General features: G+C 46.2%; 1 protein-coding gene across 1 annotated transcript; it reads left to right on the top strand.

Annotated features, from left to right (window-relative positions):
- Nucleotides 1–205,523: 205,523 nt before the first annotated feature.
- Nucleotides 205,524–1,149,756, top strand: RASGRF1 (Ras protein specific guanine nucleotide releasing factor 1). Its single transcript, XM_069222980.1, has 27 exons — nt 205,524–206,800; nt 321,044–321,150; nt 357,988–358,135; nt 451,896–451,988; nt 532,339–532,592; nt 610,711–610,790; nt 646,926–647,119; nt 650,418–650,527; nt 682,417–682,535; nt 683,175–683,335; nt 721,548–721,611; nt 728,581–728,717; nt 742,627–742,709; nt 783,671–783,919; nt 789,171–789,541; nt 884,478–884,603; nt 886,643–886,810; nt 887,086–887,192; nt 887,768–887,880; nt 944,208–944,268; nt 978,351–978,454; nt 980,334–980,418; nt 1,027,527–1,027,724; nt 1,042,798–1,042,877; nt 1,044,017–1,044,134; nt 1,101,217–1,101,285; nt 1,144,243–1,149,756. Exons 1-27 carry the CDS (start codon nt 206,525–206,527, stop codon nt 1,144,333–1,144,335), a joined length of 3,768 nt encoding a protein of 1,255 aa, XP_069079081.1. The 5' UTR covers nt 205,524–206,524; the 3' UTR covers nt 1,144,336–1,149,756.
- The last annotated feature ends 3,677 nt before the right edge of the window (nt 1,149,757–1,153,433 follow it).

Here is a 1,153,433-nt window from a genome sequence, read left to right as displayed (position 1 = left end):
ATACATTACACATTGGACATGTAAAATGGCAGCCACCTGTCTGCATGCATGGGACAGGTGATAGTAAGATCATCCCGCTGGCGTAACACGTCATGGCGGTTCACGGTCACTCCCGGCGTGCAACTCACGATTGGTTAACACTGTTGCCTATGGGAGGCAGGAGCCAAAGGTGATCACCACCGGCGGTGACGGTGATGTCCACAGCGGCCGTGATCGCCTTTTTATGTGCTCATGCTCACTTGACTCCTGAACCTCGTGCACTGAAGACCTCTACTGCGTGTGCTGCTGTGTTCTGACTTTGGTTGCCAAGCTGCCACGTCCTGCAGGACATAGGGTCCCAGGCTTCACCCAGGAAGAGTTGGAGTGGCTTGTGGATGCGGACCTGCCCCTATACGGACAGTTGTATGGGGCACCAGAGCAGCAGGTGAGCCCAATGTCATTGTCCTGTATGTGGGTTGGGCACATGAGCACATGGGGATGGGGACCTTGGTAGGTGGCAGTGTGTCTGGAGCATGGACATGGGTGAGGGGCCTAAGGCTACGGTGGGTGACGACGTGTGGGTGGTGTGGAAGTGTGATGTGTGCTGTCCACTGCTGTCCCATGGATGCCACTCTACATGACTGTGTCCTTCTGTCTGTGTAACCCATGCATGCCAGGTTTCCCCCATAGTGTTCCCTAGTTGTAGGATGTGCAGGGGTGGGCATAGCATAGGGTGGCATGGCACCAAATGCTGATGTTCTACCCTGTGTCACTGTTGTGCTGGCATTGGCCGATTGCACCCTGTCTCTCTCTCTCTCTCTCCGTCCCTCCCTGTACTCCTGGCATGTCAGCATCATCTAGCGAAGGAGAAAGGGCACCGTCAAGTGGGGAAGCTGCAGCCCACAGGACCCAGGAGGTTGACACCAGCGGACCGGAGGGGACCAGTGGGATGGAGGGCGAGGGGAGTGCCAAGGGGGAGACCAGATCGACTGCTACATCTTCTGATTCCTCCTCTGATGGACGCTCCCTGGCGGTGGGAGACCCATCTGGGACCATCCCAGCACCATCCTTGTCCACCACCCCCTTACCAGCACCGCCCTCCCTGTAGCTCCCCACCCAGTTGCCCGTGCCCGTTCACCCAAGAGGGTGGGCATCTCCTTCGCTGCAGGCACCTCTGCCCCTGCCCCAGTCAGCCCTGCTGCTCTCAGTGAGGAGGCTATTGACCTCTTGAGGTCCATCTCTCTGGGGCAGACAACTATCATGAATGCCATCCAGGGACTGGCATCTCAGATGCAACAGTGCAATGCGTTTCTGGAAGGCATTCACGGTGCCTTGTCTGGCCTACAGAGATCGTTTCAGGCTCTGGCTTCCTCCTTGACGGCAGCCAGTATCCCTTTTACTTCTGTCCCCTCTCCAGCTACCTGTACCCATGCCCACATCCCTCTCCCATCACGCATCCAAGGCACACCTACTGACCCACGTGCATTGACATCAATAGACACAGTGTGCAAGGACAGACATAAGCACCACAAACGCCACCACCGCCATGCCCACACACAACATGCAGACCCTGCACCGACTCCCCCACCACCTCCCCCCTCAGCCAGTACACCACTCACACCTGCAGTCAACACCACATCAGTCACTGATCCCACCACATGTGCCCTCACTGCCACCGTCAGCACATTATCTGACCCCCATTCATGCACCCCATATACCACTGGCACAGAAACCACAACTGTCAACACCCCCACATGCAGCACATCCACCCTACCTGCAGACACCACCCCAATATACACTCACACATCCCCCTAGCCATCTCTCTGCATCTCCTCCCCACCTCCTCCCAGTACATCTAAACACCTGCACTCACCCACACAACAGTCCCCCAGCACACACATTTCATCCATCCACACACTTGCACCCAAGGCACCTACACGTACACACCTCACAACCATATCCACTCCCTCCACTATAAAATGTCCTTACTTGGACCTCCCTTGTGTCCTCAGAAAACTTTTCCTCAGAGAGTTTTTCCTGTTCCCCACCACTGAACCAGTCCGTGTTCCCCCCAAGCGCCCTGCTACCCTTCCAAAGCCCCTGCCTTCTGCCTCCTAGTCCACCACTGCCCCTGGCCATGCCCCTCCACCACCTGCCACTTCTGCCCGTCATGTCCACTGCTCCTCCTGCCAGACCTAAGCCCATGCCCGCTCCCTCCACTTCCAAGGCCTAGCCCACTCCCTCCACTCCCAAGGCCAAGCCTACTCCGTCCACTTCCAAGGTCAAGCCCAATCCATCCAGTTCCAAGGCAAAGCCCAAACCCCCCGGCTAAACCCCTCCTCCAAGGGCAAGCCCAAGGACACCCCCCTCCAAGCCCAAGCCATCCCCCATCACTCCTAAGGTGCCTGCATACCCCATTGATGCCCCTGTCCTGTGAGGCCTGCCCTTTGCAGTCAGGAGTCAAGTTGGGGCATCACCTTCTGCCCAGTGTGCTCGGGACACTGTGAAACATTGGACTGGCCCTTGGGCCTGTGTATTCATAGTTTCATTTACAATTTTAACTTTTCTAATATATTTGCACCCCAACACCGCTGGTGTCGATGATACCTACCTTGTCCTGGCTTTCCTTCCACATATATGTGTGTGGTGGTTGTGTGCATTAGCATGTATGCATGTGTGTATGTGTGTGTTGGTTCAGGTATTTGTTTGCGAGTGTGTGTGGGCACGGCGTCCTGTGTGTGTGTGTTGTGTGTGTGTACTAACGTCGTTCCCTCCCGAGTGTGCTAGGCTGGTGTACTTACGGTTGGTATCTTGGTCGCTGTCGCTGGTCCGGGTGTTGCATGGACACTTAGAGTATTGGGAGGAGTTGTAATTCGTGTGCCATGGTGCCTGCGGACTTACCTGTGTTCCTGAAGGCAGGTGTTCCCTTTTATATTGTTTGTTTCCACCATACTTTTGGTGGCGGTGGGTCCACCCCAGAAATCCTGTGTGCAACCTCGTAATGTGGTCGTGGGATACTGCCTTACCGCTGGCCTGAAGATGGCTGCAGCCTACCGCGCTGTACATTCGCTGTGGTAGTATGAACGGTAACTTGGTTGTATTCTGCAGATGCCTTCCCTGTACTTGTGATAAGGCGGTCTTCACCGCCGGGCCCACAGCGGTGCGTCCACCAACTCCGACGTGGCGGTCCACTCACCGCCATACTCCTAATGAGGGCCAGAGTGTCCATCATGATGCGTAAGAGGAGAGTGGAGAAGTATCTCCCACTGGTTACTACAGAGGGTATTGAGCCTTACCTGCTATTTCCACTGGAACCTTATTAAAGGTTCTATCTCATCAGATTTAGGTTGGGTATAGCTTGCTTCCTAGTAGCCTACACGAGTAACGTGTATCGGAGTCTGTTCTCAACCCCGTCCCTGCAACTCCGATTCCCCTCAGTCTCTGCTGCATTTTATCTTCTTCTGTAAAAGCTTTTAAAACTGATGCTACGATGTTTGAATATCAGGTGATGTAGACCTGCTTTATATTATCTTCAGCTTTTACAGTCTGAACATATATGTATGAGCATCTATAAGTTTATTTCTGCTGCTGTAAAACTTAGAGGCTTGGTTGGAAAGTAATTGCTGCTTGATTATGTTAATATATGAACTGTTTGATTAATTTTAATTGGTTTTATGTTTTTTAATAATTACATTTTGTAAGTATTTTATGGTTTTCAACTGAATAAAGAATTGATTGATTGATTGACATTTAAAATCATTTTATTTACTTACAATTGCTGCCAGATAGTGGAATAGTCCAGCTAATTGTACAAATTTTTTGCAACCCAAATAGTGGATAATAATATTATTTTTTTCAGTAATAAGAAAAATGACAGAAAACCAGGAAAGTGGAGCCCCAACCGATGTCAAATAGAACGAGCTGTCCCTGTGTTTCAGGCACCAGGGGTCGCAAAGGCAGTGCCAGAGGTTTCAAAGGGCAAGCCAGGGGTCGCGGCTGCAACATCCATGGGAATGTGTAGAACAAATGAATGGGTAGTGGCGTACAGGGCTTTCATTTCTCTGTGTCGTGGGATTTGGGACACTTGGTAAAAGGCAGAGCTAGCATAGGCTGCAGTGTGTAAGGCTCCTGAGGTTATTGAATACACTGCTGCAAAAAGAAGTAAGGTGTGTGTCACTTTGTAACCAGCATTGTAGCAACACGTTAATTTGCCTGCTGAGCAACCCACATCAATCAATCAATCTAACATTTATAGAACATGGCAAATTACCCGTGAGGGTCTTGAGGTACTGGACCTGTATGCTGCTGCATGGAGGAATGATCATTCGAACATCCAGGTTTTTAGTTCTCTTCTGAATCGCTGGAGTGACGGTGCAGTCCTGAGGTGCAGGGGGAGGTTGTTTCAAGCCTTCTTCGATGGATCCATGAGGTGTCTGTGATGGAGAGCGAATCTGATCGGAGGTGTCTGGTCGGTTGGTGGAAGGTCAGGCATTTGTTGATGCATGATTATCCTTCATTGTGTAGCGTCTTGTAGGTGTTGGTCAGCATCTTGATGGGGTGTGATGTGGGTCCTTCTGGGGAGGTCGAGTTTGTGTTTTGCTGCTGAGTTCTGTACTGTCTGGAGTCTCTTCAGGAGGTGTGCTGTGATTCCTACATACAGCATGTTTCTGTAGTACAGGTTGCTGGTGATGAGGGCCTGCATGACGATCCTTCTGGTGTCTGCTGGAACCCAACTGAACATCTTACAGAGCATGGGAAGGGTGTGGAAGTAGGCGGATGAGACTGTGTCGACTTGTTTCTTCATGGATGGCTTGCTATCCAGGATGATGTTGAGGTTGCGGGCTTGGCCTGGTGGGGTGGGGAGTGCGCCGAGCTCTGCAGGCCACCATGTGTCAGTCAATGACGAGCTGTTGTTCCCAAAGATTCAGACTTTTGTTTTTCAGTGTGGAGTTTGAGACAGTTGTCCTTCATCCAGCCCGCTATGTTCATCAGGCATCTGTGGAAGTTAGCTTTAGTGGTGGAGGGATCTTCAGACAGTGAGAGGATGAGCTGTGTATTGTCAGCATAGGATATGATATTGAGTCAGTGTGACCTAACAGTGACAGCTAGTGGTGTCACATAGGTGTTGAAGAGAGTCAGGCTGAGGGACGATCATTGGGGGACTCCACAGATGATCTTCTTGGGTTCTGAGGTGAATGATGGTAGACTGATACTTTGGGTTCTGCCGATGAGGTACGAGGAGATCCATTTGAGGGTGTTTCCTTGAATCCCGATGTGGTGGAGTCTGTTGATCATAGTGTGGTGGGAGACAATGTCAAACTCGATGGACAGGTCCAGGAGGATGAGGGCTGCTATCTCCCCATGGTCCAGGAGTGCTCTTTTGTAATCTGTGGCTGCAATGAGGGCTGTAACAGTGCTGTGGTTAGCTCCAAATCCAGATTCGGAGGGATCCAGGAGGTTGTGGTCTTCTAGGTGTTGGGTGAGTTGCTGGTTGATCACTTTCCTTAGTACATTTGTTGGACAGGGGAGCAGAGAGATGGGCCAGTAGTTCTTCAATCCAGCAGGGTCGGAGGATGTTTTTTCAGGAGGGGCCTCACCTGAGCGTGTTTCCAGACCTCCAGAAAGGAGGCCACAGTGATGGAGGTATTCAGGATCGTCCTGAGCTCGTCGACGATTGTCTTGCTTCCGAGGATGAAGACCTTGAGGCAAGGGTCCAGGGGCTCTCCAGAGTGTGCGGAATTCACGATGGAGATAGTGTCTTGCGTGGTGAGGAGTTCCCAGTGGGTGAGAAGATGTTTAGGGTTTGTGTTCCTGCATGGGATCTGGTTTATGCTGTATGTGGCAGAGGGTTGGTTTTCAAAGTTTTCGTAGATAGACGAGATCTTGTCGTGGAAGTCCACGAGGCTGTCGCACAGATCCTGGGAGGGAGTGATGCCATTCCTAATGGCTTGGTGGAACTCCTTCACAATGGCGTAGAGTTATTCGCTGTGGTTTCTGCTGGCTTTATTGTGGTCTGCTAGTGGGCACTTCTTGTTTTCTTTCAGGAGGCGGTGGTACTGGTTGAGGGCAGTCCTGAAGGCAGTGCAAGCTTCTCTTTTTTTTGCTGGTGCACCACTTCCTTTCAAGTTGTTGGCAGTTATGAAGACACAGAAGGTGGGAAGTGCACTAATTTAGAAACCGTCATCAGGACTCGAAATCGATGACTACTGAAGGGAGGCAAGCATAAAAAATTGAAAGTGGCCCATGAAGGTGGCACAAGCTGGTGCTGGTGCAGCACACGGTTGCTCAGGCGCATATTAAAGACATTTTTGCTGCCTGAGTTTGCTGTCACTGGCCCACGTAAGTTCACAGAGCATGACCTTAAACGGCTGCCATTTTCGAAAAAAACAAGGCATTACAGATGGAATACTTCAAAAATAAAATCACATATGAGGAATATGGATTAAGGAAATTAGCAATTATAGTCCAGGTATTTTTAAATACCTTTGCCATTCTACGGAATAAACCCTTCTGAATTCTTAAAACTGTTGCAACTCTTTGAAATTTCTGTTTTGTTTGTGGGGCATAGTGAAAGCAATGAATAGGATATAGCAGGCCAATATTTACACTTCCTCTGTTCAGGTGAGTAGTTGTTTGTGGGGCATAGAGAAAATAATTAACAGAATATAGCAGGCTAATATTTACACTGGTGTTCAGACGAGTTCTGTTCTCTAGAGGTTCATAGAGTTCACTTCTTTATGTGTGTGAGTTGGTAACTCAATACTGAAACTTATTTGTTACTTTTTCTCTGCCTCATTTTTATTAATGCTTCACATGACAGGTAACCTGTTATATGAGTACCATTGGTGGTGAAGAGCAGACATTGAACTAGTCAAGTAGGCTAGTGAAGAGTGGACACCGGACAATTCCATTACTCAACTAACATGAGTCATTAAAATTTTAACATCAGTCCTGCACAAGTCTTTTAGCCATCTGGAGTGGAACCTTCCTTGAATTGGGGAGAAAGGAAAGAGAATTTCCTAAATGATATAGCAACCATCGATATGCAAGGCACTATGGGGGTCATTTTGACCTTGGCGGACGGCGGAGGCCGTCTGCCAAGGTACCGCCGCTGAATGACCGCACCGCGGTCAAAAGACCGCGGCGGCCATTCAGACATTTCCTCTGGGCCGGCGGGCGCTCTCCAAAAGAGCGCCCGCCGGCCCAGAGGAAATGCCCCTGCAACGAGGACGCCGGCTCAGAATTGAGCCGGCGTAGTTGCAGGGGTGCGACGGGTGCAGTTGCACCCGTCGCGTATTTCAGTGTCTGCTTAGCAGACACTGAAATACTTTGCGGGGCCCTCTTACGGGGGCCCCTGCAGTGCCCATGCCATGAGCATGGGCACTGCAGGGGCCCCCAGGGGCCCCGCGGCACCCCCTACCGCCATCCTGTTCCTGGCGGGAGACCCGCCAGGAACAGGATGGCGGTAGGGGGTGTCAGAATCCGCGCTCCGCAGCCATGGAGGATTCTGAAGGGCAGTGGTAAACCGGTGGGAGACCGCCGGTTTACCCTTTCTGACCGCGGCTGAACCGCCGCGGTCAGAATGCCCTCGGGAGCACCGCCAGCCTGTTGTCGGTGCTCCCGTGGTCGGTGGCCCTGGCGGCCACCGGCCGCCAGGGTCAGAATGACCCCCTATGTCACTGCAGCAGAAAAATAGGATTTAGTTGAACTTCTTGGGTCCACAAAGGCTTAAGAATTTTAATCAAATGACTAAACTAATGGTTGTGGGAGATGGAAATGTTTTAATGCAGCAATCTCAGATTTAGATTATTTTTCCTTTAGGTCTTTATTGTCATTGCTGATACACATTTTTTCGATGTAAACAGAATAGGCATGAATCCACTGATGAATCTGTGACAAAATTGAGGACTGAAAATAAACTGTAAATTTGGGGCCAGATTTATAGACATACATAGTGCAGTGCCACTTTTCCTGCGCCCCTGAGCGCCCGCCTAACGCCACCATGGTAGCACCGTATTAAAAATTCAGCGCACCATGGCAGTAGTTAAGGTGTAAAAAATGATGACGCTAATCCTGCAAAGCACCCAGAGACCCATTGTAATCAATAGGAAAAAGGTCATTTTTTTTAGTAGAAGGTGGGGCACTGAAGATAATGCTCTGATAAAGAAATTACTCGAACTTTTCACTGACACAAATGGAAAAATGTGTGGATTTGAGCACAGGATTATTTTAAAAGATGATGCTTGTCCATACCTGCACAAAATTTGAAATATTTCTAATTTACTAAAAGATTAGGGGGCATATTTATACTCCGTTTGCGCCGAATTTGCATCATTTTTTTCGACGCAAATTCGACGCAAAACTAACTCCATATTTATACTTTGCCGTTAGACGCATCTAGCGCCAAAGTGCATGGAGTTAGCGTCATTTTTTTGCGTGAACACCTTCCTTGCGTTAATGATATGCAAGGTAGACGCTCCCGTCTTAAAAAATGACTGCGATGCATACGCGTCGTATTTATACTCCCGGGCAAAAATGACGCCCGGGAGTGGGCGGGACTAAAAAACCCGCATTTGCGCCGGATTTTAGCGCCTGGGTCAGGGCAGGCATTAAGGGACCTGTGGGATCAGAATGAGCCCAGAGGTGCCCTCCCCTGCCCCCAGGGACACCCCCTGCCACCCTTGCCCACCCCAGGAGGACACCCAAGGATGGAGGGACCCACCCCAGGGACATTAAGGTAAGTCCAGGTAAGTATTTTTTTTTTTTTTTTTTGTGGCATAGGGGGGCCTGATTTGTGCCCCCCTACATGCCACTATGCCCAATGACCATGCACAGGGGACAGAAGTCCCCTGGGCATGGCCATTGGGCAAGGGGGCATGACTCCTGTCTTTGCTAAGACAGGAGTCATTTCAATGGGGGATGGGCGTCGTAAAAAAATGGCGCAAATCGAGTTGTGGCGATTTTTTTGCCTCAGCCTGACTTGCACCATTTCTGGACGCCCATACGCCATTTTCCCCCTACGCCGGCGCTGTCTGGTGTACGTCGTTTTTTTTAACGCACACCAGACAGCGCCGGCAGCTAACGCCGGCTAACGTCATTCAATAAATACGGCGCCCGCAGAATGGCGTTAGCCGGCGCTAATTTTTTTTACGCAAAACTGCGTTGGCGCAGTTTTGTGTCAAAAAGTATAAATATGGGCCTAGGCAACAAAACAGTCAGATATGTTGGTTGCCGTGGATGTAATACAGTACGTCGAGGCATCTGATTGGCTTTCTCCTCTTGTGGTGGCAAGAGGCAGCAATAACAAGGCAAGATTGTGTGTGGATTTGCACCATCTCAATATTAATATCGCTATTGACAGGTTTCCTCTATCACAATTAATGAGCTGCTGGCCTTAATCAGAGGTGCTTAGTGGTTCTCTACAGCGAATTTTTCTTCAGTTTACCACCATATCTCTCTTAAACCAGATTCTGGAAATGTACTGCGTTGATAACTCCAGTAGATTGTATCCAGTTTAAACATACGCCTTTAGGCCTTGCTTCTGCTGCGGCTGTATTTCAAAGATTGATGTTTAATTTGTTTCACAAAAGGAAAAGTATGAGGTTTTTTGAAGATGACATGTTAATTTTTAGTAAAGACAGGTTAGAGCATGATATGAGACTGAGGAGGCATTACAAATTTTGGGATAGAATGGTTTGACTACAAATTTTCCAGATGCATGTTTGCATATACTAGCGTAACATATTTGGGACATGTGTTTGTGGAATGTTTTTGGGACATTGATGTGACTGATGTGGTTAATAAGTATGGAATCATACACAATCATTCTAAGCTTAAATACACTTTGCTACAGCACCAACCAAAAAGAATAGCATTAGATCCTTCCTGGATGTTGCTGAATTTTGAGGAACATATATTTCATATTTTGTAGAGAAGACATTTCACGTCAGGCAATTACTCAAAGTTAAGAATTGGTTTCAGTGGTCTGGTGACTGCAAGTAGGATATCCACACCATGAAAAATGAGTTTGCTTGTGTTACAGCCTTTAAGGGTTTTGATCTGGATACAGACAGTATTATTACTACTGATGCTAGCAACAAAGGTTTGGTGCAGTTTTAATGCTGATGGATGACTGTGGTAAAGAAAGAGTGATTACAAATGCATCTAGATCTTGAATTCAAACAAGGAGAAGCACTCCATCATTGAACATGAAACACTAGCATGCAGTTGGGACTTAAAACATTTCAGGGTGTTTGTTTGAAGAAAACCATTTTACAATACATTGTGTTCACAAACTACTGGTAAAAGGTTTGACTATACTCGGTATGTCATTCCTTCTTCAACAACACTTCTTCAAGAGTGGCTATACTATCTATATAAATATGGGATTACAGCTATAAAATTGTGTACCTACATGGTAAAGAAAATGTTATTACCGGTTTTCTATTCATAACACCAAAACAAATAGAAGAATGTGAAGATAAAATGTAGAACACAATTCATATTGCATATGTGCATGACTGTGGGTTGTCGGCTATTAGTAAGGCGGTATGGGGAAATGAAAAAGATGAGCTTTTGCAACAAGTTTTTAACTGTCTGAATAAGGATTGACTTAAGAAAGCACTATTGTCGTCTCCATCAAACACCTTTCAGAGGTTATAACAGAAGTATCTATGGAAAATGGAATGATCTTGAAACGAGGTGGGACTATTCATCCAGGGGCATGGAGTAAATCAATTATAAGTTTAAGATATGAAGGCTATTTTAGTATCCAGTATGAACTAGTAGTTAAAAAGGTTTTGTTGACCAAAAATAAATTTGAAAATTGAACAGAATGTGAGAGAATGTACACATTGTTTTATGGTTGATAAGTCATTAAGAACATTTAGACATCTACTATGTGATGTTGTTGCACCTAAATGTCCTTGAGAATCTGTGGCAGTAAACATGATGATCTCAATTGAAGTTGGAAATGTTTGAAATTATGTAATTGCTGTTATTAATATATTTTCGCATTGGCCTATTGTAAAAATGGCAGGAAAGACTGACATTGATTCTGTATTAAAGTTTTTAGATCAGGATTTTATCACTGAAGGCTTACCTGCTACTTTGTTAAGTTATAATGGAGTGTAGTGTTCACCAAACAAAGCTAAATTATATGAGTGTAGACATTGAACATAAAATCACTTATTCATACAACCCAAGTGATAATGGTGTGATTGAGGGATTTGTTTGTGTGATTAAAGGTGCTGTATAGTTGGTGAATTAAGGCAGCATTGATTGGGAGGTTCAATAAGCTAAAACAGTGTAGTCCTAGACAGTCACAAACAATGAAGTAGCTGGTCTTGTTCCCTTTCGCTTTTATAAGCAATAGGAATTCAATAATCAAGTACTATCCCGGGTGGTTGTTCAAAGCACTGGTCTGTTGAGGGTTTCCATGGAAAAAAAAGATAGCACACGATATAAGTAAATCAGCACATGATTCGAAATACAACAACCAACTAATGGATATACAAGTTAGGCAATGGGTTTGAGTAAATAATATTGGAAAGGATGCCAAAGGGGAAAATCAATTTTATGATCCAATGAATGCTGTGAAAGTATTTCAGAATGCTGTTCAGATGAGTGATGTGAAGGCTAATAGCATAAATCGGATAGCTAAAGGCATGTTGGAGGGTGGAAAAGGGAGGGTATTTTTGTCAGATTTACTAGTGTATTGAAGGATGGATCAGGTTTAGATATGATGGATTGTAATTTAAACTCTGCTAAAACTGACAGAAGCTTGAGAGATCCTGGTAGTGATTGTGCTATAGAACTTGTATCAGGAATTGCAACTGGATAAGAAGTCCTTTCAAACCAGAATGATTGCTGTATCGGTTGGGCAAAATCCAGAGAGTGTAACTGATGAGGAGGGAGTTAATGAGACCAGTTGATGTTCACGTGGCTCACCACTCTTGTAATACAGAGGTGAGAAAGTGGAACAGGAAACTTTACATTTACATTTAAGTTAGACTATCTACATGCATTGTTAATTCTCTTCTGTGTTTATATATATTATTGCATATTATGTTTTGTGTTGAAAGGGGTATATGTTGTGCAGCTTTGGGTAATGGAATTTGTAGATTAAATGTTTGGGTACTGATATGTGAAGATTACATTCCTTTGTGTTGGGGGATGCGGAACAGATAGTGCAAGGCAGAGTTGATGTAGCCTGCAGTGTGTAAAGCTCTTTAGTTTATTGAATAAACTGCTACTCAAATAAGTAAGGCCTATGTAACTTTGTACACAACAGAGGTTCAATATTACCAGCCTTATTAGGGTCAGGGTCGCAGCAGCCACCTTGGAGCAAAGCAAGCAAAGTGAAAACTAATGTGACCACAGCAAAAGAATCAGAGACCTATTTCTGAATTATCTTTCCTAAAATCCTCTCTTCTTTTCATTTCCTCTCCTAAACGTGTTCGGGCCTAAATCGCCCCTGTCACCCTTGAGTAGTTAAGTTATTCGATGACCCACTTAAACATATTACATAGGGTTACCAGACTGTTAACGGTATTACTCGAATCATCCATGTTACCATTTCCCTAACCCATCTTTGTAAGCACTCTAATGCCTCTGGGCCATGCTTGCTCTATATAAAACTTAATAAGTAAATAAGTGGCAGCGAGCCAGGATCGCACTGATAGACAAAAATAGAGCATAGCGGAGTGAGCATCATTTTGAACAGAGAGTAGAGCTCTGTGTAAACAAATGTAGGCTGGTTAAAGAAGAGGGTGTGTGGGATGTATCAGTGAATAATGCCTGGATTAGGTACCTGTGATTTTCTCTGACCCAAACCCTTCCTTTCACCGTCACAGTGCTCAGCAAGAGTTGGGGACCCACCACTGGAGACTGGCAGCTTCTAAAACACAGAAAACATAGCGAATAGGTATTTGTTTTCTAACTCTACAAGTTTACTATCTTTTCATTTATTTATGCTCCATCCCCCAAGGGATAGGTATAAGATTTGACATCGAAGTAGCAGTTGGCAACTAAAAGACCAAGGGCCAGATGTAGGAAGATTCCAATTTGCGACTTGCAAATTGCGAGTCAGAGCAAATTAGAATGTAGTATGGTGTCCCTGACACCATCTGCGACTCGCAAGAGGGTCGCAAAGGCCCACCTCATTAATATTCATGAGGTGGGTCGCAATTTGCGAACCCTTGCGAGTGGCGGCATTCACAGGGATGGTGGCCTGCTGCGGACAGCAGACCACCATGTCTGTGAATGCTTTTTAATAAAGCAGTTTTTTTTTTGTAATGCAGCCCGTTTTCCTTAAAGGAAAACAAGATGCATTTAAAAAACGAAAAATGAAATGTTTTTGTTTCATTTTTTCAGCGCAAGCAGTGGTCCAAAGGACCACTGCCTGCTCTGAAAAAATGTTTGCAGTTCCATTCACAAAGGGGAAGGGGTCCCATGAGAACCCCTTCCCTTTTGCGAATGGGTTACCACCCATTTCAAATGGGTGCAAACTGCGATTGGTTTGCGACCGCGTTCGCGGTCACAAAGCAATCTGGCATTGCACTGCGACTACCCTTCCTAATTGCGACTCGTAAACCCGTTTTGCTATTCGGTAACCAGGTTACCAAATCGCAAAATGGGTTTTGTGCATTGCATAGTGCAGTTTGCACGTCGCAAACAGCAAAAATCGCTGTTTGCGACGTGCGAACTATTTCCTACATCTGGCCCTTAGTTACCGAATCGCAAAACGGGTTTTGTGCATTGCAAAGTGCAGTTTGCACGTCGCAAACAGTGAAAATCGCTGTTTGCAGCATGCAAACTGTTTCCTACATCTGGCCCCAAATTCTTGAAAATCCCGCTGGATGGTTAGGAGAGAAGCAGGACTGAGGCTAAGAACTCAGAGTCATTAAATCTGAGCATTGGGATGCGGCCAGCTACTAAAACGCACACACAATAAAGTTGATAAAAGTTCACTTTATTAATGACGCAAGCTAAAACTTATGGGCAAACATTCTTTGACCTCCATTATTGACATTATTGGGACTCTAATAATCAAACTAACACACTCAAACATCTACATCCCCCTACTCCCTAATCAAATCACCTTACCACCATACAGTTATGTAAAGTTTTGTTAAGTGATTTTTATAATGCGTTCTGTCGCCATTGATCTCTTGGTGCATAACTGAATTAGCGGCAAACGTACTATGGCCTCATTATCTGCAGCTAAAAGGCACGAGCTTGGCAAAAGAGCCAAGTTTTAAGTTGGGAAATGCCTCGATGCCTGCTTGGTGGACTCAAAATGTAGACACACCGGAAGTGAATTCCAAAGTCTTGCGCCAAGACACTGAAAGGTCACCTTCCTACTTTTCCTTTCTTGATCCTTTGAACAAATTAAAGTTACTAGTGTGGGGATCACAATGTCGTCACAGACGTTTATTTTTAAAAGCCATTACTGATGAAACCAGCGGAATTATGTAAAGGACTATATTAAGGCTATATAAATCGAAAGCAAGCACAGTTTTTGAAATAAAGGACTACCATGGGTGCTTCACCGGAGCCCAATAATCAGAAGAGCCTCGGTGTTTAGTGTAATCTAGAGTTAATGTAGAAGTTAGGAAGTTCCAGGTAAGTAGAATTTACGTAATCCAAGCATGATCCTATCAAGGCCCTTTACTGTAGTATGTTTACAATCTGTACATAGAAGTGCATTATTTTAAGGTGGTAGGACCAAGATGCAGCAACAAAATTAATTTGGGCAATCAAAGATAGTTGAGAGTCAAATTTAATACCTAGACTCCTAACAGTTTCAGAGAAACAGGCCTAGTGCCCAATTCAGCTGAGCAGTAAGGGGCATATTTATAATGCCCTAACGCCACCTTGTGCCACATTAGCATTATTATTTTTGACGTTAATGTGGCCCAACGAGGCCACAATCCCCATGCCATATTTACAGTGTGGTGCAATGCATGCATTGCGAAACCCTTTAACCCTTTGCGCTACATTATGCCTGCGCCAGGCATAATGTATGGAAAGGGGGCATTCCCCCGTTAGGGAAGCTGGAAAAATGGCATAACAACACCTGCTTAACAGCAGGCTTTAAAAGGGGGCTTCCATTCTTTAGAATGGGGCCCTATGTACTCTGCAGGAGTAGCGCCAACATTTTGGTGATACTCCTGCAGAGTACGTCAAAAGGTTGTGAGAAATGACGCTCTTACCCCCTACCCTGCGCCATGATGCGCCACATTTTGAATACAGCACACACATGGTGGGGGTACGGGGTGCTAAAGGGTGCAGGGAAAGTGGCGCTGCACTGGGTGCAGCGCCACTTTCCAAAAATCTGCCCCTCAGTGTGCAACCAGAGGTCATTGTTGTAATTGACAATAAGAACCTCTGTTTTTTCCTACTTTAGTTTAAATTTGTTAGTTTCCAGCTCGAAATGGATTGCAAAGTTAATTGGAACACCCAATGTGATTCAAAAGTATTAATTAGACACACTAACAATTTATGCCATCTGCATACATGCAGGCTTTAATTCCTGTCTTTGTCAGGATATTGACGTGAGGAACCATATAAATGTTTAAGAGATGCGTGGAGAGGGGAGATCCCTGTGGAACACTGCAAGTAACAGGTAATTGCACACCAAAAAAAGAATCTAATTTGACAGCTTGAGTCTGGTTGGAAAGGAATGAATAAAGCCAGTTCATGGCAGAGCCTCTTTTTTTTAAAGATGTGTATTGGAGAGAAATAACAAGTTAAAAATATACATACAGTACAGTATCCCTTCCAGTACAGTACTTGATCATGAAGTGTAGCAGTAACAAATAACAAAGGACGTAATAAGGCATCTTAAATGACCATATGAACATGGTATTTCTGGGATAATGATACATAAATGAAATGATAAAATTGGGCGTTGTTTGAGTCCATGCCTCAGGCCGCCAAACAAGAAAGTGCAGCATCAAGCAAGGCTGCTTCTTACATCTTAGAGGAAAAACAAAGGCAAGTTAAAGTAATCGGTGCAAACACATTCTTTTTATGTAATAAAAGCGCAAGTGGTCAATGCGATCACGGTAGATGTATGTATGTGTAGCCAGACACTGAAATGAATTCATAGTGCTACGAGGTCCCAGCCTACGACTTCTTACAAGAACAGCTTGGGTACTTTCCCTCTCAAACTGTTTATAGGAGTCTGTCAAAGCGTGCATTCTAAACCATCTTTCCTAGACGCAGATTGCCATTGGGGTGAAAAATGTATTGGGGATCCGAAGCACCTGATGCACATTCATTTTTTAAAATGTTTTATTAAGTGTTCAGCCATGAATCAATAACAGTACCAAGTGTGAATAAAAGCATGGTAATGTGACTCGAGAAGTCACATCAGGATATCAACTGAATACGGCAGTACGGTACATTGCATGTATCAGTGTAGGCAAACACATTAACAATGAACTGCCACTTGTGAATCCATGGAGTCTGTTTGGGGTAATATGAAAGCATGATGTGTAGCGTGGATTGCTGGGGGCCACTTGGCGGGGGTGATTTAGGGATGGAGGGCTGGTTCGGTAGCGCAAGGAAGGATGCCCCCATGTGAACACTGGTATAGGTTGCTTGGGGGAGTGTGGGTCGGGTTCTGTGTCGATCCTGGTGTTGTGTGTGCAGTAGCCAGTGGGACTTATGCAATTTTTGTTACGTGTCAGCACCACACGTGACAAGTGGACCACCAGCATCCGCCTGAGTCAATATAATAAGAGGAGCAGTGTGACTCAGGGCGGGTGTGCGTCGTTTTGTGCTTCTACATGAAGTAGATGGGTGTCCCAACACTACCCACCTGTACATGAGTCACCCCGCATATGGAGTACACTGAAGGTGTTGGTTTCCGCTCATGTCCATATTAACAGCGTGGCCAGCCAGGGATGAAGGTCGGGGGAAGGGTGCTTTCCATGCCAGCGCTATCTGCCTTCGAAATAGGACAAAGGCAAGGTCGATAAACTTGTGAAGATGTCTGTTGCATTCCACCCAGGTGCTTAGTCCCAGCAAGCAGGATTCAGGTGTGGGTTCAAGAGAGGGCTCCACGAGTTCAGCCACAGTTGCAGTGACTGCTTGCCAGACCAGGCATAGCGTTGGCCAATCCCAAACCACGTGATCAAATCAAGCATTCAGTAGTTTACACCGGAGGGCACTCTGGGGTCAGAGTCAGGTACATGCACTTGATTCGTTTAGCAGAAAGATAGGCGTGATGCACATAATTAAATTGTGTAAATTTAAAAAAAACATAGGATTACGAGATACGTCTTTCACCAAATGGAGTGCCCGGGTCCAAGATTTATCTGTCAGTGGTTGAAGTAATACATTGTCCCACCTGGTGCACATCCACCTGTCTGTAATTTACATGGTTTGGGGCAGTTATCCATTGTCTGTAAATAATATACTTTAACGGACAGCTTTAGTCTGTAATTTTAAATAATTTAAACGGTGCCTTCTAATAGCCAAACACTGCTGTATGCTTCCTGTAGTTACGGCTGCTGGCGTGGTACACAAGCCATAGTGTGTAAGGTAACCCAGGACAGCCTACAATATGTGCATAAAAGTTCTACATGAAAGAAAACCAAACTTTATTCTCTGGGAAAGGATTTGAATCCTATCTCTCCACCACCCTGTCCTCACTTGCAGTAGCAGTCTTAACTCCTTGTCTGCCAAGTTCCAGTCTCTTCCACTCCACTCCCCTGTAACACAATATTCCGGGCGGTCTTCTGTGTTGGGTGGCTGTAGTCTCTCTGCCGAGTCTGATGGCCCCTGGACCTCCAGCAGACCTGCACATACAGGAGCCAAGTCCAGTTAAGCCGAGGGCATTGACATCTCTGTTTACCCATTTTGGGTTCAGATGTTTAATTAGGGAATACTGTAACTCGTTTTTATGTATGTTATTTTGTACTATCCACTACTAGTCCATCTGTCTGTGGCCTCACATATTTTATCAATTCTGCAAAGGGGACATGATTATAGTGGTGAGTCTCTTATTTCTGCTGCCTTTTGTACTGTTCTCATAATCCTTATTTAAGTTTTAAGGGGAATGTTTATTGAAAAATCATACAATATACAAAAAGTATAAACGCATTTGATAATATGAATGAATTAGTATAACAAAAGTTCAATTTCCTGAGAAAACACGCATTAAAAAGAAAAACACTTTAAATATATTAATACTTTCAAAACGAAATATGTATGCATATTATAAAAATACTATGAGAGATAGTTAAATATAAGTAGGTACAATAAGGTAGGGAGAAAAACACAATTCATGGTGGTTTAGAGACCTCCTCATTTCTAGGAAAATGATTACACGAAGAATAAGCCAAAGAGTTTAAATAATTTGTAATATGTAACCATAGCATGTCTGTTTTAATGGCAAGGGATACAGGGGAGACATATGCTCTATCCAGCCTATGATTATAACACACACCATACCACCAAGCTTGAAAGGATAATTGAGGCGAATCCTTCCAATGTTTCATAATTTGTTGAAAGGCAACAGCCAACAATAAATCCAAAATTAAAACAGAATGTTTTGGAAAATTAGACCAGTCAGCTGCCAGGCTATCTAGAAGTATGTTGGCAAAGCTCATGGGAATTTGAGTTTTAAAAATATTATGAATTTGACTCCATACTTTAACCCAAAATTAAAAAGTATCTGAACACTCAAAAAGCAGGTGGTTAAGTCCGGAGACAGGCATATTACAGGACTAACAGGAGGTTAGAATTAATTTTATGTAAAAAAGAAGGCGTAATTAACAACCTATTGTATATAAAAAATAAAGTTTGAATTTCATTAGCTGCTCTAGAGGATTTCCGCATTTTAATCCACACTCTATTCCACAAAGAAGGTGAAAGCGAAATATCCAGATCCTTCTCTCCTTCTCCCACTGCATTTCTATTGCCTTAGGTCTATCTTCAGGAAGAGCTGTGATAGTTTGATAAAGACAAGATGCTAATGCAGATTTTAATAACAAATTCTTAAGTGGCAAAGGACGGACTGAAGGTGTTTGCTGGAGTGGAAAAGATTGATATAAAGTATTTATAACTTGTATTAGAGCAGCATATTTTTTATGATAAGAGGGTGGAAACGAAAAAAGAGATTGTGCCTGTTCAAAAGAAAGAGAGGAATAATTTTAAAATAATTGATGTACCCATCTTAACCCCTTCAAATGCCACGATTTCCAATAGATGGTTCTATTATTCAACTTAATGAGCTTATTGTACCAAATTGACGAATTTAGAAATTGCACCTTATCACTGTTATATGAAGCAAAAACAGGCTGCAAAAATTCGACAAGAGTTGTTCAAAATCGGAAGGGAGATAGAGGTTGGTTTATTTGACAGAGTCAATATCTCCAGAAATGTAAAGGGAACAACGAAAGACTTTTCAACGTCAACCTATAAGGGTAAAAAAATAGAATCATCATCCTTCAATAGACAAGAAGCTTGCTTAAGAGAAAATGCCATATGATAAGAGTAGAGATTCGGAAAATTAACGCCTCCACTGCATTTAAGTCTCATTAACTTTTGAAGGGACATTCTGAGTTTCTTATTATTCCACAAGAATTTAATTAAAATAGAATTCAGCTTCTTAAAATAAAAACTTGGAATATTAATTCGAATATTTGATAAATAAAAGAGGATTACAAGGAGTAACATGAGAGAATCCAATCTGCCCCACCAGGATAAAAATAAAGGGTTCCATGTAGAAATAAGAGAATCAAGAACAGAAAATAATTGTAAAGAGTTACAAGCAATTGTATCTTTAAAAGAGGGTTTAAATCACAGACATAGATATTTAATGTTATCATTATTCCAATGAAAATTTGAGGGTTTAAAATCCTCAGGAAAAGATAATTTATTTAGGGGAAGTATTTCACACTTGTCTCCGTTTAACTTATACCCTGAAATAGAAGCAAAATTCTGTACTTCGGATAAAAAAGAAAGAATTGAAGATTTCGGATTTGATATAAAAAGTAAGATGTCGTCTGCATAAGCCAAAAAATTTAGCTGTCTTTCCCCATATTGGAAACCATGCAAATTTGGATTAGCTCTAAGTTTCAATAAAAAAGGTTCCAAGGCAAGAACAAACAAAAGCGGTGACAACAGACAACCATGGCGAACTCCTCTATGAAGGAAGAACGAGGGAGAAATAAGACCATTAAAAAAAATAGCTAATGTAGGAGAAGAGAACAATAACAAAATTAAGCTTATGAATTTAGCTCCAAAGCCAAACCAGGAAAGTGTTGAAAAAATAAAAGACCAATTAACCCGATCAAATGCTTTTTCAGCATCTAGAGCTATTGCAGAAAGAGAATCTTTGTACGCCACAGACTTACTTAAAATATTAAAAAATAGACATGTATTGTCCGATAATAAGTGTCCTTTAATAAAAACAGACTGCTCTTTACCAATTAACTTAGGTAGAATCAATTCCAAAAGCATAGCAATAATTTTAGCAAAACGTTTATAATCCAAATTTACTAGAGATATAGGTCTATAATTCTTACAAAACTTAGGATCTTTATTATCCTTTGGTTAAAGAACTATTAAGGCTTCATGAAGAGACCCTCCAGAGGATTTTGCTTCAACAAAATGGGTAAAAAGCTTAAACAATCTTGGAACCAATAATTTAGAAAAACATAAATAGAATTAAATAGTAAAGCCATCAGGGCCTGGGGCTTTACCTTTTTTAATAAGTTTTAGTGCACTAAGAATGTCATTAGGGGAAATATCCTGGTCAAGTATAGAAAAATCAGAAGAATGAAGTACAGGTGCATTAATGGTAGACAAGTATTGATCAATAAGATCCTGAGTGGGGACAGAATCAGGAGTATATAATTGTGTGAAGAAATGAACAAATTCATCCAAAATTTCTTCGTTCTTATGTAATAAAAGATTGGAGGAGTTATAAATAGATTCTGTTTTTGTTCTATCTTTTCTGATTTTAAGATAATTTGCCAATAGTTTCCCTGATTTATTTTGGCCCCCATAATACTTAGCACTAGACTTAAGAAGATAAGAATTAGCAATATCTTTCGAATTTTTATTGAAGGCAAATTTAGCTTGAAGTAAGTCATTAAGACAACTTGTAGATTTGGAAGAGTAGTAAAGTTTTTTTAATTGTTTGATGCGATTCATTAAACTAAGTAATTTTTTATTAGCCATTTTCTTTTTGTTGGCAACATAAGATATAATAAAATCCCTAGAGGACGCTTTGAATGTATCCCAGATAATTTGAACCGATATCTGAGGGGTATCATTTTCTACAAGGAACTGTGTGACAAACTTCTCAAAAAGCTGAGTAAAATTACCATCGAGGAGTAATGAATTAGTAAATCTCCATCTATTACTTGGCTGATTTTGTGCGATAAGATCAAGGTCCATGCTCACAGAAGCATGATCCGAGATTAATATGGAACCAATCTCTGAACCCAAAACATGTTGTACAAGAGGTTGTGAGACAAACAGATAATCAATCCTCGATTGGGAAGAATGTACTGGGGGAAAAAAGGAAAACTCCTGTAATGTGGGATTGCACAATCTCCAAACATCCGTTAATGCTCTTTGTTGAATCATGGAGGTAAACTGTTAAAATATGGTGGATGGAACAAATCTAGAATTGGATTTGCGGTCAAGAAAGGGATCCATAACCATGTTACAATCACCTCCAAAAATCAATTATTCATCTGAAAGAGTCATCAACTTAGCTAATATTTCATTCCAAAATGATTTATCAGGTTGGGTTGGCGCATAAACATTAAGGGGGTCATTACGACCTCGGCGGTCTTTGAAACAGACCGCCGAGGCCGCGGGAGACAGAATACCGCCATTGCCGGCGGTATTCCTGTCTCCCTATTATGACATTTCCGCTGGGCCAGCGGACGGTAACAGTGTTACCGTCCGCTGGCCCAGCGGAAATGTCACATCAACATTGCAGCCGGCTCGTAATTGAGCCAGCGGCAATGCTGATGTGCAGCGGGTGCAGTAGCACCCGTCGCGCATTTCACTGCCCGAAATTCGGGCAGTGAAATGCGCGACAGGGCTATGCCAGGGGGCCCCTGCACTGCCCATGACAAGTGCATGGGCAGTGCAGGGGCCCCCAGGGGCACCCCAAGTCCCCTTACCGCCAGCCTTTCAATGACGGTGTTTACCGCCACGGACAGGCTGGCGGTCGGGGACTCATAATCCCCAGGGCAGCGGTGCTTGCACCGCTGCCCTGGGGATTATGACCGCCAGGCGGAAACCTGGTGGGAAATTGGAGGGGCCGGCGGTATGGCCGTGGCTTTTCCGCCACGGTCATAATTGCTGGCGGAACACCGCCAGCCTGTGGGCGGTGTTACCGCCAACTTACCGCCGGCCGCCAGGGTCGTAATGACCCCCTAAATGTAGTTAGAGGTATTTTATTAATATTCATTGAAACTATAACCCATCTACCCTGCTCATCAAAATCTTTAGAAAAATCAGTAATTGTCAAAGCCTTATAACACAGTATAGTAACCCCATTTCTTTTCCCCATATCTAAAGATGCAAAAACATGTCCTACCCATCATCTTTTAAGTTTAGCTACTTCAACACCTGTTAAGTGAGTCTCTTGCAACAGAGCAATATCAACTTTCAATTTTAAAATATGTTTTAAAACTCTTTGACACTTTATTGGGGATCCCAAACCTTTAACATTCCAGAAAAGAAATCTAATTGTCATATAATATATATAAAATGTAATATAACCATGAAAATAGTGCATATAAACCACTTATTAATATGAAGAAATTGAACCAAAAGAAAACATTTGGTGTACAAAAAAAGAAAAATAGAACTATGAGCATGAGAAAATAGAAAGAAGAAACGAAAAGGAGGAAATAATAGAAGAGCAGAAGAGATAAAGTGAAAGAAAATAAACCGGACAAAATCAAAAAGAAAACATTAAAATTACAGAAAAAACACATAACGAGTAATAAAGACATACCTATAAGACAAAAACAACGTGACAGTGGTAAAACCACAGAGGGAAGACAACGCAACCTTCACTCCATGACCGTAGATGCGAAGGGAAGAGGGACCCGGCCACACAGGTTGTTACCACATAATAAAAACTGGTACGTAAATGCATGAGGTTCTAAAAAGAGAGGAACACAGGAAACAGTGAAAATCTTGGACAATTGAACACATTTAATATTACAGAAACCAGAAAATGGGCAGAGACATTAAATAAAAGCATAATAGAAAAACAAAAAACAATACAATATTCAAGACCCTGATATTTTGGAAGTGTCCCTTGTTTCACCTCTTCAAGACTCAATAAATCGCTGAAGTGATACTGGATCTTCATATGTTGTGGTCTTATAATTGTAGGTCACCTTTAACAAACATGGATGAAAGAGACTATACCGAGCATTAAGTGACTTCAATGCCAGACACATATCCAGAAATTTAATTTGTTTGTCCGCTGTTGACTTAGCATAATCTTGAGCATAAAAAAAGATTAGAACCTGACCACGTGATCCGACCTTTAGCTTTTGCTGCTCTGAGAACTTTTAACAAGTCTACATACTCCAAAAAATAAAGTATCATTCCTCTTGGCTTCTTTGACATCGAAGCCAAATGTGAGGGATGACCAAGTCTGTGCGCTCTTTGTATATTCAAAGCAGGAGAAGTAGTCAGGTCCAGAATCTTGGGCAGAAATGCTTGAAAAAAAAAAAAAAGAATCCAAGCTTGCAATTCCTTTAGGCAGACCATAGATATGTAGATTATTCCTACGGTTCTGGTTTTCTACATCTTCTGCATGCTTTTTCAACATAGTAACTTCAGATTGCAAAGATTGAATAACTGCCACTGAATCCTCAAGCACTTCCACTCTATGTTCCACACCAGGGACTCTGTTCTCTCCAAGAGACCATTTGTCATCCAATATTTGTAATTGTTTGTTTGTATCTTCCATATAGGGTTCAAGTGCTCTTATTTCCTCAAGGAGTAACTCCATAGATCTGGTATCAACAACTTTAAGAGGAGATGGAGGTTCCTTTTTAGCTCTCTTACTCGTGGACGTCGAAACCGTTACTGGAAGCACGGACGATACTTTATGAATTACAGTAGGGGAAGAAACAGACGCCAAGAGTGTAGCATCAAGAGCAACAGCCCTGGCATTCTCCATATTTGCTAAAGGAGCAAATGAGTTTGAAAAATAAATATTTTCAGAACTTTTATTGCTCTGTACTTTGTTGCTGGTCAATTGAAGGTTCCTAGATCTGCCCATAAGCAAAGATTAATAATTAGGCCCAATTTATAGTAAAACATATATTTTATGGAGTGAGGTTCATCACAGAAAATAAATTAGTCGAAAATTCTCCTTAAGCTGGACCAAATCTTCCAAAAAAGTAAAATAATTCAAATAAAGAACACAGATACACACCTTTAAACAAAAAAGTGCAAAAAGAAACTCTTAGAGCGCGATGAATAGAGCAAAAAACTAAATTATGAGGTGAAAAGTAAAAAACAAAATTGCGGTTGCAGTAAATTCCTCAGACGATGTAAGTCATTGAAAAAAGGCTTAAAAATACCTTTTACTTCATTTCAAGGGGAATAATGCTGCCTAGGCATATTCCCCTACCTTTTCCTCTCTTCAGTAGTGTGAAAAGCCTGCAGAATATAAGTGCCGGCTCCCCGTGCCTCTGTTGAGGTCACGGAGCTCCGGTGAAGGCGACCATCTTCTATGGCGCCAAGCCACGCCCCCCGTTCTCATAATCCTGATCTGGTGAAAAGAAAAGAAAACAAAACAAACAGTAACCATGCCCGAAAAGTAATTCATGTGATCACACTCAAAGAGAAAGAGCCACTGCTTTCATGCATCAAATTAAAATTGCTATGTAAAATCCATAATGAGTAACAGAGAGTATAATTAATTTCCAGATTACATGGCTAATTTAAAAAACAATTATCAATACAATTAAATAAGCAACACACTAGTATAAACCATGATAACTATGTAGGACCTGCATTGTCATAGGTTCTGCACAAGGCTAAGTCTCAGACTCCAAGGCGAAAGAGTAGCTACAACAAAATACTTGCATTAAGGGCAGGCTGGTGGCGTATAGTTATAGTAGACTGACAGGGCTAATCCTGGGTAAAGTCACTCATGTTACTCAAGGTTTTCCCTTACCAGCAGACTAAAACTCTATTTCTGGGCACAACTATTCTAATTAATAGATCCCACTTAATGTCAAAATTTGAAGCATAAATCAAGTAATGTTCACACAAAGTAATACAAAGTAAAACCTCAGTGATATGTAGTTCAACAGAGTACAATGTTGCCACAAACTGAATTATCTCTTGACTCACCCATGGCATTAACACTTATGGGGCTATTTTACATAAAATTTAAATGCCTGTTTTTATTTCTAATCACTCATACGATATATGAGAAATTGGGTTTTTGGTTGAGATGAATGTGAGCCCTCGTCAAGCAACAGCCACAATCCTTGTCAGGGTTAACCACTAAAAGTCAGCCAATTAACCTGTGCTTAACCCTCCAGTAGCTTGACACAAAAGCAATCAGGCTTAACTTTAAGGCAACATCTAAAGTATTTATGCAGTAATAAAGTGAAAACGCAAAACATCCCACACTGTTTAAAAAAAAAATAGAGAGAATACTCAATAGATTATTTGATGACAAAACGATAAAAATCCGATCAGTTGAACTGGAGATATGCAATTTTAAAGATGTAATATAAGTATAGCACCTAAAAGCACAAAGCGCCATTTGCGGTTATCTTGTCGTGCGAGACCAGGTGAAAGTCACAAGTTCAGGCTGATCACAATGAGGTGTGGGCCAGATACAGGGACTAGGTTAGTCCCGTTGAAAAAGTTACCTTCTAAAGTCCAGGGCACAGAGTTCCATTCCGGTGGAGGAGTCTGTAAGGAACAGGGAAAGAATTGCAGATGGTCATTGCTGTAGCACAAAGAGCAGGCCAGGCGTCGCAGACGGTCATCGCTTTAGAGTGAAGGTCCTGTAGCGCATCATGGATGGTCTTTGCTGGAGAATCGCATTGGCGGTCACTGAAGGCTGTCGATGCTGTAGTGTGAAGTGACGATCTTGCTTTGCCGGTCATCGCTGGCAGTTGCTGTAGCATGAAGATAGTGGTTCACCAGAACTTTGTGTTGGCAGTTAGTGCAGGCAGCATGATCTTGGCACAAGCAGGCCTGTTCATAGTCTTGAAGAGCCCCAAACTTCAGGATTTCTCCTTTTCTTCAAAGGGGAACTCAACTGTTGCCCCACCAACGGTCCAGGACCTGGGTGGCACACCTTTTTGGGGATCAGGAACTCCAGCAGAGGCCAACAGGGCCCAGGCAGGCCCAACTGCAGCAGGTCATCTGGGCAGTTGCAGAGTGGCTTCTGGAGCTTACTGTGTCCCGTCAGTTAGCTAACCTTTGAAAACACTTCAGCATAGAATGAAGGCTGCAGGTGAAGTCTTCCTTCTCAGCAAGCATGCAGGCCTCAAGCAGCAGGGAATCCTTCTTCCGTACCATCCACAGGTCCAGGGGTGTACTGAAGAGTGGGTCTGAGGGTCATCTTTTTATGCCTGGTGCTCACTTTGATGTTGGGAAGCTTCTGGAGTTTTCCCCTAACAGAGGTGTCTGCAATTGAGTGCCCTCCTGTCCTGGTCCCAGTCTGTCTGGGGGCTAGTGTAAAGTATGTTGTGTGTGAGCTGAGCCAGTGCCTTTGTAGTGCAAGTGTTGTAGGTGACAGCTCCGCCCCCCCATCCTGCTAAGGATGGCCCATCCTGCCAATGCCCAGACCCTCTATTGTGACAATATCTGGGAGGAATACACCAGGGTCAACTACACCTAATCATGCGACCTAGGAATGGACTGCAGGCACCTTACTGTTAGGATAAGAAAATGCCAACTTTCTAAAAAAGGCATTTTCAGAAGCGTGACCTAGGCCCTTATTACGGCTTCAACGGTCTTTTTGTAAGACCGCCAAAGCCGCTGCAGCCAGCAGACCGCCAGTTAGGAGTCATTGGAGGACGTCTGCCCATTTATGGGCGGAAGTCCGACTCCGAAGAGGCGGTTGCATCGCCAGCAGCGCCACGGCAGCAAGACTCCGCCTGCCGTATTACAAGCCGTAATACAGCTTGGCAGAGTTTTACTGGTGTGGTGGTGCTGGTGGGGGCAAAACTGCCAGGACGCATCCCCTCCCGGATGACCTGCTTGATGGAGAAGGTAAGTGATCATCCGAAAGGGGGGGGAGTGTTGGGTGCATGTGTGTGGTGTGTGCGTGTATGTGTGAGAATGTGGGTGCATGTGTGCAAGATAACAAGTGAGTGGGGGTGCGTGTGTGCAAGTGTGTGCATGCGGAGGGGGGAGTGTGTGAATGTATGCATGCGTGGAGCGGGTGGAGCTGTGAATGATTGTGCATGGAGGTGTGGGGACATGTGTGAATGTGTGCCGGCGACAGGAATGGGGATTCCTGTCGCCAGGTGCGTTACCGCCAGGGTTTTCATGGCGGGGCGACTGCCACGGAAAGCCTGGCGGTCTGCAGCCTTGTAATCCAGCCGTCAGGCTGAGGCCTGCGGCCTGGCTGGAGGTGCTCACCGCCGGGCCAGGTGGTGTTATGGAGGTTTGGCTTCTGCCCAACCCTACAACTTGTAATGTGGCGGTCTTTACCGCAGGATCCGCAGCGGTAAGACCGCCACAGCGAGGCTGGCGATCAATCAGGATTGATTTTAAATGCATTTCTATTACTGAAGATTTATGTGTTCTAAGAATTGACAATTTTTGCTTATATTCATTCGTATGTGAGGTATTTACAAGATTGAATCTGTGGTTAACACCCCATATTGGGTTGATACTCAGAGTTATTGAAGACTTACATGCTTATGAATTGATATTGTTAATTGATTTTTATTTACATTCATTCAAATGTGTGTTACTAATAAGAGTGAATCTGGGATAAGCACCTTTTTACTTCCACCTTCCTTGCAGTAATACTCATGTTTATTGCCCATTGGTTAATTATCTCCTCAAGGTTTGATATGACTGTGTGGGTGCCAGTCACAATGTGGGAAGAATTTATTCCTTGGCCCAGATAACTATTTGGTTGATGCCAAGTGACTATATCAGGTTGGTCTATTTGTTGGACTGGTGTTTGTTAGTTGTTTTGTTTTGAGGTTAGTGATTTAACATTAGCGAGTCATCTATAAATCTATGACGCTTCTAAATGTAGATTACTGGTTATCCAGCAGGTTTTTAAAAGTGCTAGTGCTTTGACATTTGTTGTTTTATAAAGTCTTTTTGTTCAGTTTTTTAAAAATCTTTCACATTTCATTTTAGGTTTAGATTTCTACATTTCTGTAGGCAGAAGAAAGGGCGAGTTTATCCCTGACTTGTTGGCCATTTTTTGAGCCATACTAGTAGGTTTATTGTGGTTTTTTAAGGTGTTCTGGTCTCCATTCCTCTACTTTTTCTTAGTTGGTTGGCATTTTCTTAGTTGGTTGGCACTCTTCCCATTCCTACTGAGTTCACGTGGGGTGTTTGTGATGGTCTAATCTAAATGTAATTATTTTTTTGTTGCTAGGATTCATTTCCAGCTGTAAATGCATTTTCTACAGAAAGGCCATAATGTGAGTATTTTGCCTTGGTTCCTATTTAAATCATTCATATTTATTTAGTTTACAGAAATTGTTGTGCTCCAAAATTATTTTGTCCTGATGATGACCTGGTGAACAACAAAGGTCACAACGTCAACGGCTGTATAAACGAATGGACACATGCGCGGATTGGTAATGCTTTTTGGCTTCTTGTAGCCATTTTTGTATTACCTTTTTGTCCCATCATTTTTTGATGTGTGTTACACTGTGTATCGTTTTGTAAAGTATGTTAGTTTAATATGTGGAGCCAATATCTAATGTGTACAGTTTTTTGATTAATTAATCTTCTTTTTCTATAATTGTGTGGTGTGGCACCTTTCTTTATTTCTTTACTCCTGAAACTAATGTTGTTAGTAATAGCAGAACCACTTGTAGCATTTAATATACAGGCCCTGGGTACATGCAGTAACACTTTACATGGGACTTTTAAGTAAATTTAATGTGCCAATGGGGTGAAAGTAAATTTTACCTTGTTTAGGTAAGAGGACACAAGCACTGTAGTACTTATTAGCACTAGTTAAGTGCACAGAGTCCTAAAACGTTTGAGATCACCCTGCAGACAGGGTCAGGTCCAACACCATGCTTAATCCCAGCTTATCGACTTGACCAAACTCTGCGACCCTGACCAAGAGCTGGGCAAGCCACCAACGTAATAGGGAAAGCAGAGCCAAGGGTCTCGCTTGGCTACAAGAGCCATAAAATGTTTGCCATGTATTTTTTGCAACAAACCATGCAAAAATGTAAAAGTTTCTTGAATTTTATTTTTAAGTATTCATTTAAACCTCAGAGTATATCACTGTATAGCAAATCATTTATTAACTGATAGTTTTTAAACAAGTTAGAACCCTTCATGCCCCGTCCCAAAGTCAATGTTATCTGCGAACAAAGAGGCAACTCTGTTGTCATGTGCACCCTTGTGGCCTAGATTCTTATTATGAAAGTGGCAATATTATACTCTATAAAAACAAACACAAGAGAGATATTTGCCTAGGATCACACAATCAGGTCAAGCGGGGAAGTCAGGATTGAGCCCAGGTTTTCTGGTTTTACATTGTGCAGTTCAATCACCAGATAGGAGTCTCTTTCTCTCTCCTGTTTTACATCTAAGGTTACTGCTTTGTCTTTAACACTGGGGGCATTAGCTTAGTGCGTGGGTGGCATGGCAACAAGAAAGCCTGGCTCATTTTGGGCTCAAGGCCACTAGAGGACCTCAAGCTGAGCGAGAGCCAGGCATTTGGCTTGAGACTTGCTCGAGCCTTCAGTGGCTCATCCACCTTTGGTCTGAGCGATTACATTTCTTCACTGTGGCCCCTTCTCCGTGGTCATCATATTTGAGAGAATCTTAAAACAGATCCATTCAGGATGCACACTGTATAAAAACGTTCTTGTATATTGTTTAATAGTTCAAGATGTTGCTCCAGCTATAATGTTTTTAATACTTTATTTAGTGTCCTAAAAATAAGCAAGCACAATCACATGATATACCAGAATGTCAAAATACAGTTCGGTTTTATCACCACACTATTGTCAGTGTTCTACACATTGTGAGTCGAAAGATTGCAAATCATCAGAACAGTACTTGTAATCAAGTTAATGCTCTGGTGGCAAACTCAACCAAGGCACCTCACCAGTTTTGGACTTGAGCTATAAACTTTTTCCCTTCTAGTTAGAACGTGTTTAAGCAATTTTTCATGTATTGTCTCCATGGGCCCCAAAAAATCTCTTGGTCTTGACATTATGGGCAGCATAGCAGCAAAACTATCTGGAGACTCATTACAGAGTGCAACAACTTTGAGGCGGAGTTCAAGCTTAGGTAGCAGTCCTCTCATCCATGCGGTGTCTATTCAATATTTAACTAACAGTAAAAACAGTGCTACCAGCTTTCTGTACACCTTTTGCATCTGTTCAACATACCCCCTCAGAGCCATTATAGGAGGGATAGCTATAGGTTCCTCGAAAATCACCTTAAGCACCTGACCCCGGAACGGAGGGACACCCAATATATGTGTGAAATGAAAGTTGTGAAAGCAGACCTTCAGATTCAGGTTATTTTGAAATATTCTATAAATCTGCTATTGGGAGCAAAGAACGTCTTAAGTTTTTCGGCTCTGATAAAAAAAAGTAACCCTTTAAAAAGAAAAACTAACATTAGTAGTGTCACTGTCTAACTCGAAGTCCACATTCAGCAACAGTCCTCTGCTTTTGACACTATTATTAATGGTGCAGAGGTAGAACTGTGAAGTGCCCCTGTCAAATTTTGCTTAGTGTATAGGTTTTATAGTTTTTATATTCTAATTAAGTCCAGCTACAAGTACATTATTGATCAATACTAATATGTACCATGCAAATCTACAGACATAAGCCTATTTTGACTTTTACTTGTGTTAAATGTCTATTTCATAATTGCATGACTCAGATTGTCTGTAAAATGAACCTTTATTCCTGAATTTCTGTCCTGAATTTTGACCATTTGCCCTGAATTTTTTATACTCTCTGTCCAGAATTTGCTTTCTTGCCAGTTGGTCACTCTACCCACTGCGTTTTTTGGCAGAGTTGTGTTGAGGAATGTGTAGAGGGTGGTAATCGCGTGGCGCCTGCCACTGTGAGTCTGAAGCACATACAACGCTTCAGTTGTAGGAAGCTCCCCATCACCAGCGTTCCACATGATGTGCAGCACATGTTGTTTGGTGTGAAATGCATAAAACTGTCAGATGCGTATCCTGTATGTGTCCATGATGTCCTGACACGACATGATGGATCCCATGTGGTAGAGTTCCCTCATTTGCTCTACTCCTACTTTCTGCCAGGGGGCTGCATTGTACCGCTGAATCATGTCATAAAGACGTGGCAGGTTTCAGATCACTACTGCCAGTGAGTATGGGACGTGAGGCCCTTTGCTGTGTACAAATCTGTGCCAACAGCTGTGGGCCACAGTCATCTGATGCATTTCCTGAGGAGGATGGATATTGAGATCAGATAGCCACATGTAAATGTTCAGGTTGCCTAATGTCGCTCGGATAGATGCCACTTCAGGGCAGGTAGGTGTGCGTAGCCAAGCCATCAGCCACTGTAGCTGTGCTGCTCATGATAGAACTCAAAGTTGGGCACACCAAGACCACCCTCAGTCAACAGCTGCTGCAGAGTGGCAAGTGCAACTCGTTGGCACCCCTCACTCTATATCAATTCAATCAATAAGCCGCGCAGGTCTCAGAAAGAGCTTCTAGAGAGCACTATTGAGAGCACAGAAAAAATGTAAAGTAGCTGAGGAAGTACCAGAATCTTGGAGATCGCCACTTGACCTAACGGGCATAGGGGTAGAATCCTCAGAAAGGCAAGGACAGAGGCATAGAGCCTACGGCCTTATTTAAATTGCCCTCTTTAATGTCTTTCACCGAATGATAAATCTAGACTCCCAGATACTTCAAAGTATCATATCACCACTTAAGGCAAGTCCTCAGGGGTTCTGTCCTATGGATGGCAGGGCACACTGCCAGAGGGAGCAAACAGGATTTAGGCCAGTTCACGTGCAACCACAAGATGTCTCTGAAGTCATCCAGCAAGCACATGAGGCCTGGGAGGGCGGCCCCTGCATCACACAGGTAAGCCAGGTCCTCATCTGCATACAGCTAAACAACGTGATGTACTTCCAGCTCTGGGATACCCCAGTCCTGTGCCCACTGGGGAACAAGATAGGCCAGCGGTTTCATGTCAAGGGCATAGAGGAGCACAGAGCTTTGGCCTCCCTGTCTGGTTGCTCTCTGTGTATCAAAGCTGTCAAATATCAGCTGGCCAGTCTTGACCCACACCAACGGCCTATTGTACAGGGTTATAATCCATCCCAGAAAACCAGAGCCGAACCCTATGGATTCGAGGGTGAGGAAGAGTAAATCCCAGCTCAGGGTGTCAAACTCCTTTTCAATATCTAATCACACAGCCACCTGATCAAAGGCATCGGTGAGAGAGCAATATATTAGACACAGCAATCAGCGGATGTTGGCCAAAGTATTACTACCCGGTATGAATCCTGATCGGTCAGTGTGTACCAGAGTGTTAATTATAGGGAGAAGGAGGTTCACTAGAACTCTGCCCAAGATCTTACAGTCGAGGTTCAATATTAAAAGAGGGCAATAGGAGCAAACACCCAATGGATCTCTGCCCACCTCAGTAAGGACAACAATCAGGGATTGTCGGAATGAGACCGGGAGACGTCCCAGAGTTCTGGCCTCAGTAAACATTTCCAACAGGTGTTGAGTGGTTTAAGTGTGAAAGGTGGTGTAGTACCCCATCGGCAGCCCGTCCGTCCCAGGGGTCTTATTACGGGCAATTTGTGAAATGGCTGCCTGTATTTCTTCCCATTGCAGGAGTTTGTCCAACTTAGCCCACTGTAGCGGGTTCAATCTGGCCACTCGTAAATCATGGTAAAAGTGGTGCACGCTATGCTGCTCTGGGTCTGTTTCAGCGTATAAGTCCTAATAATACTCAGGAAAGGCAGCATCAATGACCGGCTGTGAAGTAATCATCATGCCATTGTCCAGATGGAGCGCTCCGAGCAGGGTACGTTGCTGATCTTCCTTCACGAGCCATGTCAACAACTTCCCTGACCAATCCCCTTCGCGTGCAGCTGGGCCACGCATTGTTTATAGTCATGTTTACTCAATATTTTTTCAGCCTCAGCCCGCAACATAAGTAGATGCTGGAATTGCTTGCCCGACGCGGTGAGAGTAACCACTCCTACCTCCAGAGGTCGCAGTTCCTGCTTGATGGCTGCTAGTTCTCCCAGCAAGCAATGGCGTATCCCCGAAGAGGATGCCAAGCAGTGACCATGGTTGGCAACTTTGTGCGCATCCCACTCTGAGGCCCGGGATGAGGCAGAGCCCTTGTTGAGTTCAAAGTGATCGTGTGATACACTGCACTAGCTCCTCATGAAACGGAGGGTCAGAAAGAGCCTCTGTTTGCAGCTGTCAACTGGGAATGGAAGGGCGTTGTCTGCCCCATCGCAGGGTGACCAGTAGTGGGCAATGGTCCAAGAGGCTGCACGCCAGGTACTCTGACCGAGTTAGCAAAGGAACCCCCCTATACAGAAGAAAAGGTTGATCCTGGTGTGCATATCGTGAACCGGAGGGTAGAAGGAATAGTAGAAGGAATATTACCAGCATGTCGGGTGATCAAGTCGTCATGTAAGCGTCAGTGTGCAGTCCAGGAGCAAAATTGTTGTGTGGTGCGAACACATGTGGCGGGGTTCGAGGGAGGGGAGGACTGGTCTAGGCCAACCTCAGGTACAGTTAACATCACCGACCAAAGTCCCAGGTGCAGAAGGTTCTGAGCACCAGGGTCAACGTATCCAGGAATCCAGACAGATTGGTATTGAGAGCGTATACCGCTACTAGCATGAGGGGAGCCCCATTAGGTTAGCAGTCCAAGATCACAAAGTGCCCCTCTGTGTCTACCCTATGAGCGTTTAATACAAATGGGACCCCCGGAACAATCCAGATGAGCACCCTTCAAGCATTCATTGACATGGATGGGCCATACACCTGTCACCTCTACTTCACATGGACCTTTGGCAGCTCCACTGATGTGAGATGAGTTTCTTGAAGCATGGCGATATAAGCATGCTGGCATTTGAGGTATGGGTGAATATGGTATCTTTTTGTGGGAGTGGTCATGCCGGGCACATTCCATGTTAGGATGTGGTATTGCAAGGTGTGTGTGTAATGTGTGGACCCATCATTTGAGTAATAGAATACATGGTAATGGATGTGGTGCCCCTCCGTGGCCTATACTGGTAGCAGCCTCCTATAAAAGGGGCCATGCAAAACTAAAGAGGTAGTTCCCCGAAAACTCCCCTTGAGGGCAGCAAACCCATTAGCAGATTCCAATAACTCAACTGTGTGTGCCTGAAAAGCAGCAAATCATAATAGCTGCAACTCCCCCATCTCCCCCCCAGACAGTGGGCTCATGTGTCCCTGTCCAATAGTCCTCAACTGTGTAGCAAAAACTAAATAACGAAGAACAATCAAGTAAGTCTTCAATGGAGCATGTGTGGGACATGGTTCAGCGACTGGAGCTGGCTTACATCTACCGGGTCCATCATACAGGGCCCAGCATCCGACCCAATAACGTCATCAGGAGACCCCTTGACCCAGGAAAACCAGAAAGCACTAACTACACTAAAAGGTGGTGAGGCCCAAGTGTAAAATGTGGATCAAATGAGGTCATCTGTCAATCTTGGTGTGTTTTTAGGGTAAGAACTGCTGCACATTGAGGAAGTCCCGGGAGAACCAGTGTCCTAGCCAGAGTCCAGGACCAGCTCGGGATGCAGGGCTGTGAATGGGGTTTGTGCTGTGCAGGATGGTCATCTCAACCACCTGGGCCTCCTCTGCGGTCACCTGGTCCTGGGAGGGCAGCACCCACACCATCCGGCGCCTCCTGCTTTTTTATCTTGGAGTCAGCCACCAAACCTCCAACTGGTCATTCTTGAGTGTGCCTGCGAGGCCCTTCACATGAAACCAAGTCCAGACATCCTCAGGAGTTGAGATTTGGGATGATTCACCATCATTACTTTAGACTTCGCAGGAAACAGCAGTACATAGCAAAGTTGCAGCTCCCACAGATGTTGTTTCGCCTTCCTGTAGGTGCCCCAACATCATTGGACCTCAGTTGTGAAATCCAAGTATGCTGAAATTTCCAGGGACCCTTTGTGTAGAGAAGCTGCAATATGAGGTCTCAGTCATGGTAATTAAGGAAATGAGTGGCCGGGGTGGTGCTCCAGGTGAAGGTGGGTGAACAGGGATGTGGTGTGCTCATTCTATTGAGAACAGCTGGGTGACCCTGTTCTCCAGCACAGTAGCCATCAGCCAATCCTCAAGGAAGAGCTCAGCACTGGGATGTTCAGCCTGGTAAATGCAGAAATCAAGGGCCAGATGTAGTAAACTCCGATTTTGCGACTCGCAATTTCCGATTCGCAAAATCGGATGCAGAACGGTGTTTCAGACACCGTCAGCGAATCTCAATGGGGTCGCAAAGACCCACCTCATTAATATTAATGAGGTGGGTCGCATTTTGCGACCCCATTGAGATTTCCTGCACTCACAGGGATGGTGGCCTGCTGGAGACAGCAGACCTCCATGTCTGTGACTGCTTTTGAAATAAAGTAGTTTTTTTTTTTTTGTATTGCAGCCCGTTTTCCTTAAAGGAAAACGAGTTGCAATACAAAAAAATAACGAAACCATTTGGACCACTGCCTGCTCTGAAAAAACATTACTGGCGACATTCACAAAGGGGAAGGGGTCCCCTGGGGACCCCTTCCCTTTTACAAATGGGTTACCACTAGTGTGACACAAGTGGTAACGGTGAATTGCTTTGCGACTGCGTTCGGGTCACAAAGCAATTCTGCATCGCGGTGCGAGTCGCAAATAGGAAGGGAACACCCCTTCCTATTTGCGAGTCGCATTCCCATTTTGCGAGTCGGTACCGACTCATGGGAATGTGCATAGCGATGCGCGTTTTGCATGGCGCAAACTGCGATTTTCGCAGTTTGGGCCATGCAAAACGCTTCCTACATCTGGCCCCAAATGTTGTTGCACCATCAGTGCGCCTCTGCATCTTCTGCACTGCAATGCAAGGAGGCCACTTCTTCCTTCATGGTGTGCAACAGGGCCCGAAGATCTCTCACAGTAGGGCCCATGCAGGACAGAGCAGATTCCATTTCATCCATTCAGTCCACCAACTTTCTCGAATATTTCCAAGTGTTTGTCAAGGGTAGATTCTAGATGTTGCAGGGCAGAGGCTAGGGGCGGTGCTGTGGTGCCAAGACCAGGGATCCAAATTTTATCAGTCTTGGTTTTCCCCAAAATGGTGCAGTGGAGGTTTAAAGCGGTCAGCAGATCACGTCAATTGCTTGCAGGCTAGGGCCCCATTGACTCCTGAGCCCTCCAGGTATGTGCAGTGAGCACCAGGAAGATAGTGCTGCTGTTCTGGCCCCCCAGGGGAGCCCCAACGAGAAGGTAGTTGCCCACATGCCAAGTTCAGCCTGGCCGGCCGGATGTTTGAGTCTCCGGGCCCCCACCAGGGCAGGCACCCCAGCGCAAACACCCCAAGGGTAGTCACTGCCATTGGCAGGTGGAGAGGGAATTCCTGGTAAGGGGAACCCACATCATAATAGGTCTGCAATGCAGTACATAGGGGCCCAATGTCCAGGATGGTGGGGGCACTCAGTCCGTCAGATGATCTGGTCCCTGATGCCTTCCCAAGACCAGGAAGGGGCCTCAGCATATGGCTCACCAACTGAGGGTTAAAAAGAATGTGGTACCTTGGTCACCAGAGTGTGCATGCTGTCAGCTCTGAAAGGTCGTGCAAGTGATCAGGCTACAGCAGTCCACTGCAGTAGAAAGCAGGCAGATGGCTAACAGTCCTCAGATGAGTGCAAGTTGGTGGGCCACAGGAGCCCCTTCGGAGGGGTAAGGCATGTGCCTACAAAAGTGAAGACACTGTGCAATCCATGGATGGTATCTCAGCTTGCTGGCGCTCAGGGGCAGGACATGAGCTACACCACACACTAGGCTGCTGGACCCCAAGTCCTTGTTGTGGAGTGGTGCTGGCACTGATACGTTGCATGCAGGGTGTAGACAACTTTCACGCTGAGGACATCCGGTACTTCTCAGTAGGGGTCACCTCCACCATGAAAGCCAGTGGTAGGCAGGTGCTGTGCAGTTGGGCATTCGGGGCCACAGATAGTTCAGGAGTACTCATGGGGGGCATGCACCAACATACACTCTCCTAAGTACTTGTGGGGCATTAGGAAGCTGCAGCACAGCAGAGGCTTAGAAGAAGTTCTCAGTGCAGGTGGTCGCAGCCACACTTCTCGTCTGTGGCCTTGTTCTTTGCCACACACTGTGGAAAAGGCAGTCAGACAGCGCAGCTGTGTGTGCAGTGCAAGTGCGCCTCAGTGAGTGTGATGCAGCATTCCCTCTTGGCACCAATAGGGAAGGTTCACGGCCACCCTGCAAGTGACCCAGGGTCTCAGGAGCCTATGCGGGTGCCTGTCCAGGTGGGAGGCGCCTGTCCGTGGTCACTGATAGCGATCATGCAGTAGAGCTCAAGTAGGGGGGGAGGTGGTTCAGTTGATGCATGCGGTGGAGCTAGGATAAGGCAAGCCATTGCCTTATGTCGATGACATGAATGCAGTACACTCACCAGCCCCCCGAGTCCAGGGTCTAACTCCACACCTGGGCATAGGCAGTTTAGGAACACCGCAGGTCCCCTTCCCAAACACTCGCCTTTTAAATGTTGCCAGGCGGACTGCAGACCTCAGCAGCCCTGCAACTCAGTGGTAAAAGCGCAGAATATCCTTCTGCCAGTAGGCACGTGGGCGGGTAGAATGCTGCAGATTAAACAGGATGCAGGGAGGGTTCTGTACAGAGCTCGTTAGGAGAGATTCTGATGAGGTCGCCATCTTGTCAACGCCACCCTCTGATGTCTATTCATAACGTCTATAGCCAATGTTAAGACAGTTAACTAATGAAGATTGAGGATGGTGGCTTAAACCCCTCCAGATGGCCCATTCCCATAACATATCATTAGTACATGACTCTGTTTATTGGTTTGGGAAATATTGGCAGCAGTTTATTAACGTTGATTTGCAGCATGTTTACCATGCTTTTATGAGGGCCATAAATCATTCCGTCATCTCAGATGTACATGCAAATGGAGTCATGAACGGGCATAAATCACTTTATCGTCCATGAGGTTGAAAGCCCATGGGTTTACGGTTACATTGTCGAGCTTTGTCATAAAATACTTTGCTTCTTAACAACCCCCCCATAAATTTGTTATATGTGCATGTCACCTGTCCATCAATCAATTTGCCATAGATCGCTCTTGCATTTAGTCCTTTGTGTATCTTGCCCCTTGGCGGTGGCGTTATTTCTTTTCCATGTAGGAGGGTACTCATTGCCTTTTAGGCTTAACTCGCTACCTTGTTTAGTCCTTGTATCCAGCTCTCCGGCGGACCCGGGCTGCGAGTGCCGTGTTTCGTGTACCTCCCCCGACTGCCTTACCCTGCCGTGAGGCATCCCAAGGTAAGTAGCCCTACCACCCGCTGTGTTGGGTGTGGCCTTCGTCGTTCTTTCTCTCTCCTTTTCCGCCACGCCGCCTTTGGGTTACCGCCCAATATGCGGCTCCCCCGTCACAAATCCTCTATTCGCAGCCAGCTAGCTGCAATGCTGCCAATAAGTTTTTCCAAAACACTTTTGTTCCTAGGGAAGACAGGTGTATCCCTTATTCTGCAAAGTATTCTGGTCTCTGCAAGTTGATTAGCCTGTGTCTGATGCTTTCACAGCCATTTTGTACGCAAATTATTTTGCTGACACGTTTAGCTTTTTCCTTGATTTGTCTAACGCCCCTGCCGAAACTGCCCCTCTCCACTTCCGTCTGGGGATGATTTCTGACCAGATCAGCATTGTGTTGTGCAGCCGCCTTGCAACCATCATGAGGTTCCCCCTAATGCTTTCTAGTAGGCCTCTCCTCCTTAGCTGGGCTAGGTCGTTGCCCCCCAGATGTATTATTACCACATTGGGCCCCTTGTGCTGCGTGGCTATGAGCTCTCCTACTCTGTCATGGGGGTGCTCCCATTTCATGCCCGGCAAACCGAACCATTCCACTCTTGTCTGCTTCGGGTGTTGCTCCTTCGAAGGACCTCTTGAAACCCACCAATCTCAGGCTCTTTGCACAAAAGGGTGTCAGATCACCCATGCCATTCTGTGTTCTGCACCTGTATGTTGAAGGAGACAGTGAGGTTCTTGCTTGGTGGATTGCTATTACTGCTTGTTTGTCTATTGCCTTCGTATGTAGCCTTTGAAGGCATTTGAGCTCCACCTACCAATTGCCTTTATGCCTGCTGCTGACATGCCGTGTTGAGCTGCTGATGTTGCGGCCCCTATCCGGAATGAATGTGTTTCAAATTCGCACACCGCAAGCCCTGCCCTGGTCAGCACCCCTTTCAGCACTGCTTTGAATTGGAATGTGCTCAAGCATTCCCCATCCTCATGTTTAAAGAGTGCCCGTGCCCTTCTGGCCTCAGTCCTAAGAACTTCTGCACACTGCATACTTGGCATACTTCGCCGTCTTCCAGGCATCTCAGTTCCACATTTGCTCCTTTCCTGAATTGGTCGGTTTTAGACCTCCTTAGTAGTATCTGCATGCACCTTTGGCCTATCTGCACATCTTGTCTTTGTATGCAAGTGTTGGTGTTCTCTGCTTTGGAAGGGGCAACTAGCTCACTTAACCTAAATGCCCCAGAAAATGCCAGCGTGAAATCTGCTTTGAAGAGGGTGCTTTCAAAATTGTTCCTGCAGAGGTTGTTTAGTACCCCCACCAGCTGTTTTAATGTGCTGAATTCGATTGGGCGCCGTCGGTCCTTATTGGGCCCTTCCAGCCTGCACCACCCCTTCATTGCTGCCCCTATGTAGTGGGAGTTGGTGGGATCTTTGCCTGTTATTATCTTGCTTAAATGTGCCACTGCAGTCAAATGTGCTTATGCCCATGACTGATTTTTTCAGAGTGAATGCCCAATGTATAAATTTTTTCACTGCTATTTGCTCTTCGTCGTGGCATGCGTAATCCTTCAGACCTATGACCTCCTGTACTGTTGTCGCTTGTGCTGCATACTTTTTTGCTGTCTTTGAGCGAAGGCGTGGGCTACTAGTATTGACAAGTCCCCTGCACCAGCCCCCACAGGCTGGGGTGGGAAAGGTGTAATCTCCCGTTCTGCTCCTGGGGCTAGGCTCCAGAATCTCCCCATCTGGAATCGAGAGAGTGCATCTGCTTTAGTATTGCGAGTGCCTTGCACGCGCCTTGCTCTAATGTGAAGGGTGCCAACCAGTTGCATTTTTACCATGTATCTCAATAACTGTAACTCTAGTGTGCACTGTGACGCCCCTTTATTGAGCGCGTGCATGACTGCTTGGTTATCCGACCACAGTGTGAGCTTCATGTCTATCAGCTGTTCTTGCCAGATAGTTAATGCCACTACAATGGGAAATAATTCCAAGAGCGTGATGTTCCTTGTGAGCCCCAAAGCTGCCCACGTTTGTGCCCATTTTTTGGTGCACCATTTGTCTTTTAATATGGCCCGAAGCCTAGGCTGCCTGCTACGTCGGTGTATAGTTCAATCTGTCTCGCAGACACCCAGCCCTCTCACCATATTAACATGCCATTAAATTCCACCAAGAACTTCAGCCAGGTCATCAGATCCTGTTTCACCACCCCCCCGTTTAACCAGATGTGGTGGTGTTTTTTCTCTAGCCCCCTGGTCAGGTGTGAAATTAACCTGGCGAAAACCTTTCCTGCTGGAATGACCCTCACTGCAAAATTCAGCTTTCCAATCAACTCTTGTAGCTCACCTAGTGTTGCCTTCTGTTTGCCCAGTAACCCTTTGATGTCCTTTACCAGATCCTGCACTTTGTCTTGGGGGATGCAGGATGTGCCTGCTACTGAGTCCAACTCTATTCCCAGGAAAACCAACTTGGTGGTGGGGCCTGTGGTTTTGACCTTGGCCAGCGGAACTCCTGGCTTAGCTGTTAGGGATTGGAAAGCCTCCAGTGAGTCCTGCCATTCTGGTCCGCTAGGCTGCCCTACAAATAGAAAGTCATCTAAGTAATGTAGCTTCCCCCCACTTGGGTGTTGTTTGTGCAGGGCCCATTCAATGAGTGTGCTGAATTTTTCGAAGTATGGACAAGATATGGAGCACCCCATAGGCAGTGCCTTGTCGAAGTATGTTTCTCCCTCAAACTTGAAACCCAGGAGGTGGTAACACTCCGGGTGTGCAGGGAGTAGCCTGAAAGCTGACTCTGTGTCTGCTTTTGCCATTAAGGCGCCACGCCCCTTTGAGAGCAATATGTTAACTGCATCCTCAACTGAAGTGTACCCCACTGCGCAGTCGTCTGGGTCAATGCCATCGTTCAATGATTTTCCCTCGGGGTAGGACAGGTGGTGAATCAGCCTAAATTTTCCTTTCATTTACGTTCTTTTTTTAGGGACCACCCCCAAAGGAGAGAGGATCAAGCCAGGTGGCAGGAGGCCTGGTAATGGTCTTTCCACCCTCCCCAGCTCCAACTCCTTGTTAATTTGTTCTTTTACCATTGAGGGGTGTTCGCCTGCTGAGCGCAAGTTCCTTGGCTCTGTTTTATGGCTTCTACACTTTGAGGGGATTCTTAAACCTTGTTCAAAACCTTCACATATTAGGGCTGCATTTGTTGTCGTATTCGGTGGCTAGCTGTCTCAATGTGCCTGTGTTTATGGGGGGATCTGGCCAACTCTACCATTTTCCCCAGCCAGGCTACCATGTTGCCCTAACTATTTCTTTTTTTCTTTTTCCCTCTTGTGGCTGCTTCCTCTCCCTTTTTTTTTGGTTTGGGAAATATAGTAGCTGCGTTGCTGCCCGGCCGCCCTAATGAAGAAGAGTGGTTCCAGTCCGGGCAGCCTTTTTTAAGCCCCACTCGTGCCCCTGGGGCATGTTAAGGCAATTCAAACAATGCAGTGGCCCCCATTGGGCCAAAGTAAAGTTTACCTCCCCCCCTCCTTCTGCTTCCGCCCGTCTTGAGGCATCAGAAAGGGGGAGGGTGGGTCGCCATGAGGACAGACCACTTCCGGTCCCCCCTCCTTTGTTCTCGTGCCTCGCTTCAGCATGATTTTACTCGAGGGCCTCAGTGGGGTTTCCGCTCCCGCCCCACGAGCACCCTTTGGTTCTGGGCCTTCGCCCTAACTCAGATGTGTGCAAAGCCACAAAGCTTTTCTTCCACGAACTTCATCAACATTTTTTCAAACTTCACAAGCGCCGCAAGTATCACAAAGATTGCAAAATTGTAATTACAAGAAAAGAAGGAACTCTTCAAATATACGTTTTTGCAAAATATAAATCTGAAAAAATACTTTTCATGGGAGAATGTGCCACTCAAAAGTTCTGACAGGAACTATTGCCCCCAAAATACGTTGAGATTTTATGATTTTTACAAATATTTGAATGTTTAGAAAGTGCAAAGTTGTAAAATTAACAAAAATGTGAATAAACTGAATTTTCAGCCCCCTTCACTTAGATCAGGGTGACAAGAATCTAAATCCTGTTTACAATTCAACAAAATCCAATTATTCTACTGAATGTAAACTTGAAAGTAGCACAAGATGTAAGCATATTTCTCACAATTGCAGGAGTGTCTCATATCCTTTAAATGTGCGTTCCTCATTCCCCTAATGTGTTTCACTCATCTTCTCTAGATTGCCCCATCCTGTTTTCTAATGCGCCTTTCGGTTTCCCCTACTGTACATCTAGTTTTCCCCTAGAGTGTCAGTTATCTGTCCTCAGGCTCCTTTTATCTCTCTCCACTGTGCCTCTAGCCTGTACACGCTGTTTGGCTCCTCTTCCCCATACTATATAATATATTAACATTGTTTCTCGGATTGCAGTAGTGTAGCCAGTGTGTGATGGGCCGTAGTACGAGGAAGTTAATATACCCCTTGACCACTGTTTCAATGATACAATTTAGCAATAATCAGGGTTCAGTGGGCTTCTCAGGCCTCTGGGTCCCAGTGCCCCTGCACCTGCTGCACCAATGTAAGCCACACACCTGTCAGATTGTAATACTGAATATCGACATGAAGAGTATCAAAATACAAGAATATCGAGGACAGAACAGTGAGGGAAAAAAATATCAAAAGGTAAGTGCATACAGGGAAGTATAGATATAGTATTCCTAACTCCACATCTACCTACCTTGAAGATATATGTATTGCATAAGTACAGGTATCTGGAGTGAAGTATAGAAACTCAAGACTTATCTGTTGACATTTTTTTCAAAATGTTCTCCTCAATATTTAGTATTATCGATATTCTGACTTTGAGGTTTAGTATGCATACAGTTTCTCACATAACTTCCAGACGTGTCTCTCAAATTTTGTCAACGTTGTTCCTTTCTTGTCCCAGCGTGGTTCCCAATGTTTGTTTTATTCTCCCCACCCACTATGCCTCCCACCTTCTGTTTTATCTCATCTGCTCATTGTGTTTATCTTATGTTCCCTCATCATGTTTCATGTCACCTCTTTTTGTTAATTATATTTCCTCTCACCTTACCCCAACATGTACATCTTTACCCAAGTGTATCTCTCATCTCAACAATGTGTATCCTCGGCACTTCTATCTGACTGACACAGGGGTATAATTAGACCCGAACTTGGAGGGTGGAAGGCATAACAGGTCAACTGTTGACCAAAGGTGTGTTTTCTAACTTTGCAACATATGCCTGTTTGAGGCAACAAAGATTTATAGGTCTTAGACTATTGAGCTTAGTGGGTTAGCACACCTGAATTCAGGATGTGTGATTGTCAATTTCCAAGTTTCAATCCTAATGCATCTCCTATTCTTCCTGAGATTGAATAAGTGAGTATCAATCATTTGGCCTTGAAATTTCTCTTTTAGGAATGTACACTATTCTAAATCAAAATGAAATAGTTTTGGCACTTTGAGCAGGTCTCATATGAGACGACGGAGCTACATCCAGACAGGAAGCCCCCAGGCCAAAAGAACTAGTAGAAAAGGTTGCTTCCTTGAAATAACTTTGCAATGAATCATGTTCTACCAAGAAAGGATACAAGCATACATTCTAGCTCCAAAAGACATGGTGGAATGTGTGGCTGATGGTTAATGTCCTGCAAAGAGGTCACCCCAAAAGAAATAGAAATAGGACCTCATAAAACATATGTCATAATAACAACAATCATGCTTTTGACTGTTCTGAATTGGAGGTAAGGTACTGAAACAGCAAGATAAGGCAGGTGAATATGCCACAATTATACTGTAGTCTAAGGGGCAGTCTCTGCCTATAACAGGCTAGTCTCTCGTAACTGATGCTCTTCAAAATGTATAGAAAGCCAGTGAGCCAGAACTTTCCACTAATTTTAGTGACTACTGGTAAAAGAAAGAGAAACCTATAGTTAGCTTCTTCCCTAGTATCCATAACTGACTTCTTTAATAGATGTTTGACGATCTTTCTTCCATCCACTAGGGACAGGGACAGTGCCATATATAAACAGGTGTTAAGGATGAAGGTAAAAGCATGTGTTTCAACAGCAGAGACCTGTGCTGTTGAGCCCTATATCTACACTTGCATCCAGGACTACCAGAAGTGACTCCAAGGGTTAGTTTGCTAGCCTCCTTTTCAGAGCCACAGGGACATAACAGGCTCCCATCATCTTGACCCACACCTGAACCAAGGCTGATGGGGTCCTGAATCCCCCAAGAGGTGTCCTATCAGTCCTGGACCCTTGGTTGTGGTGCTAAAGGAGCACAGATGGCCATTTTCCAAAACTGAATACTTAGACAAAATTTGGCGAAAGCATGCTGTGAGACGCAGGAGGAGACTGGGACCAACCTGCTCGACTATCCATCCAAGGTGCATTGCTGGTTGAATTGACTTTGCGGCTTATCCAGCTATGTTCTTCTCCACAGCAGCAAAACTGTTTCAGTAGTCCTTCGTCAAAGGGGTATCGGTATCCAGTTTATTTTAGCATACTAGGGCTGCGCTGTGCACTTTAACCTAGATATATTTTATTCAGCTTTTTTTTTATTATTGTTACAATAGCCATTTTTACGGTCTTGTTTTATTTATTTCTATCTAACTGTTTTTGCCTAAGCCAGCACTATGTTCTCAAGCAAGACATTCTTGCTCACTCTGTGCTTCTTTCAAGGCTGTAGTAAGATAGGTTGCCGGTGAACGTGGTACAAGTTTTATCTATGACATTCATAGAAAAACACACATCCTTACGTAGGAACATTTTTTCAGAACATCAGCTGTTTTATTATAAAAACACTTCCCTGTCCCTTACACGTTAGAGGGAGATTCCAGCCAGAGAACCACAACTGTATGCTGATTGCTGAACGCTTCGCTACAGCTGCTTATGCAGACATCAGGCCTTTGCTCAGGTATGGGGGATGATGTCTTCCCAGGGGAACCTGAAGGGCAGAATTAGAGCTTAACACGCTGGGCTCTATTATAACCTAGGTAGGAATTAGTCTATTGACTCTAGTGACAATATGGTAGCGTTATTTCTATGCTTTACTCTCCTTGTCACAATATTAATCATGTCATGCTGTATCGTCCTGGTTATTGCAGCACATGCTTTGCTCCCTTAGATGCAGTCGCTTCATTAAAATCTTATTGAAACATATACTGCCTCTGTTTGTCATTGTGTATGTGAGACCAATGTAACCGAGAGAAAAGGATGAGACCTGAGTGATCACGGGTTCCCTGAAAAATAAATTATGTCATGCGCTCGGCTGCCCAGTCATCCCTGCCCTTGGGTAGAGATGAGGCACTGCTAGTTAGCCAGAGCAAAACCCGGATTGGGGTGACAGATGTCACCTGTAGTGTGTCAAACTCAGTCTCCCACACCGCAGGTGATTCTGCTGCTCAAAATCCAGTAGTCTCATTTGAATAATGAGAGCCTACACAGCAACCCCACTCCATCCCTTACAGTGAACCACCCCTATAACCACCCTCAATTGTGTACCCCTGCATGCCCTACCCACTGCAAGCACACCCCTCCCGGCTCTGCATGCACACAACAGTAATGCTTGGGCAGCATGTGGCACTACCAATCCCACAATCCACCACCATACACTAACCAAAGGTGGGAGGACAATGCCAAACCCATAGGGAAAGCCAGAATGCTGAATATGTGACAGACAATGACTGTAACAAATCTCTTACATGTCCACAGGTGCCCCAGCCAATGTCAGTGGCGAGCATGTGCCACAGCAACCCAGACCTCCACCAGAAGATGACAGCAACTCTGGATGTCCCGATCTAGATGATCTCCCTGGCCCATATGGGACCACTGATCAGTCGGATTCTACATCCCACACCCCGTCTACTACAGCCCCCCATCCGACTCCACCACCACAGCAGCCACCCAATGTCCCCAAACATCTGTCCCCAGGACCCGTCGATCAATTGTGTGCCCACCTGTACAGGGACCCAAGATGACACCACACAGGCAAGGCGATGAAGGTCCTGGTGCTAGTGGGAGTGGGCACACCGTTCAGGGTACGGAGACACAGGGTGACAGGGCCAGTGTCAGGTTACCTGGGCACCAGGGAGAAGCCTTACACAGGGAATCGACTGCCCAGGAGGCACTCACACATGTCCTGGGGGCCTACCAACAATCTCAGGACAGGATGGGCCAGGTGATTACTATCTTGCAGGAGAACCAGCAGCTGCAGAAGGTACACCACTAGGAGGTCATGCAGCAGTTGCAGGGTTGAAATGCCAACATGGCCTCCATTGAAGTGGTGCTGGGTGACATGGCCAGCATAATGCATGAGTATACAACACACCAGTGGGCCCCTTCCACTAGTCAGTGTACTCACCAGCCAACAACATCTGCTGCAGCTAGTGTACAGGAGGACCTGCCACATCACTCACAGGCCACTAGCACCCCTCCCCCTGCAGGAGGTGAACCAGCCCACAAATGTTTCCTGCGACCCAGACAGACACCAGAGAATGTTGCCAAGACCAAAAGCACCACCAGGAAATGAGCCCTCCGGATAATCTCCCTTGTGTGCCACTGAGACACCTTGTTCACTTTGGACTGTCATTGCTCCTTTTCCTATGTTCCCATGGATACTGGACCTGTGCTACAAACCAACTGGCCCACTACACTGAAGATTCTGTCCACCATCACCCCACTCTATTGCACTATCCCTTCCTTTTTGTCACTTCAATAAACACCCTTTAACACAACTGAAGTTTTCTGCTTTATCATACAACAATATGCAATGTCTTGACCTGCATTATCCTGTGCAAATGTCCTGTACTGTGTGAATCCATCCAACAAATGTGTGTAAGCAGTCTATAGTCATCACATCAGTACACAGTTGTGACCACACCAACATTTGCAAAAAGGGAACGCATAAGTGTCCGTGAATTGAGAAGTAAAGGTAGTAGAGCAACATAAGCCCCTGTAATTTAACAGCCTACATTCAGTTAGTCCCTTCTGCTCAGTAATTTGCACAGCAATTGCCTCAAAACACTATAAGTGAGGAGATACAACTCAATCAGGCCCTCACACAAGATGCCACAGTAGTAGTCATGCCATGTTGTCTGCATGCCAATCCCTCCTCTGGACCACCTAGTCTGGGCCACACTGTCAGGGACATTGAAGTCACAGAGCAGTTGTGGAAGCACAGTATAAGTCACATGACATTCCTAGTAACATATGCTAAGTACTGCATAGGATGAGGACACAGTTTGCAATGGGGATGTATCTGAGAAAGCTAAACTACTGACACATTGCTTAGGTAGAATAAGACTGTTCACTATCACCATAACACTGGCATGACCGACCACAGATGGAACAGTGTCAGCTCACATAATGCACACATTTGTGCTCAGCACAGCACAGCAGCCACACAGCACTTAACTGTAATGGAGTTATGAACAAAAGTACAATCTTACCTGAGTGTCAGTGGAAGTACTGGTGTATCAGATGTGTCCTGTTGTCCACATCCTCCTCCTCATCACTGTCGTCAGTGTCCTCTGCTGCCACAGGTGCATCGTCTCTCCCCTCCTCCAGCAGGAAGGGCACATGGTGTCTGAGGGCCAAATTGTGCAACATGCAAGAAGCCACCACTATCTGGCAGACCTTTTTAGGGGCATAGAGTGGGGGTCCACCAGTTACATTGAGGCACTGGAACCTGGCTTTCAGTAGCCCAAATGTACGTTCAATAACCCTCCTGGTACGCCAATGTGCTTCATTGTACTGATTTTCTGCCCCTGTCCTCGATTCCTCACCATTGTCAACAACCAGGACAGGTTTGGGAAGCCACAGTCACCTGGAAGTAGTGAGGGACACACATTACTCATGTACAATGGCACAGAGTACAACTTCAGGTGGCATACATTGGGTGAAGCCTCAAGCTCACCTATGAGACACACTCTCTGTCTCTGTAGTCATGCCATTACCTGTGGGACGCTGCTTTTCCTCAACACATAGGCATCATGCACAGTTTCAGGAAACTTGGCAGAGACGTGGGAGATATATTGATCAGCAAGGCACACCATCTGGACATTTATAGAGGGGTAACTCTTCCTATTCCTCTAGACCTGCTCATTTGTCTTGGGAGGGACCAAGGCAATATGGGTACCGTCAATGGCCCCAATCACATGTGGTATGTGTCCCATGGCATAGAATGCAGCCTTCACAGTGGGCAAATCTTCATTCTGGAGGAATGAGATGTAGCTGCTCATGTGTTTTAGCAAAGCAGTTAAAACTCTTTCAAGCACATTCAAAAACATTGGCTGTGACACACCTGCAGCCAAGCCCACAGTCACCTGGAAGGAACCACTTGCCAGGAAGTGGGGCACTGACGGTACCTGTACAGCAGGGGGTATTGCTTATTGCTGTAGTGCTACGGATAGCAGGATTCAGATCTGGCTCCAATTGTTGACAGAGCTCAGTAATTGTGGCCCTGTCCAGACGATAGGTCATGATGATGTGCCGCTCCTCCAGTGAAGCCAAGTCCACTAGGGGTCTATACATGGGTGCTTGCCTCCTCCTCTGCAGTGGTAGGTAAACCAAACATGAAATGTGTGTGACTTCTGGAAGGACGGATACACAATATCACAGTACACAGAGCAGTCACATCCGATGACACCAACAAAATTGTAAAGTGCACTGGTGTCCTCTACATGCAAACAAACCTCATTAAATATACCAATACTTTTCATAGGCCATTGTGTCTCACAGATGTAATCGGAGTTGTGTGTCATGATTAGTATCATTCCATTATAAATGTCCTGTCAACTACTCTTCTGCCAGCAGTGCACTGGTATGAGATCTAATTTGAGTGCCAGAGTCTGCAAGCATGCCAAAGTATGTAGTAGACTGGAATTGTCTTGGTGTGTACCATCGGTACCTATGACACACATTAAACTGTCCACCATAAGTACCAGCTTTATGCAGAGACAGGTGGAAGTGACCTCACTCGGCCGGCATTTGGCGTCATGGCGGAAGGCAGTCTGCACTGCCGTGCAACTCCTCATTGGGTAACTTGGAGGCTTATGGAGCACAGAACCCAATGATGCTCATTGCCAGCGGTGACGGTGTTCACCACTGCGGATGTGACCGCCATTTTCTCTGTTCCACTTCACTTGATTCCTGACTCTCAACAGATTAACACCTCCACTGCGTGTGCTGCTGTGTCCTGTGTCTGGAACCTGTGAGGGCCCATGCTACAGGGGATAGGGCCCCAGCCTTCACATCGGAGGAGTTGGAGAAGCTTGTGGATGGGGTCCTACCATTGTATGGGCTGTTGTTTGGGCCTCCAGAACATCAGGTGAGTTCTTTATTGGTACGTTAGATGCAACATGGCTGTATAAAGATGTATGTGTGTGCTGGCAGTGTGTCCTATGTGGAGCGTATTTTTGCTGCATGCAATGTGTATGCAAAGATACAGGTCATGTGTGTGCTTAATGTGGGATGCATGCAGTATGTAAGCCATTTCTGTAACAGAATGGAGTGTTGAGTTCATGGTGTCCTTTCGTCTGGGTTCCCAATGCAGGTCAGCGCCCATCAGAAGAAAGCGTTGTGGCATGCCATCACCAAGGACATGCGGATCCTGGGGGTCTGTAGCCAGCGGGGCACCCACTGCAGGAAACGGTCGGTGGACCTGAAACACTGGGCCCGGAAGACTGCAGAGGCCCAGCTGGGGATTGGCTCCCAATGAGGGAGGGGTGCCCATCGGACCCTGACACCCCTAATGGCCCGCATACTGGCGGTGGCCATTCCGGAGTTAGATGGGCGCTTGACAGCAGCACAGCAGCCACAAGGGGGTGAGTACACACTATGTGGAATTCTTTTTTTATGCCTGCCGTGTTGTATGGGTGTCAGGTTCTAGTCAGTGGATGCCCCAATATGCTGGTTTAGCTAATCTTGTGGAGTTCTGCTTAGCAATGTAGGGTGGTATGCATATTTTGTATTGGCAATTAGCTGGCATACCATGGCAGACATGGCATAGTGAGTCCCAATTGGTATGCAGATGGTAGTCTTTGGGTTCATTGCTGATGTTGTTACCAGGCAATGGTTTGGCATTGTGGTTCATACTGCACAGTGTTAGTCCCAGTGAGTGACTGTGATGTGTATGCCATATGTGCTGTTGTTGCTGTCATTGACCCTGTGCTCCATTTCTTTCTCCCCCACCCTCTCTCCTTTTCTCATCCTGTCCTTGTGTGCATTAGCATCATCTAGAGAAGGAGCAGAGGCACCGGCGAGTGGGGGAGCGGCAGCCCACAGGACCCAAGAGGCAGAGTCCACTGATGACGAGGGGAACAGTGGGTTGGAGGGCGAGGGGATCACCATGGGGGAGACAAGAGCTACGACATCTGACTCTGATTCCTCCTCCAATGGAAGCTCCCTGGTGGTTGCGGACCCCTCTGGGACCACCCCAGCTACATCATTTTCCGGCACCCCCGTACCAGCGCTGCCCTCCCAGTAGCCCCCGCCCAGTTGCCCGTACCCGCTCACCCAGGAAGGTGGGCTTCTCCTGCACCCCACGCACCTCAGACCCTGCCCCATTCAGCCCTGCTGCCCTCATTGAGGAGGCTATTCACGTCCTGAGATCCATCTCTGTGGGGCAGTCAACCATAGTGAAAGCCATCCAGGGGCTGGCATACCAGATGCAGCAATGCAATGCCTTCCTGGAGGGCATTCACTGTGGCTTGGATGGCCTACAGAGATCATTTCAGGCTCTCACCTCCTCTTTGACGGAAGCCAGTGTCCCTGGTTCTTCCATCCCCCCTCCATCTACCTGTTCCCAGTCCCAAGCCCTCTCCCTCTCCCCTCCCATCCCACGCACACAATCAGACCAGCATGCACCCAAGACAAGAGATGGGACTTGCACAGACAAGCACAAGCACCACACTTCACACCACAAACATACACACAGCCAACACACAAAAGCACATGCAAAAACAGCCACTGTCTCCAGTGTCTCCCCCTCCGCCTCCTCCCTCACAGTCACATCAACACTCACACCTGCAAGCACTGCATTTTCAGTCCCAGATCCTACCACCTGTACACCCTTGCCCACAGTCACCACAACAGCAGACACGCAGACTAGCACCCCATTCACCACTTGCGCATTCACCACCACCATCACAACCACATGCAGCACACCCACCTCACTTGCAGACACCACCACTACATTTATACACACGTCCTGTTTGTCCTCCCCACCCTGTCTGCCCACCTCCTCCAAAGACACATAAACGCTCCCACTCAGACACTCAACAGCCATCTACCTCACACACGCACACTGTATATGCATCTACAACCCAGTCCAGCACACCTACTCCTCCCACAATCACTCCCTCTACCTCCACTCCCAAAACTCCTACAACAACCTGCAACATTGGACATAAAAAACTTTCCCTTGCTTGCCTTGACCTCTTCCCTCCTCCTCTCCCCCGTCCTGCCCGAAAAAGGAAGGCCCCTCTCCCCCAGACCAGTACCTCCAGCTCCCAGTCTGCTTGTGTCCCTCCCCCTACAGCTAAACCTGCCATTAAGGGGCACAAGACTGGCACTCCGGCCCTCCGCTCTAAGTCAATACCTTCGCCCCATAAACAACAGAGCACTGACCCGTCCCCTCCCAAACCCAAGTCTAAGGACCCCCCTTCCCCTGAGGTGCCTGCCTACCATCAGCATGATGCCCCTGCCCAGTGGAGTGACTTGGGCCGTCAGGAGTCAAGTAGGGCCTTGGGCGTTGCCCTGTGGGTTTTCCCATACATTGAACTGGTCAATGCCCCTTCCTGCATATAGTTCATTTATTTTATTGTGGTCGCTATTCCCACCGGAATACAGTGGTTGGACCAAAGGTATGTGTCCTGGCTTTCTTTACTCCTGGCATATGTTGTTGTTGAATTTCTCTGCAGATAGTTCTCTGTGTATGGTATGTGTGTATGGTGTGTGTTGTGCGTGTAGGTGTGTCACTCTCCCCTTCCTCCCTTGTGTGCTCGGCGGCTGTACTCACCGTCATCGTTGCTGCTCCTGGACTGCCATTGATTGGTACAGCACGGGCAGGACTTCCAGTACAGGTTCCATGGTGACCACGGACTCCTCTGTGTCCCTTGAGGTGACTGTCTCCCTTATATGATTTGTTTCCGTCAGGTTTTTCGTGGAGGTGGCTCAGCTCCGGAAATCCTGGCGGTCTGCTATGCCATAATATGGTGGGCAGAGTGTGGTGTTCCACCTGCCTGAAGATGGCAACCACTGTGGTCAGTGGACGGACTGCACTGGCATTTCGGGTGGCACTTTGGCTGTCTATGGGACGGATCACCGCCATGGTCATCATTTGGCAGTCTTCACCGCCAGACTGGCGACGGACCTACCGCCATCACTGGCAATGAGGGCCTAAGTGCCTAGTTTAGATTTTGACGGACGGGTTACTCCATCACAATGGTGACGGATATCCCATCCGCCAATATCTAAATCAGAACCTAAGTCTGAAAGTGGAAATCTTCACTGCAGCTTTGACCCAAGGCCATTCGACAATGACACTCCCTCCTCAAACATTTCCTGCAGCCTAGCCCCACTGAACTTTACCTTCTCAGACATTTTTCTTCAGAAATGTTTTTATGTCTTCTAATCTCCTTTGAGTTCAGCCTTAACTTTTGACTCTGATCCCGTCTCACATGACTAGATGTCCACACTTGGTGCATTGATCTTTTAGGCCCTATTTTGAAACTTAATCTTTAAAAAATCATAACTACATTTCTACTACTTGGATTGTTTTTGTTTTGATGTCAAATAATGTATTACAATTAATTCTATTTTTCTGAATTGGTTTGGGATTTTTCTTTTGTTGTGTTTTCACTGTATTACTGTTTGAGTGCAGCATAACTAATTTCCACACTGCCTCTAAGTTAAGCCCTTTGTGCCAAGCTACACAGCATTAAGTACAGGATACTTTAGTGACGTATTGTGGTTCACCCTGCAAGGAATTATGGCTGTTGCTTGCCCAGGGCTCACACCCTGGTCAACCAATTTTCTCACCATTTCTCCTAAGTTTCCCATCACGCAATGAAGCATAACATTTGAAATTGGTGTTTATCTCACCAATTACTACATGTTTTTCATTTATTTCTTAGCATTTTATTCTGATAGATTTCCTCATGATTCTTCTGGTAAAATCTGCTAGTAAAGAGTGAAAATTGCAGAGTTGAATTCGGTAATTGATGCATAACTCAGAAATCCGTTCTGTGTGCAAAAATCCATTTATGCAAAGATTGGAATTTAAAAATATCTTTCAATCAGGATCTAAGTAGTCTGTATGTTTATAGAAAACATGTATACGTTATGTCAACAGAGATTTGCCTGGCTCTGTATTGCTGCTGTTATGGCTTCACTGTGCTGTAGGGTTCAAGCATGTTGTATTGTGGTGTAGATGTATATATCTAGTGCTTCCTACTCCTAATGAAGCGCATTTGCAGAGAGTTAGCATGTTACTGTGTGGAGTGCCGTGGATGCAACAGTGCATGCTTGTAATGCTGCCTGTTTGGGGATTTTTTTTTATGCCATGTGTCAAGACCATAATTATGTTTTCCTGCTACACCTCTGAGCAAATTTGAAGATAAAATGAGTGTGAGATATTTTTCTTAAGTATTCAATTGTGATTACTGAACAAAAGTGAATGAGTGCCGTCTTGTCTATGTTTGTAATACTTATGTGTGTGGATATGGCTATAAATGCTGAAACTGTCATAAACAAGAGTGTAGCTGTGCTTACACATGGTTCTGGGAGAGAAGCGTGAGGATTGCCAGGTCTGTACATGCCAATACTTGCTATCTATGGAGTGGTCTGTGTATATGCAATTGACATAAAATACAGGACTAAAAGTGCACAGAGATGACAGGAGCTACCCTTGGGAGGTACAAACTGAGGCATTCAGCCAGTTGTGAGGTCAAAAAGAGTGCATCCAGTCAACACCACAACAGCCTTTGTGGCAAGAAAAAGTCATGTTTATTTATTTTTAGAGAGTTTTATGAAGCACAAACAAGACCCAAGGGTATCAGAGAGCTGTGCAGAGAAAACCACCCAATCCCCTTACAACACAGATAATGATCAGAAAAGTCATTTTTCAATGTGCTGGCACAGTCGCTTATAAACACATTTTTTCATCAGCTTAGCGAGGAACGGAAGATCGGGCGAAAGTTATTCAGATCGATCGCTTCGGTGCCAGATTTTTTCAGTATAGATGTTACTTGCCCTGTTTTTAGGTAGTCTGGGATAGTGCCTCGTGTTATGGAATAGTTCACTATCATTGTCCAGAGAGGGGAGAGACAAGGGCTTAGATCCTTCATAATGTTTTTGGCTTCACAGTACAACAGGGCCTGCACCACCCACAATACACTTTACTTAAGGCAACAATTACCTGGGTCGGGAAACCAGACTGAACTGGGGGAATGGGGCTTGAGAAAGAATCTCTGCTAACACCTGATGACAGAACAAATTGTGTTTTTCTTTCAATTTCTGTTTAGATAGAGCCGGAAGCTATGAATGGGTTCAAATAATTAAGAAAATATAACAGAGCAATGTATGTGCACACTCTGCGCTTTGTGCCTTTCCTGGGTTAGGAAAGGGCTATACAAATGACAACACAACATCACTGCATTTCTCTCTTGTATTCCAACGGTCTCCTGCATTCTGTTTCTCCTTTTAAAGTTAAACTGTGGTGAAGTACCCCAGCTATGTATTTGTAGATGTGTTTGGGATGTGATAATTGGGCCTTTCATCAATGTTGATTTATCTCCAGTCACTTTAAGTAGTCCACTAAAGCCCTGATTACTGAAGAGGTTCAAACTCTGCACCAGATATTTCCAGTACCCTGTAATAACTACCCACCAGTACCACTCAATTATGTATTAAACCCCACAGAAAGGGGAATTAATGTGTGGACCTGTATTTACAAGATGGTGTTCTGCATGGTATCATCATTTCCCTACGGGGTATACCGCACAGGTTTGCTACCTGCTCTGTAGAGGTGGTAAAAGTGTGCCAGAGTCTGTTGCATAGCAGGGATGGAGGGGTAAAAAGGGTAAAGGAATAAGTAGACATTTTATCTGGCAGATGGGAACCTGTAATGCAACCCAGTACCTTTTTGTGAGCTATGGGCATGGTCCTAACATGCCTTTTCCCACAGTGATTTTACCTGCTGGATTTTGCGGCTCATAAAACAATGTTAATTTTTCTCGCACCCAGTAAATCCAGGTGGAGGAACATTGGACCTCCTACAGCTGTGCAGACCAGGAATCCATAAAGGAATTCTTCTCTGCAATGTTCCCTTTCACGGCCCATGATTTTGTGGGCACCTTTCATGTGAGCTGATTAGGCAGAGAGAGACCGCGACACCATGAGACACAAGAAGAAAAACAAACAAAGCCTCCTCTACTTAGAAATAGTTTTTGGATGACCTCAGTGGTTGTTGTGTGTGGGATTTATTAGGAAGAAAGCTGGCATTTGTTTAAATACCAGTTCTGGCACTTTTTGTTTAAAACAACTGTTCCAGAGCACATTATGAAGACCTCCACATGCGTCTTGCTGAAATGGAAGAGAGGGGGACTTAGAGGGTCATTCCGACTTCGGCAGTCCTTTTACAGAACCGCCAAAGCCGCTGCAGGCAAAAGATCGCCAGTACTGGAGGTCTTTTGCCCGCCATATTTGGAGTGTTCCACTGGGCCAGAGGAACACTCACTACAACATTGACGTCAGCTCGTAATTGAGCCGGCTGCAATGTTGTGGTGCGTCGGGGCGTAATTCGGGCAGTGAAATGCGCGATGGGGCTGTACATTGGGGCCACTGCACTGCTCATGCCAAGTGCATGGGCAGTGCAGGGGCCCCCAGAGGCCCCCTGACACCCACATTCCGCCAGCCTTTCCATGGGGGTATTAACTGCCATGGAAAGGCTGGCAGATGGGGACTCGCAGTCCCCAGCAGATTACAACCGCCGGGACTGCCAGGCTGCAGGCTGGCTGCAACCTGTCATGGCGGCAGTTAAACTGTGGTGGCTCTGCCATGGTCAGAATGGGGCAGTCGGACTGCCCTTTCTGCGGCGGTCCGAACGCCACCACGGCCCTGGCGGTCTGAAGACCTACGAGGTCGGAATGACCCCCTTAGTCTCCAAAGCACATGTATCGACAGCAAAAGAAGAAACAAGCCTCTTGCTAAGGTGCCCAGCGTTTCTCAGCAAATCTAAATGCTGGGTGGGAGCCATTATTTGGCTTTAATTGATGGAGCCATTTGAGGCTTCATGGTGACAAATAATTATTCTTTTTGAGAGGTAATGTAAGAGTGTTTTCAGCTGATTTCTGGCGCATATCCTTTTAATGGAAACCTAAAAACATTTTGCACTAGGTACAGTCTGGTTGTGTATTACAAAATATATTTTTTTAAAACACTTCTTTTACATTGAACAACAGGGGCAGATTTAATAACATCTTCCAAATGGTTTGTGCCACAAAAGCGACCTAAACCAATGTAAAATCTTTATTTGGAATTTACTTTCTACCGTAAAGCTTGTTTTGCACCGGAAAGTTGACTGGAAGTAAAGCTAAGCAGACACCTTTGCTCTAAGGTGTGTGATTGGTCGTAGGCAACCTGATTGTGCTAGTGCTATTTAGAGAGCAGACAGCGTCATATCTTAGTAGATATGGTGCTGTTCTTCTTTCCTTCTCTCTCTCAATCTAAACAGCACAGCAACTCTGGCTGCTGTGCTGCATTTCGTGGGTTATAAGTAAATCTACCTCCAAATCTCTTTGCATGTTTTGCGGCAACCTATCATATATTTTGTGTAATGCAATTTTAATATACTGACTTGAATACTCATAGTGCTTTTAGTCACGAGCATATGTACCAGCCATGCAATGTAAAAGAAATTGCACTAAGACAAAGGTGTAATAAAACACCCATTCAGTGTTCTTCAAAAATTACAAAAGGATTAATTGTGTCCTGCTTTGCAAGTTGAGTATCGCCATGAGGAGGATCTGGTAAACTTACAAGGAGACACACCTAGGCCGATGAACCTTTCGACCACGTTCGGAGACTTCCCAAAACGAGATATCTTTTGGCATCACAATCAATGTATCAATAACTCAATCAATATTCGCAATGCCTAATCAACAAGTTAGTCAATAACATTCAATGAAGATCAATAAAGCGAACACACCATGACCTTTCAGTCATGAATAACCACACCAAATTAGTTAAGAGTTAGAATTTTTATTTCCCTATTAGTTACAATCTAAAAGTCATTTCCGTTAATCTCATTAGCAATCAAACTCATTAGTATTCCTGCAACCCTTGTAGTTAGACACAATTTATCAAATGTATAGAGAATATACGTTCAGCATTAACACATCATTAATAAGAAGCAGCTTAGTAAAGTCACAGTAGTGCAAAATTCAACAAAGCAAGAACCCAGTCATTTGTCTATTTGCATCAAATATTTGTGAACACCTTAATTAACCTCGAATTAGCATTAGCATGTTGGGCTTCATGCAAAACAATTTAGCAAACACAAATTTGGAAAACATCTAACTATGGCCTCTATCAAAAGAGCAGGTGGTACCTAGAAAGAAAAGGCAAACAGACAATTACAATTATCATCAGATAGTTACCCCTCCAACGAATCAGCAAACAGCATCAGTATTCGTCCTCAGGACATCAGTCGATTCACCATCAGCAAGAATAGGACAGGGCAAGGTCTCAGTATGGCATAGCTAAGAATAAGGCTCTTCCCTCATAAGGAGGAGAAGTAATTATCAGGTAAGGAATGGGCTGAGGATGGTTAAAGTATCAGAAGAATAAACAGCAAAGTCTCAAAAGAATAATGGCGAAGTATGGCTAAAAATGGTTTGGTGGAATAGTAAGGAATGATGAAGAATGGCGAGGAATGACTGATTTCTCCTCGGGTTATGCGGTTATATCAAAACTGTCGAACTAGCCCTTAATTCCCTATTGGATCAATTTTGGTGCATCATTATCTCTGTCCAATAATTCTCCACGCACCTTACTAGAATTTTCCACAAAACACAGTTCTCATGTAGTTGATTGGCTCCTGTAATTGACATCTTCATCAGGTGGAATGTCAGGTAAGCAAAGTTACACTTTACGCTTCAGTCAGTAGTCCCATTGTTTTCTCCTAGTCCAGGCAGCCTTGCACTTGTTACGAATTACACTGTTGCATTCAGCAAGAATGTCTCCTTGAGCAAGTCGGGTCCAATGAGAAAGAATTTACTACGGGTACACACACATCTCTAGCTTCTGGAAAAGTACAGCTTTGTGTCCTTCAGGAATGCAGCACATTGCACGTTAGAAAAACACAGTTTAATATGAGACCAGACAGCTAGGCCCAGACCCTCGCTGACTAAGGCCTAGTGATTAATTTAGCAAAACCCCAATACATGACTTTAATCATAATATGCTAATACAAATCCATACATTAGTACATCATTAATTCATCATTAATAAGTTTCATTAGTCATCGTATACATTGGTGGCCACTCCCCGTGGGCACATTTCAGACGTGTGCATTATTTTCTACGTTAACACATTTTCTATGCAGCTTCATTACAAAATATATAGGAAGCTTTTCATGTTAATATTAATTTTAAAGGTCACACTCCAACACTTCCAGTGGTTGAAATGCATTGGCATGTCATAACAGTTTCAGGAGCATGAATATGGAATGTTTTGTACACAGTGACAAAAAAATAAAATAATATACAGGTCTTACATTTCTTCAAAGGCTCTTGCTCTCACTGTGAGACTTCAGGAACTGTACCCCAAAGTATTTATCTTTCAGTTTGCTTGGCCTTAACCATTAAGTCCTGGACACTGTCATAAAATTAGATTTGGTATCCAAAAATCATTAAGTTATTTATATATATATATATATAAAAACACCCGACTTATCGAGGCTCAGTCATGGCGGTCTTGATATGGGATCAGGAATCCCATTAATATGCTTCCACTATTTTCTCACCCAGTAGGACAGAAAAATCAAGACTCAAAACAGACAGTTACAAAATATATTGAAGAAAACAAAATGATCTTCCTCCCAATGCGTTTCAGCCGTATCCTTGTTCACGGAATGAACATTGATCTGAGGCTCATGTATTCAAATGTAATTAAAAATGATGAGTGCTTTGTCTTATTTATAAGAACGCACTGAAGTATATATATGTGTATGTGTGTGTGGGGGGTGTTTTGCCTCATAAAATGTATTTTTATGTTATATAAATTGATGGTGTGGTGTCACTGTCATTATAAAAGAATTTCAAATAATTAATCAAAATAATACAAACAAACACATTGAATAACCTGTGTGTGTTTTGCCATTCAATAAGTGAGTGATATATGGGCAGTGGGTGTCCCTGGTTTTGTATTCATGTAATTGACCCTTAGCTGGATACTGTAATTAAATTGGGTCTTAGCTGGATAAAACCCCATAGTGTGTGCATCTATCCTTATTTATCTGTCACTAAAGGGCTGCATTGTTGTCGATCTGTCCAGTTCTCTGTCTGTCTTTATCTGTATTTATCTCCGCTTGGCTGTATCCCAGTATTCATTTCAACAGAAAGTGACATTACTGAATTACCCAAGATCCACCTCTAAAGGAAATTATATCACTGGCTTTCCGCCAAAACCATCTTAAAAATAAGAAGCCAGGCAAGTAGACCTCTTTTCCCAGAAGCCATCTCAACAGGAAGCCATCTCCTGATTTCACAGCATCCATTTCTACAGGAAGTGACATGACGGCATTTCCCAGCATCACATAATCGGGTTCCATGTCTTTTCAGTCCTGTTTCCCTAGTTTAGTCAACTCTTCAGAGTGTCATACTGCCTAACTGTCCAAAGCTAAGGGTGGACACAGATGAGCATGTCACCTGTTTGAATCTGTTTAATTTGGAGGAATCATTGAGCCAGTATCCCTTCTTTTGCTCCATTCATACATCAAACACATCCATATGCCACTCACTAGAACACACACCCCTGCCACAACAGAAAAAACTCAAAGACAACATACTCAAGAGAGGAGGGAGACTTGCATAAAGGACATCCTGGCCCTGCACTCTTAGCAATTTGATCACACTTAAATATTTTGAGATCCTCTTCTGCCACTTTCCTCTCTCAGCATTTAAAACAGCCTCTTTCATATGATCTACAGAACATCCAAACCCATCAAACCCTTTCTAGAAGAAATCTCAGACCATGTCACCACTGCCTCCATACAACACACCCATCCCAAACTGCTTGGAGACTTTAACCTCCACAGCATCTCTGACACTAAATGCATGAGATGTACCATCTACACACTTGTAAATACACAAAAAATAAAACTGCTCATCAGTAACCCAACCCACTCCAAAGGCAACACTCTGGCGTTCATACTACCAGCATCTCCTAACATCCACGGTCAGACTCCTACAGATCTGGAGTGGATCAGTCAAGTCATCATCCCCTTAATCTTTTCATAAACTATACCTTAGCACCAAAGACAAGTAGAAAGAGGGGAAATAACCTTCATCTCCATCAAAGGCATTGTTCTAGAAAAATGCAAGAGGAACAAAACAACATGCCAGAACACTTTGAGCTCACCAGAGATGTCAATATTTTTACACACACCTACAACACCTCAATGAAAACTCATGGAGAACATTTATCTCCACTAAAAACCTGATTCACTAAGCCAAAAGTTAAGCTCAACCCCCTGACTTAATACAAATAAACATACCATGTGAAAACAGGAAATAAAGGAGCAGATCAAAACCCCTGGATGACCATCATCACATGATCCTCAAGTTCACTGTCATTGTATAGGCTCTTCCTACAAGACCAAAACAGAAAAGCAAATCCCTCTTTAAGACTGTCAAGCACTGCACCAGTCCTTTCTCAGAAGCCACATTCCTTGCTTCAGTCAACAAATGCAATGCCACCAATCTCTTCTTCACAAAGAAAATCGACAAAATCAGATCCAACATCATTACCTCTCCCACAGCTCCATCTATTCTTGCCATCGGCATAGCCCTAAAAAGCCCTCCTTCAATCCAGTCTTCCATGTGAACCTCTCCAATATCCTGAACTCTCCTGAGACACCTACCACCAATAAAGACTGCACACTCCCTTCTGCAATCAGCAATTTGCTCCAAGGAGAGGCCCTCGTACCCCTTCTACATATTTCAATACCTCCCCAGGCCAAGGAACATTACCAGATGTCATTAAGACATGTCTGATCTTTCCGCTGCTAAGGAAACCATCCCTGGACTGTCCCAGCTTCACCAACATCAGCTTTATTACCCACCTTCCATTGAGGTTTTCCCTGCTTCAACAGCACATTGGCAAGAATAATCTTTTACAGGATTATCAATCAGACTTCAGACCATGCTACAGCACTGAGACAGTCACTCTTCAAGTACTGAATGACACACTCCTTCTCAATGAAATGAACAACCCCTGTATCCTGGTAGTGCTTCACCTGTCTGCAGCCTTCAACACAGTTGACCATCCAGGGATGATCAAAACCATGAAAACACCCATGGGATTTTCAGGCACTATCTTGAGATGGTTCACATCCTACCTCACCAGTCACCAGTCACCATGCACAAGGGTTCCACAAGCTCAAGGACACTGACTGTCTCCTGCAGAATACCCCAGGGTTCCATCTTCTCTCCCTTCATCTTTAAAATCTACATAAAACCCCTTGGATCCATTCTTGCAGATAGCAGCATCAAGATCGATCAATACTCAACTCTACCTAAAATATAATTATCCAATGGCATACTGAGAATCAAATACTCTTCAAACCCATTCTATATTGGATATCAAGTAAGTTTGTGAAGTTAAACCACACAAACACTGAATTCCCCCAGTTTGCCAGCAGCACCAAAAAGCCCCGATTCAAACAAAGTATCTGGAGGAAAATGAGAATGCACCTCTGACCCTTCAAAACCAAGGGTTTTTCTACACAATTTATGTCTAATAATTAATAAAAACTTCAGAGTCAGCATCGTATGATTATGGTTAGGTCACACTGGCAAATAAAAACCAACCACTTCATTATTAAAGTTTCTTAACACTAACCAATTTCTTAGGATAAAATAAATCTTCCATTTGCTTCTTCAGCAGCTGCGCTCCAGAGATGTACAACATAATATAAAGCATTTCAATAGCTCTTAGAAATGTTATTCTGCATGCCTTCTGCAGAACTAATAGCCGAAATCCTTCAAAATGATACATTAGGTATGAGATGAAATTTTAATTCCCAACACACACTTTCTGAAACAATCGCCCCTTTGCGTCATAGCACTCAGTGCACCATGGAATCTGTGGGGAGAGATGACTTGCTGGGTGTTAAAAATGGGGTCTTTGGTTGGCAGTCAGGTTACCCCCTGTCCAAGCAAGGACCCTCACTCTAGTCAGGGTCAAAGAGAATCACCCTCAGCTAACCCCTGCTTACCCCCTTGGTAGCTTGGCACGAGCAGTAGGCTTAACTTCAGAGTGCTAGGTGTAAAGTATTTGTACCAGCACACACAGTAACTTAATGAAAACACTACAAAAGGACACAACACAGGTTTAGAAAAATAGAAAATATTTATCTAAACAAAACAAGATCAAAACGACAAAAATCCACAATACACAAGTCAAGTTATCAATTAAAAAGCAAAAAGAGTCTTCATGTAATTTTAAACACACACTAACACTGTTAACGTGAAAATGTACCTTGGGTGCATCAAAAATAACCCAGCACGGGCGAGTGTGTGTCAAAAAGGGCTTGCGATGCGTCGATTTCACTCACGAGCGAGACCTTGCATCGTTTCTCTTTTCGTTGGGTAGGGCGCATTGGTTCTTCTCTCCACAGGAGAGGGATGCATCGATCTGGTCAGTATTCTCAGGTCCGGGCAGGCCTTGCGTTGTTTTTACACGCCCAACAGTACTTGCGTCGGAAATCAAGCCGCACGATGATCCGAAAACCAGGCATCGTGGGATGCGATCTCACCAGCCTTTGTCAGCGATGCTGCGCGTCATTTCCCCAGCTCTGTGTGTCGATCTTCTGGTCGCGTTGCAGGCGAGCGTCGATTTTCAGCCGCTAAGCCAGCAACGCGTCGATTTTACAGCTGCATATCGGAGGTGCGTCGATCTTTTCCCCGCACAGCGTTCTGTGCGTGGATTTCTTCCTCTTAGGCTGCCAGCTTCTCCTTTCCCAGGGGGTCACTGACTGGAAGGGGATTGAGTGGAGCAAGATCAGCTGAACACCAGAAATTGCATCCATTTTAAATAAGTGGTGCCTCACACGAAATTGTGGCATAACTATACTACATTATTAATCACACCCTTAATTAAAATATTCAAGTGTAACATCATCAATTAATCTGCCACAACTATATGCAGCATTAAAATTATTTCCCACCAATAATTTATTACCCAAAATTGCACACCAGAAAAAACTTCTACAACCTATGTCTCTATTACCTTCACTCTATTTCTGTCGGTCTGTGTGTTTATCTGCCTGTATCTATCTGTTGCCAAGTCTATCTTCTTCTATATCTATCTCTGCCTATGACTCTTGCTATCTCTATCCATTTGATCCTACCTGTATTTGACACATCTATCTGTCTCTTTCTGCATCTATCTAACTAGCTCTCTCTTTATGTAGCATCTCTCCATATATTTGTCTCATTCTCACTCTATCTCTTTCTGTGTCTGTCTCTACCTAACTCTCTCTGTTTCTGCCAATCTCAGTCACTTGTTATCTTTACCTAGCTGCCTCTATATGGCTCAGTTTTGCCTCTATCTGTCTTTGTCTCTGTAAGTCTGTTTCTGTTGTTATCTGTTGTATCTGTCTTTATGTATCTAGCTACCTCTGTCTATATATGCATCTTTCTCTCACTATCACTCTCTCTCTTTCTCTGTCAGTTTCTATCTGTCTCTAGTTCTGTCTTTCACAATCTAGCTACCTCTGTCTCTACTCATCTGTCTCTATTTCTATATTTATATGTCTCTATTTCTATCTATATGTCTCTTTCTATATCTATCACCCTCTATCACTCTCTATGTCTGTCCGTCTCAACCTGCCTGTCTCTATCTGGCCCTATCTGTTGCTCTATCTACTGTATCTGTCTTTATCTATACATCTGTCTCTATATGACAATAACAATCCCCCTCTGCTTCTCTTTTTGTCAGTCTGTCTCGCATATCTATCTTTACTTTTTATGCTACTTTAAATTTTGAAGGTCTAGTTTTCTTGTAGATGTTTGTGTGTGTCCACTAGGTATCCGTCAGTTTCTATCTGTTTGACTTTAACGATCTGCCTGTGCCTCTCTATTTGTCGGTCTGTCTCACCTGTGTGTCTGTCTGACTCATATATCTGTCTGTCTTTATCTAGCTAAAACAGTTTTGCTTTTTACACTATGTAAATTTGTATGTAGAAGTGTGTGTTGTACCAAATATTAACAACACATTTTAAAAATAAAAATAAATTTTTGTACTATGAAACAATAAAAACAACTTAAAAAATGAAAACCTCCTCAGATTATATTTTCTTTGCCACTTTGACATTTTAAAAAACTACAAAATTTGACAAAAATATACAAATTCGAATTTTTCAATTAGTATAATTATTTTACTGCATTTGCAAAACATTATACTAATAATACTAAACAGTAGTGGCGTAGCCTGGGTTTTATAGGCCCTGGTGCAAGAAATGAAACTAGGCCCCCAGCCAGTATTAAAATACGGCTATAAATGAGTTTTAAATGAGGTGAAGTGCACCAATTACACCCCTGGACCCTGGTATCACTGCACCTGCTACACTATTGTCATTTACTAGCCTCCAAGTTCCTCATTCTACTCGTCTTTCCTTCTTGACTCCCTATTTTGACTCTGCTCTCCTCTCATTCTCTTCATCCATGTAATGCCCTTCTCTATTCCCTTTCTCAGTCTCTCTCTCTTTCCTTTCCCCAACCTCTCCTTATTTCTTTCCCTTCCTTCCCCCTTACACATTTTGCCTATCCTTATCTCCTTTCTCTTTCTGGCTGAACCTTATTTCCTTCTCTCGTTCTGTCACCTTTTCCTGACCTCACCCCCGTTCTTTCACCCTCTCCTTTTCTTTCATCCCTTTCCTTGCTCTTCTTTATTGTTCCCTTATCCTCCACTCCCTCCGTAGCCCTCCCCCTGAATTGTAAATACAGCCAAGCCCCTGGCATGCACTGTGTCTTAAAAAAAAAGAAATCCGGTGGCCTCTGAAAGAACATCAGCTGTTGTGTAAACTACAGCTCCATCGTAGTTCTACAGGGTTGCTTTCCCACCCACAGGTGACATGAGGTAACTTGGTTCACTGCACCGATGCTGAATGCGAAATACAGATTACACTGGTAACATAGGAAAACTTGGTTCACTGCAACAGTGCTGAATGCAAAATACTGGTTATTGTAGTCCTGCAGAACTCCACCCAATATATTGTAGAAGTGTAATCATTGCTTTTGGGTTACTAATAATCCCTAAACCAGGATCTGGTGCACCGTGGTATTGGATGCAGTGTGATGTAGCATCTTCTTGGCGCTGGCAGCAGTGAAGACCATCTCCATCTGTATCTTGTGTGTTAATCTGGCAAAGGACCTCTCCTGACAAGTGGTCAAGAGGCAGTCCTCTTATTGGAGATTGGAATTTCTGGCATAAGGTTAGGAGTGCCTGACTTAGACTGTGTTAATCAATGGGAGATATCAATTCAGACTACACTATTTTGGCTATATGCCTGTGTTTAAACTTACTTGACCTAGTCATTGTGATAACTAGACATTTGGTAAAGACTGATGTTGCATCAGATGTTATATCTGTGTCATTGTCTGAATTACTTGACACTTTCAAATTTCTTGAAATGATAAGTTCAGACAACATGTGCATCAATGGGAGACATGACAATAATTCTGCATAAATTGGGGGCTCCCATTACCTAACATTATGAAAATGGCGACTCCCATTACCTAAGATGGAGTTGGGCCTACTTAACATGACCCCGGACAGACCTCGGGCTTTACGTCAGTGCAGGGCATACTAGGGTCCCTCCCACCTTTAGGCCCTGGTGCATTACAATGGCTGCACCAATTGTAGCTTAGCCCCTGTTAAACCGACTTTAAAGGACACAAATACTGGCTTTGACAATCCTTGTTGCTTCTTGTCTCCTAGAATGTTGTCATCCTTTCCTGGCTTTCCAGAACGCTGAATTCAGAGCATGCTGCTTCAGGCAGTACATTTCCTTTTTTCCAACCTTCCCTCCTTCTGCCAACTACCCTTTTCAATTCAGCACGTGGTGCTTTCAGCTAGTAATCCAGTTTGCAGTGGTTTGAGGATCCCATTTCGACACCCTGTCCACAATGGCTTTATTTAGCTGCTTCTTTACTGTACAACGTATTTAGTATTTCAGCCACTAATGCCTTCATTTTCATATTCTTCACTCTTCTTTGTTTACGTCTTCTACACTTCGGCTCCTTTTATACCTGCCTGTGCCTCATTTATGTCTGCTGCATGCCATTGTTTTTTGTTTTTTTAAATTCAGATTCTATTTTGGCTGGATTGTTTTCTGTTTATTGTGATGCTTTTTTCATAGGATGTCCTGTGTAAGACTGTGCTGTCATGTATGTTGTACGATTATATGTACAGAAGTTAGTTGCTTGTTTTTTTATGAAAAACATTTTGTCACTTCCTGCATCTTATCTGTTTTATTTTTTGGCAATGTACTTATATGTCAATGAGTATAAATGGACATTTGAATACAAACTGTGACGAACTGCAACACCATTGAAAGTGACACTATAGCTGTGTTCACTTTGAAAAATATTTGTTTTCCTCCCTCTGCCAATCAGTGTCAATCTTTCAAAATCTGTGAATGAACATTGTTCTGAGGCTGATGTATTCAAATGTAATTGAAAATGATGAGTGCTTTGTCTTATTTATAAGAACGCACTGAAGCTATTTTACCTGTTTGAAGGCTGTCGCTGGAAGGCATTATTTACTTTTGGTTGCATGCTTACTTCTCAGCGGGAAAGCTTTTTCTAGCTCAAATGTGTTCTTTAGGGTAATTTTAATTGTTTTTTTTTTCGAAAATCTAGTTTATTCAAATGTTTGTTCTTGGAAAGTTTATTTTGGTATTTATTTTAAAGTTGCTTATTGATGCTTTTAAAGTTTCATTACTTGTGCAATGCCATACTATTTTATGCATCCTCTATTTCACAAAGATATTTCTTTACTTTCCTGTTTTAAGTTAATTTCAGCATTACATGGTATGTTTTTGGTAAAATAATATTTTCTCTGGCCTCACTCAGGAGATCACAGGCTAATGTACTGTGCTGAGGGGCCCCCCCTCGAGCTCAACCCCCCCCACCCACCCGCAGCACTGTATGCCACTGCACAAAGAGCACTGGCAGTCGCAGCTCGCATCGCTAAAAAGGGGCGGGCGGGCGCGGCGTGAAGGGGGGAGGACGGGAGGGGGGAAGGTGGGTACAAGTAATTTTTTTTTTTTAAACGTAACTGATACGCCGACCTGCACCGTGCCGCTCTTTTTTCCATTGTCGCTGCAGGCAGAGGCTCCCAGTCTGCCCTGCGGCCAATCCTGACGCTGCTCAGAGCATCATCAGGATTGACTTGGAGTGCCCAGCCACGGTGCTCCCAGGCAGACTGGGAGCCTGTGCAGGCTCTCTCCAGCCCGGCAACAGTGCTGCTGTGCTGGAGAGAGCCTACTGCGCATGTGTGCTTGGTCGGCCCAAGACAGCCAACCAAACGCACATGCACTCTGAGGGGGAATGATGTGCACTCCCCCTCACTGCCAGTCGCCTCCATGGCCCTGCTCCTTTCAGAATGAAAGGATAATAAACATAGTTTATTATCCTCTCGTTCTGAAAGGTTTACAACTTCTGCTGCTGGCGGGGGGGCAACGCTCCTCCACCCTAACGGAGGAGCCACCCCTGGCTCTGCCTCAGATCACAGAGGCTCCTCTGAAGCTTTGCTGTGTGAGCACATGTTCAGGGCACCCGCACAGCAAAATGTTATGTTTCATAAAAGCAAACTCCCTGAGAGGGAAAAACAAAAAATAGATATCCCTGACATACCAGAATTTTCAGTGTGTAGGGATTATATTTTGTTTTCCTGTTCAGGAACACCGGGCTTCAAACAGCATGGACGTCATTTAGAGGTCACCAGGGGTCACAACTGCAACCACTGGCTTGATCGATGGTGACCCCTGGCACTGACTTTGTGACATTTGGCCTCAGAGGTGGCAAAATCAGTGCCAGGAACACAATCGCAGCTCGTTCTTATGGACGTTGGTTGGGGCTCCACTCTGTTTTTCTCATCTTTTTATTGCATTAAATAGTGAATAATATTTCCTGATTAACTATTAGTGTTATAAAAAATTGAGTACAGTTAGCTGGATAATGGCCTTCCCTGGCAGCTCAGGTAAGTGAAAAAAAGTTTTTTAATGTATACTGTGTGTGTGCTTGTGGGTGAGTGTGTTTACATGAGAGTGTGAGGTGAAAGTGTGAATGTAGGTGTATGTGTAAACGTGTGTGTGTGTGTGTGTGAGTGAAATTGAAAGTCAAAGGGTGTGTGATGTCACTTCCGCTACCCCTGGCATTTTGATTAATTGAAATGTAAGCCAAACAGTACAAATATGTTGGAAAATCTACCCTTCATAGAGTAGATGGTCAAAGACGATGGTCTGAACAATCCAGGAGAAATGGGGGTTTAGCAAATAGGGGCATTTGCCATGTTTGCAGTAGAGTATCCTGATCACCAAACTCTAACTGAGGCCCCAAGTTCATTCAGTTATGATTTCCACAATTTGTAATGCTGAAACAACTATTATCGCAAATGTATCATAAGGATAGCGAGCATTCCTTTCAATAAATTATTAAGACTGGTAAAATAAATACTCAGGGCCTGATTTAGAGTTTGGGGAAGGGGTTACTCAGATATCCTGTCCATCATATGACAAGTTCTTTAGGCTATAATGGAATGTAATATAGCGGACGGGATATCTGTCATGTTTGTGGCGGACTAACCCCCTCTGCCAAACTCGAAATCAGGCCCTTAATTACAACAAACACATATTTAGGATTTCCAAACTTTATGGTGTTTTTTCATTGTGAGCACATTATGGGGGTCATTCTAAGTTTGGCGGGCGGCGGTTGCCGCCCGCGCAAAACGGGAACCGCCAATTGGCCACTCCGCGGTCAGTAGACCGCTGGGGCCATTCAGACTTTCCCGCTGGGCCGGCGGGCGCCTGCCAAGGGAGCGCCCGCCGGCCCAGCAGGAAAGGGCCTGCAACACTGAAGCCGGCTCCGAATGGAGCCGGCGGTGTGCAGGTGTGCGACGGGTGCAGTAGCACCCGTTGTGCTTTTCACTGTCTGCTGTGCAGACAGTGAAAAGCTTAATGGGGCCCTGTTAGGGGGCCCCTGCACTGCCCATGCCATGCCCGTGCCATGGTGAAAACCGCCAGAAACAGGCCGGCGGGAAGGGGGTCGGAATCCCCATGGCGGCGCTGCTTGCAGCGCCGCCATGGAGGATTGGGCCAACTGGGGTTAATCCGGCGGGAAACCGCCGGACCCGGTTTTCTGACCGCGGCTTTACCGCCGCGGTCAGAATGGCCCAGGAAGCACCGCCAGCCTGTTGGCGGTGCTTTCCGTGGTCCGCGGCCCAGGCGGTTTTTACCGCCAGGGTCGGAATGAGGCCCTATGTATCATAGATTAACTGTTCTGTACTTTACCTGCCGACTGTACTTTACTTGCCCTGGGGCTGCTGCTGTGGACCCTAACGCAGTTGGGGGCGCCTTATTTCCTAGCATTTTTCTGGTCCTAGGGGAGGGAGCAAGCACTTTAAACCACATTCTTCTTACTTGAAGTGCGGGATGTGCCCGGGCTGCGCCAAGGCGAAGACTGACCCAAGACGGGACTTGTCTGCGCCTGTCTGAGTGGAGGCTGTGTTGGACCATCCCCTTTCCATTCTTCCAGTAGGATGGGTATGAGAAAGATTTCCGGCACTGCTAGCGCTACACATAAAAGGCTAACTATTGAAGGTTTCTTAGAATGTGCAGCAAGTGTAATAGCAAAGGCAATTGAGCTTACACTCCACTCTACTGTCTCCAGTTGTGACCTTGCCTCGGGGCGCTTCGGTTGATGATGCTAGATCCTCTGTGTTTGCGGAGCCAGCGGCCAAACAGAAAAAAAAGAAGTGTGGGGTGTTGACAAACGTGTAAATGCTTCCACTCTATCACTCACTCAACTCGCCCTGCTCAACTTTGATGTTACTGACCTCACTATGCAAATGTGCACCACATTTGGCTCTATTCTTTAGGAAATGCTACAAACTCATTCTAAAAATATCCAGAGCAGGGAGGATCAGCTGAATAAAGCATTGTGTCATATTCTCCCTCTATAGGCCCCCAGTCAGCACACCTACTGTTAACTCTGCACAACATTTGCCAAGTATGGCTATGGCAGTCTCTCACTTGGTTACACAGACTGTGAGTACTGAGTCTGGTACGGCGCAAAACGGTCCAGGATTTGCTCATAAAGAGACCTTTCTGAGCCAGATGGCCTCTCGCGAGTGACCTTTGGCTGACCAGGACGTAACCCCTTTCTTACATGGTTTCATGGTTGAAGGAAATTGCCACTGGATAGAAATAATTTCTTGACTTTCAGCCTGCATCCGGCTGGTTGGCTCAATGTTTTGATAATTGCAAGTGTCTTTAAAATAAGTTTAACTCCTAGTGAAAAGGCCCCTCCGCTTACAAACATAGCAGCCCATTGTTGGGAGAAACACTTGGATTTTAATGTTGTTGACTTTGACAAGATTATGATGGTCAGAAGAGTCAATTGGATTGGTCCTTCAATTAAATGTTTCAAAGGCAACTGTGTTGCAGTGTATTTTAAGACGCCGCTTTTTTTTGTAGTAATTTGTTGCTTCAGGCCCAGAACCAATTGCCTGGGACTAGTTTAATTAAGGTTTTACCATTAGGGTTCTTATACCGAGTGCCACTGAGTAAGGTTACTGGGCTGTCTGCTGCTCTTTATGTTCCATTGGTCTGAGTGTCTGGAACTCCATTACACAACAGATTCTATACTCTGAAGAGCCTGGAGCAAGTGGACTGACAGGCATCCATTGCTTTCCATGCACCTGCCAGCTCGCTGCTTAATATTGATTTCAAATCTGGAGCCCATATGGATTTTTTGAAGGTAGCTATCTGATACATTGCTAGCATTAATTCAAAAATTAATCTGACTAATTTAATCTAATTTGTTGTTAGGTTTGATATTCTATCATTACAAGAAACTTGGTTCACTGCTCATTTGTGTGTCAGCGGTTATTCTTGTTTTTCCAATCCTGCGGCCTCTCAGTCTGGAAAATTTAAAGGAGGGTCTATCATCCTAGTTTATGCTTTCTCTTTGCACTGAAATCACCCCGATTGATGTAAACCATAGGTGGATCCAAGAGTTCTCTGCAGCATGGAGTAGCCTTGTATTTTGTATTGATAATATTTATGATGACGATTTGTGTTGCCAGGGTAACTGCAATGTTATTGATTTAGTATTATTTAACACTATTGGTATGAAAGAAAAGTCCTCCCAGATTGTATTCAACTCAGTTCTTTTGGTAATTTTCCTGCCAAATTGCATGATAACTCCTCCTTTAGAAATTGTAATGCGTGGTCTGATAAAGGTAATGTTCACACTCAATACCATGCTCAGGATGATTTGCACTTCAAGTACATCACTGAATGAGATACTGATGCTTTGGAAGCTGGTGTCCCTAATTTCAATCCAATTCCAACCTCTTGTGGGCGTGGACGTGGCTCTATTATCAACTATATATGCATCTCTAGAAGCTTGGTTAGATTTACTAATGGAGGGTAGGCAACTGATAAAAATTATGGCAAGCATAATCCTTTATCAGTTACTTTTGAGTTACTGGTACCAGTTACGATTGTTGCTTCTTCTCTAGGAGCAATTCTCACTTAGCAGTAAAAAACAACGGTCTTCGACTAGTGTGGAAAATCTCTGATCTTAATGTATTTTTAGGGAGTTTTGTAAAAGACCATCTTGATCATTTCTATGCCTGTGACTCTTCAGAGAATACCCTTGAAGACAGTGTCAAGAGGTTTACAGAGAGGAATCATTTGATTAAGAACTCCCTTTATAGACCATTGTCTGGCTCTGCCGTTAATACCTCTAAATGGTTTGCTTCTTCTTGCTCTTTTACTGATAGGCAATTTGCGCCACGTTATCTAAAAAGTCTAGGTTAAGATAGAAACTGTCCAATGCTGAGCTTTTTGATAATTCTGCCCTTAAACATAGGAATTCAGAAATCCAAATCAACCCATTGGAGCAATTTAATGGTTGCATGTACCTTTAAAGACTCAACAACTTCTTGGCGGATAGTGAACCATGTGAAGAACAGGGGTAGATCTCTAGCTTTGCTGGGGATACATATTCCAGCTGAAAGCTGGGCATACCATTCCCGGTGGTTTACTATTATGAATATAGGGAGCTGAGGATACCAAGGAAATTAGTCTTTCAAGGAATACTTTTAGTCTAACATTTGATTGCCAGGAGGTGGCCCATGCCTTATCATTAAGTCCTACTGGTAAAGTTCCGGGTCCATGTTCCAAACAATCTTTACTAGACCAATATATATCTTTGGACCCCATTACATGCAAATGTGCTTAATACAGGATACAATGTTGGTGTCCCGAAATCCTGGGCTTTCCTCCATTACTCTCTTTAAGAAAGGTAACAGGTCTGACACAGTGCTGATACAGATGCCTTTCATTAATCAATACTATGGTGAAAGTGGCGGGCAGGGTATTGTATTGCAATTCTAGACTAAAATAACATTTTATGTGAATCACAATAAGGCTTCAGGGAGACCTAAGTATTATGGAACAATGCTGTGCCTGCATTCTATCAATAGCAAGTATCCAATTACAAAAGACTGCCTTTTGTACCCATCCATCATGGCTCTGTTAAGTGCATTCAACCAAGTAAATTGGTTGAAGTTATGTCAACATTTAGCCCATATATGACTCGATCCACCAATAGTAGATTTTTATGCTCTGCTACATTCTAATTTAACTGCCAAAGCTAGATTTGGTAAAAATGGAAAACTTTAGAATGCCATTGAACTTCAGTGGGGTGTGAGTCAAGGTTGCCCCCTTATTATGTATAATTTTAATCATTAACATGAATTCACTTTTAATAAGCCAAGGGCAGGATGTGCCACAGATAGCTTCCAAGTTAATTCTGGCTCGCCTATTTGCGGAGGACGCTGTTAATACTAGCTTGCACCCCAACAGCCTCAAACTTTTAATTAATATTTTTGTTACTTTTATAGAAAGATTTGGATTAGAGACTAACCTTACTAAATCATACATTATGGGGGTCATTCTAACCCTGGCGGTAAAAACCGCCAGGGTGAATGACCACGGTAGCACCGCCAACAGGCTGGCGGTGCACCGCTGGGCATTCTGACCGCGGCGGTGCAGCCGCAGCCAGAAACGGAAAGTCGGCGGTGTCCCGCCGACTTTCCGCTGCCCTTGAGAATCCTCCATGGCGGCGGAGCACGCTCCGCCGCCATGGGGATTCTGACACCCCCTACCGCCATCCTGTTCCTGGCGGGTCTCCCGCCAGGAACAGGATGGCGGTAGGGGGTGCTGCGGGGCCCCCGTAAGAGGGCCCCAAAAGGAATTTCAGTGTCTGCCTAGCAGACACTGAAATTCGCGACGGGTGCTACTGCACCCGTCGCACTCCAGCAACTCCGCCGGCTCCATTCGGAGCCGGCTTCATCGTTGCTGGGTCTTTCCCGCTGTGCTGGCGGGCGGCCTTTTGGCGGTTGCCCGCCAGCACAGAGGAAAGCCAGAATGGCCGCCGCGGTCTTGTGACCGCGGTGCGGTCATTTGGCGGTAACCCCATGGCGGGCGGCGACCGCCGCCCGCCGCGGTTAGAATCACCGCCTATGTCTTGTGGCCAGAAAAGTTCTAGGATGAGTCCCATTTCTATAACAAATAAAGTGCTCAAAAGGGAACTTTTCCATTCATTGGTGGTTGAGTGGGAACCTCTCCTTTCATTGGTGGTTGAGTGGGATCCTTTCCTTTACTGGCTGGTTAAGTGGGAATCTTCCCTTTCCTGGCTGGTGGAGTGGGATCCTTCCCTTTCCTGGCTGGTGGAGTGGGATCCACTGTCCCAGTGGACTGTTTGGCTGAGGTGCTGGGCTGGGTCATTGTGATCATGCTCTTACGGGCAGGCCGGGGGGTGGGGGAGGGAAGAGGTCAAGTTGGGCAAAGAAAAGCTTCTTAGGGACGGTGGGGCGGGATGAGGGAGAAGGGATGGGAGTGGAGGTTGAGGGAGTGGTTGTTGGAAGAATGCGTCTGCTGGACTTGGGTGTAGGTCCATGGGCAGTGTGCTGATGTGAGGTAGATGGCTGTTGGGTGTCTGAGTGCATGCATTTGTGACCCTTAGGAGGGGGGCAAACAGGGTGGGAGAGGACACAGGGAATCCGTGGATGGATGTTGTGGAGGTGTCTGCTAGCGAGGTGTGTGTGCTGCTTGGTGTGGTGATGGTGGTGGTGGCTGTTGAAGCAGTGCATGCAGGTATAAGTGCGGATGTGACTGTGAGGGAGGAGGAGGTGGGTGAGGAGGAGGAGACAGTAGAGGCAGTGGATGTTGTTGTGTGTGCAACTGTCTGTTTTTTGTGTGAGTGCCTGTGGCCTGAATTGTGCTGCCCGTGTTTGTCTGTGCCACTCTTGTGTGATATTTGTGTGCATGCTTGTCTGTATGTGTGCATGGGATGGGTTGGGGTTGAAGAGACTGTGACTGGGAAGTGGTAGTTGGAGGGGGGATGGTAGAAACAGGGACAATGGCTGCCATCAGAGAGGAGGTCAGAGCCTGAAATGATCTCTGTTGGGCCGCCAATCCACCATGGATGCCCTTCAGGAATGCATTACATTGCTGCATCGGTGATGCCAGACCCTGGATGGCATTCACAATGGTTGACTGCCCTACAGAGATGGATCTCAGGAGGTCAATAGCCTCCACAATCAGGGCAGCAGGACTCACTGGGGCAGGGCCTGAGGTGCCTGGGGCAAAGGAAATGCCCACCCTCCTAGGTGAGCGGACATGGGCAACTCAGTGAGGGGCTACTGGGAGGGTGGTGCTGGTACAGGGGTTGCGGCTGTACCTGGAGCTGGGGTGGTCCCAGAGGTGTCCACCACTACCAGGGACATCATGCTGCAATGTCTGACCTGGCATTAAGGGGCACCCACTAACTCGCACCCACCACCCAGATCCTATGGCACCTATCAATTATTGTTGTAACACCCACTGTACTCACCCCCTCGTAGCTGCTGTGATGCCTTCAAGCACCCATCCAGCTCTGGGTAGGCCACTGCCAGTATGCAGGCCATTAAGGGGGTCAGGTTCCGACGGGCACCCCTTCCTCGTTGGGAGGACATCCCCATCTGGGCCTCCATGGTCTTCCGTGCCGAGCATCTCAGGGGTCCTCCCACCTTTTCCTACAGCCGGTACTCCACCTGCTGTAGACCCCCAGGGTCCGCACGTCCTTGGCATGCCATGCTACAATCCCTTCTTGTGGTGGGCACTGACCTGCAGAGGTAATACAGACAGGATGACTTCATTACTCATAGAATCAAGCCTTTCACATATATGGCCCACAAATACCATTTCCATCTCCACTGGCACACACATCGCCCGGCGCCCACCATGCACACTATCACCAGATATAACACCCCCCAAATGACACGATGCTTGCACACACATCTCCATGCAACCTTGCCACATGCAACGTTCCCAAGGTGTACTCACCTGTTGGTCTTGAGGCCCGTACAGCCGTCCATACTGGGGTAGGACCCCATCCGCCAAGCACTCCAACTCCTCCAAAGTGAAGGCAAGGGCCCTTTCCCCGGTAGCACAGCCATGGTAGGTTCCAGACACAGGTCACAGCAGCACACGCAGTGTAGGTGTTGTCCTGTGGAAATTCAGGAATCGAGTAAAGTTTTAGATAGAAAATGGCGGTCACGCCCATGGCGGTGTACACCGTCACCGCCACCGCTGATCCCCATTGGCCACAGTAATGAGCCAATGAGGAATTGCACGGCGGTGCAAGACCACCTTCCGCCACGACGCCCAACATCAGTGGAGCTACCTCACTTCCAACTGTCCCCAAATACAGGACAGGCGGTCGGCATTTCATGATGGTGGACAACATTCAGATAATCCATAACTGAGTCATTGCTGGAAGTTGCACATACATTGCCATTTCCATTGTCCCATCACATTAATGCTCTATGTACACTGAGGTGGTGGTTCCATTGTTCAAATTGTGACAGCCTACTCACTCTTGTGTCCCTTAGATACCTACCACTGCAGATGAATAGGAGGCGGAGACAAGCCCCCATGTATAGACCACTTGTGGACTTGGTTACACTGGAGGACAGGCACATAATACTCACCTATAGACTGGACAGGGCCACATCCACTGAGCTGTGTGCCCAATGGAATGGGGTTACCTGATCTGATATCAGCTGTCCGTCATCCCACTGGGATACCCCTCTTGTGGAGGTTCTATCAGTGCTCCATTTTCTGGCAACTGTTTCTTTGCAAGTGACTGTGGGCTTGGCAGTAAGAATGTCACAGCCAATGTTCTCAATCGTGCTGGCAAGGGTTTTGTCTGCCTTGGTCAAACACATGTGAAGCTACATTGCTTTCCCCAGGTGGAAGATTTGGCCACTGTGAAGGCTGGATTCTATGCAATGGGAAATATACACAATATTATTGGGGCAATTGACGGTACACATATTGTGTTTGCCCCCCCCCCCTCGCCAGAATGAACAGGTGTTCAGGAATTGGAAGAGTTTCCACTCACTCAATGTGCAAATGTTGTATCTGGCGGACCAGTACATCTCCCACATCATTGCCAAGTATCCTGAGTCGGTACATGACGCCTTTGTTTTGAGGAATAGCAGCATCCCAAATGTGATGGCACAACTACAGAGGCACAGGGTGTGGCTAATAGGTGAGCCTGAGTCCCCACCCAATGAATGTCAGTGTATGCCTTCTGGCGTTAACCCCATCCCATTGTGTAAGGCTAATGTTTGTCCCTCAATACTTGCAGGTGACTCTGGCTACCCAAACCCATTGTGGCTTTTGACCCCTGTGAGGAATGCCAGGACAGGGGCTAAGAAAAATTATAATAATGCACATGGGCGAACCAGGAGAATTATTGAAAGGACCTTCGGCCTCCTGAAGGCCAGGTTCAGATGCCTTTATCTGACAGGTGGATATCTGTGCTACTCACCCGAGAAGGTCTGCCAGATAGTAGTGGCATGCTGCATGTTGCACAACCTGGCCCTCTGATGACATGTGCCTTATCTGCAGGAGGAGGAAATGCCCCTTTGGCAGCAGTGGACCCTGAGGACAGTGAGGATGAGGAGGCAGAGGATGAGGATGTGGACAACAGAACATCAGTTATACCTCAATACTTCCAATGACAAACAGGTGAGACAGTGTAACTGACCATTCCTCTGACTATTGATTTTATCTGTGTGGCTATAGCAGGATGGCATTCACTACCTTTGCATCTCAACTTACTGTCACCTACGACTCCTCATTTTTCAGATGCTGGTGATATAGCAAGAGTGTACATATGTGATGACTACAGACAGCTACAGGTCATAACTGTATGCTATCACAGTGTTCAGATCATTTGTACATGATGTGACTGTTTCCATAATTGCACATTTTTATCACATAAAACACATGACATCAGTCAAGTTGGTTCAAGGGTGTTTATTGTAGTGCAAATAATTGATGGATAAGTGCAATGGAATGGGGTTATGGTAGAGGAAAGTCCAGGGTATTGCTCCAGTCTGTTTGTAGCACAGGTCCAGTGTCCAAAGGGCCATAGGAAGGGAAGCAAAGGCAGTTTAAAGTGGACAAGGTGACAGGGTGGGACACAAGGGGGACATTCAGGAGGGTCTCATTTCCTGGCAGTGGTCTTGGTCTTGGCAAGTGTCTCTGGCTTCTGTCTGGGTCGCAGGGAATGTTTTCAGGGTGGTTTACCTTCTGCGGGGGGTGCTGGTGGCCTGTGGGTGGCCTGTGGGTCCTGTGGCAGGGCCTCCTGCCCACTAGCTGCAATGGAAGTGGAGGGCTGGTCAGTTGACTGGCTAGTGGAAGGGCCCCGCTGGTGTTCTGTCCATTCCCTCATGATATTGGCCATATCTGCCAGCACCACTGTAATGGAGATCATGGTGGTGTTGAGGGCCTGCAAATCCTCCCTGATATCCAGGCTGTTCCTCCTGCAGCCGCTTGTTCTCCTGCATGTTAGTTAGGATCTGGCCCATCTTGTCCTGGGATTGTTGGTAACCCCCCAGGACATTGGTGAGTGCCTCCTGGAGAGTTGATTCCTTGGGCCTGTCCTCCCCGGTGCACAGTGGTCCTCCCAGTGTTCCAGTTCTCCTGTGCCTCCGTCCCCTGAACGATGTGCCCACTGCCACTGACCCCAGGTCCCTGATTGTCTTGGGTGTGAGGTATGGACTGGTGTTCCTGTACAGGTGGGCACCCTGCTGATTGATGTGTCCTGGGGACAGAGGTGTGGGGATGTTGGGTGGGTGCTGTGGTCTTGGATACTGATTGGGGAGGCTCTGTGGTGGACTGTGAGTGGGCTGGTGTGGCCGACCGACCAGTGGTCACTGATGGGCCATGTAGTTGATCCGGATCCTGAAGTCCAGACTTACTGTCATCACTGGGGGCATCTTCTGTTGGGGGACTGGATAGTCGTGGCACCTCCTGGCAGCTGACATTGGTTGGGGCACCTTTGGGGATGTAAATGTTGTATTATGCTTCATGTCTGTGACAAATTGTACATCCCTAGCTTCCCCTCCATCATTGCTGTTGCCCTGCCACCTTTGTTTGTGTATGGTGATGTAGTGTGGGATTGTTAGTTCACCATGCTGTGCATGCTTTGATGATGGGTGTCCATGCAGGGCTGGGAGGGCTGTCCGTGCATTGGTATAGTATGCATGACTTGGCATTGGGGTTAGTCAGATGTGTAGGTGCAGTGTGTGGGATGGAATGGAGTGATGGGAGTAAGGGTGAGGGGGTGAGATGGCATGAAGTTGTAGGGGGTGATAAGTAGTAAATATAGTGTCCAGTCCTCCTGCAACTCCAGTGAGTCCCTTAGGATGCAGGATTGCCAAGACTTGCTCATCCCATGCTGTGAGCTGTGGGGGAGTAGGTTGGGGTCCAATACCAGTCCTCTTTATGGCGAGCTGGTGCCTTGCTGCCACATAACGTACCTTCCCCCATAGGTCGTTCCACCTCTTCCTGATGTCGTCCCTTGTTCGTGGATGCTGTCTCACGGTGCCCCAAACAGCTGAGGCTCTACCCTGACAATTTCCTCTACCATGACCCTCAACTCCTCATCAGTGAAACGGGGGTGCCTTAGGGGGGACATGGATGTTTTGTGGTGTGTGTTGTGCAGAGGGTGTTGAGTAATGTGGTGGGGTGTGGGGTACGTGTCGGATGTATGAGTGGTTGTGGTGTGTGTGTGTAGTTATCTCTGTGATGTCAATGGCTAGCTCTTGCAGTCTTTTGGTGTTGGCAAAGGGTTGTGGGTAATGTGGGTGGGTGTTTTATAGTACTGTGGGTGGGTGTGTGTGGCGTGTGTATCAGTGTCAGGTGTGTGATTTTCGTTTTGGCCAATGTAGTGTTGTTTTGTATTTGGGTGGCGATTCTTAGCGCGCCGGTGTGGACCAGCAATTGTTTAGCACTACTGAATGTCTGCCGTGGTGATTTGTGGGTCATAATGTGGGGGGTGTTGGATTGTTGGCGTAACGGTATGAGTGTTCGTACTGACACTTTAACACTGAGCTTTGGGCTGGCGGATTTGTGTATGTGGCAGTATTCTGTCGGTTTGGTGTATCATAATATGGAGAACAGATATTCGCCACCACGGCGGTATGTTGGAGGCTGTCACTGTGGCAGTAAGTGGGATTTACCACCAGTGTCATGATGAAGGCCTTAATCTTGCCTCCAACTCTTGGCTCCAATCATCCAATTCCTTCAAATACACTCCTATAAATCCCGGTGTGATCCTATTGCAACATACTAAAAGTATGGTTTCGCAATTAGAGAAGAATAGATTCTGCAGATGCCTACCCTCTCTCTACCTTTAAGCTGCCCCCCACTACCTTAGTCATGAGGAGCTAGGATTCATCTGTATTGATGAGATGGTAAAACTTGGTCCTCCTTTATTATGGGCATCCATGTGGAACAATCAAAACATTTCTCTGAATGAAAGGGTATTGTATGAAGAGCAAAAAATGTCTAAAGCTAACTTGGTTGCAGTATTTAAAATCTGCATTTGATGAGTTGGGCAAGATGTCTTTATTCACCAACCTCCCTCCCGCTCTATGAGAAAATCTGACAGGCTATGCGTTAAGAATAGTTTTCTGGAGCATAGGTGCTTGGGGAGAGAGTTCTCTGAATTAGCAAAACCTATGTTAAAGCAATATGTTATTATTCAGACTTGTAGTGGAACAAAACCTTAACGCCAGACTACTTTTAATTCTTGAGAAAGATTACTTTTGGTTAGATTCAGAACTAGCACAATTTGTCATCTCATGTGCATTCAAGTAGGCTAATTTAACACAGAGGCCCATATTTATACTTTTTAGCGCAGCATTTGCGTCGTTTTTCGATGCAAAATCAGCACAAACTTACAAAATACAATTGTATTTTGTAAGTTTGCACTGCTTTTGCATCAAAAAATGACGCAAATGCAGCGCTAAAAAAAGTATAAGTATGGGCCAGAGTCTATAAGTTTCTGTCCCTGCAGTGAGGAATCTGTTTGCTGCGTGTACTGTTTTTTTAATAAATGTCATTGGCACTTTTTAAAAAGGTTTTTAATTCCGGTAATTAAGAGATGTAGAGTAGCATTTTACTTTTTACAATCACTGACTGATTTGGATATTCGGCTGGCTGTTGGGATAGTTCTAAAAGCAGTGGTGCTTTATTTGTGTTATGATTATGTATTTTTTAATCAACTAAAGTTATTCATCCAATCACTATTCATTATCTATTATTTGTCTTCTCAGTATTTTTGTAATTTATAGTGCATTGAAGCTTTCTACTGTAGATGTCCATGAAGTTTAGAGTTTCAGTGGAAATTCAAGAGCCTTTCAACACCTCGTCAGGGATAGTAAGTGCCATCTAAGTGCAATTACAAAAGACGGTCAGATTACACAAGTGATATGGTGGCATACAAACAGAAGTACAAACCCTTTTAAGATATCATAACATAGCATTCATTTCTTTTTACTAATAAGGCACACATTTTGCTACTCATGTGAGAGGTCAGTGCTCTTTGTTGAAAGAAGTGTATTGTTGTCAATCAATTAAACAGGTATCAAATGTAAAGAATACTTTGGCCCACTTTCTGTTGTCATGGAATCTTGAAATTGTCATAAAAAGTTAGGTATGTATCCTATATTATACATTAGAGGGTTATTAGATTTTTTTAAAGGGCTTTGTTGTTTGTTTGATGGTAACCAATATTTTAAATGCATTTGGTTGGTCAGTGACTTATATTTCTGCTGGCTGAAAGAGGACATTATGAAGTCAGGCGTTTTGCCTTAAACTAATATGCGCTCTGTTGAATGGGCTTGAAGAGGTTTGCTTGGCATAAATAAGGTGATGTAATGCAAGTGGTCTGCGACTTTGAAGCACAGACAACTTCAGCATGTATCTGTTTTCCGATGAGTCAGATCAATGGGCTACCAGAAAGTTTTTTGTATTTTATTTTGTTTAACTGAAGACTTTTGCTGAAAGGCAAGTGTGGATATTTTACTTTCTGCTGTTAATGCTTTTGCCATACTTTTTGCCACCAGATCTCTGTTTGTGTTTTGGTGTATAAACAATTGTGTGATTCTTTAATGTGCTCATTAAGCACGTCAAAATAGAACATATGTGTATGTACATGTATAGTGTCACTCTTAATTTTTATTTGTAGAGGCATGTAGGCAGACTATTATCTTTATCGTATTATTCTTTTCTTCTTGAGAGTTTTCCTTTTATTTACTCATTAATGAGGTACTAGAATACAAAATGTGTGTTTCCTGGTTCTGATGAGTTGATGTTTAACATTTAATGAACATACAAGTATTGCATACTCATGCGATTGTTTGACAAACTGGAATTTAAAATGCAAGTTGCAATATATACCTATTTAATTTCTGAAACACCCTCGTTCTCTCGACATGTTTGCAGTGATGTTGATGTTCTATATTGTTACAAGTTTAACAACATCATTTTTTGTGTTTTTTACTTTGTTATCATGTGACACAACAAACTGAAAAATAACTGCATTCCAGAAAGGCAATTAAAAGCAAACATTACAGTGCTGTTTTTAAATATCCAAAGAAACACGTTTGCTTCTTTAACTCTGATAATAATAACATTATTTGTTCCATAGACCACTTCATAACGCTCTTCTGCTGTGTGCAAGAAGGATACGTGGCAGGTGTTTCTCCTACTCAGCTTTATGATACTCAGTTTAACAATGCCAGAGGATGAAACTGTAAGGATGAAACTTTCCAAAGTTTCTAACTTGTGCCACTGCAGATGATCTCTAATTACAGTAGCAAGCACTTAACTGATAGAGTTATCCCACAGCACCCTGTTTACCTATGTCTGTGACAGTGTGTTTCTCGGATCTACACTGATTTGCTTTATGCAGCACTAATAACCTCTTCTATGAGTCTGACGAGCTTTCCATCCTGAGCACATGCAATGCAATGTATTTTTTACATGTTGGTATTAAGCATATCACACGTTCAGTGCAATCGTTGCTTTGGTAATTGCCAGGAAAGTTGTAAATGTCTCCTTCTTAAACCTGACTACTAGTATTGGTTGCATAGGTGCTCTTACTACTCAAACTTCTGATAACTATGGATCCAGTTCTCGAGTAAATTCATAATTCTGCTTGCTCTGGTTAATTGCTGCATGTGAGGTAAGTTTTTGACATTTTTCTAATTCAGAAAGATTTTCAGAAGTACTAGTGGGTAGTTCGACAGTCACAGTTTCCCAAAAGTTCTGGAATGCATTTAATAATTCCAGATTTCCTTGCGCAAAGGCATTGATTTGTGTAAATATACTGGTGTACATATGTGCATGTGTAAATACTTTGCAATAATGCAATTTTATTTAAAAAATAATTCTGCTCACATAACTATTATTCCACTGCATCAGTTCTAGTGGTGTTCCTTGCCCATCCATCCACTGGATACACCTTTGTCCCCACCATTTCCAAGAATAAATCTCATTATTTGGCCATATCAGACACAGCATAGTGCCTGGCATAAGTCTTGGAGTGCCAACAAAACTTCCAAGTATGCAGGTGTTTACCTACAGGAAACCCCATTCCACACCCTGTGTGCAGATTTGCCCACACATGTTACTTTCAATAATACCATTAGTGAGAGAGTTGGTTTGTTCCTCCCCCATGTAGGCTCATGTATTTGGGGTATTTTTGTGAGTTTTATAGAATTCACCAGGATTCTAAGAGTACTCCTGGCCATGCCAGACGCAAGGCATTTCCCTCATGGGTTGCACACAGTGCTTCACGGTCCTGTCTGACCAACAGCATCAGTCTGTCCAGCCTCAAAGGTTAATTTGGTTGCTTCCTCATATTGCCACTATGCCCGAGTGTCATGATACTGCTGCCAACTACTTCCCATCACCAATGGGCACTTCACAAAAAGGAATCATGACATAGGCTGGCCCCAGTGCTGGACGAGGAGCTAGTGCCTCACAGTGTTCAGCGAACAGACATCAATAGTGCTTTAAAGTGATCACATTCAGCACATTCCGTTATAAGCACCATCAGAATAAGTGCAGAACATGAGCTGAATAGAGAACAATCAAAAGACAACTAGAGGACAACTAACTGAAACTTATGAAAACCATCCCTCTAGTAACGTTCACAAATGTCTCTGATTAGACAGTTCACTGGTTCTGCATCACGCATAAGGGGCAATATCCAATCAGAGCCTAGGCACAAATACATTTTGCAACCTGGCTCAGTTTTCTCAGGTTTGGTTGAAGTCATCTCCTTCTTTCGCATTAATCCAATAGTCAATTACAGTTTTCTGTCACTTTGCAACAAGATGAATTCTTCCCAGGGTAAACAATGGACTCATCTTCTTATCATGTGAAAGTCCATTCTGAAAGAAACAATTTACTTCACGTTCAGTACACAGGCCTAAATGTTCCAGAACCAAGGTCATTTAGAAACAGTCTTGTAAGATTAAACAATGGAACTCTTTACTATTCATAAGAACAACCTAATGTAAAAATTCATGTTAGAGAAAAAGAATGATTCAAATACAAAGGGCCTGATTCTAACTTTGGAGGACGGTGTTAAACCGTCCCAAAAGTGGCGGATATACCACCTACCGTATTACGAGTTCCATAGGATATAATGGACTCGTAATACGGTAGATGGTATATCCGCCACTTTTGGGACGGTTTAACACCGTCCTCCAAAGTTAGAATCAGGCCCAAAGTCTGCAGGCCTAGTTATGCTAACACAAGAAATATAATGCTTTTAATATCGTTATAAATAAAACACAAATTAAAGGCAAACTTATAAATTCAGCATCAATAATATATCATCAGAAGAATAAAAGAATTTCACTATGAATTGCAATCTTTGTTAAATCATTACATTAGGTATGACAGTGAAGTGCATTGATTTTTATGCGCATGTAACTTTATACTTACAAATCACACATTAAACATTATAAAATCAAATTTGTTTGACTACAAGCAGTTACTCTAATGTTTAAAATATACTTCAACATTATTTAAACCTTGTTGGCACATTGTCAGGCCTGGTAGGCACAATGGTGTACGTCACAAAGAAAAATATGGGCATTTTTAAATATGTGTCAGTGCAGCTTTTCTCTACATTAAGCTTTTAACATGAAACCTTCTGCTGGCATCTGGATCACTAAAATGCATTACTAAAATTTACGCTCCAACAGTCCCTCCTCCGGCGGCAATCTATGTTGTCACAAAAAAGGCACTCATTTCAAGGAGACAACTCAAAGCCTTGCAGTTTGATAATGTTTTGGTCTTCTGTAATTCTCAAATCTCTTCACATTTTTGTAATAAACGCTCCTCATCTTCTCCATTTCAATCTCTTCCCTCCTCTGTTTGCTTTTAGCTCTTTTCACTTTCCATATTTTGTATAGTTTGTAAAATCCAAGTGCAACTATGGCACACAAAGCCACACTCAACACAGGTTTCAAGTTCATTTCTACTACTGCCTTTCCCAGGTTTCCAGACCACTTTTCAATGGTTGAAAAACATTACCTATTGCTTCACATGCACTTGTGGCTTTCAGGTCATTTTTCAAATGTGTGATGCTAGAGATAAACTTCCTTATCGCCTTACTGTTATCAGGTATGTACATGCAGTAATGTTGAGCATGCAAAACTATACAGACTCTGCGTTCCTTCGCCAATAATGGGGGTCATTCTGACCTCGGCGGTAAAAGTAATTTTGACCACCACGGTCATTCTGACCACCAACTGTGAAACCGCCAAAAATCCGACATCCAAGGAAGGCCGCCTCATCAGCGGGCCGCGGAAAACTGGAGATGACCAAACCTCCACCGTCACGCCAACACAAACACGCCCATGCCATTCTGACCCACGAATCCACGCGGCGGTCTTTCAACCGCGGTATTCCATTGGCGGTACACACCGCCGTGCTCAAAATACACACACAGCTCCAAAACACAGCCACATTGGACATTTTGAAATACGCACACCTGAGACACATACAAACAACACACCCACACATCCAATCAACTATAAAACACACACCCACATCACCCACAAACCCCCACTAGTTGGAAATCGGAGCGAAGGCGAGAGCGAGAGAGATAGAGATAGAGAGAGCGAGCACAGCAATAGAAAACCCCAACACACACAGGAACCCAACTTCATCACCCACACCACATCTACGCACACATCACCACATATCACCACGCACATCACCACAAACACCACCCCACACCTCATCCACACCACCCCATGGCACCCCAAAGACACCCAAAGTTTTCGGACCAAGAACTCCGGGTCATGGTGGAGGAAATCATGAGGGTTGAGCCCCAGCTCTTCGGCACACAGGTGCAGCACACCACCATAGCAAGGAAGGCTGAGCTATGGCAAAGGATCGTAGACAGGGTCAACGCTGTGGGACAGCATCCCAGAAATCGGGAAGATATCAGAAAGCGATGGAACGACCTACGGGGGAAGGTGCACTCGATGATCTCCAGGCACAACATCGCTGTGCAGAAGACTGGCGGCGGACCCCCACCCACTCCACCCCAATTCACAGCATGGGAGCAAGAGGTGGTAAACATCCTGCATCCTGATGGCCTCGCTAGAGTACACGGAGGAATGGACTCTGGTAAGTCGAATCTCAACTACTTCACCCCCCCCAACAACAAGCATGCGAACCCCCCCCCCTCACCCGCAATCTCAACCCCCCGGCACACAACCTCCCTGCCAATGTTTCACCAGCACAACCCACCCTAAACAACACCAACCCCTGAATTCCAACACAAACCATAGACAGCCACCACCAAAGCATGACCATTGCACATACCCATACACCCCCCCCAACCCTCACAACACCTCCCACAAGGGAATGCCAGCACTGGGGGACAAGGGCACTCAAAATGCACGCCATGGCACACACAGAAACAATAACCATACTCCTTTACCCCTGCAGGGCCCGAACGCCAACACACCGCCACGGAGGGTCCAGATTTGTCCATCCCACCCCCAGAACAGGCCCCCAGCGAGGACAGCAGCTCTGTCAACCTAGAACCTGACGACCAGCCCGGACCATCGGGGACCTCTGGACAGTCGGTTCCCCACACACAAACACAGGCCACAGCAGACCCAAACCCCTCTGGGAACACCAGCACAGCTCCCACCCAGCGGGCCCATGCCTCTGTCTCGCGGACGCGTCAATCAGCGGTGTGTCCGCCACTACAGGGCACCCAGGCTGACCCAACACCCCAACAACAACAGGGACCTGGGGGCAGTGGTAGTGGGCACACCGTCCAGGGGACAGAGGCCCGGGGAAACAGGGCAACTGGGAGGGCTGCTGTGCGACAGGGGGGGGAGGACAGGCCCAGGGAACCGACTCTCCAAGAGGCCCTCACCACCATCAAGGGAGCATATCATCACTCCCAGGAGACGATGGCGACGGTACTGGCCAGGTTCACCGAGATCCAGGCACAGCAGGAGGAACGGTACATGGGGTTCAGCAATGAACTCCGGAACATCGCTACCGCTATGGGGACCATAGTCCAGGCCCTCAACCGGATAGAAACCACATTGCGGGACCATGTGGCACCGCAAAGGGCCCCTGTCACTAGCCAGGAACAGCCTACCACCTCCACCGGCGCTAGTGGTCAGGAGGCCCCCACAGAACGACGGGCAACCAGAACCCCACCTCCTGCTGAAGAACAACCACCACGCAAGAGGAACCTGAGATCTCAAAGGAAGACAGAGTAGGATGCCAAGCCCCCCGCCAGCCTAATATCCCCCCGGATGTCATTCCACTGTCCCACAGTGTCACCCTGTCCAACCTTGAACTGCCCCTGCTCCATCCTTCCACAGGCATATGGACAATGCACCTGTGCTACTGAGAAGTGGACTCTGCCATGGACATAACTCCACCCTCACCCATCACCGTTTTAATATCATGTACCAATATATAGCACTAAAAATAAATCACTCATTGCACAGAAATCATTCTGGAGTCAGCCTGTATTATTTACAAATGTATAACACATTACTTATCAATAATGTTCTGTTATTTATGTGTGGACAACATACCGATGTCAATAAGCATTAGTCCATGGGCTAACCAAGCAGAAGTCACGCAGTGGGTCATGCAGCACTGAAAAGGGAAGGGAAAATCAAACTTCAGTTTAAAAGAACTGGGGGGAAATACACAAAGTAAAGATGCAGGGGGCTTTCAGTAAATGTTAAATGGCGTGGGTGATTCCTACCTGTGTGCTACTGAAAATACTGTTGGATAACTCTGTCCCTGTTGTCTGGGTCGTCCTCTTCGTCTTCCTCCTCTTCACTCTCCGCAGGCTCTACAGCTGCTTCAACACCACCATCTGGACCATCCTCCTGCAGGAAGGGCACCTGACGTCGCAATGCCAGATTGTGAAGCATACAGCAGGCCACGATGATCAGGCACACCTTCTTTGGTGAGTACATCAGGGATCCCCCTGTCATATGCAGGCACCTAAACCTGGCCTTCAGGAGGCCAAAGGTTCTTTCAATGATCCTCCTAGTTCGCCCATGGGCCTCATTGTACCGTTCCTCTGCCCTGGTCTGGGGATTCCTCACTGGGGTCAATAGCCAAGGCAGGTTGGGGTAACCAGAGTCACCAAGTAGCCACACACGTTGTCTCTGTAGCTGTTCCATCACATAAGGGATGCTGCTATTTCGCATCACATACGCGTCATGCACTGACCCAGGGAACATGGCATTCACATGGGAGATGTACTGGTCAGCCAAACAGACCACCTGGACGTTCATCGAATGGTAACTTTTCCTGTTTCTGTACACCTGCTCATCGTCTTTTGGGGGTACTAAAGCCACATGGGTCCCATCAATGGCACCAATTATGTTGACCCAGGCCCTCGTCAGCAGCAGACTTGACTACGGCAACGCACTCTACACAGGCATCCCAACCAAAGACATCAAACGCCTCCAACGTATCCAAAATGCCTCCGCCCGACTGATCCTCAACATACCCCGCCGAAGTCACATCTCCCCTCACCTAAAGGAACTCCACTGGCTCCCGGTAGACAAGAGGATCACCTTCAAACTCCTGACCCACGCTCACAAGGCACTTCACAACACTGGACCCTCCTACCTCAACACCAGACTCAACTTCTACACTCCAACACGTCAACTCCGATCCGCCAACCTCGCCCTCGCCATCGTACCCCGAATCCAGCGCAAGACATCCGGCGGCAGATCCTTCTCCTTCCTCGCCGCCAAGACCTGGAACTCTCTCCCCACATCTCTTCGCCAGACCCAGGACCTCCTCGCATTCAGAAGGCTCCTCAAGACCTGGCTCTTCGACCGCTAAACCAGCAGCGCTCCTCCCCCCCCACCCCCCCTCAGCGCCTCGAAACCCTGACGGGTACATAGCGCGCTTAATAAATATTATGATTGATTGATTGATTGGGGATATGTCCAAGGGCATAAAAATCACCCTTCACAGTGGCCAAATCAACCTCCTCAGGGAATACAATGTAGCGCCGCATGTGTTTCGTCAGGGCAGACAACACTCTAGACAAGATTTTTGAAAACATAGGCTGAGACATTCCAGATGACATGGTCACTGTTGTCAGGAATGAGCCACTTGCCAAAAAATGGAGGACTGACAGAACCTGCACTAGAGGGGGAATTCCTGTGGGTTGGCGGATGGGGGACATCAGGGCTGGCTCCAGCTGGGCACACAGTTCATGTATAGTGGCTCGGTCAAGTCGGTATCGTAGTATGATGTGGCGTTCTTCCATTGTCGACAGGTCCACCAGCGGTCGGTACACGCAAGGATTCATCCTTCTCCTCGCAAGTCCCAGCGGACGGTGCCTAGGAAGGACAACATGGCGCACAGAGTCAAGCAAATCACAGGTACGTTCACCACTGCATGCATAGCACACGATTATCTATGTATTGAAAGGCGTGTATGTGTGGCAATGCACGGCCTAGGCCTGTGTGACGCAGTACAAATTATGCCATGTGGGCCCTTGAAATGGCGGCTGCCTGACCTGTGAAGTGGGACAATGGGATGTGAGGTCAATGCGCTGGCGTGGCACACCGTGGCGGTAGGCGGTCGAAGACCGCTATACGAAGCCGCATTGGCTAACATTGAGGCCTATGGGTTTCAGGAGCCAATGACGAGGTGCGCCGGCGGTCGCGGTACGCACCGCCGTGGTACGCACCGCCGCGGGCGTGACCGCCATTTTCTATCTGCTTAATCACTCGAGACCTGATCATCCACAGGAGAGGACCTATACTGCAAGTGCTGCTGTGACCTCGGTCTGGAAGTGACAATGGCTGCTGCGACTGGGGAAAGGGCCCCTGCCTTCACGTCTGAGGAGTTGGAGAAACTTGTGGATGGGGTCCTCCCCCAGTATGCGTTACTCTACGGTCCTCCAGACCAACAGGTAAGTACACTGGGTGCACATTGAATGGGCTATGCCTGTGTGGAGTGGGGTGGATGCTAAGTTGGTGGGGTGGGGGGCGAATGAGGAGTGCAAGGCACGACAGATGAGAGCATGTGCCATATGGCAAGGTTGGGGAGGGGGGGCCAATCGCATCTAACATGCAGAAAAATGATGATTTTTCCTTCCCACCCTGTACATGTCAAATAGGTCAGCGCCCATCAGAAAGTGGACATTTGGCGTGCCATCGCCAAGGAAGTCCGGGCCCTGGGGGTCCACGTCAGACGGGGCACCCACTGCCGCAAGAGGTGGGAGGACATCCGCCGCGGGACCAGGAAGACCGCCGAGTCACTGCTGGGGATGGCCTCCCAACCTAGAAGGGGTGCCAGTCGTACCCTGACCCCCCTGATGTCCCGGATCCTGGCGGTGGCCTACCCTGATTTGGATGGGCGCTTGAGGACATCACAGCAGACACAAGGGGGTGAGTATCAGCACATTCTGCTATCTCTCTGCGCAGTGGAGGCGTCTGGGTGGGGGAGGAGGGTTGGGGGTGACATTAGGCCAGGGCGCTTTCTGTAGTGTAGTCCTCTCCTTTAGGCATGGCCCTGTGCTCCCGGCCCCCACCTCTGTAGGGTGACAAGTACAGCTATCGATGGTCCAGTATCACACATGTGCGCCTTTGTCGTCTCTAGACCTGTTGTCCTAGTCCGAAGTACTGAGTAGTGTACCCCGAATGCGCGGCTTAGAGCATGAGGCTCCTGTGTCTGTCCTCTCCGCCAACGGTGTTGACATTGCATGCACTCAACCTGGTCTTCGTTTTTCTCCCCCCACCCTTCTTCTTCGTCTTCTTGTGCATCTGTGCATTAGCATCATCAGGCGGAGGAGAATTGGCATCGGAGCACGAGGGAGCTGCAAGTCAAAAGGCCCCGGTGGGACCAGGAACAGACACCGAGGGCACCAGTGATCCGGAGGGCGAGGGGAGCACCACAACGGGGACCGGTGGTGACACCAGCGACAGCGACACGTCCTCGGATGGGAGCTCCCTAGCGGTGGCGGCAACATCCGGACCCCCCGCCTCTACAGGTACAGCCGCCACCCAGCGCACCAGCCCCGCCCTCCCAGCAGCCCCTCAGCCTACGCTCCGTGCCCGCTCGCCCAGGAAGGCGGGCGTCTCCTTCGCCCCAGGCACCTCAGCCCCTGCCCCTGTTACCCCTGCTGCCCTCAGTGAGGAGGTCATTGACCTCCTCAGGACCATCATTGTTGGGCAGACTACCCTTTTGAATGCCATCCAGGGGGTAGAAAGGGAGGTGCATCGGAGCAATGCCTACCTGGAGGGCATTCATTCGGGTCAGGCTGCCCATCAACGATCGTTCAATGCTCTGGCCTCAGCACTGACGGCAGCCATTGTCCCTGTTTCCAGCCTCCCTCTTCTGACTGCCTCCAGCCTGTCTCTGTCTCCTGTTCCTCAGCCTATCCCATCCACACCATCAGACCAGCCTGCACACACCTCAACACCCAAGGGCAGCTCATCCAGGCACAAGCACCACAGAACCCACAAGCATTCACGCAAGCAACACCCAGATGCAGACATTCCAACAGTCACTACCACCTCTGTGTCCCCCTCCTACTCGTCTCCCTCCTCCCTCCCTGTGACGTCTACACTCACACCTGCATGCACACCACCATCAGCCAGTGCTTCCATCACCAGCACACCCTCCAGTCCAGTCCGCACACGTGCAGTCACCACCCCCACTACCATTTACACGTCCCCTGTGTCCTCTCCCACTGTGTCTGTCACCCCCTCTTCCAAGACACACAAACGCAGGCAGACACCCACCCAACAGCCATCCACCTCACGACAGCCTCCAGTACAAGCACCTGCACCCAAAGACAGCACACCTGACTCTCCTACAACCACATCCTCTTCCTCCACTTCCATCACCACTTCTCCTACCTTTTACCTTGGTCCTAAGAAAGTTTTCCTTGCTAATCTTGACCTCTTTCCCTCCACTGACCCACCCCCTCCATCTGCAAAGAGTCCCAAGAGCACCTCAGCCACCACCAGCCCAGCTTCGAGTGTCACTGTGGTGCATGGGTTCTGGATCCCACCCTTTGCCAGCAGTGACACTTCAATCAGCAGCAAGGGGACAGCCAGCCCCCCACCAGGCAAGAAGACCAGGAAGCTAAAGGGCCGCCGTGAGAGGACTGACACGGCTGCCCCCAAGGAGCAAAGTTCGCCCACTTCACCAGCCACAACATCTAGGGGAGGCAAGGGCCCGAGAGCTCCATCTAAGGAGCGAAAGGGCAGCAGGGCGGAAAAGTCAGCCAGCAGGAGCGTGGAGCAGGAGGGGCCCACAAGCCCCATCCCGGGTGTTAGGAAGAACACCAAAGGGCCCAGGACTCCGTCACCGAAGGGTCCAGCAACAGCACGGTCGGATGGCGACTGAGCAGGGAGTCCAGGCCAGGTCTGGCTCCCTTGACCTATTGGACGAGCACCGCTGAACAGGGCCCCGCCGTGCAGAAGAGCACCGCTGAACAGGGCCCCGCCGTGGAGGAGAGCACCGCTGAACAGGGCCCCGCCGCGCAGAAGAGCACCGCTGAACAGGGCCCCGCCGTGCAGAAGAGCACTGCTGAACAGGGCCCCGCTGTGGAGAAGAGCACTGCTGAACAGGGCCCCGCCGTGCAGAAGAGCACCGCTGAACAGGGCCCCGCCGTGGAGAAGAGCACCGCTGAAAAGGGCCCCGCCGTGCAGAAGAGCACCGCTGAACAGGGCCCCGCCGTGCAGAAGAGCACCGCTGAACAGGGCCCCGCCGTCTCAAGCACCGCTCCGCTGGGCCCCGCCGTCTCAAGCACCGCTCCGCTGGGCCCTTCCTGTCAAGCACCGCTCCGCTGGGCCCTTCCTGTCAAGCACCGCTCCGCTGGGCCCCGCCGTCTCAAGCACCGCTCCGCTGGGCCCCGCCGTCTCAAGCACCGCTCCGCTGGGCCCCGCCGTCTCAAGCACCGCTCCGCTGGGCCCTTCATCTCAAGCACCGCTCCGCTGGGCCCTTCCTGTCAAGCACCGCTCCGCTGGGCCCTTCATCTCAAGCACCGCTCCGCTGGGCCCCGCCGTCTCAAGCACCGCTCCGCTGGGCCCCGCCGTCTCAAGCACCGCTCCGCTGGGCCCCGCCGTCTCAAGCACCGCTCCGCTGGGCCCTTCATCTCAAGCACCGCTCCGCTGGGCCCTTCCTGTCAAGCACCGCTCCGCTGGGCCCCGCCGTCTCAAGCACCGCTCCGCTGGGCCCCGCCGTCTCAAGCACCGCTCCGCTGGGCCCTTCCTGTCAAGCACCGCTCCACTGGGCCCTTCATCTCAAGCACCGCTCCGCTGGGCCCCGCCGTCTCAAGCACCGTTCCGCTGGGCCCCGCCGTCTCAAGCACCGCTCCGCTGGGCCCTTCATCTCAAGCACCGCTCCGCTGGGCCCTTCCTGTCAAGCACCGCTCCGCTGGGCCCCGCCGTATCAAGCACCGCTCCGCTGGGCCCCGCCGTCTCAAGCACCGCTCCGCTGGGCCCTTCCTGTCAAGCACCGCTCCGCTGGGCCCCGCCGTCTCAAGCACCGCTCCGCTGGGCCCTTCCTGTCAAGCACCGCTCCGCTGGGCCCCGCCGTCTCAAGCACTGCTCCGCTGGGCCCTGCCGTCTCAAGCACCGCTCTGCTGGACCCTTCCTGTCAAGCACCGCTCCGCTGGGCCCCGCCGCCTCAAGCACCGCTCCGCTGGGCCCCGCCGTCTCAAGCACCGCTCCGCTGGGCCCTTCCTGTCAAGCACCGCTCCGCTGGGCCCTTCATCTCAAGCACCGCTCCGCTGGGCCCCGCCGTCTCAAGCACCGCTCCGCTGGGCCCCGCCGTCTCAAGCACCGCTCCGCTGGGCCCCGCTGTCTCAAGCACCGCTCCGCTGGGCCCCGCCGCCTCAAGCACCGCTCCGCTGGGCCCCGCCGTCTCAAGCACCGCTCCGCTGGGCCCTTCCTGTCAAGCACCGCTCCGCTGGGCCCTTCATCTCAAGCACCGCTCCGCTGGGCCCCGCCGTCTCAAGCACCGTTCCGCTGGGCCCCGCCGTCTCAAGCACCGCTCCGCTGGGCCCTTCCTGTCAAGCACCGCTCCGCTGGCCCCTTCCTGTCAAGCACCGCTCCGCTGGGCCCCGCCGTCTCAAGCACCGCTCCGCTGGGCCCTTCCTGTCAAGCACCGCTCTGCTGGGCCCTTCATCTCAAGCACCGCTCCGCTGGGCCCCGCCGGGCCCCGCCGTCTCAAGCACCGCTCCGCTGGGCCCCGCTGTCTCAAGCACCGCTCCGCTGGGCCCCGCCGTCTCAAGCACCGCTCCGCTGGGCCTTTCATCTCAAGCACCGCTCCGCTGGGCCCTTCCTGTCAAGCACTGCTCCGCTGGGCCCTTCCTGTCAAGCACCGCTCCGCTGGGCCCTTCCTGTCAAGCACCGCTCCTCTGGGCCCTTCCTGTCAAGCACCGCTCCGCTGGGCCCTTCATCTCAAGCACCGCTCCGCTGGGCCCCGCCGTCTCAAGCACCGCTCCGCTGGGCCCTTCCTGTCAAGCACCGCTCCGCTGGGCCCCGCCGTCTCAAGCACCGCTCCGCTGGGCCCTGCCGTCTCAAGCACCGCTCCGCTGGGCCCTTCATCTCAAGCACCGCTCCGCTGGGCCCTTCCAGTCAAGCACCGCTCCGCTGGGCCCCGCCGTCTCAAGCACCGCTCTGCTGGGCCCCGCCGTCTCAAGCACCGCTCCGCTGGGCCCTTCATCTCAAGCACCGCTCCGCTGGGCCCCGCCGTCTCAAGCACCGCTCCGCTGGGCCCTTCCTGTCAAGCACCGCTCCGCTGGGCCCCGCCGTCTCAAGCACCGCTCCGCTGGGCCCCGCCGTCTCAAGCACCGCTCCGCTGGGCCCTTCCTGTCAAGCACCGCTCCGCTGGGCCCTTCCTGTCAAGCACCGCTCCGCTGGGCCCTTCATCTCAAGCACCGCTCCGCTGGGCCCCGCCGTCTCAAGCACCGCTCCGCTGGGCCCTTCCTGTCAAGCACCGCTCCGCTGGGCCCTTCCTGTCAAGCACCACTCCGCTGGGCCCCGCCGTCTCAAGCACCGCTCTGCTGGGCCCCGCCGTCTCAAGCACCGCTCCGCTGGGCCCTTTATCTCAAGCACCGCTCCGCTGGGCCCCGCCGTCTCAAGCACCGCTCCGCTGGGCCCCGCTGTCTCAAGCACCGCTCCGCTGGGCCCCGCCGTCTCAAGCACCGCTCCGCTGGGCCTTTGATCTCAAGCACCGCTCCGCTGGGCCCTTCCTGTCAAGCACCGCTCCGCTGGGCCCTTCCTGTAAAGCACCGCTCCGCTGGGCCCTTCATCTCAAGCACCGCTCCGCTGGGCCCTTCCTGTCAAGCACCGCTCCGCTGGGCCCTTCCTGTCAAGCACCGCTACGCTGGGCCCCGCCGTCTCAAGCACCGCTCCGCTGGGCCCCGCCGTCTCAAGCACCGCTCCGCTGGGCCCTTCATCTCAAGCACCGCTCCGCTGTTATCCACCTGATGGACTGTGGCTTTGCACTCCCCAGGATGGGCGAGTGGGCAAGCCACCCACTGTAGAGACTTGAGAGACTGTGGCTTTGCACTCCCCAGGATGGCCGAGTGGGCAACCCACCCACTGTAGAGACTTGAGAGACTGTGGCTTTGCACTCCCCAGGATGGCACAGTGGGCATGGTGGCCCCTTCGTGGATCTGGCGTCGTGGACTCATGTGGCTGTGGTGCCCCCCCCCCTTCCCTTCCCCCTGAGGTGCCTGTAGTTTTTTCAGCAGATGCCCCTGCAGTGTTCTCTCCAAAGGACTCAGGTCTCCTGTGTGGGCTTTGCCCTTGTGTTGATACACTTTGGCCCACGGACACTTGGAATATCGTTAGATGTGCAGGACTTATTGCCTCGGTTTATCGTATGCACTGGATATTGAATTGGTATTTTTGAATTGTTGTTGCTATTTGACCGTGACTTATCAGTGGTTTTTATTTCCCATAAATTTCGAGTCACAATTTAATTATGTCCTTGCTTTTTTTACGGGGGTTTGGGTGGTTTCACTGTGACTTGTTGCTCTGCATTGGTGTGTACATGGTTTGGGGGGGTGGGTGTATCGCGTATGTGTGTGCACGTAACCTTTCCTCCTCCCCCCTCCCCTGTGTCATAGGTGCAGTACTCACCGTTGTCGTCTGCGCCGGCGTTCGTACTCGTGGTAGATGAGCAGGTAGACGAGAGCAGGTAGGATGTTTTATTCGGGTTCCATGCTGTCCTCCTTCCTCGTGGAGTGCGTAGAGGTGCGCGTTTTCCCGTTCGTAGTCTGTTTCCGTCGTGTTTTTATCGGCGGTGCTCCCGCCCCGGAAAAGGTGGCGGATTGGCCGGTCATAATAGTGGGGGCGGTACATTGTCTGCCGCCTGTCTGTTGGCGGTGACCGCCGCGCTGTTTGTCGGTCCCGCCGTGGCGGTCGGAGTGTTAATGTGGCGGCCTGTGTTGGCGGTTCCCGCCAGGGTCAGAATTCCATTTTTTGGACCGCCGGCCTGTTGGCGGGTTGGCCGCCGCTTTATCACCGACCGCCAGGGTTAGAATCACCCCCAATATGTCTAAGGCAAAACGATTTTGTAAAACCTTTGGGGCCAGATGTAGCAAAAATAAAAATTGCGACTCGCATTTTGCGAGTTGATGCGACTCGCAAAATGTGAGTCGCAAAGTGGAATGCCAGAAAAAAAAAGCAATCCGATTTTGCGACTCGCAGCCGGACTCGCAACGCTGTGTGCGAGTCCGCAGTTTGCGAGGACGCTGTTTGCGAGTGTGCAAAAACGAACTCGCAATTAGCGAGTGGGTGTCGCAAATTGCGAATACCTTCAAAATTGCTTGCAGATGCAGCAGAACACTCCAGAAAGCATACCAGAACACCCTGGAAACACTTCCTGGCACATGATGATGACATCACAGCTAGGAAGTTAACAAATACACCTGGGAGGAGGGCTCAACAGTGAGCAGTGTCTCTGCCACTCACAGTAGCGTGCTGAGGAGTGGTAGGCACAGCACCATGGACGCAGCAGGGACCAGCCAGGCTGGCAGGAGGGGCAGGAGATCATAGATAACAGCCAGGACAGATTCATGTGGCACATGGCGTTAATGTGCCACATGACTGGTTGGCATTTTCCTGCCCATGGACAATTTCAACTTGTATATAGTTTCTTCATGACATTAATAAAACAGTTATTTTTGTTCCACTTAACAAATGGTTAATAGGTGAGTATGGTGGGAGTTGACACGTACCGTCCAGAATATTGCGTTGCAATGTGGTCCCGTCTCAGTCTGCCTTGATTAGCTATACTCCTATCCCCATGATGGCGATGTGGTTGTTCTTGCTCTTCATCATCAGGATCTGGGTCTGCAGGGGTGAGAGGTAGCCCACGTCGGGTGGCTATGTTGTGGAGGATGGCGCATGCGACCACAATTTTGAAAGCGGTAATGGGGGTGTATTGGAGGGCGCCTCCGCTGCGGTGGAGGCATCGGAATCTTGCCTTCAGGAGTCCGAAGGTGCGCTCTATGAGGTTCCTGGTCCTCTTATGCGCACTGTTGTATTGCCTCTCTGAATCATTGCTGGGTGTTAAAAATGGAGTCATGATCCATGGCCTTAGAGCATATGCACTGTCACCTGTTGGGCACAAAAGTACACTGTTAGGAAGTCCAGATAGTTGTGCACAGTGACCTGTGTGTATGTCTGCAAGGTGTATGCAGCTCTACCTAGGAGGTATCCGTCTCCAAACTCCCCACGTTCCAGGCGTTGATGTATCCCACTATGTCTAAAAATGTATGAGTCATGGGTACTGCCTGGAAACTTAGCTACGATGTCCGTGATGACGTAATGGGCATCACAAACAACCTGTATGTTGAGTGAGTGGGTACACTTTCTGTTGCGGAAAATATGTTCCAGATTAGCGGGGGGCATATTTGAATGTGTGTCCCATCTACACATCCAATGACATGGGGGAAGTGGGCAATGCGGTAAAAGTCCAGCTTTGTGCTGTTAATTTCTGCCTCATTCCTTGGTAAGTATATGAACTGAGACCTGTGCGCTACTAAGGCATCTAGGAATGCCCTGAGGAACCTTGACACTGCACTTTGGGATACCCCACCTGCCACGGCAATGACCCCCTGATAGCTCCCTGAGGCCAAGAGGTGCAGTGCGCATAGTACTTGCACATGCGTAGGGATGGCGCAGCCACGCAGAGTCTTGTGTTCTAGCTGTGGTTTTAGTAAATCTATTAATTCTAGAATGGCAGCGCTGCTAAGGCGGTATTTATCATAGATCTCCTCTTCAGTTTGCTGGAAAAGGGTCTGCCTTGTTCTATATATCTTCTCCTGTCTGTGGCCCCTCCTCCTCCTCTGCTGGGCTGCGTAGACTCTCCTCCTCACTGCTTTCAGGTATATGTCCGCCATCTTGAGAGACCCAGATGCCTTCTGGGTCTCCTTTTATACTTTGGTAATGGTTACCACCTGCTCTGAGTTAGTGGTAAATGCGACTTGCAAACTGGGCTTTTTGCGACTAGTCGCAATTTGCGAGTTGCAATTGCATAAGGTTTGCGACTCGCAAATTGCGACTTGCAATTTGCGGGTCGCAAAATGGGGTCGCAACGGATGCGACTCGCAAACGGGTCCCATCGCTTTTTGCGAGTCGGAAATGGGCTTTTTGCATCCCATTTCCGATTTTGCACTGTCGCAAATTGCGAATCGGCCCGTTTGCGAGTCGCAAACGTTTGCTACATCTGGCCCTTGATCTCACAGCCACCATCTCTGTATCCATTAGCAAGATTGCTCCAGCTTAATAAGTAGGTAGCTTATCTACTATTGTTGACAACTTCCTAATCTTTATATCTTTCAAGATTACTCCAACTGATGGCATGATGGCACCAAATATATCACCAAATATATCACCAGTAAATCTCTGCTGCACTAGCTCCTCTCTTAACTCTGGAATTCGGGTTCTCCTTCCAGACTAGATTGTTCACATGATAAACTTTGTGAAAAACTATCCCTAGATAACAGGCACCATACCAGCCTTTCGGCAGCTTGTAATAGGCATTCTTTTAACAAATGAAATAAATCCTTAGTATGGCAGGGTCTTGGCTATTCAGCATAAATGTCCAAACACTTTTAAGCAAAAATACATGTCTACATTCACTAGTCCCTACAAAATGTGTGTCTGTCTTTGACTGAGGTCTTTATATACATAATTTCTCAATGTGTTGCCAAACTAAAGCTAGATATCCTTCCTTGTGAATTGGTACCTGAAGCATTCACAAGGTCTTTTTGCTAGTCTTGTAAAACTACTCCTTTTTCTCTCTGCTTTTATTGCTTTCCTTCTGTCATCTACTTATCCAATGAACTCTTTCTCTGCTGGTGTAAGAATGCAGGTTAAATTATTCTTGTGTGCGTATGCGGTTCTAAATGTCAGATTTGGTTCAAAGAAACCTCCCACAATGTCAATTTATTTTGTTTTAGCAATACTACTCAGGGTCTGATTTATAGATACAAAAGAAAACACTAGGTCAAAGTAGAATATAAATATTGTATATACTCTTGGTTATAGAATAGAGTTAGTAACAGACTGCAAGAAATTCCATGTATTAGTGGCAAGCTGTGATATGTGATTCCTTCCTGTATTGATGAAGAAATCAGTGTGCAAACATAGCAATCATACACTTCTGTAGTCTCAGTGTACTGATATAGTAACCTGTAGTATACATTTGAAGACAAATCTCCCTTTGAGTTATCAAGGTGAAATAATCTCTCATCCTCATACAGGGGATCTTGTTCTGTATACAATTCTCCCAAATTGGTGTAATTGTGCTTTCAACCTTGTCTTTTACAGGCATACTCAATCCAACTATCAACACAATACTCACAATCATGCATACTATTGCTAATCCTACACATACATACTTACATTTACTACATTTTCCTTGATCCGAACTGATGGCTTGTCTAGGGTCAGACCAAGACATCAAATTCAGAATCAAATTCAAAAATTCGAAATAAAAATAGAAAATTTAAAGGCAGTTTCAATTATTTACAGAATTCTTTTTTTCTCTTTTTTTTCTCTTAAAGTGAGCAAAGCAAAAACAAAATCAAAAATCTCTTCTCAAAGTTTTTTGGGACTTATTTACAAAGTTCTTGATCTCCTTGAAAGTGCATCCAGTTTTTTTCTACTTGCACCTGTTCAAAATCACTACTAAAAATTCAAATGTCTCTAGTAATAAACGATCTGGTAATCATTTGATCAGCATTTCCATAATATCTCTGTTCATTAAGCAGCAATGAGATTTCAAAGTTCAGTTCTAGAGCAATTTCAAGTTCCAAAATATTCAGTTGGATCCAAATTGTCAGCATGAAAGGCAACAAATTCCTTTTCCCATTCATTAGCTACGAAGTAAGTCCATTCAGGATCTGAATATTTTCGTATTGGCACTCTTTTTCTTTCTGAACTCCTTGTTGCATGAGCTTCACTGACACCTTGATCAGATTCTTCAGTCATTTCAGCTATAGTTGGAGGCACATTTACTTCTGGGTCTGGACTTTTGCGGGACACTGGTCTCCAATCATAAGTCTCGTTTCAGGCACAACTGAGGTTTCAACATTCATTGAGCTAGCAGGAGGCGACTGACTCTGGCTTGACCCTCCTGCACCTTCGATTGCTTTTGATGCACTTAGATTTTAACCAAGCAGTGCATGTTCTGTGACAGCCATTTGTCCAGCCCGCACAGTTCAGCTAAACTGGACCTCTTCTCTCACCGTATCTGACCCTAGAGGAATAGGCACTGTATCTTCAAGAGGACTTGGAACTTTGCATGTGGGGCTAACAAGAACCCAATTTGGCAGACTAGCACACTTCACAGCAGTTGTAGTCAGCAAGATAACCTTGAAAGGCCCTTTCTAGCATGGCTCTAAGTATGATTTTCTGACATGCTTCTTCACCAGAACCCAATTTCCTTGACTCAAATCGCGGCACTCTTCTTCTGGTGGTTGACAAGTTGCTTCTTCAACCTGGTAAAACAAAGAGGGAACTACATCAGCTAGTCCTTTGCAATAATCCTGCACCACGTCATCCGTAATGCTCACAAGTGCATTTTCAGGCATTGCTGGCAATCTCGTAGATCACCTCATAATGATTTCATGAGGGGACAGTCCTGTCTTTCTGTCAGGTGTGCTGCGCATGCTCATTAGAACAAGAAGAAGGGCATCCAGCCATTTCAATGTTGTTGATGCACACATTATAGCCAGTCAAGATTTTAAAGTTCCATTAATTTGCTCGACTTATCCAGAGGATTCTGGTCTGCAACTGCAGTGCAATATTTGCTTAATTTGGAATGCCGCACACAATAATTTTATAATCTCATTATTGAAATGAGATCCCCGGTCTGATTCCAAAGAATTTGGAAATCCGAATCGAGAAATCATTTCCCTCAAAAGCAGCTTTGCAACTGTAAGGCTATCATTTCTGCGAGTTGGGTAAGCCTCGACCCAATGTGAGAACACACACACCACCACTAAAACATACCTCAATCCAGTGCAAGCAGGCATTTCAATGAAATCAAGTTCCATTCTGTTGACAGGACATCCTGATCTACCTATGTGGCTCATATTAACCACAATGCATTGCCCTACATTCATCTGTAAGCATGGTACACTACTGTGACACAATGCTTCTGCAACCAATCTAATTCTAGGGTTGTAACATGTTTGTCTGAAATTCTGATCATGGCATCTGTCAATGTATGGCTGACCATGGTAATGCCTAGCCATTAAAGATAACAGACTATTTGGCAACACTGCTTTTCCTTCACTGAAAACCCCAAAATAGTCTTCATCTCTTTGAGCACAACCTGCTCTAATCCAACCTCTACTTTCCTCTTCTATCATTTCTTGTTGCAATCTCCTAACTTCTTCCCCAGTATCAATTGCTGCCATAAAGAAACTTTGGTTTGTCTCATTGGTGCTGCTTCCATCTCTCCATTCCTCTTTAAAGAATGTGCCATGTAGTGCACAATAGCGTGCCATTTGGCCAGCATAGGCATTGCCTAATGAGATGTCATCATTTAACTTTTGATGTGCTGCACATTTAATAACTGCAATTTTCACAGGTAACTGTAATTCTTTCAACAATTGGTAAACCCTGTCACTGTTTCAGATAGGGGATCCAGAAAAGGCCATAAAACCTCTCTGGGACCATAACTATTCAAAGTCATGAACGTCACCAAAACCATACTGACTATCAGTGAAAATGGTCACTTTAAGATGTTCAAAAGCACATCATGCTCTAGTAAGATCAACCAATTTGGCTACTTGGGCAGAAAGTGTGGAATCGCATTTTACAGTTCTTAGGTATGCTATGCCTAGTGGCCCCTGTGATACACAATGACAATCTCTGCACAGGCCTATCATTAAGTAAAGAGGCCTACAAATGTAATTTGCTACTGCTAGGAACGCATTATGTTGCAAGGCTTGCTCTCTGAACAGCCACCATGAAATATCATCGTCATTGCATGCTAACTGAAGCAATATCCCTTCTGGAAAGTACCAGTCTGAGTATGTGATGTCAGCCATAATGGAGAAATAATCATACGTCAATCATACGTCAATGTTTGTGGTTTAATACTATAAAAGAACGTGTATTACTTCCTTTAATTAGGCTGTTTGTGTACAGCTAGTACCAAGCATCCTTCATGTACATGTCTTTCTATTCTATCTCTAATAAATTCTTTATGTTTATCTAGAAGAGATGGCTAACGGTTGTTTGCATACTGGATGGGTGCTGAATAATTAGGCTTCTAAAAGCCTAGACCCCTTGAAGCCATGATACTTCTATCACACCTGAGACTGTGTAAACTACATAACCAGTTCTCAGAGTTCCATCAGTATCTCTGAAACAGGAGCCATAAACGAACATGACATGATATAGTCATTTTCATCTAGTGCGGTATCTTGAATATCAGGTCTTGGTTTGGTGCATAGTTCAGTTACATTGAGACAGTCATGCTCCACTTCACCTTCACGATCATTTACATTTTCAATAGTACTGGGTAAAAGCGTTGCAGGATGCAGTGTTTGGCACCTCTTGATGTTTACATTTTGGGATCCCAAGATAGCTTGCTCATAATGGGTCAAATGAGCATGGGTTTGATATTGGGTCTTGGATTGGGTCAAAAGAACTTCAAAAGAATGGGGCACAAAAACGTCCAGGGTGGGCCATTACAATGCTTTGGCACTGGCCAATACTGACACTCGTAGCAGCAACAAATTTTAAGCAGTCGGGCAATGCAGCAGCCACAGGATCAAATGTAGCAGAAAAATATGCCACTGGTCTGTTGTCTCCTCCAAGTAACTGCATCAAAACAGAAAGTGCACAGCTGTTTCTTTCACAACAAATCAAAGAAAGACATTTGTTCTAATCAGGCATTCCAAGAGCTGGATCCTGACACAGGCTTCCTTTCAGCTCAGAGAAGGCTTTCATGCATGTGTCATCAAATGGTACTGGATCAGACACCTTGTTGAGTGTCAGTTTCAATAAAGGCTTGGGCAAAAGGGGAAAAGTCGAAATCCACTGGTGACTGTAGCCAACCATTTCCAAAGACATTCTGACATCTCTCTGTGTCACTGGTGGGTTCATTTGCATAATTACTGGAATTCTCTCTTGGGACACCTTCCTTGCATCTTTCTCTATGTGGTGACATAAGTATTTCACCTCTTTTTAACAGTGCTGCAGTTTTGCCCAATGGGCATTCTCACCTAAATAGTTTAACAGGGCCATTGTACCTCTTCTACAGGCTTCTTGTGTGTTTGATGCAACCTTCAAATCATCGATGTAATGCACCAAAGCAAAATTAAAAGGCATTTGAGCAGACTCTAAATTATTTTTCAAAATCTGATTCAAAATGGATAGTGACTCCGTATACCCTTGAGGTGTATGACACCATGAGAAAACACGGCTTCCAAATTTAAATGAAAATAAGTTCACAAAGCGGAATGGATAAAAATGCCTAGAACAAGTCAATTACAGAAAACCACTCCACGTCATAAGGAGCCTGGAACAAAATAACTGCAGGATTGAGTACCACAGAACAACATGGAATGAAAATCTTGTTAACTTTTCTTAAATCCTGAACTATGCAGTATTTTCCATTGGGCTTCCACAGTCCTAAAATAGGGACCTTGTTCAATGAAATTTCAGAGCACTTTGTTTAATGACATTTTCAATTATGGGAGTTATTACAGCAAATACTTCTGGAGCCATAAGGTGGTATCCTCAGATACACTGCACTTGGCTTCACTCTGATTTCAACTGGCTCAACTCCTCTTATAAGTCCAATATCTTTTCCTGCAAAAACCCAAATTCTTGCCATAACTGTCTCTTGCAACTCCTTGGGCAAATCTTTAACTGTCATCATTGGGAACAACAAAATAAGAGGGTACATTTCTTCAAATTTACTGGGCCTTTTATCATCACTATTTGTCTGGATTGCTATTCCCTTGTGGGTGCAACTAATTGAACAATTTAGCTTACACAATAGATCATGTCCTAACAAGCTCACAGGGCTTAAATCACAAACCACAAATTGGTGCTGGTCCTCAAAGGACCCTATTTTGACTGGGATATGTTCTGTGAATGGGTTAGTTAATTGCTGATTTGCTACACCTATCACCTGAATTATTGTTCCTGACAAGGGCACATTTGGTATTTCTGTGGTTCTGACAGTGGAACGTGTTGCCCTAGTGTCAAACAGGAGTGAGACATTGTGCCCCATAACATTGGCATTTACATAGGGACCATGTTGATCTACCTCTAAGGATACTGCTACCATGCATTCTTCATAATCTGAGCTGACAAACCCAAAGCCAGCAACATAGACCCCTCACACACACAGCCCCTATGTGACTACCTTTCTAACCACTTCCTCCACAAAACCCTGGACATCCACAACAGCTTCATACCACAAACACCCACCCCACACACCCCTCACTCACCCAACCCAACCCCCAATCTTGACCCCCCCACCACACGCTCCACCTGGACCCCCACCACACACGAAGAAACCGAAAAAAACATGAACTCCATCCACTCCGGATCCCCCTCCGACCCCTGCCCACATCGCATCTACAACAAAGCCAGCCCAACCATCGCCCCCATACTCCGCAACATAATCAACTCCTCTTTCGACTCCGCCACCTACCCAGACCCCTGGAAGCACGCGGAAATCACCGCTCTCCTAAAAAAAAAACAAGCCGACCTGGAGATCCTCTCCAACTACCGCCCCATCTCGCTCCTCCCTTTCCCCACCAAGGTTGCCGAGAAACTAGTCAACGCCCGCATATCCCACTTCCTCGAAGCAAACAACACTCTTGACCCCTCACAATCTGGGTTCCGCAAGAACCACAGCACGGAAACCGCCCTCATCGCATGCACTGACGACATCAGGACCAAAGTCAACAAAGGAAAGACCGTCGCACTTATCCTCCTAGACCTCTCTGAAGCCTTTGACACCGTCTGCCACCACACACTCGGCACACGCCTCCACAACATAGGAATTCGCTACAAAGCCTTAGACTGGCTCACCTCCTTCCTCACCGACCGGGCCCAGAGAGTCCGCCTTCCACCCTTCCACTCCAACACTACCAAGATCATCTGCGGAGTCCCCCAAGGGTCCTCCCTCAGCCCCACACTCTTCAACATCTACATGATCCCCCTAGCCAACATCCTCCGAGCACACGGAATCACTATCCTCTCCTACGCAGATGACACCCAACTCATCCTCTCCCTCACCCGCAACCCCACCACCACCAAAACCAACCTACACACTGCTCTCCCCGACACTGGCAACTGGATGACCACTAACCACCTCAAGCTCTACTCCAACAAAACCGAGATCATCATCATCTTCGGCCCCAACAAAACCACATGGGACGACTCCTTGTGGCCCACCGCCCACTACCATAGGCCCCGTACCCACCCCCCCAAACCATGCACGCAACCTCGGCATCATCCTGGACCCCTCCCTCTCCATGACACAGCAAATCAATGCTCTACCCTCCTCCTGCTTCCACACACTACGCACTCTAAAAAAATCCTTCAAATGGATTCCCCCAGAGACCAGGAAGACAGTCACCCACGCACTCATCAGCAGCAGACTAGACAACGGTAACGCCCTCTACGCCGGCACCACACTCAAACGCGAATCCAGAGAATCCAGAAAATCCAGAACACAGCCGCACGCCTCGTCCTTGGCCTCCCCCGCCATAAACGAATCTCACCACACCTCAAATCCCTTCACTGGCTCCCCATAGACAAGAGAATCCCATTCAAGATCCTCATCCACGCACACAAATCCCTCCACAACACTGGCCCAACCTACCTCAACGAAAGAGTGAACTTCCACACTCCCACACGCAACCTCCGATCAGCCGACCGCGCCCTAGCCACAGTCCCCCGCATCCAACGCACCACCACAGGAGGCAGGTCCTTCTCCTACCTCGCCCCCAAAACCTGGAACTCCCTCCCCACCAACCTTCGCAAAGCCAAAGACCTCCTGCTCTTCAGAAAGAACCTCAAGACATGGTTGTTCGAACAGTGACCCTCCCTGCCCCCCCCTTGATTTTCCCCCCTCCCCCAGCGCCTTGAGACCCTCACGGGTGAGTAGCGCGCTCTATACATTTTTTTGATTGATTGATTGATATGTTTCTGAAAACACCTCATCTTTCAAGCAATTATGGGAAATTGTGTTATCAACCGATTTACATTTGCATTTGCTCTCTTATTCATGTTTTGCTGAGGAACCATTACTTGCTGCTCTGTCATAGGAGACCTGTGGAACTTGCATTTGCTGAGGGACTTGAATCTGTTGTGAAATCTGCATTTGTTGTATTCCTGTAGGAGCAGCTCCATGTAGGATTCGGTCTTTGGATTCTCTGAATTTGAACTTGACAACTGTCAACAGTCTGAGCGACACCACTAATATGCACCAAATTATTCACATTTTTATATGAACACTCTCGCGTCCAGTGCCCGAAGCTGCCACACTTATGACATGGCTGCATTTTCTTCAGTGACTGCACATCAATCACATTACCATTCTGATCTATTCGAACACCGCATCCTCTATCTCTAAACGGAGGCACATGGTTAACCTGGTGTTGCACATCTTGCATTCCACTAGAGTTCACCATCATCTGTGGGCTCTGATTTCCTGTCTGAGCAGCTTTCAATTGCATCACCATCAATTTCTCTCTCAACTTTTCTGCTTCAATTCAATTTCATCAATACAGTACCTTGTATTCTGTAGTACTTCATAAATTGCTTTATTCTGCCAACAAATCAAATGCTGCTGAGTCATGTTGCTAATCTCAGGTTTCAATCCTTGCACAAATCTAAACACAAAATGAATCATGTCTTTCGGCTCAATAGTTTTGGAACAACTATGATGTCAGCAATCTCTCATAATAAGCATGAATCAACTACTTTGTTTCCGGTGCTGTCCTGGCAATCTATTGCCAATTAACATCTGTCGGGGAAACTTTGTTTTTCAGAAATTCAATCACTTTGTAATACCGTTCCATCACCTTTTCAGATGGCGCACCTGTAACTAAATCTCTCAGCAGCTCACAAGTTGGCCAATCAACACTCAACCCATAAATCGACTGAAACCACAATGTCAAATGAAGTGTCCAAGCCTTCCCACAGGCATTTTGAAAGTTTCACAAATCTTTCTGTTTGCTTATACCATTCCACTGGTTTTTCTCTCAATCTCAGGTAATCATTATGTCAATATGTCACTTCTACTCCACAGAACATGTACATAACCTCCACATGGAATCTCCATTATTGATAGCATTGTTATACTAAAATTAGTTTGATTAGCTCCAGCCGGAGACAAATTCTGCTTTGCTTTCTTTTGGTCTCTTTTCTTTGCCCTTCTGCCTTCCCATTTGTCAAACTCTCGCCATGTTTGACTGTTTCTAATTCATTCTTTTATGTGCATTCTCATGCCAGGTGATCTCATGTTTGCAATGTCTTTGGTACTGAACTCTAACCTGTAACTCCTTCGTAAGGACTTTTACTTTTTTAAATCCACATCAGATTTTTCAGCAAGTTCTACTAATTTATCATAAGTCAGTCCTGCCCGTTGTGTAACATCTTTGCAAATGAAGTGCAATTCATCTTCATTGTGTGTTCATTTCAGCTCAAGTGTTCCCTCTATTAGCTCATTTAATTCTAATTTAAATCTGGACATATTCCCTGCTCTGTCTCTCTCTGAGGTCTCTTCTGTCCTGACACTACTACTTGTTGAACCCGTTGCTCCTCTTTGACTCAATGTGCTAACCACTCAGTTAATTGCTGTGCCAAAAAACCTTGCAAACTAGCTTTGCTTCTCTGGGTCATACTTTATGGGATACTGCAATGTACACTCATAATCTTATCTGGTGTGGGCATACATGGAAGTGGAGTTCCCTGCGGACATCTCACATCAACTATCAGTCCTGCTCGATTTAACATCTGGATAGGATCAGCAATTCGTGTGGGGTTTAAAATTGGAACATATGAAGCTAGTTTTTCCAGTTTGGAATTGTTTCAATATATTGATCTCTGCATACCAATCGTTGACATCCCTGCAGATACTGGGATTTCATGAACTGTTGAAACATTCATGGACTGGGCATTACTTCCAAGGTTACCTGAAGCATACACTGGAACAACTGGACTTATAGTAACAGGAACTGTGTGCATCAGGTCCTGTCAATTTTTTTCTGATTCTAAGGAATTGCCATTCCAGCCCTTTGACCAGTTATAACTGTTCTGAAAATCTATTGTGATTGACTCTGGGTAATATTTGATGTTATCTGTACTGGGCATACACAGTATAATTTGGTGCAGACTATAATTTTGTACAGGTACTATCATATTAGACACCTTTTGGTTCACATAAGGGTTTGACATTCCCTGATTCATGACTGGACTCGTAATGTGCTATGCTGTACTAACAACTGGAAGTGGAGGATAAATAGCGTCACCTGAGTCACTGAACTCATAGGTGTACTGGAGCTACCTGAACCGGGCTTTGTGTGAATGGAGCTATCTTCACATTTGGGACTACATACTGCACTGCACCCCAAGACAACTAAATGTTCTAGTTTGCCAAAGGACCGGAGCACCGAAGAGCACCAGGGCTGGGTCCCGCACTTCCTGGTTAAAGGGGAACAAGAATTATTTACCGCAGTTGACATGCAGACCAGATAAGGATGGAAAGCATTGTAATACTTCAGCGACTTCAGCGGGGACATTTAAGATGGTTCTAAAATAGAGAAGGTCATTCGCGTATAAAGACACCACATGGAGCCCGTCTCCCAGCGGCGGAGCTCCGCTGCCAGAGGTTTAATTGCCTATGAGAAGAGTAGGGGAGAGAGGGGCAGCCCTGATGGGTTCTTCTTCCTATTGGGATCAGTCCAGAAATGTCTCTGATCAAAGGCTGCGCGTATAACAGCTGTACTACTCGCAAAAACCCATAGCGGCGCAGGACTTGAAATAACAAGGGCCATTCCAGTGAATCAATGGCCTTTTCAAGGTTTAATACCAGGCATCCAGCAGTAGGCCAGGCCTGCATACAGTATTTCATGGCACAGAAGAAGCGCCGGAGGTTCAATGATGTGCTGCATGCTGGTACAAGTCTATAGGAGCCCAGTGCTGTTGGATCTCTGCCAGGTTTTGGAAGGGAGATTAGCAGTGTCTCACGGTGAGAAGCAGGTAAAGTGGCTACAGACAATGCCTCCTCGTACACGCATAATAGACGAGGGGCAATCGTAGGGGTGTAGGCCTTATAAAATTCAGCTGGGAGGCCTCCCGGACCCGGTGTCTTTCCTGTGGTAAGAGCACGTATGCTCTCCTGCAATTCAATCAGCATTAGTGGCTCCTCCAGTTCCTCCCACTGCTGATCTGTAAGGCAGGGCAGGGGGAGTGGGGAGAGAAATGCATCGAAATCCACAGGACCAGCAAACACCGTTGATTGGTACAAAAGGGTATAGTGATGCGTGAGTTCATCGTGTATTTCCCATTGGGTGTGCAGCAAGGGGCCTGCTGCAGAGTGCAGCGCCAGTATTGGGGTAGCAGATCATACCTGACGTAGCAGCCAGGCTAGCAACCGACCTGACCGTTCCACCACAGCATGTGCACGAGCTGAATGTGCAGCATAATAAAGGCAACATAAGCGCTCCAGCAGGCATACTCGCTCACTGTGACTGTCAACTAGGCCACGCTGCCCCATTGGGTCCGGAAGTGAACATTTTTCTTGAGTTAAAAGTGTTCCCTCCACCCGTGCTAAGTCCCCTTCAACTGACCTGCGCATGTTCCACTGCGTACCCAAACAATGGCCCCGCATAGTGCCTATAAATGTGTCCCGCTCCGGGGTTTATGATGTGGCAATCTGGTCATTGCTATTAAAGAATTCAGCGATGGCTCTACTGAGAGACTCCTGAAATGGGTCATCCTCCAGAGCCTTAGATCTTAGGCACCAGAAGTGTATGGCAGGAGCAGAATTGTCTCCTGCCAGCTGTAAGTATTGTGGGTTGTGATCAGGGTGGGTGCGACCCAGGTAGTCCGTGTGGGTATTAGGTTGTCAGTGCAAAGGATTCTGTCTAGTCTCGCATGCAGGTTGGGTGGGGTGGAACAGCACGAGTAGACTTGAACCTGGTCATTTCGGTGGTGCCAAATATCTGTCAAGTGCCAGTGTTGGAGCCAATTACACAGCAAGGTTACAGCGTGTATCGCAGGTTCCGTGGGTAATGGCAGAGAGGAGCGGTCAAGCCCCGGGTCAATGACACTGTTAAAGTCTCCCCACGAGTCACGGGATATCTTTCTAGCGGGACAGCATGCCAAACGGCCTGCATAAGAATGAAGCCTGTTCTGTGTTTGGTGCATAGATAGACCCTAAAATTAGTGTGCGGCCATCTAATCATCCATGTATAAATACATAACGACCTTCAATGTCAATTAACTGCTCCTCGGCTACAAAGGGGGTACCCGGTTTAACCCATATAATAACGCCCCTAGCATAGGAGGATAAGTGTGTTGCAAATAAATGTTCGCACCAGCGCCGCTGCAGTCGAGTGGCCTCTGACAATGTAAGGTGTATTTCCTGCAAAAATCCAATGTGAACGGAATGTCTTTTGAAGTATGAGTAAATGGAGTATCTATGCACTGGTGTGTGCATACCTCTCAAATTCCATGTGAGAATGTTAGTAGGAACCATTGGTAATTAGTGGGGAGGGGCAGTGTAATATCCAGGAATGGGGCGCTTATGTGAGCATCCCATGGTCAGCAGAGGGGTCACAGGGAAAAAGCAAAGGTCGAGGCTCCATCTAGTAACAAACCAATGCGGCAAGACAAGTGTGCTACTTTACGTTGTGTGTGTGTATACCATAAGGGCAGAGGGACAAACGGCTTCCGCCCAAACTTCCAAACTTCACAGTTCAGTTCAACTAGGAATAAGGAAGAAAGTACCTATAGGGGGGTTTATCAAGAGTTGTGTAACTGTGGTGATCCCAGTCATCTCCTACATTTAGGCAAGCAAAACGAGGGAATTTAACATTGCCTTGTTTACAGCCTCACCCATCAGAGATATACACCCTTTTTTTGTAAGCGCAGAGAAAGGGTGGGAGGGAGGGGAAAAGAGAGAGCAGAAGGCGAGGAGGTCAGGCAAGAAGGGGCAGGGTCAAGGACAAAGACCAGGAGAGCATTTTCCCAGAGACCTGGAGAATTACAGGTGATAAACAGTAATGCAGATGTATAAACCTGTTGATCATAACAGTGGTAATGAGACACAGTGTTAGGAAATAAGTGGTGTTGAGGAGAATTGCCATCTCAAACTATTTCATCAGCTATCTGTGGTGTCATGTCCACGGAGGCCACAGACTCAGCCTCTGAATGATCACCGCTCAGGGAATCATCCTCTCTGTCGCCCCATTCAGTACCCTCCTCCAGGTCTGAGGTCTGCGCCGGCTTTCCAATAGCTGTTGTGGTTTGTAGAGGATGTCGTCAATCCTGTGTGATCTGTTCCAGGTCAGGAGCATGAGCCGATTGTCAAGAAGAGGCTCCACGGCATCCTCAGTTCTGCTGAAAGCCAGTCTGTGTCCACTGCGTCCCACCTCGAGCCTCCGATGGCACAGTCTGTCGAGTCTGGCCTGTCGACTCCAGCCACTCCCAAGCAGCATCAGGTGTAGCAAAGAATCTCAATTGTCCCTGTACCACTATGCAGAGCTTTGCAGGAAAAAGGAGAGAATACTTCAAATTAAGGTTCTGCAGCTGACATTTCACAAACAAGAAGGAGCTCCTTTGTTTCTGTACAGCCATGGTAAAATCAGGGAACAGCATGACCTTAGCATTGTCAACTTAGATGTTTGGGAGCGCCCTTGCTTCATGAAGTATGAAGTCTCTATCTGCGTAATGAAGTAACTGTAACAAAAGAGGGTGCTGGCCCATCTCCGGTGGCGGGGGACGCACCAGCACCTGATGAGCCTGCTCCACAGTAAAGAATGGCGTGAGTGCCCTGGCAGGGATCAGGTCCTTCATCTACCTTTCCACATATGACACAGGGTCACTTCCCTCAACCCCCTCCAGTAGACCCACCACTCGGATGTTATTTCTCTTAGAACGCCCTTCAGAGTCGTCTACTCTGTGCTCCAGGGCAGCTACCCGATCAAGTAAAGACTGCACAGAGGTCTTCACTCATTGGATCTTAGGGGCAAGTTTGTGTAAGGTGTGTTCCATGGCGCAAGACTTATCAGCCAGCTTGCGGTGGTCCGCCTGGAACAAAGTGAGTTCAGCCACCGCAGTGTTGATCTTATGCTCCAGAGATGTTCTGGTTTGGTCCAAGGATGCACCAAGACAATCCACCGCCACTAACACTGCATCCAGTTTACGGTCTGTCGACATTGGAGAACCAGAACTCGGGCTGAGGAGCCACTGCCCGTCCTAGAGCACAGTTGCCCCATAGTGCAGGCATCTGGGGACAAGTCACCCAAGCACCTCATCCCAACAGGGTGCTGTTTATTGTTTGGCAGCTGTGACCAGTTGCTCAGCTCTCCAGTGCTGTGCAGTCATATTCACTTAAGCGCCACAATCCGCAGGATAATGCGACTCAGTCCCCCCCCATTAATATTCCATTGTGGGTGAGCAGCGTCCACCTCACCATGTCAATGTAGTAGGGCCAACGGTAGTGGCGGGTGGAGCAACCCGATAGTTACAACCTCAGCCTCCCTTACGTGTCACAACAGCAATAATTAACATGGTCTCCGTCACTGCCTGGGATAATATCACGCCAAATAGTGAGCAGGTACGGGGCCAGCAGTCCACCTCCACATGCCTTTGCTCCCCAAGCCATGTTGCACAAAGGTTCCGTGAGCCATGTTGCACCTAAGTTCAGCGAACAGCCCAAATTAGGCTGATCCAGAACTTACCTCCTCCAACAACTCTACGAAGGGGTGGGGGCAGGGGGCAGCTCCAGCCGTTCAATGCCCCAGCTCAGCTTATGTGGGACCCTCTCCTGCTATCCTTAGCAGCCGGACCATGTTTGGGGGTGGAGGGGAGCCCTACTTACCGACAGCGTTCTCGGCCCTTGTGGCCTCCAATCTGTGGCGCAACTCCAGGCGTGGGGCCCTCCACCCCTCTGGTAAATTCAGGGGTACTCCCTCGAGTCCCCCCACCGCAGGCTGATACACCCGCCAATCACTCTGTCCCACTCCTCCTCTAAGTCTCAGGAGGCAGATATCGCGGCCACTCGCAAGTGGGGCAGCCCGGCCCAACAGGTACAGGGCCACGGGGGGAGATCCCAGGTCCGTGTCTCCTCCGGCGCGCACCCCGCGGCAAGGCTTCCCATCACCTTCACACCAGCAGCTCCACAGGCACGCCAGAGCCAACGGCCACACCCACTTAGACTGCGGCGGCCACTTGCCATATGGGGGCATCGCCTCCGACCTCCCTCTCTGCCACTCCTCCACTCACCTGCCTCGGCAACTTCTTCCTCTTGCTTGCGCTGGCAGGCCACATGCCTCAGCAGTCAGCGTTCTTGGCCCCACAGGCCAGGGTCATCTCCCTCGGCTGCCAGGATTGTGGTGGAAGCAGCGGCCGCACCCTCAGCGACCACGGCCACCACCCACCATGGGGGAGCGCCGCCTCCGACCCCCTCCTCCAGTACTCTTCCACTCATCATCCTAGCAGCCTCCTCCTCTCTCGTGCGCCAGCATGTCCCTTCCCTCAGAGGTACCCGCTCAGTTGTCTCCTTCGGCCATCAGGCTGCACAGCAGCTCCCAAGTGCACAGCTGGAAATTTACCATCCTACAGCACTCGATGCAGCACCTGTAGACAGGTAAGTGAAGGATAAACTGGGCACTGTCGCAGAGCTCCTTCAAAGCCCGCCCGCCATCTTGGCTCCTCAAGCCACGTACCCAAAGCAGCAACAGGATTTCTGGGGAGCCTGTGCTGGTGCCCCAGCAGTGAATGCTGGGACACCACAAGAGGAGCAACGAGCGAGGCGGCACGGACGGAGGCAAAGTAAGTGAGTTTTATTTTGTTTAAATTTTCACCTCGTCTACGTCTTGCCTTTGCCAATGCTTGTTTATTTTCTTCATTAGTCCCAGTTTCTGCACCTGTACATGGAACAGCTCTGGACCTTCCAAATAACATCTATGACAAACAAATACAAAGTGTACAAGTCAACCGTACAGTATGATTGAGAGCCCAGGGGAGGGGAGCGCTGACCCGGGGGGGGGGGGGGGGGTCGGGGCACTGAATTTAGCAATTACTTAAAATTTTTAAAAACCTGCTGCAGAGTTCCTTGTGTGCCCAGCTTTCAGGCAGCAAAAAAAATAACTGTCATAAAGTATTGTAGAGTGTTAATATGCCTACTGCAAAGAACGTGTACAATGCAAACCACACATCTGTTTTTTCTGTGGATAGTTGAGTGGGTTAATGCTTTGTCACAGAGATCTTTTTGTTACCCCAGTTTATAAGATACAACCTTCATGTAGAACAGTGACTGTTAGGAATTGTCATCAAAGAACTGCATGCAAACTGCCTACAATAGGTTAGGATGTTAAGTTTTTCCTCAGTCTTTCATGATCTATTCCTAATGTTGCCGAAAACGTTTTGTTTGGGTAAATATACATTTCTATTAGTAAAGTCAGCCTTTACCAATGTTTTCATACAAATTAAATGTACTTAAGAGAGGGCCTATGGAGAGATAAGGGGCAGTTTTCCCAGTGGTAGTGAGGGAATCCAAGGAGGTCATGGGGGAGGGTGCCAAAAATGATTGTCGCACCGGGCGCCCCTAACGCTGAAACCAGCCCTAATGACCAGACAAGGGCCCTCATTCTGACCCTGGCGGTCGGTGATAAAGCGGCGGCCAAGCCGCCAACAGGCCGGCGGTCTAAAATATGCAATTCTGACCCTGGCGGGAACCGCCAACACAGCCCGCCAACTTAACACTCCGACCGCCACAGCGGTACAAACAAACAGCGCGGCGGTTCCCGCCAACAGCCCGGCGGCAGACAAAGTACCGCCCACCCTATTACGACCCACCAATCTGCCACCTTTTCCGGGGCGGGAGCACCGCCGATAAGAACACGGCGGAAACAGACTACGAACGGGAAAACGCTCACCTCTACGCACTCCACGCGAGATTCCGGCAGTATGGAGCCAGAGTTGCAGGTCATCCCCGCACTCCTATTCCTGCTCATATACCAGGAGCACGCCCGGCGGCGCGGAAGACATCGGTGAGTACGGCACCTACGACACAGGGGAGGGAAAAGATTACCGGCACACACCCACCCACCCACACCCACTACAACACACACATCAATGCATTCCCACAGATCACTGTCACAACCCACAAACCACCCCCCTCCGAAATAATGCAAAGACCAAAAGAAGAGATCATAAACGGGCAGATATATTGAAATATGTACACCAGTAATCCCAATAAATAAATAAACTATGTACAAAATATATACAGCTACTAAATGTAGTCCAACCACTGTCCGTGGATCACAGGGGTCCTGTGCAAAGGGGCAAGGCCCAGTCCCACGACAAGAACTCCACGGAGAGAACACTGCAGGGGCATCAGAAAGAAAATAGGACAGGCACCTCAGGGGGAAGGGAAGGGGGGGCACCTCAGCCACTTGAGTACACGACGCCAGATCCACGAGGGGACTCCATGACCACTGGGCCATCCTGGGGAGAGCAAAGCCACAGTCCAAACAGTCCATACAGTGGGTGGCCTGCCCACTGGGCCATCCTGGGGAGAGCAAAGCCACAGTCCATACAGTCCATACAGTGGGTGGCCTGCCCACTGGGCCATCCTGGGGAGAGCAAAGCCACAGTCCATACAGTCCATAACACACCCCACTGCCACTGGAGGAGGCAAGTTGGCCAGAGGACATCCTGCAGCCCTTCCCGAGATAGATCCTGCCCTGCCACGTCTGCAAAAGGGCCAGCGGTTCTTGCCCTGAAGGGCCCAGTTCAGCGGTTCTTGAGACGGCGGGGCCCAGTTCAGCGGTCCTTGCCTTGAAGGGCCCAGTTCAGCGGTTCTTGCCCTGAAGGGCCCAGTTCAGCGGTTCTTGAGACGGCGGGGCCCAGTTCAGCGGTCCTTGCCTTGAAGGGCCCAGTTCAGCGGTTCTTGAGACGGCGGGGCCCAGTTCAGCGGTTCTTGAGACGGCGGGGCCCAGTTCAGCGCTCCTTGCCTTGAAGGGCCCAGTTCAGCGGTTCTTGAGACGGCGGGGCCCAGCGGAGCGGTGCTTGAGACGGCGGGGCCCAGTTCAGCGGTCCTTGCCTTGAAGGGCCCAGTTCAGCGGTCCTTGCCTTGAAGGGCCCAGTTCAGCGGTTCTTGCCCTGAAGGGCCCAGTTCAGCGGTTCTTGAGACGGCGGGGCCCAGTTCAGCGGTTCTTGCCCTGAAGGGCCCAGTTCAGCAGTTCTTGAGACGGCGGGGCCCAGTTCAGCGGTTCTTGAGACGGCGGCCGGTCTATGGCCAACTGCTAATTGCCTGGTGGTGCCCTCCTGGGCAGCGGGGATGGTGCTCCTTCACTGCCCACCTGGGCTGTGGGTGGTGGGGCCCTCCTGGCCAGCTGGGCTGGGTCCTCCCTGGGCAGCGGCTATGGGGGTGGTGGGCTCTCCCGGGGCAGCTGTGCCGGTTCCTCCCGGGGCAGCGGCTATGGGGGTTGTGGGCTCCTCCTGGGCAGCAGGCCTGCTGCCTGACCTCTCCGACTTGCTGCCCTTGCCCTCCTTAGTCGTGGGCCTGTGGCCCTTTCCTCCCTTTGGAGCTGTGGCTGGTGACTGTCTCTGGGTGGTGTCCGGGGGGGATGTAAAAGGCGGGCTCCTGCGGCGACCCTTCCGCCTTCTGCTCCTCTTCCCAGGGGGTGGGCTGGCTGTCCCCTTGCTGCTGGGCGAAGACCCAGACATGCGGGCTGGCGGGCTCCAATACCCCTGCACCCTTGTCAAGGGGGCTGCAGGGCTGGTGGTGGCTGAGGTGCTCTTCTTACCCCGACGAGAAGGAGGGGGGGGCTCAGGGTCAGGAAAGAAGTTAGTAGTGGCGAGGAAGAGCTTCTTGGGACAATGGAGAGTGGTAGGTACAGTGGGAATGGGAGTGGAGGGAGAGGATGTGGTTGTAGGTGAGTCACGTTTGCTGTCTTTGGGTGCAGGTGCAAGAGGGATAGGCTGTCGTAAGGTGGATGGCTGTTGGGTGGGTGGGTGGCTGCGTTTGTGTGGTGTGGATGAGGGGGTGACAGACACAGTGGGAGAGGACACAGGGGACGTGTAAATGGCAGTGGGGGTGGTGACTGCACGTGTGCGGACTGGAGTGGAGGGTGTGCTGGTGATGGAAACATTGGCTGATGGTGAGGTGAATGGAGGTGTGAGTGTAGACGTCACAGGGAGGGAGGAGGGAGACGAGGAGGTGGGAGTCACAGAGGTGGTAGTGACTGTTGGCATGTCTGCATCGGAATGTTGCGTGTGTGAATGTCTGCGTGATCTGTGGTGCTTATGTTTGGATGAGCTTCTCTTGGGTGTTGAGGTGTGTGCAGGCTGGTCTGATGGTGTGGGTGGGACAGGCAGAGGAACAGGAGACTGGGAGGAGGGAGTTAGTAGAGGCAGGCAGGAGACAGGGACAATGGCTGCCGTCAGTGCTGAGGCCAGAGCCTGGAACGATCGCTGATGGGCAGCCTGACCCGAATGAATGCCCTCCAGGTACGCATTGCTGCGATGAACCTCCCTCTCCACCCCCTGGATGGCATTCAAAAGGGTAGTCTGCCCAACAATGAGCGTTCGGAGGAGGTCAATGACCTCCTCACTGAGGGCAGCGGGGGTAACAGGGGCAGGGCCTGAGGTGCCTGGGGCGAAGTAGATGCCCGGCTTCCTGGCAGAGCGGGCACGGGGCGAACGCTGAGGGGCTGCTGGGAGGGCGGAGATGGTGCGCTGGGTGGCGGCTGTACCTGTAATGGCGGGGGGCACGGATGGTGCCACCCCCGCAAGGGAGCCCCCTTCCGAGGACGTGTCCGTGTCGCTGCAGGGTCCAGTCGTCCCCGTCGTGGAGCTCCCCTCGCCCTCCGTCTCACTGGTCCAGTCTGACTCTGTGGCATGGCCCTCCAGGGCCATGTGAGATGCAGCTCCCTCCTGCCCCGATGCCACTTCTCCTCCGCCTGATGATGCTGATGCACACAAGCACAGAAAGACAAACAAAAAGGGGGGGGGAGAGAGAAATAAAGGGATATTGAGTACATGGATCTCCGGTACAGTTAGCGGACATGACAGACACAGATGCCCCCTGCACTAAGTTGCGCACTTGGGGTACGCTACGCATTCCGTGGAACATGCCCTACACGCCTAGAGTTGACAACTGCACCCATGGATGACACGGCCCAGGGATGGCTGTACTGACAAACTACTGAGGGTGGTGGCTGGGGACACAGGGGCTTACGGGGGTGCCCAGCCTACAGATATCGCCCTGGCCTAGGGGGACCCCCAGCCCTCCTCCCCCACCCAGACACCTCCACTGCGCGACAACAGAGTAGATAATGCTTGTACTCACCCCCTTGTGTCTGCTGTGCTGCCCTCACGCGCCCATCCAATTCAGGGTAGGCCACCGCCAGGATCCGGAACATCAGGGGGCTCAGTTGACGGCAGGCACCCCGCCTACGTTGGGAGGCCATCCCCAGCAGAGACTCGGCGGTCTTCTTGGTCCCGCGGCGGATGTCCTCCCACCTCTTGCGGCAGTGGGTGCCCCGTCGATGGTGGACCCCCAGGGCCCGGACTTCCTTGGCTATGGCACGCCAAATCCCGATCTTCTCATGGGCGCGGACCTATGTGACACGTACAGGGAGGGAGAAATACCACGTTCAAGTTTCTCAGCATTTTCCTTTCCAGTGGCCCAACGCCCCCATCCCCGCCAGGCCCCCCGCCAGGCCCCCCGCCATGCCCAACATGCCCCCCATCCCCGCCAGGCCACCCGCCATGCCCCCCGCCATGCCCAACATGCCCCCCATCCCCGCCAGGCCCCCCGCCATGCCCCCCGCCATGCCCAACATGCCCCCCATCCCCGCCAGGCCCCCCGCCAGGCCCCCCGCCAGGCCCCCCGCCATGCCCAACATGCCCCCCATCCCCGCCAGGCCCCCCGCCATGCCCAACATGCCCCCCATCCCCGCCAGGCCCCCCGCCATGCCCAACATGCCCCCCATCCCCGCCAGGCCCCCCGCCATGCCCCCCGCCATGCCCAACATGCCCCCCATCCCCGCCAGGCCCCCCGCCAGGCCCCCCGCCATGCCCAACATGCCCCCCATCCCCGCCAGGCCCCCCGCCATGCCCCCCGCCATGCCCAACATGCCCCCCATCCCCGCCAGGCCCCCCGCCAGGCCCCCCGCCATGCCCAACATGCCCCCCATCCCCGCCAGGCCCCCCGCCATGCCCCCCGCCATGCCCAACATGCCCCCCATCCCCGCCAGGCCCCCCGCCATGCCCAACATGCCCCCCATCCCCGCCAGGCCCCCCGCCATGCCCCCCGCCATGCCCAACATGCCCCCCATCCCCGCCAGGCCCCCCGCCAGGCCCCCCGCCAGCCCCAACATGCCCCCCATCCCCGCCAGGCCCCCAAGCCAGCCAGTGGCCCCAAATCCATATTGAATTAAACTCACTTGTTGGTCTGGAGGACCGTAGAGTAGCGCATACTGGGGGAGGACCCCATCCACAAGTTTCTCCAACTCCTCTCCAGTGAAGGCAGGGGCCCTTTCCCCAGTCGCAGCAGCCATTGTCCCTTCCAGACCGAGGTCACAGCAACACTTGCAGTATAGGTCCTCTCCTGTGAAAGTTCAAGTCGCAAGTGGATAAGTAGATAGAAAATGGCGGTCACGTCCGCGGCGGTGCGTACCGCGGCGGTGCGTCCCGCCACCGCCGGCGCCCTTCGCCATTGGCTCCTGAAACCCATAGGCTTCAATGTTAACCAATGCGGCTTCGCGCCGCGGTCTTCGCCCGCCGCCCGCCGCGGTGTGCCACGCCAGCGCATTGACCTCACATCCCATTGTCACACTTCACAGGTCAGGCAGCCGCCATTTCCAGGGCCCACATGGCTCAATTTCAACTGCGTCACACAGGCCTAGGCCTTGCATAGCCACTCAGACACGCCATTCACTGCATAGAGAATCGTATACTGTGCTAGCTGTGAGTACGTACCTGTGGGTTGCTTGACTGTGTGCTCCATGTTGTCCTTCCTAGGCACCGTCCGCTGGGTTGGGCGAGGAGACGGATGAATCCTCCCGTGTACCGACCGCTGGTGGACCTGTCGACAATGGAAGAACGCCACATTATCCTGACCTACCGTCTTAACCGTGCCACTATCCATGAACTGTGTGCCCAGCTGGAGCCCGACCTGATGTCCCCCATCCGCCAACCCACAGGGATTCCCCCTCTGGTGCAGGTCATGTCAGTACTACATTTCTTGGCAAGTGGGTCATTTCAGACAACCGTGGGAATTGCTTCCGGGATGTCTCAGCCCATGTTTTCGAAGGTGTTATCCAGAGTGTTGTCTGCCCTGATGAAATCCGTGAGGAACTACATCATTTTCCCTGAGGTGGGCGAATTGGCTACAGTGAAGGGTGATTTCTACGCCCTTGGACATATTCCCAACGTAATTGGTGCCATTGATGGGACCCATGTGGCTTTGGTTCCCCCAAGAGACAGGGAGCAGGTGTACAGGAACAGAAAAAATTACCATTCAATGAACATCCAGGTGGTGTGTTTGGCTGACCAGTACATCTCGCATGTAAATGCCAAATTCCCAGGGTCAGTGCATGACGCCTACATCCTCAGGAATAGCAGCATCCCTTACGTGATGGAACAGCTACAGAGACACCGTGTATGGCTAGTGGGGGACTCTGGGTACCCCAACCTGTCGTGGCTACTGACCCCAGTAAGGAATCCCCGGACCAGGGCAGAGGAACGGTACAATGAGGCCCATGGGCGTACTAGGAGGGTGATCGAACGCACCTTTGGCCTCCTAAAGGCCAGGTTTCGCTGCCTGCATATGACAGGTGGATCCCTAATGTACTCACCTAAGAAGGTGTGTCACATCATCGTGGCCTGCTGCATGCTTCACAACCTGGCTTTGCGCCGCCAGGTGCCTTTCCTGCAGGAGGATGGTCGAGACGGTGGTGTTGTGGCAGCGGTGGAACCTGAGGAGAGTGACGAGGAGGAAGACGACGGGGCTGAAACAGACAACAGGGACAGAATCATTGAACAGTACTTCCAATAGGACACAGGTAACATTTCAAAGATAATTTAGTAAATGTTAACTACTCTCCAGCATCTCTGCTGCCTGTCTATTTGCCCCAGTGTATGATGACTGAGTTTTGGCTTTTCCCTCCCTATTTCAGATCTGGGGTCCCCACTACGAGTCCTGTGCTTCGTTTCCCCATGGACTACAGCTTTGTGGCAGCTGTTTGTTGACTTCACCATGTACAAGGACATATTTGCACTGTCATGTCAATTACAATCTATTGAAATCACAGCCAGACTCCTGATATTTTGGTGCAAAATAGGTGTTTATTTAAGTTTATTTAAGTGCTCAAAACCTGAGTTCTTCGTCTGTGAAGCGGGGTTGTCTTTGGGGTGCCATGGGGTGGTGTGTATGATGTGTGGGGTGGAGTATGTGTATTTAAGTGAGTTGAGTGTGGTGGTGTGTGTTGTTTTGTGTGTGGATAGTGTGTGGGTGATGGTGTTGAGTGGCTGTGGCTGTTATTTTTTGGATGCTGGTGTCTCGCTCTTGCCTTCTTGACGAATTTTTTAGCGTAGGGGTTTGTGGGTGATGTGGGTGTGTGTTTTATATTGTATTGTGTGTGTGGGAGTGGTGTGTGTATGTGTATCAGGTGTGTGGGATTCAAATCGTCCAATGTGGCTGAGTTTTGTTCGTTTGTGTGTATTCTGACCGCGGCGGTGTGTCCCGCCAATGGAATACCGCGTTTGAATGACCGCCGCGTGGATTCGTGGGTCGTAATGGGATGGGCGTATTTCTGTTGGCGTGGCGGTGGAGGTTTGGTCACCTCCACCTTTCCGCCGACCGCTGGTCTGGCGGTCTGTTGTGGCGGTCGGATTTTCGGAGGTTTGCCTTCTGCGGGTCAGAATGACCGTGGCGGGTTTCCGCGACCTCGGCGGGATTATGGAGGATTTCTGACCGGCGGTAGGCGCCTTTTACCGCCGAGGTCAGAATGACCCCCAAGATGTTTTCAAAAAGGTAGTGTTTCCTGGGCTTCCTCACCCCAGCACAATAGTGCAAAAAATATGCATCAGCAAAATGGAAAATAACGAAATTAGTTGCCTGTGCATAATTCTACATGTTGGGACATCACAGCAAGAAGGGCGAACTCTGAAGACATCATCTCCAACCTCGCTCTAAAGGCAGTCTCTGTCCCATGTCACTCAGTTGCCTGAGGTCTTGTACGGCATTGTTGGTCTAGAATGTCCAGACCTTTCTGGTCGGTACAGCTGCCAAATGGTAAGATGTCATTTATGAAATTAAATCCAGTCTTTGCTATATTTAGCCCACAGGATGTTGCTGTCTGAGAATTGCAGTTCAGTTTTGATGCTGTGAGAAGGGGCTACAAAATCCTAACATGCTATTTGTTGTTACCTAAATAGCTGTGGGTGGTGTTTCACTTATTACATGGGACCACTGGGCAAGTGTGATGCCCTGCACCCACAGTGGATGTCAGGATGAGAGCTTATGTGTTGCTTATAGATTGCTCACTCTCTGAGTGACAGCTTGCTCAGTTTCTTCAAATGATCTGGTGCTGTTTTGAGCAAGTTATTTTCAGAAGCATTCCCCTCATGCCCCACCCCACTTATTTCCTCCTTCACCGATCCTGTCTTTTTAAGATTCAGTTTTTAAAACTGGCATAATTCACACTGTAAATGGCATCAGTAAGTCTCAGATCAGTGATCCAACCAGGCACAGGGAGTTAGGGTGAACTGAACTGAGTCTCTGTTTGGGCACTAAAAGACTCTCCAGTACAGGGATGGGGAACATGTGGTCTGTGAACATGAGATCAGTATTTCACACTAGCTGAATTGGTGATGGTGCTTCATTGGTCATTAAGCTGCTCATGTAGCCCAAGTAGGCTCTAAGCCCTGCACGCCCATTCAAGCCATCGTGGACACTGGTCCATTCTGTCAAGGACAGGTCTTCTTGGTGCTGAGTGAAGGGTGATCTTAGTATGTAGGAATAGACTATTGTCTCCAGAAACAAACTCAGATACCAGAATGAAACTGGAAGTCTAGAATTGCTCCAGAAATAATTTCCATTAGGAAGGAAAATATTTAGACCAGAAAAGCCTTCAAACTGTCAAGCCAAAGCAGCAAGACAAAGAGCAAAGAAATAACAAGCAGGAACTGGAGAGGGCAATGATTCTACAAATCCGGCGAGCGAGCAATCAAACAAGATTAATTGCGAAATAACTGGAGCCAAACAGGAAATGGCAATTCCAGGAATTAGTTCAGCTATCTTGGAGTTTGACAAAATAATACAAATGAACATTCAAATTACAACAAACTTAAAGATTTATAAACCTTTCCTAGACTAATGAGAGACCAATATGCCCAAAATGACTAAATAAACTGTATAGTGTGGAAATGGGTACCATGGTTTTAGAAAATCTCCTGCACATTGCATTATTAATGCGGATGCACACAGGAGTGGAACTGCTCCAGAATCTCTATTGCATGAAGAGGAAAAGATGGTGCCGAGGGACACTCTTGCATCCTGAGAATCAGGTGCCTGGTGAAGCCAGAGGTCGCAGGTAGAAAAATGGAAACATTGCAGAGCCTGTGTCCAGTGGCACCTAGTTCCATAAAGGAGAACCCGTAAACTCTGCCTCTTCTTAGGAGCTCCTATTTTATGGGGAAACTTCAAACAGAATTTTTTAACCAAAAAGAAGGACCTGTTCTGCCATCTCCTATGAGTGATCACAAAGATTATACCCTTTCCAGTCAATGAAATGTTAATACTGAGGCTTACCTTTAGAATACCAGGATTCACATATTTCCTGAACCTTATACTCAGGTTGTCCATCAGCAAGTATAGGGGCTGATCTTTTCTTAAATTGAGGACCTCTACGGTGTAAGTAGGGTTTCAGGTGGGAAGCATGAAAGGAAGGATGAACCCTCTAGGAAAGTGGAAGTTTAAGTTGTACGCTGACAGGATTAATGACCATGGACATTTCAAAGGGACCAAAATACCTAGGAGAAAATTGCGCCCATAGATAGAGCAAGCTAAATTGATAAAGGATAGCCAAACCCTCCCTCTGATCTTTTAAGAAGGCGCTGATTGTCTATGCCGATTGACCCATAATCTTTACTTAACTTAGAGGTCTGTACATTTGATTTCGTTTTTCTCTGACCTTTTTTAATCTTTGTAATGAATCTTGAACCACAGGTACTGTGTCATCAGTGTCTAAGGAGTGTGGAAAGGTTTGTGGAGAGAGATAAATTAGCACAAAAATGGAGATAACCCTCTGAAGGTATGAACTGCTGCAGGTAACAGAGTCTTCCAGCTGTCTTGGGCTGCAGAAATATAGCATCTTCTGAATTCATCAAGAGTTCAATTTAACCCCTCTGTCTGACAATTAACCTAAAGGTGATAGCCAGAAGTTAAAACATTCTGTATATCGGGGTTATGGCATAGTGATTTCCAGAATCTGTGTCAAATTGAGGCCCTCAATCAGAAAACATTTTCATTCCTAATCATAGAATCTGAAAATGCCAGAATAGGAAACTTCAGCCATTTGAGATTCTGGTGGCAATTTTGGAAGGGCTGAGAAGTGAGCCATTTTAGTATATTAATCCATCTGTACCAATATAATTTTAAGATGAGGGTAAACCCACCACAATGTCACTAGAGATGATTTCCCAAGGATTGGTGTGAATTTTAAGTGTCCTCAATAGGATGACTTTCCTTTGCTTTTCAGATTGTCACAATGTCATGGTGATCAGATGGCCACCAGAATGTCCTTCTGATCATATCCTCAGTGACTCTTTTACCTTTATATCCAGAGATCAATGAGTCAAGGCATTACTGAATTACAGTCCTTTGTGAATGTTTAAATGAAGACTGGTTTTTAACAAAAATTAGGCCATTTATATTCTTTAACGGAAATCAGGAAAAATGTCTTTTCATGGTATGGTAATTTATTGTTTTGGTTTTGGTCCCAGGAAAATGTATTCTAGAAAAGTGCAGATGATTGAAGAAATGAAAACTTGAGGTGTACTGATCTTTTCCATTGTCTTGCAAAAATGTTGTTCTGGGTCCCATTTCGATATGGAATCTGCGATAACATTTATTGACCCAAGAATATATCTGAGGAGAAAGTCAAGTTGTTGGAAAGAGTATGCAAAGCAGGCTTGTATACTATTATGCAATTTCACCTTTTGGAGAACTTGAAGATTTCTGTGATCAGTATGTACTGTTACCCAAAGTTTTTCTCCAAGTAAAAAATGTCTCCACTCAATAAAAGTTGAGTTTAAAGCTAGTAGTTTTTCCAGAACAAAATAATGTTGTTCTGTAGGAGAACACTTGCCAATAAAAAAGGCAATTGGATGCTGTTCTCCATCTCTACTAATCTGAATCATTAGAGCTACCATAGCTTGCGCAGAAGCATCTGTCTCGAGGGTGAATGACTTCATAACATCAGTTTGTTGTGAAAGAGGGGCTAGAGTGAATTCTTTCTTTAACCTTTCAAGGGCTATTTTGGCAATGTGATTCCATTCAAAGGATTTGCTTTTTCTGAGTAAGTCTGCAATGGGAGAGGCTAATTAGGAGAAATTCAGAATGAATTTCCAATAATAATTTGGCAGCCCTAAAAAACTTTGTGTTTCTTTTACTGAAGAAGGAATAAGCCTCTCTAAAATGGCTTGAACTTCTCAAGAATCAATAGCTATTCCTTCAGAGGAATTAACATATCCTAATTATTCATCTGAATGGAACTGAAGAGGCTTTATTCTTGTTTGGCCGTTAATTTATTCTACCTCAGGCAATGTAGAACTTGCTTACAATGAAGTGTATTGTGATCTCAATGCTTAGAGAATATACGAATGTCATCCAGATAGATGATCAGGGTCTGGAGGATTATCTGAAAAGATAGGGTGTCATTCATAAAACACTAGAAGACAACAGGGGCATTACAAAGCCCAAGTTGCATCACACAGCATTCATAATGCCCAAAAGGTGTTCAAAATCCTGTCTTTCACTCATCACTCGATAGGATCTGGATCAACTGATACGCTTCTTTCAAATTCAATTTTGTAAATATTTTAGCGCCTTGAGCAGCCTCAGAAATAACACAAATGAGATGCAAAGGATAGCCATCCTTAATGGTTACTAGGTACAAACTCCTATAATTGATAAAGGCATGTAGTTCTCAAGAACCTTTTTTTCAGCACAAAAAATACGGATCTGCCATCAGGATTGTCAGGTGGGATTATCAGACTGCTCATTAAGTTTGTGTCAAGATATTCTTTGTGAGCTTGTCAATCCAACCGAGAGAAAGAAAAAATACACCTATAGAGAACTATAGCTTCAGGATGGATTTCAATTGCACAATCAAATGGTTGATGAGGAGGTAATTCCTTGACGGTTGGCTCTTAGAAAACATCAAGGTATTCATGATATGTCTCTGGCATTTCAGAAAATTGCATCACTGAATGGGTGGAATTCCCAGGAAAAACTTTAGAACTTCCAGCATAGAAACATGATCACAAGTGCAATGGAGACCACAATTCTGAGCCCAAGAACAGGGTTTTGGCAAGCCAGTTTATATATGAATTCAGGCTAGCCATTTGATGCCCAAAACATAGGAGAACTAGGAGTGTAGACTAAATCAAAGGTGAATTTCTCATAATGGACAGAGATTTGGAGAGTCAGACCTGAGTTTTTTCAGTGACTAGGCCAGAAGCCACTAAAGTTCTAGCAACAGCTTCTACAGCAAGTGGAATCTCTTTCTTTTGGACTGGAATGTGATGGCTGGAAGCACATTGAATATCCATATAAATATTGGAGACTCTGCAGTCTGCAGGAACCGGAGCTATAGGATGTTGAGACTAAATCATAAGCTCTGCTTGCAGTAGGACAAAACAAAAGGTTTCAAAGGAGGGAGCAGTTGTGTTTGACTAACAGTCACCTCTATTTCCTGCACTAGGGGCAAGTTTTCTTAGTTTTCTGACTCCATGGGTTGACAAGCAGTGCATACAGAACACGAGCTCAGAAGATGACCTTTCTGAACACCATGAATACAGAGTCCTTGTTTACATCATTTGGTCCTTTCTTGTTCAGTCATCGATCTTTAGTAAAAACTCACATTCGCGTGCACGTATTCTAGATCAGAAGTATTTTAATACAGCTTAAATGGAGGCCTTTGATGGGGTTTAGGTTGCGACTGTTTTCAATGGTCTATATATCTTTCGTGTAGGCAACTATCAATTTGTAGGTTAGCAGGTTTAAATCTGGGAGGAAGGCTGGTTTAATGAACCTAGCACATTCATCCTTCAAGTTCTCCTTTAGGTCTTCAGGGAATAACATAAATGGGGCTGAGTTAGGCTAATCAATCTCTCTAGTCAAGCCTTTGAAATTGGAGATGTAAGTATGCAAGTACCAGGGCCCTTGATTGATCTCTAAAATCTCCTCTTGGGCTGGGAATTTCAAATCTTCATGGTCAACCATTTTTTAAACTCTGTAAGGAAGGCCATAAGATTGTCACAAAGTGGACTCGCCTCAGACACTAATAGCATAGCCCAAACCAGGGCATTTCCAGACATACAGTACCCCGCATTCGGAAGACCTCAGCTAGCGGAAGATCCTTCACCTACCTCGCTGCAAAGAGCTGGAACACCTTGCCTCTTCACCTCAGGCACTCACCATTGTTACCACAATTCAGGAAGGACCTCAAGACCTGGCTCTTCGGCTGAATCACAGAGGACCAAACCCCCAGAGTGCCTTGAGACCCTTATGGGTGAGTAGTTGTGCTTTATAAAAGTGAATTGAATTGAATTGACATATTGCTCACAAATAAACCCCACTTTAGAGAGATCACTGGCGTAAATATTTTTTAAGGTGAAATGAACCTGACAAATGCCTAGAAATGGCTTTAGTTTTTTAGGGCTCCAGTCATATTTTAAACGTGCCAGGACAGACAGGGGAGGATCCGAAGAACCTTTTTGTAAGATATCTGGAGAGTGGCTTAAGGAAGAAATTTCCATAGTCAAGCTTTGGCCTTGAAGCATCAAGTTGTTTACTGCTGTTACAATTCCATCCCTGATCCATCTTTTGATTACATAGGAAAACTATCCAATTATCCAGGTTAAGCAGCAAGTTGAAAAGTGAGGAAACAACAAGCAGGAACTAGAGAAAACGAAGCCAATTGGACTCAAAATGGTCTCCCCTTTTATAGTCCCAAAGAGCAAGGGGAATTCCAGGAAGTGGCTCAACCACCCTGGATTGAGATGAAATATAAAAGATGAATATTCAATTAACAGAATTAGAGTTAGAAACATTTCCTAGATTTATGGGAGACTAATATGCTTAAACTTACTAAATAAATAATATAGGCGGTCATTACAACATTGGCGGTAAAAGCCGCCTACCGCCGTGCAGAACACCGCCATCACACACCACAGCGCCCGCGGAAATCAGCCACAGCTATTATGACCCACAGCACGGAATCCGCCAGAATTCAGACACCCACACAAGTCCCCCACACCAAAGGTCAGTGATAAACTGGCAAAAACAAAACCTCCACCGTCACGCCAACCGAAATACGCCCACACTATCATGACACACGAATCCACGCAGCGGTCTTTCAACCGCGGTATTCCATTGGCGGTACACACCGCCGCGCTCAAAATATACACACATTTACAAAACACAGCCACATTGGACAATTCAAAATACACACACCTGATACACATACACACACCACTCCCACACACCCAATAGTATATAAAACAGACACACACATCACCCACAAACCCCTACGACCAGAATCAACGAGAGAAGGCCAGAGAGAGACACCACCATCAACAATACTAGCATCCAAAGGCACACCAGGCCATCACCCACATAACTTCCACGCACCTCACACAACACACCACTACATATCAGCACACTCATCACCACACACACCACCCCACACATCACCCACACCACCCCATGGCACGACAAAGACACCCCAGGTTCTCGGGGGACTAGCTCAGGGTGATGGTGGAGGAAATCGTCCGGGTAGAGCCACAGCTATTCGGATCACAGGTGCAGCACACCTCCATTGCTAGGAAGATGGAGCTATGGCGAAGAATAGTGGACAGGCTCAACGCAGTGGGACAGCACCCAAGAAATAGGGATGACATTAGGAAGAGGTGAAACGACCTACGGGGGAAGGTGCGTTCCGTGGTCTCAAGACACCACCTTGCGGTTCAGCGGACTGGCGGCGGACCCCCACCTCCTCCCCCACAACTAACAACATGGGAGGAGCAGGTTTGGCGATTCTGCATTCTGAGGGCCTCGAAGGAGTAAATGGAGGAATGGACTCTGGTAAGTCAAAAATCTCACTATTTCATCCCGCACCCAACCTGCATGCCATCACCTACCCCCACCCTCACCCTCACCCCCATCACTCCAACTCTTCACAAATGTCCCAATATCACAAACCACACATCCCAACACCAAGCCCTGCATGCAACAACAAAGCATGGACAACCAACACCAAAGCATGCCCACTTCACAAACCCATACACCCCCCTAAACCATCCGCACACAAGGTCCCACACAGGAATTCAAGCACTGGGGTACACGGTCACCCACCCATTGCACACCATAGCACACACAGATGCAATAATCATGTTTTTACACCCCTGCAGGACCCCTACCCAACGTCACCGCACAGGAGGGTCCAGACATGTCCACACCACCAACAGAAGAGGCCCACAGTGATGACAGCAGCTCTGTCCAACTGGATCTAGATGACCAGCCCGGCCCATCGGGGACCCCGGGACAGTCAGTTCCCCTCACACTGGCACAGGCCACTACAGAGCTTCCCCCCTCTGGAAACACCAGCACAGCACCCATCCAGCGGGCCCATACCTCTGTCCCCAGGACACGTCAAGCAGCAGTGTGTCCTGGTGGAACCCACCACCCCAACAACAACAGGGACCTGGGGGCAGTGGCAGAGGGCACACCATTCAGGGGACGGAGGCCCCGGAACACAGGGGAACTGGGAGGGCTGCTCTGCGACAGGGGGAGGACAGGCCAAGGGAACCCATTCTCCACGAGGCCCTCTCCAACATCATGGAAGCCTACCACCACTCCCAGGAGACGATGGCAACGGTACTGGCCAAGTTTCAGGAGACTCAGCGGCTGCAGGAAGAACAGTATCTGGGCTTCAGGGAGGAACTCATAGCCATCAATTCCACCCTGGGCACCATCGTAGGGGTGCTGAAGGAAGTACTCAACACCAGGAGGGACACTGTGGAACAGCAAGGGGCCCCTGACACTAGCCTAGACAATGAACTGCCCACCACCTCCGCTGGCGCTAGTGGGCAGGAGGCACCGCCACAAGACCACCACACCAGCACCCCACCCCCTGCAGAGGGAGAACCACCCCGCAAACGGTCCCTGAGATCCAGGTCAAAGACAGAGAACAATGCCAAGACCCCCCCCCCAAGAAATGAGACCACCCTGAATATCATCTTTCTGTCCCACTTTGTCACCCTGTCCATCCTCAAACTGTCCCAGCTTCAATTCCTATGCCCATTTGGGCAATGCACCTGTGGGACCAATAGACTGGACTCTGCCATGGACATACCTCCACCATTACCCCTCCCCATTTTGCAACCCCCTCCAATATTGAGCACTTAAATAAACACCCTTGAAGCACAACACAATCTGGAGTCAGTCTGTGTTTTCGAATTAGTGCATTATCAATTACTGTGGCAAAAAGCTCTTTCAATTGTAATGTCAACATACCTATGTCACACAGCTCTAGTCCATGAGGAATCAAAGCAGATGTCACACAGTGGGACCCACATCTGTGAAATCGTAAGGGAAAGTGACAACTCAGTGACCATACACAGGGTGAAAACGACAGACAGTAGAGAGGTAGTAGTGTTATTACAGGTAGTAGGCAGGATTGTATTCTTACCTGCGTCTCAATGGAAATATTGCAGGATCACCGAGTCCCTGTTGTCGATGTCCTCTTCTTCTGCTTCCTCGTCTTCACTGTCCACAGGCTCCACAGCTGCAACAACACCGCTATCTGGACAATCCTCCAGCAGAAAAGGCACCTGTCGTCGCAAAGCTAAGTTGTGAAGCATACAGCAGGCCACGATGATCTGGCACACCTTCTTTGGTGAGTAGAATAGGGTTTCAACCTGTCATATGGAGGCATCGGAACCTGGCCTTCAGGAGGCCGAAGGTCCGCTCGATTATCCGCCGTGTTCGCCCATGGGCCTCATTGTAGCGTTCCTCTGCCCTTGTCCTGGGATTCCTCACTGGGGTCAGTAGCCATGACAGGTTGGGGTAACCAGAGTCACCTGCAAATGGCGAGGGACAACTGTTAAACACACACTAACCTGTAGGGATATCCCCAGACAACCATTCCCACTGTCTTGCTTCCAGGTGCTCACCAAATAGCCACACACGGTGCCTCTGGAGTTGACCCATCACATAAGGGATGCTGCTATTCCGCAGGATGTAGGTGTCATTCACTGAGCCAGGGAACTTGGCATTAACATGGGAGATGGACTGGTCTGCCAAACATACCATCTGCACATTCATGGAATGATAACTCTTCCGGTTTCTGTACACCTGTTCACTCCTGCGGGGGGGACCAAAGCCACATGTGTCCCGTCAATGGCACCTATGATGTTGGGGATATGTCCCAGGGCATAGAAATCACCTTTCACTGTAGGCAAATCCTCCACCTGAGGGAAAATGATGTAGCTCCGCATGTGTTTCAGCAGGGCAAACAACACTCTGGACAACACGTTGGAAAACATAGGCTGGGACATCCCTGATGCTATGGCCACTGTTGTTTGAAATGACCCACTTGCAAGGAAATGGAGCTCTGACAGCACCTGCACTTGAGGGGGGTTTCCTGTGGGATGGCGGATAGCTGACATCAGGTCTGGCTCCAGCTGGGTACACAGTTCCTGGATTGTGGCACGGTCAAGCCTGTATGTGATGATCGCATGTCTTTCCTCCATTGTCGATAGGTCCACCAGCGGTCTGTACACCGAAGGATGCCGCCATCTCCTCACGTGTCCCAGCGGACGGTGCCTATGAAGGACAACAGCGAGCACAGAGTCAACCAACTCAGAGGTACGTACCCACAGCTTAACCAGAACACGAATCATAATCCGAAAAGTGCGCTGTATGTGTGTTGAGTCTAGGCCTAGGTATGTGTGATGCAGTTACAAATAAAGCCATGTGGGCCCCTGAAATGGCGGCTGCCTGACCTCTAGAGTGGGACAATGGGATGTGTGGTAACTGCGCTGGCGTTGTACACCGTTGCGGTAGGCGGTCGAAGACCGCGGCGCAATGCTGCATTGGTTAACATTGGACCCGATGGATCCCAGGAGCCAATGACGATGTATGCCGGTGGTGACGGTACGCACTGCCGCAGACGTGACTGCCATTTTCTATCTGTTCAATCACTCGATACCTGATCTTCGACAGGAGAGGACCTACACTACAAGTGCTGCTGTGACCTCGGTCTGGAAGAGACAATGGCTCGAGTGTCTGGGGAAAGGGCCCCTGCCTTCACATCGGAGGAGTTGGAGAAACTCGTGGACGGGGTCCTCCCCAGTACACGCTACTCTACGGTCCTCCAGACAAACAGGTAAGTAGACTGGGAGCATGCTGTATGGGCTATGCCTGTGTGGAGAGGGGTGAATGTAAGAAGGAAGGGTGAGAGTGCGGCGTGCATGAAACGACGGTGAGTGCATGTGCCACATGCCAAGGGTAGGGATGGTGGCCAATGACTGTGACGGTGCAGTTGGTAATAAGTTTCTCTTCCCCCTGTACAATCCATGTAGGTCAGCACCCACCAGAAAAAAGATATTTGGCGTGCCATCGCCAAGGACGTCCGGACCCTGGGGGTCTACCACAGACGGAGCACCCACTGCCGGAAAAGATGGGAGGACATTCACCGCTGGAGCAAGAAGATGGCGGAGGCTCAGCTGGGGATGGCCTCCCAACGTGGGAGGGGTGCCCGTCGCACCATGATCCCCCTGATGTTCAGGATCCTGGCGGTGGCGTACCCGGAGTTGGATGGGCGCTTGAGGGCATCACAGCAGCCACAAGGGGGTGAGTACACTCTCATCCTGCTTATTTAGCGTGGAGTGGAGGTGTCTGGGTGGGGGAGGTGGGCTGTGGGTTTCCCTAGGCCAGGGCGAGTTTAGTAGGCAAGGTCCCTCCGTAAGGCAGGCCATGTGGCACCCCACCCTACCTCTGTATAGTGCCAAGTACACCTAGTCATGCCCCTGTGTCATCCATGTGTGCAGATGTTGTCCATAGCCTAGTAGCCCATGTCCCAGGGATTGAACAGTGGAGCCCAAGAGCGCGGCGTAGTACAGGGAGCTTCTGTGTCTGCAATGCATGCACTGAACATGTCTTTCTTCTGTCATCCCGCCCCCCTTTTTGTGGTCTCCCTGTTCTTGTGTGCATTAGCATCATCAGGCGGAGGAGCAGTGGCACCGGAGCACGAGGGAGCTGCATCCCACATGTCCATGGAAGGCAAGACTACGGACTCGGAGTTCACCAGTGGGACGGAGGGCGAGGGGAGCTCCACCGCGAGGACAGGAGCTGACACCAGCGACACGGACTCGTCCTCTGATGGGAGCTCCCTTGTGGTGGCGGCAACATCTGTGCCCCCCGCATCTACAGGTACAGCTGCCACCCCTCCCCACCAGCACCGCCCTCCCAGCAGCCCCTCAGCCTTTGCCCCGTGCCCGCTCACCCAGGAGGGTGGGCATCACCTTCGCCCCAGGCACCTCAGGCCCTGCCCCAGTCACCCCTGCTGTCCTCAGTGAGGAGGCCATTGACCTCCTCAGGTCCCTCACTGTTGGGCAGTCTACCATTTTGAATACCATCCAGGGTGTAGAAAGGCAGTTACAACAAACAAATGCATTCCTGGAGGGCATTCATTCTGGTCAGGCGGCCCTTCAGCGAGCTTTTCAGACTCTGGCCTCAGCACTGATTGCAGCCATTGTCCCCGTCTCTAGCCTCCCCCCTCCAACTTCCTCCACCCAGACCCAATCCCCTGTACCCCAGCCTATCCCAAGCACACCTTCAGAACAGCATGCACACACGTCAACACACATGGGAAGCTCAGGCAAACATAAGCACCACACATCCCACAGGCACTCATGCAAGCATCACACACATGCAGACACACCAACATCCACTGCCTCCACTGTGTCCCCCTCCTCCTCGTCTCCCTCCTCCCTCCCAGTCTCGTCTCCACTCACACCTGCATGCACTACATCTACAGCCACTACTGCCATCACCAGCACACAAACCACCACACCCCGCTCACGTGCAGTCACCACCCCCACTACCATCCACACGTCCCCTGTGTCCTCTCCCAGTGTATCTGTGACGCCACCTCCCAAGATACAAAAACGCAGGCACACACCCACCCAACAGCCATCCACCTCACGACAGCCTCCAGCGCATGCACCTTAACCCAAAGTCACCAAACGAACACCTCTTACAACCTCAACCTCTTCCTCCACTCCCAAACCCCCTCCAGCTACCCGTCCCAGTGTCTCCAAAAACTTTTCCTGTCCAACCTTGACCTCTTTCCCACACCTCCCCCACCCCGTCCGTCTCCTAGGGCCCGACTCTTCAGGTCCCAAACTAGCACCTCAGCCACAACATCTCCGGGACCAGTGGTGCCTGTAGTCACCGGAATCTGGAGTGCACCGGCCACCAGGACAGCCAGTGTGGCACGGAGCCACAGCACAGACAGTCCCCCACCTGTCAAGCATCAGAAGTTGGCCAGTACCCGGCGGGAGAGGGGGAAGACTCCAGCCACCAAAGCCGCTCCCAGGGGTCCCGTGGGAGTGTGGAGTCAGCTGCAACACCTTCCAAGGTGGGGAAGGGCCACAAGAAACCCGGCAAGCCTGGGAAGAGCAGCACAGCGGAGGAGACCGCCATCATCCCCGCTGCCCAGGAGGCCACCGCCATCATCCCCGCTGCCCAAGAGGCCATCGCCATCCTCCCTGCTGGGACAGAGAGGACCGCAAGCACAAGCCCCATTGAGACAGAGAGGACCGCCAGCACAAGGCCCGCTGGGACAGAGAGGACCGCCAGCAGCTGAGTTGCTGCAAAGGAGCCCGCCACCTCAAGCACCGCTGAATAGGGCACTGCCGCTCCAAGCACCGCTGAACAGGGCACCGCCGCTCCAAGCACCGCTGAACAGGGCACTGCCGCTCCAAGCACCGCTGAACAGGGCACCGCCGCTCCAAGCACCGCTGAACAGGGCACCGCCGCCACAAGCATTGCTGGCCCATGAGCGCCAAGGGCTCTGACGCTACTAAGTCAGTCACGAGCAGGATGAAAGGATGAAGCACTCTGGGCACCAGGCCCCCTCCAGAACCAGTGGAAAGATACATCCACTACCTATGTCCTTAGCAGGATGAAGCACTCTGGGCACCAGGCACCCTCCATAACCAGTGGAGAGATACATCCACTACCTCTGTTCTTAGCAGGATGAAGCACTCTGGGCACCAGGCCCCCTCCAGAACCAGTGGAGAGATACAGCCACTACCTCTGTCCTTAGCAGGATGAAGCACTCTGGGCACAAGGCCCCCTCCAGAACCAGTGGAGACTGTTATCCACTTGAGAGACTGTGGATTTGCACTCCCCAGGATGTAGCAGTGGCCAACTCACCCACTGTAGAGACTTGAGAGACTGTGGCTTTGCACTCCCCAGGATGGAACAGTGGGCAACCCACCCACTGTAGAGACTTGAGAGACTGTGGCTTTGCACTCCCCAGGATGGAACAGTGGGCAACCCACCCACTGTAGAGACTTGAGAGACTGTGGCTTTGCACTCCCCAGGATTGAACAGTGTGCATGTGGCCACCTCGTGGATTTGGCGTCGTGCACTCAACCGGCTGAGGTGCCCCCCCTTTCCCTCCCCCTGAGGTGCCTGTTTTCTTGCTCTCTGATGCCCCTGCAGTGTTCTCTCCATCATGGTCGGGGATCTTGTGTGGGCCTCGCCCATACCGTGTGGGGCCAGTGTTCCAAGGACTTCATTGGAGCACTACCTGGACTACTAAAATTGGTGTATATTTTGTTTATGATGTATATATATATTTTTGTGTACTTGATTTTAATAGATTACAAGGGTTACACTCATTTTCTTTTGTCTTTGCATTCTTCCAGGGGGGTTGGGGGGTGTAACTATAATGTATAAATATGTATTTGTGTGTGTGTTGTAGTGGGTGAGGGTGGGGGTGTTGCGTGTGTGTGTCCCTGTTTTTTCCCTCCCCCCTCCCCTGTGTCGTAGGTGCAGTACTCACCATTGTCTTTGCCGCCGACGTTCGTGCTCCTGGTAGAGGAGCAAGAAGATGAGGGCTGGAAAAATGTGCAGCTCTGGTTCCATGGCGTCCGGATTCCTCGTAGGGTGTGTAGAGGTGAGGTTTTCCCTTCGAAGTCCTGTTTCCGTCGTGTTTTTGTCCGCGGTGAATCCGCCCCGGAAAAGGTGGCGGATTGGTAGTTTGTGATACTGTGGGCAGTACTTTGACTTCCGCCTGTCTGTTGGCGGTGACCGCCAAGCTGTTTGTCTGTACCGCCGTGGCGGTCGGAGTGTTAAAGTGGCTGTCTTTGTTGGTGGTTTCCGTCACAGTCGTAATTTCAATTCTTTTACCGCCGGCCTGTTGGTGGTCTTACCGCCGCTTTAACACCGTCCGCCAGGGTTGTAATGACCCCCATAGTGTTCAAATCAGCGCCTTGGTTTTATGAACTCTCCGGCTTGTGGCATTACCGATACACCAACATACAGGAGAGGAATCACCCCAGAATCCCGAGGAGGAAAAGATGGCACCCAGGGATGCTCCCACATCCTGAGAATCGGAAGCGCCGTGGAGCAGGTGGCCACTGGAAGCAGTGTGGAGCCACTGCAGAGCCAGTGCTCTGCAGTGCATAGTAAGGTAAGGGAAAACCTTTACATTCCCCAGGTCGGCTGGTGGCATGTAGGCAAGGATTCAATTGTCCAGGTCCACTACCATCACACTCCTCAAACACTTTTATTCTCTGCTCAGTGGCAACTTGGTGCTGCCCCACCTTTTTAGGTGTCGCCAAAAGCATGTTGTGGACCATACAGAAAACCTACAGTCATCTCAGAGCCGGTTTACTGCTACCATAGGTTGACTTTGGTGCTGTTTTATGAATCTGCACAAAAACTTACAAAAAAAAGTTCATCCGCCTCAGCTTCTTCCTGGACAGCGTAGGGGTGAACCGTCAAACAAGGGCAAAGAAAAAAAGGGGAAGTCCCAAAACACAATTTCCCCATTCAGTTTTCGTAGGGAATTTTTGACAGCACCACAGCCAAAATGGCTGAACAGAATTACAACAAATTGGCAGAAAGCTGGATCTTTACCCAGAAATGGGCTTTTTGTGATTTGGTGTAAAAGTGTTCAGTAGTTTTTGAAAAATTAAGGGTCAAAATGTATAGCTAGCTGGACGGTTGCATATGTGAGAATCTTGAGAAATTCCGGCGAGCAAGCAATTTCAAATAATGGAGCGATATGATTGGCCAAAGGGCTTTTTTCCCTATTGGCTATTTTTCTCTTAAGGGAGCAAGAGGAACCCATTTGTCCCGCATTGGCTGGCCACAATACATACAGAAATATTCCAGCCACCCCTACAAAACTCGGGACCTTGTTCCAGTGTCCTAAAAATTAAAAAAATAATTAAGGTATAAAGGGGAAAAGTAGGGATACCCTGCCCCCTAGCCTTTATAGGGGAGGTCCATGAGGGATCCTCTTACGGCCAGATGGGAAAAATAATTGTTTTTAGCGTGGGAGTATTTTGGGAGCCAGCGCAACCCCATGCGCTCCTGAGAAAGTCTTGCAGGAATACATGCATGCATGCTGACTCCCAGTAAATTCTTGTGAGAGTCCAGTGGGACCAAGAAAAAATGTTTTAAAAAAAGGATCATGGCAATGGGGTTTGGCCACCCATGGGGGGTTGGGTGCAGGCAATGCCAAAGACAGTGCACAGCTGGGAGTTGGCCAGACGCGGAGGGTTGGGCAGAGAGCCTGGCCGCATGCCAGACCCTATTGCCAACCCCACGTGGTGCACAGCCAAAGGCCATGAGAAGCAGGGGATTGCATAGTTATAAAATCTTACATTATGTTAAAAAGGTAGAAATTCACAGAAAAAGCAAAAGTTAAAATTACTTTGTAGTTAGATATGATAATAATATCTTATTTTACATTTAAAAACCTTTGAAATTAACTGAAAAAACAAAGATTGATGTGACGTCACACTTAGGTGAAAATGTCAGTTAAATGTATTATTTAAAACTCAAAAAACACAAAAATTCACTAGTTAGAATTAAATGAAGAAACTATAACACATGCCCTTACCATGCACTGCTTATGACCTCACATATTACATCACTCATAAAATGTTATATAGCATCATTGATAACATCACTTATGACTTCTGAAAGAACATCATTGATGAAACACTGTGCATGACAAGGGCATCAGTTTATAGTTTATTTAGTTAACTACTCTAAGTGGTGAATGTCAGTGGTTTGGAAGCACTCCAGAACCCCACGGCACTCCAAAACTGCTCATCTCAAATGTCTATTGTTCTAGCAGTTTTTAGCCATCAGATTAGCATACTGCCATATGCACCAAACTAGAAAAGTGACAGTATTTTGCCATTTTCACAAAAGCATCTTTAAGCATGGGATTAGCTAGTACCATCCATATTGAGCTGAAACATGACAAAAGACTTTTACCACTCTGAGCACAGTATTACAGCTTTGGATTTGTAAAATACATTCAAAACCAACCTGAAATGAAAAAATCAGTCCCTGACATATGTGTTTTGCTCTCGTTAGAGCTTGTCGGATAGACATAGCTTTGTCCAGACACGAGAACATCAAGTATAAGTCAATGCAATACCTTTCATGCTTAGACTGCCATATAAATTATGCAAAAAAGGAAGTAGGGAACCATAAGCAGTCCCCACGTTTTAGGTGGACACCAGCACCTTTATAAAGACCAGTTTCAAAGAGAGGGAGCACACTGCCTGCACTCCCGCAACAAGGTATTACTCCAAAGCATTGTGGTAAATGCAGTTGATTCGTAGTCCATTCAAAAAGTAAAAAGAGTCTTTCACCTCCGTAGGTGCAGCAAGTGCTGTATATCCCTGTACACATGTTTCTGGGTTTAGCCCGTCATCAGCAGGGAGCAGCATGGAATAGGGGCTTGCTTGGAATGCCGCCAGATGTCTTCTCAGGTTTAAGTATCACTCATGGCACACAGGTGCCTCCCAAGGCTCGTCAGCCATGACTCAAGGGAGCCATCAAAAGACAGTTTCAAAGAGAGGGAGCACACTGCCTGCACTCCAGCAACAAAGTATAACCCCAAAGCATCATGGTAAATTCAGTCGATTCATAGTCCATTCAAAAAGTAAAAAGAGTCTTTCACCTCCGTAGGTGCAGCAAGTGCTGGATATCCCTGTACATGTGTTTCTGGGTTTAGCCCGTCATCAGCAGGAAGCAGCATGGACTAGGGGCTTGCTTGTAATGCCGCCAAATGTCTTCTCAGGTTTAAGTACCGTTCATGGTGCACAGGTGCCTCCCAAGGCTCATCAGCCGTGGCTCAAGGGAGCCGTCAAAAGACAGTTTCAAAGAGAGGGAGCACACTGCCTGCACTCCAACAACAAAGTATAACCCCAAAGCATCATGGTAAATTCAGTCGATTTGTAGTCCATTCAAAAAGTAAAAAGAGTCTTTCACTTCCATAAGTGCAGCAAGTGCTGTATATCCCTGTACACGTGTTTCTGGGTTTAGCCCGTCATCAGCATGGAGCAGCGTGGACTAGGCGCTTGCATGGAATGCCGCCAAATGTCTTCTCAGGTTGAAGTACCGCTCATGGCGCACAGGTGCCTCCCACGGCTCGTCAGCCGTGGCTCAAGGGAGCCGTCAAAAGACAGTTTCAAAGAGAGTGAGCACACTGCCTGCACTCCAGCAATGAAGTATAACCCCAAAGCATCATGGTAAATGCAGTCGATTCGTAGTCCGTTCAAAAAGTAAAAAGAGTCTTTCACCTCCGTAGGTGCAGCAAGTGCGGGATATCCCTGTACATGTGTTTCTGGGTTTAGCCCGTCATCAGCAGGGAGCAGCATGGACTAGGGGCTTACTTGGAATGGCGCCAAATGTCTTCTCAGGTTTAAGTACCGCTCATGGCGCACAGGTGCCTCCCATGGCTTGTCAGCCGTGGCTCAAGGGAGCCGTCAAAAGCCAGTTTCAAAGAGAGGGAGCACACTGCCTGCACTCCAGCAACAAAGTATAACCCCAAAGCATCATGGTAAATTCAGTCAATTCGTAGTCTGTTCAAAAAGTAAAAAGAGTCTTTCACCTCCATAAGTGCAGCAAGTGCTGTATATCCCTGTACACGTTTTTCTGGGTTTAGCCCGTCATCAGCATGGAGCATCATGGACTAGGGGCTTGCATGGATTGCCGCCAAATGTCTTCTCAAGTTGAAGTACCGCTCATGGAGCACAGGTGCCACCCACGGCTCGTCAGCCGTGGCTCAAAGGAGCCGTCAAAAGACAGTTTCAAACAGAGGGAGCACACTGCCTGCACTCCAGCAACTAAGTATAACTCCAAAGCATCATGGTAAATACAGTTGAATCGTAGTCCGTTCAAAAAAGTAAAATGAGCCTTTCACCTCTGTAGGTGCAGCAAGTGCTGTATATCCCTGAACACGTGTTTCTGGGTTTAGCCCGTCACCAGCAGGGGGCAGCATAGACTAGGGGCTCCCTTGAGCCATGGCTAACGAGCCTTGGGAGGCACCTGTGCACCATGAGTGGTACATAAACCCGAGAAGACAGTTGGCGGCATTTCAAGCAAGCCCCTATACCATGCTGCTCCCTGCTGATGACGGGCTAAACACAGACATGGATATACAGCACTTGCTGCGCATACGGAGGTGAAAGACTTTATTACTTTCTGAATGGACTACGAATTCGACTGCATTGACCATGATGCATTGGGGTTGGACTTTGTTACTGGAGTGTAGGCAGTGTGCTCCCTTTCTTTGCAAACCCTTATATAGACCATTCAACAACACCAATGCCAAACAGAACTGGGACACAGGCCCAAGGTGGCACCCCCATAGAGATACCAGTACTTTGCTTTCACACTGTTTTGCTTGCTTCTTATTCATTGGCTTGTATTTCTCTTGTATTTGCCACTCTCTTGGGGACTCAGCTTCTTTACCATCCTTTTGATTTGCTTCCTTGTATCCTTTCACTGCTCACATTTAGGGAAATACTTTTTTGTCTTTCAGTACTCCAAGAAAGTGCATATGTTTTCTCACACACTCCCTTGTGTGCTGCTTTTCCTCCCTAGATACTTCCCCTTCGCTCCACTTCCTTTCTCCTTCGTGTAATGCTTTTCCATTCTGTGCCCCCCGACTCCACACTGTGTTGCTCTTTTCTCCCCACCCCATCTTTTCTTTTTGTATTTATTTAATCTTTCTTCCATGGCCTAAAGCTCACCAATGCTTCCTCTTCCCATTTCTCTTGGCTCCCCCGACTCACTCCTTGGTTGCTCCCCTCACTCTCATAGTCATTCAAATGTATGTTTTTTTTTTACTTTTTGGAGGGCCTGGCAGCTTCTATTTCCTGCCAGTGCAATCCACTTTATGAAATGCACTTATCGGTAACCACAAGTTTTTTTGTTATTTATTACTCCAAGTCGTGTCCACCATCTTGAATTGGTAATTAAAAAAAATGCCCACCGCATCTTTAAGTGCGCATACACGTACGTCATCCCACATGTACTGAATGGAGCAGCCACATGGTGTTGTGGCACATGTGTGAGCGCTGAGTTTATTACTAATAAATATTCATGTATTCTGAAGTTTGATTCTGCATAGAAAATGAGTTAACAGAGAAAATAATGTACAACTTGGAAAATGTGCCCACTTGAGTGCCCACCAGTAATCACAAAGTGTCCTTATTAAATGTTTATTAATACAAATTAATGTGCTCATGTTTAGATTAAAGTAGAAGTACGTTATATTAATGATTACTTATAATGTATTTGCTTTATTAATTGTAGGCCTTAAGTTAGCATGTCTGGGCCTACTTGCACGGTCTCATATTAAGCTGCACTGTTTAAAATTTACAGTGAGAAGTGTACGCTTGGAAATAATTAATGAATGCATTGTTTTAGCTGAGTTGACCAAACGTAGCAGATGTTATAACATTCTCATGAGAACTGCTTATTAGAAAATCCTGTTCTAGTAAAGGCAACATTGTATAGTTTAATATGTGAGAAAGTGATGTTCCCAGGAGCTGAAAATGGAAGCACTGACCAGCATGTGGACCCATACAAAAGTGTTACCTTTCGAGCCTGACGATGGGAACAGGAAGAGGAGCCAATCATCAACGTGTGAAAGACTGTTTAATGATATCTTATATTCGCATTTCTAATTTTATTGGACTAATGGTAAACGTATGAATCTTTGACCAATGGCAACATGGGAAGTGTTTTAGACAATTTTAACTTATCCTTTACCGCACCGAGAGAGGTGAGCTCATTCCTGTTTTCCTTCTCCACCGATGAGGTGTACTCCCCTTCATTCTTCTACTTAGAGAATTCTATCTTTAACTTTAATTGCTTAAACTTCTAATGCTGAATGCTGATTCCTTAGACATTACTTTCTAATGATTTGGAGAGCTTAGAGTCCCCGATTCTGAACCATTCAATTTCACTGTTCATTCCCTGTCACTGATGTTGATCGAGCTGATGTCCGACTGACGAAGATAATCACAGTTTGCTGATCCATACTGAGGAGAGGTATAACCAATTGTTTATGAAAATTTTGTAGAATTATGTTCTTTGTTTCTAGATACCAATCACTGGTTTGATAGGGCCATAGTTAGATATTTTTCAAATTGTTTTTGACTAAAACTATTTTTGCATGAAGCCCAAACATGCTATTCTAATCAGAAGGTTAGCTAGGAGACCTAGAGATGATGTTTGCTAATTATTAACAACAGTTGATGTTGTTTGCTGTATCTAAATGTATGCTATTTCTATTGTGCATTTGTTCTTGCTACTGATTTGTACCTTAACTCTTGAATACGTATTAATCCATGCATTAGTTAAACTGTGATTCTTTAGAGTGTTTGGTCAACCAGTGTTGTTTTTGTATGCACATCATTTGATTTTGAGATTAAGTTAAGTGATATTAGCATTGTTAATATAGGGAACTAAACATTCTAACTTTCACGTAAAGGTGTGGTTATTCATAGCCAAAGGGTCATGATGCATGAGAATTACTGACTCCAAAGATTATTGACATTGTTGATTGATATTTGTTGATGATTTGTAGTGAAGTTGTCATAAGGGGTTGTAATACATCGAAGCGCAGTCAAAAGGTCCATTGAATCTCTAACACACCCCCTTATATATTGAAGATAAGAAACCAATAAGGTCAGACGTGCTCACAGAAATTGTAGCAGAGTAGGATGGTTTTGACTCCTTAGAAGTTACGGCTCCTTAGAGGTTTCAGCTGATTAGAGGCTACCCTAAAGGTTTAACCCCTCAGAGAACACAATAAAGACTTTGCTGAATTGACAGCAGAGTCCATGGTTAGTCTCCTCAAGAGGTCAAATTAATTCACAGGTTTGGTGAGTGGAAAGTGGCAAAGGTCAAGATTTTCAGATTCAATGATACAAAGTGGAGAGAAAATGTGTCCCTAAGAACTTAGAATGACTTTCCCAAATGCTTGAAGCTTGCCAATGTCTGTTTGAGGATGTTCTTGACGTTCTAAGGACAGTGTGAATGGAATTGGTTTTGCACTTGCACAGCTTAAGCAAATTTCAGGTGAATTGTGATGTTTGTGAGGTTTAGGGAGTTTGCGTACTCCAAATTAAGTTGTTGAAGGAGTTTGCGTACTCCGAAGTGTTAGAGCAGGGAAGTCATCGAACTTCACATGTGTGTGGCGCTTTGTGCTAAAAAATTGTCCACATGGTTGTTGGTATACAAACCCTGAGAGGTCTAAGACTCTGGAGTATTGAATAAGTGCATGAGACACTTGGTGTTTGTTTAAATTTGTTTAGTAGGTCAATCGGGCATGGTTGACAAACTCGAGAGTGCGTGTCAAAGTGAGGACAGACGCACTGATCAGTTGAGAGTAAAAATTGCGGGTCGAGTTTTTTTTGCAAATCAGGGAAACTGAGAAATAAAGAGTAGCTGCTAGAGCGAAAGGCTGTCAGTGAAAAATCTGTAAGGTTTCTGAAGCGACTGTGTTACCCTACCTGTACTAAACAGACAAATTTGGGTTTTGATTTTGTTTAGTGATTGCAATAATTTTGCATTAGTTCTGTGTGAATCTGAATTGAGGAGGGCAAGCCGAAAGGCTTTGTCAGCCACAGTACGTGTGAGTGTGAGGTTATTGGAGCTGTGCTGGGATAGGTTGGTTAGTGAGAAGGGTCACGCTCGGATTGGCAGACAACCGTGATGAGTCATTGGTTGAGAAGATTGGCTAAAAGAATTTTGGGATTGAAAGTCACTTCCTGATTTGATTGAAAGTAGCGTAAAGAGATTACATTTTTCAAAGCTTTAAAGAGTGCCCTAAAGAGAGATACGTATATTCCAACGAGAATAGGGGAGATTACACCGCCAGAAGGAACACCTGCCTATATTTTATTCGAAGAGTAGGGTGCTGTGCCATGTCTTTCACTGAAATAATGGTACAAAGAGTCAGAGAAAGATGGGAGTTTAGCATTTCCTACTTACTGAACATTTAATTTGAGAATTTTAGAGCATTTGAGGAGAGTACTGTATGATTTGAAACCTCCTCTGAGACCAGCACAATTTGAGACATTCGCGATTTGGGAATTGGTAGCCAGACAACAACAGCAGCTAAAATTTGAGAGGAGAATGAGAAAAGCTGAGAAGATACTAGCGGAGGCTAGATGGGATGATAAGCAGAGAATGTGGTGAACAGAGACTTTACATGTAATTAGGTTGTTTCCTCGAATCACACAAGAGAACAGAGAGGAGACTAAGAGGAGTACTAGGAAGAGGGACTCCTACCCAACAGATGAAACAGAGCAGAAATCTACAGAACCTAGAAAGTCTTTGACACATGATGAAGAGTCAGATGATGACAAATGTATCCTGCAGCTATTGAGAAATCATCCCCTGCCATATGCAGAGCATGAGAGAAGCTCTAACACCAGTGTAGATCCTATAGCTCTGATATCAGTTGAATCAACTCAGAGCCAGTTACAGGTTAGTCATAGTGGTCCAGCTGCTTCAGGGATCCAAAGATCTGTGCAGCCGATAGATGTTCCCAGAATCTACCCAGATGTACCTATTATAGATTCTGCAACAAACTTGATAGTGCTGACAGGACAAGTTTACCAGAAGCCAACATTGGTTCAGATAGTGCCAACCCCGAACTTGATGCCCCCGATACAGTCACAGACAGTTCCAAGGTACACCCCTATAACAGGATCACAGACAAGATGTTCGCACTGATTAGTCAGGGCACAGGAATAATGTACCCAGAAGACCCAAATGTCAGACCAAGTCCAGAGGCAGTGTCAGTAACAGTACCATGGGTCCAGTCATACCGTTGTTCGCCCAGGGAAATAATGAGAACAGAGAGCAGAGAACTCTGAACCCGAGTGTAGAAAGGGAGAGATATAACGCAAATGCAAGGAGGATAACTCCCATGAGACCAACATTTGATGGAACAGGTCCAATGATTGATTTAAGTCCTTTCAGTACTCCTCCAAATAATGAGGTGAGATCCCATATAGGTCCTAATCCGAGTATGGTGACACCAGAGTACCCGAACATAACATTACAGCAGGTGCCAGGTGTAAGTCACAACAATGTTACATTACGAGGTTTGACAGCTCAGCAGTTAACTGAATGGCTAGAAAAATTGAGTAGCACACAAGGAGATCCTAGCGGAGGAAGTGCCCTGAAATTGACCAGGCTTAGACTAGAAGCAGAAGACCTAATTGAGGGAACAATGAAGTTTGAAAGAATTGACAGATTCAAAGAAGATGAGTTGCATTACTTGTGCAAGCTAATTACTAACAAAGCAGAAATAGTGCATCAGAAACTAGCAGACCAGCAAAGAGATATGACATAGAGGTTGAGAAAATGAAGCACTTAAGGAGGAGTTACAGATTAGATTTTGATTCAAAGGATTTCGAGAACATGAGAATCCCAAGAATTATAATTAACCTTAGAGAAATAATTCAAACCTTTCAAACATGGGGAGCATTAGACAAATAGGAAGGCAGATGGGTGAAGAAAAGAGACAAGAAGAAAATGGATTCTGCGAATCTTACTACAAATGTGCAGCAGTTTGAGAACCCAGTGAAAATTCTACCAATGAGAGAGATTCCAGGAGGGAATTTTGTACATGTCCCTTGGAGCAGAAGTGACATTCTGTCCTTTACAAATGATTATCCCAGGTTGAGAGAGAAGCCCGTGGAGTGGTACCAACAACCAGACAGGTTTGTGAAACTTGCAAAATGCCTATGGGAGGATTTGAACATCCTGTTAGAAATAGTGGTTCCAGCAGACTTATAGACTTAGTGCAAGGGAAGTGTAGATTGGCTGACAAATTAACCCCTGAGAGATCCAGCAACAGGTGCACCATCCCCAGACGTGATGAAGTATTACTACTAGGTGACTGAATTTTTTTAAACAAGAATTTCACCCAAGAACATTGACTGGCAGAGAATAGACAGGACAGTACAGGAAGCAAAGGAGTCAATACATGCATACTATGAGAGATTGTTGCAGGCGTTCAAACATTACAGTGGTACAGAGACAATTGAAACAAAAGATATGATTCATTTTGTGTTCAGATTTGTTGAAGGACTGAGACATGAAATTAGCCAGATGATTAAGAGTCATTTGATTTGCTGGCAAGCAAAGTCGATTGATGAGGTGTTGCAGTATGCAAAGTACTGTAGTAATGAGACTGAGTTGAAGCAGAGAAAGTTGAAGGAGAAGGCAATGGTGATGCAGATTAAAGTGGCACAAACAGGAATGCAGGGAAGTTTTCCTCATCAGCAGCAAGGAAATATGGAGTTTCAGAATCAGGCAAGAGGTAGAAGTCGGGGAGGAATGGGAAGTGAAAATGTAGTCCAGATTTGAATACTGTGGTGGTTCAGAGAGATGTGCAAGGAATGAAGAGATGGTTGCCATGTTATGCTTGCGGAGGGCTTGAACATTGGAAGCAAGAGTGTCCAATGTTAGGTCAAGAAGGTGTTGTTCAGCAAACAAGCTATATCAATTCTTTTCAGAACATGAGAGGACTGAGAATGAGAGGTCAAAATTCAGATTTTCAAAGCAATGTGAATCAGATGCAAGGTTTTCAGCCCATGCAACAGATGTAAATGTCCTGTTTGCAAATGCCCCACTCACAGCCAATGCAACAGCAGACTCAAATAGTACCTAGACAGCAATTTCAGATACCTCAAGCCCCAATGGAGCAGCAGCAAGTGATGCTTCCTCACCAATTCCCGTTACACAGTGAGAATGGAATAAATGATGATTGGGTGAGCGACAGTTCGGATGAAGAGGAATGTGTATTAGCAGATTTCCTAGAGGTAGATCAAAAAGGTCTGTTTGTTAAGGAAAAGGCAATAGGTTATAAGGTTTCATTTTTGGTCGACACAGGACCTACATGCTCTACAGTAAGAACTGCAGAAGTCCCAAACCTGCCCCTTTCAGGGAAAACAGTCCAGATTGCAGAAGTTGCAAACCAGTTTTTGACAAACCCAATCACAGAACCAGTTCAGGTTAAAATTGGCAATTTTAAAGGATTGCACAAATTTGTGGTATGTGATTCGAGTCCACTATCCTTACTGGGAAGGAACTTGTTGTGTAAAACGAGATGCTCAATTACTTGCTCAAATGGTGGAATTGAAATTCAGACAAACAGCCATGATGAAGATTACCCGGCCCCAGAAACAGATAGTGACACAGTAAATGAAGAATACCCTTTGATTTGTTTCTTTCTAGTTTTCACCATGGTAGATCTTCCTCTTGATTTGCAGGGAATAGTTACGAGGAAAGTGTGGGATTTTGCAGGAAAAGATATTGGTCTGATAAAAGGAGTTGAGCCAGTAAAGATTGCGGTGAAGCCAAATGCAGTTCTTCCACAGATTCCTCAGTGTCACATGTCACAAGCAGTCAATTGAAGGAACTGCACCCATAATTGCAGGGTTTGTAAACCAAGGTGTTCTGAAAGAGGTGTGAGCAGTCCGTGCAATTCACCGATAATGGGATTATGAAAGCCCTGTGGGAAATTTCGAATTGTTCAAGATTTGAGAAAGATAAATGATATTGTGATTGAATGTTGTCCTGTGGTACCAAATCCAGCGGTAATTTTATATCCAATCCTTTGTGACGCTGAACGCTTCACAGTGGTCGACCTGTCACAAGCATTCTTTTCTGTACGTCTTCACTAGGATAGTCAATTTCTTTTCTGTATCAAATTTTGGGATAGAGTCTACTGTTGGTGTAGAATTCCTCAAGGGTTTTCAGAGTCACCATCTATTTTCAACCAAATCTTGAAAAAGAATCTGGAGCCATTGGAAATGCCTTTCCAATCAACAATAGAACAGTACATTGATGATTTGTTTATTGCATCAAAGTTGAGGGAAGCATGCAACTATGATACTATTGCCTTGCTGAATCATTTAGGGAAGAATGGACATAACGTGTCCCCAGCAAAATTACAGTATTGGCAGAAAGAAGTGAAATATTTGGGTCACCTAATTGAGAAAGGAACTAGGAAAATTTCAAGAGAAAGGGTCACCGCCATATTACAGATGAATCCCCCAGCCACACTGAGAGATGTCAGGATGTTTTTGGGAATGGTGAGCTATTGTCATCAGTGGATTACCAACTTTTCAGTCACTTCGAAACCACTGCAGAAGCTGGCTCACAAAAAGGTTACTGATTCCCTAGTGTTAGACCAAGCCTATATGAAGGCATTTTCGGGAATTGAGAGAGTCAGTGCAAAGCCCCGGCTTTGGGAATGCCTGACTACACAAAACCCTTCACGTTGTTTTGTCATGAGCACAATGCATGTTCTTTGCCTGTCCTGACTCAAGTCCATGGTGGGGTACACCGCCTAGTAGCATATTTTTCAGCTACTTTGGACCCAGTCTCAGTGGCTTTACCAGGCTGTCTGTGTTCAGTCACAGTGGTAGGGCTGAACCTCACTCAGAGTGAGAACATTGTGATGTGACACCCTTTAACCATCATGGTCCCTCACTCTATTGAAGCTTTACTTACCCGAACCAAGACATAATATTTGACCAGTGCCAGGTTGACTCGTTATGAAACGGTCATACTGGGGTCCCCAAATGTGTTCATCAAAAGGTGTACGGTGCTTAGCCCAGCAACCTTGCTTCCAAAAGAAAATGTTGAAATTGACAAATTGGATGAAGTTGAACATGACTGTCTAGAAGTAACTGATTTGTGCACAAAACTGAGACCTGATATTAAGGATACCCACATTGTCTTTGTTGATGGTTCCTGTTTAGGAGATAACACTGCAGTATTGAGAGCGAGATATGCTGTGTGCACAATTTCAGGTATACTTGAAGCGTCCTAGCTTCGAGAAGTGTGTTCCACACAAGTAGCAGAGTTGGTAGCCCTTACTAGACCATGCCATGTTACAACTTCAAGTTACTATCTATACAGCCAGCCAGTATGGATTTGGAATTGTGCATGATTTTGGCCATTTGTGGTCACAGAGAGGTTTAATTACCTCTTCTGGTTCGCCAGTTAGAAACGGGGAAAAGATTTATGAGTTGTTACAACCTATTCAATTGCTTGAAAAGATTGCTGTTGTGAAATGCAGTGCACACCTAAAATCACAGGATTTTGTTTTGATTGGGAAATGGCTATGCAGATCAAGTTGCAAGTTTTTGCGCATTGAACTGTATTTTGTTCAAAGATAAATGGGAACTGTTACCTGATGAAGATGGAATGTCCTCAAATTATGCTTTGCATGTTGTAGATACCATAAAATAATTGAAAACATTACAGGACAATGTCCCCAAAGATTAAAAAAGGGAATGGATCAAATTGAAATGTGTTCAGAGGGAGGATGATGTGTGGGTTTCAGAAGAAGGAAGGGTAATCTTGCCAAATAGTTTGTTGACTCAAATGGCTAGATATTATCATGGTAAAGCATGTGTTGGGAGGAATGCAATGATTCAAACCTTTAAACAGTTTTGGATCGATCCAAAGTTTAGACAGGTTGCCAAACCAATTTGCCATAAGTGTGTTACCTGCCAGCAGATGAACATGGGAAAGAGAACAGTGGTCAATATGAGCCACATTGGAAAAGCGGGAGGTCCATTTAGCAGAATGCAAACAGATTTCATTGAAATGCCTGTGTGTGGAGGATTGAGATATGTGTTGGTGATTGTCTGCATCTTTAGCCATTGGATTGAAGCTTACCCTACACAGAGAAATGACAGCCTCACAGAGGCTAACTTACTGCTTAGGGAACTGATACCACGTTTCGGGTTTTCGTTCTCTTTAGAATCAGATAGAGGAAGTCACTTCAACAATGAAGTAATTAAATTGCCATGTTCAGCTTTAAACATTGAGCAGAAGTTGCACTGTAGTTACCACCCTAAAGCCTCAGGACTTGTGGAGCAGATGAATGGTACTTTGAAATCAAGAATGGTGAAAATGTGTACGTCCACGAATCTGAAATGGACTGATGCACTACCGTTAGTTTTGATGACAATGAGAAACACACCCAACAGGAAAACAGGATTGTCGCTGCATGAAATCCTCATGGGCATAGCAATGAAGTTGCCAGTGGTCCCTTCCAATGCTGTTGAGAACATTACAGATGATATGGTGTTGGACTACTGCAAAGGTCAGGATGATGTGGTTCGCTCTTTCTCTAATCAGGTGGAAGACACACACTGCAACCGTCTCAAGACCAAGGCCACAACTTGAGAGCAGGTGATTGGGTTGTGATCAGAAAGCACGTGAGGAAGTCGTGTTTGGAGCCTAGGTGGAAGGGTCCCTACCAAATAGTGTTGATCACTACTACAGCTGTGAAGTACGCTGGGCTTCTGAACTGGAACCATGCCAGCCACACTCGGAAAGTACTGAATCCTTCAGATGAGGAAGAAGGGTTGTTGAGAGTACCAACAATGTCCAGACCAACTCCAGAATTGGAGAGGGGAGAAGGCGAATCAGATACTGAATCTGAGAAGACCACATCCAGTGCAAACACTCCTGTGAGAGACGAAGTGGAAGAGATACAGGAGAGTGACAATGAACTAACCTCAACTGAGGTAGCGGGAGAGCCTAGTCAGAGAAGGGCTCTCCTAGAAGCAGACGGTCTTGAAAGACAAACAGAACAAACAACAGACCCCGAAGGGGAAGGAGTTGAGGAGGACCAAAGTCAAAATGGTCTGACTTTTCCGGAACCGGTTGCAGGTATGTCAAGAGAAATTCTTGCAGAGCAAGGAGAAGCTACAAGTCCAGCACTGAAAAGAGTAGTGGCGAAAGGGAAAGGAGATAAGTGGCCAAAATCGCAAACAAAGGAAAAGAAAGCAATTACAGTGACAAAAATAGAGGAGGAAATTGACACCACAGGAAGGGAAGATCTGAGTAATGGTGAATTAAGTGGACATTGAAAGTTGAAAAGAAAGAGAATTGCAAATATAAGGTAAACAGGTTCTGAATGGGCGTAGACAATGACAAATGAGAATTCTTGTCTTTTTGTTTTGGTTGAGATATCCCAGGTCAATATTTTGGCACGTGAAGAGAATAATGGAACTGAACTGTTGAAAACCTGAAAAAGCAAGAAAAGAAAGAGACATTTCAAAGTAACCGGAAAAGATTTTTAATAACCTGATTTGACAAGCTGCTAAACCATATTTTGACAAAGCTACCTATTTTTGACAAGGGTCCTGGAAGAAAGACTGAAAGCTGTATATAATTGCTGAAGACTGAAGGTTTTGATTTTTGATTTTTTGCTGCATACTTATATATTTTTCACTTCTACTTTCTGATTCTTTACAGATCATGAGTAACCTTAGCCAGCAGGGTAGGAAGAATAGTGTAAGGAAATGCCTCCTTGGCATGGTTGCCCCCTGACTTTTTGCCTTTGCTGATGCTATGTTTACAATTGAAAGTGTGCTGAGGCCTGCTAACCAGGCCCCAGCACCAGTGTTCTTTCCCTAACCTGTACTTTTGTATCCACAATTGGCAGACCCTGGCATCCAGATAAGTCCCTTGTAACTGGTACTTCTAGTACCAAGGGCCCTGATGCCAAGGAAGGTCTCTAAGGGCTGCAGCATGTCTTATGCCACCCTGGAGACCTCTCACTCAGCACAGACACCCTGCTTGCCAGCTTGTGTGTGCTAGTGAGGACAAAACGAGTAAGTCGACATGGCACTCCCCTCAGGGTGCCATGCCAGCCTCTCACTGCCTATGCAGTATAGGTAAGACACCCCTCTAGCAGGCCTTACAGCCCTAAGGCAGGGTGCCCTATACCATAGGTGAGGGTACCAGTGCATGAGCATGGTACCCCTACAGTGTCTAAACAAAACCTTAGACATTGTAAGTGCAGGGTAGCCATAAGAGTATATGGTCTGGGAGTTTGTCAAACACGAACTCCACAGCCCCATAATGGCTACACTGAAAACTGGGAAGTTTGGTATCAAACTTCTCAGCACAATAAATGCACACTGATGCCAGTGTACATTTTATTGTAAAATACACCCCAGAGGGCACCTTAGAGGTGCCCCCTGAAACTTAACCGACTATCTGTGTAGGCTGACTAGTTTTAGCAGCCTGCCACAGACCGAGACATGTTGCTGGCCCCATGGGGAGAGTGCCTTTGTCACTCTGAGGCCAGTAACAAAGCCTGCACTGGGTGGAGATGCTAACACCTCCCCCAGGCAGGAATTGTCACACCTGGCGGTGAGCCTCAAAGGCTCACCTCCTTTGTGCCAACCCAGCAGGACACTCCAGCTAGTGGAGTTGCCCGCCCCCTCTGGCCAGGCCCCACTTTTGGCGGCAAGGCCGGAGAAAATAATGAGAAAAACAAGGAGTAGTCACCGGCCAGTCAGGACAGCCCCTATGGTGTCCTGAGCTGAAGTGACTCTAACTTTTAGAAATCCTCCATCTTGCAGATGGAGGATTCCCCCAATAGGGTTAGGATTGTGACCCCCTCCCCTTGGGAGGAGGCACAAAGAGGGTGTACCCACCCTCAGGGCTAGTAGCCATTGGCTACTAACCCCCCAGACCTAAACACGCCCTTAAATTTAGTATTTAAGGGCTACCCTGAACCCTAGAAAATTAGATTCCTGCAACTACAAGAAGAAGGACTGCCTAGCTGAAAACCCCTGCAGCGGAAGACCAGAAGACGACAACTGCCTTGGCTCCAGAAACTCACCGGCCTGTCTCCTGCCTTCCAAAGATCCTGCTCCAGCGACGCCTTCCAAAGGGACCAGCGACCTCGACATCCTCTGAGGACTGCCCCTGCTTCGAAAAGACAAGAAACTCCCGAGGACAGCGGACCTGCTCCAAGAAAAGCTGCAACTTTGTTTCCAGCAGCTCCAAAGAACCCTGCAAGCTCCCCGCAAGAAGCGTGAGACTTGCAACACTGCACCCGGCGACCCCGACTCGGCTGGTGGCGATCCAACACCTCAGGAGGGACCCCAGGACTACTCTAAGACTGTGAGTACAAAAACCTGTCCCCCCTGAGCCCCCACAGCGCCGCCTGCAGAGGGAATCCCGAGGCTTCCCCTGACCGCGACTCTTTGAACCTAAAGTCCCGACGCCTGGGAGAGACCCTGCACCCGCAGCCCCCAGGACCTGAAGGACCGGACTTTCACTGGAGAAGTGACCCCCAGGAGTCCCTCTCCCTTGCCCAAGCGGAGGTTTCCCCGAGGAACCCCCCCCTTGCCTGCCTGCAGCGCTGAAGAGATCCCGAGATCTCTCATAGACTAACATTGCGAACCCGACGCTGGTTTCTACACTGCACCCGGCCGCCCCCGCGCTGCTGAGGGTGAAATTTCTGTGTGGACTTGTGTCCCCCCCGGTGCCCTACAAAACCCCCCTGGTCTGCCCTCCGAAGACGCGGGTACTTACCTGCAAGCAGACCGGAACCGGGGCACCCCCTTCTCTCCATTCTAGCCTATGTGTTTTGGGCACCACTTTGAACTCTGCACCTGACCGGCCCTGAGCTGCTGGTGTGGTGACTTTGGGGTTGCTCTGAACCCCCAACGGTGGGCTACCTTGGACCAAGAACTAAGCCCTGTAAGTGTCTTACTTACCTGGTTAACCTAACAAATACTTACCTCCCCTAAGAACTGTGAAAATTGCACTGTGTCCACTTTTAAAACAGCTATTTGTGAATAACTTGAAAAGTATACATGCAATTTTGATGATTTGAAGTTCCTAAAGTACTTACCTGCAATACCTTTCGAATGAGATATTACATGTAGAATTTGAACCTGTGGTTCTTAAAATAAACTAAGAAAAGATATTTTTCTATACAAAAACCTATTGGCTGGATTTGTCTCTGAGTGTGTGTACCTCATTTATTGTCTATGTGTATGTACAACAAATGCTTAACACTACTCCTTGGATAAGCCTACTGCTCGACCACACTACCACAAAATAGAGCATTGGTATTATTTCTTTTTGCCACTATCTTACCTCTAAGGGGAACCCTTGGACTCTGTGCATGCTATTCCTTACTTTGAAATAGCACATACAGAGCCAACTTCCTACATTGGTGGATCAGCGGTGGGGTACAAGACTTTGCATTTGCTGGACTACTCAGCCAATACCTGATCACACGACAAATTCCAAAATTGTCATTAGAAATTGATTTTTGCAATTTGAAATTTTTCTAAATTCTTAAAAGTCCTGCTAGGGCCTTGTGTGTTAAGTCCCTGTTTAGCATTGTCTTTTTAGAGTTTAAAAGTTTGTTAAAAGTTTGAATTAGATCCTAGAAACAGTTTTAGATTCTTAAAAAAGTATTCCAACTCTTAGCAGAATAATGTCTGATACAGAGATGCAGGTGGTGGAACTCGACACCACACCTTACCTCCATCTTAAGATGAGGGAGCTAAGGTCTCTCTGTAATATAAAGAAAATAACCATTGGCTCCAGACCTACCAAAATTCAGCTCCAGGAGCTGTTGGCAGAGTTTGAAAAAGCCAACCCCTCTGATGATGACCTCACAGAGGAAGAAATTAGTGACTTGGAGGCCAATGTCCCTCCTCCAGTCCTAAATAGGGAGAACAGGACCCCTCAAGTCCTGTCTCCAACTGTGTTAGTCAGAAATAGTGAGTCCCTCACAGGAGGGTCCCACATTTCTGAAATCACTGAGGATGCTCTCAGTGAAGATGACCTCCTGTTAGCCAGGATGGCCAAAAGATTGGCTTTAGAGAGACAGCTCCTAGCCATAGAAAGGGAAAGACAAGAGATGGGCCTAGGACCCATCAATGGTGGCAGCAATATAAATAGGGTCAGAGATTCTCCTGACATGTTAAAAATCCCCAAAGGGATTGTGACAAAATATGAAGATGGTGATGACATCACCAAGTGGTTCACAGCTTTTGAGAGGGCTTGTGTAACCAGAAAAGTGAACAGATCTCACTGGGGTGCTCTCCTTTGGGAAATGTTCACTGGAAAGTGTAGGGATAGACTCCTCACACTCTCTGGAAAAGATGCAGAATCTTAAGACCTCATGAAGGGTACCCTGATTGAGGGCTTTGGATTCTCCACTGAGGAGTACAGGATTAGGTTCAGGGGGGCTCAAAAATCCTCGAGCCAGACCTGGGTTGACTTTGTTGACTACTCAGTGAAAACACTAGATGGTTGGATTCAAGGCAGTGGTGTAAGTAATTATGATGGGCTGTACAATTTATTTGTGAAAGAACACCTATTGAGTAATTGTTTCAATGATAAACTGCATCAGCATCTGGTAGACCTAGGACCAATTTCTCCCCAAGAATTGGGAAAGAAGGCGGACCATTGGGTCAAGACAAGGGTGTCCAAGACTTCAACAGGGGGTGACCAAAAGAAAGGGGTCACAAAGACTCCCCAGGGGAAGGGTGATGAGACAACCAAAACTAAAAATAGTAAAGAGTCTTCTACAGGCCCCCAAAAACCTGCACAGGAGGGTGGGCCCAGAGCCTCTTCACAAAACAATGGGTACAAGGGTAAAAACTTTGATCCCAAAAAGGCCTGGTGTCATAGCTGTAAACAGCATGGACACCAAACTGGAGACAAGGCCTGTCCCAAGAAAGGTTCCACTCCAAACTCCCATCCAGGTAACACTGGTATGGCTAGTCTCCAAGTGGGATCAACAGTGTGCCCAGAGCAAATCAGGGTCCACACTGAAGCTATTCTAGTTTCTGAGGGTGGGGTGGATTTAGCCACACTAGCTGTCTGGCCGCCTAACATGCAAAAATACAGACAGCAACTCTTAATTAATGGGACTAGAATAGAGGGCCTGAGGGATACAGGTGCCAGTGTCACCATGGTGACAGAGAAACTGGTTTCCCCTGGCCAATACCTGACTGGAAAAACTTACACAGTCACCAACGCTGACAATCAGAGAAAAGTACATCCCATGGCAATGGTTACTTTAGAATGGGGAGGGGTCAATGGCCTGAAACAGGTGGTGGTCTCCTCAAATATCCCAGTGGACTGTCTGCTTGGAAATGACCTGGAGTCCTCAGCATGGGCTGAGGTAGAACTAAAAACCCATGCAGCAATGCTGGGTATCCCTGAACTGGTGTGTGTGAAAACAAGAGCACAATGCAAGGCACAGGGTGAACAAGTAGAGCTGGAGTCTGGAAGAATGGCCCAGCCTACCAAGAGAACAGGAAAGTCAGTTGGGAAACCAACTACAACACAGCAAAAGAAAGGGAACCTCTCTTCTCAGGAAGAAGTTCTGCCCTCTGAGGGAACTGAGCCTTTGGAGCTTGAACCTTATCAGGTTGAGCTCTTAGGCCCAGGGGGACCCTCAAGGGAGGAGCTGTGTAAGGGACAAGAAACCTGTCCCTCTCTTGAAGGCCTTAGGCAGCAAGCTGCTGAAGAGTCCAAAGGCAAGAAAAATGGAACGCATAGGGTCTATTGGGAAGATGGACTCCTGTACACTGAGGCCAGAGACCCCAAACCTGGTGCCACTAGGAGAGTGGTAGTGCCTCAGCTGTTCAGGAAGTTCATCCTAACATTGGCCCATGACATTCCCCTTGCTGGACATTTGGGACAAACCAAGACGTGGGAGAGGTTAGTCAACCACTTCTACTGGCCCAATATGTCCAACATGGTTAAGGAGTTTTGCCTCTCCTGCCCCACCTGTCAAGCCAGTGGTAAGACAGGTGGGCATCCAAAGGCCCCCCTCATTCCACTTCCAGTGGTGGGGGTTCCCTTTGAAAGAGTGGGTGTGGACATAGTTGGTCCACTAGAACCTCCCACAGCCTCAGGAAATATGTATATCCTGGTAGTAGTGGATCATGCTACCAGGTATCCTGAAGCTATTCCCCTTAGGTTGACTACTGCCCCTGCAGTAGCCAAGGCCCTCATTGGTATCTTTACCAGAGTGGGTTTCCCTAAGGAGGTGGTGTCTGACAGAGGTACCAACTTCATGTCAGCATACCTAAAGCACATGTGGAATGAGTGTGGAGTGACTTATAAATTCACTACACCATACCATCCACAAACTAATGGCTTGGTTGAGAGATTCAACAAGACATTAAAAGGCATGATCATGGGGCTCCCAGAAAAACTCAAAAGGAGATGGGATGTCCTCTTGCCATGTCTGCTTTTCGCTTACAGAGAGGTGCCACAGAAGGGAGTAGGATTCTCACCCTTTGAACTTCTGTTTGGTCATCCTGTAAGGGGACCACTTGCCCTTGTTAAAGAAGGCTGGGAGAGACCTCTCCATGAGCCTAAACAGGACATAGTGGACTATGTACTTGGCCTTCGCTCTAGAATGGCAGAGTACATGGAAAAGGCAACCAAAAACCTTGAGGCCAGCCAACAGCTCCAGAAGTTTTGGTATGACCAAAAGGCTGCACTGGTTGAGTTCCAACCAGGGCAGAAAGTCTGGGTTCTGGAGCCTGTGGCTCCCAGGGCACTCCAGGACAAATGGAGTGGCCCTTACCCAGTACTAGAAAGGAAGAGTCAGGTCACCTACCTGGTGGACCTGGGCACAAGCAGGAGCCCCAAGAGGGTGATCCATGTGAACCGGCTTAAGCTCTTCCATGACAGGGCTGATGTGAATCTGTTGATGGTAACAGATGAGGATCAGGAGGCAGAGAGTGAACCTCTCCCTGATCTTCTGTCATCAGACCCAAAAGATGGCACAGTAGATGGAGTGATCTACTCAGACACCCTCTCTGGCCAACAGCAAGCTGATTGTAGGAGAGTCCTACAACAGTTTCCTGAACTCTTCTCCTTAACCCCTGGTCAGACACACCTGTGTACCCATGATGTGGACACAGGAGACAGCATGCCTGTCAAGAACAAAATCTTTAGACAGTCTGACCATGTTAAGGAAAGCATCAAGGTGGAAGTCCACAAGATGCTGGAATTGGGAGTGATTGAGCGCTCTGACAGCCCCTGGGCTAGCCCAGTGGTCTTAGTCCCCAAACCTCACACCAAAGATGGAAAGAAAGAGATGAGGTTTTGTGTGGACTACAGAGGGCTCAATTCTGTCACCAAGACAGATGCTCATCCAATTCCAAGAGCTGATGAGCTCATAGACAAATTAGGTGCTGCCAAATTCCTAAGTACCTTTGACTTGACAGCAGGGTACTGGCAAATAAAAATGGCACCTGGAGCAAAAGAGAAAACAGCATTCTCCACACCTGATGGGCATTATCAGTTTACTGTTATGCCCTTTGGTTTAAAGAATGCCCCTGCCACCTTCCAAAGGTTGGTGAATCAAGTCCTTGCTGGCTTGGAGTCCTTTAGCACAGCTTATCTTGATGATATTGCTGTCTTTAGCTCCACCTGGCAGGATCACCTGGTCCACCTGAGGAAGGTTTTGAAGGCTCTGCAATCTGCAGGCCTCTCTATCAAGGCATCCAAATGCCAGATAGGGCAGGGAACTGTGGTTTACTTGGGACACCTTGTAGGTGGAGGCCAAGTTCAGCCACTCCAACCCAAGATCCAGACTATTCTGGACTGGGTAGCTCCAAAAACCCAGACTCAAGTCAGGGCATTCCTTGGCTTGACTGGGTATTACAGGAGGTTTGTGAAGGGATATGGATCCATTGTGACAGCCCTCACTGAACTCACCTCCAAGAAAATGCCCAAGAAAGTGAACTGGACTGTGGAATGCCAACAGGCCTTTGACACCCTGAAACAAGCAATGTGCTCAGCACCAGTTCTCAAAGCTCCAGATTATTCTAAGCAGTTCATTGTGCAGACTGATGCCTCTGAACATGGGATAGGGGCAGTTTTGTCCCAAACAAATGATGATGGCCTTGACCAGCCTGTTGCTTTCATTAGCAGGAGGTTACTCCCCAGGGAGCAGCGTTGGAGTGCCATTGAGAGGGAGGCCTTTGCTGTGGTTTGGTCCCTGAAGAAGCTGAGACCATACCTCTTTGGGACTCACTTCCTAGTTCAAACTGACCACAGACCTCTCAAATGGCTGATGCAAATGAAAGGTGAAAATCCTAAACTGTTGAGGTGGTCCATCTCCCTACAGGGAATGGACTTTATAGTGGAACACAGACCTGGGACTGCCCATGCCAATGCAGATGGCCTTTCCAGGTTCTTCCACTTAGAAAATGAAGACTCTCTTGGGAAAGGTTAGTCTCATCCTCTTTCGTTTGGGGGGGGGTTGTGTAAGGAAATGCCTCCTTGGCATGGTTGCCCCCTGACTTTTTGCCTTTGCTGATGCTATGTTTACAATTGAAAGTGTGCTGAGGCCTGCTAACCAGGCCCCAGCACCAGTGTTCTTTCCCTAACCTGTACTTTTGTATCCACAATTGGCAGACCCTGGCATCCAGATAAGTCCCTTGTAACTGGTACTTCTAGTACCAAGGGCCCTGATGCCAAGGAAGGTCTCTAAGGGCTGCAGCATGTCTTATGCCACCCTGGAGACCTCTCACTCAGCACAGACACCCTGCTTGCCAGCTTGTGTGTGCTAGTGAGGACAAAACGAGTAAGTCGACATGGCACTCCCCTCAGGGTGCCATGCCAGCCTCTCACTGCCTATGCAGTATAGGTAAGACACCCCTCTAGCAGGCCTTACAGCCCTAAGGCAGGGTGCCCTATACCATAGGTGAGGGTACCAGTGCATGAGCATGGTACCCCTACAGTGTCTAAACAAAACCTTAGACATTGTAAGTGCAGGGTAGCCATAAGAGTATATGGTCTGGGAGTTTGTCAAACACAAACTCCACAGCCCCATAATGGCTACACTGAAAACTGGGAAGTTTGGTATCAAACTTCTCAGCACAATAAATGCACACTGATGCCAGTGTACATTTTATTGTAAAATACACCCCAGAGGGCACCTTAGAGGTGCCCCCTGAAACTTAACCGACTATCTGTGTAGGCTGACTAGTTTTAGCAGCCTGCCACAGACCGAGACATGTTGCTGGCCCCATGGGGAGAGTGCCTTTGTCACTCTGAGGCCAGTAACAAAGCCTGCACTGGGTGGAGATGCTAACACCTCCCCCAGGCAGGAATTGTCACACCTGGCGGTGAGCCTCAAAGGCTCACCTCCTTTGTGCCAACCCAGCAGGACACTCCAGCTAGTGGAGTTGCCCGCCCCCTCCGGCCAGGCCCCACTTTTGGCGGCAAGGCCGGAGAAAATAATGAGAAAAACAAGGAGGAGTCACTGGCCAGTCAGGACAGCCCCTAAGGTGTCCTGAGCTGAAGTGACTCTAACTTTTAGAAATCCTCCATCTTGCAGATGGAGGATTCCCCCAATAGGGTTAGGATTGTGACCCCCTCCCCTTGGGAGGAGGCACAAAGAGGGTGTACCCACCCTCAGGGCTAGTAGCCATTGGCTACTAACCCCCCAGACCTAAACACGCCCTTAAATTTAGTATTTAAGGGCTACCCTGAACCCTAGAAAATTAGATTCCTGCAACTACAAGAAGAAGGACTGCCTAGCTGAAAACCCCTGCAGCGGAAGACCAGAAGACGACAACTGCCTTGGCTCCAGAAACTCACCGGCCTGTCTCCTGCCTTCCAAAGATCCTGCTCCAGCGACGCCTTCCAAAGGGACCAGCGACCTCGACATCCTCTGAGGACTGCCCCTGCTTCGAAAAGACAAGAAACTCCCGAGGACAGCGGACCTGCTCCAAGAAAAGCTGCAACTTTGTTTCCAGCAGCTCCAAAGAACCCTGCAAGCTCCCCGCAAGAAGCGTGAGACTTGCAACACTGCACCCGGCGACCCCGACTCGGCTGGTGGCGATCCAACACCTCAGGAGGGACCCCAGGACTACTCTAAGACTGTGAGTACAAAAACCTGTCCCCCCTGAGCCCCCACAGCGCCGCCTGCAGAGGGAATCCCGAGGCTTCCCCTGACCGCGACTCTTTGAACCTAAAGTCCCGACGCCTGGGAGAGACCCTGCACCCGCAGCCCCCAGGACCTGAAGGACCGGACTTTCACTGGAGAAGTGACCCCCAGGAGTCCCTCTCCCTTGCCCAAGCGGAGGTTTCCCCGAGGAACCCCCCCCTTGCCTGCCTGCAGCGCTGAAGAGATCCCGAGATCTCTCATAGACTAACATTGCGAACCCGACGCTGGTTTCTACACTGCACCCGGCCGCCCCCGCGCTGCTGAGGGTGAAATTTCTGTGTGGACTTGTGTCCCCTCCGGTGCCCTACAAAACCCCCCTGGTCTGCCCTCCGAAGACGCGGGTACTTACCTGCAAGCAGACCGGAACCGGGGCACCCCCTTCTCTCCATTCTAGCCTATGTGTTTTGGGCACCACTTTGAACTCTGCACCTGACCGGCCCTGAGCTGCTGGTGTGGTGACTTTGGGGTTGCTCTGAACCCCCAACGGTGGGCTACCTTGGACCAAGAACTAAGCCCTGTAAGTGTCTTACTTACCTGGTTAACCTAACAAATACTTACCTCCCCTAGGAACTGTGAAAATTGCACTGTGTCCACTTTTAAAACAGCTATTTGTGAATAACTTGAAAAGTATACATGCAATTTTGATGATTTGAAGTTCCTAAAGTACTTACCTGCAATACCTTTCGAATGAGATATTACATGTAGAATTTGAACCTGTGGTTCTTAAAATAAACTAAGAAAAGATATTTTTCTATACAAAAACCTATTGGCTGGATTTGTCTCTGAGTGTGTGTACCTCATTTATTGTCTATGTGTATGTACAACAAATGCTTAACACTACTCCTTGGATAAGCCTACTGCTCGACCACACTACCACAAAATAGAGCATTGGTATTATCTCTTTTTGCCACTATCTTACCTCTAAGGGGAACCCTTGGACTCTGTGCATGCTATTCCTTACTTTGAAATAGCACATACAGAGCCAACTTCCTACAAATAGGTGCTGTAAATATATGGGTATTGGTTTGGCGACTGTATGTATGATATTGTGTTTAGTGCTGATTGTAGGTATGACTGTTCTTGACAAGAATGTGGCCAACCATACCTCATCTTTAAAGACAACTATTCCACTCCCAGAAGAAGATAAGTTTAGGTTAAATGAGAAATATTTGCACATAGATGGCACACATGGAGAACTTTCTTCTAATGTTTTCTATCGCTTATTGAAAGAGTATGTTGACACGATGGATGCGAGAGAGTGTTATGTCTACACGCAGATTACTTCATCTGTAGAAGAAGGAGTTCCTTATCACAGTTTGCCCCTTACTTATGGAATAAGTTGTAGTCTGTTACTAACAAGATTCTATCACCAGGAGTATTTCCAATACTTCTATTCCAATTATGATGTTGTGTTTTTATTTGTCCCCATAATTAGGTACCTGAGTAGAGTAGCTAAGGAAAATGTCATAGAATTAGTGAGAGGTTTCTTTGAACCTACTTTGACATTTGGCACAGCTTACGTGCATAAAAACAATCTGACATGCTTGCTTACACCTATAGAAAAGAGCTTCTTAGATCAGACAGATGATTGGAGAAAAGCATTAAAGGAGAAGTTAGAAAAGGGCTTAGAGAAAAGAACATATAAAAATGATTATGCATTTAGTGACATAAAAACACAAAGGAGATTAGCTTTAGATGCACAACACATAGGAAATCTCTGTGTAAATAGACCATATCTAGAACTGATACGTTGTTTGTGTGAACGAGTGAATGTAGGCATGTGCTTTTGTTTCGGAGTACATAGACATTCATGTTAAATGGACAGGATCCGGCAATTCCAGGAGTTTATTACATATCTGGACCAAATGCGTATTAATGTCTTCCTAGAGGATGGTGTGGCACATGTTATTTGGAGATAGTTTTCCCAAAGATTTACCAGCTTGAAGACTTAAGTAAGATACCTAAAATGACTGAATTACATCATGAGAGACAAAAGCGAGAATCATAATCTGGCATAGTTGGGGACATATTTGGCGCAATCATTCTCTCAGTAGTAATTGTTCAGAATTCTTTGAAAATTCGAAGGTTGTCTACTATTGTGGATAACATGCTGACAAATTTTTCAGGAGCTATGATCCTAATGGATACAGCGATGGCTGCGGTAAGATCTATGACTCATCAGAACCGCCTTGTATTAGACATCCTTTTAGCAAAGGAGGGCGGAGTTTGTAAAATGCTGAATTCGCAGTATTGTTGCTCATATATACCTAATAACAGTAAAGAAATTAGAGGTCTTACTAACAATCAGACTAATGATAGCGCTGATTTGAAAGAGCTGAAGGAACCTGGAGTTTGGGAAAAAGTTGGCAAAGGTTTTGCTTCTCTGGGAAATTGGCTTGGCAACGTAGGGAAAGGGATAATAATGAAAATATTACAAGTAATATTGATTATTGTGATTTGCGTAATTGGAGCATGAGAAATGAGAAAATTGTATAATGCTATTAAAAGGAAGAAGATGAAAAATTATCAGAGGACGAAATAAGTTAAAATGGAAAAATTATTCATGGAAAATTTGAGAAGGTAAAAAAAGAAACAAAAACTCGAAAAAAGGGAATATTTTAGGTAAACAAAAATTTAGTTGATGTAAAATTGTGATGACATATTTAGTCATCAGAGGAGGGATTGTGAGCCCTGAGTTTATTACTAATAAATATTCATGTATTCTGAATTTTGAATCTGCATAGAAAATGAGTTAACATACAAAATATTGTAGGACTTGGAAAATGTTCCCACTGGAGTGGCCGTGAGAAATCACTAAGGCCCTCATTACAACCCTGGCGGTTGGCGGAGAAGCGGCGGTCTTACCGCCAACAGGCTGGCGGTAAACATTTTGGAATTATGACCATGGTGGTTACCGCCATGGTCATCCGCCACTTCTCCGATCCGACCACCAGGGCGGAGACGACCGCTGGGCTGGAGACCTGGGTCTCCAGCCCGGCGGTCGTCACAATACCGCCGGCAGTATCATAACCGGGCTGACCGCCATGGATTTCATGGGGTTAGGAATCGCCATGAAATCCATGGTGGTGAGCACTATCAGTGCCAGGGAATTCCTTCCCTGGCACTGATAGGGGTCTCCGCCACCCCCCACCCCCACCCCGAGTCCGTCCCCTACACCCCCCACCACCCCTGCCACCCCCAAAGGTGGCAGGACCCCCCCCCCCTACCCCCAACATTACATTACACATACACACCCGACACGCACGCAGGCACCACCAACACACATACCCGCACACACACCAACATACATGCCAACAGCCACACACACAGTCATACGCACACACCCACATTCAGACATACACGCACACATCCATACAGACATTCATACAGACAGACACGCACTCATTTCCAAACACACAACACCCCTGCATGCATACACGCACTCACACACCCCCTCTACATACACACACGCACACCCCCATGCACGCACACAACACACAACACTCCCCTACCCCCCTCCCCTAATGGACGATCAACTTACCTGGTCCGTTGATCCTCCAGGAGGGGACGTGATCCATGGGGGCTGCTCCACCGCCACCACACCGTCAACAGAACACCGCCACGCCGAATCACAGGACGTGATTCGGTGGGCGGTGTTCTGTTGACGTGGCGGTGGAGGTGGAGCAACCACCACTTGCCCGCCGCCCACCAGTATGGCTGTTGGCAGCTCTCCGTCCGAAAAAGGATGGAGGGCTGCCAGCAGTCATAATACGCCGAGCGGAAAACCGCCACCACTGGTGGTCTTCAGCACGGCGGTCCCTCAGCGGTCTTGTCAAAAGACCGCTGAGGTCGAAATGACCCCCTAAGTGTCCTCATTAAATATTTATTAATACAAATTGATGTGCTCATGTTTAGATTAATGTACTAGTATGTTATATTAATGATTACTTATTATGTGTTTGCTTTATTAATTGTAGGCCTTAAGTTAGCAAGGTCTGGGCCTACTTGCACGGTCTCATATTAAGCTGCATTGTTTAAAATTTACTGTGAGAAATGTACGCTTGGAAAGAATTAATACATGCATTGTTTTGCTGAGTTGACCAAACGTAGCAGATGTTATAACATTCTCATGAGAACTGCTTGTTAGAAAATCTTGTTCTTTTAAAGGCAACATTGTATAGTTTAATGTGTAAGAAGGCGATGTTCCCAGGAGCTAACAATGGAAGCGCTGACCAGCACGTAGACCAATACAAAATTGTTACTTGACAAGCCTGTTGATGGGAACAGGAAAAGAGGAGCCAGTCATCAATGTATAAACGACTGTTTAGTTATATCTTAGATTAGCATTTCTAATTTTATTGGACTAATGGTAAACATACGAATCTTTGACCAATGGCAACGTGGGAAGTGTTTTAGATGATTTTAACTTAGCCTGACCGCACCAAGAGAGAGGAGCTCATTCACGTTTTCCTTCTCCACCGATGAGTTGCACTCGCTTTGATTCTTCTACTTAGAGAATTCTATCTTTAACTTTAATTGCTTAACCTTCTAATGATGAATGCTGATTCCTTAGACATTACTTTCTAATGGTTCGGAGAACTTAGAGTCCCCAATTCTGAACCATTCCCTTTCACTGTTCATTCCCTGTCACTGATGCTGATCGAGCTGATGTGCGACTGACTAACATAATCACAGTTTGCTGATCCATACTGAGGAGAGGTATAACCAATTGCTAATGAAAATGTTGTAGAATGATGTTCTTTGTTTATAGGTACCAACCGCTGTTTTGATAGAGCCATAGTTAGATGTTTTCCAAATTTGTTTTGACTAAAACTATTTTTGCATGAAGCCCAAACATGCTATTCTAATCATAAGGTTAGCTAGGAGACCCACAGAGAACGTTTCCTAATTATTAACAACAGTTGATGTTGTTTCTTTGCTGATTCTAAATGGATGCTATTTCTATTGCGCAATTGTGCTTGCTATTGATTTGTACTGTAAGTCTCGAATGTGTAGTAATCCATGCATTCGTTAAATTAAGATTCTTTAAAAGGTTTGGTCAACCAGTGTTGAGATTAAGGTACGTGATATTAGCATTGTTAATATGGAGAAATAAACATTCTAACTTTTACATAAAAGTGTGGTTTTTCATGGCCAACGTGGTCATGATGCATGAGAACTACTGACTCCAAAGTTTATTGACATTGTTGATTGATATTTGCTGCTGATTTGTAATGAAGTTGTCATAAGGGGTTGTAATACACCTAAGCGCAGTTAACTGGTCCATCGAACCTCTAACGTGAAATATAACCTGGTGGAGATGTGCTGCATGGAGCAGTCCTTCAAATATCAAAACAAACTATGCACAGTAAAAATGGATTCACCATCATTGGGCACTAGCACCACAAATCCACAAATCCTTCCCCACAACTCACCCGTCTTCCCTGGCAGAACCCCTACACCTAGTGCTGCACCTTAAAGTAATCCCCACTCTGGCCGGGCCTGCCAAAGCCAGCAATAGGAGGAGCCCTGCACTGTGCTCATAGTGTACTGCAACTGGACAGCTTGGGGGCATGAAAGGAGGACTGGGAGTATAGAGAGTATGTTTTGTGCTCTCTTTCCTGCACTGCAAATGTGGTCATATTCACAAAGGTAAATTTACATGAGTAGATTTACTCACTTATAGATCAACCCCTGCACCTGGCATTAGCCATATCTCACACCCATCATACTCTGCCACCCTTCCACATGACATCATTCATAACATGTTAAATTACATCATTGATGACATCACCAATTGCATCACTGATGAGAACGTCTGTGACCTTCCTGTTGACATTGCTGTTAACGTTAAACTGTGAACCGAAAAATATTTTTACAAAATAGGCAAAATGGGCAACCAGGGTTGAATATCTGCAGAGGAATGGGAACAGGCCCCAATCTATGGTCATGGGTGCTATTATAAATAAGGGCATAACCAATGCATGATGGGGGTGCTAGTTACCTTGTATAACTGGCAAATGTCGGTAGTTTTAAGATTTTGTTTTGTAACTTTAACTCCACTTTAATTGTATTTCTTCACTAAATTTCTGTATTTTTAAAACAGAAGTTAAGGTCTTATAGCCAAAGCTAACCATAGCTTCAGTTTATCCTTTAATTTTTTTCAGTTAATTGACAGATAGATAGATAGATAGATAGATAGATAGATAGATAGATAGATAGATAGATAGATAGATAGATAGATAGATTTCACTTACCACAAAATTTGTGATATAATTTACAAAATGTAAAGATTTGACAAAATAAATAGTTTCTAGCTAAAATGGATGAAAATAATACTGCCAAAGAATATGCAGCATAATGTGAATAAATAAGCCTTTTTTGTTAATAACTTTGGCACCATATGACAATCTGCACACGGCTATCCAAAAAAAATTTAAAACCATTTACGTTCAGCATGGCAAGGTTTGTGGAGATCCTAGAGAAGGGAGTTCTGCGAAAGGGGTCCGAAATAAGCTTTTCCCTTGTTATAGCAAAATAGGAATCTTTGTTGTGTGCTCCAGACAAAAACTACAAACAAAATTGCACCTGATATGGCATGGAAGCAGAGGTTTACTTAGAGGAGTCCTTTCATTTTGGTATAGTTCCATCCAATAGCTTTCATTAAATTAGCGTTGCAAATTGTGAAAATGTGTCACATGAGCTTGTGATGGTTAAAAAATAGAGATATCTGGGCCGATGGTTCATGAACTATTCTTAAACCCAGGGCCAGAGACAGTTTGCTGAACCAAATCCGAACAATAAGAAAGCTTTTTCTCCCAATGGCCATTTTGAGTTCCCACACTCGGAAGTGAGTTTGCATACTTAAAGTCTAGTCAAGAAAAATGTTATCTTTTGCAGCTACCATTACAGAAAGGGGAGCACAGTCCCCCCATTCAGAAAATAAGCTGTGGAAAAGCTAATAGGTCTCACCTATACAAGAGCTATTGGCTTTGGCAATGTGTTTTTGCCACTTTGTACACCAGGGTGGCTGCTGTTCAGAATTGCTAAACGTTGGAGGCATGGAGTGTCAGAGTGGAGTGAGGGAGTAGACTGTTGTAGGGTGTATTTGTTGGAGTGTCGTAGAGTAGAGTAAGGGGAGTAGAGTGTCTTAGAGTTGAGTAGAGGGGAGTAGAGTTCAGTGGTTCAGTGGCAGAGAGTGCCATAGAGTGGAGTGGAGTTGGTTGGAGTGGACTGAGGCCATGGGGTGGATTGGATTGGAGTAGAGTGGGGTGGATTGGATTGGGGTAGAGTGGGGTGGAGTGAAATGGGGTGAGGTGGATTGGATTGGGGAAGATTTGAGTTGGGTGAATTGGATTGGATTGAGGTGGGTGCATGGGTTGAACTAGTGTGATAGGGCTGGGCTGGGTGGTTTGAAATGGTGTGATAGAGCTAGGGTAATGTGGATTGGGATGGGGTGGGGTGGCATGAATTGGGGTGTGGTGGATTAGTTTGGACTAGAGTAGGGTGGATTGGATTGGAGTGGGTTAGATTGGATTCACTGGATTGGAGTGATAAGGATTGGAGTCAAATGGGGTGGATAGGATTGGAGTGGGATGGATTGGATTGGAGTTGGGTGGATTGGAGTGGGGTGGGTGGGCTAGATGGATTGGATAAGAGTCAGGTGGACTGAACTGGGATGGGAGGTGGATTGTATTGGGATAGAGTGGGGTGGATTGGAGTAGAGTGTGGTGGAGTGGGGTGGATTGTATTGGGATAGGTTTGGGTGGACTGGAGTAGAGTGTGGTAGACAGGAGTGGAGTGGGGTGGATTGGAGTGGGGTGTAGTGTTTATTATTGTTTTGTAGTAAAAGGGCGGGCCATGGGCTATGTTGGGAATGAGGGGGACAACTCAGCACTCCCCTTCTGTGGGTATGTATGTTTAGCCGGCTGTCTCGGGCCAGCCAAACACACATGCGCACTGGGCTCTCTCTAGCCCAGCAACACAGTTGCCGGGCTGGAAAGAGCAGGCGCAGGCTCCCAGTCGGCCTGGGAGCACCCTGGCTGGGAGCTCCCAGTCAATCTAAACGCTGCTGACAGCAGTGTTCGGATTGGCTGCAGGGCAGGCTGAGAGCCTGTGCCTGCAGTGCAGGAGAGGAGCGATGCAGCGACGAACCAGTTTTTTTTTTTAGTTAATACGCCCAACTCCACGTGCCACCCCGCCCCAACAAAGTCACGTGAGCCGCTCCTGCCTTCCCATAGAAATAGAGGAGACATTACTATTTTGTGAAAATCAGGGCATCTCTGCAGTTAATATTTGGAGAGAATTCTGTATTCCATATCAGAACCATGGCTGTCAAAGCTCGGAGACTGCAGGGCCATCATCTGCTTCTCCAAAGGAAGCAGAAGTTATTTGCACTGCAGAGTGGCTGAACCCGGAAAAACAGCCCAAGGCTTCCATCGTTTGGAAGTTTGTACTCATCATCCTAGGAGAGAAAAAAACAGTAAGGAGGATCACTTGTATACTCTGTGACCAGAAATTAAGCAGAGAGCAGACAGATTTGTGTTTCATTATTTTTCGACCATGACTTCATTTCAAATCAAAGCTTGAAAGGGGTAACAGATTATCACGAAGAACAGAAGATAAAAACACCAACAAGCCAAGACTTAGAAAGATGCTGAAATGTTCCTGATGAGCTGCTGCAGAAATGATGCAAATAGAAGAATTTCAGGATTGAGAAAGAGAGCATGGAAGACTGCTAGAAAATATTCCACCAGCAAGAATAAAGTTAAAAGTTATAATTGGCTGTTCTCCGCCAAAGTAGCACCGAAAATAAGTAAAAATACAGAAATATAGCACTTAAAATAATACCAAAATCTGAACAAAACCAATTAAAATACTTAAAAATATTTAAATAAAAAACATCCAGAAAACAAAATGAAGGAGACAAAGGCCTTGCCCATTATGGCCTGAAAAAGAAATGTGCGGTTGGGCACAGAGTATGGCTGAAAGCCAAGCCCTATTGCCAGCAATCTCTGCGCAAGGCTGAAAGCCACGCACAGACTGACAAGGCTGGCCATGATGGGTTTGGCCCAGAGACCCAGCTCGGAACAGAGAAAGATGTCCACCAATGAGGTTCTCCAAGCCCTGCAGTCCATCCCTCTTGCGCACAGCAAAACTCCATGAGCAGCATATCTGGGCCCCCATGCTATTTCAAAGTGAGTGGAGAATATCATCAAATAAAAAAAGAAACTTACTGAAAAAACATAGTTGCAATTAAGTTATGGCTGTAAGGAGTTAATGAGTGTTAATGAAATCTGAAATTCACTTCAAAGAAGCAGTTACAATACACGTGTAAATTAAAAGCAAAAACACTAAACTTTATCAGTATTTGTCTGTTCCACAAATCATACGCAATGCAAAATGTAACTTGTGCACCAAACGGAGTGTTTTAATCCACAGGTAGCTTTGAAGGTAAGAAATGTGTTCATGTAAATTTGAGTTTTCAAGGGCATGGGTTTGAATAATGCGGGATCACCCATAGTACATTAAGGGCCAGATGTAGGTAGAAAAAAAATTGCGAGTCGGAAATTGCGATTCGATGCGAATCGCAATTTCCGACTCGCAAAATGGGATCCAAGAAAAAAAGTGACATCAATTTGCGACTCGCAAATGAAGTTGCACCGCAGTTTGCGAGTTCGCTTTTTGCAACCTCGCTAAAAGCGAACTCGCAATGTGCGAGTCGGGTGTCGCAAATTGCGACTGGCCCGCAAATTGCATGCAAGTGCAGCATAACAGTTGGAAATACACTTCCTGGCTCTTGCTTATGACATCAGAACCAGGAAGTCATCAAATACACCTGGGAGGAGGGAGGACCACACCCTTTTCAAACTGCTGTGCAACAACCAGGAGAGAGGAGCTGCTGCTACCATGGAGGACACAGGCAGTGCAGGGAGGAAAAGAAAACTCAAGTTTTCTGAGAAAGAACTTGAGGTGCTAACAGAAGAATGCTGCCAGCACCATGACCAACTTTTTGGCAAGGCAGCCCTGAGTGTCCCAGACACTGAGAAGAAGAAGATCTGGCTGCAAATCCAGGACCGGATCAATGCCATTGGGGTGAGCCACCGAAGCCTGGATGAAATTTTAAAAAGGTGGTACGACCTGCGCTCCAGAACAAAGGAGAGGGTGGCAGAGCGGCTCAGGGAAATGAGGGGCACAGGAGGAGGCCCATCCACCGTCCCACCACCCACAGCCATGGAAGAATTGGTGGAGCAGACCCTGGAGGCTGAGGCCGTGTCAGGCATTGGAGCATTGGACACTTCTGCACAAGGGACATCCAAAAGTGAGTACCATGAAATATGCATTCACACCTATAAATGCAGTATCCACACTCTCCCAGTACACAGCAGCAGGCACAACCAGACTAGCTCCATTCCAGACTAGCAACCACCAGAATGGTGCATTATGGGCAATGTAGTACAGTAGTCAGCATATAGGCAAATGTTTATTATGAGGCATCCAACAGATGTGAGAGACTGACAGTGTGTTCCCTATGTCCCACAAGTCTCCCACACGACAAAATGCCACACCATCCAGGGAGGAGACAACAGGCCACAGGCAGTGCAGGAGGCTGCAGCAGCTATTCCAGGGCCCAGCACGACACCACCACAGTCCCCTCCAGAACAAGTGCAGGACATGGAGGAAGAACACACGACCCCTAGCCCCAGCCCCACAGACAGACGTCCAGAGCCAGCAGCACAACCACATCGCAGACGCAGATGCCAGGTTCAGGCGGTGCCCCAGGAGGAGATAGGGGAGGCAGCAATGTCTGTAGTCGAGGCATCCCTCCTTACCGATCAGCGCCTGCAAACAAGACAATTGAGGTTGATATCAGGTGCTTTGCACAGACTTGAAAATAACATGACATGGCCTGGCTGATGTGAACTCGCAGTTCACAAGACTCAATGACAATGTGAGCGAACTCACCCAGTCTATCCGCCAACTAGTGACGGAACTGGTGGCTGATAGACACAGCGCTGGGTGCCGGGAGCGCCACCTAGTCACACGATTTGACCGCATGGTAGCGTCCATTGGGCGTCTTGCCACAAACAATACAGGCCTGTCAAGACGGACCGTGAGTCTGCAGGTCGAACTTGGCCACTTTGCTGGGGATGTGGCACAGGGACTAGGCCACATCAGCCACGCAGTGGACATGTTGGAGGCCAGGCAGGTGGCAAGGGGCACAGGTGAGACTCCTCAAGACAGTGAGGAGGGGTCCACTATCAGCAGTGTGTCTGCAAGTGACTCACGTGTACTGAGGAGTGGAAGTGCACGGCAGGGGTCAGCAGACCCACCTGGGATGAGCCATGCTGGGCGAACTAGGAGGAGGCTGTAGGCCAGAAGACAGCATGACTCATGAGGCACATGAAGTCAATGTGTCCTCATAAAAAGTGGACATGTGCAGCCCCTTACGGACAGATATATTCTTTCAACATTTAGTTCACAAATAAAAAGGTTTTGTTTGTTCCACTACACAACTGGGCTCTGTATGTGTGACATCAGTGAGTGTGGTAACAGTTGCCATGTACCTGCCAAAGTATTGGGTTGCAACGTGGTCCCATCTCTGTCTGCCTCGATTAGCAATGCTTCTTTCCCCAGGCTGTCGATGTGGTAGCTCTTGCTCCTCGTCCTCCGAATCTGTGTCTGCAGGGGTGAGATGTAGCCCACGTCTGGTGGCAATGTTGTGTAGGATTGCGCATGCGCCAACGATCTTAAATGCTGTTACTGGGGCATACTGGGGCGCACCTCCACTTCTGTGGAGGCATCGGAATCTTGCCTTTAACAGTCCAAAGGTCCTCTCAATGACATTTCTGGTCCGCCGATGTGCACTGTCATATCGCCTCTCATTCTCATTGCCAGGTGTTAGGTACGGGGTAAGTATCCATGGTCTTAGCGCATATGCACAGTCACCTGTTTGGCAAAAATAAGCAATGTTAGCAGGGCATAGATGGTTTCTACAGTGACCTGTGTGTATGGCTTCAGGGTGTAGTCAGCAATGCCTAATAGATATCCGTCTCCAAACTCCCCACGTTCTAGGCGTTAGTGTATCCCACTGTGCCTGAATATGTATAAGTCATGTGTACTCCCTGGAAATTTGGCTACAATGTCAGTGATGACATTATGGGCATCACATACCACCTGCAGGAGGGCAGATTTGTATATGTGTCCCGTCCACACACCCTATTACATGAAGGAAGGTGGCAATTCTGTAGAAGTCCAACTTGGTACTGTTAATTTCTCCCTCATTCCTGGGTAGGTATATGTATCTTTACATGTGTGTGAGTATGGCATCTAGGAAACATCTGAAGAATCGTGAGAGTGCACTTTGAGATACCCCACCTGCCACTGCAATCACCCCCTGATAGCTACCTGAGGCCAAGAGGTGCAGTGAGCATAGCACTTGCACATGTGTGGGGATGGCGCTGTCGCGCAAAGTCTGGCGTTGAAGCTGCGGATTGAGTAGTTCAATTTATTCTAATATTGCAGCACTGCTGAGTCTGTATTTGTCATAAATCTCCTCCTCAGTTTGTTGGAAAAATGTCTGCCTGGTTCTGTATATCCTCTCCTGTCTCTGGCTCCTCCTCCTCCTCTGCTGGGTGGCGTGGACTCTCCTCCTCCTTGCTATCACATATAGTTCAGCCATTTTGAGTAACCCAGATGCCTTCTGGGTCTCCTTTTATACTTTGGTTCTGGTTACGACCTGCTATGACTTAGTGGTAATTTGGGTGTGCAAAATGGGCTTTTTGCGACTAGTCGCAATTTGCGAGTGGCTTCTTCATATGGTTTGCGACTCGCATATTGCGACTTCCTATTTGCGGGTCGCAAAATCAGGTCGCAAATTTTGCGAGTCGGTAATGGCTCGCATCGCAATTTGCACTTCGGAAATGGGATTTTTGCATCCCATTTCCGATTTTGCGGTGTCGCAAATTGCGAATCGGGCCATTTGCGACTCGCAAACCTTTGCTACATTTGGCCCCATATCTCATCATTTCAAGTAAAGAGAGTTGCTTCAGTTCAAGGTCAGTCACCGGCTACATCCGGAATGCGATGTTCCCTGTTGGTGATGATGTGATTTGTTTTCACACGCTATGCCCGACCTTATATAACCCGCAATAGCTACAAGACTTAATTGTGCCTTGAGAAATCTCCTTGTGACATGCACTATCTACTTTCTTAACTACCTGTTGATTGTTAGCTTAAGACTTAAGTTTAAATGTAGGCAATAGTGCCTCTGTAGTTGTGGTTAAGTTTCGCTTCGAATTGCAACACACATTTTTTGCTTACCTATCTCCGGCGCCGTTCCACCAATCTGTACAAAAAAATTTTTTTAAATGTATGCCCACTCCGGGTTCTTCCTGCAAGGCTTGTGCAGATTCACCTAACACGGGACAAAAAAAGAACCATGTGTTCTATATTAATTCCTGTGAGATTATTTACTCCTAGATAACAGAACAAAACAGATGAATCGAATGACACCAATGTTTGCATAAAGGTAGAACTTTACTCAAGGAAATGCTATGCTTGGTTTGGTGTAAATCCGTTTAGTTTTCAAACAATTAGCATTTAAAAAGAGTCTTGGGTTGGACATAAAGATGTTATATTGTAGAGGCTTGTGCACTGTTAATTCCTGGAGCGCCAAAAAAAACATTTAAAAAAAATCGTATTCCATTGGCCAAGGGAGCTTTTTTTCCATCGCCCATTTCAGATTCACGGCTCAAGAGTTGGGTTCGCAAAACTGAAACAACATGATTGGCTGGTCACAACATCGAAAAAAAAGCTGTAACTGCCATTACAGGGTGTCCACCTGGTCTCTGGATACAGGGAAAAAAGTTGAAAGGCCGCATAAGGGGTCTGCGTGAGCACACCCTGACCTGCAGGCCCAAAAGCCTAAGAAGAAAATGCTGATTTGTTTTTACAGCGTTTAGGGATCCAGGGCCTGGATTCTAAACCCTGGCCTGGCATAGATCAGGCCATGCAGTCGATCTCCGCTACCAACAAACCTGCTGCTGGTGACCAAAGGGCCATGGGCAGGCTCATCAGCCAGAACCGTGTGTATGCAGCAGAAGTGGGGTAGGAGTAGAGTTGACAACCTAAGATGTTAGGGGCAGGGAACTCTTGGATGTGGTACATGATTAAAAACAAATACTTAACAAATATAAAGGTTACATTGTAGTTATGGTTGGCTTTGATATAACACCTTAAATTCAAACTTTCACCTAAAAATGTACTTAAAGTGCTGTTATAATTATGAGTTAAAATCGAAAAAACGCAGAGATTTGCACGGTTAGGGTCCCAAGCTGTAACGTGCACACCAAATGCAATGCTTGCGACCTTACAATATTTATGACAATAAATTACTCTAAAATTGAATTGTAGTGAAACAACATTACATACTCTAGCCAGTAAAAGAATACCACATTCATAGTCCTTTCTGTCAAAGTTGGAAAGGTAATGCGATATGTGATGTCGTCTGTAAGAAGCTTTTCATGACATCTGTTTCATTGAGGATGAGGTTCTGAGCATTCCATTCGTGTCAGTATGTTCTGAAGTGAATGTGAATGCACCAATCCCCTGACTGGCCCAAAAAAGGCATGTATAAGCTGGGAGGTGAGCTATACTGGCCTCACGTGAGAACTGAAGTCTCGGTGCACGTGCGCGAAAGAATATTGCTCCCACTGCGCAGAGAGCATAGAGTTCGGAGAACGGCAAGACCAATTTTAGAGGCAGCTTCTAATTATGGGGATAGGGAGAGAGCGGTGAGGGGGAGGAGGGGGTGCACACGCTGTGCTCGCCGCTCCTCCCCTCCCCCTCAACCAGGTGAAGAAGCCTTCATGTTCTCTCTCGCTCCTCTTAGTTGTTCCCATGCTGCAAATGTGACGTTTCCTTACATTCCGCGTGTGTGGGCGTCAGCCAGCTAAAAATAAAGGCTGCAGCGCTCACAGTACCTGCCAGCATCACTGCCCCGCTCCACACGGCGAGAGCTCAGCACGGCAGGACAGGCGCACGTCAGCAACACAGCGCCGCTCTCTCCTCAGCAGCACCCTACGCCAGGCTCTGCACAGCAGCACCCCGCGCCACTCTCTCCACAGCAGCACCACCGCACCACTCCATCACAGTAGCACTCCTCACCGCAGCAGCACCGCCGCATCACTCTCATCACAGCAGCAGCTCAGCACCACTCTCCCCACAGCAGCACCCTGCACCACTCTCCCCACAGCAGCACCCTGCACCACTCTCTCCACAGCAGCACCCTGGACTGCGTTCTACACAGCAGCACCTCCGCACCACTCTCCCCACAGCAGCACCCTCCACCGCTCTTTCCACAGGAGCACCACCGCACCACTCCATCACAGCAGCACCCTTCACCGCAGCAGCACAGCTGCATCACTCACACCACAGCAGAACCTTCGCACCACTCTTCCTACAGCAGCACCCTGCTCTGCTCTCTCCGCAGCAGCAACCTGCACCACTCTCTCCATAGCAGCACCTAAGCAGCACTATCTCCACAGCAGCACCTCAGCACCACTCTCTCCACAGCAGCACCCTGCACCAATCTCTCCACAGCAACACCTCAGCACCACTATCTCCATAGCAGCACCTCCTCACCACTATCACCAAAACAGCACCTCCGCACAACTCTCTCCACAGCAGTACCTCTGCACCACTCCACCTCAGTAGCACCCTTCACCGCAGTAGCACCACCGCACCACTCCCACCACAGCAGCACCTCCACACCACTCTCTCCACAGCAGCACCCTGCACCAATCTCTCCACAGCAGCACCTCAGTACCACTCTCTCCACAGCAGCACCTCTGCGCCACTCTCCACACTGCAGAACCTCCGCACCATTCCACCACAGTAGCACCCTTCACTACAGCAGCACCTCCTCACCAGTCCCACCAAAGCAGCACCTCAGCACCACTCTTCCCCCACAGCAGCATCCTGCACCACTCTCTCCACAGCAGCATCTCTACACCACTCCACCAAAGTAACACCCTTCAATGCAGCAGCACCGCCGCACCAATCCCACCAAAGCAGCACCTCCGCACCACTTTCTCCACAGCAGCACCTCCGCACCACTCCACCAAAGTAACACCCTTCACCGCAGCAGCACCGCAGCAGCACCGCAGCAGCACCGGAGCAGTACCGCCGCACCACTCCCACCAAAGCAGCACCTCCGCACCACTTTCTCCACATCAACACCGCCACACCACTCCACAACAGTAACATCCTTCACCGCAGCAGCACCGTCGCACCACTCCTATCACAGTAGCACCTCCACACCACTCTCCCAACAGCAGCACCCTGCATCACTCTCTCGACAGCAGCACCCTGCACCACTCCACCTCAGTAGCACCCTTCACCGAAGTAGCACCACCGCACCACTCCCACCACAGCAGCACCTCCACACCACTCTCCCCACAGCAGCACCCTGCACCAATCTCTCCACAGCAGCACCTCAGTACCACTCTCTCCACAGCAGCACCTCTGCACCACTCTCCACACTGCAGAACCTCCGCACCATTCCACCACAGTAGCACCCTTCACTACAGCAGCACCTCCTCACCAGTCCCACCAAAGCAGCACCTCAGCACCACTCTTCCCCCACAGCAGCATCCTGCACCACTTTCTCCTCAGCAGCACCTCCACGCCACTCCACCACAATAGCCCCCTTCACTGCAGCAGCACCTCCTCACCACTCCCACCACAGCAGCACCTCCACACCACTCTCTCCACAGCAGCACCTCAGCAGCACTCTCTCCACAGCAGCACCTCAGCAGCACTCTCTCCACAGCAGCACCACCGCACCACTCCACCACGGTAACACCCTTCACCGCAACAGCACTGTCGCACCACCCCCATCACAGTAGCACCTCCGCACCACTCTCCCGACAGCAGCACCCTGCATCACTCTCTCAACAGCAGCACCCTGCATCACTCCACCACAGTAGCATCCTTCACTGCAGCAGCACCGCCTCACCACTCCCACCAAAGCAGCACCTCCACACCACTCTCTCCACAGCAGCACCTCTGCACCACTTTCTCCACAACAGCACCTCAGCACCACTCTACCACAGTAACATCCTTCACTGCAGCAGCACCTCCTCACCACTCCCAACACAGCAGCACCTCCACACCACTCTCCACACAGCAACACCCTGCACCACTCTCTCCACAGCAGCATCTCTGCACCACTCCACCAAAGTAACACCCTTCAATGCAGCAGCACCGCCGCACCAATCCCACCAAATCAGCACCTCCGCACCACTTTCTCCACAGCAGCACCTCCGCACCACTCCACCAAAGTAACACCCTTCACCGCAGCAGCACCGCAGCAGCACCGCCGCACCACTCCCATCACAGCAGCATCTCTGCACCACTCCACCAAAGTAACAACCTTCACTGCAGCAGCACCGCCGCACCACTCCCACCAAAGCAGCACCTCCGCACCACTTTCTCCACATCAGCACCGCCACATCACTCCACAACAGTAACATCCTTCACCGCAGCAGCACCATCGCACCACTCCCATCACAGTAGCACCTCCACACCACTCTCCCGACAGCAGCACCCTGCATCACTCTCTCGACAGCAGCACCCTGCACCACTCCACCACACCCAGCACAGCAGCACCTCCGCACCACTCTCCACACAGCAACACCTTGCACCACTCTCTCCATTGCAGCACCTCCGCACCACTATCATCACTCCAGCACCATGCACCAATGTCCCCACAGCAGCACCCTGCACCAATTTCTTCACAGCAGCACATCAATGCCACTACCACTGCAGCAGCACCCTGCACCACTCTCTCCACAACAGCACCTCTGTACCACTCCCACCACAGCAGCACCCTGCACCACTCTCCCCAAAGCAGCACCTCCGAAGCGTTGTTCCCACAGCAGCACCTCCACACCATTCTCCCCACAGCAGCACCTCCTCACCATTCCCACCACAGCAGCACCCTACACCAGAGCACCACCTCTGCTCCACTCCCACCACAGCAGCATCTCTGCACCAATCCCCCTACGGCAGCACTCTGCACCACTGTCTCCACAGAAACTCCTCTGGACCGCTCTCTCCCACAGCTGCACCACTCTCTCCACAGCAGCACCCTGCACCACTCTCCCCAAAGCAGCACCATATGCCACTTTCGCCACAAACAGCACCTGCACCACTCTCTCCACAGTACCATTTCAACACGGCAGTGTCAGCTCAGCAGCACCTCCCACCACAGCAACATCCACAGCACAATCCCTGCACCAATTGAATTCGGCAGCACCTCCGCACCACCCTCACCACAGCAAAATCCCTGCACCATCTTTACACGCTACAATCATTGCATCGCTGTCAGCTTGACGTGTCCTCTGCACCACTCTATCTCCAAGGTAGCATCACTGCACCAATCTCCACGCGGCAGGACCACCGCACCACGGCAACAACACTGCACTACTCTCTACACTCACACTCATTGCACCATTTTCTACCGGCCCATCACTGCATCAATCTCGGTTTAGCAAAGCCTTTGCGCCAGCCACCCCGTGGCAGCATCTCTGCGCCGGTCTCTCCGGGGCCACACCACTGCGCCAAGCTCGGTTTGACAGCACCCGTGCAGCGCTCTCTCCATAAGAGCATCGCTGCACACTCTTTCCACAGCAGCATCACTGCACCATGTATCAAATAGCAGCTTCACTGCGCCGCTCTTTCACGGCAGCATCGCTGCTGCATATCACATGTCGACAACAGTGGCCTCACTGCAGCACTCTTCCCTCCACAGGACCCCTGCGCCACTGTCTCCAGAGCAGGACCGCTGCACCAGCCCCAGCGCTCCCTCCTTGGAGACGTCACTGCACCACTCTTCGGGCAGCATGCTGTCTGCGCACTCTCACCACCACAGCACCATAGATGCAGCAGTGGTATCGTTGTGAGCATGGTGCAGTGGTGCCGCCGTACAGGGAACAGTGCCGCGCGGGCTGTATTTTTAGCTGCCTGACGCAGGCTACCAGCCTCCCGGCCCCTAGGCGGGGGCCCTGCAGCCACCAAAGCCGTGTCTCTTCCTTCCTTCCCCGAGGGCAGTGCTGCTCCTTGTAGACCTGGCCAGGACAGCGAGTGCCAAGTCTGGCAGTCTACAGATCCCTCCGGATTCCACAGAGACGGGCTCCGTGTCTCTGTGGATTCCATAAGGGATTGTTCCAGAAGTCTCTAAGAGAGGGCAGAGTTCCCCTGGTGCCCACTGAACGCACACCACACTGGTACCCTATGTGTGGCTGGGATGGAGAGCATGAGAGAGAGATGGCGAGACAGAAGCAAATATGGCAAGAGAGAAAACGAGAGGGGCAGAGGTAGGGGAAGTGTCAGAGGCAGAGAGGGCCAGAAAGAGTGAGACAGAAAGACAATTTAGAGGGGATGGAAAAGGGGATGGGAAGAATTGGAAAGAAGATGACATACGTGAGTGAATAAGAAACAAAAGAAATAATTAGTCTTTTTAGACTGTAATCCGTGCTGCCCCTCCTGGGGTACTTCCTTTACCCACCTGTTGAGTTTTTACTCTTACGGAGACGTCACAACCACTATTATATAAATCCTGCCGTTTGCCACTGGCGAGTGGGCAGAGTACATTGCCTGGATGAGATTACCAGTCGCCCCTTCTTCTCTGCGGACAGGCAGGGTGGCTCGCGTCTCATCCGCGGCGCTGATATGTTTAAACCAATCACGTGGCCAGAATGGAAGTGGGCGTGATCACAAGTGGAGCAAGCCATGTAGAACTGCACCACAGAGTCTCCGACAGGGACCAGCAACAGGTGTGCTTAAGAGTCACCAGGAGGAGAGGTCTGTATAAGAGACCTCAGCAATAAAAAAAAAACGCCTCAGATTTACCGCGAAGGTAGGTCTGCATGTGAGACACTTGGAAGAGAGGACTTAGTAACACCCTTGAGAGAGGTCTGCAGAAGAGACAGCAGGAAAATAGGACGTCCTATTAGAGATAGCCAAGGAGGTCTGCAGAAGAGACAGCAGGAAAATATGACGTCTTATTAGAGATAGCCTGAATAAAAGTAATCAGGAATAAATTAAACACATAGGCACAACGAAAAGACGAGTTCCAAAGAGGCAGCAGTACGTGTAATCTGCATCCGTAAGAGAGAACTTCATATGAGACAGGATGAAGAGGGATCTGTTAGGGAGAGGTCTCCATGAGACAGACCAGGAAAAGTAGATATTATATAAAGCAAGCAGTAATAGAGAATGCCTGAGACACATGACAAAGAGCCCTTCACAGAGGCCACCAGTAGAAGAGGTCGGTAGAAGAAACACTGGGAAGAGAAGACAGCAGGAAAGATCTGCACGCGAATGAATTAGAAGAAGAGGGTTACGAATAAGAGACATGAGAAATGAAGGTGTGTACTCGAGATACCTGCCAGAGGGGTCTGCCTAGGGCTTACCAGCAAAAGAGATCTGCAGGTCAAGTAGTCCGCGCAGCACGTACTAAAAAGAGGTGCGAAGAACAGACACCAGGCCAAGAGGTCTGGGCACCAGATCCCAAAAAGAGGTCTGCATCACAGACAGCAGCACAAGAAGTCTGCTCAACATACTCCGTAAGGAGGCCTGCATTACAGACAGCAGGACACGACGTCCGAGAACCCATAAGGAGGTCTGCATAACAGACAGCGGGACAAGACGTCTGCGCAACGTACCCCATAAGGAGGTCTGCATTACAGACAGCAGGACACGACGGTTCAGCAACATACCCCATAAAGAGGTCTGCATTACAGTCAGCGGGACAAGAAGGCTGTGCAAAACACTCCGTAAGAAGGTCTGCATAACAGACAGCGGGACAAGACGTCTGTGTAACATACCTCATAAGGAGGTCTGCATAACAGACAGCGGGACACGACGTCCGAGAACCCATAAGGAGGTCTGCATAACAGACAGCGGGACAAGACGTCTGCGCAACGTACCCCATAAGGAGGTCTGCATAACAGACAGCGGGACAAGACGTCTGTGTAACATACCTCATAAGGAGGTCTGCATTACAGACAGCGGGACAAGACGTCGGTGTAACATACCTCATAAGGAGGTCTGCATAACAGGCAGCGGGACAAGAAGACTGTACAAAACACTCCGTAAGAAGGTCTGCATTACACACAGCGGGACAAGACGTCCGAGGTCTACATAACAGACAGCGGGACAAGACGTCTGCGCAACGTACCTCATAGGAAGGTCTGCATTACAGACAGCGGGACAAGACGTCGGTGTAACATACCTCATAAGGAGGTCTACATTACAGACAGCGGGACAAGACGTCCGAGGTCTACATAACAGACAGCGGGACAAGACGTCTGCGCAACATACCTCATAAGAAGGTCTGCATTACACACAGCGGGACAAGACGTCGGTGTAACATTTCTCATAAGGAGGTCTGCATACCTGGCCCCAGGATGAGACGTCTGCTGTTTCCATTACTACGACACGTACCTTTTTGAGTAGTTTGGAGGAGGCAGAGGGAGTTTAAAAAATAGCGCAATGAGGGAGGCGTAGAACTGGCGTTAGCCCAGCCTCAAGGATCCCTCAATTAACTTGTCACACAATGAACCACGTTCCAGCGTTCCTCGGTGTCACTAACGTGCCTGACTAGGCTTGATGGCTCTGAAGAATGAGTTATTGCTTCCTCCGTGCGCAGAAAAAGACACATATTGTGATTTAAAGTCTGAAAAACAGTAGGAAATACACATATTTCAACAGAATGCTCTAAAATCTCACATTGAAACCATATCACCTATGAATATAAGCAAACTATCACTTCTCCACCGAGACCAAAGCTCACTAATCCAGTCCAAAACGTCCCAGTAGAGTCTTCAGACTTCATTGTGCTGGCCCATCGTCTTCTTTCTCTTAGTTTGACAAAGCTGCATAAGCACAACATCCTGGGATGCCTCTGGCTTCTGTATCTTCCCATATGTGTGGCTTTCTTTCTACTCATTGGTAGACCACCCCTAGAAGAGGCATTGCGGATCATTTCAGTCATTTAAACCCTGGATGTAAAGTCTTCCTAATTTCTTTTTCTGAAAGTATTCGTACTGAGACAAAATATGTCTATCACCACCTCTCTCTAATTTATTGATCACCTTTATTATGTGGAATCTAATTTGCTGAATGTATTTTGTCCACAAAATGAGTTTGCCTTTGTATTAGAAGGCTCAAAGGCATTTTATGTGACCAATTGGAAATTACATTTTACAAGTGGTGCATTGCTTCAAATAAATATTATCTCCATTAGGATGTGATGTAACAATCCCCTTCAAAGGCATAATATCACCATATACAGTTAGGCTCCGACACTTGGCATTCTTTTGTTTTCTGAACACTTTAGCGTACCCCAAATTTAGTTTTTCTCTAGACGCTGAGATCAGTAACTGTTTTATATTTACTTTTTATTCAATAATACAATTTGGTTCACCTACTTCTTAGGGTATGTTTTGTTACAAACTCTGTTGTTGATTTATGGTGATTAATTTGGATATTAGTAATGGACTTCTTGTTAAGTCTTTCACTAAATGTTTTGCTTTCTGATGAGTGTCCACCAGGAGTCCTCTTTTTTTAACAAAAAAATCTCTTTCTGCATATCCTCCGTTGATGAATCTGAGAATCTGCCTCATTACTCACATTTGTTTTGCTCTAAATAACAAGGAATGTAGAAGATGCTTCATTTGAGGTTTTTGGATGAAAAGATTTGTTTTGCAGATTCAATTACAATACATTGCCTTATTTTTAAATAAAGTTGTGTGCCACATCTTTCATAACATACAGTGACAGCCATCCAATGTACCCTGATTTCACTCATTGTAGACTTAAATGAAATACACTTGTGTTTGGTACTTAAAATTCAAACATTCTCCATTAGAGTTTTAGCAGTGCATCTGCAAAGCTCCTCCAGTCATCTTTTTTTTCAGTAAAAGACCTGTAACACCTATATTTTCTCAAACAGCTTCCTGGTAATATTGGCAGACGTTGGCGCTGTAGCTGAGCCCATTGTTGCCCCTGCAGGTTGCACGAATCGTCTTCTTTGGGTATGGAAGTAATCATTCTAAAGGATGTAATGTAAGAGCTCCATTAAGAATATACTTTTTTTTTAATGTCACTGTTTAATAAGTATTTTTCGTCTGTTTCCAGATCTTCTCCAGGTGGACGAGAGGTATATAGTGCTTTCACATCTAAGGCACCAAATATCGCTGTATCCTCCTCAATCCTAATCTCATCTAATTTAACCATGTAATCAACTCTATATCTGATATATGTAGTACAGTAAATAATAACCCACATATTAGTTGGCAGCCGGAGTCACCAGTGAATAGCATAAAAAGTACTGGTTTCATGTGATGTGTCCTGTAGCATGTGATGGAGGAATGGGAGTGCTCTGGTCATGCATTCTCTATACATTTCACAAGGGTCTACTACACAACATACAGTGTTGTGTAATTTACAGTGACATTACTTTGTCATGCATGTAAAATGATAGAGGTGTTGTATGTCATTCTTGCCATGCATTCAGAAATGCTTACATATATCAGTTACATTATGCATTGCATTTTTCCAGTATGTTTGAACAGGGTAGAGCATTGTACCTTGCCAACATGTCTCCTCATTATGCTGACATCATGCCTGTTATTCAGTATATACGAATCCTGCAAATCCTGGGAAAATGGATGCACACATTTGAAAAGGTGATATCAGCATTTCTAGTTAAGGGTGTATAGATGGAGTGGTGCACATTCTTACTGTGATACATATGGCCCCTTGTCTTCAGTTATAGCAGCCAGACCTGGCTACAGTTGATTGCACCTGTGACATTCAGAAAATGGGCGAAGGCATAAAAATGCATCTTGTCTATTGCACATGACTGATAGTTAAAATGGGAGCTATGAGTGATTTGATGCAAGTCTCAACAAGGCATCCAGAACATGTGCCACGAAGACTGCAAAGCAAGATGCCAAAGCCTAGCACGTATGCTGTCCTGACTTCAGAGGGATGAAACGCGAGGTGCGTTGATTCAGGCTCATGAAATAACTGGCTGAAGTCAAAATGACGAAAACAGTGAAATATAATACCATAATTACATTTTGATGAAGGTACCAGACAGTGCATATACAAGTTCATTCCTACAAATCAGATGCATTTGGACATGGTTTTGATCTGAGTTACATCATGACAGTAGAAGGATTAAATGTCAGTTATCATTATCAAGGCCTTGAGGAAGTCCCATATGGAAAGAACGCGTCCTCTGGCAATGAACGTGTTCATTCTGGAATAGTAAGAATTTTGTAATAATTAGAAGAATAAAATATATCTTCTTGAAAATTGAAATAAGAAATGAACTTCAATTGTGGCATATTTTACTTTCTGAGTGCAGTATCATTGAATTGATTTGAATATTTGTCAGAAAGTAAGAGAGTGGGTAGCTATAACACGTGGTCCCTTAGTGAATGCACCAATATCTAACATTGGGATACTAATGATACAGAGTGCGGGGCTGAAGAGCATAATCTGCTATTCTAAATCATCTGGTGCGGTAGCCTAGCGTGTGATTGTTCGCAGGGGTCCTGTGGTATAAAAGTGCATCATTGATAGCAACTTCACCAGGAATTAGGATTGCTGTGTCTGATTTCTTCCGAAACCTCAGCCAGGAAGGGTATGAACTGTCTTCTCCCCACATGTAGATGGTCATGTAATGGTCTGCTCTCTAGGCGAGTGATTGTAACCTGTTTTTGTGGTTCATGCTTTGGACCTCTTTACATTGTGGCGTTGTTTTAAATCTCTTTCCTCCTGTTTCACAGTAGTGCTAAGGAATCCATTGCAGTCCCAAAATGTGCGCAGCAGATAAGTGCGTGGTGATATGAGAGCAAACTACTGGTTAAGCTGTTTTATAATGTAATTATGTGTTTACCGCCTGCATTTAGTTGGTGTTCGTATGTTTTGAGGTAGTTGAACTGATGTGGGCCGGGCCACTGGACTCCTAATTTGCATGCTTGATTCAAGAAGCGATAGTGCCAGTACTTTTCACAACCGGTAATTTACACCTCTCATTCTATACATATACATCAGATACCACCTACTGTTTTTATGATTCCAATTCCGAAATATTCTGCCGGTATTCAAATCTCCGAAGTGTCCGGCATTTTTATCACTGTTCTAAGTAAGAGGTCGTATCTGTCAAAACGTGCTCAGGGAAAAATTGCTTTAAGTTCAAAGTGATTTAAAGCTTTGGTTGCATGGATTAATGAAATATGTTTGGAAGTGGCATGGCCGATTATTGTAAGAAAGCGAGAGGAAGGTCAAAAGTACGGGAGAGCCTCTTTATTTAGGGAGAAAACTGTTAGGACAGGTAGGTGGAGAAATTAATGGTTGATGCTGTGACTGGACAACAAAACTACTTTGCAACTGATGTGAACATCACAATGGAGATTTCCCTGGTGAGGAGATTTTACTTTCTCTTTGACAATCAAAGCGAATATCCTTTGACTAAAGCAGAAAATGCTGCAATGCTAACATTATTTTACTGCTGGAATCAAAACTCCAAAAAATGGACATGTGCAACGAGATGAGCCAACTGCCCAAGAAGCAATGCACATGTTTTCATTTAATTAAGTTGCACCTCGACATCAAAGATGTCAGATAGCTTATTCCAGTCTGAAGGATTTATTGTACCCAGACATGCCCCCTTGCCTCAGCCGCAAAAGCAAACTGTGTGGCCTCTATTCTTTCTGCTTATTGAGTCTGAGTGAGTCTAAATTCTACCCCTGCTTAGACACTCACAAACATGAGAGAAAAAGTATCAGTGTTCATTCTTCACATTGCAAATACTGTGCTGAGGAAAAGGCACAGTGAATCTTCTGAGAAATCAGCTACCATGGACCTAATCTTGATAAGCACAGGCAAATCAGTAACCATGGCTCCACTTCAAATGATGATGAAAATATTATGGAAAAACGTGCTGCAGCGAAAAAGACAAAGAACAGTTGATGGATGTATACAATGCTTCTATGAGATATACAATGTAGGGTGTAGTGTTTCAGGTTATTTCTGAGACGTAAAATAGTCCCTCGTGCACTGCAGTGCAAGGACTTCAGGAGAGGTGTAATGAAATGCCTAACAGCCAATAGATTGCTGTGGGCGGGAAACTCCACTCGGTGGAGCTAAAGCCCACTCTGTGCGTTTTAAAGAACTGGTAACAATTGGTCTTGCAGTCAGATGAACTGTCAAGTCAGTCCTAAAAAAAGAGACCACATGTAGGCTCAGGTGACTACCACCCTGTTTTGCTTCTAGATGTAGTTGGAAAATGTGTGGAAAACCTGTTTTGGAAAGTTGTAAAAGTGGCTTTTGAGTGATGCCTAAAAGTATTTCGAAAGGGCAATAGTAGGTCTGGCTATTCAGTTGTGATGCTCGGTTATGAAAGACGGGTAATTTGCATTCGGCATTGTTAGCCTGAAAGAGTGCTTTCGGCGAGGTTGAGACAACAATGTTTTATAACTGATGGAGTTTTAAGGTGTCCAGGGCTTGGTGTGAATACATTTGCCGCATGAGAACGCAGCAGCGAGACTGCTCTCTGAGAAAGAGGACGAAACCACGGATGCGTTTGTTGTCCAATAGAGCGTAGAATAGAATAGCCCGGTCAAGTCAATAGTGGCCTCCGAACATTTCTATAAGGCAATAAGGTTGCTTATTAATGTCCCAGAAAGTACAATCTTGTTCATTTGAAAAGGCCAACGACTGAATTCACGACGTTGAACAGTACACAGTCAGAGCATGTGACTCATTCTGACTAGGGCATTCATTCTGTAAGCACCACAAAATAGGGGAAGCAGGTTTTACAACCAAGAAATGCCCTGACTTCCTTTATCTCAGGCTTTGGCTAATTCAACAGGACGTTTGTTGGTTGTGCCACCATAGTGGCATTAACTACATATGATGCTAAACAGCTGTTATGCGCCTTGTATGACACTGAGTTATCAGGGTTTGGATGCATTTGATAAGTTGAAAAACTTTATTACAAGCAGATACTGTCATTGCATCAGTTTACCCATAACCCGAGATACAATGAGTGAAGACCGGACATCGCGGCAGCCATTGCTGTATTGGATTCTGCTCTGGACCGGTCCAGTAGGTGATATTCAGGGACATGGGAGATAAGTATTAAACTGAAACAGGGCATCAACCGCTCCGTGATTGACTTATTCCAAGGGTACGTGTTCTTCGCTGGCGTTTCACATTCATGGCATACCTCTGTTGGCGTTTTGGAATCAAAAGTTTATGCTTAAAGTTTTGAGACTGGGTTGAGGTGAAAAGCTTCAAAACAAAGATGACTACAAAGATATACAGCATGTATGGACGTCACGTGGATGCCTGGCTGAGAGTTATGGTCCATATTTACTAATGTCCCGGTTACTTACTGCAGTCTTCATTACTCTCAATCCAAGTCTTCCCTGATACAGTTCTTACCTCCAAGATTCTATCTCCGTCCTGCAGAACCTCTTCCATGGCTGACATCGAAAATCCTCCCGATATGACTTCCACTATCAAGCAGGCAATAGAAAATGGGAGGATCTATCGCATAACATCCTGTAGATGTAAAAGCAGATCAAGAGGAACCAATATTCTTACATTTTCAATCTCAACCCCCTATCCTCGGGCAACAGGGTGGGAAAAAAACAGAACTGTATCAGGGGAGACTTGGACTCTGAGTGATGACATCACTGGTAACTAACCAGGACATTACATTCTCGTCCATCTTCCCTGTTACAGTCCTTACCTGCAAGAGAATACCCAAGCAGAATAGTGCTGATTATATAATTTCCAATACGCCAATAACAAATGATTCAAACCCAATACTTTAATAAAGGTGAACAGTTTAAATCTCTGTTTTAGTTCTTAAATCTGATATGGCTTCTTGGACCTGGCCCTTTTTGCAGGGTTCTGTCCAAACATTTTGCTGCCTTCCTCCTATTTTTTTCTAATGTTTTTTGTTGGCTTTAGGACTCTGGGCACTTTACCACTGCTAACCAGTGCTAAAGTGCATATGCTCTCTGTCTAAACTATATCAGAGATTGGTTTCTCCATGATTGGCTAATTTGATTTACTAGTAAAACCCTAGAATAGTGCATCAGGTGGGCCCAGGGCCTGTAAATCAAATGCTACCAGTGGACTAGTGGGCCTGCAGCACTGATGGTGCCACCCACATGAGTAGCCCTGCAAACATCAAAGGCCTGCCACTGTAGTCTCTGTGTGTGCAGTTTTGAACTGCCATTATGACCTGGGAAGTGCACCCACTTGCCAGGCCCAGACCTTCCCTTTTTCTACATGTAAGTCACCCCTAAAGTAGGTGCAGGAGGCAGTGAATTTAAAAGGACATGACCAGGTGCTCTTTATATGTCCTGATAGTGAAATACTGCTAAATTTCTTTTTCACTATTGCAAGGGCTATCTCTTCCATCAAGTAACATGGATATTGCCTTGAAATATCTTTTAAGGGTAATTTCACAATGGGAGCAGATAGAAGTTTGGTGTTTGGGGTCTCTGAACTCACAAGTTAAAAATACAACTTTGGGTGAGGTTGATTTTGAATTGTAAGTTTGAAAATGGCACTTTTAGAAAGTGGATATTTTCTTGCTTACCCATTCTGTGCTTCTGCCTCTCTGTGGAATACACTTCTAGGTCAGGATGACAGTTGCACTGTTTGTGAATTCATTCTGGACAGTCACACAAAGGGAGCTGAAGTGTGCCCTACATTTCCTGAAGGGGCTTCCTGAGCTAGAGTGGTGGAAGAAGCTGACACTTGCGCCTGAATATGGCTGTGCCTCTCCTCACACAAAGCAGTCTCCAACCCCCTGGAGTTGTCTGGGCCCGGGGCAGGGAAAGACAGGGTCTTGTGCACTACAAAGACTTCTCTTTGAAGTTTGCCTACTTCAAAGATAGAAATTAGTATAAGTACTGGACCTCTGACACCCCAAAGTAAGAACATTTCTGGACTGAGGACATTCTGCCACAAAGAAGAGCTGGATGCTGTAGGAGGGACTGCCACGCTGCCTGTTGCTTTGTTGTGCTGGCCTACTTCTTGCTGCTTCTGTCCTAAGAGTAAAAGGACTGGACTGGACTTTTCTTTCTACATCCTGCTTTCCAAGGTTCTCCAAGGGCATGAACTGACATTGCCTCCAGCTAAGAAATCTCAGGGCCATCAAAGACTTCACCTGCCAGCACCTAGGCTCTCCTGCTGAGAGTCCTGACTTGCCAAGTGGTGCAAAATCCAATCCCTGGGCCCTTGGAAGTGAACTCTGGTGCAACTAAGAAGAAACCAAGCACATGGACTCCGGAGCGACATTGGAACCAGTGCCTCTGTCTGACTCCATGCCGCTGACTCCGCCACGAGCTGTGATCCCAACTGAGTGCTGTGACCGCGACCTGCAACTCATACCAGTCTCTGCCACAGCACCTCTGAAGTATCGCCACAGCGTAAGTCATGAGTGCTGTGTCACTGACACCAGTGACACCAGACTCCACCACAGCACCTGTGGTCCGTGATGTGATCGCAACATCACAAAGTCGACGCCTCATATCTTGACCTGTTGGATTCATCAGCACCACCGGGCTGTAAGGAACTTATACCTCACAACCGATGCCGCATTACCTCCCCTGCCTAACAATAATGAACTGATGCCTCATCTCCCCAGTAGCAGTAAGGAACGGAAGCTGCACCGGCTCCAGCAAAACCTCACCTCCCTGACTACACGCAGTGTCTTTGTTTCCTCATCGTGGTCCAAGGTACATTACCTGGGGTTTGTGTGACTTCGTGACCGGCCGCACTCCCTCTTGAGTGGCATCGGAATTTCAAGACACCATGATAGCCCCAGTTGGAGCCATTGTGTTTCTAAGTGTTTTACTAAGATTTTATATTTGAAAATTCTTATATTCACTTGTGTATGCTGGATTTCTTTTTGTTCTGGTCTTGTTTTACTTAGATAAATATTGGCTATTTGTCTAAACTAGTGTGGAGTACTTTTGTGTCACTGTGTTATCGTGTGTATGTGTGTGTACAAATACTTTACACTTTGGCTCTGAGATAAGCCTGACTGCTCGTGCCAAGCTACCAAGGGTTAGCAGGGGTTATCCTAGCTGTGTGACTCCCATACCCTGACTAGAGTGAGGGTCCCTACTTGGACAGGGTGCAAACCACTGATAACAAGAGACCCCATTTCGAACATTGGTGATCAGCAGTGAGGATAAGACTTGTATTTGAACTTTGCATACAATGATTGATGTACACTGCTTCCATATTCCAGACCATTACGTACCAGCATACAGTTTTTCTCTTTCTGTTTTTGCAACTCTTGAGTTTTGGCCACAATCATGTCTCAGTCTGGTGAGCCATTAGCTGTTGCTACAGATTTAGTGTTAAAGCAGAGAGGTTGGAAACCTATATGGTGCTTCATCTCAAAACGTTCTGCAGGAAGTTCAAATGTCTTTTTTAGGCTTCACTAGGAAGGAGGAGCTGCAAAAGGCACAGACGGCCTGGTTGGCAGCAAAGATGGCTGGTGAACACACCGAGGATGTTGACGAGGAGGAGGAACTAAGGCTGCACCTGGGATGGCTGAAGGAACCAGCATCGCTTATGGGGTGGGGGGTCAGCCGGAATGGTGGAAGAGCTCCCTCCTGAGCTTGCAGCAGTGTTTCTGCTCCACATCTGTCTCCAGAGGAGCTGGAGAATGGGCAGACAGCCCAGAAGCTTGAGTTGGAGCTGGCAAAGCTCAGATTAAAGCAGGAGAGAGAAAATGCTTTGGAGGAAATTATACTGGCCTTTCAGGAGGGGAAAGCTCTTTTAGCTCACAAGCAGCAGCAAAAGTATCATGTCCAGTACTGAAGAAAAGGTCCACATACATAGAGACATGATTTCTAAGGTGGGGGTGACATACACCAGTAGGCTCAGGCATTTGAGGTAACTCCAGAGGTGCGTAGGGTGCATCAGGTGGATTGGGGAACTGGCACATTAAGTCATATTCCTAGAGGTGGGAGGGACACTCTAATGGCTCTAGAAGTGAGTGGCAAGGAGAGGTTTATCCCCATGGAGGAAGCCCTGGTTAGGGAGTATGGAGTCACCCCAGACGAGGGTATGTTGAGTTTGAAGAGCAGTCAGGTACTGTCTCAAAAGATGGGGCATGGTGTGGGGTACTTTTTCAAGGCACTGGATGGTTGGGTGAAGGGTAGTATGGTTAACACATGTGAGGGGCTGTAAAATTTGATTGCTGGAAAGTATAGGTGCAGTCACAGTTTTCCAAAGCTATGCCAACACCTGGTGGAGAGTGAGTTCTCTGACCCCATGGAGCCTGCACTGGAGGCAGACCTCTGGGGGAGTGCCAGAGTGTCTGGGATGGCATTGGGGAGTTATCCCGAGGGGGATGGCTCATGTTTTGCCCATCAGAGTGAGGGAGAAGGTTACATTGACTCTGACAGGCCCCAGTGTAGTAGAGGGGGAGAAGGGTCCCACATCCTTTCCAGGAGTAGGAGAAGGGGTGCGAGTCGGCAGAGGCCCAGGGTGCCCAATCTTTAGCCACAGTGCCTGGATTGCTCTCAGCAGAGGCACAGGCATGGGGACCTGGTCTGTACCAGGAGACCATCCACTGATGCGAGTCCCATAGTGTCAGGAAAACTTGAAGAGGTGGCTGACACAAGTGTTCCACCAGTTCTGGTGTCTGGCAGCACCACTCCAGAGAGGAGGGTGCAGAAGTCCAGATGGAGGGTTGAGAGGGGGAGACAGTTGCCAGTGGGAGGACCAGAGGGTCAGGGGTTGCCCACTCTGAGGTCAGAGCACCACAGGAATGATACTCCTGACGCCACTTTTGGCCCGGGACGGCCTGATGCTCTGTCAGATGGATAGGGGTTTGGGAGACCTGTACCAGGTAGACTCTCACACAGTACATGAGGAATGTGTTTCCCTTGAGGGGATTATTGTACTCCCCTGGAAGTCCTGGCTTGCCAAATACATGCTCAGCCTAAGGTTACAGACCATGGTTTGGGGGACCAGGTGCAGGTTAGCATACCTGGAACTGGTGGGACAATTGTGCGGGACGTCTGCCACAGACTCAGTGACACTTCTGGAGTCTGGGGGTGCCACTTCCACAAGGAAGGCACAGAGCCCGGGGAAGGTGGACAGGGGGAGGAAGGACTTGCCCCCTGATTCCTGTCCGGCCTAAAGATACAGACCCTATGCTGGAGGACCAGTCTCAGGATGCCACCCCTGAACTGTTGGGAGGGAGAGCGGAAAAAGGGTGCCAGCCACCTGGGGCTACCACCCCCTACTCTGAGAAACCACAGAAGTTAGAGAGCCCTAGAAGGGCTGAGTCCTGGCTCTCATCACTGACAGGTGTCAGTGGCCACTGTGGATTGCTGTTCTTGTGGACACAGTTTCCCTTGGGTTGGGGATAGGAGTCACACCCCGAGGGTAGAATGGGCCAATCCACTACATTGACCAGCGTGGTACTGTCTGCCTACTGGGATACATCTATGAGCAACGTAAGGTTAGATGTTGCACAGATGGGGTCCGCAGGTAAGGAGAAGGATTTCCGACGGGTTAGCTTAGTGGCCCCTGAGATTATGGACAGAGGAATCCAACTGGGTTCAGAAAGATGTAGAACTGGAATGTGCCCCTGCTGTTCCAGGCCAGGGTCCATGGTCTCGCACCCTAAGCAGGGAAGTCCTTAAAGGTACTGATTGATCTACCTGGCTTTAGGGTGGAAGGGGGTTGTGTTGGACCTGGCCCTTTTTGCAGGGTTATCCCCAAACTTTTTTGCCTTTTTCCTCCTATTTTTTCGGACCTGTTTTTGTTGGTTTTAGGACTCCGGGCACTTTACCACTGCTAACCAGTGCCAGTGGCGGCTGGCGCAGATATCAAGGGAAGGTGTGGGGGGATGCTGGGGATGGATAAAATACTTTTTTTTTAAATTACTGTTCGTTGCTGCCGGCGCTGCCATCACTGCCGTCCTCTCCTGCCACCTCGCTTGTGTACACAGCCGGGCTGGAGAAACCTAAGTGCGCATGTGTGCTTAGATGGCTGTCTTAGGCCGTCCAAACACAAGTGCACTTAGTGCACACAATTCCTCATCCCCCCTCCCACTTCCAAGGGCCTAGCCGCGCCCCTCCCTGTACCTGCTGGCTGAGCCAGCAGCAGAAAAATAAAACAGTATGCAAATATCATTTTATTTTTCTGCTGCTGGCTCTTATACAGTGAGGCGATGCTCCTCCACCATGGTGGAGGAGCCACCCCTAACCAGTGCTAAAGTGCATATGCTTCTGTTTAAAATATATCAGTGATTGGTTTCTCTATAATTGGCTTATTTGATTTACCAGTAAGTAATAGTAAAATACTGCTAATTTCTCTTTTCACTATTGCATGGACCATCTCTCCCATAGGGTAACATAGTGATTGCCTTGAAATATATTTAAAGTGTCATTTCCCATTGGGAGCAGATAGAGATTTGTGTTTGGGGTCTCCGAACTCACAACTTAAAAATACAACTTTTGGTGAGGTTGGCTTTTGAATTGTACGTTTGAAAACTGCACTTTTAGAAAGTGGGTATTTTCTTTCTGAACCATTCTGTGTCTCTGCCTGTCTGTGGAATACACGTCTGGGTCAAGATGAAAATTGGGCTGTTTGTGAATTCACTCTAGACAGTCACACAAAGGGAGCTGAGGTGTGGCCTGCATTTCCTTATGGGTCTTCCTGAGCTAGAGTGGTAGATGGAGCTGACACTTGCATCTGAATAGGGCTGTGTCTGTCCTCACACAGAGCAGTCTCCAACCCCCTAGAAAGTGTCTGGGGCCAAGGCAGGGAAAGGTAGGGTCTGGTGCACTACAAAGACTTCTCTTTGAAGTTTGCCTACTTCAAAGACAAAAATGGGGTTAAGTACTGGACCTCTGACACCACAAAGTTGGAGCACTTCTGGACTGAGGACATCCTGATAGGAAGAAGAGCTGGATGCTGTAGGAGGGACTGCCTATTGCTTTGTTGGGCTGGCCTGTTGCATCTGCCTTGGAGTGAAAGGACTGGACTTTGCTTTCTACATCCTGCTTTCCATGGTTCTCCAAGGGCTTAAGCTGAGGCTGACTCCTGTTAAGAAGTCTCAGGGCCATCAAAGACTTCTCCTGCCAGCGCCTCGTCTCTATTGTTGAGAGTCCTGACTTGCCAAGTGGTGCCAAATCCAATACCTGGGCCCTTGGAAGTGAGCTCTGCTGCAAGTAAGAAGAAACCAAGCACATCTACTCCAGAGTGACCTCAGAACTGGAGCCTCTGTCTGACTCCGCACTGCTGCCTGCACTGGAGCTGTGGTCTACCCTAGTGCAATGACCATGACCTGCAGCACTGGCCCACTGCCACTGCAGCCCCTCCGAGGTTCCGACACAGCGTGAGTCCTGAGTGCCATGCCACCAACATCCGTGACACCGACTGCGACTCTGCTGCAGCACTGTGGCCCCATGGTGTGATCCTGACACAGCAAAGTTGATGCCTCACTTCTTGACCTGCTGAATTATTCGACCCCACCGGGTCATAATGTACCTAAGTCTCGCCACCAATACTGCATCATTTCCCTTGCCTAGCAATAAGGAACAGACGCCTCACCTGCCTGGTAGCAGTAAGGAACCAATGCCTCATGGGCTCCAGCGACGCCTCACCTCTCCAATTCTGCGCAACATCTTTGTTTCCTCATCATTTTACAAGGTTCTGTACCTGGGGTCTGTGAGACTCCATTACCGGCCCCCACTAACTTGTGAGTGGCATTGGGCTGTTAAGAACGACACTGTCAAAATGTTTTGATTGCCCCAGTTGGAGCTACTGTGTTTCTAAGCGCTTTACTAAGATTTAGGGGGTCATTCTGACCCTGGCGGTCTTGGACCGCCAGGGCGCAGAATGACGGAAGCACCGCCAACAGGCTGGCGGTGCTTCAAAGCCCATTCTGACCGTGGCGGTAAAGCCACGGTCGGAAAACCGGGGCCGGCGGTTTCCCACCGTTTTTGCCCCAGTTGGGCGAATCTGCCAGGGCAGCGCTGCAAGCAGCGCTGCCCTGGGGATTCTAACCCCCTTACCGCCAGCCTGTTTCTGGCGGTTTTCACCGCCAGGAAGAGGCTGGCGGTAAGGGGTGTCCTGGGGCCCCTGGGGGCCCCTGCACTGCCCATGCCACTGGCATGGGCAGTGCAGGGGTCCCCTAACAGGGCCCCGGCCAGCTTTTCACTGTCTGCCTAGCAGACAGTGAAAAGCGCGACGGGTGCAACTGCACCCGTCACACGGCCGCAACACCGCCGGTCCATTCGGAGCCGGCTTCTGTGTTGCGGCCTCATTCCCGCTGGGCCGGTGGGCGCTAACTTGGTTAGCACCTGCCGGCCCAGCGGGAATGTTGGAATGCCGGCAGCGGTCTTTTGGCCGCCAAAGTTGGAATGACCGCCTTAATCTTTGAAAACACAAACTCCACAACAGAGGAGAAGCTAGAGACTAGAGGAGCCACTGCTACCATAACTTCACCCCTAAAAGCCTACATGCTGCCTAGTAAGCATGAACACTCAAGTCTGCCAAACCCAATCTGGAACCATCCTGTAGAAAGTCAAAAATCCAAACTGGAACGCAAAGAGGAGCCTGCAAACCTCTGCCTAGGCACCATTTCTCAAAATTCTGCCAATGTTGACTGTACAACATTTATGTAGAAAGCCTACAGGACTGCTGAATAACTTTTGCTACCTCTGAAGAACACCCTTTTGCTAACAAGAGCTCCTGCTCAGCAGTCAAACTCCAGATTCAATCGACTGAGACGTTAAAGGCAACTGAGGGTGACTCAACAGGAATAGTTGGAGAGGAAAAATTCATGGTGGAACCACAGCCATTGCCATCAACACTGGAAATCAAGGTCTCCGAACCAACTTCAGACCCACCAAGAGAACTTGGGCTTGGTCTTCTCAAACCTTTTGTAACACCCAAGGAATCAGATGAATATGAGGGAAACAATAAAGAAGACCCTGCAGCCACTTCACTGAGAACACATCTATCATCCAAGCTTCCCTGGTGGGAACTAAAGAACAAAACCAAGGTAGGAGTCCATTGTCTTTTGCTGCTACTAGTTCTATGCATGGCCGGCCAAACATGGAACAAATCTGATGAAAAACCATGCATGAAAGACAAAGGGATACTGATGTTGAGAACATCCTGCTAAACTGGTCTGCAAGCTCATTCATCTTCACTGGAGGAAATACTACTTTCGGAGATTGGAGATTTGACTCCATCCATGCACAAATCTCCCTGGAAAGGTGATAAAGGGAAAGAACCAACCCAGCAACCCCCTCCCCAGTGGTTGATATGTGCCACCACCACTTGATTGTAGAACTGAATGCATACTGGATGCTGTCCGATCTGAGGAAGAGAAGTTAATAACGCTGTCCTGACTGGAGCCAATTCCCTCCAGTTGGATGCAGAATGAGCCACCTTATGTGTCCACCTGCCCTGCACTGTAGAGGAACCCAGCACAGCTCTCTACCCCATTCTGCTAGCATCTGTTGCTATTACCATCGGAGACACTTACCCAAGGAGGCAGAAAGAACTCCACCTGGGTCGATATTTTGTGGAAGACCATGGACTCTTGTTGGATAAACGGGCAGGTGAGGTTCCTTTGTAGCCAAATCACTCACACAGCTACTGACACACCCACACGGGCACTCATACACCTACTCACAGATGCACTCAAACATTCACTCATACACTCACTCACAGGCCAACTCAGTCATGCACCCACTCACACACCCACTCACAAACCCACTCCCACACTCATTCACAGACACACTCAGAAGCTCATGCACTCACTCACAGATGCACTCAGAGACTCATGTACCCACTCACAAACCTACTCAGAGACTCACGAACCCCCTAACAGGATCCAGTCAGAGGCTCACACACCCACTCACAGACCCACTTACTCATACACTCAAACACACTCAGAGACTCATGCAGTCACTCACAGACCTACTTAGGCACTCATGCACCCACCCCCAGACCCATTCAGACAATCACGTGCCCACTCACAGACCCACTCAGACTCTCACACACCAACTCACAGACCCACTCAGATTCTCACACTCCAACTCACAGACCCACACAGATGCTCATACACCCACTCACAGAGACACTCTGACACCCATTCTAACACCCAGAGACTCCCTCTTACACTTACTTTCACACCAGACACTCTCACACCCACATACACCCTCTCTCACCCACTCTTACACCCACTTTCAAACACACTCTCACATCCAGAGACACCCTCTCACACATATTCTCACATTCAGATTATTTAACAGGTATCTCAAGTTGCTACTCTTGAACTTCAGGTATTGTTTGGGTGAACCATTGTTTTTGATATTTCTGAGCTCAACGGAAAGCAAGTTTCCATCAATCAGGTGATTTGTAGAGTGCACCTTGTCACTTGTGAGGGTATCCAAATGCTGGCCAGGTGAGCACAGCGGCGGCCGCCGCAAATCTCAAGGGGAGGGGCAGGTGGGGAAAGGGGGACACAGGGTTGGGGAAATTAAATAATTATTTTAAAAAACGTACCTTTGCTGCTGCTGCCTCCTCTTCGCTCCTCTTCCCTCAATGCTGTTGGTGTCCCAGGAGTCCCTGGAACACCAGCACAGGCTTCCCATGAAATCCTGCTGATGCTCTCATGCTATACGTAGCATGAGAACAGCATCAGGATTGGTCTGAGGAGCTTGGTCGCCTGCTCAGACAGTGAATGGGAGTCTGTGCAGTTTCTCAAACCCAGCTGTGCAACACAGCCGGGTTGGAGAAACTTAAGTGCTCATGTCAGTTTGTCCGGCCTAAGACAGTTGACCAAACTAACATGTGCACGTAGGTGCACTCCACTCCCTCTTCCCTCTCCTCTCTCCCCTCTTCTCTCTCCCCTCCTCTCGTGGCCCAGCCCTGCCCCTCCCTGCACATGCTGGCTGAGCCAGCAGCTGAAAATAAAACAATAGTAAAATATTGTTTTTTCAGCTGCTGGCTCAGCCAGTGGGCCCATGCTCCTTTGCCATTGTGAAGGAGCCGCCCCTGAGTGAGCAGCTGAAGAACCATGTCTCCAGAGCTCTACAGAACTCCAGAAGAGATGGGAGAGGTCCGGAGATGTAGGGGATGTTCATTCCTTGCCTTCGTTGCCAGGTAGGAGAAAGAGTGTCCTCCGCTCCTGCTTCATTGGATGCAGTGTGGGTGGGCCAGTGAGAGGGAGGCAGAGTGGAGGTGTCTAGTGGGCTGTTGAAAGTTCAGGTGGTGGTGCATGTAGGCGGGTCTGCAATTGTGTAAAGAATTGAATGCATGGGTCAGGAGCTTAAAATGGCATCTTTTCTGAATAGGGAGCCAGTGCAGTTCCCTGAGGTGGAGATTGATGTGGGTTCATCTTGGGATGTCGAGGACAAGTCTGGCTGAAGCGTTCTGTATGGTCTGTAGTCTTTGGATGAGTTGGGCTGTGATTCCGGTGTAGAGAGCGTCACCGTAGTCCAGTCGGCTGGTGATGAGGGCCTGGATTATGGTGCGTATGGAGCTTAGGGGAAGCCATTTGAAGATCTTGAGAAGTATGTGAAGGATGAAGAAGCAGGAGGAGGAGGAGGCAGAGTTGATCTGGGCAGTCATGGTTAATTTTTTGTCCAGGATGATGCCTAGGGTTCTTGCATGGTCAGTCAGGGCTGGTGTGGGTCTGAGCTCAGTGGGCCAAAAGGAGACATCCTACGGGGAGCTTTTGTCACTGAAGATCAGTACCTCCGTCTTGTCCGTTTTGAGCTTTAGGCAGTTGTCGCTCATCCAGCTGGCGGCGTCTGTCATGCAGTTGCAGAAGTTGGTCTTGGTCCATTAGTGTCTGGTTTGATGTGTTTTGTTGCAGAGAAACTGAACTTACAAAAGCTGTTCCCTGGTGAATCCACAAGAATTACTTTTGAGTACAGCATGCTTATGAGACTAACTTAATTTTTGGGAAATGCTACAATAAGAAAATGTTTCGAAACTGGTTATGGAAACCACTATTAATCATTGTTATCATTTGGTGAAAGTCTAATAACGATTCAGTCGGTGCTTAGGTTGAGATTTAGCAGAGTATCCTATTGACATGGCGAATAAAAATAAGTTTTATTTTGAAAATCTTTTAAAATTCCATTTGTAAAAAAATATATTAGTGTGATACATCTTGCTACCTGTGCAGGTGTTACTGAGAGGTGTGTGTGCACGTGCACTTGACATGGTACCAATATTTTATGATACTGGGATAGTGAAATGTAGAGCAAGAGTAACTAGGCTATATGGCGAGAGGCTCTGGCACTCCAATAGTAAATGAGAGCACCCCCCCCCCAATGGACACTGCTCCAGGACCCATACAGGAGGTCTCACTCCCACTGGGGAGAGGATGCTCCAAACAGAGGTGCGCTCAGGGGGAAATATGGGGGGAAATGCATACACCTAATGATAACCTGACTACTGGATAGTATACCTCCAGCCCTCATCTAGTAGGCTAGGAAGAGCCATGGCTCAGTGAATCCCAGTCCTGCAGATGATTTAGCTCTGCTGCCCTTCACTCATGAGGGGTCCAAGCTGCTGCCTTTCTTGGGTAGAAGGAGGGCAAAAGCCACATTTGTATTCTCATTGTGGGCTATTTCTGCAGGTGGATGAAGCCTTCCAATTTTATGTCAATGTCAGAGGCTTTGTATTATGCATTACTTTCTTGCTTTTTATCCCATAAAAGCCATTAAAATATGTATGTACAAAAGGAAAAGGACAGGAACAGATGGATTTAATTTGAAAAAGTTTCCTCGACAATTGTATTTGTAAAGTGTGTTTTGAAATGAGGCTTCCAGCCATCACTTTTTTTTCCCCTCTTGCATCCACTTCATCAACCGTTTCTTTTCATTGTTTTTAGGGTCGAGCCTGCGTAGCATGCACTTTGCCATGCGTATCGCTTGCGAGACGCTGTAGTAGTTAGAAAAGGGCTCGGAGCCCCACCCATGTCACGTCAGTGTCTTTCATTGGTTGGTGGGCTTGCCTTTTAAAATCTGCTTGCTTTCATTAGTGGAAAGCATGCATACGTCATGCCTTTTCCGGTGGTTAGCCCTCCTTGAGCGCAGCGACCAAGTACTGAAAACATACGAGGCTCGCTGTTTTCCGTCTGGTTTGTGGACTACTTTTTCTCTTTTTTCGCAGCGCAATCGCGCTCGTTTTTTTTCCATTTAATGAGGCAAAAAAAGTCCGGTTGGGAGTTTACAACTGCTAATAGCTCTAACTCGGAGAAATGCAAGACCGTTGCATTGCAAATGCTTTTCTTTTGGGTCTGCTTTGGTAACTGCTTGCATGCCTTGTGCTAATGTTTGAACATCTGGCCCTTTTACCGTGTGCCTGTGTGTTTCTTCAGACCAGGTTGCCCAAGTTTAAATGTTTTTGAGAGTTCCGTGCCATTTTGCAACTTTTTGGGAGGGATAAAAACGTTGCGTTAGAATTTTTGATTTTCATACTTACTGTGTGCATCTTACTGTTTTCATTTTTTTACTCCAAATGTTTGACTGCACAGTCTGGCTCGGCCAGCCGAGTTTGCCTGGACATGCCTAGAGATGCCTTTAGTTCGTGATACTCTGTTGTAGCCTGGGATACTATTTAAGTGAAACCCTCCCCGTCGCCCACCTGTCCAGCATCCATCTTGGGACCCATCAGCACAACCAAAAGGAAAATAGATGCTTGCTGTCGAACCAGATGGAGATGTTGGTAGGCCGTGGTGTTGCGTGCGCGTGTTTATCCACTGCACACCAGGAGGCTGAGCGGCCAGTGTGCAGTTAACAGACTCAGATATGAAATGTGCACTAACCTGCCATCCTTGTCAGTCCTGGGGTGAGGCTGAAAGGAGGTCACATTAATATTCACCCACCGGCTGCCATTTACCTAGTGGCGCAGCAAAGGTGGCTTGGATCCTAATGCAAAGAAGGAGACTGGGCCTCTTGGTCACTAGTTTTATACTGAAAACAGCCACTAATTTGGGTGATGTGGGCCACACCAGCCCCCGGGCCCCAGTACCACTGCACCTGCTGCACGATTGATAGCTAATGCCCTGTATTTGCAAACCTGCTAGACCCGTGATGTACACAATACACTCCGGGGTTTAAGCAAACTCATCCTTGGACGGCAGTGCGCTCTCGTGGGTTCACGATCCACTTTCCAAAACAGTGACACAGAGAAATGTGGAATCTGTGAGAAATTGCCTATGGGGAAGAATTTGGAAATAGTCCTGAGAGGTAAATCCGAAGCCCGCGCGCCTGTTGTCACAAGCAACCTGGCAAATGCAGGGGAGGGCTACCTGTAGCACAGGCATGGAGAGGTCTCCAGGAGAGGGGCTGGAGTGCAGCAGGCGAAGCCAAGGCAGAGCTTTACCGGAAAATCTGCATTGAGACACCAAGAGGACATCAGGGGAGATCTGCAGCAAAAGAGATCTTTAAGGGAGATGTGATGTAATAGACACACGCAAAGGCATTTAGCGATATGCAGCAAAAGGCGCAAAGAGAGCATCAGAAGAGATCTCGAGCAAGAGACATCGAGAGAGCTTCAGATGAGCTGGGAAGCGAGATGAGCCAGCTTCTGGGGCGATATGCAACAAGAGATATCCGCAAGGCTTCAGAGGAGATCGTGGCGTGAGACATCAAGACAGCTTCTGAGGCGATCAACATCCAGAGTCACCAAAGGACCTTCATTTGGGCTCCCAGAAAGAGACGCCAAAAAAGCTTAAGAGGAGCAAGGCGAGATTGACTTCAGGCGACAGAAGGATTGCAGCAAGAGACACCACAAGTGAGAGTTTCATTAAGAGACACCACCTGGGCTTCAGGCAGGGGGTGGGGAAACCCGCAGCAAGAGAGGAAAAGACGGAGCTTCGAAAAAGAGCTCGAGAGACGAGGACCTTCTAGAAAGGAGAGACAGGTGACAAAAAGACTACGGGGGCTTAGAGAGAGAAGAGGGCAGGTCGGTACCAAGAGACACCATGGTCGAGCTTGGAGGGCGGGGGAGATCTGCAGCAAGAGTAACGAGGCAGGGTTTAGCTGGATAGGAGGCTGTCCGCAGGAGAGGCGGCGAGCAGGAACCACCCCCGAGGGTCTGCATGCGAGAGTCCCTCCCCCTTCCACCTTCGAGGCGCTGCAGGGAAGAGGAGAGCAGCGCATACTCCCAAAGAGCGTGCAGGTGAGGGCAGTGCCACCACAGACCGTGTGCAGCAGAAGGGCCTGTTCCTTCACAGGGGGTCTGCGGGAGAGCAAAGCAGCCCTCCCCGCTGCTGGTGCTCCTGCAGGTGCTTTGGGGCCCTAGGGAGGGGCGCTCTGCCAGCGACGGCCGCCCAGGCTGCACTCCGCCGCTGCTGTCCCTCGCGGATGGTGCTGATTTCGGTGACATGCTGAGTTCGGTAACCTGCTGGGCTCGGTAGGGAGCAGAGTGCGAAAGGATGCTGATTTCGAGACGCTGCGTGTTTCAAGAAGATGCTGTTTTTCAGAGGATGCTAATTTCGAGAGAATGCTGTTTGCGTGGACGCTGATTTCGGGAGGATACTCGTGGCTGGGCGACGCTGCCAGCGGTGGATGCTGACGCTGGAGGGCGGTGATGACTGGCTGCTGCTGGGCAGGTGCTCTGACTGCCATGTGTGCTGCGGTAGACGCTGATTTGGGCAGGATGCTGATGCTACGAAGGTGGCCGAGTTCACAGGGATGCTAACTTCGGACAGCGCCGAGTTCTGGGAGAGTCTAATTTCCACAAGCCGCTGATCAAGGAGAGTTGCTGATTTCCAGAGGATGCCGGCGCCGCTGCTGACCAGGTTGCAGCTCGGAAGGTGTCGCTGACACGCCATGTGAGCTGCGGCACCGGGGGCTCGCAGGGGGCACCATGCAGAAGGGGATCCGGCTGAATGACGCTCATGTCACCTACCTAGGGCTGCTGGCCAAGAAGGACGGCAGCCGCCGCGGCTTCCTCAGCAAGCGGAGCTCGGACAACACCAAATGGCACTGCAAGTGGTTCTCGCTGCTGCAGAACATGCTCTTCTACTACGAGACGGACTCCAGCGCCCGGCCCTCCGGGCTCTACCTGCTGGAGGGCAGCGTCTGCGAGCGCGGGGCCCCGGGCAAGGGCCCCCAGTGCGGGAAGGAGTCGCTGGAAAAGCAGGTAACTAGGGCGGGGAGGTGGGCTGCTAGTGTGCGCGGGTGCGTATTCTGGGTCGGTGCAAGGGGCGCACTGAGGGGCCAGGACGCATGCTGCCAGGGACGTACCATGGTGGGCAATACCGGGGGCCTCCGGATGAGAGTGAGGCGCATCCGTCTGTATGTGGCATCCACAGGGTCGTAACATGGGCGTCCACTAAGGGCCAACCCTCGGGGGCACGATGAGGCGCCTTAGCTTGGAGGTGCGTACGGAGGAGTCACAGGTTGAGGAGTATACCGAGGAGTGCCACAGGCTAGGGGATGTACAGAGGAGTCGCATGCTGAGGGGCATACTGAGCAGTATCACAGGCTGAGGGATGTACTGAGGAGTCACAGGCTGAGGGGTATACTGAAGAGCCACAGGGTATGAGGTATACTGAGGAGTCACAGACTAAGGGCAATACTGAGTAGTAGTCAGAGGCTGAAGAGTATACTGAGGAGTAACACAGACTGACGGGTATACAGAGGAGTCACAGGCTGAGGGGAATACTGAGAAATCACAATCTGAGGGGTATACTGAGGAGTAACACAGGCTGAGGGGTATACAGAAGAGCCACAGGGTATGAGGTATACTGAGATTTCACAGGTTGAGGAGTATACTGAGGAGTAACACAGGCTGGGGGATGTACTGAGGAGTCACAGGCTGAGGGCGATACTGAGTAGTCAGAGGCTGAAGAGCATACAGAGGAATCACTGGCTGAGGGGAATACTACTAAGGAGTGTCGCAGGCTGAGGGGAATACAGAGCAGTCGCAGGCTGTGGAGGCTACTCAGGAGTCACAGGCTGAGAAGACTACTGAGAATTCACAGGCTGAGGAGTATACTGAGGAGTCACAGGCTGAGGGGTACACTGAGGAGTGACAGGGGGGAGGGGAATACCGAGGGGTCATAGGCTGAGGAGTATACTAAGATGGCACAGGCTGAGTAGGCATAGTGAGAAGCCACAGGCTGGTGGTGCACACCGAGAAGCCACAGGCCCAGTGGGTATAGAGGAGCTACAAGCTGGTGAGCGATGCTGGGAAGCCGAAGCCTCGTGGGGCAGCTGCACACTGAGGACCATATACTCAAGAGCAATACTGAAGGGGCACAGACCCAGGGCCAATACTGAGAAACTACAGGCTAGTGGTGCCGGTGCACACTGAGGAGTCACACACTGTGTGTCCATCGTGAGAAACGACAGTCTAGTGGTGCCGGTGCACACTGAGGAGTCACAGACCAGGTGTCCATCGTGAGAAACTACAGGCTAGTGGTGCCGGTGCACACTGAGGAGTCACAGACCAGGTGTCCATCGTGAGAAACTACAGGCTAGTGGTGCCGGTGCACACTGAGGAGTCACACACTGTGTGTCCATCGTGAGAAACTACAGGCTAGTGGTGCCGGTGCACACTGAGGAGTCACAGACCAGGTGTCCATCGTGAGAAACTACAGGCTAGTGGTGCCGGTGCACACCTAGGAGTCACAGACCAGGTGTCCATCGTGAGAAACTACAGGCTAGTGGTGCCGGTGCACACTGAGGAGTCACAGACCAGGTGTCCATCGTGAGAAACTACAGGCTAGTGGTGCCGGTGCACACTGAGGAGTCTCAGACCAGGTGTCCATCGTGAGAAACTACAGGCTAGTGGTGCCGGTGCACACTGAGGAGTCACAGACCAGGTGTCCATCGTGAGAAACTACAGGCTAGTGGTGCTGGTGCACACTAAGGAGCCACACACTGAGTGTCCATCGTGAGAAACTACAGGCTAGTGGTGCTGATGCACACTGAGGAGTCACACACTGAGTGCCCATCGTGAGAAACTACAGGCTAGTGGTGCTGATGCACACTGAGGAGTCACACACTGAGTGCCCATCGTGAGAAACTACAGGCTAGTGGTGCTGGTGCACACTGAGGAGCCATATACTCAAGAGAAATACTGAGGAGTCACAGACCCAGTGTCCATACTTAAAAAATACTGGCTAGTGGTGCTGGTGCACACTGAGGAGTCACAGACCAGGTGTCCATCGTGAGAAACTACAGGCTAGTGGTGCCGGTGCACACTGAGGAGTCACAGACCAGGTGTCCATCATGAGAGACTACAGGCTAGTGGTGCCGGTGCACACTGAGGAGTCACAGACCAGGTGTCCATCGTGAGAAACTACAGGCTAGTGGTGCTGGTGCACATTGAGGACTCACAGGCTAGTGGTAATTGTAATTTATATTTAAATAGCACTTCCTTTCACCCTGACGAGGCATTGAGGTGCATACAGAGGAGTCACGCGTTGGTGATGGATACTTAGGAGTCGCAGGCTGGTGGTGCATACCGGGGAATCACAGGCTGGTGGTGCATACTGAGGCATCACTGGTTGGTGGTGCACACAGAGGAGTCACAGGCTGGTGGTGGATATTGAGGAGCCACAGGTTGTTGGTGGATACTGCGGAGTGATAGGTTGGTGATGCATAGTGGGGAGTCACAGGCTTGTCGTGTATCTTGATGAGTCACAGGCTGGTGGTGCATGCTGAGGAGTCACAGGTTGGTGGTGCATCCCAGGCAGTCACAGGTTTGGTGGTGCATACTAAGGAAGAACCGGCTAGTAGTGCATACCACAGAGTTGCAGGCTGCTGGTGCATACGGTGGATTCACATAGGTGATGCATACTGAGGAGTCACAGGCTAGTGATGCATACTGAGGTGTCACAGGCTGGTGGTGCATACCGGGGAGTTACAACAGGTTGGTAGTGCATACTGAGGAGTCACAGGTAGGTAGTGTATACTGAGGAGTTAGAGTTTAATGGTGCATACTGAGGTGTTAGAGGCTGTTGGCGCGTACCAAGGAATCACAGGCTGATGGTCCTGGTGCATTCTCAGGAGCCAGATATAGGCTTGTGGTGCATACTGAGAAGTCACAGGTTGGTGTTGCCTACCAGGGAGCCACAGGCTGGTGGTGCATACTGAGGAGTCTCAGGTTTTAGATGCATACCAGGGAGTCACAGGTTGGTGCATATTGAGGAGTCTCAGGTTTGAGATGCATACCAGGGAGTCACAGGTTGGTGGTGCATACTAAGGAGTCACAGGTTGGTGTTGCATACCAGGGAGCCACAGGCTGGTGGTGCATACTGAGGAGTCTCAGGTTTTAGATGCATACCAGGGAGTCACAGGTTTGAGATGCATACCAGGGAGTCACAGGCTGGTGGTGCATACTGAGGAGTCTCAGGTTTTAGATGCATACCAGGGAGTCACAGGTTTGAGATGCATACCAGGGAGTCACAGGTTGGTGTTGCATACCAGGGAGTCACAGGTTGGTGGTGCATACTAAGGAGCCACAGGTTGGTATTGCATACCAGGGAGTCACAGGTTGGTGGTGCATACTGAAGAGTCACAGGTTTAAGATGCATACCAGGGAGTCACATATTGGTGGTGCATACTGAGTCGCAGGCTGGTGGTGCATACAGAGGAGTCACAATAGGCTGGTTGTGCATACTGAGGAGTCACAGGCTGTGATACATACTGAGGTGTCACAGACTGGTGGTGCATACCCGGGAGTCACAATAGGCTGGTGTTAAATACTGAGGGGTCACACGCTGGTAGTGTACACCGAAGATTCACAAACTGATGGTGCATACTGAGGAGCCATGGGCTGAGGGGGCAAAGTGAGGTGCGCCATCATAGGATGGGCTTCGTGAAAGCCATAACAGGGGTGGCTTCTTTAGGCCAAGAAAAACAAAAGTATACGAAGAAGCGCCAGCTTCAATGGATGGAGGTCGTCACGCTTTGTCGATGGCACACTAGCACCGGGTGCCACACTATGGGGAGTATGCTGGAGGGGACGCGCTTCAGAGACTCTTTGAGAGGCAGCAGCACAGGGCACATTGAGGGCCAGCCAGGAAGGGCATACCGAGGGCCACAGCAACACAGTCTATTAAGGGTTCCATGAGAGATGTATTCGGGTCATAGTCTGAAGGAGTGGTTGGTGTACTGAGGGGCAGAGGCCATGGTCAGTGGGATACTGGACGGAGTGAGGGTGCACCAAGGTGCCTCAGAGTTGGAGTGACTTCCGAGTTAGCGCTGCACGGGGGCATGCTGGGGGCTGCGGCATTGCGGCGTCTTGAGGCAGTGCGTACCTTCCGAGGTACAGCAGCCTGAAGGGTGGATGGGTAGGGTCAGTAATATGAGGGCAGAGCTACGCCAAGGAGCTTTACCCCTTTCTTGCGGTTTCGGCCTGAGTGAGGTAAATACGGGAGGGGGGAGGGTGGTTGAAGAAGAATATCGCTCCTACTAGACCTCGGTGTAGGTGAGTGCGGGGCAGCAGCAGCCTAGACGGGCTCATTGAGGGGCAGCAGACTGGGGCGACCCTGGTATTCTGAGGATGGTGGCGAAGGCAGTCCATCCCGGGCGTCATAGCAGGGCCCAGGCGTCCTGAGGAGCCGCAGGCAGTGAGTCGTGGTGCCGCAGCCTGGGGTTCGGCGGGAGACTGCGGCCTAGGAGTATGTCACTGAGAGTGTGTCACACGAGGGGGGCAGTGGCTTAATGCGGGCCGGTGCTATACGGAGGAGGGTGATGTGCACAGGGAGGGTCAGACACCTGTGGGGCAGGGGCCTAATGTGTGTCAGCAGCCAACAGGGTGGACAGCATGAGGTACGAAGCGCAACGACCACAGGGCCACAGGCCTAGTGACGGGCGGCAGAGTCATGGAGAGCGTCAGGCGCAGCGAGACACCCTACCTGGGGGCGAGACAGGCTTTTAGCCTATGACTCTATGAGGGGAGGCCGGAGAAGGGGCCGTAGAAGGGGAAGGACAGGGGAGCATAGAGAGGTCGATTCCGTGTGAAAATAAGGGCAGAATCGTTTCTGTTTGAAAAAAAGGCACAACATGAGACATCTACTGGGGGCGCGTGTGTACCGAGGACAGCGGCCTGGGTACACGGGGACCTGGGGGACAGTGAGGATTTCTTAGGAACGGTGCGTACACACTTGGGGATAGCAGGTCGTGCATGACAGGGGCTGTGGTTGCGGGGCCTCGGGCATTCTAGAGTGCGGTGAGACTCGTCCCTGCGGGACAGACTTGAATCTTGTGAGACGGAGTACGTGGTTGTGAGGGAGTGTGGGGCATCGCCAGTGGCGGGGGTGTATGTGGCACAGTGGCGGTGCCTATTGAAGGCAGCCGACTGTGTATGCTCTGGGAGAGTGGTGCGTGTAGCTAACAAAGTGCATGTATACAGAAGGCAGGGGCCTGTGTGTATGCTGGGGGGTGGAGTATGTGTGGTGATGAGAGAGTGCAGTGTGTGTACTGAAGCGCGGCGGCCTGTGTATATGCTGGGGTGAAGTATGTATGGTGCCGAGAGTGTGCACGCTGAAGGACAGTGGCCACTGTATGTTGGAGGTCGATTGTGTGTGGCGCTGAGACAGTGTGAATACTGCAGTACAGCGGCCTGTGCATTTTCTGTGGGTGGGGCATGGATGATGTGGACACTTCAGGACAGCACTCTGGGTATATGCTGGAGTGTGGTATATGCGGAGAGGAGGGTGAGAGCAGCCCTCGTCTGTGCTGGAGGCACGGTGTGTGTGGTGACAACGAGGTGTGCACGCTGCAGGGCAGCAGCCTGGACACGTGCGGGAGGAGGAGTGTATATGGCGGAGCGGGGTGTGCTTGCAATGGATGATAGTCTTTGTGTGTTTAGTGGAGAGAGGGCGTGAATCTCTCTCCAAACGGATGAGGATGGAAAATATCAGTGTTCTTCCCCCTGGAAGTCACAGCCACGAGCTCCCCGGGTCGCGCGAGCTGAGTGACGTGGTCACTTCCCCCTTCTTTTCATTGGTTCTTTCAAACAGCATTTCAGGCTCTTGGTATCCAATCCCCCAAACGACGCCTTCTCTTCTAAACACACGTCCCCCCTCGCCACCTGGGCTGGGTGAGTCCCTGCAGGTGGAGTGCAATGCGTCGAAGCAGACTGAAGCTGTAGTCTGAGAGTACCTTCCAGAGTTTGACGCAGTTCGTGGGCAGCGGTTGCGCACACGTGAGGAGCAAAGTATTCACAGGCGGAGAAGCTGTGCTGTAGAACAATCATTTTGTTAACCTTGCTGATGGGAGTCCAGATGTTCAAGTGTTGTCTCCCGGTCTAATGCGCCAGCTCTCCCGGCTGTCCAACCACAAGACGCTCAATGCAGTGCTCTTGACCTCATATGTGACATCACAAGCAACATTGCATCACGCGCGGCATCACCAGTAACAATACTGTTGGCCTCACACATGCCCTGTGCGTGGCTATATATAACTGGTGACAGGGGAGTTACATTCTCTGTTCCCTGCACGAAGCATAGATTATATGATTAGTGGTCATGTGTGATATGTGCATTACATAGCACATTTCTACCATTTGTTGGTCCCCGGGCAGTCAGGTTTCACCGGGTTTCAAGTGAAACACTATGGAGTCTTTACCTCGGGTGCCCTGGAGCCTTCATAAGTACTGGACCTATTGGTCCGCAGATGGTCACAGGTACACCCTTCTAGCACTTGACCCCCAGGGGTGAGCAGGTGCTAGGTGAGCAGTCCTAGAATTACTCACGGGTTAAACACTCAGAATTCAGCGATGCATTACGATGCCACTGAATAAATTAAGGTCCAGTACAGTGATTTATATTTGTAAAAAGTTAAGCACTCTATTTTACACATAAAATGCTACTTTTAAAACACCTATTGCACGATGTGAAGGTTAGTTAACACTCTACGCCAACGGGGCCCTAAGCGTCCTTAGAAATGTCTCCGTGTGTCTTTAAATCTCTTTTGGCCCAGACTTTCTAGGGAACACCCCAGCCAGACCCAGTCCCTCTGGTCAGAATAGTTAGTACTGCGGGTACCGTGCCCCAAAGTTCCCTTCCCCCAAAACAACAAATCTCTCTTGACGAACGTCAGAGGAGCTCACATACCCTAGTGTGTCAACGTGCACACAAGAGCAGGCGAGGCACCCACCTGTCCTCAGAATGCCCCCATGCCCACACTGGGCAGACACGCTTACCGCGGGCGACTGTCTCTGGAAGTGGCACTGAGCAAAAGGAACATGAGGGGGGAGCCAGCCACTACCGGGGGGTTGCACAAGGGTCACAGACACTCTTGCTTTGGCTGACGTGCTGCATACCAAACTACCACCCTCAGATGCCCCTCTAGAGCTCTCAGTTCTAGAAGAGTGAACCGAGGTGTCCCCAAGGTTGACCGGGAGCATTTGGGGGTGCAGCGGAGGGGACTAGGGAGAACGGGAGGCTCAGAACTGTTGTTGTAGGCCCTGATCCTTCGGCAGGCCCCACACGCTGGCGTTGGAAATGATTCATGTTTCCCCTGTGCTCAGCTCTCTGTTTTGAAGACAACAAGGCAGTGGCTGTCACCCCAAAACAGGCATTAATCTGTAGGATTTGGCAGTCCAGGAGGCCTCTTCCTCAATAGCAAAGCGCTCCTTATCCAGGCACTCTAGCAGCATGGCAAGCGCACGGTCTTGGTCTCTGGACGGATGACAGGACTCAGAATCCTGCCCCGTGCCTCACTCAGATTCATTCAGGTTCCTTGGTGTGAGACTCCCTCCTTTGTCATGAGACAAATGTGGTCCATTAGGCTTATCCCTGACTGGTAGACCCAGGCGTGGACACCAAAGCTCCTCCTTCTTTTTGCGTATTTCTCACTTATGGACTGTTGTAGAGTTTCACACAGGCTTTCCCACCCATAGACTTTGATCGGCACAATCAGTAGGTGGGTGGGGTGTACCCTGACAGGAGATGGAAAACAAAGTTGCAAAGAAGGGGGAGACCGTCACACCAGTCACTGCACAGGTCTCTCTGCTGTGACACTGCGAGGGAGATGACGAACTGGAAAGCACAAGGGCAGCCTTTGCATTTCCAATAGAGATCACTGCCAGCCCTCCTACAGGGGCTTGGCTCACTTGTTTGACGTTCCAATGCTTTTCTCAATCAACAATGACACTATAAATGCTCACCTCAGTCTCCATTGTGTGGTTCATCCATGCACCGTTGTTCTCTGATGGATTCGTGTTCCAATGCAGGGAAGCGCAACACACACAGTCCAGCTCACGCTAAAACTTGCATGCTATTCAAACATGCTGTCTCCATCCACATCCGCATTAATTGAGCAAATGACCTATTGGAGTGACCCACCAGACGCTTTACCTGGAGAGGCCTTTGTGAAGGTACCCTGTGAAGGTAATCAGCAAAAGAGCCAACCCTCTCTACCAGGGTTGGACTGGCCTTCAAGGCAACCAGGCAGTGCCCGGTGGTCTGGTCTCACAGATCAGTGTGCAGGCCGTTTTTTTCAGCAGTTGTTAGTCAGATTTGTGGGTAGCTGGGCCGGGTTATTCTGTTGATTTCCCTGATATTACGTTTTTTTTGCTTTATGCTTCGCTAATGGGGGCGGCTTTTATTTTGGTGTCCGGGCCTATCTTTTGTCCCAGTCCCACCCTGCTAGCTACTGTCATCAATTGAGACCACCACTGCCAGCCTGCACTTTGTGTGTCCCTCCTGATCTCGGAGCTATGCTCCGGGGTCTTAAACTTTTACATTAGAGGATCACAGTGAACATGTGTGATGGTCGTGTTCATTAAGGTGCACACATCAAACACTTACAGGGAATTAACACAAAGTGGAACTCAGGGAAATGGTGCACACTTTCCAGAGCCACGCAGAGGACAGTTCCATTCCAACACATGTGATGTCATGTGTGAGGTCATGGTTTGTGAATTACAGTGTGGAGAGGAGTATGTTTGCATAGCTATCATTAACTGACAACTATCAGTTGTTTTTAGATTTTGGATCACAACCAGTAAAGCTGTTTCAGTGTACACACAGTCCACATACAAATTATAGTGATATGGGAGTGCCTCCACACTCATCTAGAAGGCACGCAATATATTCACTGGTATTCTGTCTTCACTGGCCAGGCTACACCACTCTCTTCTTTTTGCTCAAACAGACAATCATGACAACTTTCTTCACCAGTGTGTACACAGCAGGGATCCTGCAATCACAGAGAGCTTCTGCTCACCACCATGGGATCTACTTCCTCTTTATGAACAAATTTCCTCTTAGAACGTTCTTTATTTGTCTGCATATCCACATAGAGAAGTTGATGTCGTAAGCCTAGAACATAGCCCTTCAGTATGCATGCCTCCTGCCCACACATGCATTGCCTGCTGAGCCTCAGTACATACACCCCCTTATACATAGCCAGCCATTTCTCAGTGCTCTATGTACACATGTAGATGGCTGCCCCTAAGTAGACAGCTGCTATTTGCTGCTGTAAAGGAGTGAGCTTGGTCTGTTTGAAGGCTAAGTTACTGCAGAGTAGGCCCCTTATGGGAATGTAAGTTATTGAGAATAGGAGTCCTGTGCCTTTAGTGTTCCTGTTGCGGTGGAGTAACGAAACTGGAGCCCCCCGAATAGAACATGGAGTCCCTTACGCCCCTTCAGACTCACTTAAGCCTGATTCTGTGCTGAGGGGGTCCCCTGGAGCTCAGCCCCTGACCCCGCACCGCTGTGGCTGCGGGCCTTTGTTAAACCACTGCTTTTTGTTATTGGTTAATGGTGAAGTGTGGCTTGGTAAAGCAGAACCTGACATCATCTCAGAAGGTTCTTTCAACAATTGATAGGTCGAGGATGGCATTTTATCTCATATATCTGTACACTGATTATTCCAGCCTGTCTTCTTGTAACTTAAGTTTGTGGCTGCTAGTTATTATGCATTATTATGTATTATTTCTGGTTAGCTCTGTGCCATGGAGAAGGATCAGTGTGTAAGAAAGAGGGGGCACACTGATCGGTCCTCAAAGCATGGGTAGATCCTGACTGAACCAGACAAACACTATCTGTGGACTGATGCAATATGAGGACAAGTCTCTATAGTGTGTTTAGGTAGTTTTGAGCGAGTGTATCAAAAAACTAAAAGTGCAGGCATATTTGCCTCAGTCAGCACAGTTTTACGACCTTCCCCAGTATCAAAGCCTGCAAGGAGTTAGAATAGAGAATACACACTTCATTATGGCCAGTAACCTGTCCTGATAACAATGGGTATGAAATGGTGGGTTGATAGGTGGGTGTGTCTGTGTCCACACCCACCCAATAAGTTTGTGGACTTCTCATGACTTCTCATGACAGTAGGTCGAGGCATTATGATGTTATGCTACTTTTATAAAGTGAAACATGAACCATTTTCAACAACTATTTTCACTGCTTGCAGTTCATACGCCTGGAGATGGGCTTCCCTAAAACCGGAGAGTGCTCCTAGGGAGAATCATGGACCTCGTCTATAGTCTGGTTGAGTGGGATCCCTGCTTTAAATCACTAGGGCAGCCGTCCTGCTATAGTCTCAGGTCACCTGCCTCACTTGAAGGCTGCAGAGCAGCAGGGTTTTAACCAGATGAGCCTCATTCATTTGGCCGCTGTTGGAAACTCTTGGCCTGCCAGCTCACAGTGGTGATATATTTAGGGCTCTATTTAGAGCACAGGGACCATGAGAGGAAGGAGACCCCAGGCAATGAATTGCCACAATAAGCCCCCAGGCACAGGGTGAAAACTCCTAGTGTGCCATTATTGCTTTTTTTTACACCTGCTTTGGGGGTTATTTTTTGAAAAACGAAAAAGGGTTGTTAAATAGGTGCAAGTAATATGACAGCATCACAGCCTACTCTTGAGCCTTCGGCGCACCTGAGCAAATTTCAAATACCACTAGCAAGCAAAAAGGGTTCACTAAATCTGGTAGGTGGTCTTCTGCCAGGGAAACATAGGGCATGGTTTTTGCTTACCCAAGAGGCTGGTGGCCTCCAGCCTGATGCAAATGACCCCCTAAGTCCCGTCACTCTCAGCATTAACCTGTGTCTGTACTCATGCCCCTAGTTCCCTAGTTCTAGTGTGCTGACTGATCCTGTGGGAGTATTGTCCCCTTCAGCATAATATGTATTACATGTTTCTATGGTTAGAGGCTGCAATTAGTCTAATGCGCCTTTTTCATCTGCTTCATCCCCTTCTGATGCTAGCTACAGGTTGTGGTTTACTCCATTAGAAGCCTCTGTGTAGCAACTTACTATTACTAAATCAAAGCCTGCAGAAAAGAGGGGAGATGCTGTGCCAATAATTTTGTCTTTGGGAAGGGTATGCATGTCACCTGGTTTTCTGTGCCCTTCTCTCCAACCCTAGTGAGTATGTTCGGTTTACTGGTCCAGTGCTCAAGAGAAAGTCTCTCTTCTCCATTCACAAGTGTTCAAGCGTCTGGTGTTAGTTTATTCCTTGTTGCAGTGTCAGTGTGTTCCAATAACTTTGCTCAGGATTACTACAGGGCAGTGGTTAGTTTGTAAATAAAAATGTGCCGGTGCCCAAAGTTCTCCTCTGAAATGTGCGGATGCTGCAACTAAATGTGCGAGCACAGACTAAAGAGGCAGCATAATCCTAAATCAATTTTGGGCCTCTTTAATCCATTTACAGCCACTCCCTGCCCCATCAGCTCACTCTTGCAGCTTTCTGTTTTTCTCCTTTGGCAACGCTTTTCCATCTTTCTCTTCCTCCACCTTTCCAAATAAGTGTCTTTTGCTCACAGTAAGTATCTGCTGCAGAAAACTAAGTGCCAGCCCTCAAAAATAAGTGCTGTTGCCCACACACTGGAAACCACAGGCTCAAATTAAGCACTGCTACAGGGAAAGTCAGGCCCTACTTACTTCATTCCAAAAACCTATACCTTTATCTGCAGAACTCAGTGGTGCATGCATGGTAAAAGCATCTGCATAGTAAATGCATGTGTGCTACAGGCATCTGTGTGGTAAAGGCATATGTGCTAAAGGCATCTGTGTGGTAAAGGCTGTTTCCTGTTCATTATTGCTTTAGGATTACATTTTTCTGGCACAGTTTTGCAGCCTTCACCATATTATGTAGTCATAGTCACAAAACTCTGAGTTCAAAATAATGTTTTTGTGGGATTATTTGGGCCAATATATGCACACTCTGTTGATAACCCTCGTCAGTTAGGACCATGTTTCCATAGAAAAGCGTTTTTTGACTTACCTATATTTCCTGCACTGTTTGAAAAATCTTCACAAAATGTTCCCACAAAAAGTGCCCTGGTGATTCTTGTTGCATGGAAAGTTTTGGGGTGATCCGTCAAGCAGGGGCCATGAAAAAGGTGGGGGGGGCAAGAAAGTTGTGTTTCCCATGTTAATTCCCATTGGACCTTTGAACACGACTACAGCCCAAACCACTGAACGGAATTACGCCAAATTTGACCGAAAGCTAGCTTTCGGTATGCTGATAGTGCTTTTGGTGTAAATCCTTTCCGTAGTTTACGAGAAGTTAAGGAAAATCCAAATTTGTATATCTGTGGCCGTGAATAAATTACGAATATTCATGAATTTTGGTGAATGCGCACAGAAGCGATGTAATTGGCTGGCCACAACCCGACTAGAAAGTTGCAGCCGCCTTTTTATGTCATGGGAGAGGGTCCCAGGGTGGAGGTACCCTGACCCCATGAGTGTGATATAAGGGTGTATAGTGTCAAATTATGGGTTTAAAATTATTTTTTAACACCATGCATGATAGTCATGAATATTCTCGAATATTCGATGATATACAAAAATATGCAAAAAATGTTTTAAAACATTCACAAACTAATTCATACACTAATTAATTCACTCATACATGCACTCACAGACTCATGCTCCCACTCACACACCCACTCAGACACTCATGCACTCACTTAGACCCACTCATAGACTCACACACCCACTTTCAGATCCACTCAGGCACTCACACACCCCCTCACAGATCCACTGACAGAGATAGGTTCTCTGGCCAACCCCCGCTGCGCATGGCCAAAGGCTTTGCGCAGGGTTGGGTGGTTATAACGACTTGGCTGCAGGCCCTGCAGCTAAAACACCTACGGTTGTGGTTGGATTAACGTATAGTAATTAGAATTACTTTACATTAAAGGAACATATAAATTCACTGAAAAAAACAAAGGTTACAGGGATGTTATAGTTAGGTTCTGAATTTTCTGGTACAAAACCATAGAAATTCAACAGAGTTATTTCAAGTAGCTATAACTCGCGACCTAAGGTCGCCATGCACAGCTAATTACTCCACATTTTCTATAATTGATGACATCTTCTATGGCATCTTTGATATTATCACTGCAACATTTACAATAAAATTATTGATAAGAAAACTGTGCATGGTGAGGGCGCGAGATATAGTAACCTTAGGGTGCAAGTTACAGTTACTTGAAATAACTCTAACTATAACTGCTGAATTTCTGTGGTTTTGTACAAGTATATTCAGGACCTAACTATAATGTCCCTGTAACCTATGTTTTTTCAGTAAATATTATATGTATATGTATGTACTCTTCTTTGCCCATGTTCTTTCCCACTTGTTGATTCTCGCCATCTGCATGTTGCTTCAACCCCCCCACTCCTGCAACCAGCTCATCCATTATTATTATTATATTTTTTTTTATAGCACCTCAAGATCGGTTTTAAAACAGTACTTTCTTGCTACTTTGTTTTTTAAATTTACCGATCGATCTCGGAACAGTAAATAAAAAGACAAAATAATGCCCTTTGTAAATGCGTGTATGTGTGTTGAACACATGAGTGTGCCGACAAAATGATGTGACAGTCACACCATTAGGTCTTTTATTTGCCCTGGTGCACAGCAGCCGCGATGCTGTTCAACATGGCTAAAAACATTAACAAAGTAAGTAGGTCGCAGAGGCGAGACCTACTGGCTTTACTAGTGCTTGTTTAAACATGGTGAAGATGATAAACACTTTGGAAGTTCGTCAAAGGCAAGACAGAAGGAGGATGCTCGTTTCTCTCTAGAATATCTTGAAGAATAGAAGGTAGTACTAACAGGCCTTTAATATCAAAAGCCAGGACAACTTAACACTAACACACACACTCATGCATGAACGCACACACACACACACACACACACACCCACCCTCCCTTCATGCACAGTGATTTAAACATGAGATGGAGTGGCCCGTCTTGGAATGGGCAGGCATCATGACACCGCTTCTCTGGGCCTTGAGACTTGGCAGTCATTTGTTACTCTGCAATAGCAGTGATGAGTACTGTCATTTAGGACTGGAGTCTCAGAGCCTCTGATGCTGCTGCCTTTGCACTGAATAACTAAGATTCTCCTCTTTTACAGGTGATTTTCTAATGGCTGGGAGTTTAGCAGTTAGGGTTTACTGCAGTGGCCGGCAACAGGCTTAGAACTCAGATACTGTATGACACATGTAATTACACCCAATACACTCAGTCCATTCATAGTCATTTCTTTGCAAAAGAAAATGGAACTAATTTACAAAAGTACTTTGCATTAACGAAGCCAGTGCAGCTAACTTGGTTAATGATTCACACCGTGTAAGCTATCCATTTATGACAGCGTAACCTGTTCATATGTAGGCTACAGGCATCCCATAGACTGCTGCCTAATATGTTATATTATGCCTGTCTGTATAGCGCACTAATCACTCGTGAGGGTATCTAGGCACTTACGTCTCCTAATACTGACATACAACTGTGTTTCACTGCATGAATGGCCAATTGCTATTCCTGCCCCGGTACACTAATCAGTTCAATGGCATCCTTGCTCCTGGGCAGAGTAATAACTGCTTGAGAAATTGACAGGTTTATCATATCTCTCATTTATGGAGGAGACAATTTGTCTAGTCGTGGGTTTTTGTTTTAGACCTCATTCTTGAAAGGAATGAAGAACTCACTCTTGCTACTTGGAGTGTACTTCACACTCCTTTGCTGGATGTTCCTGCTACATATTGGGAACACTCAGATAGAAACATGTGATGTGTGAAATACTTGTAAAAGGCTCAGTCACTGTCATTTGGGGAATGCACAGATGTGCTCTTCCCTTGCACCCAGCAAAATCCGGAACAACAGACCCCTGCCATTTGGGGCATGGATAGATCGATTGGAGAGAGAGGTTTCTGACACTTGGCCTCCTGGAGCCAGAGCATGGCCCCACTAAAGATAAAGATCTACATTCCATGTCCTTGGGGCAGATGGGAAGGAAATTTAGGGGCGACATCTGTGATTCAAAGGATAACCCTTTGAACCACCCCTGACTTCAAAGGCACACTTTAGTATAACTAGGGGTGCTATCCTTCAGCAAGGCTTGCATCTACGGCAACGCGGGGGAACTGGTGCAGCTGGATCGCGTGGTGTGCACTGCCAGAGGAATCTGTTGTGCACAGGAGGATAACTGTCGGAAGACAGGGATCCGGGCACCTTTCCTGTACTGTGGCTGTCCCGAGCCAACTGCCTGCTGCTGTGTCGCAACCGAGGTGTGCTCTCCAAGGGCTGTTTGGCTGCCCCTTGTTCTCTGCAGAGGTCTCAGGGACATCAACAACCTCCTGCAAGGGAGTTTCATTATCTGCTGATACCATCCGGAGAGCAGTGCCCTCTTCTGCACCTACATCGTATGCCGGACTCTACCAGGCAGCAGCGGCATGGACAAAGCATTGTGCCTGTAGACTGGAGTTACCTGAAGCAGAGCCCACAGGTCATGCCCGCACTTCAGGTGAGTGGTCCTTCATCGTGGGGACCCATACACGCCGAGACATCTTGTGATGTGAGCGGGATCACCCGTTGCTGGATCCAGCATGGCCCGCTATTGTCGAGTGAGTTGCATTTCTTGCCTGTAATCCTCGGCTGCACATGCATAGTGTGCTGTGCCCCGTTCCTAGGTTTCGACCCTTGGAGGTGGGGATGCTTTATGTGGCACGGCTGCACTTGCGTCGAATTGTGTGACCGGGGAGTCTGGTACAAATAAAGTTATTGCACCCCAGACGTTGTGCCTCAGTCCAGGGAGGTACGGAAACGAAGTTCCTTGTGTGACCGGATGATCTAGACTGACTCAAGTAATTGAGCGCTAGACGTTGTGCCTCATTCCAGATAGGTGCAGGATTTACATTCTTCGTGGGAGTGTCCAGGAGTGTCTGGTGTGGTTCAAGCCATCATGCACCAGACTAGTGCCTTCTCCTGAGGAGGTACCGCATTGGAAATTGTCTTTGGAGTGATCATATGGTCAGGAGAAATTCAGGTTATCAGGCCCCTGACGTTGTGCCTCATTTTTGTGGAGGTACAGCACTGAGCACTTTTCACATGGGATCTTAACCGCCTGGTGCAACACAAGTCTTCATGCATCAGACACAGCACCTCCTTGTAAAAGGCGTGCGGACCTAGTAACTCTTCATGTGCAACCGGAATTGTCAAGGGCAACTCAAGTAAACACACACCAATGGTGCACCTCCATTACAGAGGTGCCGGAATTGATAACTATTTTGTGACGCTGACTGTCTGGAGGGGCTCAGTGCCACAGTGGCTAATGGGTGGCCCCAGTGACTCTCCCTCTGCGTTTTGCAGACCTCTGAGTGAACTTCCTACTGGCAGCCCAACCACCTCACTGCTAATTGTTGCCAGATCAGATGTTGTCTTTCCTTCCTCTGTCCCATTTTGTCCCTGGGATCCTGTGTAGTGTGACTAGGGCGGCAAGCGGTCTAGGGTCCAGGGGGAAGGTTGGCTCAAACTATGATTTGTGGTGGGGCAGGATAACTGAAGCTGGTTGGTGGGTGGACAGCAGTTTGGGACCCAGGGTTCCTGCAAACAAGGTGGCATCCACTAGCCAGATATCAGGGCACTGCATTCGAGTGCCAGGAGTATGTGCATATGATTCTGTGTGTGCACGAGCCAACTGATACCCGTGACACTGCCAAGCGTTGCAGAGTGGATGTGTGGGAGTGAGTGTGGGTGAATGTGAGGGCAGCAGCGTGGTGTTGCTGGTCACCTTCTTCTGCCGGGGAATTCCTGAGTTTGGCATTACAATTTACTAGTGCAGCATAGGTCACAGTGCAATATGGAAGTGTTACAATCTTTATATGCACTTATTGCTGCTAGCGTTGGGAACTGGGGTGCACCCTGAATTTAAGTGTTACATCAAAGTTCTAAACTCTAGGGTTGGCCTTGTGCTGATAATGATTGACACCACATGAAGGTGCAGGGAGGGAAAGTATTGTTTTCTCACTTGTACATACTGTTGCTGTTGTTACACACAGTTGGGCCAAATATTGTGATCTCTATTGCTAAATGTGATTTATGCCCAGATTTCCATGATGCTCATGCCGTGTTGACAATGTGTGTATTGAATACAATTTTTATTTACCTACACGTGTGTGAAGTCTCATTTGTGCCACACAGCGTGGCGGTGAAGGGGAAATGCTGTGATAAGCCTGACTGCTCTGTGCCAAGCTACCCAAGGAGGGTTATACAGCGACTGTAATCACCAACCCCTGACAGGAGTGGCAAGATTCTGAATGACTGGGACCTTACCGCAGCCAAGCAGAATGTGCTGCCTCCAACATTGGTGCCGATTGGTAATGCTCCCTGGTTGTAAATGCAGTGGGGACGTAGATCCAATTGGGCTGCTGAGTGGATGGTCCACATGATCGTCGCTGTGTTGTCTCTGGTGAGGGTTGTCTATTCAGTCAGGTGGCTGTCTTGGTTTGTGATGAGTAGATTAGCAAAGAGTTCAGTGTTTTCGGGTGGTCCTGGACAAAGATGAGCAGGCAGGAAAAATAAAGAAAGTGATACTGCTGGGAAAAAAATGTAACGGGCACCAAGTACAGTTCTAAGAAGCAAATGGAATCATAAAAAATTCACAGGGGCCAAATATGTGTGTGCTGTGTGTTACACTGACAGTGTGTGTTGTGGCTTCTTGCTATCTTATGCATTCCCCCTTCTACCTTAATGTTCCCTGTTGCTCAGCCAATGAGCGAGGTCATTGCATGGTTGGAATGCTGACAGTGTTTGTGCTTGGATGAGTGGACAGTTGGAGTGAGGAGGGCTGAGCGACAGGATGCTGCTCCTGGTGGGGCTTTATCTGTAACCTACAACTAAGCTAATAAACCTATATCTTATAACCTACAAGTATCTATCATTGATTACAATACTGGAGACGATTTAAGGAAGAACCAGTGTGTGAAAGAGTAAAGAAACTGAACCTACAGAAAATCTAAGGAGGAACCAGATTATAGATGAAAATCAACAGAAGAGATATTGAAAATCTAAGAGAAAAATATAAAGCCAAAGAAACTGAAGATTGAAGTGAAGAACCCCCTGGAAACCCTAGCAGTGTGTTTTCTACCAGACAGCCTATACCCAACAGAAGTTAGAGGGCGTGTGACCTATTTAACTTAAAGGCAAGCTGTTTAATCTACTAGGTGCTCAGCAAACAGGAAGTGCAGTGGTCTGCAGATTGAGAAGGTGGTTTGCTCAGCTGTGCACGACACCAGACCTGTTGTACCTGCTTGTATGGACTGGGTATATTGAGGAAATGGTCTGCTGAACTGTGTGTGTACCGAGTTAAAAAATGTATGGCACTGAACATTTGGCAACCTAGTGGAAAGTCAGTTGGAGGAACAACTGATGCCAGCATTTAAACAATATCTGAAAAGTGATCATTCAACCTGTGCAGCAGTCACTTGAAATGTTGTGCTTAAGGGCAAACATTGTGAGTAACAGTTACAGTCTTCCTGTTGACTGGGTTGCTGAGTTTCCCTGCCCTCTATTCTGCAAGAGAGGTCATTGGGTACCTGATCTGTTTCCAGGACGTTTTCTGAGACAAAGACTAGAGTGCCGACCTGGCACATGGGAACAGCTCCTGTGCAGTGGAGAGCATGTGTGCCAATTTTTCATACGAGGATATAGAACTATGTGGGCATGTAATTAAATAAATTGTACATTGGCAATGTATTCAGGTGAGAAGTCGCTTACCACAGTGGAATATTTGACTTTTCTGGGAATAATTTAACTTTAGATATACTGTTGTGCATTTTACTCAATACCATACATTGCTTGAATGTATTTTTCAATGCTGCTATACTGGATTTTAAAGATGCGTTGAGTTGAATTGAGTAATGTTATGTTTATGCTGACTGTGCTTGCCGCTGCTGAAATTAATTTTTAATGCTGTATTGAATTGAGAAATGGTATGCTGTTACTGACATGTTTTAAAGTTGTTCAGTTGTGGCATGTATGTTACTCACAGGAAGTGCGCCCTGATGCTATTTTAACATGAAATTTGGCTTACCATATTTTGCATGTGTATATTGGGCTGAAGTTTTAAAGCCATGCTTGATTTTAGAGACCTATAATTTGAGGTTAGATGGTAAAGCCACGTGCAGAGTGACATTTTAATAATGTGATATTAGTATCTTGGTCCGTATTTGGGATTGTGTTTTTGACCATCCTTCCCTAGGGGTTAATGATGTGGGAGCATTGTGTTAAGCCCAGTGTTGAGGGGGTACGCCCCAGTAATGTGTCAATCCTTCCATGTGGTTAAGGATGTGGGGGCATTGTGTTAAGCCCAATGTTAAGAGGAGTACATCCCAGTGGTATGTATCAATCCTTTCCATGGGGTTCAGGATGCGGGGGCAGTGTGTTAAACCCAATGTTGAGGGGGGTACACCTCAATGATATATGTCTATCCTTCCTATGGGGTTAACGATGTGGGGGCAGTGTGTTAAGCCCAATGTTAAGAGGGATACACCCCAATGATATGTGTAAATCCTTCCTACAGCGGGATGTGGGGGCAGTGTTTTAGGCCCAATTTTAAGTGGGTAAGTGGTTATATCCCAATGCAGTAGAGGGAAGGTGAAACCCTGGTCCTGTTTAAGCATAGGGTGATGGGAGTACTTGGTTGAACCACATTGCGGCAGAGAGTAGGTTAAACCCTGATTCTTTTTAAGTGAATGGTGATGGGAGGACGTGTTTCTACCCCAATGCAGTGGAAGGTAGGTGAGACCCTGGTTCTGTTTAGGTGTATAGTGATGGGGGTACGTGGTTACACCCCAATGCAGTAGAGGTGGAAGAAACTCTAATCCTGTTGAGTGTTGAGTTGTGAAAGGCAACGGGCTGATCCTGTTATAGTGTGTGAGATAGGGAGGGGAACACATAGTTAGTGTTCTCTGTTGGGTTAGCAGGGAAATATTTGTACACTTGTATTGTGAATTTGTGGAATGTATTGGTTAACTGTGTTTTAACATCCTACATCCCATTGGAGTATTAAAGTTAAGCAGAGAGTGTTTGTTAATCTGTTCTGTGTTTTTTCGATGGGGTGGTACTCATAATTTTGAAGGATGGTTGATGGGGGTGTTTAGTCTGTTTTCTGTTCTGTTGAATATTTCATTGTTTTCATAAGGGGGGGGAGATGTGTTGTGGCCTTTTTCTATCTTATACATTCTCCCAATTACCTTAATGTTCGCTGCTGCTCAGCCAGTGAGTGAGGTCATTGCATGAATGGAATGTGGACAGTGTTTGCGCTTGAATGAGTGGACAGTTGGAGTGAGAAGGGCTGAGCGACAGGATGCTGCTCCTGGTGGGGCTTTATCTGTAACCTACAACTAAGCTAATAAACCTACATTTTATATCCTACCAGTATCCATCTTTGATTACAACAGTGTGTCATGTCACAACCTTTAAGTCAGTAGCTCTTTGTCTTCTAGAGCTTGTGATTTCGTTTTTCCTGTTTTTTGAAGGGACTTAGTGAAGGAGTGACATATGAAATGGGACCACTTGACAGCTTTGGAAGTTTTCTTATAGAAGTTATAAGAAATTATAATTATGCAGCCAAACGCTGTAAGGCAGGCAACCTATGAAACACTAGGTAAACACAGGTGAACTGGAATCAGGTAATTTCCCAACCATAAGTCTGAATAACTGATTGGCAGACACCGAGGTACAAGAATGTGAAATTTTGTTTGCCGGCATCTAGCACCATCTAGTGGTATAGACAATGGTAGTTACCATCAATAAACAAACCAGGCTTTCTTCAAGTCTGTAAATGGATTCGCAGTATGAAGAACGCGAATGGGAATCAATCCCCCTGTGCCCTCTTTCCCCTCCGACTCTTCAGACGGCTCTGCTGGCAAAGAGCTGAAAGCGCACACGTGTAGTGCCTGCCAGCATAGAATGTCTGCCAATAGGGGTGGGGGCCTTTAGGAGGTGGGAGCGGGGAGGGTGTGTGAGTGCACCGTACGCCGTACCAGACTCCCCCCTACATGACTGTGACACCCAGTGCTCCGTGTCGACTGGTGGCATCCGCCGTTCTTCACTGCACTACTGTTTACATAACAATATTAGTGATAGCCTTTTCTGCGTGTTGCACCTTGTAGTGAGTGCCGGTGCAGGGTACCGCCAAACACAGGCTCAAATTAAGCTCCGAGGCCAATGCGTAAAACAAGAGTTCCAGAGCCTAGCGTTTTCTTTACGGGGCTTAAGGCTAGGCACCACTGTGTTTGATTCCATCACCAACCCCGCTGGCGCACGACCTGGTCTCATGAGAGCGGGGCACAATGGTGAAAGTGCTGTTAGTGTTTAGTCTGAATTCTTTCTTGTGCTGACTGACTGCTAGTTTATACAACAGATTAAACCATAGGCAGATTTGCAACAAAATTAAACGAAAGGATGCAGCAGACTAACCTGAGCAAAACTTGTAAAGGCTCGACCTGCAGGTTCTTCCTCCAACAAATATTTGAAGAATAAATGTGTGTCTCTGCAAGTTTCTAATGAAAACATTTACAAAGCAGTAGCAATAGTAGACCAAACAATATTTCAGACCTGTTGTTTAAAAAATGCGGTAAATTTGGTTGCGTCATTTTGGAACAATATCATAACCCCTTTTCACAACCCTATTCTGAAACGCTCATCTTCAGCAGGAAACGCCAGGGCTCCTGTTGTTAAATAGGTAATCAGAAAGCTTTGCTGCTTGGCTGAGTCGTAGTGTAAATAATCACATCTTACTCAGTTCATTATGCGGCGACACGGGATTGTACATTGCAAATCATGTGGATAAGTGATACAGCTGTGGTCGCTTTGTTCTGTTTCATCTCAGCTCCATTTATCGCCGACCAGCATAGCCCTTCGCGGTAAGTGTGGTATCGTGGTGACTCTGAATCCGCCTGCCCCTGGACATAGCAGCCTCTCACTAGGCTGATATCTGAGACAGTAGTGCAGGCCTCTGGCATGTGCATACTGCATGTGCTTTGATATATGCCCAGTAGTGCAGGCCTCTGGCATGTGCACACTGCATGATATATGCTCAGTAGGTCAGGCCTCTGGCATGCGCATACTGCATGTGCTCTGATATATGCTCAGTAGTACAGGCCTCTGGCATGTGCATACTGCATGATATATGCTCAGTAGTGCAGGCCTCTGGCATGTGCACACTGCATGATATATGCTCAGTAGGTCAGGCCTCTGGCATGCGCATACTGCATGTGCTCTGATATATGCTCAGTAGTACCGGCCTCTGGCAGCTGCATACTGCATGATATATGCTCAGTAGTGCAGGCCACTGGCATGTGCATACTGCATGATATATGCTCAGTAGTGCAGGCCTCTGGCATGTGTACACTGCATGTGCTCTGATATATGCTCAGTAGTGCATGCCTCTGGAATGTGCATACTGCATATGCTCTGATATATGCTCAGTAGTGCAGGCCTCTGGCATGTGCACAGTGCATGATATATGCTCAGTAGGTCAGGCCTCTGGCATGCGCATACTGCATGTGCTCTGATATATGCTCAGTAGTACAGGCCTCTGGCATGTGCATACTGCATGATATATGCTCAGTAGTGCAGGCCTCTGGCATGTGCACACTGCATGATATATGCTCAGTAGGTCAGGCCTCTGGCATGCGCATACTGCATGTGCTCTGATATATGCTCAGTAGTACCGGCCTCTGGCATGTGCATACTGCATGATATATGCTCAGTAGTGCAGGCCTCTGGCATGTGCACACTGCATGATATATGCTCAGTAGGTCAGGCCTCTGGCATGCGCATACTGCATGTGCTCTGATATATGCTCAGTAGTACCGGCCTCTGGCATGTGCATACTGCATGATATATGCTCAGTAGTACCGGCCTCTGGCATGTGCATACTGCATGATATATGCTCAGTAGTGCAGGCCTCTGGCATGTGCATACTGCATGTGCTCTGATATATGCTCAGTAGTGCATGCCTCTGGAATGTGCATACTGCATATGCTCTGATATATGCTCAGTAGTGCAGGCCTCTGGCATGTGCACACTGCATGATATATGCTCAGTAGTGCAGGCCGCTGCATACTGCATGATATATGCTCAGTAGTGCAGGCCTCTGGCATGTGCACACTGCATGATATATGCTCAGTAGTGCAGGCCTCTGGCATGTGCATACTGCATGTGCTCTGATATATGCTCAGTAGTGGAGGCCTCTGCACACTGCATGATATATGCTCAGTAATGCAGGCCTCTGGCATATACACACTGCATGTGCTCTGATATATGCTCAGTAGTGCAGGCCTCTGGCATGTGCATACTGCATGATATATGCTCAGTACTGCAGGCCACTGACATGTGCATACTGCATGATATATGCTCAGTAGTGCAGGCCACTGGCATGTGCATACTGCATGATATATGCTCAGTAGCGCAGGCCTCTGGCATGTGCATACTGCATGTTCTCTGATATATGCTCAGTAGTTCAGGCCTCTGGCATGTGCATACTGCATGTGCTCTGATATATGCTCAGTAGTTCAGGCCTCTGGCATGTGCATACTGCATGATATATGGTCAGTAGTGCAGGCCTCGGGCTTGTGCACACTGCATGATATATGCTCAGTAGTGCAGGCCGCTGCAACCTGCATGATATATGCCCAGTAGTGAAGGCCTCTGGCATATGCACACTCCATGTGCTCTGATAAATGCTCAGTAGTGCAGGCCTCTGGCATGTGCATACTGCATGATATATGCTCAGTAGTGCAGGCCTCTGGCATGTGCACACTGCATGATATATGCTCAGTAGTGCAGGCCTCTGGCATGTGCACACTGCATGATATATGCTCAGTAGTGCAGGCCGCTGCAACCTGCATGATATATGCTCAGTAGTGAAGGCCTCTGGCATATGCACACTTCATGTGCTCTGATAAATGCTCAGTAGTGCAGGCCTCTGGCATGTGCATACTGCATGATATATGCTCAGCAGTGCAGGCCTCTGGCATGTGCACACTGCATGATACATAATCAGTAGTGCAGGCCTCTGGCATGTGCACACTGCATGATATATGCTCAGTAGTGCAGGCTGCTGCATACTGCATGAGATATGCTCAGTAGTGCAGACCTCTTGCATGTGCACTCTGCATGTGCTGTGATAAATGCTCAGTAATGCAGGCCTCTGGCATGTGCACGCTGCATGAAATATGCTCAGTATTGCAGGCCTCTGGCATGTGCACACTGCATGATATATGCTCAGTAGCGCAGGCCACTGCATACTGCGTGATATATGCTCAGTAGTGCAGGCCTCTGGCATGTGCACATTACATGATATATTCTCAGTAGTGCAGGCCTCTGGCATGTGTATACTGCATGTACTCTGATATATAATCAGTAGTGGAGGCCTCTGCACACTGCATGATATATGTTCAGTAGTGCAGGCCTCTGGCATATGCACACTGCATGTGCTCTGATATATGCTCAGTAGTGCAGGCATGATCGTAAATTCACCAAAATGCCAGGGGTAGCAGAGGTGACATCACATGCCATTTAACATGTACTTTCACTCACAGTTGTATGCTTACACATACACGCACGTACAAATATACACACTCTTCCTCTCACTTAAACACACTCTCAACTGCACGCATGCACACAACATACATTTAAAATAATTTTGTACTTACCTCTGCTGCCAGGGAGGGTCATACTCCAGCAAACTGTAATTCATTTTTCATTACATTAATAGTGAATAATAAAGTATTATTCACTCTTAGTGTAATTAAAAAATTGACAGAAAACAAGGAAAGTGTAGCTGTCATTGTGTCCCTAGCACTGTTTTGGCCCCCTCGGAGGCCAAGGGTAGCAAAGGCAGTGTCAGGGGTCGCAAGAAGGAAGCCAGGAGTCGTAGGTGCTACCCCTAAATGGCGTCCATGAGTGCACGCCTCTTACTTAGAAAAGTAAGCAGAACACTGATATCCACGATAAACGCGCAGTTGTAAAACTCACATACATTCATTCAACTCATAACTCCGACATGTGCACTGCATACAATGCAGATTTCTGTTATTCGCACAGTATACAATCCAAAGGAGTATGCACATTATGCAAATCACACACCATCTGAAACCTCAGGCCTGCACGAACTGCATGCATCAGAGGTCTGAGTAAAGCACATGGCACAGGACTGCTGTATATTCTGCATTAAAAGGTTGGACAACCGACATTATTAATAAAAAAAAATGGACAGTGGTAAGCTTGCAACTAGATATTGGCCTGCAAATTTAGACTTTTTCTATTAAACAGAGGCAAACAGGAGAGTCTGTGTCCGTGGTTTCCTTCCCTCCCTTGCACCGCCCTGTCTCTCCGTCTCTGAAGCACTTCATGTCCCCATTTCCTCTCCTCATGTTCTGATGTTTTCTTGTCCTTATGTTCTGATCTTGATTATCTTATATTCTCCCTATTTCTGATTTGATCACCCTCTTCCCGCACTTCTTCCTTTCTTCTCGGCCAAGTTTTCACCGCTCTCCAGTTTTTGTATCCCGGAGCCCTCCCGCCCCACTTTCCACCGAGCCAGAGAAAGACACTAAAAAAGGTTCCTCCTCTTGCTTCTTTCATCATTTTTCTCACTTCATGTACAATGTTAAACACATTCCACCTCTGCAGCACACTACTTAATTCGGTTTCTCTTTACTTTTAATTTTTCTGTTCCACTTCCAGTCTTCACCCGTGACTAAGGGCCTAGACATGGAGGTCATTTAGGGGTCACCAGAGGTCGCAGCAGTGACCCCAGGCTCGCCCCTTGCGACCTCTTTTTTTATTACACTAATAGTGGATTTATATATATATATATATATATATATATATATATATATATATATATATATATATACACACACATATATAATATTCTTTTTCACTGTTGGTGTAATAAAAATGGAGTTGAGTTCAATTAGCCAGAATATGACATTCCCTCATTTCATGGAAGCTAAGGTAACTAAAAAAATGCTTTTTCAATGTATATTGTGTGCGTGCTTGCAGATGAGAGTGTGTTTATGTGAGCGAGAGTGTGCATAAGTGTGAATGTGTGTGTATGTGTGAGTGAAGTTCAAAGGGCTTGTGATGTAACTTCTGCTACCCCTGGCATTTTGGTGAATTGAAATGCATGGATTTAGACAGGGTATTCTGCCATACTGATGATCAGTTTGATGGATTTGTTTTTAATCTTTTGGACCACCTTGAAAAATATGGACAGAAAAATCTGACAGTAAAAAAGAAAATCCTGGGAGAACACCTTTAGGGCCTTAGCATAGACATTGATTACACCTGTGGTATGCAGAGGTCTTGGCTCTTTAGGAAGTAGCTTGAAGTGTGAAGCCCTGATGCCTGTCCAGTTGACATACCAGCTTTGCCTTGGAAGACAAGACTCATTGAAGCCAGGAAACAGAGCTGTTTTAAGATCTCACCTAAGGCAGCAATGCACTGTCTGTTGCAAGACAGATCTTAAGACCCTGTGAGCTGAAGAGCACCTCCCCCAGTCGCTTACCATTGGTTATCTTTATTTTCACTCTTATTTGCTTGCTTCCTACTTTTCGGCATCTGTGGGCTTTACTTCATTTTCTGGCATTTTCTTCCTCCACTGGAGCATGGACCTATTACTGCTCCCTTTTCTGATGCTACGTTTTTCATTTTGGTTACGAAGTCTGCTACACACCATGGTCAAAATCATTGCCAAACCAATAGGTTTCTTAGGAGACACCTATTGGCTTTGCTAATGCTTGTTTAAAATTATTAACACCCCCGTCCCTGAAGTAGCAGCATTATGATTTCAAATTTACCAAGATAGCTGCTGCACCCCCAGACCCAAGACCTCTGTGAAATCAAATTGTTGTGATCAAATTGAAAATGAATTGATAAAAGACTAAACTTTACATGTGTGTCTAACTGAAGCATTTAACTGGCTCGTAAGTTGTTAAAGTATTTGTTATCCCCAAAAGAGTTCTATATTTTTTTTTTTTTTTTTTTTTTGGACATGCTCAGTTTTCTATGTAACCCATAACTGTACTGGTAAATGGATTAGTAATCTTCTAACATATTTTTTGATGTTTCCTATTATTGATTGTTGTCTATTTTCTTTGGGGTTGTTTGGTAGCTTTTTTTTTCTTTTATGTACTTGGTTTGAATGTTACCCTAATTGTTCTTTTAGTTGTATTGGTGCTTGAGGTATTGTATCCAGGTACGCCCTCTCCGTTCCCCAGCATTTTTTCAGAGTAAGAATTGTCCTTGGCCGTTTTCAATAAAGACAATTGTACACTTTTTGCATGTTTTGTTAACCATCAGAGGTCCTTTTGACAAAGCTCTTGTGGATGTTTATGTAAACAAGTGGTATAACAAAGGTTTGCTGGAAAATGGGAAAACTGGAAAACAAGGCTTCAAAAGAATATGTTTCCAAGCGAACGCAAAGGTTTTTTTTTGCATTGAAGATGCTTTTTTATGCAAATGCAGGGGATGCTAATAATTGCCAGAAGTGGATATTGTGTTTGAGCAGCAAATAATTGTTCTCAAACAAAAGTGAAAAGCAATTTTGATAATACAACAAGTTATCATTTAATAACAAAATTGTGCAAAGCCATACAGGTAGGGTAGTGCTCGTAAATTAATGGTGACTAACAAACCAAAACAACAAAGAACCAAAACTCTCCAAACAGCCACATTGTCAGCAAACTATCAAATATTTACTGAGGCATCTTTTAACCCTGTTCATATTGTTGCCTTACCATAATCTAATAGACACACACACATATATATATATATATATATATATATATATATATATATATATATATATATATATACATATATCAAAACAAAAGGTCATGGTCCAGACACAGTGCACTCCAACTGCCAGTGTCAGTGGTAGGAGGTAGACCAATCCTCCTCAATATGTAAATCCAAAAGAACGAAACCACTGCACTCCGTTTCTCCAGAAATAATTACCAGTATTTTAATCCATGCCAACAAAAGTCAACCAATGCATTTGAACTCTGAAGTGTCTTGTTCACAGTTGGTGAGTCCTTCTTTCATATCCATTAAATACTATTTCACAGTTAGTCCATAATGGGGCAATTTGGGACATGTAGTTCAGTTAAAAACTTCTAACCATATATACAAAAATTGGAGACAAAGAAAGCTATATTACATTAACCACTTGTAGGCAGGGTGAAAAGCATATACGTTGTAGCTGATAGAAAACCTTATCATTCAGAAAACAAATATGCCAAACAAAGGTGCAATGATTTGTAAAGTCAAAGAAGTGAAGACTAAACATGTACAACAAAACATGGCTGGGTCACTTCGTACATATCTCTTACCTAGAAACCTTGTTTTGTATACCAACATCAATTGATCAATGTATTTTGTGTATGACTGTCCATCAAATCAGGAATATACTTTTACAGTAGCACAACTAACCATAACAAAAAATCATGGCTCAGTGCCATCTTTCCTTCGTATTTCCAATATTCCCATTGCACATTTGGTCCCATCATGTACAGTGTGTGGTGATATAACCACCTACTAATTGTTTATGGTACCACATTCAAATATTATTATAGATTAACATGAAGTTCTTCATCGGTGTTCAGTCCATTCGGGACCTTTGTGCGTAATCTAATGATATACCTGGTTTCCAGTCTTTGCAGCAGTAAAGTCCGATCACCACCTCGTTCGTTCACAGGCACACATGCTAATCCATAATATCGGAGAGGATGTGACATTCCACATTGCGATGCCGATAAATGTTTGGCAACAGCATAGCTTCCATCCCTGTGCTCCACTGCATGGATATGTTCCAATATCCGTTTTTTGACTGGACAAAACTGAGATGAGTGTGTATGTTTTTCTTAGTGTGTGCATGCAAAAATTCCAAATGAAATCCAACTGAAACCTCCGACTGGAAGCATATGTACCAAACTATTTGTCAAAAAAACAATTATTAGGGGGGGTGTAACACTTCAAACACATCCCCCCTCTCCCAAAGCTACGCCCTTGGGCACCACAGTGCTCCTGACTGAGCAACAGAGCAGGAAGTCTTAAATCTCAGAACTTCCTTCAGTGCTGAGCAGCACACTAAGAGGCTGCCTTTGCCAGATCTACCTCTAGATGCATGACCTGATGTGAGAGACGAGACACTGGCTTGCATCAGCCATGCCCTCCACTTCTGTTACTATGTAATCAATGCAGCCCTATCAACAAAGACAAACATTTCACAGTGTGAGAAGGAGGCGGGACCTCAGAGGGAGTGGAGCCTCATTCCAAGAAGCACATAAGAGGCACTTTTACCACTACCGAAAGCCCTCTCCTAAAAAAAAAAAAATGAAAATTAAAAAGAGTACTAAGAATGGTGCCGGTGTCTTGGCGTATTTTCACACCCCTTAGTGGAAGTCAGTTGTTCAAAGCCTCCAAAAACGAACTGGTTTTCAGATCGTTTTCCCTGTCACCGTATGATATTGGCTCCTTACTCTGTGAAGGGAGCCCACATAGTGTGTCACACAGTGGCATCGGCACCGTATGAGTTAGCGAGTCTGTTTGTGTACGACAGCGCACTAGATGTAAGTAAACAAGTGTCTAGGTCCCAGGCTGAGAGGGCAGTATCTGTTTTCACCAGGTCGGCTGTGGTCTGGTGGTGAGACACAAGAAAGAACCAGGACAGTTACAGAAATGGGCACAGGCTCCACCAGCTTCCCCTAAGGGATGACATTAATTTCACATTACCTTGTTTCCATTGAGTGACTAATTTGAGAGCATTGTTAAGTAATCCAGTTTAGGGTATGCACAATATAAAAGCTTCACTCCTGTATAACTTAATAGGCAATGATGCTGCTTCATGAATAACAACATGACCTTGTGAATAGTGGCAATATGGTTAGCGCACAGATGTATTCTTGAATGTTTCTAAGTTTATGATTCGAAAGGATAATTTTCAATACATGACACTCAATGCACTGGTATCTCTAATGTTTTAAACTGAAATACAAATGTTGGCAAAATACCCTTTTAATTTAAAGAGTGATGTCATATTTTAGATGACATGGGTTTCATGAGTTGGCAAAACTTTGTGATTGGTTGGCTTGGTCTTTTGCTCTTTAGGCCTGCCTACTGGAATATTTTTTTAAACAAGGCCCTTAAAACACAAACTACTCTCAGGTGCAAAACATATTTACTTGGCAGTTGGTACAGGTGACATTTGCAGCGGGGCAATGAATAAATAATTGTACTCCAAGAATGTGTGCTTACTGGATCACTGTCCCTTTACTGCAGTCTCGGGAGTCGAACACAACAACCATGATATTTCACACGCTTGAGGAGAGCCTCCTCACATGATATTAATGATCCTCAGTCAGTCTTCAACTGAAATATTGGTTATAAAATATTGACCATTGCAAAGCATAATCAACTGTTAGCTCTCCTCAAGGTTAGTTTTATAAATACACGCTCACACCGCTCAAGTTTCACAGACTCAAACGTGTGTAGTTCATCTAGTCAGGTTTCTGCTTTGTATTCACAGCTTGTATCACGTTATGAACATAAAACTACAAGTCCCAGAATACAAAGCAGAAACATTAACTAAATGAGCAGATCACACATCGAATGAGGGAGCTGAACAACTCTACGAATACAACTCCAAGGGATGGTTTCCAGCTTGTACCGCATTATAAAAATAAAACTACAAGTCCCAGAATAAATAAGTGTGCTGCAAAGAACGTGTTCTAAGCAGAACAGAGTGCATATAATGTAAAAATGTCAAAATAACTCTGGCAATTAATTTTCTTTTTGGAGAGAGAACTTACTTTTGTCTAGTGGAAGGTTGGACTCATTATAAGGTAGCACAGTTGGTTAATGTCCTTACTGGGGCAAGAACGTACTTTTGTCTAGAGGAAGCTTGGACTCAGTATAAGATAGCACATAGGGTTAATATGCCTGCTGCAAAGAACATGTGCAAGGCAAATCACAAAGTGCATATAATGTAAAAATTTCAAAATAACTCTGGCAATTTATGTTCTTTCTCGAGAGAACGTACTTTTGTCTAGTAGAAGGTTGGAGTCATCATAAGGTAGCACAGAGGGTTAACACGCCTGCTGTAAAGAACGTGCACTAGGCAAATCACATAGTGCATGTAATTTAAAAATGTCAAAATAACTCTGGAAATTTATGTTCTTTCTGGAGAGAGAACGTATTTTTGTCTAGTGGAGGCTTGGAGTCATCATAAGATAGCACAGAGGGCTAATATGCCTGCTGTAATGAACATATATTAAGCAGATCAGAGTGCATTGAATGTAAAAATGTCAAAATAACTCTAGCGATTAATGTTCTTTCTGGAGAAAGAACATACTTTAGTCTAATGGACGCTTGGACTCATTATACGGTAGCGTAGCGCAGAGGGCTAATGTTCTTTCTGGAGAGAGAACATACTTTTGTCTAGTGGAAGCTTGGACTCATTATAATGTAGCGCAGAGGGTTAATGGGCCTGCTGCAAAGAACATGTGCTAGGCAAATCACAAAGTGCATATAATTTTAAAATGTCAAAATCACTCTGATGATTTATGTTCTTTCTGGAGAGAGAACATACTTTCGTCTAGTGGAAGCTTGGACTCATCATAAAGTAGCACAGAGGGTTAATGTGCCTGCTGCAAAGAATGTGTAGTCGGCAAATCACAAATTGCATTTAATGTAAAAAATGTCAAATTAACTCTGGTGATTTATGTTCTTTCTGGAGAGAGAATGTACCTTTGTCTAGTGGAAGCTTAGAGTCATCATAAGGTAGCACAGAGAGTTAATATGCCTGCTGCAAAGAATATGTACTAAACAGATTAGAGTGCATGTGATGTAAAAATGTCAAAATAACTCTGGGGATTAATGTTCTTTCTGGAGAGAGAACGTACTTTGGTCTAGTGGGCACTTGGAGTCATCATAAGGTAGTGCACAGGGTTAATATGCCTGCTGCAAACAACGTGTGCTAGGCAGATCACAGAGTGCATATAATGTAAAAATGTAAAAAAACTCTGGCAATTGATGTTCTTTATGGAGGGAGAACATACTTTTGTCTAACGGAAGCTTGGACTCATTATAAGGTAGCACGTAGGGTTAATGCTCTTTCCGGAAAGAGAACGTACTTTAGTCTAGTGGAAGCTTGGACTCAATATAAGCTAGCACAGAGGGTTAATGTGCCTGCTGCATAAAACGTGTGCTAGGCAAATCACAAAGTGCACATAATGTAAAAATGTCAAAATAACTCTGGTGATTTATGTTCCTTCGGGACAGAGAACATACATTTGTATATTGAAGCTTGGACTCATCATAAGGTAGCTCAAAGTGTTAATGTGCCTGCTGCAAAGAAAGTGTGCTAGGTAAATCACAAAGTGCATGTACTGTAAAAATTGCAAAATAACTCTGGCAATTTATGTTCTTTCCGGAGACAGAACATACTTTTGTCTAGTGGAAGCTTTGAGTCATCATAAGGTAGCACAGAGGGTTAATGTGCCTGCTGCAACGAATGTGCAGTAGGCAAATCACAAAGTGCATGTAATGTGAAAATGTCAAAATAACGTTGGCGAATTATGTTCTTTCTGGAGAATCCTGGAGTCATCATAAGGTAGCGCACAGGGTTAATATGCCTGCTGCAAAGAACGTGTACTAAGAGTGCCTATAATGTAAAAACGATACCACTGATCAAGTTTACACTCTGAGCGCCGTGAGCCCCATGGCAGCCACGGAGGGCAGACAAGCATTTACCAATGATATCAAGTGATTTTTACAGGCAAGTGGCAGGTGGGCGTGGTTAATAGCCCACAATACTTACAACAGGTCAAAGCGCTTGCACGCTCGACCTAAAAAAGTAGTTCACCCAAGCTGAAGTGTATTGGCAATCGTGCAATTATTCCTGTAACAGGGTCGGTGTCCAAGGCGGTAACCAAACCAACCCAAGATGGGACAAACGTAAAGCATTTGCCAATGACATCAAGTGATTTTTGAAAGGCAAGCTCACAAATGAATTAAAGTGATGGGCGTGAAGTGGACATGGCTATAAGCTCACAATCCTTCCATAAGGTCAAAGTGCTTCCACGCTCAACCTAAAAAGGACAGAAACTACGAGTCTTTCTCTCTCTTTACCTTTCTTTCTCAATCTTTCTTTTTATGAAGAAGGCCAGACACAAATACAGTCAAACTGAAAACTCATGAGAAGCAGTCGCAACCACAGCAAGCCGCACCCACAAAGCGTGCTTTCTTTAGTCATCCAAAATTGACTATACTATCACTTCGTGCTTAATTGAAAGTAGTCTATCTCATTCAGTCTTCTCATGAAAATGAGAATGCCCTTGTTTTTATGCATAACAGAGTTAGTGACGGCATCACAGCTGCCCCAGTTTGTTGGTGTTGTTGTATGAGGTACAGCGTATTTCTAGAAGATAAATGTTGATATTTTGTTCTGTGATTATGTCGTGACAGTAAAGGAGTTTTCTCTTCCTTTGGCATGTGGCGGCTTCAGGCCGCATTATTGTAATTAAGCCCGGCTCAGAGTAAACAGAGTCCAAAGGAGACAAGTTGACTGTGCATAAGTAGATGTCTTGTTGCAGGAGAAGTAGGTGTTTTGATACCTCCAACCACAAGTGTGCAGTGCCTTTCCTTGGGGTGAGGAGGAATGCTGTTGCTTTTAAGTCGCACAGGGATCGCCAGGGTGTCTGCCACCCTTGTGTTTCTTAGCAGCCAGGTCTACAAGCACTGGGCTGTGCCCCTGTGGAGATCACCGCTTTCCTGAAAACCTCAGTAAGAAAATTGTCTTACTTTATGCTCTCAAATTTGGAAGGAAAGTGGTGATTTCGTGGCCTTTGCCCTTTGCAAGAACTCTTTCTTTGATGTGGATTTTCTTAAAGATGAAACACAATGCGCCCTGTTTATTCCAGCTGTAGGGCTTTATGTTTCCAGGGACAGCAATAAACAATTTTTCACAGTATTGTTGGCTGACACTAAAGCTACGTTAGGTCTGGTCAAAACCACTACACAGAATAAATTATTGCCGACAACAACTGACGAGTAATACTCCACATGGCTATCACATGATACACAAGAATATTGAAAATATACTTATCTGTAATCTTTATTACCTCAGTCCAAGTCCTCATTACCACAGTATTTATTCATTGAGGTCCCATTCTCCCAGACAGGTCTTGCTGTCTAAGTTGGATATCACCAGAAATGGTAGTATTATTTTATCTCTAGCATATCCGCACAATTCCTGCATAAAACCCCACCCTCCTCCCTGTAGCTTCCTGCTATATCCAAACTTATAGTCTCGTTGCAGGTGTGATAATCCAATGAGGCAAGAAGGGATCTTGAAAGTGAAGGTGAAGAGGAGGACTTGTACTAAGGTAATAATGATTACTGGTAAGTAAATGTTCATTACCCTAAGAACCTTGTCACCGTCACTTACTCACTGAGGATTTACCCAAGCGTTTTAAACGACATCAAAATGCAAAATATAATGTTTCAAAACATTTTAGTCCAGAAATTACTTCATTGCTGATAGTAGAACAGAAGTACCAAAATGTCCACACTCACTGGAAACCAGATCCAAATCATAATGAGACAAAAATGTGTGTGGGTCAGACCAGGTCGCTGCCCTGCATATGTCTTGCAAGGACACCCCTGATGCAGTGCTTAATTTGTAAATAAAAAAGTGCCGGTGCCCAAAGACCTCTTCAAAAACACGGCTGCTGCAATTAAATGTGTGAACACGGAATACTCCGGCAGTGTAATCCCGAAGCCATCTCGCGGCTCTTCAATCCTTATAAAGCCACTCCCTGCCCCTTCAACTCACTCTTGCAGCTTTCTACTTTCTCTCTTTGTGACGCTTTTTCGTTTTTTCCTTCATCCGCCTTTCCCATGTGTGTCTTTTGCTCGCAGCAAATGCTTGAGGCAGAAGAATAAGCCCCAGCCCTCAAAAATAAGTGCCGGTGCTCAGCACCGGAAACAACAAGCACAAATTAAGCACTGCCCTGATGCTTCTCCCCAGTTTGCTGCCACAGCCCTTGTCGATCTTCCTTTCATTTCACCTGAGACATCCTGAGCCACTGATTGATATGCTTGAGCTATACCCTGCCTCACCACCTACTACCTACCGTAGCTGTAGAAGCATTATTGGCTTTATTTGTTGGTCCATAAGAAACAAAAAAAAGAATTTAAAGCCATGAAATCTTTAGTCATATCCAAATAGTTCAAGGCAGCCTTTTTAACATCTAAAGAGTCAGGAATATTTTGAGTGTCAATGAAAACTTGCAAAACAATTTCTTGAGAAAAGTGAAAAAGAGTGAATTTGGGATCTAATTTTCAGATCAATTCGTATAACTACTGTATCCAGGCAAAAAAACTCAAATAGGAATAAGAAATTAGTAAGGCTCCTAATTCTACCAGTCTGCTTGTCGAAGTTATGACAAGGAAGCAACTTTACTTGTCACCCGCCCAATTTGTGCACGGGCTCATATTGACTCTACTGAAGACCCTTTTGGACTGTAGATAAGTCCCTAACGGAGTGGATTAGCAATGGCTGATTTCCTTGTGCTAACACTCTTAAGGAATCTAGATGATAAGGCATAACTTTAGATATATCTTCCCTTAGGTCCCTGAAATTCCTTAGCCATGCTTGTTGGGCTGCTTAAGTTGAGGGAGACAAACACTTCAAAAAAATATTTGTATATCACATTTTATTGTATCCAAGCCCTTCTCCATACATCGTCATTCAAACTACTTCCAGTGTTTGGTATATGCCTTGAAATGGACTGGTTTGTAGATGCTTGAAATATATTGCTAGCTCTGTAAAACATGCTAAACGCAGCAAACCCAACCCTTTCAACCTCCAAGCTGCAAACCCCAACCACAGAAGTTGCTTCTGTGATAAGGATGGAATTTGTAGAGGAGGAGGATGAAGTGGAAGGGGAAAGTGAACCAATAACAATCTTAGTGTTGGAATCCACTACTTCAGTGGCCAAAAAGGAGCTGTTACAATTACACAAACCTTCTGCTTCTGAATCTTCTGCAAAACCCTTGGCGTAGAGGAACTGGAGGGAAAGCATACAGCAATCCCTTGGACCACGATATTGCCAGGGCATCCACCCCAAGGAAGCTTTGTACCAGATCTCATTACAGAAGCAAGGAAGCATGATATTCAACTGAGATGCAAAAACGGTGTAAGGAAGGTTTACTAAAGTGCTTTATCACCACCTGAAACGCCTTCTGGATGATATGACACATTACCAAACACAGGATGTTCCGGCTCAACCTTTTTACTTAAATATTGCCCTTCCCTGGAATACACATGAATACCAGAAGTATTTGCACCCATGAACATAATGACTGGACTAGGTGGCACAAAGTTGTGCCTTTTTATCCCCCTTGAAGATTAATGTAGCATTTATGATAACTTGGATCCCCACCATATACTGCGCAAAATTATGAAGCGCATACTAGACTGCTGTCAACTTTTTCCAGTTGGAAGACTACAATCGCTTTTCGACTGTTCCCAAGTGTTCTTTACCTCCAGAGCTCCTCCCAGCCCCACAGAATTGGGTCTGTTGCAATTATCAAGGGAAGAGGACTACCAATGGTGCTCCATCTGGCCGAAATGTTGAAATACTGGAGACCAATGATCGAACAAGTGATCGGATTTGGACCTTAGGTAGTGTTGAGCCCATGAAGCAACAGCTGTGGTATATGCCACTAAGCCCTGCACTGTTAACTGGAGATGACATTACCCTGCAATATCTCCTTCTAGACAATCATGGACTTTCATGGACATCACTAGGGGCTGCCATGATATTACAGACTCAAATGGATGCTAAATAAGCCATTTGTGATTCTGTCCTTAACTTTACCAATGAGAAGCCAAAAGTAAGCGAAGGGAAAGACCAAAGGTTCTGGGGTTTGCGAGGTAGTAACATAGGAAACAAGCATTTACAATGCATCGGGTCTCGCGTTTGCTCATGTTAGAGCTGATCGCGTTGTAAACTCCTAACCCGACTTTTCACCTATCGGGCAAAAGTGCATTTATGTACATAACCCGAATAAGTGAAATCAAGAACGTAAAGTGCTGGACTTCTGCCAAGCGAGATCGGGCTCGTAAATTAGGGAAAAAGAAGTCCACGAGCCCGATGGAAAACAGCGAGCCTTGCATGTTTTCTGTACTTGGTCGCTGCGCTGGAGGAGGGCTAGCCACCGGAAAAGGCATGCCATATGCGTGCCTTCGACTAATGAAAGCAAGCGGATTTTATTAGGGAAGCCCACCAACCAATAAAAAACACTGATGTGAAGTTGACAGGGCTCCGAGCCCTTTTATAAATACAAAAGAGTCTCCCTGCGAAACGCATGCGCGAGCGCATGCAACGCAGGCTCGACCCTAAAAAGGGCCATTAGGAATATGGCAGAGCCTCAGTTGTGGGTCAGGAGAGCAAAATACCTCACACTATGGGGGTTATTCTAACTTTGGAGGAGGTGTTAATCCGTCCCAAAAGTGACGGAAAAGTGACAGATTTACCACCAGCCGTATTACGAGTCCATTATATCCTATGGAACTCGTAATACGGCTGGTGGTATATCCGTCACTTTACCGTCACTTTTGGGACGGATTAACACTCCTCCAAAGTTAGAATAACCCCCTATGTGTTTTCTTGGATCAAAGTGATTTTCAACTATGAAGGTCATGCTGCGCCGTAAGCTTTTCATTGTAAATTACAGTCTTCAGCTGTGGCTCCTACTTTGCTATAGCATGAACAGCTGTGCTTAGGATCCCAAGTGCAGTATAATTGGTGCCAGTAACCACCAGTGTTCAAGCTCTAACCTTGGTATTGCTGTACAAGCTTTACACAAAGGGGTGTCCGGTCCTTTTTTTAAAATAGAAATACAATATAAGTGCACTACCAGTTGCCAAATAATACAATATTCAGGATCACAAGACTGTGTAATTGAATTAGGTATATATATCTCAATAATCCGAATTTTTTGGAGTCCATAGGAACGTGTAATGAATGATCTGTGAGTCCAGAGAGCCCCCTCTTGAAATTCAGTGAATGTCACTTGCTTGCCTGGGAACAAGGCATCAGTGTAGGGTTTGGCGTAGCCGGGGTAGCGGGAGGGGCTAATGTGGAGGGACAGAACAGTGTGTTCTTTCCACGTCATCCGGGTTTCTGGTTCTTGATGCTGTTTATCACTGAAGCACATTTTGCGCAGCTGGGCTGTATTTTAGCCTATTTTCGGACTCCTCCGGGATTTCTACAGACTTGAGCAATGCATTTCTGGGTAAGCTCAGCAGTCAGTTTTGTAAAAATCATTTCTGGGGTGTCGCTTTAATCGCCGGCATTGCGACAGTGGAAGTCTCTTTTTGCAGATGCAAACTGTGTTATGTTTGTAGTACGTTATGCCCCATAATAGGGCATCTGAAAAGAAACACATTGAAGAATTTCCACAGATCAGGCAGATGACTTGCAACCAGTCACTGCTAGAGTTCTTATGAAAGTGGAGAAACCATCTGTTTTTGAAAGAGTGGTGAATTGTTTGCGCCTGAGCCTGTGTGTGCATATTTGTGTATGTGCTGTGTGCACGTGAGTGTGTGTATGTGAGACAGAGAGAGAGACAGACAGACAGACAGAGGTGTTTGTGAGAGAGACAGAGAACTTGGTGGTTTATGACCACTGACATACAAAACAGCTGCGCCCATTCATCTATGGTGCCATCTGTGGTCATTGTTTTGAGATATGCTAATTGGTCGTTTAATTATGGTATTGTGAGGCAGTCACCAGCACACCAGAGGTGGATAGAAACCTGAGATTTAATGTAATCAGGTTTGAGCTTTGGTAGCGCCTTAAACGCAATCCGAGTTCTCGACACTGGTGGAATCCTGGACTTAGCAACGAAAATGGGTTATAGTTTAGAAACAAAAAAAAAGGTTCTGACCAGGGTAGCGAAAAACATAAAAACTAAATATCACTGGAAGATCGAGTACGAAAATATGAGTGATTTGGATACACAGTAGCTTACCCAGTAACCAAAAACAGATCATAAATCATCAGAAAAGTCTAATTTAACAGAACATCCCTTTACCGTTTTTCGGAAGCGTCGAAAACGTAAAAGACAAAAGAAGAAAATCCATTAAAAAAAGCATTTCGAGTGCCAGATTTAGAGGAGGTCTGTAGAGGATATTCTGTGCATCAAAGGAAGCTGCCCCGACGCGCATCCTTTATGGAGAGGGGCAGGTGGTGGTGCTGATGAGGGAGGAGTCATTCTCATGTCTATAGCATACATAGAGACTGAGAGGGAAAATTACCTAGGTATGGACCTCTTTGATCACAAAAACGCAGTAGTTGTACGTAGGTTAAGCAAGGAAACATATATTTTGTCCCCTGCTAGTCATTGATACATTGGGATATTGGAAGAGGACACCTCGTCCTCTAACATTAGTTTCATGCTTCATCATCGATGTCCTCTCCACATCTAGGTAGGCAAGTACCACATAGATGGACTCGACCGGTTTTAGGAGTGCAAAGATATTGAAAACTGGGTAAATTCAGGGATCTGGATAAAGTTAAAAATATCAAGATGTACACCTAAGAGGTTTGTCTTTTAATTTTATGGGTACCGTAGGCATGATTAAAATTTGTTCAGTTCCGGATGACTATAGAAATTATTGTTTCATGCATCCATTTTCACTTGCCTACATTCTCAGCTCTGCCATCAGAGACCTCAATTTGGTAATCCTGATGGCAACAGGGATGGCGTCGAACCAGCCGCCCAATTAAGACCTGCCCATCTAACACCATTTACAGAGTATCCGTTCTCCGTGAGACACCAACAGTAGCCGTCGCTGTCTTACATTGGCATCAGCATTGGATTGGGAAGGTGGGCCATTGGGCATCGGGCGATGGGCCAGTGGCTAAGGGTCATTGGCCTGGTTTTTGTTACAAGCTCTATCACCGGCCCACAGAGCCTTACTGTCTCCCCTGCCAGGCCACCGTAGTGTGAGGACAGCATCATGAGCAGGGAAGCTCTGAAAGGGGAGCTTGCAGCAGCATCGCTATGCCAGTATTGTTCCAGCCATTACAGAATCCAACTTGTCCCCGGTGGGATTGGCACAGACGCCCAGAAGCAGTGTCCCACTCCCCTGCCGTGCCGTGAAACTGAGGCGCAGCAGCCTGGCTGGGGGTAAGTGATGTGGCCTTGGGCCACCATCACCTCAGCCACCCTGGAGCAGCAGCAGCTCCGTGCATTACTTCACTCCTCCCCGGCCATGCCCAGAGGCTAACGTTGGCTGAGGAGGGAGAGTGTAAGAGAAGTCGCTTCGCTGAGGGCATGTTGTTGGCACCCCAGCCCTAGTGTCTTTCAGGCCGTGGTGGAGGGGGTTGTATATTTGCACAGGCATCTCTGTGAGGCAACTTTCCCAGAGAGAAAAATTGAGAGGATATAATGTTAGGGTCAGAGCTGCAGAATTTGGATCTATGGAAAAGATTTGAGTCCCAGCGTCAGCTCAACATCCATTGATTCTGGACAAATGACTTAATTGCCCAAGGCCTAAAATAAAAATGAATTTGATCTTCTGTAATGTAACTGGCGCTCATGTAATCACTCTGATGCCCTTGGGCAGAGTTCACGCTGTATAAAACGAAACTAAACAAATAACCTTCTGTTTGCTCATGTTTTAAGAGTCTGCAGAGGCTGGAGCATAATAAGGAAAGAGGATTCTTCATATAATAATACAAATGTCTGTATTCCCTTTTAACATGGCTTGCTGCCTTTTTTTTGGTTTAACTATTAGCCACAGATCATTAAAGCAGTTTTAGACCACATTTTAAACTGCTTTCACCTTATGTTTACTGTTTAAATTACATATTAATCAGTGGAGAAAATACCAACTTTAGGTGACTTTCTTCATTTTTGTACTGACCAGGGCATAAAAACACTGGCAATGCCGGTTAAAAAAACAGGTAACAAACATAGCGAGACCAGAAGTTGTGGTCTTTGGGCCCATTTATTTCACCTCACTCACCTGGCCAAACGGTAGTGCTTCTAGTTTTCACCAATGTTTGTACCTCTCTGAACTTTAAAATACATAATTTATCAAACATTTCTCTAAAAAAAACGAGTCCAATGAGACTAGCCAAATTGCGTTTCATGAATGGGTGTGATCTGGGAATATGGCCCACTTTTTGGGGGGATGCCTGTGCCGAATTCTGATCCCAATCTGACCCTGACTGGCATTTCAGAAAAGCTTGGTCTCTGATGTGCTTCTAGAGAACATCCAGTGCATCAAAGACATTTTGAAAATTAGCACTGAAAAGTCACCCCACCTTGGGGGTTACAGTATCACATCTGCCTGATAATGATGGCGAGAAAGAAGCAGAGTCAAGGGGATGGCGGGGCAGTAGGGGATGGTGAATTATGGGAGAGGGGTGGAGACAAGGGGACATAATCATGGCTCGGGGAGAGGAAGAAGCACAATGGAGAAGCTGGAAGAAAGGCCCCAGTGCTAGTTAACGCCTGACAATAGCTACCTTTAGCAAACTGCTGTGTTGGTGGCATTCAAAGCTAGTTAACAGATTAGGCCTAATTATTCATGGCCAAAGTGTAAATTGTGTAAAACTCTTTTAGGGCCCTAAGGGACCCCTTTGGAATTTTATTGCTCATTACAAATTTCCATAAATAAAATAACATAAAACAGATAATATATACATTGGACGTTGAGACAATTTCCTATTACTGTACACTACCTGTGCCCAGCATCTGCACAGTAAATGCTACTAGTGGGCATCAGCACTGATTGTGCCACCACTCAAGCAGCCCTTCAAACATGTCTCAGCCCTGCCATTGCAGAGCCTGTGCGTGCTGTTTCAAACTGCCATGTCGACCTGGCAAGTTAACACTCTTGCTAGGCCCAAACCAGTCACCACTAAGGTAGGCCCTGGACAGCCCAAGGTCAGGGTTTAGTGTCTTTAAAACATCGCACATGCACTTTTGAGTTCATAGTAGTAAAAAACTCTTAATTTGTTTTTCCCTACTGCAAGGACTATCTCTCCCATAGGATAACATTAGGATTACTTTATTACATTCTGTAGGTATAATTCCCAGTTGGGAAGAGGTGGGGTGTTTGGTGTCTCTGGAAATCACAATTTAAAATCACAACTTATAGTGAAGCCGGATTTTAAATTGCAATTCTGAAAATGCAAGTTTGGAAAGTTGCCATTTTCTTACTTTAACCATTGGTGCCTACTGCCTGTCTCTGAATACACGTCTGGGGTTGGTGACAGCTGGGCTTTGTGCATTCCCTCTAGACAGCCACACAAAGGGAGTTTAGGTGTGACTCATTGGCCATCTACAGCCTGATTGGACATCCTGGGCAGGATGGGACGGAGGGGCTGACACTTACGCTTGAATAAGGTGTATCCTGTCCTCACACAAAGGGCTGCCTAGCCTGTGCACTTCAAAAGCCTCTCTTTGAAGTCTCCCCCACTTCAAAGGACCAACTGGGTATAAGTAATGGACCTCAGATACCACCAACTCAGTAAGCTTCTGGACCTGTGGATATTTTGTCAGGAAGAAGGGCTGCTGTGCTGAAGGGACTGCCACTCTGCTGGACTGCTGCTCTGCTAAACTGGTGCACTGCTGTGCTGACCTGCTGCCTGCTGTCCTCCTTGCCTGGGAGTGAGAAGGACTGGACCTGCATTTCTCCAACCCAGAACCAAAGTGACTCTAAGGGCTTGCTGGCTTACCTCCTGTTTTTTTAAGTCACAGTGACACAAAAGTCTTCAGACTCACCTGCTACAGCAGCTGGACTCTGCCAACTGTGAGTCTTGTTGTGCCAAGTGGTGCCAATCCAGTCCTGGGCCCCTGGAAGTGAGTATAAAGTGCTGTTCCGGTCAAGATTAATGCACTGCTGCCGCGGCATGGATCGGAACCGGTGCCTCACCCCTGTTGCGAGGACTAGAACAGGCGCATTGGCCCCCATTGCATCGATCGGAGTCTGCGAGTTGCCTATCCAGCACAGATCGACCTTGGAGCATCATCTTCGGAACTACCTCATCTTGGTCCTGATGCATTGCCGCTGCTGCAAGGAAAAAATCAACTCATCTTCACTACTTTGAGGCAAGGATTGACGCATCCCCTTCACTGCAGGGTTCAACACCGACACATCGCTTTGACCTGCTCCCCCACATAAACGCAACCAGGATTAAGGTATTGTTCAGCAGGCCCAACAGGGTCCCTGTAGCCAGCCCCCTTTCCATCATGGTCAAACTAAACTTTTGACTTTGTCACAGGCTGGCGATACCAGTTAATCCTGGTTGGTGCTTCTTGTTTCTAAGTGCTATTTCACAGTTTATTCCTTAAAAATTAATATCTCAAGTTCTACTTATTGTTTTTTTGTAATTTTGGTCTTGGTTTATTTGTTAAATTAAGCTCTGTTGTTCTAACCAGGTGTGGTATCTTTTTGCAAGGTGGTTTCACTGTTTAACTGTTTGAAATGTTGCACAAATACTTTACACATTGTGTATTAAGTTAAGCCTGACTGCTCATTGCCAACCTACCAGTGGGTGAGCCGAGGTAAATTTAGGATGTGTTTGCGACTTACCCCGATTAGGATTGTGGTTCCTGCTTTGACAGGATGCATACCTCTGCCAACCAGATACCCAGTTTCTAACAGTGGCAAACAGCCTAAATTACAACCAGGGAAGACCAGAAGCTTACTCCTTAAATCAGAGAAGAACGTGATGTTAATATGTCGCTTCCATGGTCAAAATATGTACTATTGTTTTAAGAAAAGCATAAAAGTTCGGATATCAGAAAATCTGTGTGAATCCATTCTAGATAGAAACACTTTTTTGACCCTTAGAAGAGTCTTCATGTGTGGTATCACATCAACAATCCAAAAAAATTAATTTGTAGTTCATGTTGCATTCTGTGATAAATTGTTAAATTCCCTAATCCACATGAGCTGTATGGGACTATTAGATGAGAGCACAATGGTCATGATCAGGAGTAACAACTCTCTTGCTTCAAATTTCACTATACAGCAGTGAAGAGTACGGGATTGCCTACACTTGCCTTTGATGTTAGTGCTATTGGTGAAGTAATTAGCTTTCTATTATTAGCTGACGTCACTTTCAAGGTACTCAGGTTGCCTGAGAACGTCTGGTCAAATAACTTCCTTCTGTGATGTGTGGCACATCTTGTGACATTGTTGCGTGCTAGAGAGTATGAAATAGTTTAGATTAATATCAATACACTACTCACCTGTCCTACAGTATTAGTTCCAAAGGGTGCACCCATTGTGACATTACCACTGTCATTAACTGCACATATCTGATTGTTCAAGTTAATTATTCATGTAAGACACTGTATACCTTTATCATTAAGACCCTATAGAACAAGCTAGGTAACCTGGTGCAGCGTATTCTAAGGTGCCAGGGTCTTCTAAAGTTCAGATGTTGCCAAGATGGAGATGCTGCCCAGGATATTCTATCTATTCCAGGTCATACCATGGTTGCATCCTGGTGCTCTCATCAAGGGCCTTGATCCTATCTTTAACAAGCTCATGCTGAATCAAAAGCAGCAACAAGCAACATGATTTTAAACAAATTCATGACAAAGGGGTGAATGCCTAGTGGTGACTACTGGTGTGCACAACTACAGTATGTGCGTCTCGAGGGGGCAATGACTCGCCAGACAAACCTGCAGGGATGATCAGCAGATAATTCACCTCAGACTAGTGGGTTTCTAATTGATGTGCTGTGAAGGGCCTCTGGGAAGCCAGAGAGCTGTGACACCATGACAGATGCGGAGGAATGTATGCTTCGGAGGAAGGACGCGAGAGCAGAATACTGCCAGTCCCCAGTGACATTATTATTAGAAGCAGCTGCTTATGGGCAACCTAAGATCAATGTTTGGCGGAGCAGGGATAAAAGGTTAGGACGCCTGTGCTAAGAAACAAGGTATTTTGAAGAGGTTTGCTGGGACTCGGGTGCCAAAATGGAGCAGTTCTTACAGTCTGCAGCAACCATTGAAAAAATCTACATCAGGGCCCTGATTTGAAGTAGGTTGGAAAACAATGAGGTATTTACCACACCCGGCAAATATCGGTACCCCAGAAAATGTATCTACTGGGTGCAGTAACTACCACCTATTACGAGTTTTTCACTTAGAAATTAGGAGATATATTTAATGCACGGATTCCACATTTTGCCTTGTTTGAGAGGCCTGATCTACCCTGATAAATGTGAGCAGGTTTAACCTGCCAAGGACTGTCGCTGGAAAACAGAAAGACAGCACTCTTTTACAAGGACAGCTGACGCTGTTGTCCTTTTAAAATAAATACATCTTCGGGAGCTTCACACTTTAAAAACTCAGGTGGTTTATTTAAAAGATGCGAATTAGTGAATCTCGGGCTTTGCACAGTCGCACAATCCAAATTGAAATACCTATTATTTTATAGCTGGGTAGGAACAACGAATTATCCTTCGCTTCTTGGTAATAGGATAAATGAATTAACCACAGAAAACAAGCAGAGGAGGCGACAGTAGGATATATTATTTCCCCATTCCATTTCGATTGCGGAATTTTTTGGAGATTGTATAAAACCACTAGCGGAAGATCAGTGCTGATTTTACTGCTTTTTAGGTCGAGCATAGCAGCGCGCAAGCGATGCTTTTCGACGTGTTGGTATGTAACTGGGCTTTTAACCACGCCCACCGCACGTCCATCACTATCACTAGCTCATGGGCAAAAGGGGGAGGTGGGCAAAAGTGGCTTTTTTTAACAGCACTGGGGATCCATTAAAGAAAAGGGCAAGCTCCCAACCTTTTGAATTATAAGCCGCAGGGAGGTCCAGGGCCCGGGGGATCTGTGCTTATTTTAAAAAATATATAAACGGGATGGACATGGTTGGGAGCCCACTCCCCGAGCCAGTATGAGCCCCGTGGACACCATTCCCTGGAGCTGAAAACATTTTATTTATTGGAGGGCACCAGTGTGTGCCCCCTCCCCCAATCCCGAGCCATTTATTAGCCCCAGGGAACCCATCCCACCTGGGTCCCCATAGTAAGTAGAGTTCCTGTCTCACCAGGCAGGATCAAACTTTTACCTTCCTGCCTGTCTTCGAGCATGGGCAAGGAAGAGTGATTGCCCCTGTTGTGGGAGCAGAAGCTGAGACTGCTCCAGCAGAAGAGAGCACTTCTGTTAAGGAGCAGAAAGGGAACTGGGAGGTGTTGGGGCTGATCCCCAGCCCCGAAAATTAAAAAACGTTGTGGGTAGCCCTGATGGAACCGGGGCACCCACAGAGATCAACAAATGGCTGGCTCCTATCTGCACCCAGGATGGGTGCTGGCTGGGGAGCCAGCAGGGTTTGCGAAGGTCTTGGGACTCCACTAATGGCCCCACAATTCACATAAACTGTTGGCATCCCAGATGTGACCAGGACATAATTAGAAAAATAAATAATAAATAAGCAGCAGGAGCAGCTCATTCACTGCTCCCCCAGCCAGGAGCACCCCATAATTCCTTTCAAAGGCTCATTTATGAATTTTCCCTGTTTCGTGTTGCCCCAGTCTGGCCAGGGGCACCACCAATGCATTAGAAAAGTTGCGGGGAGGGATTCAGGTAGCATGCAGCCCCCCAGGAACTTATATATATATATATATATATATATATATATATATATATATATATATATATATAAATCAAACAATACAGTCCACATTGTGGCGCGCATTTCATGCTGGTGCAGACATGAGGAATGGACCTTTCCTCTGAACTATATTTAAAGCAAAACTACTGATACCAATTGTAATGCTGCACTCCAGGAGAGTTTTTATACTTTTTAATTGCAGTCATAAATTTCACCAACCATCACCAACGCGTTTCGACCTCCCGCTCTTGTTCACAGTGTATTACACTATATATCTTGAACCATGGAATGCATGACTCCCCCCAGGAGATCTTCCCATAATTCTTAAAGAATTAGTTTTACTTTTTTACATTTAGAAAGGCAACAAAATAATATATGAGAATAAACAAAATCTCTTGAGTGACTGCACACAATGAGTAATAAAAGTCAGAAGATTTTCTTCATTCTTTATATTCTGTATTCTTTTTCTCCATACAAAAAGTGCAGCCAAGGCATTTCTCCCAAAGCGAGATTCATCAGGGCATGATCCTTTTCCAGGAAAAAATCCAAAAACAATACGTATAGTGAGTACTGCACTGTTCCATAAGACACACTTATATAAAGAATGATCGCTGGGGTATGTGTTCACGACGAGTGCCACAATGGTATTAGCCAGCACTGAAAATACAGCATTTTCATAGTAGTTGAGATCTCCTGCTGCTGTATGCTATTGATAAATGATTGTGGTGATTTTTGTTTAACGCCAATAGGTCTGCTTTTTATAGTTTGATGTGATGACCCCTAGTTAAAGCCAATAAGCCAGCATTTCATATTTTGGTATTTTGACTCTTTGACAAAGCCAGTAGACCTGCCTTACTTAAAATGACATCTCTTTATAGTGCTGTTTTATGTTAAGAAAGTGCAGAAATGTACTGAAAAAATAAAGGGTAAAGTGACTTTATAGTAAGGGATATTTATACTATCTTAGATACAAATGTTTTTTTAATGATATTACTACAGACACAAGATGGTATTAATCCCAATAACACAAGATATTTTTATGTTATGTGATGCATTTTGGCTTAGAATAGAGTTGAAAAATATGTTTTATTTCAAACAGGGACATGCTTAGTAAAAGGAGAAAGATGGCCAACGGGGCATACTGCTTATAGTCTGTAGTCAAATGAACTGGTTTTTTTTAAATTCGTGTAGGTGGGTAAGTACGGAAGGAAAAGTATTGTTGTTTTTAAAATGATGCTTTAAAGCGAATGTTGTCAGTGTGAGTGGATTTTTTTTAACAGCTGCTATTCCCAATCTTTAAACAACAATGACCAGGTAATGGTTCGAAATTATTCTGCATTGCTTATACTTCGTGGGCATAGTGCTGATTGAAGAAAGGCGATTTATTACATTGCATATTATGTCTGATTGCTACTTCAATCGCTAGATAAGTGGCAACAATAAATGTACTAATATAAAGGAACACACATTTTCAGGCATCTGTTGGTTGAAATCCTCATTGCACAGGAATTATGTAGTTCGCACGAATTATTGAAATAATAAATCCCACTAAATATGAGTTTTGAGACCACTCCTTTGTGTATATCAGCAGTGGCCAAGTGTATAATGCATATGGTGGAGCAGCTGATGTCGGGCTCGTCAGACAGTGTTTCAGGGCTGCCATGGGTGTTGTCCCATAAAGCTGTTTGGAATCATTCACCTTCCTGAGTACAGGTTTTAATTAAGGCGACGCCTTGAGATGTGAAGTACATATTTGTGGTGGGATGGACAGCCCGCCTTTGGACGTCCCACAGTAGGTTCAGGAAACTGACTTACCTCAGTTGTTTTAAACGGGAATCTACTTGGGGACGAGGGAGCTGATGAGAAAGATGGAACAAGACAGTGATTGTTTGATGGTTGTTGACACAATAGTGTGTCGCATTACTAGAACGGTTTTTTTCTGTGTCGGAGAAGGATGTGAGTGATAACAACGAGACTATCTCTTTGGCTCTGTGTGCAGAGTGTCCAGTGTATGAATTTGTTCGCGATGCGCTGGGAGGAAAATATTTGGCATTTCTTGAGGAAGAATGGTATGCTGAGCTGTCCCACAGGTTGTTTTAGATGTTCAGATCCAGTGCAGATTGTCCTTTAATTTAATAAATAATCATGTGTTGTTGTATGTAGCGCTTTATACCATACTTCTGACTTTTCTAAGGGATATTAATGAGGAAGGTCATGAGAATGGAGCTGGCTGGGTGCATTGTGAGGCGTTAAATAAAAAAAAGATAAAAATAATCAACTTTGAGGGGAGAAGGGTCAGAAATTACATTAGGTGGAGTTTAAGAACTTGGTCGAATTGAAATCTGGATGACTGCAGAAGAAAGCCTGACCATGAGAGAATGCTGCAGTCAGGGAAATTCTCTGAGCAGTGAGACTTTCCAATGTAGGAAGACTGCACTATATCAAGCGAATTCGCCAAGAGAATGAAAAGGTCTGACCTGGGAGAATGCCGGCTCTAAGGAGAATGTGCTAAGTAGAGAGAATGCCCCTCGTCGGGAGAATGCCACAGACCGGAACAATGCCCCTGAAAAGGAGAATGGGTCCTGTATAGACAATGCTGTACACAGAGAGACGCCCAGAAACAAGGAAATGGGCTACACTTGGCAAATGCTTCAACATAACGGAAACATTTAGCACAGGGTGAATGCAGAATCTAAAGAGAATTCCCCACACATGTAGAATACCAGATGTAGGGAAAAAGCACCATATACAAAGAGTAGTACATGAAAGAAGAGTATCAGATATGGGGGGGATTGTGACCTATAGAGACAATTCTGCAAAGACCGCCTTGGTCCTCCATCCTTTCATGTAGCGGGTATCTTCTGTGAGTGACTTGGTTAATTGAAAAAAACCTAAGGATAGTTCTTATAAACTAGTGAATATATGTAGTATGGGGCATTGTAGAAGATACAAGTTGTTGTTGTAGGGTGTGTAAGAGACAGAAAAAGGTTGCCCTAGATGGAGCATGCTCAGTGAGTAAAGTGCAATCTGATGACGTGTGTGATCTGAAGAACAGACTTTGGAATCAGTCAAAGGACGCTGATGTCATATTTCCGAAGTTGACAAACTGATTATCATTAAATTTGGCATTACTAACAGCTGTTGTTTACAGTACTTTGTAAAGAACAAAAAAACACAGTATTTCGTGCTACATCCTAATCATATTTCTTCAGGAAAGCATCTAACAAAGAAAGAATATGCAACTTAGGAAGCAGCTCCCAGGGGACAATGTGCATCAGAGAAAGCAGTCGCATGGAGAAAATGTGCGTCAGAGAAAGTGGTCCCCATGAGGAGAATCCCTCAACAAAGGAAGCAGCCCCCACGGGGAGAATGTTCACCAGAGACAGCAGTTCCCATAGGGAGATTGTCCCAACAGAGGAGGCAGTACCCATGGGGAGGATGTCCAACAAAGAGAGCAACTCCCAGGCAGAAAATGCCAAACAGGAAGCAGTCTCCATGGGCAGAATGCCCAAATGTAGGAAGCTGCCCCCATGTCCAATAGAGACAGAATTTTTAGCACTGACAAAACGTCCGTAGAAAAAGAAAACCAGAATGAATAAGCAGGTGAACAGCCCTAGTCCTTAGGACTTACCTAGGTCTTGTTCTCCGACCTCCCCTGTGGCGTTGAGGCACCCGTCTCGATCCTCTCTTTCTTTTGAGCGCTCTGTCTCTCTGTCTCTCTCTTAGGTTTAATTGTATTGATGTTTTTAGTTACAGCTTTTGCCTTTGCCACGGTCTGCCTTGCATTGGTTCATCTCCCTCTCTATTGTGACCTTTCATTTGCCAGTGTTTGTTACTGCTTTTGCCTTTTGATGTGCCAGTTTGTATCCCCTTTTTTGTGCTACATCCCTCTTTGACCCCTTTCACAGTCTTTTTGCCACTGTTTATTATTTCCTTGTTATTACTTTCTTCTTTCTATCGTTCTGTTGGTCGCTTTTGCCCAGTTTGTCTGTGCCACTGTTTATTTTTCTATTTGTCCATCTCTGTCCGTGCTGCCCTTTGGTGCGAATCTTGCTCTCTTTCCTCTTTTCAATGCCACTCCTTACCTGCTCTGCTGCACTCCTCCTCCTCCTTTCCCACTCTCCTGTTTCCCGCTCTTCTGCTTCTTGCGCCTCCTAGCTCCACTCCTTCATTCCTCTTACTCCCAGCATTGACGTGCAGCACCAACACTCATCCAACACATGCAGCAGCATCCCAAAGGCAAGACCATCTGCACCCATCCATGGCTGGACCGTGCCCAGTGTCAGGACCCCTGGTCCTGGCTACACACCGCTACCCTGTAGCATCACTCCACACCCTCATTACCGCTAGCCGCACACCACGATGCTGCTGTACTGCACCACATGACACAAAAGGATCATTCACTTCCACCTCCTGATGTTCAAGTTGCTCTCCTACACACACATTCATCACTTCAACCAAGACCACACCAACTGCAGCGGCCAACACTCCACCTGCTCATGCACATGCAAAACAGCCTCCCCACTTCTCATTTTCGTGCCTACTTCTCTACACCCACTTACTCAACAAACAGGTCATGGAAATCTGGGACCTGCTGGACAATAGTGCCCCGGACCGCCACTAGCTCAAAGAACCATGGCTGACTCCAGCATTGGCACCAGCCATCACCACAGCCATCCCTGCCAGGTACAAGATCATCAGACAAGACTGGCAACACAGGCCCAGAGGAGGACTCACCATCATCTTCAAGGACACCATCAGCTGTTCCACTTCCACTGATACTAAAAGGAGCACCTCACCTTCAAGCTATGAATTGCAGCCAACTTCACCCTGTGTGGCACCCTGGTCTACAGATATCCAGGACCCCACGTCAACTTTCCTAGCCACATCATGGACTTCATCACTCCACTCTTCATCAACTCCAGCCCCGTCATCCACCTAGAAGACCTGATGCTTCACTTGGAGGAACACACAAACCCCAGCTCAGTCGCCCTCCTCAAACACCTCAGAAGCCTTTGCCTAATCCAGCATGTAGCTGGACCCACACATGTCACCGGACACCTTCTGGGTGCCGTCTTTACCTCCTTCAACAACGTCATGCTGATCACCCATCAGACCATCACCTGGATAGACCATGCTGTCCTCAGTTTTAACAGCAGCAACATCCTGTATGACAGAAGACTAGCCACCGTAGGCCCTGCCCACTACTGCTGGAAGAACATATCAGAGAAAGATTGGGCTCACTCCCTCTCTCAGAACCACCTCACCAACCCACGTATACCCACAACCTAGAGGAAGACATAAAAAAAGTCAAGGACTGGATCACCTCCTCCACCGACACCCTGCAAACAAAGCAAAACATTAAGAACAGGAGCTTAGGCTAGCTGGCTTATGGGAGAACTCAGGATAATCAAGTGGAACTGCAAGCTAATGGAACGCAGATGGAAAATGAGCCAGGACATCTTCAAATCCACCCTCAGGTACTATCGTCAGCTAATCTGTAACCTAGCAAACTGCACCAATGCCAGCACAAACAGCAGCAAATAATTTTTTCCATCATCAAAGATTTCCCCACAGTCTGCAGCCACAGCCAGCAACATCACCCCAACCCAAGAACTATGCAACACACTCTCTAATGTTTTAACAACAAAATAGCAGCCATAGGAGCAACTTCTTCCCTTAAACTGATCTCATCAGCCTTGCAACCAGTCTTCCAAACTCAGACAGAGAACGTCCCTTGACCATATGGAACACCGTCACCACAATCATGAAGTGCATCCACTCCAGGGCCCCATCTGACTCAACCCCTCACCACACCTTCAACACAGGACTCACGCCTATCAGCAAAACCTTCACTCTCATTCTCAATGCCTTCATCAACACAGCCACATTTCTGGAAGCATGCACCTGTCAACGCTCTACTGAAGAAGCTTTCAGCAGACCCAGACAAGATCACAAACTACCAGAGAATCTCCCTTTTACCTTACCCAGCCAATGTCTTGGAATAACCAACAGACGCCTCACCGACCATCTTATCAACCTGTAGCTTCTCTACACTATGCAGTCAGTTTTCAGACCCAACCACAGCATGGAGCCAGCTCTTATGCAAAAACAGACGACATCCACATGATAGACAGAAGAAAAACTGCAACTCTTATCCTACTGGACCTCTCAGCGACATCTGACACAGACTCCCCCCATCCTTATCATACGACTATATGAGATTTACTTTCAGGGACTAGCCTTTCATTGGATCTAATCATTCCTGACCAGAAGGACTCAAACTGTCAACTAAGCACCATACTTGTTAGATGCCCAAGGACTCATCTGTGGAGTACCTCAAGGCTCTTTATTCAGCTCTACTCTCTTCAGCATCTGCATGACTCCACTGGCCAAAGTCATCCATCTCCCAGAACATCAACATCCTATCCTACATCAACACACAACAGATACTATGCTTCTCAGACAAATCCTCCAACATAAGGAACAAATTAATCACCTGCATGTCTGAAGTGGCCACATGGATGACAACAAACTGCCTCAAGCTAAGCACTGGCAACAGAGAAGTGGTTATCTCCAGAAAGGAGGCCTCACTGTGGGACTCCAACTGGTGGATGACAAACTTTAGACCAGCTCCCACCCCAAACCACACCAGAAACCTTGGTATACTTATCATTAACAAGCTGGACATGACTACCCAGGTCAAGACCATCACTGCATCCTGTTTTCACACTCTGAATCTGCTGAGAAAGTAATATAAATGGCTACTGGACAACGCCAGAAACACTGTCACCCAAGCCCTCATCACCAGCAGGATGGACTATGGGAATTCCCTTTATGCAGAAATCACCAAACATCTCTCAAGAAGACTGCAAACCATCCAGAACACAGCAGCCAGACTCGTACCCAGCCTTCCAGGTAGGAAACACCACACCTGAGAGACCTCCACTGGTTCCTGATACACAAATGCATGCAGTTCACGCTAACCACCCAAACATACAAAGCTCCACACAACATAGGTCTAGCCTACGTGAATAGTTGTATAATCTTCCATCAATCATATCATCAGTCTGCTGGATTCCTACTAGCACATGCATTCCTACTTGCCTATGCATTTACAGATGCATTCCTACTAGTATGTGCATTTACAGAGGCAAAACCAGAGGTTGAACCTTTTTGTACATCACTCCTAAAGCATGGAACGGCCTCCTACAACACCTCAGAGCCTCCTCCTCTCTTATTGAATTCTGCAAGATGCTGACGACGTGGCTCTGAGTAACTCTTCAGCCCCGCTCCTAGGGCTAGCCGTGCACCGCACCAGGATACCCTCACAGGTGCGTGCTAGACAAATACTCATAACATGATATAACACAATTAATTATCTACATTCCCTGTCCCCTACGGACTGTATATCAGAAGTTCAAGACCAAGATTTGCACAGGGAGTTCTAGAACAAAACTAGTACTAGTACTAGAAGCATGACCAGCACAAGTGTTTGGCTGAAAAAAGAAGTTCAGAACCATGGATAGCTGAAATTCAGACCCAAACAATACCTTCAGATACATAAACAGTGCTGACTGCTCTATAGCAACAAGAACCTTGGCACCCTACTGAAGCCAAAGAGTGGCAGAGTTGATAATAAAATATTGTGTTATATACAGCACTTACCTCCACAGATATTTCCATTGTAATGCAATTTCAATGACTGGTATTCTCGATACCCAGAGAGATGATACTCATATTATTGACACCAAAAGGAAGAACGTCTTAGTAACTCTTGATGTGACTCATTCCAGTTACACTCAATATGTCCTGCTTAACTTATCTGGTTCTTAACCTGTGACTTTCTTGTGACACGAGAGCTCCACAGAGTTCCAGTGGACTATTTTACGTGTTATTCAGATATTTGTCAAGTCATTTTTGCAATGTATAGATCCAGATTACAAAAACACTCTGAATTCTGTCTGTATGAGTGACCACAAAATATTACGCATAGTCTGGCTGTGGTACTGTCCTCCAATAACTAATTTCTGTGTTTTCTCATAGCCGTTGCAGAACAAGCATTAGTAGAGGCAATAGGTTTAGCATTGGTACGGCTGCTAGCGGTATATGCCCATGATGACAGATGTGGCCGGGCTGTGGTGACAGAATGTCACTGCAGTGCTGGACAACAGTATAGTGTTGCAAACAGCACCATGCCGATGCCCATTTCCTTCTGTTCCACTAGTTCTGCAATATATGGGAGAAAACCTACAGGTGTTCCCTTTTGTTGAAGGGGTGCTTGCACCTTTGGAAGACATTACCCTTGTGTCTTTAAGTGTGGCGGTAATGACACCGATCTCCCAATGCTTAATTTGTACAGGAATGAACGTCTGTGCCCAAAACTCTGCTCAGAAGCCCGCTGCCGGGTCAATTAAATGTTGACCCACCGAATTCCCAGTCTGCGCAGTCGTAAATCAACTTCAAACCCTTCAATTCATTACCATACCCTCCCTGCCCCTCTATCTTACTCTTGCACGTTCCTGCCTTTTCCCTTTGTGACGGTTTTTCCGTCTTTCTCTTCCTTCATCTTTCTGCTTTGTGTGTTTTTCCCTCTTTTTGTCTCGGTCAATGTTTGATGAGGAAAAATAAGTGCCAGTCCCGAAAAATGTGTCGGTGGCCCCACCAGCTCAAATTAAGCACTGCTGTCTCCCCCTCCCCGGAGCTCTAGGAATCTGTAAGAATCCTCCCTGGCCTACTATGACAATTATCTGTTTTTTGTTTCATTCAAGCCATTAGTCACCCTGTCTTTATTAGCTTTGCAGTATTCAATAAGCTTCACTGAATCCTGCAGTATGTAGAAAGCTCTTGAAATATAGCTCCTATGGTTTCAATGATACTTTTCTTGTAGGCACTGTTGTAGTGTTTGCTGTGGCGTGATGTAGGACTACTGTGGCTCTTGAAAGCGGCCGGGTTATTAGGGCCTTCTGGTGGAACTGTTTGTAGCAAGAGAATATATCAATGTGTTATTGCTCAGTGCGAAGTGAGGGGAATAAACGCGTGATTGCTGTTGCCTAGTGGTGAGCAACCCTAGCGAGGCTTAAGCCTGACTCGGGCCCAAATGTCTGGCTCCGGCTTGGCCCTTGCCCACGGTGGACTGGCTCCAAAGTAGAACTAGGACAAGCACCCCGGGCACTACACCAATCTCTCCCTAGTGCAACTTTAAAAACGCACAACCTGTTAAACACAGGACAGCTTAGTGGATATGTGTAATCTGCTTTTCTGCTTGAAATGAAAGCAGAACATGTAGATGAATGTCTCTTTGAACTGGTTTGTAGCTTCGCATGAAGCCGTGTAACCTGAGGCACTTTCTGGGAGATCTCTGGGGCTGCACTGTTTTGACAGTCTGTGTGATTGCTTTAGCTGAGGTGTTGTTTTGTTAAACCAGGGAAAGCCAACATAAACATAAAATGTCCTGTCTTTCCTTTCACTTTCACTTATCATTGTTCTTTTTAGCATTGTTTATTTTCTAGAACGTCTTTATATATACATAGAGTCAAACTGACTTAACATGCATGAAATTTGTATTTCTTGATATAATATAAATTAGTTCATGAAAAAATGAACACTTTTAAATAGGCGGCTGAGCGAGATATCAATCCAGAGGCTGGCTTGCACATGGTATAACCAGGAAATCTAGGCTCATTTCCCATCCTTCTGCCTCGCATTTATAGCGCGATTTACCTGCCAATTTATTACAAAAGCTGGTCTCGAGTTTTGGCTCTTAGTGCCAAGCCAGGCACCTTGCCACTGCCCTGTCTCTTCTCACTCTATGAATCTGTCGCCTTGGCCCGCTCCAGCTCTTCTGTTGTCAGAACTGGAGGGCCTGGATTCTGTGGGTACATTTCCTTTCTTCTTGCTTCGTCTTTATTGCTGCATCCGATGCTTTAAAATGGGATGTCCAACAATCCTGGCACCAGTCTTACCTATGTATAACCATGTGTTAATTGGTTGCTGGTGGCACTCACAGAGGTTTTTATAATCACGGTTTTTGTGTGTATTTAAAACATCTGCGGCATGAAAGCTTCGAGCAAGGGTAGTGTGCAGTGGTAGCAGGTTCAGAATATGTCCCTAGCACTAAAAACCAGACCATAACATCAGTGCTTAATTTGTAAACAAAAAGGTGCTGGTGCCCAAAGCCCTCTTCTTAAACACGCGGATGCGGCAATTTAATGTGTGATAACGAAATACTGAGGCGGCGTAATCCTGAAGCCATCTCGGGCCACTTCAACCCAAATAAAGCCACTCCCTGCCCTTTCAGCTCACTCTTGCAGCTTTCTACTTTCTCCCTTTATGACGCTTTTTCGTTTTCCCCTTCCTCTGTCTTTCCTGTATGTGCCTTTTGCTTGCAGCAAATGCTTGAAGCAGAAGAATAAGCCCCGGCCCTAAAAAATAAGTGCCGGTGTTTAGCACCTGAAACAACAAGCACAAATTAAGCACTGCATAACATACAACATAGTTGAGCTCCTCAGCCCCAACACACAGTAAAAACCGTGTTCCAGAAGGCTGGAACTGGACTCACCAGGACATAGACACAGAAGCAGAAGATCCCACACATCTACCCTTTTGTAAGGAAAGACAGAGATAATGTATATATGCACCTGACTCTATGTGTACGACATTATCCATCTAACAACCATGGTATAAGTAGTCCTACAAATCTCATAAGCAAGGTTTCAATGAGTACAAAACAACACCTACGAACAACCCATCTATAAAAGGCAAACTACTGTAAGCATAGCAAATAGAAGCACCCAGTTTATACACAGAAGGCAGATCCTACGACTGAAAATAATTGCACACGTAAATCAATGATAGCCGCACAGCTTTCTTTCAAGGCACAGTCATATCCACCGAGAAATACTTACTTTCATTCAAACTGACAATTAACAAGAAACAGGGAGTAAACCACACAGTGTGAAAGCTTCTCCCACAATGTACATGAAGCCATCACTTTTTACCACGTAAAAGGGAATCATGTTCGGAACAGGAAAATAGGCATCTCAGCTAATGAGTAGAAATTAAGAAAAGAGTTTGGGAAGGGATTTATGTTGGGAGTAAGATTTATTGTCAGTCCAAGAGATGTGATCATGTAAGTGAAAATAAGAGAGCCCCCTCAGCCCCAAGTTATTGTCACTGAGTCTGATATGGATGATCAAAAAGGTCAAAACGTACAAATTAGTGACAGTGCTCTACATGGCCCAGAGCCAGAAATGGCTTAGTCCTGGCAAAGTAAAAAAAAACAACAAAAAAAACAGGGACATTGAGCCATGGCTCTATGGCGCCTTCTATTTCTGTCTTCCACCAGCTGAAGTAAAAACAAGCATTTGCAATGCAACGGGTCTCGCATTTGCTTGAGTTAGAGATATTAGAGTTGTAAACTCATAACCTGACTTTTCTTGCCACACAAATTGGGGGAAAAACGAGCGTGATCACGCCATGTAAAACCCAGCGCGATCGCGCTGCGTGGAAAATAGAAAGATAAAGTAATGTAGAAACCAGGCTGAAACCATCAAGCCTTGTACGTTTTCAGTAGTTGGCCGGTGCGCTCGAGGAGGGCTAAACACCGGAAAAGGCATGACATATGCATGCCTTTCACTAATAAAAGCAAGCGTATTTTAAAAGGCAAGCCCACAAACCAATAAAAGTGACAGGCGTAACATGGACGTGGTTACAAGCCCAAAGAGAGATTACAACAGGGACGGAGCGCTTGTGCGTCCAACCCTAATAACAGTACCTGCCGCCTGCCACACGCCGGCCTGCAACAGAGTGTCACCAGAAGTCCTTCTTTGTGATACAGGAAACAAGTAGCAGGGTGAATCCTCCTGTTCACCAAGGTCTTACAGGGCCAAGTTACTATTTCATTCCAATTAAATAACCACGTACTTTTAATGTTATCTCGTCAAGCGCATTACATTTATTCGCTTTAATTATCACTATCATCTACAATTCACTTACTTTTTTTCATCTTTCTTTTTAGGTCTCATACTAGAACAGGACCACTTTAACCATCCGAAGTAACTAGTCCAGGTGTACCCCTGGCGGTTCGAAAATACGAATCACGTCATGTCATATCACAGTATTGTTTAATAAAGCAGAACAGTAACACATAAAGTCCCACCTACTCATAATAAAAAATCTCCTAGTATCTAAAAGCCTCCCTTTTAATTTCCACAGAATTTTCTTTGGCCATCTTCCTCGTCTATTCGCTCGAATTTAGTTGTCACTAGGCCCCATTCTAGTGGCCACTCCAGCGCCATTCTAGTGGAACCCCCGGTTACCCAGTCTATGTTGGAGTCTCTCGTGTACCCCGCACTCTGCTGCTCTCCATTTCAACATTCCTCTCTCCCCACTGTCTCTTAGGGGCAGCAGCGTTTTTAATCCATCTTTCTACAATCCACTTCTTAGCTACGGCCATCCCTAGTTCTGTTATTTTGGTTGATATTTTCGTTTTTTGTGCTCGTAGATATCAGTCTCAATAAACATGTTTGGATATTACACTATATTAGAGATTCAATGCAGTCAATAAACGCAACATCTCAATCACCCTTTTCCAGAACTGCGCCTACCCCGGGGCACTCCCAACGCATATGTACATAGGTACCAACTGCCACCTGGGACAGGTGTGCGGTCTCCAAGTTCATTCTGTGTAACACCTGCGGAGAGATAGATGTTCTGTGTATACATTTATAGTGACTTAGCTTTGGTCGCTCAATAGCACTGACTGTTCTACAATTCTCAAGGATTATCTGCCCCGCCCCTTCCAGTTCTTCGCCCATATCCCTGTGCCAGTTCACGGTTCATTCTCTTACATCTTCACAGGGTATGAGAGACAGACACAAGCTGGAGACCATCCTCCACCTCTGACAAGGGATAGTAGTGCCTGGTTACCTCGGCGTATCTCTGGCTCCTGTGGGAAATCAGGCCATGCCTTCCGAATAGCCGCCTCCAGCCGCTGTACATTAAAAAGCTTGTATTGAGAATCATCCACTTTTCGCAGAAGGAAGTGAAGTCCATTAGTCTACCCTCATAATAATCATCCTCGAGATGATGGGGTCTGTCTCGTTCTGCCCCTCTCTTCATGAATCTCAGAAGGTATGGACATTGTAGTGTCCTCTAAATTGCTAGTTGTGGTATGTGCATATATCTATAACCATCTTGTTTCATGGCAGTGCTCCAAACTGCTATAATTGTTGCAAGTGCGTCCGAGCTACTGTGAGGACTATCCTCCGCATCAATGAGGTAGCCAGTAACTTCCTCGGTAGGATCAGTGTTCGTATTCTTTCACAAACCGAGCTGCGTCTCTTTCCCGCTACCCAGGCCACCACATAGTGTAGTTTTTCTGATTGATAAGACTTCCTAAAATTTGGTTACATCATTCCTCCTTCCTCCTATGGTAATCTCAGTGTGTCCAGCGCTAGCCTCACTTTACCATGCCCCCAATATAATAATTGCAGGAGCTCGTCCAGTTTCCTGAAGCACTTCTCCAATTAGCATAGGCACGTGCGCCAGTACATATAACCCCTTGGGGGGCTATCAATTTACTGAGGGCTATCCTTCCCATCAGTGACACCGGGAATTACAGCCATATACTAATGCTAGTCTCAAGTTTTCTAAGCATTGCCTCAACATTGTATTCCTGGATTTCTTATGGATCGTTGCTTAACATGATCCCCAGATACCCAAATGGGGAGGTAAGTATCTGCAACTGTATGACGGACGTGTCCCCATTTTTGGCATCATTAATTAGGTATAGGACAAACTTGTTAAGATTCAATCGGAAGCTAGACGGTCTCCCCAACTCAGTTAAAGTATTTCCTATTTTACACTGTCTCTAGTGGATCCTTTAATATCAGTAAAATATTGTCCGCATACATTGTAATTATAGTGCGTTTAGAGTAAAGTAGTTCCCTGTTCTTTGTTTGTCGCAGTTCAATTAGTTTTGCCGATGTGCCAATGGTTCAATCGTGCAAAGATTAAAGAGGAGAGGAGGCACCCCTGTCTAGTCCTCCTCTGAATATCCCAGTTCCCAGAGATCCTACTGCCCATGAGTACCCACAATGTGCTGTCTTAATATAGAAAGGAGACCCACTTCAATACCCTATTACCTAATCCATAGTTATAGAGGGCCTGATTTAGAGTTTGGTGGACGGGATACTCCATCACAAACCTGACAGGTACACAGTCCACTGTATTACAAGAGCTATAGGATATAATGCACTTATAAAATGATGAAGGGATATCCACCATATTTGTGACGGAGTATCCAATCTGCCAAACTCTAAATCACACCCAGAGTGCCTTGTGCTTGAATACCCAATAAGCTGTGTAAAATGCTTTATGAGTGTCTAGGTTCACAATAGCACAGTTTTTCCCAGTCTGTTTTGCACACTCAGTTATCAAGAAGGTCTTCCATATAATAGTCATTGTAATTTGCCCACCCACAAATCCTGCCTGATCTGAGGGTAGTAGTGACTTCACAACCTTTGCCAGTCTTCTCGCTAAGATCTTCCCCAGTATTTTTGCATCTATATTTATCACAGATAGTGGTCTATAAGACTCAGAATTCAGCTGATCTTTCCCAGCCTTGGGAATAACTATTCTCTGTGCCTTTGGCAGCATGTCTGGGAGCCTCCCTTTCAAGAGCTTCTGCTAATAATGTATCTATAGCACTCTTATTTTCAGCTAGTTGCTTAGTGTACAATGCTTTATAGAATTCCTCAAACCTTCGAGTAATGGATTCCTGATCAGTCACATCTTGTCCCTGTTAGACCTAGCATTCCTGGGGTGGCTTCCCCTGTCTTTTTGTTTCTGCTTCCTTTATTTTAAACTGTGTGCTAGGCTTAGTTTGTGCTGGTTTTTAGTACCCTGGGCACTTTATTATGGCTGACCAGTGCTAAAGTGCAAGTGCTCTCTGTATAAATTGTGATTATGATTGGTTATCCCTGACTGGCATATTTGATTTACTAGTAAGTCCCTAGTGAAGTGCACCAGAGGTGCCAGGTCCTGTAAATCAAATGCTACTAGTGGGCCTGCAGCATTGTTTGTGCCACCCACATGAGTAGTCCTGTAAACATGTTTCAGACCTGCCACTGCAGTGTCTCTGTGTGCAGTCTTGCACTGCCAATTCATCCTGGGATGTGTACCCACTCGCCAGGCCCAAACCTACCCTTTTATGACATGCAAGTCACCCCTAAGGGAGGCAGAGTGCAGGGTGAAGTGTATTTAAAAGGTAGGACATGTACAGGTGTGTTTTACTAGTCCTGATAGTAAAATACTGCAACATTTGTTTTTCACTATTGCAAGGCCTATCTCTCCCATAGGTTAACATGGGGACTGCCTTTAAATATCTTTTAAGTGCAGTTTCCCATTGGGAGCAGATAGAGATGTGGAGTTTGTGGCCTCTGAACTCACAATTTAAAAATACATCTTTTGGTAGAGTTGGTTTTTAGATTGTCTGAAAATGCCACTTTTAGAAAGTGGGCATTTTCTTGCTTAACCATTCTGTGCATCTGCCTGCCTGCGGAATTCACGTCTGGGTCGGACTGACAGTTGGTCTGTTTGTGAATTCCCTCTAGACAGTGACACAAAGGGAGCTGAGGTGTGTCCTGCATATCCCGATGAGTCTCCTGGGCTAGAGTGGGGAAGGAGTAGCTGACACCTGCACCTGAAAAGGCTGTGCGTGTCCTCACACAATGCAGTCTCCAACCCCCTGGAGTGTGTTTTGGGCCAGGCCTGGGCAAGGCAGGATCTTGTGAATAACAGAGACTTTCCTTTTAAGTTTCCCTACTTCAAAGGCAGAAATGAGTTAAGTAGTGGACCCAAAACCCCAGATTTTTGGAATACTTCTGGATCAAGAGGAACCTCTGCCAAGGAGAGGGCTGAAGAGCTAGAGGAGAAGTACTGCCCATTTTCTGTGTGTGCTTTGCTGTGTTGGCCTGCTGTTGCTGCTTCTGCCTCAAAGAGGACAAAGACTGGACTTTGCTGTGTATCCTGCTTGTGAAGTTTCTCCAAGGGCTTGGACTGAGCTTGCTTTAGATAAATATTGGCCATTTTTCTAACCTGGTGTGGAGTCCTTTTGTGGTGTTTTCACTGTGTTACTGTGTGTGTTTGTACAAATACTTTACACATTGTCTCCGACATAAGCCTGACTGCTTGTGCCAAGCTACCAAGGGGGTGAGCTGGGGATATCTGAGCTGTATATCACACTTACCCTGACTAGAGTGAGGGTCCCTACTTGGAAAGGGTATAAACTTGACTGCCAAGTAGAGACCCCATTTCTAACAGTCCCTTGCTGTTGTGTATTGCCAGAATTATTTTATTCTCTTTTTCTCTGTTCACTAGCCAAGCCAGGATCCTACAAATTCCCTTGATCATGCACTTGTTCACCATATAGTCTATAATCATGCTTGCTTAGTCGTTCTCTGGCTTGTTCCAATTTCTTTATATATCACTACGTCCTTCACTGCCCAGCAGCTCTAGTTCTATCTGCCTGTTTTCTAAATAATGTTCTCTAGTTTTTCAATCGTGCCTGTTAACCATTTCCTGACTCCATATGTCAGCCCCATGCATTTTCCTCTTATGGTTAGTTTGAACACTTCCCATACTGTACCTGCTGATGTAATTGGTGCATTTTTAATTTCTTCTCAGTATGGAAGGTCCTGAAGAATTGTCATGTGTAGCTGCCATTGTGGTCTTGGAGTAATTTTGTTTTGCTGTTTAATTCAGTCGAAAATGGTACATAATCCAATAGAGTGCGCTGTAAGTACTCAGTATTTCCAACTTCAACAATATGTTTTGGGTGTACAAACACAAAATTAATATGGGCAAAAGTGCTATAAGGGGGAGAAAATAAAAGGAATAACCTCTTACATCCAGAGAATTTTGTGGTCTACATATGACGTCACTAACTAACGGGGAGAAGGAGGGTTTAATGGGACTGGGTCTATCCTCCTTAGAGCTTCGATAATTGTACAAAAAAGCCCAGTCCGAAGGAACTTCCACAGGGAAACAAAAAAAAAAATTTGTATGAAAAATCCTCACCCATCAGGTTACCCCTTGGTGGCATGCTTCATCATTGGGTTTCCTCCCGTTCTGCTACAGGACGAGGCGTGCTGCGACCGATGGAATACATGGGAGCACTGTTGGTTTCAACAATGTGAATGCTAGAAGGGGATTCGAGTGGTGGGGCCTTAGTGAGTTAAAAATACCGCTCTCTGGTTGATATTACTAATTTAATACGTCTCACAGGGGTGGTATGGTTATTGAAAATAAGGAGTGCACAACTGTAATGGGACCTTTGGTGGCAGCTGTGGTAAGCTTTAGTGGCAGGTATGGCAAATAAAAATGCTTTAAATGTATGTTGTGTGCCTGCTTGCCGGTGAGAGTTTGTATATGTAAGAGAGAGTGTGTGTATTCATATGTATCTGTATATGTTAGCATGTGTGTGTGAATGAAAGTGAGTCAGTGACAGGTAGTGAGTGGTATTGTTTGAGACTGAAGCCCAGACTTCCTATTCGTTGACGTGATGCAACACTGCAGCAATGAGGCTGCGCTGCCTTGCTCAAAGGGAGAGAGAAACAATGCATCATAGCCAGGAAGAAATGGTACATTGTTTCGCTCCCTGTGCAGTGGTGCACTTTTGGCAGCCATGCACGAAAGCACACACCTTTGCGCCATACTGCAAAGGTGTGTGTGCTCTCTGAAGCATAGGTTTTGTACAGGAAGATGTCCTTCCAGTACAAAACCTATGCTTTGAGTTTTGTCCCACTTTGTATGTGTGCTGTACAATGGAGCATGTGTGCAAAGTTGAAAGGAGGAGAAAATTAGGAGAAATGAAAAACAATTCTCCTAATTCTCCTAATCATGCCTGCCTCAAGGAATCGTAAGATTTTGACACAAATTCCTCTCTAGCAATGTAGATAGAGATCTGCCTCAAAACTCATGGGTGGTTCAATGTGAATGTCCATGCACCACCTTTAGAACTACCATTTGATGCAAAATAATGCAAAGCAGTGCATAGCAATATTTTGCCTTACTTTGTAATACTATTGAATGCAAGTCAGGATTTGCGTTGGATAGTAAATCCCACCAAAATACTTTGCACCAGGACTGCGTCCCAAAAATGCTGCAAACCTTGTGCAAACTGTTAGTAAACCTGGGCTACAGTGTTAGTAAATATGAGTGAGTATGAATAAGATTAAGAATGAATGCAAGTGAGTGAGTGGGAAGCAATGAGAATGAGTGTATGGTGGTGTAAAACAGTACAAGTGAAATGTTAGGGCCATGTGACATGCTTTACTGGAAACAATCAGGGTCAAGGTCATATGACACACTTCCTATGATGTCATTAAGGTCAAAGGATATGGGATATCACTCAGCTACCCATGATATTTTGGTGAATCAACGTCCATTGAGGTAAATCTAGCATACAACATGTTTTCTCCCCATTTTGCATGTTAATTGGTTGTCAATGGGTTTCCTGCAACATATCCTTTGGCGTTTTATGGCACTGTTAATAACTTTGATATTCCATGATATTGCCTTCACGCTCATCCTTTCCTACTGAATTGCATGGTTGTGTGCATAATGATTCTCTGCACGTGTTTCTGTTGATTTTGTATTAGTGAGTGCCCTATCCCTCCTAACCGCTGAACTGCCCCCCTTCCATGGGTCCCACTCCAACTCAGCCCTCAAAAACAATACTTACTGTACTTACCCTTCCCATTATATGAAAATATAACAACTAAATTCTTCTTACTAATGTGTTATCTCACTTTGGGTCCTATGATGGGTTGCCCAGGTTTGCCACTACCACAATTCCCATTCAACAGGTCAGGAGCAGTCAGTGCTGCTCCCTAATTGTGTATCATGTCTGTTGTGTGCCATTTGCAAAATGTACATTTCAATTCTATTTTGTTTCTTCACACACGCTTCAGCTATTAAATCTTATTCATGGCATGGATTCAACGTATAAACTGCTACACATAATTTCAGTGAAAACATAATACGTTACATAGACAGCCCAATTTGCTCAACAAATTGCAGTGCTTCCTCCATGTCAAGTTCTCAAAGAAATGCCACTTCCCTCCTGCATCTATTTGCAGCCAAGCAGGTGGGAGTAAAACGTATAGCTTTTTTCTGTGTTGCTATTCTATAATCCACATAAAAAGACATTTGGTTGCTGCTAAACTCTATTACTCCTTGTTTTTTTACCCTAGTATTCAAACATTTTTGGAATCCCACTGTGCCCGGGCCATTATCCTTCTGGTTGGAGCACCTGGTGGGGGCTTCTGCCTAGGAGCTTGGTGTGCCCGGTCTATTTCAATTTCTGCTGTCCTGTTTAGCTATGGTATCAACCGGAGTAGTGTATTTCCTATAAATGTCTTCATCGGTTGTGTTTCCATTCCTTCTGGTATTCCCAGTATGCACTCGTTTTTCCATTGTGATCTGTCTTGCAGATCTGACGTCTTGTACTCTTGGAGCTTCAATTTTGTTTCAATAGTAGTCAATCGCCCTGAGTAGCTGCTAAATGTATCCTCCATTGTACTTGTTGGCGCACAACCCCATTTTAAATGACCATGTCAACAGCATGTAAATGGTGAGAATGGCAACCATGTAGTCCTCAGACGGACTTTGGTGCTTCCTGATTGGACCCGTCTCTAACACATTTAGGGGGTCATTCTGACCCTGGCGGCCGGTGGCCGACAGGGCCACCGACCACGGGAGCACCGCCAACAGGCTGGCGGTGCTCCCACGAGCATTCTGACCGCGGCGGTTCAGCCGCGGTCAGAAGCGGAAAGTCGGCGGTCTCCCGCCGACTTCCCGCTGCTCGGGGGAATCCTCCATGGCGGCGGAGCGCGCTCCGCCGCCATGGGGATTCTGACACCCCCTACCGCCATCCTGTTCCTGCCGGGTCTCCCGCCAGGAACAGGATGGCGGTAGGGGGTGCTGCCGGGCCCCTGGGGGCCCCTGCAGTGCCCATGCCAATGGCATGGGCACTGCAGGGGCCCCCGTAAGAGGGCCCCACTGTGTATTTCAGTGTCTGCAATGCAGACACTGAAATACGCGACGGGTGCAAACTGCACCCGTCGCACCCCTGCAACTACGCCGGCTCAATTCTGAGCCGGCATCCTCGTTGCAGGGGCATTTCCTCTGGGCCGGCGGGCGCTCTTTTGGAGATCGCCCGCCGGCCCAGAGGAAATGTCTGAATGGCCGCCGCAGTCTTTTGACCGCGGTGCGGTCATTTGGCGGCGGTACCTTGGCGGACGGCCTCCACCGTCCGCCAAGGTCATAATCACCCCCTTAAAGTCAATTCAGTATTCTGGGCTAAAACTTTCCCAATCAGGCTGACAGACACAGGATAACATGTAATTGTTTATATCAGAAAGTAATAGGCAAAATACAGATATATGCCATTGAAAAGTCTATTATCAAGACATACAAATCTTCAGTATAAAGAACTTACTAAGGTGCTATATGAAATGCAGCATAGGTTTGCCTTCTAAAGGTGGGGAATAGGGGCTTCCGCAGTACAGTGAAAGTATGTCTTCATACAGGATTTTAGACAATGGTTTTCATACATTTCTACACAAGAGCATAGTTCCCAGTGAGAAATGAGCAAGAAAAATCATTTTTACTAGAGAATACATTTGAGGATTCTTTCATAGCAGAACTCCATTGGATTTACTCTCACAGTTTATTCGGACATGCTAGTCGATACATTGTACAACGATAGCCTGGGACAGATTGGATGTCCTTGGTTTGGTACAGTGTGGGGGAGAAGTCTCTAGGAACTTTCTCCATTTCTTAGTGTAAAAGTTGCAATTCTTTATTTGAAAAAAGATAAAAACTTTAAACATCACGTGCTGTATTATGACTTCATTTCAAGATGGAGGTAGTGTAAACACAGCTTAAGTTAACATAAGCTCAGTTATAATGTATTCAAGGCGAACACAAAAGGTAGACAGCTCTCATATACTCACTCAGTTTTCTACCTTTGTCGCACACTATCTCAATGTATCTATATCATGCCCCATTGGCGGCCGCATAATGGCCACACCAACTTTTTCTTGCCCTCGAGAATCAACTGTTTAAGATATGCAGGTGAGAGGGAAGGACTCATCCCTATCCGCAGGGCCATGTTCTCATGTGTTCATGATTCTGCACCATTTTCGATAACCCTTCTTTGACAGTGTTCTTATTGTGCTTGTGATGCACTGTACTGCCTTTCAAGGTCTTCCCTAGGCAGTGCATGCACTGTCTCTTCAAGACATGCTGTGTTCACTCTGTGAGTGTACAGATCACCATTTCTTTTGATTTGATAATGATCATGTCGTTCAGAAAAGCTTGCTTCCATGTGGTTTCGCTTTGTTACATATTCCTCCTTCTCATGTTTTGCTTCCTTCCTTGGATTAGTGACTTATTACTTGTATCCTTTAACTTTAGCGCATTTCCCTTTGTATATGCGTATTATTTGTTTTGTTGCAAAGTGCCTGTGTTTCGGAAAGTTCAATTTTTTAGGTTGAGCGTAAGTGTATGACCTCTTGTATACTGTTAAGTATACTTATACTGTGGTCTTAAAGCGATTTCATTTGTTTTATTGCAGTGTCCTTTAAAAATCCTTGCTCACTAGTGGTCAGTTCTGCCTCATTATCCCTCCTTTTTCTCTTTCAGAGCAGGGACCAACTACTGTATAGTTCCACATTGTTTCTTTATCTGTTGCTTTGACGTACTACTTTATTTCTTTGTTGATCTGTGACACACTGTGGGTGTTTCAGGCTGATAGCTGCTTGAATTTTATTGCAGCATTAGTCCCTCCCACCTCTTCCCATGTCGCTGACATTGTTTTAAAATAGTATTAATTGTTATTTTGTGCACGTGCCCTGTTGTTACCTTGTGGTGAACATCAGCGAGGTGTCTGCTTCATGGCCCCCGCACTTCATCTTTAATCGAGGGTGCCGCCTTGGGAGGCCATGCAACTTTCTTTTGTTCTGCCCTGCTCGCTCTCCAGGCATTACAAGATAAGAGTGCAAGGCTGATCAGGCGCATTCCTTCTGTGCTGCTTGTTTTTTATTGTTGCTGCTTTACGTACCTTTGCAGCAGCTGTCAGTTTGTAACAGGCAGCTGTAAATGTGTCCTGAATCTTTGTGGGTTTAAAATGCCTGAGTTTCCTCGGGTAAGGAGCTAGTGTGTTTCTGCGTGGTGTAAGGTTTGTGGTAGTGGCTTTTTGGTGATTTGCAAACAAATATCCTTTTTGCTTTTCAGCAAAAGCCCATATCTCCGAAGCTGCTGGGTGTTTTTGAACAGTAGTTTCCATTGCAGTTGTTATGAGGCATTTCATGTTGTATAAATGGCATGTGCCAATGTAATGGCAGGTCAGTGACTGAGAGTAACCTCAGACACAGTTTTACTGTAGTAGGACACGTTCTGCTTATATGTCTAGCAGACAGCGCTTTCTTGTGTAGGCAGAATCTAGGCATCTCATTGGCCGATAGATCTTGACTCCACGCAGAAGTATCTTCATTGTTATTTGACTCCGGCCTCTCTGAAGTTGGTTCCTTTTTTGAAGGCAAATGAAACTAGCTCGGAAAACCACACGAAGAGCAGGCCTCCATTTTAGATTCAGACAGAGTTGGGCGACTCATCATATCAGGTGTTTCCCAAAATTAAAAATATGTCAACCAAGGTAAAAATGCAATGTCAGAGTGCTTACATTTCCTGTGTCCACACATGTTTGGGTCATCCAAAGTAGGTTTTCACTTTGCATTTTGGACTTGACTGGCTGATTATATAATAGGGTACATAGGACTACAAGTCCCAGAATGCAAAAATTGGGCCTAGCAACCGAGAGATTTGCATTCTTCTTTGAATGGAGACATTGCTCCTCTTCTGATTGACAGTGGAATAAGTCAGGGAGAGGAGAAACCTGTACGGGATAAACGCATGCAAAAGGACAAGTGTTCCGGTTACGGAAATCTAAACACGCCTCACAGTTAGAGCAAAACATTATCTTCTGTGCTAAAGCTTTCTTGGAATAGACCATTATTAACTCTGGGGGTGCACGAATTAATTATTGTAGTATTTACAAGATTTCTTGAACAACAAACGTGCTCATTTGAAGGTACGAGATTGCATGATAGTACTTTTGTTTCTAACTCACGCTGTATGGTTCCTTTTTAAACTACCCTGGAGTAATAGATGCAATATTTAAGTTCTCCTCCATTTTGCTTAGAAAATGGATTTGAGCAGCGCCTGTTCGGTCTTTCACCGAGTATCTCACCGTCTGCCGCTGCTCCTTTCATCCATCCGTAATTGCTGTTTCGAATATTCTGACTAAGTGCAACCCCCCGGCTGTGGATATGGAGGTGACCAAGAATGTCCAGGTGAGGACAAGCCCCCTGAAAGGGTCCAGCAGCTGGCTTTGCTGTTTTGACTGCGTATTGGTGAGGTGCAGAGGCACTCTGGTTCAGGAGAAACGGGTTGCAACTCGCCAAATGGCATAAACGTATGAGTTAAAAGGGTTACAAAAAAAGTTGCAACAAAAGTGAAACACCCGCAAAATCAGGTGCAGATTGCTGTGTGTGACTGTCCGGACCTTGTTCACATTGTAGGGTTACATCATTAGTCTTTCTGTATTTATTACTTGTCCTTTTAGTACGCACAAGCGTTTATGATGGGTAGGGAGAAACGTAAATATGCCCTCTGGCAAAAAACTGTTCACATTTTTTTTTTTTCCATTTGTAACCAAGTGATTCACTTAGTTGCACTTCGCTCTGATTTGTAAGGGAGATAAAGGGGAAAAGATGGGTTTGGCGCCGCTCCTGTTCTGAAATGTTGAAGGTGAATTCGCCGGGCACGTGTACGGCAGAGAGCGCCTCCGCTGGCTGCATTTTCTTTTTTTGCACTTTTACAATTACGCTGTTTTCAGACCGATTGTTGAAAGCAAGTGCTGCGAGATGCTTCTCTGGTCCCAGTGTAATTCCTCATTCTAAGTCCTCTAGCCAGTGCTGCAGCTGCTTCTCTGACCCCCGTGGTAATTCCTCATTCTTAGTCTTGTGGACTATGGTGCAGCTGCTTCTCTGGCCCCCATTGTAATTCCTCATTCCTAGTCCTGTGCACAGTGCTGCAGCTGCTTCTCTGGTCTCTATGAAATTCCTCATTCTAAGTCCTCTAGGCAGTGCTGCAGCTGCTTCTCTGGTCTCTGTGTAATTCCTCATTCTAAGTCCTCTAGGCAGTGCTGCAGCTCCTTCTCTTGGTCCCTGTGGAAATTCCTCAGTCTTGTAGACAATGCTGCAGCTGCTTCTCTGGTCCCAGTGGTAATTCCTCATTCTAAGTCCTCTAGACAGCGCTGCAGCTGCTTCTCTGCTCCCAGGGGTAATTCCTCATTCTTAATTCTATAGGCAGTGCTGCTAGCTGGTTCTCTGGCCCCGGTAGTAATTCCTCATTCTAAGTGCTCTAGACAGCACCTCTAGCGGCTACTCTGGTCCCAGTGGTAATTCCTGATTAGACAATGCTGCAGCTGCTTCTCCGGCCCCAGTAGTAATTCCTCATACTAAGTCCTCTAGACAGTGCTGCAACTGCTTCTCTGGTCCCAATACTTAATCCTGTAGGCAGTGTTGCTTCACTGGTCCCTTCGGTAATTCCTCATCCCAAATCGTCTAGGCAGTGCTGCAAGCTGCTTCTCTGGTCCTGGTGGTAACTCCTCATTATAAGTCGTCTAGACAGTGCTGCAGCTGCTTCTCTGGTTTCAGTGGTAAATCCTCGTTCTTACTCCTGTAGGCAGTGCTGCTTGCTGCTTCACTGGTCCCGTCAGTAATTCCTCATTCTAAGTCCTCTAGACACTGCTGCAAGCTGCTTCTCTGGTCCCTTCGATAATTCCTCATTCTAAGTCCTCTAAGAAATGCTGCAGCTGTGTCTCTGTTCCCAGTGGTAATTCCCCATTTTTAGTTCTCTGGACAGTGCTGCAGCTGCGTCTCTGTTCATACATTCACTACAATCCAAACCAAAATACATAGGTAAAACATATTGGGCCAGATGTACGAAAATGTAATTTAGCATTTCTTAAATAGCAACTTCATAGAAATCGCTACTTAAGAAATGTAAAATACTATGTACAAAGATACTGATTTCCCTATACCGATCCCTACAAAGTAGGAATCGGTATTAGGAAATCAGTATTAAGAAATCCCATTGCATTTTAGTCAATTGGCTGGTTTTGCATGTCCTAAATAGCGATTTCTGATTAAGAAATCCCTATTTACGAAATGCAAAACCAGGAATGGCAATGGGGAAAAAGGCCCCATTGGGGCACCCTGAAAATAGGGGTGCACCTGTAGAGCACACATATGCCTAAGGGGCATGTGTGTGCTCTATTGCAATAAAAAAAAAGCATCATGGAGTGCTTTTCTTAAATTGCACCTGTTACCACCTGCTTCAAGTCGGTGGTAATTGCATCTCCAAAATGCCCAAATCGCATTTTGGAAATGCATGGTACATCAGAATTGGAAATGCAAATAGGAAATCCCTATTTGCATTTCCTACTCTGGGAATCGCAAACTGCAATTCCTACAGGGTAGAATCGCAGTTTGTGATTCCTTAAAGGGCTTTGTACATTAGAAAAGCGCAATGTGCATTTCTTAACGGCCTCAAATATCGATTCGAACCCTTAAGAAATGTAAATAGGCTTCGTACATCTGGCCCATAGTCATTCACAAACCCAATAGCTCTAACTCTCACAAATGCGAGACCTATTGCATTGCAAATGCTTGTTTTTTATGTCGTCTTGCTAAAGCTTGTGGGAGATGCAATTTTGTCTATAATGTGATTTCTTTGTTTAGCCGTGTGGACAGACTTTTAGAAAATTGTGTGTTTTTTAAACAAAAAGTGTACTTATTTTGTTTAGTTAAGACTTTGCTGTGAAAGCTTCATGAAATTGCATCGACCGCACTTTCAGGGCGTGCAGTGGACTTTCCGTGCCCAAGACAGGCGGCACTGCTGTGAAGAGCAGTCCCTCAAAGAACATCTTTATTATCCAAGGAAAAGACCGGGGAGGAGTATAGAATGGGCTAAGGTCTAGAGCCGGAAGGAGTAAAGTGGCAGAAGCGGAAACAAACACCTCTCATTACTGAGAGACGCCACTATGGAGTAAAATACAATAAACAAAAACGCATTTTGGAAAGAGAAACTGGCCTGGATTGCTGGGAGTAAAAAACACACACACGGATTTCTCGGCCTCTGCATTGTCCTCCCTCGTAGAGACGCTCTCCTTCCCCTATAGTGGCGCGATGCATATCCAGGCCCAGCCCAAAGCGAGTAGAGTCCACACCCCGAGAGCAGCGGTGCTCCTGATGTGGCTGGGATGCCTTTCGACAAGTCCCTGCAAAAGCAATCTGAGCCAGGACATGTCTAACTAGAGAATCCGGAGAAACGTGCCAGTGAAACTGCACCTGACCGGTAGGAAGCCATGCGGCATGTCCTGCCCGAACTTCTGTCTCTATGAGTGCCCAGAGGAAGGGGGTTCTTTCGTTTTCTGACCTGTTTGCACATTTGTTTTCACAACCCCTTACGTCCAAAATGTTTGATAGTACAGCATCCGTCAACCTCAACCAGGGTTCTCTAACCACGGCCATTTATTTCTTGTAACAGAGTCCTTTTTGCTGTAAACTCCACACCAACGTATACACCTTCCATGTTCCTGTGTGGGAAATTCGTCTCCAGACAGAGCTTTAATACCTCTAAATATATTTTTCCAAAGTTTTCCAAAGTTTCAAAATGTGTTGTGAATTTTGATGATGTATTTCCACTCAAGCCCTCAGAATTATTGTTTTCGACCACTGTTTCAGTGGTAAATCCTCGTTCTTACTCCTGTAGGCAGTGCTGCTTGCTGCTTCACTGGTCCCGTCAGTAATTCCTCATTCTAAGTCCTCTAGACAATGCTGCAAGCTGCTTCTCTGGTCCCTTCAATAATTCCTTATTCTAAGTCCTCTAAGAAATGCTGCAGCTGTGTCTCTGTTCCCAGTACTCTAGTCAGTATCTTCATTGTTCTTTTCCTGAGAAAGTCAGTCTCATTTACATTACTCACAAAATGTTACATTAACGAGAACATCATCTTCTAGCAGTCGGTTCTCATGAGAAAGCTTCAGCTAGGAGCACATAATGCAAAATGGAAAATCACAGTTTAACTCACTAGGACAGCCTTTTTATTAAACATTAAGAAATACAGCTTTTACATGAGGCCTGGAAGTAGGCCAAGACAATTGCCAAGTTAAGGTCTACAATTAATAAAGCTAAAGCTTACTGCATAACCCTTAATATGACATATTACTACATTAGTCAAACATATATTCAACATTTCATATTATTAAATCATTGATTAGTACATTTCGTTAACATTGGTGGCCATTCTTCGTAATCACATTTTCAAATGCACGCATTATTTTTCTACGTTATTTTATTTTCTAGACAAACTTATTATTCAGAATACATAAACACTCATTAATAATTTTAATTAAAACACCTGCACTAGCAGACATGAAATTGAATTTACGTTTATCCTTAATACAAACTTAAGGATTGTTGCATTTCATTTTTCTCTTGTAACTCTTCCATAGTCTCTTTTCATCCAGTAGAGTTTGGTAGGTGAAAGGTGGATTCAAAATAAAACTGCAAATCTTGAGAAGTACACACTTAAAAATCTTAGTGGCCTCATCAGGTATGACGTGCTAGTACAGTACAAGATGTTCTTTAACATTTCTTGTTTTGGCTCTAGTTTTAAACCGGAACATTGACACCTCCCTTTCGTCATCCTGCTTCAAAAATGCAATTTAGTTCCTAAATTGTGCAATTTAATATAGAAAATAACCCCTCTTGGTTGATTGCCTCCCTTCCCCCAAAAATAAAATGTGTTTGTGCTTAAAGACTTTTAATTGATTAGGTGTGACTTACTCTTAGACATTGAGGAAGTGAGTCAACTTTGCTAAAAAAAAATGTTACTGATTGAACCCAGTGGGTAGAAATATTCAGGACTTTGCACTTATATATTCTGAGCTCTAGTCGTAAACCTTTGGGGACATATGCTTCACAGCATTATTATTACATATATTTTTTCTAATAAGTGTCTATTTGTTGAAACTGAACTTTTCAAAAAGTCCATAGCTGTGTGGAAATACTGTGAAGCTTGACCATCCTCTAACCAAGTTTCCAGTTGATGTTTGCTACATCTAGTACCCCTAGACGTGATTTTCTATAAAGTAATATCCATTATTCTATGCTGGCCACTGGTGACACCAATATTAGTTTTATTTATTAGCAATTTTCTGCAGCAGAGACAGGTCCCAGAAGGTGGCAGAATGTTTTATACAATGACTGCAGTTTACACAAAGCAACTGTGGTAAACAACAGTGACTGCACTCACTTAAGTTCACCTTAAGTGCAATAGTACGTTAGGTGCTTTATACCCGAGACAAGCTGCTTAGGGACCTCCTTCAGTTTGTGATGAACAACAGAACTTATGAACAATTAGCACGTGTATAGCACTCATATATTCTTATTTTGGTGCTAGGAAAGGAATGTCGATAAAATAGTATATAAGTCTTTTCCAAACGAAAAAACGCCAGCTTATTCAACAGAAGTAAAATCTTGTTCCTTTATTATGTTTTCCATTCAAAATACAATCAAGCCTGCCAGTGTGTTTCGTTCTGGCCGGAACTTCATTAAGGCTCTATATGTCTGTGCAAATGTAATGGTCATTTCAATTGAAAATGTGTTGTCTGAAATGGCAGTAAACTACCATACTCCTCTCTACGCCACTCCACTCTACTCTGCACCACTCCACACCACTGTGCTCTAATCTGCACCACTCAACTTTACACCACTCCACTGCACTCTGCTCCACTCTACGCCACTGCATGCTATGCCACTTCACGCTATGCCTGTCTACTTTGCCACTCTGCTCTATGCCAATGCACTCTTCACTACTATACTCTACACCACTGCACTCTTCGCCACTGCACTCTATATCACTCCAGTCTAGGCCACACCAATCTATCTACCCTGCACAACTCAACTCTACACCACTGTACTCTACGCCACTCTGCAACTCTGCACTCTATGCCACTGAACTGTATGCTAATACACTCTAAGCCAATGCATTTTATTCTGTGACACTCAACGTTATGCCTCTGCACTCTACGCCAATCCACTGTACACCACTCTAACCTACTCTGCACCATTGCACTCTATGCCACTGCACTCTACACCACTGTACTCTGTCTTTACACTCTATGCCACTCTATGCCCCATTCCACTGTATGCCACTTCACTCTACTCTGAAACAATCTAATCTGTGCCATTGGACTGTACACCACTCTACTCTTAACTACTGCACTCTATACCAATGCACTCAACACAGCTGCACTCTGTCACTGCACTCCACTCTACAACACTGCTCTTCATTCTACTGCTCTCTATGCCATTCTGCTCCACTGCACTCTGATACTCTACTGTGCAACGCTGAAGTTCCCCACTGAACTCCACGCCACTCTAATCTTCACTACTCCACTCTATGCCACTGCACTCTACTGTACTGTACCCTACTCTGTACCACTTTACAGTACTCTGCTCTGCACCACTGCACTCCTCTGTACTCTACGCCACTGAACTCTCTGCCCCTCAACTCTGCGCCACTGATCTATGCATCACTCAACTGTATGCCACTCTACTCTGCACTACTCTAGGCCACCCTTCTGTAGGCCATTCTACTCTACTGCATTCTGTGCCACTCTGTTCTACTCTGCACCACTCTACTCTGCGCCACTGCAATCTGCTATACACCACACTAATCTATGCCACTGCATTCTACACCACTGCACTCAATGCCACTGCACTCTACGCCCCTATACTCTGCAACACTCTATGGCAATGCACTCTCCACCAGTTCACTCTACTCTATGCCACTCCTGTGTTTGCCACTCTACTCAGCTCCTCACTATGCCACTCCAATACACAACACTCTCTGGGACTCCACTACACAACACTCTACTCCACTCTTTGCCATTCCACTCTATGACACTCAATGTGACTCTCCTCTACGCCACTAGCTTTTAGCCATGCTGAACAGCAGCCACGCTGGTGTACAGCATACTTAAAACACATTGGCAAAGTCAATAGCTCTTGCATAGGTGGGACCTTTTGGCTTTGCCAATACTTGTTTGCTCTGTGGCATTAGGTCCACAGCCCCACTCCCCCACCCAAATGTCCCCCCTACCCAAATGTCCTCTCCCTGGTGGGGGCACCCTTGCTTCAATAAGTGAACACCCTCAAGAATCTGCGACTGGTGGCAGCTTGACCTACCCGCTAAGTATTTGTTCCCCCCTCCAGTACCAGCCTCTACAACTGTCTCTAGAATCAAATGCAGAGTTGGTATACAGGTAGCCCAGTTTCTATATTACCTCAGTTTACAAGTTACACACCAAATACATGGAGAATCAAGGTGCGTTCCTGAAGTCACGCATCAGTGGCGCTGGTGGTGCTCTGGTGTTACCAGGGCTTTGAGTGGGCTTGGTGCGGGCGGGTCTGCGCACCGACACTAATTTAAAAGGGGGGTTGAAATGGATCCCTTCCGAACTCTAGATTAATCCTTTTAATTAGAGAGCAGAAAAAAACAGCAGCAGGTCCTGCAAACCAAAGGATTGAACTCTTCCGAGCAATGCACCTTGTGAGAACCGGCAGACCCTGACTTCAGTTGTATTGTCTTTGTTCCATTACACCACACCTGTAAATGATGAGGCATTGGCTTGTGCACAATCAGACAGGTTTTTTGTTGTTTGCAGGTGTGGGAGGCAGGTGAGCTTGTCCCATTCTGGGCCCTCTATTGGTGGGAATGAAAATAATGAATTTGTGAAAAAGAAGGTTGGTCTGGTCATCAGATCAGCAGCTTTTGGAGAAAAGGGAAACTGCTGTAATTGAAGTCAGTGTAGGCTTTTTGTGTGATTTCTTCTGCCATGCTTCGCAGTAGGACTGGTATCGAGTCAAATGTCAATCTGCCTTTTTCCTCAAATGGAGAAAGTGCCATTTATATAGCGCTTAATACCTCTAAAAAGGTGCTGAAATTTTCCTGCTTCTTTGCTGAAATGCTCAGGAACATCTGTTTAATCAAGGGCTTTTCCTTCTGGGCTTGCATGCTTATGCGAACACATACCCAGAAACACTCAGTTAATAGCTACTTCATGCAACAGTGCGATGGTTTTGGTGAAAGGTTCGTACAATAAATATGCCTTCATTAACACACAGAAATTCACATGCACCTTGTAAAGTGTTTAACTAATCACGATAAATAAATATGCTGCTGCTGCTGCTGATTTCAGTTATCCTTTGTTGAGTAAGACTTGAATGAATTTGTGAGCAACATGACTCCAGAGTCACTTTATTTAGGCAGCGCCCATAGTTACATAAGCTGCGCCCCTGATAAGGCACTCTTTTGATGACTGTGGCCACGCCCCTATTGGAGACCCCCCCACTTGTTTTACCCACTTAAACCCTGGGTGTTACTCAGCACTCGGCCAAGGACTCCTGAGGGTGTAAAAATTACTCTTCTCCAGGTTCCTAGGTGCTTACACCCATCCGTCCCTTCCCCTTGCGAGCACGTATTAGCTCAATCGGGCTATTCGGGATCCAGTGGATGGCAATGGTTTGTTGAGTTCAGCCAGCCGCCATTGCTCCGGTTTCCAGACATGGAACGGTTAACGCAGCTCTAGAACACATTCAAAAATGCTTTCTATTTACATTTGCTGTATGAAGCCTTGTGTGTACATACATGCCAACATTTTAGAAGAGGAAAGTGGGATATTAAAAAAAATAATTTGAAGAATATAATCCTCTCATTGACATCTGTTGCAGGAAATTCAATTTCAGGTGGGAGACGGCCAAAATAAAGCCATTTGGGAGTCTCCCACCTGAATCCGGTCTATTGGCATTTATGTACATACAAGGCTAAAAATACCAGTTTTAGGTGATTCTGCTTTTGAAAATACCGGTGGTACTGGGGAAAAAAACAGCTAGGTGTCAAATCTACTCGGCCCAACAAGGACAGCCTTCTGTTCCACTAGAGGCCCGGTTGCTGCTCTCTAGTGGCCTACCTGACACCTAGTGGCACACCAGGAGCCTGCCCCAAACCCCGGTCCCCCTCTTCCGCAGGTCCCTCATTGAGCAGGCATGGAGCCCACCTATCTCTTGGGGGAATGGGGAGCGGGCCTCAGTCAGTGAGGTAGAAGTGCAGTCGCAGCCCAGCTCGGCCAGTTTTAGTGTCACCCTCTGTCCCTGGTCCATCCCAGCCATTTTCAAGGATCAGTCAGACTCCTGCATCGGTGCTGTTGATCACTGTGCTGCTGTAGGGTTACCTGAATAATATATTACAGGTTCAACATGTATTCCCATATGTTGAGCTGTAGGTGGGGTGCTAATTTGACAAGGTATCTGGAAAGGCACTGAGAGATGTCTGCTCAGGTGGCCATTTTGGCTTCTCCTCTTGTTGTATATAACTTTTAAATAGATTATTATGCTGATTATGCTTTGTCCAGTCAGAATATTATTTATGAATTTGTCAAGCACAGGATTCTGTTTCACATGTGTGAAGATAAACCCTTAGTTACTTAGGCCACACCTCCACCAAAGGATTCTTAAATGCCGTTCCTGGTCCACATCTATCTTAGGCCTTCCCCCAACCTTTTTCTTACCCTTAAAGCACTGAGTTATGTGTATGTAAAATTATCGATTATAGTGGTTGAATGATGCTTGTCGTGTTGCAAGAGATAGGATCTGGTGGTGAAATGGAATCTGAATATGGTAAGCGGACAATAGGACATATTTGTACATTTCAAATGCACACATCCACAGTTGCGCTATTAGACACAACATGGTGGATCATTTTACCAAAGCTGTGATGTACAGTGTGAGACAGGATATTATTTCTAGGATCCAGCTCTACTTCTTTTTAGCTCTCATCACATCATGACGTGTATTGGCAATCAGATGAGTACGTCCACTTTGTCCACACTGGCATTATTTAAATCACCCTACTTTACATATGTAAAGGTCACCAAAGGATGTACGTAGCCACACAGAACCGTTTCCTTCAATTATTGAGGTGACAAAATGAGATGGCACCTTGAAGCCCGATACAAGCCTTTCCCATGCAGGCTTCTGAATGCCCACAAAACAAGCCTACAAATGGAAACCACCATTAAAGCTAAGATACCCAGGAGATTAGATGAATGCTTGGGCACCTGAGGCCCAGCGATGATGACACCTCAGAATGCCAGAGAGAATATCACCATTCACAATGCTTTGCACTACCAGGGGTAACCATGAGACAGACTCGTGTTCTCAAGGGGCCCAGAGTAATAGCTGACATCCCAGTGTAAATCCTGGCCTCCTTGGAGAAGATGCAACTCCTCTCAATTGGTGAGTGTCATATTGAAAGACTAAGTTTCAACATGGAGTGTAGCCGAGGAAGCATGTGGCCAGAAGGCACGTGCAAAAGGCATATGCCTCATCTGCACATTTAAAATATTATTAGATTTGCAGAACACACAAAATGTAACAGCCACCAACAGCTGGCAAAATGTCACAAGTAGTCCTCACTTAAATGAACAAAAATCTAAGTAAAATTGATGACCAGATAACTCAGTGTAAGCTCCTCTGGAAAAAAGGTGTTCTCAGCGATGAAGATTAAGGTCTGGAAGTATCTATGAGGGTTTAACGCTGCAGCTTCAGTGAGATGTGAGGCCTGTATTCAGCAGCACCGACAGCATTAATGGCCAGGACCAATCCAGTTCTCCACTTTCACACTGCCTTGGAATAACTCTCTGCGCCTCCAGCATCACTTCCATAAACTCAAAAGCTGAAAGCATTCACAGGGACGATGGCCTCCTGTCCTGTGCAGGCCACCATGCCTGTGATTGTAGCCAAGTGCAGGAGGTTGCAAATTGCGACCTATCCTATGACTATTAATTACTCAGGTCATTCTGTAACTCCCTGTAATTCCCTATTTTGTGAACCAACCTATTAATAAGTAGGTTGGTTCACAAAAGGTAATTCGATTTGCAAAAAGTCTGTGAGCATTTTGCAACTACTTATTTGGGAATCAAATCTTAATATGTCTGGCTCTAAATTCTGTGGACTTTGTGGTATGGCTCCAGTGCAGTTAGTGAACCTACAAAGGCTACATTTTCTTCTGACTCAGCATTTGTCACTTGCATTTTGCAAACAGGATTGCTGTGAACGGATGTGTAAATATTGTCCTACGAAATGGCAAATTTTGACAAGCACTTCTCTTCAAAATGCTTTGCACCCAAATACTTTCCCTGCACTGACATCCATAACATAACTAGTCTTGGGTAGAAATGTGTGCAGGCCGGGCAAAGTAAAGGCTATAGATATAACAATATTGAATCTGGTGTAAACATGCTTAAAAAAACTAGAAAACATGCTTTACATCCCTACTTGTCCTTCTTGAATAACTTATGGTGCAATTTTCAAATGTTCCTAATATCTTAGACAAAGTACTATCTTATTCTGTCTAATATTGTATGTGTTATTCTGTGTAGGAGAGAGATTTTTTTCAAAAGCTCCTAAAGGCAGTCACCATTTCTTGCCCTTAAATTCTGCATATCTAGAGATAATGAAAAATAAACCCGCTACTCAGAGGGTAGCACCTGGAAAGAATTAACTGAGTTCAATTCTAGAATGTTATCTGGCAAGATGTGAATACGTCATATTTATGCATTGTCCTATAAACACTGTATTTTACATAATTTTTCCCGACTATTCCATCACATCTACCAGATTTCCAGGATAAACTTGTTCCTAATGTTTAAGAAAAAAAAGAATCAATTTGGAGCTGAGTGCTTTTCTTATTATGTGTAATAGTGAGTGACCAATCATGTCATGTTCTTTAGAAGTCGGAAGCTTCTTTATGTACCTAACTGCCACTGCCTCATCCGTCAGGCAGTGCATGGCAACCATCTTGTATCTCCTGAAATAGCTTTTCCTTCCTTGTCTTACTTCTTTTCTCTGCCCACATAAGGGTTATATTTAAAAAAAATCCTATGTTTAAACCATTTCCTAAGTAAATAGAAGATGTTCCGAGAAAAGGTCAGCCATTGATTAAAGCATTACAATGTTCTGAAAATATCTTCCCCTATATTTGGGGAAATTTGACACTGCGCAATTGTATAACTTCACTCGACCCAATGATGCAAAGTTTTTCTGGCTATGACCGTGGGCGTCCACACCCCCCTGGATTTAGGTACAGTCTGGTGTGCAGGCTCACAGTGCAGTGTAACAGTACGGCCACCTTAGTGTTACGCTGCCTGCACTAGTACCTGCGGCCACTGCCAAAAACAGTCTGGGACGCCGTGGAACCCCTGAAAGAATTTCTGCGGACGCCCATGGCTGTGACCCACACATCTGAGCTCTTTTACAGCTTCACGGTATTACACCCATCCATCCATGAAAGTGGGTGCTTCCAGCGATTGGAAAAGAGTTGAAGACAAAAAGGTGTGGTGGGGGACGTTGTAAGGACCTGGCTGCCGTTGGGATATTAGATATTAGACAGATGCAAAGAAGCTCTGGGATGGCACTTGTGGTGTGGAGAGGTTTACTCAAAGGAAGGTTCGTGTGGGAGAGTTATAATGGCCCACGACTTGGGACAATGAAAAGGGGGTGATATACAGGATGGATTCTGTTTCCACAAACAGCAGCAGATGCCGATCTGCTGTTTTTAATGACTTTGTAAACTCTGCCATTTGCAAATGGCACACAGATTTTTGAATAGAAATTGTGAAGTTGCCAGTCAATAGGCTTCACAGCTTTACACACCCTTACTCCAAACTTAAAATTGTTTGCAATCTATCCCAGGGCACAGTTCATCACAATGCGTTCTTATTGCAATTACATCACGTTAGTAAAAAATGAATAGAGCTCTACAGGAATTAATTGACATAGTTTTGGCTAACAGTGACTTTTCCTGGAGAAACCACAGAATAGCAAGAAACCTCTGAAATGCTCTTTCAAATACAAGATTTTATCAGATGGATTTTGACATTAGCCCCATGGATACCACTCTGGATTTGATCATTAGCATGTATAGAGACAGGAAGTAGTTCAAGCCATAAGGCAAACACAAGAGTACTGGGGGAACGCCTTTCATGTCCTTGTTTGTATCAGGATTTTTCCCACTTGCCTACTATTTTCTGTCAGATGCCACCCAGAACCTGCTTGTATCTGTGCGATTGAAATGGTGTATAGGGAAGAAAATGCTATTTCTCTCTGTAGACCAAAGCAAATCCCTGCTTACCCAGTCAAAAGATTTTACAGCATCCATACGTGGTGTTTCATCGTCTCATACACTAACAATGCCCTCTCCTAAAATACATGTTTGAGCACAGCTGGCACCCGGCAAGAACACATATCCAGTTTAACATAGTTGTAAAACAGAATATCCCTAACTCCAGTCTTCACACTGCATTTTGTATTATTTATATTGCCATACAAAGAGCTTGCCTGGTTTATTGTCCTACTTAGTGGGAAGGTGTCACAAAGAAAGCCTTCATTCGCCCTGCTTGTATAGTTGGGGTCCAATGCTTGCTTGAAAGAGTTTTACACTTTTTAGCACTTGTAACACACCCTGGTTTTACAGTTGTATAGTTGGGGTCTGTGAGAAATTGAGTTGTTGGATGACAGGGTCTGAGTCCTTCTCAAGCAACAGCCACAATCTTCGTCAGGGTGAACAACCAACAGTCACCAAAATAACGTCTGGTAGCTTTGCATAAAAGCAGTCAGGCTTAACGCAGAGGCAATGTGAAAAGTATTTATGCAGCACACACACAGCAATAATATGAAAACACAATACAAGAAAAATCCCACACCAATTTAGACAAATAGAATAAAATCTAATAAATTATTTCGCAGCAAAACAACAAAAATCAAATCAGTAAAACTGTAGTTATGCAATTTAAAGGTTTTAAGGTATATGCAGTGTCTAAAAGCACAAAGCCCCAACTGTGGTTATCTGGTCATGCCAAAGTCATATGTTCAGGCCGATCGTGATGGCACACAGACCAGATAAATGGACAGGTTAGTCCAACTGGGCACTGTATCTTATGTTCTTGATAAGGAGCATTATGTTTTGCTGCATCAGTTCCAGCGAGGAGCTGCAAGGGCTGCAATGCGAGGTCCTGCGTCAAATTGCATTGTACTGCATCAGTTCCAATAAGGGTTTGTGAGGGCTTCGATGTGAGGACCTGTGCTGAGTTGTGTCGCACTGCGTCAGTTCTGAGGGAAGCCACAGTTAGGCCAGGAGGAATACACTGATGTCAGCCAAGAGTCCAGTACCTGGGGCACACCTTTTGGGTGCCATGCAGAGGACAGCAGCAGGGCACAGGCAGGTCTAGCTAAGTCTGGGCAGCTGGGCAAAAGCAGGACAGGTCTCTGGAGCATGTTGTGTTCCTGTAGTTCAGAGCAGGAGGCCAGTCAGCTAGCCCTTGCCGTCACTCTGGTGGTCTAGGGTCAAGGAGCAGGTCCAGTCTTCCTTCCACAGTCATCAGGGCAGTCCTTCATACAGCAGTGCAGTCCTTCCAGCAACAGGGCAGCAAGGAAGTTCTTCTTCTAAGTCTTCTACAGGTCAAGAATGTATCTAAATAGAGTGTCTGAGGATCACAATTTTATACCTGCTGCCCCCTTTGAAGTGAGAGATGCTTCTGGAGTTTTCCCCTACAGAGGTGTCTGGAATTTTCTGCCTCCCTTTCTTGCTCCCAGCCTGTCTGGGGGCACAATAGGCTAGTGTGAAGTCTGGTGTGTGTGAGCTGGACTAGTCCCTTTGAAATGCAAGTGTGGTAGGTGACAGCTCCCCATGCCCCCCTCCCAATCAAGCCAGGATGGCCCATCCTGTCAATACCCAGACACACTATTGTGATACTGTCTGGAAGGAATACTCAAAGGCCAGCTGCAACTATACCTAGTGATGTGACCCACAAACAGGCTGAGGCACCAAAAGGTTAGGATAAGAAAATGCGAACTTTTTAACAGAGGCCTTTTCAGAACTGTGTCGTACAATTAAGCTTTCCTATTAAAGAGGGGTTTAAATTACAATTCCTCAGACACCAAACACAAAATTCATACCTGCTCCCAAACACATTTTGATCACTTATTAAATGTAATAAGGAAGCCAGGTGTTATCCTATGGGAGAGGTAGGCCTTGCAATAGTGAAAAATGAATTGGAGAGTGTTCCACTACCAGGACGTTTAAAAAGTGAAAGTAAATTTCCAATTTTTTAAATACAAGACACCCTGCCCTAGGGGCTGTTAAGGACATGCCCTAAGGGTGACAAATGTATTAATATGGAAAGTTTAGGCAAAAGGTTTATTTTGTAAATAAGAATTGAAATGATACAGTGCACTCACAAATTCCCAAGTTATCCAAAGTAATTACAATAATCAATGTATGTGTGCTGCCTTGGTGACCAAACCTGTCTGTATCCGTGAAATGTTTGAGTCAAACTAGTAAACCGTAAGGACCCAATGCATTTCTATTTGCACTATTTACTATATACTTTCTATGCGTGATTCGTATGTAAGTACTGCGCAGTCCTGTAAAGGTTGCTGCATCAATCACATGAAATTCCTATTCTAGTTATTCACCTTGCTGTATCCCATTTGTTCTCGTGCCGAACCCAGTGGGTTACATATAGAAAGTTCGGGGATGCAGGGTTTCAATAAAGACTCCTGCTATTGGATGGAACACTTCTTATCATATTGCATTTCGGGACCAGTATTCCTGTAAACAGCAAACTGCCCATGACAAAGGGTGTAACCACCTGAAATGCATTAAGTACAACAACAGACCTGCTATGTTAACTTTGGTCTATGCTTAGCTGTATATCGTTAGCATTTTGAATGTCAAGCAACATTTGTGTGGTCCTTGAATTAAACATGTATGATGAGAATTGGTTTATCATGTCATGAACTGATGAAGCATGATAGCATGTGGATTTTCTGTCCTAATTTTCTGAACCTTGAAGAATTGTAGAGTGTTTGGCCTAGGGGCCATTTTGTGGTGTGTTTTGGTTCTAGTCAACCTTATGGCTTTCTAGTTTGACTCAAAAGGTTTATTTTGTCAGGTTGAAATGGCAGTTGCAAATTGTACACACATGCTGCAATGGCAGAGCAGAGACATGCTTTAAAGTGCTACGTAAGTGGTTGGACCAAGAAGTGCTGCAGGCCCACTAGTAGCATTTAATTTACAGGCCCTAGATACCTGTAGTGCCACTTGATTAGGGACTTGCATATAAATTAAAAATAGGTCAACTGGGTGTAAGCTTATTTTACCATTTTTAAAAGAGAGAACACAAGCACTTTAGCAGTGTTTAGCAGTGGTAAAGCAGAGTCCTAAAAGACAACAGGTGACCCTGTAGAAAATGCCAGGTAAAACAGGGTCCAATGCTTGCTAAAAGTTAGGCGGGGAGGTCTAATGCTTGTTAAATGTGTTTACCTTTTCAAGTTCCTCAACACCAGGCTGGTTATACAGTTGGGGTCCAATCTTTGAGAATCGTTTTTTTTACACTTTCTAGCACTTCAAGCCCCCTCTGGGTTTACAGTTTTACAGTTGTGATCAAATGCTTATTGGAAGTTCTTTTTTTACACTTTCTGACACCTCAGACCCATCCAACGCCTGTTTTGCCTCATGCAGTCAGGGGCCTAGTGTTTTCTCAAGCCTTTAGGATATATGTAGCTTCTATGTCTGTGACTGAATAATGTCATTTTTATTACTATACTAGTTCTTGTATCATCTCAATGCAGTCTGGAGGTGTTCTGAGAAAGCCCAGGTCCTCCAGACCTCATGGGGTGAAATATCTTCTGGCTTGGTTCTAAGTGCATGAAAGTGTAAAGCCTGACATTCTTTATGACACCATCTCACTAACACCTCACATTATTGTTTCTTATACTGGTCTATCCATGAAATGTGAATGCAAATATTACTACTTGCACAGGAAACCCAAAACTAATTATTAGATTATTCTGTCTACACATATGTCTACCGTGTGATTGCCTGCATATGATATTTTAACTAATTAGATACCAGATTCTATTGTAGATATCCTACTGCTCCTTACACACACTGAGTAGCACTTGTGTAGACCTTAAGAGCACAGGTGCAACCCCTGTGTATAATTTCTGTGAATAATTTAATTATTTTTGTTTATATTTTAAGTTTATTCACATATGTGTTTGACTTTGAGCAACCTGCTTTAGCGGTTGCATTTATGGTAAATCTGTTTTTCAGATCAGCACTCCTATGAGCGCTGTATGCCAGGGCCCCAATTCACAAAGGTAAACTTAGAAGTTTGGTCTAAACTTAGACCAAATGTCTCAGTTTATGGTTTGGGGAATTTCTGCAGACCTAAAGACAGTACTCGTAAATACCCTTTGTGAATTTCCAAATTCGTAATCTTAGATGTCTAAGTTTACATCAAACGTCTACGTTTGCCTTCGTGAATCGGGCCCATAGAACCCAAAGCAGCCCTGGAAAATTGTGTCAGATTAGCCCACAAAGGGTGCATAGCAACGCCACCTGACCATTGCAAAAGGGCTTTTGGGTACAAATGGCAAAATAGTGCATTCTACAACACACTTTTAATTATTTATTCACCTGTATTCGTTTTTAAAGCATAGTAAATGATGACCTTACAGTGCTCCAGGTTACAGCAATCTTTATAGGGTCTCTTCAATAATTCTGTCACCATCACCCTTAACAGTGCCTCTCATCTCTCCATAGCCCCTCTCTCACATGTATTTCATTTGTTTTATAGTGTCTTTCTTACCAGCGTAGCGTGTTGGAGAACTTTACATCCCACACACATACAGAGACAATAAATCATATATGTGTAAATCAGTGTATAGAAAATGTTACATAAGGCAGAGGGGACTATAAGGTGTTGGAGGCATGTGTCATTCATACTAGGATGCATTTTTTTAGAGTGCTTGGTCTTGGGAAGCATAAACTCAGGATTTAGAGCATAACACATTGGATAGTGTTGACTTTACTAATAACAATTTATTTCTACCCAAACAAACTATTTGCAGCAAAATTAGGACAATCAAAGGCTGGGAAAAACATAACTTTCTAACCAGTACCGTGCAGTTTGCATGCAGCTCTTTGATGGCAGTTCATAGCTCACTGTGCTAGATTATGATTGAAACTTATGAACTGCACAGTAACAAAAGGATTTCTGTGACAAATGCAGTATCCCACTGAGCACTGCATGTAAAATACTGTTATGTGACCTGCACAGCACACATTCTTTACAGCAGGCATATTAACTGTCATTAGACAAAACTCCAATCTCCCTCCTGCAAGCACATTAATCACCACAATTATCTTGCCACTTTATTGTTGTCTGAAAAATGTTGGATTAACAAGGAACTCTGCAGTACTTTTAAATCTGCTGCACTGATACAAACCTGTCCCTCAGTAGCAAAAGTGGATCCCCACCCTTCCAGCCTCCCAGTGAAACACCAGAAGCCAGATCCGGCCAGTCTGGCCTTGGCCTCTACCAAGTATATGTATGCTCGGTTGAGTGTTTCTTCTATATTCATGCCGACTGCCATAATGAGCTTGGAGGCCAAAGAAGGTGAGGTGCGTGTGGTGTCGCCATTGCGAGGCAGCAATCCAATGCAGGAATTGCTCTTGCGGGCTCTATTTAGATGCACGTTTTCCCGTTTCCTCTGCAGCAGAAGGCCCTGCCCTCTGAGGAAGGCACCTCCCATGATTTGGAGGTTCTTTAACTGATGAATAACAAAGCAGAGGAATTTCCTTTTGCTGCATGTGAGGGCACTTCATTAACCAAGGTGCCCAAGGCTTCTCTTTATGCTGATCCTGACACTGACCAGTCAGGGGACGAAGAGGTCAGAGGCAGATATATTCAGGGGTCTGATATAAAGGACCTTCTTGCTCATATCAGAGGGAATTTTTTTCTCCTGATTGTAGGACACAGGCGGAGGATGAAGATTTCTTCCTGCAATATTGTAAAAGAATACTGAGTATTTTCCCATATGCAAGGCCAGTGGAGAAGACTGGTTTTCCGTGGTTTCTTTTCAAGAGGTATCCTCTTCAAAATGTTCCTGAGGAATTTCCTTTTTCAGTGAAAGTCAACTCGCTGATGGCCGGTCTGGTATCCAATGTCTCCATCATTTCAGATGATGCTTCTCCACCAGACCAAGTGGATGAAAATGTGGAAGGGGTGAATAAATGAGCCTATTTTGTCATGAACTTTCCCATCAGGGCTGGGGCTTATGCAACTTACATCATTCAGTCCCTGTTGCATGACTTTCAGGACTTGGCAGAGGAGCTGAAGGATGGAGGTTATGGTACTTCTAAATTATGAATCATGGAGCAAGAAGTAAGATTCCTCTCTGACCTGACCTTTGATTCTTTGTCAGCTGCTGCGGCAGCCTCGGGGTCCGCCATCTCCATAAGACATAAATGTTCAGATGCTGACCTAGCATTCTGACAATTCTCAAAATGGTCTTCTATCTCACCTTCCATTTTATGGTACCAAGCTCTTCAGTCGTCAACTGGAGGACATGGTGAAAAAGTCAATGGAGAACTTTGAGTTGCTTATGGTACTCAAGCCTCCATCTATTTGGGGGAGGTTTTTCATTCTGGAAAGCTTTTGGGTATTCTTCTATAGCTAGGGGAGCTGGTGAGCCATTTTGGGATAGGGAATGTGGCCATGGCACTCCCTCCCAGAATAAATCCCAGTAGCAACCTCCATTCACTCCTTCAACCACCCCAAAGGCATGACTATCCAAGAGCTGTGGGTGGAAGGTTTCACACTTTTTAATCAACTTGGGGAAAAAGATGCTTCAGAATATTGGATTTTCTAATTGGTCAGAGAGGGATACAGGATCGAATTCGTTCTCATCTCGTTTAAACAATTTCTTCATCCAAATCCCAACTCCTTGTACAGAGGACAAATCAAAAGCCCTGCAGAAAGGAGTCACAGACTTTCTTGCAAAGAAAGCTATTGTGCCAGTTCTAATGGATGAATGTGGCCAGGGATGCCATTCTCTAACGTTTTAGTCCAAAAAACATCTGGAGACTTCTGTCCATTCCTCGATCTGAAACTAGTGAACCTTTATATCCCTCATCAGAGATTCAAGATTTCATGTTTCTGACCTTACTAAATCTTATGGACGTTTATTTGCACGTTCCTATTCAGCCCTCTTCTCAAAGGTTTCTCAGATTTTCTGCATTGGGGCATCATTTTCAATTCTGTGTCCGTCCTTTTGGCTTATCTTTGGCACCCCAGGAAATTACTAAATCTCTTACTCCCCTGGTGTGAAATCTTCATTTCTTGGGTCTGTTGGTCTTTTCCTATTTGGATGAATGGTTAACATGCGACACTTCTTCTTCAAAGGTTCAGCAACCTATTTAGCTGGTGTGTGAATGACTCAGAGGCCGTGGTTTCCAACTGAACCCAGAGAATTCCCACCTGGTCCAGCTTCAGTTCATCAGAGCCCTGTTCGATACACAGCTCAGGAAGGTCTTCCTCCATGGAGCCCGTCAGCAGAAGCTGATGTCCCAGTCCTCACACCTCTTATTCCTTCAGCAAGCTCCAGCGTGGGAGTGGCTTTGGGTTCAAGGGGATATAGTGGCCTCCCTGTTTGTAGTTCCTTGGCCTCAGCTTCAGTTATATCACCTAGTGTTTCATCTCCTGTCTCTGTGGGATCCCAGATCACAGGATTATGACACTCTAGTCTCCAGCAGTTTCTCACAAACTACTGTGGTAGATGGAATTAGTAGTTCTGAATCTGAACAGGGAAATTCTTCTCCCTTCTCCAATTCCTCAGATGATTACGATGGATGTTAACCTTCTCATTTGCAGAGGAACATTGGGAACTCTTTGACTTAAGGTCTGTGGACCATAAAAGAAGCCAGGCAATTATCAAATTGGAAGATGCTCTCAGCAGTTTACAGAGCTCTCCTATTCATTTACCCTCTAATCCAGGACTGTCCAGTGCAAATCACAACGGACAAGGTAGCATGGGCCTTGGGAAGCATCAGATCTAAACAGCTGACCTCTCTGGAGGAGGAGAGTGAGTCATGGGCTGAAGCAAACTTGATGTCTCTGTCAGTGATTTATCTTCTGGGGAGGAAGAATGAGCTTGACGACCTTTTGAGTTGGACTTTTCTCTCCTCGGTTTCCTTGTCTCTCTCTCTCCTCTGACATTCAAAGAGGTCATGAGTCGGTTCAGTATCCTGTGTCTGTATGCGCTCACATCTCCAAAGAACGCTCTTCTGCTCAGCTTTTGCTCTCTCTTCCCTTGCCAGGGATGCTGTGGGTGGTGCAATGAGTTTTCTATGGCCTAAGGGGCTTTTATATGCCTTTCCACCTTTCTCCTTCATTATTAGGGTTCTGGCCAAAATTTGGAGCAAGAGTTGACCTTTTGTTGTTGAGACCCGCCTTTCATTCTGCACCTTGTAGTGCAGCCTCCCTGGTTATTCCCTCTGTTTCTGTCTCCTCTGTGATTTCCGATCCTCCCAGAAAGCTTGTGTCATCACCTGTTACTGCGGGTTTAGCGATGGAAAGGAAGAGATTGGAGTCATTTGGATGTTCTTATGACATTGCCATCTCTATACAAAGTTCCAGAAAGTCCAGCACTCCAAGGGTCTATGGGCATCACTGAAGTAAGTTCTCCAAATGGTGTTAGTCTAGGGGTTTGCTTCCAGTCTCATGTGAGGGTGGTAGCATTTTGGAATTTCTTAGGGATGGTTTTCTCTTGGTTTTGACCTTGAGAAGCCAGTGGGCTGCAATTGAAGCTATTAAAGGTCCTTCAATAATTGAGTTTGATTCCCTGACCCATAGGCTTTTATGTAGTTTTCATTTGAAAAGTCTGGTAGTTCACACTGGAGTTCCTCCTTGGGATCTCCCTCAGGGTTTCTCTTTTCTTCTTGGCGCGCTTTTTGAACCCCTTTCTTCAGTTCCTCTGAAATTCATTACTTTGAAGTTTTTTTTTCTTGTGTCAATCTCCTCATGCTATAGATTGGAGGAAATCGGTGCTCCCCTGCATTATGAGCCATTTCTGAAGATGTTCCCAGATAAGGTAGTCCTCAGGCAAGACCCTTCTTTTTTTCCCAAAGTTTCTTCTTCTTTGCATGTATCTCAAAATCTTGTTCTTCCTTCTTCCTATCCCTCTGCTTCCTCTGAATAGGAGGGTCCCTGGCATTTGTTGGATCTCGTCAGGGCTTTACTATCCATTTAGAAAGAACACCTTTCTTAACGGTGGACTTTCTCTTCATTTCTTTTGGTTTTGGGCAACAGTTTCCACCTTAAGCTGAATGCAAGTGTGGCTGTTCCTGTTGTTATTCAGGGCTGCTCCACTAGAGGGCTTTCATCCTTGTGACCTTCTTATAGAGGGGCTTCTTTGAAAGGACATGTGCAGCTGCCAAATGGTCTAGTCGCCCCACTTTTATTTCACATTGTAAGCAAAATATGGGGGGGAATTAGTGTCAACTTCTTTTGATTCTGCTCTCCACAGTTGAATACTGAGTATAAATATTGTTTTGTTTTAAGTTTTCAGTAAACACTTGGTGCCGCATATTCTTTGCTCTTGTCATCTATTTCCTTCTGTCTTCTTGGCCTTGGTATACTCTCTGCTTAAAATGACTGTGGTGAGGAAGACGGACGAGGTGAGTAATGGCACAGTTACTTACCAGTATCCTTCATTACTCCGAGTCATAGTCTTCCTTGCTACAGTCATGCATCTCCTCCCTACCTCTCCCTATTGGGGCGTGGGTGAAAATTGTTTTTTTCTTTTCGCTCAGCTTGTCATTTACAGGAAGTGTTAAGGGTAAGCCCCACCTGTATAGTAGTGTGACGATTCACTTCCTGTACACTTTAGGGGGGTTGGGCTTACTTTCTTTTTTTCTATAGGTGAAACACTGTGCGTTAGCTACAGAGTAGCTCAATTTGTAAGGACTGTGGCAAGGAAGACTGTGACTCGGAGTCAAGAAGATTACTGGTAAGTAACCAAGTCAATACCTTCAGGTCGAGTTTGCTCAATATAAAAAAACTGCTAAACAACCCGTCATGTTGCGTAGGGCAAGTGAGTGTGCTTAGAATAGGTTGTGAGTTGCCTTCAAGTTGGCATCATTCGTGTAGGTCCGCTGAATAGTGTTTGTGTAGGTCCTGTGTGTAACATTCATGCAAGATCTGTGAGAACACTTGTGTGTACCCATAGAATGTTGTTTGTGAAGACACTGTAAAAAGCACTAGCAATGTGAGAAGGCTTAATTTAGGCCCTGAGAATAATGTTTGTGCAAGCCCTGTGACTACTGCATATGTATACCCTACAAGTAAGGTTGTTGTAAGCACTGTCAATAGTATGTGTGTCCTGTCAGTACTGCTTGCAAAAAGCTTTGTTTGCAAAGTTAGCGCTTGCCTTCTAAACTGCATTTTAGTAGAACATACAGGTAGAAATGCGTATGTAGGCCCTATGAGTAGGTTTCATGTAAGCTCAGTCAATTGTTTATGTGTAGGCTGTCTGAGTGTGATAGTTTAATCCATCCCTGTGATTATAAGGACTGTGAGTAAGGTTAGTGTAGACCATCTCAGCGCACTTTAAGTATCACTCAAGTAGACCCTTTGAATAGCGCTTGTGTAGGTCCAATGAGTAGCACTTGTGTGAGCTATGCGAGTGGCACTCAATAAGGCATAATGGAGTCCGTTCACAAAGTGCATTTTGCAGCATTTGTGATAATACAAGTCTAGTACTACTACACATGCTACAAAATGCTGTTCAAAAGCCTACATCGTGTGCCAATGCCTCTGCCTCTCCTATCTTTTATGGGCGGAGAGCTCTGCCCCAGCTATGGAGATCGCCGCACACGTAGGTGTACGTTTTAGTAGTAAATGTAGGAGGGACAGAGAGAGTGACTGAAAAATTAGAAAGGGCTTTGGAAGGAGTAAGGAGAGGTTAAGAGAGGGCATGCACCCAACCACAAAAGAGCAAAACAATTGCTATTCACAAACTGCACTGCTACAGTTACTACGGCAAAAAAGAACCCAAAACAATAGTAAATTTAACACCACGTGTGACCAACCACTGGTACTGCAACACCTCCCTCCTAGTGGATGGGGGGACTTAAAATAAAGGCCAATAGGGACTAATGTTACATTACGTTAAGTTATTGAACTTAAAAAAAGTTTCATTTAATGTTTAAAATGTGTTTACATTAAAAAAAGTATTTGTTTATTATAAAATATGTTAAACTTTTTAAATGTAAACTTTCATGTAACTTTAATTATTCTCAAAAATATTAAATTAATGTAAAATAATTCTGTGCATAACTTTAAATATTTACAGCATATTAAACAAATATACATTGTATCCTTTAGTGGGGATTTTTTATTTAAATTATTGGAAAAATAATTTTAATTTGAATAAATATATTAATAATAATACATGCTTAGTTAACAATTAGGTCACTGCTGCTCTGACTTTTTAATTTGTTCTGCATTTAAAATAAGATGCTTAAATTAATTAATTTACATTAATATTTACCATTAAAATATATATATTTTTTTAGTTGAATAAACTTCAGAAAGTTTCCATAGATTTTACAATTAGGAGATCTCCGTCCGGGTGGTAGAGACCTCTGCCTTAATGTGAAAAGTTATAAGTAGTAACATTATACTCCTAAATTAAGCTCCACTCATGATTTTAGGGGGTGGGAACACATAAGGCCACACTTTTAAGTAACTTTGTACTTGTAAAAGTTGGATAGCCAAAAGTGGTAAAGTTACTCAAAGTTAATTCATTTGTAAGTTTCCCTTTGTGAATAGCCCTCCGTGTGTAGTGCTGGTATCAGCTATGGGAGTAGCACTCAACTAGCCTCTGTGAGTAGTGCCTATGTGAGCTATACAAGCAGCACTCGTTCATTGCCTGTGAGTAGCGCTTGAGTGGTCTATGTGAGTAGCACATATGTGGCCCTGAGATTAGTGCTTGTGTGGGCTATGTGAATGGCACTCGAGTAAGTCCTGACAGTAGGTGCTTAAGTCAGCATGTGAGCAATACTCCAGTAGGTCCTGTGAGCAGTGCTCGTATGGGCTGTTACTGGCACTTGACTAGCACCTGTGAGAAGTGTTTGTGTCAGCTATGTGTAGCCCTCGAGTAGGCCTTTTGAGTAGCCCTTGTGTGAGCTATGTGTGTAGCCACTGGTGTAGGGCCTATGAGTAGCACTCCTGCAAGGCCTTTGAGTAGCGTTTGTTGTGTAGAGTATGTCTGTAAAATATGTGCAAAACCTGTGAATAGCTTTTGTGTGGACTATGTGAGCACAACTTGTGTAGGGCCTGTGAGTAGCATTTGTGTGGATTATGTGAGTAGCCCTCGTGCAAGGACTGTAAGTAGTTTTTGTGTAGGTTATGCGAGTAGTACTCATGCTGGTCCTGTGAGTACCGCCTACGTGGCCTATGTGAGAAGCACTTGTGCAGGGCCTGTGAGTAGCGTTTGTATAGGTTGAGTAACACCCATGTTGGCCCTGTGAGTACCGCTTATGTGGGCTATGTGAGTAGTCCTCATGCAGGGCCTGTGAGTAGTGTTTGTGTAGGCTATGTGACTAGCACTCATACAGGGCCTGTGTGTGGCCTTTGTGTGGATTATGTGAGTAGCCCTCGTGCAGGACCTGTGGGTAGCGTTTGTGTGGGCTATGTAAGTAGCACTTGTGCTGGCCCTGTGAGTACTCCTTATGTGGACTATGTCAGTAGCACTCGTGGAGGGCCTGTGAGTAGTCTTTGTGTGGGTTATGCGAGCAGCACTCAAGCTGGCTCTGTGATTACGGCTTATGTGGACTATCTCAGTAGCACTTGTGCAGGGCCTTTGAGAAGCGTTTGTGTAGGTTATGTGTGTAGCACTTGTGCAGGGCCTGTGAGTACCGCTTATGTGGAGTATGTGGGAAGCACTTATGCAGGGCCTGTGAGTAGCATTTGTGTAGGTTGAGTAGCACTCGTGCTGGCCCTGTGAGTACTGATTATGTGGGTTATGCGAGTAGCACTCGTGGAGGGCCTGTGTGAGTAGCCTTTGTGTGGGTTTTCCGAGCAGCACTCGTGGAGGGCCTGTGTGAGTAGCCTTTGTGTGGGTTATGTGAGTAGCCCTCGTGCAGGGCCTGTGAGTAGCCTTTGTGTGGGTTATGTGAGTAGCCCTCGCGCAGGGCCTGTGAGTAGCGTTTGTTCTCATATGCACCATCGCCCATTATATTTAGGTCAGTGGAGTTAAAAGCTTCATTGCTAGCTGTTGGTTTCTGGTTCATCGAACCGCAGCAGAAGAATTCCACTCCCCTGCCCTTTATGTCAGGCAGAATCAACATCATTCTCCTGCAGAGACTTCGCGCACCTATCCGCCCGAGGAAAGGACGAGGGAGTGCGGCGGCGGGAGCGCACGTAACGAGAGGGCGGTGGAAGCCGAGCCGGCCCATGCACTAGGCCACGAGCCCGGGGGCACTTCTGTGCCATGCGGTAGAAATAGAAACAGAAAAGCAGCACGGAGTCCCGCCTCCTGCACATGTGAGGTTTTGGGGGACGGGAGGGGGGCTCTACCAGACCTGCTCGCTCAGGAGTGAAGACGGGGGGAGGGGCTCATTCCATGCACCGCCACTCGAAATCTAAGCAAGTATATTAACGTAGCACTATAGCACACATTTAACGTAGCCTTCCAGTCAGGGGCGTAGTGCAGTGAACCGGGGCTCAGAGGCCCGGGGGGCATTAACCTTGATTACTGCTATATTCTATAATTGAGACAGCCCGTGGAGGGTGTGGGGTAGGGGGCGTATTCCTTGCTACGCTTCTACCTGGAGCCCCATTGGCAAGGAGTCACAAAGCGTGTGCTGGATGTTGTCATCCTGCATTGATGCTCACCCTTTTCTTTGCTTGCACTTATCCTCCACCCACGAGCCCTCAGATCTGTATTATCTGTCACAACTCTTATGCAGACTCATCTCACTGAACGAGGGCCTGGCCCACCGTGCTGCCCTGTTGAGTTCTATGCCAGGGCTGACCTCCATCATTAAAAGCGTTTTCCCTCACGTCTCTGAGTTAGCCATTGGCCCTATGTGCTAGCCTCCTCTCTCTTGGATAGCCACCTGCCCTTTGTGATTGCACCCCAACCCCTGACACAGCCCTTGGCCTAGTGTGCCAGCCCTTGGCCTAGTGTGCCAGCCCTCCTCTCCCTGAGTTAGCTTCCCTGCTCCGTGTGACTGCATCCCGCCCCATGAAACATTCCCTGGTCCATTGTACCGCCCCTCCTCTCCCTGGGTTAGCCACCTGCCATGTGTGATTGCAGTCCACCCCTGAGACAACGCTTGGCCCAATGTGCTAACCTTAATCTCCTTGAACTGGACCTTGGCTCACTATGCCATCCCTCATCGCCCAGCAGAGGTGGTGCTTTCATTACATCCTCGTCTCCTAGACTTGCTTGGCTGGTAGATTCCCTCTGGAGGCTTCTGTATACGGCCATGTGGTGGACGTGTCCAGCAAAGGGAGGGAGGGAAGGGAAGTTAGCGGTTGTAAAGATGATGTCCACACTTCATAGTTTAATCCTTTACGGTGCAAAACCTGGTACCTCACCTCGGGAGCGCAAACACCACACGTCTGTCTCTTCTCTCCAGGATAAGAATGCCCCAACGAGATTCTAAACTACATCACAAAGGGTGATACTGGTACGGTGCCCTAAGAGGCACAAAGCATCTCTAACATATTTCTACTACTTTAAACTACCCTACATCAGTGAAAATGGCCTACCTGGGGTATGCTATTTGTTTTGCAAAAGCACACTTTGGCCACCTCTGCACCGTCACTTACCTTTCTTTGCAGGTCAGTGTTTGAAGCTGTTTGAAAGGTCAGGAATTATGAAGCTGGTTTTACCTCTGCTTATTTCCTTGTTCAGTTCAGTCATCCAGAAGGAACTCTACAAACAAGGTTTATAAGTATCATTGGACCTCTATAAGTGGCGCCAAATTATCCATCGTTCTCTTGTTAATTGTGTTCTATAGAACAGGGTGCAAGAGGGATTTGAGAAAGCACACATCAGTAGCCACTTTAAAAGTTAAATGAGCAGTTATTAACGATTTTAGATCCCCTTGAGACTGGTTTGGATGCTGTGGATCCTTAACTTCCAAGCTGTTTAAAGGGTTTGAGTTATTGAAGCCCAAATAAGGTGTTACATCTTCTCTGGGATTTTCCTTTAATTTTGGCCTTTCTTCAGGCATTCCTTATGTGCCTTTGGTTTGTGCTGGCGTTTCACCCATGGTCCTTCCAACAACTTGCCAATGTTGCTGCATTAGTGATCCGTTGGCTGGTTTTAAGTAGTGGTGGGCAAAAAATTTCACTCAACCAGCAGAGTTCACAGTCTTGGCCACTCCGCGTTCACGTTCTGGCAAAAGTCCGCCAGTTGATGCATGGAGTTTTTTCTTGTGCACAGGTCGCCAGCGTTAATTTGGCAAGCGGGAGCAAGAATTGTCATCCCATACTGCAATTTTCATGTGCTAGAACGGAACCCGGCGAGATTTTCTCAATGCAAGCGGTCGCAGCAGTCGCAACTGTTCGCGGTTGTAGGAAAGTGATCTTGTTGGCATGGTTATCAACCACGATTTGCCTGATATTGATGGCAACTTTGACTGAGTGTGTGCTGGAGTCCTACAAACCAGGCCCCAGCACCAGTTTTCTTTCCCCAAATCTGTACCTTTGCTTACACAATTCCCCCACCCCTGGCGCCCAGATAAGTCCCTTGTAAAAGGTACCCAATGGTACCAAGGGCTCTGTGGCCAGGGAAGGTCCCCAACGGCTGTAGCATGTATTATGCCATCCTGGGGAACCCCTCACCAAGCACATGCACACAGCCTGTGTGTGCCAATGGGGAGAAAAAGGCAAAGTCGACCTGGCACCCTACTCAAGGTGCCATGCCCACATCACTGCCTGTGGCATAGGTAAGTCACCCCTTTAGCAGGCCTTACAGCCCTAAGGTAGGATGCACTATACCACAGGTGAGAGCACAGCTGCATGAGCAATATGCCCCTACAGTGTCTAAGTCCATTCTGAGACATTGTAAGTCCAGTGTAGCCATATTGAGTACAAGGTTTGGGAGTTTGTCATTACGAACTCCACAGCTCAATTATGGCTTCACTGAATACTGGGAAGTTTGGCATCAAACTTCTCAGCACAATAAACCCACACTGATGCCAGTGTTGGATTTATTGAACAACACACCCAGAGGGCATCTTAGAGCTGCCCCCTGTATTTGACCCAATCCTTTAGTGCAGGACTGACTGGTCTTTGCCAGTCTGCCACTAAGAGAAGAGTTTCTGGCTGCATGGGGTGAGAGCCTTTGTGCTCTCGGTGGCCAGAAACAAAGCCTGCACTGGGTGGAGGTGCTTCACACCTCCTCCCTGCAGGAACTGTAACATCTGGCGGTGAGCCTTAAAGGCTCAAGCCTCTTGTTACAGTGCCGCAGGGCACTCCAGCTAGTGGAGATGCCCACCCCCGGACAAGGCCCCACTTTTGACTGCAAGTAGGGTGAGAAAATTAGGGAAAGTAGGGAGGAGGGACCACCTCAGCTAGGACCACCTCCTAAGGTGTCCAGAGCTGAGGTGACCCCCTCCTTGCAAAATCCACAATCTTAGTTTGGAGGGCGGAGACCAATAGGGCTAGGCCTGTGTCCCTCCTCCCCAAAGGGAGTGGACACAGGAAGGGTGTAGCCCTCAGGGACAGTAGCCATTGGCTACTGCCCTCCGACCTCTGTAACGCCCAATAAATCCAGGATTTAAGGGCTCCCCTGAACCCAAGTCATCAGATTCCTGGCAACCTCACAAGAAGAAAGAAGAAGGACTGCTGAAACTCCAGCAGAGAAGAAGGAAGGTGAAAACTGACCTGGCCCCATCCCTACCGGCCTGTCTCCTGCTTCAAAAGCCCTGCAAAAGGAGGTGACACATCATGCGGGTCCAGCGACCTCTGCCAAGCTTCCAGAGGTCTGCCTGCACCACAGAGGACCAAGAACTCCAGTGGACAGCTGTCCTGTCCAAAAAGAAACAACACCCAAAGACTCAAGAGCCTCCCCGGATACGCGAATCCTGACCACTCTGCACCTGACGCCCACGGCCCGTGTCCAGGTGCCACAACTGACTAGACAGGATCCCCAGGTGATTCTGAGCAAGTGCCCACCCTGGGTTGAACTCTCCTGCCCCCCATGATGACATCTGCAGTGTGAATCCAGAGGACTCCCCCCTGACCACGACAGCACCGGATGACACTATCAGATGCCAAAAGATACCCTGCACCCGCAGCCCCCTGGCCTTGGGGAACCCACCCTCCAGAGCAGCAATGTTCAGCAGGTAGCCCTCCTACCTTTCCAGCCTGTGGTTTTTCAGAACCGACCCACTGGACCCAGCCTGCAGCATCTAAGCGCCCCCCCGGGTCCCCTCATAGGAAAGCATTGGGAGCCCGGCTCTGTGTTTGCACCCTGCACCCAGCTGCCGCTGAGCGTGTGTGTTTGGTGCTTACCTCCTGCCCCCGGTGCTCCTCTAAATTCCCCAGGTCTGCCCTCCGAGGACGCGCCTACTTACCTGCAAGCAGGCCTGATTCCGTGTGCCCCCAGTCTCCATAGGAGCCCATGTTAAATTTGCCTCATCTTTGACCTCTGCACCCGGCCGGCCCAGTGTTACTGGTGGTGGGTGTTTTGGCTTAACTTGAACCCCAACCTGTGGACTTCCTAATCTCCGGAGACTGGAACTGTAAGTGTTGTACTTACCTGTAAAATGTACTAACGTTTCTTCTTGCACTTTCAACTTTTAAAACTGATTATTGCCATTAATTCAAAAACTGTACAACTTAACAATTCCAATCAACGTGGTATTGATACATATGTGAAATACTTATCTATTTATGTACTTACCAGCAACTTGAATCTTGTGGTTCTAGAAATAAAGTAACAAAATATATTTTTGCTATATAAAAACAATTGGTCTGGACTTAAGTCATTGAGTGTGTGCTTCTTCTATTGTCTGTGTGTGTACAACAGATGATTTGCACTACCCTCTGATAAGCCTAACTGCTCAACCACACTCCCACAAAAGAGAGCCTTAGTATTATCTACTTTAGGCTCTGTTAACCTCAGGGGAACCCCTGGACTCCTTTCACACTATATCTCATTTTGATATAGTATATACAGAGCTAGCTTCCTACAGAGGTGAAAAAGCTGCAGCTCAAGTAGACATTCTACTCAAGCGGCAGCAAAAAAGCGTGCCCTCTGGCATGCCACTTGGTGCACTTCGTGCTGATTCTGAAGGGCAGAACAAGCTCTTGGCACTAAAAACCATCATGAGCAGCATAATGTACTAAATTTCTGCCTGCTCACAGAACTCGCAGAAACTTGTGCAGTTTTTATGTAGCTCCGTGGAATTCCACGGAGTGAAACTCCGCAAGTTCTGCCCACCACTACTTTTAAGGATGCAGATCTCAATTTTCTGAGTGGCTTCTCATTGGTAACAATAGGACAGGTCTTATTGTGTTTCTTGCTGTCACTACATTCCTGTACCCCTCTCTGCCTCTCTCTCTCTTTCTCTTGCTGGCTCTCTGCATTTGGTAGCTCTGTCATCTCCTTTCTTTCTTTCGCTCTCTCTTTCTTTCTATCCCTTCGTTGGCTCCTTCTCTGACTGTGCCCTCTATCTTGCTTTTTTTCCCCGCTCCCAGTCTCTCTCTGCCCCTCACACTCTCCGTCTCTCTTTCTCTCCACACCCATCTCTTTCTGTCTTTATCTCTCTTGCACTCACTTGCTCTGTGTCCCTTATTTTTGATCCCTCCCTGCTCCTCCACTCAGTCGCTGCCTCTCCCTCAGTCCGTCATCTCTCTCTTTCTAATATTTCTCTCACCGACCCTCTCTCACACTCTTTCCTCCTTTCTCTGCATCTGCCATCCCTCTCCTCAGTAGCCCATCTCATCTTCTTTCAATCTCTACCCCTCCCTGTTGGCTCTTTCCCTCAGTACTCTGTCTCCGCTCATTCCTCTCTCTCTGCCCCTCTCTCGTTTTCTGACTCCATCTGCTCTCTCGCACTTCTCTGCTCGCTTTCTGCCTATGCCCCCTTCCCTTTAGATCTCTTTTCCCTCTTTCGCCTAGACAGCCCCCTGCTCTCTTCAAGATCCATTTGTTCCCACTCTGTAACCCTTGCACCCACCTCCCCCCAACAGGCAACAACCTCCTGTCCTACAAACTCTGTTTACATTTCAGTCTCCCGTTGCTAGGTAGCGACAGATTCTATTTTTGAATCTAGTTCAGTGACTGGTTTGGGATTTCTACACATTCTTTGGTTAAATATCAATCGCATGACCCCACACTGGCGAAAGGATGCGCCTTTTCTGCACATTATTGTAAGAGTCCTTGAGTGCAGGGACTGCAGGGCCCGGTGCAACGGCTGAGTGCGGCAACACAGGGCCTGCGGTTAGAAAGCACTAATAAAGGAGAAGTCTATTGGAAACGCTTGCTCTATGATGGAGATGCTTCCCAGTCAGATTTCCTGTTTCCATGGAGACTACAGATCTCATCTAAACTGCAGTAAAGCACGTGTTCCCAGACCCTGTACCTCGGTGAGGCATTAAGGCACCAATGCCTCTGACGCAGAGCCAGGCACCACTCTGAGGATGTCATCTACCTGATCTACAGTGTCACGAAACTGAGACCAGGTCAGGTGACCCAAACTCGACACCCCATTTAATGTAAAGCAACTGAGACATGATCCAGCCTGTGAGAATATTAACATATAATCCCACATAATCAAATTGAGACCTGTCAACAATATTACAAAGGCCAAGGCCGTCAATGACCAGAACCCTACTTATAAAACACAGACCTGCTGCTACAAAAGCATAAGGAACATTAGGCGTGAGATAATGTCACCACCAGCGATCAGCTCTAACAATTGTCACAAAGTCCTTTCCCAATGCAACAATATCGGAAATACATGAAATGCTGCTGGCAAAATTTGTACAATATGAAACAACAGATAGGCCCCTGACCTAATCCAGCACTTTATGAATACAGCACATTATCTAAGCTCACCGACCTTATCTACTAATGTCAACAATCCCAGTTCTTATAAAAATATGTCATAAAGTGCAGACTCAATACAAAAGCGTTAGAAACCTATAACCCGAAAGTGATGTTACCATCCTGAAACCTAATCTAATAGCTACCCAGACAGAAGTTAACAATGCTAGAAATCCAAGAACCAATCTAATTTCACCAACCTGAGAACTGAGCTCATGTCACCAAACCACATCACATAAAGTGACACACCAGAAATCAAATCCAACAGTGCCAAGAAGTCCCAGCATCCAACCCGATTTCTATAACTCGAGGCTTGATCCAACGTTGATCCAACAGTTTCAGTAACCTGAGTGAACGTTATGGATGTCAGGTAACCCCAATTCAATTACGCCTTATACCCTAGTGAAGATCAGAAAAAAGGTCTGAACCTGAGTCACTGTTTATGTCACCAATTCAGTCCTAGCTTGTCAATGTCACAAATCTGAGATCCAACATAGAGATGTCATGAGCCCGAGGCCATTTCAAACATTATCATTAATCGATTACCATCGCCAACAACGTCACAAATTCCCGACCCAACATTGTTCCGAATTTAACACTCAGGGCTTAAATGGTGCTTGGAGTTTCCAGTGGTGACCACTGGCCTTATTTTACGGGACACTTTGTGTTTGTGCGGGATGCGAGTCTCTACCTGCCTCCCAACACAGTCTTTGCAACTTATCGGTATTGAGCCATAGCAGACCATCACAAGAGGCATGCCATGAGCTTGGTGTCAGTCACCAGGCCGTAGATGCCGGAGAGAGTGCCTCAGCATGTGCAGTGCTGGTCAGTCAGTAGCCTAAACTTGGCATCTGAGCCTGGCAGGTCAGTTCCGGTTGATCAGGTCGTGGTAAAAAACTGAATGTACACTACCACATCTAGGATTAGGAGATGTGCACCCTTTCTCTACCTACAGTGCTCCCAGTACTGCTTGTGCTGATCTGCCCCAGCCTCCACTTGCGTGGCTCCCTCCCAGTCAGGACCATGCAAAGCTAGAGGGGTGGAGGCACGCAGCAGCAACAACTGCCCGAAATACACCCATCATGGCGATGAGAGGCATGCGCTGTCTGAGGTGCACCAACAGCAACACAGTTACACTGGTCTCCACATTAAAACCGGCACTTCAGCATCTCTTCCTTTTGAAGACTGCGCTGTGGGTAGTAGCATGAGTTACATTGCTCTAGGTGGCGGCCTGTGAAATAGGTAATGCAAGTGATGACTATCTACCTAAACAATAGCAGGCCAGGCCAATCTGCCCAGAAAGGCCAACAGCAGGTGAGCAGCTGTTTACATGTTGATAAGTACTACTGCAACTTCCAGTTGATATTGGTGTTACTTTCCTTCATAGATGTCAAGGTTTCTGTATGCACTCCGTTACCAGTGTGCCTAAGTGTGAAGTTTTAATGGTCTTATGTGTGTCACGTTGAGTAACTTTGTAACACAAGTAGAAACTTGATGCAGGATCGTCAGTCATGCATTTTGTTTACATTCAGTAGAAAATAATTTCGTGTGTATACTGAAAGTATCAAAACTACAAGTACCAGCCTGCAGTGGTAAAGGAAATGACTGTACAGACTACTCGCTTCTCCTATGACCACCTCACCCTCACCCTAATGGAACTCCACTTGCTCCTGTGCCAGAACGCACCATCTTCAAAATGAGCAAATCCCATTTCTCTCTAACACTTCTCTCTGATTCTTAGACCGCTGGTAATCTGCAGATTCTGTTCAACCTTCTGGTGGTCATTGACCTACTCTCCCCTCATTGTTCTACGCCCTCCTCTCCCTATGCTCTTTGCTTCTCCCTAATCCTGTAACTTCTATGTAGTTAAGCAGTAGTATTTCTGTATTAGCCTGAAGGATTTGGGTATTGCTTTTGCCCATGGTGTGTGATTGCAGGATTTATATAACTTTTGACTTTTTCCACTGCCCCCTTTCCAAGTGTATACTCTAAATCTACTTGGAAGGGACAGGGATGATAAATATAGTTAAGAAAGATGCTACATACGCTTTGATAATAAGCCAATACATTTGTGAAATAATTGTGTTAATTGCCTGTAATAGATATAGCTCTTTTGCTAATTTATAGGGAAATTGTGAGGAAAATCCACTGCCTGCCACCATTTTTTCAAAGACTTCCCAAACAAACACTGGGGGGAGGGTAAGGCATGCCTAATACCACAAAATATCAGAATATTTCCTTAGTTGACATGCAGAACCTCTGGACTTTTAGTTAATTTTTTGTGAAATTTGTGCTTTTAAATTCATCAATGAACTGTCCTGTTCGAAGCACGTATCTGCACTAATTTTTGAGGTTTTTGTTTTCCAACAAAGCTCCAGTAAAACATGGTGCAAAAACATCACCAACGTGATGCCTGACCCGCAATGTAAAGAATCGAAGACCTGATCTAACAATGTAATAAACAAACATGGCAGAGAGGAGCTGGGTCCAACAATGTCTGACATATCAATCTAACAAAGGTATCAGCAACTGGTGATCCGTCCTAATATTGTTATACCTAAATCATAATCTGATGTCATGAACTCAAGTTCAGATCAAATTATGTCAGGGTCCTTATACCCATGTCACAAACTAAATACCTGATTGTTGGACATGGCCTTTCTGAAGGGTTTTCCCTGAAACTTTTTGCTTTAAACTCCTCTTTTTTTGATGATTCACTTTGTGTGGCCTTAGGACATTAGGCACTTTCCCACTGTACTGCAGTGGGAAAGTGTGCGCACGGCTTCCTGCACACACCAGGAAGGGGCGCTTATGTGATTGGTTCAGGTGCTGTACCCAGCGGTGCTCTGTAAAAAGGTTTACCACCTACATGGGGCTTGTACAGCCCTGACTACTAGTGGGATGGTGCAGTGAGTGTGCCACCCACCAGAAAAGCATGTATCCGGCCTCACAATGCAGGCCTGTGTAGGCAGAGTTGCGCTTGTGCTCAGATTGGCACTTCTAACTCAATAGCCAATCCTGAGTGGCCCCTTCGCTACCCCTAAAGCACCCCCTGAAGGATGGAGCAGGTGGAAGACAAGAGGGTGCGCAGGTACACATGGGTATCCCATGTCCCCGTAGTGAAGAACCCCCAAATGGGTTTTCCCTACCTAGGGGATTGTCTCTTCTCATAGGTTTTGCTGATTCTGTATCCTGTGGCCCTAGCACCCTGGGCATTTTTACCCACTGTAAGTCCAGTGTGAAGTGTGCACATCTTTCCTACCTATGTTAGAAAGTGGTGCTTGCCAGTGTGTGCACGCATTTCAAATATGTGCGGAGCCTGCCACTGCAGGCCTGTGTGTGCGTTCTTGTACGTATGGTGTTCTTAAACATGAGTCCAGCCTGCCATAGCCGGTATGGGTTTGCGCTCTTGCACCTATGGTGTTCTTAAACATGAGTCCAGCCTGTCATAGCAGGCCTGGGTGTGCGCGCTTGCACCTATGGTGTTCTGAAACATGCGCCCCGCCTGCCATTGCAGGCTTATGTGTGTGCAAGGGCAAGTATGCCTAGGGAGTGAAGAATACATGTGTATAGTTTCACTATCTATGAGAGTTGCTCTGCCCATAGGTTATCAAGGGGGGAAATTGTCATTACTCCTAGCTGCAAAAAGTTATTGTAGTTAAGCAGCCTGCTAATGTTTGCTATCAGGGGATTCATCCTGGCAAACCCCTTCTTGTGGTAAAGGTGGTTTTGTCAATAACAGCTTAGAAATGCCACTTCTAGAAAGTGGACATTTCTAGCCTCTAAAACAGGTTGTGCACCTTTTAATTCGACCCTAGTTCACACTGGAGGCTGGGGAGCACATCTGTGCATTCTCCAGCGAAAGCTATAATCCTTGGGCATGTAAATGGAACGACAGACCTCTGCCATTTGAGGGCCTGGCTAGATAGATTGGAGGGAGAGTTTTTGACACTTGGCCTCTCAGTACCCGATCATGGCTCCTCTAAAGATGAAGATCTGCATTCCACGGCCACATGGCAGACAAGACTAAACTTTGGGGGAGACATCTGTGGTTCAAAAGGGAACCCTCTGAACCACCCCGACTTCAAAGGCACAATACATAATAACTACTAGTGCCATACTGCAGCAAAGCTGAGATACGCTTGTGGGGACGCAAGACCGAAGACACTGGACTGCATGGTGTACAGAGAAATCTGTTGTGCACAAGAAGGAATTGCTGCCATTGGAAGGGACCGTGCACTCTTCCTGAATCGTGGCTGGCCTGGGCTGATTGCTTGCTGCTGTTTGGCACCCAGAAATGTGCTTTCCATGGGCTTGTTGGCTTGCCCCCTGTTCTCTAGTGGAGGTCTCAAGGATATTAAAAATCTCCCGTGAGGGACCTACACTGTCTCCCTGTGACATCTGGAAAGCGGTGCCCTTCTAGGTTCCCACATCATTTGCAGGATTTCACCGGGTGGAGACGGTATGAGCGTGGAACTAAGTATTGTGCCTAGAGACTGGATTGACTGGTGCGGAACACTGAAAGTACTGTGTGCATTCAAGGAGTGTGGTCCTTCATCGTATGGCCTCAACATGCGTAAGCGTCTTGGTGGTGAGCGGATTCATTGGTTGTGGGACCCCGCGTGTCCCGCGTAGCCGTTCATGCTGCATATCTCTCGTGCGACTCACCAATTGCACGCTCATTGCGTGCGGTGGCTGATTCACAGGTTGCGACCCTCGGAGGTGGGGGCATACCCGTAGCAGTGCTGCATTCTACCTCATGTGGCACAGCTGAACTGGCACTTCTGTGTGTGACCGGAATTGTCTTGTGTGACTCAAGTCATCATGCACAAGACGTTGTGCCTCATTCCAGGGAGGTACAAAACTGGTAACTCTTCATGTGTGATCAGAACTGTCTGGTGCAGCTCAAGTCATTGTGCTCCAGACATTGTGCCTCATTCCAGGGAGGCACAGAATTAGCAGCTCTTTGTGTGTGATCAGAACTGTCTGGTGCGACCCAAGTCATTGCACACCAGGCATTGTGCCTCATTCCAGGGGGGCGCAGAGGAGCGGATTCTTGTACTGGAGTGCCCAGCTTGACTGGGTGCTGTTGTGAACGGCGTGTGTCCAACGGTGACTCCAAAAGGTATGGTGCGGAGACCTTTGAGTGAACTTCCTGAGTGGGGGTGCCAAACCTCCATTTGTCGACTGCTCCCTGATCAGCCTGTTATCTGTTTTCTTTCCCCAGCGACCCTGATTAAGTGTGACTACTGCCCAATCATCCTAGCACCCGGAGAAAGGTTTCTTTCATCTTCAGCCCAAGGGGTGGGGCAGTAGGTGTTGGTTGAAGGGTGGAGGAGGGTTTGGGCCCGCGGGTCTGTGAGTACAGTGACAACTAACCTGCCCAATAGCAGTGCACCATATTAGGATGTTGGGAGTGTGTGTGTGCGAGTGCATGCTAAACAAGCCTGCCTGATATCCATTGCACAGCGTAGCAATGTGGAGTGAGTGTGTAGGAGTGACTGCCTGTGATCAACTGCACCACGCAGTGGTGTTGATGTACACGTTGTTTCCTTGCCAAAAGATTATCACGGTTGACATTGTTTTTTACTTGTGCGGCCTAGGCCCACAAGGCTATTTAAAAGTGCTGTAATTATTGGTGTGTACACATTGCTGCTATTGGGTCCACCTTATAACTTTATGGTATTGTAATAATTGCTAGGGTGGGTCTCGTGCTGACGATGTTCTGCACCGCATGAGGGTCTTGGGAGGGAAAGTGGATTTTTTTCAACTGTACATATTGCTGATGTTGTTTTAACATGGATGGGCCTAGTACTGATAGTGATATTTCTGAATAAGAATTATGCCCAGAAGTACATGATTTGCATTTTGTGTTAGTTAAGGTTTGTGTTGAATACAAAACTTCTTTACATACACAAAGTGTGAATTCTTTATTGTGATGCTCAGTGTGTTTATTGTGTAAGGGTGCTGTGCCAATGCTTCACACATTACCCCTGTGATAAGCATGACTGCTCAGTGCCAAGCTACCCAAGGGAGAGCGCAAGTTATACAGTGAGTGTAATCATCTACCCCTGATAGGGGTTGTAGGTTTTACCTTGCTAAGGCCTTGCCTCAGCCAACCAGAATGTGCCACCTCCAACAGCCCCTAACTCACACTGCTGGTGTCTGTTGTTACTGTACATGGTGGACGGGGGGCATCCCTTTGGTCAAGTTGTTCAGGCTCAACCACCAATGCAACCTCAGGGATTTCTCCAGCTACACAGGAACAACTACATTGTACTCCCTGGGGTATGTGTCCCAGTGGGATAGCGACATTGGAGTACAGATGAAGACATGCCCACGGGACCACATAAAGAGCTGACACCATCTTGTCGTGGCTGACAGTATGTTAAAAAGTAACAAGGCCATTAGTTTCTGCTGCTTCTGAGAAGGAATATACACCATTCCCAGATCTGACAAAATAGAGCTCCTATGAACTGGAGACTCTGAGTTGTCTGAAAGAGGTATTTCATCTTGTTCTGTAGAAAACCATGGTGTTTCAGAGTTCTGCTTCTATGCCCTTGGAGAGAGAAGAGATGCAAATTAGCCAGTCTTCCATGTATGGAAAAAGCAAGCTACCCAGAGCAAGAAGATTACCCACCAAAGGTGCTAAGGTCTTTGTGAATATTCTTGAATGTGAAAAAAGACTAGAGGGAATAATGCAGCAGTGGTAATGTTCTCCTTCAGTGAAAAACCGTAGGAACCTCTGGGAGTCTGCATTAATTGGAATGTAAGGGTATGTGTCCAACAAGCCAGAGAAACCAAGTACATACGAGTAAGAACCAGTGAAATGATGGACTGAATGGTTACCAGCTCGAATTTTTGCTGAGGGATGAAATAATGTACTCTTTTTAGATCCAGAACAGGAAGAAAGAGCCCTGATGGTTTTTGGAGCACATACATGAGCAAGTAGCATCCTCAGTCCCTTTCCTCCTCTGGAACAGGTCTGATTGCTTATTTTAGAAGACGATCCTCTACCCCTTGACTTAATTCATAACTTCGAAGGGGACATTGAGGAACTGGCTTTGAGCAGAAAAAATCTTCGGGGGTTGAGATGAATTTCATTTTGTATCCTTAGAACAAACTCTGTAGAACATAATAATCCTTCACTCCCACGCCTTGTGATTATCATAACATTCAGGAGGTTGAGGTGGTGGGGGAGATAGAGTTCTGGAACTGGAACTTATAAGAAGAGGGGCCACCCTGGCCACAACCCATTCCACTAAAGAGCTGGGTGAAACCTTTTTGAGGGTCCCCAAAGGCACACTGGAAACCACAATTTCTTCCCCTTGAAAGAGGTTGGATGGGACCAAAAGCTTTCTGTGCAGAGCTCTTAACCTACTCTTCCAGCTGAGGTCCAAACCACTTACTATCATTGAACTTAAGGAATGAATGTCTGAGAGTTGTTCCAGCCTTTCATCCAGGGGTGTCTTCAAGCAGGTATTGCAGACCCAGAAGCAGCAGCTCATAGTCCATAAAACAAAATGTCAGACAAAAATCTGACTCCCTCCTCCATCGTGGAAAGTCTTGCAGTTAGGACTATACTGCAAGACTTTCCCTGCTAGAATTTCTCTGCTAATGCCTGACAGTCAAAAAGCAGTGGCTGCACTGTGTATGTGGCGTACACCCCAGTTCTAAGAGCAAAGTTAGACCCTGTGTACACTCTCTTAATAGCGTTATCCACTTTCTTATCCTTAGCATTGGTTGAAGATGGTTCCCCCAGCTGGTGGTCCCGCTATAAAGAAGTCAACCTTGACTAATGCTGGGAATCCTTGAAAACCCTCCACGATTTATCTTCTCACCCAAAATCTGGAGAAAGATGACTTTGCCAAATATGCCCATTCTATGGAGAAAAGGTTCCTCGTGGCTCTGTGAATTGGCAGTAAATAAGGGGCCTTATGCCTGTACTGTGCAACAAAATTCTCTTCTTCAGTGACGATTTGGGCAAAGAGAGATTAGTACATATATATACTTCATTACCTCTGTAAGCTCTGCTTCTTGAACACATCTACCCACTGGTCCATTTCCTCCTCAGATATGTTGGTGTTGGGTCCAGTGCTGAAGCCTTTTTCTGGGAGGGGAAAGATCCTTTCCTGCCTTAAACGCAGCTTCTACTGGATTACTGCATATCAAACTGTTCCTGATCCAGGAGTAGTGCTAGCAAGAGATGCCGGTTGAGGGGACTCATTTTCAGAAAAATCCTCCTCTTTGTGCTTCCTCTTGTATGATTGTTTCCTTTCCATGTCTACAAAAAATTACTGCAGCTAACAAGCATGCTACCAGAAACCAAGAGTGGCAAAACAAAGTAACAAAGCCTAATCTACACAAAGTAGTGCAAGTGTGTTCTATTTCCTGCTTCTCTGGGTGCTTGGGCAACGCTGTATTAGCAGGCCAAGTCTTGCACGGCCGTCGTCATGCTGAAGCACCACTAACAAACCCAATCTCCTTACCCTGAAGAAAACCCAAAGTGCATTTCCAGAGGAAGAGAGCTCAACTGTACGCTCTGCACTTAATCGCCCAGTGGAAGAGAGGCATAAAATATAGATTCAAGCGTGTTTCAGTAGAGCCAGAGGTTGCCTGCAGAATAAGACCACTGGAGCAGGCATGTCTGAATTATTCTAAAGAGAGAAAACTACTTCCTATTGGAAATATAGTAGCAGGTACTTACCATCATAGATGTAGCTCACACCGACAAAAAACAGGAAGTACAATGGTCCCCCCGACCGTTATGGGTATTGACACATAAAGTGTTTGTGTCTGCCATATTGGTAGGGATGATTCATTTTTCACAAACATAGGTTAAAGCTGTGGAGAAAGAGACTATTGCTTACCTGGTTAAGACTGTGATGAGGAGGGCTAACAAGGATGGTAATGTAATTCAAAAACAACCGCCCAAAAGCAAAAAATCAACGTCCCTGACGCTGAGGGTATTTTCTTCCCTAGCCTGGGGGTAATTGTTTTTTTATGTTCATGGTCCCCATGAACGGATTCTTATCAAGAAAAAAACATCCCCGAAAGGGTGCCTTACCTCGGGCAGGCGTTCTGACGCTGTTATACCATTTTCCTTGTGGCAGATGGATGACATCAAAGGGTTTCTTAAAGCTGAGCTGCCTGAAGTTCTGCTACCAGAAAACCTGACTCTAAATGAGGAAGTAGAAGATTTACAATGGATGTCCCATTTCAACAAAAAGCAATGAGGCCCTATGTGTGCTACTAGGTAAGAGCCATATCCACGTGAGCGTGAAGAACAATTTGGCAGTTACTTTAATAGACCACTCTGAGTGGAGAGTTTAATGAAAGCCATTCTAAATTTCCTGCATTCAGTAGAGAGAAATTAAGAGGGGCGATACAAGTTGAAAGATGAACTCTTAAAGTCATTCATTAGAAGGAAGGTCTTGGGGTTGACATGTTAGATTAGCCCAAAATGCAGAATACAAGACCCGGCCATGCGTGAACAGATTCAAGAAAGGGATGCTGTGTTACACTGTAACTATATCTACAGTAATAATGACTTTTTTTATCTGGCGCTTTGTATCACCCTTCTACTGTTTCTAAGTTTGTGAAAAATCAGTGTTGTTATTGCTCAAATTAATGTTACTCAATTTAGCAACCTCAGAAAGATGGAAGGCCTGTGCCTTAGAAGTATTACGTCCATGTACAGGCGACACATGTGTAATACCATGGGCAGTTCTTTGGACGTCATGTGATACCTTGTGTCCACTGCAGGCTGCCCTATCTGGATTATTGTGCCCAGTTATGAAGGCCATATTAAGAGTATCATATTCATTTCTGGAAACAACCTGGGTAGTATTGTATCCACGTCTGGAATATTGAGTCAAGTCTTGAATGCAACATTTGGATTTTGCATCTAGACATAGGGGGTGATTCTGACTATGGCGGACGGCGGAGGCCGTCCGCCATTGTACCGCCGCCAAATGACCGCACCGCGGTCAAAAGACCGCGGCGGCCATTCAGACATTTCCTCTGGGCAGGCGGGCGCTCTCCAAAAGAGCGCCCGCCGGCCCAGAGGAAATGCCCCTGCAACGAGGACGCCGGCTCAGAATTGAGCCGGCGTAGTTGCAGGGGTGCGACGGGTGCAGTTGCACCCGTCGCGTATTTCAGTGTCTGCAAGGCAGACACTGAAATACTTAGCGGGGCCCTCTTACGGAGGCCCCTGCCGTGCCCATGCCATTGGCATGGGCACGGCAGGGGCCCCCAGGGGCCCCGCGGCACCCCCTACCGCCATCCTGTTCATGGCGGGTTTCCCTCCATGAACAGGATGGTGGTAGGGGCTGTCAGAATCCTCATGGCGGCGGAGCGCGCTCCGCCGCCATGAAGAATTCCCCCGAGCAGCGGTAAGTCGGCGGGAGCCCGCCGACTTGCCGCTTCTGACCGCGGCTGAACCGCCGCGGTCAGAATGCTCGTGGGAGCACCGCCAGCCTGTTGGCGGTGCTCCCGTGGTCGGTGGCCCTGGCGGCCACCGGCCGCCAGGGTCAGAATGACCCCCATAGTCTCATAGTCAGGGGTACACTGTAGAAAAGAAGAAAGAATGGAACTTGATAGAGATATCCAGAATATTGAAAGGAATTTACACAGATCAAGAAGCAGCAGTGTTTTTAGCAGAAGTACTTTTTAGTCCTACAAGCCAAGTAAAGTGACTGAAAGGGTAAGAAGGTGACTGGGTAGTAAGAGGTAACAATGTAAGGCTGGAGTGAAGGTGCTTATGAAAGAAAGGCATTGCACTATTAGGATGGAAAGTTGTCTGGGGAGTAACATCAGAACAAACGTTTTCTCTAAAAAGACAGTGAATTAATAAAACAGTCTCCAGTGAAGTGGATAAACAGTGAATGGGCTGGTAAAAGCTGACAAAAGCACTGGGAATAATAGTATTAATTAAGAACGGCACAGCAGGAGACCCTGAAGGGTCTGTGTTTCATGGGTAAATAGTGGATGGACAGGATGGATGGACAGGTGGTTGTCACATTATGCAATCTGGTATATTTCAGAATGCAATACCTTCTCCTATGAGTCTTCTGCAGCTACCAGAAGGTGGCTTGCTAGGATTATCATTTAATTCATTCATGAAGCATGAGCTCTGGTGTGGGATGTTCTCACACCTTGATCTCTGACAGTGGGTTTGACTTATAAAGGTTATTGATGGTGAGTGACTTTTACATTATTAATCCTGATGTTTGATTTTTGTTTTTCAGTATTATTTCACTATTAACTTCAACCATGAGCACCAAAAGATGCTGGAGCTGAGAACGGAGGACGCTCAGGACTGCGATGATTGGGTGTCTGCTATAACACAAGCCAGGTAAGCAGGATTGGTCAAGGGTGGGCAAAGAGAAGGGGGTGCTTCGGCACATAGTCCCTTGGGGGAAGAGGGAGAAACAAGGAAGAGAGTCAATGAGAAAAGAGAGAGAGACAAAGGTGAAGTGAAAGAGATGAAAGCCTGAAGGAAGATGAGTAAAATGAGAGAGGGATGGAGATGAACAAGAATGAGTGATACCGAGAGGAGCTAGGGTTAAGAAAGGAATGGGGAATTATGAGCAAGGCAGAAAGGGAGGAAAAAGAATAAGGTAAGAGAGAGAGACTGTAAGAAACAAGAGAGTGAGTGCAGGTAGATGAGGAGCAAAGTGAATGAGACTTTAAGTTTTTATACAAACAGTGACTAAACCTAAACACCAACTATATGTGGTGAAATGAACACAGGCATACTCCAGGAATGACCATGTACCTATCCCTTCAGGCTATCTGTCTGCCTGCACAGCGCTTCTTGTTCCTGACTCAGAGACCCCTCCTTGGTCAGATGTCTAGGCAGGCTGGGCTCTGGTGTCTCGTAGGTTCAGAAGGACAGGAAAAGGCCTAAATTTCTACCAAGGCTCCACCATTGCGGTTTCATTCCATACTCAATCTTGTGTGCACCCATTTTCTTCTTCAACTTGATTTGTTTTATTTATATATTTATTTATTGAAAGAGTTTTCTATAGCGCTGGCAAGACCTGAGGGTAACAGAGTGCTTTTCAACATTGTCAAGGCATTATCCGTCAATAACAAAACAATAAAATTAAAGTGTCACGTGTCGTACCAGTGTAAAATTCTTGGGAGAAGCAAGATAGATCGAGATAGTAGTTCCAGAGTGAGTTAGATGTTATTTCACGGAAGGCCGAGGTGCTGATTGAGAAGGAATTCTTTTAGTTGTCCTTTGTGGCTCATGAAGGAGAGGTTAGTTCTGATATGTATCGGGAACAAGAGTTCCCGATTTTGGGACATTGCCTGTGAGAGTGAGAATGATATATGTTTATGTTTTTTGGGGGGGCGGGGGAGAAGTGTGTTAGAGCTTCTTAGATTTCTAGTTTGGCCTGCCTTTGTGACTTTGGATGCAAGGTATGCTGGTTTCCCAGTGTGTAGAACTTTGTGATTGAGGCAGGCAGTCTTGAAGCAACAGCGAGCTTCAATTGGTAGCCACTTTAGACCTTTCGCTGAGGGGGAGATGTGGTTGTGTCTCTTTGCTACAGTGACCATCCTTACTGCTGCATTTACAGTGGCTCAAATGGGCTAAGTAAGATTTTGGCATGCCGGTGAGGGTGGCGTCCCCGTAGTTCAATCTGGACAGAACCAGAGCTTGGGTGATCGTTTTTTGTCATTTGGTGGGAGGAAGAGCTTAATTTTGTTAAGGAGTTTTCGGTTGTAGAAGGCGCACTTTGCTGTCTAAGGGGGTCATTCCGACCCTGGCGGCCGACGGTTTGCTGGCGGGAACACCGCCAACAGGCTGGCGGTGTCCCGCCAGCTATTATGACCGTGGCGCAAAAGCTACGGCCATACCGCCGGCCCCTCCACTTAACCGCCAGGTTTCCGCCTGACGGTCATAATTATGAGTCCCCGACCGCCAGCCTGTCCGTGGCGGTAGACACCGCCATGGAAAGGCTGGCGGTAAGGGGACGCACGGGGCCCCTGGGCATGGGCAGTGCAGGGGCCCCCAGGCGTAGCCCCGTCGCGCATTTCACTGCCCGAATTTCGGACAGTGAAATGCGCAACGGTGCTACTGCACCCGCTGCACATCATCTATTACGAGCCGGCGGCAATGTTGATGTGCCATTTCCGCTGGGCCAGCGGACGGTAACGCTGTTACCGTCCGCTGGCCCAGCGGAAATGTCGGAATAGGGAGGCATGAATACCGCAGGCAATGGCGGTATTCTGTCTCCCCCGGCCTCGGCGGTCTGGAGAAAAGACCACCGAGGTCGGAATGACCACCTAAGTGGCCAGAAGTAAAAGGGTTGCCTAAAGTTGATTCGAGGTCTGTTGTTTCCTTTTTGGAGGGAAAGTGTTTCTCCTGGAGGGAATACATATGGGTTTGTGGAGTGATAATGGCCCTCAGCTTGTTTCTGATTATATTAAGAAGTTTTGGGAAATAAATAGTATAAAGAAAAGGCATACATTATTTATACCCCACTGGGAATGGCATTGTTGAGCGCTTCAAAAGAGTGATCATGGGAAGTGTTCATATTGCCACAAGTTGGGAGAAGGAGTTTAATAGATTAATATGGTCATATGGGATTACTCTTGCATTTACTGGTTATAGTCCCTTTAAGGTGTTGAGGGGAAGAGAACCTTCTTCCCAAAGACAATATGGCTTGTTAGATTATAAATGATAAGGAGTGATGACCTGAGGTGGTGAGAGAGAATGTTGAGAAAACGTAAAGTGTTTACAAGGAGTATTATGATCAAAAACATAGAGTGACAGAGGCTAGATTGGAATTGGGAGATTGAGTTTGTGCTAAGAAACTCACGAGGACCATGAAAGAGAAGAGTAAGTATGGTCAGCCACTAAACGTGATCAAGCTATTTCCAAATGCTGCAAAGTTGAGCGGCAATAAGGTGTGGCACTCTAGCAAGCTTGCTAAGTGTAGTAAAATCCTTGTATGGAAGGGGGAGAGTGAAATTTAAAAAGTTTTGGGTATTTCATGGTTATGATGATATTGGAGGAGCAGCTTCGGAGCGTGAGCGTGAGAATGGGATACTTCCTCAAGTTCCGACGGGTGTCGTTGCTCCAGATGGAGTGGTTATGGAAAGTGAAGATGGAATGGGACAGTCTGTTTTGAGAGGTATTGAATGTTGCTGTCCTGGCACTGCACAGCTTATAAATGTCACAAGAAGTGGACGCGTTTTGGTGTCTCTTAGGAGAATGAGGAAGTTTGTTGTTTGTTAAATTATACCTTGACTTTCGAGTTTATTATTTCCTTTTTGTTTTGTTTTTGGTCTTGGTAATGTTGGGGTATAGCTTTTCCTGTTTTGTTTATTATTCTTTGAAGATGTAAATAATTTGTGTTATATAAACGAGGGTGAAGTGTGGTATGTTGCTATAGTGTTGGTCAAGGGGCTGCATGAGGGGCTGTGGTCTGGACTGCAGGGTGGAATGTTGGGGTTTGAAGAGAGGAGTGTTGGTCATTCTTGAGACACCAGAGCTAAGGCAGGTCGCATGTTAGGAGCTGCAGTAAAGTTTATTTGGAAACTCACTGGGAGTCCTCCTACTTCACAATGGGCAGCAGTTCAGATCTTAAACAGGAAACAGTTGGAAACAAGAAGAGAATGTAATCGAACGAGCTCAGGAGTAATACAATCACTTGGCCTAAGTTTGAAAAAAATTCTGATTGTCCTAGTTTAAACTCTTTGAAGAAAGTCAATGGGATGAACTTGCACGATGTACAATGAGTTGGACTAGTTCACTTAAGACAGAATGGTGAACCTCTTCAGTGAGAATCTATGTACCCAGGAACGGAATTATGTTTTATCAATGAAAAAATCATGGATGAAGTATGTGAATGAAGTATGTTGTCACTTCTCAAATCTGTCTCTTAAGCCTTTGAGAGCTAAGGACATTAGGAACACTGAACAATGCATTTTTTCATACAACAAAGTTGTACTCAAACTAAACACAGATTGTTTGTTATATACGATGTAGATGTGGTTTGCCTACGTGAGAGGGAGCTAACCAAGGTCCCAGCAGCCAAGTAAGGCAGAGAGCTCTATCCTTTAGTGGCCACACATTGGCCTATAAATGTTATATATCTGTGGGGCACATAGTCTAAGTGAAATTTTAGCATCCCACATGATTCTACCCATGTGTTAGACCTGTCAGCCATAGGGTGGCCTTCCTCCAGACTTTTTACCTCTCCTCTCCATTTTGCTGAAACTACCTTTGTTGGCCTTAGGACTCTGAGCACTTTACCACTGCTAAACAGTGCTAAGGTGCATGTTCTCACTTAAAACATGGCAATATTGGCTTATTCTCCAATTGCCATACTTAATTTACTTATAAGTCCCGAGTAAAGTGCACTACATGTGCCCTGGGCCTCTAGCACTGACTGTGCCAGCCACTTAAGTAGCCCTTTAAAACATGTCCCAGACCTACCACTACAGAGCCTGTGTGTGCAGTTTACACGGCCATGCCAACCTGACAAAATAAACCTTTTGCCAAGCCCAAACCATCCTCTTAATACATATGTCACCCCTGGGGTAGGCCCTGGATAGGTCAGAGGGCAGGGTGCAATGTATGCAAAGAGTAGGATATGTAGATTTTAGTTTTACCCGTCCTGGTGGTGAAAACCTCTTAAATTCCTTATTTCATTAATGCAAGGACTATCTCTCTCATAGGATAACATTGGACTTGCCTTATTACATCTTATAAGCGTAACTTCCAAATGGGAAGAGATGACCTCTTTGTGTTTAGTGTCTCTGGAATCAGTGGCGGCCGACAGCTTTAGGAGGGGGGGGCGGGCGGGACACACACACACACTCTCATTCTTTCACACACACACAGACACGCACATTCATTAACAACACTCATACCATTCAAACATGCACGCACGCACCAAACATTAATTTTAAAAGATCGCACACACTCATTCTTTCACACACGCACGCACGCATATCCATTAACAACACTCATAACACTCGAACATGCACGTACTCACCAAACATTCAATTTAAAACATCACACATACACACACACACACACTTACCTTCAGCCTCCAGGTCCCAGGAGGGTTGGGACTGCTGTCTTCCCTCATAGGCTGACCTCAGGTGAGACTGCTGACCCCATCCCACTCTGTGACGAAGTGTCACTGATTGACACTCGCCCTGGGTACTTCAGGGCTTAAACCTGAAGCACCCAGGGAGAGTGTCAATTGGTGACGCTTTCCTCGTCACCCAGGGGTGGGCCTTGAGGCACCTTTGCTGAGACGAGGAGGTCACACCCATAGGAGCTGTGACCTCCTCAGGCAAGCAAAGTTCAGCTCAGGCAGCCAGGAGTGTGCGCAAATTGAGCATGTCTGCTCCCGGCTTCCTGAGCTGAACATGGAGAGTGTCTGTCAGGCTGACCTTTGTTCAGCATGACAGACACCCTTCATGAGGGGCCAAAGGTGCGGGCGTGGCCCTTCCACACTAAAGGACGGGCCTCCACTGTCTGGAATCACAATTTAAAATCCTAAATTATGATGAAGTTGCATTTTAAATTGTAATTCTGAAACTGACCCTTTTAGAAAGTTGAATAATGTCACAAGGACAACGCTCTATGCCCACTGTGACCATGGTCAAGATACATTATATGCACAGAGCCCACTATAGGGCTGTTTGTAAAAATAAAATGATCTTCTTAGTATAAATAAAGGGAAACCCACACTAAATGTACTATTTCTGCATTCTAATAGTATGTTCTCATTTGGGTTGTGTAAAACAGACATTGAGACTGGAAAAGATTGCTGTGGCTCTGTTGCGTACTCTCCCACAATACAAATGTGAATAATAGTGTGACTCACACAAAGTGCAGACAGCGCAGTGCTTAAGTGTGAGTATGCACATAAAAATATATACAAAAGACACATTAAATCGTCCTTGGTTCCTCGGTCAAGTTGTACAAACAAGCATGTGGGTACAGTATAGCACAGTGCTGATCACAAATAATCAGAGAACCAATGGAGATGTATGTCGACATTTCGACCCCTTATCAGTTGGAAGGTCTCTTCAGGACAGTCGTTGTACTTATTATTTGCATGTTTCGGGAGACAAAAAACAAACCAACCATCAGCCTTTGTCGCAAAACACTATTGTCTGTGTGCAGTATATTACATCTGTTGCTCTCTAGCTCACCAAAATACAACAGAGATGGGTATGTGCAAAAAAACAATAACACTTATAAATCCACTGCACATCCACTGGAAGGTCTATCTTAGAATGGCCATGCGTCTCATGGAGAATGTATCTCCCATGTATTATGCACTGTCTGTAAGTGCCACGTTAATCCATAGAAACCAATCTGGACTAACGATATCTGAAACAATACGTATCAATGTCAGCCAGTAGAAAAGTGACCAAATGAATCATAACTGCCCCAACAATAGGGCATGCTCTAATCCCCATGCGAGTGAAATACGTGGCGATTTATAAGTTGATTGGGGAATATGCGTGCTTGCAATGCATTAGCTAAAATCCGTATCCACCAACTCTATTGTGGATAATTAGGCAAAAATGCCACCCATAAATAATAAGAGCCCTGTTGCTACCAGCAGCGGAAGTCACATATGGGTTACACAATGTATGCCTCATGGGTCGTAAGCCATGGTCATATCCACACGCTATAGAAGAACACCAAGGGGGTTATTCTAACTTTGGAGGAGGTGTTAATCCGTCCCAAAAGTGACGGAAAAGTGACGGATTTACCACCAGCCGTATTACGAGTCCATTATATCCTATGGAACTCGTAATACGGCTGGTGGTATATCCGTCACTTTACCGTCACTTTTGGGACGGATTAACACTCCTCCAAAGTTAGAATAACCCCCCAAGTCCTTTACCATAGTAGTCTGTCTGTGCCTTCTCGATCTGTTAATTAATTGTTGGCCATGGTGGTGAAAAAACGGCAAGTCTCCTTTTTATTACAAATCAGGCAGGGGCCTTTCAAGTACTGTGCGCCAGCCATCTAACCCATTGTGATTAAGGCGCATGTGTCAATCAATCACCACTGTATAATGTTTGGAGAGTGCACGCCATCCAATAGAGTATTAGATTGCGGGCGACCGAGATGAAAAGCTGCATGTTGCATGCACATATTCAATACATGTTACATCCAGACTACTGCCACCGCATGTATTGCATGCCAATGGCTATTTAACACAAAAATGTGTGCTCGACGGTATTGGGAAGCCAATTCTGTATAATCTCTATTTGGGGGGGGGGGCTCCATATAAATGCGTGCTAGTGTGCGCGTCAATAACTATACTTCACTCACTGCATATCATAAGCTCTAACTTCATAACACGTTCGCAAGTCCATGCAATCTTGCACGTGAAAAGCTAAACATAGAACGATAGTAATTATAGTGCCGGAAAACTATGGTCTTGCAACAACTAAATCGCGTTAGGAGGGTGAATTTACTAATCAAGGTGCGCACTGGCCAGCATCCAACGTCCATGTATTCCAAATAGCTTGTACAGACAGGGAATAGCCGGCAGAAGCTGCTTCATATCTCCTGTGGTGCTTGAAAACACTAGACCGCAAACCACGGCTGCAGTACTGGGTCTGGATTTACCCGGACTATACAGCGTGCTCTGGTGCACCACCTACACGTATTGGATCAAGTGATTCCAGGCGATGCCTATTATAATACTGCATACGTATACGGGTCAAGCTGCCTGTCATGTACCCATCAAATAACACTAACAATATCCTTCCATATAGACGTCCTGTCTATATCCACTTATTCTTACAGTGGTCTGAGTGTATGTAGTTATTCTGTCAGGGGTCTAACGTTATGTAGTATAACCAATACAGTGCTATTCAGTGTTTGATGTGTAAAACATAAATTTCAGATGCTGGGGTTAACTAGGGCCTTAAAAAGGGACCCTGTGCAGACCTGGTAGGTATGTTACACTGTCTCTGGTTCCACATATTAAATATATTCAAACATACCATAGAGCCCACATATGGCTTTTATGTACCCTGATACTTCGTATATTCAGTATGTGTATGCAATATGTGAATGCATGCAAACCTGTATTACACAACTAGACATGCTCTACAACATAAACACATTGCAAGACAATAATGCATCATAACATAAAACTTTCAGCTGCGAATGCAACACTTAGGGGGGTATAAAAAATACCCCAAACTGAGTGTTGCGCCAATGTTGTTTGTCATGTAGGGAGGAATGAGAGGTGTTTCATTCATCCACATCATTCAGCCTCCATGGTAGTGCTCTTAAGCATGTCCATCCATTTGCATTCTCTGCGGTTGAGAATCTCTCCAATACTCCTGCTGCGGGCATCCAGGATCACAACCTCAGCCACTTGCCAGCATAGCTCATTCTCCATGTGCTGGAGTTCCTGGTAATGTTGTACCAAGAGCACTCCTTCCACCTTGCAGAGAATCCTGCTTCTGTGTTGTGCAATTAGCTGTTTAATCATTTGTGTTGTATGTCCAACGTACAGTTTCATACAAGGACATCTAACCACATAAATAACAATAATGGTGTTACAATTGGCGAATGCTTTTATTGTGAATTTTTTGTCATTAATTCTTGAAACGTTGGTGTTCACAGTGAAACCACAAACTACACAGCTACCACATTTATGGTGTCCCAACAGTTTAGGGAGGCCCCATGAAGTTCTAATATCACTCTTTTTTGGTGGATACCTGCGTGCTCTGACAATGTGGTGCCTGATGTTTTTATTGCGTTTTAATGCAAACCAAGGCATTTCCTTGCATGTTTCATTAACCAAAAGCCAGTTATTCTTGGCAATATCTTCAGCTTTTGCCTTTGTTCCGGGAGCTATGGTGGCTTCCCTAGGGCAAAACCAGGCATGTTTCATGGCCCTGGTCACAATTTTATTTTATTGGGGTAGCCTTTATCTAAAAGTTTGACCTTGGGTAGCCCTCTTCCTTGCAGAAGTCTTCCTTGAGTTTACAACTCCTGCGTGTTCGTATAAACTGGCTGTAGGAAAGTAGGATCTTTCTGACATGGTTGCCCACACTTTTTGCCTGGTGTCAGTGTATTTTTACTGTAGTACAATGGGATCCTGCTAACCAGGACCCCATTGTCGGTGTTCTCGCTCCTAAATTTGGTTGGTAAGCACTTCTTACACTCCACAATTGGCATACTGGTATACCCATGTAAGTCCCTCGTATATGGTACTTAGGAAACTAGGGCATTGGGTTCACCAGTGGTCCCCCATGGGTTGCAGCATGTAGAATGCCACCCATGAGAGCCCATGCAAACTGTGTCTACATGCCTGCCATTTCAGCTTGTGTGAAATGGTGCATGCACCTTTCACCCCAGATACAATCTTTACCTTATCTCCTGGTCACTGCACTCTGACCCTGTAAATCACAGCTAAGGTAGGCCCTTCATCCCAAGGGCCGGGGCTTGGTTCTAAGTGTGAGGGTACCCCTGCATGAGCAGAGGTATTCCTACAAACCCCAGACCCCGTTTACTGGGCTTTGTAATTGCGGGGAAGCCATTTTAAAGTAAGTAGCGGACACTGGTCATCACAAGATGTCCAACTACATAATAACTTCACTGAATCTAGTCATGTTTGGTATCAAACATGTTGGAATCATGCATCTACACCGATTCCAGTGTTGCATGATACCAAGTCCTGTGGAGGTTTCCTAGAGGATATCCCCATTTCTGCCTGTACAGCCTTGCAGAGCCTGCATGCAAGCCAGTGCTGCCGCCGACCCCAGACACTGTTTTGCCTTCCTGTTGTTGAGCCTAACTTGGGCAGAGGAAGGCAGAACAAAGGATTTCCTGTGTTACCACCTCTCCTTTAGCAATAGGTGTCTCTGGGCTGGAGTGGGGGTGCTCCTGAGTGTTACCAGACTGCTTTGAAGTGTACATTTGTTCCCCTTCTTCCATAAACCGGTTTACTCTAGTGCAGGAGCCCCCAGCTTCTGCTCTAGCGCCAAACCACACAAAGGACACGGGAGTGACCACCCCTGTCCAGCTCCTCCCCCAGGGAGGTGCCCAGAGCTTTGCCAGGTAGTCACTTGATTCTGCCATCTTGAACTAAGATGAGCAGAGCCCCTGAGGGCATCTGACTGGCAAGTCCACCAGATTAGCATCTTTGACCCCTCCAATAGGTGGGTCACTGCAGAAGCTGTCCATCCCCCTTCATTGGTTACTTAAGGGCTCCCCTGAGGGTGGGACCCTAGATTCATCAGCAAGATTTTCCTCCAAAACACTTCTGCTGCTGAACTTCACTGGCACCCAAAACAAGACTGCATCTGGTAGGAGGGCTCCTGCTGAAATTTTGTCCCCGGGTTTTGCAAGAACTCTGCAACTTACATGGCTGTGCATCCTCCAGACTCACATGGACTCTGCCTGCAGTAAGGACAGCAAGAAGGAATCTCCCTTGGAGTGAAGGAATCACTCCCCTGCATCCGCAGGCAAATCAACATCGACGACCGATTTGTGGATCTTGCTGTCCCACAGACTCTTCAAGGCTCTGCAACACAGGTAATAGTTCTGTGGCTCTTCAGAGGTCTGACCTGTCTTCTTTGCAACTAGGAAGACTGTGGACCCTTGTTGGAGCTGCTTGGACGGAACCCCTGTGCACCTAATCTGTTTGTCGTTCCCAAGGCTTATTGGCTTTTCAGTCTGAAGACATCCGAGCTCCATGAAGCCCCAGTCTCAAGCGTCACGCAGCTCCAAGACTGATGTCCTCCCTGAAACTCCTGCAACGTGGCCATCCATCTTCTTTGTGCTGCTGTGGCCTCCTCGCAACTCCCCGTGCCTGCTGACAGAGGGGTCCCCTGTGGTTTTTGATTCCTGTCTGGCTCTCCCTATTCCTGAGGTCTGGCCCTGACCTACCTGTAAAAGTTGAGTCACTTGGACCTTGCTGGTCGCCACTCCTGCAACTCTTCTTGCATCACGTCTTTTGCATTTGCCAAGGCTTTTTGGTGGTCCTGTTAGCCACTGACCCTCCTGCGGAGCGTTGGACAGCTTATGGATGACCCCTGGGATCCCTCAGCATTGTCTGGACTCCGAAGCAGCATCTTCAAGGCCTCAATCCTACAGTGAACTATCCACAAGAAGATTGCCCTCCTGCACCCCCTGGGCAACTCCAGGTGGCTTGGACTCTGTCCACTCTCTCCACAGGTACACCTCATAATCTGGAATCCACACCTGGGTTCCACTGTCCTGGTTCACGGGTCAGTGTAGCAGCTGGACAGGCGAGGTCCCCATTGACTTTAACGGGAGGTTCCGACATGACTTCACCCCTATGCACCTAGGCTCCCTAGTGTAGGTACTCCATTTCTCTGGATATCCAGGGGTGGGGGTACTCTGGAACCTCCCTTATCCCAGTGGGTTTCCTTGGGGTCCTCTGGGAAGGGTCCTGAAGCACTCAAACTCTAGCCGTGACTTCCCCGTGTTATCCTATGGACACTGACCCAGGGTAACCTCTCTGCACATGGGTGCCTGCTGAAACCTAGTTGTTTACCTTTGGTATTTTAGAGCCACCACAGTTCTGAAGACCCTCGGGTCTTTGTTAGTTGTGACTTTCTCATCCCATTTCTTTAGTTTATGGTATGCCCCTCCACCCCGCTTCGAAGTGGCCCATGTTATTTTATGCATTTACTTGTTTCTAAGTATATTTTTGTGTGTCTATATCTCCAGTTAGAAGATATACCAAAGTTAGTTTATTGCCTGTGTTGTAATAAATAGTACATTACTTGTCTAACACTGGTGTGGTTCTTTCTTTTGTGAACATCACTCACTGATTATTGTGGTATTTGCAATTGCTTAACACCCTCTCGGATAAGCCTTAGCTGCTCTCCACAGCTATCCTATGAGAGCTTTGGTTATTTGGAACTACTAACACTATCACTAAAGGTTGCCTGAACTCAGTACAGGGTGCCTCACCTATAGGTGTACACCATATACTGAGCCAGCCTCTTACAGTAGTGGCAGTGGTGGGATAAAGACGTGCATTGCTTTACCACTTGGTCATAAGTGAGTTTCCATAAGAAACCACTACTGATTTAGATATGTACTGTACTTGTAACAAACAGGTACTTTCTAAACTTTTTGGATTGAGTGTCAGGGGTTTATCATTGCCTTTTCTCCAATCCCTTAAAAGTTCTGAACACTAGGGTAGCTGTAGATACACTTACGCTACACTAGTACCATGTCTTCTGTTGAGGAATCTAGACAGACTCGGGAGTCTGGGTATAGTGCATTTAAGTTTCAGGAACTTAGGACCCCATGTAGAACTAAAAAACTGAGGACAGGTAGTCACCCTACTAGGTCTTATCTCTGAGAAATGCTCATCCAGGTTGACCTCCAGAACCCTGAGAGGCAGGTAGAGCAGGGAGACCTTGATGGGGGGGGAGGGAAGGGGGCCTCTGGAGTTGGAGAAGGAAGTACCTAGTACTTCAGGCTCCCTCTCTGGACATGATTATGATGATTCGGAGGATGTTCTGTGGACAATCCTAGGCCTGAGGAGGGACACAGCAGAAGGCCAACATTTTCTCCCCCTGGGTTGGTGAAAAGGGTTTCAAGGAGTAATGAGTTCACCCACTCCAGCATAGAGGAGGAAGCGTTAGATAAGGGGTACAGCTTGCTCAAACTTGAGAAGGTAAAGCTCAAGTTTTTGAGGCGCAGCTGGCTCTTGAAATTAAAGCCCTGGGGAGGGGGGGGAGGGAGGGAGGGAGGGAGGGAGAGAGAGAGAGAGAGAGAGAGAGAGAGAGAGAGAGAGAGAGAGAGAGAGAGAGAGAGAGAGAGAGAGAGAGAGAGAGAGAGAGAGAGAGAGAGAGAATGAGAATGAGAGAGAGAATGAGAGAGAGAATGAGAATGAGAGAGAGAATGAGAGAATGAGAATGAGAGAATGAGAATGAGAGAGAGAATGAGAGAGAGAGAGAGAATGAGAATGAGAGAGAGAGAGAATGAGAATGAGAGAGAGAATGAGAGAATGAGAATGAGAGAGAGAATGAGAATGAATTTGGGATTATAACCCCATGGTGGCAGCACTAGAGAGGAACATTTTGACTCTAGGAATCTCAGCAGGATAGTCCCATTTTACAAGTCTGGGATGATATCCACAAGTGGGCTACTGTTCTGGAGAGAGCCTCTAAAGTCCAAAAGGTCCACCAGAGGCAGTGGGTAGCTACCCTGTGGCTCTCCTTTGCTGACAAAGGAATAGGCAAACATTTGTCAGTCAGGGAATAGGATGCAGACAACTACCAGGTCTTGAAGGAGGCACTAATTGATGGGTTTGGGCTTATTACTGAGGAATACAGGATTAAGGTCAGAGAAACTCAGATCGAGTCCTCACAAGTCTGGGCTGATTTTGTAGACTGTGCAGTTAAGGCTCTGGATGTCTGGGTGCATGGTAGTAAAGAACATAACTGTGAAGAGCTGTGCAATCTGATTATGAGAGTGCACAACCTTAATAACTATGTGTCTGACAAACTGCACCAATACCTGATGGACTCTGAGCTGACCTCTCCCCAAGAACTGGGAAAGAAGGCAGACATATGGATATGTACCAGGGTGAATAAGAAAACTCATAGTAGGAGTGACCATAAGAAAAAGAATACTTCAAAATCACAAAAGAAGGATGGTGAGAAACCTAAAGATAACAACAAAGATTCTTCTTCAGGCCCACAAATATCTTCCTCTGGGGGTGGGTCAAAATACTCCCTTTCCTCTGGTAAGAAATCTTGGTGCTTTGCTTGCACAGCAAAAGTCCATAGGTCAGTTGACTCCAGTTGCCCTAAGAAAAGCACCAGTACTATTACTTCTCCCCCTAGTGGCCCTAGCAGTAGCACACGTAGTATTACCACAACCAAGGGTGTAGCTGGGATCACCTTTGATACTGCAGGGGACTCTGCCCTAGTCAGAGAAACCACTGAGGAAGTCCTGGTATCAGAGGGTGGTATTCGCCTTGCAGGGGATACCAGTGGATCCCATACGATTTACTGGGACGGTGGTCTGCTATACTCCGAGGCTAGGGACTCCTAGCCTGGTGCTACCAGGAGGTTGGTTATTCCACAGAAGTTTAGGGAGTATCTATTGGCCCTGGCACATGACATACCCCTTGCAGGACATCTTGGGCAAAGCAAGACTTGGGACAGACTTGTTCCACACTTTCACTGGCCACATGTCTGAAGACAATAAGATGTTTTTTGTTACTCCTGTGTCACCTGCCAAGCCAGTGGCAAACCAGGTGGCACTACAAAGGCACCCTTAATCCCACCACCAGTGGTTGGGGTTCCCTTTGAGAAGGTGGCGATTGGCATTGTGGGTCCCCTAGGCCCTCCTACAGCCTATGAGAACAGATTCATTCCGGTGTGGTGGACCATGCCACCAGGTACCCAGAAGCTATTCTCTTTAGGACCACAACAGCTCCTGCAGTAGTAAAATCCCTCTTAGGAATCTTTTCCATAGTGAGTTTCCATAAGGAGGTGGTGTCAGACAGAAGTGTTAACTTCATGTCTGGCCACCCGAAAGCTATGTGGAAAGAGTGTGGTATAACCTATAAATTGACCACACCCTGCCATCCACAGGGAAATGGGTTAGTTGAGAGATTCAACAAAACCCTCAAAAGTATGATTATGGGACTATCTGAAAAGCTCAGGAGGAGATATGAGGTCTGTTAGAAATGGGGTTGTTGGTTGGCAGTCAGGTTACCCCCGTCCAAGCAAGAACCCTCACTCTAGTCAGGGTAAGTCACACACAATCCAAAATTATCCTGTGCCCACCCTCTGGTAGCTTGGCACGAGCAGTCAGGCTTAACTTAGAAGGCAATGTGTAAAGTATTTGTGCAATAAATCATACAATAACACAATATAGCACCACAAAAATACACCACACAGTGTTTAGAAAAATATATAATATTTATCTGGATACTTTCTGGTCAAAACGATCAAAGATGCAATATGAATTCTTGAAGATATCACTAAAAAGTGATATGAAGTGTCTTAAGTCTTTAAAAAGCAAACAAAGGGGGTTATTCTAACTTTGGAGGAGGTGTTAATCCGTCCCAAAAGTGACGGAAAAGTGACGGATTTACCACCAGCCGTATTACGAGTCCATTATATCCTATGGAACTCGTAATACGGCTGGTGGTATATCCGTCACTTTACCGTCACTTTTGGGACGGATTAACACTCCTCCAAAGTTAGAATAACCCCCTAAGTCTCTTTCAAGCACAAAGTACCTGGTTTGGAGTGGAAAATCTCCGCAGAGGGCCGCAGAAGAGAAGATGCGAGGAAAAATGGTGTGTGCGGCGGTTACGCCCCTTCACACACTGACTTGCGTCGTTATTTTTCACGCGGGGAGACGTGCGTCGTTCTACGGGAGGAAAAATGGTGTGTGCGTCAGTTGCGCCCCTTCACACACGGACTTGCGTTGTTATTTTTCACTCTGGGAAGACGTGCTTCTTTTTCCGGCACGCGGACCATCTCCTTCTATGGATCGTGGGATTACCAGATGTCCCAGGGTCTGTGCGTGGATTCTTCGTCTTGTTTTCCGGCTGCGCGTCGATCCGCGAGGCTGTGTGTGGAATTTTGTTTCTCATGGCAGGCGTCGCGGTGATTTCCCCTCTGGAAATCGGGCGGCATTGTCCATGCGTGGCAGTGCATCAAAGTTCCGGTCACCCCGCAGGCGTCGCGTCGAGCAGCGTTGGTGTGCAGCGATTTTCTCACCGCGGAGCAAGCTGTGCATCAAAATGTTCGGCGCACGAAGAGTCCAAATGAAAAAGAGAAGTCTTTTTGGTCCTGAGACTTCAGGGAACAGGAGGCAAGCTGTATCTAAGCCCTTGGAGAGCACTTTTACAGCCAGACAAGAGTTCAGCAAGACAGCAGGCCAACAGCAAGGCAGCAGTCCTTTGTAGAAAGCAGACAGGTGAGTCCTTTGAGCAGCCAGGCAGTTCTTCTTGGCAGGATGTAGTTTTTGGTTCAGGTTTCTTCTCCAGCACGTGTCTGATGAGGTAGGGCAGAGGCCCTGTTTTATACCCAAATGTGCCTTTGAAGTGGGGGAGACTTCAAAGAGTGGCTTATAAGTGCACCAGGTCCCCTTTCAGTTCAATCCTGTCTGCCAGGGTCCCAGTAGGGGGTGTGGCAGTCCTTTGTGTGAGAGCAGGCCCTCCACCCTCCCAGCCCAGGAAGACCCATTCAAAATGCAGATGTATGCAAGTGAGGCTGAGTACCCTGTGTTGGGGGTGTGTCTGAGTGAATGCACAAGGAGCTGTCAACTAAACCTAGCCAGACGTGGATTGTAAGACACAGAAAGATTTAAGTGCAAAGAAATGCTAATTTTCTAAAAGTGGCATTCCTAGACTACTAATATTAAATCCGACTTCACCAGTCAGCAGGATTTTGTATTACCATTCTGGCCATACTAAAGATGTCCTTCCTGCTCCTTTCAGATCAGCAGCTGCCATTTCAACACTGTATGAGGGCAGCCCCAATGTTAGCCTATGAAGGGAGCAGGTCTCACAGTAGTGTAAAAACGAATTTAGGAGTTTTACACTACCAGGACACATAAACTACACAGGTACATGTCCTGCCTTTTACCCACACAGCACCCTGCTCTAGGGGTTACCTAGGGCACACATTAGGGGTGACTTTTATGTAGAAAAAGGGGAGTTTTAGGCTTGGCAAGTACTTTTAAATGCCAAGTCGAAGTGGCAGTGAAACTGCACACACAGGCCTTGCAATGGCAGGCCTGAGACAAGGTTAAGGGGCTACTTAAGTGGGTGGCACAACCAGTGCTGCAGGCCCACTAGTAGCATTTATTCTACAGGCCCTAGGCACATACAGTGCACATTACTAGGGACTTATAGGTAAATTAAATAGTCCAATTGGGTATGATCCAATGTTACCAGGTTTAAAGGGAGAGAGCATATGCCTTTTAGCACTGGTTAGCAGTGGTAAAGTGCGCAGAGTCATAAAAACCAGCAAAAATGAGGTCAGAAAAAGAGAAGGAGGAAGGCAAAAAGTCTGGGGATAACCCTGCAGAAGGGCCATTTCCAACAAGGTCCTACTACTTTGCCTTCTATTTGCCTACAGGGACGTTCCCCAGAAGGATGTGGAATACAGCCCCTTTGAGCTTCTGGTTGGACATCCAGTTAGAGGTCCTCTTTGTCTTGTGAAGGAGGGATGGGAGCAGCCTCTCAAGCCTCTTGAACAAGACATTGTGGATTATGTAATAGGTCTGCGCTCATGTATGGCTGAGTACATGAAGGCCAATAAAAACCTTGACACTAGCCAAGAGCTGCAAAAGTTCTGGCATGACCAAAAGGATGTTCTGATTGTTTACCAGCCATAGCAGAAGGTGTGGGCTTTGGAGCATGTGGCCCCAAGAGCACCCCAAGACTCGTGGAGTGGCCCCCATACAATTGTAGAAAAGAAAGGTGACTTGGGTACTCCAAGAATGCCCATATGGTGCTTAATGTGAACCGCCTAAAGCCTTACTTTGACAGGGCTGACATGAGCTTGTTCATGGCCACTAAGGCCGTTGATTCCTTGAAAAAGGCCATGTGCTCAGCTCCTATTCTAAAAAGCCCTGACTACTCCAAACAATTAATTGTTCAGACAGAGGCTTCTAAGATAGGAATAGGAGCAGTACTATCCCAACTTAATGATGAGGGCCAGGACCAACCAGTAGCTTTTATAAGCAGAAGGCTGACCCCCCAGAGAGAAACGTAGGAACGTTGGTCAGCCATAGAGAGGGAGGCCTTTGCTTTGGTCTGTGCTCTAAAAAAGTTGAGGCCATATCTGTTTGGCACTCACTCCAGTATTCAGATAGACCACAAGCCCCTCTTATGGCTTAATCAAATAAAGAGTACAAATCCAAAACCTTTGAGGTGGTTCATTTCCCAACAGGGGATGGACTTTTCAGTTGAACATTGACATAGAAGTAATCGTGCCAACGCAGATGGACTTTCCAGATATTTCCACTCAGAAAATGAACACTCAAATGAGCAAGGTTAGTCTTATCCTCTTTCATTTGGGCAGGGTTATGTAGGAAAATAGGATCTTTCTGACATGGTTGCCCCTTCATTTTGGCTGGTGTCAGTGTGTTTTTTACTGTAGTACACTGGGATCCTGCTAACCAGGAACGGGGTGTCAATATTCTGTCCCCTAAATTTGGTTGGTAAGTACTTCTTGCACCCACAGTTGACATACTGGTGTACCCATGTAAGTCCCTAGTATATGGTAATTACGTACCTAGGTCATTGGTACACCAGAGGTCCCCCATGGACTGAAGCATGTATTATGCCACCCATGGGAGCCCATGCATACCGTGTCTACAGGCCTGCCATTGCAGTCTGTGTGAAATGGTGCATGCACCTATCACCCCAGAAATAAGGTTTACCTTATATCTCAGTAACTGTACTCTGACCCTGTAAGTCACCCCTAAGATAGGCCTTCTAGCCGAATAGAAGAGTGCATGGTTCTAAATGTGAGGGTACCCTAGTGTGAGCAGAGGTACCCCTACAAACCCCAGACCCAATTTTCTGGGCTTTGTAAGTGCGGGGAAGCCATTTTAAGGTATGTAGTGGACACTAATCATCACAAGATGCCCAACTACATAATGGCTTCACCGAACCTCATCATGTTTGGTATCAAACATGTTGGAATCATGCAACTACACCAATTCCAGTGTTAGTTGCATGATAACATGTACTGTGTGGGTTCCTTAGAGGATCCCCCATATCTGCCTGTATAGCCTTGCAGGGTCTGCGTGCAAGCCAGTTCTGCCGCCTACCCCCAGACATCTTCTGCCCTCCTGCTGCTGAGCCTGAGGCAGGGGAAGTCGAACAAAGGATTTCCTATAGAAAAGAGGTGTTACTACCTCTCCTTTAGAAATAGGTGTCTCTGGGCTAGGGTGCGGGTGTTCCTGAGCGCCACCAGTCTGCTTTTAAGGTCACATTTGGTGCCCTCCTTGCATAAACCGGTTTACTCCAGTGTAGTAGTCCCGGGCTCCCGCTAGGGCACAAAACCACACAAAGGACTGGAGATTGGCCAGCCCCCTGTTCAGCTCCTCCCCTAGGGAAGTGCCCAGATCTCTGCCAGGTGGCCACTTGATGCTGTCAACTTGAAATAAGATGAGGAGAGGCCCATGGGAGCATCTGACTAGACAGTCCACCAGATTAGCATCCCTGACCCCACACCCCCCATAGGTGGGTCACTACAGAAGCTGTCCAACCCCCTTCCTGGGTTACTTAAGGGCTCCCCTGAGGGTGGGACTCTAGATTTGACTGCAAGATTCTTATTCAAGACACTTCTGCTGCTGGACACCAGACTTCATCGGAACCTAAGACAAGACTGCATCTGGTCAGAGGGCTCCTAATGCAACTTTGCCCCCAGTTATTTCAAGGACTCTGCAACTTCCGTGGCTGTGTATCCTCCAGAGTCACCAGGACTCTGCCTGCATTGAGGATAGCAAGAAGGAGTCTCCCGTGGAGTGAAGGAGTCGCTAGCCTGCACCTGCAGGCACCTCAATGTCGACGACCGGTTTATGGATCGTGCTGTCCCACAGACTCTTCAAGGCTCTGCAACACAGGTGGCAGTTCTGTAGCTCTCCAGAGGAATGACTTGTCTTCTTTGCAACTGGGAAGACTGTAGTCCATTGTCTGTCGTTGCCAAGGCTTGTTGGCTCTTCAGTCCAAAGACCTCCTAGCTCCCAGAAACCCTAGCCTCAAGCATCACACACCTCCTAGGCCGACGTCCTTCCTGCAATTCCTGCAATGTGGGCATCCTTCCTCTTTGTACTGCTGAGGCCTCCTCGCGACTCCCTGTGCCTGCTGCCAGAGGGTCCCCTTGGGGTCTTCATTGATTACTGATGGCTCTCCTTTTTGCTGAGGGCTGGCCCTGACTTACCTGTAAAGGTTGAGTCCTTTGGACCTTGCTGGCCCCCACTCATGCAACTCTTTTTTCACCACACCTTTTGCCAAGACTTGTTGGTGTACCTGCTGGCCACTGACCATCCTGCAATTCCACAGTCGGCATGGGACAGCTCATAGACAACTCCTGGGATCCCTCAGCATTGCCTAGACTCCACAGCTGCAACTTCAAAGCCTCTGCCCTATAGTGAAGTATCCACGAGAAGGGGGCATTGCCCTCCAGCAACCCCTGGGCGACTCCGGGTTGCTTGGACTCTTTTCCCTCTCTCTTCAGGTACTCCTCATTCTACGGCCGGGTTTCCACAAACCTGCTCCATGGGTACTGTAGCAGCTGGACAGCTGAGGTCCCCATCGACTTCAATGGGAAGTTCCAGCACAACTTCTATGTTCCTGGGCTCCCTGGTGTAGGTACTCCACTTCTTTGGATATCCATGGGTGGGGGCACTCTTGAACCTCCCTTGTCCCAACAGGTTTCCTCTGGGTCCTCTGGGAAGGGTCCTGAAACATGTAAACTCTAATTGCATCTTCCCCTTGTTATCCTAACGACACTGACCCGGGATATCATCTCTGCACATGGGCACCTGGGGAAACCTAGTTACTTACCTTTGGTATTTTAATACTTCCACAGTCCTGAAGATCCTTGGTTGTCAGTCTTGGTTAGTTGTGACTCTCTCATCACATTTTTTTAGTATATGGTTTGCCCCCCCACCCATTAGGGCCCATGTTATTTTATGCTTTCAGTTACCTGTTTCTAAGTATATTTTTTGCGACTATATCTCTGGTTAGGAGATATATCAAAGTTAGTTGAGTGCCTGTGTTTTAATAAATAAAACATAATTTTCTAACACTGGTGTGGTTCTGTCTTGTGTGAACATCACTGACTGACTATTGTGGTATTTGAAATTGCTTTACACCCTCTCAGATAAGCCTTAGCTGCTCTCCACAGCTACCCTACGAGAGTTTTGATTATTTGAAGCCAGTACCACTATCACTAAGGGTTGCCCTGACTCAGTACAGGGTGCCTCACCTATAGGTGTACACCATATACTGAGCCAGCCTCCTACACTGGCCATAAGGTAAGTTGTCTCTAAGGGTCTGGGAATGGTGACTGTTGTACCCGAGTACTGTATTAGTATCAATTGTTTTTTTGTACAGGGCTGTGTATAAAACACCATTCCTATGTCTGAATAGTAGGTTCAAGTAGCTAGTCTCCACATTGCTGTAATTTGCTGTGAATTTGAGGTTTATGCTCTGTAAGTTGATCCATTCTCTTTAAGTTCATCCTTGTTACCATGCCAAATCAAGAATATGTCTTCTATGTACTGCTTCTATTCCCTGACCTCTGAAAATGGTTGTTGCCTGGGTGATATATCGATCTCCCTTCAGATCTTCCCACCAATTGATTGGCTAAATTCAGTGCAAATCAAGCGCCCATGGCCACACCCTTCTTCTGAAGGAAAACTCATTCCCAAACATAAAGTAGTTTTGTTTAATGGCTATGTTCATGAGTTTAGCTAGCAGGTGTCACTGTTCATCTCTGTTTTAAACAGAGATTCCTGTATCATTTCAATGGCCTAGTTCTGCGGGACGTTAGCATAAAGTGACTCAACAACCAAGGCACCACCAGTATGTCCTCTCCCATAGTAAAGGGAGTACTCTAAACATCATTAATAAATTGCATACTACGTATGATTTAAGTTTAGGGACCTCGTCTTTGATGTGGGTGTATCTACAGAACAGTTCCAGGATGGATCCACACCCCAAGACTATTGAAAGCCCAAGTGGTTTGCCTAGTCTTTTGTGGATCCTGGGTAGGGTGTAGATAACAGGGGTGTGGGGGTTAGTTTTATTGAGATATGCGTTTTCCTTTATATTGAGGATACCCCTGTGATTCTATGGCAGGACAGGAGGCTTCAGATTATGCTTCTCCTTCTTTGCTGTTTAGTGTCAAAACACACACAGCAGCCAATAACATTAGACTTTATAGAAAACTACATTTCCCATTAAACTCTGTTGACATCATGCCCCATGCGCCAATTATTCCATTATGGATTCCTTTACAGGTTATGCGAGTTTTAACTCTCTTATCGCGATGTTATCAGCACCCTATGAGGGTGACAAGAGGCAGGGAGACGACGCACTCAGCGGGAGGACTGTTCAGAGCCTCTTTCTAACTCTTCACCCACGCACATGTCCTTTGCACAGCGGGCACTTCCTTTGTGTGTATCGGCAAAGCAAGCAGTCAAGCCGAGGCTCAGCAAGTTAGAGCCTGCTGCCATATTTCTGATGTCTCCTTTAAGTATAAAAGCCTCATGAGCACCACTAAAAAATGTCTCCCCCACGCCTTATTCCAGGGCAAATTTAGGCTATACAGGTTTTATCCTGAGGGGCTTTTCCTGTAATCCAACAGTTCAACTGTAGTCTGACATAATCTTGCCTCCTTAACACGGCCTCCTCCTCCTCCACTGGGTTGCCACTCATTGATTGCCAGTTATTTGAAAGTGAGCTTTTGGTGCCATATTTACATAGAAACATGGCAGAACGTGACCTACCTTTGGCCCAAGAAGATGATGACCTTCTACTGGCTGGTAACATCATTCACGCGCTGGACGCATTCATCACCCTGTCGGTAAATATAGCGTTCGCAGTTGCACTACAGCCTATAGCCCCCCAATTAAACAGGTACACCCTGTCTGTACCCCCTGATGTCCCAGAACCCACTGTCATGCCACATCCCCAACAGGCTGAGGCGTCTCCACATTCTTCTGACTGGCCTCACACAGTGGCCATAGCCTGCATATCACATTCTTTGGCATCAGACCACGGGTATTCGCCACCCAAAGCGTCCACTTGCATCCCTCCCACAGACTGCCTTCCCCCAGACAACGACACAGAGGCATCCTTCTCCAATAATTCTGACTCAAAAGAGGGCTCCTCCCGAGCCCTAAAACGTTGTGGCAACAGTCAACACAACTTGTCCTCCGCCTCAGGTACCCTAGAGGTCCAAGACTCTACACTGGACTTTGATCCTGACAACATTATTCACTCCCTCTCCTCTGACTGGCCTCCCCTTCCAGCAGTCTTCAGCTGTGCACATGACAGACTTTGCAAGGCCTTTGACAAGGAGGTCTGCAATAGACTCCGCTTAGAGTGGCCATGCCCTGATAAAATACACACGGTTGCGGAGACTCCAGAACATGAAGCTAATCTTGCCACCTTCCTCAGACGACCCTTTAAGTATCAAAGGAAAGGGATTGACAGGTCCTGAAAGGCCTGTCAAGACAAGCTCCTTGACCTTTCTGGCCCCTTACACAAAATCCTTGACATGGCTGTTGTGGCAAAACAACCGGATACCCCTATCGACCCTCACACTTTGGGGGGCTGGGCTCAATGCACTCTATGCCTCCTAGGCAATGCCAACTGCGCGTTATCAGTAGAGCACAGGTGGTCGGTGCTCATGTGCATAGACCATAAACTCACTGAATTGGCCAACGCAGAACCTGGTCCCTTGGCAAATGGGTTGCTATTGCTATTTGGCGATAAATTTGTCAAAGACCTTGGAAAATTTGTCCACACTTTTACAGCCTTGGACAAGGCCCAGAGTTCAATCCAAAAAGTCCTAAACCAATGCCTTTTTACCAAGGCCGGCTGTTACAGAGGGCAACCGTCCTGCCGTTTTTCCTCTGTCAGCCCCCACCCCTCTACCTCAACCGGAGGCCGTGGCTATGCCACCCGTACCAGAGACACCTTCTACCCGGCCAGAGTGCAAGGTGGCTGAACTAGTTTCAACAGAGGCTCCTTCCACGCTCAGTCCAGTTACAATTCTGGATCGAACATTCAAGGTAAGATTGATTCCACTGACTTCTGTGGTTTTGGAGGGCAGGACACACTTGTTCCTAATCAATTGGTCTTTCCTTACGTCAGATCCGTGGGTTCTGGAGACAATAATGGGGTTCAGAATAAAGTTATTTGAGGTTCCCCTCCAAAACTTTCTTCCCCTTCCTCTCCATTTTTCGCAAGCAGATCAGTCCTTTATTCAACAAGAGGTAGACCAACTCCTAGCGAAAGAGGCAATATACCCTTGTCCCCCAGGCCCCGCAGGCTCCTGCAGCAATATCTTCATAGTAACAAAAAAAGGAGGAGGCTCTCATCTGGTGATAAACTTGAAGGACTTCAACGGTTGGATTCTCTACCGTCATTTCAAGATGTAAGGAATGCACCTCCTGAGGGCTATGCTTCGAGAAAGCGACTGGATGGTCCGCCTAGAACTTAAGTATGCTTATCTCTCAATCTCGATTTGGCAACCACACTGGAAATTTCTCCAGTTCCTATGGGAAAAACAGTGGTTCCACTTTAAGGTTCTTCCCTTTGGACTCTTCTCCGCCCAGTAGTGCTTTACAAAAGTCATGTGCCCTGTGATGGAGTGTTACGCTCCAAAGGTTTTTGTCTTATTATTTACTTAGATGACATTCTAATCATGGCCCAAGAATCACAACTCCTCCTGATGCACCTGAATTGGAATATCCAGCTCTTACAGGATCTAGGTTTCCTCCTCAATGAAAAGAAATCAACCCTTTCTCCTTCCCGTTGCATAGAATTTCTAGGATTCCAGATCAGCTCCTCTTCCACCCATCTGTCCCTCCCCTCTCAAAAGTTGAGGGTGGTTCAGAAGGAGATCAAATCCACCCTTCACAAAGACCAATTCTCTTTGAGAACATTGGCCAGGATAGTGGGCCTCCCAGCCTCCTCGATGGCTCTACAGCGCTTGAAAATAGAGTACCTCCCAAGGGGCCTGAGATACTCAGATCTCATCACGCTCAACCCTGAGACTAGAGCCAAACTCCAGTGGTGGTTAGACCACATGTCTGCATGGAATGGCAGAGCCATTTTCAGGTCTCAGCCAGACATTATTCTAGAATCAGATGCCAGTCGGTGGGGCCGGGGTGCGGCGAAATATCCACTGGGGGGGCGATGTTCTCAAGAGGAGTCTCGTTTACACATCAGTTGCTTAGAACTCTTAGACGTTTCTTTCATGATTCAGACTCTAGCTCCCCTCTCCAAGTACTGCGTCCTGCTGAAGATGGACACCATCTTGGCGGTCCGCTATATAAACAAGTTGGGGAGAATGAGATCCCAAGTCCTGATGGAGATTTCAAAAAACGTCTGGCAATATTGCTTTCAACACCACATCTCAATGACAGCGGAATATCTCCCAGGCCAATGCAACATGGTGGTGGATTGGAACTCAAGGTACCTCAGAGATTCCAGCGAGTGGAAGACCCACGACTCAGTCTTCCAAGCTCTTCAGGATCGATGAGGACAATGTCACACAGACCTGTTTACATCACACCTGCCCATCAGTTGACTCGGTTTTTCTCCTGGAGACCTGATCCATTGCCCATTGTCACTGACGCCTTCCTTCAACCCTTGAAAGGCATCTCCAATATGTTTTCCCTCCATTCCTAATGATTCCAAGGGTCGCCAGCAAGCGGAACTGATCTTAGTCACACCTTTGTGGAGGGCTCAGCCTTGGTGTTCCCTATTCTGTTGGCCACGTCTCTGGATTTTACAGTCCAAATCCCCTCCTTTCCAGAACTTCTGATGGACTGGATGGGTCACATTCATCCCTTTCTCCTACAGGGCAACCTTCAACTCATGGCTTGGCACATTTCCAGACATACTGGTTTCTGCCACACCTTTCGGAACAGGCTGTTAACTTCATCTCCACATCCTGGTCCGAATCCACTCATAAATGATACGCCTTAGCTAGGTGAAAATGGATAAGTTTGTGCAACTCGCTGGGTTTTGATCCCCTGGGGGTGTTGTGGAGCCATTTTTGCTATAGTTTTATACACATTATTTTAGCAAACTAGGCCTGCCGCTGTGCACTTTAACCTAGATATATTTTATTCAGCATTGTTTTATTATTTTAACACTGGCCACATTTGCGGTCTTGTTATATTTTCTCTATCTAGCTGTTCTTCGCAGCATTGCGTTCTTCAACAAGACATTTCTCTCACTCTGTGCTTTCTTCAAGGCTGCAGTAAGATAGATTGCCAGCAAAAGTGGTACGCTTTGTCTCCAATGTTCACAGAAACATACACACTCTTCCGTGGGGATCCTTTCTTGGAACATCAGTTGTTTTATCATAAAAACACTACTTTGACACATGTACGTTAGAGGGAGATTCCAGCCAGATCACCATGACTGTATGCTGATTACCGACTGCTTCGCTACAGCTGCTTATGTAGACTACGGGCCTCTTGCTCAGGTATGAGGGATGATGTCTTCCCAGGGGAACTTGAAAGGCAGAATTAGAGCTTAACATGCTGTGCTCTAACATAGCGTAGGTAGGAATTATCTCTACAAACTTTAGTGACAGTATGGTAGCGTTATTCTTGTGTTTTACTCTCCTTGTCACAATTTTAATCTTATTGTGCTTCATTGTCCTAGCTATCGCAATACATGCTTTATTATCTAAGCTGCAGTTCTTCAATGAAACCTTATTGAACTATACTCTGCCTTTGATTGTCCTTGCTTTTGTGAGACTAATGTAACTGAGAGACATGTATAAGATCTGAGTCACCACGATTCCCCTGAGGAGTCATGGATGTCATGCTCCCGGTTGCCCCAATCATCCCTGCTCTTGGGTGGAGATGAGGCACTGCTAGTTAGCCGGAACAAACCTGGATTAGGCCAACAGGTGTCACCTGGTGCGGGATCAGCCTCAGTCCCCTGCAGTACAAGTGATTCTGCCGTCCGAATCGAGTAGTCTCATTAGGATAATGAGAACCTACACATGAGGGACACCCGTTACCTCTGCCATCAATATCTTAGCAGATATGGCCTCCAGTGGTCTTGGCTATTGCTCAGTCAAGGAAACAGCTCTGCTATTTCTGCAGGTCACACTTATCTTGAAAGTAAACTTATTGGGGAACACCCACTAGTAAGTAGGGTCATGAGAGGTATTTGTCTCTCCAATCCCTGTCTCCCTAAATATTTGGATCTGTGGGATGTTAACATTGTCCTAATGTTCCTCCTGTGATGGCCATCTAACTTCTACCTATCTAGGAAGCATCAAACTGACTCTTTTTTTGTGCCTGGTGTCATGTAGGAGGGTGTCAGACGTCAATGCTTTAGACATTGTTGGCCACGTCTTTTTCGTAGAAGGGGTCACCTTTTCCGTATCTAGACGCACAAAAACCTTTTCCAAACAAATCATTTACCCTTGTTTTCCTGAAAACCCAAAGCTTTGCATTGTTCATTGCCTGAAGGAATATGAAGATTGTGCGAGGGAATGGGTCAACTCCTACTTGTCCACCAGAAACCTTTTTAGCCTGTGCCTTCTGCCACCTTTGCACGCTGGTTGAAATGGATTCTTTTAGAGGCAGGCATAGACACTTCCAAGTTCAGCGCACATTCAGTGAGAGGAGCCATGGCTTCCAAATCATTCAGCCTAGGTTCTCACCTCCAGGACATTATGAGAGCAGTAGATTGGTCTGCTGATTCTACATTTAAAACTTTTTACTACAAACCAATTCTGGATGTGGCTTCCTTAATCCTACAAGAGTTTTGAACAAGCATAACCTGAAGCCTCCAGTCCACCAGTAGAATAAAAACTTTTCTAGCTATTGCATCAAGAATTTTTAATTCAATTAAGGACGTGGAGGTGAGGATTATACCACCCTAACATCCATCAGGACTATAATAATATTTTTAATATGCAACGGTAACAGATGCAATTGTATTGTTGACGTTTTTCCCTCCCTGTTATGTTGAGTATGGTTATAATGATCTCTGTTATGGAATTCTGGGTGATGCCTTGTCTCTATCTTATTACAGAATATGATCAAAAGAATGGCTAACAGAAGTTGGATATTCCTTCTCGCTTTCCACTTCCAGACCTGGTTGGTCCTCAAATTAGTTTGTGGTTAAGTTTGTTCTGCTGAGTTGGGCGGTGATTGTTCAACAGTTGGAAGACATATCCAGTTGTGTGAGAGGATTCACAGAACATGCCATCCTGTCAGGCAAAGAAAGAGGAAGAAGATGGAGCCAGGGGATCTATATATAGGCAGCAGAGGGTCTTCACTGGTGCATGGGACATGATGTCAACAGAGCTTATTGGGAAATGTAGTTTTCTATAAAATATAATTTTATTGACTGCTGTGTGTGTTTTGACAATATACAGCAAAGAAGGGAAGCATAATCCTCACCTCCGTGTCTTTAATAGAATTGAAAATTCTTGACGTGATAACTAGAAATTTTTATTGCGTTCTTCATGACCTAATGCATTTATTCGTTGATCTCTTTCAAGGGGTCAAGATAGTGTCTTGGGTGAGTAAGTTGCCTTCTGATATCTTCATTGTAGTCAGATGGATCATCAGGACACATCCAAGGTGTCTAATAGTCTCATTAGTTGGCAGTGGTTTGGATGTAACATGCATTGAATATGTGACACACAGCTTTTCATCGCCGTCGTCCGCAATCTAATACTCTATTGCAAGGGCTGCACTCTCCACACTTTATACAGTGGTGATTGACTGACACGTGCACCTGGATCACAATGAGTTAGATGGCTTGCACACAGTACTTGAAGGGCCCCTATCTGATTTGTAATACACAGGAGACACCCATTTTTTTCACCACCATGACCCACAATTAAATAACTGATTGGGATGGCACACACTATGGTGAAGGACTTGGTGTTCTTCTATAGCGATTGAATAAAACCATGTTTTACCGCCCAGGAAGCATACAAAGTGTAACCCACATGTGACTTCCACTGCTAAAAGCATCAGGGGTCTCATTATATACGCATGGTGTTTTTGCCTATTTCCACAATAGAATTGTTTGGCACGCATTTAACTAATGTATAGCATGCATGTTCCCCAATCACATTAGAAATCGTCGCATATTTCACTCACATGGGGATTAGACCATGCCTCATTGTTGGGGTAGTTATGATTCATTTGGTAATCTATCTACTGGCTGACACTGTTATATATTTGTGACAGAACAGCTGGCTTGTGGGGAGAAATAGACCTTTCCCCTCCACCTCCTGAAAACATGCCTGCTACCTATTTTATTTCCCCCGGGAGGATGACTATGGGCTCTTTGAGCTGAGCCAGGAAGAAGCTCACATACAGATAACTATACAAGAAAATCCTAATAAATTTAGAAAAAACCTCTATCAAGGTGTCGGTCCCTTACTTCAGGAAGACCTATATCCTGACATTATTGTTTCAGATATTGGTAGTCCAGATTGGTTTCTATGGATTAAGTGGATTAGCATGGCACTTAGAGATAGCGCATGGTACATGGGAGATACATTCTCCTTGAGTAGCATGGTCATTCTAAGATAGACCTTCAGGTGGATGTGCAGGATTTTCGCACATACCCGACCCTGGTGTATTTTGTTGAGTTATTGAGCAATATATATATAATATACTACAGACAGACTATAGGGTTTTGCGACACAGGCTGAGGGTTGGTTTGGTTTCTGTCTCCCGAAACATGCAGATAGTAAGCCAGATGACACTGTCCTGAAGAGACCCTCACACTCATAAGGGTTCGAAACGTCAACATACATCTTCATTGGTTCTGTGATTATTTGTGATCCACATTGTGCTATACCATACGTACATGTTTGTTTGTACAACATGACCGACGAAACAAGGGCAATTTATTGTGTCTCTTGTATATATTTTCATGTTTATACACACAATTAGGCACTACATCGAGTGTACTTTGTATGAGTTACACTATTATTCACATTTGTATTGTAGAAGAATACACAACAACAACAGAAACCTTTCCAGTCTCAGTGTCTGTTTTACACAGCCCAAATGAGAACATTCCATTAGGCTGCCAAAATAATGCATTTAGTGTAGGTTTCCCCTGATTAATACTAATAGGATTCCATTTTTTACAACGAGCCCCACGGTGGACTTTTAGAAAGTTGGCATTTTGTGTATTTCTCCTGGACAACCACACACAATGGGAGCTTAGGTGTGACTTAACTGGTCATCTTGGGCAAGATGGGAGGGAGGAGCTGGACAGAGCCTCACTTACACCTGAATAGGATGTGTCCTGTCCACACACAAAGGGCTTAATGATCCTGTATTGTCACTTCAGCTAACTTGGAGCCGGAGCAGGGGAGGAAGCGGATTCCGTGCACTGCAATGCCACTTTCTAGAAGCTTCTCCCACCTTCCAGAACCAGGGCACCAAAGTCTAAATATTGGGCCTCAGACACCAACACTTCAGTAAAATTCTGGCCTTGAGGATACTATGCCAGGAAGAAGGACTTTTTTGCTACTGAAGGCCTGCCACTCTGTTAGACTGTTATTTTGCTGAACTCCTGCTTTGCTGTGGTGACCTGTGCCTGCTGCCCTCTTGCCTGGGAGTGAGAAGGACTGGGCTTGCATCTCTCCATCCCAGGACCCTGAGTGACTTCAAGGGCTAGTTAACGGACCTCTTGATCTGAAGTCTCAGGGACAGAAAAGACTTCCAACCACCCTGGTCTTGTACCTGGACTCTGTTCACTGTGAGTCTGCCCTGCCAAGTGGTGCTATTCCAGTCCTGGATCCTTGGAAGTGGGCCAGGGGTGCTGTGCTCCAGCAAACCAACGCATTAACACTGGTGCATAGAGAAAATCGAGGAATCACCCCTACTGTGTAGGTCAGAACCAGCTCAACCAGAATCGCATTAACACTGAACCTCGCACCTCGAAACCAGTGCATCCCTTTCACAAGTGATATTGTGGTGTTTTTCTTGGTGCAAGGTGCACGCATCCCCATCGACAGCATCCTCAACTACAATGCCACAACTCTGCATCGCAGGCCCCGCCCTCATCGGAACCGACCCATCGCCTCGACTGCTGAACGCATCCTCTACAACAGATTGGAAACTTTCACAGCAGCCTTACCACGTCTCAAACTGATGCATCACTGCTGTTGCATGGAGAAAAGAGACATATCCCCTCTACTGTGTGGTTGGAAACCAACACATCACTCTGCAGCCTGGATTTAAGGTACTTTAGTTCAGTGATCCCAATTGGGTCACTGTAGTTGGCCCACACTGCATCACAGTCAGCCTGAACTTTTGGCTTTGTCCTGGTCCAGTGCAACCAGATATCTCCAGTTGGCACTTCTTTCTACTAAGCGCTATTTTACAGTTTAATCTTTAAAAATTCCTAACTCAAGTTCTGCTTATTGGATTTTTGTTGTTTTGATCTTGTTTCATTTATTAAAATAAGTTCTATTTTTTTAACTTGAGTGGGATCCTTTTTGTGAGTTTTTTCGCTGTTTTACTGTTTGCAGTGTTGCACAAATATTTCACACATTGCCTCTAAGTTAAGCCTGACTGTTCTGTGCCAAGCTACCAGGGTGTTGCTGCTTGACCAGGGCTCCCAGCCCTGTCAACTAACAACCCAAGTTTTAACACCATGCCATAATAAAATACAAAAATGAGAAAAACAAGAATGCCAATCATTCAACCACAATCTCTGTCTTCCACACATTTAGTGTGATCCCGTTCCTCCTCATCCAACCCTAGCTATTCCCCAGCATTCGTGAATGGCACTGTGCCATCGTCATTTGCCCTGTGCCACCAGAAATGCCTGCCTATGCTTGGCTATCCATTCTAGGCCAATTACCTCTTTGAGCTGCTCTAACATGACCTTATCATCCACTGAATGGAATAAATCAGACAGGCCTTCAAGGGGTGTCACTGCAAGCCACCATCTGAGCAGCAGAGTATATTCTGTTCTACTCGAAATGCTGACTGATTCAAGTCTGGCATGACAGGGAGCTGGCACATCTTTGCACCTGCTGATATAGGGCATACTACATCAACCCGAGAATATAAGCAAGTTAGAGAGAAAGTTTTGAGCATCCTCCATGGACAGGTGGGCATTTTTTTCTAAAGGTTTGACTGTATTTACCTTGATATCCACAGGGATTTGCTCAGTAGACAGGTAAGAGTTAATGATTGCCATCTCTGCTATTTATTAATTTTTTGTTCTTGTAGAGCACTGCATGGTGCTCATTATGCCACGTCTGGACATTTAGAGAACAAATTGAAGTGGCAGAAGAAACAAGGTGCACAAAGATTGAGTATGAAATGAGACTGTGATGGTGGGGTCTTGGTAGGAATGTAGGCATCTGACTGCCCTTCTGTACCTACAAGACACAAGAGCTGAGCCTGCTTAGACGGCTGCACAAGCACAATTACAAGCATCGGTGCATCATACAAATTGCTTACTTTCTGTGCACACTCACCTACAAACCTTTCCACTGCCGGGTCAAGCCAAGGCCACAAATATGAAACCTTAGCTCTCAATTTAGATCTTACCACTCCCAAATGACCTTCATGTATCAAATTCAGAATTTTGATCCTCTGTATTCGTCGTGGAATGAGTTCACCCCTCAAAACAAAACCACAACCATCCACAGAAAGATCATTTGTTACCTTCCAAAACTTCTTACACTCCTCACTAAGCACACTCCTTTTCGACCACCCAACACTTACAAAGCCCTTGACCTCAACCAGGACAGGATCATTGTTATATGTAACATTCCTTCTTCTTTCAATATTGCTCTGGCATCCAAACCCACATCATCAACGATTGCCAGGCAACATGCACTATGTAAGGGAATGGCATGCCAAATGTCAATCTTAATAAATTCAAATCATTTTGCAATTCATTATTCTAGTGGAACACTTCCTTCTGTTTTAATAACTGCCTAAACCCATATGTTTTACTCGCACAATCCTTCACAAACAGAGTACAATTCTGAAAGCCCTAAGAATGATCTGACTTCATCCTGGTTGGTGGGAGACGGAGCATCTGTTATCAAGCTCAAGATCTCTTTTTTATTTTTAATGCCAGTCCCACTGATTTAATGACCAAAGTACACTACACATTCCATTGCAGATCTGCACTTCTTCAATTCTGCTGTCAATCTGCTATTTCTCAAAACACATACAGCTTTCTTTAATGAGGTGTCATGCTTATCTCTTGTTTTGCCCATGACTAGCATGTCATCTTGAAAAAAATACCTTATTTTACATCCTTAAAGATCTGAAACATCAGTCTCTGGAATACTGCTGTCACAGATGGTAGCCCAAAAGGCATTCTCACGAACTGGAAACAACCAAAAGGGGTTATAAAAGCAGTACAGTTCCTACTCTTATGGTGTAAAACTATCTAGTGGAATGTCAAGTTCAAGTCTATGGTGCCTATGGCAACATACCACACCCATGAGCCATTCAGCGAAAGTGGCTGTGTACCGTTCAGAAGCCCTTTCTAGATATGTTCTGATTCACTCCCTGAAGTCCCCTGTGATACTGTGTCCTTAACACTTAAAAGGTTTAACCTGGGGACAAAACTCTGCAGTAAACGGCTCAAAGCTATGCAACATGCTCCTATGGTAGGTGAACCCTGACTATAAAAAAAAGTATGGGTTTCAGGAATCCACGCCTTCATTTCTTGAAGTTTAGAACCTAGAGGTACTTAACAAGGTTTACAGTTGGAACAGTGAGTACTGGTTTTAGTACTGTTCATGCAGTGGATTGTTGCATGCATTGAATGAACAAGGAAAATTGTGCAAAGTCAAATCTACAAAGAGTTGTGCACCAATTATGTCATCAGCAGCGCTTGTGCAAACAAAGCCTGTTGCTCTATACACAACGGGCATATTTACAAGGAATGAGGCATCTCTGTGTTGTGGCAGCGATGCGTCAAAAAACACCTGTGCTGCATCGAAAGAGCTTACGATGCCATAGTAAGCCTATATTTAGACGTGCCTGTTGCGTGGGTGATGTCCACATGAATGCGACAGGCATGTAGATAGGTTAGAGTGGTTACGTAGTTTGTTGTTACTTTAACCTGTATGTCTTTGAACGTGTCCTGCAAGCGGTGGGCATGGATTCTACACACAGTTGAGTCACTTTCAACTGGGATCCTGACTGGCCCGTCGCAGTGCACCGTGGGCTTATACTCCGGAGTAAACTTTCACGTCAAACTTACAAAAAGGAGTCTGACACTTATTACATTTAGCGACAAGCGAACCCTGGACTACCACTTTCCTACAAACGCATTTATTCGGCACTTCGAGTTTTTACCTGATCCATTGGCACCACTGGAGTTCTATTGAGGTGTATTTATTTGCCTGCCTCCGTTAATACTGGTGCTGGGAACACAACATCTTCCACTTGGAGAAGATTTGGGTGATCTCCCAATTTCTTTCAAAGCACCACTCAGGCATCATGCTGTCACGGCTTGCGCTGCCTCCCTAAGCCATACATGCCTGTGAGCGCGTGTGCAACAGGATGACCTCATCACCACGTCCAATGTATCAGCCATCTTGTTGTGGGCTGAGTTCTGAGGAACGGCCCCACCAGTAGCCACCCAGAGCAACCAAGTATGAATTTCATTTTGTCCATTTTCAAGCAGACGCTTCGGAAGTTACTCTTCAGTCAGCGACACCTGGGCATTCAGAGTTTCATTTAATTTTGGAGTTTTTCAACATATTGTGGATCATAGGGCAATCTTTGCCATGGATGCGTGGCATTTACAATAAGGTGCACCATAGCCCAGGGTTTCAAGGATGTGTCAGAAATACTGACGCATCCGAGGAAAGGATGCCGCAACGCATCCACCGAAAAAGTGACGCACTGCTGAAGCTGGATTTAAAACGAGCACAACTTCAGCAATGCCTTAAAAACACACAGGTGATGCGTAAATTCTGACTGATACAAGTAGCCTTATGTGTGAGGACCAATGTAACAGAGTATGAAATGGTGGAAAACTCACCTTTTACCCTATTAAATTGGTCCTGGATGTAATACAAACGTGGATGGAGTGTGGCTATGTGTCACATTACAGTGGGCATATTCTACATATGTGCATTTAGTTACCTATGTATGTGTGACATGTTGAGTGACAGTGCAATGTAAGTGAATACAAGCATATATTGTAATGCGAAGTGGCAAATAATGTGTTTACCTACCTTATGTGAATACTTACCTGTTGTGCTTTGGAGTACGCTTGGCTGGACTTGGGAACCCATTCCTATATGGAGATGTGGCAATCATGGCCTGTCCATTCCATTGTGTACACAGAATCACATTACATTGCTGCAGTGGATGTTGATATTTCACGTGCCATTGTCTCAGGATGGTCAAGGGGTCCTACAACGTGAATGTTACATGTGTAGGCCTACTACTGTTTGGGGGATGGGATTTTAAAAGTTCTTCCTGTGTGTAAAGCGACTTCAGCTAGTCAGATTCCTATTAACAAGCCACTTTGTCATGTCCTACGCTTGGGTTAAAGGGGCATAAGAAACTTGACGAAGTTCAAGCTTAGTGCAAAGCATCTCAATGATGCGTCACACATTGGAAAACTTGACTGTGTCAGTCCTAAGTGAGTTTTTACAAAGGAACGCCTACCCTGCATACATTAAATCTGCATGGCGCACCCAGTTCCAGAACAGGTATTTTGTGATGCAGGCCTACAAAAACTACCGCACTGGCCAAATGCGTCATTTTGAAAAAATTGGGTAATAAGGAGCACACAATGCACTGCCGGTGCGTCATAAAAATGACACAGTGGCGGCACCCACTCCTTGTAAATATGCCCCAAAGTATCATGTGTGAAACTTGTACTCTTGTTAAACCCTCGAGTACAAATGCCTTTCTTAATGATAGGCAAAGGTTACCCAGCTACATAAAATGTCCAGTTTCAATTAAATTACACATTCATTATGTGAACATTATGCCATGACCTGCTTGCTCATTATTTGTGCTCTGCCTGGTTTCATTTGTTGTTAGACTTTAGCACAAGCCAGATCACGATATTTATGTTGAATGACCTTTTGTCAACTGCTGAGGTCATTTGTGACAAATCCTAGGGCAGGTTGCGCTTGCCTTGCATACTTTAGCAAGAAGGATTGGTGAAGTGTAATGCAGTTTTTGCCACTTTGGCCATGGCCGCCTAAACTTTCAAAGCAAAGTAGCTTTGGTGCGATAAATTTGATGAGCACCACTTTGCGCCCTGCACTGCAGCTCAGCATTGGACGGGTACTAGCTTCAAGCTCCAGTACATTTGGCCTGAATGTACTACTCTTTCCATTTACATTGAATACCCTAGCCCGTGCAGTGCTACTTTTGTTCAATCTTAGACTTCACAAACTGACATCTGCCACTTTTTGAAGGACGCCCCGCTACTCAAACTCTAAATAATGTTGTCCTTATACCCAAACTCTAAATAATGCCTTTGGTGCCTTAAAACTTTTGACCAGAAAAAGCCAAGATAAGACACGTGGCAAACATATGTCGGAGACCAGCCAAGATAGAGGAACATCTGGGACATTTCCCTGAGGCTTTGTTATACTATTTAATAATCTTGGCCCTGTGAGCTAAAAATCAAATAAAGATGGATTGTGTTGAATTTTAGATCAGATCGGAGATAAAAACCGAATGCATGTGTTTGACTGAGGAAATCTATTTCGGCAGAATATGAAAGCCACCATAACCAATTTGATGACAGTTTTGATACGTTTTTCTACCCGAGGCATAGTCACACTCATAACATTCTGAAACTGAGAAGTACACTGATGGTGATGTCAGTCCTGGAGCGCTAGCAAACCTCAAAGGAGCAGAGAAACGCGAGCAGTGCGTGTGGTGGTTTGTCCTATGTCTGGTGTGGAATGTGTGATGCCATGGAGTCCGTGTGACGTCATGGATTTACTGTGATGTCATGGAGTGAGTGTTCTACATGTGTCAGTTGGACCTCCGGCTGTGCTGCGCCACACCTGGTTGCTGTTGCGTAGAATTTTACTGAAAGACAGCCGTGAGGGTGGGTGGTGAGACCAATGAAAACTGGTCACAAGTAAGACGCTAAATAAAAGAGACAATACGTCGGGAGTAAGGGAAAGAGGGTGAAAGAGTCGGAAGTCCACTGGCAACGAGCTAGTAGAGAAGGCCAAAAAAAAGCAAAGTATAAAGAGAATCTGTGAGAATGAAGCGTCTTTCATAGGGGAGAAGAGGGAGTGTGATGACTGAAAGTGAACGACGAGGCCTTAAGGTAATGGGACTGGAGAGACATTACAATGCGGAAGCTGAGAGGCCAGTAAAATGGAAGGTACCAGAGACCCTGCAGTAGGAGAGTAAGGCCCCAGGGCATAGATAACCCGAACCAGGTCGCGACTCGCTACTGAACCTGTTCCTTTCTTACAGCTACAGGGACCTGGCCACCGAGCACGAGACTCTGAAGCAGAAATACCTGCATCTGCTGCAGATCGTTGAGACAGAGAAGACGGTCGCTAAGCAACTGCGGCAGCAGATCGAGGATGGCGAGATCGAGGTGGAACGTCTGAAATCTGAGGTAACTGCGCGCTGCGAGGAACCGGAAGCTGCAAGTGAAATGAGATGGCGCCAGAGCTCGCGCTCTGCCTATTTCTAGTCATAATTTGTCCATAAAGTGCAATACACCAGTCAACGCGTTCCTTGAGGAGAAAATTGCACACCTGAACGATAAATTACACTGTAGAATGCGTGTTAATGTTGCTTTGCTCGAGCATGTAACAAGTAGGCACACAGGAGCAACCACGTTATTGCAGTCTGTGTGGTAGTTTAAAATGCATCACGAGGGATACATAGGCAAGAGAACTTAGGGGGTCATTCTGACCCTGGCGGTCATGGACCGCCAGGGCCAACGACCACGGGAGCACCGCCAACAGGCTGGCGGTGCTCCCATGGCATTCTGACTGCGGCGGTACAGCCGCGGTCAGATACGGGAAACCGGCGGTGTACCGCCGGTTTCCCGCTGCCCAAGGGAATCCTCCATGGCGGCGCTGCAAGCAGCGCCACCATGGGGATTCCGACCCCCTTACCGCCAGCCTTGTTCTGGCGGTTTTGACCGCCAGAACCTGGTTGGCGGTAACGGGTGTCGTGGGGCCCCTGGGGGCCCCTGCAGTGCCCATGCCAATGGCATGGGCACTGCAGGGGCCCCCTAACAGGGCCCCACCAAGATTTTCAGTGTCTGCCACGCAGACACTGAAAATCGCGACGGGTGCAACTGCATCCGTCGCACCCCTTCCACTCCGCCGGCTCCATTCGGAGCCGGCATCCTCATGGAAGGGGGTTTCCCGCTGGGCTGGCGGGCGGCCTTCTGGCGGTCGCCCGCCAGCCCAGCGGGAAACTCAGAATTACCGCGGCGGTCTTTTGTCCGCGCAGCGGTATTCTGCCGGCGGGACTTTGGCGGGCGGCCTCCGCCGCCCGCCAAAGTCAGTATGACCCCCTTAGTGTGGGACACAGGGCTTGTGAAACCAGGCTTGACATCTATCATGGAGCATAGAGAGGAGATGGTGAACGTGCACATTGCGTGTGACAGAGTAGGTACATGTTTGAGCAAGGGTCAGGAGCTTACCATGGCTTCACATCACGTCCCTTCTCTGTCTGCGCCGGCATTCTGTCCATGGTGTGGTTTGGGATCAGAAGGGTTTACACTTACATCGTGTATTATATATAATACTCTGTATTTCACTCCATAAAGCGCCCGCACTCCAGGATGCAGTTACGAAGTTGTTATTAAAGCTCTCGCGTATCGGCAAACACAGTCTCTGTCGGAGCACACACAGTGAAAACAATGTCGTCACATTTGAAGACATATCAGCGCATTTCTAAAGTAAAAACGTTAACCTTTTAACGTTGTTACTTTGTTGCCCTCAAAACAATCATCACAACACATCAACACTATTTACAACAATGTATAATCATACGGAAATATTTATGAAAAAAGAAACCGGTGAAAGAAAGGTTGATTTCTGTCTGACACAAAGCGTTTTATTGAGTTTTGTTGGATTTTTAGTGGATCTTGCGCCCGCTTGCCCAGCACCGGTCCGTTGGTGGATGTAGTCGGATAAATGCAGGAGCATTTCGACTACGATACATATATATGTGTAAAAAAATGGTTAACGTTTAGTTATAGTTGGGAAAACTGTATTTATTCTTTCTGTACAAATCAAACATAAACTACACAAAAATTAGAAACTCTAAAGTTATATACCTTAAATTTATTATTTATGCTCCACCTTCAAATTACTTTAACTCGCACACCGCTGTGCACACGACTGGCAACTCACTAGCCACACTACATTAACTATAACTCCTGCATTCTCCATGTACTGTTTATACCCTTTCATATTACATCCTTTATAGCATGCTAAATTATAGCATTTCTAACAAGACTCATGATGTGTTATGAAATCAATTAAAAAAAAGACTGAGATTTGTATAGCGGCGAGTTATATTTGCCTACAGTGTGTACGTTATAGTAATTTTAAGGTAGTCTGCAAATTATACATTTAAGATATAATTATTACTTTAGAGAAGGGTGCAGTGGAGTGGTGGAGAGTGGCATAGAGTGTAATAGCGTAGAGTGGCTTTGCATAGAGTGGAATAGCGTGGAGTGGAGCGGTGTACAGTGGAGTAGCATAGAGTGGAAAAGCATACAGTGTAGTGACCTAGAGTGTAGTGGCGTAGAGTGTAGTGGCATACAGTGGAATGGCATACAGTCAGTGCCACTGGAAGTATGCAATTCTGCAGCAATTTTTGCATAATTGATTTGCCACATTTGACACATAATCCATCTTCTGCCGCATAATCTGCAGATTTTAACAAAACAAAATTGTTTCTAGCTCAGATGGTGTAGTAGTTTGGACTCTTGCTTTATGCAAGACTGCTGGTTAAAGGATGACAGTACTTTTGCTTGTAGGGGACTATGCCTATCCTACAACAAGTTGCAACTGTTGTCCCAACCTTACTGGCTCACTAGCAGCACCTCACCAGAAACACAATAGTAAAAGGTGATTTGTGGCAGCCTTTACGCATGGACTCGAGAATAAGACATCTCAGGGAGTGTCGTGGTTAAACAGAGATTACCCCTTTCTCACAGCTATATCATGTCTCATACAAACACAGGCAATGACAAAGATGCAGTAAAGTTTCAATAGTTTTTATTTAACACAACTGCAGTTTGTGATATGTTGCATGGGCTGCAATGATTAGGATAATGAATAATGCAAGAAACAGAATTGTGAAGATGAGAGTCATTATTACAAAGACCCCACCATCTTGCAATGCATAAGAAAGACATACGAGATGTAATATGCCCTAATACCCTAATGTGAGAGGCCTAACCTCCTACCTAAAGGAGAGCTGGGTTTGCTGAACCTAATATGCCAATGCCATGTCCATGAGAGGAGCCCCCAACCCTCGTTACCTTGGAATGAGGTCTCTATCTCAGACTCGGTAGGGACACAAAGACTGGGTCAGCGTCAAGACGAAATGCAGCATCAATATCAGCGATGGTGGCGATGCCCTCTGTTCGGAATCCCTCTGATTAACTGTCTAAAGTGCAATGTATTTATACAGATCTACCAGGACCCCTGACGTAGGTGTGTTCCCAAACAATAGATAACAGACATGCTTGGGACGGCAATTAATATAAACAATCCCTCGAAAGTATAGAGAGGGAAAATCCCTAAGTGTGAACACCTACTGTTTGTTTGTCTTTGTTGCTTGATTTTGACGCCTTAGCGCGGTGGCACTGATAATGCAAAGCATAACAAGTGGCCTAACTATAAACAAGGCAGCCATCTTAGAAGTGTTAAATAATTAAACAGAGCAAGCTAAGTAGGTTAAAAGTCACTAGGTGACGGGGGCATGAGTCTGCAAGCCAGAGGCTAAGCTAACTCTTGTTATCCCATTAAAACAGACTAGGATTCACTACAATGGTTCAAAAGTTACTAAAAATGCAGTAACACATGTTGCTGCTCAGTTAAAGGCCCTTTGTAAAGCAGGACTATTCACTTTTTCTGTTGCTTATTGCTATATTTGTATGTTAAACTGGTACTAATGAGGTGCAACCAATGCCCATACAGTGTTACCAAGTGTAAAAATAATGAAGTAATACCATCACAAAATGTGCTGCATTTTTTTTTTCCTTACTGCATAGTTTAATCAACCCTGCAGCATAATTTGGCCATCTTCTGCTGCATAAATCCAGTGGCTTTGCATACAATAGAGTAACATGGAGTGGAACAGTGCACTGTGAAGTGGCATATAGGCATATAGTAGAGTGGCGTACAGTTAAATACTGTAGTTTGGAGTGGCGTAGTGCAGAGTGGCTTAGAGCGGAGTGGCATAGAGTAGAGAGTAGCATATAGTGGAATACAGACGTGGCTCCTCCGCAATGGCGGAGGAGTGTCGCCCCCAGCCAAGAGCCAGGAGATAAAAAATAAAACAATGGTTGACTATCGTTTTATTTTTCATCAGCTGGCTCAGCCAGCAGTGGAGGGAGGGGCGGGGCTGGGCCATGGGAGGTAGGAGAAGGGATGAGGAGAGAGTGCACTAAGTGCGCCTGTGTATTTGGCCGGCTGTCTCAGGCTGGCCAAACATATATGCACACTTAGGTTTCTCCAGTCCGGCTGTGTATACAGCCAGGCTGGAGAAACTGCACAGACCCCAGGGTTGTGTCTGAACGGCAATCCGAGCCGCTCAGACCAACCCTGGCATTGCTTTAATGCTAGCTCTAGTATGAAAGCAGCACCAGGATTGCTGAGGAGCCTGTGCTGGTCCCAGTGAATGCTGGGACACCAGAAGAGGAGAGACGAGCGAGGCCGCAGGAGACGGCAGGAAAGATACATTTTATTTTTTTATATTTTTTGTCATTGTTTCCTCTGTCATCTTCCCCAGCCCCTCCTTGACATCTGCGGCGTCCGCCACTGGTGGATTAACATAGAGTGTAGTGAGGTAGCGTTGAATGGCATACAGTGAAGTACTGTGTCATAGACTAGAGTGGAGTGTGGTGTCTGCCTTTACAAAACTAAAAGGCAGCCATTTGTAGTTTCTACCACACTTTAGCTGTGTTCTGGGTCTGGGCCTTAGATGTAGGTAAGTAGTAGGTTTTATTGTTGTTCTGCACCAATTCGCATTGTATTAAAGTGGTAATAGGTAGGGAAATGTATTAACATTTTTAAAATAGTTTACAGAGTACTGCGCTAGTATCTTAAAAGTACTACAGTTATTAGCAAAAAAAAAAAAAAACACAAAAATTGAAAAATACACTGAAGTACCCTATATTAGTGAAATTTAGTGTAATATTTAACAAATGTAAGCTTTTTTTTTCTTTTTTAACTAGCACAGTAATTTTTTTGGTATTACTGCTGTACTCTGTAGGCTTTTTTTCAATGAATTAAATATGGGAATAATTGATAATACACTGTAGTACACTATATTTTACATGTTTAATTTTTTCATTTTTTTTTTTTAAGTACAACTGTACTTCCTAGGCAGTTCAGAGGTACTCCATAAATATTTTAAAAAGTTTATAGAAAAATATAATTACTTTTCCCCACCTAGGGAAAAATATAAAACCTACTACTTACCTATGACTAAGGCCCTAACCAAAAACACAACAAAAGTGTGGGTAAAACAACTGTTACTATGGAAAATGAATGGGGAAAACCTTTTTTCTCGGTCCCCACTTGACGGATCATGCAGAAACTTTCTATGTGAAGCTAGTCAAAAAGTAGCACTTTTTTTGGAAAGTTTTGTGGAGATTCCTCAAATTGAACCAAACTTATCATCAAAACAAAAAATGTATCTCTTATGCAAACAGACTCCAAACTATAGCTACACAGTGGCGACCAAAGGTTACAGGGAGGTTATAGTTAGGTTCTGAATTTACACACACAAAACCATAGAAATGCAGCTGTTATAGTTAGAGTTGTTTCAAGTAACTATAGATCATTCCCTAAGGTAACTATAACACCCAGCCCGGCTATGTACAGTTTTCTCATCAATAATTTTATTACAAATGTTGCAGTGATAATATCAGTGGTGCCATAGAATATGTCATAAATGATGTAATATGTGGGGTAATTAGCTGTGCATGGTGAGGGCGTGAGTTATAGCTACCTTGAGGCACAAGATATAGGCCCTCATTATGACATCAGCAGCCTTTTCTCAAGACCACCGATGCCATGGGTGCCAAAAGACCGCAAGTGCTGGTGGTCTTCTGCCCGCCATAATATGGACACTGACGGATTCCCGCCACAATTAGGGTGGAAATCCGGCAGTAGCCATGCTGGGGGGCAAGGCACCTGGGCGGTGCTACCACCTGCACCTTCCCGCAAGAAGGACGCCGCCAGCCGTATTATGGCCATTAATACAGCCTGGCGGTGTCCTGCTGGCGGGGCACTGCTCGCGGTAGCAGCACCCCTTCCCTGCCGGACAAGGTAAGTCTGGCATCCAGCAGGGGAGTGGAGGGTGTTGTGTGTGGTGTTTAAATATGTGTGTGCATGTGTGTGAATGTTCTTGTGAGTGTTGTGGTGTGTGCGTGCCTGTATGCATGTGAGTGAATGCATGTATGAATGTTGCAGTGAGTGTGTGTATGCATGTGAGCCTGTAAGTATGGATGTGTGCCTAAATGTGTGTGAGTATGTGTGAGTGAATGCATGTATGGATGAGTGTGAGTGAATGGGTGTATGGAAGTGGCATTGAATGGGTGTATGCGTAGTGCATGTGGGTGTGTGTGCATATGCAGGGTGGGGGGGTACAGTGCCTGTAAGGGGGGTGCAGTAACTGTAAGGAGGGTGTGGGATGCAGTGACTGTAGGGGGGTTGGTGCGGTCAGGTGCTTGCTGGAAGGGAAGCCGTGTACTGGTGACAGGTAAAGAATTCCCTGTCACCGGTAGCCTTACCACCATGGTTTTCGTGGTCAAAAGACCGCCAGTGTCATAATGAGGGCCATAGTTACTTGAGATAACATTAACAGCTGAATTACTATGGTTTTGTGATTCTGAATTCAGAACCTAACTATAATGTCCCTGTAACCCTAAGCTTTTTCAGTGATTTTCTAAGGTTTTTTTAAATGCTAATTTCTTACTATAATGTCCCTGTGACCTTTGTTTTTTTTCAGTGAATTTCTCTGTTTTTTTTAACACATCACAGGGTTGGCTGCATCCAGACCCATGCCTCTCAAGACCTTCGGCCATGCATGGTTGGAGTTGGCTGCTGGGTCTGGCCCTCCTCCCTACCCTCCTTGTGCTGCCAACAAGGGCATGCATCCAGCCATACGCCGCCATGTACAGCAGGGGTTGGCCTTAGGGTCTTGCCTGTGACCACCCCCCATTCCCCCAGAGCCATCCAATTCCTTGGCCTTTTGTTTGGTGGGGATGTGCAATGCATCTCCTGCATGTGGGAGCAATCCTTTCATCTGTTTTCCTGCCTGTTTGACAACATGCAGAAAAACATATCAAAAGTCTGCTTCCAGCAAGCTGGAGCAGTTTTCATGCTCCCACACACTGGGAACGGACTTACAGTTTGCTCTCACTTGGCAGGAGCTGTCAAAGCTTCTGCCAAATGAAAGCAAACTGCTATCTCCCAAGGGTGGACACGTTGGGAGATAGGGAGCTGACCCTGGGGAGTTGCAGGCCTGAGGGCCATTAACGGCCCCAGGAGGGGGGCTGCGCACCCCCCTTCTTCATTTTGCACAAGGCCAACCCCGGAGAGGTGGCAGTCCCTGGGGTTAAAAATGGCCTGGGAAGGGGGCCGTGTGCACCCACGCTTTTTCCTCATACTGTACCCGGGGAGGTGGCGGTCACCAGGGCAGTTTTCAAATTTCAAAGCTGGAGGGGGGTTCCAAGTGGCCCCTCTCTTATTTACTAGGCTAGGCCCATGGAGGTGGCAGTCCCTGCATGTGTGAGTGGTTGTGTGGATGGTTTTGAGAGCTCAGGGGCCCTGGGACTTTAAAGGCCTACGCAGGAACTGCCCAGCCCCCTCCTGTTATTATAACTTAAAAAGCCTCAGGTAGGTGGTGGCTGAAAGAAAAACAAGCGCTGGAAGCCATACTTCTATTTTTCTAAAATTGAGTCCCTGGATCCACAATCGTTTTGTAAGAACATTTTCTTAAAAAGTGCTTTTTGGCCCTGGCGGAGTCCTTGGGGGACCCCAGCACTATGGATAGGGGGTATTCCTACCCTGCCCTCTTTTCTTTATTTTTACATTTATTTTTGGAACTCAGCTGAGTCCTATTCCAAAAATGGCTGCCAACACTTCCTGCTTGAGGTGTTGGCAGCCAATCATATATCTGCATGGGGCCTGTCGAATTCGCAGAGGATCCACGTCCCTAGATATACGATTTAGATTTTTTTGTTATTACTCGAAAACTACTGAACAGATTTGTATCAAATCACAAAAAGCACACTTTCAGGACTAAAAGCTAACTTTCTGCCAAATTTGATGTAACTGGTCACCAGTAGGTAGTTATAGTTAGGACTTAATTTCCGTAGGAAAAGCGTTTTTTGTTTTGCCAAAAACCTTGCACCGTTTGACGAATCTTCATGAAATCTTCGAAACTAGTGTGGCAGTCACTTTAACTGCTGTCTGGAAAGTTTTGGGGTGATTCATCAAGCAAGGGGGGTCCTATATGTAATATCCCATAGGGATTTTAGACATAACTACAGCCGAACCGCTGAACAGAATTACACCAAATTTGGCAGAAAGCTAGATCTTAATCCAGAAAGATCTCTTTTTGTAATCTGGTGTAAACCTGTTCAGTAGTTTTGGAGTTATTAAAGAAAAAAAATGTATGTATACCTAGAGATGAGTAGCTACCGTGGATACATCCACGTGCTCACAGCAATGCCATGATTGGCTGGCAGCAACCTGAGGGTATCCTGACCTCTTGGGACTGATGGAGGGGTTACTGAGGGACGTCATGGGCAAGAAATTGCCCCAAAATTTATTTTTGGGGTGGGTGCACGAGGAGCCGAGGATCCTCTGCAGTGCTCGGCGTGGCCCCCAGTGTGGATCAGTAACGGATCCACAGATCCACACCCTAATTAAAAAAATACACCCATTCACACACACACACATACACACACACACACACACACACACACACATATTCACAGATCAACGGCTTGGGGTTGACTGCATGCTGGGGGCTGGCTGCATGCAAGGGATTGCTCAAAGGGCCTGGCCACAGGCCAAGCCCTGCAGCCAGCCCCCCTCATGCACAGCCAAAGGTCGTGCGCAGCGTGGGGTTGGGTGCATGTGGGGGTTGAGTGAATGCAGGGGGTTGGCCGCAGCCTTGCAGCCAACTCTTTGCTGCGCACAGCTGAAGGGCTGCAGGGGAGAGAGAGGTGTGCACCCCCTGCATTTCATTGACTGTTTGTCCCAGGGAATTGGGGGTCCCTGGGGCTGCGAGGGGGGGTACATGGCCCCCCACACAATATTGATAGTTGGCCCTGGGAAGGTGGTGGTCCCCGGAGCTGCGGGGGGAGGGGGGTGCGGCCACCCACATTAAATTAAATGTTTGCCCCATGGAGGTGGCAGTCCCTGGGGCTTCAGAAAGCCCCAGGAGGGGGCCCCCATGCATCCCTCCATTATGTTAACATGCCCCGAAACGTGAGCCACCCGGAGTCTTCATTAAAACATGTGCGGGAAACCATGCTTGCTTTTTTTAGAAAAATGTGGCCACTGATTCGCAACCCCATTGTGAATTCACATGAAAATTGTTTTTAAAAATGCTTTTTTGCCCTGGGTGGGGAAGGTCCCTCATGGACCCCAGCACCAGAGCTATGGGGTCAAGGTGTAACTACCCTGGCCCCTTTTCTTATTTTTTACCTTTTTTTTATCTAGATGGCTACCAACACTTCCTTGTTGGAGTGTTGGCAGCCAATCAGATCTCAGCACAAGATCAGGAGGGTTCGTGGAGCCTTCGCGTCTCTATATATACAAATTTGAATTTTCTTTAATATCTAAAACTACTGAAAGGATATACACCAAATATCAACCAGAATGCTTTCTGTACCAAGACCTACCCTTCTCCCAAATTTGGTGTAATTCCGTCCAGTGGTTCAGGCGCTATCCCTGTTCAAAGTCCCTATGGGAATTAATTGGAGAAAACATGCTTTGGGACCTCCCCTTTTTCTTGCCCCCCGCTTGACGGATCACCCCTACACTTTCCAGACAGCAGCTGACGTGAGTGTCAAATTTTTGGGGAGAATTTTGTGAAGATTTGTCAACCGGAGCCAAAGATATAAGCAAGTAGAAAACACTTTTTCTATAGAAACTAGGTCCTACCTATAACAGGTAAAAATTATATATGTTCGATGACGTGTGTAGCTGCAGATACACATGCTGTGCATATATCGCCATCTAGTGTTGGACTCGGCGTGTTACAAGTTGCAGTGAAAGGTAGATGGACAAATTCATGACCGTGGCAAGGCGCAGGATCTGTGTTTTTGTGTTTCTTCTTGGCACATTCAAGAGATTTATTAGCTGGGCCCAAAGAAAGGTCAGGACAAATAGTGCTGAGCCTCATCTGGTCCCCTCTAGGATCAAAGGTACCTTTAAGTGCGTGTGTCTGTGCTTGAGAATCGTCCACAGAACCTGCAGGACTATCATTAGCATACAGCAGCGGCTGCCGCAACTCTCAATGGGAAGAGCAGGCGGGGGAGTAAGGGTGATAAAAAAAATAATAACATGTAAAAAACTGTACCTGTTACAGTCGCCGCTGTCTCCTGCCACCTCGCTCGTCACTCCTCTTCTTCTGGTGTCCCATCATTCACTGGGACAACGGCACAGGCTCCCCACCAATCCTGGTACTGCTTTCATGCTAAATTTAGCATGAAAGCAGCATCAATATTGGTCTGAACATCTTGGACTGCCACTCAGACACAACTCTGGGGTCTGTGCAGTTTCTCCAGCCTGGCTGTTAAACGCAACTGGGCTCGAGAAACCTAAGTGCGCATGTGTGTTTGGCTGGCCAGAGACGGCCAGCCAAACACACAATGCCACTTAGGTGCACACTCTCCTCATCCTCCTCCCGCTCCCCTCTCCGCCCTCCCATGTCCCAGCCCCATCCCTCCTTTCACATGTTGCTGGCTGATCCAGAAGCTGGAAGATAAAACTAAAATTAAATATCGTTTTATCTTTCAGCTCCTGGCTTAGCCAGGGGGGCGACACTCCGCCTTTGCTAGCATATCAGGAGTGTCATGACACGGAGTACATTGAGACCTCAAGGTTGTGCTGTGAGCTCTTGGTCTGACAGTGGTGTTATTATTATTTACTTGGCACTGATTCCAAGAGCAGAGGGGGTTGAAGTGTAAGAACATAAGTCAGAATCCTAGGAACAGGTCGACGTGATAATGCCAAAACAGAAGTGAGGCTCCCCATAGTCAGGGAGACTAACTAGAGGGGCAACGGTCCCTCGAGATACTCTTCAACATTTGATAACATGATTCTGTGAAATTACGATTAGAGATCGTGCTGAGGTGTGGTCACACCAGCATTGTGCAAGTGGTCAGCCATCTCTTTCTCAAGAAAAATAACATCTGACCTTGGGGAGAAGGCACAGAGTAGCTGAAGGGCACGTCTGCACCCTGTTACTTGTTTGTTTCCATTCAGTGGGGGCCTGAGCACATAATCTCCTGTGCTGGTCGAGCTTCCCTGATGTTCTTGTTCGTTTTTGTGGCTCAGGGACAAATAGTCTTTAACATCTCTGCTAGAGGAGCCAAAAGTGGACAGTAGGCATCTCCTGGTGAACACTAATCAGTACAAATGTGGCCTGAGAGCTCTGCCTTCTCATTTAACTGGTCCCATTGTTTTGTCTTTTTTCTTTTAATAACTCCTTTTATTGTTTTTGAAAGACATATAACCATTCATACAGCAGAGCCCTACAACAAATGTTAGTTTTGTATGATAGAGAGTCCCTCCACCCTCCACCTTGACCGCTGCCCCTGGCCTCCAAGCTAGCCATCCCCAGATCATTCTTTAGGCTCCCCCTTCCTTCCTCCCGCTAAGGTAGGGGTTTTGACTTTAGCTGAGTGTATCTCCTTGTAATACATCAAACCATGAAATGCTCTGCAGTCTTCCCACACCTTGTCAAACTTCTTTGGGCACCCCCTGCTTTCAAATATCACCCTTTCCTCTTCCATGCAGACGTTCATGCCCCCCTTTCACGTAGCTAATGTCGGTGTCTGTGTGTGCCCCCACAACCTGGCCACATCTCTCTTAACCACCATGATTTCCTGCATGCAAAAACCCAGAGGTTGACACGGGTTATCCACGTCATTTGTGATCCTGAAATGTATCAATTGGGTTGTGTGTGGGATCCCTGGACTGCCTCCAGCTTCTGTATCACTTCCATCCAATATGCACTAATTTTGGGATACCCCCTTATTGTATGTGGGAGTGTTCCCTCATCAGAGACACATCTCGGGCACCCTGGGATTGGCGCCCTACTTGTCTTACATAGTTTACTACTGTTATGATACATCTAGTGCAGTATTTTCAGCTGTACTAGTCATAGAATTTAATGGCTACCTCCCTCAAGTACATGAATATCGTCTCCCAGTCTACATTGTCCATTTTCCCGATATCTGCCTCCCACCTGACCTGTAGAGGTCCCAGGACATTTTGGGGTATTGTTGGACCTGGCATCCCTGCTGTGGTTTTTCCCCTAACATTTTGCCTTCAACCATCCTGTTTTGCTGATGTTTTTTTTTCTGGCCTTAGGATTCTGCACACGTTACCACTGCTAACCAGGACTAAAGTGCTTTTGCTCTTCTCTTAAAACATGGTAGGCTTGGTGTTGGACTTTTTGCCTTACGCAGGGTCATCCCCAGTCTTTTTGCCTCCTTCCTCCTGGTTTTTCTCACATCTCGCTGTTGGCTCTAGGACTCTGAGCACTTCATCACTGCTGACCAGTGCTAAAGTGCAGGTGCTCTCCCATCTAAAGTTGGTATGATTGGCTTATACCTAATTGGCATATTTAATTTACATATAAGTCCCTTGTACAGTGGTATCTCTATACCCAGGGCCTGTAAATTAAATACTACTAGTGGGCCTGCAGCGCTGCTTGCGCCACCCACTGAAGTAGACTTTTAAACCTATTTCAGGCCTGCTAGCGCAGGGCCTGTGTGCGCAGTTTTCTGCCACAGGGACCTGGCATCTAAACTTACTTGCCAGGCCCAGGACTCCCCTTTTACTACATGTAAGTCACCCCTAAGGGACGCCCTAGCTAGCCTTATGGGCAGGGTGCCATGTTTGTAGAAAGGCAGGACATGTGCCATATTGCATGGCCTGTCCTGGTAGTGACAAACAGCCTAACTTGGTGTCTCACTGCTGTGAGTGCTACCTTCTCATATGATTGCATTAGAAATGCCCTGCCTTATGTGTACGGGGTATTGTCTGATTTATGAGGGGTAGCGTAGGCGTATTTGGTATGGTTGTGATGGTGATAATAAATACTTCTTACTGGTGTGGGTGTATTTTTTATTACTATCACAGAAATGCCACTTCTAGAAAGTGCGCATTTATCTGTACTTATGACTCTGGTGTTTTGCAGCTTGACTCCAATCCACGTCTGGGCAGAGTGACAGTTGGGGCTTTGTGCATACTTTTCAGACAGCCTGTACACAGGGAGGGTGGAGGTGTCACAGAGGTGCATCTGCATACTGAATAGTCTTCCTGGGCTGAGAGAAGGGAGAGGCGGGGCACACCTGCATTTGTAAAGACTGTGCCCTGGCCTCACACAATAGGGTCGTTAACCCCCCACTGATGTTTGGAGCCTGTGCTGAAAGGAGAGAGGGGGCACTCCCCGAACCAGTTGTAACTGGCTGGAACCTCCTCTCCCTACCATTGTAAAACACTGTAAGAACTGACTATAAGTACAGGGGAATTTTCCCCACAATTTGGAGACTCTTGGAATCATCTTGGAACTGGACACCAAAGGCTGAAAGGACTCACCAGGAACCGCCATGGACTGCTGCTGCTGTGCTGACCTGTGACCTGCCTGGTCACTGTGAAGGACTTGCCACTTGCTGCCTTTCCCTTGTGCTGGCCTGTAGCTGGGCCCTCCACCTGAGGACCTTGTCTTAAGATTCTGCTCCCCAGGGGCAGGATGCTGTGGCCCCTGACTCCTGCATCCATTTCTTCACGAGGGGTGCTTCTCCGTGGTTGCGGCTGCCTTAGCGCTGATTGCAGCGCGCTTATGGAGCCTTGGGAGCTCGTAGGCTCCTTGCTGCATTGTGCCCCTTTAAATAAGGTCACCGGCCCGGGAAGCTGGAAGAACACTCGCGCATCGCATCGGGTGCAGGCGAGTGTCTGCTCGGGCCCCAAGAGGGGTCCAATTTTCTTGTGGCTTCACGGCAGGACCAGGGGAAGGCGCGGGGAGTGCCCCTAGTTGTTTTTGCTGGCTTTGGCCCCCCTCGTGAGGGCCGGTTGAGGACCTGGGGGGCCCCCAGTAATCACGGTCCCCAGAGGGGCCTGTCTATAAAAGAGAGGAGGTGCATGTCGCCCTCCTCTGACCCCAGAGTATAAGGGAGGCCCTCGTTTTGCGCATAGGAGCGCCGGGGGCCTCATTGTTCACCTTCTAGGCACTGGAGGTGCCTTCATCCAACCAGGTACTGTTCAAAGGACCAATATAGTTGCAATCCAAAGTTCTTTCTACAGACTTTTGTTTGATTCATATATTATCTACCTGCGTTTGATGTTTTTACATATGTGTATGCAAATGTTCCTTTTATGGACATGCTTGCTAATATGTTTTTCTAACTTGCCATATGTTTTCTAATGTTCCTACTATGGTTATTTTATGATATTCTTATGACAAGTGCTATGATGTAATACGTGTTTTCCTGACTACTGCTTGTGTTGCAGAATACTGAGTAACCTGTGTGTTATGTGTGACTACTGCTAGTTTGCAGAGTAACTAATGTGTAACGTTCTGACAACTGCTAAGGTAGCAGGATAGTACTGATATGTGATGTTTGGTCTGATAATTGCCTTGTGTACAATACAGTATATTTTCATGGTGTTGTGTTTCCTTTGTGGTGGGGATATTGCGTCACGTGTGTTGTGTGTGTTGTGCAAACGCCTTACACATTGCCTCTGGGTTAAGCCTGACTGCTCGTGCCAAGCTACCAATGGGGTGAGCAGGGGTTATCTTGGACGTGTAACTCCCTTGCCCTGACTAGAGTGGGTAAGTTCTGCCTGGCTGAGGTGCATACCCTAGCCAACCAGAAACCCCATTTCTAACACTTGGCTTATACCAAATTGGCATATTTAATTTACCTGTAAGTACCTAGCTGAGTGGCACTACCTGTGCTCAGGGCCTGTAAATTAAGTGCTACTAAGCTACTAGTAGGCCTGCAGCATTTATTGTGCCATCCGCTTAAGTAACCCTTTAAAACATGCCTCAGGTCTGCCATTGCAGCCTGTGTATGCGGTTGTAGCCTGCCATCTAGACCTGTCAAAAGAAACCTTTTACCAAGCCCAAACCTTCCTTTTTAATATATTCAGGTCACCCCTAGGGTAGGCCCTGGACAGCAAAAGACAGCGAGAGCCTGGAGGGAGAGGTATCATATGTACAAATTGCTGTGCGTGTGCCTTGACAAATGTGTGACTACAGGGGAATGCTCTCCTTCCCCTCTGTGAGAAACTGGGTGGCTCTCGAAAATGTGACCACATATGTGCTTTATTGATTTCATGTAGGCGAGCCAAAGTACTCTTATTTTTGCATGACTATCCACAGGAGTAGGTTTATGTAGCTTGTTGTGACCATCATCCAGGGACACATTATCAAATATTTGTCCTGATGAAAGCCCAGGACCTTACAGGCCTTCACATGGGCTGAAACCTGCTGACACTGGATTAAATGATAAATACAGCTACCTACAGTAGATAAGGGTCCAGAATCACAATACACCTAGAGATTCCTATTCTATTGCTATATTTATTCAGACCTACAGATACTAAAAATAGAGGGATACCAGTAAAGTATTTTTTATCTAGACCCCAGTAGGATCTATTCTAAGTGCTTCCATCATTTAGTTGAGCCCACCTTGGCCTTTAGGAGCTAAGGTGGACCCAGCAATGAAGCATGCCTCTGCAAGTTTGTGTAAGGGTCACAAAAAAAGAAATCATATTCTTCTTTATGAAAAAAGGAATCACAGTGTGATGAGTTGTCAGAATTGTGACCATTGAGTAGGTCCAGGGTTACTTTCTTGTGATTTGATACTGCTACATCGATGACCATTTGTGGTGCTTCCCTTCTCCTCGTGGCCCCTTCCACTGTGAACGGGACTATTTGCCCTGGACTGAGAAGGTAACTTTTCAGCAGAACTTCTTAATCTGACCCACACTCCATCGCAGTTGGCCTGAGCTTGTGACTTTCTGCCAGTCTCGCAGAACCAGATAGCCGCGAGAAGCACTTTGGGCTTTTTGGATCTATTTTCACTTAAATCTTTGAAATTGCATATCTTCGGTTCTACTGATTGGACTTTTATAATTTTGGTCTTGATTTATTTTTTGCATTTTGTTCTATGTTAATAAAGTGGTGTGGGATTTTCTTGTGTTGTAATTTCACTTTATTACTGTTTGAAGTGCTGCATAAATACTTTAAAAAGAGCAGATGATGGATGGAATGCGGAACAAATCAAACTTTCACTCCCCAGTCACAGATCTGGGTTTAATCCATCAGGTTTTTTTTGCTCACCATGTCATTCCAGTTTGGACCTAGCTATATGCAAATCTGTGAATCCAAGGTTTGAGGTGTAAAATCCCTTGCATATTTCACTTTATCTCCATTTATTTTCTTTTAAGTGATTTAGGGCCATATGAACGAACACATTTTCCCATTGACATAGAATGGGAAAAACCCTTTGCTACATCTGGCCTTTAGTGCCTCGGAGCAGAGGTGGGTGATGTTCTATGGGCTCCAGTTGATGTGTGTTGTCTCAGACAGGTAAAATAAACATTTCCTTTCTGACTGGACAGGGAAATTGAGCCTTTATAAAAGGCAACAGAAAGTTACATATTAGTCAGTGGGTTTTAAAGAGGGTATCTAGGTCTGGTGATTTTTTTGGACACTTTACCTGTCGGGGAAGGGATAAAGAGCAAACAAGGTCTGAGCAGACTATGGCCCTAATTATAACTTTAGCAGAAATAATTGCTGTGGTGACGGCCTCCAACATACCACCACGGCGGCGACCATCCGTCCGCCAGGTTATGAGCACTGCCTGACTTCCGCCACAATAAGGGCAGAAATCCAGCAGTGTTCATACTGGCGGACGGTGGTGTCCTGGCACTGCTAACACCAGCACCACCCGCTAGTAGAACGCCAGCAGCAGTATTTTTTGCAGAAATACGGCTTGCCGGTGTTCTGCTGGCCAGGCGCTGCTGGCGGTAGCAGGGCCCCTTCCTATTCCCTGCCGGACAACCTCCTCACCAGATAAGGTAAGTCGGGTGTCCAACGGGGGGGGGTGGTCAGTGTTCTGTGTGTGTCTGAGTGTGTGAGTGCGTGTGTGAATGCGTCCTTGTGTGTTGTGTTTTATGTGTGGTTGTATGCGTGTGAGTAAATGCATGTAAGAATGGTGAAGTGAGTGCGTGTCTGCATGTCAGTGTGTCTGTGTGTAAGAATGTGTGTGAGTTTGTCTGGACGAATGCGTATGTGAATGTGTGTATGCCAGTGAATGAGTGAATGCGTGTATACGTGGTGTGTGGGTGTATGTGTGCGTGTATGCGAAGAGGGGGCTGAAGGGTGAGGGGTTGCTGTGACTGTAGTAGAGGTGGGGGAGGGGTGATGTGTTTGTGTGCGTGCATTTGTGGGGGATTGAGGGGTGAATGCTTGTATAGGGGGTGTCTGAATCAAGGGAGAGGGTACGATGGTTTGTTTGGATGGAGGGGTGGGGGGTGTCAGTTGAGTGTTGGGGGTGCCACCTACCGCCATGGTTTTCGTGGCGTTGCTAACGTCACGGAAACCATGGTGGTAGGCTCGCTCATTATGCCGCTGGTGGTACTCTGTGGGCTGCTGGGTCGGAGATTGACATCTCCGGTCCGGCGGCTCATATCGCCATGGCGGTATGCATGGCGAAGTGGCTGGTTGGCTGCAGCCAACCCATCACACTCATAATGTGGCGGTATGTACTACCAGCCTGTTGGCAGTCATACCGCCACATTAACCCTGGCGGTCAGAAGACCGTCAGGGACATAATGAGGGCCTATGTCTTTTACACCAATGCCCCCTTTTATTGAACACAACTGACCTTATTCTTAGTGAGCACTGAGAGGTGTATGAGTAACCCTTGCAACACAGCAAACCGGATTGAATTTAGGGCTTTACTAAAGGTAAGTGGTAGGTGTGAAAAACCCACTTAGGTGCAGGTTAATATAGGATTTTATGTTTAAAAAGGTTTCCAAGGCTTGCTGCTGGTACCTGGATACAACCTGTAAGTCACATGGTTGGGATCTGGCGAGTCCACTAACTGCGTTTGCCTCCTAAATATCTGCAGCTCTACGACTCCACTACTAGGGCAGAATGTGCTAAATACAAAAATGGCTGTTAGTACAATTGCATATCTGACCAGACCGAAAAACATATGTTAATTCTGGACTTTGTGCACAATGGTTTCTGATGGATACAAACTAACTGTGGATTCCTCAGCTTATGAATTCACCCTTACGCCAGCATCCAATGGAAACTCTTCTTCCCAGCTCTCCACGTCGATGTCCTCGCCGGCGTGCTGACGTCAGTTCCCTTTTTTCTGTGCCTTCAACGCTAACGGTTTTCTCCTAGCTCTCGCTTCTGTTGGAGGTTTCATCTTGTTGCTCTTTGTAGTTACAATGTCTCCCCCTAGTAAGTCCGGATTCAAGCCATGCAGAGAGTGCAGGGGTCGCATGTCGGTCACTGACCCTCATGACGATTGTCTTTGGTGCCTTAGCTCTGAGCATGACGTTGAGGAGTGTGCATCGTGCCAGAGCATGAATCCTCAGGCTGTAAAGGAAAGGAAGGCCAAACTCTTTTTGGCCAAGGCAAAGAAGGGTCATAGGAGCCATCGTAGATCCTCTTCCCATGCTTCTTCAAAGAAGCATAAGAAACAGCGCTGTCATGACTCTTGGCGCCGTTCGGCTCGGAGCCGATCAAGATCGAGGTCTCCATCTCGTCGGCGCCGTGCGACGTGGGAGTTGAGTCCGACCGTGACTCCTCAACCCCAGAGTCCTGAGGGTTCTCCGGCGCTGTCCGTTTTTGAGGTTGTGGCACCTCAGGACAGTCCTCGATTTTCACCTGCTGCTCCGGAGTCCGATGTTCAGCAAGCACAGGTGCAACATGGAGACCAGCGGTATCCTGCCTTCCCGGCTCCGGGAGCAGATCCAGCGGCATTTTTTAATGCCATGTTCTCTATGTTCAATGCCATGGCGCCTGCTGTTGCACCGGCTGGTCCCACAGGTCCATTGGCATTTTCGTTGGGCTCCCCTGCTCTGTACAAGGCAGCGCTGTTTATGCCATTCTATCTGGCTGAGGGTACCGGACCGGCACCAATGACATCGCCTCGAGGCCCTGTGGATCCCATGATGTTGCCTTCTAAATCTATGGCGCCGATATCATCACCCCGTCAGCTGGCGCCGATGGTGGAGCCACAAGCATCTTCGGCGCCATTAGGATCTGTGCCGGCACCGGATCCGAGTGATGGATTCGAACGGAGTCAACCTTCCTCTCCTGTTCCACGTTAGGTGTTGAAGCCGGTGTCTTCGACGTCGGCAAATTCCATGTCGACCCCGAGGTTGGAGGCTCGATTGAGGTCACACAGGAAGGCCTTGCGTCTCTTAGAGGAGGAAGAGTATCAAAGGCAGTTGTTGGAGGAAGGAGAGATTGTCTATCCTTTGGAAGAGTATCAGGGCCTGGAGTCGGCCAGTGGGCTGGATACTTCCCCGGAATGGGACTTGTCCTCACCGGGGGAATTTACGGAGGAGGCAGCTTCTTTTCATGCAGTGATCAGGAAGACAGCAGGCTTTTTAGAACTTCCATTGCCTGCTGCGGAAGTTAAGATGAACATTTTAACGGAGGTCCTGCATCCTTCTTTGGCTTTTCAGACCTTTTGCTGCCATTCAACAAGGCTTTCACAGAGCCCATATTAGAACTTTAGAGGAAGCCTGTATCGTCGCCTGCTGTGAATAGAGCTGTGGCAAGGAGATACAGAGTGGTGCCTGGTGATCCGGGTTTTTATCACAACATCCTACCCCGTGAGTTTGGTGGTCCAGGCCTCTTGCTCTACACGGTCTGGTTCGGGCTCCTTCCCTGTGATTCCATCTGACAGGGAATCAAAGCGGATGGAGCAATCGGCAAAGAAGACTTTTTCATCTTGCAGCATGGCTCTCAAAGTTGCAAATGCTACCTGTGTGCTGGGTAGGTATGTCCATGCCCTCATGGACTCTGCAAAGGCCATGGTTCCTGACCTGCCGCAGGATGTACAGAGACCATTTGGGGAACTCTTGTCTGATGCGCAGGCTGCGGCGAAACAAATAATTCAGTCTGGCCTGGACTCTGCGGACTCGGTGGCCAGGGCAAAGGGTACATCTATTGCTACCAGGAGGCACGCTTGGTTGAGGTCCTCTGGGTTTTCTTCAGATGTACAGACCACCTTGTTGGATTTGTCCTTTGATGGGGAAAAACTGTTTGGAGATAAAGCGTACTCAGACCTAGAGCACTTTAAAGATAGCCGAGCCACAGCGCAGTCTTTAGGATTGCAAGCCTCCTCTGCTACCACTTTTAGGTCCTTTCGGAGGTTCAGGGGGTTTGGACGTGGGGCAGTTTATCGAGGGAGACCCCAGTCCTCAGTCCAGCAGCCTACCAGCCTCCCATATCGGTCCTTTAGAGGGCAGGGGAGGGTTAGAACAAGAGGGGCCACCCAGCAGGACCCTACATCATCCTCTTCCTCTGGAGGACAACAGCAAGGGAAGCAGCCCTAGTTTTCTCCCCTTTATTGGCCATGCTTCTCCTGTATGGGGAAGATGGCGTCTTTGTTGCCACGAGTGGGAGTTAGTTACATCAGACTCATGGGTTCTAGATGTTGTGAGAAAAGGATATGCTCTCCCTTTTCAGAAGTTTCCTCCTCCTATCCCTCCCCGTCCCTCGTTTTGTTCAGAAGACCATCTCCTGTTGTTACAGCAGCAGGTTCAGACCCTATTATCAAAAGGTGCGGTGAAGTTGGTTCCAGAGCAGAAAAGGGGTCAGGGTTGTTATTCAAGATACTTCCTGATCCCCAAGAAGGACAGTCGTTTGAGACCGATCCTAGACCTGAGGATTTTGAATTGTTTCCTCAAACAGGAGAAATTCAAAATGCTAACTCTAGCGCAGGTACTTCTGGCATTTAACAAAGAGTATTGGCTGGCGTCTGTTGACTTGCAGGATGTGTACTTTCATATCCCTATACTCAAGTCGCACAGGAAGTATCTCCGGTTTGCTGTGGGGTCGCAACACTACCAGTTTGGGGTCCTTCCGTTTGGTCTTACTTCGGCACCTCGAGTTTTCACAAAAGTGATGGCAGTGGTGGCAGCAAGTCTCAGAAGGAAGGGGATATCGGTATTCCCTTACCTGGACGATTGGTTGATCAAAGCCAAGTCTCTAGAGCTTGTGTTGCGTCTCTTGCAGATGACAACTCAGTTGTTGTTCAGGCTGGGATTTTCGATCAATGTACCCAAATCTCACCTGAAGCCCTCTCAACGCCTCCTGTTCATAGGGGCAGTACTGGACACAACATTGAATCGGGCCTATCCTCCGCCTCAGCGGATCCAGGATATTCAGGTGTTGATTCCAATGTTTCAAAATGGAGCGGTTGTTCCAGTCCTCAAGGTCTTACGCCTACTCGGTCTGTTCGCTTCATGCATTCTGTTGGTCACTCATGAAGGCCTCCGCAGGCAGTGGTTTCAACACAAAGGGGATCTCGAGGAGTTGATAACGATATCCAGAGATGCTGCAGCAGATTTACGATGGTGGGCTGTGAAGGGCAACCTTTCGCAAGGAAGGCCGTTTTCACTGCCACCTCCGGTGGCCACGGTCATGACGGATGCTTTCCCTCTAGGGTGGGGAGCTCATCTGGGGGACTTGGAGATCAAGGGTCGTTGATCTCCAGTGGAACAGACTTTTCATACTTTTTGGAATTGCGGGCGATACGTTTGGCTCTCAAGGCCTTCCTCCCGTCCCTTCGCGGTCAGTCAGTTCAGGTCCTGACGGACAACACTACTGCGATGTGGTGTATAAACAAGCAGGGAAGAGTAGGGTTGTATCTTCTCTGCAGAGAAGCTCTGCATCTCTGGTCCTGGCTTCGGGATCATCGGATTTGCTTGATAGCAAATCATCTGGCCGGGGTGCTCAACGTGCGTGCGGTCTCTCTCAGTTGGCTCCTTTCGGCCGATCACGTGTGGCGTCTACATCCGGATCTGGTCCTGCACATCTTTCAGATGTGGGGTTCTCTGGTGATAGATCTGTTTGCCACCCGGGAGAACGCCCACTGCCCATCATTCTGCAGCCTCCAGTATCCGGTGCAAGGAGCTTTGGGGGACGCGTTTCAGATCTCTTGGGGCAACCAGTTGCTTTACGCGTTTCCCCCCATACCCTTGATTCCTCGGGTTCTGAGGAAGATTTGCCAAGATCGGTCTCAGGTTATTTTAATAGCCCCGGATTGGTCAAGAAGGGTGTGGTACACGGACTTTCTCCAACTATCGTTGTGCCCTCCGCTCCGTCTACCTCTCAAGGCAGACCTCCTCTTGCAGTCGCAGGGGCAGGTTCTACACTCCCACCTCCAGAGCTTGCACCTTCATGCCTGGAGATTGAACGGGGCAACCTGAGTTCCTTTTCTCTCCCACCAGATGTAGTGGATGTTATTTTATCAGCCAGGCGACACTCCACTAAGTCAGTTTATGCCGGCAGGTGGGCAAAATTTGTGGCTTGGTGTGGTAGAAAAGCAAATTGACCCTTTGAAAGCCCACCTTTCTGATATTTTATTATTTGCTTTGGGATTAGCAAAGAAGGGTTGTACAGTGGCTATGGTTAAGGGTTATTTAGCTGCTCTGTCAGCCTTTCTTTGCCTCCCGGATCAGCCCTCATTGTTTAAATCACCTGTTGTAGTTAGGTTTCTTAAGGGTTTACTTAATAAGTTTCCTCCCACTCCTTTTCATGTGCCTCAGTGGGACCTAAATCTTGTTTTAACCTTTTTAATGGGGTCACCTTTTGAGGCCATACACTCTTGCCCGTTAAGCTTTTAGTGCTTAAGACAGTTTTTCTTGTTGCCATAACCTCGGCTAGGCAGGTTAGTGAGCTCCAAGCTTTTTCTGTTAAACCACCCCTTACCTTGTTTTTCCCAGATAAAGTGGTATTGAAAACCAGGACGGCTTTCCTGCCAAAAGTTGTCACTCCTTTTCATATAGGGCAGACTATTACTCTTCCATCTTTCTACCCTCACCCCTCGAAGGAGGAAGAAAGGCTTCATTGTTTGGACCCTAAGAGGACGCTTAGTTTTTACATTGAATGGACAAAAGACTTTCGTCTGGAAGATCGGCTGTTCGTGGGGTACATTGGACAGAGGAAGGGCAGAGCAATCCATAAAAGAACTATCTCCAGGTGGGTTATCCTTTGTATCAAGATCTGCTACTCATTGGCAAAAAAGGTTACCCCTGAGGGTATCAGAGCCCACTCCACCAGTGTTAAGTCTGCTACTTCGGCCCTGGCAAGGGGGGTTCCGGTGGTCGATATTTGCAAGGCAGCAACTTGGGCGTCCCTCCATACCTTTGCAAAGCATTACTGCTTGGACTCTGAGGTTCGGAGGGACGGCCATTTTACATGATCTGTGTTGCAGGATTTCTTGGTGTAATCAGGCAGGCACCCACCTTCGAGTGCGATACTGTTTTGGGACTCTATTCATAAGTTAAGGAATCCACAGGTAGTTTGTATCCATCAGAAGAACAAGTTACTTACCTTCGGTAACACTTTTTCTGGTGGATACAATAGCTACCTGTGGATTCCTCACAGTCCCACCCGCCTCCCCGTTGCCTGTCTGATTGCACTAGGATATGTGGTTGTATAGATGTATGTATATATTGATATTTTTCCTTTATATATAAATGATGGTTTTGATCATGTTGCATCATGAAGGCTTCATGTATATTAGTATTTATTGGAGTTATTGTGGAGTCGGTTATCACCTGTTCACCTCAAAGGCATGTAAAAAATGGGTGAAACTGACGTCAGCACGCCGGCGAGGACCTCTTAATGGCACGGTGGCGTCAGACGGAGTCGCGTGGAGCCGTGCAATTGTGACGTCCTCGTCGACGTGGAGAGCTAGGAAGAAGATATTCTGTCGGATGCTGGTGCAAGGTTGAATTCATAAGGTGAGGAATCCACAGGTAGCTATTGTATCCACCAGAAAAAGTGTTACCGAAGGCAAGTAACTTGTTCTTTATGTCCATGCTAGTTCACAATGCAACAAAAAATGCGCACAAGTAAAGATTGTGGAGTTGTCTACAATGGAGAAGTGTAAAGTGTGTGTGCATGCTAGTGGTGATACTGGGCACCTCCTACAGTATGGAAAATATGTATATGTGCACGAGGATGTATGTTTATAAAAACATTTGTGCACAGGCCATGTTACACAGTTTGTGCCTGTTGGTGCGTACTAGCGAAGAATACATGTTTTGAGTGTCTTGCGAGTGCTGTGTGTGTAGGTACATGAGAGTCCATGTGTGTTTTTGGGGGTATATTTTCTTGTATATGGCAGGTACTTCAAACTAATGTGTGTTTAGGTGTTATGAGCACTTCAAATTTAGAGCCCATGAAAGCCGCTGGATCGAGAGCGCTAGAGATTAAGAATGGATATGTTTCACCCCTGGAGCTCCATCTCTGTAGACCAGTTTGTGAGTGCCTTTCTTCTGTTCAAAGAAAGGAATCCACTCGTTTTTGGAGACAGCACATGAAACAGCGATTTGTACTTGACAAAATAGAAAAAGGTGGAATTCTTAACTTCCACAGTATGTCAAACAGGGTTTACCTAATAATACTCATGATCAGTTGTATGTGATTTCATTGAAAATTGATGTCATGGAATATCAATTCTGAGAAACCATTTCTTATAAACTGTTTAATGGAAATTATCATAATGAATGGTATTTACCATTTTGTAGAAACCAAGTCATAGAATATCTTTTTGTTCAACAATGGCTTTGGCATGCTTACTTTTTAAGATGTAAATGAAGTGGTTGCAGGATTTACACTTAGAAACAGTTGTGTTGAAGACATTTATGTCAGTGCTTTATTTCATGGGACATTATTTCAGATTTGTATCTTTTACATGGTCAACCAATTACTTTGGATATGTCATTGACTCCCTCACCCCTAAACAATCCTGACCTCCCCCTCACAACCCTTAAACACCACCCATCCCTGCCCTCTGAAAACCCCTTACCTTGCCTAAACTACACCCATCCCTGACCCCTTAAAGCCTTTCTGCCTCAACCCTCCACCCACCCTGAACCCTAAACAAACCTCTGAAAGCCCCTAAACAGCACCCATCCATGACCCCTAAAAAACCTAACCACCCATACACTCTACATAACCCTTAAACACCTGCTTGTCTGCATCTAAACTCCACCCATCCCTGAATTCTTAAAACCCCTCTCCAGCATAAACTTCACCCAATCTTGAACTCTAAAAACTCCTCACCACCCCTAACTTCTACCCATGGCTGACCTTTAAAAACCCTCAGCACCCCTACATTCCACCCATTCTAAATCACCTTTCTATACCTGCACTCCACCTATTTCTTACATGAAAAACCCTCAGGATCCCTAAACATTACCCATCCTTTCACCCACAAACATGTCACTAGTCTTATACCCAACACAAGTTTAATGTCATTTTGGATTTTTCCTCAAAATTATTGTTCCTTGAAAATGTTGCCTTTAATTTTCGATTTGCTTGTATTTCCTTAATTTTGTCTTTCCTTCAAATTGTTTTCCCCAAATTTTGTTTCCTCCAACGTGGTTTCACATTGGAGATTTGCATTTTTCCATCAATTCACATACATCACTCAAGATCATCTTAGATCAATGGTTCTCAAACTTTTTAGAACCACAACCCGAATTTAAGAACAACTAACATTCTCGACCTGGCTACTGCTAATGGACATGTGGTGGCGCGATTTTTCAATGTAACTAAATCATTTTGTGGTGTGCATTCTCATTTACAAACAGCACATTCTGATGCATACAACTACCTGTGGATTTCTCACCTAATGAATACTCCCATTGCGCCAGCACTCGACGGAAATCTTCTTCCTAGCTTCTGCACGTCGACGAGGACGTCACAGTTGCCCACGCGACGCCGTCTGACGTCATACAGGCAATAAGAGGTCCTCGCCGACGTGCGGACATCAGTTCCCTTTTTTCCGTGCCATTCGAAACGGTTATCTTCGAGGGAGCTACTGTTGCTGTTCGACAGTTACAGTGTGTTTTTGGATCTATTTTTTCTCTGAGATTACAATGTCGCAGAGAAAGTCAGGATTCAAGCCCTGTCGTGAGTGTGGGGGCAAAATGTCGGTGACGGACCCACATTCTGACTGTTTGTGGTGTCTTAGTTCTGATCATGATGTTGACAAGTGTGATTCTTGTCAGCATATGAATCCGAAGGCCCTGAAAGAGCGCGAGGCCAAGCTTTTTCTGGCGAAGTCGAAAAAGAGGGAAAAGAGACACCATCGAAAATCCTCGTCACCGAAGTCTCATCGGCGTCATCGGGACTCCCGGCGTCGTCGAGAATCGCGGCGCCGGTCGAGTAAAGAGAGGTCTCGGTCGAGGTCACCATCGACTCGGCGTCGGAAGACTTGGGAGGTCAGTCCCACTGTCACTCCCCATCCGTCGACGCCGTTGCCTTCTCCTGCCTCACCGACTTCGCCCGGGTCATCGGGCCAACCACCTTCAGTGTTTGAGGTTCCGCAGACTCAAATGTTTTCTCCGACATTGCAGACGTCGAGGCAGGCGTCGGTGTCGCCTTCGAACCAGGCACCCCAGTACCCGGCTTTCCTGGCCCCTGGAGCTGATAATACTGCATTTTTAAATGCGATGTTCTCCATCTTCCAGCAGATGGCTCCAGGTGGTGGACTGGCTGGGCCTTCGGGCCCTTTGGCTTTCAACATGGGTGCTCCGGCTCCCCTTCGACCGGCACCCTTTATCCCCTTTCTCCTCCTGGGGAACGTGGGCTCGGCGTCGGAATCGGCTCCGGTGGCTCCTGAGGCTTCGACATCTTAAGCCCCGGCTGCTTCGATGTTTCAACCAGTGGCGCCGTCTAGACCTCCTACGACTCCGAAGCAGTCTTCTCTCCATCCGACTCCTGGTTCCTGTAGACCCGGCGTCGGACGGATCCGGAGATCGGCGTCATTCTTCGACATCTGCTGACGCCATGTCGACGGCGAGGATTGAGGAGAGGCTTCACTTGAGGAGGCTCGCTCTCCGCCTCCTTGAAGAACAGGAGTACCAGAGACAGAACCTGGAGGAAGGAGAGATTGAGGACTCTCATGAGGGTCTCCATGGGCTGGACACTGCTAGTGGCCTAGATACTTCCCCCGAGTGGGACTTGTCATCTCCTGGGGAGACTACAGAAGAGGCGGCCACTTTTCATGCTGTTATCGGGAAAGGCAGCTAACTTCTTGGATCTTCCTTTGCCGGTGACTGAAGCCAAGCAGAATTTGTTGACAGAGGTGTTGCACCCGGCCTCTACATCGGCAGAACCACTTTTGCCGTTCAATGAGGCGCTGCTGGAACCTGTTTTGGAAGTCTGGAAGAAGCCGGTGTCTTCTTCAGCTGTCAATAGATCTGTGGCTAGGAGGTATCGGGCTGCACCGGTTGACCCTGGTTTTCTTACCAGACATCCAACACCTGAAAGCTTGGTGGTCCAGGCTTCCTGCTCGGCAAGGTCTGCTCCTGGTTCTTTTCCAACTGTGCCCTCGGATAGAGACTCCAAGAAGATGGACATGGCATCCAAAAAGGTGTTCTCGTCATGTAGCATGGCATTAAAGTCCACCAATGCTACATGTATTTTAGGAAGGTACATTTATGCTCTGATAGACGAAATTGCATCTACGCATACGGAGGTCCCTCAGGGGCTATTGAATCTGGTATCTGACGCTCAAGCAGCTGCAACTCAGGTTATCCAATCTGGGTTGGATACAACTGACTGTGGCTAGGGCAATGGGCACTGCTGTAGCTACGAGGAGGCAGGCTTGGCTTCGTAACCCAGGATTTTCCTTGGATGTACAGTCGACCCTACTGGACCTTCCTTTTGATGGGGACAAGCTCTTTGGTGCCAAGGCGGATTCGGCCTTAGAGAGGTTCAAGGAGAGCAGGGCCACGGCCAAGTCGCTGGGCTTGCAAGCCACTTCTTCTGCCTCCTCCAGATTTTTTAGGAGGTTTCGAGGATTTGGTCGTGGCTCCTCCTCCTCCTCCTTTCGAGGTAAATTCCAGCAGCCTACCTCTGCTCTCTCCTATAGATCTTTTTGAGGGAGGGGTAGGGTCCGTACCAGGGGAGCCTCTCAGCAGCACTCTGCCTCTTCCTCTTCCTCTGGAGGGGTGCAGCAGGGGAAGCAGCCTTAGGCTTCCACCAATTCCCACTCACTCCTCTCCTGTAGGGGGGAGGTTACCGTATTTTCTCCACAAGTGGGAGGTCATCACATCAGACTCCTGGATTACCAGCATTGTGAGAAAAGGCTACACCCTTCCCTTTCGGGAGTTTCCGCCCCCCATCCCGCCCCGCCCATCTTATTGTTCAGAAGAACACCTTCTGTTGTTAGAACAGGAGGTTCAAGTCCTCCTTTCAAAGGGCGCAGTGGAGTTGGTTCCAGTGCAGGAAAGGGGTCAAGGTTGTTACTCGATGTACTTCCTGATTCCCAAGAAGGATGGTCGGTTGAGACCAATGCTGGACCTGAGGATCTTGAATTGGTTCCTCAAACAGGAAAAGTTCAAGATGCTGACCCTAGCTCAGGTGCTTTTGGCGTTGAACAATGGAGATTGGATGGTGTCTGTCGACTTGCAGGATGCTTACTTTCATATCCCGATACTCAAGTCGCACAGGAAGTATCTCCGGTTTGTGGTGGGGTCGCAGCACTATCAGTTTGCGGTCCTCCCGTTTGGTCTTACTTCAGCACCTCGAGTTTTCACGAAGGTGATGTTGGTGGTTGCGGCAGAGCTCAGAAGGAAGGGGATAGCAGTATTCCCTTACCTGGACGACTGGTTGATCAAAGCCAAGTCCCCGGAGCTCGTGTTGCATCATCTGCAGTCGACAACCCAGTTGTTGTTCGACCTGGGCTTTTCGGTGAACGTGCCCAAATCTCACCTAGAGCCCTCTCAGCGCCTCCTGTTCATAGGGGCAGTACTGGATACAACATTGAATCGAGCCTTTCCTCCGCCTCAGCGGATTCAAGACATTCAGGCGTTGGTTCCAATGTTTCAAAGTGGAGCGGTCATTCCAGTCCTCAATGTCCTACGTCTGCTCGGTCTGTTTGCCTCCTGCATACTGTTGGTCACGCATGCTCGCTGGCACATGAGGGCTCTTCAGTGGTGTCTCCGGAGGCAGTGGTCTCAACACAAAGGGGATCTCGAAGGTTCTGTAAAGATCTCCAGAGATGCTGCCACGGATTTGAAGTGGTGGATTGCGGGCGACAATCTTTCCCGAGGAAGGCCGTTCACGCAACCTCCACCAGTGACCACGGTAATAACTGATGCTTCCACTCTAGGGTGGGGAGCTCATCTGGGGGACCTGGAGATCAAAGGGCTTTGGTCTCCAGTGGAACAGATGTTTCATATCAATCTGTTGGAGTTACGGGCTGTACGTCTGGCTCTCAAGGCCTTCCTCCCATCCCTTCGCGGTCAGTCGTTCAGGTCCTGACGGACAATACTACCGCGATGTGGTATATAAACAAACAGGGAGGGGTAGGGTTGTACTTTCTCTGCAGGGAAGCTCTTCGGCTATGGTCCTGGGCAAAGGACCATCGGATTTGCTTGGTAGCAAATCATCTGGCCGGATTCTTGAACCTACGTGCGGATAGTCTCAGTCGCCATTTCTCGGCCGACCACGAGTGGCGTCTTCATCCAGATCAAGTCCTTCTAATCTTCCAGATGTGGGGGTTTCCTCGGATAGATCTGTTTGCCACCTGGGAGAACTCGCACTGCCCGTTATTCTGCAGCCTCCAGTATCCGGTACAAGGAGTGTTGGGGGACGCGTTTCAAATGACCTGGTGCGACCAGTTGCTTTACGCATTTCCCCCCATACCCTTGATTCCTCGAGTATTGAGGAAAATACGCCAATTCCGGTCCCAAGTAATCTTAATTGCTCCGGATTGGCCAAGGAGGGTGTAGTATTCCGACCTTCTCCAACTCTCACTGTGCCCTCCGCTCCGTCTCAGGGCAGACCGCCTCTCGTAGTCGCAGGGGCAGGTTTTACACCCCAACCTCCAGAGCCTGCACCTTCATGCCTGGAGATTGAACGGGGCAACCTGAGTTCCTTTTCTCTCCCGCCTGAGGTAGTGGATGTTATCTTATCGGCCAGGCGACACTCCACTAAATCTATCTACGCTAATAGGTGGTCTAAATTTGTGGTATGGTGTGGAGAGAGGCAGGTTGATCCCTTACGTGCTCATTTGTCGGATGTTTTATCTTTTGCTTTGTCTTTAGCACAGAGGGGTTGTGCAGTGGCTACTGTTAAGGGTTACTTGTCTGCCTTGTCAGCCTTTCTTTGTCTTCCAGACCAGCCTTCTTTATTTAAATCTCCAATAGTACTTAGATTCTTGAAGGGCCTTATGAATAAATTTCCTCCAAATCCTTTCGTTATGCCTCAATGGGATTTGTCCTTGGTTCTAACTTTCCTTATGGGGTCCCCTTTTGAGCCTATGCATTCTTGCCCCATAAGATTGTTAGTTCTTAAAACAGTTTTCCTGATTGCTATTACATCTGCAAGGAGAGTGAGTGAGTTGCAGGCTCTATCGGTAAAACCCCCTTATACATCTTTTTATGGGGATAAGGTGGTATTGAGGACCAGGGATGCTTTCTTTCCGAAGGTTGTTTCACCCTTTCATTTGGCCCAGACAATTACTCTATCCACGTTTTATCCTCCGCCTCATCCGTCAAAGGAAGAAGAGAGACTACACCGCTTGGACCCAAAGAGGGCGTTAAGCTTTTATATAGACAGGACAAAGGATTTCAGGCTGGAGATCAGCTTTTTATCAGATACGTGGGAAAGAGGAGAGGAAAGGCAGTCCACAAGAGAACACTCTCCAGGTGGGTTGTTCTTTGCATTAAAATGTGTTACTCTTTAGCAAAGAAGGATCCCCCTGATGGTATAAGAGCTCATTCCACCAGAGCTAAGTCGGCCTCCTCGGCCTTGGCTAGGGGTGTTCCTGTGGTCGACATCTGCAAGGCCGCAACTTGGTCGTCCCTTCACACTTTTGCGAAGCATTACTGCTTAGACTCTGAGGTCAGAAGGGACGGCCATTTTGCACGGTCAGTGCTGCAGGATTTCTTGGTTTGACCATTCAGGCACCCACCACCGAGTGCGGTACTGCTTTGGGACTCTATTCATTAGGTGAGGAATCCACAGGTAGTTGTATCCATCAGAAGAACGAGTTACTTACCTTCGGTAACGACTTTTCTGGTGGATACAGTAGCTACCTGTGGATTCCTCACGGTCCCACCCGCCTCCCCGTTGCCTGATTGGTCTAACCAAGTAATTCTTGAGTGTGCTCCTCTTGGTTTTGAGGATTGGTATATATTATGTATATATGTTTATATGTATATATATATATATATATATATATATATAGTTCATATAGTTATTTACTTGTTGAAAAAAAAAAAATGGTAGGTTGAAATCTCAGAATGATGTGTTTGTTTGAAATGTCATTAAATATTACTATTGTTCTTTCATCTCAATGGCCTATTATTCTCAGGCACGTAAAAAATGTTGGTACTGACGTCGGCACGTCAGCGAGGACCTCTTATTGCCTGTATGACGTCAGACGGCGTCGCGTGGGCAACTGTGACGTCCTCGTCGACGTGCAGAAGCTAGGAAGAAGATTTCCGTCGACTGCTGGCGCAATGGGAGTATTCATTAGGTGAGGAATCCACAGGTAGCTACCGTATCCACCAGAAAAGTCATTACCAAAGGTAAGTAACTCGTTCTTTGCCATTAAAATGGCCACTGAATTTGCACAGATAAAGTTTGACAGATAAAACTATATAGCATACAAATCATTATGTGTGGAAATACAGTTTCTGAAATCATAATGTCTGGACATCCGGTTTCTGTGAATATTTGTCATTTGACCTTATTAAAATCTGTTTCCAGTATAGTTTAGAATTATAAAAAAGTGCTTCATATTTGCTTTCCTAACTGCTGGATGCATATTGTTCATTTACAGTTATTTATTTGTTGTGTATTGCACAAAATAGCTTCATACATTGTCACATAATTCACTTTAAAAACTCATTTCACTTTGCTGTCAGATAAAGAAAAATAAACATAAGGCTCCATGTAAAAAAAAAAAAAAATCAGCTTGGCATTTGACCTGTCTTTGGATCACCAGCAAATGTGACGAGTTAAGCACATAATTTAAAGGCATCTTTATTTATTGTTCTGAATTTTAAGACACACTAAAATCGGCTCGTGACCCACAGTTCGGTAAATGCTGAGTTACAGTAATACAGCCTCATCTTGAAATCATCATGCAGTGATACAGCCAGATTCCATCTTGGGGTAATACATCTCCATCATTATGTGATCATTAACTAGTAAAGTCCCATTCTAAAGTTATCTTGGTATCATCCTTGAGTAATACAGCCTTTTTATGAAGTAATCACAAGATTATTCTGTAATAATACAGCCTAATCTTGAAATCATCATGAGATCATCCTGCATTAGTATAAGATCATATAATCACGTTTTCCTCTGAAGTAATCAGGAATCCATCCTGCAGTAATCCAGACTAATTCTGAAATCATCATGGGATTATCCTGCAGTTGTAAATGATCAAATGTTTTCTACTGAAGTAATCAGGGGCCCGTCATGGAGTAGTTTCTGTGATGTCTCTGGAGTCATCTCATTTACATTTTTCACCCTAACTACATACTTCAGGATGTCTTGTGATGACTTCCCTAGATAATTACTGGAATAGCCCAGCTGAAGTCAATGAGTGACTTCAGAATGATACCAGTATGATCTTCCTTTTTAACTTGGGAAATTGGTCCTTACACATTTTCTCAGTTTTCTCCCACCATAATTGTTTCACTGCAGCTACAATGAACTTCTTTGCACTTCATTCAGCCTCAGGGAATCTACCATCCAGCAAACGTAATTATCCTTAGTAATGCATGCATGCATACATGCGTTAAGTGCTCAATGATCATCATTGCTTTTACACCCTCAAAGGGTTCACATCTCCCCCCCCAACCTCATTATATAGTAGTCCTTCTGTTAGAGGTACAACTCTTCATAGATGGCACCCCCATATGTACGATATAGTACCTCCGACAATATAGCAGTGTAGTACAAATCAGGGGTGCAGTTGCCTCTACTCTTCTTGTCCCATGGTGAAAATGCATTCTTTATTCTTTTCTGTGAGCAAGAAGTCGAGATGATAAATAACTTTCCAAGTGGAATTTGTTCTGATTTGACTGTAGTTTCAAACTTTCTATGACAGTTATGGATGTTCCCAGTCCAATATAAACATGGGTCACAGCTTTTAAGGCTTTCTACTCCAAAAGTGGGTTTCTGTTCTTGCTCCCTGAAATAATGTTTGTAGTTTAGGGCAGGATACTACAGTTTCAAGGTTTCCAAGTCACCGGCATCCTGATCTGTAGTTTCCTTTACTTTTTCTTCCACTTCCTTTTTATGCACCACGTATTCTCTTCCATGTCCTACTGCTTACACAGTTCAAGTTCTCACAAGCACAATACCTGATTCATCTGACACCTTATTCCCTCAAGGTTTCATGCTTAGTCTCACACATCACTGCAGGAGACTTGTCTTGTAGTGATACCACTTTCAGCCTCTGGCATCGCTAGATCTATTGCTGCTGGTGGTGATTAGATCACAAATGGCTGGTAAAAGAAGATGATGTTTAGTATACTTGGCCTTCGGAGTCATATGTGCCCCTGTACTCCACTCCTCCAACAAAATAAATATGTGTGTGTGTGTGTGTGTGTATTCACAGTAACAAGCATTCCACAAGAAGTCCAGACAGGGGCACACCTATCAATGGTGTAGCAGGTACAGTGGCCCAGAGGCCTGAGGAGTCCACTAAGCCCTGAATATTGCTGTGTTTTTCTACCCAAACTGTAAACAGGGGGGGAATTTTGTCCTTGCTCGCACTAGGGCCCATAGATCATTTGTATGCCATTGAAAGCCAACGACCAGGTAGTTACCTTGATTTTCAGTTAAACAAAATGCACACTTTAAACTGAGGCCGCCGATGACTAGTCCCTAAGGTACTGTTTTCCCTTCTTAGATAGGATGTCCCATATTTTGGATGCAAACAATACCATTTATCTATTATACTTGCAAAGCCCTGGAATCAAATATTCTGTCTGATGCATATAAACACTGTGTACAGCCTGCTTCTTTTCACTGATGAGAGCATACTGCAGTAAGAACCTGAAACAGGACCTGTTGGTTCAGGTGGTGCTGAGGGGGCTGCAAAAGGGAAACATGCAGATTCTCATTAGCATTTCTTCCCTGGTCAAGGCCTTTGTCTTTCCTCCTTTGTAGGAGATCAAAGTGACAGCCAGACATTAATGTGTGAATGTGCCCAATTCAAGCAAAACGCCTCCTGCTGCTGAATATTGATGAGGATTGGATTAGGTTACAGGTTAGCCTTTGACGATTCATGAGGCTGGGGTGTGAGGGAGGGCAGTGAATGGGCTTCAGTCCACCATTTTCTTTTAAGAGTGGGAATACACTGCTAACTGTTCCTCTCCCCTACCCTGGGTTGCAAGGGGTGTCTTGACTGTATAATCCTGTAGCTTTCCAATGCAGAGCACACACTAGTACTTGGAGGGACCCCACTGCTACAAAATAAACCTCCTGCTTCTAACACCTTCTGCTCCCCTAGCCTCATATCAAGGCTTTCAATTTAGCGACCCCAATATCAAGACCCACCTGTTCCCTGCGACCCTCAACACCAAGGATATACTGATCCCCTGAAGGTTTTACTATGAGCACCCCAGAATATTGTGTGGGCCCGATGTCATACAATCCATGCTTCCATGTACACCCTGATTTGAACCCGACCCCCAACTCTGTTAAACCCACTATCAGTGAAGTACTACTGCTAAAACCAATGGGGGCCACAACAATTGACTCTTACACCACTTAATCTTGTTGGTGACAGTCTAGGATAATATCAGAGGGGTTGATAAGGATCATAAATATACATAGACCGGATGATGTGTTATTTTAACATGTTTTAGTTAAAGTCCAAAACAGCCTTTTATTGTTTCTAACAAAATGGTTATGCCTAAAAAGCCATGTTTTATGGACATTAACATTCTTCTTAAATTTGATCAAATGCTTTTATAGCTGGTTAGCTATTTTAATATGTTCATAGAACAAAAAAAACAAAATCTGAGACCGTAAGACACGCACTTATAGATGAGAGCGCCAACAATAGTCCCAGGCTGATCATCAAATCAGTAACAGCCTTTGTGCCTCCTAGAAACACTTTTAATAACAAGAGTGTTAGAAATTGGGTTTCTGGTTGGCAGAGGTATGCAACCTATCCAAGCAGGAACTCCAGTCCTAGTCAGGGTAAGCCAGATACACAATAAAAGGTAGCTTGTGTTCACCCTCTCGTAGCTTGGCACTGAAAAATAGATCTAATTTTAATGAACAGAACAAGACAAAAATGACAAAAATCCAATAAGTAGAAGTCAAGATATTAATTTTCAGAGAATATCTGCAATTGTAGTGCTCAAAAGCTTAAAGCGTGAACCAAGGCTATCTGGTCGCACTAGACCGGGGTAAATCATAAGTTCAGGCTGACCGCTACAGGGACTAACCTTGTTCCCCTGAAACAGTACGTTGTGTGAAGGGTTGTGTTGATGTTGAAGATCTTATGCCAGGAGCAGAGGAAACGATGGAAAGGCATTGTGCCAGTTCTGCTCTGCATAGTCAGGGATGCATCAGCCTCGAGCCTTGCAGTCGTTGATCTACGAGTAGTAGTGTAGCGTTGAACCCGTTCTGATGAAGGCGATGCGTCATCGTTGAGCAACACAGCTGCAATGTGAAGGCGATATGTCAGGACTGAGGGCAGTCCACCGGTTGGTGCTGCGATGTCTCTGTCTTCAGCTGCGATGCATTGGTGTCAAGGAGAGATGCAGTGGTTCCAATCAGCACAGTGACAACAATGTGTGGATTTCTGTAGAAAATAGCTGAGGAACCCACTTCCAAGGGCCTAGGACTGGATTGGCACCACGTGGCAGGGTAGGACAGTTGGCACAGTCCAGAAGCTGTAGCAGAGTGGACTGAAGTCTTTGATGTCCCTGAGACTTCAGAATAGGGGGCACGCCAGCAAGCCCTTGGAATTACTTTGGTTCTGGGGGTCCAGAGATGCAGGTCTTGTCCTTCTCACTTCCAGTCAAAGAGGCAAGAGGCAGCAGGGCAAGCATAGCAAAGCAGGAGTCCATCAAAGTCAAGCAGAGTGACATTCTCTTTAGCAGCACAGCAGTCCTTTTTCCTGGCAGAATGTCCTCGCGTCCAGAACTGTACTGATTTGGTGGTGTTTGAGGCCCAGAACATATACCCAGATGCGCCTCTGAAGTTGCGGAGACTTCAAGGAGGGGCCTTTGAAGTACTCAAAGTCTCTGTCCTTCCTCTTCTGGCTCCAGACACACTACGGGGGTTATGCAGCCCTTTGTGAGGGCTCGGGACCCAACCCATTCAGGTGTGTCATCTCCTCCCTCCCATACCTGGACAGGATGGGCCATCAAATGCAGATGACCATTTAGCCACACCTACTCTGCCTTTATTTGTGGCTATCTTGAAGGAATGCACATGAGCCCAGCTGTCACCCACCCAGACGTGTATTCAGAGACAGGCAGAAGGCACTAGATGACTTAAAGTAAGAAAACACCAACTTTCTAAAAGTGGCATTTTCAGAATTACAATTTAAAATCTGACTTCACCATATGTTGTGGTTTTGAATTATGATTTCAGAGACACCAAACTTGGGGGGACCATCTATTCCCAATTTGAATTTACTCTTACAAAGTATAATATGGCAATCCCAATGCTATCCCATGGGACAGATAGGCCTTGCAGGAATGAAAACCGAATTTAATAGTTTTTCACTACCTTGACATGTAAAACTTAAAAGTACCTGTCCACTTTTTTAAATGCACTGCACCCTACCCTTGGGGCTGTCCAAGGCCTACCTTAGGGGTGACGTATATGTAGTGAAAAGGAAGGTGTGGGCCTGACAAATGGGTTAACTTGCCAGGTGAACATGGCAGTTTAAAACTGCACCCACAGGCTCTGCAGTGGCAGCCCTGAGCCATGTCCAGTAGCATGTAATTTACAGGCCCTGGGCATATGTAGTGCACTTTACTAGGGACTTATAAGTAAATTTAAAATGCCAATCCTGGAGAGCACATGCACTTTAGCAAGAAGGAGAAGAAAGGCAAAACGTTTGGAAATGACCCTGCAGAAAGGGCCAAATCTAACAAAGAAGATAATTCTTAATAGAACCAGTGTTATTAGTAAATACCACCAGGCTACATTTTTATGTTGTCTGTTCTATGTAAGTTGTGAACAACATTGCACCATTGTGATGTAGGTCAGAATTACTGATCAATGAAACAACGAAGGTCTCTTCAGGCAATGAACTAGGAGTGTAGGTCACTCCTGATTTAGAGTGTGACAGATTTAGAGTTTGATGGATGGATTACCCCATAAACAAACATGACGGACATCCTATCCACCATATTAAAAATGTAATATGTTCTACGACAATTGTAATAAGGCAGACAGGATTGTGACTCTTGTGATAGACTAACCATCTGCCTAGCTCTAAATCAGACCCTGGGAATAAGATACCTCTAAGGAAGGTTTGAAGATTGTGCCATCTCTAAAGAATCTATGGTAAAAAAAGATTACTATTAGTACAGTTGGTTATTTCTAATCACGCACTCCAGGTGAAAAAATCATCAGATATTAAAATTATATCTAGAAGTGACTGGGAGAGGGCATGGCCTGGCCAGCTGAGTTGTAGAACACACATGGCCAAGGCTTCAGCCCTGCTGCCAATAATCCTGCAATGATCCCCATTAGGATCAATCATTGCTATAATCCTTAATTATATAAATCCTGAACAAGTACCCTAAACCAAACAAAGCATGAGCCAGATCCAATGTGAGACACCCTGCATCCTGATATTTCTGGATTACACTAGCTTGGTCCAGCATCAGAGAAAAGTGTTTGACAGAGTCAAGTAGAAACTACACGGCTTAAAAATCTCATACATGTTCCTTTACCCTTTAAAGCTTAAAGTCCTGTTCAATACAAACTATTTCTTTATAACACCTGAATAAATCTAAGACTGGGTGGCAGAGAAGACAGATTTGTCTTTGAAGCCTACTTTACAACTCCAGTATGATTTACAGATTACCTTTGTTAGGTCTCAGCCCAGAAGGAGGCGACATAGAAGCTAGAAGAGGAAACAGTTAAGCCCCACCTTTGCTTCTTCTGGTGGTGCAGGGGAAGACGCCAGCATGCAACTCAGATTCCCATGATGGGGACAAAGAGATTTCTCCAACAGTTGTATTGTAGCCACGGGTGCCTCCCCTTGTGGGTCTTTATAGACACAATACCTTTTCTAGCAGGATGTTTGACCAAAAGAGAAAGAAGTGCATGATGTTTAGAAGTCTATGCAATTTGCTGAAACTGATCAGGGCATGGGAAGGTCCAGAGTGGACAACCCATTCTGTGTATCACTGAGTTTTTTTTCCCATCTCATAGGTGCTAATAATCTTCTCCCACTGTACTTCTCTAATTGACTGTTATATTTGGATATGATTGGTGTTTAATGGTGTCTTCTGTGCATTGATTTTCTTTTGTGCATGTGGTTACACCTGGGTGGTACAGATGCTTCTGCGGTACAAACGTAGAGTGAGAGCAGTTGGGGATCATATGTTAATGTTGTTTTTTCATGCTATACGTTTTTCCTACAACATGGCATGGCGAGCCACAATAAAACAATACCACTCTAACCAATGACTACCATGGAGCGCCTAGCTCATGTCGAGGGGTATTGTATCCTCTTATGGAATGGAAATAGGCTCAATGACTTAACCAAGCAGTGAACAGTGCTAAAATTTACCGAAACAGGCATCCTCAATGTCCTCCTACTGCAAGAGACACATCTTCTTGTTATCATATGTGTGTTTTTGGGATGAAACGAGTATTTCTGATGGATACAACTACCTGTGGATTCCTCACCTCATGAATACTCCCATGGCGCCAGCATTCGACGGAAATCTTCTTACTAGTCTCTGCACGTCGACGAGGACGTCACTGTCTCGCACGCGACGCCGTCTGACGTCATACAGGCAATAAGAGGTCCTCGACGACGTGCAGACGTCAGTTCCCTTTTTTCCGTGCATTCGAAACGGTTATCTTCGAGGGAGCAACTGTTACTCTTGCGGTTACAGTGTATATCTTGCTGCGTACTCTTTCTCTGTGGAAATAATGTCGCAGAGAAAGTCTGGATTTAAGTCTTGTCGTGAGTGTGGAGGCAAGATGTCGGTGACGGATCCTCATTCCGATTGCCTTTGGTGTTTGAGCTCCGACCACGACGTCTCGACTTGTGATTCATGTCAGCACATGAATCCGAAGGCCCTTAAAGAACGCGAGGCGAAGCTGTTTATGGCCAAGTCAAAGGAGAAGCATCACAAGAAAAAGTCTTCTCCAAGACATCGGCGTCATCGAGACTCCCGGCGCCGTAGAGAATCTCGGCGTCATTCAAGGGAGGCTCGTTCCAGGTCTCCGGATCGGCGCCGAAGAACATGGGAGGTCAGCCCCACGGTGACGCCGCATCCTTCGACGCCGTTGCCCTCTCCGGCGTCTCCAACTTCGCCTGGACAGGCGTCGGTGATTGAGGTATTGGAGCCTCAAGTGTTTTCTCCGGCGCAGATGCCGAGGCCGGCGTCGGGGTCGCCTCCGAGTCAGGCACCCCAGTATCTGGCTTTTCCCACCCCTGGAGCCGATAGTTCCGCATTCTTGAATGCGATGTATGCCATCTTCCAACAGATGGCTCCAGGGGGTGCTCCGGCTGGGCCTTTGGCCTTTTCTTTGGGTGATCCTGCGCCTCTTCGGCCGGCACCCTTTATGCCCTTTCTCCCGTTTGGGAACGTGGGCTCGGCGCCAGTGTCGGCGCCGGTGGCCGCTCCGGTGGCTTCGGAGGGATTGGCCCCAGGGATTTCCATCCCGTCGACGTCGAGATTTCGGCCTGTGACTCCGGTGGGTCCATCCGTTTCAACTGCTCTTCAGTCGGCGCCGAAGTTACCTGTGGCGCCGGATGCGGCGTCGGTGGCTTCGGAAGATCGGCGCCGATCTCCGACTTCGGCGGAGGTATTGTCGACTCCGCGGATTGAGCAACGACTGCATTCAAGGAGGCGTGCTCTCCGGGTACTAGAAGAGCAGGAGTACCAACGAGCCCTAGAGGAAGGAGAGCTAGAGGACTCGGGTGATGGGCTGCGTGGACTGGAGTCGGCCAGTGGGCTGGACACTTCCCCTGAGTGGGACCTTTCGTCCCTGGGGGAATATACCGAGGAAGCTGCTTCCTTTCATACAGTGGTACGGAAGGCAGCTAGTTTTTTGGACCTGCCTTTGCCGGTGGTGGAGGCGAAACAAAACCTTTTGACAGAGGTGTTGCATCCGGCCTCAGCCGCGGCGGAGCCTCTATTACCTTTTAATGACGCTCTGCTGGATCCGGTTTTAGAGGTGTGGAAGAAGCCGGCATCTTCCCCAGCAGTTCACAGAGCCGTGGCCAGGAGGTATCGGACGGCTCCAACTGATCCTGGTTTCCTATCTAGGCACCCTACGCCGGAGAGCTTGGTTGTGCAGGCCTCCTGTTCGTCCAAGTCAGCGCCTGGTTCTTTTCCGACGGTGCCTGGGGACAGAGATTCAAAAAAGCTGGAGGCGCAGTCGAAGAAGATTTTTTCGTCCTGCAGTCTGGCATTAAAAGCCACCAATGCAACCTGTATCCTGGGGAGGTATATTCATGCTCTGATGGATGACATCTCCTCTTCGTTTACAGAGCTTCCCCAGGGTCTTTTGGATCTTGTCTCTGATGCCCAGGCTGCTGCGACCCAAATTATCCAGACGGGACTGGATACCACCGACTCGGTAGCCAGAGCAATGGGCACAACTGTGGTGGAAAGGAGACAGGCCTGGCTCCGTAACTCGGGCTTTTCGGCAGATGTACAGTCCACATTGTTGGATCTCCCGTTTGATGGGGACAAACTGTTTGGGGCTAAGGCTGATTCGGCCTTGGAACGGTTTAAGGAGAGCAGGGCCACGGCTAAGTCGTTGGGACTCCAAGCTCCTTCTTCCACGGCCTCTTCCAGATTCTTCAGGAGGTTTCGTGGATTTGGGCGTGGCTCTTCCTCCTCTTCCTTTCGGGGAAGATATCAGCAACCTGCCTCTTCCCATCCCTATAGATCTTTTAGGGGGAGGGGTAGGGTCCGTACCAGGGGAGCTTCTCAGCAGCACTCTGCCTCTTCCTCATCCTCTGGCGGGGTGCAGCAGGGGAAGCAGCCTTAGGCTTCCACCATTTCCCACTCACTCCTCTCCTGTAGGGGGAAGATTACAGCATTTTCTCACCAAATGGGAGACTGTTACGTCGGACACTTGGGTTCTCAGTGTTGTGGGAAAAGGCTACACCCTTCCCTTTTGGGAGTTTCCGCCCCTCATCCCGCCCCGCCCTTCGTATTGTTCACAAGAACACCTCCTGTTGCTAGAACAGGAGGTAGAAGTCCTCCTTTTAAAGGGCGCGGTGGAGTTGGTCCCGGAGCAGGAAAGGGGTCAAGGAGTTTACTCAAGGTATTTCCTGATTCCCAAGAAGGATGGTCGTTTGAGACCAATTCTGGACCTGAGGATCTTGAATTGGTTCCTCAAGCAGGAAAAGTTCAAGATGCTGACCCTAGCACAGGTGCTTTTGGCGTTGAACATGGAAGACTGGATGGTGTCTGTCGACTTGCAGGATGCTTACTTTCATATCCCGATACTCAAGTCACACAGGAAGTATCTCCGGTTTGTGGTGGGATCGCAACACTACCAGTTTGCGGTCCTTCCGTTTGGTCTTACTTCAGCACCTCGAGTCTTCACGAAGGTGATGTCGGTGGTTGCGGCAGAGCTCAGAAGGAAGGGGATAGCAGTATTCCCTTACTTGGACGATTGGTTGATCAAAGCCAAGTCCCCGGAGCTTGTGTTGCGTCATCTGCAGTCAACAACCCAGTTGTTGTTCGACCTGGGCTTTTCGGTGAACGAGCCCAAATCTCACCTAGAGCCCTCTCAGCGCCTCCTGTTCATAGGGGCAGTACTGGATACAACATTGGGTCGGGCCTTTCCTCCGCCTCAGCGGATTCAAGATATTCAGGATTTGGTTCCAATGTTTCGAAATGGAGCGGTAGTTCCAGTCCTCAAGGTCCTTCGTCTGCTCGGTCTTTTTGCCTCCTGCATTCTGTTGGTCACGCATGCTCGCTGGCACATGAGGGCTCTTCAGTGGTGCCTCCGAAGGCAGTGGTCTCAACACAGAGGGGATCTAGAGGGTACTGTCAAGATCTCCAGAGATGCTGCTGTGGATTTGAAGTGGTGGATTGCAAGCAACAATCTTTCACAAGGAAAGCCGTTCCAGCAGTTGCCACCAGTGGCCACAGTCATAACGGATGCTTCCACTCTAGGGTGGGGAGCTCATCTGGGGGATCTGGAGATCAAAGGTCTTTGGTCTCCAGAGGAACAGATGTTTCACATCAATCTGTTAGAGTTACGGGCTGTACGTCTGGCTCTCAAGGCCTTCCTCCCTTCCCTTCGTGGTCAGTCGGTACAGGTCCTAACGGACAATACTACCACGATGTGGTACATAAACAAGCAGGGAGGAGTGGGGTCGTACCTTCTCTGCAGAGAAGCTCTTCGACTATGGTCCTGGGCAAAGGACCATCGGATTTGCTTGATAGCAAACCATCTGGCCGGAGTTTTGAACGTGCGTGCGGACAGTCTCAGTCGCCACTTCTCGGCAGACCACGAGTGGCGTCTCCATCCAGATCAAGTCCGTTTAATCTTCCAGAAGTGGGGGTTTCCTCGGGTAGATCTGTTCGCCACTCGAGAGAACGCGCATTGTCCGTTGTTCTGCAGCCTTCAGTATCCGATGCAGGAAGCGTTGGGGGACGCGTTTCAAATGACCTGGTGCGGCCAGTTGCTTTACGCGTTTCCTCCCATACCCTTGATTCCTCGAGTATTGAGGAAGATTCGCCGAGACCGGGCTCTAGTAATCTTAATAGCTCCGGATTGGCCAAGGAGGGTGTGGTACTCCGACCTTCTCCAACTCTCAACGTGCCCGCCGCTCCGTCTCCCTTTCAGGGCAGACCTCCTCTCACAGTCGCAGGGGCAGGTTCTACACCCGAACCTCCAGAGTCTGCACCTACATGCCTGGAGATTGAACGGGGCAACCTGAGTTCCTTCTCTCTCCCCCCTGAGGTAGTGGATGCTATATTAGCGGCCAGGCGACACTCCACTAAATCTATCTACGCTAATAGGTGGTCTAAATTTGTTGCGTGGTGTGGAGAGAGGCAGATTGATCCTTTACATGCTCATCTATCGGACGTTTTGTCTTTTGCTCTATCTCTGGCACAGAAAGGTTGTGCAGTGGCTACCATTAAAGGTTATTTATCGGCCTTGTCAGCCTTCATATGTCTTCCAGACCAACCATCTTTATTTAAATCCCCTATTGTTATCAGATTCTTGAAAGGTCTTCTAAATCAATATCCTCCAAAGCCATTTGTTATGCCGCAATGGGATTTGTCCTTAGTCCTGACTTTCCTTATGGGGTCCCCTTTTGAACCTATGCCTTCTTGCCCCTTGAGGTATTTGGTTTTAAAAACAGTCTTCCTGATAGCTATAACATCAGCAAGGAGAGTGAGTGAGTTGCAGGCCTTATCAGTAAAACCCCCTTATACAACTTTTTATGGGGATAAGGTGGTGTTGAGGACCAAGGCTGCTTTCCTCCCGAAGGTTGTTTCACCCTTCCATTTGGCTCAGGCAATTACTTTGTCCACGTTCTATCCTCCGCCTCATCCTTCCAAAGAGGAAGAAAGACTGCACCGTCTGGACCCAAAGAGAGCGTTGAGCTTCTTTATCGATAGAACAAGGGATTTCAGGCTGGATGATCAGCTGTTTATTGGATACGTGGGCAAGAGGAGAGGAAAGGCAGTCCACAAGAGAACACTATCCAGGTGGGTTGTTCTTTGCATTAAAATATGTTACTCTTTGGCAAAGAAGGATCCTCCTGAGGGCATTAGAGCTCATTCCACCAGAGCTAAGTCGGCCACTTCGGCCTTAGCCAGAGGTGTTCCTGTGGTCGACATCTGCAAGGCCGCAACTTGGTCGTCCCTTCACACTTTTGCAAAACATTACTGTTTAGATTCTGAGGTTAGAAGGGACGGCCATTTTGCACGGTCAGTGCTGCAGGATTTCTTGGTTTGACCATTTAGGCACCCACCGCCGGGCGTGGTACTGCTTTGGGACTCTATTCATGAGGTGAGGAATCCACAGGTAGTTGTATCCATCAGAAGAACGAGTTACTTACCTTCGGTAACGACTTTTCTGGTGGATACATTAGCTACCTGTGGATTCCTCACGGTCCCACCCGCCTCCCCGTTGCCTTTATGGTCTTGCCAAGTAATCCTTGAGTGCGCTCCTCTTGGTCTTTGAGGGTGCAATAGATGTATATATAATATATTTATATATATATATATATGTATATGTGTATATATCTTTATGTATATACTTGGTGTGTGTATATATTTTAAAAGAGAGAGTTTTATATATATATATATATATATATATGTACATAAAAAGATTTACAGTTATTCATACAATGTGGTGTATTTTTACAATATAATGGATGTTGCCTTGCTCTTTCATTGCATTGCCTGGTTGTTCTCATGCACGTAAAAAATGATTGGTACTGACGTCTGCACGTCGTCGAGGACCTCTTATTGCCTGTATGACGTCAGACGGCGTCGCGTGCGAGACAGTGACGTCCTCGTCGACGTGCAGAGACTAGTAAGAAGATTTCCGTCGAATGCTGGCGCAATGGGAGTATTCATGAGGTGAGGAATCCACAGGTAGCTAATGTATCCACCAGAAAAGTCGTTACCGAAGGTAAGTAACTCGTTCATTTGGATTCACCATTCTGTCTTTATCAGTGAGTCTACTAGGGTTTGCTATTTTACTCTGAAAAGCCTTTCCTGTTTTGGTCACCTCAATGGAAGCAATATATACCAGTGACTGACATGTGAGCAATCCACCCTTGGATGTTTGTTAGCATTTATGTTTCACCCGATGTGACTCATTCTCACTGAGGCTCCAGAGGGAGTGGCATTCATTGGAGTTAAATTCAGTGCAGCAATTGACAGAGATATAGACACTTCTCGACCACAATTGTGAGGCCACATAGAAACACTACTTTCTGGCTGACAGATGTTTTTCTGGGAATCTGTGACGTTGTTGGCATGTGAGTGTGACAACACGTATGTCTTTTTCAGCGTTCCATTAGAAGTTGCCCCCATAGGTTTATTTTTTTCTTCTTGCCATTGACTTGTTCTGGGTGCTCGAACAGTGCATTCGCCCCAAGACCTGTCTGTCCATTCACTGACAGAACTGCAGTTAGGTTACATTAGGAGTGGTAAGCATGGGACCTGATGTCTCAGTACATAGTAGTTAGTTGAAGATGACTAATTTGCTTATTTGTGTGAGGCAATAATGGAGTCGTACTTCGGGATGAATGCAGACTCTATCTTCTCAGGTCGCACAATTCAGGGTGCCTTTAAAGCTGTGATGCAGAAGAGCGCAATGGCCTTTGTCTGCAACTGGAAGAGGGATAGGAACTTACAATAACCATCCTGAAAACTAAGCGTTTGGCCTTGTCCCCCGCCACTGACAATGGGGTTCAGCAATATGTACAATTGTGCAACTGTGGAGCAAATGGTGTACAAATTGAGGGGATGCGTAATGAAGTGGGCTAAGATCTGAGGCCCGTGGAGAGTTGATCAAACTGGTAATTAAGTCTGGCCAGGTTTTACTATGTGGCATTGGCTTGGATGTTACTATGTACCAAATGTCTGGTTTGAAATGCACCTCTGTAACATATTTCCCTCTGTTGCGGCAGGTTTGCTCTGTTCTTTTTGCTCATTAAAAGCTCAAAAGATTTTTGTTTGTTAAAAAAAAATATTCTGGTCTTATACGATCTGGAATACTGCGCTCCTTTGGCAACTAGAGTCGATATTTTTTCAGTAACACATGTACGAAACAGGAGACAAAGCTGGCAAGCTCCTGTACTGGCTCAACAATCACAATGTGGCCTCCAGGTTGCTGGCTGAGGTTGGTAACTCATACAGAATTAGATTCCAGTTCACGGGAAATGGCTGCTGCTTTTTCCAAATAGTGCAGAAATCTGTATGCCGCCCTCCTCTTGCCAGAATGGAAAGGTTTGACTCTTTTGATACGGGCGGTGCCAGCTTCGATCCTATGCAACACTGACCACAAGGTGTTCGATCCTATTCCTAGCACAGGTAGAGATTAAAGAGGCATATCTGGTATGCACTCTGGGAATACACTTGACCCCAATTGGCACACACTCACACTATTTTAAGAGGTTGCCCTCCTTTTTGGGCCTACTCCATTTAAATATATTCAACGAGGCATTACAAGAGGGTTCACTGTCAGAAGACTACTATTCTGCTACCTTTTTGGATCTGCTAAAATAGGGACAACCTTGATCATTGTGCTGTTTATCATCCGAGCTACTTCATTATTGTGGAGATCAAAATGATTGCCAAGTTTCTTGCAATCACTTCCTTGATTCACTAGAGCCAAAAGTTTGCAATGCCGTGTCTAAGTACATGACACTATATTAGACACGTATAGGTGGTTCTAACATGTGCAAATGATTTTACTGGTCATAGTGCATTGATTTTGGTGAACTTTGAAAATGCCCTTGACTGCTTAAATTGGAGTTTCTTCTTACAGAATCTCCAAAAGATGAATGCCAGTCCTTGCTTTCTGTCCGGCATCAGAATCCTCTATAATAACCCTTTGGACCAGGACCTGGGTTAAGGATGCCCCATTACATGCATTACCAATAGAAAGGGGAGCCAGGCAGGAATACCCTCTTTCTCCTCTGCTACCGTCCCTTGCCGTAGACGTAGAGCCACTGGAGGTTAGGGTTAGGGGCGACATCTTGGCACAAGGCTTGCAGTAGTTTTCAGACATTGAAGACTGTGGGCTGTGTGGATTAAATGTGCTTCCAAATGCCATTACCTCCCGTCCCTCCCTTGCCTTCCTTTGAACCAATGAGGCTTCCTGTCTCCCTCTAGACCCTCACTTCCCCTTTTAAACCCCCCTCCCCCCCCAGCCCTACCACCTCCTGTTTTTTTTGTCTAGCCCACGCTAGGCTTACCTGTTCTCCTTTCCTCCATGGCGGGCCTGGGGGACATCGTTTCCGCACTCCTCGGGGCGCGGGGCACCTCGAGGTGTGCTCTGGCCGGTCACGTCTTCGACAAGCAGGCGGGGCTGCTTGTGGGACGCGTCCTGGGAGTAGGCTGACGAGGTCAGTCGGCTCTTTGCGGCTGGGGCGTCTATTTCCGGTTCCTCGGCCCGTGGAGCCGCGCGGAGGTGCCGGCTGACGTTTTTTGGACTTCTGTGAACCGGTAGGACGGGCGTCCTGCCCGCATTTTTTACTATTTGGGTTCATTTTGGATTGGTTACAGGATTTTTTATGGGAGGTCCTGTTTCCTATATATTTGGTAGTCGGGGTCAGTGTATTGGTAGTTATAATTGGGTTTGCCATGCCGAAGGTTCCGGCTAAACGTCGCAGGATTGTTTCTTCCTCCTCCTCAGGAGAGGAGGGTGCTGCCACCATGTCGACCCCTGGGGGTCACCAGGTTCCGGGGGGTACTGCGCCACTCATGTCCAGGGAGGAGGTGCAGGAGATGATAGAGGTGGCTGTTTCTAGGGCTCTCCAGGCAGGGATGGCCAGGCCTACTCGGTCTAAAGCATCACATCCTCCTGCTACTACGGAAAGGTCTTCGTCGGATGATGAGGAGGGGGAGGCTCCATCTACTTCTTCTGGGGGAAAATATGTCTCCAGGGAAGAGATGTGGGAGGTGATGGCACATGTACGGGACAATTTAGGTTTTCCAGTGTTTCAGCCTACGAGCTCTGACTCTCACTCATTCCTGCAGTATCAGATGCCTTCTAAGTTTGCCATGCCTTTTTAGGGTCCTGTGAAGGATGTGGTGTTTCGGGAATGGAAGGATGTGGATAAAGCTCAAGTTCCACGATTCCTTCAGAAGCTTTATTTTCTAGAGGGGGAGGATGTTTTGCCTTCCTCTGTTCGCCTGGATTCAATTTTGGCTACCCTGATTGGCAAGACGGCGGTCAATCCGGAGGATTGTGTGCCTACTGATGCCACGGACTGTAAGGTGGATTCGGGGCTCAAGTGGGCTTTTGCGGCTGAGAATCTGGCCCTGCGAGCAGGTATATATTCTGCTTATGCAGCCCAGTCGTTGGTACAAGACTTTGATAAGCTGGCAGTGGCTGTTCAGGAAGGTGCGGAGTGCTCCGAACTCCTGGCTGGTATGGAGCAACAGGCCAGGTTGTTGGCGGATGTATCATCAGATGTGGTCCGTACTTCGGCTCTGGCATCTGGGGCTTTGATTGGGGCCCGTAGGTCCCTCTGGTTGCGGTCCTGGAAGGCCAATTCTGGGGAGAAGTCTGCCCTCCTGAGACTGCCCTTTGAGGGTCGTAGCTTGTTTGGAGATCAATTGCCTTCAATGCTTTCCAAGGCGTTTAAGGAAAGGAAGCATGCCTTACCTTATAAAGGGGGATATGCTTCTGGCAAAGGGTGGAAGAAGCATTCTCGTTCTTCTCCCAAGATGGATGCCAAATCTTTTTCATTCAGGAAACGTCGTTTTCAGCCATGTTTTTCCCCTAAGAAAGCTGCTCCTTCGAACCGGGGTGGGTTCAAGAAGGGGTCCGGACAATCACTGTGGGCCTGGCATAGGGCAGGTTGGGGGAAGGCTGAGACACTTTCTTTCAGCTTCGCAGGAGAGTGTCAGCGATCATTGGGTGCTGGACAGTGTGGCCAATGGTTACGTCATCGATTTCGTTGTGGTGCCTCCAGATTCAGGGGTGCGTCCCACTCCTCTGCCTGCGGTCGGGGCACGGAGAGAGGCATTATTGGACGGAGTCCGGGACTTGCTTTTAAAAGGGGCCATTTCCCGCGTTCCTCTAGAAGAAAGGGGTCAGGGCACCTATTCTGTCTTGTTTCTAGTTCAGAAGGTGTCAGGGGGTTTTCGGCCTGTGCTCAAACTGAAAGGGGTGAATGCTTGGATCAGGACGGTGCATTTCCGCATGCTGTCAATTCAGACTATTTTTCCAATGGTCAGTCAGGGGGACTTTCTGGTGTCGCTTGATCTGCAGGATGCATACCTACATGTGCCTGTGGCAAAGACTCCTCAGCGGTTCCTGAGGTTTGCTGTGGATCAGGATCATTATCAGTTTTGTGTACTGCCTTTCGGCCTAAAGTCTTCTCCCCGGATTTTTACGAAGGTACTGGCCCCCCTGGTGGCTTTGCTGCATTCCGAAGGGGTGTTTATTCATCCGTATCTGGACGGCATCCTGATACATGCACCATCGCAGGTCATGTTGCGGAGGCAGGTGGTCCAGGTGCTGGTAGTCCTGCAAAACCACAGGTTTTTGATCAACTGGGGGAAGTCAGATTTGGTCCCGTCCCAAGATCTGGTTTTTCTAGGGGCTCGGTTTCGGACTCTTCCCGGGTTGGTGATGGTGTCAGAAAAGAGGTTCGGTGTACTTCAGTCAATGGTGAGGGAGGTCGTGTTGCGGCCTGCCCCCGTGCACTTCTGTGGCTACGTCTGCAAGGTCATTTGGCGTCCGTGATATTTCTGATGGATACAACTACCTGTGGATTCCTCACCTAATGAATACTCCCATTGCGCCAGCACTCGACGGAAATCTTCTTCCTAGCTTCTGCACGTCGACGAGGACATCACATTTGCCCACGCGATGCCGTCTGACGTCATAAAGGCAATAAGAGGTCCTCGCCGACGTGCCGACGTCAGTTCCCTTTTTTCCGTGCCATTCGAAACGGTTATCTTTGAGGGAGCTACTGTTGCTGTTCGACAGTTACAGTTTTTTGGCTGTATTTTTTCTCTGAGATTACAATGTCGCAGAGGAAGTCAGGTTTTAAGCCCTGTCGTGAGAGTGGGGGCAAAATGTCGGTAACAGACCCACATTCTGACTGTTTGTGGTGTCTAAGTTCCGATCATGATGTTGGCAGGTGTGATTCATGCCAGCATATGAATCCGAAGGCCCTGAAAGAGCGCGAGGCCAAGCTTTTTATGGCGAAGTCGAAAAAGAAGGAGAAGAGACACCATTGAAAATCCTCGTCACCGAAGTCTCATCGGCGTCTTCGGGACTCCCGGCGTCGTCGAGAATCACGGCGCCGGTCGAGTAAAGAGAGGTCTCAGTCGAGGTCGCCATCGACTCGGCGTCGGAAGACTTGGGAGGTCAGTCCCACAGTCACTCCCCATCCGTTGACGCCGTTGCCTTCTCCAGCCTCACCGACTTCGCCCGGGTCTTCGGGCCAACCGCCTTCAGTGTTTGAGGTTCCACTGCCTCAACTGTTTTCTCCGACGTTACAGACGTCGAGGCCGGCGTCGGTGTCGCCTTCGATCCAGGCACCCCAGTACCTGGCTTTTCCGGCCCCTGGAGCCGATAATACCGCATTTTTAAATGCAATGTTCTCCATCTTTCAGCAGATGGCTCCAGGTGGTGCACCGGCTGGGCCTTCGGGCCCTTTGGATTTTAACATGGGTGCTCCGGCTCCGCTTCGACCAGCACCCTTTATGCCCTTTCTCCCCCTGGGGAACGTGGGCTCGGCGCCGGTGTTGGCTCCGGTGGCTCCAGAGACTTCGGCTCCGAGTGTTTCGGCTCCAGCGGCCTCGGTGTTTCGGCCAGTGACGCCGTCGAGGCCTTCTACGACTCCGAAGCAGTCTTCTCTCCATCCGACTCCTGGTTCGGCGCCGAAGGTACCTGCGGCGCCTGTAGACCCGACGTCGGACGGATCCGGAGATCGGCTTTGTTCTTCGACATCTGCTGACGCCATGTCGACGCCGAGGATTGAGGAGAGGCTGCACTAGAGGAGGCTTGCTGTCCGTCTCCTGGAAGAACAGGAGTACCAGCAGAACCTAGAGGAAGGAGAGATTGAGGACTCTCGTGAGGGTCTCCATGGGCTGGACACGACTAGTGGCCTAGATACTTCCCCTGAGTGGGACTTGTCATCTCCTGGGGAGTATACGGAAGAGGCAGCCACTTTTCATGCTGTTATCAGGAAGGCAGCTAACTTTTTGGATCTGCCTTTGCCGGTGACTGAAGCGAAGCAGAATCTGTTGACAGAGGTGTTACACCCGGCCTCTACATCAGCGGAACCACTTTTGCCGTTCAACGAGGCGCTGCTGGAACCTGTTTTGGAGGTCTGGAAGAAGCTGGTGTCTTCTTCGGCTGTCAATAGGTCTGTGGCTAGGAGGTATCGGGCTGCACCGGCTGACCCTGGCTTTCTTACCAGACACCCAACACCTGAAAGCTTGGTGGTCCAGGCTTCCTGCTCGGCAAGGTCTGCGCCTGGGTCTTTTCCATATGTGCCATCGGATAGAGACTCCAAGAAGATGGACATGGCATCCAAAAAGGTGTTCTCGTCATGTAGCATGGCATTTAAGTCCACCAATGCTATTTTAGGGAGGTACATTTATGCTCTGATGGACGAAATTACATCTACGCATACGGAGATCCCTCAAGGGCTATTGAATCTGGTTTCGGACGCTCAAGCTGCTGCAACTCAGGTTATCCAATCTGGGTTGGATACAACTGACTCTGTGGCTAGAGCAATGGGCACTGCTGTAGTTACGAGGAGGCAGGCTTGGCTTCGTAACTCAGGGTTTTCATCGGATGTACAGTCGACCCTGCTGGACCTCCCTTTTGATGGGGACAAGCTCTTTGGTGCCAAGGCGGATTCGGCCTTAGAGAGGTTTAAGGAGAGCAGGGCCACGGCCAAGTCGCTAGGCTTGCAGGCCACTTCTTCTGCCTCCTCCAGATTTTTTAGGAGGTTTCGAGGATTTGGTCGTGGCTCCTCTTCCTCCTCCTTTCGGGGGAAATTCCAGCAGCCTACCTCTGCTCTCTCCTATACATCTTTGAGAGGGAGGGGTAGGGTCCGTACCAGGGGAGCCTCTCAGCAGCACTCTGCATCTTCCTCCTCCTCTGGAGGGGTGCAGCAGGGGAAGCAGCCTTAGGCTTCCACCAATTCCCACTCACTCTTCTCCTGTAGGGGGGAGGTTACTGTATTTTCTCCACAAGTGGGAGGTCATCACTTCAGACTCCTGGGTTACCAGCATTGTGAGAAAAGGCTACACCCTTCCCTTTTGGGAGTTTCCGCCCCCCATCCCGCCCCGCCCATCTTATTGTTCAGAAGAACACCTCCTGTTGTTAGAACAGGAGGTTCAAGTCCTCTTTTCGAAGGGCACGGTGGAGTTGGTTCCAGAGCAGGAAAGGGGTCAAGGTTGTTACTCGAGGTACTTCCTGATTCCCAAGAAGGATGGTCGGTTGAGACCAATCCTGGACCTGAGGATTTTGAATTGGTTCCTCAAACAGGAAAAGTTCAAGATGCTGACCCTAGCTCAGGTGCTTTTGGCGTTGAACAAGGGAGATTGGATGGTGTCTGTCGACTTGCAGGATGCTTACTTTCATATCCCGATACTCAAGTCGCACAGGAAGTATCTCCGGTTTGTGGTGGGGTCGCAGCACTATCAGTTTGCGGTCCTCCCGTTTGGTCTTACTTCAGCACCTCGAGTCTTCACGAAGGTGATGTCGGTGGTTGCGGCAGAGCTCAGAAGGAAGGGGATAGCAGTATTCCCTTACCTGGACGATTCGTTGATCAAAGCCAAGTCCCCGGAGCTCGTGTTGCATCATCTGCAGTCGACAACCCAGTTGTTGTTCGACCTGGGCTTTTCGGTGAACGTGCCCAAATCTCACCTAGAGCCCTCTCAGCGCCTCCTGTTCATAGGGGCAGTACTGGATACAACATTGAATCGAGCCTTTCCTCCGCCTCAGCGGATTCAAGACATTCAGGCGTTGGTTCCAATGTTTCAAAGTGGAGCGGTCATTCCAGTCCTCAAGGTCCTACGTCTGCTCGGTCTGTTTGCCTCCTGCATACTGTTGGTCACGCATGCTCGCTGGCACATGAGGGCTCTTCAGTGGTGCCTCCAAAGGCAGAGGTCTCAACACAACGGAGATCTCGAAGGTTCTGTAAAGATCTCCAGAGATGCTGCCTCGGATTTGAAGAGGTGGATTGCGGGCAACAATCTTTCCCAGGGAAGGCCGTTCACGCAGCCTCCACCAGTGACCACGGTCATAACGGATGCTTCCACTCTAGGGTGGGGAGCTCATCTGGGGGACCTGGAGATCAAAGGGATTTGGTCTCCAGTGGAACAGATGTTTCATATCAATCTGTTAGAGTTACGGTCTGTACGTCTGGCTCTCAAGGCCTTCCTCCCATCCCTTCGCGGTCAGTCGGTTCAGGTCCTGACGGACAATACTACCGCGATGTTGTATATAAACAAACAGGGAGGGGTGGGGTCGTACCTTCTCTGCAGAGAAGCTCTTCGGCTATGGTCCTGGGCAAAGGACCATCAGATTTGCTTGGTAGCAAATCATCTGGCCGGAGTCTTGAATGTACGTGTGGACAGTCTCAGTCGCTATTTCTCGGCCGACCACGAGTGGCGTCTCCATCCATATCAAGTCCTTCTAATCTTCCAGATGTGGGGGTTTCCTCGGATAGATCTGTTTGCCACCCGGGAGAACTCGCACTGCCCGTTATTCTGCAGCCTCCAGTATCCGGTGCAAGGAGCGTTGGGGGACGCGTTTCAAAGAACCTGGTGCGACCAGTTGCTTTACGCGTTTCCCCCCATACCCTTGATTCCTCGAGTGTTGAGGAAAATACGCCAAGACCGGGCCCGGGTAATCTTAATTGCTCCGGATTGGCCAAGGAGGGTGTGGTATTCCGACCTTCTTCAACTCTCAATGTGCCCTCCGCTCCGTCTCCCTCTCAGGGCAGACCTCCTCTCGCAGTTGCAGGGGCAGGTTTCTGATGGATACAACTACCTGTGGATTCCTCACCTAATGAATACTCCCATGGCGCCAGCATTCGACGGAAATCTTCTTACTAGTCTCTGCACGTCGACGAGGACGTCACTCTAGCCCACGCGACGCCGTCTGACGTCATACAGGCAATAAGAGGTCCTCGACGACGTGCGGACGTCAGTTCCCTTTTTTCCGTGCATTCGAAACGGTTATCTTCGAGGGAGCAACTGTTACTTTTTTGGTTACAGTGTATTTTTGCTGCGTAGTCTTTCGCTGTGGTAATAATGTCGCAGAGAAAGTCTGGATTTAAGCCTTGTCGTGAGTGTGGAGGCAAGATGTCGGTGACGGATCCTCATTCCGATTGCCTTTGGTGTTTGAGCTCCGACCACGACGTCTCGACTTGTGATTCATGCCAGCACATGAATCCAAAGGCCCTCAAGGAACGTGAGGCGAAGCTGTTTATGGCTAAATCGAAGGAGAAGCATCACAAGAAGTCTTCTTCTCCAAGACATCGGCGTAATCGAGACTCCCGGCGCCGTAGAGAATCTCGGCGTCATTCGAAGGAGACTCGTTCCAGGTCTTCGGATCGGCGCCGAAGGACATGGGAGATCAGTCCCACGGTTACGCCGCATCCTTCGACGCCGTTGCCCTCTCCGGCGTCTCCGACTTCACCTGGACAGGCGTCGGTGATTGAGGTATTGGAGCCTCAGGTGTTTTCTCCGGCGCAGACACCGAGGCCGGCGTCGGGGTCGCCTCCGAGACAGGCACCTCAGTATCCGGCTTTTCCCACCCCTGGAGCCGATAGTTCCGCATTCTTGAATGCGATGTATGCCATCTTCCAGCAGATGGCTCCAGGGGGTGCTCCGGCTGGGCCTTTGGCCTTTTCTTTGGGTGATCCTGCGCCTCTTCGGCCGGCACCCTTTATGCCCTTTCTCCCTTTTGGGAACGTGGGCTCGGCGCCAGTGTCGGCGCCGGTGGCCGCTCCGGTGGCTTCAGAAGGATTGGCCCCGGGGATTTCCATCCCGTCGACGTCGAAGTCGGGATTTCGGCCTGTGACTCCGGTGGGTCCATCTGCTTCAGCTGCTCTTTTGTCGGCGCCGAAGTTACCTGTGGCGCCGGACGCGGCGTCGGTGGCTTCTGAAGATCGGCGCCGATCTTCGACTTCGGCGGAGGCATTGTCGACTCCGCGTATTGAACAACGACTTCATTCCAGGAGACGTGCTCTCCGTGTATTAGAAGAGCAGGAGTACCAACGAGCCCTGGAGGAAGGAGAGCTAGAGGACTCGGGTGATGGGCTGCGTGGACTGGAGTCGGCCAGTGGCCTGGACACTTCCCCTGAGTGGGATCTTTCGTCCCTGGGGGAATATACTGAGGAGGCTGCTTCCTTTCATGCAGTGGTACGGAAGGCAGCTAGTTTTTTGGACCTGCCTTTGCCGGTGGTGGAGGCTAAACAAAACCTTTTAACAGAAGTGCTACATCCGGCCTCAGCTGCGGCGGAGCCTCTGTTGCCATTTAATGACGCTCTGCTGGATCCGGTGTTAGAGGTGTGGAAGAGGCCGGTATCTTCCCCAGCAGTTCACAGAGCCGTGGCCAGGAGGTATCGGGCGGCTCCGACTGACCCTGGGTTTCTATCTAGGCACCCTACGCCGGAGAGCTTGGTGGTGCAGGCCTCCTGTTCATCCAAGTCAGCGCCTGGTTCTTTCCTGACGGTGCCTGGGGACAGAGATTCAAAGAAGCTAGAGGCGCAGTCGAAGAAGATTTTTTCGTCCTGCAGTCTGGCGTTAAAAGCCACCAATGCAACCTGTATCCTGGGGAGGTATATTCATGCTCTGATGGATGACATTTCCTCATCGTTTACAGAGCTTCCCCAGGGTCTTTTGGATCTTGTCTCAAATGCCCAGGCTGCTGCGACCCAGATTATCCAGACGGGACTGGATACCACCGACTCGGTAGCCAGAGCAATGGGCACAACTGTGGTGGCAAGGAGACAGGCCTGGCTCCGTAACTCGGGCTTTTCTGCAGATGTACAGTCCACATTGCTGGATCTCCCGTTTGATGGGGACAAACTGTTTGGTGCCAAGGCTGATTCGGCCTTGGAACGTTTTAAGGAAAGCAGGGCCACGGCTAAGTCGTTAGGGCTCCAAGCTCCTTCTTCCACGGCCTCTTCCAGATTTTTCAGGAGGTTTCGTGGATTTGGGCGTGGCTCTTCCTCCTCTTCCTTTCGGGGAAGATATCAGCAACCTGCCTCTTCCCATCCCTATAGATCTTTCAGGGGGAGAGGTAGGGTCCGCACCAGAGGAGCCTCTCAGCAGCACTCTGCCTCTTCCTCATCCTCTGGCGGGGTGCAGCAGGGGAAGCAGCCTTAGGCTTTCACCATTTCCCACTCACTCCTCTCCTGTAGGGGGAAGATTACAGCATTTTCTCACCAAATGGAAGACTGTTACAACGGACACTTGGGTTCTCAGTATTGTGGGAAAAGGCTACAACCTTCCCTTTCGGGAGTTCCCGCCCCTCATCCCGCCCCGCCCTTCTTATTGTTCAGAAGAACACCTCCTGTTGCTAGAACAGGAGGTACAAGCCCTCCTTTCCAAGGGCGCGGTGGAGTTGGTCCCAGAGCAGGAAAGGGGTCGAGGATGTTACTCAAGGTATTTCCTGATTCCCAAGAAGGATGGTCGTTTGAGACCAATTCTGGACCTGAGGATCTTGAATTGGTTCCTCAAGCAGGAAAAATTCAAGATGCTGACCCTAGCACAGGTGCTTTTGGCGTTGAACAAGGAAGACTGGATGGTGTCTGTCGACTTGCAGGATGCTTACTTTCATATCCCGATACTCAAGTCACACAGGAAGTATCTCCGGTTTGTGGTGGGATCGCAACACTATCAGTTTGTGGTCCTTCCGTTTGGTCTTACTTCAGCACCTCGAGTCTTCACGAAGGTGATGTCGGTGGTTGCGGCAGAACTCAGAAGGAAGGGGATAGCAGTATTCCCTTACTTGGACGACTGGTTGATCAAAGCCAAGTCCCCGGAGCTTGTGTCGCATCATCTGCAGTCAACAACCCAGTTGTTGTTCGACCTGGGTTTTTCGGTGAACGAGCCCAAATCTCACCTAGAGCCCTCTCAGCGCCTCCTGTTCATAGGGGCAGTACTGGATACAACATTGGGTCGGGCCTTTCCTCCGCCTCAGCGGATTCAAGATATTCAGGATTTGGTTCCAATGTTTCAAAATGGAGCGGTAGTTCCAGTCCTCAAGGTCCTTCGTCTGCTCGGTCTTTTTGCCTCCTGCATTCTGTTGGTCACGCATGCTCGCTGGCACATGAGGGCTCTTCAGTGGTGCCTCCGAAGGCAGTGGTCTCAACACAAAGGGGATCTAGAGGGTACTGTCAAGATCTCCAGAGATGCTGCTGTGGATTTGAAGTGGTGGATTGCAAGCAACAATCTTTCACAAGGAAAGCCGTTCCAGCAGTCGCCACCAGTGGCCACAGTCATAACGGATGCTTCCACTCTAGGGTGGGGAGCTCATCTGGGGGATCTGGAGATCAAAGGTCTTTGGTCTCCAGAGGAACAGATGTTTCACATCAATCTGTTAGAGTTACGGGCTGTACGTCTGGCTCTCAAGGCCTTCCTCCCTTCCCTTCGTGGTCAGTCGGTACAGGTCCTAACGGACAATACTACCACGATGTGGTACATAAACAAGCAGGGAGGAGTGGGGTCGTACCTTCTCTGCAGAGAAGCTCTTCGACTATGGTCCTGGGCAAAGGACCATCAGATTTGCTTGATAGCAAACCATCTGGCCGGAGTCTTGAACGTGCGTGCGGACAGTCTCAGTCACCATTTCTCGGCAGACCACGAGTGGCGTCTCCATCCAGATCAAGTCTGTTTAATCTTCCAGAGGTGGGGGTTTCCTCGGGTAGATCTGTTTGCCACTCGAGAGAACGCGCATTGTCCGTTGTTCTGCAGCCTCCAGTATCCGATGCAGGGAGCGTTGGGGGACGCGTTTCAAATAACCTGGTGCGGCCAGTTGCTTTACGCGTTTCCTCCCATACCCTTGATTCCTCGAGTATTGAGGAAGATTCGCCAGGACCGGGCTCTAGTCATCCTAATAGCTCCAGATTGGCCAAGGAGGGTATGGTACTCCGACCTTCTCCAACTCTCAATGTGCCCTCCGCTCCGTCTCCCTTTCAGGGCAGACCTCCTCTCGCAGTCGCAGGGGCAGGTTCTACACCCCAACCTCCAGAGTCTGCACCTACATGCCTGGAGATTGAACGGGGCAACCTGAGTTCCTTCTCTCTCCCGCCTGAGGTAGTGGATGTTATATTAGCGGCCAGGCGACACTCCACTAAATCTATCTACGCTAATAGATGGTCTAAATTTGTTGCGTGGTGTGGAGAGAGGCAGATTGATCCTTTGCATTCTCATCTATCGGACGTTTTGTCTTTTGCTCTGTCTCTAGCGCAGAAAGGTTGTGCAGTGGCTACCATAAAGGGTTATTTATCGGCCTTGTCAGCCTTCATATGTCTTCCAGACCAACCATCTTTATTTAAATCCCCTATTGTTATCAGATTCCTGAAAGGTCTTCTAAATAAATATCCTCCAAAGCCATTCGTTATGCCGCAATGGGATTTGCCCTTGGTCCTGACTTTCCTTATGGGGTCCCCTTTTGAACCTATGCATTCTTGCCCCTTAAGGTATTTGGTTTTAAAAACAGTCTTCCTGATAGCTATAACATCAGCAAGGAGAGTGAGTGAGTTGCAGGCCTTATCAGCAAAGCCCCCTTATACAACTTTTTATGGGGATAAGGTGGTGTTGAGGACCAAGGCTGCTTTCCTCCCGAAGGTTTGTTTCACCCTTCCATTTGGCTCAGGCAATTACTTTGTCCACGTTCTATCCTCCGCCTCATCCTTCCAAAGAGGAAGAAAGACTGCACCGTCTGGACCCAAAGAGAGCGTTGAGCTTCTTTATTGATAGAACAAAGGATTTCAGGCTGGAGGATCAGCTGTTTATTGGATACGTGGGCAAGAGGAGAGGAAAGGCAGTCCACAAGAGAACACTATCCAGGTGGGTTGTTCTTTGCATTAAAATCTGTTACTCTTTGGCAAAGAAGGATCCTCCTGAGGGCATTAGAGCTCATTCCACCAGAGCTAAGTCGGCCACTTCGGCCTTGGCCAGAGGTGTTCCTGTGGTCGACATCTGCAAGGCCGCAACTTGGTCGTCCCTTCACACTTTTGCAAAACATTACTGTTTGGATTCTGAGGTTAGAAGGGACGGCCATTTTGCACGGTCAGTGCTGCAGGATTTCTTGGTTTGACCATTTAGGCACCCACCGCCGGGCGTGGTACTGCTTTGGGACTCTATTCATTAGGTGAGGAATCCACAGGTAGTTGTATCCATCAGAAGAACGAGTTACTTACCTTCGGTAACGACTTTTCTGGTGGATACATTAGCTACCTGTGGATTCCTCACGGTCCCACCCGCCTCCCCGTTGCCTTTCTGGTCTTACCAAGTAATCCTTGAGTACGCTCCTCTTGGTCTTTGAGGGTGCAATAGATGTTGTATATAATATATTTATATATATGTATATATCTTTGTGTATATACTTGATGTGTATATATATATTTTTAAAAAAGAGAGAGTTATATATATATATATAAAAGATTTACAGTTATTCATGCAATGTTGTGTATTTTTACAATGTAATGGGATGTTGCCTTGCTCTTTCATTGCATTGCCTGGTTGTTCTCATGCACGTAAAAAATGATTGGTACTGACGTCCGCACGTCGTCGAGGACCTCTTATTGCCTGTATGACGTCAGACGGCGTCGCGTGGGCTAGAGTGACGTCCTCGTCGACGTGCAGAGACTAGTAAGAAGATTTCCGTCGAATGCTGGCGCCATGGGAGTATTCATTAGGTGAGGAATCCACAGGTAGCTAATGTATCCACCAGAAAAGTCGTTACCAAAGGTAAGTAACTCGTTCTTTACACCCCAACCTCCAGAGCCTGCACCTTCATGCCTGGAGATTGAACGGGGCACAAATTCAGGGATTTTGGTCCCCGCTGGAGGCCAATCGGTCGTCGAATTGGTGCAAGTTGAAAGCAGTATTGTTGGCTCTGATTCATTTCCAGGTGTCCCTGAAGGGAGTTGCGGTTCTTATTCGGACAGACAACTTAGTAGCCAAGGCTTATGTCAACCGACAGGGGGGGACCAGGTCGAGGGCTTTGTTCAGTCTGGCCAGGAAGATTGTTTTGTGTGCCCAGGGCTCAGGAATGGGTTCCTTCTCTCCGAGCTACCTACATTCGGGGGGTGATCAATGTTCGGGGGGATCTGCTAAGCAGGATGATTCCTTCCTCACAACTTTTCTCGCTCCGGAGGTCGCTGTTTCTTCATCTTGTTCGTCTCTGGGGTCTTTCGGTGTTGGATGTGTTTGCGTCCCCGGAAAATGCGAAACTCAGTTGCTTCTGCTCCCGGTTTCGGTGTCCTGAGGCTTGGGAGGTGGACGGGATGTCGTGTCCTTGGCCTCGGGGCCTTTTGTACGCCTTCCCGCCGTTTCAGCTGATCCGGTCTTTTCTGTTGAGGGTGAGGCATCTGGGTGCCAGGGTTATCTTGATTGCCCCCCATTGGCCGAGGGCGAATTGGTTTCCATTGCTGCAGCTGATGGCATCCGGTCGGATGTGGCCTCTTCCTCTTTGTCCGTCTCCCCTGGAGTTTCCTTGCCTCTCGATGGGGTCATTGAAGAGATTACACTGGACGGCCTGGAAGTTGAACGCCGGGGTTTGACGGGTCTGGGGGTACCAGTGGCTTTGAGTTCTACTTTTCTGGCTTCCGGGCAACGTTCCACTTTGCTTTCATATGGTAGACAGTGGAATGTTTTTTCTTCTTGGTGCTTCCGGCATAAATTGGATCCTACCTGCTCGTCTATATTGATGCGATGCAGTTTTTACAGGATGGTGCACAATTGGGGTTGTCGGTGGCTTCTCTGCGGGTGCAGTGGGCGGCTATTCAGGCGTTTAGGGGTCCTTGGTGTAATCTAAAGGATGAGGGTCATTTGATGCTTAGATTTTTTCAGGGGCTTCTTAATTTATTACCTCGCCCTGTACGTTCTTTTCCTTCCTGGGATCTGTCTTTAGTTTTGGATGCGTTGACTGCTGCCCCTTTTGAACCGCTGGAGGACTGTGATTTGCGCCATCTTTCTTTGAAAACGTTCTTTTTGGTGGCCATTACTTCGGCCCGCCGTTTAGGGGAATTGGGGGCCTTGGCCTGTTCTTTTCCTTTTTGTAAAGTTTTTCAGCATCGGGTGATTCTTGTTCCGGTTCCTTCTTTTATTCCGAAAGTTAAGCCTTCTTTCCATGCTCGCCAGGAGGTCATCCTTCCATCATTTTGTCTGAATCCCTCCTCAGATGAGGAGGTTCATTTACATCCTTTAGATGTGCGCAGGGAGTTGTTGCAGTATCTGAGTGTGGTGGCTCCTTTCCGTAAAGGTGATTCGCTGTTTGTAAATTTCGGTCCGGCCCGTAAGGGGGAAAAGCCGTTCACGGCTTCGTTGAGTCGGTGGGTGAGGTCTTTGATTCTGTTGGCGTATTCCTTGAAAGGGGTGGCGCCCCCCCCAGGGGATTCAGGGCCATTCTACCAGGGGTATGGCGGCTACAGTGGCTGACCTTCAGGGGACTTCGGTGGTGGAAATTTGCAGGGCCGCCACTTGGGCCTCTCCCTCAACGTTTGTTCGGCATTATAGGCTGGCGGACTTGGGGGGTTTGGAGTCGGTGTTGGGTCACCGGGTCTTATCCTCTATGAGGTAATAGGGGTAGGGTCTTGGTGGCCTGTGTGCATTATAATAAATTTCTTGCAACTCAGTGTCCGTCTCCTGTGTGTTTCTTGCTATGTCTCATTGGTTCAAAGGAAGGCGAGGGAGGGACGGGAGGTAATGCGTCCATTTCTTATGATAATGGCATTACTCCTAGTCCTACTCCCTCGCCTTCCTTTCCGTTCCCTCCCGCCCCCCCAGTACGGACGTCTGAGTTGCTACTTGGGCTTGATTTTTGTACAGCAGGTGGTAGGGGGGGTGAGGGGGGTTTAAAAGGGGAAGGGAGGGTCTAGAGGGAGGCAGGAAGCCTCATTGGTTCAAAGGAAGGCGAGGGAGTAGGACTAGGAGTAATGCCATTATCGTAAGAAATGGACGCATTATGGGCACGGTTCTTTTAATGAAAATGTTTGCACTTCCTACTGTTTTTTACATACTAGTGAATTACAGTTATGGTATTCACGCTCATTTCTAAAAACACAATACAGGATAGCTCCCATAGCTTTTTGTGGAAGGGCAAACTATTGTGGAATGCATTTCATAATTGCACCCAATCAGTGTGCCATTGTGTAGATGGACATGACAGATATGCACATTGTTTACTGAGCAACCCAAATAATTGGTGTAAATGACTGGATGGAGAGGTGATCTTGCCTTCTGCTTCGAGCTTGTATTTTTGTGCGGGCCCTGACCTGTTAGGGTTTTTTTATGGCTTTCCAATACCCATTTCACTTCCACCATTACTAAAGTGGCTCTATACTGCTGGCTTTTGGTTTTACACTGGTTAAGAGTGGTAGCAAACAGGAGCAGGAAACACCACTGTGGAAAGGACAGTGGCTTCCGCATTCAAGTCGTGTGACTGACTTTCGTTCATGGAACCATGTAGTGTTTTCGAAACTGGAAGAGTGTTGGTGAACTATCACATGAAGGGACAGCTGTATCATGTATTTTTGAGATTGCAAATGGCCCAACAGGCTGTTTGCGATCGCAAAAATGCATTTTGGTATGTATGAATCCCAATTTGTGATTCGGTAACTTGTTACCAAATCGCTAATTGGAATTGCGACTGCATACCGATTTGGTATTAGGAAGGGGCGTGTCAAGGCCGTCCCTTCCTAACACCGAATCACAGTTGTATGTAGGAATGTTTTGCTAACGAAATGCGGTTGCAAAACATTCGGATTTTACCACCTACTTCAAGAAGGTGGTAACCGATTCCCAAAAAATTTAAGAGCAGGCAGTGGTCCCATGGACCACTGCCTGGTCTAAAAAAATAAAAAGAACATTTTATATCTTTATTTTTTAAGCGCATCCCGTTTTCCTTCAAGGAAAACGGGCTGCATTAAAGAAAAAAAAGATTGCTTTATCTAAAAGCAGTCACAGACATGGTGGTCTGCTGAGCCTAGCAGGCCACGAGCCCTGTGATTGTAGCCATTCACAATGGGTTGCGAATTGCGACCTACCTCATGAATATTAATGAGGTAGGTCGATTTGCGAGCCATTGGGAATTGCTAAATGAAACTCCTGGTGTTCCATACATTCAAATAGTGATAACCTAATTGCGATTCGCAGATAATCCTAATTAGGTAATCGCTATCCAGGTCATTGATACATCTGGCCCGAAGACTTTTACAATAGTGGGCAAAGAATTTGAAAAAAAAATTGTGACTTTGAAAAAGTGGATTATTAAGTTGAGGTCAATGGTAGCACACCATAAGTAGTAATGGCACTATTCTTGCTAAATCCAGCCAAGGTTTCAGTAATTTAAACCTGAGCTCAACCCCTGGTAGCTATGGCACAGAGCAGGCAGGCTTAACATAAGAAGATGTGTAAAGCATTTAGAAGTACCAAAACAGTTAAAAAAGCCAAAAACACCAACACTGCAATTTACAAAAATAGAAAGTATCTAAAATATTTTTAAAAATGCTTCAAATAGAAATCTAACACAGGGAAAGATTAATTTTTAAAGTTTTAAACAAAAGTAGTGCCGAAAAATGTAAAGCACCAACCTCGGGCAACCGGCTGTGGTAGAGCAGGACAAAGATAAGGATTGAAGATGACCGTAATAGAGCACTGGTCGGATACAAGTACAAGGCTGGTACTGGTCAAAGAGTTGCAGTCAGAGACTTAGAACATTTTAGAGAAGGTAGAGTCCTCAGCAGGGTAAGGCTGCAGGCTGAATCCAAAGACAGGCTTGTCGCCGACAAGTTGACAAAGAATGAGGTCTCGGTTAAAGCCATCAATAGAAGTGGGGAAAGCTCTGAGCAGGAATAGTCAGTACTTCTAGCCCAGGAAGCTACCAGCATTGATAGGATGCTGCTCAATGTCGAGTCCAGTGAAGAGTTCTACCTTAGAGCTCAGGCTTTTTTCTGTAAGTTTGATTTTTTTCAGCAGGGCAAGGCTGCAGGCTGTAGCTGGAGAGGGATAGATGTCGTTTGATGCAAGGCATGGGGTCCACTGAATCAGGTTTGCTTCTGCAGAGAAGAACGTAGCAGGAGCTGCAGCAGGGTGAGGCCTTGGTGGATCAGCTGGCAAGTTAGTCTCAGTCCCACTATGGTATCCAGGCAAAAAGTATTGACAAAGTCTGAGCTTTTAGGGTTAGGCAGGAGGAGGACACTGTGGATTTGTGGACCTCAAACACAGCATTTGGGGTTCAGGATTTTCTACAACAGAAGCCTCCAGCAGTTTCGATGACAGGTCCAGCTGAAACTGGTTAACTGGACTGTTCAAGGAAAGTGGGCTTTTTGCAGTTTTTGCTTCCCTCCGGCTTTACAGGATGTCAGCCAACTGACCCTTTGAGTCCACTTCCCAGGCCTGGGTTTTAAGTGGGAGCAGATCCATTGTTTGAGGTTTCCTCAAAGGCCTCAACAGCAGATGCAGTCTGTTTTCAACAGGTCCAGTAGTGTTCTAAAAAAGGTACTCAGGGGTGCCCTGTTTATGCCTGGCACTACCCTGTGGTGAGGCCACTCCTGGGCCCTCCCAGACTAATACAGAAAAGGTTCTCAGGGGTACCCCTGCCCATTATTGTAGGAGTTCATGTGTGCCCTACTGCAGACAACCCCATAGTGGCTCTGTCCACCTAAATTCAGCATGCAGATCATTTAATCTCCTTTACAGAGGAGGCCAGGGAGATGGACAAAGCCTCCCCTGTTGTCACTTAAAACCAGTTCTGAGTGCAGATCCTTTCACACTGGGACTGGTACCTGGCTAGCTAGGAGTACAATATATGGAACAGGAATAGATGTGAGCTACATCTGCCTGTGACAGGGCAGACCCCTTTGAACATCTGGGCATTGCCCACAAGGTCATCAGGTCAGAGGAACAGGACACTTCCGCAAACCCAAACCCTTTGTCTCAGCTCTGGAAGCCAAGTCACACCTCATCCATGAGTTATTCAGCTCCTGAGTGACAGTTGTATCCTCAGGCAGATGGCATCTAGAGGCTTTAAACAGGTTAAAGCTAACATTTTTAAAGGTACCATTTTGTAAATTATGTAGCGCTAATCCAAAATTGCCAATTAATTAGATTTGTAATAAATAAATAGTTTACAAAGTCAAATAATTAACTTTTTATGTGGTTCCTATGCACAGATAACACTATTAAATGTAATAATATATCACAGTGATTTTACATGGAACAGCTAACCCTGCTAAGTCAAAATAGCCTTTAGGGCATTATCATTGTAAGGACATGTTTAACATTAAACCTTTACATGCTTTACTTTTAAATATCATGCACCCAGCCTTATGGCTGTTTAAGGTCTAATTTGGGTGTGACATGCTAATATTTAAAAGGAGGGGTTTGGCCTGTCAAAAGAAGTTATTTTGACAGGTCGAATTTGCAGTTTCAATCTGCACAGCCAGGGTACTCGTGGCAGGCCTGCAGTGATGTTTTGCATTGTCACTTTGGTGGAACAATATGTGCTGCAGTCCACTAGTGACACTTAACCTACAGGCTCTGCGGACACATTGCAGCATATACAAGGGACGTACAGGTAAGTTAAATCTAGCAATTAGAATAAAGACATATTTTACATATAAAAGGGCCAAACCACATGCACGAGGAGTGGTCAGCAGAGTCCTTCTGCACATAGTAAAAAACAGTAGCAGAAGTTTAAAAAAATGGGTGTGATCCTGCAAAAAGTGACATTTTCCTAAACCCATTCTATAAACAACTGCTGTTGAGACATTCCCTACAAGTATACTGTGCAGACTTAGTGAATGTTCCAAAATGTAGTCCACTGGAAGACAGGATGATATTATGGCAACTAGAAAAAGAGAGGAATCTCTCATATTTATCAATTATTTGTGATAACTGCCCCTGGCCTATTTGTGGAGTTGCAATCTCAGTGGGAACTTGACCTGGGCTATTTCTAATAAGAGAAATGGGTTAGGCAAAGGTGTCCTATTTAGAGATGCCTATGTCAATCAAGCTACACTTGATTTAGTTCAAATACTTCTTTGGAGTTTATTATAAAACAGAATGTCTCTGGGGGATAAGCAGGACTCAGTCCCCTAAATGTCTTTGATGCCACATAATGATTGTTCTGGAGATGTTGAATGTTGTGTCATGCCTTTCCTCTCTGAGATGATAGGATGGCCCTTTGACCTAAAGCTGCAACATGAAGCAATAATAGGACATTAGTTAATCGCAAATTCACTTCCTTCATAAAATTACAGAAGATGGCCTCTCTTCAGTCCAAAAGACTCTTGGGCAACAGACGCTCAGGGTGCTGCTACTGTTATATGTATACAAAAGACTAAAGGATTTGCGGGAGGAAAGCCATACATTTTGGCATTAAAGTCAGATGTCCAGATAGTACCGTGGGTGATGAAAATAGAAAATACAAACCTCTCTAGTTTCAAATTTGATGGAATACGAAAAATATAAATAATACTAATCACAGCCATTTCACTAAGAGATTTGTTAACATACTGCGGGATTGTAGATGTGACTGGGGTTAATTGAAATTCCAGTAAAACTTATAAAATGCATGATACCTGGGAATAATCGAATAGTCAATGATGTTTGAAGAAAGTCCAAGAAAAGGTTTTTGCAAACTATCTAGACCAACCTGCTGCGTTTTAAGATAACTGTTAGACCTGTCAGCTCTTGGAGTGGTTTCCCCTGTCTTTTTGGATTCTGACCTCCTGTTATGATCTTGTGCTGAACTTTGTTTTTGCTGACTTTAGGACTCTGGGCACTTTACCACTGCTGACCAGTTCTAAAGTGCAAGTGCCACCTGTGTAACTTGTGATTATGATTGAATATTCCTGAATGCCATATTTGATTTACTAGTAAGCCCCTAGTAAAGTGCACTCTAGGTGCCCAGGGCCTGCAAATCAAATGCTACTAGTGGGCCTGCAGCACTGATTGTGCTACCCACATGAGTAGCCCTGGAAACATGTTGCAGACATGCCACTGCAATGTCTGTGTGTGCAGTTTTAATCTGTCAGTTCGACCTGGCAAGTGTACCCATTTGCCAGGCCCAAACCTTCTCTTTTACTACATGTACGTCACCCCTAAGGTAGGGCCAAGGCAGCCCCATGGGTAGGGAGCAGTGTATTTAAAAGGTAGGACATGTACTAGTGTGTTCTGCATGACCTGATAGCGAAATACTACCATATTCGGTTTTCACTATAGCAAGCCCTATCTCTCCCATAGGTTAACATGAGGATTGGCTTGGAATAGCTTTTAAGTGTAGTCTCTCATTGGGAGCAGATAGAGATATGGATTTTGGGGTCTTTGAACTCCCCATTTAAAAATGCATCTTTTTGTGAAGTTATTTTTTAGATTGTAAGTTTGAAAATGCCACTTTTAGAAAGTGGGCATTTTCTTGCTTAACCGTTCTGTGCCTCTGCCTGGCTGTGAAATACACGTCTGGGTCAGACTGACAGTTGGGCTGTTTGTGAATTCACTGTAGGCAGTGACACAAAGGGAGCTGAGGTGTGTCCCGCATATCCTGGGGAGTCTTCATGGGTGAGAGTGGTAGGGAGAAGCTGACTTCTGCATTTGAAAGGGCTGTGCCTGCCCTCACACAATACAGTCTCCAGCTCCCTAGAGTGTGTCTGGGGCAGGCAAGGAAGAGGCAGGGTATTGTGCACTACAAAGACTTTCCTTTGATGTTTGCCTACTTCAAAGGCAGAAATGAGTATAAGTATTGAACTGCTGACCCCACAATTTTGAAACACTTCTGGATCAAGAGGAACCTCTGCCAGAGAGAAGAGCTTGATACTTGAGGAGGACCTGCCACTCTGCCTGTTGCTTTGCTCTGCTGGCCTGCTGCTGCTACTTCTGCCATGGGAGTGAAAACACTGGACTTTGTTGTGTACCCTGCTTGTGAAGATTCTCCAATGGTTTGAACTGAGCTTGCCTCCTGTTAAGAAGTATCAGGGACATCAAAGACTTCATCTGCCAGCACTTGGGCTCTCTTGCTTAGACCCCCTGACTTGCCAAATGGTGCCACATCCAGTACCTGGCCCCTGGAAAGAGAAGCGGGCAGCACCTGAGAGAAAATCCACGCACAATAGCCGAGTGGCAGAAACATCGGCACAGCGCCTGCACCGTGGCTGAAAAATCAAGCTGCAGCAGTGAAATCGATGCATCACCAGCTCATTGCTGCAGTGGTTCTGGATTTTCCACACATCCTCCCTGGGCATCAAAAGCTTCAACATCACTGCACAAACCCGAGGCTGCTTGTCCAGAAACCGGCGCATCCCTTCCCTGCGAGGAAAGAATCGACGCATCGCTTACCCAGTAGGAAAAGAATCAACACATGGCCTCACTTGTGAGTAAGGAATCAACGCATCACTTTGTTTTCCAACGCACGCTCACCCGTACGGCTTTATTTTTGATGCATACCAGGTAATTCGTCCTAAAACAACGCATCCATTGATTTCTATGGATTAAGAATCTTTTTACTTAAAAATTTTTTATTATTTTGTGTAGGTTGGATTTTTGCCGTTTTGGTCGTGTTTGATTTATTTAGATAAATATTGGCTATTCTTCTAAACTGGTGTGGAGTCCTTTTGTGGTGTTTTCACTGTGTTACTGTACATGTTTGTGCAAATACTTTGCACACTGCCTCTGAGATAAGCCTGACTGCTTGTGCCAAGCTACCAAGGGGGTGAGCAGGTGTTATCTGAGCTGTGTATCCCCCTTGCCCTGACTAAAGTGAAAGTCCCTACTTGGACAGGGTGTAAACTGACTGCCAACTAGAGACCCCATTTCTAACAATAACAGTGAAGCACTTAAGCCTGGAGAGCCTTCAGTGGCAGTGCAGCATCTATGTGTTACCAATCATGCACCAAGGAGTGGTGTGGCAATGAGAATTGTTTGAATTATTAAAAAATGAAATGAAAAAAGAGGAAATTGAATATAAATGGAGAACAGAATGCAGCAATTGCAAAGTAGAACTGTGGCTCAATGCACGGTCAGTATGTCCAGAACAAATTATTTGCGCAGATTATAACAATGACGTTAAACTTTTTTCACATTTCCTTAAAGTTTCCTTTACTACCAACTGAAGTTTCGTAGAAACAAGCAATCAGGTAAAATATTACTTGGTCGTCTTGTTAATGCAGCTGATTCAACAAGAATGATCGAGCGGGACACTTCAGTAAATGAAAACCCACGAGGTATCTCCTTTGGTTGACTTGGAAAACGTTAATAACGGGGCCACCATAAGTCACGGTACAGCTGGGGCTGATCGACCTTGACATATAACCTCTTTCTAGCAATTGATTGGCAGCTGACATCCAGTCGTTTTCTAACAGATTAAAACAATTAGCCCGGGCGGATCCAGCTTTGCTTACAGTGCTGACTGCTCAGAATGAAATTTGCTTTGATGATTTATATGCATCTGTGTTTGATGACAGCACAAAACAAAATGTATGAAGAGACGTTGGTGAAATTGACTTACATGTTCCAGTGAAACTGTATAGTGTTTTCATGGTTGCTTGAAAGTGTGTGTATTTGGTGCGTTGCAGATGGCAATGTATTTACAGCTAAAACAAATAGTGAGTCAATGTCAGACAGAATCAAGGATTCATCTTTGATGTCCGACCATCTTGTGCACAGGTGGAGTAAACGTGTTAGAAGCAGAGGCACAAGGCTGCTCCTGTAAGTCAGTAAAATAAACCTCTAATTACTGGATACTGGGACAGGGGTCGAGTAAGGTACTTTAGTGAAAGATATGTTTGCACGAAGCTAGAAGAATAAATGAGAAAATTGCACACAGCTGGAGAAAGCAACTCAGTATCCACTTTCAAGCCATCAGCGCAGCTTTGCTAAAGTATAAGTGGCAGTATAATATACTGAAACCGATGGTCTAGGACTCACGACGGGCACGGGTCACAGGGCAGAGGTTAAAGCGGAAGCAGTTGTACCATTAAAAAGCTCTGTCACTAAGAGGGCCTCTACCGGTTGATTTGGCACAATTTAGCCCCAGTTTACACTAGAATGATTCAAATTAAGTGAGCTAATTGAAGTGATCTGTTGGCATGTACAACAATCATTCAGCAGTATACAGGTCAAAAGTAGTGTAGGAAACCAGAGACTGCAAGTTTTATTTGCGAGATCTACTGTAAGCAGGAATTAGGTGTTAAGATTAGTCTATGCTTATCAAGTGAGTAACATAAAGCTTTCCCAACTATCCATATAATTCTCCTGCGTTTAAAGAAAGAAAAGAGGATATATTGTCATCAGGTGGTAATCTAGACAAAGTAGAGATGGATTAAAAGTGTGCTAATACTGAGATACTGGGTGGTGTACAGTAAATAGTGGCCGGACCCTCATCCTCTGCCAGTCATCTAGATGGCATGATAGTGACACAGGTTTCCTAAAAACAGCAGCTACCAGCAGGGGGTTGGTAGGATGTGACATCGCTCCAGGTTGGCAGTTGCATGAGGTCAATATTGAAAACTAGGCATTTGAGCTACTTATGCAGACTGCATTAATGTTAGCAAATCTTTTTTTAGGTTCTGTTTACTGTTATGAAATTCAAAGCAATACAACAAATAAAAAATAAAAAAGTATAATACACTGCCATACCATGACATAGATAGATAGATAGATAGATAGATAGATAGATAGATAGATAGATAGATAGATAGATAGATAGATAGATCCACCATCCCACAATCATCTATGTCAGTGGTTCCCAACCTTTTGACTCTTGAGGACCCCCACTGAATCACTGCTGGAAGCCGGGTACCCCCAAGCAATTTGTATGATTTAAATTTCAAACATGAAAACAGTATTTCACAAAAAATACACAAACAATTACACAACAAACAAATACTCAAATTACTAAAGATATAATTATTTTATATTGAAAAAAATATGCAAAAATCGAAAAATGTTAATGGGAAGGTTGGCACTGCATCTCGGCGGCTAACTTTTCAATGTTTGGTTTTATTTAGGAAAACTTAATCCTCAGGTCAGATTCTACACTTCCCAAGCGATTTTCTTTTTTTCTTTTTTAGATAACCAACATCTGAGAAAGCTTGTTCACATATATATGTGGTGGGGTAAGGAAGTAAAACCATAAAGCCCTCTCATCCCTCCACAGCCTCTCTGTTGCATTAATTAATTTGTTTTATAGCACTTCTCATACCAGTGTAAGGTGTCAGTGCACTCTAGAGGGGACTACAAGGTGTAGAATTCACCTGTCATCTATACTGGTAGGCATTTTCTAAGAGTGCTTGATCTGGAGAAGCACAAACTCAGGATTCAGAACATAGCACAGTGGTTAGCGTTGTCTTTAATAATAATGTATTCCTACACAAGCAAACCTTTTTTAGCAGCATAAGAAAATTGAAAAACTGGAGGAAAAAATATAACTTTCTAATTTGTGCCATGCAGTTTGCATGCAGCTTTTGGATGACAGTTCATAGCTCACTGTGCTAGATTAAGATTTTAACTTATGAACTGCTCAGTAACAAAAGAATCTCTGTGACAAAAGCAGTCGCCCACTGCGCTAGGCACATAAGATACTGTTTTTTGCATAATACACGTTCTGTGCAGCAGGCATATTGACCATCTGCGCTACCTTAGATGAGTCAAAACTGCTACTAGACAAAACTCCCATCTCTCTCCAGCAAGTACATTATTCATCAGAGTTATCTTTACACTTTTATCTTTCCCCAAAAGCTGCTGGATGAACATGGAACTGTGCCTTTCAAACTGCTGCACAAATGAAGTAATACATATAGAAAGCAGTGAGAGGCCCCAGCTGGAGAAGTGCCTTCTTGCCGACTGGCCTGGGGACCCCTTGGGAATGTGTCACAGACCCCTGGGGGTCCACTGACCACATACTGGGAACCACTGGTCTATGTGTCTCCTGTTCTGCCCTCCCCCACTCATCCAGTGGTTCCCAGATAAACAGTTTGATCAACAGACAATACATCAGTGCCAATCTCAGGGATAGCCTCTGTATTCATTCCATTTCTTCATATCTTTGTCCATTTTCTGGGACACACCCTCCCTTTGTACACCACCTTTTCAGCAAGCATGCACCAATCCAAGTCATTTTTCCCAATCTCTCAGTTGTGGCGGTTGCTCTGCCCCCTACGAACGTGCAATGTTGTGCTTTGCCACCATCAGCCCCAGAGTGACCCAAATTAATTCTGGTCAGGTCCGAGGCATCCTAGATACTGAGGAGGCACTACTTGGTATCAGGCTCCATATTCTGTCCACAAACAGTGTTCATTCAATTAAGTAATGCCAACCAATAATGTTGCAGCACTGAGCAATTCCATATAATATTTTTTTTTAATTGCTTATCTGACTACAGTGTCTACTACATTGGTCATTTATGGCTGTGCCCATTTTTACAAAGGTAGTGCCTGAGAAATATTACAGTGTAGGAATTTGAGTTGCACTAAATGGGCCCACAAAAGTTGTGGGGTGCACTCCACTGTATATGGCCCTTAGATGACCCTCCCTCCCCCCGGGCACATTACAAATCTATCCATCTAGTAATCAGGCTCAGTTATTGGAAGGTGCATCCGATAGTGAACTGCTGTGAATTGCTCAGCCCAATAATACTTCTGGATATCTGGGAGGGCAATGCCCCTATCATACCAAGATCTTGTCAGCTTTTGGATGTTTTTTCATGACAGGGCCCCGTTCCAGAGCAGCACACACACACTTTGCTCTTAATTTATTTACTTAACATAAGAGTCTGGGACTGGATAAGGAGTATTGTGCAATGTATAGAGAAAGCGAGGTAATGCCGTTATTTTGAATAGAGCTGCCTTTCCAAGCAATGAGAGGAGCACCGCCCGCCAGTGTTGAACATTATGTCTAAGGTGTGTAAGTGGTGGCTTTAATTTATTGACATAGAACTTGCAGGGGTCAGTGGTAACATATATTCCCAGATATCAGAATCTGTCTCTGACAACCCTAACCTCACAGACCTGGAGCAGGCGCAGGATACATATTAGAGACTTCTTCCAGTTAATGGTATACCCTGAGTAGGTGCTGAATTGGGTATTTACATAATCCTATTGAGCGTTAGTGTTGGGTCAGAGAAATAAAGGACTATGTTGTCTGCACAGAGTGATATCTTCTCCTCCCAGGCCTCTGACCATTGTAGTCCCCGAACTAGAAGGTCCTGTCGGATTCAAGCAGCCAGAGGCTCCAGAGTAAGAGCAAATATTACGTGTGAGGATGGACAGCCTTGACGGGTAGTGTACTAGTGTAAGGACATAGTCGATGTGAGAAAGGCTACCATGTGCACCTGAATGAAAGGTATATTTTTTCGTCGTCTGATTGTGGGAGCACCATACATCCCTAAGAAACAGAGCCAACAGAAATCAGCTAGTGGGTGGCGTGAGGTCCCTGTAAGCCTCGGTGGTAAGCGATCAGTTTCATCATCAAGTGCCAAATTGAAGTTTCCACCCATCAGCAGTATGCCTTCTGGAAGGCGAAGAAGTAGCGTACTAAGCTCTGGGAATGTATTTGTATGTAACCTTGGAGGAACATATACAGATACTATGTTAATTGTTTTACCATCCCACATTCCAGGTATCACCACATAACTGCCCTGGGTGTCTAACAAAATGTGAGGGACAGTAAGAGGTACTGTTTTCCACCTCAGGATGCCCGCCACTCTTGAATCAGTAGTGTACCCAGCATGGGCAATCATTTTGTATCCCCACTGGTTGAAGGCCTGACATGTGTTCCCTTTGAGGTGAGTCCCAGAAGGAGGACTATTTAAGGTGGTTCGGTCCTTCACTACACCCCGCCTTCTACTGAGGTGGAGAACTCGCAAGAATTTTGCAATAAAGTGGCATCTTTTTTTAAATCCAAAATCCTACAAGTTCACTCAAACTTTTCGCACTCTGTTGAGATGCATTGTCCTTCCAATGTCTTGAACGCCACTTCTGACATCCACATTCCACTGCTTATGGATTTTCAGCCATTACTGCCTGATAGGATCACAGAACTTCTAATGGGAATTAAGTCAGGCTCCCCGAATGATCCCTGTCCACCCTATATCCTACAGATGGTTCCTGAATTAGTTGCGCCGGCGCTTGTGCCAGTCTTTCAGGAGGTTCTATCTTTTGGAGTCTTCCCCCCATCTTGGATGGAAGCAACCGTCATCCCTCTGAGAAAGAAACCGGGCCTAGCATCACATGATCTGAACAACCTAAGACCAATATCCCTACTTCCCACGTTGGCTAACATTTTTGAGAAACATATTATCCAAGAGCTATCTACTTTTCTTCATCATGCAGGCAGCTTAGATCGGTCTCCACATGGATTCCGGAAGTCCCATAGTACAGAATCAGCACTTCTGACGACCTCTGACTCTATACACAGGTTGTTGGATGAGGGACAGGGTGCAGTCTTGGTCCTGTTGGATCTTTCTGCTGCATTTGATACCATTTCTCCTCAGATTATGGTATCTCGACTCTATCAAACAGGGATTAGAGATTCTGCCCTTAAGATTTTGGAATCCTTCCTAGGCGATAGACCGATTACAGTGAACTGGGCCGACTTTAAGGCTCCTGCCTTTTGTCTGCCATGTGGGGTCCCTCAGGGCCCAGCTCTCAGCCCTACTCTGTTTAATGTTTATGTTGCCCCTTTGGCCAAACTGATCCATTCGTACGGCTGTATGCCTACTTCTTATGCGGATGACACCCAACTGATCATTCCGGTGTCCAGGAACAACTGGATGGAAGTGGCTGATCAGTTTTGGGACTGTATGCATGAGATCAATCACTGGATGGGTCAGAATTGGCTAAAGCTTAACAGCAACAAAACAGAAATTGTGCTTTTGCGGATCCAGCAATGAGGTGTGGAATATCCGTTGGTGGCCCTCGGAGTGTGGGGAGCTTCCCTCCCCTATCACTGCCACCAAAAATTTGGGAGTCATCTTCGATAATTGTCTATGTTTTAGGCCTCAAGTAAACGCTATGTTCAAAACTAGCTATTGACCTTAAAAACATTGAGGAAAATCCTGCCGTTTCTGCAGCAGGAGGAGAGAGTGACGGCCATTCTGGCTTTGGTTATGTCCAGACTGGATTATTGTAACTCTCTGCTGCTGGACCTGGATAAAATGTCATTGAGTAAGCTCCAATTGATCCAAAATAATGCAGCCCGATTGATTTTAGATCTCCCTCGCTCGGCCTCTGCCAGCAACAGCCTAAAACGACTTCACTGGCTTCCGGGCTCGAAGTGGATCATATTTAAAACTCTATGTTTAACGTTCAAGGCGGTACATGGAGAAGGAGCAGATTACTTAGAGGCTAGACTATGGTGGTACAGCCCTTGTCGGGAATTTAGATCTAAAAATGCTCACTTGATTCATGTCTGTCACACTCGTAGGGCAAGATGGAGAGGCAAAGCTTTCACAGTGGCGGCGGCTAAGCACTGGAATTCACTCCCTTGGGACATTAGGAAGGAGGATAACTTCCTGACTTTCAGGAGGTTGGTGAAAACCTGGCTGTTTCCTCGCTAATTGGTCTGGCTCTGCATCTGGGTCTCTCTTCAGACTCATACCGTACTCTTTTTAGTGCTTCTATGCTAAGGCCGGAATGCCCTTTAGAAATACTTAAATACAAATACAAATATATTGTAGGTCAAACAAACCCTCTACTTGATTTTATCCCTAGTCCGTTTTATTCCAGGAGAGCATTTTAATGGATGTTACCGTCACCAAGGTGGCCATGTATACATGTGAGTTTGAAATGGTGTGCCCAACTGTCTAATTCTAGACAAGAGTTGGTATAGGGGGAGGTCTCCCCCCTGGGATGGAAATCGTGTGTCATCTGCAGTAAGCTATAAAAATACTAGCATGATAAAAGCAGAACCTAACCATCAATTAAAACTCCAATTCGAACCCCCCTCCCTGTCTCCCTGCATGGTGATCCTCTAACTGCCCACCTCCCCAACTTTGCAGAGCGCATGTCACACCATAACATTTTACTAACAGTGGGTGGCTGTAACCAGCTTCAAGTGTTCATCCACCTGTCCCCCCCTCAGAAAAAAGGAGAAGTTTTACCGAAATTGCATCTCATTTTTCAGTCACCGCTCCATCCCCATAACTTTTCCAGTTTACAGTTCGGTGTATGGAGCACTAGTAGCATGTACTGAACAGCTTGCAGAATGTCCACACCTCTGTAAGGAACAGCTCGCTTTGGTCTTCCTTCAGCAGGAACTTGTGTCACACCGAATCAGATTGTCTGTTCTGATGAGGTGTTAAGATGTCATTGAGGAGCATCAGTTTCACTTTGTGGCTCAGTTGTGCCAGCTTCTCGCTGCTTCTGTCCTGATCGCGTCTGTGATTTAAAGCCACCAGCAGTTATCCAGCCTTCTAGCCAATCCCACGTTTTGTCGGGGCTTACAAAATACCAGGTCTTGCCTTCTGCAGCTATTCTCAGCTTTGGCGGGAAAATCATTGAATATTTTATTTCTCTCTCTCTTAAGGCCTTCTTAACTTCCAGGAAGCTGTACCGCAGCCTTTGAACTTGTAGTGTGAATTCTGGGAAAAAGGTGATGTGGCATTCTCATCAGTAAGTGGTGGAGCACTATGAGCCATTTGTAATATGACATCCTGGTCCCAGTAGTTGAAAATACATGATTTTATTGGGCGAGGTGGTGCACCCAGTTTGGGCAGAGTGTGAGGGATCCGATGGGCACACTTCACCCAAAAATAGTTTGAGGGGCCTCTAGGTTGCAACAGTTTGAGTATGAGGACTTCCACAAAGAGATCTACTGCCAAGCCCTCTGATCTCTCAGGGACCCCAATAATACAAATGCTGTTGTGCCAGGAGTGGACCTTGAAATCCTCCACTCGATCCTCCAAAGATCTTGTGACAGCTCATTGCTTACTGACCTGGGTTTTCTGGGCTACATTGTCTGTTTTGAGACGGGTGATTGAGTCCTCCACTTCCATCAACCTGACTCCCATGTTGAGGAGGTCCACTCTGACTAGCATGACCTCTGTAGATACAGAGTCAAATTTGCACTCCAAAGAGGTGCAGACCCTCTGAGTTGCTTTCACATTCTTGTGGAGACTGAGAGGGCCTCCAGAGGCAGCTCTCTCGCAGGGGGACTGCATATTTTCCAGCATCCATTGGTGAGTATTACGGGCCCCTTTACCACCAGTCATTGTCTTTTATTATAGGAGGATGGTGATTAGTTGTAAAACACAGTAAAGTTGAGACCTGGGGGGAAGGTTGTGTTTCTGTCTCAGTAGTCACCACTGCTTGCTAGGGGATAATCAAAATCACCTCCACAGCCTGTTGGTTTTCCTTTCCTGTTCCCCCAGACCTCCACAGGGTCTCAATCCCAGCCGTGGGACAACGCAGCTCACTGAACTTGGATTGTTTGATTACCAACAATGTCCGGTTTCCAGGCTCTAGCACAGAGGGTGGAAGTCTATCTCCAATGCTCCACGATCCTCCAAATCTGTAGGGCCACAGAGGCCAAAGCGGTGAAAAAGCTGCACCACCAACAAATGAGGTCCCCCAGTGAGTCCAGTATGTCCCGCCACCATGCTGCTGTTTTCCCACTGCAGCACGAAGCCCACAGCCTGGAGTTGGAGGCAGCAGGAGGAACGAAGATGGATTGGGGTACTGCAATATATATCCCAGGTAGTCCAGTAAATCTATCGGGGCCCACCACTTCGGGGGTAATTGAGGCACCTTCTCAAAGTGGTTGAGTTCTCAGGCCTCAGTGAGCATGTTAAAACATAATAAACACAATTTGCTGGCAGCATTAATCCCTAGGGCCTTGTCAGCCGGACTCAAGATCACTCTAACCTAAGTCCATAATGCGCTTTGTTAAATTAGGCAGCCACCACCTTTGTTTCCCCATGGTTCCAAAGTCTTTAAGGCAAGGCTCCCTGCAGTGTCCGGTGCCTCCAGGGGACGTCAATGTGTGTCTCTGTTTGCCAGTCGGCATGCAGGATTGCAGCAGGCGTTCTCGGGCAATATTGACAATCATGCGGGACCCAGTTTGATCAACGGGCCATTGCGTTTTTCCCGCAGACCTCCAGTGAGCGCCTTTATCCACAATCTGGTAGCTGTGATTCAAGGGGGGGACTGCAGTGTACCGCTGCTCATAAGCTCATACCTTCAGTTTTTCAGGAACGTCCTCAGTCTCGAACGCAAGGCCACGGCTCCACTCTGATGCACAGGGTGCACTTTGATCTTTGGCTCACAAGTTCTTCGGGGCCATGCAGTCAGTTCTTCCGGTACGCTTTATGCCACCGGATTTTAAATCTTAGGCTAGGGTCAAGTGATAGGACGGATTTATGGGCATTAGGCCAGTGGGCTGTGGGAACCGCTTTAGAAAGCAGCCAGCTTCCTCGGCAGTTGGCCATGCACCCCTCCCCCAATGTTCACCAGTCTTGCCCAACATAAAGGAGTCATTTACCCCGCAGTTTGTGGATTGCTGAGAAGGTGCGAAACCTGGGAACTACAACCTTGGATGAGTCACCACACCATAGGCTGGAGTTGGTAGGGCATGGCCATGAAGGCCATTCTGCCAGTATGGCATTGTCCCAGTTGACTTCCTGCAGCGTGGTTCTGATATGAAAATTTTTGCCTGGGTTGATTTTACTTTCAAGTCTTGCCCTAGGTTGGCCTCGCCGTAGGTCAGCAGTTAAGTTGGCCTGATGGAAATAAGCCAGTATGGGAGGGTTACTGCACTGATTTTTATCAACCGTGCCAAACACGAAGGGACCATTCATGTATTAGTAAACAGACGGGGCCAGACCACTATAAAAGCTTCCTTCAAACGGTTCGTTTTCAGAGTTTTTTTAATGGTGGGGTGGCTCTGTGCTGTAAACATGTAAAGGTGGAAGTGTTTAAAAAACAAAGGGTTATACACCAAAATGGCCTTGACTCCGTGGTAGTCGGGCCTGAATTTGGTCTTTCTGATTGCTGTGATAGAGCTGAATGCAACCTGCTTGGTATGAGTGTTTTCAGGATCAGTCTACTGCATCTTCCAGAGTCACAATATTTTCTGATGGATATAACTACCTGTGGATTCCTCACCTAATGAATACTGCCATTGCGCCAGCATTCGACGGAAATCTTCTTCCTAGCTTCTGCACGTCGACGAGGACGTCACAACTGCCCACGCGACACCGTCTGACGTCATACAGGCAATAAGAGGTCCTCACCGACGTGACGACGTCAGTACCAACATTTTTTACGTGCCTGAGAATAATAGGCCATTGAGATGAAAGAACAAATAGCAAAATTTAATGATATTCCCAATAAATACATTATTCTAATAACTCAATCCTTCCTTTTTTATTTTTTTTATTTTTATTTTTAAACAAATCAATAAATATATGAACAATATATATCAATATGAATATATATACAGAATATATACAAGTCCTCAAAACCAAGAGGAGCACACTCAAGAATTACTTGGCTAGACCAGACAGGCAACGGGGAGGCGGGTGGGACCGTGAGGAATCCACAGGTAGCTAATGTATCCACCAGAAAAGTCGTTACCAAAGGTAAGTAACTCGTTCTTCTGATGGATACAACTACCTGTGGATTCCTCACCTAATGAATAGAGTCCCAAAGCAGTACCGCACTCGGTGGAGGGTGCCTGAATGGTCAAACCAAGAAATCCTGCAGCACTGACCGTGCAAAATGGCCATCCCTTCTGACCTCAGAGTCCAAGCAGTAATGCTTCACAAAAGTGTGAAGGGATGACCAAGTTGCGGCCTTGCAGATGTCAACCACAGGAACACCCCTAGCCAAGGCCAAAGTGGCCGACTTAGCTCTGGTGGAATGAGCTCTTATACCATCAGGGGGTTCTTTCTTTGCTAAAGAGTAACACATTTCAATGCAAAGAACAACCCACCTGGAGAGTGTTCTCTTGTGGACTGCCTTTCCTCTCCTCTGTCCCACGTACCCGATGAAGAGCTGATCCTCCAGCCTGAAATCCTTTGTTCTGTCTATATAAAAGCTTAGCGTCCTCCTTGGATCTAAGCGGAGAAGTCTCTCTTCTTCCTTTGAAGGATGAGGCGGAGGATAAAACATGGAAAGAGTAATCGTCTGGGACATATGAAAGGGTGAAACAACCTTCGGAAGGAAAGCAGCCTTGGTCCTCAACACCACCTTATCCCCATAAAAAGATGTATAAGGGGGTTTTACAGATAGAGCTTGCAACTCACTCACTCTCCTTGCAGAAGTAATTGCAACCAGAAAGACCGTCTTTAGGACCAATAATCTGATGGGGCAAGAGTGCATAGGCTCAAAAGGGGACCCCATAAGGAAAGTTAGAACCAAGTTCAAATCCCACTGAGGCATAACGAAAGGAGTAGGAGGGAATTTATTCGTAAGACCCTTCAAGAACCTAAGTACTATGGGGGTTTTAAACAAAGAAGGCTGGTCTGGAAGACAAAGAAAGGCTGAAAGAGCAGACAAGTATCCCTTAACCGTAGCCACTGCACAACCCCTCTGTGCCAGAGACAATGCAAAAGATAAAATATCTGACAAGTGAGCACGTAAGGGATCAATCTGCCTCTCTCCACACCAAACCACAAATTTAGACCACCTATTAGCATAGATAGATTTAGTGGAGTGTCGCCTGGCCGCTAAGATAACATCCACTACATCAGGCGGGAGAGAGAAAGAACTCAGGTTGCCCCGTTCAATCTCCAGGCATGAAGGTGCAGGCTCTGGAGGTGGGGGTGTAAAACCTGCCCCTGCGACTGCGAGAGGAGGTCTGCCCTGAGAGGGAGACGGAGCGGAGGGCACAGTGAGAGTTGGAGAAGGTCCGTGTACCATACCCTCCTTGGCCAATCCGGAGCTATTAAGATAACTTGGGCCCGGTCCTGGCGTATTTTCCTCAATACTCGAGGAATCAAAGGTATGGGGGGAAATGCGTAAAGCAACTGGTCGCACCAGGTCATCTGAAACGCATCCCCCAACGCTCCTTGTACGGGATACTGGAGGCTGCAGAATAACGTGCAGGTCGAGTTCTCCCGGGTGGCAAACAGATCTATCCGAGGAAACCCCCACATCTGGAAGATTAGACGGACTTGATCTGGATGGAGGCGCCACTCGTGATTGGCCGAGAAATGGCGACTGAGACAGTCCGCACGTACGTTCAAGACTCCGGCCAGATGATTTGCTACCAAGCAAATCTGATGGTCCTTTGCCCAGGACCATAGCCGAAGAGCTTCTCTGCAGAGAAGGTACGACCCTACCCCTCCCTGTTTGTTTATATACCACATCGCGGTAGTATTGTCCGTCAGGACCTGAACCGACTGACCGCGAAGGGATGGGAGGAATGCCTTGAGAGCCAGACGTACAGCCCGTAACTCCAACAGATTGATATGAAACATCTGTTCTACTGGAGACCAAAGACCTTTGATTTCCAGGTCCCCCAGATGAGCTCCCCATCCTAGAGTGGAAGCATCCGTTATTACTGTGGCCACTGGTGGAGCTTGCGAGAACGGCCTTCCTCGGGAAAGATTGACGTCCGCAATCCACCACTTCAAATCCGTCGCAGCATCTCTGGAGATCCTCACCAAGCCTTCGAGATCTCCTTTGTGTTGAGACCACTGCCTTCAGAGGCACCACTGAAGAGCCCTCATGTGCCAGCGAGCATGCGTGACCAACAGTATGCAAGAAGCAAACAGACCGAGCAGACGTAGGACCTTGAGGACCGGAATAACCACTCCAATTCGAGACATTGGAACCAACGCCAGAATGTCCTGAATCCGCTGAGGCGGAGGAAAGGCTCAATTCAATGTTGTATCCAGTACTGCCCCTATGAACAGGAGGCGCTGAGAGGGCTCTTGGTGAGATTTGGGCACGTTCACCAAAAAACCCAGGTCGAACAACAACTGGGTTGTCGACTGCAGGTGATGCAACACGAGCTCCGGAGACTTGGCTTTGATCAACCAGTCGTCCAGATAAGGAAATACTGCTATCCCCTTCCTTCTGAGCTCCGCTGCAACCACCGACATCACCTTCGTGAAGACTCGAGGTGCTGAAGTAACACCAAACGGGAAGACCGCAAACTGATAGTGCTGCGACCCCACCACAAACCGGAGATACTTCCTGTGCGACTTGAGTATCGGAATATGAAAGTAAGCATCCTGCAAGTCGACAGACACCATCCAATCTCCATTGTTCAGCGCCAAAAGCACCTGAGCTAGGGTCAGCATCTTGAACTTTTCCTGTTTGAGGAACCAATTCAAGATCCTTAGGTCCAGGATTGGTCTCAACCGACCATCCTTCTTGGGAATTAGGAAGTATCTTGAGTAACATCCTTGACCCCTTTCCTGCTCTGGGACCAACTCCACCGCGCCCTTTGAAAGGAGGACTTGAACCTCCTGTTCTAACAACAGGAGGTGTTCTTCTGAACAATAAGATGGGCGGGGCGGGATGGGGAGCGGAAACTCCCAAAAGGGAAGGGTGTTGCCTTTTCTCACAATGCTGGTAATCCAGGAGTCTGATATTATGACCTCCCACTTGTGGAGAAAATTCAGTAACCTCCCCCCTACAGGAGTGGAGTGAGAGGGAATTGGTGGAAGCCTAAGGCTGCTTCCCCTGCTGCACCCCTCCAGAGGATGAGGAAGAGGCAGAGTGCTTCTGAGAGGCTCCTCTGGTACTGACCCCACCCCTCCCTCTGAAAGATCTAAAGGAGAGAGCAGAGGTGGGTTGCTGGAATTTCCCTCGAAAGGAGGAGGAGGAGGAACCACGACCAAATCCTCAAAACCTCCTAAAAAATCTGGAGGAAGTAGAAGAAGTGGCTTGCAAGCCCAGCGACTTGGCCATGGCCCTACTCTCTTTGAACCTTTCTAAGGCCGAATCTGCCTTGGCACCAAACAGCTTGTCACCATCAAAAGGAAGGTCCAATAGGGTTGATTGCACATCAGAGGAAAATCCAGAGTTATGAAGCCAGGCCTGCCTCCTCGTAACCACAGCAGTGCCCATTGCTCTAGCAACCGAGTCAGATGTATCCAACCCAGATTGAATAACCTGGGTTGCAGCTGCCTGAGCGTCAGAGACCAGGCTCAATAATTCCTGAGGAACCTCTGTGTGCGTGGATTTAATTTCGTCTATCAGGGCATAAATGTATCTTCCTAAAATGCATGTAGCATTGGTGGACTTCAACGCCATGCTACATGACGAGAACACCTTCTTGGATGACATGTCCATCTTCTTGGAGTCTCTATCCGAAGGTACAGCTGGAAAGGACCCAGGAGCAGATCTTGCTGAGCACGAAGCCTGGACCACCAGGCTTTCAGGTGTTGGGTGCCTGGAAAGAAAACCTGGGTCAGCCGGTGCAACCCGATACCTCCTAGCCACAGATCTATTGACGGCTGAAGAAGACACCGGCTTCTTCCAGACTTCCATAATGGGGTCCAGTAGCGCTTAATTGAAAGGCAAAAGCGTCTCTGCAGATGTAGAGGCAGGGTGCAATACCTCCGTCAAGATGTTCTGCTTGGCCTCAGTCACTGGCAAAGGGAGGTCCAGAAAGTCAGCTGCCTTTCTGAAGACAGAATGAAAAGTGGCCGCCTCCTCTGTGTACTCCCCAGGTGATGACAAGTCCCATTCAGGGGAGGTATCCAGACCACTTGCAGTGTCAAGTCCATGGAGACCCTCACGAGAGTCCTCGATCTCACCTTCCTCCAAGGCTTGCCTCTCGTATTCCTGCTCTTCAAGAAGGCAGAGAGCAAGCCTCCTTGAGTTCAGCCTCTCCTCTATCCTCGGCGTCAACATGGCGTCAGCGGACATCGAAGAATGACGCCGATCCTCGGATCCGTCCAACGCCGGGTCTACAGGCACCATAGTTCTCTTCGGCGCCGAACGCTGAGCCGGACGGTGTGAAGACTGTCCCGGAGTCGGAGGAGGTCTAGTCGGCGTCACTGGCTGAGACATCGAAGCCGCAGGAGCCGAAGCCGTAGGACCGAAGCCTCAGGAGCCGAAGCCACCGGAGCCGATACCGGCGCCGAGCATGAAGATGGAGCATGATCTCAGCTTACTCTTTATGATGAGAAAAACGTCTGATTGGAAACATTACCTGCAACCCTGCCTCGCTTTCAGCATCTCTGACGTCATGCAGCTGTGCTACACAAGTCTGTTGGTGACTAAAGCTAGGGCGAGTGGCTTTAAGATTTGATCAAAGTAGAATTTCAGAGTGATCTTCCTACATTAATTGAACCAGTCTACAAAACAAGCATGTGTCGTTAAGGAGTGAATCCTCTGTGTTGAAGCCTTGAGCACAGGTAGTGCCTGTGTGAACTGCCTTACGTATCTTATGGCCATAGAAGGTGGATATACAGTACTGTTTTGAGTTGCTTTGTGATCAGTGGTTGGTGTGCTAGGGGCAGAGGTCAGTGTGTAAATTGCTGTGTGTGGGAAGGTCATCATGTTCTGTATGACTGTTCATTTGTGACGATCAGCAGGCTCTACAACCAGTGTTTGGTCAGCTATGTGCAGGGGGTCAGTACACTGAGTGAGTGGATGTCAGTATAGCATGGTCAGTATGCTCTGTGTGTGATAGTCAAGGCACGTTCCGTACAATGGCCAATGAGCTCTGGGTGCACTGACCAGTAGACTTTGCTTCAGATGGCCAGTATGCAGTGACCAGTGCTCTCTCTGTGTGGAATGGCCATTGGGCTCAGTGTGTTATGGTTAGTGCACACTTTGCTTGATAGGCACTGTCATACCCCTTTCGTCAGGGGGTGACTTTACAGCACAGGCAGGTGCCTCAGCCACGGTTGGGGTTGTTTCTCCTCTGGTGTCCTTGGGTTTATCCTTCGATGGCTCTGAAAACTAGGCCAAGACCATGCGCTCTTTTCGTGATTGAATGTCAGGGTAATGATGGTGAGCATTCAAACCTTACTCAGGGAGTTAGTGAGGGGGTCTGTGACTTTGAATTCAAACAGTCTTAGTAAAACAAATAACTTTAATATCACAGCAAAACCAAATACCACACAAAGTCATAAAGGGTTCAACTAAAGGATCCTACAACCACATCTGTGATGCTGGAGCCTAGTATAACAATTCTGCCACCATGTACATTGTTGTAGCACAGTTCCTATATTGCCTATGATATCTACAGCATCCTAGTAGAGATAAATGATCGTGGTAAGCATCAGCCTCAGATGCAGGCTCACTATTCGACTCTGTAAGCAACTGTCATCTTTGGTAATCTTCGGTTAGTCAGTTCGGATCTTAATCAAAAGGGTCACAGTGGCAATAATTAATCTTCCTAATGTTCAGCCTTATCTTTCCAAGTGCAACATACGGTATGTCAATGTGTTGCATTTCAGACCTATGTTACTTGTTTACTGGGATGTGCTGTTTGTGGTCATACAGTTAGCATCCTAATCAGCAGGCACAGGATCACGAGCATGGCCATGTTCGGAGTTACCATTGTGACGCTATACATAGGTAGTGACCTATGTATAGTGCACACGTGTAATGGTGTCCCCGCACTCACAAAGTCTGGGGAATTTGCCCTGAACGATGTGGGGGCACCTTGGCTAGTGCCAGGGTGCCCACACACTAAGTAACATTGACAGTCATCCTTTCTCTGTATGGAGTGCATGCTTGGTGCACCCCTGCAGGTCACACAATAGGTTCTGGAGCTGGGAATCACCATGAACAGGCCAAGGCCTAAGCAGACACCTATTTTAGTATGTCAGAAAGCTGTGGCTGCTGCCCCATATGGGGCTGGGCTATGGGGATGTGGTAGACTAAAACAGCTCCAAATAGAAGAAAAAACGTTCCTACTGTGCCTGTCGATTCCTGTTGTATTTCGGATTTGGCATGTCTACTATAGGAGCTTAGACTGCTTTAAAACCTGTTCTATCCTGGAGTTTATGCATAGAAATCACTGAGCATAAATGTATTTAAACTCAATCCAAGAAATGGTTGATTACTCACGTGGGGTGGGGGGAGATATAAACTGGCAGACTCTTGTTAATAATCTTTTAACACAGTGATAACTAGATAATTACTGAAAGGATTCGTCCCAAGTTGCCCCAAGCTCAATCAAAATTGTCAACAAGCGGTATTGGTTTTATAATAAAGAGAATCTTGTAAACTAAGAGATGAGAAGAAGGCCTAGCTGCAAGATATCTCACCCACAAGTTGACTCCCGGATTTGAGAAGTATTTAGATGGGTTATATCCAGAGATGAAACATTTCCTATTTCTAAGGTTTCGATTGGGGGCTTTCCCCACTTCGGCGTATGCAACCCTGTATGGAGGAAATCCAAAGGTGAGTATTTATTGTGACTGCCTGCTAGGTGGCATGGATACAGTGATGCACTTCATGTTTTGTGCAAAATTTACCCAGGAATTTATATGGGGGTTACTCTCATTATATAGGCTTTATGGTACCTGGCTAACAGAGGAAGCCATGGTGCTCTGTTTTAGGGTGGATGATAACTCAATCGTTATTTCAGTGTCTGCCTATTTATGGTAAGTGTTGCCAAAAGTAGATATTGGGTGGTATAACCTATATGGGCATAGGACCATAGGCCAATCATCTTATTTGCCGTATATTAATATTTGATAAGATTTTGATGATATATTAATAGAACGTGGTAGTCTTCAATACTGGATGTAATCTGTGATCGTTTTATGTCCTTATATGACTGTTGTAAAATGTTTTTTAAAAATTTACAGAGTTTGGATTTTATTGAGATTTTAATCTTGGTATACTGTAGTAAACCTTTGTTTTTATATTGTAAGGCTTTATGCTATGACAATAAATAAATGTTTGATGATACCAGTTTCACATGCAGTCAGGTCATTCAAGGCAGGGGTACATCTCCAATTAACATGCCTGGGGAACACCTGCCTTAAAAGACAGTGTGCTCTGAGTGTGACTGTCAAATGTGATCCGTGTTTGATAGCCAGTGAACTCCGTGTGTGATGGCCATCTATCTGTGTGTGGTTATCAGTGGACTTCTGATGGATTCATCAACCTTCGGATTCCTCACTTTTGAATATCCCCAATGTGCCAGCATTCCAATGAAACTTTTCTTGACAGCTGTCCCATGTCGAAGAGGACACCACAATGCCCTTGGCTCTGCATGCGACCTCGTGTGACGTCACTGGAACCGTAAGAAGCCATTGTTGGCATGTCAGTTCCCTTTTTTACACGTCCTTGATGCATAACTTTTTTTCATAGGCTCTCCATTAGTGTTAGGAGTCCTTCAGTGTTTTTTCCAGAATTGCAACATTGGCACAGGAGAAAAAGTTGCCACCTAGGAAATCTGCGGTGAAGTCTTGCAGGGAATATGAGGGTCAGATGTCAATAATTGACCCTCATGAAGATTGTGTTTTGTGTTTGAGTTCAGACCATGACCTTGACCCTGTTCATCATGTCAGAAGATGAACCCCAAAGTGCTAAAGGAAAGGAAGCGAAACTCTTCATGGCCAAGGCAAGACAGGAGAAGACAAGCTGTAGAAAGTCTCATCTTCGTTCAAAGTCGCCATCTCCCCATTCCTTGAAGTCACCTAAGAGGATGCATACAAGAAACTGCATCATAGTTCCCAATGTCGCTCTTTGAGAGATGAGTCTATGAAGCCTCCGATGTCCGTGTTGCCTCATCTGAGGTCGAGTGAAGAACCAGGTGAGGTGACTGGCTCCCTCTACGGTGGATTCTCCAGCATCGTCATTGAGTCCGAGACCACCACTGACTTCACTTGAACATCCTGAGTTGGAGAGAGATACAGTTCCTCTTGTGCCTCTTTAACCTCCTCGTCAGGAGCTGGGGTATCCAGCTTTTCCTGCTTCAGGATCCGATCCTTCAAACTTTTTGAATGCTGTGTACAGCATTTCAGCAGGGCGATTAATTTATCCGGTGTGCCTGCAGGCCCTATGGGTCCGCTTTTATATTCCCTAGGAGGGTTTTTGGCGCAGTGTCAGCAGGCGCCATTCATGCCCTTTATGTAGATGACCCAGGTTTCCTGTGTGTCTACGGTGCAGAAAAAGGCTACACCTTCATCAGTCAAAGTTTTGCAGGTGTCACCGGTACCGTACAGCACGCTTTTATAGGACCATTGTGCTCAAACACTACACCTGCTCACGTACATCAAACCTGTACACATATTACACACCCTCACATATGTTTATGGTACTTGTACAAAATCATTGCACATGTATATCACTCCTACATGCAAATAGTATATCACAAGTGCACATAATCCTTGCTCAAGTACACCAAATTTGCCTACCATCCCTCTCCAACATCGGCTGAATTTGATCCGGCACCGCGTCATTTAACTCCAGTTCCATTAACATCTTCTACACAGGTGCCGAAGTCACTGGCACCATTAGCAGGGTCTCCGACGCCAGTACTGGCTTCACGAACGATGTTATTAACATCGAGACATACATCTCGGTAGGAAGCTCAAAGGCTTTTCGAAGAAGAACAGTATACTTTAGGAGAAGGAGAAATGGAAAAGGAAGAAATATTGTCACTGGATCCAGATTTCGAAGGTTTCGAAGTGGCAAGTGGGTTGGACACTTCCCCAGAATGGGAACTGTTGTCTCCAAAAAGTATTTCCCCACCGTAGGTCACATCATACCATTAAGTGATTCTAGAGAGGATGTGGCATAATGGCCTGAGCTGCTGATTTTGGAACTGAGGAAACCAGATTCGAGTCTCGGCATCGGTGGCTCAACATACTGTGATTCTGAGCAAATCACTTCATCTCCTCGTGCCCATAATTCAGCACCTTGTGACCCTCATGGGTGATTTGCTGTGCTTTATAGATCCTGGATTTATTTATTTAGTAACAAGGAAGGCAGCTGATATATTGGAACTGCCTTTTCCATCAATGACCTCAAGTCTAAACTGCTAACAGAAGTGCTGCATTCTACGTCTTCCACATCAGAGCTTTTATTCATTTTTAATGAAGCATTCACTGAGCCAATTCTAAAAATGTGGCACAAACCCATGAAATCCTCTGCAGTATTCAGACCACTTGTGAGGAGATACAAGCCTGCTCCAGGAGATCCTTTGCTTTTATCCACTCATCCTTCACCTGAGAATTTGGTGGTATTAGCTTCCTGCTCATCCAAGTTAATTCCTGGGTCTTTTCCCATGTCCTCAGCAGATAGGGTAGCATGGCTCTGAAGTCAACAAAAGCGACTTGTTTGTTAGGACAGTACATTCATGCTTTGATGGACTCAGCTAAAGCAGTGATTCCAAAATTACCAGAGGAGAGTGAGATCACTTTTCTGAGATGCTGAACAACAGTCAGGCCTCTGCTCACCAGGTCATTCAGTCTGGCCTTGATACGGCTGACTCATATGCAAGAGAAATGGGGACTTTAGTCGCTACAAGAAGGCACGCATGGCTTAGAGGGCCTGGATTCTCACCGGATGTGCAAAACACCTTGATGAATTTGCCTTTCGATGGGTCAAGACTGTGTGGCGCCAAAGCTGATTCTTTCTTGTAAAGATTCAGGCATAGCAAGGCAACTGCAAGATCTTTTGACCTTCAGTTGTAGTCCAGGGATTACAGGCAGATTCGGAGGTTAGATGAGTTTGGCAGGAACTTCTCCTTTTGAGGAAGGAAGCAATACCAGCAGCAGCAGCACCAGGAGGTCCTATCCCTACTCCAAAAGGGTGCAGTACAGTTGGTTCCAGAGCAGGAACGGGGTCAGGAATACAATACCTTGTACTTCCTAACTCCCAAAAAGGATGGTCATCTGTGTGTGAACCACAGACCTGAGGATTTCAAATTGGTTCCTCAAGCAGGAAAAGTTTAAAATGCAGACCCTAGTACAGGTGCTTCTTGCTCTAAAGAGAAGGAAGACTGGATGGTCTTGATTGATTTGCAGGATGCGTATTTCCAAATCCCCATTCTTCAATCGCACAGGAAGTATTGAGTGGGATCTCAACATTACCAGTTTGCGGTCCTTCAGTTTGGCCTTACTTCTGCACCTTGATTCTTTACGAAGGTGATGGAGGTGGTCCTAGCACATCTCAGAAGATGGGGAGTTCCAGTATTTCCTTACCTGGACGATTGGCTGATCAACACCAAGTCTCCAGAGTTGGTGTTGCAAAACTTGCAGTTGACAGCTCAGTTGTTCTTGAACCTGGGCTTTTCTATCAACAGGCCTAAGTCCCCCCTAGAGCCCTCTCAGCGAACCCTGTTCATCGGAGCTCTACTGGACACTATGGAAAATCAAGCCTACACTCCTCCTCAGAGAATTCTAGACATTCAGGCTATTATTCCGATGTTTCAGAATGGAGCAATGGTTCCAGTCTTAAAGGTCTTGCACCTGCTAAGTCTGTTGGACTCCTCCATTCTGTTGGTCACCCATGCACACTGTGGTGACTCCACAGACATTGTTTTCAACACAAAGGGGATCTCAAAGACTCGGTCAGGATCTCCAGATACACTGCAGTGCGTCTTCGATGGTGAGGTGTGGTCGACAGTCTGTCTCAAGGGGACCCATTTTGTTCTCCTCGAGTCGCCACAGTGATAACAGATGCCTCCACTCTACGGTGGGGAGTTCATCTGGGGGATTTTTGAAATCAAAGGACTTTGGGAAAGATTCTTCCATATTGATCTGTTGTAATTGCGGGCGATACGTCTGGCTCTGAAAGCCTTCCTCCCTTCCATTTGTGATCAGTCGGTTCAGGTCTTACCAGACAACACTACCACTATGTGGTATATAAACAAACAAGGAGAAGTAGGTTTGTATCTTCTCTGCAGAGCGGCTATGCGACTCTGGCCCTGGGCTCAGGATCATCAGAATTGTGTGATGGCAAATTATCTGGCCGGAATTCTCAACATGAGAAAGACGTTTTTCCCACTCGAGATAACATACCTGCCCCTCATTGTGCTTCCTTCAGTATCCAATGCACAGAGCGCTGGGTAGCATGTTTCAATTGGACTGGGGATCCAAGCTGTTTTATGCATTTCTCCCCATACCCTTGATTCCTTGGATTCTGCGGAGGATTTGCCAAGACTGGGCCCTTGTCATATTAATAGTCCCTGATTGGCCACAAAGGGTGTAGTACACAGACCTTCATCTTTCACTGTGCCCTCTACTCCATCTCCCTCATAGGGCAGACCTACTTTCACAGCTGCTGGGGCAGGCTCTACCCCCGCACTTCCAGAGCCTGCAAATACATGCCTGGAGACTGACCGGGGCAACCTGAGTATTTTTTTCTCTTCCCCCAAATGTGATGGATTTTATTTTATTGGCCAGAAGACACTCCACCAAGTCAGTTCATGCCAGCAGATGGGCTAAATTTGTAAAGTGGGGTGGGGAAAATTCTATAGACCCCTTAAGGTCCCATTTGTTGGATATTCTGGGCCAGATGTATGATTCTGGCCCATTGCGATTCGGTAATTTTGATTTTTAAGAAATCGCTATTACCGACTCGCAAAAGGCCATGTATCACATTTGCGAATCGGTAATAGCAATTTCTTAAAAATCGCGAATGCAATTACCGAATCGCAAATTGCGATACTGGCCCCATTCGCAGCTATGGGCCTCTTGACCCATAGCTGCAAATTTTTTGCATTTCCTAAATTGCTATTTCTGAACCAGAAATCGCAATCTGGGAAATGCAAAAGGCCAGGGTGCTGGGGGCCTAAGGCCCCCTCTCCTGCACCCCAAATTGTTTTTTTTTACCATGTAAAGTACACACATGCCAAAAGGGCATGTGTGCTTTACATATTACATTTAAAAATGCAGTTTTACTGCATTTTTAAATTTTGCACCAGGTTACCACCTGGTTGCAGACAATGGTATTTTGCATGTGCAAAATACCATTCTGCGAAAAATCGCAATTTGCGATTTTTTGCAGAATTGCCTTGCGACCTGGATTTTGCGAATCGCAAAATGCGATTCGCAAAATCCAGGTCGCAACGCAAAAAATTGCAATTTTTGCGATTTCTATTTTGTGGTCTGCGAATGCCTTTGATGCATTGCAGACCACGATTTTGCACTCGCAAACGGCCGATTTCGCCGTTTGCAAGTGCAAAATATTTTGATACATCTGGCCCTCTGTGTTTTGCGCTTTCCTTGGCACAGCAAGAGTGTGCAGTTACAACAGTTGACAGCTATTTGTCTGCCCTTTTGGCATTTCTTTAGGGACTTACTAACAAGTATCCTCCCACTCCGGTCATTATGCCTGACAGAGGGATCTTAATTTAGTGCTTACTTATCTTATGTGTTCTCCATTTGAACCTTTGCACAGTATCCATTAATTACTTTTAAGGGAGTTTGTCTGATTGCTTTAATGTCTGCTAGATGAGTTAGTGAGTTGCAGGCTGTAAGTGTTAAACCTCCCTTAATGACCTGTTACCCTGATAAGTTGGTGTTAAGAATCAGGGCTGCTCTCCTGCCAAAGGTGGTTACTCCCTTCTATTTGGATCAGTGTATCGTCTTTCCTACTTGCTCTCCTCTTCTACATCCATCTAAGGAGAATGAAAGGCTTCGTTGATTGGACCCCAAAAGGGCTGTTAGCTTTTATGTAGACAAAACTCATAATATCGGGCTGGATGATTAGCTGTTTGTTGGCTATGTGGGCAAGATGAAAGCAAAAGCAGTGCATTAGAGAACATTGGCATAATGGATCATCCTTTGCATCAAGATCTTCTATGCCATGGCACACAAAGAAACTCCAGAAGGTATTAGAGCTCATTCCACTAGAGCTAAATCTTCTACTTCAACTTTAGCTAGAAGTGCCCCTGTAGTTGACATCTGTAAAGCGGCAACTTGGACCTTCCTTGAACCTTTTGTGAAGCACTATTGTCTAGACACTGAAGTCAGGAGGGATGGTCACTTTGCTCATTCTGTTTTGCAAGATTTTTTTGATACAGGCATACATGCATTTTCCTCCAAGAGTGGGACTGTTAGGTATTCTATTCAAAAGGTGAGGAACCCACAGGTATGTCTATCCTTCAGAAGAGCAAGTTACTTACCTTGGGTAACACTTTTTCTGGTGAATACCGTGTCTACCTTCGGATTCCTCACCGACCAATCCAACTCCCCGTTGCTTGTCTGTATATACCAGAAAGAGTTTTGTATATTAAATTTCACTTTTTATATGTAAATATTTGGTTTAAGGTTATATGAGCTGTGATTAAAATTCTGGGTTAGTTCCACTCGTTCGCCTAAAATACATGTAAAAAATGGGTGGAAATTGGCACCAGTACGCTGATGAGGGCTTCATATGGCTCCAGTGACGTCCTAGATGTGGGAGAGCAGTCAAGAAAAGTTTTCGTGGAATGCTGGAGCATTGGGGGTATTCAGAAGGCAAGGGGTCCGCAGGTAGATACTGTATCCACCAGAAAAGGTTTTACCGAATGTAAGTAGCGTGTTCTTCTGGTTCATTGGTAGGTGCTTTCGGGGGGTGGCCAATGCTTTTTATGTGTGATGGTCAGTGCATTTTGTGTGAAATGGCCAGTGTGTTGTTTGTAATGGTCAGTGCACACTATGTGTGATTGTGTGTTAATTTAAGACTCCAGCTCACACTCTCCCTCTTTTTACAGATTGCTTCTTTACTGAAGGACAATGAACGCATACAGTCCACGCAGACTCTCTCACCCAGTGATGACGACAGCGACATCAAGAAAATCAAAAAGGTACCAGCATGTCTTTGCCAAAACATATTACTGAGGCTCCTAGGAATCATCACAAACACGCCATTACCACCTCATGCACTCACAGTATACTCACTTCTGCTTCACACTCACGAAAGTCCATTGAAAGTGCTTATGCCCAATATATGTGCTAAATGTCATTGAACATGCTTATTATATGAGCATGTATCTTTTCATTATGTGAAACGTTTTCTCTTACGTACAGCATGCTTTTATAGGATGATTGCACTCAAACACTACACCTCTTCACGTACATCAAACCTGTACACATATTACACAACCTCCCATATGTTTAGCACACATGTACAAAATCATTGCACATGTATTTCACTCCCACATGCAAACAGTGTATCACAAATGCACATGATCCTTGCTCAAGTACACCAAATCTGCCTACCATCTTCAGACGTGAACAGATAACTCACAAGCACACAATGCATTGTGTAGAAGTGAACCCTCTCTGCCCACCGACTTCCAAAAGCCATGTGAGATCCAGAGCTGAATACACATTTGCTTGGTTAATCCACTCTATTTCTCTCAATTTCACTCACTTACTATCTCTTTCTTCGTTCTTTTCTCCTGCTTTTTCTTTCTCTCACAACCTATATCTCCATATTGTTCTCTCTTTAGCTCCATTGTCATCTTTTGTTACAGTTCTTGTGGAAAGAGTTTGTCCCATCTTTTGGAAACCAGCGCCCTTTCCAGTCTGGATACATTAGCAGTACATCATCCTAGAAGTGCTACCTTGCTCTCAGATGGGGCTGAGAGAATACACAGAGATCTGTCGAGAGACTAGCATGGTGGATAGATAATTATCCAGGACTTTGGAGAGGCATAGAAAACTGTCAACACCACAGCTGGCATTCCAGAGAATTAACCACGGCATAGAAGTCTGGGCACTGAACTGTCCAGGGTCCTGTAGGATGGAAAAAGTGCTGTGCAAGGCATCCCATTAAACAACCAACTGTGATAGGTAGGACACTTTTAAAGTCTCAGCCACTGATAGTTGTTTAGGGTCACATTTTAGTCCATTGTTTTTCCCTACTTCACCACTCCAGAAGGGGAGAAACCATATGCAAATGAGTCTTGGTCTTGCTTCAATAGGAACCATCCAGTCGGTACAGCCAGGCCACATACCTTCTGAATGAGTTTAGAAGGCATCTATCTATACAATCAACCTGAGACCAGTTTCAGCCTTGACAGGTTTCAGTTTTGTAGGACTTCATCAGTGAGGTGCACTTTTAAACCTACGGCACAGCAATCACGAGATGCAAATCTGGCTGTTCTTGTTTTTTGTTTGTTTTTTATTTTGTTTTTCTAAGCTGTCCAGGGCATGGTAGGCTGGACACACAACTGCCCAATTCCTAGCAGAGTTGTCAAAGGGGCTTAGTGGGCATCGTGCAGCCGAGGACTACCAGTATTAGAAGATTGACAGGAAGCACTAAAAGCTGAAAACGTATTTTCCTTGGTGGAAAAAAACACTTGCGTTAAGGATAACTGTACAAAGCATGGTGGTGCCAATGGTTATAAGATAAGGTCTTCTGAATGCAGTTGGCAATGGTCTGGGTTCAGCTGACCACTTTGATCAGAAATGAGCAAAGACATGAGTAAGAGCTGTTTGGTAATATCACAGATGAGGATTCCAGGAGACAAATCCCCAAAGCAGCAGTGACAAGCAAAAGCTTGGAGGGGTAATTCAACAGACTGAATTGGGGATCCTGCAAAGCACGTGAAGCTAGACATAAGTGTTCAAGTTGCAAGAAGGAACTGTAGATAGATACAGTTTACTTACTGTGATCCCTTACCATAGTGTTACACATATCATCCCCTTTGGAAAGAGCATGTGCCTCTGGAGGAGACTGAATGAACCCAGACAAAGCCAGATTCACCCCAGTTGGACCAAATGGTCCATTTATAGTATCAGATTGAACACCCCGTGGGGCAGACTGTATTTGTTTACAATAGACTGGCTTGTTCAAGAAGGAAGTCTGACCCCTTATCAGGCTCACCCCCATTGTGTTCTCACCATGGAAAGGCATGCAGAACAATCCATTTTCTGGCCATCACCTTTTTTGCTATTTGTGGGATTCTACAAATAACTCACAGGAGGGAAAGAGGCATGGTTGGGCTAAAACAGTGGAATTTTGAAGATGACTGGCTCAATCCACTGTTCTCCAACAACAATTCTTACTAGCCACATTTTGCTTAAGAAAGCATGTGGCTGCCTTTAAAATTCCATTGAAAAAATGAGGAATATTTGCATTGTAATACATATGTTTACAGTACATGGAACTCTGCATTAAATGTCTAGAACCTGTGCCTGATTTCCTTATTACAATCGAGTTGTGACATCACTACTCACCTGTGATAAGAAAATTATATGACTCCTCTACTGTAATCATGCATTGAAAGTGCGTTTTGTCATAACGTCTGCCACCAGAGGCAGCAGGTGGTGTGGAAGGCGCATCACTGAGTAAACTATCCTCTGCCATTGAAACAGTTAAAGGGAGAGGCAGCTTAGCAGATACCTTTCTTTTGAACATTAGCCAAATGAAAATGTGGCCTTAAGGAGACATTTATAGTACAATGCCTGTTTTTTGCAAAGCGGGTTTCTTTTCAGTGAAGTAGGCAGCCCCCTACTTGCTGCCACACATTCTAACTCATACTAGTTTTTTTTTGTAAAGTTACTTAAATAAAAAAAAACTGACTAAAGCAGGTATTCTTAACAAATTGAAAACTACATATTGTCATGTTTGTTTTCACAGCACATGTTTCACGTTTTTTCTGCATATCTCTTTCATTAGAAGAAGCAAGGGACTGAATAGTTGAAGCGTGTTGGGGAAAGGTGATAGTATGGGCACCTATTGTAAGAAATAAAATACTCTCTGCCATATGTTAAAGTATATTGCAAGCCTTCTCAGAGTTTTGTGACCTTAGGCAAGACCTTTATAAAGTCACGGAACTCCAATGATTTGCAAAATCCTTGCTGCGTACAGTAGTTACACTTTATGCCAAGCTGGAAGGGCAGTTTGGCGGAAGTTTCCTCCTCTACACAGGTATGTTTGTTAAGCATCAATTAGCTTTCCCCCAGTATGTAGGCACTGTTAATCTCCGCAAAACGAGATGAAAAACATTTTTAATGAGACGCCCATTTCCAGTCAAGATGTTTGCAATCCAAGGAGGATCTCCGGCAGACACGGCTGCGATAGAAGAATAAGGGAGAGAGCAGCTGGTGTCCTCGAACTGTCTGTATCCTTCTCTGTCTCATTTTGCATAGTGAAAAACAAAAACACATAATTGTCTCGGTTGCCAAAAGACTCATCCAGTGTCCCACAGTCCTAATCAAACGTCCCATTTTCTCTCGACGTGCCTAATAAATAACCTTATGAGAGATTAGTTTTCTTAACCAGATGCTTAATATCACGAATTCTTATTCACATTTTATACGTTATACACAATACTAGAACATTATTCTAGGCATACATGAAAAAGGAAAAGAAAAATACAGAAAAAATGTTTTTTTTTTTTTATCCCAAGCATCCTATATTTGAAAGGAAATGTTCATGACCACCTTACACTTAATGGGCCCGACTGACAAAAAAGAGTGAGGTTTTCATCCTCGCACGGATGAAGATGTGCTAATTTTGGAAATTCAAAGAAGTTCTCCAGAATATGCTTGTAAATTTACAACAGACACGGGATTACAGGTGAATTTGCAGTTGTAGACATTTCTGCATGTGCATTTGTATATAGAGTACAATGTAACATGGGGAAATGCCATCCCATGAGTACAATGGCATTTATTCTACACTGGGAAATATTTTATCCATAACGAATCCACTTCCACTACACCCCTCCAATTTTGTAGCTGCTCTTTTCCAGCCCTGGAAAGCCATTTACACCTGCTCCTCACTGGAGTAAATACATTTCTGATGGATACAACTACCTGTGGATTCCTCACCTAATGAATACTCCCATGGCGCCAGCATTCGACGGAAATCTTCTTCCTAGTCTCTGCACGTCGACGAGGACGTCACTCTAGCCCACGCGACGCCGTCTGACGTCATACAGGCAATAAGAGGTCCTCGACGACGTGCCGACGTCAGTTCCCTTTTTTCCGTGCATTCGAAACGGTTATCTTCGAGGGAGCAACTGTTACTTTCGTGGTTACAGTGTATTTTTTGCTGCGTAGTCCTTCGCTGCAGTAATAATGTCGCAGAGAAAGTCGGGTTTTAAGCCTTGTCGTGAGTGTGGGGGCAAGATGTCAGTTACGGATCCTCACTCCGACTGCCTTTGGTGTTTAAGCTCCGACCACGACGTCTCGACTTGTGATTCATGCCAGCACATGAATCCAAAGGCCCTCAAGGAACGTGAGGCGAAGTTGTTTATGGCGAAGTCGAAGAAAGAAAAACATCATAAGAAGTCTTCTTCGCCAAGGCATCGGCGTCATCGAGACTCCCGGCGCCGTAGAGAATCACGGCGCCATTCAAGCAAGGAGACTCGTTCCAGGTTTTCGGATCGGCGCCGGAGGACTTGGGAGGTCAGTCCCACGGTCACGCCGCATCCATCGACGCCGTTGCCCTCTCACTGGACAGGCGTCGGTGATTGAAGTGGTGCAACCTCTGGTGTTGTCTCCGGCGTCGCAGACGTCGAGGCCGGCGTCGGGGTCGCCTTCGATACAGGCACCCCAGTATCCAGCTTTTCCCACCCCTGGAGCCGATAGTACCGCATTCCTAAATGCGATGTATACCATCTTCCAACAGATGGCTCCAGGGGGTGCTCCGGCTGGCCCTTTGGCCTCTTCATTGGGTGATCCTGCGCCTCTACGGCCGGCACCCTTTATGCCCTTTCTCCCTTTTGGGAACGTGGGCTCGGCGCCGGTGTCGGCGCCGGTGGCCGCTCCGGTGACTTTGGAGGGATTGGTCCCGGAGATTTCCATTCCGTCGTCCGGATTTCGTCCTGTGACTCCGGTGGGTCCATCCGCTCCGAGTGCTCTTTCATCGGCGCCGAAGCTACCTGTGGCGCCGGACGCGGCGTCGGTGGCTTCTGAAGATCGGCGCCGATCTTCGGCTTCGGCGGAGGCTTTGTCGACTCCGCGTATCGAACAGAGGCTTCATTCGAGGAGACGTGCTCTCCGTTTATTAGAGGAGCAGGAGTACCAACGAGTCCTGGAAGAAGGAGAACTAGAGGACTCGGGTGATGGACTGCATGGTCTAGATACAGCCAGTGGGCGGACACTTCCCCTGAGTGGGATCTTTCGTCTCCAGGGGAATACACGGAGGAGGCTGCTTCCTTTCACGCAGTGGTACGGAAGGCAGCTAGTTTTCTGGACCTGCCTTTGCCGGTGGCAGAGACAAAACAGAACCTTCTGACAGAGGTGCTTCATCCGGCCTCAGCTGCGGCAGAGCCTCTATTGCCGTTTAATGACGCTTTGCTGGATCCGGTGCTAGAGGTGTGGAAGAGACCAGTATCTTCCCCAGCGGTTCATAGAGCCGTAGCCAGGAGGTATCGAGCTGCACCAACTGACCCTGGCTTTCTTTCTAGGCACCCTACACCGGAGAGCTTGGTGGTGCAGGCCTCCTGTTCATCCAAATCAGCGCCTGGTTCTTTCCCGACGGTGCCTGGGGACAGAGACTCGAAGAAACTGGATGCGCAGTCCAAGAAAATCTTTTCGTCCTGCAGTCTGGCGTTGAAGGCCACCAACGCAACTTGTATCCTGGGGAGATATATTCATGCTCTTATGGATGACATTTCCTCATCATTTACGGAGCTTCCCCAGGGTCTTTTGGATGTTGTTTCAGATGCCCAGGCTGCCGCGACCCAGATTATTCAGTCTGGGCTGGACACGACCGACTCGGTGGCCAGAGCAATGGGCACGACTGTGGTGGCAAGGAGACAGGCCTGGCTCAGTAACTCGGGGTTTTCTGCAGATGTGCAGTCAACCCTATTGGATCTCCCTTTTGATGGGGACAAGCTGTTTGGCGCCAAGGCAGATTCGGCCTTGGAACGTTTTAAGGAGAGCAGGGCCACAGCCAAATCGCTAGGACTCCAAGCTCCTTCTTCCTCTGCCTCTTCCAGGATTTTCAGGAGGTTTCGGGGATTTGGGCGTGGCTCTTCCTCCTCTTCCTTTCGGGGGAGATTCCAGCAACCTACCTCTTCCCATCCCGATAGATCTTTCAGAGGGAGAGGGAGGACCCGCACCAGAGGAGCCTCTCAGCAGCACTCTGCCTCTTCCTCGTCCTCTGGAGGGGTGCAGCAGGGAAAGCAGCCTTAGGCTTCCACCATTTCCCACTCACTCCTCTCCTGTAGGGGGAAGATTACAGCATTTTCTCCGCAAGTGGAAGACTATTACAACGGACACTTGGGTTCTCAGTATTGTGGGAAAAGGCTACACCCTTCCTTTTCGAGAGTTCCCGCCCCTCATCCCGCCCGCCCATCTTATTGTTCAGAAGAAAACCTTCTGTTGCTAGAACAGGAGGTACAAGTCCTCCTTTCAAAGGGCGCGGTAGAGTTGGTCCCAGAGCAGGAAAGGGGTCGAGGTTGTTACTCAAGGTATTTCCTGATTCCCAAGAAGGATGGTCGGTTGAGACCAATCCTGGACCTGAGGATCTTGAATTGGTTCCTCAAACAGGAAAAGTTCAAGATTCTGACCCTAGCTCAGGTGCTTTTGGCGTTGAACAAGGAAGATTGGATGGTGTCTGTCGACTTGCAGGATGCTTACTTTCATATCCCGATACTCAAGTCACACAGGAAGTATCTCCGGTTTATGGTGGGATCGCAGCACTATCAGTTTGCGGTCCTTCCGTTTGGTCTTACTTCTGCACCTCGAGTCTTCACGAAGGTGATGTCGGTGGTTGTGGCAGAGCTCAGAAGGAAAGGGATAGCAGTATTCCCTTACTTGGACGACTGGTTGATCAAAGCAAAGTCGCCGGAGCTTGTGTCGCATCATCTGCAGTCAACGACTCAGTTGTTGTTCGACCTGGGTTTTTCGGTGAACGAGCCCAAATCTCACCTGGAGCCCTCTCAGCGCCTCCTGTTCATAGGGGCAGTACTGGATACAACATTGAGTCGAGCCTTTCCTCCGCCTCAGCGGATTCAAGATATTCAGGAATTGGTTCCAATGTTTCGAAATGGAGCGGTAGTTCCAGTCCTCAAGGTCCTTCGTTTGCTCGGTCTGTTTGCCTCCTGCATTCTGTTGGTCACGCATGCTCGCTGGCACATGAGGGCTCTTCAGTGGTGCCTCCGAAGGCAGTGGTCTCAACACAAAGGAGATCTAGAAGGTGCTGTCAAGATCTCCAGAGATGCTGCTGTGGACTTGAAGTGGTGGATTGCGAGCAACAATCTTTCACAAGGAAAGCCGTTCGCGCAGTCGCCACCAGTGGCCACGGTCATAACGGATGCTTCCACTCTAGGGTGGGGAGCTCATCTGGGGGATCTGGAGATCAAAGGCCTTTGGTCTCCAGAGGAGCAGATGTTTCATATCAATCTGTTAGAGTTACGGGCTGTACGTCTGGCTCTCAAGGCATTCCTCCCTTCCCTTCGTGGTCAGTCGGTACAGGTCCTGACGGACAATACTACCACGATGTGGTACATAAACAAACAGGGAGGAGTAGGGTCGTACCTTCTCTGCAGAGAAGCTCTTCGACTATGGTCCTGGGCAAAGGACCATCAGATTTGCTTGGTAGCAAATCATCTGTCCGGGGTCTTGAATGTACGTGCGGACGGTCTCAGTCGCCAATTCTCGGCAGACCACGAGTGGCATCTCCATCCAGATCAAGCCCGTTTGATCTTCCAAAGGTGGGGGTTTCCTCGGGTAGATCTGTTTGCCACTCTGGAGAACGCGCATTGTCCGTTATTCTGCAGCCTCCAGTATCCGATGCAGGGAGCGTTGGGGGACGCGTTTCAAATAACCTGGTGCGGCCAGTTGCTTTACGCGTTTCCTCCCATACCCTTGATTCCTCGAGTATTGAGGAAGATTCGCCAAGACCGGGCGCTAGTCATCTTAATAGCTCCGGATTGGCCAAGGAGGGTGTGGTACTCCAACCTTCTCCAACTCTCAATGTGCCCTCCGCTCCGTCTCCCTTTCAGGGCAGACCTCCTCTCGCAGTCGCAGGAGCAGGTTTTACACCCCAACCTCCAGAGTCTGCACCTACATGCCTGGAGATTGAACGGGGCAACCTGAGTTCCTTCTCTCTCCCGCCTGATGTAGTGGATGTTATATTAGCGGCCAGGCGACACTCCACTAAATCTATCTACGCTAATAGGTGGTCTAAATTTGTTGCGTGGTGTGGAGAGAGGCAGATTGATCCCTTACATGCTCATCTATCGGACGTTTTGTCTTTTGCTCTATCTCTAGCGCAGAAAGGTTGTGCAGTGGCTACCATTAAGGGTTATTTGTCGGCCTTGTCAGCCTTCATTTGTCTTCCAGACCAACCATTGTTATTTAAATCCCCTATTGTTATCAGATTCTTGAAAGGTCTTCTAAATAAATATCCTCCAAAACCATTCGTTATGCCGCAATGGGATTTGTCCTTGGTCCTGACTTTTCTTATGGGGTCCCCTTTTGAGCCTATGCATTCTTGCCCCTTAAGGTATTTGGTTATAAAAACAGTTTTCCTGGTAGCTATAACATCTGCAAGGAGAGTGAGTGAGTTGCAAGCCTTATCGGTAAAGCCCCCTTATACAACTTTTTATGGGGATAAGGTGGTGTTGAGGACCAAGGCTGCTTTCCTCCCGAAGGTTGTTTCACCCTTCCATTTGGCTCAGACAATTACTTTGTCCACGTTCTATCCTCCGCCTCATCCTTCTAAAGAGGAAGAAAGACTGCACCGTCTGGACCCAAAGAGGGCGTTGAGCTTCTTTATTGATAGAACAAAGGATTTCAGGCTGGAGGATCAGCTGTTCATCGGGTACGTGGGCAAGAGGAGAGGAAAGGCAGTCCACAAGAGAACACTCTCCAGGTGGGTGGTTCTTTGCATTAAAATCTGTTACTCTTTGGCAAAGAAGGACTCTCCTGAGGGCATTAGAGCTCATTCCACCGGAGCTAAGTCGGCCATTTCGGCCTTGGCCAGGGGTGTTCCTGTGGTTGACATCTGCAAGGCCGCAACTTGGTCGTCCCTTCACACTTTTGCGAAACATTACTGTTTGGACTCTGAGGTCAGAAGGGACGGCCATTTTGCACAGTCAGTGCTGCAGGATTTCTTGGTTTGACCATTTAGGCACCCGCCACCGGGCGTGGTACTGCTTTGGGACTCTATTCATTAGGTGAGGAATCCACAGGTAGTTGTATCCATCAGAAGAACGAGTTACTTACCTTCGGTAACAACTTTTCTGGTGGATACATTAGCTACCTGTGGATTCCTCACGGTCCCACCCACCTCCCCGTTGCCTTTCTGGTCTTACCAAGTAATCCTTGAGTGCGCTCCTCTTGGTCTTCAAGGTTGCAATAGACGTTGTATATATGGATACTTGTGTATATTTATCTGTATATATATATATATATGTATATATCTTTGTGTACATACATGATTTGCATATATTTGTTCGTTATATTAAATTTACAGCTATTCATTGCAATATTGTGTATTTTACAAGGTTATGGGATGTTGCCTTGCTCTTTCATTGCATTGGGTGGTTGTTCTCATGCACGTAAAAAATGTTGGTACTGACGTCGGCACGTCGTCGAGGACCTCTTATTGCCTGTATGACGTCAGACGGCGTCGCGTGGGCTAGAGTGACGTCCTCGTCGACGTGCAGAGACTAGGAAGAAGATTTCCGTCGAATGCTGGCGCCATGGGAGTATTCATTAGGTGAGGAATCCACAGGTAGCTAATGTATCCACCAGAAAAGTCGTTACCGAAGGTAAGTAACTCGTTCATCTGACCATTTACAGGGTGGAAATGGGCCTGAAAAACGTTTAAGAATACCCACAAATTCTTGAGTGTAAGGGTATTCTGAAACTTTCCATGGAAACACCACCCTTCGCCTACTCCCCATTCTTTATATTGGATTTACTAACCCACAATATATTTATTTTGTTCATTAGGAGTATTATAAAGATCTACATTTCTCTTTTTTCTCTCATTGTGCTGACAGATGGGGAAAAATAAAATCACATCAACTAAAGAGGGTTAAAGTCCAGTTGCATGAGTGAGTTACAATGTCTGAGATTCTTTTATAGCAACCCCGTTCTGTGCTGACTTTAGTTAAATATTAATCTGAATAGTTTAGTTTTCAGGAGCTTCCTGAACTTCTCATAGTTTGGTTCAGATCTTAAGTTCAGGCTCGGGGTGTTTAAGAATCTGGGGCCAGATGTAGCAAAAATAAAAATTGCGAGTCGCATTTTGCGAGTTGATGCGACTCGCAAAATGCGAGTCGCAAATTGGAATGCCAGAAAAAAAAGCGATCCGATTTTGCAACTCGCAGCCGGACTCGCAACGCTGTGTGCGAGTCCGCAGTTTGCGAGGTCGCTGTTTGCGAGTGTGCAAAAAACGAACTCACAATTAGCGAGTGGGTGTCGCAAATTGCGAATACCTTCAAAATTGCTTGCAGATGCAGCAGAACACTCCAGAAAGCATACCAGAACACCCTGGAAACACTTCCTGGCACATGATGATGACATCACAGCCAGGAAGTTAACAAATACACCTGGGAGGAGGGCTCAACAGTGAGCAGTGTCTCTGCCACTCACAGTAGGGTGCTGAGGAGTGGTAGGCACAGCACCATGGACGCAGCAGGGACCAGCCAGGCTGGCAGGAGGGGCAGGAGATCATAGATAACAGCCAGGACAGATTCATGTGGCACATGGCGTTAATGTGGCACATGACTGGTTGGCATTTTCCTGCCCATGAACAATTTCAACTTGTATATAGTTTCTTCATGACATTAATAAAACAGTTATTTTTGTTCCACTTAACAAATGGTTAATAGGTGAGTATGGTGGGAGTTGACACGTACCGTCCAAAATATTGCGTTGCAATGTGGTCCCGTCTCAGTCTGCCTTGATTAGCTAGACTCCTATCCCCATGATTGCGATGTGGTTGTTCTTGCTCTTCATCATCAGGATCTGGGTCTGCAGGGGTGAGAGGTAGCCCACGTCGGGTGGCTATGTTGTGGAGAATGGCGCATGCGACCACGATTTTGAAAGCGGTAATGGGGGTGTATTGGAGGGCGCCTCCACTGCGGTGGAGGCATCTGAATCTTGCCTTCAGCAGTCCGAAGGTGCGCTCGATCAGGTTCCTGGTCCTCTTATGCGCACTGTTGTATTGCCTCTCTGATTCAGTTCTGGGTGTTAAAAACGGAGTCATGATCCAAGGCCTGAGAGCATATGCACTGTCACCTGTTGGGCACAAAAGTACACGGTTAGGAAGTCCAGCTTGTCGTGCACAGTGACCTGTGTGTATGTCTGCAAGTGTCTGTGGCTCTACCTAGGAGGTAACCGTCTCCAAATTCCCCACGTTCCAGGCGTTGATGTATCCCACTATGCCTAAAAATGTATGAGTCATGGGTACTGCCAGGAAACTTAGCTACGATGTCCGTGATGACATAATGGGCATCACAAACAACCTGTATGTTGAGTGAGTGGGTACACTTCCTGTTGCGGAAAATGTGTTCCAGATTAGCAGGGGGGCATATTTGAATGTGTGTCCCATCTACACACCCTATGACATGAGGAAAGTGGACAATGCGGTAAAAGTCCAGCTTGGTGCTGTTAATTTCTGCCTCATTCCTTGGTAAGTATATGAAGTGAGACATGTGCGTGACTAAGGCATCTAGGAATGCCCTGAGGAACCTTGACACTGCACTTTGGGATACCCCACCTGCCACGGCAATGACCCCCTGATAGCTCCCTGAGGCCAAGAGGTGCAGTGCGCATAGCACTTGCACATGCGTAGGGATGGCGCAGCCACGCAGAGTCTTGTGTTCTAGCTGTGGTTTCAGTAAATCTATTAATTCTAGAATGGCTGCGCTGCTAAGGCGGTATTTGTCATAGATCTCCTCTTCAGTTAGCTGAAAAAGAGTCTGCCTGGTTCTATATATCTTCTCCTGTCTGTGGCCCCTCCTCCTCCTCTGCTGGGCTGCGTAGACTCTCCCCCTCACTGCTATCAGGTATATCTCCGCCATCTTGAGTAACCCAGATGCCTTCTGGGTCCCCTTTTATACTTTGGTAATGGTTACCACCTGCTCTGAGTTAGTGGTAAATGGGACATGCAAACTGGGCTTTTTGCGACTAGTCGCAATTTGCGAGTTGCAATTGCATAAGGTTTGCGACTCGCAAATTGCGACTTGCAATTTGCGGGTCGCAAAATGGGGTCGCAACGGATGCGACTCGCAAACGGGTCCCATCGCTTTTTGCGAGTCGGAAATGGGCTTTTTGCATCCCATTTCCGATTTTGCACTGTCGCAAATTGCGAATCGGCCCGTTTGCGAGTCGCAAACGTTTGCTACATCTGGCCCCTGGATCCTTGCATGCTCAGTGATTGCCTCCATGTTTCATCCCCTTCACAATAATTGGGTGATTTAATGGGTGGATACTGAATCGAGGCCACTGGTTAGGATATAAAAAGGTGTTATGTTTCTGGAGGTGTACAGGACTTCAGACCCAGCATGCCTTATAGAAGATGCACAATACCTTGAATTTGATTCTGGCTTTTACTTGACTTTGAGAGGCAACAGAGTTCAAGTATGCAGGTTTGCTTTGGTTCTGCTCACACATGTTCAAGCAGAGTCTCACTTCCTGGTTCAGAAGTCTTTGGGGACAACAGAGAAGACAATATTGTGGTAGTCGAGGCCTTCAAAGTTGAGGGATCCAGCCAGCTCGACTCCATGAAAACTGTGAAAGTGTAAGTAAGTGAAAGGATTTTTAGCAGAAGAGAGAGCTGGATGTTCATTTCCTTGGCTACTGCATAGATTTGTGAAGCAAATGAAAGGTTAGCATCAAAGAGAATCCAAGGGTAATACATTTGGTTCAGCATCTGTGATTACCACATTCTCAGCCTTGGTGCTGTTCATGTATAGGAAACTCTTCATCATCCAGTTGGACACGTAGAAAAGGTAGTTGTTTTCCAAGCAGAACTGGATTTGTGTACATTTGGAAGTTCACATGGTACTGAGCGAAGAACTGAAAGAGGGTAAGTAAATAAATATTGAAAATGTTGTTATTATGGATGATCATTGATGAATGCTGCAAGACACTGTGGGCCTCATTATGACCTGGCTGGACGGAAAAGCCCTTTCGCCGAAGTCCCGACGGGTAGGTTACCACCGGTGCAGCAGCCTTCCTGCCGGGCCCATTACGAGTTTCTGCCCACTGGCACAGCATGAGACAGCCTACAGCATTGTCTCCAGCTCATAATAGAGCCGGTGGCAAAGCTGTAGTGCGTAGGGTGCAGTAGCACCGGTCGCAGTGCAGACAGTGACTACTGCAACGGGGCTGGCCAAGGGGGCCACTGCACTGCCCATGACAAGCGCATGGGCAGTGCAGGAGCCTCCCTGTGGCATCCTGCACCCTGTCTGTGCCACTGTTTCATGGTGGTGCTACTGCCATGAATCCTCTGGCGGAGAAGTGAGTCGTAATCCCCAAGGCAGCGCTGCTTGCAGCGCTGCCCTGGCAGATTAGGACCACCAAAACGGCCAGACCGACGCTCAATCATAATCTGGTGGTGCTGGCCGTCCGACTGCAGCGCTACCGTCGCGGTCATAATGTAGAGGCTGGACTACCGCATTGGCGGCAGTCCGACCGCCACTGCGACCCTGGCGATCATTGGACCGCCAGGGTTGTAATCGGGCCCTGTCTGCTTAGATAATTGAGATGATCCTGTTCTAACTAGACCTTTACAGTATTTGTGAATAGATATGCCTGCCCAGTGTTCAAGTCATTCCAGAAGGATTGTGTAATCAGCCATGTTATAAGCAGAAGAAAGGTCAAGGTGCATAAAGGCTGTATTGTGTTCCTTATCCAGGAAGAGGAGAAGCTCTTCCCCCATGTTAACCAAGATGGTTTGGATTCCGCTTGTAGGGGCAAATCTAGGTTGATGATCACAGAGGATGTGGTTATGCTCCACATACTCTGGAAGGTGTCTCATAAATACCCCTTTCTATGATTGTACTGAGTAAAGGGAGGTTGTAAATGGACCAGTAATTGGCTAGGATTTCTAATAGAGACATCTAGCTGCAGATGCCTCACTTTAGAATCTTCCCCAGGCACGAGACTGGATCCGGAAAGTTTTTTCCCCCAGCATGTCTGCGCATCGGAAGAGGGCGTCACGCTACTCCGTCCTGACATTGTCCACCAGATGTGTTGTCAATGGAGTCCATATAACCTCCTCTTCGGCGCACCAACGTCAGTTCCTTCTTTTCTGCTATTGCCACGCAGATCCAGTAGCGGTTTGTCAGGCCATTTTCTTCAATGGAACAGTGTGCTTTTTCCTGTCTATGTCTTCAGGGCTTAAACCCTGTTGGTCCTGTGGACAACAAATGTAGGCCACAGACCCCCACTCAATTTGTATGTGGTGCTTCGGTGAGCACTATGACTCTGTAGAGTGTGGCCCCTGTCATCAACTTCGGCCGTTGTATGAAGCTTCTGGCATCATGGCTGTCGAAGCCATCCCAGACTTCCTGTCGACCACGGTCCCCTTCTCGTGCTAAGGTCTATTTGTGGGCCCGTTTAAGGAGTCGTTCTTGTGGACGTCATTCTCCATCGACGTCACAAGGTAAGTCATGACCCAAGCTGTTGAAGTTGCAGCGGTTGCCGACTTCACTGCACACAGCTTCACACCATTCCTCAATTGAGGAGTCGAGACCCAAGTCTAGCTGGTGTTTCCCTCCCTTTCCCAAGGTTAGTCTATTTGGCTCTTTGGGTGGCTTTGTAATCGCTCTTTTGTGTTTTATGTTACTTCACCATGGGGTAATAATGTGCAAGAGGAAAAAGATTTATGAATGCAAGGTCGCCTTTTGTGAATGCCTTGCACTCATAAAGTCATTTGCGTGTACAATGTGGAAGAAAACTCCTTCAGTTTTCAGTTGTGTTTGAAAATGAATTCATTAAAATAAGAACGTGAATTAAAATGACAGAATAAAAGAATGAGGAAGCTCATCAATATGTGTGGTGGAGTCCAGGTCCTCGAGCCAAGACAGAGTAGACATTTGTACCCCAATTCATAGGCTTCTAAAATTGGTCGCTGTTTGTCAAATTTTATTATAGTATGAGGAGAGGCAGAGGTGAGTTCACTGGAGCAGGATCGTTCGACCTTCATAAAACAAACATCATTACACAGTTTCTACTGAACAAGCTATAGTTGCAAGATCCTCACCTTGGGTGCCATGAGTGCTACTTGGTTCCACTCAGATAGGCACTTCCGGTTTACTGAGTTGCATGGTAGAAAAGTATGTTAGTGAATGGGTATTGTAGTCAAGCAACTACATAGGAAAGTTTGATTCATCTGACAGTAAGTTGGAATGGAATATTGGATTGTACTGTATTGTAATCGTATTTATATATCGCTTACTACCCCTGACGAGGCATCGAAGCGCTTTTCGGTGAGTAGCACGCTACTCTGGAACCCAACAAGAATTAGTGATGGATTAGTATCGGGAAATAATCAGTACAGTTTTAGTATTATTATGAGTTGATTTGAGCTACGGATATGAGAGTTTGTTAGTTAGATTGACTGGAGTAATGGAGGGGTGGAGGAGGGAAGAAATCCAGAAGTGTTAATTGGGAGTATATCCTTAATTTACTCAACCCAAAGGCTTCGGATGAGTAAAAGGGGATGGAGGAGGGAAGAGTATGTGGAAGGGTCAGGGAGAGCATAGTAGCAGGGTGAGATAAATGCAGGAGAATTTAGTAGGATTGTGTGGGAGGTCACAATAGTAGAGTAAGGTTTGGTGAGTTAGATGTGGAAGTGGAGGGAAGAGCTTAGGCAGAGTTATTTAGGAGATGAAAATGGAGGATAGTTTGATAGAGACATGACATATGGTGATGGGTAGATAAGTGTGATAAGATGAGAGCAGGAATTCATAGATATCCAGTATAACAACCCACCCAGGAGCCATCCAATGACCCACGAACATGCCAAGCACAGAAACAACATATACACATACATACATACATATATATATATATATATATATATATATATATATATATATATACACACACACACATGAATACACACACATATGCACATACAATATATACAGGGAGTGCAGAATTATTAGGCAAATTAGTATTTTGACCACATCATCCTCTTTATGCATGTTGTCTTACTCCAAGCTGTATAGGCTCGAAAGCCTACTACCAATTAAGCATATTAGGTGATGTGCATCTCTGTAATGAGAAGGGGTGTGGTCTAATGACATCAACACCCTATATCAGGTGTGCATAATTATTAGGCAACTTCCTTTCCTTTGGCAAAATGGGTCAAAAGAAGGACTTGACAGGCTCAGAAAAGTCAAAAATAGTGAGATATCTTGCAGAGGGATGCAGCACTCTTAAAATTGCAAAGCTTCTGAAGCGTGATCATCGAACAATCAAGCGTTTCATTCAAAATAGTCAACAGGGTCACAAGAAGCGTGTGGAAAAACCAAGGCGCAAAATAACTGCCCATGAACTGAGAAAAGTCAAGCGTGCAGCTGCCACGATGCCACTTGCCACCAGTTTGGACATATTTCAGAGCTGTAACATCACTGGAGTGCCCAAAAGCACAAGGTGTGCAATACTCAGAGACATGGCCAAGGTAAGAAAGGCTGAAAGACGACCACCACTGAACAAGACACACAAGTTGAAATGTCAAGACTGGGCCAAGAAATATCTCAAGACTGATTTTTCTAAGGTTTTATGGACTGATGAAATGAGAGTGAGTCTTGATGGGCCAGATGGATGGGCCCGTGGCTGGATTGGTAAAGGGCAGAGAGCTCCAGTCCGACTCAGACGCCAGCAAGGTGGAGGTGGAGTACTGGTTTGGGCTGGTATCATCAAAGATGAGCTTGTGGGGCCTTTTCGGGTTGAGGATGGAGTCAAGCTCAACTCCCAGTCCTACTGCCAGTTCCTGGAAGACACCTTCTTCAAGCAGTGGTACAGGAAGAAGTCTGCATCCTTCAAGAAAAACATGATTTTCATGCAGGACAATGCTCCATCACACGCGTCCAAGTACTCCACAGCGAGGCTGGCAAGAAAGGGTATAAAAGAAGGAAATCTAATGACATGGCCTCCTTGTTCACCTGATCTGAACCCCATTGAGAACCTGTGGTCCATCATCAAATGTGAGATTTACAAGGAGGGAAAACAGTACACCTCTCTGAACAGTGTCTGGGAGGCTGTGGTTGCTGCTGCACGCAATGTTGATGGTGAACAGATCAAAACACTGACAGAATCCATGGATGGCAGGCTTTTGAGTGTCCTTGCAAAGAAAGGTGGCTATATTGGTCACTGATTTTTTTTTGTTTTGTTTTTGAATGTCAGAAATGTATATTTGTGAATGTTGAGATGTTATATTGGTTTCACTGGTAATAATAAATAATTGAAATGGGTATATATTTTTTTTTGTTGAGTTGCCTAATAATTATGCACAGTAATAGTCACCTGCACACACAGATATCCCCCTAACATAGCTAAAACTAAAAACAAACTAAAAACTACTTCCAAAAATATTCAGCTTTGATATTAATGAGTTTTTTGGGTTCATTGAGAACATGGTTGTTGTTCAATAATAAAATTAATCCTCAAAAATACAACTTGCCTAATAATTCTGCACTCCCTGTAATTAGAACCATGGGTAAAATATACTTAGTCAAACAGGTTTAAAGAGTGTGTGTGTATTTTATTGTTATGACATAGTAGCGATACATATTTTCTAAAGAAACTATACATAACTAGAAATATGCACATATACACATAGGGGGTCATTCCAACCCTGGCGGTCAATGACCGCCGGGTTGGAGGACCGCGGGAGCACCGCCGAGAGGCCGGCGGTGCTCCCAAGGGCATTCCGACCGCGGCGGTAAAGCCGCGGTCGGACCGGCAACACTGGCGGTCTCCCGCCAGTGTACCGCCGCCCTTTGGAATCCTCCAAGGCGGCGCAGCTAGCTGCGCCGCCGAGGGGATTCCGACCCCCCCTACCGCCATCCAGTTCCCGGCGGTCCGCCCGCCGGGAACCGAATGGCGGTAGGGGGGGTCGCGGGGCCCCTGGGGGCCCCTGCAGTGCCCATGCCACTGGCATGGGCACTGCAGGGGCCCCCGTAAGAGGGCCCCTACAAGTATTTCACTGTCTGCTTGGCAGACAGTGAAATACGCGACGGGTGCAACAGCACAGGTCGCACCTTTCCACTCCGCCGGCTCGATTACGAGCCGGCATCCTCGTGGGAAGGGAGTTTTTCCCTGGGCTGGCGGGCGGTCTTTTGGCAACCGCCCGCCAGCCCAGGGAAAAACTTAGAATACCCTCCGCGGTCTTTCGACCGCAGAGCGGTATTTCGGAGGGGGGAAGTCTGGCGGGCGGCCTCCGCCGCCCGCCAGACTTGGAATGACCCCCATAATCTGGAAAAAATATTTATCAACATAGGCATATGCAGTTCATAGTTGTTTGAATATGGTGGTTATGAAGAAAAGAGCCAACTCTTGAGTAGTTTTCTGAAGACAAGAAAGTTATCTGTGGCTCTTATAGTTGGGGGTAATGAATTCCATAGTTTGGCTGCTTGAACGGAGAAGGATGTACCACCAATAATCTTTTTCTTGTATGGTGGTGTTCTAAGGCGGGGTGCCAATCTTGAGCGGAGGTTTCTTTGTTGGATGTATTTGGTTATTTTGTTTCTGATAAAAAGCGGTCCTGTTCCATGTATAGCTTTGTGGGTGATACAAAGCAGCTTGAAAGTGCATCTTCTGGCAACGGGTAACCAGTGTAGTGCTCTCAAGGCAGGGGAGATGTGGGCTTGCCGCTTTACATGTAATAGTAGCCTGGCTGCGGAATTCTGGATACGTTGTAGTTTTTTCATAACAGATAGAGATGATCCATGGTAGAGGCCATTGGCATAATCCAGTTTGGATAGCACAAGCCAGATAGTAGCTTGCACCTTGTGTGGAAATCCGAGGTGGGGGAAGATGCGTCATAAAGTCTTCAAGGTGATGAAGCTTGTTTGTGCTAATTTGTCCTCTTGGGCATTCATAGTTAACTTGGAATCCATGGTGATTCCTAGGTTTTTAACTTCCTTGGATAATTGAGGAGGTGGTCCGAGATCGTCAGGCCAGACGCACAGAGGGTCATAATTTTTCCAGTCACCACATATGAGTATTTCTGTTTTGGAGGTATTTAGTTTGAGATGGCGCCAGGTCATCCACTGATCAACAGCTCTGAGGCAACTGAAGAATTGTGAGTTTTCAATGTTTTTGGGGCATTCTAATTTAAGTAGTATTTGTGTGTCATCTACATAGTTGTAGCATGTGAGATGGAAATCATTGATCAGTTCTGGTAAAGATATCATGTAGATGTTGAAAAGCAAAGGTGAGATGATTGCCCCTTGGGGGACCCCTGCTTTTGTGAGGTAGGGTTCAGACGAGAAGGGGGGGCGAGTGGATGATATTCGATCTTTTTTGAATATAGGAAGTAATCCAGTCGAGAGCAATCCCTTGTATGCCAGCTTTGTGGAGTCTTTGAATTAGGGTGTCATGGTCAACCGTATCAAAGGCAGCCGAGAGGTCCAGGAGAAGTAGTGCAGCAACTCCATTTCGGTCAACTGTGTTTTTAAGATCATCCCAGATTGCTATGAGTGCCGATTCAGTGCTTCTTCCTGGGCGGAATCCAGTTTGGAAGTCTGAAAGTATAGAATTGTCTTCAATGAATTGTGACATCTGGGCAAAAGCTGCTCTTTCTATCAATTTGCCCAGGAATATGCAACGGGCTTTTTGAATATGGCCAGTTGTATGATGAACAATATAGGATAAAACATATATCCATTTCCCACGCACGAGAAGTAATGCACTAGAAATGAGAATATAAGCCCAAAGTTGAACCATTACTTTGTTTTAACAATGTACAACTACCCATATGTGCCTGCTCTACGTTAATTTGCCACTGTCCAAATGGGACCTATGCATAGAGGGAATCTATTTCTGGTACCTTGTGTGGTGGACCAAAGGCCCTTATTAATGCTGTACCTTCATTGGAAGATCTCAGGGCAATTGAAAATGTTTAATCTAAACATACATTCAAATAATATCCTCATTGGCTCATGATCCGCAGGTCATTATTTTAAACATGGCAGTGTGCATATTTTCCCTGCAACCATCATGGATCCAGCTTAGTACCTACTGATTCAAATGACTTTAAAAATTGAACAGCTTTCAGACAAACAGAGGCCCAGCTTGGACTTCAAAATCAATGGTTCACATATAGTGATATTCATTATTTTATTATGTAAAATACTGTTCAAAGCATTTAGAGTATGTCTTCAAAGTTACTGCACCTGACAGCATGCTAACTTAGCAGAGGTTCCAATCAGTACTTTTTGCGTTGAGTGCTCCTTTTTAAGTTATATGGATGATAAAATGTGAAACAATATTTTTGACCCCTCCTGTAACTTTGCCCTCCCAATAACATTCATGACTTTGATACAGGGTTTCAAGCACCCCGATGATAAATCCCAGTGTTATACTGTAGTCAATCATCCATCAAGTAACCCTTGATTTTCATGAAACTTGGCACAATGATCCAAAAAGATCCTCAAGCAAGTTTCACGATCTTCAATTTCAAAACACAACAACCAAAGATGGAACTAATTACCAAACTCCATTCAACAAAACCCAGTACGAGAATGAAAATTTCAAAGTGGTAAAACAAGTTTATAGGCAAAAGAAAAACCCAATAAAGTGACACCAGGAATAAAAAGTGAGGCTTAACATCCATCACTCCCTTTCCTTTAGAATATCAAGCTAGTTGCCTGTCAAATGCAACTGAGATAGTCTTCATTACTTAAACAAAATACATGCATATCACTGTAACACTAAATAGAATACCTGATTCTGCACATCATTTCAAAAGCATATTCAGATCTATACTTGCTCACCTAAAGTCCAATAAAAAATAATAATGTAGTCCAACAGTCACTGGACGTAATTGACATTAGTATCTGCAAAATAGTATTAAGTAATAATGTCAACAACATCTATCTTAAAATAACAAGCTAAAAATTCAGAGCAAAACTATAGCCTAGTAGTGGAGAGACCCAACAATATGGCATATCTCAAGGTGTACAATAGTGGGAAACCAATATATCGACAACTCCATTCAAATTAGTCATATTTCTACTTTTTGGGAGATTGTTATTATAGGAAAGCTGATACCATGGGCATAATTACTAATGCCATTTTTAAATATAGGTGACATAATTATAAGTATAGTTGAAAAAGTCATAAACTTAATGGTACACTATCTAGGATCATTAGTATGCCCCGCCAAGTATATCCATTAAAGAAACAAAGTAACCACAGAAATTGTGCACAGAAATCCGAGAAATAGTAGACTTGTCGCTGGAGAGTACTCCAAATGGGAACGCGGAGTGCTACGAATTAAGGTTGTCTACGTACAGAGCAGCCGCCATCTTGACAATCATATTTATAGGCAAAGAAAGAGGACAACAGTAAGATAAACAAAGGACTATCGACATCAAGACAGGTCGTTGATCCATGAAAAGGGACTTACAACCTCAAATTAAAACGGTTGCCATCTTGAACAGATGATATATCTGTATGCAATGTGCTTCCACAGGGAATATGTAAATATAATCCAGTAAAACCCAACAAGTAACCATTAGGCGCGTGGTGAACAGAAATAAGTTACTTGTGCCAGATCTGTAGCTATTTCATAGCATTCCTGCCATAAACATAACAAACTGTTATATAAATAAATAAATTGTACGGTCATAGGCAAAGGACAAAGCAGTAAAAGAAAGGTGAGAAACTATCACTGTTATTCATATAAGTGATCTCCATCATATTTGTGTATCTAGGAATAAGACATGCCATCAGCCTGAAGATTAGAGTAAATAACGGGTTTCCTACACAAATGTAAATACTCACCAATATAATCCCTGTGGGCAACTGTTGGCACGCTGGCCGCTCCAGGGAAAATGTCCTTCGCTCCAGGTTCTGGTTCACAAACCCCCAGCGCTTGGGTTGTGAGACACCATCACCAATCTCACGCCCCTTAAGTCGACTGGATCTTTGGACTTGGTGAAGAGTGTAGTAGTCTGAATCATTCAGTCACAAATTAACGACATGAAACCATAAACAGTACTAATCACCATAAACAATATAAACACTAAATCAAATGCCATACCGACTAACGTTTCAAAGCTTTATCACAATCCTAAAATCAATGTCACATATATGGTGTGCAAAACTAAGTTATAAACATACATGAAAACCATATGCTGACCAAAGTGTCTGAAAGGATTTAGCCTACTAAAGATCAATACTGTTAAACACTCCAAAAGAATAATATAGATTAGCAACAATACAATATGCACATTTTTGTTAGAATTCAAATCAGATGATGGTGACATCAGTAAATCATCAAAATAAAGTTTATCATACAATTTCAGGTTTCAGAGCTGGGCTATTTCTGACACTAACCAGAATTGAGACTGGCATGTGTAGGTACATGCTAACACATGCGGGCAAAAGCAAAAAAAAGAAAGACAAAAATAATTTGGAAAAACACCTATCTAGGATAACTCACTACAAAAATTTGCTGGTGTAACTAACTGAAAAAGAAGCAAGAAGCCACATTTAGTATTACCTCTCCTCATGAGACAGCATACAGGATGATTTAACAGGAACGGTCACCTTCTTCCAGCGTCAGTTGATAGCAGCATTAAGATTGTGCAGAACACGGTCTGTACACAGGACACAATCAGCAGTTCAGAATTAGTTACTAATTAGTACTGATCCAAATAACAGAATATGTCAATTAAACTATGATAAGGAAACTCATTAGGAGACTCAGAGAATATGTGTAAGAGCAGACTAACTGTCTTTAAGACAAGAATAGACTGAATAGGACAAGATTCTAAGAAGAGCTGGTGTTGGACTGACTTCAAAACGGTTCAGACGGGAACTGACTTCTATTCCAAAGTTTTTCAGTAATTAGAAGTATGCACAATCCATTCGTTGGTTCTCCAGGTGGGCACACTCTGTCAGTTTCAGCACCCAAGCATAGTAGATGGCACCACCAAGTTTGCTACATTCAGAAATAGTCCATTGTTTTTACTGTGACTACATGCAACTCCACCAAATATTACATTTTCTAATAATTTGCAACTTGCTGTTCCTTTCCCATGGCACAAAATAAACTAAACTAATTAATTTACATGAGAACTACAGATTGTTCATCCTGCTGGACAACTAGAACAAATAGTGTTACATTGTTGCATCTAAAACATGGCTTTTGCCTACGATGCAATGGGACATTCAACATTCACGTTAACAGCCTAGGAAAATAATGCAGGCCAGAGGGGGCTGAATAAACATTGAATTTCCATTATTGCTACAATATGAATCTCCTTCAGGCCTAGTCACGTTAAGGAAGCCTAAAGACACATTAATATATTTAAAACATTAATAAACCCTATTTGCGCACGTTATAACTCAAATCATATATGCCAGACAAATTATTTATTGCAATATTATTCATAATACGTTATAACTAATTTAATGTGTAATTTAAATGTGAATTTATTTTTCAGCATATACCCGATTTATTTAATTCAATACAAGTGTGTTTAATTCATATTTGGTTAATACTCATAATACATTTTATTTCTACTATTTGTCCTTAAAAATAATACTTCCAGGTGAATATTAATTAGTAATTCACTCATTTATGAAAGCACAATGTTTTTGTGTTAAACATGGTGTAAAAATACAATTGTTAGACACAAATTGTCCACCACAATTTAAATGTGTACATTTTCATTTCTACGTTATTTTTCTATTAGGCCTTTTAAATGTAGGTTAATTTGCCACCATATGCTAGCTTTTATGCCACTAATTAATTAATACAACTTGATCTCTCTCACAACCATTGAGCTTAAGGTAAACCATGGAGAAGTTATCGATATCACCATATATGAATAAACTAACAGATTCCCACAATGAACAAAAAAAAACGCATATGTAATACCACTAGTTGAAGGAAAAATCCTCCATTGCAGTTAAGTATATTTAATAGGAATAGTCCCCAAATTATTTCTCATGATCATCATTATCAGAGAGTGCTTCCATTCGATGTGTTCAAAAAATTCAAAGTACACTGCCAGTGCGAGACATAATCTCACACATAGTGCTGGCCATATAAATAGAGGGCAGATCTTGCAGCAACCAGCACCACATATTGAAAAGAGTCTACTGTTAACCATCATTTACTTTAGCTGTATTGTCACACCTATGTCCTATAGCTATATTGACACAACCTCGTCTCTACAGTATATTTACCAGATACTAAACACAGATCCCTGTGAGGAAAGTAGAAAAAAGCATAAGAAAAGGTAAAGGAGGAAAGACACCCTGACATGCAAATAAGTTTCAGCCACATGCATAAGTTAGGTTACACGCCTAACATATATGGGGGTTGTCCCAGTTAGAGTACTCCAATATTAGCCTAAAATAGAGTTCGTCCTCATAAGTAATTTGTGATCAAAACAGTTACCCAAATACAATCAAATATAATTACACTAAATCCAAGCTGGGTTCGCAATTTGTAATATACCCAACATTAATATAAACTAATGTATATTAAACTCAATTCCATATGCATCATGTGCACAATCATAGGACGCGTATATACAATATATCAAGTCACAATTGTAAAGCACGTGATATTTATGTACATGTATTCACAAATTATACAAATGTTGCTATCCCACACCATGTTTAAGTTAATCTCCTAAGAAATAATGGAGTTTGTTGTGAATATTCAAACCTATGTCTACAGCTTAGTCTCAGAATTCAGATTGCTTCCTGTCGTCTCAATTTCAATTCACTGTTCCCCCTCTAGCACTGAAATGGACTGTCTCTAAGCCATGTAACTGAAAACTACAATGATCAACTTGATCATGGCATTGTAGCGTATGAGACACACAGGGTGATTTCAAATTCCCATGTTTTACTGTTCTCAAATGTTCCATAATTCCTTCACGAACTGGACGGATAGTACTCCCCACGTAAATTTTGTTACAGTTACATATTAGTACATAAATCACAAATCTGGTAGAGCAGTTGATATTCTTCTGAATCTTGCATGTGGGACTACCATTGTAGCTAAATGCAGTTATTTTGTCTTTTGCTATTCAACATACTCCACATTGTCCACTTTTGTAGAGACCATTTGTCCTAGCTGACCACCATGTCACTTCTTTGGAAGGAATTGGGTTACTAGGGCTGAGAATATTCCTAATGGTACGACCTTTCCGAAAGGTAATGTATGGATGTGTGTTGACAAAGGGTTTGGTCTTATCAACATCTTTGAAATTCAGGTGTCAAAGCATAAACAGGGCTCGAAAAATCTTTTTTATGAGGTTGAGCTATTTTTAGATTCCACTGGACCCTTCTGGTGAGTGGACAAAGAACAGGTGTTCTGTTCAGTCAGAAACTGAATTAGCAATTAAGATGCCTTTAAATCTTATTCTTGTCACATTTGGTCTGTGTTCAGAGACAGAGGTCAAAAGTCAGTTTCTCTACTTGCAATGCAAATACTTTTCCTTGTGACTGCACAGTTCCAGGATTTTGTGAGGTGAACTGCCTGACCTATGTGAAATGAAAGGCTTTTGGTATCAGGTTTACCTAACACACAATATTTATATAACTAAGTCAACTTTACAAACATTTCAAAATATATTTCAATTAACTCTGAAATACAATTTTTCTACTTCTGTGCGATGAAAAAAATATTTTAATAAAATGGAAAAAAACCTCAGAACACTTGGTGATGAGCACATGATAAATGTTTTCTGAAACCCAATTTTCACAGATTATTGTTAATACACTATAGTGTTCTATCAGTAAAGCTGCAAGTTAGTGGGAAAGTTTTTGGACATGTCTTAGAAATTTGTTGTCTGTAAATGACAGTGTGCTACCACATCATGCTTTAGTAATATATTTATTAAAAGTGAGTGTTTAAACATAAACTGAGAACCACTCCTGCCCTGATGGCAAAGCTATTTGTAAACTAAGAGACAAGTCATGCATGGATCATTTGTACCCTATTTGTAGGCTAGATGTATTATACATGAAACAAACGTTTCGGGTATTTAATCAAACAAAAGAGGATTTTTTTTACAGCAGAAATGCTGAACTCACATATTTGAAGGTACACTCGTATGTGAGAATGAAGAAAAAGGCAACTGTAAAATATAATATTTGCCTAGGATCACACAATTTGATACCCGTTTCCCAGTCAAGTACATTACAGTTAGGTTGAGTAGATTATTCAAGCTACTCGACCTGCAGGTCTAATAACATTTTTATGATTTTTCAAGGCCTGATAAATACTTATCGTAGTATCTGAATATTGAAACCAAGCCTTCTGAAGGTGAGCCATAATGCTACATCAAGACACCAACCGCTTTATGGTCCATTCACACGCCATTCACACACAACACACAATCCAACCGATCAGTGCACTCACAACAACTTACTGCTGCCAGAAAAGGGGTCTATCACATTCATACGCCACAGGATGGACTAAGTTTGAGTATATTTTTCCTCCTGTCAAGTAACAGCCTCCTTCTTCCTGAACATTACCAAACGCATGCTTAGTGAACCTTTACTAATGATTCCTATTACAGCCACATGAGACTCAGGAAGACATCTTTCATGCGCTCTTAGCGCAATCACTGTGCTAAATCCAACTCATCTCTCCATCGCCCCTCTCTTACATAAATTTGATTTGTTTTGAAGCACTGGTATCGCCTGCCTTTACTAATAAGCTCAGCTATCCACATAAAATACAGATCTGTTCTTTGGAGCAGGCATATTAAACCTCTGTGCAATTGTATGTCAAAACTACCACAAAATGCCAATCTCTCTCTCTAGCAGGAACATAATCACAAGAGTTATCTTGATCTTTTCATTGCTGCACAAAAGTTGTGCAGATGTTGCAGTGATAATATCAAAGATGCCATTCAAGATATAATATGTGAAGTAATTAGCTGTGCATGGCGAAGGCGCGAGTTATAGTTACCTTAGGGTGCGAGTTATAGTTACTTGGAAGAACTCTAACTATATCTGCTGAATTTCTATGGTTTTGTATGAATAAATTCAGAACCTAACTATAATGTCTCTGTAACCTTTGTTTTTTCAGTGAATTCTGTGGTTTATTTGATGTAAAGTAATTTTAAATACTATATGTTATTCCGACCACCGCTGTGTGCGGCCTTCGACCATGTACAGCAGGGGTTGGTCACAAGGGCTTAAAACCGCCTATCCCTGCACCACGCACAGCCTTTGGCCGAGTGTAGCGCAGGTTGGCCACAGGGCCTGCCCCTCTCAGTGGATCTGTGAGAGGGTGTGTGAGTGTCTGAGTAGGTCTGAAAGTGGGTGTACAAGTCTTTGAGTGGGTCTGAGTAGGTGCATGAGTGTCCGAGTGGGTGTGTGAGTTGGTGCATGAGTCTCCATGTATGCATGTATGAGTGAATGGTTTACTGTATGAATGAGTCTGTGGGTTTTCTTCAAAATGTTTTCATATTTGCGAAAATTCACAAATGTTTGCGAATGCCACGCATGGTGATGAAAATGTATCTTAAACCTATAATTTGTCCCTAAAGCACACCCATATCACACCACTGCGGTCAGGGTACCTTCAGCCTGACCCCTTACGCCACTTTCAATTTAGATTTTCACACTGGGGACCATGTCCTGTGAAATAAAATGGTGGCCACAACTTTCTAGTTAGGTTGCGGTCAGCCAATTGCAGTGCTTCTTTTCGCAAGCGTATTCGTGAAAATGTGCAAATTTTCACAATTTATTTGTGAAGGATTCACTGGCCTAGATATACAAATTTATTTTCCCTTTAATATCGCCAAAACTACTGAACTGATTTACACCAAATAAGTGAAAGCACAATCTGCGTACCGAAAGCTAGCGTTCTGACACATTTGGTGTAATTCTGTCCAGCGGTTTGGGCTATAGTTACGTCTAAAGGTCCTAAAGGAATTAACATGGGAAACACAACTTTTTTCACCCCCCCTTTTCTCGGCCCCCGCTTGACGGATCATCCCAAATCTTTCCATGTGCAACAAGAATTACTGCATATATATATATATATATATATATATATATATATATATATATATATATAGATATACACACACACACTTATATATATATAGAGAGAGCTATCTATTTTTCTCTCTCTCTCTCTCTCTCTCTCTATATATATATATCTATATATATATATATATATATATAAATAAAAAGGTGCCAGGTTAGGGACACCCTGACCCCTTAGCTCTGATGCTGGTGTCGCAGAGGGACCCCCCAAGAGCACAAAAGCATTTTATTTTTAATTTTTGTCCCGGTCTTGGTGGTATTTAGAATTTGAATGGGGGGGTGCGTGGCCCCCTCCCGCAGCCCTGGGGACTGCCACCCCTCCGGGGCATTAAAAGAATACAGAGCGGGGTGGCGCACAGATCCCCACGCAACCCCCAGCCACCTCCCTAGGGCTACAATAAAAGAGTAAAGGAGGTCAGTTTCAGACCCCTGAGTCCTGGGAACCACCAGCTCCTCAGGGCAATGCTTGTTCGAGGGGGGCCACTCACCCCCCCTTTTGGAGCCAATAATGGCCCTGGGGACCGGCACCCTCCTCAGGCCTAGCGCCTACTATGTGCCAGGGTGCCCACCACCAGGACATAGATGCTTGCTTTTGCTTGGTGGGAGTCGCTCCCCTTTCCAGCGATGCCTCCCACAAACATGGGAAGCATCTAAAACCACCCTAAAACTCCACCAGACACAGGAGCAGACCTTACCTGCTCTCCATGGCCACATCAGTGGGATTTTGTGATGTCAGTGCACCTCATGGCGTGCTGGCATCACAGATGGGTTGGGGGGCGTGGGGAGATGTGGAACCTATTTAACATCTCCCCAGGGCTTTAAAAAAAAATCCTCTGGTGTTTTCAAAGCCCTCCTTGGTGACGGCCAGTGGTCGTGATACGCAACAAGGAGGGTGTGTGTGTGACAACCAATGGCCGTCACACCCACTAAACGGATCGATATAGAATGTGTTATGTTTATGGCAGGAATCCTGTGATTTATTTACAGATTTGGCGCAGGTAACTCATTTCTGTTTCACTGCAAGCTTAATGGTTACTTGTTGGCTCTTACTGAATTGTATTTACATATTCCTTGTGGATGCACATACTGATATATCGTGTGTTCAAGATGGTGACCGTTTTCATTTGAGGTAGCCTGTCTTGATGACATTTATTTTACTGTTGTCCTCTTTCTTTACCTAAAAATGTGATTGTCAAGATGGCGGCCGCGTTGTATGCCGGCAACACAAGTTTGTGGCACTCTGCAGTCCTGTTTGAAGTACTCTAGACTTTTCAGCTATACTTATAATTGCATCACCATTAGTTGAAAAGGGCATAAGTAATTATGCACTTGGTACCCGCTGTCCTATAATAACTATCTCCAGAAAAATAGAAATTTGGCTAATTTCAATTGGGTTGTAGATATATTGGTTTCCCCCTATTGTACACCTTGAGGTATTCCATAATTTTCGGTCTGTGAACTACAAGGCTAAAGGTTTGCTTTGATTGTTTTAGCTTATTATTTTAAGATGGAGGGTGTTCATTTATTATTATGTAGTACGATTTTGCAGATACTAATGTCAATTATGTCCAGAGACTGAGGGACTACATTATTACTGTTTATTGAACTTTAGGTAAGCATATATGGATCTGAATACACCTCTGCGGTGATCTTTAGGCTTACGTATTTTATTTAGTGTTACAGTGATATGCATGTATTTTTAGGTAATGAAGAGTCTACCACTCTTGCCTTTGATAGGCGATTAGCTTGATATTCTAGAGGAAGATGAGCAATGGATGTTAAGCCTCACTTTTTGTTCTGGGTGTCACTTTGTTTGGATTTTCTTTTTCTTTTGGTTATATACTTGCTTTACCACTTTATAATGTTCCTTCTCTTACTGGGTGTTGCTAAATGGAATTTATTAATTAATTACAAATGGAGTGGATAGTGGTATAATGGATTGTGTTGCATGGTTTAGAAAGGAGGTGGTGCAAGTGGTGACTTTTGGTGATGGTAGAATTATCATGTACAATTTAGAATTTGTTTTAATACATATATCTTGATAATATAGCCCCGATGAAGTCTGCTTCTATATATTTCCAGGAGAGGAAACACGTGAGGATTGTGGATGCTGTGAACATTTCTTTGGTTATCCTGTTTTGAAATTGACGATTGTGAAACCTGTTTGTGGATATTTGTGGGCCGCTGTGCCATGTTTCATGGAAATGAAGAGTTACTTGATGGAAGAGTTACTAAAGTATCACATTGTGATTTACTACTGGAGTGCTTGAAATCCGATATAATTTTGCAGACCTGAGCCAACTAAAGAAGAAGTGGTGGTGTTCCTTCATTTCAAGCACCCGACATAATTTCGACTGGTTTACTCTTGCTCAGTTAATAGTTGGACCCTTAGGGTGTGTGCGCCGTATTCCCAGCCACCAGTTGTGTTCTTTTAACTTTCATGACCTTTACTAAACTGGTCGAGTGGCAAAACAATGTTTTGGGATTTTTTTGGTCTGAGTCTGTTGCAATGGACTGCAAATAATGTATAACAAATCAGGCCAGCCAAAGAGGGCCGCAGCTCAGGCAACAGTCCTTAATTGAAAGAAATACCACATTGTACTGCAGTCACCTGCAGTGCTTAATTTGCAAAACATAAAGTGCCAGGGACAAAGGTATTTCTCATGGGTCCACTGTCCTTGTTGCAGCCCACATGTCACTTTCAATTTCAGGTTTAAATCCCAGTTTTATCTTTTTTTTAAACATAAATGAAACAGCTTAATGCTCCACTAATGAACTTTGCTTAAAAATTACACACACAGAGCCACCATGTGGTGGATTGTCATTAGTATGTGCCGCTTTGTACATTAAGTGTTGAGCACCTGAAAACACTGGCACAAAGCAAACACAAACAACTCCTGCTTACCACAGAAGGTCACAAAGTATCGACTGTAGCTGCAAACTGTTTGTCCACTTACACCACATAGGTCTAGCAACTGTGGACCACAGATCAAGCAAGAGCCATTGCCTGTGCCCACTGTTTATGTTTCTTGAAATGGTCATATAAACATTCATTTACCTGACCATTTCAGCAAACATAGACAATTTCTAACAAGCCTGGACAATCGTCACAGGTCATGATTCTTAATTACCACAGGTCCAAGAAACATGGACCTGGCTTCTGTCTATGTTTACTGCTCGTGTCCAGCAAGTGTGGACTGCAGCAAGATGGGAAGGTCCATGCCCACTGTCCACTACAGATCTTAAATTATGATTTGTCAAAGTTTAGCATTCCTAATTCATAAATTAAATGAAAGCCTTTACATCGAGGAAGGTTTAAGATTACTTGCCTAGCTACAGAGCTGCGTTATTCTGCCCAAAAGACCTTTGCAGCAAACTGTTGAGAATCATGTTGATGTTTCACTCATAGAGAAATTGAACACTCCAATGGAAGGAATGATGTCAGGAAAATTAGGCAGGTACATTGTGGTGATTACCCACTAATTTGTAGATTAGTGACTATTGACACAGAGCTTGCATGTTGTCTCCCTTGTGTGTTTGTATCTTTACATGTAGTGCCCTTTGCGGGGGCTCTGAGTACAAACCTGCCACAGCATCTGTGGTATTTTCTTTGTGGAGCATTGCCTGCTTGACTTTTAGTGAATGTGCACACATTTGTGTGACTGACCCCTTGGCAGGGAGGGAAAGCTTGTTCGACCATTGGCGAAATAAAATGCAGCTAGCTATAACCGTTAACAGACAGTCATATCCAATCGACAATGGGAAAGGATGCAATTAATAGAAGTTGAGTTGTACGTTTTCAGCACCAACTTGAGTCAAACCTTCTTAACAGCTTAAATACAATGATTAAAGTATTCTGACAGATGTGTGCTACACAAGATTTTTCAAGAGTATATGAGAGTATCTTAAATAGCATTTTAAGCATTCTTAGAATCAGAAACTGTAGCAGCTTGATCATAAATATCTATAGTTCATAAATAAATGGGATGCCTCAGGACTCATCTGGATAGGTCACTTGGGATGTGCAGGTTTGCGCATGGAAGACCTAGCCACACTTTGTCTGGTTGACTGGGGCTTGCTTGCATATTGGGTCCTTTGATCCCTCTATTTTCTGGTTCTATGTACAATTTAATCAGAAACATCTGTGAGTCATTTCTTTGAAGTGTATGTGCACCTTCATTAGCCTTTGAAGAGAGCGTCTCTCTTTTGTTTATCTTGCTGCTTTAGTCATACACTTCCATCAATAGGTTGTGTAGTTATTATTCCAGAACTGTACTGGTTTGCGGTTTTTTCCTTCCTCAGCTCTCTGTCTGTAATACAATCTTTTGCCATTTTAGTTCTTCTTTTTTGTCTGTGTGCAGCAAGAACATCATCCTGGAGTGTGAATTAGCTGTGATCCCGGCTTAGAAGAAGGATTTCTGGAAACATCTCTTTTTGAAAGAGTTTTTTTTTTTACTTCAGGTTCCTCTGCTCCCAGCTTTAGTTCAACAGAACCTACCACAAAAACATTTTCTACATTGTGTTTTTTCCCTCGAGGTCATCCTGGACAATAACATTGTGGTTTAGCTCTGTCTTTTTAATATTCAACATTAAATTGACAGCAATATCAAATGTGCACCTGGCTTAATCTATCTAAATATAATGGAGCTGTAATTACAGTGTAGCTCTCTAAACATAGGGTCCTCAAGTTTCTTTGATGACCTTGTCCTACTGGAAGCATTCAATACAGTTTGCTAGCTTCCCTTACAGGTTAACAGAACACACCTGTAGCTAGCCACTCGCCTGCTACCATACAGTGAAGCAAGCACACATCCTAAGGGCCAGGCACAGCCCGAGGGCATAAATATAGGTGCTTCTACCGCTGTTGGTAGAGGACGCCACAACCAGCCTCCAGTGTCCTGTTTCGTTCCTTGGGCCATGCTGTGAGGCCTAGCTCATGTCCGTACTACTCCCCCTAGACCCCTGATGTAACCCTGGCGATGAGGTGGGCCTCCAGTCACGTGCTGTGGCCACCGTCCATTAACTGTCGCCTGGCCAGTGCCAGGGCTGCAGCTGTGCGAGGCATCGGATAGCGGTGCACCATCAGTTGTGGTGCCTTGCTGCATTGGGAGAGGCCTCCGTGAGATGAGCAGTGCACGAGGTGGGTCCATGTGGTGCCGCCTGGGCTGTGTTTGCATAGAGGTGCAGCCACTTCCTTCTTCTGCGACACTGCATCTAGGTGGGTGTGGAGAGGGAGTGGAAATTGAGCTCCAGATCGGGAGCTGGCGTGCAAGTGGGCCTGGGAATGAAGTGCTCGATGCTACAGGCCATGTGGCGTGCAATCTGCAGCCAGTGGGTGTGGCCTAGTGAGAGCTCGGTGGAACCCTATGAGGCTTGGGTGAAGAGCAGGCCATGTCTGCAACTCCAGCCTGGGCTAGGAGATGCCCCAAGACCAGAGCCCACAGCAGAGCGGGCCAGGGCGGTGAGACCCTTGGAAGAACTGTCAGGAAGGTCCCAAGGAAAGTGGGGTGCCACTGGAATGGTGCATTCGTGGGCAGTGAAGTGCCAGAAAGGGGAGCAAGGGGGCACACATCAAACGCAGGCTGCAGTTAAGCCAGCAGCCATCGCTGAAAGTTGCAGGAGTCAGGATCAGAGAGAAAGTGAGAAGAAGCACCATGTCCACGCCGCCTTGAGACGCCACACACCTTGCACAGCAACAATGTGCCCCCCCACCACTGTTTTGCCGCCATTCAGTCAGCTGGAAGACCCAGCAATGGCTGCACCACGGTGGTGGCAGTGGGTCGGACGACTACAACACTACTTCAGTGCCACCCGAGAGTTGGACGGCACAGTTAAGTGGTCATTGATGTTACTCATGGGGGATGACGAGCTGCATGACCTCTTCGAGAACTTTCCTGACACTGGGGCCAACCATGACTTTGATGGCGCAGTCGTGGCGCTGGCCCTCAATAGGTATTTTGAATCCCAACTGAATCCTGACTACAAGAGGTTTAAACTCCGGCAGGCATGACAGGCTGTAGGGGAATCAGGGGATGATTTTTTTGGGAGGCTGTGCCAGTTGGCGAGCACATGTTCCGACATTGATAAGATGGACAAAATAAGGGTGCAGCTGATTCAAAGGTGCCATTCATCAAACCTCCACAAGCTCATTCTGCAGTTGTCACACTAGATGATATCTTCTTGAAACTCGTCCTCTCCCATGAATGGGTGGACAGTAGAGCAGGAGAAATGGAGTCAGCCCTGGCCCACCACTCCATAAGTCCCCTAACAACGTTGGCTCTGAAGCTCAAGGAGGACCAGGTGGAGGCCATACAATGGCAGCCAACGAGATCGCGAGGGGCAACAGCCACAAAGTCCAGCTACAAGAGTTGCAGAAATTGTGGAGCTGTACACCATCCACTGAGGGGATGCCCCGCGCAAGGGAAGTCATGCCTCAAGTGCAGTCGACACAATCACTTTGCGAAAGTGTGTCGCAGCTCTGGCTCATTGACAGGAGTGGGGACCCGAGGGCGGAGAAGCGTGAATGTGCTGCAACTATCGTTGGAGGGAGAAGAGGATGGCCAGACGCAGATGAACAGTGTGAGCGCCAGCACATGGGAATAGGACAATGACGAAAAAGAAGTGTTCACCATTTCTTTCACGGAGAGAAACAATCATCCGAAAAAGCCCTCTGCCCATGTGGCAGGTAGACATTAGTGGGGCAACAATTATTGCTCTCATTGGTACAGGGGCCTCCGCAAACGTCATCAATGCAGAACAGTTCAGGAATCTAGATCCCCGCCGGCTGTCGCCCCACCAAGGCCAAAATATACACCAATAGGGGCACCAACCCCATCCGGCTGCAAGAAGTCATAGAGGTCAGGGTGGGCCATGTAGACACTAAGACGCGGCCCAGATTCCATGTGACCACAGGCAATACTGCCACGCTGCTGGGCTGCAGTACCTCAGCCTTGTGTTCTTTGCAAAACAGATCCACCAACCACATGTGGCGAGCATTATGGCTGATTTTCCGGAGTTGTTCATGGGGCTGGTGTGCCTGAAGGGCGTCCAAGTCAAACTCCATATTGATTAGACAGTCTGTCTTGTGGCGTTGCATCATAGAAGAGTGCAGTTTCACCTAAGACCTCTGGTAGAGAAAGAACTTGACTCTCTGGAATAGGCTAGAGTAACTGAAAAAAGTAACTAGACCCACTCCTTGGGTAGCGCAATTAGTTATTGCCCTCAAACCGAAACAGCCGGGGCAATAAGACTGTGCGTAGAGATGCGGCTACTTAATCAGGCAATTCGAAGAGAGAGGCACATTACACTGACAATTGACAAAATTGTGGCCGACTTGAATGGGGCCCGGTGGTTTTCCAAAATTTACCTGAACTCATGGTACAATCAGTTAATGGTGGAGGAGTCCTGCCGCTATATAACAACCTTCTCCACTCACGTAGGTCTCCACCAGTTCAAAAGGCTGAGTTTTTGCATCTCCTCCACGGCGAAAGTCTTCCAAGAGGCGATACGTGAAGCCCTGTCCGGACTGGTAGGCATCATCAACATGAGCAAATATATCCTCATATTTTCCAGCATTCTAGAGGACCATGATGCCCGACTGAGAGCTGCCCTAAAAAGGCTGGTGGAGTGAGGACTGACCCTGCACAGGCAGAAATGTGAGTTCTACACCAATTAAGTGGATTTCATTGGGTACAGGTTTTCCCAAGCGGGCTCCAGGTATACCCCCTAAGGGTGGAAGCAATTTGGTCTGCAGCAGTGTCAAGAATCCAGTCAGAGGTACGCAGCTTCCTGGAGTTGGCCAACTAGTGCGGCCGGTTTATCCCTCTCTGACCCTCTCTGAACTCTGACCTGGAAGAATGTCCCTTGGGAATGGGACAGTAAGGCCGTGCAGGCTTTTCAAGAGATCAAGAAGGCCTTGCTCCATGACGCTACCAAGGCCTACTTCAGTCCAACGAGGCCTACCAAACTCATCATTGACACTAGACCAACTAGGGACTGGGCCCAAGGACAGTGCTTTTTCAGAAGACCGAGAGAGGAGACTGGCTAACCATAGCGTACGTAAGAAGGGCGCTCACAGCAGTGGAGTCCCTGTACGCTCAAGTGGAGAGAGAAGCATTGGCTATTCGATGGGCGTGCAAACACTTTTACCTTTACCTCTGTGGCCAAATGTTTCAAGTAATCAAAGGCCCCTGGTACCACTTTTTACAGGTACTGCTAGCAACGGACCCCCAAGAATCAAACACTTGGCTGTCCAGCTCCAACAGTACACCTTTGAGGTATCGTATCGGCTGGGGATGAACAACCTGGCCGATTACCTGTCCTGTCATCCTCTGGCACCAGAGCACAGTGACCTGCGAAGAAGTAGACCCCGAGCTGAGAAGTTCAAATGGCTGATCACTGAAGCGTTGTGCCCAAGGGTTCTCTTGCTCAAGCAAATTGTGGAAGCATCTTGATCAGATGCAGGCCTCGGTAGCGTCAAAGAGGCACTGAAAGGACATCAGTGGAGAACTTCTTGGACTGCAGTCATGGGTTGACGGAAGAAGAGCGAGAAGCTAGTACACAGCTATGGAGGTGTAGGAATAAGTTGAGCAAGAGTGAAAGGGGGCTAATTCTAAGAGGTCACCAGATAGTCATCCCTCGCAGACTGTGGGCCTGTATGGTGGAGCTCGCCCACCAGGGCCACCAGGGTGTCGCCATAATGAACGCCCGCCTGCAGAGCAAAGTCTGGTGTACCAGGAATGGACTAGCTGGTGGATGAACAAGTGTGGAACTGATGATTTTGCCTCCTCACTAGTGGTGAACCGCCGGTGGGCCCAGTGGTCACAGAACCTCCCAGCACCACACCGTGGGCGACGGTGAGCATGGACCTTGGAAGTTATCCAGACCACCGGCTCTTGCTGGTACTCATGGACAGCCACTCCAAGTTTCCTGTAATGGAACTCGTCAGATCCACCTAGTTCGACTGTGTGAAACCAGGCTTGGATAGGGTGTTTGCTTTGTAGGGACTGCCTTATGAGATCAAGACGGACAATTCCGTTTCAAGGACAAGACTTCAAGGACTACCTTCATAGCCTCAACATCCAATGTAGGAGGATCATGCTGTAATGGCCCCAGGCCAACAGCGAAGTAGAGAGGTTTGTGAGGACCCTCAATTAAGCACTTAAGATAGGAGTAGAAAAAGGAGAAGACCTGGAAGACTGCTTGCAACAGGGTGTGCGCCTAGTGACCAGCACATGAAGAGGTCAGGACATGATGTCCTACCAGCAGGGCCGTCATGGAGATGGGGGGGTAGTGGATGTGACAGCTATCCAAAAAAGAAGGAGAAGCAACAACTAAAATGCTAGCCGATATTGCAGGGACGTTGAACCCAGTATCCACATGGGAGACAGAGTCATAATCAAAGATCAACACCAGGATGGATGAATCCTACCCCGTTTGAGAGGGAATTGTGGGAGGTTGTAAGAGTGCGAGGCACCATGTAAACTGCTGTGAAGGGGAATGTGGAGGTGTTAAGAAACGTTTCCTGGTTCAAGAAAGTCTTAGGCCTGGAGGCAGGGGCTGATGAGGAGATGGAGTTAGAGGAGATGGATGTAAAGGTCCCTGCGGACAGTCCGGTAAATAAAAGCGAAGGTGCCCCCACAGAGGAGGTGAGGAGTGACAGTGGAAACACAGCGCTGTCACCTGGGGAAGACAGTGCGCAACCAGCCCAGCGTTCTGTGTAACACCCTTGTGGTCATCCCTACAGACTGAAGGCCAACCGTCAGTCCAGCCAGAGACTGAGAGACTTTGCACGTTGAGCAGCAAGCACTGAGTTATACTGTACTACAGTTCAGTTTCTTTAATTTCTTTTCTTTCTTTCTCTGTTCTATTTTACTTAAAGTTATATGTGATGTAGCGAGCCACCCAGCCGCTACCATACATTTTAGCAAGCATGCATACCAAGAGCTGGGTGCGGCCCAAGGGCATAAATAAATAAAAGTGCTTCTACTGCTCGTGGTAGATAGAGCACGACACGACCAGCCTGCATTGTCCTGTGTCATTCCTTGGGTCGTGCTGTGAGGCCTAGTGCATGTCCGTACTCTACTACTCCACCAAAACCCCTGGGGTAACAACATCTACCAGTGGCAGCCCGTCCTTTAGGGCGGAGGGACCACACACCCCCACCTTTTGCCCCTCATGAAGAGTGTCTGTCAGGCTGAACAAAGGTCAGCCTGACAGACACTCTCCATGTTCAGCTCTGGCAGCCAGGAGCAGACATGCGAGATTTGCACACACTCCTGGCTGCCTCAGCTGAACTTTGCTGGGCTGAGGAGGTCACAGCTCCTTTGGCCGTGACCTCCTCGGCTCAGCAAAGGTGCCTCGAGGCCCTCCCCTGGGTGATGAGGAAAGCGTCACCAATTGACACTCTCCCTGGGCGCTTCAAGTTTAAGCCCTGAAGTGCCCAGGGTGAGTGTCAATCAGTGACACTTCGTCACAGAGTGGGGTGGGGTCAGCAGTCGCACTGACCCCATCCCACTCTGTGACGAGGCTGGGACTGCTGCCTTCCCTCATTGGCTGACCCAACCCTCCTGGGACTTGGAGGATGAAGGTAAGTGTGTGTGTATGTGTGTGATGTTTTAAATTGAATGTTTGGTGCGTGCGTGCATGTTTGAGTGTTATGAGTGTTGTTAATGGATGTGCGTGCGTGTCTGTGTGAAAGAATGAGTGTGTGCGATCTTTTAAAATGAATGTTTGGTGCGTGCGTGCATGTTTGAATGGTATGAGTGTTGTTAATGGATGTGCGTGCGTGTGCGTCTGTGTGTGAAGAAAGAATGAGTTTGTGTGTGTGTGTGTGTGTGTGTGTCCCGCCCGCTCCCCTCCCTCCTAAAGCTGCCGGCAGCCACTGACATCTACATATTTGATGATTGTTTGCTGAGAGTAGGGTTTGTTCAAGACTGAAAGGAAAAACGTGAAAATCGTCTCTCCTATTGATGTTTTTTGTTTGTAAAGGCAGCAATAGGTAATCGAAGAAAACCATTTCATTTTTTTCTTCTGGTCACTTTGTTCTTTCCTTTTTTCTATTTTTTTTTTGTGCTTTTCCCCACACCAAGCTATCAGCACGTTGTCAACAATGGTATAAAATCCCCATCCTCCCTAGTACTGGTAATGTTATCATGATGTATTTTGCCTGCGATTTACATGTGCTCTTTTCTGCTGTCGTCTTCCTCTTTGATCTGATTCTGTTCCCTTATCCCCATGGGAACACGACATAAAGGAGCTTTGTGTACTCGACATCTATTGTCATATCTATGCAAAAAAGCTGCAGCATTTGGTGTGTCTGAGCTAGGTTTGTATGTCTAAAAATGGCGAAGGAGTACCTCGGCCATGTTAGTGGAATGAATGAATGTCTAAGATTTGTTAACATGAGTATGTTTTATCATGGCAAAACAAAACATTTATCGCCATGTTCTCCACACTTCTTTTCTACTGCCATGAACTATTCACTTTTCCTAACGGGTCACCTTTGAATCTCTCCTTGATTTAGTTAGTGTAGTTTCTTTAAAGCCAATTACTTTTTTGATTTTTCCAGAATATGTCCTTGAGCTTTTATCAGCATTCCAGAGAGCCACCCTCCATTTGGAATATCTTCCAATGGCCTCATCACAAGCCATGTAAATCCCGAATCAGTTGCAAACGAGATTATACATTTTACGTAATTTAATGCGCATCCAAAATTGTTCCCCTTCACATTCCTCCAAGATAATTGAAAAGAGGGAAAATCTGCATTATTGTTGTGAAACTTTAAACTCCATCAATCTCATTAGGAAAACTCAGACTCCGGGATGAAAACCGCATCCAGAAAACACACCTCGCAACAGTAGAGATATTTACCATGTGTAGTATTATGGCACCAAATTTTGGGTCACTCATAATGATTTTCTGGGTGTGGATCCAGAGTTTCAAGGATGGAATATCAAGTGTCTATAGTATTGTTAAAAAAATATCAAGAAACACAATACCATAGGTAAGTATGTGTAGATTTTCTATACCTAACTCCACATCTAGGTACCATGAACATATATAAAGACGGTGCAATAAAGATACATACCATAAAGATATATAAAGATGGTGAACCAGTTTATAGGGATTAAACTGGTTCACCGTCCTGCACCAGTTCCTAAGTGAACGTGCACTCTCACCCAGGAGTTGGTGCAGGATGGTGAACCAGTTTAATGCAGAATAAACTGGTTCACCATCTTGCACCAATTCCTGAGTTTTCGTGCCTTTCCCGGACTTCAGTTCTATGACAATACATCATATATAAATAAATATGTGTGTGTGTGTGTGTGTGTGTGTGTATATATTCTTGTTACGGAGGCGTGAAGTTAAGAACAGTAAATGCATACTTACCTACATGCACTTACCTCTTCAGTATTTTGGTTTTCAAATATTTGATTACAATATTGTGGCCACTCGACATTCCATTCTCGATAATCTAAACTACAATCATGTGCTGTTTTTCAGACTACCACTCAGATACATAACCCAAGAAAAAGACATATTTTTCCTTCTTCGACCAGCTGTAATTTTATATTACTCTTTTGAAATTCATGTAAAGCAAAGGTTTTCTCAATTTTAAAATTACTGCTCATTGACTACTTACTCTTCACTTCAAAGTATGGATTGGATCCAGAAAGGCATTTTCACGTGGCAATATTTTGCAAGGACACATAATTAAAACCTTTAATGTATTAAGTTTAGTTAATGTATTTATTCTATTGTAGCAAATTATAAAGTGCAAACTAAGCTTCATGGGACAGTGAAGAGTTGTAAAGCAACAGGATACGTATCCAAAATGTGAGAATATATAGACATCCAGAAACAATCACATCACAGTTAGACCTAAATACAATAAAAGCATACACATATAAAAGGGATTAAGTGCACACCACTGTAAGGATTGAAGCAGGGAAGGGATACAATCTAAGATAGTAAGAAGAATGTGAAGCAGTCACTTTTTAGTTCTTGGAGCCATATGTACTAAAGCATTGTTTTCAACCGCAAAAAATGCTTTTCATATGTACAAAGCATACATTTTGTTTCAGAATGGCAATTTATGTTTAGGGATTAAGTATTTGAAAGGGGTGTGTTTAGGGCATTCATTCGAAATACCGAATTGCAGTGTCATATATGAATATTTTGAGACCGAATTACGGTTGCAAAGCATTAATTTTTTCACCAACACCAAAAGGGTGTTGGTAACCATCGCAAATGAGAAGAGGTCCTCATGGAACCCTTTACCCTTTGTGAATGTTGAAACAAATATTGTTTAAGAGCAGGCAGTTGGCCAAGGGACCACTGCGTACTCTCAAAAAATAAAACTTGAATCTTTCATTTTATATTTTTTTAAATGCAGCCTGTTTTCCTTTAAGGAAACAGCCTACATTTAAAAAAAAGATTGTTTTATTAACATGCATTGGTATAGCTATCAGGTCTTGCTTTTGGGACCTTTTAAGTGTTTAGCCAGAGCTATTGGCTTTGTCAATGACCATGAGGTATGTTGTAGAGCAGCGTGGGTGCTGTGAAGCATGTTGAAAAGTTATAATAAAAAAGTGCTATAGGCATTTTTTTGTTACCTTATATATAACCAATAAGACATTATTGTCTAGGCGAGACGTAAAAAATGAGGCACTGCATTTTTTTCCAATGCAGAGTACAGGTTTCCTGGAAGGTCTGCTCAGGCCCAAGAGAGTCGGTGATGATCATGGGGGCAGGCCTGCCCAGGCTTGCAGCTGGGCTTGCCAAACACGTAAGTGGAGAGGGTGACGTCACATGCACGCTACAAGGACTAAGTGAACATGGCCTTTGGATGAGACTGACAGGCCAAAGCAACGACTTGTCCTGAGATTTTGGTAATGAACACACATCCAAAACTACGCAGTAACGTATTAAAGTGGGGCAGAGAATGAAAGCATAAAAGCTGTTACCTGGAAAAAGTCACGGGTATAATGTGACAATGTAGACAAATTATAGATGGCAAAGAGCAAGACAGAGCGTAGTGAACAGAATAAGAAAGTGCAGGAAGGAGGTAGAAAGAGGGAAGCAATAAAAAAAGAGAATGAAAAAGTAAACGAGGGTAGATGAGAAAAGCTGTGCAGAAACATAGAAGTGAGAGCACGAAAGGAGAGAAAATGCAAGTGGGATTAAAGAGTGTAGAGCTCAAGGGAAGGAGCTGGAAGGGCAGAGAGAAGAGCGATGGGTAGAGAATAGAGGCAGAAGGTCAAGGGTTACATGCAGAAAGACAGGAGGAATAAAGAACAACAGGGCATTGAGAAAGGAGAGTAGGTGTGTGAGGAAAGAAAAGGACAGGTGGGATTATGCATTTCTGCAGTGTTTTTTGCAGAATTTTGGATTTGCTGGACTTGCCACAGAATCAGCTACTGCAGAATTTGCAGTTTTTATCAAAAAATGCTTCTCGTGCAAACAGATCAACTTTTACTAAAAATGCAGCAACATGGGCTGCAGCACAGTGGAAGGCCATTTTCAAAGGTTGACTGGTCACCTTTGAGTAGATTATTGCTGTATTTGAATGTTAACTTCTACTCTCTCACACCTCATCATCAACTACATCGCTAAGCGCTGCATCCCATAACACAGTAACTGCATCTGTGATCAGTGACAAGGAAAGTCTAAGGCCAACACCCTTCTAATCATGCACTCTACATAGCACAGGATGCTACCCTTGCAAAAGATTCAGTGCCTCACATAGGGAAAGTAAGCACTGTATAAATTTAACAACACAGTTGTGATGCCACAACCAGCACAGGTCTCCGCTCTAGTGAGGATTGCTAAGGTCAAAAGGTTCGAAGAGCATCTCAGGCCCCAGGTGCTTGTGATTACAACTCGATGTGGAGAAGGAACTCCAAATACCCTTCACAGCTCTGCAGGAAAATTAAGATGTCAATGTAAGTAACATATAACGTCAGAAATATTTCATCTCAAGTGCCTGCCACCGCATTAGATTCCATGTATAAGCTGTAGTGAAATGGATGTCAGATGAGGAAAGACGTCACCATGCACAGACTGTCCTGGGCTACTGACCCGAGCCAGCTATAACTAGAGCAGTTTGGAGCACCCAGGGATGCAACGTCCCATTGTCAGGCCAGACTGCTGGGGTGCAGCCAAAATAGTATTAAAGCTAATGACAAAAATAAATGAATTACGCAGTGTCAAGTCAATTAGAAAGGGGAAGTGTTGCCCATTTTGTCAACAATAGGATGTTTCTGAGCAGAAAGCTCTTCAGGGGAAAACCCAACAAAGCGGTGAAAGGGAGCTGCCAGTTAAAGTAACTGCTTTGTGAGCAAAAATGCAAGCCTGTGCTCTTCTGCTCACACTTCAGGTCAGGGTGAAGGGGCACTGTTTCTTTTGGTGGCGCTCCCTCACACATTGTTTTTTGGCCTTTTTTATGACAACTCCAAAATAGTCCAGGGCCATCCATGTGATGTAGCCAGTAGCTGCTAAAATATTTTGTGATGAATGATGAGTACTGCTGCCATAGCGCTTTCCAAATTAAGAGATCTTTGTTTGTGGCTCAAGTGAAAACAGAACAAGTGTGATATTCACTGGCACATGCACCCATCCCTTCAGTCTAAACATTAAGGTCATCATTCCAAGTCCTGTGTGAATAGAAGACCGTAAAATCTCTAGAAGAAATGTGCAGGTGGAGATTTACATCCCCAAATGCGCGTACCTTAACAATTTGTTTTCTATTGAAAAACACTTCAAAAAGTATCCGTGGAACACAAATACTTAGGAACACCTAGGGAACGCTGATCAGTCTTTATGTGCAGCGGTCAAGGCCGTGGACAGAGTTGGGGTAAAGCTATGGACGGAGTGCCCGGGCAAAGGCCGCGGTCGCGGCTGCTGTTGTGGGTGTGCTACTGGTGTACACAGTGCCGATGGCCGACCAGAGACGATCCTGGAGTTTCTCCGTGCTACTTATTGCAAGCTTCGGTAGCAGAAGGAGAGAGGCCTGGCTGGCCTACTGGGCAAAGTCTGTGCAAACAGAAATCAATACATGAAACACACAAGCAACGGATCAGAGGTGCAGTTGCAATGATGAACGACAAACGTTAAATGAATGAGTAAGACCACATGAAACAGGAGCAGTCTCCATGGGAGGGAATTTAAACACTAAAAGGTGGGACAACAAAGGAACTATAGAAAAGCAAGATTGTATCAGGGGCACCACAAGGAACCAAGGAGAAACGATGGGCATGCACAAAACCCACACAGAGAGATACATCATGTCTCCCAAGCCAGCACATGTGGGCTGCCTAAGCTCGATGTAAAAAGCAATCATGGAGATGGTGGTTTGCTGACCCAGCAGGTAACCATCCCTGTGATGGCTGCAATTTCTTATGGATTACAAATTTGTGAGCTGCCTCATTAATATTCATGACATAGATCTATTCGTGACTCCATTAGGAATCGCTAGCTTAACTTTGTAAGTTTTCTTACATTAGGATCTGGGGTTTCCTAATTGCGATTCGGTAAAAATCATAATTAGGAAATCGCAATACCTGTTTTTGTGCATATGACCCTTTCTTTGGTCCACACTCAGAGAATGATTGCTGTGTCTGCGCTGCTGATGGGTCTTTAAGATTTAAAGCCTAGCCTAGCTATCAATGTGCTCTAGTAGTATGTTCTCTAGGGTCAGACTGATCTATAACACAGTACTAGACAGGCTGGCCTGATATGTCGGTGTGTGGGCTGTATTTTTGGCTGTTTGTGGGCCTGCTTTATTGTTTGCTAGGAAATGCACTTATACAGCATGTCTTTACAAAATCAGAACTGTCTCTACTTATTTGCAAACATGAGACACTTTCTAGCTATCGCTGGTGCACCGATGAGCCCCACGGGACCTTTGGCGTTTAATCTTGGAGGACTCCCAGCGCCATATAAACATGTTCCTTTCTTGCCTTTCATGACAACGGCTCCAACGCCATCGAAGATGCCAGCGCCGCTGCCGCCGATACCAACTTCGGATAAATCTCATCCGGTGTTGAGTCACTCGGCTCAGGGTGACATCCCAGTACCGGCTCCAGCTTCACTGGTGCTACAAAAGACTTCTTCGACATCGGCACATGCTTTATCGATGCCTAGACTGGAATCTAGACTGAGATCTAGAAGAGAACAATATTATCAGGAGCAACAAGAACTTGAGGAAGGAGAAATTCCTTTACCTTCTCATTTTCAAGAATTGTTGCAGGATAGTCAAGCAGCGGCTAGGCAGGTTATTCAATCTGGCCTAGATACAGCCGAATCCGTTGCCAGAGCCATGGGAACTTCAGTGGCCATTAGGCAGCATGAATGGCTTAGAGGATCAGGGTTTTCCCCGGACATACAATCCACCTTGGTGGACCTCCTGTTTGATGGGTCCAAATTATTTGGTGTGAAAGCTGATTCTGCACTTGAAAGGTTCAAGGACAGGAAAATAACTGCTAAGTCTTTAGGTCTACTATCACTCTCCTCGACCTATAGACTTTTCTGTAGGTTTAGGGGGTTTGGCTGTAGCTCCTCGTTTAGTGGGAGGCAGCAGTTCCAAAGTCAACAACCTGCCAACCCCCTCTACAGGTCTTACAGAGGTCATGGAAGACTTAGAACACGTGGTGCCACTCAGCAGCCTTCCTCCTCCTCATCCTCCTCTTCATCCTCCGTTGAGAACCTGTCAGGGAAGCAGCCCTAGTTATCTCCCCTTTCTGCAGCATGTGTTGCCCTAGGGAGAAGGTTAATTCTTTTTCGATAAGAGTCGGAGTTGATAACGTCAGACTCATGGGTGCTGAGCATTGTAGGAAATTGATATGCCCTTCCTTTTCAGGAGTTTCCCCCTTTCTTCCCTCCCCAACAGTCTCTATGCTCACAAGAGCACCTACTGTTGATTCAACAGGAGGTGCAAAATCTGCTGTTAGAGGGTGCAGTGGAGTTGGTTCCGGAGCAGGAGAAGAGGCAGGGATGTTATTCAAGATATTTCCTGATTCCCAAGAAAGATGGTTGTTTGAGGCCATTCTGGATTTGAGGATTTTGAACTGGGTCCTCAAACAGGAAAAATTCAAAATGCTGACCCTGGCACAGGTGCTTCTTGGGCTGGACAAGGAAGAATGGATGGTTTCTATCGACTTGCAGCATGCATATTTTCACATTCCCATTCTAAAGTCACACAGGAAGTATCTCCGTTTCATGGTGGGGTCGCAGCACTACCAGTTTGTGGTCCTGCCTTTTGGTATTACTTCCGCACCTCAAGTCTTCTCAAAGGTGATGGCAGTGGTTGCAGTGCATCTCAGAAGGAAGGGAATTTCAGTATTCTCTTACCGGGACGATTGGCTGATCACAGTCAAGTCCCCGGAGTTAGTGTTGCACCATGTGCAGACGGCAACCTTGTTGTTGTTCAACCTGGGCTTTTAGTTGAACGTGCCCAAATCTTACCTGGAGCCCTCTCAGCACCTTCTGTTCATAGGGGCAGTATTGGACACAACATTGAATCATGCCTTTCCTCCTCCTCCTCAGAGAATTCGGGAGATACAGGCTATGATTCCAATGTTTCAGAATGGAGCAATGGTTCCGGTCCTAAAGGTCCTACACCTGCTCGTTCTGTTAGCTTCCTGTATTCTGCTGGTTATTCATGCACATTGGAGCATGAGGACTCTCCAGTGGTGCTTCCACAAGCAGTGGTTTCAACACAAAGGAGATTTCAAGGAGTCAATAACAGTCTCTAGAGACACTGCAGTGGATCTTCGATGGTGGAGTGTGGACGGCAACATATCTCCAGGAAGGCCATTTTGTCTTCCACCTTGGTGACCATAGTCATAAAGGATGCTTCCAACCTAGGGTGGGGAGCACACCTGGGGGATCTGGAGATCAAAGGTCTTTGGTCTCCAGTATAACAGATGTTTCACATCAATCTGTTGGAGTTATGGGCAATATGTCTAGCTCTCAAGGCCTTCCTCCCATCTATTCACGGTCAGTCGTACAAGTCTTGGCAGACAACACTACCTCAATGTGGTACATCAACAAACAGGAAGGAGTAGGGTAGTGGCGTATCTGCAGAGAGGCTCTGTGGCTCTCGTCCTGCGCTCAGGACCATCGCATTTGCATAGTAGCAAACCATTTGGCTGGAGTTCTCAACATATGTGCGGACAGTCTCAGCCGGCACTTATCAGCTGACCACGAGTGGCATCTCCATCCGGAGGTGGTTGTTCACGTCTTCCAGCTGTGGGGGACCCTTCAGATAGACCTGTTTGAAACTCGCGAGAACGCACACTGCCTGTTGTTCTGCAGCCTCCAGTATCCGATGCATGGAGCATTGGGGGGCGCGTTTCAGCTATGCTGGAGCAACCGGATGCGTTACGCGTTTCCTCCCATACCCTTGATTCCTCGGGTAATGAGGAAGATTCGCCAAGACCTGGCAGGAGTCATACTAATAGCCCTGGATGTTTAAGAAGGGTGTGGTACACAGACCTTCTTAAACTCTCACTGTGCCCTCTGCTCCGTCTCCCTCTCAGGGCAAACCTCCTCTTGCAGTTCCAGGGGGAGGTTCTACACCCCTACCTCCAGAGCCTGCACCTACATGCCTGGAAATTGAACGGGGCAACCTGAATTATTTTTCTCTCCAGCCTGAAGTGGTGGATGTTATTTTATCGGCCAGGCGACACTCCACCAAGACTGTCTCTGCTGGCAGATGGGCAAAACTTTCTAAATGGTGTGAGGAGAGACACATTGATCCTTTGAAGGCCCATTTGTCTAATTTTTGCATTTTGCTCTTTCCTTAGCGCAGCAAGGTTGTGCAGTTGTGACAGTGAAGGGTTACCTATCTGTGCTGTCGGCTTTCATTTGTTTGCCTGATCAACCCCCTTTGTTTAAGTCCCCTACAGTATTAAGGTTTCTTAAGGGTTTAACTAATAGGTTTCCTCCCACTCCGTTTATAATGCCTCAGTGGGAATTAAATTGGAATTCTATTCAAAAGGTGAGGAATCCACAGGTAGATTTATCCATCAGGAGAAGAAGTTACTTACCTTCGATAATGCATTTTCTGGTGGATACAGTACCCACCTGTGGATTCCTCATGGTCCCGCCCGCCTCCCCGTTATACAAAGAATGATATTAGTTGTATATATATATTGCATATTTGCATTTCTGGAAATTTATATGTATTCAAAATGAATGTGTTTGTGTGTATATATATATATATATATATATATATATATATATATATATATATATAGATATATATATATATATATATATATATATTCTTATTATATTAAGTTCAAACATGTTGTGCTTGTGATGTTGGTATTAACCTGTTCGTCTCAAAGGCACAGTAAAAAATAAAATGTGGGTGAAACTGATGTCAGCATGCTGGCGAGGGCTTATGGCTCCGGTGACGTCAGATGGAGTCGCGTGCCGAGCTGTACTATTGTGGCATCCTCATCGACGTGGAGAGCTAGAATGGAAATATTTCCGTCAAATGCTGGAGCATTGGGAGAATTCAAAAGGTGACGAATCCACAGGTGGCTACTGTATCCACCAGAAAAAGCGTTACCATAGGTAAGTAACTTGTTCATTCTGCATTGTTCTGCTGATGGCCATGTAAATAGCAGAAAAGTGTCACTATTTACACGGGCACTGGCTAAATAATAGCGATTCTGCACTAGCATGCAAAAACTAAGGAAAGATCACAATTTACCTGGCCACTGGCTAAATAGCAGAGGTTTTGTACTATTTGGCCAGCAGTCAATCAAACAAGAAAAATTTCACTCTTTACCCCAGCAGCCACCATGCAAATAGCAAATAAAATTAATTATTTACATGATTCGTGGTTAAATAGTAGAAATGATATATTATTTGACTAGTCAATCAATCAATCAATCAGATATTTGTTAAGCGCACTACTCACCCAGAGGGTCTCAAGGAGCTGGGGGTGGGGTGCTACTGTTTGAAGAGCCAGGTCTTGAGGCGCTTCCTAAAGGTAGGGAGGTCCTGCGTCGTATGTAGGTTGACGGGGAGAGAGTTCCAGGTTTTGGCAACAAGGTGGGAGAAGGATCTGCCGCCGGCTGTGGTACGATGAATGCGGGAGACAGATGCAAGGGCAAGGTTGGCAGAGAGGAGCTGGCGTATCGGGACGTGGCAGTGGAGGTGCTCGTTGAGGTTGGCGGTCCGTCGTCATGGAGAGCTTTGTGGGTGTGGATTAGGAGTTTGAGGACGATCCTTTTGTTGACGGGTAGCCAGTTGAGGTCTCTGAGGTGGGCTGAGATGTGTTCGTGGCGAGGCAGTTTGAGGATGAGACGTGCTGAGGCGTTCTGGATGTGCAGGAGTTTTTTATGTCACTTGGCCGTTGTTCACGCGTAGAGAGCGTTGCTGTAGTCCAGTCTGCTGCTGACGAGGGCGTGGGTGATCGTTCTTCTGGTTACCACGGGAATACTAGTAGCTTGCCATCTCAATATTTACCCGGCAGCTGGCTAAACAGCAGAAATGATGTAATCTATTGCCCCTGCCCTTGCAAAGAAACTTAATTATCCACCTGGTGGCTGAATGAATAGTAGACAAAATGCACAGCATGGCCAGGAGCCATGCAAATATCAGAGGAACTTCACTTTTTAGATAGCTGCTGTCTTAACAGCTTAAATTGTGTTTTATTAGGCCTTATGCAGATTTCAGCAGGTACTTACATTAAGAAGAACTGTAAGCAAGGAGTGAACACAATTGGCATCCATCTCTTTATGACAGTTAGGGTCCTGATGTACTATTATTTCATTCCCAAAGAAAGTGGTTGCAAATTCCGCACACATGTTTTGCGAATGGAATAGTATTTTGCAAACCGACTTATGTTCTGTTTGAGGTGCCAATTTGCAACCTTCTGTGATTGGCTCTAATCACAGGAATGGTGGCCTGCAAGGGACAGCACACAGCCATCTCTATGGCTGCATTCCAAAACAGAAAATATTTTTTTTTTATTCAACGCAGCCCGTGTTCCCTAAAAGAACCAGGGCTGGTTTAAAAAAAAAATGTTTTCAGTTTTGAAAAACGTCTTCCCCACGTCTTCCGACATGATTTCAAAAGGGAAAGTGGTCCTGGGAGGACCTCTTCCCCTTTGCAAATTAGTTACTACCCCAACTCAAGAATCGTTAGCTCTTCAACTTTTTGCAAGAGCAATTGTAGTCACAGACTATCAGTAAATTCCTTTCTGAACTGAAAAGGGGAGGAAGGAAACCCCTTCAATGCCCCCCCATTTGCAATTTAGAATTATTCACAAAAGTTGTTTTAAAAGTTAAAAGAATTTTCCAACTCATAAAAAGGGGGATTATACATAATAATAAGCACTTTTGTGGTCACAAACCTTGTGATTTTGTGACATAAGGCCCTTTGTGCTAAAACTGGCTTAGGTGCAGGCACTAACTTAAAAGTCTAAAAGTGTGAATGTTTCCAAGTTATTTTAACAGACATGGCACAGAATGCCACACCATTATCTCATGGACCAAGACATAGCTACCTTGGTGGCCCTTTATGGAGCTGTTTCGTGCTCTACAGATGCTCCTGCATCTTTGTTTACATGCAGTGGTAACTAATGATAAAGATGACTAGAACCTTTGAAGGACTAGTTAAAGCTGTTTACTCTTCTAAAGCTATGCACTTGTTCTTACACATAAAGCCATGGGAATGCACCATGGTCAGAAATAGGATTAACAAAAGGCTCAATGTTATCAAAACAAGTCTTTCAATCATTAATTCTGGTTCTGTTCAATTAAACAAATCAGACTTAGGGCCTTATTTAGAACTTGGCGGACGGGTTACTCTGTCACAAAGATGATGGATATCCTGTCCGCCAAAAGCTAAATCCCATAGACTATAACCGGATTTAGATTTCGTCAGACGGGGTATTTGGCACCGTTGTGACGGAGTAAACCATCTGCCAAGTTCTAAATCAGGCCCTTAAACACCTAACAACAAGGATTTGTAAAAGCAAAAACTAGAGCTGGGAATGTTGCATCATCCCAGTGACATAGAGCCATCTAATATTTATGGTGACTTTATCGAAATAGAAACAATTGTATAGGACCCCCTTATGAAGAGACCCAACCTGGGTGATCAACCAGTATAAGAAAGGCTTCATTCCAATCTCATGACAGTAGGAAGCAAAACTATGGGCCTGATTTAGAGTTTCGAGGATGGACTTAACTCCATCAGCTTGGTGGAGGACAATACCTCTGCCATCCTCAGGGACCTCTATCTGCCAAGTTCAGAGTTGTCCATTGGCCCTGTGGACAAATCTCTATATTGACAGATCCTGTTGTCATGGCAGCTCCTGTCTATGCATGAAACGTTTGAAGGACATTACCGTCAGACATCATGGCTTGCCAGCAAACTTTAAAAAAATTGATTGTTAAAAAAAATAAATAATAATAATGTTCTCACATGCTGGGTGTTTTCTCCTACGGTGACAGTGTCATTATTTTTCCTGTCCCTTACAGCCAGGTTTTACTCTAAATAGGGTAGATGTCCTTCCTGCTGTGGCCTCTATTCTGTCAGGCATCAGAAGAAGTATTCTTTTGTGAGGCCATAAGCGAAGGAATGGGACTATAATTAATTGAACTGAAATTAATTTTCCCAGTGAATCAGAGAAAGACATATAGGCATCAAAGACACAAAAGAAAAGAAACCCACAAAGATTTTTATTTATTGGCTTTATCACATATATTGATAGACATAAGACATGGGATAAGCAGAGACATGTTTTTTACCTCCATTCATATGACCTACGGATCGATCATTTCACAGTTCCATTTTAATACTAATTTTCCAGACAGGGGATGTGGATCCACTATTGAGGTTTCAGAACTGTTTAGGGGTTATTCTCTTTTAAATATCATTTTCTGGCTGTAGTTCATACACAGCCTTTGAACTAGGTGATGGCTCTCATATCAGTAGCAATAGTGCTGGCTCCAAGCAAAAGTATATAAAGCAAGGGCACACTGAAGCATGACAATGCAGTACCTAGCTTTCATCGGCTTTCCATAGCAGTCATCAGGCACAGAGACAATGACAGCATTGCTTAGAAACTTTGAAACCTTTAACAAGAGAAACCTATGACCTACCCCTTACTCCTACCATCTATCCTAAGTCACCACTCATGAAGACATTGGTCCTCCTCCTAGCCTTTTCCAAGTTCAGCTTTTCTCAGTTGTTTTGGTCCTCCTGATCCTCATCCTAGCCATGGTCTAACTAGTTCTGGTCACCCTGGTACTGGTTTCCTGAATCTTGTGCTCCTGGTTGTAGTCCTTCCTGACCTTGGTCTTCCTGGCCCTGCTCTGGCTCATCCTTCCTTGTAATAGCCCTTCCTGGGCCTCCTAATCCTCACTCCGATCCAGCTGGGTCCTTATACTCCTAGCCCTGTTGTCCTGGTTCTCCTAGGGCTGGCATTACTAGTTTCCCTGGTTTGAGTCATCCTGATTCTCCTTGTCTTGACCCTTGCTGTCCACTTGGTACTGTGTTCACTGATCCAGGTCCTTCTTATCAGGTCCTCTTGGTCTGGGTCTGGTCATTTTGGTCCTGGTCTGCTTCCATTGGTCCTTGTGGCTATGGTTGTCCTGATCCTCGACAGGCTGCTCCTAATACCAAAGTTCCTAGTCCTTCTGCTCCATGTGGAACTTCAGATCCCTGTCATAATGGTTTCTGACCTCTCTGGTCCTCCTGGCCCTCTTCCTGCTAATTCTGTCCCTTCTAGACCACCTCATCCTCCCACTTCTGTTTCCTGGTCTTAATGGTCCTAGTACACCCACTCCTGACCTGAGCAGTTCTCCAGGTCCTTCAGCATGTCATGATACCTTGGCCCTCTTCCTCCTGCTAGTTGTCATCTTGGGCTAACTATCTGCCTTATTCCAGTAATCCTGTTCTTTGCCTCTTAGCTTGCTCATCATGACTCCTGTCATCCTGGCCTTCCTTGTCCTCCTTTTCCTACTCATCTTGGACCTGCTTGTCCTGGTATGCCAGGTCCTGATACTTCTGGGCCTCTGTGCCTTGCGCTTACCTTTCCCTTTGGTTGTGGTCCCACTGGTCCTCATTGCCCTGGTCCTCTTAGTTCTCATCCTGCTGGCTGTGGTTCCATGGTCAACTCTCAATAATGTTTCAGGTCCTGTTCTGCTAGTGTTCCTCACTTTCAATTTTGTTCGCCTAGCAATGATCCCCCTATCCTGGTCCTTATAGTCCATGTTCTTTTCCTGGCTTTGGGCCCACTAAATTTGACTGATTTGTTTATGGTCCTCCTTCTTCGGGTCTTTGTGTGCCCAATCCTCTACGTTGTGGTCCTCCTGGCCATCTTAGTCATTTCAGGCCCCCTTCTCCTCTTTTCCTTTTCCTTTCTGATCCTCTTGACCCTCAGCCAGTTGACCTGTCTTTCTTATCCTTTGCACCCTGCTATTCTGATTCCTAGTACATCACTTCCTGATCCTGCTGTCTCCTCAGTCTTCCTGACCTCTTGTGTACTGGCCCTATTAGACCTTGCCCACTTAGCTATTGCCTGACTGGGTTGGATCTTCCTTGTCCCCCTGGTCTTTTGTTTTGTCATTATGGTCCTTCTGGCACTGCACCCAATGGTCTGGGCCCCTTTAGACTTGGGTCTCTTTGTGTGGGTCTTTCTCAGCTTCATCGCTTTAGTGCTGATCCTCCTGGACATCTAGGCACAGTCCCATCAGTTTTTCTGGTCCTTCTCCTTCCTCACGCTGGTTCTGCTAGCCGCAGGTCCTGGTCTTCTCCCCTTGGTATTCTGAGCCCTCATCCTATGGTCATGGCCCCCTTGGCACTCCTAGGTCAGTTCCTGGTCCTCTTAGTGCTGATCCTTTTAAACCTATCTGCTCTGGTCCTCTTGACTCTGGACATCTTGGTATTCTTAGTACAGACCCCCTCATCTTCCTTGCTTATTCTGGCCCCCTGGTTCTAGTGGCCTGGATTTGGTCTTCCTAGATCTGGTCCTGATCCTTCTATTCCAGGTCTTCCAACTCCGTGCTCTTGTGCTTCTACACAAACACATCATGGTTCTCCTTTATCTGGTCCTCCTGCTCCTTACCATCTTGTTGCTCATTTTCCTGGCTGTCCCATACCTAGCCCTGTGGCCAGGACCTCTAGGCTGTGATCACCCCAGTCCTGATATACCTGGTCCTGATCCTTCTTTTCCTCCTTGCCCTGGTTCTTCTGGTCCTGGTACTCAAGGTCCTGATCCACTTTGCTCTGATCTTCCCGGTCCCCCTAGTCATCTGTTTCCAGGTCCTCTTACAATTTTTCCTTCTGACTCTGGTTGCCTGTGTCTCTTATCTTAGCTACCTGTTACTCTTCGCCAATGGCATGCTATTCTTGTTTTTCAAAGCCCTTGTCCTTTGGGGCATTCTGTGCCCATTACCCTGACCCTCATGGCTCTGTTCCTTATAGTTTGGGTTCTCTTGGGCCTAGTTCTTCTGGAGTTGACTCACCTGCCATCCTGGTCTTAGTCTCCTTGGGCCTGGTTGTCCTGGTCCTTCTTGTCCTGTTGTGCTTGTAATCATAAACTTTGCTTTTTGCCAATCATGGCCATTCTTGGTTCCCCCAATCTTGGCCCATCTGGCCCTGTTACTTTCTGGTCCTCTTGGTCCTGGTCACCTTGCCCTGGTTCTCCTTACCATCAACCTCCTAGCTCTGGTACTGCAAGTCTTTGTCCATCTTGCTTCTGTGTTCTGGCAGTCCTAGTCTTTATCCTCTTGGTTTGGGTTGTCCTGGCTCTCCTGGATCTGTTCCTTGTCTATTTAGTCCGACTGGTACTACATCAATTGATCTGGGTTCTCTTGATCCAGGTTCTCCTTGTCCGGGACATTCTGAGCCTTGTCATTTTGGTCATGGTCCTCGTGGCCACCACTGTCCAGTCCACTTGGTCTTCAAGATTTGTTTAGCCTCCTTACATCTGATCCTCCACGTCCCGGCACTGCTACTTGTAATGATTGGTCTGGCCCACTTGGTAATCCAAACCCTGGTCCCCTAGGTCCTGATCTTCATGACCCTCTTAACCCTGTTTCCAATCCTCCTGGTCATGATCGTTTTAGTTCACCTTGTCCCCTTGCTCTTGTCTTCTGGGTGCCATAGGTACACCCCCCTATCCACCTAGTCTTCCTAGTATCTGAAACTGCTTATCCTAGTCTCCTGGACATACTGGCCATTGCCCTCCAGGTCCTAATCTTTTTAGTCCTCTTCAATCTATTCCCAATCCTCCTGGCCCTCGTCGTACTACTCCTTGCCCGCATGGTTCTGCCATACCTTCCTAGTCTTTACTAGTTCTGACGTTCCTTGACTTCCAGTTCATGCTAGTCTAAGAAATTCCTGGTTCTGTACTTCCTGGTCATGGACTGTCTGGTCGTCCTTCCTATGTACTCCTGCCCCTCGTTCTTTGAATCCTGGGTCATGGATCTTTTCATCCTCCTTGTCCTAATGCACATCCATCAGTTCTCCTGATCCTATTCCCCTGGTTTATCTGCTCTCCTTGTTTTCCTGTTCCTAATCCTTCTGATTCTGTTCTTCCTGGTACACGTAGTCCTGGTCTAAGTTATTGTACTCCTTTGTCTGGCCCGTATGTATAAGGGCTTCTGGTGCTGGTCCCCACAGACCTTGGTTTCCCTAGCCCTCCTAGTCCGCCAGTCCTTTTGCCCCAGCCTAGGCCTACTATTCCTCCTGGTTTGCCTGTCCTACCTTGTTCTTGTCCATCTGACCATGGTCAAAATTATCATGGCCCTCCTAGTAATGGTCCTTCTGGATCTGTTCTTCCTCATCCCTGTGGCACTAATCGTCCTAGTTACAATGTTGCATGTCACCCTGGTTCGTGTAATCCATGTCACTCTGGTGTAGGAGCCCTGTAAGTCTGACCCTCATAGACTTTCTGATCCTAGTCCCACTTGGCTTGGACCTACTGGTCTTTGTTTCTGGAGCTGTGTAATTTTTAACTTTACTCCGACACGTTACAGCAGCAATTCAAATGTGTAACCGACATAATATACTTTGTGTGCCTTAACATTATTAATGTAAAGTGAAGCATCAAAAAGTATTAGAGATGTAAATCCTGACAATATGGCACATTGACAATGATTAACTAAAGATAGCTCAGCTAGGCCTTCATTTTAACACGCAATGTATGTTTCTTCCATGGTCTCCGTGCTCTTCTTTGAAGGTGCAGATTAGTGATTTCTTAGTTAGAGAAAGAAGTATTGTATATTCGAGATAGAGAAGCCTGATAAGAGAAATCTTGGCAAGAACAGGACACTTTAATGAGCAGAAGTCGTCTCCTATTCATTACATATCAGGAACAAATCTGCTCAAGGTTATCTTGTTTGTTCGAGCTGTGTGGGATGGAAAAATCAACAAATGTTGCAGATGCATCTTGTGAAAACGAGAGATAATTGGGTTTTCGGGGAAGCGTTTAGAGATACCGATGCTCCTGGAACTTTCCACTTTAAGTTAGTGTCCACATTGTTAGAATTACTGCAGACCTCTCCACATTCCCTTGCCCTTAGAGTCCATAGCTTTATGCTAACACTGATTACCCTTTTCAGAAAACTTCTACTGGAGTATTCATGATGCTGACATCAACCTTGCTTCATTACCGAATCGTATGAGACTTTTATTCTGTACTTTCTCATTTTAGCTTAGAACCTAAATTAGATGACCTTAGATTTGTTCATGTTTAGAAGTAATCCGAATTCCCTTAAGAAATGTCAATTCCTGTTTCTTAGTATCTTTATCGCGGTGACTGTAATTCTTGTTTGTGTTATGCTGTTAAGACTGAATTTATTTTGGTGTTTCAGCTTGCCCGTCCGGATTCTGTACATTTATTATGTTTTTAAAGATTGTATTTATTGGGTTTTCTTTTACATACTGAGAATAACAATAACAATGTCAATGTGCAGCTATCGTCTACAAAATAATACAGGGTAACTGACAAGAAATAGTGATATTGTTCGTATGTGGAACCAGTTACTAAATTAGTCTCCCCAATAGAATAACAAGAACAGGAGGGGAAAAACAGTGATACTGAAGGATGAGGCATGGTCTTCTGAAGAGCTAGTAAGGACGCAGAGGAAAGCAACTGAGGGCGGCCCCACATCACAGTTGTTTGAGGGCAACCAAGGAAGTGGCAGGTTATGGAGACTGCTCATGTGAGGGAGAATAAAGTGAGTTGAAGGGAGGTGTGAAAACTGTTAGGTCAAGCAGTGGGTATTGGTGATGGGGAGCCAGGGTTGGTGGGGGGGAGGGGTCATTGGGTTACGTGAGCTTGACAAACTCCAACATCAGGGTATCTCATTCCGGATGCACCAAGCCTCCTCACAGCGAAGAGCTGTACCCTCTGTTGGCCCCCATTTCCTAATCACGCCCTCCCATGCCTTCAGTGATGGGGCTAGTGGGTCCTTCCAGTGTAACATAAGTGTCCTTTTAGCTAGTAGAAGACTTAAGCTGGCAAATCATATGCAAACATGTGGCTGCCATTGTTTAAAAAATGCCAAGGGCACATGCCTCCCAGGAATTTGAGTCTGTGAGTGTGGTGACCTCTTGCAGAGTGGCGTATATGTCTCAACAGTAATCGTGGAAGGCGGGGCATGACCGTCACATGTATCACAGATCTGCGGCGTCCGCCTTACATCTAGGGCAGGCTAAGTTTGCTGTAGGGAAATGCGGTTAAGATGCACCCGGTGTGAGATGTGAAACTGTATATTTTTAAATCTCACATTTCAGGAGACTTTGTGAGGAAAGATAAAAGCATGTGTCCATTCTTTAACATGGAATACCCTCTCAACATTGTCTTCCCATTTGGTGCATAGGGGAGTTAGGGAGATCCCAGTGCAAAGGGCTTTATAAAGCCATGTCATAAGAGGTTGCCCCTCACCCATGGTGAGTACAGTTTGGAGTACTGAGTGCAGTAGGGGTCTGCACCCCAGTGTGCCATAATTGGAAACAAATGTGTACTTGACAGCAGACAAGGAATTGCCCTGTGGGAGGCCAGATTCCACCTTTAGTTGTCCAAATGTGAGGGGGTAGCCCTCTGAAAATAAATCCCTGATTGCTGTGATGGAGCAGCTGTGCCAGCTATGCAAGACTGAGGGAGAATAGGTACCAGGAAAATTCAGAAGACCTGCCAAGGGGAGTTCTGGAACATATGGACGGACCTGACATGTGAGGGCACGAGTTCTGGCAATGCATTTGGAAGCAACATTGACTTGAAGTGAATGAAGGGGGTCTGGTGGCTCCCGGAAGAGAAAGAAATTGCTGATGATGGCAAGGATAAGGGGAGGGGAGCAGTGACAGGTTTCCCCCAAGTTCCAACAGCTAACCCACCTGGTCATCCATAGGAGTTGGGTCGCGAGGAAGTACAGCTCAAATTAAGGGGCGCCCAGTCCTCCTTCTCCCGTGGGCAATTGCAATTTCCGCAGGGTCATTTGGCGCCAGCCATTGCCCCAGAAAAGCTCAGTAAGCAAGGAGTTAAGAACCTGAAAGAAGGTGGCGGTGGGATCACACGGGTTTTAGTGAAGTAGTACAGGAGGCGGGGTAAAAGGACCATTCCTGTGATGGCTAGGAGTAATTTGGTCGAGAAAGCCACAAGGGACTTAAGGATGCCAGAACAGGATGCAGGTTGCCATCAAATATATGTTCTGCTGTGTGATAAAGACGGATACCTAAGTATTGCACTGCTGAATTTTGTCAGTCTGAGAGAGGGTGTCAATTTTGATGTCGACAGAGGACACGTTGTCATGTAGTGGGTAGATGGAGGACTTCTCCCAGTTCACCCTGTCTGGAGACTTCAGCGAATTGTTATAGTTTAGATTGAATGGACATGGAGTGTAGTCTAATGTTGTGAATATACAGAAGAATATTGTCAGCATGAAGGGAAGCTGTGTGTGTCATATGTGTGAGGGGGATACCCCAACTTACCCTGTTGAGACGGTGTCCTATGGCAAGTGGTTCCATAGCATCATGAATAAAAGGGGGAAAAGCAGGCACCCCTGGCAAATCCCATGTTCTACTGGAAAGGCCTCAGAAATGAGGCTGCCCACCCTGTCTCAGGAGGTTGGGTTCTGATATAATAATTTACTGTAGGCCAATTATTGGTCCCCTATACCCATATGTGTGAGTACAGAGAAGAAGTAAGTCCAGTCAATAGTGTTGAATGCCTTCTCCATATTCAACACCAGGCAGTCCAAATATGGCCTGCCTGGTGTTGTACCTCGTTCTGTACGTGAAAAAGTCACCGGAGGTTGTGGGAAGTACTGCGCTGAGGGACAAACCTGTTTTGGTCATGGTGGATGAGGTCTGGCAGCATCTGTGTGTAGCGAGCCGGAAGTATCTTTCCCAGGATCTTGTAGTCCATGCCTAAAATAGCTATGGGAGTATAAGAAGCCGCATCGGTCGGGTCACGGTGGGTCTTAGGGATGGTTACTAAAAGAGATTCTCGTAATGAGAGTGGGAAAATGCCCATCCTCAAGGTTCATAATACATTTTTGCGAGGTGTGGCACTAGAGTGTCAACAAAGGCACTATAGTACTCCACGGGGAGGCCCTCAAGGCCAGGTGTCTTACTTCTAGCTAAGGGCCTGATTTAGAACTCGGTGGAAGGGTTACTCCATCACAACTGTGACTGATATCCCGTTTGCCAAAATCTAAATCCCATAGGATAGAATGAGATTTAGATTTCGGCGGACAGGATATCTGTCACCGTTGTGACGGAGTAACCCATCCACTAAGTTCTTAATCAGGCCCTAAATCTTGAATTGCCATACCAGCCCACCTCTGTTGTTGCAATGGGAGCAAAGTGTGTGCAGCGTATGCCTCTACAGAACAGGTGTGGGGACTTGTAGGGGGTTTGGGAAGGTGTAGGACTGCAAATGGACAGGGCCTACTGCAATAGGCGGGAGGCCCAAACAGGGTGTAGCGTCGTGGTAACTGGTGTGGGGGGTGGCCATGTTGTTTAACTCTCTCGGGCATGTTATGCGGCCCCATTAGTATAATGTAAGTGAGGTGGTCTAGCAGTGGTGTGGAAGGGCGGGGCTGCTAAGGGATGGGTGCATGTTTATACAGAAGAATGATACAAGAGAGAATGGAATGAGAAGAAACTGTTAAGAAATGTTTGGCATAAAGTTATCACATCCCCTTTACAAATGAGCAGGAACATCAAATTATTGTCTCTGCTGTTTGTGGTGTCACCGACTGTATGGCCAGAGAGGGTGGAAGAGATGGTTGAGAAGAGTCCGATTCGCCATTTGTGGGGAAAAATGTGGGGAATGCTATCGTCACCGGACAGGGCAGCCTCCATCCCACGGTTCGCAGCAACCTCCGGTGCCTGACGGTGATCTGCTCTAGACCCAGCGGTTGCACCAGCAGTGGCTTTGATTTGGAGAATGAGGGATCGGTGCTTGAGAGGCCATCCAGTCTCTGTATGGATTGCGAGGTTTTGGTGGACCCCACACTCAGCTGAGGGAGGGAAGTTCCGAAGTTGTTGTCAATCTACTCCTAGATCCCACTGGGGTCAGTTTAGAACTGGGTTTTCCCTGCATGGATGACCTTGGGTTTAGCTGAATATAACAGTGAGTATTGGACTCCAACCGATCGGAGGCACTTCTTGGCTTCCAAGAAGGTATTAAGTCATTGCTGGACGGCCAGGTTACAGTCTGGGAAGATCATGATGTGTTTATTTTCTAGCAAGAGAGGATATCCCCCAGTGTGTGATGGTCCCCAGCAGTCATAACTCAGAGTTTCTGCTGAGAAGGAGATATGGACAAGGAAGAATCACAAGGTGGCTCTAAGGAGTGTGTCTGAAGGTAAGTGCCAGAAACTGACAAGTCTCCCCACCCGCCTTAAAGATCAGGTAGTCGTCAATGCGGGTCACCCAGTTAAGATGGAGTTTCTTCATCACAGTTGCGTCAACTCTGTGCTCTGAACCGAGCACCGGGAGCCAAGCCCAGTAGTTCCACAGTGTCAATGTCGAGGAGGTTGGTGTACTTGCAGATCTGTTCATCACCCCACTCCTGAAGAGGTAGGCTCTAGGCAAGAGTCTCAGGGGAGCAGCGTTAAGCGGTATTCACCAGCACCACTATGTTATTTACAGGTGTATCTGTAGCAGGAGAAGCCAGCTATGTAATTCTCCACAGCGGTCACTGAACAAGTGGATCTCGCTCCCAGGAGGGAGGTGGCATGAAAACAAGAAACTTTGGGCCTCAGTGCTGGCAAGGTGAAGATGACAAAAGAGGCAGCAAATCGCCATGAGGGATGCTGAGGGCCTTCTTTGTAGTGAAAAAGGAGGAGGGGGGCTCTCCTTTGGGTATCTAAGGCTGGCACAGTCTACAGTAGCACATTTGAGTCAGTGGTGAAGCACTGAGGTGCCCCCGGAGGAAAGCTGCCATTGGTTTAGGGTTCTCTCACTCCCACCCCAGAAAAATAGATCAGCATGTGTCTTGGTGTGGGGCTGGCGCACGGGCCCTAGGGGAGCCGGTGGGCGAACTTAGGAGAAAGCCCGCCACGTGACTATGCCAGATCAAGAGACAGGGGTAGGAGCTACAGGCAAGGGGTCGCCACCATCAGCAGAGATGGTCCAGGTGTAGCGCCAATTCAGGACATACTGCTCCGCTTCCCCCAAAGTTCTGAAGGTGTCCATCAGGGTCATGGTGTGGCACTCTGCCATGGGAGAGCCAAGGGCAGCTCAGGGAGGCCACTCCAGGGTCTGCTACAGGCATTGGGCCAAACCGCATTATGTCACCATAGCAAGAGCCAGCAGGGTCGAAACAGGGTGGTGGCCCAGGTTGTTGTGGACTGGAGAGACCCTGAACCAGTCAGTCGGACTTCCTGTCTGATAGCGAGCAGTTTCTCTGGGTCTCACCTAACAGGTTGCCATCTTGGCTGCAGGGCTGGAGCTAAGACAGGAGAGTGGAGCGGTTTCTACGGCCTGATCTGGGTGCGGCGGGGATGGAGATCAATGCTGCAGGTGTCCTATGGAGGGGCAATGGTGAATCGGGGTGCAATGCCGAGCCCCTCTGTAGAATCAATGGACGGGTTGAGGCAGATGGCACAGAGCACTTCAAAATGCACCCGCCATCGCTGCAAGCTTGACCATGCCCCTGATTCTATACCTCTATAATTTGATTTTTATATGCACCTTTATTGGACTGATTACTAATTTGTAATAAACCTACTAAACTTTCCATATTGATTCCTGGTCTCCATTCTGTGGCCAAGTGGGCTGCACAATATTTGAATTGTAGATCTGTTGCTTCCTAGTCAGCTACAAGGTCCATCGGTTAGAGACTTCCTTCTGCTTCCATGCACTCTCGTGCATATCTATCCTGGTCATTCTGATCAAGGGTCACCTGGTCCTGCTAGCCTTAATCCTTTACAGTTGTGGTCTTCTCAAACCTGGTCTATTCGCTTCTGGCCTCATGGTCCTACTTGATCTGATCTCTGTGGTTTTGGCCCTTCTGTGACTGATCTTGCTTTCCATTGGCCTCTTGGTACTGGTCCTCTTTTGCCTGTCTACTTCTGGCCCTGGTCATCCTCATCTCTCTGGTCTTGGCTGGTGCAATGAGGCTCTACCAGCCATCAACCTTATTATGATCCAGGGCCTTCTGTTCCTCCTACCCCTTGTCCTTCTTTTCCTTGGGGTCCTTGTTCATTGGGTTCAGAGCCCCCTCCTTTACATTCTCCTGGTCCTCCTGATTCTTCTCCCTCTAGCTCCTGTAACTCTAGTCCTGTTGTGCGTGTCCTGTTCCTCCTCATGTATTTGTTCATGGTCCCCTCTGGCAATGGTAACCCTGGTCCTCATGGATTAGGTCTCCCTAGGCCTTGTTTTTCTTGTCCTGGTCCTTGTGTCTCTGGTTGTATTAGCCCTCCTTGTGGTCCAGTTTCCTGCACTTTTTCTCCTATTGGTCATCATCTGCTTCCTACTGCTTCCTTCCTTAGACCCCTCCACGAAGTCTTTATTCAGGTACATCCTCCAAGCTAGTCCCGCAGTTTTATTTTGCTCTCTAATTTCTTTAACTGAGACAGGACTGTCAAGGACAGAAATGAGGGCTCAACAGAGATATACAATTTCCAACTTAAGACGGTGCTTACCATTCCCAAGATACATTGTACAGGTGACTAAAATGTCAGTGTGGCTGAATGGCCACTCATGACAAAAGGCCAAAAACCATCTATGCCTGAAATCCACCATAATGGGTGCATAGTATGAAAAGTGTGTTTTTAGCAGGCAGCTGAGCGAACTACCCAGGTTCGTTATTTACCCATCTCCTACTTTCAAGCCCCCATCCGCAGAAGTCCAATTACTCTGTCTTACTCAGTTTATTTCCTGCAAGTGTCCCAAAGCACTGTGCCCCCGTGCACTAACTGTCTATTGTATGTATCCCTCACTATGTGGCTCTGATACAACTTAATTTTCTGCGTTCCCTTTTTTGCTGCTGCTTGTCAATTGCCACTGTATTGCCAGGTTTTAAATATTTAGCAAGCACAATCCCCTTGAAAAGAAGCTCAAAGGTAGCACAAGGCCTTCCATAAGAAGCTAAAAAAGAGCCCAGCCCTCACAAATCATTCAACAGAGAATCATGAACATTAAGGAACCAATGTATTTGCATGAGTGAATAAAACATTTATGTGAGGCTTTAAAACCATGCTTATTATCTTCCCAGACAGCCATATTCCCCTAGACTGAAGCAGAAAATACCTCAGTGTCATATCCTGAAGCTGCTAAAACAGAAGTTTGATTCCTACATTTCTTATTTGAATATTAAAATAACATAAATGTTTTTATTCAGAATTGATTTTAGTCTTTTTTTCATATATAAATAAATTAGATTAATGCTTTCACCTACCTTTGTACAAACTATTGAACATTTGCATGAGCACTTACTTTCAAATGCTTCATTCATGTTGCATACCCATTACAAGATGGCCACCACCATACCATTGCCTAGAGTTTCCTTTTTTTTTTTTCTTGGCCAGCTAAATAAAGGCCTTCTTCACACTATTTATCTGGTCAAGTTATACATCTTCTATACTATTTAGCCTGTGGCCGGCTAAACAGCAAAGATTTTGTAGGCTGTTGGATATATAGCAGACACTATGTACAATATGGCCTGCAGTCTTGTAAATAGCCTCTTCCAGAACAATTGTAATGTACAGATTTTACAGTCGGTACAATCGGATCAGTGGTGCAGGGCCACTCATGAGTGAGCAGAGGAAATTTCATACAGAAATTCCACTCAGCCCATATTTGGGACCGTAGTCTACTCTGACCCACTCCGAAAACCCACTACGCACTTCTCAAACTGAAGAATTTCACCACACCATATGTGGCGGGCTGTTCCATGAGAACCACTACTATCAAGTAAAGGCTAGATATTTATCAATATAACTTCCCTTTCAAGCACCTTAGCAAATCAAGTTTCGAGGATCAGGATAAACAAGCTGTACTTTAGTGTAACAGAATCTCAAGTACTGCAGAAAAGGCACACTTCTTGCGCCCTAAAAGATTTATTACAAAGATAAATTGCACTTTTATGCAGGGGCTCCAGGAACCATGAACAATGGAACTCCAAAATCGAGTGAGTTAAGGTAGGACTTAAAGAGAGCAGCGAGCAGCAATAAGGAGTAGGTGTCAAGGAGAGCAGTGACCTGCAGTAAGACGTAGGACTCAAGGAGATCATTGACAAGCTGGAAGGGGGTAGGACTCAAGGAGAGTAGTGACCAGACGAAAGGAATAGGATTTGAGGAAAGCTGTGACAAGCAGAATGAGTAGGACTCAAAGAAACCAATAAGGAGCAATAAGGAGCGAGACTCTAGGAGATTAGTGACCAGCAACAAGGAAGGGGACTTGAGGGCAGCAAAGTAGCAAAGAGTAGGGCTCAATGACACCTGTGACCAGCAGCAATAACAGGAGTCAAAGAAAGCAGTGGCCTAAAAAAAGGAGTATGACTCAAGGAGAGCAGTAATCAGCATAAAGGAATAGAATTTTAGGAAAGTAGTCTCTAGCAATAAGGAGTAGGGCTTAAGGAGAGAAATGACCAGTAGCAAGAAGCAGGACTCGAGGAGACCAGTGATTAGCAGAAAAAAGTAGGATTCATGGAAAGATGTGGCTAGCACGAAGCAGTAGGGCTAAAGGAGAACAGCGCCCAGCAGGAAGGAGTAGGACTCAAGTAGACCAGCAGGAAGGACTGGAACTCGAGTGGAACAGTGACTAGAAGCAAAGAGTAGGACTTAAGACAACCAGTGACCAGCAGCAAGATACAGGACTCGAGAATAATAATGACAAGCTGGAAGGTGTGACACTCAAGGAGAGCAGTGATCCACAGCAAGAAGTAGGACTCAGTGAGATCAGTGGCCAGCAGGATAGAGTAGAAGTCAAGGAGAGCAGAGACCACTGGCAAGGACTAAAACTCTAGGAGAGCAGTGATCAGCAGGAAGGAACAGGACTCTAGGAGAACAGTGGCCAGCAGCAAAGTTTGTGCAAAGTGTGTTACTGATTAATGCTCTTAGCTTTAATGGGCAGCCAAAAGGTGGTTCTGCACAAGAGCAGAGAAGGAGATCCTGCTTCTTTTCAGGGTAAATGAACTAGTAGCATTTGGAAATTCTATTAAAGTAATCAGATAATAAGGAATATCAAGCCTTGCTATATGAAAAGTAAACATTGGAAGCCTAACAGCTCTGTCTGGTGTCTATATTTAGGACAGTGGTGGTGTGACTCCTCATCGGGTCTGCTCCTCTTTCAGGGCAAACAGCATACCTGTCTGAATAGACTCCTGATTAGAAGGAGCTCTCTTACAACCTTTTTCAATCATAGATGAGAATTGCAAAATGGTAGACAGTTTACAAGATTTAAATTGCCAGGAGGTTATCTAATTGCAGTTCTATTCAGGTTGCAGTGGGTAAGATTACAACATTATGAATTGATGTTTTTGAAGTGCAATCAAACTCTAAACCCCCTTGATTAATATGACAGTGTATGGGGGATGCTCAGTTCCTGACGAAGGCCATAGACCATGCATGGGTCATTTAATTGTGTCCAAAACATGTTGACCAACTCAACTTGCTGCATATCATCTATTAGTTCAGCAAATATTCTTTTAAGAATGTTTCTGAGAGTCATCGGGGGCCCCAGAACTCTGATGTGGGAGGCTTTTCTCAACTTGTCCAAGATCCCAATTCCTTTTCTTCTTCAGTCACTAGGGTACCCACAGCTTTGCTGTGAAAGCATTTTAGCTCGAACAGGACAATGCCCAGTAAACCCTCCAGTTTTTTTTTGTACCTCGTTCAGGGCTGACTAAATGTTTCAGTTTCCTCCTCCAAATCTCTGTGTAGAGAATTTATTGATTTAAGAAGCACTTTCTCGCCCTGAAACATGGCCCCATCATCACAAGGCAAGGAAGCAACCTCCTCCCTGCTGCTTTTCAATGATGTTCTTTGTCTGTCCTTCTGCTCAGCAGTTGTCATTGAGCACGAATTTTAAGAATCAGGTTAGCACTTAACAAACCCCCTAGCACTCACACTAATAGGGCCTCTCAGTAAAACAGCAATGCAAACTACAGAAACAGCAAGAGTGTTGCACCACAGTGACAGCTTGAAGGGGGAACCCTGATGCGCAGTGTCAAGCCAGATCTTTGACTTTTTTAGTATTTGGGCTCTTTGCCACCAGGGGGGATAACTTCTCTCTCCAGGCCCATCCACTGCCCTCCCAGGATCTTGGATCGGTTGTATTGCAACATCTCCAATATCTTGCCAGACCTCTGCTCCCCCAAGCAATCTGTTGGTGTTTTTGGAGCCATCTCCCCCTTCACTCTGGGATCCAGCTCTTGCGGAAGAGGTGTCTGTTTCTCTTCAGTTATGCACAAGTGTGCTGAAGCATGTCTCAAAACCTCCTCTGCCTCCATTAGTCTCTGGCACCGTGCCCAAAATGACTGCAACCAACCTTGAGATTGTGCTGGCCTCACAGGACTCCTGTAAACTTGATATGGAACCCCAGCAAAAAGTGGCTATCACTGTGCCATTTTGGCCCTGCTCTTCCATAGCATCATTTGAAAGGTAACAAAGACACAAAATTATTGGGTCCACTGAGAAGCACATTGGTTAAATCACTGGTCCTCTCCGACGACAGTGAGCTTTAAGGAGATGGGGCAGCTGGAGGAGATGAATCTGTTGTAGCCTTCTCAAAGGGTCCTGAAAGATTGCTCCAGTCTACACATGAACACGAATTCACAATCCGACCTGCTGCTAATTTCAGAGTTACAAGTTGCTGTGGTGTCACAGCAATCACCATTCCTCAATGCACAACAGATTTCGATAAACCTCTTGCGTTCACACAGCTCTCTGATGCTGTAGGAGCCATAGGCACAGTTTAAAGCAACCAGATGCAGCATTATTTGGATTGTGTAACCAGACACATTAAAACACATGCTTTGGAAGAAAAGAAGTAAAGACCGCCCACAGTTCATGCTGAGGTTTGGGGACATTATTGTCGGAAACATACCTTATTGGTATTCTCCTGCCAGGCTAAATGAACGTCACAGGTCTGACCTGCAAATCCTTGCATGAGGCATTTAACTTAACATTTATCTCGTATTGCTGAAATGTAAGTTAGCATGACAGGTAGCAAATCTTAGGAGTTTAAGAGAAAAGGTTATTTTAAGATGCAGAATGTGCTCCACTAGGTACTGACATCTTGGTGATCCCTCCACAGTAGTCTCTACAGCAAACATCTCAGAGCAATATTCAGAACCAATAATTTCATGAAACAAAGGTAATGAAAATAAAAACCCTTTTTAAATTAGAGCTCACGCACTGACATACCTCTTAAAATGTGATCACGCTACACGCTTTTTAAGGTAATTTGTTAATTTGTATTCATTTTTGCACAGCATTTAGTGGCATTGACCTGTCGCTTTCAAGTGCCCTAACAGTGGGGCTGGAGCAGAATAGATATGTAGAAGTTCTAGTAGTCATGCTAAAATAAAATGTGTCCTGTGGGGTCCTCGGTTTTTCACGCATATACAACCAGGAGCGTTGTGGCCCCCTTAGATACCTGGTGGACTGGTAAGAAGGTAAGAGGCATTCAGAAACCGTTTGAGGTTAGGTGGGTTAGGATTTGTCTAACACCATGCATCTTAAGCATCAATTTGGGTACTGAAATGTTTACAAGCTCCAGAAAAAGACGCGGGGCTCATTTAGAGGAGGGCAACACAGCATGTGGCAAAAACTGGCGCATGTCCTCTCTAGGGATGCCAACTTCCCATGAGAAAAATTCCGGCCATTTGTTGATGTTTTAAGAGTCTGCAAAGGCCCGAACATGGTGGTAAATAGGAATTTAACAAAATCGTATGTATTAATTTCTACACGAACTTTCTGTTTTTTATTTACTTTATTTGCCAGGGATCCTTAACGCAGCTCTAGAACACATTTTAAAGTGCTTTCTCTTTGTATTTGCTGTTGAAGTATGTATAGGTAAGGGACAAAAATACCGGCTTGAGGTAATTCTGCATATTTTTGTACCAGCCGGGATAATAAAGTACTGGTGGCACCGGCCATGTGGCAAACCTAGCCTCATCCACCCACCTCTCGGTTATCATGTCTCATTTAGAGGTATGAGGGCTATTTTGTTTCTGACGCTAAAGCCTCGGTGGCGTCTTTCCTCAAAAAAACCTTGGTGAAGTTGAGCGAGCCGCTGCAGCATCTCCCCGACTCTCTATTTAGACTGCCTGGCACCACCAGGCTTAGCACTCCCTTGGCTGAAAAAAATGCAATGTGCGTGTCATGCATACTGATTTCCATTTGTGAGAAACAACCTCCTGCTTTGGGGTTTGTCTTTGAAAAATATAAACAATGCAGTTGATTTGTCATGCAGCCTTGACATGTTCTGGGGGCCAACAGCTTTTTTGCTAAAAGTGTACTTAGTATGTCAGCAGAGGCATTTTCGGTGTATATCTCCTGAACCTACAGGATCCTTAAAAGCAGCTTGTGGGTCGCTAGGGCCACCGTAGGAAGGGCGAGCAGACGTTCCGGATTTCCACAGACAGTCCCTGTTTTCAGAGGACTGCCCCAGTGTCACGACGCTTTTGTTCATTTTACATAAATGTCCCGGTTTGGGGGGGAAAGGTCATGCCAACCTGGGAACGCTTTTGTTCATTTTACATAAATGTCCCAGTTTTTGGGGCAAAGGTCATGTCAACCTGCTAATCAGAAGTGAAAGTTATGCTCTCCTTCTACATGCAACTTTTTAGTCTTAAATACTTCTGCTGCCCAGGAGTGGCTCCTCCGCTTGGGCCGAGGACTGTCATCCCCTGGTCCCCCCGCCCTCCCCCACCACCAGCAGCAGCAGGAGCTGCAAACCTTTAAAAATAAAAGGTTAATAAGAGCAAGTTACTTACCTTCGGTAATGCTTTTTCTGGTGGATACACTAGCTACCTGTGGATTCCTCACCTTTTGAATTCTCCCCAATGAGCAGCATTCAACGGAAACTTCTTTCCAGCACTGCACGTCGGCGAGGTCGTCACAATTGCCCGACTCCATGCGGCTCCGTCTGACGTCATCGTGGCAATAAGAGGTCCTCGCCGGTGTGCTGACGTCAGTTTACACCATTTTTGACATGCCTTTGAAGCAAACAGGTGAATATCGACATTCCATAATCATTATGATTGTATCCAAGAAAACTTTTATAGAAAAGGCAAACAAATAATAATAGCAAGCAGTATCAATACATATTCGCAAAAATACAGTCATAAATATACACCAATACATATATATATATATATATATATATATATATATATATATATATATATACATATATATAAAAATACCCTCTCATAATCCAGCAACAAACAAATATACATATATACACCCAAGGAAATCTCGGTATGACCAGACAGACTACGGGGAGGCGGGTGGGACCGTGAGGAATCCACAGGTAGCTAGTGTATCCACCAGAAAAAGCGTTACCGAAGGTAAGTAACTTTCTCTTCTGATGGATACAACTACCTGTGGATTCCTCACCTAATGAATAGAGTCCCAAAGCAGTACTGCCTCGGAGGTGGGAGTCTGACTGATCATACCAAGAAATCCTGCAGCACAGACCGCGCAAAATGGCCATCCCTCCTCACCTACGAGTCCAAGCAATAATGTTTTACAAAGGTGTGCCCAAGTCGCAGCCTTGCAAATGTCTGCCACGGGAACACCTCTAGCTAAGGCTGATGTGGCCGACTTAGCCCTGGTGGAATGGGCTCTTATACCATCAGGAGGAACTTTCTTTGCTAATGAATAACATATCTTAATACAAAGAACGACCCACCTGGATAGTGTTCGTTTGTGGACAGCCTTCCCTCTCCTCTTCCCACATATCCGACAAAGAGTTGGTCGTCCAAGTGTAACTCTCTCGTCCTGTCTATGTAAAAACTCAAGGCCCTCCTTGGGTCCAGTTGATGGAGTCTCTCCTCCTCCTCCTTAGATGGATGTGTAGGAGGATAGACAGAGGAGAGAGTGATAGACTGCCCCAAATGAAAAGGAGTCACTACCTTGGGGAGGAAAGCCGGCCTGGTCCTCAGCACCACTTTGTCTGTATGAAAAGTTGTAAAGGGAGGGTGAACACAAAGAGCTTGAAGCTCACTTACACGCCTAGCAGACGTGATGGCCGTAAGAAAAACAGTCTTTAGGACTAAAAATCTCAAAGGGCAAGAATGTAGCAGCTCAAAAGGAGAGCCCATCAAAAAGGTTAAAACCAAATTTAAATCCCACTGGGGCATAAGAAACGGAGTGGGAGGAAACCTATTGGTAAGCCCCTTCTAAAACCTCAATACTAAAGGGTATTTGAACAAAGAGGGTTGATCAGGAAGGCATAAGAAGGCTGAGGGCCGAAAGATAGCCCTTGACAGTAGCAACAGTGCAGCCTTGCTGTGCCAAGGACAATGCAAACATCAATATATCTGACAAATGGGCACTCAAGGGATTAATTTGTCTCTCTCCACACCAATCAATGAATTTAGCCCATCTGCTCGCATAGACAGATTTGGTGGAGTGTCGCCTGGCCGATAAAATAACGTCCACCACATCTTTGCAAGCCAAACGTATAGCCCGCAATTCCAGCAGATTGATATGAAACACCTGCTCCACTGGAGACCAACAACCTTTGATCTCCAGGTCCCCCAGGTGAGCTCCCCACCCCAGGGTGGAAGCATCCGTTGTCACTGTGGCCACTGGAGGTGGTAGCGAAAAAGGCCTTCCTTGGGAAAGGTTGCCATCCACAGACCACCATCGTAGATCCACTGCAGTGTCCCTGGAGATGTTTATCGACTCAGCGAGATCCCCTCTGTGCTGAAACCACTGCCTGCGGAGGCACCACTGAAGAGCCCTCGTGTGCCAGCGTGCATGAGTGACCAACAGAATGCAAGAAGCGAACAGACCGAGCAGACGAAGGACCTTAAGGACTGGAACAACCGCTCACTCTCGAAACATTGGAATCAACGCCTGAATGTCCTGAATCCGCTGTGGCGGAGGAAAGGCTCGATTCAATGTTGTGTCCAGTACTGCTCCTATGAACAGGAGGTGCTAAGAGGGCTCCAGGTGAGACTTGGGCACGTTTATCAAAAAGCCCAGACTGAACAACAACTGGGTTGTCATCTGCATGTAATGCAGGACGAGCTCAGGAGACTTGGCTTTGATCAACCAATCGTCCAGGTAAGGGAATACTGCTATTCCCTTCCTCCTGAGGTTTGCTGCAACCACCGCCATCACCTTCGTGAAGACTCGAGGTGCGGAAGCAAGACCAAGAGGAAGGACCGCAAACTGGTAGTGTTGCAACCCCACCACAAACCGGAGATACTTCCTGTGTGACTTGAGAATGGGAATATGGAAATAAGCATCCTGCAAGTCGACAGACACCATCCAATCTTCCTTGTTCAATGCCATAAGGGCCTGTGCTAGAGTCAACATTTTGAATTTCTCCTGTTTGAGGAACCAATTCAAAATCCTCAGGTCCAGGATAGGCCTCAAACGTCCATCCTTTTTGGGGATCAGAAAATATCTTGAATAACATCCCTGACCCCTCTCCTGCTTGGAAACCAACTCCACTGCACCTTTTGACAATAGGGATAGAACCTCCTGTTCTAACAACAGGAGATGCTGCTGTTGGGTTGCCCCTCCAGTGCGGACTCTACCCCGCCCCCTAAAAGATCTGTAAGGGAGACTTGAGGGCTGCTGGCCTCTCTGCTGCGATCTTCCAGGAAAGGACGCCCCTCGTCCAAACACCCTAAGACATCTAAATTATCTAAAAGGGGTCAAAACAGCTTGCAGGCCCAAGGATTTCTTTAAAGCGCTCCAACGCAGAGTCAGCTTTAGTGCCAAATAACTTATCGCCATCAAAGGGCAAGTCTAACAGAGTGGCTTGGACATCCGACGAGAACCCAGACATAGGTAACCAAGCATGATGTCTGGTAGCGATGGAGGTTCCCATGGCTCTAGCAACCTAGTCCGTGGTGTCCAGTCCGGAAAGTATGACCTGCGTCACCGCAGCCTGGGCAAGTCTTGGGGCATATCAGGCAACGCCGCTTTAGCTGCATCCATAACAGCATGAATTATCTACCCAGGATACACCTGGCATTTGCTGATTTAAGTGCCATGCTGCAGGACGAGAAAACCTTCTTTGCAGACTGCTCCGTCCTTTTGGACACCTTGTCGGATGGCCCACCAGGGAAGGAGCCAGGAGCAGACCGCGATGAACAAGACACCTGCACCACCAGACTCTCCGGAGACGGGTGTTTCGAAAGGAACTCAGGGTCCCCTGGAGCTGATCTATACCTTCTGGCCACCGACCTGTTCACCGCCAATGAAGAAACAGGCTTTTTCCAAACCTCGATGATGGGATCCATAAGAGCTTCATTAAAAGGCAGCAATGGATCCGCAACAGCAGTGGCAGAATGTAGCACCTCCGTCAGGATATTCGTCTTGACCTGGGCAACAGGAAGCAGGAGTTTTAAGAAATCAGCAGCCTTTCTGATGACAGAATGAAACGAGGCTGCCTCCTCGGTATACTCCCCTGGTGAGGCTAAATCCCATTCCGGGGAAGTATCCAGCTCACTAGCAGTGTCTAACCCCTGAAAGTCACCCAGGGGCTCCACAATCTCCCCTTCCTCAAGGAGCTGTCTCTGGTATTCTCTTTCCTCCAACAATCTGAGGGCCTTCCTTCGGGAGCACAACTTTGCCTCCAGCCCCGGCGTCGACAAAGAGTTGGCCGACGTCGAAGAGCGGTGTCGAGAAGGCGTCACCACACGATCTCCGGACCCATCCGACACCGGAGATTGATCCATCAGCGCTGTGGACAACTGATCTCCACCCATCAACGCCATCTGACTTCGGGACGCCTCCATCTGGATAGACACCGGCGTCGAAGGTCTTTCCACCGACGTCGACGAGCGTCCCCTACCCGACAGAATGGCATGAACGGCGTCGGTCTATAAGGAGCCGGAGCGCCTAAATTAAATGCCAAGGGACCAGTGGGGCCAGCCGGCACACCACCTCCCTGCGCCATGCTATGAAACATGGCAAACATGGCATTAAGGAATGCCGCTAGATCCTTCCCCGGAGTAGGGAAGACAGGATACTCCTGTGGAGTCAGAGCCAGACCCGGATCCTGGACATCCGATATGAGCGAGGACTCTGAGGTTCCACCACCTCAAAGACCGATGGTGCCGGAGAAGTCTGCGGAGTAGAAGGCTGCAGAGTCACCGGCGGGCTGACCTCCCATGACTTATGGCGCTGAGTAGATGGAGACCTCGACCTCGAACGGCTCCCTCTGGAACGACGCCGGGAATCATGATGGCGCCACTTCCTATGACTCTTCGCCGACTTCCCCGACAAAGATCTATGGTGACTCCTCTTCTCCTTTTTAGCTTTAGTGACTGACATCCGACCCCCGCATTCTCTGCAATGCTTGAACCCTGACTTCTTCGGAGCAGACATCCCGAAAAAACACAAAGTATCCCTTTTAACAGCAATCGACACAAGAGCTGGAGAAATAACCGTTATTGAAGGCACGGAAAAAAGGGAACTGACGTCAGCACGCCGGCGAGGACCTCTTATTGCCACGATGACGTCAGACAGAGCCACGTGGAGTCGGGCAATTGTGACGTCCTCGCCGAGGTGCAGAGCTGGAAAGAAGTTTCCATTGAATGCTGCGCATTGGGGAGAATTCATTAGGTGAGGAATCCACAGGTAGTTGTATCCATCAGAAACAGTGTATGCCAAGTTGGAGAGAGTCTGCACAGGCTCCCAGTTTGCGGTGGAGAGGACAGGCCAGATATAAAAGTGAAACTAAAGGCTTTAGTCTGACTTTTATGTCTAGCATGTCCCATTTTTTTCTTTTCAAAATCTGGTCACCCTAACCGTAGGCCTAGTGATTCAGCAGTATGGTCACCGCACCACATATTAACGCCTCAGTCTTAATTTTTTGTTGCAGTGAAACAGTGTGTTACGTCCAATGCAGCAGTGCTTAATTTGTGAATGAGAGTGTGGCAGTGCCTCAACGTTTACTCAATCCCATAGCCTTTCCAATTAAATTTCAGTGCCCGGGAATACCAAGGCTGCGTAGTCTTGAAAGCCACCTCATTCCTCTTTAGCCACTGCTAGACACTTCCATCTCCTTTATCTTACTCTTGCAGGTTACTGATTTCTCCCGTTGTGCAGTGTTTCCGTGTTTCTCTCCCTCCTTCTTTTCCGGTTCTGTGGTTCACCTTTCTTGCTCTCTTAAATGTCTAATTTGGAAAATTAAGTGCTGGTCCTCAAAGGCAATTGACCGTGGCCCCAACCAGCAAAGGCCCACTCATATTAAGGACTGCCAATGCACAGAAACCGAAAGATTTTGGGTGCAGGCCCAAAACGTCAGCATAAGTTTAAGGAAACTGAAAAGCAGAAAAGTCTACAATAGAGCACAAACAGCCTGATTTACAAGGCCCTAGCGCCACTGGAGCGTCACTTTTAGTGACTCTCCTGTGGCACTGTGCACTGCGCCACATTTACAAGGAGGCGCTAAACTACTTTTTGTGGCTTTAACGCCGCCTTGTAAATATGGTCCCCTCCGACTCAGTTTTCAGCGTCAGAGGGGCATGCAATGGGCGTTGCTGTGGACGTTCTACCACAACACCTATTGCTTTTGACTCTGCCACAGATTTACTAGAAGGTGTAAATCTGTGGCAGCGCCAAAAACTAAAGTAAAAGTATAGTAAAATGTGAATTGACAGATAAAGATAAGAAAAACACCAGAGAAAGGAAGAAAGAAAGATCTAAAAAAGTGAAAGGATGTATACTGAGTCAAAGGAAAGAGCAAATAAAAAAGACAAAGAAAGAATGAATGAAGGGGAGAGAACAAAAATAGTGAAAGAATGAACACCTCATGAAGAAAAAATGAGAGGAATGAAACAAGGAAAGAAAAAACTAAGTTTTTGCAAGTTTGAAAGAGGAAGTAGCAAGAGGAAGAGGGAAATAAAAATGGGGCGGAGTAGAATTAAACAGCTGAAAGAATGAGAAAAACTGTTAATGTGTGAATTTTAAGAGCTGGAAAGAAAAAAGTGGGGAGAAAGAAAACATTGAGAGTAAAGGAAAGAACGGAGTGACATAGGTGAAACAGACCCTCCCAAATAAAGATTGCAGGTAAGAATAGATGTAATTGGATCCCCCACATCCTCAAACAGAAGTCAGAGTGTGGAACAGCAGGGGGCGCTGCAGAACAGCAGGAGGTGCATCAGCAGAGTTGTATGTGAACCCCAATACAGCAATATTGGGGCGCTTCAGATCAGGATTGGGGGAATAGACATAGCTGTGTCCCGGCCCAGTGCTGGAATAACTGAAAGGCAGCGGGTGAGGAATGAGAAACGGCGCGCTGTCTAATTCCTGGTATTGAAATAATGGGGCATTGCAGGTTGAGGTGCACTGACACGAATTGTATGTGGGCTGCAGTACTGGAATAGTAACGGGCACACAAGGTCAGAAGTGAAGTATGTTAATGGAGCTATGTGTAGAACCTAGTATTGGCGTGCTAGTGTTGCCGAACGTTAGCCTGAAGGTGCCCTGGTTAAGCTGCGAGTGGGGCCAGCATGGGAGTGGCATTGCTTCTGAACCACAGAAGCTAGGAGTCCTGAAGGGTGTGTGTGAGCCTTAGTACTTAGAAGAAATGTGCACTTAATGTTAGAATTGATGGATTCTGGCAGAGCTGTGGTGGTTCCCATCAACAGTGGCATTGGATGTTAGAATTGAGGTGCACTGGATGAGCTGTGTTTTGCCCTTTTGGTTGGTTCCAGTATTGGCTTGGCAGTGGGACTGAATATTAGAACTGAGTTGCTGTAATGGAACTGTATGTGAGTAGGGTTTCAGTATAGGAAAAGAAGTGACCTTGCTGGGACAGAACTGAGGTGCACTGATGGTGCTGCGCCAGAGGTCTTAGTACTGGAACAGCAGAGTATACTGATTGTAATACTGAGGTGATCTTGCAGACACCGTGTGTGGAGTTCTGTCACGGGCATGGCTGAGGGGGTTGGAGTGTGTGAACTGAGGTGTACTGATGGAGCTGCGCCTGAGGTCCCAGTACTGGAGCAGCAGAGTGTACTGACTCCACGAACTAAGGTGCTCAGGCAGACAGCGTGTGTGGGGTTCCTGGCACTGACACAGCTGAGGGCTTGGAGTGTGTGAACTAAGGTGCACTGACGGAGCTGCGCCTGAGGTCCCAGTACAGGAGCAGCAGAGTGCACTGACTGCAAGAACTGAGGTCAGACAGTGTGTGTGAGGTTCCGGGCACTGGCATGGCTGAGGACTTGGAGTGTGTACACTAAGGTGCACTGATGGAGCTGCGCCCGAGTTCCCAGTACTGGAGCAGCAGAAAGTACTGACTGGAAGAACCAAGGTGCTTTGGCAGACAGCGTATGTGGGGTTCCAGGCACTGGCACAGCTGGTAGCTTGGAATGTGTGAACTGAGGTGCACTGCTGGAGCTGCGTCTGAGTACCCAGTACTGGAGCAGCAGAATGTACTGATTGCAAGAACCGAGTTGCTCTGGCAGACAGCTTGTGTGGGGTTCCAGGCACTGGCACGGATGAGGACTTGGAGTGTGTGACCTGAGGTGTACTGATGGAGCTGCACCCGAGGTCCCAGTACTGGAACTGCAGAGTGTACTGACTGGAAGACCTGAGGTACTCTGACAGACAGCGTGTGTGGGGCTCCTGGTATGGCAGAGGGCTTCGAGTGTGTGAACTGAGGTTTACTGATGGAGCTGCAAGTGGGATCCCAGTATGGAGCAGCAGTGGGCACTGTCTCTAAGAATTGCAGAGTTCTGGTAGAGTTGATAAAGAAAATCCAAGCCAAGGAATGGCGGGAGCCAAGCAGCTGAGAGAGGGTGCAGAGAACCCACAAAGACCAAATGTGACCAGGATAACAGCCTGCTTTATAGCCTTGTTTAAAGTTAAGCTCAGAGCAAGAATGCTCTTTCCTGGACAGGAGCAGGAAACAAAGTAAAAAAGAAGTCCCCTACAGACTACATAAACAGGACAAAGCACAGTTATACAGTTGTTGGTCCCTGCTCCCACACAAAAGAAGGAAAGAAAAAGAGACATGACTGACCACTAGCAAGCAAGGATTTTTAGATGACACTGAAACTAACAAATAAAATACCTGGAAGCTCACAGAAGATGTATACTTAAAAGTATACAAGAGGTCATAAGCTTACACTCAACCTAATAAAAGTATACAAGAGGTCGTATGCTTACGTTCGACCTAAAAATAAAAAGAAAGCTTTTCATTTTTGTTTTGAAATTCATCCCGTTTTCCTTGCGGGCTGCATTTAAAAAAAAAAAAAGATTGCTTTATTTGAATAGCAAATGCTAAAAGAACAAGTGATGGACGGAATGCTGAACAATGTCAAACATTCACCCCCAGTACAGAGATCTGGGCCTAAATCCATTCTTTCTTTGCTACCCATGTCGTTCCAGCTTGGGCCCAGCCATATGCAAATCAGTCCTGACTCTGCACCACATGGGTATAGTCCAGCCCGAACTGCCAAGCCAGGACCTCCCTGGACAGTTATGACCGGTTCACGATACCATGACAGTATTGTGGGCCTGTCTGTATTTTTCAGTTTAGTTTTCAAAGCTAAACCCCTCAAAGAGGGTACACTACCTCCAAATATTCTGTCTAATCATGGATACAAACATATTTAGCTACCAATGCATCATGACTCAGAATTGATTATGGTCAAGCCTGTGTTGATGCGTCTCTTCATGTCTGTTGTCACATGCCCCCATCATGTACTGCACCCTCACCCATTACCACTTCACCAGGCCCTGTTAACTTCCCTTCATGAGCTTCAGTGACGGGTGGCCAGGAGTAGCAATTCCTCTTCTTTTTTCGGTTTTGCCTGCAAGTGTGCTTGAGCGTTGCTTTTGAAATCTATTGTGAATAAAACAAAAACTTAAAAGGGACTAAGAACCAGCCCCTTACTTACCTGAACTTACCATTGGCTTATTCCAACATCGTTTGAATTTCCTTGCTTCTGATTGGCCAGTACGCTGTCTGCTTTCACTTCCTGCTCTCTGCTGCTTGCTGCTTTGCCGTCCTGCTGTAGTGTTGCTGCGGTACCAAGTACTCCTTCTGGTCACTGACATTGGCTAATGGGTCAGTGTCCTCCCACTGACCATATGCTTCCAAAGGTACTTTTTTGTTCCGCATACTTGCCCACTTATTCAGAACTGCGCACGCTCTTGTGTAGACGTGTTTTGTTTTTTCGGTATATGCCTGCCGACCCGTACCAGTGGCATTTCATTATTTTGTTTTATGTACTCTATTCACTTTCTATTTCAATACCGATTGGGTGTGTTGCTGTGTCTACTTTGTGCTTTGTGATTTAAAAAATATATATATTAACACAGCCACACACATGAATGATCCGCACTGATTGATATACATTGGACAGTGAGGGTGGAATGGAATGCACATCCCTTAAGTAGATGTCTGTGTGCGTGCATGCGCACGTTCTTTCATGCCTACATCATTCTGCAAAATGCCTGCCATTTTCAAAATAACCAGAAAAATTAAATTAAGCTTAACACAGGCAGGTAGTAGGCAGGGAGAAATCTACAACTTCCTGGGAGAGTTCGGGAGGCTTGGTTCGTGGAAGCTGTACCTATAAATGTTCTCAGCAAAAGCCATAGGCTTCTGAGAGCCAGCCTTGCAGCAACAAAGAACGATCCTCTCAAATTACAGAACAATAGGTCTGTTGTTCCGCTAAGGTGTTGGGCTGGACGCCACCTCAAGAAACTCTGAAAGGAACTCTTGGTGCTAAGACAGCTTAGCTAGGCGCCCGAAGGGAGGGCTTGAAAAATAGAGATTGATTCCAGTCATACAATTGAATGAACATCTGAGAAGCCATCACAGTGTTCCAATTCTTTTAAATATTCTGTTTGTAGATTGCATTTATTGACACTATTTTGCGTATTTTCATAATTATAGCTATACACATTATCTGCACTGCATTAGGAAGTTGATATTTAATAAGGTTTTGAAATACAAAGTGTGGATTCTTATGTGTGTCCATTCATGGGGAAAGGCCATCGGAGCTCACTAACAAACATGTAATCCTGTAAGTCTTGCAAGACTGATCATTACTCAAAATGCACCATTTTCTTGTAATGTACAGGTGATTTCTGGGTTACAGTACTCCTGCTGTTCTGTCTCTAGTTGTCAAGTTGTCATTGAGCCTGCACTTTGCCAGAGGTTCTAGGTGGCCTAATCCTCAAACTTATTTTTCATACATTGCAAAAATATATCACTCTTTCTCTTCAAGGTCTGTATCAGCAGCCCCTCTTGACTTCTGACCCATTATATGTTCCTGACACTCACCATCCTCAGACCATGTTATCCCTCTTCTCAAGGTGAGTCCAATCTAACCTTCTCTAACACTGAGTCACTTTGTCTTACCTTCAGGTGCAGAGCTTTCTGCGGGGCTGGTTGTGCCGACGAAAATGGAAGACCATCATTCAGGATTACATCCGGTCTCCACATGCAGATAGCATGCGAAAGCGCAACCAAGTGGTGTTCAGCATGCTGGAAGCTGAAGCTGAATATGTGCAACAGCTACACATCCTAGTGAACAACTTCCTGCGTCCACTTAGGATGGCAGCCAGCTCTAAAAAGCCACCCATTACTCATGATGACGTCAGTAGCATCTTCCTCAACAGGTAAGCTGTAGTATTTTGTACATACAATGGGGACTTTTAGGTACTGGTATGAAAAAGCAGGAGAAACAAATATCTGGCTTGCAAATGCATTGGTATCTGAGGGAATCCTATATCTGTTCATGATTTCAGGAGATCCTAGGGGGGCTCAGGATATGACTGGGTATGCAATTTATCAATGATTGGATGCTGTACTGAAGTAATGATGATGTAAATAAATTGTTCATGTATTAAGTCTGATGGTTCTTCATGACGAACCTCACTAAGGACCTGATTTAGATGTTGGCAGATGGATTACTCCAGCACAATAGTGACGGATATCCCATCCATTGAAATCTAAATCCCATTATTTCCTATAAGATTTAGATTTCGCCGGACGAGATATCCGTCACCTTGATGGACTAACCCATCCGCCAATATCTAAATGAGGCCCTAAGGCCCTAATTAAGAGTGGCATGAATCTGGCCACTGTAGGCCCTCACACCTCCCTAGAGTTAACAAAAGCAGGGCTACCTGTGGACAGACTTAAAGGGGACTACAGGTTCCCCTGTGAAATGAGGAATTACTGGGGACTCGGTTATTCTGGGTCCAATTCCCAAACCCTCGGTGAAGCAAAACAGATTGTGGATCTCATAAGTCCAATTGGTTCAGTAACTGGTTTTACAACACCCATCACAATTAGGAGTTCACCCATAATGTGGGGCTAAGTATTAAAGACCTGTGAGCACTTTCATGTTATCTGACTTGACAGAGAGGAACTGATGAACCAAGGGTTTCCTCAGGAAACTGATGGTTTGTGGTTGCACTTGAAGGACTGGTAATCATAGGGAGCTGTCAATGTACCTTTAATCTTCGAAGTTCTTTAGGTGTCTGTCACCTAAAGGACCCCTTGAAATTGTGAAGCCTTAAACAACTGGCGATTTGAAGGAGTCCTCCAACTATCAATGATGTGAGGAAAATCCATAGATACCCAATATCTGAAGGAGTCCTAGTCTTACTCATTAATTGACGAGTGCTCCAGTTGTTTGATCTGACATATTGGTAATTTTAATGAATCCTTGAGGTGACTGCCCTGAATAAGGAGATGCTGATGATCTACCAGAGTCATGAAGGTGCAAGCGATCTGATGTGAGTCGATGAAGTATCAGTGATCTAATGAAATCTTTGATACTTCTGACACCTGTGATGTGAGTGCTTCCTTAAAATGTGTGATCTGACAGAATGCTTGATGTAGCAGAGAAGAAGGAAATTAGTAAAACATGAAGAGGTTTTTATTTTTTTTTATTTTTTTATATGTTTATTGAGAAGTACATGTCAATATACAGACTGTGTTAAATAGAGAAATAATACATCCAATTATGGCCATATATGAAAAATATTATGAAATATTAACTTCTCAGATTTCTAACCACAAAAAACATTATACATATATCAGTAAATGCAATATATGAGATTATTTACAAGGCATCCAACTGTGCATTAACTCTTAGAAGTAGACCTATAACAGAAAATGTGGAAAGAAAGAATTATGCAATATGTATTAAACCATATATTATAGGTTGTTAGAAGACAGTGGAGATAGTAATATCATGCAAATCCACATATATAACATTTCAAATGGAGATATTCCTGCCAATTCAACAGTGTTGAATTGGTGAACAGTAAGTCCTACTTAAAATAACAGTGTTAATGGGCGAGATGTCAATTGTCTTAATAACAGCATGACTCAAAACAATAATAAAAAAGTCTTAATAAAGATAGGAGACAAAGAATGAGAAAACGTTTACGTGTGAATATTAATAGAAAATGTATTAGCTAGAAAGGGTTTCCAAATTTGGATGAAAATCCCAACATTATCTTGCAATCTGTAAATCAGCTTTTCATATGATGCCATGTTATACATTTCAATAAGCCATTCATCATGTGTAGGACGTTGTGGTGTTCTCCAATGTCGTAATATAATTTTTTTTGCTACAGTGAGTGCAATAGCAATCAATCGTCTTGTATGGTTTGTTAGATTTGGGAGATCAGTAACATCATGTAATATAACTAATTTTTCTGTTAAAGGAATGGGCACATGTATAGCTCTGTGTATAGAGGAAGTTATAGAAGACCAGTATTCCGTCAAAACTGGACATTGAAATAAAATGTGTAGGATATCACAGCCCTCATGAGGACACCTCCAACAGGTGGAATGGTGTAGTAAACCTGCTGCCTTGAGTTTTTGTGGTGACCAGTACCAATTATGAAGAATTTTGAAAAGAGTAAATTTCATTCTTGCCTCTCTGATTCCTTTATCCATGTTCATAACAACATCCGTCCAGTCCTCATTGGAATACTCTACATTAAGTAATCCTTGCCATTTGACGTGGAGTTGTGCTAGTAATGGTGATGAATGTAGTTTATGTACAATGAGATTATAAAATCCAGAGACCGCTCCTTTCAATTTCCCCCAAGTTTTTAAGTAGTGTACGACTGGGGAATCCTCAGGTATCCACGGAAATGGTTCTAGTCTACTAAGTAGAGCTTGTTTCAATTGTAAGTATATCCTCTTTTGAGAGCTAGGGAGTTGAAATTCTATCTGAAGCATCGTAAAGGTTTTAAGCTTGCCTTCTAAAGTGAATAAATGATCCAGCATTAGAATACCTGCTCTCTCCCATGTATCCCAGGAAATTGTCTGTTTCCCTATTCTAATATCAGCGTTATGCCATATGGGAGCCTTATTATGTAGCCTTGGATTACTCTTAAGGAGTTTGTGGGAGTGTATCCAAATCTTAAGCATAGACTGAATAATAGGGTTAGAACTTTGTAAAGAAGGTGATTTATGAGCATAAAACATTTGCAAACCTGAAGATACCTGTAAAGATTGCTTTTCAATGAGAACCCATAGTGGGGGGTCATCCTGTATTGGCCAAAGATAAACCAATTGAGATAAATGGAGGGCTGTATAGTAATGTTTAATGCATGGTAAACTAAGGCCACCAGATCGCCTGTGAGCAATCAGTTTGGAGATTTTGAGTCTAGGTCTCAGAGATCCCCAAATAAAGGTTTTAATACCTTTGTCAATGTCTTGCAGTATTGATATTTTAACTGTCAAAGGTAACATACCTAAAACATATGTGAAACGAGGCACTATAATCATTTTCACTGCCTGGACTCTACCCCAAAAGGACAGGTTAAGATGGGACCATTTTTCATATTCTGACTTCGTTTTAGCAATGAGTGGATCTAAGTTATCTTGAATCATACGTTCTAAACCAGTGTTGATATAAATACCTAGATACTTCAGGCGATCCGCTTTCCATTGAAAATTGTAGCCTAAGATAGCTGCTTTTGTTGTGCCCCGGGACAATGGGAGAGCTTCACTCTTATTCCAATTGACTTTGTATCCAGAAATGTTTGAGAAGTGAGAAATAGTAGACATGAGTGCCGAGAGTGAAGTAGGTAGATCTGTAAGTGTGAGTAATATGTCATCCGCGTATAGAAGTAGTTTTGAGATGCCTGCTGGTGTAGGAATGCCTGCTATTTGTGAACACTGTCTTATTGCTGCAGCCAGTGGTTCAAGTGCAAGAAGAAATAAGAGGGGCGATAAAGGGCAACACTGGCGGGTACCTCTTTGCACTAAAAAGGTTTTTGAAAGGAAACCCCCACAATTCACTTGTGCAGATGGTGTCTTGTATAACCATTTAACCTTAGAGATAAAATCATCACCTAATCCCAACCTATGCAATGTACGGAACATATAGCTCCATTCAATGCGGTCAAAGGCCTTCTCTGCATCTAAGGATAATGCTACTCTGTCTTCTCCAGCATCCTTGGAAAACCAAAGTATGTGAGCAAAGTGCGGAGATGGCTACGAGAGTTTCTGCCTGGCATGAATCCTACTTGAGAATTATGTATGAGTTTAGAGATAACTTGTTTGAGTCTTTTGGCAAGAATGGTGGCTAATAGCTTTGAATCTGTATTCAGAAGAGATATCGGACGATAGTTACTGCAGTATAATGGATCTTTCTCAGGTTTGGGAAGGACAGTTATGATAGCTTTATTTGAGAGTGAGGAGAGACTACCAGTTTCCTCTGCTTCTTTATAAACCTCATAAAGGACATCTATTGCTTCTGGTTTTACCCAACTATAAAATTCCCCAGGAAAACCATCTTCTCCCGGTACTTTATTGTATGGGAGACTGGAGATTGCTTGCGCAATTTCATCCTTTGTTATTTCGCCAGTCAGTATGAGCCGGTCCTGTTCATTGAGACAGGGGAGTGTTATTTTATCAAAGAATTCCTGTTCTTTGAGGAGGTCATCATCAAGTTCTGAACTATATAACTTGGTATAATAATCTGCAAACGTATTAGCTATTGCTTGAGTCTCAGTTATTAGTTTACCCTCAGGGTTATATATAGCTGGAATAGCTGTCATAGCTTCTCGCTGTTTTAATCGTGCCGCTAGTAAACGGCCTGCTTTTTCTCCTTGTTCATAATTGCGAGCCTTAAGTCTATATAGCATATATTCTGCTTTGGAAGTATATAGGGGGTCATTTTGACCTTGGCGGACGGCGGAGGCCGTCCGCCAAGGTACCGCCGCTGAATGACCGCACCGCGGTCAAAAGACCGCGGCGGCCATTCAGACATTTCCTCTGGGCCGGCGGGCGCTCTCCAAAAGAGCACCCGCCGGCCCAGAGGAAATGCCCCCGCAATGAGGACGCCGGCTCAGAATTGAGCCGCCGTAGTTGCAGGGGTGCGACGGGTGCAGTTGCACCCGTCGCGTATTTCAGTGTCTGCTTAGCAGACACTGAAATACTTTGCGGGGCCCCCAGGGGCCCCGCGGCACCCCCTACCGCCATCCTGTTCCTGGCGGGAGACCCGCCAGGAACAGGATGGCGGTAGGGGGTGTCAGAATCCCCATGGCTGCGGAGCGCGCTCCGCAGCCATGGAGGATTCACAAGGGCAGTGGTAAACCGGCAGGAGACCGCCGGTTTACCCTTTCTGGCCGCGGCTGAACCGCCGCGGTCAGAATGCCCTCGGGATCACCGCCAGCCTGTTGGCGGTGCTCCCGTGGTCGGTGACCCTGGCGGTCACCGGCCGCCAGGGTCAGAATGACCCCCATAGTGTATTAAGTTCCATCTTAGCTTTTTCCAATCTGCATCTGGAAGCTTCAGTTGGATTACTAAAATGAGTATGTGTCAGTGTTTTGATATCATTTTCCAAAATGGCCTGTTGTTCTATTCTGCGTTTATTTGTTATGGCAGAATCCCTCATATTTGTCCCCTAATAGTGGCTTTTGCGGCTGCCCATAAGATTTGTGGATCTTTCATATAAGTAGTCAAATGTGATTGTAATTGTGACTTTTCTGCCGGTAGTTTGTAGCGCGATATGTTTAATCGCCATGGTTTCCTACAAGGGCGTTTCAGACCCCAATCAAGCTGGAGACTGATAGGAGCGTGATCTGACAGTGCAATTTCTAAAATATCACAATCTAGTACTTGTAGTGTAATAGAATGTGAAATAAGGAAGTAATCTATTCTAGAATGGGAATCATGTACTGTCGAGTGATATGTAAACCCCTTATCTGATGGATGTAGTAAACGCCAGATATCGATCAAACCATGATCTTCTCTGATGTCTCCGAGTATGGCTCTATCTCTACCATGAGTTGTGTCCAAGGGACCTGTTCTGTCTAAGATCACATCTGGCGCAAGATTCCAATCTCCTCCCAAAACTATTCTTGAAATTCCCATTTCTGTTAGAATTCTATTTAGATGAAGAAAAAAGGGGGCTTTAGTCCCAACAGGGGCATAAATGGAACCCACTCCTAATATATTGTTACGAACTCTAAGCTTCGCTAAAACAAATCTACCATCCTCATCTGACCATGACTGAAGTATTTGGCATTGCAGTGTTTTCCGTATTAGAATGGCTACACCACTTTTTCTAGTAGTAGTGTGGGATGTAGCATCTCCTGATATGTGAGAAGGGGGTTTTCAGCTGTAAAGAATCTGGCCTACCCAATCTCGTTTTAATTTTTCTGATTCTATATCTGATAGATGAGTCTCCTGGATGAGAGCAATGTCAGTATGTTTGGAGGCTAAATAGGAAAGCATTTTCTTCCTTTTAATGTAATTAGTAAAGCCATTGACATTGAGAGAGACAATTTGCATAGGACTTGTCATGATAATGACAAAAAATGTTAGAGTATATTTGTACTGTGTGAAACAGAGTCAAAATGCTAAAAAAGGGAAAAGGAAGTAGATAAATTATATGGGAATGTGATAATGAGAACTTACTGGAGGGAAACAAAAAAAAAAAAAAAACTATCTGGAGTATAGTAAACCTGAAACCAATATGTGGAACTATAATCATAAAATATTGTTAACACTAAACTCTAAATGTTGTAAGTACACCGTTCTAAATGCAAGAATGTAAAAGAACACTGCAGATCAAATAATATGTATCTTTCGTTGGTGGGTCTAAGCCTCAATTCGAAACCCAGACTCTGGAGGGGAGGAAAGGAAAACCACTCATGGTAAATAAATTATAAGAAAAACCACTCCATGGAGTTATAAAATCTATCCAGGAGAAAATCTGCAAATACAAACACAGTAGGAAATGTACATGGTTATTGAACAGCAATATATGAGGATAGGAAATAAATCATATCCATCAGAATTAATAACTGTAGTAAAACACTAATAACATTATATTAATACATAGCATGTATAAATATACTCATCTAGCTGGATGAAGTGATAGTGGAAGGTTGAGCATCAGTTACTTTATTAAAAGACGTGGGTGACTTTAGAGGTGATCTCGATTTGTCTCTGGGATGTTCCTGTGTGAGTGACTTTACGCAGTGGACTGCTTTATCTCTGTCAAACTGTTTCTTAAAGACATGTAATCTACCGGTGCAATGGCTTTGTGGATCTTTCTGTAATTGAAGCGGACTATTCATAGATGTTTTGACCAGTGGCGTTGAGGCCCTATGTTGGTCATCCAAACTGTCCAGGAAGCGTACCAGATCCTCAGGCTCTGTGTAATATCTTGAGTTCCCATCCATTGTGATCCACATTGTGGCAGGTTCTAAAAGACCATATTTGATATCCCATTTGCGAAGTCTTGGCCTAAGTTGCAGGAATGCTTTTCTTCTGATGGATACAACTACCTGTGGATTCCTCACCTAATGAATACTCCCATGGCGGCAGCATTCGACGGAAATCTTCTTACTAGTCTCTGCACGTCGACGAGGACGTCACTCTAGCCCACGCGACGCCGTTTGACGTCATACAGGCAATAAGAGGTCCTCGACGACGTGCGGACGTCAGTTCCCTTTTTTCCGTGCATTCGAAACGGTTATCTTCGAGGGAGCAACTGTTACTTTTTTGGTTACAGTGTATTTTTGCTGCGTAGTCTTTCGCTGTGGTAATAATGTCGCAGAGAAAGTCTGAATTTAAGCCTTGTCGTGAGTGTGGAGGCAAGATGTCGGTGACGGATCCTCATTCCGATTGCCTTTGGTGTTTGAGCTCCGACCACGACGTCTCGACTTGTGATTCATGCCAGCACATGAATCCAAAGGCCCTCAAGGAACGTGAGGCGAAGCTGTTTATGGCAAAATCGAAGGAGAAGCATCACAAGAAGTCTTCTTCTTCAAGACATCGGCGTCATCGAGACTCCCGGCGCCGTAGAGAATCTCGGCGTCATTCGAAGGAGACTCGTTCCAGGTCTTCGGATCGGCGCCGAAGGACATGGGAGATCAGTCCCACGGTTACGCCGCATCCTTCGACGCCGTTGCCCTCTCCGGCGTCTCCAACTTCACCTGGACAGGCGTCGGTGATTGAGGTATTGGAGCCTCAGGTGTTTTCTCCGGCGCAGACGTCGAGGCCGGCGTCGGGGTCGCCTCCGAGACAGGCATCTCAGTATCCGGCTTTTCCCACCCCTGGAGCCGATAGTTCCGCATTCTTGAATGCGATGTATGCCATCTTCCAACAGATGGCTCCAGGGGGTGCTCCGGCTGGGCCTTTGGCCTTTTCTTTGGGTGATCCTGCGCCTCTTCGGCCGGCACCCTTTATGCCCTTTCTCCCTTTTGGGAACGTGGGCTCGGCGCCAGTGTCGGCGCCGGTGGCCGCTCCGGTGGCTTCAGAAGGATTGGCCCCGGGGATTTCCATCCCGTCGATGTCGGGATTTCGGCCTGTGACTCCGGTGGGTCCATCTGCTTCAGCTGCTCTTTTGTCGGCGCCGAAGTTACCTGTGGCGCCGGACGCGGCGTCGGTGGCTTCTGAAGATCGGCGCCGATCTTCGACTTCGGCGGAGGCATTGTCGACTCCGCGTATTGAACAACGACTTCATTCCAGGAGACGTGCTCTCCGTGTATTAGAAGAGCAGGAGTACCAACGAGCCCTGGAGGAAGGAGAGCTAGAGGACTCGGGTGATGGGCTGCGTGGACTGGAGTCGGCCAGTGGGCTGGACACTTCCCCTGAGTGGGATCTTTCGTCCCCGGGGGAATATACTGAGGAGGCTGCTTCCTTTCATGCAGTGGTACAGAAGGCAGCTAGTTTTTTGGACCTGCCTTTGCCGGTGGTGGAGGCTAAACAAAACCTTTTAACAGAGGTGATACATCCGGCCTCAGCTGCGGCGGAGCCTCTGTTGCCATTTAATGACGCTCTGCTGGATCCGGTGTTAGAGGTGTGGAAGAGGCCGGCATCTTCCCCAGCAGTTCACAGAGCCGTGGCCAGGAGGTATCGGGCGGCTCCGACTGACCCTGGTTTTCTATCTAGGCACCCTACGCCGGAGAGCTTGGTGGTGCAGGCCTCCTGTTCATCCAAGTCAGCGCCTGGTTCTTTCCCAACGGTGCCTGGGGACAGAGATTCAAAGAAGCTAGAGGCGCAGTCGAAGAAGATTTTTTCGTCCTGCAGTCTGGCGTTAAAAGCCACCAATGCAACCTGTATCCTGGGGAGGTATATTCATGCTCTGATGGATGACATTTCCTCATCGTTTACAGAGCTTCCCCAGGGTCTTTTGGATCTTGTCTCAAATGCCCAGGCTGCTGCGACCCAGATTATCCAGACGGGACTGGATACCACCGACTCGGTAGCCAGAGCAATGGGCACAACTGTGGTGGCAAGGAGACAGGCCTGGCTCCGTAACTCGGGCTTTTCTGCAGATGTACAGTCCACATTGTTGGATCTCCCGTTTGATGGGGACAAACTGTTTGGAGCCAAGGCTGATTCGGCCTTGGAACGTTTTAAGGAAAGCAGGGCCACGGCTAAGTCGTTAGGGCTCCAAGCTCCTTCTTCCACGGCCTCTTCCAGATTTTTCAGGAGGTTTCGTGGATTTGGGCGTGGCTCTTCCTCCTCTTCCTTTCGGGGAAGATATCAGCAACCTGCCTCTTCCCATCCCTATAGATCTTTCAGGGGGAGAGGTAGGGTCCGCACCAGAGGAGCCTCTCAGCAGCACTCTGCCTCTTCCTCATCCTCTGGCGGGGTGCAGCAGGGGAAGCAGCCTTAGGCTTCCACCATTTCCCACTCACTCCTCTCCTGTAGGGGGAAGATTACAGCATTTTCTCACCAAATGGAAGACTGTTACAACGGACACTTGGGTTCTCAGTATTGTGGGAAAAGGCTACACCCTTCCCTTTCGGGAGTTCCCGCCCCTCATCCCGCCCGCCCTTCTTATTGTTCAGAAGAACACCTCCTGTTGCTAGAACAGGAGGTACAAGCCCTCCTTTCCAAGGGCGCGGTGGAGTTGGTCCCAGAGCAGGAAAGGGGTCGAGGATGTTACTCAAGGTATTTCCTGATTCCCAAGAAGGATGGTCGTTTGAGACCAATTCTGGACCTGAGGATCTTGAATTGGTTCCTCAAGCAGGAAAAATTCAAGATGCTGACCCTAGCACAGGTGCTTTTGGCGTTGAACAAGGAAGACTGGATGGTGTCTGTCGACTTGCAGGATGCTTACTTTCATATCCCGATACTCAAGTCACACAGGAAGTATCTCCGGTTTGTGGTGGGATCGCAACACTATCAGTTTGCGGTCCTTCCGTTTGGTCTTACTTCAGCACCTCGAGTCTTCACAAAGGTGATGTCGGTGGTTGCGGCAGAACTCAGAAGGAAGGGGATAGCAGTATTCCCTTACTTGGACGACTGGTTGATCAAAGCCAAGTCCCCGGAGCTTGTGTCTCATCATCTGCAGTCAACAACCCAGTTGTTGTTCGACCTGGGTTTTTCGGTGAACGAGCCCAAATCTCACCTAGAGCCCTCTCAGAGCCTCCTGTTCATAGGGGCAGTACTGGATACAACATTGGGTCGGGCCTTTCCTCCGCCTCAGCGGATTCAAGATATTCAGGATTTGGTTCCAATGTTTCAAAATGGAGCGGTAGTTCCAGTCCTCAAGGTCCTTCGTCTGCTCGGTCTTTTTGCCTCCTGCATTCTGTTGGTCACGCATGCTCGCTGGCACATGAGGGCTCTTCAGTGGTGCCTCCGAAGGCAGTGGTCTCAACACAAAGGGGATCTAGAGGGTACTGTCAAGATCTCCAGAGATGCTGCTGTGGATTTGAAGTGGTGGATTGCAAGCAACAATCTTTCACAAGGAAAGCCGTTCCAGCAGTCGCCACCAGTGGCCACAGTCATAACGGATGCTTCCACTCTAGGGTGGGGAGCTCATCTGGGGGATCTGGAGATCAAAGGTCTTTGGTCTCCAGAGGAACAGATGTTTCACATCAATCTGTTAGAGTTACGGGCTGTACGTCTGGCTCTCAAGGCCTTCCTCCCTTCCCTTCGTGGTCAGTCGGTACAGGTCCTAACGGACAATACTACCACGATGTGGTACATAAACAAGCAGGGAGGGTCGTACCTTCTCTGCAGAGAAGCTCTTCGACTATGGTCCTGGGCAAAGGACCATCAGATTTGCTTGATAGCAAACCATCTGGCCGGAGTCTTGAACGTGCGTGCGGACAGTCTCAGTCGCCATTTCTCGGCAGACCACGAGTGGCGTCTCCATCCAGATCAAGTCCGTTTAATCTTCCAGAGGTGGGGGTTTCCTCGGGTAGATCTGTTTGCCACTCGAGAGAACGCGCATTGTCCGTTGTTCTGCAGCCTCCAGTATCCGATGCAGGGAGCGTTGGGGGACGCGTTTCAAATAACCTGGTGCGGCCAGTTGCTTTACGCGTTTCCTCCCATACCCTTGATTCCTCGAGTATTGAGGAAGATTCGCCAGGACCGGGCTCTAGTCATCCTAATAGCTCCGGATTGGCCAAGGAGGGTATGGTACTCCGATCTTCTCCAACTCTCAATGTGCCCTCCGCTCCGTCTCCCTTTCAGGGCAGACCTCCTCTCGCAGTCGCAGGGGCAGGTTCTACACCCCAACCTCCAGAGTCTGCACCTACATGCCTGGAGATTGAACGGGGCAACCTGAGTTCCTTCTCTCTCCCGCCTGAGGTAGTGGATGTTATATTAGCGGCCAGGCGACACTCCACTAAATCTATCTACGCTAATAGATGGTCTAAATTTGTTGCGTGGTGTGGAGAGAGGCAGATTGATCCTTTGCATTCTCATCTATCGGACGTTTTGTCTTTTGCTCTGTCTCTAGCGCAGAAAGGTTGTGCAGTGGCTACCATTAAGGGTTATGTATCGGCCTTGTCAGCCTTCATATGTCTTCCAGACCAACCATCTTTATTTAAATCCCCTATTGTTATCAGATTCCTGAAAGGTCTTCTAAATAAATATCCTCCAAAGCCATTCGTTATGCCGCAATGGGATTTGTCCTTGGTCCTGACTTTCCTTATGGGGTCCCCTTTTGAACCTATGCATTCTTGCCCCTTAAGGTATTTGGTTTTAAAAACAGTCTTCCTGATAGCTATAACATCAGCAAGGAGAGTGAGTGAGTTGCAGGCCTTATCAGTAAAGCCCCCTTATACAACTTTTTATGGGGATAAGTTGGTGTTGAGGACCAAGGCTGCTTTCCTCCCGAAGGTTGTTTCACCCTTCCATTTGGCTCAGGCAATTACTTTGTCCACGTTCTATCCTCCGCCTCATCCTTCCAAAGAGGAAGAAAGACTGCACCTTCTGATGGATACAACTACCTGTGGATTCCTCACCTCATGAATACTCCCATGGCGCCAGCATTCTACGGAAATCTTCTTACTAGTCTCTGCACGTCGACGAGGACGTCACTGTCTCGCACGCGACGCCGTCTGACATCATACAGGCAATAAGAGGTCCTCGACGACGTGCGGACGTCAGTTCCCTTTTTTCCGTGCATTCGAAACGGTTATCTTCGAGGGAGCAACTGTTACTCTTGCGGTTACAGTGTATATCTTGCTGCGTACTCTTTCTCTGTGGAAATAATGTCGCAGAGAAAGTCTGGATTTAAGCCTTGTCGTGAGTGTGGAGGCAAGATGTCGGTGACGGATCCTCATTCCGATTGCCTTTGGTGTTTGAGCTCCGACCACGACGTCTCGACTTGTGATTCGTGTCAGCACATGAATCCGAAGGCCATTAAAGAACGCGAGGCGAAGCTGTTTATGGCCAAGTCAAAGGAGAAGCATCACAAGAAAAAGTCTTCTCCAAGACATCGGCGTCATCGAGACTCCCGGCGCCGTAGAGAATCTCGGCGTCATTCAAGGGAGGCTCGTTCCAGGTCTCCGGATCGGCGGCGGAGGACATGGGAGGTCAGCCCCACGGTGACGCCGCATCCTTCGACGCCGTTGCTCTCTCCGACGTCTCCAACTTCGCCTGGACAGGCGTCGGTGATTGAGGTATTGGAGCCTCAGGTGTTTTCTCCGGCGCAGACGCCGAGGCCGGCGTCGGGGTCGCCTCCGAGTCAGGCACCCCAGTATCCGGCTTTTCCCACCCCTGGAGCCGATAGTTCCGCATTCTTGAATGCGATGTATGCCATCTTCCAACAGATGGCTCCAGGGGGTGCTCCGGCTGGGCCTTTGGCCTTTTCTTTGGGTGATCCTGCGCCTCTTCGGCCGGCACCCTTTATGCCCTTTCTCCCGTTTGGGAACGTGGGCTCGGCGCCAGTGTCGGCGCCGGTGGCCGCTCCGATGGCTTCGGAGGGATTGGCCCCAGGGATTTCCATCCCGTCGACGTCGAGATTTCGGCCTGTGACTCCGGTGGGTCCATCCGTTTCATCTGCTCTTCAGTCGGCGCCGAAGTTACCTGTGGCGCCGGATGCGGCGTCGGTGGCTTCGGAAGATCGGCGCCGATCTCCGACTTCGGCGGAGGTGTTGTCGACTCCGCGGATTGAGCAACGACTGCATTCAAGGAGGCGTGCTCTCCGGGTACTAGAGGAGCAGGAGTACCAACGAGCCCTAGAGGAAGGAGAGCTAGAGGACTCGGGTGATGGGCTGCGTGGACTGGAGTCGGCCAGTGGGCTGGACACTTCCCCTGAGTGGGACCTTTCGTCCCCGGGGGAATATACCGAGGAAGCTGCTTCCTTTCATACAGTGGTACGGAAGGCAGCTAGTTTTTTGGACCTGCCTTTGCCGGTGGTGGAGGCGAAACAAAACCTTTTGACAGAGGTGTTGCATCCGGCCTCAGCCGCGGCGGAGCCTCTATTACCTTTTAATGACGCTCTGCTGGATCCGGTTTTAGAGGTGTGGAAGAAGCCGGCATCTTCCCCAGCAGTTCACAGAGCCGTGGCCAGGAGGTATCGGACGGCTCCAACTGATCCTGGTTTCCTATCTAGGCACCCTACGCCGGAGAGCTTGGTTGTGCAGGCCTCCTGTTCGTCCAAATCAGCGCCTGGTTCTTTCCCGACGGTGCCTGGGGACAGAGACTCAAAAAAGCTAGAGGCGCAGTCGAAGAAGATTTTTTCGTCCTGCAGTCTGGCGTTAAAAGCCACTAATGCGACCTGTATCCTGGGGAGGTATATTCATGCTCTGATGGATGACATCTCCTCTTCGTTTACAGAGCTTCCCCAGGGTCTTTTGGATCTTGTCTCTGATGCCCAGGCTGCTGCGACCCAAATTATCCAGACGGGACTGGATACCACCGACTCGGTAGCCAGAGCAATGGGCACAACTGTGGTGGAAAGGAGACAGGCCTGGCTACGTAACTCGGGCTTTTCGGCAGATGTACAGTCCACATTGTTGGATCTCCCGTTTGATGGGGACAAACTGTTTGGGGCTAAGGCTGATTCGGCCTTGGAACGTTTTAAGGAGAGCAGGGCCACGGCTAAGTCGTTGGGACTCCAAGCTCCTTCTTCCACGGCCTCTTCCAGATTCTTCAGGAGGTTTCGTGGATTTGGGCGTGGCTCTTCCTCCTCTTCCTTTCGGGGAAGATATCAGCAACCTGCCTCTTCCCACCCCTATAGATCTTTTAGGGGGAGGGGTAGGGTCCGCACCAGGGGAGCCTCTCAGCAGCACTCTGCCTCTTCCTCATCCTCTGGCGGGGTGCAGCAGGGGAAGCAGCCTTAGGCTTCCACCATTTCCCACTCACTCCTCTCCTGTAGGGGGAAGATTACAGCATTTTCTCACCAAATGGGAGACTAGTTACGTCGGACACTTGGGTTCTCAGTGTTGTGGGAAAAGGCTACACCCTTCCCTTTCGGGAGTTTCCGCCCCTCATCCCGCCCCGCCCTTCGTATTGTTCACAAGAACACCTCCTGTTGCTAGAACAGGAGGTGGAAGTCCTCCTTTTAAAGGGCGCGGTGGAGTTGGTCCCGGAGCAGGAAAGGGGTCAAGGAGTTTACTCAAGGTATTTCCTGATTCCCAAGAAGGATGGTCGTTTGAGACCAATTCTGGACCTGAGGATCTTGAATTGGTTCCTCAAGCAGGAAAAGTTCAAGATGCTGACCCTAGCACAGGTGCTTTTGGCGTTGAACATGGAAGACTGGATGGTGTCTGTCGACTTGCAGGATGCTTACTTTCATATCCCGATACTCAAGTCACACAGGAAGTATCTCCGGTTTGTGGTGGGATCGCAACACTACCAGTTTGCGGTCCTTCCGTTTGGTCTTACTTCAGCACCTCGAGTCTTCACGAAGGTGATGTCGGTGGTTGCGGCAGAGCTCAGAAGGAAGGGGATAGCAGTATTCCCTTACTTGGACGATTGGTTGATCAAAGCCAAGTCCCCGGAGCTTGTGTTGCGTCATCTGCAGTCAACAACCCAGTTGTTGTTCGACCTGGGCTTTTCGGTGAACGAGCCCAAATCTCACCTGGAGCCCTCTCAGCGCCTCCTGTTCATAGGGGCAGTACTGGATACGACATTGGGTCGGGCCTTTCCTCCGCCTCAGCGGATTCAAGATATTCAGGATTTGGTTCCAATGTTTCGAAACGGAGCGGTAGTTCCAGTCCTCAAGGTCCTTCGTCTGCTCGGTCTTTTTGCCTCCTGCATTCTGTTGGTCACGCATGCTCGCTGGCACATGAGGGCTCTTCAGTGGTGCCTCCGAAGGCAGTGGTCTCAACACAGAGGGGATCTAGAGGGTACTGTCAAGATCTCCAGAGATGCTGCTGTGGATTTGAAGTGGTGGATTGCAAGCAACAATCTTTCACAAGGAAAACCGTTCCAGCAGTCGCCACCAGTGGCCACAGTCATAACGGATGCTTCCACTCTAGGGTGGGGAGCTCATCTGGGGGATCTGGAGATCAAAGGTCTTTGGTCTCCAGAGGAACAGATTTTTCACATCAATCTGTTAGAGTTACGGGCTGTACGTCTGGCTCTCAAGGCCTTCCTCCCTTCCCTTCGTGGTCAGTCGGTACAGGTCCTAACGGACAATACTACCACGATGTGGTACATAAACAAGCAGGGAGGAGTGGGGTCGTACCTTCTCTGCAGAGAAGCTCTTCGACTATGGTCCTGGGCAAAGGACCATCGGATTTGCTTGATAGCAAACCATCTGGCCGGAGTCTTGAACGTGCGTGCGGACAGTCTCAGTCGCCACTTCTCGGCAGACCACGAGTGGCGTCTCCATCCAGATCAAGTCCGTTTAATCTTCCAGAAGTGGGGGTTTCCTCGGGTAGATCTGTTCGCCACTCGAGAGAACGCGCATTGTCCGTTGTTCTGCAGCCTTCAGTATCCGATGCAGGAAGCATTGGGGGACGCGTTTCAAATGACCTGGTGCGGCCAGTTGCTTTACGCGTTTCCTCCCATACCCTTGATTCCTCGAGTATTGAGGAAGATTCGCCAAGACCGGGCTCTAGTAATCGTAATAGCTCCGGATTGGCCAAGGAGGGTGTGGTACTCCGACCTTCTCCAACTCTCAACGTGCCCGCCGCTCCGTCTCCCTTTCAGGGCAGACCTCCTCTCGCAGTCGCAGGGGCAGGTTCTACACCCCAACCTCCAGAGTCTGCACCTACATGCCTGGAGATTGAACGGGGCAACCTGAGTTCCTTCTCTCTCCCGCCTGAGGTAGTGGATGTTATATTAGCGGCCAGGCGACACTCCACTAAATCTATCTACGCTAATAGGTGGTCTAAATTTGTTGCGTGGTGTGGAGAGAGGCAGATTGATCCTTTACAAGCTCATCTATCGGACGTTTTGTCTTTTGCTCTATCTCTGGCGCAGAAAGGTTGTGCAGTGGCTACCATTAAAGGTTATTTATCGGCCTTGTCAGCCTTCATATGTCTTCCAGACCAACCATCTTTATTTAAATCCCCTATTGTTATCAGATTCTTGAAAGGTCTTCTAAATCAATATCCTCCAAAGCCATTCGTTATGCCGCAATGGGATTTGTCCTTAGTCCTGACTTTCCTTATGGGGTCCCCTTTTGAACCTATGCATTCTTGCCCCTTAAGGTATTTGTTTTTAAAAACAGTCTTCCTGATAGCTATAACATCAGCAAGGAGAGTGAGTGAGTTGCAGGCCTTATCAGTAAAACCCCCTTATACAACTTTTTATGGGGATAAGGTGGTGTTGAGGACCAAGGCTGCTTTCCTCCCGAAGGTTGTTTCACCCTTCCATTTGGCTCAGGCAATTACTTTGTCCACGTTCTATCCTCCGCCTCATCCTTCCAAAGAGGAAGAAAGACTGCACCGTCTGGATCCAAAGAGAGCGTTGAGCTTCTTTATCAATAGAACAAAGGATTTCAGGCTGGAGGATCAGCTGTTTATTGGATACGTGGGCAAGAGGAGAGGAAAGGCAGTCCACAAGAGAACACTATCCAGGTGGGTTGTTCTTTGCATTAAAATATGTTACTCTTTGGCAAAGAAGGATCCTCCTGAGGGCATTAGAGCTCATTCCACCAGAGCTAAGTCGGCCACTTCGGCCTTAGCCAGAGGTGTTCCTGTGGTCGACATCTGCAAGGCCGCAACTTGGTCGTCCCTTCACACTTTTGCAAAACATTACTGTTTAGATTCTGAGGTTAGAAGGGACGGCCATTTTGCACGGTCAGTGCTGCAGGATTTCTTGGTTTGACCATTTAGGCACCCACCGCCGGGCGTGGTACTGCTTTGGGACTCTATTCATGAGGTGAGGAATCCACAGGTAGTTGTATCCATCAAAAGAACGAGTTACTTACCTTCGGTAACGACTTTTCTGGTGGATACATTAGCTACCTGTGGATTCCTCACGGTCCCACCCGCCTCCCCGTTGCCTTTCTGGTCTTACCAAGTAATCCTTGAGTACGCTCCTCTTGGTCTTTGAGGGTGCAATAGATGTTGTATATATTATATTTATATATATGTATATATGTATATATCTTTGTGTATATACTTGATGTGTATATATTTAAAAAATAAAATAAAAAAAAAGAGAGAGTTATATATATATATAAAAGATTTACAGTTATTCATGCAATGTTGTGTATTTTTACAATGTAATGGGATGTTGCCTTGCTCTTTCATCGCATTGCCTGGTTGTTCTCATGCACGTAAAAAATGATTGGTACTGACGTCCGCACGTCGTCGAGGACCTCTTATTGCCTGTATGACGTCAGACGGCGTCGCGTGGGCTAGAGTGACGTCCTCGTCGACGTGCAGAGACTAGTAAGAAGATTTCCGTCGAATGCTGGCGCCATGGGAGTATTCATTAGGTGAGGAATCCACAGGTAGCTAATGTATCCACCAGAAAAGTCGTTACCGAAGGTAAGTAACTCGTTCGTTTGGCATTGGTTTCAGTGGAGAAGTCTGCAGCAATAAATACTTTATGGCCTTCCAAGTCATACGGACCATGTTTACGAGCAGCTGTTAATATTTGGCGGACCTGTTCATGACGTAAGAGGCATGCTATAATCGATCTAGGTCTAGATTCAAGAGTTGAAGTTGAAGTTCTTGATCGAATTCTGTGAGCTCTCTGCAACTCAAGGGGATGCTCAAAAGATATGTTAGTAGCCGCGGTATTAACGTTACTAGCAAGTTCTTCACATCATTATTGGCTTCCATTTTTCTGGAATTCCATAAAAACGAATGTTATTTCTTCGGCCCTGTCTTCCAAATCTATAACTTTTTGTTTTAGGTGCCAGATATCCGGACCCCAATACTCTGCATTATCTAATTTCTCTTCCAAAAAAGTGGTCCTTTGATCTAAAATTTCCACTTTGGTATGAAAAGAGTTTAGATCCATCCGTATTGTCTTCATTTCTGTTGCGAGATCTGAAATTTTTACATCCATAGATCCCAATCTTTGTCCCAAGGCAGAGATATCTTTTAAAATAAGGTCCATAGAAGCAATGTCTTGTGGGACAGTAGTAGACGTGCCTGGAGGTACAGTGTTCCCTACTATTTGTGTAAACAAAGGCTTTCTATTAGATTTTCCACTGGCCATACTGTTATATTTTAATGTTAGAGAAGACAATAAATAAGTACAGCTTATTAATCAAATATGATATCTAATTGACTCACAAAGTAGATAGATATTAACACTGTAAATGGTGACAGACATCTGGGATTTTAAAATTATGGCTATATGTTTTCAAGCAGGTGTCGCTGAGAAACAGTGCATCAGAAATGTTGTGAAGTTTTCGCCTGCCTACCCAAATTCACTTTACCCCCCCTGCTGATAGGAATTCCGGCGTTTATGTAATTTCGTAGTAGAGCCTGAATTGTCAAATTTAGAAAAATATCTCAAAAGTGAACGTTTATATGCTTCTCATACAGCTGCCTTTCGACATCCAAGGAAAGGAATTTCACATATCTCTTCAGAAACTGTCTGTGTTTCCTGATAGAATGAGTAATTTTCACAAACTCTCTCAGCTGTAGGAATGGTGTACAACACTCACTTGCCAAACTGTATTTACGCCACACACCTGTAGACAAGAAATTCCTGCACTTACATAATCACGTAATGGATCCTGAACAGTTAAGTGACGAGAAATACCTCAGTGTTGAGAGTTGTCAAAGGCTTCTCTTAAAGCAGCCTTTTCACTTATCTCACCAGCAGCTGGCTGTGTTTCCTGACAGAATTAGTTTTTGCCACGGACTTCTATCATTTAAAAAAAATAATGACTGAATGCTTTCAGACAGGTGTCCCTGAGAATCAGTGCATCAGAAATAGTTCACATGTTTTGCCTGCCTGTCCAAATTCGCTTTACACCCTCTGCTGATTGGAATTGCAGCATTTACTTAATTGCGTAGCAGACTCTAAACTGTCAAATGAAGAGAAATACCTCAGAAGTGAAAGTCCATATGTTTCCCCTACAGCAGCCTTTCAACTTTTAAGAAAGGGAATTCCACTTATCTGTTAAGAAACTGGCTGTATTTCCTGACAGAATGAGTAACTTTCACAGACTCTCTCAGCTGCAGAAATGGTGTACAACACTCACTTTCCGAACTGCATTTGCTCCACACACTCCTCTGACAAGAAAATCCTGTGCTCACACATTCAGGTAATGGAGTCTGAACAGTTAAGCAAAGAGAAAATACCTCAGAGTTGAGAGTTGTCAGAGGCTTCCCTGTGCTGTGTGGAGAGTTCAACCAAAGGTCAACAGTAATTTAATTCCCCTGGTGCAGCCTCCCAGTTTAAGAAGAAAGCCCCTTATCTCTTCAGCAGCTGACTCTGTGTCCTGACAGAAAGTGTTGTTCTTTGCTCAGCTGAGGGGTCCTGTTCAGGTGATTTGTAGCCAGGCTTCAATTAAGAACTCTGTTTTAACTGGCATTTCTTACTTTGAAAATAACTTCAGAGTTATGTTGCTATTATCACATGTATATTTCCTTTCATTCAGACTCCAAGGAGGCTTGCTGACAGCTGTTTGGGAAATCCCTCTCCCCTGGAGCCTTGGAGCTCTACGTTGAGGCACCATTTCAGACGGCAGCCAGACTCCTATGAAGAGCTTTTTGGATTGCCGAGACATACTTCTGGTTCTGATTTGGTACTCTCCCATTTGACTACTTTAAGTAGGTCACCAGTACTCTGTTGTAGTGCCTGCAAAAGAAGACACACCCTCTCATACCTTGTAACACAAGTAGAGAGTCTGCTATGGTTAGTTGTACTAGGAACTGGAAATCATTTCAAACATGGACAGTCTTCTCACTGCCAACAACAACTGTTGTTATTGGCTGTGACGAGGCCCGCCAGGTTGAAACACATTGCTGAATAATTTATTTTCAAAACTCTTCTTGGAGTGCGAGCTTCTGTGTTATTGATTGTAGGAAAGTACCATCTTGCCTGGCATGTTACCCCCATATTTCACTGTATATATGTCGTTTTAGTCTACGTGTCACTGGGACCCTGCCAGGCAGAGCCCCGGTGCTCATAAGTATGTGCCCTGTATGTGTTCCCTGTGTGATGCCTAACTGTCTCACTCAGGCTCTGCTAACCAGAACCTCAGTGGTTATGCTCTCTCTGCTTTCCAAATTTGTCACTAACAGGCTAGTGACTAAATTTACCAATTCACATTGGCATACTGGTACACCCTTATAATTCCCTAGTATATGGTACTGAGGTACCCAGGGTATTGGGGTTCCAGGAGATCCCTATGGGCTGCAGCATTTCTTTTGCCACCCATAGGGAGCTCTGACAATTCTTACACAGGCCTGCCACTGCAGCCTGCGTGAAATACCGTCCACGTTATTTCACAGCCATTTACCACTGCACTTAAGTAACTTATAAGTCACCTATATGTCTAACTTTCACCTGGTGAAGGTTGGGTGCAAAGTTACTTAGTGTGTGGGCACCCTGGCACTAGCCAAGGTGCCCCCACATCGTTCAGGGCAAATTCCCTGGACTTTGTGAGAGCGGGGACACCATTACACGTGTGCACTATACATAGGTCACTACCTATGTATGGGGTCACAATGGTAACTCCGAACATGGCCATGTAACATGTCTAAGATCATGGAATTGTCCCCCCAATACCATTCTGGTATTGGGGGGACAATTCCATGATCCCCCGGGTCTCTAGCACAGCACCCGGGTACTGCCAAACAGCCTTTCCGGGGTCTCCACTGCAGCTGCTGCTGCTGCCAACCCCTCAGACAGGTTTCTGCCCTCCTGGGGTCCAGGCAGCCCTGGCGCAGGAAGGCAGAACAACGGATTTCCTCTGAGAGAGGGTGTTACACCCTCTCCCTTTGGAAATAGGTGTGAAGGCTGGGGAGGAGTAACCTCCCCCGGCTTCTGGAAATGCTTTGATGGGCACAGATGGTGCCCATCTCTGCATAAGCCAGTCTACACCGGTTTAGGGATCCCCCAGCCCTGCTCTGGCGTGAAACTGGACAACGGAAAGGGGAGTGACCACTCCACTGACCTGCACCTCCCAGGGGAGGTGCCCAGAGCTCCTCCAGTGTGTCCCAGACCTCTACCATCTTGGAAACAGAGGTGTTGGAGGCACACTGGACGTCAGAGGCTCCTTCTGATAGGCTCTTACCTCTCTTGGTAGCCAATCCTCCTAACCTGGTAGCCAAACCTCCTTTTCTGGCTATTTAGGGTCTCTGCTTTGGGGAATTCTTTAGATAACGAATGCAAGAGCCCACTAGAGTTCCTCTGCATCTCCCTCTTCACCTTCTACCAAAGGATCGAGCGCTGACTGCTCAGGACGCCTGCAAAACCGCAACAAAGTAGCAAGACGACTACTAGCAACCTTGTATCGCCTCATCCTGCCCGCTTTCTCAACTGTTTCCAGGTGGTGCATGCTCTGGGGGTAGCCTGCCTTCACCCTGCACCAGAAGCTCTGAAGAAATTTCCCGTGGGTCGACGGAATCTTCCCCCTGCTAACGCAGGCACCAAAAGACTGCAACACTGGTACTCTGGATCCCCTCTCATCCTGACGAGCGTGGTCCCTGGAACTCAGCAACTCTGTCCAAGTGACTCCCACAGTCCAGTGACTCTTCAGTCCAAGTTTGGTGGAGGTAAGTCCTTGCCTCCCCACGCTAGACTGCATTGCTGGGTACCGTGTGATTTGCAGCTGCTCCGGCTCCTGTGCACTCTTCCAGGATTTCCTTCATGCACAGCCAAGCCTGGGTCCCCGACACTCTATCCTGAAGTGCACAACCTTCTGAGTTGTCCTCCGGCATCGTGGGACTCCCTTTTGTGACTTCGCATGGACTCCGGTTCACTTTCCTTCCAAGTGCCTGTTCAGGTACTTCTGCAGCAGCTGCATGCTTCTGTGAGGGCTCCCTGCATTGCTGGGCACCCCCTCTGTCTCCTCCTCCAAGTGGCGACATCCTGGTTTCTCCTGGGCCACAGCAGCACCCAAAAACCTCTACTGCGACCCTTGCAGCTAGCAAGGCTTGTTTGTGGTCTTTCTGTGTGGGCACACCTCTGCAAGCTTCATCATGACGTGGGACATCCGTCTTCCAAAGGAGAAGTCCCTAGCTCTCTTCTTTCTTGCAGAACTCCAAGCTTCTTCCAACTGGTGGCAGCTTCCTTGCATCTTCAGCTGGCATTTCCTGGGCTCCTGCCCCCTCTCGACACTGTCGCGACTATTGGACTTGGTCTCCTTGTCTTACAGGTACTCAGGTCCAGAAATCCACTGTTGTTGCATTGCTGGTGGGTGTTCTTCCTGCAGAATCCCCCTATCACGACTTCTGTGCTCTCTGGGGGTAGTAGGTGTACTTTACTCCTACTTTTCAGGGACTTGGGGTGGGGTATTTTTCTAACCCTCACTGTTTTCTTACAGTCCCAGCGACCCTCTACAAGCTCACATAGGTTTGGGGTCCATTTGTGGTTCGCATTCCACTTTTGGAGTATATGGTTTGTGTTGCCCCTATACCTATGTGCTCCTATTGCAATCTATTGTAATTCTACACTGTTTGCATTACTTTTCTTGCTATTACTTACCTAATTTTGGTTTGTGTACATATATCTTGTGTATATAACTTATCCTCATACTAGGGTACTCACTGAGATACTTTTGGCATATTGTCATAAAAATAAAGTACCTTAATTTTTAGTAACTCTGTGTATTGTGTTTTCTTATGATATTGTGCATATGACACCAGTGGTATAGTAGGAGCTTTACATGTCTCCTAGTTCAGCCTAAGCTGCTTTGCCATACAGCCTTTTTTGTGTGTGATATATATCCCCAAAAAACTCCCTTTGAATTAAAGAAGTGTGGCACTCCCAGCTTTATTGCAAAATCGTATTTATTCAAAATTGCTGAGTGAAACCAACGTGTCTGTGACAAAAATCCCAAAGTGGAACGAATCGCGTTGGTTTCACTCAGCAATTTTGAATAAATAAGATTTAGCAATAAAGCTGGGAGTGCCGCACTTCTTTAATTCAAAGGGAGATTTTATTTTTTATTTTAAGGCGTGTTGGCCATCACGCCCGAGCGAGAACCGTTGGCGTTCAGGCTGCACACTGTCACTGCCGACTTTGTGCTGGATATACATATATATCTCACATGGGAAGTGGCCTTAACCACGACTCCATAACAACGAAGTTGTGGACAAGGAAAGGGGAACAACGCTTTCATTAACTATGACTTCTTTGTTTGGTGCCTTAACCACGCATGTGCTGAACCACGCACAGAAGAAGGGAGTCGGCTGAGGAGGACAACGTGATCAGTCAGGTAAGTAGGGCTGTTTTAGGGGCAGGAGTGGTCAGGGTATTTTTAGTTTTAGGGGCAGGGGTAGGGGGTCGGGGTATTTTTAGTTTTGGGGGTCAGGGTGGTTTAGGGGAGGAGGAGGGGGGTCAAGGTATTTTTAGTTTTAGAGGCGGTTTAGGGGCGGTTTGGGGGGGGAGAAGGGGTTGGGGTATTTTTAGTTTTAGAGGCGGGGTAGGGGATTGAGGTATTTTTAGTTTTAGGGTTTATTTAGTATTTGGGGTTGGGGGTCAGGGTGGTTTAGGGGTGGGGTGGGGGGTTGGGGTGGTTTTAGGGCGGGGTGGGTGTTGGCAGTAATGTTAGGGGTGGGGGTGGGGGTTGGGGTGATTTTAGGTTTTAGGGGCAGGGTTGGGGGTGGGTAATTTTAGGGGCGGGTGGGGGTGGTTTTAGGTTTTAGTGGTGGGGTGGGGGGTCGGTGTAGTTTTAGGGGCGGGTGGGGGGTTTGGGTGGTTTTTGGGGTAGGGGGTTGGGGTAATTTTAGGGGCTGGGTAGGGGGTTGGGGTAGTTTGGGTTTTAGGGACTGGGTGGGGGTTGGGGTTGTTTTAGGGGCGGCGTAGGGGGTTGAGGTGCGTTTAGGTTTTAGGGGCGGGTGGGGTGGGGGTCGCGGTAATTTTAGGGTTGGGGTGGGGGTTGGGGTGGTTTTAGGGGTGGGGGTGGGAGTGGGGGGGTCACGGTAAATTTTAGGGGCAGGGTGGGGGCCAGGGAGGACGCATGCTGGAACCATGCATGCCGTTCACTAATGCTTTTACCACGAATGCCTTTACAACTAAAAATCGTTGTTAAGGCATTTGTGGTAAAGGCATTAGTGGTAACAACGCGGTCATTGTTCAGACCTCGTTGTTCAGGCATGCGTTGTTCCAGCATGCGTTGTTCTGACATACATTCATCTCACATCCTACTGGCGAGAGCCAGTAGGTAGTTATAGTTAGGACCTAGTTGCGATAGGAAAAGCATTTTATTTTGCCTATAACTTTGGTGCCGTTTGATGAATCTTCACAAACTTTTCAAAACTAGTAAGCCAGTTACTTTAGCTGCTGTAAGGAAACTTTCAGGGTGGGCGTGGGCCGAGATAAAAGGGGGGGCAAAATGTGTTTTCCCCATGCATTTTCCCATACGGATTTTAGACATGACTACAACCCGAACTGCTGAACAGAATCACACCAAATGTGGCAGCGAGCTCGATCTTGGTCCAGAAAGCATGCTTTTTTTAATTTGGTGTAAATCTGTTCAGTAGTTTTGGAGTTATTATAGGAAAAAGATTTATGTATAGCTAGAGACACAGATCCACTGCAGTGGATCCATGCGTCAACAGCAATGCCATGATTGAAAAGTTGCAGCTGCCATTTGGGTATCAGGACTCGGTCCCTGGGGAAGTGGGGGGGGGGAATCAATCTTATAAAGTGAAAAAAGGGTTCAGGGTAGATGGACCCTGACCCCATGGGGCTGATGGAGGGGTCTGTGAGAAACACCTTATGGGCATAAAATTGCCCAAAAATTATTTTTTGGGCTGCACAAGGATCCAATGTAGTGCTCAGAGCAGCCCCTGTGTAAATCCACATCGGATACAGACCCAGTTGAAGATCACATATGCCCACTCACTCACCCATCCATACAGCCACTCACACGTCAATTCACAGACCCACAAAACCACTTGCACACCCAGTCAAGTCCCGCACAGCTGTTGCGTAGGCTCTCAGTATCCTGATGAGACTACTGGATTTTTGTGCAGCAAGATTGTTCACAGTGCGGGGGACTAAGTCTAACCCACGGTGAAGGACCCTTGTCACCCCAAATCCGGGTTATGCTCCGGCTAACTAGCAGTGCCTCATCTCTCCCGAAGGGAAGAGACAATTGGGCAGCCGAGCACATGACATCTTAGTACTTCCCAGGGAAGTCGTGGTCACTGAGGTCACAACCAGTTCTCTCATACAACGTGCGGTCTCATATATAAATGATAAAGGCAGTTTGAGTTTTAAAGATTAGTTTAATAAAACAACTGCATTTTAGATAACAAGGCGTGAGCCGCAATAACCAGAACCATACAACACAGTAAGATGGAAATAGTAACGAGGAGAGTGAAACATAAAAATAAGGCTATCATATTGTAACTAAATTATGTTCTCTCTAAGTTATATTTGGAGCACAGCATGTGAAGCTCTAAGACTGCCTTTCTGGTTTCCCCAGGAGGACATCAACCCTCATACCTGAGCAAAGGCCTGTGATCTGGATCAGCATCTGCAACAGGGCAGTCAGCATCTAGTTGTGGGTTCCTGGTCGGAATCTCCCTCTAACGTGTACCGGGACTAGAAAGTGTTTTTATACTATTGATGTGAACTAACACCCGATGTTCCTGCGTAAGGATGTGTACTGTCTACGAACCATAAAGACTAAACTTCTACCACGTCTATCGGCAATATACCAGACTGTATCCTTGACTGAAGCACAGAGTGTGTTAGAATGTATTGTTTGAGAACACAGTGCTGAAGTAAGCTAAACAGTGTGATAGAAGGAAATAAAACAAGACCGTGAAACTGGTTATTGTAAAATAACAGTGCGAGGCTAAATAAAATGCATCTATGGCAAAGTGCACAGAGGCCTAATACATTAAGCTAACGCGCATAAAGCTACAATAAAAATGGCCACACTACACAGCCATTCACACACCCACTCACAGACCTACAAAATCACATCCATACCCACTCACAGGCACACACAGATCCACACAGCCAATCACTCATGCACTCACACACCCACCCACACACTCACACTCATACAGCCACTCACACACCCATTCTGACACTCACATACACACTCACCGTCCCACAAAACCACCCATGCACCCACTCACAGACCCACACAGCCACTCACACACACACACTTATACATTCACACACCCACTTACACTCCCACACATTCACTCATACACCCATACAGTCACTCACACACCCACATACAGACCCACAGCTTGGGGTTGGCTGCATGTGACGGGTTGTCGTGCAGGGCAGCGGTTAGATTAACATACGGTAATTAAATATTACTTTATGTAAAAAAAATACTAGAAATTCACTGAAAAAAACAAAGGTTACAACAACATTATAGTTAGGAAACAGAATTAAAAAATATTAGAATTTCACTAAAAAAAACTAAGGTTACAGGGATGTTAAAGTTAGGTTCCGATTTCACACACATCAAGCCATTGGAATTCAGCAGTTTTAGTAATAGTTAACTCCAGAAACTATAACTCATGCCCTATGGTAACTATTACTCGTGCTCTCACCATGCACTGCTAATTACCCCACATATTACGTCAGCCATTACATTTTCTATGACATCATTGATAATATCACTTCCTTTGCAGGCCCTGGAGACCCCATCCCTTCAGGCCATATAATTTTTTAAGGGAAGGGTGGGAGCACAGCCCCTCTTCCTGAGCCTTTACAGACGCCAGGAAGCTCATCCCCGGGGGCCTATTGTGGGTTCCCACCTGGGGCACCCACAATAAACAACCATTCTGGGTGCAGTGGGAGCTGGCTGTGCCGGCTTTTTTTTCCATACTCCTGTTAGGTGGGGTTTCCATGTCTGCAAGAGTGCAGGCAGGAGAAATAATTCGTACTCTCACCTGGCGGGACCATTTTACAGCTCCCGCTAAGTGGAGTGCACATTTATTTTCCTGCCTGTGCTCTTGTGATCAGGTAAATGGCAGTGGGCTTCCCAGGACACATCTTTAGAGCTGACCCAGAGGATGTGGTGCCTGGGGCCTCTTGAGGCTCAGGACGGGGGCCCCACATCCTCTCCACTTTTAAATAATTTTGGCCCTGGTGCAGGGAGTCCTCAGGCCTTTGAAGGTGAGGGGAAGGGTGCTGTTCGCCCCTCTACCCTTCAATTTTCAATTGGCCCTGGCGAATGGGGTCCCTGAGACCTCGGAGGGAAGGAAGGCCGTGTGCCCTCCTACCCTGTTTTTTAAGCTCAGTCCCTGAGAATAGTGTCCCTGGGGCCTCCTAGAAGCTCAGGTAAAGGTGCCAAGCACCCACCTCCCCTAATTATGCAAATGTGCAACCCCCTGGGTCCTGGCCCACCAGAGTTTTTTTTTAACGCACAAGTCCTAAAATGGCTGCTGCCAAAGCGTTGTTGATGTGATGGCAGCCAATCAGATGTTATCTTGAGATGTGTCAGCTCCGTGGATCTTCCATGCCATGAAATCTCTATATTTTTTTAGCATTCGTTTAGCATTCATTTTTTACAAAAACAGAAATCACAAAAAGCATGCTTTCTGTACCAAGATCTAGCTTTCTGCCAAATTTGGTGTAAATCCGTACAGCTGCATCTAAATTTCCTATGAAAAAATTAATGGTGAAAATGTGTTTTGGGACCAAAGCCTTTTTCTCCGTCCCCACTTTATGGATCACGCCAAAACTTTCTAGGAAGGAGCTGAGGTGGATGAGACTTTTCATTTTTAAGGGTATGATGAATATTTTTCAAACAGCACTAAAGTTATAAGCAAACCAAAAAAATATTTTTCTATGTAAACGTGGTCATAACTATAACTACCCAGTGGCAACCGTCCCTGGGTGAAATACCATCTGCAAAACTACATTGTAGCACCTACAGAGTAATTGCGGTCTAACCTAGCTAGTAAATTAGGAATACAGCAGCTTGATAGGCTTTAATATTAGAAGACTTAAAAAGCATACTGTGCTTTTAAGAGTCCAGGATTTTCGAAATCCTGTGATGTGCTGTACTTGCATTTTGCCTCTCCTACTCAGAGGGATACTGGGACACACTGGGTATGTTCTTCACCTATTTTCTCAGGTGTTTCTCTCCTAATTGTTTTTTTTCACTTATCCACTTTTTACTGTTGCTAACATTTGTTTGTTTTTAGTTTGTTTTAGTTCTTCAACATTTTTTTGGTAATCATGCCTTCACTATTTCTCAAGTGCCCATCCTGTGGGAGGAAAAAGCTGCATCAGACCCTCGCCAGGTGTGTGCAGTCTGCCTTCCAGCCTCCCACTCAAAGAGTAAGAAATATGGTAAATATTGTTATTGAAGGACACTGAAGATATCCATGTATGAGGGAAATTCAAAGACCTGAGAACAAAAGAGAAGAGGAGCGACAAGACTGCCAAGGAAGTTTTGCTTCCACTCCTACTGTGCTATTGTGCTTTTCTCCCTTAAGGAGCACATTGAAGGTCCAGTGAGAGAAAATCAAAAAAGAAAATTGTCAACATCATCATTGTCTTCATTTTCACTCACACTCAACATCAAAGGCTTTCACATCAACGAAGGGAACAGCACTGACTTGCTTGCCATCAAGAACAGTGTCTTTATTGATGTGCAAACACTACCCTCAGCAGGCATCAGGCAAATCTTTGACATGGAAGCATTATCATCCAACATTGACTGCACATTGGCTGTTGATTCACTTGGCGTTGCCACAAATCTTGATAGTGCCTTTCTCTGGGTCAAGTCATTATTCAACATTGCATACATCAGAAATAAGTTTCTGATGCCAAATCAAACCGTTCTCCAGCTCATACACCCAGAAAAGGCTTAAATGTTTCTCATCTCTGGTCACTCTATACTACCACTAAGGCAACTTCACTTTTTAATACCACATGGAGACCATTTAAAAGTGCAATTGTTAACCCCTCTACTTCCTTCCCATCCTCTACCACTGCCTGCAGTGGTGTGAAGAGACATCAATGTCTCTTGTTAGGAAGTGACACGTTATTCCCAGGCTGGCTCCAACAACATTTCCTTCAGGGGATTCTCTTCTCCTCCCAGGGAAATGGGTAGAGATCAGCTTTCACTGAAATACAAGCATAAGAGGTCTTCGTCATGTTTTTCAATTATGTCCTATCATTCAGATGATGGCAATACATCTCCATTGTATACACCCACATCCCTGATGAGTTCCCCATGGAGAGTTTTACGTGTGGACAATGTCATCATGTTCCATGATGTCTCAGTCTGAGGGGCCACAAAACTAAAGATTCTATTAGTAACTATTCAAGTCTCAGTTTCTATTATTATGGAAGCTCTACAACAAAAAGCTTCTCCTAGGCCTTTACTCTCTCTGCTGCCAAACTTGATGGAGATCATTGATGAACGTTTTTTTACACTTGCTATGTTTAGAGGAGCTTCACCATGCTTGATAAAGAAATATAACCACATCAAAAAGTCCCTGCTTTCTTAAAATTAGATCCTAAACCTGTTTCTGTTTGTTGCAGAAGACACTCGTTAACTCCAGAGACATTAGCACCTACGGACATGGAGAGTTGAAGAATTAATGTAGCTAATAAGAAGATGTGTGGAAATAGTGAGTGAAGTGGTGCTTTTAAGCTGAGATAATGGTGCACTATAGGACAGTCTTCAGAAGTTCTGCAATGATTTTCCAAGGGAGCGCAGACTGGATTTCGAAAAGTTGATTAAGGAAGGCTGACTTTTTTCCAACCAACGTATTAGTTCAGTCATTGAATCTGCAGAACTGGTGACTGCTATTGCCATGGTATCTGAATGAGACATTCCTCCCGGTTACGCCTTACATCACTGAAACCATATGTTCACCTAATAATTCTTAATTTATCATTTTCAGGCTCTGCTCTCTTTGGTCAGCACTCTGGGTGATGGGTTTGCCTATTTGGCAAAAAGGCAGACTCAATGGCGACCCCTCACCAGCAGTCTGTCTATTGCCCCTTTCGTGGCTTCAGAAGGGGCATGGCAGCACGCCATCCTCAGACCTGCCATCGTCCTGCGCCAGGCCAACAGCTTAGGCGTGGATCCGGTTGTGGTGCCTTCAGACCCAGAGGGTCTGGCCAGAAGTCATCCACCACCCAGCACCCCACCTCTGCAGCATCCTAGTGTGATTCTAAAAGACCATGTGCATCCAGCTGGAGGGAGGATTACATTTCATCTCCTTCACTGGCAGTCCATAACATTGGACAAATGGGTCTTGCAGATCATACAGTAGGGCTATTCTCTCTCCTTCCAGTCTTTCCTTCCCCAAGTGCCTCCCTCAAAAGAACGGCTGATCACTTAGTTTTGCTCCACAAGGAAGTTGTAGCTCTCTTGGCCAAGGGGGCCATAGAAAGGGTCCTGATATCAGAAGTAGGAAGTGGTTCTTATTCCAGCTACTTTCTGATACCCAAAAAGAATAATGGTCTTCACCCTATTCTGGATTTACGCGATGTCAATCTCTTCCTCCTAAAGAAGAAATTAAAATTGCTTACTCCAGCTCAGGTCATGTTTGCCCTAGACCAAGGAGACTGGATGGTAGCATTAGACTTGCAGGATGCGTATTTCCATATCCCCATCCCACCTGCCCACAGGTGTTACTTGCGTTTCAGGGTGGGCCATGAGCACATTCAGTTTACAGTGCTCCCCTTCAGCCTCACCAGCGCCCCTCAGGTGTTCACCAAAGTGATGGTGGTGGTTGCTGCTCATGTGCGCAGGTTAGGGGTTTCAATCTTCACCTACCTCGACGACTGGCTGTTGAAGCACCTTCGCCCCAGGCTGTTACCCACCTTCAGGCTACGGCGAACCTCCTGCATTCGCTGGGGTTCCCTATAAACGTGCCGAAGTCACACCTGACTCCCTCTCAGATGCTTCCTTTCATCAGAGCTGTGTTAGACACTGTGCAGTTTCGGGCCTATCTTCCCAAACAGCGAGTACAGGATTTTCAGGTCATGATTCCAATGTTTTGTTCTCTATTTTGGATTTTGGTGAGACAGACTTTGAGGCTGCTGGGCCTCATGGCCTCCTGCATCTTGGTAGTAATACATGTCAGATGGCATATGAGGGCTCTGCAGAGGGACCTGAAGTTCCAGTGGGCACAGTATCAGGGAAATCTCTCAGACATAGTTCAGATCTCGGAGGGAACTGCAAACAATCTGCAGTGGTGGTTAATGAACTGTGATTGGGTCAGAGGCAGACTTCTTTCCCTTCCCCTACCATATTTTACAGTAGTGATAAATGTGTATGTGGAGATTAGAGGTCTCTGGTCTCAGGCAGAATCCGGACTCCATATCAACTTACTGGAGCTCCGGGCGATCCGACTAGCATTAAAGGAATTTCTTCCAGTTGTCAAAGAGAAGATAGTGCAGGTGTTCATGGACAACACTAACGCAATGTGGTACTGCAACAAGCAGGGCGGTGTGGGGTTGTGGACCCTTTGTCAAGAGGCCTTGCTCCTCTGGACATGGCTGGAACAGCAGGACATAACCCTGGTGGTTCAACACCTGGCAGGTTCTTTGAACGTCAAGGTAGACAAACTCAGCTGTCAATGCCTAGCGGGTCACAAGTGGTGTCTCCATCCAGAGGTGGCACAGGGACTCTTTCAGCAGTGGGGAAAGCCTTGGTTAGATCTGTTCACCTCCGAAGAGAACACTCAATGTCAGCAGTATTGCGCGTTGGAGTTTCCAAGGCGGCACTCACTTGCTGATGCTTTTCGTCACGAGTGGAGCTCAGGCCTCCTGTATGCATTTCTCCCCATAGTTCTCAAGAATATCAGGAACGACCAGACCCAAGTAATCCTGGTGGCTCCGGACTGGGCACAGAGAGGCTGGTATTCCAAGCTTCTGAAAATGAGCATGGATCCTCCGATCCGGCTGCGCCTTTGGGAAGATCTTCTGTTGCAGCAGCAGGGGAAGGTTCTCCACCTGAACCTGTCAACTCTGTGCCTTCTTGTGTGAAGACTGAGCAGTGGCAGTTTACAGCCTTCAACCTTCCTCCCTAAGTCTGTAAAGTTATTCTGGCAGCCAGACATCCCTCTACCAAGATGGTATACGCCTGCCTTTGGAAATGCTTTGTATATTATTGTACAGAAAGATCTATTGATCCTCTTTCTGCTACGCTCTCTGATACTCTTCTCTTTATCTTGTCCTTTGCCCAGCAAGGCTCTGCATTGGGCACACTCAAGGGATATCTTTCTGCCTTATCAGCTTTTCTTCGCCTGCCCGATCAGCCTTCATTATTCAAATCTCCTATTGTAAATAGATTCCTTAAAGGGCTTGTACATATGTTTCCTCCTACGCCCTTTGTCATGCTTCAGTGGGACTTAATTTGGGTTCTCACCTTTCTCATGTGTGCTCCCTTTGAGCCTTTGGACAGTTGTCCCCTCCAGCTGCTCACCATCAAGACAACCTTCTTAGTGGCAATAACATCTGCCAGGAGGATGAGTGAGATGCAGGCTCTCTCGTCAAAACCTTCGTATCTCACCATGTTTTTGGACATTTTAGTGCTTTGCACTCATGCCTCTTTTCTCCCTAGGATGGTGACGCCATTTCACCTGGGTCACAATATCACCCTGCCCACCTTCTTTGCTCCACCTCATCCCTCTAAGGTAGAGAAGCAGCTCCATCAAATGGACCTAAAAAGAATGTTGTCGTTCTATTGTGACCGCACAAAAGAGTTCCGCATGGATGACCAACTCTTTGTGAGATACTTGGGAGCAACGAAAGGTTGGGCAGTGTAGAAATTAACAATTTTGTGATGGGTCGTTCTCTGCATAAAAATCTGCTAAGCTCTACCCAAAAAGCAGCATCCTGAGAGCTCATTCCACCACGGGCAGAGCTGCTACGACTGAGTTAGCAAAGGGCGTACCAGTCCTGGACATCTGTCAGGCTGCAACGTGGGTGTCTCTGCACACATTTGCCAAACACTACTGCCTGGACGGTCAGGTCCGCAGAGATGGGCACTTTGCCCGATCGGTCCTGCGAGACTTTTTAGTTTGAGGACAATTTGTCTGCACCCCACCACCAGAAGGTTATGGCTTGGGTATCTATTCTAAAGGTAAGGAATCTGCAGCTAAAAGTCTCTATCAGATGAACAAGTTGCTTACCTTCGGTAACGCATTATCTGGTAGAGACTCTATCTAGCTGCAGATCCTTACACCCACCCATACCTCCCCGCTCTGCAGACTCATTTCCTAGAATTAAAGATTGTGCCTTTCAGGCCCTAGTTTTCTTGCACAGGCAAAACTGTCAGTTCTTTCTATGGCTCTGTGCTTCTGGTGTGGAAGTTTGTGGAAAAGCGCTTACATATGTGCACCTGGGTGGTGCCTTTATAGGCGACCGTGACATCACAGACAGCTACATCAACGCTGACGATGCCACGCAGATCCGAATGGTAACACCTGATGCCACGGTCTCAGCAAAAGTTCTGGATTCCAAGCTGATGCCTAGAAATTTTAAATGTAAGGAATCTGCAACTAGATGGAGTCTTTACCAGATAATGCATTACCAAAGGTAAGTAACTCGTTCTTTAACATGTATGGCTATCAATGAGGACCCAACGATGCAGAAGAAATGGTTGCTTATTTACAGTCCTGGCTCTGCATCATAGTGATCTTCGCCACCCTATAGTCTCTGACATTTGGGATATACATAAACATATTATTCTCTCATTTATCTCAGCATACCATCCGAAACGAACTGGCTCATGAAGCAAACTGCCACTGCCAAGCACTGTGGCACTGGAAGCTCTTGGACTCTTAAAGAGGCAGGTGCCTTATAAGTCTTCTAGTGTTAAAGATTATAGGATTACAATTTTCTCATATCATAGCTAGAATATCAACTACCAACATATTGAAAAGGTAAATATGTACATAAGAAAAGGTTTTCTATTTAAATCAAAACTTATATACTAACCTTAAAAATATTTTGGTAGTCCTTTACACCATATTCAGTCTAATTATAAGTCCTGCAGTTTAAACCTTGTGTGTACTAATGCGATGAAACAGTGTACACCGTCATTGCAGATGCCTCATTATGCAAACCCCTCGCCAGGTGCAAATGAGCCCAGGCCTTCATAACCTAAACAGACCTCTTCCTTATTCTTCGCACCCACTGCTCCTTTGTGAAACCTATGTGAATGGCTTTTAAATTCGTAGGATCTCATATTAACCTCCACAGAGGAACGCTTAAGTGCAACATAGATGGGAAATGATGCTCTACCTGTTCTGCATTTAACAAAAAAAATGCCATAAGGAAAAAGGGTGGTTCCTTTGCTAACTCCAGAACCCCAGAAACCATGGCTGAAATGCACAAAAATGAGTCAGCAGCAACAGACAGTTATTCCTTCTAACAATATGCAACAGTACTGGTTGTATCATTCTGGAGGGATGAAAACCATAACACTCCATCTTGCACTATTTCTGCTGAAGTACATCTACTGCCGTCTCCTCCGCATCTACCATGCAACTGTAATAATTTGGGACCTGAATTTATAACTTGAAAGCAAGCAAGTGTAACTTGAAAGAAGTCTATGGGCCTCATTATGACCCTGGCGGGCGGCGGAGGCCGCCCGCCAGGATCCCGCCCTCCATATTACCGCGCCGCGGTCAAAAGACCGCGGCGGGTATTACGAGTTTTCCCCTGGGCTGGCGGGCGGTTCCAGTAAAACCGCCCGCCAGCCCAGGGGAAAACGACCTTCCCACGAGGATGCCGGCTCGTAATCGAGCCGGCGGAGTGGGAAGGTGCGACGGGTGCAGTGGCACCCGTCGCGTATTTCAGTGTCTGCAAGGCAGACACTGAAATACTTTTCGGGGCCCCCAGGGGCCCCGCGACCCCCCCTACCGCCATCCTGTTCATGGCGGCTTTCCCGCCATGAACTGGATGGCGGTAGGGGGGGTCAGAATCCTCATGGCTGCGGAGCGCGCTCCGCAGCCATGGAGGATTCCAAAGAGCAGCGGAAAGTCAGCGGGAGACCGCTGACTTTCCGCTTCTGACCGCGGCTGAACCGCCGCGGTCAGAATGCTCATTGGAGCACCGCCAGCCTGTTGGCGGTGCTCCCGTGGTCGGTGGCCCTGGCGGCCACCGGCCGCCAGGGTCAGAATGACCCTCTATATCTCCTGCTGCTGAAACATACTGAGGATTCCATTTCTTATTGCTAAAATCCCACAAATGTATGGAATTCATATCATCTACTCTACTGGATTCTCCTGTTCCAAAAGACAGCGTGCTTAGGAATTATCTTCTATTTATTTTAAGCAACAGTGCCACAATTCCTTTTTCAATCTGCCAACCGATTTGAACTGAATCCACCCCTGAAATAGATACAAACCCGATGGCCATGTGCAACAGAATGCAACACTTATATAATGAGCTCTAGAACTCTTTAGCGGAAAAAAGTCTGCTTTTAACTAGACAGAGTGAGAGAAAGAGAGAGATAGAGGTGTGTGTGTGTGTGTTTGTGTGTGCACACGCGCATGGGTGTATGTATATCCACCACTCTGCTGCTGACTTCCGAGCCAAAACCCTCCCCCACTAGGGAGCTTGTGTATGCTTCTATCACATAATTTGGAGAGAACCAAAAGTTATCCCACCATTCTATGCTTGCAGATTTTCCAGCCACCAAACTTACTCCTCCTTGGTGACTTCAGACAAAACCACCTTGTGTCCGTACCAAAATACCTTGCATCAATCACTGTAGAGCCCTATGATGCAATGGCTCAGAACACATTGCCTGAATACAAGCAGGTAGGATACAAATCACATGGACTAAACTTTGTAAACTGAAAACCTCTTCTGATATCTGATGTCGAATCTCTGCTTTTATCAGCTTTAACTTGTTTGGGAGTTATAACACAGCCATCTCTATATACACTCAAAATCGACGCAATCTGTATTTTTGGCGGGTACCATACTTGATTTTTCCTTGCTCAATATGAATCCTATCATCTTTAGAAAATCATTCCCCATTATTAACTACTCTACCATCTCCTTTCCAGAGACATTGGAATAATGAATGCCATCAAATTATATAATTAGAACACCTCTCTCTTAGATATGCTGCAAGAAGATTGAGTACCTTCAAAAAACATCACTGGGCCTAAGACAAACAAAAAACAGACTCAGACGAAACAATTGGCCTGTTCACGAGAACTGTACAGAGGTTTGCACAAGGGAACCAGTGAATGTTGATTTTTCACTACACGACACTAAACATAAAACCTTTAAATCAATAAAAGAGGAGGATGTTAGCTAATTCCTGGCTGATAGCAAAAATATTAGCTAATTCCTGGCTGATAGCAAACATATAAAAATAAACCAAAACGCGTAGTCAAACACTAAGGTATTTAGCTATCTTAGAAGCAGCACTCATCTATCTATGTTTTTATCTCTATGTCTTTTTGTTATTAAATATTTTTATAGAAATGTCTTCACATAGAACAAATTAGCTGTGAAAACACTGCAGTGAAAGAAAACAACTCATTTTTAAATAAAATGGGTCGAGCTTTAGTCCGATCTCCATCACGTATAAGTACATCATCAATATTATTAGATGTGGTGCAGCAGACTAAGCACTCCTCAGTAATCACCCCCATATTCATATGTTACAACTAAAGCAAAAATGCAATAAGTGCGTCAGTGGTGCAGTATTGGGCATTACCAACCATGGGGTTCCCACCCATGATCTAAACAGGAGGCCTTGAATATGATGACAAATATATTAGATCTCCGTTGATCAGTTTCTGTTGTATTTTAGTGTTGTTGCATTGTCAGTTCTAGTGGATTCTCTCAACCCTCCCATTCAGTGAGCAGATCTTCATAAGCTTCACTAATCAGCATCTCAAACATTTCTCTCCATTAAAGCAAGTCTTCCACCAACCTCTCATTCATGCTAATAATTTGCATTTGCAGTTCTTCGGCCAGCAGCCATTCTGTAAGATCTCTGCTCTAGCCCTCAAATAGAGCCCCTGAGTCTCTCAACCAACGTATGGCAATAGGCCATTTGGTCAGGAAATTTGAGAGATCCACCATTTATGTATTTCACTTTTCCATGTTTCGATAGGGGATACAGTCCCAGTAAACACAATTCTGGCAATGATTGACTGTGATTCCCGCTGGAGACTGTAAGTGTGTAACCAGCCTTTTCCAGAAGCCAGACATCAGCCAACACCACCCCACCCTTGTCTATAAAATTTACATCTGGCATGGTGTATCTAGGGCCCTCTGAGATACAGCTCGAGTATGCTCCAGTGAGGGTCTTGGAAATAAGGTGGCCCCTTGGTAAGAATTTTTATTTTCTGCCATTGATAGTCACCTGTTTGTTGTAGAGCAGTGCCTTGTGTCATTTAGCTTCCGGAAGTGGTGCCCCAAGGTCATTTTCTCATTTGTGCCTGATTTTATGTGCATCTATTGGGCGGTCCCTATGGGGCTTCTAAGCTTAAGATGCTGAGACTTTGGCATTAAAGATACATTTCCACAATGGTAACATCCTGTCTTGCCATGAAGCCAACAAGGCTCTTGTAACAGTCTACCTGCAAATGGTAAGTGTGCAGTACTTACATTTTATACAACTCATATGTTTTGTTTTAGCCAAACCCACTAATTGACCATTATATAAAACAAATGTCATTGTTATTATATGACATTTCGTAAAGACAAAAACTAATTTATAACAATATTTTATATGCATGCAAATTTAGTAGTGGTATGCAATAAAGCTCAGTTAATACAGTTGTTTTGTTTTGCTTACACTCTCATTTATCCTTACACCTCTATGTATCAGCAACTATACAAATTAATTCACAGCTTCAGACTGTTATACGACCTAGTAGATTTATATGTACGTTCAAATACTTGCAAACATGGACAGGCTTCATCTAGATAAGAGACAAGGTGATGTCAGTGAACCAGCAATTCAATGTACATGCTAAATACCGAAGACAATTCCAAAAAAAGAGGGGGCAAACGAAGGTACCCCAACAGAGAACAGAATAGGGTTAGATGTAATGGAGGTTTCGATATAAGGTTTCCGTACGGGCTGAAAAACTCCTGTGGCCTTGAAGAGACTAATGGAAGCTCTTTTGGTTTACTATTTTATGGAAGTGGGTTCTTCCAGACATGAGTAATATTTGGCAAAAATAGGGGCCTTCTTGATATAATATTTGAAACACTGCCATCCCTACTCAACCCAGGAAGCATAGTAGTATTATACAGGTTCAGCGAAGGTTCTGTAACCCACTAATTCCTCTAACTTGCAGTCCAAATTACAAACAAACTTTTTTTATGATCCCATCAAACAATTGTCACAATAATTATTGTCATTTTATAAGTGCCACTATTATAAATCTTCAGTCAGGTCCTTGTTTTCAGTTCCTGTTAGCAAAAGCCCTCTTTAACCGGCAGCACTTATATGTCTCAGGCATGAGTCATATCAATTTGCAAATATAAAGATAATGAGGACATGACAACACCTCTTATTCGACTAATACAAGTGATGGAAGCAAATTTATCTTACGTTTTGGGGCTACGTAGGTCTCACATCCAAATGAACTAACCAGCCAAAGCATGTAGTTTCTACAAAAAAAGACGGGTGGAGGAGGAAACACATTCCCGGGGGGAGGTGGGCTGAATTACGGAAATGTTATGCGACTATGGCCCTCATTTTGGCAGTGACAGTAAAAACCGCCTACCGCTGCGGTGACAGACGCCAAGATACTGTCACCGTGACTACCATCCATCCACCTTATTATGATCACTGCCGGACTTCCACTACAAGAAGGGCGACAGTCCAGCAGTGATCATGCTGGTGGACAGTGATAAGCTGGCGCTGCTACCACCAGCACCGTCACGCCAGTTGAACGCCTCCATCCGTATCATGACCTGTGATATGGCCTGGCAATGTTCTGCTGGCGGGTGCTTCTGGCGGTAGCAGCGCCCGTTCCCTGCCGGAAGACCTCCTCGACAAAGGTAAGTCGGGCTTCCAACAGGGGAGGGGGAAAGGGGCGGGGGGTGTTGTGTGTTTGTGTGTTTGGTTGTGTGCATGAATGTGTGAGTGTGTGTATGAAGGCGTCTGTGTGTGTTGTGTTGTGTTGTTTGCGTGTGAGTGAATGCGTGTTAGAATGGTGAAGTGAGTGCGTGACTGCATTTCAGTGTGATTGTGTGTAAGAATGTGTGCGAGCATGTCTGGAAATATGCTCGTATGAATGAGTGTATGCCCGTGTGATTGATTGGGTGTATGCATGGTGCGCGTCTGCAGGTGTGTGCGTGTATGGGGGGAGTGTGATGATCGGAGGGGGTGGAGGGAAGTGTGATAATTGGAGGGGTGGTGGGAGTGTGCTGATCAGAGGGGGTGGGGTAGATTGGATGGAGGTGGGTTGGGTGGTGTCAGGTGTGTGATGGGGGGGTGGGGGAGCCACCTACCAGCGTCAGGGAAGGAATTTCATGTCATCGGTAGGGCCTACCACCATGGTTTCCATGGTGTTGCTATCACCACGGAAACCATGGTGGTAGGCAGGCTCATAATGGCGCCGGCAGTACTGTGCCAGCCGCTGGGCTGGAGATTGACATCTACGGTCCGGCAGCTGATACCGCCATGGCGGTATGAGTGGAGAAGTGGCAAGTTGGGTGCAGCCAACCCGCCATTCTTATAATGTGGTGGTATGTACCGCCAGCCTGTTGGCGGTATTACCGCCACATTCCCACTCACCACTGGGATCATAATGACCCCCCATATGTCTTATTTAGAGGGTTGGCAGAGAGATACTTCGTCATAAATGTAACGGCTAGCCCATTCTCCTCATTACAAGTGCCAGAGGGTATAATGCACTTGTAATAAGGCGTATGAGATATCTGTCACATTTGAGATTGAGTGACCCATCCATCAAACTCTAAATCATTTTCTATACACCCTCTGTTGTGTACATATGGTGTATAGAAAATGTGTCTTGTTTCTTTGCTTGTATAGTTAAATGTTTCACTGCCTGTGAGTCTGCCGAGTGCTCATAAGGTGAGGATGAGGGTTTCTGGAAGATCCCCACCTGTTCTGATGATGATTTAAGGCGGTCTGAGACATAAAGAAGTGTTGAATTTTGTTTTTTAATCTGTATCACTTTTATGTAATGAACATAAAAGTGAGAGGGTCATTTATAAGTGGGCAGTAACAGCCATGCACCAAAATTTTGCAGATGCCCATCTGTAACTCCCAACATGCCAGAAACATTTTTTGGAGCATTTGCTGAGGTCAGACCTCCTTTTTGAGGAATCTGTCTTTGGGAGATATAAGAAATACCAAAACGTCTGCTGTGCCACCACACCAAAGCGGGATGACCATCACTGATTATTTCCACCAAAGTGACTACCACCAAGAAAGAGCTGCTTCAGCAGCAAATTAAGCAGGTTGTTCGGCTATACCTAAATATAGTGGGCCATCCATGAATGGTTGGCAGCGGCAGTGCCTCTGCTGCTCCAACATTTAACAGATGGCCGACATGGATTTAAGTGACCCTCTACTTTTCTCTTTGCAGAAAAGGTGTTTTACAGGAGCTGTGTTGCTTGAGTGGTATGGTGTATTATCCGAATATTGTTGTCAGAATATTGTCTGACATAAATATTGTGTTCTAAATATTGTTAATAAACGTATTGTTCAACTAGAGTTAACCTGTGGTGACTATTGGGCCATAAATGCCTACATTGCATAGTCCCGGGCAAGGCTCCAAGTTTACCCAGAAAATCAGTAGTTGCCAAAAAGTGCATTTGTAGCCTCTTTTAATGCTAAATTAGCTAACACTCCAAGGGTTTAACAAATTTAGGCAATAGAATATGCCATCCAGAAGTACCTCACACAGCTATGGGCAAATGCTGCATACTAGGAGTCACTTTTTCCACACAAGGAAGGCAACTGCTTGTGAAGGAAACAGTGCTTGTTGCTCGCATCTTATAATAAGACTGGATAACTGAAGTGGTCCCTACACTTTGGCCCTTTGGCCCTTCTGACACTGATGAGAGAATGGGACCGGGTAGGTATGTAGATGTTGCAACAATTAGTGTGTTTACAAAGGGGAATGACAAACTATATAGGAAGAGCACTGCCAACAATTTGGGACCCCTAGAGCAGGCACCACTCGGGGCAACATATCAAAAAACATTTTGCAGCAAACTCATCCTGTTCCATGACAATAGAAATTAGCTTGCCTAATCCTGTTTTCTAACATATTGTGCTCATGCTGTCCCCTATCCCCCTCCCCTGTTTGTAATTGGGCAGTAAAACAGTATGTTATCAAAACAAAAAGACAATACAGTGCATATGTGGTATGGGCCTGGGGCATATTGAGATTTTAGAACCAAAAACAAAGTGTGCCACCAAAGTAAATTAAAATGAACTGAAGAAAAGCAAATATGGTTGTTGGACTTGGCCCTCTCTGCAGGGTCACACCAAACTTTTTGCCTTCACCCCTCCTATTTTGCTCAATTTATTTTTGTTGGCTTTAGGACTCTGTGCACTTTACCACTGCTAACCAGTGCTAAAGTGTTTGTGTTCTCCTCTCCAAACATGGTAAAATTGGCTTACACTCAATTGGCACTTTTAATTTACTTAAAAGTTCCTAGTAAAGTGGAACCACATGTACCAAGGGTCTGTAAATTAAATGCTACTAGTGGCCTGCAGCACTTATTTTGCCACCCTTTTAGGCAGCCTCTTTAAACATGTCTCAGGTATGCCTTTGCAGCCTGTGAGCAGTCTTAAACTGTCACTTCAACCTGGCAAACTAAACCCCTTTCCAGGCCTAAAGCTCCCTTTTTATTACAAGTCACCCCTAGGGTAGGCTTGAACCAGCCCAAAGGGCAGGGTGCATTGTATTTAAAATGTTTAACATGTAATTGTAACCTTTACATGTCCTGGAAGTTAAAAACTCACAAATTGGTTTTCACAACTGCCAGGCCTACCTCTCCCACAGAATAATATTGTGTTACCTTATTACATTGAATAAATGATAACATTTGATTGGGAACAGGTAGAAATGCCATTTTACCTTTAAATGAATTGCAATTTAAAACCCTCTTTAATGGTAAGGTTGAATTTTAAGTCACAATTCTAAAAATGCCCCTTTGAGAAAGTTGTCATTTTCTTTTCCTAACCATTTGGTGCCTGCAGCCCGTTTCTGGGTCACATGATTAGGTGTACTTGGCAGTTGGCCTTTGTGTATTCCCCCCGACATTCACACATTAGAGGGACTGGGTGTTGGCAGGATGGACCATCCTGACTTGATGAGAGGGGCAGAGCCATCACCACTCTTGCACGTCAAAGACATTGCCTCCACACCCACTGACAAACAACTTCACAATAGCCTTTTGTGACCCCAGTGGAGCTAGGGCAGGGAGGGAGGAAATAATTCTAGAACCAGATGTAGGGGAGGTACATCTGAAAGGTTGTCCTCCACCAAGGCTAGCACCAGGTATGAATGCCTGGACCCTCAGACCAACTCTTCAGATCACTTCTGGACCTGTGGAAGACTCAGAAGAAGGTCTGTTCTGTTGCACTGCAGCTAGGACTGCCCTGCTGCAAAATGGACTGCCCTGCTGCCTGAAGAAGTAACACTGGACCTACTCCTTGAACCTAGAACCACCAAAGTGACGCCAAGGGCTAACTGACTGGCCTCCTGTTCTTAGCTAAAAGGACAGAACAAGCTCCAGAGACCTGCCCTGCATCTGCTCAGCTGCCTAGACTCAAGTGGAGCTGCCTATGCTCAGCTGGCCTCCCCTGGAGTGATCCTGATCTCTAAGAGGTGCCCCCTTATTCCTAGAGTCTTGGCTTGGATCAAAGTATACACCTCCTGGTTCAACTGTGGGTTTCTTGGGAACTAAGGTAGCGAAACGCAACAACGCAGCGCTATGCAGGTCCTCACAACATAGCACTTCGCAGCCCCTGATAGGTGGCCTCATCAGAACCAACGCAGTGGATGCAGGACCTTGTATCGCAGCCCTCGCAGCTCCTCATCAAAACCAACACAGCACGATGCAGCGCAATGCAGGATTTTTCATCGCAGCCCTCGGAGCTCCTCATCAACAATGCCAAAGTGGAATGTAACACTCTGCCTCAAGGACATAAGGTACAATTCTCAGTGGGAAAACCTGGTCCCTGTATCTGGACCGCAATCCATCGTTGTCGGAGAGAACTTGTCAGTTTGTCCCGGCCTGGTGCAACCAGATAACCATATCTCAGGTTCTACTGATTAGATTTGTGTTGTTTTGGTGTCAAATAATTTATTAAATTGGACTCTATTTTTCTAAATTGGTTTGAGATTTCTCTTGTGTTGTGTGTTTATTTTATTGCTGTTTATGTACTGCATAAATACTTTAAACATTGCCGCTAAGGTAAGCGTGACCGCTTTTGTGCCAGGCCACCAGACAGTTAAGCACAGGTTGATTTAGTGACTATTTGTGGTTCACCCTGACAAGGATTGTGGATGTTGCTTGAGAAGGGCTAACTGTCCTCTCAAAAAACAACAAAATTACTCACAATGGTGCATACAGAACATTGCACCATGACAAAAGTGTTGAGACCAAATCCTCCCAGTTAACATACTTGTTTGCTTCCTCATGTCACCTGAGCTGCTCTCCAGCACCATTCTTGCTCCTCCTCCATCATCAGTTGGTGCCAAGCATGCATGCCATTGCACATACCGTGTGGTGCCTGAGTGCGCCTAGCCTGCTATACCCTTGACCACGCCTGACCATGCCAACTGTTGGGCCCAATACCTTCCACTTCAGTGGCTTTCAAATTGCACTCACACATGCTCATGCATACAAACATATATATATATACACACAGTGCCACGCATGCATACAGAGACACCCATTCACACAAAATCAGACTGCTGAAAAGAAAAGTTACCTGGGTCACTCCTTTTCGACAAGAGATGGCATGCTGTTATACAGGGCACACGATTCCAGACTCCTGTAACTCAGGCAAGCAGAATACCCAAGGGTGTGGAATTTAGTCAAATATCTACTTGTCCACAGGACAGGTTGCTTCATAAATCTACTTGTTGTGTAAAGAATTCTACTTGTCCCTTTGGTGCCATGTGTCGAGGTGACAAATTATGGCAGCAGTCTCATTATATAGGAGCTCTAATAGCCTCTCTGACTATGCCAGGGCTAATACTATACTAGGGCTTGAATACTAGCAATGTCTTTATTTTGCCACCTTTTCTCAGATCTACTTACTGGGGCTTGATGTAGCGGTAAGCAAAAGTTCCCGGGTTGGAATGCCCTTTTGAGTCTGTGCAAACCTACTAACTTGAATGTTTTAAGAGTTTTCACCAGCTCTTCTCTAATCTTTTTCCATACTGAGAAAGGTTGGAAATTTACTCCTGAAAAGGGCAGAAGTAAAACTACTTCCGGGATTGAGAAAAAAAGTGGTTGGAGGGAAAGTTAACTTGTAAACACTAAGGGTGTGGCCTGGAATGATGGCCTAGTAGATGTGCCCGAGCCGTGCTCCATTCCTGTTCACAATAACCCTATATGATCCTGCCTGATCTGGTGGGTCTACATAACTCCTGAGCCACCGCAGTAGTGCCAGCGGTGGGGGAAAGGATGAAGAGAGTGCCGATTCCTGCAGAGAAGCCACTGTTAGGGGGAAAACTCCGAACAGGGTCGGCCTCGCCTGACCCCAAAATGGCAGGTCCCGTCCCTTGAATGGCCGTCGCTGAACCCGCGAGCCACGGAGTAAAGGCCATGCTGGTCGGGACCCGGGGAGCAGAATCCCGATTTGTGTTGGCAATTGGTGATAGTGAGTGGCTGTGGGACGAGAGCTGGTGGTCTGGATGCCGTAGTGGAGGCTCTGGCCACCCTTGAAGCCGTCCATGTGGTGCGGAAGACAGTTTCAATGGGGAACCGAGGATCCTCCCCTCCCACGAGGCACGCCGGGAGTGTGTTGTGGCCACCTGGGGCCGGGATAGAGAGGAGATATTTGGTGCCCCCTCCTGACAAAGGGGTTTGGAGAAAATGTCGCACGGGGGACCCTTGCATTGACGGACGGACCTCTGGGTGAGACCGGGGAAACCGCTGTGAGACCCAGAGAAGGAGGATAGCTCGAGGGAGCAGGTGATGGGACATGAGGGAGCTGGTGGGTCCCCTGGGGGCCCCACTACCTCCACCCCACTGGACACTGAGGTGGCGCAGGGGCCTCCCTCTAGGGCTTCCGTGCTGGGGGTGTCAGCTCCGAGTCTGCGGTCTGGGATTGGAACCGCTGCAAGATCTGGCTAGAAGAGATCCCGATAATAAAAACAAGGAGACGGCGAAGTCGATGATTCAGGAGGTGGCGAGCCGGCTCTATGATGACAACACTAATGATCCCAGTGGTGCTGCAACCATAATCTGGGGGCCCCTGGCAGAGATGAGAGGTGCTGGTTGAGTAACTAGTGGAGGGAACATGATGAGACACACAGAAAGACCACTTTGTGCTGCTGAGAGAAAGTGGTCTTGCGCATGAGGTAATGTTGAGAGAAAGGAAGGTGACACGGACATAGCCCAAATACAGAATCCATGATTTGACACCGAATGTTAATCTAAGAAGAGGAGATGGGGAATGATAAACTCCAGAGGGGGGCGCAATCTAACAAAATAGTGCAGTACACTGTCGCAGACCAGGGTGCGGGTGAGCAAGGAGATGGGAGACAGGGCAGTCCCGATAAACAGGGACAGGCACAAGAAACTCACGAAATACTGGAGGCCATATGAGGAACTGGAGTCGCCCTTGAAAATAAAATGGAAACTAGGGCAATGGACATTAATCATCTATGACTGGATCTCCACAAGGTCACGGAGAGAGTCACATCAACTGAGGGAGACATCGTAGAGCTCAGAGAAAAAGTACGGACACTTCAGGACACAGTGTTAACGCTCCAGACTAAGGCGACCCAAATGGAGGTGCGTGTGGAGGACGCAGAGGGCTTCTCCCACAGAAATAACTTACGTCTTCTTGGGTTCCCAGAGAGGGCAGAGGGCCCTTCGGACAAATTGTTTCTAGAGGAATGGATACCAAAAGCATTGAGCCCAATTCAACTGTTGAATATTTTCTCAATTGAGAGGGCAGATATGACTTTAGCTCCTGCCCCCAGGCCAGGAATGCCTCCAAGGGCCATTGTAGCACAAATGTTCAACCATAGGGACAGAGATGCAATTCTCTAACATGTTAGAGTTCACGGCCCTCCCCGCTTTGAGGACAAACAAAGTCACATCTATCCGGACTACACTAAAAAAGTTCAGGACCTCCGTAATGGTTCTCTGGGGGTCAAACGTAGGCTGCGAGACCAGGACATCTGATACAGCCTGGTGTTTCCGGCCAGGTTCAGGGTACAACATGATGCAAAGGTTCTTTGAGACCTCTGGCGAAGCAACGGAATCAATGGGCACAATAAGTTTGAAACAAGCGACCAGGAACGAAATGGAAGACAAAGGAAAGATCAGCAGCACCCGGCTCGCAGGTCGGCACCCTCGCCGAATTTGGACCTCAATCTGGAGTATCGACCCACAGGAAGAACAGTGGTCATGTAAGATATCACTCTGAGAGCTGAACCCGGCCCCCTGGAAACGAGAAACTCCTTTTCGCCACTCACGCTGACAGAGGACATTCAGGAGGAGGAGAGACTGCTGATGGACAGCATGGATAGATAAGGGCAGGACCTGGGAGCGTGTCCGCAGGAGTTAAAGGTTTATAGAAAAGGGGAGCTGAGGAACAGTTCCGCGTTGAGGAGATAACGGTGTACTATACATGAGACTGCCCCTGGTAGCATGATCTGCCAGTCAACCCACCAGTCCAGTTTTTGAGAAAGTATAGCAGGATACTCCGGGCACCTTGCCTGTGAACAGCGATGTTCCTCTGGAGGGGAATCGCGCTGGACTTGGGTTCATGGTCAGACTGTTCATACAGTAGTTAGTAACGTGTATTTAGATTAGACTTAAGAGGAGTGGGTGGGGAAAAGTGGGGAAGGGTTAACAGCCCTCTTGCTTATCATTGAGCTGGGAGGGATAGGCGGCCACTGCCTGAGGGTGGGATGAGAGAAGTTCTATTTGGGGTTTTTAGGAAGGAAAACAGTTTTCTTGGTTGTGATCCTAAGGTTGGAGAGTTTTTTTGGGGGGTTGGGGACAAACGTGCTGAGGAACTTAGGGGGTCATTCTGACCTTGGCGGTCCATGACCGCCATGGCGGAGTGCGGCGGAAGCACCGCCAACAGGCTGGCGGTGCTTCCTGGGCGATTCCGACCGCGGCGGTAAAGCCGCGGTCGGAAAAGGGGAGCCGGCGGTTTCTCGCCGGTTTCCCGCTGGCCCAGGGAACCCGCCATGGCGGTGCTGCTTGCAGCACCGCCATGGGGATTCCGACCCCCTTCCCGCCAGCCTGTTTCTGGCGGTGTCCACCGCCAGAACCAGGATGGCGGGAACGGGTGCCGTGGGGCCCCTGGGGGCCCCTGCACTGCCCATGCCACTGGCATGGGCAGTGCAGGGGCCCCCTAACTGGGCCCCACAAAGATTTTCACTGTCTGCTTAGCAGACAGTGAAAATCGCAACGGGTGCCACTGCACCCGTCGCACCCCTTCAACTCCGCCGGCTCCATTCCGAGCCGGCTTCATTGTTGAAGGGGCTGTCCCGCTGGGCCGGCCGGCGGTCTTCTGGCGGTCGCCTGCCGGCCCAGCGGGAAAGCCGGAATGGCCGCTGCGGTCTTTTGACCGCGGTGCGGTCTTTCGGCGGGAACCGCTTGGCGGGCGGCGACCGCCGTCCGCCGCTGTCAGAATGACCGCCTTAATCTGTGTTTGCCGTCTAAAGAGTGACTATACCACTGACACTGACACATAAAAGGGAAAGGGAACGATTATAAAATCATTACGTGGAATGTACATGGACTAAATAATTATGCTAAACGTAATCAGATTTATGCCTATTTGAGGTCTCAATTGCATTTGTTCAGGAAGGCCATCTGTGGGGGAACTGTATAAAGTATGTAAGGAGACAATGGAGGGGGCAACTATATGCTACCTCTTACTCGGGTTTTGCACCGGGTGCTTTAATCTGGGTTGCCCCTACTGTCCCCTTTAAGCCCATCAGAACATGCATTGATGAGGAGGGTTGTTATGTAATGATAGAAGGAACACTTGATCCCCATCCTATCAGTCTAGTGAATGTTTATGCTCTGAATGTAGATGATGGGGATTTCCTGTGGGCAATGCTGGGCAAAATCCACCCCTCCCCTGACACAGAGATTATCATGGCTGGAGACTTTAATTGTGTTTTACATGCTGAGCTGGATAGAACTCCACCCCGCCGAGTGACCAAGCCTAAGTCAGTAGCAGCCCTGAGACTGGAGCAGGATAGTTTAGGCCTGATAGACATCTGGAGGAGTTGAAACCCTACAGCTCAAACTTATTCCTGCTATTCCACGGCAACAGAAAATTATAGTCATTGGACTATGTATTCGCACAGGCGTTAGAGGCACAAAACATTACTGAACCGCAATACCTGGTATGTTATTTATCTGACTACTCCCAATTACTTATTACCTACTTGCAGTCTAGCCCGCACCCCCAGATTCCATTGTGGTGATTGAATGCTCAATTGCTTACAGACCCAGTATTGAGAGATCAACTTGCGCAAAGCTTACTAAGTTACTTTCAACACAACTGGGGGTCCACAAATAGGCGGGCCACAGAATAGGACACTATGAAGGTGGAAGTGAGAGGGGCTTGTATCTCGGCGACAAAGGGTATCAGGCATGCGCTGGAAAAAGACCTATCCACACGAGAAAAAGAGTTAGTAATACTTGAGCGGTCTCTCACTGCAGGGAATATAGAAGTGGCACAATGGAATGCCCAGCGACAAAAAGTGTGGGAGGTGTGGGACAGACTGGATGAGTATATTAGATCGGTCAACTGTAGGCAGTGGTACTTACACAGTGAGAAATCGGGGCACCTTTTAGAGCGTCTTATAAAAGTAGAGAACCAACACCCACCCCCAATTTTAGAGATACACAATGCAAACGAAACCCTGGTGCCCACACAACAAGCAATCAACGATACCTTTGCAACACATCTCAAAGGGGTCTACACGGAGGACCAGGGAGCGGTGGATGAGCAGGAGATACTTACATACTTGAGGGATATTACTCTCCTGTGTCTGACCCCAGAAAGCCATAAGACCTTGGCAGCCAGATAAGCAAAACGGAGCTTCTGGAGGCAATATGGACTTTGAAACCGGCTAAATCCCATGGGGCTGATGGCCCTATGGTGGAATTTTACTGCCAATTCTCTGATATACTGGTAGACAAATTACTTGAGGTTTATGTTGAGGCCCTTGATGGGGGTGACCTGCCATGGTCCATGAAAGAGGCTCTTATAGTGATGATCCCAAAGCCTGACGAAGACCCGACTGAACCAGGCTCATATTGGCCCATATCCCCACTGAATGTGGACCTCAAGGTACTCAGCTGTGTGTTGGCGGCACGATTGCTTCCCTTTCTCCCACCCTCTGTAATATCCGCCGGCTGGCCCATGTGATCCATTCGCTGACTGAGGAGGTTGGTGACTATGCATTGGCCTTCCTTGTTATACAGCAGGCATTTGATACGGTCCGATGGGACTATGGGCCTGATTCTAACTTTGGAGGACGGTGTTAAACCGTCCCAAAAGTGGCGGATATACCACCTACCGTATTACGAGTTCCATAGGATATAATGGACTCGTAATACGGTAGGTGGTATATCCGCCACTTTTGGGACGGTTTAACACCGTCCTCCAAAGTTAGAATCAGGCCCTATATCTGGCAGGCACTTGATAGGGTGGGACTGGGCCCACAATATAGTAAATTAACAAAACTGCTCTACACAACTCCGCAGGCCAGGGTACGCATGGGCCCTGCAGTGTAGGCCGCTATAGAACTCCAACATGGTACCCAACAGGGCTGTCCCTTGTTGCCTCTGATTTTTGCTTTGGCTATGGAGCCCTTGGCATGTCGGATGAGACAAGAGCTTCAGGGATGTGGGATACGAGGAAGTGCGATGGAGCACAACATCTCTCTTTATGCGGATGATGCATTACTTTATCTGCAGAGATCAGCTGAATCGGTCCCGTTAGTGTTGACAGAATTGGCAATGTTTGCGAGGGTCTCTGGGCTCTGAGTGAAAAGAGCAAAATCTCTCCTCTTCCCATTAGGGGGGCTGACTGTATCTCAGTTGGAACATCTACCACAGGTGGGATTACCTTGGGCGATAGACAAAATACGTTACCTTGGAATGTTCACAACGCTGGAAAAAGCCACGAGTTACGGGACAGGTGATAAGGGGACTGCAGCAGTCCATCCAGTTTTGGAATACACTAAAATTGTCTTTGATAGATAAGATAGCCCTAATTAAAATGGTGGTGTTGACAAGACGTCTCTACGCCATGTAAGGCACTTTTTACGACATACTGAGAAAAACCTTCTGTGAATTAGACTCACTCTTGGTGGAACTGCTATAGAATTAAATAAAGTGTAGGGTGAGTCTTGCCATATTGCAGAGGAAGAGGGAGCGAGGAGGCCTATGGATCCTGGACCTAGAATTATACTATCTAGCGTCACAACTTCAGTATGGCATACGTTGGTTAGATACAGAACCTAGCTGGGAGCGATCCCTATATACAAGCACTTGCTCAACACAATCACTGGGGACTCTATTGATGAGGGGGAGGACACTCACGGACACCTACCCATACCTAATACCCTTAATGGCTAAATTATGGGAGAGGACAGTGCAAACAGTGATACAGAGAGCACCTAATGTGCCCGATCTCGATATTTGGATCATACCCCCCTTTATGCAGATAACAGAAATCAATGTCAGTGGAAAAATGGCAGGATGGTGGATGTTTGACGTTATCCGGTCTATATCCGATAGGGAGATTTATATCACTTCAGGACGCAATAGAAACCTTTGCATTGGGCAATGGACAGATTCTCCAATACTCTAAAATTGCAGCCACAGCAAGACAGTTGTGGGCGACGTTCCCAGAAGCTCCGGATCCTACTCACACGGTACTCTACATGTTGTCAATGGCGGGGGATGTAGGCTGGTGACTCATATGTATTGGGCATTACGAACTGATAGACCAGTTAAACAACTGAAAATAAAGGAGAAATGGGTGGCCCTTAGTGATGAACCGCTCTCCCCGGATAATTGGTCTCAAATCCATGCGGAGGTCGGAAGGGTTTCGTCTGCGCTAGATTCAAGCAAATACAATACAATGTCATCCATAAGAATTACCTCTCTGAAAAGATTCCACACAATTTACCCAGCCCGGGACCCTAGGTGCCTCAAATGCTTGGCCCTAGAGGCAGACTTTCTGCACTTGATTTGGCAGTGCCCAGTGATAAAGAAGTATTGGGGTGAAGTAGTGGGGAAGATTAGGGAAGCCACTGTTTGGGATATCCCCCTGACGATCAGTGGCTGTCTCCTGGATTACTGCCACGTGACCAGAAGCACCATTTAGCAGGCGTTTTGCAATTTTGGGCCTCACAGTGGCTAAGCAAAGAATTGTGATACACTGGATGAGTGACCGAGCCCCGACGGGAAGAGCTGGGTGAGAGACCTGCAGGAGTGGGTGAGCTTGGAAGAGGATCACATGAGACAAACGACAAAAGATGCTAAATTGCCTGAGGTGTTGCTTGCATGGGAACTGGTGATACAGGAACTGACAGGTTTGACTCTTGCTGGGCAAACCATGCCAAGATTCATGCAGACTCCTAATGTAGAGGATGGGCGGGAGGAATCTGATTGGGTACAAACCTAAATGTCTAATTTATCGGATTTCATGGGTTTAGGCGGAAATCAGGTGGTGAAATGCTTTCAGGAGCGAAGGGTCCTGGCATAGAGGTGGTGGTTATGGTGTAGGGGGGATGGGAGGTGTTGGGATTTTGTTTTTTGCAGTTGTATTGTACTACTGTGGCAACTGCCAGCTAATGGCTGGGCAGAACATATTGTCAAAAGGTTCCGCAAGAACAGGTTTTTCTGAGTGATGTTTGCACATGAATAAAAAATCTTAATAAACAATTTTTTTTTAAAACAAACAAACTTGTAAACACTAAACAGATTTTCACAAGAGCAAATCTACACATGCATATTTGCTAATGCTAAAATACAGTTCACAAATATTTTCTAGGAGTACGATTTCCTGTTATACTTCTGTAAATTCTCATGAATTTATTAAATAGGTAAATCTGCACTATTACAAAGACATATACCCTGGGTGCACTTTTGTGACTTTCTTTAACAATTGGTCCCCTAATTAGGTCTGGTGTTAACCAAGACCTTTTGTTTTTATTAAAATTCTATCTCTGCCTCTCTATCTCTCTATCCATTTATCCGCTGGCTTCACTGTGAGTGATAGCAATCTGCTCTTTCACAAGGAGCATATCAGCACACAAGGTAGTTTTGTCCAGTGACAGGAACTACTGTGTCAATGTGTGCTTTTTGAGACAAAAACTATTTTTGCCAATGTTTGTTACAATGGTTAGGGCTCTGCAGCTCCCACAACAATAAAGTTTTACAAAAGCCAGGTCAAAATAAGGCCTGCATTGACAAAACCAAAATACTGGTCACCAATGTTGGACTATTGTCTATGCCATTGTTTGTTTATTTTCATGTTTCCCATAATTATGCTGAAACTAGTATAACTGATTTTCTATTATGAATATTTTTTGGCAATACTAGGATGTGTCAGCACATTTGACTAAGCGATGCTACAAAGAAATGGTACCTAAAGTTTCAAAGTAATTTAGTAAAAAACAAATTCTGCATTGCATTTTTGTGAACATATTATTTTGAAAGCAAAGACTCATCAATCTTGCTTTCAAGCTTCTGTAACTATTTGCATCTAATCAGAAAGCATTCTGGGAGCATTATATGGAACCTCATATTGTTAAACTTTGCAAACGCGTGTACACATTTTTTCTTTACTGGAACCACTGCCAGTAGTGCAGTCTGAGTTGACAACATCTATTTGAAGAACTCACCCTAATAATAAAGGCTTTGCATTAATGAAGGTAAATCACAAGTTCAAACATCATTAGCATATGGACACCAATATTACCTCAATTGCAGACAATTCCCTTCCCTGCTTCATAATATGGTACTGTAAACTGGCAGTCAAAGGGTGTGTACTTCATGGGGTTGGGCCTACTTGTCCCAAGGACGAAATAAACATGAAAATGTGTTGTCCTTGATCCCAAACAATGGTGGTCATTTAGACATTGGCAGTAAAAGCTGTCTACCGCCAAGGTGACGGCCCCCATAACACTGCCACCATGGCTACCATCTGTCCGCTGGACTATGAGCACTGCCAGACTTCCGCCACAAGAAGGGCGGAAATCCGGCAGTGATGAGACTGGTGGACAGTGGTAAGTTGGCGCTGCTACCACAAGTACCGCCACGCCAGTTGAACGCCACCAGCCGTATCATGACCTGTGATACGGCCTGGCAGTGTTCAGCTGGCAGGGCGGTGCTGGTGGCAGCTGCGCTCCTTCCCGTTCCCTGCCGGATGACCTCCCCGAAGCAAGTAAGGTGATCGTCCGACAGGGGAGGGCGGGTGGGAGGGTGAGGGAGTGTTGTGCTTGTGTGTGTGTGTCTGAAAGAATGTGTGTATGCCAGTGCGTGTATGAATTTGTGTATGGATGAGTGTAAGTTAATGGGTGTATGCGTGGTGCATGTCTGTGTGGGAGGCTGTGTGGCTGAATCGGAGGGGGTGGGGGGCTTAGTGTGTGTACGGGGGTGTATCTGAATGTCGGGGATGGGGGTTAGTGTGTGTATGGGGGGGTGGGGTGCTGAGTTTAGATGGAGGGGGGTGTCAGGTGAGTGTTGGGGGTTTTGGGGAGCTGCCTACCAGTGACAGGGAGGAATTCCCTGTCACCGGTAGGGCCTACCGCCATGATTTTTGTGGCGTTGCTAATGCCACGGAAAACATGGCTGTAGGCTGGCTCAGAATGCCACGGGCGGTACTCTGTCGGCCGCCGGGCTGGGGATTCACATCCCCGGCCCGGCGGCTCATACCGCCATGGCGGTATGAATAGTAAATTGGCAGGTTGGCTGCAGCCAACCCACCAATCTCATGATGTGGCTGCATGTACCGACAGCCTGTTGTCGGTACTACCGCCACATTAACCCTGACGGGCGGAGACCAACAGGGACATAATGAGGGCCAATATGTCCGGAGCGTGGAGCTATAGGAATTCTACACCCCTGACACCAGACCCAGATGCAGAAGCTTCTGGCCAAACAGAAGCCAGAATAGGGTTGGAGATAGCCCCTTTTTCTCTATTCCTATTTCTAATAGAGCATAAGGGCGCATGATTGACAAGCCCTGAAGCTCCATTTAGTGACTTGCTGCACTGCTGGAAGCTAGTGCAGCATGTCAGATATGTATTGTTACTATTTGAGGCAGGGCTGTAACAGCTACCGCCAGACATGTGCGCTATACAGCGAGTGGGCCCTCTTCTGCTGCTAAGGTAGTATTACAGCTTTTACATGAAAACAGTCTGTGACATCATTAGTTTTCATGTAATACCTATATCATCTCAAGAAATCAGCTGCAGTGTGAGGCAGACGGTCTGTGCCCTAGCACTCCCTATGGAGGTGCAGTCACTGGGGTTAACAATACAATATCTGCACCCAATGTGACTATATTTTGTAAATGATATTTAGGATACAGTGTTTACCTCTGACAATATTTCTCATAATGACATGTTGATATTTAACCTGTTGGTTATAGAGAAATATTGAAGTGAATAAAAATGTAATAAAATGTCATTTTTTTAATAAGATGAATAAACTGGACGTAGGTATTCACAAACAAGCAGGGTCTTACCCATTAATTTTACATTGTTTCGTGTCACTATAGACATGTGTTCATCAAAATCTACACACATTTTTGATTTCTGGCGTTGTTGATGATTCATTATTGACCGGTATGCAGGAGAGGCTTGGGGTTCTATTCTGATGCCAAGGGTTGAAGTGGGAAGATTTCTGTCAGTTCCATTTTTTGCGCAAGGATTAAACATCTTTAATCTATTTTCTGAAGGAAAGGAGCCAATGTTATGAGATATAAACTAAACACATTATTTTATTTTGTTGTTTTCATAAATTTTATAGTACTGTATATCACGTCTCTGCTTCATTTTCTTTCTTTGCACTTTTATCTGCCATGGTATTGGGATGGGGATGTCTCCTGCATGGCCAACGCATGTGTACCCCTGCCCTGAATGCCTGACTGTACTTGAAAATAGGATCCTCACCTTACTGTTGGCCGAGTGTGTGCACAGAGGCTTAGGGCTGTCTGTGGTAATGTGAGGTCCAGACCTGGAGTGACATAAGTGTGCCCTAATACCAGGTATAGTACTACAGTCTATGTCCGGGGGTGAGTCATATAAAGCGGTCACATTAACCAACAGTGTGACCGTATAGTTTTCCCTGTGTCAGGAGGGGGTGATCTACTGACTGATCTGTAGTTAGGTTTTGCTGTCATGTGAGCCCCAGATATTTGCGCTGACATTCTGTGTGCAGTGAGCATGTGGCAAATGAATAGAACTATGGTGCTAAGTGTGATGAGAGTGCTGAATACTGGAAGAAATAGGATCCATTCTGGAAGGTCCCTGGTTTAGCAGTCGATTAGATGGAGGTGGATACAGATTTCCCAGATGGTGGATCTGTATTGACTGCATTCTTGGAGAGAGGAGACCCTGATACTGACATGAAGGAGGATGGAGGCAGGACTCCCTTCATAATTTTAAAGATGGCCTTGTTTTGAAAGGGTAACAGGCTAGTTTGTGTGCATTGCTATTTCATATGCGGTAGGAGTGAGAGGTGGAACTGCAGTTTCTGTTGTTCCAGGTGAGAATGTTTTGACACAGGACATGCCTTTTTGTTTGTCCCTGACTACTGCTTCAGAACGAAAGACTGATGACAACCAGTAACAGAGCCAGAAAATCCGATTTGAAAGAGTACCGACCAGAACAGATTCTGGAACGTTATACAGTGGATACACAACTCCTGTCTGGAAAAGGCATATAACAGTGAGATGCAAACACACGACTTTGTTTCAGTTCCATGTTCTTCTGACAAAAGAAGGGAGGGCTCTGCAGAATAGTCCAAGGTCTGCTCTGTGACCATGAATGGTGTCTGCCTACCGGTCAGTCTATCAGAAGTGGGGTGACATCACCCAAAGCTTGCACTTCCTGCTGCAGGACCTAAAGGGTTGCCTAGAGACCAGAAGCCTGTCTGTCTGCTAAGAGAGGAAAGGAGCATGCCTGGTCCGCTGTAAAAGAGGCAGTCCAGGAGGAGAAGTCCACTACATTCCCCAAATAGGGAACAGTTGTTGGAGACGGCTCACCCGGTTTCCCTGAGTGTTTCCAGTTGAGCACTGCACCAAGACTCCTAAACTGCAAGCACTATGTGTAACTGACGGTCCGCCATGAAACTGAAAGACTGGTGCTGGCACTGCTGTGGTCAGAGTAGGACTACTTCATTGCTACCGAGGGGGTATTATCCCTGATCGGTCCAGACTGCAGAACACCTCCACGTGTTCACATTCAGCCTGGAGGCCACATCATCCCATCACCCCATCTGCCGAAGAGGAGTGCCGCTGTGTGAGGTGCCATGCTGACATCTCCCAGCTGTCAAGTTCTAAGTGTGGCGATGGCTGCAGCGCCTACAGATCAGGAGCTGCCGCTACAGAATCATCTGTCCTGCACAACGCACACTTCAACACCCAGAATGAATGCAGCCCTAGTTCCTAAATCTGGGAGTGAAATGAGAGACTGAGGAAGCAGCGTGAAGTCTGCGATACGAGCTGAGACTTTTGAAAGCTACACTGGAATAGGTGAAAGCAAAAAGAACTGTTGTGTCCATCTATGCCTTGCGGGTGTTTTGATTGCACTACACCTCTGCCCAATCAGTGCTTTATCCTGTGTTTTCACTCTAGGGATTGTGGACGTGGGGGAATACCGTTCATGGGGGAGGGTACCAACTGGTGTAGCGCCTCACAAAAGATTGCAAATAAGATTACAATCCCCGTGTCTGTTTCCCCTATTTGTGCTGCGTAGTATTAAGTAATCCTGTGTGAATAAAGGACTTTCTTTTAACCCCAAAAGCAGGCAGTGGGTTGGACAATGCATTATTGGGACTTTGGTTGAGTGTTGATTTCTGAGCTCTTTCCCCCCTCTTCCCTGAGAAGCCTTTGACTGCAGTTTGCAGAGCCTTAGTAGGATGGGCCCCAAAATGGAATTGGGGAATGTACAGAAGAGCTTTATGAATGAGTAGGTGGGTGGTAGTTGTTGAAAGCACACCCTCCAGTCATCCGTAAAGCATTTACCACTAAATTGTTGACATTCTGTAAAAGCTGTAATGCTTTTCTCTCATTTCTGTTCAAAACATTACACACCACCTGCTCTCTTTGTTTCCGTTCCAAAACCCTCAGCTCCTACTGAACATGTTGTTCAAATGCATCCCTGGCAGATGAATTTGTGAATGCGCGAGACTGAGATTCGGGCCAATAAGAGGAAGTGACACAATACCCTACAAATAATCTCTTTCTGTTAGCATTCATGTAGCTCTAGTTTCCGAATTAAAAAAACAAGAGCTTTGTTTCTCAGTGCGCATAGTTTGTTGCTTCTTCATAAGTGGGTATGGACGCTGACGTGCATTTGTAGGGCAGCACTGCACACTATTTCTGCAGTGACGCTAACTCAGGTCGGTGTTTTTATCCTTATCTTTTGAACGACACCCCCAAACCACCTGTCCTGCGCCGACCTATCCTCCATCGTGGTGTCATGGCTTAGGGGCTGATTCACAAACGTTTTTAAGATTACAGGACGTAATGTTACAGGAGTACACTTTTACATACACTTACATGCCTTTCTGATTCGTCCCCAAAATGTCCAACTTCTTATTAGCAAAAGTGTAAAAAGGTTATAGTACTTTTCAATTGTACTAATTTTATATGAATATTCCATAAATAATTTTCTTTCTAGGCATGTAAGCATACATAAAAGAGTACCACAGGAGTTCTACTATATGTACCCATTAAAGAACTTTGTGTATAGCACCCACGTTACCTTCCTGCACTTTCCCCATTTCGCTTGTGTTTACTATGTCCGTTACTTCATCTGTGCTGGTATCTCATCTCGTCTTCCTATACGCAGGCCTTAGGTTCCACGTTACTCAGTTACCATCACTCTGTCTTCATTTGGTAAGGTAGCTTAGTGACCGAAATCTAATTTGTAGGGGTTTGTTAGGTGTGCTTCAAACTAAATACTCTGCCATTGTCTCTTTCCTCATTGGTTCATTTGTCTTTGCTCCCTAGCAGGCTGTTGTACATAGTGTCTAAAGTCTTTCTGAATTCTGGGATCCTTAGTTCCTCGATAGTGGCCTGTTTTTCAAAGTCAGTCGACTGAGTTAAACAAATGTTCTGATGGATACAACTACCTGTGGATTCCTCACCTTATGAATTCTTCCTTGCACCAGCATCCGACGGAAAATCTTCTTCCCAGCTCTCTGCGTCGACGAGGACGTCGCAATTGCACGGCTCCACGTGACTCCGTCTGATGTCACCGTGCAAATAAGAGGTTCTCGCCGGCGTGCTGACGCTAGTTCCCTTTGTTCAGTGCCTTCGACGCTAACGGTTGGAGGGTTTCATCTTGTTGCTATCTGACTTTTTAGTTACAATGTCTCCCCTAGGAAGTCCAGTTTCAAGCCAGGCAGAGAGTGCAGGGGGTCGCATGTCGGTCCCTGACCCTCATAACGATTGTCTTTGGTGCCTTAGCTCTGAGCATGACGTCGAGGAGTGTGTGTCTTGCCAGAGCGGGAATCCAAAGGCGTTAAAGGAAAGAGAGGTCAAACTCTTTTTGGCTAAAGCGAAGAAGGGTCGTTGGAGCCATCATAGATCTTCTTCCCATGCTTCTTCGAAGAAGCATAAGAAACGGCGCCGTCATGACTCCAGGCGTCGTTCGGCTCGGAGCCAATCAAGATCGAGATCTCCATCTCGCCGACGCCGTGCGATGTGGGAGGTGAGTCCTACGGTGACTCCTCAACCCCAGAGCCCTCTAGCGCCATCTGTCTTTGAGGTTGTGGCACTTCCGGACAGTCCTCGATTTTCACCTGCTGCTCAGGAGTCCAATGTTCAGCAAGCACAGGTGCCACAAGGAGACCAGCGGTATCCTGCCTTCCCGGCTCCGGGAGCGGATCCGGCGGAATTTTTGAATGCCATGTTCTCTATGTTCAATGCGATAGCCCCTGCTGGTGCACCGGCTGGTCCCACAGGTCCATTGGCATTTTCGTTGGGCTCCCCTGCTCTGTACAAGGCGGCGCCATTTATGCCATTCTATCCGGCTGAGGTTACCGGACCGGCACCCATGACATCGCCTCGAGGCCCTGTGGATACCATGATGTCGCCTTCCAGATCTATGGCGCCGATTTCATCACCCCCGTCAGCCGGTTCGATGGTGGAGCCATGAACATCCTCGGCGCCATTAGGATCCGTGCCGGTGCCGGATCCGAGTGATGGATTCGACCGGAGTCAACCTTCCTCTCCTGGTCCACGTCAGGTGTTGAAGCCGGTGTCTTCGACGTCGGCCAATTCTATGTCGATGCCGAGGTTGGAGGCTCGATTGAGGTCACGCAGGAAGGCCTTGCAACTCTTAGAGGAGGAAGAGTATCAAAGGCAGTTGTTGGAGGAAAGAGAGATTGTCGAGCCCTTGGGAGAATATCAAGGCCTGGAGTCCACCAGTGGGCTGGATACTTCCCCGGAATGGGACTTGTCTTCAGCGGGAGAGTTTCCAGAGGAGGCAGCTTCTTTTCACACAGTGATCAGGAAGGCAGTGGACTTTTTAGAACTTCCATTGACTGCTGCGTAAGTTAAGATGGACATTTTAACAGAGGTCCTGCATCCTTCTTCGGCTTCTGCAGATCCTTTGCTTCCATTCAACAAGGCTCTTACGAAGCCCATATTAGAACTTTGGAGGAAGCCTGTATCATTGCCTGCTGTCAATAGAGCTGTGGCAAGGAGATACAGAGTGGCACCTGGTGATCCGGAGTTTTTATCAAGACATCCTACCCCGGAGAGTTTGGTGGTTCAGGCCTCTTGCTCTACACGATCTGCTCCAGGCTCCTTCCCTGTGGTTCCATCAGACAGGGAATCCAAGCAGATGGAGCAATCCGCAAAGAAGACTTTCTCGTCTTGCAGCATGGCTCTCAAGGCTGCAAACGCTACCTGTGTGCTGGGTAGATATGTCCACACCCTTATGGACTCTGCGAAGGCCATGGTTCCTGATCTGATGCAGGATGTACAGAGACCATTTGGGGAACTCCTATCTGATGCGCAGGCTGTGGCAAAACAAATAATCCAGTCTGGCCTGGACTCTACGGACTCTGTGGCCAGGGCAATGGGTACATCTAGTGCTACCAGGAGGCACGCTTGGTTGAGGTCCTCTGGGTTTTCTTCAGATGTACAGACCACTTTGTTGGATTTGCCCTTTGATGGGGAAAAACTGTTTGGAGATAAAGCGGACTCTGCCCTAGAGCGCTTTAGAGATAGCCGGGCCACGACAAAGTCTTTGGGATTGCAAGCCTCCACTTCTACCCCTTTTAGGTCCTTTCGGAGGTTCAGGGGGTTTGGGCATTGAGCCGTTTATCGAGGGAGACCCCAGTCCTCGGTCCAGCAGCCTACCAGCCTCCCATATTGGTCCTTTAGAGGGCGGGGAGGGTTAGGACAAGAGGGGCCACCCAGCAGCACCCTACGTCATCCTCTTCCTCTGGAGGACAACAGCAAGGGAAGCAGCCCTAGTTTTCTCCCTTTATCAACCATACTTCTCCTGTAGGGGGAAGATTACGTCTTTTAATCCTCGAATGAGAGTTAGTTACATCAGACTCATACGTTCTAAATATCGGTTTGTGGTGGGGTCACAACACTACCAGTTTTCGGTCCTTCCGTTTGGTCTTACTTCAGCACCTCAAGTCTTCACAAAGGTGATGACAGTGGTAGCAGCAAGTCTCAGAAAGAAGGGGATATCAGTATTCCCTTAGCTGGACGACTGGTTGATCAAAGCCAAGTCTCCAGAGCTTGTGTTACGTCACTTGCAGATGACAACTCAGCTGTTGTTCAGGCTGGGTTTTTCGATAAATGTACCCAAATCTCATCTGGAGCCCTCTCATTGCCTCCTGTTCATAGGGGCAGTACTGGATACAACATTGAATCGGGCCTATCCTCCGCCTCAGCGGATCCAGGATATTCAGGCGTTGATTCCAATGTTTCAAAATGTAGTGGTTGTTCCAGTCCTCAAGGTCTTACGCCTGCTCGGTCTGTTGGCTTCTTGCATTCTGTTATCCACTCATGTACTTTGGCACATGAAGGCTCTTCAATGGTGCCTCCGCAGGCAGTGGTTTCAACACAAAGGGGATCTCGAGGAGTCGATAACGATCTCCAGAGACGCTGCAGTGGATTTACGATGGTGGGCTGTGGACGGCAACCTTTCTCAAGGAAGGCCGTTTTCACTGCCTCCTCCGGTGGCCACGGTCATGACAGATGCATCCACTCTAGGGTGGGGAGCTCATCTGAGGGACCTGGAGATCAAGGGTCGTTGGTCTCCAGTGGAACAGACTTTTTATATCAATCTGTTAGAATTGCGGGCGATCCGTCTGGCTCTCAAGGACTTCCTCCTGTCCCTTCGTGGTCAGTCAGTTCCGGTCCCGACGGACAACACTACCGCGATGTGGTATATAAACAGGCAGGGAGGAGTAGGGTCGTATCTTCTCTGCAGAGAAGCTCTGCATCTCTGGTCCTGGCTTCAGGATCATCAGATTTGCTTGATAGCAAATCATCTGGCCGCGGTGCTCAACGTGCGTGCGGAGTCTCAGTCGGCATCTGTCGGCGGGTCATGAGTGGCATCTCAATCCAGGTCTGGTCCTGCACATCTTTCAGATGTGGGGTTCTCCAGTGATAGATCTGTTTGCCACTCGGGAGAACGCGCACTGCCTGTCATTGTGCAGCCTCTAGTATCCGGTGCAAGGAGCTTTGGGGGACGCGTTTCAGATCTCTTGGTGCAACCAGTTGCTTTACGTGTTTCCCCCATACCCTTGATTCCTCAGGTTCTGATGAAGATTCACCAAGATCGGGCTCAGGTTATTTTAATTGCCCTGGTTTGGCCAAGAAGGGCGTGGTACATGGACCTTCTCCAACTATCGCTGTGCCCTCCGCTCCGTCTCCCTTTCAGGGCAGACCTCCTCTCGCAGTCACAGGGGCAGGTTCTACACCCCCACCTCCAGAGCCTACACCTTCATGCCTGGAGAATGAACGGGGCAACCTGAGTTCCTTTTCTCTCCCACCAGATGTAGTGGATTTTATTTTATCGGCCAGTCGACACTCCACTAAGACCATTTATGCCGGTAGGTGGACAAAATTTGTGGCTTGGTGTGGAGAAAGACAAATTGATCCTTTGAAGGCCCACCTTTCTGATATTTTATTAGATGCTTTAGATTTAGCAAAGAAGGGCTGTGCAGTGGTTAAGGGTTATTTAGCTGCTCTGTCAGCCTTTCTTTGCCTCCCGGATCAGCCCTCATTGTTTAAATCACCTATTGTGGTTAGGTTTCTTAAGGGTTTACTTAATAAGTTTCCTCCCAATCCTTTTCATGTGCCTCAGTGGGACCTAAATCTTGTTTTAACCTTTTTAATGGGGTCACCATTTGAGCCCATGCACTCTTGCCCGTTAAGGTTTTTAGTGCTTAAAACTGTTTTTCTTGTTACCATAACCTCGGCTAGGCGGGTTAGTGAGCTTCAAGCTCTTTCTGTTAAACCCCCCTTTACCTTGTTTTTCCCAGATAAAGTGGTGTTGCAAACCAGAGCGGCTTTCCTGCCAAAGGTTGTCACTCCTTTTCATATAGAGCAGACTATTACCCTTCCATCTTTCTACCCTCCTCCGCACCCCTCGAAGGAGGAAGAAAGGCTTCACTGCTTGGACCTTGAAAGGGCGCTTAGTTTTTACATTGAAAGGACGAAGGACTTTCGCCTGGAAGATCAGCTGTTCATGGGGTATATTGGACAGAGGAAGGGCAGAGCAGTCCATAAAAGAACAATCTCCAAGTGGGTTATCCTTTGTATCAAGATCTGCTACTCGTTGGCAAAAAAGGTTCCCCCTGAGAGTATCAGAGCCCACACCACCAGGGCTAAATCTGCTACTTTGGCCCTGGCAAGCGGAGTTCTGGTGGTGGATATTTGCAAGGCAGAAATTTGGGGGTCCCTCCATACTTTCGCAAAGCATTACTGCTTGTACTCTGAGGTTCGGAGGGACGGCCATTTTGCACGATCTGTGTTGCAGGATTTCTTGGTGTATCAGACAGGCACCCACCTCCGAGTGCAGTACTGCTTTAGGACTCTATTCATAAGGTGAGGAATCCACAGGTAGCTGTATCCATCAGAAGAACAAGTTACTTACCTTCGGTAACGCTTTTTCTGGTGGATACAATAGCTACCTGTGGATTCCTCACAGTCCCACCCGCCTCCCCGTTGCCTGTCTGAGTGCACTAGGATATGTGGTTGTATAGATGTATGCATATATTGATATTTGTCCTGTATATATAAATGATAGTTTTGAATATGCTGCATCAGGAAGGTTTTGTGTATATATGTATTTATTGGAGTTATTGTGGAGTTGGTTTTCACCTGTTAGCCTCAAAGACACGTAAAAAATGGGTGAAACTGATGTCAGCACGCCGGCGAGGACCTCTTATTGGCACAGTGACGTCAGACGGAGTCACGTGGAGCTGTGCAATTGTGACGTCCTCGTCGACGTGGAAAGCCGGGAAGAAGATTTTCCGTCAGATGCTGGCGCAAGGGTGAATTCATAAGGTGAGGAATCCACAGGTAGCTATTGTATCCACCAGAAAAAGCGTTACTGAAGGTAAGTAACTTGTTCTTTCTGTCCTTGCTATCATTGTACCTAGAACTTTCTAGACAGCAATACGTTTGCCTTTGTGTTTATGTTACATCTTTAAGTTGTATACAAAGACTATATTGTTTATTAGACACTGTTGCGTATAACAGTGCTTAATTTGAGCATGCATTTACTAGTGCACTTCACCGGCACATAATTCTCAACACGGGCACTTGTGACAGTCCACTACATGGTGGAGCTGTTTGTCTTTTTTTTAGGTGATTTAGCAGTGTGTTTAATAATTCAACATACATGGAAAAAATATACCAGCCGCTCAGCCCATTCTTAAAGTGTTGTGTGACCTGGAATAGTCCAAATCGTCACAACTGTAGAAGTAAAATTTAAGTAACTGTGTTGATAGACATTGACAGAGGCCATGGGTTGTGCAAGGTGTTGTGGCCTCCTGAGAAGGCCCCTGGCACTTAAATCTTTACAAACTAAGCACTGTTTCTCTGTTTTGCTCATAAGAGCAGAAGAACCCGTGTACAGCTTCTCTGAAGGGATCCTACATGTAAATACACAATGACATACACTGAATAGCGAACGTTGCTTTGCAGCATTGCTGTATTTTGTCACACTTAATATCATGCTTAGTTATGTTCCGTCCATTTGTGCATATGTGATTGAGCATAGTGCTGCTAAGGATAAACTGTAGGATATGCAACTTCCAACCAGAAAAAATGAAAGGCTGCATGAACAGCTGGTGAAATCTATCAGCAACAGCTGGACACTCAACTCGGTTGTGTTAAAGGCCAGTGGGAGGTGGCTCATTTTCTTTCTTGAATCAGGGCCCATTACACCATTGCTATGTGCAGGCAATGTTTTATTTTAATATCGGGGAAATTAACAATAATAACTTCCAACCAGGCCACAAAATCAGCACACAAACAGACAAAAAGCCTACACAGTGCCATGTGAGACCAGCTTTCAGACACTGCCTGTTTGCCCTATAGACTAGCCTGACCCAGAATAAAAAAACTTGCCGTCCCGATTTACCTGGCTAGTTCTGTGCTGCTTATTTATTCTGCACTTGCCTCCTGACTCCTGTTAATCCCTTTATCTCGGGAGCGAGGCTAGAGGGCAGGGGTGGGGTTGGGGCTCATCCCACTTTCCTAATGGGGCCCATCACACTTTCCTAAATCGGGCTTGTCCCACACTCACCCAGAATTGTTATTTTATTTCTCCTTCGGCAGGGCCCAGACACAAGCATGCAGCTCGGTGTGAAGCAAATTTAAACACGCACTGCAGAAAGCTGAGTAAGGCCAGACAGCTTCTAGCCTCATCAGATTTGGAAAGCCAGGGGCTTGTGTCAGACACTGGGAGTAATAACGCAGGAGAGTCCCCATCCCAGCTGTTGTTCCTGTTGGTGATTCGCTCAGATTTCCCCAGTTTCCTGTTGAGTATATTTAGAGAAAATGGTGCCTCGTGTCCGCCCAACACCCACGCCGTTATAAAACTGACCACTCCCGCTCACTACCCTGGTTACCCGACTGTACACGCATATCAGTGCATGGGGCTGGGGCCAATGGCCTGGCCCAGTCATAAACATTAGGTCGACCCCTACACTCCATATTGTAGGGGGCCATGAATGACTAATGCCGCGCTTCTGCTACTTGTGTGGGTTCTCTCTCTTGGCCAGTGTCCGTCCCAGCTGATGTTCTTCCCAGCTGAAGTTCGGGTGCATGATTCGAACTAGATAATTCTTTGTGTTCTAGTGAGTAAAATTAACTCGGAATATGGTCGCGGTTCAAACTGAGGAACACAAGGAAAGGAGGAAAGTATACAAGACTGCATGTGTGGTGTGGGCCTATAATCATGCAGTAACGACGCACACACACAATGCTGTTGCTGCCAAAGGGAAAACTGCGTCAGCGCAGCCCCGTCTTTATTTTATAACCTTTGTCCGCGCTCCGCCCGGACGCGCTGGACAGGATACAAAGTATAGGAGAGTCCAGATGGCTCTCTACAGCATGCAGGAGAGGGGCAAAGGAATCCGAGATAATGCCAAACAACTAATCAGACCTGTAATTCTTCCGACTTTCCCTTGTAAACGATCTGCTTGCCTCTCTCGCTCTTCTTCCTGTTTCCCCCATGCGACTCAGAGCTTGCTTTGGCCTAGTATACTCTGAATTCTGTCCTGCCTTGAGTTGTGTAAAAACAGGCGCTGAATCATTTTGGACATAATATTCAACACCCACTTATTAGTGTAAAAGGCCATTTATTTGGACAGGATTGCAAACATAACAACATTGATATACCCTTCAACTTATCGACCTTTCAACCTCCCCCTTTGAACTCCCGCCGTTCTTCCTTTTTACTTCATTCCTCCAATCTTGCCTCCGTTCCAGCATCCACATACATTCCCTCACAAATTCCTCTTTTCCTTCTGTCCCCTGCCTGTCTCGAGCATCCCCCACTCTGTCATCCTTCACCTGTTTCTTCTCCCCCTGGAAGGGTGGCCAGGGCCGAATCTGACTCTCCACCCTCCCCCATCTACTGTCACCCAGCACAAACCCCTTTTGGGTGTTTTGCTGCCCCACCAGCGAACCCACAGCAACCTTAAGCAGTTCCGCTCATCACAACCTCTTCCCCCAACTGTTCCCCCAAATCCAACACAGTACCATAATGTAATATGCATCACCCATCTCAGAAAAAAATGCACCTCGTCGTCCATGATGTGCACCGCTTCTTCCTCCTTAATGCCCTTGCGTTTCATCACTTTATGTAATGAGTCTCAACCAAAAATCCTCATAGCCCGATTGATCTTCCTCCGAGCCCTTTCAAGGACTGTGTTTCATTGCCCCTCTCCATCTTCTTTTGAGCACAGATTAGTCCATACAACACAATTTCCATGCCTGTTCTTGTGCAACAGATGCCATGTCCTGTTGCATTTGTTGCAGTAGGATGAGCCCCAGGGAGCCGTACCAGGCCATTCTCCCCAGGTGTAACCATATTGTTCGTACAACCCCATGTTGGCCTCAGAGACATTAAAGAAACAAGTTACCCCACCCCATGCTGCTCCTTCCCTACCACAAAAACTTTGTGACGGCTACCCAGCAGGTCCAGTGAACTTCTGTAAAGTTGCCCCTCTGCATATGTCCCCTCCCACGCATGAATGAATGATGCCCAAAACGCAATGGGGCCACGTTAGCTTACTCGGGGCCACTTATGCAACCTGCAAAGAAACACCATAGTTTAATGGCAGACAATCACACCCTCCCCCTCCTGCTTCCAGCTACCATGCCCTTATACCTATCTCCCTGTCTCTCATAGCTCATGCCCTCACATGACGGTCACCGCATTTGGACCGCCACCCCCAACACACCGAAATGAACCTGGTCCCAACCTAAACTGGCTGCGCCACGGCTGCCCCAAAATAAAGGAAAAACACGCAATTAATTGGCCTACTGCCTCACCCCAGACAATGTCTCCCTCAAGACCGACAGCAATTGGAACCATGTAAGATATTTCCCCAGTGCACGACAAAAAGCATCCTCCCCTCCCGTCACCCTATGTGTCTCGAAACTGTCCCCCATTCACATATCGGACAGGCTGCTGCAAAGCCCCCTCTGCTCCACCATGCCCGTCTCCCCATTCCCAATTTTTTTTTTTTTTTTTTATACCGACAAAGTCAAATGCCCCGCCAACCGCCACGCAGGCTGACCACCCCCTACATGCCAACTGACCTCCCTCCATCCATCAACTCCAAACACCCAGAGAACCCCAAACCTATATTCCATGCAGACCCTGACCATGCCATTTCATGTGCATCCAACCAGCATATTGGCAATACGTGCAACATCTCAAGCCGGCGGATGAATGCAATAAACTTGTTCGCCGCTGTGCTCTACCCCACCCCCCTTTCCCCCCATCCCCACCAACCGTTCCACAAAATCATCCCTAACGGTATTGCACTGAAACAAGATGTCCATAGAAAACGCACATGCCCACTTGCCCACCATCGTGAAGGGCGAGAAAGCCCTCCAACCCCAAGACAAACCACATCAACCCTCGGGTCTCCATTGTACAACTAACCAGCAACCAAATTGTCCCATCACATCCTACAAAAATCTAGAAATCCAACCATATCAGGCGGGAAACTTCTCTGCGTGGGTGCGGCTAAAAACCCCGCGGCCAGCCTAATGACCATCACGCCCCCACTCCCAAAAGTCCACCATGACCACTGTCCTGCGTTCGTCCTCGCTTGAGCCACCCTGCAAAAAATTGTTGCCACTGCAAACGATACAGGGCATCTCCAGCTGAAATGTACGCCCTCAATTCGTGCTGCCTTAAAATATTTTTACGGAGCTAAGCACTGAAGCATGAAAAATCCGCAGCAGCTGCAGTACCCTCTGTCTGTTCAACAAAACCACTACCGTCAGATTGGCCACAAGTAAAAACCTACGGTTCGAGTGGTCAACCTCTCTCCCCACACTATCTAAGGCATGAGCAGTGGAAAACTTTTTAGAACACAATACTCCTGCCTTGTGACAACCGTGGCTCCAGCCATATTGCCGCGCTGTACCATCCATTCCCAAAAAGGCCAAACCCAGTGGCCCCTGTCGCATCCGACAATATCAGCACCTGCCATATAGTACCCACTTTCCCAAAAAAACATGGACACCCTGTTTAAAACCATGTTAGAAACATGTCCCACATCTGTATATCCTCCTTCAGGCCCCCTGTGAAGTGAAAAGTAGGCATCGCAACAAATCCCACACAGCTGCAACATGTCCTGCCCCCTCGCACCGCCCAGAATGCAAATATATATATATATTTTTTAGGGAATCCAATAGCTCGTATGCCATGGGCAATTCAATTGATCGCAGTAACTTGTTCCACCACATAATGTTCAGAAAACTCTCTGCCTATGCCTCGTGGCAGTCTTGCTGTGAAGGCCACCGTGTCCAGCTCGATTCTTAATCATCAATACACCGCTGGTACCCTCTGTCTGTAAAGGAGCCAACGGAAACACCAAACCCCTTTGCGAGCTACTCGAAAAAAACGCAAATCTCTACCCCACTACCCTGAAACCGTTTCTTCCCTCAAAAAGAAGTCATCTAGCTAGTGCAACACCATCCGGTGCCCACTCCCTTTATGAAAGAACCCACATCAGAAATGTACCAAAGGCTTCCGACAGAGCACAAGGGATCGCACACTCCGTGGGCAGCACTCCTTCCACATATATTACCCCCCCATTGAAATTCTCAGCACTGTAACAGTACCTCCATATAGATAATCAAATTGACAGCCGCTTCAACTGTCACCTTTGGCCAATTCAGCGCCTCTCCCACCCCCCGAATGAGTCGAATAGCCGCATCCGCCAACGCATATACCACTTGAGTATCCGCCCACGCGATGAAGTCATTCACTGACGCCTTCCCAGTCCATGACAAGTGTGTATAAAGCTGAAATTCCCCCTTTTTCCTAATGGAATCATCATCACAACGCCACTGCCACACATTGAATGTTCCCACCATGTTTGCCCCCTGCCACTACCTTGTGCACTTAGTCACCTCCACACCTGACAGTTCTGGTGCGGACCACAAATTGTCAGCCCAGCACCACATATGCGGCCCTTGGTGTCCCACACTGAAACTGATGTTGAAAACCCCCCTCCTAAGCCTGTGCACCATGACCGTACCCATCCACAGCCATTCAGCATTTTTTTTTCCTGTCTCCTCCTTGCTGCCTTATTGGCATAGGAGCCCCGTAGCTCAGCCACTCCCCACCCCCTCTGTCCTTCCACTGTTCCCCAGTGCTGGGGGGGAGAAGCATCGAGCACATCCATCTTTTCGTGACCGGGTGTTTTTCCCCCCACATTCTGAAAACTCGAGCTCAAAAGTGCCCTGATGCGTGGGACAAAAGCCCTTGTTAAAGTACCAGCAGGCTCCTGTACCAGGACCTGAGGTTGTTAATGAGACCCCTCCGCCCCCCCTTTTTGGGCAGGACGCGGCTGAAAAACTTGAGTCCCTGGGAAGCAGCCTGAAAACATTGATACCTTCCTGCTTCCCCACATCCTCGTCTTAGTTTACTCTGCAACATGAGAAACATGTCCAACCCATGCAAAAGAGCATCATCCTGTGTCCCCGTCTCCTTATCCTCACCCTCAGTCTCCCCTATCGATATCGTCTCTCTGTCCCCACGCAGACCTTTTGACTCCTTGTCCTCTACCCCCTCCTTGCGCTCCGCCTGTGCTGCACCTGTACCCCATCCAAAGAATTTACCATGCAGGGCACCGTGACTACCCAGCAAAATATTACAATGGACCACTATTCACCTATACCTTGCACCACCTGTGCCCGTGCCTCCGCGTCCACCATTGACTTGCAACCGCGATTCTCTTTTGCGAAAAACTCCATGTGCCCATCTTGAAATTCTGCAAAACATTAACTGAAAAGGGGTGCTGCGCTGCTCCTGCGCCCCTTCCCGCTTCCAAAATCACCATGTGCTCGTGGATCTCCCTTTCCTCCCAATCTCCAAAACCACCTCATAATGGAATGCCCCACATCCTCGACTTTCAGCACACACGTGTCCTCTGCACCTTTAGAAAACGTCACATCACACAACTCCCCAGCTCCTTACCCCTCATGGAGTGTGCCATATGTGTGGTAACCACGTTTCCGTGCTGTAGAGAAGGCCGCCGGAGACCCCTCTAGTGCTTCAAGCCAACGTCCAAGGGCCGTGTTGCGCCCTGTTGGTTTCACCACCTTTCTGCCAGACTCCACCACTGACTTCAACTCTCTGCGCTTCGCATGGCCGTGTGCGCCACATGTTCCCGCGTGCTGCCTGCCCCTTCGGCCGCTCCAGCCTCCTGCCCCTTCCTGTGATCCCCTCATGGTGCCCCCACCCACTGCTCTGGCTAGTACTAGGCCCTCCTGACCAGGACGACAAACCCCGCCACCCTTTGTGTGGCCTATTCCCTTGCCTCCTACCGCCCCCCATATCTGAACCCTTCTGTCTCCGATGCCCCCTACTAGCTCCTCGATCATGGCCCTTGTCCACTACAGGTAAATCCTGACCACCACTAGTTGCTGCTGTCTCCCCATGGCACTCTCCCCCCTGCCACTGACTTGCACAACCTGGGGGCACCCCACACTGGTGTGCTCCCAACACGTCTCCTCTGCTGCACTTTTGGGACTCCTGGGTAAATCTAGCCCTGACGCACTGCCATGCCTCTGCTCCCTACCCGCCAAATGCCCTTACAGCCTCCAAACTAACGCGCCCCAGCTCCCCCCTCCCCCCTGGTAAAACTGGGACTGGGCCGACCCCTACCTGCTCCCCCCTGCCCCTCCCACCCTCTGGGCCCCTCTCAGCAGGGGTGGCATGTCCCTGCTCTGATCGCCCTGCCCAGGCCAGCATACCTGGCCAAGGAACCAACATGCAGCCTGCTGCCCTCCGCGGGGGCCATATTTGAGAAGGGGGGGTGGACTTGCATCCCTGACCTCCCCACAGCCGTCTGTTCACCGTGCATATGCGGCCACAGCCGCCTCTGCACCTTGCGCCTCACAATGTCCCTGGCATGCCCTGCTCCCCCAGGCCCGCACACCGGGCCTGGGCAGATTGACCCGCCCGGCCTCGCCAGCATTGCGAAGCACAGCCCGGGCAGCCGCCACTTCCCACAAGTACCCTGATCCCAGAAACCCGCTCCCTACCTTTATTACACTAAAATCCCCCACGGCCAACTTCGCAGCAGCACGGCAGGCTGTCGTAGAAGAGGCTGTTCCCCTATCCTACTCCCCCATATACCCTCACCCTTAGACCCTCCCCAACCTAGCCCCAGCCAATCCCTGTCCTGCTGTGTCACTTCCCCTGTCCCAAATATTCCTGTGGAGAGACTGTGTCTGCTCTCCAAGGGGCCCTACATGACGATGGTTTATATTTAGATGACTTCAATGGTTGTATGATAGGTTCTTTGTAAGGGTTGACATAAGACTCCATGCTGTTCTGTTGTATAGCACACTGACACCAATGCAGTTGGCTTGCGCTCCATAAAAAAGTGACATAAAACTGAGTATTGTTACAAAAGCAAAGTAAGAAGAAAGTGGTGCACCATTATTGCTGTTAGACCTGACACGCTGAGGTAGCGTTTCTCCAAACCTTTTTTGCTGTGGGCTTTGCTGATTCTCCTTTAGTGGTCTTACGGTCCTGGGCACTTTCTCAATGTAAGTACAATGTAAAAGTGTGCACGCTCTTCCTACATATGTTAGGAAGGGGAGCTCACCTCTGTGTCTCGCCTGCCATCGCAGGCTTCTATGTGCAAGCTTACAAAGTGGTATCTTCACATGTGTCCTGCCTGCCGTCGCAGGTTCGTGTGTGCACGCTAGAATCATGGTGTTTTAACATGTGTCCCGCCTCCCATTGCAGGCTTGTGTTTGCGCACTTACACCAAAGGTGTTTCTAAACGTGGCTGAGAATACCCATGTGTGTTCTCACTACCTTTGAAGGTTGTTCTCCCCATAGGCTAATATGGGGGAATGATTGATATCACTTTAGACTGCAATAGCGAATTGCAGTGGAGCAGCCTCATGATGTTTCCTGTCATTGGATTCACAGTGATAAGCCTCTTCGTATATTAAGGGTGGTTTTGTCATTAATAACTGAGAAATGCAACTACTTGAAAATGAGCTTTTCTCTTCTCTAAAGTTCGTTGTGAGGCATCCTACCTGGCTCCAATCGACACTGGAGGTTGGGGTAGCACATCTGTGCATACCCCAGCGACAGCTATAAACACTGGGCACGCATCTGGAACGACGGACCTGTGCCATTTGAGGGCCTGGCTAGATAGATTGGAGGGAGAGGTTTTGACACTTTGCATCTGGGGACCAGATCATGGCACCACTAAAGAGTAAGATCGGCATTCTATGGCCCTGTGGCAGACAGGACTGAAATCTAGGGGAGACATCTGTGGTTCAAAGAAAGAATATTTTAACCACCCCCAACTTCAAAGGTACACTACAGTATAACTACTGGTGCCATAGTGCAACAGGGGAGAGATGCACTTGTAAAGACGTAGGACTGGAGATGCTGAACCGCGTGGTCCATACTGCCAGAGGAATCTGTTGTGCACAAGAAGGATTGCTGCCCTTAGAAGGGATCACGCACCCTTCCTGAATCGCGGCTGGCCTGGGCAGACTGTCTGCTGCTGTGTGGCACCCTGAAGTGTGCTCTCCAAGGGCTTGTCCCCTGCTCTCTTGTGGAGGTCGGAGGGATATCAAAGCCCACCCACGAGGAACCCACACTATCTGCTTGTGACACCTGGAGAGGGGTGCCCTTATATGTGCCCACATCGTCCGCTAAATTCCAACTAACAGCGCGGAGTGAGCGTCAATCAATCATAGCATTTGTAAAGTGCACTACTCACCCATGATGGTCTCAAGGCGTTGAAGAGGGGGGGGGGAATATGCTGCTACTGCTCGCACAGCCAGGTCTTGTGGTGTCTCCTGAAGGTTAGCAGTTCTTGTGTCTGTTGCAGGTGGATAGGAAGGGTGTTCCACGTCGTGGCGGCAAGGTGGGAGAACGATCTGCCACCAGCGGTTGTTCTATGGATGCGTGGAACGGTGGCGAGCGCGAACCTAAGAATTGTGCCGGGAGACTGGAATGCCTGGAGAGGAGCCCCAAAAGCATTGCCAGCATCTAAGGAATGTTGCCCTCTGCATCGTGGGGCCTCAGCACACATAAGTATCTTTTTGGTGGTGAACGGATTCACCATTTGCGGGTCCCCGCTAGGCCTGCTTCGTCGATCATGCCGCATCTCCCGCCTCCATCATGCCGACTGCATGCTCATTGCATGCAGTGTATGCTTCACAGGTTGCAACCCTCGGAGGTGGGGGGTGTAATCATAGTAGTGCCTCATTTTATCTTGTGCAGCACTACTGAACTTGTGCCTGTGTGTGGGACTGGAAATGTGTGGTGCAACCCGTATCAACGCGCACCGGGCATTGTGCCTCATTTCCGTGGAGGTACTGAATTTACATCTCTTCAATTGTAAGTGATCAGGACTGCCTGGTGCGACCCGTATCAATGCTAACCAGGCGTTGTGTCTCGTTTCTCGGGAGGCACAGGATTGGTAACTCTTCATTTAAGTGATCGGAATTGTCTGGTGCGACTCGTATCAACGCACACCAGGTCTTGTGCCCCATTTCCAGGGGGCACTGAATTTGCCACTCGTTGTGTGTGTGAAACGGGAATTGTCTGGTGTGACTCAGACCATTGCGCACAAGATGCTGGGCACCTCCAACTTCAGAGAGACTCCCCTTCTATATTCCCTTTGTCATCGATCATTCGTTTTGGGCCCTGTGTGCGGCGAACTACCAACTCTTTCCTCTCTTGGCCTCTGATGGCATCGTGCCATGTAGTATTGCCCGAACCAGCCCTGGGTGGTGAGAGTAACTGACTGGACCTAAAGAAAACTTTCAAAAGCTATCGCAAGCGGGTCAAGAGACTGCGCAGCCCTCCGCCCCCCATGCTTCACAGAACTGGGCTGGTGCCAGAAGGCACAATACTAAATCCTTCAACTGAGCAAACTATTGCCCTCAGTCGCTTCTGTTCCACATCCTGTGGGTGAACATCCTGAGTGGTGGCCATCCCCCCTTTGTTTGTCAACTGCCTCCTAATTAGTCCTGCTACCTACCCCCATTCTCTTCCCTGGGACCTCAACTAAGTGTGACTCGGGCCAAGAGCGACTTCATGGGGACTTCAATGGGGGTGAAGGGGGTTATCTCTTTCTAATCCATGTGTGTGGGGTAGTCAGGGTGAGATGGAGGGTGGAGGAGGGTTTGGGCCACAGGGTGTGCATTGTGCTACCAATTTACCTGCCGCATATCAGTTACACTGCATTACGGTGTTACGTGCATGTGTGTATGTGTGCTCTATACGGGCCTGCCTGATACCCGTAGCACCATGTAGCAGTGCTCAGTGAATGCGTGCGTGAGTGCTTGTATGAAGACCGCCTGCTTGTGAGTACATCGACCGGCGGTGTTGCTTCACACATTGATTTCTTGCCAAATGGATACTACATTTGACATTGGTTCTCACAGTGCGGCCTTGGCCCGCTGTGCTGCTAAAAGTGTTTTTGCTAACTGTGTGTGTATATATTCTTGAGATCGTTGTGATCTGGGTGCATCCTATATCTGTGTAGTATTGCATTATATTAATTGTCAGGGCGGGCCTAGTTCTGACAACGTTCTGCATTGCATAAGGGTGCTGGGGGGGATAACGCAGGATTTCTCCCAAGTATGCAGGCTACTGATGTAATTTTAATGTTGTTGGGCCTAGTACTGCTAGTAATATCGACAAGTGTGTTTTATGCCCAGAAGTTCTTGATTTTTATGTTATGTAAATTCATGCATGTATTGAATAAAAACTGTGTTTACCTACCACACGTGTGAAGCCTCTTTTGTGACTCTCAGTGTATTTATTGCGTGAGTACAGTGGCAATGCTTTACAGATTGCCTCCGTGATAAGCCTGACTACTCAGTGCCGAGCTACCCAAGGGTGAGCGCAGGCTATATATATGAGTGTAATCACCCACCCCTGATGGGCGTGGTAGGTTCTGCATGGCTGGGGTACTGCCACATCCAACCAGAACGTGCTGCCTCCAACACTTGCCAACTCCCCTGCAGGTTGTCAACGGGATGTTAAGTATGGTCTCTGCATCAGGACTCAAACTGTCTCACATAGAGAAAATGAAACATACTTCCAAATGTTACATACTTACTGATAATTATATTATAGTTCATAATGTCCATCAGCCAGAACCCTGATGTTTCACCCACTCCTTCATGGGCACTAGCACCTATACCTGTACCAGGAAGAGAATCAAACAGAAAATTCAAACGGTCACAGCATCTCATTACAAGCAAGTCAATCTGAGAGGAAATGTAGACAGGGTAGAAATAGAGGAGATTTTGGGAAGGGGCCAAAGAAAGAGGGAGCTGTCAGATACAGCAGGACTTTAGAACCCTAATAGAGGATCAAAAGGATACAAAGGACATGTATGTAGGACCTCAAAGCTAGGTCAGTGATTCTAGATCACATATTCCCTTCAAAGTGAACATTATTTGGTCAGCAGTACTGGAAAGAGAACAGTAGAAGGGATTTGCAGCACATATCAGAACACGGTTCACGTGGTTTGATAAAAGTTCTCACCTGCAAACACCTATATTAAATAATCTCCAATCGAAACAGGTGAATTGTAAGGTAATTTTATTCATTAATTCTTTATCTGGATCCCTGTACTATCCAGCTAGATTTAATTTCAGCACTCCCTTGGCAGTTCTTTTAACAAAGAGGTTGAGTTCCCCCAGGTAGTATCATCTTACCTCGTGGCTCTAGGTGGTCAAATGATGAAGCATGACACTATAATGTGTGTGAGACCACCTAGTCCGTAAATGGAACTCCCTCAAAAGACACAGCCACTTCCTACACCCATCCCTACCTGGAAAATACGCGCCCAACTAGCGCTTCCTGAACAAGGCCCAATAGTCCAGTTCCTTCCAGTTACACCCCACACCTTTTGTGTATAGATGATTTTCTAGTCAAAACGGGAGCAACTGTGGGGTTGAGACACTCCTGACACTCTATTTTTGTGTTTCAACATTAATAAAAGTTCCTACATTCAGAGTTGAAGCAGTATTGGAAAGTATGTGTGATACTACACCTCTTTAGAGATAGCATCATGCTTCCAAGTATGTTATCCACCTTTCTGTTTATGCAAATCTGTGCATGATCTTGCTACTTCTGTTCTCATCTCTCTTCTCCTATTGATATTCATTTTCCAGCTCCGAGTTTTACCTTGTAATTGTTATCATGTTACAGCAAATGTGGTAGTGCAGCAACCTTGCTGATGTCATAGAAAGATCTATTAGAAAGCATTGGAGTAGGGCTTTCATACCTACCTCTGTGAGTTCTTTAAGGTCAAATATGTGGCAGATGGCTACATTTCTAAAGACAAAGGGCATGATTTAGAGTTTGACGGAGGAGTTACTCCATTACAACGGTGATGGATATCCCATCTGTTGAAATATAAATCCCATTATTTCCTATGGGATTTATATTTTAGCTCACAGGATATCAATCACTGTTGTGATGGAGTAACCTCTTGACCAAAGTCTAAATCAGGCCCAAAGTCAGTAAAACGTTCTGGTCAAGGATAGTAGGAGGGAAATTGGAAGGATGGTAAATAATTCTCAGATCCTAAACTGTCAACAGGATGAAGATTTGAAGTCAGAAATTATGGGCAGATGTAAATTACAGAGGTGCAGAAGAGGCATCATGGACCTTACTGAGTTGGGGGTCCCATTTCTTGGCTGGGTTGATTGGTTTGTGTGCGGTCACAAGGGTTTTACTTTTGGTGCATGACATGTGAGTAGTGGGGATGGCCTCTTCCAGTGGCACTGCGATGACACCTGGGCCGATTCCTCCACCCATCTTCTCCCAGTGTAGCAAGTGTAAAAGGCAGTTCTGACCCCAATTCTCAGTCCTATTCTCTGTTTTTCAGTGAGACCATCATGTTCCTGCACCAGATATTCTACCAGGGTCTGAAAGCTCGTATCTCCAGTTGGCCGACTCTGGTCTTGGGTGAGTACTGACAGTCAATGAGTGAGTGAACTAAGGTGTTTGTAATAAAGTGCATCTTCATGGTGTGAACAACTTGAGGCAGCCATCTTTCCTGGCATGAAAACACTTTTGCTCTCATTTAGTCTTTGGCAGGTAGTACTGTGTGCCAGGGGTTGTGGAGGCAAGAACATCTGCTGTTCTTGTGGACTACCACACATCATATGTAGAGATCGCCGCTGGCCTGGCAGAGATCTGTATGCTGTTAGAGGAGCTGTCACCAAGGTGGATCCTCAGAAGGCACTGAAAGTTTGCTGAGCGACCACCATGCTTCATGCATCAACTCAGCAAACATTTTTGTTTTACAAAAAAACTCCCAAAGCAGGAGTTTTTTTGTAAAGCAAAATAATTATGACCCTGACCCCTTGGGAGACAAAGTGCTGGGTACATGAAGATATTCATAGCAGTCACCCAGAGGTCATCGTTCGAGCTACCTGTCACAGGCCATTGCAGAGGAGTTTTCCAGCTAGCACGGCTGCCAATCTTTCAGCAGGGACCAATGGCCCATAAACTCCCTATAAAAAATATTAAAACTGAAAGATGAAATGCTTGCATTAATCTCAGACACGGGTAATACTCATGGCTGTATCCCAGTCCATCGTTTGTTGCCAGCTATTACACTTCAGATCAGACTGAGCCATATGCAAATCAGCATAGGTCCTATTCCAATAGGAAGAGACCACGTCCTCTCCGATGTGGAAAACCAGCATTCCAAGACCAGTTCCTGTCCAGTTGGGCCTCTTCAGTCGGGTGCAGCTTTTTTTCAGTGGCATAAACTCACCGTCACATCACCTAAGGTGTCTGTAACTTCACTTTGTAGCAGGCTGGCGTCTCTCTGAGTCGCTAGGGCCTTTAGTCTTTTCATTACTAGCCAGAAATGCCCAGTTCTTGTCTGGCTTGCCTGCCTTTCCAACGCCGGTCATATTCCTGGCAGAGCATGAGCTGTCGAGCTGCTGTGTAGTCACCAGACTTCTAAACCTTGCAGTGAACAGTGTCCCTGTATCGAACAACTAAAAGACAAGTCCTGCTTCCACCAATCACTGCACTTAATCCTTTACAGGAGTCCCTCACATATATTGTAGAGGCATTGCAATCAAGCTTGTGTGTCTTAGGAGAAAAAAAATAATTTCACAGAAAGAAGGATGTTTCGGTGTCTATTTTAAACAGTCATTTAGGAGTGGCCAAGTTTCCTCTTACCTAGCCTTTACCTCGCTCATCCATATTTCGTTGTTTTCAACAACTCCTCAACAAACGTTTAGCCAATAACTGAAATGTATTGTTCCTGTAATTCTGGACAGGACTTAGCCCCCCCCCCCCCCTTCCCCCCCCCTTAGCTGAAGTCCTTAAATCAACATACCACACAGAAGTTCATCTCTGAACACTGGCTCCACCCCAGTCTTTCACACCAGAGTTTCTGTTATTTGTCTCTAAAAATCTACCCATGAAAAACCAAGATGTTCTATACACTCACACAGAATCAGAGACCAGCTACTCACAAACAGTCAAAAGAGCAGCCACTCACAGCCACTTTTAGAGCAGACCCTCGCAAGCAGTCTCAGAGCAGTCACTCAGAAGCCCTCACCAAACTGTAGTTTGTAAGCAGTTCCAAAAAGAATACCCACCCTCACACAGTCACTGAGGAGCTTCCCTCTCGCATTCACAGTGCGAGCACAATCTCAGTCTAGGTTCATTCACACAGACCTAGATCCATCTCAGTCATTTACTCTTTGATACACAGTTATGTTGTTCTGCTAAAAGCAGACTGTCCCAGGTTATTTGATGAACATAAAACAACTGTGCCAGCTCTGAAACTACCATTGCACCAGTGATACCAAGGAGTAGATATCTCCACTCGAGGCTAGAGGCTCTCATACACACTCCATCAGTAGTCACTTGTCCTATGTATACCTGCCCTGTTTATCTGAATTTGGCCCCTAGAAACACTCTCTGCTTATCTGTTTTGCATCCTGTTTCTGTTACCTCCTAAGCCCTGCTCTAAGACATCCATGCTGTTCCTAGTCTGTACAGAATAGCAGATAACACGTTAACTACGTGCTTCCCAATGGCTAGATCTTCCAGACGTGTATTCAGCCCCTGGTGGCTCTTAAGTACCGTCCCTGTGAAAGGGTTCAAACTGGGCCAGAGCAGGCCACACTCCCAGGTAGATATTCAAAGTTCCTTCCATCCTGCATCACTAAGTACTATTAGCGCTTTTCTTTTGGAAATTTTGGGGCCATCAAGCATCATCTGATAAATCGAAGTTCACAACTCAGGCTGGTCAACATATCAATATATTTAAGTAACATGAAGCATGTTAGGTTACTCAAGGAAGACAAAGAATGTTTGACTTTCAAAACCATAATGGCTCATTAAAGGTTAACAGTTAACAGAAGGCGAAATCATCAAGGTAGTACCAATCAATAATCAATAAATGAACGCATTAGCTAATATGCTAATATGCTAATAATTTCAAGCCAATCTAAGTCATAAAAGTATGAGGACAAACTATCATATTTCTCCTCAAAGGGAAATGTTAAGTAAATTAGTTCTCCCATAAAGAGAGTAAACTTCTCTACTATAAGGTGTCTTGAAAATGGACAAAGCATTTCTGAACATAAATCTACTCTACACTAACTTAAACCACACAATTCTCCCATTTGCTCCACCTACGCGTAGTTTCCATAAAACAATCTAATCAACTTAAAGTGAAAAGATACAGCCTTGAGCTCATTAGTTTCTCAGGATCCTTCAAATGTGCCTTTATCTGCAACAAATTGAGATACTTTGGACCGGCCTTTACTCTGTAGGTGCTTTCTTGAACTTAATACCAATTATCACATTCCACATTGCTTACAACAAAAGCAAATATGTCTTCTCATAAGAAAGTAAAAAACAGAACATAGGGCCTGATTCAGACCTTGGCGGACGGCGGAGGCCGTCCGCCAAGGTTCCGCCGCCGAATGACCGCACCGCGGTCAAAAGACCGCGGCGGCCATTCAGACATTTCCGCTGGGCCGGCGGGCGCTCTCCAAAAGAGCGCCCGCCGGCCCAGCAGAAATGCCCCTCAGAATTGAGCCGGCGTAGTTGCAGGGGTGTGACGGGTGCAGTTGCACCCGTCGCGTATTTCAGTGTCTGCAAAGCAGACACTGAAATACTTTGCGGGGCCCTCTTACGGGGGCCCCTGCAGTGCCCATGGCATTGGCATGGGCACTGCAGGGGCCCCCAGGGGCCCTGCGGCACCCCCTACCGCCATCCTGTTCATGGCGGGTTTCCCGCCATGAACAGGATGGCGGTAGGGGGTGTCTGAATCCCCATGGCGGCGGAGCGCGCTCCGCTGCCATGGAGGATTCACAAGGGCAGTGGTAAACCGGCGGGAGATCGCCGGTTTACCCTTTCTGACCGCGGCTGAACCGCCGCGGTCAGAATGCCCTCGGGAGCACCGCCAGCCTGTTGGCGGTGCTCCCGTGGTCGGTGACCCTGGCGGTCACCGGCCGCCAGGGTCAGAATGACCCCCATAATGTTCAATACCATTGACATTCAACTTTCCTAGAAATAAAAGTTCACGTGTCATGAAGCAAGATGGCAGCCAATGTTAGCTATTTTAAAATGCAGGCCAAATGGCGTCGATGGGTGGAGTTCGAGTATCCACGGTGCCGATGGATCCATCTCCGGCTTCGGAGGGGTCCTGAGATCCTGTGATGACGCCTTCTCGGCGCCACTCTGCGACATCAGAACACTCTTTGTCGACGCCGAGACTGGAGGCGAAATTGCGGTCCAGGAGAAAGGCCCTCAGGTTGTTGGAGGAGAGAGAGTATCAGAGGCAGCTCCTTGAGGAAGGGGAGATTGCGGAGCCCCAGAGTGAGTTTCAGGGGTTGGACACGGCCAGTGGGCTGGATACTTCCCCGGAATGAGATTTGGTCTCGCCAGGGGAATATACTGAGGAAGCAGCCTCGTTCCATTCTGTCATCAGGAAGGCTGCTGATTTCCTGGAACTCCCACTTCCAATGGCACAGGTTAAAACCAATATCCTGACGAAGGTGCTTCATCCTGCCACAGCCATTGCGGATCCATTGTTACCATTTAATGAAGCTCTCATGGATCCCATAGGAGAGATTTGGAAGAAGCTGGTTTCTTCGTCAGCAGTGAGCGGGTCGGTGGCCAGACGGTATAGGTCAGTGCCTGGAGACCCCGAATTTCTTTTGAAACATCGGTCTCCAGAGAGTCTGGTCGTGCAGGCGTCCTGTTCTTCCCTGGTGTACCATCTGACAGGGAGTCCAAACGCATGGAGCAGTCGGCCAAGAAGGTTTTCTCCTCGTGCAGCATGGCACTGAAATCGCCTAATGCTACGTGTATCCTAGGCAGATACATTCACGCAATAATGGATGCGGCGTTGCCGGACATGCCCCACGACTTGCATGGACTCCTCTTGGATGCCCAGTCAGCGGCAACGCAGGTCATACAGTCGGGACTTGACACCACGGACTCTGTTGCTAGAGCCATGAGAACCTCCATCGCCACCAGGCGTCATGCTTGGTTGCGCACATCTGGGTTCTCATCGGATGTTCAAGCCACGTTCTAAGACTTGCCCTTTGATGGAGCTAAATTATTTGGCACTAAAGCTGACTCTGCGTTGGAGCACTTTAAGGAGTGTAGGGCCACAGCGAAATCTTTGGGCCTGCAGGCTGTTTTGACCTCTTTTAGGTCCTTTAGGCGGCTGCGAGTATTTGGACGAGGGGCTTCCTTTCGTGGGAGATCGCAGCAGGCAGGCCAACAGCCTTCAAGCCCTTCCTTATAGATCATTTAGGGGGCGGGGTAGAGTCCGCACTAGAGAGGCCACCCAACAGCAGCACCCTTCCTCTTCCTCAGGGGGGATGCAACAGGGGAAGCAGCCCTAGTCCTCTAACCATTGCGTCCCATGTCTCTCCGGTAGGGGGAAGGTTGTCTCTTTTTCTACCCATGTGGGAGTCGATAACATTCGATTCCGGGTCATCAGTGTGATAAAGAAATGCTATGCCCTTCCCTTTCGGGAGATTCCTCCTCCCCTCCCTTCCCTCCCTGTCCTTCCTTTTGTTCAGAAGATCATCTCCTGTTGTTAGAACAGGAGGTTCTATCCCTATTGTCAAAAGGTGCAGTAGAGTTGGTTCCCGAGCAGGAGAGGGGTCAGGGATGTTATTCAAGGTATTTTCTGATCCCCAAAAAGGATGGTCGTTTGAGGCCTATCCTGGACCTGAGGATTTTGAATTTGTTCCTCAAACAGGAGAAATTCAAAATGTTGACTCTAGCACAGGTACTTATGGCGTTGAACAAGGAGGATTGGATGGTGTCTGTCGACTTGCAGGATACTTATTTCCATATTCCCATTCTCAAGTCACACAGGAAGTATCTCTGTTTTGTGGTAGGGTCGCAGCACTACCAGTTTGCGGGCCTTCCTTTTGGTCTTACTTCCGCACCTCGGGTCTTCACGAAGGTGATGGCGGTTGTTGCAGCGGACCTCAGGAGGAAGGGAATAGCAGTATTCCCTTACCTGGATGATTGGTTGATCAAAGCCAAGTCTCCAGAGCTTGTGCTGCATCATCTGCAGATGACAACCCAGTTGTTGTTCAGTCTGGGCTTTTCGATAAATGTGGCCTAGTTTCACCTGTAGCCCTCTCAACGCCTCCTGTTCATGGGGTAGTACTGGACACTACATTGAATCGGGCCTTTCCTCCGCCACAGCAGATTCAGGACATTCAGGCGTTGATTCCAATGTCTCAAGAAGGAGTGGTTGTTCCAGTCCTCAAGGTCCTTCGTTTGCTCGGTTTGTTCGCTTCTAGCATTTTGTTGGTCACTCATGCACGCTGGCACATGAGGGCTCTTCAATGGTGTCTCCGCAGGCAGTGGTTTCATCACAAAGGGGATCTCAAGGAGTCGATAGGGATCTCCAGAGACACTGCAGTGGATCTTCAATGGTGGGCTGCGGTCGGCAACCTGTCCAAAGGAAAGCCGTTCTCGTTGCCGCCTCCGGTGACCACAGTAATAACGGATGCCTCCACTTTGGGGTTGGGAGCTCATCTGGGGGACCGGGAGATCAAAGGTCGTTGGTCTCCAGTGGAGCAGGTGTTTCATATAAACCTGCTGAAATTGCAGGCGATACGTTTGGCCCTCAAGGCCTTCCTCCCTTCCCTTCGCCGTCGGTCGGTTCAGGTCTTGACGGACAATATGATCGCGATGTGGTACATCAACAAGCAGGGAGGAGTAGGGTCGTATCTTCTCTGCAGAGAGTCTCTGCGGCTCTGGTCCTGGGCACAGGACCATCGGGTTTGTGTAATACAAACCATCTGGCCGGGGTTCAAAACGTGCGTGCGGACAGTCTCAGTCGACTCTTCTCAGATGATCACGAGTGGCGTCTTCATCCGGTTCTGTTTCTTTACATCTTTCGGATGTGGGGTTTTCCCCAGATAGACCTATTTGCCACTCGGGAGAATGCGCACTGCCCGTCGTTCTGCAGCCTTCAGTATCCGATGCAGGGAGCGTTGGGGGACGCGTTTCAGATGTCCTGGAACAGCCAGTTGCTTTACTCGTTTCCCCCCATACCCTTGATTCCTCGAGTTCTGAGGAAGATTCGCCAAGACCGGGCCCAAGTCATACTAATAGCTCCGGATTGGCCAAGAAGGGTGTGGTACACGGACCTACTCTAACTCTCGCTGTGCCCTCCGCTTTGTCTCCCTTTCAGGACAGACCTCCTCTCGCAGTCGCAGGGGCGGGTTCTACACCCCCACCACCAGAGCCTGCACCTTCATGCCTGGAGATTGAACGGGGCAACCTGAGTGCTTTTTCTCTCCCATCGGATGTGGTGGAAGGTATTTTATCGGACCGGCGACACTCCACCAAATCTGTCTATGCAGGCAGATGGGCTAAATTCGTTCATTGGTGTGGAGAGAGACAAATTAATCCCTTAAGTGCCCATTTGTCGGCCATATTGATGTTTGCTTTGTCGTTGCCACACTGAGGTTGCGCTGTGGCCACTGTCAAAGGCTATCTTTCGGCCCTTTCGGCCTTCTTATGTCTTCCTGATCAACCCTCTTTGTTCAAATCCCCTTTAGTGTTAAGGTTTTTGAAGGGGCTTACCAATAGGTTTCCTCCCACTCCGTTTCTCATGCCCCAGTGGGATCTAAATCTGGTATTAACCTTTTTGATGGGCTCCCCTTTTGAGCCACTTCATTCTTGCCCTTTAAGGTATTAGTTCTAAAGACTGTGTTTCTTACGGCCATCACGTCTGCTAGGCGTGTGAGTGAGCTTCAAGCTCTTTCTGTTCACCCACCTTTTACAACCTTTCATAAGGACAAAGTGGTACTGAGGACCAGGGCGGCTTTCCTCCCCAAGGTAGTGACTCCGTTTAATTTGGGACAGTCCATCACTCCCTCGACATTCTACCCTCCTCCACATCCATCTAAGGAGGAGGAGAGGCTCCATCGACTGGATCCAAGGAGGGCTCTCAGCTTTTACATAGACAGAACGAGAGAGTTCGCTTGGATGACTAACTCTTTGTCGGATACGTGGGGAAGAGGAAGGGGAAGGCCGTCCACAAACGAACGCTATCCAGGTGGTTCGTTCTTTGTATTAAGATATGTTATTCATTGGCAAACAAAGATCCTCCTGAGGGGATAAGAGCCCATTCCACCAGGGCTAAATCGACCACATCGGCCCTGGCTAGAGGTGTTCCAGTGGCAGACATTTGTAAGGCCGCGACTTGGTCATCCCTCCACACCTTTGTTAAGCATTATTGCTTGGATTCGGAGGTGAGGAGGGATGGCCATTTTGGGCGGTCTGTGCTGCAGGAGTTCTTGGTATGACCAGACGGACACCCTCCTCCGAGGCGGTACTGCTTTGGTACTCTATTCATTAGGTGAGGAATCTACAGGTAGTTGTATCCATCAGAAGAGCAAGTTACTTACCTTCGGTAAAGCTATTTCTGGTGGATACACTAGCTACCAGTGGATTCCTCACGGTCCCTCCTGCATCCCCGTTGTCTGTCTGGTCATGCCGAGATTTCCTTGGGTGTGTACATGTATATTTCATTCTTTCTGCATTATGAGGGTATGCATTTATATATATATTTGTATATATGTTTATATTTGTATGTATTGATATTCATTTATGATTGTGCAGAACTTTTACGAACGTGTATTGGTATCGTTAATATTATTGGCTTTTGCCTTTTCTATAAAGTTTTCTTGGATATAGATATGAGGTGTTTGGAATGTCAATATTTACCTATTCGTCTCAAAGGCACGTCAAAAAATGGCATAAACTGACGTCTTCTTGTCACGATGATGTCAGGCAGAGCCGCGTGGAGTCGGGCAATTGTGATGTCCTCGCCGACGTGCAGAGCTGGAAAGAAGTTTCCGTCGAATGCTGCACATGGGGAGAATTCATTAGGTGAGGAATCCACAGGTAGCTAGTGTATCCACCAGAAAAAGCGTTACCGAAGGTAAGTAACTTGCTCTTTTGGCCGTGGTGATCCTCTCCGCTCTGGTCTTACATTGAAGGTGCAGGCTCCCAGCCGGCTCTGTATCTAATCCTAACGCTGCTTTCATGCTGCTGGCAGAATGAAAGCAGCGTTAGGATTGAACAGAGCACCCAGCCAGGGTGCTCCGAGGCAGAGTGGGAGCCTCTGCCTGAGAAAGACTAGTGCGCATGTATGTTTGGCCGGCCTGAGAGCTGTGCACTCCCCCTCTGTTCCTGTCACTCCTGTGGCCCTGCCCCTTTTACAGTAAAAACATAATAAACATAGTTTAAAAGTTTAAAGGTTTTGCAGCTGCTGGCGGCGGGGCGACGCTCCTCTGCCATAGCGAAAGGAGATGCTTCTGATCTGTAGACATGAAGACATGTGCCAATGAAAATAAAACAAGCAATGTCAAAGCCAATAGGAACGCATCTACACAAGGTATTAGCTTTGTCAATTTATTTTTAGCCATGTTGTACAGCAGTGGTGCTGCTGTGCAGCATGACTGCCACTTAAAAAACGGTATGACATGGCGAGAGCTAGCTATGTCATATTGTTAATTTTTTATTGCTGGCAGGAGGGAGGGTAGGGCCTGAGACATCATGGAGGGAGTGGGGGAGGCATCTGAGAGGGTGGTTGGGGCAACTAAACACCATGACTTTGCCAGCGGTGTTCACATCATATCTGTTTTGGGGCCAACACAGTGAGAATGATGGTTTAAGCACGGCAAGATAGACAACTGGAGGAAGGGTTACTAGCAGGACAACAGAGACAATGGAATAGGAATAATGAGGGCAAACCTGCACGGATAATGGGAGGAAGGGTGAGGTCAAGCCAACACGGACAGCTAAGGGAGGGTGTTATTAGGGCAACACAGACAACTGAAGGGAGTGTGTTAGCAAGGCAATATGGACAGTGGGAGTAACAGTGGAGGCAAAGTGACCCCGGCCAATGTGATGGAGGGTGGTGGCACGGCAACCTGGACACGGATAGGAGGGAGGGTGGAGACAAGCTAACATGAAATACAGAAAGAGGAAAGGCGGGTGGTGGCAGGAGGTGGCAGGAGAGCAACACAGAGGTGGAAGATGTAAACAACGGAGCCAGCTGAAAAAGACACACTCTGGTCGAGTGCTTAATCACAACAAAAAAATAGCCCATAAAAAAGAGCAGTAGAGGGACACAAGTTTTGCGTCCATGTTCCAGGGGAGAGACAAACATAGGAAGAGGAAGGATGCCTACAGCAGCTGGCCAATATGAAGCAAGAAAAAGAGAGTGACAATGAAGCCAACCAGTGGTAAGAATGGGTAGTCTCTTAGCCTACTGATAGAAATAAAACGGTCTCAAAGAGACTGTGAATGCACTGTACAGGCAAGACCTAAAAAGGAGGAAAACAACAAAAATGTGGCTGGAACTCTGGTGCAAACTCAGTGAGAAAACAAGCCACTGCAAAATGCAGCACTGTATGGTACACTTCTGTTAGAGGTAATACTTTATATGCTCTGTCTACAGAGGGTGAAAACAAAATGTCTGAAGTCTTGTAACCCTCTCATTGGCCTCATGGGTCTAAGGTTCAAGTAGCTCCATCTGCTAAGACTGCATTCTATCAAACTATGCAGAAGGCCAGGCGAAAACTCTAGAGGCCAGGTACCCTTCACCGATCGTGTCACTAAACACTCAAAGCTCCAATTATGATACACTAGCAAGGCCTAACGTAAAATGAGCAAACATCAACCCCTCCTTGTGTTTCCAGTTGGCACCTTATGTGCTAAGCTATGGCTAGCCTCCCACTTTTCAATGACAACAAAGAGAGAGACTCAGCTAACTGACTGAATAGTATGTACTGGTCAAGAAACAAAGACATCGAAGAGTTAGAAGGCCTTTGAAGCCCAGCTGTTCTGAACTAAGCAGACCTGGAGAAAGCATTCCCGGACAGCGAGGGTGGTGCACCTGCATCACATCCACCTCACCCTGTACCATCTCCTATTGTGTAGGAGCCTGCATCTGCTCTTTCCCAGCCCAAGAGGTATGTGGGATATAGAGCTCAATTAACTGTCCGTTCTTATTTGGACTGCTCTGTCTTTGAAATGTGGAGCAAATGCCAGAAGTGCTTAGTTAACTACTGCCAATTCTCTCCAATTGAAATACAAGTTATGCTCCACCACTGACTACAGACCCTGAACTGACTGATCCTACGTAGTTGCCCCCCCCACCCCACACTGCATCCATCTGTGGTTATTGTTACTGGATGGGAAGGACACAAAGAAATTCCCTTGTTCAAGAGAGAGGGGGCCAGCCACATCTTTAATTTCTGTGACACTGTTTGTGATACCGACACCATTGTCTTGTAATTGTTTTGTCTTTGGATCCCAGTGGGATGATAGATGAAGTATCAGGTGATAAAGAGCAGACACGCCTAATGAACTAAATGTAGAGCTGCTGCTGCCTGTTATCCCTGCACCCACAGACATTCTCTTCCTGGGGCTTCTTAGCAGTTAAGAAGATACCTTAACCACACCATTAATTTTTCCTGATTGGCTGATAGAAGGAAAACGTTGCAGAGATTAGTTCTGAACAAAGCTCCTATGAACTGGAGCTGATGGACAGGCAGAAGATGCAACTTTTTCTCGTTGAGGAGAAATATGTGCTCTATGAGACAACTGCAATCCAGGTTAACTGTTTCCAGGCGCTTAGAAAAAGAAGCAACACAGATTAGCCAGTAACCTAAGTAATTCGATTACCAACAATCATTGTGCATGATGGATATCCATTATTGGCACCAACGTCTTTTTGAATACCCTTGGGGCAGAAGTTCAGCCAAAAGAAAGCATACAAAATTGGTAATGGTTCACCAGCACAAAAAAAGTAGGTATTTTTGGGATTGAGGATTAACTAGGATACGTAAGTAGGTGTCTAAGAGATCTAAAGATGCTAAAAACATGCCTGGTGTTATCTGAGGAATAATATTCTGCATACACACAATTTTGAAAAGCTGGTAAGGGATTTAAGTGTTCACAGTTATCATATCCAAAACGGGTCAAAAGTCCCTTGATGATTTCTAAAATAGAAACATAAGGGAGTAACCACCCTAACCTCTTTTGGACTGTGGAACCGTCATTACAGCCTCTTTGTCCAATACGCCCTGTACACCTTTGAACAATCCCAGACTTTTGACTGGGTTTTGAGGAGCTGGAGTGGGAAAAAAGGTATCTTCTGGCCAACTTAACAAATCTATTTTTTATTCCTCCTTCACCATCTGGAGGGCCCATGTTTCTGAAAGGTCTGATTCCTCCACCTCGATGAATCTTTCAATTCTTCCCTCTACTTCCTCTGGATAGTCAGGATTTGTGGGCCGCTGAAGGGGCAGGAGGCAATGAAGACAGCTGCTGGGATTTTTTGATGAAGAGACCCCTGGCCTCATCTCCTGCCATGAAAGGGCTGACGGGAAACTCATCAGGATGTGGCCTGTCCAAATACATGGTGGAATCCAAAACCTCTACCTCTTGATAGAGGGCGAACAGGAGTTGATAATTTGAGATCCTCAGTGTTTTTTTTTTTACCAGGTCTTGGCACCATTGAATTGTAGGTGACTCTCCAAAACTTTCAGGGAACTATCCACTCTCCAAGACCACATCTAAATATGACGTCTCGCAGCAAACGCTGAGCCTGAAGCTGCACCAGACAAAGAATCAAAAGAAATGTCAGCTAAAAACCTGACATGCTGCTCCATAATAGAGAGCCTAGTGGAGCGACCTTCACCTTGTTGAAGTTCTTCAGCAACAGCATTAAAAACATGAAAAAGTCTTCAGTTGCAAAGCTGCATCTGCTTCTGCCCTCATGGCTAAGTTAGAAGCATAATATGTCCTCTTCATTGCACTCTCCACTTTTTTGTCTACTGCGTCGGCTGGATCTGCATCTTCTGATATTATTGAGCCACTCGAAGCTAGACCTGTTATGAGAGTTCACTTATACTATCGCAGGGAATTCTTCTTGAAACTTTTTTTAAGAGGGTGTCTTCTAGCCGGAATTTTGAAAAACAAATTTTCTCTACTTTAGTCCATTCCATAGACAAGAAACTCATAATGGCCTTATGTACCAGCAGCGAGTAAGGCTATTTACGTCTATATTGGCAAAATAAGTCATCATCGGGTTGTGGCTCTGGGAAAGTTTCATTTTCCTTTAGATAGTTTACCAGTTCTTCTAGGTCTAACCTCTGAACATTTCTACCCCACTGTTCTGCTTCATTCAAATGATCAGAATAACCATTCTGCCAAACCAACAGTCTAGGTACCCTTGAAGATGGCTGTCTTTCCCAGTCTGCAAAAGCTACTTCAATTGCGTTACTTATGATACATTATATTGGGTCTGGGGTCAGGGTCTACCACCACTGGATTGGCTTCCTCATCAGAACTGGATTCAGCAGCACACTTTCTGTTTGCAGGATGTTTCTCCATCGTAGATACAGAGATGCTGCTTCTAGCAATCTTAATTTTCACAGTTCTCCTATATAAAGGGAGAACTTCCCATTTTTCCAAGTTTCCTAGCAAACGGTTGCAACAGTTTAGAAGTATTGCAAGAACGCCGCCATTTTTAAGGCAGGTGACACGGTCCCTCCAACACTTATACAGGTAATATTAATGCCCCCTAAAACCTCTTACCAAGGGATCAGTTAGAGAGAAAAAGAATCAATTTTATGGGACATTAACCACCTCCTAATTGCTTCATGGAGGAGGTAGCCAAAACATGTTAACATTGTTGCTGGAAAGGGCCCGCCCTGCAGGCCTTTCCGCAAACCGAATATTAATATATTGACAGACGGATGAAAAAGTAGGTCACACAATATCAAGAAAATTAATATATTTTTTTAAAGGTATATTGCAATAAATAAAAATGCTTATCTTTGTATGGCGAAATCCGTTTTTCAGAATAAGATAGAAAAAGAAATAGGAAACGTCCTTTTTAGGTCACATAACATCCAGTGTGGCATCCATGATAGAAGGGGCTTGCAAAATATTTTTGTAATTTATATTAGTAAAATCTTTGCACATGTTCTCACAGCATAACTCACAAAGGTGCACAGGTTCTCACAGCACACTTCACAAAGGTGCACAGATATTGAGAGTTAAGCTTACATTAGTACCCGTAATAGGTGTTACACCGGTACAGTGCAACTCAGACAGACACCTCAACACAGTGTATCTCATAGATATCCACCACACAGCTCCCACCAATACTCACAGAACACCTCACATGGATACAGTGCTTCTCTCGTAGGAGATTTCCATGTATAGTCATAAGCATTGAATAGTTCCGCGCGCCTGCGGGGACCCCGGAGCACTGATGTGAAGTATATTCTTAAGTGCAAACACCAGCCGTTTAAAGAAAAGGTCTGTCAAAAAACACTTAAGAATAACATTGTGCAGCCTATGTGAACAGCTACACAGGCCAAATTGTTGAAAAGAAAATCAATAGTAGTGTAAATTCATGTTCAAACACCTATTTATTCTAGAAATGTAATAACAAATACATTCTCATACTTTATTTACACCTCTGATGAGAATAAAACAATGCAGGGCAGTGTAGCCCATAGGCTGCCATTATACAGAATGTAAATAGAGCTGTGCCTTTAAGAAAAGTAAAGTCTTCCTGTTTCCCATCATGCACAGCAAAAGGCAGTTGCCTCAGTTCTTTTTTCCGGCTCCTGCTGACAGGACCCTGAAGCATTGAGCTCTACCTCACAAAAGCTTTTGTGACAGAAATTCATTGAAATATCTTCTGAATTTCATTTTCACTCGACGTTTTTACCTTTGAGTGATCATTTTCTACTGATTTCTGTTAAATTCTGACAGAATTTTGAGGTTTTTCTAGTTAGAAATGCCTTCACTTTTTGATAAATGTCCTTCTTGTGGAAGAAAGAAGGCTAAAACAGATTCACATAGGGTCTGTATAATTTGTCTTCCATCCAGCCACAAACCGGAGTCGTGTGACATCTGTAAAACCTTCTCTAGAAGAACCCTTCGTGACAGAGAGAAGATCCGACTCCAGGCGAAAGAGGACAGGAGAAAAAGTGGCCATTCCACTACAGAGCGAGGAGAAGGTCAGACTTCTACCAGGGCTCAACCTGTTTCCTCCATGACTCCTTCCAGACCTGCTGAAAAACGACATAGATCTCCGACGACGTCGAGAGCGTCGACGTCGAAGCAGGGAACGGCGCCAACATGTTCGCCGTCGAGGAGTGCTTCGCCGGCGAGAAAACAACATCGTTCGCCGTCGACAGCTATTTCGCCGTCGAGGCGGCGAAGACACCCGACGTCGAGAGGATCTGGGTCGCCGTCGACACGGCGAACACAGTCCACGCCAAGGAGATCCGAGTCGGGCTCGCCGTCGACACGGCGAGGGAGATCGCCGTCGAGAGAGAGTGTTCGCCGTCGGAGGCGTTCACCGTCACTGCACCGACGTCGAGGTTTGTCGTCGAGAGGTTCTCAGCGGCGAGACGAGTCGACGTCTAGAGGCACTCGGCGTCACCGCAGTTCGACGTCGAGGAGTGCTTCGACGTCGAGAAGACCATCTAAGAGGCCTAGAAGGGTTTATACAACCTCAGAATCCTCGGCCTCGCTTATCCTACTTCCAGCATCACCACAGCTCTCACAAAGGCAGTCGCCTTTACCACAGATGCCGGTAACACCTACGGCTCCTCTTCCGGCGCCTCCTCCAGAACCTGTTCCGAGGACTCCAACGCGATCTGCAGGGCGTTCTGGTTATTCCTCGAGACGTACATCTACCTCAAGGCACCGTCGTCAATCACATCATGGACATTCTTCATCGTCCACACGAGACTACTCTCCAACCTTATCAGACTCACCATCCCCAAGAGTGTCTCCCATAGATGATGTCAACACATTTCAGGAGGTCTTAGTGAGAGGGGCAACCAAGCTGAATATCCCGCTAGCAGCTCCAGCCCAATCGACATCAGTAATCTTTGAGACCTTGCATCAAAGGACATCTTCACGACCTTTACTTCCACTGGTTCCGGGTCTTATTGAACCGGCAATGGACATTTTTCTCACGCCGGCTACAACAAAGTCTGCTCCTTCCAGACTCATTAAAAAGTACCGTCCACCAGAGCAAGATCCTCTATTCTTGAGGTCGGACCCAGTACCAGACTCGGTAGTTATAGTGGCAGCGAAGAAATCGCATTCGACGTCACCGTCTTCCTCTGCTCCCCCAGACAAAGAAAGCAGAAAGATCGATGCTGCAGGAAGAAAAGTATGCTCGACGGCATCTATCACCATAAAAGCAGCCAGTGCCACTGCTTTATTAGGGAGATATGATCGATCCCTCTGGGACTCTATACTACAGTTCTCAGAGCATCTCCCTAGGGACAAAAGGGAAGATTTCCTAGAGGTCGTGAGCGAGGGAGCAATGGTTTCTAACCAGATCATAAGTGCTGCGGCAGATGCTTCAACTCTATCCGCACATAACTATGCTCATGGTATAGCGCTCAGGAGACATGCATGGCTGCGGCTTACATCGCTTAAACCCGAAGCACAGCAGAGGATACAGAACCTGCCTTTCTCAGGCTCCACTTTATTCGGCTCTCATGCCGATGATGAGATGGCCAGAATGAAGTCGGAGCTGGATACCTTAAAAGCGGTAGGCATAGAGCGACCTAAAGAACAGCGAAAGGGATTCCGCCCATATCAAAGAAGACTGTTCACCCACAGGTATCAGGCTCCACATTGGTCGTCTTCACGCCCTCAGCAACAGCAGCAGCAGCAGCATCAGAGGGGCTTCTCCAGAAAGTCGACAAGGGGTCGTTCAACACCTCAGACCCAGACACCTTGACAAACTCCCACGTCTAGGCCCTGAATCTTTGCTTCCCCCTCCTCCGTTACCCACTCCGGTAGGGGGAAGTATCTCAAATCATCTAGACGAGTGGCTACGCATCACAACAGACGCCTGGGTATTGAATATTGTGAGACATGGTTACGCTCTCAGATTCACCAGTTCTCCACCATCTGTTCCACCCAAAACAGCCAACCACCATCTCGAAGCTCTGCAGTTAGAGGTCAATATCCTATTGCAAAAAAGAGCCATAGAACCCGTTCCCATCAGCCAACATGGGAAGGGGATTTATTCGAGATATTTCCTTGTACAGAAAAAAGACAAACAAGAGTTTCGTCCCATCTTAGATCTGAGGACAGCAAACAAATGGATTCGCAAAGAAAAATTCAGGATGTTAGCCTTACACCAAATTTACCCACATTTACGTCAGGGCGACTGGCTATGTGCGATAGATCTTTGCGACGCTTACTTCCATATCCCAGTAGCCAAGAAACATCGAAAATTCCTAAGGTTCACTGTCGGAAAACGCCATTACCAATTTGCAGTTCTACCGTTCGGCCTAAAATCAGCGCCAAGGACTTTTTCCAAATGCATGGCGGTAGTAGCCGCCCACTTGAGGAAACAGCGAATATTCGTCTATCCCTATCTAGACGATTGGCTCATAAAGGCCTCCAGCTATCTCGAGGCACAGCAGCATTTCGAATGGACTCTACAACTGCTACAAAAACTTGGTCTTCAAGTCAATCTTCTGAAATCAACAGCAACACCTGTTCAGAGGTTGCATTACTTAGGGGCCATTGTAGATACCAAGCTAGGAAAGGTGTTTCCTTCGGAGGAACGACGGTTATCGATTCTCCAAAAGTGCAAACAACTGCAGGAAAGACCTCAAGCCACTGCAAGAATAATAGCTTCTCTACTGGGCTCGATGGCGTCTTGTATCCATCTGGTTCCCAATGCTCGTCTCCATATGAGACCATTGCAGGAAAATCTAGAGGATCAGTTGTGTCAACTGAGGGACGATTGGGAGAACAAAGTCCTGCTGTCTCCTCACACCCTACAATCCCTCAAGTGGTGGTGTTTGCCCAGCAATCTCTTGGTGGGGATTCCGTTCCAACAACGACCTCCATCTCAAACCATCGTAACAGATGCGTCACTGCTCGGATGGAGGGCGCACATGGAACATCTTCGAGTCCAAGGCGAGTGGTCACAGAAAGAGAGTCTCTATCACATCAACCTGCTGGAACTTCGCGCAGTCCACCTTGCGCTCAAAGCCTTCCTTCCCTCTCTGAGAACGGAAACTCTCCTTCTTCAGACAGACAACGTGGCCACTATGTACTACGTGAACAAACAAGGAGGCACCAGGTCCAGAATTTTATCCAGAGAGGCCCAGACAATCTGGCATTGGCTTCTAGCCAGGAACCTGTCGCTAGTGGCAACTCACCTGCCCGGCATCCAGAATGTTCAAGCGGATGCCCTCAGTCGGGTAATAAGCGAGAACCACGAATGGGTACTACACGACGACGTCGTTCATTCCATTTTCGCACTGTGGGGTACCCCTTCTACAGACCTATTCGCAACCCCAGAAAACAAAAAATGCCAAAACTTCGCCTCCAGATATTACCATCCAGGGACACTGGGGAATGCCCTATGGATAAGCTGGTCAGGGGCATTTCTTTACGCCTTTCCACCGCTTCCCCTGATTCCGGCAGTTCTCCAGAAGCTGTCCAATGCTCAGACCAAAATGATCCTAATTGCTCCGGAGTGGCCACGCCAGTGGTGGTTCCCAGACCTTCTTCACCGGTCACTCAAACCACACATCAGGCTACCATATCGCCCGGACCTTCTCACGAAGTTCAGAGGGCAGATATCTCATCCCAACCCCTCATCGTTGAGTTTGGCAGCATGGCTCCTGAGCTAGTGCAATATGGACATTTGAACTTACCTCAGGACTGTATGGAAATTCTGAGGGAAGCAAAACGCCCTTCCACACGATCAGCCTATGCAAGCAAGTGGAAGAGATTCTGCATTTGGTGTTTACACAACAACATTGACCCGGTTTCTTGTGGAGAACAATCTATCTTACCATACTTGTTAAGTTTGGCAAAATCGGGCTTACAACTGTCGTCAATAAAAGTTCACTTGGCGGCGATAACAGCATACAGAAAGAGTCCTTCACAAACTTCTTTTTTTCGGATTCCGATTATTAAGGATTTCCTAGAAGGTTTAAAAAAGGTTTTTCCTCCCATTAGAAAGCCTTCTCCTCCATGGGAACTGAACGTTGTCTTATCACGTCTGATGCTGCCGCCATTCGAGCCGATACACAAGGCATCGCTGCAGCATCTCACATGGAAAGCTGCTTTTCTGGTGGCAATCACTTCAGCGCGTAGGGTCAGCGAAATCCAGGCCCTTTGCGCTCAGGAACCCTACACGGTTTTTCATTCTGCAAAAGTGGTAATGAGAACTCATCCAAAATTTCTACCTAAGGTAGTCTCCGACTTCCATGTGAACCAAACAATTTCATTACCGACTTTCTTTCAGAATCCAGCTACTCCTGCTGAGAGAACTCTGCACTCTCTGGATGTAAAGAGAGTATTGAAATTTTACTTGGACAGGACAAAAAGCTTACGAAAATCACAACAGCTTTTTATTAACTATGGCCCAATCAGAACAGGTTTGGGCACATCTAAACAATCTTTATCCAGGTGGATTGTTTCATGTATAATGTTATGTTATCAGTTAGCAAACAAATCCCTTGGTGGTAGACCAAAAGCCCACTCGACCAGAGGGAAAGCAGCTACTGTAGCCTTGATGAGAAATGTCCCTTTGGCAGAAATATGCAAGGCTGCCACTTGGAGGTCGGTCCATACCTTTACTAAGCATTACTGCCTTGATACAGACGCTAGGGCAGATGCTCAGGTTGGACAGGCTTTGCTCAAGAATTTGTTTGCATGATTCATGTTTTTCTCAGTATTCTTATATCGACTCCACCGCGGCTATGGGGATGGGCTTGCTACTCTATTCAATGCTTATGACTATACATGGAAATCCCCTACGAGAGAAGGAATGGTTTCTTACCTGTAACTCCAGTTCTCTCGTAGGGGTATTTCCATGATAGTCATAAGCAACCCTCCCTCCTCCCCGGTGGAGTTGACATAGAACATGAATATTATGGAGGTGGGTACTCCAACAAATGTTTTGTTGTTTCTTCATGTCAGGTAATAGCCTCCAAAAAAGAACTGAGGCAACTGCCTTTTGCTGTGCATGATGGGAAACAGGAAGACTTTACTTTTCTTAAAGGCACAGCTCTATTTACATTCTGTATAATGGCAGCCTATGGGCTACACTGCCCTGCATTGTTTTATTCTCATCAGAGGTGTAAATAAAGTATGAGAATGTATTTGTTATTACATTTCTAGAATAAATAGGTGTTTGAACATGAATTTACACTACTATTGATTTTCTTTTCAACAATTTGGCCTGTGTAGCTGTTCACATAGGCTGCACAATGTTATTCTTAAGTGTTTTTGACAGACCTTTTCTTTAAACGGCTGGTGTTTGCACTTAAGAATATACTTCACATCAGTGCTCCGGGGTCCCCGCAGGCGCGCGGAACTATTCAATGCTTATGACTATCATGGAAATACCCCTACGAGAGAACTGGAGTTACAGGTAAGAAACCATTCCATCTCACAACACTGTCCATAGTGCAGCTCACAGTACACCGTATCTGGATAACAGAGTATCGATCTGTCTTTAAATTAATAAGCACATGCCAATGTTATGTTTCTTCCATGGAATGCAGAGTGCTAGCAGATTATCTCTGACTGCCTTCCTGGAAGGTGGATTTGCTGTACTGCCAGAATAAAGCCTTTAACTACTACATGGATTTGTCATCTTTTCAACAATGGCAACAAGTCACAGAGGTATCCTGTCATAAGGAAGCAGCACAGGGACGGATTTACCGCTGAGAAGCCATCTTATCTATATGGATTATACTAATATTATCTGAAGAACTGCTTGGATGCTGGATCTGCTGACCTTTTCCTTTCTGTGAAGTACTGCATTGTATCTGTGGATTTATGGAAATGTGGGACCGAAATTGATGAGTTTCAAGCAAATTGGATCTTGGTTTATGTTTGAACATCGCGCCGTTCTGAGCATCAACCCAACAAGCCTAACCTCATACTGGACAGCTGCTGCCCATGCCATTTCGAGCACGTTGTTTTGTGCACCATTGTGTCGAGTCCTGTCTCGTGTTTTCAGCCATGCTCTTTCTTTCCCATGTTACAGCAGAGCTGCCACAGCGCGAGGGAGAAAAAGCATAGGCTCAGTACAGCCTGCAGTCACAATGTGTGTTAGGAAGGTAAAGCGCGTACTTAGTGCAGCCTGCGGTTTATTGGCCAACAGGGAGCTTACATGACCATGCAGGCATTGACTGGAGAGCTGTTGCACGTGCTGATTGTGGCGACCATCTTGTGGAGGATTTCATTTATGCACAGGAAACATACGCTTTACTTGTCCTTGTTTCAATTTTAGTTTTTTTCAGGATTTGTTGTGGTTAACCACTATCTTTACCTTGGAATCCTTGCATCTGCTCCCATCGTGTAAGACATCCATGTATGGTCAGTACTATTTATTCAAAGCTAAAAATATATAATACTTTATAATCTTTCTCATTAGTAGTTTGGACTTTTTTGGGACTCTAAAGAATGAAGTTTGATCCACCAGCAAAATTTTACAGAACAAAGTGGAACCTCCTATACCTTGGATAATGAGGAGTTTATTACTTATATGAAAGCTATTGATGGTGAAAGAATGGGAGGTGAAAGGGGAAAAAACATACTTTCATGCTGTCTTGGATTCGAAGGTCGAGTGGTTTACAGAACTTTACCCCAAATAATGCCATCAGATGGTCAAGGAGATATTGATGTACATCAAGAAGTGCTTTTGAATATGGAACTTTGATTTAATCCTACTACCAACATTACTTTGAATAGATTCAAATTTTATACCAGGGCGCAAAGGAATAGAGAATCATTTTGTGAAATTCTCATGGCTCTAAGAACGTTATCCATGACTTTTAATTTTGGCCCCATGATAAATGAAATGATTAGGGATCAAATTATAGTTCTTGTGAAAAACAAAAAACGCAGAACAATTATGGGTCATGGGCGATCCTAAGCTGCAGGTGCCGCTTTCACTGCAATGCCATTAGAACAATCAGAGAAGTGAATGTCTACGGCTAAGGCACCAGTATGTAAGTGGGGAGTGCTGAAGATGTGTGTGATGTGAAACATCCTGATGAGTACCATGCAGATGGGAGCAATACGAGTACTTCACGCTCAAACAACTCTGGCAATTTTGTTTTTTAAACAGAGAAAGTTGGTGCCTGCTATAGGTGTGGTGGCAATACACATATTGCCTCTTGTACCTGGTGTCCTGCATTCAATAAAGTATGCAAAAAGTGCAGCCGCATAGGACATTTTATGTGCGTGTGCAGGGATCTCAAGAAGAGTCCTAGACAGGTGCGTGGTAAAGTGTCATATGCTACAGAAGTGTTAGAGAACAAGTCTTGTGGACAGTATGGAAGAGTCACGGAGAGTGGAAGGGATATTGTACTATCCATACAAGAGAGTGGTGATGGTGAAATGGATCAAGTGCTGAGGAATCCACCCAAGTGTGAGGTTCACATTTCTGGTATAGAATCGGAACTGATGTTGGACTCTGGTTCCGCCTGAACTATAAAAACTCAACAGTATTTTCTGGAAAGGGTTTGATGGAGTTCTAGTTATTTATCAGTTACAACCCTCTGACATAATGGCAGAGAGTTTTGATGGTTCTACCATTCATATGGATGGTTACGTGTGCATGAAATTGGAGGTCAAGGCTAGATGGTTCCAAATCAAACTTTATGTGGCCGTAAATGGAGTGCATATCTTGGTGGGAGAGATCAATGTAAGCTGTGAATTATCTTAAATTCCAGTGTTAGTGAACCTGTGTCTTTGTTGGCTGAAGAAGGTGAAGAACAAGTACTATATAGTGATGAAGGAAATGGGGAAAAATGGGCAAAAGAATGTTTTTCCACTGTTTTCAGTGAAAAGTTGGGAACACTGAAATATTTTCTGCATAGGATCAGGATAAAAAGACATGCTGTTCCTGTGAAACAGAAATTAAGAGGAATACCTAGTAATGTTGTGGAAGAGTTGAGATGAATGCTGCGTGATTTTGTGAAAGAGGGGATAGTAGAAAAGAATGAGTCAGGTGAATGGATGTCTCCCATTGTTTTGGCTTGCAAAGCTAACCAGAAGTTGAGATTATGGGGGTCATTCTGACCCCGGTGGGCAGCGGGAGCCGCCCGCCTGGAGGGAACCGCCAGAATACCGCTGCGCGGTCAAAAGACCGCCGCGGTTATTCTGGGTTTCCCACTGGGCTGGCGGGCGACCGCCAAAAGGCTGCCCGCCAGCCCAGTGGGAAACAGCCCTCCATGAGGATGCCGGCTCCGAATGGAGCCGGCGGAGTGGAGGATGTGCGACGGGTGCAGTAGCACCCGTCGCAAATTTCAGTGTCTGCAGAGCAGACACTGAAATTCAAAGTGGGGCCCTCTTACGGGGGCCCCTGCAGTGCCCATGCCATTGGCATGGGCACTGCAGGGGCCCCCAGGGGCCCCACACCCCCTCTCACCGCCATCCTGTTCCTGGCGGGCGGAACCGCCAGGAACAGGATGGCGGTGAGGGGGTCGGAATCCCCATGGCGGCGCAGCAAGCTGCGCCGCCATGGCGGATTCCCATGGGCAGCGGAAAGTCGGCGGTACACCGCCGACTTTCCGTTTCTGCCCGCGGCTGTACCGCCGCGGTCAGAATGCCCGGCGGAGCACCGCCAGCCTGTTGGCGGTGCTACCGCCGACCCCGGGAGGACCGCCGGGGTCAGAATGACCCCCTATGTGTGGACTTGAGGGCTTTGAATGCCAATATATTGGTTGTCACTGCAGCCTAATATCAACGAGGTAGTGTCAATTTTGGAAGGCGCCAAAGTCTTTTCCACCCTTGATTTCCAAATTGAATTGTCTGAAGATTCGAAGCAACTGACAGCGTTCATCACACCGCAAGGCCTGTAGCAATCAATAGGATGCCTTTCGGTTTGGCATCTGCAGCCTTCACGTCTCATAGAAGAATGTTGCACATTTTCTGAGAAGTAAATGATTTTGTAAAGTGGTTTAAAAATAATATTTTAATATTTTCTAGGAATGAAAAGGAACACATGCAAAACATTTCTGAGGTGTGCAGTAGATTAGAGAGCTGTAGTTTGACCTTAATGGTATCTAAATGCAAAATGTTTCAAAAAGCTGTGGAATATTTGGGTCACACTCTGTTGGGTGATGGAGTGGTGTAAAAGAAACATAATGCAGATACTATTATTAAGGCACCAGCACCTGTTAACAAAGAACAACTGATGCCTTTTGTTGGCAAGTGTGAGTACTATAGCAAATTAATCAAGGATTTTGCTACCAGGATGGAACCATTGAGTGAAAAAATAATTTGTGTGATTGGAAAGACAGCAGTTAGTGTTTGAGAACATAAAGCATTAGATTGGTGGCGTATTGTACCAGAGGAGTGGCAAAAATAAATGGAAAGTGGCATTTGCATCACAGACTTTGAATGACACATGGTGTGTTGTCCCAGAGGTGTGGCAAGTATGAATGGAATGTGCCATTTGCATCACAGACTTTGAATGACACAGAAAAAAAGATATCCTGTGATGGAGAAGGAGGTAATGGTGTGTGTGTCTGGGCGATTGAACACTTTAGGAACTATGTGTGGGGTAACAAGTTTATCCTGCGGATGGATAGCAAGCCATTGGTCAACATATTGTCCCTTGGTGGAGGATGGAATTCCACAGCACACATTTCTAGGCTTACTTCAAGATTGCAAGAATATACCTTCAGAACTGAATTTGTGCCAGGAAAGAAAAATGTGATTGCTGATTTTTTTATCCAGGTTGCCGTGCCAGCAGTCCAATGAAGGAAGTGCTGTGAGTGAATGTGATATGGTTGCCACTATAAGGGACATGGTGTCAAGGGAGGTGTCAAGTGTCATCGAGAAGATCGTCAACACACAGCTCGCCCACTACCTTGAAGACAACTCCATCCTAGACCCCTCCCAATCCGGGTTCAGACGAAACCACAGCACAGAGACTGCACTCCTCGCCGCCACAGATGACATCAGACTACAAATGGACAACGGCTAAACCTCAGCCCTGATCCTCTTAGACCTATCAGCCGCCTTCGATACAGTCTGCCACCGCACCCTACTAACCCGTCTACACGAAGCCGGCATCCAAGACAAAGCCCTCAACTGGATCTCCTCCTTTCTCTCCGGCAGAACCCAGAGGGTCTGACTCTCACCTTTCCACTCCAAAGCCACCAAACTCATCTGCGGCGTCCCCCAAGGCTCCTCACTAAGCCCAACGCTATTCAACGTCTACATGGCCCCCCTCGCACAACTGGCCCGCCAGCACAACCTCAGCATCCTCTCCTACGCCGACGACACCCAGCTCGTCCTCTCCCTGACCAAAGATCCTCACACCGCCAAAGCCAACCTTCACGAGGGACTGAAATCCATCGCCGAATGGATGAGCAACAGCCGCCTAAAACTTAACTCCGACAAGACGGAAGTCCTCATCCTCGGGCGCACCCCCTCGGCCTGGAACGACTCGTGGTGGCCCACTGCCCTGGGCCCTCCACCCACCCCAGCCAACCACGCACAAAATCTCGGCTTCATCCTCGACTCCGCCCTCACCATGTCCAAACAGGTCAACGCAGTCTCATCCTCCTGTTTTAACACCCTCTGTATGCTCCGCAGGATCTTCAAGTGGATTCCAACAGGAACCAGAAAGATGGTAACCCAAGCGCTCATCAGTAGCAGACTCGACTACGGCAACGCACTCTACAAAGGCATCCCAACAAAAGACATCAAACGACTCCAACGCATCCAGAACGCATCCGCCCGCCTGATCCTCAACATACCCCGCCGATGTCACATCTCCCCTCACCTGAGGGACCTCCACTGGCTCCCCGTTGACAAAAGGGTCACCTTTAAACTCCTCACCCACGCACACAAGGCTCTACACGACACCGGACCCACCTACCTGAACACCAGACTCAACTTCTACGTTCCCTCACGTCAACTACGCTCTGCCAACCTTGCCCTCGCCATCGTCCCCCGAATCCAGCGCAAGACCTCTGGCAGCAGATCCTTCTCCTACCTCGCCGCCAAGACCTGGAACGCACTCCCAACCTCACTACGCCAGACCCAGGACCTCCTCACCTTCAGGAGACTCCTCAAGACATGGCTCTTCGAACGATAGCAGCACCCCCCCAACCCCCGCTTGCGCCTCGAAACCCTAACGGGTACATAGCGCGCTTTATAAATTATTGATTGATTGATTGATTGATGGTATTTCAGAGGAATCATGGAAGGAGAGTAAGAGGAAGGACATAATGTGGTAAGCCGCCAGGAAGGGTGTGTTAGAAGGTTGGCCTAAACTGAGGGAAGGTATGTCCATGTTCAAGGTGGCAGATGAATTAGAAATTGAAGGTGATCTGTTATTTAAGAATGAGAAATGTGTTCCCATGAGTGATGTGCAGGAGATCATTCTTAAATTGGCTCATAAAAAGCATCCAGGGATGTCTGCTATGAAACGGTTGGTGCTGACATATTTTTGTTGGCCTGGAATGGTCAAGATGGTGGACAGGACTGTAAGGGAATGTGAAGTGTGTGCCAACAGTGAGAAAATATTGAAAGTCAGTACCGCTCCACTAAAGTCAGTGGAGTGGCCTGTGTTTCCTTGGAAAAAAGCTGTATTTGTTATATCTGGTCCATTTAACTCCCTATTCACGGCCACACGGTTTGCTTTAGTCCTGACTGATTACCATTCCAAGTGGCCAGAGTTGACCAACAGTGGTGTGCAACTGAGATCCTCTGAGATGGAATCTTTCCTGAAACATTGTAGTATCAACCATGTGACTACAACACTGTATGAACCTCATGAGAATTGCCAAGTTGAGCGAATCAGCCGTGTGTTAAAGGGTTATATGGTAGAGGCACATAAAGGTGGAGGAGATCGGAATAATTCTATGAGCGAAAATATGTGGATGTACCACATAACTCCACCTACCATTACTAACGTTAGTCCTTTCATGTTGTTTAAAGGCAGAGATCCAGTTTCAGGTTTATGCCCATGGTACTTCAAAATAAAGTGTTGGAGAGTGGAAAGAAGGTGTGGTTTGGAGGAAGTTGCAGAAAGAGTGTAAAAAGAAGCAGGATAAAAACAAAAAATAGTAGGATTCCAAGTGGAATGTGAAAGCACACGAAGGGTGAAGTGGAAGGTTAAGATAGAATTCTTTAGCTAGGATTGGAAAAAAAAGGTATCTCCAAATTTGGTAGGTGTATGAAGGTAGTTAAAGTGTTCACTAATTGTGTTGTGACTCAAGACTGGAAGGTGTGGAATGTGAAGAGGGTGGCCAAGTGTACAGGGCCATTGCCTGTGAGTGATGAGGTAGTGTTTTGCTTTCCTTATCTTATGACCAAGCTGACAAAACTTCTCTGGAATGCACTTCTTAATTTAAAGAAGACATTTATTATTATTACTTCACCACAAGGCTCCTGAGAGACGAGATTAGTAGGTTGGAAGAACACGTTTAAAAGTAGTCACAGCAATGAAAGCAAAATATATTAAAGTGATTCTCAATTGCAATGTACAAAGCAAATACATGTGATTATATTATAGCATAACTTCAAAGCAAAGAATAAAAGTCTAAATTCATCACCGTAGGGCCTATCACTGCTCATCATCTTTCTTATGCCTGCAAGTTGATGACTCCTGTTCAACTGGGAGAAAGAGATTTTCCACCCAAACGGGAGGTCAGGCAGCTGACGTCCGCTCCTGACTGCAGTCCTGGAAAACTCCCCCTTGCTGCTGCCCAGGGACACCGTCTTATAATGAAAAAGCCTGCTAACAGGACCCTTAGTAAAAACATGCTGGCTACTGTACATCAGAGTGGGAACAGAAGGAGAGGTGGAGAGTGGCCAAGTCTCCAAACCTCGCTTGTTCCCAGAGCTGAGTAGAGAGGAAAACACAAAATATACGCTCTCTTATCACGCTAGGATTCGGTGTGAACACAATACAAAAATCACAGCTTGGTCTACCATGTGGAAAAACACAGCTCATCTGCAATGTCTAACTCCACGATAAAGCCAATAGGCAGCTAACCTAAATACAAAATGTAATGTCTAATGCCACGTTAAAGCCAATAGGCAGCTAAACTGAATACAGAATGTAATGTCAAATGTCATGTTAAAGTGAATAGGCAGCTAAACTGAATACAACATGTAATGTGCTACTGGTGAACATTGAACAACTAATATGCGCAGTGGTGAAACACAAAGTCAGTGGTCAAACAAAAGTAATGGCATAACATCTCCACCCTATGACCAACGACTTTAGTTTACATTCCTCTTATTTCAAACAAAAACAAAAAAACAAAAAAACAAAAACATTATAAGCAAATCAGATTTGAATGATAAAAAACAATCACTGTAAAGCAATGGAAGTGGATTAACATATTGATCTCATAACCTTTCAAATCAGATACATCTACAATGAAAAGACTGAAACTTATATACTCTGATTGGGATAATAACTGATTGAATAGTGTCTCTAAAACAGCAAGTTGCTGTAGCATGAGTTCTACTTATGTAAAGGTACCCCGTCCACCTGAAAGGCTTGCCGGAATGTCAGTGAAATTCAGGGTTCCTCACGAAAAAACACAGACAGTAAACTGGCAGTGTTGCTTAGTTCCAGTGGAAGAATGTAATGAAACAAGTTGACAAACTTTATATTGATCCCATGTAGAACTTGAACTGAAGGCGCCAGTTGCGCAAAATGGATCCATGGGGTTTGTACTTTAATCAATCAGGGTCAGGTTGGGGGTGCGGTCCCTCCCCCAACCCCACACGTAAATACCCAAAGGGAGACCCCACAGCACAGCCATGGTCAGTGGCGAGTCGTGGTAGGATCTGCAAAAGAAAAACGTATGACTTTTCTTGCAAATAACATTTGTCATTTGAAATGTGCCCTCCTTTCTGTTTTCCTTGTTATATAATCAGCAGGACGTTATTGGGACCCTTTGTTATGATTTCTGCAGGTTCTGGAGGGTCATTTGGGGATTCAACCCACACCTTAGCACTGAGGTTTTTATCTGCTGCACCATAGCTTCCTTTTCCTTGCACTGTCAGAAGGGCTGGGGCAGACTCCTTCCTTACCAAACCTCCATTCACTGCACTTATGACAAGTTGGTCAATTCTGTCTCAAATCTGTATGAATGAATCAGATTATCTTCTAGTTATCAGCATCATATTGAAATTGACTTGGTAATCTGCAGCAATCACTCCCCCTAAAACCTGATCAATTTGCCACATCTGACTTGGTAACTTTCCTCTTTCCAACTGATCTTTGACTGTTTGTGGGACAGATCTCTGCTGTGTGTGCTGACAAATAGGACATTGCAAAATCACAGTTTGTATCAAATCTAGGGGAATGTGCATCTCTCTAATCTATGCCCACCTGTAAGTGGCCTTTTTCCCAGCTGTCCACATTTCTAGTGCACCCACTTAGCCATCCCCACCAAGTCAGAATTCTGGATTGACACTTCTGTCTTTGCACTTTTTTCTTTAACATCTGCAAGGGAATTGAACCAGTTATGTACAAGCCATGTGGAAAACCAAACGGCTAATCCATTGGCAGTGAACCAAGAATCAGTGTAAAAATGACACATCTCAAGCAGCTCTTGCTTTAAAGTCTGACACACATTGTACAACTCTGCATATTGGTTAATTTTTCCTTCTCCTGTGGTAGACAACAACTTTTCAGTAACTGGATTGTATAACACTGCTATCCATTGTCTTTTAGTATCCATGCATTTCAATGAATCATTAGTCAAACAAACCCGCTTTCTATCCTCAGGGGACAAGAATTCAAATGGTGCACTCAATTTCACTGGTAACTCTTTTGCCTATGGCACCTTCTGCACTCTCTCCTCATCCTGTAAAGGGGCTTGTGACACCTGTTCATGCAGGGCTGCAGTGACTCGAGCCCTGTTTTGTATGTACTAGATCCAGAGTATGATACTAGCCTCCTGTGCCTGTCCTATACTGTGAGATTTAGGTGAACTCATCACCCACTGCATGATTGATAGTTCAGGTTTCAGAATTACATTATCATTTAATGTCATTTGCTCAGTATTCACTAGAGCCCAATAACAATTCAAAAGCTGTTTTTCAAAAGGGGTACAGTGCTCCACAAAGTCAGATAGTTTTCTAATCCAAAGTTCCAGGGGCACCCTTGTCCTCCCTTGTTCCTGATTTACATGTAAATCAGTGTTTCCCTCGTGCACTGCACATAAATCTAAAGTCTGTTGAATTATCTCATATGCCAAATTAAAAGCACGCAGCTGCTTCTCACTCCCTTCAAACTCATGTTTTTTCCTAGTTACTTTGTACCAAAGTGTTAAGATTTTACTCAGATGAGGGCTATACTGTTTCCAAAAATCAAACAAGCCTGTGAAACTCGGTGTCTCTTGCTTAGTGCAAGTAGTAAGAAACTCTAAAATATTTTGTTTTACCTGTGACAACATCTGTCTATTTTCTGGATTCCACTGAATTCTCAGAAACTGCACATTTTGTGACAGTACCTCTGCCTTGTCTGAATTAATTTTACACATCGTACTTTGCAAAAGCGGTCTGAATATAACATTCTCAACTTCGTGCTCAGTGTAATCTTTTAAGGAATGCACTTGAACTACTGCCAAAAACTGTGGGCTGCTCTGCTCATGAGACTCACACTGGCCCCCACCTTTTTTAACCTCCTCATTACTGGAATGGGAAAAGCCAGATTCTCCTGCAACAGCTTTATAAATTTCAGTTTTATCTTGCAATAATTTGTTCTGGCTAATTTGCTCACGTAAATTCTTATTTTCATGTTCTAACTGCCTACATCTCTCATGCATTTTTCTGTAAGCAGACAAAGGGCCTGATTCTAACCTTGGCGGACGGCGGAGGCCGTCCGCCAAGGTTCCGCCGCCAAATGACCGCACCGCGGTCACAAGCGGCCATTCTAACATTTCCTCTGGGCCTGCGGGCGCTCTCCAAAAGAGCGCCCGCCGGCCCAGAGGAAATGCCCCTGCAACGAGGACGCCGGCTCAGAATTGAGCCGGCGTAGTTGCAGGGGTGCGATGGGTGCAGTTGCACCCGTCGCGTATTTCAGTGTCTGCATGGCAGACACTGAAATACTTTGCGGGGCCCTCTTACGGGGGCCCCTGCAGTGCCCATGCCATGGGCATGGGCACTGCAGGGGCACCCAGGGGCCCCGCAGCACCCCCTACCGCCATCCTGTTCCTGGCGGGAGACCCGCCAGGAACAGGATGGCGGTAGGGGGTGTCAGAATCCCCATGGCTGCGGAGCGCGCTCCGCAGCCATGGAGGATTCCCCCGAGCAGCGGAAAGTCGGCGGGAGACCGCTGACTTTCCGCTTCTGACCGCGGCTGAACCGCCGCGGTCAGAATGCTCGTGGGAGCACCGCCAGCCTGTTGGCGGTGCTCCCGTGGTCGGTGGCCCTGGCGGCCACCGGCCGCCAGGGTCAGAATGACCCCCAAAGTATCCAAACCCTTCTGTCAAGAATTAAAAGGGACATCATTTCTTTCAAAAAGCACATTTTCTAAATATGAAAACACTTTTGCTTTATCCAAGCACTCAGCCCAAGACTCACAAAGTCCTGATAAACAAGAAAACATGTTTCTCACAGCACCATAAGGCATTTTAACTTCACATGCATTTTCAAACATGGTCTGCCGTGCTTCTTTAATTCTCTAAACAACAAAAATAATTACACTTTTAAATCGTGCACCTCCCATCTCTAATTCGACTCCCAGACTGACGACTCACACCAAAATGTTGTTGCTTTACTTATCTTATGACCGAGCTGGCAAAACTTCGCTGGAATGCACTTCTTAGTTTAAAGAAGACATTTATTATTATTACTTCACCACGAGGTTCCTGAGAGACGAGATTAGTAGGCGGGAAGAACACGTTTAAAAGTAGTCACAGCAATGAAAGCAAAATATATTAAAGTGATTCTCAATTGCAATATACACAGCAAATACATGTGATTATATTATAGCATAACTTCAAAGCAAAGAATAAAAGTCCAAATTCATCACCGTATGGCTTATCACTGCTCGTCATCTTTCTCATGACTCCTGTTCAACTGTGAGAAAGAGATTTTCCACCCAAACGGGAGGTCAGGCAGCTGAAGTCTGCTCCTGAATGAAGTCCTGGAAAATTCCCCCTTGCTGCTGCCCAGGGACACCGTCTTATAATGAAAAAGCCTGCTAACAGGCCCCTTACTAAAAACATGCTGGCTATTGTACATCAGAGTGGGAACAGAACAAGAGTTGGAGAGTGGCCAAGTCTCCAAACCTCGCTTGTTCCCAGGGCTGAGTAGAGAGGAAAACACAAAATATACACTCTCTTATCACGCTAGGGTTCGGTGTGAACACAATAGGAAAAACACAGCTCATCTGCAAAGTCAGTGGTCAAACACAATTAATGGCATAACAGGTAGATGGTGGTGATGCAGACAATGAGGACAGAAGAATTTGAGTGAAATTTAATAAAGAAGTTCACCAAGGCATTCAGAATAGGGTGAAGAGTTCCGTGTTGCAAGATAACATGAGAGGTCAAGTGAGTGGAGAGAGTCCCAACAGGTCAGATTTGGTGAGTGAAATAACAAGGGATACTGATCCTCGAGTCAAATGTGCAAGCAAGATCAGACAGCCACCTGCAAAATTTGCTGAATTTCTGAAATAGTGCTTCTTTTTATTCTGGTTAGGGTTGTGATATTTGTATGGTTTTTCCACCTTGCTATTCATTCCTTTTGTGTATATTTATTATTTTGCTATGCATTCTTTTTGTATATAGTTATTACTCTTATGTTCTGTTTTTGTTTGTTTATTTTTTTTTAAAGGAGGAATGTGTGTTGCATTGTCTTTCTATTGTTAACATGCACATGTCAATGTTATGATTTAGATTGTTTTCTGAATTCTGTGGAGTGTTTCTTTTATGGAATGCAGAGTGCGAGCAGTTTATCTCTGACTGCCTTCCTGGAAAGTGTTTTTCTGTGCTGCCAGAGTAAAGCCTTTAACTACTACATGGATTTGTCATCTTTTCAACACAGCGGATCTTAAACAGATCCCCATAGTGTAGCTTACACAGATACAATGCAATTTACACATATACTCACAACTACTCACAGTGCAGCTCACTGAAAAGCAGTTTGGGATGCCAGGATTAATCCTCGGTGGTCTTGGTTACTCGCATCCACACAACATTCTCTCACAGACTCTGTGTGTGCACTCTCATTGAGCAGTGATATTAAAATTACTGTGTAGTGACCTGTGCCCATTTCACCATTATACCCATTTGGTACAGTAACAAAACTAACTTTCAGTCGGTAAAGATCTGCTTTGGAGCAGGAACCTCATGTACATTGTGGTATTTGCAGCAAGGCCTTGTTCGGGGGCACCGCCATAATTTATCACTTTTTCAATACACCTGAACAGACTAAGTGTAACCAGAGACAAATGAAGGCAGCACACAAGTGAACCCAGGCTCCACATTAGATGATCCCTGGAATGCCTGGAGGATGGCGGAAGCTGGGTGTACCTAGACCAGGATTTACACGGATTCATTGGAGCGATGAAGGACACCCCACTGAACAAGGGGCAGAGCCTGTCTGATACAGGCTGAATAAGCGCATAGTGCCTGTTAATACTAAGAGTGCGATGGGTAAATCCTTGGTTTTGTGTGGGAGCAAGAGGACAAAGACACTGGGAATTCGGTTCTGTTGCATACTTCTAACAGATAGTTATATCTTGTTTCCCCGGGAGAACACTCTGTTTCAGGTGGGGGTGTGCGCGAAGTGATATGTCTGACAGGTTGTACTTTTGCCACTGGTAGTTGAAGGTTCAGCTGACCCAGTACCCCATTATTCCACTTCAACATGTAGCAGCCCTGACTCCATCTGGCGCATTGCCTGGGTGCAAAGAAAAGCTCTGAGAGAGGCGATGCTAATCTGTTGTGTTCTAGGTTGTTATATTGTTTTGCTTCAGGAGTGCTAGGGGGCATTTGGGCCAGTATGTGGTAAGAGGAAGTAAGTGGGAAACAGAATGTTCTAGACAATTTCATCCTCTGATGTTATGACAAGGTGGGTTTTTAATGCTGCTGAGAAGAGAATGGATTAGCACTGACAGGACAATATATGAATGAGGCAAAGAAGTACTGATCACTTACTTTGCGCTAGGGCTCAGACATGGGGCCACAGTGGGCATGGAGAGTGGTCTGATGGTGCCTGGTAGGCAAAGAGGGTTTAACCTGCTGACCAGAAATTGGGATGGGATCGTACAGTGGGCAAAAGGTGCTCATTTCACAGCCAACTACGAACCAGTTTGCGAGTGTTTCAGGATAGAAATCCGTCTGTTTCTCTAGTTTACATGCAGAGCGATTCACCTCCGTTTTTGTCCATGTGCTCTGCACAACCCTACTTATCTGCAGCTTCCACAAAACAAACCACAATAAACATATTCACACCATACAAGCTCCTAACATAGAGGTGAAAGATACCCTTTGCATAGCTGTGAGAGAAGTATTAGAACAAATCTGTATAGCTAAGGGAGTTCTCGCTTTCAGTTTCAAAATTTTACAGTAGGACAGAGACAATCAGCCTTTTCTTGCACATTTAGGGCCACATTTACTAACGTCAGGTTTTGGGACTCTCAAATTGCGACATTTAGTGACTCGCAAAACCTGATGTACAACAGACACTGTTTGCGATTTGCAAATGGGTCGCAAAGGATCTGCTTCATTAATATTCATGAGCCAGGTCGCAATTTGCAACCCATTTAGGAGTGGCCACACTCACAGGGATGGTGGCCTGCTAAGGTCAGCAGACCACCATATCTATGACTGCTTTTTAAATAAAGCATTTCTTGAATGCAGCTCATTTTCCTTAAAGGAAAACAGGATGCATTACAGAAAAAAATGAAAAGTTCCCTTTTCATTTTATCAGAGTAGGCAGGGGTCCGGACCACTGACTGCTCTGAAAAAATTTTGGCGCCTCCCGTTCACAAAGGGGACCCCATCCTGTTTGCAAATGTTTTACCACCAATTTGAAAGTAATGGTAACTGTGATTGTTTTACGACCACATCCCCGGTCGCAAAACAATCATACATCCCCCTGCAAGTCGCAGATAGGAAGGGACGCCTTTGACACGCCCCTTCCTAATAGCGAGTTGCAAACCTATTTTGCGATTCAGTAATAGGTTACCAAATCCCAAAATAGGATTTTGTACATAAGATAATGCTTTTGTTTGGTCGCAAATGGCCGATTCGCAACCATAAAAAAGCTACGTACATGTGGGCCTTAGTACTTCATGCAGCCGCAACATACTGTGTCTTAGCTCACAATCCTGATGGTTTCACTATAGTTAACTAGGGGCATTTTCTAATTTGGGGGTCGTTACAGTAAGAGCGGTAGGAATGCTGCCGGTGGTAATTAGAAAATATTGACAGTTATAATCTCAGCCTGGGAGTAAAACTCACTGCACTAGGTTACGTCTGGAGTAACCTCATTGCTGTCAATAATTACCGTTGTATAAAGAAATAATGCTGGAAGCATTTGCCTTTCAAAATAAGATCTGCTGTCCTGATCCATCTCCAGCTAAGATTTCTATCCTCTCCATTTGTGCAATTGTTTACCTAGCCAATTGTATTGGGTGAGGCAGAATCTTTATAGATATAACAGGAGAGGAGAGAGGCCATGCAACGGGAGGAGAAAGGGACGCTCAAGTGAAATGAGGGAAGGGCCATTTGTGGCAGAGGCGCTGAGAGGAAGATAAGAGGATGTGAAGCAGAGATTGGCTCCTGTAAGGTGGTGGCAGAAAGGAATGGGGAAGATGGAAGCCATGGATGAAAGGAGAAATGGAGATCTTGTACGGAGAATTTCTTATGGGATTCGAAGTTTGATAAGAATTCAAGACAGCTGAAATTGCAAATTAATTTCAAAGAGCGTGTCGTTTTTTCAGGAGTTAAAGAATGTTGACAAAGAATGTTAAAGGTCATGGGCCTGGGGTGCTCGGGGCACCAGGGTAGGTTTGGCATAGGCTACGAGGGAGGTGGGTTGTTGGTTTGAGATACCAGGGGTCACTGCGTTAGATACCAGGGGTCACTGCGTTAGTTGTGGGTAAGGGGTTCAAGAAGCAGTTGTTGGTATGAAGTACTAAGGGCACTGGATTGGTTCCAGGCGTGGGATAGCCTGGCACTGGTTTTATTGTTGGTGTCAAGTACCAGGGTCACTGTGTTAGCTGTTGGCATGAAGGGCCATGGGCACTGGGTTATTTGTTGCCAGGAAGTACCGGGGCACTTTGTTAGTTGTTGGTATAATGCAATGCTTTAAATGGGCCGGTACTGTCCGGTACTGAGTACCAGCACTTTTTTATTTTGAGGGGGAGAGTACCTTCACTTCTTGGGAAAAACGTAATACTTTAATTAGAAAGTACCGGGTAAGGCTAAAAGGACTGTGGTGAAGTTCGGGACTCCCATACACTGCTCTTCTTCTGCATACAGTTACTTCTGTAACCACTGTTCTCTTGGCTGTCTCTTGCAGCTGACCTATTCGACATCCTGCTGCCAATGCTGAACATTTACCAGGAGTTTGTGCGCAACCACCAGTACAGCCTGCAGATCCTTGCCCACTGCAAGCAAAACCGGGACTTCGACAAACTGCTGAAGCAGTATGAGGCCAAGCCCGACTGCGAGGAGCGCACCCTGGAGACCTTCCTCACTTACCCTATGTTTCAGGTGAGTTCTGAGTCCATATCTTGGAGCAAGGGGGTTGCTGAAGGGATGCTGTCATCGTAAAGCGACAGCAGCAGTAGATACCGTGCATGATGGAGGGAGCAAGGGGAGATGCCAATGGGCACAGCATAAGACAGCACCGGTGGGCACCCTAGACCACACATGGAGAGAGCAAGGAGACATGCGCCTTTACTCAAAGACATAGTCTAAGACAGTAGCAGTAGATTCCGTACATGGGGGAGGGAGCAAGAGAACATGCTGATGGGCTGCCTTTATTTAGAGGCACAGCCTAAGACAGTAGCAGTAGATAACGTGCAGGATGAAGGTATAGTGTGGGAGAGGAGGAGTGCATGCTCAACAGGAATGAATTAGGGGGAGGGATAAGGTACATGGGAGAGTGCAAAAAGTGGTGGAGCAGAAGGAGCGAAGAAGAGTGTTAATAGGATGAAGAGTAGTATGGAAGATGGGATGAACAATGTGGATTATGGTGAGTAGGAAAAAAGTGAAGTTGCAGTTGAGGGTGTGGAAAGTGAAAGTGGGTGAGGGGAGAATAATAATGCAGCAGACACACTCAGTGGGGAGAAGGTAGTGAGAAATGGTTAACAGGCATGAGAAAAGGGAGAATGAGGATTATGGTAACTGGGGAGCAGGGGAGAGTGAGGGAAAAGAACAAAAGAGTAGAGGAGAATGAAGTAAGAGATTGGAGAGCAGAGTCTCTGAAAGGTAGTACCGGAGGTTAGGGCAAACTAGAGAGGGGATGGAAGACAAGAGCCGGCAGTAGGTCAGAGAGGAAACAAGTGGCCAGTAGGTGCACCTGGGAAAGAGAGTAGCGTTAAAGGGTTGGGGTTAGAATAAAGATGAAGAATGGCGATAGGAGAACCAGAATGGAGCAGACAATGGAGGGGCACAAGAGAATAGAGAAAGACAAGTGGAGGCAGGTGGTGGAGGAAGGGTGACTGGGAACAGAGTCTAGGAATAGAGGACAGCGGATAAAGAGGGGGGAACCAGTGGGGTGTGGTATAGTGCAGACAATGCAAAGATCATTTTGGCTGTTGCACCTGTTTGCAACCCAGTGCATCTTACAACAGACCGCAGCATGAGGTGCCCATAAATGTCCTGTGCTCAGAGTCCTAGTAGTTTTAAATTAAGATTTTACCTGAGATATCGCCTGGGACTCACAGCATGCTACTGCCCTTGTTGAACCATCAATGCCCTGGGAGACTGAAGTGGTCAGACAACAATGTATCCTTGGGGCTTTATTATGAGTGGGATATGTTTTTCTACCCAGCAATCTTGCATCAGGCCCTTTTCTTCTACCCTCAGAATCACAGTGCCAGCCTCTACTGGGGGGGTGGGGAGCACGTCTCTTGAGAAGCGCTGGCATTAGGGCTCCTGTTATGCTTGTGCTGCCTCTTGGCCTTGGCAAAGGCAGTGGCATCTTTTCCATCTGAAAGTTGGCGAGAGGAACACAGATGTAGAACTGGGAGGCCTTTTCTTTGGGTACTGTGGCAGTCAGGGGTTACTGGGCAGTATCCTATTATCCTGTGTGTTTACTGTTGTACTGTGGTGTCCCAGTCCATTGCGTGGAATACATTTGATAACATGTCATATCGTATTAGAGTTTCTGACTGAGCTTCTAACCTTTACCTCTTTCAAGAAGTCACCCTTGGCTGTTTATCCTTGCCATTCTGATAGAGTGAAGTGCAAGAACTTAATGCAGCCCTTTCCTCACAATATTCCAACTCTGAATAGAAGTGTAAGGCTGCATTAAATATGTGTCCAGACCCCGAAATACACAAGCATACTTAGCATTTCACCTCCTTTCAGTTTCTACAGTGCCCCTTCCAAGTAGTCTCACACCTATCTGGTAACTTAGGAAAAAAATGTGATGCTGGAAAAGTCTAACCCATGATTTTCATGGCACACTAAAATATAAACACCAATAACCAGTGATTGATATAAGTTTTGAAAACACAGCAATTCACGACAAATAGAAACTGAAAACAGGAATCCATAAACATGATTTCAATGAGGCTCAGTCTGGCACTTCCTTACTCAACCTCCCTACCCGAGCCTTTGTAATGACTTCAGACAAGCAACATTAAATGTACGGTCCAGCATTGTAAAAAGGCTTTGTCTAGTCACTGCCACTCTGTGGCAGAAATGTAGTGTTTACCACCGGCAGCAGGGCAGGCTTTATGGAAGTGCAACTGGTGGGCCGCACTGGGCACTGACCTCTGGGAGGGGGTGCTGTGATACCTCTTGTGATTAATGTTCCTCCTAGAGAGACAGATGGAGTTTTATCTAGTGGCAGCTTTGACTCGCCATGAAGTAGCGCATAGGGTTAATATGCGTGCTGCAGAGAATGCGTACTGTGCAGATCACAGATCTGTATTTTATGTGGATAGCTGAATGGATTACTACTTTTAGCACTGAGGTTTTTTTGTTGCCAAGGTTCATAAGATACAGCTCCAATGTAGAACAGCGACTGTTATGAACTGTCCTCAAAGAGCTGCATGCAAACTGCATGAAATAGGTTAGGTTGTTATGTCATTTTTCTCCCGTCTTTGATTCTCTATTCCTAATGTTGCTAGAAGAGAGTTCATTTTGGTAGATATACAATCTTGTTGGTAAAGTCAGCCTTTACCAGTGCTTTAAAACAAATGAAATGTATGTGCCAGAGGGGCTATGAAGAGACGAGGGACAGTTTTGCCTGGTGGTAGTGAGGGAAACCGAGGAGCAGGTCATAGGGGACAGCGTCGAAAATGATTGATGCACCCAGCACCATCAGCGCTAAGAGTTGGCACTGACTGGCAGTGTGGCAGTAGGGTCTTTAAGCTGGGTGACATACGTTACATCCAATCGCTGTTTTCCTTGTGTGTCCATCGTATTGTGCGTTTCACATAAAGTGTCGTACAAATATAGCGTTTAGCGAAAATGCTTCTGACCTCCACTGTGTTAAGTAAAAACGGCCGAAAATGGTTCTGAACTACCCAAATTTAAGTCATTTTTACAGTTAATTCTACTAACCTTCAACACGCCATTTAAAAAAACACTCAAACAAGTTAACAACAGACAACACAAAGAACATTTACACGTTGGTATCCACAGATGCATATCATACAAACTGGAGGAAAACAGAGAAGGTGACGAACACCTGCTGGTTACCTCCGTAAAACAGTATCCCCATTAAAAACAAAAAAACAACAGTGCAAATGCCTTTAAAGTTAAAAACACATAATACTGCAGAGAGATCTCACCCATCAACCTCCTGAAGAGCTGACACGTTTTCGTTTCTCAGATTCCCAGGTATATCCTGACGCTGCATGAGCTGCTCGCACATACGCCTCATGAGCACGTGGAGAGGAACAGCCTTGACTATGCCAAATCCAAACTGGAAGAGCTGTCCCGGTGAGTATGACATCACTGGCTTATACCACAGTTTAGAATGCGGCGGCTGTCGTTCGTTCTGTTGCTGGACCATGACATCTCCGCCACACCCCACTCCGCACCGCCTTTTATTTCATTCGAGGGTAGGATGTGGAATGGTGAAAACACCCCAGTGCGCCCCTTCATTTAAATATATTTCGGGTGCTCCTGTGTGACACTGATAGGGAAAAGCTGTGCACACACACCTGACTACAGATAGCTCAAAATGCCTGCTGTTAAGGCTGCTTGTGAGCAAATGAATGAGTGAGTGGGTGAGTGAGCGAGTCCATGAGCAAATTTCCAATGCATATTTTCCACCCTTTCCATGTATAGGAACCTGCAGTTAATGTACAGTTTGAATCGTTTTATTGCGAAAATCACTTTTTCAAATCATATGATTCCTAAAGCAAATTGACTAAAGAGAACAATGAAACCAGTTAGAAAACAAATGTTTCTCACAGCTTTCCCAAATACAGAGAACCCCACAATGAAGCAATCTCTTGGGCTATAACAATACGTATGCTGGGAATATGTTCCTTTTACTGAAAAGACTCATTAATAGAGTGAAGCTATACCCTCAAAGGAAACTCTTACGAAAAGGAGTATGGAAATGATGCTTACGTTGTAATAATGCTCTTAAAAGACGTTCATAGCAAAATATTGCATTATGCATACTATGGACAAAGGGACAGAATTTTGTAGCATCCTTATAAAGGGCAATTAATGAATAGCTTTGTTCTTAATGGAAGGCTGATGTATTAAATCAAGCACTTCCTCATCAAAAACTAAATCAGTAATTAAAATGTTGTACTCTCCTTAACGTAAAATACACTAAACGTCATACTCTGGGTCTCAACAACAAACTTCACATTGTGTCGCACCTGTAGTGTAATAAAAACACTACTTGATATCCCTTGAACCAAACCTAATGGGAAACTAAAATTATTAGCATAGGTTCCTAAACTCTTAGGCTCTATTCACAAAGGAAAAATTACATATGTAGATTTATTACCATTTAAACTGTTTACACCTAAGCATAGACTTATATTTCCAGTCTCTGAAACCAGGCCCTGCCTCATCCTAAACAATCTGCTCGCACCACAGTAGCACTCAAAGACTGCTTTTGGTGCAGAGTAGTTTCAATAAAATTCAGACCGTACTGTGGTATATTCCAAGCCCAGAAAAACTGCAGCCAATCATGTTTTCAAGCTTTATTTCCTATCTATGCAGCCCATCACAACTTGAGATCAGGAAAAACAAACCTGATTGCACAAGCCAGATTTAAATAGAAGTCAAATTGCGAAAAATCAATCTGAATTCCATGTGCTGTCATCTGAAACTGCATATGCCCAAATCTTAGAAAATGCTCGAATCTGTCAGTTGTCGTAACAAAGTTCAAACAATTAGTGTTTCCAAGGCTTTCACATCACTGAGACTACTTCCTTCCCCTCTCAAAAATGTTTTATTGCTGCTCTGAGCACAGCTTGACCTTCACCAGAGACAAAAAGCTGAATTTACCGGTTCCCAAGCTACAACACATGAATCTTTAGCTACCCAGGAACATAGTGTAGAGAGCAAAAATGTATGTTTTTTGTACTATTTTACGTTGTTTAAAAAAGTAGTAAAATATATTATAAAATATAAAAAAGCTAAATTGCTGCTTTGATGCCGTTGGATTACATCGGAGGAGATTCGACCAAAAACGCACACATTTCCACACCATTTTGACATGTCCTAAAAGTGTACCATTTATAATCAAAATGCGCCATAGTGTTCAAAACGTTTAGGCACATGAACCATTCCTGTGCCTATTTCAGAGCTGACAAGTGAGCACCCTCACACAGAAGCAGAACTATTTTCTCCACGTCCTGAAAGTAGTGGCAAACAAATGTGTAGGTTGTTAGAAGACTAATGTTGTCCCCACACTGAACCAATGGGAATCTAAACTCAGAACAACTGGAGATGTGGAGAGACTGACACACAGGCTCCAAACAAAGGACCCCTATTCCAAAAGCACAGGGCCTTGTACAGGAGTCTGTTTCCTCCCGAGGGGATAGGCTGAAGAAAAATATACTGATGGCCTAAGTAAAAACGTATATGTAACCTGAGGAATGGATGAGTTATGGACTGGAAACGAGTTTAGGAGGTTTAGTGAAATCAGATCATTGACCAATTCAGTATCTCAGCAGGAACCAGTGTCTTCTTATGCATAGATTAAAGGTAGTCTAACTTTCCAAGTTCAACATAGATATAAATATATAGTTGAAGTTGAATTTTTCATGTACCCAACAAATACAGAATTCCTGTTTTGTGCCAAGAACCACAGACAAGATATCATACAAACCTGGATTAGTGACATTTAATGGCTTCAAATCCCTACTTTCATCAAATGAAAAGTCGCTTAGATTCACCATAGACACCAATCTCACCCTCAAGAAAATGTCAAAAAATAAAGACAGCCTGATAGCCCCTCTCTCTCATAAAGAAAGCCAAACCATTTTTCCAGAAAGCAACGTCAGAACTGCTGTTCAAGCCATCATACTCTTGTATCTAGTTGGCGGTAATGCCCTACTTCATGGCCTCCCGGACTCCAGTCTGGCACCCCTGTGGGACAATCTACATGACTCAGCACTTCTCATTCAGGGCCTAAAGAAATATGATCACATCTCCCCTGTCCTGATGGAACTCCATTGTTACCCTTGCCAGCTAACACCATTTTCAAAATCAGCTGCATTATGTACAAAGCCATCACGACCAGCTCCTCAGCCAGGACACCATCAAACCACAGATTTATAAGTGTGAAAAAGGAAAAAACAAGACAGCAGGTCTTTTCAGACTCTACACCCACAATCTAAAACAACATCCCCATATCCACCAGGACACCCCATCATTGCTCCAGTTTAGGAATGAGTTGAAGACTCACCTCTTTAAAGAACACTACATCATAGTGCTTTAACTGGCCACAACCCAGTTTCCTCTCCCGTTAATAGTTGACTTTATGCTAGACTTTGACAATCTACAGCATATCACTGCCTTTTTTTGCTGAGTTCTTGCAAAACAAATACCATATACATACATATGAGCTAGGGCCAAATATTCGTGTCTCTGGCAGTTCCCATGAAAATTAGTGTTGCTGGGCCTTTCCTGTGATTCACTCTTCTTTTCAGAATTCCTACATCACACGCACTTCTATGTGGAGGCTCACTGTTGACTTGGACCAATGGTGACCATGCGGTTTACAAAGAGTAGTGCCTTCTAAACTTGTCCTTTCATCTGGACAAGTTGACAATGAACAACCAGAATTACCACTTATTTAGGTGTCACATCCTTTCTTCTGATTTGTTACACCTTGAATGTTTAGCTTTCACGCTATCTCCATATGCACATATGCCCAAGTTACACAGTTTTAAATATAACGTTTCTCCCTGTTCTTTTCTGTATTGAAATATCGAGCTGACCAGATGACAATAGCAGGATTTTTTTGCCTTCCCTTTCGCTGCAACAGGGATGTCATCCTCAAGAACGTTTACTGGAAGAAAAAATGAAGACTGGGGATGTTAGCTAAATTGCTTTAACAAAGATAGCACTGCATTATGAGGCAGCTTTGTTAAATTGTAAATATAAATATATGCCTCCTGTAATGCAAAATGGAATCCCCGGCATAGTCCACTGCATGATTTTGCAGTACTTACTATGTACAATATCTGTTAAAACACTACAGCTTTCCAGTATGAAGTGACTATCTGTCACAAGCCAGTGCTCTGCAAAACAAATAAATAAATATGTAACCATGAATCATCTTCTAACAACCTTCCATTGATGCACATGTGGCTCCCGAGTGTGGTTTGTACTCTATACAAACATACAAAGAGCATGCAGAATGGAACGCATGGCGACTACTAGTATCCGCCGTGAATGCCTGAAACTACAAAAACTGAGGTGCAGAACAGAACTGGAACAATTCTCTCTTCTGATCAGTCTCCTGCAAATCATTAAAACACTCAGGGGGTTATTCTAACTTTGGAGGAGGTGTTAATCCGTCCCAAAAGTGACGGAAAAGTGACGGATTTACCACCAGCCGTATTACGAGTCCATTATATCCTATGGAACTCGTAATACGGCTGGTGGTATATCCGTCACTTTATCGTCACTTTTGGGACGGATTAACACTCCTCCAAAGTTAGAATAACCCCCTCAGTGGCTATGTGAGCGCGTCTGGCCTTATTTGATGTTATATAGTTTAATTGATAAGGGGGCGCGTTAGAGGGTTGATGGACCTTTTGACTACGCTTAGAGATGTTACACCACAATTCACAATTCCAACAGCAATATGCACAACATAATCAATGAACACCATCAATGTATTGGAGTCAATAATCTCTATGCACCATGACCCATTTGGCCATGAATGACCACACTTTTATGTAAAGTTAAAATGTTTATATCCCTAGATTAACAATGCTAATATCACGTAGATTAGTTTCAAAACCAAATGATAAACATATACAAACAACACAGGCTGACCAAGGCGTCTAAAGAATCTCAATTTAGCTAAAGCATTTATAATTAAACACTCAAAGGATACAGTACAAATCAATAACAGTAATAACTGGAAAACTGAGATAGTATACATCTAGACTCAACAGATATACAGAATGAATACTTTGTGAATGACATTCGGGCAACGTAACTAACCTTTCAATTAGAATAGCATGTTTGGACTTCATGAAAAAACAATTTTAGTCAAAGTTAATTTGGAAAACATCTAACTAAGGCTCTATCAAAATAGCGGTTGGTACCTAAAAGAAAGCACAAATCTAGCACAATAAAAATATCACTTTGTTATACCTGTCCTCAATGGGTCACCAAGAGGCAGTTTCTTCGTCAGGTGGACATCCGTCTGGTCAGCATCAGCAATGGGACAGTGAAAGGAGATGGCTCAGCCACGGTTGGGCTCCAAGTTAACTGAACCACTTAGGGATAGTAAGCTAAAGAATTAGCATTAACACAAATTAACAAAATACATGGAACTATGGTACTCTATGAATAGGACTCTAACGGGGACAGGGAGGAAACACTCCGTAGCACTCAGAAAAGGGACTAGTGCTCTAAGGGCAGGCAGACTAAGTTAAACTTCCATAAAGTATCTTCTCACACTGTCATTGGTCAGAAAATCGTATGTTTACAGTAGGACCAATAAGCTTTAAACTATAAATCTGAAACATAACTAAACAGTCTTTCACATGTCGGTGATTGGCTCCTCTTCTCCTGTTCCCATCGTCAGGTTTGTAAGGTAACTGTTTTGTTACAATCCTATCTGTAGTCAGTGCGTCCATTGTTAGTTCTTGGGAACATCGCTGTCTCACATCTCAAGGATACTTCTGTAACATTTTCTAGTGCAAGACATACTAACAGGCAGTTCTCACGTGGATGATTTCCATGTATAGTCATAAGCATTGAATAGTACCGCCCACCTGCCGAGACCCCGGAGCACTTTTTCCAATATCATTTCTTAAGTGTCCATGTTCGCCTTTCTTCAGGAAGGCCTGCAAAGTCACTTAAGAATGTCAATATGCAGCCTAAAGGAAAGGCCACAGTGTCTAAAATTCTTCATCTTTTTTGCTTTAAAAAGGACAAATAGCTAAGGCGCATGCTTTCAAATGCATGAATGAGTTGAAAGCTTAACAAAAAAAAATCCTTCACAAACCTTTTTGTAATGCAAAAGTAGGATGAAGGAGTGCAGGGCAGTGTAGCTCATACGATGCCATTATAAATTGAGAAAAAGGATACTGTCTCTTTAGGAACAGCCAGTCCTCCAGTATCCCCTCATGCCTAGAGAGAGGCAGTTACCTCATGACAGGGAGAAGATTTGCCTTCAAGGGAGAGCAGAGAGACGATGCCAGCAAGAAGCCAGTGGGACCCCTGAGTGAGGGGAAGGTCAGTCTTCCACCAGAGCTTTTCCCTCAGCCTCCAGTGGACGTGGAAAGTCTGAGGGGCATTTTTCTGCAAGAAAACGCTTTTGTCTCGGTCGACATCAAGAGGAGATACAGCGCCAACATGTTTGCTGTTGAAGTCTGGTTCGATGTCGCACAAACATCGCCGCTCAACGTCAAGACGCCACACGACGTCGAGGACTCCAGCTACTCGGCACACAATGTCAAGGAGTGTATCTACGTCGTTGGACTCGATGTCGCGGCAAAGGAAGTGTTGCCGTTGCCGTTGCAGTTCAATGTAGAGGTCCCTCCTACACCTAGACATCGAGGAGGCAGAAATCTGCAAAACGGAGAAGGATCTATTCCTCATCGGAATCGCACCATTCCAGGGTTGTCTCCCCTTCGCTGGTGTTCCTTCCTCCGTCGACCTTCCCATCACACCTCTCATCTGCTGCCTGTTACACCTCCTCCTTAACCTTCACCTGAAGGTCTGGCTGCACTGCTGCCGGCTGCTCCGGGTCTCCCGGCACCCATACTACTTCCGGTGCCGCAAGTGCCTAGCACCGCCCCAGCTCCCAGACAGCACTCAAAATAGCACCATCATACCTGTCATGGCCATCAGTCATCTGGCTGTTCATCAGCAAGGTCAAGGCACTCCCACCACAGATCGCAACAAAGATCAAGATCACATTCCTACCATCATAGAGATTCCTTGTTGTCCACCAGAGACTATTCACCCACACTAACAGATTTGCCTCAACCTCGTTCCTCACCGGTGGACGATATAAACACCTTTCAAGAAGTTCTAGTACAAGGTGCTGCGAAACTGAACATTCTGATGGCTGTTTCAACTCCATCCACTTGGGTTATATTCAAGACTCCCCAGCAGCGCATAGCTGTGAGACCTTTGCTTCACTAGTGCCAGATCTTCTGGAACCTGCCATGGAAGTCTTCCTTACGCCGGCCATGACTAAGTCTGCTCCTTTCAGGCCACGGAAAAAGTATTGTACTCCAGAACAAGTCCCTTTGTTTCTGCACACCAATCCTCCACATGATTCGGTGGTAATACTGGCTGCCCGCAAATCTCACGCCACGTCTCCTTCTGCTACCTCTCTGCCTGGCAAAGAGAGTAAAAAGGTGGATTTAGCAGGCCACAAAGTCTGTAGATCGGCCGCAATGTCCATGAAGGCGGCAAGCGCACGGCCCTCTTGGGCAGGTACGATAGGGACCAGTGGGACTCCCTACTCCATTTTGCTGACCACCTCCCGATAGATTAGAAGGAGGATTTTTGAGAGATTGTCCAAGAAGGTGCCATGGTCTCTAACCAGGTCATTAGTGCAGCGGCGGACTCATCGTGCTCTCAGCACATACATACTACCATGGGGTAACTTTAAGGAGGCATTCCTGGCAGCGTCTAACATCACTGAAACCGGACACTCAGCAACGCATACAGAACTTGCCATTTTCAGGCTCCTTTCTGTTCGGCTTGCACGCCGATGATGAAATGGCAAGGATGAAGACTGAGGTAGACACATTGAAGGCAGTAGGCCTTGAAAAACCCAAAGAGCAACCACTCAGTGGCTGCCTGGAAGAACTCAGCAGCAATTCCAAAGATCTTACCAGCTTCAGTGGAAACAACAAAGAGGACGGGCGACACACCAGCCCAATCAGGGCCCTCGACAACCTACAGCCTCAAAACCCTGAAAACTTTCTTCTTCTGCATCCGTTACCCACTCCGGTGGGGGGAGCGTCACCAATTGCCTGGCAATTCACTTGGCTCTTGAACATTGTACAAAATGGGTAATGTATCAGGTTTTCCACCCCACCACCAAGTATTCCGCCCAGGTCGACCACTTCTCATCTTGGCCTTCTAAAGGCGGAAGTTTCCATTCTGCTGGAAAAGAAAGTGGTAGAACCTATTCCCTTCAACCAGCTGGGAAAAGGCATTTACTCAAGAAGCTTCCTCATTCCAAAAATGGACAAGAAAGAGTTCAGACCCATTCTAGACCTAAAGATTGCCGACAAATGGATCCAAAAGGAAAAGTTCAGGTTGCTGGCCTTACATCAAATATATCCCAGATTCACCAGGGGGACTGGCTTTGCTCAGGAGACCTACGTGATGCCTGCTTTCATATCCCTATTGTGAAACAGCATTAGAAGTTCCTGAGATTTGTTGTGGGACAAGAACACTTCCAATACACCGTCCTACCATTTGGTCTCAAGTCAGCACCCAGAGCTTTCTCCAAGTTCATGGCTGATGTGGCAGCACATCTTCTAAGGCACCGAATCTTCGTCTACCCATTTCTGGATGACTGGCTAGTCAAGGCATCCACCTTTGCAGAAGCCCAACTACACTTCAAATAGACATGCGATCTCCTTTATCGGCTAGTGCTTCATGTCAACTTTCTCAAGTCCACGACAACTCCTGTCCAGAAGCTGCACTACTTAGGAGCTACCATAGACACGCTACAGGCAAAAGTGTGTCCTTCAGAGGAACAAGGCTTATCCATTCTCCAGAAGTGTTGCAACGCTCAACAGTGCGCACAGTCTCCTCACTTCTAGGCTCAATGTCCTCCTGCATCTTTCTGACACCCAATGCTCACCTCCACATGCGACCTCTTCAAGAGGGCCTGTAGGGCCAATGGAATCAACTCTCTGGAAACTGAGAAGACAGAATCATCCTATCCATCCACGCAATCAGATCCCTCAGTTGGTGGTGTTCTCCAACCAATCTCCTACAAGGGATGCCTTTTCATCCACATCCTCCATCGCAGACCATTGTGACAGATGCCTCTCTCCTTTGATGGGGAACTCATATGGGTCACCTACAAACACAAGGCTTCTAGTCTCCCAACGAGACGTCATACCACATCAATCTCCTCGAGCTGTGTGTGGTGCACCTAGCTCTCAGGGCATTTCCCCCGTCCTTCAACACCAACACCTTGCTTGTTCAGACAGAAAATTCAACCACTATGTATTTATTACCTGAACAAGCGGGGGGAACCAGATCCAGGGTCTTGTCTCAAGAGGCCCAGATGATATGGCACTGGCTCCTTGCCTGGAAGTTGAAGATAGTAACAACTCACCTTCCGGGCATTCAGAATGTACAAGCGGATTCCCTCAGCAGAGTTCTCAAAGAGAACTACGAGTGGGTGCTGAACAAAGACATCGTTCAATATACCTTCCATTTGTGGCGCTCACCTTCTATCGACCTTTTCCCCACAGCGGAAAACCAAAATGCCATGGCTTAGCCCCTAGGTTTTACAATCCAGAATCATTAGGGAATGCTCAGTAGATAGACTGGTCCTACAAATTTCTGTATGCTTTTCCACCAATTCCCCTGATCCCAGCAGTCCTACTCAAACTTTCAACGACTTCAGCCAGAATGATCCTCGTTGCACCAGAATGGCCGAGGCAGTGGTGGTTCCCGGACCTCCTTCACTGGTCGCGAGGCCACATCTCAGGCTACCTTGCAGGCCAGACACCCTGAAGGAATTTGGAGGACACCCCAACCTCCTCTTTGAGTTTGACAGCATGGCTCCTGAGTTAGTACAGTAGGGGCACTTAAATCTTCTACAGGACTGTATGGAAATCCTAAACGAGGCAAAACCACCATCTAACCAAGCTGATTATTCCTTCAAATGGAAGAGATTCTGCATCTGCTGTCCCTCTAAAAAGATAGACCCTACATTTTGCCAGGAGAATGTCAGTCTACCATATTTGTTAAACCTGGCTAAATCTGGTCTGCAACCCTCTTCTATTAGAGTTTATTTGGCAGCTCTGACTGCATACAGAAAAGGTCCTTCGCAAACCTCTTTCTTTAGGATACCAGTCATCAAACATTTCCCCGAAGGGTTAAAGAAGGTCTTTCCTCCAGTTAGGTGCCCTTCTCCACCATGGGAGCTTAATGTGGTCCTCTTGTGCCTCATGCAAAATCCATTTGAGCCCATATACAAGGCATCTCTCCAACACCTCACATGGAAAACTGCTTTCCTTGTGGCAATTACATCAACATGCAGGGTGCTCACAAGCCTTACACAGTTTTCCACTCCTCCAAAGTAGTGATGTGAACACATCCTAAATTCCTGCCCAAGGTCATCTTGGACTTTCATGTCAACCAGCTGATTTCCTTGCCACCCTTCTTTCAAAACCCGTCTACTGCAGCTGAGAGGGCACTCCACTCTCTAGATGTAAAGAGGGTTTTTAAATTTTACTTAGATAGAACCCCATTTATTCATAAATCCCAACAATTGTTTATCAATTATGGGCCGGTTCCGACAGGTCTGGCCACCTCCAAACAATCAATCTCTAGGTGGATTGTCTCTTGTATTCTATGTTGCTACCATCTAGCTAACAAAATCCTAGCTGGCAGACCAAGAGCACATTCTACCAGAGGCAAGTCTGCCACGACTGCCTTGATTAGGAATGTGCCCTTAGCAGATATCTGTAGAGCTGCGACCTGGAGGTCTGTCCACATGTTCACTAAACATTACTGTCTTGACTCTGATGCCAGGACAGATGCTCAAGTAGGACAGGCTTCTCTCAGGAACCTCTTTGCTTCATACTGCATTTCATTATTGTTCTGTCTACTCCCCTGCTGTTTATGGGATGGGCTGTAACTCCAGTTCTCTCGTAGGGGTATTTCCATGACAGTCATAAGCAACCCACCCTCCTCCCCAGTGGAGCAGACAAAATAATATCTCAGGTTTACTATTACTCTAAGCTAGGACTGCCTACAAAAAGAACTGAGGTGACTGCCTCTCTCTAGGCATGATAGGATACTGGAGGACTAGCTGTTCTTAAAGAGACAGTCTCCTTTTTCTTCATTTGCAAGGGCAGCCTATGAGCTGCACTGCCCTGCACTCCTTCTGCATTACAAAAAGGTTTGTGAAGGATTTTTCTGCTAAACTTTCAACTCATTCATGCATTTGAATGCACGTGCTTTAGCTATTTGTCGTTTTTAAAGCAAACAAGATGAAGAATTTTGAACACTGTAGCCTTTCCTTTAGGCTGCATATTGACATTCTTAAGTGACTTTGCAGGCCTTCCTGAAGTAAGGCGAACATGGACACTTAAGAAATTATATTGGAAAAAGTAATCCAGGGTCACCGCACGTTGGCGGAATTATTCAACGCTTATGACTATCATGGAAATACCCCTACGAAAGAACTGGAGTTACCGTTAAGAAACTATTCCTTCTCATGAGAAAGTTTAAGACATTTACAAATCGCTTGGTCAGAGACATGTGAACAGTGTACAATATTAATTTTCGGCTTTCACAAAAACATTTACGACCATTTATTCGGGCCATGTAACTTAACATGATTAATCAATGCCTAATATAAATTTAAGCAAACTCATAGCACTAATATGTTAATGCTACCCACTAATACATTTTATTCTATATGTGCACATCATTTAGATAATAAACGCAAGTTTATTATTGACTTTCAAACATCTAATGGTGGCCACATCAGTGGGCACATTTCCATGACACACAGTTTTCTCTATGTTATCCTAATTCATGTGAATTCTTAACAGTTAATAATTACAAATTGATTAATAATGAATTCAGCTTTCACAGCTAACACACGGCCACCCAGAATCAGAATAATAACAGACACCGGATGCACGAAGAGATGATATCGGGACCTTAAAATAGGCTGCATGGATTCACTACACCATCTACTGTGAAACTGAGACTATAGTGAAGGTTGCAAACTGTTGCTCCTTGTATGCACATGAGGTGCACCAAGTGAGACCATGGATCAAGAATCAGTCTGGAAAGTGCAATGCCCACATTTATAATCTGTGGCTTCTGGCCTCATTGGGTTTACTTTTTAGGTCTGGCTTAAAAGCACAGCGCTATGCATACATATTGTTACAAATTACTTAAAAATGCAGAGTAGACTTGGTCTACGCCCAGAAGAGTATTTCTTTCTCACTTCATGCTGTTGAATTTTTGGCATATCATTCCACCTCTTGTGCATTACAATGTGTTATTGGCTATTTTAAATCTTAAAAGTACACCGAATCATAACGAATTAAATTCTTTATTTCATAGTTGTACCGTAAATAGAAAGCAATAGTCTTTTGTTTTGTTTTTTCAATGCAACCGGTATTGTATTTTTTAAATATTGTAGTCGAGGCCCCGTTTGCTTTGTCAATGCTTACTTTAAATACGGGTTTGGCTCAAATGCCTAAAATCGTATGCACCAGTGGTATTCGCCCAGTGTGAATCTGCCATCTAATGTTTCATGAAAAGAGTATAGCACCCAAGCAAAAAAACAACGTTAATGTTCACCTTGTGTCAAGCTGACTTCTAATGCCCTATGGGAGGAGTGCAGCACCTTACGTTGTGTTCTCTCAGTATCAGACTGCCATCTAATGTCCAATGCGGCGAGGAGAGCACTCATATACCAGTTATGTTCACCCACTGTGAGTGTATCATGCAATGTTTTATGCAGGGAGTTCTCCATCTGTTAGATAGCTGGCGATTTCACTTAGGGTAATGAGGATGTCAGCTCAAGTCCTTTGTACTGAGCGCAGAGCTTATTAACCAGAAGTCTTGTTCACCAAGCTTAAGGCTGATGTCCAGTGTTTTATGCAAGCAATGCAGCCTCCCTGTACTAAGTAATGTGTTCACTGATTCCGCGTCTGTGATCCGAAGTGTGTAAAGGCCAGAGCTGCGGACTTTGGAGCTGGAGAACCAGGCTCCAGTCTCGGCGTGGGCTCAACATCCTGTGATTCTGGGCAAATCAATCTACCCGTGCTTACCGAAAAGTGAACGTGTCCTAGTTTAATGGAACTGGTGCTCATGTAAGGTGCACCAATTCCTTCCGGCCGAGTTTGCGCTATATAAAACTGCAAAAAAAAAAAAAACAGAGCGCTCAGCCCACATGCCATAGCTGTAGAGATTGCTCGGTGTGAGGCTGCCATCTAATGTAATATGCAGAAAGTGCAGCCCTCTAACGAAATCTTCGGTGGTCACCCAGAGTGAGATTAGTATCAGTTCTCAAAAGGATGCAGAGTGCAAGCGCCCTTACACCCCTTTGCAGTGCTACCCAGTGTGGACACTTTAGCTGCTAGTGCGGTACTAAGTCCGCCCGTACAGCTCTTGAAAACGTTGAAATCTTGCCCCATGCTGTCTTAAATGAGTTAATCTAGCGAGTGAGCAGAACCCACTTTAGGAGTGTTGGGAGGGTGCAGCCGTCCACATCCCCCAATGTATTTTGAACAAGGTGAAAAACGAATTACATTTTACAGAACAGCTCCCCGAATATATAATTCACTTGTTGCAGGCCAGAGGCTCAGCAGAGAGGAGAGGCGTCATAGACACTTGGGGGCAGATTTACTAAATTTCACATACTGCAAATTAGCAACAAGGTTTGCTGCACTCAGCCTCATTGCAAGGGTCTGTGCGTAATGTCAAGCATAGGTTTTGCACTGGAAGGTTAACCTTCCTTTACAAAATACTATGCTTAGTTAGACTAGTTTAACACTTTTCCTTGTAGTGTGTGGTACCCATGCAGAGTTGGAACAGTTCTGAGAAAAGAAAACTTTTCTCTAACTTTTGTCCTGACTTGAGGAGGCATTCATTTCTACTGCGAAGTCCTATCTAAGTTTTATAGGAGATAGGGTTTTGCATCAAAAACTATGGGTGGTTGCATGGCAACAATGTTTTACCACCCAAAATACATTCCCCAGACTTAAAGTAGTGTAAAGCGCTACTTCGTGTTACGTTAGGGCCACTTTCCAAAGCAAATCAGGATTCGTGCCAATAAGTAAAATAAATCTTTAAACAAGATTATGTGCTCGTTCCCGTCACTTTTATGAAGGTAAGCTGATGCAGTGTGTCAGTAAATCTACCCTTAGATTTCTGAGCAGATCAACTTTAGCAACCTCCTTAACTTCAAATGTAAAGGTGTGACTATGGGAACAGGAGTGCTATGGGCTTCTCAGCTTCCTGATCCACTACAGTGTTCGATAACTGGCAGTAGGTAGGTCATTGGGTCTCTTCACCCAAGACTACCTATAGCCAAGTCTTCTGAGAACCCCTAGCAGAGCCCAGTATACAGCAGAAAAACACAGAGCATGAAACCACTTTCAGACGGGGTGTTTCTCAGTTTTTCTACTCTATTCTTATATGGTACCTAACTGCTTAGGTATGTGAAGAAACAAGAACTGTCCTGAACATTGTGTAATGGCCTTAGACGTTTTTGTGAAGATGCTGTCTCAGATATGCCTGGCACGAGTTTGACTAACCAAGGACTCTCTAGTACCTCCAGCTCCCTAGTAGCCCACTCACAGATTTTGTGAAGCTATGAGGACAGAGGGGTGATGGTGTGGCACTGCACCTTCCTCTGCACCGCTTGGTGGACACATTAGGTAGGTTAGGGAGGCTGGATTGCTGGGATAAATGTCTTCAAGCTTCGGAACTTGTCTGGGGAATCAACTTTCTCAGTGAAGGGTGAGGGTCTCAGGAGATAACACTGGTTCGAATGCACATCTTTCTAGAGGTGAGGGTAGTCTGCGGCTGTGTAAGGGACAGATGCTATTTTGACCCTGCCGTGCGGAAGTATTCCATGAGGGGCATTCAGGAATACCCTAAGCATCCCTAAAGACCCACCCAACCTCCTACAAAATCTAGTTTGATATCACCGACTAATCATATTCTTTGCTCTGCACATTAGGATTGATTAGAAAAGGTATAACAGTCAAAAAACTGTGCCATACAGGGCTACACTGGGAAACCAAAGTAGCCGACAAATTTTGTCAGACTAGTTTTTGCGAGCGTGCATTTCTGATGGATACAACTACCTGTGGATTCCTCACCTGATGAATACTCCCATGGCGCCAGCATTTGACGGAAATCTTCTTACTAGTCTCTGCACGTCGACGAGGACGTCACTCTAGCCCACGCGACGCCGTCTGACGTCATACAGGCAATAAGAAGTCCTCGCCGACGTGCCGATGACAGTTCCCTTTTTTCCGTGCATTCGAAACGGTTATCTTCGAGGGAGTTACTGTTACCTTCGTGGTTACAGTGTATTGTCTGCTGCGTAGTCTTCTCTGCGGTAACAATGTCTCAGAGGAAGTCGGGTTTCAAGCCCTGTCGAGAGTGTGGGGGCAAGATGTCAGTTACAGATCCTCACTCCGACTGTCTATGGTGTTTGAGCTCCGACCACGACGTCTCGACTTGCGATTCATGTCAACACATGAATCCGAAGGCCCTCAAAGAGCGCGAGGCCAAGTTATTCATGGCAAAGTCAAAGAAGAAGGAGAAACATCATAAGAAGTCTTCTTCGCCAAGGTCTCACCGGCGTCATCGAGACTCCCGGCGCCGTAGAGACTCACGACGTCACTCCAGCAAGGAGTCTCATTCGAGGTCACCTTCGGCTCGGCGTCGGAGGACTTGGGAGGTCAGCCCCACGGTCACGCCGCATCCATCGACGCCGTTGCCCTCTCCGGCGTCACCGACTTCACCTGGTCAGACGTCAGTGATTGAGGTGGTGCAGCCTCTTGTGTTTTCTCCGGCGTCGCAGACGTCGAGGCCGGCGTCGGGGTCGCCCTCGATCCAGGCACCCCAGTATCCGGCTTTTCCCACTCCTGGAGCCGATAGTACCGCGTTTCTTAATGCGATGTATACCATCTTTCAGCAGATGGCTCCAGGAGCTGCTCCTTCGGGGCCCTTGGCCTTTTCGTTGGGTGATCCTGCGCCTCTTCGGCCGGCACCCTTTATGCCCTTTCTCCCTTTTGGGAATGTGGGCTCGGCGCTGGTGCCGGCGTCGGTGGCCGCTCCGGTGGCTTCGGATGTTTCGGCCCCGGAGGTTGCCCCTCCGTCGAAGTCAGGATTTTGCCCTGTGACTCCGGTTGGTCCTTCGGCTCCAAGACCTCGTCCTCCGGCTCCTGCCTCGGCGCCGAAGCTGCCTGTGGCGCCGGACGCGGCGTCAGATGCTTCTGGAGATCGGCGCCGTTCTTCGACGTCGGCGGAGGCCATGTCGACTCCGCGTATCGAGGAGAGACTTCATTCGAGGAGGCGTGCTCTCCGTCTTTTAGAAGAGCAAGAGTACCAGCGAGTCCTAGAGGAGGGAGAGATTGAGGACTCTGGAGACGGACTGCATGGTCTGGATACAGCCAGTGGGCTGGACACTTCCCCTGAGTGGGACCTTTCATCTCCAGGGGAATATACGGAGGAGGCTGCTTCCTTTCATGCTGTGGTGAGGAAGGCAGCGAGCTTTTTGGACCTGCCTTTGCCGGTGGCAGAGGCAAAGCAGAATTTGCTGACAGAGGTATTGCATCCGGCCTCTGCTGCAGCTGAGCCTCTCTTGCCATTTAATGAGGCTTTGCTGGATCCGGTGTTGGAGGTGTGGAAGAAGCCGGTGTCTTCCTCGGCCGTTCATAGGGCTGTGGCCAGGAGGTATCGAGCTGCACCATCTGACCCTGGCTTTCTCTCTAGACACCCTACGCCGGAGAGCTTGGTGGTGCAAGCCTCCTGTTCCTCAAAGTCAGCGCCTGGTTCCTTCCCGACGGTGCCTGGAGACAGAGACTCCAAGAAACTGGATGCGCAGTCCAAGAAAATATTTTCGTCATGCAGTTTGGCGTTGAAGGCCACCAACGCCACGTGCATTCTGGGGAGGTACATCCATGCGCTGATGGATGATATTTCGTCTTCATTCACGGAGCTTCCCCAGGGTCTTTTGGATGTGGTCTCGGACGCCCAGGCTGCCGCGACCCAGATTATCCAGTCTGGGCTGGACACGACCGACTCGGTGGCCAGGGCGATGGGCACGGCTGTGGTGGCAAGAAGACAGGCCTGGCTCCGAAACTCAGGGTTCTCTGCGGATGTGCAGTCGACCCTGCTGGACCTCCCGTTTGATGGGGACAGACTGTTTGGAGCCAAGGCAGATTCAGCCTTGGAACGATTTAAGGAGAGCAGAGCCACAGCCAAATCGTTAGGACTGCAAGCTCCTTCTTCCTCTGCCTCTTCTAGAATTTTCAGGAGGTTTCGGGGATTTGGGCGTGGCTCTTATTCCTCTTCCTTTCGGGGGAGGTTCCAGCAACCCGCCTCTTCCCTCCCCTATAGGTCATTTAGAGGGAGGGGGAGGGGTGGGGTCCGTACCAGAGGAGCCTCTCAACAGCACTCTGCCTCTTCCTCGTCCTCTGGAGGGGTGCAGCAGGGGAAGCAGCCTTAGGCTTCCACCGTTTCCCACTCACTCCTCTCCTGTAGAGGGAAGATTACAGCGTTTTCTCCACAAGTGGAAGTCTATCACAACGGACACTTGGGTTCTCGGCATTGTGGGAAAAGGCTACGCCCTTCCCTTTCGGGAGTTCCCGCCCCTCATCCCGCCCCGCCCATCTTATTGTTCAGAAGAACACCTCCTGTTGCTAGAACAGGAGGTTCAAGTCCTCCTTTCAAAGGGCGCGGTAGAGTTGGTCCCAGAGCAGGAAAAGGGTCGAGGTTGTTACTCAAGATACTTCCTGATTCCCAAAAAGGATGGTCAGTTGAGACCAATCCTGGATCTGAGGATCTTGAATTGGTTCCTCAAACAGGAAAAGTTCAAGATGCTGACCCTAGCACAGGTGCTTTTGGCGTTGAACAAGGAAGATTGGATGGTGTCTGTCGACTTGCAGGATGCTTACTTTCATATCCCGATACTCAAGTCGCACAGGAAGTATCTCCGGTTTGTGGTAGGGTCGCAGCACTATCAGTTTGCGGTCCTCCCGTTTGGTCTTACTTCAGCACCTCGAGTCTTCACAAAGGTGATGTCAGTGGTTGCGGCGGAGCTCAGAAGGAAGGGGATAGCAGTATTCCCTTACTTGGACGACTGGTTGATCAAAGCCAAGTCCCCGGAGCTTGTGTCGCATCATCTGCAGTCAACAACCCAGTTGTTGTTCGACCTGGGCTTTTCGGTGAACGTGCCCAAATCTCACCTGGAGCCCTCTCAGCGCCTCCTGTTCATAGGGGCAGTACTGGATACAACATTGAGTCGAGCCTTTCCTCCGCCTCAGCGGATTCAAGATATTCAGGAATTGGTTCCAATGTTTCGAAATGGAGCGGTAGTTCCAGTCCTCAAGGTCCTTCGTCTGCTCGGTCTGTTCGCCTCCTGCATTCTGTTGGTCACGCATGCTCGCTGGCACATGAGGGCTCTTCAGTGGTGCCTCCGAAGGCAGTGGTCTCAACACAAGGGAGATTTAGAAGGTACTGTCAAGATCTCCAGAGATGCTGCTGTGGAATTGAAGTGGTGGATTGCGGGCAACAATCTTTCACAGGGGAAGCCGTTCGCGCAGTCGCCACCAGTGGCCACGGTATTAACGGATGCCTCCACCCTAGGATGGGGAGCTCATCTGGGGGATCTGGAGATCAAAGGGCTTTGGTCTCCAGAGGAACAGGTGTTTCATATCAATCTGTTGGAGTTACGGGCTGTACGTTTGGCTCTCAAGGCCTTCCTCCCATCCCTTCGTGGTCAGTCGGTACAGGTCCTGACGGACAATACTACCACGATGTGGTACATAAACAAACAGGGAGGAGTAGGGTCGTACCTTCTCTGCAGAGAAGCTCTTCGGCTATGGTCCTGGGCAAAGGACCATCAGATTTGCTTGGTGGCAAATCATCTGGCCGGGGTTTTGAATGTACGTGCGGACAGTCTCAGTCGCCAATTCTCGGCAGACCACGAGTGGCGTCTCCATCCAGATCAAGTCTGTTTAATCTTCCAGATGTGGGGGTTTCCTCGGATAGATCTGTTTGCCACTCGGGAGAACGCGCATTGCCCGTTATTCTGCAGCCTCCAGTATCCGATGCAGGGAGCGTTGGGGGACGCGTTTCAGATAACCTGGTGCGACCAGTTGCTTTACGCGTTTCCCCCCATACCCTTGATTCCTCGAGTGTTGAGGAAAATTCGCCAAGACCGGGCCCAAGTCATCTTAATAGCTCCGGATTGGCCAAGGAGGGTATGGTACTCCGACCTTCTCCAACTCTCACTGTGCCCTCCGCTCCGTCTCCCTCTCAGGGCAGACCTCCTCTCGCAGTCGCAGGGGCAGGTTTTACACCCCAACCTCCAGAGTCTGCACCTACATGCTTGGAGATTGAACGGGGCAACCTGAGTTCCTTCTCTCTCCCGCCTGATGTAGTGGATGTTATCTTAGCGGCCAGGCGACACTCCACTAAATCTATCTACGCTAATAGGTGGTCTAAATTTGTTATGTGGTGTGGAGAGAGACAGATTGATCCCTTACATGCTCATCTGTCACATGTTTTGTCTTTTGCACTGTCTCTAGCGCAGAAAGGTTGTGCAGTAGCTACCATTAAGGGTTATTTGTCGGCCTTGTCAGCCTTCATTTGTCTTCCAGACCAACCATCGTTATTTAAATCCCCTATTGTTCTCAGATTCTTGAAAGGTCTTCTGAATCAATATCCTCCAAAACCATTCGTTATGCCTCAATGGGATTTGTCCTTGGTCCTGACTTTCCTTATGGGGTCCCCTTTTGAGCCTATGCATTCTTGCCCCTTAAGGTATTTGGTTATTAAAACAGTATTCCTGGTAGCTATAACATCTGCAAGGAGAGTGAGTGAGTTGCAGGCCTTATCGGTTAAACCCCCTTATATAACGTTTTATGGGGATAAGGTGGTGTTGAGGACCAAGGCTGCTTTCCTTCCGAAGGTTGTTTCACCCTTCCATTTGGCTCAGACAATCACTTTGTCCACGTTTTATCCTCCGCCTCATCCTTCAAAGGAGGAAGAAAGACTACATCGCCTGGACCCAAAAAGGGCGTTGAGCTTCTATATCGACAGAATGAAGGATATCAGGCTGGAGGATCAGCTGTTTGTCGGATACGTGGGCAAGAGGAGAGGAAAGGCAGTCCACAAGAGAACACTCTCCAGGTGGGTTGTTCTTTGCATTAAAATCTGTTACTCTTTGGCAAAGAAGGATCCGCCTGAGGGCATTAGAGCTCACTCCACCAGAGCTAAGTCGGCCTCTTCGGCCTTGGCCAGGGGTGTTCCTGTGGTTGACATCTGCAAGGCCGCAACTTGGTCGTCCCTTCACACTTTTGTGAAACATTACTGTTTGGACTCTGAGGTCAGAAGGGACGGTCATTTTGCACGGTCAGTGCTGCAGGATTTCTTGGTTTGACCATTTAGGCACCCACCGCCGGGCGTGGTACTGCTTTGGGACTCTATTCATCAGGTGAGGAATCCACAGGTAGTTGTATCCATCAGAAGAACGAGTTACTTACCTTCGGTAACGACTTTTCTGGTGGATACATTAGCTACCTGTGGATTCCTCACGGTCCCACCCGCCTCCCCGTTGCCTTTTTGGTCTCTCCAAGCAATCCTTGAGTGTGCTCCTTTTGGTCTTCAAAGTTGCAATACATTTTGCATGTATGATATTTGTATATATGTGTATATTTATATATAAATCTATATATATATTGGGTATATACATGATTCGTATGTATAAATATATTTATTTGTTTAAAAAAAAAAAAAAAAAAAAAGGTTATATTAAATCTACAGCTATTTTATTGCAATGTTGTGTGATTTACAATATTAAGAGATGTTGCTTTGCTCTTTCATTGCATTGGGTTATTATTATTATTCTCATGCACGTAAAAAATGTTGGTACTGTCATCGGCACGTCGGCGAGGACTTCTTATTGCCTGTATGACGTCAGACGGCGTCGCGTGGGCTAGAGTGACGTCCTCGTCGACGTGCAGAGACTAGTAAGAAGATTTCCGTCAAATGCTGGCGCCATGGGAGTATTCATCAGGTGAGGAATCCACAGGTAGCTAATGTATCCACCAGAAAAGTCGTTACCGAAGGTAAGTAACTCGTTCGTCTGACTAATACAATGGAGGGTTGTGGGGTCTCCCCATGAAGATGTAGGGAAAATGGTGCATTCCACAATACATTTGTCATCATATATTCAATTGTATTAGCTTTTAAAGCACAATAAAGGATGACCTTACAGTGCACCATGATATCCTACCACTTAAACAATTATAATTAAGCATTTTTTCATGTGTGTGGGTTATAGGTCCATTAGAAAGACTGCATATAAAACGCTAGAGTGCAGTTAAAACTCCCTTCATTAAGTCAAGCTTTCATTATGCAAAAAAAGATACTGTAAGCATGTCGAAAAGCAGTTTCTGTATACGTTTTTTAATCATGTTATCCTCTAATCATACCACAATTTGTGCTGCCTTGATTTACAATACACATATTCCTCAGTTACTGAATCGTTAGGTGATTAAACACATGAAAGCTTGAAAAGGCAACGTAGTCCTCTATGCTGGCCATTTATTACCCCCAGAGCCTCTGAGATCTGATCTGGAAGACAAGGTCACCTTGCGGCAAATTACGGGTATGGGCCTTCTCACTGAGGGAGGGCCAGGGTCGGCTTTAACACTGATGGCTAGCAGTGTGACAATCTTTGTTGGGACCCTCAAATGATTCCCTTACTATTGACCTCCAACAGTGCCCCTAATCTTTCAATAGCACCTTCTCACATGTATTTCTTTTGTTTTATAGCTTCTCTGATACCATTTTAGGGTTCTGGAGCACACATATCTTACATACACATACCAACACAATGAATCAGTTTTTACGAAGATGTTACATAAGACAAAGGGTAACTATAAGGTGTAGGAGTCACGCCTCAGCTACATTTGTAGGCATTTTTTTAAGAGTGCTTGGTCTGGAGAAGCACAAACTCGAGATTTTAAATATACCACAATAGTTGGGGTTGGCTTTACTAATAAGAATTTATTTCTACCCAAACAAACCCTTTTTAGCAACATTAGGATAATGAAAGACTGGGAAAGAGCATAACTTTGTAACCTATACAATACAGTTTGCATGCTGCTCTTTGATAGCAGTTCATAGCTTACTGTGCTATATGACGATTGCAACCTATAAACTGCAAGTAACAAAAGGGTCTCTGTGACGAAAGCAGTAACTCACTTAGCACAGACATAAAATACAGTTACGTGCAGGCATACTAAACCTCTGCATTACTTTAGATGAGTCAAAACAGCCACTACACAAAACTCCAATCTCTCCAGCAGGAACATTAATCACCAAAGAGGTCTTGACACTTTTCTTATTGCCTGAAAACTACTGGATATACAAGGAACTCTGCAGCAGGTGCTTTTAAACCCATAACAAATTTCATACCACAGTTTCCCCTAGAGGCAGGAAGGGTAGGAGGCTAATATTGTGGCATTGTTGCGAAACCGGCACCCAGCAACAAAATCGTCCGCGTACCCAAAACCATCCCCCATCCATTACCCGGTACGGTCAGCAGTGGCGGCTCCTCCGCTACGGCGGAGGAGCGTCACTCCCCCCACCAGCAGCAAGCACTGCAAATCCTTTAACAATGAAAGGATAATAACCTAAGTTTATTATCCTTGTGTTGTTAAAGGGCAGGGTATTGGGGATGATGAGCACTCAGGGGAGTGCACTGTGCATTTCCCTCAGTGCGCATGTATGTTTGGCTGGCCGTCTCGGGCCGGTCAAACACACATGCGCACTGAGCTCTCTCCAGCCCATCACAGTTTGCTGGGCTGGAGAGAGCAGGCACAGGCTCCTAGCCTGCCTGGGAGCACCCTGCCTGGGTGCCCCCAGCCAATCCTAACGCTGCTTTGAACAGCATCAGGATTGGCCGCAGGGCAGGCAGGGAGCCTGTGCCTGCCTGCTGCCGAGACAACGAGGATCGGTGGCGCAGTGGTAAATTTTTAACATTTTTTATTTTTAATCTTCCACCCCTGCATGCCACCCTGCGCCCTGTAGCCCCTGTGAGCTGCGACTGACCGCCAGTGTGGCGTTGGTGCCATGTTTATATCTTCCAACTGAATCTCTGACTGGAAAGATCTACCTCCAGATATCTGGTTAGTCAGATCCATTAAAGTGTTCAGAGGCGTGAGAACAGTGCTGCCTCCTGCGGAGCATATTTCAGACCTTACTTGTCCGCAATCAAAAACCCCCTGGGGGAAGTATGTGGAGTGCCATCAATAACATTCAGCATCACGTTAATTTTTTCTCCAATATTTGCCCATATTTATGTTATGTTATGTTATGTTATGTTATGTTATCTGGACTTGTATATCACCTTTTTGGATTTGTATGGCATTTGAGATTCTAGGTGTCCGCTCCGTACTCTTCTAGGATGCTCAATGTGTGCAGTCAAGGTAGCCTGGTGTCATTTTGTAAAGTAGGATGTACTTTCACATGCTTAATTTCATTTATTTTGACTCAAAAGAGCACTTTGTTTTTAGGCATTTGCCTGAAAAATACGACTAGAGTGTAGTTTTCTTGTTGGGCTTCATAACATCGTTATCATGCTTCTGAAACATGACACGGACATTTCCTAAAAAGGTATATTTAATTCATTCTGGTGCTATCCAGTTATTGTCAGTGCTGTAAATGGGCTGGTACTGTCCGGTAATGAGTATCAGCACTTTTTTATTTTTAGAGGGAGAGTACCTGCACTTGTCAAGAAAAACGTAATACTTTTAATTGGAGAGTACCAGTACTTCTCAGAAATAAGCTGGTACTCTGGTACAGAGTACCTGCACGTCTATTTTTCCATTTCAAGCACTGGCTATTGTACTTTACATTATTTACATGTGATTTAGAGGACATTATTTTGGCCTGAAGTACTCAGACAGAAGTGATTTTGTGGCCTGTTTGTGAGTGCCCTCTTGTGCCCAGAAGGGTGAAATACAGAACCTCTTCCAAACCCAGGTTCTTCACTCACGCAGATTGGCAAAAAGGTCAGTTGTTGAATGGGAGAAGCAAGGGCGTGACCAGTGCTGCCTTTAGGACGGTGCAAACAGTGCACTTGAACCTGGCATGGTCATTGGGTGGGGCGCTGTGTTTAAAAATAACTTATGGGTTTAAAAGTACGGGAACATCTTTGACCGTCTATCAATTTTCAGACAATAAAAAAATATCAAGATGGCGCTGATGATTAATGTTCCTGTTGATGAGAGATCGGATTTTTGTCCGTCGGCAGTTGGACTCATCATAAAGTAGCGCAGAGGGTTAATGCGCCCGTTGCAAAAAAAAGTGTACCATGAAGATCACAAAACTGAGTTCGAGTGAACTGCGAATAGCACTTAAAATAAAATTAAATGTATGCCAGGGAGGGGCTTTGGGGGGCACTGCTGTAGAGTGGTAGTGAGGGAATTTGTGGAGAAGGTGGTAATGGGGTGGAGGGTGCCCTCAGCACTAAAGCCGGCCCTGGTCGTAACGTCGATCGCGGTGGTGCAGGCAAACTTACAGGTAGCCCCCTAATCCCTCAGGGGGCCGACATTCAGTCTAGGGCCAAATGAATATCTCTGAGATATGCGAGACTGAAGGCCACACATTATATTCCCCAGGAGGACTCCTTTATTCCCCGTTCCGCCACTGGGGAGAAGGCATCAGCATGTATTTATTAGCACAAGTCCCAGCAGTCAGAGGATACCCCTCAAATGCCGCTACAGCTTTCTTGTGACTGGATTGATTTATCAAACACACTTAAAGATACCACTGACTCCGATGCCCCCTGAAACTGCTCTGTGGTATTAGCTTTGTTTATCTTATCTTTCCCTGTGCTTAAATGGTTTGTCCTGATGGTCATGCGTGTTTATCACAGGACAATGAGGTGTTCCATTTAAAATGTTGTCTGTTTAAGTGAGAAGTTGCGAAGACAGTTGAAGCCGTGGTGGCTGGAGTTTCTCTTCCATAATAAATCTACTTGTTCTTCGCATGCTACGTCTTCTAGCTTCATCATGTATCTCCGGGATATGTATTCCACATGTACACCATGAATCCTAAAGGTGGGCTAGCCAACAAATAAACAGGGAGAGCCAAGCCAGAGCCCAGAAAATGTTTGGTATGTAAATCATATAACAAACAGTGCATACAATATGATGAAGTCTCTTCAAAATTAAGAAAGTGTATTTCTTTAACATGTAGAAGCTTTAACGTTACTATGTCACAATAGAGCACTGCAGTGAGAATTACTTATTAAAAGTTTATAAAGAAGAACTTAGAACCATTCCATTCCCCCTTCAGGCAAGAACATTGTCACGTAAACCTTGTAGTGGCCCAGATCATTATCGAGCAACATTATAGTCTAATAAATCAAACACAGTAGGTTTTTGTACAGCTGGTATTCTGAACTCACTTATTTGAAAGTACTTTCACACAAGATTATGAAGGAAAAGGAGTTTTGATAAAATAAAACAAATGCTTACGATCTCGTTCCCCCGTCCCAAAGTCGGCAGCTTTGGCTGTAATGCCACTGCCTCGGTAGACCAGAGCATGGCAGGCATAAGACACACAAAAGCTCGACTCGTTATGGGCTCGAGGTTTCAGCAAGACCTCAAGCTCAGACAGAGCCAGACTTCTGGCTCAAGCCTTGCTTGAGCTCTCAGCAAGCTCGCCCACCTCTAATGAAACCCAAACCCTCCGCAAACCTGTATGCCCAGGAGTTCACCCAATATAATCAAGCCATCTGTAAATAGTAAAAGAAATGAGGGAAACCTCATCAGGTTGTCAAAAAATACAAACCAAGACTCAAGCAAAAGCAAAGGACTTTTTAAGATTGTCATCTTTGCATAAACCTAACCAACACTTGATTGTACTATACATCATTATACAGATGAGCGCAACACCATCACACAGTTCTTAGCACAGAAGGTGGACTGAACCAGAAACCAGATCCAGAACATGAAGCAAGCAACCTCTCCCTTTTCACAATACAATATACCAAGGTGAATCTGTAACGCTCACACTCGCTGACATTGCTGGAATCTTAAGCAGCCTCACAGCCACCACAATATCTGCCCGTCCACTCTTGAAATTCCACAGAGAAGTCCTCACACTCATTAATACAGTCAATGTCTCTCATGTATAAGCAATTTTCTCAAATGCACTGAAAACTGGCACATTCTCCCGCTATGGTAATAAACAACGCTAGACCTGAACAGGCACCAATTACTACCCCATTACGCACCCACCTTTCATTTGAAAATGTTTTGGAAAGGCATTTGCCATCCAACTGCATAAATAAATAATCCATAACTCTCTTCTTCACAACCATCAACCAGAATTCAGAAATGCTGTTTACAAAAGTACTAATAAAAAGTGACATTAGCCAACTACTCCCCATCCTCCAAGACCGGATGGCAAACGCTTATCTGAAATTACACATCAGGAAGACTGATTGTAGCCTCGTTGCACATAGCCTCAGACAAGTACCGATTAAAGAGTGACTCACCAACATGAAGCTAGATGGTTTAACACCACAATTCACAGCAAATACCAAGTAACTAGGCTTCTTATTGCCAGTCACCTCTTCTTCAGAGCCCACGTTGCCAAAAAGTACAGAAAGCATGGTACAAGATATGCCTTCTCCACAAAATAAAGCATTAAGGGCCAGATGTAGCAAGGTTCCAAATTGCAAGTTGCAATTTGCGAGTCCCAGCGACTCGCAAATTGCAACTCGCAATTTGGAATGCAGAAAGGTGTCTCAGACACCTGCGAGTCGCTATGGGGTCGCAAAGACCCACCTCATTAATATTAATGAGGTGGGTCGCAATTTGCGACCCCATAGCGATTCAGATCACTCACGGGGATGGTGGCCTTCTGGGAACAGCAGACCACCATGTCCGTGACTGCTTTTAAATAAAGCAGTCTTTTTTTTTCAAAGTGCAACCCGTTTTCCTTAAAAACGAAACTTTAGTCTCAGTATTTTTCAGGGCAGGTAGTTGTCCATTGGACCACTGCCTGCCCTGAAAAATTTTTTTTTGGGCCAGACACAAAGGGGAAGGGGTCTCCTTCCCGTTTGCGCCTGGCTTACCATCCACTTCAAGTGGATGGTAACTGCGCCTTCATTTGCGACCGCAATCGCGGTCGCAAATGAATATACATAGCATTGCGAGTCGCTAATAGGAAGGGTACACCCCTTCCTATTAGCGAGTCGGAAATGTATTTTGCGAGTCGGATCCGCTCGCAAAATGCATTTCTGCATTCCGGTGAGGCTTTTGCAACTCGCAAACGGCGTTTTTCGCCGTTTGCGAGTCGCAAACGCTTTGCTACATCTGGCCCTTATTTCCCAAAGTCGGCTTCAAGGCTATTGTAAAAGCCCTGGCCCTCTTCACCCTAGACAGTAACAATGTCCTGCTGGACTTCCGCCTGACTCCTCTGGAGATTAACTTGCATGCTGATACCAGACTCATCAAAAATCTAAAGACAATGCCACATCACCCCATACAGGTCACACCATTGTAAAGACGTACACAATGATCCATAATGATCTGCGAAGATTTTGGGACGGTTTATTTTAAGGCGTCTGGAGGCCTGAATGATAGGAAATGATATTCTAAGCCGGGACCAGTATGGTTTTAGGGAAGGCCTTGGTACGCGAGAACAATGTCTCAACCTACTGATGATGATTGGTAAATACACGCAGGCCAGGAAGGGTACCCTCTATCTTGCTTTTATGAACCTTAGTTGTGCCTTTGATAAGGTGAACCGGTCCATATTATGGGAGAGGTTAAATCAGTTAGGGTTGGATCCTAATATTGTAGAGCTGCTCCGATATCTCCATTCTGGGACGGTTGCAAATGTGAGGGTGGGGCCTAATGGGGAATGCTCAGAGGCTTTTAAGCTTTCAAGGGATGTGCGTCAGGGGTGTGTTCTGGCTCCTACTTTGTTCCTCCTATATACAAATGGACTGTCTGATTTTTTGATGGAACATTGTAGGGATGTCCCAAAGGTGAATGGTATTGACATCCCTGTGCTGACGTACGCGGATGACGCGGTCCTTATGGCTCGCACTATGAATGGTCTCCGGGAAAAAGTTAGAGCTTATGCCTCCTTTATGTCAGCTTTGGGTTTAGAGGTCAATTTTAAGAAATCACATTTTATGGTTTGTGGAAGACCCTTAAGCAGGGTGGGGGAGCTAAGGGTGGAGGATCAAATTATCAGCATGGTCCATGAGTTTCCATACTTAGGAGTTATTTTTGATGAGAAAGGATCCCGGAAACCTTGTATTGCCAGAAGGGGTGTGCTTTTTCATGCAACAGTTCAAATCCAAAATAAAGAAAAAGCAACAGGGTGCCCAAAAGGGGGGTTGTCGAGCTATATTAGTACCTAGCTAAACATACAAGCTGAGCAATTCCCCACTAACGAAGCATGGGTTACTGCGATAAAGCTGACAGTGTGGTTAAGAATCAATTTACATCCTCTCCTTTTAGTGCATATTTACATTAACCCCAGCCCTAAAGGTGCAAAGTCAACAGTGGAGAAGCTGATTAATATTTTAACGAATCTAAAAATAGAGCATTTGGAAGCAAACAGAGACCTAAAGGGAGACTTCAATGTAACTCTTTTTCAAGGACTGACTCAAGACGAACAGGCACTAGAGTGTAACCTCGATTTGGATTTTCCAGCCCAAACCATGCCCACAGCCATGAGGCATGACAATCTAGGTGAATTTCTGGGAACTCAATGTCATGCCATCGGTCTAATGCTGTTAAATTGACGATTTCCAGATGATAATCCTCCTTCATGGACCAAAATCTCAGACAAAGCACTTCCTTTTTAGAATACACCTTAGCTAGTGCAGCATTTTTTAAATCTATATCTCTTTATGAAACAGAACCTCGATCGTAGATTGAACACTGTCCCTAGCTGATTAAACTGGTCACTAATGTACCTGGTTATAAACCAGCCAATATCATACAGGTGGGCCCGTTTGCTGACAACATGAAAAGGCTAAAATGGAGTGACACATCCATAACCGAAATATCTGAATATAACGTCTCTCTTATGAATTTAAAAATTCGAAGCGAAGCTTGTAACATCGAGATCTGGGAACATTTTGCGGAAGCTCTCTTACAGCGATATCCAAGCCAAACAGCCTTCAAAGCTCACCCTCTTGAAGGTCGAAATCCTAGGCTGGTCACCAAAGAAATGAAGATGTTTAGAAAGTTTCTAAACAAAGAGATTATGCCTCTTCGTAAATACCCAAACAATAAAGATGCTATAGGTAGGGTTAAACAGACCTTGAAGAAACTCAACAGGTACATTTGGGAAGTTAAATTACAAAAATAAAAGACAAATGCTGGGCCATCCTTATACATGAGAGCAAAAAGTTGGTCCTCAAGAGCGTTCTGACAAAAAGTTAACCGGGCCGAAAACTCTAACAGAAAGGCCAATAACGCCAATAGTAGTGAATCGGGTTGGGCCCAGTTTTTATAAGTTTATTACGGGATAATTGAGGATCTGAAACACTCTCCCAAGAGGAACGGAAATAGCGCAGCTATTGCAAGCAAGGGTGGAGTAGGCATAATAACCTCTCTGCAACCTGCACATACTGACACTTCAGCCTACTCACGATCAATTTACACAAAGAAGTAACTGGAAAGAATCGTAATTCACTCTTGCAGAGACGGTGGACCGGGCACAAATGGGCTTCCACAGTCACTATTTAAAACAAAACATTGTACCATCATATATTGATCACTGAGATAATCCTGGAGCCCTGACAGGGATCGACCATTCACCCTATATATAAAGGCGGCAACACATCACAACCAAGTAACTACTGCCTAATTGCACTAATTGATAATGAGACAAAATATTTTGCCTGTCTCCTTTTAAAAGACCTAAACAGCTGGGCCTACGAGGGTGGCCAAATCCCCTGAAACCAACCAGGCTTCAGGCAATAAAACGGGAATACTCTAAATTTGATGTTTATCTCTCTGCTAGTGGAAAAGACAATTCAGGCTCACTCCCGTTTGCATACTTGCTTTGTCGACTTGAAGGCTGCCTTTGATTGGGTTCCCAGAGCTCAACTTTGGCCCAAGCTTCCACTCTTGAGAGTGATTGAATTATACATGAATACTTGGATAAAAATCAAGCTGGCCGGCAGGGCCCACCTGTCCAGAAAGATTGTTACTCCAAACGGCCTGAAGCAGGACTGTGTGCTAGCGCCCACCTCATTCATTCTGTATATTGCTGATTTGTAGAAAGGACTAGATATCAGTGTGCACCCTCCCAAACTAAGTAGCCCACAAATAAACTTACTTTATGCAGATGACCTAGTGTTATTCAGTAAAACAAACGTCGGGCTACAAAGACTAATCAATAAATTACATGATGGCATTGTGCAAAACAATTTGGAAATCAATCTGAGTAAGATCAAAATAGTAGCTTTTGGTAAAACAATGAACAAGTCTAGAATATGGGGCGTCAGCGATAACATCATCACAAAGAAACAAAGTATAAATACCGAGGTGTTTGAATGGACTCCTATAAATTACAAAATGAGGCAGTAAGTGTCAAAGTACTTGCCCTTTTGCCAGCATTTCTAAAGGCAAGAACGCTGACGTGGGGTCCCAGCCTGGATTCTTTGCTTAAAGTAATGAAAGCAAAATTGATCCCAACAGTCCCATATGGGAGCAAAATATTACCTGGCAAAGATTGACTTTTGCTTAACACGCTGCACACAAAATTGTTCAAAACCGTATTCAGGCTTCCAAGGAGAGCTTCCCAGGAACAGGTGCGGCTTGAATGTTGTCTGGAGTAACAGACTCTTGTGAGAGTTCTACCTCAAATTGTTCCACATGCTGAGATCAGGCAGCAAAGGTAGCCTAGACGACCTAGCTTGGAGAGAGATAAATATGGCAGGAGGTACGTGAGCTCGTGGGCGTTACCTTGCATAGGCTTGAGGGCACTTTGCACGGGTGTTCTGGAATCTTTATGTTTCACAGCACGTTTTTACAAAGTTTCAATAAACGTCACAAGTTCATGTCCTGGCTAAAAGACAAATCTGCACTGGAACGGCGACTCCATGCCTGGGTTGTTATAAGCTCCTAAAATGACCGAAAACTCCAAGGTTACTTATCAAGCACCTTTTCAATCTACACAAAGAACAAGTTCAAAGCACTGAGGCCCAGGATTTCTCCAACACTGGAAGGCCTTCCTAAGTGGCTGAGAAATCACGAAGGAACCATCTGCAGACTTTGTAGGAGCCGATGTGAGTCCGTAATCCTCATTGTCTGCATTTGCCCAGTATTTTTGAAGGAAAGAAAGGCCCTGTTGCGTAGCCAACTTAAGAATTTAGGAATACGTTCATAGAGCACGCTGTCATTGAGGCTCTGCATCCCAAGAACGTCCCACTGAACATTCCGCTGGTTCAATTCATAGATAAAGCAGCAAAAAAGAGTATCCGTTTTTGGCTCTCTACTGCAACCAGGCCACAAAAAGGTTTCATATTTGGTCAACACAAGGAGACTTGGACATTGGTTAATGAAAGGGCATTTGGACCTCCATTGTATATTTCGGCACGGCTGTTCTTGAAATACACAGGTGCCAATACATGTGACAATGACTTATTCAACCAGCTTGGTGTTTTGAGCACTCAAAAAGATGTCAGCACTTTTTAGTAGTTTGGGCACAAAACAGCCAGGATTTTGTCCTGCAATCGTACTGTGGGTCCAACTTTGCTAACAGTTTTGTGCCTATTGGGGTTGTTCTGTTACTCTGGTTTGTTACAGTATTCCCTTTTAGTTGCGTAGTAGAGACCTGGATAGCAAAGTGAAACGTTTGGCTTACATTGTTAATGAGGCACTGATTTATGTACCCTATTCATATTTTTCGAGTTCTTATACATACTGTATTTAAATATCCGTTTTAAAAATCCAGAAAGGATCCTTTTTCAAACAGATGAGTTAATATTAACTGTATTCATTTTTTAATTTTATCCACAACTGTATGAATTGCGATTGCATTTATTGCTTTTAATTAATCACTCATGAGAGATAAAGTGTAGAGACTGTTTAAAGCATTTATTTGCTTAGGCTTCTGTTTCCACTGTTGTATTGTTCCTGGCACAGGCCTGACTGAAGCACCCTGATGTAGTCTTCCCTCTCTATCCTTAGGATAATGCACGACGAGGTGAGCGAGACGGAGAACATCCGCAAGAACCTGGCTATTGAGCGCATGATCGTGGAGGGCTGTGAGATCCTACTGGACACCAGCCAAACCTTTGTAAGACAAGGTAGATTTTACCCATGGATAGGACATATCGCTGTCTGTCTAGAGGGGTTCAAGGGCTGCTGTATAAGAATAGCTTTCAAAGCTCGAGAGGCTGAATAGAAGAGCAAAAGCTAAGAATGTTAGGCTGATGGGAGCAAACCTAAGGCAGGCAATACAGGGCATTCAGAAGGCATGGGACAAAAAAACGACATGAGAGAATTACCATGGCGAGCAAAGAATGGGAGCAAACATGGACATGCACGACAGCATTACTAAGACATGTGGAAAGGATGGGGCTAAAAGGGGGCATCCAATAGGCTAAGTGGGAAGAATGGGGACAGAATAGCAGTGCAAATGAGCATTACAAGACAGTGGACAAGGGTGGTCAAAAGGAGACATGCACAACATGGGATTCAATATTTGAGCAGGTGCTTTTGAAAATGTGGTAGGGAGGCAGTAAAAGGAACAGGTACAAGAGATTATGCACATGCTAGTTCTGTGGCTTTAGTAAGCAAGTGAATCAGTAAGCTGATTTTTATAGTGTATAGTACAGGGAGTTATAACGACGGTTGCAATTTGTGTCTCCTCTGTGGTACTTACATACATACTGGATCAGGAGTTTAGGGTTTATAAATTTCTGGCTTTTCCTCTTTTCCTCCAGGTTGCCTCATCCAAGTGCCCATGTCCGAAAAGGGAAAGATCACAAGAGGTCGCCTGGGTTCTCTGTCCCTGAAGAAAGAAGGGGAAAGACAGTGCTTCCTGTTCTCAAAACATCTTATTATCTGTACCCGGGGATCTGGTGGGAAGCTGCATTTAACCAAGGTGCGAAGTGACAGTTGGGACTTAAATTGAGGTTCTTCCACTGTGCAGCCCGAAACTGGCTACAAGGGAAGGTGGCACTGTGTGAGCTGAGCCTTGAACAGAGGAGTCAGCTTCTTTGTGGGTCCAAGCCTAATGATGGGGGAAGGACTACCTTGGTAGATCCAGAGTTGGACAAGCTATGTGATGTCCAGACCTGCACTTTTTGGGAAGCGTATATATCAGTAGGTCAAACTTGCAGTGAAACACATTTTTGTACCGTGTACATTAAAAGAGGGAAAGATTTACGTCTCAGAGGATAGAATATGGACATGAGTTCATCTTTGGGTGTCCCACAGTTGGAGATTGAGGGGATGTTAAATCTGTGTAGCAGAAGAATGGACATAATAGTGTATGGTGTATCTTTCTTATGAACCGAGCCTGGATATGTGGCAGTGTGTGTCATTAGGTAATCTGAGCCTGGGCATGAAGGAAGGTCTGCTGCTTTTTGAACCTTATGAGGGAGATCTGGGAATGTCTGCTTTTGAGCAGCCTGGGGGATGGAGGAATTTGTGTAGGCCAATTCCAGAAAAGTAAGGGGCTATATACATTTGTGCAGGTTAAGCTTACAGAATGGAGGGGATGCAGCTACCGCTGTGAGACCCAAGCCAGACGACATAGGGTGAAGAAAGGGCAGTCTACATGTGTGCAGCATACGCTTAGACTTGGGAAGGGTCTGTCTCAGTGCATACTGAGCCGTAAAACAGAGGAGGGTTGATACCTCTGAATGACTTGCATTTGCAGATAGGGAAGATACAGGAAAGACTACTTCTTCACATCTTAAGTGTGGGGATGGGATAGATGTACTACTATGCTGCCTGAGCCTGGTGAAGAGGCATGGGCTATACCAGTGCCAGTGAGATTGGAGTTAGTAGAGTGCTTAACTATGCAGACAAGCCTGAAGGCTAGACTGATTCTACCTATCTGTGGCACCAAGTCTATAGAGAAATGAGGTTCCATCTTTGTGGGACAATTTTGGATAGGGCCTTTCTCTGTGAAGTCTGAGCCATGAGATTAGAAGGCACTGCCTCCATTCCCACAGATCCTGGAGCTGTGGAAGGATCTACCATTGCCAGAAGATAGGGGGCGCTAGCCCTGTGCGAGTCTGGGGATGGGATGGATTTATCTTTGTGCAAGCTAAACCTCACCTCATAAGGGAGAGTTAAGGGGGGAAACATTTAAATTCACACAACACAGTTTAAAGTAACATACTCCAGTCTAGGGTCAAGCAAGACCTATCTAAGTCTCAGTGTGGTGAGCCTGTACATTTGAGTGGTGACAACCTCTGTTTCAAACCTGGAGATGGGCAGAATCTGTGTGGTTCAGATCTATAAACATAAGTAGATTGACTTCTGGGGCTAATCCAGAGAAGAATGTGGCTGCTTGTATGGGCTATGTCTGTAGATGGTATGGGCCTACATCCATGTGGTCCGGAATTGGAGACAGGGCGAAAATGCTCTATTGAGGTTCAGGCTGGAGATAGGAGCAGGTCTTTATCCGTGAAGCCTGAACCATAGGATACATTAGTTGGTCCATAGTGGAGGATCTACCCGTAGGTCAACCAAGGAAAGTTGCGAGAATCTGTGTAGGATGAGTCTGGAGAAGGAGATTGGAGATTGGAGATGGGGATTCTACCTCTGGGAAGGTAGATGCTGGAGATGAAGGGTGCAGCAAGAGCCGGCTTTGCCCTGGTCCAATGGGAGCAGACTTTTTCTCTACTACCACCAGGAGAGGGCAATCGCTGCTTCCCTGCTTGCAAGACTGCAGGCTGGGAACAAATTGTGTACTCCCAACCTGGCAGGAGCATTTATGCAGCTCCTTGCAGTTGGGAGCATCCTAGTTTTCCCTGTCTGCACTCTTAGAGGCAGGAAAACTCTGTCTGAGGAGGTGGTCTCCCTGGAACACAAAAGAGGAGCCGGCCCAGGGGTTTGGGGTTCCCAGAGCCTTTCAAGGCTTGGCGGGAGGCACATGCCCACCTGCCCTACATGTAAAAACAGCCCCGGGAATGGGATCCCCGGCAGCAGAAGGGACACAAGGAGGGGGGAGTTCACTCCCAATTCGGACCCTGGGGGCAGTAGAGGCTCAAGAAGGGGGTTTGCATGCCCCCACTCCTTCAAATGTGTATCGCCTTGGTGATGGGGTCTGGGGCCTTAACGTGGCTTGTGGAGGTCAGCAGCATGCCCTCCTCCCCTAATTAACTGATTCAGTCCATTGGCTGGGGTCCCCGGGGCCTGAAGAAGACTCGGGGAAGGGGTTCACATCCTTCTCCCCTTTAAAAAGCATTGTACTGGCCCGCACCAGGCCCTGGACCACCCAGGGAAGGAGGGGAGTCTTAAAAGCAATGGAGCCCGTTTAAAAAAATGTTTGACGTGGAACGACTACAAAGTTACGGCCAAATTTAAAAATACATGTGTATTTTGTCACTAGAGCTGGGGGAGGGGGGGTGAGGGGCACAATATTCCTACCCTGCCCCATTATATAATTTTATAGTTTTTCCTAGGACTCAGGACTCAGTCTGTAGTAGTGCAATGGCTGTCGCCACAATGTTGGTGATGTGGTGGATGCCAATCAGATCTTGTCTCATCTGTCTGCTCCGTGGATGATCATCCATGCGTTCTTCCAAATTTGGTGTTATTCTGTTCATCAGTTTTTGTGGTATCACAGTTCAGTTTACCTATGGAAAAAATAATAATGGGGAAAATGCGTTTTGGGACCCCCACCCACCCCTTTTTTCTAGGCTTCCACCTCACAGATCACCACAAAACCTTCCAGGAAAGAATTGAGGTATATGAACGTTTTTGGAAAGATTCATCAAACATTCCCAAAGTATTACCAAACCAAATTCCATTTTAAAATCCCATGAGGAGGTTGATGTCCATCTGATTACATGATGAGGTACATACTATGTGCCTATCAGCGGCTAATTTTTTTCTGGCAGAATATAATAACTCTGAATACTAGTTTCAAGCCTGCATTAAAGCATTTTAGGTGCAGAAGGTGAAAATGTATGAAGAAAATAAACTAAAATTGCAGCCTGATACGCTTTCATTTTAAAGAGTGAAAAAAGAATGCTGAATTCACAGAGCCAATTATTTTTCCAACTCACGTTAGGAGGACCCTTCGATCACATGTGAGGTTTCTAAACTCAGTTCAGTAAAAAGCAAAATATTTCGTAGCTTTTGGAGCTTCACTTGGCTTTTTAAAAACCTTTCTGTAACCTCAGAATGTTAAGATTCCTGGTGAAATTTCTCCATAAAATGCCTTCTCATTTTGAGAAGTGATATTCGTGTGGCAGAAAAATGTGATGTCAGATTCCCTCAAGCTCTGCGTGATGTGTATACCAAACATTAATTTAGTGAAACACTGCAACAGCTTTAAAAAGATATGTAAATGTACTTTAAAGAACATAGAAGGAATCAGGCCGAGGTGCCTCATGGAAGATATGAGAGCAGAGGAGGAGCAGAAAAAAAAGACAAGATTTGAAAGATCATTTTCTCATGCCCCTTGAAAAAACAGCCAGTTGGTTGCAAAGACCCCCACAAAGGGAACTATGAGGATAGCAGATAATCGTCAAGACATCGACAACATCAGTCTCAATGTCATTCAGGCATCAACATCGAGTGCATCAGCCCCTACTTGTTTGCCTCCCAATGAAGGTTGGACACACAAACAACGTAATGCAAGAGGAGAAATCACTGTTGAAGGGGCATGTCTATGAACCTCGAAACATAGACATCACTCAATGTCAAAGTTGAAGATGCACACTCTGTTATCAACTGTGTTGAAGTCCCCATCTAAGAAGCCATAGACCATTCACGGATCAACATCAAAACATTCACTGGTGAAGAAAAAAGAACATCAATTTTGGACTCCGTTTCTATTTAGGAAAAATACAATCACCAAACACGTTAGGATTTCCATCCTTATCTGTAGCCTTGCTTTAACTTTCACCTTCCTTAAAATCACTGCAGTTTTCACCACTGGGACAACAGAGTATGTGTTCTCCAAGATTCTCAGCCCCCTCTTTCACAACCACATTTCTAAAGCGATCAGAGTTTTTATCTGACGACTTACCAAAACAAAGTCAACAAGACTATATTGAAATGGTTCAAGAAAAGTTGTTAGTAGCAAACCAAATACTTGGTGCTGCAGTTAGTTCATCCACATTTGCAGTGACTGGATATTGCCATGGCATATCCAGGAGAAGAACTCTAAAACCAGAAGCACAGCTTGAAATTATGAGTTAGTCATTCTCAAGTATTTGGGTATCTTTCATAGACTCACATGCTTGAATCATTTACGGTTGTCAAAATGGGAGTCCCACAGTATCATAGTAAGCAGTATATACAAGTATAATAGACTGTAAAGGGAATGCAAAGTTCAGTTTAATAGCCTATCCATGTCCTTTTTTTAAAAAAAGGTCCCACATTTAGCAATGACCAATCAGGCGACAGCACCTTTAGAACACTCCCAACAGGGGCATCTTCTCTCAGATTTTCACTTAGAAGAAGGGAGTCTCCCTGAGCTCTGCTCATTTGTTTTTAGATTAAGTGATTTCCAAATTGTTCTTCTCTGTTCCAGTATGTCAGAACTGGTAAAGAAAGAAGTCTTCAGACCTTGTGCCATCTGTGGTAAGAAAAGGCTTCATTCAGAAGATCCTCATAAAGAATGTATATATTGCCTTCATCCATCCCACAAGGTGAGAGACTGCAAGATCTGCTGAACGTTTTCTACAAAAACCCTCAAAGACCGTGAGGGAAGACTTTCATTATGGTTCGAGAAACTTAAGACCAAAACTGCCACCATTTCTGAGGTTGAGGAGGAAAGGAGTGAGTGTTCCATCTCCTCACAGGCTTCCAAAAAGAGGGAAAGGTTTCAGTCCAGAAAACTAGTCAGAGCAATACTGATTGTAGACTATATCTCAGAGAAAGGAGTAAATATAATGAAAGACCAGCAACCATCACTGCTGTTCTTCCTAGAATAGATAAAAAATAGGAAGTGCCAGAGGACTCACCTGCCTTTTTGATCAGACATCTAAGACTGTACAACGCAGGTCTAAAAATCCTTCCACCCCAATCACTTCTCCGCATGACAATGAGGGCAGGTGACTAGACAATATCGGTAAGAGATTCACAGTCATGTCAGCTACAACTGCCTGGGCCACAAACTCTTTGGCCATTCTGGAGCAATATGATTGCCAAATGTGGTCAGACATCGCCTCATACCTGGATTTCCTGGCAGATGACAAAAAACGAAGCTACATGCATTTTGCAGGAAGCTGAAAAAGTAGCATCTGAAATTATTGACTGTGCAATGCATATTTCATTTATAGGCTTCCAGCAGTTGGCAAGATCTGCTGTCCTTAGGTGACAGGGTTGGCTTAAGGCCAAGTCACTCTGGCCAGATGTTCAAACAAAAATCCTTGATATGCCCTTTGACGGCGACTGTTTATTCGGGAAACACGTTGGTGACGCCCTGCAGGCCATAACAGTGGACACTGAAACAGCTCTATCCTTCTGAACTTTCCAGTTCCGTAAGACCCCTTTTTGCGTAGTGTGTGACGATGGTTCTTACTCATACCAAAGAGGATGCCAGAGATACCAACCACAATCCTACCAGCAGTCCTTTCAGCCAGCTTATCAAAAGCATCAACCCTATCAAGCACTGCCGTCAGCAGCCTATTCTAAACAACAACCAAAAAGGAGACAGGCTGCATCTGTTAGGGATACCGCTAGGAACCAGTGACAACCTCATTGTTCCAGCTACACCCCCTACTCATCATTCAGTGAGTGGCAGAATTTCCCAGTACCTACATCAATGAAGCAAAACAAGTATAGACAAATGGGTCCTAGATCTCATTGAGCATGGCCATACTCTGTAGTTCACTCAGATTCCACCTCAGACTCGACCATCAAAATTCCTCCCATCTCACGTTCGTTTTACTTGCAATGAGGTTTAGGCCATGTTGTCGACAGGTGCCGTAGAACAGGCTCCACATTCTCAAAAATGAAAGGAATTTTACTCTGTTTTTTCCTTGTGAGGAAGAAATCAGGGGAGTGGCGTCCCATTCTTGACCTCAGGAAACTCAACCAGTACCTGAAGTATCCATCTTTCCGCATGGTTTCCCTCCAGGAAATTCTCAACCTTCTCAATCACTGAGATTTTCTTACTAGCCTCTATCTCCAGGATGCCTATTTTCATGGTCTCATCCATCCCAGTCATCACAAATTCCTCAGATTCACAGTAGCTGGTACACATTACCAGTTCAAAGTCCTTCCCGTTGGTCTCCAACATGCTTCCCAGATATTTATGAAATGTGTTTCCCCAGTGGCAACCCACCTACGGCAACAAGGCCACCACATTTTCCCATACCTCAACGACTGGCTGATAAAGGCTTCATCTTTCCAACAGGTGCAGAGGGATACTTCCAAGTGTCTTCATCTCTTTCAAACCTTGGGGCTCACAGTCAGTCTCTCCTTTCTCCTTCAACAAGAATAACCTTTCTGCAACTCCAGACACATTGCTCGGCAAGGCATTTTCTTCTGTAGACAGGCAACAGAAACTCTCCATTCTGGCCCGCTCCTTTTCAAAAAGAAAGTAAGCTTCAATTCGCCTGATCAAATCTTTAATAGTCCTGATGTCTTCAGCCATTCTCCTAGTGCCTCATGCTCATCTCAAAATGTGACTCTTTCAAGAGGAATTGGATGCACAGTGGATCCAGTCATAAGTGCAATTCTACTACATCATCCATATCACACCTGTCATAAAAGCAGCTCTTTCCAGGTGAACAATCTCTAATAATCTCTCTGCAGGATTGACATTCCATCCCTCCCCATTTTGGAATACGTCATTACAACAAACGCTTCTCTAGAAGGATGGGGAGCTCATTTGCAAAATATCCAAATTCAGGGCAAGTGGACTCCAAAGCAGTATAAACTGCATATCAGCTTCCTTGAGCTCAGAGCAATATTGCTGACTCTTCAAGCTTTCTTGCAAGGATTCAAGGTTCCTCTGTGTTGATAAGTGTCAAAGTGCATCTGGCCGCTATTCCCAGATACAGGCAAACTTTGGGATCTCCTTCCATGTGGTCGTACAGCACAATCGTCCAATTCCTTAAAGGACTCTCCAGAGGTAAAGTCACCGCCACATGCATTGCAGCTTAACACTGTGCTATCCCAACTGATTAAAAGTCCATTTGAACTGACTGACGGGGCTGAACTGAAGTTCCTTACTTGGAAGGTGGCATTGCTATTAGCCCTTGCCTCCACTAGAAGATTTGAGAGAATTCCAAGCATTCACTATCAAGCAACCTTTCTTACAGATCAAAGACACCATGGTAATTCTGTGGACTAATCCCAAATTCATATTAAAGGATCCTTTCATCTAAATCAACCGGTTATGCCTAAGCCTTTCTTTCCCATTCCTCAAACACCAGTGGAAAAAAGTGTTCATACTCTTGATGTAAAGAGATGTTTAAAGTTTTACTTACATCACACAAAGCATATTCGTACTACTCATCAACTTTTTGTGGCCTATGGTAACAATAATAAAAGGTGGGCCAGTCTCCAAGCTGACCATAGCAAGATGGATTTCATAAACCATTCACTTCTGTCATTCTAAGGTAGGCAGGCTGGCCTTGCACACTCTATGAGAGCAGTTTTGACAACAACAGCTTTATTTACTGGGGTGTGTGTCAGAAATATATGCTGTGCTGCAACCTGGAAGAGCAGGCACACTTTCTCCAACAACTACTGTCAGGATTCAGCACAGACCACTGATACAGCCGTGGGTCAAGCAGTACTTCTACATCTTTTTCAATAAGGTGAGCTTGTTACCATATAATGTTGTACCTACCATTTGCAGTCATAGGTATATATATATATTATTGCTAGTGTATTATACTGCTAACTATTCTGATTCAAGCATGTGATTCTATGAAAGATACCCCATACTGGAGAAATAATTTGTTACATCCCTGTAACTCCCCGTTCTCCAGTATTGGTATCTTTCATAGATTCACATGTGGCCGACCCTCCTCCCCTTAGAGGCCCTTCTTCTTGGCCAGTGAGGTCTAGCCCATTAGTGCTCGGAAAATCTGAGGAAAGATGCCCCTTCTGGGAGCGTTTTAAGGGTGCTGTCACCTGATTGGTCATTGTTCAACTTTGGTGCTTTTTTAAGAAGGACATGAATAGGCTATTAATCTGAAACTTGCATTCCCTTTACAGCCTACTATACTGATACATACTGCTTACTATGATACCATGGGACTCCCACTTCAACGCCAGTGAATCATTCAAGCATGAGAATCTATGAAAGATACCAATATTTGAGAAGGGGAGTTACAGGTAAGTAACAAATTCTTTTTCTGGGAAATCTCTGTTTGGTCAGCACACAGAGGTTGAATTTAAAAAAATGAAAAATGAGGCAGAAATACTAAAAGAGGTTGTCTTGAGGAACAGAAAAAAATCTTCCGACCACAGTACAGATCCAGGAATCGAAGATTGTTTCAGCATAGTGTTCAAACTCTTCACTGGGCCATCAATCCTCAAAGTCAAAGGTACCCGTATCAATACAGAGCCTCTAAAACAGAAACAATCCATACAAAGTCTCTGTTATTTAGAGGAAGACAGACATCTGCACAAGAGTGACTGTCTAATTCACCCCTCCGCCCCCATTACCCAATACAGCTGAGTGGACTTCAATTACAGGAAGAAAATGGGTGCTAAATATTGTAGATCATGGATGTTTAGCCCGCCAAAACCAACAGCAAGGCACCAATTACTTATACTCAAAAAAGAAAAATAAACCCTGTTTAAAAAGGGGGCTGTCAAACCAATTGTATTGGATCAGAAACGTCTTGTTTACTCCAGATCCTTTCTAATAACAAACAAGCATTTGCACTGCAGTGGGTCTCGCGTTTGCTCGAGTTAGAGCTATAAGCATTGTAAATTCCTAGGTTTTTTATATCCTGCTGATACACACGCGTACGCGCGCCTCGTGATTTGATTTGTGGGAAGGTGGATAATTACAACTGTTATTAGCAGATAAGTTTCATAACGGAAGTGTCCTGGGATTCGTCTATAAAGAATACTTAAGCTATAGGACGGATCTACATATATGTATAGCCCTGATGAAGTAATTGGGAAATTCCCGGACGAAACACGTGTTGGCTGTTAATTTGGATGCGGCTGTTAAAGTTTGAATAAAAAGCTGTATCGCCTTTTGAAGAATAGGATTGAACTTTGATTGGAGAAATCTGGACCTGGATTTTGGATCGTAACACACTTGGAACAACAGATCTATTAATTATCTTAATTTGGATTTGGACATTGATACTTTATTTGAGGATTATGTTGGAAATAATTTGGTTAATTTTCAGAAATATATGAAAAAAACATTGCTTATGTACACTGACTCATGAGTACCATTATTTTTATGTTATAATGAGTGCCTCTTGTATTTTATCATTGTAAATTCCTAACTGGACTTTTCTTGCCACATAAATTGAAAATGAAAAGTAAGACAGTTGACATAAGAAGTCAATTCAAAGAGCCATGGCCACCATGAGCGCAAGAGTTATTGGCTCCCTGCGTGAATGTCTAGACAGAATCGTGGCTGGGATGAAAGGCAAACCAAAACTGGAAGTGGGGCCATCACACGCTGTAACAGGAGGAAGCGTGACGTAGTGTGATGACCAACAAGAATGTTCACTTAGTAAAATATCCTGGAAGGAAACTCAGCACACAAAGGAGGGACATTTCACAAAATGCACCAATAAAAATGAAGCATTTAAGACAAGCACAACAAATAATGAATAGCAGAGAGATTACAACAGGCCAGAGTTCTTGCACGCTCGGCCCTAAGAAAGGACCAAAAATAGAATTCAGACCTACTTAAGACCTAAGATACACAAACCAATTTATCAAGAAAGAAAAATTTCAAATGTTAGCCCTTCATCAAGTTTACCCATATCTAAGCAAAAAAGAGTTCAATATACCTACAAGAAGCATATTTCCACATCCCTCTAGCTCACCCACACTGAACATCTCTCAGATTTCTAGTAGAAAACAATTACTGAACAGTACTTCCTTTTGGCCTTATATGCGCACTATACACTTTTTCAAAATGCATAGCTGTGGATGCAGCTCACATAAGAAGAAAAGGAATGAAAATGCATTTATATCTACTTGACGACTGACTGCTGAAAGCTCACAGTAAAGAGAAAGTAAAACATGACTTTCTGGTGGATACATTTACCTGTGGATTCCTCACCTTTTGAAATCCTCATGCGCCAGCATTCCACGGAAACTTCTCTTCATAGCTCTCCCACATCGAGGAGTACATCACAAAGCCACAGCTCCGCGTGTGACTCCGTCTCACGTCATCGGAGTCATAAGAGGACCTTGTAAGTGTGCTGACGTCCGTTCACTTTTTTCTGCGCTTTCAACGCATAACGGATTTTCTGGTAGCTCTCGAAGTAAAATTATAGACTTCTTAGATAGCTTCTTCTTTGATACTTTGTTGTGGGAAGAGATGTCTCTTCCTAGGAAGTGGGGCTTTAAACCGTGCAGGAAATGTGAGGGTCCAATGTCCATTACTGACCCTCATGACGATTGTCTTTAGTGCTTAAGTTCTGATCATGATGTCGAGACTTGTGTGTTATGTCAACAGATTAATCCAAAGGCGCTGAAGGAGCGAGAGACGATGCTGTTTATGACCAAAGCCAGGCAAGAAAAAAGAGGTTGTCGGAAGTCACAGCATCGATCAAAGTGACCAACGCCCCACTCTTCTAAATCATCAAAAAGGAAGCACAAGAATAAGCAGCATCACTCTTCTCAACGCCATCTTTCGAGGGATGAATCTCAGAAGTCTGGTTCGCCAAATAGGTCGAAACAAGAATGATGCAAGATATCATCTTCTCTGGCGTAGCCACTGAGTCCGGCTCCGACCCCGACTTTGCTACTTCCCGATCTGGAGCCAAAGGTACAGCATGGTCCTTCAGTAATGCCTGCTCCTTCCCCACGAAACCGAACTAACTGGCATTTCAATGGATCCCTCGAGTTTTTTTAATGCAATGTATGGTATCTGGACCAGGGCATTGACTCCATCTAGTTCGCCTGCGGGCCTCGTGGGTCCACTATCTTACTTTCTGGGTGGATTCTCAACATCATACCAACAAAGTCCACGCTTGTCATTTGTACCAATGCCTCAGGTGTCCTGGCCTCATCCAGCGCTGAGGCAGTTGACTTCGCTGAGTAAACAAAGTTTCTCAGTACCAGCTAGGCCTTCTCCGGCGTCAGCTGAAGTGGCTGCAACGTCACGTTATTTGACTCCAGCATCATCGGCCCCTTCGATCCAAGATTCCAAGTCTAAGGTGGTCATTATGAACTCGGCGCTGGCGGTCAACAAAAGACCACCAGCGCCCAGAACCCGCCGGCCTCACAATGTACATTCAGCTTGGCCTGCGTGCGGAAACAATGTTTCCCCCAGCCGGCCCAGCTGAATGCAGGACCTGAACAAATGGAGCCGGCGGCAATGTAGCAGTGCGGCATGTGCAGCAGCACCCGTCGTGTATTTCACTGCCCGTAAATCGGGCAGTGAAATGCTCGATGGGGCTGTGCATGGGGGACCCTGCACTGCCCATGGTACGTGCATGGGCAGTTCAGGGGCACCCAGGGGGGGCCCGAGGCACCCATTCCACCAGCCTTTCCTTGGTGGGGTAAATCGCCAGGGAAAGGCTAGTGGAACTTGCTTGCAGCACTGCCCTGTCAGATATGTAACTCCACCATCGCTAGGCTGCCTGGTGGGGGAAGCCTGGCGGTGGTGGAGTTACAAAAGTGGCGGTTATGCCACAAACATTATATGGCAGTCTGGGCCGCCATGCCGGTGGCAGTAATTACCAGACAGTTATGTTCATAATGACCGCCTAAGTCTCCGGCACTGATGTTGGATTCCTCAGCGCTATTACCGGTGCCACTGGTGCCATTTCTGACATCTCCCACACCAGTGTAGAAGCTGAGATCTAGGACAGAAGTTCAGAGACTTTAGGAGAAGGAACAGTAGGCTTTGGGTGGAGATGATATTGAAGAGGAGGAGATAATTCAGATGGACCCTGATTTTGAGAGACTGGATATAGCAAGTGGGCTAGATACTTCCCCTGAATGGGAGCTGTCATCACCAAAGGGTATCCCTCCACCTGGGGTTCTGTCTTATCATTCTGTCTTACACAAGGTAACAGAAATGCTGGTATTGCCTCTACCCACCACTGAACTTTAGTCAAATCTTTCATTCATCTTCGTCTACTTCTGAGCCATTATTACCTTTTATTGAGGCATTGACGGAACCAATTCTGGATATCTGATAAAAATGTGTGTCGTCTGCTTCTATGTCATGGCCGATTGCAAGATGGTACAAGCCGGCTCCGGTATATCCACTGTTTTTGACCTCACATCTTACACCTGAGAGTTTGGTTGTGAAAGAACTCATGTTCTTCCAAGTTCCCTTCTGGGTCGTTTCCCACACCACCTGCTGATAGAGAATCAAAGAGAATAGAACAGTCAGCAAAAAAGGTGTTTACATCTTGCAGTATGGCATTAAAATCAACAAATGCTATGTGTTTGCTAGGTCGATACCTGCATGCTTTAATGGACTTTAATGGACTTAGCTAGGTTGGTACTCCAAAAGTTGACAGACGATGTTCAAGGCCATTTTGCTGAACTTTTAAGTGATGGGCAGGCTGCTGCATGCTAGGTCATTCAGTCAGGATTAGACACTGCTGACTCTGTGGCAAGAGCAATGGGGACCTCAGTGGTTTCTAGAAGGATCTGTTTTTTGCCCGACGTGCAAACAACATTGTTGGATCTTCCACTGGATGGGTCAAAGTTGCTTGGGTCAAAAGCTGACTCAGCCTTGGAAAGGTTTAAAGAGTGCCAGGCAACGGCACAAACATTGGGCCTGCAGTCGCAGCTAAAAGATTGTAGACAATTTCGGAGGTTCAGAGGATTTGGCAGAACTTTTTCCTTCTGAGGAAGACAGCAATATCATCAACAGCAGCAACAACAGTCAGACCCTCTATATAGAAGTTAAAGAGGGCATAAACTGAGAAAGCAGCATGGAGACACCCATCAGCCTTCCTCCTCCTCTTGCTCCTAGCCAGTGTTTCAGGGAAGCAGCCCTAATTCTGCCACCGTAGCACATGCTTTACCTGTGGGAGGGAGGTTGGTTGATTTTCAGTGGAGATTCAGTACATCGGACCTGTGGGTGTTGAGTATTGTAGAAAATGGATATGCTGTACCTTTCCGAGAGTTTCTCCCTTCTTTCCCTCCCCAACAAAGTTTATGTTCAGAAGAAGATCTTCTGTTACTCCAACAGAAGTTCTAAGCTCTACTCTTGAAAGGCGCAGTGGAGTTGGTTCCAGAGCAGAAATGGGGCCAGGGATGTTATTCACGTTATTGCCTGATTCCCAAAAAGGACAGCCGTTTACGTCCGCTTTTAGACCTCAGGGTTTTTAATTGGTTGCTCAAGCAGGAAACATTCAAAATGTTGACCCTGGCACAGGTGCTTTTGGCACTGGACAAAGAATACTGGATGGTTTCGATCGATTTGCAGGATATGTATTTTCACATCCCAATTCTGCTATTGTACAGGAAGTATCTCCGCTTCACGGTAGGATCACAACACTACCAGTTTGCGGTCCTTCCGTTTGGTCTTACTTCCCCACCTCGAGTCTTCACAAAGGTGATGGCAGTGGTTGCAGCACATCTCCGAAGGAGGGTAATACAAATATTCCCTAAGCCAGGTTTACAGAGTTGGTGCTGCATCACATGTAGTTGGCAACTCAGTTGTTGTACAACCTGGTCTTCTCCATAAACATGCCCAAATCTCACCCGGGGCCCTTTCAGCACACCCTGTTCATAGGGGCAGTACTAGACATAACAGTGAAATGTGCCTTCCCTACTCTGCAGAGGATTCAAGACATTCAGGCAATGATTCCGATGTTTCAGAGTGGAGCGCTAGTTCCAGTTTTGAAGGTCTTACACCTGCTTGGTCTGATTGCTTCCTGCATTCTGCTGGTCAGCCATGCACGCTGGCACATGAAGACCCTTCAATGGTGCATCCACAGGCAGTGGTTTCAACACAACAGAGATCTCCGAGAGTCTGTCAGAATATCCAGAGACACTGCAGCAAATCTTCTTTTGGTAGGGTGTGGACAGCAATCTACCACAAGGGAAGCTGTTTTTTTCTCCACCTCTGGTGGCCACAGTGATAACAGATGCCTCTACTCTAGGATGGCGAGCACATCTGGGAGATATGGAGATCAAGGGAATTTGGTCCCCAGTGGCACAGTTGAAACACATCAACCTACTGGAATTGCGGCAATACGTCTAACACTCAAGGCCTTCCTACCTTCCATTTGTGGTCAATTGGTACAGGTCTTGACATACTATACTACCAAAATGTGGTACGTAAACAGGGAGGTGTAAGGTTGTATTTTCTTTGCAGAGAGGCCCTACGACTCTGGTCCTGGGGTCAGGACTATCAGATTTGCAACATAGCAAATCACTTGAATGGAGTCCTGGACATCCATGCAGACAGTCTCAGCTAGCATTTTTCAGCCAATCACAAGTGGAGCATCCAGAGGTGGTGCCACACATCTTCAGGCTATGGGATACCCCTCAGATTTGCCACTCACGAGAACACACACTGCCTGTCATTATGCAGCCTTCAGTATCCAATACACAGATCATTTGGGGGATGCTTTTCAATTGGACTGGGGCTCCAAGCTGCTTTACGCATTTTAACCAAAACCTTTAATTCTTCAAGTTCTGAGGAAGATTCACCAAGACGAGCCCAATTCATCTTGATAGCCCCGGATTGGCAAAGAAGGGTGTGGTACACAAACCTGCTTCAACTCTCACTGTGCTCTCTGTTCCATCTTCCTCTCAGGGAAGATCTCCTCTAGCAGTCACAGAGGTAGGTTCTATACAGCCTGCACCCACATGCCTGGAGATTGAAAGGAGCAACCTTAGTTCTTTTTCTCTCCCCCTTGATGTGGTAGAAGTTATTTTATCGGTGAGGCAACACTCCACCAAGTCAGTTTATGCTGGCAGATAGGCAAGGTTTGTTAGGTGGTGTGAAGAAAATTCAGTTGACCCATTGAAAGCCATTTTGTCCGATATTTTATGTTTCACGCTTTCCCCAACACAGCAAGGTTGTGCAGTTGCAACAGTTAAAGGATACTTGTCTGCCCTTTTGGCTTTCCTTGGTTTATGCAACCAACCTTCGCTGTTTAAGTCCCCTATAGTGCAAAGGTTTATTAAGGGACTTACTAATGAGTACCCTTCCTCTCAGTAGGATCTTAATTTGGTACTTACTTATCTTATGGGCACTCTGTTTGAACCCTTACATAGTTGCCATTTAAGAATTCTCACCTTTTAACCTCTATTTGTGAGTTACAGGTGTTAAATGTGAATCCTCCCTTCATGGCTTTCTGGCAGATAAGATGGTAATAAAAACCAGGGCTCCTTTCCTGCCAAAAGTAGTTACTCTGTTCCACTTGGGTCAGTCTATCATCCTTCCTACTTTCTATCCTCCTCCCCATCCTTCTAAGGAGGAGGAAAGGCTTCATCGCTTGGACCCTAAAGGGCTGTGAGCTTCTATATTGACAGGACACATGATCTCTGGCTAGACAATCAAGTGTTTGTCGGCTACATTGATAAGATGATAGGCAAGGCTGTGCACAAGAGGACATTGTCCAGGCGGATCATCCTGTGCATTAAGATCTGCTACACCATGGCGAGTAAAGTGCCTCCTGAGGGTATTAGAGCTCATTCCACTCAAGCTACGTCTTCCACTTTTGCCTTGGCTAGGTGTGTCCTAGTGGTTGACATTTGTAAAGTGGCAACTTGGGCCCCCTCCACACCTTTGCAAAGCACTATTGCTTAGACTCTGAGGTGAGGAGGGACAATCACTTTGCTCGTTCTTTGTTGAAAGATTTTTTGGTATGAGCAGACAGGCACCCACCTCCGAGTGTGGGACTGCTTGGGGATTCTAATCAAAAGGTGAGGAATCCACAGGAAGAAGTATCCATCAGAAGAACAAGTTATCCAGTATTGGATCTTTTATAGATTCACATGCTTGAATCTTCCCCGTCGTCAAAGTGGGAGTCCTATAATGCAGTATACAATAACCACACAGGCTACAATGAATATAAGCCTTAAATTTGCTAGTCTATCCACGCCCTGTTTTAAAATGGACCAAACTTGAACCATAACCATAACCAATCAGGCGACAGCACCCTCTAGGACACTCTCAATAGAAGCTCCCTTCCTCAGATTTTCACTGCACGTTGAGTGTCTCCTTGAGCTCTGCTCAGTTTTTTCCACAAATTACTTTAAAAAAAAGAAAAAGGTTTGGACTTTCATTTATTCCAATTATGTCTGATTCTGAAGTCCTCTTTCGTCCCTGCAAGACCTGTGGGATAAATAGAGTCCATGTGGATGATCCACATAAATTTTTTATTTATTGCCCTCACGCTACTCATAAGGCAAAGGAATGCAAAATCTGTTGTAATTTTTCCACCTAAGACTTTAAGAGACAGGAAAGGCAGATTAATGCTGTGGATACAGAAAAGGAAAGCCCAAAAAACATCTCCTGATGAGGATAGTGGCTATGCCCCTAAGTCACATAAAAGGGCTAGATTTTTGGAGGAAATGTCTGAGGAGAGCAGAAAATCCCTTAAAATTCACCACCAATTGAGGGATTCTAAGAAAAGAGAAAAAGAAAAACAATCCTCTACAGAGGTAGCTTCATCTGCTCCATCTACCCCATGTAAGCCACAAAAGCAAAAAGTTAAGGTTGCCTCAGACACGTCGACGACGGGAGAAAAATCTCCTTTCCTAACCCCATCGACTACAAAATCACCGTCAACTGCAACATCGTCAACGACGACTGTCACCATCTTATCATCAACAAGACCATCTACCATAACTTCACAACGACGATGACCATATCTTCACTTCAGGTTCCCATATCGTCCACGAGAACCTCTGAGACAAAAGACACTTCACTTCCAGTGGCAACTGTTTCCCCGATGACGACGGTAAACACTAGGTTGTTGACTTTGTCAGTGCCTAAAACCTCACCCCCTATTGACGACCCCACCGTCGACGTTCCCTCCTTCGACAATCCCATTGTTGACGATACCACCGACGATGACACCGCCAAGATTAAAAATAAAAAACTTCTACAAACATACCCTGGCATGCACGGCAAACATTTCACCCCTTCTCCCAAGTCACCTTTTAGAGATGGAAGAGTCGGATAAAGAAGGACCTTTTGAACCAGCTCGTAGTCCTTCAGAGCTCCATGTTAAATATCAAGAGGAAGAGGAAGAGTATTATGAGGGTGTCTTTGAGGAATACCATTGTCAACTCTCTACTCATAAGTACACTGAGCACCAACAGTAATAGCCAGAATCCAATTGCTCTCAGGAACCTGTATTTATGCCTCGTTCATTAGCAGAGGATCTTCAAGATATGTTGTCAGACTACAGACAGTGCTTTCCTCCACAGACAGGGGACCACCATCAACCCCTCCTCCTAGAGGCGATCCTTTCAAATCGGAGGATGAGGCCAGGGAAGAAGGTGAACTACCGGCTCAGCCAGACGAGTGGGATGATTACATCATCCCTACTCCATCTCCACCTCAACACCCTCAAGCTGATTCCCCTCTGGAAGATATTGGAGGGTTTCATTGTATTATGGAATGGGCAGCGGAAAGATTTCACCTACCCATTGCAGTGAAGCATTCTGATTGCTTCTTAAATGATTTCAAGGACCAGGAACGGAAATCAGTGAGGTCCACCCCCATCATTGACCACTTATGGCAGGAGTGTATTAGAATTTTGAAGAAGCCCGCTACAGTGCCGGCAGTCCTGCACTGTATTGACAAAAAATACAGGGCTCCTGATGATTTTCCTGCATGCCTCACGGGACACCCTAGGCGAGATTCCGTAGTTTCCCAAGCTGTGCAGAGAAGATCTAAAAATCTGGAAGCTCCCATCTCAATACCACCAGATAGAGACGGACGACTCCTTGATACTACAGGCAATGTCGGCTGTTACAGTGAGGGCTGCTAACGCTTTGGCTATCCTGGCACGATATGGCAGGCAGATGTGGTCTGACACCAAATCTAAGATGGATCTCATTCCAGAGGACGCAAAATAAATCTTACAAGAAGGAGAACGAGCCTCTTCTGAAATCATTGACACTGCCATGGATATCGCCTCAACCGGGTTTAGGCAGCTGGCAGGCACCGCTGTTCTGAGGCATCAGGGCTGGCTCAAAGCCACTTAATTTTGACCTGAAGTGCAAACAAAGATTCTGGATATGGCTTATGACGGGGATATGCTCTTTGGCAAGCACAGAGACGAAGCTCTTCTTGCCATTAAAACAGACACTGACACCGCTAAATCCCTAGATGCCTTGCAATATAGAAGATTGCCTTTCAGAGGGGCCAAGGGTGAGGCTTTTCCACCTATAAAGGTTCCTACTACTGCTCCCAACAGTTTCAGCCTTACCATTCTTAATATAGAGCACCGCAAACGTTTCATCAACCAACTACGGCTGGATTCTCTAAACAGGGAGCTCGCCGGAGAACCTCACATCAATCCAGAGACACAGGCGTAAGCAATGACCCAGTCCAACTACCAGCTGCTCAACCTTCCCAGGATCAAGTAGGGACAAATATATCTAAATATCTCCACAACTGGAAAACTATTACCTTGAATCTATGGGTATTGGACATAGTGGCTTATCTCCAGACCTTGGAATTCACACTAAAACCACCAAACCCCCCCTAAAAGGGGTGCATTCCCCTCATCCTCACTTATTGAAAAAAGAAACCAAATTGATTATTCACAAAGGAGCAATAGAGAAAGTTCCAATGGCTCAGAAAGGAAAAGGATTCTATTCCAGTTTTTCCCTTGTGCGAAAGAAAACAGGGGAATAGAGACCTATTCTAGACTTGCGGCATCTAAGCAAATACCTCCGCAAGCAAGCTTTCAGAATGATCACTCTTTCAGACTTATTAAATCTCCTAAACAAAAGAGACTATATGACATCTCTAGACTTGGAAGATGCTTACTTTCATATCCCCATTCATCCCAAGCATCGCAAGTATCTTTCGTTCACAGTGGCTGGTACTCACTATCAGTTTTGAGTCCTTCCCTTCGGACTCAGGTCAGCCCCACGCCTTTTCACCAAGTGTTTAGCCCTAGTAGCAGCCATTCTCAGGAAGCAAGGTAATCCGTTTTTTCCATACCTAGACGACTGGATACTAAAAGCGTGAACTTCACAAAAAAGACTCAAAGCGACAAAGGCCTGTCTTATGCTCTTTCAAAAATTAGGTCTCACAGTCAACAAAAGAAAATCTTTCACAATACCCTCTCAGAGAATGACATTTCTTGGAGCTGTGCTGGACACGCAGCACAACAAGGCTTTCCTTTCACAGGAACAACAGATTCGGCTGACATCTTTGGCCACAATAATTTCAAGAAGAAAGTCCTTTTCAGTGAGGTTGTACAAATTTCTCCTAGGTGTGATATCTTCCACAATCACCCCTGTACTAAATGCACGTCTCAAAATGAGACCGTTGCAGAAGGAATTACAGGTTCTGTGCAACCAGTTACAAGGATCATTCGAAGATCGCATTCCTGTTACGCCAAAGATGATAAAGGCATTGGGCTGGTGGGTTCACCAGTCTCATCTTTCTCAAGGCCTCACGTATATTCAGTTAGTCCCACAGTTTATAATTACGACGGATGCATCAATGGAAGGATGGGGAGGTCATCGCCAAGATCTGCAAATCCAAGGGAAATGGTCAAACCATCAAAAGCTGATGCACCTCAACATCTTGGAGCTCAAAGCCATCTTCCTCACATTGCAGGCATTCCTCCCAAGGATTCAAGGTTCTCGAGTGCTGGTGCGGACAGACAACACAACCAGCATGTATTATATCAACAAGCAGGGAGGAACAAGGGGCCAGATGTAGGAAGCCTTTTGCGCCTCGCAAACGGTGAAAAACGCAGTTTGCGAGGCGCAAAAGGCCTTACGCGATGCAGAGTCACATATTGCGAGTCGGTACCGACTCGCAAAATGTGATTCCGACTCGCAAATAGGAAGGGGTGTTCCCTTCCTATTTGCGACCACATTGCGATGTTGAGTTGCTTGGTGACCGCAAAAGCGGTCGCAAACCAACTCGCAGTTACCATCCACTTGAAGTGGATGGTAACTCATTCGCAAAAGGGAAGGGGTCCCCATGGGACCCCTTCCCCTTTGTGAATGCCACAAAAAAGTTTTTTTCAGAGCAGGCAGTGGTCCTATGGACCACTGCCTACTCTAAAAAAAATCGAACGGGCTGCAAAAAGAAAAAAAAACTGCTTTATTTAAAAGCAGTCACAGACATGGTGGTCTGCTGTCTCCAGCAGGCCACCATCCCTGTGAGTGCCTAGACTCGCTATGGGGTCGCAAACTGCGACCCACCTCATTAATATTCATGAGGTGGGTCTTTGCGACCCCATAGCGAGTCGCAGAAGGTGTCTGAGACACCTTTCTGCATTTCATTTTGCGAGTTGCAAATTGCGAGTCGCTAGTACTCGCAATTTGCAACTCGCAAAATGAAACCTACCTACATCTGGCCCAAGATCCTTAATACTCTCAGAAGAAGCCCAGGAGCTATGGAACTGGATAGCAAGCCACAATATCTCCTAGAAGGTCGAACACTTCTCAGGAACTCACAACACATTGGCAGGGCCAATAGCAATTGTCACGAATGGGAACTGAATCAAGCCACACTAGACAAAATATTCGTAACATGGAGGAGGCCAACTCTAGATCTTTTTGCAACGAACTGGAATACCAAATGCCAATTTTACGCAAGTCGGTATCCCCTTCCAGGGTCTTTGGGGAATGCCCTTTCGATGCGATGGTCCAGGATCTATGCTTATGCTTTTCCCCATCCCATTAATTCCCAAAGTCATAGCCAAGATGAAGGCGGAATCCTGTTGCCTAATACTAATCGCTCCCAAATGGCCCAGGCAGTTTTGCTACAAGGAGCTTCTTCTGATGTCAGAAGCCACACCGCTACGTCTCACACCAACTCCAATGCTACTATCAATGCATCAAGGGGAGATATTGCATCCAGATCTGACATCACTGCACTTGCATGCATAGCTCCTGAATTCCATGAGTTCCAGCATCTGAGGATCTCTCCAGAATGTAGAAACATACTTTCTAAAGTGAGAGCGGACAGTACAAACAAAACATATAGAATTAAATGGAAGCAGTTCTGTTGTTAGTATCATCAACATAACTTAAACTTGTATGAGGCCTCTTCAGTACAAATATTGCCTTACCTGTTAATGCTAGCGAAATTCACACTTGTGCATTCCTCAGTGAAAGTGCATTTGGCAGCAGTTTCAACATACAGACGCTCTTCAGACACTGCCTCCCTTTGTTCATCGCGACTAATTAAGCAATTCATGAGAGGTTTATTTAGAGTCTTTCCTCCAATAATGTTGCCGCACCCTGAATGGCACCTTAACGTTGTACTCTCACAATTAATGAAATCTCCGTTTGAACCTATCCATAAGGCAGACCTCAAGTTTCTTACGTGGAAGATAGTTTTCCTACTAGCGATCACTTCCACCAGAAGAGTCAGTGAAATCCAAGCTTTCGCTACACGTTTTACTGAGGATTTTGCCATTCTCAAAACGATTCCAAAATTAATTCCTAAGGTTCCTTCTCAATTTCATCTCAATCAACTAGTTATTCTCCTCACATATTTTCCCAATCCAACATAACCAGCAGAAAATTCCCTCCACACACTGGATGTGAAGAGATGTTTAATGTTCTATCTTCAACTAACTAAAGCTTTTCGGAAGTCTGATCAATTATTTCTGTCCTACGGACCTAGGCGACTGTGCACTGCAGTAACAAAGACAAGAATAGCAAGATGGCTATCAGCAACATTCAGTTCTGCCATTCTACAGCAGGAAAACCTCTAGAAAGGCGGCCTAGAGCACATTCAACAAGGGCAGTATCTACATCTGCTGCTCTGCTGGAGTTCTGTTAGAACAAATATGCTGTGCTGCTACTTGAAAGAGTACCCACTCGTTCACAAAGCACTCCTGCCTCCAGTCCACGCACAGAACTGATGCAGCTTTGGGTCAAGCAGTCCTATGTCATCTGCTCCAGTAAAGTGAGCCTCTGGGGTAATGAAGAATTTTATTTCTAATACTGGTGATTATTTCTATTATTATTATTATTATTATTATTATTATTATTATTATTATTATCATTATTATTATTATTATTATTATTATTATTGTTAATGTTATAAGTCAAACATTTCTGGATACAGTTTTGTATGATTATGACTACTCTATATAAATTATGATCTGAAGTAGAAAATTCTATCATACCCACCATCCGCTATGATTTTATTGTACTACATAGTTTATACTTCTTGTTATTCTGATTCAAGTATGTGAATCTATGAAAGATCCAATACTGGATAAGAAATTAGTTACTTCTCTCGTAGGGGATTTCCATGTATAGTCATAAGCACTGAATAGTTCCGTGCGCCTGCGGGGACCCCGGAGCACTGGTGTGAAGTATATTCTTAAGTGCAAATACCAACCCTTTGAAAAAAGGTTTGTCAAAAAACACTTAAGAATAACACTGTGCAGCCTATGTGAACAGCTACACAGGCCAAATTGTTAAAAGAAAAAACAGTTATAGTGTAAATTCACGTTTAAACATCTATTTATTTTATAAATATATTAACAAATACATTCTCATATTTTATTTACACCTCTCATGAGAATAAAACAATGCAGGGCAGTGTAGACCATAGGCTGCCATTATACAGAATGAAAATAGAGCTGTGCCTTTAAGAAAGTAAAGTCTTCCTGTTTCCCATCATGCACAGCAAAAGGCAGTTGCCTCAGTTCTTTTTTCCGACTCCTTCTGACAGGACCCTGAAGCATTGAGCTCTACCTCACAAAGTTTTTTGTGACAGAAATTCATTTAAAATCTTTTTGAATTTCAATTTCACTCGACGTTTTTAACATTGAGTGATCATTTCCTACTAGTTTCTGTTAAATTCTGACAGAATTTTGAGGTTTTTCTAGTTTAGAAATGCCTTCACTTTTTGACAAATGTCCTTCTTGTGGCAGAAAAAAGGCTAAAACAGATCCACATAGGGTCTGCATAATTTGTCTTCCATCCAGCCACAAACCAGAGTCGTGTGACATCTGTAAAACCTTCTCCAGAAGAACTCTTCGTGATAGAGAGAAAATCCGACTTCAGGCGAGAGAGGACAGAAGAAAAAGTGGCCATTCCACCACAGAGCGAGGAGAAGGTCAGGCTTCTACCAGGGCTCAATCTGTTTCCTCTATAACTCCTACCAGACCTGCTGAAAAACGGCACAGGTCTCCGACGACGTCGAGGGCGTCGACGTCGAAACAGGGAACGGCGCCAACATGTTCGCCGTCGAGGAGTGGTTCGCCGGCGAGGAAAAGACATCGTTCGCCGTCGACAACCATTTCGCCGTCGAGACGGCGTGGACACACGACATCGAAAGGATCTGGGTCGCCGTCGACACGGCGAGGACGTTCCACGTCGAGGAGATCCGAGTCAGGCTCGCCGTCGACACGGCGAGGACGATCGAGAGAGTACACGCCGTCGGAGACGTTCGCCGTCACCGCAACGACGTCGAGGGTCGTCGTCGAGGGGTTCTCCACGGCGAGAGGAATCGACGTTCAGAGGTCGCCGTCACCGCTCTTCGACGTCGAGGAGTGTGTCGACGTCGAGACGACAATCAAAGAGGCCTAGAAGGGTTTATACAACATCGGAATCCTCGGCCTCACTTATCCTGCTTCCTGCGTCTCCACAGCTCTCGCCTCGGCAGTCGCCGTTGCCGCAGACACCGGTAACACCTACGGCTCCTCTTCCGGCTCCTCCTTCAGAGCCTGTTCCGAGGACTCCAACGCGATCTGTCAGGCGTTCTGGACATTCTTCTAGACGTTCTTCTTCCTCTCGGCACCATCGTCATGAATCACGACAGAGATCTCAGCATTCACATCATAGACATTCTTCTTCGTCTACACGGGACTACTCTCCAACTCTATCGAACTCACCGTCCCCGAGAGTGTCCCCCATAGATGATGTGAATACATTCCAGGAGGTCTTGGTGCGAGGGGCAACCAAACTGAATATCCCGCTGGCGGTGCCGGCTCCATCGACGGCAGTAATCTTCGAGACCTTGCATCACAGGACATCTTCAAGACCTTTGCTTCCACTGGTTCCGGGTCTTATTGAACCGGCAATGGACATTTTTCTTGCAACAAAGTCTGCTCCTTCCAGACTTATTAAAAAATACCGTCCACCAGAACAAGATCCTCTATTCTTGAGGTCGGACCCAGTACCGGACTCAGTTGTTATAGTGGCAGCAAAGAAATTGCATTCTACGTCACCGTCTTCCTCTTCACCTCCAGATAAAGAGAGCAGAAAGATCGATGCTGCAGGACGAAAAGTATGCTCTACTGCATCCATCACCATGAAAGCAGCCAGTGCCACTGCTCTATTAGGGAGATATGATCGAGCCCTCTGGGACTCTGTACTGCAGTTTGCAGAGCATCTTCCTAAGGACAAAAGGGAAGATTTCCTGGAGGTCGTGGGCAAGGGAGCTATGGTTTCTAACCAAGTTATAAGTGCTGCGGCGGATTCTTCGATACTATCCGCACATAACTATGCTCACGGAATAGCGCTCAGGAGACATGCATGGCTGCGACTTACATCGCTTAAACCTAAAGCACAGCAGAGAATACAAAATCTACCTTTTTCAGGCTCCACTTTGTTCGGCTCTCATGCCGATGACGAGATGGCCAGAATGAAGTCTGAGCTGGATACCCTGAAAGCAGTAGGCATGGAACGACCGAAAGAACAGCGAAAGGTATTCCGCCCATATCAACGAAGACTGTTCACCCACAGGTATCAGACTCCACATTGGATGTCTTCACGTCCCCAGCAACAGCAACAGCATCACAGGGGTTTCTCCACACAACGAAGGTCGACAAGGGGTCGTTCAACACCTCAAACTCAGGCAACTCGACAGGCTCCCGCGTCGAAGCCCTGAATCTTCGCTTCCCCCTCCTCCGTTATCCACTCCAGTAGGGGGAAGTATCTCAAATCATCTGGACGAGTGGCTACGCATCACAACAGACGCCTGGGTATTGAATATTGTGAGACATGGTTACGTTCTCAGATTCACCAGTCCTCCACCATCTGTTCCACCCAAAACAACCAGCCGACACCTCGAAGCTCTTCAGTTAGAAGTCACCATTCTATTACAAAAAAGAGCCATAGAACCCGTCCCGATCAGCCAACAAGGGAAGGGGATTTATTCGAGGTATTTCCTTGTGCCCAAAAAAGACAAGCAAGAGTTTCGTCCCATTTTAGATCTAAGGACAGCAAACAAGTGGATTTGCAAAGAGAAATTCAGGATGCTATCCTTGCACCAAATTTACCCACATCTTCGTCAGGGCGACTGGCTCTGTGCAATAGACCTTTGCGACGCTTACTTTCATATTCCGGTGACCAAGAAACATCGAAAATTCCTAAGGTTCACCGTCAGAAAACGTCATTACCAATTTGCGGTTCTGCCCTTCGGCCTCAAATCAGCGCCAAGGACTTTTTACAAATGCATAGCGGTGGTAGCCGCCCACTTGAGGAAACATCGAATATTTGTCTACCCCTATCTAGACGATTGGCTCATAAAGGCCTCCAGTTATCTAGAGGCACAACAACATTTCAAATGGACTCTACAGCTGTTGCAGAGGCTAGGTCTTCAAGTAAATCTCCTGAAATCCACAGCAACACCTGTTCAGAGGTTGCATTACTTAGGGGCCATTATAGATACCAATCTAGGAAAGGTGTTTCCTTCGGAGGAACGACGATTATCGATTCTCCAAAAGTGCAAACAACTGCAAGAGACTCCACAGACCACTGCAAGAGTAATAGCTTCTCTACTGGGCTCGATGGCGTCTTGTATCCATCTCGTTCCCAATGCTCGCCTCCATATCAGACCATTACAGGAAAACCTGGAGGATCAATGGAGTCAACTAATGAACGAATGGGAGAGCAAAGTCCTCCTTTCTCCCCACGCCCTACAGTCCCTCAAGTGGTGGTGTCTACCCGACAATCTCTTGGTGGGGATTTCGTTCCAACATCGGCCTCTAGGTCAAACCATCGTAAAAGATGCGTCACTGCTCGGATGGGGAGCGCACATGGAACATCTTCGATTCCAAGGCAAGTGGTCACAGAAAGAGAGTCTCTATCATATCAACCTGCTGGAGCTTCGCGCAGTCCACCTTGCGCTCAAAGCTTTCCTTCCCTCTCTGAGAGCGGAAACTCTCCTTCTCCAGACGGACAACGTGGCCACTATGTACTACGTAAACAAACAAGGAGGCACCAGGTCCAGGATTTTATCCAGAGAGGCTCAGACAATTTGGCATTGGCTTCTAGCCAGGAACATGTCGCTAGTAGCAACTCACCTGCGGGGCATCCAGAATGTTCAAGCGGATGCTCTCAGCCGCGTAATGGACGAGAACCACGAGTGGGTTCTACACGACGACGTTGTTCATTCCATTTTCGCACTATGGGGTACCCCCTCTATAGATCAATTCGCAACCCCAGAAAACAAAAAATGCCAAAACTTCGCCTCCAGATATTACCATCCAGGGACACTGGGGAATGCCCTGTGGATAAGCTGGTCAGGAGCATTTCTTTCCGCCTTTCCGCCGCTTCCCCTGATTACGGCGGTCCTCCAGAAGTTATCCAATGCTCAGTCCAAAATGATCCTGATTGCTCCGGAATGGCCACGCCAATGGTGGTTCCCAGACCTTCTTCACCGGTCACTCAAACCACACATCAGGCTCCCTTATCGTCCGGACCTGCTCACGAAGTTCAGAGGGCAGATGTCCCATCCCAACCTCTCATCGTTGAGTTTGGCAGCATGACTCCTGAGCTAGTGCAATATGGACACTTGAACTTACCTCAGGATTGTATGGAAATCCTGAAAGAAGCAAAGCGCCCTTCCACACGATCCACTTATGCAAGCAAGTGGAAGAGATTCTGCATGTGGTGCTTAGGCAACAACATTGACCCGATATCCTGCGGAGAGGAGTCTATTCTGCCATACTTGTTAAGTTTGGCAAAATCGGGCTTACAATTGTCATCAATAAAGGTACATTTGGCGGCTCTAACAGCATACAGAAAGAGCCCCTCACAAACTTCCTTTTTTCGAATCCCAGTTATTAAGGACTTCCTGGAGGGTTTAAAAAAGGTTTTTTCCTCCCATTAGAAGACCATCTCCTCCATGGGAACTGAATGTTGTCCTATCGCGTCTGATGCTACCTCCATTCGAGCCAATACATAAGGCATCACTTCAGCATCTCACATGGAAAACTGCTTTTCTAGTGGCAATCACTTCAGCGCGTAGGGTCAGCGAAATCCAGGCCCTTTGCGCTCAAGAACCCTACACGGTTTTTCATTCTGCGAAAGTGGTAATGAGAACTCATCCAAATTTTTTACCTAAGGTAGTCTCCGACTTCCATGTGAACCAAACAATTTCATTACCGACTTTCTTTCAAAATCCAACTACTCCTGCTGAGAGAACTCTGCACTCTCTGGATGTAAAGAGAGTCTTGAAATTTTACTTGGACAGGACAAAAAGCTTACGGAAATCACAACAGCTTTTTATTAACTATGGCCCAGTTAGAACAGGGTTGGGCACGTCTAAACAATCTTTATCCAGGTGGATTGTTTCATGTATAATGTTATGTTATCAGTTAGCAAATAAATCCCTTGGTGGTAGGCCAAAAGCCCACTCTACTAGAGGGAAGGCAGCTACTGCAGCATTGATGAGAAATGTCCCTTTGGCAGAAATATGCAAGGCTGCCACTTGGAAGTCGGTCCATACCTTTACTAAGCATTACTGCCTTGACACAGACGCTAGGGCAGATGCGCAGGTTGGACAGGCCTTGCTCAAGAATTTATTTGCATGATTCATGTTTTCTCAGTATTCTTCTGTCTACTCCACCGCGGTTATGGGGATGGGCTTGCTACTCTATTCAGTGCTTATGACTATACATGGAAATCCCCTACGAGAGAAGGAATGGTTTCTTACCTGTAACTCCATTTCTCTCGTAGGGGTATTTCCATGATAGTCATAAGCAACCCTCCCTCCTCCCCGGTGGAGTTGACATAGAACATGAATATTATCGAGGTTGGTACTCCAACAAATGTTTTGTTTCTTCAGGTCAGGTTACAAGCCTCCAAAAAAGAACTGAGGCAACTGCCTTTTGCTGTCCATGATGGGAAACAGGAAGACTTTACTTTCTTAAAGGCACAGCTCTATTTTCATTCTGTATAATGGCAGCCTATGGGCTACACTGCCCTGCATTGTTTTATTCTCATGAGAGGTGTAAATAAAATATGAGAATGTATTTGTTAATATATTTATAAAATAAATAGATGTTTAAACGTGAATTTACACTATAACTGTTTTTTCTTTTAACAATTTGGCCTGTGTAGCTGTTCACATAGGCTGCACAGTGTTATTCTTAAGTGTTTTTTGACAAACCTTTTTTCAAAGGGTTGGTATTTGCACTTAAGAATATACTTCACACCAGTGCTCCGGGGTCCCCGCAGGCGCGCGGAACTATTCAGTGCTTATGACTATCATGGAAATACCCCTACGAGAGAAATGGAGTTACAGGTAAGAAACCATTCCTTACCTGTAACTGCAGTTATCCAGTACTGGTATCTTTCATAGATTCACGTGCGAACCACCCTCCTCCCCTTAGTGGCTCCCTTTACTAACTAGGGGTACATAATTCACATTAGTGCTGAAAATCTGAGGGAGGGAGCTTCTCTTGGGAGTGTTCGAAAGGGTGCTGTCGCCTGATTGGTTATGGTTCAAGTTTGGTCCATTTAAAAAAAGGACATGGATAGACTAGCAAATTTAGGGCCTATTTGCTTTGAAGCCTCTGGGGTTATTGTATACTGGTTTATAGAATACCGTGGGACTCCCACTTCGACGAGGAAGATTCAAGCATGTGAATCTATGAAAGATACCAATGCTGGATAACTTCAGTTACAGGTAAGTAACTAATTTCTTACTTACCTTCGGTAGCACTTTTTCTGGTGGATACAGTATCTACCTGTGGATTCCTCACTGACCCACCCACCTCCCTGTTGCTTGTCCGTATATACAAAAAATAAATCTGTTTGTATGATGGTATATATTTTCCATATGATATACAAGGGTTGTATATATGTAAGTGTAGGAAAATGGCACTGTTGGCATGGTCACCCCCCACTTTTTGCCTAGTGTTGATGGCAGCTTTGATTGAAAGTGTGCCACTTCCAGATGAGTTTCTGACCACATGGGATGTGTGCCTTTGTGCACTCTGTGGTCAGAAACAAAGACTGTCCTGGGTGGAGGTGCTTCATACCTCCCCCTGCAGGAACTGCAACACCTGCTGGTGAGCCTCAAAGGCTCAGGCCTGATGTTACAGTGCCCCAGGGCACTCCAGCCAGTGGAGATGCCCGCCCCTCGGTTGAGCCCCCACTTTTGGCGGCAAGTCCAGAGGGATAATGAGAAAAACAAGGAGGAGTCACCCCCTCAGCCAGGACCACCCCTAATGTGTCCAGAGCTGAAGTGACGCCCTCCTTGAGAAATACTCCATCTTGCGTTGGAGAATGAGGACCAATAGGGATAGGGATGTGCCACCCTCCCCAGAGGGAGTGGGCACAAGAAGGATGTAGCCACCCTCAGGGACAGTAGCCATTGGCTACTGCCCCCTGACCCTAAACACACCCCTAAATTTATTATTTAGGGACGACCCTGAACCCAGCTCTTCAGACTCCTGATGACTTCAAGAAAGAAGAAGGACTGCTGAGCTGAAAACCCTGCAGAGAAGAGAAGGAGACAACAACTGACTCAGCCCCAAACCTACCGGCCTATCTCTTGCATTAAAAAGCTGCAAAAGAAGAAGCAATGCATTCTGCAGGACCAAGGACCCCTGAAAAGCCTCCAGAGGACTCCCTGCATCACCGTCGACCAAGAAAGTCCCGTGAACAGCGGACCTGTCCAACAAGAAGACAAATAAATCATCTTTTTTTTTATTTTATTTTTTTTATGTTTTTATTGATTTTATATTTCAAAAAATAATATAAATTGTTCAATTTGCAACCACAGGATAAACCAATACAATAACTAATATCTAGATCATTTAACAATCACACACCCCCCCAATATGCACTTCACGGAACACTTCTAGTTTTACAGTATCATTCCTGGCTGCACCCTCCATAGGTTTATCCTTTATTGTTTACTTTATATAGGCATTCGCTCGTGACCAGTGTGGGCCTTGTTTTGCATGCATGAGTTCCCTGGCTGCCTGAGGAGGGCACCATCCGGATTGGTATATGCAGATAGCTACCCTGGTTTTCTGCTCCTCACGTGCTGCTGGGATTGTGGTAACGAAAATTTGATGGACAATTATTACTAGAGAGATGGGAGGAAATGATGTGTGTGCGCTATGATGCCTGGGTGCCCTATGAATTTTGTTACCGTAATGGGGGATGCAGGGGAATTTATGTTGTGGTTATCGCGAATATATGTGCCCCGATTCAAGGAGGCTTCTCATCGTTTTTGGCCTCCAATTTTGTTACCAAATCATCCCAAGTGGAGCATCCTGTGTGTTGTCGCCCTTCGCGCACCATTCTTTTTAGTACCTGGTATTCAGTGCGAGCCCAGCGTATTATTAGAGAGTACCAGGATTTCAGATCAGGAGCCTTAGGGGCTTTCCAATGCATTGCTATTAATCTATAAATCATCTTTAAAGGGACTCTCACCTCACTCCAGAAGCGTGAGTCCAAACTACTCTGTACCCGATGCCCCCAGCCCGTGTCCAGAGAAACCAACTAGCCAGAGAGGATCCCCAGGTGATTCTGACTACGTGTCAACCCTGGGCTGACTTCTCCAGACCCCCACGACAATACCTGCAGAGGGAATCCAGAGGAACCCCTTGACCACGACTGCCCGGGACAAAGATATCCGTCGCCTGGAGAAGCACTGCACCCGCAGCCCCCAGGCCCGAGAGAAACCGACCACCGGTGCAGCAATGACCAGCAGGCAGCCCTCACCCTTGCCCAGTTGGTGGCTTGCCCAAGAAGCCCCCCGTGCCCTGTCTGAAGCGCCTAAGTGACCCCCGGGTACCTCCATAGAGTTTTATTAAGAACCCAATGCCCTGTTTGCACACTGCACCCGGCCGCCCTGTGCCGCTGAGGGTGTGGTTTTTGTGCCTACTTGGGGCCCCTCCAGTGCTCCTTCAAACTCCCCTGGTCTGCCCTCCGACAACGCAGGTACTTACCTGCAAGCAGACCGGAACCAGAGTACCCTCGGTCTGCATAAGGGCCCACATTATTTTGGCTCCTGTTTGACCTCTGCACCTAACTGGCCCTGTGTTGCTGGTGCTGGGTGTTTGGTGTTATCTTGAACCACCAACGGTGGGCTACCTATGCCCCGGAGACTGAACCCGTAGGTTTGTTTCTTACCTCAAAAACGTTACTTTATTTACCTCCCCCAGGAACTGTTGAAAATTGCAGTGTCTACTTTTAAAATAGCTTTTTGCCACTTTAAAGAAAACTATGTACATTGTTGATTCAATTGAAAGTCCTAAGTATTACTATGCAAAGTACCTTTCATTTAATGTACTTACCTGCTAAATGAATCTTGTGGTTCTAGAAATAAATTAACAAAAGAATATTTTTCTATATAAAAACCTATTGGTCTGGAGTTAAATCATTGAGTGCGTGCTTTCACTTATTGCTTGTGTGTGTACAACAAATGCCTAACACTACCCTCTGATAAGCATAACTGGTCGACCACCCTACCTCAAATAGTGCATTAGTATTATCTATTATTTCCTCTGTCAAGCCTCTTGGGAAACCCCTGGACTCTGTGCACACTATATCTCATTTTGATGTAGTATGTACAGAGCCAGCTTCCTACAGTAAGGTTTTTTAAATGTAAGTTTTCCACAAGATATGATTTTTGTGATGTTGGTTTCAACCATTAGCCTTGAAGGCACGAAAAAAAGTGTGTGGAAACTGACATCAGGATGTTGACAAGGGCTTTTTATGGCTCCGATGACGTCAGCGTGCGGAGCAGTGGCTTAGTGACATCCTCAGCAACGTAGGAGAGCTATGAAGAAAGGTTTCCGTAGAATGCCTGCGCATGGGCATATTCAAAAGGTAAGGAATCCACAGATAGATACTGTATCCACTAGAAAAAATGTTACCGAAGGTAAGTAACTTGTTCAACTAATAACAGCAAAAGTGCTGTACAAATTAGGTCTTTAGCTCAACGACCAAAATGAATATCAACACTAGTCTAAAGGCTTGTTTTATTTAAGGGTAGACTTAACACCCTAAAGGCAAGGGTGTAGCCTTGGTAGGAAAGACTTTCATCTCTCTGGGACAAATGTCATATCCTCAGGCCAACCCCACGGCCAAAGCCAAGGGTGTAGTTTTTGTAGGCATATCCTTAGGTCAACCCCACGGCAAACAGTGAGAAAGACAGTCTCACTACTAGTGACTATGGACTCTTGCTTATATATTGTCTCGAATACAAGGCTCTATATGAGACCTCTCCAACAATGCTTAGAAGACCAATAGAGTTAAAGAAAAAACAGTTGGGAAGGCAACTTACCTCTGACAAATGCAGCAAGACAATCACTGGCATGGTGCAAAAGTCAGTAATTGGTGATAGGAACTCCATTTCAGAAACAACTTCCTTCTCAGGTAATTGACCAAGAAACTAGTAGTACCCAGACTTACTGCAGACATCAGTAAAACCACACAAGATACTGCTATACCAACCAGATCTGCTAACGAGACTCCAGAGTTAAATCGGTCACCCAACCCTTGCATCAGTGAAACTGACTGCATGGCTCTTAAGGCCAGACACTATGGAAACCTAAATCTGCCACTAGCCCCTATTGAGATCCGTAAGAAGGCAAAACATCCCTCAACAAGGGCATGTAATGCCCTATAGTGAAAAATATTCTATTTTTGGTGTCAACAGAAAGAGCATGACTAGATCACTTGTCAAGAAGACCTGATTCTTGCTTACTTGCTACATTTGGCATCAGGTAGCCTTCTAGTGTTTAATTTGGTTGCCAGTGGGTGTCACTGGAACTCATTTAAGGGACCAGCATTTTTTTGTATGCATCAATTAACCAAGAACAAAACAAGGAAAAACAAACAAAGCAGGAAGACAGTGGACAATATAGGCGGTAAATAGTCACAAAGGAAGAAACCAGGATCTCCAATAGTTAAAGGGGGAGGCAGTGTCCAGTAGAGAGTTAAATAGGCTTGAGTTGGATTTAAGACTATGTAGCCTTGGTGTTCAGTGTGCCACATTTAATTTAATTGACCCTAGGCTTCTGAACAGAGCTTTGGGCACGGGCACTCATTATTTTACAAATTAAGCACTGCAGGTATCACAGCATACAGAAAGTCTCTATAAACAAGTTTTGTTTTTTCAAGTTCTAGTCATCAGAGACTTCTTGGAAGTGCTGAAAAAAGTTTTTCTTCCAGTTAGATAGCCTTCTCTTCTTAGGGAGTTAAATATGTTTTTTTTCCAAACTGATGAGTTCACTTTTCGAACCTATACACAAGTCTTCGTCACAGCATATATCATGGAAAATAGCTGGGCGAGCTGCAGGCACTTTTTGACGTAGAACCATACACACTAACAGAGTAATAATGAGAACCTATCCTTGATTCCTCCCAAAAGTAGTCCTGGATTTCATATTACACAGTCTATTACTCTTCCTACCTTCTTCCTAGTCCTTCAAGGCCAGCAGAGTGTGCTCTACACATTTTAAACATCAGAAGGCTTTAAGGAAAAAAGCTGAGCTATTTATTAATCATGGCCCAGCAAGACAAGTTATGGCTGTATAAAAAGGGTTTGTAGCTAGGTGGATAGGTTCTTGTATCTCACTATGCCCACCAGTTAGCAAACAAACCATTGCCATGTAAACCTAGTGCCCACTGTACCAGAAGAAAAGCAGGAACTACAGGTTGGCTCTGAAATGTCCCGATAGCTGACATATGTGAAGCAGGTACTTGGAAGGCACTTCATACGCTCACTAAACATTATTGCTTTGATTCTGACTCTCAAGCAGATGCATAAATAGGTCAGGAAACCATAAAAAATCCAAGAGAGCAGTTTATTTTGTATGTAACCTTTTTCGTTTCTTACCTTTTTAATTTTGCACCCTCAATTAATATGTAATTTGAGAATAAATAAATATTTCTCTTCATACTGCCTGCAGCGAGTTTTAAAAAGGCTTGGATAAGCTTTCTATTCTAATTTAGCATTTATGACCATAAATGAAGATCCTATGATGCAGAAGAAAATAGTGCTTAATTGTATTCCTGGTTCTGCTAGTAGGAATCTTCATTGAAGTGTAAACAACCCCCCTGTCTCCCTGGCTATTATAGTTGGGCATTGGAAAGTGAATAACAGCTTAGAAATTCAATACCTATATTACTGTAAAAAAGAACTGACTTTGTGAGGCAACTGCCAGTAGAGTATACTGTGGGCAGAGATGTCTCCTGGATTCTGAAAGGGACAGCATCCTTCTTCATTCTTTACGATGAAAATCTGTCAGCCTGCACTTTCTTTTTCTTTTCTTCATACATTTTCACCTTTCTGCACATAAACTGCTGCAATGCAGGCTTGAAACAACTGGTATTCAGAATTATTGTATTCTCCCATAATAAAGAAACAGAGCCTATAATAGACTGTCATGGGGACTACTTTATCATGATATCAGATGGACATTAACACCCTTCAGAATTTTATGGAATTTTAAAATGGATTATACATACATGAAGAAGTGTTCTGGTGTCTAAGCAGGCAGCACAGAATTATTCTAGTGTTTATGACTCAAATTAAGATTCCTATGATGCAGAACTCAGACTTCAAGTAAGTAACCTTTTCTTATAATAACTCTCTGTATACTGAGCAGGGAAAGAGCAGAATATCTACTTTCCCTCTGGCCGAGCTGATCCTAAAGATTGTAGGACACCTGCCACCTTGACTTGTGTCTGGAAATGTAAACCAAGCCAGAAGATAAAGGTTCCTTCTTTTATGTGAACCATGTCTAAAATGGATAAGGATTGTCTTCTTTCTAGAATGAGCCTGGGGATGAGAGATCTTCTTTTGATTGGTATACACCTGGAATGTGGGGATTGTTCTTTTTGTAAAATTTTATATTTTTTGCAAGGCTGCAGATAAGGGTTAATGCTCAATTGGTGTGGGCTCATCCTCTTTGCAGGATGGCATTGGTCATGGGAAACACTACTTCTGAAATAAAGATGGATAAGGATTAACTCTTTACAGCTTGTGGTTAGAGGAAGAAAAATCCTTACCTTCAAAAGAGCATTTAGGCCTGCAGGCAAGGTGAATCAATAGCTTTGTCGGGATCACTGCGCAGGAGTTGATGACGACTTTGGAGTGCTGGCACCTGGTTCTTTGCCTGCAGCTTGCCTAGTCTTCTTTATTCAAGATCAGTATTTGGAACTGTTTGACGGGGAGCTGATCCTGTATTGCCACCCCCCATGCTATATATATATATATATATATATATATATATATATATATCAAATACATCACTGTTCTCACATGAAAGGGGCCTGCACTCAAGGAACACTGTGCTTATGTTGCATTATTGAAACACCTTCAGGATAAACATCAACATGTTTCAGCTCTCACTTGAGCCTTGATCATATATATATATATATATATATATATATATATATATGGGCAGGTCAAACCTTGGGATGTAGGACTGTATGCCTATTGAATCATGATTCTAGGAATGGAGATGGGCCTAACTTTGTGTGGACCTGGACACAGGATCTTCTGGTCTGTCTGTTGAATGCACAGAAGCAATAGGGTCTTCAGTTGGGCAGGCTGAGCCATGGGAAATAACCTCTTTTGACAAGAATGATTTGTCGTTCTATTCAGCCAGAGCCTGGAAATTTGAGAGTATTCCTTTCTTAGGAAGAATCTGGGCATGAGACAGGGCCTAATTCAGTATTCTCCTGAATTGGATCTTAAACTACAGTTGTTCAGAACTGGTATCTTCCTAGAATTCACATGCTTGAATTATTTCCCACCGTCAGACTGGGACCTGCTCATTATTCAGTGTTAACAAAGCAGTTTACCAAAATAGTAACCAACGCTGAAAACAAATGCTAAAACATCCATAGACCACAAGTAGCCTACCCACTTCTATTTATGACCTAAAGTCCAGCCAATCAGGTGGAGAAGCCACAGGTTCCAACTCTCTTCAGAGGCCGAAGCTGTCAAATTGTCTACTGTGTGGTAGCAGGCAACATGGAATCCAACTGAGCTCTGCTCATGTTTTCCTCAGACACATCCTTGTGTTCCTTCTCTCTTCTGCTACAGAAAGTAGGCAATGTCCTTTGTAGGATTTGTAGGATTGTAGGATTAAATTCCAATGAAGAAATCAGTGTCCACCTGGGGTAGTTGGTTGAGTAGAGCTACTGGTTTGCCGAGAGCCTATAGGATCAGTTGTACATAGGAGTGGATGAAATAATATGGGTGTGGTTGTTGAATTTGAATGTTTGGTGTAGTAGTGATGTGTCCCATGAATTCTTGGGAAAATGGGTACATGAAAGATCTTTAGCATTGTGGTTTGAAAGTGAGAGAGTAGCAGCAATAGACAACGAGCTGACAAAGTGCAAACCAGTAAGCTCATCTCAAACAAAGCCCACTGGAGCGAGAGATAGGGGTTCTGCACGTGTTGCTATGTCCATAAACTAGGACGGTGTCTTGATATAGGATGTAGTCATTTAAATATCAACAGTGACTGATACAAAATTCAGGCATTCATGTTTAGGAGTGTGATCCATGTTTAGACAATTATGAATGCCATGGAAAGAATTCACAATGACTCCCTGATGGAGTGTGACAATCTGTGCGTGAGATATTACATAGGATGATACCAAGCTCACGTCAGAGATTTTTCATGGTAAATGCGCACCTTATGAATCATACTGGGTAATTGCAGATAGATTGAGAAATGCAATTACACATTTGAGGCCAGAGATAAACAAACATGGCTGTCGTTTTCCTGTGGGATCTATCATCACTATGTTTGTTAGTCCGTTGCTGATTTTTATTATTATGTAATGTGTATTGTTTAAGATCACCCCATCTACGATCAAGACTATGGCCAAAACGCATTGGGAAGAGGAACTCGTGTTCCAATAAAGAGTGTTTTTTTGCATTTTGCCGAAGGTGTCCAGGCTTTCCTTCTACATAGAAGGGTTATCTGTTATATATTTTGGGTTTCCGGACTGCCACGAAAGAGCTGCTGCATTCTGGAACAGTTGTGGAGAAAAAAAAATATATATATATATATCTACATACACATACCACAAGGGTAGTAATGTCTCAGTGGAATGAATATATATATATGTGTGTTCACTGCAAAAAACAAAGATGAATCTGATGTTATAGTTATAACACCAGAACTCAAAATGAAATCTACTGAAATTCACTAGTTATAATTCGGTGTGCTGGCATAATTGTAGTTGACTAACCCCACTGCACTGCACTACATGTCACCCTAAGAATTACATCCCTCATGACATCACTGAATCAGCCATGATCAAGACCAATCACAGTTGAAATGTGTTGATATACTCTAGAAACTGCTTGTCACTGAATAAATATTATTTGCTCACAACTTCTAGGGGTGTCGCTCATATTTTGGGTTATACATGCTGTCTCTTCTAGCAGCGATAGCTTTTCTCTCACTGTCTCTTTAAATGAGCATCTTTGTCACAGCCACTATCTGACACATATATTTGGTTTCATTTTACAAGTGAAGACTGGCTCAATAGTCTTTGATTTCTGATGCAACATTACATAGATTAAGGTTCCTAGATAACAGTTTACAGACCTGCTAACAGACTCTGATGTGTTCTGTCTCTTCCAGAATGGTGTACTCTCGCTAATAGACTGCACGCTGATGGAGGAGCAGGAGTGCACAGATGATGAATGTAGGTATTTAATCTCAGATTGTAGAAGGTACATTGTGTCATAAGTATCACTAAGAATAGGACTGACTTATTTGTTATAGATGTTTTATTATTAGCTCCAATGAAGCAATATTTTTATGTTTAATATTTAAGACACAGAATTTGTCAGATGATTTTTTGGTTACATTATTCAGGTATTATACTGCTCAAAGCCTAGAAAAAAACATCAGTGATGATTTATTAACTTGCAAGATTCAGATTTGAATATAAGTGTGATGGATCAGGATCTGTACTCTACGGACTATGACAAGCCTGGGAATTTAGCATAGTCAGTGAGAGCTTAACTCCCACAAGCAAGGTCACAATTTATGTGGAGAGAAGGTAAACATGTTATAATACTCTTGATTTTAAATAAGCTATTGGCTTTAAAACAAAGTTATAGGCTATTATAGTCTAGGCTTAGAGCATTGACGGCCAATACAGACAAAACATGATTGACAAAATTGTTAAAAAGGAATTGAAACAAGAACATTTTTCTTTTACTTCGAAATTTGGAAGACATTCTGAGTGGTTTTACTAATCCTGCTTTTGCTTTGACATAGCAGCAAACAGTCTGAGACTAAAGCCAGGATTACGCAAAATTCTGGAGCATTTCCAACCCCACAAACTATAAACCCTCATTTGCACTGCCACAATAACCCAGGGACAAGGGACGTGAGGGCTGACTAGTGATGGGAGTTCATAGTGCTGAAGCTTATGAAAGAAAACAGGAAGGGGAGCACCAGACAGAAGCAACTAGTTACTTCCTGTGAAAGCAAACAACTGTTTTAAATCAAATTAGGAGACATCTCCAACAGCATCTCTCCTCTTATTCTTGAACCTACCTTCGCCACCCACTCTTTAGCAGGATTCATGCCTCCTCCTACCTCATTGCCAGTAACTATCTGGCTGTTGCTGGTTTGCACTGCACCACTGAGCTAGGAGGTAACCATTGCCATTGCCATGTAGCTTCTACACCTGTCATAGTTTCTCAGTTCCAAAGAATGCATGAGGACTTGAACCTGTTTACTTAAATGTCGTCAAGTTTCAGAATTTCAAAATTCTTAGGTTTATGTGGCCATTCACATATTCTCCTTACCTTCAGACTTTTTCTGGACATTCTTAGACATCAGAAATCAGCATAGGTATGAACATTTACAAAATTCACAAAGGAATGTCCACCTTCAGTTCTTGTCTTGGAGTGTTTATCACCTCATGGTAAGTAAACGTCAATATTTTTCATATAGTACCTTACGGTGTGGTTAAATAAACTAATTGTTCCCAGTTTTCTCTGAAAAGAGAACAGTGGTCCAGGCAGATAATATGACAAGCACATAGTGTACTAAGTTTGGTTTTGTGCAGAAGAAAGGAATAAAACCAACTCATCCATGTTTAACTGCCAAAAACCTAACAATCAGACCACATTTCCAACATCTTAATTTCTACGCAATAAATTCTACAACTTATTCCGTAGACTTCTTTTAAAGCAAATACATCTTCTCCATTACTGGCTACTTCATAGATTCACATACTAGAATTATACCTTGATGCTAGGATCTGACCCTTCAGCAGTCAAAGTTAGCACAGCAGTATCTATGTACAGAAAAATAACATTGAAGCAGCCTTAGACCACATGTAGCAAAATCAACTCATTATGTGACCTGAACTCCAGCCAAAGAGTTGGAGAGACTCAGACCTCCAACCCTTCTCTGTGGCTCCAACTGGCAAATTTTCTTCTGCACAGACAACAAGGAATGCTCTGACTTCTTCTCTTATCTTCTTAAGATACTGAATGTTGGTCAGTTCTTCTTCCCCCTGACCTATAATCATCACCTATTGCTGGAGGGAAGCAGATTGTCCTCTTGTCCTTGAAAGACTTAGCCCTGGGAGTACCATCCTTGTGGCTGACATGGTATCGTGCTCCAGGTCTCCCTCTAGACTTTGTACTTCATGTGGGTAAGGAAGATTTACTCAGAAGAGCCCCACACAAAATATGTCTCCTTCCTACATAGATCAGAATGTGTCAATGATAAACCCGTTGACGACTTCCTCATTGATGCCCAAGCATAAGCACTGTCTGACATCTACAACACCATCTACAGCCACCTCGTCAGCAAATGTCAGATACTCACCATCATCGATGTCCACCCGCTAACGACAGTCATTCCACCTGACAACAAAGTGCATCCCATTGTCAATGGAGGTCCATCCTCTTGATGATTAAGTCAGTCCCACTGGCAAGAAATCCATCCTGTTGGAACCAAATCCCATTCCATCAACAACAGATATTGTGTCAGCAAACACTACTTATTCAGCATTTAAGTTAACCACTATTACAACAACACCTTCTTCATTGTCAGAAGCCACCCCCCTTCACTTGGTTTTGCCACAAGTGCCCTATTTCTGCAACTATACTATTGTTGCCAACATTGTCCCAAATAGGGATCACACCATAATAAATTAATTTAAGGCAAATTCAGTGATAATGCTAATGAAGTTAAGGCAAGTGGTTTAAAGGAAAGGGAACTCTCTGCAGTTGAGGTAATATTTATGTCCATATGCTAATGCTGTTTCAACTTGCATATATGATTCATTAATGCAAAGCCTTTATTATTAGGGTGAGCGCTTTAAAAAAAATGTGGTAACCTTGGACTGCACAACTGACACTGGTTTCAATAAAAAAAAATTACACACACATTTGAAAAGTTTAACAATATGAGGCTGGGTATAACGCTCCCAGAATGCTCTCTGGTTAGATGCAAATGTTTGTAGAAGCCTGTGATCTAGATCGATGATTATTTGCTTTCAAAATAAAGTGTTCAGAAAAAGAATGCAACTAGGAAAACAAAACCGTTTTGATAAATTACTAAGAAATTTTAGGTACTGTTGAAGCATCATTCAGTAAAAGGTGTCTTCATGCATGCTAGTGTTTCTAAAACAAATTCATAATGGAAAACTAGTGTAAATAATGTCAACGAGATTATGGGAAACATGAAACCGATCCGACATTGGTGGTCCGTCTTTTAGTTTTGTCAATGTGTGTCTTGTTTTGGCATGGCTTTTGTAAAACGTTGTGGGAGCTGCCAGGCCTTCACCTTTGTAACAAGCATTGGCAAAAGCAAAAACATGTTTTGCTTTTTCTCAGAAAGTACACATTGCCACATTGGTTCCTGGCACTGAACAAAACTACTTTGTTTGCTAATATGGTCTTTGTGAAAGAGTGGAATAATATTTGTCACTCACAGTAAAGCCAAATGATAGATGGATAAAAAGAGAAATATAATTTTAATAAAAACAAAAGGTCTTGGGTAACGCCAGACTTAATTAGGGATGCAATTCTTAAAGAAAGTCACAAAAGTGCATCCATGTATATGTCTTTGTATTAGAGCAGAACTATGGCTTTCATGAATTCACAAGAATTTACAGAAGAAGATTGGGAAATCGCACTCCTGGTAAATTTTTGTTAACTGTATTTTAGCATGAGCAAATGTGCACATGTAGATTTGCTCGTGCAAAAAATCTATTGATCATTTAGAAGTTAATTTTCCCTCCAAGCACTTTTTTTTCCAACCCTGGAAGAACCTATACTTCTGGCCTTATCAGGAGAAAATTTCCAGCCTTTCTCAGTATGGGAAAAGATCAGAGAACAGCTGATGAATATCTTTACAACATGCAAGTTAGTAGGTTTGCACAGACTCAAAAGCATTCCAACCCTGGAACTATTGCTTACTGCTTCTTCCAGCCAATATATAGATCTGCCGGAAAGGTGACAAAATAAGGAAACTGCCAGTATTAGCCCTGGCATAATTAGAGGCTATTGTCAAAACTCTTATATAGTGACACTGCTGCCATAATTGGTCACCGCCCTACATAGGATCAAAGGGACAAGTAGATTTTTTTACAGGGCACGTAAATTCATGAAGCAACCTGTCCCTTGGACAAGTAGATATTTGATTACATTCCACACCCCTGCAAATTCCTTTTGATGGTTGAACTCTGTTTATTTAGTGTAAAGGGTAGATCAGATACATCTGCCTATAACCAGTGGCTGGTGGAGTAAGGATAGATAATGAAATCAGTTGATATGGTGGAGGGAAGGAGATGGGAGGTGGTGGAGGTAGGAAACCAGGGGGAAACAAAATGGCAGGGAATAAACAGGGAGAGTTCACATTCCTCAATATGTGGCATAGCATATGAAATTGTAGCTGCTCTTGCTCTAAGGTTATTTGGGTATTTCTCTAACACTTGTGTGTCTGGTAAGGACCCAAAGGCAGCCAGAGGGAGGCAGAGGTTGTGATAATTCTCAGCACCGGTAGGTAGGTAGGTGGGGCAAGTAAGTTCTTTAAGTTAATGTGATAGAAATGTAAAGCAGGGTCCCTACATCTTGTCAAACACACTTGTTTGGTTTGTCCTGATGCAGTTATATTCTAAATGCCTAAAAGAACTCAGAGCTTGTGCAGCCAATCTACATGATCTGGAATTTTGTCAGTGCACTATCGGGCAGGGATAATTTGAATGACAGCACAAGCAGCGTGTGATCGCTTTACCTTAGTGCAAGTTCAATGGGCAGGTTAGTTTGTTCGGGGTTTTGAAAATGTTATGTCCTTTAACACTGCCTCCCAGAACCTTTTAATAAGGATAGCAGAAGTCTCTCACTTCACATCCGCACAGGAATGTAATACCAATATTGGGCAATTTTGAGCTTTGCTTCCTTGCTGGCCACATCAAACGCTGAGGTGCTGGTTTTATAAAACATACATGACTATTCTTTATCTGAGAAGGTGCATTCTAGTTCCTTTCTCCATCTGCCTTGAGCCGGGGTCTTGGTGACTTGGAGTTTGATTGAGAAACGTATACAGTTCATGAAACTTAAAAAATATAAAATAAAATAAAAATAAAGTTTATTGCCCTTCTTGAAGACCAACGATTTCACCAAATTCCTATTTATCCCAATGGGGACATGCACTCCACTGCTGGTTCCTTATTTAAATATAATTTAAATTAAATATACTTCTTAGGCTCCTCTACCTATTTCAGTCACTCCCAACATCAATTTCATTGGAAGACATCCGAAAGCTTCAATGGGACCTATGCATTTTCATATAGAAGGAGAAACAGCCCTGTGTCTCCAACACATTGATCATGCTCCTTAGTTGCGGAGGCGGCCTAGTGTGTCACAACCTTCAGGATTACTATGGGGCGGCCCATCTCCGGTTTATTTTGGAATAGGTAGTTAGAGAAAGCAAAAAGCACTAAATATATATGGATAGAGCAGTGACCTGTAGACCACTGTGGGACCTGGCTTGGCTCCTGAGACATCTTCGGCCGCAGAGTGCTTACAAACCTACCCCACCACAGACAGTGCTGGAAATATGGGACAACCTAGCAGTCGCCTGGAATCTCACTACATTCCCCTCCCCAAACACCCCCATCGTGCATAACCCTGACTGCACATCCCCACTTCTTCGGGCTCTTTCCCAGCTTGGATCAAGCATGAGTGCAGAATATTGCAACACTTCTTTCAGGGAGAATCAATCAAGTCTTTTGAGCAATGTAAAACTGACTTCTACCTCCCTGAAACCACAAGACTCCAATATCTCCAAATATGCCACTGGGTACTGCACCCCTCCAGCACTTCAGCAGTCACCCGTACTCTCACATATTTTTAAACATTGGTCCGCAACTTCGAGGGCACCGAAGGTTTGGTCTTCAAAACATACACATGTAAGTAACTCATTTCTTCTCATCCAACAAAACCATTGAACTACCTAGTCTACATTATAAGTGTGCCACTTTTCCTGCAACCTTACCACACTGCCCTTAACTCAACTACTAGAGTACACATTCCTTAACTTTCCCACAAAACTATGGGCCTCATTATGATCCTGGCAGGCGGCGGAGGCCGCCCACCAGGATGCCGCCCTCAAAAATACCGTGCCGCGGTCAAAAGACCGCGGCGGGTATTACGAGTTTTCCCCTGGGCTGGCGGGCGGTTGCTGAAAAACCGCCCGCCAGCCCCGGGGAAAACGACCTTCCCACGAGGATGCCGGCTCGTAATCGAGCCGACGGAGTGGGAAGGTGCGACGGGTGCAGTGGCACCCGTCGCGTATTTCAGTGTCTGCAAGGCAGACACTGAAATACTTTGCGGGGCCCTCTTACGGGGGCCCCTGCCGTGCCCATGCCATTGGCATGGGCACGGCAGGGGCCCCCAGGGGCCCCGCGACCCCCCCTACCGCCATCCTGTTCATGGCGGCTTTCCCGCCATGAACAGGATGGCGGTAGGGGGGGTCAGAATCCTCATGGCTGCGGAGCGCGCTCCGCAGCCATGGAGGATTCAAACGAGCAGCGGAAAGTCAGCGGGAGACCGCTGACTTTCCGCTTCTGACCGCGGCTGAACCGCCGCGGTCAGAATGCTCGTTGGAGCACCGCCAGCCTGTTGGCGGTGCTCCCGTGGTCGGTGGCCCTGGCGGCCACCGGCCGCCAGGGTCAGAATGACCCTCTATGTCTCCTTCAAATTAGTCAGTAGACCATATCTTCTGCAACTTCAACTCATCACATTCCCTCTCTATTCACAATTAGTCTACATTCCCACGAGTTAAATCAATGCACCTCATTGGTTCCTCTCATCCTGAAGGCTAATATCCTCTTCTTCTCTTCTCAGACAGAAACATTCACCATAGACATTTTTATTGATTATTCATATTGTGATTGGTTAGGGTTTCATAATGCAAATGTCACCCCATGCCAAATTGTTGCTACTGTCTCCAGCTTTATAAAAGCCTAAATCTGTGTGCGGGAGGCACATGATGTCCTGTTATGTAAAATGTGAGCAGACAAATCCTTCCACTGCACTCTTGTTTAACTACACTAATATTTAAGAACACTACTTCACATTGCCAGAAAAGACTGCCTGTAAATGTTTGCCAATTTTATGTCTTTTTCAAACTGAAGCAAAGTCTTCGGGGACAGACATTGATCACCTGGACTTCAAGATCGTGGTGGAGCCAAAGGACTCGCCATCATTTGTCGTCATCCTACTGGGGTCATCAAGGCAGGAGAAGGCTGCATGGACCAGTGACATCAGCCAGGTATGATAGGGAGTGCAATAGGTGGAGGGGAGGAAAATTTGGGTGGAGAAAGAAAAAAGTTGCAGATGCAGACACCAAACCAACATTTGACAGGAAAGTAGGAACAGAGCTGGGAGAACAGGAGGAGAGAGGGACAGATAGCTCCAATATGTGCTAGAGAGGGACTAAAGGAAGAGAGCTAGAAGAGCACATAACAAGGGAAGTGAGTTTTAATACATATTAAAGACTGTCTTAGGAAAATAACAGGGAGAATGGGAAGCAGGAGCTAGTGATAGCAGCCAGATACTGGGGTGAGAATGAAGGAAAAGAGAGCAATGGAGAGAGAAATTGAGAGGAAGGTAAAAAGGGACATTCCAGGGGTCAGTATTATCAATTAGGTATGAGGTGAGAGTGGAACAGGGAGAGAGAGCGAGCAAGTGGGAAGAAGGGGCATTAGTCAGGTACAGAAAAAGATAGAAGGAGAGAAAATGATAGAAATAGCAAAAGAGAAGGGGGATACAAGGCACATTATGAAGTAAGAGGGTAGAGTGGGATTGAGAGAGTAAGGAAGTTAAAGAGTACGGGGCATATTCACGTAGGAATACACACACAAGTAAATCTAAAAAAAATTATAATTATTATTTAGGAGTGTAAAGTTACACAAAAGTGTAGATGTAAATGTTGAGCCAAATTTACCAGAGTAAAGTTTCAACAGCCAAAACTGAACAGTAGTAAGTCCAGACCACACATGGCCAACCACTGATGCTGCAGCACCCTCCCACAGAAAATAATGGAGGCAGGGGCTTAAATATATCCCTATAGGAAATAGTGGTAAATTAAAAAAGTTTCTTTCATCTTAATTAAATAGTATATATATATATATATATATATATATATATATATATATATATATATATATATATATATATACATATATATATATATATATATATATTGTTTTTTGTTTTTGTTTTTTACTATAAAAAACTCAAAGGTTACAGGTATGTTATAGTTAGGCTTATGCTTTAAACATACAAAACCATAGACATTCACCTGTTAAAGTTAGAGTTATCTCAAATAACTATAACTCGTGCCCTAAGGTAACTATAATTCGCACCCCCGCCATGCACAATTTTTTGTCAGAAATTTTTACTGCAAACATGACATTGATATTATCAAGGATGTTATCAAAGATGTCATGAGTGCCATAATTGGTGGGGTAATTAGCAGTGCCTGAGGAGAGAGTTATAATCACCTTAGGGCAAAGTGCTTTTTTGCTCGGGCAGGATCCCTCTGGAATTCCAGCACCAGAGCTAAGAGGTCAGGGTGTCCCTACCCTGGCCCCTTTTCCTTTTTTTGCATTTTTTGGTGGGACTCGGTTAAAGCTGAGTCCTAAGCTGGCTGCAAACACTTCCTGGTTGAAGTATTGGCAGCCAATCAGAGCTGTGCATTTCCCTGCACAATGTTGTCATTATTCGCAAAGTGGTCGGGGATATACAAATTTATTTTCCCTTCAATACCACCAAAACTACTGGACAGACTTACACCAAATAAGCAAAAGCATAATCTGCATACCAAAAGCTAACTTTCTGACAAATTTGATGTAGTTCCATCCAGTGGTTTGGGCTCAAGTCGTGTTCAAAGGCCCTAAGGGAATTAACATGGGAAACTCATGATTTTTTACCCCCCCACTCCTCCACTTTTTCTACTCCCCGCTAGACAGATCACTCTGAAACTTTCCGTGTGCAACAAGAATCACTGTGGCACTTTTTTCGGAAAGTTTCGTGAAGATTTGTCAAGTGCTACCAAAGATGTAGGTAAGTCAAAAAACGCTTTTTATATGGAAACATGGTCCAAACTATAGCTACCTAGTGGCCACTGCCACTAGGTAATATATAAAAATTCACTGAAAAAACCATAGAAATTCAGCAGTTATAGTTATCTCAAATAACTATAACTCGTGTGGTAAGGTAACTATAACTCATGGAGATCTCTGCATGTTAAAGTATAAGGAAAAATGTAAAATGTTATTAAACTTTATAATTCAATAGAAAACACAGTTCAATGTAGAATATTAATTTCACAATTTATATGTATTTTAATTGTAGAACAGCATTGAAAAGTTACATCACTAATAACAATATAAATGTAGAATGTAATTATTGTGAATGTATTAAATTAAATGTATGTTTCTGAAGATTAATTTATACAAGAAATCCCACTTAAAGTAAAAAAATATACATTTTTATTAGGTATTAAAATGATTAATATATTTTAATAATGATAACTACTTTTACATTACAATTATTAAAATATGTTAAATTAAAAAGGTACATTTTTATATAATAGTTTTCTCATTAAATTAAACATATTTTATTTTTAATTAGTTTAAATCATTCCTTTAAATATAAATTATTTCCTATGAGGTTTTATTTTAAGACCTTACCTCCATTATTTTCTATGGTAGGTGGTTGCAGTACCTTTGGGTGGCCAAGTGTGGTGCTGGACTCACTCCAGTTCTGAGCTGGTGTACATTTATGACTGTTTTGGATCATTTTTGGCTGCAGTAAATTTAGAAGTGCAGTTTGTGAGAATGAATGAGCTTAGTCTTAGGGGCTGATTATGAGTTTGGAGTACAGGAACACCTGTCCGGCAAACTCCCGACGGGGTGGCCGCCACCATACTGGCAACCTCCCCACCAACAACTTTCCCACTGGGCTGATGGGCGGGAACGGTCAGCCAAGTGGGAAAGGTGCAGCAGCATTGTCGCCGGCTCATAATAGGGAACAGTGCGTATTTCGAGGGTGCTGGGCAGGGTGACCCCTGCACTGCCCATGACATGCTTGTGGCCCTCTGCACTTGTTCTCTGCCAGTCTTTTCATGGAGGTTGAACAGCCATGAAATGGCTGGCGGAGAACAAGGTTGTAATCAGGAGGGAGGCGCTGAGTTCAACGCTGCCCTGGCTGATTACAACTTGCACGGCTGTCAGCTCATCGGGGTCTGCGATCCTGGCGGGATGGTGGTAGGTTGGTGGGTCTGCCTGTCAACCTCGTAATGTAGCGGTCAGACCGCCACAGCCGAGGCGGTCCAACAGCCACCACAAGTCTGGCAGTTCTAGGACCGCCAGACTCGTAATCATGCTCTTAGTCTTCTGTGTGTATGTCCTCCTTAACCCTACTTTCATCCCTTGATACTCTTCTCCTAACCCTTCCCTTTTAGTAGTAAGTACTAAAAAAATTCCATCCACTCCCTGCTGTCACTCCCACATCTACTACTAAAAAGTATACTTACATTTGCAGTGCCTCTGTAGTCAGGTAGAGATCTCTGCAAAGAAAAAGGGTGGGAGAGGCATAGGTGGAACCTCCACATGTAGGTCTGTGAATACTATTTTGTAGTACATTAGCATTCCTACTGCAGTACTACAAAATATACTACAAAATGAAATTTGTGGATAGGCCCCTATGTAGGGACCAGTTATATTAGCCAGGTTCATAGAAAGAAGCATAATCTTGAACAGGAGATCTGGAAACAGAGACCAGTCACATAAGCCATGTGCCTGTGGGGAGGAAAGGATGACGTACTGGAAGAGAGGATGAGGTACAAGCAAATCCATGCAAGTACAGGGTGAGGGGAGTGAAGGGAAATTGGAGATCAGAGGAGAGGGAAAAGTACCCTGCCATGAATGTGGGGGAAAGGAATGGGATGAAGGGAAGAGACAGGGAAAAGTGTCATGAGCCATGTGGGGGAAGGGAGGAAGAATGGGAAGATGAAGGGGAAGAAGATGTGAATTCATGATTGAGGTGGGGGCAGAGTAAGAGATGATGGAAGGAGAGAAGGGATGCCCAGGGCCTTTGACAGGCTAAAAGAAAACAGGCTAGGTGCTGAATGCGTCCCTACCAGTGTGTCAGGCACCAGACTGGTTGCCAGTGATTTTGAACGAGTGGTGTTGTTAATGACCTTTAAGGTGGAAGGAGGTGGTAGGGGTGTGTGACTCTCTTCCAGTCTATTATAGTATTAGTGGTCAGGTGCCAGTGAGATTCTGTTGCAGCCGCGAGAGTCCCCATGACAGTTTGCTGTTTTTCTTGCTGTTGTGGTAGTAGTGTAATGCCTTGTGCCAGTTTGCCCTTCTAGTTGGTGTGAGGAGACCTGTGACAATTTGCTATTGCAGTAGGGTTAACATTCCCAATGCAAGTTTCTTGCCCTTGTATGGACTAACTGCCTTCTGGGAACTCGATTTGAGGTGAGATGATCTATGCCATTTTACTTTTGTGGTAGAGGTGTTTTGCCCTCTGACACAGTGCTGCTGTAGTAGGTGTGCGATGCCTTGTGTCACTGATCTGTTGCGGTGGGAGTGGTGCCTCCAGTGTAGGCTAGTTTATACAGAACTGAGTTACTCTGTGCCAGTTTACTTCTATAAAAGAGGCAAGGTGCCACTGGACTTTTTTTCTGTCTTGATAGGCGCGAGAAGTCTAATGCTAGCTGGTTGTTATGAGAATAATAAGGGCACTCATATCAGTTTGCTGCAGTTGCAGGGGTAGGTTTGAAGTTACGTGTGCCATTTTCTTGTGTGATGGGGTAACTGTACTGGCTTGTTTGCGTCTGTGTTTCCATGCCCAAATTTTCTTCTGTTGTTTACTGTTAAAGGACAAACTCTGTGATCTATTTTATAGTTTACTTTAGAGGGAGGTGTGTGGAGAAATGCTGTTCTGTGAGAAGGTGCTCCTTTCCTGTCTTTCTCTCTGTGTTTCTTTACTGTCTTGATGCTTGACTGCCCTCCTTTCCAGTCCTGCTGTGAGCATGTTCCTTTCCTACTATGTGTGCTCCTTTCCAGTTCTGTTGTGTGACTGATTCTTTCCAATCCTGCTGTGACTGTGCTCTATTCCTATCCTGCTGTGCGAGCGTGCTCTTTTCCTGTCCTGACATGTGTTTGCTTCTTTTGGGTCCTGCTTTATAGGTGTATTCCTTTTCTGTCATGCTGTGTGTTTCTTCCTTTCCTGTTCTTCAATGTGCCCGTGCTCATGTCCCATCCTGGTATGTATGTTTGCTCCACTCCTTTTGTATCCTGTCATATGAGTGTGCTTCTTTCCACTACTCTGTTTCCTTGTGTGAGTGTGCTCCTTTGCTATCCTTCTGTGCACCTGTGCTTGTTTCCTGACCTACTGTATGTGCTCTTTTCCTATCCTGCCTTGTGCATGTGCTCTTTTGACGGATTCAACTACCTGTGGATTCCTCACCTTATGAATTCTCCCAATGTGCCAGCATTCGACTGAAACTTTTCTTTCCAGCTCTCCACGTCAACGAGGACGATATAATAGCAAGGCTCTGCACGCGACTCCATCTGACGTCGTCGGAGCCATAAGAAGTCCTCGCCGGCATGGTGACGTCACCTTCTACACTAATGGTTTCTAGCTCTCAACGATCAAGGACATTTTTTGTTACTATATCTCCACCGAGCAAATCTGGTTTTAAACCTTGTATCGAGTGCGGAGGTCACATGCGGATGACGGATCCACACGAAAACTGTTTGTGGTGTCTAAGTTCCGATCATGATGTTGCTGGTTGGTCTTCCTGCCAGAGCATGAATCCAAAGGCTCTGAAGGAGAGTGAGGCAAAGCTCTTTCTTTCTAAAGCATAGAAGGAGAAGCGGGCACACCGTAGGTCAAAAACTCAGGGCTCTTTTTCTCATAGATCTTCAAAGTCTTACAAGAAGCGTCGTCGTCATGGATTGTGACGCCATTTGTCCAGAGACAGCCCTAGATCGCTTTTGACTTCGAGGTCACAACGCAATACGACTTGGGAAGTCAGTCCAACGGTATATCTCCCCAGCCAAAGTCACCTGAGATGTCTCCGGCACCATCGCTGTTGGAGATTTTGGCATTACCTACAAGTCCGGTGGCTCAATTTTCTCCGACATCCTCGCATCAGGAGTTCAAGGTTAAGGAGTCAGAGCAGACCCAACCTTCACAAGAGGAACAGGGCTATCTTGCCTTTCAGGCTGCGGGAGCAGATCTGTCCTTGTTCCTTAATGCTATACTTAGCACATTCAGTAAGGCAATGATTCCCTCTTGTGCACCTGCCGGCCCCACGGTTCTCTTAGTCTTTATGTTGGGGTTGCCAACGCCGTTCAAGCAGGCTTCTTTTCTGCCTTTCCTTCAGGCATCTGGCTCAGCGCTGTTAAAAACGGGGTCTTTGGTTGGCAGTCTGGTTACCCCCTGTCCAAGCAAGGACCCTCACTCTAGTCAGGGTAAAAGAGAATCACCCTCAGCTAACCCCTGCTTACCTCCTTGGTAGCTTGGCAGAGCTGTATGCTTAACTTCAGAGTGCTAGGTGTAAAGTATTTGTACCAACACACACAGTAACTTAATGAAAACACTACAATATGACACAACACAGGTTTGGAAAAATAGAGACTATTTATCTAAATAAAACAAGACCAAAATGACAACAATCCACAATACACAAGTCAAGTTATCAATTAAAAAGCAAAAAGAGTCTTTATGTAGTTTAAAACACACACTAACACTGTTAGCGTGAAAATGTACCTTGGGTGCGTCAAAAATAACCCCTCACAGGCGAGTGTGCGCCAAAAAGGCCTTACGATGCGTCTATTTCACTCACGAGCGAGACCTTGCGTTGTTTCTCCGCTTGTCGGGTCGGGCGCATCGTTTCTTCTCTCCGCAGGAGAGCGATGTGTCGATCCGGTGAGCACTCTCACCGGGCAGGCCTTGCGTTGTTTTTACACACCCAGTGGTGCTTACGTTCGAAATCTAGCCGCATGATGATCTGAAGACCACGCAGCGCGGGTTGCGATCTCACTAGCCTCCGCCAGCAATGCTGCTCGTCGTTTCTCCAGCTCCGTGCGTCGATTCTTCGGTCGCGTTACAGGCGAGTGTCGATTTCCACCCGCGAAGTCGGCAGCGCGCCAGCTGCGAAGCCGGCAGCACATCGATTTCCCAGTCGCAGATCGGAGTTGCGTCGATATTTTCACACACGCCGTTCTGTGCGTGTTTATTTTCCTCTTAGGCTGCCAGCTTCTCCTTCCAGGGTCCCAGGAACTGGATGGGCACCACAGGGCAGAATAGGAGTCTCTCCAGAGACTCCAGATGCTGGCAGAGAGAAGTCTTTGCTGTCCCTGAGACTTCAGACAACAGGAGGCAAGCTCTAAATCCAGCCCTGGGAGAGTTCTTCTCAAGATGGAAGGCACACAAAGTCCAGACTTTGCCCTCTTTCTCTGGCAGAAGCAGCAACTGCAGGATAACTCCACAAAGTACAGTCAAAGGCAGGGCAGCTCTTCTTCCTCAGCTCTTCAGCTCTTCTCCAGGTAGAGGATCCATAAGTGTTCTAAAGCAGTGGTTCCCAACCTGTGGGCCGGGGACCCCTGGGGGTCCGCAAAGCCTCCTCAGGGGGTCAGCGACTGCTTAAAGAATTTAATAATATTAGCTCCCAGGGGGTCCCCGGGTTCCAATAATGATTCAGTGGGGGTCCCCGGGCTCCAGTATAGATAAAATGGGGGTCCACAGAAGTCAAAAGGTTGGGAACCACTGTTCTAAAGTCTGTGGTTTTGGGTGCCCTTCTTATACCCAATTTCTCCTTTGAAATAGGCTTACTTCAAAACAAAGTCTCTCTTGAATGTGAAATCCTGCTGTGCCCAGGCCAGGCCCCAGACACTCACCAGGGGGTTGGAGACTGCATTGTGTGAGGGCAGGCACAGCCCTTTCAGGTGTGAGTGACCACTCTTTCTCTCCCTCCTAGCACAGATGGCTCATCGGGAAATGCAGACTACACCCCAGCCCCCTTTCTGTCACTGTCTAGTGTGAGGTGCAACCAGCCCAACTGTCAAACTGACCCAGACGGGGAATCCACAAACAGGCAGAGTCACAGAGATGGTATAAGCAAGAAAAATGCTCACTTTCTAAAAGTGGCATTTTCAAACACATAATCTTAAAACCAACTTTACTAAAAGATGTATTTTTAAATTGTGAGCTCAGAGACCTCAAACTCCACATGTCCATCCACTCCCAAAGGGAAGTGTACCCACTTGCCAGGCCTAAACCTTCCCTTTTCTTACATGTAAGGCCACCCCTAAGGTAGGCCCTAGGTAGCCCCAAGGGCAGGGTGCAGTGTATGGTTAAGTTAGGACATATAGTAATGTGTTGTATATGTCCTGACAGTGAAATATTGCTAAATTTGTTTTTCACTGTTGCAAGGCCATGCTATTATGATGTCCTCGTCAACGTGGAGAGCTGGAAAGCAAAGTTTCCGACGAATGCTGGCGCACTGGGAGAATGCACAGGTAGCTACTGTATCCACCAGAAAAAGGTAAGTAGCGTGTTCTTCCTATCCTGCTGTGTGACTGCACTCATTTCCTGTCTGTGCTGTGTCAGTGTGATTCTTTCCAGTCCTGTTATGTGACTGTGCTCCTTTTCTGTTCTGCAGTGTGTGTATGCCACATTTCTGCCCTGCTCTGTAAATGTGCTTATTTCCAGTTCTTCTGTGTCAATGTGCATCTTTCCTGCCTGCTGCATGTCTGCTCCTTTCCTATCCTGCTGAGTATGCTCTTTTCCTGTCTGTGCTGTGTCAGTGTGATTCTTTCCAGTCCTGTTATGTGACTGTGCTCCTTTCCTGTTCTGCAGTGTGTGTATGCCACATTTCTGCCCTGCTCTGTAAATGTGCTTATTTCCAGTTCTTCTGTGTCAATGTGCATCTTTCCTGCCTGCTGCATGTCTGCTCCTTTCCTATCCTGCTGAGTATGCTCCTTTCCAGTTCTGCTGTGTGTATGCTCCTTTTCTATCCTGCTGTACGAATGTGCTACTTTCCGGTCCTGTTATGTCAGTGTGCTCATTTTTCTGCCCATCTGTGTAAGTGTGCTCCTTTCCTGTTCTTCTGTGTGAGTGTGCGCATTTCTTGTCCGACTATGTCAGTGTGATCCTTTCCTGTCTTGCGTGCCATGCTCATTTTATGTCCTGCTGTGTGATTGTGCTCCTTTCCTGTCATGCTGTTTGGCTGTGCTGCTTTCCTGTCCTGCTGTGCAATGCATATCTTTCTTGTTCTAGTGTTTACGTTTTTTCCTTTCCTTACTGCTGTGCTTCTTTCTTGTCCTGCTGTGTGGGTGTGATCCTTTCCTGTCCTCTGTGTCCTGTGCGGCTCTGTTCCATTCTTGTACCACGGTCTGTGTTTGATTTTTTCCTGTCCTGCTGTATGTTTGTCCATTTCCTGTCCTCCTGTGCACATGTGCTCCTTTCCTTTCCTGCTTCTGGTGTCTGCTCCTTACCAGTCCTGTTTTGTCAGTTTGGTCCTTTCCAGTCAGTCTGTTGTGTGACTGTATTCCTTTCCTGTCCAACTGTGTGCCTTTGCACCTTCCCTGTTCTGCTGTCTTTCCTACTCTGTGGATGTTCTCCTTTGTAGTCCTTCTGTGTGATTGTGCTCTTTTCCTGTCCCACTGTGTGAATGTGCTCCTTTCCAGTACCACTGTGTGCTCTTGCTTCTTTCATTTTCTACCTTGTGCCTATCCTTCTTTCCTGTTTTGTGTGTGTTTGCTCCTTTTCTGCTGAGGGAGTATGATTCTTTCTGATGGATACATCTACCTGTGAATTCCTCACATTTTGAATATCCCCAATGCGATAGCATTCCAGAGAAACTTTTCTTTACAACTCCCCTACGTCGATGAGGACATCATAATGTCTATGGCTCTGCTCGCGGCTCCTGTGACATCATTGGAGCCATAGGAAGTCCTCATCGGTGTACTGACATCAGTTCCCTTTTTTCCGCATCTTTAGCTCCTCCAAGGAAGTCTGGGTTCCAACCTTGCAGGGAATATGAGGGTCAGAAATTGATCCTACCCTCCTCCTCAGAGGATTCTGGACATTTAGGCCATGATTCTGATGTTTCAGAATGAAGTTATGGTTCCAGTCCTGAAGGTTCTTGCATCTGCAAGGTCTGTTAGCCTCCTGCATTTTGTTGGTCACTCATGCACGCTGGCACATGAGGACTTTCCAGTGGTGCCTCCGCAGGCAGTGGTTTCAACACAACAGGAATCTCAAAGAGTCGGTCAGGATCTCCGCTGACATTGCAGTGGATATTCGATGGTGGAGTGTGACCGGCAATTTGTCTCAAGGGAAAGCCGTTTTGCCCTCCACTGGCCACAGTGAAAACATATACCTCCACCCTAGGATAGGGAGCTCATTTGCAGATCTGGAGCTCAAAGGACTTTAGTCTCCAGATGGAATATTGTTTCATATCAATCTATTGGAATTGAGGGCCATACTTCTGGCTCTCAAGGACTTCCTCCCTTCCATTTGCAGTCAGTCGGTGCCGGTCTTAACAGACAATACTACCTCAATGTGGTACATGAACAAACAGGGAGGAGTTAAGGGATATTTGCCCTTTCAGCTTTCCTTTGTTTACCCAATCAACTTTCTCTGTTTAAGTCTCCTATAGTACTGAGTTTTTTTAAGGGGCTTACTAACAAACATCATACCAATCTGTTTATACCTCAGTGGGATCTTAATTTGGTACTGGCTTACATTATGGGTTCTCTGTTTGAACCCTTACATAGTTGCCCTTTAAGGCAACTTACTTTCAAATAAATATTTTGGGTCACCATAACACCTGCTAAACATGTCGAGCTACAGGTGCTAAATGTGAAACCTCTCTTTACAACTTTCTACGCAGATAAGTTGGTATTGAGAACCAGGACTGCTTTCCAGTTCATCACCCTTCCTACCTTCTATCCTCCTCCACACCCTTCTAAGGAGAAAGAACAACTTGGTTGGACCCTGAAAAGGCTGTTAGCGTTTATATAAACAGGACATGTGATCTCTGGCTGGACAATCAGCTGTTTGTTGGCTACGTGGGCAAAATGAAAGGAAAAGCTGCGCATAAAAGGACATTGTCCGGATGAATCATCCTGTGCATAAAGATCTGCTAAGCCATGGCTAAGAAATAAACACCAGGAGGTATTAGAGTCGTTTCCACTAGAGCCAAGTCTTCTACTTCTGCTTTAGCTACAGGTGTCTCTGCAGTTGACATCTGTAATGCAGCACTTGGGACTCTCTCCACACTTTTGCAAAGCACTATTGCTTAGACTCCAAAGGGAGGAGAGACGGTCAATTTGCTCGGTCTTTTTTGCAAGTTATTTTGTTACAGGCAGACAGGCCCCACCTCCAAGTGTGGAAATGCTTGGGTACTCTATTCTGAAGGTGAGGAATCCACAGGTAGATGTATCCATCAGAAGAACAAGTTACTTACCTTTGGTAACTCATCTTCTGGTAGATACAGTATCTACCTGTGGATTCCTCACTGACCCACCCGCACCCCCCTTGTCTGTCTGCATGTGCTGTTTATATATTAAGTATATATTTTATTTTTAATCTATTAATGTATGTGTATATATATATATATATATATATATATATACACATGTATATATATATATATATATATATATATTTTTTATTGGTTTAAAGTTTGCAACAAGCTGTTGCATTTGTGAAGTTGTTTCACCCTTTGTCTCGAAGGCAGAATAAAATGGGTAGAAACTGACGTCAGTACACCAACAAGGGATACTTATGACTCCAATTACACATGAAGCTGCGTGCAGAGCCATGGACATAACGACGTCCTCGTCAACGTGGGAGAGCTGTAAAGAAAGGTTTCTGTGGAATGATGGCACATGGGGGATATTCAGAAGGTGAGGAATCCACAGGTAGATACTCTATCCACCAGAAAAAAACATTACCAAAGGTAAGTAACTTGGTTTTCCTGTTCTGCTGTGTGTGTATTTCTTTTCTGCCCTGCTCTTTGAATGTGTTCCTCTCCAGTCCTTCTGTGTCAGTGTGCTCATTTCACATCCTGCTGTGTGATTTTGCCCCCTTCGTGTCCTGCTGTCCAGTTGTTCATTTCCTGTCCTTTTGTGTGTTTGCTCCATCCCAGACCTGTTGTGTCAGTGTGATTCCTTCCAGTCCTGACTGTGCTCCTTTCCTGTCCTGCTGCTAGTGTGCTTCCTTCTAGTCCTGCTGTGTCAGTATGCTCCATTGCTGTTCTGCTGTGTGCCTGTGCATCTTTACTGTTCTGCTGTGTGTATGCCCCACTCTGTGAATGTGCTCCTTTGCAGTTCATCTGTTAGTTTGTTCCTTTCCTGTCCTGCTGGGTAATCGTGCACCCTTCTTGTCGTGCTGCGTGAGTGTGCTTCTTTCCTGTAACATTGTGGATATGCTTGCTTTCTACCCTGCTGCATGAAAGTGCCCCTTTCTGTCCTGCTGTGTCATTGTGCCCATTTTCTGTCTATCTTGAGATGTGCAGACGGGACTGCCAAGGGTTAGCAAAACATCCTTACAGCTGAATTCAGGCCGAAAGGTAGAGGTTTGCAAGGATAGAGAACGTTGTTCACTGTGGCCCATACGTAGTTTTGCTTACATCATTCCTGAGTGCCAGCCGGGCGCCAAATGTATGGTACCCCGCAAGCCGGCGCAAAGGGTGTGCTAGCGTCTGGGAAAATGATGTTAGCCGGGTGCGGGTGGTGGTACGAGGGTAAGGGGCTTTTCCTGCAAAAAAATATACTAGGCTTGTTAGAGGCAAAAAATTGTGTTAACCTGCCTAGCATTATTTCCTGATGCAAAACCATCCATACCAGATGACTCCTGTTTTATAAAAGGCTGGAGTCATGCCCACTACCCCAATGGCCAGCACAGGGGACAGGTGTCCCCTGGGCATGGCCATTGCACCCAGTGCCATGTAGGTGGGCCCATTTCAGGGTCCCCAATGGCACTTTAAAAATATTTTTTAAATACTTACCTCTACTTGCACTGCTTACCTGGGATGGGATCCCTCCATCCTCTGGTGTCCCTCTGGTGTGGGTGGGGGTGTTCGTGGGGCTTAAGGTGGGCACCTGTGGGCTCTTTTCATGGCATTTGCCATGGAATGGGCCCACAGGTCCCCTAATGCCTGCTCTGACCCAGGCATTAAAAAACGGCACTAAGCTGACTTAGAGCCATTATTTAGGCTCGCCTCCCAGTGCAGCATTTTTGTATAGGAGGATATGTAAGGCGCTAGGGACTTTGAGTCATTTTTGGACGGGAATGCCTACCTTGCATCTCATTGACACAAGGAGGTTTGACCCATCCAAAAAATGAAGTTAACTCCTATATTTTGACAATAGGCCGGTCTAGCGTTAAAATATAAATATGGAGTGAAGTTTGCACTCAATTTGCATCAAACAAATGACACAAATTCAGCGCAGAGTATAAATATGCCACTATGTACCTTAGAAACTTCTCTGCAACTGGAATATGGAAGCAAGTGTCTTGAAAGTGTATCACATACATCCAGTCTCCTTGGGGACATATTTGATGTAAGTCCAACATTCAGACTTCCTCTTCCGCTGTGACTGTACTCCTTTCCTGTTGTCTGTGTTTCCTCCTTTCCTGTCTTCCTGTCTTGCTGTTTGTGTGCTCCTTTGCTGTTGTGTGTGTGTGTGTGCGTGCGTGCGTGTGTGCATGTGTGCATGTGTGTATGTGTGTGTGTGTCTGCGTGTTCCTTTCCTATCCTGCTGCTTGCTCTTGTTTTGCTCGTGTCATGTCTTGATGTTGGAGTGCGCCCTTTTTCTGTCCTGATGTGTGTATTAACTAATTTGCTATCCTTTCCAGGGTGTGAGTGCGCTGCTTTCCTTTCTCCCTGCTCATGCTGGAATGCTGTGTGGTGTAAAACAGCATGTCTGCCTATATGTTAAACGGAAGGCCCGAGGAGGATGAGAGGGGCAGTGTAGAATCGTCACTCATCGTTTCCCTGGGTGATGTAGATGGAATCTATTAAAGGAGGGTAACCTTGTGCACATGCACCGTACATATACCAATTGAATATAAATGGATGACAATTAATCACTTTATATATTTAGATGTCGAACACTATGACCTCCCTGACCCTTCTTTTGCAGTGCATTGATAACATTCGCTGCAATGGCCTGATGATGAACGCATTCGAGGAAAACTCTAAAGTAACTGTCCCACAAATGATCAAGTAAGTGACCAATAAAAGCCCTAAAGGTAACTGTGTAATCGATGAGAGTGGCCGTGGAACGGAGCGAGAGAAACAATGGAAGAGTGAGGGGTGCTGTGGAACCATGGGTCATGGGTATGACGACGTTGAGAAAGCTGTTTATCACAATCCAGAGGTGAACTGCTTCCATTATCAATATGTGATTAGAAATAAATGCCTGAATCTCGGTAAATCAAAACTTAATCTGATTACTCTGGAGTGCACATCCTCAATTAATGTCCTTTTTGTGCAGAGAGCTTACTCTTTGCTGCATCTGAGTATAATGTATATATTTTGCTACAGTCTTGTCTGCATCTTACAAGGTGCTGTTGCTATAATATAAATTAACTCCTTGTATAGTAAGAAAGATAGAAGTTAAAAACAAAACTATTATATTTTTAGTTTGGCTTGAAAATGCAGCTATGTGACTGACAAATTGTTAGCGATTCTTTAACATATACATACAAAGGGCAGTGTTTTTTTCTTTCACCTCATGCTATTGGCTGTTTGGTGTGCTGGTGTACTATTCCACCTTCCACGCAGTAGTTCTATTGCAGTACATGTAGGACTATTTCACATCTGAAAGTAGACTGAATCATCACATAATAAAGTATTTACCTTAAGCATGCACTGTATGCAGAAAGCAATATTTTTTCATTTTTGTTTTTCCTTGCAGCAGGCATTTCTTCAGTGTTCTAGACAGACTCAAATGTCAGCTGTATCAGCTTTGCCAGTGCTTGTTTAAAATGTTCTTGCATGATAATTTAGTTAAAAGTTTTTTTTCCTCCAACTTCTGGCAAACTTGTGACAACTGGTGGTTGCAAGATGAACGCTAGAATTGCAATGTAGGTCAAAGGGGTATTACATTAAGGGGCACAAAATATTTTTTAGCAGATTTTATTCTGCTTCGTAGGATTTTCATTGATAGTCAGTCCTCACTGTATGTGTGTATTCCGGAGGACATTTCATAAAATGCCCAATGAAAATGTCGCACAGGTTGCCAGTGTCCATCTGTCCTTATGATGAGCAATGCCTATCAGTGGCTAATTTGTTTACTGAAATCCATTGATTAACCTTAATAGGCAGTGTTAAGCCTGCTTTTCACAGTGTAATATACAAAAAACATGTGAAAATGTATGAAAGGGAAGGAAACATGCAGCCTGATAGGCTTCAACTAAAATGTAAGAAAAAGTGTCCTATTAAAAAGTCCAGGAGTTTCCTCTACCCATGATATACTGTACAGGTAGTCCCCTCACGGAGCCAGTTCTTTTTTACCACTCCTGTGAGTAGGATCTCAGATCACATGTGAGGATTGACACCTCTACTTTTTGACTAAAGTTTGAAAGCAAAACGTTGCTTATATATTTCACTCGATATTTATTTTATAGGAAAAAAAACAGTATTTTACCCTCACAATATCTGGGTGGTGTGCCTGTGGTTCTCACACTTGGCCAATGACATACATCTCGAAACACGATGTCCAAAAGACACTTAAAGGATCGAGGCTCAATCAAACTCAGAGGAATGATGCAGGGCACAAGAGTTGAGGAGGAAAAGAAGAAGAAGAAGAAAAGGTTGGAAAAGTCCCCTCATGCTTCCTGTGAAATACATCCAGCTTCTGAGAAGGACTCCCACAGAAGGAGGTCCTGAAATAGGAAATATTCAGGAAAATACTGCTGACGTCATTCTAGATCAACTTCAAAGGTGTTGACGTCAATAGCATTGGCCACGACCTGCTCTCAAAGGTGGGTTCCATGTGTACTTTTCATCAGCATCAAGGAGAGCATACCAAACACCCACACTCTGAAAGGTCCTTAACCGTCGACTATTTAAGATCAAAGGCTGCCCAACGATCGATGTTGCCAAAGCTGCCAATGATACTGATGTCTAAACTGGCTTCCATTTCGACGTCAGTAGGATTTCCATCTCTGATGTCAATGACAGATCACCAAATAATGTTACTCTTATCGTTCTCAAAAACGAGATGCCATTTGACTTCTTTTAAGTCCCCATCTCCATCGTTGGTGCAAAACGAAAGACTGTCACCATCACCTGCAACGTCAATAACTATGATGGGTACTCTGTGTCTGTCGATAATGTCTTTGGCCTCAACAGTCGCCTCTACATTTACTGCAACTGGCATCTCCTAATCAACAAGGTGTCTCCTCTGACGTGACACTCTGTTGTTCAACTTTGTCTTTGACTCTGACTCTGAAAAAAGGGTAAAGTGCTTATCTAAGCCTTCTCAAATAATACCTCATCCACTCATATCGTATCCGCATCCACTAACTTTCAAACCAAATCAAAGCTGATGTAGACGCATATATCAGTGGTTGCTTTGACAACATCGCTTCGATGTTATATGGTGGCTGGTTTTCAATATTGACCATGTGGGTCTTTAAGACTGAGGGTGTTTGGTATTCTCTCCATGAAATTGATGAGAAGTAGACTTCGAACCTGTCTGAGAGTAGGTTGGAGCCAATGCTATAGATGTCAACACTTTTGACACCTATATTGAATGAAGTCGAGAATGATGTAGTCAGTGTTTTCCTGAGATCTCCTTTGTCTGGATTACCCTCTGTGAGAGTTTTTCAGAAACAGGCTGTCTTTTAAACCAATCAGACCAATATTCCCATTTGAGGCTCCACTTCAGGTCCCTTGCATTCCTTACAGCTGTCACCTCCCAGGATGGTATCAAGACCAACATCAGTGTCTCCTGTTCTCAAAAGAAGACTAATTCTGATGTCCCCTCAAAGATCCTCAGCCTCTTATCCCATCATACTCCAGACAAGAGAAAAAGAGACAGAGCGCCTGCCAGATCCACGTCCCCTATTTCAGATTCAGGTGATACTAATGCATTTTATACTCCAACTTCGCCATCCCTATCTCCATCGTGTGTCGCCCATCAACAACATTTCACATGGTCCTGCATGACATCGCAGAGGAAACGTCCCTTCCTGTTGCTGTCTGTTAAAGAAATATAAGGCGCCACAACAGGATCCAGACATCCTGTAAACTGAACCAAAAGCTCACTCAGTTATAGTAACCTCTGTGAGAAGGAATCATGTTTCAGCTCCGGATACTACAGTTTGACCACATCAAGAAAGCAAACATCTGAAATGTCTGCTGGGAATGTATGTGGTATACCAACTATCAAGGCACTCCTCCGAAAGTAGCTGAAGGAAATCCAGGAGGGCATGCAAACCTTTATCAATGACCTGCCAAAACATTGGCAGCAAAACTTCACTGAAAGGCTGCATTTAAACTTCATTGGTCTCTGACGAAATCATAAGTGCAGCAGTTGATTCAGCAGAATTGGCAGCTACAGCATACTGTTATAGTGCACCTAGCACCTAAAAACCACAGTCACATAAAATGTTTAGCCTCGCTTGTTCAGGTTCCACTTTGTTTGGGAGACAGAGGAAGAGATGCTATAGAGAAAGAATGAGACTAATACTCTGTCAGTGGGCCTTGAAGAAAGGAAAACGTTCTTCAAGCAGCTTTTAAAAGCAAACAATAGGAGGTATTAGAAACACAGTTGTTATAAATAGGGCCTCTAGTTGGCAGTCAGTTTACACCCTATCCAAGTAGGGACCCTCACTCTAATCAGAGTAAAAGAGACACACAGCTTAGGTAACCCCCTGCTTACCCCTTTAGTAGCTTGGCACAAGCAGGCAGGCTTATCTAAGAGGCAATGTGTAAAGCATGTGTGCCAACACACAGCAACACAGTGAAAACACCGCAAAGGTCTCCACCCTAGTTTAGAAAAATAGCCAGTATTTATCTAAATTGAACAAGACCAAAATGACAAAAATCCAACATACACAAGCAAACATGAATTTTTAAAGTAAATAAAAGAGTCTAAATCCATAGAAATCAATGGATGCATTGTTTTAGCACAAAGTACTTGGTAAGCATCAAAAATAGAGCCGCTCGGGCGAGCGTGCGCTGGATAAGCAAGCAATGCGTCGATTCTTTCCTCGTAGGGAAGGGATGCGTTGATTTCCAGACAAGCAGTCTCAGGTTTGTGTGGTGATGTGGAAGATTTTGACGCCCAGGGTCGGTGCGTGGAAAATTCTGACGTGCTGTGCAAAGGGTCCGCAGTGAGAACAGGTGCTGCATCGATTCTCCAGCCGTGAGGCAGGCGCTGCATTGAATTTTCAGCCGCCGGATAGGCGCTGCATCGATTTTTCTGATGTGCACACAGCGGTGCGTGGATTTTCTCCTGCGGGTTACCAGCTTCACTTCTAAGGGCCCAAGGACTGAGTTTGGCACCACTTAGCAAGTCAGTACTCTCAGAAGAGGAGTCCAGGTACTGGCAGATGAAGTATTTGGTGTCCCTGAGACTTTAGAACAGGGGGCAAACTCAATCTAAGTCCTTGGGGAAACTTTACAAGCATGTTTTCAGAAAGCAAGGTCCAGCCTTTTCCCTCTTCAGGCAGAAGCAGCAGCAGGCCAGCACAGCAAAGCAACAGGCAACGTGGCAGGTGCTCCTGAAGCATCAAGCTCTTCTCCTTGACAGAGGTTTCTCTTGATCCAGAAGTAATTTAAAGTTGTGGGGTCAGCAGTCCAATGCTTGTTCTCATTTCTGCCTTTGAAGTAGGCAAACTTCAAAGGAAAGTCTTTATAGTGCACCAGACCTGTCTCTTCCTTGCACTGCCCAAACACACTCTAAGCGGTTGGAATTTGTATTGTGTGCGGGTAGGCACAGCTCTTTCAAGAGTAGGTGTCAGCTCCTCCCTCCCACTCTAACCCAGGAAGACTCATCAGGAAATGCAGGACACACCTCAGCTCCCTTTGTCTCACTGTGTAGATTGAATTCACAAACAGCCCAACTGTCAGTCTGACCCAGACGTGTATTCAGCAGCCAGGCAGAGGCACAGAATGGTTACGCTAGAAAATGCCCACTTTCTAAAAGTGGCATTTTCAAACAGAGAATTTAAAAACCAACTCTACCAAAATATGTATTTTTAAATTGTGATTTCAGAGACCTCCATATCTGTATCTGCTCCCATCGGGAAACTGCACTTAAAATATATTTAAAGGCAGTCCCCATGTTAACCTATGGGAGAAATAGGCCTTGCAATAGTGAAAACTGAATTTGGCAGTATTCCACTATCAGGACATGTAAATGACACCAGTAGATGTCCTACCTTTAAAATACACTGCACCCTGCCCATGGGACTACCTACAGCCTACCTTAGGGGTGACATACATGTAGTAAAAGGGAAGGCTTTAGCCTGCCAAGTGGGTACACTTCCCAGGTCGAATGGTAGTGCACAACTGCACACTCAGTCACTGCAGTGGCAGGTCTGAGACATGTTTAGAGGGCTACACTTGTGGGTAGCACAATCAGTGCTGCAGGCTCACTAGTAGCATCTGATTTACAGGCTCTGGGCACACATAGTGCACTTTATTAGGGACTTACCAGTAAATCAAATGTGCCAATCAAGAAAACAAAATTACCAATATCGTTCAGACAGAGAGCACTTGCATTTTAGCACTGGTTAGCAGTAGTGAAGTGCCCAGAGTATCTAAACCAGCAAAAATGAATTACAGCACAGGATCCAAAAATGGGGGCCAGAAGCAAATAAAGTACAGGGAAACCACATCAAGAGCTGCCAGGTCTTAACAATAGTGTTCAATCCCCTTACTGGCCTTTTTAACCTCAGCAACAGCAATACCGCCAAGGTCAGAGATGTCCTTACCACAGAAGGTTGTTGAAACCTAAATCACCATCAATGAAACCTTCTACCTCCTGAAGAAGACAGTGCTCTGGTAATAGACAGTGACAATCTTATACTCCCCAACTCTGTTTCCCACTTCAGTGGGGAGAACAGTATCCTTGCATATGGCAGAGTGGAATCCAATTACAAGAGACAAATGAGTGCTAAATATTGTAGCCTATTCAAGACCTTTCTTCTGCCAGTTCCTCCAAACCCAGCATTGAAGCATCAGATACCTAAGAGGGGTGATTGAACTAGTTCTCCTGGCTCAAGAGAGTCCAGGAGTACACTCTACTGTATGTGTTTCCTGGTACTGAAACAAGGCCCGAAGGAGGAATACAGATATTAGCCCTATGGTTCACAAACAGATTTATCAATAAGAAGAATTTGGGATGCTGGTCTGGCATCAGATGTATCCACATCTGTGACACAAGGAATGATGTGTGCAATAGAACAGCAAGATACATATTTTCAAATTCCAGAATCAAAACCCCACAGAAAAGTCCTCGATTAACTTTAGGAAATAACCTCTACTACTAAATAGTCCTGATTTCAGCCTTAAGTCTGCTTCTTCCACATTCTCAAAATGTGTAGCTGTAGTAGTAGCCCACCTGCAATAGAAGGGAACTTTCATCTATCCTTACCTGGACAACTGATCACCAGAAGCTCACAGTAAGGAAAATGTGAAGCAGAATTGTGTTGCAACTTTGTAACTACTGTGTCGTCTGGGTCTTCACATCAACCATCAAAAATCATTCTCAACACCAGTGCAAACACTATCTTATTTGGGAGCAACTTAAAATGAAAAAGAGTGTTTCCTCTGGGACAAATGGCACATTCTGACACAACAGCAAGAAAATAGCTTTCCTTCTAGTCCTGCAGTTCCAGGGTCTAGGAAAGATGTCAAAGGCACCCACCTCCAAGGAGGAAAGGTTGAGATGCCTGTGGGGCCCTCAAGCTGTGTGAATAATGAGACCAATAGGCATTTAAGCGTGTGCAATCCCAGAGAAGGTGTTTCAGATCTGCCGTCTGGGCACCACATCAAGGACAAAGATTGGAGGCACCAGGAAATATCTGTGCAATGCACTGCAAGGAGAGATATGTGTGCTGTAGAATATAGTATTGGATTAAGGCAGACATTAAGGAACACCTGCTATTGATACATGATAGCCCTTTCCCATTCCCTGTCCTAGGTTGGTCTTACAAACTCTCCCTCCCACTTCTCCCTCAAGAACTGCAGTGTGGCACGTGTCTGTGCATAAGAAGAGGCCTACTAAGGCAGGTAATCAATCTACGACCTCCACCCATATTATGCAGTATTTTCAGGAGCTGGTGGATGTCCGGTTCAGAGCCTCAGGCCCCCTCTGTGTCTCCCAATGTCCCTTGGAGGGAAGCATAAAGAAGATACTGGCCCTCAGATAGGGCAAACTGCTCCACTAGTGCCTCTAACAGCAGTAACTGCCCTTTGGTGTGAAGGTCTCCCAAGCAAGTAATACCAGCCTCCTCCCAACTCAAGACAGCCCCCAGTAAGGTGGCCCTCTGGCAGGGGAAGCCCTTGCAATGGGACCACTGGGGTACATGAAAGGGACTGCTTAGTGACAAAGAGAGCACATCTAAAGGACATCAAAGCAACCCTCAGGAGAACAGGCAAGTCCAGGGGAACGTGAGTCCTGATGTGAGGAAGGTGGAGGAGACGTGCCTTCGGAATAGGGGGCCTGTATGTCCCTGTATCCACAGAATAGCGGCCACCCAACCAATAGGAGAGCCACTGCAGTTGGGCAGCCAGATAACAGCACTCCAAGTTAGGTGTCCCAAGGCCCCTCTACTCCAAAGGGAGTTGGAGCTTCGTGATGGCCACCCGCCTGCGTGATCCATGCCAGAAGAGTTCCCTAACAGGGTATGCAAGTCCAGAAACAAGGAAAAAGGGAGGGAGAGGGGGTGGGGGGGGGGAGAGGGGTCACAAAATAATGAAGCAGGCAGGGGAGGCTGACCATTTTCGAAACTGTTACATGGCCTGAAACAGACAGTGGGAGAGATATCCAGAATGGGATGGATGAGCAAATCAAGGCCACAGCTGCTGTAACATTCTCCTCTAAAAGGTCCGGGCTCATATGATATACCTTGATCTCCAAGTAGCGGACGGAAGTGGGTTCCCAGCAAACTGTCATCCTCCCCACTCCCTGCCCCCCAGGTGCCACCGAACAGACATGATTTATCCCAATTGGCCCAAACTCCCAACACATGTTTAAAGATGGCAGGAGAGAAGCAAACGCAGAAAGGTCGGAGTCCACTTCTTGCAGATAGAGCAGGACATCAACTGCGTAAAGGGAAGCCACATGAGTCCTGTCATGCAAGGTAATGCCCCAGCCTAGTCCCTCCACCCGTGCCCAGGAAGACAGTGGCTCCATAGCCATGCCAAAGAGCAAGGGTGAAAGAGAGCAGCCCTGACGGGTATCATGCCCATCCATAAAGGGTCCTGATATTCCAACCACCCCCCTCATCCCACAAAAGTGCGTCTGAGTTGTAAGGAAGGTATAGAGGAGCTAGATAAGCTAGTAATGTAGGGGCCAGTGTCAAACCTCCGCAAGACCGTAAAAAGGTAATCCCAGCTGTGGGAGTCAAAGGCCTTACAGATGTCCAGCACCAGGGACACTGCCCTAGGCCAGCAGGTCTGTACTGCCTCCATGACCCAAAACAGCTTGCCCGTTAAAAGTGCATTCTGGTCACTATGGGTCAAACGTGGTAGCACCAACTTGGCCCTCCTGGCCAGGAGCGAGCTCAAGATCTTATACTCCATGTTCAGGATAGCAATAGAGTGATAAAACACCAGGTCCAAGGGGTCCTTGACTGGCTTAAACAGCAAAGCTAAGGAGGCATCATTCATTGTGGCGGATAGGTATCCAGCAGCCAATGCCCCCTTTTAGAGCTGGAGGAGTCCTGGGGCCAACTCGCCCCAAAAAGTCTTATAAATCTCAGCCAGGAGACCATTCGTCCCAGAAATAATACTTGAGGACAGAGCCTTAATGGTTTCCCGAATTTCCTGGACTGTAAGGGGGCGTCAACATACACATGCTCAAGCGGGGTCAGCATAACAAGCTGTGCAGGGGACAAGAATTTTCTGAGGGCCAGTGGAGGGGGGTTTGGGGCTGGGCGATTGAGATCAGAATAGTAGGCTGTAAAGGCCTCATGAATCTCCTGCTGGGAGCTTAGAACATCCCCGCCAGGGGCACGGGGCTGAAGCACTGGCTCCTGTCTGGTGTTTCTTTTGGCCAGCCAAGCCAACAGCTCACCTGACCTGCCACCCTTTGCATGTGGTCTGGCAGTGTGGTACATGAAGTCCAGGCATCATAGCCATTCCAGCAACCGGGGACGTGATTTTAACCTATGTGCTACTTTAAACACAAGTCAAGTTTTAAATCATATAAGTTAAAGTTCAGTTGGCCTCTATTACGCCCTACAGAAAATCTCCAAATCAACTATCACTTTTTTAAATGACAGTCAGCAATGACTTTTTGAAAAGACTTAAAAAAGTGATCCCACCAATTAGACACCATTCTCCACCATAGGAGTTGAGCATTGGTCTGTCAAAGCTGTAGGACTCCCCTTTTGAACAAGTACTCAACGCTACATTGCAGCATGACTCCAGGAAGACAGCTTTCCTTGTTGCCATCACCTCTGCTTAGAGAATGAGTGAGTTGCATGCTTTATCAGCAGTAGAGCCCTATACTCCTTTCCACTGTTATACAGTAGTAATGAGAGCACATCCTTCCTTTCAGTCAGTATGTCAGTAATTTCTGACATTCATACTGACTAAACTATTACTCCGCCCACTTTCTTTCCCAATGCTTCCTTAGCTGCAGAACGTGCCTTCCATTAGAATAATTCTTTGCTTCCATCTAAATAAAATAAAAGATGTAAGAAAATGAAGAAACAGTTCATTAGCTATGGCCAAATCAAATAGAGTCCAGCCACATCCAAACAATCTGTTCTTAGATGCATAGTATCCTGTATCACATTATGTACTAGCTAGTAAACAAACCTCTGCCTAAAGCTCATTCTAACAGGAGAAAGGCAAATAAGGCAGCTTGGATCATGACTATACCAGTTTCTGACTTCTACAAGACACTTAACATGAACATCTGTCCACACATTCACAAAACACTACTGCTTAGATTCAGGCACTCACGCATATACTAGAATGGGCCAGGAAACCCAGAAAAATCTCTTTAATTAGAGAATCTATTTTTTTGTCGAAACGATACTCCGTACACGTAAGACTTATGTTCTTTCTGTTTTTATTCCTGCTTCCCAACAGCCACCTTCTGGTTGCAGCAGGGGCTGCCACAGATATCAAGAGGGGGGTGAGGTGGTAAGGGGAGGAATGATTTTTTTTTTTTTTAAATTACTGCTCGTTGCTGCCACAGTTCACTCCTGTCGCATTCGCTGGGACACCAGAAGAGGCTCCCCAGCAATCCTGGCCCTGCTTACATGCTAAACAAGGTTTATCAGTGGATTTCCTGGAAAAAATGTGCCCCCAATAGGCTATTACAGGCAGCTGCTCATCATAAGGATAGATGGACATTGACAACCTGTGTGACATTTTCAATGGACAATGCATTTATGAAAAGTGCTCTTAATTCCAGAAATGCAGTGGAGAATTATTCAAGTGTTTGACTTCAGTGGAGGCTCCTAAGATCGAGAACTAAGACTACAAGCAAATAACTTTATTTTCTTACTATTTAATTTCTGTTTTCAATCGGTTCTATTTGCAAACACGTACTCCTAGATGTAACTTTTCAATAATACTAGGTATATATATATATATATATATATATATATATATATATATATATATATATATATAGTCTAGAAGTAAGACTTTACAATTTTACACACTGTTTTACATTTAGACAAATGCTCTCTAACTTGTTTCCCTCTTGACTGGTTAGTAGTTCATCACAAACAGCTTCCATTAAGCCCAGGTAGAACATTATGACCAATTTCCATTATATCCAGTTAGCACATTACAGCTAGTTTTCGTTTTGTCTGACTAGCACCCTATGACCAATTTATATTATGAAAAATAAAATAGTGATGGGTGAAATACCTGAATTAATCTCAGCCTATGGTAATTACTCATTACAGTCCAACATTTATTTGCTCAATTATGCCATTTTAGACAAAAGCCAGTCATATGTAAATCAGTCTTGGTCCCGATGCAATAGAAACTATCCATCTGGAGCTGCTAGGACAAGTCCCCTCCTGATGAGAATAGGCAAGCCCAGGCAGGCTTTGGCCTTTTGAGCCTTTTCAGTGAAGTGCAGCTTGAGTCCAGTGGCACAGTGAGCATTGGCCACAAGCCTGTGCCTATACCTAGTTATCACACCACGTCAGTGGTTATCACACTCTGTTAGCACACCATAACCAATTGCCATTGACCATTCTCCATTATGTTCAGTTAGTACATTATGGCCATTTGTACCATAAACAGCCACCTTATCAGTGCATGTTTAAATAATGCTGACCTAGTAGATCATAAGAAGGTTCCTTTGCAACCATGTAGGCCAGGGGTCCAAATCTCAGCCTTCGTTTCTACAGTGGTTGGTAAACTGTGTCCATAAGTTTTGTGATACTAGCATCTGGTAATTACATTGCTGAGAAATGGTAGAAACATTGTATGACGCACCATATGATGATGATGATTATTATTAGTATTGCTATTCTTATTCTTATTATTATTCCATACCCAGTTGGCACAAGTATACCTAATTAGCATATTGTCACAAATTCCCTTTATGCCAAGTTAGCACATCACTGTCAATTTCATTATTGCAATTTAACCAGAATTGCTAGTTTCAATTATACACGCTAAGGGTAGTTTCTATCATGCATATTTAACACTTCAGCCAGTTCCATTACGCTAATTAACTATTGCCATTATACGATGTTAGCACATCATGATAAGTTTCCATTATACCTAAATAAGCACATCATGAGTACATACGCTTCATCATGCCCACTTACCACATCATAACAAGTTGATATTATGTCAAGCTAACACATCATGGCCATCTTTCATTATGCCACGCTGGACCCTGATGATCTATTTTCATGATGCCCATTTAGCATACAGTGACTATGGCCCACCCACTCCTGGATGATGATAGACCTGGAAGGTTTAAAATCGCTGATCATGCAGAAGCACAGTGGACATGTGCAGCATGCACGCCGGTGGCACGCTTAGGGCAAGACTATCTGTGCCAGGCACATCGAAGCACATCCTGGCAGAATGTAGCACCCAAACCCCTGCACCTTTGCTTTGCAATACTTCGAATCGGATCACTTACTCTAGAGATCTCCTTCTGAGTCTTAATTCCCAGGATCCAAGTAAGCAGACACTACAAGCCTGCATGACTGACCCATCAGGTCTTTTGATCTGTTTCTCTTGCCAAACACTGGATTTGGGATTCTCTTGTACTTGATGTCACTGTTCCTGTTACATACAAAATTCTTCCTGCTGACAGATTATTAAGACAACGGTAATTAAATTGATGAATGAAGAGGCGTGTTCAGTTTTCTTAATCTGATGTGCTCTTTAGCCATGACAGAAATTAAAGTTTTTACTTCACTTCATTGGCTACTTCCTAATGCTGCATCCTGCACCAGCACGTTTACAAGAAGTGCCCAAGATCTGCAGATCCTTTGCCTTCAGACCCAGCAGGGTGAACAGCCTCTGTTTTTCTTATCTATTGTCCAGAAAGGAGTATTTGCTTCCCTTCTTCAGTTGGAAAACATCCAACCATCTCACAGTCTATAAGCTACTGAAAGCTTGGCTTTTCGCTCATTTTTCCCACCACAACATTGCTTGTGCTTAATAATGTAACAGCTGACCCTACTTTACATTTGCAGGTTAAGGCAAGTCTCTCCTGATTCTTCTTCTCGAGTACCCACACTGTGGTTTGTAGTTAGGGCCCTTATTAGCCACGGCTCCTCCTGTGGTGGAGGAGCGCCCACCTCTCCAACCTAAAGATTAGGAGGGGTTATGTTCTGTCAGAAGTTTTTACTTTCTCTCAGAATTGAATGCCCTTTTTTAAAAATATATTTCACATGGCATAAAAATAACCTACAAGCTGTGAGTTGTTTGTTTGTCAATTATTTATGTTCCTCAAGAATGTCATCATTGCAGAAAGTTGTTCAGGAGGATGCTGAAGGATAGGGAGAAGATACTCCTTCTTGGCTTAGAGGAAGACCAGCAGAGGTACCTGCAGTTGAAGTCAATAAGGTCAAAGCATGCCCTCTCTACGTATGCTCCTTTGGCAGTCCTTAAAGAGTCCTTAAAGAGTCCCTGAGACGGACTCATGACAAAACATCTTATCAGGAAAAATGAAGACAATCCTGTTTCTAAGTCGAGGTCCTTGACATAGAAAATGTTAAGAGGTATGTCACATTCTCAGCCGAGGGCAGGTACGGCATTGAGACTCTATTCAACGTCAAAGACAACAGAAGATTTGATGTTGAATTCCTGTTGGACGTCAAAATGTAAATCAAAGTCTAATGATACAATGCTGAGTATGTCTCTTTGCCTTTCTCTTGAGCAGGACAGAAAACAGAAAAGAAGAAAGCTGCCTGACACCTCAGACTATGGCCAGTTAAGGAGCTTTTTCACCTACTCATAAGTCCACATATGTAGTGAAATTCCCATTTGCTTCTTCCCCTTCCAGATTCTTCATTTGACATCATACTTCTCCTGCCCCTCTGTCTGGTATCTCTGTCTCTGGTGGTTCCTGAAGCTCCCTAACTTACTCTGTCTTGGGAATATCGCTGATCTACTTATTGTGCTTCCCTTGTTAGGCTTCCTCTGAGAACATCACCAACTTCAAGGCAGTCATACTCCAGACATTCTAGATGTCTTTTATGGCACTCAACACATTCTAGTAGAAAGTTGTCTACAATTTGACATTCCCATACAAGAGCAGTAATGTCATCTTCCACATGTTCAATAATCAGGCACGCTCCAACCTTCATGGAACTGCCTCCATTTAAAGAATTACAGATTGATGATATTAACACTTTCAATGAGGTGCTAGCCAGAGATGCTGCACAGCTAAATATTCCTCTTCTAACTCTTACATCTATATGGGTAATTTATTAAAATATCACATCACCATTGACCATCCACACCATTTTTTCCTTTTGTACCAGAATTTCTGCAACCTGCAGTGGAGGTAGTTCTGAAATGATGTCTGACACTGTAAAATCTGGTGCAGCTAGACCACAGAAGTAAAACTTCTAGATCATAAGTCTCTTTTGGCGTGCCAACCCAGACCTGGTTTTGTCTTTGCCGCTGCTGTAAACAGTATCATGCCATGGCTCCAGCATCTATTGTGCCTCCTGAAGAAGAGAGTAAATGGTTGGAGGCTGCTAGCTCTACCCCCTTGTTACACAGATATAATAGTTTCTTTTGGGGCTCTACAGTGCTTCACAGAAGGTTCACCTCATGAAAATAGAGTGGGTATTCCGGAAATCTTGCACAAGCGAATGATGGTTTCTAATAAGGTTATTAGTGCAGCAATGACTCCATTGGATCTGACAGTTCATGGATATTGCCATGATCTTGCAGTGCAATGATCTTCCTAGCTCCGTCTTATGGGCCTAAAGCCTGAAACTCAGCAACTGATTCTAAATCTGCCATTTTCAGTTTTGAATCTCACACAAATGATAAGGTGCGAAGGACAAAAGTGGAGTTGAAGCCTTCAAGTAGGAGTACAGGAAACATCAGTACTGGACTTCGGAACATCACTACTCCCAGAAGAGTACTCAAATATCTTAATGGTCCCAGCAGGATCACCATCAACAACAGCACAAGCATACTCTTCCAGCATTGAAAGTCAGCCAAAAGGAGAGATGGGCAACAATCTCCTGCAGCCAGAGGAAAGCCTCCCGGCAAGCAATGCCTCTTTCCATCCCCCAGCGTTTGTCAGTTCAGTCGGAGGAAACATAAAAAATCATCTCAAAGAGTGGTAACTAATTACAAAAGTCAGATGGGTACTGATAGTTGTGAAGAATAGCTATTCTCTGAGGTTTAACATATCTCCTTCAAACATGCCTCCAAAGAAGGTGGCACAATATCAGGGCACATGCTTCAGCAAGAGGCTGGCATTCTTCTTCTCAAGCAGGCAGGAGAGAGGGTCCTTCAAAAAGGAAAGTGACGTTGTTCCTGTTTACCTTATGGTTCAAAGGAAAGAGTTCAGACACACCCTGAACAACAAAAAAAGATAAAGAAAAGGCCTGTATGATGGACTTACATCAAATATGTATCCAAGGAGACTGGATGTGTGTGATAGACTTTCAAGACACTTGCTTCCACATTCCAGTTGCAGAGGCACATTAGATGTTCCTGAGGTACATAGTGAACAACGTTCTCTATCCTCACAAAGCTCTACTTTTTGGCCCGAAGTCAGCTGTAAGGATGTTTTGCTAATGCCTGGTCGTTGCAACTGCACATCTCAGGATGAAAAGGATGTTTATATAGCTTTACTTGGAAGACTGTCTCAAAGCATTGACCTTTCAGGAGATGTGTCATCCTATATAGCTAAAGGTCTTGGTCCTCCCACAACTGTGTCTAAGAGTTCAATCCATTCATCACCTAGGTGCAGTTCTGGATATGCAAGTAGCAAAAGTATCTTCTATTTGCCTAAAAGTTCTGACAACTTCCCATCCAACAGCCCCCAGATTTTATTTCTGTTGAGATCAGTAGCATCCTGAATCTTCAACTCCTTCTTGCCAGGCTGCACATGAGGCTTCAGCAATATCTGGATGATGAGTGGTGTCAATTTTCTGGCAAATGGCAAGATAAGCTGACCCTTACATTGGTTGCAAAACCCTCTCCCTGGGTGGTGGCATGCAAAAAACTTACCTGAAAGGTGTATCTGTTCATCAGACAATTCCTATGCAGTGGTGACAGATGCCTTCCTACCAGGGTGAGGTGTGCACATGGATAATCTTCATATTAAAGGAACATGATCCATATAAACCTTCAGGAGTTAAAAGCAGTACATTTGGTGTTCAAGTCTTTCCTCACATCCCCAAAGTCACATTTTCTGGTAGTGCAGACAGACAACACCAAAATAATTCACTATTTAAATAAACGAGGGACACAGTCCAGAGTTCTCTCTCTCTCTCGAAATCTCAGACAATCTGGAAATGGCTCACAGCCTGGAATCTTCCAATCACAGCAGTTCATCTTTTAGGAATTTAAAATGCAGAAGCAGACTCGCTCTTCAGTGCTTTTCAAGAAAACCAACTTTGAATATTACATGACAAAGTGCTGCACAATAAACTTTGCAAAATGAGATTCCCTCAGGTAGATATCTTTACAAACTAAGAGAACATAAATGCCCAGATTACACCTGCAGTGGTTTACTGATTGATGATGTTTGTATGCACTTTTCTGTTTAAGACCACTGCTTTGGTGGGTTGTCATTAAATTAACATATGGTAAGGCTCAGATAATGCTTATAGGTTACAGGCGGTCACTCCTGTGGCTGTTCACTGACTTTCTTTAGCTTTCAGAGAGATTACAAATAAACTGCCAGCTCCAGCACCTAAAACTTTCCTTGTTAAACGTAGGAGCTTGGCTCCTGAACCTATACAATATTGTGCTCTGAATCTTCCTTTTTTCAAATTATATTTTTATTGGATGCTTGGGAAACAATTAATTACAAAAAGGGAAGAAAATTTCCCATACAATACAATACACTACAATGAGAGGACGTATAGCACCATATATTACTAAACCAAGTACCAAAAGTGCTGGGAATTAAGTGTATTTTGTGCAAAAGTGCATAAGTGCGAAGGCGAAAGTGCATATTATATCAACTGTAGAGGTGATTATCCCAAGAAGATCCTAAGCAAAGCAACGCCCCAGTTACATATAGAATTCCTTTGATTTATTTGTTCCCCGACTCCACTGATTCAATAGTTACCAGCTGCTTAGAGTTGACCCAATCTCCAAGCAGCCTCCCTCTCTCCAGGCCCATGCATCTGGCATTTCTGCCCTTACATTGGCATAGCGCCATCTCCAGGTGATATATAAAAGGAGGCGTCACAACCATGTTGAAATGATGGGGGTGTGGGTCCAACAATGCTGTAGCTACACATAATCGGTATACAACCATTGACAAAAAAAAAAAAAATACTTTAGTCCTACAGTTCCTGGCACCTCCGATACTCCTAGAAGCATGGTATCTGGCAGAGTTCCATATCGTGTTTTAATACTTTTAAAAAATTCAGAATCTCAGCCTTCAGTGAGTCTAATCTTATACAAGTGGCAAATGTGTATGAAATATGCTCTGAAACATGGCATCTTGGGCAATGTGTCCCCTCTGTCCCCCCCTTAGCTATTTTAGATGGAGTAAAATATAGATAGTATATTGTTTTATAGTGCTGTGCCTGCAATGATTATGTCATCAGTATGGTGTGACTGAATTCAAGAGATTCATAAAAGTTAAGGTCCCTGATATTTAATCGTATTTGCCACTTCTCACTATACTCCTCAAGATTATCAGGCTGCTCAGATATAAGAATCAAATAGAGTAAACTTTTGACGGTCAAACTCCACCTGTTATTATCTCCAAGAGGGGGTTCTTTGCGAACCCTGCCAGCCCACCAGTTTTCCTACACAGAAAATCTCTTACTTGTAAGTATTTGAAAAAGTCCTTTTGCTCAAGTCCATACCTCTCCCAGAGGGCCTCAAATGTTTCCACCAACTGCCTCGAAAAAATCTCCTAGTCTTTGAAGCCCCTGCAGGCTCCACTTTGCTATGCATCTATCCCTAAATATCTTTGGGAGGGAGAGATTATTATGAGTTGGTTTATACCGATGGAGCCTACCAAGACCTGCTTTCTTTTGCCAAGGATTCCAACATTTAAAAGCAGCCTCTAATACCTTAAACCACACTTTCTTGTAATAACTGGGCTCTAATAAAACTAACAGTCTGCCATTAGCATGGGGCCAATTCACAGTTCATAAATGTTTGGCATGTATCCTACTCCTTTCGCCCCACCTTCTCTACTTGTCACCAGCAGGCTCATGTATTGAAGGGCAGCCATCAGTTGATATAATCTTAAATTTGGTAGGGACCATCACATCCCCCCCCCGGGTAATGTCAGATATTTGCTTGCTCTTCTAGTTTTGCCATATGCCCAGATAAATCTTGTTATTAACTTATTTATTGCCATGAACCATTACTTTTCTAATTCAAGTGGAATTGCCCGGAATTAGTACAAGACCTTGTGAACAAATCTCATTTTAATCATATTGCAGCGCTTCATTATAGACATGTGCAGACTATTCCACCTGCAGAAATCTTCTTTAGCTTTTTCTAAGATTGGTGTCAAGTTTAAGTTAACTATCTGTTCCACAGTAGAGCTGATGCCAATCCATAAATAGACTGCATGGTCCACCCTTCGAGTATCCTGTGTAACGCTGTGCTCATTAATCACCAACTGGGTTTTATCTCTATTCAATGAGTATCTGGAGAATTCTCCAAATTTACATGCCACCTTTTCAATTTCTCTTAAAGCCTGATTCGGGTTGGCTGTTACCACAGCTATGTCATCTGTGTAAGCTGGGAATTTGGTGGCCCATCCACAGCGACTAACCGGTATACTAGATGGGTCACTTTCTAGCTATCGAACCAAAGGGTCAATATACTGTTAGAACAGTAATGTGGAACATGGACACCCTGTCTGGTACCTCACCCAATTTGTATAATATTGGATTGATCTCCCATCAGTTGCATCCGGGCAACAGGGCACCTGTATATAGCTTTTACTGTCGTAATAAAATCAGTTCCCAGCCCATAGGCCCCCAAAACTTTCCACAAATAGTCCCAATTGACCCACCCTGTTGAATGCCTTTTCAGCATCCAACAAGGCCACTGCCATAGGTTTACTAGCAACATTGGTAGCATCAAAAAGCGTAATGACTCTTCTGATATGGTCAGTGGTATCTCTCCCTGGCACAAACCTGTGTTGATCTTGTGTAACCGACATGCTGATAACAGTGCACAGACGGGATGCACATTTTTTAGAATAGATCTTAGCATCGCTATTTATTAATGTTATGGGTCTATATGAGCTAGGGTTTTGCAGAGCTTTTCTCTTAAAAAAAAAAAACAACTATATTAGCAGTTGCACAAGAAGCCGGAGGTTTACTTCCATGTTGTATCTGAGTGAAAAGTTTGAACATAACTGGCAGCAGTACTGTCATAAAGTTCTTATAAAATTCCAGGGGGAGTGCATCCGTTCCTATGGCTTTTCCGGTGGGTAGCCCTCGAATCGACTCATCTAATTCCTCCACCATAATCTTATCCCCTAATCCCTCCTGTTCACTCTGGCTGATTCTATCAGCATTTACATTGCTCAGAAATGTATTCATAGACCTGCTCATCCGCCAGGGGGGCAGTCTATAAAGTTCTGTATAATACATGCGAAAGGTTTCCCTGATATCCTGGGGATCTGAAACCAACCTGCCCCACGGATCTCTTATTCCTCTAATTATGCCAGCGGCAAACTTCTGACGAGTTTGTACCTTCAAGAGACGCCCCACCTTTTCATAATATTCATAACAATCTACACGTTTGGAGGGGTACTTTTCAGCCACCCTTTTTGCAGATATTTTGTTAATTGGTGCTTTGGCAATTACTGCCATCTGTAGGACTTTATTGAGATCCGTACCACTCTTGATGGCTAGGATAAGTTGATCTTCTGCTAATCTAAGCTTTGAGTGCAATTCTCTAATCAAGTCTTGGGTATGCTTCTGCCTCCTTAGGCTGAAGCTTAGGGTTTCTCTGTGGATCCCCACCTTTAGAGCATCCCATACTACTTTCACTGGGGCAGTGCCCCTATTTACTCAACCATGCATCCATGTGATGCATTACCCAGGGTCATTCAAGAGTCCCCTCCTGAAGGTGCAACTCCTCCAACTGCTTTTAAGACCCTCCATAGCTAATTCTAATATTAGAGGATTGTGATCTGACATAAAGCATGGGTATAGCTCCATACATGCCCCTGTTAACAACTCTGGGGAAATGAGAAAGCAATCCAGTCTAGCCGAAACCATGCTTATTCCAGATGATACAATTGAATGAATACAGTGAGAATATCAAGACAAAAAGGGAAGATATGAGAAAGAAATCCCTTAATGTATTTTTTTCCTTGAAGGACCACCAAGGGGAAGCCTTTTAGCCTTAGGTTAAATATCCAAGCAGCCCCCCCCACCTAAGGAGTGTTCTCATCACTGCTCTGTCTTTCTTTTTTTACTCTTTTCGGGCTTCTGCAGATTCAGTCCATTCAGACAATCTTTTGCCAGGATCTCAGAAGTAAACACTCTGGTCCTTCTTTTGACTACCATTTTCAACCGTGCTGGGGCGAGAAAAAGGCCTCCCCATCAGCATTCTGATAGGGCTTGATCAGCTGTCGCAGCCTCCATCTGCGTTCTACTGTAGCATGGCAAAAGTCTGGTTGTGTGAAAAAAGTGAGGTTGTCCACACATCTTGGAGAATCGGGATGGGCTTTTTAAAAAATGGCTTGTTTTAACAAAAAGTTACAAAAAAACAAACAAAATGGCTCTTGGATGCTTGAGCTTGGAGACGTGTTATTTCCCCCTCCTAATTGGAGGGAACCAGTGGACCCTCTGTACTTTCGTCTCCCAGTCCCATTTCGTGAGCTCCGGTAAGCCTTTCTGCAGGAGATTATATCATTGCCCTCCGTCCCTTCTCTGTGCCTAAAAATCACAGATTATTCCTCCTCTGCCGGTTTTCATAATCTTCTAGCTTCCATATGATATCAGTTAATTGCTCTCCCTGTGACTCTGCCTGCTTCTTTAGTACCTCAACATCTGCCTCCATTTTAGAAGTTCTTGTTTCCATCAAATACAATTTTTCTTCTATCTCCCCGCATGTTTTATTGACCTTCTGCACAGTAGCCTGCAGCTGTTTAGTGGCCACCCGGGCCCTCAGACTCTCTGCCCAGGTTTCAGTTTCTACCTCCTTTATTGTACCGTATATCAATTGTAGCATTGCTTTATCTGTGCTGCATATGCTACCTGTAAGATCACTTTCCCTATTACCCTCTCCAGCATCATTGACAAATGAGAGAGTATCAGGATCCCTCTCCTGGCTTGATAGTCTTATGCCTGAATAATCCCATTTCAGCATTGCTGCCCCCCATCTTAATGCATCTTTCCCAGTTGTTAAACCAGATCTGACCTGCATAATTCTACACTGTTGTATCTGCTGTTTAACTGTAGGCCCTTAAGCTGGTGAAAAACTGGTTCCACTTTCTGAGGGGAGACTTTCTTCATCCTCACTTCAGTTATAGCCACTGCTAACGGCCTCTGAATCTTTGGTAAGTGAATACAAGTTATCTCCTCCTTCCCTAGACCAGTCCCAATTCTTTCCACTCCATTCAGTCTTTCCTGCCTTTTCATTGTGTCCTTCTGAATTGGGGCCCCATCTATAGTTGGCTCTTTACTGCTTCCCTCGGCATGAGTCTTTGACAGATTAATGTAGGTCGTTTGGATGCCCTCTATGTGGTTTCTCACGCCGTTGTCTTTTTGCAGCCGAATCTCCACCAAGCTAACCGTACTGTTTGTTCCCCAGCCTTTTCTGCTAGGCTCCTTGCTTAAGAGGGTTGAGACTCAATCCCAGTTTGTAACTCATCCATACCAAGAGTATTCCCCAAAAGCCTTATCCCATCCTGTGGCCATACCTCCACTGGGCTTATCAAATCCAGATTCACGATAGGGGATGCAATATAGCCCTCACCATTGGCTTCTTCAGGCCCAGTTCCTTCAACCATCCATTTGGGGGGGAATAAGTCAGTCACTTCACTTGTGACCCTTGTATCCTGTACTGTTTCTGCTGGGTTCATTATCGTGTCTTCAGATAGGGTGGAGGGCCCTGCACTTCCATTAGTTTGTCCCCCACTAGTGAAGAAATGGGTGATAACAGGTTGCGGCCCATCCCTCTGCCTATGAGTAGTCTGTTCCATATTAACTATGTCATTAGGGGTCACGCCTCCAATTTTACTGCTTACTTTTGCCAGCCCTGTTATAGACCACCTACTTGTGGGGGCACCACTGCGCCAGGCCTGCTGCACCACACGCCTCTGTCGAGCTCCATCCGTTGGGCGGCCACCAGATATTTTAGCATCAGCCTTCTCGGTCTTTTCTACTGTAGGCCGTGCATTTTTTGGCACCATAGCCTCTTTACTGAAATCAAACCACTCCCCTGTGCGTTTGACAGCTGCTGCGCTGATACGCCTTGCCCCCTTAATCCATGATTCTGTTTCAGCGGCGCAGAAGCCGCACCTTGATGGAGGTCAGGATGACCAGGATACTGCCTGTCGGACTCAACCGATGTCCACCCGAGTGTGTCCTCCTCACGATGTGTATTTAGCGAATTCTGCTCCTGGTGCTGCAAGCTCCAAGTGGCTCCTGCAACAGCATTGAGCGTCCCAGAGCCTTCGTCGACCTGCTTGCGAATCTTGACGTCACTGCTGCGCCGCTTAAGAACTTCATCACTGCTCTTGACACCCACTCTCACGGAGCCAGGGGCGGAGCCTGTGGCCATCTGCACTACGGTCTTGCCATCTTGCTACCCAGAAAGCCCTCATCCTGAATCTTTCACCACTCATTCTGAAAGAAGCTACCTGGACCAGAACTGTCTCTACTTGTAAGTGGAAGAGAATCTGTATCTGCTGTATGCAGAACAACTTTGAGCCTTCTTGGAAAACAATGTACTTTCTTAGCGAGGCTGAATTTCTTTTTAATAAAGGTGGTTGTAGAAACTGTCCATCACAAATGCCTTTTTACAAAGTGCCAGTGGTTAAGGATTTTTAGGGGGGTATCGACATGATCAGAAGACGCTCTCTTCCATGGTTGCTTAACATCATCGTCTATAAGCTAATGTGTCCACTTTTCAAATTGATACATAAAGCAACCTTACAATATTTGACTTATAAAACTGAGCTCCTTAAAGCTGCTACCTCAGTTCACACTGCCTGTGTGATCAAAGCTCTTTGCTGCTATGTCAATTAAGCTCATCTAGCATTGTAATGTCACTTTATATTATGCTTTTTAAGAAGGAAAGAGCCATTTTCCATTATGGCCATTTTACACATCAGCAGTACTTTCCATTGTACCCATTTAGTCCCTTGTGAAGGGTACCTCTTAACGTCCATTACCGAGCCCGTCAAAATCACAAGTCACCATCTTGTGAGTTTCAGCCAACGTCTTTCTGTTGTTGGTCTCAACACTGTTAACATCGATGTTCGGTGTAAGGCAAAACACAAACCAAAAGGAGCTATTAAGTGTCCTTGAGCTGTTTTTTATTTTTCTTAATAACACCATATTTTGGAACAGAAATGTTCCCTTCATGGCTCTGGAAAGCGTGCACTCATGCTCTGTCTTAGAATACTTGAAAACCCTAAGTATGTCTATGGAGGGTTTTGATTTTTGTCTTAGTGAACATGACAGTCATACATGTTCACTGTGGATGTCCCATATAATGACAAGAACTCAGAGCCTTTTTGAGAGTTATTACTTGCCAGACAGAGAGGGACTAGTAGTGGTAGCAGCAAATAATTGTAAATAATTGAAGTTGGAAGGATGGGCCATGTTAGCCTATCTTCTTGACAGGAGACATGGTTACATGCCTCGCCAAGTCCCACATAATGTGTCATTCACTCTGTCCATTTAGGACATGAATGGAGAGTACATGTTGACTCTACAGGCAGGGTAAGCATGGAGTGTGCAGGTAGGGTGAGCATGGAGTGTGTGTGTTGTGCTTCACTGCAAGAGAACAGAACTCCACCTTGGATTCTTTTGTGTGGAAGGATCATAAGATGGAAGATGAAGATGAGCCTGCTTTGGCTCTTGTGTTAAGGGGAGCCTTGGAACATTACACCGCCTGGTCTCTGAAGTGGGCCAGGCTTCAGTAGCTGGAGAGGGGAAAGAGTGATTCACTTTTGAAGAGCAAAGATTTCCCTGCCCCTTTCTGCTTCCCCTGTTCCTGAGTGACACTAGAGGCACATGTGTGTAGGGGACAGTGGGGATATCTCTGTCTTCTCTGCTCCTTTGTTTTCCACATTCCGTCATGGCACACACAACTCCAGCCCATATCCCTTCTAATTATGCAAGACAAGGCCTGTTTGAAACTTTCCAAAACCCCAACAGTCAAACGTAACCCAAAACAGAGAGGGGCTCAGAAATATATATCTGCATCTGTCAACCAGGGGTAAGAAACCCCAGGTCAGTGTCCCAGCAATTAGTCACAAACCAGTAAGTGTCAGTCAGTTATAGTTTAAGAACAAAACCTGAAGCAAGGCCCTGGTAGAGGAATAGGAGACTGCCTGGAAAAAGAAGAAACTGTTTTCTCGATACATGGGATTGCCATTCTGTACTGCAGAAACAGCAGCTAACATCCAAGGAGATGCTGATTTAATATTTCATTCTCTCATTCTGTCTTGATGTTCTGGAGACAGAAGTCGACTCAAGTGGTCACCTTACAATTTTCCAACCCTCAGATATCCATCATGATTATCTTTGTTAAGCTCATTGATGGTCATTGGAGGATTTTTGAGTACCCATACTCTTAATCATTGCTCACCATCAGGCTGAAACCAAAGACCCACTGCTACGGCTGAGTGACATGTTAACTTGAATAGCATCCAGTTTCCCTTTTCTTTGACTGCAAAAGGTGAATGATAATGTTTGCTTGCTCATTTGTTTGTTTATTAAGGAATTTTATATAGTAAAGCATATGGCATTTAAATATGCTTCACTGCGTTGATTGTAAATTATAACACAATTAAGTAATATACTTAAAACATATATAAGACATATGAAGGGAAGTGGTGTTTCAAAATAGTAGGCAAGCAAAAAAAAAAACAAGGTCCAAAACAGCTATTTATCAAGATATCTAAAGACTCCAGAGTTTGTTTTTCACTCTCAATTTAAATAATTCAGGTTACAAATTTGGATGCACATTTGTATAAATCCAAATTCTCAATGTTAAACAGTATTTTTGGAGATAATAATTTCAATGCTTTACTTCAGTGAATATTATTTCATACTTATATCTTTTACATTGTCAAACAATTATTTCAACTGCTTTGAATTCACTGACTCATCACTATCGATAAACACCATCCATGGCTGACTCCTAACAATCCCTAAGACCATCACTCCCTGCCTCCTAAAACTCCTCACCACACCTAAACTACACTCATCCCTGAAGCCTAAAAGCCCTTTCTACCCCTAAAATCAACCATCTTTAAACCATAAAATCACTAACTACCCCTAACTCCAACCATTCTTGAACCCTAAAAATCTTTTTCTACACCTAAACCCCACCCATCCAAAACCCCTTGAAACACCTCAGTACACCCAGATCCCACTCATCCCTGAACTCTAAAAAACACTCACCTCCCTTAAACACCAGCCATGAGAGACCCATGGGAACTCCTCGTCATCCTAAACTACTCATCCCTGAAAGCTAAAAGCTCCTTTCTACATCTAAACTCCACCCATCCCTGAATCGATAAATCCCGTCACCACTCTAAACCACACCCCATCCTGAACGCTAAAAAATCTTCACCACTCCAGCCGCTACACATAATTGAACCTTAAAAACCCTCACCAGCCCAAAACTCCGCCCATCCATGAACTCTAGAACCCCGCAACACCCTTACATTCCACCCATCCCTGAAACTAAAAACACCATACACACTTTAACACCACTCATGAAAACCACTCACCACCCCTATACTCCACCCATCTCTAACTCCTAAAAAACCCTTCCAATGCCTGAACCCAATTATTCCTGACCCCTAAAAATCCGTCATCACCGTAAACATTACCCATCCCTGAATCTGAAAACCCCACAGTAGTCCTCAACTCCACCCAAGTTTAATGTAATTTTTGATTTTTCCTTAAAATTAGCTTTCCTTTCAAATGTTTCCTTTAATTTTTTATTTTTTTCCTATTTCCTTAAAATTGGCTTTCCTTAAAATTGTTTTTCAAGATTTGGTTTCCCCCAATATGGTTTCTCGATATTCGTTTTGCAATAATTCACACACATCAGCATCACCAACTCAAGCAGGATGTGTATGTTAATATCACCAGACCTTTTTCTACCAATGATCATGGTGGACAATTTCATCCTACAGTGTAGGGTATCCAAAGTTTCCAATGTAAGGGAGATAACTTTGCACTGCTCTAAATATTTTACATATATCAAACAGCAATCTGGGGAATTATGTAGCTTTTGATTAAAAAAATGCCCTCTTGGTCATCTCTGGGGCACCACAAGAGCTCTTGCTAGGCTCCGTATTATTCAACAATTATATGGCTGTGCTTTGTATGCCATTACCAATAAATGATACATAGTCTTTGTTCCTGCATTGAGGCTAAGCCCAGTGTTTACTGCACTCAGTTGCACTGCAGTTCAGGCTGTACAGTGGACATGGGATGTGCGTGGTCCCTCCTTGATAGCGCTGGTCCTTTCTTCATGGGGACTGCCTTGTTCGGGTCTGGATTTGCAAAGCGGACTCGCTGGGCAGGCCTGACTGGTCACAAAATCATTGGCAGCGGTGGCCTCTGTGAATGGTTGTATACTTGTCATCGGATGTAGCAGTTGCAGGCTCCCAGCTGAGTTTCTTCACGATGATGCCTCTGCGCAAATTGTGGTCTCCTGGCCATTCATGGCTTTGAACTCGACAACATCATGACTTTGTTTTTTGCTGGGCTTCTCCTCCCAGGGAATTTCTCCTTCTGAACATTCAGGCACACTCTTTCACTCTTAGGATGTAGGCAGACGTCTGGGCTAATTAAGCAGATCCTGTGCTCCAACAGAAAGTGCAGACTTCAGGTAAAGACTTCTCCCTTCTGAAAGACTGTCCTTGCATCAGGCAGACACCAGCCCTGGTTACATGGCAGCTCTTTGGGTACTCTATGGAAAACTTTTCCTTGACCAGGAAGAATTTGGGGCTGGAAAAAAAGTGAGGTGGTTTGAAACCCACTTTTATATACATTCTTCAGACAGTGCCTGAGGATTCAGGGTCAGTTTTCTTTCAAATGTCATTTCTAGGCTACTCTCCAGACACAGTTTTGTGCACAGTGATGGTTCTCACAGCAGGTAGCAATGGGACTGGCTCCAAACAGGAGTATCCAAAACATGGGCATACGGAAGTGTTATCTCTATGCACCTGACTGTCATCAGCCTTCCCGAACAGTAATCAGAAACAGACAAAAAGGCAGGCCCTTTCCAGAAACTTCCTTACCTTGAACAACAGTAACTACAGTCTCACCCTCACCCCAACCATCCACTAAATGGTAGTTCTCATAAAGAACCAGCCATGACAAGGTATACGTTGAATTTCTGAAGAGAGCTCAGTCCTCACTTCAGGGTCTGGTTTTCCACCCTCCATCCACAAGATCCAGGCAATACACTTCTTCTGAATGAAGGAAACTGTCTCAATCCTCCATCTTGGGCTGTGCTAAATCAGGGTCATTCACACTGGACCTCACTGACCCCAATAGTCATGCTGAGTGTTGTACTCTCAGAGTGTTCTACTTACACAATACATAGAGTCCTACTACCATACACTTGACACACATATGCATTCGACATCCGCACAAGATGTTTGCAAAAGTTTTTAGGTTTCACAAAGCAGCAGAACATTACACAAGAGTGTCAGTAGACTGCTCTTTCATTGACACAAAGGAAAATATATGGTCACACTCCAAATTCACAAAACACAGGAATCTACCACCACCACTTTACATGATGTAGGGCAGGGACCATAGTCCACTGCCTAGTATAAGGGCATGCATGGACAACTCGTCCAGGTCACTTACGACCTAGACCTTAAGTTCTCAGGGACAGTCCTATCCCTCTGTGTGCACACACTAGGTTACTGTGATGCCAGGACCAATATAAAAGTGAGGATACCAGTTTCACATGAAGCCGGGCACTTGGGGCAGGGGTATTCGCTGGCCTACCTTGCACAGGACATTCCCATCCCAAACAAAGAATGATAAAGAAACCATTAAGTGGAAACAGCCAGAGATAAGTAGAAAATGAAACCACGGCAAATTGAGAGAGATACAGATAGAGGTATAAAGAAATAGACACAATACGGTACAAAAAATGAAAAATACTGAGGCTGATAAATACAGTTACAGACCAACTGAGAGGAAAAACGCCAGATAAATGCAGAGGGATGGAAACAAAAAAAGAGTGTGAACGGCAACATCAGAACTACACAAACACCGAAACACATCAAATATACACATGCAAACAAACAGGCATAGAAACGCCAGAAAAGCAAGAGGTACCAAGCTAGTGGAAGAGTAGTTTACAAACCAAGTAAAGCAACAAGAGAGAAAAAAAATTACACTTGGTAAAAGACACGCATATTTGGGACAATAGTAATATATTGAGGAACAAAAGCGGGCTGGCATTAAAATGAGCAGTGCTTTTTAATTCCATTGCCAAACTCTAGGTAGACCTTTTTGTACATAATATTACACAAGTGTGTGAAGGGAAGCCAGGTTGGCAGGCTGCAAAAGAGGTACCCACAAGTACTGCCCTATATAAATTGAAGGGATTGGGTGGGTGAACATTATAAAGCATTTATAACAATAAGGCCCTTTCCCATAAAGTTCCTATAAGGAACATATATGCAGTATAATTATCTTAGAAGTAAAACACAATATTTGTTTTCAGTTATAGTAACTGATGAGTTGTACTTTGTAGAGGATTTTCCTTTTTCCTTGTTAAGTGGCAATTATCGTGCTTAATAGGATTACATAGCAGAGTCAAAGTGTTTCACGCTGTATGGCAGTAAGCCTGGGGCTTTCTCAAGGCTACAAATTACACATATATATCAATTTCTGATGGATACACCTACCTGTGGATTCCTCACCAAAAGAATTCTCCCCTCGCGCCAGCCTCGACAGAAATTTCTTCTAGCTCTGCACGTCGACGATGACGTCACAATCGCCCGACTCCACGCGACGCCACATGACGTCATCCAGGCAATAAGAAGCCCTCGTCGACGTGCAGACGTCAGTTCTCTTTTTTCCGTGCCCGAATAACGGTTGTTTCTTTGAGGCTCACAGGGAGCTACTGTTACCAACTGACGGTTACCATGTCGCAGCCTAGACAATCCGGCTTTAAACCTTGTAACCAATGTGGGGGTCGGATGTCGGGTACCGACCCCCACGATAACTGCCTCTGGTGCCTTAGTTCAGATCATGAGGTCGAGGCGTGCGGTTCGTGCCAGCGCATGAACCCTAAGGCGCTCAAAGAAAGAGAGGCGAAGTTATTCTTGGCTCGGTCCAAGAAGAAGAAAGAGAGGCGTCATAGGAGGGAGGCTTCGTCGAGATCCTCGAGGTCTCGCCACCATCATAGTGGCTCTCGGCGCCGTCATGGATCTCAGCGCCGATCGAGCAAGGGTCGGTCCAGGTCTAGATCGGCTTCTCCGTCGGCTCGGTGTCGTCCGACGTGGGAGATAAGCCCGACCGTCACCCCTCCTCCTCCGATGACCCCGACGTCACCCGGGTCGGTCTTTGAGGTCGAGCCTCTCCAGAAGCCTGAAGGTTCTCCTGGCCAGGAGTTACCCGGACCCTCTTCGGCAGCTTTGCCGGCGCCGGTGCAGCAACAACAGTACCCGGCTTTCCCGACTCCGGGATCGGATCCTGCAGTGTTTTTGAACGCTATGTTTAACATATTTGCTTCCATGGCGCCGGGTGGAAGTCACGCAGGTCCGTCTGGTCCTTTGGCCTATGATTTGGGTGTTCCGGAGTCTTTCAAATCGGCGCCGTTCACCCCATTTATGTCTACTACGTCTGAAGCGGCGCCAATGCCTACGACGTCGGCCAGGATGGCTACACCTCTTGCAGCGCCGGTGGATTCGCCTCAGATCCCATCGACGTCTAGGATCGCTGTGGAGCCGGAGCCTCCGGCTTCGGACGGATCCGAGGCTCGGCGCCAACGGAGGTCTTCGGCGTCGGCTGACGCCTTGTCGACTCCAGGCTTGGAGTCCAGACTTAGATCAAGGCGTCTGGCCCTCCGTCTCTTGGAAAAAGAAGAGTATGCAAGGCAACACCTGGAGGAAGGAGAAGTTGTTGAGCCCTCAGGTGACTTCCAGGGTCTAGACTCAGCTAGCGGCCTGGACACTACCCCGGAGTGGGATCTAGCTTCTCCTGGAGAGATCACAGAGGAGGCAGCTACGTTCCATAAGGTCATTCGTAAAGCTGCGGACTTTTTGGATTTTACTCTTCCCACTGCGGAGGTTAAGAGAAATTTGTTGACTGAGGTCCTCCATCCAACATCTGCTTCTGCTGAGCCTCTTCTTCCATTCAATGAGGCTCTGCTGGACCCTATAAAGGATATTTGGATGAAGCCTGTATCCACCGCTGCAGTCAACAGGGCGGTGGCTCGGCGTTACAGGACGGGGCCTGGGGATCCGGTGTTTCTCTCCAGGCAACCAACTCCGGAGAGCCTTGTGGTCCAAGCATCATGTTCCTCCAGATCCTCTCCTGGCTCGTTTCCTGGGGTTCCTGCTGATAGAGAGTCGAAAAAGATGGACCATACTGCTAAAAAGACTTTTTCATCGTGCAGTATGGCCCTGAAATCTTCTAACGCCACATGTATACTGGGACGTTACATACATGCCCTTATGGAAGAGGCAAAGGGCCATCCTAATGTATCACAGGAGATGCTGCAACTCTTTTCGGATGCTCAAGCGGCTGCGACGCAAGTCATCCAGTCTGGTTTGGACACTTCGGACTCGGTTGCTAGGGCTATGGGCACGACTATAGTCTCTAGAAGGCAGTCTTGGCTCAGATCATCTTGCTTCTCGACAGACGTTCAGGCTACGCTCCTTGATCTCCCGTTTGATGGGGAAAGGCTCTTCGGTTCTAAGGCTGACTCGGCCTTAGAACGCTTTAAAGAGAGCAGAGCAACAGCTAGGTCCTTGGGACTCCAGACTTCGTCCTCATCCACCTTTAGAGGCTTTCGCAGATTTAAAGGTTTTGGTCGTGGTTCCTTTCGAGGAAGACTGCAAGGACCACAACAAACTGCTTCTACCCTGCCTTACAGATCTTTCAGGGGCAGGGGCAGAGTCCGTACGAGAGGAGCCACCTTGCAGCACTCTGCCTCTTCCTCTTCCTCGGGAGGGGTGCAGCAAGGAAAGCAGCCGTAGTCCTCCGCCATTCCCTGTCCATTCGTCTCCAGTAGGGGGGAGCCTTTCCCTTTTTCTTCCAATGTGGGAGGTCATAACATCAGACTCCTGGGTCATCGACATTGTAAAGAAGGGGTACGCTCTTCCCTTTCGAGAATTTCCTCACACCCTCCTTCCCCGCCCATCCTTCTGTTCGGAAGTACATCTTCTCCTGTTACAGCAGGAGGTATTATCCCTATTACAAAAAGGTGCAATAGAGTTGGTTCCCGAGCAGGAGAGGGGTCGGGGTGCTATTCAAGATACTTTCTGATTCCCAAAAAGGATGGTCGGCTGAGACCGATTTTGGACTTGAGGATTTTGAATTGGTTCCTCAAACAGAAAAAGTTCAAAATGCTGACCCTCTCACAGGTTCTTTTGGCGTTGAACGAAGGAGACTGGATGGCGTCGGTCGATTTGCAGGACGTGTATTTTCATATTCCGATCCTCAGATCGCACAGGAAGTATCTCCGTTTTGTGGTGGGATCACAACATTATCAGTTTGCGGTCCTCCCGTTTGGTCTTACTTCAGCGCCTCGAGTCTTCACGAAGGTGATGGCGGTAGTAGCGGCAGAGCTCAGAAGAAAGGGGATCGCTGTGTTTCCCTATCTGGACGATTGGTTGATCAAAGCCAGTACTCCAGAGCTCGTGCGGTGCCATCTCCAGTCGACGACTCAATTGTTGTACGACCTGGGGTTTTCAGTCAATGTACCCAAGTCTCACCTGGAGCCCTCTCAACGCCTCCTGTTCATAGGGGCAGTATTGGACACGTCATTGAATCAGGCCTTTCCTCCGCCACAGCGGGTTCAGGACATACAGGCTTTGAATCCAATGTTTTGAAATGGAGCTGTAGTTCCAATCCTCAAAGTCCTTCGTCTGCTCGGTCTGTTTGCTTCTTGCATACTGTTGGTCACTCATGCACGCTGGCATATGAGGGCTCTCCAGTGGTTCGTCCGCAGGCAGTGGTTTCAGCACAAAGGGGATCTCGAGGGCTCGATAAAGATCTCCAGAGACACTGCAGTGGATCTTCAATGGTGGGCAGCGGTCGGCAACCTGTCTCAAGGAAGGCCGTTCTCGCTACCCCCACCAGTGGCCTCAGTGGTAACGGATGCTTCCACTCTAGGGTGGGGAGCTCATCTGGGGGACCTGGAGATCAAAGGCCTTTGGTCTCCAGTGGAACAGAAATTACACATCAATCTGTTAGAATTGTGGGGCAGTACGGCTGGCACTCAAGGCCTTCCTCCCTTCCATTCGCGGTCAGTCAGTCCAGGTTCTAGCAGACAACACGACCGCGATGTGGTATATAAACAAACAGGGAGGAGTGGGGTCGTATCTTCTCTGCAGAGAAGCTCTTCGACCCTGGTCCTGGCTTCAGGACCACAAGATCTGCTTGATTGCACATCATTTGGCCGGAGTCCTGAATGTGCGTGCAGACATTCTCAATCGACGCAGTTCGGTCGACCACGAGTGGCGTCTTCATCCAGATCTGGTTCTGTATATCTTCCAGATGTGGGGAGATCCACAAATAGATCTGTTTGCAACTCAAGAGAATGCGCAGTGCTCACTGTTTTGCAGCCTCCAGTATCCGGTGCAAGGAGCTTTGGGGGACGCATTTCAGATGTCCTGGAAGGGTCAGTTGCTTTACGCGTTTCCCCCCACATCCTTAATTCCTCGAGTTCTGAGGAAGATCCGCCAAGACCGAGCGCAAGTCATCTTAATAGCTCCGGATTGGCCGAGAAGGGTGTGGTAGTCGGACCTACTCCAACTCTCTCAGTGCCCTCCGCTCCGTCTCCCTTGCAGGGTGGACCTCCTCTCGCAATCGCAGGGGCAGATTCTACACCCCCACCTCCAGAGCCTGCATCTTCATGCCTGGAGATTGAACGGGGCAATTTGAGTTCCTTTTCTCTCCATCCAGATGTGGTGGAAGTTATTCTATCGGCCAGGCGACACTCCACCAAGTCAATCTATGCGAATCGTTGGGCTAAGTTTACAAGCTGGTGTGGAGAGAATAGTTTAGATCCTTTAAAAGCTGGTTTATCTGACATTTTGTCATTTGCACTCTATTTAGCACAGAAAGGTTTTTCAGTTGCCACTGTTAAGGGTTATCTGTCTGCACTATCTGCTTTTCTGTGCCTTCCTGATCAACCATCCTTCTTTAAGTCACCAATTGTTTTAAAGTTTCTAAAGGGACTTACTAATAAGTATCCACCCACGCCATTCGTTATGCCTCAGTGGGACCTTAATTTGGTTTTAACTTTTCTTATGGGGGCCCCGTTTGAACCCATGCACTCTTGTTCTTTACGGTTCTTAGTATTTAAAACTGTTTTCCTATTGGCAATAACATCTGCCAGAAGGGTTAGTGAGCTTCAGGCTCTAACTGTAGAAACCCCATTCCTTTCCTTCTTCAAGGACAAAGTGGTGTTGAGGACCAAGGCGGCTTTCCTACCGAAGGTTGTTACACCCTTTCACCTGGGGCAGTCAATTACTCTCTCTTCCTTTTACCCTCCACCTCACCCATCCAAGGAGGAGGAGAGGCTCCATCGGCTGGATCCGCGAAGAGCACTGAGCTTCTACGTCGCCAGGACCAAGGAGTTCAGACAGGATGAACAGCTCTTCGTTGGATACGTGGGGAAGAGGAAAGGTAGAGCGGTCCACAAGAGAACGCTATCCAGGTGGGTCATTCTATGTATTAAGATCTGCTATTCATTGGCGAAGAGAGACCCACCTGTGGGGCTTCGTGCCCATTCCACCAGGGCCAAGGCAGCTTCATCAGCTTTGGCTAGAGGTGTTCCTGTGGCTGACATCTGCAGGGCAGCGACCTGGGCATCCCTCCATACTTTTGCCAAGCATTACTGTTTGGACTCTGAGGTCAGGAGGGATGGCCATTTTGCTCGCTCGGTGCTGCAGGATTTCTTGGTTTGACCATTCGGGCACCCACCACCGGAGGTTAGACTGCTTGGGGACTCAATTCTTTTGGTGAGGAATCCACAGGTAGGTGTATCCATCAGAAGAATAAGTTACTTACCTTCGGTAACGCTTTTTCTGGTGGATACAGTTACTACCTGTGGATTCCTCACGGTCCCACCCACCTCCCCGTTGCCTGACTGGTCAAGCCAAGATCTCTTTGAGTGCGCATCCTTGGAATTGTATATATATGTATATAGCTTTCACATGCTTATGGTTGTTTTCATTGTATATACTTCTCCTTTGCAAGTTAAAATAGTGAAAAGGACATTTTGGACTGAAATTGTACATATAGATATATATTTATTTCTGTCTCGGATTGAGCATTCGTAACTGGGGTTTTTATTAAGTTTTATATTAAATGTTTTCATTTTCATCTATTCTGGATGAATGTGTACTCTTTAAGTTTAACCTGTTCGCCTCTGTGGCACGTAAAAAATGGTGATAACTGACGTCTACACGTCGACGAGGGCTTCTTATTGCCTGGATGACGTCATGTGGCGTCGCGTGGAGTCGGGCGATTGTGACGTCAATGTCGACGTGCAGAGCTAGAAGAAATTTCCGTCGAGGCTGGCGCGAGGGGAGAATTCTTCTGGTGAGGAATCCACAGGTAGTAACTGTATCCACCAGAAAAAGCGTTACCGAAGGTAAGTAACTTATTCGTTAGGGTGTGTATATAAAAAAGAAACACATTTATATAGTGCAAATCTGTGCCACATGTTTCACTCAGTTTGCATGCATTGATCACTGCAAAAATGGGAATGTTTCACATTCAATGTTTAAGGTAAAAAAGAGTCTTATATTAATCCGAATGTGATGCGCTGCAGTGTGTTATAGCAGTGTTCTGTATGTTTTGGTGTCCTGGGGAGGCGAGATTGGGGAGATTCTGAAAATACCATTAAATATAGTGGAAAGGACCAGTAGCTTCTAATTAATTCAGTAGTTTTGTCTGTTGTGCCCCATGTGTAAGTAGAGAAACGAAAGCATAACAGTCAGATTAGAAATAATTGAATTCAGGGTAAGGGTGTATCCAGCACTGTACTGTGAACTTAAGCCTTCATGCACAGTATCACTTACCGTCCCCGTACTTTGCTCTTTCTTCTGCCTGGTTGCGGTCTTCCAAGCGTACACTCAGTCCTTGTGTGGTCTGCTTAGAGTCTGCGTATTAGAACATCCTTTTCATAATAATTAGGAACACAAGATGCAGGTTCCCTTCTGTATCATTTGATATTGTCAGTTGTGCTTCCCTCATCTTCTTGGGATGTATGTTTGTCATATATTTGTGGGTGGTGATCATGTCAGAATTCATTTAAAGGTCATGCAGTAGTATTATTAGTCCTTAGGAATGTCTTGCATGGTTAGAAGTCCGTAATCTACACATCTAAATTTCTGTTTGTATGTAGACCATATGCTGTTCTGGACAATAGGTGAGCATAGTCGCCATCTCTGTTTTCCTCGTGTGCCTTTACATACATTCTTCAGTTTCAAACATGTTGTAACTATTGGTTTTACATCTTAGATATATTTCTATGGATCCAATTACCCTATTAAAGGTAGTTTACCAGATTCAAACTAGGGACATTTGTGAAAACATATACAGTTTTTGTAACACAATATACATTGATCACTACTTATAAGTAATTATAATTCTGGTCACATGCCAATCAGTTAAAATGTATATCATTGTACAATTTGCATGTATTTGTACCATTGTTATAGCATATATGGCTTATATAGGAAAACCTATATGTATATTTTAGTATGCATAGTGGATTGCAGTAACTTGCTCTCCACTGCTGTACACTTTCATTGCATGGTTTGTAACAAAATATGCAATCTGTCGATACTTGCATATATAGCAGGAGTCATAAAAATATATCACTCAAAATGTTCATTGTTGTAATGTCTAAATACGTATTCACAACTATATTCATTCTAAATGTATTTCTACCATTATCATAGCATGTGCAGTTCATATAAAAAACATGTATTGCTTTGCACAGTGATTTGAAGTACCTTGTTGATTATTATTGTAAACCTTTGTAACCATACAGTTTTTTAACCCCAGAGTGGTATGTGTAATACTGTCACAATTATGTGTGTCCCCAATTCCTTTAGTTTTAGTTCTTATTATTTTGAGTATGTACATTTTGGCAATTAATTAATAAAATGACATACATTCATGGATTTTGAAGTAATATAAAGTTTCTTTGTAGTACAGGCAGTGCTTCTTTTGTTGTTGTTGCACTTAGGTTTTAGTTTATAAATTGACTATACATGGTGGTTTCCAAAAGAGATTGAGCAGAGATAGGTATCAGATTGCATAGAAGAGTCTATAATTATTTAACATTAGGCACCATTTTGGGTATGCGTGTGTTAGTATGTTCTTGTTGTACAGTTAGTTTTTTGGTTTGTCTAGTACAGGCAGGAATGCATATCTGCACCCTTATTAAGGCTCTTCTTTCTTGTATCCAAGCAGATGATCTATTCATTTTCCTTCTCTCTAAGTGTCAGTTTACAGTTCATCACCTCTAGAATTCTTTGGTGTTTGGCTAAGTTAAAGTAGTGTGAATTTGTTTCTGTGTTCATGATATTTATGAAAATGTTTTGAGAGAGAAAATGTTATCATTATTTCTCTATTTTTCCTAGATCAAAGTTTTAAGTTTTTGGATGATACCTATACATAGATTTTGTTGATATAGGCAGGAAATGCATATACTACAAACTGTTAGAGTTAAGACATCATTTGAGGTAGTATTTGTGTCCATCTGTTTACTGAAAGTTTGCATTTTTACTGTCACCAACTTTAAATATTGAACAATTATGGCAAGGGAAGAAGCCTTGTGGTTTAGTGAAAGGGATCTTTACACAATAGTATTCATTACGTTTTTTGAATGCCCGTAACACATATGCGATATTTCAGGTATCACATCACTTTCTAAAGGATGGTCTTGACTATTTGCAAGTACTTATGTAGACATTTTTACATGAATTAGTGCCTTAATAAAATGTTGGTCACAAACTTTGTATTTTATTGTCCTCATTGCATTTCTATGTAAGCAAATTGGTGATACAAATCTCTCCAACGTTAATGACTGTTTTCTCTAAGTGGTTTCTTCTCATAGCCCATATCTATTAGTTTATCCTTTAAACCCTCCACTTTTGTGAAGAAGCCTTCCTCTTCACTGCAATTCCTCCAAGTTCATACAAGTTCTCCTCTGAGAATATTTGTGATGATTGGCCAAAATATTGTCAATATATGATCCCTAACATAGGACCTTGAAGGTTAATTCACCAAATGTTGCATCCAAAAGCCCAAATGAGGGCATAAAGTGGAGCAAATCTGTCTCCCATTGAAGTCCCTTGTCATTGCATGTAGATTTCCCTGTTGAAAGTATATACATGTTCGTTAAAAAAAACTCCAGCATATCCAGTATCCTTTGAATGTCTGTCTACAGGTGTGCTGACTTGGTGGCAAATGTTCTTTTTAAAGCCTTTTGTACATTTTGACTATTAACTGGATTGTGAAGGCTGGTCATGTCAGTGGTAGCCAGAACATAGTCCCCCTGCCATGTCTTTTTGTAAGGTAGTCAGAATTTCTTTTGTGTCTCTAATATAGGATGGTAAATCCTCCAAAAAGGGTTGCAATTGTAAGGCAATATATTCGCCTAGTCTGGAACAGATGGAATCTATACCTCAGAATAAAGCTCTTCTGGGTGGCAGAAAATCCCCTTTGTGAATTTCGGGCAGCATGTAGACAATTGGCATTCTCCGATATTCAGTGAGCAGGTAATTTCTTTCTTCCAATGTTAGTAGTCCTTTGGTGTGCAATTTATTCAACAGTAACATTAGGTTTACTTGGATTTCTGAAGTTGGATTGTGGTCAACGTTCTAGTAACAACATTCACCTCTATATTGTCTACAGGCTTTCTTCAGTTTTTTAAATATTTTGTATTGCCATTTTATATAAAAAGAATACAGCATAACATGTAACAGCAATTGCACTGCCACAGATGACAGTCTCCTAGGTATATAACATAGAAATCAATTAGACTAATCTGCTTGCACCTGTGAGAATAGGAGGTTAGTAATTACTGTAGGCCTCCTTTATGTAATCATCTGGATATTGGATAATCATGTCGACACATTTTCTGCTTCTTTATTAAACCTTTTCTGGATTTTGTTGAAGTCTGCAAGTGGATTGTATTTCCAATGGTGTCTTAGACTATCATATGGATATTGTTTTTTTATGAGAGTATCTCCAGTACTGGCATTCTAATTCTGTGGTAAATGTCATATGTATTAGGTTTGTGGAATTGCTTGGAATCAGCGTAAATGTTGATGTGGGGTTTAGATTACTCTAACAGAAAATGTCTGTGTCAACATCTAGTTCCAATGTTCAGTGGTAGAGTCTAGTTCCATTTGAGTTAGTGATCCAATTAAGTGTATGCCTGAGTTCTACAAAGGTCCAGGGGGTTGATATCATTTGCAACCTCCGTGGTTTGTTCTGTGGTAGCTTGTCTTAGCATCCAGGTTCAATCTTCTAGTAAATCTGTATACATCAATATTGGATTCTACCAGATATAAGCTTGTGGAAGGACAGAACTAGAGGCTCTTATTGAGGAAGCTAGTTCCCTGATCTGCAGTGGTTAAAATAGGGGTTAGTTATTTTTTATATTTTTATGTTCTTTCTCTTGTTCCTTTTTTCTGACTCCGATTTGTACCCCTGGTTCTGTATTTGAGTTTTTCCTTATTATGGCCAGTTGAGTTTTGATTGTAGTATGCAATGCCTCTGGTCCTTTTCTGAAAGTTTGTTTTGATCTCAAACAATAGCGCTAGTTTTATTCTAGAAGTCAATTCTAATCCCAGTGAGTGATGTTTGTTCAAAAGTTGTTTCTGGTGAGATTGCGTCTAATCACAGGGAGGATATCTTGGTGTGCTGGATCCTGAGATGTCCTATTAAGGTTATCATATTTTGTGCCAAAGGTGTATACCCTATCCAGCTGGTAGTAATGTTGGTCTCTGCTAAATTTCCATTTCTTTCTCTTGGCAATGTCTCCTTCAAAATATTTGATTGCCGCATTTACAATTTCATTGTTTTTGTGGTTATCTCTTCCCAATTGCTGTGATCAATTATTTTGATAATTTTCACTAACTTCCATTCTGTATTTTTCATATTGATCATTTGCAATTTCTATTAGTTGCTAAATCGTATGAATTGAGACAGTTGTGCATTCTCCTACCATTTTTTGATTATTTTGCTGGGTCAGTTGCTACCACACATGGGAAGATAAGACCTTTAGGCATGCAGTCAGCTTCAAAGTATTTTGTTAGGAGTGGTGGTGGGTTCCCACCACTATACAGGTTCATTTTTACAGCTTTTTCTAAAGCTTGTGAGGTGCTTCTGGCTAAGGAGGAGTTTGTAAAAGATGCACTTGCATTAGACTTCTTAGTCGTATAACAAAGACTATCTTTTGTTCTTTTCTGTTTCTATATTTTGCCATGCATAGTAGTTAAATTTAATTATGTATTAACATGGAAGACAGAGTGGGTCTTGTTAGGGCTTAGTCACCCACCAGTAGCACCCAATAATAACTTGAGAAATTATACTGTATTATAATGGCAAGGACTTTTTCCCCAAATTACCTATGGCAAGCACAGTATAAACTCCCAAGTAAAAACAAAATAGTTGTTTTAAAATACAGTGAATGATAAGTTGTAAAACATAGTACCGCATTCTGATTTTTTTAAGCATCTTCATTATTTCCTTGTTCCGTTGCATTTCTCGTGCTTAATGTATTTACGTAGTTCAGCTAACGTGTTTCACTTTGTATGGCTGTAACTCTAGGACTTTTCAGTGCTTCACCTTTATAGATGTAAGCCCAGGGCTTTTTCATACTGTATATCAATTTTAGATTGTATATATAAACAAGCATCTGCAATGCAATGAGTCTCACATTTGCTCGAGTAAGAGCTATTTGCGTTGTAAATTCCAAACTGGACATTTCTTGTCACATAAATTGAAAATAAAAAGTAAAACAGAAGTTTGCTCGCAGTCAAACGTATTATCGGCAAAATGCAGTTATCCATGTAACAGGGTCCATGTGATGCAAAGCGCTCGACAACTGCCAGATCGCGCTGCGTAGGAAATAAATAGAAAAAAGTAGTCCAGGACCCATACGGTAAACAAGGAGTCTCGTATGTTTTCAGTAGTTGGACGGTGCGCTCGAGGAGGGCATGCCTTCCACTAATGAAAGAAAGCTACTTTTAAAAGGCAAGCCCACAAACCAACCAAACTCATGGGCGTGCGATGAGCGTGGTTACAAGCCCATAGAGAGATTATAGCAGGGACAGAGCGCTTTGCGCTCGACCCTAAAAAAAAAAAATGTATATGTAAAGTGCAACATTGTGCCACAAAGTGCACTCACAATTTGCATATAGTAATCACTGCAGAAAGTGGATAATTCACTCTCAGTGCTTTCCTTCACAAAATTCACACAGTTTAGCAGTACTATTCAAAAAGCTGCAATGGAAGAAACCTTTGCAAATTCACACAACTCTAATTGTAATGCTCTCTCAACACACTAGTATATCACTGTAAGGGTATGTCCAATGTCCCTGTCAAACTTCAGTTTTGCTATAATGTACTATTTAGATATTGATTAGTGATCTGAAGGTGAGTGGTTTGCTGGGCTTGCAGGGTCCTGCACATGTGGCTGTAGACCCTGGGCAGTGTGACCACCCCCTGATGAGTCATCAATAAACTCTTTTTTGATGTGATGTAGCAAAAAAGTGGTATATTCTGTCATTCTCTTGGTATCCACTGAAGTCTGGGGCATGGGAGAACCAATGATATAGAGGTATTCTCTGCTGGGAATGTAATGAAGTTTGTGGAGATAGGAGAGACAAAAGTGTCCTTGTTATTTCTCTAAACTCACTCTTGTCCGTGGATCTTTTCCAGGTCTGATGCCAGCCTGTACTGTGATGACGTCGACATCCGATTTAGCAAGACCATGAACTCCTGCAAGGTATTGCAGATTCGCTATGCCAGTGTGGAGCGTCTATTGGAGCGTCTGACGGATCTGCGGTTCTTGAGCATCGACTTCCTCAACACATTCCTCCACTCCTACCGTGTCTTTACCACTGCCGAGGTTGTCCTTGACAAGCTCATCGCCATCTACAAGAAACCCATCAGTGCCGTGCCCGCCAGGTACCACCACAGACATTTAGTGAAAAATGATGGGTGTTCAAAATTGTCTAAGGGTCTTAAAGTGACTACCTGTCAAGATGCCTTTGTTTGTAGAACAGGGCAGGGCTGGAAGGGAACAAGATGACTGTGATTGTGATGCATCACTTGACCTGTGTATAGTTAGGCAGTTTATTTCTAAGGGCTGAGGACTTCAGCAATGGCATTACCATGCCATGGGAATATATTTTGGAGCTGATCGTTTGTTAGGACAGCCCAAAATCACTTTTCGATGTCTTTCACAGAGTTAGGCTCAGAGACTCTTCCGCCTGGACAATCTTGGTGGTTGTGACAAGACAGGGATCTACCAAAAGCATTTAATCTTGCTGTAGACCGGATCTCCATCAACACCAATCACAGAATAGTTACCACGTCAATTAAAAGCCAGAGCATGGTCCTCCTAACCTACGCAACCCCTGTTGTCGAACAAATTGTCACTGGGACCTTTATTAGTTTGGCACACGGTATTTCATGAGGCATCTGTATTCAATTAGATTGCTTGGTAAATAGAAGTCCAGTAATGTTCTTTAAGGCTTCATGAGGGTAAGTAGAGGGACTGGTGTAGTGGAGCATGCAAAACTGAATTGTATGTAGGTACTTCCTGCCAGAAATGAGTGTTCCCCTGTATATACTCAAATATACTACACTCCATAGTGTTCTCACTGTTTCCTTCTAGGTGCTTAGAATTTTGCTAGATAAGGAAACTAGGGGCACAGGCAGACTAATTTTGGTCACGTTTGGAGGTCTTAGAATTCAAATCTGGATTCTGAGTCAGTACTTTAACTACCAGGTCACCCTTCCTAACCCTACATAAACAGGAATTACGAAAGATTAACATATAAAGTTCTTTGCCACTTAATGCTATGGCAGCAGTCTTCATTTAGAAGTTTAGAAAATTAAAATAATACGTTTTAAATGTCATACTACACAAAGTACTTGGAGATTAAAAATGTGCAAAAGCTGATTATATAATATGTATGCATGTTCAAATAAAACAGAGTGTTTAATGTGGGTATTTTAGAAAACACCTACCTGCTACAATGCAGCCACTTTGCATCAAGGCCACATAAATGTCAATAAGGGCTGCCAAGGGTAACTGTTGAGTTGCAAAAATTGCATCCTTTTAGCAAGATCTGGCTTTCTGCCAATCGATCAGTGTTACGTCTCCTGCTCAGAATGATTTACAATTTCTGAAAGTGACATGGAAAAACCAAGACCCAAAGTTAGGTAAATGGGCTTTTATTTCACTGTTATTGTACCTCCATCACACTATGCTCATAACAGAAAGTACATACTGAGATAATTATTTTTTTCTATGATGACTTCAATGGTATGGCGGGGTCAGAGAACGTATCATGTCACTTACTTCTCTATAACGTTCTTGAGGCAAGTGGTGAGAACAAGGAGACGTGGCCAGCTGTCAAAATGGTGTCACCTATTGTAATGGAAGATATGTGAATACATTACTTCTCTAACACACAAGGGGGAGGAAGCACACTGCCTCTCATCCCAGCGTAGTTCACCCCATTGCATCCTGGTAAATACAGTATGCTTACTTCAAAGTTGCTGTAGTTTTTCACCAAAGTTGGTGCAAGTACTGCTGTTATCCCTAGACACGTGTTTCTGGGTTTAACCCTTCATCAGTAGAGAGCAGAAATAGTAGAGAGCAGAGAAAAGTAATCTGAGGCTGTGGGTATGCTGTCCAAGTCTTCACAGGTCACAGTACCACTCCACAGGCACAGAGGTGCATCTCAGGTGAGCCTGTCAGTTTATTGTCTCAAGGGAGCCTTTTAAAAACAAGGGGGTGTCAGGGGGAGGGAGCATACTGCCTCTCATCCCAGCACAGTTAACCCCATTGCATCCTGGTAAATGCAGTACGCTTACTTCAAAGTTGCTCTAGTTTTTCACTAAAGTTGGTGCAGGTAGTGCTGTTATCTCTAGACACTTATTTCTGGGTTTAGCCCTTCATCAGTAGAGAGCAGAAGTAGTAGAGAGCAGAGGAAATTCATTTGGGGTTGCTGGTATGCTACCCAAGTCTTCACAGGTCACAGTACCACTACACAGGCATCTAGGTGCATCCTAGGTGAACTTGTCAGCTCGTTAGCTCCAGGGAGCCTTTTAATCACAAGGGGGAGGGAGCACACTGCCTCTTATCCCAGCACAGTTCACCCCATTGCATCCTAGTGAATAGAGAATGCTTACTTCAAGTTATCTCTAGACATGTGTTTCTGGTTTTAGCCCTTCATCAGTAGAGAGCAGAAGTAGTAGTGAACAGTGAAAAGTAATCTGGGGTTGCTGGTATGCTGCCCACGCCTTCAAGGGTCACAGTACCACCCCACTGGCACACAGGTGCATCCCAGGTGAGCTTGTCAGCTCATTGGCTTAAGGGAGCCTTTTAAACACTAGGGGTAGGGAGCATACTGCCTCTCATCCTAACACAGCTCACCCCATTGCATCTTGGTAAATACAGTATGCTTACTTCAAAGTTGCTGTAGTCTTTCACCAAAGGTCGTGTAGGTAGTGCTGTTATTGCTATACGCGTGTTTCTGGGTTTAGCCCTTCATCAGTAGAGAGCATAATTAGTACAAAGCAGAGAAAGTCATCTGGGGTTGTTGGTATGCACAGGTCACACTATCACTCCTCAGGCACATATGTGCATCTCAGGTGAGCTCGTCAGCTTATTGGCTCAAGGGAGCCTTTTAAACACAAAGGGGGGAGAGAGCACACTGCCTCTCATCCCAGCACAGTTCCCCCCATTGCATCCTGGTAAATGCAGTACCCGTGCTTCAAAGTTGCTGTACTTTTTCACCAAAGTTGATGCAGGTAGTGCTGTTATCTTTAGATAAGTGTTAGGCTCCCGTGACTCAAGGGAGCCTTTTAAACACAAGAGGGGGGAGGGAGCACACTGCCTCCCATCCCAGCACAGTTCACCACATAGCATTCTGGTAAATGCAGTACGCTTACTTCAAAGTTGCTGTCGTTTTTTACCAAAGTTGGTGCAGGTAGTGCTGTTATCTCTAGACAAATGTTTCTGCATTTAGCTCTTCATCAGTAGAGATCAGAAGTAGTAGAGAGCAGAGAAGAGTAATCTGAGGTTAATGGTATGCTGCTCAAGTCTTCACAAGTCTTTACTTCTCTTGTTTGAAACAGTCCTTTCTGGGACATTACTGAGGGGAGATGGTCTTTTTTTATCTGCATGTGCATCCGCTCTTCTTACCACAGTATAACAGTGTCGCTGAGTCCTAAATCAGCAACTGCCAAATTGGAGGCTGCAGTGTTTTTCCGTCAAGAGATGATGAGAAATAGGTTCATTTGATGGTCCTTAACTGCTTCTAAGTTCTGTTTTCATGTGAGTCAGCTGTAGGTCTATTTGAGAACTTGGGCTAAATCTAGACTTTAAAAAGCTATCTGGGTGAAGTAAGAGCACAGCAGGTGGTTTTGTGTCTTTTGTGCAAAGATTTTAGTGCCTGCTGAGTAGGACCAATTAATGCTACACTAAACTTTACTGGAATTAATGCTTGTTAGTGGTGCACTATGTGTGTGCAGCTTTCCTACAAACCTGTAACCAATATACACGATTGAGATGCAAAACACACACAAATGTTTCACCATGGAAGAACCAGATGTTTTGTATTTTTCAATACTTATTTTAATATCTAAAAATTCAAGGATAAGTTAAAGTAGAAGAGCAAAGTACTGGCATGTCTCTTCTCGGTTGATTTCCTTGGGCTATGGTAGGTTTTGAGCTAGATGAGGCCTTTGTTCATTGTTTTTCCAGGAAGACTTGATTAAACTACAGGAGATAAATCAACCTAGTTTTGTACTCGGGAAATTATACGGATTTTTCATTTTGCTTCATGCCTGAGTTCTTCAGCTGCGAGGCAGCATTCTAGATGACCAAGGCCAAGAAATCTCTTGGGCAGAAGCTTTGGCTCTATTTAATGACTTATGCAGCACTAAGAGCGGACGTAGTGGGCAAGATATTTTCCCTCCTAGTGATATTCTTAAGGTAGGCCAAGGACCAAGGTTAGCACAACTCTCATAGAGGAAACAACACGCTATTCTTTTCTTTGCAGAAGTATAAGATAACAGAAATAAACAGCTGTCAAAGGGTGTCACTAGCTTTACAAATAGATCATGGAAAAATATTGGAGGCACTTGTTTAGGAGGGGCTATGTAACAGCGAAAGATCAGACCCTCATTTTGAGTATTGCATCAGTTTGGGGAAAAAATATCTGTATTTCCTAATGGCCACACAATCACCATTTCAGTTCTGTTTTAAACATAGGAAGTGCTTAATTTGTAAAAGATTGAGTACCTGTACGAAGGTTTTGCTCAGAAGCCCACCACCTGCGCTATCGAAGATGGAGGTGACAAATAATAAAGCTGTGTAGACTTGATTTCACCTCATGCCCCTTCAGTCCCTGCCTCTTTATCTCACTTTTGCAAGCTCTTTCTCATCCCTCCTTTCTACCTTTGTCAGAGTTTTTCCATCTTTTTCTTCCTTCTTCTTTCCTTCTTTGTGCTTTTCTTTCTCTTGCTCTGGTCAAAGTCTGAAAAGGGAAACAAAAGTGCTGTTCCCAAAAAATGAGTGCTATTTGCCCCATCTGCAAAACTGACTCAAACTAAGTACAGATCATAGCAATGAATTCTAAAGTGGGTATGCAAACAGTGTGGTGACATCCCATTGACTCCTGGCTGGGACCTGTCAGGGATGTTTGTTGATCTACAGGGGTCGGGAATGTATAGAATTTAAAACAAGAACGGACAGATCGTGAGTAGACCAGTATCACTTACAATTTATTCTCACTCATGAATACAAAGCATAGCAAAAAGGGAAATGCCAGCTAAGAACTTAGAATGGGACATTTCAATCATTGTGGTAAGGAGTGAGTGAGAATAGGTTTTCACTTTCCTTTGCACATCCTCATTGAACTCAGGGACGGTGTGGAGAGGAAAGCCGAGTAGCAGCCTATATTACATTACAACCCAATATGAATAGGATGACTGTTGTTTCATGTTGTAAGAAACTTTCGACTTCCTCTTGGACATTAGTCTAACATTACTGGGTATTGCTTCAATATAACAAAACGGCCCTTCCCTATGGAAACAAGGCTTGAAGGGTCTCCTACAGTTAAATATGATGTTCATAGACAACCTATAAAGATTTACGAAAAGGATGAAATAAACTAGACTGCTTTTATGTTTTCAACAGATCCCTGGAACTCTTGTTTGCCAGCAACCAAAACAACAAACTTCTGTACGGGGAGCCCCCTAAATCACCCAGAGCTAATCGCAAATTCTCATCTCCCCCACCTCTGGCGATCACAAAGTCTTCATCTCCCAGTCGCCGGCGGAAGCTTTCTCTGAATATCCCAATCATCACTGGTGGGAAAGCCTTGGACCTTGCTGCCCTCAGCTGTTCTTCAAATGGTTACACCGGGGTGTGCTCATCTGTCTCTCCATTCAGCAAGACATCCTTGGATATCCACAAGTTGTATGTCTCCAGCACCTACGCCAACAAGTCAAGCGATGAGCCAGATGCACCAGCTGACCGGCCTGAAGAGTCTGGCCCACACAGGCAAAGTAAGAATAGAAGGCACCTGTGCCAGGACGTAGGGTGAGGAATGGGGACTGGTTTGAGGGTTGGGGGTCTGTAGCCACATATTTTGTACAGAGGGTACACATTATACACTAAGGGGCAACACCTGTACTGAAGGGTAGAATTTGTACTAAAATATGGTCTATTAACTGAGGTCCGACGTTCATGCTGCCCGACAGTGGATACACTGAGGAGTACTACTGCAGTATTTTGTAGTATGATCTATACTGGGAGCTATGGTATATACACAGTGGTGGGGATTTACTACTGTTCAGAGCCTATATTGATGGACAGGTACTGCAGAGAATGTTGGAGTCAGTTGTGAGGGTGTGGAGTCTGTTCTGAATTGCAGATTGTAGAGTGAGTCTCATTTTGGACTTCTTCAGTCTATTATGAGATGCTGGTACCTACTGAGAGGAAGATATTGTGCTAAGGTTTACATTTCTGAAAAGGGGAGGTACCTGCGAGGGGTATCTTGGTTTGCACTGGAGAGCATATGCTGTGGTGGGGACTTGAATAAAGAAGGGAACTGAGGGCTGATTTCTGCTGAAGAGGAGAAGCTGTACTGAGGGTATATGTTTGTAATACTGGGTGCTCTGTCATTGACCTAGCAGGATGAAACCAATCATGGCTTTTAGATCCCCACACGTGAAGACTATGAGTGTCATTTGATGTGTGATAGCACCAGGGCATTTGCTGATAACCTATGGATGCTCCTTCCTACCACACTCATGGTTTCCTCATCTCATTTAGATGTTGGGTAATGCCTGGTTTCGGATAGTGGAGCCTCAGCTGTCCCCTAAATACCTTTTTTGGTAGGGCAGAAGTCACAGGCTTGCCAGCTAAAATCCTTAAAAGGCCTTTTGATGATTTTTACTGTTCACAACCAACATATAAGGCATGTAAAGCATCAACATGAAAATTAGAAATGTATCCCATGAAGTGGGATAGCGTCAGGCACATTTATATTTTGTTTTCTGAAAGAAATACCCAACTTGGGGGTTTCTTTCTCAACAAGAAAAAAATCAAACAGGTCACTTTGACATGGCTGCCTAGCAGGCATTGAAATTGTATCAGCGGGAGCACTTTCTCAGAGAATGTATGGCAGGCCATCTCCACAAGGACCTCTGTGGTTTAAATGACCTCCTATATCCCACAACCCCCCCACAAATACATTGGAGAGAGCACACAAACACCTGTTTATGAATGTAGGGCCACCCCTTTCTCGTTCCTTGACCCAACTGTTTGAATACTGAATTTCTATAAGTACCTTTATCAAAAATAATTCCATATTGAAGCAATATGTATATTTTCATATTTGTAGAGTTCCAGAGCAATAGAGTGCTGAATGTGGGACCAAGCACTAAGGAAGGTTTAATCACTGGTTGAAGGTCAAGTGTAGACTGTCAGGCAAGAATTAGTGCTCTTTAAAGATAGAACATTGTTGGAAATCTTAGGTGACAAGATTGATGGCGATTCTTCGATGAATGGACTCCCTTTTTCTAACTGATCCTGTCAAAATAGAGCATCAGCTTTTCCATTATGAGGAATTGGTCTGTAGTTTTTTACAAATTCATAGAAAAGAAACAGATCCATCTATGCTATTGAGAAGTCAATGCTCTACCTCACTTAAGGAACTGCAATTATCTGTGATCTGTAAATACTTCTGTAGTATGCTTTGCCCCAAACAAGTAATACCATCAATCTTCAAAAGACATTTTAATCGCGTAAAGTTCTTTATTAGTGCTGGTGTACTTTAACGCTGCTGGTGAGAATATTTACCGAAATAAGCTACCAGATAAATATGGCCAGTACTTGGGTCTTTCCTAGGTAAAACACCCCCCAAGAGCATGATAGGAAGCATTTGTTTCCATGATAAAAAGACAGGAGCACTAAAAAAGAGGAGCACTAGAAAAAATTTCTTTAAAGAAACAAAATTCCTGAGCTCCATCTTTTGAACAATCAAAACCTGCTTCCTTATATAGTAACTTGATAAATAAACCTCCTAAAACAATTGGAATCTAGAAGACTCTGAATAGCCCTGGCGATGGTTGAACTGGGCTACTGAAAGTTTATTCAAACATTCTTTTTCTCTGCATACCCGCTGGTGTGATTATGTACAACAAAATCTCTTCTGTAGTAGTATGACAGGCACATTTGTTAATCTTAGCTGAAAGATGGTAATCTCTCAATTGTTGGATATTTTTCAAAGGAGTCTGAATAAATGAAAATATTATCCAATTAGACTATAAACCACACCTAAGAATGCTTGCCACACTTCATCAATAAAGTATTGATACGCTGTACCAGTGTTGCAGAGTATGAAGGGCATAAACTGGCACTCTAAACAGCCCAAATGTAGTCCAAAATGCAGTTTTCCATTTGTCACACTCTCTGACTCTGAAAAGGTGGTAAGCTCTTTTGAGATCTAATTTTGTGAATATCTTTACATTTCTAGTTTGATCTCACAAGAAAGAAATCAAAGATAATGCGTAACGATTCTTCACTGTGATTATATGAGGGCTCTGTAATTTGTACAAGTTCTTATTCACCCTGATTTCAGGGATCAAAAATTGAGAGGAGACTGGTGGCTGCAAATGTCCACAAAACGCATTAGCCAGATCTTCCTTTTTGTTCTGCTTAAAATAGTTGGGGTCTGATTAAGATCCTGGCGGAGCGATTACTCTGTCACAAACATGATGAATATCTCATCCGCCATATTACAATCTCCATTGGCAATAATGGGATTGTAATACGGCGGACGGGATATCTTTCACGTTTTTGTGACCGATTATTCCCCTCCACAAGAATCTAAATGATGACCTTGGTCTCTGATTCAGTAAGTGCATAAACTTCACTACAGTGTATTGAAACACCTATTCACATGCAGTGCTTAATTTGTAAATAAAAACGTGCCGGTGCTCAAAGCTCTCCTTTTAAACATGCGGCTGCTGCAATTAAATGTGGGAACACGGATAACTGAGGTGGCATAATCCTGAAGCCATCTCGGGCCTCTTCAATTTATATAAAGCCACTCCCTGCATCTGATAGAGCGTTCCGTACTAATAATTTACCTGTACTTGGACGCTCTTTCGGCCGATGAATCTTTTGGCTAAGTGGGACTCTCTTCACCCGAGATCAGTCAATTTAATCAAATCAATAATCAATAACGAACGTAAGCAATGCCCTGATCAACATAACACTTAACAATTAATCCAGAATACATTTCGGCGAACCATGACCTTTCGGTCATGAATAACCACACCAGTTTATTCAAAGTTAATGAATTTATTTCCCTATATTAACAAAGCTAGCACAATATAGATGTGTCTCAACACCAAATGATAAACGTAAATGAACATTAATAGCTGTCCATAACGACGAAACAGGTGCAATCTATGCAGCATTTGAATAACAAGGCATTCGATGATAGCAATGCAAATCACTAAAACTATAATCTGTAATGAGCTAATTGCATACATTTAGTCAGCATAACAAGGTCTCAAATTGCACCGTGCAACAAAAGGAATCCTCATCTAACCTCAAATTAGCATCGGCATGTGGGACTTCATGCAAAAACAATTTAGCAACATTAATTTAGAAAAACTCCTAACTAGGGCTCTTATCAAAAATCAGCAGTTGGTTACCTAAAAGAAACACAATGCAATTGTACAATTTCCTTTCATATTTACCAATTACAATCAGCATTCAAGGAAGTCTTCGTCTCACAGGTACCGTTTCTCGATCAGCATGGGACGGGGCAAAGGGGCAGGGGTGGACGGGGCAGTTGCCTCACGGCGGCAAGATAAACTACTACTTCATGCAAAGGGACAGATCAAAGTTAAAGTCTCTAGGGTAAGAATCATTTAAGTCTCTTTCTCTCGATTAGAGAAAGCATCAAAGTCTCTTTCAAAATGGCGTCGCAGCAAGGTGGGCCATATTAGCTGCAAAATGGCTCAATGGGTGTGATGTCGGGTAATAGCTGCAATGGCTGGTAATGGCTACTTTCTTCTCGTGCACCTGGTTTAAATAGACAACAGTTCAAATCCAGTAGGGTCTTCCATTGGAGGGTTCATAGGTTGGCTTCAAATTGTCCAATCAAAAACAACAGTTCTCAAGCTTTTACTTAAGCATACATTATCCTTGGAGACGGGTACGCAAGTTGCAACATTTTATGCCAATTAACTCATTTTCAGAGCTTCCATTGTCCGCACCTGCAGATTGACCTTGGAGCAAAGAGAAAAATGCCAGGCTGGCACGAAACCTTAAGATATGCATGTGAACGATCTCAGTGGAAAAGTACAGCTTCAAGCAGAAATACACGTTTAATAGCACATTGGAAAAATACGAGCATCTAAACCGTGAGACCAGGCAACTAGGCCGAAGCCTCCATTAAAGTAATGCTAAGCTAAAACATTTCAAACAAGCAAATCATAGCACACGTTTACGATTATGTCGGATTAGTGCACTTCTAATACATCACGTTATATAGAGCACGCTTATAAATGTTGGCAACTACTCTGAGGGCACCTTTTGTCCCCGTACAATCTTTATTAGTTCGGTTAAAGTCACTCTTGATTATTGCAGCACTACGTTTAAGCGTCAATAAATGAAAAACCTTTATTTCTGCGTCATCAATCCCTCCTCTGATGACTACTTGTCATCACACAAACTATTCCCACAAATTTTATTCCATTAAAATTCTGTCAGTTCTCTTTTCCTTTTAGTTCCCCTAGTTTTCGCTTTATATTCTTCTGCCATTCTTTTCATCATTTTCTCTTCCTTCCTTCTTTTAATTCTTTCCATAATCATTATTATTCCCCTTTTTATTCCCCAAATTCCAAATATGCAATTCAGTACTATTAAAATTCCCTGTATTATTTTTAGTAATATTCCATTCCAAATTCCACCAATCCAATTTCCCACTGAAGCAAGTCCTTTTCCAACCTTCTCCCACACTCCTGGTTCTTTCAATTCCTTCAAGTCTACACTCTCTTTTGTTAGATTAGCAAGCATAGTTTTAATTTTCACACTGTTGTCTGGAATATACGTGCAACAGTGGCGCGCACCAAGCATTTTGCAAACGCCGCCATCCTTTGCTAAAAGAATGTCTAAGGCAAGCCTGTTTTGAAGAGTCATAGCTCTTTCCGCTGCAAGTTCAGCATCTATCAGGATTATAGCACCTGAAAACTTTGTCAACATGTTATCCACTATAGTAGACAACTTTCTTATTTTGATAGAATTCAGCACAACTCCCAACGAAGGAATCATGGCTCCAAATATATCTCCTACCACAGCAGCTGCGATCTCTCTTTTCTGGATACGATGGGATCCAGATGTCTTTGGAATCATCGATAGGTCATCCAGTTGATAAACTTTTGGGAACACTATACCCAAATAACATCTTCCCCACCATCCCTTCGGAAGACGATAATAGGCATTATACCCACAAATGTAATATACACCTGGTATGACAGGGTCAAGTCCGTTCATCATGAATGTCCATTTGGCCTTAAAGATAAACGTATGTTTACACTCACTCGCTCCTACGAAAATGTTATCATAATAAAATTCACCTCGATATATACAAAATTTCCCTACATGCCAAGCATCTAAAGCTATTCTCCCTTGTGTCTTTATTGCGGCAAAATCATTATGATCTACTGAAGTCCTCTTACTTAGCTCTTTTTCTAATTTCGCATTCATTTGTGCCCTTCTATCATCTGTGCGATCTAAAAAGCTTATTTCTACTGCAGAGAGCGAGCAGGTAAGGTTTTCCCTATGAGCGTGAGCCGTTTCAAAAGGTTGCATTGGCTCGAAAAATTCCCTCATTATTTTAGCATCCCAATCTTTAGCAATCTGGCTTAGCTGCGCTATTATAGGAACATATGCAAAGGTAACATCATAATTCGAGTAAAAATACTGTATGTTATTTTGACCATAAAATCTAGACATTACTATACTACATGTAATCCCGTATGTAAGAGGCATGTGGTGATAAGTCACCCCTTCCTTTACTGATGTCGGTATCTGTGTACACACATAACAATCTTTCGCATCCATAGTCTCAACATATTCTGTTAGCAAGCGATAGAAAACATTATACGAAAGTTCTTTCTTATCATGCAAGTGTCTCTCATCTAATTCTAGTCTTTTCAATGCGGTTAGTTCAGTGACAGTAACAGGAGCAAAAGTAGAAGCATCAATTTTCTCATTCTCACCCTTACCATGCATTCCAAGCACGATTGCCATTATTATTAGTACACATGCAATTACCAAGCCTACACACACATATTTACAATATTTCTTTCTACTGTTTTGCGTCACGATCTGTATAGAATCAGAGAGCTAGAAGCACCTATAAAGAAACTATTTAGCAATTCAGTTACAAAGCTGAACGAGCGCAATGTTCACACAGTTTTCTTCAAGAGGCCAGTCACTTATCGGTTAGCAGCATTTGTCTCAATTCGGCAATAACTCAGTCTTTTATCAGTTCAGCAAGTGTCTTATCCGGTTTAGCAATGTCTCAGCTGGTTGTATCACGTTATATTGTTGCAAGCAATATCATTTATTACCCTTTCAATCAACAGAGTCCATAAAACTTTTCTTTTCTATTGGTATTTCTTCTTCTTCGTTCTCGAGGCTAAGAGATACAAATTCGTCAGTCCAATCGTCATTGACTACATATGCCCATTCTGGACCGGAATATCTCCTGTTTGGTATCCTTTTCCTTTTCAATTTTGCTTCTCTTTTCAATTCTGCCTCACTAGTACTCTCCTCTTTTGCCAAGTCTTTTCCTTCAGTTGAGGATGGTACCACGACAGTCACTTCCTTTCTTTTCTCTTTCACTTTTGGCCTTTCTCCGTCGTTCAATTTTTCTTTAGTCCTTTGCTTTATTGGTGATATACTTAGTCTCCTCTTTGCACCGTGTCCATTTGATGGACCTGCAATCTTTTCTGTGGGAGCTTGAACTGTTTCGTTCTGTTCTGCCTTGTCCCCTCCTTCTGGGGAATCAATCACGTTCTCCTTTTCTTTTTCTCTCGTCGCTGTCTGAGGTTTTTCCTTGGTCTTCCCCAAGTGAGTCGGTCGTTTCCTCCTCAGAGAATATTTCTCTCTCTTCTGTTCCTGCCTGTTCGCTTTCAGTTCGGTTTTGCTCTGTCTCAGCGCTCAGCACTGTTTTATCAGGCACTGGCAGTTTCAGCGCTTCAACTTCCTCATCTGTGGGACACAACACTTTCTTTGTGTGACTGGCGTGAATCCAGTTGGGAACTCCCGCACACTTCACAGCGGTAGTGGTCGTCAGGATCACTTGGAAAGGGCCTTTCCAACGGGGTTCCAGACACGACTTTCTCACGTGCTTCTTTACCACGACCCAGTCACCTGCTTTCAGTGTGTGTCCTGGACCTTGGATCGGTGGCAAGGTGGTCGCTTCCACCTGGTGAGAGAAAGCGCGAACCACGTCAGCCAGACCTTTGCAGTAGTCTAACACCATATCATCTGTAATATTCAAAAGCGCGTTTGCGGGAACTGCAGGAAGTCTCATAGCCCTGCCCATGAGAATTTCGTGCGGAGACAATCCAGTCTTTCTATCAGGGGTGTTTCTCATTGACATTAACACCAAGGGCAATGCGTCAGGCCATTTCAAATTTGTCGATGCACATATTTTCGCCATTCTTGATTTCAATGTACCATTCATTTGTTCCACCAGTCCTGAGGCTTCAGGGCGATAGCTACAATGCAGTTTTTGCTCAATGTTCAGCGCTGCGCAAAGTAACTTTATCACCTCGTTATTGAAGTGACTTCCCCTATCTTATTCTAAAGAGATCGGGAATCCGAAACGTGGTATTAACTCCCTCAACAATAGTTTTGCAACTGTAAGGCTGTCATTTCTACGTGTGGGGTATGCTTCAATCCAGTGACTAAAAATGCACACAATCACCAACACATACTTCAGACCTCCATGCACAGGCATCTCAATGAAGTCCATCTGCATTCTACTAAACGGGCCGCTCGCCCTACCAATGTGGCTCGCGTTCACAACCGTTCCTTTCCCTGGGTTCATCTGCTGACAAATGACACATCGATGGCAAACTTCTTCTGCAGCTTGACGAAATCTGGGGTTAAACCAATCAGTTTTGAACAATCTTATCATGGCATCTCTCCCTTGGTGAGCCTGCCCATGATAGAACCGCGCTAGCTGCGATAAGAGACCATTTGGCAAAACAAATTTTCCCTCATTTGAAACCCATAACTCATCTGGTCTCTTTATACATTGTGACTTAATCCAGGAATCTCTTTCATCCTCCCTGACGTTATTCTGTAACGCTTTTAGTTCATCCATTGTATCTACGACCTTCAAGGCAAATGCTTCAGCTGGTTCGAGTTCTGGTTCACTTATCGAATTCCATTCATCCCTGAGTAATATACAGTTCAAGGCACAAAATCTTGCGACTTGATCCGCATATGCATTTCCCAGAGAAACATAGTCCTGTCCTTTTGTATGAGCACTACACTTTACCACTGCAACTTCGGCTGGCATTTGAATGGCGTGTAACAATTCCCTTATTCTCTCCCCGTTTTTCACTGGGGACCCTGAAGAAGTCAGGAAACCTCTCTGTGACCATAGTTGTCCAAAGTCGTGCACAATTCCAAACCCGTACTGACTATCAGTGTAAATGGTGACTTTCATCAATGCAGACAGTTGACATGCTCTTGTAAGGGCTACAAGTTCTGCTACTTGTGCAGAATAGACTCCTTGAAGCCAGGACGCTTCCAAGACACCTGTTACAGTACATACAGCATATCCTGCTTTCAAAATTCCCATCCCATCTCTTAGACATGAACCATCAACGAAAACAATTTGGTCATTTTCATCAAGCTTAGTATCCTTAATGTCAGGTCGAGGTTTTGTGCAAAATTCAGTCACCTGAAGGCAGTCATGCTCGACGTCTTCAGCGTTCTCAACTTCAGCATTTTCACCGGGAAGCAAGGTTGCTGGATTCAACGTAGTGCACCTTTTCAGCTGCACATTCGGTGAGCCCAGAATTATCGTTTCATACCTTGTGAGTCTTGCTCCAGTCATGTGTTGCGTTCGGGAGCGGGTCAAAAGTACCTCAACTGAGTGAGGGACCATGACTGTTACTGAGTGCCCCATCACTATTCCTTCACTCTGAGTGAGGCTGATACCAACTGCTGCTACGGGGCTACACCCTGGAAGTGCTGCTGCGACCGGATCCAAAGTAGCTGAAAAATACGCTACTGGTCTGTTTACGCCACCATGGGCTTGAGTCAAGACAGACAAAGAACATGCATCACGTTCATGACAAAACAATGTGAAAGGCTTTGTGTAATCAGGCATACCTAAAGCTGGAGCCCTGCACATGCATTCTTTCAATTCGATAAAAGCATCCATCTCATTTCCTTTCAGCTCAATTTGATCCAAGGCATCCTTCTGGGTCAGCTTCAGTAAAGGCTTTGCTAGAGTTGAGAAGTTGGGAATCCACTGACGACAGTAGCTTACCATTCCCAAAAACTTCCTCACCTCCCTCCTTGTCTTTGGTGGACTCATTTGAAGTACACTTGTTATTCTTTCCTTCATTATTCTCCGTGACCCTTTCTCTATCTGGTGACCCAAGTATTTCACTTTCTTCTGACAGAACTGCAATTTGGAAGGAGACACCTTGTGTCCATTCCTTCCCAAATGGTTCAACAGAGCAATGGTATCGGCTGTGCAGCCACTTTCTGTCTTTGATGCAATCAGTAAGTCATCGATATACTGTACTAGGGTTGACTCGAATGGCAATTCTAATGCTTCCAAGTCTTTCTTTAGAATCTGATTGAATATTGACGGTGACTCAGAAAACCCTTGAGGAATTCGACACCAACTGTACACTCTGTCTAAGAATTTGAAACAAAAGAGAAATTGACTGTCCTCATGAAGAGGCACCGAAAAGAATGCTTGTGACAAGTCGATGACTGAGAACCACTCGGCATCGCAAGGGACTTGAAACATTATCACAGCTGGATTTGGTACGACAGGGCAACATTTAATTATGATGTCATTTATTTTCCTCAAGTCCTGTACAATTCGGACCTTTCCACTCGGCTTTATTAGTCCCATGATTGGTGAATTACATGGACTGCTTAACACTTCTTTCAGTACTCCCTGCGTTACAAATTCGTCAATGAGTTGGGCAACTTTCATGAGGGTGTCTTGTGCCATGTGGTATTGTGGGGTCTGGGGAAAGGTTGCATTGGGCTTTACAGTCACTTTCACTTGTTCCACTCCTTTCATCAATCCCACCTCTTTCCCTGTCATATCCCACACTTCCTTTCCGACTGTTTCCCGTAATTCAGTTGGAATATCTTCTTCAGTTATCATCGGGAAAAGACAAATCAGAGGATACTCTTCATCGACAGTTTCCATCTCATCCCCCTCTACACTGTCCTCTTCTTCCCCATCACTGCTCGTCTGAATTTTTATTCCATCGTTCGAACACATAATCGAACAACCCAATTTGCACAATAGGTCTCTCCCTAACAGTGCTATCGGGCTTGAGTCACATACCACAAACTTATGTAACCCTTGATAGTTACCAATGCTGACTGGTACCGGATCTGTAATTGGGTTTGTCAGGTGCCTGTTTGCTACTCCCACCACTTGAACTGTTCTCCCTGAGAGCGGCAAATTTGGTACTTCAATGCTCTTAACAGTTGAACGTGTTGCTCCTGTGTCAACCAAGAATGAGACACGATGACCCATTACTCTTCCCTCCACGTACGGACCCTTTTGATCAACTTCCAAGGATGCTGCAAGCACACAATCTCCTTCCTCTCCTGAACTTTCACTCTCCCATACATTGTTTATTCCACTCTCACTGTGTAATGGGAACTGTTGTACGGTGCCATTTGTATTCATTACCTGACCCGAGACCTGTGGAGGAACCATCACTTGCTGCTGACTCATTGGTGCCAAAGGTATTTGCATTTGCTGATTAGGTACCATGGGAAACTGCTGTTGCATTGGCTGCATTTGCGTCATCTGCATACGGGGCATCTGCATCTGCTGCGGCTGCGTGGGCTGTAATCCCTGCAGCTGATTTATGGTCTGAAAATGTGGGTTTGGACCTCTCATTTTCGGTCCCCTCATTGTCTGAAATGCATTGACATCATTGTTTTGCTGACCAACACCTGCACCTTCCTGCACCACCATTGGGCACTCGCGTTTCCAATGACCGACAATTCCGCACACGTGACACGGCATCACCTTTTTCAATGCCTGCACACCATTCGGAGTCACAACAGTGTTCAAATCCGGACCATTATTCACAAAACCTCCTCTGCCTCTGCCTCTCGCCTGTGGCTGAAACGTCATATTTCCCTGCAACTGCGGCTGCGGTTGCGGTACCTGTTGTTGGAACCCTTGCAACCCTTGCAAACCTTGCAGACCTGTCTGAGCTGCTTTAAGCTGCATCATCATCACTTTCTCTTTCAACTTTTTCTGTTTCACTTCAATTTCGTCGCTACAGTATTTCGAATAATTCAACACCTCATCAATAGGTTTCGACTGCCAACAAATCAAATGCGACTTTATCATCTGACTTATCTCTGGTCTCAGCCCTTCCACAAATCTAAACACAAAATGAAGCATGTCCTTCGCCTCTATCGTTTCCGTGCCACTGTAGTTCTTGAACGCTTTCAACAACCTCTCATAGTAACTATGAATCGACTCTTTAGCCTCTTGGGCAGTTCGATCGATCTTCTGCCAATCCACATTTTTCGCGGCAACCTTCGTCTTCAAATGCTCAATCACCTTTTAGTACAGGCTCATCACCATAGGTGATGGTGCACCCGTATCCCTGTCTCTCTCTGGTTCACTTGTCGGCCAACCTACAGCTCTTTTGCAATCCTCCCACAAATCTGCCGGAACCACAATCTCAAAGAGAGTGTTCAGGTCTTCCCAGAGACATTTTGCAAGCTTCACAAACCTATCAGTCTGTTGATACCATTCAATCGGTTTCTCTCTCAGTTTGGGAAAATCATCCGTAAAAGACTGAATGTCGCTTCTGTGCCATGGTACATGTATTAATTTTCCCCCTGCTGTCTCCCTCATTGGTAACATGGTTACTGCATCACTACTCTGTGGTCTTTTCTCGTTGAGCTCTGGGACACTGTCTTTCCTCTTTTCCTTTCTCTTTACCCATCTGCTTTCCCATTTGTCTAAGCACCTCCACACTTGTGCACTCTGCAACAATTCTCTAAGGTGCGCCTTCATGCCTGCTGACCTCATGTGTTCAAAATCTGTGGTCCCGAAATCCAACCTGTAGCTCCTGCTCAAGTGTTTCGTCTTGTCTATGTCAACCCCGTTTTTGTCAGCTATTTCTTGCAAGCTTCTATGTACCTTGTTCACTTCTCTCGTAATCCTGGGACATAGATACCTCAGCTCTTCTTCCGAGTAGGACTCTAACCTATTCACACCCATAGTCCCTTCCACCAATTCTTGTGCTTCCATGTTCAACCTGACCCTATTCAGATAATCTTCTCCCTTCCCACTGGCTGAGCTTTGTGTGGAATTCAGACTGTTGAACCACTGTGTCAGCTGTTGCGCATTCAACCCCATCAGTGTAGCATTCACATCGACTGCCATTGATGGTTGCGGCAACTTTTCAGTGTTCGATGATAGCGGTATCATCAGTGGGGGACTCGACCTCACCAGTGTTGACTGAGCACATATGGGACTAAACTCCATCAAGGGCCCAGATCCAGTTGGCTGAGCCGCTATCGGAGTTATCCCTGGAGTGTTTTCTATGCACCTCCTTTCTGTCCCATTCTGCAGCATTGATCCCTGGCCGCTCATACCCAAGTTAGGCTGACTGTACAAAGGTACCGGTGGACTTACAGTAATGGGTAGTGATATCGCATCTGGGTTCTGTCCATTTCCCATGTTCTGAGACATGTTCATTCCCACACTATGGGTCATCATTGCCGGCATGCCCATCTGACTCCCCGTCATCTGAGCATGTGCGTTTCCCCCCTGCATCTGCTTTTGAGACATCAAAAACTGGGTTGATTCAGCTTGTGCCAGTGTTGGGTTGTGACCATTCTGTCCTCCCATTGCGGTTGGATCTAGAATCATTCCCGTACTGTTGTCACTGCTGTAGTACCTTGGGACCTGCGGCTGATAATTTTCTGCTGGTTTCAGTATGGGCACATCTGCATATTTTCTCCTAACCTGCGGTATCTGCGGGGTGAACAGTAAACTCGGGTCCTTAGATCCCGATGATACTCCTGAACTCTGAGTTTCACTGTTCTGTACCGGTGCCGGAGGGGCAGAACTGGTATTTGGACCTTGTCCACTCTCTGCATAAGGTGGTGGACGGTCGTTCAGCAATTGCATGATTAACTCCTCATCCTCTAACTCCTCTTCTCTTCTCAACTTTTCCTCGTCCTCTCTATCCTTGGAACACCTCCTGTTTGTCTTACAGGTAGCTTTCTTACCTGTCTCCTCTTCTTCCTTAGTAATTGCGGGAAACAATTTTATCCCCTGCAATACATCTGACCTCCACACCTTCTGTGCATTATCCCATCTAGCGTCCGCTAGTGTCTTTTCTACCTTCCTTATCCTAGTCTCGAACTTATTTTGCTGTTGCTGTCTAGCCATCAGTTCCCAAATTGCTAGAGCCTCAAACTGTGCTGGCCTTGGAGGTACCTTCATGTCGTACATCGCGAATCTCAAATTCTCTAGGATCCTTATATTGAATGTCCCATGAATCGGGAACGCTACGCTCCCATGTTTCTCTGTCAGCTTGTGCCATTGCTTTAGCCAAAGACACGGGGCTACCCCTTTTTCTTCCATTACAATGTAAGCTGGTGTACCTTCGGGTGGCGTCTCCTCTCCTACGCTCGCTTTAATGTAAGACTCTCCCTTCATCGCACTCTTTAATGCTTTAAAAAATTTCATTTTCTCGTCTTTTATTTCACAAAATATGTAATCAATAGGGTGACTTTAATTCCCGGAATACTCTTCGCTTGCCTTTCCCCTTCCAATCGAGTCTCACGGACTGCGTCCAATCCGTGCGCGACCCTTCTCTGCAACCAACCTATCCCAGCGCGGCTCCTAGTGACGTCACACTCACACACACTGCGGCTGACAAAGCCTCGCGGCTCGTCCTCCTTCACTCAGCTCCTCTCGTAACAACTTCTAGCATGTATCGCGAGCAACCAAAATAATAATAAAACAGATCTGTCGGTTTACTACAGGAAGGGTAACACAATCGCTTCAGGACCTTAGGGATTTTTCACTAGCCTCGGCAGTTATTCCATCTTTCTCGGTCCCCACGTTCGCAAGCAAATCTGACCCGCAGACTGCTCTCAACTTGTCAGTGATCTATTCTAGTGCACTTTAGAATTTTGTCAAAGCCCGAAGTCGAAGTTTCTTTCACTCCCTTAACACACGTACCGACTTGTTGACCACGCCCGATCAACCTACTAAACCGACCAGACCACAACATAAACAAGTGTCTCATACACTTTTCAACATACTCCGGAGTCTCTTGACCTCGCAGGGCCCGTCTCAACAACAACAACCACGTGGACCTTTTTTTATGCACGAAGCGCCACATGCACATGAAGTTCGACGACTTCCCTACTTTCACACTCGGAGTCGCACCTCCGCTATTTCTATGAAGTTCGACGACTTCCCTACTTCTACACTCGGAGTCGCACCTCCGCTATTCTCTAAAATCCTCGCAACCTTTTCACACAATCTGCGGCAATAAGCTGTGCAAGCGCAAAATCCTAACTTCACTCATACCGTCACTAGTACCACCAACGCTGATCTCACACCTCCGTTCTCTCCATTCGCAAGCTCCGAGATCCCGGGAAAGTCGCGAGGGACTTAGCCCATCATCATTCTGTCAATCTGTTTTACCCAAGAAAAATCTAATTCAACTTCTCGAGTGGGATCTCAAAAGTCGAAACCGTCTAATTCAACACCATGTATGTCTCGAGTGGGGTCCCAAAAGTCAGAACCGTCCTCTGCTACCATCTACTGATAGAGCGTTCCGTACTAATAATTTACCTGTACTTGGACGCTCTTTCGGCCGATGAATCTTTTGGCTAAGTGGGACTCTCTTCACCCGAGATCAGTCAATTTAATCAAATCAATAATCAATAACGAACGTAAGCAATGCCCTGATCAACATAACACTTAACAATTAATCCAGAATACATTTCGGCGAACCATGACCTTTCGGTCATGAATAACCACACCAGTTTATTCAAAGTTAATGAATTTATTTCCCTATATTAACAAAGCTAGCACAATATAGATGTGTCTCAACACCAAATGATAAACGTAAATGAACATTAATAGCTGTCCATAACGACGAAACAGGTGCAATCTATGCAGCATTTGAATAACAAGGCATTCGATGATAGCAATGCAAATCACTAAAACTATAATCTGTAATGAGCTAATTGCATACATTTAGTCAGCATAACAAGGTCTCAAATTGCACCGTGCAACAAAAGGAATCCTCATCTAACCTCAAATTAGCATTGGCATGTGGGACTTCATGCAAAAACAATTTAGCAACATTAATTTAGAAAAACTCCTAACTAGGGCTCTTATCAAAAATCAGCAGTTGGTTACCTAAAAGAAACACAATGCAATTGTACAATATTCTTTCATATTTACCAATTACAATCAGCATTCAAGGAAGTCTTCGTCTCACAGGTACCGTTTCTCGATCAGCATGGGACGGGGCAAAGGGGCAGGGGTGGACGGGGCAGTTGCCTCACGGCGGCAAGATAAACTACTACTTCATGCAAAGGGACAGATCAAAGTTAAAGTCTCTAGGGTAAGAATCATTTAAGTCTCTTTCTCTCGATTAGAGAAAGCATCAAAGTCTCTTTCAAAATGGCGTCGCAGCAAGGTGGGCCATATTAGCTGCAAAATGGCTCAATGGGTGTGATGTCGGGTAATAGCTGCAATGGCTGGTAATGGCTACTTTCTTCTCGTGCACCTGGTTTAAATAGACAACAGTTCAAATCCAGTAGGGTCTTCCATTGGAGGGTTCATAGGTTGGCTTCAAATTGTCCAATCAAAAACAACAGTTCTCAAGCTTTTACTTAAGCATACATTATCCTTGGAGACGGGTACGCAAGTTGCAACATTTTATACCAATTAACTCATTTTCAGAGCTTCCATTGTCCGCACCTGCAGATTGACCTTGGAGCAAAGAGAAAAATGCCAGGCTGGCACGAAACCTTAAGATAAGCATGTGAACGATCTCAGTGGAAAAGTACAGCTTCAAGCAGAAATACACGTTTAATAGCACATTGGAAAAATACGAGCATCTAAACCGTGAGACCAGGCAACTAGGCCGAAGCCTCCATTAAAGTAATGCTAAGCTAAAACATTTCAAACAAGCAAATCATAGCACACGTTTACGATTATGTCGGATTAGTGCACTTCTAATACATCACGTTATATAGAGCACGCTTATAAATGTTGGCAACTACTCTGAGGGCACATTTTGTCCCCGTACAATCTTTATTAGTTCGGTTAAAGTCACTCTTGATTATTGCAGCACTACGTTTAAGCGTCAATAAATAAAAAACCTTTATTTCTGCATCATCACATCCTCAGCTCACTGTAGCAGCTCTCCGTTTTCTCCCTTTGTGACGCTTTTTCGTTTTTCTCTTCCTTCGTCTTTATCATTTGTGTCTCTTGCTCGCAGCAAATGCTTGAGGCAGAAGAATAAGCCCCGGCCCTCAAAAATAAGTGCTGGTGCTCAGCACCGGATACAACAAGCACAAATTAAGCACTGATTACATGTCTGTTTTACAATGATAGCTTTTATGTAGGTGTAACACATTTGCTTTCTTCTTATCAAATACATCACTAAACTCCACTTAACAAAAAGGTATGGAAATCGCACAATCAATTACTGGAGTGTTAGCCATTCCCGACAGGGCCTTAGAGGTACAAGTTTCCAAATTTTCACAACTAATTAAACAAATAACCACTCAATAAACTGACTTTGTTTGTTCCGATATGAGGATTATGTAAAGTTAACCAACACATACCTTTGAACTGATGAGCATCTTTCAAATCAAAACAAAGCTTTTCTCTCTGATTTCCAAAACAAATCAAAGAAATTATGTGTATGTAAAGCCACACCAAAACCGAGGGTAACATAGAACCATCCATTAGTTTTCACCTCTTTAGGATTCTTTTTCTTAATTACTGGAATTTGTCAAGATTGTGCAAACTGTATAAGTGTCATGAACCTCTGGAATCTAAACATCCTGAAACTGTCTTTTCCCTGTCTACCTGACAAAATGTAATGAGAATGATCACATAAGCAATTGTAGAGCATATGATGTTAACTACTCATTTTGGAACTGACAATTTTTTCATTCTATAAATCAGCCATCTTCACTGTCGTGGAATCTAGGTTACCGCTGGCTGCTGTCTTCCTATTTGTACTGCTACCTGTGCTTGATTTCTGTATGATCTAGTTCTATTTCTACAGTTTTTATAAATCATTAGCTGACCCACCACAGTCTACACATTAAGCAAGAAAGTCATGCATGGCTAGTACTAAATTCGTACGAAGCTCAGCACCCACAGAATTACCCATCTAAAACATTTGCAGCGTACTACAAAATTAGACAGATGTAATTAAGTTTCTGGCTCTTTCCTGCCCTTTATTTTATACCAAAATGGGAGGTAATATTAATCAAGTAGGAATGCCGGATCTTTAACAGCCAAAAGGATACCCTGGCCCACATAGTTTGTACATGTCCAGCCTTACTCAACGAGCACCGACAATGGTTATTAAACATCTTTAATCTACACGACATACACACCTGTCAAGAAGCCATCATTTTCTGTCTGTAAAGAGATCTTCCTTGAGTGGAGACCAGACTGAACAAATATATCAATCATGCTGACAGGTTGCTAGAGAAGTTGCAGTAGCACCTGACACACCAGCGCTGGCTTGTGACACGCCCTGTGTGGTGAACTTGGAGCACTTCTTTGAAAAGTGCTTCTTTTAAATTTGACTTCGAAATTGTACATGTTCTCCTGTCTTCAGTAAGGCCTGCAGAAACACTTAAGACGATATTTTTTGCAGCCTATAAGTAAGGCTATGTTGGCCAATTGCTTAATAATGTATTAAAAAAAGGTTAATGCATATATTAAAACAGGCATATTAACTGTAAGAGTGATCTTTGACAATTTAAATCTCTTTCACAAACCCTTTTTAAAAAAAGAGAAAGAATGAGGAAGGGAGGGCAATGTATCCCTATAGGATGCCCTTACGTAGATGTGAAAAGATTGTCTGTGCCTTCAAGGACCCAGAGCCCACCAGTATCCCATCATGCCCAGCAGATGGCAGTCGCCTCAATTCTTTTTACCGAGATAGGGGTAGTAGTACAAAGTAGATCTGTCCAATAATTGCATCTGTTTCTTCCGCCGTTCCCCCGGGGAGGAAAGTGGGTTGTTTATGACTTCAATAGAGATTCACCTGAGTGAGAGAGAACTAGGATTACAGGTAAGAAACCATTCCTTCTCTTTCAGAGGATTACCTTAATAGTCATAAGCACTGAATAGAGTAGTAAGCCTATCCCTACAAACTGCGGTGGAAAAGGAACAGAGGTGAACATCAGATCAGATTAAGCAATTACGTTTCTCAGGGACGTCTGTTCTACTTGAGCATCTGTTCTCGCATCTGAATCCAAACAATAGTACTTGACACAAGTGTGAACAGATCTCCATGCAGCTGCTTTACAGATATCAATGATTGGTATATTTCTCAATAAAGCAGTTGTAGCCGCTTTTACTCTAGTAGAATGAGCTTTAGGTCTACCGGACAGAACCTTATTTGCCTTCTGATAGTATAACAGGATGCAAGACACTATTCATCTGGATATAGATTGTTTGTACACCTGAGATCCAGATCCTAAGTATTCCATCTCCCCTACTACTCCTACAGGGACTCTAAGATGTCAGTTTTGTTCCATTCGAGTTCACCTGTGGCTATAACTGCATATAGGAAGTCTCCATCACACCTCCTTTTTTAAAATACCTGTAATTAAAGATTTTCTAGAAGGCCTTAAAAAGGGGTTTCCACTAGTTAAATCCATTTCTCCTCCTGGGAACCTAACACAGTTCTTTCTAAATTAATGTTCCTCACCCATGAACCTATACACAAAGCCACTTTACAGAATCTCTCATGGAAATCAGCTTTCCTAGTTGCTATTACCTTTGTGCTTAGAGTTAGTGAGATTCAGGCTGTATGTGCCATTGAACTATTCACAGTATTCCATAGTAATAGAGTGGTTATGAGAACATACCTCAGTTTTCTCCCTAAGGTGGTTTTGGATTTCCACATCAATCAATCTATTTCCTTACCCACTTTTTTCCTTAATCAATCAATGCAAGCAGAAACGTCTTTGCATTCTCTGGATGTTAAGAGTCCTGAAATGTTATTTAGATCAAACCAAGGATATAAGACAGTCAGACTGTCTTTTCATAAACTATGGTCCAACATGTGCAGGCTTGCTTTCTTTTCAACAATCTAGCTTTTGGTGGACTGTATAATGTATCATTCTTTCATACCAGATAGCAAAGAAACCCCTTCCTGTTAGGCCTAAAGCACAATCTACACAGGGAAAGGCTGCTACCATAGCTCTTCTTTGAAATGTTACAATTTCTCCAATATTGGATCTTTCATAGATTTACATCCTTGAATCATTACCTGTTGTTGAGGTGGGAGTCCCACTGTACAAACACAAAAGCAGTGTAATGTTAAAACCAGCTTGGGAAGGCCATAAGGACTTCATTTTAGTAATATATCTCTATCATTTAAAAGAGACCAAACTTCAGCCAATCAGGTTGCAGCACCCTATTGAACACTTACATCAGAGGCTTCCGTCTCTCAGATTTTCTGCTGCACGTCGTGTGAGGGAGTCTCCCCTGAGCTCTGCCCAGCTCAACCTACTACTTATTCTTTAGAGAGAATATATATACTCACCTATTGCAAGATACCATCTGCTGAACAAAGCTGACTCTGCAATGTCAGAATTATCTTCAAAAGGTCTTTTCAGGCCATGCTGAACCTGTGGGAAGAAGAGGCTTCATTCTGAGGACCAGCACAAGGACTGCAAAGACCGCCTCCACTCATCTCATAAGGTAAAGGACTGTAAGATCTGCCATATCTTTTCCAAAGAAGCCCTAAAAAATAGAGGGGAGATTATTACTATGGCTTCAAAAGCGTAAAGCCAATGAGGATCCTGTTTCTGGGGAAGACAGTGAGGAGAGAGGTCAGAAGTTTGTTCACCTTCTGAACTCCCCAGAAAGTCTTCATAAAAAGACTCACCATGAATCTCTTAAGGAACACAACTCCTCTGAGAAGCATAGAATACAGAATGTTTCCTCAGAGAAACCACAGACATCAAGATCAGAGCCCTCCACATCATCCCCTCAGGTATCTCGTAAAGTCAAGAAACTGTTGTCCGCGTTGTTGACGGAGAAATCATCGACGAGTGCACCATTGATGAAAACATTGTCTTCTACATCTTTGACAAGGACAATGGCATTGACCACGACAACAGTGATCATGGTCCGTTCACCGTCAGTGACAACATCGACGATGATACAGTCGACAGTACCCATCCCCTTGATGATTAACTTGGTCTCTACCTCATCAGAAGCGACACTGCCAGCGACCCGACCAATAACATCTTCAGTTACGGTCAGGCCATTGTTGACAGCATCAACGACAACGTCATTGATGGATGAGAGAACAAGGGAAGACAAGGGGCTTGGAGAAAACTAAAGCTTTGAGGCCAGAGCACACATCTCAAAGCAAGATAGCACTTTTACTACCCAATCATCTACTGAACAAGGATAAGTCTGATGATGAAGATGGCACTTTTAATGCGGCACGTAGTCCATTGGAGCTGCACATGAAGTATCAGCAGGATGATGGCGAACAAGAAGAGGAGTATTATGGGCAGGAGTCTTCCTCAACAAGAGGGAATGCATTATATAGAGCAGTACCAGCCCTACACCCCACAAACGCAACATAACATTCCGGCAACCACATGCAGACACACACCATAATTTAGAGGCATACCAGGGTACGACAGCATGTCCTTGGATGACGACAGAAAGGAAGGGAAACTTAGAGATGTCCATAATGAATGGAATGATTATCTCATTCAGACTCCATCATCTCCAATACCACCACACGCGGATTCTCCTCCTGATGATATAGGAGGCTTTCATAATCCCCTAAAGAAAGCTGCAAGGAAGTTTGGCCTTCCAATAACTACAAAACAATCTAACTGTTTTTTATACAACACCAAATAAACCTTGTGTAAAAACATCAGAGCTAGCCCTATTGTGGATTACATATGGGGAGAAGGTGTTATAACAATGAAAAATCTTGGAACAGTGGCAGTAGTATTGCCACTCCTAGACAAAAAGTATAAGGCCCTGGAAAATTCTTCAGTTTGCTTGATTGGACATCCAAAATCTAACTCTGTGGTCAACCAAGTGGCTCACCACTGTACAAAACACCCATCAGCGTCAATATCGACACCACCTGGTAGAGAGGTAATGCATAAGAACAAATGCTTCTCCTCTTTGTTGGCGTTGACAGTATATGCGGCAAATTCATTGGCAGTACTAGCACTATATGACTGACAAATGTGGTCAGATATAGCACCATATATAGACCATTTGCCAGACAATGTCAAAGCGGAAGACAAAAAGATCCACAAGAAAGAGAGCAAGCCTCCTCAAGGATCATTCACCTCACAATGGACATTGCGTCCACAGGTTTTAGACAGCTAGCAGGAGCAGCTGTTTTACTGAGGTAGGGGTGGTTGAAGGCCACTTCTTTTAGGTCTGAGTTGCAAAGCAAAATCTTAGACCTCCCATATAATGGTGAAGCTCTCTTCGGTAAGCACATCAACAACACCCTCCAATCCATAAATACACACAGATACTGCAAAGTCTTTGGATACTCTGCAAAATAGAAAAAATCCTTTTTGTTGTATATTAGGAAGAGGGCAATTTTCTTATAGAGAAGGTTAACAACCATACAGGTATCCAACAGTTGAGACCACAATACCAACAGTGACAAACTACTCCAGCAGCCTACACGAGGCAAACCTAGAGGAGAAGAAGGCAACATTGAGAGATGGCTGGCTCCGGCTACAGCTTCAACTCCACCAGCATGCTTCGGAGGTAAAATATCCAATCACCTATACGATTGGAAGAAAATAACAACAGACCAATGGATGTTAGATCTCATTTCATTTGGTTCCACACTGGAGCATATTCAAAAACCACCTCCGACTTCAAACCCAGAAGACTCCCTCAAAACATCTGCATCTTCTAAGATTGGAAGTCTAAGCCATGCTCAGCAAAGGGGCAGAGAATGAACCCCTTAAACCAGAAGGGAAGAGGTTTCTTTTCCCGTTTCTTTTTGGTCAAGAAGAAGTCAGCGGAATGGAGACCATCCTGGATTTGAGAAAATTGAACAAATATCTCAGGAAACAATATTGTCGCATGGTCACAATTTAAGACATCCTACATTTTCTAAATGTAACGACATTAGATCCCCAAGTTGCTTATTTCCATATATTCCAATTCATCCACGCCATTGAAAATGTTGAAGGTTCACAGTAGCCAGCAGCCATTATCAGTTCAAAGTTCTCCCATTCAGCCTGAAATCAGCCCCCTGTATTTTCACAAAGTGCCTGGCTCCAGTACCTGCATTCTTAAGACAGGAAAACACCAGGTACCATACCTTGACAATTGGTTTGTCAAGGCATCTTCCCATCAATCTGCGCAAGGGTCAACCAAGACATGCTTATGTCTTTTCAACAACTAGGTCTTATGTTAAACCCACAAAAATCAGTTCTTTAGCCGTCCCAAAGGATAACGTTCCTGGGGGCTGCACTGGATACAGTACCTTCAGTTCACCTATTCATATCCCTGTTAGGGACGATGTCCTCATGCATTCCTTTAGTACCTTTCTGCCGCCTCTGAATGCAGCAATTGAAGGAAGAAATGGACAAACAGTGGATCCAAACACAGGGATCTTTCAACAACATAGTTGGTGTCACCCCAGGAATGTGTGCAGCACTCTCTTGGTGGATTCAGGAAAAGAATCTCTCCACAGGTCTAACCTTCATACCCCAGGTTTCCTGGTTTGTGATCACAACAGATGCTTCCTTAGAGATTTAGGGAGCTCATCTTCAAGATTTACAAGTCAGCAGCAAATGGAAACCACCTCAGTTACTTCTGCATATTAACCTGGAACTCAAAATGTACACCTAGTGTAGGAAGTTGGCTCTGTATGCACTATTTCAAAGTAAGGAATAGTATGCACAGAGTCCAAGGGTTTCCCTTAGAGGTAAGATAGTGGCAAAAAGAGATAATTCTAATGCTCTATTTTGTGGTAGTGTGGTCGAGCAGTAGGCTTATCAGAGGGTAGTGTTAAGCATTTGTTGTACACACACGGGCAATAAATGAGGAACACACACTCAGAGACAATTCAAGGCCAATAGGTTTTTGTATAGAAAAATATATTTTCTTAGTTTATTTTAAGAACCACAGGTTCAAGATTTACAAGTAATACTTCAAATGAAAGGTATTTAATGTAGGAACTTTAGGAACTTTGAATTAGCAAAATAGCATATACAGTTGTCACATAAATGACATATAGCAATTTTAAAACTAGACAGTGCAATTTCCAACAGTTCCTGGGGGAGGTAAGTGTTTGTTAGTTTTTACAGGTAAGTAAACCACCTACGGGGTTCAAGTTTGGGTCCAAGGTAGCCCACCGTTCGGGGTTCAGAGCAGCCCCAAAGTTACCACACCAGCAGCTCAGGGCCGGTCAGGTGTAGAGGTCAAAGTGGTGCCCAAAACGCATAGGCTTCAATGGAGAAGGGGGTGCCCCGGTTCCAGTCTGCCAGCAGGTAAGTACCCGCGTCTTCGGAGGGCAGACCAGGGGGGTTTTGTAGGGCACCGGGGGACACACAAGTCCACCCTCAGCGGCACGGGGGCGGCCGGGTGCAGTGTGCAAACAAGCGTCAGGTTTGTAATAGAAATCAATGGGAGACCAAGGGGTCTCTTTGGCGATGCAGGCAGGCAAGGGGGGGGGGGGGCTCCTCGGGGTAGCCACCACCTGGGCAAGGGAGAGGGCCACCTGGGGGTCGCTCCTGCACTGGAGGGCGGATCCTTCAGGTCCTGGGGGCTGCGGGTGCAGAGTCTTTACCAGGCGTCGGGTCTTTGAAGCAGGCAGTCGCGGTCAGCGGGAGCCTCGGGATTCCCTCTGCAGGCGTCGCTGTGGGGGCTCAGGGGGGTCAACTCTGGCTACTCACGGTCTCGTAGTCGCCGGGGAGTCCTCCCTGTGGTGTTTGTTCTCCACAAGTCGAGCCGGGGGCGTCGGGTGCAGAGTGCAAAGTCTCACGCTTCCGGCGGGAAACGTGTGTTGTTTCAAAGTTGCTTCTTTGTTGCAAAGTTGCAGTCTTTGGTGAACAGAGCCGCTGTCCTCGGGAGTTCTTGGTCCTTCTAGATGCAGGGTAGTCCTCTGAGGCTTCAGAGGTTTCTGGACCCTGGGAATGCGTCGCTGGAGCAGTGTCTTTAGAAGTGGGGAGACAGGCCGGTAGAGCTGGGGCCAAAGCAGTTGGTGTCTCCGTCTTCTCTGCAGGTTTTTCAGGTCAGCAGACCTCTTCTTCTTAGGTTGCAGGAATCTGAGTTCCTAGGTTCTGGGGAGCCCCTAAATACTGAATTTAGGGGTGTGTTTAGGTCTGGGGGTTAGTAGCCAATGGCTACTAGCCCTGAGGGTGGCTACACCCTCTTTGTGCCTCCTCCCTGAGGGGAGTGGGGCACATCCCTAATCCTATTGGGGGAATCCTCCATCTGCAAGATGGAGGATTTCTAACAGTTAGAGTCACCTCAGCTCAGGGCACCTTAGGGGCTGTCCTGACTGGCCAGTGACTCCTCCTTGTTTTTCTCATTATTCCCTCCGGCCTTGCCGCCAAAAGTGGGGCCGTGGCCGGAGGAGGCGGGCAACTCCACTAGCTGGAGTTCCCTGGGGTGCTGTAACAAAGGGGGTGAGCCTTTGAGGCTCACCGCCAGGTGTTACAGTTCCTGCAGGGGGAGGTGTGAAGCACCTCCACCCAGTACAGGCTTTGTTACTAGCCACAGAGTGACAAAGGCACTCTCCCCATGTGGCCAGCAACATGTCTGGTGTGTGGCAGGCTGCTAAAACTAGTCAGCCTACACGGATAGTCGGTTAAGGTTTCAGGGGACACCTCTAAGGTGCCCTCTGGGGTGTATGTTGCAATAAAATGTACACTGGCATCAGTGTGCATTTATTGTGCTGAGAAGTTGGATACCAAACTTCACAGTTTTCAGTGTAGCCATTATGGTGCTGTGGAGCTCGTGCATGACAGACTCCCAGACCATATACTCTTATGGCTACCCTGCACTTACAATGTCTAAGATTTTGCTTAGACACTGTAGGGGCATAGTGCTCATGCACTTAGGCCCTCACCTATGGTACAGTGCACCCTTCCTTAGGGCTGTAAGGCCTGCTAGAGGGGTGACTTATCTATACTTCATAGGCAGTGTGAGGCTGGCATGGCACCCTGAGGGGAGTGCCATGTCGACTTAGTCTTTTTATCCCCACTAGCACACACAAGCTGGCAAGCAGTGTGTCTGTGCTGAGTGAGGGGTCCCCAGGGTGGCATAAGACATGCTGCAGCCCTTAGAGACCTTCCCTGGCATCAGGGCCCTTGATACCAGGGGTACCAGTTACAAGGGACTTACCTGTATGCCAGGGTGTGCCAATTGTGGAAACAAAAGTACAGGTTAGGGAAAGAACACTGGTGCTGGGGCCTGGTTAGCAGGCCTCAGCACACTTTCAAAGCAAAACTTAGCATCAGCAAAGGCAAAAAGTCAGGGGGTAACCATGCCAAGGAGGCATTTCCTTACACCTAGCCTTGAAAGCTTTCCTGCCGCAAAAACAATGGTCTGTAGTGCTCACCTGCACAAACAACACCACAACCATACACTATGTCAACAAGTAAAGCAGTATAAGATCCCAGGCACTATCCAAATGGCATGGAGGATATGGGAGTGGTCAATTAGTTACCAGATAAACCTGAAAGCAGAACATGTACCTGGGATGCAAAAAGTCACAGCGGACATGTTAGGCAGAATGAACAATACCTGCCACAAATGGGGAGATTGATCAGGAGGTTTTAGAGAAACATTTTCATCAATGAAGCACACTAAATCTAGACCTATTTGCAACCTCCCAAATTTGGAAATAGTGATTCTACGCAAGCTAGCATCCACAATCAGGGTTGTGGAGGAATGCGTTTTCGATCGCATGGTCAGGACTCTTTGCCTACGTGTTTCCTCCAATTCCTCTCCTCACAAGGAGTCTTAGAAAGTTGAAGGCGGAGCCTTGCAGGATAATTCTCATAGCTCTGAGGTAGCTAAGGCAATACTGGTACACAGAGCTACTTCTCCTATCCGAGAGACAGTACATCCAGCTGCAACCACTCTTGTCTCTACTGACGATGAACCAAGGCCAAGTAGTGCATCCGGACCCAACATCTCTGCACTTGTCAGCTTGACTCCTGAATTCAATGAATTTGTGCATTCAACCATCCCAAGAGAATGCAGAGATATTCTAGCCAGGGCTAGAGCAGATAGTACAAACAGAACCTAAAGTCTTAAATGGAAGCAGTTTTGCATCTGGTGCCAACAGCCAAGCTTGCACCCTATCTCATCTACACCAGAGGAAATTCTTCCTTACTTGTTACATCTAGCAGAGTCTAGTCTCACTCATGCCTCCATTAGGGTGCTCTTACCAGCCATATCTACCTTCAGAAGATCATCGACATCATCATCATTATGATCTAGCAGGCTCATCAAGCATTCCTGAAAGGGCTGTTTAGGGTTTACCCATCAGTGAAACATCCTCCTCCGCTCTGGAAAATGAACACAGTACTCTCACAGTTAATGAAGAGGTCACTTGAGCCTATACATAAAGCAGACATTAAGTTTCTTTCTTGGAAAGTAGCGCTCCTGTTGGCACTCACTTCAGCAAGACAAGTAGGTGAAATACAAGTGTTCACCATTCAAGAACCTTTTCTTCAGTTCAGAAGCGATAGAGTGATTCTGTGAATAAATCCAAAGTTCATTCCAAAGGTACTATCAGACTTCCATTTAGATGAACCAATAGTCCTAAAGACATTCTTTCCAGATCCAAAAAATGTAGCAGGAAGCGCATTCCTTTGATGTTAAGAGATGCTTAAAGATTTACCTTCACAAGACAAAACAATTATTCTGTAAATCAAATCTATTGCTATTGGCATACATCACTGGTAGGAAAGGTCACCCAATCTCTAAACAAAGTATGGCAAGATGGATAGCTAATGCCATACATTTCTGTATTAGAGGCTAAAGCGTAAGCTCATTCTGCTATACACAAATCAACTTTGAAAGCATTGTTTGCAGGTGTGTCTATCCAAGATATCTGCAGAGCACCGACCTGGAAAAATAGACACGTCTTTACACAGTAATATATATACACAAAGGTACTCGACAAATGAGATACGCACACTTGGGAGGAAAGGTTAGAAGACTTTCAAGCGCTCCTTGCCCCTGCAAAACATTTCGGCCAAAGGCCTTGATCATTCATAGGGGGAAGGGGTGTACTACAAACACTTAAATGCCTGTGATGACCAAACAAATGTGGCAGCTGGATAAATATATATCCCACGATTAGGGATTTTCAAAATAAAGACTCAAAGCAAACCCCCACTAGTCTGATGTAGTGCTTCATGATCTGCTTGTTTCCTCATTGGCAAAAATATTTTGCTCCCAACCAAATTACGGACAGTGAAAACAATGGCATCAAGCCCAAGTGGGCTTAGCACATAAAGGCAGCCTAGTGTGACCCAGTCTCTCCTAAATAGACTTAAGCAGGAGAGGTCCATGCATTAAGGCAGCCTTCTGTAACCTGGCCTGCCGGTAAGTGGATATGCAACACTCCTCAGATTACTATTCTCTCGTACAGCCCAAATGCAAAATCGCAAGCGTCAGAGGAGTGGAATGGCCAGTAAGTGGACATACAGCCCAAGTGGGCTTGATGTCCTTGTTTTCATTGTTTTGACAGGAGGGTTTGCTTTGAGTCTTTGTTTTGAAAATGCCTAATTGTGGGATATATATTGATCCGTCTTTAATAATTGTTTGTTTTATTAACATAAGACTTCCTTTTCAGGAGTCACCCCCGGTGTCCAAGGTTATTCTGAGATTGTAATATTCGGAGTATTGATTATGCATTGGATGTATTTAACTTTTAACTTTTCCACGGATCTTTACAGTAATTGCTTTGGTTAACCTACATGTGAAGATGGCCATCACGTTTCTTAGATACTTGTAAAGGAAAATGTATCCAGTCCATTTTCCATCACCATTACTATCACACTGTTGCCACGTTTGTTGGGTCATCACGAACATACACCTCTTCCCCCATGTGTGATCAAGGCCTTTGGCCGAAATGCATTGCACGGGCTAAGAGCACTTAAATAAAGTCTTCTATCCTTTACTCCCGAGTGTGTGTGTCTTGTTTCTTGAGTACTTTTGGGTCTGTTTTACCGGGTGCCACACCCGGCACCACGCAACACCACCGTGGAACTGCACAGCAACGGCAGATCTTTTGTGGACTTCGGATATATGTATGGGGGTCCCAAAACACTTTTTCCCTATGCAATGTCAATGGGGTTTTGTAATTTTTGAAGGCAATTACAGCCCAAACTGCTGAAAGGATGTACACCAAATTTGACAGAAAGGTAGATCTTGGTTCAGAAAGATCTCTTTTTGTTATTTGCTGAAAATCTGTTCAGTAGTTTCAGAGGTATTAAAGGAAAAACATAGATATCTAGGGATACGTATCCTTTGAGGATCCACGGGTACTGACGGGTACCCACGGGTACCAGTGTATCCAAAACTCAATGGAAAAAAAAAATCTCACACACCATACCCCTGCCATGTGCAGTGTTGGGTGCATGTAGGAGAGGGGGGATTGGCCACAGGGTCTGGTTGTGTGTGGCAGTGGTTGTATTAACATATGGTATTTATGCATTAATTTACGTTAAAATAAAACATAGAAATGCACTGAAAAAAAAGTTACAGGGATGTTATAGTTAGGTTCACGTTTTACCCACACAAAAACATAGACATTCAGCAGTTATGCTAATAGTTATACTTATCTGAAGAAACTGTAACTTGTGCTGGAAGGTAACTTTACGCCACAAGTTATAGTTTCTTAACATAAGTGTGACTATAAGTATAACTATAACTGCTGAATTTCTATGGTTTTCTGTGGGTTAAACGTGAACCTAACTATAACCTTACTGTAACTTTTATTTTTTTCAGTTAATATATATCCTCCCTTTTCAATCCAATAAAAAGTGCTAAAACATTACTAAAAAACATTTAAAAAGAAAGGAATTACCACAGTAAATAAGTCCATCTCAATTGGGTTAAGACTCCCTGGAGCATAAAACAGCTCTAAGAAAAAGTAAAACAGCTTGAAGTATATATTCATTTGGAAGCATCTGAAGGTAACAGTGCAGGCTGTAACGGTGAGTTCAACCTCTTCAATACCGGGAACTGGAACAACTTCCTAGGGTGACTAAAGTAATGTCAAAACATAACAAACTGCAATGTTTTCGCAGCCACAGGGCAATAAAGAACTATGACTTACCCGCCCTTTGGGAAAGGCCAATCAATGGTGCAGCAGGTTCAATCTAAACCTTGTCAAGACAAACCTATCCCTCCTATTAGGGACCAATATTAGATAGGGATCTAGCCCATCCACATTTTTCAGTACAATATAATTCCCTACTATAGGCTTAGTCAACTCAGCCTGTTCCCTAGCAAGCTTAGTAGGGTCCAGAAATATTGATTTAGCCCTCTTTAGATCCAAAAGAGACAGCGATTGCGGATCGGTAAACAGATCAACTTGTTCTATTGCTGCCGCTGTATTTTTCTCATGGGCCAGCAAGGGAATTTTAATTGCCTTAGCCAGGGCCAAACAATCCTGAAGTATTGCTCTACTAAGAGTTAGGGCCTCCCTTGCCCAGACCTTAATCCAACACAGGAGAGGGCTGACAATTGCCTTTCTCACCAGGCTTGAGGTCCCTAATTCCTCATGCACTATGAAGGCAGGAATACTATGTGGCACCTGTGCTAAACATCTATAAAAATTGGTTTTCAGCCCTCTGGAGAATATCAGGTCTCACGTAGCCCAAACCTCACAACCATAGAGCGAACGCCTGTGACACACATTTAGCCTGATACATTTTAAGCAGGTTGCATGGAGACCAGGAACCCAACCCCCAGGCAAAACTAGTTACTGCCCCTATTGGCCTTATTAGCCCAAACCTTAACAATTTCCAATTATTGGAGGCATCAAAGAGGACCCCCAAATATTGAAAGGCTGATACTTTTAACAGTGTATGGTCACCAACCTTAAACATCCTAGATCGAGTAGTATGGGGGCCATTAACCATTACAAAGGACTTAGTAAGATTAGCAGCCAAGTCCAGAGACCCCTTGAACTCTACAAATGTATCCAAGAGAATTTGCAAGCCTATTGCTGTCCTCGCCATAAGAACAGCATCTCCTGCATAAAGCAGAATCATAAGGGACCTCACACCTACGCTTGGGCAATCTACTGGGACAGAAAGAAGAGCTTTCTCCAGGCCATTTATGTAGAGGGTAAACAAAAAGGGTCCAGGAATACACCCTTGTTGGACAACCCTATGTGTAAGGAAAGGACGAGAGAGACCACATCCTGAGGAGAAACGCACCAACGCCATAGTGCACGCGTGCAGTCAGCCAGAAGTGCAACAAGATTTAAAACAACACCTAACTCGACCATTAAACCCCACAGTTTTGACTGGTTTACCCTGTCAAAAGTGGACATCCCTGCCCCATCACCTCTTCCAACCTAGCCACATTATCATCAGTTGCCCCAAAATTATACACCCCTTTGAAGTGGTCAATCCACTGCTGCTCAGAGATATGATGACATGAAGCCAGACCCATGCCATCCGTGAAATATATATATATTATAGAGACCTCTAGTTGCAGATTCCTTACCTTAGAATTTCCCGCAGGCATCAGACTGGATCCGAAGATTTTTCTTCGAGCAGTACCCCAGCGTGCCACCAGGTGGCGTCGGTCGACTCCACGGACGTCGTTGGTGTTGTGGTCACCGTGATTAAGTCGCGGTCATATATAGGCACCACCCCAGTGCACTGACATCAGTTTCTTTTCACAAATTTCCACGCCAGTAGCACGGAGCCATGAAGAACACTGAGAATGGTGCGCTAAAACTAGGGCCCTTAAAGGGAAGTTCCTGTCCATAGAAATCAGTTCAGCAGAGCGGTAAGGATCGACGGATTGGTAAGGAATCTGCAATTAGAATATGGGGGTCATTCTGACCTCGGCGGTAAAAGGCCCTTACCGCCGGTCAGAAGTCCGCCATTCTACCGCTGCGGCCGCAGTAAACCGCCACGGTCATTCTGACCACCAACTGTGAAACCGCCAACAATCCGACATCCAAGGAAGGCCGCCTCATCAGCGGGCCGCGGAAAACTGGAGATGACCAAACCTCCACCGTCACGCCAACACAAACACGCCCATGCCATTCTGACCCACGAATCCACGCGGCGGTCTTTCAACCGCGGTATTCCATTGGCGGTACACACCGCTGCGCTCAAAATACACACCCAGCTCCAAAACACAGCCACATTGGACAATTTGAAATACGCACACCTGAGACACATACAAACAACACTCCCACACATCCAATCAATTATAAAACACACACCCACATCACCCACAAACCCCCACTAGTTGGAAATCGGAGCGAAGGCGATAGAGATAGAGATAGAGAGAGCGAGCACAGCAAAAGAAAACCCGAACACACACAGGAACCCAACTTCATCACCCACACCACATCTACGCACACATCACCACATATCACCACGCACATCACCACAAACACCACCCCACACCTCATCCACACCACCCCATGGCACCCCAAAGACACCCAAGGTTTTCGGACCAAGAACTCCGGGTCATGGTGGAGGAAATTATGAGGGTTGAGCCCCAGCTCTTCGGCACACAGGTGCAGCACACCACCATAGCAAGGAAGGCTGAGCTATGGCAAAGGATCGTAGACAGGGTCAACGCTGTGGGACAGCATCCCAGAAATCGGGAAGATATCAGAAAGCGATGGAACGACCTACGGGGGAAGGTGCGCTCGATGATCTCCAGGCACAACATCGCTGTGCAGAAGACTGGCGGCGGACCCCCACCCACTCCACCCCAATTCACAGCATGGGAGCAAGAGGTGGTAAACATCCTGCATCCTGATGGCCTCGCTGGAGTAGGCGGAGGAATGGACTCTGGTAAGTCGAATCTCAACTACTTCACCCCCCCCAACCACCAGCATGCCAACCCCCCTCCCCCTCACCCCCAATCTCAACCCCCCAGCACACAACCTCCCTGCCAATGTCTCACCAGCACAACCCACCCTAAACAACACCAACCCCTGAATGCCAACACAAACCATAGACAGCCACCACCAAAGCATGACCATTGCACATACCACTACACCCCCCCCCCTCACAACACCTCCCACAAGGGAATGCCAGCACTGGGGGACAAGGGCACTCAAAATGCACGCCATGGCACACACAGAAACAATAACCATACTCCTTTACCCCTGCAGGGCCCGAATGCCAACACACCGCCACGGAGGGTCCAGATTTGTCCATCCCACCCCCAGAACAGGCCCCCAGCGAGGACAGCAGCTCTGTCGACCTAGAACCTGATGACCAGCCCGGACCATCGGGGACCTCTGGACAGTCGGTTCCCCACACACAGACACAGGCCACAGCAGACCCAAACCCCTCTGGGAACACCAGCACAGCTCCCACCCAGCGGGCCCATGCCTCTGTCTCGCGGACGCGTCAATCAGCGGTGTGTCCGCCACTACAGGGCACCCAGGCTGACCCAACACCCCAACAACAACAGGGACCTGGGGGCAGTGGTAGTGGGCACACCGTCCAGGGGACAGAGGCCCGGGGAAACAGGGCAACTGGAAGGGCTGCTGTGCAACAGGGGGGGGAGGACAGGCCCAGGGAACCGACTCTCCAAGAGGCCCTCACCACCATCATGGGAGCATACCATCACTCCTAGGAGACGATGGCGACGGTACTGGCCAGGTTCACCGAGATCCAGGCACAGCAGGAGGAACGTTACATGGGGTTCAGCAATGAACTCAGGAACATCGCTACCGCTATGGGGACCATAGTCCAGGCCCTCAACCGGATAGAAACCACATTGCGGGACCATGTGGCCCCGCAAAGGGCCCCTGTCACTAGCCAGGAACAGCCTACCACCTCCGCCGGCGCTAGTGGTCAGGAGGCCCCCACAGAACGACGGGCCACCAGAACCCCACCTCCTGCTGAAGAACAACCACCCCGCAAGAGGAACCTGAGATCTCAAAGGAAGACAGAGTAGGATGCCAAGACCCCCGCCAGCCTAATATCCCCCCGGATGTCATTCCACTGTCCCACAGTGTCACCCTGTCCAACCTTGAACTGCCCCTGCTCCATCCTTCCACAGGCATATGGACAATGCACCTGTGCGACCGAGAACTGGACTCTGCCATGGACATAACTCCACCCTCACCCATCACCGTTTTAATATCATGTACCAATATCTAGCACTACAAATAAATCACTCATTGCACTGAAATCATTCAGGAGTCAGCCTGTATTATTTACAAATGTATAACACATTACTGATCAATAATGTTCTGTTATTTTTGTGATGACAACATACCAGTGTCAATAAGCATTAGTCCATGGGCTAACCAAGCAGAAGTCACGCAGTGGGTCATACAGCACTGAAAAGGGAAGGGAAAATCAAACATCAGTTTAAAGGAACTGGGGGGAAATACACAAAGTAAAGATGCAGGGGGCTTTCAGTAAATGTTAAATGGCGTGGGTGATTCTTACCTGTGTGCTACTGAAAATACTGTTGGATAACTCTGTCCCTGTTGTCTGGGTCGTCCTCTTCGTCTTCCTCCTCTTCACTCTCCGCAGGCTCCACAGCTGCTTCAACAACACCATCTGGACCATCCTCCTGCAGGAAAGGCACCTGACGTCAGAATGCCAGATTGTGAAGCATACAGCAGGCCACGATGATCTGGCACACCTTCTTTGGTGAGTACATCAGGGATCCCCCTGTCATATGCAGGCACCTAAACCTGGCCTTCAGGAGGCCAAAGGTTCTTTCGATGATCCTCCTAGTTCGCCCATGGGCCTCATTGTACCGTTCCTCTGCCCTGGTCCGGGGATTCCTCACTGGGGTCAATAGCCAAGGCAGGTTGGGGTAACCAGAGTCACCAATTAGCCACACACGGTGTCTCTGTAGCTGTTCCATCACATAAGGGATGCTGCTATTTCGCATCACATACGCGTCATGCACTGACCCAGGGAACTTGGCATTCACATGGGAGATGTACTGGTCAGCCAAACAGACCACCTGGACGTTCATAGAATGGTAACTTTTCCTGTTTCTGTACACCTGCTCATCGTCTTTTGGGGGTACTAAAGCCACATGGGTCCCATCAATGGCACCAATTATGTTGGGGATATGTCCAAGGGCATAAAAATCACCCTTCACAGTGGCCAAATCAACCTCCTCAGGGAATACAATGTAGCTCCGCATGTGTTTCGTCAGGGCAGATAACACTCTAGACAAGATTTTTGAAAACATAGGCTGAGACATTCCAGATGACATGGCCACTGTTGTCTGGAATGAGCCACTTGCCAAAAAATGGAGGACTGACAGAACCTGCACTAGAGGGGGAATTCCTGTGGGTTGGCGGATGGGGGACATCAGGGCTGGCTCCAGCTGGGCACACAGTTCATGTATAGTGGCTCGGTCAAGTCGTTATCGTAGTATGATATGGCGTTCTTCCATTGTCGACAGGTCCACCAGCGGTCGGTACACGCGAGGATTCATCCGTCTCCTCGCAAGTCCCAGCGGACTGTGCCTAGGAAGGACAACATGGAGCACAGAGTCCAGCAAATCACAGGTACGTTCACCACAGCATGCATAGCACACGATTATCTATGTATTGAAAGGCGTGTATGTGTGGCAATGCAAGGCCTAGGCCTGTGTGACGCAGTACAAATTATGCCATGTGGGCCCTTGAAATGGCGGCTGCCTGACCTGTGAAGTGGGACAATGGGATGTGAGGTCAATGCGCTGGCTTGGCACACCGTGGCGGTAGGCGGTCGAAGACCGCTATACGAAGCCGCATTGGCTAACATTGAAGCCTATGGGTTTCAGGAGCCAATGACGAGGTGCGCCGGCGGTCGCGGTACGCACCGCCGCGGTACGCACCGCCGCGGGCGTGACCGCCATTTTCTATCTGCTTAATCACTCGAGACCTGATCATCCACAGGAGAGGACCTATACTGCAAGTGCTGCTGTGACCTCGGTCTGGAAGTGACAATGGCTGCTGCGACTGGGGAAAGGGCCCCTGCCTTCACGTCTGAGGAGTTGGAGAAACTTGTGGATGGGGTCCTCCCCCAGTATGCGTTACTCTACGGTCCTCCAGACCAACAGGTAAGTACACTGGGTGCACATTGAATGGGCTATGCCTGTGTGGAGTGGGGTGGATGTAAGTTGGTGGGGTGGGGGGCGAATGAGGAGTGCAACGCATGACAGATGAGAGCATGTGCCATATGGCAAGGTTGGGGAGGGGGGGCCAATCGCATCTAACATGCAGAAAATTGATGATTTTTTCCTTCCCACCCTGTACATGTCAAATAGGTCAGCGCCCATCAGAAAGTGGACATTTGGCGTGCCATCGCCAAGGAAGTCCGGGCCCTGGGGGTCCACACAAGACGGGGCACCCACTGCCGCAAGAGGTGGGAGGACATCCGCTGCGGGACCAGGAAGACCGCCGAGTCACTGCTGGGGATGGCCTCCCAACCTAGGAGGGGTGCCAGTCGTACCCTGACCCCCCTGATGTCCCGGATCCTGGCGGTGGCCTACCCTGATTTGGATGGGCGCTTGAGGACATCACAGCAGACACAAGGGGGTGAGTATCAGCACATTCTGCTATCTCTCTGCGCAGTGGAGGCGTCTGGGTGGGGGAGGAGGGTTGTGGGTGACATTAGGCCAGGGCGCTTTCTGTAGTGTAGTCCTCTCCTTTAAGCATGGCCCTGTGCTCCCGGCCCCCACCTCTGTAGGGTGACAAGTACAGCTATCGATGGTCCAGCATCACACATGTGCGTGTTGGTCGTCTCTAGACCTGTTGTCCTAGTCAGAAGTACTGAGTAGTGTACCCCGAATGCACGGCTTAGTGCATGAGGCTCCTGTGTCTGTCCTCTCCGCCAACGGTGTTGACATTGCATGCACTCAACCTGGTCTTCATTTTTCTCCCCCCACCCTTCTTCTTCATCTTCTTGTGCATGTGTGCATTAGCATCATCAGGCGGAGGAGAATTGGCATCGGAGCACGAGGGAGCTGCAAGTCACAAGGCCCCGGTGGGACCAGGAACAGACACCGAGAGCACCAGTGATCCGGAGGGCGAGGGGAGCACCACAACGGGGACCGGTGGTGACACCAGCGACAGCGACACGTCCTCGGATGGGAGCTCCCTAGCGGTGGCGGCAACATCCGGGCCCCCCGCCTCTCCAGGTACAGCCGCCACCCAGCGCACCAGCCCCACCCTCCCAGCAGCCCCTCAGCCTACGCTCCGTGCCCGCTCGCCCAGGAAGGCGGGCGTCTCCTTCGCCCCAGGCACCTCAGCCCCTGCCCCTGTTACCCCTGCTGCCCTCAGTGAGGAGGTCATTGACCTCCTTCAGACCATCATTGTTGGGCAGACTACCCTTTTGAATGCCATCCAGGGGGTAGAAAGGGAGGTGCATCGGAGCAATGCCTACCTGGAGGGCATTCATTCGGGTCAGGCTGCCCATCAACGATCGTTCAATGCTCTGGCCTCAGCACTGACGGCAGCCATTGTCCCTGTTTCCAGCCTCCCTCTTCTGACTGCCTCCACCCTGTCTCTGTCTCCTGTTCCTCAGCCTATCCCATCCACACCATCTGACCAGCCTGCACACACCTCAACACCCAAGGGCAGCTCATCCAGACACAAGCACCACAGAACCCACAAGCATTCATGCAAGCAACACCCAGATGCAGACATTCCAACAGTCACTACCACCTCTGTGTCCCCCTCCTCCTCGTCTCCCTCCTCCCTCCCTGTGACGTCTACACTCACACCTGCATGCACACCACCATCAGCCAGTGCTTCCATCACCTGCACACCCTCCAGTCCAGTCCGCACACGTGCAGTCACCACCCCCACTACCATTTACACGTCCCCTGTGTCCTCTCCCACTGTGTCTGTCACCCCCTCTTCCAAGACACACAAACGCAGGCAGACACCCACCCAACAGCCATCCACCTCACGACAGCCTCCAGCACAAGCACCTGCACCCAAAGACAGCACACCTGACTCTCCTACAACCACATCCTCTTCCTCCACTCCCATCACCACTTCTCCTACCTTTTACCTTGGTCCTAAGAAAGTTTTCCTGGCTAATCTTGACCTCTTTCCCTCCACTGACCCACCCCCTCCATCTGCAAAGAGTCCCAAGAGCACCTCAGCCACCACCAGCCCAGCTTCGAGTGTTACTGTGGTGCATGGGTTCTGGAGTCCACCCTTTGCCAGCAGTGACACTTCAATCAGCAGCAAGGGGACAGCCAGCCCCCCACCAGGCAAGAGGACCAGGAAGGTAAAGGGCCGCCGTGAGAGGACTGACACGGCTGCCCCCAAGGAGCAAAGTTCGCCCACTTCACCAGCCACAACATCTAGGGGAGGCAAGGGCCCTAGAGCCCCATCTAAGGAGCGAAAGGGCAGCAGGGCGGAGAAGTCAGCCAGCAGGAGCGCGGAGCAGGAGGGGCCCACAAGCCCCATCACGGGTGTTAGGAAGAACACCAAAGGGCCCATGACTCCGTCACCGAAGGGTCCAGCAACAGCACGGTCGGAGGGCGACTGAGCAGGGAGTCCAGGCCAGGTCTGGCTCCCTTGACCTACTGGACGAGCACCGCTGAAGAGGGCCCCGCCGTGCAGAAGAGCACCGCTGAACAGGGCCCCGCCGTGCAGAAGAGCACCGCTGAAGAGGGCCCCGCCGTGCAGAAGAGCACCGCTGAACAGGGCCCCGCCGCGCAGAAGAGCACCGTTGAACAGGGCCCCGCCGTGCAGAAGAGCACCGCTGAACAGGGCCCCGCCGCGCAGAAGAGCACCGCTGAACAGGGCCCCGCCGTGCAGAAGAGCACCGCTGAACAGGGCCCGCTGTGCAGAAGAGCACCGCTGAACAGGGCCCCGCCGTGCAGAAGAGCACCGCTGAACAGGGCCCCGCCGTGCAGAAGAGCACCGCTGAAGAGGGCCCCGCTGTGCAGAAGAGCACCGCTGAGCAGGGCCCCGCCATGCAGAAGAGCACCGCTGAAGAGGGCCCCGCCGTGCAGAAGAGCACCGCTGAACAGGGCCCCGCCGTGCAGAGGAGCACCGCTCCGCTGGGCCCTTCCTGTCAAGCACCGCTCCGCTGGGCCCCGCCGTCTCAAGCACCGCTCCGCTGGGCCCTTCCTGTCAAGCACCGCTCCGCTGGGCCCCGCCGTCTCAAGCACCGCTCCGCTGGGCCCTTCCTGTCAAGCACCGCTCCGCTGGGCCCCGCCGTCTCAAGCACCGCTCCGCTGGGCCCTTCCTGTCAAGCACCGCTCCGCTGGGCCCCGCCGTCTCAAGCACCGCTCCGCTGGGCCCTTCCTGTCAAGCACCGCTCCGCTGGGCCCCGCCGTCTCAAGCACCGCTCCGCTGGGCCCCGCCGTCTCAAGCACCGCTCCGCTGGGCCCTTCCTGTCAAGCACCGCTCCGCTGGGCCCCGCCGTCTCAAACACCGCTCCGCTGGGCCCCGCCGTCTCAACCACCGCTCCGCTGGGCCCTTCCTGTCAAGCACCGCTCCGCTGGGCCCTTCCTGTCAAGCACCGCTCCGCTGGGCCCCGCCGTCTCAAGCACCGCTCAGCTGGGCCCCGCCGTCTCAAGCACCGCTCCGCTGGGCCCTTCCTGTCAAGCACCGCTCCGCTGGGCCCTTCCTGTCAAGCACCGCTCCGCTGGGCCCCGCCATCTCATGCACCACTGGCACAATGACAGTGCCGGATCTGTCTCGAGCTACTGTTCACGGTTCACTGTGCCCACCATGCCTCCTCCTTGATCGGTGGAGACTGTTATCCACCTGATGGACTGTGGCTTTGCACTCCCCAGGATGGCAGAGTGGGCAAGCCACCCACTGTAGAGACTTGAGAGACTGTGGCTTTGCACTCCCCAGGATGGCAGAGTGGGCAAGCCACCCACTGTAGAGACTTGAGAGACTGTGGCTTTGCACTCCCCAGGATGGCACAGTGGGCAAGCCACCCACTGTAGAGACTTGAGAGACTGTGGCTTTGCACTCCCCAGGATGGCACAGTGGGCATGGTGGCCCCTTCGTGGATCTGGCGTCGTGGACTCATGTGGCTGTGGTGCCCCCCCCCTTCCCTTCCCCCTGAAGTGCCTGTAGTTTTTTCATCAGATGCCCCTGCAGTGTTCTCTCCAAAGGACTCAGGTCTCCTGTGTGGGCTTTGCCCTTGTGTTGATACACTTTGGCCCACGGGCACTTGGAATTTCGTTAGATGTGCAGGACTTATTGCCTCGGTTTATCGTATGCACTGAATATTGAATTGATTTTTTTGAATTGTTATTGCTATTTGACCGTGACTTATCAGTGGTTTTTATTTCCCATAAATTTCGAATCACAATTTAATTATGTCCTTGCTTTTTTCACGGGGGTTTGGGTGGTGTCACTGTGACTTGTTGCTCTGCATTGGTGTGTACATGGTTTGGGGGGTGGGTGTATCGCGTATTTGTGTGCACGTAACCTTTCGCCCTCCCCTGTGTCGTAAGTGCAGTACTCACCGTTGTCGTCTGCGCCGGCGTTCGTACTCGTGGTAGATGAGCAGGTAGACGAGAGCAGGTAGGATGTTTAATTCGGGTTCCATGCTGTCCTCCTTCCTCGTGGAGTGCGTAGAGGTGCGCGTTTTCCCGTTCGTAGTCTGTTTCCGCCGTGTTTTTATCGGCGGTGCTCCCACCCCGGAAAAGGTGGCGGATTGGCCGGTCATAATAGTGTGGGCGGTACATTGTCTGCCGCCTGTCTGTTGGCGGTGACCGCCGCGCTGTTTGTTTGTACCGCCGTGGCGGTCGGAGTGTTAATGTGGCGGGCTGTGTTGGCGGTTCCCGCCAGGGTCAGAATTCCATTTTTTAGACCGCCGGCCTGTTGGCGGGTTGGCCGCCGCTTTATCACCGACCGCCAGGGTTAGAATCACCCCCTATGTCTCTATCAGATATATCATTACCAAAGGTAAGTAACTTGTTCATCTGATAGAGACTTCTAGTTGCAGATTCCTTACTTTAGAATACATACCCGAGCAATACCATCCCCAGAGGTGGGATGCAAACTAAGATCACACCAAAAAGTCATGCAGGACCGAACGGCTGAAGTAGTCGTCTCTGCAGACCTGTGTATCCAGGCAGTAATGTTTAGTGAATGTGTGCAGGGATGCCCACGTCGCTGCCTGGCAGATATCCAGGACTGGAACTACGCATGCTAATGCTGTGGTAGCAGCAGTTGCTCTGGCAGAATGAGCCCGCAAACACTCAGGGTGTTGCTTTTTCACCAAAGCGAATCACATTTTGATGCAGAGGACTACCCATCATGAGATGGTCACCTTCTGCACCCCCCTTACTTTCTTCGCACCCACATAACCCACATAGTTGATCATCCACCTAGAAATCTTTGGTATGATTTAGGTAAAATGCCAACGCTCTTTTTGGATCGAGGCGGTGGAGTCTCTCCTCATCATGAGAGGGATGTGGGGGTGCGTAAAAAGTAGGCAGGGTGATTGATTGGCCTCCATGGAAAGGTGTCACCACTTTGGGAAGGAAGGAATCCCCGGTACGAAGCCCCACTTTGTCAGGATAGACAGCCAGAAATGGCATCAGATCCAGTCGGACACCTGGGGGAAATTATAAGGTTCCAGATATATTGTTACCGAAGGTAAGTAACTTGTTCATTCACTGAAAAAAACAAATATTAGAGGGGCGTTATTGTTAGGCTCACATTTCAAGTGAACAAAACCATAGGAATTCAGCAGTTATACTTACCTTAACTAAGCGCCCCCTTCATGACTGCTTATGACCTCACAGATTACATAACTCATGACATGGTCAGTGACATCTCTGATGACATCATCCAGTGACTAACTGATTGTATGAATGTGTAAGTGGGTGTATGAGTGGCTCTCTGGGGGAATGACTGGTTCAATTATTAGGTGTATGGGACAGTGCACGGATGCCTGAATATCTGTGTGGGTGATGAAATGAATGTGTGACTGCCTATATTTGATTAAATGAATGGGTGTGTCAGTGACGGTTTGGGTGACTGAGTGATTGTGAGTGTGGTTTGTGTGTAAAGCAATAGGTGTCATTTTATTTCTGAGTGAGTTAGTGAATGAGTTGCTGTCTAGCTAAGGTACTGAGTCTATTAATGGCTGTAATTATAACTGAGTACTTCTGTCACTGACTGTATATGAGAGTGAATAGGTGTGCAAGTAGGTGTATCATAAAATGAGTGGGTGTGTCAGTTTTGTATATTGGAGAATGAGTTGGTGTGTGTAAGGAAATGCCTCCTTGGCATGGATACCCCCTGACTTTTTGCCTTTGCTGATGCCAAGTTATGATTTGAAAGTGTGCAGAGGCCTGCTAACCAGGCCCCAGCACCAGTGTTCTTTCCCTAAAACTGTACCTTTGTCTCCACAATTGGCACACCCTGGCATCCAGGCAAGTCCCTTGTAACTGGTACCCCTGGTACCAAGGGCCCTGATGCCAGGGAAGGTCTCTAAGGGCTGCAGCATGTCTTATGCCACCCTGGGGGCCCCTCACTCAGAACAGACACACTGCTTGCCAGCTTGTGTGTGCTGGTGGGGAGAAAATGACTAAGTCAACATGGCACTCCCCTCAGGGTGCCATGCCAACCTCACACTGCCCATGGCATAGATAAGTCACCCCTCTAGCAGGCCTTACAGCCCTAAGGCAGGGTGCACTATACCATAGGTGAGGGCATAGGTGCATGAGCACTATGCCCCTACAGTGTCTAAGCAAAACCTTAGACATTGTAAGTGCAGGGTAGCCATAAGAGTATATGGTCTGGGAGTCTGTCAAACACGAACTCCACAGCACCATAATGGCTACACTGAAAACTGGGAAGTTTGGTATCAAACTTCTCAGCACAATAAATGCACACTGATGCCATGTACATTTTATTGTGAAATACACCCAGAGAGCATCTTAGAGATGCCCCCTGAAAACATACCCGACTTACAGTGTCGGCTGACTAGTTTTACCAGCCTGCCACACACCAGACATGTTGCTGGCCACATGGGGAGAGTGCCTTTGTCACTCTGTGGCTAGTAACAAAGCCTGTACTGGGTGGAGGTGCTTCTCACCTCCCCCTGCAGGAGCTGTAACACCTGGCAGTGAGCCTCAAAGGCTCAACCCCTTTGTTACAGCGCCACAGGGCATCCCAGCTAGTGGAGTTGCCCGCCCCCTCCGGCCACGGCCGCACTTTGGGCGGCAAGGCTGGAGGAGATAATGAGAAAAACAAGGAGGAGTCACTGGCCAGTCAGGACAACCCCTAAGGTGTCCTGAGCTGAGGTGACTCTGACTTTTAGAAATCCTCCATCTTGCAGATGGAGGATTCCCCCAATAGGATTAGGGATGTGCCCCACTCCCCTCAGGGAGGAGGCACAAAGAGGGTGTAGCCACCCTCAGGGCTAGTAGCCATTGGCTACTAACCCCCCAGACCTAAACACAGCCCTAAATTAAGTATTTAGGGGCTCCCAGAACCGAGGAAGAGAGATTCCTGCAACCTGAAGACGAAGAAGGACTGCTGACCTGAAGCCCTGCAGAGAAGTCGGAGACACCAACTGCTTTGGCCCCAGCCCTACCGGCCTGTCTCCCCACTTCGAGAAAGACTGCAACAGTGACGCGTCCCCCAGGGTCCAGCAACCTCTGAAGCCTCAGAGGACTACCCTGCATCTAAAAGGACCAAGAACTCCTGAGGGCAGCGGCCCTGTTCCACAAAGACTGTAACTTGCAACAAAGAAACAACTTTTTAAGGACTCCACGTTTCCCGCCGGAAGCATGAGACTTTCCACTCTGCACCCCACGCCCCCGGCTCGACCTGCGGAGAAACAACACTACAGGGAGGACTCCCCAGCGACTGCGAGCCCGTGAGTAGCCAGAGTTGACCCCTCTGAGCCCCCACAGAGACACCTGCAGAGGGAATCCAGAGGCTCCCCCTGACCGCGACTGCCTGCTTCAAAGAACCCGACGCCTGGTAAAGACACTGCACCCGCAGCCCCCAGGACCTGAAGGATCCGACCTCCAGTGCAGAAACAACCCCCAGGTGGCCCTCTCCCTTGCCCACTTGGTGGCTACCCCGTGGATCCCCCCCCTTGCCTGCCTGCTTCGCTGAAGAGACCCCTGGGTCTCCCATTGAAACCAATTGCAAACCCGACGCCTGTTTGCACTCTGCACCCGGCCGCCCCTGTGCCGCTGAGGGTGTACTTTTTGTGCTGACTTGTGTCCCCCCCGGTGCCCTACAAAACCCCCCTGGTCTGCCCTCCGAAGACGCGGGTACTTACCTGCTGGCAGACTGGAACCGGGGCACCCCCTTCTCCATTGAAGCCTATACGTTTTGGGCACCACTTTGACCTCTGCACCTGACCGGCCCTGAGCTGCTGGTGTGGTAACTTTGGGGTTGCCCTGAACCCCCAACGGTGGGCTACCTTCGACCCAACTTAGAACCCTGTAAGTGGTTTACTTACCTGCAAAACTAACCAATACTTACTTCCCCCAGGAACTGTTGAAAATTGCACAGTGTCTAGTTTTAAAATTGCTTATTGCCATTTTTGCTAAAACGGTACATGATATTGTGTTGATTCAAAGTTCCTAAGATACCTGAGTGAAATACCTTTCATTTGAAGTATTACTTGTAAATATTGAACCTGTGGTTCTTAAAATAAACTAGGAAAATATATTTTTCTATATAAAAACCTATTGGCCTGGAATTGTCTTTGAGTGTGTGTTCCTCATTTATTGCCTGTGTGTGTACAACAAATGCTTAACACTACCCTCTGATAAGCCTACTGCTCAACCACACTACCACAAAATAGAGCATTAGAATTATCTCTTTTTGCCACTATCTTACCTCTAAGGGGAACTCTTGGACTCTGTGCATGCTATTTCTTACTTTGAAATAGTACATACAGAGCCAACTTCCTACATTGCTGGATCAGCAGTGGGGTACAAGACTTTGCATTTGCTGGACTACTCAGCCAATACCTGATCACACAACTAAATTCCAAAAATTGTCATTAGAAACTGATTTTTGAAATTTGAGCTACTTTTTCTACATTTTTAAAAGTCCTGCTAGGGCCTTGTGTTAGTCCCTGTTAGCATTTCTTTTAGAGTTTAAAAGTTTTGTAAAAGTTTGAATTAAGTTCTAGAGATAGTTTTAGATTCTTAAAAAGCATTCCTACTTTTAGAAACAAAGGCCCTGATTCTAACCCCGGCGGTCTTCGACCGCCGGGGCGAGGGTCGGCGGGAGCACCGCCGACAGGCCGGCGGTGCCCCGCAGGGCATTCTGACCGCAGCGCTTTGGGCGCGGTCAGAAAGGGTAAACCGGCGGTCTCCCGCCAGTTTACCGCTGCCCTCAGAATCCCCCATGGCGGCGCAGCTTGCTGCGCCGCCATGGGGGATTCTGACCCCCCCTACCGCCATCCTGTTCATGGCGGGAAAGCCGCCATGAACAGGATGGCGGTAGGGGGGGTCGCGGGGCCCCTGGGGGCCCCTGCCGTGCCCATGCCAATGGCATGGGCACGGCAGGGGCCTCCGTAAGAGGGCCCCGCAAGGTATTTCAGTGTCTGCCTTGCAGACACTGAAATACGCGACGGGTGCTACTGCACCCGTCGCACCTTCCCACTCCGCCGGCTCGATTACGAGCCGGCATCCTCGTGGGAAGGGAGTTTTTCCCTGGGCTGGCGGGCGGTCTTTTGGAGACCGCCCGCCAGCCCAGGGAAAAACTCATAATACCCTCCGCGGTCTTCTGACCGCGGAGCGGTATTATGGGGGCGGAATTCTGGCGGGCGGCCTCCGCCGCCCGCCAGGATTAGAATCACCCCCAAAATGTCTACAGAAGAGTTAGTGATGGAACTCAACCTCACCCCTTACCTGCATCTTAGGATGTCAGAGTTAAGGTCTCTCTGTAAAATCAAAAAGATAAAGACTGGTTCAAACCCTACCAAAGTACAGCTCCAGAAGCTCTTGGCAGAGTTTGCTAAAAACAACCCCTCTGATGATGCCCTCACAGAGGGGGACACTATTGAGGTGGAGGAACTTCCACCTCCAACCCTAGATAGGGAGACCAGGGTTCCTCCAACCCTGACTCCAAATGTGATAGTCAGAGATGCTGCTTCTCTCACAGGAGAGTCCAGCAACTCTGGAAGCATCAAGGACAGCCTCAATGAAGATGACATCCTGCTAACCAGGTTGGCCAAAAGATTGGCTTTGGAAAGACAGATCCTAGCCATAGAAAGGGAAAGACAAGAGATGGGCTTAGGTCCCATCAATGGTGGCAGCAATATAGATAGGGTCAGAGATTCTCCTGACATGCTAAAAATCCCTAAAGGGATTGTAACTAAATATGAAGATGGTGATGACATCACTAAAGGGTTCACAGCTTTTGAGAGGGCTTGTGCAACCAGAAAAGTAAACAAATCTCACTGGGGTGCTCTTTTTTGGGAAATGTTCACTGGAAAGTGTAGGGATAGACTCCTCACACTCTCTGGAAAAGATGCAGAGTCCTATGACATCATGAAGGCTACCCTGATTGAGGGCTTTGGATTCTCAACTGAGGAGTACATGATTAGGTTCAGGGGGCTCAAAAATCCTCGAGCCAGACCTGGGTTGATTTTGTTGACTTCTCAGTCAAAACACTGGATGGTTGGATTAATGGCAGTGGTGTAAGTGATTATGATGGGCTGCACAATCTGTTTATGAAAGAACACCTCTTAAGTAATTGTTTCAATGATAAAGTGCATCAGCATCTGGTAGACCTAGGACCAATTTCTCCCCAAGAATTGGGAAAGAAGGCAGACCATTGGGTCAAGACTAGGGTGACCAAGACTTCCACGGGGGTGACCAAAAGAAAGGGTTCACAAATACTCCCCAGGGGAAGAGTGTTGAGACATGCAAGGGTAAAAGTAAAGAGTCTTCTACTGGGCCCCAAAAACCTGCTCAGGAGGGAGGGTCCAAAGCCTCTTCACAATCCAATTTTGGGTACAAGGGCAAAAACTTTGATCCCAAAAAGGCCTGGTGTCGTAGCTGTAATCAGAAAGGACACCAAACTGGAGACAAGGCCTGTCCCAAGAAAGGTTCCACTTCTACTACTACTCCAGTTAGCACTGGAATAGCCAGTCTCCAGGTGGGTTCAACAGTGTGCCCAGAGCAAATCAGGGTTCACACTGAAGCTACATTAGTTTCTGAGGGTGGGGTGGACTGAGCCACACTGGCTGCCTGGTTCCCTAATATGCAAAAATACAGGCAGCAACTCTTAATTAATGGGACTAGTGTAGAAGGCCTGAAGGATACAGGGGCCAGTGTCACCATGGTGACAGAGAAACTGGTTTCCCCAGGACGATACCTGTCTGGACAAACTTATCCACTCACCAACGCTGACAATCAGACTAAAGTACATCCCATGGCTATGGTAACTTTAGAGTGGGGAGGGGTCAATGGCCTGAAACAGGTAGTGGTCTCCTCAAATATCCCTGTAGACTGTTTGCTTGGAAATGACTCAAAACCCATGCAGCCATGCTGGGTATCCCTGAACTGGTGTGTGTCAAGACAAGGGCACAGTGCAAGGCTCAGGGTGAAAAAGTGGTATTGGAGCCTGGAATAATGACGCATCCCTCCAAGAGAAGAGGAAAGAAGACTGGGAAACCAGCTTCAACACAACAAAAGAAAGGGAACCTCTCTTCCCAGGAAGAAGTTCTGCCCTCTGAGGGAACTGAGCCCATGGAGTTAGAACCTTATCAGGTTGAGCTCCTAGGCCCAGGGGGACCCACAAGGGAACAGTTGTGTAAGGGGCAAGAAACATGTCCCTCTCTTGAAGGCCTTAGGCACCAAGCTGCTGAAGAGACCAAAGGAAAAATCACTGGAACACATAGAGTCTATTGGGAAGATGGACTCCTCTACAGTGAGGCAAGAGATCCCAGACCTGGTGCCACTAGGAGAGTGGTAGTGCCTCAAGAGTTTAGGAAGTTCATTCTGACCTTAGCTCATGATATTCCACTTGCTGGGCATTTGGGACAAACCAAGACTTGGGAGAGGTTAGTCAACCATTTCTATTGGCCCAACATGTCCCAGAAAGTAAAGGAGTTTTGTGTCTCCTGTGCCACCTGTCAACCCAGTGGTAAGACAGGTGGACACCCAAAGGCCCCCCTCATTCCACTTCCAGTGGTGGGGGTCCCCTTTGAAAGAGTGGGTGTGGACATAGTGGGTCCACTTGAACCTCCCATTGCCTCAAGGAACTAATACATACTAGTAGTAGTGGATAATGCAACTAGATACCCTGAAGCAATTCCCCTTAGGTCCACTACTGCCCCTGCAGTAGCTAAAGCACTCATTGGTATCTTTACCAGAGTGGGATTTCCTAAGGAGGTGGAGTCTGACAGGGGTACCAACTACATGTCAGCATACCTGAAGCATATGTGAAATGAGTGTGGGGTGACTTACAAATTCACCATACCATACCATCCACAAACCAATGGTCTTGTAGAAAGATTTAACAAGATATTGAAAGGCATGATCATGGGGCTCCCTGAAAAGCTCAAAAGGAGATGGGATGTCCTCTTGCCATGTCTGCTTTTCGCCTACAGAGAGATGCCTCGGAAGGGAGTAGGGTTTTCCCCCTTTGAACTTCTGTTTGGCCATCCTGTAAGGGGACCACTAGCTCTTGTAAAAGAAGGCTGGGAGAAACCTCTTCATGAGCCTAAACATGATATAGTGGACTATGTACTAGGCCTACGTTCAAGGATAGCAGAGTACATGGAAAAGGCAAGCAAAAACCTTGAGGCCAGCCAACAACTCCAGAAGATGTGGTATGACCAAAAGGCTGCTATGGTTGAGTTTCAGCCAGGGCAGAAAGTCTGGGTTCTGGAGCCTGTGGCTCCCAGGGCACTTCAGGACAGATGGAGTGGCCCTTACCCAGTGCTAGAGAGAAAGAGTCAGGTCACCTACCTGGTAGACCTAGGCACTACCAGGACCCCCAAAAGGGTGATCCATGTGAACCGCCTCAAACTCTTTTATGACAGGGCAGATGTGAATCTGTTGATGGTAACAGATGAGGACCAGGAAGCTGAGAGTGAACCTCTCCCATCTCCTCTCCACAGACCCTAAAGATGGCTCAGTAGATGGAGTGATCTATTCAGACACCCTCTCTGGCCAATAGCAATCTGACTGTAGGAAAGTCTTACAACAGTTTGCTGAGCTCTTTTCCCTAACCCCTGGCCAGACACACCTGTGTACCCATGATGTGGACACAGGAGACAGCATGCCTGTCAAAAACACATTTTTCAGACAGTCTGACCAAGTTAAGGAAACCATCAAAGTGGAAGTCCACAAGATGCTGGAATTGGGAGTCATTGAGCACTCTGACAGCCACTGGGCTAGCCTAGTGGTCTTAGTCCCCAAACCTCACACCAAGGATGGTAAGAGAGAGATGAGGTTTTGTGTGGACTACAGAGGACTTAATTCTGTCACCAAGACAGATGCCCATCCCATTCCAAGGTCAGATGAATTAATTGACAAACTAGGTGCTGCCAGATACTTAAGTACCGTTGACTTGACAGCAGGGTACTGGCAAATCAAAATGGCACCAGGAGCAAAAGAAAAGACAGCATTCTCCACATCTGATGGGCATTATTATCAGTTTACAGTTATGCCCTTTGGCTTAAAGAATGCCCCTGCCACCTTCCAAAGGTTGGTGAATCAAGTCCTTGCTGGCTTGGAGTCCTTTAGTGCAATTTATCTTGACGATATTGCTGTCTTTAGCTCCAGCTGGCAGGATCACCTGGTCCACCTGAAGAAGGTTTTGAAGGCCCTGCAAGCAGCAGGCCTCTATATCAAGGCATCCAAATGTCAGATAGGGCAGGGAACTGTGGTTTACTTGGGACACCTTGTAGGTGGAGGCCAAGTTCCAGACTATTCTGGACTGGGTAGCTCCAAAATCCCAGACTCAAGTCAGGGCATTCCTTGGCTTGACTGGCTACTACAGGACGTTTATGAAGGGATATGGATCAATAGTGACACCCCTCACAGAACTTACCTCCAAGAAAATGCCTAAGAAAGTAAACTGGACTATAGAATGCCAACAGGCCTTTGACACCCTGAAACAAGCTATGTGCACAGCACCAGTTCTAAAAGCTCCAGATTACTCCAAGCAGTTCATTGTGCAGACGGATGCCTCTGAACATGGGATAGAGGCAGTTTTGTCCCAAACAAATGATGATGGCCTTGACCAGCCTGTTGCTTTCATTAGCAGGAGGTTACTCTCCAGGGAGCAGCGTTGGAGTGCCACTGAGAGGGAGGCCTTTGCTATGGCTTGGTCCCTGAAGAAGCTGAGACCATACCTCTTTGGTACTCACTTTGTAGTTCAAACTGACCACAGACCTCTCACATGGCTAATGCAAATGAAAGGTGAAAACCCAAACCTGTTGAGGTGGTCCATCTCCATACAGGGAATGGACTTTATAGTGGAACACAGACCTGGGACTACCCATGCCAATGCAGATGGCCTTTCCAGGTTCTTCCACTTAGAAAATGAAGACTCTCTTGGGAAAGGTTAGTCTCATCCTCTTTAGTTTTTTGTGTAAGGAAATGCCTCCTTGGCATGGATACCCCCTGACTTTTTGCCTTTGCTGATGCCAAGTTATGATTTGAAAGTGTGCTGAGGCCTGCTAACCAGGCCCCAGCACCAGTGTTCTTTCCCTAAAACTGTACCTTTGTCTCCACAATTGGCACACCCTGGCATCCAGGTAAGTCCCTTGTAACTGGTACCCCTGGTACCAAGGGCCCTGATGCCAGGGAAGGTCTTTAAGGGCTACAGCATGTCTTATGCCACCATTGGGACCCCTCACTCAGCACAAACACACTGCTTGCCAGCTTGTGTGTGCTGGTGGGGAGAAAATGACTAAGTCGACATGGCACTCCCCTCAGGGTGCCATGCCAACCTCACACTGCCCATGGCATAGATAAGTCACCCCTCTAGCCGGCCTTACAGCCCTAAGGCAGGGTGCACTATACCGTAGGTGAGGGCATAGGTGCATGAGCACTATGCCCCTACAGTGTCTAAGCAAAACCTTAGACATTGTAAGTGCAGGGTAGCCATAAGAGTATATGGTCTGGGAGTCTGACAAACACAAACTCCACAGCACCATAATGGCTACACTGAAAACTGGGAAGTTTGGTATCAAACTTCTCAGCACAATAAATGCACACTGATGCTAATGTACATTTTATTCTGAAATACACCCAGACGGCATCTTAGAGATGCCCCCTGAAAACATATCAGACTTCCAGTGTGGGCTGACTAGTTTTACCAGCCTGCCACACACCAGACATGTTGCTGGCCACATGGGGAGAGTGCCTTTGTCACTCTGTGGCTAGTAACAAAGCCTGTACTGGGTGGAGGTGCTTCTCACCTCCCCCTGCAGGAGCTGTAATACCTGGCGGTGAGCCTCAAAGGCTCACCCCCTTTGTTACAGCGCCACAGGGCATCCCAGCTAGTGGAGATGCCCGCCCCCTCCGGCCACGGCCCCACTTTTGGCGGCAAGGCCGGAGGAGATAATGAGAAAAACAAGGAGTCACTGGCCAGTCAGGACAACCCCTAAGGTGTCCTGAGTTGAGGTGACTCTGTCTTTTAGAAATCCTCCATCTTGCAGATGGAGGATTCCCCCAATAGGATTAGGGATGTGCCCCCCTCCCCTCAGGGAGGAGGCACAAAGAGGGTGTAGCCACCCTCAGGGCTAGTAGCCATTGGCTATTAACCCCCCCAGACCTAAACACACCCCTAAATTGAGTATTTAGGGGCTCCCAGAACTGAGGAAGAGAGATTCCTGCAACCTGAAGACGAAGAAGGACTGCTGACCTGAAGCCCTGCAGAGAAGATGGAGACACCAACTGCTTTGGCCCCAGCCCTACCGGCCTGTCTCCCCACTTCGAGAAAAACTGCAACAGCGACGCGTCCCCCAGGGTCCAGCGACCTCTGAAGCCTCAGAGGACTACCCTGCATCTAAAAGGACCAAGAACTCCAGAGGACAGCGGCCTTGTTCCACAAAGACTGAAACTTGCAACAAAGAAACAACTTTTAAAGGACTCCACGTTTCCCGCCGGAAGCGTGAGACTTTCCACTCTGCACCCGACGCCCCCGGCTCGACCTGCGGAGAAACAACACTACAGGGAGGACTCCCCGGCGACTGCAAGCCTGTGAGTAGCCAGAGTTGACCCCCCTGAGCCCCCACAGCGACGCCTGGAGAGGGAATCCAGAGGCTCTCCCTGACCACGACTGCCTGCTTCAAAGAACCCGACGCCTGGTAAAGACACTGCACCCGCAGCCCCCAGGACCTGAAGGATCCGACCTCCAGTGCAGAAGCGACCCCCAGGTGGCCCTCTCCCTTGCCCAGTTGGTGGCTACCCCGAGGAGCCCCCCCCCCTTGCCTGCCTGCTTCGCTGAAGAGACCCCTGGGTCTCCCATTGAAACCAATTGCAAACCCGACGGCTGTTTGCACTCTGCACCCAGCCGCCCCTGTGCCGCTGAGGGTGTACTTTTTGTGCTGACTTGTGTCCCCCCCAGTGCCCTACAAAACCTCCCTGGTCTGCCCTCCGAAATCGTGGGTACTTACCTGCTGGCTGACTGGAACCGGGACACCCCCTTCTCCATTGAAGCCTATGCGTTTTGGGCACCACTTTGACCTCTGCACCTGACCGTCCCTGAGCTGCTGGTGTGGTAACTTTGGGGTTGCCCTGAACCCCCAACAGTGGGCTACCTTGGACCCAACTTTGAACCCTGTAGGTGGTTTACTTACCTGCAAAACTAACCAATACTTACTTCCACCAGGAACTGTTGAAAATTGCAGTTTCTAGTTTTAAAATAGCTTATTGCCATTTTTGCTAAACCGGTACATGATATTGTGTTGATTCAAAGTTCCTAAGATACCTGAGGGAAATACCTTTCATTTGAAGTATTACTTGTAAATCTTGAACCTGTGGTTCTTAAAATAAACTAAGAAAATATATTTTTCTATATAAAAACCTATTGGCCTGGAATTGTCTTTGAGTGTGTGTTCCTCATTTATTGCCTGTCTGTGTACAACAAATGCTTAACACTACCCTCTGATAAGCCTAATGCTCGACCACACTACCACAAAATAGAGCATTAGAATTATCTCTTTTTGCCACTATCTTACCTCTAAGGGGAACCCTTGGATTCTGTGCATGCTATTTCTTACTTTAAAATAATACATACAGAGCCAACTTCCTACACTGTGTTAGTGGCTACATTGGTGAAGGACTGGGAGTATCTGTGCCTTTGCATGTCAGTCAGTGGGTGTGTGAATGGTTTTATATTTGAGTGATTAAGGGTGTTAGTGATTGTACTGAGGACTGAGTGGTTATGTTAGTGACTGAATAAGTGAGTGTGTGGATGTGTTAGTGGTTGTGCAGTTGATTCACTGAATGTGTTGACAGATGTGTGTTGATAGATGAGTGATGTAATGATTGTTTTTTCTGATCCTTTGTATGGGTGTATCAGTGGGTGTGTTAATGGCTGTATAGGTGTATGAGTGGATGTCTAACTAGCTGGATGATTCTCTTAAACTGTGAGTGGGTACTGTATGGGTGACTAAGGGGTTCTGGTAGTGACTTATTAAGTGAATGGATGTCTGTATATCACTAGTTTTATCTATGTGTGAATAAATATGTGAGTAGCTGTGTGTGTGTGTGGACATAGAAGAGTTTCTATGTGTGAATGGGTGGGTGTATATGCTAGAGACTTCTAGCTGCAGCTTCCTTACCTTAGAATTCCCTGGCATCACCTTCGAATCCGGATTTTTATCTGCTGAGCTGTACCCTGCGCGCGCAGTCGGGCATCGTCGTTCTGATCTGCGTGCGTCGTCAGCGGCGTTGGAGCTGTCTATGACGTCACGGTTGTCTATATAAATGCTGTCTCGGCACGCGTACGTCAGTTCTTTTTCTTCCGTGCCGGTTAAGCGCAGTTCCGGAAAGAGCTACCCTTCTTCGACGGCTTGTCGAGGCTTTTTTGACTGTTCGAAGTCATGTCTTTGAGAAAGACATGGTTCAAGCCGTGTGGTGTGTGTCATCGCACCATGTCGGTGATGGACCCGCACCGTGTTTGTCTTTGGTGCCTGGAGAAGGACCACAGCTCCACCTCGTGCTACGACTATCGGGCCATGGCTCCGGAGGCCTTGAGGGAGAGATCCCTCAAGCTTCTTGCAGCCCGACATTCGTCCTCGGTCGGCGCGACTCAGCAGAGGTCACAGTCCCGCAAAAGGAGGAGGCCGCAGCACCACTCCCGGAGCCCCAAGTCCTCTTCCTCGCATTCGAGGTCATCTGAAGGGAAGAGGCACAAGAAGAAGAAGTCCAAGGGGACTTCGTCTTTGCCACGCCCGTCGGCCGACGAGGTGTCTGTGGAACGTCAACGTTCCGAGCGCGGTTCTGCGGAGCCGTCGCCAGGGCCGACTCCGCATCTTCCCCCCTTTCCGGGGACCGGATCGACCCCGCTCAGATAAAATAATTTTACGAGGCCATGTGTCTCGTTTTTGAGCGTGCTGTACCCGTGGAAGGGTCTTCGAGCCCTGCGGGGTCAGCAGGGGCCCCTTCGGATTCAACGCCAGCGGCTTCAGCCTCGGCGCCATTGGGGACCCCAGGATCCGATACCGGATCCGGACCGGAGCTGGTCCCTCACAGTCGACCTCCTTCGGTGCCAGTTCCGACGTCGACGATTCCGCCACCGGTGGTAGTCCCATCCTTATTCCAGATAATCCGGAGCCGGAGCGATGTCGTACGACGTCGACTCCGACTTTGACGGAGCCAATTCGGCCCAGATCATTGTCTGAGCATTATTTAGATCAGCCAGACACAGGAGAGGAATGGGAGGGGTCTGAGGACCCTTTAGAATGTGGTTTGCAACAGGACTGGTATGAGGATCTAGGGGAGGCCAGTGGACTGGGCACGTCTCCAGATACTGGTATGCTCTCTCCTCCTCATGTGGCTACGGAGGAGGGTGCTTCATTTGCTATGGTGGTGCGTAGGGCAGCTGAGGTCTTGGACCTAGATTTGCCTACGGTGCCAGTCAGGATGAATATCCTGACAGAAGTGCTTCAACCGGGGGTGACAACATCAGAGCCGATGCTGCCCTTCAATGAGGCTCTAACAGACGTCCTTTTGGGTACATGGTCCAAACCCAGCACAGAGGCTCCTGTGAATAGGACAGTCGGCCGCAGCCATAGACCCGCTCCAAGTGACCCTAGTTTCCTGACTCAACACCCCACTCCTGAGAGCTTAGTTGTCCAAGCCTCTACTTCCCGTGGTGCCTTCCCTTCCACTCCCCCGGATAGGGAAGAAGATGTTTTCTTCCACCAGCCTGGCATTGAGGTCTGTAAACACCTTGTGAGGAAATGCCTCCTTGGCATGGTTACCCTCTAACTTTTTACCTTTGCTGATGCTAAGTTATGATTTGAAAGTGTGCTGGACCCTGCTAACCAGGCCCCTTCACAACGGACAAGTGGGTCCTGCAGATCATATGGAAGGGCTACTCCCTTCCCTTCCAGTCTTTCCCTCCTTCTATCCCTCCGACAAAGGAATGGCTGATGGAGGACCATCTGGTTTTGCTCAGCGAGGAAGTTACAGCTCTCTTGGCCAAGGGAGCCATAGAAAGAGTCCTGATATCAGAAGTAGGCAGTGGCTGTTATTCCTGCTACTTTCTGATTCCCAAAAAGAACAAAGACCTTCGCCCTATCTTGGATTTAAGGGACGTCAATCCGTGCTTCCTTTTGGTCTCACCAGTGCCCCTCGGGTGTTCACAAAGGTGATGGCAGTGGTGGCAGCTCATCTGCGCAGGTCAGGGATTTCAGTCTTCCCCTACCTAGACAATTGGCTGCTGAAGGCTTCTACGCCCCAGGCTCTCGTCACCCACCTCCAGACGACGGCGGACCTCCTGCATTCGCTGGGGTTTACTATAAATATGCCGAAGTCACACCTGACTCCCTCTCAGAAGCTCACTTTCATCTGAGCTGTTCTGGACAGAGTGCAATATCGGGCTTATCCTCCCGAACAGCGGGTCCAGGATATTCAGGTTATGATACCGATGTTTCGGCCTCTATCCTGGATTTCAGTGGAACAGACTCTGAGGCTGCTGGGACTCATAGCTTCCTGCATCCTATTGGTCAAGCATGCCAGATGGCGCATGAGGCCTCTGCAGTGGGACCTGAAGTTCCAATGGGCACAGCATCAGGGAGATCTTACCGACGTGGTTCAGATCTCAGAGGGGACTGCAAAGGATCTGCAGTGGTGGTTAGTGAACTGTGATTGGGTCAAAGACAGACTTCTCTCCCTTCCCCAACCAGATCTCACAGTAGTGACAGATGCGTCACTTCTGGGATGGGGCGGCCATCTGGGAGAGGTGGAGATCAGAGGTCACTGGTCTCCGGTGGAATCTGGGCTCCACATCAACTTGCTGGAGCTTCGGGCGATCCGACTAGCATTAAAAGCATTTCTTCCTGTTGTGAAAGGGAAGGTGGTGCAGGTGTTCACGGACAACACTACCGCAATGTGGTACTGCAACAAGCAGGGCGGTGTGGGGTCATGGACCCTTTGTCAAGAGGCTTTACGTCTCTGGACATGGCTGGAACAGCAGGGCATGACCCTGCTGGTTCAACACCTGGCAGGTTCTCTGAACGCCAGGGCGGACGAGCTTAGCCGAAAATGCTTAGAGGATCACAAATGGTGTCTCCATCCGGAGGTGGCGCAAGGACTCTTTCAGCAGTGGGGAGAGCCTTGGTTAGATCTGTTTGCCTCCGTAGAGAACGCGCAATGTCAGCAGTTTTGCGCGTTGGAGTTTCCAAGGGGGCTATCGCTAGGAGGTGCTTTTCATCGTGAGTGGAGTTCAGGCCTCCTGTACGCCTTTCCGTCTATACCACTTCTGCCCAGAGTTCTCAAGAAAATCAAGAACGACCAGGCCCAAGTAATCCTAGTGGCTCCGGATTGGGCACGGAGAGTTTGGTATCCAGAGCTTCCCAAAATGAGCATCGGTCCTCCAATCAGCCTGCCTCTTCGAGAGGATCTTCTGTCGCAGCAGCAGGGGAAGGTTCTCCACCCGTACCTGTCAAATTTCATGCGTGGAGATTGAGCGGCAACAGTTGATGGTTTATGACCTCCCTCCTGAGGTCTGTGATGTCATTCTGGCAGCCAGGCGTCCCTCTACTAAGTCGATCTGCACCTGCCATTGGAAACGTTTTGTTTCATATTGTACAGAGGTCTATTGATCCTCTTTCTTCTTCTCTGTCTAATATCCTTTTGTTTGCATTGTCTCTTGCCCAACAGGGTTCCTCCTTAGGGACTCTCAAGGGCTATCTTGCAGCCTTATCGGCCTTTCTTCAGTTGCCCGATCAACCATCTTTGTTTAAATCACCTATAATACAGAGATTTTTAAAAGGGCTTGTGCATTTGTTCCCCTCTGTGCCTTTCGTTATGCCCCAGTGGGACCTTAATCTGGTTCTTACCTTCCTGATGTGTGCTCCCTTCAAGCCCTTACATAACTGTCCTCTTCGGCTGCTCACTATTAAGACAGCCTTTTTGGTGGCAATTACATCTGCCAGAAGAGTGAGTGAGCTACACTCTTTGTCATCAAAACCGCCGTATCTCACAATCTTTCCTGAAAAAGTGGTTCTCAAAACTCGTGCCTCTTTCCTCCCCAAGGTGGTGACCCCTTTCCATCTGGGTCAAAATATCACCCTGCCCATCTTCTTTGCACCACAGCATCCCTCTAAGGAAGAGGAGCGTCTCCATCGGCTGGACCCAAAAAGAGCATTATCGTTCTATCTTGAGCACACTAAAGAGTTCTGGGTGGACGACCAACACTTTGTGGGGTACGTTGGTGCAAAGAAGGGTCAGGCAGTACAGAAACGATCCATTTTGCGCTGGATCGTTCTCTGTATAAAGATCTGCTACTCTTTGGCAAAGAAGCAGCCTCCTGAGGGCTTGAGAGCTCATTCTACTAGGGGGAAAGCTGCTACCACCGCGTTAGGACGTGGTGTACCTGTGGTGGACATCTGTCAGGCTGCAACGTGGGCTTCCTTGCACACCTTTGAAAAACACTACTGCCTGGATTGCCAGGTGAGAAGAGAGGGGCATATTGTCTCGCAGGACTTCATGGTATAAAAATATCCTTCAGACCCACCACCGTGGGTTATAGCTTGGGTATCTATTCTAAGGTAAGGAAGCTGCAGCTAGAAGTCTCTATCAGATGAACAAGTTACTTACCTTTGGTAACGAGGTATCTGGTAGAGACTCTATCTAGCTGCAGATTCCTTACACCCACCCAAGCCTCCCCGCTCTGCAGATATTTTTATACAAATATATATATATATTTATATATATATATGATTTTGGCATTTTTGCCTTTTGTAAATGCATGTTAGAATTTTTACTTCAAACAGTCAAATAAAGAGGTAAAATCCATAACTGTTGGTTCTTCCATGACTCTGCGCTTCTGGCGTGGAAAGTTGTGGGAAACGAACTGACGTACCTGCGCCGAGATGGCGTCTATATAGACAACCGTGACGTCAGCAGAAAAAATTCCGGATTCGAACCTGACGCCAGGGAATTCTAAGGTAAGGAATCTGCAGCTAGATAGAGTCTCTACCAGATACCTCGTTACCGAAGGTAAGTAACTTGTTCTTCAGTGCATGGATGATGTCATCAGTGATGTCATTTGTGATGTCATCAGTGACATCACTGACCATGTCATGAGTTATGTAATCTGTGAGGTCATAAGCAGTGAATTGGGGGGCACAAGTTATAGTTAGCTAAGGTAACTATAACTGCTGAATTTCTATGATTCTGTATGCTTAAAATGTGAGCCTAACTATAGCGGCCCTCTAACCTTTGTTTTTTTTCAGTGAATTTCTATGTTTTTTTAACATATAGTAATTGTCATTACTAAATGTTAATCCAACTACCGCCCCCCATGGCCTTCCTGGCCAACCCCCTATAAGCACCCAAACGTGCACCATGCACAGCCTTCACCCATGCACAAGAGAGGTTGCCCGCATGACCTGGCCTGCAACCAACTGCCCATAACCACTCAACCCCATGCTGTATACAAATCTTTGGCCGTGCGCAGCAGGAGCTGGCCACAGCATCTCTGGGTGTCAGAATAGATGTGAGAGGGTGTGTCAAAGGTGAGAGTGGCTGTCAAATTGTCTGTGTGATAGAGTGCATACATCAGTGTTTTAGTGGGTGTATGAGTGGCAGAAAGAGACTGAAAGAGAGAGAGAGAGGGAGACAGAGACTTTTTTAGGCTTTGATATATGATAACCTAAAATGACCTATGTTTGTTTAATTAAAAAATGAAAAGGATTTTTTTAATTTTAAGTAATAAAATCACCTCTTATTTTTTATGTAAACATTTGAGAGAAAAAAACAAAAAGGGAAATGAGTCCAGCTGGACTCGAACCCTCAGTGCGAAATTCCTTGACTTTCACGCAGAGCAATTCTTTTTTTTAAGCCTGTTTTTTTCGCTCTTTACTGGCTATCTGGGGCAGTGGGGGACCTCTACTGCGGACCCTATGTTTTAAAAAAAAATTTTTTATTTTTTAATAAAATGCTGTTTATGGTCTGCCTGACACTGCAGGGGAAGCCATTGACAGCAGCTCCCTGCTTGCTGAGGCATTTCATCTCTTTCATCTCTGTCCCCTGCACCCGTGCACCCATGCAAGGGACAGAGATGAAGCTTCAGATTTTGACAGTGGGACCTGCTTTAAAGGGCACGCTGTGAAAACCCAAAGTGTTTGCTGTGGCTTGGCTGCAGCGTTGTAACCAAGCCACAGCAAACAGCTATGCCCTGGGCTCCCCTCCAATGTGAAGATACCCCGATGGGTGGTGGTACCTAGGGCTAATGGGGGTCCGAAACAATTTTTTTCAGTTTTCCCCGTGACATATAACTAAATAGAAGTCCCATGGGGTGGTGGTCCCTGGGGCTTCCATAGGGACCCCCTTTTTTTTTTAAGGATTTGCCCCAGGGGTGGTGGTCCCAGGAGCACGGGGGCCACCCCCGCTCCACATACCACTTGTTAGATACCACAGGGAGGTGGTGGTCCCCAGTGCAGCGGGAGGAGACCAGAAAGAACTCCCCCCCCCGTATTTTTAAAGAAATGACCCCGGGACTTGGCCCACCCAGGGGCTTCATGATAACGAAGTGCGGCAGCCCACGCTTCATTTTTATTTTATTTTTTTATTTTACAGCAGGTCCGCTGGGGATCAGACTGTAAAATTTTAAAAAATGCTTTTTAGCCTTGGTCTTTGGGACCCCACCGCCAGAGCTAAGGGAATAAGGTGTTCGTACCCTGGCCCCTTTTGTATTTTTTTATATTTTTTCCTGGGACTTGGCTGAAGACGAGTCCCACCATAGCTGACAACACTTCTGTTGTTGAAGTGTTGCCAGCCAATCAGATCTCTCCATGAGATCGTTAGCGGTCGCAAATCCTTCTCGTTCCTATATATACAGGGAGTGCAGAATTATTAGGCAAGTTGTATTTTTGAGGATGAATTTTATTATTGAACAACAACCATGTTCTCAATGAACCCAAAATACTCATTAATATCAAAGCTGAATATTTTTGGAAGTAGTTTTTAGTTTGTTTTTAGTTTTAGCTATGTTAGGGGGATATCTGTGTGTGCAGGTGACTATTACTGTGCATAATTATTAGGCAACTTAACAAAAAAATATATATACCCATTTCAATTATTTATTATTACCAGTGAAACCAATATAACATCTCAACATTCACAAATATACATTTCTGACATTCAAAAACAAAACAAAAACAAATCAGTGACCAATATAGCCACCTTTCTTTGCAAGGACACTCAAAAGCCTGCCATCCATGGATTCTGTCAGTGTTTTGATCTGTTCACCATCAACATTGCGTGCAGCAGCAACCACAGCCTTCCAGACACTGTTCAGAGAGGTGTACTGTTTTCCCTCCTTGTAAATCTCACATTTGATGATGGACCACAGGTTCTCAATGGGGTTCAGATCAGGTGAACAAGGAGGCCATGTCATTAGATTTCCTTCTTTTATACCCTTTCTTGCCAGCCACGCTGTGGAGTACTTGGACGCGTGTGATGGAGCATTGTCCTGCATGAGAATCATGTTTTTCTTGAAGGATGCAGACTTCTTCCTGTACCACTGCTTGAAGAAGGTGTCTTCCAGGAACTGGCAGTAGGACTGGGAGTTGAGCTTGACTCCATCCTCAACCCGAAAAGGCCCCACAAGCTCATCTTTGATGATACCAGCCCAAACCAGTACTCCACCTCCACCTTGCTGGCGTCTGAGTCGGACTGGAGCTCTCTGCCCTTTACCAATCCAGCCACGGGCCCATCCATCTGGCCCATCAAGACTCACTCTCATTTCATCAGTCCATAAAACCTTAGAAAAATCAGTCTTGAGATATTTCTTGGCCCAGTCTTGACGTTTCAGCTTGTGTGTCTTGTTCAGTGGTGGTCGTCTTTCAGCCTTTCTTACCTTGGCCATGTCTCTGAGTATTGCACACCTTGTGCTTTTGGGCACTCCAATGATGTTGCAGCTCTGAAATATGGCCAAACTGGTGGCAAGTGGCATCGTGGCAGCAGCACGCTTGACTTTTCTCAGTTCATGGGCAGTTATTTTGCGCCTTGGTTTTTCCACACGCTTCTTGCGACCCTGTTGACTATTTTGAATGAAACGCTTGATTGTTCGATGATCACGCTTCAGAAGCTTTGCAATTTTAAGAGTGCTACATCCCTCTGCAAGATATCTCACTATTTTTGACTTTTCTGAGCCTGTCAAGTCCTTCTTTTGACCCATTTTGCCAAAGGAAAGGAAGTTGCCTAATAATTATGCACACCTGATATAGGGTGTTGATGTCATTAGACCACACCCCTTCTCATTACAGAGATGCACATCACCTAATATGCTTAATTGGTAGTAGGCTTTCGAGCCTATACAGCTTGGAGTAAGACAACATGCATAAAGAGGATGATGTGGTCAAAATACTCATTTGCCTAATAATTCTGCACTCCCTGTAAAATATATACAAATGTTCTTGATTTTCTCAAAAACTACTGAACGGATTTACAACAAATAACAAAAAAGACTCTTTCTGGACCAAGAGCTACCTTTCTGCCAAATTTGGTGTAATTCCATCAAGTGGTTTTTGCGCTATCACTGTTCAGGTTGAACATTGGAAAAGCTCTAAATTTCCCCCTCCTTTATCTTGGCCCCCACTTGGCCGATCAACCCGAACTTTTTCCAGACAGCAGCTCACATGACTGTCAAATTGTTTTGGAAACTTTTGTGAAGATTCATCAAGCGAAGCCAACGATATAAGCAAGCAAAAAACACTGTTTTCTATAGAAACCTGGCCCTAACTATAACTACCTAGTGGCATATATATATGTGTGTATGTGTGTGTGTGTGTGTGTGTGTGTATCTTTATGTATATAAATGTATATTTATACGTGCACGTATATTTTAATGTTCATAAATGATGTACTATTTAACTCCTATTTGATCTAATGTGAGGTAATGAAATATTCAACACTGGAGAAGAAAATAAGTTACATTCCTGTAACTGTGGTTCTCCAGTATTGGTATCTTTCATAGATTCACATGGGACCCACCCTCCCCCCCTTAGAGGCTCTCTTTTTCTTTGGTTCTAATACATATTCACACTTGTGCTCTGAAAATCGGAGAGACAAAAGCCTCTGGGGGGAGTATTCTAAATGATGCTGCAAACTGATTGGTTAAAGTTTGGTCTCTTTTAAACGATAGAGATATATTATTAAAGTGAAGGCCTTATGGTTTTCCCAACAATGGTAAAATATTGCACTGCTTTTCTAGTTGTACTGTTGGACTCCCACCTTGACGACAGGAAATGATTCAAGCATGTGAGTCTATGGAAGATACCAATAATAGAGAACTACAGTTACCGGTAATTCACCTATTTTCTTCATAGATATGTAAGGCAGCTACTCGAAGATCTGTTCATACATTCACTAGACACTGCTGCCTAGATTCAGACTCTAGAGTGGATTCTCAAATAAAGCAGGAAATAAAGCAGGCTTCTTTAAGGAACCTTTTTGGGTGTTTGTTGCAGCTGTTTTATTTAATGTGCTCCTGTTTATCGGCTGGGCTTGCTATACTTTTCAGTGCTTATGACTATTGATGAGGATCCCCTGGAAGAGACGGAAAAACTACTCACTTGTAATGTTAGTTCTCTTCCAGAGGAATCCTCATCAAATTCATAATCAACCCTTCCACCTCCACCTCCCCAGACAGGAACTATTATAGCTGTCAACAATTACTTAACCCAGGCTTACTAATTGCAGTAGAAATGACCTGACCTACCTGTCACCTGTGAAGGATGATGGGATGCAGGGGGCACTTTGAGTTTCTTAAAGGCACAGTACCAGTTTTCTATTCTTTGCTTTGCAGCCTATTGGTTAACAATGTACCACATTCCCTTTCTCTTTCCTTTAAAAAAGGTTTGTGAAAGACTGCCTGTGGTCACTTTATTATAGTGATGCATGCATATACAAAGGGCTTCTTTTTAAAACTAAAATGCAATGAAACCTGGCCATTTTAGTCTTCTTTAGTGAAGTCACTACATACTCTGACTCAGTTTCAGGAACTCATGCAGTCTCACGCATTCTCACTCTGACCCACTCAGTTTCACTTATTCTCAGTAACTCTGTTACTCTCACTAACACAATCACACTCATTCTAAGTCATTCTGCTTGACTGTCTCACTCTTACACACTTAGGCCCTCATTATGAACTTGGCAGTAATCACCGCCGTGGCGACGGTGAACAGAAGACCGCCAGTGGCAGTAGACTGGACACCGCCGAATAATGATGCCAAAAATACAAACCTCCAAAAATCCTGCAACCTCCACCCACTGCCAGGGACTACAACAGCTGAAAGGCAGTACACCCCACCCCTCCACCACCATGCAGACAAATCCACCCCCACCAAATAATGGAGCACAAATCAGCGTGGCGGATAGTGGATGCCGAACTACCATTGGCGGTACGGACAGCCATAGCCAGCAATTGGACCCACCAACAACAAATGCGCACATTGGCAAATTTGAATCCCACACACCTAACACACATCCACAACAATATAAAACACCCACACACATACCCCACAATCCTTTGCAGCGCCAAAAGCACGACTGAGATTGACAACACAACACGCATACACTGAACCCAACATCACACAAGTCACACACACAAATACACCACCAAAATGCATACACACCCCACACACCTCAATAAGCCACACACACAACCACACTACAGCACCCTCACCAATACACCCACAACACACACCTTGGCACCCCCTAAGCACCCCCGCTTCACAGATAGGGAGCTAAGGACCATGGTGGATGAAATACTCAGGGTCGAGCCACAACTATTCGGGGCACAGGTGCAGCAGACACCCATGGCAAGGAAGATGGAGCTATGGCAAACAATAGTCAACAAGGTCAACACAGTGGGAAACCATCCATGCACAAGGGATGACATTCAAAAGAGATTGAATGACCTGCGCTGGAAGGTTCAGTCAATGGCATCCAGGCACAACATCGCCGTACAAAAGACTGGTGGTGGCCCCCCACCTACACCCCCGAATACACCGACTGGGAGGAGAAGGTCCAGGCTATCCTGCACCCAGAGAGCCTCGCTGGACTCACTGGAGGACTGGACTCGGGTAAGTCAACTACAATACCTAAACATTCACCTCACATATAATGCATGTATCACCCCACCCCTCTCACTGCCACCAGGACCCCATCCCCAGCCAGTCCATAACACCGACATCCAAGTACCCTGCATGCCCACCATCACACAAACAGATCCTGCCCCCTGTGCACAGTCACGAACCCCTGCATGGATTCCCAGTGGCACCACAGCACCCACAATGTACCTGAACCCCCCAATAAAATGCAAAGAAATGTACATGAAGGGACCTTGCATGCCAAAACAGGGGAATATAAGCATAAAATAGGGCAAAGCAGCGCATCAATTGCCGAAAAACTATCTGACACCCACATATCCATTCCACCCCCCACGGGCACCACCACCCATGCCAACCGGACAGAAACGCCAAGCAGTGCCTGCCCCCCACATGAAGACAGAGGCCCCACTCAGGAGTGTGCAGAGGGATGTATGGAAATTGAGAAATACCGTGGCCCATCACACAGTCCTGGACTGTCACCCTCCAGAAGCCCCACCCAGGATACCACTGACAGCCCTACCACCCAGCTACCATCATCAGCTCAAGCCAAACGACCCCACACCAGTGTCTCACAGACTGGCGGCCCACATGTACAGAGGCCAGAGTCTCCACCCGCCAACAGGCAGGATGATGAAGGGCCCAGTGCAAGTGGGACTGCCAGACCTGTGCAGGGGACAGAGGCACAGGGGGCTAGGGCCAGTGGGAGGGCATCAGTGGCCAAGGGAGGTGGCCAAAGGATGGATGCTGCAGCCTAGGAGGTGATATCTGAGGTCCTAGGAGCATACCACCATACCCAGGACAGCATTGGCCAGATCCTGGCCATCTTGGAACAGAATCAGAGGCTGCAGGTAGCACACCACCAGGAGGCCATGGAGCAATGGAAACAGCTTAATGCCACGATGGCCTTCATTGCAGGGGTGCTGCAGCACCAGTACCACAGCTAGCCTGAGTCCTCCACCCACCTGCAAGCCCCCACCACTAGTCAGGACACTGCCCTGCCCTCTACATCTGCAGCAGCTACTGGACTGGTGGCACTGCTAGAGGACTCACAGGAAACCAGCACCCCTACACCTGCAGCCCAGCTCCAGCCACGCAAACGTGCCCTTAGACCCAGACATGCCACTGAAACACCAGCCAAGACCAAGCCAACCTCTAGGTAGTGACTCTGCCCTGAACTGTCTCCCTTGTGTGCCACTGTGCTCCCTTGTTGACATGCCACTGCCATCACACCATCTATCAATGGCCACATCAGTGCCACCAACAGCTGAGCATATGTACCTGATTATGGATATGCACTATGTGTTCCCTCCCTATCACTGTCCCACGAAAATGTATTTTTTAGCATTTAATAAATACACCTATGCACCCAAATCCTATGTTCCTCGTCAATATGAGATATCAATTGTGAGTGTGTATGCATTAGCCAGCCAATTTCATAATCTTACCCTTATTGCATTGTAGTGTCTGAAGTATGTCACTCTGTACATAATATTGGGTTACCTGGCACATGCCACTTCAGTCATCAGTTAACAGTGTGAATGACTATAGAGACCACATTTCCAATTACATGAGTCAGACTTAAACTATGCAGTGAAGACATCAGCATCATTGAACAGTACCTTATAGTCACTGGAAGTATAGGCGGATTCACTGGAAGTATAGGCGGATCAGCTGGTTCCTGGAGTTGATATCTTCCCCCTCTTCTTCCTCACCATCACTCTCATCCCCTCTCTGAGGTTGCTGGACTGGTTGGACAGCAACCTCCTCTTCCAGAAGGGGGATAGCTTTGCTCACAGCCAAGTTGTGCAGCATGCAGCAGGCCACCACTATCTTACACACCTTGTCAGGGACATAGCACAGGGATCCCCAAGAGAGATGCAGGCAACGAAATCTAGTCTTCAGGAGACCTATAGTGCGCTCAATCACCCTCCTAGTACGTCCATGGGCCTCATTATAATTCCTCTCTGCATCTGTTCTGGGATTCCTCACAGGTGTCAGGAGCCATTGCAGGTTGGGGTAGCCAGAATCATCTGCAAAAGTGGGTGAAACATGACCTTAATAAACTTAAGGCCATAAGGCTTTACATGCACATAGCCTGGCTGTCAGCTATGTATAGGTCCATTGTACTACACACTCACCTAGGGGCCATCCTCTGTCCCCCTGTAGTTGTTCCATCAAGTGTGGTACACTGCTGTTTCTCAAGACAAAGGAATCATGAACTGAGCCTGGGAACCTGGCATTGACATGTGATATGTACTGGTCAGCAGTCCACACCATTTTTATATTCATGGAGTGAAAGTTCTTCTGATTCCTGTACACCTGTTCATTCACTCTTGGGGGTATGAGAGCTATGTGGGTTCCACCAATGGCACCTATCACATGGGGGATGTTAGCAAAGGCATAAAATCCAGATTTGATGGGAGGAAGTTCAGCCCTTTTGGGGAAATTGGACATATGTTTGCAGGTGTTGGACGAAGGCATCCAGGAATCTTGACAGGATGAGGATGAACATTGGTTGTGATACCCCTACACCCATGCCCACTGTCACCTGAAATGAGCCTGTAGCCAGAAAATGGAGTACAGATAGCACTTGCACAGTTGTAGGGATGGCATGCTGATTCCGATTAGCTAGTTTCAGTACAGGATCCATTAATGCACAGAGGTCATGGACAGTAGCTCTATTGAGTCTGTAGGTGACAATGATGTGATGTTCCTCCATAGTTTCCAAATCAACCAGGGAACTGTAAACAGATGGGGCCCTCCCTCGCCACATGGGTCTGTACCTATGGGGAAGGAAAGAACACATATTGGGGGTAAACATACACTTGCGTCACATGATGTCGCTGTATCTTAGTAAGTGAGACACGTAGGTAACACACACAGACGAAAAGTATGAAGTACGCCGTCAGGCATTTGTGTGCTGAGCTAACTCTGTCATAATGGCATCCCAGTGTGGACACAATTCCGAAGAATGGTACAAGTGAGGATCCTAGACTCATGTCAGCAAGCGACCAAGGGCCGAGATTTTGAGGCCCTGGATGAGGCCCCTCGCCAGGCTAGGCTGATGTGGTGGTAGCAAAATGGCAGCCATCTGCCATCCAGGTATGAGAGAGTGGAAGTGACATAATTCCACTGGGGTTAATCGTCATGGCGTAAGGCGGTGTTCACCGGCGTGCACCCAATCATTGGATTACATGGTTGTCAATGGGGAACCTGGGCCAATCATGCTCACCGCCAGTGGTGACGGAGCACACCGCTGCGGTACTTACGCCATTTCGTCAGAGCCTTGACACTTGACTCCTAATTCACATGCAGGCTAATACTCCACTGTATGTGCTGCTGTGTCCTGACTCTGGTCCCTGAGATGGCGTGGGTCACAGGGGAACGGGCCCTGGCCTTCACCGCGGAGGAGCTGGAGAAGCTGGTGGACGGGGTCCTACCCCTGTATGCCAAGTTGTATGGGCGACTAGAGGAGCAGGTGAGTTGCCACCTGTCATCCTTAGATGTGTGTGATTGTGGTGGATGCCTGTATGCATGTGGGTTAGATGTGTGCCTGCCCAGCCGTAGACTGTCTGGCAGGTACTGTATGTGAGTTTATAACCTGCCTTTCAACAATGGCCGTTCCATAATGAACGACATGTTCATCTGTATTCGGTGCACACATACTGACGTCTGTTTTATTTGCTCTGTGTGTCCCATGCAGGTCAGCACCCATCAAAAGAAAGGCCTGTGGCAAGCCATCACCAAGGAGGTGCGGACCCTGGGGGTCTACAACCGGCAGAGCACCCACTGCAGGAAGCGCTGGGTGGACCTGAGGCGCTGGGCCAGGAAGTCCGGAGAGGCCCAGCTGGGGAAGGTCTCCCAATGAGGAAGGGGTGCCCGTCGGACCCTGACCCCCCTAATGGCCCGCATTCTGGCGATGGCCTATCCGGATTTGGATGGGTGATTGAAGGCAGCACAGCAGCCACAAGGGGGTGAGTACCGACGCTGTTGTGATACTGCTGAGATGGATGTATGTTGGTGCTGTGGTATGTATGCATTCTAGGGCCAGGCACTTGGACAGGTGTGTTCCTGCAGTCCTGCCCCCTCAAAGTCCCTGGAATGGAGTGGGGCTAGTTTGGGCAGTCTCAATAGGCCCATGTGGGGGTCCCCTTCCTGTCATCTGGTATGCTTTGTGGCCTTATGGACTTGTAAGTGCATTGGCTGGGCATGGTCCCTCATGGGTGTACTCCACACAGTGTGTCAGGTCTGTGTTTTATGTGGGTTATGAGGTGTATTCTGAGGTAATGGCCACTAGTCATGATGTATGTTGCAGGTGCTGCGTGTAGTTTTGTGACCTGGAGGGGGTGTGTGTGGGTCAGAGATGTACATATGTTCAGTTATTGACTAAGTTCTCCCTTGTTTTGTCTCTCTACCCCTGTGCTCTTTTGTCCTTTGTGTACATCAGCATCATCTTGTGAGGGAGCAGTGGCACCGGCGGGTGGGGATGCAGCAGCCCACGGTTCCAAGGAGGCAGAGTCGAGCGACGCCAAGGGGACCAGTGGATTGGAGGGCGAGGGGAGTACCATGGGGAGGTAACTACCACTGGAGGTAGTGACTCTGATACCTCCTCCGATGGGAGCTTCATGGTGGTGGCGGACCCTACTGGGCACACCCATTCTATGCCATCTTCCGCCACCACCCATGCCATCACCGCCCTCCCAGTTGCTCCCCACCCAGTTGTCTGTGTCCGCTCACCCAGGAGGGTGTGCATCTCCTTCGCCCAGGCACCTCATCCCCTGCCCCAGTCATCCCTGCTGCCCTTACGGAGGAGGCATATTGACCTCCTGAGAACCATCTGTGTAGGGCAGGCAACCATTGTGAATGCCATCCAGGGGCTAGCATCCCAGATGCAGCAATGCAATGCATACCTGGAAGACATTCACTGTGCCAGGTCTGGCCTACAGAGATCTTTTCAGGCTCTGGCCTCATCTTTGACGGCAGCCAGTGTCCCTGGTCTTTCTGTCCCCCCTCCAACCACCTCTACCCCTTCCAGCACCCCACTCCCTTCTCCCATCCCAAGCACACGTACAGACAGCCATGCACACAGATCAACACACAGAGAAACACAAGCACCACACTTCCCACCACAGGCAGGCACACATCCAACATACCAAAGCACACACAACAACATCCACTTCCCCCTGTGTGTCAACCTCACCCGCCACCCTGTCTGTTACCTCAGCATGCACACCCACACGCACTGCACGCTCAGTCACTGCTGCTGCCCCCATTCATGCAGTCAGCACAACATCTGACATCCAGATATGCACCCCAGACACCACACCTGCACTCACCACAGCTACATTGACAGACACTTGCAGCACACTCACCAGACCTGCAGACACCCAGACAACATCCATGTACACTTGCAGCCTGTCTTGTACCACTGTGTCCACCCCCCTCCTCCCAAACACTCTGACATTCGCAGACATCCACACCACACACATCAGCATACTTTACAGGCACCTGCATCCACGTCCGGCACACCTACACCTTGTACAAGCACTTCCTCAACCTCCACTCCCAGACCAGCCTCCAAATCCCCTCCAACTGCCCCTAAGAAGCTATTCTTCTCCCGTATAGACCTGTTCGAACCCACTGGCCAACCCTGTTTTGTCCCTAAACGTGCCCATCTCATTGCCCAGTCTACTCCTTCCACGTCCAAGTCCGCCCCCGTTCACCCTTCCCATTCCCGTGCCCCTTCCCCAGGGAGGAAGAAGCCCCATGTTGGCACAGGTCCCTCTGCCACCCCCCGGTCCATGCCCACTCCTTCTCCTTCCAAGGGCAAGCCCAAACCCCCTCCACCTCCCAAACCTAAGCCCAAGCCCCCTCCTTCCAGACGTAAGTCCCCATCCCGCCACCCCCTGCCCCTGTTCCACGAGTTACCTGGCTGCCCCATTGATGCCCCTTTTGAGTGGAGTACCCTTTGCACATGTCGGAGTCAAGTTCGGCCTGTTTTGGCCCTTCAAGCTATTTGTTAAGGACTGGCCAATGGCCTTATTTGGACATGACATAATGTCTTTGTACATAAAGTTTCAGTGCCCAGTAGTGCTGTTGGCACAATATAATGACGTTGTACACAGCTTCACTGTGGAGGGGTGATGTGCACATGTGTGTACTTTGGTGCTGGGTCTTTATTGGCTTTTGTCTGGTAAGTACATTTTGTTATGGTATGTTTGGCTTGGGATGGGGGAGGGGTCAGGAGTGTATTGCGGTGTGGGTGTGGTGGGTGTGTAACTGTGCCCTTTCTTCCCATGTGTACTAGACTGCGGTACTTACCGTCGTCATCTTCGTTGGCGGTCACAGTCCTGGAGGTATATGGTAAGGAGCAGCACTGGCATTATTTCCAACTCTCTCTCCATGTCTGCGCCAGCGTGTTCTGTGTGCCTCTGGTGAGTGTATCCTTTTATATTGTTCATTTCCGCCACACTTTGTCTGGCAGTGGTCCCTGCCCCGGAACTGATGGCGGTCTTGTGTTTCATTATTTGGTGGGCAGGTAGGGCTTTCCGCCGGCCTGTGGGCGGCCTCCTCCGTCCTCATTGGGACTACAAAGATGGCGGTGTGTGGATGGACCGCTACTTGTTTCTTATTGGCTTCATTATTTGGCAATCCGGACCGCCAGCCTTTTGGCGGTAGTTACTGACACCGCCAGCGGGGTGGTGTTTACCACCATCTTCATAATGACCACCTTAGTCTCATTCTGTTTCACTCATTCTCACTCTGACTCAGTCATTCCCACTCAGTCTCACTCATACTCACCTAGTTTCCCTGAGTCTCCACATGACTCACTCGTCCTCCCTGATTCACTCAGCCCCACTCATTCTGATTCACTTAATTGCACTGTGACCCACTCATACTCAATCAGTCCCACTCATTCTCACTCACTCCCAGTGGTTTTCACGCATTCTGACTCACAAGTCACTCTGACTCACTCAGTCTCATTGAGACTCACTCAGTTTCACGTTGTCTCACTCTGACTCTCTCATTCCTGCTCAGTGTCACTCATTCTCACCTAGCTTCCCTGATTCTCCCCATAACTCACTCGTCCTCCCTGATTTACTCAGCCCTACTCATTCTGATTCACTCTCACTGTGACTCACTCATACTCAATCAGTCTCACTAATTCGCATTCAGCCCCACTTATTGTCACTCATTCTGATTCACTCAGTCTCACTGTGACTCAGGCTTACTCATTTACAGTCAGCCACAGTCATTCTCAGTCCATCTCTTTTATTCTCACTGATTCTCTCAGTCATACTCTTTCTTATTCACTCTAATTCACTCAATTACACTCATTCTGACTCAAACTCAGACACAATCTGTAGGAAGTTGACTCTGTATATACTATCTCAAAGTGAGAGATAGTGTGCACAGAGTGTATGGGTTCCCCTTAGAGGTTGATGTTCCACTTAGAGGTTGATAGTGGCTAAATCAGAAAATACTAAAGCTCTATTTTGTGGTAGTGTGGGCGAGCAGTAGGCTTATCAGAGGGTAGTGTTAAGCATTTGTTGTTCACATGCAGGCAATAAATGAGAACACACACTCAAAGACTTAACTCCAGGCCAATAGGTTTTAATATAGCAAAATATTATTTTCTTCATTTATTTTAGAACCACAAGATTCAGAATTCAAGTAAGTACATAAATTGTAAGGTCCTTGGCGTCGGTAAATATGGAACTTTGAATTAAAACAGTAAGGTACACAGTTTTGGCAAAAATAGCAATAAGCTAGTGGACACTGCAAAAATCAACAGTCCCTGGGGGAGGTAAGTAAAGGTTAGTTTGTCAGGTAAGTAAAGCACTTGCAAGTTCACTCTCCAGGGCATAGGCAGCCCACCGTTGGGGGTTCAAGTCAACCCCAAACACTGAGCACCAGCAACACAGGGCCTGTCAGTTGCAGAGGTCAGCGTAGGGCCCAAATAGCATAGGTGCTTATGGAGTCCAGGGGTGCTCCAGTTCCAGTCTGCTAGCAGGTAAGTACCTGCGTCCTCGGCGAGCAGACCAAACAGGCACACAAAATACACCCTCAGTGGCACAGGGGCGGCCGGGTGCAGTGTGCAAAGTAGGTGTCGGGTTTTAGGTTGAAATCAATGGAGAGACCCGGGGTTCACTCTGGCAATGCAGGCAGGGCACAGAGGGGCTTCTCGGGCCAGCCACTGACTGAGCAATGATGAGGGCCACCTGCTGGTCACTCCTGCACCGGTAGGTGGTTTCTTTCGGGCCTTGGGGGCTTCAGGTGCAGTGTTTCTTCCAGGCGTCGGGTTCTTTGTTACCGGGCAGTCGCGGTCAGGGAGATCCTCTGGATTCTCTCTGCAGGCGTCGCTGTGGGAGTGCAGGGAGGTCGTCTCAGGGTGACCACATCGTTGGAGTCACCTGGGAGTCCTCTCTGCAGTGTTGGTTTCTCTGGATACGAGCCGGGGGCGTCGGGTGCAGCATGTTGGGGACTCACACTTCCGGAGTGAGGCTGGAGTCCCTTTAAAATTGGTTCTTCCTTTGTTGTTTGAACAGAGCTGCTGTCCTTGGGAGTTTCTTGGTCCTTTGGGTTGCAGGGCAGTCCTCTGAGTTGGCAGAGGTCGCTAGTCCCACTGGATACGTCACTGTTGCAGGTTCTTTGAGTTTGGAGACAGGCCGGTAGGGCTGGAGCCCAGTCAGTTGTTGTCTCAGTCGTCTCTGCGGGGCTTTCAGGTCAGCAGTCCTTCTTCTGGTTTCAGGTCGTCAGGAATCTGTTTTCCTGGGTTCAGGGTCACCCCTAAATCCTAACTGTAGGGGTGTGTTTTGGTCTGGGGTCAGTAGCCAATGACTACTGTCCTTGAGGGTGGCTGCACCCTCTTTGTGCCTCCTCCCTGTGGGGAGGGGGGCACATCCCTAATCCTATTGGGGGTAATCCTCCAAAGCAAGATGGAGGATTTCCTAAGGCAGGGGTCACCTCAGCTCAGGACACCTTAGCGGCTGTTCTGGCTGGCAGGTGACTCCTCCTTGTTTTTCTCATTACCTCCTCTGGACTTGCCGCCAAAAGTGGGGGCTGTGTCCAGGGGGCGGGCATCTCCACTAGCGGGAGTGCCATGGGGTGCTGTAACACCAGGCTTGAGCCTTTGAGGCTCACCGCCAGGTGTTACAGTTCATGCAGGGGGAGATGTGAAGCACCTCCACACAGTGCAGGCTTTGTTCCTGGTCACAGAGTGCACAAAGGGACTCACCTCATGTGGCCAGAAACCCATCTGGATGTGGCACGCTGGCAGAAACTAGTCAGCCTAGCACTAGTAGTTGGACTGGTATACAGGAGGCATTTTTATGATGCCCTCTGTGTGCATTTTTCAATAAATCCCACACTGGCATCAGTGTGGGTTTATTGTGCTGGGACGTTAGATACCAAACTTCCCAGTATTCAGTGTAGCCATTATGGAACTATGGAGTTCATGTTTGACAAACTCCCAGACCATATACTCTTTATGGTTACCCTGCACTTACAATGTCTAGGAATTGGCTTAGACACTGTAGGGGCATAGTGCTCATGCAGCTATGCCCTCACCTGTGGTATAGTGCAACCTGCCTTAGGGCTGTAAGACCTGCTAGAGGGGTGACTTACCTATGCCACAGGCAGTGGGCTGTGGGCATGGCACTCTGAGGGGAGTGCCATGTTGACCTAGTCTTTTTCTCCCCACCAGCACACACAAGCTGTGAGGCAGTGTGCATGTGCTGAGTGAGGGGTCCCCGGGGTGGTATAATACATGCTGCATCCCTTAGAGACCTTCCCTGGCCACAGGGCCCTTGGTACCAGGAGTACCTTTTACAAGGGACTTATCTGTGTGCCAGGGCTGTGCCAATTGTGGAAACATAGGTACAGTTTAGGGAAACACTGGTGATGGGGTCTGGTTAGCAAGGTCCCAGCATACTTTCAATCATACCTACTGTAGCATCAACAAAAGGCAAAACGTTAGGGGGTAACCATGCCAACAGAGGCATTTTCCTACACAATCATTCTCACTCTGTCTGACTCAATCAATCCCTCTCACTCTCACCCTGACTCACTCTGACTCATTCTCTGACTCACTCAGATTTGACTCACTCATTGTCACACACAGTAACATTCAGTTACACTTCTGTCATTCTCGCCACTCATTCATTCTCACTTGTACTCACTCTGTCCTTACTTTGACTCTCTCCTTCATGTACACTCACTTTTACTGACACATACACACATATAAACACAGACATGATCACATATACACACACATTCTGTCATGTATACATACTCACACACATACCTACACAATATTTAAAGGCATTTTTTTTACTTACCTTGCATAGTCAGGCTGACCGGCAATGCACCTTGGGAGGACAGACGAGCAACTTGGTCCTGGCCTCTGCTTGGTTCTCAGAGCAGTTTTTTGCCAAAAAAGTTTAAGTCCCAATTGGCTATTTGGGCACCTCTAGCAGCACCACCACCCAAGGGTGTAGGACTGCAGGGGCATCACTTTGGTGGTGGAGGGGTGTGAGTTAGAACTCACACAGTCCATTTGTGGGTTCAAGATGATTGGAGCCTTTTCTGCCCCTGAGGCTCTGATCAGGAGGCCAGCCAACCAGCCCTTTGAGTCACTCTGCTGATCCTGGTTTCAAGTAGTGGAACAAGGCTCTAGCAGCAGGGCAGGTTTTCAAGAGTTCAAGGCAGGCTTCAGGCAGCAGAGCAGTCCTTCCAGATGCAGCAACGCTGTCCTCTGAAGTACACAGCAGGCCACAGCACCAGGCAGTCCTCTGAGAGTCCTTCCACAGGTCCAGAAAGGGCACTGACAAGTGGGTCTGAAAGTCCCTCATTTATATCTAGTGCCTTATTTGAAGTAGGTGACTTTTCTAGAGACTGCCCTCGAAAATGCTTGAAGTTTACTGCCTCCTGTGCCCTGGCTCCTTTCCAGCAGCATGAACAATACTGTGGTGACAAGTCATTCATTTGAAGGCAGGGCACAGCCTTTTTATTTGCAAGTGGGGTTGTGCCCAGCTGTGCCCCCCCATCCTGCCATTGATGGCCCTTCCAAGCACAGCTTATCCCTCTATTGTCTGTATGGCTGTCTAGGAGTAATAAAAAAGTCCAACTGCCAACTACACCCAGTCATGGGACCCAGGAACAGTCTGCAGGCATCAAAAACAACAAGAACATGCCAACTTTTTCTAAAGTGGCGTTTTCAAAACTGTATCTTAAAATCCAATTTCTCAGACACTTAGGGCCTCATTACGAGTTTGGTAGAGGGGATTACTCTGTCCCAAAAGTGACACATATCCTGTCTGCTGTATTACAAGTTCCATCATATCCTCTGGAACTTGTGAAAACGGCGGATATCAGTCACTTTTGGGAAAGAGTAATCTCCTCTGCTAAACTCGTAATGAGACCCTTAATGTGAAATGTTTACCTGTTCCCAATCAAATGTTACCACTTACTAAATGTACTAAGTCATGCTATGTTGTCCTATGGGAGAGGTAGGCCTCATAGTAGTGAAAAACACATTTAGGTGTTTTTCACTATCAGGACATGTAAAACTTAAATGTAAATGTCAACCTTTTAATTGCAATGCATCCTGCCCTGTGGGCTACCTAGGACCTACCTTAGGGGTGACTTATATGTGTTAAAAAGAGAGTTTAAGGCTTGACCAGGGTGTTATTTTGTCAAGTCTAATTGGCAGTTTAAAACTGAATTCAGGCTGCCAAAGCAGATGTGGGGCATTTTTTAAGGGGCTACTTAAGTGGGTGTAGCAATAAGTACTGCAGGTTCACTAGTAGCATTTAATTTAGAGGTCTTGGGTATATGGTATACCGCTTTACTAGGAACTCATAAGTAAATTAATTATGCCAATTATGTGTGAGCCAATTTTACCATGTTTTAGGGTTTAGGAAGCAGATCCAGTCTTCCTTCCTCAGGCAGCTGGGCAGTCCTTCCTGCAGCAGGGTGGGAGGGCAGTCCTTCTTATGAGTCTTCCAAAGGTCCAGAAGTGATCTGAAAAGTGGCTCTGTGGGTCCCGTATTTATACTGTCATAGTTGGACCATTGCTCTGGGCGAGACTGATGGCTTAAGGATGACAGTACTTATGTTTGTAGGCGACTATGCCAATCCTACAACAAGTCACAACTGTCGTCCCAAGCCTCCCGACTCACAAGCAGCACCTCACCAAAAACCCAAACAGTAAAAAGTGATTTGTGTCAGCCTTTACGCATGGACTCAAGAGTATGACATCTCAGGGAGTTTTGTGGTCAAACGGAGATTACCCCTTTCTCACATGAACAACATGTCTCAATCAAACACAGGCAATGAAGAAGATGCAGTAAAGTTTCAATAGGTTTTATTTATTAAAATGTCAGTCTGCAATAAGTTGCATGGGCTGAAATGATTAGGATAATGAACAGTGCAAGAAACAGAATGGTAAGACAAGAGTCATTAATACAAAGATCCCCACCATCTTGCAATGACATGAAGTGACATGAAGTGTGAAATATGTCCTAATACCCTAATAATGTAAACCTAATCTCTAACCTAAAAGAGAGCTAGGCATGTTAAACCTAATCTGCCAATGCTATGTCCATAAAAAGGGCCCCCCAACCCTCATTACCTTGGAATGAGGTCTCTAGCTCAGACTCCGTGGGGGCACGAAGACTGGGTCAGCGTCAAGGCGACGTGCAACATCGATAGCAGCAATGGCATCTCGTCAGAATCCCTCTGACTATATGTCTAAGTGCAGTGCATTTATACAGATCTGCTCAGACCCCTGACGTAGGTCTGTTCCCACACAATAAATAACAAGACATGCTTGGGACGGTAATTTATGTAAACAATTCCCTCAAAGTTGTGAAGAAGGAAAGTACCTAATGTGAACACCTACAGTTTGTTTATCTTTTTCGCTTGATATTGACGCCTTAGTGTGGTGGCACTAATAACACAAAACTAAAACATGGGCCTAACTAAAAACAAGGCAGCCATCTTAAAAGTTTCAATTAAATGCGCTAAAACAGAGCAAGCTAAGTAGGGTAAAAGTCAGAAGGTGATGGGGCACGAGTCTGCAAGCCGAAAGCTAAACTAACTCCTGTTTCCCATTAAAAGATACTAGGATTCACTACTATACTTGGTGCCAGCCTTTGTGTGTGGGCAGGACTCCATGTTCTACCGTCACATCTGGTTGTGGAAAGTTCTTCCCTTTCCATGTCAAGGCTACAAACCATTTCTGGTGACAAAAGGTTTGTGCCAGGTTCCTTTGTGTTTGCAGTTGACAAATCCCTTTGAAGTGTAAGTGGGGCAGGGCACAGCACCGACCCCAGCTATCTTTCCACACTTGGTTCCCTTTATGTCACTGTCTGGGGGAATATACAAACCCCAACAGCAGACCCATTCACAGTCATGTGACCCAGGCCACTGGCAAAAGGCACAAATGGTTGGGGAAAGAAACTGTAAACTTTTTAAAAGTGACATTTTCAGAATTGTGACATAAAATTTGACTTTACCATCAAAGAGAATTGTAAATTACAATTCCAAGAAGTATCATCTATCTACTCTCAATCTTAAATTACACTTTATTAAGTGTAATAAGGTAACCCAGTGATAATCTATGGAGGAGATAGGCCTTACAGTAGTGAAAAACAACTTTAGGAGTTTTCTCTACCAGAGCTTATAAAACTTAAATAAACTTGTCCTACTTTTTAAATACCATGCACCCTGCCCTAGGATCTTTTAAGACCTACCTTAGGGGTGACATATAAGTATTAAAAAGGAAAGTTTAGGCCTGGCAAAATGTTTATTTTGCCAGTTCAAAATGGAAGTTCAAAACTGCACTACAGGCTACAGTGGCAGGCATAAGACATGTTTTAAAGGGCTACTTTAGTGGGTGGCACACTGAGTACTGTAGGTCTCTGCTAACATGTAAATTACAGGCCATGGGTACATGTAGTATTGTTTACTAGGGGTGTAAGAGCACATTAAATGTGCCAATTAGGTTTAGACCAATTTTATAATATTTTAGGGAAAGAGCACATGCATTTTAGCTCTGGTAAAGTGCACAGAGCTATAAAGCCAATAAAAAACAAATTCAGCAAAATGGGTGGGGGGAAGGCAAAACATGGGTGTGTCCCTGCAGAGAGGGCCAGGTCCAACCTACTTCAATGGGGCTCCTAGACAGAAATAACTGATTAATCTGTGAAACTCTAGAGTGAAAAAGCAGCTATTCTGACTTTGAGATATGTCTCAAAGTGATATTCAGCATGTGCACTTGTATAATTTACGTTTAAATAAAATAGACTCTCCCTCCTTACAAACGTACCCGGTGAACAAGGGTAGTTGGAATGGGGTTGCTCTGATATACTACTTCAGCAAGATCCTTTGTCGGTTTGGGGGAGAAAAATCTTGCATGCTTTCCTTGTCTCACCCCTTCCCCAGTGAAAAGACTGAACCTTTGTGAAAAAGATTGACCTGTGAGTTCTGAGAAGAGTATACCTATTAATAAAGGGGATTTTGTAAGGCTCAGGAAAAGGACATGCTTTGCATGAATATCATTCTGTCCATAAAGAAAAACACTTTTTGGGTCTTACACACCTTCTCTCTGACAGTCTGCAGCTCTCTAAAAAGCTTTCTATAAAGCAACCACTACAGTTGCAGGATAGAAGGACAACTAGACATAAGATGGGATAGGGGATGCAAAGGTGTTCTTTCTAAGATGCTGCTCTCCTTTTTTTCAGAATAACCTCACCACTACAAAGCCTGGTCCAGTTGAGGGCTCATACACTGAAAAGCAAATAAACTTCACAGGTTGACAAAAACTAGCGCTGTGATAAATAAGCTCAGAAAGCACCGCAGAAATTAATGGCCTAATTCAGTAAGACACATTCACAAATAAGGATGTGTAATTTGCTCACTGACTTGTTTGCAAATGAGTATGCAATTTGTGATGCAACCTGTGTACTAATTGATTGCATTGAAACGTGCACAGTCACATGGGATCGAAAACAACTTGCATCATGAATATTTATTATACAGGTTTGTTTTTTTAACCCCGGTGATTAGCTGCAAATCCCGATATGGCAGCCTGCAAGTACAGCATTTGCTTTCCCAAACAGTAAAGATTTTTTTTAAGTACCCAAAGAGACAGGTCTTTAGGAAGCATGCACTTAAAACATGTTTCCAATTTGGGAACACATTAAGGGAGGGAGGGGGCCTATGAGGCTGCCAAATATATAATTGCCAAATCCCTTTAATTGGTCCATTTATCCCATTCCTCGTTGAGATGTCAGTAACTTTCAATTGTTTGTAGCCACAACTGCAATCACAAACCCTCAATGTATACCACTGTGAATCGCAATTAGGAGGGGAACACCCTTTCATGGCTTTTTCTTAATTTCAATTTAGAATGATTCGCAAAACCCTGTGATTCAAAAGTTTAGTTCATTGCTCAACACCATTTTGTGGCAGCAAACCCTGTCCCTGAACTCTCTCTACAGTGTCATGGTGGATGCCTAAGATTTTCAGTGGCATGCTAATAATTGTATTTATAAAGCTATAAGACTTTAGCAATGTTTAACACTTTTCCCCGTTCTCTTTGGACACATGGAAACAACTGCTGACACTAGTCTATGTAACAAAGACACAAACCTCTATTTATTCTCCATTTTATTGCACGTATACTTTTGTGCCATCTTACAGACCTGCCCTGTAGTTTGTGCAAGCTTTAAATTTGTAGTTTCCCTATGTATCTTTCTCTGGTCGGTCAGATGTCTGTATCTCAGTGTCGCCACGAAGCTTTTCTTTTCCTGTGCGGCTAGCAGATGTGGCCACTACTTTATCTGTTAAAAAGAAAAATAAACCACGGTCCACTTGCTACCGAGCTAACTAACGGTGTACATTCCAGATATGACTAGAACTGTTTAACAGCAAGTAGTTTTCCGTACCCTTGGAGATAACATTCAGATGTATAATTAGCCAATCGCTGGTTAATACTATAGGCTCTGGGCATGTGTATATTTAAGTAATGGAATGGAATATTAATCCCGAGTTTAAATAAATGAAAGGTCGAGAGTTTTTCCAAAACTGATTTTAAAATTATTAGGAAGTCTTTACCAAATCATGAATGATACGAACCTAGGAAAATATAAGTAGCTTTTCAGGAGTTAGGACATGATTTAGAGTCCAGTGGTCAGGTTACCACATTACAATCATTACAGATGTCCCACTACCGTACTACAAGTGCAATTGACTATAATGCTCTTGTAATACGGCATCTGGGATTTCTGTCAGGTTTGTGACAGAATAAACGGTCAGTCAATCTCTAAATCAATCCTTTAGTTATAGAGAGTTTGAGCCTGATTTAGAGTTTGGGAAATGGGATTCTCCATCTCAAACATGAAGGATATCCCATCTACAATATTTCAAGTGCCATAGACTATTCACCTGTAATACGGCGGATGGGATATCCATCACTTTTGGAGTATCGCATCCGTGAAAGTCTAAATCAGGCCAAAGCTCCAAAGCTTCCGCATCTACAAAGTTAGAACACAAGTGTTCTTTGGGTGACAGGAGTTCTCCAGTCACATTTAAGAATGCCTCTGTGATGCGATCAGCACAAAGGCTTGCAATTGATGCATTTAATAATGGGATCAACAAATCCCACTTAGTTGTGATTTTTCTAAGTATAAGAAATGACGTGTTACGTGATTCATTTTACGTTGCACATTTAGGCATCAAAGTAACTGATTAAAAAAAACAGCTTATATTGCAGAACAAGTTTTTGGCACACTAATTAGGTTAATCAATTTTAGGAGTTAGGAATGATATTTGGCTGGAAAAGGCTGAAAGAGTGGGGGTCCAGAAAAAGTGTGTTTCCCATGTTATATTCCATAGGGTCTTTAACTACAGTCTGAACCACTGAACAGAATTACATCAAATTTAGCATGAAGCTAGAGCTTGCTGCGCAGATCGTGCTTTTTGTGATTTGCTGTAAAACCGTTCAGTAGTTTCAGAGAAATTAAAGGTTAAAAAATATAGATATCTAGGGACGTAGAGGAACTGCGGATCCCAGCAAGCTCATGCTGAGATCTGATTGGCTGCTAACACTTCAACCAGGACGTGTTGGCAGCCATTTTGAGAGGGCTTTAGCCAAGTCTCAAAAACAAAAATGTCAAAAAATAAGAAAAGGGACCAGGGTAGGAATACTCTGAGCCCCTAACCTTGGCCCAGGGGTCCCCTGGGACCCTGCCAGGGCTAAAACTTTTTGATTTTTTTTTTTTTAATTCTGTTTTTTTTTTTTTATGTGGTCTCTTCTTGTTTACCAAATTACTGGGTGCTATCATTCATTTTATGGCCAAAACTAGCTGAAACCTCATGGTCCTGAATTCTCCTGATTATCAGGAAAGGAGGAAGGGTTGTGGAGTTGCTGTCCGGGCAGAAAACACTGTTTATCACTGTGATTAGAGGTTGTTTAGTGGTACGAGGGTACATCTGGAAAGGTGAAACGGCAGAACAGCAAGAGGGTGAACTGCACTGAATTCCGATGTGAACTTAAAATGCAACTAACCCTGGCACCCTAGCACAGTAGTGTGTGACTAAAACATACGTCTCACACTTACACTTGGGTAGGTTTTATAGCCTCGTCTGACACGCATACCTTCGCTTTACTGCCCTGGTTGAAGACGTTTTAGTGTGAAATGCTAGAAAAGCTCTATCAAATTGAGTTGGTGTTTTGACAATTCAAGCCCTGAAAAGAACAGAAAACACCTCATGTGGAGGAGTTAGCAAAAAGCAGCTTTTCAGTTTGGTTCAGTCGGACTCGGTCCAGCCTGAAGGAAGTGGGGTGGTGTGACAGACTCGAAGCATGGCCCTAGAGCTGACCTTGTGCAACAAGAATCTGGGTGATCTGAGAATGAGATGGCGACTGTAATTTAGGACAACAGGAACAAGCAGGTAGGTAGACGCATACATGCCACTCACACTGTGTGCGTCAAATTTCGAGTTCATAGCCGTTCAAAATTTAATCTTAAAATATAGCATAACTGCATCCTAACTGTGTGTAGTTCTAAAGGTTTTCATGATGGGCAACATTAAAATGGGGAATAGTAACTAGTTTCGAAGCCATGAACGCGTGGTGGTACTAACGGCCTTTTAAAGGCAAATTGAAATTATTACCATCATTATTAATTCCAAATGTCATCATTACAGTTTTGTAATATTCATTATTTGGTAGTAAAAAAGAAGCCTTTTTCTGTTACACATTAGATTTAGACAACAGCAACATAGCAAACCAGCATTTGCAATGTAATAGGTCTTGCATTTGTGAGAGTTAGAGCTATTGGTGTTGTAAATGACAGTGTATTTTACATATGTGTTTTGGTTTGGAGTGTAGTGGATGTATGAACAGAGACACAGCTGCTGCACTGTCTAGAGGACTAAGAATGGGGGATTTCCACTGGGAACAGAGACACAGCTGCAGCACTGTCTAGGGGACTAAGAATGAGGAATTATCACTGGGAATAGAGACATAGCTGCAGCACTGCCTAGAGGACTTAGAATGGGTGAGGTACTGTCAGGAACAGAGAAGCAGCTGCAACATCGTCTAGAGGACTTAGAATGAAGATTTTCCACTGTGACCAGAAGCACAGCTGCAGCACTGCTTAGAGGACTTAGAATGGTGAAGTTACTGGCAGGACCAGAGAAGCAGCTAGCAGCAATGTCTTGAGGGCTAAGAATGAGGGATTACCACTGTGACCAGAAATACAGCTGCAGAACTGCCTAGAGGACTTAAAATGGAGGAGTTACCGATGGGACCAGAGAAACAGCTAGGAGCACTGCCCGAAGGACTTAAAATTAAGAATTACCACTGAAACCAGAGTAGGAGATAGTGGCACTTCCTAGAGCACTAAGAATGAGGAATTGCCATTGGGATCAGAGAAGCAGCTGCAGCACTGTATCAAGGACTTCAATGAGGAATTACCACTGGGACTAGAGAAGCAGGGAGGAGCACGCCCTAGAGGACTTAAAATGAGGAATTACCGACGCAACCAGAGAAGCAGCTAGCAGCACTGTCTGAAGGACTCAGAATGAGGAATTACCAGTGGGACCAGAGAAGCAACACTGGCTAGAGGACTTAGAACGAGGAATCACTGACAGGACCAGAGATGCAGCTAGTAGCACTTTCTAGAGGACTTAGAATGAGAAATTACCACTGGGAGCAGGGAAGCAGCTAGCAGCACTGTCTAGAGGATGTAGAATGAGGAATTACCGGGGAACCAGAGAAGCATCTTGTAGCATTGTCTAGACGACTTAGAATGAGGAATTACTGGCAGAACCAGTGAAGCAGATAGCATCACTTCTTAGAGGGCTAAGAATGAGGAATTACCACTGGGACCAGAGAAGCAGCTGCAGCACTGTCTACAGGACTAAGAATGAGGAATTACCACTGGGACCAGATAAGCAGATAGCAGCGCTGTCTAGAGGACTTAGAATGAGGAATTACCACCAGGAACAGAGAAGCAGCTAGCAGCACTGCCTAGAAGACGTAGAATGAGGAATTACCAACAGGACTAGAGAAGCAGCTTGCAGCATTATCTAGCGGTCCTAAAATAAGGAATTACTTGTAGAACCAGTGAAGCAGATAGCAACACTGGTAAGAGGACTAAGAATGAGAAATTACCACCGGGACCAGAGAGGCAAGTGGAGCGCTTTGTCTAGAGGATGTAGAATGAGTAATTACCACTGGGATCAAAGAGGCAGCTGCAGCATTGTCTGCAGGACTAAGAATGGGGAATTACCACTGGGACCAGAAAAGCAGCTGGCAGCGGTCTAGAGGACTTAGACTGAGAAGCAGCTAGCAGCACTGCTTAGAGGACTTAGAATGAGGAATTATCGACAGGATCAGAGAAGCAGCTTGTAGCATTGTCTAGAGAACTGAGAATGAGGAATTACAACAAGACCAGAAAAGCAGCTAGCAGCATTTCCTAGAGGACTAAGAATGAGGAATTACTACTGGGACCGAGAAGCAGCTAGCAGCACTGTCTGAAGGACTTAGAATGAGGAATTGCCACTGGGACCAGAGAAGCAGCAATGCCTAGAAAATGTAGAATGAGGAAATTCTTATGGGACCAGAGAAGCAGCTTGCAGCACCGTCTAGAAGATTTAGATTGAGGAATTACTGACGGGACCAGAGAAGCAGCCAGCAGCACTTCCTACGGGACTAAGAATGAGGAAATACGACTGGAACCAGCTGCAGAATTGTCTACAGGGCTAAGAATGAGGAATTAACACTGGGACCAGAGAAGCAGCTAGTAGCACTGCCTAGAGGACTTAAAATGAGGAATTACCGATGGGACCAGAGAAGCAGCTTGCAGCATTGTCTAGAGGACTTAGAATGAGGAATTACAAATAGGACCAGAGAAGCAGCTACCAGCACTTCCTACAGGATTAAGAATGAGGAATTACCACTGGAACGAGAGAAGCAGCTGCAGCATTGTCTACAGAACTAAGAAGGTTGAATTACCGATGGGACCAGAGAAGCAACAAGCACCACTGCCTAGTTGTTTAAGAATGAGGATTTTCCACTGGGACCTGAAAAGCAGCTGGAGCACTGTTCAGAGGGCTTTAGAATGAGGATGAGGGTGACTGAAAGTGGATGAGTGTGTGTGTGCTGGAGGGTGCAAAACATGCACACAGTGCCAATTATTTATAAAACATCATTGGAGGGAAAAGTGGCTTGGAAAACATCAATTAAGTATACTCAAGCAGAGGCACAAGAATAAACTCTTTTTTCACCAGTGAGGTGTGAACACATTGCTATGGACAACCAAAAGAACACTCAGGCTGCAATGCCCAGATGGGAGGTGGGAGGAGGGGCCATCACGTGCTGTAAAAGGAAGCAGCATGAACGTAGAGTGATGGCCAGCAAAAATGTTCTCTTAGTCAAATCGCCTGGAAGGGAACTATGCAAACAAAGGAGGGACATTTATAAAAATGCACCAATTAAAAGGAAGCATTTAAGACAAGCACAACAAAGAACGAATGGCAACAGTGGGTGTGGTTAAAGCCCATAGACTTAATGCACACAGTGCATGCATGCTGCCTAGGCTCGGGCGAAAAATGGTAACATGCAGATGCACAATGTATTATTGTACTGTTCGAACCCGAGTTATTTGTTAGAATACAACATAGATTTGGGCATAGCTGGTGGGTGTGTTATTTGTAGTGCAATTTTATATTTCATTTTTAGATTAAAATTATTCAACAGTGATCCTTATTTGGGACCTCTGGACTCTGGTTTATGTTTTATTTTCTTAAAACATCTATTAATTTTTATCATACATGAAGATTGTGTCTTGCACTATGCGCTGTAATCTTTGTCGTGAAAAAGAGGACTTGTTTTAACTAGGAAGTACTATTTTAATAGAACCGCCTGTTCTGTGTTTTAAGTACAGTTTATTTCCAATTGAAATGTATCAAAGAGAACATTGCGAATAAATCAAATTCTGCACCGAGTTCCATTCTGCTGTGGTGGTCCATAGTTTATATGACATCTATTCCCTAATCCATACGTTTGCTGTGTACTTTGTCCCTTCATCCTAGACTTCAGATCAAACATTGATTTAATGATGTCTGTTGCAGTGAGTGCCTCACTGAGATCTGAGGCAATTGGGCAGTGTCTGTAGCACCTCCAAGTTTGAGAATCAATATGTTTTCTAACTTTTTCTTTTTTAGCATTCACAGATGTCATATGTGATGATACTGCGCCAGGGTACTGGACCCTGGTTGACATACACAATTTAATAAATAAATAATATCTAATTGGGGCAGGTGGCATAGCTGAGCGAATATTGTGCCCTGCTAGAACAATACAAAGTCATAGCGTTGGTATTTCAATGTCACAACATATTCTTCGAGATCTTTGTTGTATCAATAACTAATTATCCATTCATCCCGCAAACCAAATGATTTCCACTGCCGTTACCAGTCTTTATTCCCCAACCTAATGGCACTTCGACTTGTCATTCTCCAAAAGATGAAAGAGAAGTTGGTGCCGGGCCTCGAACCTGTGCCTGTGACCTCCACATGACTAGCAAAGCTCACACAGTTTTTTGTTTGTCTTTGTGATTGAACATTCAACTGTGTATTCTCTTTTATCTCACAGATGCACATTGGCTGTATTGTGAAATCTAGACTAACTACTGTTTTGATTTAAATTAAATTAAACTAGACATTATTACCGCTCTACTAATAATAACGCTAGATTTTAAACTAGGAGACCTATACATAAACATTAATTTCTTAGTGTATCAAAAATTATTATTGTATAGCTCCAAAGGAGACAAAGAATATCTGTATATAATCAAACCAGCAGACAAAGGAGGAAATATTGTCATCCGGAACACATCTGATTATATGATGGAAGCTTATAGACAATTAAATAATCCAAGGGAATATAGAAAGTTGACAAAAAAAAAACATTAAAAAGCTGACATTTCTTTTGCATACCAAATTGGATACTTGGCATCAACAACTGTTACTTGATCATGGGGAATATTTTTTTTTTTTTAAAAGAGAATCCAACTTTACCCACGATTTACTTTTTGCCGAAGATTCATAAATCATTGACATCACCACCTGGGAGGCCAATAGTCTCCGCATGTGATTCATTGTTTGAAAGAATTTCCAATTATGTAGACATTTATCTAGCTCCCATAGTAAAAACCTTGAGCTCATATATTGAGGACTCTGGAGATCTTCTCAAAATTCTATTAAATTTAAATTGGCACCGTAGCTACTTGTTGGTCACAATAGATGTAGTCTCTCTTTACACATCGATCAAACACGAAATTGGGTTAAATGCTTGTAAATATTTTTTTAAACAACGTAAGTGTCTAGCTGTTGCACATGTATAATCCTTATGAGTGATTGCTCTAATATGTTCCAAAATTCTCTTCTTTAATGCACAGAATGTGCTATCAATATACTTAGAACCGCAATGACATTCAATGGCATACACCACAAATTTCGTATCACATGTAATCTTATGCTTAATTACCAGTTCTTCTCCATTTGAAAATGTGACCTTTTTCAAAGATTGTCCTATTTTACAGGCTTTACAGTGATTACATTTAAAGAATCCCTTTTGTCTTTCCATTAACCAATTGTGATCCTTCTCTAAGACAAAATGACTTTTTATTATCATATCCTTTATACTAGGTGCCTTCTTATATGAAAACAGTGGCTTAGGGCCAACTAGGGATCCTAAATCCGGTTCCCTTCTTACAATCTGCCAGTGCTTACACAGAATATTCTTGATAAGAGTACTTTCTTTGGTGTATTGCATTATCATTCTAATTGATTCTTTTGAATCTTTTTCTTTATTTTGGAACAAAAAATCCTCTCGTTTTTTTAGACTGAATCACATTGAGGTTTTTCTTAAGAATATTCTTGTTATATCCTCGAGTTTTGAATCTTTCAGAAGTTTGATAGCATTTTAATAATGAATCATTTTCATTAGAACAGTTTCTTTTCATTCTTATGAATTCACCCAAGGAGATGCTATTGATCAGAGATTTGGGATGAAAACTTTTCCCATGTAATATACTGTTGCATGCAGTCTTTTTCCGAAATACTGTGGTTTCTATTTTATCATTCTCAATATAAATCGTAATGTCTAAAAAATTAATCGATGTCTGACTTGTTTCACAAGTAAATTTGAGACCTACTTCATTATTATTGAGAATGTTAAAATATTGCATGAATTCATGCCTTGATCCATTCCAGATAATAAAAAGATCATCTATGTAGCGAACCCACAGTAATGCTTTTTCAGCATAATTCTCATTGTTTTTGCTCCACGCTATCTCTCTTTCCCACCAACCCATTACCAGGTTGGCATAGTTTGGGGAAAATGAAATTCCTGTAGCAGTACCACATAATTGGTGATAAATCTCATGATTAAAAATAAAGATGTTGTTTTTAAGACACATGTCAATCATGTCTAGTAACATTTTTGAGTGCTCTAACTCTGAAATATTACGTTGTTTAAAAAAATATTTACAAGCATTTAACCCAATTTCGTGTTTGATCGATGTGTAAAGAGAGACTACATCTATTGTGACCAACAAGTAGCTACGGTGCCAATTTAAATTTAATAGAATTTTGAGAAGATCTCCAGAGTCCTCAATATATGAGCTCAAGGTTTTTACTATGGGAGCTAGATAAATGTCTACATAATTGGAAATTCTTTCAAACAATGAATCACATGCGGAGACTATTGGCCTCCCAGGTGGTGATGTCAATGATTTATGAATCTTCGGCAAAAAGTAAATCGTGGGTAAAGTTGGATTCTCTTTTAAAAAAAAAAAAATATTCCTCATGATCAAGTAACAGTTGTTGATGCCAAGTATCCAATTTGGTATGTAAAAGAAATGTCAGCTTTTTAATGGTTTTTTTTTGTCAACTTTCTATATTCCCTTGGATTATTTAATTGTCTATAAGCTTCCATCATATAATCAGATGTGTTCCGGATGACAATACTTCCTCCTTTGTCTGCTGGTTTGATTATATACAGATATTCTTTGTCTCCTTTGGAGCAATACAATAATAATTTTTGATACACTAAGAAATTAATGTTTATGTATAGGTCTCCTAGTTTAAAATCTAGCGTTATTATTAGTAGAGCGGTAATAATGTCTAGTTTAATTTAATTTAAATCAAAACAGTAGGCACATTGACATATGCAGTTAACAATAAGTTGCCCTCTTTTAAACATTCATTTAGGATGAAAAATGTTGCTTGATTAGAATTGATTTATGCCCTCATTTGAAACTCAGTGAGATTTATCAGATTACTTTTACTTCGTTTTATGTTGCCCTCTTTTAAACATTCATTTAGGATGATAAATGTTGCTTGATTAGAATTGATTTATGCCCTCATTTGAAACTCAGTGAGATTTATCAGATTACTTTTACTTCGTTTTATGTTGTGATGTAAGATTCATTGTTTCAGAACCACGATTCCCAACATGCATTGTAATTAGCATTGAATGTTACTATAAATAGGATTTGTAATAGTAACAGGATTCTTTGAACTCGAAAAAGACCAGACGGTCGAAACGCGTTGTTCGTTCTGTTGTTTCCAGTTTTGAAATGAAATAAACACAAGATTTAATTTCCCCTAATAGAGTGCACTGCTAATCTTTGATTTACATATTTCTCCTTGGGCTCGGCCTCGCCCACAGCAGTAGCACCGGTACTTTGAGCACCGTGCCTTTTGAGAGCCGCTTTGTTTTATATATATATATATATATATATATATATATATATATATATATATTGACCAGCAATTATAAATCAGGCCGCACTCCAGGAGATTAGAGTTTTGCGTTTCTTCACCAGGTGAGTATCCACTCCATAAACCACCACCGACGTGTTTCATCTGACAAGTCTTGTTTATGGTTACACACACACACACACACACACATATATATATATCAAGAGACGGAGAATGAATGTATGTGTGTCACTAGTTTTATGTATATGTCAATGAGTATGTGAGTAGATGTGTATGTGTGTGGATTTACAAGAGTTTGTGTGTGAATGAGTAGGTATGTAAGTGTTTGTGTGGATGAGCTCATCAGTGATGTCATCAGTGATGTAACTGACCTTGTCATGAGTGATGTAATATATGAGGCCATAAGCAGTGCCTTATGAGGGTGTAAGTTATAGTTAGCTCAATTAACTATAACTGCTGAATTTCACTGGTTTTGTAGGTTTAAAGTATTAACCTAACTATTTCGTCCCTATAACCTTTGTTTTTTCAGTGATTTCTATGTTTAAAAAAAAAATCTAGTTCCTAACTATAACAGCCCTCTAACTTTTTTTTCAGTGAATTTTTATGTTTAAAAAAAAAAAATGTATTTCCTAACTATAAAGTACTTGCGGTCAGCAGTAGTTAGTTATAGTTATGACCTAGTTTTCATAGAAAAAGCTTTTTTTGACTTGCTTATATCTTTGGCGCCGACTGATGAATCTTCACCAAACTTTATTTTAAAAAAATTGATGCTGACTTCAGCTGTTGTCTGGAAAGTTTCGGGGTGATCCGGTGATCCGTCAAGATGGGGCTGAGAAAAAGGGGGAGCCCAAAACGCATTTTCCCCATGTTAATTTCTATTGGGATTTTGAACACAACTACAGCCTGAACTGCTGGAAGGATTTACACTACATTTGGCAGAAAGCGTGTTCTGTGTCAAGAAAGCGCCCTTTTTTGTGATTTGGTGTAAATCCGTACAGTTTTCTAGTTATGAACCAAATTTGTAAATATAGGGACGTGGATCCTACTCGGATTCTCCTCGAATCCTCTGTGGATTCAGAGGAAAAGCAAGGCCCTGATTGGCTGGATACAACCTGAAAGAAAAATTGCAGCCGCCATTTTGTTTCTTGTATTGCCCAGGGTGGGGGGGAAACAGTGTAAAAACATATCAGCGGTCAGGATACAGGTATCCTGACCCCATAGGACACATACAGTCATTTTCTGTTTTATTTGGTCAATCCATGGATTCGAGGACCATCCTGGGGAAAAGTAAGGCCCAGGTTTACTGGCCGCAATCTGACATAAATATTAGCATGTGTTAAAAAAAAAAAAAACATAGAAATTCACTAAAAAAACAAAGGTTACAGGGACGTTATAGTTGGGCTGCCATTTACTCATACAAAACCATAGAAATTCAGTAGTTATAGTTCTACTTATAGTTATACTTCTTAGAAGAAACTATAACTCATGCTGGAAAGTAACTTTGGGCAACGAGTTCTTAACATAAGTATATCTATAAGTATAACTATAACTATGGAATTTCTATGGTTTTGTATGGGTAAAACGCCAACTATAACATCCCTGTAACCTTTGTTTTTTTCAGTGATTATATATATATATATATATATATATATATATATATATATACATATATATGGTATTTTTATAGCGCAAACCGAGCCAAAAGGCAGCAGAGCCCTGAACAGAGTCGAAGGTAAAGATAGAGTCAGTGAGGGCTTGGAGAGGTATCTGGGTTCGGAGAGTGGAGGTATCATGATGTAGTTTTCTTTAAAGAGGTGAATGTTCAGGTTTTTTCTAACTTGGAGCAGGGGTGTAGCAGTTGTAGGAAGCTGGCTCTTCATATAGTATACCAAAATGAGGTATACTGAGCAAAGAGTCTATGGGTTCCCTTATAAGTGGACAGGGGCTTGCTCTAGCAATCCCAAGGTGCTCCCTTAAGGTGTAGTGTGGTTGAGCAGCCTTAGGCTTATCAGGGAGGAATGTTAGACATTTACTATAGGCGCACAGTCAATAAATGATACACACAACTCAGTAAGGAGATACACACCAATTTATAAAAATTGCAGGTATCTTTATATATATATTTAGGCATCAGAATCAATCATCAGGTAAGTGCGCTTTGCAAGAGAAATCTTTGCAGGTTTGAAAAGTCAACACAGTGCTATTTTCGGAAGCTGCAATGGTACCCTATGGGAGAGAAAGCATGTACTGCAAACATGTACTCCACAGTAACTTACAGGACCAGTCTTCCAGACTTAACATGAGTGTAGGGGTTACCTCGAGCGCCACTAGGGCTTCCAGGTCCAGTGGTGCAGTTTTGCGTTGGGTGCCCCGTTGAAGTCAATGGAGATCGGTCCGGTCAGAAAGGTGCTGCAGGTAGGGACTGGGGGACCAGTCCAGGTGAACCCACAAGGGTTCAGTTCTTCCGATACTCGGGGACATAGGGAGAGCTGGGTTCCTCTTCTCCTCGGTCCTGGACGGCAGGGTGCAGAGGTGTCTGGAACCGTCAGGTTTCCGTCACCTGTTGCAGTCGCGGTAAAGGGGGCCTGCAGAAAGAAGCTGCAGGTGTGGACTGGGGGTCCAGTCGACCAAACCAACAGGTGGGTTTAGGTCTCCTTAGGCTCAGGGACGTAGGAACACCTTTGGTCCTCTTCTCCTTGACCGAGGATGGTTGAGTACAGAGGTGCAGTGGACCATCAGGTTTCCGTCACCACAGGCGGTCACGGTAGAGCGGGGCCTGCATCAAGAGGCTGCAGGCGTCGGCGTGAATGTCGAAGTGGAGAGACCCACGATGTTCTTAACTTCTGGAGGGACTGGGGACCATTCTGGCACCATTGGCCCACTTCAATTCGGGGTAGGGAGCATGGGGTGCAGTCTAGCATCAGATTTGGTGGTCTTGAGTCCTCTCAGTGTTTCTTGGGGTGTCTGCAAGATGCAAGGAGACAGTTCTGCTGTTCCACAGGAGTTCCTGGTTCTGATGTGAAGGCTGGCAGTCCTCCTGGGCTTTTGGAGGCACAAGCAGCTGCCGGCCGAGTGTTCTTGGTCACAATTGTCAGAGTCAGCAGGCAGTGTGGCAGGGTTGGTGCTGAGTCAGTCACTGGTATTCAGTTCTTTCATTTGTATCTCTGGAGTGTCCTTTTCTTCAGGTTGGCAAGATCTGATTTTCTGGTGCCAGGGGCTCCCCTAAATACTGAATATAGGGGCGTTAGGCGATTGTACGTAATAGTAGTAGCCTATAGGCTGCTCACCCCTGGGGTCACTAAGCCTCCTATTTGACCACTTCCTGTAGGAAGTAGGCATAACCCTGTCCCAGAGTTCCTAGTTCTGCCATCATCAAAATGGCACACTTTTACATTTTGTGTCTACATCAGGCAGCTCACCGTAGGGGTGGAACTGACCTGAGGGGTGGCCAAGCCTCTCTAATTACTAATTTTCCTGCCTGTCCAGGTGCCAAATGGGCACTGGGTCAGGGGGATCAGCATTCCCTCTGAGGGAAGCCAGATCTGCATACCAAGGGCAGTGTGCTCTTTGAAGCTCCCTGCATTGGAATGCAAATTTGCAGGCCATTCTGTTGGGAGGGATGTGTTAACACTCCTGCCAGAGCAGGCTTTGTTCCTGACCACCCAAGAGCAGAGGCTTGCACCCTTGTTGGGGGTCAGAAACATGTCTGTTGGTGGCAGGCGGGCTAAAACTGGCAGGAACTAGTAGGTTTTTCTGGGAGCACCTCTAAGGTGCCCTCTGGGTGCATGTATTAATAAATCCTTCACTGGAATCAGTGAGGGTTTATTAATATGAGATATTTGAGACCAAATTTCCCTAGTTTGAGTGAAGCCATCATGCAGCTGGGAAACTCGTATTGTCCAGTGTTCAGCACATGTACTTAAAATGGCTTCCCTAATTACTATGTCTAAGAATCAACTAAGATATAGCAGGGTCATATCTGCTGTTGCAGATCAGTCCACACGGGTAATATAATGCACCCTGCCTTAGGGCTGCAAGGCCTGCTGTAGGGGTGACTTACATATATTGCACACAGTGTTAGTGGGCATGGCACACAGACTGCGTGCCATGTTGTGTTTTCACTTTTAGCAATGACAGTCTGCCTGAGCTAGGTGAGGTTCCCTTAGGGTAGCACAATACATGTTGCAGCTCTTGGGGACCCTCTTTGGCACCCCTGCCCTAGGTACCTGGGGTACTATTTACTAGGGACTTACAGGGGTGCCAAAGGTATGGGCAATTGGGTAACAATTGTACAGTTTATTTGGGAAAGAGATCTGGCAGTGGTGATCTGGACAGCAGGAACCCAGTGCACTTTTAGTCAAAATTGCATCATTTACCAGGCAAAAAGTGGGGGTGACCATGTCAAAAGGGGCACTTTCCTACGGTAGTCCTGGTAGATACTGAGATATCAGTCCAGATATTGGGTGCTTAGATGGACCTGTTACCTTCTTTTTGCTTTTTTGCATGTGTTTGCCTCCAGTTTGATGGTATCCTGGCTGCGGGTGTGCTGAGAGCCACCAGAGGTTGTGATCCTGCCAGCGAGTTAGGTGTGTGTACTGGTGTTGGTGGCCTTGTATATGGTGCAGAGGGCCGGCAAGGGGAGCCAATAGAGTTTCATCAGGGTGGGGGGATAATGTGGTCATATTTCTTCAGGCCCTGTTGTATTTACAGGATTGTTCCTTTCTGATGTGCATATCTAAGCCTTGGCCTCCACAGTAGTAGGACTGGTGCGCATGAACAAGGCCTCTAAAGGTAGAAATTAGCCTGCCATTTTATGTTGGTTGGTATCTCAACCGTAGGTTCTTAGTGGCAGGCTGCTGTTTGTTTTGATCTATCCCACCACTATAGACCTTGTCAGTAGGAGGGGGACACCTCTTCTGTGGTGTGCTGTGTGGTGTGACTCCCTATGGTGGTGTGACTAAGGCTCTTCTTCTCATTTGTATTGTATCTCATCCTCTGTGTCCCAGGGAAAAGAAACATGGCTGCTTTTAATTGGTGTGATGTGTCTCACTATAAAAATCCGTGGCAGAAGGAGTGAGGCTGGTCTTCAGTGGCATCCTCTGACAGTACTATGCTATGGTGTGCACATGTGCCATTGGACTCTTTTCAGTTGGTGATCTCTCTTTCCTGCAGACTCGGAGGTCTCCGTCCGGGAGGAGTCCGATACTGAGCAACCACAGAGTGATGAGGCTGAAGCTGAGACATCACCCACCAAGTCCCCTACCACACCCAAAGCCATCAAAGGCAAAAGCACCTCAGGTAAAGAGTACATCCTGAAAAGCTACTGGCTGTGAGTCAAGCCGCTGAGGGTGTTCTGATACCGGTAATTATTTTCCGAGTGATAGTTTACTTCCCATATTAATCCATGCACTGTATAGATTTTTGAGTTCTTATTTCAGAACAAAAGCACCATGCCCCAGCGAGACATCAGTGGCACAATCCTCTGCATACCAGGGCACTACCAGAGCAGGCATTTGCTGTTACAGGAAGACATTAAGCGCATTATTCGCATTGCTCAGAGGCCAAAACGAAAACACAATTCCCACTTCATTCAGTTATCCAGTGCCCTGTCGTAGAGAAATAGCAATCCTAGTGCCGTCTGTTAGCCACTACGTTTGCACAAAGAGATACCAGTCCCACAGCTCTCCCACAGAGATACCATAACCATAAACATTTTTATTCACTTTGGTCTTTCCACAGTGTGGTGCCACTATCAAAGCCATAACTACACTAAAGCAAATACAGAATGAGACACAACAATCTACAGTACACGAAAATGTTACAAGAAACTGATCCTGCAACTGTCAGGAAACCTAGAAGCAACACTAGGGATGCGATGTGTAATTATTCTGACATACCATGATGTAAACCAGGGTCTTAGCACTGAGAAACGCTCACAGTGAGGCCTCAATTGCACCAGGCAATCTTACCAGGAGAAAATAATGCTGTCCCTAACAGAGCAGAATTCTACTGCAGTGAGATACTAGTGACAGAGCCGTTACCCTACCAGGACCATGCTGCAATGAGATACTAAATTTACATCCTGCTCCTTGCAGGGGCCCTGCACAGGAAGACAAAAGTGTCACAAGGTTATACAGTGCTTCTACCACCCATGGCTCAACAATGAGTTCGGAACAACGACCTCGTTGGTATCACTAATGCCTTTACCACGAATGCCTTTACAACGATTTTTCGCTGTAAAGGCATTCCTGGTAAAGGCATTAGTGATCATCATGCACAGTTCCAGCATGCGTCCCCCCTACTCCCGCCTCTAAAAATTACCGCAACCCCCCCACCCCCACAACCACCCCAACCCCCACTCCCAAATTACTACAACCCCAACCCCCTCCCCTAAAACCTAAAGCACCCCAACCCACCACTAAAACCTAAACCCTGACCCCCCTCCCCACCCCTAAACCCTAATCACCCCGAGCCCCCACCCCCAAAAACTAAAAATACCCCGACTCCCCACCCCCACCCCTAACACCTAAAGCATCCTAACCCCCAACCCACCCCTAAAACCTAAACCCTGACCCTCCGTCCCCCCCAAACCCTAATCACCCCAAGCCCCCCACCCCACCCCCAAAAAAACAGCCCCAGTCCCAGCCCAACTTACCTCCTCCTTCACCGCATCGACTCCCTTCTTCTGTGCCTTAACCACACTTGTAAGTGGTTCACACATGCGTGGTTAAGACCCTAAATCCAGTGAGTCGTGGAAAACGAAACCGTTGTTTCGCTTTCATTTTCCACGACTTCGTGGTTCAGGAGTCGTTGTTCCGGGTGTTTCCCATCTCACAGTGCTCATTTCCTCATAATCCTGCCACAGAGTGACTTTAATCTTACAATATGTTGTACACAAGTGCCCTACCATCAGAAACACATATTCTACAGACTTCAGAATACCAGGGCCCCACCGCAACAGTATCAAATCCCAAGAACCATTATTGCACCAGGAACATATCACAAGTGATATTAATGCCATATCATTAAGAACATCAGGGCTTGCCACAGGTAATGCTGATCCCATGGTCCATAGTACATCACATTCCTGCCACACGAGAAACTCTTTTTGACAGTCTACAAAGCACCAGGGTCCTGCCATACGAAAACGCTAATCTAATGGGCATTGGTACACGAAGGTCCTATCACAGGAATACTCTAATTCAACATCCATCTGTAGGTGAAGGCCATGCCTCAGACAGGCCTTATTCTATAACCTTCAAATTTGCGGCCTTTTATGAAAGATAGCTGCTGACTACAATACCTCAATCAAGTTATGTTATTTTCTACTCTTTCAGATTTCTGTTTATTCTCCTACAATAATGGGGTGGTGATGACATCTTGTCGGGAACATGACGGTACTCGCAGCGTTTCAGCTACATCAGCCTTTGCAATAGCCACAGCTGGAGCTAATGAGGGAACCCCTACTAAGGAGAAGTACAGAAGGATGTCCTTAGCTACCGCAGGTAGGGCAATGTGGAATGTTATGAAAAAGCAATCACTTGTCTAGCTTCCCCAAATAACAACTTCTACAAATAGAAATTCAAATGTCTCAATCTGCAGTGTTCCCTCTGTGCATTAGTCAGTGGAACACAAATGTAGCACCACATACAGAGAGAGTCCAACATTTCTAGTTGAAGTATAGAAACACAGCTGGCTACTCTGTGGCAGGCATCTCAGGCTGGCGACCAGGTCTCTCTTTAGTGTAAGTCTCCTTGATTTTCATTTTTATTTTCTGCAGGATTTCCCCCAGACCAAAGAAATGGAGACAAGGAGTTTGTCATCAGGAGAGCAGCCACCAACAGAGTACTGAATGTACTGAAGCATTGGGTCTCCAAACATTCTCAGGTATAAAGAAGTCTTACCTCACACGTATTGGGCACCATTGATGCAGATGCATGCCCCATAGCTGGGGGGGGGGCACTGATTTTGATATATAACTTGAAGTTATAAGGACCTACTGATATGGAGAAGTATGTAAGGGTTTGTGGAGAGCACGTACGTAGAGCAATACATCAGAGGTTTGTGGTAGATAGAATTGTATGTTAATATATGGGAGGCAACTGGCGCCTTTTATTATGCCTGGAAGAGGAGGAGCAAACCAGAGAAGCAGATCAAAGAGAAAATATGAATGATGTCTTGAATACTTGGCTACCCCCACTTTGTAAATACTTTGACAGGGAGAACAGACCCCTTAATGCAGCACAGAATAGGACAGGGCAGAAGAGAACAGGCTAGCACTAACATTACAAGATAAAACTGAACTGAAGGTAAAACTGAAGAATAGGAAATGGCTTCCAAGAGATAATGCAAGATGTGGATTTGAATTAAAAAGTTAATTATAGGTCATCTACTGGCTCCCTTTCCTTCCTCCAAATGTACATTCTTCCTCATGCGTGCTGACTCCTTTCTTTTTCTCCTAGGATTTTGAAACAAATGAGGAACTGAAATATAAAGTCATCAGCTTTCTAGAAGAAGTGATCCATGATCCAGAGCTTTTAACACAAGAGAGGAAAGCAGCTGCCAACATCATCAGGTATTGCCCAGGACTTTCTGTGGTCACTATTATGCAGCAGAGCATATAGAAGGCCACTTTTACCTGGCTTTGTGCTTTGACGGGGCTCCCATAAAGCATATATAAGTGTAGTTGAGTGAACGAAACACATTGTCAAATGGCCTTTGTCACTAAATTACCTTTACTTACTTCATTGTCCTTGTTAATAGATTTATTATTCCTCTTCAACAGGTTGCTTTTTAGACCTCTTCAATAGGAGGACAATTAGTCAGATAGTGGATTGTCTCTTTGCCTCTTTAACATTTCCTCTGATAACGCGTCCCAATCTAGATAATTTATCTTGCACGGAGACTCGTTTTAGGCCAATTAACCTTTTGACCCTGATTGGGGACTCCTTAGGACGAGATATCTATTCAGCATTTCAATCAATAGATCAATAACCTAATCAATATTCACAATGACAAATCAATCAAACTAATTAATAACATTAATAAGAATCAAAACACACCATGACCTTTCAGCCACGAATAACCACGCAAATCTAGTAAGGTTTAGGATATTTATTCCCTATCTGTTACACTCTACTAGCAAGTTCATTAATCTCAATACCAGTAAACACATCAACAAAACTACAATATGACAACTTGAATAAGACTTTATCAAAGCAAAGATCATGAGCATTAGAACAAAGCAAGGCATCAACATGCATCAACTTTAGCAGAGCATCATTAGTACATTATCCAACAAAGCAAAGATTCAGTCATTTGTCCATTTGCACCAATACTAGTGAACTCTTTAACTACCCTCTAATTAGCATCAGCATGTTGGGCTTCATGCAAAACAATTTAGCAACACGAATTTGGAAAACATCTAACTATAGCCTCTATCAAAAGATCAGTTGGTACCTAGAAAGAAAAGGCAAACAGACAATTACAATTTCATCATCAGATAGTTACCCATCCAAATGGGGCAGCAAACAGCATCAGTCTTCGTCCTCAGGACAGCAGTCGATTCGCCATCAGCCAGGATAGAACAGCAAAGTCTCAGCAAGGTATAGCAAGAAGGAGCTTTTCCCTCCCTCAAGGAGGAGAAGTAAGTATCAGGCAAGGAAGAAGGTGAGGATGGTTTAAAGTATAAAACAGCTAAAGACAAAGGGGGTCATTTTGACCTTGGCGGACGGCGGAGGCCGTCCGCCAAGGTACCGCCGCTGAATGACCGCACCGCGGTCAAAAGACCGCGGCGGCCATTCAGACATTTCCTCTGGGCCGGCGGGCGCTCTCCAAAAGAGCGCCCGCCGGCCCAGAGTAAATGCCCCTGCAACGAGGACGCCGGCTCAGAATTGAGCCGGCGTAGTTGCAGGGGTGCGACGGGTGCAGTTGCACCCGTCGCGTATTTCAGTGTCTGCTTAGCAGACACTGAAATACTTTGCGGGGCCCTCTTACGGGGGCCCCTGCAGTGCCCATGCCATGGGCATGGGCACTGCAGGGGCCCCCAGGGGCCCCGCGGCACCCCCTACCGCCATCCTGTTCCTGGCGGGAGACCCGCCAGGAACAGGATGGCGGTAGGGGGTGTCAGAATCCCCATGGCTGCGGAGCGCGCTCCGCAGCCATGGAGGATTCTGAAGGGCAGTGGTAAACCGGCGGGAGACCGCCGGTTTACCCTTTCTGACCGCGGCTGAACCGCCGCGGTCAGAATGCCCTCGGGAGCACCGCCAGCCTGTTGGCGGTGCTCCCGTGGTCGGTGGCCCTGGCGGCCAGCAGCCGCCAGGGTCAGAATGACCCCCAAAGTCTCTCAAAGTAGCTAGAAAGAATAATGGATTTGAGAGTGGCAGGTTAAAGGCGCGTAATGGCTGATTTCTCCTTGTGTCACGCCGTTATATAAAATCTGTCGAACAAGTCTCTAATTTCCAACTGGGCAATATTTGGTGCATCGTTATCTCTGTCCAATGATCCATCACACACCTTACTAGAATTTTCATCTAAGACCGTTCTCGCGTAGTTTATTGGCTCCTGTGATTGACGTCTTCAACTGGTAGAATGTCAGGTAAGAAAAGTTACACTTGTCGCTCCAGTCAGTAGTTCCATTGTCTTCTCCCAGTACAGGCGACCTTGCACCTGTTGCGAATTATACTGTTGCATTCAGCAAGAATGTCTCTTTGAGCAAGTCGGGTCCCATGAGAAAGAATTTACTACGGTTACACACATATCTGTAGCTTCTGGAAAAGTACAGCTTCACGTCCTTCAGGAAGACAGCACATTGCACGTTAGAAAAACACATTTAATATGAGACCAGGCAGCTAGGCCCAGACCCTTGCTAACTAAGGCCTACTGATTAATTTAGCAAAAACCTTAATACATAACTCACAATGCTAATATAAAGTCACACATTAGTACAATATTTAATTCATCATTAGTCAATTTCATTAATCATCGTATACATTGATGGTCACTCCCCGTGGGCACATTTCAAACGCGTATATTAGTCTTATATGAACACATTTCTATGCAGGTTCGTTATACATTATTTTGCAAGCTTTTCATGTTAATATTGATTATAAAAGTCACACACCAACACCTCTAGTTCTAAAACATACTTAATCCTCTTTTCTGATTTTCTACCTGTTATTTATCTACTTCATACTCGTGAAAAGTGGTGTACCCTTTTTTGATGACCCCCACATCCTCTGTAGTAGTATATTAGCTCGCCTATTTGTTTACTTCTGGCAATTTTTTCTTACTTGTCTTGTTTGCATTTCTTATGAACTCCAATAATTCTCCATCATATTTCTTCTCTAGGCTCTGTGATAATACCCCATCAGGTCTCATTTCTGTCTGTCAACATTTATTTTTTCATCAATGTAGGTGTCCACTGCCCATTATTTGTGTTCGCTCCTTAACCTCTGTATGCTGTCCATATTTGTCTGTAAATTCTCCATTGGTGCTGTATTCTCCTAATTGCTGCTCTATCTTTTTTGTTGGTTACAAATGGATTCCATTGGTTCTATATGATCTTTTTGTTTCTAATACCTTTCTGTTGGTTCCATTATTTTTCCGTTGCTTCAGTATTTTCTTTGTTCATTTTTTTCAAAAGTGATTTTTTTTCTCTATTGTTTTTCTCACGTTGTCTTTTTCATATATTCTGTTTTCTCTGTGTTGAGTCAATATTAGCTCTAAGGATTCCTATATTTTGCCTGTTGATTCCATTTCTTTCTACATATAGTGGAGGCTCTTCTTAAGTTACATATTTGCACCTTGATTCTAATTCTTAAGTTTATTTTCTTTTAACTATCTGCTTGGTTCCAAAGTGTTTTTTAATATATGAATTAACCCAGATACATTGACAAGGTTTTGTACAAAACACGGATAAAGCAGTTATTGAAATAGGTAATCAGCAATTTGATAACATAATTGAATGCAAGCATATTTGAAGAAGCAAACGGTAGAGGAAGAGAGAAGACAGGACTGGCAATTCCATTTATTTTTAAAAAGGCATAGAAATAAAGGAAGAAGAAAAGAGACACATATAAAATAATAAATGGCTTAAATGTAAACATACAAAACAAAGATCAAAATCAAGGGCCACAGACATCTCAATCTTAATGGGGACTAGAGAGCCAAAAAGTTACATTTCAGAACCATGGTTTGTCCTGCCATTTGATAAAGTTTGTTTTGACCAATGACTTTGTGTTTCACCACTGCGCATATTAGTTGCTCAATGTTCACCAGTAGCACATGGTATGTTCTGTATTCAGTTGAGCCGCCTATGGGCTTTGACATTGCATTAGTCTGTATTCTGCCTATTGGCTTTGACATGGCATTAGCCATTACTTTCTGTATTCAGTTTAGCCGCCTATGGGCTTTGACATTGCATTAGCCATTACATTCTGTATTCTGCCTATTTGCTTTGACATGCTGTATCCAGTCTAGCCGCCTATTGGCTTTGACATTGCATTCCTATTGACTTTGACATGATGTATTCAGTTTAGCTGCCTATTGACTTTGACATGCTATTAGATATTCTGCCTATTGGCTTTGACATGATATCATATGTTACACTTTGTATTCAGCTCCGCTGCCTATTGGCTTTGACATGATATCATATATTACATTTTGTATTCAGCTCCGCTGCCTATTGGCTTTGACATGATATTATACATTGCATTTTGTATTCAGCTCAGCTGCCTATGGGCTTTGACATGATATAAGACATTGCATTTTGTATTCAGCTTAGATGCCTATTGGCTTTGACATGACACTAGACATTGCATTTGATATTTAGGTTAGCTGCCTATTGCCTTTAACATGACATTGCATTTGATATTTAGGTTAGCTGCCCATTGCCTTTAACGTGGAGTTAGACATTGCAGTTGAGAATCCAAGCTGTATTTTTCCAAGCTGTGTTTTTGCACCAGATGAACCAAGATGTTTTGCTCTCACAGTAGACTAGACCTGATAAGAGAGAGTACATGGGCGTTGTTTTTCCTTCGCTTGAGCTTGGGAACGGGAGTAGTCTTGGAGACCTGGCCAGTCTCCAAAAGGCTTGCTCAGTTTCCCAGGTCTGAGAGGAGGGGGCACACCTTTGTAACGAATGTAACAGGCTGCAGAGAGTGAGATTCAAATCTGCCGGACCTCGTGCTGGAGCTTGGCGCCAGCTGCCAGCATCCCGTGTGGGTAGATGAAACTCTTTCTCGCGGCTGACAGGGGTCATCAGCTTGCAGACCTTAGAAAGATGTAGCTGTAAATAGTTCCTACACGGTGAAGTATTTGTTTTGCTTTGCATTCAATATCTTATAAATATAACCTGCTGTGTATATTGCAAACTGATATATTTTGTTTGATTAACGCGGACTGGAAAGCTACTAATTCGTCATTCATATAACAACAATAAAAGTCTTCTTTGACCTCAGAAGTGCATTTCTGCTGTGTTATGTTAGTGCTTAGAAACTAGATAAGAGGAAAGCACTACATGGTTCAGCAGTGGAAAAATCCAGAGCAGAAAGTCTGATCTAGCAACTAGTAACTTTGGTTACTTTGGCTGTGCGCACTGTGGAAATGGTTGCTGGGCCTGGCCTGCAACCAGGCCCTCCAGCCATCACCCCGATGGCACCCAACCCTCCCACAGGTGCACAACTCACTTCTTGACATTTTTTTTGTGCCCCCGATCTGTGAATCCACTGCGATTCTCCAGGGGGTCTCTCTGATCATCGCGATGGATCTGTAGATCCACAGAATCACCCAAAAACTGTAATTTTATTTTGACCCCTCCCACCCACAGCACAAGGCCCAGGGGGTCAGGGCACCCCTACCCTGCCCCCTCATATCCAATTTTAATTTATTTAGTAGGACTCGGGGACTGAGTCCTAAGATAGCAGCCACGACTATTCCTTCTGATTAAGGCCAGCCAATTACAATGTGTAGGTGGCCCTCGCTGATCCACCACAGTCAATCAAGGCCAGCTAATCACAACGTATGCAGGTCCTCAGTGTTGGATCCACAAAGGTATCACAGAGTAAAATATACTTATCCAGTATTGTATTTTTCCTAGATTCACATGCTTGAATCATTCCCTGTCATCGAAGTGGGAGTCCCACGGTATCATAACATGACAGTCAGTATGTATCATTATCATGGGCCTCAATGGCAATGAACAGTCTCTTTAATAACATATCCATGTCCTTGATCACCAATCAGGTGACAGCACCCTCTAGAACACTCTGCAGAAGGTTTCCTTCAGATTTTCTATGGCACGTTGTGTGAAGGGAGTCCTCCTTAGCTCTCCTCAATTTTTTACACTTCTTTGGATTACTATCTCAACCAGAATGTCTGAAACCTATAAAAAGGCTTATTCAGAACCTGAATGTCCTGTGGCAGAAAACTGCTACACGTGGAAGATCCACATAAAGAATGCCTTTACCTTCTTTACCCCAGTCACCAAGTGAAGGACTACAAAATAAGTAAAACCTTCACTACAAACACCCTATAAGAGAGAGAAGGGAGGCTACTTCTGTGGCTCCAGAAGTCCAAGAGCCAAAAGACGACCACTTCTGAAGGGGACAGTGACACTTAAGAAAGGTCAAGGAAAAGGGCGAGGTCCTCCGAAAAACCACCTGACGAAGGTAAGAAGGCCTTCAAACCCATCACAAAGACCCTCTGAGAAAGGAGAAAAGCACCATATCTCCTCAGAGAAGGCCTCTTCTCAACCTACTACTCCCTATCGAAAAATTGGAGAACATTCCGCCTAAAACTGTTAAAAAACCATTGTGGATGACATGCCGGGCCATGGCCCCGAAAGCTTTGAGAGAGCAGTCTCTGGGGCTCATGGCAGCCTGGCAGTCGACTTCGGTTGGCGCAACTCCTAGGAGGTCACAGTCCCGATCGAGGATGAGGTTCTGGGATCACTCCAGGAGCCCTAAGTCCTCTTCTTCTCACTTGAGGTCCTCCGGGCACTTGGGGAAGAGGCACAAGAAAAAGAAGAAGTCCAAGTAGACTTCGACTTCTCTACACCCGTCGGTCGACTTCGAGCCTACCCCCCTTTCCAGGAGGCCAAAGCGACCCCTGCTCAACTCAAAGAGTTTTACGACGCCATGCGCCTCATATTTGAGGGGGCTGCCCCTGCTAGCTTGACTTCAGGCCCCACGGGGTCGGCAAGGGCCCCATTGGGTTCAACACTGGCGGCTTCGGCCTCGGCGCCATTGGAGACTTCAGGATCAGATACCGGATCAGGGGTGACACCGAGTTCACACAGTTGGCCTCCTCTGGCGTCGCTTCAGACATCGACGCTCCCCGCTCCACCAGCGCCCATCAGTGGAGCGAGTCCCATCCTTATCCCAGATGGTGCGGAACAACGTTGTACAATGCCGATTCTGACTTTGACGGTGCCAACAGGGGCCAGATCAGTACCTGAGGTTTTGTTTGGAACAGCCAGGTACAGGAGAGCAATGGGAGGGGTCCTATGACCCTTTAGAGTATGGATTGGAGCATATGGACTGGTATGAGGAACTAGGAGAAGTCAGTGGACTGGATACGTCTCCAGATACTGGCATGCTCTCACCTCCTACTGTGGCTACAGAGGAGGGAGCTTCATATACTATCATGGTTCATAGGGCAGCTGAGGTCTTGGACCTAGATTTGCCTATGGTGCCAGTCAAGACTAACTTCCTGACTGAGGTGCTTCAGCCGGGAGTTTCCACATCGGAGATGATGTTACCCTTCAATGAACCACTCACTGATGTCCTTCTGGGGACCTGGTCCAAACCCAGCACAGGGGCTCCTGTTAATAGGTCTATTGGGCGCTACCATAGACCAGCTCCAAACAATCCTAGTTTCCTCACCCTACACCCCACCCAGGAGATCTTGATAGTCCAGGCCTCCACTTCCCATGGTGCCTTCCCTTCCGCTCCCCCGGATAAGGAATCTAAGAGGCTGGACCAGCTTGGAAAGAAAATGTTTTCTTCCTTTAGCCAGGCATTGATGTCTGTAAACACCTCATGCCTATTTGGCTGTTTTTCCCATAATTTGTGGGATACGGTGGAACATGTGCTGCCCCAGGTCCCGGACGGCGTGCAGGACGCTCTCAATCAATCTGTAAAAGATATGCAGGATGCAGTCTAGTTTATGATACGGTGTGGTTTGGACACGACCGACTCGCTGGGTAGGGCGACTTTATCGACAGTGGCCCTTTGACGCCACTCCTGGCTCCATACGTCTGGCTTTTCAGGGGATGTCCAGGCAGACCTTATGGACATGCTCTTGGATGGCTTGCGCCTATTTTAAGAAAAACATACTTTGTGCTTGAGCGATTCAAGGGCTCTCGAGCTATGGCCAGATCCTTGGTCCTCTCAGCGCATGCTCGCCAGCAGTCCTCCATCATCTCAGCATCCAGTGCAAGGACACGGTCTTGGTACCTTCAGACACAGAGGGTCTAGCCAGAGGTTGGCCACCACCCAGCCTCCCTCTTCCGCAGTACCCAAGTCCTCACAGTGTGATTCTGCAAGACCATGCTCATCCAGTTGGAGGAAGGATTACATTTCTTCTCCCTCACTGGCAGTCGATAACATCGGGCAAATGGGTCTTGCAGATCATACAGAAAGGCTCTTCCCTCCCCTTCCAGTCTTTCCCTCCCTCTATGCCTCAAGGTGGGCCATGAGCACTTTCAGTGTACCATGCTCCCCTTCGGTCTCACCAGTGCCCCTCAGTTGTTCACCAAAATTATGGTGGTGGTAGCAGCTCATCTGTGCAGATTAAAGGTTCCAGTCTTCCCTACCTCGACGACTGGCTGTTGAAGGCTTCTAAGCCCCAAGCTCTCGTCAACCACTTAGAGATGACGGCAAACCTCCTGCATTTACTGGGGTCCCTATAAACGTGCCGAAGTCACACCTTACTCCTTCTCAGAAGCTCCCTTTCATCAGAGCCGTTCTGGACACAGTGCAGTTTCGGGCTTCTTCTTCAGAGCAGCGAGTCCAGGATCTTCAGGTTATGATACAGATGTTTTGGCCTCCATCCTGGATTTTGATCAGACAGACTCTGAGGCTGTTGGGACTCATGGCCTCCTGCATCCTGTTAGTCAAATATGGCAGATGGCATATGAGGGCTCTGCAGTGGGAACTGAAGTTCCAGTGGGCGCAGCATCAGGGGAATCTTACCGACACAGTTCAGATCTCAGAGGAAACTGCAGTGTTGGTTAGTGAACTGAGATTGGGTCAGAGGCAGACTCCTCTCCCTTCCCCAACCAGATATCACAGTAGTGACAGATGCATCAGTTCTGGGATGGGGAGGCCATCTGAGAGAGATGGAAATCAGAGGCCTCTGGTCTTCGGCGGAATCAGGACTCCATATCAACGCATTGGAGCTCCGGGCGATCCGACTGGCATCGAAAGCAAATCTTCCTATTTTGAAAGGGAAGATAGCGCAGGGGTTCATGGACAACACCACCACAATGTGGTATTGCAACAAGCAGGGTGGTGTGGGGTCGTGGACCCTTTGTCAAGAGGCTCTGCATCTCTGGACATGGCTGGAACAGCAGGGCATAAGCCTGGTGATTCAGCACCTGGCAGGTTCTCTGAATGCCAGGGCGGACAAACTCAGCTGTCGGTGCCTAGCGGATCATGAATGGTATCTCCACCCAGAGGTGGCGCAAGGGCTCTTTCAGCAGTGGGGAGAGCCTTGGTTAGATCTGTTTGCCTCCGCATAGAACGCACAATCTCAGCAGTATTGCGTGTTGGAGTTTCCAAGGCAGCAGTCGCTCGGCGAAGCTTGTTGTCACGAGTGGAATTCAGGCCTCCTGTACACCTTTACTTCCATATACCTTCTGCCCAGAGTTCTCAAGAAGATCAAGAACGACAGGGCCCAAGTAATTCTTCCTTCAAATTGGGCAAGGAGAGTTTGGTATCCCGAGCTTCTCAAAATGAGCATCAGTCCTCCAATCAGGTTGCCCCTTCGGGAGGATCTTCTGTTGCAGCAGCAGAAGAAGGTTCTCCACCCCAACCTTTTTTTTGTAAACAAAGTTTATTGCAATTTCGATCAACCAGTGAGTAGGTAAACATAGTATAAGAGAATATACAGTGACTCTGAGAGCAAGGGCTTTTTAATCTACACTTCTCTGCACTAATAGCAATCTGATGTTGCAACAACTACCCTACCCCCCCATCCCTCAACCTCCCCAACAGTGCCCCACCCCCCAGTGATGATACTGGTAGCATATCTGAACAGTTGTATTGTATGTAGGTGTGCTATGAAGGAGTCAACTCTCCGCTCACAGTGTGAGAGTATTTACCCCTTCTAGTCCAACCGTATGATCCTGCCCCGGGGTGATCCGTATTGGCACCAATGGATTGGGATTATTGGTAACTTCTCAAAGCATCCAATCATCATTCAATCATGGGACCTAATCGGTGTTCCTCCTTAAAGGAGTCTAATATCGCATCCCAACCTTGCGCCGCCTCCAGGGGCCGCCAACCCCTTCTGGCCTCACTATGTAAAACAGCACTCTCACACCCAGCCCACTTAGTTAGCTCTCTGGTCCATTGGGGCAGTCTCGGCCCAATTGGATTCTTCCAGGACATCGCTATTTCCCTCTTGGCCAGTACATAGGCCAAGTCTCGGAACCTGTTGGTTATTTTGTACTTAGCCGTGCGTGGAAACCAGCCAAGCAGACAATGCTCTATTGTGCAAGGGATTTCTCTTCCTATCGCTCCAGCCACCAGTCGGCTCACCTCCGCCCAATACACCTCCGCCGTAGGGCAGCTCCAGAACATATGCCTAAATTCCGCCTTCTCTAGCCCGCACCTCGGGCAATTTACTCCTTCCGCTTCAAAGTACCTGCTGATCCGTTCAGGGGTGAGATATGCCCTATGAAGTACATAAAAATTAATCAGCTTAAATCTGGCATTGCGAGTCATTTTGGGGAAGCCCCCCAGAATATGCTCCCAGTCCACATCGGATATAGTTGTGCCCAGGTCTACTTCCCAAGACGATTTGAGCTGAGTCAAAGGTATGGTCCTATCCGCCTGAATCCTGCTGTAGAGATTAGAAACTGCCTTAAGGTGCCAGAAGAAGTCGCCAAGTATGTACAGGTTGTTTGTGTAGTGAGCTCTCCTGTCCATGTCAGCCAGTGTTTCCTGATACTAGCCACTACTGAGCCATACAATAAGAAGTGCCCTCTTTGTAGATCGAATTGTGTCCGAAGGACTTCAAACGGCATCAGTGTCCCCTCCTTAAATAGTGCTCCTACCGTCTGTATCCCAGCCTCCACCCAGGACTGGAGTCCACCCCAGTCACCCCGATGGGGCAAAGCTGTTAGGGACAAGAGGGGTAAGTCAGGGGAGTAAGGGGTCTTTACCTTAAGTTTACGCAATAAGCTCGTCCAACAGCGCGCGAGGATTTTAAATTCAAGGGAATCATGCGTCCCAGTACCCGGACACCCCAACAACAGTTCGTATAATCTAGACTCTGGGGGAGTAAATGTCTTTACTCCCAACCCTGTCGCTGCTCTGTTGGCTATCCATTGCGCCAACCACTGGAGCTGTGCTGCCAAGTAGTAAGCCTCAAAGTCCGGGACTGCTAGGCCTCCGTCTGTGGACCGCCTCTGAAGTTTGGCCATAGCCACTCGCTTCCGTCCACTCCCCCAGATAAAGGCTATGACTATGGATTCTAGTTCTGCAAATATGGCCTTAGGAATCCAAACCGGCAGGACCATGAAGTGATATAGGAGGCGAGGCAACACCACCATTTTAAGGATGGCTACCCTCCCCGCTACAGATAGAGGTAAGGTTTGCCAGAAAGCCATGTTGGAACGGAGGGAACGCAATGAGCCTCCAATATTGCTGTCTATTATATCCTGTGGGTCATGGAAAATCTTGACACCCAAGTATGTGAGGCATCTTGGAACCCACTGGAGATTTCCCAACTCTAATGGCGGGGCTACAGTAGCATTCAAAGGAAACAGGCCGGTCTTGCCCCAATTCACCCGAAGTCCAGAAAGCTCACCAAACTGCGAGAGCAAATGTTGGGTCGGGGGAAGGTCTCTGTGTACATCGTCTAAGAAGATCAACAGATCATCCCCATACAGCGCTATTTGATGTCTCTTGCCCCCTGCCACTATGCCGGGACCCCCACCACCACCGCGCGCCGCAGCTGCTAATGGCTCCATAGCCAGTGCAAATAGCAGCGGCGACAGGGGACACCCTTGTCTGGTACCTCGCTCAACGACATAAGGTCTGGATATAATCCGTCCTGTCCGTACCCTAGCAGTGGGCTCAGTATACAACAATCTGACCCAGGCAATGTATTCAGGTCCGAAACGAAGGCGGGACATCACTGTATAAAGGAAGGCCCACTCCAGGCTATCAAAGGCCTTTTCTATATCGACTGCGAGCACTCCAGGGGCTGGGCTAGTCGATTTTCGATTGTTCATGACCGCTATAAATCTGCGTATGTTATCCGCTGTGTTGCGCCCCGGGATGAACCCTGCCTGGTCAGTATGTATTAGTGTTGCCATGTGGGGGAGAAGCCTAGAGGCCAGAACCTTGCTGAGGATCTTGTAATCCAGGTTCAGCATGGATAAAGGTCTGTATGCCCCAGCTTCCGCAGGATTTTTCCCAGGTTTAAGCGAGGGCACTATTACCGCCTCCCTCGCTGTTGCCGGTAAAATTCCCCGGTCTCTGGCGGATTGATATAGAATCTCGAGCCTAGGAACTAACAAATCTATATACGTGGCATAGAATTCGATAGGGAGACCATCTGTCCCCGGAGTCTTTCCCCTCGATAGTTCATTAATGGCCCTCCGAATCTCTGGTTGTGTGATGGCGCCCTCAAGTTGTGTCGCAGCTTCGGGTGGTAGTGTCTGCAACTGCAGTCTAGATACATATCTATCGGTGGAGTTACCGTCAGGATGAAGAGTGCTTTTATATAATCATTCGTAAAAGGTCATGAGGTGTGAGTTAATTTGCTCCTGCCCGTGAAGGGGATTCCCACACTCCGATATCATTTCCAGGATAGGTGATGTCTTATGCGTTTGCGAAACTACCCAAGCTAACATCCGACCCGCTTTGTCTCTCTCCCGTGTGCTCGTGTGATATAGTTTTGGTAGTCAAAGCATCGAAGACGCTCCACACAGTCAGCGACCGTTGCTCTAAGCTCTAAGATAGTAGGTTGAAGGAGCGGATTTTCAGGCCTTTTTTTCTCCATCTCACGCAGCTCTCTCTCCGCTTGTTCAGTGTCCCTAATTAGAATCCTTCGGACCCCCACCGCTCCCGCGATACAGCGCCCACGCACCACCACTTTAAAAGCATCCCATTCAATCAAGGGGTTATTGGTCGAAGCCTCGTTATCTACAAAGTAGTGGGTAATATGCTGTCTTAGCTCCTCACGAAAGGGTGCGTCTTCTAGTGACTCAGTCTTCAGTCGCCAGGTGGGGATGCGGGAAGGGGGCGAACCCCAGCGTAACTCTAGTAATAGCGGGTTATGATCAGAGATTGTGTGGGTCAGGTATTCAACATTATGCACCTGAGGGAAAATGTCTGGGGAGCAGAAAAACACATCCAAGCGGACATGGAGCTCATGCCGGGGGGAGAAGAAGGAGTAGTCTCTGGTCTCTGGGTGCAGTCGTCTCCAGACATCCACCAGCCCCCAACTCGTCTGCCAGGAGGAAAATAGCCCTGCTACTCTCATCAGAGGGGAATCATGTAACGGAGGGTGGGAGCGATCCCTAGAGGGATCGGCCACACAATTAAAGTCGCCCCCCATCACTAGAGGGAACTGCAAATAGGTGGCTAGGAGGCCCGATAGGCGTGTAAAGAACTCACCCTGGTCCCAGTTCGGGGCATAGACATTGATCAACGCTAGATCTCTTCCCTCCAATCGACCCTGGATTGCTACAAAACGTCCCTCTGGGTCTATGAGCATGTCTAATAACTGGAACGGAACCCCGGCTCTGATCCAAATTAAGGCGCCCCTGCGAATGCGGAATAAGAGGTATAGTATGCCTGGCCCCTCCACCTTTTCTGCAGTGCTAGCCCTTCAGCCTGGGTTAAATGTGTTTCTTGGAGCAACGCAATCTGAATCTCCCTCCGCTGTAAATGTGAGAATACCTTATATCTCTTAGACATTGTGTGCATGCCCCGTACATTCCATGAGAGAAATTTATAAGTGCCTAACGACGCCATAACTGTGTTTCAATCCCCGTCTGTGACATACCCCATGCAGAGCTAGCATATATCATGAAGATCCCTACTTTCACATTATATAACAACAGCAGACCAGTTTTAAACATCCACCACTCATCACTCCCCCTAAACAAGCCCCAACAATTAACATCCCAACTCCCCTTCCCCAGGACAAAAGTTCGAACGGCTCTCATCCAAACTTCGCGAAAAGTCAACTAGATTATCAAAAGTGGGGTAACTCCTAGATCACAAAAGGAGTGGGCCATCGCTCTAATCCCCACTACCGGATTGCAAGATATAGTAGTACTTGTGGACCCCGGTCTCATCCAACTGGCGGGTACGACCGCCATAGTGACAGCTAATACGCCCACCTCACCGGTCTCCACGGTGCCTGCTAGGGGAGGCTCTCATTACCAGGACAACTGGCGCAAGCGTAGTTCGATGGGAGGATTCTCATATGATACAGTCAGAAGTGCCCGGTGTTATGGCCGGGCCCGATCTGTCGGATACTTGGGAAGTCTCGGATTCATGGTCCGAATCAGATGGTTCACAGTCCGCAGCAGTCTGTACTTGGGATCCGCGATCAGAGCCGCTCAATGAAGCTGCTGCCTCCATGGCTTTTTGCCTCTCAGTTTGCATCTCCACAGGCGAGGGACTATTTACTATACGGGCCGTGTTGCGTTTTGCCCTTCTCCTCCGTCCATGTTCAGGTCCCTGTGCCGGAGGACCATTCCCCTCATGTGGACGCAGATCAAGCCATTGCCATACCTCCTCCGCCGTAGTGAAAAACTGTGTACTGTCTTTGGTCACTACTCTAAGCCTCGCCGGGAACGGCATGCCATATTGTAGACCCAATTGGCGCAGTTTCTGTTTTCAGCTCCGAAGGTGGCCCGTTGTTTCTGTACTTCCCGGGAGAAGTCTGGGAAGATACGAACCGTGTGATTGTCCATTGTGCGGTCCCCTTTGGTCCTGTTTTGATGCAACAGGTAGTCCCTATTTCGGTAATGAAGAAGCCTGGCTAGTATAGGTCGCGGGAGGGCTCCCGGAGGGGGAGGACGCGACGGAACTCTATGTGCCCTCTCAATCGCAAAAAAAGGAGAAAGTCCGTCGCCCGCTAATTCCTCTCGGAGCCACCTCTCGAGGAATTCCGCCAGGCCAGTTTGTGGCACACTTTCAGGCATACCAATCACTCGTATGTTATTGCGTCGCGATCTATTTTCCGCGTCTTCGGCCCTTAATTCCAGGGCCCTGATCCTGGTCTCCAACTGCTGTGTAGACTTAGTGGCATCCTTGACCTCCGGAAGAAGCTCTTTAAGTTGTCTGTCGGTGGTGGACACCTTTTCGGCCAGGCGGCGGTGATCATCTCGCAGTACTGTGAGATCCGTGGCCAAAGCATCGATTTTCCCCTCCAGTGCTACACGGGAAGCCGTTATAGCTTGTAGGACATCTTGAAGTGTGGGATCGTCACGACCCTCTCCTGAAGCGCCATTCCTGGGTTCAGGCGGGTCTGCCTGTGTCTCAGCTGATGACCCACCTTTTTGTTCTATGTCCTTCCGGCGACCGACTTTACCCATTTTCTGGGATATGGCTCCAACTCCGTCTGGGCGGTGGGCTCTGGACATCAACTCTCCCACCACTGCGTTGTATACTGCACTGCCAGAGGGATCGCCGACCTTTTTATTAGAGAGTTGCTGTTTCTGGCGCTCGGTACACTTGGAAGAGGTTTATCGCCTTCCAATGCCAGCTGCCCTCCGCACTCTAGGCCGCTAAGAACCTCTGGGGGACATCACACGCCAGGTAGACAGGACCCTCTCTCTCCTCCCAGTCAGGGTGTGGACCTGTCGAGCCAAGCAGCCTCACCGTTCGTGAAGGGCGCCTTCAAGCATGCATGACTCCCATCCAGTGTCTGGGGGCCCCCTGCACTCTCCTGTATGTAGCACTGCGCATCTAGGGGGACCTCTGTAGAGGGGTGCCCGTTTGCACCGTGCCCCAGTGCAGGCCAGGTTCGCCCCCTCAAGTCGACGACTTCGCCCTCCTCGTTCCAGCTCACCTCCGGCGGTCCATGGAGTCGAGCCTCCCCAGAAGTACCCCCCGGTATTGCCGTGCAGACTGCGATCAGTCGTCCTCAGAGGGGAGCTGCCATAGGAGCTCTGGGGGAACCCCGGAATTATTGCTTCTCACTGTGATCCTCTCGGACCTTCCCTGTCGGTCGCCATGTTGTGTGTGCTCTGCGGTCCTCATCCAAGCACAGACTCAGTGCTGGGCCCCTCTGTTCGGCGGCGTGGGTCCCCAGAGGGAACCACCAGGTCCTGACGCCCCCTGGTTCTCCACCCCAACCTGTCAACTCTGCGTCTACATGCGTGTAGATTGAGCGGCGACAGTTGATGGCTTTTGACCTTCCTTCTGAAGTCTGTAAAGTTATTTTGGAAGCCAGGCGTCCCTCCACTAAAACAGTAAACACCTGCTGTTGGAAATGCTTTGTATATTATTGTACAGAAAGGTCTATTGATCCTCTTTCTGCTTCTCTATCTGATATAATTCTCTTTATACAGTACCTTGCTCAACAGGTTTTTGCCTTGGTACTCTCGAGGGCTATCTTTCTGAGTTATCGGCATTCCTTCGGCTGCCTGATCAGCCTTCACTTTCCATATCTCCCATTGTACATAGATTCCTCAAAGGGCTTGTACATACGTTTCCCCCTACTCCCTTGTTAAGCCCCAATGGACCTTAAATTTAGTCCTCACATTTTTTATATGTGCTCCCTTTGAGCCCTTATGCAACTGTCCCTTCCGGCTGTTCACCATCAAAACAGCCTTCTTAGTGGCGATAACATCTGTCAGGAGGGTGGGGTGAGTGAGATGCAAGGTCTTTCATCCAAGCCACCGTATCTCACCATGTTACCAGACAAGGTGGTTCTTAGAACACGTGCCTCTTTCCTCCCTAATTGTGGTGACCTCATTCCATCTGGGTCAGAATATCACTCTGCCCACCTTCTTTGCTCCACCGCATTCTTTTAAGAAAGAGGAGGGACTCCACTGGCTGGACCCAAAAATAGCATTGTCGTTCTACCTTGACTGCACAAAAGAGCTCCAGGTGGATGACCAGCTCTTTGCGGGATGCAGCCAAGTTTACCATACGGTGTGGTTTGGACACGACAGACTCCCTGGGTAGGGCGATTTCATCGACAGTGGCCCTTTGACGCCACTCCTGGCTCCGTACCTCTGGCTTTTTGGGGAATGTCCAGGCAGACCTTATGGACATGCCCTTCGATGGCTCTCACCTATTTGGATAAAAAACAGACTCTGTGTTTGAGCAGTTCAAGGACTCTTGAGCTACGGCCAGATCCTTGGGCCGCTCGGCGCCTGCTCACCAGCGGTCCTCCACCATCTTAGCATCCAGTGTGAGGATGCGGTCGTGGTACCTTCAGACTCAGAGGGTCTAGCCAGAGGTCTGCCACCACCCAGCCCCCCTATTCCACAGCGCCCAAGTCCTCCGAGTGTGATTCTGCAAGACCATGCTCGTCCAGTTGGAGGAAGGAATCAATTCCTTCTCCATCCCTGGCGGTCGATAACATCGGACAAATGGGTCCTGCAGATCATACAGAAAGGCTATTCCCTCCCCTTCCAGAGGGAACTGCAGTGCTGGTTAGTGAAATGCGATCGGGTCAGAGGCAGACTCCTCTCCCTTACCCAACCAGATAACACAGTAGTGACAGATGCGTCACTTCTGGGATCGGGAGGCCATCTGGGAGAGATGGAGATCAGAGGCCTCTGGTCTTTGGCAGAATCAGGACTTCATATCAACTTATTGGAGCTCCGGCACCTCGGGAGAAAGCAGGAGCAGCCCTGGGGAGTGGCAGCCCCAGGGCCATTATTGGCTCATACGAGCCCTAGACGGGGGGGGGGGTTCTGTGCACCACTCTCTTTTAGTTTTTTATAACCTCATGCCCCCGGGATCTCACCCACACAGGTGGGCTAAAATTTTGACAAGCGCAGGAGACAGCGCTTGTTTTATTTATTTATTTTAATTTTTGCAGGGATTTGCAAATCCGATGCAATGTTTCCCACAAATGTTTTTAATAATGCTTTTTTGCCCTGGTGGGGTCCCATTGAGACCCCAACGCCAAGGCTAGTGGGTCAGGGTATTCAAAATGCCCTCTTTTTTTTTTTACATTTTTGTTTGGAACTTTTTACATTTTCTGTTTGGATCTGAAGAGTCTTAGTCCCAAAATGGCTGCCAACACTTGCTGGTTGAAGTGATGGCAGTCATTCAGACCTCTGCACAAGATCAGGAGGATGTGTGAAGAGTTCACGCTGCTAGATATACAAATTTGTTTTTCTCTTAATATCTCAAATACTACTGAACTGAAGATTCGTCAAACGGTACCAAAGTTATAAGCAAGTCAATAAACGCTCTTCCTATGGAGACCAGGTCCTAGCTATAACTACCTACTATACATATATATATATATATATATATACACGCACACACACATATATATATATATACACACACACATATATTTATTTATATATATATGTGTATATATATATATATATATGTGTATATATATATATGTTCGATGGCATCTGTCGCTGTAGATACGCATGTTTTGTTTTGCATAGCTCGCCATCTGGTGTTGGGTCGGAGTGTTACAAGTTGTTTTTCTTCGAAGAAGTCTTTCGAGTCACGGGACCGAGTGACTCCTCCTTTTGTCTCCATTGCGCATGGGTGTCGACTCCATCTTCGATTGTTTTTTTTCCGCCATCGGGTTCGGACGTGTTCCTGTCGCTCCGAGTTTCGGAACGGAAAAACAGCTAAATTTCAGAAGATTTTCGTCGGTATTGTTGCGTTCGGGATCGGCGTAGTTAGAATCAACACCGCATCGAAGATCGAAGAGCTCCGGAGCCCTTCGGGGTAGTTTTCGATCCCCGTCGGGGCCTGCTCGGCCCGACCGCGTGTAGAAGAACGCCAATGGAACGGACCCCGTTCCGTTTCTGTCCCAAATGCCACAAAAAATACCCCTATTCAGACCAACACTTGGTCTGTAACCTGTGCCTGTCACCTGAGCACAGTGAAGACACTTGCGAGGCCTGTCGTGCGTTCCGGTCCCGAAAAACACTCCGAGACCGTCGAGCCAGAAGACTTCAAATGGCGTCCACGCCGACAGCGCACCGAGAGTTCGAGGTACAGGAAGAGGAAGAAACCTTTTCGATACACGAATCGGACTCCGAGGAATTCGACGATCCACGAACCGTGAGTAAGACGTCGAAAACCACTCATAAGAAGATTGTCAAGGCCCAGGGGACGCCACTGCCACCAGGCCATGGCTCCACCCATAAATTCGGTGACCGACCGTCGGCACCAAAAAAGGCCCAATTAGTGCCGAGACCGTCCGACTCCGGTCGAGACACCGGCACGCAGCCTTCTCGGGACCGAGAAAGTGCTGGAGACATTCATCGACACCGAGATAGCGGTGTAGACACGGCTCGACGCCGAGACAGCGGCACCGATGAAGATCGACGCCGAGATGTTTCGACTCCGAAAAAGAAAAAAGCCACCTCGGAGCCGAAAAAAGATGCAGACAGGGTTTCGGTGCCGAAACAACCTGCAACCGACCCAGTTTCAGGCTCTTATACCGAAGAGCAATCAATGACCTCCCAAATGCGAAAGCATAGGTTTGAGGAAGACCTGCAATCCACCGATGTAGACCATACGCAGAAACGTATTTTTATACAGCAGGGGACAGGAAAGATAAGCACCCTTCCCCCTATTAGGAGAAAGAGAAGACTGGAATTTCAAACTGACCAAACACCACAAACAAAAATGGTGAAAAGGGTTACTCCGCCACCCTCTCCTCCACCTATAATTCACGTCTCGCCAGCACAAACACCATCACATTCCCCGGCTCACACCACCATGAGCCAAGGTGACCAGGATCAGGACGCATGGGACTTATACGACGCCCCTGTGTCAGATAACAGTCCGGAGGCATACCCTACAAAGCCATCACCACCAGAAGACAGTACTGCATATTCTCAGGTGGTGGCTAGAGCAGCACAATTCCACAATGTAAGCCTCCACTCAGAACAAGTCGAGGATGACTTTCTATTCAACACCCTCTCTGCCACCCACAGCTCCTACCAAAGCCTGCCTATGCTCCCTGGTATGCTTCGGCACGCAAAAGACATCTTTAAGGAGCCGGTCAAAAGTAGGGCAATCACACCAAGGGTGGAAAAAAAGTATAAAGCGCCTCCTACAGACCCTATTTTCATAACTTCGCAGCTGCCACCAGATTCTGTCGTTGTAGGAGCAGCTAGGAAAAGGGCCAACTCCCACACATCTGGGGACGCACCACCCCCAGATAAGGAAAGCCGCAAGTTCGATGCAGCTGGAAAGAAAGTCGCAGCACAAGCTGCAAACCAGTGGCGCATCGCTAACTCACAGGCACTTCTTGCGCGCTATGACAGAGCCCATTGGGATGAGATGCAACATCTCATTGAACATCTACCCAAAGACCTACAAAAGAGGGCAAAGCAAGTGGTTGAAGAAGGACAGAACATTTCAAACAACCAGATACGCTCCTCCATGGACGCAGCAGACACAGCTGCAAGAACAATAAATACATCTGTGACCATCAGAAGGCATGCATGGCTACGAACGTCTGGGTTTAAACCAGAGATTCAGCAGGCAGTTCTCAATATGCCATTCAACGAAAAAGAACTGTTCGGTCCAGAAGTGGACACGGCGATTGAGAAACTTAAAAAGGACACGGACACTGCTAAAGCCATGGGCGCACTCTACTCCCCGCAGAGCAGAGGAAATTACAGCACCTTCCGCAAAACACCCTTTAGAGGGGGGTTTCGGGGTCAGGCCACACAAGCCAGCACCTCACAGGCAACACCATCCAGTTACTAGGGACAGTACAGGGGAGGCTTTCGGGGCCAATATAGAGGAGGGCAATTCCCTAGGAATAGGGGAAAATTTCAAAGCCCCAAAACCCCTACAAATAAGCAGTGACTCACATGTCACTCACCCCCTCCACACAACACCAGTGGGGGGAAGAATAGGTCATTATTACAAAGCATGGGAGGAAATCACTACAGACACTTGGGTTCTAGCAATTATCCAAAATGGTTATTGCATAGAATTTCTACAATTCCCTCCAAACATGCCACCAAGAGCACAAAATTTATCAAAACATCATTCCGAGCTCCTGGAGATAGAAGTTCAAGCACTATTGCAAAAGAACGCAATCGAGTTAGTACCAAACACACAAATAAACACAGGAGTTTATTCACTGTACTTCTTAATACCAAAGAAGGACAAAACGCTAAGACCAATCCTAGACCTAAGAATACTAAACACATACATCAAATCAGACCACTTTCACATGGTCACACTACAAGAAGTGTTACCATTGCTGAAACTACACGACTACATGACAACATTAGACCTCAAAGACGCGTATTTCCATATACCAATACATCCATCGCACAGGAAATACCTAAGGTTTGTATTCAAAGGAATACACTACCAATTCAAGGTACTGCCTTTCGGTTTAACAACCGCACCAAGAGTCTTTACCAAATGTCTAGCAGTAGTCGCTGCACACATCAGAAGGCAGCAAATACATGTATTCCCGTATCTAGACGACTGGCTAATCAAGACCCATTCGTTAATAACGTGCTCACACCACACAAATCAAATCATACAAACCCTCTACAAACTAGGGTTCACAGTCAACTTCGCAAAATCCAACATTCTGCCGCGCAAGGTACAACAATACCTAGGAGCCATAATAAACACAACAATAGGAGTAGCCACTCCAAGTCCACAAAGAATTCAAAATTTCAACAACATCATACAACGCATGTATCCAACACAAAAGATACAAGCAAAGATGATATTACAACTCCTAGGCATGATGTCTTCATGCATAGCCATTGTCCCAAACGCAAGACTGCACATGAGGCCCTTACAACAGTGCCTAGCATCACAGTGGTCACAAGCACAGGGTCACCTTACAGATCTGGTGTTAATAGACCGCCAAACTTACCTCTCGCTTCTATGGTGGAACGATATAAATTTAAACAAAGGGCGGCCTCTCCAAGACCCAGTGCCACAATACGTAATAACAACAGATGCTTCCATGACAGGGTGGGGAGCACACCTCGATCAACACAGCATACAAGGACAATGGAACGTACATCAAACAAAACTGCATATAAATCACCTAGAACTGCTAGCAGTTTTTTCAAGCACTAAAGGCTTTTCAACCAATAATAGTTCACAAATACATTCTCGTCAAAACAGACAACATGACAACAATGTATTATCTAAACAAACAAGGGGGGACGCACTCAACGCAATTGAGCCTGCTGGCACAAAAGATATGGCGTTGGGCAATTCACAACCAAATTCGCCTAATAGCACAATTTATCCCAGGAATTCAGAATCAACTCGCAGACAATCTCTCTCGAGATCACCAACAGGTCCACGAATGGGAAATTCACCCCCAAATTCTGAACACTTACTTCACGCTCTGGGGAACACCTCAAATAGACTTGTTTGCGACAAAAGAGAACGCAAAATGCCAATACTTCGCATCCAGATACCCACACAGGCAGTCCCACGGCAATGCCCTATGGATCAACTGGTCAGGGATATTTGCCTACGCTTTTCCTCCTCTCCCTCTCCTTCCTTATCTGGTAAACAAACTCAGTCAAAACAAACTCAAACTCATATTAATAGCACCAACTTGGGCAAGGCAACCCTGGTACACAACGCTGCTAGACCTATCAGTAGTACCCCACATCAAACTGCCCAACAGGCCGGATCTGTTAACACAACACAACCAAACGATCAGACACCCAGATCCAGCATCGCTGAATCTAGCAATCTGGCTCCTGAAATCCTAGAATTCGGACACTTACAACTTACCCAAGAATGTATGGAAGTCATAAAGCAAGCCAGAAGGCCATCCACCAGGCACTGCTATGCCAGTAAATGGAAGAGGTTTGTTTGCTACTGCCATATTAATCAAATCCAACCATTACAAGCAACCCCAAAACATGTAGTGGGTTACTTGCTTCACTTACAAAAATCTAACCTAGCTTTCTCTTCCATTAAAATACACTTTGCAGCAATATCTGCATACCTGCAGCCTACCTATTCAACTTCCCCATATAGGATACCAGTCATTAAAGCATTCATGGAGAACACCACCTGTTCCTTCATGGAACCTAAATGTTGTCTTAACTAGACTTATGGGTCCACCTTTTGAACCCATGCACTCCTGCGAAATACAGTTCCTAACATGGAAGGTTGCATTTCTCATCGCCATTACCTCTCTAAGAAGAGTAAGCGAGATTCAGGCGTTTACAATACAAGAACCTTTTATACAACTACACAAAAATAAGGTCGTCCTAAGGAATAATCCTAAATTTCTACCAAAAGTTATTTCACTGTTCCATCTAAATCAAACAGTGGAACTTCCAGTGTTCTTCCCACAGCCAGATTCCGTAGCTGAGAGGGCACTACATACTTTAGATGTCAAAAGAGCATTAATGTATTACATTGACAGAACAAAGAGCATCAGGAAAACTAAACAGCTATTTATTGCATTCCAAAAGCCTCATGCAGGAAACCCAATATCAAAACAAGGTATAGCCAGATGGATAGTTAAATGCATCCAAATCTGCTACCTTAAAGCTAAACGACAACTGCCCATTACACCAAGGGCACACTCAACCAGAAAGAAAGGTGCTACCATGGCCTTTCTAGGAAACATCCCAATGCAAGAAATATGTAAGGCAGCCACATGGTCTACGCCTCACACATTCACCAAGCACTACTGTGTAGACGTGTTATCCGCACAACAAGCCACAGTAGGTCAAGCCGTATTAAGAACATTGTTTCAGACTACTCCCACTCCTACAGGCTGAGCCACCGCTTTGGGGAGATAACTGCTTACTAGTCTATGCAAAACATGCGTATCTACAGCGACAGATGCCATCGAACTGAAAATGTCACTTACCCAGTGTACATCTGTTCGTGGCATCAGTCGCTGTAGATTCGCATGTGCCCACCCGCCTCCCCGGGAGCCTGTAGCAGTTCGGAAGGTACCTTCAACTATTTGTATATATATTATTTTAACCTTAAATAGGTACATACTTAGTCACTCCATTGCATGGGCACTATTACTACAATACAACTCCTACCTCACCCTCTGCGGGGAAAAACAATCGAAGATGGAGTCGACGCCCATGAGTAATGGAGACAAAAGGAGGAGTCACTCTGTCCCGTGATTCGAAAGACTTCTTCGAAGAAAAACAACTTGTAACACTCCGACCCAACACCAGATGGCGAGCTATGCAAAACAAAACATGCGAATCTACAGCGACTGATGCCACGAACAGATGTACACTGGGTAAGTGACATTTTCAATATATATATATATATATATATATATATATATATATATATATATATTACCCACTTAAGAAACTATAATTTGTTACCTAAAGGTACTCTCCAGCATGAGTTATAGTTTATTCAGATAAGTATAACTATAACTGCTGAATATCTATGGGGTTGTATGGGTAAAACGTCACCTATCTATAATGTCCCTGTAACCTTTGTTTTTTTTCAATGAATTTCTATGGTTTTATGGATCACCCAGAAACTTCCAAGATAGCAGCTAAAGTGAGTGGCAAACTAGTTTGGTTGTCCCAGCCGTTTGATGAACCTTCACAACACTTTCCAAAAAGATTATTTTATTTGCCAGTTTCTTCAGGAAATGTTTTGAGGTGATCTCCATCCAGCGAGGGCTAGGAGAAAGTGGGGGTCCCAAAATGCAAAATCCCAAAAGCATTTTCAGTAGACTTTTTTGAAAAGTGCTACCACAAAAACTGCTAAATGGAAGTATACCAAATTTGTCAGGAAGCTATATCTTGGTCTAGAACGTGTGCTTTTTGCGATTTGATGCAAATCCATTCTGAATATTTTTGATAAATTAAGGATCAAAAATATTTGTATATCAGAATGGTGGGTTTGAGGGATTTTCCCCAGAGTCCCTCGAACCCAATTAAAGAAACTAGTGTGTTCTGTTTGGCCAAGGGTTTTTTCCTTTTGGCCAACTTGTTCTCATGGCCGGGCCCTGGGCTCTGGTTGTTTGCCTGCGAGGGGTTGCAATCTGGTAAGGTTGCCTGCAATGGGTTGGGTGCAGAGCCTGCAGCCTTCGGCCATGCACAGCAGGGGGGGTTGGCTTTAAATATGGTAATACAATATTACTTTACATTAAAAAACCCTAGAAATTAACTGAAAAAAACCATAGTTTAAAGTGCGGTTATAGTTAGCTGAACATTTATGCAACAGCGTAATGTTTTAAACTAAAAAAAACACTGAAATTCACCAGTAATAGTTATCTTGAGTAACTATAACTCGTGCCCTAAAGCAACTATAACTCAAGCCCTCGCCAGGAACAGCTAATTACCCTATATATTACATCACTAAGGACATGTTCTATAACATCATTGATACCATCACTACAACATCTCACATGAAATCATTGATGACAAGACTGTACATGGTGAGGGCCAATGACCAGACTTTAAACTAGAACACTTGTGCCTCTCCAGAAACCACTGCAAGGTACGCGAAAGCCAGTGGGGACACATCAGCATTGAAAACAACAAAAGCACCAATAGATCAGCCTTCTTATCCTAACATCAGTAACGCAGATCTACCAACTTGTCAGCTGTGACTGAACTAATTGAGAATAGCACCAATGACACCAAAGAGATGTTCATCTATAGTAAATCCAATTTAGTTTTATTGGGACTCACGAGGTTAGCTTAGCCTTTTGGCTTGCAGGCCTGTGCCCCCGTCACCTTGTGACTTTTAACCTACTTAGCTTGCTCTGTCTTAGCCGATTTATTTTATTATTTATTTTAAAATGGCTGCTATTGTTTATAGTTAGAGAAATGTTTTGATTTGTATTATCAGTGCCACTCTGTGAAGGCGTCACTATCAGCATCATAATAAAGTGATGTACGTAGGTATTCACATCATGTCCCCTTCTCGCGTACGTGTGACAAGAACATAATGTACACTTGTTGTGGATTGTTTACATAATTGTTGCACACGTCTACCTCCTTATCCATTGTTTGGGAACATACCTGCATCAGGGGTCCTACATGATCTGTATAAATACATCTCACACAGACATGGTTATCAGAGGGATTCTTTCCAGATGCCATCTATGCTGCACATCACCTCACTGCAGAACCCAGCCTTTGTGTCACCACGGAGTCTGACCTAGAGACCTCATTCCAAGGTAACAAGGGTTGGGGGGGCACTTCTCATGGACATGGTACTGGAAGATTAGATTTATTATAACTAGCTCTCATTAGGTTCGAGATTTGGTTCTCTATGCTAGGGATTTTACATCTTATGTTTATAGCAAGATGGTGTGGCTCTTTGTATTCACGACACTCATCTTTACAATTATGCTTCTCTTATTGTTTATTATCCTAATCATTGCAGCTCATGTATTTTATCGTAGATTGCAGTCTTTTCAATAAATATATTGAAAACTTTACTTCATCTCCTTCATTGCCTGTGTGTGACTGATACTCATTGCTAACATGAGAAAAGGGTAACTTCCATTCCACCACGACTCCCCTGAGATGTACTCTAGAGTCCATGCGTAAAGCTGCCAGTAATCACCTTTTACTGTCTGGGTTTTCGGAGGGGTACTGCTTGTGAGCCGGGAGGGTTAGGCCTACAGTTGCGACTTGTAGTGGGAGTGACTCAGTCACCTACAAACAAAAGTGCTGTCATCCCTATACCAGCAGTTTCGCCTAGGAGCGAGAGTCCAACTATGATACATCATACTAAAGGATTTCACTACTACTGCCTCCAACTCCACGACTGTCACCCTTTCAGTGGATCTAACACCCAGCTCTCCCAATGCTTCAGTAAAATCAGCGCCATATTATACACCTTTGCTACCCTCTTACACCTCCAATCCAACAAGACAATGACCTGCTTGCTTACCATCACCATGTCAGATTCTGCAACCGCCATGCACGGCATTTCCTTGGAAGCCCCATCAAACCCATAGGATTGAACCTTATCTGCACTGCACTCACTCAGATGCTAAATCCTCATCAGACCTGACGATTCTGGTACACTACAGACCGATCTCCCTTCTTCCCATCCAAAGTCCTGGAAAAACTTGTCAGCACCAACTGGCCAGTTCCCTCCTTCTGGACCCCTCTAAATCTGGATTCAGGCCTACCAGAGCACCGTAACCACCCTCTGACGACATCAGTATGATCATGGACAGAGGAGACACAGCAGCACTGACAGTGCTCAACCACCCAACTGCTTTCAACACTGTCTCCTACCCCATCCCCATCCAACGCCTCGGCAAGATCAGCATACACGGACCTGCACTCTGATGAATCAGCTCCTTTTTCATTGGGGGCACCCAACCAATCAGTCTGATGCTCTCTGTACAGCTCCACCAACGTGAGCTGTGGAGTCCCCCAAGGATCCTCATTCAGCCTCACTCTGTTCAGTGTCTACATTGCAACTTTTGCCAATATCATCCAAGCCCACAGAATATGCATCATCTCATATGCATATGACATCCAGCTCTTCCTCTCCCTCTCCAACAACACCCCCTGAACCTGGACAAAGTTTGCCACCTGCATGTCCAAGGTCGCCAACTTGATGAAGACCATCTGTTTGAACCTCAATACAGACAAGACAGAAATGGTACTTGTAGGAAGTTGCTTTCTTTATAGTGCACTAAAATGAAGTACACTGTGCAGAGTCCAGTGGATCCTCAAAGGCCTGCAGAGACAGAAAGAAATAGGTCTAATGCTCTATTTGTGGTAGTGTGGGCGAGCAGTTAGGCTTATCAAGGAGTCGTGTTAAGCATTTGTTGCACTCACAGAGGCAATAAATAAGACACACACTGAAAGAATAAATCTGAGACCAATTTAGAAAAAATCCAGTCTCTTTTATACATGCTTTGAACCAACGAACTTAGTTACAAGGTAAGCAGTTTTTAATTAAAAAACACTTTTCAGTTTAAAAAATCAACACTAAGGGCTTGATTACGACCTTGACGGAGGGGATTACTCTGTCCCAAATGTGACGTATATCCCTTCTGGCAGAGGATATAATGGAACTTGTAATACGGTGGGTGGGATATCCGTCACGTTTGGGGTGGAGTAATCCCCTCCTCCAAACTTGTAATGAGGCCCTTAGTGCAGTTTTCAGAGTCTTCAATATTAACTGTGTGCGGCGCCCCTGGCTAGTTTTGATGGCGCACCAGGGAGCCACGGCTCCCAGTTTGGGAACCGTGTGTTTTGCAGGTAAGTAAATGACTTACAAATCCAGTCTTTGGGGTTTTATGCCAACACCAGGCAAGGTTTAAATCAGTACCAAGAGTGCACCCACAGAAGCAAGAGGTGGCAGGGTGCAGAGGTCAATTGGAGTTGGGTGCCCAATGTTAACTAATGGAGACTGGGGGTGAATGAAGATGCGCTGCTCACAGGTAAGTAAAAGCAGTGTCAAAGGTTGGTTTCCTGGGGTTGAGGTAAGCACCCTGGGGCCACAAAGCAGCATCAAACTTACACCCTCATCGGCACAGGGGTGGACGGGTGCAGAGTACCAACACAGTGTTAGGCGCCCAGTGTTAACCAATGTAGACAGGTGATAATCAATGAAGCGCTACTCACAAATGAGTAAAGCGGGGTGAGGGGGTCAATCTTCTGGAGTTGAGATAAGTACAAAGGGGGCCACAAGACAGCACCAAACGTACACCTGCAGCGGCACAGAGGTGGCTGGGTGCAGAGTGCCAACACAGCAACGGCCACCCAATGTTATTTAATGGAGGCGACCAGATTCAGAAACTGGCTGCAGGAGGTCAGACAAGGACAACCCACAGCTGCCCAGGTAAGTAGATATACCAGAGGTCATAGGGACACTGACGGACCAGCTCTCCAAGACCCAGGGGCTCCAGGTGCAGGGGTGTCTTTTGGTGTCGGAAACAATTTACTGGGCAGGTCACGGTCAGGCAGAGTCCTAGGATGGAAGCTGCAGGCATCACTGTGAAGTCTGGCAGAGGACAGCTCACAGTAGACTTTTGTTCATAAGCGCTGGGGAACCTTCACAGGACCGGTTGGCCACTTGGATTCAGGCCGTGGGCATCGGGTGCAAACGTGGATCCAGAGGCAGTTTCGCAGTTCCTCAGGCAGACTTCATCTTCTGTGAAGTTGGTTTCTTTTTGAAGGATCCACTGTCCAACTGAGTTATCCAGTATTGGATCTTTCATAAATTTACATGCTTGAATCATCCCCATCGTCGGAGTGGGAGTCCCACGGTACATAAAATAGCAATATTTAACAAATATTTTTTTTTGCCATAGGCTATAATGGAAATAGCAGTCACTCATATAGCCTATCCAGGTCCTTTTGTGAAAACAACCCAAACTTGCCTGCTGGCAATCAGGCACCAGCACCCTCTAGAACACTCTCCAGAGAAGCTCCTTCCATCAGATTTTCTACCGCATGTCGTGTGAAGGGAGTCTCCCTGAGCTCTGCTCAGTTTTCCACTTCTTCAGAAGCTTTTTTCTCTCAGAGAAGTCAAAAAATGTTGGATTCTTCTAGAAAAGGCCTTTTCCGCCCTTGCAAAACCTGTGGAAAGAAAAGGCTCCATGTGGATGATCCACATAAAGACTGCTTGTATTGCCTCTACCCACAACACCAGGTGAAGGACTGCAAGATATGTCGTACTTTCTCCACAAAAACCCTCAGAGACCGTGAAGGTAGACTCCTGACATGGGTACAGGCAAAATCCTGTACTTCAGGTGAGGAGAGTGGGTCAGAAACGCCACACAAAAGGTCAAAATCTAGGGACCTGGGCCAGGCAGAAAAATCTAGAAAGAGGCAGAAATTACATCTTGGAAAAGGCTTACAGACTTAAATTTCCTCTGAGCCAACCTTTCCTCTTCAAAAGAAGGAGTCCTACCGTCTTTCTCCTTCCTCAGAGCCTTCCACCTCTAGAAAGGTAACCATTAAAATTAAGTCGACGACGACACCACCGTCGACAACCGTGATGACGACAACGGTATTTACAGCTACCGTCTCCACTACCTCGTCGACGAGACCATCGTCGGTGACGACTACATTGACGTCAATGGTAAGGACTCCTAATTCCTCTATCAAACCTCCGTCGACGAGGATTCCAGAACGGAGTGCGTCGTTAACATCGACTCCTTCGTCGACGACAACATCCTCGTTGATAACACCGTCAACGAAAGCCCCATCGACTATAACATCACCAACGACATCGTCGTCGGCTGTCTCACCGTCGACGAGGACACCGTCGAAGAAGCCGTCGTCGACGAGACCACCGTCGACGAAACCACTGTTGTCGACACCATCGTCGACACCATTGTCGACGAGACCGTCGTCAATGGAAAAATCATCCCTGATTACAGTACCGTCGACGGCATCATCATCATTGACACCATCTACTATGCCACTGGTGCCTGACAGACAGAGAGAGGCTATTCCTACCTCTTCCAGGTCTCCAGATCTTCAGGCCATGGTCAGGATCACATCTCTGCCCAGATCAGAGATTTCTCCCACAGACACGTCTCCAAGCAAGGTGTCAACTTTAGTACCCAGTCATCTACTGGACTGGGAGGAATCCGATGAGGGTCCATTCGGAGATGCGCACAGCCCATCACAGCTACACGTTAAATACCAGGAAGAGGACGACGATGATGAGTATGACCAATACCAACCATATTACTCACATCAAGAACGCTATTACCAACCAAGAGAGCCTCAGCCAAGAGACTCTATACAGATGCCTTCCTCTTAATCCAGGACTTACAATCAATGCTACAGGATTATAGGAGGAGGTTCCCAGTTACAGCAGAAGATCAGCCACCACTGCCAGCTTCTCCTACTACACCAAGAAACGTCCCTCCACCTCCAGCTACTGCCAGGATGACACCTCACTCCGTTTTAGCTGCACCCCCTGGAGATGAAGGTTCTACTTCAGGGGAAGAAGAGGAAGAAGGAGAGATTTCTACCCCGCAACATCCCACTGAGGAATGGGATGACTACTTAGCCCCCACTCCTTATCCACCACCTCCTCACCCTTCAGATTCTCCACCCAAGGTGGTTTCCACAATCTAATGGACAGGGCTGCCGCACGCTTCCACCTTCCAACATCTGTCTCTCAGTTGGAATGTTTCCTTCATGATTTTAAGGAGCAGTCAAGGAAGTCTGTACGGTCCATTCCCATTATTGACTTTAGATGGAGCGAGGGTACAAAGATCATGTGCAACCCGGAAACAGTCTCGCCAATGGCGCAAAAATTGGACAAGAAATACAAAGCAACCCAAGACTCTCCGGCATGTCTCACTGGCCACCCAAAGCCTGACTCTGTTATTTCGCAAGCGGCTCAAAGGCGTTCTAAGAACCCATCAACGCCTATCTCTACTCCTCCAGACAGAGCATGAAGGAGATTAGATAATGTGGGCAAAAGATTCTCCTCCATGTCAGCAATCACTGTTAGAGCAGCAAATTCATTGGCAATCCTGGGTCGTTATGACCGGCAAATGTGGGCGGATATGCAACCTTTCATTGATCTCATTCCTGAATGCAAGCAAGCAGAGGCACGGAAGATCCTCCAAGAAGGTGAGCAGACGTCGGAGGAGATAATCGACTGCGCTCTAGATATAGCCTCCACCCGCTTTCGTCAGCTGGCTGGTGCTGCGGTGTTACGCCGCCAAGGTTGGCTCAAGGCCACATCTTTCAGGCTGAAAGTACAGTCCAGAATCCTCGACATGCCCTACGGTGGGGAATCTCTCTTTGGCAAGCATGTAGATGACGCGCTTCAGTCCATCAAGACCGACACAGACACTGCCAAGTCCCTAGGTACCCTGCAGTACCGGAAACAGCCCTTTCGGGGTGCAAGAGGAAGAGGATTTACCTCATTTCGAGGTTCCTTTCACAGGCAGTACCAGCAACCCCAATATAGGCCATCCTATCAACAACAGTATAGGCAACCATCCACGGCCTCTTACGCCAGACAGGGAGGAAAGAGAAGACAGGGTTCATAAAACAGAAATCAACCCAGAAAGCAATGATTTTCTCCAGGCACCGGCTATGCGTCCCCAATGTTCACACCATCAACAAATAGGAGCAAACATCTCCAACTACATCCAGGAGTGGAAGAACATAACATCAGACAAATGGGTGCTGGATATAGTGACAAGAGGTCATACCCTGGCATTCATACAAAAACCACTGCATCATCCACCAAGAACATGCAGACCGCTCCAACTTCTTCTGCTTCAGCAGGAAGTATTCCTTATGCTTGCCAAGGGAGCTATAGAAAGAGTTCCAGTTCACCAAAGAGGTCTTGGATTCTACTCCTGTTTCTTCTTGATAAGGAAAAAGTCAGGGGAATGGCGACCGACACTAGATCTCAGGAAACTCAACAAGTTCCTTCATAAACAATCTTTTCAGATGATCACGCTGTCGGATATCCTGCACCTTCTCAATCCTGGAGATTTTATGACAACATTGGATCTCCAGGATGCTTATTTCCACATACCAATACATCAGAAACATCGCAAATATCTCAGCTTTACTGTAGCCGGTGCCCATTATCAGTTCAATGTTCTACCATTCGGGCTGAGGTCAGCTCCAAGAATCTTCACAAAAGGCCTTGCCCCAATTGCAGGCGTTGAAGTGGTGGTCTCAGACCAACCATCTCTCCCAAGGTCTTACGTTTCTAACACCAATGACAGACTTCATCATCACCACAGACGCTTCCTTGGAAGGCTGGGGAGGCCATTTACAAGACATGCGCATTCAGAAAAGATGGTCCAATCTTCAGAAAGGAATGCACATAAACCTGCTGGAACTGAAGGCGATCCTTCTCACGCTCAAGGCTTTTCTTCCACGCATCGCAGGATCCTCCGTGTTGGTCAGGACAGACAACACAACAAGTATGTTTTACATCAACAAGCAGGGAGGAACAAGATCCCTCTCCCTCTCAAGGGAAGCTCAGTCTCTTTGGGACTGGCTCACACTGCACAATATTCGCCTCAGGGTGGAGCATCTGCCAGGGGTCAACAATGCCCTAGCGGACTCTCTCAGCAGGACGGACGACAACTGCCACGAGTTGGAACTCAACCAGAACATACTCGATGGCATTTTCTAACGATGGGGTCAGCCGATCCTAGACTTGTTTGCCACCAACCTGAACGCCAAATGCCAGTTCTACGCCAGTCGATCCCCACATCCAGGGTCGTGGGGAAATGCTCTTTTGATGAGATGGTCCAGGATCTTTGCCTACGCTTTTCCCCCCATCCCGTTGATCCCCAGGCTCCTCAGGAAAATGAAGTCTGAATGCTACAAGATCATTCTCAGAGCCCCCAGATGGCCCAGACATTACTGGTACACGGAGCTCCTACTCCGGTCCGTGGCCAATCCAGTCCGCCTTCCTTGCAACCACGACTTTCTCACAAAGAATCAGGGTCTAATTCTTCATCCCGATCCAACTTCTCTTCAATTGCATGCTTGGCTCCTGAGTTCAGAGAGTTTCAGGGTATGAACATCGATCAGGAATGCAGACTGTTTTTATCTAGGGCATGAGCAGAGAGCACAAATAAGACGTACAAACTCAAGTGGAAGAGATTTTGTGTGTGGTGCTCTCAGAACAATTTCCATCCGTTACAAATTAGGCCTGAACAAATTCTTTCGTACCTTCTCACACTCTCTAAGGCTGTTCTTTGCCATGCATCAGTCAAGATTCACCTAGCAGCTATAGCCTTCTATAGGCGATCCGCTGAGATGCCCTCAATCGGCTCATCCAGAATCATTAAGCAGTTCATGAAAGGCCTCTTCTGCACTTTCCCTCCAGTGCAGCTACCTCCGCCAGAGTGGCATCTCAATATAGTCCTTTCTCAGCTCATGAAAGCTCCTTTCGAACCTATTTACAGGGCGGAACTCAAGTACATCACTTGAAAAGTGGCAACCCTGCTTGCTCTCACTTCCACCAGGAGAGTCAGTGATATACAGGCCTTTACTGCTGAAGAAACTTTTCTGTTTTTTTCTGATGACTTTGTTATGCTCAGGACCAACCCCAGATACATTCCCAAGGTGCCATCTTCATTCCATCTCAATGAGCCTGTGATACTACGAACCTTTTTTCCAAATCCAACTACAATCGCAGAAAAAACTCTACATTCTTTAGACATCAAACAATGGCTCAAATTTTACTTTCAAAGTACCAAACAAATCAGGAAATCAGATCAGCTCTTGGTATCTTATTCTCTTGGACGACAAGGAACAGGGGTCACCAAGGCCACTATAGCCCAGTGGATTTCCTCTACAATTCAGTTCTGTCACACCAAAGCAGGAAAACCGTTGACTAGGCGCCCGAGATCCCACTCCACGAGAGCAGTCTCCACATCGGCTGCTTTGTTTCAGGGTATTGCCCTGGATAAGATATGTCAAGCTGCGACATGGAAGACTACGCACTCCTTTACGCAGCACTATTGTTTGGAGTCCTCGCAGAGAACTGACTCTCTAGTTGGAAAAGCTGTTCTACGTCATCTCTTTCATTAAGGTGACACTTTTCCTTGGTTGTGTAAAAACTGTTTGATATGCAAATAGTCCATAATTGCTTTGCAATATACTTTGACATGCTTATATATATGTCTATATGTGTATGTATATATATGTATATATATATATATATATATATATATATGTATGTATATATATATGTGTGTGTATATATTTGTATATATATATATATCTATATATATGGATGTTCAGTATATATGTGTATATGTACATAGAATTACCTATATTTGTCTGAAGTTCATAATACAAGATTTATTAGCTAACTATTTCATACAGGTTGTAAAGGATTTCCATGCTCGCACCCTCCATCCACTGCAAGTATAATGTTTATCAACAGTACTGCTGGCTATTCAGATTCAAGCATGTGAATTTATGAAAGATCCAATACTGGATAAGAAAACAAGTTACTTACCTGTAACTACAGTTATCCAGTATTGGTATCTTTCATAAATTCACATGCGACCCACCCTCCTCCCCTTAGACGCTCGGATTTCATTTTAGGTTATAATCTTTTCGCACTCATGCTGGAAAATCTGAGGGAAGAAGCTTCTATGGAGAGTGTTCCAGAGGGTGGTGGTGCCTGATTGGCCAGCAGGCAAGTTTGGGTCCTTTTCACAAAAGGACCTGGATAGGCTATATGAGTGACTGGTATTTCCATTATAGCCTATGGCAAAAAAAATTATTTGTTAATTATTGCTATTTTATGTACCGTGGGACTCCCACTTCGACGACGGGGATGATTCAAGCATGTGTATTTATGAAAGATACCAATACTGGATAACTGTAGTTACAGGTAAGTAACTTGTTTTCTTCTTGGTCTTAACTTAAGGCAGGCAGTCCTCTCAAGGCTTTGGTGGTTGTTGGGCTACAGTACAAGTTGTCTTTTGGGTGCAAGTCCTTCGAGGGCTGCAGACAGGCCGGTGGGGTTTGGGCCAAGTCAGTTGGTGTCTTTAGTCTTCTCTGCTGGTGCAACTTCTGTGGTGTCCGGCTCTGCGAAGGTCAACAGGAATCTAAGTTCTAGGGTTCAAGGGTGCCACCTAAATACTGAATTTAGGGGCATTACAGGGACTGCCAGGTGGTAGCCAATAAGCTACTCACCTTTATGCTGACTACACCCTTCTTATGACCACTTACTTTGGGAAGTGGGCATAGCCCTAACCCTATTGGCGTAATTCCTTCCAAACAAGATGGTGGAATTCAAAAAGTAATGGTCACTTCAGCTCGCCCACCTAAGGGGTGGGACTGGCATGGAGTGGGCACTCCTGATTTAACTAATTTTGCCACTTGTGCTGCCACCAAAAGTAGGGTCAGGACAAGGGGTTGGTCATCTCCACCATCTGGAGAGACCTGGGCCATATTATAAAGGCGGCAAGACCTTCAAAGCTCAATGCCCTGGAATGTCCATCCTGCCTGGGAGAGGAGGTCAAACCTCTGCCTAAAGTAGGCCTTTGTTCTGAGCCCTCACGATAATTGGCTCTCATCTCAGGTGGCCAGAACTCTGTCAAAGGTGGCTGTACTGGTTTTGACCAGTCATTGCCCATGCTAGGAGTTGGTAGGTTTTAAGGGGGCACCTCTAAGGTGCCTTCTGAGAGCATGTATTAATAAATCCGTCACTGTATTCAGTAAGGGTTCATTAATACAAGATGTTTGATGCCAAACATCCCTATTTTCAGTGAAGCCATCATGTAGCTGGGGAACTCGTAATGACCAGTGTCCAGCACATGTACTTCAAATGGCTCCAATGTTCACTTACACACAGCAGGGACATATGTGCTCATGCAGGTATGCCCTCACATGTAGTATAATGCATCCTGCGTTTATGGCCGGAAGGCCTGCTAGAGGGATGACTTGCACATATTGCATGCAGTGTAAAGGGGAAAGGGCACACAGGCTGTGTGCCATGTTGTGTTTTCATTTTAGTTCCGCACCAAGACATACAGCCTGCAAAAGCAGTACTCCATGCACTTAGAGAGGGGGGACCCATATGGTGGCACAATTTGTGCTGCAGCACTCAGCTGCCTTTCTTTAGTACCCTAGGTACATGGTGTACCATTTACTAGGGACTTACAGTGGCAGCTAAAGGTTTGCCAATTGGGATAAACGACTGAGCAGTTTTAGAGAAAGAGATCTGGCTTTGGGGACTTGTTTAGCAGGGGCCCAGTGCATTTTCAATCAGAATTGCACTAGAAGCCAGGCAAAAAGTGGGGGTGTGACTATGTCAAAAGAGGTGCTTTACTACAATACTCTTCGGAAAAGACACATCACTATGGACGGCTGCCTGGAGGCCTTCTGAACTCGGACCAGCACCCAACTTATCTAGAAAAGCCAGACACCTTGGAATTATGGGGGATAATCAGCTCTTGGTGACCAATAAGTTCAACTGAGTCACCTTCTGCTGTTTCCTCACCTTCATGCCCCCCAGAATCTTCTTATGGCTCCCACTGAGCACCCATAGAACTGTCACACAGGTCCTGATCATGAACAAGCTAGATTACTGTAATGCACACTACGTCGGCATATCCGCACATCTCTCCAAGAGACTCAAACTAATCCAAAATGGAGCAGCCAGGCTGTTGCTTAAACTCCCAACTCACACTCACATCTCCATACATCTCAAAGACCTCCACTGGCTGCCAGTCCACAAGTGCACACTCTTCTTTCTCCTTACACACACATACAAAGCCCTACACAATCAAGGCTTCAATTACATGAACAGCCTCGTCAGCTTTCACACATCTACCAGCAACCTCCACTCCAAAAACCTCCTTCTGGCCCATATCCCCCACATCTGAAAAGCCAGAGCCAGTGGGCACGCATTCTTGTGCCTGGCATCTAAAGCCTGGAAAGACCTCCCCCTGCACATCAGAGCTATCATCTTGGTCCATTAATTTCACAAAACACTGACAACTGGTTCTCTGGTTCTTCCATTAGTCCTAAGCAAGGGCCACACTGTCCTTCGTCAGGCAGTAGGATACCTTTCCAGGTTATAAGTGCGGCATACAAATACACATAATATAACTAGTAGCAACTGGGTAGTTAGAGTATGGTCAGCATTCCCATAGGAAATGCGTTTTTGTATTGCTAACAAATCTGGCACCTTTTAATGAATCTCCATGAAACTTTGAAGTTGCCTAGTTTGTGCATGGAAAGTTTTGGGGTGATCCATCAAGCGAGAGCCCAGAAAAAAGGGCGAGGTCCCAAAATGCAAAATCCCCATGCATTTTTCATAGACTTCTTTAAGAAGGGTTACAGCAAAAACTGCTGAATGGAATTACACCAAATTTGGCAGGAAGCTAGATCAAGGGCCACAGATTGTGCTTTTTGTGAATTTGTGTATATCCGTTCAGTAGTTTTTTCTAGAAATTAAGGGTGAAACATATTTGCATTCTGGACAGTTGGGGTCGCAAGAGGCTCGAGAGACTCCCCCAGGAGCGCCATTTCAAAAATAGAGCGTTTTAATTGACTACGTGAGCTTTATTTTCCTAGAGCCATTTTGCTCATGCGGGAGAGTGAGCGCTCTAATTGGCTGCCAGCAACATCATAAAAATGTTGCTGGCAGCCATTACAAGACTCAGGGACTTAGGGGGTTATTCTAACTTTGGAGGAGTGTTAATCCGTCCCAAAAGTGACGGTAAAGTGACGGATATACCACCAGCCGTATTACGAGTTCCATAGGATATAATGGACTCGTAATACGGCTGGTGGTAAATCCGTCACTTTTCCGTCACTTTTGGGACGGATTAACACCTCCTCCAAAGTTAGAATAACCCCCTTAGTCCCCTGTCCTCATGTTAGAAAAAAAAAAAGACATAAGTGCGCACAGTTTGGATACCCCATCCCCTACATCCTGGGTGGAGGGGAAGGGATTGGGACACAGAGGGACCTTCACTCCCACCCCAGGGCCAAAATTGAAAAAGATGGCAATTTTTGCTGTGATCCCACAGGACTTCCACAGGATCATTAAAAGAAAATGGTGGCCTGAGCCACACTGCTTAATTAAAGGGAGGGGCCTCCTTCCCTAGCCATTGTAGGCACAGGAGAGCCCACACATGGGGCCAAAATGTGCACAAAAGGAGCCCGCGGTCCCCCCTACCCGAGCCTTTAATATTTTTAAAAGGGAGCAAGCCATACAGCCTCCCACCCTGAGCCAATAAAGGCCCCAGTGACCCCCATCCTCCACAGCTGATGTATTTAATCAAAGGGGAGCGGGCCATGGGGTCCCCTCCCTGAGAGATAACAGGCCCCAGGGAGCCCACCCCTAGGGCTGGAACTTCACAAAAATGAGCGGGCCCCACAATTCTCCCACCCCCCAAAGCCCCTCCCCTGTCGACCCTCACCCCCCCTCCATGAGCCATTAATGGACCAGGGAACCCATACCCTGCAGGAGGCTCACATAATGTGTCCTGGGGAGCCCACCTCCGAGACACAGTAGTTTCCCACCTCGCACCAGCGCGGCTCCGGAATCTTGTGTTTGCCCTGCCTGGCTGCAACATTTTTTAAAGTCAAGCCAAACAGTAGCAAAAACAAAAGGCCTGATTTAAGAAAAGTGGCGTTGCATCCAGTACGGCGCCACTTTTCTTGCACTCCCCCTACCATTACCATGTATGTGCTGTATTTAATATACGGTGAACCATGGCTCAGGGTGGGGCAATAGCGATAAAAATTTTGACGCTACTAATGTACTGTATAGGATTAGCGCCAACATTTTAGCGTGAATCTTACACAGTACATAGGGGCCTATTGAAATCAATGGTATGTCCCCTTTTAACTCCTGCTCTGTGCAGGCGTTAAAAGTAGCCGCAAAAAATGACGCAGTGGAATCTCATAGATTCCACTTTACCATTTTTGCAGTCCCTGTAATGGGGAACTCCCCCTTGCATACATTATGCCTGGCCTGGCATTATGCCGTTATGCATAATGTGGCGCAATGGGTTACAAAGTGGCACAATGCATGCATTCCGCCACTTTGTAAATCTGGTGCTGCAATTTTGGCCTCTTGTAGCCACATTACCATCAAAACAAATTACGCTAATGTGGTGCAAGGATGCACTAGGCCCTCTTAAATGTGGGCCAAAGTCTGCTCCCAGCAGTCGTGAGCTTTAAAAATGCTCCCGCCGGCTGGGACCAGCTTTGAGATCTGTTTCCCTGTACTGATATGGGTGGGGAAACAGATCAAGATCTTGTCCCCGCCCGGAGGGATCAGCATAAATAGCTGCTCCAAACAGGCGAGAGCAGTGCTGGCTCCCGCAGCATGCGTGGAGTCAGCTGGGGCCGCCAGGGCCTTGGGGCTCCCCCAGCAGCCCCTAATGTTGTGCATGATGGGTGCCCTGGTTGAGCACCGGGACACCCACCTTTAAATAGTGCTTTAGGCCCCCGTGGATAGGGTCCTCAGTGCCAAAATAGGCTTGGGGAGGGGGGCCACGTGATCCCTTCCCCTTTAAAATACATAGGACCCTATCCCCCAGGCCTAATGAGTCTCATGGAGGGAGGGAAATTCAGCCCCCCTCCCCTTTAAAAAAAGAAAAAATTGTCTCTGGAAAGTGGGGTACCCAGGGCTTTATAAGGCTGGAGGAGGGGTGCCCAGGGCCTAATGAGGCTCTGAGAGGGGAGATGGGGCGTTCCGACACAGGGAAGCCCGAAAAAACAACACAGTGAAATGTACAAGATTTAACTGTGCCAATTTTTCCGTCATTTAAAATGACGCACCCATAGTAACCTATGGGCCTCCCTGTGCTTTGCTGCACTAGCATAAAAAATGTTGAAGCTAGTGCAGGAAAGCGCCACAACAGCTTCAAAACTTTTGATGCTAGTGTGCTAACGAACGCCATGGTGTGCCGTATTATGAATACGGTGCAACCATGGTGTAGTTAGGTGGCGGTAGGGGGACGCAAGCAAAGTGGTGCATCGGGACTGATGCGCCACTTTTTTGTAAATCTGCCCCTTAGTTTCTACTGTGAGAAATCTTTGCCTTGTTGGAAACTTCACGTGCAGAACCAAAAAACTTCTGTGGAGTTTACGGAACACAAGTCATCATCTGCACACAGAATTACTCTCCAACACAAAGATTTATAAAGTGTTCAAGACCTCTACACATCTATGATGGATTAGGAGTACATGCGTTTTGCAAACACTTAATCCATTAGCTGTCACAGGCTATACAAAATTATCTAAAAAAGTAATATGATACTTACCCGCCGCTATATAAACTACAAAACAATATGTCAACAAGATGTCATCAGTGATGCCATTAATGATGTCATTTGAGATGCCATCAGTGTTGTTATGAATGATGTCGTAGAACATGGCATGAGTGAAGTACTATGTGAGTTCATAAGCAGTACATGGCAAGGGTTCAAGATATAATTAGCTCTCCTAACTATAACTTGTGAATTTCTGTGTTTTTTTAGTCAAAATGTTAATGGTGCCACTGAGAATCACCTAACGATAACTTTACTTTAATGTTTGTTTTGTCAGTGAATATATATATAGATATACAAATTTTACATTTTTCGTTTTGCCTCCCCGGGAGAGACCTGCATGAATTTTCACAGTAAAAGAGCTGAGATATGGCATGGTACACTTCGTACAGACTTGGGCAGGGTTAAAAAAAGAAAAAGATAATGGGAGGCTGAAAAAAGTGTGTTTTTTCGTGTTTAACTCTCATGGGCAATGACCGCCAACATACCGTGCCCGCAGCGGTATTCCGCTACGGGTATTATGACCCACACAGAGAATTCTGCCACAATACAGACACCCACACAAGTCCGCCAGCCTAAAGGTCAGTGATAAACTGGTGATAGCCACCGTTACGCCAACAGGAATACGCCCACAGTATCACGACCCACGAATCACCTCAGCGGTCTTTCAATCGTGGTAAACCATTGGCGGTACATACCGCTGCACTCAAAATACACACACATTTACAAAACACCACTACATTGGACAATTCAAACTACACACACCTGACACACCACACTCACACCACTATAAAACACACACCCACATTACCCACAACCCTTTCAACGAAAAAAAAGTTTGCCAACACAGAGAGACACCCACTCAATCAGAGGCACAGAACACCATCACCCATACACCATTCACGCACATCACAGCATACACCCCAACACATCACCCCACACATCCTCACACATTTCACTCACACCACATCCATGGCACCCCAAAGACACCCCAGGTTTTCTGAGGAGGAGCTAAGGGTCATGGTGGAGGAACTCATCCTGGTAGAGCCACAGCTATTCGGATAACAGGTGCAGCAGACGTCCATTGCAAGGAAGATGGAGCTATGGCAGAGAATCGTGAACAGGGTCAATGCCTTGGGACAGCACCCAAGAACCAGGGATGACATCAGGAAGAGGTGGAACAACCTACAGGGGAAAGTTTGTTCCGTGGTTGCAAGACACCAGGTAGTATTACAGAGGACTGGCTGTGGACCCCCTCCTCCTTCCCCACAACTACCAACATGAGAGGAGCAAGTCTTGGCAATCATGCACCCTGAGGGCCTCGCAGGAGTAACAGGAGGACTAGACTCTGGTAAGTTAAATCTTTACTACTTTACCCCCCCACCCTACCTGCGTGCCATCACAAACTCCTATCCCTACCCTCACACCCATCACTACAACACTTCACAAATACCCCACTATCACAACCCACCCATCCCAATACCAAGCCCTGCATGCAACACCAACGCATGGCCCCCCAACACAGACCTGCATGGACACCCATCACCACAGCATGGCCAGTAGAGAGACTCACCCAGCACCCAAAATCACTACTCACACAAGGCAAAGCTGACAGGGAAATCACAACCATACAGGGACACACACCCATGCACAAGATGGCACACACAGATACATTAACACTGAATTTGCATCCCCACAGAACCCATACTCAACGTCACCATAGAGGAGGTGCCAGCTACATCCAGACCCCCCTGAAGAGGCCCACAGTGACGACAGCAGCTCTGCACACGTGGATCACGATGACGAACCTGGCCCATCAGGGACCTCTGCACAGTTGGGTACCCTGCCACAGTCCCAACCCACCACAGAGCCTCCCCCTTCAGGAAACACCAGCACAGAACCCACCCAGCGGGCCCATGCCACTGTCCCCAGGACACGTCAATCAGCAGTGTGTCCACCATCTCAGGGACGCCAGGCAACTCCACAAGCACAGGACGATCAGGGACCTGGGGTCAGTGGCAGTGGGCATATGGTTCAGGGGACAGAGGCACAGGACAACAGGGTAGCTGCGAGGACTGCTGTGCGACAGGGGGAGGACAGGCCCAGGGAACCCACTCTCCATGAGGCACCCTCCAACATCCTGGGAGCATACCACCATTCCCAGGAGATGATGGGCCAGATACTGGCCAAGTTGCAGGAGACCCAGCGGCTGCAGGAGGGACAGTACCTGGGGATCAGGGATGACCTAACAAACATATACACCATCCTGGTCACCATCGCAGGGGTGCTGGCTGACATGGCCAAGACCATGAGAGAGGCAGTGGCACAACAACGGGCGCCTGACACTAGCCAAACCGATGAACAGCCTTCCACCTCCGCTGGCGCTAGTGAACAAGAGGCCCCGCCACAGGAACAACAGGCCACCACACCCCACCCCCTGAAAAAGGAGAACCACCCTGCAAACGGTCCCTGCGATCGAGGAAGAAGCCAGAGAACATTGCCAAGACCCCCGCCAGGAAATAAGACTCTCCTGATTGTCACCTTTCTGTCCCACTCTATCAACCTGTCCACCTTGAACTGCCATTACTCCCCTTCCTATGCCCCATTGGAAAATGCACCTGTAATACCAAGAGACTGGACTCTACCCTGAACTTTCCTCCACCATCAGCCCAGCCCATTGCACATCCCCCTCTACTTATGAACACCTAAATAAACACCCTTGGAACAAATACTAATCTAGAGTCTAAATGATTCGGAAATGTATTAGTACATTATCAAAGCATTGCAACTCAAATGTACAGTGAAATATACTTTGGAATGACCTTTGGTGGGCAGTAGTACACATAGCAAGAGCCAGAGTGGGGCACAGAGATCTGAAAATAGAGATGCCAAAGGGTAAAGTCAGTGGACATAGACTTAGGGTAAGAGGCTGCCTTACCTGCGTGTCACTGGAAGTACTACTGAATTATATTGCTTCTGTTGTCAATATCTTCTTCCTCTGCCTCCTCTTCCTCACTGCCCACAGGCTCCACCGCTGCCACAAGACCATTTCCAGGCACATCCTCCTGCAGAAAAGGCACCTGGCATCTCAAGGCCAGGTTCTGCAACATGCAACGATGATCTGGCACACCTTCTTGGGTGAGTAGTACAGGGAGCCACCTGTCAGATGGAGGCACTGGAACCTGGCCTTCAGGAGGCCGAAGGTCCTTTCAATAATCCTCCTTGTACGCCCCTGTGCCTCATTGTAACATTCCTCTGCCCTTGTCCTGGCATTCCGCACTGGGGTCAGTAGCCATGAGAGGTTGGGGTAACCAGAGTCACCTTCAAATATCGAGGGACAACTGTTAGGGACAACCCCTAACCCAGACACCTACTCATAGTGTGTGGGGACCTTTGGCTCACCTCTTAGCCACACCCAGTGCCTCTGGAGTTGGCCCATCACATATGGGATGCTGCTATTCCTCAAGATAAAGGCGTCATGCACAGAGCCAGGATCTTTGGCATTCACATGGGAGATGTACTGGTCCGCCAAACACACCATCTGCACATTCATAGAGTGATAGCTTTTTCTATTCCTGAAAACTTGTTCATTTCTCCGGTGGGGGGAACAAATGCCACATGTGTACCATCAATGGCACCAATGATGTTGGGGATATGACCCAGGGCATAAATGTCAGCTTTCACTGTGGCCATATCCTCCACCTGGGGGAACACGATGTAGCTGTGCATATGTTTCAGCAGGGCAGACAACACTCTGGTCAACACGTTGGAGAACTCTGGCTGAGACATCCCTGATGCCATGGCCACTGTTGTTTGGAAGGAACCATTTGCCAGGAAATGGAGCACTAACTGGACCTGCACTAGAGGGGGGATACCTGTGGGCTGGTGGATAGCTGACATCAGGTCTGGCTCCAAATGGGCACACAGTTCTTGGATTGTGGACCGATCAAGTCTGTATGTAATGATAATGTGTCTGTCCTCCATTGTCGAAAGGTCCACCAGGGGTCTGTACACCGCTGGATACCGCCATCTCATATTCAGCCTCAGTGGTTGAAGCCTATGGAAGAGAATGGTGAGCAGAGGGTCATATTCCCACATCCATTGCACTAATGAAGATTTGTTTACTTTACAGAAACAAAATGTGAACCCAACAATCAGTTGCCGTTCCAATGTCTGCTGTGACACAGTTAGGTGCCATGCCCTGTGCCGCCCTGAAATGGCAAATGCCTGACCTGTGAGGAAGGACAAGTGGAAATGAGGTAATTGTGCTGGCGTTGTGCACCGTCGCGGTAGGCGGTCGATGACCGCCGCGCAGCTTCGCATTGGTTATCATTGGGCCCTATGAGTTCCAGGAGCCAATGGCGATGTATGCCGGTGGTGACGGTACGCACCGCCACGGACATCACCGCCTTTTTCTATCTATCCACTCACTTGCTACCTGACCTTCAACAGGAGAGGACCCACACTGCAAGTGCTGCTTTGACCTGTATCTGGAAGCGACAATGGCTCATGTGTCTGGGGGAAGGGGCCCTCCCTTCACTGCGGAGGAGTTGGAGAAACTGGTGGATGGGGTCCTACCCCAGTGCATGTTATTCTACTGTCCTCCAGACAAACAGGTGAGTACACTGTGAGCATCATGCGTGGGCCATGAATGTATGGAGTGCTGTGTATGTAAGCCACATGTGGGGGGGCAGAGGTATCCTGGCCAGAGTGCAGCATGTAAGGTGGACAATGTATGTGGGTCAGGGGATGGGAGGGATCTGGTGGGCCATGAGCCAGACGGTCCGAACGGTTGACTAATTCCCTTTTCTGGTGTCTTTTCCCTGCAGGTCAGTGCCCACCAGAAAAAGGGTATTTGGCGTGCTATCGCCAAGGAGGTGCGGAACCTGGGGGTCTTTGACAGGCGGCGCACCCACTGCCGCAAGTGGTGGGAGGACCTGCGCTGCTGGGCAAAGAAGACAGCGGAGGCCCAGCTGGGGCTGGCCTCCCAACGAGGAAGGGGTGCCCATCGCACCATGACCCCCCTGATGTTTCACATCCTGGCGGTGGCCTATCCGCAGTTGGATGGGTGCTCGAAGGCATCACAGCAGCCACAAGGGGGTGAGTACAGAATCTGACTCCTGACTTTGCGCGTGTTAAGAGGTACCTGGGTGGGGGATGTGGGCTATGGGTGCTCCTAGGCCAGGGCGAAGATGGCAGGGTAGGTCCCTTGTTGGGCAGGCTCTGAAGCACTCCTACCCCAATAGTGTTAGTAGGCATCTACTACTGAGCAGGGTCCTGTGGGTTTCTGGTGTGCAGATGATGGCGTTAGGCATTCTACCCCATGGGCTGCTGACTATCTTAGTAACTGGTTGGGCATGGCCTAGTGCATAGGGCTGCTCCCTGTGTGTTGTGTACGCCAAAGGTAGTGGTGTTCCTGGCATTGACCAAGTGTATCATCTGTCTCTTCCCCCCCTTTTTGTTTTGTCACCCTGCCCTTGTGTGCATTAGCATCATCTGGCGGAGGAGCAGTGGCACCGGCGACGGAGGGAGCTGCATCCCACATGGGCCTGGAGGCCGAATCCACCGACGGTGAGGGCACCAGTGGGACGGAGGGTGAGGGGAGCACCACAACGGGGACAGGAGAGGAGACCACAGACAGCGACTCCTCCTTCGATGGAAGCTCCCTGGCGGTGACGGACACCTCTGTGCCCACCCCAACAACAGGTACAGCCACCACCCCCCCTACCAGCACCGCCTTCCCAGCAGCCCCTCAGCATGTTTCCCATGCCCACTCACCCAGGAGAGTGGGCATCTCCTTCGCCTCAGGCACCTCAGGCCCTGCCCCAGTCAGCCCTGCTGCCCTCAGTGAAGAGGCTATTGACCTCCTGAGATCCCTTACTGTTGGGCAGTCAACCATTCTGAATGCCATCCAGGGTGTCAAGAGGCATTTCGCAACAAACAAATGCATACCTGGAGGGCATTCACTCTGGCGTGGCAGCCCAACAGAGAGCATTTCAGGCTCTGGCCAACTCCCTGATGGCAGCCCTTGTCCCTGTGTCTAGCCTCTCCCTTCCAACTTCCCCTACCCAGTCCCAATCGCCTCCACCCCAGCCTATCCCAAGCACACCTTCAGACCAGCATTCAACCAAATCAACACACAGAAGTGGTTCAGGCAAACACAAGCACCACACATCATCCCACAGGCACTCACACAAGCACGATACCCATGCAGACACACCAACATCCACTGCCTCCACTGTGTCCCCCTCCTCCTCCTCGTCCACCTCCCTCCCAGTATCGTCTCCACTCACACCTACATGCACTACATCCTCATCCACTACCTCCATCACCAGCATGCCCAACACTACTCACCCCTCACTGGCAGTCACCACCCCCACATCCATGCACACGTCCCCTGTGCCCTCTCCCAGTGTGTCAGTGAGCCCTCCTCCCAAAGTACACAAAAGCAGGCACCCACCCACCCAACAGCCATCCACCTCACAACAGCATCCAGCACATGCACCTTCACCAAAACTCAGCAGACAGACACCTCCTACCACCTCTCCCTCTTCCTCCACTCCCAAGCCCTCTCCCTCTTCCCGCCCCAGTGTGTCTAAAAAGATTTTCCTGGCAAACATTGACCTGTTCCCTACCCCTCCACCCCCATCCTTCCCCTTGGGCCAGGGTGTCCAGAACCCAGGCCATCACCTCAGCCACCAAGTCGGCATCTGCTGTGGTACCTGCAACTCCCAGAGGCTCAAAGGGGGCACCCGTCAGGCCAGCCAGTGTACCACCAAGGACCAAACCATTCCACCTGCACCGCCGCTGCCATCACTACAGTCAGCAGCAGCATCCCCAGTGGGCAGCCGTCCGAGGCTGCAGGAGAAGGGCTGCGGCCTACCTCTACCACTGGCAGCACCGGCACCTGCACCACTGCCAGCACCACCAGCAGCACCGCCGCAAGCACCGCCACCTGCACCACTGACAGTAGGACCACTACCAGCAGCCCCAGTGGGCAGCCGTCCAAGTCTGCAGGAGACGGGCTGGAACCTCCCACCACCACTGGCAGAACCCCCACCAGCACCAACACTACCACCAGTTGGCAGCCTTAGGCGCCGCAGGATGGAGTCTAGCCCTGCCTCCATGGACTATCATGCGACCTGGTCCCTGCAAATCTCGTGCCTCAGACACCCAGGTGAGGGAATGTGAACTGCCACACCCCAAGTGCTGCATCACTTGGCACAAGGCCCCCTCCAGAACCAGTGGAGATATGCATCCACTCACCCTCTCCTTGGCAGGATGAAGCACCCTGGGCACCAAGCCCCCTCCAGAACCAGTGGAGAAAGGCATCCATTCACCCTATCCTTGGCAGGATGAAGCACACGGGGCACCAAGCCCCCTCCAGAACCAGTGGAGAAAGGCATCCACTCACCCTGTCCTTGGCAGGATGAAGCACACTGGGCACCAAGCCCCCTCCAGAACCAGTGGAAGAAGGCATCCACTTGAGAGACTGTGGCCTTGCACTCCCCAGGACCAAGCAGTGGGCAGACCACCCACTTGAGAGACTGTGGCCTTGCACTCCCCAGGACCAAGCAGTGGGCAGACCACCAACTTGAGAGACTGTGGCCTTGCACTCCCCAGGACATCTCTGTGGGCATGGAGCCCCCTTGAGGAGCAGTGGCGTTATTCTGTCTTCCGGCTGAAGTGTCCCCCCTTCCCCCTGAGGTGCCTGTCTGTTTTCGACCTGATGCCCCTGCAGTGTTCTGTCCGTATTGAGGCAGGAGTCAAGTGTGGGCTTGGCCCATGATTTTTGGCCCTGTGACCCATGGACATTAGTAAAGGACAATGTATGGCCTTATCTACATATTGTATATTTTTGTAAATACTGTTTTTATAATCATGACGTATATCTGCCTATTTCTAAAATATCAATGATTTAACTCTATTCCTTTTGTCCTTGCGTTCTTCCAGGGGGTTACGGGGTGTAAATGTAATGTTGCTGCATGTTTTTGTGTGTGTGGTGTTGGGGATGGGGATGGGGGTGGGGTTGTTGCGTGTTGTGTGTGTCACTCTCTTTTTCCTCCCCTCCTCCCCTGTGTACTAGGTGCAGTACTCACCGTGGCCGTCGCCGCCACCTTTGGTATTCCTGGTAGATGAGGAGGTAGACCAGCATGGGCAGGACCTGTAACTCGGGCTCCATGGCGTCTTGGTTCTTTGTTGAGTGTGGTTTCCCTTCCAAACACTGTTTCCGCCATGCTTTTGATGGTGTTGGTACCACCCCAGAAAAGCTGGCGAATTGGTGGGTTGTGATGGGGTGGGCGGTACATTGTCTTCCGCCTGCCTGTTGGCGGTGACCGCCGCAGCGCTTGTTGCTACCGCCGTGGCTGTCAGAGTGTTAAAGTGGCTGTCTGTGTTGGCGGTTTCCGCTGTGGTCGTGATCCCATTTCTTTTACCGCCGGCCTGTTGGAGGTATTACCGCCGCTTTGACACCGACCGCCAGGGTTGTAATGAGGGCCTATATGTCTATGTTGATGCATTACAAAATTTGTATCAAGTTTTACAACCCACGAACCACAAGAGTAATAGGATCACAGTATGTAAACATTGCAAAACTGCTTGCTATTCTAATTCAAGGATATGAATCTATGAAAGATCCAATGCTGGAGAAGAAAATGAGTTTCTCCAGTATTGGTATCTTTCATAGATTCACACGCGTCCCACCCTCCTTTCCAAAGTGGCTCCCCTTATGTCTTCTCATTATTTATCTCACTTGTGCTAGAAAATCTGAGAGACTGGAGCTTCTGTGGTGAGGATTCTAAGGAGTGCTGTCGCCTGATTGGCTGAACTTCAGGTCTTTCCTAATGATCTAAATAAGCTGTGAAAGTGAATGCATTTTAGCATTGTTTTCTATGTAAAGTTTCTCCGTGGGACTCCCACTTCGACGATGGTGAATGATTCAAGCATGTGAATCTATGAAAGATATCAGTACTGGAGAACTGTAGTTATAGGATAGTAACTCCTTTTCTTATTTATACCCTACTGTAGCTACAAACTATTGGTATTAATTTGGCAAAAATGAATTGAAGATACAGGTTTTCTCATCTCTAATGATCCACTCAAAAGAGTCCAGTTTTTTGACTATCTGGGCATTATGTTCAGTGCCAATAGTCACGGCGGTCCAGGTAGCAAAGAGCACAACAACTTTGGCACAAGTAGGTTGGGCATTGTAAGCTTTAGCTTAGCTGTGCTTTTCCTGCCACATACAAAGCCACGTTTTGGGGATTTTCTAATTGTGCACCACTTATTCACATTAATGTCATTGACCAAGTGGTGTTCCTGAAGTTCTTGCCACTTATGGTTTCTTACAGTAGAACACTAGCACAAAAGTTTATCAGGTGCATTTATAGGAAAATGGTGTACTGCTAAATGTTATTGGGAAAATGTGTACATTGGTATAGAAACACCAAATACACATAGAATCAGGATTATGAGATGTTCTGTACCCTCTGTGCTGCTGCAGACCCATTTATTCGGGTAAATCCTGGTGGAATATGTCAGCAGATAATGGCTAATGTAGGAAATAATTTGGTGTGAAAACAACTGTAGGAAGCTGGCCTGGTGTGTTGTGGGTACCTAAGGTACTTACACCTTATACCAAGTCCAGGTATCCCCTATTAGTGAAGTGTAGGCAGTGTCTAGAAGTCAGGCTCTCTAGGGGTAGCTGTGAATGAGCAGCCAAGGCTTATCTAGGAGACATGCAAAGCTCATGCAAAACCACTGTAGTCACACAGCACTTACACACACATGAAAGAAAACACTCAGTTATATACAAATAAAGGTACTAAATGTACTTTATTTTTGGTCACACAATACCTCAAAGTAGTAGAAGGGCAACCCTCCAATAGGAGGCAAGTAATACACTACTTACATGCACTAGTAAACAGTAATAGGCATAGAAAAGGTTACAAAACAGTGCAAATGCAGTTAGATAATAGTGACCCTTGGGGGAGCCCAAACCATATACTAAAAAAATGAAATGTGAACACAGGCCCCCACCTAGGTAAGTGGAATGTGTACCCCCCAGCAACCAGGAAAGCAGGAGTAAATCATTGGAATTCCCACAAACCACCCAAAAGGAAGAAAAAGAAGCAAAGAAGACACCCAGACAAGACTTCAAGAAACCAGCGGTGTATTCCTGGAGAGGAAGACCTGTGGAGAGAAGGGACCAAGTTCAAGAGTCACAGTGGAGTCCAGGAGGAGTAGGAGCTACTACCCACCCTGCTGTACTTGCAGGAGTTGTTTGATGGTGATGAGAAGAAGGTAGGCACTGCTGCCCTGGATCCGGAGAAGAGTTTCTGAGGGATGCAGATGAGGACCCACGCTGGAAGGAGAATTGCAGTCGGGTGTCGGTGCAGGAATTTCACCAACAATCCTTGGCAACGGCAAATCTCACGGTTGGCGGAAAGTGGTGCTGCCGGGGACCAGCAAGGCCCAGGAGGACTCAATCCAGGAGGGGGAGTCAGAGGGGACCTTCTGCGACACAGAGAGCCCACAGGAGCAAAAGCAGCACCAACAGGAGTCCCACAGGACAGGGACTTAGAAGTTGCAGAAGGAGCCCACGCAGCACACAGAAGAAGGGTCCCACACTGCAGAAGACCAACGCAGAGGGCTGTGCATTGCAGGATGGAGTGCTGAGGGCTGGAGCTGCACGTAGCCTGAAGTTCCCTTGGAGGACATGCAAACAAGCCTTGGCAGCAAGAGACGCGTTGCACGGTGGTACTGCCCTGCGTGGGAATGCAAGGGCTTACCTCCACCAAAGTTGGTCAACTGGCAGAGAGGACAAAGAGGACTACTCCGAACCACCACCTGTGATGCAGGATCCACGCAGCTCAGGATGAGAGAAGTTCCACGCAACCGGTCCTCGTTGCAGTTGGTGCCTGCGGGTGCAGGGGAGTGACTCCTTCACTAAAAGGGAGATTCCTACCTCCTTCTCAGGCAGACTGAAGACTTGCCACCCTCAGAGGATGCACAGCCGGGGAAATGTTGCAGATGCTCTGGAGGAACTCTGGACACCACCCCCAGTTTCGCAACAGAGCAGGGACTGGGGGTCCCTGAACCAGTGTGGACTGGTTTATGCATGGAGGGCAGCAAATGTGCCCTTCAAAGCATAGCATTGGCTTGGGGAGGCTACCCCTCCCAAGCCAGTCACACCTATTTCCAAAGGGAGATGGTGTTACCTTCCTCTCCCAAAGGAAATCCTTTGTTCTGCCTTCCTGGGCTTGAGCTGTCCAAGCAGCAGGAGGGCAGAAATCTGTCTGAGGGGTGGCTGCAGCTTGGGCTGCCTGGAAAACCCTGGAAGATTGATAGGTGCAATGCTGGAGGTCCTCTAAGGAGTCACCAAAGTGCATGGAATCATACTTCCAATACTGGCAACAGTATTGGGGTATGATTCTGACATGTTTGATACCAAACATGCCTACGTTCGGAGTTACCATTATGTAGATGGAATTAGGTAGTGACCTATGTCCAGTACACACATTAAATGGCATCCCCGCACTCACAGAGTTCATTAAAATGGAACTGGAGTTCGTGGGGGCACCTCTGCTAGTGCCGGGGTGCCCTCACACACAGGTACTTGCACCCTCCCCCCTAGGCTAGGAGGGCCTGCCATAGGGGTGACATATAGTGACCTGGTGCACTGACCTAAGGTGAAAAAGGGTGCATGCACCCTTTCACACAGACTGCAATGGCAGGCCTGCAGAACATTTTGCATGGGGTCCCCGTGGGTGGCATAATGCATGCTGCAGCCCATGGGGGTCCCCTGGTATCCCAATGCAAAATGTGGGGAGAAAAAGGTACAGTTAGTTAACAAGTTTTAAGGGAGAGAGCATAACCACTGGGGTCCTGGTTAGCAGGATCCCAGTGGACACAGTCAAACATACTGACAACAGGCAGAAAATGGGGGCAACCATGCCAAGAAAGAGGGTACTTTATTACAACAACAAACCTAATTCCCTATTCCTCCAAGGAAATCTCAGAATGGTGCGATTATTCTGCATCCTGGAATTAACAAACACCACATCATCAGTAATTTGTGGTGAAGAATTGCAGAGATGTAGAGTTGCTGCACAACAAATATTTAGAGCCATTCTGATGACACCTGATTTATCTATATTCACTACAGCATGTGACATATGTTGCAGAAAACAGCTGAGCTACCCCGGGTCTTCATGGGTTTTGATTACAAGTGGGCTGTGAAATTCCAATCCCTGCGCAACGCCTGCTTGCACGGAGTTTGGAATCATGAGTTGCATAGTAAATGCCACACCCCTTGCAATTTACACCTGGTACATTTCAGCATGTCATACAATCAGAAATTAATCAGGGGAAATGCACAGCGTGGACAGCTTCTGTTTTATGAGTAATTCCTAATTTTCATAGGTATTTACCACACCCAGTAAAAACCACTGCTCAAATCAATATTTAATTGGGCCCATAGTATGAAACAGGTTTACTATCCCTATTTGTGCCATGGCGCACTTTAAAACTGGAATATCAGGCGCAAACAGGCATAGTGCCCCTATTACAAATAATACTATGACCTAAGAGCAGCCACAAGCTCGTGCTGCCCCGATGGCAGCGCATTAGTGAAAGGCAGACCGGCTGTTTGAGCAGTCAGTCCGTCTTTCTCCGTGCAGGCGGCAACCCACCTGCACTTCCAAAGAGGAACAGAGATCCCAGTGCAGGCGGGTGCAGCGAGTTCAGGAGGGGGCCTGGAGTGGTCATAGTCAGTGCACCTCCTTGGCAGCCTGTGTGCCAATGCACCTGCGATCATAATAGGGCACGAGGGAGGCAAAGTATTTCACTTATTAGCATGTGATCACTCACCCATGCTAATGAGGGATTGCGCCCCTGAAGATAGCACTTATGCTTAATGTGCACCGGCATTATCTGTATTACAGGAGAGGGCGCATAAGTGACTGCACACTCTTCTGTAATACTGCAGTGCTCCAAAGGGTGCAGAAAATGGGCACGTAGGTCTGTAGCGCCCCTGGGGTACCATTTATAATACTTGTTGCTCTGAATGCCTCAACCCATTGCAGCTTAATTGTAATCCGAGCCATAATGTCAGTCAGCAAGTAGTAAAAGACTTTACAAAATGAAGATTTGGGAAGTTAAGCATGCTTCACAGGCCCCTATACATAAATCTGGCTAAGAACAAACGTTTCCAGTAAAATAAGAGTGCAGGACTCTCCCTTATGCCCTCCTCTGTTGTTTAAAGTTTGTATTTATTGGGTCTATAGTCTCTCTATATATTACCTCCTCATTCTAGAACTGACCCCTATTGTTCAATACTCTTTCTATTTATTCTTTTCTAAATTGTCTTTGTTCCTATTGTTTATTCATTGCTTCTGTTCTTCCACTGTTGCTTCTATATACCCTTCATTAGTTCTGCACTCTCTCCATTAGATTTTTTTGTCTCTGTTGGCTCCATATTCTCCCTGCTTATCTTCTATTTACTTCATTGGTTCTATACTTTCTACATCATATTTTATATCCCTTTTGTGGCTTCTGTATTCCCTTCATTACTTCGATATTCTTAGTTATCTGTTCTCTCTGGGTTCTACTTTCTCTCTATTGGGTCTACTTTCTGTCAGTTGGCTCAGTATTCTCTCGGTCAATGCCATATTCCTTTCTTTAAGTTCTGTATTGCCTTCGTTGGTTCTGTTTTTTTTTTCTGTATTACTTTTATTAGTTTTATGCTTTCCCCACTGGTTCGGTTTTTTTCATTTTTGGTTCTATACTGTCTCTGTTAATTCTGTAGTCACTTAATTTCTTCTGCATGCATTTATTTGCTTATATCTTCTTTTAGTATGTACTATATTCTCTCCATTTATTCTATATTCTCGCAGTTGGATATCTAGCCACTAAGGGCCAGATGTAGGAAGATATGCTTTTGCGAGTCTGAAATTGCGAGTCGGTGCGACTCACAACTTCAGACTTGCAAAAGCATATGCAGAATGGTGTCTCAGACACCTTCTGCGACTCGCTATGGGGTCGCAAAGACCCACCTCGTCAATATTCATGAGGTGGGTCGCATTTTGCGACCCCAAAGCGAGTCCCTGCACTCACAGGGATGGTGGCCTGCTGTAGTCAGGAGACCTCCATGTCTGTGACTGCGTTCTAAATAAAGCAGTTTTTCTTTTTCATTTTGCAGCCGGTTTTCCTTAAAGGAAAACGAGTTGCAAAATGAAAACAATACCGAAACCATTTGGTTTCGGTTTTTTTCAGAGTAGGCAGTGGTCCATAGGACCACTGCCTGCTCTGAAAAAATATTTTTTGTCGACATTCACAAAGGGGAAGGGGTCCCATGGGGACCCCTTCCCTTTTGCGAATGGGTTACCACCAGTGTGACACTGGTGGTAACTGCGAGTTGGTTTGCAACCGCATTCGCGGTCACAAAGCAACTCTGAATTGCAATGCGAGTCGCAAATAGGAAGGGAACACCCCTTCCTATTTGCGAGTCGCATTCACAAATTGCGAGTCGATACTGACTCGCAATTTGTGAATGAGCATCACAAAAGGCTTTTTGCATGGCGCAAACTGCGATTTTCGCAGTTTGCGTCATGCAAAAAGCTTTCTACATCTGGCCCTAAATTCTTTCTATATTTCTCTTCTAGCTCTGCTGCTCCTGCATATATTTTACAACCTCTCTTTTGGTTCAACATTTTCTAGATAGGTTCCACTTCCTCTGCTCTTTCCTGGCTGCTTTTATTCTCCATTTGTTCTTCATTGTCTTAATTAGTTTAGCATTCGTTTTATCAGTCTTTATTTTCCCCCCTGTACAGTCTGTACTCTCAGATAAGTTTAAGTTAACTATATATTACCTACTTGGTCCTGATAATGTTTTTTAGGTGCAAGAATATCTCAGTTGGTTCTGTAGTTTTTTCATGGCCCATAACTCCCTCAACTATTCTATCCTCCCTTTGTTAATTTTATAACTACTCTGCTAGTGCTGTTGTCTCTCTGTTGCTTCTACATCCCGTGCATCTATTATTATCCTTCTGCTTGGTTTGTCTTTGGCTCAAAAGGGTGAATTATTGCTCCCTTCTTCCATTTATTTTTAATTAGGTAATACCTTATTTTTTTGGGAAAGCATGACCAAACATTTCGCAATAAGCCTAGTCTTAAGGATTTAAACATTCCCAGACTTCAAACGTTTTGGCCGGTGATTACACTGCTTTCATCAGGAAGGTCAAAAATTGCTTCTTGCTATTCACTCAGAGTGAATGGTTTAAAAAATCTTTCAACGTGCCATGGCTCAGTGTAACCCTAAGCACAAATCTTAGCAGCTCCAAAAATAAGATCATTAATTATGTCTGACTGTTTCAGTTTCCCCCTGTCTCCAAGGTAATGTCTTGTAACTCCACACACCGTCTAGTAACTGGTGCTTCCCAACTGTCACACTACTTAACTGGCATCTGCTGAACCATCCAGCCCTATAGATAGTAGACTTTGTACTGCTGTGCCAATCCCCTGTCCAGCACCTTGAATGTGTTCATCTCTAAAAAGTGACATGCTCTGTATCCTTGTAATAGTTCTGTGGACCCATTCAGACCTGCAGATATTAATTTCAGTGCCCTGTGCCATACCCCTAGTCTTCCAGGCCAACAGCGGATGCAAGTGTTTCTTTCTCCTGGTTTTCCACAGCTCAGTGCTTCATACTTTAAAACTAATTGTCATGTAAATATTTTTGAATGGACACACCAGAAGGTTTTATGTTAATAAATGATGATCTCACTTTTGTAGGACACTGAGTCAAGAAGACCCAGGAGACAATCCGATAACACTGGAGGAGATACTCCAACAGGTAAGCAGCCATTATGTTAAAGACTAAACACCACGCGAATAGGTCCTCAAATTATCTGACAACTTGGTTCGATGAAGATTGAAAACTGAACAGGAATTACTGGCTTTAAGAGCTGGAACTTGTTTAAATCAGAATATTTCAAACAAAGATCGGCTGAGTAACACTGTATTTCAATAGAGGATGCTCTTGATGTGGGCAGAACATGGACTATTAAAACTCATTATGTTATGACATTCTGATAGTATGAGAGCAGAGCAACAGTAAAGTCTTTTTGGTGGATGGTCACAGGACTTGATGGGCTGATCTCTGAATTATGTCTTAATGTATCTGAGAACATTTACTGTGAATACAGTATTGATCACTTTCGTATAGGTTGTCTGCTGTTTTCTCTGCCGTCTGTTAGCGCGTCTGACCTTAATAAGTAAACTTACAAGGGGACGCAAATAGGTCGATTAACCTTTTGACTCGCAATTAAGATATTCTTACCATAGCTTCAGTACATGTAAATCAATAACCAATACACTACATCAATAATCAACAACAATCAATAACAGTAATAATCAATGAAGTCTGTAATTGTCACACACCATGATCTTTCAGTCATGGATAACCACACCTTTTAGTAAAAGTTAGAATATTTATTTCCCTATATTAACAATGCTAAAGAAAGGTAGATCAATCTCAAAATCAAGTGAAACACATACAGAAACAATACTGGCTGTCCAAAGCAGCGGAAAAAACGTAATCTAATCAAAGCTTGAACTACTACACATTCTAAGGTTACGGTGCAAATTAATAAAAAAGTCAACTGCGTCAAAGTGATTACATACATTCGAATTCAGCAGAGAAATTGATCAAACATTATTCCCTATTAGCATAATGCATCAAACATTATTCATCAAACATCTTTCCCTATTAGCATAATTTTGTTAGTGAGGATCCTTAACTTACATCAGATTAGCATCAGCATGTTGGGCTTTATGCAAAACAATTTAGTAACACCAATTTGCAATGTTGTTAAATCAAAACTAGTCAAACTACTTCCCAAATCCCCATTAGTCACTTAATTGCGTGTTCAGATTTTGTCCAATAAAACTAAAACTCCAAAGCTATTAATTCTAATATTATTTTGTTCACATATCGTTGATTGGTTGTCCTGCAATGTACTCATCATCTGGCTTGTCAGGTAACAATATTGTTGCAGCTTCTACTCCAGTCAGTATCTCCATTGTTCTCCTCCTGAGAAAGTCAGTCTCACACCTATTACACACAAAATGTTCCATTAGCAAGAATAGCATCTTCTTCTAGCAGTCGGTTCTCATGGGAAACGATTCTCAGCTACTAACACATTTTAACAGTGCAAATGGAAAAATCACAGTTTGAACTCTCTAGGACAGCCATTTATTAAACGTTAAGAAATACAGCTCTGACATGAGGCCTGGCAAATAGGCCAAGACCTTCACTAAGTTAAAACCTACAATTAATAAAGCTAGAACATAACACATAACCTTTAATATGACATATCACTACATTAATCAAACATATATTTAACATTTCACAATATTATCTACTAGCAAGTACACTTTGTGAACATTGGCAGCCACTCATCGTAATTGCATTTTCAAATGCGTGCATTATTTTTCTACATTATTATATTTTCCACACAAATCCCTTATTCAGAATACATAAACATTCATTGATAATTTTTATTAATACACCTGCTCTGGCACGTCCAATTAATGTAGATCAGATTTGGAATGTGCAAGTATATTTTAGGAGTTGATGTAATGTAGTACCTAAGAACTAGATGAAATACCTGATTTGCTTGGTTAAGTCAACTTATTGTACTACACAATCAATTTCTGTTGGTGTTACTAACTCCTATTGTGATAGCTGATGGCTCCAATTTAAAAGGATATGCTCGGCGATCGAGTTGATTGATCCTTATTTTCTGTTAAACTGCATGGTAAAGGCTATCATTTATCCACTATTAGCTAAGCTGAATGTGTGGGTAAAGGAGAAAGGATTGCAACCAAAGGAGCAGGCTTGATGTAGGTCTACAGATACAGCGGTGGAACACTGTGCCATCCTGTCTCACTTATCTCCACTGTCCAGGAGATTGTGAAATTCAAAACTTTATTGCTGTTTTGTGGACTTAGGGGTGGTATTTGATAAAGCGGGATAGGAACTTTCTAGTCTAAGTTGAAGGTGTGGGGAATTGTCAACATGATGTTGAAAAGAAATGTAATTCAGTGCAGCAGCTTGCATTGCGTTACATTTCATAGTACAGACGTTCCATGGGTGGGCAATGGGCGTTCTCCAACACTGAAATTCACATTCTTGGATCATTCCCCATCATCAGACTGGGAATCCTCAGTACAATAAAATAACAGTATACAGTGTTAGAATGGCCATAGGCCAAAAACATTATCTGTTCATTAGCACATCCACCTCATTTGAAAGACCCAAACTTCAGTTAATGAGGTAGAAGCTTAAGTTCTCCTAATCAGCCTAAAGACCACCATAGCTCACATTTCTACTGTGAAGGAGTCCTGCTGCAGTGCTCTGCTCTAACATTTCTGTGAACTCAAATCTGTTACTATTCTTGATCTGGCCTGGATTTGAACCAGCTCTATTTTCAGTACTGAAGTATTGTGAGTTATTTTTAGGGAAGATTTTTTCATTTTCTGGGCCAGGGACATCTTTCTAACCGACAGCCAGCTGTCACCAACTGTCATCATGGCTGACAGGGAAATGAAATTTCTTCAAACCGTGTTCATTTTTTGGACACAAGAAAATTTACACTGATAATCCTCATTTGTAGTGTGCTGCCTTTATCCAACTCATAAAGCATCATACTGTTATTTATGTAAACCTTTTACATCTAAAACTCTTATTGACAGTTAAAGGTCAGCATTATATCTAAAGGCTAAAGAGAATTTCCCTCCTTCTAAGGGAGATGCCCCCTCTTCAGGGAAAGATTCTGTGAAAAGTGCTCCTTCAACCACTTCCACAAAGGCAGCGCAGAGGGGAGGCCTATACAGTTTCCCTGAACTTGACTTATTTGGTACAAAGCTTGCAGCCGCCTCTTCAGATTCTAATCATTCTAATCAGGAAAACATTTCTCTAAATACTAATTGACCGCAAACAAATAGTGCACAGAGCTCAGTCCACTGAGGATCAACCAGTAATCAAGAAGAAAAAATCATCAAATAGAAAATCATCAAAAATCCAGTTATCAACCATGGAGACCTTGTTGACTATAGACCCGTCAGTGGCATTGTTGTCAACAACAACACTGTTGATGGCGACACAGCTGTTGATGATGTGATTGTTGACATGGAGACCATTGACGACCACGGCTTGTATTTCTCCTGTGCCGTCATCTACAGTTCGAATAGTTTCCAGTTCAAAGATGACTGTCAACAGTGAGGCCATTGACAATGACACCATTGACACCGATCCTATGGCCGTCAACCTTACCACCGACGACACCATCAACAATTCTGTCAAAGGCAGTACTGTCAGCAGCAATACCGTCATCAACAGTTTTAACTGAACCTTTCTTTTCAACATTGAAGGTATCTACTTTACACCCAGCACAAATTTTACAGTCAGACCAGGAAGAAGATGATAGTGACTATGCCTCACAGACTGTTTACATTCCAATGCAATTGAATGTAAGATATAATCCAGGATTTGGAGCAGAAATAGGTGAGAATGAATCCTACTCTGAATATAAGTACCCGCTGTGACGCCACGGGTCACACCACAACCTGCGGCTCACTCCAGTGCCTTCCTGGTGTCCCGTGATAAATACTTATATACAGCCTGGTAAGTACTGCAGGAGGCTGCATAGTGCCACTCATCACCTCGCTTGTTGGCTGGGCTGGAGGCATTCCTTTCCTTACGGGCCATATTCTTGCTCACTGCAGTTTCTTCTTTCCAGAATTCCTGAGGAAGGGTTTTTACTTAACCAGTCCATCAGGGAGGCTCTATCATGTATTCCTGCCAGCATTTCCTAATCCATCATGGCGTCCTCTCTTACTCCAGTATTGGAACTTTCATAGATTCACATGCTTGAATCATTCCCCGTCGTCGAGATGGGAGTCCCCGGTATAATTTACACAAGTAATGTAAAGACATATTAACAAAGAAAAAAGGCCCTAGGCCTCTTCAATTTAACAGTCTATCAGAGTCATTTTGTGAAAAGGACCAAACTTGAGCATCCACCAATCAGGCGACAGAATCCTCCTGAGAGAAGCTCCAGCACCTCAGATTTTCTACCGCACGTCGTGCTAGGGAGTCTCCTCAGAGCTCTGCTCTTTCTTCACACCTTTTTTCAACAATTTTCTCTCAGAGAAACATATCTAACTTGATTTGTTAGCTATTTTTCAACTATGTCTGACAAGGAGAAGAAGGGTCTCTTCAGAGACTGCAAGACTTGTGGAAAGAAAAGGCTTCATTCTGAAGACCCTCACCAAGACTGCATTTACTGCCTGTACCCAGATCATTCAGCTAAAGACTGTACGATTTGTCTTACTTTTTCTTCTAAAACTTTAAAAGACAGGGAAGGCAGATTATTGATATGGCTGCAGAAACTAAAACATAGGAAAGACCCAGTTTCTGATTCTGAGAGTGATGAATCATCCACATCCAAGATATCATCAAAAAGGGCGAGATCAGGATCCAGATCTCCCTCACAACTCTCAAGAAAAGCCCTCAAATAGACTACTTCAGGGTCTTATAAGGGCCGCAGCCCAGCTTCTTCCCCAAAGAAAGTTTCCAGGAAAGAGGGGAAAGGCCATTCTTCCAGTTCAGAGAGGCACAGGAAGTCTTCCTCTGTACCACCATCTGTGCCTTTTAAGAAGCCATCCTCTGTAACTGGAAAAAAAGCATCGTCGACGGATTCATCGTCGACGGTACCGTCGGTGAGTGCTTTTCTGGCGACGACATCTACTTCTGGGTTTCCACCGTCAACGGCTCCGCGGGCGACATCATCGACGAGGACAGGTACCCCACCGTCGACAAGAACTACAGCGACAACATCAGCGTCGACGACCGTCTATACATCGTCATCGTCGACGGCGCTGATGTCAGTGTCAGCCCTACCGTCGTCGACGACTTCGTCGACGGTAGACTCGTCGGCGAGACTTTCTTCTATTAAAATCGCTGTGCGTCCAGCGTCTACGACACCGTCCAGGATGAAGTCTATTTATACGTCCTCGACGACATCGTCAACGACATCGTCGACGAGAGAAAAGCATCTAAAAAGTGTGGAAAAGCTTACGCCAACTCATACATCACCTAGTAAGGTGTCCTCCCTTGTTCCAGTACATCTTTTGGAGGGAGACGAAGACTCAGATGATGAGGGGCCTTTTGGAACAGCACACAGTCCATCCCAACTGAACGTAAAGTACCAGGAAGAGGAGGACTATGAAGAGGCCTATGACCCCTAACTTTATTCAAAACAGCAGCAATACCAACAGGGAGCGTTTATTCCTTCCTCTCTATTAAATGACCTCAGAGCGATGTTGGTTGATTACAACAGGAGGTTTCCCCCTCAAGGAGAACAACCTCCCCCATCGCCCGTCTCTGGCGTTTCCACCCCACACCAGAGGCCAACGTCCTTACATCTCACAAATGTGGCCACTCCGGATATGACACTTCCTCATGACACCGACATCTCAGAAGGGGATCAGGAAGAAGGGGAGCTCCTGGACACTCACTCAGAGTGGGACGAGTACGTCATCCCTGCTCCTCCTTCTCCTTCTCAATCGAAGGTGGAATCCCCACCAGAAGACATTGGAGGGTTTCACAATCTTCTAGAGAGAGCAGCCAAACGTTTTGCTTTACCAATGCCTACCAAGCAAACAGACTGTTTTCTTTACGACTTTAAGGGGCCTTTTCAGAAATCCGTGCACTCTATCCCGATGGTAAACTACGTGTGGGAAGAGGGCCTTAAGGTCATGAATAATCTGGATACAGTTACGGCAGTACTGCCTCGTCTGGATAAGAAATACAAAGCACCTGATGATGCACCAACATGCTTAACGGACACCCTCCTCCGGATTCAGTGGTAGCTCAGGCAGCACAAAGAAGATCTAAGAATCCTGCCCCGATTTCCGCACCCCCAGACAAAGAGGGTAGATGGCTAGATAACATAGGTAAAAGGTTTTCTTCTATGGCTAGCCTAGTAGTTAGAACTGCCAACTCCTTGGCAATTCTGGCTAGGTTCGACAGACAGCTTTGGGTGGACATTGTACCTTATATTAGCCAACTGCCGGAAGATGCGAGATCAGAGGCAAATAAAACGATACAGGAGGGTCAACACATGTCTGCGGAGCTTATAGACTGTGCAATGGATATAGCAACCACTGCTTTTCGACAACTCGCCAGTGCAGCGGTGCTAAGAAGGCAAGGCTGGCTTAAAGCCACCTCTTTTCGTCCAGAAGTGCAAAATAAAATCTTGGACTTACCTTTTGATGGCCAGGCGTTATTTGGGAAACATATTGATGACGCCCTACAATCCATCAAATCGGATACGGATACGGCAAGGTCACTAGGGACCCTGCAATATCGAAAATCTTCCTTTCGACCTAGAGGGGGTGGCCAACCCTCATACAGAGGAGGATATCAACAACACAGGTATTCCGCCTATCCTTCCTCTTCCCAGCAATATTGTCCATACTACTCACAAAGGCAGCCGCCGCAACCGGCCTATGGTAGACCTGGCGGCCGTGGACGCTCAACCCGCCCGGCCAAAGATTCGGCTCGTAGAACCTGATGCTTTTGAGGCTCCGGCTACGTCCAGTCCTCCTCCTTTCATTCTGGGCGGGAGGATATCTCTATTCCTCAAACAATGGCAAACCATTACTTCAGACAAGTGGGTCCTACAATTAGTGAAACGGGGCCATACTTTAGAATTTATCCAGATACCTCCCTCCAACACCCCCGCAGGACTCCTTCAAGATACCCTCAACAACTCAAAAAGGAGATCGACAAAATGCTTCTCAAAGGAGCTATAGAGAAGGTGCCTCGGGCCCAACGAGGAACAGGATTTTATTCCAGGTTCTTCCTCATTCGGAAAAAGTGGAAGGATTGGAGGCCGATCCTTGATTTAAGGGAACTAAGGACCAGATGTAGGAAAGTAGCAAATTGCGACTTGCAATTTGCGAGTCCGTGCGACTCGCAAATTGCAAGTCGCAATTTGCTATGCAGAAAGGTGTCTCAGACACCTTCTGCGAGTCGCTATGGGGTCGCAAAGACCCACCTCATTAATATTAATTAGGTGGGTCGCAATTTGCGCCCCCATAGCGACTCTGGGCACTCACGGGGATGGAGGCCTGCTGGGAACAGCAGACCTCCATGTCCGTGACTGCTTTTAAATAAAGCAGTTTTTTTTTTTCCAAGTGTAGCCCGTTTTCCTTAAAGGAAAACGAGCTGCACTTAGAAAAAAAAAACGAAACCTTTAGTTTCGGATTTTTTCAGGGCATGTAGTGGTCCCTTGGACCACTGCCTGCTCTGAAAAAATAATTTTGGGTCCAGTCACAAAGGGGAAGGGGTCCCATGGGGACCCCTTCCCGTTTGCGAGTAGGTTACCATCCACTTCAAGTGGATGGTAACTGCGACTTACGCGGTCGCAAATGGAATTGCATACCACTGCGACTCGCAAATAGGAAGGAAACACCCCTTCCTATTTGCGACTCGGAAATGCATTTTGCGAGTCGGTTCCGACTCGCAAAATGCATTTCTACATAGCAAACACGCATTTGCGTCTCGCAAACGGCAATTTTCGCCGTTTGCGAGTCGCAAAGTGTTTGCTACATCTGGCCCTAAATTTCTACTTAAAAAAGCAATTGTTCCGTATGATCAGCCTGCAAGACGTCCTCCTGCGTCTCAATCAGGGAGATTTCATGTCTTCACTAGACCTGAAAGAGGCATGCTTCCACATACCCATTCACCCTGCCCACAGAAAATACTTGAGATTCACCATAGCCAGCAGCCATTTTCAATACCGTGTCCTTCCTTTCGGACTGAAATCAGCCCCCAGAATATTTACCAAGTGTCTAGCACCAGTTGCAGCCTTTCTCAGAAGGAGAAAGCACCAAGTTTTTCCATACTTAGACGATTGGTTGATAAAGGCAAAGACCTACGCAAGAACGCACAAGTCAACAAAAAAGTGTGTTTCCTTACTAACCAACCTCGGATTCACCATCAACTGGGAGAAATCCAAGCCTCTACCAGCACGCAATATTACCTTTCTAGGAGCAAGACTGGACACAGAATCCGCCATGGCACAGAAAAGAAGAAAGGTTACTGTCCGTCTGTTCAAGTCTCTGTTGGGCATGATGTCTTCATGCATACCTCTGGTTCCTCTATGTCGTCTAAAGATGCGCCCCTTACAGGAGCAACTAAATCGTGAATGGCTCCAAGTATCAGGCACTTTCGAGGATCAGATACAAATAACTCCGATAATGCTCAGAGCTCTGAGATGGTGGTCTCAAAGGCATCATCTATCAATCAGCCTTTCGTTTCTACAGCAGCCAGCCCCGTGGACCATAACGACGAATGCATCACTGGAAGGCTGGGAAGCTGTGTTACAGGATCTGCAAATAAGTGGTAAATGGCCACTGCATCTGGCATCAATGCAGATCAATTGGCTGGAGCTCAGAGCAGTGCACCTGGCCTTACAGGCGTTTCTTCCCAAGATCTCAGGATCGCAAGTGGTAATAAGATGGACAACACCACTACGATGCATTACCTCAACAAACAAGGAGGCACAAGATCTCTCACTCTCTCCAGAGAAGCCCAAGCAATCTGGAACTGGGCCTCGCAGCAAGGCATCACACTGTCAGCGGTACACTTACCTGGAATAAACAACAAGACAGCAGATGCACTCAGCAGGCAGAAATCGGACTGCCACGAGTGGGAGCTAGACCAGAAAGTAGTGAACCATATTTTTTCCCTGTGGGGAACACCAACGGTAGACCTGTTTGTGAACAAAAACAATGCCAAATGCCGGTTCTTCGCAAGTTGGCATCACCAGAAGGAATCTTGGGGGAATGCGTTTTCGATAGTCTGGTCAGACATCTTTGCTTACGCCTTTCCTCCCATTCCGCTGATCCCACGGGTCCTCACGAAGATGAAAACTGAGCCGTGCACTCTGATACTGATAGCTCCATACTGGCCGCGTCAAAATTGGTTTGCAGAACTTTTCCTTCTATCAATCAAGCCTCACATTCCGCTGGAGCCGTTACCTCAAATGCTAACAATGTACAAGGGCCAGGTTTGGCACCCCGATCCGAAGTCAATGCGTTTATCAGCCTGGCTCCTCACCACAGAGAGTTTGCGCATTTGAATATCCCGCAGGACTGTATGGATATTTTGTCAAAAGCCAGAGCGGATAGCACTAACAAAACGTATTATTGTAACTGGAAAAGATTCTGTGTCTGGTGTCATCAACCACAGATTGACCCATTAGTCTCACCACCAGAGGAAATATTACCGTATCTGTTGCAGCTAGCTCAATCTGGCCTAGCACACTCGCCCATTAAAGTTCACCTAGCAGCTATAGCTGCATACAGACGTTCAGATGATACACCCTCACGCTACTCTTCTCGGCTGATTAAGAGATTCTTGAAGGGGCTTTTCAAAGTTTTCCCTCCTTTCAGACCACCACCTCCTTCGTGGAATCTGAATATTGTCTTAGCACAACTGATGAAGCATCCGTTTGAGCCGATCCATCGTGCTTCTCTCAAGTTCCTGTCATGGAAGGTTGCCTTATTGGTAGCTCTCACATCAGCTAGGCGAGTCAGCGAGGTGCAAGCTCTTTCCATCCAAGAGCCATTCCTACAGCTTAAACACAACAGACTGCTAATTCGCACTACCCCGCATTTTATTCCAAAGGTTCCTTCAGACTTTCACATCAACAAACCTTTAGTCTTCAAATCTTTTTTTCCTCATCCATCTACTCCGGCTGAGAGGGCATTACACTCCTTAGAAGTTAAAAGATGTGTTCAATTTTATTTGGATAGGACTAAATCTTTTCAACGCTCTAATCAGCTATTCGTAGCATACAGTGCTCCTAGGAAAGGTCATCCACTCTCCAAGCAGAGTATTTCCAGGTGGATCGCCTCAGCCAATCGCTTCTGCCATCAAGCAGCGGGCAAACCTCTGCAATCACCTGTGCATGCTCACTCTACGAGAGCAGTCTCATCGTCAGCGGCACTGTTCGCCGGAGTTTCACTACAAGACATTTGTAGGGCAGCAACATGGAAGAGCTGTCATACATTCACGAAACACTACTGCTTGGAATCTATCTCAGGGAGAGGTAGCAGTGGGCCAGGTGGTTCTCAGGAATCTCTTCAGGTGAAGGTGAGCCATCTCTTCTACATCCCTCCATCCTAGAACAGGTATGCACATTGTTTATATTTCGTATATTTGCACAAAAAAAAAAAGAGGAAGGTATACAAAGGTAAAAGAACATTCTAACAAACACATAAGTGGTCATTTTTGATGATGGTATTCATGTTACATAAGTGTCTTAGAATAATTTTTGCTCTGTCTCTTGGCATTTCTTTATGTATGTGTATAAGTATATATATATATATATATATATATATATAGTATAGATATAGTTATAAATATAGGTGTATACCTTTATAGTTGCATATATATATATTTATATGCAGGGATATAATGAGGTTTTGTGTATCAAAGTGTTTTCCATCAAATATATTATCATATTACAATGTGCATAGCTACTGCTCTCTATTCTGATTCAAGCATGTGAATCCATGAAAGTTCCAATACTGGAGTAAGAAAATAAGTTACTTACCTGTAACTGTAGTTCTCCAGTATTGGAATCTTTCATAGATTCACATGCGATCCACCCGCCTCCCCAGAGAAGCTCACTTCACCTCTTTCTCTCTCTCTTTTTACTATATTGTACGCATTTGTGCTTGGAAAATCTGAGGTGCTGAAGCTTCTCTCAGGAGGATTCTGGAGGGTGCTGTCGTCTGATTGGTGGATGCTCAAGTTTGGTCCTTTTCACAAAATGACTCAGATAGACTGTTAAATTGAAGAGGCCTAGGGCCTTTTTTCTTTGTTAATATGTCTTGACATTACTTGTGTAAATTATACCAGGGACTCCCATCTCGACGACGGGGAATGATTCAAGCATGTGAATCTATGAAAGATTCCAATAATGGAGAACTACAGTTACAGGTAAGTAACTTATTTTCTTCTTCCTCCGTCACCTTCTGTTTTGGGGTATATAAGGAGCAGAACTGTCTTTCCCCTTTGCGTTGAAACACTCTTTGCTCCAGCTGGTGTGTCTTCGCTTCTGCTGATGTATCCTTGCTCCTACTGGTGTCTCCTCACTCCTGCTGGTGTATCATCACTCCTGCTGGTGTTTCCTTACTCCTTTGAGTGATTCTTGCTCCTGTTGCTTCCCTTTTAAACTTTTCTTTTCTCCTGGTTCTTGCATTTCCACTAGCCTTATATGCGCTTTTTAAATCTAGCTGCAGTCCTGGTCTTCTATCATCAGTACCAGTCTTATCAGCCTCCAGGGAGTCTCCGGTCACCATTAGAGGTTTTTTCCCTTGGGGTTTTTCCTCTTGGGGGCTCCTTCTAGAGAACACTATGTGCTTCACCATTCCATTGTCGGAGGCGTCCTGGCTACCAGAAGGGGTTGCCACTACTTTTGGCAAACAAGGACAGTGAAAACCTGGAATTGTGGATTTTCACAACACTCCAAGGCTGCAAATAGAAGTCCATCTGCTGAGGAACCTGACACCAGCGGGATTATATTCCTCAAGCTTCTCACTCTTGCATACAACAGTACATAGAGCTTGAAATTGTCTAAATGCCTATGGCCTGTTTATTTATGTTGCAGCATATGATGGAAACTTTCCAATGCTATTACCATAATATCTGATTAATAATCCTCAATTTATGTTACCTGCTGCACCCAGTCTGCCACCCCCCTCAACCTACGTCTTGACAAACTTTGTTTCCTCAACAACCATCTCTACTGCCTCCACCACCAAAGGAACCATCCTCCAGGCCTGTTCATAGACCACCAACTCTTGAAGGCATGGATTATGATGATTCTATTACAAGGTCTATATAGTCTGATACAGATGAGAAGGAGGGTGAACTTCTACAAGATGTAGGACAAGAGGATAATGGATGGAATATCATTGTTTCAAGGGGAATTAATGATGGGCCTAATCCTTAGGATCCAATTAATATCTCTAGTTTTCATTCATTAATGGAAAGAGCTGCCAAGACAGTCAATGTACCAATGAAGTCTGTGGATCAGCACTGTTTCCTTTAATACTTGAAAGAGCAGCCATGGCATTCTATAAAACGGATACCTACTTTGGATTTTGTCTGGTCAGGAGGCATGTAGCTAATGAAAACAGTGGCTACAGTTCCAGTGGTGATACCTTGTCTAGAGAAAAAGTATAGAGAGTTTGGCTCCAGCTTGCCTCGCTGGGCATACTAAACCTGATTCAGTCATCTCCTCAGCGGCTCAGAGAAGAACCAAGGAGAAAATCACACATTCTTCTGGTCCACCAGACAAGGACAGGCAGAAGGATTTAGTCTATGCCAGCAACTTTTATTAAGGCAGCCAATGCTCTGAAAATACTACGACACCTTTGATCACCAGATGTTACATGATATCACAGAGTTACTTGAACTCATCCCGGAAGATAAGGAGACAGCATAAGCTATCCTTAAGGAAGGAGAACTTACTTTCTCATTCATTGTTGATGTAGCAATGTATGCCTCGAACACAGGTTTTCGCCAACTTGATGGAGAAACTATAATAAGAAGACAAGGCTGGCTAAAATCCACAGCCTCTCGTCCTGAGGTTCAATCTACGATTCTGAATGTGCATTTTGATGGCCTTACTCTTTTTGTTAACCATGTGTACAAGGCTCTTCATAGTCTTAAGATAGATATAGATACTGTCAAGGCTTTAGGTTTTTTACAGTGCTGCAGATCTGAATTGTCTCACTTTTGTGGCTCTCGAAGATCACAAAATACCGGAAGAGAATTCCATCAATTTGAAAGTCAGGGACACACATACTATCCCAGAAGACAATCTGGATACAATCAAGGATACTACTACAACTGAGATTCAGGGTGGAAGAGAAGTTCCTTGCAATCACGCACCAATGACAATCAAAAGAGAACCTGACACTCCACCCTTGCCCCCTCTTCCGTCTTTACTCAGAATTTGGGGGGATATTTCTCTTTTTGGTCCAGCTTCGGAGTCTATAATATTGGACACATGGGTGAGGCTAATTGTTCTTTCAGGTCAGACATTGAAACTCATTCAGAGACCCCTCTATGCCCACCCAAGAAGGAGCATCATCTCCAATTGAGGGAGTTTCAATGGGAAATTCTGTTGCTCCTTCTCAAGGGGTCTATAGATTCACAAAGAAACCATTTGTTTTATTCCAGGTTCTTCCTAATTAGAAAGTAAACAGGTCAGCAGAGGCCAATCCTGGATCTCAGATAGCAGAACATTTTTTTAAAACAGTATTTTCGGATGATTACTCTACAAGAAGTCCTCCTGATGATGCAAGAAGGAGATTTTATGACCTTCTTGGACCTTTGGGACGTATATTTCCACATGCCCATTCACTAAAAATACACAAAATATCTCTGATTATTGGTAGCAGGACATCACCACCAGTGGAAGGCGCTGCCTTTAAGACTGAAATCAGCGCCTCTAAAATGTACCAAATGTCTCACTACAGTAGCTGCCTTTCTCAAATGAGAAGGTCACCAAGTATTCCCATACCTAGATGACAAGCTTGTGAAAGCACCATCGAAGGGAGCGGCAAACGTTTCTAATGTGGCCTGCATCAGTCTCTTCTGGAGGTTGGGTCTTACGTTGAACTGAGAGAAATCATCCTTAGATCACCATACAAAAATCTACTTCCTTCGGTCTATTACTTGATGTGCAGATGAGAAAGGCTTTTCTATCAGCAGAAAGTGTGAGACAGTTGCAAAAAGTGACAAATTAATTTTTCAAAACAATCAGTCATAGTGAGGCAGCACAAGTCCCTGTTAGGCCTGTAGGGATCATATGCAGGCTTTGGTCAGTTTTGCAGGCTCTGGATGAAACCTGACCAGCAAGAACTGGAACTGCAATGGAAGCATGTTAAAGGCTCATGGAAAGATACAGTCTGTGTCAGTCAATCGTACTTTATTCAACCAACCAGGCTCATAAAAGTACAAATACACATAAAACATTGCTATGCTACACATTTAAAAATGAGCAAAGCCATGCATGATCAATACCTATTCTTAGCCCACATACCACATAGCAACTTCACCATATAAAAGATTACAAAGAAAAGTGATGAGCTACTTTGGCTCGATTATAACAGTGTCTTTTAGAACATATGAATTTAATGCTAATCTCTGGGGCAAACAGCTCTTTAAGCCACTGTTCCATGTGGACACAGTCCTCAATAAAGTGCCAGTGCTTTCCTTGTTTAAAACAAATAAAATCACATAAAATTCCTAGAATCAACTTAATAAACAGTCCATTGGATCTGAATCTAGCAGCAAGACAAGACTCTTCCATATCTTCCCATTATCAGTGCTAACAAATCCTTCACAAATGCACAAAAGCGTTTACATTTAAGGCGTAAAGTCAGATGGTTCATACATCTCTGATTCCAATCTCTGATTCCTAAGCTTTGAACCCAGCATGATACACACTGTGCCACAAGGCATTGAGTGGTAAGTTGCAACTTGGGCGTGAGCCCCCCACTAAATGGGAAAAGTGCAAGTTCATTAAAAATGGGAGAACAAGTTATTGCTCCGAGATCTTTTGCAGAAAACTAACCAATGAAATACAGGCCATATCCTAAAATGTATTAAATCACTGAGACTGCATAATGGTGGTTCACCAAATCCCTCCCAATGACTGTCACATCAGGTCCATGTCATATGCTCGGATGCATTTAGATTGCCAGATCCAGGCAGCCAAAAGGTACCTTGAACCGTGAATACCACCAGGCTGGAACTGTCAGTTCTTAAAATTCCAAGTGCATCCAGGGTGCAGGGTCCTGCCCAGGGTCCTACACAGTGGTGATCACCATGTCCTCCTCTGTGGGCCATATCCTGGACAGAAAAATAAAAAGTGTCATATGGTTTCTGACGGACCTCTACACAGCGGACTTATCAGTGTTGCTTTCCACATTGACCCATTTGACACAATAGAGTCTAATAGGGAGACGCTGATACCTGAATTGAAGGAACAATTTCCGAGCTGGGGGAGGGGGCAGGGTGTTGTGGGGGGGGGGGGGGGGGTAGGGTAATCTCATCAATTGTTGCCTCATATTGTGGCAACATTTCATGAGTCTTTGTCAGGAAACAACCTCTATCTTCCGGACCCAGGTTATCCAAAACTACTACCAGCTCCTTGGCCATAGTGGCCACTGTCTCCAGGGCCTCAGGGTGTTTTTCAACCCATTCCCATCAAATGATTTTTCCTTTATTGGAGAGTTCTATATCCCCAACTTGTACAAATCCCTTGATTGGTGGACCATTAGCAAAGTTTCTCCGTAACAACAGACTAAGGACATTCTGATCACTGTCTGCCATATCAATGACCACCAGGTCCTACACAAGAAACCGGCACTTCAAACTAACTATAAAATAATCAATGTGACTAGTGTAACCATGCTTATTGAAAGTGCATTTGCTTTCAGTGTCAGATTTAGTTCTACCGTTTGCCGCTCTCAGATCAAAGTTTAGAGTTAGCACAGGTAACTAAGCAGCCCCGGGGGACCATTTTACAGTAGGCAAATCTAAGGGAGGGACTCTCCATTTTGCATCCTCTTCTGATAACATATTTTGATTGAATGATTGAAGAGGTTCACAGATGAAGTTCAAAACACCTGTCACTATGATCTCCAAACATGCTGAGCATATCTGCCACCCTCTTCTTTGGACTTTTATCTCTTACCAAGCGGACTGGGGCTTAAGCGGGGCAATCAGGGCAGAGTTGTTTGGTGGATTGAATAGCTCTTCGACTTCAAGTAGAAGGCCAATAAATTCTATCCATAACACAGTTTGCTCACGCTGAACTGAGGCCTTTCTTTGCAGTAAGATGGCCATTTCTGTCTCTACAGTCTTTCTCTTCCCCATAGTAGCGCAGGCTACAAAATGAAAACAGGATAGACAAATGCCTGATATAAGTACAGGCACGAAATTAGAGGGGTGGCCCAGCCCAGCTTCCTCCAGGCTCTGACTGGAGCAGATTGGCTTGCCCTTGGCCTGGGTTTTCTCCAGCCACGGCCTAGGTGCATCCCACGCAGCGGGAAAAATGAGACACTAATAAGCGCTCAACGGGAGGTGGGTGCAGCAATGTCAGTGCCTTCCTTTGCGTTGAGGATTGGTGGATTGAGTCCCCTAAGTGTAGCCCAATCCCATCTGGATGCCTTCAGTATCCCGTGCAGCGGGAAAGATGACGTGTTAGGCGGGAGGCGCGTGCAGCAATATTGGTGCCTCATGGTGTGAAACAGATCGGGAGATGGAGTCCCCTGAGTGTAGCCCTGTCCCGTCTGGATGCTTTCTACGGTTTGTGTCACACGATGACTGACGAAGACAATGCAGTGGAGGAAGCTCCCAGCAAATCTATATGCAGGACTTTCTTTTCTGCCTACAACAGAAAGGATGATACTCACAACAGATGTTTCCATGGATGGATGGGGAGATCACCAGTAAGAACTCTCAACCAGAGGCAACTGGTAGATGCAGAGAGGATGCTTCACATCCGTGTGCTGGAACTCTGCATAATATGTCTTGGTGCACCAATCCTAGTCAGAACGGACAACACAACATCTATGTTGTACATAGCAAGGCAAGGAGCAATTTGGTCCCAACCCCTGTGAGAAGAGGCTCAACTACTGTAAGGGGAGCATGGGCATTCCTGTGCATCCACCCATAGCATCTAACATAATCCCATATTTACTACAGGCAGTAAACCTGGGATTGTGCAAAAACCTGTGCGTAACGCAGAAATGTGTGAATCAGACATAGAAAGAGGAATATGCCTCTAAGGTTTGTTTTGTGTAGAAAGGAATCCCTTCCGGCACAATAACAATCCTGCCTGTAACATAGGCATCCTTGTACCATGGTGCAATGTTGCCTGAATTGGTGCTAGGTAGGGCCACTACGCGAGCATTATGAGGGAGCAGAAGTGTGCCATATCTTAGTAGACTTTGCTTGCTGCCCTGTGTTGGGTGATACTTTAGTAAATATGCTCGTGTTGCACTTGCTCCTGTCTGCAGGATCACCCCCAATTGTTTTTTTGCCTTCTTCCCTCATGTTTTCTGAACCTGTTTTGTTGGCTTTTAGGACTCTGTGCATTTTACTACGGCTAAACAGTGCTTCTGCTCTCTTCTTTAAACATAGTAAGATTGGCTTATACCCAATTGACACATTTAATTTATTATAAATCCTTAGTAAAGTGGTACTATGTATACCCAGGGCCGGTAAATTAAATGCTACCAGTGGGCCTGCAACACTCATTGTGCCACTTACTTAAGCAGCCTCTTTAAACATGTCTCAGGCTTGCCATTGCATCCTGTGTGCATTTTAAAGTGCCATTTCAACCTGGTAAATAAACCTTTTGCCAGTCCTAAACCTTTTTTTTTTTAATGCAAAAAAGTCACCCCTACGATAGGTCCTAAACAGCCTATAGAGCAAGGTGCATTGAACTTAAAACGCTGAACACGCACTTTTAAGCTTTACATGTCCTGGTAGTTCACTACTGAAAGGCCTACCTCTATCATAGGATAACATGAAAGTTGCCTTATTGTATTTAATAAGTGACAACTTTTGCATGGGAACACGTAGAAATATCATGTATGGTCTCTAAATAAATCATTTTTAATGGTAAGTCGAGTTCTAAATCACAATTCTGAAAATGCCACTTTTAGAAAGTTGACATTTTCTTGCCCAAACCGTTTGGTGCCTGCAGCCTGTATCCTGGGTCACATGAATAGATGTAGTTGGCCGCTGTGTATTCCTCCCAGACAGTGATACAATGAGGAACTTGTGTTATCAAGATGGACCATCTTGTCAGGATGGGAAGGGCGGAGCTGTCACCTACCACACCTACATTTCAAAGGGACTGCCTCAGTGCCTTCACAAAGGACTTCACAATAATCTTTTGTCACCCTAGACATCATGGGACCAGGGCAGGGAGTAAGTAAATTCCAGTACAAACTGTGGGTGAAAAACAGTAGAAATGTCTCCCACTTTAAAGCTTGCATCAGGTATAAATATTTGACCTGGAGACTCTTTAGTACACTTTTGGGCCTGTGGATCCTACAGAAGCAGTACTGCCCTGCTGCCTGAGGCCTGCCCTGCTGTCTGAGAAGGTAGACTGGACCTGCTCCCTTCAACCAAGGCTACATAAAGTGACTCCAAAGGTTAGCTGACTGACACCCTGTTCAGAGCTATAGGGACTGCGTGAAGATCCTACCCAAACTTTTCTTACTAGGATAGGGTCTCATAGTGTGTCTGTGATAATCCGCATGGAGAAATGTTACTTATCCTGTAAGCATCTGTTCGTACAATGTGGTGCTGTAGATTCATATGCTTTGCATACTCCGCCATATAGTGCTGAGCTCAGACACTTGCAAGTTGTCTTTCGAGTCACAAGGTTATCTTTTATCTGCCAATGCGCATTGTCACTGACTCCATGTTAGATTGTTTTTCATCCAGCAGATGAGAGAAGATTGGAGTGGTGAGTAGACGGAGTATGGTGTACATGTGTATTAGGAACGGAGTTACATTTATAAGAAAAAAGAGATCTGCAATCAGAGGCACACACTCCGAAGGAGGTGGGTTAGCGCATGTGAATCTACAGCACTACATTCTATGAACAGATGCTTACAGGGTAAGTAACATTTTCTGTTCGTAGCATGTGTTGCTGTACATTCACATGCTGTGCTTTTACTGTAAAGCAGTACTGTCATACAAGCCGTGGCTAGCGTGTGGACCACTTGGCCAACCATAACCTCTTGTCTGGTGAAGACATCCACACAGTGGTATTGGTATACGTGTGTGGGGTTGATCAAGTGGCTGCTTTACATATGTCTGATAGGGGAATGTTTCCTAGGAAGGCCATAGTTCGAGCCTTTTTCCGTGCTGCCTGTGCCCTGAGTGTAACAGGGAAGATTATTTTGGCATTGTGATAACAGGTTTTAATACACTTAATTATCCATATACCAATACCTGCCTTGGATATAAGTTGACCCTTCTAAGGCTTTGTGAAGGACACCAAGAGTTGGTCTGATCTACGGAAAGACTTAGGGGGTCATTACGACCTCGGCGGTCTTTAAAAAAGACCGCCGAGGCCGCGGGAGCCAGAATACCGCCATTGCCGGCGGTATTCTTGGCTCCCTATTATGGCATTTCCGCTGGGCCAGCAGACGGTAACAGTGTTACCGTCCGCTGGCCCAGCGGAAATGTCACATCAACATTGCTGCCGGCTCGTAATAGAGATGGCGTCAATGCTGATGTGCAGCAGGTGCAATTTCGGGCAGTGAAATGCGCGACGGGGCTATGTCTGGGGGCCCCTGCACTGCCCATGCCAAGTGCATGGGCAGTGCAGGGGCCCCCAGGGGCACCCCAAGTCCCCGTTCCGCCAGCCTTTCAAAGGCGGTGTTTACCGCCACGGACAGGCTGGTGGTCGGGGACTCATAGCTTGCACCGCTGCCCTGGGGATTATGACTGCCAGGCGGAATCCTGGCGGTCAATTGGAGGGGCCGGCGGTATGGCCGTGGCAATTCCGCCACGGTCATAATTGCTGGCGGAACACCACTTTACCGCCGGCCGCCAGCGTCGTAATCACCCCCTTAATTCTGTTAGCATAATACACAAGAGCACATTTAGGGGGTCATTCTGACCCCGGCGGCCCAGGGTTGGCGGGAGCACCGCCAACAAGCTGGCGGTGCCCCGCAGGGCATTCTGACCGCAGCGGTTCAGCCGCGGTCAGAAAGGGAAAACCGGCGGTCTCCCGCCGGTTTTCCGCTGCCCTGTAGAATCCTCCATGGCGGCGCAGCTCGCTGCGCCGCCATGGGGATTCTGACACCCCATACCGCCATCCTGTTCCTGGCGGCTCTGCTGCCAGGAACAGGATGGCGGTATGGGGTGTCGTGGGGCCCCTGGAGGCCCCTGCAGTGCCAATGCGAATGGCATGGGCACTGCAGGGGCCCCCGTAAGAGGGCCCCACTTTGTATTTCAGTGTCTGCTTTGCAGACACTGAAATACGCGACGGGTGCCACTGCACCCGTCGCACCTTCCCACTCCGCCTGCTCAATTCTGAGCCGGCGTCCTAGTGGGAAGGCTGTTTTGCACTGGGCTGGCGGGCGGCCTTTTGGGGTGTCGCCCGCCAGCCCAGTGCAAAACCCAAAATACCCTCAGCGGTCTATTGACCGCGGAGCGGTATTTTGGAGGGGGGAACTCTGGCGGGCGGCCTCCGCCGCCCGCCAGGGTGAGAATCACCCCCTTAATGTCTACAGTGTGTAGTGCTCTCCTTGTACTGAGTCTGGTTCGGGAAAGAAGGCTGGAAGTTCTATTACCTGGTTAAGGTGAAAAGGGCATAACACCTTGGGTGTGAACTTAGCATTGGTTCTCATTATAACCCTGTCCTTCTGCACCTGAATGAAGTGTTCCTGTAATGCGAGTGCTTGGAATTCAGCAGAAAAGCCACTTTCCAGGAGGTGTACTGGAGAGGGCATGATTGGAGGGGCTCAAAATGGGGCCCAATGAGTGTGGTAAGAATTACATTGACACTACATGCCGAAGTGGGGGGAACTAAGGGTGGTATGACCCTTCTGGGACCCCCCATAAAGGCATTAACCTCGGGCTTGCAACGAAGGGAGGAGTGCTTTCTATTTTGCATGTAAGCTGCTTTAGAAGCTAATTGAAAAAGTATACAAGTATAAGTTAAGCATTACGTGTGCAGATGGAGTAAATAGCATATGATATCAAAGACAGTAGGTTTTAAGGATACCGGGTGCCTAGAAATGTAGTGGACAAATCTCTTCCATTAAGCTGTTTAATAAGCTCATGTATTTGGTCTACGGGGTTTGCACAAGATGCTCATACATTCTTTTGGGAGGTGTAGGTAACCAAACTCAAGGACCTCAGATGCCAGATTGCTTGATTGAGTTGCTTGAGCTCTGGACACCTGGTCTGGCCATGGTTCCTGGTGAGAAGGTCCCAGGCTGTCTGGCCAGGAGAGGCTAGGAGGATGAATGTTTGAGATGTTTGCTGCATTTTCCACTTTATGAATGGATGGATTGGGAAAGACGGAAAGGCATAAGCAAATATCTCTGATTATTACATCCATGGTTCATTTCCCAGTGACCGTGGGTGTGGGTACCTAGAAGTGGAGGTTAAGCATTTTGTATTTTTGGGGGTGGTAAAGATATCTATTTGTAAGGGGCCCCAGCAGTGGTAATAGCTGTGGAGGACTTGTGGGTGGAGGTACCACTTGTAGACTTGTTGGTGTGTCCTGCTGAGCAAGTCTGCAGTGGCACATGTTCTAAGCTAGTAAGGAGACCTTTGCTACCTTGCTTTTGTGGATATTACATGGTGGTCATGCTGACTACCGCCACTTTACCACAAATGAGGGAAAGGAAAGCTTTTGCTTCCAACTCTAGATAGTTGATATGATGCCCCTTTTGATGTGGAGCCATCACTCCCTGTACTTTAGTGAGAGTGACATGTGCTCCCCAGCCAGCTTGAGTGGCATCAGTAGTAATGGTTACTTGTGGCATAGGGTCTAGAAAAGGCCTGCCCTGCAACAGGTTGTTGCTATTTTTACTGCTGCGGACAATGATGTATGGTTGGTCTTTACCAACACTAGATCCTCCAATAGACCCTCCAATCTTAACCATTGGGCAGAGAGGCACTGTTGCAATGGACGCATGTGCAGCCGAGCATGGGGCTCTCTGGCAACGCATGAGGCCATCATGCAGAGAAAGTGCATAACAGTTCTGACTGTTATGGTAACAATTTGGTTGAAAAAGAGCACTAGCTGTTGAAAAGCTGAGACCCTTTGCTTACTTAGATATGCCTTGTCTGTGACAGAGGTTAGTATCGACCCTAGAAAGGGTTGTTTCTGCACGGGTAACCAATAGGACTGGTGGCACTGAAGGTGAATCGAGGCTGTGGAGCGTGAGTGTGTGATAAGCACTGGGGCTTGCTTGTGCTCTTGATCAGCCAATCATCCAGAAAGACATGGGTTTTTGATGTGCAGTGAAGGCTGCCACACATTTGATGAAGACCTTTGGGGCAGCGGTGACGCCAAGCGGTAACACTTTGAACTGATAATGATGTCCACTTACCACAAACCACAGGTACCGTTGGTGGGTGGGATGGATTGGAATGAGGAAGTAGGCGTCCTTGAGATCTAACACTGTCACAAAGTCGCCTTGCTGCAGCAGATGGATGACATCCTGTAAGATTACCATGTGGAAGTGTTGAGGCATATATACTGGCCGGTTGAGAGGCCTGAGGTCTAGGATGTGCCTGAGGGAGCCAACCTTCTTTAGGATGAGAAAGTAGAGAGTGCAAACTCCTTTGCCCTGTTGATTGAGGGGGACTGGTTCTATAGCCCCTTTTTGAAGGAGCTTCCAGGAGGTTGAGAGGCTCTCTGCTGAGGCTGTGTTTGTGGGGTTGAATGTTGAGGAGGTGTGAGAAGTTCTAGGCGGTGGTTGTGGCGAAACACTGCTAAGACCCACTTCTCAGATGTGATTCCCTGCCAGCATGGAAGGAAATGCTGGGGTCTCTTACCGACAGCTGTTGTGTGATGAGGAGGGATGGGGAGAGGGAGTCAATGGTTGGTGACAGAGACCGCCTTGCCAGTTCCACCGTTGCCCCCCTGTCTCTGGTGTCATTGTAACTATAGGCACCTTTGCTGTAGGCCAGTGGGGAGTACTGCTGGTAAATCTGCTGCTGCTGTCTCTACTAGGAAGAGGTAGCCTTAAGAGAGGTGCTTTTGGAACTCCCCCTGTATCAGTACTTCCAGAAGGATCCTCCAGGGGTGGACATTTGGAGGGCACCCATGGCCTTGGCTGTGTCAGTGACTTTTTTATTTTTTTCTAGCAGTTGGTCAACCTGAGGCCTAAAAACACGTTCCACATCAAATGGCAGATTGAGCATATGCTGCTAAATCACAGGCTTAAAGCCCGAAATGCAAAGTTAAAGATAAATAGCAGAGGTATCTGGATTGACCAGGGTGCATCTGATGGTGGCAGTAGAGATCACTTTACCCTGTGCTCCTAATGCTTCCCTCATCAGGCACGTGCTTAATAAGATCACTCATCTCATCCCAGTGTGCTTTGTCATACTTGGCCGTCAGAGTTGACGATTCTCCAATGAGAGGTGGCTCTAACAGCTACCATTTTCCCTGCTGCATCAAGTTTTTTTACTCTCTTTAATGGGTGAGGGGCATCACACATGCACTGAGACTTAACGCACTTGTGCACTGTATGAACCACCAAAGAATCTAGGGCAGCTTGACCTATGATGTATGGAGGGTTGTTGGGGAAGCGTTTATATTTTTTTTGTATCTACCATGGCTTCAACTGGTTCCTTGAACGTGTTTGTGGCCGACTTCAGCATCCCCATGAGCATGAGCAGAAATTGCACTGTCAGTTGGATTCACCGGGGGATCGACATCATAGTCGTCCCACAGTCATCAGAGAGCAACGGGTCAAATGGCGTGTCATCTGGGTCACATGGGTGAAAGTACTGCAATGTCCATATGAGGAGGGAAGGCTGGGGTGAGGTGTGGTGTGGTTGGTGGAAAAGGAGCTGGTAGAGGAAGAGGTGGAAGAGGGGGCACAATTGGAAGATGGCTGGTGGCCCTGCACTTGGCCTTCTTGCATTTGGGCACTGGAGGAGGTTCGGCTCCAAGGCAAGTTCAGTGCCAACATAGAGAGAATCTTTGGCCTCTGAGGTACTTTGGGCAGTGCGTGTAGGCAGGGGCAGTGACAGTTCTGAGGTTTTTGTTTGATGCCAATCTGTGCCAGAAGGCAGTGGGGACCCACAGGGCTGAGTCTTTGTCAAAGGGCCGGATATCGGATCCCCTCAAGGGAGTGCTGTGTCTCGACTCAAGGCATTTTGGGAAGGCCTGATATGTGGTTCTACTTAAGCCACACTCCGCTTCAAGGTCTTCATTTGGAGTCCCAAAGGCATAGATTTGCTGGGAGCCTGGGAGTCTTTGGAGTCAGAGTTGGAGCCTGAGAAGAATGCCTGTATAGTAGATGATGGTTGATGATGTGGAAGGCCCGGGCTCTTCGCTTTCCTCAACGCCGAGTGGGGGCTGTTCCCCGAAGATGTCAGGGGTGTAATCGGAACCTGCCTCTGCATCTTCTGATGTGCCCAGCGCCTTTCCCGTCGATATTGCATGCAGTGTCATTGATGTTATCATAGTCGGGATATAGATGAAGGTTACAGGCCTGGTGGTGGTCTGTCCAAGGGAACTTCATGTGACCCTGAGGACAGTTTTGAAAGGGTGTCCATTCCATCACCCTGGGTTCATTCTCGGCTGAAAAACATATGGAACGTTGTCAAGGACAAGGGGCACGAGGCCCCATGGAATGTGGAATCAACCGGGCTCTGGAAGGAAACGATTAGAAAACAAGGCAATAAGAGTTGTTCTCTTCCAGGGGATCCTTATCAAAGTCATAAACATTGAATATTCCCGCCCTTGTGCGGGGACCCCGGAGCATATATAAAATACACACATATAAAGTATGAAATATGCACGACAAATATATATATAACATTTTTAGTAGACACATTTTCATACTAAACTCATATATACATGTGTAAAACAGCAATGCAGACTATAATCATAAACAGGCTAAAATGCTTTATTTCTATGGGTTTTTTTTTTGTTTTGGTTTTTTTAAACAGTCCTTTTCAAAATTACAATAAGAGAAAAAATATTTACCAAAGCCCCATAACTGGGCCTAGGGAAATAAGCAGTCATCATCAGAGAAAAAGAAGAAAAAAACTACATTGAAAAAACAATGGAGCATTCTTAGCCAATAGGCTGCATGCAGGTTAACACAGGAGAACCATAAAAATTCTGGCACCGTGCCTTTAAGACCCTGAGCACCGCCAGTATCCCACCATGCCTCAGGGGTGAAGGAGAGGTGACAGTTGGTTCACAGTTAGGTCTGTTCTTTTTTCCGGCTTCTTCTGAGAGGATCCTGGAGCATTGAGCTCCCAGTTTTTCTGAGTTTTTCTCAGAAAAATACTTAAAAACAGCATTTTTTCTACTTTTACTCGACATCTAACACCTTTGTCTAAGTCTAGAAGTTTTTTCCTGACTGAAAAATGCCTTCCCTTTTTGTGAGTGCCCTTCCTGTGGGAAGAAGAAGGCCCAGTCAGATCCACACACTCTCTGCATTGTGTGCTTGCCTCAGAGTCACTGCCCTGACACTTTCAGACACTGCAAGAACATGTCAAAAAGAACTCTGAAGGACAGGGAGAAGATCAGGCTTCATGGTCTTCATGAGAGGCAGAAAACATCATCCTCTTCGCTTCCCAGGCAGCCAACAAGCCATTCTCAGGAGAGACAGGCTAGATCGACATCAGCAGGTAGGAAGATACCTGTTTGTTCCCCGTCGACGTAATCGCTGCCACCATCACACCGTCATAGATCACCGTCGACGGCGACCCGACCGACGTCGAAGGATACGACGTCGAGAGAACATGGCCACCGCAGGGGCAGATCTCCGTTGACGGCAACCCACCGATCGGTGTCGAGCCAGCACTGGCGTGCCCATTCACCGCCAAAGGCCTCACACCCCTCGACGTCAAGGAAGACGACGTCGAAATCGCCTCAGCGGCGAGAACGAGGACATCCGCCGTCGGCGGTCCACCACTCGACGGCGAGGCACATGACGTCGAGCAGGTCGCGGTCAAGGGATCGCCGTCACCGTCGAGGCACTCGACGTCGAGACCAGAGCAACCTGCGGCACTCCCTTCGACGTTGTTGCAGCTGTCGATGTCGACACAGGTTTTACCTGTCTTGCAGGGAGCAGAGCATCGGCTTCCGCCGGCGGATAAGACCACTCCAACATCTCCGGTGGTCTCCATAAGAAGTGGTTCATCTCGGTCGAGAGCTGCATCGTCTGGGCATGTCTCGCCCATCAACTTGTCACCAAGGTGGTTGGAGAGCCTTAATAGACCGACTGCCTCCCCAGACTCGCAGTATTCGAGGATGTACTCTCTTTCTGCCTCTCTCCCGAGAACACCATCACCAACAGCGCGGGCAGGACGGGCTCGTTCTGCTTCTCACCAGTCGACTGCGAGGCCTCGGCACTTGGCCACAGCATCTCGGAGCAGGTCACGCTCCCAGAGACGATCTAGGTCACGGTCACGCCATCACAGAAGGTCTCCCTCTTGGTCATCGTCGGGCCTCTGTCAGACAATACTCCCCCACCTTAACGGATTCTCCGCCAGCTAGAGTTTCCCCGGTAGATGACATTACAACCTTTAACGAGGTGCTTCTCAGGGGAGCAGAAAAACTAAACATATAGGTTCCGGAACCTTCAACCTCCTCATCCATCATCTTTGAAACCCTGCAACATAGGGCGGTTTCAAAAAAGCTGCTGCCGCTAGTGCCTGGTCTGTTACAACCAACCATGGATACCTTTTTAGCACCAGCCACCCTCAGATCAGCTCCTGCTAGGATCTTGAAGAAATATAAAGCACCTGAACAAGATCCTTTGTTTCTCAGGACGGATCCGCCGCCGGACTCAGTCATATTGGCCGCAGCCCGAAAAACGCACTCAGTAGCATCATCCTCCACGGTTCCACCTGACAAGGAGAGTAGACATCTAGACTCTCTGGGGAGGAAAATGTGTGGCACGGCGGCTTCCATGATGAAGGTCTCCAGCGCTTCTGCACTCCTAGGCAGATATGACCGTTCACTCTGGGGTTCTCTGAACAGGTTTGCAGGCAAATTGCCTAGGGAGGACAGGCAGGATTTCCAGGAGATCCTTCAAGAGGGCTGTCTGGTCTCCAATCAGGCCATCAGCGCAGCAGCAGATGGGGCAGACTTAGCTGCACATGGGTACGCACATGGGGTTTGTGCAAGAAGGTCTTCCTGGTTGAGACTGACAGGATTGAAGCAGGAAGCGCAACAGCGTATCCTAAATCTTCCGTTCAACTGGAACTCGCTTTTTGGTACCCATACAGACGAGGAGATGGCGCGCATGAAGACGGAAGTGGATACCATGAGAGCAGTAGGCCTGGAGAGAAAAAAGGACTTCAGGCGAAGGTATAGGCCTTACGACAGGCGCCCTTTTCAGCAGAGGGTTCAAACCCCTCATTGGTCCCAGAGGCCACAGCAGAGGCAAGGACGCCCACTTTTTCAATCTCGTAAGGCCACGAGGGACCAAGGGTCAAGTAGACCACAGTAGTCCACACCCAAAACTCCAGCAAAACAATGAGGACTCGCTTCCCTTAACACCGTGCACCACTCTGGTGGGGGGAAGTATCACAGAGTTCATTCACGAGTGGCGTGGTATAACAAAAGACAAATGGGTGCTCAACATTGTCGAGAATGGGTACTCTCTTCTTTTCCGACAACCTCCTCCTCACTTGCCACCAACCAAAGACAATCCGTCTCACATGAGCCTATTGCGCAAAGAGGCTCACGCCCTTTTACGGAAAAAAGCAATAGAAAAAGTTCCAGTCACGCACAGAGGGAAGGGGGTATACTCCTGTTATTTTCTGGTAGCGAAAAAAGGTAGAGAGGGAGTTTTCAGACCGATTCTGGACTTACGACTACTGAACAAGTACATAAAAAAGCAAAAGTTCAGGATGCTGGCTCTTCACCAGATTTTCCCTCAGCTACATCGGGGAAACTGGATGTGCTCCATCGACCTGCAAGACGCGTATTTTCACATCCTGATCATTCCCAAGCATCGGAAATTCCTACGCTTCCGGATAGCCTCCCAGCACTATCAGTTCGAGGTGCTACCATTCGGCCTGAAATCTGCCCCTCGCGTTTTCTCAAAATGCATAGCAACGTTAGCAGCACATCTAAGGAAACAAAAAATCTTAATTTACCCATACCTAGATGACTGGCTACTGAAAGCCTCCTCTCCGGAGCAGGCGAGAAGCCATCGGGACATTGTGCTCAGTGTTTCCAGGTCTCTAGGTCTACAAGTCAACTACCAGAAGTCCACCTTGACTCCAACGCAAAATCGACATTACCTGGGAGCAATACTGGATACAGAGCTCGAAAGAGTGTATCCTTCGGAGGAACGATTGTTATCAATAAAGAGAAAATGTCAAGACCTACTAAAGTCCGACGAACCTACGGCTCGCCAGGTGACATCTCTACTGGGCTCCATGGCTTCGTGCATTTTCATTGTCCCGAATGCCAGGCTACATATGAGGCCTCTCCAAGAGGTGCTAGAAAACAACTGGAACCAGAGCACAGGCCGCTGGGAGGACAGAGTGCGGCTTCCGATAAGAGCGCGACAATCATTGCGATGGTGGATGCACAGACCTCACCTGTCAGTGGGAGCCCCATTTCACCAGGTAATCCCATCCAACACTCTGGTAACGGACGCATCTCTTCAGGGATGGGGGACTCATCTAGGTTCCCTTCAAGCTCAGAGCCTGTGGTCCGACAACGAAAGAGAGTACCACATCAACCTGCTGGAGCTCAGAGCAGTCCATCTGGCTCTCAAGTCTTTTGCTCCATCGATTCAGGGGAAATCTCTCCTAGTACAAATGGACAATACGACCACAATGTATTATTTGAACAGACAAGGGGGAACGAGATCCCTACCCCTATCTCCTAGCGAGAGGAATGTCGCTTACAGCAGTTCACCTACCAGGTCAACAAAATGTGGAGGTGGACTTCCTGAGCAGACACCTCGAGGACGCCCACGATTGGGTCCTTCACAACGAAGTTGTCGAAGACATCTTCGCTCAATGGGGTCGGCCTCAATTGGATCTCTTTGCAGACGAGGTAAGCAGGAAATGCCCAGACTTCGCTTCCAGGTTCTACCGTCCGGGATCTCGAGGGAATGCCCTGTTGATCGACTGGTCAGGGATATTTCTCTACGCTTTTCCACCGATCCCCCTCATACCTGCGGTGATCAACAAACTTTACAGATCCAGCACCAGAATGATTCTCATAGCTCCGCAATGGCCTCGTCAGTTCTGGTACACAGATCTCCTCAACCTATCGGAACAAACTCACAGGAGGCTGCCGTGCCGACCGGATCTCCTTTGCAGGTTGGGAGGCAGGATACTTCACCCCAACCTACCCTCTCTGAGCTTGACGGCATGGCTCCTGAATTCCTGCAGTATGGGCACCTAGGGCTCTCGCAGGAGTGCATGTACATCTTGAAGGAGTCCAGACGACCTTCCACGCAGCGTTCTTATGCGTTCAAGTGGAAGAGGTTCTACATATGGTGTCGTCAGCAAGGTCAGAATCCTATACTGGCTCAGGAGGAGGTCATACTGTCTTACCTACTCCATTTGGCAAAATCGGGTCTGCAGGTATCATCTATTAAGGTACATTTATCTGCCATTACAGCCTATCGTAAGTCACCTTCTCAGGAATCCTTTTTTACAAGACCAGTAGTCAAGGATTTCTTAGAAGGTTTGAAAAAAGTTTTTCCACCCATTCGGAAACCCTCCCCTCCATGGGAGCTGAACATAGTGCTATCAAAACTTATGGGCCCTCCTTTCAAACCTATACACAAAGGGCCTGATTCTGATGTTGGCGGGAACCGCCAGAAGACCGTACCGCGGTCGAAAGACCGCGGCGGTCATTCTGGGTTTCCCACTGGGCTGGCGGGCGACCGCCAAAAGGCCGCCCGCCAGCCCAGTGGGAAACAGCCTTCCCATGAGGACGCCGGCTCCGAATGGAGCTGGCGGAGTGGGAAGGTGCGACGGGTGCAGTGGCACCCGTCGCCTATTTCAGTTTCTGCATAGCAGACACTGAAATACATAGTGGGGCCCTCTTACGGGGACCCCTGCAGTGCCCATGCCATTGGCATGGGCACTGCAGGGGACACCAGGGGCCCCACGGCACCCCCTACCGCCATCCTGTTCCTGGCGGGAGACCCGCCAGGAACAGGATGGCGGTAGGGGGTGTCAGAATCCCCATGGCGGCGGAGATTCTCAAGGGCAGCGGAAAGTCGGCGGTACACCGCCGATTTTCCGTTTCTGGCCGCGGCTGAACCGCCGCGGTCAGAATGCCCAGCGGTGCACCGCCAGCCTGTTGGCGGTGCTACCGCGGTCATTCGCCCTGGCGGTTTTTACCGCCAGGGTTAGAATGACCACCAAAGCCTCTTTGCAACACCTTACGTGGAAGACGGCTTTTTTGGTAGCCATTACTTCCGCAAGGAGGGTCAGTGAGATTCAGGCTTTGTCCTCCAAAGAACCGTACACAGTCTTCCACGAGAATAGAGTGGTTCTACGAACTCATCCATCATTCCTACCGAAGGTGGTGTCAGAATTTCACATCAATCAAACTATTTCTCCACCAACTTTTTTCCCCAATCCGGAGACTCCGGCGGAAAAAGCTTTGCACTCCCTAGATTTGAAAAGAGTGCTAAAATTTTACTTGGATAAAACCAAGCTAATTAGACATTCCAACCACTTGTTTGTAAATTACGGTCATTTAAGAACAGGAGAGGCAGCATCAAAACGAACCATATCTAGATGGATAGTTTCATGTATTGTTAATGCATATCAATTGGCTACAAACAGCTACTTGCTAGACCTAAGGCGCATTCGACAAGAGGAAATGCGGCTACTGCTGCCCTCCTTAATAATGTGCCAATCTCTGAAATTTGGAAGGCTGCTACATGGAAGCCTGTACATACATTTACTAGGCATTACTGTTTGGACTCAGATGCAAGAGCAGACGCCCAAGTTGGGCAAGCTTCTCTGAGAAATTTGTTTGCATGATACATATCTATTCCTGCACTTCTATTAGACAGTCCGCAAAGTTAAGGGATGGGCTTGCTAATCTATTCAATGTTTATGACTATTGATGAGGATCCCCTGGAAGAGAAGGATAAGTTACTTACCTGTAAATCCTAGTTCTCTTCCAGGGGTATCCTCATCAAAGTCATAAACAACCCACCCTCCTCCCCAGACACACGTCTCCTAGAAGTGCAGGACAGACTATCTTTCGAATCCGCTACACAGCTTGTCACCGTAAAAAAGTACTGACCTAACTGTGAACCAACTGTCACCTCTCCTTCACCCCTGAGACATGGTGGGATACTGGAGGTGCTCAGGGTCTTAAAGGCACGGTGCCAGAATTTTTATGGTTCTCCTGTGTTAACCTGCATGCAACCTATTGGCTAAGAATGCTCCATTGTTTTTCAATGTAGTTTTTTCTTCTTTTTCTCTGATGTTATTACTGCTTATTTCCCTAGGCCCAGTTATGGGGCTTTGGTAAATATTTTTTCTCTTATTGTAATTTTGAAAAGGACTGTTTAAAAAAAAAAAAAAAAAACTCCATAGAAATAAAGCATTTTAGCCTGTTTATGATTATAGTCTGCATTGCTGTTTTACGCATGTATATATGAGTTGAGTATGAAAATTTGTCTACTAAAAATGCTATATATATATTTTTCGTGCATATTTCATACTTTATATGTGTGTATTTTATATATGCTCCGGGGTCCCCGCACAAGGGCGGGAATATTAAATGTTTATGACTTTGATGAGGATACCCCTGGAAGAGAACTAGGATTTACAGGTAAGTAACTTATCCTTTTCCATATATAAGAGTTGAGGAGTATGCCAGCTGGGCCTGAATGGAGGCGAAGAAAAAACGCCGATCTCAGATCATCAGCCGTACAGGTCTGAACCTGACATTGTTGCCCATGCATATTTCCACATAAGGGAGGAGTCACTACATACCTTGTGACTCAAAAGACTTCTTGGAAGAAAACAATTTGCAAGTGCCAGAGCCCAGCACTAGATGGCAGGAGAATGCAGAGAATGTATATCTGCTGCAACACATGCTACGAATATGATGTTTTCTAGAATGCAGCTTGAGAGGGTTGACAGGCATTGCTATCTTTTATACTTGGCACAAACTATAGTTCAGACATGAAGTGGGACTTCCATCTCAAGTCCCTTAAGACAATTATCCCATCTAGACTATGTAAGGTTTGATAATGTTTCACACACTACTTGGCGGCTCTGCCTTGGTATGCAAAAAACATATTACCAATTTAGATGTTTTGTGTGCCTTTTCAACCCATGTGCAACATTTCAACCCTAGCGGTGGTGGAGGGCACATTCTTATGCAGGTGACTCTATTGGTACAAGTACTTTAAAGTATGAGCTGGTTCTTCAATCAAGATCTACCCACGCTGTGGTAAATACAAGTATATTTTGACCCCGTGTGAAAAATAAATGATGGGATCCAGAAATCAAAGCCTAACACATTGAAAGGGCCTAGCTTGGTGTCCCCCATCACGCTGCTGTTTTATATCTAAATATTTAGAGAGGGACCTTGTTGAGGATTCTGGTCTGCCACAAGTGAATACATGATAGTTTTTAAAGGGACAAAGGAGAAGTTAAAAATGCTAACTGTATTGCTAATTTCATCGTTCGTGTTTCACATTTTTGTTTTCTCATATTAGTAATCAATAATGCAGGTTACCTAGCGGCAACTAGTTTTGAAAATTTTGAAAATATGTCCCGGTTTATCACAATGCGAGAGTTACTTGACCCCTGAGCTGATCTGACTATGGAAGCCAAACACCGAAGAAACCACGCAAAACCTACTTAGGAAAAGAGTCAGGCTTATAAAGGTTCCATTTGTCCCCCTTAATATCACATAGGCTAATGTGGGCCTTGCTGTTGCGACCGTGGTGTCTCGGCCATCTGGGCATCAAAGTTAGGCAGTACCTTGTGTGGTCGTTGGTTCATGGGCGCCATAAAACCCTCAAGAAGCCCACAGCTGCAGGCTTTGAGTCTCACTCATTTGGGGCTGCCTTCTCTCGTGCTCCTGGTCTCGTTGCTTCTCTTTGTCCCCAATTCCAAAATGGTAGTCGCCTTTGTGAGAGTCTGCAGCTGCCTTTTAAAGCTACTCAGCAGCTAGGATAGTTCAGGATGTAATTACATTTTATTTTCCTTTTCATTCATGGCTGTTTCTTCCTGATTTTCTCAATCCCTTATGGTTCTCGTCAGTTGATGTTTGATGTAATTTTATTTTCCTATTATTTTGCTATAGAAGTGCTTCAGGCTGGTTGGCAGGTGCGTCACAAGAAAGTTGAGTTATTTTGGTTGTTTCCTCACCCCCTTCAGTTGTTGATCCTGACTCTTTGCTCTAGAAGAATTTCATTGTTGGGTTCCTGATTCCTGGTTTTCTTCAGTCCTTTAAATTCTGCACCCAGCAAGGAGTGTTTTTTTACTCCTTTTGGCTATTTCCTCCTGAGAAGTTGGCAGCTTCTCTAGGACACTTACCTACCACATGTTCCAGTGTAGGGTGATATTGTGGGTTCGGAAAAGGATGCCCTTAACTTGAGCAGCAGAAGGTCCAGATCCAGATTACGAGTAAGCATCCTGAACAGCCCAATGTTGTGATGTCCAAAACATCCGTTTGTTTCTGACATGGATTATGTTTTTGACCTGACAGCTATTCTTCAACAACAGATAGTGGAACTGGAGAAGTTAAGGCCCAAGAAACCCACCCATCAGGAAGCAGTCCACTCCAGGTCTTGCAACATTCCTGCCATAAAAACTCTTAAGTATTCTGAAGATCCTAAAAGGTTGGAGATTTTAGACGGCTTGGTGGCTTATTTTGCCTTTAAAGGGATTGGTTTAGGTTGAGGTGACAAGTTAGTGGCTATAGTTAAAGTGGAGATGTGGTTTGGTGTTAGGACTGGAGATAGAGCTGTTAGGGATGGATATTGAGACTGGATTCAGTTACAGTTATACAGTTTGTGTCAAGCCTGTTTTATGTGGGTGGGCGGACTTTAATAACTGAATCTTATCTTTAGGCTGAGGGAGGCAAAGCCGAGTCCTTTGAGAATCACTCGGCCCTGGAGATCGCAGAGCAGCTGACGTTACTGGACCATCTCATCTTCAAGAAGATTCCATATGAGTAAGTAATGCCCTCTCTGACCTATCTTTGTCCGTCCTTCTGACATTCTTTCTGTGAACTTGTGAGGCTTTCTCTGGCTCTTGATATGCACTCATTACACCTCACCCTTCTCACAGCCCCTTGTAGATCGGAAAAATAGGATCCCCTTAATTACCCCAACTTGACAGTATATCTTCACCCACACTGACACTCCTCCACATTCCATGCCCACACCTTTTACTTTCTCTTAAATCGATTTGAGAAACCTTTTTATATACTTTGAACTTTTCACAGCACCTTCTCTTTGTCTCTTCACCTTCCTCTTACTCATTACGAATATCGTTTGTATTCTGCCTTGCATTATTATGTCCGTTTCGTCCTATATTGGCATCACTCACTGCTCTTCCACTATTGTAACTCACTCTAGTGCACCCCTTGACATACCACCAACAGGACTAACACACAGCATTTCCAATTTGTCTCAGTCATGGCCTGTAGCACCAGTAGCTCACCTGGGGCTCATCGGCAGGCCTGTTACTGTACATCACTTGTGGCCTGCAGTAGTCCTGGTTGTTTCAGTACTGAGAAGAATATGTCGACCTGCCTATGTATTTGCCCATGTCGCCGGCCTTAGGTAGGGGTGAGCTCTGGTAAGCTTGGGTGTTATATTCAGAGGAGCAGACCTAATTAAATGATTCTAAAGTATTTGTTTAATTTCCGGCTGCCAGTGCATGCTCGTTCTCTCCAGACTCTCCTTAAATGTTGTTCCATTCCTTTAGTCTCCTTCCATTTCCCTTGAGAACGAGGAAATGTGTGCTCACGTGCTGGTCACAGCTATGAGGCAATCTGCCAAAACCTGACCTTTGAACACAAAAAGAGCTTACAATGAGATCACCGGAGGAAGACCAGAAGTGTTATGTGTTAAGCCCGCCCCCTACCTCCCCCAGAGGAGGGAGAGAATCAGAAGGGATGCTAAATCTGGCTTAACCCAGGACCTTAATTAAGCAATGGTCTGTCCTACACTTGTCAGTGCATCCTAGTGCTTAATGTGTAAATAAAAACGCACCGGTGCCCAAATCCCTCCTCTTAAACTCGAGGCTGCTGCAATTAAATGTGCGAACTTGGAATACCGAGGCAGCGTATCCTGAAGCCATCTCGGGCCTCCTTAATCCATTTACAGCGTCTCCCTGCCCCTTTAGTCACTCTTGCAGCTTTCTGCTGTCTCCCATTGTGACTCTTTCTCGTTTTTCTCTTCCTCCATCCGCAGTAAATGCTTGAGGCAGAAAAACAAGTTCCGGCCCTCAAAAATAAGTGCCGGCGCCCGCACCGGAAACAACACGCACAAGTTAAACACTGGTACAACCTCATTCCCATCTTATTCACTCTTTATTTTCCTAGCACAATCCTATCTAACTCAGTGCGCTTTCCTTTATCTGCCTAGACTCGGCTTGGCTAGCTTCTGCGATGACAATACCCCAAATTCTAGTGTACCATCAACTAAGCATCTACGTCCCCTTGAATTCCGTGAAGTACCTCAAATATGGCCATTTTACCACTCTGCGTCGCCATTGGAAAAATACTTGCTTCATTGTGCATTCCCTTTTCAGTACTGCCACAGAACCAGCATGCATGGCGAACATGTCACAGTTGACTCTAGCGCATTGTTAACAAACCTTCAGACACCTGCTTGTTTCGCAATCTCTTCATTCCTCTCTTTAGGAGTCTGCTTCTAATCATTGCTTCTTAGCCTGGGCAGTTAAAATGTCATGTAGATCCATGTTTTGTCTCCCACCTAGATACATGTTTTCTGCAGCACATTCATTCTTCTCCTTTCAGACCTACTGCTGTATTGCACTTGTGCACATATCTTTCAGTACTGCTCTGTGCTCTAATCCCACAGGGAATTCTTTGGACAAGGGTGGATGAAAACAGAGAAGAGTGAGCGGACTCCATATATCCTGAACACAACCAAGCACTTCAACGATGTGAGTATCCACAGCAAGGAACAGGCACCAGACGGTCATATGGAAAGAGGGCTTACCATGGAGGGTGAAGTAAGGGGCTGAGCTGCCAGAGGAGTCGCAATTCAAAAGAAGAAATAGGTGAACAGACAGTTGTGTCTTAAGGTGTGTCTGTTGAAACATAACGAGTGCCCACTGAGTTCCCCTCTTTGGTTGTAATGTGGTTGATTGCTCACAGTCCTGACTTGCACGGGAAAACTTTGGAGTGTGACATCCGGTTACACATTGTGGGGAATTGTTACCGGTCTTTGCAACCCTACCACTCAATCTCCAGAGTATCCTTAGCTTTACTACCAAACTATTGAGAGTTCCATCAGCCTCTGTTAAACTAACAGCTGTTTCCTCAGACAGCTAATGAATCACGCGTGGTATTTTCGGCCTAGTCACTCAGGAAAAGTTTTCAGTGGCAAGGGGGAGTGGTGGCCGCTAATGGAGAAACAACATGAGTATGGTTTAATAGCATTTCAAGACTGAAATGCTATTAAACCATAAGCAAATGTTACATCCAAACAGACGAGAGGGCAAGAAGAAAATACATGGGACGGTGGTACTGAGGACAGGAGATGAAAAGGCAGCTGCAATAAAAAAAATATCTACAGCAGCAATGGGAACAGGGCGTGCAAAAACAGTAAGGAGGGCTGAGTAACCATCATTAATTATATTGGCAAAGAACACCCAAAATAAGCAAAATAACAAAACACCAAACAAGAGGATATCAAGAGGATAACTAAATATTTTTGTGCTGGGGAAGTTGGTTCTCAATTGGTTGTTTATGAACGTGATACTCCAACAGGATCTACACCTTAGTAATCAAGAGAAGAGTAACTACAGTGAAATGTGCACCTGGTAGTCACCAAAGCTTGCTACACTACAAGGTATACACAAAATTCATACTTCCATTAAAGCAAGGCAAGAAAAACTCTTACCCTGTTACCGTGACTTTATTTACAGTCCCCAATCAGTGAAATGATACCAGAACGAATAGTATGACGGGTCCGTCATATATAGCAAAATATCATCCGCACACTGGGAGATTTTACCTTCCCATTGTTCAGTCCATTGCAGCCCCCAAACCAGGGGGTCCTGTCTTATCCAAGGGTTCCAGTACAGACATGAATATCAGTGGGGACAGCCCTGTCTCGTGTCACGTGGCAGACGGAAGACCTGAAATGTTCCTCCGTTCACCCTCACACGTGCAAGGGAGTCAGTGTATAGTAGCCGTATTCATTTGATAAAGCCTGGGCCAAAGCCCTTTTTTGCCAATACCTCAAACATATATGTGCATTCGTCAGAGTCAAATGCTATACGGGTGTCTAGGGAGAACACCAGTGCTCTTTCTCGTATATGGGGGACCTGCTCAGGACACTGTGTACGTGCCTCAGATTTATTGTCGTGCTACGATGGTGTATGAAGCCTGATTGATCCTAGTGGACCAGGCCTGGGATTACCTTGAAGAGGCGGGTGGCTAGGACTTTAGCAAGGCTCATGGCCTCCATGTTTAGGGGATTATCTTGAAGAGGCAGGTGGCTAGGACTTTGGCAAGGCTTATGGCCTCCACGTTGAGGAGGAAGGTTGGCCTACAGGACGCACAGTCCTTCGGTGGTTTCCCTGCCTTGAGAATGACTATTATAGTGGCCAACTGTTGATCCTTGGGCAAGACACCTAGTTATTGGTTTTCTAAAAACATCTTCAGAAGATGAGGAGCCAGTTTTTGGCTCAGTGGTTTACAGAGTTCAATCAGGAGCCCATTGGGGCCAACTGTCTTGCCCAACAACAAATCCCTTACTGTTGCCGTTATTTCCTCCTCCCTGATCTCCTCTTTGAGGTGCGTCCTTTCTGCTGTCCTTATAGTTGGCAAATGTATGTAGGTGAAGACTTACCCCAGTATTGGAAGTCTCATAGATTCAAATGCTTGAACCATTCCCCGTTGTCCAGATGGGAGTCCTCGGTACCTTAGAATAGCAATGTAATGTTAAACATAGTGCATGAAGGCACTAGGCACTTCACTTATGTAGCATAACGTGGTCAATTTAAAAAAAGAGACCAAATATAGGTTTCAGCCAATCAGGCTGCTTAGCCCTCTAGAACGCTCCTGTGAGAAGCTCCAGTCCCTCAGATTTTCTACCACACATCGTGCTAGGGAGTCTCCACTGAGCTCTGCTCAGTTATACCTTTCAATAGACTTTTTTAGGAATTTTTTTCCAGTTTTAATGTGCTTTTGGGTGCCTTTTCTTTTACACCAAAGTCATACTTGGTGTCCAATCTGACTGCTCATCTCGTCTAATCATGTCAGATAAGGAGACAAAAGTCTCTTCAGGGCCTAAAAAGAGGCTTCACTTCGAGGATTCTCACCAAGATTGCATCAACTGTCTTCACCAGGATCATACAGCTTAGAACTGCAAGGCATGTAGAATATTTTCCAACAAGACCGTAAAAGACAGAGAAGGAAGACTGCTAATTTGGCTCTGGAAGCTAAAATACAGGAAAAAACCTGTGTCTGTCTATGAGAGTGAGGGCTCCTCTACTTTCTCAGGAAAATCTCTAAAAAGGGACAGATCTCCCCACTCCTGATCTTCCAGTGAGCAGCCCAAAAAAGAGTAAAAAAAGACCACCCATGGGTCTTACAAATACCTCAGAAAAGCAAACAAAGGTGTCATCTGAACCACCTAAACCACTTCCTAAGGTTCATCACTCTTTTAAGAAACCTTCATCAGCACCATCTTCTGGCAATTCGTCAACAAGTGTTCCACCGTCAACGAGAGCCTCGTTGTCGGCACCATCAATGACAAAGACATATACAGCAGCAGTGACGACGGCAACTACCAGCATTGTCTTCAGGCTGTGCACCCCTTCTACCTTCATGACGATGACAACTGCGACAGCCAGACCGTTGACGTTAAAGATTTTTCTCATCTCACCGTCGATGACAGCGATGACCGTTTTGCCCTTGACGTCCATCCCATTGGCAACATTAGTAAGACCGACAGCGACTTCTTCATCCACGGAAGAGAGGGTCTTCGCAATGTTGATCCTTGCCACCCCGTCAACGACCCTTTCAAAGACCTCGCTGACAACACCGTTGACAAGGGAAAAATACAGAAATCTGACAAGAGCAAATATTTGACCCCATCTCACACATCTCCAAGCAAGATAAGTCCTGATACCTGCACATCTGTTGAAGGATAAAGATTCAGAGGATGAAGGACCCTTCAGTGTGGCACACAGTCCATCTGACCTGCATGTTAAATGCCAGGAAAAGGAAGAAGGGCATGGGGAACAGGAATATGCATAACAGGAGTACTATGCTTCTCAGGAGCAATGCGCATACCAGGAGGAAAGGGTCTCTGATTTCAGATTTAAAATTCCTGCTCGCCAACTATAAAAAGCATTTTCCACCTGTGTCAGCCTCTACAGAACAAGTATCCACACCTGCAAAGTCACCTACAGAACAACCTTCTACACCCAGGCATAGACCAATGACATTGCCTGAGTCAGTAAGGCACACCCCTCAGATAGCTCGTCTTCAAGACCCGGCAACCTCTGATGAGGACAGAGAGGAAGGAGAGCGCCGCAACAACAACACAGAATGGGATTATTACCTCATACCCATGCCATCCTCTCCTCCAGTTATTTGTGGCATGTAACGCTCCAAGAAAGGGTCATCCCCTTTCCAAACAAAGTATTGTGAGGTGGATATCTAATGCAATTCACTTCTGTCACTAGGCAGCAGTAAAACAGTTGCAGACATCAGAACATGCTCATTCTACTAGAACTGTATCAATGTCAACAGCATTGTTTGCTAATGTGCCTCTTCAGGACATTTGCACAGCCACCTGGAATACGCACACCTTTACAAAGCACTACAGCTTAGATTCAACACCTCAAGGTGATGTGGGAGTGAGTCAGGCGGTGCTGAGACATCTTTTTTAGTGATGGTGAGCTGTCTCCTTTTTCCCCACCATCCCAGCATTAGTTCTGCACATTTTCTATTATTTAGTACTGTTTGACATGCCAGCATATGAGAAAAATGCATCATTTGCTGTACACATAAAATTAAACTTTCTTTTCTAAAATATGTTAGTAGATATCAGGATATTTATCTATGGTTATAAATGTTTTGTGTACACTGGAGATTGCAGTGTGCTTCACTACTGCTATATACTCGGATTCAAGCATGTGAATCTATGAAAGTTTCAATACTGGGGTAGGAAAATAAGTTACTTGCCTGTAACTGTAGTTCTGCAGTACTGGAATCTTTCATAGATTTGCATGCTACCCACCCTCCTCCTCTGGGAAGCTCACATCTCTCTCTTTTCATTTAGTTCTACTGCACTATGTTTGGTCTCTTTTTTAAATTGATTAAGCTAGGCTACAAAGGTGAAGGGCCTAGTGACTTCATGCACTATGTTTAACATTACATTGCTATTCTAAGGTACCGGGGGATTCCCATCTCGACAATGGGAAATGATTCAAGCACGTGAATCTATTAAAGATTCTAATACTTGAGAACTACAGTAACAGGTAAGTAACTTATTTTCTTCTCTTGACTCTTCCACAGTAGTAGCCACTGCAGGGGTGTACATCTGAGCATAGTAGGCCGCAAAAGCGTCAGCAATGTGTCACCACTCACACACCAATTTGCCTTTCAGTGTTCCCACCTCTAGCACCCAATTGCCTGACTGGTCTTTCTTGTCTAGCCCTGCTAGCAGTTTACCAGCTATATCACCAACTTCGTATATGTAGTGTTGCGTCGTTCTGGGACTCAAATGAGCTGCCTCAGTCGCTATGTCCCCATATTCGTGCTGTTTAAGCTTAAGTTTGTGCTTGGAGTCCTCGCTTGAGCCCTGTATCAGGGCTGTCCCGAGGACCCAGAGCTCCATTTGCTGTGTTTCTAGTTGGACTCTTTCCTCTTTTTTTGTGGCCGCTATTAGGCCGATTGCCTGTCCCCTAATGACTGCCTTGTAGACCTCCCACAGGGTCTGAGCCGAGTCGAAAGATGTTGCATTCTCTGGGAAATAGTGTGCTGTGGCAGTACAAAGCTCTTTTTTTTAATTCTGAGTAGCTTAAAATATGATTTGTAATACCACACAACAGATCATGAACCTTTGTAAAAAGGTGGATATGATGCATAAGCATGAAAATGTAGTCGATGCGGGGCAGACTGCCATGTGCCCCAGAGTGGAAGTTAAATTGTCGTTCTCTCGTAGGGGATTTCCATGTATAGCCATAAGCACTGAATAGTCCCGTCCACGTGCAGGGACCCCGGATACATTTTTCACAATATATCTTCTTAAGTGCAGCTGTTCGCCTTTCTTCAGAAAGGCCTGCAGTCACTTAAGAGATAAAAATATTATGCAGCCTGTACAAACAGGCTACAATGGCCCAATTACTCATCTTGTACTTAAAAAGGGGGCCACGAGATTCTATATGTATGTAATTTCCTGTTGTCTTTGTAAAAACAGCATAAATGTCTTTCACAAACCCTTTTTTGGTAGAGTAGGGAGAAGCAGTAAGGCAGGGCAGTGTGCCCCATAGGGTGCCATTTTGAGTTAAAATAGAGGCTGTACCTTTAAGAATCCAAGAGACCACTAGTATCCCATCATGCTGAGCAGGTGGCAGTTCATTCAGTTTTTTTCCAGCTCTTGCTGACAGGACCCTGGAGCATTGAGCTTGACTAATCTTTGGCTTTTTTTCAAGAAAATTCACCTCTGAATTTTACTGATAACAGATACTCTCAATGCCTTCGGTCTCTCCCTACCCTTGTCTGTCATTTTCTGACAGGAAGTTGTATTTTTGGTCTCAAAATTGCCATTTCATTTTGGTAAGTGCCCACATTGTGGGAGAAAAAAGGCCAAGACAGATACTCACAGAGTAGGTATTCTCCATCTTCCAGATACTCATGTTCCTGACCCTTTCTGTAGGAGGCTGGCCTGGCTTATAGTGGGTACCTTGTGGTACTTACACCTTGTGCCAAGTCCAGTTATCCCTTATTAGTAGATTAGAGGTGTTCTAGCAGCTTAGGCTGATAGAGGTAGCTATAGCAGAGCAGCTTAGGCTGAACTAGGAGACATGCAAAGCTCCTACTATACCACTTATATCACTTAGCAATATATCCTAAGAAAACACAATACTCAGAGTTACTAAAAATAAAGGTACTTTATTTTAGTGGCAATATGCCAAAAGTATCTCAGAGGATATACTACCTTACCAGAATGGTATTGGGGTGACAATTCCATGATTGTAGACATGTTACATGGCCATGTTCGGAGTTACCATGGTAACACTACATATAGTAGTGCACGCGTGTTATGGTGTCCCCACACTCACAAAGTCCGGGGAAATTGCCCTGAACAATGTGGGGGCACCTTGGCTAGTGCCAGGGTGCCCTCACACTAAGTAACTTTGCACCTAACCTTCACTAAGTGAGGGTTAGACATATAGGTGACTTATAAGTTACTTAAGTGCAGTGTAAAATGGCTGTGAAATAACGTGGATGTTATTTCACTCAGGCTGCAGTGGCAGTCCTGTGTAAGAATTGTCTGAGCTCCCTATGGGTGGCAAAAGAAAAGCTGCAGCCCATAGGATCTCCTGGAACCCCAATATCCTGGGTAACTAGGTACCATATACTAGGGAATTATAAGGGTGTTCCAGTGTGGCAATCAGAATTGGTAAAATTAGTCACTAGCCTGCAGTGACAATTTGAAAAGCAGAGAGAGCATAAACACTGAGGTTCTGGGTAGCAGAGCCTCAGTGATAGAGTTAGGCACCACACAGGGAACACATATAGGCCACAAACGTATGGGCACTGGGGTCCTGTCTAGCAGGATCTCAGTGACACATATCAAACATACTGACAACATAGGGTTTTCACTACGAGCACTGGGCCCTGGCTAGCAGGATCCCAGTGAGACAGTAAAAACACCCTGACATACACTCACAAACAGGCCAAAGGTGGGGGTAACAAGGCTAGAAAGAGGCTACCTTCCTACACTTTCCATATTTGCAGGACCTTTTCAAGAAATACAATTCGCGACAGAGAGAAGATTCACCTTCAGGGTGCAGAGGAGCGTCGAAAGCAGAAGGCGCAATCTGCAGTTGGAACCTCAGGGTGAGGAGAGGGTCAGTCCTCTCCCTGGCCTCTGTCATCTGTCTCTGGAGGGCATCCTAGACAGAAAAGGACTGAAAAATGCCATCAGTCTCGGTCGAAGTTGAGAACGTCGACATTGAGAAGAGGAACAGCACTAACCTATTCACCGTCTATCCATGGATCGATGTTGAGGATGTGGTGCATACTGACATCAGGACTACGGGTACTTATGTTGATGACAAAACATTGATTGACGTTGAGGTGCCCAAGGCCACCTCGCCGTTTGCCGTTGTGATCTTTATCGGCATTGCGAGCACCGTCGATCGACAGTGCGGTCAAGATCGACATTGAGACACTATTGGTTGCCGTCGAGGCAGACGTCGGTGTCGTTCACTGTCAAAGAGTAGATCAACATCAAAGGAGTGAGGACAGTCAACGTCAATACATTTTTTAGCCTCCTCCAGGCTTCAGTGAGCACGCCGAAAAAGGATAAGGATCTTCAGTTCGCCAGACTCCGAGTATTCTTGCACCTACTCCCCGTCATGGGATGCACCAGCTGACTCTCTGCCAGCACCATCTCTGCTTCCTCCTCCACAGACTGCTCCACCTCCACCACCTACAGCACCGTGTCCCGGAATGCTTGCTTCACTACCACCAGCACGACTACCTTCTGCACCAAGACCCAGATCTTGTTTCCATTCTCGTTATCACTCACATCACTACTACAGACACATCAACATAGTTCAAGGCTGTCATCTGCATTGGTGCTATTCAGGAAGGTCTCAATCCAGACAGACCATTGAGACCTCATCTACAAGTACTGGGAGATATTTACCGAGCCTCTCAGACTCCCATCCTCCACGCATTTAACCTGTGGATGACATTTCTACCTTTCAAGAAATTTTGGTCAGGAGTGCTAACAAATTAAACATTCCGATGTCCACTTCAACACTGACGACATTGGTTATCTTTGAGACCCTGCAGCATAGGTCAGCCTCACGTCCTTTGCTACATCTAGTTCCAGGTCTCTTAGAACCTGTGATGGACCTCTTTGTAACCCCATCATCGGCCAAGCCAACTCCAACATGGCTTCAGAAGAAGTACTGTCCCCTGGAACAAGACCCGGCCTTCCTCCGTACGGACCCGTCACCTGACTTGGTTATTGTAGTGGCCGCAAAGAGACATCATGCCACTGCTCCTACTTCCGCAGTTCTACCGGACAAAGAGACTCGCAAACTAGACTCTGTGGGTTGGAAGGTCAGCAGTACAGCAGCCACTACAATGAAGGCTAACTCCAACAGTTCGTAGAACATTTCCTTAGAGACAAGGGAGAGGACTTTAATGAAATTCTCACTGAAAACCTAATGGTTTCCAATCAAGTAATTAGCACAGCAGTGGATTCTTCTCTACTGGCGGCGGATGAATACTGCCACGACATCTGTCTGTGCTTCGTCTACCTCTTTTAAGCCAAAATCACAACAGAGAATCCTCAATTTACCATTTTTCAGTACCACTCTCTTCGGAAATCATACCGATGATGAGATGTCGAGGATGAAGGCAGAGGCGGAGAGAAACCTAAAGAGCCAAGAAAATCTTTAAGGTCATTCCAAAGCTATTTTTCGTAACTGAGGGTTCAAACTCCTCACTGGTATCAGGGTCGCCAACAGACCGGTACACAGTCTCAACAATACCAACTATCCTACCAGCCTTACAAGAGAAAATAGGCCAGAAAAAGATCAAGCCAGTGACCTGCTCAGGGAGACAAGCAACCAACATCGAAACCCTGAATCAGTGGTTCCCAACCTGTGGTCCGCGGACCCCCTGGGGTCCATGACACATTCCCGGGGGGTCTGCAGGCCTGGGCTGGGAGGAAGGCCCTTCTCCAGCTGGGGACTCTGACACAGTGCGTGTTTTCACACTGATTACTTCCTTTGTTGAGCAGTTTTAAACGCACTGCAAAGCTCCTTGTATTGCAAAAATAAAAGCGTCAAGCTAACTCAAGTGATTAATGTATCTGCTGGAGAGAGATGGGAGTTTTGTGCAGTGGCAGTTTTGACTCAAATGTAGCACAGATGGTTAATATGCCTGCTGCAAAGAACGTGTATCATGCAAAGAACAGTAATTTATTTGCATGGTACAGTGGGTTACTCCTCGAGATTCTTTTGTTACTGTGCAGTTCATAATCGTAATCCAGCACAGTGAGCTGTGAACTGCCATTAAAGAGATGCATGCAAACCGCAAGGCACAAATTAGAAAGTTGTTTTTTTCCTAGACTTTCATTTTCTTTATGCTGCTAAAAAAGGTTTGCTTGTCTAGAAATACATTCTTATTGCTAACATCATCGCTAATCACTGTGCTGTATTCTGAATCCTAAATTTGTGCTTCTCCTGACCAAGCACTCTTAGAAAATGCCTACCAGTGTGGATGAAATGTGAATCCTACACCTTGGAGTCCCCTGTAAAGTGCCCTGACACCCTACAGTGGTATGAGAGGTGCTATAAAACAAATGAAGTACATGTGACAGAGAGGTTAAGGAGAGATGAGAGGCCCTTATGGTTTACTTCCTTACCCCTTCACTTATTAATGTGAAAAAGCTTTCTCAGATCTTAGATACCTAAAAAATAAAAACAGAAATCGCTCCAGAAATGTAGAATCTGCCCTGAGGATTCACCTTTCCTAAATAAAACCAAACATTGAAAAGGTAGTTGCAGAGATGCAGCGCCAACCTTCCCAATAAAATGTTTAGATTTTTGCATATTTTTTCAATATAAAAGAATTTTATCTTTAGTAATTTGAGTATTTGTTTAGTGTGTACTTGTTATATTTTTTGTGAATTACTGTTTTAATGTTTGAAAATTAAATCGTATAAATTGCTGGGGGTCCCCGGCTTCCGGTCTTGATTCATTGGGGGGTCCTCAGAAGTCAAAAGGTTGGGAACCACTGCCCTGAATCATTTCTTCCCCCTCTTCCGTTACCCACTTCGGTAGGGGCAAGCATCCAACATTATCTGGAAGAGTGGCAAAACATCATGCAAGACACCTAGGTTCTGAATATTGTTCTCAATGGATATTGTCTCAGGTTCACAAATCCTCCACCATCCATTCCTCCCAAACCAGCCAGATTCCAACTTCCACAATTTCAAGCGGCGGTAGACATCCTCTTACAGAAACAGGTGGTGGAGCCTGTTCCTACTCACCAACATGGAACAGGCATCTATTCCAAGTACTTGTTTGTCAAAAAGAAAAACAGGAACCAATTAAGACCCATTTGCGACCTCAAAACAGCCAACAAGTGGATTCGGCGAGAAAAGTTCGATACCTTCATTACCCCAAATTTACCCCCAACTACACCAAGAGGATTGGCTCTGCTCCATTGGCCTTCAAGACGCATGCTTTCATGTACAAGTAGCCAGAAAGCATTAAACGTTCTTGAGGTTCGTAGTGGGGCACAACCATTTTCAGTACCAAGTGCTTCCATTTGGCCTGAAATCAGCACCCATGACATTCTCCAAATGCATGACAGTAGTTGCAGCCCATCTACGAAGACACACAGTATTTGTCTACCCATATCTAGATGATTGGCTGATCAAGGTGTCCACGTATCAGGAAGCTCAGCATCTTTACACTGGACTTGCAATCTCCTTCAACGCCTGGGCCTCCATGTCAACAATGTGAAGTCAACCTCTGTCCCAGTGCAACTAATACATTATATGGTGGCCTCTATCAACACCCTCCAAGCAAGCGTGTGTCCTTCGGAGAAGAGACACTTATCAATCCTTCAGAAATCTCAAATTTTCATGAAAACCTCCCATCCAACAGTGAGAACAGTATCCTCTCTCCTCGGCTCGATGGCCTGCTGCATATTTCTCACACTGAATGTCTGTCTCCACATAAGAGCTCTACAGGAATGTCTTGAGGACCAGTGGGATCAACTGACAGAGCAGTCCAGTGTGCCCCCAACACCTCTGTTTCCAAGATGGCAGAGGTCTGGGACACACTGGAGGAGCTCTGGGTACCTTCCCTGGGAGGTACTGGTCAGGGGAGTGGTCACTCCCCTTTCCTTTGTCCAGTTTCGCGCCAGAGCAGGGCTGGGGGATCCCTGAACCAGTGTAGACTGGCTTATGCAGAGATGGGCACCATCTGTGCCCATCAAAGCATTTCCAGCGGCTGGGGGAGGCTACTCCTCCCCAGCCCTTCACACCTATTTCCAAAGGGAGCGGGTGTAACACCCTCTTTCATAGGAAATCCTTTGTTCTGCCTTCTTCGGCCAGGGCTGCCTGGACCCCTGGAGGGCAGAAACCTGTCTGAGGGGTTGGCAGCAGCAGCAGCTGCAGTGGAAACCCGGAAAGGCAGTTTGGCAGTACCCGGGTTCTGTGCTAGAGACCCGGGGGATCTGGTATTGGGGTGACAATTCCATGATCTTAGACATGTTACATGGCCATGTTCGGAGTTACCATTGTGACGCTATACATAGGTTGCGACCTATGTATAGTGCACGCGTGTAATGGTGTCCCCGCACTCACAAAGTCTGGGGAATTTGCCCTGAACGATGTGGGAAGCCAAGGTGCCCACACACTAAGTAACTTTGCACCCAACCTTCACTAAGTGAAGGTTAGACATATAGGTCACTTATAAGTTACTTATGTGCAGTGTAAAATGGCTCTGAAATAACGTGGACGTTATTTCACGCAGGCTGCAGTGGCAGGCCTGTGTAAGAATTGTCTGAGCTCCCTATGGGTGGCAAAAGAAATGCTGCAGCCCATAGGGTTCTCCTGGAACCCCAATACCCTGGGTACCTCAGTACCATATACAAGGGAATTATATGGGTGTACCAGTGTGCCAATGAGAATTGGTAAATTTAGTCACTAGCCTGCAGTGACAAATTTAGAAAGCAGAGAGAGCATAAACACTGAGGTCTCAGTGATACAGTTAGGCACCACACAGGGAACACATACAGGGCACATACTATGAGCACTGGGGCCCTGCCTGGCAGGGTACCAGTGACACAAGGACTAAAACAACATACATACAGTAAAATATGGGGGTAACATGCCAGGCAAGATGGTACTTTCCTACAGTGTTCATTTAAGAACGAAGACTCTACCACTTGCTGTCAAGATGTCATTCTTCCATACTTACTCCATTTGGCAGACTCTGCCTTGCAACTCTCTTCTATAAATGTTCACCTGGCAGCTCTTACTGCCTACAGAAAATGTCCTTCACAAACTTTTTTTTTCAGAATTCCAATCATCAAGGATTTCCTAGAGGATCTGAAAAAGGGTTTTCCTCCCATTAGGCACCCTTCCCCTCCATCGGAGCTCAATACAGTCCTTTCACACTTTATGCAGGAACCCTTTGAACCCATACACAAGGCCTCTCTCCAACACCTGTCTTGGAAAACTGCTTTACTTGTAGCAATCACATCTGCCCACAGGGTTAGCGAGATCCAGGCATTCTGTTTGCATGAACCATACACCATATTTCATTCTAGCAAAGTGGTCATGAGGACTCCTCCAAAATTCCTCCCTAAGCTGGTTTCAGACTTCCATGTCAACCAGACAATCTCTTTGCCAACATTATTTCAGAATCCCTCTACTCCAGCCAAAAAAACTCCATTCCCTGGATGTGAGACGAGTTCACAAATTCTATCTTGACAAGACACAGGACATCCACAGATCGGACCAATTGATTATCAACTCTGGTCCCCTCTGTACAAGCTTAGCCACCTTTTAACAATCGATTTAACAATAGCTAGTCTGTGCTATCAAAAGGCTAACAAAACACTCTGCTAGACCAAAAGCACACTCTACTAGAGGAAAAGCAGCTTTTACTGCTTTGCTGCACAATACTCCTATTCCAGAGATTTACAAAGCAGCAACCTGTTCATACATTCACTAAGTACTACTGCCTAGATTCTGACACTAGAGCAGATGCTCAAGTAGGTCAGGCTTCCCTCAGAAACCTATTTGCTTAAACTGTCCAGTTCATCCTCCATCTCTGTAGGGAAGTACCATATTTCTAGCACAGTTACCCCCACTTTTTGCCTGATGTCAGTATGCTTAGACTGTCGTCCACTGGGATCCTGCTAACCCGGACCCCAGTGGCTGTGCTCTCCTCTAAATTTGGTGCTTGGTAACTTTCTAGCCCCACAATTGGCATACTGGTGCACCAATGTACGTCCCTAGTATATGGTACTTAGGTACCCAGGGGTCTCCCATGGGCTGCAGCATGTATTGTGAGCCTATAGAAGCCCATGCAAACTGTATCTGCAGGCCTGCCATTGCAGCCTGCTCGAAATGGTGCATGCACCCTTTCACCCCCCAATGAAAGGCTTGCCTTACATCGCAGTCACTACACTTAAGCACTGTAAGTCACCCCTCTGGTAAAACCTTCAGCCCAAGGGTAGGGTGCATGTCCCTAAGTGTGAGAGTACCCCTACAAACATCAGACTCCATTCTCTGTGCTTTGTATGTGCGTGGAAGCCATTTTAAGACATATAGTGGATACTTGTCAGTACAAGTAGTCCAGCTACATAATGGTTTCTCTAAACCTAGGCGTGTTTGGTATCAAACATGTCAGAACCATGCAACGATTCCAGCATTAGTTGCATGATACCATGTACTCTGGGGGTTTCTTAGAGGATCCCTCAGATCTGCCTGTGCAGCCTTCCAGTGTCTGCCTGGCAGCTCACGTTGCTGCACACCCTCAGACACTGTTCTGCCCTCCTGCTACTCATCCAGCTCGAGGAAGGGGAAGGCAGGACAAAGGGTTTCCTGTAGGAGGGTGTGTGACCTTATCTCCTTTAGAAATAGGTGTCTCTGGACTGGCGTGGGGTGGCCTCTTTGCACCACCAGATTGCTTTGAAGGGCACATTTGGTGCCCTCCTTGCATAAACCGGTTTGCACCAGTGCAGGGACCCTTGGTCCCCGCTCTGGAACAAAACCACACAAAGGACAGGGGAGTGTCCATCCCCCTGTCCAGCTCCTCCCCTAGGGAGGTGCCCAGAGCTTTACCACGTGGCCGGTTGATTCTGCCATCTTGGAAACAAGATGTGCAGAGGCCCCCAGGGAGCTTCTAACTTGTTAGGCTAGGTAGATCACATCCCTGACCGCCTCTGATAGGTAGGTCACTACAGAGAGTGAACAACCCCTTTTTAGGGTTACTTAGGGGCTCCCCCGTATTCATCGAGCAAAACTCTACAAGGAACTCTCTGCAAGACATCTTCTGCTCCTGGCCTCTGGAACTGCTGCTGGTCTGCTTTGGAACCAAAACAAGTCTGCTTCTGGTGGGAGGGCTCCCATTGCGATATTGTTTCTCTGTATTCTGCAAGAATCCTGCAACATCCAAGGTTGTGCATCCTCCAGGGTTACAAGGACTCTGTTTGCACCTGGAAGCCCAAAGGAATCTTCCTTGGAATGAAGGAGTCACTCCCCTGCATCTGCAGGCACCTAAATACTACGTCAACCAGCTGGTGGGATCTCCTGTCCCTTGGACATCGATAGGCTCCACATCACAGATGGTAGTTCTGTGGCCTCCTCTGGGTTGTGCCTATCTTCTGACCAACTTGGGAGACGGTGGGCCACTGGACTGGAACCCCTGTGCACCACGACTTTTGCTCTTGCCAAAACTTGTTAGCTCTTCCTCCAAGAGGTCATCGAGCACCGAAAAGCCCCAGCCTCCACAACACTGCAACCCGAAGATCAGCCTCCGGTCTGCAACTCCTGCGATGTGGGACTTCTGTTTTGTTGCGCTGCTGAGGCCTCCTTCTGATCCCTTGTGTCCATCGCCTGTGAGTCACTCGTGGGGGCTCCAATGGCTTCTGCTGGCTTTGCTGTGTGCTGAGTACCAGCGACGACTCCCCCTCAAGGGTAGAGTCTCCTGGACCTTGCTGGTTCCCAAAAACTTGCAAATACATCCTCAGCTCCTGCTTGCATCTCCCAATGCTTGTTGGTGGCCTCGCTGGTCACTGACCCTCCTGCACTACAGCGACCAATGTGGGACAGCTCGTATGTGACTCCTTCGATCTTCTGCAGCTCCTGGACCCCGCAGCTGGACTTCTTCCTTCACCAACCTGCAGGAACTTCAATCCTAGTAGGGTGGGCTTTGCCCCCTGCACCACCTGGGCACCTTCAAGGGTGCTGGACTCTGTCCCCCTTCTTTTCAAGTCTTCTACGTCCAGAATCCGTCCTTGGGTTTCACCGGCCTGGTCCACGGGTCGCAACAGCAGCTGGACAACCGATGCCTCAGTTGACTTCAGCAAGGGTTTCCGACATCCTTTCACCCCTATGCATCTGGGTCCCCTTCTGTACATACTGCTGCCTTCTGGGTATCCTTGGGTGGAGACACCCTCCAACCTTGCTCCTGTCTTTGGGTTTCCTTGAGGTCCACTGGGAAGGGTCCTGAACTTGCGATTTCCCTGTGTTAGTCTATGGGACGACCGGGTAGGTAACCACTCTAAACCCAGTTGCTGGGGACACTTGCTGTACTTACCTCTGGGGTTTTTGTTGTAACTACCACACTTACTTTGATTGGGTTCACTATTTTGCATTCCACTTGTAGGAAAGTAGCATCTTTCTAGCTTGGCTACCCCCACTTTTGGCCTGTTTGTCAGTGTGTTTGACTATGTCTACTGGGATCCTGCTAATCAGGACCCCAGTAGTTATACTCCCTCCCTTAAATTTGGTTGGTCATACTGTTAACACAGTATTTCACCCACAATTGGCATACTGGTGCCCCCTTATAATTCTCTAGTAAATGGTACCTACATACCCAGGGCATTTGGGTTCCAGGGGAACCCTACGGGCTGCAGCATATATTTTGCCACCCATAGGGAACCCATGCAAAGGCTTCTGCAGGACTGCCATTGTAGGCTGTGTGAAAAGGTACAAGCACCCTTTCACTGCCATTTTCACTGAACAAGGTCACTTATAAGTCACCCCTATAGCAAGCCCTCCATCCTAAGGGCAGGGTGCAAAGTACCTGTATATGAGGGCACCCCTGCATTAGCAGAGGTGCCCCCATGACTTCCAGGACCATTTTCCCAGAATTCGTGAGTGCGGGAGTGCGGGGACGCCATTTTATGCGTGTACTGGACATAGGTCACTACCTATATCCTAATGGTAACTCCGAACATAGGCATGTTTGGTATCAAACATGTAGGAATCGTACCCCCATGCTTTTGCAAGCATTGGTTGTATGATCTCATGCACTCTGGAGGACCCCAAGTACTGCCATTACAGCCTTCTGAGGTTTTCCAGGCAGCCCCAGCTGCTACCACCTCACAGACAGGTTTCTACCCTCAGCTTCCCCAAGTCACTGGAAAGACTTAGAAGGGCACATTTGGTGCCCTCCTTGCATAATTCAGTCTACACTGGTTTAGGGACCCCCAGTCCCTGCTCTGGCGCGAAACTGGACAAAGGAAATGGGAGTGACCACTCCTCTGTCCATCACCACCCCAGGGGTGGTGCTCAGAGCTCCTCCAGAAGGTCCCTGGGTTTTGCCATCTTGAATTCAAGGTTGGCAGGGAACTCTGGGGGCATCTGAGTGGCCAGTGCCAGCACGTGATGTCAGAACCCACCCCTGATAGGTGCTTACCTGGTTAGCTGACCAATCCCTTTTTCACTCCTTTGGGTGGTTCCTCAGATTCGGATTGCAAGACTCCAGCAGGAATCCTCTGCATCCTCCACTTCAACTTCTCACCGAAGAAACTGCATCTGGACCCTCCAGGAACTCTACAAACTGCAACAAAGAAGCAAGACGCCTTCTGCAACATTGTATCTTCAGCTCCTGCCAGTAACTGCAACAGTTTCCTGGTTGTGCATCCTCTGAGGACAGCCCGTCTTCAGCCTGCACCAGAAGAGCAAAAGAATCTACCTTGGGGTGGAGTCACTCCCCTGCTTCTACAGGCATCTAGAGCAATGAGGACCAGCTGCAAGGATCCCCTCTCTTGCTGAGCTGCATGGATCATGCATCATGGGTGGTGGACTGAAGTGGTCCTGACAGTCCTGGCGTCCTACGTTCCAACTTTGGTGGAGGTAAGAGCTTGCCTCTCCACGCAAGACAGTACCCCCGTGCACCATGTGTTTTGCAGTTGCCAAGGCTTGTTTGCATTCTTCCACAAAGTTCTTCGTGCATCCGGCCCCAGCACTCTATCCTGCAATGCACAGCTTCCTAGGTGGTTCTCCGGCGGCGTGGGAGCCTTTGTCGTCGTGCTGTGTGGGTCTCTTTTGCACCTTCTTTGTCCCCATGCTGAGGGACTCCTGTGCATTCTGCCTGGTCTTCTGTGGGCTCTGTGAGTTGCTGAGAGCCCCCTCTGGCTTCCCCTCCTGGGTAGAGTCCACCTGGTCCTTCCTGGTCCCGGGCAGTGTCATTTTCCACTAACTGCGAGCTTTGCCTGTGCCAAGGCTTGTTGGCAGACTCAATTGTCCCCGTAGCCATTAACTATATTAAACAGAAGAAGACAGTGGTGACCACAAACACTCCCCTTGCTCCCCTCCCCAAAGAAACAGGTTACATATTACCAAATGCCCACTGTATTCGTCAGCTATGTTGTTTGCATCAAGGCGGTTCTCCCTGGCAGTAAGTCAACTCGCACCCTCAGATCAATTGTGGTGCTCTTCCTGTGCTGCAGCAGAGTGAGATTCTTGTCGCTGTGGCGATGCCTGTCCGCTGATTGTTCTAAGTGTCTTTGTCTTTCCGCCATTCCAGAGGAGTTGGTTCACGCATGGACTGTGCAAGCGATGCTTCTGTTGTGGTCTGTTGGTTTGCCGCCATCCTTCCAACCATTACCATGTGTAATAAAGTTTCAATGTGTTATGTGGTGTGGGGGTTAACCCCCACCATGCAATACTCTCACAATACCCCAAAGATGGTCCTTGGATTCACACTAGTAAATCTTTAGCTCCAGTGCTTAATTTGTAAATAAAACATGCTGGTGCCCAAAGGTCTCCTCTGAAACATGCCGCTGCTGCAATTAAATATGCGAGCACAGAATACTGAGACAGCATAATCCTAAAGTCATTTTGGTCCTCTTTAATCCACACAGTCTTTCCCTGCCACTTGAGCTCACGCTTGCAGCTTTCTGCTTTGTGCCTTGTAGTCTTTCTCTTCCTCTGTCTTTCTCATATGTGTCTTTTGCTTGCAGTAAATGCCTGATGCAGAATAAAAAGTGCCGGACCCCAAAAATAAATGCCAGTGCCCCCCACTGGAAAACACGACCCAAATTAAGCAATGCTTAGCTCAGTCCTGATAGAGTAACAAAGAGCAGTCAAGCTTTACTTAGAGGAATATGTGTTAAGCATTTCACAGCACAAACATGGACAATAAGTAATTCACACATCTCGAAAGAAATCCAGCACCAATTTATAAAAATAGATTTTATTTTAATCTTAATCTAGGCACCATAAACAAACAAGAATTGATCAGTATAACTGGAGTTATAGATTTGAGAAGAAATATTACTTTACTGCAGAACTGGCATTTAAATGTTGCATTGAAATCTGTGGGAGAAATATCACTGGTTGCAAAAATGCACTTGGAAAGCTAGTATTGTGGAACTCTTATAGGGTTAAGGTTGTGCAGTCCTTTAGGACCAAATCATGACAGTCAGTGTAGTTCTACCTGGCCTGTGGCAACCGGGTGCAGAGTTGTCTTGGCTGTCCATGGTGCTGAATAGCACTCACATTGAAGTCAATAGCAGGGTGCCACTGGTGACAAACGGCCACTTGGGGGTTGAGCTGCGGAGAAACCTTGCAGGGTTAAGGTCATGCGGCAGTCAGTTAACTTCTACCTGGCCCATGGGGTCCAGGTGCAGAGGCTGTCCATGGTGCTGAACAGGACTCGCACTGGTGCTGATTTACCATGCACACGCTGCTGTGATAAAGGGGAAGCAAAAATTCAGCTGTGGGGTTGTTGCTGACGTCAGTCACAAGTGATGGGCAGTGCTCTCCTGTTGCAACATCGCGTTAAGGGGTCGCTTACTGGGCTGGTGACCAACAAGCCTTGGTAGCTGTAGGCACAGTAAAATGCTTTGGATAAGTCTGTAGGTCGAGGGTAGTATGGTAGCGGCCTGTAATTTCGTGGAAGGCTGAACTCTGACTCCCATAACGCACTTCACCAACTGGATCCAGGCGATCCCTCGGTGGCCCAGTGGCTGGCGATTCTTTGGTTTGAGAACATCTTTTTACCTGCAGTTGCAGGGAACTAGTGCCACTAGTCCAAGAGAGACTGAGGGTGCTTCTGGCTTCTACAGGGATCCCTCTGGTCGGGAGTGACAAGTTTCAGCCAAGGACAAAGGTCGCTTACGCAGTTACCAGTCTGTTGCCTCAGGGACAGAGCATCCTTCTTTTGCCTTGTTGCAATGGGCATAGTCCGGTTGTCAGTGATGCAGAGCTCCTTTTTTCCCCTTCTTTGAAGTTAGTCCATCAAATCTGAGGTTCTGGTGTCAGGGGTCTCCCTAAATCCTGGACTTAGGGAAGTTAGGGGTGAGGAGGCTAGTGACCTATGGGCAGTTAGCTCCTGCAGCGAATCCACCCCTGAGGTGATCACATCCGGTGGGACAGGTCACCTTTAGCTACCCAGAGTACTCTATTCTGCCACTCCTAAGATGCCAGAAATCAAAATTTAGTGCACAGGCTGGGCTACTCGGCCTAGAAGTTTGGTCAGCCTGCTGAGGGTGCGCACAGTCCGGCATACATAATTTCCTGCCTGTCCACGAGCAAATGTGCCTGGGGGCAGGGAGAGGGTTGTTACCTTGCTGGGGGACAGCACAGATGGCTATCAGGGGCGGTGTAGCCTTTAAAGCTCACCAAACTGATGGCTCTTTTCACTAGCCATGCTAGGGGGCAGTAGGTGTGACCTCCTTCCTGCCTCTGTCTTTGTTCCTGACCTCTCGGAGCATCCAAGTTGCCTGGCAGGAGGTGAGAAACCTGTCTTGGTGGCAGCAAGCACAGGAAAAAGCATGGGCTGACTTGCTAGAGCACACAGAAGGGTGGCAAACATGTGGGCAACCTCTAGTGTGCCACCTGGGTGCATGTCAGTCATCTCTCAACACCAGATTCATGTTGGGGGTGAGAAAGCAAGTTGTTTGACATGAATCTTGACATATCTAGGTGGTACCATAATGGTGCTAGCAACCCGGCTCTGCCCAGGCTTAGGTCCCATGTCCTATGGACCGGCCTGCACTTATAGTGTACCTTAATGGAAAGGACACTATAGAGACATATAAGTTATGTTTCCTTGCTTCCCTGTATCCTGGGCTGCAGAGGCCTACCTAAGGAGTGTCTGACATACATGTACGGCAGTGCATGAGACTGTGCCACTAATGGTGAGGGCACAGTTGAACTCGAGGAGTTTGCACCGCCCTGGCAGTGTGTAAACAAGCAAACACAAATGATGGATGGAATGCAGAACCAATCAAATATTCACCCCCAGTCACAGATCTGGGTTTAATCCATTGATTCTTTTGCCCACCATGCCACCCCAGTTTGAACCCAGCCATATGCAAATCAGTCTTGACCCTGTTCCCCATGGAAACAGTCCAGCCCATAATGCCAGGTCAGGTCCTCTCTGGACCCCATACAAGCATCCTGGGACCAGTTTCTGCTTGTAGGGGCCAGTCCTAGGAGAGATCACCCCATGACCTCTCAGGTTTTCATCCCCCAGTAACTCCCTCTGTGATCAGGTAGATGTGAAGAGGTGCTTTGTCTCTGGTGGCGTTGCAGCCATGGACTGAGCGGATAAAGGCCACAAGATTTCAAGCCACCAAAACAAACCCCCAATTGAACCTATATCTGCTCAAATGCAGCTTGAGGTTAGGTCCTCCCAACCACCTCTCTGTGTCAGCTGTTTATGTTAGCATATGGAAGGACTTAGGGTTAGCCAGGTCTCTTACTTGCCACTATCCGTATTCCCCACTCACCTGGGCATCTGTGACAGGTACTACATGGCCTCTCACTAGGCAGGGGTGCGGCCCCTTAGCCCTGCTTCATTCAAATGGCTTGCAATTGCCTGGTATTTCCAGCATGGGTGACAGCCAGCCACGGGTGAGTCTCACTCGGGTCAGGGCAGTGGGGAAGGGACCCAGGTCGGGCAGTGCCTCACCTGGGGCTATGTTGGATGGCCCGGCCGGGTGCGCGAGGACTGCCTATTCCTTTTGGGGGATTCATGGTGTCTCTAGTCACCCTCAGTTAGCTGCTGCAGCCCCCTGCCTATATGTTGGCAGCCACTTGTACCAGAGGTCCTCTAACAGAGTTTAGCTGGGCGTGTGTTCGTCTCCCTCCCACTCTGTACTGTCCGCTGGTGGGCCTGCTCACAGCGGGCTGATCTTGCCACACTTGCAGAAGCGGGCCTTCTGCTCTGATCATAACCTGGGTGGAGACCGCTGCCGAAGCATGGTTGTCATGGTGTCAAGCCGTCTTGGGGAACTGGAGCGCTTTCTATGCACAGGCTCGCCTCTTCACCCGCACACTCGGATCTCACTATTTGGGCCGCTGTTGTCCGTGCAGCTTTGAGCCCCGCAAGTAGGCGACCCAACATTTTATCAAGAACTCTCCAATAGACTGTTACGTATCTATGTAGACCACATCATAATAGGTGCTGACCTAAACATGCTACAGTGCCTCCATACCGACACCTCCAGTTCGCACCCTAGTGACGAACCCAGGTGGCGGGGCATCCTCCACCAACTCATAGAAGACTACAAACTCCGAAATGTTGGGCGTTCTTACTACCTCTCTGATTCGGGATACACATTCTACTCTGCACTGCACTCTGTGTCGTCCAGTTTACACTATTGATTCCTCTCGATATGCACACATCTACGGGTCTCTGGAGTTGAGGGCTCCCTCGTACACTCTCTGACCATAGTCCTGTTCTACTCAAGTTACAAATACATATGATTGTGAACAGGATCCACCCTGGCGGTTCTCTGGGGAGAGTCTACGGGATCCAGTGTTCCAGAGAGAAATTCTAAAATCTATAGAGGAATACTTCTCGTTAAACACTGGCACGGTAGACACGCAGGCCATTCTGTGGGAGGCCTTTAAGGCCTATATACAAGGTGTGTGCATATCAAAATGATTTGGAGTTCTCTGCGACATTTGCTCACAACTGCAAAAGGTCAAGTCCAAACTCAGAGACATCGACAAGGCCTCCGCCTCGTGCCAGGAGCCACGGCTGCACCAGTGATCCGTCTTACTAATGGAATTCTGCGACCTTGCTGACAGAGAACTGGCTTACATGTGGAAAAATGCTAGGGCCTGCAGGTATGGCAAAGGGGAACGCTCAGGCCACACACTTGCAGGACTGCAACGCCCTAGCTGAACGAATAACTATGTCCCTGAGCTGAGGGCAGAGGAGGGGGGACGCGTTGTAGGTGGCACTGAGGTCCTCGCTGAATTTCTAGTGATACTACACGCAACTCTATACGTCTTGTATGGTGGATGATTCCACAGCAGTTTCTTCCTACCTGGATGGGATTGTGAAGGTTTGGCTAACAAAGGGCCAAGCCTTTTCCTAAGTAAACCTATCATGCTTGACAAGATCATGCAAGCCATAGATGACCTCGATGGTGCTAAGGCACCAGGGCATGATGGCCTAACGGGAGCATTCTATAAAGCTATAAAACCCAACTGGCACCCCATTTCCTAGTACTATATGCGGAATCACTGACTGCTGGCACACTACCCCCCACTCTCCGCAAGGCTGTCATCACACTACTGCCCAAACCTGGCAAAGATCCTGTTCTTTGCTCTTCCTATCACCCACTCTTGTTGTTAAACCTGGGTAATAAAATACTAGGCCAGGGCCTAGCAAACAGGCTGTCACTTCTGATGGAACATCTCATATGGCCAGCCCAGTCTGGTTTTGTCCCGCATCGATCAATTTCTCTCAACCTCAGAACTATCTTTGCAATCTTGCATCAGATAGCACCCACTGTTCCCACAGTGGTTGCATTGTTGGACGCTGAGAAGCAGTTCAACTCATAATGGCCGTTTTTTAAAGCAGTTCTGAGCAGACTGGGCATACCTCACATTTTTAAATCTTTAATCATGCTGCTGTATACTGGCCCTGTTGTGCGCATTATAGTAAATCGAACGATATGCGAACAATTTCACATTTCATAGAGTACCCGCCAGGGGTGCCCTTTGTCCCCACTCCTTTTTATTCTCTCAATGGACCCACGGGTCCGCTACTTGCAAGCTAATCACATTCGTAGGGTCCTGCAGCTTACCCATAACCCCCTGCTACTTTCGATCAACTTGGATGACATTATGCTCTTCGTGTGACACCCAACCGAAAATCTTGCCCCCATAATGCAAGAGATCACCAGATGTGGCAAACTCTACGGCCACCGGATCAATTCGTTGAAATCTGAGCTCTTTCCCCTGACTGATGCTACTCTGCCTGTCCTCAAGGAACACCCCTTCCAATGGGTTGCGGACGACACTAAATATCTTGGTATCCGAATACACAGACATGAACCAAATTTTGCAACTTAACTACGGTCCGGTGATGGTGCGTCTTGAGGCCCAGATGACCAGATGGATAGAGCTCCCGCTGTCCCTGGCGGGTCGAGTGGCTATAATCACAATGGTCATTTTACCACAAATTTTATACCTATTTTTGAACATTACCATACCGCTCACGTTGTTGTTTTTTCGCACTCTGGAAGGCCACATTCTCCACTTGATATGGGCCAGCGGGAGACAGTTGGTTCACTAGGACACTCTGACTCTCCCTCCTGAATGCAGCGGGTTTGGTGTCCCCAACTTTTATCTTTACTACCTAGCAGCCCAATGTCAATACACGCATCTGTGGTATCATCTGGACGCGCGGGCCCCATACCTTCGACCAGAACGTGACTGGGAGAGCTCCTCCACAAACAACTCCTACCTAAAGGTATTCCCCCTGTCCCTAGATCCAAACAGCAGCTACGACCTGATAGGCATGGCGTAGGCTTCGCCAGATGCTAGGCGGGGGTCCATTGTATTCTGCAGCTCTGTTGTTGCTTAATAACCAATGACTTCCACTCACCCGTGAGACGTTGGTGTGACGAAAGCTTCAGTGAGACAATTTGTATACATTAGGAGACCTGTTTCCTGAAGGCCACATCCTGCCCCTGGTGAGTGGCAGACACCAACATCCGGTTTCAACTATGGAACTCTTTGTCTTCCAATGATTACATAACACTCTAAGATCTCTCCTCCCCACTTACCCCATTGCGCCTGAGGATTTTCCACCATTGACACGTAGTGACTGACACAGGAGGGAACAATTTGGTCACCAGACTGTATAAACTAAGCCTTGCCCGGAAGTTGGACACGACCACTCAAGTCAGAGAACTATGGGCTAGAATATTGGTGGACCTCTCATAGACAAAGAGTGGACATATTGTTGTAATCGGACATAACGGGTCTTGATAAACCATCAACACAAACTATTACATCTTAAATTCCTTCATTGCTGCTATCTCTCTCCATCTGACATTGTCAGATTTGCCCCAGACTGTACCGACCATTGTCCCAAGTGCCATTCTCCAAGTGCGGGTTTGGCCATACGGCCAGGTCCTGCACTGAGATAGCCACTCTTAGACCCACCAGTTCCTACCAGCAGCTAAGAAACCTGGATTTAGGGTTAAGGTCCTTGCACGATTTAAAGCAACACTATTTCTAGAACCATAAAGATTCGAATGAATTAAGCCTTATTAAAAAAAAAAAAGTCCATCCCAAGACGGCCCTTTGGAAGTTCTTCAAATTTCCCTATCCAGGATGTTGCCAAGTTTCTTGGTGTGATGTATGGTACTCTTTCAAGCATATTTAAGGCAGCACTTGAAAAGGCATCATGCATTGCAACGCATTTCCTTCCTTGATTTCTTTGCCACACTCAGTGCCCATTAGCCATCGTCTATTAGGTTGGATCATCGTATTCATTGATTATTGCCTCACCCTGCTTGTTTTGCATAAATCGTTTGGCTTTCTCACTTTCAGAAGAAGTTTGATGGCTTGATGTTTTCCCCAATGCTATCTTTATCTTACACAAGTTTTAATAAAGTTGTGACTGACTGCAATGGAGAAACATGTTGACTCTCAAGTGTATTGTTCACTACAGGATGGCACCCTGGCTACTGGTAGGAGTTCCCCTTTCCTCGTGTAATATAGAAGGGCACTCAACAAACCTTCTCATTGTCCATTCCTTGACAGTCATCAATATTTACATTCAGTTAGCGTCAAACAGACATATATTACCTGTAATCTACCCATCGCTGTATGATCTGCACACCCAGATAGTGCCCAGCTCACTCCAGATGCTCAACTGTTCGGAATTTCTACTAGAGGCTATGTGAAGGAATGCTCTGAAGCTCTGCTTCTAGTACCTTTAATTTTTAGATATTCCTTCAACTTTTCTTCCTTCATGAAACTTTGTGAACATCATGTGCAGAGAGAATGCCGCAGCCCTTTTTTTCTCCTTTAGGCTTCTGAAAGCCTTGACCTACATGAACTTTCTTTAGCATGGCATGGGTCTTTAAATAAATCTCTCGCCAAACTCTGCAGCTCCATTAAGAAAAATAAGATTTACATGAGCAATCCACAACTGTGTGTATTTCTTGTCTGGATCCTGATCCCAGTAAATGTAATATATTTCTCACATTTTCAGCAAAGTCTTTTTGCAACTGAGAAAGATGCCTCACATTTTAATTTCTCAAGTATGAGCTTAATTTTTCCTCACCTTATGCACCTAAGAACCAGAAACTGGAGATGGTGTGTTCGAAATCACAATCCTCTTCACAGACTTTCAAAGTAGCCAAAAGGCTCTCTAAGCCTGTTTTAAAGGTTCAGAATCCTGGCCAGCCAGTTTCATCTGTGACTTTGACAGTGGGACCTATGTCTTATTCTGCTTAGAAAATAAAACAGTCAGTGTTAAAACATCAACCTAGTAAACTGAAACTGACAAGTTTTTCATTAAAAATATCAGTTTCTCTAACATTGTGATCTGCATCATCATTTGTGAAAACTATTGTCAAACCATGAACTCTTGTGCTATTGGTTGCTATTTCCCTAGTTTTCGAACTCTTACCTTTTGGCTGCCAAAGCATCTTTTCTTCAAACATCGGTCCATGTAGCTGTCAGTTTCACCAGACAGCACCTACATCTGCCTCATCTTGTTGGGTCTTCTGTAGTTAACAGCAGCTTCGTTGGTTGCAGTTTTATTGTTACCTATCATGTCAACTATCTCCTTGACTGCTCCTTTGCCAACTACCTCACCATCAGTTGCTGTGCCATAGGCAATTCCACTGCTGCTTCATCTCATCAGCTGCATCACTATCAGTTGTTTGATCACCAGTTCTCTGACAGCTGATTGCAATATGATTTGTGCAGACATCGATTGTGCTTTCATCATTTCCTGATGATGCGTTGTCACTAACTAACTCACCTATGCTGGCTGAACTACCAACACATAAAATTCTGATGTCTTCAATTAACATTATCCTGCAGCTCCTGAATTTGATGTTTCAGGACCCTCCATCAGCTCAAGAAGATGAGAAGGATGTTGACATCTATGATGATGATAATAATGATTAGTCCAAAAAATTAAGTTTTGTTCTGCAGTGAAGATGATAATTAGAGCCAGAGAGCAACTGCTGCTGCCATCTTGAAATAACACTTCTACTACCAGATGACATTCAAGAAGATGACAGCCACGAGGCCAAAGGCCTACATTATCCTACTTTTCTGCACCATTTCTGTCATTGACTTGGCAGGAGATGTGATATACCCTCATTTACTCTCATGATTCAGATTACTCTGCATCTATTAATCTTTTTACAAACATGATCCAGGTCATGGTGAAGCATTTCACACCTCCAGGAACGGTAAATATACCTCCAAAATCTTTGCCCCAGCACACGCACCGCAACATAATCCACACCTGCCTCATCCTGCTTTGAAGAAACATACAGTGCTGCCTCAGTTGACTCTGCCTGTATCTCCTGTACTGCAGCAACCATATATCTCGCCAAGCGTTTTCACCAATGAAGATGAGAATGATGATGGCATTGATACTTTAGATGAATGACAGTATCACAAAGATGACAACCAAGTTGATGATCAAACTGGAACAAGATGCTAATGTTGCATATGGAACCAGCACACAGCCTGCCCCAAAGGATTTGCCAGCTGATGATGCCATTGATAAGAGAGCATCTCAAAAATTCAGCTTTCAAGTCATCTCTGCAGAGAAGCCTTGCTTCCTGTTTGATTTAAGAAAGACTAGGAAGTAGATTAGACCAATACCAAGCCTAGATCTTGCATGGGATGAAGGCCTAACAAGTGCTTAATTTAAGCAAGTGGTTGCAGGTCGGACCCACCTGCGCTCATTGTTGGGAACCAACATTTATTTTTCCTCAACAAAGTGTAATCTAGAGCAATAGAGAGAAAAAAGAATGAAGAGAAGATGAAGAGAAAGACGAAAAACTGGCAGTTGGAGAAAGGGATGAAAAAGACACTTAAAGAGTGAGCCAAAGAGGCAGAGTGGTGGATGAAAGAGACGAAGTGGAATTGAAGACCATGCAGCCTTGTATTTGGCACCCCAACCTTCAATAGCACTGGACAGTGTTCAAAACCTGTCTTTATCCCTGAATAGAACAATATATATATTCAGACCTTGCATTTGTAGCTTCCCTTAATAATCCAGTCCAGGTTTCCACATCATCGTCCTGATGCATCATGGTCCTTGTGGCCCTTTCTTTCACCAAACTCGTCCTGGTGGAAATGCTCTATTCTCCTTCTTGATTCCAGGATACTATAGCTTTGCAGATCTTTTTATACCTGCACTCTGACTTATCCCTCTGTTGTCTCTGAAGCATACTCCGTTCCTGGCTTTTCTGTTTCTTAACTTGTGCCTCCTGGTTTCCCTGGTCTTTTTCTTCCCAAGTCTCAGTTCAGCTTTCCCTTTATTGGTGGTTCCCCAATTCCTAGCACCTAGTTTAATACTTGCACTGGTTCTCTCCCTGCACTTGCACTTCTTCTCTGAACATCAACTTATTTTGGTTTCTGGGCTCAAAGTGAATCAGTTCGCAACCAACCTTTGTTGAGTCTCCTTATGTTCTGTTGCAATCTTGCTACTATATTTTCAAGGTTCCTCTTTTATTTCTGTTTCCATTACTTGATTCCATTTTCCTGTTTTGACTATTTATTTGTATCTGTTTTCTGTCTCTTGTTAATCCCGCCTCTTTGCTCATGTGACTACTTTTTCTGATAGAGACTTCTAACCTCAGATTCCTCACCTTTTGAATAGTCCCAGACATCAGAATGGATCCAGAAGCTTTTGCATAACAATGCCCTCCAACGTCGTCAGATGGCGCCGTGTGACATAGTTTACATTGTGCCTTTTTGTCTTGTGAGGGCGTGACATCAGGTACACTATGTACGCCAAATGCTCGCACTGGCATCAGTTTCTTTCTTCCATGGCAAACAAACCGGATCTGGAGCTTCAAATGTAATTTGACATATTTATGATTTTCTTGAAACTTTTCTGTACAGTATGCATAAATGTCACCTAAACCAGTAGGATTTAAACCATGTGTGATTTGTACTCTACAGATGTCAGTTACAGATCCGCATGACAATTGCCTCTGGTGTCTTGGCTCCAGCTATGACTCAAAGTCGTCTTAGTCGTGTGCCAAAATTAACATAAAGGCCATCTGTGAATGCGAGGACTAACTAGTGGTTGCAAAGATGAGGAAATTGAAGACCTGTTCCTGATTGAAGTTTACGGTGCAGAGGTCCCGGCCAAGGTCAACAAGCATAAGAAGTCCATGGATGACTTTCCTGGGTCACGTTACTCACACCTGTTTCTTTCAGGCCAAAAAGCTGTTCCCCTCTTCCAGGACCGGCACTGATGCCCGTACCAATCTGGATTCCTCCAGACCAGGTATCAGCGCCGGATGAACTCCCAACAGCTACAGCTAGCCATGGAGAAAGTTTTTAATGCCACACCAGGTCCCCCTGGTGTGACTTCAGGCCCCATGGATCGAGTTAGCCTTCAGCTGAGCTAATGTTGGCAGATCCATTCTCAACTCCATCTGAGGCTCTTGGCCTCATTCCAAGATTAATGCTGAATATAGATCCTTCGATTCCAGACCTGATGTCGTCTTTGGCTCCATCCTTAGCTCCATATTTGTTGCCCCATACAGCACCATTGGTGCCAATATTGACATAATCGACACCAGTTAAAGATCCATTTACATTATCCGATTCTGAGACCAATAGTCCGCTTACCACTAGGGTTTATGCTCAGTCTGAGCCTGACATATCTAGAGATGAGTATCTGGTTATAAGCCTTACACTCAGGGTGGTATTGTGGAGGATTTACATGATGCAAGTGGATTAGACACTGAAATCAGACTGGCATCACCTAATCCTGCTATGGCCACTGAAGAGGTGCCCCCTTTGCCAAAGTAATAATGATATTTTTCTGCCCACTCGAGGCTACCCTACTTTTTTGACAGAAGTGTTGGACCGAGCACATTCCTCGCAGGAGCCGTTGTTACTACTAAATGTGGCTCTGACAGCTGTGTTAGAGGGCACATGGATGAAGCCAGGATCCTACCCCCAAACCAACCTGCCCCCAGGGATCCGGATTTCCTTTTGCAGCATCTGACTCTGGAAGCCTAATGATATAAACGTCTGCCTGCCATACTAATCCTAATGCTTTTCGTACCACTTCGCCTGATAGGGAATCAAAGAAGATGGAGGCATATGCAAAAATATGTTTTCTTTGGCCACTTTGGTCCGTAGGTCTGTTAATACTTCATGCTTTTAGGGGATATTTTCTCTTGCTTTGTGGGATAGAGAGACTTATGTGTTACCTACTGTCTCCGGTGAGACTTGTCTGAGCTTACAAAGGTTAGTTGCTGATGGCCAGGATGTAGCAAAGTTTTCCATTAAATCAGGCCTAGACTCAACTAAATGTTTTGGAAGGGCAGTTGGTACCAGTGTGGTGCTTAGGCGCAAAGCTTGGATTTGCTCCACGGGCTTTTCCACAGATTTACAGCAGTCACTGAAGGATATGCCTTTTGATGGCTCTAGGCTATTTAGGGCAAAGGCGGATTCAGCCCTTGGAAGATTTAAAGAGAGCAAGTCCACTGCCTGCTTTCTGGGTTTGGCTCTGTCAGCTCCTCAGCTTCCTCCACTGCAGTGCCCTTTTTGTGGCTTTGGAACAGGCCACTCTCAAAGGCAGAGGCAGTGTTCCTCTCAATTACAGTGAGCCACCCAGTCCTTTACAAGACGGGGAACAGGATGGCAGCGTTCAGGTCCCCAAGGGCAGTGCTCTGCCCAGACCTCTGACCCTCCCTTCTGCAGCTGCATCAAAACCCCTTTAATTTGATCTGACTATCCCACGATCGCCCGGCTGGAGGTTGAAGTGCCTTGTACCTCCCCGATTGGACAAGCATTACTTCGTATCAATAAGTGCCCTAGAACGTGGGAATTTTTTATTTCCTTCCCCCTACTTACCCATCCCCCAGACATGCCACCTACACCCCAACATCTCCACAAGATCTATTTGTCAATAATCCAAAGAGAGGTTCTAGATCTCTTGGCCAAGGGCAGAACAGAGAGGGTGCTGGTTTCGGAAACTGGAACTGGTTGTTACTCCTTCTGATACCAGAAAGGATGGAGGCCTTCCCCCCATTCTATATCTTCACCCTCTGAACTTTTTAAAGAAAGACAAGTTTGAGATGCTTACCATGGCCCAAATTCTCTCTGCCCTCTTGACAGCCTGGATGGTACTGTTGAACTTCCAGGATGCACATTTTCACACTTCCATCCTGAAGGCCAACAAGTGTTACTTGGTGGTTTCAGGTGGATTAGGAGCGCATTCACTTCTCAGTGTTTCCCTTTGGCCTGGACAGTGCATCTGGGGTGTTCATAAAGGTGAGGGTGGTGGTTGACGCCCCTCTGTGGAGGTTGGGAATACCAGTCTTCCCATGTCTTGATGACTGGCTAATAAAGGTGGGTTTGCCTCAATTGGTCGTCAACTATCTCCATCTCCAGACGTCGGCTGACTTGTTGACACTGTTGGGTTTCTCCATCACTGTGCCATAGTCACACCTGACTCCTTCAAAGGAGCATCCCTCCATCAAAGCCAACCAAGATACAGTGCTCTTCCAACCTATCCCTCCACCTCAATGAGCACAAGATATTTGGGCAATAATCCTGATGTTTATGCCTTTGACCTGGGTAAGTGAGGGTGGCTCTGAGACTTCTGTGTTGCATGGCGTCCTGCTTGTGGACTTCGCTAGGTGGCACATGTGGCTCTGCAGTGGGAACTGAAGTCTGAGTGGGCTCAGTAATAGGGGTGGGCAGTAAACTCCACTCTGCCGGCAGAGTTTGCAGAGTTTTATCCGCTCCGCTTGGAGCATCGAATTCGGCAAAAAGCCCCCCACAAAAACTCTGCCATGCGGAAGAATTTACTGCCCACCCCTAATTTAGGATTCAGTTCAGAAGTCAAGCAGTCCAATGACAGGGTATCCCTTATCTGTGTGCAGGGTCTCTCACGCAGCGCACATGCATATGGAAGCAGTAACCTGTGGAATTCTTTTTGTATTATACTTCGTTTTCACCACAAGACTATCATCATCCTGCTGCATTTAGTGGGTGCTCACTGAATCTTCATGCAAGGGCAATTGCTACCCGAAGCTTTCCCAACTAACTAGGGAAATACACTCAGTGCAACAGACAAACCCCACAGTCCTCACGCCGAAGCATAATAATGTTGTCTATGGACCAGGTGAACGCCCTGTGTGAACAGCAGGTGAAGGCAGTAACTGTTATGATGGACCCGGCATCCACCCAGCTGTACCGGCTTGAGGCACTAAAGGTAAGAAGCACATCTTCAATGTTCAGAGGGCATACTCACTGCTCTAAGGGGCATCTAAGGTGAGATCGGTGGCTTCGCTGATCCCTGTACAGGATAGTGTGGTGTCACAGCAGCTGGGTTGGGTGCGTGAAGCGTGCTATTCTCCGCTGTTCAAATCAATTTGGGGAATTGACAACATAGACAACATGGCTATTATTAAAACAGTTTTTTTTTTTGCTTAAGGTAAAACCGATGATACAGTGATGGAACATGAAGCAAAGCTAGTTTAATTCATGTCAATGAATTGCAAGCTTTAAATATTTTACAGAGGTTTTCATATGTTTAGGGAGCCTTTTAATGGTCATTAATGGTGCACTGTAGGTATAAAGGATAAAAATCAGTGTAATGAGGTGACATTGTTTAGCCACAATGTACTTACGTGTCCTTGAGCTTCTGAAAATGTAATAATGTATGAGGTGTTCCTTGATTGTCAGGGAAGTAATTAGAATGACACTTCATTGGTACAACCACACTGTTGTGCAGGGCACATCTGATAGAGACTTCTATCTGCAGATTCCTTACCTTTGAATTTCCCCACATGTCAAACTGGATCTGGAAACTTTTGCTCGAACAATACCCCTGTGTGCACCATTGTGTGACTCCGTTCGACAACACATGGAGTCATCAGCATCAATGGCACTGACTTGCTAAGTCGTGCCGAATCCAGTCCCTGGGCCCTCAGCAGTGGAAACTGGTAACCTGTGGGAGAAAATTCATGCACCAATGTGTACGAATCAGAAAAATCAACGCAGCGCTTGTCCTGTGGCTAAAACTTCAACGCAGCGCCTGCCTTGCAGTTGGAGAATTGACGCAGTGACTGTTCTTAATGCGGATCCTTCTCATAGCGTGTCTGAGTTTTCCACGCATCGGTCCTGGGCATCAAAATCTTCCACATCACCGTACGAACCTGAAGCTACTTGTCCGGAAACCGACGCATCACTTACCCGGCAGAGAAAGAATCAACACACAACCTCAATTGCAAGTAAGGAATCAATGCATTGCTTGCTTTTCGGATGCACACTCACACATGTGGCTTTATTTTTGACACATACCAGGTACTTTGTGGTAAAACAATGCATCCATTGATTTCTATGGATTAAGACTCTTTTTACTTTACAAATTCATATCTTTGCTTATGTATGTTGGATTTTTGTCGTTTTGGTCTTATTTGATTTAGATAAATATTGGCTATTTTTCTAAACTGCTGTGGAGTCCTTTTGTGGTGTTTTCACTGTGTTACTGTGTGTATTTGTACAAATACTTTACACATTGCCTCTGAGATAAGCCTCACTGCTTGAGCCAAGCTACCAAGTGCAGAGTTATCTGAGATGGGTATCTCCCTTACCCTGACTAGAGTGAGGGCCCCTACCTGGACAGGGTGTAAACTGACTGCCAACTAGAGACCCCATTTCTAACATTTATGATAGCGGTGAGGATATGACTTGTATTTGTACTTGGCATACAGTGATTTGTGTACACTACTGTTTTATCGCAGACCATTACGCAACCACATACTGTTTTTTTCTCTTTGGATTTTTAGTGTTTCTTTGCCTTCCTTGAACTTTGCAACTTTTGAGTGATCCACAGTCATGTCTCAGTCTGGGGAGCCATCAGCAGTTATTGCAGAGTCAGTGTTTGAGCAGGAGAGGTTGAAAACCTACATGGTACCTCAGCTCACGAAGTTCTGCAAGAAGTTCAATTGTCCTATTAAATGTCTCAATAAAAAGGAGGAGCTGCAAAAGGCGCTGAGGGCCTGGCTGGCAGCAAAGGAGGCTGATGGGCCCACAAAGGAGATGAATGTTGCTGTGGATGTGGAGGTGCAGAGCATCCATGATGGTTTGTTGGAGAACCAAGGCCTGCTTGGAGGGAGGGCCTCCAGGGCAGGCAGCAGTGTTTCTTCCAAAGGCCTGACCCACGAGGAGCTGGAGGACAGGCAACAATCAGGAGGCATCAATTGGAAATGGAGAAGCTCAAGCTGCAGCATGAAAGGGAGCTTTAGCTGGAGCTGGCTAGGATGCGAAGGAAGGAGGAGAAAGACAAAATAGCTATGGAAAAAGAGAGAATTGCTATGGAGAAGGAGAAAATGCAATTAGCTCAGGAGCTGAGCTTGAAGTAGCTGGATTGCAGGAGCAGGTCCAGCACAGATGGTGGCAGTGTTTCTTCAGTGCAGTCAGAGGAGAGTGTCCCTTCCCAAGAGTGGTGGGAAACAGTAGACTAAGGAGGGTGACATCCACAGGTGGAATCTGATAGAAACTTCTAGCTGCAGATTCCTTATCTTAGAATTCCCTGGCGTCAGCTTCTCACCTGGAATTTTTCTGCTGAGCAGTACCCTTCGCACACCGTTGGGTGGCGTCATTCGGATCCGCGTGCGTTGTCCGGCTCCGCGTGGCGTTGTCAGCATTGTTGGAGTCGTCTATGATGTCACGGGTGCCTATATAGACGCCACCTCGGCGCATGTATGTCAGTTCTTTTCCTTCCACGCCGGTTAAGCTCAGATCCGTATAAGAGCTACCCTTTTCTAGGACAAACATTGAGGTTTTTTCACTTTTTGATTGTTTGAAGCATGTCTTCGAGAAAGACTGGGTTAAAACCGTGTGGTGCATGTCATTGCATCATGTCGTTAACGGATCTACACCAAGTTTGCCTTTGGTGCCTCGAGAAGGATCACGACTCCACTTCGTGCTCCGACTGTCGGCCCATGGCTCTGAAGGCCTTGAGGGAGAGATCCCTCAAGCTTCTTTCGGCCCGACACCCGTCTTCGGTTGGTGCGACTCCGAGGAGGTCATGGTCCCGCAGTAGGAGGAGGTCACGGCACCGCTCCCGGAGCCTCAAGTCCCCTTCCTCGCATTCAAGGTCATCTGATCACTCAGGTAAGAGGCACAAGAAGAAGAAGAAGAAGTCCAAACGGACTTCGCCACGCCTGTCGACTGATGAGGCGTCAAGGGAACATCGACGTTCCGAGCGTGGTTCCGCAGAGCCGTCACCAGGGTCGACTCCGCGTCTTCGCCCTTTTCCGAGGACTGGAGTGACCCCCCCCCCCTCAAATAAAGGAATTTTACGAAGCCATGGGCCTTGTTTTTTAGCAGACTGCACCCTCTGGTGGGTCTTCTGGCCCCGCGGGGTCAGCAGGGGCCCCATCGGGTTCGACGTCTGCGGCTTCGGCCTCAGCGCCATTGGGGACCCCAGGGTCCGATACCGGATCCAGACCGGTGTCAGTCCTTCACAGTCGACCTCCTCCAGTGGCAGGTCTGACATTGACGCTTCCTCCACCACCGGAGCCCACCTGTGGTAGCCCCATCCTTATTCCGGATGATACGGAGCCGGAGCAACGCCGTACGACGCCGACTTTGACGGCGTCAATTCGGCCCAGATCATTGCATGAGCATTATTATGAACAGACAGGCACAGAAGAGGAATGGGAGGGGTCTGAGGACCATTTAGAGTACGGCCTAGAACATGAACAGGACTGGTATGAGGATCTAGGGGAGGCCAGTGGACTGGACACATCTCCAGATACTGGTATGGTCTCTCCTGCTAATGTGGCAACGGAGGAGGGAGCTTCTTAATCTATGGTGGTGCATAGGGCAGCTCAGGTCTTGGACCTAGACTTGCCCACGGTGCCAGTCAGGACGAATCTCCTGACAGAGGTGCTTCAACGGGGAGTGACTAAATCAGAGCTGATGTTGCCCTTCAATGAGGCCCTAACGGATGTCCTTCTGGGAACATGGACCAAACCCAGTAAAGGGGCTCCTGTGAATAGGACAGTCAGCTGCGACCATAGACCCGCCCGAGCGACCCTAGTTTCCTGTCCCAACACCCCACCCTGGAGAGCTTGGTGGTCCAAGCCTCTACTTCCCGTGGTGCCTTCCCCTCCGCTCCCCCGGATAGAGAACCCACGAGGCTGGATCAGCTTGGAAAGAAAATGTTTTCTTCCTCCAGCCTGGCATTGAGGTCAGTAAACACCTCTTACCTATTGGGCCGTTTTTCCCATACTTTATGGGATACGATGGCACAGGTGCTGTCCCAGGTCCCGGAGGGCGTACAGGACACTCTCACCCAGGCTGTCAAGGATGGGAGAGATGCAGCCAAGTTTACTATCAGGTGTGGATTGGACAAGATCGACTCTCTGGGCAGAGCGATTGCATCGACAGTGGCTCTACATCGTCACACCTGGCTACGTTCAACTGGCTTTTCGGGGGATGTCCAGTCAAGTTTGATGGACATGCCTTTTGATGGCTCTCGCCTTTCTGGTGAGAAGGCAGACTCCGCGGTTGAGCGGTTCAAGGATTCTCGAGCTACAGCCAGATCCTTGGGCCTTTCAGTGACAGCACGACATCAGTCTGTCTTCTGCCCCTTTCGTGGCTGTGGAAGGGGCGTGGTACCACGCCAGCCACAACTTAGCCACCGTCCTCACGCTTCACACCATCCTGGAAGAGGACGTGGTCATGGTACCATCAGATCCAGACACCACCACACAGCCCCTCTCCACTGCGCCCAAGCTCTCCTAGTGTCGTTCTACAGGACCATGTCCATCCATTTAGAGGGAAGATTCAATTTTATCTCCCTCACTGGCATCCCATCACAACAGACAAATGCAGATCATACCGAAGGGCTATTCCCTCCCCTTCCAGTCTTTTCCTCCCTCTATCCCTCTGAGAAAATGAACGGCTGATAGAGGACCATTTGGTTTTGCTCCGTGAGAAAGTTTTGGTTCTCTTGGCCAAGGGAGCCATAGAAAGGGTCCCAATATCAGAAGTAGGCAGTGGTTGTTATTTCCGTTACTTTCTGATTCCCAAAAAGAACAAGGGTCTTCGCCCTATCTTGGATTTAAGGGATGTCAATCTCTTCCTCAAGAAGGAGAAATTCAAGATGCTCACTCTTGCTCAGGTCTTGTCTTCCCTAGATCAAGGAGACTGGATGGTAGCTTTGGACTTGCAAGACGAGTATTTTCATATCCCCATCCTGCCAGCCCACAGGCATTACCTGCGGTTCAAGGTGGGCCACGAGCACTTTCAGTTTATCGTGCTCACTCTCGGTCTCACCAGTGCCCCTTGTGTGTTCACAAAGGTGATGCCAGTGGTGGCGGCTCATTTGCGCAGGTCAGGGATTTCAGTCTTCCCCTACCTCGACGATTGGCTTTTGAAGGCGCCCACACCCCAGGCTCTCGTCAACCATCTCCAGACGACGGCGAACCTCCTGCACTTGCTGGGGTTCACTATCAATGTGCCGAAGTCACACCTGACTCCCCCTCAGAAGCTCACTTTTATTGGAGCTGTTCTGGACACAGTGCAGTATCGGGCCTATCCTCCAGAGCAGCGAGTCCAGGATATTCAGGTTATGATACCGATGTTTCAGCCTCTATCCTGGATTTCGGTGAGACAGACTCTGAGGCTGTTGGGACTCATGGCTTCCTGCATCCTATTGGTCCAGCATGCCAGATGGCATATGAAGTCTCTGCAGTGGGATCTGAAGTTCCAATGGGCACAGCATCAGGGGAATCTTACTGACGTGGTTCAGATCTCGGAGGGAACTGCAGAGGATCTGCAGTGGTGGGTAGTGAACTGCAATTGGGTCTAAGGCAGACTCCTCTCCCGTCCCCAACCAGATCTCACAGTAGTGACAGATGTGTCACTTCTGGGATGGGGTGGCCATCTGGGAGAGGTGGAAATCAGAGGTCACTGGTCTCTGGCGGAATCTGGGCTCCATATCAACTTGTTGAAGCTTCAGGCGATCCGACTAGTATTAAAGGCATTTCTTCCTGTTGTGAAAGGGAAGGTAGTGCAGGTGTTCACAGGCAACACCACTGCAATGTAGTAATGCAACAGGCAGAGTGGTGTGGGGTCGTGGACCCTTTGTCAAGAGGCTCTGCGTCTCTGGACATGGCTGGAACAGCAGGGCATAACCCTGGTGCTTCAACACCTGGCAGGTTCTCTGAACGCCAGGGCGGATGAGCTCAGATGAAAATGCTTAGCGGATCACGAATGGTATCTCCATCCGGAGGTGGCGCAAGGACTCTTTCAGCAGTGGGGAGATCCTTGGTTAGGTCTGTTCACCTCTGTAGAGAACACGCAATGTCAGCAGTTTTGCGCGTTGGAGTTTCCAAGGGGGATATCGCTAGGTGGCGCTTTTTGTCACAAGTGGAATTCAGGCCTCTTGTATGCTTTTCCGCCCATACCACTTCTGCCCAGAGTTCTCAAGAAAATAAGGAGCGACCGGGCCCAAGTAATCCTAGTGGCTCTGGATTGGACACGGAGGGTCTGGTATCCAGAGCTTCTCAAAATGAGCATTAGTCCTCCTATCAGGTTGCCTCTTCAGGAGGATCTTCTGTCGCAGTAGTAGGGGAAGGTTCTCCACCCGAACCTGTCAACTTTGCAGCTTCATGCGTGGAGGTTGAGCGGCGACAGTTGATGGTTTATGACCTCCCTTCCAAAGTTTGTGATGCCATTCTGGCAGCCAGGCGTCCCTCTAGTCGATTTACACCTACGGATGGGAACGTTTTGTATCATATTGTACAGAGAGGTCTATTGATCCTCTTTCTTCTTCTCTATCTAATATCCTTTTGTTTATTTTATCTCTTGCCCAAAAGGGTTCCTCTTTAGGAACTCTCAAGGGCTATCTTGCTGCCTTATTAGCCTTTCTACGCTTGCCCATTCAACCATCTTTGTTTAAGTCTCATATAGTACAAAGATTTTTGAAAGGGCTTGTGCATATGTTTCCACCTGTGCCTTTTGTCATGCCCCAGTGGGATCTTAATCTTGTTCCTACTTTCCTAATGTGTGCTCCTTTTGAGCCCTTACATAACTGTCCTCTCCGGCTGCTCACTATTAAAACAGCCTTTTTGGTGGCAAAGAGCTGCAGGCTTTATCATCAAAACCGCTGTATCACACGATATATCCTGACAAAGTAGTATTAAGAACTTGTGCCTCATTCCTCCCCAAGGTGGTGACCCCTTTCCATCTGGGTCAAAATATCACCCTGCCCACCTTCTTTGCGCCACCGCATCCCTCTAAGGAAGAGGAGCGTCTCCATCGGCTGGACCCAAAAAGAGCGTTATCGTTCTACCTTGATCACGCAAAAGAGTTCCGGGTGGACGACCAACTCTTTGTGGGGTACGTTGGTGCAAAGAAGGGCCAGGCACTACAGAAACAGTCCATTTAGTGCTGGGTCATTCTCTGTATAAAGATTTGCTACGCTTTGGCCAAGAAGCAGCCTACAGAGGGCTTGAGAGCTCACTCTACCAGAGGAAAAGCTGCTACCACTGCGTTAGCTCGTGGCATGCCGGTGCTTGATATCTGCCAAGCAGCAATGTGGGCTTCCTCACACACATTTGCGAGACACTACTGCCTGGATAGCCAGGTGAGAAGGGAGGGGCATTTTGCCCGCTCGGTCCTGCAGGACTTCCTGATATGAAATATATCCTCAAGACCCGCTACCAGGAATTATAGCTTGGGTATCTATTCTGCAGCTAGAAGTCTCTATCAGATGAACAAGTTACTTACCTTTGGTAACAAATTATCTGGTAGAGACTCTATCTAGCTGCAGATTCCTTACACCCACCCAATCCTCCCCGCTCTGCGGATAAATATATATATATGTTTATGGTATTTTTGCCTTTCTTAAAGGCATGTATTTATCTTCAAACAATCAAGTGAAAAAACTAAACTAAATACTGTTGGTTCTTCCATGACTCTGCGCTTCTGGCGTGGAAAGTTGTGGGAAAAGAACTGACGTACACGCACCGAGGTGGCGTCTATATAGACAACTGTGACGTCATAGACGGCTCCAGCAATGCTGAAGACGTCACGCGGAGGCGGACGACGCAAGCGGATCTGAACGGCACCACCTGACAGCGCACGCAGGGTACTGCTCAGCAGAAAAATTCCAGATTCGAAGCGGACACCAGGGAATTCTAAGGTAAGGAATCTGCAGCTAGATAGAGCCTCTACCAGATAATTTGTTACTGAAGGTAAGTAACTTTTTCTTCAGGGCTATGAGGCAGCTCTCCACATGCATGGGATCCCTCAGAGAGATTAGGGGGGGACTTTGTAAACTACTCCACAGCAGAGGGGAGGGACACCTTGTTAGCACTTAGGACAGCTAGTGAGATCACATATTCTAACATGAAGGGTGCCCTCATCACTAGGTATGGCCAGACACCAGAAATGTATAGGAAGTTCAGGGAGAGTAGGAAACTTGATTCACAGACCTGGCTTGAATGTGTGTATTAATTTTGCAGAGCACTGGAAGGCTGGGTGAAGGGCAGTGAGGTAACAGATTACCAGGGGCTCTACAATTTGTGTGGGAGCACTTGTCTAGTCTGTGTTTTCCAGAGCTGCACCAGCACTTGATTGACAGCAGACTTATCGAACCCAGGAAGCTTGCTCATGAGGTGGACCATTGGGTGAGTACCAGGGTCTACATGAATTTGTATGGGGGAAGACTCCGCCAAGTGTGGCCAATGTCCTCAATAGAAGAAGGAGTGGGGGACAAGGATAAAAGTAAGGAGTTCTCTAAAGGGCCCCAAACTAGTTCCTAGGTTAAAGATTCCCAGCCCCCTGTTGAGAAGAGTAGTTGGTTCCCTTCAGGAAAGCCTGCAGGGAAGGGACCAATCAAGTGTTTGCCTGTGGTCAGGAAGGGCACATCAGAGGGAGTCCCAAGTGTCCTAAGTGGGCACAGCCCCTCACCGGTGGACAGTCACTTGGGGTGGCCAGTGTAGCGCTTGGAGAGGACTTGGCCCCAGTTAATAGTGTGGAGCCAGCTGGACCGTACTCTCCCTGGGTGAGGGTGACGTGGTCCAGAGAACTCTCATACCTGATAATACAAAGAAGTACAGGCAGTGGGGGACCATCAATGGGAGGAGGGTGGAGGCTCCTAGAGACACAGAAGCAAGTATGACAACAGTCCGCTATCATCTGGGGTCTCCAGAGCAGGTAATCCCTAATGTGGTCCACCAAGTTGTAGCAGTAGACAACAGTGAGCGCCAATGCTTGGTAGCTCAGGTTCCCTTTGAATGGGGTGTGTGGTTGGGGGAAGGGGTCTCAGGTTCCTTGAGGGTAGCTGTGAGTCCATCCATACCTGATGACTGTCTACTAGGGAATGACCTCACGCATACTGTGTGGATGAAGGTGAAGCTCACGTCCCATTTGGAAATGTTGGGATTGCCAGAGCGGGCGTGCATGACCATCCGGTCCATGGCCGCCAGAGAGGGTGATCAGGAGGACCTGGAGCCTGAAACAGTGGCCCAGGTGGCTAATAGGAAAGGAAGGGGCAAGAGGCATAGGAATCCCACTCCTGAGATTCCCACAGTCCGGGAGGGGGCTGAACCGGAGGGGGATGCCCTGGAACCTACAGGGGAAGAAGTTGCTGAACTGGCAGCAGGAAGGAGGCCCCACCAGGGAGGAGTTCTCTGCAGCAAAGAAAACATGCCCTACCCTTGAGGGACTTCGGAAACAGGCCAAGGCCCAGGCAGCTGGTGATACCTCTGGATCTCACCTGATTTACTGGAGAACAATCTCCTGAATAGAGAACCTAAGGTTGCTGAGCCTGGGGCAGCACGGGTGCTGGTGATACAATATTTCAGAACCTTCCTACTGGGTCTGCCTCATGATGTGCCACTGGCAGGTCATTTGGGGCAGGGCAAGACCTTTGACATGCTTGTCACCCACTTTTATTGGTCCCAAATGAGGAAGAACTCTGATGCATTCTGCAGGACATGTCAGACCTGTCAGGCGAGTGGGAAATCTGGGAAGAGGTGCAAGACTCTTCTTAAACACTTTCTTGTTGTGAGCACCCCTTTTGAGTGGGTGGGCATCGACATTGTGGAGCCTCTTATCCTGTCCGGTACCCGGAAGCTATCCCTCCTGAGGACAGTGACTGCTCCCACAGTGGCCAGGGCACTGATGGGGATCTTTACCCGTGGGTTTCCCCAAGGAGGTGGTATCTGACCAGGCTACCAATTTCATGTCGCTGTACATGAAGGCCAAGTGGAAGCCGTGTGGTGTAGCATACAAGTTCACCACGCCTTACCACCCCCAAATCAATGGGTTGGTTGAGAGATTCAGCCGTACCCTGAAGGGCATGATTATGGGTTTCTCTGAACCCATGAGGAGTAAGTGGGATGTCTTGTGGCCCTGCTTGTTGTTCGCTTACAGGGAGGTACCACAGAAGGGAGTTGGCTTTAGCCCCTTTGAGATTCGGTATGGACACTCTGTGAAAGGGTCTTTCAGTTTGATGAGGGAGGGCTGGGAGAAAGCTTCCAATAAGCCCCCAAGGATGTATTCAGTTACATGCTGGCCTTCAGGAACCAAACAGCCTGCTTCCGGAAACTCACCCAAGAGAATCTGGAAGCTAGCCAGGCAGACATGAAACGCTGGTAAGACTAGAATACCACTCTGGTTGAGTTTCAGCCTAGCCAGAAAGTGTGGGTGATGGCCACGACAAAACCCTGTGCTCTCCAAGACCGTTGGTCTAGGCCATTTGAGGTGAACAAGCACAAAAGTAATGTCACCTACTTGGTGGACATGCAGACTTCTAGAAACCCTTTAAGAATGTTACACGTGAACCGCCTCAAACCCCACTTTGAGAGGTCTAAGTTGACCATGCTTTTGGTCACATGATGGGGTGAAAGAGGCGAGTGAACCTCTCCCCAACATCCTGTCTTCCAAAGAGCAGGATGGGTCAGTGGAGGGTGTAAACCACTCCCTTACTCTGACCCTAGTTCAGCAGAGGGACTGTGTAGGAAAGAAGCCTCTTACTAGCTTGGTTACCCCCCTCTTTTTGGCCTGTTTGTCAGTGTGTTTGACTGTGTTCACTGGGATCCTGCTAAACAGGACCCCAGTGACTCTCTCCCTTCTAAATTGGTAACTAACTTTTTACAGATTGCCGTGACCGAGGGTGCAAAAGTGAGGTCTGCGTTCTCAACACCAGAGGGGCACTACCAGTTTTGTTTTGTGTTGTGCCCTTTGGGTTGAAGAACACCCCTGCCGCATTCCAAAGGCTGGTCAAACAGGTCATGGCTGGGTTGGAGAACTTCAGTGCCACCTACCTGGACAACATTGCTGTCTTCAGCTCCAGCTGGGAAGACCCCTTGCACCACCTTCAGGAAGTGTTGAGGGCCCTGCAGAGTGCAGGCCTCACTATCAAGGCCAGTAAGTGCCAGATAGGGCAGGGGTCTGTGGTGTACTTGGGACACCTTGGTAGGAAGCACCTGGTAGGGAGCAGCCCGGTGGCACCCTTCCAGCCAAAAATTGACACCATTCTGGCTTGGACACCCCCAAAGATACAGACTGAGGTGAGGGCCTTCTTAGGACTCACCTCTTACTACAGGAGATTTGTCACCATGTTACACCATAGTTGCACCCTTAACAGAGCTGACTTCCAAAAAGCATCCACATCAGGTGATCTGGACAGAGGTGTGCCAGGCTGCTTTTGACACCCTCAAGGAGGCCATGTGCACACCACCCATGCTCAAGGCACCTGACTTTTCCAAAGAGTTTATGGTGCAGACAGATGCTTCAGAGCATGGTATGGGAGCTGTGCTCTGACAGCTGAATGAAGAGGACCTAGATCAACCTGTAGCCTTCCTCATTTGGAGGTTACTTCCCAGGGAGCAAAAGTGGAGAGCACTAGAAAGGGATGCTTTTGCTGTGGTCTGAGCACTGAAGAAGCTACGACACTACTTGTTTGGGACTCACTTCCGGGTTCAGACAGATGACAGGCCCCTCAGATGGCTAATGCAGATGAGAGTTGATAATCCTAAACTGTTGAGATGGTCCACCTCCCTAAGGAATGGACTTTACGGTGGGATCCCCCCTCCCACCGGAACAGATCACGCCAACGCTGATGGTCTTTCCAGGTTTTGCTGCCTTAGTGATGAGAACTCCCAAGGGCTTGGGTAGTTCTCTCCACTTTCAGCTGGAGGGGACACGTGTTAGGCTTGGCAGCTCTTGGCATGGTTTCTCTGTACTTGTTTGCTTCTGACCCCCTGTTTATGGATCCTGTGCTGTAATTCATTTTTGCTGGTTTTGATACTCTGGGCACTTTATCACTGCTAACCAGCACTAAAGTGCAAGTGCTCTCGGTCTAAATTATATTGGTAATTGGTTTTCCATGATTGGCATATTTGATTTACTAGTAAGTCCCTACTAAGGTGCACCAGAGGTACCTAGGGCCTGTAAATAAAATTCTACTAGTGGGCCTGCAGCACTGATTGTGCCACCCACATGAATAGCCCTGTAAACATGTCTCAGGCCTGCCACTGCAGTGCTTATGTGTGCAGTTTTGCACTGTCAATTCAACCTGGCAAGTGTACCCAGTTGCCAGGCCTAAACATTCCCTTTTACTACATGTAAGTCACCCTTAAGGTAGGCTCTAGGTAGCCCCATGGACAGGGTGTAGTGCATTTTAAAGGCAGGGCATGTACTGGTGTGTTTGACACGTCCTGATAGTAAAACTCAAAAACTGAAAAAATCAGTTTTTACTATTGCAAAGCCTGTCTCTCCCATAGGTTAACATGGGGATTGCCTTCAAGTCTCTTAAGTGAAGTTTCCCATCGGGAGCAGATAGAGATCTGGATTTTGGGATCTCTGAACTGACAATTTAAAAATACATCTTTTGGCAACGTTGGTTTTTAGATTGTCTATTTGAAAATGCCACTTTTAGAAAGCGGGCATTTTCCTGCTTAACCATTCTGTGCATCTGCCTGGCTGCTGAATACACATCTAGGTCAGACTGACAGTTGGGCTGTTTGTGAATTCACTCTAGAGAGTAACATAAAGGGAGCAGAGGTGTGTCCTGCATATCCTGATGAGTTTTCCTGGGCTGGAGTGTGAGGGAGGAGCGGTCACCTGCACTTGAAAAGGCTGTGCCTATCCTCTCACAATACAGTCTCCAACCCCCTAGTGTGTGTCCGGGGCGGGGCAAGGAAGAGGCAGGGTCTTGTGCACTAAAATGACTTTCCTTTGAAGTTTGCCTACTTCAAAGGCAGAAATGAGAATAAGTATTGGACTCCTGACCCCACAACTTTAGAACTTCTGTCAAGGAGAAGAGCTGAGGAGCTGTGAGGATCAGTACTGCCCCTTTGCTGTGTGTGCTCTGCTGGGTTTGCCTGCAGTTGCTGCTTCTGCCCTAGAGAGGAGAAAGACTGGACTTTGCTGTAAATCCTGCTTGTGAATATTTTCCAAGGGCTTGGACTGAGCTTGCCTCCTGTTAAGAAGTCTCAGGGACATCAAAGACTTCATCTGCCAGCACCAGGGCTCTCTTGCTGAGACCCCCTGACTTGCCAAGTGGTGCCACAACCAGTCCCTGGGCCAGTGGAAGGAGAAGCTGGCAGAACCAGAGTGAAATTCTACACACCAGAGCCAAGCCCCAAAACAACCGACGCAGCGCCTGCACTGCGGCTGAAAAATCAGTGCAGCACCAGTGAAATCAACGTATCGCCAGCTCCTCGTGGATTCATCGCTGCAGTGCATCTGTATTTTCCACGTTTCCTCCCTGGATGCCAAAATCTTCAACACCACTGCACAGACCTGAGGCTGCTTGTCTGGAAATTGATGCATTGCTTACCCAGCAAAGAAAGAATAGACGCACGGCCTCACTTGCAAGTAAGCAATCGACGCATTGCGGCTTTATTTTTTACGCATACCAGGTACTTTCTGCTAAAACAACGCATCCATTGATTTCTATGGATTAAGGCTCTTTTTACTTTAAAAATGTATATCTTTGCTTGTGTATGTTGGATTTTTGTCGTTTTGGTCTTGCTTGATTAAAATAAATATTGACTATGTGTCTAAACTGGTGTGGAGGCCTTCTGTAATGTTTTCACTGTGATACTGTATGTATTTGTGCAAATACTTTACACATTGCCTCCAAGATAAGTCTGAATGCTTGTGCCAAGCTACCAAGGGGGTGCACAGGGGTTATCTGAGCTGTGTATCTCCATTACCCTGACTAGAGCAAGGGTCCCTATTTGGACAGGGTGTAAACTGACTGCCAACTAGAGACCTCATTTCTAATAGTTTCCATTGAGCCTCTGTCATGGAAAACATCTTTTTTACAGGTCATCTCATTTAGATGAGCATGCAAGATGCAGTAATTTGCAATTAAAGTGCCTTTCTTTGATTCTACAAGGACAATGGAACTGATTTAAGGTTTGGCAGACAGAGGGTTGACCGGATGAGGGAGGTCAATCTGAGAGAACTTCACCCACCAAGTCTAGAGTTGTCTGGCAGCCCTGTGGACAACTCTTAACACTAACAGGAACCACCATCATGGTGCTGTTTGTCAATGTTATAAAGGTTTGACAGACGATCTGTCAAACAGGACGGCCACCTATCAAACTTTTACCGTTTTTCATTTTTTTTTAAACAAACTTTAAAAGTGCCATTTTGGTGGTGGAAAAAATTAGAAACTAATGACCCCCACGACATGGGATGTGTCTCCCATGGTGACACTAAGCAGACAACCAGATTCAATGAGGACCACCGGAGATCAAAATCTTGGTTTTATCCACATTTAATTTCAGACAACTAGTTTTCATGCAATGGGCAACCTGGTAATGCATAACGTGAAGATTTCTTGAGTAATGGCTGGATTTTTGTCAGGGAAGAACATCAACTGTGTGTCATCAGTGTAGGAATCCACACTGACACCAAAACACAGAATGATTGCTGCTAAAGGGAATATATGGGCGTTTAACAGAGATGGGTTCAATGAAATGTCCTGTGACAATCCGTAGTTTAATTCTTCAGATTTTGACCTAAAAGGTGAAAAAGTGATAAACTAACGTCAATTGGACAAAAAGATTTTATCCACCCCAGGCCAAGGAATTGAGTGTATAAATATACGCACTTCTAAGCAAACATTGACTACTGAAGACTCCGAGCCTGACTGGCGAATAAGGCAAGTATGTGGATCTATAAAAGTTATCAAAGCTGGAGAACTGCAGGTATAGGTAAATAATTTTTTTCTTTCTTGTTTTGGGGAGGGAGAAACAAAATCCCACATACAGTTAAGGTCATTCTGAAATCCTACTTCATCTAATTTGCATATTTTCTTCCCCCTTCATGCAGATGAGTAACCTGATCGCCTCGGAGATCTTGCACAGTGAGGATGCGACAGTCCGTGGCAGTGCCATTGATAAGTGGGTGGCTGTTGCTGACATATGCCGGTGTTTACACAACTACAATGCTGTGCTGGAGATTACATCTTCATTAAACCGCAGCGCCATCTTCAGGCTGAAGAAAACATGGCTGAAAGTGTCTAAGCAGGTAAGAGACAATCCTGCATGGATTTCTATCAGATAGAACCTTATAAGGTTAGAGTGGCCTATACAGTTAATGGGATATAAGACCGAACACATTCAAATCGTGTATAGCCAGGTTCTGGCACAGGCTCTACCAGAATAAATTTTCAGAGCGTGTGGTGCCCCATACATATTACGGCCTCTAAAAAGGACTACTTCAATCCTTGCGATAACTTGTACAAGCGGTGCACGGTAAGCATTTAGCTTGGGTCCCCCGTACAGCCAGCGGGCTGACTCTACAGTATGACTACATGGACGCCCACAGTCTGGTCTCTTTCCATTCCCAAACAGATCTTGGACCCATGCAGCTAAAGGGTTTGCTAAATTATGCTGAATATAAACATCATAGCCCATTGTGATGCACAGTGCAGAGGAAACACTCGTGTACTGACCGAATGCAAAAAGAGGCACCTGCGACCTGGATGACTATCGCTGTTCTGAGATTTTCTTTTAGGCTGGCCATTTACCAAACACTGTATTTGCCAAGGCTGCCTTGGAGAACTGCAGTCTATAGTATACCGGGGACCGTTATTATCATGAAGCTCTGCTGCAGTGCAACGAGGCCCACATTTACCATGTTACAGGAGGAGTGATTTAGGAGAAACATATGTCCTGCTTAATAGACAGTAGTAAGGATGATTTGTCATTTTTATCTCGTTGCACACAGTCCTTAAAGCAGATACAAAGACCTAGAATTGACAGAACCTCACCTCACCATACAATACAAGTACTTCACAACTGTAATGGGAAAAAGGAAAATGTAATAAAGCTGCTGTATATCACACAACAGCTGGATGGCAGGCAATTCTGGGTCTGCCTTCCGTTCTGAAAACAGTGGGTTCAGCCCGCAGTTTGGGTCTGGTTAACCATGGGTCAGCTTTTCTTTCTGACTTTGTACTGTCTTTAACGAGCAGACATTAACATGATGTCCATCGCCAAAGGTATATATAGTCGCATAGTGATGACATGGCCTGATTTCACCTTCTCATCATGACTGAATGATTTACGTCCATGTATAACTCCTCAATGGACGTAGTTGGGTACTACGCCCATTGATACAGTGGGATTAACCATGTTGCATTCACAAATATGGACATTTTCTGCTCTGCCACCGTTTCCCTTGGTTATTCCATAGAAGTCAAGAACAAGCCATATGAGATGAAAATGTAGACCTAACATAGACCTATGTGGCGACTATCTTCAACATAATTTGCACAGCTACCAGTCTGGGTTAGACTGGAAGTGTAATTATCAGCATCACATTGCACTGTGTTAGCCCGATCCTCTTGAAAGAGATTTGAATGAGAGAATGTTTCCTCAAAAGGCAATTTCATAAAATGTGAAAGGAAGCAGTGCACAATGTTTCAAAGTTAATGGGTAAAAGGTCAAATAATTTATAAGCAGTTCAGAAGAGGACCTAATGAGATTTTCGAGTGCTTCAAGGTCTACTACAATACCCAAGAGCAATATTTCTTCAAAGCACACAATCATGTATGGTCATACAGATCATACAAATAAATACTGTTCCTGATGCCAAATAATGGATAGAAAGCAAGTAGATATGTGTGGGCCACTGATATGGCGCCTGTCTGATGCACTGAGTTTCACTGAGTAAATACCCATTTAAGGTCCTAAACAGATGCTAACTTTAGTGCAGCTAATAATAAATCTGCTGCTAAATATTCACTCTTTCGAGATATGCCAGAGTGCTGCTCAAATGATCAATTTGTCAGAAGTTATGAATGATTTTCTAAAATGGCAGTTTTGCTTTTTCAGCATTGACTCTTTCATGAATTCACATGCTCGAATATTTATCCATCGCCAGGTTGGGAACCCTTTGTAGCCAATGAACAACACTGGAAAAGACATAGACTACACACAACCTATAAACCTCGTGGTATGACCTGAGGTGTGGCCAGTCAGAAGTACAACCACCTATTTCTACTCCCCTCAGAGGCTCCAGTTGCCAGATTTCTCAACCCATGTCAGTGGGAAGGGGAACTCTCAGGAGCTGTGCTCCAGTTTCTTAAAATACCATATTTTTGAGTAATGTCTCTTCAAGGTGAACATCTCTCATCATTCTTTTATCTTTTTTGTTGTTCGGACATGGCTGTCAAAGCATTCCTTGTTCAAGGGGTGTGAGAAACACAGAGACAGAAAACATTACAGAGACAATGAGCATGCCATTTGTATCACCTACATACACCCTGGTAATGCACGACTTGCCCCTCTGTAAAATATGCCTTAACATGCCAAAAAATACTTTTGGAGACAGATAGGCATTTATCCTTAGCACATCTTTGAGAACAAGGCAAGTCATTACCACCCAGTCCTGCACAGCCGAGGGAAAAAATACATAACATTTCCAGCCTGTGCCAAAAAAGTATTCAGAAAAGACTATTCCTGCTTTGAAGATTCTGACCTCTGGTCACCTCCACAAGGGGTATGAGAGGCACAAAAAAGAGGCATCAAAAAGATAAAGAGGAACCTCATTCCTCATATAAAGTTCATCAAAACCATTCTAGTCCTCGAAGGCATGTGAGGCATTCTACTTCGGAGTCAGAAATTCTAGTCATGGAATCTATGAGCACTGATGTCAATGTCTCCATCAATGAAAAAAAAAATCATAGGAGAAGATGGGGTTGACCGCATCATTGATACCTTCATGTACAGTGGACGTGTTGAAGTCTTCTGTTAAGAAACTGTTGCCACCTCTGTTCACAGGATACCGCTATTGTCTGCTTCAACTACTCAGGACGTGATGTTTCTTTCTTTGTTATACTAACAACAGGAACCAAATTTAAGCAGTCCATTCAACCATCAGTTACTGAGGTGGTTTTCCAGATCTCAGCCCGACCGTTGTCTCCCTCATCAACTGCTAAACTAGTGTCGTCTATGATGTTTCTGTCTTTGACATCATCAGTTGCCTTGTTGACACCATATTTTGTATCGGCACCACAGATGGATTCCCAGTTTGTTAACACTGTCTCTTCAGCCTTCGCTATGTCTCTTATTTCATCACCATTTCCTCTACTGTCATTATTGGTGGCTTCTCATTTGCCATAAAGAAATTTGCAATATTCTTCTTTTGGAGAGCAGGGGGATGGTTTAAGACATTCCCAGGAGGAAAAGCTTCATTCTGACATAGACACTTTCTTTCATGTTTGGGGGGAAGGTGTTCTTATTATGAGGAACTCTGTGACAATCTCTGCAAGCAATTCTAAGATTGACAAGAAACATAAAGTACCTGAGATTTTCCAGCTTGTTTTATGAACCAGGTTTACACAGAACCAGTGATATTTGCCTCTGTGCAAACATCCGTGAATCCCTCTTCTTCACCCACAGCGCTTACGTATAAGAAGGGCAGCAAGTGGGAGTCAATGGGTAGAAACTGGTACTGGCCACCAGCTCTGTTAAAATTGCCAACTTGTGTGCAATTGTGTTGACATATGATCATCGACTGTGGCATGAGATCGCTCCTTTTATCAATAAATCAACAGAAGACAGTCCAAGGACATATTGAAAGGAGAATTGACTTATTGGCAGAGCAATGCACTATTAAGCAGTAGGCTTAAAACAAATGGGTAGCACCGTGAAGCACTAGGTTGTAAAACTGTCATGAAGCGCTATGGTTGATTGAAGAGCACCTCATTCAAGCCTGAAGTTCAGACTTATATCATTGAAATGCCATTTTATGGGGATGTTTTTGGCAAGTAGGTGCATGATACGCTTTAAGCCATTAAAGATTAAAGATACTGCTAAATATTTGGGAGTATTACACAAGTGGCAATACCATGTTACAGAGGGCATTACTGTAAGTGCTATCAATATAATTTTAATTGCTCTTGGCAGTATGGCTCCTCACAGCATTACATGCAACACAATAGGAGGCAAAGGGGACAGTTCAGTTGATCAAGCCATTGGTGTATAGGAGGTCTGTCTTCTCATTAAGAGAGTCTGACTTCAGCAATCTATTCCCCACCCAGCCAACCATGCTTGTGGGGCGAAGGGTTACATTTTTACAGACAAGCATGGCACACTATAACATGGGTATTGGACAATGTAAAAATGGAGGAAAACTTTAAAAGTTATCCAAATTCCTCTGCTCACACTTCAAAAAAGCAGATACAAAGTAATCTTTGAGAAATTAAATACATTTCAAAATTCTTACCAAAGGGAAATACCAAATAGAATTTGTATCACAAAGTCACTATAGAAAGGATTTTAATCCAGAATTTTTCTTATGATGAAAAGAGTTTGGCGACCATTTTCATACTTAAAGTAAGCAAATATCTAAAGAAAAAAGCTTTTGGGTGATCACATTGCAAGACATCAGCCATTTGATCTAAAAGGAGGGTTAGCTGGCATTGGTCGACTTAGATGATGCTTATTGTTATGTACCAATTCATCCAAATCAAAGACAATTCATGCAGTAAACGACCTGCATTATCAGTTTAAGGCACTCCCACCTGTCTTGAAATCAGCGTCAAGAATCTTAACCAAATGCGTGGCTCTGTTAGCAATCTGGTTAATGTGCCAAGGTCTGTCCATCTATTCATTTTTGGAAGATTGGCTGGTCAAGGCTCCCTCCTGCATTCAGGTTTCAACAGTGGTACAAACATCACTCCTTTCTTCCCCAGAGCTCACAATAAGTAAGGAAATTGTTCTAGCTCCATCAATTTTCTATTCTTTCTGGGGAAAACATCAGTACTTGCACCATGAAGGTATGACCAACAATGGAGAGAAGCACAAACGTCCAGTAAATATCATCTCATATTTGGTCACAGGACAAAGTGCATAAAAATGTTGAAAATGCTGCTCTGGTGCACACCGTCATTCATCCTTCTGATATATCAATGTTGCCTAAGGCTGAGACCAATTCAAGTGGGATTGATAAGGATCCAATAATATCTGTAACAAGATTAATTAAATATTCGCTTGTGGTAGCTAAAAAGGGAGAGTCAATTAGCTAACGATTTTCGCTGGTAAGGAGACAACTACATCTGGTAATGGAAGCTTCACAAATAGGAATGGGTGCTCATTTAAGTGGCATGTGTGTGACCGGAAAATAGAATCTAAACCACATCATTGTTTGTATAACTCAGGGCAGTGAGATTGACTGTACAGGCCTTTTCTTCTCCAGGTGAAGTACACTCAAATATTAATATCAATATGAACAAACAACACTACAACCTACTACATCCACAAGCAGTGGGTTAGAAGATCTCTCCATTTATCTCAGGAAGCACAGAGTCTTTTTTCTGAGCCACTAAAAACAGAGTGGATCTTTAGGTGGAGCATTTACCAAGACTACAGTATGTCTGTGTTGATGTTCTGAGTTGTCAAACTGTGGAAACCCATATGTGGGAGTTAGACAACACACAGTTGAATCTTAAATTTAGTTGATTGGGAACACTGGTTGAAGATATATTTGTGACACATCAGTATTACAAGAGTCACTTATTTGTGAGCAGATGGCCCTATCTGGGATCCAAAGGTGAAGCTTTCTCAATGGTTTGGAAGGGGAGGTTCCTTGAGTTCTTTGTGGGCCTGCCTAGAGATTAACTGACTTAATCAGGAGACGGGGGTGGAGGATGTATGGAAGAGCTCTTAATCTGCTCAAGACCTCCACTCAGAGTTGGAGGAAAGCGGGACCTCAGGTGCTCTGCTTGCCCTGGATAGATAAAAAATAAGTGTTTAAACACTGTTTGACAGTTTGATTAGTGAAAGAGTGAAAATGAAGACATACCTGCTTTTTCTGATCGGCTACATATCATGGACCAGTGAACACTGTGCTGATACTGCAAGGACACAACTTGGTACATCCCTTGAGTCACCACACGGAAGGCCACGAGGCAGCTGTGGAAGGTCAGATCTTCTATGAAATGCTGAGATTTTGCCCAGAAGCTATTGTTAAGTGGCAGTGAAATGGACAAGGCAGAAGCACACCAAACAAAACTGTAGTTTGAAAAACAGATGAGGCCCAAAATACAGAGGCCTTGAATATGGCATGACTGATACTTGAGATCCCAACTCAGAAGTAGAGGGCAGAGAAGAGGTCATAATATTCAGTCAGTAGACAACAAAATTAACACCTCAGATGGACTCCATAACCCATAAATTGGATAAACATGATAGTCGACTCTCAGAGGCTGAATACAGGGTCTCAAATTCAGAAGACAGCCTTAACAGCAAAGGGGACACAATATGAAACATGGAAAAGGCGCAGCAAAAAATGAGGATTAGGAAGCAAGATCCCTCTGCAATAAGATTTGAACCTTGGGGGTCTCGGAGTCATCCAATTCCGGGAAGATGGATGAATACATGGAGCGCCTGTTTATAATGCTGTTTGGGCAGGAGGCCTTCTCTCGTCTGCTAGTGGTAGAGAGAACCCATAGATCCCTGGCACCGAGGCACATGGCTGGTGCCATGACACATGTCCCATCCTGGTGCTATTTTTAATTTCAGGGACAGAGATACGGCCCTTTGGTTTGTGCAGGAAAAACACACTTTCATTCACCAGTAACAAGACTTCGCTGTTCCCTAATTTCATGGTGGTGGTGCAGGAGGTGTGACAGAAGGTTCAGTCTATCAAAAAACAGTTGTTGAAATATGGAATCCTGTATGCAATACTATATCCATCCAGATTTAAAGTCAAGTGTTGTGGAAAACATCATCTATTCCAATCCCAGTAACAAGCCACATAATTTCTAAAGCAAATCTCATGCAAAACTCTAGAAGACACAGCCCTTTAGCGTCAGCCAAACCTGGAATCGAACACAGTGATTCAGACTGAACATCTCACTGCTTCTTTCCACAACTTCTGCAGTCCTTGAATATAACCCTTATGTGAGGATGGCCCCCCATTCTTTGATGACCTACACTGTTCCTCTTACGTCCACTATATTTGTTCACATACGCAAAGGTTCTTCATGTAAGCAAGATGTCCATCGGATGCCCTCCAACCCCCTCAACCTTTCATGGAGGGGAGCCAGCATGCTATTTGGATTCCCCCTAGGGATTGCATCCCAACTAGTTCACAACAAAGTTTGGTCTGCATAGGTTTTAAATGTGGCCTGCTGTTAGATTTATATAGTGGATTAGGGCATGTCCTAGTGAAACTGGGTCACCAAAGTTGGAGGGAGAGTGATTTGGTAACGTTTGGAAGTTTTTTAAAATACTATAACACAGATGTTCTCTACACCATCAGTATATGGCGTATGTCAGTTCTCTTCCTTCCACACCGGTTAGGTGCAGGTCTGGGATCGAGCTACTCTTTGCCTTTTTTCAACATTTTGTCTGAGATTTTTGTCATCTATGTGAGGATTATGTCATCTAGGAAGACAGTGTTCAAGTCGTGTGGCACCTGTCATCGTGCCATGTTGGTGAAGGACCCCGATCAGGTATGTCTCTGGTGCCTCGACAGGGGCCACGATTCGAAGTCATGGTCCGACTGCTAGGCCATGGCCCCGAAATCTTTGAGGGAGTGGTCCCTAAAGCTCAGTGCGACTCATCGGAGATCATAGTCCCGCTCAAGGAGGAGGTCACAGAACCACTCCAGGAGCCCCAAGTCCTCTTTATCCCACTCGAGGTCTTCGGGGCACTCGGGGAAGAGGCACAAGAAGAAGTCCAAGCGGACTTTGACTTCGCCATGCCAGGCGGCCGACGAGACGTCTCTGTAACATCAACGTTCCGAGCATGGATCCGCGGAGCCATTGTCAGGGGCGACTTCGTGTCTCTCCCCCTTTACGGAAGCCGGAGCACCCGCGCTCAAATAAAGGAGTTTTACGAAGCCATTCGCCCCGTTTTTGAACGAGCTGACCCCGCGGGTGGGTCTTCCGACCCTGCGGGGTCAGCAGGGGCCCCATCGGGTTTGATGCCGGCTACTGGTGCGTAGGGCAGCTGAGGTCTTGGACCTAGACTTGCCTACCGTGCCAGTCAGGAATAGTCTCCTGACAGAGGTGCTTCAGCCGGGGGTTGCTGCATTGGAACCGATGTTACCCTTCAAGGAAGCCCATACAGATGTCCGACTGGGGATGTGGTCCAAACCCAGCACAGGGGCTTCTGTGAATAGGACAATTGGCCGCCGCCATCGACCAGCTCCTAACGACCCGTTTCCTCACCCAACACCCCACCCCGGAGAGCTTGGTGGTCCAAGCCTCCACTTCCCATGGTGTCTTCCCTTCCGCTCCCCCAGATAGGGAATCCAAGAGGACAAGAGGATGGACTAACTTGGGAAGAAGATGTTTTCTTCCGCCAGCCTGGCATTGAGGTCAGTAAACACCTCTTGCCCATTGGGCTGTTTTCCCCATACTTTATGGGATAAGGTGACACAAGTGCTGCCCCAGGTCCCAGAGGGCATATGGGACTCTCAGCCAAGCTGCCATGGATGGGAGGGATGCAGCCAAGTTTACCATCCGGTGTGCCTTGGACACGACCGACTCACTGGGCAGGGCAATTTCTTCGACAGTGGCCTTTCAACGCCAGGCCTGGCTGCGTACCATTAGCTTTTCAGGGCATGTCCAGGCAAATTTGATGGACATCCCTTTTGATGGCTCACGCCTTTTTGGTGGGAAGGCAGACTCTGCGCTTGAGGGGTTTAAGGACTCTTGAGCCACGGCCAGATCCTTGGGCCTCTCAGTGCCCATTCGCCAGCAGTCTGCCTATCGCCCCTTTTGAGACTTCGGGAGGGGTGCGGTACCACGCCAACCACAGGTTAGCCACCGTCCTCCGGCTTCACAGCATCCAGTGCGAGCATGAGGTTATGGTACCTTTAGACCCAGAGGGTCTAGCCAGAGGTCGGCTATCATCCAGCCCCCCTCTTCCGCAACGCCCAAGCCCTCCTAGTATGGTTCTGCAAGACCATGCCCATCCAGTTGGAGGGAGGATTCAATTTCATCTCCCACACTGGCGGTCTATAACATCAGACAAATGGGTCTTTCAAATCATACAGAAGGGCTATTCCCTCCCCTTCCAGTCTTTCCCTCCCTCATCCCTCCATTGAAAGAATGGCTGATCGAGGATCATTTAATCTTGCTCTGCGAGGAAGTTACGGCTCTGTTGGCCAAGGGAGCCATAGAAAGGGTCCCAATGTCAGAAGTAGGCAGTGGTTGTTATTCCCGCTACTTTCTGATTCCAAAAAAGAACAAGGGTCTTTGCCCTATCTTGGATTTAAGGGACATCAATCGCTTCTTCAAAAAGGAGAAATTCAAGATGCTCACTCTTGCTCAGGTCCTGTCTGCCCTAGACCAAGGAGACTGGATGGTAGCATTGGACTTGCAGGATGCGTATTTTCATATACCCAACCTGCCCGCCCTCAGGCGCTACTTGGGGTACAAGGTGGGACACAAGCATTTTCAGTTTACCGTGCTCCCCTTCGGTCTCACCAGTGCCCCTCGGGTGTTCACCAAGGTGATGGCGGTGGTGGCAGCTCATCTGCGCAGGTTAGGGATTTCAGCCTTCCCCTACCTTGACGACTGGCTGTTGAAGGCTCCTATGCCCCAGGCACTTGTCAGCCACCTTCAGACTACGGCGGACCTCCTGCATTCACTGGGGTTCACTATAAATGTGCCAAAGTCACACCTGACTCCCTCTCAGAAGCTCCCTTTCATCAGAGATGTTCTGGACACAGTGCAGTTTCGGGTTTATCCTCCCGAGCAGTGAGTCCAGGATATTCAGATTGTGATACCGATGTTTCAGCCTCTATACTGGATATCGGTGCGACAGACTCTGAGGCTGTTGGGACTCATGGCTTCCTGCATCCTGTTAGTCAAGCATGCCAGATGGCATATGAGGGCTCTGCAGTGGGACCTGAAGTTCCAGTGGGTGCAGTATCAGGGAAATCTTACCGACTCGGAGGGAACTGCAAAAGACCTGCAGCAGTGGTTAGTGAACTGCGATTGGGTCAAAGGCAGACTCCTATCCCTTCCTCAACCAGATCTCACAGTAGTGACAGAGGCGCCACTTCTGGGATGCCACCTGGGAGAGGTGGAGATCAGGGGCCTCTGGTCTCCAGCCGAATCCGGGCTCCATATCAACTTATTGGAGCTTCGGCCGAGCCGGCTAGCATTGAAAGCATTTCTTCCTGTTGTGAAAGAGAAGGTAGTGCAGGTGTTAATGGACAACAATGTGGTACTGCAACAAACAGGGCGGTTGTGGACCCTTTGTCAAGCGGCTCCTTGTCTCTGGACATGGCTAGAACAGCAGGGTATAACCCTGGTAGTTTAACATCAGGCAGGTTCTCTGAACGCCAGGGCGGACGAACTCAGCCGTTGATGCCAAGCGGATCACGAGTGGTATCTCCATGTGGAGGTGGTGTAAGGACTCTTTCAGCAGTGGGGAGAGCCTTAGTTAGATCTGTTCACCTCTTCAGAGAACGTGTAATGTCAGCAGTATTGCGAGTTGGAGTTTCCAAGGCAGCAATCTCTTGCCAACGCTTTTCGTCGCAAGTGGAATTCAGGCCCTTTATTCGCTTTACCGCCCAAACCACTTCTGCCCACAGTTCTCAAGAAGATCAAGAACGACTGGGCCCAAGTAATCCTAGTGGGTACGGATTGGGCAGGGAGGGTCTGGTATCCCGAGCTACTTAAAATGAGCATCAATCCTAAGATCAGGCTGCCCCTTCTAAAGGATCTTCTGTCACAGCAGCAGGGGAAGGTTCTCCACCTGAACCTGTCAACTCTGCACCTTCATGCATGGAGACTGAGCGGAGGCATTTGATGGCTTTAGACCTTCCTCCCGAAGTCTGTAAAGTTTTTTTGGCAGCCAGGCGTCCCTCCACTAAAACGGTATACGCCTGCCTTTGGAAACGCTTTGTATATTATTGTACAGAAAGGTCTATTGACGCTCTTTCTGCTTCTCTTTCCGATATTCTTCTCTTCATTCTTTCTCTAGCCCAGCAAGGTTCTGCCTTGGGGACTCGCAAGGGTTATCTTTCTGCCTTATCAGCATTTTTTCGGCTGCCTCATCAACCTTCTCTGTTCAAATCTCCCATTGTACATAGATTCCTCAAAGGGCTTGTACAGATGTTTCCCCCTATGCCCTTTATTATGCCTCCGTGGGACTTAAATCTTGTCCTCACATTTCTTATGTGTGCTCCTTTCGAGCCTTTGCATAACCGTCCCCTACGGCTGCTCACCATCAAGACAGCCTTCTCAGTGACAATAACATCTGCCAGGAGGGTGATTGAGATGCAAGCCCTGTCATCAAAGACACCGTATCTCACTATTCATCCAGACAAGGTGGTTCTCAGAACCCGTGCCTCTTTCCTCCCCAAGGTGGTGACCCCATTTAATCTGGGTAAGAACATCACCCTGCCCACCTTCTTTGCTCCACCGCATCCCGCTAAAGAAGAGGAGCGACTTCATCGACTGGACCCAAAAAGAGCGTTGTTCTACCTTGACCACACAAAAAAGTTCCGGGTGGATGACTAACTCTTTGTGGGGTAAGTTGGAGCAAAGAAGGGTCAGGCTGTGCAGAAGCTAACCATTTCGCACTGGGTCATTCTCTGGATCAAGATATGCTATGCATTGGCCAGGAAGCAGCCTTCTGAGGCCTTGCGGGCTCATTCTACTAGGGGCAAAGCTGCTACCACTGCCCTAGCTCGAGGCATACCAGTCCTGGAGCTCTGTCAGGCGGCATCGTGGGCGTCTTTGCACACGTTTGCAAAACATTATAGCCCGGACAGTCAGGTACAAAGAGACGGACACTTTGCCCGTTCAGTCCTTCAGGACTTTTTAGTGTAAGGAGTAGTTTCCGCAGCCCAACGCCAGGAGGTTATGGTTCAGGTATCTATTCAAAGGTAAGGAATCTGAAGCTAGAAGTCTCTAGCAGATGAACACGTTACTTACCTTCGGTACCACTTTATCTGGTAGAGACTCTATCTAGCTGCAGATTCCTTACACCCGCCCATGCCTCCCTGCTCTGCAGATATGTCTCGTAGGGTTAGAGCTTACCCTTTTCAGGGCCCTAGTTTTGCACAGACAAATGTTGGTTCTATCCATGACTCTGCGTTTCTGGCGTGGAAGTGTTCTGGATAAAAGAACTGACATACGCACACTGGGGTGGTGCCTTTATAGGCGACCATGACATCACAGACGGCTCCAACGACACTGACAAAGCCACACGGAGCCGAACGATGCATGCGGATCCGAACTACGCCACCTGACGGCCCGCAGAGTATTGCTTAGCAAAAAGATTCCAGATTCAAAGCTGACACCAGGGAATTCAAAGGTAAGGAATCTGCAGCTAGATAGAGTTTCTACCAGATAATGCGTTACCCAAGGTAAGTAACTTGTTCTTCTGCCCATACTTCTAAACCAAGAGACATCTGGAGCCCATTGAAAAACGACTTGTTTAAGTCACTAGTGTGAAAGTTGATTCTGTTTTCGTCAATGTCCTGCACGAGAATGCAATTGCCATTGTTAAAATATGTAAGATGGCATGTTGATGTGGCACAACAATACTGACGCTGTGTGGTGATGGATAAAGGGTACCAGACACTGTCGGGTAGCAACAGATGGCGATCGGTACTAACCGCTGTTGTAATGACCAAATTCCCTGTTTGCTGAAATAACTTCTTATGTTGAACTCTGTCACTAGTGTTACCGCTGTGACATTAATAACCTTCCTGTTATGTTATGTTTTATACAAACTACTAAATACATAAATTAAAAAAAGAAGATGATCAATCATTATTTTCAGTGAGAATAATCAGAGTTCCTAAAGGGTTAAGTTTGATAATTTCCCCCAGTGGCAAACATTTCTGTAACATGAAACATTAATACAGTCCTGGCTATATCAATGAAGATTCCCTTTGAACCAATCTACAGATCCTCAGACCAGCATTATAACGGAGGATAACCTAGCTACCTGCTATAACCTCCGACTACAGAGCTTGTGAGATACAAGTGAAATCAGTTAAAGAGCCATACTTGAGTTTCTGCAAAGACAGGGTGATACTGAGAAGAACCCCACAGTGCGTTCCAAAGGTACCATTGTCTTTCCACATAAATAAACGGACTATATTGACTTTTTCCCCAAAATCCAGTAATTGCTGCTGAAAGACCTTTGCATTCGTTGGCCTTTTAAATCTTATTTAAACCACAGACAAAGTTTTCGAAAGTCAAATCAGTTAAATATTTTTCAGTTCTGGATTAGTGAATTGAAGCCAAACAGACGCTCACAAATGGATTGTTTATTGCATTATTCTTGCTCATGAGACCAGGAACAGACCTATCAATGTTACAGTTCGTGCTCGAAAACATATGTAACACAAACCACGGGAATGAGCAGGGACAGAGGGAGGCCGAAGCTAAAGTGTATTGGTGGCACTTAACGAACGAAAGTTGGCTCACTCTCTTTTTAATGCTATGTTTGATAGACTGTAAAACACCAATGAAAATAACTTCCCAAAAAATATGTAACATAGATACATGGAAATCTAGTTGTATCTTCACAAAGCACTAGTGCTTTGAGACAAACTTGAATACTGAAAGAGCAGAAAGACAACCCGTTCTTCTCAGTTCACTTGCATAAAGTTAGTCTCATTCACGCCTTCCACTATGTATTTATATTATATTTTTATTGTAGTTTACTGCTATTGTAGTCTGTGTTCAAGCATATGAACCTATGATAGATCCAATCCTGTGTTAAAAAAAAGTTACATATTTGTAACTATAATTCTTCAAAAATGGCATATTTGATAAAGTCATGTGCGACCCTCCCTCTCCCCGTTCTTGATTAGGCTCACGATTGCAACTTGATAATCTGGCGAAATAAGAAAAGATAAGAGAAACCTGGCAGTTGGCGTCACTGAGGGAAGTGGAGATGGGTGCCTGTCCCTTAGATTTGCCAGACGTCAGGTCATAAAACAAGGTTGATAAGTTGTATGTGGTCTATGACTTTTCCAAAGTTGTTCTATGTACACTTATACTGCTATAAAAAATTGGCTACTGAGAGTTTGCAGCCAGTTGATGATGATGTATTCAAGTAATGCTTAATAGCTGTAGTTACAGGTAAGTAACTTTTTTCTTACTGCAACAGTAAACAGTTCACTGTGTCAGGGGTCTATTCTCAATGCCAGGGCTGTTGTTCAAGGTGATAAATAACTCACGGGCACCTCTAGTCAACTCTAATGTCATTAGGCTACAAGTATTTTCATTTTCTTATCCTTCATTACCCTGTATATTGCCATGGCAGATTCTACATTGTCTTTGCATCTACACCACCACCATGTCAGAAACCACATTGTCCAAGTTTGTAAAGTACCCTTCGCGTGTCAAAGTCTACATTGCACCAATATGTACAGCATAGCTGACATAATAAATAATAGTTGAAAAAAAGTGAAAATGATCATTCCAGATTGGCGATAGGTTTGAATTTGAGAATAACAGCAAATGGAGCAACTGCAGAAGATTCTGCTGCCCTCTTTTCATGAAGGTATGTGTTTCTTGCAGGACCGAGCATTTACTGATTCTAGTCCCTGTCTATAGGTGCAAGATTTATCAGAACCCATGCAAAAGGTGTCAGCCTTACCCAAATCTATATATTGGCCAGGAGTGCTAACCTGTGTTGAGTTTATGCACTGGTTATAGGCGTTAGTCTAACATGCCATTCCTTCCCCAATGTATCCATTGGTCATCTGTGCCAAGCTTTCCTGAGTGTGCACTGAATATTGCTTAATGCTATTCCCAGATCTATGATTGTCTATGGGTGAAATTCTCCTGGAGGTCAAGGACCTAGATGCAATATTTCATTATCTATCAGCAAGATATTCCTGAGAGTTTTATACTTATAAGAGAACTCTCCCTGAGAGACTGCTACAAGGAAGCAAGCTGTCAGTGGTGACCCAGGTAGCTGGGGTTTTCTCCCCTGGTTGTCCACCATCAAGAGTAAGATTGCATTTTATTCTCTTAACTAGGATTTTGATCCCCTTGATGCTTGGTTCCAGAGGATCAATTGGTGTCCAATAAATGTGAGTGAGGTTCTCTGTTCTGCATTCTTTGGTAATGACATTTGCGGATTCTCTTGTGTTTCAGACTAAAACGCTGATTGACAAACTGCAAAAACTGGTGTCTTCAGAGGGAAGATTCAAGAACCTACGAGAAGCCCTGAAGAAGTAAGTACAAGAGAGCAGTTCCATCTACACCCACAGTGAGGAAGGGAGGACTCCGTGGTGGAAATGAGTTACACAGTTGAGTGGTGCCATAGAGATTACTTGATCATGGAAGAGTGCACTCTGGAGAAGGGAGACCACTGAAGGGGTGCCAAAAGAGCTGTACTGTCGAGCCACAAGGAGGGAATAGTGGTACAGGGGAGTAATACTGGGCAAAAGATGCCATATGGAAGGGGTGCACCGAGGAATCAGTGGCATGAGGAAGGTATACTGGGAAGGAGTGATACACAGAAGAGCTGAGTAGGTGATGGAGTGCTATGGAGAAGGCCTACCATGATAAGGGGGTGCTATGGGAAAGTGTGTAAGTAGGAAATGTGTGCTGTAGAATGGTTGTTATGAGAAAGTGGTCCCCCTGAGACAGTATTCAAGGTTAAAGTGTCACTGATTGAAGGAGTGCCATAGGGAAGAGTAATTGTGGAACAGGTGTGCCATGAAGTAATAGAACTCAGAAAATCAGTGACATTGATACTGAATGGCATTGAAAAGGGGTACTGTGAAGGAGCCTTGTTATTGAATAGGCTCTGTACAGCTCCAATGAATATACATCTTCAAGGGAATGTGAGGTAAATGTGTGCCTGAAATCAAACATTGTTTTGTCTTCAGTGGGCGCAAGACAAAAAAAGTCTTCATTAGACTGTAGGCAAGCCCAAGACAGTTCCCTGCTGTGTTTACCTAACGTTTTACACAGTTATTTATTTATTGATTCATTCATGTATGAAGTCCTGTTTGAACGACACAGCACGAGTGACTGGGAAGAAGGCTTTCTACAAATATGTGAGATGTTGATGAGACTACAATATGCTAGGATGGTCCCAAAAGCTCTATGTAGATCTGAGAGCTGTTTGATGAGACTGCAGCACAAAGCAGGCAAAGCACACTCTACAAATCTGTGAGCTGTCAAAAAAGTGCAACATTCACTGAATACAGAGCTCTGTGCAGTCTGCCTATTGAGCTTGAGTGTGCAGAGCTTTCTCACTAAATCTGAGAGTCCATGTTTTCTCACCTGCTGGGTTTTATTTACTCATATTAAGTCTTGATAAGAGTTCACAACCGCATTTCTCTCCCCTTTTGCCTTTGTTCAGCTGTGACCCACCATGCGTCCCATACCTGGGCATGTACCTGACAGATCTGGCCTTCATCGAAGAGGGAACACCAAACTACACTGAGGATGGCCTAGTGAATTTCTCCAAGATGAGGATGGTAGGTTTTTATGAGTGGCCCTTGCTGTTGTGGTAATTGTCACCATTTGCGTGATAGAGATCAAAGATGACCAGAAAACATTTGTTCTCTACCTCCACACAGGACCACCCTTTACTACTAAGTCACGTGTATCAGGCTTGTAAGTCTGACTTGTCAGGCAACTGATCTTCATGAAGTTAAGACGACAAGACCCTTTGCCGAGTCCGAAGAGAAAATAAATTTGTACTGCATTCTTACTGCTTTGCCTACACAAGTTTATACTGACTCACAACACCAGGCTTGAAAACACAGCTCTGTACCTTCTAATAATGGCTGACACTGTAACTAGTGACACCACACACTCAGTACTGAACCATAACAACTGGCACATCTGCTCTTTGGTGTGTCATAACTGAGGGGTAAAGACAGGCTTCAGGAACCAGGGATTATTCTAAGATTGGTAAGCAGTGGGTAAAGTATTCTGCTCAATCTGCCTACCTTAAACTTGCACAGTAGATGGATAATCTGCCTTAAAAACTCAGAGGCATATTTACAAGCCCCTTGCACCACCTTACCGCCACTATAGCATCACATTTTGATACTAAGGCAGCACTAAGGAGGCTTGTCTGCCGCGCCATATTACAAAGTGGCACAGTTCTTACAGTGCACCACCTCTGCGACCCCTTGCGCCACATTATGCCTGCATCAGGCATAATGTATACAAGGGGGGCTTTCCGGTTCAGGGAGGTCCGAAAACGGCACAGTGAAATTCACAACATTTCACTGCACCATTTTTAGCGTCATTTTTTATGCCTGCACAGCAGTCGTTAAAATGGCACACTCATTATAGTCAATGGCCCCCCCGTGCTTTGCTGCACTAGCGTCAACATTTTTGATGCCAGTGTAGCAAAGCGCCACAACAGACGCTGATGACCACCATGGTGCGCCGTATTGTAAATACGGCACAACCACGGTGTCATTATGTGCCGGTGAGGGGGCGCAAGAAATGTGGTGCATCATCCATGATGCGCCACTTTCTTGTAATTATGCCCCTCAGAGTGCTGAAGCAATTTGGACACATATATTTAGAAGTGGTTCCTCCCAGAGAGGTTGTGAACACTGCAACTTAATCTCAGGAGCACCTGTCAGAAGATTACCCATTAAATTAAACTTCCACAGAAGCAGATGCCTTTTACCCAACTCCCTCCAACAAATGTGTGGTCAGACTTTAACTGATTATCTGAACCCTGCATCCTCTTGGGAGAAAGGGGAATGGGAATAGAAAAAGAGAGACCGCTTCCAGATCCAGTTCCAGCCTGTGTTTCCCACTTGAAGATAGGATATGGAGTGTGTGTCTCTGAAAACCTGCACCTTTCTTCTTATTAGGATTTCTTTAAAGGAAGGACCTGCAGTTGGGTGATAAGAGCATAGATAAATACATTCCTACTGTGCATTCAACTGTTCAGTCATTCACATTCCCCCAGTTCTATCGTTCTCCTAACCTGGATCTTTTGAGAGACTAGCCTCTCTCTAAGAGAACAATGTTAACTTAATATCTTCTTTTCTCCAGGAGGCAGAGGTTTTCAAGGTTCTCTAGATAACAGTTCAAAAGTTCACAAATATACAAAACAGTTCAAAAGTTCACAAATATACAAACGATTAATGTCTTTTACAGGAAACGAAACCTCCTTCTCAAGGTTCATTTTTCTCAATCACAGTCTCTAGGAATTAGTCTGAGCACTGAGGTTTGTCTCAAAGACTGATAAGTCTGCAAAGCAAAGAGTTCTTGAAGATATATGTACATATATATATTGGCAAGTCTGGAAATCATACAAAAGAATTCCTTACTGCAGTTGCTTGAAGTCCTGTTAAGCCAAAACAAATTCTCCTCAGAAAGCCGATAGACAGTTGTTGGAAGAAGGAAAAAAATCAGCTTCTTCAAAAGGGAAAAAGTAGCTGGTGTGCACACCGTAACAAGAAAAAGAATTAATTACTCAAAACTGGAAGAATTCTCTATGAAACGAAGCGCCTCAGGAACACTGCTCATTCTCCTCAGGATGACAGTTGAAGTGCAGGGCTCCCAGAGAAAAACAGCTGGAGGGAAGCTTCAGCACGAGACTAAGGTAGAAACACTAGAGCGCTGACCTCACTAGGATTTACGGCCACCATCTTGAGTGGCAGTTAAGCCTGAAGAAGCTAGTTCTAAGAACAGCCTCTGCAACAGCCACCGGGAGTGAGGACGCTGCTGCAACCAACGAGGGTACAAGGAAAAGGGGAATTGATTTTTGCTGAGGGAAGTACTTAACAACACTGGCAATAGTTTTCCTGACAGCACCCATGCAAATAATAATCTAATTTGCTATTGTTGATTAGCGTTTTTGTAGCATAGAAGTCACCATTGTGTCAATAGTATCTAGCTTGCTACAAGGGCAAAAGGACAGCAGTCAGGTAGTCGCAAGATGTCTGAAGGGTTTCCACACCTGTTCTTTTCATCTGATCAGTGGAACAGTTAATTTGGTCTCTCTGTGTCCCTCTTTAAAATCAAAGCGCCATTTGTCTGCAAACAAGTAAATTTTTTAGAGCTAAGGTGGGAAGGACATCCTTCGTTAAACATTTCAACACACAAATCAGTACTGCATTTCCTCCTTTGACCAAAGCTTAGCATGTAATGTCAGTTCTAGATGTAGAGGCGGGAAGCCATACACCTTGGTTCTGCTGTTTCCACCTTATTTGCAAAGACGGGAGGTTATCTTTTACATAGGACTCCACAGTACTCCTCCTCAGGTACTCATTGTGCTGATCTCAGTAATAGATAACTATTTTATTTCTTATCACAAGGATCCTACAACTATATTTTACTCTAGTATTGGAACTGTCATAGATTCACATGCTTGAATCCTTCCCCGTCGTCAAAATGGGAGTCCCTGGTGCTATACAAAAGCAATGCTCCAATGTATATATACATTACAGGCATTAGGTCTTTAAATTAGTAACATATCAATGTCATTTTGTAAAAAATGGACCAAACTCCAGAATCCACCAATCAGGTTACACGACCCTCTAGAACACTCCTGTTAGGAGCTGCATTCCCTCTGATTTTCTACCGCACGTCATGCTAAGGTGTCTCCTCTGAGCACTGCTCAGTTTTTTCTCGAAAATCGTGTTCTGGGGTGTTTTGGATCTCAACTTCAACTTTTATTCAAGTAGGTGCTTTAAACTGACCATGATGTCATAGACACCTGAAGAGAGGCTATTTAGACCTTGTGCTTACCTGTACGAAGAAGAGGCTTCATATTGATGACCCACATGACAACTGCATATACTGTCTCTACCCGAACCATAAGACAAGAGACTGCAAGGTATGTTGAACATTTTCTACAAAAACCTTAAAAGATAGAGAGGCCCGCCTTCTCCTATGGCTACAGAAGTTAAAGACCAGAAGCAACCCTGTTTCTGACGACGATAGTGCCTCCTCTTCTGTGTCAGTCAGTAAAACTCCTGTGAAGAGACATAGGCCTTCATTATAACACTGCCTGTAAAAACCGCCTACCGCCGCAGTGACGGCCGCCAAAAGACCATCACCGCGGCTACCAGCCGTCCGCCGTATTATGACCACAGCCGGATTTCCACCAGAAGGATGGCGGAAATCCAGCTGCGGCCATGGCGGCGGATGGCGGCAAGTTGGCGCTGCTGCCACCAGCAGTGCCACGCCAGCAGACCGCCGCCGGCTGTATTATGACCCAATATATGGCCTGGCGGTGTTCTGCTGGCGGATGCTGCTGGTGGCAGCAGCGCCCCATCCCGTCTCCTGCCAGAAGACCCCCTGACTACAGGTAAGTTGGGTCTCTGACAGGGGAGGAGGGTGGGGGGTGTTGTGTGTGTGTGTTGGGGTGTGTGTATGTTTGTGTGTTCGTAGATGCGGGTGTGTGTTGCGTGTTGGATGCAAGTGTGCATGTATGAAGGTGTGAGTGCGTGTGTGTTGTGTGTCTGCGTGTATGTTTGAAAGTGTGTGCGGGTGTGTGTGGATGTATGTATGCGTGGATGTTTGTGGGAACGTGTGTGTATGTGTGTGTGTGTGTGTGTGTGTGTGTGTGTGCGTGCAGAGGGAACCGTGTATGTGGGGGGGCTTTGGAGAGCCAGGGGGTGGGGGGTAACTGGAGAGGGAGAGAGAGGGGGGAAACCCCTATCAGTAACAGGGAAAGAATTCCCTATCATTGATGGTGCCTACCGCCATGGTTTTTGTGGCACTAAGAAAGCCACGAAAACCATGGCAGTAGGCGGGGTCATAATCCCGCGGGTGGCACAGTGACAGGCGCCGGCCTGGAAATAGATATCTCCAGTCCTGCGGCTGTCACCGCCATGGCGGTCGGAGTGGTACATTGGCGGATTGGCTTCAGCCAACCCGCAAATGTCATAATATAGCAATAGGTACTGCCAGTACTTACCACCATATTACCACCGACCGCCGGGGTCATAATTACCCCCATAATGAGAATAACACCAATGAACCTCCTAAAAATTCACTTAAGAAATCATCCGAAGGCTCTTCTAAGTCTCATAGCCCTTCTAAGCAACATTCTGCCAAGTTGGGAAAAACAAAGTCAGATTCCTTATCAAAATCCAAGAAGGAATGTCATTCTGAGCCCCCAACGCCACCTCTGCAGGTCAAGCACAAGTTAAAAAAAACGTCATCAGCACCGTAAACCATAATACCGATGACAGCTCAGGCGTCAATGACAATTTCTACAGTCGTCACCATTTGGATGTCAACAGCAGAATCCACAGAGTCCTCGTCGATGGTCTTGTCATCTTCGTCAATGGTGCACCCTAATACGTCGCTGTTGCAGTCTCTGACGACGATACGCACCTCGTCGATGATCATACCATTGTCGACGCTGCCGCCAGCAGACACCCTGCCGATAATACCACTGACGACACTACTGCTGTCGACGACGCACCTATTGACGATGCACCCGTCGATGACAAACCCGTCAATGATCATATTGACAACGCTACCACCGCCGACAACGACAATTCACCAATCATCAACAATCATTGAAACACCAGCAAAGAGCCACAAACCATCAACACTGCCTCTTTTCGCATCGACTATGCAGACACTATTGAAAATGCATAAAAAACATAGCTTAACACCATCTATTATCTCTCCTAGTAAAGACTCACACCCCCTACCGTCCCACTTTTTGGATGAGGATGATTCAGATGAGGATGATTTATATGGAATAGCTAGAAGCTCTTCCCAGTTTCATGTCAAATGTCAGGAATATTCAGACGACGACTCCTATTACAACCAGCAGTATTATCACCAACCATCTCAGCCACAACAAGAACTGGTATGTCTTCCTTCTGGGTTGGTATCAGACCTACAGGCTATGCTAACAGACTACAGAGAACGCTTCCTGCCCGTACCCACATCTGTACAGCAGCAACCACCTGCTGTGACACCAGCAACACCACAGCAACCCCAAAAGCTTCAGGTCTGTTCTCCGCCTCATCCACGGAGTTCCCCTCAGGCGATGCTTCCCCTCAGGCGATGCCTTCAGCAGTCAATACTTCTTCGCATGAAAAAGGGGAAGAAGGTGAGATTCGCAACCATCAAGTCGAATTGGATGAATATATCATGCCAACACCTGTGTCTCCCGTTCAGCCTGCATTCGAGTCCCCCGGAGAATATAGGGGGTATTCACAATTTGTTGGAAAGGGCGGCCACATGTTTTGATTTGCCAATGCCGTCAGCGCAGCAGGATTGTTTTCTGTATGATTTCAAAGAGCCCTGTAGAAAAACAGTCAGGGCTATCCCATTCATTGATCATGTTTGGAACCAAGGGCTGAAGATTATGCACAACCATGCAATAGTCCCGACAGTCTTATCAAATCTAGACAAAAAATATAAGACCACAGACGACGCTCAAGCATGTCTTCTAGGCCATCCAAATGCAGACTCTGTTATTTCACAAGCAGCGCAACACCGCTTCAGAAACCCTTCCACACCTTTAACTGCACCCCCAGGAAGGAAGGCGATTCGATAACATCAGCAAGCGTTTTTCTTCAGTGTCTGCAAGCTGCAAACTTGCTGGCTCTCCTTGGATGGTATGACAGGCAGCTATGGTCGGATATTTTGCAGTATTTGGAAGAACTACCGGAAACCATTAAGAGTGAAGCAAAAAAGGTATTATTGGAAGGACTACGTTCTTCTGCTGAGATAATTGATATCGCAGTCATGGGTTTTAGGTAATTGGCTGGGGTGGCAGTGTTAAGGCAACAAGGATAGCTTAAGGCCACTAGTTTCCGGCCTGAGATACAGACAAAGACTTTGGATCTCCCTTATGATGGGGAAGCATTATTCAACAAGTACATTGATGATGCGCTTGAAGCTATAAAATCAGATACCGATACTGCCAGATCGCTTGGCACTCTCAGGTCAAAAAAACTCCTTTTCGTGGAGCCAGGGGGAGAAGCCAGTATTCATTTCGTGGAGGATACCAGCAGTATAGTTATCCAACATACCCCGCTGCTAGCCACACCACCAGGCTGCAATATCAGCAGTGGCAGTCACCTTTGGTCGCATTAAGCAGACTTCCGCAAAGAGGAAAGCCTGGGAGGCAGGGCAAGGATTCCTCTCGTAGACAATGACGATGTTCTAGTGCCAGCCACCTCTCACCCTTCCCCATCAAAACTTCATGGAACTCTTAAAAATCACCTCTGTCGTTGGCGTCAAATAACCAGAGACCAATGGGTAAAAGATATAATACAATTCAGCCACCTCCTAGAGTTTATACAAAGGCCTCCACTCACACCACCTTCTTGGGTACAACAAAAACACCTGTGTTTGCTCAACTTAGAAGTGAAGATTTCAATCAAGAGAAATCAGTACTCCAGCCATCAAAACGGATAGAATTTCTGGAAGCTATATTAGATACACAGCAGGCCAAAGCATACCAAACCTCAGACAGACAAGAAAAGTTGATATGCATGCGAAGCATCTGCAGACAAAAAAGTCTTTCAGTTCGACAATACAAATCGTTGATAGGAATGATGTCATCTTGTATCAATCTGACCTCATGCTGTTGTCTTCATATGTGCCCATATGCGCCCACTGCAAGAGGAACTGCACAATTAATGGAAGCAGGCGCAAGGGTCTTTCGAAGACATAATACAGGTAACTCCGCTAATGGTAACATAGCTCAACTGGTGGACAGTTTGTGCAAATATCTCGATAGGGCTACAATTCTTGTCTCAAATTCCTCCATTAACAAGAACGACAGATGAGTCAATGGACGGATGGGGCGCATACCTGCAGGATCTTCAAGTAAGCGGCAAATGGCCCACCTCTCACCATACTCTCCATATCAACCTCCTCAACCTGAGAGCAGTATTTTTGGCGTTACAAGCCTTTCTTCCAAGAATTCACAAGACATTGGTGCTTGACAGAACAGACAATATCGCAACAATGCACTATATCAACAAGCAAGGAGGAACTCTCTCCTATTTTCTGTCCCAGAAAGCACACGCCATTTGGAATCGGTGCATTCAACATTCGGTACACATAAAAGCAGAACATGTCCCAGGCCATCAGAATGCCATTGCAGATTCTCTGAGCAGACTAACAACATCTACCCACAAGTGGGAATTGGATCAACAGACAATGAACAAAATATTCCTTCAGTGGGGCAAACCGAACTTGGATCTCTTTGCGACCCCCCAAATGCCAGGGGGATGCATTTTCAATTGCTTGGTCAGGAATCTATGCTTACGCTTTTCTCCAATCCCTCTCCTCCCAAGGGTAATCAACAAGATCAAGTCAGAGCCTTGCCAGATAATATTAATAGCCCCTGCGTGGCCACACCAACATTGGTACATGGAGCTTCTACTAATGTCCCTATGTCCACCCATAAGGATAAAGCCAATTCCATGTCTGCTCATCATGAACCAGGACTAAGTAAGACATCCGAATCCCAAATCTCTGTGCTTGTCAGCATTATCCTGAGTTCATTGAATTCGGCCATTAAGACATCTCTAATGACTGCAAGGAAATACTAGCCAGAGCCCGGGCGGATAGCATGAACAAGACATAGGGGGTCATTCCGACCCTGGCGGTTGACTACCGCCAGGGCAGGGGACCGCGGATGCACCGCCAACAGGCTGGCGGTGCATCCATGGGCATTCTGACCGCGGCGGTACAGCCGCGGTCAGAAACGGGAAACCGGCGGTGTCCCGCCGGTTTCCCACTGCCCTAGGGAATCCTCCATGCCGTGGGGATTCCGACCCCCTTACCGCCAGCCTGGTTCTGGCGGTTTTGACCGGTAACAGGTGTCGTGGGGCCCCTGCAGTGCCCATGCCAATGGCATGGGCACTGCAGGGGCCCCCTAACAGGGCCCCACCAAGATTTTCAGTGTCTGCCAAGCAGACACTGAAAATCGCGACGGGTGCAACTGCACCCGTCGCACCCATTCCACTCCGCCGGCTCCATTCGGAGCCGGCATCCTCATGGAAGGGGGTTTCCCGCTGGGCTGGTGGGCGACCTTCTGGCGGTCGCCCGCCAGCCCAGCGGGAAACTCAGAATTACTGCGGCGGTCTTTGGACCGCGCAGCGGTATTCTGACGGCGGGACTTTGGCGGGTGGCCTCTGCCGCCCGCCAAAGTCAGAATGACCCCCATACTGCCTAAAGTGGAAACGATTCTGTTTGTGGTGCAAGTCTGCTAGAGAGCATGCTCTGTCTTCCTCTCCGGAATAAATCTTACCTTACTGCCCTCAGGATTGCAACATGCATCTAATAAAGTTCATCTGGCAGCCAACTTTTGCTTTAGAAGAATATCTGGTAAACCATCTCTTTGGTCTCACAGGCTTATAAAGCAATTCTTAAAGGGTCTTTTTAGATCCTATCCTCCAGTCAGAGCCCCTCCTCCGACATGGCAACTGAACATGGTTCTTGGTCAGTTCATGAAAGAACCATTTGAGCTCATTCATAGGGCGTACATGAAATATCTTACATGGAGGGTGGCACTCTTTCTTGCGCTTACTTCTGCGCACAGGGTTAGTGAGATACATGCGTTCACAATACAGGAACCTTTTTCACAATTCAGAGAGGACAGAGTCATCTTACGCACCAACCCTAAATTTATACCCAAGGTCCCCTCGGACTTTCATCTCAACAAACCTGTGGTATTGGGGACTTTCTTCCCTAAGCCGCAAACGGTGGCGGAAAGTTCACTTCACTCGCTAGATCTGAAGAAATGTCTCAAGTTTTATTTGGACAGGACGAAATGTTTTAGAAAAGCAACCCAACTTTTTATAGCTTACAGTAGCACTAGAAAAGGGTTCCCAGTGACTAAACAGACTATTTCTCGATGGATTACTGGTGCAGTTGTTCTTTACCACCAGAACGCTGGTCTAACTTTATACTCTAACGTACATGCACATTCTACTAGAGCTGTCTCCACATCCTGTGCGCTATTTTCAGGAGTGTCATTATTGGACATCTGCTGAGCTGCAACATAGAAAAAAGGCACATGCCTTTACAAGACACTACTGCTTGGATACTGAAACAATCAGGGATGCAGCAGTTGGGCAGGCAGTACTCCGACATCTGTTCCAATGAAGTTGAATCATTTGGTATTTCCCACCATCCGCTTTGTTACTGTATAAATGCACATGTTCAATAACTTTGCAATTCTTCTGTTATCATATTTAAAACCAAACATGACTGTTAAGAATGCTCATGCTTTAATCATGCTTGAATGTTTATATAGCTAACTACAGAAAATGAGCTACTTACTGCTTACTATTCTGATTCAAGCTTGTGAATCTATGAAAGTTCCAATACCGAAGTAAGAAATAAGTTACTTACCTGTAACTGTAGTTCTCCAGTATTGGAAACTTTCATAGATTCACATGCGACCCACCTACCTCACCGGAGGAGCTCACCTTCATTTTCTCAGTATGGTGTTGCCATTAGCACTACTACTCGGAAAATCTGAGGGAATGCAGCTCCTCACAGGAGTGTTCTAAAGGGTGGTGTAACCTGATTGGCGGATTCTGGAGTTTGGTCCATTTTTACAATCAGCTGTGATATGTTACTAATTTAAAGACCTAATGCCTGTAATGTATGTGTACATTAGAGCATCGTTTTTGTATGGCACCGGGGACTCCCATCTTGACAACGGGGAAGGATCCAAACATGTGAATCTATGAAAGTTTCTAATACTGGACAACTACAGTTACAGGTAAGTAACTTATTTCTTCTTCAGGATAGAAGACCTGGCCTTGCAGTGGTTGAAGATTATTAAACCTCAGAGGCATGATTCATTGGGTATGCAATTAATCATCTGTCCTGAGCTGTCTGGTTATCCACAAAACCACACACCCAGGCTCTTAAAGGAAGAAGGGTGAAGATGAATACCTATTACAAATCTTCCTATTCTTGCATTGGATCTTTCATAGATTAACATGCTTGAATCATTTCCCATCATCAGGCTGAGAATCTCTGGTACTTTTAAAATAGAAATAAATAGTGTTAAGGTGGCCACATGGCAAAAAACGGTCTTTGTTTAGTAACCCAACCTTCAGCCAATGAGGTGAAACTGAGCTGTCCCCTCCCTGTAGAGGTCACCACAGCTCAGATTTCTACCACACGTCATGTGTGGTGCAGTCCCTGAATAGAGTTCTGCTCTTTAATATATCAGAACTTACTGTCACTGGATTTTAACTTCTATTAGGTCTTCCATGAGTTGTTTCTACTAGGTTTTTATATCCCAAAATCCTCTGGCCAGGGGGGCATCACCAACTACCAACAAGGAACAGAAAGAGAAAAAAGCCATCTTCAAATACTGTTGAGACCATGGGCAAAAGATTTATGCATATTACCATCGCAATCAGTCCATTTGTTGTCTTTATCCATCCTACAGACATTCCGGCTGTGACATTTGAATGACATTTGCCTTCTAAAATTCTAAGTGACATGTAAAAGGAAACTGGCCTTTTAGCTTTTTGAGAAAAAACATGTCCTCCCCCTCTAAAGGAGATTCTACCTCCTCTGAGGATGGTTCTATGCAAAGTGCTAACCAAGCACTTCTACAAAAGTGGTAAAAAATGTGAGGATATGGAGTCCTCCCCCCTACAGTTAACCATAGAACTGCCTGTGTCATACACTAAAAAGGGCAAAAGCAGCCTTGATCAGAAAAGGAGTAAGAAACAAACCAAAAACCAGCCTGCATAAAAAAATGGTGCACAAATGCAGCTGCACTGACATTGTGTAAGTCCTCCCGCTTAGACTGTGATTGATCAAGACCCTACTGTTGATGATAAAGAAGCAGCTATCATTGTCAACCTGCTGTTGATAGCTGTCTTGCTGGCGAAGACATAAATCATACCACCAAAGACTATCTTGTAAGCAGCTTAGGAGAGACCATTGACGACTCTTGGCGATCCCATCAGCGACTGTCACACCTGTATAATGAACCTTGTCGAGGGTGGCCCCATCAACAGCAGCCCTGTCAATGGTGAGTCCATCGCCAACGCTCCAGTTGATGACCTCATCAATAAATCCACAAATACAACTACATCTTCCACTACAGTACCAGTGTATATGGTCCTAGCAATAACACAGTCTACAACCTGGCCTTTGTTAGCATCTATGGAGGATCTGCTAGCTTATTTGCATTCGCCAATGAGAAGCTCTGCTCAGTTGCCAGTCAGGAGTATGGATTTAGAGTTGGAGGAGGATGTCAGCGACCAGGAACCAGCCTTGGAAATGGCTTCTTGAGCATTTGAGCTTTCATAGATTCACATGCTTGAATTTTTCCCCGTCACCAGACTGGAAACCCCTAGTAACAATGTTAATGCAGCAATGTATTCATACACTCAGTCCCTTTGAATTACTTTCAGACTTTTCCTCCCTATCTACATCATTATACCTGACCCCACCCAATCAGAAACAACCTCGCTTAGCTGTTCCGCTTTCTGAGGCTTCCAACTGTCAGATTTTAAACTGCACATTCCCATACCCCCACCACACCCCCCACAGCTGACGCTGAGCCAAAGACCCCCATCTCCACGGAAGGCACCAAAAGCTCATGAACTCTATCCACTCTGAGGCACCCTCAGACCTGTACCCACAACACATCTTCAACTTAGCCAGCGCCACCATCACCTTCGAACTATGCCAGACAATAAACTGCTCCATCGAAACCGCACCTTCCCAAACGACTGGAAGCATGCAAACAGCTACTTAATAAACCACCGCCGGTCCTAGAAATATGAAAAACTACAGACCCATCTCTCTTCTCCCCTTCCCAGCCAAGGTAACCGAAAAAGCCATCAACACACAGCTTACGGAACTCCTCAAGTCAAACCACATCCTGGAGACCTCCCAATCCAGCTTCAGGAGCAACCATAGCACCAAAACTGCCCTCCTCACAGCCACAGATTATATCTGCAGCATACTGGACCACGGATACTTGGCTGCCCTCATCCCCCTCGAACTCTCCGCCGCTTCGACACCATGGGGGTTATTCTAACTTTGGAGGAGTGTTAATCCGTCCCAAAAGTGACGGTAAAGTGACGGATATACCACCAGCCGTATTACGAGTTCCATAGGATATAATGGACTCGTAATACGGCTGGTGGTAAATCCGTCACTTTTCCGTCACTTTTGGGACGGATTAACACCTCCTCCAAAGTTAGAATAACCCCCCATGTCCCTATGCACCACATGTCACAATAGCGGCATCCGCGGCAAAGCCCTGGAGTGGATCTGCTCCTTCCTCGCCAGAAGGACCCAGAGAGTTAGACTCCTCTTGGACCCAACAGAAACCTGCTGTGGAGTATCCCAACCTCAACAGTCTCCTACGCTGATGACACACAGCTAATTCTCTCCCTCACCGACGAACCATCAATAGCCAAGAGCAACTTTCACAACAGAATGAGAGCAGTCACCGACTGGATGAAAATCACCTGCCTAAAGCTCAACTTGAACAAGACAGAGATCCTCATTCTGAGTCCCACTCCCTCTGCCTGGGACAACTCCTGGTGGCCAGCTGCCCTTGGAAGTGCCCCCACCCACAGACCATGCACGCAATCTTGGCATCATCCTGGACTCCACGCTGTCCATGACCCACCAAGTCACACTGTCTCCTGCTTCCACACCCACCATCTCCTCCGGAAGATCTTCAAATGGATCCCCACCGAGGCAAGAAGGACGATCACCCACGCCCTTGTCAGCAGCAGACTCGACTACGACAACACTCTCTACACCAGAATCATGAAGAAGCTCCAAGCAAGACTCTGGAGAATTCAGAATACCGCAGCCAGACTCATCCTAGACATCCCCCACAGCAGCCACATCTCCACCCACCGAGGGATCTGCGCTGGCTCCCCATCAACAAACGCATCACCTTCAAGCTCTCGATACACGCCGACAAGGCCCTGCACAATATCGGACCGGCCTACTTCACCCACCGCCTATCTTTCTTGACCCCCGCCAGACAACTCTGATCTTCCCAACTTGCCCTCACCGCCACCCCTAGAATCAGGAGGGGGACTGTGGGAGGCAGATCCTTCTCCTACCTGTCAGCACAGACCTGTAACACACTACCTACCTACCTCAGGCAGGCCCCCTCACTGAATCAGTTCAAGAAGGACCTCAAGACCTGGCTCTTTGACTGATCTGCACCCTTACGACAGTGCCTTGAGATCCCATGGGCGATAAGCTGTGCTATACAAATCACTGATTGATTGATTGGAAGTCACCAGAAGAGAGAGGGATAGACTTTCTGCTGCAAAGATAAGATGAGTACGCCATTCAGGGTCAACCATCTAAAGGTCGCAGAAGGAATGATGTATGTCCTTATGAGATCAGACATCATTACAGGGAGCCACTGGTGATGCAGGATCTGGTCATCTTCATGACCACCCTACAGCACATGATGGAAGCTTTACACAGGCTGTTTCCACAGCCACAGAAGCCACCAGCAGGGCCGTCTCTGCAAAATACTGCAGTGCCATCAGAGCCACAGCTACAGCTACCCATACCTGAGCTGCTGCTCCCACAAGACTTACCACTGTCTGCTCCAATGCTGCAACCAGTCCATCTCATTTCAAGAGATGTGGGTGACGAACCCTCACCAGACAGTGATCACGTCACAGACCCAAACAAAATAAAACGTAAGGTCTTTTGAGGGTAGAATTTTGTTTTGTCGTCTTTTTTTTTGTACAACTTTATCTACTCCCTTTTGACAAACATGCTATGTTTCTTTGTCAAATATCCCAACAGTTGAAGGAAAAAAGTAGCTAATGACTCACATGCCTTGTTTGTGGTCTGTCCACATAGTTCCACATTGTGAAAGAGTGCCCATTTTGTCAAAAATGTCCAGGAGAACCATGACATTTGCCTCAGAGGTGGGTAGGAAGACAACCGCAAAAGAAAGAAGATGAGTAGTACAGGCGTACAACAGAGTGACAAAACAGGGACTCTTCCAACTGGACCTCATTGCTTTACCGCAAAGAACTCCACCAGAAGGAGATTTAGGGAAAACAGTAGGAATGTAAAACATTCCAACTCCAAACACAGGCTTTGGGCCCATTCGACATCAAGGATCAACATAATTCTTGCCTGCTCATTGTCAAGCACCAGCTCAACTCATATCTTAACATCAGCACCAAAAGCCCATCAGATTGCACCATTGGAGACACTGTTGACAATGAAGCATGGATTATCTTGCCACTCAACATCGTAGCACTACACATCACGGCATTTGACATCCAGATATTCCCGCTCCAAACCCTCTTCATCATTCAGAAACTCGTTGTCGGCTCATAGATCTTCGATATTCATAACCAGAAGAATTTACTCCTCTTCTGAGCCTTTGCAGAAGGAGCCACCTCCAGTTATTGATTTCCATAGGAAGATACAATACACACCTCGTTTCAGCTTTTGAGTATGCCCATGGCTTCTAAGCTGTTGAAAGTCTCAAATTCATCTTCTACTGTGAGGAAGGTATTGCAATTGGCACTGCCACCTATTCAGCTTGCTAAGAGACCATTCTTTGTCCAGGGCTCTACCAGTTCCTCTGGTATTACCTGCTTTTCTGACCTTCCAAACTTGCCTCCTCCATATACGAAAAAATGGAAGAGAACCCCTCACCTGTCTCCTTCTGGGTCTTCCTCATCTTATTCAGACTTAGATTTGACTTCCTGCTGTCCATTTACACTGGGATTGCCTTACAGAGGGCTCCCTGTAAAAGGCATTTGTTTACATGTTAGTTCATATGAGTGTAGAATGAATCATCCTGAATGGCAGCCTAGCACCAGGATGCCTTGTTGATGACTGCGTGCGCTACAATATGATTAACATAACATAACATAGTATAACAACAGAAAATGACATAGCATAGCATAACATAACATATCATAGCATAACATAATATAACATAGCATGATATTTCCACCATTCAAGAGATGTTACTCCGAGGTGCTGCAAAATTGTGTATGCCAGTTAAAACCCCACAAATGTTGGTTCCAGTGATAGCAGAAACCTAGCAGCACAGAGGATGTTCTAGGCCGCTGCTACTCTTATCACTTGGTTTTGCCGAGATAGCGGATGAAACATTCTTGACTGCAGCAACATCCAAAATGACTCGAGGCTGATGAAAAAATATATACCAAACAACCCCAGAAAACAAGGAGGAGAGAAGAGTCAAGCAAGAGTTCCAGGTATGGAATCCAGAAAAAAATCTTTTATATGATTCAAAAACAACGGACATCTGATCATGGACATTGAATATTATCCTGTGAACAGACCGTCATCTTGTGAAGGTCTGGTTATAATTCTTCTCCATGCACCTTTCCAGTTTGATATCCTTTATCTTGCGCTACAATTCGGAGTCTCACAATAGCCCTTTGTGCTTGGCGCTCCAGGTAACCCCCTCTGAGTGACCGTGAGTGCAGAGATGCTAGAGTGGTTTGCATGATGCAGATGCCCAGTTATGCACTGAATGAAGCTCTCTGAAACACACTGACCTGCAGCTCAAAGAGGGCTTGTTCCTTTCTTAATAGCGCACAGCCTACTGTAACTTTTTTACACTGTTCTTGACATGCATCTTAACACTGCTTTTTGTCAGAGATGTAACATTATGTTCTCTTTGCTGCTCAAAAAGATGAGGAAATGCAAAGAAGGCAAATGCTCCAAAAGCTGTCGGGCAGGAACAGCAGAGAAGATTCCTCAAGTCACACTATAATCACAGGTGTTTCCATTCATATCTGCCTCAGCAGTTTCAAACCCTGCTTTAGTAGCCTCAGAGCAAATAACACCATCAACAGCCTCAGCAAAGGCAACAATAATAAAAGAGGAGATCATCAAGAGACCATAACGCCCATCAGCAACAGGATGCATGTAAAAAGGCTCACAGTAATCACAAATGACCTTCACACTTCCCTCCCACTGCACATCATTCTGGTGGAGGGAAAAGTACAAACCTTCTCCAGTATTGGATCTTACATAGATTCACATGCTTGAAACATTCCTTGTCATCAATGCGGGAGCCCCACGGTACCATAACCTAGCAGTATGTATCATTACCATAGGCCCTTACGGCAATGAAAAGTAACTTTAATAACTGCTCTATGTCCTTTTTTTAAAAGTGCCAAATTTGAACTATGACTAATCATGCAACAGCACCCTCTAGAACACTCCCAAGAGAGGCTACATCCCTCAGATTTTCTACCGCATGTAGTGTGAAGAGTTCTTCTTGCTTCAAACTATAGAATTCAACTGATAATGTCTGATACTTCAAGAAAAGGACTCTTCAGATCTTGCAAGTTCTGTGGAAGAAAACGACTTCATGTGGATGACTCACATAAATAATGTTTTTATTGCCTCTACCCCAGCCATCAGGTAAAGGATTGTATAATCTATAGAACTTTCTATTCAAAGACTTTGAAAAACAGAGAGAGGAGGCTACTTCTGTGGCTACAGAAGTCTAAAACCCAGAAGGCTACTCATTCTGAGGAGGACATTGACACCTCAGAGAAGTCATGAAATAGGGCAGGATCCTCTGATCAGAGGACATTTGTGGAGAGTATAAAGGCCTTGAAAACACACTGTAAAGATCCTCGGAAAAGGAAAAAAAAGACACCACATCACCACAGAGAAGGCCTTCTCTCAGCCCAGTACTCTATCTCGGAAGTCTGGTTAATCATTGATGAAAAAGCAAGGCTGCTTCAAAAACACTATTGACGACAACATCACCGTCGACAGCAGTCTAGTTGATGACGACGGTCATCACCTTCTCGGCCATGAGGCCATCATCAGCAGGAACAATGATGACCCTCCCATATTGTCAACGAGAATTTACCCATCGTCAACGCTCCCGTCACCGTCTACACTGTCGACAGCAGCACCGTCGATGACACCACTGTCGACAGCAGCACCAAGAAAGACACAGTTGGCGGTCAAACACCATTCATCGACTCCGACAACTCCAGTTCCAACCATTGCGTCGACGATGGCATCACCGACTGGTCTGTCGACAACGATAATAAAGGTGGCTACAATGACTCTGACTCCAGCTGCAACCTTTGGGACTGCACACAGTCTATATGAATTACTGGTCAAATGCCAAGAAAATGATGACATTGTGAAGGAAGAGGAACACATTTTACTCCAGTATTGGAACTTTCATAGATTCATATGCTTGAATCATTCCCCGTCGTCGAGATGGGAGTCCCGGTACAATTTTCATAAGTAATGTTAAAACATATTGAAGAGAAAAAGGCCCTAGGCCTCTTCAATTTGATAGTCTATCAGAGTCATTTTGTGAAAAGGACCAAACCTGATCCTCCACCAATCAGGCGACAGCACCCTTCAGAACCTCCTGAGAGAAGCTCTAGCACCTCAGAGTTTCTACCGCACGTCGTGCTAGGGAGTCTCCTCAGAGCTCTGCTCTGTTTTCACACCTTTATTCAGCTCTTTTTCTCTCAGAGAAACTCATTTATTTGGATTTGTCAGCTATTTTTCAACTATGTCTGACAAGGAAAAGAAAAGTCTCTTTAGAGACTGCAAGACTTGTGGGAAGAAAAGACTTCATTCTGAAGATCCTCATCAAGATTGCATTTACTGCCTCTATCCAGATCATTCAGCCAAGGACTGTAAGATTTGCCGTACTTTTTCTTCTAAGACCTTAAAGGATAGAGAAGGCAGATTATTAATATGGCTGCAGAAACTGAAGCATAGGAAGGATCCAGTTTCTGATTCTGAGAGTGAGGAATCATCAACATCCAAGAGATCAACTAAAAGGGCAAGATCACGCTCTAGATCTCCCTCACAAACCTCAAGGAAAGCCCTCAAAAAGACTGCTTCAGGGTCTTATAAGGGTCGCAGCCCATCTTCTTCCCCAACTAAACTTTCAAGTAAAGAGGGGAAAAAACATTCTTCCAGTTCTGAGAGGCACAGGAAATCCTCATCTGTTCCACCATCTGTGCCTTTCAAAAAGCCATCCTCTGTGACTGGAAAAAAGGCCTCGTCTACGGATTCCCCGTCGACGGTACCGTCGGTGGGCGCATTGCCGACGACAACAGCTACTTTAGGTTTTCCATCGTCAACGGCTCCGTCGGCGACATCGTCGATGAGTACACCACCGTCGACGAGAACTGCAACGACGTCATCAGCGTCGACGACCGTCTACACCTCGTCATCGTCAACGGCGCTGATGTCAGTGTCAGCTTTACCGTCGTCGACGACTTCGTCGACGGTAGACTCGTCGGCGAAGCTTGCTGCTATTAAAATAACGGTGCGTCCAGCGTCGACGGCACCGTCTACGACAAAGTCAATTTACACGTCGTCGACGACACCGTCGACGAGGGAAAAATATAAAAAAAGAACAGAAAAATTAACTCCAACCCACACTTCACCTAGTAAGGTATCCTCCCTGGTACCAGTACATCTTTTGGAGGGAGATGAAGATTCAGATGAAGATAGGCCTTTTGGAACAGCCCACAGCCCCTCTGAATTGAATGTAAAATACCATGAAGAGGAGGAATATGAGGAAGCTTATGATCCCCAGGCTTCCTTGGAGTATCAGCAGTATCAACAGGGAACGTATATCCCTTCCGACCTGCTTACTGGCCTTAGAGCCATGTTGGTGGATTACAACAGAAGGTTTCCTCCACAAGGAGAACAGCCTCCTCCATCGCCCATTTCTGGTCTTTCTACTCCACATCAAAGACCAATGTCTTTGCATCTCACAGATGTGGCACCCCGGACATGACAATTCCCCAAGCCACTGACATTTCAGAAGGAGATCAGGAGGAAGGAGAGCTCATAGATACTCACTCAGAGTGGGACGAGTATATTATTCCTGCTCCATCTTCTCCTTCTCATTCGAAGGTGGAGTCCCCACCTGAAGACATTGGAGGTTTTCACAATCTCTTAGAGAGGGCAGCCAAGCGTTTTGCATTACCGCTACCTACGAAGCAAACAGATTGTTTCCTTTATGATTTTAAAGAGCCCTTCCAGAAGTCTGTGTGCTCTATCCCGATGGTGAACTACCTGTGGGAAGAAGGCCTTAAAGTCATGACTAATCCGGCAACAGTCACAGCAGTTTTACTACGTCTGGATAAGAAATACAAAGCTCCTGATGATGCCCCAACATGCTTGACAGGCCATCCTCCTCCAGATTCAGTAGTAGCTCAAGCGGCTCAAAGAAGATCAAAAAATCCTTCTGCTCCGATTTCCGCGCCCCCAGATAAGGAGGGTAGGAGGCTAGATAACATAGGAAAAAGATTCTCCTCTATGGCCAGCCTAGTGCTTAGAGCTGCCAACTCCTTGGCTATTTTGTCTCGATACGACAGACAGCTTTGGGCGGATATTGCACCTTTTATTAATCAACTGCCGGAAGACGTAAAATCAGAGGCAAATAAGACTGTACAAGAGGGTCAACGCACGTCTGCAGAGCTTATAGACTGTGTAATGGATATAGCGACCACTGCTTTCAGACAGCTTGCAGGTGCTGCTGTATTAAGACAGGGCTGGCTCAAAGCCACCTCATTTCGTCCAGAATAAAATCCTAGACTTACCCTTTGATGGCCAAGCGCTATTTGGGAAACATGTGGACGAAGCCCTACAGTCAATTAAAACGGACACGGACACGGCAAGGTCATTAGGGACCCTGCAATATCGAAAATCGTCCTTTCGTCCTAGGGGGCGTGGCCAGCCCTCTTACAGAGGGGGATATCAACAACAGAGATACTCTTCCTATCCATCATCTTCACAACAATATCGGCCATACTACTCCCAAAGACAACCGACTCAACCAGCCTATAGTAGACCGGCAGGCCGTGGACGCTCAACCCGCCCCGCTAAAGATTCAGCTCGTAGAACCTGATGTTTGAGGCGCCGGCTACTCCCAGTCCTCCTCCTGTCACCCTGGGCGGAAGAATTTCCTTATTTCTCAGTCAATGGCAAACCATTACGTCAGACAAGTGGGTCCTACAATTAGTGGAACGGGCCATACTTTAGAATTTGTCCAGAAACCTCCCTCCAACCCTCCCCGCAGGACTCCTTCAAGATATCCTCAACAACTCAAAGAAGAGGTCTACAAGCTCCTTCTCAAGGGAGCTATAGAGAAGGTGCCTCGGGATCAACGAGGAACAGGATTTTATTCCAGGTTCTTCATCATTCGAAAAAAGTGGAAGGATTGGAGACCGATCCTCGATTTAAGGCAACTAAATGTATACCTAAAGAAGCAATTGTTTCGAATGATCAGCCTGCAAGACGTCCTTCTGCGTCTCGCTCAAAGAGATTTTATGTCATCGCTAGACCTCAAGGACGCATACTTCCACATACCAATCCACCCTGCCCACAGAAAGTATTTGAGATTTACCGTAGCCGGGAGCCATTATCAATATCGCGTCCTTCCCTTCGGGCTCAAATCAGCCCCAAGAATATTTACCAAATGCCTAGCGCCAGTGGCAGCCTTTCTCAGGAAAAGAAAGCACCAGGTCTTTCCATACTTAGACGACTGGTTAATAAAGGCAAAGACTTACACAGGAGCACACAAGTCAACAAGAAAGTGCGTTTCCTTACTGACCAATCTCGGATTCACGATCAACTGGGAGAAGTCCAACCCTCTACCAGTACACAGTATTACTTTTCTGGGAGCAAAACTGAACACGGAATCCGGCATGGCATGTCCCACGTTAGAGAGACAACAAAAGTTACTAACCCTAGGGAGTTTCATACACAAAAGACGAAAGGTTACAGTCCGTCTCTTCAAATCACTATTGGGCATGATGTCTTCATGCATACCTCTGATCCCTCTGTGTCGGCTAAAGATGCGCCCCTTGCAGGAGCAGCTAAACCGTCAATGGCTTCAAGTATCAGGAACTTTCGAAGACCAGATAGAAATAACTCCGATAATGATCAAAACCCTCAAGTGGTGGTCTCATCTCTCAATCGGTCTCCCGTTTCTTCAACAGCCAGCCCCGTGGACCATAACAACAGATGCCTCGCTGGAAGGCTGGGGTGCAGTATTACAGGACCTGAAAATAAGTGGCAAATGGCCAACTCATCTGGCATCAAGGCATATCAATTGGCTAGAACTCAGGGCAGTGCACCTCGCCTTACAAGCGTTTCTCCCAAGAATCTGTGGATCGCGAGTGGTGATAAGAACGGACAACACCACTACGATGCACTGTCTCAACAAACAAGGAGGTACAAGATCTCTCACCCTCTCCAGGGAAGCCCAAGCGATCTGGAACTGGGCCTCGCAACAAGGCGTCACACTATCGGCGGTGCACTTGCCGGGAATAAACAACAAGGCAGCAGATGCACTCAGCAGGCAGAAATCGGACTGTCACGAGTGGGAACTAGACCAGATGGTACTAACCCAGATCTTTTCCCAGTGGGGAACACCAACAGTGGATCTGTTTGCGAAGAAGGACAATGCCACATGCCAGTTCTTCGCAAGTTGGCATCACCAAAAGGGATCTTGGGGGAATGCGTTTTCGATAGTCTGGTCAGACATCTTTGCTTACGCCTTTCCTCCCATTCCGTTGATCCCAAGGGTCCTCACGAAGATGAAAACAGAACCGTGCACTCTCATACTGATAGCCCCGTACTGGCCGCGCCAACATTGGTTCACAGAGCTCCTCATTCTGTCAGTCAAACCTCATATTCCACTGGAGCCGTTACCTCATTTACTAACAATGAACAACGGCCAAGTTCGACACCCCGATCCGCAGTCAATGCGGTTAGCAGCATGGCTCCTCACCACAGAGAATTTGCGCATTTGAACATCTCGCAGGACTGCAGAGATATTTTGTCACAGGCCAGAGCGGATAGCACTAACGAGGCGTATCAGTGTAAATGGAAAAGATTCTGTGCCTGGTGTCATCAGCGTCAAATCGACCCTCTACTTTCACCACCAGAAGAGATGTTGCCGTATCTCTTAGAGTTAGCTCGATCTGGCCTAGCACACTCGTCCATTAAAGTTCATGTAGCAGCCATAGCTGCATACAGACGTTGAGATGACACACCCTCGCTCATCTCTTCTCGGCTGATTAAGAGATTTCTGAAGGGGCTGTTCAGGGTTTACCCTCCTTTCAGACCTCCACCTCCTTCGTGGAATTTGAATATTGTTTTGGCACAACTGATGAAACATCCATTTGAACCGATCCACCGTGCTTCCCTCAAATACTTGTCGTGGAAGGTTGCCTTATTGATAGCTCTTACATCAGCTAGGCGGGTCAGTGAGGTGCAAGCGCTCTCCATCCAAGAGCCATTCCTGCAGCTTAAACAAGATAGACTACTAATGCGCACAAACCCGCATTTTATTCCAAAGGTTCCGTCAGACTTTCACATGAACGAACCTTTGGTCTTCAAGTCCTTTTTCCCTCATCCATCTACTCCAGCGGAGAGAGCATTACACTCTCTAGACGTGAAAAGATGCGTTCAATTTTATTTGGACAGGACTAAAGCTTTTCGGCGCTCTAATCAGCTATTTGTGGCGTACAGTGCTCCTAGGAAGGGGTACTCGCTATCCAAGCAGAGTATTTCTAGATGGATTGCCTCTGCTATTCGCTTCTGCCATCAGTCATGCAGTCATCTGTGCATGCTCACTCAACGAGAAAAGTCTCATCGTCAGCGGCACTGTTTGCCGGAGTGCCACTACAAGACATATGTAGGGCAGCAACATGGAAGAGCTGTCATACCTTCACTAAGCACTATTGCTTGGAGTCCCTCTCGCACGGAGAGGTAGCAGTGGGCCAGGCGGTTCTCAGGAATCTCTTCAGGTGAAGGTGAGCCATTTCTCCTACATCCCTCCATCCTAGAAAAGGTATGTACATTGAAAAAAAAAGAAAAAGAAAAAATGTATCTAAAGATAAGAGAACGCTATCATAATCCCATAAGTAAGCGTGTTGTCAGACATTGATCAGGTTACATTAGTGTCTTATGATGTTTTATTACTGGTTTGTTATTCAAATTTCATCATGTATCTTCACAGGAATATCTCTATATATATTAGAGATAAGGAGATACTTATATTTATATATATACATATATATAGATAGATGTGTATATATATATATATGTAGAGACATATGTCAGTACACTCATATACTTCATCAATTTATACATGATGATAAGAAGGGTTTGTGGTTTAAGATAACTTGTTTATTAAAGATGTTGTCATTTTACAATGTGCATAGTTATTGCTTTCTACTCTGATTCAAGCTTGTGAATCTATGAAAGTTCCAATACTGGAGTAAGAAAATAAGTTACTTACCTGTAACTGTAGTTCTCCAGTATTGGAATCTTTCATAGATTCACATGCGACCCACCCGCCTCCCCGGAGAAGCTCACTTCACCTCTTTCTTTCTATTTATACATATATTCAACATAATATAAGCACTTGTGCTTGGAAAATCTGAGGTGCTAGAGCTTCTCTCAGGAGGTTCTGAAGGGTGCTGTCGCCTGATTGGTGGAGGATCAGGTTTGGTCCTTTTCACAAAATGACTCTGATAGACTATCAAATTGAAGAGGCCTAGGGCCTTTTTCTCTTCAATATGTTTTAACATTACTTATGAAAATTGTACCGGGACTCCCATCTCGACGACGGGGAATGATTCAAGCATGTGAATCTATGAAAGATTCCAATACTGGAGAACTACAGTTACAGGTAAGAAACTTATTTTCTTATCAGCCATACTATGCTCCTCCAAAGAAAAGACATCATGAGCACCATTATGAACCTCAACAACAGCAAGAGGGACTACAGTTACCTGTTTTCTTGGTTCAGGATTTGCAAGCTATGATGCAGGATCAGAGGAGGAGGTTTCCTGAACCACCAAGGTGCTATCACCTCAACCAGCAGTGCCAACTACGCCTTAATATAGCCCTCCATCTATAACTCCCAGAATTACGCCAGGGACAAGCATAGTGGCATTAATGTTTATGACTAACAACGAGGATTCTACGGTGCAGAATGCAGTTACTTCTAATCATGAGTAATCCATTCATTCGTTTTTCCCATCAAAGGAACTTCTGCTTTCCAGCAATTGTCAGAAAAAAGGCACAATGGAAGGGACAAGATCACTTAATTCTAAAAGGTTCTACAAGACTGCTACCTAATTAGCTGCATTTTAGCATAATTTCAGATACGTTTGCAAAGTCATTTAGAAGAAGTCAGAATATCTCACAAAGACGCTTTCGCCATTTTATTGTTTGAAGTATTTTCTTTTTATGTTTTAAAACTGGAGTGGATATACATTCGAAATTTGGAAATTGGCTTTGTGATAGGCCACAGCTGTATTCTATTTATGACACTTAGACTGCAGTTATTTTTATCATTTATTTGCATATGGTACATGCAAAGCCCGAGCAGGAGAAATATTAAATGGCCCCACACACAGCGAAAAAACGGTATCTGTTTCAGGGACACAGATGTTTTTATACTACGTGTTTCTGAAATACTAAAAAATATTGATCTACTGTCATGAAATCGAAGCCGGCTGGCATTATATTTTTTTTGCTGAAAATGCTGTTGCCTCATTGGTGGGAACACTTTGGACAAAATGGTCCCTCTCAAGCCAGGCCAGGGCTGTAGATACCATTGGAGCAGTAAATGCAGTTCCACAGGGGCCCTGAGCGCTGTGGGGCCAACTGAACCCTCATAAGTACGTATTTACTACCGAAACAACAGTCAAAGGGGCTATTTTCATTGCTTGGACCAGGGCTGATGGAATCCCTGCTCCGCTACTGAGCCTGGGAGAATCTCTACAATCCGCAGGCTGCCCGTTGAATACTAAATGAGCCACTTAACCTCTTAGCTGCTGGGCCTTTCCCCCCCCAGTGCTGAGCCCTTTTTTGGCTATTTGGGGTAGTTCGCGCTTAGGGCTTCATAACTTTTTGTCCACATAAGCTAACCACGCCAAATTTGCGTCCTTTTTTTCCAACATCCTAGGGATTCTAATGGTACCCAGAGTTGGTGGTTTCCCCTGGAGGAGACCAAGAAAATAGCCAAAATACAGTGAAAATTTTGTTTTTTCCAAAAAAATGGGAAAAAAGGGCTGCCGAAGAAGGCTTGTGGTTTTTTCCCTGAAAATGCCATCAACCAAGGGTTTCTGGTGCTGAAATCACTATCTTCCCACCTTTCAGGAACGGGCAGACTTGAATCAGAAAACCGAATTTTTCAACACAAATTTGGCATTTTACTGGGACATACCCCATTTCTACTATATTTGGTGCTTTCAGCCTCCTTCCAGTTAGTGACAGGAATGGGTGTGAAACCAATGCTGGATCCCGGAATGCTAAACATTTCTGAAAACTAGACAAAATTCTGAATTCAGCAAGGGGTCATTTGTGTAGATCCTACAAGGTTTTCCTACAGAAAATAACAGCTGAAATAAAAAAATATTGAAATTGAGCTGAAAACAACAGCCATTTTTCTTTATGTTTTACTCTGTAACTTTTTCCTGCGATGTCAGATTTCTGAAAGCAATATACCGTTTTGTCTGCTGGACTCTTCTGGTTGCGGGGATATAAAGGGCTTGTAGGTTCATCAAGAACCCTAGGTACCCAGAGCCAATAAATAAGCTGCACCCTGCAGTTGGTTTTCATTCTATACTGGGTATACAGCAATTCATTTGCTGAAATATGAAGAGTGAAAAAGAGGTATCAAGAAAACCTTTGCATTTCCAAAATGGGATCAAGATAAGGTTTTGAGGAGCAGTGGTTATTTGCACATCGCTGAATTCCGAGGTGCCCATACTAGCATGTGAATTGCAGGGCATTTCTCAAATAGACGTCTTTTTTACACACTCTCTTATATTTGGAAGGAAAAAATGTAGAGAAAGATAAGGGGCAATAACACTTGTTTTGCTATTCTGTGTTCCCCCAAGTCTCCCGATAAAAATGATACCTCACTTGTGTGGGTAGGCCTAGTGCCCGCGACAGGAAATGCCCCAAAACACAACATGGACACATCCTATTTTTTTTAAAGAAAACACAGCTGTTTTTTCCAAAGTGCCTACCTGTAGATTTTGGCCTCTAGCTCAGCCGGCACATAGGGAAACCTACCAAACCTGTGCATTTCTGAAAACTAGAGACCTAGGGGAATCCAAGGAGGGGTGACTTGCGGGGCTCGGACCAGGTTCTGTTACCCAGAATCCTTTGCAAACCTCAAAAAGTGGCTAAAAAAACAAGTTTTCCTCACATTTCGGTGACAGAAAGTTCTGGAATCTGAGAGGAGCCACAAATTTCCTTCCACCCGGCGTTCCCCCAAGTCTCCCGATAAAAATGATACCTCACTTGTGTGGGTAGGCCTAGCGCCCGCGACAGGAAACGCCCCAAAGCGCAACGTGGACACATCAAAATTTTTGGAAGAAAACAGAGGTGTTTTTTGAGAAGTGCCTACCTGTAGATTTTGGCCTGTAGCTCAGCCGGCACCTAGGGAAACCTACCAAACCTGTGCATTTCTGAAAACTAGAGACCTAGGGCAATCCAAGGAGGGGTGACTTGCGGGGCTCGGACCAGGTTCTGTTACCCAGAATCCTTTGCAAACCTCAAAAAGTGGCTAAAAAAACAAGTTTTCCTCAGATTTCGGTGACAGAAAGTTCTGGAATCTGAGAGGAGCCACAAATTTCCTTCCACCCGGCGTTCCCCCAAGTCTCCCGATAAAAATGATACCTCACTTGTGTGGGTAGGCCTAGCGCCCGCGACAGGAAACGCCCCAAAGCGCAACGTGGACACATCAAAATTTTTGGAAGAAAACAGAGGTGTTTTTTGAGAAGTGCCTACCTGTAGATTTTGGCCTGTAGCTCAGCCGGCACCTAGGGAAACCTACCAAACCTGTGCATTTCTGAAAACTAGAGACCTAGGGCAATCCAAGGAGGGGTGACTCGCGGGGCTCGGACCAGGTTCTGTTACCCAGAATCCTTTGCAAACCTCAAAAAGTGGCTAAAAAAACAAGTTTTCCTCAGATTTCGGTGACAGAAAGTTCTGGAATCTGAGAGGAGCCACAAATTTCCTTCCACCCGGCGTTCCCCCAAGTCTCCCGATAAAAATGATACCTCACTTGTGTGGGTAGGCCTAGAGCCCGCGACAGGAAACGCCCCAAAGCGCAACGTGGACACATCAAAATTTTTGGAAGAAAACAGAGGTGTTTTTTGAGAAGTGCCTACCTGTAGATTTTGGCCTCTAGCTCAGCCGGCACCTAGGGAAACCTACCAAACCTGTGCATTTCTGAAAACTAGAGACCTAGGGCAATACAAGGAGGGGTGACTCGCGGGGCTCGGACCAGGTTCTGTTACCCACAATCCTTTGCAAACCTCAAAAAGTGGCTAAAAAAACAAGTTTTCCTCACATTTCGGTGACAGAAAGTTCTGGAATCTGAGAGGAGCCACAAATTTCCTTCCACCCGGCGTTCCCCTAAGTCTCCCGATAAAAATGATACCTCACTTGTGTGGGTAGGCCTAGCGCCCGCGACAGGAAATGCCCCAAAACAGAACGTGGACACATCACATTTTTTCATAGAAAACAGTGCCTACCTGTGGATTTTGGCCTCTAGCTCAGCCGGCACCTGGGGAAACCTAGCAAACCAGCACATTTTTGTAAACTAGAAACCCAGGAGAATCCAAGATGAGGTGACTTGTGGGGCTCGGACCAGGTTCTGTTACCCAGAATCCTTTGCAAACCTCAAAATGTGGCTAAAATACCACGTTTTCCACACATTTCGGTGACAGAAAGTTCTGGAATCTGAGGGGAGCCACAAATTTCCTTCCACCCAGCGTTCCCCCAAGTCTCCCGATAAATATGATACCTCACTTGTGTGGTTAGGCCTGGTGCCTGCGACAGGAATAGATCACACAACGGTCAATGTTGGTCCTTACGTGAGGCAGCTGTTGACCCTGGGGTGATCCATTCCTGACACAGGCACTAGGTGTAGGCACTCAAGTGGGGTAGTGTTTTTATCAGGACAGGTGAGGAGTCACTGGGTGGTAGGAATGTTGTGGATCCCAGCATATTCCTGTAGTTTGTGTGACAGAAATGCGAGAAAAATAGAGTTTTTTCTCAACATTTCAGCTTTGCAGGGTATTCTGGGTAAGAAAACTTTGGGGAATCCACACAAGTCACACCTCTGTGGACTCCCCCGAATGTCTAGTTTCCAGAAATGTTTGGGTTTAGTGTGTTTCTCTATATGGCCGCCGAATCCAGGACCAAAAACACAGGTGCCTGCCTTACAAAACCAGTTTGTTTTGCCATAGACAATTTTGATGTCTCCACAATATGATTTGGGTGGTGGAATTTGGGGCTGAACTAAATTGGTGAGCTCCCAAGAGAGCACTCTCTCTCTGCTTGCCGCCGCATTCACCTGCTCTCTGGGTTGGCCTAACCCACTATTACCCAGTTGCACGAACAGCTTGCGAAGGGACAGCAGGACTGTCCTCATCACCTCCCTCATAATGTACTGGAAGAGGAGTTTTCGAATGGGACTCCTCTGACTGAAAAATCACTCCCAGAGTCTGCGCCATTGTCCTATCCCTCAGATGCTGTCTCAGTATCTGATGTCTCAGTCTCTGATCCTATGTCAGAGCGGTCCTCTATAACCCGAGTGCAGGCAGCAGTCATCCATCAAGATGCCATCTCTGCTATTGGCTAAACTGTTGCTCTAAAACACTAGCCTACGTAGACAGTCACAAAATCGATGGTGTGTGTGAGATACGTGCAACAGTAGAGGCCACCTTACCTGCGCTTCTTCCCTCAATCAGCATGTACTTTCAAGACACTCAAAAAACACCTTGTCACATACCATTCGTCACAGTCTTTAGCACCTCCTGCGCCCAGTCCAACAATCATTATTGGTGCTCCCACTCCCTCCTCCTCGGATTCCCTCATTACCACCCAGCAAAAGTGCCCTTCATCTCTCCATAGACTTTACTAATGTACTCAGCTATTTACATAAAATACAGATGTGCTCTTTGCAGTAGGCATATAAACCTTCTGCGCTTCTTTATGGCACTAAAACTGCCACTAGACAAGTCGGACCCTTTTCCCCCCAGGGAAACCACACACATATTGACAAAAGTGATGTATATATGACAGCCAACCACCTGAAACTCAACTCAAGCAAAACCGAAATAATCCTCTTTGGCCCTCACCAAAAAAACCTGGGACCCCCCATGGTGGCCCACCACGCTAGGCCCTGCACCCACCCCCGCCAACTACGCACGCAACCTCAGCATCATCCTAGACTCCTCCCTCTCTATGACCCAACAAATCAACGCTCTTACCTCCTCATGCTTCAACAAACTCCGTATACTGAAAAACATTAAAATGGATCCCCACAGAGACCAGAAAAACTGTCACTCACGCACTCATCAGCAGCAGGCTTGATTACAGAAACGCCCTCTACACCGGCACCACTCTAAAACTCAAGTGCAAACTACACGCATCCAGAACTCAGCAGCACGACTCATCCTCGACCTCCACCGACACGAACACATCTCTCCACACCTCAAATCCCTCCACTGGCTCCCCATTGACAAAAGGATCACCTTCAAGATCCTCATCCTCACACACAAATCACTCCACAACACAGGCCCTGCCTACCTCAACGAGAGTCACCTTCCACACCCCCACACGAAACGTCCGTTCAGCTGACCTCTCTCTCGCCTCTGACCCCCGCATCAAACACACCACCACCGGGGGCAGATCCTTCTCCTACATTGCACCCAAAACATGGAACGCACTCACAACCCACATTCGCAAGACCCAAAACCTACTTCTTTTCAGGAAGGGCCTCAAAACCTGGCTTTTTGAACAGTGAACCTCCTAGCCCCTTTCCCTCCCCCCCGTCCCCCCCCCCAGCGCCTTGAGACCCTCACAGGTGAGTAGCGCGCTTTATAAATCTCTTTGATACAGATCTACCTATATATATATATATAAATATATATCTACATAGATATATCTATAGATATATCCATGTACCTAGATATATCTATCTACATAGATAATTATATATAGATATATACATATATTTTTTTTTAGTTGTTGTATGGTTTCCTTGGGGGCCAAAATGCCCCCCAGGGAAACCCTACAACATCTAAAAAAAAAAATGCCCCCACAGGGGGTCACCCTGCCCACGGGCGACCCCCTGTCATTTCATTTTTTTTTTTTTTTTTGAAAAAAAAAAAAAATCCCCTGGGGGGGGGGGGGGGGGCGCGATCGCCCCCCCCCCCCCCTCCCCAGGGGGCACCTACCTTTTTATTTTTTTAGGAAAATTATCCGGGGGGGGCGGCCCGTTTTCCGGGGGGGGGCTGCCCCCCAAAAGTGAAATCCCTGGTGTCTAGTGGGGTTTCCTGGCCCCCGATCGCAGCTGTGCTGCGATCGGGGGCCAGGAAACCGTTTCAGAAGGCCTCATAAGAAAGGGGAGACTCTCCCCTTTCTTACGAGGCCTTCTGAAACTGTTTCTGGCCCCCGATCGCAGCACAGCTGCGATCGGGGGCCAGAAACAGTTTCAGAAGGCCTCGTAAGAAAGGGGAGAGTCTCCCCTTTCTTACGAGGCCTTTTCAAAATGTTTCCTGACCCCCACAGCTGCGACCGGGGGCCAGGAAACACTTTCAGGAAGGCCTCGTAAGAAAGGGGAGTGTCTCCCCTTTCTTACGAGGCCTTCCTGAAAGTGTTTCCTGGCCCCCGATCGCAGCTGTGCTGCGATCGGGGGCCAGGAAACACTTTCAGGAAGGCCTCGTAAGAAAGGGGAGACACTCCCCTTTCTTACGAGGCCTTCCCGAACGTGAAAAAGGCCGTTTTCCCCATGAAAGCAGGAAGCGGCCGCAAGGCTGCTTCCTGCTTTCATGGGGAAAACACCTTTGCAACGTCAGCGCGCCTCGCGGCGCGCTGACGTCACAAAGGGGCGGGTGGGGGGCGGGGGGAGACACGGTAGCTTCCGTGTCTCCCGGGGGGGGAAAAAAAATAAAAAATAAATCCTCGGGTGCGACGCACCCGAGGATTTATTAATGCCCTTCCTGGTGTCGGCCACTGGTCGTGACCCGCACCAGGGAGGGTGTGTGGGCGTCGGCCAGTGGCCGACGCCCGCATTTAAGAGGTTAATTTGTTTCTCCAGCAATATCATTGACCTAACTCCAAAACATACAGTGATGTATTGCTGTGTACGAAGTCGAGAGGGACAACCTTTCAAACTTCCACCAAGCTTTCTCTTACCCCGGAAATTTTAATTTATGATCCCAAAAATATCTAACCACCTAAACTCGGAACCAATAATCAACCATCAGAATATGTGCAAATATTGATAGAAAAAAGTATTGAAAATAATGGCCTGGAACAAAAAAAATCCAGCATGTCTGAATTTATAAAAATGTCTTCTTTTTTTTTAAAACAAAATGAATGTAAAAGATAATAAGCTGTCAAAAGCATTTAAAATTCAAAAGTTGCAAAATAAGCTACTGGGGTACATGGGACAGAAATAGGTAACATCTGCGTCACAGTGGAAAGAAATGACAGCACAAATTACAGCTGTTAATTATCACAGTCCGCAAGCTTTGCATTAAACCCAGCACAGCCAGAAATAACGTGGTTAACCACAGACACAAAGAATTCAGCCTGAAAATAGGTCTCATTCAACTAATCTTTACTGTGAAAAGGGAAATAAGAATACACGTAACAGGAAGAACCAGTATACATACGCGCCCAGAAACGAAACCACAGCAAACACTGAGTTGCAGAACATCAACAACCTTTCGCAATGCAATAGGTCTCACATTTGTGACAGTTCGAGTTATTGGTGTTGTGAATGCCTATGGGGGTCATTATGACCCTGGCGGACGGCGGTAAAATTGAGAAAAGTACTGCCAACAGGCTGGCTATACTTTTCCCCATATTAAGACATTGGCAGTTTGGGTCAAGCCAAACCACCAATATAACATACCGTCCGCCATGGCGGTAACGGCCGCCCAGCTGGAGACTTCAGTCTGCATCCCGGCGGCCGTCACTAACCCGCCTGCAGGATTATGACTCCACCATGGTTTTCGGGGCATCCTTACCATGGCGGTAGGCACTATCAGTGACAGGGAAGGAATTCCCTGTCACTGATAGGGGTCTTCCCCGCCCCCGCCCCCTCCCCCTGGTTATCCCCCCTCCCTCCCTCTCCAGACCCCCCTTCATTCATGCACCTTCATTCACACACGCACACACTCATTCATTCTCACATTCAAGTATGCATGCAGACATTTATTCACACACACATCTACACACACTTACATACATACAGGCACACACGCATACACACAACACAACATACACGCACTCACACATCCATATATGCACACACACACAACACGCAACACACACCCACATTCATGCATGCACAGACATACATACACCCCTCCACACACACACACACACACAACACTCCCTCCCCTTACCTTTTGTGAGGGGGTCTTCCGGCATGTTTTAATGAGGCCCTATGTCTTTTACCTATGTGTTTTAGTTTGGAGTGTAGTGGATGTATGGCAGGTGCCACAGCTACCCTCCCAGATCTGTCGCTGCAGGAGAGAGGACACAACAAGGCCGCCATCTTGGGAGTGTTTTTGCCTCATTCCTACAGACTGGCTGATGCCCTAGAGTTGCAACCCTCCCCTTCTAATGTGTTTACCTAAACTTTTCCTTCACCAAACAAGCCACAAAGAGGCACCTTTGTGGCATTTAACCCGGAGAGTTAGGGGGTCAAAAGAGTTAGGAGCAAAGAAAAGGGGTCTGGCATATATTTCTGTGTGTTAAACTTTTAAAGGAATTATTCCTTTACATTGGCAATTCCAGCCTAACTTTTTAAAACATTGTCAGTATACAGAGAGAAAAACAGAAGAGGCAGCTTAACTGAACAGGAGGCTTAAAATGTGTGCAGATTTATTAAAACAGAGCTTCAATGGTAGATGAGCCGACAGGATAGGGTTCCAGAGGTGAGACATCTGTGATCTTGGGTCAGTGTTTTAAATGAGAATACAGAAGGGCTGGTACTCTGTATTCATTTAAAGCACTGCCTTGGGTTAATAGTCTTGTGACACCCCTCGGCTCAGGACTGGACTCTGTACAACAGATATACCTGAATCTCCTGGGCCTTGACTGTGCCTTTTCGGTGCATACATTTGTGCACTGGCTGATGGTTTTGAAGTCAGAATGATCTCTGTTGGGGGTAGCTACTCAAAATGTGAAATCTTGTCCTTGCCATCTGGACCACTCAAAGTAGAGCGGGAAGCCTGGGTTTGGACAATAGAATGTTTTTTCACCTAGACCAGTGATGCCCAGTGAGGCTCCTACAGGGCTGGTTCACTGGCATTTTTTCGGGCTATGAAAAGGATTCAAATGTGTGTTTTTTGGGGAATCCAAGGTAGGTCCAGAGCCATGTCAGAGTTTCTTGATACCCACATAAGATAAATTACGTAAAAATAATTTATATCAAACTTATTTACACAGTGCTTACCCTGCAAGCCTGGCATGGATCCAGCCTGTTTGTTGTCTTATTCAAAAAAATACTTCAGTCACAGCAACACATTTGGGTCGCTGATCCTGGTGGCCACAGTTTGTGAAACAACAGTTCTCCTGTTTAAAACATCTCCTGCCCATGGAGTCTTTACTGTTACTGTCCAGGATTGACTTTGAGATGTAGTCCTTGGGGTGTGTACCGATATAAACAAACACATGTATATTCCTATAGACATCGGAGACATGGTGAAGCACTGAGAGGTACACTAGTAGAAGCAGGAGTAAGAAAATGGCTACTTGATAGTGTCAGAAAGATATTTTCTTGACATTGATTTTCCATGTACTTGGTAACCACGGCAATCAGAAATAATGCACAGAGTTTGCATTACTTAGTGTTAAGCTCCACTCTTGTCAGTTGGTTGATGCACCCACTGCAGAGGTCTTGACAGAATGAGAATGTCACTGATTACCATTCTGACAGCTTTTTCACCTCTTCACCTCTGCAAGGTCGATGCAAATGAATTATAGCGATCTTAAGAATGGCACCTGCTTTGCAGCGCTATGAAATGGCAGAACATGTATTACCAAGTGCTATATAAAAAAAAATGAGTTATTCCCAGACTGTCCCAACACGCACCAGGCAAAGACCCCTAGGGGAGAGGATGTGGCGTAAGGGCCAGAGCTGCCTACTTTGAAGCTGAGGAACATGGTTCAAGTCTCAGCACTGGCTCTAAATCCTGAGATTCTGGGCAAATCACTTAATCTCCCCTTGCTACCAAAAATGAATGTGTTCTTGTGTAACGTAGCCAGTGCTCACATAAAGCGCTGTAATACCTTTGTATCAAGTTTGCGTGATATAAAACTCCAAAAAAAAAAAAAAAAGACCCCACAGATATCGCAAAGAAACAGAAAAATGTCCGAAACCAAGGAAGATGAAGAAAGAACGTACCGCCAAGGGAGCGAAGCGGCAAGGCAAAAGAAAACAAGGGGAGTATGGGGCAAGCAGCTACGGTGGCACAGGAGTTAACAAGTGATAGCAAGAGGAGGGTCATTGGGTGGCAGGACATGCAAGAATACGGCGTGGGGAGTGTGATTTAAGTGTTATGGATGAAGCAGAAGGGTGCGTGTACAGTGTCCCTGAGCTCAGCATTGTAAGTACATTGACTCACAGAAGTAGGAAACCAAGAAAAAAAAGTCCCCTAAAGAACAGATAAGCACGACAAAGTGTAAATATACAGTAGTTAGTCCCTGCTCCCAAAGAGAAAAAGGAGGAACAAAGAGGCATGATTAACCACTAGCAAGCAAGGATTTATAAATGACACTGAAACAAACAAATCAAATGGCTTTAAGCCCACAGAAGTAAGTATACTAAAAGTATACAAGAGGCCATACGCTAATGCTCAACCTAAAAAACTACCAAAACCCTATGGAAGTGAGCATAAAAACAGAGAATATATTGTTGTTATGCGCATGTTAATAAGATTCCTGGAATTCACAAAACCTTCCTCAGATCTCAGAATTAACTTAATTTTCTTAGAATTAACTGAATTCAAGCACATAAAAAAAAAAAATCAGTCCCCAATGCTCTACTGTTTCACCCTATACCTCTCTCCATCTATCTGGCATCTCCACTCTTTGACTCTTCCAAACCTCATTCTACTACTATGATCTCCAAAATACTCTTTCTAGACTCCTCCCTCCTTTATCCCTCTTGACTCACCCCAAACTTCATCTTACTACTATGATCTCCCAAACAACCCTTCTAAATTCTCCCATCATGTATCTCTCATTTGACTCATCCCAAACCTCACTTTACTACTATGATCTCCCTAATCCATTTCCCCAGACTCTTCCCTCCTCCATCTCTCCTTTTAATCATCCCAAACCTCATTTTACCACCATGATCTCCCAATTAACACTTTTTAGATTCTTCCCTCTTCTATCCCTCCATTATTCTATTCAATCCAACTAAGAGACTCACATGTCCACCGCTCGAATTAACTCATATTTCCCTATGCTAATCCACCACTAATCCTTTTGGGTTCCAGAGTAGCGTGCTACTCACCAAAAAGCATTTTGGTGCTCCTTCAGGGGCAGTAAGCGCTATATAAATAGAATTACAATACAATACAGTACATGACAGTGGTGTAAACCCTATGCACAAAGAGAGACCAGGACGTGGGCCTGTTTTGGAGCAGGTGAACTGCCATTTATAGGGTGCACTAATTTGAAACCAATAGTAGACATTCCTTATGTACAGAAAGAAACATTGTTACTTACTTTGCTGACCTGAGCAGAACATAGACACTTATTGAAAGGTATTCCTTCTGACTTGAACAAGTCATCCTAAACTGAACTGTTTGGATATAATGGCCTGACAGCGGACAGTGGTGCAACCTGCCTCTTATGGAACGAGCATTGAGAATGCAGTGCACCAAAGGTAAGTAATGGTTTGTGCAGTGATGTCACAGTTCAAGAGTGAAAGTCATAAAAGCTCAGCCATGGAAATGGCTAGCGCTGTAATACTCTAATGTGAAATAACAAGAGACCGGCCTTAAATAAATCTGAGTGTGTTGACCTAGCCCACCCACATCTCAAACTCTGCAAGACTAGCATCAACCTTGACAGGAGTGCTCACAAACTCCAGCGTACAATGCATAAACAGAGGCCTTTTCTCTGACTTCTGGTGAAATATTAAATTGATATTGGTAGGAAGCTGGCCTGGTGTATGGTAAGCACCTGTGGTGTTATCACCTTATACCAGGCCCATGGATCCCCTATTTGTGGGGTGTAGACAGTGTCTAGGAGGCCAGGTAACTGTGGATGAGCAGCCAAGACTTAACCAGGAGACAAGTAAAGTTTATGCAATACCACTACAGTCACACAGCACTTACACACATGAAAGAACAGTGTTACAACTATAAAGGCACTTTATTATACTAACACAAATACTAAAATACGGGATAGGCAATACCCCAACTGGGGGTAAGTAAACACACTATTATGTAGGCATTAGAAGTCAGTGATTAGCATAGAGAGCAATAGCAAACAGTAAAAACAATAGAAAATACTGAAGGGCCTGCGGGGGGGACCAAAACATATACAAAGTAAGTGGAATACGAAAGTCGGGCCCCCACCCAAGGAAGTGGAATTGGTAGAGGGGTGCTGATGGAACTAGGAACTCCAAAAGCTAAGTACCAGGGTTCCCCCACCCCCTCCCAAGCGACCAGGAGAAAGGAGGTAAGTATCTGGGTTTCCCAAACCCACCAAAAGGACTTCAGAAAAGGATTATGCAAGACCCAGACAAGACTGCAGGTAACCAAAGGTGGAAGAAGACCTGCAAAGGAAGGGGACCAAGTCTGGTTCGCATTGGAGTGTCCGGTCGTGGCAAGAACCCCTACCCACCAGTCTGTGGATGCAGGACCAGGTCGACGGTGGGCGAAGAAGGCCAGCAGTGCAGCACCGGAGCAGAGGAAGAGTTCCAGAAGTGATGCAGTCGATGTCCCACGTTGGTTGTCAGGTTGCAGTCGTTAGTGGAGCTGGAAAACCACCAACAAGCCTTGGCAAATGCAAGAAGATGATGAAGACGGTTTTGCAAGGCTGAGGAGGACCAGCAAGATCCTGGGGCCTCGACCCAAGGATGGGAGTTCGAGGTAACCCTCAGCAGCTGAGAGAGTCACAGGAAGAGGAGGCAGCCCCCACAGGTGACCACAAGCAGCAGGCAGAGGAATCACGGTGAGGCCCATGCAGCACACCTGGGGCCAGATGTAGGTAGCCGTTTGCATGGTGCAAACTGCGAAAATTGCAGTTTGCGCCATGCAAACGGCCTAACGCGATGCACATTCACCAATTGCGAGTCGGTACCGACTCGCAATTTGTGAATGTGACTCGCAAATAGGAAGGGGTGTTCCCTTCCTATTTGCGACTCGCATCGCAATTCCGAATTGCTTTGTGACCGCGAATGCGGTCGCAAAGCAACTCGCAGTTACATTCGCAAAAGGGAAGGGGTCCCCATGGGACCCCTTCCCCTTTGTGAATGTCGACAAATATATTTTTTCAGAGCAGGCAGTGCTCCTATGGACCACTGCCTACTCTGAAAAAACGAAACCAAATGGTTTCGGTATTTTTTTCATTTTGCAACTCGTTTTCCTTTAAGGAAAACGGGCTGCAAAATGAAGAAAAAAAAACTGCTTTATTTAAAAAGCAGTCAGACATGGAGGTCTGCTGACTTCAGGAGGCCACCATCCCTGTGAGTGCAGGGACTCGCTATGGGGTCGCAAAATGTGACCCACCTCATGAATATTGATGAGGTGGGTCTTTGCGACCCCATAGCGAGTCGCAGACGGTGTCTGAGACACCATTCTGCATCCGAGATTGCGACTCAGAAATTGCGAGTCGCAATCTCGGAGTTTCCTACATGTGGCCCCTGGAAAGGAGTCCCACGTCGCTGGAGCAGCAAGTAGAGGACTGTGCATCGCAGGGAAGAGTGCTGGCGGCTGGGGCTACATGGACCCTGAAGTTCCCTTTGAGGAAATCAAACAAGCCTTGGTAGCTGCAAGAGATGTAGTGCACGGGGTACTGTCCTGCGTGGAGAGGCAGGGGCTTACTGTCTCCCAAGTTGGACAGCTGGTAGAGAGGACCAGGGAAACCACTCAAGATCACCACTCATGATGCAGGATCCACGCAGCTCTGGAGGAGAGGAGATCCATGCAACCAGTCGTCGTTGCAGTTGGTGCCAGCGGGTGCAGGGCAGTGACTTCTTCACTCCAAAGGAGATTCCTTCTTTCTTCTTGTGCAGGTTGGAGGCTCGTCACCCTCAGAGGATGCACAGCCTGGGATATTTTTCAGTTCCTGGAAGGAGCTGGAGAAACAATGTTGCAGAGCAGAGTCATCGCTGTGGTTGCAGATTGTCGGCTCTTGGAGGGTCCAGTTGCAGGTCCAGTGGCCATAAGGTGAAGTAAATGATGCAGAGGAGTTCTGCTGGTGTCTTGCACGTCGAATTTGAGAACCCACCCAAGAGGGAGATTCTAAATAGCCCAGAAGGGGGATTGGTCACCTAGCAGGGTAACCACCTATCAGGAGGGGGCTGTGATGTCACCTGCCTGACCTATCCACTCAGGGGTCCTGTTTAGCAGGGTCCTAGTGATCACAGTCAAAACACACTGACAGCAGGCAAAAAGTGGGGGTAACCATGCCAAAAAGAGGGTACTTTCCTACAATATTAACTTGTGTACACTGCAATCTAGTTCGTGCAGTAGCATGTAAAGGGTCTCCTTCACTTAGACAAGGATACATACACGCCTCAAGGCTTTCACTGCATTCTCTCACTCCATGTAAAAAGTGATGTTTATTTAAGTATTAGTTGTGTGCATTGCTGCTGGACCATGGAGGGTGGCAGAGCACTGTACAACTGATGTTCGTTTAAATGATAGAAAGCGAAACGTTTGTAGAAAGTACAAATATACACATTATATACATATATGTATTGTTAGAAATTGGGTTTTTGGTTGGCAGTCAGGGTACCCTCTGTCCAAGCAAAAACCCTCACTCTAGTCAGGGTAAGTCACACACAATCCAAGATTATCCTGTGCCCACCCTCTGGTAGCTTGGCACGAGCAGTCAGGTTTAACTTAGAAGGCAATGTGTAAAGTATTTGTGCAATAAATCATACAATACCACCATATAGCACCACAAAAATACACCACACAGTGTTTAGAAAAATATATAATATTTATCAGGATAATTGTAGGTCAAAACGAATAAAGTTGCAATGTGAATTTGTAGAGATATCACTGAAAAGTGATATAAAGTGTCTTAAGTCTTTAAAAAGCAAACAAAGTCTCTTTCAAGCACAAAGTACCTGGTTTGGAGTGGAAAATCTCCTCAGAGGGCCACAGAAGAAGAGATACGTGGAAAAATGGTGTGTGCGTCGATTTCTCCCCAGCACACACGGACTTGCGTCGTTATTTTTCACGCGGGGAAGTCGTGCGTCGTTTTCCGGCGCACGGACAGTCTCTTTCTGTGGATCGCGGGGATTACCAGATGTCCCGGGTCTGTGCGTGGATTCTCCTGCTTGTTTTCCGGCTGCGTGTCGTTCTGGGGGGCTTCGCGTCGAAGCTTCGCTCTCACGGAAGGCATTGCGTCGATTTCTCCTCTGGAGGTCGGGCGGCGTTGTCCTTGCGAGGCCGTGCGTCGAAGTTCCGGTCGCCCTGAAGGCGTCGCGTTGATCAGCGTCGGTGTACGGCATTTTTCTCACCGCGGAAAAAGCTGTGCGTCGAAAATTTCGCGCACAAATCGTCCGAGTGAAAAAGAGGAGTCTTTTTGGTCCTGAGACTTCAGGGAACAGGAGGCAAGCTCTATCCAAGCCCTTGGAGAGCACTTTCACAGCCAGACAAGAGTTCAGCAAGGCAGCAGGGCAACAGCAAGGCAGCAGTCCTTTGTAGAAAGCAGTTAGGTGAGTCCTTTAGGCAGCCAAGCAGTTCTTCTTGGCAGGATGCAGGTTCTGGTTCAGGTTTCTTCTCCAGCAAGTGTCTAATGAGGTAGGGCAGAGGCCCTGTTTTATACCCAAATGTGCCTTTGAAGTGGGGGAGACTTCAAAGAGTGGCTAAGAAGTGCACCAGGTCCCCTTTCAGTCCAATCCTGTCTGACAGGGTCCCAGTAGGGGGTGTGGCAGTCCTTTGTGTGAGAGCAGGCCCTCCACCCTCCCAGCCCAGGAAGACCCATTCAAAATGCAGATGTATGCAAGTGAGGCTGAGTACCCTGTGTTTGGGGTGTGTCTGAGTGAATGCACAAGGAGCTGTCAACCAAGCCCAGCCAGACGTGGATTGTAAGGCACAGAAAGATTTAAGTGCAAAGAAATGCTCTCTTTCTAAAAGTGGCATTTCTAGAATAGTAATATTAAATCCAACTTCACCAGTCAGCAGGATTTGGTATTACTATTCTGGACATACTAAATATGACCTTCCTACTCCTTTCAGATCAGCAGCTACCACTTCAATACTGTATGAGGGCAGCCCCAATGTTAGCCTATGAAGGGAGCAGGCCTCACAGTAGTGCAAAACGAATTTAGGAGTTTTACACTACCAGGACATGTAAAATACACAGGTGCATGTCCTACCTTTCCCCCACACAGCATCCTGCTCTAGGGGTAACCTAGGGCACACATTAGAGGTGACTTATATGTGGAGAAAGGGGAGGTTTAGGCTTGGCAAGTACTTTTAAATGCCAAGTCGAGGTGTCAGTGAAACTGCACACACAGGCCATGCAATGGCAGGCCTGAGACAAGGAAAATGGGCTACTTAAGTGGGTGGCACAACCAGTGCTGCAGGCCCACTAGTAGCATTTAATCTACCGGCCCTAGGCACATATAGTGCACATTACTAGGGACTTATAAGTAAATTAAATAGTCCAATCAGGTATGATCCAAGATAACCATGTTTAAAGGGAGAGAGCATATGCACTTTAGCACTGGTTAGCAGTGGTAAAGTGCGCAGAGTCTAAAAGCCAGCAAAAACAGTGTCCAAAAAGTGGAGGGAGGCAGGCAAAAAGTTAGGGGTGACCACCCTAAGGCTGACAGGTCTAACATGTGTCCCCCCCAGCTGAAAGTGGGGAGAGCTACCCGACCTCCTGGGAGCTCTCATCGCTAAGGCGGAAGTATCTGGAGAGAGCATTGGCATGGTCAACCCCTGGGCGATGCTCCACCGTAAAGTCCATCCCCTGTAGGGAAATGGACCACCTCAAGAGTTTTGGATTCTCACCCCACATCTGCATGAGCCATCTGAGGGGCCTGTGGTCTGTCTGAACCCGGAAGTGAGTCCCAAACAGGTAGGGTCTTAGCTTCTTCAATGCCCAGACCACAGCAAAAGCTTCTCTCTCAATAGCACTCCACCTCTGTTCCCGTGGTAATAGCCTTCTGCTAATAAAGACTACTGGTTGGTCTAGGCCCTCCTCATTTAGCTGTGCTAGGACCGCCCCTGTGCCTTGCTCTGAAGCGTCTGTCTGCACAATAAATTCCTGGGAGTAGTCAGGGGCCTTGAGCACGGGGGCCGTGCACATGACTTCCTTCAGAGAGTCAAAGGCTTTCTGACAAGCCTCTGTCCAATTCACCATCCTAGGTTGTTTCTTGGAAGTGAGTTCTGTCAAGGGTGACACAATGGTACCATAGCCCTTGACAAATCTGCGGTAGTATCCTGTGAGGCCTAAAAAGGCTCTCACCTCAGTCTGTGTTCTAGGTGGTTGCCAGGCCTTGATAGTTTCAATCTTGGCCTGGAGTGGCTGCACCTTGCCACCACCCACTAGGTGTCCCAAGTACACCACGGAACCCTGCCTAATCTGGCACTTACTAGCCTTGATGGTCAGGCCTGCCTGTTGCAGGGCCTGAAGCACCTCCTTGAGGTGGAGCAGGTGTTCCTCCCAGCTGGAACTGTAGACCGCTATGTCATCCAGGTAGGCTGCACAGAAGGCATCCTTGCCAGCTAGGACCCCGTTAACAAACCGTTGGAAGGTAGCGGGGGCATTTTTCAACCCTAATGGCATCGCCCGGAACTGGTAATGCCCATCAGGTGTGGAAAATGCGGATCTCTCTTTAGCCCCCTCAGTCAGGGCGATCTGCCAGTACCCTGAAGTAAGATCAAACGTACTCAGGAACTTGGCAGCGCCCAGTCTGTCAACGAGCTCATCAGCTCGGGGGATGGGGTGAGCATCAGTCCGTGTGACTGAGTTGAGACCCCAGTAGTCCACACAGAACCGGAGTTCTGGCTTCGCACCTGTGGCAGTAGCCTTAGGGACCAACACCACCGGGCTGGCCCTGGGACTAATGGATTTCTCGATAACCCCTAAAGCTAACATCTTGGAGACCTCCTCCTTGATGCTGGCCTTCACCTTATCAGATAACCTGAAAATGTTGTTCTTCACAGGGAGACTGTCACCTGTGTCAATGTCATGAACACAGAGGTGGGTCAGTCCATGAGTAAGGGAGAACAGGGGGGAGAACTGCTCCAACAGCTCATAGCAGTCTCCTTTCTGGTTTAGAGTCAGGTAGTCAGAGAGAATGACCCCTTTCAATGACCCATCACCTTCTTGGGCAGATATGAGGTCGGGAAGAGGTTCACTCTCCTCTTCCATTCCTTCATCCGTGACCAGAAGCATGTTGACCTCAGACCTCTCAAAATGAGCCTTTAGTCGGTTGACATGGAGCACCCTTAGGGGGGTCCTAGGGGTTTGGAGGTCCACTAGGTAAGTGGCCTCCCCTTTCCGCTCCTTTACTTCAAATGGGCCAGACCAGCGGTCCTGGAGAGCTCTAGGCTCTACTGGCTCCATTACCCACACTTTGTCTCCAGGTTGAAACTCTACCAGGGTGGCCTTCTGGTCATACCAGCGTTTCATTACCTCTTGACTGGCCTGAAGGTTACTTTGGGCCTCTTTCCAGAAGCAGTTCATCTGGTTGCGGAGGGCCAACATGTAGCTGACCACATCCTGATGGGGCGCCTTTGGAGCTTTCTCCAACCCCTCCTTGACAATGCTTAAGGGTCCCCTGACAGGGTACCCATAGTGAGCTCAAAGGGACTGAACCCCACCCTCCTCTGGGGGACCTCTCTGTAAGCAAAGAGAAGGCATGGTAAGAGGACGTCCCACTTACGCCTCATGGCCTCAGGGAGGCCACCAATCATGCCTTTCAAGGTCTTGTTGAATCTCTCCACAAGACCATTAGATTGGGGGTGATAGGGTGTGGTGAACTTGTAGGTTACACCACACGCATCCCACAGAGACTTCATGTATGCAGACATGAAGTTAGTGCCTCTGTCAGGCACCATCTCCTTTGGGAATCCCACACGGGTAAATATCCCCATCAGAGTTCTGGTCACCACCGGCGCAGTTACGGTCCTCAGAGGGATTGCCTCTGGGTAACGGGTGGCATTGTCCACCAAAACCAGGATGAACCTGTTGCCTAGGGCAGTTTTGGGGACCAATGGACCAACAATGTCGTTGCCCACCCTTTCAAAGGGGGGTGCCAATGACAGGAAGTGGAATCAGGGGGGTTTTAACCCTTTTTCCTGCTTTTCCACTGGCCTGGCAGGTAGGACAAGATCTACAGAACTTATCTGAGTTTGTCCTCATTCTGGGCCAATAAAAGTGGGTGACAAGCATGTCAAAGGTCTTGCCTTGCCCCAAATGTGCTTCCAGGCGAATGTCGTGAGCCAGACCCAGTAGGAAGTTTCGGTAGCACTGGGGGACCACCAGCGCACGCGCTGCCCCAATGGCCGGAACCTTAGGCTCACTGTAGAGGAGATCATTCTCCCAATATATGTGGTGATCGCCAGAGGCTTCACCTGCCGCCTGGTCTGAGGCTTGCTTCCTCAGACCCACTAGGGTGGGGACATTCTTTCTGCGCCTTGCAGAATTCCTCCCTGGTGGGTCCACCCTCAACTTGCCAGCCAGCATGCTTAGGTAGGTCACCTAGGGTGGCAATGTCTTCCCCAGTTGGTTCAGGAGCCTCCTCCTCAGGAGCCCCGTCAACCACTGCTGGAACTTCTGGGGCCGGTTCCCCGTGCCCCTTGTCCCTCTTGGCAGTTCTCTGGGCCATTGTTCCAGGCTCCAGACGCCCTTGACTTCCCTCTCGGTCAGCCATGGACCGTGTGGTCATGCAGACCCACTCAGGTAACCCTAACATCTCCAGGTGAGATCTGAGCTCTACTTCGTTCCAAGCAGTATGCTCAAGATCATTGCCTAACAGACAATCTACAGGCATGGCAGGACTCACAGCTACTTTCAGAGTACCAGAGACCCCCCCCACTCAAAGGGAACCAGAGCCACCGGTAGGTGACTCTCACGATTGTCAGCGACTATGACCTGGTGGAATGTATTAGGGACTGTCTGCTCTGTTGACACCAGCTGACTCTTGATAGTAGTCATACTGGCTCCTGTGTCACGCAGAGCCTCCACCTTCTGCCCATCAATGGTGACCCACTGCCTGTACTTGGAAGTATTTTGGGGCATGTGGGCTTTGGGCACCATCTCTCCTTCTCCCAGGGATACTAGGGAAATCTCTACCTGTTCCCCAAAGCTATCTGGGTCCATCTCCCCCCCAAGCGCTACACTAGTCAACCCAGGTGTCTGTCCGGTAGTGGACGGTGCCCTCTTGGAGCACTGGGGGTCGCCTTTATAGTGACCATACTGGTAACACTCCATGCATTTGGGGTTGGATTTCCCTGACCTATCATACGTCCCTGGCTTTTTCCCAAATCTGGAAAAGGAATGGTTGCCACCCCCACCCTGGGAACTCTTTTGGGGGCCTTTTGAGAGTTCCTTATCTGTAAGTTTATCTCCCCCCTCTTTCTTCTGTTGGGAACCCTGACCACCCTTGTGGGTGTCCCCCCCAGGTACCTTTTTGGACACTCTATTGCTAACCCAGAGGTCCGCCTCCTCAGCAAGCTTCCTGGGATCAGTCAGCTTACTATCTACCAAGTGCTGGCGCAACTCTGTATAGGTAACATTGAGTATATGCTCTCTCAGAATCAAGTCATATAGCCCTTTATAATTATCTACTTTGTTGCCCCGCACCCATCCATTCAGTGCCTTACTGGAAAAGTCAAAGAAATCTACCCATGTTTGTGTGGTTTGTTTGGTGCTGTCCCTGAACCTCTGACGGTATCCCTCAGGGGTCAGCCCAAACTTGGCAAGTAAAGTGGCTTTCTGAAGTGGGTATGTGTTTTGATCCGGTTGATCCAATGTGAGAAGTGTGTCCCTCCCCAATGGCAGCACATAACCCCACATAGCTACCCCCCATTGCCCTTCGGGAACCTCATGAGCCCTTAGTGCAACTTCATAAGCAGCTAACCATTTATCTATGTCATCTTCCACCACAAAACTGGGCACCACATTTTTGGGTATACGAACCTTCTTTTCTCCAGCAGGTCCTGTCTGTTTGCTGCCACCATTATTGCTGGATTCAGACTGTCTCGCCTTGATCTCCAGCTCCTTGAGACTCAGTTTATGAGCCAACAATAGTTTCTTTTCAGCCAAAGCTCTTTCAGCTTCCACCTGTTTGGCTGCTCTTTCAGCTTCAATCTGTTTGGCTGCTCTTTCAGCCTCAGCTTGCTTGGCTTCTCTCTCTGCCCTTCTTTCCTCCTGTTGAGCCTCAATTTTCAGTTTTGCCATTTGCAATTGGAACTCCCTTTCCTCTCTCCTTTCCTCTGCGGTCAGGCTTTGCACAGAGACACTGCTCCCTGGTCTGGAAGGGGGCACAATTGCAGTGGTAACACCATCCACAGATAGCAACAAATCCTCTGAGGGGCCATTTTCTGGCTCCTCTTCTTCATCATCCTCTTCTAAATGGGCTTCTGCCCAGGCCCTCAGTGCCACTTGAAAGTCCTCCTTTTTGGAGGCCCCTTGGGTGGGTACCCTCATTGCCCTGCAGAACCCTTTTAGTTGTTTGACCGTATATGTATCCAACAGGACTAGGTCAAAGTCTCCTATCTGAGACCCAGTCAGACCTGTTGAGTGAGGATTTAGTTTTTGAAAATTGTCAGGAAAAAAAACAAATTTGCAAAAAGAGATAAAAATCAAGTTGACCTTCAACTGTGGGTAGGTAGTGAAATACTTAGCTACTGTATGTCACTGCACAAATACAAGTCCTATCCTCACTGCTGATCACCAATGTTAGAAATAGGGTTTTTGGTTGGCAGTCAGGTTACCCTCTGTCCAAGCAAAAACCCTCACTCTAGTCAGGGTAAGTCACACACAATCCAAGATTATCCTGTGCCCACCCTCTGGTAGCTTGGCACGAGCAGTCAGGCTTAACTTAGAAGGCAATGTGTAAAGTAGTTGTGAAATAAATCATACAATACCACCATATAGCACCACAAAAATACACCACACAGTGTTTAGAAAAATATATAATATTTATCAGGATAATTGTAGGTCAAAACGAATAAAGTTGCAATGTGAATTTGTAGAGATATCACTGAAAAGTGATATAAAGTGTCTTAAGTCTTTAAAAAGCAAACAAAGTCTCTTTCAAGCACAAAGTACCTGGTTTGGAGTGGAAAATCTCCTCAGAGGGCCACAGAAGAAGAGATATGTGGAAAAATGGTGTGTGCGTCGATTTCTCCCCAGCACACATGGACTTGCGTCGTTATTTTTCTCGCGAGGAAGTCGTGCGTCGTTTTCCGGCGCGCGGACAGTCTCTTTCTGTGGATCGCGGGGATTACCAGATGCCCCGGGTCTGTGCGTGGATTCTCCTGCTTGTTTTCCGGCTGCGCTTCGTACTGCGGGGCTGCGCGTCAAATTTTCGCTCTCACGGCAGGCGTCGCGTCGATTTCTCCTCTGGAGGTCGGGCAGCGTTGTCCTTGCGAGGCCGTGCGTCGAAGTTCCGGTCATCCCGAAGGTGTCGCGTTAATCAGCGTCGGTGTGCGGCGTTTTTCTCGCCGTGGAACAAGCTGTGCGTCGAAAATTTTGGCGCACGAAGCGTCCGAGTGAAAAAGAGAAGTCTTTTTGGTCCTGAGACTTCAGGGAACAGGAGGCAAGCTCTATCCAAGCCCTTGGAGAGCACTTTCACAGCCAGACAAGAGTTCAGCAAGGCAGCAGGGCAACAGCAAGGCAGCTTTCCTTTGTAGAAAGCAGTCAGGTGAGTCCTTTAGGCAGCCAGGCAGTTCTTCTTGGCAGGATGCAGGTTCTGGTTCAGGTTTCTTCTCCAGCAAGTGTCTGATGAGGTAGGGTAGAGGCCCTGTTTTAAACCCAAATGTGCCTTTGAAGTGGAGGAGACTTCACAGAGTGGCTAAGAAGTGCACCAGGTCCCCTTTCAGTCCAATCCTGTCTGCCAGGGTCCCAGTAGGGGGTGTGGCAGTCCTTTGTGTGAGAGCAGGCCCTCCACCCTCCCAGCCCAGGAAGACCCATTCAAAATGCAGATGTATGCAAGTGAGGCTGAGTACCCTGTGTTTGGGGTGTGTCTGAGTGAATGCACAAGGAGCTGTCAACCAAGCCCAGCCAGACGTGGATTGTAAGGCACAGAAAGATTTAAGTGCAAAGAAATGCTCTCTTTCTAAAAGTGGCATTTCTAGAATAGTAATATTAAATCCAACTTCACCAGTCAGCAGGATTTGGTATTACTATTCTGGCCATACTAAATATGACCTTCCTACTCCTTTCAGATCAGCAGCTACCACTTCAATACTGTATGAGGGCAGCCCCAATGTTAGCCTATGAAGGGAGCAGGCCTCACAGTAGTGCCAAACGAATTTAGGAGTTTTACACTACCAGGACATGTAAACTACACAGGTACATGTCCTACCTTTCCCCCACACAGCACCCTGCTCTAGGGGTTACCTAGGGCACACATTAGAGGTGACTTATATGTGGAGAAAGGGGAGGTTTAGGCTTGGCAAGTACTTTTAAATGCCAAGTCGAGGTGTCAGTGAAACTGCACACACAGGCCATGCAATGGCAGGCCTGAGACAAGGAAAAGGGGCTTCCTAAGTGGGTGGCACAACCAGTGCTGCAGGCCCACTAGTAGCATTTAATCTACCGGCCCTAGGCACATATGGTGCACATTACTAGGGACTTATAAGTAAATTAAATAGTCCAATCAGGTATGATCCAAGATAACCATGTTTAAAGGGAGAGAGCATATGCACTTTAGCACTGGTTAGCAGTGGTAAAGTGTGCAGAGTCTAAAAGCCAGCAAAAACAGTGTCCAAAAAGTGGAGGGAGGCAGGCAAAAGGTTATGGGTGACCACCCTAAGGCTGTCAGGTCTAACATGTATACATATATATATTAGAGGTCAGCACCAATACAGTTACAAATTAAACAGCAAAGCATGTAGCTGATATGTATAGATACACATTTGATGGCACTCCCAATGTGGTCATGAGAGGTACATATATGTGAAATCAACATCAGTAGGGTATGTGAAGGATCTATGCATTTCTGGTCATCAGTCACCAATAGCAGGACACATTAAGGATAAACCGAAGAGTGACAGCAACTATTGTGTGGTTTATCAACTGGAAAGGACAGGGGCAACAATACAAGAGGATTGATTTGGAAAGTACAGGAAGTTGATGATGGGGTCGACCTCAGACCGTTGTGGTGGATACAATATGGTCAGCAGTAGTGCATGGTACATCAGTAGGATAAATATGAACTAAATATTCACAGTATTCAGTATTAGAGATAATTTCGAAGATTTGATGTGAAGATGCAAAACTGTGTTTGTGGGAAGGATATTCCATATCCAGAAGCATGCCCTGAGAAGAAGCATTTAGTGGCACATTGTTAAGCAAGCTGCTCTGAGAAGTAAAGCAGAATTGCTTCTTAGGGTCCTATTTTGCTGGATAGTACCAATTTTCCTGTGAGGCGGGGCAAAATTTAGATGTGCAGCTCTATATGTGAGACAGGCTGTCTTTTAAGTAGAATGAAATTCCTATGTAAAATGTGTACATGGATTAAAACTGGAGTGATTCTGTCGAATTATCTAATATGAGTGATGGCCTGGCAGAGGAGTGGATGATTAAGACAGGACGTATCTCTAGGTCTCTCTAGAATAGACAGTTAATTGTGTACCATGTCAGTTCTGAAGGACTCGGTGCTCTGTAGAAGATAGATGGAGAGGGGATTATTTTATAGATCTATTGCATTAATTTCAATCTGGACTTATTATACATTGATATGTGATTTTTGGAACACAGCAGTATACACTGGGGTGGAGCCCATTCATGTTACTTGTCTATTGCTTTTGTAACTGAAAATCCAATACAAGTATATAATTCAAAACGCCATCTTGGTTGGGGTTTCCCAGCCATCCATGGCATCGATCAAGGCCATACTCCATGCTACACCTGCCTCATATCTACGAAGAGAAACTTTGATCATATCTACCCTGGTGTTGAAAGAATGACATCAACTTTCAGCCCAGGCCAGAATCAAATTTAAAATCTGTTGTCTGAAACCCAAGAACTTGCATCTGGGTACCCCTCCATCCCTGGTAAAACCATTGACTATCTCCAGACAACTGAGAGAACTGAGGCGGAAGTACACTTGGGGAATGGTCAAGCTACTGAGCATGGCGGCCGCAGCTTAGTGGAGCTCTGGATGTCGCCCAGTTGCTCCTGGGATTGCTTCCGGGGGTCCTTATTGGCCTCCCGGAATGGGCGGATGGGGATGACCCTCCCAGCCTCACTGTCCTCCTGTTTTGTAGTTGAGAGAGCACATAGGGTCCCTGCCTGCCGCTGGGGGCACCGCCGAGGCTCTTCCTTGCGCACCTAATCAATTTCAAGATGGAGACTTCATATTATTTGAAGCCCAAACGAAGCTTCAAATTAGTTGACAATGTGAAGGTCATGATCTTTTCCGACTATGCACATTCTCTCCAGTGTAAGTGCTCCTCTTTCATGCACGTCAGAAAGAGAGTATGTTGTTCGGGATTCACGTATGCACTACATTTTCCTGCTGAGAAGCGAGCAACAGCCGACCAGCGAACCTATTTCTTCACAGATCAGGAATCAGCCTGGGGCTGGCTGGAGGCTCAGGCGTGCCCGCCACCAACCTCTCAACCAATCTCTTCATCTCAAGGCCCTATCTTCAATAATGTCTCTGTGACAGTTAAGAGACTATGCTCCTGGAGCCAACGCCGTAGGGCCCTCTCCAATGTCCTGCGAGAACAATTGCATTCAAATGAAGTACTAGCATCGCTACAATATCTATCCACCACCCCTTGCCTGTCTGTATCAGGTTCCAGCACTTCCTGTGAAGATGCATCCTTGGGACCACTAGACTTGGACATGCTGAATAACGTTGTGATTATGGCACAAACGATCGACAATTTGCTCTAGCTCCCCTCATTTGCTCACCTTCGGACCCCATACCATTAAGCTGTATTCATGGTTTAGTAAGCTCTTGACCTCCTCACTCCCCCACAGAGCCCATCCTTGTACATTGCTGCCTCAGAGATGCTGAATCTCTGGGCCTCGGAGAGACTTGCTCCCTTTCTCTAGCCAACAACACCTGGCCAAGAGATTACCACCATGATGAGGACTGTTATTCCCTCTGTGGCTTAATTTGGCTATTCAGCAGGCCTTCAGGGCTCTCGGATAGCAGAAATCGCCCTATCTGGCATGTTCCTCTGCTTAGAATTAGCCAAGTGGCTTGTCTTTAGGGGATCCTTTGTTGGACAGGGGCCCTTGATTTTTGTTGGGCGATCCTTTTACTCCATTTGCCTATATGTTTTGGGGCATCAAGGACCTATACATTTAGGGCATTAGGGCATTTAGACCGAACCCACGTGTCAGCTGAGCTCTCACCTTAAGGCTCCTCAACTCAATAACATGTATTGTTCATGAATCAGTATAAATTATTCACCTAGTAATGGCCAGAAAAGCTACTCTTCCTTGATTCGTACATATTGCTACTCTACAGGAAACACACTTACTAGCCCCCTAGGATCTCCAAACTCCTCAATACATGCCGGGCCAGGTCTTTAGGACAAACTTTTCTGCCTGTGCCAGAGGGGTAGTGCTCTGGATCTAGGCTGGGATTCCGTTTGAGGTTGAAGTCACCAAGATAGGTGCAGACAGGCATTACTTATTTCTTTGAGGCCGACTGGATGGCTTTCCCTTGGTTCTTGGACGAATTTGTGTGCCACATGTTCCCCAGACTAGTTTCTGGAGTGCTTTATCGGATTGTTTGCTGGACTGGGCTGGGATCCCTTGGTTGCTGGGAGGAGACTTTAACTGTGTGTTAGATACGTCTCTGGATCGCTCAATTTTTTCCACTCCCACAGTCCCCGGTCATCACAGCATCAAAGGCTCTGTGGACATGGCTTGACGGATGGCAATAAGATGACATTTGGTTAATAAAGTTCCTTTCTCAGAGGCATTACTCCTATTATTTCCCAGGTTACCACAGTTACTCCAGAATAGGTAGATTTAGATGTACCCCTGACATCCACCTACACATCACAACTACTGCTTATCATGCCAGGGCGCTGTCAGACCATAATGCTCTACAGGTCGAAATAACCTGGGCGCGACGCTTAGCAGAGATTCCAAACTGTCGTTTACAACCTTCACTACTTGGCTACGAAGTGTTTTGCAAAGCCCTACACAACCATATTGTTTCTTATTTCTCAGATAATGAAAGTACTGCCTCGTCCCATTTGACAGAATGGAAAGCCTTTAAAGTGCTCACTCGTGAATTCTGTAATAAATCAGTGGTCAGAGTGCAAAGAGTACCAGCAGTCGAACTCACGCACCTAGAACCCTCACTACGCTCCCTCAAAAATCTGCTACTGTCCCCCCCTGCATAAAGCGACCGACGTCGCAGCCATTAAACATTTCCTCTTTGTTCCCATAGAAAAGCTCCGCTGCTTTGATTACAACGCTTCTCGGACCAGAGTCCATAATGAGGTTGATAGGGTGGCCAAACTTTTGGCCCACCTTGCCAATCTGAAGTCACAAAGCTCTATCGCACTTAGACTGTTTCTCCCCTCGGGTGAACAGTAACTTTCCACTCAACCATTGCAAATGCAATCCCCGCAAATTACAAGATGTTCTATACACCCCCAGCGGGCCTTGTCCCTGAACTGATTCGTTGATTTCCTCAACCAGCTCCCCTTACCTCACCTGTCCTCCACAGGTGAGGACCTCGATCTCCCATTGTCACACCTAGAGTTCAAAGTGGTTTTGCACAAATTACCCCAAGGGAAGTTCCCTGGTGTTGATGGCATTTTTCCCGAACTGCTCACATTACCACTTGCAGTTAGAAGGGACAGGTTGAGGAGGGAGTAGGTGGGATTGGAAGGTGATTTTGGAGGGCTGAGTGGGAAGTTCGCTTAAGAGACTATGTTGATACACAATAAAAGAATTTCGCACATATGCTTATCAATGTATACTATGCAGCATACCTGTTTACGATACACTGGCTGTTGACAATTGTAACTATTTGATGTCTGCTATTAAAAAAGATATTTAAAAAAAAGGGAGGAAGTACACTTTTCAGCTGAAAACCCTGAAATGTAAAATATTTGACATCCTAACTGGTACCTCTATCCAGTCAATGGAACCTCAGGCCGCCACATCCATAACTCAACCAGATCTCCTTTCCTTTGCAAAACACTTGAAAACGTAGCTATCCCCACTTCGTCCATTAATGTGTTTCTAATCCAGAGCATCCGTTAGCCTCTTCTACCTTCCTACCAGGAGGCTTCCTCGTAGTAAACTGCAGGGATGCATCGTGTTCAGTGGCCGCATTCGGAATGTCCCGAGTATAATGCTCGCATGGGCTACTTCTGAGGTTGAAAGGCAACAGGTGCTTCTGTGATTTAACTGAAAAACCACTGGTGGGAGATGGTCTGGTCATGGTTGGCCAGTAAAACAACTTCACAAAAAAAGCTGTTACAGCTGGACGAGGCAAAACGTGCATTTCTGCATTCACATTAAAGCTTGTCATTTGAGGACTTCCAGCTTCCACTGCTTTCTTTTCCACGGGCCGAGTTAAAGACCGCTCGCTTCTAAAAAGCTCCAGTCCCCAAAAAAACACATAGACACGCATGAGCGCACACGCAGTAGCTTCTTCCTGCAGTCAGCACTGCTGTACGCGGAGGAGCAGAGCTTGAAAAATTATCTTTCGAATTAAACATTGTGGAGATCGGAAATGGGAAAAAAATCCATGAATCCAGGGTCTATTCACCATATAGTCCATCATCCACTATGCAAAATGAGTGAGAATTCTAAAACGGATATGGGCAAAAAGGAGAAGACAGCAACGTATACAAGACTGTAACAGTACAAACGAGAAGTGAAGTCTCTTCCGGTGAAGTGGAAACTCCCGAACAACCACAGCACAAACTGAACTTATCAGTCATTAGCACATGGGTGGCATGTGAATGTAACCTAAAGATAAGAAATTAATAAACACAATCCATGTCCGCGTGCCGACTACCAACGGACATCATAAAAAATGAAATATTCAGATGCTGCCAAATAACTCTAGTCTAGAGACAGGCTCTCATCTCTTCTATACACTGTTCCAGAGACAGACTCGCAACGTAACGTGCAACTCTAGAGACAGGCTCTCATCTCTTCTATACATAGTTCGAGAGACTTACAATTTGTCAGCACACAACTCTGGGACTGTCTATCGTCTCATCTAAATATAGCTCTAGTGATAGCCTCACATCTCGTCTATATGTTTAATACCAGACTCAGATATTTATGTATAGCTCTACAATCTTACTCATGTAAAAGTTAAAAAGTGATTATATACGTGCTTACAGACATTATTAGATCTTGTCTATACATGTTTCTGGAAACAATCCCTTATTTTATCAATATAAAGCTCCGGAAACGGTTCCATAGGTTGTTACATAAAAATACTATCTTCTAGCTTGTGGAAATACGCCTGTTTGTCTAATCTATATACAACTCCAGAGACAGCACCACATCCTGTCTGTATACTATCTTCTAGCTTGTGGAAATACGCCTGTTTGTCTAATCTATATACAACTCCAGAGACAGCCCCGCATCCTGTCTGCATACATTACAGCTCTAGAGAGAGGGTCACATCTGGTTTACATAAAGGTATAATACAAAATTCGCCATCACATTTATGTACAGCTCTACAATCAATCTCGAATTACACCATTAGAGACATCACAACTTTTATATGCACTTCTCTGGAGACAGTCTCTTATTTCATCAATTTAGAAGTAGAGCACTAGAGACAGAACAATTGTTTGGTTGACTGCTCTAGCTACAATCTCATAGTTTGAAGAGGTGTTCTTGTAGAGAGGGGTGCTTGCCTCAAATATCGTCTAAACACAGCTCTTCCGATAGTTTCACATCGCATTCTAATCAAGCTGATACAAGCATGTAACCAGTATACAATCTCCCGAGACAGTCTTACATCCCAGCAGTGTACAGTATAGCTGTAGATACAGTTTGCTACCTTGTAGACCTTCAGCTCTTACTGCAGCCATGAAATATACAGTTCCATATAAGCTTTTACATCTCCTGTATGTACAGCTGTAGAGACAATCTAATATTCACTCAATGTGCAGCTCTCCATACTTTCATAGGAAGGCTACTTAGCATTCTAGATAGTGTTAAAATCTTGAACATATGTAGCTCTAAAGACACTCTTGCATTTTGTCTTTGTACATCTGTTTTTATGAGTAAGTTTTACACCGTCCAAGGCCAACTTGAAAGCTGTCAGGAAAATAGAAGACTAGGGGAGGGAGAAAAAGAGGGACTTATAAAGAGGAAGCAAGGAAGCAGCGAGGGAAGGAGAGATGAAAGAGAAGAAAGTGAGGGAGGGGGAAGAGAGCATTTGGGAGAAGGAATAGGATTCTTGGTCATACAGGAGATGCTACAAAAAATTAGGAGGAGCCATCTGCAGCCAGCATTGACCATTTATGTGGCACCTTCTCAAACTGGACTATCTCGTCACCAGAGGCCTTGCATCTGCGTCCCTTATAGTTTTAAAAAGTCTATAATTTCACACCAACATGTTTCTCCCAAAGATGCTTCCTCAAAGCGTTGTATCTAAATTGTGGTCCCATAAACGACACATAGCTGTGAGTAAATACATTTGCACACAACACTTCAGTGTGAAATTGTATATGGTTATTTATTTAATGTATTTGTGTCACAAAAGTGATAGCTGCCCCAGAGCATTTTTGTGGGAATACATGAACGGCCTCATTCGCAAAGGTAACAAAACATGTATATTTACTCATGTTTAGAATGACTCCTACATATAGGTAAATAAATAAATAAATAATAAATGCTGTTCACCATTTCTGAGTGGAGATTTACACTGACGGGTAGACTTGCATGTCTTAGATTCTGCTACAAGTGCTTTTGTGAGTGTAAAGTCACTACTAGTAACTTTTCACCTGTTGTCTGAGATCTCTATCCCTGTGATGAAGAGCTCCCCGAGGAAATTATAGGGAAACTGAAATGGTATTATTAAATAAACATTTACAGATATCTTGGTATATAATATAAATGTGAAATAATTTACAATATTTTGTATTAACCTGAAACTAATAAAGTAAAATGTTACAGTAAATTAACTCATCAAATGAAATGTGTACTAAATAAGATCATTTAGATATATTAATTTAACTTATACATATTGATCCTAAACAATAATTTTTAAAAAAATTACATACCTCACTAATACTTTTACTGAATCAACAAAATAAAATCTAAACACGACTGCCCAAAGTTAACCTCATCAACACTTAACTAGAGAGCCGTTCTTGTTCAATCACCTTTCTCGCATCCACTAGGCGTGGCTTCAGAACACATCCATGGCACCTCACGCTACATTGTTGATATTTGCTAGGAATATATGCTGGACATCTCCATTTGACAGGTGGTATTTGCAACATATTAATGTCTACCAAAAACCCATGCTAGGAAAAGTATGTATGCATTGTGCTGTGGTGTGCATCACAATATTATTGCCTTTTCTTCTTACTTCCAAAATTACTTCTCGCTGGGTTGCATTTCTGATCTACAAGATTATCTACAGGCACTATCTATAAACTAGCAAGATCTCAATGAAAATCGCTGTAATCATGCGGTAACAAAAGGCAAAAGTGCGTGCCTCAGTGTTTGAAAAAGGTCATGATCAAAGATATTTCTTTTGGCACCCTTCTTTGTATCAGACGTGCAGTCCAGCTAGACACCATTTTGGACAGCCGAACGTTATTAAAGAGGTCAAGTCAGTATTTAGACCATCATTTGGCAGCATGTTCCTGGAATCAACTGAGACGTTGTGAGAGCCCACAAGACGTATTTATTATGCCTTGCTGGTTTAAAACTATCCAGGATCCGTTGTACACTCTAAAGACTGATTCAGACATGCATGCCATCGTCTGCTCATGAATACACTTCCTTCCTGTATACAGCCACTCACTGACCACAGAAAATCCTCGTTCTTCACTATAGTTGTTCGTATATCATCTTTCAGGAGTTCTTCCAATTCCTCAACCGACTCACAGTGTGCGTGTCAACAGGCAGCAGTGAATTGAACTGATGGTGCATCTTGAAGATTACAGCATTAATTTACGTTATCTTTCTTTTTCTTTTTAGATTTCTCATATTATCAGAGAAATTCGACAGTTCCAGCAAACGGCCTACAAAATTGAACATCAGCCTAAGGTACTAAACCCCATTTCTCCAGTGAATAAAAATACAATAACCTTCACCTACATTGTACACCGAGTAATATAATACACATTACTATATCTGCTGTATCATCCACATGACATTTTCACATCTTGCAATGTATACATGTAGAAAATCTTAGGCAAATGTTTCATTATCCAGGTCACATCGCATTGCTTTTTGCACAGCATCCACAATGTGACCCAGCCACATGTTTGCTATATGTCGTGTATATCAATCTACCACACCACAAATGGACCACTTGCAGGCATCAGTGAAATCTTGCAAATAGCTATGACTATAAAGATGGAGCCCAATACAGGAACAATAGACCTCCATCTTTGTATTCGCATTTGGAACGTTCCAGTATTGTGGCTAAGGTCTTGTGCAGGAACAGAAGCCACAGTATTTTTAACAGTATTATTTTTCAAAATGGATACAAGGGGGAGCAGCAGCACATGTGAGCTTTCACGGACAGCTTCCACATGATTAATGTTTGTTGACTGACAAAGGCAGTCAAAGTTGCATTGCTTTGCAACTACACAAGAGATGACAACTCACTGATACATTTCCTAGTCTTTACCTCACCGTTTTCCTTGCAAATTACAGAGAATCGATTTTTTTAAACGTTTTACTGAGGTTTGACCTTATAACACACAAGTTTGGTACAGAACCAGCAGTAAAACAAAACAGAATCTCCACAATTCACATTACAGTGCCACAGAGTGAGCCACAGAGGTTCGCCCCCACTCAAAGCTAAACAGGAAGTAATAACACTTTAAAGATCGCCCCAAAAAGTTAGTCAGAGGCGGTCTTGAAGGATTGTATTTCCCTCTCCTTGGACCACAGTCAGGATGGAAATGGCTCTAGATGGATCCCTCTATACCCCGGCCCAATCGTTCCAGATTTTATGATGTTTCTGTGGGCATTCCTTGGCCAGGTGTACTGGGCGTTCCAGGCCAATGCAGTCGTCTATACCTGTGTCCCACCCAGCTATGTGGCGGTGTCTTTCCATGCCCTTGCAATGTCATGCTTGGTTATCAGCACGCCCAACAAGAGCAGCGCTCTCTTGCATCTGTCACCCCCTATGTACCCTGTGATGTGTTGAAGGATCAATTTCAGGATCCTAGTGAATTTCCAACCCAGTACTGTCTCCAAGGTAACCAATACCTCCTCCCAAAAGTGTGGTAAGGCTGGGAAGCACCAAAATGTGTGTAGCCATGGGGGTCCTTCGTGGGGTCGACACAATGCAGGCAACCTCCTGAATCAGCTAGCCCCCTTCTGAACAGGTGTACCCCCGTGAGGTATGTGCGATGCAGAAGTTTGAGTTGAACCAGAAGGAACTTAGAGGCTACTGCAGCCTCCTTAGTGACAGCCACTCTTTAAGTCCAGGTCTTGTCCTCCAGGGACCCCAAGTACTGTGTCCACGCCTCCCTCACCTTAGCCATGGGATATGGATGATTGTGCAACAACATCGGATAGAGGTCGGACAGTTTGTGTTCCTTAATTCTGATGAGCAGGATTTTTGCCTCCAGGGGAGAGTATTCAAGAATGACCACATTATTCAGCAAGTTTGGTGAGTGCATGTCAGAGCTGGAGGTAGCGGAAAAACTGGGTGTCGTCAATCGGGTACTCTGTCTGCAGCTCCTGAAAGGAGCATGTGTCCCAGGGTCGGTATGCTGATAATGTCCCACTGGGTGAAACTGGGGAGTGCCACAACTTGCTGGTGTCTAGTCCCCCTCCATAGCAGTCTCTCCAACATGAGCCTGCCCGCCTATCCCCTGGCCTTCACAGCGGCCTCCAGGATAGACAGCACCACCTACGTGGAGGCGGGCAGGGAGCACTGGATGTCTTCACTTCACAGTAAGTGCAGGAGATTGTTTTGGTATATGACCATCCCTCCATAGCATATGCTGGGTCTTGAAACCAGCCGAACCACCAGTCGTTAATCACTTAAAGTTGGTCCGCCCTGTATTATGGCAGTAGATCTGGGGTTGCTATGCCGTCTTCAAAGGCAGCCTGCATCACTTCTCAAGAGACATCCGGGGACCCCTCTGCCCCGCAAGAGATCTCTTATTAGAGCATTGGCTCTAGTGAAGTAGCCAAGTATGGAACCAGTGGGAGAGAAACCATCTTGAATATGGCTGAGCGCCCAAGTAAGGACAGAAGAAGGAAGGACCTGAATTTCACATCTTCTGCCAGATTCACCAGTTTAGACTGAAGGTCGGCCTCGTAGGCCCAGGCCCTGTCTTCCATAACAAATACCCCCAGGTATTAGAATCCTGTGGAGAACACTTGTAACTCTGGTGCCCATGGCATGGCCGTCAGGCAATGGGCTACATGGACAACTTGGCCCTGTTCATGCAGAGATCTGAGTAGGTTCTACAAATATGGAGAATATAAAGGCCAGAGGCCCGTCACGACAGGGTAGTCCAGAAACAATAAGACATCATCTGCATATAGGGATATTCTATCACTGATCGTTGGGGATCATTGAAAGTCATAAAACAGGGCATTCACCCTCACCCTGCCCGCCAGGGGCTCAATTGCCAAGGCAAAAAGCAATGGGGAAATTGGGCACCCCTGACGGGTGCCCCTCTCTATATTGAACCAGTTCGACCTAGCCTTCCCAACTCATACCCTTGCATGGAGGCCTGCATATAATAGCCGCACATAGCTGATAAACTTTGGCCTAAACTGAAGACGGGTCAATAAAGCATACAGGTAGTCCCAGTACACTGAATCAAATGCCTTCTGAACATCCACCAGTAGCAAATCTTGATGACCAGGTAAAATGGTACTCATCCCAATGGCATTGTTAACCCTCCTTATGTTGTATCTAGTGGCCTGTTTGGGCATGAACCCGGACTGACCAGGGAAGATGAGGTGACTGATCACACCTGATAGCCGATTAGCTAACACCTTGGGCCACACCTTGATGTCCGTATTTAGCAGAGATATTGGACTGTAATCATCTCAGCGGGTTTCACCACTTTGTCCACTGCCCTAAGGTCCCTGGCCAACTCGCATCTCGTCAGGTCTTCACGAAAGGTCTGCTGCAGAAGCTTACTTGGCTGAGGCCATATAAGTCTCCAGAACTCCACAAGAAAGCCATTCAGCCCCAGCGCTTTACCCGCCTGAAGCTGTGCAATAGCTGTCTGTAGGAGGCTGGCCTGGCTTATAGTGGGTACCTTGTGGTACTTACACCTTGTGCCAGGTCCAGTTATCCCTTATTAGTAGATTAGCAGTGTTCTAGCAGCTTAGGCTGATAGAGATAGCAGAGCAGCTTAGGCTGAACTAGGAGACATGCAAAGCTCCTACTATACCACTTATATCACTTAGCACTATATCATAAGAAAAACAATACTCAGAGTTACGAAAAATAAAGGTACTTTATTTTAGTGACAATATGCCAAAAGTATCTCAGAGGATATACTCCCTTAGGAGGTAAGTAAAATACACATTCTCTTCCAGGGGATCCTCATCAATAGTCATAAACATTGAATATTCCCGCCCTTGTGCGGGGACCCCGGAGCATATATAAAATACACACATATTAACATGTGTAAAAAACAGCAATGCAGGCTATAATGTTAACAGGCTAAAATGCTTTATTTCTATGAAGTTTTTTTTTTTTTTTTTTTTTTTTTTATATTATAAAGCTACAATAGAGAATAAATATCTACCCAAGCCCCTCAAACTAGGCTTAGGGAAGTAAGCAGCAGCAAACTCTAGAGAAAAAGAGAAAAAACTGCATTGAAAAACAATGAAGCATTCTTAGCCAATAGGCTGCATGCAGGTTAACACAGGAGAACCATAAAAACTTTGGCACCGTGCCTTTAAGACCCTGAGCACCTCCAGTATCCCACCATGCCTCAGGGGTGAAGGAAAGGTGACAGTTGGTTCACAGTTAGGTCAGTTCTTTTTTCCGGCTTCTTCTGAGAGGATCCTGGAGCATTGAGCTCTCAGTTTTTCTGAGTTTTTCTCAGAAAAATTCTTTAAAAAAAGCGTTTTTTCATTTTTCACTCGACAAATAATATCTTTGTCTGAGCTAGGAAGGTTTTTTCTGACAGAAAAATGCCTTCTCTTTTTGTCAAATGCCCTGCTTGTGGGAAGAAGAAGGCCCAGTCAGATCCCCACTCTCTGTGCATAGTGTGCCTGCCTCAGAGTCACTGCCCGGACACTTGTAAGTACTGCAAGAACATGTCTAGGAGGACTCTGAAAGACAGAGAGAAGATCCGACTTCATGGGCTTCAGGAGAGGAAAAGAACATTGTCTTCCTCACTTCCCAGACAGCCAGAAGGCCATTCTCAGGAGAGAATGGCCCGGTCGACGTCGACAGGTAGGAAAGTGCCTGTTTGTTCACCGTCGACGTCGTCGCTACCACCGTCTCACCGGCATAGATCGCCGTCGACGGCGACACACCCGACGTCGAAGGGAACGGTGTCGAGGGAACATCAGAGCAGGGGCAGGTCTCCGTCGACGGCAACCTGCCGATCGACGTCGAGCCATCGCCGGCGTGCCCGGTCGCCGCCAAAGGCTGTGCGCCCCCCGACGTCAGGACACACGACGTCGAGATCACCACGACGGCACGAGAAACATCCGCCGTCGACCTCCCATCGCTCCACGTCGAGGCACACGACGGCGAGCAGGTCGAGGTCCAAGGAGCATCGTTAGACATCAAGACACTCAACGTCGAGGCACTCAACGTCGAGGCAGGACCAACCGGCTGGGCGCCCTTCGACGTCGAAACAGCCATCGACGTCGACGCAGGTTTTACCTGTCCCACAGGGAGCAGAACATCGCCCCACGCCAGGCAAGGCGCCATCTCCAGTGGTCTCCATACCGAGCGACTCTTCTCGGTCAAGAGCGGCATCATCTGGGCAGGTCTCGCCCATCAATTTATCTCCGAGATGGCTGGAGAGCCTCAACAGACCAGCGGCCTCCCCAGATTCGCAGTATTCGCGAATGTACTCACCTACTGCCTCCCTGCCAAGAACGCCATCACCGACAGCCAGGGCAGAACGGGCTCGTTCAGCTCCTCGACAACCAACCGCGAGGCCTAGACGCTCTGCTACAGCGTCTCGCAGCAGATCTCGCTCTCAACGGAGATCCAGGTCGCGGTCAAGGAGAAGATCACCCTCTTGGTCTTCATCAGGTTCTTCTGTCGGGCGTTACTCACCCACCCTTACAGATTCACCACCTGCTAGAGTCTCACCGGTGTATGATATTACCCCATTCAACGAGGTGTTGCTAAGAGGGGCGCAGAAACTCAACATAGAGGTTCCAGAACCATCTACCTCCTCATCGATCATCTTTGAGACTCTACAACAGAGATCAGCGTCGAAAAAGTTGCTGCCTCTAGTGCCTGGCTTGCTGCAGCCAACCATGGACACTTTTCTGGCCCCAGCATCGCTTAAGTCTGCCCCGGCTAGGATTCTTAAGAAATACAAGGCTCCAGAACAAGACCCTTTATTCCTTAGAAAGGATCCGCCACCGGACTCGGTGATCATAGCTGCCGCCCGTAAGACCCACTCGGTGGCATCTTCATCCACGGTACCCCCGGATAAAGAGAGCAGGCATCTAGACTCTCTAGGGAGGAAGATATGCGGGACGGCGGCTTCAGCAATGAAGGTCTCCAGTTCGTCTGCGCTCCTGGGCAGGTACGATCGTTCTCTGTGGGATTCCCTCAGTAGATTTACAGAAAAATTGCACAGAGAAGACAGAAAAGATTTCCAGGAGATACTACAAGAAGGATGCCTGGTATCCAACCAGGTTATCAGCGCGGCAGCGGATGGGGCGGATTTGGCCGCTCATGGGTACGCACATGGTATCTGTGCGAGGAGATCTTCCTGGCTGAGGCTCACTGGCTTGAAACAGGAAGCACAACAACGCATCCTGAATCTCCCCTTTGCCGGGAACTCTCTATTCGGTGCCCATGCAGACGAAGAGATGGCCCGCATGAAGACAGAGGTGGATACCTTGAAGGCGGTGGGCCTCGAAAGAAAGAAATATTTCAGGAGGAGGTACAGGCCGTATGATAGACGCCCTTTCCAGCAGAGGGTTCAAACCCCTCATTGGGCGCAAAGGTCACAGCAGCGACAGGGACGACCTCTTTTTCAATGAAGAAACACAAGGGAGCGAGGGTCAAGCAGACCTCAACAATCCACTCCAAAAGCACCCACCAAGCAATGAAATCTCGCTTCCCTCGACACTGTACACCACTCCGGTGGGGGGAAGTATTACGGCTTATCTTCACGAGTGGCACTCTATCACAAGAGACAAATGGGTGCTCAATATTGTCGAACATGGCTATTCTCTTCTTTTCAAACAGCCTCCACCACACTTGCCACCAACCAAAGACAATCCATCTCATCTCAGCTTGCTACGCAAGGAGGCTCTCGCCCTCCTAAGAAAGAATGCCATAGAAAAGGTTCAGAGGACAGGGGGTCTACTCCCGTTACTTTCTAGTGGCAAAGAAGGGTCGAGAGGGCGTTTTCAGGCCAATCATGGATCTACGGCTGCTGAACAAATACATAAGGAAGCAGAAGTTCAGAATGCTAGCGCTTCACCAGATTTTCCCTCAACTGCATCAGGGAGACTGGATGTGCTCCTTCGACCTGCAAGATGCATATTTTCACATCCCAATAGCTCCAAAACATCGAAAATTCCTGCGCTTCCGAGTAGCGTTACAGCATTACCAGGTCAGGGTTCTACCCTTTGGCCTGAAATCTGCCCCAAGAGTTTTCTCGAAATGTATGGCAGTGGTGGCGGCACATCTCCGAAGACAAAGGATATACATATATCCATACCTAGACGACTGGCTACTAAAGGCTTCTTCTCCGGAGCAGGCGAGAAGCCATCGGGACATTGTACTAGGAGTTTGCGAAGCTCTAGGTCTTCAGGTCAATCACCAGAAGTCAACCTTGACTCCAACGCAGAATCTTCACTACCTAGGAGCTATCATAAACACAGAACTACAAAAAGTGTATCCTTCGGAGGAACGATTATCCTCAATAAACAAGAAGTGCCAGGACCTGTTGAGAGCCAGCGCACCTACGGCACGTCAGGTGACATCACTACTGGGCTCTATGGCATCGTGCATTTTTATTGTCCCAAATGCCAGACTCCACATGAGACCCCTCCAAGAGGCATTGGAGACCAACTGGAGCCAGAGAACAGGTCGCTGGGAGGACACGGTGCGGCTACCGGAGGTAGCACTTCAGTCATTGAGATGGTGGATGCACAGACCTCACCTGTCAGTGGGTGCTCCGTTTCACCAGGTGCTTCCATCCGACACCCTAGTAACGGATGCATCTCTTCAGGGATGGGGGGCTCATCTGGGTCCTTTTCAAGCACAGGGTCTGTGGTCAGACAAGGAAAAGCAGTACCACATCAAGGAGCGGTCCATCTCGCTCTCAAGTCCTTCATACCGCTAATTCAGGGGAAAACTCTCTTGATACAGACGGACAATACAACCACGATGTATTACTTGAACAAACAGGGGGGAACGAGGTCCCTACCCCTATCGCGAGAGTCCCAAGCGATATGGCATTGGCTCCTGGCCAGAGGAATGTCAATTACAGCAGTTCACCTGCCAGGTCAGCAGAACGTGGAAGCAGACTTTCTAAGCAGACACCTGGAGGACGTTCACGATTGGGTCCTGCACGGCGAAGTCGCAGAACACATCTTCGCGCAATGGGGTCGGCCTCAACTGGACCTCTTCGCAGACGAAGTAAACAAGAAATGCCCAGACTTCGCATCCAGGTTCTACCGTCCGGGATCTCGAGGGAATGCCCTGTTGATCGACTGGTCAGGGACATTTCTTTACGCTTTTCCGCCGATTCCCCTCATTCCGGCAGTGATCAGCAAACTTTACAGATCCAGGACCAGAATGATTCTTATAGCGCCGCAATGGCCCCAACAGTTCTGGTACACGGATCTCCTCAACCTGTCGGAAGAACCTCACAGGAGGCTGCCGTGCAGACCGGATCTTCTGAGCAGAATGGAGGGCAGGATTCTACATCCCAACCTACCCTCTCTGAGCTTAACAGCATGGCTCCTGAATTCCTGCAGTATGGGCACCTAGGACTCCCGCAGGAGTGCATGAGCATCTTGAAAGAGTCCAAACGACCTTCCACGCGGCGTTCCTACGCTTTTAAGTGGAAGAGATTCTACATATGGTGCTGTCAGAAAGGTCATAATCCCATACGGGCGCAGGAGGATGTCATACTGTCCTATTTGCTTCATCTAGCGAAGTCCGGTCTGCAGGTATCATCTATTAAGGTACATTTGTCTGCTATTACTGCCTATCGCAAATCACCTTCTCAGGAATCCTTCTTCACAAAACCTGTAGTCAAGGATTTCTTAGAAGGTTTGAAGAAAGTTTTTCCGCCAATTCGGAGGCCTTCTCCTCCATGGGAACTGAACATAGTCCTGGCAAAACCTATGGGCCCTCCTTTCGAGCCTATCCATAAGGCCTCTTTACAACACCTTACGTGGAAGACGGCTTTTCTAGTGGCCATTACTTCGGCGAGGAGGGTCAGTGAAATCCAGGCCTTGTCTGCAAAAGAACCGTACACGGTTTTTCATGACAATAGAGTGGTTCTGCGAACTCACCCATCTTTCCTTCCGAAGGTGGTGTCAGAATTCCATATTAATCAGACCATAACTTTACCGACGTTCTTTCCCAATCCGGAGACTCCGGCAGAGAAAGCATTGCACTCATTAGACTTGAAAAGAGTGCTGAAATTTTATCTGGACAAGACAAAATCGATTAGACACTCTAACCGCTTGTTTGTAAACTATGGTCATTTAAGGACAGGAGAGGCAGCTTCTAAACGAACAATATCAAGATGGATAGTTTCTTGCATTGTTAATACTTACCAGCTAGCTAATAGACAATTGCTAGCGCGGCCTAGAGCGCATTCCACAAGGGGTAAAGCGGCTACTGCTGCTCTCCTTAACAATGTTCCGATATCTGAGATTTGTAAAGCTGCTACATGGAAGTCTGTCCATACGTTTACAAGACATTATTGTTTAGACTCAGATGCAAGAGCGGATGCCCAAGTGGGGCAGGCCTCTCTAAGAAATCTATTTGCGTAAGACATATCTATTCCTGCACTTCTATCGGACAGTCCGCTGGGTTTAGGGATGGGCTTGCTAATCTATTCAATGTTTATGACTATTGATGAGGATCCCCTGGAAGAGAAGGATAAGTTACTTACCTGTAAATCCTAGTTCTCTTCCAGGGGTATCCTCATCAAAGTCATAAACAACCCACCCTCCTCCCCGGACGCACGTCTCCTAGAAGTGCAGGACAGACTGTGTTTTGAATCAGTTATACAAATTGTCACCGTAAAAAGAACTGACCTAACTGTGAACCAACTGTCACCTTTCCTTCACCCCTGAGGCATGGTGGGATACTGGAGGTGCTCAGGGTCTTAAAGGCACGGTGCGAAAGTTTTTATGGTTCTCCTGTGTTAACCTGCATGCAGCCTATTGGCTAAGAATGCTTCATTGTTTTTCAATGCAGTTTTTTCTCTTTTTCTCTAGAGTTTGCTGCTGCTTACTTCCCTAAGCCTAGTTTGAGGGGCTTGGGTAGATATTTATTCTCTATTGTAGCTTTATAATATAAAAAAAAAAGAAAAAAAAAAAAAAAAAACTTCATAGAAATAAAGCATTTTAGCCTGTTTTTAACATTATAGCCTGCATTGCTGTTTTTTACACATGTTAATATGTGTGTATTTTATATATGCTCCGGGGTCCCCGCACAAGGGCGGGAATATTCAATGTTTATGACTTTGATGAGGATACCCCTGGAAGAGAACTAGGATTTACAGGTAAGTAACTTATCCAAATATACACACAAACCAAAATCAGGTATGTAAACAGTTAGAAAAGTAGTGCAAACACTGTAGAATACAATAGGATGCACTAGGACACAATAGGCCCAGGGGCAACACAAACCATATACTCCAAAAGTGGAATGCGAACCACGAATGGACCCCAGGCCTAGTATAGTGTGTAGAGGGTCTCTGGGAGTGTAAGAAAACACAAAGGGTGTCCAAGATGCCCCATCCCAAGACCCTGAAAAGTAGGAGTAAAGTTACCCTACTACCCCAGAAAGACAGTAAAGTCGAGATAGGGGATTCTGCAAAAGCAACAACTGACTGCAAAGCACTGAAGACGGATTCCTGGACCTGGGGACCTGTAAAGGAAGGGGACCAAGTCCAAGAGTCACGCAAGTGTCCGGGGGGCAGCAGCCCACTAAACCCTGGATGAAGGTGCAAAAGGGCTGCCTCTGGGTGGAAGAAGCCAAAGATTCTCAAACAACGGAAGGTGCCAGGAACTTCTCCTTAGGTCAGAAGATGTCCCACGGCGTGCTGGAGGATGCGGAGTTGTTTCCATGCAGAAAGACCGCAAAAAAGGCTTGCTAGCAGCAAGAGTCACGGTTAAAGAAAATGGGTGCTGCCCGGGCCAAGGAAGGACCAGGAGGTCACCCCTTGGAGGAGGAGACAGAGGGGGCTCTCAGGGGGCACTCAGCAGCACAGAGAGCCCGCGCAGAAGCAGGCAGCACCCGTAAAAGCACTTGAACAGGCATTCAAGAAATCTGAGCACAGCGGTCGTCTCAACACAACAAAAGAGGGCCCCACGAAGTCGGTGGTCAACTCAGCGAGTTGAGCAATGCAGGACGGAGTGCTGGGGACCTGGGCTATGCTGTGCACGGAGGATTCCTTGCAAAAGTGCACAGAAGCCCTAGCAGCTGCAGATCACGCAGTACACAGGATTACTGTCTGGTGTGGGGAAGCAAGGACTTACCTCCACCAAATTTGGACAGAAGGACCACTGGACTGTCGGGGTCACTTGGATCCAGCTCCTGTGTTCCAGGGACCACGCTCATCAAGATGAGAGGGGACCCAGAGGACCGGTGATGCAGAAGTTTGGTGCCTGGGTTAGCAGGGGGAAGATTCAGTCGACCCACAGGAGATTTCTTCTTGGCTTCCAGTGCAGGGTGAAGGCAGACAGCCCTCAGAGCATGCACCACCAGGAAACAGTCGAGAAAGCCGGCAGGATTAGGCGCTACAATGTTGCTGGGAGTCGTCTTGCTACTTTGTTGCGGTTTTGCAGGCGTCCTGGAGCAGTCAGCGGTCGATCCTTGGCAGAAGTCGAAGAGGGAGATGCAGAGGAACTCTGGTGAGCTCTTGCATTAGTTATCTGGTGAGATACCCACAGGAGAGACCCTAAATTGCCCTCAGGAGGATTGGCTACAGAGAAAGGTAAGCACCTATCAGGAGGGGTTTCTGACGTCACCTGCTGGCACTGACCACTCAGAGGTGTCCATTGTGCCCTCACACCTCTGCATCCAAGATGGCAGAGGTCTGGGACACACTGGAGGAGCTCTGGGCACCTCCCCTTGGGAGGTGCTGGTCAGGGGAGTGGTCACTCCCCTTTCCTTTGTCCAGTTTCGCGCCAGAGCAGGGCTGGGGGGATCCCTGAACTGGTGTAGACTGGCCTATGCAAGGAGGGCACCATCTGTGCCATTCAAAGCATTTCCAGAGGCCAGGAGAGGCTACTCCTCTCAGGCCCTTCACACCTATTACCAAAGGGAGAGGGTGTAACACGCTTTCTCAGAGGAAATCCTTTGTTCTGCCTTCCTGGGACTGGGTTGCCCAGGCCCCAGGGGGACAGAAACCTGTCTGAGGGTTGGCAGCAGCGGTAGCTGCAGAGAAAACCCTGGAAAGTTAGTTTGGCAGTACCCGGGCTCTATGTTGGAGCCCCGGGGATGCATGGAATTGTCCCCAAATACCAAAATGGTATTGGGGGACAATTCCATGATCCTAGACATGTTACATGGCCATGTTCAGAGTTACCATGGTGACGCTACATATAGGTATTGACCTATATGTAGTGCACGCGTGTAATGGTGTCCCCGCATTCACAAAGTCCGGGGAATTTGCCCTGAACAATGTGGGGGCACCTTGGCTTGTGCCAGGGTACCCTCACACTAAGTAACTTTGCACCTAACCTTCACTAAGTGAGGGTTAGACATATAGGTGACTTATAAGTTACTTAAGTGCAGTGTAAAATGGCTGTGAAATAACGTGGACGTTATTTCACTCAGGCTGCAGTGGCAGTCCTGTGTAAGAATTGTATGAGCTCCCTGTGGGCGGCAAAAGAAATGCTCCAACCCATAGGGATCTCCTGGAACCCCAATACCCTGGGTACCATATACTAGGGAATAATAAGGGTGTTCCAGTGTGCCAATCAGAATTGGTAAAATTAGTCACTAGCCTGCAGTGACAATTTTAAAAGCAGAGCGAGCATAAACACTGAGGTTCTGGGTAGCAGAGCCTCAGTGATACAGTTAGGCACCACACAGGGAACACATATAGGCCAGAAACTTATGAGCACTGGGGTCCTGGCTAGCAGGATCCCAGTGACACATATCAAACACACTGACAACATAGATGAGCACTGGGCCCTGACTAGCAGGATCCCAGTGAGACAGTAAAAACACCCTGACATACTCACAAACAGGCCAAAAGTGGGGGTAACAAGGCTAGAAAGAGGCTACCTTCCTACACTGTCCTCAACTCCTCGCAGGTGACAACGGCCTCCAAGGAGTCGCTGTCCACAGGAGAAAGGCAAGTCATCGGCAGGCCCGCCATAAAATGGTGCAGGTCAGCCCGGGGGCTTGCAGGATCAAGACGATGGAGGCCCTAGTAATACCCAGCGAAGGCCTTTGCCATGGCCTCACTGCCCGTTATGTGTAATCCTTCATCTGACTCAATATAGGCTATAGGAGCACTGGAGATACAGGGGGTACACAGACACTGCAGCATTTTGCTTGCCTTGTCCCCCAGTTGCCAGAGACAGCTGTGCATATCCAGCCATGCCTCACAGGCCTGCTGCATATGTTCCTGCAGCACCAGTGTTTGAGTGTATAGGGAGTCGCAAGGATTGAGTCCTCCGTTGTAGCTAAGTAACACTGATCAGGTTTACGGACCTGAGACTCTAGGTCTGCCACTGTTTGCTGGGCTTGATTTGGTTGCCCGTTATTATACCTTGGGTAACCTTGAGGGCCTCCTAGAGAACGCCCAGGTAGTCCACTGACCTGCAATTTTCTTTCAGGAATCACTGACTCATATGTCCACAGGCCTCGTGGAACTCCTCGCTCTGGAGGTTCCGCCGGTTAATGCGCCACTCCGCCACAGAATATCTTGGCCCCCAGGCAAAGTCCAGCAGTATCGGTGAGTGGTCCGACAATCCAACAGCCAGTATTTAGATAGCAAGTAGAGGCGTGGCCAAATGAGCCAACATGGTGGACGCATAATTTCATTGTTCCGCATTGGTCTGCAAAATCCTGACTTACTGAGGCAGCTGCAGCGTGCAGCTAACGTTACTGCTTGTTTGTCACCTGCGTGCCCCGTGGATTGCTTGGTACCGTTTGGTACTGTTGGAGGTGTGACAGCAAAGCGGAGCAGGAGTGTGGGCCAGGGCCTCGTGACCCGAGGAGAGAGAGAACTGGCTGAGGTGTGGGGAGACCAATGCATGCTAAGGGGGCATCCTTGATCCGGCACTGCCTAACTTCCTGGACTGACGAGAAGCAGTGGTCCGGGGAAGCAGAAGAAGAGCTGAGTATCCAGAGGCAGGGTTGCTGCGACCAGTGGCACACTTTGCAGCACTGGACTGAGGCGGCGCATGTCGGGAGATGACGGAGGCCTGTAGGGGCGCCCAGACTTATGCGCTGCACAAAGCTGTCTGCTCCCCGGGCTGGAGGTGAGCCCCCAACCCACCAGAGTCCCGTACGTAAGACCCAGGTGGAGTCAGTGAGTGCAGCACTACATGTAACAAGGCAGTGAGGCCTCCCCGTGCACAGTGCGAGCCAGAAAACTGTGCCTGCTGCATGGATTAGCGGAGCAGCTGTCTGAGCACAGCCGTGCTCCGTTGCCCCCCTCGAAGGGGTGAAGTGGTGAGGGGGGCGAAGGGGAAAAGTGGACCCTCCCTCCCTGATGAACACTGGCCGTTGCTTCATAGCGCTCATCCCCCTCTGTCACCCTGAAACTCCCATGCCTCTATAATACCTTAGATGGCCACACGAGGAGATTGACTGCAACTGGAGGTGACGCTGCAGACCATTGTTTCCTTGTTGGGTGCTGTCCAGTCAGAAATGCGACTTACGTAACAGAATGTTGGCGCAAGGTGATAAATTCTAACCTTTGCTGCATACCTATTGCCTTGACAGGGCAAGGTGCCTGGGGAGATAAGCGCTGTGCTACCAAACTACTGCTGGGAAAGAAGGCGCTGAAACCTTTAGTGGATTCATGAGCAGTGAGGGTGCGGTTATGCGTGGGGTCGGCGCCAGTCTGTGACTCCTGCACTCTGTTGGGAGGGCATTGCTCTCCCGCTGTTCTGAGTAGTGGACTAGCCTGCCTAGGACCCTGCACAGTGGACACTGTATGACTGGACTGCTGTGTGGGAGTGAGACATTGGTGAGAGGCTGTGGCCCTTGACGGCAATAGTCATGGGGGAACCGAGGCCCAAAGCCCAGGGACAGTCTGGGCCCACCCCAGATGACTTGCAAGAAACACCGGTCCCTGGGACGAATGTGGACTCCACCGCTGACGGAATGCACAAAACCATCAACAAAATACTGGGGCCATTGAAGATTCCAAGCTTACACTACAACGAGACATAGGCAAAGTCTCCGCTGAGCTGGGCTTTTCACACACCGATCATCAGAAGCTCCCATATAAGGTAAAGGTCGTGAAGACCTCGGTGGCTGACCTGCAACCATCCCATCAAGCTCTGATGCTCCAGGTGTCGCAGCTTGTGGATAAGGTAAATCAACTGGAGTGCAGGGCTAAGGACACAGAGGGCCGCAGCTGATATAACAAGATCTGCGTTGTTGGTCTGCCGGAGAGAGTGGAAGGAACAAATATGGTGAAATTCCTGGAGCCCTAGCTGCACTTTCTCATGGATACAGACAGCCTTTTTTTGCTCACCAAGCCCACACCGATCCACACCTATCCAGTCAGAGGAGGGGATATTGTCGGGGCTTCATGCAGCGTCCTCATTCACTGAAACCAACATATCAGTAGAGAGGAGGGGAGTGATCCTGACCATCACACAAAACCAAGAACAATCAAGTAGTACAGAACACAAATTGAGAACCCCAAGCTACCAGTAAACATGGTATTAAAATCAGACATAAAATACATGACAAATACTTTATTGATTTGCCTATATTAACATCAATTTAAGATCAGTCCCATAATAACAGGGGATCCAGTTGAGAAAGTATAACATCACACATAATTATAATTGAAATTACTTCCAGGCCCCCTGGCAGGTCTAACACCCACCTAATAAATAGTGAACATAAAACCAGCAATTGTCAAGGCCCTTAAAGTGCTTACATACGTGCATTGGTTATTCAGCCATAGGATGACAGCCTACAGATATTAAAAACTAAAGTGCAAAGTTGAAACTCAATGGCTATACAAAATTCATTCAAAACCAAATGAAGCAAGAGCAGAAATTATTTTTGCGCATCGTTATACACTGCTCGCAGTGCCCCAGAGGAATTTGGCCTGAACAGCCCTAATACATTTAATCAACAGAATTTTCAGATTGTGTTCCTAGGATCCAAAGACATAATAACAGCCTGCTGACAGGAGCAGACCCCCAGTTCATTCCACTTATTCCGCACCAGGATCTGCACTCCTGAAGCAAAGAAGGACACAGGCATACCATGTGTTCAAGGGATTCTTCCCCACTGCCACAGCCCCTGAATGTGACCCCCTCCCCTGAGACTGACCGCCATGAGGGTAAATGATTCAAAAAAGCCCAGTCGCCCATCCTTAAAGCCATGAATTTCTCTTCCAAATGGATGCCATAAGAGCAGGAAAGATAGCCAGCTGGGGTACCTGGCTGAAATGAATTAATAACCACCCAGGCATGGTTACGTTTGGCAATGAAAGTTCGATGAGAGTGGTAAGAGCAGAGCTGAGTACTCTTTTTAATACCCAATTTAAAATGGGGGTTGAGAAGGGTTGTTGGCGTAGAGATCATCAGCACTTAGTAGCCATCTACAATCAGTCAAAAAGTGGTAGTGGGACCCTTTCGCCTCAGTCGTACTAATTTCAAGCCACACGACTGACTCCAAACTACCCACCTTGGTCCGGCGAAACTTATGACAAAGTTTCACGAAGGCACCTCCACCTGCTGCCCACTGGTCTAAGAGACCAAATTCCAACCGCACCTGCGCAGGAGATGCAGATTGTGGGAAATGAAAAACCCTTAATGACCAACTTGTTTAACAGACATGAACCTATGCCCAGCATAACTTCCTGACTATAAGACAGTGAGGGAATGCCACCCCAGAGGATTGTCCCCATGTGACGCCCCAGTCCTCTGAAGATCTCATTGAGACAGACCCTGCTGGGCTCGCTGGGGTACGCTGCCGCCTGCATATAAGGAACGTATCCTGAATGGGCTGAGAACGTATTTGCAGAGGAACACCTCAGTTGGCGACCTGAAATACCCATCTTCCTGCCTCTTCAACACAAAGGAGGTGGTTTCATTCTATAGAACATTATGGCTATTACGCACAGTTTGGGTGGCCGGTCGGACTGTCCTTGGGTGGGGAGTTGGGATTTTGTTAGTTTTCTTTGTCCTATGTGGTCCCTGGGGAAATGTGCCTGCTGTCTAGTGTTACTTGGTGGGGTGTACAGGGATGGCGGGAGGCCTAGTAGTCAGCAGAATGTAAGTGGTACTGACATATGCCTGAGACGTTGTCTGCACTCACATTGATGTCCTGGAATCCTTGACTAAACAGTACAAAATTCTGTCCTTGGGGTGCATATAGCGATGTTGCATGAAACATACCTCACACAGGTGGAGGCGGACTGCCTCCATAGGCACTGGAGGAGGCAGCTGTTTGAAACTGCTTATTCTACGTTCGCCCGTGGTATGCTGATTTGGGTGGGGGCTGGGGTCCCACTGGATGTAACGAAGGTTGTTGTGGATGATGATGGGCAGTATGTCTTTTTAGAGGGTTGCTTACATGGCAAGCTCATTGTGCAGGGAACGATATATGCCCTAATTCAAGATCAGACCACCTTCCTACATACCTTAACCACACGTAAGGCTATTTTCTCTGGGGGATCGTTCCTCATAGGAGGAGACTTTAACAGTGTCCTTGACACAGACCTAGACCCATCCCTCCTGCCTGACGGGGGCTCTCCCTTTTGGCAGCAGGGCTATTCGCCTGGCTGTCCACTTGGGCCATGGACGATGTGTGGCGCACTCACTGCCCACTGGATCGGGACTACTCCTATTATTCACACCTCTATCATGTCCACACTAGATTTGTTAGCACCAGATAACTCAGTGAGCAGATACAGCACTCAAAATATCTGGGACATATGTTCTCAGACCACAGCCCGCTCCTGATCCAATTACAACCACGGAACCCCATCATTCCATTCCGACTTGGTGTTTTCAGTCAGTGGCACTAGAAGATTTAGTTTTTAGAGACACGCTGACCTCGACACTGGCAGAATACTGTTCCCTTAACTCAGGGACAACTACTCAGAGGGGGGTGGAATAGGAGGCCCTCAAGGTAGTTGTGCAGGGACATTGTATGAGCCAAGCAGGGGGTATCAAGCGGGATCTGGAGCAAGATCTCCTCTGCTTTGAGGGTGCATTGCACAACATTGATAATGCATAGGGGACGGACCCCACAACCATACCTCAATTGTTGGAAATTCACAAGCAGTACGGCGTGGATCTTGAAAGACTTAGGTGCCACGATCACATAGGGTTCATGAACAGCGTGCATGAGGAGGAGTGTAAGGCAGGAAGGCTGCTGGCCTGGCTGGTTCACCCACAATCTGGGGGGCACTGATTAATGGGATCAAAATGTCAAATGGTTCACTGGTACACTCGCCTATGCATATTAATGCAGCATTCAGGAACTACTACCAGACACTGTGTAGCCCCCCAGAGACGCCCTTGCCGGGGGTACTGAGTAAGGCTTGGATCAAATGGTTTGGCTTGCTTTACGCCTTTTCAACAGCAATAGTTAAGATAGGGCGACAGATCTCTGACATGTATTGCATCTACCGCCCACTCTCCCCCTTACTGTTTGCCATAGCGATAGAACTAGTGGTTCAGGAGGGGAAGGCAAGACAAGGGGATAAATAAAGGAGGCGTAGTGCATATTATATTGTTGTATGCAGATGATCTGATGATCTGTCTGAGGGATGGGGAGCTGGTTCTTCCCTGGGCTCTCCATGCACTGGAGGAGTTTGTTCGGTATTCGGGGCTATGACTCAATAAGAGAAAGATGTGTGTGTTCCCAGTGGTTGTGGGGTCTGCCCTGCCCTCTACCTGCTCAGCAGATGTTACATGGACACCTCATACATTTAAATACCTTATTACCAAATCTATCATAGCAAGGTGGATATTAGGGAGGGCAATTTGGGAAAAACCTACTGATCTCTCTGTTCATATGTTAGCTTTTGGCACACCCTTAAGCTACCCCTTATGGCGCAAGTCTTGTTGTCTGAGATGATTATGCTCCTGAGGCTTCTGTACTTCTTTCCTAACTTGCTGCTGATGATGATTCCAGCGGCATGGTTCAGGAGGGGAACTGATATGGGATGGCGGGCGTCAAAGGGTTGCTCTTACTACTCTTCGCCCCCCCCCCCTGCGGTGGGTGGACTGGGGGAATCGGACTTCGAACTTTACCACGTAGCGGCGCAGCTCCAGTGGCTGGCACGATAGCTTAATGATGTTGGTCTGGCAAAAGTGGAGTGGGATCGAGGTGGACGGGGCAGTGACATGTTGTTAACCAGAGTGCTTAAGACGAGGCTTAATGTCCCTTAGTGGCCTGGTGCAGGGTGCTTATGCGAACAGGTGTCTTATCCCATACGCTCAGGGTCCCTTTGGTGAGGCTCCCGCTCAGGGACCCTCCTTGCTCTTTTACACAGATACATGGATCACTGGACTAAGGCGGGTTTGCAGACAGTAGGCGACTGCTACACACAGCACCAACTGGAATCACTTGATGACCTCACTGAGCAGATGGGTCTCCCTGGGGGTCAATTTCTAAGGTACGAGGCTTTAGCTCAATCCCTAAATGATTTGTGGGAGGTGGGTGTGATGGAACCCCTCACCCATGCAGTCCTACAAGCTATGCTTACGATGGGTGGAGGTTCCCACTTGGTGACATGGCTGTATAGGGTTCTGAATAGCATGGTGCCACTGTACTCCCTTAGAGCCCGCTGGGATGCAGACTTGGGCAGGGAACTGTCTTATACTGAGTGGGACCAGGTACTGGCGTATGTATCCAGGAACAGGCTTCTTAAGCTTATCCAATTTAATTTCACACATAGGACATACCTCACCCCCCCATAGACTTCAAGCCATATATGGAGGTGAACCCCAGAGCTGCCCCAGATGTTTGACTAGATGCTGATTTTAGCAACATGACTTGGGGATGCCCCACTTTAATGGTTTACTGGGGTGCTGTTATCACACAACTTAACAGGACCTTGGATAGGTCACTGCCTATTACTATGGGTGTCTGCCTTCTGGGCCTGTTGGTTAAAACAGCCCCCAAACAAGTGAGGAACAGATTCGTGGACCTGGCCTTGGCTCTGGCACGGCGCAGGGTGGCACTGTCCTGGAGGGCCTCCAGGGCACCCCAATTGCCCATATGGATACGTGATGTTACGCGCTGGGCCGGGTTGAAGAGCGGGCGTTAATGAAAGAGGAGTCCAGGCGATTTAGACGCCGCCCACTAGCCCACCTCTGGTCTGAAGTAGTGGCTAAGAGGAAATCCCTGGATACAGTAAGTGATGCTTCTTCAGTGGCCAGCACACATATAGTGAATGATGAGCTGAGCCCCACCGAAAGGGGCAGAGGAAGGCACACTGAATGGAGGTCAGTCGTCGCAATAGATCTGGTAGCCATGACCGAAGACAATGGGGAGACTCACCTGTTGCTGGTCCCGGGCAGCCCAACACGCAAGACAGTTGAAAGCCAACACCGTTGTTAGACTCTCCCTGCCACTTCCTGGCTCTCCCAGATACCTGCAACCTGTTGAAACATTCCTATAGACATCCACACTAGCTGCCTGAGCACTATCATACTACACACTATTGTCACCGCATGGGTATACAGACCTTCGAGACCACATGTTATTTGGAAACTGTTAATTAGCTTTGTAGTGTATTCCCATGGATAATGTTTGGTTGTACATTAAGATATGGCATGAATGTATTCTGAATAGTTGACAGCCACACTGCCAACAACAGCGCAACTTACATGGCTCTGTCCATGTCAAAGACCCAGAGACTATGATCTGTTCACTGAGGCCACGCATTACCCAGTGTAGTATTCGCAATTTAAATTGAGTTGATGTACTTGATGAATACAAAAGTATACTTTGGTAACAGTACTATCTGCTACATGAACAGAGCTATGTGATGTACCTTGATAACTGTTTTAACTATTAAAAATGCTGATAAACATATCTTAAAAACAAATCCAGATGGCGAGTACACAGTGGCTGTCCTGCCTGGGGAGGAGTAAGTAGTCAAGACGGTAGAAGGATTTATGTGCTCCTGAAAAGAAGGTGTAGCAACATTCCTCAGGGTGGAGTGCCCTCCACACACCGATAAGGGACATATAAAGTAGGAAAGTGGAGAGGATGATCAGGCCAGCCCCCAATCACGGTCAAGGCGGAAGAGCGATTTAGGCCAAGTTCAGCAACCACATTGATGTCCCCACCCAAAATCCATAAGGAGGCAGACCAGTGTCCCAACAAAGTCAAGGGCGACACAAACAAGAGAAATCGGGGATCCTGAATGGTGCTGGTTGCCACCACAAAGGTTCCCTCAATATCAAGCCACACCCTGGACACCACTAGAGGAATATGTTGACAGATCAAGATGGTGACCCGCTTGAACACCTGTGGAAGCCAGAGTGGAACACCTGTGAATACCCCCTACTAGCAAAGAAGGGCAATTATTACCCATAAGTTGAATCTCCTGGAGCATTAAAATGTTGGGGTGAAATCTGTGGGCTGTCTTCAAGATGACCCCTCTCTTACACATGGCTAGCACACCATTAACATTACACAAGAGGAAGCTAAGCCTCCCAGGACAGTATGTTTCTGCGAGTCATTCATTTGCCTGAGGTGTTGACAGCTCAAATGACAATGCACATGTTCTAGGTGCGTGTCAATGGTGTGACTGCCAAGTGAATGCATCTAGGTGTACCAACGGCGGGTCAAAATAAACACCTCCATCCATGCCTCCTCTTCCCCAACTCTCACCCCATACTTTGCCAACTAGAAGGACCTGTCAGGATGCAACTAGGGACAGTAGCTAACTGGTCTAACATGAGATGTGTGTTTCTCCAGTTGTGCAACCCCCCCCCCCTGCCCAAACCATCCCTCAACACCCCCTCTCCCCATCCCCAATTAATGCAAAATCATAAAATAAAACTGCTCGAGGCTTGAATTACCAGCTATCCTAATAACACACCATGCCTTCTCAACAATATGTGCAGGCACCAGCTAAGTCTAAGCAAAACCAGGCCTCTCACCTCCTCCCACCCTAACTCCCTCCCCTCAGTGGAATGGAGTCACCTTTGTACAGGTTCCGGGCTGCTTCCGGCATATCAGAAAACAAGGTCTTGTTCTGGAATATAATTTTCAAGTGGGCTAGGAAGAGTAGCATGTAGTGAATGTTCATGGCCTTACGTTTTTTTTCACCTCCTGAAAGGATCTTCTGTGTTGTTGAATCTTTAGGGTGTAGTCCGAGAAGATCATTACCAAGGAGGATTAGACCATCAGGGACCCAGTCTTGCTTGCCACCCAGAAGATGGCGTCCCAATCCGAATAATTAAGAACCCTGGTTATGAAGGGGCAAGGTGGGGAGCCCACAGGAGGCTTTGTGGTTAGTGCTCTGTGTGCCCTTGCTACGATTAGTCAGGTTGACATCTCTGAGGCTGGCATCCAGTTCTTGAGCCAGTTGAAGATGGACAAGGTTTGTGCAGTCCCCTCTACCCCCTCTGGGATGCCCACAGTGCACGTTATTGCACTGCAACCTTCCTTCAGGATCCTCCATCCAGGCCTCCAGCTGACCGAGATATCGTTGTGGGTAGGAGGGGTGGGATTCATGCGATTTGACCGTATCCTCAGTTTTAGAGACCCAGCTCTCCACTTCTGTGACTCTGTCTACTGTGTTCCATAAGTCTTGTCAAATTAGGGATGTCTACTTTCAGTTCCCCATTATTCCCTCCATGGTTTCCTTGAGGTCTTGCATTGCCTGCAGGGTGGAGGACATTTGTAGCTCCTCAGAGCACATATCCCCTCCACCCGGAGCGCCAACATCCTCAGCCAGTGCTGCCTTCTTCGTGTACTTGTAAATTTTCTATTGCGCTGTGGAGCCGGAGGGTTTGTCTCTCGCAAAGATAAGATGGGGAACAAAAGGGGGGGTGGGGGTTCAAAAGTCCTGTACCAGGCGGTCAAGAATGGCAGTCTATGCCCCACACCGCCAGGATGGCTACATCCCCAGCTGGACCCATCGGGGGCTATCGGGGAAACAGCAGGTCTTTCCTCGCCACTGAGCTGTCACCTCACTGGCCTCCCACCATGCAGGACCTCCCTCAACCAGCAGGATCACTAATGGGGCAGTTGTGCTGAGGCCTACCGCGTGTCCCACCTCCTTCCAGGTGTGCCCAAATGGGCAGCTATGGTACCCTCAGCTCCTGCCAAGCATGGCACTCCGGGTTGGATCTCGCAAGGGTCACGCCATGGGCACCACACAGCTAGGTAGTGCACCTAGTGTGGATGGCTCTGCAGTGACAATTCGGCCTCCAAGGCACCACGGGGGCAGGGACCATCCACAGCACAGGGGGCACTGTAGTACGGGCCGCCACCCAGTACCAGATTCAGGATAAATTTCCCTGCACCAGGGTTTGCAGGGGAAGGGGGGAGAGGAAGGGAAATTAAAGTCACTCAACCCTCCAGGCATCCAGGGATCTTGCCTCGCCTCTCCACTGGCAGCGCCAATGGGTGGGATGTGCAATGGCCAGTTCAGGGCCCTGCACCTCTTCTCCCAGGGAAATGTCAGTGCGGGGAGATCAGTCGGACCTCCTCTGGCCCAGTCGCCCACCTCTGGGTGTCAGGCATGCCCCTGCCTCTGGGAGGGCACAAGGGCAAGAGTCAGGGTAGCTACTGTGGGGATCCACTTTAAATGTGGGTCATCTGCATGGCCCCAACTGCCGGGGCCTATGCTGTGGTAAAAAGGGCCTTGCACCCAGCAGCACTGGCCCAGGTGTAGAATCAGGCCCACCACCACAACTCTCAGTGGGGCCATGTTGCCCCAGATGATGGCACAGCCAACGATGTGGCAGGGGTGTTGCCTTGGCCCCCAGCTAGCCTAGCAAGGCCCTAAGGCACCACTTCAATGAACGTGGACCGTCAATGGTTGATGCCTCCCACAGCCTCCAAACTGAGCTGCCTCGTCGCTGCACCTGGCTCTGCAGTTACAGGCAGATGTCTCTTCAGTGCCGAGAACAACAGATCAACCCGGCCTTGTAGGAGGCTGGCCTGGTGTGTAGTGGGTACCTATGGTACTTACACCTTATATCAGGTCCAGTTATCCCTTATTAGTATAGTGTAGGAAGTGTCTAGAAGCCAGGCACTCTAGAGGTAGCTGTGGATGAGCAGCTAAGGCTTATCCAGGAGACATGCAAACCTCATGCAATACCACTGTAGTCACACAATACTCACACACATGAAAGAAAATACTCAGTGTTACAATCAATCAGTCAGTGTTTGTTGAGCGCAGCTACTCTCCCGTGAGGGTCTCAAGGCGCTGAGGGGAGGGGGCGTGGAGCGTCCATCAGTGCGGTGGTTCTTCAAACAGCCATGTCTTCAGCTCTTTCGTGAAGTTGAAGAGGGGCATAGTCTTTCTAAGGTGGCGCGGTAGGGCGTTCCAGGCTGTGGTGGTGAGGTAGGAAAATGAGAGTCCCCCTGTTCTTGTTTTTCTGATGCGGGGTACTTGGGCAAGAGAGAGCTGGGCTGACCATAGGGTCCTGTGGGGTTTGTGGAAATTGAGTCACCTCTTCAGGTAGGCTGGTCCAGTGTCGTGGAGAGCTTTGTGTGCTAGGCTAGGCTAGGAGAGCTGTTTCGGTGCTGTGGTTTTTTCTGAAGTCAGATTGGGAGGCGTCGAGGATGTTGTGGTCTTCGATGAAAGTGGCAAGTTAGCTGTTAATGGCTTACTAAATGACTTTTGCTGGAAAAGGAATCAGGGAGATGAGCCTGTAGTTCTTGAGGTCGGTGGGGTCCGCCGAGGGTTTCTTGAGGAGAGGGTTCATCTTGGCATCTTTCCAGTCATCAGGAAAGGCGGCGTCTGCTAGGGAGCAGTTGATGGTGAGACGGAGCTTGGGGGCGATGGTTTCAGAGGCTCTGTTGAAGATGTGGTGGGAGCATGGGTCCGTGGGGGCCCCGGAGAGTATGGTCCTCATTTTCTTCAGTGTATCTTCGGTGGTGAGGGGGGTCCAGTTTGTGATCGTTGTTTTTTTGGTGTCTGGTTCCGGTGGCGGGTGTTGTGCACATAGGTTGTCCTTGCTGAAGTTATCGTAGATGGTCTTGATTTTGTGGTGGAAGTATGTGTTGAGTTTGTTGCAGAGATCTTGTGAGATGTCCGTTGCTTCGCTGTTGGGTTGGGCGAACTCCTTGATGATGCTGAAGTGTGCGTGTGATGAGATTCATTCTTGTATTGCTTTCTTTCTGGTGCTTTTTATGAGATGGTGGTGTGTGGTGGTGGCGGCTCTGAAGTTGATTTGGGCTTCTGTAGATTTGGTGTTTCTCCAGATTTTCTCGAGGCGTCGCCGTGTGTCTGGATTCTCGGAGTTCTGCAGTGAACCAGCTAGCTTTCTTGGCGTGGGTTCTGTTGTTCTTTTTGAGGGGGGCTATGGTGTTGGCGCAGTCAGCGATCCATTTGTGAAAGCTGTGGGCTGCGATGTTCAGGTCGTCGTTGTGTGCGATGGGGGGCCGGAGTTGGCGAGGGTGGCAGTAAGCTGGTCGTCTGTAATTCTTGCCCAGCTCCTGCAAGATGGTTGGTGTTGGGGTCTGAGGATGGTGGGTGTGTTGAAGGTGGAATGGATGCAGCGATGGTCTGTCCATAGAAGTTCGGAGGTGTGGCTGAAGGTGACGGAGGTTCCTGTTGTGAACATGGGAGTCGGGGTATGTCCTGCCGAATGCGTTGGTTCCGTCACGATCTGTCAGAGCCCTATGTTGTGGAGGCTGTCTAGGAGGAATGCGTATTGGGGTCTTATAGGTTGTCGAGGTGGAAGTTGAGGTCTCCCAGCAGAATGTAATTGGAGGCTGCGATGGCTTGTGTGGTGATACTGTCTGTGATGGAGTCGGAGAAAGGTGCAGAGGGCTCGGGTGGGCAGTAGATGAGGGTTCCCCTAAGGGTGGACATTGGACTTGTCTGAACTTTGAAGTGAAGGTGTACCATCAGGCTTGTGGGGTCTTTGGACTGTGTAGTCAGTTGGATGTTAGACTTGTGGACGATGGCGATTCCCCCGTGGAGTGGTTGGGGCAGTCTTTCCTGGTGATCTTGTATCCTTGGGGAATGGCGATGGTAATGTCCGGTTTTGATGAGGAATGCAACGTCCAGAAGGGTGCTGTCAAGAAGGTCCCACATTTCGGTAGCGTGTGTATGGAGGGAGCGGACGTTGAGGAGGATGCATTTCAGGATCTTCGCTGTGGGTGTGTTGTTGCATATCATAGAGACTATACTCCCTTAGGAGGTAAGTACTACACAAATCATATACACTAATATGCAGAAATAGGCATAAAACAGTTAGAAAACAGTGCAATTAGTGAAAATCACAATAGTTAGAAATGGGCCTAGGGGAAGCACAAACCATAAACTAAGAAAATGGAATACAAAAATCAGTCCCCCACCTAGGCAAGTGTAGTGTGTAGAGGGGAGCTGGGAGTACTAGAAAACCCCAAAGGTAAGTACTAGAACACACCCCAGTGACCAGGAAAGCAGGAGTAAATCACAGTAACCTTCCCAGAACACACACAGAAACGAGAAGAAGAATTATGCAAAATCCAGAAGAGACTGCAAGACAACAACAGTGGATTCCTGGACAAGAAGACCTGTGGAAGAAGGGGACCAAGTCCAAGAAGCACAGAAGAGTCCAGGAAAAACAGGAGCCCCTGCTAACCCGGATGAAGGTGCAAAAGGAGAACCACCGGTGAAGAAGAAAAGTCAGCACGGCACCCAAGAAGACGAAGTCGGGTTCCTGGAGGACGCAAGTGATGTCCCATTCCGGATGGAGGATTGCAGTCAGGTTTGCATCATCGGAGTCCTGCCAGCAAGCCTAGGCACACACAAAGATCGCGCTTAGAGGTAAATGACGCTGCCCGGGACCAGGAAGGACCAGATGGACACTACCCAGAAAAGGGAGTTAGAGGGGGCCCTCTGCAACTCAGAGAGCCCACAGAAGACCAGGCAGCGCACACAGGAGTCCCACAGCACGGGGACAAGAAAGTTGCAGAAGAGGCCCACACTGCACAACAAAGGCTCCCACGCCGCTGGAGAACCACTCAGGAAGCTGTGTGTTGCAGGATAAAGTGCTGGGGGCTGGAGCTACAAGATGTACAAAGGACTTGGAGGAAGGATGCCAACAAGCCTTGGCAGCTGCAAAACATGCAGTACATGGGGGTACTGTCTTGCGTGGGGAGGCAAGCTCTTACCTACACCAAGGTTGGACAGTTGGAAGAGAGGACCGTCTGGACCACTTCAGTCCACCACCCGTGATGCAGGATCCACACAGCTCAGAAGGAGAGGGGATCCATGCAGCCGGTCGTTGTTGCAGTTGGTGCCTGCAGAAGCGGGGAGTGACTCCTTCACCCCAAGGGAGATTCATTCGCTCTTCTGATGCAGGCTGAAGATGGGCTGTCTTCAGAGGATGCATGATCGAGAAACAGTTTCAGTTGCTGGCAGGAGCCAGAGATACAATGTCGCAGAAGGCATCTTGCTTCTTTGTTGCAGCTTGTAGAGTGCCTGAAGGGTCCAGATGCTGTTTCTTCAGTGAGAAGTCGAAGTGGAGGATGCAGAGAATTCCTGCTGGAGTATTGCAATCCAAATCTGAGGAACCACCCAAAGGAGAGACCCTAAATAGCCCTGAAAGGGGGATTGGTCACCTAACCAGGTAAGCACCTATCAGTGGAGGGCTCTGTGGTATGATTCCAATATGTTTGATACCAAACATGCCTGTGTTTGGAGTTACCATTATGTATCTGGACATAGATAGTGACCTATGTCCAGTATCCGTGTAAAAAAAAAAAACTTCAGTCTTGCACAGTATTCAAGTAATACATTTTGCCTTTTTGTTTGTGCGTGCCCTGCCAATCACCCACCACAAGGATCCATCTGCCTTGGTCATCTGTTAAAACCTGTTGCTCGTGAAACTTCATGGCATCTAGAACGAGGACTGAAACCCCTGCCATTATAGTGGGAGCGGATGCGTGGTACTGAAGTGGGAAAGCTATACAGCAGGGCCGATACCGGTCTCCCTTAAGCAGGTGGGTCACCTGCAGCAGGAATATATTGGCCCCAAGACTTTTCAGTTCACCTAGGATGCTAAGTCACTTCTTAGTGTTATTTAGGCCCTGCACATTATGGGGCTCATTATGACCCTGGTGGTCACCAGAGCGCTAGGTTCAATGTTGCAGCTGGACTGTCGCCAAAGTGGCGGTCTCGGCAGTTGTAATCCCCACCAGCAGCACTGCCCTGGGCATTACGAGTCCCCATCCTCCAGCCTGTCCATGGCTGGTGGAATGGGGGACACAGGGGCCCCCTTGGGGCCCCTGCACTGCCCATGCCTTAGGCATGGGCAGTGCAGGCCCCCCCTAGCACAGCCCTGTCACGCATTCCACTGCCCAAAATACAGGCAGTGGAATGCGCAACGGATGCTGCTGCAACCGCCGTCCCACCACATTGCAGCCCGCTCCATTAGGAGCCGGCTGCAATGTTAAGGCCTTGTTCACCGAAGGGCCGTAGGGCGGAAACTCTGTTTCTGCCCACCAGCCCTGCAGTGAATTCCTAATAGGGCCGGCAGGGTTCAGGCCGCACAGGCGGATAATGAGGCCATATACGTCTGGACCAGTAGTGTAGGTGTCTCCATGGAAGGTGGTAGTCCCTCCTGTATCACCATCTGCCTATTGGGACTGATAGCAGTGGGGAGATGGGTAAGATTAGGTGGTGCCTCCCCTCCCCATAAACCCCTCCCAACCTCATAAACAAAATAAGCAAACCTGGCCTCATCATTGTGCCACCCCCAGGGGCCCACTACCTCCCTCATATCAACTTGGCTCATCTTGCTCAGGGCAAAAACTCAGAGTTGCTCCACGGGCTGTTGCTGCTTGGTTGTGGTGCCTTCATCTCGTGAGGGCTTTGGGCTTTCTTTGGTGGCCTGTGTCAGGGGTGAGAGAAGCCTCTCTTTACTGGCCTCTATGTCTTCTTGGTCCAGCTTTCTAGATCTGCAGCCTCAGTGCACCGTGGTTCATGCTGCAGTCCATGTTCTCACCTCCAGGGCCTCCCATGGCTCGGAGGGGGGGAGGGTGGTAGGCACAGGCGTTTCATCCACCTCCAGCAAAGTGAGGTATTTGGCCCTGCACTCCCACTGGAAAAGGGTGCTTCCGCCAGTATTTGATCCCCTCCGCTCTCAGAATATCTGTGATGGGTTTAAAGGTCCTGCATTTCGCCAGGGTGAGAGGTGACAGATGTTTAAATAGTGATATTGCGGTTCGGTAGAAGGACGTCTGACCCCTTCACAAGTCTTGGCCTTGAGAGTCTTTTTGTCCTCAAAAAAGTGAATTCTCTTAAGAGCATCTGTGGTGGACCCCTCGTCAAACTTCTAGTGGCCATTCTGTGTGTTCTATCAAGATGTATAAAAGGGTGCTCCGGGACCCTCAATATTGCCTTGAAAAAGTCCTGGATATAGGAGGCGAGATCTGTGCCACGGACCTCTGAGGGGATTCCACGGGTGTGAATATTGTTCCAGTCAGAGCTGTTCTCTAAATCTTCACACTTGTCTTGGAGTAGTGTGTGCTGTTGCTCAAGGGCAACCATCCATTGTCAGAGCTTACTTCATTTGTCCACCTGTTGGTGCATGCCCTTCTCATCCTCCTCCACTCTGAACCCCAGCTCCAACACATCTTTACGCACCTTCTAGAATCACCAGACAGATCAGTTTTGAAGGCAAGGATCTCATCCTTAAGGTCCTGAAAGGCCACCAAGAGGAAGGCCATTTTGACGCCCGGATCCGCGATACAAGGGTCATGACTGTTGGTCCCACATAGGGACTTGATGCCCTGTGACGAATCCAATGTGGGCTGACGTGTAGAGGCTTGCTGGAGCATAGTTTTGATGGAGCTGTCTTTCTTTCCCTTTCCTCCCATCATGGCGGGTTTCTAGGGCACCAGTTCGCAATGCAAGGCTTCACCCGCAGGTGTACCCGATTGGGGGGCCCGGTGCAGGATCTGCAGAACGCCCCCAGGTGCCAGGCATACTAATGGTGTCCTGCTTGGTTGTTCCGTTCGCTGCTTTAACCTAGGCTATGGGTAGCCCCCTGTAGAAGTGGGGCGTACCATGCTGTAACTCCCTATTGCAGCAGGGGATGTATTTTCTGGGGCCCGGAGGGCTGCAGAATGCCCAAGCTAGATCATTCGGGCTAGGCTCGGCCCTTTACATGTCTGAATGTGCCACCACCCAGAAGTGCCAAAAGGCGAGTGGGTGGGCAAATCTCCCCACCCCAAGGATCTCACAGGGATGAGGAGACGATGCTGCCTAAGAGATGAGGGGCCTCTGAGATGCTAGGCCTCACCAATTTGCCTCCGATGTCTCTGCCAGTCGGTGCATCCCACCCCTTCTCACTGGGCTGCCATTGTGGTTGTCTCTGCCAACTGAAGTTGTTGTGGTCCCCAGGCACTGCCTCAGTAATGCTAGTTGGATCCTCCCACTGGACTGCGATAACTCCTGGTGCATGCAGCCGTTCAGAGGAGCGATGTGGCTGTAATGTGGACCCCTCAATCTGGGGCCTGTAGTCAGCTTACAGTGCCAGGGCACTATGCGTCTCGGGGCACAAGACCCTCCGGTTGCCACTGCCAGCCTGTCTGCTCTCTCCGGCTCCAGCTGGGAAGGGCCCAGGTATCACCAAACTGCTCCAGCCAGTCTCACCCAGGCTGTGGCGTCTGCAGGTCCCCAGCCAGGCCACTCCACCGCCAGAGTCGGGAGTGGGCTAGGAGTGGTTCCTACTTGCCTTTCAATGCCTCGAGTGCAATTTGTGGGGCCCAACATTACCGCATATTGGACCCTGGAATGCCCGGATGGGGTAGATGGGGACCTCAGGACAAAGTTTCAGAATCAGGCATCCGCCATGTCCGGCATCTAGCTATGCTCCCGTTTTCATATTTCTAATGTTGCATGGAGGTTTATCTTGGAGATCAATGGTATCATGGTTTGGGAAACTGTAAAATCTGGTGTGTATTTTTTCAAAGGTGATTGATCCTTGCTCCATTGCATAACCAGAGCTCATATATATTGGAGTGTCCTGTTCATGAATCTTTCTCTCAGATAAAAGATGATAAATATACATATTTTGGGAGCTGGATGATGGAAGCATGATATAGAAAAACCCTGTCAGGGAGGCCCTTTTGTTACTTATGGAGTTAACATGGCTTACCATATATTTTGAGTCAGGACTGTCAGACCATTTTTTATTAACGTTAATGAATGGAGAGTCCTAGGGCAAGTTGACAAAACAGCAATAAATAATTTCAGAAAGTAAGTCAGAAAACAAATCTTGTTCTCAGTTCAAAGACTGTTGGGCTGTTTGGAATTGGGCCTATCAGGAAGAATTTTCATTAACACCTGAACATCTCCCACAGTGGATATTGAGAAAACAGATACACTCGGCAGAGTCATGAAATGACCACAATTGAGTTGTCTGAAGAAGCCCTTTACATTTTATTAGAACAGTGGGAAATATGAGAAGTGGATTTGTTCATCACCATAAAAAACACTAAGGCCCTCATTATGACATTGGTGGTAAAAACTGCCTACCATCGCAGCGACGGCCGCCAAAAGACCGTCACCCCGGCTACCAGCCGTCTGCCGTATTATGACGCAGCCGGATTTCCGCCAGAAGAATGGCAGAAATCCGGCTGTGGCTATGCCGGCGGATGGCGGTAAGGTGATGCTGCCAGTAGACCGCCGCTAGCCATATTATGACCCATGATACAGCCTGGTGGTGTTCTGCTGGTGGACGCTGCTGCTGTCAGCAGTGCCCCATTCCGTCTCCGGCCGGAGGACACCCTGAACACAGGTAAGTGGGTGCTCCGGCAGGGGAGGGGATGTTGTGTGTGTGGAGGGGTGTGTGTGAATGTTTGTGCGTGCGTGTATGCCGGTGTGTATTCCGTGTTGAATGTGCGTACATGTGTGGATGTGTGAGTGCATGTATTTTGTGTTCTGTGAATGCGTGTCTGCAAGTATGGATGAAAGTATGTGCGGATGTGTGTGTGAACGGATGTATGCATGCGTGGATGCATGTGAGAATGGGTGTGTGTATGCATGTGTGTGTGTGTGAAGGGGGCGTGAATGTAGGGGGTTTGGAGAGGAAGGGGGGTCATGGATGTATCTAGAGAGGGGGTGGGGGTGGGGAAGTCCTCTATCAGTGACATGGAAGGGATTCCCTGTCACTGATAGTGCCTACTGCCATGGTTTTCGTGGCAGTGAGGAAGCCACGGAAACCATGGCGGTAGGTGGGGTCATGATCCCGTAGGTGGTACAGTGAGGGCCGCCGGGCTGGAGATTGATATCTCCAGCCCACCGGCTGTTACCGCTGTGGCGGTCGGTGTGGTACATTGGCGGTTTGGCTTCAGCCAAACCACCAATGTCATAATATGGTGGAAAGTACCACCAGCCTGTTGGCATTACTTTCCACCATATTACCGCAGACCACCAGGGTCATAATGAGGGTCTAAATGCCACAGCATAATTTTCCAGTATCTGCAGCTACCTTAGGGAATTATGTTTGAAAAAACTATATAGGAGAATTCTTCATGGTCACTTTGGTCACTAAGTAAATTGATTTTGTGGTTCAGAGATGTGGAAACCAGGTGTTCTCAAAGGAATCCACACAAGTGAGATAGCTGATTCTCTGATTTGTTACCAACCAGACTAGACATTCAGAACAGGATGTAGGGGAAGGTCTTTCATCTAACCAGCATCCTTAAACTTGGGCAACCCTGTTCCCAAAATCTTACAATAGGAATACTTGAACTGCTCTCTAAATATGTGAAACTACTGAAGAGACCACAGTGCTGTGTATTAGGACATAACATTCCTATGAATGGAAAAAGTTTTATGTTGACCCCTCCTTAGTGTTAAGTAGAAATAGTTTCTTCTTACTTGTTGCATTTGGCTAGGTCTGCTCATCAATATTCTTCCTTAATAAATTGTTTTATGTTATTTTATTTTATGTTATGTAGAGCACACTGTCACCTGTGAGGATATCCTGGCACTGAGCAGGTGCAAGTTTAGCCAAATCTAGGGTCTAGAGGGACTACTTAAAAACCAGGTCATCAGCTTCTTGAAGAACTCAAGAAGGGAGGAGGAGGAGGCAGCTCACATGTGTAGAGGCAGGTTGTTCCACGCTTTAGGAGTGATGTAGGAGAAGACTTGAATGCCAGATTGGATTTTCTGTATGTGTGGGATGTGGACAAGTAGGGGTCCAGACAAGCGAAAGTGTCTAGAAGGTTTGTGAAAGCAAATGTGGTTGATGAGGTATGCCAGGCCTGTGTTATGTAGTGGCTTGAAAGTGTGGTGAGGAGTTTGAATTGTGCTTGTTTGTGTTTGGGGTGTTTGCTGTGTTGCAGCTTGTTAGTCTTCAATACACTGCTGTTTTTAAGGATTACTTCAATGCATGACTTGTTTTGGAAAGGATATTTTATTTAGAAAAAGAGCTGAGGGAGTTCAACATGGGTGCCAGGCAGGTCGAAATTTATTTCCCTCATATGTGACACATATTGATTTATATCCTTCACAGTGGTTAACGTAGCAAATAGATTGGTTTACGAAACAAAAATATTGGATGTGCTTTTCAGCACACTACACTGATTCATACAAGTTGTATTGGTTTACATGCTCTATACTGGTTGGTGTACAGGAACACTGTTTTGAGTAATCTGTATGCTGGTTAATGCGTAGGTAAGCTACTTGTGCATTGATCAAGCACATTGGTTTGTGTGACCAAACTTACAATGTACGGTGTGCAGTTTATGTTCCCAATATACCAGTTTATATAAAAGCACACTGCTGTGTCTATTTAGTGCATTTGTGTATGCATAGTAAATACTGGGCGATATAAATATAACATAGTGGGTTGCATGCACACTATAGTGGTTTGTATGGATATGCAATTGGTTTGCCTTCATAATGGATTGCTTCATTGGCATAATGCTGTGGTTTGCATGCATACTAGAGTGCACTGCATGGGTAAGACACTGGTCCACACATGTTACTTATTATCTGAGATGCATAATATTTTACTTTTCTCCCACATAGAACTGGTTGTATTCATGGCACACTGACTGACATACATACCATATTGATTTGCGAAAGTCACATATGGGTGTCAAGGGTTACTACACAATGTCCTGATATGCTGGTGGTGTGACTAAAGGTGGTAGAAGAGACAAAAGGAAGAGAGGAGAAGAAAGACTACACGAATGGGGAGTGTGGGAGCAATATAGAGGCAACGAGAAGGAAGGGGAGTTTGAGAAAAGAAAAGACACAACAATAGAAGCAGAATGTGAGAAACAAAAAGAAACATGGGTGAAAGAAGGATACACGAAAGGAAGAAAATACATTTAGGGAAACAGACATGAGGGAGAAAATAATAGAAAGGCAGGAGGAGGGAAGAGACAACTGTGTGGATTGATTAAATAGGAAGGCTAGTAAAAGTGAGTATACAGGAAGTGGAACAAATAGGATAGGGTTAGAGAGTGAAGAGAGCAAGGCAGGAGGACAGAGTGATAATGGGAGAATAGGAGCACAAGTGCAGATGAAGAACAAAAAGGTATTATACAATATCATGTTGTAATTTGGGCATTGTAGTTTTACTGTTTGGATTGCCAGTTTAAATGCCCAAAGAGCAAATGATGCTGACTAAAAATCTGTGCTTTTTACTTGCAAAAGGTCTCAAACTTGACACAACTTCTTAGAAGCTGCTGTTATTGAAGTAACTCACTAGTACTGTGGAAGAGGTTAGAGATCCCGACAGTTAAAAGGGGTTAGAGCTCCTTGCATGTGTAAGACAGGTAAATTAATTTGTGCTTGAAATAGTGGGCTAAAGTGGGCTGAACACCTGCCCATAGTCTTGCAAGACAGCATGTTTGAATTTCAGACTAACAAGTGTGAGTGGAATAAACTATGGCTTTCATAGTTTTCCTAGCATATATTTGTAAGCTATGACCCAATGAGTACATATTTGCCACAGAGCGCAGATCCCACAGGCAATAAGTTACTGAGAATGTGTAAATATACTTTTTTCTCTAAATGAAAAACATTTTTGTATGAAATCGTCTTGACTTTGCTGCATGTTAATTTACTACATCACATTTGCCTACATGATGTAAGGGTTAGTTTAGAAGCACTAAATAGTGCACTACCAATTCTTGAAAATATCTATAAATTTGTGTTTGTTCAGTATACAAGCATTGAACTCCCATGTGACTAGCTATTTTAATGTTACAATTAGGCCTGAGTGAAATTATTGTAATGATAGAATAATCTGGCAAATATTGTGTTATGCAAAGTTCCCAGAATTATGCCATTATGCCACGTAGTGAAATTACTACTCACTGCAGAATGTGAATGATCAGAATGTGTTTGTCTGTTGTTTGTGGCACTTGTGTTTTTTGCACTTGACAGTTTTGCATTTTGCTTACATTTGCACACATTTTGCTGAATTTCAAGTAATTCCAAAAGCAAATGATGTGAATTTTACACATTGGCACACATATAGCCACTAACAATTAACCTAGCATGACACAATTCTGCTGTAGTGAGTATTGTCACTAATGGATGCAAAATCACTAACTTTTCACTGGGTTTTCACCACAAAAGTGACTTAAACCAGTACAAAATATTTGCACTGGTTTAAATAACAGAGGCGCGGAAGCATGGTTCCATTAAAAAAAAAAAGTAAGGCTTCAGGCTTTTTTTTTCAAGCTCCCCGGTGTGGGCAACAACATGGGGGTGAGTGTGCAGATTAGCTTTCTTTTGTATTTGGGGAGGGGGCTTGTGTGGAGCCCCACCCCTCCCCCAATCCCTGAGCCTCCTGGAGGCACCGTGGACCCCATTAACCAGTGCCGATGTCAATTTAATTCGGGAAGGTGAATGCAGCCCCTCCACTCTTAGCCTCTATGATACCATGGGACCGATCTCATGTTTTTTGGGAAGGGGGTATGAGGTCCCCCTACCCAAGCCGTAGTATGGCCCCAGGTACCACATACCCTGGGGCCAGTTTATTTTTTCTGTGAGTGGGCACTATGTTTCCCGCCTCTGGCTGGAGCAAACATTTTCTTCTGTTTCCTGCCTGCAAGCGTGAGCAGAGGAGAATGTTTTCTCCCGTTGTCTGCTCCCCCCAGCACCATGATGGGTGTTGGCTGGGGAACTGACAGGGTCTGTGTGGCTACCCCCTGCATATTTTACAGGGCCACCGACCAAAAACAAAATTGGACAGTTCCTGCCAGCACCTACAATGGGTGCTGGCCAGGGAGCTGGTAGGGGCCACTGGACTATGTGGTGTCCCCCCAACAACAACAAAATCTGTGGGTGTTTTAGGTGGGGCCAGGACACCCATAGAAATAATAATGATAAATTATAAAAAAATAAAAAGAATAATAAATGAGTAGCCTAAACAATAGTTCATTATTCATTGCTTCTGGAATGAGCACCCCATAATGCCCCTCGTGGGCTAGTTTAAATACATTTTGATATATGGTGGTGCCCCAGTCTGGGCAGAGGAAGCAGCAGCATATCTTTTAAGTGCCGTAGGGGGTTGCAGGAACTACAGCAGCCCGCCAGAAATACTTAAAAACATTAACCCTATGTTTCCAGGGTTCAATATAAAATAACCCAGGAAAAGTTGATAATTTTTTAATGCAATCCAAAGCTGAACCTTTTGCTTTTCAGTTTGGGAATGCAGGGAGTTCTTGTGGTTTGTTTTAGGGCTGCATTAAAGAGTCTGACACTTGTTTAATGTTGTTTTAAATAAAAATGCTTTATTTAAATGTTTATTGAAAGACACTGCAATTGTCCCTAGACAAAAACAATGGGCCTGCTTTTTTATGTATTGACAATTAGTTATATTAACCAAACCCTAGAAATACACTGAAAAACCATAAGTTAAAGTCATAGTTATAGTTAGGTATTCAAAGCAACATTAGAAGTTCTCTGAAAAAACAAAGGTTAAAATGTAAGGTTATAGTTTAATGACAGTGTCAGTAGCAACATGACATTTTAAACTAAACAGACTGTGGAAATTCACCAGTTATAGTAAACTAAAGTAACTGTAACTCACGCCCTCACCATGCATTGCTTATACACTCATATATTACGTCACTCCTGACATGTTCAATGACTACTTTGATAACATCACTGTTGACCCCTGAAATGACATAATTTATGACAGCAGTGCATGGCAAGTTATAGTTACTTGAGGACTCAAGTTAGTTAATTGTTACAGGAGATTTTCAGTGTGTTTTTTATATAAAATGTTATGTTGTTACTGACATTGTCACCTAACTATAACCTCACTTTAACCTTTCTTTTTTTCTTGAAATTTGCTTAATTTCCGTATTTGAGACTTAGGTAAAATTTGTGTAATTTCATTTGTGGAAATTACATGAAATGCCCAAAAAATGACACATCATTGCGCGAACTGCTGGTCAGACATTTTGGGTTTTACCATGAACTACTACCTTGCGTCTATTTTGTATGCGAGGACTCATTATGTGATAAAACAATGTGCACAGTAAAACAGCTGCCCATTTTCATTTAGTTTATGCTCCTTCTGAGCTCCTGCCATAAGATTTGTACGCCATATTTCACAATCCTTTACCTTGTGTGAAGAATATGGACAGCAAATACACTCCTTATGATGTGGGTCTTCTGAGTGAAGTCTCTTCTACTCACAAGTTCTACAAAGTCTGAAAAGTCCTTTCTTTGTTGACACAAGTTCTACAAAGTCTGAACACATTCTGGCAGGTGCAAGTTAGACCTGTCTTTCCTGATGAATAGGCCTCTTGGAATGAGGAAACAAAACTGCAGATAAACTGAGCAGAGCTCAGGGAGACTTCCGTCACATGAGGTGCAGTAGAAAATCTGAAGTAATTCAGCCTAGAGGTTGCTGTCAACTGATTGGATGAGGTTTGGTTCTTAATAAATGAATCTGGATACGTTACTAAAGTGAATGTTTTCTAGCCATTGTAGGCTATGTGTATTAAGCTATACTGCTTTGTAATTGTACCGTGGGACTCCACCTTCGACGACAGGGAATGATACAAGCTTATGAATCTATGACAGATGCCAATACTGGAGAACTACGGTTAAAGGTAAGTAACTTATTTTCTTATGCATTTGCAATAACTCTTGCCTGTGGAACCTGCGATTTGTGGAGAATATGCACCTGTAGAGTCATGTCTGTCAGATATATGCTAGGGAAACTGAGAAAGTCATCGTTTTTCCATTCACACTTGTCAGTCTGAACTTCAAACATGCTGGCTTGCAAGCCTATAGGCAGGTGTTCGGCCCACTGAACTTCTTTAGCAAGTAATAATTCATTGACCTGTATTACACCTGCATGGACCTCTGACTGCTTGTACCAGTAAGGGGCTCTGACCTCTTCCACAATACCAATGAGTTAATTCACTTGTCATAGCTGCTAGGAAGTTGTGTCAAGTTTGAGGCCTTTTGCCAGTCATAAGCACAGCTTTTTATTAGTACCATGTGTACTTTGAGTATTTAAACTGATCCAAAGAGTAAAGCTACAATACCCAGAATCCAACACGATGTTGTATAAAAGGCCATAGTAGAATGTGTTACAAAGTAAAGACACACATGTAAGCTTAAAAGAGTCTCTTTCACATTACAGGACATTGGAGCATCAGATATGTACAAAATGTCCAAGGAATATGTAGGAGAGAGACAGAAAAAAGAAGGGAAGTGTGCAAGGGAATGAGAGAAGGAGGGAGATAAAAAATGAGAAAATGGTAAGACAAAAAGAGGAGAAGGTGCGGGGAGAGCGAGAGTAAATGGAAGACATGGTGAGAGGAGAATGAAAGTAAAAAGAGAGAAGAGAGCAAGGAAATGGAAGGACTGTGAAGGGAGGACAGAGGCAAAGTAAAGAAAGAGATGTCTGAGAAAAGGATAGCAGCAAACAAAGCAACAGATGTAAGAGACAATAAGAGGCATGGGTAGGAGAAGGGATACACAAAAAGAGGAGAAGACATTTAGAGAAGTAGACATGAGGGACAAAAGAAGAGAAAGGCATGGATGAGACAACAGAGTGGATGGAGGAAAGAGAAAGGTTAGTAAAAATGAGTAGACAGAATGTGGAACAGTTGGTACAAGGTAAGAGAGTTTAGAGAACAATGCTGGGGCAGATAGTGAAAATAGGAGGATTGGAAGCAAAGGTACAGATGAAGCAGAAAAAAAGGATTAGTGAATAGCAAATGAAGACAAGTAAGCCAAAAGGGTAGTAGGAGTTTCCTGATGTGTATCATGTGGAGGACTGATTGTGCCCCACAGGTGCTACCTTAGTTTCCAAGTGGTATAGTTTTCTATGCACTTGATCTAATGGTTGGTTGTGAAGTGTCCTCCAATACTTTGTGGAAGGCTTAAATCTTGAAGTGAAGCCACTTATGGAATTTCTTTCACCAAAGGTCTATTATCATAGAGGGAATTCTCAGTGGTGTAGCCAGTGTGTCATGGGCTCTAGTGCAAGGAGAAAATGCGCCCTCTGGCTATTTTATGAACTGTGAAATACAACAATAATCATGGTTCGGTGGGTGCCTCTGGGCCCTGGTGCAACTGCACCTAATACACCAATGGAAGTTCCGCCCCTAGAAATACTACTACCAGTGGACTTTCTGTGTCAAACCTTGACTCTTCATTTTGCCAGGAGTCAAACTGCGGAGATTTGCTGCTCTGGACTACCCTGCTACTGACTTTTACAGACAGATGCAGCAGGAAAGGCTGCAGATTTCAGCTGGGGTGTACACTGCCTGTCTGTGGGTACCAGGGTTTAGTTCATGGAAGATTAAAGTTCTGAAGTGCATATGTATTCCTTATCAAGCTAACTCTCCCATTACATTACAGAAAAGGTGATCATTTCAGAAAACAGTCTCTTTATAGGGACATAGCTGCTTTGTTCCACTCATGATAAAGTGTTGCAGGATTGAAATCACACATACAAACACACCAATAACATGGACATATCACACATGAGAACACTTAAAACAAGGCATCTTGGAGCACGCTGTTTAAAATCATGTTTAAACTCTTTCATAATCTGCTAAAAAAAACTTCAAATGCAAAATCCAAAGTAGTTTAAAATGTAAAATATTACATAACTTTGCAGTTGTGAACAGATAGCATCACCAAAAGATCCAAAGAATTTACTTCTTGGAACTAACAAGATGGACTTCCGAGCTTCACAGGAAGTGACTTCTCCAAGGACTTGAGAAAATTGAGCCAGTTTCCAGAGACCTTGTGACCCGGTCATTGTCTCCATCGCCTCAAATTTGCTGAGTAAAATCATACTAGAATGCAAGCATACCAATGCATGACACACAGGCTTCAATGAAACCCATTCAAACTAAGGTGTTTACTGTTCATTAACCAGTATGATTGGCAAATAAAAACAAATCAAATGCCTAGGGCATACCAGAAATATACTTATGTATGTTACATGCTAAACATGCGAACTAGTAGATGAAATATGAGAACCAGTACCTCATGCATGCAAATCGACTTGTAACATTTAAACCAATATACTAGGCACAGAAACTAGAAAGTTACAACAGTATTTAACACCTGCAAATCAGTTTGGTATTCATACAAACCAGCCATTTCTGCACGGGAACCAATACGGAATGCATACAAACCAGCATACAATGCCTTAAAACAAATAAACTGTACCATATGACCAATATATTACATGTACGAACCAGTATATTAAAAGATTGAACTAGAGTATTATGTATACAAACCTTGCAGTTATGCAAATGTACCAGTACATTATGCATGCAAACCACTATGCAATGCTTTCAAACCAATAGGCTACAGAGTGAGTCAAAGTTATTACATGCACCAACTATTACATTACTGTTCATTAAACATTGACACCTATATGTTACTCTTGCAAATCTATCTGATAGGAACGTCAGTCAGTATGCTATGAATACAACCAGTACAATATGGGAGGAAAACAATATATTATGCATCTCAGCTAATACGTTTGACATATGAACCAGTGTATTACTCCTGTGCAGCACGACAGTACGCATGCAAACCACAGTATTATGCCTATGAACCAATTAATTATGAGGGCACACTAATAAGGTATGCCTACAAACATGTACAGTGTGCACACAACCCTACTGTATTATACAGAGATCAGTATTTATTGTGGATAACAAAAATGCACTGCATAGACACAACAATGTGCTGTTTATATAAACCGTTATATTGGGAACATAAACTACACACCATAAACCTTATGCTTTATCACGGAAACAGATGAGCTTGATCAGTCTACTTGTAGCTTACCTATGCGTTAACCAGCATACAGATTACTCAAACCAGTGTTCCTGAATACCAATCAGATAGTGCATGCAAACTAATACAAGTAGAGTGAATCACTGCAGTGTGAAGAAAGGCACATTCAATATTTTTTATACATAAAACAATCTATTTGCTGTGTTAACCACTGTGAAGAATATAAACCAAAATGAATCACAAATCATGAGTTAATTAATTTTTTGTCTACCATTTCCTACTGCTAGGTGAAATATAGTGTGCCTTAAGGTTTACGGGTTCTGTGTGGATCAATGCACATTTGTAAACTAAAACATTATGGGCCAGATCTACAAGAAAGTGGCGCATCGGTCTGTATGCTCCACTTTTCTTGCGCCACCCCTACCCCACCTAACGACACCATGGTTGCACCATATTTACAATACGCTTGTTTCCACAATAGCGTCTTCATTTATGATGCTATTGTGGCACTTTGCTGGATTAGCGCCATAAATTATGGCTCTAGTGTCGCAAAGTACTAGGGAGGCCCATAGGTTACTAAAGACCCGTTACTTTAACGCAAGCCCCGAGCAGGTGTTAAAAATGACGGAATAAATGTTGCAGTGAAATCTTGTAGATTTTGCTGCACCATTTTTTTGCGTCCTCCCTGCGTGGGAACGACCCCCTTGCATACATTATGCCTGGCGCAGGTATAATGTGGCCCTCATGATTAGAAAATGACACAATGCTAGCATTGCACCACTTTTTAAATATGCCATGGGGAAATGGCTCCCTTATCACCACATTAGCGTCATAAAAATTATGCTAGTGTGGCGCAAGGAGATGCAAGGGCCTTGTAAATCTGGCCTTATGTTTTGGAAGTTAGCTTTTATAAGCACCACTATTTCTGCACATACATTAAGTGAAGTACATGCTTTTTCACTTGAGGAACCCTACACACTTATTCATTACAATAACAGGGGTAAGGCACATCCTCACACTCACCCTAAATAACTACTGTAGGTGATCTAAGATTGTCTTGTTATTTGTCTAACCGTACTTTTGGTTTTGTTTAAAAAATCACCATCTACAGCTGCACAGTCACTGCATATCCTTGGCATTAATACCGTGCTAAACTATTAGTTGTTTAAAACAAAGAAATACTGAGTTTTAAGGCACGTCTTTGGTAGCTTACAAAACAAAACCCAGGGGATAAGAAGATCTATTTCTGTTGGCTGTGTCTTATATCAATGTTAGTTACTAAAAGGCAAATTATTCTTTACCAGTTGGCCCCTGAGCTCCTTCCATCAGAGGCAAACCTGCAACAAAAGTGCTTCTGGTAAATATCTGCTGGATTGAGACCATTGGGACAGCCAATTCAAAATCTATCCAAGTATTCTTCAAGTGTTACTGCCTAAAACAAGCATCCCTCAGAAATATTTTTCATTACAGGTTTGTTCTCAGCATCCCTCCTACATTTTGGATACCGATTGCTATTTTATTATGAGTTTTTGAAACTGAGATGGGTTTCTTGTTTGGTGAAAGGAAGGTTTCATACTTTTGTAGAGTAACTCAAGGTCTGCCCACCTCTAAATTTTTTCAGCGTATTGCTGCATAATATATTCATAAAGAAACTCTAAGTTGCCAATCATGGTGCACATCTGTCTATGACTTCTCCATATGAGCAGATCCTAGAGTTTGTAAAGTAAGGTGATGCTGCTCTCTGATTCTAATTTTGTGAATCTGAAAAATACTTTTACAGGTAAGATATGTTTGCCTCTACGGGCCCCTACACATAACCTTTCACACAAGCCTATACATGTTACGGCTACCTCTCTGAATATTTTATGCGGACACCCCTCTAACTTCTTATGGTCACACAGCCCTGTAATCTCCTAAAGGCTGAGCTCAGTGCTCTAAGGTGTTATAGGTCTATTCCCTTACTATTGTATAGAAGTGTCATTGTTCAGCAATTCACACTGAGCGCATGCGTAGACTCAACTAAGTTTCTTCTTTTCATTTGTCCCTGTAGGTCACACAGTATTTACTGGACAAATCTTCGGTTCTGGATGAGGAGAGTTTGTATGAAGCATCTTTGCGAATTGAGCCAAAGCTCCCCACCTGAGGGAACTGGTAGCTGCACGTGTACAGCAGACACTTGTGTACAGACCCCACCCTCCACACCCAACGGTTTGTGCTTCTCAACGGATCCTTTGTAGACTTCAGTAGGGCTTAATCCTCACTTTCTCCCCTTCCTTTAAGACCCTTCCCGGAAACATCTCATGGAGTTCTCCTCACCGTACTCTGTTTCTAGGTCTCATTTAGTTTTATGTTCATTTTCCGAAGAAAAAGCAAACAATGGAGTGTTCCATCACTTTCAGGGGGTCTTGGCTTTCCGAGGGCCAGGCAAGAGCTACGAGTATTTTGTGCATCTCTTGCAGCATATTCAGTGTCTCCTTGTTAACATAAGCTGCATGACAAAGGGAACATCCTGAGATACCTTGACAGAGGCCAAAAACTGAATTGGCCCACGTTGTGACATTCCCACAGCACACATGCAGTAACTTCTGAGGCGCCATAAGCTGAAACTGCACAGTAGTTAGACTCTTCCACGCTTGGAGTTCTGAGAGGTCATGAACTGAATGAGCTTTCCTGGCACCCCACATCTGATATCTTGTTAAGTGGCATAAATACATGCCAGTCCTCACTTGAGACGCAAAGTATTAACTGGGAATGGAAGTCGCGCCTGTCACTCCCTGAAGAAGTATTCCAGCTGGATTGAGACGTCAGGGAGTGACTGGCCACAAATGCTGCTGTCTTCAGTCAATATGAGTGATCCCTTGAAAGAGAGGGAATGAATGGGTACGGATACTGCCCTGCAGCTGCAATCCCTTCCCAGCAGAAGACTGATCTGATACGGAACGCCCCGCCCCCAGCTACTGAACCCTCCACAGTGGTGAAGAATTGAACTGGCATGGACACTGACCTCTCATCCTCTCTTCCCAGGGCTCATACCACCAGAGTGGCCATGAATGATCGGGCATGAAGTTTGGGTTTCCCAAAAAACCCTCAGAAGTGTTGTGTCTGTGTGTACAATAAGAACAATAATTCCCTCAAGAGTGACAGACAGGAACTGAAGAAGCGTGGAGAAGGGACTGTCATCACTGGAGGCAATCTCACCATAACTAGCCCTAGAGAACATAAGGGTCAATGGTCGAGGTGAAGTAACTCTAAACGAACACGCTAGAGGCAATCCCTCCTCAGAGAAGCCAAAGTGGAACTCTCAACCCCTCGAGAGAGGCCGGGAATTGAATATTATATTACATTGCAAGACATTCAAAATATAGGTCATTTCCAAGCTCATATAATAGAGGGGTCACTGATGATGGTGTATTGTCATAACAGACTGTGTACTTACAGTAAGCATACATAAACAGGTGGGCTTTGTTGAACAGGTACTGTGAGTACATGAGCTTTAATAATGGATGGTAGGCTTTGCATGATCACTGAGGTATGTGCAGGGCCCCTGTAGAGAAGCATTGACCCACTTGATCCTCAGACCTGCTTCACATTAAGCAATACACTGTAGGCAAAGAATAGTTCATAAATGATGAGTGTACTGCCAAAACAAGCAGCCATGTATTTACAAGGGCTAGATTGTGGCAAGGTTAGTGGGAAATAAAGACAGTGGTATAGACAATCAGCATCTCCTTTCAAAGCAGTTATCTTACAAAGTACATTTTGAAGATGTGTCCACTGCAAACCCTCAGGTAGGCTACTTGAGGCTCAGGATTTAGTGTGGTGCAGGTGGCTCGAACCCCTTATTAGTGGAGGCACATAATCACAAACTCAGAGATGGGATCAGATAACAGATAACTGATGACAGTTCGGGTGATATGACGTAGATGCCTGGCATGTGGTAAGCAGGCAAAACATTGCAAAGGCATACTGATAGATAGCTGAAAGATGAGTAGACAGCGCTTTGCACAGCCCTTAAAGTGACATAGCAGCAATACAGGAATAAACTGTCTAGAGATATTGAATAATGCCAAACTCCTATGAGCACACAAAAAGGTGAACCTGCAACTTTATGCAAAACCACCAGGACATTTTTGTTCTGTTCGCCTGCCTTCATCGAATTGGATCAGATACTTCCATCTTTTAAATGCATTCAAGGCAGGTGGCTTGAAAGTATGCAGTTGCATCCTTAAACATGGGAGTGTAGTTGCTCGTGTGCTTCTAGTAGGCTTCAGTACCTCCATAGGAAACAGGTAGAGGATTTTCCCCAAAGTCCTGGCACAGTTTTTCAGTAGCTATGCCGGGGCATAAGAGCAGGGGCTGGTTTGTAAAGGCTTGCTGCTTCCAGAAAGTGCAGTCAGAGGCAGAAGGCCAGGGGAGAGTTAGCAGAAGAGGGGGAGAGAAAGTTGAAGTGGGGTAGTTGTTGGAGCCATTTTTCTATTAGCGGATCAGATTACTTTCTGTCATTGGTCTTCCACATGAAGAGCTCCCTGTAGGGGCAGTGGCCTCTGATAAAGAAGATACTCCAACAACAGACCCCCTATAGGTGGGCCCCAAAGGGCCAGATGAGTAGTAAAGAGGTGGCAACAGTTGTACTAACACTGTTCAGCACTCCATGCCTAATTTTCTAGAACCGTGGGATAATAAGGCAATAACAGTAACATAATTAAGAGGTCATAGTGGCATAGTTGAACTGCCTACAGACGTTATTTGGAAGACCTCTGTATAATGGAGAGCCACCACTGGCAGTTCCTAGCATGCTGTTGCAATCCTCTTGTGGCACTGGGTGGACCCTGGCATCATTGGGCTGATGCTGGGATAATTAGACAACACCAAGATAGTTTTCAGACTCCTTATATATTTTCAGTCACACCACTCGCATAACTATGCAGTTGCCAGCATTTAGGTAGTCCCTGCCAAAATGGAGTAGTCCTCAGGCATTTTTTGGGCACTCTGTCCAGTTACAACTAGACATCCCACTGCACAACTAAATAGCATAAGTGACCATTCCATTGGTGCACTAGAGAAGCTCTCTTGCACAATTTTACAACACAATTTTACATCACTGGCACAGCTGAACAACTTTAGTAAGATAACTGAGAAGTACTACTGGGTGGTTGAGCAAACAAATGGCATTAAATAAATGTGTATTAACATAACTGAACACTACCCCCAGCATAACTGAGAACCACGGCAGCATAGTTGCCAAAATTGTTAATGTGTAACATGGTCCTATAGTGACCTATCAGGGTCCTGGTGATATTTACAAAGCATGTGGCCTTCAGCTTCATGGTTTATGTCACCAGAATCTCTTAATGTAATATTGGACCATGTTAGACAGTTAACCGTTATGTATTGGTGACTTTTTGAAGGCTCTTCTGCTCTGCTTTCCCATTGCTAGGGCTGCATGGGGAACTCCCTGTTCACCAGACAGCAACACCTCAAGTCTTTTCTCCCATTGTAGATTTGGCAAGAGCGTGAGAATGCCTCGCATCTAGGCAAGCTCCCCCAGGCCCTCCTGATGCCAAACTGGCCTTTCTTACACCACTGCTCTAGAACATTAAAGAGGTGTGAATCATCAACTTCTACAAACTTTGTTGTGAAATTTGGAGCATTTCTACCTCTTCCGGTGACTTCTATTGACGTTTTAGGGGAGTTAACCAAAATTCACTTTATAATCTTTTGCAAAAAAATCAGTTTTAACCCAAAATATGGAGTCACCCAGTGAGGTAGGAACAGCTAACTAGTCTGGAGTAAATCTTCAGTTTTTGGAATAGTAACCCGGTGTAATACGGGTAATTTATATATTAGGCACCACGGAACCATCGCCGTTAATTGCAGTTGTTACAGTTACCCGTCTCCGTTTTATCATGGGGAGTGTAAAAGGTTCACTCGGTCTTTTCAGGATTCAAACAAGTGACAGACTAACCACAACATCGCAAAGAAATATCAATTGCGAATGTAGTAACAGGATAGTGCAGACAATGTGGAGGTAACAATAGTGATAATACATTTTCTTGTGATGATGTATTGTTAGGAGATGTGGATAAAATATTATTGTAGTTTGATTTTAACGGCCTTGCTACTGGTGACATGATGCGCCCACATCTCAAGCGCAAACGTAATGTATTTCACAGATTTGATATAGCCCCACAACTACTATAAAAGGTATCATAACACTTCACGCCAGTGATAGATGGAATGCAACACAGTACCGTTGACAAAGTATCTGGAAAGCATGAAAATGAACAGGACACACTCAGAATGATTATTAAAGGTTCTAGGTTTGCAAACATTAATGAAAAAGATAGATCTTAAGTTTCTAAAAGCCCAAGTTGGCATGGGTGTATAAAACATGAGAAGGACTAGTACTTAGTGAGTTGAAGTACCTTACCTGTTCACCAGTATAGAAATCCAGAGTGGAATGGTACACGGGTTTACCTTTCAAGAGCGATAGCCTTGGCTCTAACATGCCGGACTTGCAGTACGGATGGGGAACACCTTAAGGGCGGGAAAACATCTATTTTTTAAAAAGGTGGAATTCTGTGTTTCTGTATCTGCTGCATTCCAAGCTTGTTTTGGGGGCTCTTGGTTTGTATATGCTCTCGATCTGTATATGCTCTCAGTTTGTATATGCTCTCGGTCTGTATATGCTCTAGATCTGTATATGCTGTGAGGCGGCCAGCATACTGTACTGTATGAACACTGTGCAGCTCGCTTATATATTTGCAGAAGCCTTCCAGGCACCAGATGAATCTTGCTTAACCTCCTTCCTCAAATCCCACCCGTACCCCCCATTGTTACCCTTTACCCCCGGCTGCCCTTTTATCATGTGGGGGGAGGGGGAGCACAGTCCAGTAGTTCCTTATTCTGTGAATATTACAATGTATTTTTTACATATTGTACAGGATGTAAAGTTATGTTTAAAATGTCCATGGCAGGCATGTTCCACTGCAGACAACTGAAGAAACATCTTGCACAGACACGAAGGAGGCCACAGACACAAGGTCTCACCTAGAAACAAAGGAAAGGACACGCATCGACACATAGCACTCACCAAGAAAGTAATAGACAGAGACACAAAGGGCAAATACTGGCACAAAGATGTACGCAGACACAGACATATACGAAGGGCATACCCTCTTATACAAAGTCACAATCGTGTGAAGCCACAGGGATAAACTCAAACTCACAGATAGTCCCATGTCCTAAGCAAGACATATATTAAATAAGCAGATAAAGGCATACAGTTACCGAATTACAGAGCACACAGGAATAAGGGCACACTCATTAGTGCACAAATAAGAACATAGATATTAAAAGCATGCATGGGTTACAACAAACATACAAAGACCGATACACATACATGCTGACAGCAATACCTGATGATAAAAGAATTTAATTTCAGGTTCTACAAACACTTCAACCTCTCCGCTTGTCTGCAACAAACTAGAAAAAAAAAGATTTTTGTAAAAATCCCTGTTTTCCTGATTACCTCTTGCTAATAAATCTATTCTATCTCAGGGGGAACTGTGAGTGTGCAAATCTTTCCTGGGATGAAACTGAGCATTCAGGTGAGTATGGCGAGAAGTGCAGGTGATGATATTGCACGAGGAGGTTTACATCCTTTATTTCCTCTGGAGCCATTTTCATGTTGGGAAGTGAAGTAGGCCACTAGAGTAGCCTACGATATAGGCCACACCTTTGAGTCCATCAGTCTAAAGTAGACTGGAATGCTTAGGAACAAACACAACTACAACTATGCTTTTTCATCCCTTATTAATAGGAGAGATGGCATTCCGATATCATCACCCCAAATAAATATTGCACACAAACCATTAGGACAAGCTGCCCAAAGCACCTCTGTCATGGTCAATCTTCCTTTTTTAAATTTGTTGATTGATGTTGCATAATCAAAAAACAATGCAGTGAATATAAGATATCATAAACAAATGACATTATGTAGAGAGCAGTGTACATATTTAGGTAAGCGTTGTTCTTGAAATAATGAGCAAAGCCCTAGGCCAGTGGTTCCCAACCTGTGGTCCGGGGACCCCTGGGGGTCCGCGAAGCCTTCTCAGGGGGTCCGAGACTGCTTAGAAAATTAAAAATATATTAACAAATATTGACAAATTAGGTCTCATGCTTCCAGTAATGACTTAGTGGGGGTCCCCGGATTCCAATGATGATTCAGTGGGGGTCCCTGAGTTCCATTAATGATAAAGTGGGGGTCCACAGAAGTCAAAAGGTTGGGAACCACTGCCCTAGGCAGTATACACCATGGACTCCCACTTCGATGATGGGGAAGGATTCAAGCATGTGAATCTATAAAAGATCCAATACTGGATAACCAGTAATAATAATGATTTGAGATTGCCCTAATGTTTACTTAATCTTAACGTAGAGGGCTTTGTGGTTAGAAGTGTGGTGCCATAAAGAAAGGACCCATATGTATTTATGGTGGTTGGTGGGGGGAACGGGATAAAGATGAGTGGTTATATGTTCAGTTGTTCATTACAATACACCAAATCCACCAACCAGGTTTTAACCAGGTGAACAACTTCTTTCTCACACATGCAAGCCACCCGTCTCCTGGCCAGCAGAAGCACCACAGAGGTCAAACACCAGATACCTTTTGGATGGTGTAGTGTGCAACCCAGCAGCGTCGGTACTGGAGAGGGGATATGTCTACAGTAAACCATTTGGGAAATATGAATAAATATTCTACCCTAGTATTTGTGCAACAATGAGCAGGACCATGCTATATGAATAAAATCTGCATCCAAGGCACAACAGCATACACAGGTGGAGTCTTCAATCAGACCCCCCTTCAATAGGTTTGGAGGAGTACTATACATCTGGTGCAAAAACTTAGTAAAGTAGATTCAACCTCACTCATTAGGGCACAGAAATAGAGCCATTCCTTACAGGATGACATAATGACCAATTAACAACTGCTTTTTGGCATTGGGATATTACATACAAGCTTCTGATTGGACTGACTTGTGAAGCCTCGTAATGATATGTGTGTTAATAGTTGAAGTAAGGAGCAATGACCATGGTTTATAGATTGTAGGTTCTAGTGGAAAAGGGGGAACATTTCCTCTGCATATCGCACGTAGTCTCTCGTAAAGTAACATGTCTAAGATTCTAAATAACTAAAAAACACTAACTAAGCCATCCCCTATATTTCACACTACTATGCAATGTCTTTTATGAAAAAAAACATATCGAGCCCAAGATATATATTTTTAAATACTCAGCATATCTTTATTGTATAAAATGTCATATTTACTATTCATACATTATCCGATCCCCAAAGATGTGTCTTCTGTATTCAATATAATATTTTCACTTAGTCAGAACTTAAACAATGATACATATATCCCCAACAAAAAAAATCAAAAAAGCATACCTAGTGAGTATCTCTACTCACTCAACATATCAATCACTCTAAGTCATACTGCTCTCATACCAAATCCCAATTCCCTGAATTCTTCCAATCACTCAAACACCAATCTAGCTACCCTTCCTGGGGTGAATTATTCTTAACTAACAGTCATATATAAATGCATCAGATTCATTTATGATCCGTTTAAATGCAGTGCCTTCAGTGTTGTTCAGATTGATATGCAGTGATTACTATTCACAATATAAAACCCGTTATAACAGGTTGTACAGCCCTCGCAAATCAAATATAATTGCAGTAGTTTGTTGATCCTTAGTCTGCCTCACAATAGTGCCAAAGGCACGTTTTGGTATGCCCCCAAACCTGGGAACCACCTTCATCAGGGCACTCAATACCCAAAACGGTGTAGTGCGTCGGGAGGAGGATTTTTCTTACTGGAAATCAAAGCATCAAAAGAATAACAAACCATTTTGAACAAGAACATAAGGCTCAAGTTGAAAATATTTTTTTTTCTAAACAAATGGCTATGTGGGTTCAAAGCATAATTTTTCCAACAAGCACCCCCATCCAACAACAGTGATGATGCTAGGCCTTGTTGATCTCATGCCCTAACATGAACATGATTAGAAATACAAGCAACCAAACAAAGTATGACCAAACGCCCAAAAAAGTGCAAATAGAAATAAATGCCAAAAAAGGGAGAGTGGAGAAAAGAAAAACGAAAAACCACAGTTGTACATGCTCCGTTAGGTGTTCGTAAAATGCAGCTACAATAAATTGTTTCATTCTTCCTGTCGCCGAAAAATGGAAGCCACTAAACAATAATGCAGAAGCAAGAACGAAAATACCTCAACGAGAACCATGATCAGTTCAAACATCAGGGAAGACAACTAGATACTAGATGGAAATCCCTAATGAAATAAAGGAGATTTCATCTTAAACGTGTTTATCCGTTTTCTTAGAATCAAAATAAGATGATAATCCAACAATAAATTGCCAGGAGCATCTACTATTTCAAGTTCAGCACTGAAAGTAAAACACACCTCCACCGAGCCCCCTAGTATTCTTACTTGCATACTGATTTGGGATCCTCACAGGGAAAGAAAACCAATTGCACCAGATATAATACTCACAAATGGGTGGGCAAGGCTCGACAACATCCGCAGGAGAAAGAAAAGATACCGCCTACGAGGAAAACACAGAAGCACGTTAAAAAATGCAAGAATAATTGGGCCATTTCCTGATTCCCATGACAAGAGCCCAATAACTACAAACATCAGATTAAACTAGGAATTTGCAAGAGATTAATTTTGATAGTCGAGTCATATGGCTTAATAAAAGTTCTCTAATAAATTAAAGAACGTGGCAACATTAGATTACCTAAATCCGTAAGATTTACGGATCCCTACCTAGTAGCTCCTCTTTATATTCCTGAGGGAGTTCAAAAGCAACCTGAATGGTCCCTAATTCAAACTATAAAAATGAAACACCAGCTGGGCGGAAAAGGCTAAATACGCCTAGCGTAAAACCTATATATCTTGTCGTAGATTTGATAAATTACTTACCTGAAAAGGATCCATCAAGACACGGGCACCGATACGGTCCTGACCCCAATAATTAGATCAAAAGGCTGGAATGAATGTCGGCAAAAGGGGCCGGCTTATAAACACAAATCCCGCGTAAAAAAAACAGAAGAGACGTGACAGCAGGTGGGGCTGATATAAAAGGGAAACAGAGCCCAGAAGGTGTGCACTATCTTAGAAAGAGTTCTAACACTATCTGCAACGGAACTACTC

The sequence above is a fragment of the Pleurodeles waltl genome, chromosome 3_1, assembly GCF_031143425.1.
Source record: "Pleurodeles waltl isolate 20211129_DDA chromosome 3_1, aPleWal1.hap1.20221129, whole genome shotgun sequence".
NCBI lineage: Eukaryota > Metazoa > Chordata > Amphibia > Caudata > Salamandridae > Pleurodeles > Pleurodeles waltl.
Note: the sequence above shows the minus strand (reverse complement) of the source record. Positions and strands in the feature narration are given on the sequence as shown.

Bases quoted from the DNA above. Each gene is read 5' to 3' on its own strand.
- RASGRF1 (XM_069222980.1), top strand. From the start codon at position 206,525: ATGCAGAAGGGGATCCGGCTGAATGACGCTCATGTCACCTACCTAGGG. The intron at 742,710-783,670 runs GTAAGTGACCAA...GATCTTTTCCAG, and splicing joins ACTGTCCCACAAATGATCAA to GTCTGATGCCAGCCTGTACT. The intron at 980,419-1,027,526 runs GTGAGTATCCAC...CCCTTCATGCAG, and splicing joins CAACCAAGCACTTCAACGAT to ATGAGTAACCTGATCGCCTC.